Source organism: Ceratotherium simum, chromosome 1 (assembly GCF_057802395.1).
Source record: "Ceratotherium simum simum isolate JZ-2026a chromosome 1, ASM5780239v1, whole genome shotgun sequence".
In the NCBI taxonomy this organism is placed as follows: domain Eukaryota; kingdom Metazoa; phylum Chordata; class Mammalia; order Perissodactyla; family Rhinocerotidae; genus Ceratotherium; species Ceratotherium simum.
Window position 1 is genome coordinate 79,940,132 of NC_141900.1, and position 1,153,433 is coordinate 81,093,564.

Consider the following 1,153,433-nt stretch of genomic DNA (forward strand, 5'->3'; position numbering starts at 1 on the left):
TGAATAGACACTTAATAAGAGAAGATATAGGTATACCAGTAGCACAAGAAAAGGTGCTGAAAATCATTAATCATCAAGCAAATGCAAATTAAAACCACCACGAGGTACCATTTCACACCTCTTAAAGTAGCTAAAGTCAAAAAGTATGCCAGTACCAAATGCTGATGAAGATGTGGAACAAGTGATACTCTCAGATATTGCCAGTGGGAGTGAAAAATCTGTATAATCTCTTTGGAGAATTGTTTGTAAAGTTTCTTAAAAAGTCAAACATCTACTCTATAACCCAATAATTCCAAAATTAAAAATTTACTCAAGATAAATGAAAACATATGTCCACATATGTCCGCTTGTACATGAATGTTAATAGCAGCTTTACTTATAATAGCCAAAACTTGGAGATAATTCAAGTGTCCATTAATAGGAGAATGGATAAACAAGTTATGATATATTAATTTATTGGAATATTAATCAATAGCAAAAGGGACAAAGAACTGATACTAGGAATAATGTGGATGAATCTCAAAATATTGTGGTGAGAGAAAGAAGCTGAAAACAAAAAATTCATATTGTATGATTCCATTTATATGAAACTCTAGAAAAGCCAAATATACTATATAGGCAGAAAGTAAATCAATGATTGCCTGGGGTCGGGATTGAGGGGGCAGAATTAACTTGAAGAGGGCACATGAGAACTTTTTTGGGTGTAGAACTGTTCTATCTCTTGATTGTGGTAGGTTGCACAATTGTATACAACTGTCAAAGTTCATTGAACTATACACCTAAGATCTACGCATTTTACTATATGTGAATTATACTTCAAGGGAAACCAACCAACCAAACTAATTAATTAATTAAATACATATTGTTCTTGGGAAAATGGCAGAGGTTTATAACACTCTAAAAAATCTAAAGGTTGCAGGGGTGGTAATCTTCAGCACATTTCCATTTAATTCACCAATGTGTCCCCTACAATACTGATGGATCCTGAATAGTGACAGTAGGTATTTTCAAACTCAATCCAGTAGTAGACCCAATTGCAGGTGTGGTGCCAGATATGAAATATTTGCTAGAGCAGATTAATGTGATTTCAGATACGTGATATGTAGCCATTGGTCGGGCAAATGCCTTCTTTTCCATCCCTCTCAAGGAGGACCAGAAACAGTTCACATCCATGTGAGATGGACAACAGTATACATTTATGGTCTTTTGCCAAGACTATATTAACTCTCCTGCTTTCTGTCATAATATACTCTCGAAAGAGGACTAGACCATCTGGACATTCAGTGTGACATGACATTGGTCCGCTATACCAAAGATATCATGATAATTGGACCAGATAAGCAAAAGTAGCTAGTATGTCAAAGGCTTTGGTAAAGCATCTGTGTTCCAGAGGGTTTGAGATAAACCTTACCATGACTTAGAAGCTGACCATATCAGCAAAGTTTTTTAGGATTTCAGTGGTCTGAGGTATGCCAGGATTATCACACATGAGGTTCTGGAGACAGCACATTTCACACTTGCAAATACTGCTCCAACCCATATACTGAGTGACACAGAAGGTTGACAGCTTTTAGTGAGATCCAGAGAAGTAAAAGGTTCTATGGCAGGTTTGGGCTGTAGCACAAGCAGCCCTGCCACTTGGGCCATATAATCCAGCAGACACTATGGTACTAGAGGAATCTGTGATGAGAAAAGATGTGTGGATTGTACGGCAAGAATCATAACATTAGACACCTTGGGTTCTGGAGTAAGGACGTGGCATCTACAGCAGAGAATTAGCCGTACATAGTAAGACGGAAGTGGTATATCAGCGATCAGTCATGAGCAAGGCCAAAGGGCACAAGTAAGCTGCATGAGCAGATGACCAGACTCCTGTGACATCCATGACTAGTGCAATAATGTCTCCCCCTCAGCTCACATCTACAGCAAGTGCTATCCTAGAACTAGAGGACAGAAGTGAAAAAAGGCCAAGCTGAGTTCGCAGATGGGTTGGCTCAGTATGTATGTGCAAGCCAACAATTGGCTGCTGTTGCATTATATCCTCACTTGGGGGGAGAGGCAGTGTTTGAAAGGAAATGGTGACAGGAAAATCCTCCCCAAAGGCAGGCTTGGATGTGTGGGCTGCTCCTGGAGAAGGGGTGTTCAAAGGCTCAGCCCCTTGCCTCAGTTCAGGACATCTCGGAAGAATTATCTCTGCTTCATAGCACGCTGTGGGGTTGGGTGAGACCTCTGTTACGACTGCTTCACAGTTCAACTTCTCCCTCTGCCCAGTCCTGCTTCCCTCACATCTTTATAGCTGTTATTCCGAACAGTACATCTCAATAACCTCCAATTCAGTCTGCTTCCCAGGAAACCCACCTTGCAACACTTAATAAAAAGAATCAGTGTAATAAGTCAGGATTAAAAGTTCTACAGTTTAGAAAGCTTGTGGAAGACAGGAAGAAATGTTAGTTCTGCTTGGAAATTCACATTATCCATTTTCATACTTGGTTTTTTAGTTCTCTTCTTTCTGATAGTGGAGACACACACATTGAGCTCTAGCATAGACTTGGTGACATTCCAAGGTGGACTGCCACTCCACTCCCTGAAAGCAGAGGGCGCCTTTGCCTGGAACATGCACAAACAAATTACTTCCCCACCATTTTTCTGCAGCAAAGGGAGGGTAGCTTTGGAATTGGGAGTTCTCTAGAGAGCCACTTATTATATTATCTGTATTTAAAGGCAAGGAGGGTAATTAACGTCCAATATTGGGAGGAAAGATACATACAGTATAGGAACAGCCATGCTTGGAGTATGTTACTCAAAGGGCAAATATCTCTTTTCCCCTTTCCTTTGTCAGATTTCTTTAATTGGACCTCAAGTGCACAGAACTGCATTAATCGTAATCCTAAATTCGTAACAGACTTCCATCAATTATACATAAAAGGCTCTTTCTGATTTATTCATTGTCCATTTGCTGGTTTGTTGGTTTTAATAATATAATAAACAATTGTGAAATCACCACCCAACAGAAAATTAAAATGATGACAGTAACTTACATCTACATGAGATCTTCGCCCACTCTATCCCGCCGCCTATCACCTTGAAACCAGTTCATTGTTGCTCTGCTTTCCTTTTAATATAATTACATTACATTTATATGTATTTATTAATAGCATATGCTTTTGTTTGGTTTGTTTTTAAATTTATAAAAAGGGTATCTTTATCCACTTTTAGTGTGTTATAATTCACAATAAAAAAGGATGTTTTAAAGGTATCGTGCAGGATGTAATCTTTGGGGACTTTTCACTTAAAATTACATTCCTAAAAATCATCCATATTGTCATATTCATGTTCATTCATTCATTTTGTTTATCTACCTTTTTTTTCTATTTTAAAGACAATGTGTTAACTCTGAGCAATAAAAAAATCTGATCCATTTCCTGAAATTCATCCATAGACATCATCTTTTTTTCTTATCTATTCCTTAAAAGACATTTTTAATTTTTTTCTTCATTTCCTTTCTTTTCTTCCAAAATATCCTCATTTACTTTACTCGGTGTTTTGTACATACCTCACTTTTTCTTTTCCCAACATAGTTTCAGGGAACCCTGGAATCTGTTGTTTAGTCTCAGGAGGAGGATTGCTTGTTTCTCTATAAAACCAGAACAGAGAAATTCAAAATGCCTTTAATATAATGTCACATTTGAATATTCCCTGTGCCTACACATAAACCTTGTTCTTGCGGGTCCGGTAAGCCCACCTGAGGCCTTACACCAGTTGAGCTGTTTGTAAAGATTCATTTGCTCGGGCATAAAGAAATCTCCTGTGGTATTGAAAACACATCCCTCAGAGAATAAAGGACCAAGCTGTTGGGCATAATGAAAATCAAGTATTAAACCTAAGCCATGCAGGCACTTCACACACCTGGAACAACAGCCTGATGCTTTGGAGAGACAATGGAAGAAAATGAATCTCGTGTATATTCCAGATGGTTCTGGAGGATCATAGACAAAAAGCGTTCTTCCCCCCCCCACACCCCTTTTCAGAGCAGCTCCAATTAAAATTTCCTCCTATGCTCAGCTAAATGCTAAAGTTAAATGGTTGAATAAACCCCTGAGACGTTACAGGTTATTCTGATCGCCCCAACTTGCACGTGAATGTGAAGTCATCTTGCAGGAAGAAATGACAAACACCCAAACTACTAAGATTACACTGACTTCTTCTTGTGGATGTAATGACCAACAGAACACACAGATCTCCACACTGGGATGAATACAGTTGGGAGTTTAAAAGGAGCTGAACTCCACAGGGAGTTCAGGAAAGAGAAACAAATCCACCCCGGCTCTGAGCAGTACCAGCAGTGGATGGTGCTGCCACATTCTGCAGATACGGAAAGAACAGAGTTCCAACATTTGCAACAGCTTTTAAAAGAGCAAATATTTTCTATTCATTCTAAAGAAAATTATGTTTGTGAGACTAGAAAATTGTGTGGATGCAAATTCTCCAACCTAGTAATTATCTCTGATCCATTTCAATAAGCAAAGGTTTGGGGGAATTATTCGCATATGAATCATTTTCACTACTTTTTATTTGCAGAATAGATTGGAACTGTATGAATAAGAGACCTTCAACTCCTATTAACATTTTTGCATGCAATTGAGACTCTCCAGAAATTAAAAGACAAACATTGGTAAATCAATAAAAGAAAACATTATTTTATTTCACCTTGGGCTCAGCCACCTGCTGTCTGTCTTCTCTCCATCCTTGGAAATTTTTCTTTTGAGCTGACCCAGCTAGAATGTAGACAGGCAGTGAGGAGGTAGGGATGGGCTTTGCAGCTGAAGGCAGCTGCTTGAGCAAAGGTGAGACTTGGTGAAGAGGGAAAACATGAAGTGTTTGGCTGGATTGCAGGGTTCACATGGGGAAGTGGTTGTAGAGGAGGAGGCAGTTTGTGGAGGAATTTGAATTTGAATATCAGGATAATTGGAAGCCATGGAGGCCATTGGTGTGTTGGGGGGGTGATGAGTGCTGTCCAAGGACTCGGACCAACAACAAATAGCCAGTAAGTGGCAGTAGATCATCATAGCACCACTATGAAAACTGAAGGACTGGGCCGGTCCCGTGGCTTAGAGGTTAAGTGCGTGCGCTCCGGTGCTGGTGGCCCGGGTTCGGATCCCGGGCGCGCACCGACACACCGCTTCTCCCGCCATGCTGAGGCCGCATCCCACATACAGCAACTAGAAGGATGTGCAGCTATGACATACAACTATCTACTGGGCTTTGGGGGAAAAAATAAATAAATAAAATTAAAAAAGAAAACTGAAGGACTGGTGTCAGATCGATCACAACTAAAATATTGGCTCTGCTACTTACTAACTACGCAACTGTGGGCAAGTTACTTACCTTGAATAAGGCAAAATTACCTCCTTTCTAAAATAGGGATGATATTAACAATTCCTAATTCACAGGGTGGTTGAGAGGATTTTTATTTGCGGAATAGATTGGACCTGTATGAATATGAGACCTTCAACTCCTATTAACATTTTTGCATGCTATTGAGGCTCTCCAGAAATTAAAAGACAAACATTGGTAAATCAATAAAAGGAAACTATTTTTATTACATAAAATTATCTATATAAAGTACTGGACACGTAGTAAGAAGTATAAATATTATCCATTATCGTTGTTATCATCTTCATTATTATAATTATTATTTCAGGAAAATTAATTCTCTATGAGATGAGTAGAAATATCCATCCACTATTGTACATGGTTATGATATAAAGAACCCAATTATCAGCAATAACATAAAGCAACTAGGACATATACTGTTTTCATTTTGAAGAGCCTTAAAAAATGTACCTTTCTTGAAATAAACCATTGTAGATTCCTTATTTAAAATATCCTTAGGGCAAAGCGAACTTTTCCTCTTTAAATTGCAAAGAATAAACACAGATGAACTTCAACTTAAATTTCTCTGTAAATTTTCTGTGGAAAAAAATTGGCCCAAGTCTAGAAAAAAGAACCAACTCACATGTTAAAGGCAAGTCCATACAGAGAACATACAGTAATGGCTCCATCAGCTGGGACTCACCTCCCTCAGGGAGGAGCAAGGTAGCTATAGATTGTAGCAGATGGGGATTATGTTTTCTTTGCTTGGCTTTATGGGTCTAAGGCACAAGAACACGATGGAGTTACTCAGTTGTAGAATTAGGCAATTCCATACCCATCTAGTGCCTTCAGTTTTCTTATTGAAGGAATGAGGAAATTCAAAGGGACAGCCATGCTCATTTTCTAAATAAGCTTCTTAAAAGTCAAGATTTATGTTTCCAACTTAAGTGGGTGGCTGTGAGGCAGAGGAGCGTTTACTGACATAAGGATGGAGTATCTGAGGTCAAATCCCAGCTCTTTGTTTAGGGAGAGGTAGACTGTGCATTATCTCATTTATAAGAGAAGGGAAGGGGGTTTCTTGGTTGCTTTCTTTGTTTGTTTTTATTGAGGTAACATTGGTTTATAACATATATAAATTTCAGTTGTACATCATTATATTTCAACTTCTGAATAGACTACATTGTGTTCACCACCAAAAGTCTAGTTGCCCTCCGTCATTGTACAAATGCCCCCTTCACCCCTTTCGCCCTCGCCCTACCTCCCTTCCCCATTGGTAAGCACCAATCTGTTCTCTGTATCTATGTGGTTGTTGGTTTACTGAAAAGGGGAGAGTTTGAATTAGATGATCCAAAGTTTCCTTCCAGGTCTCGAATTCTGATTTTACATTAGCCACATTTTACCTTGCAGTGTCTCCTAACTCCTCCAAATTAGATACTATCTTTCTCTGTATTAAAAACCTGTAAGATTTTCCCCTCTTTTAGAACACTTGCTACGCTTCATTTTGGATTATAGTTAAGTGTATGTCTATCTCTTTATATCCCTCTAATTGACTATAAGATCCTTTAAGGCAGGAGATGTTTTTTATTCATATTTGTATGATCTAACAATGTGTAGAAAGAATTATATACCGCAGCCGAGTGGGATTTATTCTAAGTGTCTAAGCCTGGTTCAACATTCAATTAATGTAATCCACTACATCAATAGCCTAAAGAAGAAAAATCACGTGGTCATATCAATTGATGCAGAAAGAGCATTTGATAGTACTTAACACCTATTCATGATAAAAACTCTCAGCAAACTAGGAATAAAGAAGAGCTTCTTCAGATTGATAAATAACATCTACAGAAAATCTACAGCTAACATCAAACTTACTAGTAAGAGACTGGTTGCTTTCCTCCTAAGATTGGGAACAAGGAAATGATGTTCTCTCTTACCACTCCTATTCAACATCATACTAGAAGTCCTAGCTAATGCACTAAGACAAGAAAAAGAAAAAAGTATACAAATTGGAAAGGAAAAAATAAAACTATCTTTAGTGACAGATGGTATGAGTGTCAGTAGAGAGAAACTCAAAGAATCTACAAAGAACTTCTGGAACTAATAAGCTAGTAAAGCAAGACTGCAGGATACACAGTTAATGTACAGAGGAAAATTGCTTTTCTTATATACTGGTAATGAACAGTTGTAACCTGAAACTTTTTAAAATGCTGTTTACAATAACATACAAAAAATGTATATACTTTGGTATAAATCTACCATAATATGTACAGAATCTGTATGTGGAAAACTATAAAACACTGATCAAAGAAATCAAAGAAATCTAAATAAATGGAGAGAAAGTTTGTGTCTGCGGATTGGAAACTAAAAGTGTTTGCCGGGGGTTCATGGGGAAAGGGAGTTGAATGGTTGAGACACAGGAGATTTTTGGGGGTGGTGAAACCATTCTGTGTACTTTGTATATGCCACTATACTGGTGGATATATGATACTATGCATTTGTCAAAACCCATGGAACTTCATAGCACAAGGAGTAAACTTTAATGTGTGCAGATTTAAAAAATCCCTTAGGTGGTCTTGGAATCCCAGGAAGGAAGGAAGACTGGGCCAAGAGAATCTAACTGTATTACAAATATATGATACAACCTCACTAAATGGGATGGGATAAAAGGTGCTGACCTAAGTAACGCTGGAAATAAGTGGACACTATAAGACAAAAGGAACTGTACACAAGCACTGTACTCTAGCCAATGAACTATTTCCCACAGGTATACAGGTTACCAATTCAGAAACCACTATTTCTGAATAGACAGATGGTGGGTGGTGGGAACTGGGTTTCTCACTATTGAAGTGAGAGATTACAGATAAGAAAGAGGGGAGTACAAGAATGAACCATATGGTACTTGACTCAAGTTCAAGACGTCAATATAAACTCATGTTTAGCTTAATATAGATACATACAGAAATATTTCTACATATGTATATATGCACCAGTTAGTATAAGCACATATCCTTGCTCTGACAGCTTAGAGGGCCTGAAAGCCATGACAGCATGGTAGCAAAGAGCACACTTAGTGCCCATATCTTGATTTCTAATATCATTGTCCAAGAAAAGGAACCAGGAATCTTTAGAAAAATGGTTGATTCTAGAACTAGAGCAGGAAATTTACAAGATGAGCCCGGAACAGCTCCTAGTGCCGGTATGTAAGGAAGCATTCAAGCATGCATGCACACACACACACACAGACTGACAATAATGAGGGGATGTCAGAGGGACACAGGAGTCAACTGAGAGAGCTCCCAATGGCCAAAGCTGAAACAATTTGAGCGAAAAATAAAGTAGCATTGTATTATAACCCAAAGTACAAAATAAACAGCCATGAGTCCATATTGATATAAATAAACAATTAAATAAATGAATGAATGGGGGAAAGAGAAATCTTCCATGCAGAAGAATTCCAAATAATTTATGTAGATACTCTGCCTTCAAGGAGGCGGAACTCTCCAGTTGAGGTTGAAACCAGGCATATATAGTGGCGTAAATCCACTCAGTTGTGTGGTTTTCTCCAGCAGCACGTTAGCAACCTGTGTGTAGTAAGAAAGAAACCAAGTATATGAACTGATTCAAGATTGAGGTTTGAGGGGCCGGCCCCGTGGCTGAGTGATTCAAGTTCCACATGCTCCGCTTCAGTGGCCTGGGTTCACGGGCCAGGATCCCTGGTGCAGACCTACTCCACTCATCAGCCATGCTGTGGAGGCTGTGGAGGCATCCCGCGTACAAAATAGAGGAAGATTGGTACAGATGTCAGCTCAGGGCTAAGCTTCCTCAAGCAAAAAAAAAAAAAAGGAAGATTGCCAATGGATGTTAGCTTAGGGCGAATCTTCCTCACCAAAACGATAAAGATTGAGGTTTGAGGTGAGGGTGCAGTAGAAATAGGAGGAGATTAGGATGCTGAAAATGCTGGCAAGCAAGAGGCTGACACCTTGCACTGTGAAGTGTAAGCTAACTAAGGAAGGACGTGAGGCCGTGAGAATGGCAATGACCTGGATGAAAAAGAAGGATGAAGAGGTCTCAGAGAAATGTACTGAAGAGAGACTACCCATGGAATTGATGGATGGCTTGAAAGATGACAATGTCTTGGTGTAAGAGCAAAGTTGACCAGGGGGACTTGCATTTTGAGTGTATCAGGGGATTCAGGGGTGAAAGCAGGACTGAATGGTCTTAAGTCTGAGATTTTGAGCAGGCTCCGCTGGAGGCCTTGAAGGGTGTCAGCCACTGTACTCTCCCTGCCCTGGCTCCCCACCTGCAGGCTGCCTCTTTTGTTTAATGTCACAAATGGAAGGATAGTGAGAAACTACTTGGCTACTTTTGAAAGGTTGAAATTGGAGACTGTCTATTTTCCATCCACCCCGAGAAGCTGGTTATTTCTCAAAAACATCGGTGATGTCCTTCATTGACTGTGAGTCTGAGTCTTTTTTCTTTTTTTCCAGCTTTATTGAGGTATAATTGACAAAATTGTATACGTTTAGGTTGTACAACGCAATGCTTTGATAAACACATATATTGGGGAATGATTGCCACAATCAAGCTAATTAACATATCCATTACCTCATATACTTACCCTTTCCGTGTATGGTGAGAACACTTGAGATCTACTCTCTTAGCAAATTTTAAGTACACAATACGTTATTATTAACTATAATCATGCTGTACATTATATCTCCAGAACTCATTCATCTTATAACTGAAAGTTTGTACCCTTTGATCAACGTCTCCCCTTTTCTCCCACCCACTAGCCCCTGGTAACCACCATTCTCCACTCCGTTACTATGAGTTCGACTTTATTTTTTAGATTCCACATATAAATAATACCAAACAGTATTTGTCTTTCTGTGTCTGTCTTATTTCATTTAGCATATTGTCCTTCAGTTTCATCCACGTTGTTGCAAATGACAAGATTTTCTTCTTTTTTAGAGCTTAGTAATATTCCATTCTGTGTATGTACAACATCTTCTTTATCCAGTCATCTGTTGACAGACACTTAGGTTGTTTCCATATCTCAGCTAGTGTTAATAATGCTTCAAGGAACATGGAGGTGCAGATATCTCTTTGAGATAGTGATTTCATTTCCTTTGGATATATACCCAGAAGTGGAATTGTTGGATCATATGGTAGTTCTATTGTTAACTTTTTCAGGAACCTCCATACTATTTTCCATAATGGCTGTACCAATTTACATTCCCACCAACGGTGCACAAGTGTTTCCTTTCTCCATATCCTCTCCAGAACTTGTTATGTTTGCAAGTCTTGTGAGGTGCATCCAGGCCCCAAAGAAGACACAGGCCCATGTAGCAAAGGCAGGAAGTTGCACCCCCCGGAAGAAATCAGCAGTGCCAAGTTAAATACAATTCAAACTATATCTTCTAAAACATTCTCAGTCTATTCCACCACAATCCTGGTTTCCTTTGCCACTTTGGAATCTAAGCTTCTTTGGTTGGAGCTTCATACCAGTTTCCTTATTGACTGGATGGATGGAAGTGTGGGTGGATGGATGGATGGATGGATGGATGGATGGATGGGTGGATGGGTGGATGGATGGATAGACGAATGGATGGATGAACATGGACAAGTATTACCTGTTCTTTAAGAACTCTTTTGAACACTACCTCTTCAATGAAGGTCTCCCTAATTTCCCTGAATGAAAAGCAACTTCTCCCTTACTTATAAGTCTTATGGACAGAGTTTTTTTCTTCTTTATTCACAACAGTATCCCCAGCCTCTGGTAGGCACTCAATATTTATTGAACAAATGAAGCCTTTGATTACACTTCTGTCACAGAATAGATCACAGTTTACATCCCATTCTAGTTTTTTTATTAATAAACATTAAGCTTTAATTTCTATGAAGGCAAAGCTCACATTTTGCCCTAATTTTTATTTCCTTCAGTTCTTGTCACAGTAGTAGATGGTCAACAAGTATATGTTGAGTAAAGGAATTAAGAATGACACATTTGTTCAACTTTTCCCCAAGAGCAATAGAAGTTGCGGATCAATGACCTATAATATTGCTCTAGAATTTCCTGGAATCCTTTAAGGGTCTGATCCCTTCCAGTTATAAATTTGGAAGACGTATTTCTGAGCACTTCAGGCCACAGAAGTGATCACTCACTGTTAAGTGAGAAGCAGATTTGAAAGTTGATGAATAAGAGGCAGGTGTATTGAAAGAAGGTTTGAGATCATTGCTAATCATGGAGAAGACTAGTTAAGGAGCACAGTTCAAAGAGAAATCAATGCTAACTAGACTCACAATAGGAGAGTTTCGGATCATTAATTTTTCAACCACAACCACCAATTCAGAATGCCAATAATGAGGAAATAAATGAGGAGTTGAAAGAAGGCCTGGCTACAGCAAGCAATTCAGAACCCCCTGCACATTCACGCTATGAATTTCTGTCCCTTAACCTATACTGGACTATCCTAATTGAGTTGATTCTATTGACATTTATTAATTGGATAGCAAGACTAATGCTAAACAAAACACGTTTTGTTGTTAGTGCCATCAATTTCAGCTCCTAGAGACCCAGTGTACAGCAGAGCTGACCCCTGTCTGGTCTTTTTGCACCATCCTCTCACCTTCCAGTACTATATCAGACAATGCTCTGCTGTTATTCACAGGGTTATCATCACCAATTTTTTCAGAAGTGGGTGGCTAGTCCTTCTTCCTAGTCTGTCTTAGTCTGGAAGCTCCACTGAAACCTGATGGGTTCCCCTGCTGGTATTTGAAATACTGGTAGCATAGCTTTCAGCATCACAACAACCCAGCAGTCAACACAATATGACAATCAACAGATGGGTGGCGTGGTTCCCTGACTGGAAAACGAATCCGGGCCCCGGTGGTGAGACCACCGAGTCTTAACCACCAGACCATCAGAGCTGGCAAATGAAATGTTACCCTAGAATATATTTCCTCAAAATTGCTGAATTTTGTGACCTGCTCTTTTGTGCAATCATTGTGGCACTCCACTGTAATGACATATCACTGCTTCCTCTGCTCTGGACCGAAGGCCAAACGCCACCACCTGACCTCCTAATACTATTGTCCAAGTGCGTTCTTGGCAGCAGCCAATCAAGGAATAGGAAGCAAGATGCTGGAAAAAGAATGGCAGAATCAATGAGAGGCTGGAACTTAGTGAAAGAGGAGAGGCAGAAGCCAGAGACTCTAAGAGAAACCAAGAGAACAGCAAACCCCAAAACCTTGCAAATAGGCGGAAAGCAGGAGACTTACAGGAATTGGAATTTGCAGGAAACCAGGTAGAGGTGGGCAGATAGAGAGAGGCAGCAGCACACGCACACAAAATTGACAGGGAAGAATGTGCTGCCTCGAACTTGATTCCTCACTAACCCAGGAGAGCATCATCCTAAATAAGACTGGCTAAGTAGACTGTGGAAAAGATTACAGATCACAGCTGGCTGGAGAGGGAGGTCAGAGGCAAGAGTCCCGCCCTCTGGGAGAGACAGTCCTCAGACATTTAGGAAGGACCAGGAAGTGGCCAGCAGCAGCAAAAAGCTGGAAGTTCTATTGAAGATGAGACTTCAAAAAATGGACAAAGGACATGAGCAGACAATGCACAGACGACGAGAATATACAAGTGGTCGATGAACATGCAAAAACTATTCAAGCTCATTATCAGTAAAAGAAAAGCATATTAAAATGCTTTTTTAAATTGAAATATAGTTGACATGCAATATTATGTTAGTTTCATGTGTACAACATAGTGATTCGGCATTTATATACATTCCAAAATGATCACCACAATAAGTCTAGTAACCATCTGTCACCATACAAATTAAAACGCTTTTTATTCTGTCATTTCAGTCCTGATCTTTACAAGGATGATACTTGATGCTGGATAGGGTAACAGAAAATTTATAGACAATGCTGGTGAAAGCATGAGTGGAAACATCTCCGAAAAACAGTTCAGTCATATGTAGCAATATAAATGTATAATAACCCACGTAGAATGAATTCATTCACTCCTTAATTCCACAAGCTTTTATTTTATGCCCTGTGGTAGGTACTAAAATAGACGCTATCCCATTAACCTCACCATCAGAAGCTTATAGTGTAGTGAGGAAGAAAGAAGTTAATCAAATAATCATGGAAATTTGTCATTACATTCTGTGATAAGTTCAATGAAGGAAAAATATAAGAAGCTATGAAACCATAGAGGAGTCGCTGATGTAGTCTTAGTGAGTCAAGAAATCTTCATTCTTCAAGGAATTGGTATTTAATCTGAGATTCAAAAAGTCAAATTTCAGGGGCCAGCCCCGTGGCATTAAATTCTGTGCACTCTGCTTTGGGGGCCCGGTTTCTCCGGTTCAGATCCCAGGCATGGACCTACACCACTCATCAGCCATGTTGTAGCAGTGACCCACATACAAAATAGAGGAAGATTGGCACAGATGTTAGCTCAGGGCTAATCTTCCTCAAGCAAAAAAAGAGGAAGATTGGCAACAGATGTTAGCTCGGGGCGACTCTTTCTCAGCAAAAAAAAAAAAAAAAAAGTCAAATTTCAGGAGGTGATGATGGAGGGTCCCTGCAGGGAGGAGTGATTGTTAAATCAGAAGAAACAGCAGAGGCAAAAGCCCAGAGGTGGAAAGGGCTTTGTGTGTTGTCGTGTTTGTCTTTACGTTGAAGAAGCTAAGAGAATAGCAGTGTGGGGATTGTGGAGTACATGAGACAGGATGTGGCAACGATTTAGGCATGACGATCCACCTTTGACCTGGTGGAGAAATCTCTTAAGAACGACAAAAAATTATTAGGGACTTCCAGAATCTGGGAGTAAGGAGTTCAGAGGTCCCACTCCCCAGCAAAGCAACAATTTAACTGGTAAAAATTACATACATAAAACATATGATTAAATTATTATATTATATATATTAAATTATATATATAAAATAAACATTTAGAGTCTCTGGAAATTGTTCTTAAGGGTATACATATAGCGAATGGAGAAACATTCATTCAAGGAAATCAGCTAAATTCTGGTAATAATAATGAGAGCCTGCAGCATTCGAAATCTGGCCGGTTTCCTTATCACCCAACCCTCACCTCCATGTTACAGACGCTGTACCCTGGGATCCTGGGTGCTCTGTTGCAGCAAGTGCAGTCGAGAAGACAGGGGCCACCTCTTCCCTCAGCTCCCAGTCTAAGGTTCCATTCTCCCCCTTGGAAGGTGCGAGTTGCCTGCCTTTCTCACCCCGTCTCCCAGGCCCATGTTGCAGAAACGCTATTCAGGGGCACAGAAAGGACCCACCCTCTCCCAGGCAGCCCTACTCATGGGGTAGAAGCTCTACCCCAGACGCAGCAAGGCAGAGAATACTGGGGCTCGGGAGAGGGGGGAGAAAGGGAGTGACCACCGATAGGTGTGAGGTTTCTTTTCGTGTGAACGAAAATGTTCTAAACTTAGATTTTAGTAATGATTGCACAACCCTGTGGATTTGCTCTTCAAAATTAGATTGTACACTTTAAATGGGTGTTTTGTATGATATGTAAATTATATCTCAGTAAAGCTGTTTAAAAATTTGTTGGGGGCTTTTACTGACCCTTCTTCGCGTTTTAAATTTATGGAAAGGAATTGGTTTTAGGACAAGTTACATGGACTCCCAAACCCATTAAGTTCATGTCCAAACTCCAGGGTCATGCTGGGTGGGAGGTGTTGTGCAAAATAAAGATTTGTTTTCTCTCCCTGATCCTGTAATAACTTGTTATACTTTGAGGATAACAGCCCCTCAAACTAACAGTATAGTCAATTTACTGTTCTACTTGGCTATATATTTACAACCAGTTTATCTTGGAAAGTTCATCAATGAGCAAAGTTACATCACTCAATGTCATATAATACAGGATAACCTGAAGGTTTTTTTATAGTTGAGATAAGTATTTGGTTACAACTGCTTTGAAATTTCTCCAGGCTAAATTCATTGCAGCCCAGCCCTATAACATAGAAAATTAGATTTTGATGACTCACTGTAGGCAAGAGCAAAGTCAAAATTACATCTTACACAAATCTTGGCTCTGTATAAAGGCTTCCCTCAGACCTCCTCTATGCTATTGTGGTGTAGCAATCTATTTCAGCACATTACCTAATCTGATTCCTCAATTTTCGTAATAGAATTTTAACTCTATCCTCCATCTCTATTGATTTTCAAATGTTGTCCTTTGATTTAATTATCAATGTATATTGCAGGTTATGTTACCTTGACTCAACTGATGCTCAGTTTTTAAAATGTCCATTAGGAGAAATACAATATTCATGAAAAAGTGCCTGAAATAGAGTCTAACTATATCTGTTGAATCTCCATTTTTAGAAAAAATTAAAAATTGTATTCCTGAATCAAACTGCTTAGACCCCTCAGCAATTGTTTTTATTAAGTTGTACTTTGACATTTTGCCAATAGCCCAGGCTGAGCAAAGCTATGTAAAACAATTTTTAAGAGTTGAGTGTTTATTCTAAGGACATTTTTGAGGATGAAATTCACTGCATCCTCTCAGTGTCTTCTCTAGGAAGACCGACTGTGGAAATTTCTATCATGTCTTACTACTAGTGTAGTTTTACTTCTTCCCAGTAAATCTCCCTACAAACACTGTCAATCACACTGTTGGTGTTTCTCTTTTCGTGTTTGTTTTTTGAGAGCATAAAACAAAATTTGTGTCTCAGCACCATAAACCAACAAGACCGGGTCAAACAGTTTCACGTACTAAACCCAATCCAGGCTTGATTTTATCTTTCTTGCCTTCAATCTCTCACCTGTTAACTTTAAACTTTATTTTCCTATTATATTTTTGTATTTTAGTAATCTATTTTAAATTCTTCCTGGGATCAAGAAAATAATCTTTAATGCCCCTAAAGAATCCTTTCTCGGAATGTGATTCCTGCTAAATCAAATGAAATTCTGACGGCGTTTTAGGTAGTCAAGCAGGAAAAAACAATTGTGTCTCATCACAGGGGTCCTCCATTAAATGCTACTCTTCAACCTACTCTACCAGCCGATATAGAATGTCATTGTAGAGGAAAAAAGAAAAGACCTTTTGTAACTCATTTTTTAAGGCTTTTTAATGAGCCTTGAATCTATAATCTGGGGAAACTCAGGCGATGAGTGGAGTAAACATCCAAACACCATTCTCTGAGAGGCCAGTGTGGTATTTCTGCTCAGGATTCTTCGTTCTGAGCTATTTGCACTAGGACCCATGGCTATTTGCACTAGGACCCATGGCTGTGACGGAGTCAAGTATCCAGCGGCAATGGTACCTATGACACCATCCTGGGAAGGATCTTGGCTATTCTGGATCGAAGGATCCAAAGGATCCTTTGAGCACAGAGCACAGGATCCAAGCCCTGTGATCCAAATTGTGGGCAATTGGATCTGTGAGCTAAATGATTTCCACTGAATAATTTCCTTTTCTTTTTCAGATATACAGATCTAGTTTTGTGAGTTGTCCTCAGAAATCTTGATTAGTACACAAGGCCACTCTCATTTTCTTAAGGAGTGGGGCTGACACTCCAGAATTCTGGGAGACCCAACGTTCTGATTCAGGAAGTAAATACTATGATGCTGATATCTGTCAGGTAGTCCAGTCTTGAAACAAGCTCTGACAAAGGAGGGAGAAGCAAAGAAAGGGCAGAGTTTATTTTTTGTCAGAAGATGCTGAAGAACACAGACGCTATTTCTTCTCTTTGTTTTTTTAGGATGCTTTTAGCTACGAACGACAGAAATCACAACTCAAAATGGCTTAAACAATAGATCTTGGGCAAATTCAGGCATTCTAAGACTTGAAGCTTATACAATTTTTGAGGACCTCTTAATGCAAAAGAACGCAAAATTACAAACTTAATACTGCTAGGCCACTTTCCAGATCTTAGAAAGTCCTATGCAGGAGAAACATCTTGATTTTTAAGCTTTATGCTAAATTTATCTCCAAAAATGATTTACACCTCCCATCACTAGAAGTCTAGAGGTAAATTTGTAGTAGGTGATCAATTCAGCAGCTTGTTGATATCATTAAGGATATGGGTTCCTTGCAGATTTATGTGCTGCCATCTTCAGCATGTTTTTTTCAAGTTATCTCCTCTCATGGTTACAAAGTGACTGCTAACGTTCCAGGCAACAAATAAAAGCACTAAAATATCCAGAAAAAGATGCTGGCCATTCCAATAAGGCTAGGAAAAAGAAATAAAAGGCATAAACACAGGAAAGAAAGAAGTAAAACTGTTTTTATTTGCAGATGACATGATTGCTTATTTACAAAACCCTAAGGAATCTACTAAACAACTATATAAGCTATTAAGCAAATTTAGCAAGGTGGCAGGATATGAGGTGAATGTACAAAACTCCACTGCATTTTTATAAACTAGAAGTAAACAATTAGAAAATTAAATTTAGAAACAATTCAATCTGCAATAAGACCAGGAAAACCTAAAATATTTAGGAATAAATTCAATAAAATATGTTTACAACCTCTACACTGAAAACTATAAAACATTTTTCAGAAAAGTTAAAGAATGTCTAGATAAATGAAGAGAGAAACAATATTCATGGGTTGGAAGAATCAATGTTGTTTATGTCAATTCTCACTAAGTTGGTTTATAGATTCAGCACAGTCCCAACTATAATTCCAGCAGGATTTTGTATAGAAATTGGAAAGCTCATTCTCAAATGTATATGGAAATCCAAACTGTCTACAATATTGAAAGAAATCTTTAAAAGTTAATAATAAAGATTTGCTATAAAGCTACAGTAATTAAGATAGCATAGTATTAGAATAAAGATTGACATATAAGTCAATGAAACAGCATACCATGTTCAGAAATAGACCTTCAATTATATAGTCATTATTTTTTTTTTTTTTTTAAAGATTTTATTTATTTTATTTTTTCCCCCCAAAGCCCCAGTGGATAGTTGTATGTCGTAGCTGCACATCCTTCTAGTTGCTGTATGTGGGACTCGGCCTCAGGATGAACGGAGAAGCGGTGCCTTGATGCGCACCCGGGATCCGAACCCGGGCCACCAGCATCGCAGCGCGCGCACTTAACCACCAAGCCACAGGGCCGGCCCTATATAGTCATTATATTCTCAACAAAGGTGCCAAAGAAATCCAGTGAGAAAAGGAATGGTTTTCTGACACATAGTTTTGAGATAACTGGATACGCATAAGGAAAAGAAATGATCCTCAACTCCTCCTTCATATCATACTCCAAAATTAAATTAAGACAGACTACATATAGACCTAAACATAAAAGCTAAACTCATAACGCTTTCAAAGGAAAATAGGAGAAACCCTTAGTGACTTTGGGGTAAGAATAAGTTTCCTATGGAAGATGAATAAAAGAAAAAAAGACTCATAAATTAAATTTCATCAAAATTAAAAACCGCTTATCAAAAGTCACCATTAAGAAAATGAATACGGAAGCTACAGACCGGGGAAAAAATATTTGCAAAACGTATTTCTGATAAAGAATTGGTATCTAGGATATATAAATAATTCCTACAACTTAAGGACATACAGATTAGCAACCCAATTAAACAAATAGTTAAAATATTTGAGTAAATACTTTATAAAAAAGAATGTATGAATGGCTAATAAGCACATGAAAAAGTACTCAACATCATCAGTCATCAAGGAAATGAGATACCACTATATATCCACCACAATGGCTAAAATTAAAATGACTAAGTACATCAAATATTTGCCAAATGTGAAGTAACTGACACTTGCATATATTTTTTCAGGAATGTAAAATTTTACAAACACCTTGGAAAACTTTCTTATAAAATTAAATATACACCTTGCCTATGACCCACCAATTCCACATCTAGATAGTTACTCAAGAGAAATAAAAACCTGTTTCCACAAAAAGATTTGTATAAAATGTTATAGTAGCTTTACTCAAAATAGTCAAAAACCGGAAAAATCCCAGGCGCCCTTTCATAGAAGAATGCATATACACATTGGTATATTCATACAATGAAATAATGCTACACAACTGAAAAAGGAAGAAACTACTGACACGTGCAATAACATGAATGAACCTCAAAAACCGTAGGCTGAGTAAAGAATCTTACACAAAAGAGTACATATTGTATGATTCTATTTATATAAAGTTCTAGAATAGGCAAAATCAATCTTTGATAGGTAAAAAAGCAGAATAACTCTTGCCTCTTGGGGGAAGCAGTGGGGATTGACTTAGAAGGGGTATAAGGGAACTTTCTGGAGTGATGGCAATGGTCCGTATGTTGGTGGGGATTTGGGTTACACAACTGTATGCATTTATCACTTAAGATTTTTACATTCATATGTAAATTTTACTTCAAAAATGTTGTGAACTTTAGTTGATGTTACACTTGCTGAAGTGTCTAGTGAGAAGGGTATTGATGTCTGTAGTTTACTTTGAAGTACATTAAGAAATAAAATGGATTGATGGAATGATAGATACGTGATAAACAAAATACAGTAAAAATATTAGTAGTAGAATCTATGTGATGAGTATACGTGTTTACTGTAAAAATCTTTCATCTTTGCTAAATGTTATTCCATAATAAAAAGCTAGATAAAACACACAGAAGAAAAATGATTGTTTTATTCTCCCGAATATTTTTTTGTGAGTAATGAAACCTTTCCCTGAATAATTCCCAGAAGAATTTCCCTCATTTCTCATTGACAGGACAGTCAAATATCCACTCTCAGTGGTATGGTAGAGCTGGTTCATACCGGCTTGCAAGAGTCAATTGTTAAATTTTCAGGAATCCTGTGAGCCAGTTCATGTCACATTTGTAGCTTGAATCTGCCACAGTGGGAGCATTTACACCAGAGCAATTGTGAGTGCCACAAATCAGGACTTGTTTTTTTTTTTTTGAGACCCAGTTGTTAAATACTTACCAATATACCACTGCCTTCTCTCAATAAACCCTTGACAAGGAAAACAAAACACAATGATAGGCATAAATTAAGCAAAATATATTTGAATTACAAGTCAGAATGTGAACACGTGAACCAAATCAAGTCTCTTCCAGCATGGAAGACAGGAAAATGACTAAAGGATAAGTTAGTAACAGTGTCTGTCACACACATAGAGTGATTCACAATCCAAGAGTATACAGTACCTTTTTGGTTCAAAAGGATATATAGTAAAATCTCTCCTCCCTCCACTTTCCCATCCTCCAGTCAGCCAGTTCTCTGATTGGGTAAGCAAAGTTACCAATTTCTTGTATATCCTCCCAGGAATATTATGTGCATACACAAGCAGAAGACATTTTTTTCTCACAATGATAGCATGTTGCTACACTGCTTTAAAACTTTATTGGTCTTTTTTTTTATTTAACTTTGTAAAAACTATCTAGGAAATAATTTTATCCACATTCTAAAGCATTTTCTTATTTTTTTATGACTGCCTGGTTTCTATTATATGAATGTATTACAGTAAATTTAACCAAACCCTAGAGATGGATATATAGATGGTTTTCGGTGTTCATCATTACAAATCATACTGAAATAAATTATATAGTAAGTATTTCCCACATGTAAGATAAATTCCTAGGAGTAGGATTGTGGTGTCAAAGGGGATGTGCACCTACAATTTGAACGGTTTTGCCAGATTGTACTCCACAGTTGTTGTACCAATTTGAACCACCACCAGCAATAGATGAGAGTAACTATTTCTGCAAAACCTCACCAACAAAGTGTGTTAAATCTTTGCTAATCAAATAGATGAAAATTGCTTTATTGACGTTTTAATCTACAATCTTCTTAATACGAGTGAGGTTGAACATCTGATATTTAACAAACATTGATATTTTCTTTTTTATGAACTATTTCCATGAATATTTATAAGGTGCATCATTTCTATTACAAATGTATAAGAAATTCTTCATATATTAAGGATATTTGCCCTATTAAGGATATTTGCCCCATATCTGGTTTTTGTTTTTGTTTTTGTTTTGGTGAAGAAGATTGACCCTGAGCTAACTTCTGTTGCCAGTCTTCGTCTATTTTGTATGTGGGTCACCACCACAGCAGGGTGTGATGAGTGGTGTAAGTCCGTGCCCAGGATCTGAACCTGCAAGCCCTGGGCCACCAAAGTGGAGTGTGCCAAAGTTAACCACTATGCCACCAGGCCAGCCCCCTATATCTGTTTTATAAATTGCAAACATTTTTCCCAGTTTGTAATTTTTCTTTTGACTTTAATTTTTTTTAAACACATGATTTTTTCAGTTTTATGAGGTTGGTTTAGCAACATCTTTTTTAAGTATTCTAGATTTCTTGTCATTCTGAGAAAGGTGTCCTCATTATGTATCAAAAAATTTTTCCACAATTTCTTCTATGACCTTTATGGTTACATACTTCTCATCTAAATCTTTGTCACTTTGCAAATTGCAAACCTTGTTTAAGGTATGAGTTATGGACCCACACTTATTTTTCTTAATGCCTACTCAATTGCCCCAACACTGTTTAATACTATGATTTATCATTTTTATAAAGAAACAGCATGGTTTCATTTATTAGTTATCTTGTTTTTCTGTTTTTTAGTTTGTTAATGACCAGTTTCACCATTTCTAAAATTATTTCCTTCTGCTTCTCTAAACTTTTTGTTCTTTTTCTAACTTCATAAGTGCTAAATATGTTTCTTTTCATTCTTTCTATATTATTACTATAAATATTTAAAGCCATGAATTTTCCTCTGATTTAGAGATATCCTAAAGGTTCCAAAATGTAGTGGTTTCTCTAAACTTTTTTTTTATTAAATGTTAATCAAATAGAAAATAATAGCTATAAAATCTATTAGGAATCATCATGTAACAAACATCTGTATACAGACAATCTAGTTTAATAAAAAGGCCATAATTATTAACATCAAAGCCCCCTCTGCATCCTCCGATCCCATTCGCTTGTTTCCTGCTTATAGGTAATCATTAGTCTAAATTTTTTCTTCTTCATTTCTTGGTTTTATTGGTAGTTTTGCCACATATGTTTTTTAAATTTTTTATTAATGGATTCACATAGTGTGCGTTCTTCAGTGACCTGAGGCTTATCCATGTTTTGCATGTAGCAGTAATCCATTTATTTTCACTGCTATATACTATTACAGTGTATACGTATACCACAATTTATTTGTTATTTTCCTGTTAGTAGACATTTGAGTTGTTCCTAGTTTTTTATAATTATAATTGTGCTATTATGAAGTCTTGTACCCTTGTACCTATATGTCTCTAGGCCCCTGTGTGCAAGACACTCTCTAAGTTGTGTAGCTAATAGAGGAGTTTCTAGGTGATAGGAAAAGTGTATAGACAAATTTACTAGATAATGCCAACCTGTTTTCTACAGTGATTTCTAAAGTTATTACAGATTCCTTTCCTATCAAGAGGACATAAGTGTTGTGGATTATTTACATATTCACCACCCTTGCTATTGTAAGAATTTAAAATTTTCCACTTGGTTAGGTATGAAACTGGATCTCACTGTGGTGATTGGCATTTTGATGATTACTAAGAAGGTTAAGCATTTTTTCAAATATGGGCACTTTTGGTTTCTCCCTCTCTGTAATCCTTTGTCAAGTTTTTGCCTATTTTTCTACTAGTTTTGTTTTGTCACTTCTTTTTGATTTATAGTTTTCTGAATACGCGTTTTGGATATTATTAGCCAATCATGTGTTGAACATTTTGGCCATTTTATATGTTGTAAATACCTTCTGTATACCTACTGGCTCCATCTTCTTGCTGTAAAATTTCGTGGTCAAAAAGAGTCATGTGGTATAACGGTAAATGAGGAATTTAGAGAATACATGGATGGAAGTGCTGGAAAAAACACTGTGTACAAGAAAGACAAAGCTATATTGTACAACATGCTGTCTTCCATGAGGAAGGAGTCCAATGTACCATACCAGAGGCTCTGCATTAGATCCTAGTATTGGCAAGGTGGTCATTCATGCATAAAAGCCATTTCAGTCTTAGTGAAAAGGAAGTCCATTGAGCCCATACATAACTTTCACTCTTGCCATCAAGGCCACTCTGTTTATGAACCCAGTGGGCAAGTACTGGGATGGCTGGGGAGAGACAAGAGGTCATCTTGTCCGCCTGATAATGGGGGATTCCATCACAGTTGATTCCTACTGATGACCAATCATATGGGACAGAAATATCTTCACATACTGGGCCACTCAGAAAGGTCCATTCATATATCTGTTTCCAAATATCCTTTTCACAAATTTTCCAATCATGTTCCTTCTCAGTCCTTGACCATCTGGGCAAATAATTAGCTACTGCTTAAGAATAAATGTAGATCCATAATTCCTGTCATCCCTCCTTCAAATGGGCAATCATATATATTACTCAAAAGTTCTTTCAAAAGAGAGGATTTCCCTTACATGTCTTTGAAGTTTTCCCCTGTCTGGGATTATAATGCTTCAGGAATTCATTTCCTACTGGTGCCCACATATCTTGTAGAACAATCTTTAAACCAGGCTCAGATTTTTCTTCCCTCAATCAATTATTATAGCTAATGCCCCCAAGTGACCACAAATATGGGCTAAAATATAGGTTATATAAAAGTCTAGGGCATCTGCTCTTGCAACTTACTTGTGCCTTTAGGATTTAACCAGGACCAACTTCAAATCTGCTACTTTCTTTTGATAATGGAATCATGCTCCATAAACTCAGCTCTGTGGCTTGGTGGATCAAATATACCTAGTTCATATTGGGAAGCATAGGTTTTAAAGTTATTTGATGTTCAATGGTCAGGAATCAAATCTCTGCCAGGGCTCATTACCAATCACGGTATTTTTCTGAAATAGAGCATAATTATCCGAAGAAGAGGACATAGTTTTGCTCCAAAACCTAAGGATCCGCTCAGTGATTCTCCTATGGAGTTTTGACAGAGTCTCCATACAGCATTCTGATCTGCTGCTGACATGAATTTGTTGCACAGCTGTTTGGACTGAGGCCTATACCAATTTTGAAGACATTTTGTTCTGGATTCCACTCAAAATTTTCAGCTTTCAGGCCCTTAATAAATAGATCCAAGGAGCAACCTCAGACATGTATATGCTACCTCCACAATCAAAAAAACACTGTGTGTTGTGATTTTCTTCTGAAAGGTATGAGGTGTGAGATGCAACAACATTTTCACTTTTGAGGTGCTATCTTAACATACCCCAGACCACTAGACCCCTAAAACATCACTGAAGTCACAGGCTTCTGAATTTTCATTGGGTTTCTCTCTAAACTTCTGACATATCTGTCCCTTACCAAGGCATCTGATAGACTCGCACCTTCCCGCTCAACAAAGTCAATCAGGATGATGTAATCAATACAGTGTTTCAACATGAGTTCTTGAGGGATGGTGAGACTGTCAAGTTTCTTGCAGTTTAGGTTGTGCAGAGAACAGGAGAAATCGTATAGCTCAGAGGGAAGACAGGGAATGTGTACTGCTGTCCTTTCCAAGTGAAAACAAATGGCTTCAGGTAGTCTTTACTCGCCACAGAGGAAAGGAGCATTTGGCAGATAGACAGCAATATGCCAGGCCCAAGGGATATGTTCATTTACTCCAAAAAAGAGACCATAAATGAGACAGCATCTATAATTGGAATCATCCTCCAATTAAGTTTTATAATCCAAGTGTCATTCTCCAAGATCAACTTATCTTTGGTACAAGCCAAATAGGTAAATATTATAGAAATAATTATATTTGTATCTTTCATGTGTTTGACACTAATATTTGAAACTCCTCCAAGGTATCCAGCAAGACCAATATGGCTTTTGAAATTAAGAAAAATCATTTGTCACTTGACAAAGCCTAGATGTTAAGACTTCTCTCACCATGGATTTTAAAGATCAACTCTGAGATTCAAAGTAGAATGATAATCTTTTTGTTCTAGAGTTGTATTTTCCTCTGCTGAGATTTAAGTCTCCTGTTGAAAGAGTCTGGCTTGTAGACAAGGAAGATATGATAAAAACACTCCCATGAAAATCACTTCCTCATCTCAAGAAAGCCTTTCCAAATATTCGCCTCTCTCACCTCAAGACTTAATTAGATCCTCCTTTGATAGACTTTCACTTCTCTTTCACAATTTTATACTTGTAATTTTATACTTTCACTTTTTATACTTGTAATTATTTATTAGTTATTTCCAGTTATATATATTATGACTGGGATCCATCACAGCATGGACAATGTCCCTTTATTTTATTACTATTACTATTGCCACAGTATTTAGTACAAGGCTTGTCTCATGGTGGACACACAATAAATTTAGGATGACTAACTGAATTACCTTTCATTATAATTCCCCAATTTTTCTCTCAAGCTTCCATCCCTGAATTCCTATAGGTTCTGGTATACAGCCTGAAATAGCCCCCCATATATTTGAAATTTATTTGATTTCTCATATTATATTTTAAACTCACTCTATAAAACATTTATTCTTAATTGAACAGCAATATATATGTACGGCTGCTGTGTAAACATGTGTGAAGATGCACCATGGATTATCCAGTGGCATGCAGCATTTTCTGCCAATTTGTGTGAGAGTAAGGATAGTCCTGACTTCTGGTCCACTTCTCATACTACTTTTTCATCACGCTATTTTTCTAACTTTTTATATACCACATTAAATATGTTGATTATATAAATGAAAAGATTAAATTGTCTCAAAGGTAAGAAGAATACCCAACCAACCAAATCACATAGTATTCCATCTCTTACCTTTAGCAATGGAGACTCTATAACTTTCCTGATTTCGTTAATGTACAGTCATTGTTTTACAGTCTGGAAGTTCCTCCTCCTAGCTAATTAAATTATAAGTTTCAAGAGTGTATGTAATTTTATCTTCAATCGTGGGGATATTAAAAAGACAGCCAGCTCCATTGGTTAATAATTATTTGTAAAGTTGAGTCATTCCTGGTTCTGGTTCTGGCTCTGATAAGCCCTATTCCTTTAGTGTCCCAGGACATTTATTATCAGATCTTGCTGATTCCAATATTATTCTCAGATAGTATAGCTTAGCGTGTTCTAAGTTTGGAATCAGAAGACTAGACCATTTTGGTTCTGCCTTTTGCTAGCTCAGTGACCTTGAGCAAGTCTCTTCACCTCTGAATTCCTCAAAATCCTCATCCTGAAAGTGGTCCTGGTTAAACTTGATCTTCCTAACTCATAATGCTTTGTAGAGAATCAAATGAGATAGTATACATAAAAACTGTAAAAATGTAAGACAATACATATACAAATATTATACTACCATTAAGTGCTATTTAACTATTTCCTTCCCAAATCCACTTGGCTTCATCCCTCCCATTGACATGCCGATTATCTGGTACAAGTTCAGCAATGATTGAGCAGCTGCTAGGCGGCAGACACTGTTCCAGACATTAAGTAGTAGTTAAATAAGATATGAAAGGCTAAAAATGAAGAGCTAATTGTCCTTCAGAAATTAAGATTTAAAACACAATTAAAATTTGTTTACTTTTTGTACAGACAAGAAGTTCACAGCCATCCAGTTGCCTGCCTTGTCATAGACCCTTCCTGAGGAAAACAACCCAAACAGCTCTTTCCACATACAGTTGCTATGGTGTGCACCAAACGCTTTGGAAGAAACTTACCTTAAACTTTCAGTTCCGACAATAATGGAGTAAAGAGTATCAGAGATACGCTCCCACTGTAAAGGATTATAAAACTAGGCAAAATCTATTAAGCAACTGTTTCAAGCATTGAACAACAGACTGTGCAGAACTGTAGTCCTTGAGAGAAGGGAAATCTATGAGGTTAACTCCACATTTAACTGGCCTTTCTGCCTGGAGGCACCTTACAAAGCTAGGCAAAAGGAAGTGAGTCCAAACAGAGAGCAATCATCTCACTGGATGGAGAAAACAAATACGAGAGTGTGGGGCTGCTAAAGTGGTTGGAAACTGTAGGATAGGGTATGAGAGAGGAATGAACCATACAGAGAAGGGAGCTCCAGAAATATGCACGGGGTCCCCTTGAGTGTTTGGTCGCATATAAGTTTATATATGCATAGGGAGAAATTCCATGAAGCCTGGTAGAGAATAACTACGGGGGGACTCTGAACTAAACAGAGATTTTAGAGTTTGCCCAATGCTAGGAGATGTTGGAATTCTGACCAGCAAGAGTAAAGAGACCTCGCTGAATACTCAAGCCTTCAGTTGAGATGCCAGAAAAACTCCATCTTACTATGGCTACTACAGACTGCTCTAACAAAACCTAAACCCAAACTCCAGCAGGATCAAGCGGATCCACCAGCAAATTAACTGCCTGCTCTAAAAAAAAGACTCAACACTACTCAAAGGATACAAAAATTTAGACTCTCAACAGTATAGTACTCATATGTCTAGCATACAATAAAAAGTGAACAGACATATGAAGAAGCAAGAAAATGTGCCATATAATCTGGAGAACAAATAAGAAATAGAAATATATCCCAAGATGACAGAAATGTTGGCATTAGCAGGCAAGGACTTTAAAACAACTGTTATAAAAGTCTTTGATAATTTAAAAGAAAATAGCAAACATAACAAGTAAATAGATGGGGAATCTCAGCAGGAAAGAAAAGTATACTATAAAGGAAGAATAAATGGATATTCTGGAACTGAAAAATATAATATCTGAAATAAAAATTTCACTGAGTGGGCTTAATAGCATTTTGGACACAGTAGGAGGAAAAAATTGTTTCTCTGGGCCACACAATTGGGTGGACCATGAATCAGTGCCCAAATAAATAGGCCAGATGAAAAGATCAAATTGACCCCATCAGAATCTGTCTGAGGAATTAGAGCCTTTAAGTCAGAGTTTTTCACTCTGGCACTATTGATATCTTGGACCAGATAATTCTTTGTTGTGCGGAACTGTCCGATGCATTTTAGGATATTTAGCAGCATCCCTGGCTTTTATTCAGTAGATGCCAGTTGTACCCTCCTCACGGTTGTGACAACCAAAATGTGTGCAGACATTGCAAAACATCCTCTGGGGGAAAAATTGCACCCCAATTGAAAACCATCGCTCTAAGTGAATAAGAGAAATAGATCACTGGATTTTAGGCTACTCCAAAGATTACTTTTGTTATATGAACACATACACTCTGTTCACTAAATAACTTATAATCACTGTTGACTTCTGTTTTCCGTGCTAGAATGTAAATTTCAGAAAGATAAAATAATATGGTTCTTATTCCCTATTACACACCCAGCACCTAAGTTAGTGCCTTGCGCTTTGAATGAATCAATAAAATAATGAATGAATACTGAGTTTTAGTTCTGGTTTTCTTGGGATTCAGAGTGACTATACAACCCTGAGGTAATTTCCCTTTTATGTAATGCCTTTCAATAAACCCCAGCATATCTATGTTTCTTCCTCACTACCTGAAATAGTCTAACCAATATAAATTTTCTATTGTCATTTGCTCTCTACTTTCTCTGCTTCTCAGGAGAGTAACAGATCCAGTGGTTCTCTTCCTTTACAAACCAACAGTTATTGGAAGGCATCTTTTTGTGTGTGTGTGTGAGTAAGATTAGCCCTGAGCTAACATCTGTTGCCAATCCTCCTCTTTTTGCTGAGGAAGATTGGTCCTGAGCTAAAATCTGTGCCCACCTTCCTCTATTTTATGTGTGGGACGCCTGCCACAGCATGGCTTGATAAGCGGTGCGTTAAGTGCACGCCCAGGATCCGAACTGCAAACCCCAGACCGCCAAAGCAGAGCACTCGAACTTAACCACTATGCCACCAGGCCGCCCAGAAGGCCATCTTTTTATGTCTCTTAAAAGCCCATGTCCCCACTTTGAATCTTTCCACATATCTTAGTTTACCTTAATTTTTAAACATTTCTACAAAATGTTTAAAGTGCTGTATAGTAATGGTATTAGTCCTGGAATCAGACTAAAAAACAATGTAAAAAATACAATTAATGCTTTAAGGTGATAGGATGATGAGTGTTTGGGAGAAAAAAAATGTCTTGCGACGTGATATAACTTACTGTAAACTCTTTTTTAAAACTTTTTATGTGAAATTTTAAATTTAATCAGAAGTATTCAGGATGTATCATATAATCTTGTTTACCATCACCCAGCTTCAACAATTATCAATCCATGGCAGATCTTATTTGATCTGTACCTATACCCACTTCCCTTCTCCTATATTATTATTATTTTTTATTTTTTTATAGATGTCTTAATAGTTTATAACATTGTGAAATTTTGGTTGTACATTTTTGTTTGTCAATCACCATATATATGTCTCCCTTCACCCCTTGTGCCCACCCCCTACCCCCAACCTATATTATTTTTAAGCAAATCACAGACATCTTATCATATCACCCTTAAATAGTTGAATACATAGCTCTAAAAGAACTATTTTTTAACACAACCATAATACTTTTTTCACATCTTAAAAAATATGTAATTCCTTAACCTTATTAAACTCCCAGTGTTCAAATTTCTAGTAGTCTCAGATGTCATAAATGACTTATTTTTAGTTTATTTGACCACATTGGAATTGAAATAAGATTCACACGTAGCAATTGGTTATTCTATTTTTAAGATCTGTTTTAACTGATAGGTTTTCTTTTTCTCTCTGTCCTGGTCCCTCTCTTCCTCCCTTCCCCACTCTTCTCTTCCCCTCCCTCTATGCCCTCTCCTTTATTCTTTTCCTCTCCCTTACTATTATTTGTTGAATAAACTGGATTGCTTGTCCTGTAGAGGTGTGTTCCAAACTCTGGTTTTTGCTGAAGTTTTAAAAATGAAAACCTTATTCAGAGATTTGTGTAAACAATTTACATTAGTGGAGTTTTTCACCTACTCCGGATATGGTTCACCTTTAACTGACAAATTACGTTTCTATGGTGGATTATCAAAAGACCACACCGTATTAGTTTACTGTGATTAGAGGGCTTTGTATTGGTCTGAACTTTTAGATTTCTCACACACAAAAAGTCTATATTATTGTTACCAAGAAGAACAGAGTTAAATCAAACTGGAGATCTGTTCTTCATTTTGTGATAGATTTCTGGCTCCACTCAGGAACTCAGACACCATGCTTTCTCTCCTTACTCCCGCATCTTTGTACCCACGAGCAACATTTGTCTGTTTGACAGAAAAATATTAGCCCTGGGGACTTGTATTCACAGAATTTTATTTCATCCTTATTTAGTAACTTAATCTCCATAAGACCAATAGCAATATGATTTCATTTGACACCAATGTCACCTCAAACTTGAACAGAAAATGTACACAGTTATTTGTGATGACTTTGTGCCTATTCAAGTGCATGATGGATTTTGACTTTTTCTCAAAGTTCATTATGAGCAACATGTCACAATACAAGCAGAAAAATATAATGACAGAGGCAGATTTTCCTATCCAGGTCATTTACACACCAGGCTTCCTCTTCTCTGTGTCCGGGGTGAGGTAACCTGTGTTGGCTTCAACTGGCAGTTGTTTCAACATCAAGAGCACACAAATGACCAGTGTGTTGATTAATACATTTTTATTTGTTTTTAATTAGTCTGCCCTGGAGCTGGAATGGATATCTGCATTGATTTCTAGAGGCAGTGAAGTTCATAATAAGGTAGGTTTACTTACAAATATGGTTTATTTTTTGGTTTTTAATTAACCTAATGGAAACATATAATTTCTTGTGTGAAAGTAACCTGTGGTTTTGGCAAAAACATAGCAAAAAGGCAACGTTTTAACTGGTTCAAAATTTTTTCCAAACCGGCCAACTTCATATTCTTACCCATTGAGATTTATGTTTGTCTTTAATTTTCATGCTTTTAAAAATGCACTGTTCAATAATAGAGTAAGTCATGATCCCTTAAAATCATAAGCTTCATGTGTGACAAAAATTTACCCATTATAAGGGTTTATAAAGTGACAAAGAAAACATTTTTCTTTCTTCCCTAGTTTTGAATTTGAGATGATTTATATTTTGTATGGTATATTTTGGGATGAATACTTTACAAAGATAAAATATACCTATTACAGTTGTAATTTAGTCAATTCTTTTGAGTTGTCACAAAATCTAACAAAACTATGATTTCTGACATTGCTAACTGCCACTAATATAAGGGGCATCTATCAAACAGGGCACACAGATTCTGAAAATTATGACTCCATTGCATCTTGTGGATTCATTTCTTCTACATTTGGAAAGGAGCAAAGTTCAATAAGAAACTCACTAAGTGTCAAACTTCACTCACCAGTAACTGCTTTGATGAGGCCCCTAAATAACACTTTCATTTACTGCTGAAAAATTGACACCTTAGTCCTAATCTTGCACAATAACTTGTTCTCAAACTAAAATTTTGAAAGTCTGAACAAATTATATCCTTTGAGAAGAGATTACTGGAAATCACAATTTGGGTTCTGTGTTAAAATAAAATCGGAAGGAATTAACTACTTACATTGTTAATTCTGTTCTATAGTCTGATTTCCAAAACTGAAGCCAACATGAGGCCACAGGTGAGTAACTTTCTAAAACTCATCCCTGTAGCCCTACAGGCCACCCTCTTCTGTGCTGAAAGTCAATTCCAACAGACAGAGTGGAAGATAAACCATGTCCTTCTGCAGATAATCTGAACACTGGCCATTCTTTCTTACTAAACATGAGAGAATTTGCTGGCTAACTTCTGGTAAAAAGAAGGTGGACCGGGATGAGCCAATAGCCATTCCTATTCATACTTTAAGATACCTGTTTCATGAAGGAACAGAAACACTTATGTAAGCACACACAGGTTTAGTTAAGGGAAAAAAATCACCTTTTAATATTTGTTGGAGGAGGAGAATTGCAAGGTCTTCCACTGACTATTAGTTAAGTATCCCTTTTCGTCAATTTTTACCCTCCCCCCAACTTAATCTCTAAACTCATACTGTCTTTAAGGAGATTCTCGTTGACGTTTAGTAAGCTCTAACAGCTTTGTCATAAATCAAAGTTCATCGATAATTCACCTTGTGACAAGTAGTTCTCTTGAGTGCTTATTTTAGAGAATTTCCTTTTGGCTTCTCCTTCTTAATCACCACCACTTCAGGCTACTCAACCCTGTGAGCAGACAGACAACCATTTCCTTTTGCCTGCCTTCTCTGGAGCTATTGCACCATGCCAAATTAGACCTACTCGAAGCCATTCCAGATTACAATAACAGATCCCCCCCATCTCTCTCTGTCTCTCCCCCTCTCTCTCACTCTCTCCCCACGGACCAATTCCATCCTTCCATAGAAGACTTCTTTTTTCAATATAGGTCAAAGCACACTGGCATGGGTTAGTAGGTGGCAATACCACATATACAAGAACTTCCTAACTGGAAGTATTTTATGGCTTAGTCATTTTCCTCAACAATGTTCATTTTGTTTTCCACCAGTAAAATCGCATCTCTTTGAAAGTTTGGAAGAATTACATCCTGGAATTTTTGAGAATAAGTTCAAATACTTATTGAGAATAAGTTCAAGAATCAAAGGCCATTTTCTGCCCTTTATAATGACCTCTCACCTCATTCTGTTTACTCAAAGAGAACAAACGCTTTCAAGATACAAACTAAGCTACCTCGAAAAGATGGTTACCCATAGACCATGAGACATTTCCCTAAACTTCCTCGGCGGCGTGGGCAGCTGTGAGAGAATGTGGCCAGCACCTAGGATACGATTTTCCAGTCGGCCGCGGTATTCAGGGAGAGATGGCACTTCTGCCAGCCGCGCAGATTCAGAATCCACGCAACCATGGAATTCCAAAACTCTGCAACTCTTTCCGAAGTCAAATCTAATACGGATCTGGTCTCAGCAAAGGATAAGGTGTGGTGTGGGGAGGTCAGGAAAAAGGAAACGTAAGGATTCGATCTGATGATCGCTGGGCTGGGACGTAAAGCCCCAGTGCCCGAGGGCGCATGGGATGCGAAGGGCTGCGTCTTGCGGCAAGAGCAGGGAAGTCTGGACCCGACTTCTGCACGTGGACTCAGGAATTCCCTGTTCTCGGGCATCCTCCCGGCCAACTCCTTGCGGGGATCTCGGGATGCTTCAACCCGAAAGGGGCCCGGGTAGGACTTGGCTTGGATGTCCCGCGGGGCCTGCTCACCCACTCGCCCGCTGTCCCCGCGCCAGGGCTGTCTGTCACCTCCCTGCTTCTTGGGCCGCCAAAGAGGCCCTCAGGTCATCGGCTCTTGGCGCCCAGAGTCGTCAATCCATGCCCGTCTTGAAATGCGAGTTCTGGTTGCCAAGGAAATGGCCGCTGCGCCCCTGCAGTGCCCCCTGCCCATCTCCGTCCTTCGTCCCGCCTGCCGTTGCCCGGCGCCGCATTTCCTTGAGCGCCGCCAGACCTACAAAAGTGAGGCAGGACCGCAAATTTAAACTCTTTTTCCGCGCCTCCCTCGCAACCGTCGGGGCGCTCCAAGAGCTGGCGAGGCCGCCCTGCCCCGGCGCGGGAAGGCAATCCTTGGGCTCCCCGGAGCCTGAGCTCGCGGCGTGGATCCGCGGTGGAGTCTCCGCCGCGGCCGGACCAGGCGGGAGCGCGAGGCCGAAGGAGGGGCCGAGACGCACCCACGAGGCTGGCGCGGCTGCGGGGACCTCGGCGGCGAGCCGGGGACCCCTGCGGCCCGCTCCCCAAGACTCTCTCCCAGGATGTGGCCCCGCTGCAGCGGGAAGGCTGTGCTGGGCTGTGAGCTTGTCTGGCAGCTTCTACTGAGCAGCTAATAGCATAACAACCCGGCTTTGATAAATCTGAACTAATTACCCCTCTTAATTAAAGTCTTTAGCAGTTGTTTCACTGTTTTGGCAAGAAAACAGGAGAGACTTGCAGTTAGAAAACACGAGAGCCCGAGCTCACAGCGGAGCTGCTGATTAACACTTGAAGCATTTCAAGGACCTGGCACCCGCCACAGTTTGGTTTTCATCCATGTTTCCTCCTTGAATGGAAGTATATTCGTCTATGAACATATATAAACACACAAAAACAAGGAGGCTCCCTTTGCCAGCTGTGTACAAGTCAGTATGTGCCTTCAGGATGCTAACAATAGATACCCATCTACACGGTATTATTGTAACACGTGTGTGGTGATGTATACTACACACATCTCTTGGACATGTTGTTCCCATTTAACTGAGCACTGCAGACATATCAAATGGCCCAGGACAGACATCCTTCTGTTAGAAAATGCCACATCTTCTGTCTCGGAACTTTATCAAATTTCATTACTTTACCAAAGTCGTAAATATTTGGAGAGACTATTATTCACTCTTGGTGAATTTTTCAGATCACACATTAGATGATACGACTCCCACATTGAACTTTCAAAATGGAGGAAGCAGGAGGGGGTCAGAATCAGTGATTTCTAGCTGAATGATATGAACAGAGCCCTGAAGTTTGTTGATTAAATAAGCATGTTCCAAGTATTTATTTCCAACAGTCAATGAATCAATTTTCACGTGCAAGAATCAAAACCAAAATTCAAATTCATTCATAATGAACCACCCTTATCTAATGTGTATGTGTGCGTATGTGTGCATGTGTGCTCACGAATGTGGAATGTGCCTTTACAGGCACACACATCTATGCGTGTATATATAACATACACACAGTTTTGTTACCTCAGGGAAAGAGGAAATGGTAATAAACCATCGGCAGGCATCTTGAGACTGCAGAGTCAACACAATGGAAATATATACAATAATAAAATTAAAATGGTGCAGCATTCTCGGGTAGGATAATACAGATCTCAATAAATACAGCAGAATTTGTTTTAAAAAACAAAACAAACACCATCTCTCCACCCAAGATGAAAGGTCTTTCCAAATTAAAAAAAAAATCAGAAAACAAACAAAAGCCCCAGATTTTCTCATAATTGTTAGTGCCTATATAGAATATAATACACAAAACCATTTAGCAGGTGCATGCAAGAAGTGAAAGGCAGGGGAATGCAGAGGTGTCTGGTCGCTAACGTGTGGGGCCCGACATGTCCTGGGTTCTGCAGAGGAGCTTGGATCCGGAGGTCCAGCTCTATTCCGCCGCTGCCTCGGTAGTGGGGACCCCGGCTGGGGCTGGGAAGGGACTTTGGCCTTGATCACTGGTGGCCCGGGTGGAGCCCGACCTGCAGGGGCCCAGGGGGCGGCAGTGGCGGCGGCAGAGGCGGCAGCGTCGAGGGCGGCGGCTGCTGTAGAGGGGGCGGCGGGTCCGCGCCCGGCTCCCCAGCAGGTGTGCGGGCCAGCCCCAGGCTGCTGTCGTGCAGCTTTCGGACGTGCTTCTTGAGGTCAAAGTTCCTGCAGAAGCCCTTGCCGCACGTGGGGCAGGTGAAGGGCTTCTTGTCGTTGTGGGTGTGCATGTGGAAGGTGAGGTTGTAAACCTGGTGGAAAGCCTTGTTGCAGATATTGCACTTGAACTGCTTCTCCCCGCTGTGGGTCAACTTGTGGTTTTTGTAATTCCCTGAAACAGACAAATGACAGGGACGTGGATCTGAAAGGACGACGAGGGAAGAGGAAGAGCTGCCACAGCCCGCACAGCGCTCCGCGCCTGCACTTCTCTCCCCAAATTTATTTTTTAACATCAACAATGAAGCCGCTCCCTCCACATTTTAAGATGTATTTATTAACTCAATTGTATAAAAGGAGAACAAGCGGTTAAAAAGTTACATCCCCTCGGAATATGAACCATGCCTTTCTCTAATATAACCAGATTTGCCAGTAGGAGGTTGGAATGGCAACATGGGCGCCAGCAACTAGCTGCGTTTTAAAAATCGTTTTCTAAAATATCCCGAAGAGATCAGAGCTTTCGGTAAGACTACCGTGAAAGACAACGTCTCCCGGGTTGCATACCTTTTTGATGAAATCCTTTGCCACAGAATTCACACACAAACGGTTTGTAGCCTGCGTGTATTCGGGTATGTGTGTTTAACGTGGAACTTCTATTAAATGCTTTGCCACACTGGTTACATTTGTGAGGTTTTTCCTAAGAGGAAGGGAGGAAAAGCAGAGAAGTTAAGGCATTTTGTTATGAAGCGGAGTCCTGCAAACTCAAAAACACAGTACTTCCCTCTCTCTCACGCTTTTAAGCAGAACAAAGGCAAACCCTACATGGCATTTCCCCTGTCCAGCTAGCACATTTTAAACATACCTTGTGCTAAAGAATACGAGTTTATCGGCCATTTTTCTACAAACCGTTCCGAAGTAAATCGGGTGAGATTGAGACAGTTCGAACACACCTGGGTGTGAATGATCTTGTGCCTGCACAGAGTGCTGGCTTGCCGGAAGCCCTTTCCACACACTTTGCAAACGAAGGGTCTGGCTCCCGTGTGCACCGGCATGTGACGAGTTAAGTTATAATGTGCATTAAAGACCTTAAAGTTAAGACACATGTAGAACAGGTTAGCTCAACAAGCACTGTGAAATCAAACCGTGCAGAGGGAGGGGAGGGAGGAGATAACATCAAAGCCAGTGTATACAAATAGTTACAAAACAAAATTAAATTAAATTTAAAAGGAAGGAAAGAAGGAAGGGAAACTTCCCTTCTACATAGTACTTGCCTTCCCACACACTTCGCAAGTGAAAACTTTGGGCTTGGTATTAGGAGAGCCTCGGCTGAAGTCAGAGGTTTTGAATGCGATTTTTTCCGACAGAAGCTGGGCGCTTTCTTTCATGTAATGCTGCAGCTGAGCCTGGGACAAGTCTTTGAAAGCTACTCCCGAGGGGTACTTCTCCACCGCCGGGACCACCAGTTTATTCCTTTCTGCTAAAAACGTTTTTGGCTGCGGGTGCAAAGGGGAACTGAGAAAGTAGGAAGCCACCGGGTGGATGTTAACGCCGGCTGCCTGGTGGCACGGGCCGTCGCCTCGATTCAGGTAGCACAGGGCTCCCATGGCGTGAAAGGAAGAATGGTTGACCACACGCGGCCTTACCAGCTTGTACTGCTGCAGCGGCAGCGCGTCGCGGGCCAGGTCGCCCTTGAGACTCAGCGCGCAGTTGAGCAGGTCGCTGCAGCTGAACGCGGGCGCTGCGGCCGCCGCTGCCGGCGCCGCCGGAGCCTCCAGACTCGCCTTCCGCGGCTCCGAGCCAGTCATTCCCGCCTTGGGGCTCGTGTCGTATGCCACAGGCACGAAAGGGATCATGCAGGGGATCGACGAGTTAAGATGCAGAGAGTGCTTGGGATCCCCCTTGGGCACGGCTCCCTGCAGGAAGTGAGGGACGGGCAGGGCCTTGGGCTCGGGGGTGCGCGCCATGATTCGTTCGATGGAGAAAGCCAAGGGTTTGGAGGTGCTCATCATGTTGCCCCGGGCCGGAGCAGTGGCTAACATTTTGGCAGTCCCGTTATGGCAGCTACTGTCCATGTCTGAGTCGCCAGCGTCCTTCAGCCGAGGCCGGGCTGCGCCGTCGTTGCCTTGTTCCCTGCTTGTCACAGACCTGCGGAGAGGGGGACGGGCACCATCACCATCAGCAGCCTCCTCCTCCTCCCCAGCATCACCAGCCGAACCTGCCTGCCCAGCCCAATGGACTCCTGCCAGCCCATCGCAGAGTTCTTGGCGCACCAATGACTCAGGGACAATCACTACTTATTTCTATCAATAGAAAGTGTTGTGTCAATAACGCAGCCAAGATCTCGCCAATCGTTAACTTCCAAGAGGAGAAGGTAAACTAGATAATTGCTCAATTCGCTTCCAACAGTCAACAGGAAAACTTTTTTTTTTCCTCTGCAGTCAGTGACTACTTTTCATTGGTGAGTGAGGTTCCCCCGCCCAGAAAAGGCGGGGGCGCTCTACGCAGCTCTGCACGCCCTCCCCTCGGCGCACACACTCTCAGGCGCACAATTCGCTACCCTCCACGCTCACCGCCCCCCCCCCACCCCCGCCGCCTTTGCTTTTTCCTCTTTTTAATTCTCAATCTGCTTAACCAGGCTTTAGAGGCCAAGCAAATCTGAGATCAATTTTCTCGTTTAGCTCTAAGTGACATCATCTAAAATCATTGTGCAAGGGCTAAATAAGGAAACGGAGTCTAATTCGGGGGCAAACGCCAGGCTATATTTATCAAATGCCAGGCTCCAGAAAGCCGCGGCCAGGACGCCTCCGGGAGCGAAATCCCAGTTTTCCTTGCATGGTTCCGCCCGGCCGGTTCTGGGCTCAGGTCAGAGCTCCTCTACAGCCCTCTTTCTTCCTCTAGGGCCCGGGGCTGAGTGCTCCCTGCATCCCTGAGTCTCCGCGGCCCGAACCGAGTCTGGACCATTTGGAAGACGCCAGCAGGTAACTGGCCTCCCAAAACGCCCTTGAGAATTAAAGGCCTTGGGAGCCTTGTTGTGTGTTTGTGGTTTTGTAAACGCGATGCCGTGACATAAACTTGGGAAAGACACACTCCATCCACAAAGTGGAGGAGGAGTTGCAAGGAAAAAGCGGGTATCACACCAAAAGAAACCTCGACGAGGGCCGGATCCTACCCCCGATACAGACAAACACCCGCGCGCGCGCTTTTATGCGGTTCTATTGACAGCCGGGAAAGTGAATTTCTTTAAGTACCTGCGCTCAGCTAGAGCTCTCTTGGAGCATTTTAAATAGTGAATGTTGAGCGGAAAAGGGAAACTATTGATTCCCTCCCCCAACCTCCCGACTGCCGGTGTCTGCACGCCTCCTCAAATCAGCGCAGGCGGCAGCCAGGGTGTGTGTGCACCGCCGAGCGGCGGGCACTGCGACCTGCGGGCGCGCGAGTCTTGGCCACAGCAGCGCTTCCGCCTCCCAGAACGAGCGCGGAAACCATGCCTCTGCAACACCGCCCATCCAGGCCTCGGCCAAACCTCCCCGGGAGGAGTGGTAGAACGTAGGGAGTGTTCCCGGCAGACTCCTGTCGCGGCGACTCTGGCTGCGCGGGTTCTCGCCACCTGGCAGGACGCGGCCCGGAGCGCGCCGAAAGCAGCGGCGCGCACCCTCCTCGTCGCTCCCCTTCGCAAGCCTGCGATCGCGCGGAGCTTAGCCCTGTGTCCAGGTGTGCCTGGGCCGGGCGTGCGCTAGCGGCTGCGCAAGGAGGACTCGGCGGCCACGAGCCCGCGCCGGGAGGCGGAGGAACGGCGCAGAGGTGCCAGCTCAGGGCCTGGCGGCCTTTCACGCCCCTGTGAGTGGCCCCCCGCAACAGCCCAGGGTACTGTCTACCTGGTAAGTTACCCTCAGCGGGTGCTTGTAGAATGGGTGGTGGCGAGTGCCAGACATCGGGCCAAATGGGTGTGGGCGTCCTCTTGCTGCAAGAGCTCTGGAAAGTGTCGGCCTTGGAAGGCTGGATGCAAGAGGACTAGAAATCCTGGGATTGTTGAGCCTCTGACCAATTCCACCCCAAAATGCGAAGTTGGGCCCCAAAGGGAGGAAATTGACTTCAAAATATTCCCTCCTCCCTATCCCATTGCCCAGCACAGGCCAGGGGCCACTCGCTCTGGCTTTTCATGAGGGTCTGCCCCTCCCCCGCTTAGCGAGCAGAGAGGGGTGGAAACCGAGAGAGCCCGGTCTGGGAACGCGCCTTATGCCCAACAGTGAGGCACAGCAGCTGGATGAGCGGTGGGGAAACCCAATTGCTGAGGAAATAGGGGAGGAGGCATAAGTCCTATTGGAAGTTGAAGGCAGCCAAAGGGCCAGGTAGGAGAAAGGTCTGGGTGCGACCGGCCTTAGCAACTACGCTTGGAAGTGCCTCAAGTCCCAGGTGGCTTCGGGCTGGGAGGACAGATGCAGCGGTAGAGAGAGAATGACGCGAGCGCAGAGCACCAGGGTCGAGTCCGTGAAGTCCACAACCCCAGTGCACTTCGGAGCAGTTCTTGGACCGGGCGCAGTCACCCAGGGTGCACCCAGCCTGGAAATTTTCTTTCCTTTTGCTGTTGGGGCCGCAGAACCTATCTCCTCTTCTCCCCTGCTCAGACAAAGAGCGCGGGACGGCTTTGCTAGGGGAAAGGAGCGGGGGCGCCCCACGACAGATGGGTCGCGGTTAAGACTTTAATTGCTGCCTTTTGGGGCGGATCAGGTTTCCTTTCCTACCTGCCGCTACCCAACTTCGAAAAATCTCCCTCCTGCTGCACTACTCGGACATAGGGCCAGGTTTAAAGGAAAAAGCAAAAAAGCACGCAACAAGCCGGCTCTGGAAAGCTTTGGAGCGCCCAGCTGACTTGTACAACTCACCCGCTTCCGGAGCGTTACCTGCCTTCTTGACTGAATGCCACCAGTTTGCTTTACGTTCGTCGCGTGTCCCTCCCTCTCCCCTTCTACCCCTCCCCCACTCCCTCCTCTTTAACGATATAAGAGCCTTGATTTGACCTCGGTAAATTTCTCTTTCTCCTTCCGTGGACACTGAACTAAAAAGGAAAATTATTGGCTTAGGGTATACGTGTTTTGTATAGTTAATATTTCAAGTTTGCTTTTCACTGGTCTTTTCTGGGTTTGCCTTTTTGACAAGTGTTTGAAAGTATAGTGTCATTTGAGTAACACAACTATGGCAAAGTAGCAATTATGCCCTTCCTTAAAACATAGAACCGAGCTTCCTAATCATAAAGATGTGAAGAGATGCTTTATACATCCAGGTCTTGATAGTCCAACATTTGTTAATGAGTATTTTTCAGTCAAAACCCAACCTAAAACCTGTGTTAATTTTTAAAAATATCTCTATTAAGTAAAAATTGTCTTAAAATGTTAAATGTATTTAGGAAGGGCATCCATCTTATTGCCAAATCTGTCCAGTATTTTGGGGGTTTTTTTCCAGATACTTTTGAAAAACAACAGAAATCACCAATAAAAGCAGAGCATATTTGGCAAATTTAGAAGTTTCTAAAACTGTTCAACACTTAATTGTTTATTAAAAGAGTGCAAAGGAGCCTTGTTTGTTTTGTTAATGGCAAAATCAAAACTCAATTATAGTTTCTTTGGATTTTCTTAAAGAATCCTATAATTCCCCCTTTATTCATCAGAGCTGATGATTAAGTGTCCCTCCTCTTCCCAACTACAAAAGGCAGTATTTATTTGCCCTACCTACCCACTTTAAATCCTTGAGGAAGGCAAGTTTTAAGTGTATGGTTTATCCTGCAGGAGATGCGTCCTCACGGAAGCAGAACAGTACTTGATATGAAGAGACCAGATAGCAAACTCTGAGTTAAGACCTTCTGAGAAACTAAGAAAAAAGTTCTACTCCTCTAAAATAATTTCAAGTTCTCTTTTTTCTAGGGAATCTAATTTTGATTTCAATGCTTTCTAAACTGTATTCTTGATATTACTCAAGAACTTGCATAATTTCCACAGGCTTTTTATTTACATCCCTGTCACAAGTAAATGCAGTTTCCGGTCAAGGTTCTTGCAATCTGAAATAAAAGGCAATTTAATAGAGCCATTAATTCCCAAATAATCCATAATCTTTCATCTCTTCTTCCTTAATAAGTCACAAAATACTGTTGAATTTTTAAAAATAAAAAGTAGATTGGGAAATACTATAATTTATCCAACCTTCTGCCAAGTGCATTAATTCGCCCCGGTCATGTTTTTAGGGTTTTCAGGCCTTTCCAACATCCACAACCTGTGCCTCTTCATCAAAAACAACAGCCTGCTTTCTCTTTGCTTCTTATTAGCTACTACAAACTAAAGGAGGGAGATATTATTATTCTGACAACTCCCCCTCCCCAGGCATCCAAATTCATCCACACTTTTTTCTGTTTAATAAATAGCACCAAAGGCAAAGTATCTTCCTTCTAGAGGAGGAAAAACATTCCTAAAGTCTTCTACTCTTTTGCTCAGTCTTTATCTCTGACTGGTCTTTTGTTATTTCTTGTGGTGTGTGATGGAGGCGGGGTGATGGAACAGGACTCGAATAGGAAGGGGTCTGCAAGGTTCAAGGAAAGAGTCTTGTTGAGTACCTCAGAGTAGTTAATGAATAGACAGTGGGAGTTAACTTTCCAGCACATTAATAAACACATAAGCTACAAGTTCAGCTTTAAGACTACTAGGGTGCTTTTAGTTTGGTAGCAAATAATTCTGACTAATTTTGTCTAGCTAGCATGAGAAGTGCAGAGACAGGTTAGGAGTATCACAGGTTAGGAGTGTAGGAGGGGTCAGTTAACTCACAGAACCCTCCTTTCTTTTGGGGGAGGAGAGGTGGGAGAGTGGTCTGTTGTTTGTCTCTAGACCTTTGTTGTTACTATTTCTTTTGTATTAGGATTTCATTTAAACCTAGTGAAATTATTCTTCTCAAAACAGCATTTACATGTTAAATCAGTTTGGAAAAGTAAATGAAAAGCCCCAAAGGTGAGAGCTGTTAATAAGCCAACAGTCATTACAGACACCAATCACCTGCCCTGGATTTGTTTCTGCCCCTCCACTAATGCTGGGATTTTTCTCACCCATTCCCACAGGCCTGGGAGGTGTGTTCCCTCCAGACTGCCAGGCTCCGACTCAGGGCTGCACTTGATGGAAAAAGAAGTTTATAAACAAGCAACCCAATTTCTCCAACTTATTTCGAGGAGCTGCCTAGAAGTTAAGCAACAAAAACCAGCAAAGTTTTGCTTGCAATTTACAACGGTGTTATTGAAACCTGGGAAGTGAACAATTAGAAGACGATAGCCAAAATATGCTCTTTTGCCCTACACTGATAGCTGGTTATCCAACTGGCTGCTTAGCATTTTGCAGCAGTCCCCAGATAATTTTTAAAAGTCGTTTTGTAGTTAAAATAAAAACTGTATTCAACACAGTGCGACTACTTCCTTGATACTACCCACGAGGTTTAGAGCAATTTTGATGTTATTTTCAAACTTCCTTATTTTTCGTGAAATAAAAGTCGGTAATAGAAACTCAAATAACACAGAGAAAGGAATGAGCTTAGAGAAATGGAGAAACAAGAGAGGGAAATCGAAATCCTTGAGCCAGAAATCTCTGAAAGCTGCTTGTAAATTCAGTTACCTCCTGGACCCCGACCGTCGGTCGCTCCCTCCCGGGAGCGCCCCGCGCTGACCCGCTGCCCGCGGCCGCCTGGGGCTCCATCACCGCGGCGGCCTCGCGCCCCCTGGCCCTGGCCGCCGAAGGGAACTGTGTTCCGGCTGCTGGCGCAGGAGCTGGGTCGCCCCACCTCACTCACGGTTCGGTTGCCCAGCAGAGCCATTTAATAGAAGCCCGAGGTGAAACAGAAAAGCTGACAACTCTCCCCGGTCGGGCTCTCCACTTATTGGTTCTTGCTCACGAGTCCCAAATAGTTAAAATGACGTCGGCAAGGCCGGAGGCGACGGGGCTTTGGGAGCCTGCCTTGGAGGGGCCGGGAGGGGCGGTGGCGGGGTCGCCTGGAGCGGCTTGGAGGGGACGGGAGCTGGGGCGCCACTACTGCAGCCGGCCGCCAGCCTGATCTCCGCGCCCGCCTGCCCGCCGCGCCGTGCGCTCTGGCCGGGCTCCGCGGCCCCTGCGAGGCCTCCCGGGTGCCGGGTCCGCCAGCGCCGCGCGGTCGCCAACTGGGTCTCTCTGACCTCTGGCCTCTGGGCCGCCACTGCCGCTGCGGGCCCCGCAGTCCCTCTGAGGCCCGATCGCTCTCCTCCCTCTCCCCGCTGCGCCCCCGCGCATCCTGCGGGGGCTCCATCCCCCCTAAAGCTGGAAAAAGGTGGGGAGGAGACTCCAAAGAGTTTCGAGAGGGGGTATCGGATCGGGCTTAAAGACCGAGTAACAGATGGCGGAGAACTCTTGTTTGAAAAGTTTTTGAATAGAACATTCGTTAATAGACTTGCTTTGACCACTCAGGGTGTAACTGAAGGGTCATTCAATCTAGATGTCAGGTGAAAGAAAACAGGCCTGACGCTGTGGCACGCCCAAGAAGGTGCTACAGCATCTCTTTACTAGTTTTGCCTGTCATTTTGAGTTTCCCCGGAAAACCCTTTCTGAAGCCATTTCAAACGGGGGAAGGGGGGCACCCCAGAGTTCTTCCCCCAAAAACTTTTCATGTCCATTGTCATGCAACGTACTTTTGTGCCCCACCCCACCCCCTTCCACCTCTCCAGAAATCCTCCCTTCAAAGCCATTTGACACCTAAAATTAGTCGGTGTCTCCTGAGGGTCCGGGGAAAGGGAGAGAATTTTTAAACTAGATTCTCCTGTTTAAGACAGTATCCTTCTTCTTTCCTCTCTTGGCCTCACCCTCCAATTTGTCCTTTCATTCTGGTTCCTGAGCTCTCCCTGTCAAGTCCTTCTTCCCTTCCGGAAGCAGCGATGGGATGGCTGTCCACAGAGCCACAATACCCCGCGGCCACCTCCAGCTGGCTTCCACAGTCCTGAAGGGGAAGACACGCTCCGCCACTGGCCGGCGCTCTCTTCTCGGTGGGGATGGACGCTCTTCTGTGCTTCCCCCATCTCACTCCCTTAGGCCTCTCTCAGACCAGATCCTAAAGGTATTGTACAGGTTTCAAGAGTTGAGCTGTAACATCCGCGCCGAGAAAATCCAAAGAAGCTTGATCCGTCATTAAAGAATCTTACCAACTTTTACAATATTAAGTTTAAATTATTGCCTTCTTAGGTCGAATTAACTTAGAATTCTTTTTTTTTTTTTTTTTTTTTTTGCCTCTTCCCACCATGTCCTCTTTAAGTTCAGTTAATTCTTTGATTCACTAACGGTGGGTCTGCCCTCACAGTTTCCCATTAGTTTCACAGAGGAAGAGGGTACTGGAAACACTGCGAAGCGTTAAGCGCCTCGCGTACGTGTTGACGCTGGCAACAGGGCAACAACATCTAGTGGCCCGCGGTGACCTCGAAGAGCTGGCCGGCTGGTGTCACAAACGCGGCCCGCCGCGGCTCCGGGGCTGGGGTGGCGGCCCTGCGCCCCTGCCAGCCGGCGGGGTCGAGGGTGGGGAGGGAAGCCGGGTCTGGGTATAGAGCCGGAAGAAGAAACGAGGCTGTGAATCATTCAAAGACTGAATGGGATCGCTTCCTGCTGCATGGAGTGGGGGGGTGGGAACCCTCCTCTACCTAACCTTGTGATTCACAGCTTCTCAGAAATTTACATAATACAAGGGCGTAGATGTAAACCTAAAGGACAGAAATAATAATTCAACAGCACATATTCCATTTTCGCACCATGGGCCTGGATAAGTTCCCGGTGTTGGCACATGAGCTGATTTCCAGAACTTTTTACTCTGACGGAGAATAACTGAACTTTCACACCACTGTTGAAAAGAGAGGCAGAGAGGAAGAAAAAAGGGAGAGAAAGAGAAATTGACTTCAATGACGCTGATTTAGATTTCTTACTAAAGGCAAAAGTTTTAAAAATTAAGAGCATTATGTTGTGTTCAAAAGGCAGCAGGCATGATAATAATCGAGAACCCTCACTTTCTAAGGGATCTGTTTCCCTTTTATTTGGCTGACGTCAACATTTTATTTGGAAAGCAAAGTCATCACCCCTTGATATTAATAAGAAATTCCAATTTATTATTTCTCTAAATAAGTGAAGGCCACAACATCTACAGCAAGAGAGACCCCACTGTCAACTGGGCTCCACTGGCCAACTCAAATATAAGATGGAAAAGTGAAACGTGGCAGCTACAAAATATACATGACTGCTGTCGTTGACTTTTGGATATTTTTTTTTTCCTGCATTTGAACTCAGATGACACTGTGTTCTAATTCTGGAGCCCTACTTGTGGTGTTTTCTAAGTGATCCCCTGGGGAATGTGGGGCAAGAAGAAATCCAGGAACAAGGTTTGTGGGATCCCTTATTTTAGCCGAGAGGGCCGCCGCAGAGCAGATGCCCTTTGATCTTGCGTTGTGCCTTGGCCAAGGGCGTCTGGAGTCCGGCTGTCCAGCTGTCCAGCCGTGGGTGAGCGATGGAGCCCTCCCCTGCTGTTTAAGTGCGAGGTGGTGGTCACTGGAAATTGGAAAAACGAAAGGGCTTTCTTTTCCCTCCTCTGCCGTCTTACTGTTATTCTGGCTTCCCTTTCCCCTGCAAAACCCATGTGCAAAATTGGCCATATTCTCTAACATTCAATCTAACCCATTGGTAGTTTGCGGTTGTTACTTTAAATTAATTTCTAGAGATTTAAATTAAACCTGTATGGGCAGGAACTTAAGAGAAAAACGTTCACTTTTTCAAGTATGTGGTGAAATTCTGACCCCCAACTGCTGCCCCACGGAGAGTAAATTATAATCCCCTTTCCTCCTCTCTGTCTCTTACTATCCTGTTAAAGCTGGATTCTTCAACTATCTGTTGAAATCCAAATGACCTTTCCTTCTTTCTAAGAAAGTTCTTCATAAGTACTCCTACCACTCGTTTGTCCCAGACATTTTGAGGGCTGGAATAAATGATGCCAGTTCTTGCGTTGCTTTGGCCTCCTAGCCTGGATGCACCAGCTTGGGGAAGGCCACACAGCTAGTGGACTCCTTGTTAACCAGAAGGGATGGTGGCAGTTCCCCTTTGCCTTGAATTGTTTTTCTGTAAAATGGGACTAAATCAAAGCCCACTTCATTCTTGGGAGGCTTTGAGATTGAAAACAAATTTAAAACTAAATCTACTTTACATATAAAAAGCTGTCTATCACCTTGTTAAAAAGTTAAGCTACAAACTTTTCCAAAATATTTTTAAGTACAGACAACTATACTTAAAAACAACCCTCTGCTCAACGATTAGATTTCTGGTTACATACGTGGAAATGTTAAAATACACGTAAAGAATCACATTTGCTAAATTATTTTTCATAACCTCCAGGAGTCTCCTTTTCCTTGGTGGCCTGCTCTCACATTCAGTCCTGAGTTCCTCAGGGGACATTTTCTTCTGTAGATTCACAAATTAACCTTTCACAAAAGCTTTTCTAAAATCCCAGTTTGATTAAAGCAGATTTCCTCTCTTTAGAAGCAGTTATGCATTTCTAAAATTAATCAACTTTCTGATAGACTATCCTAATTACATGAAAGAACACATCTAGCAATCACGAAATGTGACAAAAAACTGGGCAGTTTGAATGAATGACAGCGAATGAGCTTCCTCATTTTAAATGCTTTGAAGTGCATTTAAAAAAATTATGATCCAGCTTTGGTGGGAGGGGGAGGACCTTACAGAAGTCCACCCCTGCCACTATCTGCTGCTTCTCTGGCCTTTCTGTGTTTCACTTTCCACTTTTTGAAATCCAGTCTCATTGTGTTCTAGCCTTTTACCAAGTAACTCCTCTTTAATGCAAATTTTTTTCTACCTCCCTATCAAAATCTCCTTCCAAAGTTACAATTAGTTTTGCTTCCTTGGCATTTTAAGGAAATGCCCTGAACAACAAACTTCAGTATTTAGAGTTTTCTTTCTGCCAATCACACCCAAGAGAGGTGTTACTTATTGGGCATCAGGAGGGAGGTAGTGGTAAAAGACAAACTAGAATTGATTTAAAGCAGATAAAGGAAATAATCTGACACATCCCTTCTAATTTTTGCAAAGGTACTGAGTGTAGGGGCTCCATAAGGGCCCAGGAAAGAGTAACTACTCCGCCTGATGGTTCTAGAATCTGAAATCAACTCTTCCTCTCTGACCTGAGAACCACTGATCCTAGGGATGGACAAGGTGGAAGGAGATTTTGGACAAGTCTAGAATATGTTTATTTGCTGATTTTTTCCCCCCACCAATAAGCCCACACATACAGCCACCCTTACTGTGAAGTTGCAAAGTACAGGGAGATTAATGGCCTCGTGGTATTGTGGAGTGCGGTGTGTGTGTGTGAAATCCTGTTCCCTAGGTCTGGAACTCAGAAACTGCAGGCAGGCTACCTTAAAGGAGTGATGGGGCTGGGAAACATCCCTCTGGTTAAAAAAGTAGCTCTAGTCCCAGCCCAAAGCAGGGCGCGCTATCCTCCACTTTCGTGAGCGTGCAGTTTCTGCCTCCCCAGGGCCACCGCGTGCCTGGCCCCAGCACCACCAGGTCGCGCGTCTTCCTCGCCACGGATGTGCTGGGTTGCGACCCTGGGGCGCGCCCTCGGCCCCGCGCTGGGCCTCCGCGCCATTGGCGTTTTCCTGACAGCCTAGAAGGGCTGTCAGTTCAGCACCCCGGGGCAGAACTCGGTGCTGGCTGTCGCCCTAAGCGCCTGCGATTTTTGCTCGGCTGCCAAGCCTCGGCTTGGTACATGCTGGGGCGGCTTGCTGCCTCTGCCTCTGCCTCTCACTCGGTTTCGCTTCACATTTCCCAAGCGCTTACTGTGTGCGCACCTCTGGTCAGAGATGTAGGACGCCATTCTAGGCCTCCTTAAACTTTGGAAAACATTAATGAACACCAATTTGCCTCTGATATTCTCTTGAACTCAACCTACCGGGCACAGGCTGAGGCCAGAGATTCCTTGCTTGTGGTCTGGCACCTCTCAGATCATACCTATCCGGTTTCAGAGCCCCTGACCAACATCAACCTTATGTGGACCCAAAGACATGTCTCAGCTGCCTCCCCTCCCAACCGCAGCTCCGGGAACCGCTCTCTGCAATGCCGGCCCTTCTGGGGCTGGCTTGCCCCTCCCGGTCTCCTCCTCTCCTCCCACTAGGCGGGCCGTATATATAACCCCAGGACTGGACAATTCTAGCCAATCCACGGCCACGCCAGGGGCAGGGCTGAAGATTCGTGGAGCTGATTGTGATCTAGAAGGACCCTGTGCCAAAGTCGAGAGAATGGCCCGTGAGAGCGGTGGTGCATGTTGCAGAGGCTGGCCTCCCGTGGTTTCTTCGGAGTCCATCCCCACATTGAGAAATAGTTAATAATGGCCACAACTTATTACATGCCTCTAATTCTTACAACTACCTTCCTTACGAAGTGCTCATTTCAGAGAGGTTAAGTAACTTGCCCAAGGACACAGAGCCCAGACACGGGGAAGAAGTGTAGCTGTTAGGACTCAAATCCAGGCTTTTCAGTTTCTAAGACCCCGGCTTTTTACGGTTCCCCATGTTGTGTCACGTGCACATGTTTCTGGGTAGTTCTTAAATAAGAGGTCTTCATTTGGGAAACATCGAATTCTTCTTCTCTCACCTCCTCTTCTCTCAGTAGTACAAGCTCACATTCCAGTGCCTACTTCTCCCCTAAAACGATCAAATATTGCACACGGATAAAGGATAAAGGCCGCGGTTGACTGTCACTCGTGACTTCTGAACCCAGGCTCAGAGCTATGCGTTCACAGCTCGTACCCGCCTCTGCTCCCTTAAAAATCTTACTTCAGCGTCACAGAGAGGAGCAGCTTAAGGCCGCTCTGCATCCCATATTTCTGCCAACCCTGGGGGAAAGCCTTGCCCTGATCTCCCTGCGGGGGCACCCGCCCAGCCGCGCGCTTCAGGGACGTCGCCGCTCCGGGGTCGCCGCTCTTCTTCGCCTTTGCCCGGCCTCCCCGGCCCGTGGGTTGGACTCCATCTGCAGCAAAGCACAGGGGCCAACTGAGCCGCGGGCCTTCCCCAAATGTTCCTGCCTATCCAGCGAGCAGGACTTGAAGGGAAAAGGAGACCCACTCCCCACCGCATCCCCCTGCATAGTACTGGGGCAGCAGGGTGAGGAGGGACACTCAATGTAAGGACAGCATGAGCGCTGTGCTCCGGCACTTGATGGGTCCAGGGCTGTCGGCGGGGCCGCGGGTTGCAGTGAAGGGAGCGGCGCCGAGCGCGGGGGGGCCGACTCGGTTGCTATCCCGGCGAATAGATGCTCCGCCGCCAGCGGCGCGTGAATATCTTCCAGGAACGTCGATCTATCATCCCTCCCTTTAGGGACCTGGACCGGGAAATTTCCATTTTCTGTTTTGGGAGTAAGAAATAAAAGCCACCAAGCTTTTGCTCTAATCTCTCTCTTCGTGTCCTTCTACTTAAACGCGTGGCGGGAGGGACTCCGAAGGCCGGGTCTGCTCTCCGGGCGGGGATCCCACCAACGTCCGGTGAGCTTGGCCTCCTGTCCCTGGCGCCAGGGCCGGGAGTCCCTACGGGACTTGGCTCGGGGCGTGCCCCTCTCGGGAGGCAGACCGCGCAACGGGAAGGGGTTTCGGGGCTCCATGAGCGGCGACGGCCGAATGACCTCTTTCCCACCAGGCGCACCTTCCAGGAGCTCAGGGACCCTCTCATCCACGGTCGCCGCGGGACGTAGGAGGGCAGCGCCAGGCCAGGCCCCGCTACGACCTTGAGGGGCGGGGTGGGAGCCCCGAGACACTTTGCACTGGCGTTTATTGCAAAAGTAGCAGGAAATCCTTTCTCCAGAGAGAGGGACAATGAATAAGAACTAAAGGGAATTCAAGTGGAAAAATCCGTGAATGCAAGAACGACCCACAGCTGGAGTCGAGAGTTTTACATTAAGCTCTGTGTGGTTCTTTCCCTTTCCGGGAAAAGGCATTATCACTATTTTTCTCCAACAATGTTTGGAGAACTCTCCTTCTAGACGGCTTGTTTAATAAACCCATTCTGGCTGGACAATTAGACTGTATGAATTATTTTCTCCTGCAACACTGACCAGACTTTCTGAAGAATGTACTTTTTTTGCCCTTCCGTCAAACTATTTAGGAGGGTAGAGCAAGACTTGTTAGGTTTTCAACGAAACTTTTTAACAAGATACTACTTTTTAAAGAATAACACTTGGCTTCCTTTAATAGATAGATGTTTCCGCATTCACCCCAGCAGCTAGACACACCAATGAACAATTATTAAGTCATTTCAAGCAATTTGCAGTTATGTTGAGGAGCATTTCTGGGCAAAAACCCCAAAACGACTTTTCAGTCTTTTTCAGAGTTACTTTATAAATTTCTTTTTACACACCTTTCTGTGGCTCCAAGGTTAGTCCAGTTACTCCGTATAAAACTGTAAGCCTCTCCATTACCTGCCTTTGACTGCTGTTGTCCTCGCTGTGGAAGTTGGAGTGGGGAATAGAGCTTCCAGAAATCTCTTGGGCATAGAAGGGAAGGAGCAGAGAACTCCAAAATCTGGAGAGAAGCTACAAGAGGCTGACGGGCAAAGAGGGCCAGTAGGCAGGTTAACAAGGTCAGGCCAGCAGCAAGACCCTCCTGCTGGCCCCAGTACCTCCCCCTGCAACACATGCTCTCCCCTTTATTTCTGAATTCTACCAGCTAGATATTTCTTTGAATGTACATATACGGCTAAGGGAGGGTCATCAGTCATTCATACTTCAGGACAAAATCGCCAGTCACTCTGAGATGAGCTGCATCAAGGAACAGACGTGTTATTTACAGGAAAAGAATGGCGGGTACTTTCCAAGTATAGACTCGTTTGAGCTGTGCAGCAGCAAGCTTGGGGAGGGTACCAGCGGGGAGTTGAGGGTAGCATGACTGGACACCCGTGAGCTTGAAGAAAGGATGGTATCGGGCGTGAGGGTGGAGAAGAGAAGGGAGAGAGCATTCCCAAATTGCCTTTCAACAATACCGAGCCAGTAGTTAGTCTCTAATGCAGGAAAGGGGAGGCAATCTCCTTGCATGTTTATTTTGTATCACAGGGTCTCTTACCCCTAGGACTCAGAAATTGAGCCAAAACAATACTATCTAACAACTCTGGATTAGAGAGATTTTTGTGGGCTAGTCTGGGTACCTAGTTACCATTTGTACCACCACGGGAGAAGGAATTTGGATGTCCAAGAAGTTGTTACCACTTCCAAAGTCTCAGAATTTAAGTTTACATAAGTTCAGGGATATCTCCACTTATTTTGCATTAATTTACTCGGTTTATTTTTATAATTTTATTATTTTTTCCCCCAAAGCTACAGTAAATAGCTGTATGACATAGCTGCACATCCCTCTAGTTGCTGTATGTGGGACGCGGCCTCAGCATGGCCGGAGAAGTGGTGCGTTGCTGCGCACCTGGGGTTCAGGGCCCAGGCCGCCAGCAGCGGAGCGCGCGCACTTAACCACTAAGCCATGGGGCCGGCCCAAGTTACTCGGTTTAAAAATTACTTATGAATGTAGTAGCACAAGATGCCAGTTATATTTTAGGAAAAAATACAAAAATCAAAATTCATAAATTACAAAGCATAATACTATCATGTCTTTCAAAACTATAGCAAGAAAATACTTTGGGAGAAGAAATAATAGGGCAATTGCTAGCTAACATTACTAGCATTCCTAGTATTACTTACTCATTATTAGTTAACACTAATTGCTAATGTTAATAATACACAATATATGAGTATATGGTCAACATTACCTTTGCGACGGAAATATGCTGCCATAGTAACTATTTCCTTTTAACAAATGTGTGTGTCTACTAGGTACAAAGCAGTGTTAATATCTTTTATTCATCTGATGGTAAACAAAACAAACAACAAAAACATGGAGCCAAATTCTTGGGATGTTTGTAATACTGCAAACATTTTTTACTGCATTTAATTTATACAAGTCTAATAAATACAGAAAGGGTTGTGACCAAATGGATTTTTATTGCCTGTAAGCTGTTACACTGAGAAGTAGAAGAATATGGTATGTTGATGGCAGGACACTTACTACACCATACTTAGGGATTTTTTACACTTGAAAAAAGAAATATTCAGAATAGAACAAGACACAAGCCCACTGGATAGTCTAGTCTATATTTGGGTTTGGCAGTCCTTTAAGCCCAGGAATACTCCTGCAGGCCAACTCAGAGTATTAGGAACCAAGGTTAAAGTTTTTTACACACCTCACAACAATGGTAATTAACTATGAAACAAATCTTGCACACAAATGATAAACTGCCAGGTACACATTATTTTAACAAGGGTACGATAGAGCTGGTGCAGTGATCAGAAATGGCTTCTCACAATGTTATGAGAAACACATATCTCACTTCACACACAGGACATTACTTTGATGTGATTACAGAAAAAAAAGTCAAATCTTCCGGAAAAAAAAAAGCTCATGTTCCAATCACACATGGAGCCAAAGCTCATTTTAGGTCAAGTTACACAGAAAAGAGGCTGATCTTCTTCAAAAAAATACTTGGTATTTTCCCCTTTCACTCTGCTTCCAGGTTTACTTTTTAAATGTGGAGTGAAATACAAGCATTTTTATTTGGTCCAAACAATCAGCGGAAAGGAAACAATCAAGGAAAGGTACAAAATAAACAACGTCAAGGTCCTCCTCTCTTGCTCAGAGCTGTGCGTTATCAGCCTTCTTCTTCATCACTGTCTTTCATTGTAATGCCCTGAAGTCCTCCTCCTTCCGAAACAGAGGCTGTAGCCTCCTCTACTGTTAAGCGCCTGTGCAGAGTATCGTAGGTCTTACTGTTCAGTGTGCCTTCCAACACACCCTGCAGTCGGAAGTCCCTATAGGTTTTCTGGAGGAAGAAGAGAGAATTTGCTTAGATAACTTATGGATAACACATATAGATGCGTATATGTATGTCTATATGTATATGCAATCAGTTGGCATTTCAAAAATGATCTTGGACAATCCACTAATGGATTCAGATTGTAGCTGCCCATGTCAACCATCTTGCTGGTGTATTTCTGAGGAGAAAATGAAATGAGACTTTGGATAGTGCTATTCAAACTACAATCACTATGAATAGATCAAAATGTTGTGACTATCTGATGACAAATGAGCTTTCCCCCCAAATATTACTAATTGCACAGAATTTACTATTTGAATAACTTGCAAAGATAAAATGATATGTACTTATGTACACTTTTAATATGAAGGAATTCTTAGTTTTTCAATTGAGGAAACTTTCCTTCAATACTGAAAAATACATTACATTTTATAAAATGCATTAGCTTTTTGGGGAGGTATGTGGAAGGAGAGGATTAATCCTGTTATCAATAAAAGAAGTTTGCATTTTCAGCATTTGTGAATTATAAAATTTATTTATATGTACCACTGGGTAAAAATTTGTGTACACCCAAATGTCTGTACGAATTTTGCCCTTTCCTTTCGAAATTCCATTGGAATGTGAAGTGTCAAATTCTGGCACAGAGCTTCCATAGATTGGCTAATAAAACACATATTTATATTTTTTTGGGAAACAGTAAATTATAATTTGGTGTATTATGTCAAAAATAGAACAAATGCCATGTTATTGTTTATACAGTGATTCTTAAAAACAACAACAAAGCAACAGAACTCCGAGTTCTGTGGCACTTAAGATACATAACCTACAAAGCTCCTCTTAATTTCACTTCTCCCCTTAAGTGAAATTGTCTTCATATGCGATTTTTCTATGACTAAGCAAGACTGGCATTTTATTACTGATTTTTAAATTTGTAGGAAAAGTCTAGAATTAGTTCAATGGGGAAGCAAATAAGAAATGAAGATATCCCACTCTGTAGGGGCACTTCTAAGGCTATTTCTAATGCTAAATATCTTTTAAGATGTTTTTACTGTCCTATGTTAGATTTAGAGTATCAAACAGTCAAATTTCAATGGACTGGCCTAAAAGTACCAGTACATACCAATGTGCCACTGTTCTGTTCTAAATGATTGCTAGTAGTCTTTTTTTTGTTTGTTTGTTTGCACTTAATAGATGAAAAAAGTCAAATAAGGAGAATGAATGTTGTACTTCATGGCTCAATATTACAACTCCAATAGTTGGAAATTAACATTAAAGGATGCTTGACTTCACTTGACACAGAAGGAAAAGATAATATTCAGAAAGTTGAGCTGAAGTTGCTTATTCACATGAGCTAGAAAGTGCTAATGGATGGCATCTTAATCCCCTTGATATCACACCTGGCCTACTAACAGACTTCTGGGAAGGAGGAGAACCATTACAACGTAGTTGGGCCATTGGTATTTTCAGTAAAACCTTCCCGTCTTCTTTCATCTGACTTATGCCCCACAGTATCACACCAAGTTTCAGAACTGATATGCCAAAAGTAAGTATGGAGGATGAATAATAATTTTTTCATTTGGATAATCACTTGTTATAAATAAAATTCATATTTGAAAATTCTACCACATGCCCCAAAATAAACTGAACTGTGAGGAATGCTGTACAGTATCTGAAGTTGGTATCTCAACAGCAAGTAAAATTTAGCTTCAGAGAGTGTTGTTTTTCTTAAATGATCAAAACTATTTTCACTTAGATTGTAATATTTTAAGACACAACCACCATCCTCATATTCTTTTTCTAAGCTATTAAGCTTATTATTACTAAGGTGGTACTCTCTTACATCAAAATTTGTGGTAATTTGCATCAGAACCTGTGAAATAACCCTGAAAGGTAAGTTTTGCCTCGAGAATGTGGTAGTTGACATACATGGTATTATTACTATACAGATTTGTGTCCAAGCCTATAATAGTGTAATAGTTAAAAATGTATCAAAAACACAAAATATTCATCTACAGATGATGTATCTGATATAATTTTTATTATTTATTTAGTATTATTGTTCCACTGACAATTACAGACTGAGTTTGTGAGTCCTACTTTCTTATTTTATTGGAATGACTTTCCTTAGACTTAGCTTAATTATCAATAAGTTGGCCAGGACAGATTTCTATTGTGGATTTGCAGTCCTGAAGGCTTTCTAATTTACATACAATTAAGACTCCACTTCCTTATTTTATTAGCAAGCAATAACCAGTTAGGGGAGCTGAAGGGCAGGTATCCTTGCAATCTCGCTGTCTTTTTAGAATTCATAAAATGTTACCGACACTTGGACATCCTCTGTGGCTGCCAATGCAAGTCTGCTTGGCTCTTATTTAGGACAAGTGCCGGCCATGGGGCACTGCTCACTTGTCTTCTTTTCTCCTAGTAAGAGGCAGCTGATTTATGTTAACTGCTTCTAAATGTCATATGGCCACTAGGGAGAACACCAACCCATCAGCCAGTTTGATTTGAGGATTCTATTTTTCCCCTCCCCAAATAAGTCTGATGTTAAAACTTTGCAAATAATTTCTTAGTTCTAAATATTTTGTGAAAATGTTACGGGAATTTGTTTTCTCTTAGTGAGCAACATGAATGAACCAATTAATGTCTAAGTGGGATAAAGTTGGCTATCACATAAATCTTGACGGCATCTGGGTCTCCATGGGCACAGAAGAATGAAAATGCCTGTGAGCAGTAAGGACTAGATTGCCAGTGCTTGACTCCTGGGCAGAACGCATGACTTTGCTGTAACATGAGGCCAAGTCTAAGTGATCTGGATGGAAGCAAAGCCTACTCAGGGGCCTTCACAATGCTATACATGGGCTATTTAACAGCTTCTTAAATTCACTGGGAAATGATCATTATAAACATAACCATATAGGTTCTGAAGAATGACGAAGCTTTGTATGAAATTGGTTCAAGTCTGTTTATACTCAAAGTAGGAAAAAATATTTAGAACATTAAATTATTAATTCATCCTGATTTTCATTGTGGAAATAATCACTTTTAATTATTACATAAATCCATAGGACTTGATTAAATATATCAGCCCAAGAAAGCTTTCACTGAGTCTGGGGACTTGCTTGTGGAAAACAAAACATGGAAAGTCAAACATATTCATGAAATTTAATTTCATATTTATCAGTCTTGACTATTGGTAGTCATTATGAAGAATATATTAAAATAAGATAAACTGATTGGCTTCAAGTACAATGGAAATGTCATCATGTAATTTATGAGATTATTTTTCTTTTCTGCTAAAATATTCACTGGCGCTTGATCTTTAACTGTAACGATGTCTGAATGTGAGAAAAGGAATAACTTTGAAAGAAAAAAATGATGGGTTAATAAAAGATGGATATTTTTATTCTAACAACAAAGTAAAGAGCTTAATCTAGCAATACCAATCAGCTGAATATGTAATTTCTCACATTCTGAACACAGTAGACATTGGCTTGAAAATATGGCTGATCATAAGGGTAACCAGCTAATCCCAATATTAGTCACAGTGTAGACTGAAACCTTAACACGTACATATATTTAGAAGGTAAAGACAGATTATCCTGATTCTCTTCTATGAAAAACAAACTTCATTTGAAAGCTCTCTAAGTCATACTGATAGAAACAAGGAAGAAACAATGGAGAAACTAATGCAAATATGAATGTATCACAGTGTGCTTTCAGTTTCCTTGTAAAATACATAACAGCTGGTAAGAAGGGTTCTGGATCAAAGGTATTTTGTGCATTGAAATGTAATGTGTTTAATAGTATTAAAAATTAGTGAGTGGCTATAATTATACATGTTATTTATGACTCATCATGATTGCTATTACTGGGACATTATAGATCTGGTTCTCTCTTCCAGATTTGCCAATTTCTTACTTTAGAACAGAACTTTCCGATTTGTGGATCTTTCTAATCTGCGATAATGTGTGCGTCTATGGCATAAAAGAATGTGTATTCTAGTTAGACTGCAGGAACCAAGAGAATGATGGAAAATATTTTAATGTGGGTGGAAACTTCCTTTAAGGATGTAACGCAGTGGTTCTTCTCAAACTTGAATATCATCTGGAGGGCTTGTTAATATATAGATTGCTGGCCCCACTCTCAGTTTCTGATTCAGCAGGTCTAGGGTAAGGTCCAAGAATTTGCATGTCTAACAAGTTCCCAGGTGATGCTGATAATGCTAGGCCAGGAATGGCACTTTGAGAATCACTGTGTCTATGTGTGTGTGTGTACATATACGCATATACACACACATATCCACATATACATTAATATGTATGTGCATATATACACACGCACATATATAGGTGCCTATGTGTATGTGCATGCGTAAATATGCACATACACATTTTTATGTATCACTTTGATAAATGGTGCTAAAATGGAAGTAAAGGTCATCTGTTTAAAGGAACAGCTGATTCTCAATAGCCTAGAGTTATGTTTTTAGCCATAAGGTAGGATTTTTCTCAATTAAAAAAAGTTATTCTTGGAGTAAATATTCTACTAGAATTTACAAAATGTCAAAAATCATGTTGAATAAATATATTATTTTAAAGCCCCTATTCACTAAATATAACATGTATGTTATTACCTTTTCTCTTGAGGAGCAAAAACCAAAATGGCCTTGCTGAACTGAAATGATATCTGTTAGTAGTTTTTGATGGTACCCAACACTCAAACTGATCATCTCTTACAGATAAGAAGGGGCATGCTTCCAAAAGAATTCAGGCAGTGATAATGTATCACTTTCGTATCAGTATATAACAGAATAAAGGAGATGCTCCTTATCCTATTGGCAAATACAATTCGAAAGCCCTCATAATGATATATGATCCTAATAAATATGAAGGAAATGCATTAGGAGAAAACATTTCTATACTCAAGAAAAGTCATACTAAATTATTGTGGACCTACTACATTCAGGTAAATGCGCTAGGGTCTTAATGTACATTACCTTAAAATGTGATTACTTGATAACAAAATATTTTTTGTTAGTGCAAAAAGATACATTTATATTTATTTAGTAATCTAACTGAAAATGGAAGCAAACAGCAGCACATCATTGCTGAAAGTGATGTTTTTAAAGTACTTACATCCACTCAGTTATATCAAATACCATTTTCTTGTATGTCAATTTCTTGCCATTATTCTGTATAGCTTGGTGGGCAATTCACATCTAGACACATTTTGTTTACCTTCACAATCTTGATGAGCGTCTTCAGTTGGTAAATATGAAGCTGAAGGTCTAATCTATCAGCCAACCACACACAAATGACTTTCATGGAATTGCTGTACCATTGCTGGAAAGAAAGATGGGGGCAGAGGGGAGGAGGACAAAACAGAAAACAACTTGTGCAGCATTCATTTAACAGATTTGGTAATGAGGGGGTAATGGAACACTCTGAAATGACCACAGATCAGCACTTGAAGTCAATAATGCTATAATTTCCTGTTAACCGAATTGTATGTTTGGCTAGAAAATCTGCTAAGCTGACCTAGGCTGTTCTTTACATGAATTAACATTGCCGTCTTTCAGCTGTAACATATTCACGGGGAAACAGTGTTTCTGCACTTGCAGCCTGGCAGCCTGCTTTGTAATTTGTAGGTAACAATGGGTATTAACTACATGTTATGGGACTGAATGGACTGCCAAACAGCAGGAAAAAACAGGTAAATTATTTCCAAAGGAAAATTTCCTATTATCCTGTATGTTATGTAAAAATCCAAGAGTAGATGTGTTATGCCATAATGCATGTAGTCAATACATAGAAATAACATTTTAAGAGTGATGGCAAAAAATATCCACAGCTTACTGAACAGTAATCCTCAGCCACACACTTATCTACTATCGCTTGTTACATATTTGCCAAGATGTTTTAAAGCCATTTAAAATAAAGATTTGAGATCTTAGGAGGGAACATTACCAGGATGGAATTCTTGTGTCTTATAAGAATCACAAAACAGATGTCAGTTGACCACATTATGAAAGGAAAAGATCTGTTTCATTTTGCAAGTTTTTTTCTAGGGTTCATATTTTTTTTTCTATTTATTATACCTTTCTGGAGGGAAAAACTGAAATTCTTCTCTAATGTAATTTCCTATTCCTACATAATGTCTGGGAGTATAGTAAAAGGAGAAATTTTATTCCCATTTTCAAAAAAAGGCAATCTGCCATTAGTGGTGATATTTTCAGAGATTCAGTGACCATGTGCCAGAGGCAGCTTTAGGTCATACTGTAAGAATAACAATGCTACTCATTCAGGAAACCGTGAGAAATATCAAAGTCCATCCAGCACTTAGAAAACAATAAAAGAGCTTTTGAAAGGGAAGAAATTTTGTGCCTTGTTTGTATACACAAACATAGTGACAATACAGATCACATATGTGTGTGCATCTGTTCTTAGGCATTCAAACAGAAAAAATGTTAAAAAATATTTTTCTTCATATAATAAAACAATAAATTCAACTTTTAAGAGAAATCTCCTGTGATACAAATAAGTCTGAACTTCTTCTGTACTTGTATTAACATTGTTTCAATAAAATTTAGCATAAGAAATGGTATTTAAAGCATAAGTTAAAGATGAATTAGTTTCACATTTCATCAGACTTATTTCTATTAATTTGTTAGTATACTGAACATACACGCATAAAACGAGATAAGCTAATTAAAATCAACTGATTTACTAAATACTATGATATCAAATGGATGAATGAATATTTCCAGTTTTTAAAATGTGGGACAGACTACAATTTTTAAAAAAATGTTATTCGTGTACTCAATTTGCTCTTTCCTAATGATTACTTTCTTAATTTTCAGGACATGTAAAAGTGTCAGAAATACGTTTTATAAAACGAGATACTTACATTCCTAAATTCTTAAAAAATAAACTGCTAATGAATTGAGTACTTCAGCTGACATTAAATCTCAGAATCTTTTATAGATACTCATTTTAATTTCTGATATTATTCAAATTCTACAGTTCCTTATTTCAAATTATTTACAGCCTCAACTTCTTGATTTCTATTTTAATACAGGTAAACATTCACTGGTATTTTGAATATGAGTATACTGAATTAAGACCCTCACCCCAACACCACTCTTCAGATAATTTGAAAGCTAAAATGTTGTCATAATGGTTATGACTCTTAAATTATTGTCCTTCTGCAGGAGATAATAAATTTTGCTTTTTTGTTGGTGGGGACAAAATATGATATATTGAAGGAAGTCTAGCATAACATACTAGTTAATCTGTTTGTTAGACTGTAAAGTTACTATATATGGTAAGTTGTACGAATTTAAGGAAAATGAAAATACTTTAAGACTACTCCATATGCATCTCTATGTTCTTAAAAAAATCCTTACATCATTTAACATTAATTTAACTTCATTTTCTCATTACATATAAATGATACTTATGATTAAGTGATAATCTAAAGGACACCTAATGTAACAGAAATTTATTATTAATATGATAACTTAAGACAATGCCAAAATTATAATTTTAGAGAAAAGTACTTTGGGAATAAAATGATCTAAAGTTAACTGTATAAACAGAGAAAAAAGAGAACTATTGTTAAGTAAAATGTTTAAGCTACTTTATCATCATCTAACTTTAAAGGCAAACGAATTATTCTATAAGAAAAATTCTATATGAGAAATTATTCTGTCAGACAAGAATGCATATTTTTGGTTCCTAAATCAAAGCATTTGGAGGAATTGCAGATAAATCAAGCAAATGAGAAAACAGTAGCTTAGCTCAGAGTTTATGTTGCTACTAAGAATAAGCTAACAACAACAAAAAACCCAATAGGACTGCTTCTTTCTTGTATATGGTAAAATACACACAGACACCCCCAAACAAGCAAGCAAGCAGACAAAACCACCAAACAGAAATCACTAGCACTTTCCTATTTCTGGGGCTGGAATTGATGTGTTCTCCTTTTGGATGTGGAGTATGCTAGGTCCTATTTTTTCATGTTGAGAAAAAAGTCAAAGGTAGGTTAGCTTCTCCCTCCACCAAACCAAACCAACCCCCCAAAGCAAACAAAGAGGAAAAAAAAATTGAAAAGAGTGAATGTGCAGTAAAGTGTGAATGTCAGAAAATGTCCTTTCATTTTGGAAAAGTTAATTTTATAAAACAACTTGGTCAACTATTTACTTTCCCCTTCAGGGGATGACAAGGAAGGGGCGCTGTGGCTCGCACTGAAGTCCCGGGCATGGCATTAGGGCCACATTCTGTGTTTGGGTCTACTTAGGAAGAAAGCAATAAGTGTATAGTCTACTTTTTCTTTTTCTACATCAATCCATGACAGCAGCCTACCACTTTAACAAAAAATATGCTTTTTTTTTTTTCTTCTTGTGGTTCATTCAGCTCCTGTAAGGGCATGCATTACTCACTTCATTTTCTTGAGATATCTCTTTTAAAGCAAAAAGAAAAGAAAAGGAAAGGCTAGGGTTGACTCTGTGAGACCCCTGTATTTATTCACACTTATTGTGCATGACTGTAGACTGGTAAATCATATTAGCAGCCCGTCTCCCCATCAAGCTGCTACTTGCTTTCCAACCCTGGGAAGGTTCAACAAATCAACAGGAGCACGGAAAACAGAACATCAGTCTAATCTAGTGTTTAAGGTGAAGTTTTCAAACCCAATCTAAGAAGATCTTTAGAGCGAGCAACAAGCTGAAGGGCTCAGAAGGTGGTATTGACAATGAAAGAGTGTGGAAATATTGAGAAGCGCAGCACTTGTGCATTTTTAATAACAAGAGGGTCAACAAGGACACAGCTCCCTCGGTGCCAAGAGTTGCCACTGACTATGGAAATTGCCACAGCAGAGCTATAAGCGCTTGCAGTTCATCAGCTTTCTTAAACACCCTGAACCCCCTCAGTGGACCTTTAGTCTTGAATTAACAAACCAAAGCAATGAAAGAGGGTGCAGTCTGAATGGCTGGCATTGATCCCCAACTGTGTTAGCACTGCTACAGGCCCTGAAAAACTCTCTCCATTGTCAATAGAAATTGACAAACCTCCTCTCCTAAATAGTGCAGCTGAGCCAGGCGGGATCCACGCCCGCTGAAAAGGGCTCTGCTCTTGGGGCCGGGGAGCACTAACAATGGAACAAGCATGAGCTCTTTGTCAGTCCCAGACTCGGCAATTTTCTAACAAGGATTAAAGTTGTTTCTCCACAGTGCTGGTGAAAAGAGATTTAGCAACATACCGTGCTTTCTTCATGCAAGTTAGAGAGAAGTAGCTAAGGAATTTCATTATTCTGTTGACGAGTGGAAATACAAAACAAATACATTAAATATGCACAACTCCCTTTTCTGCCAAATTTATACATTTTGAGGATGATTCAATTAAATATAACACTTATTGCCTAGAAACAGGCACTTCACATTTATTTTGGAAGTTTTATCTTTAAAAAGTCCAGCTGCTTGCCACCTGGAATGAGGTCTCAATACATACTAATGCACAATGCCTTTAGACCCTCTGTGGCTGATATTCCTAAATCTGAATCACAAGACCACATAGGGTTTATATATTGTGGCTGCTTCAAGCAAATGATTTCTGTCAGAATGTGGCTTCTGATGATGATGGCAAGGTAAAAGTAACAGCTTTGCTAGGGAACAAATCTGTGATATATTTTCTGCTTAAGTGTTCAGTTTTTTATTGATTATGAATTGGTACAACTAGTTGATACATTTTCATTTTTCTCCAGCTATGCTCGTCTCAATAGGTGAACAACAGGGGAAAAAAAAAGAACCAATACTTTTTAGTGCACTAAGATATGGAATGGCTAAATTTCCACAGCATGTATGTATTTCTTCATTTATTCCAAGAAAAGCTGTCTGTTTTACAAATGTTGAGTCACCATGTTGAAATGAAATATCATCTGAAAACCTTGCCTTAGGAAATATGTACCTTTTAAAAGCTAACTTGAGTTAAATAAAAGAACAAATAATATTTTGGAAATGCTGAAGGTTTTGGTAAGTTTGATAAATATAAGCGATTCTTTAGGATCATTTTGTAGCTTTACTGAGCAACAAAATACTTAGAAACGTTAATGCCCTACAGTTTCAGCGGTATATTAAAAAGTAAATAGAAATGCTTCATTATACACGGAGTGTTCCTTTTGTCAACAGTAAATCTATTTAATACAACTAAATTCTGTGATATAGTGGCCACTCACTTCTCATTTCTAAGCATTAAAATGTGAATTTAATATTAATGGTAAATTTGATATAATAATACCAACATTACCTTCCTCTATTCAAGGCATCCCACAGAAACCATCATATTTGGTTCCACAAAACAGACCCTCACAACATAAGCATTTTGAAAATTTTTAGTATAAACTTTTTGTTGATTTGGAATAGGAGTAAGGGCTATATTTAAGGAAAACTGAAACCAGTCTATTACGGTTAAAAATACAGGAAGTGTTCAACCCAACCTACACCTATCAACATTCTCAGCTAGACCCAGAAACAGACATTCATGGGGGAAGAGAGAGACTCGCATCTGGACGTGGCAGTGAGGGCTGGCTGTCAACACACCGGAGGAGAAGAATATCAACACAGAAGCTGACAGGGCGAGCAGTGCTGGCTCCTTCATGCTATTACTTGCTCAACTGAGCCAATGTGTCACTTGCTTTTTCTCTTCCTCGGTTTTCTTATCTGTAATATGGAGGATAGATGATATGAATCTAGCTTTAAAATAAGATTCTTATGCTCTCCAGAAATACAATGAGATTAGATTTGACTGTCAGAGGAAAGGGCATGGTTAGAAACAATATAGCTTGTGATTCTCGTAAAAATGAACTGACGGGAAAAGCCAATTGTCATTCTTTCTCTTTTTATATGCTGCTTTACTCTTCCAGAAAATGCAAGTCTAGAGTTCCAGGACTTTCTATCATTTGTTATTTTGTTTGCTTTTAACTCATTCATTTTGACCTTTTGTTAAAGTACAGGCATATAAAAATGAAATAAAGTATAATGAGGAATGAATGAGATTTATAAAGAACTGTGAGGTACAGTTATTCTTATCACTATTATTATTTTTATGAATTCTGACTATAAAGGCATCTGTTTTAAATCTTCCCCAGGAAGTTCAAGTGCATCAGTTAAAATCTCATTTAATTCTTACAACAACCTTGATGAGGTGGCTATTATTATTCCCATTGTGCATATGTGTAAACTGAGTTTAGACTAAGCAATTCACTTATTCAAGTTTATACAACAAGTATAAGCGGCAGGGTTAAGATTTATGTCTTCTATCTATGCTCCAGAGTCTGTGCTCACGACTACTAGGTTATTCCATTTCTTTCTAGAAAACAGTCTGGATTTCTGTTCCATCAATAAAATCTCTGATTCTTTAAGGGTATTTTGTTGCTTCTAGCAGACAACTAAGAAAACAATCATTACCATTCCTGGTGGTTCCTGATAGTCATTGTTAACACAGGATTGTGAAGTAATACAGGACATGCTTATTGTTTCAAAGAAGCTCATTACATTTTCTTGCAAGTTAATGCAATCCACATTTGCAAAGACCAAAGATATTTGTAAACCTCATAATGTAATATGTAATGTAAATAAAATTCTTGAAAAGAACCACACTCCTTGTTAGAATAACCAACCAAATGGCTCTTGTGCTATGCACCTCCCCAGCGTCCCCTTCTTAAGATGTCTTAAAGTGCCATACACGCTAATGTTTAGGAATACTGGAAAAAATGTTTTCACTGTAACTGAGCAATGCAACATGAAAAAAAGATCCTTGGTTCATTCATAAGGGGACTCGATCTATACATGCAGCTTTCTTCATCTTTTTACACAGAACAGAGAAGCATTTGATTCATGTCTTTTTTTCTTCTGTTTTCAAAAACCTCATATTCAGGGTGATTTTCATTTTTTAACTCTATCAAGAAGTCTGCAAAGGAGAGTTCATGAGCACTGTGATGTCTGTTAAGAAAGGGAAAATGTAAAATGTGCTATCACTGGAGGGTCGGCATACAGTAGGTACCTAATAAATACTTGTTGAATGCTGAAAACGCTTTCCTATTCTTTAAAGTTCAATACTTTTTCCCCACACTTTCTCTTTTAAAAAATGTACGGCTATAATGACCAAGATATTTCCAGATGAATTAGCTCCTCTGCAGTTAGGAAACAGAATATGTTACATAACAGGATAAGTTCCACAAATTGGGAGTTGCACAAGCTCTTTTCCACTCATGTCTAATCCCAAATTCTTTTCATTCCAAAATGTCCTGAAAGTAATATTACAAAACTAGTCTATCTTTCTCCACACAAAACAAAGGGCATTAAAATTACTACTCTTCTTTATTACCCATTATCATCAAGTAGGCAAGTGCCTCTGTAAGTTTACTCTGTGGCTCTTTCACTGGTGCTAAAAAGACTAGTTATTATAAAGCAAAAATTTCACATAATCAGTTGTTCCCCTCTCTCCTACTTAATGAGAAAGGATGGGATGCACAGTAGTTTGACTAATCTTTTGACTGAAATGACTAATCAAAGATTTGGCTGAATTCAGTGGTCACTACAGTTATACTGGTGTATATACCAGTTTAGGGCACAGATGTAGCCTGTGAATGGTTCATTTGGGCATTATGGCATTTTCCTCTGGTTGACTCATTTTGAACACTATATATAAAATTTTGGTCAATACTGCATTTAAATCAATAATGTAGAACATGGATAAAAATAAATTAGACTCCTGGAACTGCTATTGAATGGCACAAGTTTGTTTTGAGAAAAAAACCTAGCCCTGAGAATTAACTACTAGCCGGTCTTTCTGCTTCAGTGTCCTTATACAAAATAAGGAACAATCATTCCAAAATTACTTCTTGATAGTGCTGTAAGGACTGGAGTAAAGTGTCACCTTTCTGTCTCTGACTCATGGTGCACTCCCACAGGAACCATTTTCAGTAAACCGGTTGAATGACCTGCTGCTCTGCGAGACCTTGGGTTTCTCTATACCTATGGTTTCTGGGCATGCCAGCCCCTCGGTCTGGACTGTTATCCCCAGGTACATTTCCCTAGCTAGATCCATATCGGCCTTTAAGACTCAGTTCAACCATTATTTCTCCTAGGAAGCCAATGCTATTTCTTACTAGGTAGAATTAGATGCTTACACATTTTCTGCTCCTCGAACTCTGTACAAGTGTCTATAAAAATATTGTACAGTGTACTATACACCTGCCTCAATGCTGTGGGTATCCCTAAGGCAGCAATCGAGTCTCATTTTTATTGATATCTCCAGCTCTTAGCAGAATGTCTGGCACATAGCATGCATTGCATTTTGTTAAAGGACTGAATGCTTTTAAATACTTGGAAATCTAACGTGCTTCATATATAATAGTGACAGGGCAGCTTTTCAATAGAAAAAGGATAGAAGAATTATCAGAGCCACGTTAATTGTTGACTTGAATCACATTTCATTAATAGAAAAATAACTTAATAGATGTTACAGTTGTAGAAATCACTGAAAAGTAAACAATTGCATTTGGCTAAAGAAATTTAACATAGGACTAAAACGGAGCTTTAAATGTGACAGTCTAATTTCATCTTAGGTGACGCATTAAAGGAGAAAGGACTGTAAACTAATAAACTCCCATGTCCATGTACATATATGAGTGCCCACATATACACTCTTACACACAAAGATACGATAATGCTACATGCTCAGATGTCAATGTGCACAGCCCTTGGACTGGCCCTCCAGGGTCTGTCATGCCAGCAGGGAACTGTCTCTCCAGCATATGCTCAGGTGTACTGGTACCCATTCCTGGGGGTTATGTGAGGCTATACGGCATGTTTGGTGTATGGCTGGCAGTGCTGCCTGTGCATTTTCACCACTAAGTGACATGTCCTAGGTGCCTTCTATACTTGTTGGCTTTGTGAGCTGTTGTTTTAAAAAAGGCAGAAAAATATCATTGCTGTGGCATTGCTGACTTCAGTACGAGGGAACTCTTCTCCTGGGAGCTAGTATAAGCCTGGCTTTTGAGCAAAGAATCCACGAGGGGTAAAGAGAGAGAGTGTATCCTTATCTCACAGTCATGGCATTTGATATTGCAAACACTGGCACTAGGTACAAATTTTGTGTTGGCCCTAACTTTGGGCAAGTTTCCAATCATCCACTTGAAACAGAGAGAAATAAACAAATTTCACAAATAATTACTACTCTCTCTTTTGAAAGGGCACTGAATTTTAGTTCTCCATAGTACAGCCATTTGAAACAAAATCTGTTAATACCTATTCTCTAGATGAAAACATGAAATACTTTAATGTAGAAATGAACGACCTTTTCAAAAGACCCATTTGGTCATAAGAATGTAAGCTCCCTTAGGGCAGGGACTTGGTCTATCTTGTTTAACATTGTATTCTGAGCCTCTAGCACAGTACGTTGCTTTTAGAAAGTGTCCAATAAATACTGGTTAGAGGAAGAAATGATTAATAAGAGTGGTTTCAATTTCCTATTCTAATTGGGATCTACCAAATCATTGTGACAGACATATCCCACTACCTGGGACAAAACCAATGCCTAATCTTTTAATGCCAACATCCACCACCATTCCTTACACATAGTAATTGAATGGTGAATTGGATTTGTTTACTAGACTGTATGTATTCAAAACATCAACTGAGTGGACATTCTACATCAATAAACACATACATTATATAGTGTACAAGACAGGCAGTAACTGAGGGGAAAGTCAACAAAAAGAAATGTGGGGAATGTATGGAACCAAATCCATGAGAATCCGTAGAGCAAAAGCATGGGCAAGTTATGTATTAGAATGCATACATAGGAATATGGCTGGAAAGAATCTTGTTCAGCCACATTCAAATATTGCATCCTATTCCTGACTCTAAACCCTAAGCATGACAGAGAACACTTTGAGAAGTTTCAAAGGACAGCCACGAAGATGATTAAAGGGCTAGAAAAGGGGCCCAGGAAGAGAAGTTAAAAAATGGGGATTATTTATCCTGGAGGAGACAAGTATGACAGTTGCCTTAATAACAGTCTTCATATATAGGATGGATTATTCCCTAGAGGATGCTGGCTACCTGCTTTTTGTTCTTCACTGAGAGGAAAAGGGGAAATGGGCTTAAAAAACAGCATAAAGAATTTATGTGAGGTAGGGGTCAGAACTTTACTTCAAACAATATATTTTGCCCATATTAAGATAGCAAAATTTAGATAGTCTCTTACCTAGGGCTGAGCTGAGATCAGGAAATGAGGGTTCTCTCGAGTTTAGGTATTTATAAGTACCTTTGAAAATGGTTCTTTCATAGTATCCTTTCAATGCATTCAATAAACATATCTAATGATGGTTGACCACAATAGCCGCTTCCTTACACAGATTTTTTTTTTTTTAGTTGGACTTAGTCAGTAGCGGCGATCTGGCTGCCACCGCTGTGCCCATGTGTGAATGGCGCCACCCTTGCAGACCCCAGTGAAGGCTTGTAGAGGGGGTGGCTGACAGAGGGGGAGCTCAAAACACCACAACATAAAATGGCCTTAACGCCATGTGTCATTTGCTTATGAAGTTAGGTTTGAAGAGAAGGAGAGTAGTAGCTATCAGTTCTATGAAAACATCACACTGGTCAGCTGATAGAGATGTTGGTCTCAGGGGAGGCCCGGGTATGTTCATTAATAAGTCACTAGTGGCTAGTGGCAGTGCAAGCATGCGGAGTCACCATGGAAAAACCAGGCTCTGCATGGAGAAGTCAGAGTTTCCAGACCGTCTTAAATGTGAAAGCGGCATGAAATCAATACTAAATAACTTTTGAAACGCTCAACATGTTGCTTTGTAACCATTTCAACTATCTTTTATGAAATCAGCAGAGAGAATATTCTAATTTCTTCAACGACTGTAAGTCGTTGTTATTGGCTTGGGTGAGTGCACGCAAATGCACATTTACACATTTGGTGTTTAGAAAAATTTCTCCATGAAAATAAAAGTTTTGCCATCTTTCACTCATCAAAGACAATTTTACCATTGCTAAGCGAGTTTAGGTGCTCAACAATTTTTTTTTCCTATTTAAGCAAAAAGCTCAGGTCAGTTTGCATGTGAGTTTTTTTTTTTTTTTTTTTTAATTCTGAGCACAATTAAAGGTGAGTTAAGGCTCTGGTGGAAATCTAAAGAGCATCAGCAAATCGGAGCACTGCTCAGCTTTTGAATTGCTTTTCTACTTCTCAGTTCTTTTAAATGGTTTTCTATGGCAGGAACATTTTTCTTAATTAGTCACAGCTAATTAGTGTTCTGGCATAGACAAGTAATCAGAAATGTCAGAGCTGCAAGGCTACATCTCCCTAATCCTTTGATAATAATTTAGCCTCCTGGGAGGGCCCCAAGCTGCGGTAAGTAGTGACTGACAATAAGGCAAAATTAGGTGGGCAGCAGACCATTAGGATAGAAAAATAAAAAGCACTACCCAATCCTGCTGAGCACCATCAGGCAACTAACTGCACGGCCAGATGAGGTGCCTGTTTAAGCCTGTGTTGTTAATTAGCTGATTCTACCAGACCTGCCACATATGTCCAGGTGCCTCATGCAAAGATGTGGATTTCTGGGAATGTGCCAAATGACAATTGTGTGCCGTGATCACATTTCAAGAATATAAGTAAGAAGTCCACATATTTCTTGAAGATTCTTTTGAATTATCAAAGAAGTAAGATCAACAAGCTACAATACATTTTCTTCTTGAGTTTCTTTTAGGCAATTAGGCATGCTTATCTCAAGTTTCTCAGGTTTTAATTCACCAACAGCTTAGATTCAAATGAGGGCCTTTGGCTGCTCTGAGCCGCGTCTGGACTTGCCAAAGCTATTTTGGCACACATCATACATCAAAAGTAGATCCTTTTATAAATTCTTACACTTACAAATAATAACTTCACATTAAAATAAGGAGTATTAGCTAAAATGAACCAGACAGCTGTAATTCGAGAGCAGAGGTTTTAAAGAGAAACAAACTTTGAGGAAAACAATGAGCTGTGGAGCCAGCTGGTCGTGGTGTTTCCTGAGGCAGACAAGACGACACACACAACCAGTCTGACTATGACTGTCCTAAAAGAGGTCAAAACACTTCAACGTGAGTCCACACACTGTAGGTAAAACAAAGCAGGAATATATACAATTAACAAAAAAAAACCACCTGGACACAATACGTGAAAGCAGCTATACAGCACACTGTTAGAACGTGCGGGATGTGCGATGAGTGAAATGCTGCTCCCGCAACACAGATAAGCCGAACTTTCATCCACCCTGAGTATACAATGAGGTACCAGCGTGCACAACATAATAATGTTTAGAAACAAATGATCTCAAATAGCCTCGAGTAGATCACTAAACTTGTGGCATCCATCCCTTTCTATTGATGGAAAAGGAAAATAATGGTTATGACAGGAGAGTGATATCAACATTTAATTTTGAGTGTTGATAGGAAAATAAATCATGGTTGGCCAGATTGGGCCAGTAGCTAATGTTTTATTTTCGAATTCTTTTTATATAGAGACAAAACCAAAAAGAAAATACTCTGTAATGGGAATCTATACTAATTTACATAGTCTATATAAAACTTTCCAGTCATTTGAAAGCGAAAGATCATTGAAAAGAGGAAAACTGTTGTTTTTAAATTGACATTCACATATAAGAGAATATATGTATAATATTGCAGAATTATAAGACATGCAAGAAAGCAAAGAAATCTTCAGTCTTAATGGGTTCCAGCCTGCATTCCTAACAAAGAGGCTGATAACAAATACAAGAAATTCATCCAGAGAACGTGACTGAAAAAGTAGGTGAGCAGTTCTAAACACATACCAGCAGGGGTATAACGGAAGGAAAGTTTTATCAACAGTTACTCTTCCCCATGTTCTGTTGATTTCAACTATTCTTGGGAAATCAACATGCTAATAAACCAAATCTTTAAGTAATTAAGAATAGTACTGTTGACCTTACTGAGGATGAATCAATTCTTGAATCCAAAAGTTTGGGCATCGCTTTGAAAGACTACACTGAAACACGACACTCTGAGCAGTTCCCCGTTTCTTATTGGGGAGTTCAGATACAAACTGGAGCACAGAAGTGCAAAATTAGTTTTATTTTGAGAAGCATATTCACTTGTAATAGTTTCAGTTTTTTTTCTATCTTACCATATCTTAAAATGGCTACCTAACTCATTTATATAGTTTAGGCCAATTTTACTTAAAATGTTTCATTTAGTATTTCTTTACTGAAAAGAATTCTTTTGAAGGAAAGTCCTGAAAAATTAATCCTTTATAAAATGCTATTTAGATGAATGATTAACTTTTATCCAAAGAATTACTTTTAATTTTACAAGACATCACAACAATGTTTAAAAAAAAACTCGTTGAGATGAAACTCCTCAACAATTAAATATTTAATCAGTTTATAACACAAGAGAATGTTTAATCTGCATGCTTTACCAATTAAATACTGCACCCTGATGTGTCTTCAGCAACATGAGAGCTAAAATGAAATTGTTTCAAAGGGACTTAAATGGGCAATGCAGAACAACTGTACAAAGGTTTAGAGAGTTAGGCAGGTGTAGTGTTTATCCTGAACAATAAGATGCCCTTTAGTCTCCCTAACTGTCTTGGGATTGTAATACTCTGACATTAGGAAATGCCTGCTGAGGGTACTCCTGTGGCAATTACTGTAGATGTCAGTTCTGACTTCTGAAACATCACCACTTTCCAACCCAGAGATGCAAAGCTCTCAGGGAACATGCCCAGCCTCTCTCCTGACACATGGGTATCTGTAGCCTGCACTCTGTGTCCTGAAACTTGAGAGTGTGAAATATCATAGCAGGCATTAAAAATGGAATTTAACAATTAGAAAATCTTTCTCATACTTTTGGGATTAGACAAGTTATAGATGATTTTGATTTGATAAAGATTTTAAAAGGCTGCTGACAATGACACTTTACATGTAAGAAAAAGGACATTGGAGTAAGAGAGATTGCCTACAAAGCTGCAAAACTTTCTTTTGGTAAATCTCTGATCTCTCCTCCTACTGGAGAATTTCCTTTAGATTTTTCTTATTCAGAGAAGAAACTTTTTTTTTTTTTTTTTTTTTCTGAGGAAGATTCACCCTAAGCTAACATCTACTGCCAATCTTCCTCTTTTTTGCTTGAGGAAGATTTGCCCTGAGAGAACATCTGTGCCAACCTTCCTCTATTTTGTATGCGGGTGGCTGCCACAGCATGACTGATGAGTGTTGTAGGCCCGCGCCCAGGATCTGAACCCGTGAACCCGGGCCGCGAAAGTGGAGTGCGCCAAACTTAACCACTACACCACAGGGCTGGCCCCCAAGAACATTTTTTTAAATTGAAAAAGTAAATATAACATGTAGATTTTAAACTTAGCATGGGTACCAGTGACTACTTGAGAGGCAGAGACAGCCTCTGTTTAAAATGTTCTGGTCACTCAGAAAGACTTCAGCATGAATACAAAGTATAGGAGTTCCAACTATTTGTCTAAATTTGGGGTTCAGAAGCATGGTGGTAGATACGTAGAATGTCATATGACACAGCTATTCTTTTATACAGAAATTTTTTCTACTTTCTTTCCTACTGCGCTTTGCTATTGTTTCTTGGGTGGAATATGCTGCTTTAACCCGGCCATCACCAAAAAATGTAACAATTGCTACTCTGGGATACAAGACTCAGAATGCAAACGACCCAGTAATTTTTGTTGCCATTTCTAAAATTAAAATTAATTTAATTTAGTTGGCTTAAAATCTGGAAGGGATTTCAGAAATCATCTGGAGTTCTAGACCAACTTCTTCAGTTTGTGTGTACTAACTATACTGAGTCTTAAATAGGTGACATAACTTCTTGAAACTCACTTAGACAATGAATGGCAGAACTGTGGCTGGAACTCAGATTTCTAGATTCCTGATCCAGCCCCTCTTCCCACAACCCCATTTCAAATTTTGTAAGTCTGAAGTATGGTGGAGACAGCATGGATTTTGAAACTAGAGAGAGACAATATCAAAGTCTGGTTCAATAGCTAACAAGTCACTTATCTTCTCTGAGTGGGAGATTCCTTAACCTGAAAATAAGGATGAAATGGGGATGATGGAATCTTGCTCCAAAGGGTAGGCATGATCTAGGTCAAGTACCCAGCTCATTTCTGGTACACCGAGGTGCCCTAGGAATGGTGGTGATGACAGCTAAGCCTATTATTATTATTTTGAGGATTTGATAAGATTAGGGATACACCTTAAACTCAGTTCCTTCCATTAACAGCATGGATCTGCCATCATTTATTTATCGTTTTTTGAAGTTATTTCTATGTTAAGCAGAAAGTGTTTTATAAGTTTAACCACTTATGGAGTGAAGTAGAATGTCTTTGTATTTGTCCTAATATTAACTCTTTTAATCTTCAAAGGGTACTTCTAGTTTTAATATTTCAAGATCTGATGTAAAAGCCTAAGACTATCCTATTTATGGCCTTTAAGATAATACAGATTTTAATCACCCCCTTCTTTACGGCTTTGAAGTTAAGAAAATAACTTTCCATGGGGGCTAGAACAATAATAATAGCAGTGCAAGATGCTCAGGACGCTGGGTGATGGCATATGGCTGTGTGGGCTGTGCATGGACAACTGTAGGAGGTACCACTCTCCTTTGTAGGTGCATACCAAAACAATGGACACAAATCTAGGGCCATGGTCATTTTTTGGCCTTAGTCACTGCTACAATTATTTAAATAGAACCCTAAAGTATTTCATCACAAATACCAGGAACAATTAAGACGCTTAATTGATCAAAAAGTTTTTGAGGCCAGAGACACCAGAAGTAATTAGTTACTATTCTCAGGGTAAGTTTCACAGAATTTTCAATCGTCTTTCCATAGGTAGGGCATCATGCAGAAAAAGATTATTTAGTAAAACACATGAGTTCTTTTTTAAAGTATTGGTATTAGAGACAGGATGAATATCTGTCTTGCAGAATAATTTTTTTATGTAAAACTATTGCTATGTGTGGTATTTTCAAAACTAAGCCAATTTCATCTGGGTAAAAAGCATATCCTTCTTGAGGAGTTAAGCTCTCATATTGCATGGCCAGAAATTGTGGCCCCTGTACCCTTATGTGAGTTGGTTAAAATCTCGAAGTGTTGACTCACCATAGTGTGTGCCTGTGCGTGTGTCATGCGTTTTCCTCCGCATCTGAAGTTAGGAGGCTCCATTTCCTTACTTACTCAGGAAGTACTTTAATTGGAATAGCAAAAAGTTTGTCATGATGCCTGAATAAAATTGTTCTCTTCAATCTTTTATCTGTAATAGACTAAGGTTGCTAACAGTACTTATAGGGTCACTATTTTCAAGTGTTTCTTGACACCTAACAATATTATTTTAAGCTCCAGCCAAGTGGATTTCCAATAATTATATAATGTCTCTCAGTAATGATCTGTTGCTTAAGATACACATTCTACTTTACCTTTCAACACATACTTGATAACCTCTCATTTACTAACTGTAATTGAGGCAAATTCAGTCTCGGCTAATTAGGGGCTCTGAGTACCCCCTCGTACATGTTATTCTTGATGACATATCAATAGAATTAGAGCCTACTTTTTATTTTTAATTACAGTAATAAAAATATGCAACTTAAAAATATTAGAATGTTTAAGGACATTATAACTATTTTACAAATAACAAGTCCAGTGTTCTATTAGGGATATGCAAAATAACAAAACCATCATGACCAAAACAGAATGGTTGCTTTTCAAAGGTTCCTTTTAGAAGCAAACCCACAGCCATGTCAGACGGTTGGGTATGGAAAGGAAAGTATACATAACAAGGACAATTAAACTAACACATCATTTCAATGTTGGTCTCCTTGCATCCACTTTAGTTAGCTCCCTTTGTTATTGTTGCCACACAAAAAGTCTTCGAAAGAAGTTTGGTGAATGCAGGGGAGTTGAAGTGGGGAGTATCTTTATGGAGAAAAAATTCTACCTCTGTTACGTACTGATAGCAAGCTTTGTAGTAAATATGTAACCAAGACAAAAAATTGAAGATGTTAACACAGACACACACACACGCATATACCTACCCCTATCTACAACGGCCTATTTCCAGGATGACTTTACCTTTTTCACCATTGAATATGTGTTTTACTATACTTACACTAAGAAGAAACATACATCAATTCAACTTTCCTTTTCTGATGAATATTTTTGAAAATTACCACATAAGCAAAAAAAAAGTAAAAGAGAACTTGGAAGTGAAACATATGCTGGTAAATTCAGAGCAATACCAAATGGAAGCAGAAGTTGCTAATATGGTTTCAGTATTTTGTAAAAGAGCCAGCTGGATGGATGATAATTTTTCTACCCCTGCAGGGCATCAAAGCTTTTAGGAAATCATTCTTTTCACACATATTAACACTTAGCTTATTAAAACAGATGATACTTTTATTGTAAAACAGCCTGGGTGGAGGCTAGAAACATAAAGTATGAAAGATAAGACTCATTTTGACCACCTAATCTGACAAAGAGTGAACACTGACAGGACAGACCATGGTGGGATGATGACATAGTAGGACCTTCTGTAACTGTCACAGCTGAAGTGTCACCATGAAGCCCGTGAATTGCTGTTATGAAAACATTTGCAGTAACTTGCATAATTAAATGAAACTGCCAGAAAAAGCATTTCTAAAATGCAGAGAAGATGTACATAAATAAATACAGTTCAGAGCAAATATTACATTTCAGAATCAGCATTGTGGTGAATGATGCAAAGGTATGTCATAGGCAAAGTACCATTTCCTTTCATTTGACTTAAATAATTACAAATGAATGACAACACTGTTATTGAAATGGACTGCTCTCTTGGTCTCCTTTACAGATATTCAGTAAATGAAACTTGATGATCATGGTATCTAAAACCACAATCCTGCATTCCCAGCAGTGGCCATGCCTAAATGAACACTTTCCTACTGATAAAATGGCAGTACTGTATCTGTTAGCACACATCAGTGCTGTAAATCATGATAAAAAGTTTCAGTTAATAGTAGAGTGACAGGTATTTGGCTTTACTGCAGCTTATTTCTCTGTTGAACGGAAGAATATTATATGGACTTAAAAAACCTTTTACAGTAGGGGCCAAATCCGTTACAACATGATTCTGTTATGGAATGCTGCAAACGCGAGGGAAATTACGCTGTACACGATGGTAAACTGATTATTGTCTTGCTTGTTAAAATTAACCTTAAAAGGTTTTTGAGACTCGCATTCTAACAGTGACAGTTTTCATGTACAAAAAGAAGCCAATTAAGGCTTCTGTCAGCAGTCAAAGAAATAAAAGCATCAACTATATCAGCTGCATAGCAGAAAAGGATCAAAAAAGGAGAGTCTGCTTTGCAAACATACCATCAAAATGCAACTTTCTCCTGCACAGTGTATCTATAATGCCAGCATACCTTGCAAGGGGAGTTACTTACATCAAACAGCCTTTCTATATACATTTCCTCATTGATTTTTTCTCGAAGAATATCCTGGTTTTGCCGAACAAACATAATATAGGTGTCTGCCAGATCCATTCCTGGTTTCTGTCGTAAGGGAAAAGTATGGAGAATAAAACAATATCAGGTCTTAATTGTGAAAATGTTATTTAACCACAATCCTAGAAAATCATTCACTATATCATTTTAAAAATTACACCAGAAAAATTTGCTCAACACCAAATCAACAATGAGCACCTTCAGTATTAATTAAATAAAAGTTTATTATCGATGCCTGTAACTTGAGGTCATAGTTATTCATTATTATTAAAATGATTAGAAATATGTGGTTGTAAACTAGTACTTTTTTTTTTTAAAATGGCTATCTTGAAAGATCAATGTACCACAGCAGTATAAATGAATAAATTTTTCAAAAAATTCCCATATGCAATAATCATTTCCTAATTGCAAATACAATTTACTTTTCATCATTTCTGGCTAGTTTATTCATATATATTAAAAACAAAAATGTTAGTTTTCCTTGGGTTCCCTTCCTCAACTAGTATGGGTGCTCAAGGAATACAAACTAAGTTTTCTTATTAACCTGAATAAAACATTATTAGAATGATAATGGGCAAAAAAATTTAATGTATTACAAAGTGAAACATTAACCAAAATTTTGTGCATTATCCTTGCTTCTACTCATTCATATTTATCAACACTATTCCAAGGATTTATCTTACTTTAGAAATGCAGTAAGAACCAGTCTCTGATGAAGAGCCAAAGGTGTGGATTACATAACTTTCCAAAGTTATCCAACTTTTGGTGTCTTCTAAATGTTAGAGGAAATAGGGCAGTTAATCTAATTCTTCCTTGCTACGGAGTCTACAGTCAGTACTAGGAAAGCATAAAAACTTGAATGGCTCCTAAAGAGTTTTCCTTCTAGATCTACCTTTAGTTCTTTCTTAAGTTTCATATAGCAGGACTAGCAAATGAAAATAGTTATTTGTATGATCTACACCTGGGGTTGATTCATAATCTTTATTGAGTTATTCATTTGATTAGAATACGGCTTTAATAATAACAAAAGGGTAGAACTGATGCCCAAATAAGTCAGTTAGTCTTGCATCATTTCATATCCATAGAATGCACTTATTACCTTCACCAATAGACTCATTTTGCAAAAGTAAATATGGCAAAGAAATAAGGTGAAAGAGGATATGGATCATTTAACTATTACACCTGCTGGAAAAACAACTCAAGGTATACATCCGAGTGATGCTAGGACAGTGGTAGCGCCTTCTCCTTAAACAAAGGACAGAAAGTTCTTACCACTTTTTTTTGGGGGGGGAGGGAGTATATTTTATATACAATGATAAAACTGCCCATCTCTTAACCAGTGCACAGTAGAGGCAATGAGTACATCTCACTAATAAAAATTAATTTGATTTTTTGGTAACAAAGTTATTTCAGGGTAATGAGAGTCACAGCAAGTTCTTACTGCTCTTATATTTAGGCTAATGGGAAATATAAACCACACAAATTCAAGGATGCCTTCTAATATAACTGATATAACAAAGTTATCAGTTATAATTTGAAAGAACTACTTATATAAATGTCTCCACTGGTCTTTCCTTCAAGAGCATCCACACACAATGTAGGTAATATATTCCAAACCTAATAGAGGCAATTTACCAAATTCATTCCTTCACTATTTTTCTGCATAATTCTCATACGCAATGTTTGAAAGTTCAAATAAAACTACAAGGATAATCACGAGAAATCTAGGTTGGTTTCTTCTTTTTTGGGGGCGGGGAGGGGGGAGTGTTATACATCAGTTTTTCCAGTGAAGAGGCAGAGTAATTTGTACAAAGATTACTACTATTAATATTTGAGGACAACTAACCCACAGGTATTTCTCTCTGTGCCAGTCAAACTTTGTCAAAACACTGAAAATGAGAACATTCAGAAAACATACTGCTGCAGAATGAAAATGACATGAGAACAATTTTCTACATATTATAATAACAAGTTAGCTCAGCTGAGCTTCAGTCAGGTGCCTGGAAACAAAATGCTCTGATGTATATAATATCAAGGCAGTTGCGTGCAGCCCAGCTGACCTGGGAATTAAAGAATAGACAAATGAGAGGCTTGCCTTCTCCACCATTTCTTCCCATCCCGACCCCATTTTTATTCCTGCCTTTCAAAAGAAAAGTATGCTTAGAAGTTTAATCTAGTCAATCATCTGACCCATCAGACTCATTGGAAACTAAGTTATGGCCAGAAGGATTGGAGAATAATGACTTTAAACACTTGTGATGGACTCTAAGGTAATTTTTTCTGTTTCCTTGATCACTTTCAAGATAACGTTAGACATTATGAAACAGTCCAGGAAGAGTTTATCTTTTATCACCTAAAACTAACTAACACTTTACTGTTAAGCCTAAAAGAAAACTAAATGCTGTTCCTTTTGGCAGACCCAAGGAATATAATACTGAAATCTGTAGGTTGAGACAGTTTCTACAACTTTCTAAGGAAATAAGAATCTCTGGTCGAGGGAATGAGGTAAAGCTCATTTAAAAGTTTATTTCAACAAATTTCGGTTTGAAATTACATTTTGTCCCCCTTCGGCAAATTAAGATCCACTTGCCTGGAAAACAAAACCGAGAATTATTACATTCCTCATTAGCATTATTTCTTCCTTTATCTTTGAGCTGTTTACCTATTCTTGAAACTGTGACATATGGGAATTTCACACCTACTGAATATATTTTCATGTAGCTTGTGGCACGAGACTATAAACATTAGAAGAATATACACAAGTAAGAGTAACTGTAACAGCTGGTGACATTTACCAATTAGAATTAGAGTTCTCTAAAACACTTTATCCTTCCTTGGTGTATGAAGGGTAATTATCTCTGATAAATTGCTGAAAAAGATGTAATTTTCCTTTTAAACAGTTTCTACTTACAGTACAAATGTGTTTGGATAGAAGACATTATCGCTGGTTCAGTGCTCCTTCGTGCAAAGATTCTGTTTTGTGGCAGTAAAACTTACATAGTTTAGAAGTCACTGCATCTAATTCCATTATTACATGTTATCTTATTAGGAGATGAAGTTTAGTTAAAAAAAAAAAAACTGAACACATTCTGTTAAGTTTTTGTTTTTTGTGTGTAAATGAAAAGAATGCACGTGACTGCATCGCAGAGACAGGATATCGCTACACATTCTGGTGCAAGTGGGCGTCCACCAACCTTATCCAAGGGGCAGCCTATTAAACTTCAACAACTGGGGATTTGGATGTTTTTATCAAGGATATTATGTTCTACGGAGTTATAATTAGAAATCTTTTCTATATTGGTAATTAAATTATAGTTATCTTGACAAATATGAGAAAATAATTAAAAACCACATAGCAAGCACGGTGTGTGTTAAATACCACTTAGAGAGAGTCAATGCCTTTTTTCATTCTCCCATTCAAACCTCTGAGACCCTCAGGTCACTAAGCACTAATTTCTCCGTCTCTAAATCAAAATAGGAGTTCCCAAATTACTCCTAATTTGATTCAGAAAAGAACAGAATTTGGCTAACAAAGTTATAGTAAAAGGACACAAAATCTAAAAAAATTCCCCCTGAGCATAAAGAAATCAATAAACATGGAAGGAAATGAAGTATGGTAAGGTGAGTTCTTCCGACACTGGCTGCATAAGTAATACAATACACCAGTGAGTGAATGAGTTTAAGTAAGGTGCATACTTCAGCAAATTTTTTTCAAGCATTAATCACTAGTTAACCTAGTGAGATGGACATGCTGTTTAAAAAGAAAAAAAAAAATTCCATGTTAATTATATGCTGCAAATGCTCTTACTTCCTGATGCTACACCTAATCCCACAGGTGCGAGCCTTCACTTTCCCCATGCATGGGCAGGTGGGTGCAATGCTCCAGCCATTCTTCACAGCAACAGATTTAGATACAGAAGAAGCCGCTTAACCTTCCACTGGAGGTTAACAAGACTCTATGCAAACACTGTCATGGTGTCTATTTAACAAGGAGACAAATTTCTAAATATACTATTCCAGTCTCAAAGATTAACTAGAAGCTACAGTATAATTGACTTAATTTGAAAGTGCATTTCTCATAACCTAGAAAAGCTTGCCTGAAGAAACAATCAAGAGTGGAATCCTGATATCCGGATTTTTGAGGATCCGTATGGTTCCTAAACAAAGTACCTGCATCTGATCATTATTACCACTTGAAAAAAATGGATCTTGTAAGATTTAAAACAATAGTATGTCTTCTCAATTTGAAATTGTAATAGAAACAATTTATATCTCAGCTGTGGCATTTCACATTCGGGAACAGTCTATCATTGATCATCAAGGAACATAGGACATAATCATACAAACACATAACTTATCCCAGGTATTGTTAACAACAATATATTTTTTTCTTTCACTATTTAATATATTTTTTTTATTACTTGGCACTTATGCAGCAATTTCTGTATTTTTATATTTGAGTGAAAATGTTCTTAAAGTTAAGTTTTTCAAAAGCATTTGGAGTAGTTTAAGTTATATGTTCTCAAATAGTTAAAAAAATAGGTTTTAAGTATAGCTATGATGATTATGTTGTAAAAAATATATATTTTACCAAATCTTCTACAAAGTAAAATAATTATATTGTATTCACATAAAATTCACATAAATTTTCTTTACATAGACAAGCAAAAGAAAATAAGCAGAACTGAAGCCTTCAAACTAGATTTATCCTAACATATATGAGCCCAGGAAAAGGAATAATTTATAAAAGGTGGGAGGAAAACATAAAGGAGGAGAAGATATAAAATTTCCAAGGTTTTCTAATAATAGCTTGTCTAATTTTTTAAAACAATGAATGAAAAAATCCTCATTGTTTTAGAAAAACTCCCAACAGCAGTGATTTCATATCAGGCAGTGAACTGTGACAGAGTAACCTTTCTCTTTGTTAAATTTAACAGTATTCAAAATTCCATTAATTAACACTATTGTGCATTTTGACTCCAAATTGGGAGGTAGAAAATTCTGAATTAAAGATAATGGCACCCACTTCCTTTGAAAACATCTTTTAGACTTGGAGCACGTAACATGTATGTTTTAAGTATTTGCATTTGATTCAGTTCCACATTTCTAAGGAAGAGGGTTCCATTACTCCAGAGTTCTTCTCTGGATAAGGGTCTTCTGTCTGTGCCCTGTGAGTCTAGTCAGTAAAAAGCAGATTCCTACCATAATGCCATGAGTGTATCTTATATGAGAATCTGCTATAGTTAATGCTCCTATAAAGTCATACTGTTTTCATTCTTAAAAGTCACACGAATGCTTCAAAGTATTTCTTCTAAGTAGTGACATGTTTTATGTATTCATAGATCTAAGCATTAGTATGTTCAAACATTTTTGTTGTATCACTAGGGAAAATCCAATGAAGAGGTCATTTTAAATATTAGAAGGAATATTGAATAATAGTTAAATATATTAGCCTGAAATACTCAAGGAAAAGAGGCAGGTTGATTTTCAACTGAGATTTATAGGCTCAATTTTAATCTTACTATGCCTTGGCCATTTGAGACTATGAGCATCTAGTATCTCTCTTGCTGTTTCTGATCCATAATAAGGATCACTAACATCTCAGAGTTTAGAGGAATAACTGCTGATACAGGAACACCAGACAAAGAAAGTGCTAATATGTATATCACATAATAGCTTTATACTATTATTTTCATGAGTAACGATTATGATGATGATGAAGGTATTAAATCTCTCAGTTTATAATAATGTTCACTAACCTCTCCCTCGTCTGTCTACAGTTGTTACAAAGTCAACTATAGAAACTACACCGAGGACTTGAAGAAGTGAAATTAAAATGCTGTGGGTATTATTTTATTTAGTTTTTAAAATTTAGATGGCCTGGGATCGATTTACTCAGTCCCAATTTGGAACCTTTAGATTCTGGCTTAAAGGATACCTGAGGATGACAGAATGCTAGGGCCCAGAATCAGTCCATGGATGTACCTTATATGAGAAGAGCCAGACAGACAAAAAAACAAAGGAATAAAGATGAGAGAAGCAAAACACTCATCTAGGAAGCACAATAGGCCACCTCCCCTGGTCCTCTAACACGAGACTCTTAATCTGGTCCTGGTATGCTGGTCCCGGTGTGCCTCGCTCCCTTTCCAGCTGAGTATGTCCCAGTGGGCAGGTGCTCCATTCCCCATGTTCTGCCTGGCTCTCATTCTGACATAAAACACTGAGTATTCAAGTGGCCTTATCTATGTAATGATCAAGATCAGAAGCAAAGGAAGGAGGGAAAACACCATTGTCACCGAACTGACCGACTGTACTTTTAAAAGTCGCCATTGATATATGCAACGTGCTTAATATTCTAAAATAAAAGAAAAATAAATGAAAAACAATCCAGTATTTTCACTCTATGAAAGGCAAATGGTTTTTCTTTTGGAAAACGTCACATTGTGAAGCAAGGGGCGGAAACTGCAGAGGAATGCATGGGAGCAGGAAGCATCATTCCAGGTAGAAGCAATAACACTCCCATTTATTTCAATATGGTTTTGCAGTCACAAAGCACTTTCACGTTAATATACTCATTGAATCCTCCTAAGAATCTAGTGAGGGAGATAGCACAGGGATTATACCGCTATGCACAGCTGGGAAGATAGGAGCCCATAGGTCAGGCAGCTAGCAGGGGGCAAAGGTGGCACTTGAACTGAGAGCCTGGACTCCACGTCAAGTGTGTACAGCCTAGAGCTGAATTCAAGCCACATTTGGGGGATCTGGGAGATTAGATAACTTTGGCAAGTGTCCTAAAGAAGAGAGAACCTTTGAGAGAGTTCTTAATGAACATAAGAGAAAGATAAGCCATCTCCATCTTCTCGGGACAGACAACCAGGATCGGGCATCAGGACTATGAGGCCAATTAATGAGGAGTTTCTCCTGTGCTTCCTCATTGTTCTTGGTCACAGTAATCCTTATCACGTTCTCCAGGTCTCTTTAGCTGTGTCACCTGTCTAGCACAGAGATCATATGCAATGTGTGTGACAATGTTAACAAGACAATTTTCAATAGGCATGGTACACACCCACCAAAATGCCCTATAACTAATATGACCTATAGAACAAAATTGCAGAACAGAGTCAGAAAAGACCTTAAATGTCATGTGGTTGTATTTCCTACATAATGCAGAAATCTTCCATTACCCTCTCTGGCAAACAGTGGCATAGCTTGTAATATACTCTAATATATATATTCTCTTTCTCTCTATATATATTCTGCTAATATATTAATATATTAAACAATTTTAATTTTTTTTTAAAAAGATTTTTCCTTACACTGATTTCAGTTCTGCCTCCCACTAGTTTTTAGTTACTGTTCTTAGTTCTATTCTCTTGATACAGATTGAGGCTTCTCCTCCTAAATGGGAATGATATATATTGAACAGGACTCTCCTGTCTCTTAGATTTTTTCTCCCTCAAGAGTAACATTCTAATTTCTGTTTTTTCTGCATCAGCCATTATTTCCAGATCCCCTTAACTATCCTGCCTGCTCTCTACAGTAGGAAGTAAAAAGTATAAGTCATTCTTAAAAGACCAGGACCAGATGGATTTGCCCACAATAATACAGATGTGATCAACACAGTATAGAGTAGGATGATTATTTTTTAAATCCGGACACTAGATTTTATTATAATCAATAATAATAATGTATGATAATAACATTTATTGAGCACTAATTTCATTCCAGGAACCTTGAAAAGTGCTTAACATATTTACAACAAGCTGAGAAGAGGTATATCTCCATTTTGTAGATAAAGAAACTGGTGTCCACGTGGGTGTATGCGTATGTCCAAACTCACCAAACTGTACACATTAAGAATGTGCAGTTTTTAATACATCAATTATACCTCAATAAAGCTGTAAAAAAAAAAATAGACAAACCGGTGCCCAAGGTCATACAGATATTAAGTGAAGTGACGGAGCAAGGGTTCAAACACAGGCAGCCTGGCTCCTCAGTGAGGGTTTGTAGCTTCTCTGTTGTGCTGCCTCCACAGGTCCATACTACCTTGGGTTTTGTTTTGTTTTTAGTAGCTACTTACATGATTTTTCACACAACTTCTTAACATTCATTACTTATCTGCTATATCCTCTCTATCTTATAGGTAGGCAATATTGGGTTTTTTTGGGGGGGGGTAGTTTTAATGTAATACTTTAACCCTACTGAATTTTGGTTTTGGCCTAGTGTTCCTGTCTGTAAAGCTAACGTGAACATTTCCATGCTGGTCCTGCATCTAATACACCAGCTCGCTCTTTCTCACGCCTGAGTTCCCTTCTAAGCTACTGTTGGACAGGACAGGCTCACCCCTCCCAGGTCTTGCATTTCTTGAATGACTAAGGTCTTTGCCAACATGAACATTCCAAGGTTCTATGACGGGGCCATGAACGGTGTAAGTACCACAGGAACTCCTCTCCGGGATAGGGTTGTTGAACCAAGAACACATCTACCAGACCATCAAAGGGCACAGCTTATCACCTTGAGCAGAAAAATATCATGCAGGAACCTCCCAGCTTCTTTGCTAAGAAGCACAAGACACTGGAATTTATTTCTGTTCAGGAATATATTGATGTTTTTTTCTCTTATGTATGATTGTTTTTTTCTTTTATAAAGAAGTGTCATGAAAAGGATATATTACAAAGATACATAAGAATATGTTCATAACATGCGATATTTAAATGGCTTGATTTGGGTCATTTTCTGTTATTAACTCTTACATATCTTCAGCTGTGCTATAATTAGAAGGAATGTCTAATAATCAAATATGTTCTAGAAACATGAATTCTTCCTTCTTTTCTGAATTAGGAATGGTGCTTAATTTCATAGATAATTTTATATTGCTAATGCTTCATTTCATAGAATCAATTTTTAATGTTTTTTAATTACAAAAAATGAGTATTGCCAGAAGGTGCTGCTCCTTTCTCCACAGAATTTTTTTTCTAGCTCTTCACCTTCTCATCTTCTAGGTAACATTTTTGGGCTCTGTTATCTCTTTATGGAACAGGACAGACATCAAGAATTCACAGAATGACAGAACAACACAGTTGGGAGTACTAACGTCATTTATGTAACTTATTCACCCATCTTTTAGATGACTAAACTGAGGCCACTTAAGTGAAGTAATGCCCAAGGTCATATAGTTAATCCAAGGGCATTTAGCAGCATAAAAGGAATTAAAATTCAGGTATTATTAAGTCCTAGTCCAGTGCTATTTTTTTTTAAATACCAATTTTAGAATAATTTTAGATTTACAGAAAAATTGTGAAGACAGTACAGAGAGTTCCCATATACCCCACACCACTCCTCCACCATTAACATCTTATATTAACATATTTGTTATAATTAGTGAATATTGATAATTATTAACTAAAGTCCGCATTTATTCATATTTCCTTAGTTTTTACCTAACGTCCTTTTTATGTTCCATGACCCCATCCAGAATACCATGTTACATTTATTTAGTCATTATGTCTCCTTAGTCTCCTCTTGGCTATGCCAATTTCTAAGATGTTCCTTGTTTTTGATGATCTTGACAATTTTGAGTACTGGTCAGGTATTTTGAAGAATGTCCTTCTACTGGGATGTGTCTGATGTTTTCTTCATGATTAGACTGGAGTTATAGGTTTTTTTGGAGGAAGACCATGGAGTGTTTATCCAGAATAAACACTACTAACATAATTTCTCACTGTGGATGTTGACTTCAATCAACTGGCTGAGGTAGCATTCGCCAGGTTTCTCCACGATAAATCTGTTCTCTCCACCCTCCTTTCCACACCGTACCCTTTGGAAGGAAGTCACTATGCACAGCCTTAAGGAGTGGGGAGTTACACTGCCTCCTTGGGAGTCAAGCATCTATGTTAATTATTTGGAATTCTTCTTCATGGGGGATTTATCTTTCTCTCTGTTTATTTACTCAATCAATCATTTACTTATATCAGGATGGACTATGGATATTTATTTTATACTTTGGGTTATAACTCAATACTACCTAATTTATTTGGTTGCTCAAATTACTCTAGCTCAGGCCATTGGCAGCTCTTTCAGTTGTCTCCTGTATCCTTTTAACATATCCTCTATCACTGTGGGTTTTTTACAACACTTCCTTACTTTCTGTCACTATAAGACCCTCTGGGCTCATCTTGTATATTTCCTGCCCTAGTTCTAGTTTCATCCATTTCTCCAAGGAGTCCTGGTTCATTTTATTGGCGATTAAAGACTAAGACCTGGACACCAGGTGTGCTTGCTGCTACGGGGGTATCATTGCTTCTAGGCTCTCTCGGCTAACAAACCGAGGAAATATATGTGTATATACTAACCCATGCATATACATATATCTAAAAATATTTCTATATGTAACTAGCTCTATCTATATTAAACTAAAGACAAGTTCACACTGATGTCTCCAACTATAATCCATTACCACATGGATCATTCTAGCCTCCTCCCCTTGCTTGTCTCCAATCTCTCACTCCAACAGTGAGAAACTTAGCTCCCACCAACCTCCAGCCCTTTACTTAATTGTTCAATTCCAGTGTACATATATAGTGGTTTCTGGATTGTTAACCTGCAGGGAAACACTTTATCAACTAGAGTATGGTGCTTGTGTACAGTTCTTTTTCCCTTTATTTCTACAGACTCGACTCATTTCCAAAGTTACTCATATCAGCACTTTTTCCTCCATCTTTTTCAGTGATGTTATTCCACACATTTGCAACAGAGTTAGATTATTTTATCACGCTCTCTTTTCCATCTTGGGATCCCATGATATCCTAACTGATTTTTAAAAATTTGCATATAATCAGGTTCAATCTTTGTGCTGTAAAGTTAGGTTTTGATAAATGTATAGTGTCATGTATCTACCATTACAGTATCACATGGAATAGTTTCACTGCTCCAAAAAGTTCCCTGTCCTTCACCTATTCAACCCTTTACAATCTTGAACTTACGGCAACCACTAACCTGTTTATAATCTTTATAGTTTTGTCTTTACTAGAATGTGATATAAATGGAACCATACAGTATGCAGCCTTCTCAGACTGGCTTCTTTCACTTAGCAATATGCTTTTAAGATTCATCCATGTCTTTGCATGGCCTGATATCTAATTTCTTTTTCATTTTTCTTTTTGCTGAATAGTATTCCAACTGTATGGATATACTACTGCTTATTTATCCATTCACCTATTGAAGGACATTTTGGTTGCTTCCCATTTTTGGTGATTATGAATAAAGTTGCTATGAACATTTGTGCACAGGTTTCAGTGTGGACGTAAGTTTTCAAATTAGTTGGATGAAAACCTAGCAGTACAATTGGTGAGTTGCATGGTAAGACTGTTTAGCTTTGTAAGAAACTGCCAGTCTTCCGAAATGGCTGTACCATTTTGCATTTCCACCAACAATAAATGAGAGTTCCTATGGCTCTGTATCCTTGTTAACATTTTGCCATTGCCCAGTTTTTAAAAAATTTTTATCCATACTAATAGGTGTGTAGTGGCATCTCATTGTTTTAATTTGCATTTCTCTAATGACAAATGATGCTGAGCATCTTTCATATGCTTATTTGATACCTATATGTCTTTGTTGCAGTGTCTGTTCCAATTTTTACCCATTTCTTATTTGGGTTGCTTTCTTCCTTACTGTCGAGTATTAAGAGTTCTTTATAGATTTCAGATACTAGTCCTTTATCAAATATGTGTCTGTGGCTTGTCTTTTCATTCTCTTAACAGTGTAGAACAGTCAATTATTAAGTCCAACTTACAATTTTTTTCTTTCATGGATGTTTTTGGTATTGTATCTAAAAACACATCACCAAACCCAAGGCCACATATATTTTCTCTTGTTTTCTTCTAGAAGTTTTATAGTTTGCATTTTACAAGTAGGTCTTTGATCAGTTTTGAGTTAATTTTTGTGAAAGGTGAGCAAGTGTTCTTTTTTCTCATAAGGCTCCCCTTAAAAGATTGTTTCAGGAGGCATACTTGCTGAAATTTTAGCATAAAAAACAGCAACAGTTAACAGCACCTCATATCTTTTGAAGTTAGTATTCACAGGCATCGATAGTAGAGGTGTCAAGTCCAGATCTGAGGGAGAAACTCCTCCCTTACTAATCTGCCACGGCCAGACCACATTTAGGGTTTAGCATCATCTGCTCTGGGGGCAACCCGACTTAATAGTGACATTCTGTTGTCAGCGCCCTCGAATCGATTCCGACTCCTAGTGACCCTGTGTACAGCAGAGCAGAATGCTTTTTGCATCATCCTCTCACCTTCCCACGCTGTATCAGACAAGGCTCCACTGCTATTCATAGGGTTTTCATGGCCAATTTTTTCGGAAGTGGGTGGCCAGGACCTTCTTCCTATTCTGTCTTAGTCTGGCAGCTCCACTGAAACCTGTCCATCATGGGGGGCCCTGCTGGTATTTGAAATACCAGTGGCATAGCTTTCAGCATCACAGCAACAGGCAGCCACCACGGTACGACAACCAACAGATGGGGAGTGTGGTTTCCTGACCTGCAAACAAACCTAGGCCACAGTGGTGAGAGCACAGAATCTTAACCACTAGATCACTTGGGCTACTGACATTACCAATAGTGACATTGGTAAGCTGGCATTCATCTAAAGAGTGACTGGCTGATAAAGAATCTGGGTACAATTGTTATAGCTGTTTTCAAGATATGTCTATTTCCCTATCTCTTTCATACCTAGACACTGAACAGCTTGTGGGCAGGGAATGTATATTTTCATCATGTATGCCCAGGGCCTAGCACTCAGCATGTGTTAAATTAATACCTAATTAGTGAGTTCAATGAAGAAGTTGAGAATATCTAATACAGAAAATACGAATTCCGCAGACAATATATGCCTTTGAATAGCTACCATATCGCTTGGGAAGAGGAGCCATGATAATTATCATCAAATATTTGAAGGGCTATTATGCAGAAGAGGGCTTAGTACCAAGGTAGAATTCACAGAGGTACAGAATTTCAATTCATTATACATAAGAGGAGGCTGTCCTATGGTGAGCCTGCAATCACTGAGAAAATTAAAAGATCCTGAATGAATCTTTGTGAGGGGGTTTCTGCATTGAGAAGGAGAGTGGATGAACCACTTTCTGCATCTTACAAGTCTGAAGTTCTATGGCATCTTACAGATTTAGTACAGGGTCAAATTAAGAACTTCAAAAGTTTTATAAGAACAGGAATAATTATGGTGCCCCATTCCATTTGTAATTCAGAATAACAACAAAACTATGCTATAAAATAGGTTAGGAATTCCAATGAAGTTCATGTGCTCACCTGATTACTTGTCTCTTTCTTTTTATGATAGCAAATGTAAACTCTTCCCCTTAATTTTCCCTTTCTCTCTTTTGTGTTGCTCCTTTGCAGGACCCTACACATGTGGTTATTTCTGCCTATTGCCCAGTACTGACTTTCTGATTCTAGGTACAAGACAAGGACTATGCCAAGACTTCTTTGGGAATCATTTGTAAAATAAAAAACCCAAAGAAACCCCATGCAAAGGCAGGAAAGTCTATGGCCTTTTCATTTAAAACGTCTATTTATAATAATTGTAACAGCATTAAATCTGGGTGACTAGTCCATAGTATAAAATGCAGTTATATATTTTAGAAATAAGAGTCACCTACAACTGATATACAAAGCTTACCACTGACATTCATAATGGTAATCTAGAGTTGTGACACTACTCAAGCACCATCTTCATCAAAGATGAGATGACTTATATATTCCACCTCATTTTAAATTTTGTTTTTTTTATATTGTGCTCTAATTCTTTGAAAATTGATGCAAATGGCAAGATATATGATTAAACAAAATATCTTAGGCCTTGATCATATATGTGATAATAGGATCTAAGGCAAAAAATAATTTGTTAGGATTATCAACTTAAAACTGCTTTACTAACGTGTTGATTATATTTATCATGTGAATTTTTTCATTGTAGCTAAGTTTCATAATTTCCTCTCATGGTTTCTTAATCTTTGAACTAATTTACAGGTTATGAATTATTTCCCAAGAATTCTGCGAAAAACCAAATGTTAATATAAGTGAATATTGATTTATAACACTTTTGTTTTTAGAAAACTACTTCTTTGATTTAACTGGTTCATCTCTATTGTGACTGTAACTCCTTTAAGAAACCTGTAATAGCTTTCATATAAAGGGAAGGGAGAGTGAGCATTTTTCTATAAAGAGTGTGAGGCGTTTTCTACCCCATCCTAGAGTGCTATAACCACCCTCTGCAATGAGCTGACAGGTTCTCATGATGAATTGACCTCCATAAGAGTTCTCAAATCACAACGGAAAAAATACACTGAGATAACCTTGCCAAGCCTTGTTGTGAGGGTTAGTACTTACTTAAGGAAAATAAACTACTCCCAGAGGGAGCAGCACTGGTTTAAAGATTTGAAATAAACCCGTGGTGAGACATAATTATTTTTTTTAAAAAAAGAATATATAGAGTTTTAAAAAGCAAATAAAAAAATACTTACTGGAACATCAACATATTTTGCAGCGGCTTTCACCTTAAGTGGAAAAGAGATAATTATAAGAATTATTTTCTTCACTGTTAGATAAGAACTATGACAACAGTCACAAGATAGCAGAAGAGAACTCATTCAAATACTTACAGTGAATGACAGAATGGATGAGAAGAAAGTGCCTTCATCATATCTTGACAGCTTAGACAACACCCCTTCCAACACTGAAACAAACTATAATGCTGGTTATAGTGAGTATTTAGAATATTACTGTGCATACAACTTAATAACAGGGCAAACAATTCCTGGACCAACTTTTCCAACAGCACAAACATCCACAATGTGTAAACTGACAGTTGAGGTGCTGACTTGTAATGTTTATTCCTTCATTTTGAAGATAAACTCTAAGTTTCCTTTCCATTGCTGGAAATAATACACAAATTTTTTTAAAAGAATAATGTGTAATAGGAGTCTGGTCACCACAATTTAAACCATTAGTAAATAACTTTAAATTCCTGAGCTTATTCCTTAAAACAACTTTCAACTTCAATATAGATGTTTAGAAGTCCTCATCACAAGAAAAAACGTTTTGTAACTATGTATGGGGACAGATGTTAACTAGACCTATTGTGGTGATCATTTGGCAATATATACAAATATCGAATCATTATGTTGTACACCTGAAACTAATATAATGTTATATATCAATTATACCTTAATAAAAAATATATATATTTAGAAGCAACGATGGTCAAGCTGAATCAAATTTCTTTCTATCATATATCACTTTACCATTCCCAAATTTTTTCTATCCACAGAAGAGGCTGAATAAAAAAGAATAGACATTGAAAAGGAGGTGTAACATTCAGGGCTCTTGTAACATTGAAACGAAGTCTGACATTAGTTAACAAGCATTTACCAAGCAGTTCTAATAGGGACATCTAAGGATCATCCCTGCTTTTAGAAGCTATAAGCTAAGTAGCTGGGGAGCTAAAAACAGATACACACACTGCAGGGTCCAATGGAAAGAGCACTAGACTGAGAATATACATCTTGATTCCATCAGTGACTACTCTGTGGGCTCAGGCCAACCCCTGCACCAACCACTTCCTCCATCAGTCAAATACTCTGTGTGTTTGTGTGTGTGTTGGCGGTGGGCGTATGGAATTAAACCGAGTCTCAAGTGTTTCACATTTCTAAAATTTTATATTCCCATGAAATGAAAGTTAAGACGTATACTGTGATCTAACCTAAAATGTGGAGAATTTTATTGCGTGGAAGCGTTAAGATCTGGTATGAAGATAAATAAGAGATATTAATAAGGATCTACTGCTCTATATCTTTCCTCTTTAGAACTAAAATAATATGCACTATTGACAAATTATACACTCCCAAAGGGAAAACCCTGACAAGGTTTTTTAAACACGAAAAGGGAAATTAACGAAGGCTGGTTTTTGTTCACATAGCAGCTTCTTCAACAAAGTGATAATAATTCTAGGGACACGGCTTATTGGTCTCTGGCGACCAGAGAACTCGCTGAGAGTGCACAGGAGAGCATCTTTTCTCTGTGGCTGGTCAATTACTGCAAAATAGTTTATGCAAAAAAACAAAAACTTCCCTACAGGTTTCTCCACCACATCATGTGCGACATGATGTAAGAACACAGAAACAAGATCATGCAAACTGCTGACTAAAATTTTATTTTTAAAAAATGAGAATTATATATGGCTGGTTAGTTATCCTAAGGGATACAAAGAGCAAAAAACACAAAATTACAAATTGCTTACTACTAAAAGTCAATTTAGCACTTTCTTCTTGCCCATTAGGATTTCTGACCAACCACAGCTGGCTAACTCAACTTGATATGGTTTGCCAAGACCCAGAAGACCAATACTCCAGGGCTATGACAGGCCAGGGGAAGAGAATTCCAAACTTAACGGCCCTCTGTGGAAAATGCCTCGTCTCTTATAACTTAAATCTTGAGAGCCAGTGTGTGCTGGGTGATCTCATTTGCCATGAGGAGAGTGACAGTTGCTATGGTTATCAGACAACCTGAACCATTGAAGGCTCTGGCTCAGCACCTGGTTCTTGGTGCCTTCCAGTGAGTGTATGTTTACATGTGAGTGATGCTGAGGGACAAGGCAAGGTAGAGGTAAGAACCCTGTGGATGGATTTAGAAGTCTGAGTTCAAGTTGTAGCTCTGCAACAGTCTGGACGTTTATCTTCTGTAGATTCATTGTACTCATCAATAAAATGGGGAAAATGACAGCTGTCCCGCCCATTACAAGGATGGTGTGAAGATCAGTGGAGATGACTCGTGCGAAAGGACTGCGAAAATGGCAAAATACTAAAGAAATGTAAAGAATTACTACTATTGATATGATTAGCTAAATCATTATCCATTACATAAGTCTAAAAACCTAAATACATTAAGTCACAAGTTAATGAGGGTAGCCTTAGGATTGTTTAGTGATAAGGAGTAATAATGAGTTTGGTTATCAGTGAATAGGTCTAATTCGATTAAATGTTATCTATGGAGGTAGAATAGAGTTGAGGCTGTACTTCAGAAGACTGGCAATGGAATCCCATCTGTTTCTAGGTCATTTGGCTGACAGCAGAGGAGGGAGGGTGAACACAGGTGTCTGACTCCAAAGTCCATGTTCTTTATCATCATGCTTACAGTGCTGTAAGCATTAAATGACATAAGTAACATGCCCAGGGCATAAGGGCTCAATAAATGTCATTTTGTTATAATTATTATTGAGAACTTAATATCGGAAATACAAAAAGTATCAGTCTTAGACCCTTCCCTCCAGGAACAAACTAGCGGGAGAGACAGACGTGTACAGTTGGTCATGACACAAGCCAGAAAGTGTTGAGGACCAGTGTAGATGGGCAAACAGTGCAACTGAAACTAGAGGGGGAAAAGAATGATTTTGATCGGAGGATATTGGGTAAGCTTCATTTACATGGTGGCACGGGAGCTGAGGCACAGGAAAGCAGAAATATAGTAGATAAAATGACACTTGGGGATGACTGACAGATGAATTTAGGGCAGAAGTTTCCCTACTGTGGCATCTGGCAGCCTGTCTGGCTCGTCTTCTCTTTAAAGGACGAAGCAGCACTGGGTTCTATCCCAGTCTTATGCATGGACCCGTGGTCTGCTGCGTCCGTGTCACAGCATTCTTTGCTTCCATTTTAACAATAGTGGAGAGCCTCTCCTTGGGTTCCTCCCTCCCCCAAATGGTCCCTGGGGAGGCACGATTCAGCCGGGACTCTAAGTGCTTACACGGCAGTGAACAGCGACTGTACCTCTGGGATCAACCAGGTGAGCCATACAGTTCCTATAAGAAGGTTTTCTTTGTAAGATTTTTGTCAAGGCACACGTGGTGGAAAAGCCACCTTAAAAACCAAACTCTATTATCATCAAGATTGACTAATAATGATATGTTTTTCATCTGGCTTTTAACTGTACAAAACAGCAAGATTCCAAAGAAATCCAGTTCAGTGCTGGGTTTAGTTGCTGTGTCTTTAACTGCTTCCTGTGAACTTTCTCCATACAGCTCAGGGAGCATATAAATACTTATGGGTTTGCCTTGTGCTCTCTGTTCTCCTGAGGGTGTCAGGCTGCAATGAAACACTGCAATCTTTGTTTCCCTGCTCTTTATTGTGGATGCCATTCACTGGGTTTGTTTGAATAATATTTAGCACCTGAAGTCTGTCTGGGTAATTACCAACTTTGCCTCACGATGCATACTCTCAAGGAAATTAAAGATGAAAGCACTGTGAAATGACTGGCAGAAGGAAACATGAAGCACGCCACACGGCATGTTGGCTTAAATTTCCTGTTGAATTTTAACAGCCTATAAGATTCATTTTCCTACATGTATGTAAAGTAGAACCGCAAATTCTAAGAAGTGATAGGGAGGATTCCAGCTATGGACTGGTGGGTTCAAAACACACCGTTCTTGCTTTTTTTTTTTTTTTCAGCTGTGACATTTCATGAAGTTAACAAGGGATATTTGCATCATTTACGCCGCAAGTTATAAAATCTTCCACGGAAGACATCCATTCATAAATAAGACCCATCACGAAAAAGTAGTGTTTTTTTTTTTTTCTCAGGGCAGGGGTTAGTGGGGCTGGAGATATATCTATTAGAAGATGTTTTGTATTTATTTGGTAAGATCAGAACTAACTAGTATTGTTAAAAATCCACATGGAACCAGAATATCATGGACTGGAAGGAAACAGTTTCCATTCCCCGAATCGGAACATTAGTGTCACGATACAGTGCAATTGTCTTCCTCATCCTCTTTTCTCCAACTGTGAATCCACTTCTTCTTTGAACCCTTGCTCTGACTCCTAAAAGGTCTTTCCAGGTTATACACATCTGTAGTAAGGATGGATAGTATTTGACAGCATATACTTATCCACAATACCTTGTTCCGTAAAGTATCTAAGGCAACTTCCAAACAGCACACCTAGCCCAGATGTTGGTGCATTCTCTACACTGCCTTCTCTCACTGCTCTTTTCTCTCTTGCCCTCACAGAGAGAGTAAACTATCTTATTTTGTATTTCCTCTTTGCTAATAGCTCCTAACAGTGTGTCCTATTCCTGCTTGGATTTGAACAGTTGTCCTCTGAATATGTGGCCTTGATCCAAACAAGTAAACTTAATAAAATTAATCTCACCAGATTGAGAGTTTGAGTTGGGGAGATACTTTACATCATCTAGGCAGTCAGGTCGGATTTGCCCTCTGTCCACCTTATTCTTAAGAGAAATTCAGGGGAAAATGTCCTAGGTTATTGGAAAGAATATGCATGTGTGTATATTTATTTACACATATATATTTATGTACTCTGTTTGAAAGTGAATACTCTTTCCTAAATCCCTTTCTGCAGTAACTGAGGATTTAAGAAGTTGAATATACCGCTATGATTCTTTAATTCACACCCAGAATTTACTGAGCCCCTATTACTCGAGCACCTTAGGAGAGTGGTCCTTCTCTCATTCTTTGCTGTGTCCACCATTTCCCCTGACCAGTTCTTACTCATAGCCCTCCCAGTCTTTTTCAGCACCTTCATCATTACACACAATGAATTCCATTCTCATCTACCTGACTTACAGCTGTCCCACCTGATTACCTGTCCAAACTGGTCCACAGTACGAATGCCTGTGCAGAACAAACAGCACAGGAGGGACACACAGGCTGGTCAGTGCCACCCGGATATAAAGGGGACACCAGAAGACTGGGAGGTGAAGCCACCACTTTCTCCGCTCTTGCTGATTCTGTGTCGCGGACAGATTACAGGCTCAGGGCCCACAAGGGCCAAGTCCTGGCCCTGCAGCTACCGTGTGACCGTGGGCCTTTGTTTCCTCATCTGTGAACACGGGGACTAGAGTCTGGGGTGGACGCTGGTGATCAGGCCTGCCTTGCGCGATAAGGCCACACGGTAGGGCTCTAGGCCTCCCTCCCCTCCTCAATCAGAACAGCTCTGCTTTCATCAGTGCTGTATTTTAGGGTGCTGAGATATATTTGAAGACATTAAATGTATCTTATAAACATTATAAAAATGTTTGAAAAGCCCCTGCTAGACGACTTCAAGGTTCACTTCTAGCACTGTGTGCGCTATGGGACCCTAGAGCCTGGGGCGAAAAGACATGGGTCCCCAGAAGCCTCCAAACAGAAACGGATATAAGAATCTTTGTCTTAGAGAAAAGGCTGTAAATATGTTTTTTATCTAATACTCCTGGTTTATTGATGAGGAAACTGAGTCGTGCAAGGAGACGCAGCTGGTAACACGAAGAAACAGGAACTGAGTCCAACTCTTCTGACTATCCCACACTTGGGCTGATTTAATTAATTTTAATATAAGCTGACAATAAATATGGCGTTTCTTGTATCCTTTCCTTGGCAAGACTTAACGTTCCTGCTATCATTTTTTTTTTTCCCCTCAGTAAAAGATTACCTAAATTCTTTTCTGGCTAGAAACATCTTTTTTTCCCTTTCTTTCAAGTGGCTTTTCATTTCTCCATAGAGGTTCCACTTATAGCACATCTGCCTGACAATAGCAGCCACTGATACAGAATCATTTCCAATGGTTGAAATCTTATCACACTGGTATTTTGATCCCATATCCCTCCTCTGAACTCCAGACCCAAATACCTGAATGTCTCCCCTTAGTATCTCCTCCCTCAGATGTCTCAGAGGCAGCTCAACAGCAACTTCTCCAATACTGACACCATGGTCTTTCCCTCTACATCTGTTCCTCTTCCAGGGCACCCCCATCAGTGAATGGCATCAACACACACCCTGGGCTTCAAGCCATAAACCTAGGAGTAATCCTTAATATTTTTCTTTCTCTCCCCATTTCTAACCCCTTGTCTTAGTCTGTTCAGGCTGCTATAACAGAATATCATAGACTGGGTGGCTTATAAACAGCAAACATTTATTTCTCAGTTCTGGAGGCTGAGAAGTCCACAATCAAGGTATTGGCAGATGCAGAATCTGGTGGGGACCCACTTCCTGGTTCACAGATGATGTCTATTGGTTGTGTTTTCATACATGGCAGAAGGGGGAAGGAGCTCTGTGGGCTGTTTCTTATAAGGGCACTAATCTCATTCACGAGGGCTCCAACTTCATGACCTAATCATCTTCCAAAGTGCCCACTTCCAAATACCATCACACTGGGAGTTAGGTTTCAACATATGAATTTTGGGGGGACATTCAGTCTATAGCACCCTGACCATTGTATACCTTAAATGTCTTTGGATTAGTCCACTAGAGACCAATGTAACAGCCTCCTTACTATCCCCTCTGTAATCTTCTTATAATGCAAATATGATTAACTCCCTACCCCTACTCCCTGCCTCTCTGACCCTTCAGTGACTTCCCATTGCTCTTAGGATGAAGACATTAAATGCCTCAGGTATGAAATTGGGCTTTTAACCATGATTCCACACTGCCTCTCAGGGACAGAGTTGGAGTCATCAACATACAGTGAAAGCCAGAAGTGTGAAAGTCACAAACATTTGTGAAATGAGTTCAAAAGAAGACTAACGATGGAAACTCAAGGAATACCACCATTTAGCTGCTAGGTGGAGAGAGGACACCGAGATGGAAAGCCACGATATTTTCTGGGCATGTAAAATGCGTGTACAGTTGGGGCATATACTGTTGAGTGCTATGTGTGATTAAGAGTACTGGCTCATTCTTAAGTTATTTCTGAAGACGTGGGATAAGAAGAGGATATGAAGGTGAGATTGAAGAGAGGAGGTAAAAAGAAAGTTGCTTCTTTTTTATCCAAAAAGAAAAGTGTTGCTTCTTATTTATCCAAATGTAGCAAATATATTTATCAATATGCATGGAACAATTAAAATACAGGAATAAACATCTGGGATGCAATATAAGGAATTCATTATTCTATTCATCTACTTTATATTGAGTTAATTAATATGCTATAAAAATGCCTAGGACACGACTCTGGGAATTTGACAGGGTAAAGACAGTCAACATAGATGTTATATATTTTAATTTAATTTTTATAGTCTATTTTGCTTTTTACTGATTTCCTAGAGATCTGGAATCAGCAAGTGCTTTCGATTAGGAATCTGAAGATCAGAGGTTTGAATCCTGACTCTCTCAGTTATTAGGTGTGCGACTCTGGTCAGTTTACTAAACTACTTTGAAGATTACGTTCCTATCTGTGAAATGGGGTAAGATCACCCATTTCATAAGTGTTGTGCAGTGTGAACGAAATAACATATGTGTAGTGGCTGTTTCACAGTAGGCACTTCATAAATACCTCCTTTAAAAAAATCATTTCTTCTTTGGTGAAAACAAATGTGAACACGCTATCTTAGATGTTGTTTTGTTTATAAATATACTGAAGTTTAAATGTAGTTTGCATGACAGCCTGGATAGAGACTCATCAGAGCAGTGTTTCTCCAAGTCTGGCTCAGGAGCCCCTACAACAAAATCACCATGGTGACTGGTTACACATGCATATCCCTGCCCCTCTTCCCTAACTTCTGATTCAGAATGGTTGGAAAGCAGAGCATAGGAATCTGCATTTTAAAAGCCTCTCAGGTAATTTTTTGGCATGCTAACATTTAAGAATTGTATTACAGAATTGTATTCATCTTTGCTTAATGAAATAAAAACCACTAGTTATTGTCACTTCCTAAGGAAACTTAAGATGGTTCGTTCAAACTATCAAATTAATTTTATACTTTTCAACCAAAGAATTAAAGATTATTAATAATTGCTATTTGACTGCAGGAGAAAGGATCCGTAGAGAAAAACTATAATCTAGACCTGATTTCCAAATATAATAGCTGGTTACATTAGGCTATTTAAATTGAAATTAAGTAAAATTAAAATTTCAGTTCCTCACTTGCAGTAGCCACATTTTAGGTGCTCCACAGTCACATGGGGTTGGAAGTTACTGTACTGGAGGATACTGTACTATGCTACAGAGCAGGAAAAATGTTTTTATCATCACAGACAGTTCTTTTGGATGGTGCTGATCTCTAGAACAACATGTCCTTACTTAACTCAAATATACTATTTTTTCAATTAACCAGATACATTTGATATAGAAAAATTTAACTTTCTTACTTTGCCAGAAACAAATGCAGGGATGATATGCAGCCCTGCCTGCCTCCTCTGCACCCTTCCTCCCCATCCCCACCAAATAAAACTAGTTATAGCCTTTTCTCCTTGCTGCCTTTTTAACCCTTTATCAACTGCATGCTAGCATGCAACTCAATGACTGTCATTATGCACCCTTATCACAAAAGACAACTTCCACAGGAGAACCGCACTGATGGGGAGGCTCCACCTGGATAAAATTTCCCTGGACAGCACACAGACCATGAAGGTGCAATGCTGACTTTATTTCACTTTAGTGGGCTGACTGTGCACTACTGCAAGCTGCTGGGCTGGGCTCCTGGGAGGACAGGAGCTTCTCTAGGAGCTTCATTCTCCAGGGGTTCACCTCTCCCCCCACTTCCTGGATGGTTTCCCTGGTAACCTTTCCCTGTCCACTTGTTGGTGTGTGTTGTACATGTATGTGTAGCTATTCTTGTGGTGGGAGAAGTCAGGGGAAGAACAACAAACTAGCGAGGTGGTCCTATTCTAAAATCATCTTTCTTTGTGACTATTTTCCACCTCAAGACCTGCTACCAAAGAATTTGGAAAATACAAAAAAATTCGAAGGAAAACCTCCAAAGCAACTATAATCCCACAACCCAGAGAACAGCTCAGTCAACATTCTCGTGTTTATCCTAACAGTCCTTTCTCTATGCCATGCAAATTCAGATCATATTTTACATCTCTAAATATTCAGTTTTTTTCACTTAATACTATGTTACGAAACCTTTCCTTTATCATGAATGGTCTTTGAAAGCATGGTTTCTTAACATAGATGTCCCACAATTTACTCTACCACTCCCCTCATGTTTGAGATTCAAGTTGTTTTCACTTTTTCATCAGAAATAATGTGACAATATCAACATAGATATATTTTGTGCATATCTTTGAGTAGTCGGAAAAAATGCAAAAAGAATTATTAGGTAAAGGGTATTAATGTACTTGATATAGTTCCAAACTATCTTCTTGTAACAATTTATACTACCACATACAGTTAACGTGAGTGTTCCACCTCGCCTTTCCTAAAACTGGGTGTTAGCCTAAAAACATCTATGCTAATTTGCTATAAAAAATAGTATATCATTGTAGGTTGGTTTTTTTTTTTTTGGCATTCCTTAAATTATTAATGAGGATAAACATTTTTCATGTTTATTGGGCATCTCTGCTTTTTCTTCTTTTCTAAACAACTACTTGTCTAGTTAAATTGGGGGTTGTTTTTCTAAACAACTATTCATCTATTAAATTGGGAGTGGTTTTCTTTTGGTTTTTGTACATTCTTCCAATTGTTTTATGCAGGTTGATTTGGGGTTCTTTGATTGAGCCTTGTGAGAGCAAAGGATTTCTCTGCTCGTATGAAAGTGGCCCTTGGGGTATGTCCATTCTGTCTCCTCACCCTCTTTCAGTTCCCAGTGCTCTCAGGTTCTGTCTCTTTCCCTATCAGACTCCGATCTCAAATGTCATCCATGGCAGTCTGTTACACCTTAGTGGGATTTTAAATCATCTAATCATTCCATGGAACACTCCTTTATGCTTCCTTTCTATTTATACAATTAAAGGCCATAGCTTTTGTCAAAGATATTTGGAGCATCAAACAGGAAATTGTGGGAGATGCCTGGGATTGAAGAACCTCAGACACCAGCCTGCCAGCTTTCTCTTTCTGCCTTTGAGACGGGTTCTAGAGCCCCAGTGCTGTTACCACAATAAAAAGGCTAAATTCAAGGACAGATCGCTACTCAAATCAGCATTGGAGATGAAGACAAATGGTAAGAGGACATGAATGCAAAATAATAAGGTTATTACTGGAAGATAAAGTTATTTTTAAACAGACAACAATTCCAAGAAAAGCCAAAATTAATTATGAACAAAAAATCGAAAGTTGTTGACAAACAGTGTTCATATTTTGGTTGTAACTTTTCTTAAAACTTGAACTTTTCTTGCATCTGTTTTTAAAACTACTATTTTCCAGGTATTTAGAAACATAAGACAGATATTTCTAAAAATTCTCAGTTGAAAATGATTTTTTAATTTGATTTAAAAAGGTGAATAATACATTACCTTTGAAACTAGGAGTGAAATGATTTCTTTTACAGTGTTGTCAATCAAATCATCTATTTTTGAATGGTACTGTTGCTAGATATTAAAAGACAAAGACGCATTAGCTGATGTAGACACAAAACTTTTGTCATAAATGTTTTAAAGCTACTAGTCATGACACATCAGAGTTACTTAAAATTATCATTTTGAACATTAGAAGAACAAAACCTTGAAAATGATCTACCCAATCAACACTTTTTACACTGTGGTCTGAAAATTTTCCCATGTGCACTGTTGAGTTAAGCAGCTAATGGGGTTATTATATAGATGAATTGAGTTCTTATTCTTATTCAGGCAGAGGAATGTGAAGGATACTTTTTGTCTTCTCCTCTATAATTAAGGTGGCCGTGTATTTTTCTAAAGGGTTGGTTTAGCTAGGGAAGCAAAAAGACTAGAAAAAGATTTAATTAATACAGCATTTCATGTCTGACAACTCTTATTCATAAGTTATTTTAAATGTGCTCTAGAAATAAAATGAGCTCTCAATTGTTCACTCTAAAAGGACCTTTTTGCCAGCTCGGGGAGCAGCAGTTTACACAATTCTTACAATACGCTCAAGCAAGGGCAAAATTAAAATTTCATCAACAAAGGTGAATAGATGGTAACAAATTAATAGGCCATAGAAGGTATAATGAAACTGCACTCACTCCCGATAGTTTTATTACTGCTTCCTCATGAAAAAGACGCCTTTAAGAAAATACAAAAAAGATGTCTTTAAAATAAACCTGAAAGACTCTTTTTTTGCTTTCTTTAGAGAATAGGAGAGAGTTCCATTCTTAAATTAGCAGGAGTTTCGGCTTCCACAGCTTGTGAAGGCACATTCATTTAAACAGTAATTCTTCCTTTAGAAGCATTTATCTGACAGCCGATTGTCCCCAATAGCCACTTCACAGAAAATGTGACTTGTAAAGACTAACCCTATCTTGATGGTTCAAGGCTTCTTGGAACGGCAAACATAATGCATAGAGTAAAAGTGCTCAGGTCAGTATAAACATTAGACCAACTTAACAGCTGCTGGTTGAATGGTTTCCTAAGATGTAAGTTTTTGCAAGCTATTTTTTTCTTCTGAAAACATGTCTCAAAGTTTCCACACAGAACAAAACATCAACTGAGGTCTGCTTTGGAAGACACAGGAATGATTTCCCCCCATAGGCTCTGACAGTTACAAGTGGTCATCTACCTGCATCAATAAAAAAAAGGAAGCATAATTTTGAAGCACGTGAATTATTTTCTTTTTCTGTTTGTGTGTGTGTGTTGACAAGTGGTCTAAAATGAAGCACATGTACATGAATGTGGAACTTTCTAGGCATGTGTTTCACCCAGTGAAGTGAAATCTTAAGTGTCTATCTCACTTCAAGCCCCTTACTGATTCCTAAACTTGTGCTCCCTAGAGGATGCATGGGACAGAAACAGAGAGAGTGGATTTCTACTGCAGTAGTGCTGATGCCTCGGCTCTTAGAACAGAGAAGAGAAGGAAAAGCGGAGAAAATAAAGAAAAACGAGGCAGAAGGAAAAGAGCCTGAAAAAGCTGGCTGGTAGTTGAGATGGCCATAAAGCCTCCCACAGACGCACATACAAAAAAAGGCCCCCCGGCTCTGGCTGAAGCTGTCCAGCAGACTGAGAGGTGGAGGAGCTTATGCAAATAAGCTCTGCTCTGGCCCTTCCTCCCTGCCACTCTCTTTTCATATCCTTCTCTCTCCAAATTTGTGTCTGTGCAGCAGGAGGAAATGAAATACCAGACTGACGGGCTCCTCTTTGCGGTGGAATAGGAAAGGGATATAGGAAACGGGCTTCAAACTTCTCACTTTCCTCCTACATGGAAAGTGCTACAGAACACACAGGGATGGAGGGACCCAGACCTCCAAATGGTTCCATATTCTTAAATATGTCTTATCCTCAATGTTTATCTCTATTTGCCATAAATGTCACTTTTTAACTCAAAAGTAATCAAATGTCATCAGAAGGCTATTAGATACAGAATAGTAGAGCTTCTAAATGTTAAACTTTTGGGTTGTACCGATTTTGGCAATTCTTAAAATCAAGAGATGAGCCACTAATGAGGTCCTTTATACACCCTTTTTATTTAAAGGCAGGGAAAGCCATGGACCCAAGGAGCCATCACATTCTCCTATAATACACACCTTTAGACTGCTATTTTCTTTGATACATGATCTAGCCAAAAGCAGTGAAAGAAGGCAGGAAAGAGGGAGGGAGAGAGAGTTAAAAATGAAGAAAGAAAAGTATATACCTTAAATATACTACCCAAGGGGCAACTCCCAATAGTATAAGGTTTGTTAGGTTTTTATGAGATTTTGCTATCATAGACTTATCTGAATAGCTCTGACTTACACTAATATTAAAACTGTTGGAAACTTCCAGAATTTGCTCTAGCTGCACAGTTGGTAGAAGTGGTCTAGGAGCATTGTGGTTGGGAGTGGGAAGGTGGCCTCAGAATTCCTATTTTACATATACATTCTGCAAAGAGAATAACCCACATACGCCACATACAGAGATAGAAAGTTAGCCAGAAAAAGTTATTTATCAGGGGATCCAGATAGCTTCCAAAGACAAACACAAACATACAAAAAGAGATCACAAACAGATAAGAACAGACTTTACCTGCATAGACATTTATCTTACCTAAGCTAAAATTGATCGATTTTTCATTTAGATTAACAGGCCAAATTTCTGCAAAAAATTTGCGAAGTTTTTGTCCGCAGCAATAAAAAGCTATAAAATTCCTATCAGAATATTTCAAGTTGAATCAATAATCCTACATACAAGGGCTCTGGTACATTATAGCCCATTTGTTAGACTAATTCTCCCCACATTTGCCCTCCAAAATAAACTTTGTGCCCTGTTTTTCCAGTAGATGACTCTGAATTCAGATTAAGATAACCATTCAGGAATTCTTACTTTATGGAGCCCAAGGAATTCACGAGATCAGGCACAGGTCTGTAAGCTTGGCACCCCTACACTCAGGTAAATATCATCATTTCACCCGACTGTTCTCATGTAAGCCCACAACAAATGAAGACTAATCAAATGCCAGTGCAATCCAGCATTCTTAAAAGATTTTAGTCTTTCTCTTGGGATGAATTTTAAAGGTACTGGACTGTTAGTTCTGGAAATGGAAGCATTTTACTGTAATTGAGAATACATTCTACACAAGTAGGGGCCCCCGAGTTTCCCCGTTAATGTGCTTTCATCCTCAATGGATGGGATGCAGTGGCTCTGAGGGCAGATGACTACCTAAGGCCCATGCAGTCATCTGCTTTTTTGTAGCAGTGGATAAGGAGGATTTCTAAACACTGGTGGTTTTGTGATCTCAACATCTGTCCCGAGGGACTGGCCTGAGATTGCTGACTCATTAAACACAGCTGTCAGATGAGCAGATCATTCACTCACTAATCACCCTATTAAACACTGTTCTGTGCTGTGGCTGAGCATGTTTGTATCATCATGTGCCACATAAGAAAAGAGAACCATAATTTAGGAGGACAGAAGGGGCTGCATTGAGGGTAACAAGTCGGGAAGGTTTTACCCCCAGCAATGACAACATAACAAATTTATTGAAGACTTTGGAGAGGTAATTTCCTTATAATGTAGAAAAATATCTTTGCTAGGTTTACCTATATAGTATATATTTTTATAAGGTTCCAAATTGTGAAATAGTGTAGTTTTTTCAACAACTTTATTTGTTGCTCACCATAGAATGGGGTCCACTGGCTCACCTATGTGTGTAATGTATTTACTAATTTGCAACAATTCCAAAACTTATCTCGAGCACACAGAGTGGGAAAGCCTGCGCAATTATGTGGGTACATTTACTGGAGATTAAAAGCAAAGTGCAAAATTCTTCTTTTGCATTAAAATTCTTGTTTACCACTTTTCAGGGTTGCTAATGGGTTTTACACCTGCACATTTTGAACTATATTAATTGTGTGAAAGTTGTGGGGAACTAATTGTCTCTGGTGAGAAGGTACAGGTGCAGACATAATGAACAGTAGCAGATTACTCTCCAAAACCATCCACCTATTAAGGTAAAGAATCATTTGACAATGCAGCAATGTTTTGTCATTTGTGTGTGTCCCTGTTTTTCTTTTTAAGGACTGGAGTGAGTTACAGGGGAGGATTTTTAAAGTAGTGACAACAAATCAGTCTGTTCATTCAACAAATATTTACTAAGTGCCTATTGTGTGTCAGGTACCGCAGTGTATATTAAAACAAGAAGAATTGGATAAATCCAGTATTAATGGTAAGAGGCAAGGTGATTCTATAAACCTGATGAGAAATGAATGGGCTTATGAAGAGACCTAAGACAATATTTTTAAGCAGACAACCAAAGGCTTACATCTGGGTATTGAAAAACATGAGGAGATGGATATGAGCCATTGATATCCAAGCCAGCTGCCTACTCATTCAGATAATTAGAAATAATAAATCACATTGTAAGTGATCAGAGAATGATAATTACTGAGCATTCTACAACACTTACATATCAATTACTTAATATATCTGTTAGGTTGTATGCTATGGTATTAGAAATACATCTTTTGCCCCTGAATTGCTCAAAGAATGAAATGTGTGTATACACACACAAATTATGGCCAAATAGCTAATGTCTATAGGTGGGTTAAATAAGTATGGAATTTATAGAGTGGGCCTTCTCATCCTCTTTCATGGTTATCTAAGTCCTTCTGCTTGGATGAGAATTGTTAGCCCAGTAGAGTTGCCCTGAGTTTGATTCTCAGGTAGGTGTCAACTGTAAGACTTGTAAGATTTAACACATCCATAGAGCACAAAAACATTTTGACATCATATATATATATATATATTTTCTTTTTTTTTAATCTAGTCAATCTTGTATGCATAAAAGTTTTCAAATCATGTTTCTCCGAGGTTCTGGGTGGTACCTGGAAACAACCCTGAGTGGCAGGGAGGATAAGGGCTCCTGACACAAGCCTGCCTCTTCCCGGCCTCTGCAGATGGTTACATCTCAGGCCATGGGTGGGAGGAAAGGCTGTATCACTGGTAGGCATGAACCTCACTTAAATCCACTATTGGGCTCTTCCATATGAAGTGACCTTAAGAGCGGTTCCTGATCCTCAAACTCAGGGGTTACCCTGATATATGCTATATGTCATCTAAAGCTCCAAACTCTAAATCCTTCCAGTACTAATAAAAGTATGTACTATAGATATATGCATCTTGAAAATGTTAATAATCACTCTGCTTCTGAATTTAGTTTAAAGGAGGGTGAATTCACTTGGTTTTAAATAATTTTATCTTTCAAAATCTAAGAGTTGTTTGTAGATTCTGCAGCGTAACAGGGAAGAAACATTCCCCTTGACGTTATTTAAGGTATAAGTATTTACGTGTGTTTTAATGTGTCTTTGGGTATTGCTGTGTTACAGTAAGCTGTTAGTGTTATACACACACACAGAAACCAAAAACCTGAAAACAGAATTAATTATATTATTTTAATTTGAAAGATGAAAATAAAAATATACATCTACAAAAATAATAATTCAAACGAAAATGTGCTTTTACAAAAAAAATGAGACTTACCCATTGACTACCAAACTGGATCATGCCATGGGAAAACAAAAAAGATGATGAAGGAGAACATAAAGGAAGAATAAAGAAATGGAGAAAAAAATAATTACAATGGGAAACAAAAGGTAACAAAACGTCAACTTAGATAATCAAAGAAAAATAGACCCATTTTCACCAATTACCACTCTCAATAAAAAAAAAATCATGGAGTAAAATAAAATGCCTTTCTGAATATAGAACCAAACAAAATATAAATCAAATTGAAATGATGGGATATTTATTGAAAAGAATGAAGCCTAGTTTTCGAGTATGTTTCTACTTGATCTTTAAAAAATGGAAACTTTTGTGTAAATAAAATTTTTTTGATGCAAACTCTGAACACTCTAGATTTGTATAAACAAAGCAGGTAACTTTCTAGCTTTCTCATTTGCTTGTGAAAAGCCAGGTTTATGTAAATACACAACACCTAAGCGGTTAAAAAAAGGTAGATCTGAAATTCAATGGCCACTTGTAAAATTTTAGGTAGTCTTCATATAAAAAAGAAGAAACTGACACAAGCGAAGGATAAAGGGCATTCCATTATTATAGCAAAGGAAAGATCCAACACTTATATTGGAGAACTGGGTGTTTTTAGTCTAATCAAGAGAGAGGCTGCTGGAAACAGCAACCTCCTCTGCCAGAGCACCCCGTGCTGCATTTCTACATGTGACACTCAACCCACTTACCTCCTGTCCTCCATCCAGGGCACAGAGTTTGGTGCTTTGCTTTTTGGCATCTACTAATACATTAAACATGGTACACACAGAAGCTGGAATGCGCAGGTCAGTTGTTTTGCTTGCCTTTTGCAGCTTGAGTTCAAATGCAGTTCTTGTTCTAGTCATTAAAACATGAATTCAGAGTAAGAAATTCTGACATACATCCCACCTGTTTTGTAAAAGTGAAATCAACACTACAAGATGCTAATTTAAAACATGCAAATAAGGAGTGTGGCATTGCTTGGGAGCTAGGGGGTGTCTCATATGAAAGATTAGAGTGTGATATTTTATATTAAACATTGCTTTTGCAGTCACTCAGATAATAGCTACTCAAACGAAGCTATTCGTTACTACATCTAGTATATCACTTTTAATGGAAAAACCTCACAGTTTCATTTAAATGCCTGAATTAATATCCAAGTAGAAAAATCACTCACTTCTCTGCATTAAAACAGAACAAGTCCTCTGTGTGAGGGTTTACCAAAACAAAAAAAGTACAAGTCTGGAAAACTCTAAAACATCATAATTAATGAGCAACAGAGAATGTCTAATTCTTTTATGTCCCTTAGGTTCTCTTTCAAATACTCAGAGTTGCAGTAAAGTTTCTGACAGAAACTGTGTAACAGGCAATTTGGAATTGGTTTTGTTAAAGTATCCAAAGAATATTCACAGATTTGAGCTATCAAAATCATAGATGATGAACACAATTTTTTTTAAACATTAAACAATTTAATTGATGGCCTTGCCTTAGGAGGCCATTATTCTAAAGACAGGATTTTCTTGCTTTAAGGAATTCAAGAGTATTCAATTGCTCCAACTAGTATTTGTTATTCCAATATGCTGCCCACATTGTTCTTGTACATATCATGAACAAGGGCAACAGGAAAAACAATGCTTGGCTAATTAGGATGCAATGCTGATTTTGTAAGAAGTATTAAAAAAAAAACGAAAGCATATTTGGAAGAATCCAAAGCCTCATAACTTATTTCTGGTTAAGTTCTGAAGAATGTAAATGGATACTTGGAACTCATCTGATGTGGATACAGAATACCAGAAAACAGAACAATTGATGGCACTGATCATAATTTGAGTTTGCCATGCCATTTCACAGCACACAGACACAGTACATAATGCATAAAGTACTTAACAGACCTTTTCCATATGTCTCAGGAAGTATTGCCTCGGGAATTTAAAGCACAGTATTCCCAGAGAGATAACAATAAGCACAACAGAAATGATTAATATGGTAGGTGTGCTACTGAGGAGGGCAATAGTTAGGAGACTTGAACAAAAGTATCAGGCCAATTTTATCAATTACACGGGTCCCCAGAATTTGGGTCAGAGAACCTAATGTCCATTAAGTTTTGGAATAGTAGTACATACTGAAACCTTTCTTGTGACAATTATATAACAGGTACTTGGTGAAAACTGTTATTTTGGGTGCTGGCATATCAAGCAGCAACTTGAAAATACATGTCTACCTTTTGACACAGGCCTCTATCATATCACTGGCCATTAGTTTAAGTCTTTGCTCTAAGTGGTGGGCAAATTCTTGTTCTGGCCAGTGTAGATCAAAGACAAACATCTGCAGTGCATCAAGCTTCCAAAAAAGGTCTTCTGATGTTGCTGAGCCGTTGCTAGAAGAGAAAGGAAAAATGAAGAACATCGTGAACTTTCACCGTTAGCGATGTGGATCACCAATACAGTGTTTTCTCCTTTCCGCATCAATTGCCATCAGTGAAAAAACAACACATAAAATCTCTAATGATCAATATTTTCTCTGTTCAACCTTCTAATTCTTCCTTTTCACTTCTTAATGAATAAGGCAAAGCAAGGAGAACAAAATGGAAATAACTATAGTAGTAAGGGTTCATAAAAAGGGGTAAAATGGATAAGGATAATTTACTAAGGAAAAGAAATCAAATTGCATACATAAAAACAAATATTTTAAGTGTTCTTTCCCAATCTCTAGGATAAAGATAAAATGCACAAATATTTCCTCCTAGAAATTCAGAGAAGTATGTCTTATGCAAGCAAATCCATATGACAGCAACTAGCAGCTTTACACTTCTACTTATGCATACGAGCCTCTGTCATCATGATGGCTTCTGTCCGTCTACAGGTATGTAACATACTTAAATTTCTTAATTTTCTCAATTACAGGTAAAGATGAAACAGGTACTGAGAATGAAATACCAGGCTGGGTAGAGAAGAAATCTTGCTTCTATTTTGAAATGCTTTGTGCCTTTCCTGGCTCACAATTAAACCTAATAGTACAAGGTATGGTCTAACAAAGACATGACATTCAGGGTGCTCTGAAGTTGGAGCACAGCCCTGATTTTCAGGTCCTTACATCCATCTAAGTGTGGAGCCAAGATCTGCTCTGCATTCTCTATGATGGTAAAGTCACTCCAGGGGACTAGATTCTTGCACCATGTATAAACGTAACTTGTACCTGAGTACATATAATACTTGAGCAAAGGATAATAGTATCACTTTCCATTATGCAAGTGTATAGCCTCATAGGGAAACAGATTTTTTCAAAGTAAAATATTCCTACATTAAAATATATTGAAACTTAACTGTAAAAGAGAAAAGAAAAAAAAAGCTGCCGTATGATTCATTTCTCCTTAGCTTTCCAACAACTGTTTAACATACACTAACCTAAAATTTACATTTTTACTTTGTAAAAGAAAATATTAAAGAAATATAGTTTATTTTTTTAACACAAAGATATTGTAGAAAATTTTTATAAAAAACCAAATTATTTTAAATAACCACATTGTTTAGCTAAATATATCTTAATTAGCTAGCTTAAAAAAATCACCTCCTGCACTGGCTAATTAAAAGCTTATTTCTGCCCTCAACACACCCCCCCCAGCATCTTAGCTCCTTCACCAACCTACTTTGCTTTCCTCCTCCCCTTCTGCCAGTAATTCCTCATGATCTCCTTGTCTAGCCAACGCGTCCTCAGAGTTCAATTCTCAAGGGACCAATCACAGCAAAACACTGAACACTAACCATAACACTTCACTCACTGAATATCTCCTAGCCTTAATATTCAGTGCCCCCAAAGCACCATTAAACAAAAGAACCAGACAACCATGCTGACATCGCCGTGAAAAATGTTTGAAAAAACACTATATTTAATTCTCCTTTTTGCCATTTATATAATAAAAATAAAAGGAAAAAATAACCAAGCAAAATCCATAGTATACCATTTGGTAGATTAAAAGAACTATGTTTTAAGAGTAATTGAATATAACTGGCAAAGAAGCAAATCTACTTCTTATATTTTTTTTACTTTGGAGAAATATAAGTAACTATTTGAAACAGGTATGTATTCTTTAACAGCATAACAAAACAACAACAACAAAAACCATCATCAAAGCAAAACCCAAACAGGAAAGGTAGAATTCTATTAAAAATAGACTTTCTCATAATATGTGACAATTAAATCTTTATAGAGAATATAGATGTGTTTTTTCTGTTCTTCGATGCTATGGTAAGATTATGAACAATAAATGTGCTTAATTGGGAATGTAATTAAGATAACAAGTGTTTGTTATAATTAAATAGATAGATGAAAAAAATGTCAATAGGTTTTCTCTTGAGCCAGTATGTAGAACCTGCAATTTACTCAGAACTTTTTCATTTTAAAATTATTTCTGATAAGTGACCTATTCTTAAAAGTATTATTAACAGATTAAAGAATTTAAATGTAAATAATGGAGTCTGAGATACTTTTCTAAAAATGCCGTCAGGGAACTTACCTTAATAGCATTCACTTTTAGAGCTAAAAAACCCAGACAGGAGATTGTATGTTCAGGAGGAGATTTGGAGGATCACCTCTTAAGGTGATTTATACATTAGTAGGTATTTTTAATTCCTCATATATGTAAAATGGAGATGATTTTGCTATTTAATACTTTACAACAAAAGTTTAAAAAACTAATTGCAATGACATTATAACATTATGAGTAATTCTGGGCACTTTGACAAAGAACCTAATGTTGATAACCTTGGCAGGTAAAGATAATAATGACAAATTTGTAAAACATATTTTTTATTTGCCCAGAATGATAAAAGTACAAGCACTTTACTTACAAACCCATAATGTGTCATGATTCCTGTCCTGGGACACGGGTCATTTTAAAAAGTGGCTGCCAATAATGAGATTCAGGGTTCACACATATCTCAAAGCTGATAAACAGCAATGACAAAAACCCCCTGAATTTCACAAGGTAATACCTATTGCCCAATAGTGTTCTTGGTTAAAAAGGTAAGGAATGAGGAAGAAGAGGAAATTAAATTATAAAACAACATAAAGAAGTAAAAAAAATCATAAATTTATAAAGGTTTGTTATACTTCCTGGATAATTCCTGAGCACACACAGACACCACTCTACACACTATAATGGCCCAAAGCATTTCCCTGTAAGAAAAAGATTCCCATGTAACCTAATATCCTAGTAACTATTATGAGTACAGTGATGATGTTTAATTTGGAGAAATACAGCCAAATTACTTTGCAAGTATCATTCTCTTTATTGGTCTTTTCTTCTCTCTTTTCTCGACTGTAGGCAGACTAGACTGGGAACAGATTTGACAGGTGGTGGTAGGACAGGTAGAAAGGATACTGGACAAGTTCTTAACCAGTTTGTTCTCTGGAAGCAGACTATGTTAACGATAGGAGTGAGGGCTTTGGAGTCAAGCAAACCTGGGTCAAACCTTGCCTCTGCCACTTACTTACTGTGAGACATTGGGCAAGTTTTGTTTCTCAACTTCTTTATGACTTCATTTCCTTAATTGTAACATGGGAATAATAACATTTACCTCACGAGGATGTTACAAGGCTTAAATGAGATAAGAATATGGCACTGTACCTGAAATATAATACATTCTCAATAAATGGTAGTAATTTTTCTTCTTCTAATTATTATTCTTTCTAGCTGACTTCACATGAGACCTTGGGCAAAGCACGGACTATTATTATTGAGTTCATTTGATTGCTAAGAGGCTCATACTTTGGAAACTAGAGTTATGAATAATAGTGATGATGAACGATGATAATAATAATAACAATCATGATGTAGAATAGGAGTAGTTATCATTTATTGAGTGCCTAGGATGTCCCACGCACTTTTCATAGTTTTTTTTCTTTTTGTGAGGAAGATCAGCCCTGAGCTAACATCTGATACCAATCCTCCTCTTTTTGCTGAGGAGGACTGGCTCTGGGCTAACATCCGTGCCCATCTTCCTCTGCTGTATATGGGACGCCGCCACAGCATGGCTCGACTAGCAGTGCGTCGGTGCGCGCCCGGGATCCGAACCTGCGAACCCCGGGCCGCTGCAGTGGAGCGCGTGCACTTAACTGCTTGCACCACCGGGCCAGACTCCATAGTTTTTTTTTTTTTAATCCTCACAAAAATGTCTTTAAATTAGGTGTCATAACCATTTTAGAGTTGAGGAAACTGAGGCTAAGAAGAACTCTGATTAATAAGCCAGAATCTAAATTTGGGGCTCATCAATTTCAAAGCCCATGTCCTTACTTTAATGACTCTTAGCTACTGAATCTGCAGTAGGTAGGCTCATCACAGTGTGGAGTCAATAAATATGGCTTTTACTGATATAAAGGGTATTTAAAAATAACAAGGCACATCAACTGATATATGAAAGGACAAAAGAAGAACTCGCCGGTTTTGGGAAATAAAGGAAAACCCCTTCTCTGCAACCTGCAATATTATTTCTTTAAAGGTGAGACTAAGATAAAAATAGAAAAGTATTACATTCTTGAAACTGTTCTTACAACAGTTCTCTACATGTACAAGATAAATCATGTGGGTGGTAACAATGCTAGAGCCACCTAAAAATCCCAGACATAACGTTTAGCACATTGATTGTCTGAAAATGGAGAACTCTAGTTATATCAGACTAGAGGCTACAACCTGGGTCACAAAAGGACCCCTGCCCTACAGATTACATATGAACTACATCAAACCAATGAGTGTTTTTCAAAAAAAAATCAGTATCATTTATCATCAATATGCTAAGCTTAGCTTAATAGCTTAAAAAAATCAAACAAACAAAACCAAAACATAGTATTCCTCGACCAACGATGATAAACGCCATGCAATCTAAACACATCTGCACAGAACACAGCCCAGGCCATGCACTAGCTAACACACCACCAGGAAATAAGTGAGGAATACACACGTGGACTCATATAAAGAAGCCATCCATGAAGGAGTAGAAAAGCTAGGAATCTGTGGAAGATTAAGAGGCAGACTTGGAACTTTTGGAAGAGCTACATTGGGAAGACTGTTGGCGATATTCCTGTAAAGAAACAAACAACGTGGAAAGGGACCACCATAAGCAATAACTACAGATGGCCATGTGTAAAGTCATAAGGTGAGGATTGAAGAGGCAGACGCTTTACGGACACTAGGCAAGATACCTACTTGACAGGCTGCCACGTCTCTTGCTCAAAACCTCTGTGAATTGACTGGGCGATGGAGGACTCCATGAGATCCACATAGCGGACAACCAAGGGCACAAAGATTTCTTGCAAGTGTTTGTGAAATTTTCCATTACATAAAAGCACTGAAACAGTCAAGCAGAAACAGCGTTTGTCAGAGGAATAATATCACGCATTTGGAACATATGGGCAAAAAAATCTTTCCTGAAAGACTGTGACACAGAAGAACTGATAAAATACAGGTGATAATGGATCTTGCTTCTCATATGGAATATTATATCATGAAAACTGATCAAGAAGTATAATTGACCTTCTATATATGGCTGTTAAAAACTCAAATAGATTATATCTCTATAAAATGTTCCTGGCAGGTGGTATGTTTTTACTTTCTAAGAGGTTTATTAACACATGAGCCATTTGACCACGTGCTGGAGAATCAACAGAGATCCCTGATCCTCTGAAGGTCTTGACACATGTAAATACAGCAATTAAACAGAGTTACAATCCTTGTGCTATCCTGTGTATCACAAAAGAGCTAAGAGCTAAACCTATTCTATTCTAAGAGTTAGGCTTGATGACTTCTAAGAGATAAGACATGTTTAATGCCCTAGGAGGGTGACTGTGGCCTTGAGAATGTCTATTCTGATTTATGAACTTTTTAGTTATTTGTGAATTTTCTTTTTAGTCATTCAATTTTCCATGTCTTTAAAAGCAGCACATTGCATGCATTTTTCAGTTGTCCATTTGCCTTTTAATGAACCGTAGCATGGAACATCCTACCTAAAACAGTTGCAGAAGTCTTAGAGTTTGTGCTTCTGGTACAGGACTGCTGGGCAAGGTGTATCTACCTCCACCAGAAGATAGATGCTTTCTACACACAGGACATAATTTCAGTATAATATAGGTCAGTTTTGTAAACTGAATGGTCGTGTTCCCCCCATCTCCGCCAATCCAATTCATACGCTGAAATCCTAACTCCCAATCTGATGGTATTAGGAGATGGGGCCTTTGAGGGGTGAATGGGATTAGTACCCTTATAAAAGAATTCCAGAAAGATCCCTCAACCCTTTCACCATGTGAAGACATAGCAAGAATTGAGCCGTCTATGAAGCAAGTTCTGCTTCCAAATCTGCTGGCACCTTGATCTTGGACTTCCCAACCTCCAGAACTGTGAGAAATAAATTTATGTTGTTTATAAGCCACTCAGACTGTGGTATTCTGTTACAGCAGCCCGAACAGACTAAGACAGTCAGTATGTGCCCAAGTTGCACCATGAAAGAATAGAGGATCTGTAGGAAAATACTAAGTAATGCTAAGTAATAGCCAATAAAGAATTTTTAATTTTTTGGATAGAACATATTTCTCAAGTGAACATATCCGAAACCCAGTTGTGATATTTTTTAACCCTCAAAATGAAAACATGTTTATTTAAAAATATTCTCTGGGGTTGGGAAAGGTATTTCTGAAGAGATGGTATTTTAGTTGAGCCTAAATGACAGAGGAGCCATCCACGGACGATTTGAAGCGAAGGTTTCCAGGTAGAGGGAACAGCTTGCACAAAAGTTCTAGGGAAGGAATAAGCTGTTGTGCTTCTAGAAGGACAAGAAAGCTAGTGTGGCAGGAGTAGAGTGAGGGAGGGGGAAGAATGGTCCAAAGTGATGTCTAGATGGTAGGACATGGTGAGAAGTATGAGTTTAATTGGGTACAATGGGAAGCATTAATATTTTTATTACTATCAAGTAGCAGAGTGATAGGATACAATCTCTCTGGCTGCTATGTGGAAGATGGAGTACATGGCCAAGGGTAGAAGCACAGAAGGTGGTTAGTGCTCAGTTCTTTGCTACAATAGACCCAGTAAAGGATGATGATGATGATGACTTGGATTAGAGCAGCAGAGGTGGAAGATGGGGAAAAGTCTCTCAGGAATCCCACTCACTTTTATGGATTTGAATAGCTATATATGCTTACAGTTATTAAATCTAATTACTAACAACTCTAATAGTATTATTGTCTTATAAAATACTCAGCTAATTTCCCACATAATCTTCTTCAGGACAAAAATAATCCGAAAGCCTAAACAGTGTTTTAAAACTTGGGCCAAGGATGTGACACTTACCATAGTGGCATGAATATGAAAATGCCCACTATAGATTACTTTAATCACGTGACTCTGAAATTTGTCAGAGGCTGGAAAACTATAGACACGTGAAAGTGGAGTCAGAAGTAATTCTAAATATAGAAAGAACTACAATACCGTTTTTTTTCTATCTCTAGTTCATACAGTTTAGCATTTTTTGTGGTTAAATAATCTTTTCTGGCTTATCTATATGCTAAAAGATTTCCTATTAATGTGAGAATGATAATCATATTTAAAGATAAATTTCTTATTTAGGAGACTAATGTTATCTTAACGATGCTTTCATTAGCATACTAAAAGCTTTATTTATTCCTGGAATTCAGTCAGAGAGCTAGAAGGTACTATAGATCATGTAATTCAGTTCCTTTTACCAAATGTCACCCAAATAAGGTTGCTGAACGTTAAGGATGAAATATTCTCACTCGAACCACCTAAATCATTGTGATAAGCAAATTAAAAAATATACCCAAATGTCAATTTATTGGTTCTCCACTTAAGAACTCTCCTTCTCCTTCTCCTCCTCGCCAGCATTTTTAGAATGTCAATTGGTGCTAAGACCTTTAAATGCATTCTCTCATTTAATCATCACATAAACTCGATGAAGGAAGCACTATTCTTTTTTTCAATCTTATGAATCAAGAAACTGAGGCACAGAGAATTCAGGATACTTGTCTAAAGTCATTTAGCCATCAGAGAGTAGAACAAGGATTTGATACCAGAGCCCCCTCTTAACTTCTATAGATCATACACCATCCTTCAATTTACATCACCATAAACTATTTTCTGTCTATCCATCTATTCATACACCTGTCTACCAGCAGCACATCAGCATCTTTTAAGACCTAGAAATGTCGATTATTTTAATTAAAAAAAAATCTTGCAAATGACAAACACATTATACCATATCTTAGATGAACTATATGTTTTCAGAATTGGAATTTGAAAAACTCAGTTACAACAGAACAAGTCAAGATGTTGAGCAAAGCTATTATATTCAATGAATTGAAAAATGAGTTAACACTGAAAATATTCAATATGTTTATATTACCCATTGACAGCTGGACAATTTTACATTGCTATGCAGCTAGACTGTATGCCTAAGCCTTAATTTACACGGCCTACTAATAAAAAATGTAAAGAACCTTAAGCTCTACATTTTGATAGGTTCTGTTAAGCACTGTCATTATTTTTAACTATACCAAGACCAAAACACACACTTATGTAACAAATTATTACATCTACAAATGAGCGCTTTACCTTATCAATTCAAATGCTACTTTATTTACTCTTAAAAGATGAGGTATGTTGGCAGTAAATCATAGTTTGTTAAAATGAAGAAGCATATAAGGAGAATCATACTCCATGTTATTACTAACATTATAATGACTGTAAGAGTAAGTAGCAGTTGACTCAAATGTATTTCTAGCAAGAGCTCTCTTTTTTAATACATTTGATAAGCACTAAATTCATTATCTTGTTAAATAAGCCTGCTTCTCTTCTTGTATTCCTATCCTAGGAGTGAAAATAGAGCTTGTCCACCTGATCACTACACCAGCATCCTGAAAGTACCACAGGCCTTTCCTTCACTTCCTACAACCAGTTAGTAATCAAGACCTGTGTATTTTATATCCTTATTATCTAACACATCCCTTTCTTCTCTTCATCACCACTGCTGTTGCATTAGTTCTAGCCTTCTCATCTCAGCCTTAACTAATGCAATAAGCTCTTAACTGATCTTTAGACTCCTAATTTTCCCTCTGCCAATCCATCTTCTTAAAATGTCAAGCAGAGGGGCTTGCTAAAATATAAAACTAATAATGTTCCTCATAAAGATTATAATCCTTTAATGGATCATCACGACAAACTCCAAAAGCCTTAGCGTGGTATGAAAGGCATCCACGATCTGTCTTAAAATGACAATGACCTCTCTGGCTCATTTCTGTTGCCTGACCCCCCTCCGCCCTTCCCGCCCTCCTGTGGTCCAGCCATGACGATTTTCATGGTTCAGCTCAAGTATACACTTACTGCTCAGACCCTTTCTTGAAATGCTTTGTTCTGCTGTCCCCTTGCCCAATTACTGGTTTTCCCTGTTTACTCTCTACCCTGTACAGGCTTCAACTGTGGTCCATTCCACGTTTTGCACTTACTGACATATCTCTTCCTCCCTATGAGGGTGCAAGGTCCTTGAGGCATGGACCATGTCTGTATTCTTAACATCCAGCAAAGTCCCTGGTTCTATGCAACTGTTCAAATGTTTGTTGAATGCATGACTCCTTGGATACAATATTAAGATTACTATATTCAGGAAACTGTATAAGAACCTATTGAGGCCTGTGTATCTTCTCATATTTTATATAAATATACGGTATTAAATAATACTGTTATGAGAAATCCTATTTTTGATCCATATGTCCAAGATCAGACTGCTGAAATTCTACTGGATATGAATGTTGGCTGTTTTATGTCTCTTATTTTAATGAATACAGCAAAGGGAGGATTTTCTCTGTTCAGTCATGACTCTTGATAGCAAATTATTATAGCCTGCAGTATTAGGAGAAAATGGAGCTTTCTTGTATTTCCTCAGACCTGTCACAAATGTTGAATTCTGGCCAAAAGTCTGCTCGTAATTCAGCAGTGTGTTTTTTTTTTTTTTTTTTTTTTTAAATCAAATTATAAACCCATGTTCCAAAGTTTTAGAAAACTGGCAACTGGCAGTATTATTTCTTTGGTAATCAGATTCAGGAAAGGGGAGGAGGGAAGGATGAAGACATAGAGAGAGACAGCGAGAAAGAGAGAGAGGAAGAGGAGAAATGAAGAGAAAATACACATAGAAGGGGAAAGAAAAGGGGAGGTTCGGTTTCAAAAGGCAAGACCACAGGAACACATACTATACTATACTTGTGCATGTAAATGTGTGCTCTTTTTCTCAGCTGCTCATATGTAGCCTGAGGCATCAGAATGAGTGCTTATATCTTCTCCATATGGTTTAATAAAGATAGGCTATGATTTGGGGCTACCACTTGTCCAAATCAAGCCTTTAAAAGGCACCCACTGTAACAGCTCATTGGAAAAGGCAAGTTCTCAATGTGGCCTCATCTAAGAATGCTTCTGACATTATACCTGAGGTGTGGAAGCAGAAGGGACTGCTCAGAAGGAGTCTAATAGTGGCTACAAGAACACAAGTGGAAGACCAATATCTATTTTGTTGATAAAAATAATCTTTTTTTCCAAAAGATTCCATGTTCCCAAATATCACCTTGTCAGAAAATAATGAAGCATCAACAACATCAAGCCCAACAGTACAATTAGAAATGGCAAAAAGAAAGCAAAAGGCTTAAATAAAAGGTAAACTAGGGATGCAGATGTGCCCAATTATTTTGAGCATCCCAATAATTAATAAATTAGTGTTGATTATTTACATACCAAAAAGAGTCTTACATTTACAAAAGTACTTGTCATAGGCTTTTAACAGTAAGATTTCAACAAAGAATTTAAACTATGATCCAATTAATAACAATTACTGAGATAAGAATCACTGGGTAAATGAAAAATAAGTAGATAAGAGAGTTCATGTATTGTTTTAGGGTGAAAATAACGCTGTTGACTTCTGAGTCCATATAATCCAATTTTATATTGTGCTGCCCCCTTCCAATTAGTCAGCATTAGCGGATTACTAGGAAGAATAATTTTCCCTCTAAAATTCTAATTAGGCACTCATGACCAGCAAAACAAACAAACAACACCAATCACAATAAAACAACACACTTTGGCATAAAACAACAATTACTCAAGGGACTACAAATTGTATCAATACTAAACAATGCAAGCAGAGTGGACTAAGATATAGAATTAATAGGTCATTCTCCATGTTGACAAATGCATATAATAAGGACCCCCACTCCAGGAAATATGAATATGAGCTTCAGGAGAAAAGTCAGGAGAATTGTAGCCTAGAAGAGCATTATGCAAAAGGAAAAAAACACACAAACCAAAAAAAAAAAAAAAAACTCTCTGAGATCTAGGAATAGCACCCACCAAGAATCTGGCACATTAAGAAGGCACTCAATAAATGTCTGTTTATTGAATAAATATCAATAAAAATCCACCCCCTAAAGGAAAGTCTGAGAGCATCCCATTGAAGTTTAAGTAGAAAACTCATTGGGTTTTAAGTCTCCTTTGAATTAAAAATTTGATAAGTAATTTTATATAGTTTGGTAATTAATTTACACTATACTATCATAATAACCTCCTAAAACCACCCCCAACTCTTCCTTTTCCCTCGTGGCACTTTTTAAAAAAATATATATTCATCCATCCATCCATCCATCCATCTACCTATCTATCTACTATCTATCAAAGGTAACAAGGAGTAACAGCACTGATGTTATAATGTTTCTTACTTTTTGGGCAACAAAAACAAATGCAGGTTTAAAACTATAATTAAAAATGCCATAGTACAGAACACATAATTGAGTTATGTTTCTACAATCTATTGCATATAGTTAGTAGTGCATATATGTCCATATCCTCCACTAGATTATATGCTTTTCCAAGGCAGGAATTGTTTTTTTTATTCCTGTATCTGCAAGGTGACTGGGATTTGTAAATTGTAGGCATTCAGCACCTGTTTCTTGGAGAATTAATTCAGGAAAAACATCAACATAAACATTAACCAAGGCTTACGGCAAAGATAAAAAAAGAAGTCTCATGGTCCAGCAGCTCTCATGCTGTCTTTATGAGACTGATATTAAAGCCAAATGCAAAAGTCTGTAATTTTATTCCAGTTACATACAACCTTCCAATCTTTGGGTTATGTCCCACAATACTTGCCCCCATAATGGAAACAACTAAGTATAGCTGTAACATGATTGATAGCTCTCAAATGTGCGGCTCCTGTGCCTTCAGGAATTAAAGATGTTTCTGCAAACCTACTGTGAAGGACACATAAGCATTTTATAGCAGGTTATTTTGTTTAAGGCAATAAGTTCTAAGAAAATATAAAAAGATTAAAGTTTTAAAATGTCTACCTGGGGGCCGGCCCCGTGGCTTAGTGGTTAAGTGCGCGCGCTCCGCTGCTGGCGGCCCAGGGTTCGGATCCCAAGCGCGCACTGACGCACCGCTTCTCCGGCCATGCTGAGGCCGCGTCCCACATACAGCAACTAGAAGGATGTGCAACTACAACACACAACTATCTACTGGGGCTTTGGGGGAAAAAAAGGAGGAGGATTGGCAATAGATGTTAGCTCAGAGCCAGTCTTCCTCAGCAAAAAGAGGAGGATTAGCACGGATGTTAGCTCAGGGCTGATCTTCCTCACACACGCACACAAAAAAAGTAAAAATAAATAAATAAATAAATAAAATGTCTACCTGTAGTAAAGCAACTAGAGCAGTACTGTGGAATTCAATTGAAAAAAAAAATCTAGGGCCGGCCCTGTGGCTTGGTGGTTAAGTGCGCGCGCTGCGATGCTGGTGGCCCGGGTCCGGATCCCGGGTGCGCATCGAGGCACCACTTCTCCGTTCATCCTGAGGCCGAGTCCCGCATACAGCAACTAGAAGGATGTGCAGCTACGACATACAACTATCCACTGGGGCTTTGGGGGGAAAAAAAATAAAAGAAAAAAAAAAAAGAAAAAAAAGAAAAAAAAAAATCTAGTGACTCCTTACTTTTGTATTTCTTTTACTATACTGGTCGGTGAAACAAATTCTGACATATTTTTGAATTCAATCAACTCTGGGAATTGGAGTTAAATACACTTTCACATTTTAGGGATCATTTCATCATTTGTAAAAGTGCCTATCTATAAAACTAAGCTGGCACACAGCCCTTCTATAATCTAGAAGTTATATTCTTTCTGCATTGTTCCTGGTATATATATGTATAGATATATCTATAAACACCAATTCGTGAATTTCAGATGCACAGCTCATTTAAGCACTTGAGGTAGAATAACACGCAGGTGTCAGCCTTCTATATTTCAAAGCTTGAAGATTAACCTAATATACAATATGGTGACCTAACAGTTCTTCATTTGAAAGAAATCTGAAAAATAATCTCTGATACAGCCGAAGTGTGAGAATAACCCAGCGGGATTTCCACCTCTTCATTTCTTAATGAGTTTTTTGATAATGAGAGGTGACTTTGCCAGTCACTCTGGGCTCTATTATGGCTAATTTGACTCCACTTCACTCTCCTTGTTAATTATTAACACTAGCCTTTTTATCCTCATGAGACCACATTCCAATTTTTCTTTTTTCGATTTTTATGAGCCCGTCTTTATGAAGGTGAAAGTCTTGGAGAATAGGTTTTCACTTAGTGTAGAGCCCAAACATTTATTATTCTTTTAGGCAGAGACGCTGTGACATTGATTATATAAGCACGGGTGTTCTTCGGGATGGCTTTAATGTGCTAGCAATGTGAAAAGGCTGTTAATTAAAGAAGAAGCACCATGGCATTTTTCACTTGGGAATCAGTTCCCAATAGAATGGTCATTTGCCACTTGCTAGCATATCCACAGATTAAAAGGTGACTAGCTCTAAGGGTTTGCCTTTCAGTAGTGCTGAAAGAAATGATTTGTGCCATTTGAAGATGGCTTTCATTTGTCAGAAGTGGTCACTTGCCATATCTATTATTGACAGGACAAATGTGGAACATAGTATGCAAGAGTAGAATCTATTTGTACCAGCTTTATAGTCGTTCAGTATCATTTAACTATCGTGCTATTTGCTTTGTTATGAAAACATTTATTTTCTCTCAATTTTAATATATTTCTTTATCAAAACCGTTTCCTTAGATACCATTGAAAGCGATTGCCCATCTAATTCCCTCTTTAGGCGGAGGGAGTGATCAGGGTGAGTGGAGGCGGAGGGAGGGGCAAGCAGGAGATCAGTCTCTTTTGGACAGAAATGAAGGAGCCTGAGTTTGTTTTCATCGTCAGTCCTGCTCTGGGAATCAGTGGGTGAGTCTGTGAGGGGTGGGAGATTGGGGACAGTTGCTAAAATTGTGGTGCACTTGGTACTGTTCCCTTGAGGAAAACCACATTTCATCTCCAAGGGTTCTTAAGGCTAAGACTTATCTTAATCATGACCAACTGTAAGGAAAGACACAAGCCCCAGACAGAGTTTTTTCCTCCTTAAAATAGAAACCGAATTTGCTGTCTTGAATCCCCTTCCGCACTAATTAGTTCAGTCCCTGGAATTCCCATCACTGACGTTTCACAACGTACATACTAAGATAATATATACCTTTGTCTGGTCCTTTCTGTACCCTTTAACCAACTCTCTTCCTCTGACCCCACAACTCAGGGCCTTTATAAAAATTTTCCGAGGTAAAAATAGAAATAGACGCAGAATCTTCTGTCTTCCTTAAAAAGATTATATTACTTGATAAATGTCCCGGAATCCGCTATTGCTACCACAGACGGAGACTGAACTGGAGACCAAGTGATCAGGCCCCATTTCACCTCTGTCCCTAACTCCTGTCAGCAAGTCCCTGCCCAGGGCACATCACCTCCTAGGGATTTAGTTTCTTCAGCTGGAAAATAAAGAGGTTTGTCTAAGATGGCTTCTACCCTCCAAAAGATAAATATTTATTTTTAAATATCAAAGCATATAGATTTTAACAAAAGAAAGATGGTAAACAACCAGTGGGAACACCTAAATTATTCATTAAAAAACAAAAATACCTCAGCTACTAAGTTTTCAAGGCACAAATAAAGTACAAATTCTAACTAACATCTCCATTAGTTGGAGACACGTTAGTAATTTTTATTTTGGAAAAGTAAACATAAGTATGCAACATTATTACTCATAAATCACTACCACTTAAAAATCTATGTAAAATTAGTGGTATACCATTTGTGGGGATAACAGTAAGCACTTTTATTCAGCAAATTATCTCTCATTCCAAGATTGGACATTTCAGAGCAATCTTTGCCTATTTTACCCCTGGCTAGATAAAGTTGTAATTAATTAGAATTTGGACTGTAACTCTAATTGGGTCAACACGGTATAACCTGTCATGCCATGGCAGTGATGTAAGGATCTTTCTTTCAAGGGGGGTTAAAAGGATAGAAATTTTATGTTTGCCCATAAGCTTTCCAAAAGGACAATTTGGGGGCAGCTATAGGTTGACATTTAACTTTGAATTAAATTCACTAAATCACCATCTGAACATCTCAGGAATTTACTAACACACACATAATTATTAACCATATTCTTCATTATTATCAAAGATGATATTAACAGCCAAAAAGTTTGTTTTATCAACTACTGAGATATTATTCAATGGTCTTGGCTTTGGACAGTAACTTGTGAGTTTGGGATGAAAGTCACTGGATTCTGTTTCAATTCCCCAGACGACATCCATACTCCCAATACCAAAAGGAAATTATGACACTGGGGAACTTTTCTATTTACCTCAACTACATAGAGGAGCTGTTTTTCTCTGAAATAATTGATGTTTTCTAAAATCTGTTAATCACTTCAAAATCAACACCAAGTTCTAGACTTACCTCCCAAATTGATAGTACTCAAAAGAGATGAGTAATAAATGCTTCTGTGTTTTGATTGAGTAATATACACTAAAATAACATAAAACAATACTTTATGCATTTAATAGTAACCAATGTTATAGAAATTGTTTAAATCAGGAGAGGAATATGAAACTTTTGAATTAAATATCTGCAAGTCTGGCTAAAAATCAAATTTCTGCTATTATCATTTTAGCATTTTTTTGCTATAATTCTCATACATTTACACTTGTAACATAAGAGCTCTTCTTGAAAATAAATATTAAAAGGTGTTAATTCATTGGCGTTGCAGTTGAGGTTCCCCCAGAAAATTTCTAACATCTATAACATGTTTTGTTTTCTCTACAAAATAAATTCTAATATGTTGAATACGTTAAATAATTCATCATCTTTACTCACTGTTTGTGAACAGTAATAAATATCTCATCTTTGAATAAATTCCAAAATAAATCTAAACATGATCAACTCTTGAGTTTTCACGCAAATAGAGAAAGCAGTGTTAGAAATAATCCTACACTTATCTATTCTCTTTTAGGAACTTAATGCATACTATGTTTATTTATTTTTGGCAGGTGTATTCTATATTTGTTTTAAAATATTACACCTGCTATAATTTTTCTTAGCAGAAAATGAATCATGATAATGATGATAAGTGACTGGGAAAGGCAGAGGGTTATTCAAAGCCTGCTAGGTGGCAGGAGGCAACCAAACTGGAACTTAAAAACTGACTGAGAAGAATTTGCCGAATGAATGATTCACATATGGATTATTGAATGTGGGGTTAGCAACTTCTGGGAGCAGACAGAAGACAGAATTCCTGAAGTAGGAATTGTAGTTTTGTTCTTTGGCTTTCTAATAAGATTTTTTGGAAATGAAATTTGATAGGAGAATTAATAAGATGGCTGAAAGAATCAAGACCGAAATTTTAACAGACTAATATTTATAATATTTATTTAACATCTATTATACATGAGCTATTATCTTATTTAATCCATACCACTGACACTGTAGGTACTATTATTTTCCTTCTTTTACAGATGAAGAACCTAAAGTTTACAGAGGTTAAGTTATTGTCAAAGGTCAAGTAGAAAGTGGCAGAGACAGATGTGAATCTGCCTGGCACCAAAGTTCATGTTATTAATTAATATAACACGATGCCTCTCTTACTATAACAGAGGTTCTTAACCAGGTGTCCAAAATCCGAATGTCCATGGAGAGTCTGACACTACACACAATTTCATATCTACGTGGATTTTTTTTTCAGTAAAACAGTTGCAGTTTTATCACAGACTCAAAGGGATGAATAACCAAAGAAAGATAAGAAATGACGGACTAGAGTGATGAACAAAACCAATAGAATAATTTTTAAAAAAATGAACATAAATGTAAAAACACAGATTTAAGTTTAAACCTAGAAGTACATAGTAGTGATGTCCTGGAAAGAGAGCAGCAAAAAGATTTGGAGCTTTAAATATAACAAGTTTGAAATATATCAACAGTGTGACCAAGTTCCTGGGAGAGTTAGAGTGGCTGTGGGCTACAGGAAGACGGGAGAAGGAAGGCAGCTCTCATCCAGGTCTGGGTTACTCAGGTCACACTGTGAGCACTGTGTTCTTCTCAGAACCACACTCCAGAGCAATACTGAAAAATGAGGTCAGGTCTATTCAGAGGAAGGTGATAAGAATGGTCATGGGCACAAAAACCCTATCATGTGAGGAAGAATTGAATGACCTGGGAATAACGGCTTGGAGAAGAAAATATACAACAGAAGAAGGCTGTTACATGGATCAAGTAGACCAAGCCACAATGAGAGGTTAGGAGGAATTCAACTTGGTTTATAATGAGAAGAATTTTATAGAATATGGAATTAGTGACCCCATAATCATTGCAAGTGTTGAAGAAAAGACTGTTAGTAGTAACCAAACTTAGATTTAAGGGAAGCTTTAAAAAGAATCATCATAGGAAAGGCCCAAGAATCTGTATGTTAAGAAATGTCCCCCTAAAATCTTGATGAAAAACTGGGTTTCTACTGGCTGCTAGATGACCAGGTACCAGAATAATTGTAAAAGTTATTATTGCATTGGGAAAAAAGTCTCAATAGAAAATCTTTACATTCTCTTAAATTTTTAAGTACTGAGAGAGCAACTCATACCACACAGCAATATTACACTATCATCTGTAGAAGCAAATCTCTCTCAGGCAAACAGTATTATCACAATGCATATTAGCAGAAGCCTTAACATAGCGTGATCTCTAGAATAATGATAAATTTCTAAGGTGTCTTTCAGAGATGTAAGTATTTTCAAGTGCTTTAGAAATGTTAACCTTTGAAGATTTTCTGATTCACAGGATACAATGAGAAGGGTGCCTACGTTATCAGTTCTCGATAAAGGCAGGCGACTAGGAATAAGAGGAGCTTCAGAGGCCAGTGGAGCAATGTGGGAGTGTTGCTGGTCTCCCCCAGACCCTGGCCTGATATACTCAGGGAGGCTGAGCAAATGTTATCTATGTCAGCTCTTGTTGAGTGAGTGCCAGAGCTCTGTAAACACACAATCACACACACAACATTCTCCCCACCCTTCCTCATTTCATAGACTAAAGAAAATGCAAGTGCTTACTGTCATTTCTGAGGAAATTATTAAGCAGTTGGAAAAGAGGAAAACTATCCCAGGAGTCTTGTGGTTGAGCCTCCAGCGCAGTATCCATATCCACTGTGAATAAAGCCCAAAATTTCTCTGCGTGCTCTGCCAATAAATCGGGCCACCAAGCAAATGCCTATAAAAAGAAAAAGAAATAATGTAAAAATAGATTACTTGTCAGAAACACACACAAATATGGTGCCACTTGAAAATATGTCATTAAAAGTGAAATGGTAGTAGAACGTTGTAGAGTATGATACCAAATGTTTAATATTTCTATTAACAGAAAAAAATATTGGAAATAAATACACGAAAATATTCACAGTAGTTATGTTTAAATTATGAGATACAAGGAATTTTTTTTGTTTTATATATTTTCAGATGTTCTAAATTAAACATACATTTCTTAAATAAAGCAATGAATGTCATTTTACATTTTAATTCTATTTTAGATTTCATATTTTATTCATCGATGTCAAATTTGATTACTTAAATTTGTATCTCTACATCTATACATTCTCACATTTAAAAAATATTACCTTTTATTTGCAGTAGTTGTTTAATGAATCTAAGGTCTAAAGCTCAAACAGACTTTCATTGAGGGGGATTTCCTAACCCTCCAATGTAAATTAGGTCCTCCTAGATAGTCTCTTTGATATCCAGTATTTTTATTTCACAGGTCTTAGCATTGCATATATGACTACATATCTGAATATTTTAATGTCTGCCTCTTAAATTAGACTATAAACACTACAAAGACAAGTCTATGTATGTTCCACTTATTTCCTTATACTCAGCGAGGCATTTTCTAATGCCTTTTAGGTAACGGCAATAATCACTTTTAAAAATCTGTGTTTAGATGGGTGAAAATAATATTTGCTTTTTAGAAAGTTCTTGAAAATAATGTGGTCTGACTATAAACCACAGCACCAAGCCTGTCTTCCCATGGATCCCAGAAGCAGGCTGCAAGCCCACTGACCCTGGCAGCAGGTCCACCTGCTTGCAGTTCCCGCCAGCCAGCCCACCCACAGACACCAACAACCAGACCAACCAGAATCTCTAGCTGGGCTGACTGCTGAAAGATTTTCCCAGCAGAAGCTAGTCTATGAAGATTGGAAGAGGTGAGTGCTTCTTCAAGTGTGCAGATACGAATGCAAGGCTACAAGGATCATGAAGAATCAAAAAAATATACCACCAACAAAGGAACAAAACAAAGCTCCAGGAACCAACTCCAAAGAAATGAAGATCTACAAACTGACTGAAAGAGTTCAAAAAATCATCTTAAAGAAGCTTAGTGAGCTACAAGAGAAAACATATAGATAACTAAATGAAAACAATACATAAAAAACGAGAAGTTCAAGAAAGAGACAAACAATAAAAAAGCACCAAACAAATATTCTGGAGTTGAAGAATACGATGACAAAAAAATTCAATAGACAGCTTCAGCAGCAGATTTGATCAAGCAGAAGAAAGAATCAATGAACTCGAAAACAAGTAATTTGAAGTTATCCAGTCAGAGGAACAAAAAGAAACATGACTGAAAAAGAGTGAAGAGAGCCAGCCCTGATGGCCTAGTGGTTAAAGTGCAGTGCACTCAGCTTTGATGGCCCGGGTTTGGTTCCCAGGAGCAGAACCACACCACTTATCTGTCAGTAGCCATGCTGTGGTGGTGGCTCACATAGAAGAACTAGAAGGACTTATAACTAGAATATACAACTATGTACTAGGGCTCTGGAGAGGGGAAAAAAGGGAAACAGAGAGGAAGACTGGCAACAGATATTAGCTCAGGGCAAATCTTTCCCAGAAAAAAAACAAGTAGCACTGGTCTCTTGCAGAAGGGAAAAGAAAAGATTTCTTAAAAAAAAAAAAGAAAAAGAGTGAAGAAAGTCTATGGGATTTATGGAACATCTTTGAGCAAACCAATGATATGTATTATGGGAGTCCCAGAAAGAGAAGAGAAAAAGAAAGGGGCAGAAAGCTTGTTTAAAGAAACAGTGGCTGAAAACTTCCCAAATCTGAAGAGGGAAATGGGCATCTAGGTGGAAGAAGCCCAAAGGACACCAAATGTATTGACCTAAAGATGTCCTTACTGAGATACATTATAACTAAATTGTCAGAAGTCAAAGACAGAGAGAGACTTTTAAAAGCAGCAAGAGAAAAGTGACTCACCATATACAAGGGAACCCCCTCCCGTCCTAAGGCCAAGAGCAGATTTCTCAGCAGAAACCTTGGAGCCTTAGATAGAGTGGTAAGATACACACAAAATGCTAAAGAAAAACTGTCAACCAAGAAATCTCTACTCAGAAAAACTGTCCTTCAAAAAATGAAGAGATAGTTTCCCACACAAACAAAAATGGAGCAAGTTCGTCACCACTAGACCTGCCTTACAAAAAGTGCTAAAAGGAATTCTTCAAGTTGAAATAAAACGATGCTCAACAGCAACACAAATGTATACAAAAGTATAAATCTCACTGGTAAAGGTAAATATATACACAAATACTAACGTAATACTGCAATGGTGGTGCATAAATCACTTTTAACACTAGTATAAAATCTAAAAGAGAGAAGTATTAAAAATAACTATTACTACGAAAATTTGTTAATGCATACACAGTATAGAAAATGTAAATCCTCACATCAATAACATAGTGTGTGTGTGTGTGTGTGTGTGGTGGAGTAAAAGTGCAAGGTTTTTGTATATGATTGAATTTAAGTTATCAGTTTAAAATAGACTGTTAAAAGCTCTAGAGTCCAGTTGAGAGATAAGTCCTTACCTATCAATAACTACTTTAAATGTAAATGGATTAAATCCCCCAATCAAAAGACAAACACTGCTGAATGGATAAAACAACAAGATCCAACTATATGCTGCTTACAAGAGACTCTAGATTTAAAGGCATAAATAGGCTGAAAGTGAAGGAATTGAAAAAGATATTCCATGCAAGTGATAACCAAAAGAGAGCAGGATGGCTATATTTACATCAAATAAAACAGACTTTAAGTCAAAAACTGCCACAAGAGACAAAGAAGGTCATTATATAATGATGAAAGGGTCAATTCTCCAGGAAGATAGAACAATTATAAATATATATGCACCCAACATCAGAGCATCTAAATATGTAAAGAAAAATTAACAGATGTGAAGGGAGAAATGGACAGCAATGCAAGTACAACAGGAGACCCAACACTGCACTTTCAATAATGGACAGATCACCTAGACAGAAAATTAATAGGCAAACAGTAGACTTGAACAACACTATAGACCAAATGGACCTAACAGATATATACAGAACATTCCCCCAACAGCAGCAGACTACACATTCTTCTCAAGCACACACAGAACATTCTCCAGGATAGATCACATGGCTAAGAAAAAAAAAAAAAGTCTTAACAAATTAAGAAGACTGAAATCATCCCAAGTATCTTTTCCAACAACAATGGAATAAAATTAGAAATCAACAATAACAGGAAAACAGAAAAATTCACAAATACATATAGATTAAACAAGACATTCTTGAGCAACCATTGAGTCAAAGAAGAAATCAAAAGAGAAATAGAAAACACCTTGAGACAAACAAAAACAAAAACAAAACATACCCAAATTTATGGGATACAGTAAAAGCAGTACTAAAAAGGAAGTTTACAGCAAATAAACATGTATATTAAAAAAGAAGACAGACCTCAAATAAACAATCTAATGTTATACCTCAGGAACTAAAAAAAAGAACAAACTAAGCTGAAGTCAGGAGAAAAAAGGAAATAATAAAGATTACCAGATAAATAAATGAAATAGAGAATAGAAAAATAATAGAAAAGATCAATGAAACTAAGAGTTGGTTTTTTGAAAAGATAAACAGTATCGACAAATCTTAGGTAGACCAACAAAGCAAAAAAGAGAGAAGACAAATAAATAAAATCATAAATGGAAGAGGAGACATTACAACTGACTTCACAGGAATAAAAAAGATCACAAGAGACTATTATGAACAATTATACATGAACAAATTGAACAACCTAGAAGAAATGGATAAATTCCTGGAAACATACAACCCATCATGACTAGATCAAGAAGAAACAGAAAACTTGAACAGATCAAAAATAAATAACGAATTTGAATCAGTCATCAAAAACTTCCCAAAAAGGTTGGGAACAGACCAACAGGACCAGACATCATAAATTCTTCCAATCCATAAACACCAGATGTCTTTCCATTTATTTGTGACTGCTTTAACTTCTTTCATCAGTGTTTTATACTTTTCACTGTAGAAATCTTTCACCTCCTTGGTTAAGTTTATTCCTAAGAATTTTACTCTTTCTGATGCCACTGTAAATAAGATTGTTTCTTCATTTCTTTTTCAGATAGCTTGTTGTTGGTGTATAGAAACACAACTAATTTTTGTATGTTTATTTTACATCCTGCAACTTTGCTGAATTTGTTCATTACTTCCAAGAGTTTTTTTATAGTCTTTATGGTTTTCCACATACAAGAGCACATCATCTGCAAAGATAATTTTACTTCTACATCTCCAATGTGGATGCCTTTTATTTCATTTTCTTGCCTGACTGCTCTGGCACAGATTTCCAGCACCATGTTGGAAAAAAGTGGTGAGAGTGGGCATCCTTGCTGTATTCTGGATCTTAGAGGGGAAGTTTTCAGTTTTTCACCATAGAAGGTGAAAATTTGTTGAGAATTTTTATCATGAAAGGGTACTCAATTTTGCTAAATGCTTTTGAGAATTTGTTGAGAATTTTTATCATGAAAGGTTGTTTAATTTTGTTAAATGCTTTTTCTGCAATTACTGAGATGATCAGGTAATTTTTATCCTTCTTTCCATTAATGTAGTGTGTTACATTGATTGATTTGTGTATGCTGAACCATCTTTGCATCTTATCTTTGCAAGCAAGTGGGATTTATGATCCTTTTAATATGCTATGGAAATCGATGTGCTAATATTTTGTTGAGGATTTTTTACATCCATGTTCATCGGGGATATTGGCCTGTAGTTTTCTTTTCTTGTAGTGTATTTGTCTGGCTTTGATATCAAGGTGATGCTGTCCTCAAAAAATGAGTACAGAAGTATTCCCTCTTCTATTTTTTGGAAGAGTTTAAGAGGATTGCTCCTGGGCTTTTCTTGTTGGGAGATTGTTGATTACTGATTCAAATTACTTATTTGTTTTGGGTCTGTTCAAGGTTTTTGATTTTTCTTGATTCGGTCTTGATCGGTTGTATGTTTCTAGGAATTTATCTATTGTTAAAATATCCATACTATCCAAAATTATCTATAGATTCAATATAATCGCTATTAAAATCCCACTGGCATTTTTCATAGAAATAGAAAAAAACAATCCTAAAGTTCATATGGAACCACAAAAGACCCCAGGTAGCCAAAGCAATCTTGAGAAAGAAGAACATAACTGGAGGCATCACACTTTTTGATTTCAAAATATATTACTAAGCTATGGTAATCAGAACAATATAGTACCAGCAGAAAAACAGACACATAGACCAGCGAAACAGAATAAAGAGTCCAGAAATAAACCCACACATATATGATGGACTAATCTTTGACAAGGGTGCCAAGAATACACAATGAGGGAAGGGTAGTGTCTTCAAAAAAGGGTGCTTGGAAAACTGAATATCTACATGCAAAATAATGAATCTAGACCCTTATCTTACACCATACACAAAAATAAACTCAAAATGGATTAAACACTTTAATGTAAGACCTGAAACTGTGAAACTCCTAGAGTAAAACATAAGGAAAAAGCTTCTTGACATTGGCCTTGGCAATGATTTCTTGGATATGACACAAGAGCACAGACAACAAAAGCAAAAATAGATAAATATGACTACATCAAACTAAAAAGCTTCTGCACAGCAAAGGAAACCATCAACAAAGTGAAAAGGTAACCTCTGGAATGGAAAAAAATATTTGCAAAAAGCATATCTGATAAAACGTTAAAATCCAAAATACATGAAGAACTCCTACAACTCAATAGCAAAAAAACCCAAATTACCTGATTAAAAGATAGGCAAAGGATTTGAACAGACATTTCTCCAAAGAAGACCTACAAATGGCCAATAGGTATATGAAAAGGTCCTCAACATCAACAATCATAATTTGATTTTCAAATGCAAATTAAAACCACAGTGAGTTACCACTTCACATCTGTTAGGATGCCTATTATAAAAGAAACGAAAGATAAGTTTTATTGAGAATGCAGAGAAAAGAGGACCCTGTGCATTGTCTGTGGGAATGTAAATTGGTACAGCCACCATAGAAAACAGCATGGATGTTCCTCAAAAAATTAAAAATAGAGGTATCATATGATGTATCAACCCTACCTCTAGGTATATGTCTGAAGGAATTCAAATCAGAATCTCAAAGAGATATCTGCACTGCCACATTCAATACAGCATTATGCACAATAGCTAAGACATGGAAGCAACCTAAATGTCCATCGACGGATGAATGGATAAAGAAAATAGGATATTTATATACAACGGAATATTTTTCAGCATTAAAAAAGAAGGAAATCATGCTATTTGCAACAACATGGTTAAACCTGGAGGACATTATGCTAAGTGAAATAAGCCAGACACAGAAGAACAAATACTCATGATCTCACTTATATGAGGAATCTAAAATAGTTAAATTCATAGTAGTAGAGAGTAGAATGACAGGGGGGAGTGTGAAACAGGGAGGTATTAGCGAAAGGGTACAAAGTTTTAGTTATACTAGATGAATAATTCCTAGAGATCTACTCCTTAGCGTCGTTCCTATAGTTAACAACACTGTATTGTGTACTCAACATTTTGCTTAGAGGGTACATCTTGAGCCAAGTGCTCTTATCACACTCACACAAAAAAATAATGTAGACTTCTCTGGCTATAGTATCTCAGTTTCATTTTAATTTGCATTTCTCAAATTATGAATGAGTCTCAACAATTTTTCATATGCTTAAAGGCTCTCTTTTACCGTTTTTAGTGAATCGTTTTTCAGGGTTTTTCCCTTTGAAATCTAGCTTTTGGTAGTGTTATAACTTTTTAACCTCCTATAGTTTTTGTTTAAATATCTACTAGAATGGGTATATGACAAATAGTACAAAGGTAAGAAATAAAATAGCATACACAATTTCATTACATCTATCTTGCTCCTCTCTTTTAGAGCTGTGGTGGTGCCACACACAAGAGTCTGCAACTCCTCACTCTCAGTAGAGCAGGGCAGAAATCCTAGTAAAAATGCAGTGCTGCAAAGGGAGACATTTTCAAAGTCTCACTTTCAGTTCACAACCAAAACCTTCGCAAAAGGTTAAAATTAAGAAAATAACAGTCATGTTAGGTAAGAATTGTCTCAAGACTTTGAGAAAAACTTCCAAAGCTCTTTTTAAAGTTGGAAGACAGAGCCATGATGGAGAATGAAATAAAATGGAATATAATTTTCTTTAAAAACACAGCTTTGGGTTGGCAAGACTTTGCCATGAACTCAAAATTTTCATTATGTTTTGCAGAAGTAGGTATTTATGTCTCAAATTGTATTCCTTGATAATATTATTCCCGAGGAATGTAAGCCAATCCATGATGAAGGCTTATTGTTCTCCTAATGATGACTAGAGATAGCTTTAAGCAATCATGGTCTTTGAAAACGAAAAGCGAGGGTCACAGGCTGAGAACACAGGGTCAGTTCTACCACCCGTCCTGTCCTTCCTCTTTTTTGCCATCCCGCTGGGTGGCAGTCATCCCACTCTGGGTTGGCAGTAGGAAGAGAGGCTGTATAATTCCCTTCCTAGGGTACCACTTCCTGGGGATGGCCGAGGCTCCCCAGCATGAAGGTCTCCACCAGGGAGGAGAAAACCCCTCTCAGAAATGCATCCATCTGAAGGGCAGCAATCAAAAGTCATGACTATCTGGGTTCAAGTTATCTTGGCTCTAATGCTAAGGTAGAAGGCAATGCTGAATTTGATTAAATAAGAAATACAAAACAAAACTTGACTGCAATCCTTTAGCCATACCATTTCTATCAGAGTTCTAACAATAAATAAATCTTGTACAGTGAAAACAATATATGTGGCAGGCTGACAATACTTTGAAAACTGTGTTTGTTTACTGACTATAGTAAAAAAAACAGTGGCAGGTAAGAATGAACCCTGAAACTGGAAGCAGAATCCTGAGCTTCTGAACTTGGTGAGATGAGTAATCATGGGAAAATCAGTTCCCTGGGTGGATTTCCATTTCCTCATCTGCAAAACAAGCAACAACAATACTCGCCCTAGCCTCCTCCAGCGTTGTTTCACAAATTCAATGAATATGAAAATCTCTTGCTGTATAAAAGTAAAAAACTAATCATTATCAGTAATCACAAAAATGAGTTGAAATTCACACAGATCTTATAATGTGAATTTAGATGTTTTAAAAATAATAATGTCCAACTGAATAGTTCCTATGTGCCAAGTACTGTTCTAGAGGCTCTTTATACGTTACCCAATCCCTTTCCCATGGTATAATTATCCTTATTTTATATGTTAGCAAACTCAGAGATTAAAAAACTTGCCCAAAGTCATATAGTTGATAGATAACAGAACAATGATTTGAATCCAGGTAGGCTGGAGGGTAGAGACCAAGCTCTTACATATATAGCCTCTTCTTAATTAACTATATATTTCGTATTATCTGCCCAGCTACCTACCTACCTACCTACCTACCTATCTATCTATCTATCTATCAGTCAATCACATTATGCAGATCACTGCAGACCAGTGTTAATGTCCTTTGATTTTTTCTTGCCAGAGTGTCTATTATGGTCTGATTTCTTTATATTTTTTCTAATTTATTTGAGGTCTGAGGCTTTTAATTACTTTTACTCTCAAAATACAGTAAAAATTTATAATTTATAACAAAAAAAGGATGGCTGCATAAACGAGCAAAAACAGTGAATCTGATTTTGGAATGTATCATGTGCTTATTTTTTCCCCAAGAAATGATCAGTTTGCAATCTTGTATTTTGTGGATGATCCTGAAAGCTCTGGAGACAGTCTAGCGTCTAGGGTAACCCCTCACCCCCAGCATACACATACAGCAACATGATGCTGCGGGGCCATTTTCTAGAAATATTTAAGATCTTTTAGAGCCAGTAGAATGGACTAGTATCTTCAGGGTGACACCTAAACTACCATCAAACTAATCATAAGTTTTTTGCAACTCTTGATTCATGAAAATCTCTCCCTATTTGGGCTCATACATGAATATAACTACTGAAATAACCAAATGAGATGATGAGCTGAAAATACTTCAGAAAATATCTCAGAGTTGAGTACTACTTTATTATATATTTAAAAATTAGTAAATGATTAACAAGCATTTTTGGTAGGGTATTTATGCCCGTGCAGTTTCATTTGAGAGTCACTGCTGTAAACAGAATTCTGCTTTTATAACACAGCCATACGAAAGCCACTTTCTGGTCATCTTCCAAAATGAGGGACATTTGTTGGACCAGAGGCTAGTCTAACCTTAAATCTAAACCCACTCTAAAAAAATGTGGGTTTATCTCACTGGCCATCCAGATATAAATATTATGTAATTAAGATTAATTCCACTGTTGAGATTATTGTAATCTAGTTAGTAGTTGGTGGTAAACATATCTTGTTCATGAACGGTTTTTTGTATATCCACACTCTAAGATGTTCCTTGGATGGCATGCTGGTGGAGAGGATTAAGAACACAAATACAGTCATGTGTCATTTAATGACTGGGATATAGTCTGAGAAATGTGTCATTAGGAGATTTTGTCATTGTGTGAACATCATAGATGTACTTACACAAACCCAAATGGTATAGCCTACTGCACACCAAGGTAATATGGTACTAATCTTATGGGACCACCATCATATATGTGGTCCATCGTTGACTGAAATGTTATGTGGCACATGACTGTAAGCAACAACAAATGGAAAAAAAATCAAGTACTCTTTCTCTTTTTGTTAGAATCCATTCAGAAGCACAATCTGGTTCGGACACTGATGTTTAAATGAGTGAGCACACGCACAAATGTGTATGTCCATACTGAACTTCTCTCCCTGTCCTGGCTCTGCTGTTGGAGCAGCCTGAGACACAGCCGCTGAAGTGTAAGACGAATCAAGCATTTGCAGTGGACTGAGAGTTAAGTCGCAAATACTAAATTACTGCCAGACACGCTTCTTGCCTATAGTGTCACTGATATGGTGGACATTATATTTACTTACTTACTTTATTTATTTATTTGGTGAGGAAGATTCACTCTGAGTTAACATTTGTTGCCAATCTTCCTCTTTTTTTTTGCTTGAGGAAGATTAGCCCTGAGCTAACATCTGTGCCAATCTTCCTCTATTTTGTATGTGGGTTGCTGCTACAGCATGGCATGACAAGTGGTGTAGGTCTGCGCTGGGGATCCGAACCCATGAACCCAGGCCGTTGAAGCAGAGTGTGCCCAATTTAACCACTACGCTACCGGGCTGGCCCAACAACATTATATTTAAAATATGTTAGGGACCTTAAATCAAGATTCTGCTGCAACAATAAGCAACAAAGTAACAACTTGAGCTGTGCTCACATTGATCGTGTTTCTTCCCTCCACCCCTCTACTGATATTCTCAGCACTCTCTCCCTTTAGGCAGAGTCCTAGAACATGCCAGAGTGCAAGGAAAGGACGAGAATGACAGAAAGGAACAGGATGCCTCCAGGCTTGCACGTAATCAACCCCTCTGCGTTTATACCCCTGCTATGATGCCCAGTGTCAAACCTGGCAGCAGAACCAGGGCACGATGACCATTCTGGCCACTCAATTTAAACAGAAATAACAATGTGGTTCACTGGAAAGTACCCAAGTCTAGAGTCTTGCCTGAGTCTTCACTCAGCCACTAATCAGCTGTGCACCTCTGGCAAGTTGTTCAACCTTTCTGGGTCTCAGTTTTCTTACCAGTAAAATGGTGTGTGTGGAGTGGGTGTGCTAGCGAGAGCACAGCATTTGGGACTTCCTGGCGTTGTCAAAGTGAGGGCCATGGAAAGACAGCTGTCAGAACAGTCTGCCTAAGGTTCTGGTCAGACACAGTCTCCTCATGGGAATGTGGAGACAGCCTTAAAGATTTTCTGGAAAGGAGCTTCAACCATCCTTCTAAAGAGGAAACACAGAAATTCAGAGGAAAAGCCTGAGAGGAGAGATCAGGAGGCCTTCAGAGAGAGGGGAGGACTGTCTTATAACTAAGTTATTGTCAAAGATCTGAAGGACATACCTGCTTAACTGAGAAACTGCTGAAGGGTAGAAATAACCTCTCAGCCCTGTAAAGTAAACTGCCACTGTGGAGAGAAGTAGAACGGAAATAAAAGGAGCTGACACACCAGCCACTTGAAGGTCTCTCTGAGGTGGACACATTAACCTCCACCTAGGGAGCTGAGCTAGGTGCTCTGTCATGGAGCAATGCAACTCTAGCTTGAACATCCAGCAAAATAAACATCAGTGTAGAGTGCAGTCCACCCATTCACTCAGGAAATGACTGTGGAATCAGACCAATTCACTCCCCAATACTGTTCAGAGAAAAAGGTGGATCTTCTGGTTAAAAAAAAGAAAAAGGCAAAAAAGAGAAGAAGATAAAACCAAAACCAAAATATCAAGATTCTCTCAGCTGGCTTTTACTTAGATGGCCAGCAGTAAGTATGCATGCAATTATTAAGACACATTCGCCAAAACAGTACAATGAAGATTAGCCCATTCAAAGACATACTGTCTTTAATTCCAAGGAGAGGAACTAAGTTGGCTTTAAAACTATCATCAGAGAGGGTTCTATCTTATCTTCACATGAAAGTGTTATTCATGCTAGAAAAACAGTGCAAACAATTTTACTCACCTCTCTTCCCTGAGGAATTCCAAGAATTTGGAAGCATTGGGGAATGGAGAAATGTCATAGTGTTACAAAGCATTTTAAAAAGAGGTCATTATAATAGTTCTATATTTCAGCATATCATAGAATGATATTTATGAGTTTTGGTTAGCTCTGTTCAATAAAGTCAACTGCATTTTTGTGGATTAGAAAATAAGTAATAGTTACATTTTAATTGTGTTTGGATACATTATACTTTTTTTTTTTAAAGATTTTATTTATTTATTTTTTCCCCCAAAGCCCCAGTAGATAGTTGTATGTCATAGCTGCACATCCTTCTAGTTGCTGTATGTGGGACTCGGCCTCAGGATGGACGGAGAAGTGGTGCCTCGGTGCGCGCCCGGGATCCGAACCCGGGCCACCGGCATCGGAGCGCGCGCACTTAACCACCAAGCCACGGGGCCGGCCCTGGATACATTATACTTTAACACGGTTTAGTGATTGCAGGGAGCATATAACACATTGATTACATTTAAAAGATAGGAGAGTTATTGCCCTTATTATGCAGGAAAATTAAATGTTATTTTTGTGAAATGTATGGGAATATTAGATGTACCTGTTTAGGTGTAATATAGTGCAACTGGATACCCCATTAGAAATTTTTTGAAATTTAAAAAGGGCTAATACTGTGATGATAATGCCTTTTCACAAAAGACAAAGACAACACATACATATATTTTATCATATAATCATTTTCATTGTAACATAGCGGTAGTACTAGCCTACAAAAGATCCTCCTGGGAATTCATTTCAAATTATTGAAGCAGCTGTTTCTTCAGTTTAAAATAAAATATCCATAACAAGTTCACACATGACAGATGCAAGGTAAAAACTAGATTCCACAGTGTGAGCTAAAAGCAGATGTTTTGAATGATCCTATTTATAACCAGATAAAATAAATCTTAGTTATCTATAGTAAGGTTTCATGAATACTCTTTTTCTAAGAATTTGCTTAAAATGTACTTCCTGTAGTTTCTTATATTTTTGAGAACTAGGCTTCATTAAATATAAGTATTCTATAGATTCTTATGTATCTGGTCTTTTTATCCTTGCTCATTTCATGTGCTTCCTCAAGAATAAAAGCACTATTAGGGCACTGATATTTATTACATTTATTTAATTCCACACATTTTCCCCACTCAATTCAAAGTCAGAAACTCTTGTTTTTTTAAATAAACTCACGACTAACAGAAAGAGTGACACTTTTAAGTCTTACAATAAGCAGTTTGCATGGTGAAATACCACTCTATATCTTTAGTGAATGTGAATATATAATTAGAACTTTTAAAAACTATAAACAATGCAGGTGTAGTGAAAATTTAATTTAAAGCAAAGCTTGGTGGTAAAAGTGAAAGACTAGAGTTATCAGCTCTAGAGTTACGAATGTCTTCTATTCAATTTTGTTATCTTATGGTTTATCACTACTTTTCCTTTTGTACATTGATTAATTTATATCTCTAAACCAAAGCAATCCTGGCATAGAGTGAAAAGCAAATGATCTGGCCTCACAAGATGGGGTTCGGGTCCCAGCTTTGCTTCTTACTAGTTGCACACCTTTGGCAGATCCCATAAACTCTCCCATATTCCTCATAGCATAACCGTTGTCAGGAATAGATATTAAATTATATACATATACAATTCCTTTGTAACACATAGGAGTTACATTTCTAGGAAATGCACTTATGTTCTCAGTTTTCTACAGGTAAATGGCCAGATGCGTTATCAAAGACTATAGGGCAGGCCACCACTTTAGTGTTGTTCCCACTATGGCAAAGCATTATGTGTATGCATTGTGTGCATGTATACGGCAGTTAAAACCAGTCATCACCTCTGCATGATGCTCTTCATTCTGCTGTAAGACTTCTATGCAGAGCTCTGCTAGGTGAAGAACCTCTTCCAGCTTTCTAGCAGGAGTTGCCTGGTTCATGGTCTCTATAGTAAAAACAAGTCATAATAATGTTACCTTGAAAATAAAAAGCTAAACATATTCTAAGATATAATGATAAGACCAGGGTGTTGAAATAGAGAAAGCATATTTTTTTGAGAAATAAAAGATGTAAGAAATATAAATGAATACATTCATAAAATTAAAAAAAAAACCAGTTCACCAGATTGCGGAAAATATTTCACCCACAAAGCAATCACAGGGAAGTGCAAGTGCTTTGCCATTTAATATATAAGGACTAACAGGTGCATCCAGCACATTAGATGCTCAACTTCTGCAACAAAGTTAGAATTCTCCTCAAGGTCAGAACACAAAGAGAGCAGATACCACAGTCTTTTCCCGCTCTCTGTATTGTATTTTCAATACAATACCATTCTTACCAGATGAGTCATTCCTGGCATTGACAAAACCTATGCTTTTTTGTTGCTATTTAAATTCCCAGCCTGAAATGTCTATAGTTCATGTTGATCTTAAATTCAAGAAGTACAAAGTCACCTAAAACAACACTGACAGCCTGCAATTAACTGATTTCCTCCCCTCCTTTCCTGCCCACCATCATCGCACCCTCTCCCCTCCGTCAACTAGGGGAGAGGGGTGGAGAGGAGTTCTTTAAAGCTGTAGGTTCTTTCAGCATGAAGGCCAATTGGTATAAAAAGGCCAGGCCACAATAAGATTAAATGCAGGTACCTGAAAGTCAGCCACCGAGAAGGCAAAGTAGTTGATTTCAGAGATACAACAAACTGGCAGAAATTAGAGGTGCGCTGTGTGATGAAACTGTTTCAAATTGAATGTGAAGAACAGAGTCTCCAGTTAGGACATTAAAGATAAATGTTGGCTTAGATTCAGGGACTCTTTCTCTACCCCTAGTAACAAAGTTACAAGGAAAGGAAGTAAAGTTTTCAGAAAAAGAGCTTTTCCTGTGGAATCTAAGGAGTCATTAATTTATCAGCCATCAATCTTTTCCATCAACTTCTCCCTAAAACTTCAGCCTTAAATTTGGAGACTCTTTCATTTGCTCTTAATTTGTTCCCAAGGGATGTACAATGATGCAGTGAAACATTGCTTATGGTTGGTGCTTGTTCATTAAACAGCTGTTATATGCTCACTATAGGTCACAGTGGGGGAGGAGGGGTGGTTCCCATTCTCCGATCCGGGTACACATCCTACTAAACTCCCCTGTAGAATGGAAAGCCACTGCTCCTTTGTGACAGGGATCAAAGAATACAATAATTCTTCAGGAAAACCAGCCAGCCAAACATCACATAGTTGAGTGTGTCTACAATGTTCTTAACTGTGGGAAGTAGGAGGAAGTGTAACACACGTCCCTGATCTTAAACAACTCAGAATCCAAAAATCACTACTGAAAGGATCCTTAGACATCAACTATCCAATCTTCCATTTGTTTCATGGACACTCAACATCCTCAAAGAAGAGTGAAGTCAAGAAGGCTCTTTGCATGATAGTCTACTCCACTTGAGGCCAGCTCTAGGTATCGTAATTGCGTTAGGAAGACAAGACACTTAAGAAAAGTTTGGAAACAATGTAAAGCAAACATAGGAGTGATGCAGGAGACGTGAGGAGAGAGTTTCTGAGGGCAGGTGGGTTTAGGGGAAGAATCATTGGAAAGGTAAGCAGGACCTGGGTAAAAAGAGAATTCTCGAAAAGAATAAGTGCATGACAGAGAAGCAGTGAATTTCAGAGGAAGGTGATGACGACAATGATGGTGACAAGTGTTACCATTTATTGACAGCCAATTATGCATCAAGCACACCAGGTACTTCTCATCTGTTATTATCCTAATTTTCCAAACAGCTTTAAGTCACTGATTTTTTATTCATATAATTCGTAGATAAGGAAACAAACTCAGAGAGATGAAGTGCAACAGCTAATAAGTGGTGAAGAGGAGACCTGAACTTAATATGGTCTCTTACCACCTCTGCCTTGTACTCGCCTGGATGGTGCACAAACGTGCTGGGAAAGATGGGTGATGAGCCTGAGGTCAGATTGTGTAATACGTAATACAATATAATAAGTAATATAATACGTAGACTGGATGACTATATCCTCTAGATAACTTGGAGCAAATCTTTCTGAGCGGGGCTTCAGAATAAATTAATTTTAGAAAATGTATTTGGTGGTTGTGTAGAACAAGGAAGGATCGGCAAGGCTGTGCAACATGGAACTTGAGGGTCAAGTCCAGGACTAAGGAGAACTATGGGAAGAGGGCAGTAGGAAGAGAAAAGACAAGGAAGGTGCAGGGACACTTTGAAGAAAGAATTTGCAAGCCCTTGTGAGTGACTAGAAATTACAGGCCACAGAGGAAAATGGCTCTGAGGTTTGGAGACTGTGGCTCAGAGGATAATGATGCGTGGTTGATGAAACTAGGAAATGGATCTTCATTGGGCTATCCCATATACTTTAGGACTAATTACCACATAAGTATAATTCAAAGTTAATTGTTTTAAATTAAAAAGATTATGATGCATTGCAAAATTTGCATGCACATGAAGTTGACATATCTGGATCCTCTGCCTGGCAAACTCCCACTCATCATTCAAGACCCATCTTTAATGCTATCTTAAACGTGGGACCTCTCAGAGTTCTGGAGCTGAATGAGTTGCCCCTCTCTCTGACTTCATCTATTACAGGCTCATGAGCCTGATAATCTTTAATAGTCTTTGCCCTGATCAAAGTCAGAAACTGGGTCTCATTATCTTGTGCTCTCAGTATCCTGAATAGGCTTTGGATGATGGCACATACTGTTTATTGAGAATGCAGCAGTAACATTTGTTTTAGGAAAAAGCATGTTAGAAATTCAATCAGTACCCAAATTATTTTATTTAACCTTGTGTAGGACTGCAAAGAGCTCTTCTGTCACTAATATACCAAAGGTGGACTAAGCAGCAAGTCCATAGATGAAATGCAGTTGTATTCTGAGAACACTGCTCAAATAACTGATGAATGCTGTGTTCTTAAATTATTAGAGAAAAGACTTCTTTGGAAAATAGTTCTCAAAATAACTTTTAATTCTCAAGAGCATAAATTTATCTTCCTTAATTCAAACTCCCAACCTAAAAACAGAGAAATGAAGTTGAGGATCCTTAACCCAGGGGGTTAGGAATAGGTTTTAGGAGGTCCTTGAATCCCTTAAAATTATACGTTAATTTTTGTGTATAGAGGCATTTTTAGGGAGAGAATGATAAATTTCACCATATTCTCAAAGTGGTCCATAAGCCAAACAAATGCTAAGAATCATTGAGCCATACAATCTCTAAGATTCCTTCTAGCTAAGAGACTCTATGGGTTCTATAAGTGCTGGGCTTTATCTGTATTGGATTATATTATTTCACTGTACGTGCATATGTTTATATCATGTTCTTCATAAGGAAAGGATAATAAAATCATTTTTATCATAGAAGAGGAACTCATTTTTCCTACATACTTTAGTACCTTATTTACTGAATCTTTATAACCATTCTGCAAGTTAGGGAATCATGGCCCCCATTTCCAGATTAGGAAAAAGAGGCTTGGAGAGGTTAAAGACGGCGTCCAAGGTCATAGAGACACTGGCTGAGATGGGACTAAAATCTTACCTCTGACGTCATACAAATAATGATACAATGATTTGAGTTCTTTTTCCTTTTCAATTCTCTAAATAGGAATAACACACACACAAACACAAAATAGAAACTTTTGAAATAGCTTAAAGTTTGAGGAGTTAACAAAGTCACCATATCCTTAGCCACAAGTATGCAATAATGGAAAAGAATCACAGAAACAACCTCAAAACTTGTTTCTGTTTACACGTGAATATGTCAAAACCAGCTTTTACATTTGACACTATCCGAAGTAATAACACTGAGAGTACGCTGTGTCCTCCTGAAACTTAAAAAGTCTAAAACATTTTATTCTTCCTATTAAATTTACTGAGAGGATTGAAACTTTGTACTTGAACATAATGGCACTCTAATACTTTAAATAAATAGCATTTTTATCAAGTACACTATGTATGCCATCTCTGGCTGACACCCATTTGGCTACAGCCAAGAAGTTTAATGCATTCTATAGTCAGAACTCGCTTAGATAACAAGGTTATCAATAGCTCCATTAACAATCTGAACACTGGGAATATTTGAGAATTCCTTCTTAAAACATTCACTTTCACTTTTTGTAACATTTCTACAGCAGTTCAGATGTCTCTATATTCTCCAAGCGTCCCACTAAGTTGCTGATTGTTGTAATACATTTCAAACTTTTTTTTAAAGTATGCAGGTTGTTTTTTGTTTTTTTATTTATTTTTTCCCCCCAAAGCCCCAGTAGATAGTTGTATGTCATAGCTGCACATCCTTCTAGTTGCTGTATGTGGGATACGGCCTCAGCATGGCCGGAGAAGCGGTGCATCAGTGCGCGCCTGGGATCCGAACCCCGGGCCGCCAGCAGCAGAGCGTGAGCACTTAACCGCTAAGCCACGGGGCCAGCCCTGTAATACATTTCAAATAGTGACATTTAAAACAAATACGACAAACGTAGCAAGGTTTTTTGATGAATTTCAATGCACTGCTTTTGCCTATGATTTCTCTTCATTTTGGAACATTTTTACTTTTCTATGATAACACTCCTTGGTTCCTTGAAGCAATTCCTTTTAATTATACCTCTGTACAATTAGGAAGAGATCTCACTGGGGAAAAGCTAGGGAGGTGGGAAGATGTAAGAAGACAGCTTGACTGTTTTGCTTTAATTTTGCTTTTCTGCTTCAGAGATGGTGCATATTTCCAGCACATTCTTGGCTGCCTCCTTTTCTGCCATTTCCTGTGGAAGTCCCTAGTGGTGGACACACAGTGATACTCCTAGTGAAGGTTGTAAGGGGCCATGGGGAGAAGACCAGTGAGATCATTTCAGTTCCTTTTCCTCCATACAGGATATGTAGAAATTTGTAATGTATTTGACCTTAACTTGTAACAGACTGATTGCATCTGTACTTGTAGCTAAACAAGAAACAGAATTCAAGATGGTATTGGGTTGGATCATGGAAATAATCTCATCACAATACTGCTTTGTCTTCTCTCTCTTGCATGTAGGTCATAATAACCAGCTAGGGTGCATCAAAAAATAATTCCTGAATATGCACTCAGGTTTCTTGCTTGGTTCTTCAACATCCCCAGATTTTGTGGTCCTGAATTTGATTCAACATTTATTGCATGTAAGGTACTGTACTAATGACAGAGGGGATACAAGGATGAACAGGATAATATTTCCGCCTTCAAAGAATTTATGTCTATCTCTCCCTAACCAGGTTATAAGGTAGAGGATAGCTACATACCATCCATTTTTGGTCACTATGAGGAAATTCTGTGATACAGCTCCAACAGAGAGTGAATTACATGCACTAGTATGCAAGACCAGGGTTATTAGCTTGCAAGAAATAGGAGCAAAGATATGTGAATAAGGCGGCTTTAAATTGCTCATGTATAACATATGGAACTCTTTAACAGGAAATTATTCTTTTAGTGGGTGCGTGAACTCAGAAACTTTAGATCAGAGAAAGCTAGCAGCAGTCTGATATTGAAGTCTCCCACCTTTTTCCTCCTCCCATCTGAAGAAAAAGAACTCACTCCCTCTTCTGTTGCCTTCACTCCCCCTAAAGAACATAAATCGGATGGATAAGGACAAAGCCCCGACATTCAGGAGATAACTGAGGTGAGAAACTCTAAGACTTAAGAAGGGACTATAGGGATAACTGCAGGTTCTGGGGAAAAAGATGAGGAAAGAGGGGGAGGAAATGGGAAAATGACCACTACGTAGGGAAAGGAGTTAAAGGAAGGACTACAGTTTGGAAGGAGTAGGGAGATTAGCAACATGAAGCATTCACCTGGGACACTCTGGAGGCCCAAGCAGTGAGGCTTTGCCTTACAAGGTTTAAAAGAACAGGAAGTTGAGTCAAGGGTACATCTGATTTCTTCTACCTGGAACCCCAAAGTTCATCCAGTGGCAAAGACTGTCACCATCCTCTCCATGGACTGCCAGTTGGCAAAACTTTATCTACCCTCAGACTCAGCTGAGAAGTGATGGAATGAATCCTTCCATTTCCGTGTGCTCCTCCCTCCATCAAAGTAGATAGTGATTGCTCCCTCCTCACTCCCCACCCTATGGAAATATAAGGCAACACCACGTTACTTAGACACATGCTGCGTACTGCAATCGGCACATAGATGATTTGTTACAATTAGAAAGATTGGCAAAGGTTTCATCTGAGCTACCTCCTCCATGTTAGATGCCTTCTCCTATTCATAACCTCCTTCAGGCCAACCTAGCCAGATCAGGGAATTTCTACTGGCTCCCTACAACGTTCTAACTTGAACCTTAATTCTTGTCTGGTGTCAATGTTCTCCCTCTTTGCATAACCCAGATTGATGACTCAGTTGGAAAGCCTAAGTTTTATTGAGATTTTATGACCAATCCTCTGGCTCCAAACACAGCAACCGTGCTAAGCACTATAGTGCAAGAGACTAGGACAACCAGGCTCCTGGGAGTCCTAATCTGGGCCAGATCTGAATACTCATAGGCCTTCTTATCCCAAGAGGAAAGGAGGGTGGGGGATAAAATACTTTCTTTCCCATTAAACAAAACCACCCCTCCTCTCCCAAACCTGACTGCCACTTTCTTTCGAGTTTGACTAGGTTAGATGATTCTGGGGCAACTCTTTCTACTTAGTCCCCTAGAGCGAATGGTATATAACCTGCTGGCTAAGAAGACTGCCTCGGAATCTAGGGGAGAGGTGGCTTCTAAACCTAAACCCCATTTCCCAACTCTTTAAGGTCAACCTGACCTATACTTGCCCTAGTATCAGATTCTCTAAGACTTGGCACTATCAACTGGTGCAAGAGAATGATGCATCATTGATTCTTTCCTGGTTCATCTGACTGCAACCTCTCCTGGTTCTATGAGTGCTGGAATACATATTGCTCTAATCAAGGGGAGTATCTTCAGCATAGATCTGTGGTTCTCAACTTCAGCACGCTCAGAATCACCAGGAGACCTTGTTAAAACACCGATTGCTTGGCATCACTCCTAGAGTTTTAGATTCAGTAGGTCTTGTGTCTGGCCCAAGATTTGGAATTTTTAACAAGTTTCCAAGTGATGCTGATGATGCTGGCCTGGGGTATGCACTTTGAGAACTACTTTGTTGTTGTTAGTGCCCTTGCATCGTAGCAACCCTGTAAACAGCAGAGTGGAACCCTGCCTGGTCTTTTTGCACCATCCTCTCATCTTCTGGGGCTATATCAGCCAATGTTTTACTGCTATCCGTAGGGCCAATCACAAGTGGGTGGCCAGATCCTTCTTCATAGTCTGTCTTAGTCTGGAAGCTCCACTGAAACCTGTCCACCACATGCTGTTATTTGAAATACTAGGGCCATAGCTTTCAGCATCACAGACACAGGCAGCTGCTATAGGATGACAACTGACAGACAGGTGGTATGGTTCCCTGACTGGGATATGAACCTGGGCCATAGTGGTGAGAGAACTGAATCTTAACCACTAGACTACCAGGGCTGGCCTTGGGAACTATTAGTGTTTATGAACAACAAAGTTAAAAACAAAGGTGCCCTGTTTAAGCTTTAGATTATTTCCTCTTTTACCTGAAATCAAACTATATCTTATATAAACTTCATTTTAGAAAAAAGATGACATTTTCTGTAGAATCTGAACACATTTTACCTTTCTGTAATGTTATCCCAGATCAGATGGGGTAATGATTTGGACAATCCTCATATGTATGAATGAAAATCTAGGATGTTATTGCCTCCCTACAGCTGTTTAAAATCCTTGAGAATATTAATGCCACAGTTGTTTGAAAACAATAGGTCCGTGGCCTCCTAATTCCAAGGCTCCCTTTGGGGACAACTCATTTAATGACCCTGTCATTTAAAGCAACAGTTCCAGTTAATACCTCCTTGGAATTAACCATGTTAATGATATAGTACTTTGGAATAATTGTCCTGTGATCACAGTCACATTAACTGCTTTACCTGGATTATCTTTCACATCAATAAATTCATTTTTAAGCAAACGGTCAGCTGTGGAACAAAGGAGAACTGGCCGCTGGAGTATGGGCCAATGGCAGCCAGACTGGATCCAAATTGAGCTATCTCCACAAACCAACCGTAAGTGGTGATCCATGAGTAATGGGCCATAAAAAGTCAGACACATATGCGAGGTACATGTCAGTGATGCTTTGTGAGACTTTCTTTAGGAGAAGTGTGGAGACCTACTCTCAAGATCTTAAAATAAGGGATGGTGATGGAATTACAGAGAAAAGATTACATATAAAATTTAATAGTTGGTTTAACATTGGTCACAGGCTTTTATAGTTATGTGATTTATAAGAGCGGAGAAACACAGATACCTTGGTTTGAGTTTATTCAAGTTGTCCTTTTAACTATTGAGACCCCGGCTCTCCTTATGTTAGTGAAGCAGGAAGATCTAAGATCTCACGGGAAAAAAAATATCTTTTTAGTGCTCCTGGCTGCAAGGGCTATGAGGGCTTGAAAGAGAATAAAGTTTTCTATACTGTATATTTAGTTTGCTCTGGTTAGCTCTAGCTAGAACTATGTTGTAGGATTCTAATGACAGCATGCAATTTTTCCACTGGTAATTTTACAGCTAATTGTATAACAAGGGTTTTTCTAAAGACTGGTCTTTAGCCATGAGATATACATCTCATATATATATCTACATATATACACACATATATATACACATGTATACACATATATATATCACACATGGATATACATCCAACAGCTGAAACCGATAAATGGTCTCCTCCTTGGTTTTACTGCTCCCTTTCTATATATATATTACACCCATTTCCTCTCAATATACAGATATGAAACTGAAAACCGTAATCATCATCTCAACTATAGTAACCACCGTGCCAATATGAAATTATCAAATAATTAAGGTCTATAGCATCTTAAATTTCATGCTTAGTCCTTCTTGTTTTCTAATTACATTTACTTAAAACGGCCTTTCCATGGTCATTTGCTATATTCATGCATAAAAGAAGTACTATCACACCTCCACTCACATCCTCCTCTGGTCCCTTAAACTTTTTTTCATTCTCAAGAACAAAGTCTGCCCACAAACAATGGGGGATTAGGCAAGGCAGGATCCAGTGAGGCAGCAGGGGGTGAAGACGGTCTGCTCAGGAGTGGGCGATGGGGAAGGTGAAACGGACTCCAGAGGCTTGCCAGCTGGGAAGCAAGCTGAAGGAGAAGGAAAGAGAAGTTTCCTGGACACAGCAACCACAATATAAAAGATATAATTTGAAAAGATTTGTAACCTTGGGTGCTAAGAAATTAGTCAAAAGATCTTGATGTCTGTATGTATGTCTTTGTTTCCTTTGACATAATCAAGATCTGTTAGGCCAGCCAACTCACACATCAGTGGTGATAACATATTTGATGCTAAGATTTGGAGAAAGTCTCTTAGTTGGGCAAGTGTAAAGACCAAGTACAGAGAGTAGGCTTGGGCTTAGTGACATCTTGAATGTTTCTACAGTTTTAACATCCTGGGTCTGCCAGCCACTGTGAATGTGTGTGTATGCACTGATGCCTCCAGGATACTTTACAGGTTTCCTTTCTGAAATTAAAAAAAAAAAAAAAAATCCGGCATTACAAACACTTCTATTAGATCTTTTAATTTAGTATATTAACTAAATTAAAGACTTCTATTAGATCTTTTAATATAGCTTGAAGCTATACGGCCACTTAGTTATGGCCTACAAGTAATAACTCTCCCTAATTTCCAAAACCATTCATCTATCAGGGCTTTAAGTACTTACAAACTCTGCTGAGAAATAAAGAGGTGAAATCTGTCAGTTTGCATTACCCTGGTTTTGTGCAATTGGAAAAGACTTTTTAATACCTCTAAACTACTCGGATTAACAAGGTGCTGCAGGAGCCACGCTGCTATATGTCACTTGGTTTACCTGTTGACACATGTTAGTAAATAAACCAGAGGGTCGTCAATCAGTTGGTTTCAAACTCTGGATGTGGAGAATGATAAATTCTACAAAATTGCCCATGAAAGGAAGAAAGCTTGCTATTTCAAGATTGCATTTATCTGTGAATCACAGCCCATATAAAAAAACCACAACACAAATACATGACACACTGTCAAGTGAGCTGAGTAAACTGACATCCTTTCTGAGACCTTCTAGGGAACAGGTGTCCAACACTTGTAATGAGATTTCCATGCATCTTCCGAGAAAGGAGATAAGATTCTAGCAAAAGCTGCTCAGAGTGTCATAGATCACAGCTGAGGGAATAAGTCCCAGTAAGGAGCACACCAAAGGAGACATTATCTAAATGTTTTGTTTTCTCAGGAAGTGCTTATGTTCTTGCTAAGAATTTTTACAGAAGGCAAATACTCAACAAAGAGAAGCTTTTGGAAGAATATAGGTAATGTTTCCAGATCCTGGGGAAGCTGGGATATATTCAATTAAGCACTCCTGATGCACTATCTTGTGCAGTTACCTCCTATTCTCTTGTGAATCTTCTTTCTTTGGAAACTTTGTGAATCCATATGATTCATGGAGCTTTCATGGCATCACTTCAGAAGGTGTGAAGTATTTTTTTCAAGCATAAATGGTTGACTGAGGATTCTATGTAGAAAAGGAAGTAACTAAAATGGAACATGCTATGTTTTATAAGAAAGTTAAAACAATTTTATTTCAACTCAAATACTAAACTTGGAAAATTATCGAGGAAGTGAAAGATAAAAGTATTACTTGGGGATAGTTACAACAAAGAGAAATACTAAATTCACGATGGTGGATACTTTCTTCATTACGTTGAGGTTTCTGATCTCTCTGGACACCATGTTTCTATCAGAGAAGGATTCCATTTGTTTTTATCCATTAGTATGCCCTTATTTCTAACATCATCTCCGAAACAACCTCTCCTTTCCCCACCGATTTGTGGTCCCACTTTATTATGGATGAAGCACATCAGACCCCCATTTATCCATGAGTCTATCTCTACATTCCCATTCACAGGCTTTGTAATATGGTCTTAGCATCTGGCAAGGCAAGTCTCCATACTGTTTTCTTCTTTCTTAAATTGCCTTAGTTATTCGGTACGCTTTATTCTTCCATTTAAATTTTAAAGTAAATTTATCAAGGTCTTCAAAAAAAAAAAAAACAAAACCTGGAATTCTGAAGGATAGTCCAGTGAATTTATAGACAAATTTGGGGGAAGAGTTTATATACTATCACATCATCCCTCTGAAGGGCATGGACCCTGTCTACATCTACTTAGATTACTCTCTCTGACCTTTGAGTTTCAAAATTTTCTTTAGAGGTCTAGGAAGTTCTGTATGCTTTTGGCAAAGTTAATTCCTGCATGCCTTACAGTTTGGTTGTCACTGTAAAAGGTACCATTTTTGGTTTATATTTTCTGGCTAGTCAATTGATGGTGTGGAGCAGTGGTCCACTGGAGATCCCCAAGATCTTTCGGGGATCTGTGAGGTCAAACTGTTTTCATAATAATATTGAAACGTTTTTGCCTTTTTAACTGTTTTGATATTTACACTGATTGTGTAAAAGCAATGGTGGGTAAAACTGCTGTTGCCTCAGCACGAATCAAGGTTGTGGTACTAAATTATACTCATCATTGTGTTCTTCACCACCATGCACTCAAGAAAAAAAAATCCACTTTTACATCAAATGTCCTTGATGAAACTGTAAGAATTATTAATGTTATTGAATCTCTGCCCTTAAGTGTACATTTTTAAAATATCATCCATGACAAAACGAGAAGTTTGTATTAAGCACTTCTGCATAATGAAGTACAGTGATCGTCTAAAGGAAAAGTGTTTGTGCGCTTGTTTGAGTCTAGGGCTGAATTTTTTTTTTTCATAGAGAACCATTTTTAGTTGAGAAGACTATTTATAAAGTACGGTTGTTCAGACTTGGTCCTTGGCAGACATTTTCGTAAAGATGAAGTAAACCTGTCACTTTAAGGAAAAAAAAACAGAGTATTTGTTGCCAATGATAAAATTAGAGCTTTCAAGGAAAACTATAATTTTAGAAAACTTGTATCTGTCATGAGTTTGACAGCGTCCCAAGACTTCAAGACTTCTGATGAGACAGGGGTGATATTAACAAGGGTGATTTTTTGCTATTATAGTATTATAATTAATAATATTATAATATTAGCACTAAGATGATCATAATTCAGTGGGCCAATATTTTCCAAACAATCAGTACATCGTGTTAAAAAATCATTCATGGTGAAATATTTATTCAAAGTGCAGGATAAACCAATTGAATTTAATGTAATAGCATGAAAAGTTCATTGGTATGATTTCAGATTCCACATTGCAATTAACCTGTAAGAAACTATCACTTGTTGAGTTTTGGGGTAATATCATAGAATAAAACCCACAATTATCTGAAAAGTCATTTAAAATATTCCTCCCTATTCCAACTACATATCAGTACGAGGTCAGTTTTTTTGCACATATTTCAACCAGAATAATATACTGCAATAGATTTAGTGCAAAAGCACATGAGAATCCAGCTGTCTTCAAGGCAGCCATTAAAGAGACGTGTAAAAATTTTTTTCATAAAATTATTTTATGTTGACAGGTAATGGGTTTACTACTGTTATTTTTAAACATTAATATTTTATAAATTTCTCAGTTTTATTCCTAGTATAGTAAATATTGGTAAATATAACCCACTCAGACAAAACCTCTTTGCGATCTGCGTTAAGTTTTAAGAGTGTAATGGGTCCTGAGACTAAAAAGTTCAAGAACCACTGGTGTAGAGAAAGGGAGAAAGGGTATTGATTTTAGCAGGTTGACTTTACATCTGGCAACACTGCTAAACTCTTGTATCTAATAGGTTCTATTTAGATCCTGTTGAATTTTCTAGGGACATGATCATTTCACCTGCAATGCTGGTTTTTTATCTCCTCTCTTTCCACTCTTTTGATTCATTTTTTTCATTCCTTTTATGTTGTTCAAGACTCTCAGTATTGTGACAATGATAGTGTATGTACTTGTCTTGTTCCTAATCCTAGTGGGAATATTGCTAAACTTGCATTACATAAAATATTTGCTGTAGGTGTTTTTCTATATGAGATTTATAGAGCAGAGGAAGTTTTTCTAGGATGCTAAAAGTATAATTTTAAACCATATATAAGTATTGATCTGTTTCACAATTTTTTTTTTAACTTCTACTGAGGTCATACGATTTTTGCTTTTAGTTTGTTAGTTTTCTGATGTTCAACTACTTTTATATTCCTGGGATAAAGTCCATTGATTGTGATGTATTCCCAATACATGGTTGGATTTTGTGAGCTAATATCTAGGAATTTTACTCACAATGAAATAGATGCTCACAATGAAATGGGCCTATAATAATTCTCTTTTGCTCTATTGTCTTTATCAGGTTTAGGAATCAAGAGTACATTTGCTTCTTGAAATAAACTAAGTAGCTTACACTCATCTCCTACTCTACTGAATATTTTGGATATGAATTATTATTTTGGATAGGAATTATTTGTTCCTTAAAAGTTTGGTAGAACTCGGCTCTAAAACCAATCGTGCTCAGGGACTTGGGGATGGGAGGTCTTTGATAACTATTTCAATTTGTTTAAAACTTATTGGCCTAAGTTTTGTTTCTTATGCTGATTATACCATATACAATTTTTCAAGAAATGTATCAATTTCATCTAGACTTTCAATTTTTGTATTTGCTTATGATACTCTTCTATTATTTTCTGTCTCTTGTGTCTCTAGTTATTTTTCTCTTTCATACTGTATCTGCATCTTTTTTCTTAATCAGTCTGATGGAAGTCTATCTTACTCTATTTTTATTTCTATTCTCCATATCACTCAGCTTTCCTTTTATATTGTCTACATCTTTCTCCTTTCCTGCTACCCTCATTCTGATCTCCCAGGTCACTAACAAGTTCTTCAGCTGTATTCATCTTGCATCCCATCTTTCTTATAACCATATTATTTTCATAGCCAATATTTCCATTTTCATGATTTGTTTCTGCATCATATTGCTAGCATTTTCCTATATCCTCTTGAGAATATTATGCTCAATTTAAATTCTTGCTCCATTGGGTCCAGATGGTACATACCACTTACTTTATTGCCTTTACTAAGGGCTGTACTCCTCAGGAGTCTAGCTATTTTGTACTGCGAGCTCATGATCATTTGGAGGTACTGAGAACAGGATGATGGGCAGGCCCTTCCCTGTGTCCTTTGCAGGGACTTTGATGAGAGAGCAGCTCAAGCTTCTGCGCAGAGTCCCAGGCAATACAGAACCAATACTGATAATTTCCTTTTGCTACTAATCCATTAAGCAACTCCTATGGACAGGGATTTACCATTAAGCTGTTAGATTCAAAGCAGCAGCACTTGGCCAACAGTCTCCTTAGGTTGTAATTCACTAGGCTAGAGGGTTTGCATGCAGAGTGGAGGGGTGACTGCCTGAGGGTGGCTCAGCCCATTCCTGTTTCCATCAATAGCTCACTGTAGCACAGCTGCGGGCCCTGTCTTGATAACACCGCAGCTACTGGCCACCTGGCCTACTGCTACCAATTCCAATGGCAAAAGGTAAGGAATTGACTGTCTCAAGGCAATGTAAGGGAGAGACAATAGCAGAATTTAAAAGTTTTCCTCCCTTCCACTCGCCCTCTGACCAGCCAGACTCCAGGCTAGGGTAATTCCCACCAGACAGATTCGTGAGATTGGATGCCAAACTTCTTGGGGCAGAGAAGTGAAGTGAAGATGAGTGAAATGAAGGGGAGGGTATATATTGTTCTTTGGATGGCAGCCGGAAGGAGGTGTGGAGCTCAGGATAAGGCATTTTTTAGGGAGATACCGTGGTTATAGACAGAAGAGAAATATGTCGAAAGAAGACAGAAGAACAAGCCACAGGAAAAAGAAGAGATAAAGGATGGAGTAAAGTCCACCCACAAAGAGGTAGGTGGAATTGGGGTCAATATTATGGGTGGGTGAGTCAGCCTTAAAGAGGAAGGTACTTCCCCTCCTGATGGTGGAGAACAGGAGACATGGGTAGGTGTGGATGCTCTATATGTAAGTTTGTCCGTATAGAGCTATAAAGCTGAGGCGTACAAGGTTGAAAGGAAGTGACTGCCCTCAAATACCCTAACTTATGTATCATTTAAACTTAAGATCAAGTTCCTATGATAGCCTGATTTGGAATGAGAACATTGTTGAAGATCGAATCAAGTTTTCATTTTTATATATGAGATTAGTTATGACCATGCCTGATTGAGACTGTCCTTATTTATTTAACACATCCTACACTACTATAGAAAGGAGAGAAAGGATGATTTATTGACAAAGAGACTACGCATCAAGGAAAGGTGCCATTCATTTAGGTCACAGAACACCTCAGCAGAGGCATGACACATCCTTCAGTGCTGGCAATATTAATTCCAATATAAGGGATGGAAGGCCCAAACCAGAGGGCAGCGTGACAGTGCTGCCAGCAGTTTTTCATGGAGTAACACATACTAATGCTTTCCCAGAATTAAACTCAGGTCAAATGGCAAGGATGTTCAAGGAATGCAGACTCAGAATCAGTTTTAGAGGAGAGCAAGCAAGCTCAGTGTCCTTAAATGTCTCCATGGTTTGTCCAGAGTTGACAGAACCCTTTTCCTTTCCTTTGGTCACTAAAGCTGGGGGTAAATACCGAATGCAGAGGCCCTGAGAGCATTGCAAGCATCACCATCATGCTGCCACTGGAGTCCTCATTTGACTGTTCACTGGGTTGGTTGCCTGAGGAGGCCCAGAGCTACTGTACAACCGCACAATACACTATTCCTCCGTCTTAAGCTCAGTGAGGTACACACAGAGCTTCAAAGCACTGTCAGACATAGGCAAATAATGTCTTCATCTACCCCTTCTAGTCAATAATGCCTGCAACTCCTGCTCATGCGCCAAAAACATCTTTTGCTACATAGGAATTAATCTGTCAACATTGTCATGAGCTAATTAATTGGTGTGAGCACAAACTATGTAGTGTGGGTTGTTATCTTGAGTGGCTGGTGAGGTGGTGGGAGAAAAGTTGAGGCAAATAAACCTACCAGAAATCCTTATTTATTCCAGATCAGACGTGGAAAAGGCCAAAGTGAATTCATATTACTTACTTAGTACTTAAAATGGAATACGGTCTTAATAGTTTCCGGCGTGTACACTACATAGAGTAAGGCTAATGGTGTGGCAAGGAAGTGGTGTTCAAGACATCTAATTCAATACGTTGATGAGAACATACTGATAAGAATAGTTTAAAATTAACATTTCAATTGTATCATAGATGATAGAAATCAAAGTAATTTATGACTATCAGAAAAAATTTACCTTCTGGGGAAATTTAAATAGTTCACTGACCATCTGAAAAATACCCACAGCTTTTACTTATATATAGTGCAAAAATAAATTTTAATTTGGTCCCTATCCAGATGATCACAGATGCTAAATCAGTGTAGCTCAAGCAATGAGTTTTTACTACACATACACACATTGCTTTACAAACTAAAAACTTTTTACAGATTTGTATTATTTTCTCAAATATTCTAAAGAAAAAGACAGTAAGTCTCTTTGTTTTAGAGCCAGAAACTGTATCAACCAATTTGTCCCTAAATCATTAGGTGACTCAGAAGCAGAAATGGTCACTGAGATTTTACTTTCAGGCCAAGGTCCCTCCATCCAAGCCACACTATCCAAAAAGGCAGGAAGGAAATTCTTTAATTGCCTGTTGTATTCTTTTTAGGGTGAGGATTTTGTTTCTTTTAATATACAAATTACCAACTGCAGAGTGTTGCCACTGCTTATGGGAATGCAAAATTTCAGGTGTATCATTTAGATATTAGTAACCTGAATTCAAGGTAACATTAATACTCAAAAATTTTTGACATCAAATTTATAAGGAAACATATAAAACTTTTATGAGAAAACTGTTATCCTAGAAATATTAGTCAGAAACTATTCACTAACAGAAAATATTTTCATCAACTGAGCAGTTTTTCATATACACACGTCCTTAACCAGAACAGATTTTATTTATTTATTATTTACCACTCCACTCTGACAATGGAGTGCTAAATTAAAAGGCCACCCAAACAGCAAACACATCCTAGTGACGTCAGGACTGCCACAGTGCAACCTCTCTCAAAGACAGTAAGCAGCACGGCCCTTGGGGAAAGCATCACTATCCGGTTCATCTGAGACTCTGAAAATGAGAGCACTGGGGTTAGACCTGGGAACCTGGCAACCAGAGGGCCCAGACAGATGCTCACTGCACAAAGACTCTGCCTGTTCATCTCATGCTACCTTTTGTCTAGGGCGCCTCCACGTTTCCAGATTCACCATGAGCTTAGGTGCCAAATTTATGCAAAAGATCTCAGGTCAAGGCAAGTGCTAAGGAAGGCCTCCCCGCTTTTATCGTAAATCATAATACGATATGTAGTTTTCAGGAGAACGCAGGGGCTGTTGTGAGATGTATTATTGTTGTTCTTGTCTATAAGAAATGCCTTGAATTAAAGAAAAAAATGGTTTCTTCTTTAAAAATAATAGCTAATTTGCATCAACAAGGCATGCTGATTAAAAAACACTATTGGGAAAATAAAGTTTCAGTATTATTTTGAACCCAAGATTATAAGGAGAAAGGATCTTATTATTACTTAAGTAGTATAGTTAGTGATAAAATTAAACCAAAGAAGAAACGAGTTGATTTTGTAACAGTGTAAATCTCAAACATTTCTTAGAATTAAAAAAAAAATAGCTTTCTAGAAATTTCAAGATTTCAAAATAAATTGTTCTCATGAAACACATGCAAATAATTCCCAAGAAGCAAAGACATAAAGGCATTTAGAGAGAGGTTGTTTGTTGTATTTCATCTATTACAAAGTTGTAAAATCCCTTTACTTTGCAAATTTGTGCTGCCAATGGAGAATGTGAAGAATTCCCAAGGATAGAAGAGAACTGTGAGTCAAAACTGAGCATCGTGCTGAATTACAGAACCAACTGAAACAGGTTCGATTACTAGATACTGCTAATGCAATTCCTATCTATAACCTCTGGCTTCTGTGATCCAGAGTTAACGCCTCCTCGCCCCCTACCCCCATGAAAAGGACGTGAAATTCCAGTTTAGTTTTTCCAATCTTGTTATTTTTAAGTGGTTAGTTTTTGCTCTATATTGTTAATTACTCAGTGACTGGTTTGAATGACCTTTTGCAAGCCAGCTTGCCAGTTTACAGATGCTATAAATGGCCTGATCACTCCCTGTGCCATAAACTCATTCACTTATTCAATTAATATTTATTGAGTACCAAATATGCGCCAGGCACTTTTCTAGGTACTGGAGATAGAGCAGTTATTAAAATACAAAAGCCCTGCCCTTGTGGGGCTAACATTCTAGAACAGTTGGATGAACAAACTATACTGTATGTTAGATCATAAGTGCTACAGAGAAAAATAAAGCAGGGAAGAGGGAGAGACGCTCTGAGTTGGGTGGACGTTGCGAATTTTAATCACTTTCAACAGCTGACACTGTAAGATGTGTGGGGAAAAATAAAAAAGATTCGCATTCTGGAGTCCAACTCCTAGCCTTACACTAGGGACCTGTGCTGTCCAATTTGGCAGCCACTAGCCACAGGCAGCAAATGAGCCCTTGAAATGCGGCTACTCTTAACTGAGATGTGATGTGCGAGTCAAATACACACGGGATTTCAAAGACATTTTATGAAAAAATAATGTAAAATATTCCATTAATAATTTTGCATATTGAATACATTTTAAAATGATATTTTAAGATCTATTGGGTTAAATAAACTTTATTCTTAAAATTAATTTCACCTATTTCTTTTTATTTCTTTAACGTGATTACTAGAATTACGTTACATATATGGCTCTCATCATATTTCCACAGACAGCACTGTTCTCAACTCCCTTTCTAACGTCCATGCATTTTAACTGAGTGCATATTTAACTATACAAGCTTGCCAAGAAAGGGGAGGGAGGAGGATACAGGAAAAGATGATGACAGCTCAATAGGCAGATAGTGGGTTCTGATCTCCCACTTACTAGCTGTGAGACCAGGGACTGGCTGGTAGCTGGTAACCTCTGCTTCAGTTTCTGGAAAAAGGAATAATAATAGTATTTATTATAAAGGGTTGTTGTAAGGAATGAATGGATTCATGTAAAGTACTTAGAATAGTGCCTGGCACATAAGTGTTTGCTCTTATTACTAAATATCATTATTTCTGGAAAAAGTGACCCTACAAGTATCAACCCTTGTCTTTTGTGATGTCGCTAAGGTGTTTATCAAAAATTGCCATTACTTTGAATCAGACAGTCTTGGAGGCGGGGCAGTCAGTGGAAAGAGCATGAAGAGGATTCGGGTGTCTGAGAGACATGGGTACAAATCTCAGGTCTGTTGAATTTTAATAGCAACAGCATAACCTTGTGCAAGTGACTAACATTTCCTGAAGTCTCAGTTACCTCTTCTGTAAAATATTTATTAGAGTTGTCTAAGGAACTATTGAAGCAGTGTAAATAAAAAACGTCTGGGGCAATAGGCAGTCAATAGATGACAAAATTGTGATAAATCTTGGGCAGAATTTGACTCTTTACATGTTACAAACTACCTGAGGATAATGACTATAACGCTCAAGAGAGTACTGTTTGAAAGTCTTATCAAGCATTTGAGCTCTTACACATGCAATTGATATTCTCATTTTTACTCACTTTTAAAAGCATCCCCGAGGACATTTACTAGATAACCCTGTTAACGTGCAACCAAATGCAACTAAAGGAATATAACTACATTTCTTAAAAACCTCTCTTCTGTTACTTCAGGACATTCTTCAACTGAGATTAGCTTTCCCTTCAATCCACTTAAATTACTGAGACTACACTGATTTTTTTCTCTTTTCTACGCAAGCATTTAATTTTTAAAAAAGTATTTTTCCTAGAGTTACTGGCCTGTACAGTCGAGCAGGGGTATGGATGTTAAATACGTGTGAAGGGAAGGCTTCCATCTGGTGGAAGTGACGTGTAGAGGGGACAGCACATTCCCTCTCCCTGCCTCTCTTTAATGGGAACAGGCAACCGCCTCCGCCCTATCCTTCATGAAGGCGCATTGTGACCCCTTTATATTTCACGGGGGAAGAAGCATAGCCTCTATAGGCTGTGGATCAGGACACCGGACTCTTGTGCCAGCTGGCCAACTTATTTACTCTATGGCAGTGAAAAAGCCACCAACGACCCTGGACTTCTTGTCTGAAAACTATATAAAAACTATTTTCACAACAGAAATACTGTGGGGAATAAAATGCCACAAGAAGTTTTGAAAAAGTCCGTTAAAGAGCATGGGGCTGCAGCTACCACCATGGGCTGTCATAACAGGGGATCGTAGTTTCATGGTTTTTTTTTAATTCATTTTTTCAAAAAGTGCACTTTAGTGATCATTGTAGAGGTGTACTTTCCCCTTTTCCTGGCTCTGAGTGTTTTGTTTCTGACACTTTCTAGGGTCAAATACGGGAAAAGAATTGAAAAAGGTAGGGAAAAAAGAAATAGAGCCCTTAATGGAAGCCTTCAGTTAAAAACAACCCAAGCAAACTTGCCTCTAACATTGCACGCAAAATTTGACTGAAGTGAGAAAACTAGGACTAGAAAGGATCATCGCTTGTCTCGTGCTCCATGGTTTTCAGATGGAACTACCTAACCAACCTCTTGTCTCTCTCCAAAGTACTGAAGACCTGTGTTGCGTGAGTGGCACAGTGCTGGGTGCTGGGGTACAACAGTGAGCAAGTTCAGTAAAGAGCCTGCCTGCAAGGGGCTGAAGACGAGGTAGATAGAATACACAGATATCAGCACATGCAACTAAATTCATTGCAATTGTGATAAGTAGCACAAGGAAGAAGTAACAAAACCTTTAAAAATTCAGAGACCCGGAGAAGAACTGTTTCCTAGCAATTTCTTGAGAACGAGATTTCATAATCTCTGCTCATTTCTATGATTAACAACTTTGAATGCTTACTTTGTATTTAATAGCATTTATGCCTTTTACTCTTATTTTTCAGGAGTGATAAAGGAAAGATGGTCCTCTTTTCTAGTTGTAAGAGTCCTTCAGATATTGGTGACAGCTTCCAAATAAGATTAGGGTTCATGCTTAAAACATAATGCACAATATTAATACAGCCTTGGGGGTATTGCTTTGAATTCATACCAAAAAATACTGCTGAACTTTTACAGAGATAAATGGCCTATATTTTCTCTACAGAGCATTAGCAATAGTTCCAACAAAATCAAAGTATTTCCAGTACCTTAGTCAAAGTAATCTAATAGCCCTGGAAAGTAGAGGGCTATTTATCAATATCACAACACACCACCATGTTAGAAATAACGGCACTGCATGCACAAACATGAATTACCTGTTTCCTTTTCTGCTGGGCCTAAAACATAAGAAAACAGAATTTAAGAGAAAAGCAAACTCTACCCATGTTGCTCACATAATGTAGAAGGCCAACCAAGCAAAGAAAAGTAGCCCACTTCCTATTTCTAACCTAAATTTTGTCTTGTTCTTGGTCTGATCCTGAGCACAAAACAAAAGCACTTTATTTTTTAAGATACAAAAAAAGGGGAAGGGCAATAATGAAAAGCATCGTTTCTCTCATCTGATAAGCATGCATTTTGTTTTTCTGAAAGGAGACTGCTCAGTAGTCCTACCCAACTGGATTTCTAGGATCCATTTTCTAGAATATTCTCACGCTAGACTGCAGATAAGAGAGGGATGACTCCAGAAAAGCAGGAGGTGGTCGAGTTCTCTGCTCACTGTCCATTTGGTCCTATTATAGGCTTTCTCTAGCACAGACTTGTTTTTATGAGTGATCCAGAAGATTAACTATATTTTTCTGATCACCAGTGTTAACACGGTTGTCTAGCTGATTAACGAAAGAAGCCCAAGGCTGTGTAAACTAAAAGAAGGTTCTTCATTTTTCCATATTAAAATGGTCTCTATGACTAGAAAATAGAGATAAACAAATATACCATGTATCTTTTCACTATTCTTGGACCAAGTAACGGCAAAAAATATTAACTAAAATAGACAGTTAAGAGCAAAAGGATTCTCCCAGTCTTTTTGGATAGGGCACATAATATTTGGATAAAACAACATTGTGCTTATTCAGGTTGTCCCCAAACTTTTTTCTCTTTGCCAGATTTGAAAGGTTTGAATATGTCTATTTTTATATCAATTCTTTCAATCTGTGCTCACAACACTCAATATTCCCACAACATAAAAATTATTTGAATGAGTATTCAAAATGTGAAAATCAATCTATCTTCCACTTTCCCCAAATGATCTAATATTCGCTGCTTCTGCTGTAACACAACGTGATATCATAATTAACGATGTTAAACTGGTAACTGAGGAGGTTTCATGTTGTTACTCTCGTAATATAATATTGGTTGCTATAGTGATGGGATGGCTTTTTTGTTAATCACTCAGGAGGTTGGTTATCGCATGCTTGTTAGAAAGCTTGATCAGATTTGGAAAGAAAAAAGAACATAACACAGCCAATTATAATCAATCTTTTTCATTGTCCGAATTTTGATGAAATTATCTTAACATCAACTAATAAATTTATAATTCATTAAGTACAGTTTTATAGTAAGTTACTAAAATATTTCTAATGAATCACTTACTTTTATTTTTAGATACTTTTAGAGACTTTTAATTTTAGACATTTTTATTTTTATATTAAACATTGCAAACTTTTTTCCTCCTTAAGTTAATGCTAAATGTATCATGCAAGCCAATTTTATGATAATTAGAACAAAGAATTTGAGGCCTTTTCTATTTTAATTATATCAAAGGATTGAATAAATGCTGATTTTCTGACTTTTGCCAGAAATTTCAATCTACTTATTTCTAAACATCTTAAATCTCAGTATCCTTAATAAATAAAACCTTGAGAAAAAAATGCACAGTCTTCTCAAGAGATCTCATCTTTCAAATGCATCAATATATTGCAAGCAATTAAAAGTTGCAGGGAATTCTATCAGTTTATTTCAGCCCTCACAATAATCAACAGGTTTCCTCCTTCTCTGAGTCACAATGTAGAACAGAAAATAAAATTATGTAATACTACACTGTTACTGATCAGAAAAGAATACACTGCCCATGGTTTAAATGTTAGACATACTTACAGTAATGTCAAAAAATACAACCCATGAAAACACCTTTTGGTTTCTTGAAAACTCAAAATAAGAACAAAGGACAACTTAAGCACGAATCCCGGGTCTTTCATTCAAGCAGCGTCCCAGGAGGCATATTAAGGCAATGAATGGGAAAAAGCTCTTCAGTTCACCAGCTGAGATTTTAATGAGACAGTTCCCTTTGCCATGGTACAGGTTTGTTCAGGAAAGGAAAGGACTTCTCACAGAAAATTCACTTAATAGGCACTGTTGGCTCTCACTGCCACTTTGGCAATTGCTCACTGCACTGACCTTCTATTTTGGCATATTCTGTGAGTCTAGTGTAATTGATCAAGGCAGCTTTCTCAAGACATTTTCTGACCACTTTTTTCACCTCTTCTGCTGGTATGGGAGTGGCAATATCTTTCATTAAAACCTACAGAGAGAAAGAGAGAGGGGGGGGAGAAAGTGGGGAGAGAGAGAGAAATTTACTGTATAAAATAAATACTAAAGACAAATTACCAAATTCTCCCAGACCTGTGACTGGGAAGGGGTCCTAGGTAACACTGAAGGGAAGTAATGAGTCGGCACTTCACAACTGGGAACGTAATCCTCCAGTCTTGGCTCCTCCTGTCTAAGCCTCATTTATGCACATCAAAACCTCCCATAGGCCAAGCCACCATTCAGTGTGACTGTCACTTTTCCTCCAGGGACCCATGACACTATTAAAGCAGCTGTTTCAGATCAGGATTACAGTCCTTGGGACAAGTCATAAACAAAGTTTGCCTTGCACATCCCTAATTTAAAAGCTTTAACTCTTTTGAGCAATATATATGAAAGCAATAATAAAAATCCCATTAAGAATAAGCTTCATTCTTGAGCTCTATAAAAATCAAGACCTCTAGTCTCATTAATTAAACTTTAATAATTATGATCTGCTGAGGGGGGAGAAAATTTTCTTTGTCTAAGTGAAATGAATAGTGTTATCAAATGTTAAAACACATGGAAACTTTCTGAAACTAAAAAAAAATTAACATTATTTTCTGTTGCATTCCTAAAATGTGTTTTTGGATTTTTTCCTTAAAAAATATTACTACTGGCAAGAGGAAAGCACAATTATATTCAAAACTCAAAATATAATGTATTTAAGCACTTTTATAGTGACTCATTGATAATTTTACTTAAAACTTTCTTATTGATAAAAATATTCACCATAAGATTTGATTATGCTATTAGTCAAACTATTTTTCCATATATTTAATGCAGTTTTTCTTGCTTTGCTTACATTCAAATTATAAAACATATGGCAAAATGTTAATATACAGAAGACAATGCTTTTGTAAGTGGTCTTACTTTTCTATTAGTCTTTTATTTTGAAAGAAATATTGAAAGAACATGAAAACATCCATTTCATGCTTTATTATTTCATTCTCTTTCGATCAGCCTTGGCCCTTAGGATTTTATAATCTCAGATTTATTCAATCACTCAAGCATTGGTGATCCTTGACAACATATTTTAATTTTGTTAGGCAAGGTTTCTTTTTGAAAACAGCAAACTTCATCACTTATAAATTTTCTCACCTATCAATTATCCTTCATATTCTCATAGTAAAATCTTTAACACACTGACATATACTTGGCACTTAATTAGAACTGCACGTTAGACTTTTTGTAAGCTAGAAAAATCCTTTTGTTTATAGTAAAAAATACACAAGGGTTAGCATGCACTATTGTTTTTAATGTGATTATTACTAAAACTTAAATTTAAGATTACTTTTGTCCCATATACAGAACCATGAACTTGACTTTCGGCCTTTCCCTCGGTGACAGACTTTTAAATAACAGAAATAGCTGTTAAAATCAGAATGTAAATGTCTGTTACAGAGGTGAGTCTAGGGTTGAAATCAGGCAATATTTCATATTATCTAGGAGCTAGACACTTAATTTAGAGTGGGGGGAATTGAGTCCTCTTTTCTGGCAAAATGCAGAGAAAGGGCTGGCAAGTTCAAAAAGTGAGACACAACCTGTCTCATGTTTCCTCTCCATGTTCTTCCAAGGCATCCTAAGTATCAAAAATTCACATGTAGATTTTATTTTATTTTTCTAAGAAGTCAGTAAGTACAGAGACGTGAAAATGAAAAAATGGCCCTTACCACTTCTCTCTCAGCTCAGCAAGAGACATGATTAGTGACTATAACTGGAATAAGGGTCGCTGTTCATCATGCCACCTGTCAGTGCAGGGCACGAGGGCATCACTGCTATTACTAACTCTTCCCTGCTGGGGATGGGGGGCTCTACCATGGAAACCAGAGCACAGAGAGGCTGCCCTAGGTACCCAGAATGGGATGCCCTTCCAAAAAGTAAAGCGGTCTTTAAGCATTTCATCTTATCCATGGTACCTTAATAAATAGGATGAAATAAATACTTTGAAAAGACTGGGTTACGTGAAGCTTTTAATATTATAAAAATTCTAATAAAACAGATAATTAGTACAATAATATTTCTATCACACAAGGCACAGTAATCAAGGATAAGACAGGGTATATAGATGAAACCAATCTAGAATCCAAGGATCTCATTTTAGTCATCAATTCTAGTCCTCACCTCTCAAGTCCTTAAAGCAAGACTGAGCAACGTCTTCCCTTTTTTGCTTTTAATAAAAGTGCTAACAAACAAGGTAGTATCTGGAATTCATTTGGCAGAAAAATGGACAAGAACAGGTACCTGAAGTCAATGAGTCAGGAACAAAATAATCATGTCATGAGCTAGAAAGGATCCCTAGAAATTCTTTTTAATATTGATAAGGAATAGTCGTTGTTCACATCACTTAACTGTTAGATTCCAACTAGCTTATGAATCGTTTTATAGACATAGATGAAAATGATATTTCCTTTTCAAACCTAATCTACCACAAACACAGGAGTGGAGAATATACTTTCATCAATAAAAGATTTTTAACACGGATATGAAATCTTGTTTGCTGTTTATTTTTGGTGGGAAAATGAATTTCTATAATTCATGAATTCATTGAAAGTAACACAAGTTGAAATAAATTCTAAGATGAATTAAGAATGAAAGGAATGATATGTCTGTGCCTATTAAATGAACAACTCTTAAAGGTATGAGGAATACGACAAGGAGAAGTACAACTAAGTCAGGAGAGATAATAAAGGAGAAACATGAAGTCTGAAAAACAGAGATAATTATACTTAACTCAAAAAAACCTACTTCATGAGGGAAAAAAAGAGGTGGGAAAAATGGATACTACCAAAAAGATGCCATGAGCTCAGCATAGGATGGCAGTGGGAGGCTCCAGAAAGGCTTTGAGGGGGAAGAAGAGGGATATAGGGGGTTTGAATGTAGTAAGAAAAGGTGAGAAATTGCTGAAATGCTGTGGACTCAGAGGACAACACAGGTGTTGTGAGGAATGGGACTGTTTGCCTAGTTCAATAAGTAAAATACATAGCAAGTGAGAATGCAAACAATTTATAAAGTAACGTTCAAACATACCCTTTCAAGCAACGAAAGTGTAGCTTTTAGAGCACCTTCAGGTCGTCCGAAGGGAAAACAGTATCTTTAAAAACAAAAGAAACAAAAAAGTCAAACATTTAATATCCAAGACTGCTAAATAATTCCCTCTTCTATCACTTGGCCTTATTGGAGAACAATGAAAAGTGGTTAAAATAGCATCAAAAATTTTATCTGCAGAAGTTTACCTAGTCCCGTGATTTAAACGTCTTAATCACTAAAGGCGTAAACTGTGATGAAAATGGTTCTCAAGTCTTGATAATATATGGACAGAAAGAACACAGGAAAAGAAAAAGACCCTTTAGGGTCCTATGAGTAGAGATACTTAAACTGCAGTCCCGAATAATTTCTTGTTTGAGGTTTGTTGTTACTCAAGCTCTACAATAAAAGGCAATGATTTCCCCCATTTCGTCCTCCATTTATGTGCGGTTTAAGATATAGGCGTACACCACAGACATAACTTCTAGGACAAACAAGGTTCCAGCTAGACCCCTTTCCAGACATTTGCCTGTCTATGCTGGTGTCTAACCCTTCAACCTGCCCACACAAAACACATAAACCTTCTGCAGCGCTTTTGCCAGCAGTCGTTTATCTGCAGTATTTCTAGTCCCATGTGCTCCTAACACACACCAACTGGATGGCAGGCTACGGATGTTCTGAAGTCAGGGTCAGAGGCCAGGAGACTGAGTGGGCTCCTCCGAAGTTAGTTGCCACATGGTGGTGACAAGCTTATTGCTCTTTACAAGGGGGCCCCTCTTCAGGTCACTTTCCATTTCAAGAGTATGGGACGTCAGGGCCACTTCATCCAGCTGGAGCTCCTCGCTTTGTTGAACCAGATTCAGCAAAGCACCCCCTCCCTGCCCACTGCCTGGCCCCAAGACCCATTGCTGTAAGCAGTTGGCCTGTGCTTAGGCTGCCAGCTTGCCCTGACTTAGAAATCTTCGAACTAATAACATGAAAGGAAGTTTACTTATTTCTATGTCCTTTGCCATTATTCAGGGGCTTAGTAGACATATTTTCCAAGATGTAATTAACAATGAAATAATTTATTTTCACACTGTAATTTGAACAGGTTTCCTTATATTTTAAATTCAATTTGTTTTATAGGACCAAATTTTAAAGAAAAAGGTTTCTCACAAAGCAGTAGTTGAACTTACATTAGGGCTGGGTTTTAGTTTCGTGAAACTTTCATTAGTCTCAGATAAATGCAGGTAGTAAGTGTCATTAATCTAGGCTCTCAAATTTTTCTTCAGAATACCGTGTATCATTTCATTTACTGTTAAAAATTTCTTTCACTTAATCTTGCGTCTATGCACCCTCTCACCCTCCCCACACACACAAAAAAGCCACAACCAATTTATTTTGATAGAGTTTTTCCAGTGCAGTGGTGCTTTTCAGAGCATTAGCAAATTAGCAAAGTAGCTTTAATCATTCTGTATACCATAAAGCTTAATCCACGTTTCAATAAAACACAAATTGGGTTCTTGTAGTCCCCTCCCCCTGCTTAAATCTTTTCAGTGTATTTGCATAATCCACCCATTGTCTTTCCTATTGTTGATTTCCATTAACCTGTGGGTGACACATTTTATGAATGGAACGTTACTGATCCCCAGATTACATTTAGCATTTCAGGGCTCTGAGGTCCCACTGGGTATGTTCTGAATTAGCATTAGCTGCCCATGATGTGTAAATAATTCAACACATTACAGAGTAAAGTAATCCTGAATCAATAAAGTACAGAAAATAATGACACAGAAGCTTAATTAATCTCTACAAAACAAGTTTTAAAAGAAGGGAATCATTTTGTTCTGCCTTTCAGAATAAATATTTTGGGTTTTTACCACTTTGACATCTAATAGCAAAGTGAAGTGGAAAACACTCAATTATCAAATAAAATTCAACCAAGTTTAATAGCTAATCTGAATAAACTGAAATCACCAATTCGCACTTTAATAAATTACAGATAAATGAGCCTGCATAGACCTGTCCTACGATTAAGCCATTTTTTTCCTTAGCCATTTTTAAACACAGTATTTATTTTTATCAAAGTTACATATGCACACAGTCTAAGAGGAAACTTTGTAAAAGGCTTTTAATGAAAAACAGAAGTCCTTTAATGTCAGTTCCACCCCACGCTCCAATTAATTTCTCTAGAAAAATATCTTAACTTTTAGCTGATTCTTTTGGCATTTAAACGACATATCCCTAACCTACGTGCTAATATTCCTAATTCTTGATTTTTCAGATTTAGATATTATCTGACTAACTTCTCATTATGGAAGTACTTAGATTTTTTTAAAAAATAGCTTTATTTAGAAGTGTGACATAACGAACTGCACCTATTTAAAGTATGCAATTTGATAAGTCTTGACCTATGTGTATACCTGTGAAACCATCACTACAATCTATGTAATACACATATTCATGAACCCCAAATGTTTCCTCTCCACTCCAGGCAATCATTGACTTACTTTCTGTCATTTGGATTAGTTTGTATTTTCTCTAACTTGATGTAAAAGAATTTATACAGTATATACTTCTTTGGGTGTGATTTCTCTCGTTCAACATAGTTATTTTGATATTCATTTAAACTATTGCATGTATCAACAGTTCATTCCTTTTTATCTCTCGGAAGTATTCCAATACATTTTTTATCCATTATTTGTTGATAGTCATCTGGCTTGTTTTCATATTTTGGCTATTATGAGTAATGTTGGCATGAACATTCACGTAAAAGTCTGTGTGTGGACATATGCTTCCATTTCTCCTGGGAAAACACCTAGGAGTGGGATGGCTGGGTCAAATGTTAGATGTCTAAATTTTTAAAAGCCTGCAAACTATTTTACAAAGTGGGTTGTACAATTTTACATTTCTGTAAACAGTGTATGCAGAGTTCCAGTTTCACATTCATGCCAACATTTGCTAGTTCAGTGTTATTTTTTTAAATTTTAGTTATACTAATAGGCATGCAGTAGTACCTCATTGTGGTTTTAGTTTGTATTTCCCTGAAGAGTAACGATTTGAGCATCTTTTCACCATCATATATCTTTGGTGAACTATCTGTCAAAACAATTTTTTTTATTGGGTTGTTTCATTTCTTATAAAGTTTTAAGAGTTATTTATATATTCTGTTTAGAAGCCTCCTGTAGGATATGTATCGTGCAAATATTTTCTTTTATTCTGCGATTTCTCTCTTTATTCCCTTAACGATGTCTTTGGAAGATCAAGTTCTTAATGTTGACAAAGTTCAAGGTAACATTTTTCCATTTATGAATTATGATTTTGGTGTTTTAAGAATCTTCGCTTAGTCCAAAGACACTGAGATTGTTTTCTAGATCCATCCATGTTGAGTTAGCTTTTGAATCAGGTATGAGGTATGGATCCAAGTTAATATTTTGCATTTGGATATCCAATTGTTTCAGCACTATTTGTTGAAAAATTTATGCTTTGCAAACTGTCTTTGTACAATTGTTGAAAATCAACTGACCACATCTGTGTATTTTTGGACTCTCCATACCACGTTACCTTAATTATTGACTTTTGAGCAGAGATCCTTGCCTTGTTTTTGATCTTAGGTAGAAAACAGTCTTTCACTATTAAGTATGATGTTAGTTGTAGGTTTTCCATTGATGCCCTTAACAGGTTGAACATATGACATACAATAATAATTCTTTTAATACTTTTGTTTACTAATTCTATCGTCTGTGTCATTTTCACTTTTGGCTGGTTTTTTATTCTCTTCATTGGTCATATTATACTATTCCCTTGTATGCCTAGAAATTTTTCACTGGATGATAGATATTGTTATTTTACCTTACTGATGGCTGAATACTTTTGTACTCCTTTAACTATTCTTGAACTTTGTTCTGAAATGTCACTTACTTTAAAACAGTTTGATTCATTTTAATCTTGATTTTAATCCTCATTAGGAGAGATCATGACAGTGTCTATTCCAGGAATAATTTTTTTCCACTACTGAGGCAAACGCCTCTGAGTACTATACCTGATGCCCATGAATTAGAAGGTTTCCACTCTGAGTAGTGGAAACTGAAACTACTCCTCACCCTGTGTTAGCTTTGAGAATTTTCCTGTAATCCTTTCATATAGCTCTTTGCCCAACTTTGAATAGTTTCCTCACATACACGCACAGATCAATACTTAGCTGAAGACTCCAGGGGGATCCCCAGCAAATACCTATAGGTCTCTCCTCTCTCTTCTTTGGAACTTTGACCTGAGAACTCTGGCTGCCGTACCTTCCCTGGACCCCCAGTTCTGTCTCCTCAAGTCAGGGTGTCCAGTGGACCCACCCAGGTTCCTCTTTCCTGGGCCACAGCCTGGAAATACTCTCCTGGCAGTAAGCAGGGGCAAAGTGCTTATTCATTTGTTTCCCATCTCTCATGAATCAGTTACTGTCATATGTTTAACGTCTTAAAAATCATTTTTTCCACATATTTTGTCCTTAAAAAAAAATTGTTTCAGGGGCCGGCCCTGTGGCATAGTGGTTAAGTTCAGCATGTTCCGTTTCAGCGGCCCAGGGTCAGATCCTGGGCACAGACCTACACCACTCATCAGCTGTGGTGTGGTGGCAACCCACGTTTAAAGTAGAGGAAGATTGGCACAGATGTCAGCTTAGGGCTAATCTTCCTCAGCAAAAAAAAAAAAAAAAAAGAAAGAAAAAAATTGTTTTAGGTGGGAGGGTAAATATCATCCCCTGTTACTCCATCTTGGATATGTAGTTTTTTTTTTGTCTTTTGTTTTTTTTTTAAGAACACTTTCTTCCACTCTAAACAATTCTTGTCCTTCCTATCCTTCCAATACAGTTACATCATTTTTGGGGGTTAGGTCTAAATTCAGTACCTACATTATATTAATTATGTAAATGTCCCAGATAACTGAGACAGTATTTACTATGATTACTTTTTATGTGCCACTACTTTGTTTATAATTAATACTTGTCTTTGGTTTTAATTTCTTCTTTTATATAATTAATCTAATACAGCTCTAAACTCTAATATAACTAATACAATCTAAATAATACAACTCCCAACTCAATTCCAGGGGTAAATCTGAACATGTTAAAATATCTGTGTTTTGTCAATTTAATCTACTTGAAGAATTTTTTGACCTGCTCTAGTCAGAACTTGTTGCTCCCTAAGCTCCACATCACTTTGGGGTCTCTATGAACCATTACTATGAAGATTCCCTCCTCTCTCATACTGATTTCCTGTTTCAAGGATCTTAACTCTCCCTCTTTGTTTTCGCTTTGTCTTGGTATATTGCATTCCCCAGAAATGGAACATGGGAAGCACATCTTCTGAGGTCCTGCATGTCTGAAAATGTCATTATTCTACCATTGCCCTTAATGAAGACTTTTGCTGATACAGAATTCTAAGTTGGAAATAATCTTTCCTCAGAATTATGAAGGCACTGATAACACTGCTTTCTGGGTATCAGTATTGCTCCTCACACCAAAATGAAAGCTGCAGAAGGATCTTTTTCCATTTTGTTCACTGCCTGACACATAGTAGGCACTCAATAAATATTTGTAGAATAAATCATGTTGAGAAGCCATTCTGATTCTTGATTCTTTGTGTTTCAGGATCTTCTCTTTTATCCCCAAGATTCTACAAATTCGTGAAAATACATCCTGATGGGTTTTTTAATCCTTTGTGCTGGGTACTCAATGGGCTCTTTCAATCTGAACAATTATGTCTTTTAATATTGGATAATTTTTTTGAATAATTTTATTGATACTTTCCTACCTTCAGCCTTAACTCTTTCTGGAATTCTTATTATTTATGAAGAAACTTCTAAGTAGATCCTTAATTTTTCTCATCTTTGTACTCCTATTTTCTAGAAGGTTTCATTAACTTAATCTTTCAATAATGTATATGTATTTGTGTGTCATTTGCATACAATTTCTAAGAGCTCATATTTGTTCCTTGAGGTTTTTTTCGCTTTTTTCTTATAATATCTTCTTTTTCTTTTATAGATGCTTTCTTCTCAAACCTCTCCAAAGATATCAGTAATAAATCCCACAGTCCCCTCCCGCAATTTCTTCTTCCCTCATAATCTTTTTTTCCAAGTTGCTTTTTTTGCATATACTTGTTTTGGGCTCTGTCTTCCATAGTAAAGGCTTTTCTCGAATGTCTGATGGCCTTGGCTATCCGATCATTTTCAAAAGTGCAGTATTAAAAAACTGAATGGAAGCTATGTGCACCTAGGTGGGTACGTGGAGAGCATGGTCGTTGCTGAAGGGGAATCTGGCTGGGCTGTTTCAGTGGGAGTCTTTATTGTCCACAGCTTTAGGACTTTCCTCTTGGGCTACTTAGAGTCCCAGGGGAAGACACTTATAATATGCCTAAAAGGTATAAGCCTGCCAGCCTGCCTGCCTGCCAGCATTTTGGGAGTCAAGTACATGAGCTAGGAGAAGGCTGTGATTCTCAGATTTCAGAAGAAACGTTTAATCTCCATGTTTCCGAATATAATCCCCAACTCCAACTGTGCCTCATGTTTCCTGCCCTCCTCCACCCCTGTCCAGATACCCTCTCATTTTACTCTCTCCAGGGAATAAATCTGCAATCTCTGCCAGGTGAGGGGAGGGGCAGCAGCCTGGCTGCTGAGTTGGAAAAGAGATCTGGGGATCTAAGTGTTTCTTAAGCAGATTTATAACAAATAGTTCTCAACTCTTAATTTCTAGCAGGGCTTGACACTTGAAATTTCTAAATGTTTTGGTGATTGTATAATATCAGATATCTTCTCTGTTTTCCTCTCTGCCAGCTTACGATTCAGTTTTTCCTGGGAGATTAAATTAGATACCATTCATCTATCTGACTTAGAAAATTTTTAACTTTTTTTTCCATCTTTTTCCTCTCTTACTCTTGTTGTCCTTTTGGGTTTCTGTCTTCTGAAAAATATTGTTCTGTTGGTTTTATTAGTTTCTGTGACAAAGCTGAGCCAGACATGCATTCAATCTATCTTTAACCTGAATTTCCTCATTTATGTTTAATTTTGTTTGCCTTATTATTTTATCTATGTCTTTGAAATCCATTTTTGGAATACAGTTGGGCCTAAATAAATTTCTATACACGAGTTATTAACAGTACTGTGGTTACTTCTTTAGTGTGAGTTGATAAGTAATTTACGCTCTTTCTAAATTTTAACACTTCATAAATTTAACATTTAGTAAGCCAACATAAGTCACTAAGGAAGATCATTTGGTAGAATCCTTATGAAAATCCACATGGATAATTTAAAATTTTTGCTAAATTTCCCTATAGGGGCACCTAAAATTTTTCCTGTTTTGTTTTAATCCCATTTCCTCTTATCCAGTCTTCTATGGACTCAGGAAAAAGAAAACTGGTAAAATTTATACAAACTCTACAAACATCAAAAGAGAATATAAAAGTCAGCCCAAAATGTCTAGATCAATTCATTTCAGTTCTTGTCCTCAGTACACCGAAGAAATAAAAACTAAAAAGGACTGTAGAGTAAATCTTCAGAGAAATTATTAAAAGAGGTTTGCATATAAGAGAAATAGAGAAACAAAACTATAACAGAGAGGAAACTAATACAATAAATGATGTGGACAACTGCTGTTCCCTGCCTCCTCCTGGGTAGTTGCGGAGGCAGTGTGGGGGACTCAAACTGCCTTGGTGGGGTGGCTCTGACTAGGCTAACTCAATCACGGTGATCCCAGTGCTCATCAGTGACTGACTGAGGCAACTAGCGCGTGGGCTTTCCCTGGCTACAGTTCAGGACCGGGCCAATGACCTATTTAGGGCAAATGAGATATGAGGGGTAGTTTGCTAGGATCTTCTAAGGAAACTTTTCAATGATCCTAAGAAAGAACCATAGAAAGAGAGGGCCTCTACTACTTCCTTTGAAGACTGGCATGTATAGATGTGAGGCCAAGGAACTCTGTGGTCTTGCTACCAATATGGGGATAAAGCCAGCCCATGAAGGAGGACAGCCACGTGAGAATCAAAGAAATGGAGCTGTGGCTACTGAATTGAAGCCTGTCTTCAAGTTCAACCTACCTGAGACCTGCAGTTAAGGGAGCATATACATGTATTTGTTTAAACCAGTTTGAAGTAGGATTTGTCACTTGCAGAAGAAAGCACTGATACAAATAACCACGGAGACTTACATAGATATTTAACTGAATGATGAGCTCTGTCTCAATAATGTCAGAAAAGGGAAAACTATATTGATTTTCACTGAAAGACATACGATGATTTTAAGGGTCTCTACACAACCTAAGAGACAACACTCATAACAACAGCAAATGCACAAACGTTCTTTGCAAATGCGAAAGCCGCCTTCGTGTCTCCATTTTGTTAATACGCCAATAAAAACGCAGTAGAGAATTCAATCTTAACTCCGTAAAAGTTGAATGCGTCTATGCTATCTAGAACAATGTCTCCTAATGCGAGTCTACAGGCCTTTTGGGCAGAACAATTCTCCAATGTGAGACCCTCCCATGCACTGCATGTTTAAACCCAGCACTAAATGACTGCCCCCACGCCTGGTTATTAGGACAATGAAAATCTTCCCTCTTTCACTTCCCCTAAGGTGGTGGTACCAGCCTCAGTTGAAAGCACTAGTGTAGGGGAACAGATGCATAGCATATCCTCTGAGAATTTCTCCCTTCAATATCATTTTAAAATCACAGAATCTAAGCTTTTCATATTACAGATAAGGAAATTGTGGCCCAGAGCAACCATACACTGTTCAAATGGTTAAATAAGTATTTTTAAACTGTTAAAGGGGAATATTAACTGAGTATATTTTTTCAGTAAGTTCACATGAAATGATTCCACATCACATACCTGCAACGTGACAGACATGCTATAAGACACAATACACTCACGTGGCAACACTTTATAGGATCTAGTGATAAGAGTGACAGAAAAAGGAAATGTGTTGGCATATTTCTGTTTTTAACCATTAGATTCTGTTGAGCTAATGATAATCAAGGAAAAAGAACTGTTATCAAGATATTTATCTTTCACTATGCAAATGTTTCTTAGTATCAATAGTTAATTTTTTTGAGCAAGGAACCGTGCCAGGCACTGTGACCCTTGTTCTCACAGAATGTAAATAAAATGATAACTAATTACTTAAGAATTGTATGTCATAACTATGTGATAAATGACTGGAGACGAGTACAGGCGACAAATGCTAAAGGACTTCAGCTTTTCCATTCTTTGCCAGAATAACTGAGAAAGGCTCCACTGTGAAGGTGGGACTTGACAGTCTCCTGGTCTGGTGATACAGAGAGAGGGAAGAATAGTCACCAGAGCTAATGGGAAGAGGCTATGCAAGGATGAGCAATGCACAAGGCAAGTGAGAGGTACAGTGGAATAATGCATACTGTATGGGGAAGGGACCTACCTAAATGAGTGGTGGAAAGTGAACGGCAGGCTGAGAAGCAGACCACAGATTGAGAACTGGGTATCATACCTGGCAGGCAATGGAGGAGAAGCTACTGATAGTTCTTGAATAGTAGCAGAAAGATAAAATAAACATTTATAGGGGACTGGAAGGTTGAGTGAAGTAAGAAAGCAAATACTTGTATTAGTGAATAGAGTACATACCTGAAATGGCTTATCTGATTTTCTAAAAGGGAAGAGAGTCTTTCTTTTATCTCTTCAAATCTCTCTTTTTCTTCCACTGAAACAGTTCCAATTCCATCAGGCCTGAAAAAAAAATCAGAATCAGTAATTTTTACTCATTGAATGTTTACTTTTATATATTTTATATCTTCATATATACATATTTCCTTCAAAAATCTAAATAATTAAGGAAAAGGCATATTGGTCCATAGTATACATATTGCTTTACATACAGTAGAAATTTATTGGAGATATTTGCAGGCATTTCCTTCATATTTTGACCTGGAATGAATGGAACAAAATTATTCTCTTTTAGACAGCCTTCAAGGTAAAAGATCACAATAAATATTTTCCAGATCTACAGAAAACAATGACTAGTCCTTGAGAATGGCAGTGAAAAGTGTTTTATTGTGGTACCAAACATTTACCCATTAAATGAATATCCCCTGAATGGAAATATTATAAAAAATATACTGAATCAAGCTAAAATGTCTTAACTGCTTCTCTTCCAAATAAAAATTAAGCTAAGTGAAACTGGAGATTTAATTTTAATTGCTATAAGAATCATAGAAATTTTGGATACATGAAGTGGTTTACTCTCTACTTTTTTTTTGGTTAAATATGTAAGCATATAAAGCAAAATAAATATTTGAATAAAAACATATGCAGAGAAGACGGACCAGCTAAGTTTCTTTTCAAGATTTTTGTGTTTAACCAAATATACCTATGGAACAAAGCTAAGTTTTCATTAGGATTTTTAAAAGTAACTATGAAGACTGAACAGAAATCTTCTTTTACTAAGATTAGGATTGAAAATATAAAATATATCTAATGGCAGGGATTTAGAATTTATTCTGTATCAATTTAAGTATCTGGTTGTATAGCAATCATCTAAAATTTTGAAGATATAAATTTTAACTGTCTTTGTTAATACAGAGAAAAAGCTATATTAATCTCATATTCATTTCAAAATCTGTTTATGTTTCAACAACAAAATGAATCTTTCGCATTTGATAATCAACACTAATAATCTCCTCCCATATTAGCTAATTTTTCTAAAGATTATATTTTAATTCTCAAAGACTTATGTATTTATCATTCCAAATTACTAATTTTTAGTGTTGATGTATAAAATAGGTAAAAATGAGGATTATGAATACAAAGAAAAATGAATGCTTAAAATAACTTTCCCAACAAGACTTTTATTGATGCTGTTTTTTCATATATACATATGTGTGTGTGTATATTTGATACTTGTAAACTAGTCAATTAGGATAAAAGCAATTAATTAAAGTTATATCTGAATCATACTGACACAAAGACCTTTTATTCATATCAAAGCATCACTTAAGTCTGAGAATTTTCTTTCAGTATACAGTAAATAATTTGTTATTTCAGAAACTCACATGCTGCTAGAATTTATGCTTTATTACTTATAATTATATTTCATTCCTAAATAGGGAAACATCAATTATTTACCTTCTGGCAGAATAATACGTCAATCACATTTATTCCATCAGAATGCATTCTGAATGTTTACTGCAGAAAAACTAATAGCAAAATATTGGTCTTTCAAAATTTTTAGGAAGGAGAAGGGAAAGTCCGATCTACGAATTACAAAGCAATGAACTGCGAGCTAACCTCAACGTTTTATAATAGTTTAATAACGGATTTTTTCACATATTACTTCAGAGTCAATTCCCGTTAAGCAAATGATGTCACAAAAATCATAATGTAACCTAAGAATAAGCATTGACAACAATCACAAAAGTTCAACTGGAGAGTTCTTTATAAATTATTAATTTGGGAATTTGGGCATCCAGAGAAGCATTATAACTACATTGTATTATTACACAGAGAGCATAAAAACTCATACCACAAAGTTGCAGACAGTTATTTCACTAAATAAACCCGTGCAAACTTGATGAAAAAGAGCAAAGAACTTATCTTTATTGTTCTGATGACTGACATGGCCCCTTGGCTTTGCTCTTTGACAGATACCAACCACAAGGTTATATTGGAGTGAATTCTACCATTTGCTTCAACTATGAAAGGAGATTGTGATCCACAGTGATGAGCAAGTCATCCTGTTATATAAACTTCATGGGGGCACATCGTCTACCTGACAGGATGGAGCCAGGGGCTCAGGTGATGAAAAGTGAGACAGGAAGTCAGGGGAACGTCACTTAGTCACCCTTTACTAAGATCAAGACTGTTATACACAGCACAGGGCCGTCATTTTACTGAGTTCTAAATTAGGTACACGACTGACAGCTTAAATACAACATTTAATATTTTGGACTTGCCCTGATTCACGTCTTTATTTTAGCGTATAGACCAGACTATGTGTTAATCTGAGTTATGTGACGTGGCCTTCTATATCTAAATTATTGGGAGTAAATGGCAACTTTGCTGCAGTCAAGCCTAAAGGTAATAGCTCTTTCTAAAATTATTCTTTCCAATAAATGCAAAAACTTCCTGTGTCATTAATATCTTCCTTGTCATAGTCGTTATTAAAACAAACATAATTCTGAATATGCACCTGATACTGTGCTGTTTCATATGCATAACAACAGAGGGTGCTCACAGAAATCCTTTCTCCAATCTCCAAGAGAGGAGTCTGCTGGAGCTCAAGGAAGTTAAGTTACTTTCCCAAGGTCACACAGCAGGTAACTGCAGGAGCCTGAACTTGAACCTAGGTCTTTTGCATTCCAAAGCCAGGCCTCAAAGCCCATGCCTTATTCTCTTTCCCCTATGTTTTCACAGAAAATAATAAAGAACAATAAAAAAAAATCAATAATAAAAAATGAAAACTATGTCTGAGAAGCAATAATGGTGGAATTATTTTAAATATCCTTACTTGCATCAAACATTTTCTATATTACTTGTATAAGGCAGAGAGCTTAAATATCAATAAAATTTAAAATACCACTGAACCAGTGATTCAATTAAAAAAGACCCTGGGCCAGCCCCAGTGGCCTAGGGGCTAAGTTCAGTGCATTCTGCTTTGGTGGCCCGGGTTCGGTTCCTGGCCGCGGACCTAGACCACTCGTCTGTCAGTGGCCATGCCGTGGTGGTGGCTCACATACAAAAAAAAACTGGCAGCAGGTATTAGCTCAGGGCGAATCTTCCTCAGCAATCACTCACTCACTCACTCAATCAGACTTTGACAAAGGAAGTCCTAAAATTTGCTCTTTCATACATTGCAAAATATGTACTTGAAGAAGCCTTGAGAGAGACTTAAACCAGTTATATTTTTTGAATGTTTATCTAGCAGACTCAGGGTAACAGAGATTTAAAACAGCTTCCTAAGCTCAGTTTATAACTAATTTCTGTCAGCTCTACGATCACAACATACCCAGAACTTGACCACCCCGCACTTCTGCTGCTATTCCTCTGGTTCCAGCCACCCTCAGGTCTCCCCTGAGCATGGCTGCAGCCTCCATGGTCTCTCTCCTCCAGTCTTTTCTTTGTCAGAGTATTGGCAACACACTATTGGGAGCCTTTTTCAAGCATGAGTCATATCCCTTGTAACTCATTGTAAAAGGCAAAGCCCTTAAAATGGTCAACAAGATCTTATACGATCCCTCTTCCCCACACTCACACTCTGATCTCCTCTACTCCTCATGGCAAGTTCCTCCATTCCACCCATGCTGGCCTCCTAGCTCGTCCTCAAACATAGGAAGCATGCTCTGCCTCAGGGCCTTTGCATGTGCTGCTTCCACTGCTGGGGAGCTCTTTCCCTAGGCACACACACAGCTTGCTCACTTCTTTCTTATCTCTACTGACGTGACTCAGGATTAGTGAGGTTATCTCTAACCACCTGATGTAAAGGTGTAACCTTCCATTCCCACAGACTTCCTCTCCTTTAACACGCTTTATTGCTTGCCATTGTACATAATGCCGTCATCCAACAGGGATATATTTATTTGTTTACTGTCTGCCTCCTTCAGGCTTACCCCTAGTGCCCGGAACAGTGGTTGGCCTATTGCTGATGTTCAATACACAAATGCTAAAGAAATGAATGAATGATATATAGAATATAGAAATATCAGCTATATAAGATTATAAGAATTCATGAATTAGTAATATCACAAAAATTAGTATAATTGCTTATTAGTATTAATATTGCATAAATTATTTGGAATGTATGTTTTTATCATACAACAGTAGGTAAAATAAGAATTTTTTTGAAAAGCAAACAGAAGCAGGAATTATAGTTAAGTATTCAGGGTAAAAAGATCTCTAACAAAAGTGAGCATGTATTTACAATTAGCAGAAAATTTTTATTGTTTACTTGCCATTTCACTTATTAATGAAATTATTTGCTTTAAATCTTAAACATAAAATTTCTTTTCCTGAGATAATGAAAGTAAAAAGAATAATGTCTCTTTGACACTGAAAAAAAGATGATGTTAAAATGTGGTTATTTAAAATTCTAACATAAAAGACCAATTTTCTTATTCAAATGTTAATTGGGGTTTAACTCTATGACTGATAATTAAATATTAAAGTGGTTCCAATGAGAAGGAAGGGTATTCTCACGTACCAAGACTTAATATTTTCCTTTTTCCTGGGGCCTGTAGTTACCGAAGTTACATAATTTTAATAAAAATAGAGTATTCTGTGAAAGAAGTTTAAGATATGAACAAATTATAAAACACAATTTAATAAAAGATACACATCTTTTAATTATAGATACAGTCAAATAAGTTATGACATGGAACTTCCTTCTGGTACCACATAATAAGCAATTGAACACCAAATACAGCTGTGTCTATGTTAATTATACTTGAAAGGTTCTTAAAAAACAGAATTTATACAATAGAACCTTCTGCCACTGACGCTTAATAGCCTGATCTTACATCTGTCTACGGGTCACATTCTTTTTTCACAGAAACCATCACATGCACGTGCGCTCACACGCTCACACAGACACACAGACCAACATTTTTTGAAAGGCAGATTCATCCAAAAAATAGTTCCTATACATATTAAGGCCAATCGAAATTAATTTCATTAAATTCTTCTAAGGGATGTTATAGTTTGTGCTATTCAACATTTTGGCAGATTAGGGATTTTAAAACAAACAGAAACCTTTATCTATATTGAACACCTTGTCATGATTACCAACTCCTTCTGTAAGGAGTCCAACATAACTCTAAATTCGGAAAGATGTTTTAAAAGAGGACTAAGGAACAAGAGGGACAAACAGTAATACTAATCCATTTTCTATCATCTTTGATGGCTTTTGGGGTAGTTCAGACAAGAAATTAGTTTCTATGAAGGTAAAGAATAATGACACCATAGTTCAAGAAAGATCTCAGAGGAAAAGGGTATAAAATGGGGCTGCAGAGTCAGACATCTGAACAGAAGAGTCAATGTCAATGAGAGAATCTGCCTAAATATTCAGATGTGGACTAACCTGGTCGCTTCACTTCCCTTGGCTGAACAGTTCACAATTCACACACTTTATAGCCTTTTTTTCCAGTACAGTACAAAATTTCAAAGGCCCATAAGACCAATAAAAACTAATTTTGGCATATTTAATATCCATTTCATGTTGGTAAATTTGAGTAAAGACGACCCGCTGGATGTCAACAAGTTTTAAGGAACAATACAAGTTAATGAGAACTCATTAGAGGTTCATAGTATAACCATGGCATATAAAGGAGTCTGAGAAGCCTAACAGTAAAGAAACCTGTTTAACTTTTTTAAACAGCAAGTCCCAAAATTATTTAGTCATAGGATCTCTCCACAAGTCCCACTTACAAAGCATCATTTAGTGCTGATGACCATTTGTTCCACTACTTAATGAAAACTATAACATTGTCCATGGTTCTTTTCTCAGTCACTATTATCACCTGGACAGCTTCTAGATACTTAAGGGATAAATGTGTCCTTGAGTTTATAATCTCTGGGAGTCTGCATATTGCCTGGAACAGAGTGCTCAGGAAGCTTGTGGGTTGAATAAATACACTCGAGTTAACATTGTATAGAAAAGTCTGGCAAATTGATGAGATAGATTTCTTTCACTCTTCCCCGTCAACCTCCTTCCTCTCCAACTCATCACGTAAGTTTGTTTGCCCTGCCAGTTTGGTGGTTTGTGGTAAAAGATATTTTGTAAGCAATGAGCGGAAAATGACAAAGGTCATGGTGCTTTCGAGTTTCTTACAGGCTTCTTTTCACCTGCCCTCTCCTATGAGGAATGTATGACATCTTCGCTTCCTCTAGAGAGAGTGAGAAGGGGAGAGACATCTAGAGGGTGGAATTTCCGAATTGTCAATTCTGCCTGCAGCACTGCAGGTGAAAGTCACTTTGCACTTCGTGTATTTCCCACCAATATCCATTTGTGAACAGAATAAAAAGGAGAGGAAGACACAGCACCAGAATAAGAAATGTTGGAAGATGAGGGAGCAAACAATCTTTTATTTTTGTTGCCTAACCTGCAACCCCTCTTATTGTTTCATTTGGATGGTCATATATTATATAATCAGTGTCCTTTAACTTCACCTGAAATGCTAAATATCCAATAATTCTCCCTCTATATGTTCACTGAGATACAAGAAACAGATTTTCTATGGGAAAATATTTTGAAAATAAAATTTTAAAATCATATTCTCTTTTTCTAAACACTCCTACCTCCTAATCTTTTCCTTATTTGAATTTCCTACTGCATTCTATTTTCTTTGGAGGTTTTTAAAAAGATTAGACACTTCTACAAAAAAAGCAGTAATCTGACTCTATGAAGATATGCGATCTTGTGACTTAGTTTCTGTGTTAAGGTTGTGATGGGCAGCCAGGTCAAGGGCAGTTATCAAGGTGTTTGATAACTGGCCTCTCGGGAACCAAACTAAAATTATTGCTGCACACAACTCTAGAATTCAATAAAAATGAAATTTTGAGAGAATTTTAAAATAAAAATAAAGAGAATTAAAGTTGGTAGTGTTCTCTGATATAAATATCACCTCTGCCCCATACCTAATGTTATTATTTTTAAAAAATAACCTGTTTTTTAAATTAAAGGACTATATACACATCATAATTTGGGAGGAGAAATCCAGAAAAACACAAAGACAAAAATTAAAATTTCCTTAAATGTCTCAGTCAGAAATAACTGGTAATATATTTTGTAAATACAACTCTAGTCTTCTTTCTGTAAATCTATAGATATGTCGTACATTCTAATTTATAATTTGATTCTTTTAATGAAGTGTAAACATTTCCTGACAACATTTAAATATCTTAATACACGCTTTTTAATGAAGTATGATATTTCATTATATGGCTGTACCATAATATACTAATCCAATACTCCATTAGTAGAAATTTAGACTTTTTTCCTCCATTTTTTTCCTACTATAAATATTGCTGCAATAACTAATCTTACACTACTTATTTTTAACCCATCTCTGATTGTTTCCTTGGGATAAATTTCTGAAAGTGTATTGTCAGGTTAAGTGGTGCTATGGCTTGAGCTGTGTCCCCTCTGAAAATTCATATGTTGAAGGCCTAACCCCCAATGTGACTGTATTTGGAGGCAGGGTTTTTAGGGGGTAATTAAGGTTAGATGAGGTCATACGGGTGGGACACTAATCTGACAGGACTGGTGGCTTTATAAGAAGAGGAAAATAAGATCTCTCTCTCTCTCTCCATTATGTGAGGACACAGAGAAAAGGCAGTTATCTGCAAGCCAGGAAGTGAGTCCTCTCCACAACCCGAGCACTCTGACACCCCGATCTCAGACTGCCAGTCTCCAGAACTGTGAGAAAATAAATTCCTGTTGTTGAAGCCACCCAGTCTATGGTATTTTGCTATGGCAGCCCGAGTTAAGGCAAATGGTATGATATTTTCAGGCAATTGATACATATTACAAAATCGCTTTTTAAGAAAGCACTTATCAGCTTATACTCTGACCCATGATGCATAAAATTATTAATTTCCCTGCAATCATACCTATTTTTTTCAAGCAACATGAAACATTTACATTATTTGACACATACTTGGCCATAAAGAATGTCTCAAGTCACGAAGAATCAGTACCGTATAGATTACATTCTCTGAACACAAAGACATTAGGTTAGAAATCAGTTTAAAATAACCCTGTGTCAAAAAGAAATTAAAATGGAAAGTTAGAATTAGCTAGAATTTTAATCAAATATTAAATAACAAAATTTATATATGTAGTAAAAGCAGTACTTAGTGGGAAACTTATAACCTTAAATGCTTATGTTAGAAAAGAAGAAAATCTGACTAGTAATGAGATAAACATCTAACTTAGGAAGTTAGAAAAAAATAGCCCAAGAAAGTAGAAGGAAGGAATAATAAAATTCAAGACAAAATTTAATGAAATGGGTGACTACAAAAGGGGGCACACAAGGGGACTTTTAGGGTGATGGAACTGTTCTCTACGGCACTAGCGTGGTGAATATCACTCTATGTGTTTGTCAAAATCCACAGAAGTATAAGAACTATACAGCTCAGAGTGAACTTTACTCTACACAAGCTTAAGGAAAAAAAACTTTATCAATTCAGATGTTGAGGATGGAATGCGTATTTTGACAAGTGACTCTAATCACATTGTATGACATAACCTCACTAAAGAGACAGTGGCGGAGAAAAGAAGCTATCCTGTTGAACTTTGGAAAACAGTGTTTTGACTGGAAACTATAAGGCTAATGACTAAAGGACCTGTACACAAACACTGTAATTAGTTGGCAAATTTTGAAACTGGCTTTACACGTATACTGGGGTGAACAAACAAGTAAATGGACGGTGGATGGTGGAAGCCAGGTTTCTCACTGTTGAAGACAGAAGTTACAGATAAGCAAGAAAGGAAGGCTAACACGAACTTTGTGGTACTAGACTAGAGTCAGAGTCATCAGTATGAACTCATAGGTTAGTATGCACACATATGTCCCTTAGCTCTGTCTACTAAGAGGGCCTGGAAACAATGACATCCCAGTAAGAATGAGCAGATCCATATCCCAATCTTGGTTTCTAAATACCATTCTCTAGTAAAAGAATCAAGGCTCTTGGGAGAAATGGCTGATTCTACGGCTGAGGCAGGGAAAATACAAGATGAGCTCAGAGCATGTTTTACTATCAGAAAGTAAAAAAGTGCTCAAAACAACAACAAAAGGATAGAGCACATCAATGGGAATCAGTCTGAAAGAGCTCTTAGGCTCAAACTGGAACAACTTGAGCAACAAAATAAAGTACTATCGGATTATAACCCAAAGTATAAAGTAACTACATATGAATCTGTAATGATATAAATAAATGGTTGATTACATAAATAGGGGAGAAGAGACAAATCTTCCTTGCAGAAAAATTCCAAATATGTAGCTAGTTTTCCTTCCAGGAAGTGGGGTTTAATTCCCCTTTCCCCTTGAGTGTGACTTGGATTTAATGACTTCTTCCAAAGAATCGAGTATGGAGGAAGCAAAATAATATCTTTACAGTGAAGAAAGCTGACAAATACTACCTTAACCAAGTGATCAAGGCTAATAGGGCCAGTGATGTCCAGTGATACCACATCCTCCCTGACAAGAAGAAACGAGAAGGTATTTCATCTCTTCAAAAGCCTATAACCCCAGTCCAATCATGAAAATGTCAGACAAAGCCAAACTGAAGGATGTTTGACAAAATACTTGACTAGTACTCCTCAAAACTGTCAAGGTCATGAAAAACAACACAAGACTGAGAATGCCACAGATCAGAGGAGACATGACAACTAAATGCAATGTGGTATCCTGAGTTGGATCTTGGAACAGAAAAAAGGATATTAATTAAAAAAGAAATGAACCAATGAAACCCAAATAAGGACTGCTGGTTAGATAGCAGCAACGTGCCAATCCTGGTCGCTTAGTTTTGACAAATGTGCCACAGCCATGTTTGACGATAACATTAGAGAGTTTCTATATTTCAGTTTCCTCTATGCTATCTTTGAAATTTTTCTGTACATTTAAATTATTGTAAAATAAAAAGTTTACTTTTAAAAAAATTAATGAGGGCTGGCCCGGTGGCACAAGCGGTTAAGTGCGTGCGCTCCGCTGCAGTGGCCCAGGGTTAGCCGGTTCGGATCCCAGGCGCACAGCGACACACCACTTGGCAAGCCATGCTGTGGTGGCCTCCCATATAAAGTGGAGGAAGATGGGCATGGATGTTAGCCCAGGGCCAGTCTTCCTCAGCAAAAAGAGGAGGATTAGCAGATGTTAGCTCAGGGCAGTTCTTCCTCACAAAAATAAATAAATAAATAAATAAAATAAAAAATTAATGAAATGGAAAACAAGCAATAGAGTTCAACAAAGCCAAAAGTTGCTTCTTTTATAAGACCAATAAAATTTACAAACTTCTGATAAGATGGGTTGAGAGGAAAAAAGACAGAAGAGGTAAAAATAAACAATATTAGAATGAGAAAGGGGAGATATTTGCAGATAGAGCAAAAAGTATAAAAAGAACAAATTTGAACAACTTAATATCAATGCATTTGAAAACTTAGATGATATGCACTATTTACTAGAAAATCATAACCTGACAAAACTCACTCAAGAAATAAATGGAAAGACTGAATAGTTCTTTAACTGCAAAATAAACTGATGCAAAAAAATCTTTCCACAAGACCCCAAGCCCAGATGCTTTTAAAGACGAGCTATTGATAAACTTAAAAAGTCATTCCAATCTTCTACAGAACAAGTGAGAAAGCTCCCCTACTCATTTTAGATGGCTACTATAACCTGGATACCAAATCCCGACAAAAACAGTGTGAGAAAGCATAGTAACAGGCCAATCTCATGCATCAACATAAATCTAAAAATCCCCAAACGACTGGCAACAGTGATGCTAAATGGTACAGATGTACACATATAGCTTTTTGTTTTTGCTTGTTTTCATGTAACAGCATTACATATGAAGTTCCACTTTAGTATGTTAGAAAATTACATGGAGATCCAACTCAAGACCCCAAGCTCTTTTCCACACCTAACTCCAGATGCTAAGAAGGCCCTAAAGGTCCCAAGCTGAAGGAAAGCTACGTCAGAGGAGTAGCTTTTGCTCCTGTTCATTGTTAACCTGATCTACATTCTAACACATACTGAAAAATCCCTTTGCCTTGTCTCTTCCTCAGTGATTTACCTTCCTTAGGCTCTTTTATATGCATTGTTTCAGAAAAACCCAGGAGCTGTTTGCTGTGAATGAATGGTGTAGAGGGAAAACGGGAAATTGGTTAGGTGACCTTAATAACTATCCCCCCTGTTACAGTCTTGCCACTTACTTACCTTAGATGACAGGATTCTTGGCTCCTACTTTTGGCTATGTCCTTGCCACTGCCCCATTAGGCCCACAATGTTTTCCAGCTACAGGAGGGGCTGGGATGGAATAGGGGGAAGGGGAGATCCCAGAACCTCACCACGGCTCCTCCTGATGATCACGGACAGTAGGTGAAGTGAAGCTCCTACATGGTGCTTTTCCAGTCTCATCTCCCTGCTTGAGACTTGTCTAGAGTAGGCTGCTACAAGAATGACACTCAAAGTTCACCTTTGCACTGTCAGTCTTCTATAGCACCATTCCCAGAAGCTTATTCAATTACTATATTGTATGTATAATATCACCCCTTGATATTTAAGCAATATTTTATCATTTACAAAGTGTTTACATAATTTGACCTATTTACACCCCACATCAGGTAGGCAGCATTGATATTATTATTCACAATGAACAGATGGAAAACTGAGGCTCAGACAGGACCAATTGCTCAAAATGAAATAGCTCATAAGCGGAAGAGCCGGGACAGGAGGACAGATGTGCTGACTCCTGGTAACAGTGCTATTTCCAACATACTAAGTCTCCCCCCACCACTGTTCACTATCTTTCTGTTTTTGTCTGTCTGGTTTTGAAAGGCATAATTGTCTTGCTTTAGTATTGCACGAGAGTTTGGGTGGGTATAGACGTTATTGTTGGGAAAGTTTGATTGAGGCAGATTTGGGGTTGTTGTACAGTTTCTGAAAGAATCAAAAAAGAACCCTCAGTGCATATTTAAAAGCCACTCATTGATAACTGTCCCTTCCACCTTTGCACACGTAGCAAGTAGGAGGAAATCCGTCAGATCAGCCACATTACATACAGATAAGCTTGCTTAGGACATTTGATCTGGTTGCCCACCTGCCCCAGAAGTCAGTCTCTAGATTCACAATTGTTGTGACATTTGTACTTAATTTCTCTAACTCATATATCAAAGACTCGAATTAAGAAGTGGTAATGAAAATTCTTGATGAGCCTATTTGATGACGTTGTCTATGATTTTACTCAAAAATGCATGATTGTCTATAAAATTACAGGCAGGAAGGTGAGGCATAATTTCTAAAGTGACAGGTAAGAGGAAATGTTATCACCTGTGAAGATGGAGGTATCGTGACATGATGATTTGAGTGACACCCTTGAAGGTTGCCTACTAGTCTGTGTTATGATCTGGAGTCCACAGAAAAAAGAGATTACATTATATACAAACTATAGTCATGTTGTACTCTGTACCCTGTACCTGAAAGCTAGCCCATCTGAGCTGGCCTTTGTCAGGTATGCAGCAGCTCTGAGAGGCCCTACTAAACTACAGAAGAGTCAGTGAATACAACGCCTAGCTTACAGTAAACTGGGACATAAAAGCCATTTTGTGTTGCTGCTTTAGTTTCTCCACCCTCAGCCTGACTTAAAAAACCAAGATGTATAACCACACATATCAACCTAGAACTCTGCCCTATAGCGCATTGTCTCTGAAAGTCTCTTTTCTCCCTCCTGTCTGTACTCAGCGGCACTACCGCTGAGTGACTGGCTGTGGTATTCACGGACGCGTGTGGCTATCATCCTGCAGGAGTGTGTCTGTTTCTGTCCTTGACTCACTTTTTTCTTTCTTCCTTTCTTTTTCTCTCTCTTCCTCAGTCTTAGTACCAGCCAGAGCCTTTTCTGTTGAACTCGATTCTTTTATTTCTGAAACACTCAAAGAGTGCTATTCAGAGATGTGTCTGCACAGAAGGAACACACCTCGAGAGCTCAACGCCATGTAACAGGAAAAATTTCAGATTCAGACGGCACTGTTGTCCTTCGCTTTAGTCAATAACAAAAGGCAATCTTTTTTCCTTTTGAATTGTTGGCACAGGTAGTTCAGGTAATGAGCAAAAGACTCTTTGAATGTGCGTCTTGACAGATGTAAAAATGATCATAAAGAGAGACTACGGGAAACACGGTAGAAAAGTCAGACTTGATGTTGACAGCATTTTTAACAAAATAAATATCAACTGTATAAATATCAGATGCTGCAGACCTGGATAAGAGAAGCTTATTTTCACAGGGGAGGTTGCTGAAACCCGAATATTCTATTAGCAAAGAAATTAAAGTATAATTACATACACAGTGAAATATTTCCAGTTAGCATGAGGTATTACAGCTCTAACTACCTATTTTTCATGTTTTCCCTCCTTTCCCAATTTACAACCTCGTGGCTGGTCAACAAAGAGAAGCATATTAGTATACTGATATAGTATTTATAATTATCCAGTACCTTCACATTAGTATTTCCCCTTTTCCATATGAGAACTCTGAGTTTCAGAAAGGTTAAGCAATTTGCCCAACATGGGTCAGTTGGCAAATTTCAGAGTTGAGATTCAAGTAGAGATTTTTGCCTCTTTTTATTCTTTCATTGTGACAGCATGACATGTCTGAATGACTTCTGTTAGACACTAAAAATTACAGGAAACATTATACCTTTCAGCTTATCTTGGATAATTTTTACCCTAAACTGAGGTTCAAATTTCCCTAAAACCTACATTTCTTCCTGTTTTTCTTCTTAAGCTACATGTGACCTAAATGTTAAATCAGAGACTGACCCAAATTTCTATTCCAAAACACCACCCAGAGATCCCTGAATATGTACATATTTTAACCTGGAAAATGGACTTAATGTGTAATATTAAGTGTAATATATGCATGAACATATAAACATAACTTACACTTTACAGTGTACCATTATAAAGAAAACAATAGTTTTACAGAATAAAAGTAACTATGGCAACCTATAGATTCAAATCAGGCTGCCTCCCAGGCGGTGGCAGCAACTCCAGTTGTCTCAGTAACTTTCCATTAAAATGTGCCTCAAACACATACATTTTGGGGGCACATTAATTGAATTTCCCACTTAATGGTCTCAATTTAATTTTACCTTTCTGTGTTAATGACTAAAATATCATACAATACAATACATACATACAATGATCATACAAATACATTGGGTTTGTCTGTTTCACTGCAACCTTCTTATCCTCTTACATTTCCGAAAGCTGCCTAACACTGGGAGGCCTATCTTTTGATATCCATTGGTCAAGAGGAATTAAGACAGAGCCAAGAGATAAGAGACAGTTATAGTAAAATAGTCCCTCACTCTGGCTATCAAAGATTAGCCATCTTGTCATCCTGACTGTCCCCTGCTTCCCCTGTCACCCCCTCCCACCCAGGTTTGCTGAGTGCAGAGGGCTTAGTTTGGGGTAATGGTAAAAATGACTACAACCTGCAACATTCCCCTAATTTCCAGTAAGGGTGAGCTCCATAATGAAGTGAAAGCCTGGATAGATTCTGAGACTAGGATCAGTCTTATTTTATTGTGGGATGAGAAAAGACAACAGTGAGGACTTCAACAGACATTTATTGTGTACGCACAATATGCAAGGCACTGTGTGAGGTTCTAAAGAGGATAACAGGTAAATGACTAGTAGTTTTTGCCTACAAAATATGATCTACTAGAGCAGCAGCAGATGTGTTTGTATTTAGTATACAAGTGTACATGATAAAGTTTGTAAGGTAACTACAGATAAAAGGTCTGTGGTGTTTGAATAAGTTAACAGAAGTCTTCTTAAAGGAGTTTTGTGATATCTGACTGTTAAAAACTTGGAAAAAGAGAAACATCACAGGGAGAATAAACTGGTTGTTTGGGATAAAGGTTATGGTGGAGAAGAATCCTTGGACTGCAGACTGGGTAGACAGAACGAGATGATATTGGGCAGACCCTGAAATTATAGCTGGGAATTTATTATTACTTTAATAACCAAATGAGAATCACTGAAGTTTTTTGAAAAGGAGTATGGTAAAAGTCAATCTGCTAATTTTGAAGGTGATGGATAGACTACTGTAGGGAGAAAAAAGTAAAAGAGAGATGAATAAAGATAGATAAACAAGAAAAAATGAAGGCCAGAATTAAGATAGATACAATGGAAATGGAAAAAGGGAAATTTGGAAGTACTATGAAGACAGAACATCGGCAATGGCAATAAAGTGGGTATAGGAGGTAAAAGAAAAAGATGAATGAAAAATGAATGCGCCATTAACGGAAGTGATATTAACACAAATAATGAAGTCATTCATCAAATATTTACTTAACACTTATTTTGTGTCAGGAGTGTTACTTTTTGCCAGGCACTCTGCTAGGAGCTAAAAGAGGTCCAGGAACAGAAGCTGGTTTCATGAGATAATGGATTTAACTTTATACACAGAGCTGAAAGTGCCAGTGGAACGCTCAAGCCGCTAACTGTCGACAGAGATCTGTAGTTCAGGAGAATAACCAGGTTGGAAGTATCTGTATAAAGAGAGGTCACAGTTGAAGTTGTGGAAAGGAGCAAGATCACTGAAGTAGAAAAATTCTCAGAAAGAATACTTTTTCAAGAAGAGATGTGAGAAAAAACACTATGCTGCACTTGGGGTCTGGAGGAACAGGAACTGTTAGCAAAGAGATGGTCAAAAAAAAAAAACAACAAAAATAAGGGGGCTGGCCCAGTGGCGCAAGCGGTTAAGTGCGAGCACTCTGCTGCGGCAGCCCGGGGTTCCCCGGTTCGGATCCCAGGTGCGCACCGACACACTGCTGTTGAGCCATGCTGTGGCGGCGTCCCATATAAAGTAGAGGAAGATGGGCACAGATGTTAGCTCAGGGCCAATCTGCCTCAGAAAAAAGAGGAGGATTGGCATCAGATGTTAGCTCAGGGCTGATCTTCCTCACAAAAAAAAAAAAAAAAACAAGAGGAGAGCGAAGAGCCAAGATAGCACTGCATCAGGGAAGGTACGCTGCATTTTAAGAAGCACAGTGCTTTGGAAATTCCACAGCATCAACTTTTCAATAGAGTGAGAGTGAAGCTGGAGGAGAGGCTACGGGATGAGGTCATCAGGCAATCCATTCCAAGAAGCCTCCTTAGCACATGAGGAGTTGGAAGCCAGATGGGGGACTGCTGAGAGAAGTCTGGGTGGGACGATAAGGAAAACAATGGAAAGATGAGGAGAACAGTGACAGGATAACAATACTTAGACCATATTCACTACCAGTCAACATTTTTTTGAACACTCATGTGCCAGGCAGTGTTCTAAGTGCTGATATATATTAATGCATTTAATCTCTATCACAATTTAAGATTTATGAGAGAGATACCCTTTTATGTCTTTCTCATAGATTGGGAAGCACAAATAGGCAGACAGAGGCACAGAGAGATTAGAAGCTTGCCCTACTTCACACAGTTAATAAGTATTAATTTGAACCCAAGTGGTCTGACTTCAGAATCCCTTGACCACTCTGTCATGTTGTGAGGCTAGATGAAACTTTGACAGGTTTGTGGGAAGAAAAGAAATATAAAGAGGGAGAGATGGAATAATGGTTGCAGCAAGTTGAAAAGGGGGTGGGATAAGGGATACCTCCTTTATGGAAGGAGCCCTAGCAAGTGTTTCCTGGAACAGGATTAAGAGAAGAGACGGAGGGGCTGGCCCGGTGGCTTAGCAGTTAAGTTCCTGCGCTCCCCTTCGGCAGCCTGGGGTTCGCAGGTTTTGATCCCTGGCGCAGATCTCAGCACCACTCATCAAGCCATGCTATGGCTGCATCCCATATAGAAAATAGAGGAGGATGGGCACAGATGTTAGCTCAGGGCTAATCTGCCTCAGCAAAAAGAGGAAGATTGGCAATAGATGTTAGCTCAGGGCCGATCATCCTCACATAAGAAAAAAAAAAAGAAGAGAGGGAGAGTGACATGGAAAGATTTCAAGCTCAGAGATACATAGTTGTGAAGGTTTGCATTAGGTGATTTTTTGCTCTTTTGGTAAAGCAAGGGGTGAGGTTACTGGCTCAGGGTACTAAAAGGGGATATTTGTTCATAAAGTGTCGATTAGGGAAGGGGCTGGGAGGAGACTCTACATAAACCCCATTATTTATATTGCTTTGTCAATGAAGCTTATTCCACAGTGGAAAAGCAAGGGTCATAAGGTATACACAGACCTATCAACAAACTCTACCCAGACACACATATGCATTACCATACAAATACAGATGATACTTCAGCTGTGCAGACTCTAGTACAATGTGGTACATAAGAACTAAAAGGCAACTTTGAATCTCATAGATATTCTCTCTCTCTCAAGTGGCTTTAATGGCAAAAACAAACAAAGTGCAGCCCACCAGATTGATGTACATTTTTTCTTCATGAGTTTTCTTCTCTCTTGCAAGAAGTGTTTGCTGTTTAAAATCCGTTACTAGGTGATAACGGCGAAGCGCCTTTTTCTCTCTTCTCAAGTCAACCCTACACATTTCACTGTGTGTTTGCAAGTAAAAATACCTGTTGCCGTGCACATGAGAGGCGCAGAATGCAAAGCTGTAATGGAGCAGGGTTGGGTCAATAACAGCACCATTTTCTGAATGTTCCATCAGTTCTGTAAGGTAGCAGAGATGCCTGTGACAGCCTCTCACACCATAACGGGCACAGTACTCGTCTAACACAAAAACTTGGCCAGGGCTAAACCAACCCTGCAAAAGAAAAAAAAAAAAAAAGATTTTTTTTTTCTGTACTAAGATCTGCCTTTCTGTAGGCACTGTTAGGCATTATAAGCAGAAGCTGCATTCAAGTGTCTTTTGACAGATTTTTATTAGTGGTATGTTTCATATTATTTTCAGAAGACCTGATGTCATTGATTTTGGAACTAATCTGGGACACAGGCAACCTCATACTCTTCTGTCTTTCTTGCCACAGCAAGGCAGGGGCAACCTCTTCTTCTCCACTGTCATTCAAAATCAGTCAAATTTGTTCACAGTATTTAAATGGTCAGTCACAAAGAATGGCATTCCAAAAATTTTCAATCTCTATATGAATCAATTAAAAAGAGAATGGTACAGCAGACACTATAATTGAAATTTCCTAGTTACCAAAAGCATTTTATAAAGTGAATTAAAAGAAAATTGCAGTAAGTCTAGCAGTGATCAACATGTACTATGTGGGTATTTAAGTATTTGAGATAGTGTTCTGTTTGTCTTTCTAGGACCAATATAACAAAGTTAGTGTTTTATAGTAGTAGTTTCTGTTTTTCTTGAAATGAGATGTTGGGGGGGAGTGTGTCTGTGGGGGTGTGTGTGTGGGGGGGGGGGGGTGTGTGTGGGGCTGTGAACTGAAACAGCAGGCAGCCTGCTTGGCTAACATGAGGACACGGTTAGGTAGAGCTGATTTAGAAAATGTTTCCATGGATTATATGGATTTATATGGATTAACTTAAGATAAAAATAAGAGAAAGAAGGGGGAACGGAGAGTTTTAAAAGAGGGCATGATAATCACGTTAAGAGAAGGGAAAAAATGGTGATAAATGTAGAAAGATGAACTGCAATAAAGAGGAGGAGGAAAAGGAGAACAAAGAACACCAGAATACTTACTGTGGAGATGGGACAGGCAGTGTACCAGACATACTACATATAACATAGCTTTAATATTTAGAACCAACATGCATGGTAGTCATTATGATCTCTATGTGACAGATATATAAGCTAAAGCTCAGAGATGTTTAGTGAATTGCTCAAGACACATTGCAAATCAGTTGTTGAGCCATGATTTACATCCAGGCTCATCCTGCCTGCAAACTCTCTTTCTGATCACACCATGCTCACTACCCTGTAGGTGCAGTTGAGGACACACTGCAGTGTTCTCTTCAGACTCCGTACCACACGTGGGGTCATCCACATAATCAAAATAACTTTTGGCAATTCAGGTACTAGCCCCACTGAGTGGAATCCAAGGGGAAAGCGTCCCTTATTGATGTTCACTCTATATGCGCTTGTCCCTGGAAAGATATCAGGGTTTTCTGATGATTTGTTTTACTCTCCACGTAACTGGAAAGTTTGGGCTGGATCAGGTTTAAACTATACAATTACATGTTGAATAACAAATACTTAATAAAGAGTCTACAAATGGATTAATGAAGCATCAGTGTGATCATGGCAGTAAGCTGTTTCATTTCTTCCTGTTGCAACATCGCTGATGAGCTGGGAGCACACCCTGTCTGAAATATTATTTTAAAGAGAATGTAACTTTATTGCATGCAGCTACCATGTTCAGTGCCAAGAGACTAAGTGGTGACGGAAATAGGTATATTCAGGCTGGAAAAATTCCAGAGGAATTGCCAGTGACAATATAAGTCCTTGGAAAGGCACATATGATCCCTAGGCTATAGTTTAACACCCACATTCTAAGAAGTCAAGCATTCTTTCCAAAAGTAAATTATACTTTGTATCCCAAATTCTGGCTAGTTTCAACACATACAAAGTAGCAGGTTAGCTACTCAATTTAATTCCTTTTTCTTTTTTTTAAGAAATTCAAATTATCTCTGGAGGGTTAGATGAAACTAAACTTTTCCTCTGTCATATTGTTTATCCCACTGCTTCTTTCCCCCGTCACTGAGGTTGTCTTTCCAGGAACAAAAGAGAGAAATGAAAGATATCAACATTTGGTGAGCAGAATCTAACCCTTAAAATGTCTGTACAGGTGTTGGTAAATCCTACCACAGAGTTTATCTTCATTAAAGCCTTCTATTTTCATTCAGCTTCTCCAGAGGGACGGCTACGCCACTGTTCAGTGTCTGTTTGAGTCTATTCTCCTGTCAATTGAGTGGCACAGCAGTGGTCTTCAAGTGTATAATTTTCAAATTGGGAAGCAATCGATTGGAATCCTTTATCCCTAACTCCAACTACAATTATTAAGAGTCAGGAATAAAATGCTGCTTCATAACAAGTATTTCTCACTTTAAAAAATCCTTCATTCTAACCTATAGGGACTAGATAGACAGACTTGTACTCACCAAGCAAGAATAGGAATCATTCAGTCTGTGATCCAAAGTCTGCCTCTGGAGTATTCTAAAAAGGAAGGCGTGGTCAAGCTTGCAAGGATTTGCAGAAATAAACTCATCCATACCATGTTTCTGAAAACGGTCTGCATCTGTAAATTCAGAAAAGCATGTATAATCCACTTATTTTACTGGTTTAATAATGGGCAACTGCAGTTTTTAAAGAACACAAAATGCATGCCTCATGATAACAGAAGACTTCTACTACATAAAATATGATGCCAAGAATTCAGCACATGAACATAAATTTCAATTTTTTTGGACCCTAAATACAAATGATGGAAAAATCTGCCACCCATTTGGAATGAGTAAATTTTATTTTCATTCAAAGCTACTTTCAAATATCCATCACACAAATAATTTTTTCCAATTTTAAGAAAAGGTGATGCATTTTAAGTATATATTACTGAAGGAACTGACTGGAAAAGAACCCAGGTCTGTTCATAAAAAAACACAATGATGGCTAGAGGCCTGCTTTCCAAATGGCAAACTGGGGCAGAAATGAACACACAAGCTTCAGCTGGATCACTTCCAGTCTTTTTCTTGTGTGGAGCTTTTAATGGGACCAACCTTAATGTAGAAAGGGCAATGAATGCTCTCAAGCTTCAAGTTTAAGACATGAAAAAGGGAGCATCACGTTTGTGCAAATATGCAGACAAAGCATAACGTCACAAACGGCACTTCAATCAAAGGCCCAAATTTATTGTTCTTTACAGATCGTGTCTTTCAACGCCTATAGACCCTGCGGGTTTATCAAAAGGCAAGCTTTTATGATTGCTTTCATTAATGGTATGTTTTGTCAAAGTCTTCAATGTGAGTTATTTACTAACAGTAGAGAGAAAAAGCCTCATGCTACCCAAAAGGAGTGCTGGGGTGTTACTACATTAGCTCTGTTAGAAATGTAGCGCGTATTGGTCAAGAAATCTGTTATCAAGACAAAAGTGGACTCTCCTCACAATGGTAGGGCTGAGGCTCCATTGTTCCTTAAAATTCACAGATAGATCTCATTTCTGGTCATCACAAGAAGCAGAGTCCTAAATGTAAGCTAAATGTAGTTTTTAAAACCTATATGGTACAATCCTAAAACTGCAAAGGAAAGGAGACAAAAGTTTATTGATTAAACCCAATTATAGAGTCAGGCTCATAAAAAAACTCAATATTGATCTGTGGACATGATGCTAACATAATCAGTCACATTTAGATATTTAGCCCAGATCATATTGATCCATGTCAAGTTCAACTTTCAGCCATATTTGTGGATGGAAGAACTGTATAATTCAAGCTGAAGGGTCTTCAGAATCAGATTATAAAAAAAGGTAGACAAACATTTATATCTCACATCAATGACGGATATCAAATGGTGAACATAGCAAGTAAGCAACAAATGGCCATTCATTGACGATGTAAGGTATGAGGTTATGATCCAGGGAGAAAGTAGCATATGTAGTCTTCTACATTTAATAATTACTTACCTGAATAATTAAATCCATTACATGTGGTAAATTAGCATTAATTGGATGAACACTAAACTAAACTGCTTTTCCTGAACTGAGAAATGAGACAATCCAACTTTTCTTGTATTTTATTCTTATGTCTGACAGTCTTTTAATATAAAGTTAAATATACGATAATGTGAAATAATATCAAATGAGGCGGCAGACTATTGAAAAATGCAAGGCACATATATGATAAAATTGGAAGATTATTTTGTCTTAAAGAATTTATCTTAGACTCTTCATTTCTCCTTTTACCTGAGTAAAAAAAATGTTTTAGTGTCACCTTTATGAAATTAAATTACTAGTTTTATAAGACCTGCTGAATTTTATTCATTATTTCTTTCACCAGAGAAGGTCATAACAAGGAGTTAAAAATAATGCCCATTAATGGCTTGTCTGTTGAGAACAAGATATGTAACAAATTTCAGAGAAAAAAAATCTATAATTCTCCTTTTACTATAAAGGTCTGTAGAAGTCAATTTTTATTTTAAAACAACGGGTTCACAGTCTCTAAATAAAATATACAAGTTCCTGAAAAAAATGAGTCTATGGTTCACTTCTACAATTAAATCATTTTCAAAAATGAATTTACTTTATGAAGTATATACCTCATGAAATATAACTCTAAACCAGATATTTAGTAATGTGACAAGACTTTCTGAATCACACACATAAATGGAAAATTACTTCTCCAACAATTACCATTAGTGATAAAAATACTGTAATATCATGATAGCAATTTAAGTCACTAAAGATTTTATTAAAAAAAAAAAAAAAAACCTACAATCTCTCTGGGGCTATAATTCTATGAACGTGAAATGTACTCTTAGGGATTATCCCATCTTCAAAACACAAGCTGTTAAGACCAAGCATCTCTACTCTGTCCTTCCTATGTGTCACAACCACAATTCAAAATATTTTATGCAACTACATTTCACTATGTACCGTTATGCCATTAGTTTCCACGAATTTATGAGGAAACAAAAATAAATTGAAAAAGCAACAGTTTTGATCTCACTGTGGGAGAAATTTTGACTTTAAAATTCTCTTATGAACTAAAGTAAAATAGGAAATCAACTATCATTAAAACATTATCTAGTTTCTTGGGGCCGGCCCGGTGGCGTAGCAGTTAAGTGTACGCGCTCTGCTGCGGCAGCCCGCGGTTCGCAGGTTCGGATCCCAGGCGTGCACCAACGCACTGCTTGTCAAGCCATGCTGTGGCGGCTTCCCATATAAAGTGGAAGAGGATGGGCACAGATGTTAGCCCAGGGCCAGTCTTCCTCAGCACAAAGAGGAAGATTGGCATCAGATGTTAGCTCAGGGCTAATCTTCCTCTTACACACACACAAAAATACTATCTAGTTTCTTATTTTCATAAAAGACTATTTTTATATAATTTTCTCTGGGCATAACATACCTACAGTTAGCTCTTAGGAAACACAGAGATATCATTTGGATCAAATGGAAAATGTGCTTTCAATCAATAACATAAGGAAATCCCAGGCTTGGAGACTTGCTTTAAAACTGAGTTATACTGGATTATCTTCAATTAATGTTTATTGTAACACAAAATTATGGTGACTAGTTCTTAAAATGATTCATGACACTAATCAAATGTTCACTATAATGACAAATTTCAGCTCAGTTTGTCTTCCAAAACAATAAGAAAATTATAAAAAAAAAAAAGCCCAAAAGATATGAGCTTTAACAATGCACTGTAAAACTGTCATAAATTGTGATGATTAACCTATGGACTAACTACAGATGTGGGACATGGTAATTGAGGATACTGGGGGAGAGTTTCTATGGTAACAGTTCGATATACGTTTCAGCGTCTTCAGGTGTTACTGTCACCAGGTCATGGTAAAAGTAGAAGGAATAAACCCAAATTGAGAAAGATTACTATTTGCTATACATTTAAGGAATTATAAAGGCTTTATTCAAATAGAACCTGAAAATTTAAATTTTTCACTAGAATAATAGCTGTTGGAATCAAGAGAAAAGAGTAAGTAGGCTGACAGTATCAATTTAAACAGTTAACACTGACTTGAAAATAGCTAGCATAGAAAACAATGGGAAGACTATGAGCAAGCTGGTAGGCCCCACAGGGCTGAGGAGGCCATGTGGTGGGCACTGACCACAGCCAGCCCCCAACGGCTCAAGAACCCAAATCCCAGAAAAGGCACCTAAGGCAGAGTTCAGAACACGAGATGGGGAAAGTATTTACCTGAAATGTTTCTCCTTCCTTAATTTGAAAGATATTGCATGTTTTGCTGCTCCTGCTTTTGTGAGAGATTAGGGATATAAAAGGCAAAGGAGAGGAAAAAGAGTTGGGGGAAAGAGCAAGGGGTCAATGAAGGAGAAGAGAAGGCCATTCATTAGCATTCTGAGACCAATCAGGTGCTCAGGTGTCCAGGCCTGGGACTCGAGTACAAAAAGTACTAAAAAGAGGGTGCTGTTAGCTAAGAGCTCTTCACTTCCTCTGCAAAACCCTGAGCGGAACTAAGCAACAAATTAACCTTATAAAATTTAATAAATTGGTTTAAAATTGTCCTATGTTTAGGAGTTTGCCTGTAGCTGCATTTACTGCTACCCATACCTGACTATACTTTACTTTTAGCTCAGACTCTCATTGAGCTTGAAAATTTACAGGAAGTTAAAAGTGGCACAGAGCAGTACACACCACTTCTCTTTTTATAGCAGCCATACGCCGTTAATAGGAAGAGTTTAATGTTAAAATTTTTATGTAGATTATCCTGGTTGGTATGTTCGTGTTTTACGTGAAGACCAAAGAGAAATAGTTGATAGATATATTAATTATAAGTTTGTTCACACCTCTATTATTGACTCAATTTCTTAGCTTGTTTTTGTTAAATTCGTTAAAAACTGACGTATGGATTTACACATCTTGCTTTCTGCAGCAAATAACAGACAAGTAATATTTTCACATGAGGACAATTTTAATCAACACATACAGACCTAGAATCATAGGCAAAATAAACCAATATTCAACATTTATTTCTTTACCTATGAAGTGTGAAATTTAACTTACTACATCAATCAGGAAAAGCAGCTTATAAAATAAGCTTATACTCCAATTTAAGAATTTAAAAAAATTTGGCTTAAAACCACAAGGAAGGTAACTTTTCTGGTTCATTTTTGACGTTCATTTATTATCGAAGTCAACTACTACTGTGCTGTATTATGTAACATACACATTGTATTATGTTATACACATAAGAGACAGAAAAGTGAAAAACAAGGTGCTTGCACAGTATTTTGGAGACAGCAAAGAAGGATAATTTAACCAAAGAATGCCTGTCAGTCAGGCAAAAGGCAGCATACTGTTTGCAGCTAGACTTTCTATATATTCTGAGAGTCAAAGAAATAGGGAAGAGATCACTTATCAGAGAAATCTATAAACACATTATTTATATCCTAAAAAAGATAATAAGGTTGATTTCTAATAAGTTAGATTTCATAAATTTATTATTTTGTTCTGAATATCACTAAACGTTCAGTATGCTTAGTTTTAAAAACAAGCTTTCTTTAAGTTATAAAATAGATACTTCAAAGAAAATTCAGGAAATAGAGGAAATGAAGTAGCAACTAGTCTTGCCAATTAAACTCATCCACTGTGAATATTTTAGGTGTAATTCTACCTTTCTATCTATCTATATTTTTTTTTTTGAGGAAGATTAGCCCTGAGCTAACATCTGTCACCAATCCTCCTCGTTTTGCTGAGGAAGATTAGCCCTGAGCTAACATCCGTTGCCAATCCTCCTCTTTTTGCTGAAGAAGATTGGCCCTGGGCTAACATCCACACCCATCTTCCTCTACTTTATAGGGGATGCCACCACAGCATGGCTTGATAAGCGGTGCGTAGGTCCGCACCCGGGATCCGAAGCTGCGAACCTGGGCCGCTGAAGTGGAGCACACCAACTTAACTGCTATGCCACCGGGCTGGCTTCTCTATATTTTTTAAACTGTTTTTTTTTTTTTTTTTTTAACATAGTAAAAACAATACCACATATATAACTTAGCATTTTCTACACTTAACATTGAGCATTTTTTCTGCATGCTATTGTAACACCCTCATAGCCATTACCTTATGCCCACATGAATGGTTGAAATTAGGTTGTTTCTACTTTTCTATTGTGCAAAATAGACATTTTTGTTTCATAAATGGTAAAGTTAACCTAAATATTCTGAGTTTGCCTAGAAAGTAGGAGACTGACATTGTGAATAAGATCATGATATTCTTTCAAAAATCATAACATTACCAACATTTTAATACAACGAAGCAAAAAAACACCAAAATCATGGAAATACTTACCCTTACTAGCTATAGGTCAGCAAAGAAATGAAAAACAAAGCATATTTAAATGGGTTAGGAACACATTTATTTCTATAAGTAGTCATTTAATGATGTTATTTTCTTAGTTTCTACTAATGACTCTAAAAGCAGTTCTTCCAAGAGATGATCAAGAAAGAAGAAAAAGGAATGCTATGGAAGTCAAGGAAGAGAGGAAAATACTAAGGGCAAATCTACTCTCTGGAGAAGTCCAGTGGCATCTCTGACAGAAGTCATGGTCAGTATTCTCACATGAATATGGTAGAAACACATTTTTCTTCCTTCCTTCCTTTTTTTTTTTTTTCCCCAAAGAAAGATAAAACAGCAGGATCTGCTCTGATAGAAAACTTCAGTAAAAGCCTGGAATTAAGAAAGCTGTTGTTAACTGAAACAGTTTGGCATTTGAGAACAAGTTTAGCTTTTTTAGAATAAGTTAATCAAGGGGCTAGAAAATTCAGTTCCACTTAGCCTGAATCAACACTGCCTTGACAATGCGTTGATATCTAACAGTAGAAAGGCTTTGTTAGAAAGAGATTACATCGCTACCTGAATCAAGTGATTATTAGATCCTTTATTCATTAATTCTGTACATGTAGTCACCGCCTAATGTTCTAGGCCAGTGGTTCCTGACCACTTTTCTTGCCATTCTGTGCAAGATGGGTGATAACCATGAGCTTAGCGCATTCCTTGGGTATTCCCTGTACCTAGGATGTTAAGAAAAAACACTGGAACATAAGTGAATAAGGAAGACATTCTCACAAAAATAATTTTCAAGTCACTGTAATTCAGTGATTTTAAAATAGGGATAATTCTTTCCCATCTACAACCCCGCCCCCTGGAACATTTGGCAAAGTCTGGAGATATTTTTGGTTGTCAGACATGGTGGGGGGGGAGTTGCTACTGGCATCTAGTGGGTAGAAGCCAAGGATGATGCTAAACATCCTGTAATATATAGGATAGCCCTCCCTCCAACCCCTGAAACAAAGAATTATCTGGCCCAAAATGTTAATAGTGCCAAGGTTGAGAAATCTTGCTCTAACTTACAAAAAAAATCATTCTGCTTCTGGTCAGGATGCCATAAATGAAAACAGATTTACCTTCCTACCTGAAACAACTGAAAATTCAGAAAAAAATATATACAAAAAATAGTTGTAAAACTCTGGGCCTCAGGGAACATAGGAGAACGATTCCTGAGAGACCAAGAAACAAATAGGTGAGCCTACAGTTGCCCTAGGTTAATGTCAGGAGAAACTTGCAAAGCTGTGGCACAGGGAACAAGAACCCAGAAAGAGCTAGTGGTCTGTGTTGAGAAGATGGAACTGACAGTTCAGGAAGGCCAGGATGGCTAGAGCTTGCAGGAAAGAGTACTGTTCCCTCCCCCCACCGCCTTCTGGATTCAGCTGCATACTGACCACCTCATGCATGTGAGGCAACCACCTGAGAACGGGGAAAGAATCACCCTAAAAGATTAGAGGGGACAGTGCCCAAAACTTACACAGAGCCTGGAGGAATACTTGTCTCCAACAACCAGAATATAGAACCTCAAAATTCACAGGTCATCTGTTAGAGTCCTTAAGAAGAATCTTTGGTCCAGAAGTTGGGAAAATTAATCCTGAACTAGGCACTGTTTGGTCCCACTGAACAAAACTTGAGAGCAAAACCTGAAAGGATTGAATTCTTTCCAAGTAACTTAACTGTGTCTTAGAATAAAGCTCAAGAACATCTTCAGGAAGAAAACTACACCAAGGCACATCATAACCAAACTGCTCAAAACTGGCATTAAAGAGAAAATCTTTAAAGCAGCTAGGGGGAAAAAGACATGTTATGTACAGAGGAACAAACAAAAATGATAGCACATTTCTCATCAAGGAAAAAAAATGCAACTTAGCAGAGTGGAGCAAAATCTTTAAAGTACTGAAAGAAAAATATCTTTTAAAACGAAGGTAAAATAAAGACTTTTTCATATATAAAATAGCTGAAAGAATTCATCACCATCAGATCTGCACTACAAGAAAAGTCAAAGGAAGTCCTTCAAGAAGAAGTAAAATGTATGTACAAGAGAATGAAGAGCGCTGGAAATGGTAACTACTGGGTAAGTATAACATTTTCTCATACTGTTTAAATTTATTTAACAGGTAATTGACTGTTTAAGGTAATAATAATAGGGATGTATTATAGGATTTACAACGTATGTAGAAGTAAAATGTATTGCAAGAACAGTATCGAGTCCAGGAGGGGAGGAATGGAAGTCTATTGTTGTAAGGTTCATACACTACTCATGAAGTGATATAACATCACATGAAGATGGAGTGTGATAAATTTAAAGGTGTACACTTTAAACCCTAAAGCACAAAGGTGACTGGAGTTGAGCTCATATTCCATCTTTAATTATTTGGCCTAAAGTGCCTTTGTTTAAGATGACCAGATGTGATACTCAAGGGTGCTTAAAAGGAAGAGAGAGTAGTTATTTGATGCATGAAAAGCAGGAGAAGAGAATAATGCATGTCAAGATGTTACTCTCCTGGAGAAGAATTTTGAGAGTAAAAAGGTGTTTATTGAAAAGCCACAATTTGAGCTTAAAGTTATAGACAAACTGATCTATTATAGGAGAAATTAGAGAAGTTTTGCAAAGGAATATGTAACAAGTTAGAACATTTGCTTGAAAGATTATTAAAGCTATGTTTGAAAATGTTTCTATCATTATTACATAATTTGTTATTAATCACTTAAAACGAAAAATATAATTCTTAATGATTTAAATTAGCATATGGAAAATGACATGAACATTAAGGTATTTAGAAAAAGAGAGTTGGCTTGATGACTTACTCTTCTTTTATCAGTCTACAACAGAAAATAGCCCTATTATCCTTCTGGATTATTAAGAACAACTCAAGAAAGTGATGGTTGATCATTTTGGTATTCTGAAATCCTTTCAATGCCAATTTGTTTTTGCATTACTTTTCCATTTCTATAGCACACATAAGTTAAAATCACAGTAAGTTACAATAAATTTTCTTTTGGGAAGTTTTAGAGAATTTTCTTATATGCTCTTGAGATTCCCAGAGACACGCAATGGTTGGCAAACTCATGACTGGAAACCACAGGCTCCAGATATGTGGGAAAAATTAGATAACTAATTCTGTGATTACTAATATGAACTATTTTTATTCAATTAGGAATCCGTTAATGATGTAAACTATAATACTGAACAAATTTGCCTCAGATAATTTTATATCTTATTAAGGTTATTAATTGATAATCAAATTATTTTTTTAACAAAACTTACAAAGCTGAGCATCTGCATGGAGAGTTCCTCCTTTAGGATTCAGCTTCTGGGTTTGAATTGCAGGAATGGGTTTATATGATTGACCTGTGGCCCTATACATGGCTTGAACCCATAATATTCTATCCTGTTCATCATCACTGGCAAATATTACAGTATCTCCTTCTTTAACAGCATTAAAGAACATCTGACCACCCTGAAGGCCTGTGGAGGAAGAAAGACATTGTTAAAAACTTACACAACTGGCACATTTTAATCTCATTCACTAAATGGTCTCCTGGAAAAGAATCGATTTGATATTAACAGCTCAATGTTTTAAATGATTTTTAGTTGAGGATCAAATCCACAATCCAAGAACTGAAGGAATCATAAGAGAAAGGTTTAAACTTCCATATTGCTTTGGAAATTAAAAGCAGCTTAAGGAAATGAATAGTCCATGACACAGTAACATTCTGCAAGACATACAAACCTACCCCAGAGAAATGCATAGCATAATCTGATATTTCATGCCAGAGAAGAAAGTTTTATCTGTTGGCACATTTCTCATTCTATAGGCAGGAGAAATATATGGTGAGTTTAGCAGAAAAAAAAAAAAAATACAGGTAAGGCAAAAATGATACTTATACTGTATGGTATTTTATCTTTTGCAAAATTCTTTTGCAGAGAAGGTATTTACATTTTTAAGTGACCGATTAGTGAATTTGATCACAGATTCCTATTTTTAATCTCCATATGTTAATTTCTTAATCTCTACGTTTATTGATATCTATATATTTCTTAATTAGGCTTTATTAATTTCATTAATCTCCATATATTCATTCTTTCACTTTTTCACCAATTTTAGATACCAAGTGTCTAGTAGTATACCTAGTATTAATATGGAGGGAGGGAGAGAAGTACAAGAATGTGTTGTTGGGGAGAAAATTGGTAGCATATATAATTCATTTGCCATTTCTTTCCCAATATCTGTTTCTTGTACCTCTTTGCTTTCTAGTAAAGAAGTTTATGTAAACATTGCTGATATTTCTCATATAATTTTTCTACTACAGTAATTTTCACATATTTCATCTTTATACTAAGGTAACAGAGATGATGAGTTATGGCCAAAACTAAGAAGCCCTCAAAAAGATATAACTTTCATCTCGAACAGTCTTGTCCAGGTAGATAAGTGAAATATGTAGCGTATTCATTGAGTAGAGTTTGAAATGTACAATAGGATATTTATGAGAATTTCCTGAATACATGAATGGTAGGGAAAGTGATTCAACTTAGAATTACCTGGGTGGGGATCTGTATAATCCACAGTGTATCCTTCAAGTTGCATTAACTCTTGTGGTTCAGACTTTTTTTCTCTATAACTGCACATGGCAAAAGTGTACTGGCTAACCTGCATAAGAAAAAGTTTGCAGATTGGTTGCATTAAATTTCTTTTAATTTATCAGAAGACGCTTTGCCCAAATTAAAAAAATAACATGATTTGCATATAAATTATTAAATGCTAGCATCTTTCAAAACCTAGCTCAGAGATTAAAGCACTTTTCATTTGTCAGCTTACAGTTAGGCCTGCAGTAAAAGAAGCCTGTTTATTTAACCCAATGATTCTCAAACTTATTTTCTTGTGCTGAAGTCTCACTGGGCTAGAACCACAGCTGCCAACAGCTCTGCAGTCACCTTCCTGACTGTTCCAGCTTAGGTCATAAGGCCATATTTGGACCAATCACTGTGGCCAAGGGGCAAAAGTACCATTATTGGCCCAGTTTGGGTCAAGAGCTCACATCTGCGGTAAAGAATGTTGAATGCTACAATAGGCAGGCCCTTAGAAGTTCCCCCAAAACAGAGGAGGAGGTGCTGTTCCCAGCAGGAGAAAAGAATGTTTGGTGGATTAATAAATATCTAAACTGTAAAATATCCTACAACACAGGATACCATAGAAAACAGTTTGGTTAACGTGAATTATTTCCCTTTTCCACATTTAAACATGAAATGAAACTAAGGAAACATAATGTCTTTCAATAGACAAAAATTACTTAAAGAGAACTCAAAAAGGAGCTAATTACTAAAGAAAAAAATGATTACATGGACTACATTAATATTAAGAAATTCTCCTCATTAAAGGACACCACGAAGAAAGTAAAAAGGCAAAGCCACAGACTCAGAGAAGATGTATGCAAAATACATACTCAGCAAAGAAATAATATCCATACGGGGTGATAGATAAGATCAAACACTGAAGTTAACTGGAGAAGAGGAAATTCTGCTTCAAGACTGCAGCACCAACTCCTGAGTTTCCAGCCTGCTGGCCTCTCCGGAGAACTCTGACTGATACCAAAAGCCTCACTATTTGTTATGTATTCCCTTTGCTCCTGTAAATCTCCTTCTAAGAGCTTATCCCAAGGAAACAAATGGACAAGTATTCAAAGATGCTTGTGTAGTGTATTCACTGCAGCAATGTATATAAGAAAAGAATGGAAAAACTAACGGTGGTTTGGTTAAATACATTAATGGCATGACCACACAGTATAATGCTACATACCCAATAAAAGAGAAATGACAAATTTTTTTTTCTGGGCATGGAACTATTTCTAGGACATATTATAACATAAAGAGCAGGTTAAAACCAAAAATGTAGAGTGTGCTTTTTTGGGTAAAGACCATACATACACATACACAACACTATATATACATATCCGTAAACACATACATATCCATACATTCTATATGAATAGAAAGATATACTAAAATGTTTATAATGACTATTATTGGGTGGTACAATTATAGGTTATTTTAAATTAATTTTTCAGTGTTTGAGTTTTTGTGTGTGTGTGTGTGAGGAAGATTATCCTTGAGCTAACATCTGTTGTCAATCCTCCTCTTTTTGCTGAGGAAGACTGGCTGTGGGCTAACATCCATGCCCATCCTCCTCTACTTTATATGTGGGACACCTGCCACAGCATGGCTTGATAAGCGACGCGTAGGTCTGCACCAAACCCAGGCCGCTGAGGCAAAACGTGCGAACTTAACCACTATGCCACCGGGCCGGCCCCTATGTGTTTGAGGTTTTTTCCAAAGAATATGAATTACTTTTTAATGAGAAAAAAAGTACAGTAGTGCGCCACATAACAACGTTTTAGTCAACGACGGACCACATATACAACCGTGGTCCCGTAAGATTAGAACCATACAGCCTAGGTATGTAGTAGGTATACCATCTAGGTTTGTGAAGTACACTCTATGATGTTTGCACAATGACGAAATTGCCTAATGATGCATTTCTCAGAATGTCTCTCTATCATTAAGTGATGCATGACTGAACAACTACTTCTGTTTTGGAAAAAAAACATAAAGCCTTGTTTGTGAACAGTGAGGCCAATAACTTGAGACACCTGTGATTCTTGCTGCTCTTGTTTTCCTTTTCTCATCTTACAGGCTGTCAATGAATTTACTTTTTCACCTGCCTATGCCTAAGGCTTACAGATGAAACTCAGTGGCTCCCATAGGGGTTTGTCGTTAGACAAGGCTTCAGTTTCCTTGCGTAAAAAGGTACGATTGTGGGGATTTTTTTTGGGGGGCGGGGTGAGTGGTAAACAATAACATTACACTTGTATTATTTATTCTAAAAAGAAGCTCATTCTCTTAAGGACAATAACTTAGCCGAAAGTCTCACTATTAAGTAATTTAACATAGTTTATCTTAAAAATATTCTGAAATACTTCAAACATTAACAAAAGTACAATATATACTAGCATGTATATATACCTACCATCCAGCTTTGATGAATCATAATTTCTTGTGTGTGTGTTTGTGTATACATATGCTTTAAGTTTTTTTGGACAGATATAATCAATACCTATAATGTATACCACTCAGACCCATTTCCTTTTCTCTCTCCCAGAGGTAATCACCACGCTGAATTTTATGTTTATTATTTCCACGCACGTTTTAAAACTTTTATTACACATAAGTTCTTTCAGGTTCCTGGACCCAATTCTAACGTGTGTGTGTGTGTGTATGAGGGGTATTTCCACTCCAACAAGCAATGCTCCAGACGCCAGCTGGGTGTCCCACAATTTAATTAAATTCTGACACTAGCTACCAAGAGATAGCATTAGGTTCTACGGGTTAAGGGTTCAGTCCTCTAAGACTGCCCCCCACCCACTTTTTGCAAGTCCAGGTTGTTACTTGTGTTTCTGACCAACTGGCTACAGATTGGAGGATCCCACCATCCCCTCCTTGTACTTCAGAGGCCAGTCGCAAGTCTAAGTTATTACCTGTTCTTCTGACAGATTGGCTATGGATCAGAGGTTCCTGGGACCTCTCTCCTTGGGTTTGGTTAATTGCTAGAGTGGCTCACAGAACTCAAGAAACTCATTTACTCACTAGATCACTAGTTTATTATAAAAGGATATAACTCAAGAACAGCCAGATGGAAGAGATACACAGGGTAAAGTATGGGAAAAGGGCGAGGAGCTTCCGTGGTCTTTCCCATCACGCCACTCACCCAAATCTCCATGTGTTTACCAACTTGGAAGCTCTGCAAACCCCTCCTTTTGGGTTTTTATGGAGGCTTCATTACATAGGTATGATTGATTAAATCATTGGCCATGGGCAATTTATTCAACCTCCAGCCCCTCTCCCCTCCCACAAGGTCAGGGAGGGTCGGACTGAAAGTTCCAAACCTCTAATCACAGGGTTGGTCCTCCTGGCAACCAGCCCCCATCCTTAGGTGGGGTTCAAGAGTCACCCCATTAAGATAACAAAAGACATCTTTATCACTCTCCTCAGTCATGCATTGCTTAACTATGGGGATACTTCTGAGAAGTGTGTCCTTAGGCCATTGCCTCCTTGTGCAAACATCGTAGAGCCTACTTACACAAACCTAGATGGTATAGCCTACCACACACCTAGACTATGTGGCACTAATCTTATGGTACCACTATCATATATGTGGTCTGTCGTTGACTAAAATGTCGTTATGCAGCGCATGACTGTACTTAGGAAATTCCAAGGTTTTAGAAGCTCTGTGCCAGAATGGAAATGAAAACCAAATAGACATTTCTTATTATAAATCACAATATCACATAAGTAAATTAATAAAATCAAGTATTTCTTACACATTTTAAAACCTTATATGAATGAATCATACACAATGTTCTGCAACGTTTTTCCCCCCCAGAAGTTCAACGTAGTGTTTAACCATCTTGATACATTTTCTGTTACTTGAGTGGTCACACTTTACCCAATGTCCTAATGATGGCTTTCCGTTTGTTCCACTTGTTGCCCTTACAAATAGTGCCACAGTGGCCATTCTTGCGCACATATTCTTGCCCACGTGTGATAGCTACTCAAGGGCGACATCAAGGAGTGGAATTGCCAGGTTGTAGGGCGTGCGTATCTCCATCTTTACTGGATATTGCCTAACTACTTTCCCGTTTATACATATACCAGTGGTCCACGAGAGCTCCTGATGTTACACATCTTTGCCAAACTCAGTATTTGGAGCCTTTATTTTTAACCAGTTTTGACAGGTGGGAAATGGTACCTTGCTGTTACTTGGGTTTACAATTCCCATTACCAATAGGACTGAGCATTTCCTTGTATTTTTATTAGCCACTTGGGGTTTCCTGATCATTTTGCTCATTTTCTAATGTATTATTAGTCATTCATACCCTTCTCCATAATCAATTTTGCCAGAGGTTTACTTTTTTGAGTGCTTGCAAAGAATATTTTTGTTATCTGTTAATTCTATTGTTTTTGTTTTATATTCCTTAATTTCTATCTTTATTTTTTCTTTCTTTGTAGGGGGTTAACTTTATTCTTTTATAAATTTTTAAATTCATCTACTTAAGCTTATTCATTTTCAGTTGTTATTCACTATTAATATATGCATTTAAGTTTATTCTAAGTTCACATTAGCTTCATCTCACAAGTTATGTGTAGCATTCTCATTAGTGCAGTTCTAAATACTTCTCATTTTCATTATTTCTTTTTTACATATGAGCTATTCATAAATGTGCTTTTAATTTTGGATTCGTGGTTATATTTTTGAGTTTTAAAGCAATTCCACTATGATCAGAATGATTCAGAATTTTGGTATTTTTCTGCTCTGTTGCCTAGTGCATGACTAGTCTTTATTCATGTTCTCTGTTTGCTTAAAAAGAATGCACCTTTTGCAATTATTGCTCAGTGATTATTTATATCCATTGCATCTAATTTAACTAATGGTACATCTTTCTAATATTTCTTCTCATGCATCAATTAGTGAGAGGTATGTTAAAATCGCTCACCAAGCGGTCCATATGTGAATTCTTCATACAATTCTTTCCAACGTTGCTTTATATTTTTTGAAGATCCATAATCTTACATACATGTGCCTAGGATTGTTATATCTTTCTAGGACTAGTCTATGTTGCTGGTAAATTGTTTTGTTTATTTATGTAGTGGCTTTTTTTTTATCCCTAATACTGTTTTCTGCCTTGAAGTCTGTTTTGCTGGATATGCACAAAGCTATACAAGCTTTGTTTTGATTAGTGTGTGCCTAGAAATGTTTTTTCATCTATTCATTCTCAATTATTTTGTTTTATTTTAAATTCCTATAAGAATACATAATTGGATTTTTTAAAGCCCTGAAAATCTAGTCTTTTAACAGAAAAGATCATTTATATTTGGCAATATATTTGGACTTATTTCTATCATTTTATTTTGCTCTTTTTATAATGCCTCTTTTTCTCTTATTCCGTCTCTATTAAAAGTTAACAAAATTTCCTCTTTCCTCCGATAGTGCAGCAACTATACATTCGGTTTTTATTATTTTAGTGATTATTCTCTAAAATCCTGTTTTGTTTTTTAACTTGTCTCCTCCTGAATACAGGAACCTTTGAGTGCTTTGTTCTCATCACCAGCTCCCATCTTATCTTAGTTGGCTATATAGTATTTCAGACTAGTAATCCTTCAGCACTCTGAAGATATTCCATTGTCAGAAGGCTTATCTATGTTGAAAAGTCTGATGAAAGTCCAATTGTGGTTCCCTTGTAGTTAATTTGCCTTTTCTCTCTGGTTTCTCTTAAATGTTCTCTTCATCTTTGTTATCCTGTAGCTTCACCGTGAAAGTTCTAGGAATTTTATGTTTATCCTGGTTAATATTTGTTATATTTCTTGCATCTGATAATTCATGACTTGTATTAATTTTAGAATCTTGTTCATTATCTTCTCAAACGTTGACTCTGTCCCATTTTTCCTTTATTCTGTTTTTCTTCATAGTCTATCAAAAGTATCTTGGAACTTTAGATTCTGTCGTCCATATCTTTTAACTTTTTTTACATAGTTTATGTTTCTTCATTTCTCCATGCTGAGTTCTGAGTAATTTATTCAGATTATATCTAATATTCTATCATTAATTACATCACTAATTTTCTCTTCAGATGTGTCTAACCTGTTTAACTTGTCCAATAAGGTTGTAATTTCAATGACTGTTTTAAATTTTCAGTAGTAGCTCTGCACAGTCCCATTTCAAATCTGCTTGTTCATTTTTCATAGTGTTCTTTTTTTGTTTTGTTCTTTCCTTATACTTTCGAACCTACTCATAAATTTCGTCACCTTAAATACAATTATTTTATAGTTTGTATACGTGGTAATTCTGTTACTGGAATTCCAGGGGTGTAAATAATTGGTTTGTTTTTTAATTTTTTTATTATGAGCTCATCTTCAGCACAGTTTTATCTGTGGATATCTTAAAAGCCTAGGTTAAGGGCTCAACTATCCAAAAAAAATTTCTTTAAATGCCAGATGCCCCAAATATATCACCCATCCAGAGGACTTTTTTTTTTTTTTATTGCAGTAACATTGATTTATAACATTACATAAATTTCGGGCATACATCATTCTATTTTGATTTCTGTGTAGACTACATCATGTTCACCACCCAAAGACTAATTACAGTCCATCACCATACACATGTGCCTAATCACTCCTTTCGCCCTCCTCTCTCCTGGCTTTCCCTTTGGTAACCACCAGATGCACTTTTTATGTTAATTTCTTAACTTGGGTGTTTCCCTTATATTTGGATAAAATAAATTAGAACTTCAACATTCTCTGAGTCTAGGCTAATAGTTACAAATTCTCATTTACTCCACATTCAGAGACAAGGCCAAACACAAATTTACCAGCCTGAGGGCGGGTTTTTTCTAGTCCACCATTTCCTGAGACCTAGCTTTTTTTTTTTTTTTTTTGGTGAGGGAGACCAGCCCTGAGCTAACATCCGATGCCAATCCTCCTTTTTGCTGAGGAAGATTGGCCCTGGGCTAACATCCGTGCCCATCTTCCTCTACTTCATGTGGGACGCTGTCATAGCATGGCCTGACACGTGTGCCCGTGGGGATCCCAACCTGCGAACCCTGGGCCGCCGAAACGGAGTGCTATCACTTAACCGCTACGCCACCGGGCTGGCCCAAGACCTACCTCTTTTAAGTTCTTTATGAGATGATCTCTGATCAAAATGCCCACTTTGACAATGTCTCAGAGTACGTATTCTTTTTCTGAGTGAACAATGAAATCCCAAGCCCCTACATATCAACATCAATACCCCTCATCCCATACTCCAGCCCAGTGCAGTTACAATGTCAATGCACAAGCTTCACTATTTGGTCCCTGGGGTTTTCCTTTCCTCTTGCAGTTCAGCTATGCATTTTAAAAGATGTGCATTATATTTTAACCAGCATTTCTAGGTGTTTGCCATAAAAGAATTCTTAGCATTACCTTTATAGGACTAGCCAAGACCACCAATTAAATCCTTTGGCTAATCCTTCAATTCTAATTTTGTTTTATGGAGTTTCTGAATAATAGGTCTAGGTTTTATATGTATAAGAGAGACTATACATATCCTTTTCATTACATTCCAGAAAAAATAAACCTATGATGGGGTTAGTATATAAAACCCAAACATATGCTCAAATTTATCTTATAATTAAAATATAATTATTAGACATCAGGGGACTATTACAAAGTAATACTTTTGTGATCAATTATTAAAATAAAAATATATTGAGCATATAATTCATAAGTTTCTCATTTCATTCTTTCATTTGGAAGAGTTTTAAAAACCTGCTAAAAGAAAGTCTGCTGACACATCACCCACAAATAATCTGGAGCCTGCTGGGAGAGAGATGAACAGCACAGGAAGGTTTGCCTTCCTTGTATGTCTTATAAAAATCTCCATCAATTACTAGCTGGAATATATAGCTACCACTGTGTTTGGAGCTCCAGAGAGACTATCCAACAAGACTCGCCACTTTTATTCATGTCTTCACCTGAACTCCCAAGCAGGAAAATATCACCTTCACCTTTAAAATTCCACTTTCTATCTATTTCTTAATTTGGTAAAACCCTACTCCTCCAAGACCTGTACAGACTTGTCCCCTTTCCCTTTCTAACTGCATCTCCTTGTGTGTTGTCTCCCACAGTTTCTGGCATACAGTCCCTGCCTTTTGATTTCTCCATGAAGTTCAACTTATTTCAATTTGATAAATACTCTGTTCAGCCATATTTGAAAATTATTGTTGAAAGTACAAATCACACACTTATCTTGTCAAAAAGAAAAAAAAACACATGACTAGTCTAGCAGCCCAAATTACCCAACTTGTACTCTTAAATGAATCCTCCTCCACTTGCCATACACGTAATATTTGATTTTTTAAAATGTGAAACACTCCACGTAACATGTTCAAGAAACAATAAACACGAGGCCAAATTCATTCATCCAACTAGTCTGTCTTGAACCCCCACTACGGTTACAAGAGCCTTGGAGGAACCAAGTCTTACTCTTTCAGGATACACAGATAGCTATGATGCAATCAATCATAGCCATAAGAAAGACATCCAAATGCTAAGAAAAATCAGGAAAAACAAAATGAAACAATGAACCAAAAAATAACTTGGGAAACAATTAATTACGGATTATTCACATTAAAAAAAATTCTTACCTTCTCAAAAACATCTGAATATGTCAGTAGTGAGATCTTTCTAATGTATTTTTGTGTGTGTGTGAGGAAGATTAGCCCTGAGCTAAGATCTGTTGCCAATCCTCCTTTTGCTGAGGAAGATTGGCCCTGGGCTAACATCCGTGCCCATCTTCCTCTACTTTATATGGGACGCCGCCACAGCATGGCTTGATAAGCGGTGTGTGGGTCTGCACCCAGGATCCAAATCTGTGAACCCCGGGCCGCAGAAGCAGAGCACTTGAACTTAACCACTACGCCACTGGGCCACCCCATCTATATTTTACATATTTTTACTTAGAGAAAGTGGTAAACCCAAAATATTGGAAGGTATTGCAAATTGAAAACTGATCAGAAAAAATGGTAAGCAGTTTTGGAATTGTAATGAAACATAATAAAATGTATAACTTCATTCCAAATCTTATTTACTTATACATAAGATACATATTATATAATAGTATACCTGGAATTGATAAGGTACATATTATATAATAGTATACCTGGAATTGGATTTCTCAATATTATAGGTTTACGTTCTGATGGTATTGTCTTACAAGGTATTTAGTTACTCAGTAAAAATTAACCAATTGAATAAAACATTGTTACATTTGATAGAATTATAGATTTTCATTATTTGGTGAGGATTTAAAGAGAATAGATTTGGAAACTAGAGACTATCATATCTAGAAGATTCAAGTCTTACTAAATCACGAATACTTAAATGCAGAGCTAAGCTTTGCTGAAAAGAAAACAGACTATTCTTTGAAACATACTGGTATTGAGAGATGAGGTCAATGATCTCAAATCTCAACTCCAGAGTTCACACACGAGGAAACTGACTTTCCCAAGGTCACCCAGAAGGAAATGGTCATCTTGAGGAGAGAACACAAGTCTCCTCAATCCAGTTAGGTATTTCTCCAATATACCATGTTATTTTATAATTCACATTCTAAAATTTAAAAACAACTGAATTCCCAAGTAATAAGCCAATTACCTCTTAATTCCTGGCAAAGTTATTACTTAAGATAGCCAAAAGATATATAGATATCTATAAGAATCTATAACCAAAGACTAAGACTACTAAGGGCACGGGAGAGAAAGAAAAGTGAATTGAATAGCAAATAACTTGAGGCATTACTGCTTTAACATTTATCTTCTCTCAGGTACATATTTAATAAATCATTTGTTCTATAGTAATTGTTGATTATATCTTTAATCAACATAAAATTATCATCCTTTCACGTGTTTAATACTTCCCTTAAGTTTTACTTGCTCTGAATTTAACATTGTCGTCCCATTTTTCTCTTTGTGTTTTTGCCTTTTGTTTGTGGTATGTCTCTTATAATCACTATACATATGGATTTTGGTTTTTATCCCATTCTGAGACTCTAACTGCTAATAGGTCCATTTAAGTATTTTCAGTAAAAATTGATATATTTTGTCTTTTTTTTTTTGCTGTCTTTTGTTATATGGCTACTAAGTTTTCTTGGCATCCTATTTTTATTCCATACTAGCTACTTTTAAAGATGTCAAAGACACAGTTGACCCCATATTTCCTGTATTTATTGAAAAACAAAATCATTTTTCACACTATTTCTTATGTAACTTGAGAAATATAGCCTGTTTCTATTGCTCCATTATCGTTGACAAAATCTGGAGTTTAGGTTTCACATTTTATTATAATTACTTAATTACTTCAAACGTCTATGACTTATTTTAGGATTTTTCATGTTTAAGTCAAAACATTTTATAACAGTAATTTAGATCTAGCTATATTTTTTATCATTACTCTTGATAAATCATACTCTTTTATACTCTTGATATCATACTCTTTTACATTTTGCTTCATATTTCTGAGATACTCTACTCATTCATCTCTTAAATATCAGCTCTCCCTTTAAATATTTTCAGGATGGTGAATTGTGTATTTGCTGAATCTCTACCCATATGAGAATATCTTTCCGGTGCTTTTATCCATGAACTTTGTGGATGTGTCCTAAATTCTCAAGTCACACAATTTCCCATCAATTCTCTGTAGATATAACTCTATTGACTTCTGTAGTTGAGATGTCTGAGGCAACATACATATTTTTAATTGGAAAAATATTTTGGAAGAAATGCTTGGATGAAATCTCTTCTCACTAAATTTATTTGCAGACTAATTGCTTTTAAATATCAGAAATTTTTTTTTACTTTTATTGTAAATTTTATTGCTACTTCTGCTGTTTATCTGTTTTCTCCTCTTCTCTTCTCACTTAAATAAGTAGACTTTGTTATACTGGATATTTGTTTTCTTAATATTTGTCACATGAGCAGAGTTTCATTTCAGACTTTCTCTCGTCTTCTACATTACAGATTTCATTTTATATAGTGTTCATTCTGTATATCATTGCCTAAAATTTGTTTTTAGTTTTACTGCCTTATTTCTGTCAGATATGTCATTAATCTCAGCTTACTCTCATCTCATTTTCCTAAACTTTTCAATTGAGTCCATGTTTCTTATAAATTATTTAAAACATAAAATCAATATATTTGATTTTAATATTATAGAATCTCTCCATAGGTTTCCATTAGTCCCTTCCCCCTTTTATCTATCCTTGAACAGACAGAGATCTTTCAAGGTCTGAAATTTGCCAAATGACAGGAAATCCTTATCGATTCCCCTCCGTCTCCCACTAGAGTAAGGACACCATTTACCTCTTCAGTCTTAAGCCGGAGAGCAAGTAAAATGAACAGCTCTCTCCAACCCACTTTTCATTTTATAGCAGGCATTTATGGAGTGAGGTCTGGATAGGAATTCTTCCTGCTGCAATTGTGTGGCTCTCTACACTCAGTGGCAACACAAGATATTTTGAAACTTAGGTGATTTGCTCATTTTTTTTGCTTTCATCAAAATTACGGAAGGACCTATTTAGCCATAAAATGACAGAATACTAAAAATAATTTTTATGATATATCACTATGTGCTTGGGGCATCTAATGCAGGAGTTAAAAAAACATTTGAGAAACTGAGTGATACTACTGTGACAAAACTTCTGTTTCTATCTACTGATTTAGATGAGCCAGGCTTCTCCATGCTTACATCTCTAAAATCACATGAACAAAAGAGAAATTAATGTGAAACCTTTTCTCACTCTAATAATATTTACAGACAAACTGGGAAAGGAAGCCATATCCAGCTCATTAAGATAGCATTTCCAATAAAATTTAACTATGTTTAATTACTTTTCTTCTAAATTTGTCATATATTTACATGCTTTTACCAGTTGTGTGCCACTCATAATTGCAATTATACTTCGATATAAAAGAAATTTTTAATATTTAAAGCCCTTTGTTTACAGGAGTTGTTTTCCTTTTCACTTCTATTTTTCTTTAGATGACCTAGTTTGACTTGGTTTGTTCAAACAGAGGGACAAGAGGAAATAAATCTGGGTGTTTAGCATAAAAAGAGCAAATGATAAAGCTATTTTTAGAGAAAGGGGCTTTTTGTCTTTCCTATGTTATTCTTCATGTCTGTTTGATATCTCTGTTTCTTGGTTATCTTTATTCATTCGGTTTAAACAACAATAATTTATTGTCTCAAAGTTCTGGAGGCTAGAAGTTTAAAACTAAGGTGTTGGCAGGGTTGGTTCTTCTTCTCAGGCTGTGAGGGACAATCTGTTCCTTGCCTTTCATCTCGCTTCTGGTGGTTTTGTGACAGTTTAGGAATTCCTTGGCTTGTAGGAGCATCATCTCTGTCTATGCCTTCATCTTCACGTGTCATTCTCCCTATATGCATGTCCCCAAATTCCCTCCTTTTTTATAAGGACACTAGTAATACTGGATTAATGGCTCACCCTTCTCCAGTATGACCTCATCTTCATTACATCTACAACACCATTTCCAAACCAGGTTACATTCTGAGGTACTCGGGGTTATGACTTCAACATAAGAGTGTTTTTTGTTGTTTTAATTCCAATTTTGTAGGCTTTTTTTAATTGCAGAGAAGCATGACAGAGTGATTAAGAATATTTTGAAGCATAGCATAATACTTATTTCCTAAGAATAAAATTCTGTTTGGGAAGACTCATGGAAACAAGAATTCAAGGAGAAAAAGCGAACATACGATTTGCAATGGTTACAGGTAGATACAAAATCACAACAGTATTTAGATTCTATTGGGCATGTGTATGATTCATTTAATGTTTTTTTTTCTTTTTAGAAATTGCATCTATTGCAACTGGTTTAAATTTATGATGAAAAGTTTACAATGATCTATAATTGTATAAAATTATTTTAGGGGACATATTAGCAAAATAGTTTGAAGACTGATGTGAGCGCTCCTTCCTATCTGGTCTTTTAAGAAGACATATCTGGTCCTATCTTGATATCTTTTGGAGATCTGGGAATTAGTCTTTCATCGCTTACTAGTCAGAACAGTAAATAACTGAATTTAGTTTCAAGTGCATTTACAATTTTCATATCTTCCTCCGTGTTCTTATTGGTATTTTTTCCCCTCTCTTTTACCGAACAAATATTTATTGAGCTTCTTCAGCCAATTTTTCTAGGCCTTGAGAATACAACAATGTCCCCAGCAGCAGAATCAGAAAAAAAATTAGACGAAACACTATCACACCATGAGAATGGAGAAGACTAAATTACAAATAAAGAGATATCTAAAACAATTTTGGGTGGTGAGTTGTTTTGAAGACAAATAAAGCAGAGTGAAGAAAATTACATTGAAGGTGGTCTATCTTCAATAATGTGGCCAGAAAACAGCTCTCCGAAGACGATCACATTAAGGTATTTCAATTGGAAGTGAAGGGGGATAAGCCAGGTTTAACAAATGAGTCTGCCATTTCAAATGCAAGTCCCACTTTCATTTCCCCCTCAATTACTTATCCTTATTCTTTCCAACTTATCTTTGACAAGACCTTGGGCAAGTCACTTTAACCCTTATATACCTCAGTTTGATTTTCTGTAAAACAGAGACAACAATAACGTACGGTACACGGTTTTGAGAGAATTAGAGAACTGACATAGAGTACCTAGCACAATGCTTGTCTGGTATGCAGTGGTCTCCCAATAAATCAAACGCAGTTGTCCGGGAACCATCATCCTTCTCTCACTATTCTTTTGTGTCTTCCAACAGTCATTTCGTTTTGGGTTAGAGATGCAGTTTGTTGCCATAACACAGTGAAGCCACCTGACTGATTTGGCGATTGAACTGATTTTCGGGCCATATGCCTCCATGCTGTGAATGACTTGCGACTGCTGACTTTCTTGTCTCAGCCTTCTGTTTTCCATCCTCACTTAGTTCTCTTTCTCCCCACTCTCACAGATGGTTTCTTTCCGTTATGATTATGATTATGTTGTTGAAGATACTTGTTGAATATGTAAATGAACAAGAAACCAAGGAAGAGAAGAAAAAGTGGAGATGCCCCTAAATGTAGTTTTAGATATTATCCCCTCTATTTCTAATGGGCATTATCTTGAATATATATTTTACTGTATTTAAAATTGTTCTCTTACACAAAAAAGATGATTAATCTCTAAAGCTCTTTGTATAAATTATGTTCACATTCTCATGCATTAAAGAATCCAGACTTGATATGAGTAACTCATCTAAAATGCTAAAAATTTGCTTGCCATTTAAGATCTAGCCTTAAAAACTACCTGTCCAAAGGCTACTTGTTTTTTACATGCAGTGTAAAATGGTTACATCAATGCTGCTTTTAATTTATGTAACTTGAAGTATGGGTCAAGTTACTGTTTTATGCTTTATTTTTGAGTACTGCATTTCTAGCTATCTTTAAATAATACAATTATTTCTTAACATGATAGACACATAAAATTTTAAGTACAAGTTTCAATATCTTGAGAGATACTTAAAAAAACCCCAAGAAACAAAATACCTCCAGCTTTGGAGGAATCTTCTACTTTCTAAAGCCATGGTGATTTAAATGATAAAGTACTAAATACTTGTTTTATTTTGTACTTTTAATAGTTTGTTTAACATCTCAAAAGTCACCCAACAGACCCAGAATCTGTCACAGATAATTGGGCATTGAGTTTTAACGAAGACTACAGATGGGAGAGTAACAGAATACCAATGACTAACAGAGCTGTCACTGACAATCAGGAAATCTGACCCAGGGGACAAATGAAAAAGGTGCAGCTTGGCTTTCGAACACATCGACTCCAGAAGCAACTATCTATGAATACCGTCCCTCTGACTCACTGGTTCCTGGTTCTATTTCTATAAAATGATGCTGCATTTTATATTTCTTTTGTTTCCCCTAGTATCCCTAAGAGCTCTCACTTTTACCCACCTCTTTTGCAAGGTTATACTAGATCACCTTCCTGAGGCAAACCCTACAACGAACCTGCAGTGTAAATTCAGGTGAATCTTTCTGAATAGTGTTAACACCTGCAGCTACTGGTTTTCTAGCCAGTACCCAGATTAAGGATAATCGGGAGAAGTGGCACTCGGAAAGAACTGTCAATATCACTTGGCACTAATAGTTAAAATATGCTGCTGAAAGACAAGCCACAGGGACCAGGGGGTCACCCTGCTCCCTGGGCTCCCAGCTGGAGGCAGTCTTGCAGCCTCTACTCTGCCCCGTCACCACACGCCAGGGAATCAGAGAGAAACAGGTGGTCTGACCTATTCTGATCTAGTATTTGTTTTCACTTATAAGCTTACTTGTGTATTACTAAACAAAGCTCATACTATATACTATATTGCAACTGAAAATCCTTTCAGTGGAAAGACAGAGCAATAATAAACATTCAATATCCTTAACCCAATCCACTCTTAATAACCCCATAAAGAATGGATTTGTTGAGAACTGGGGGATACAAACAGACTTTAATCTGAGGACAGGATTAAATCAGGTTTTGGCATCACTACTTTTGACAGGGCACCTTAAGTTGCTGAGGTCCCACAAGGTATCTGCATCTGGTCTGGGAAACCTCCCATTTTGATTTCAACTGTCAACGTGTTCAACACCTGTCCATGTCCACACGTGTAAGTGCTAACCATGAGTTTTTAGAGACCACAGCATTCAGGTTTTATGTTGTATTCCTCCTGCAGGGATCATGTTAACAGCTGGCAGCTTAGCAACTGCCACCATCTAATTTCAGTAAAGATTAAGGCTTAAAAAATCCTTAGCTGGAAACATTCTTGGCAGAGGGCAAAGGTGCTGCTTGAGTTATTAAAAAAAAAAAAAAAAAAATCCCAGAGCTTAATTTAATCGAGGAAAATGAATATATCTTCAAGATTATGATGGATTTGAGGGGAATATATATTTATTGTCTTGATAAATGGCATAAAAAAGATTTAGGAGTGTATAAATTAGAAAGAGGAAAGGCAGTCTTTTTAAAACAATGCTCAGAGTGATTTGCATATACTCCTTTATTTAACAAATATTTAGTCAGTGTCTACTCACAGTAGATTATAAGAAAGGTAAGGTCCTTATTTTCATAGAGCATATATTCTAGAAGGGGTAAAGAGACAATAAAAAATACATAAAAAAGATAACTTTGACTAGAGATAAATGCTCTGAAAAATATAAAACAGGGTAACGTGACAGGGAGTGAGTTGAGGGGTACTTTAGATTGGGTGGGTAGAAAAGGCCATTTGAGGTGATATTTGACCTGATATATAAATGAGTAGGTAGAACAAGCCAGCCAGCCATGGGAAAATGAAAGCAATAGAATGTTTAGAATTTCTATAGGTTTAGAGGTAGCCAAACAACAACTGGGTGGAAGCAAGGTAGGGGACTTAATTCAAAGGCATATCTGCATAGAAATCACACAAAAAATAAACACATATTTTTATTTGCGGTACCTTTGGAGAGGGCTGGTAACTTGGAGGTGCTAAACTCCAACTCTCGGCACTACAATTAATCTAGGAGCAGAACACTCAAAGGCAAGGTGCTGCTCAGTGAGAGAGGGAGACTTGTAGGAAGGAGAATGGAATAAGGTGGCAATGCTGGTAGGGGTGTTGACGGGGGCCTTTCATTTTCTACCATAATTACTTCTGTACGGTTTGATTTTATCCTACAATGAGCATGTCCTGCGTTTGTAAATTTTAAATCAATTTAGAAAGTAAAGCTGGAGTGCCACTATCCTGTGACTTTCTTGATCTGACAGCAGTATATTCGTTCACTTCATATTACTATAAGCATGCAGTTGACGTCTTAAGACTAAACCTAGACCATTTCATGCAGTTGTGGCATTCTCCAATATGTGACAGCAGCCTGCTGCAGTGGATCTCCATGTGTGCTGAATATTTCAGAAATCAATAGGCTGGGGCAGCCACTTTAAGTTTAAAGCAGACTTTGATGGCATCTCACTAACAGAGTGCTTCTCCTACGTTTGCAGCATGTACGGATCACTCAGTGGCATGGCTGACTGTTTACATCCTGTGCCAACTCAGCTGATGTGTAATTAACATTACGTCTTAAAAGCCTGCTGTTGTTTGCAGCAACTTCAAGTCATGATTCTGTCACATCGACAACAAGCAGTGAACACTTTGATACAGGGCCAAAACAACATCGACGTCGACTTCAGCTTCCGGTGATGTCACGCAGGAAGTGTCCTTCTTGAGCACGGGACTCTTCACGCCATCACTCACTGGCCATTTCTTTAATGTAGTAACACTGTTGTACTTCATGAATTAATGATCCACAGTGATTATTCATATCTGCTTGTCTTCAGATCAACTGTAGCTGTGTGCATCAACTTAATCACAGCATTCTGACAGAGGACATACCAGCTTAGTCTCTAGAGTCTGACAGAACTGGATTTGATCGCTTGACTATACCACATACTAACTGTGAAATTCTGGGTCAATTATACAACCCCTTTGTACATTAATTTTATCTGCACAATGAGGATAATAATACCTACACTCAAACGTATCTCATTCTGAGGAATAAATAAGATAATGTGTTAAAAGTGCCTTACATAAAAGCCTGCCACAATTGCGTAATAAATATTAGATTAAATACAGCAATAATTCTATTAAGAGGAGAGTGCTTCAGGAATTTTTGGATTTATCACAGAATATTCAATACCTGGGGGCATACAGTTAACACAGTTATTTGAACAGGCATTACTGGAATATGGAGTTATGAAATAATTCAGTTTGGTTAAATCATAAAAACAATTTTAAAGCTATTAAATGGTTTTACTGTAATGAACAAAACTGTTAGTGTCATAAGTACTATATACCAATGATATCCTCCAAATCTAACATACTGAATAATCATAAGAAATATGAATAAGAAACATATGTAAGCTTAATTTTGGTAAGATTTCAAAAATATTCTTCAAAATCACTGCTCTTTCAATTTGGCTTGAACCAAAATTTACCTTCATTAAAAAAAATGCAGCCACTTAAAAAACATAAAAATCCATTTAATACTGCAACTCTATTGGCTTCAGAATCTAAATGGGGACCAACAGTAATCTCATGTAGAAGCTAAACACACACTCCAACACTAATAAATGATTTATTTTCCCATTTTCAACTCTGATCTAAATGCTTATAGGAGAGTCCTTGAAAAGTCTTTTCACCTCAGCAGCTCCTCAAGTGTTCACTTTAACAATGACTTTGCAGCTGGCCAAACTTGACTCTCCAATTTTTATGAGTACAAATTCTTGGGCCGATAGCTAGATCTCCGGCTATATTACTCATATAATACACACTCACAAGTGGTGATGAGATTCACATTATCACCAGAGCACCATTCTGCTGATGGCAGCAGCAGACACAGCAGGGGTATACTGTCCTCCCTAGAAAAACGACTCCTTCACCTTTCAATAATGCAGCCTGCAGGTATGGACCTACAAGCTGTGTGCCGATAGAATGAAAGCTATCTTTAAAAATACTAATAAAAACTACCTAGTTCCCCCCAATGGGTCATTCTCGTTGAATCTATACATATCAATTTTGATTTTGAAGTGTGTGTATTCGTCTTCCCATTACATTTGGAATTGAAAGGAAGATTCAATTGTACTTAAAACTTCAAAAATTTGTCCAAGTATTGGCATGTATATTTCATTTCAGTACATTTGGGCACAGGATTCTCTGTGAGTGCATGTACGTACATATATTTGTGTTAAGATATAATGCTTAAATATGACTTCAAATTTTAAGATGATACCTTTGGTAGAATAAATCTGAATTCATTCAAGTTTGGTAGCATTACTCTAAATTTCAATTATGGAGTATATGTGTTTACCTACCTTGGTTTAAATTGGATTTTACCCGTTAAAATGTTAAACACATATTTTTATTATTGGGAGAACTTTCTAACTCCCAAAAGACATGATCAACGTTCCTCAAAGACACGCCAATTAATGATTTCAAAGTATTCAAATTCCTTCTTTCATTTCTAAACTCTCTTATGGAGTTATAATCAAAGTATACATGTTTGTCCTGTAACTTTTGATTCTTATGATCATATACTAGAAAATAAGAAGCAAAAGATTACGTCGAACCTTACCTGGCCAAAAGCATGAGGTGATCATTTGACCTCTCAAGATTGACCCAATAAAGCCTAATTTTCATATTAAACAATCAGTATATTCGAAACTCTTTTAGCCTACTGTCACTTAACCAGATCTCAGACTAACAAACACTCTCTGATTCATTCTTTAGAACATAATGAGTATGATCCAGCAATGGTGCTCCTTGGTTTACCCAAAGGAATTTACCCAATGGTGCTGCAATTTACCCAAAGGAATTGAAAGCTTATGTCTACACAGAAATCTACACACAGATGTTTATAGCAGCTTTATTCATAACTGTCAAAACTTGGAAGCAACCAAGATGCCCTTCATAGGTGAATGGATAAATAAACTGTGGTTTATCCAGACAATGGAATAGTATTCAGCACTAAAAAGAAATGAGCTATCAAGCTATGAAAAAACATGGAAGAAACTTAAACGAATACTACTAAGTGAAAGAAGCCAATCTGAAAAGGCTACATACTGTGTGATTCCAACTATATGACACCCTGGAAAAGGCAAAACTATGAAGACAACAAAAAGATCAATGGTTGCCAGGGGGTAGGGGAGAGATGAATAGGGAGAGTACAGGGGAATATTTAGGGCAGTGAAAATACTCTGTATGATATTACACTGATGGATATACGTCATTATACATTTGTCCCAAAGTATATACCATACAACACCAAGAGTGAACTATAATGTAAACTATGGACTTAGGATGATTATGATGTATCAATGTCAGTTCATCCTTGCTAACAAACATACCAAGTGATGTTGATAATAGAGGGAGGCTATGCATGTGTGGGGACGGGATATATGGGAAATCTCTGTAACTTTTCTCAATTGTGTTGTGTACCTAAAACTGCTAATGACTAATATGTAAAACACTATGCTTATTAAGAATCAGTTGGGTTAGTTTATTGGCATAACAACAGTTATTGAGTCTTTGAAAAGACTCAATAAAGAGAAGTCACTAACACAAACTTGTCAAATTAGATGTGAGCAAGACATTACTAGATAGGAATAAATTCAAAATGTCCAGAAAGATCTGCATTCAAACTGCTTAGTGAATGCATGTAAGTTCTTGTGCCAATGCAAAGAAATTAAACCTGGAAACCTAAGAAGATGCCTCATAGGTGTGGTATTTGGAGGATAAATCACCCAGAACTCCAAACAGGGGGCCCTTACTCAAAGCAATGCTTGGGCTTTATAACTGGAGAGAGAGAGAGAGAGAATCTTTTATTAAATTAGTTGACCAAGTATTAGCTCTAATCACATAAGAAAAGGTCACATGTTAGCCAGGAAAAAAATAGGCTGGCTTTTTGCCACGTAGATAAAACTACTTTTGACTAAATTTTTATACTTTTCATGCAATTACCAAGCCATTATGGCACATCAGTAATTTTATCTGGCAACTGATAGATGGCCATATTTCCAGAAGAGAACAGATGACAATTTTCCTTCCTTGGCATTTCACCATGTCATTATGATCTAGTTCATTTAAGCTCGCTTAATGTGTGAGTAGGAATTAATTTTTAGAGACTGTTTTCTGTTAAGAATTCCAAGAGTGATTCTCTTTTCATATATATCCATTGGGAATAAAACAGCTTGGATTTATCACAGAATGGAATGACTATTACTTAGAAAGCTTTTCTTTCTAAGTAAATTGCACTTAATGAGTATATTCTATGAGCAAAGGTTATCCATGATTCAAAAAAAACCAAAAAACAAAAGAGTCAGCCAAACTTTATATTCCAATAATTTGCCTACATTCAGAATCCTAACACAAATAAATCTAACAATCAAGGTAAAGACATATTTATGTAAGTGATATATATGGCATATTTGTATAAAAATGAGTGTTTGTATACATTAAGGTTTATATATAAAATATCACAATGATGTAATTCTCAAGGTATGGTCTTGGAATCCTGGAGATCTTCAAGATCCTTTCAGGGGATATGTGAGGTCAAAACTACTTTTATAACAGTATTCAGATATCATGTGCCTTTTTCACACTTATTCTCTCATCAGGCTAGCATTTTCCAGAGGCTAAATTTCATCTGATATTGCAAGAGACTGAAGGCAGAAGCTGATATGAAAATACATCTGCATTCTATTAAGTCAAACATTAAAGAGATGTACAAAAGCATAAAATAAAGCCCCTTATTTCACTAAGATGTTTGCTTTGGAAAATAGTTATTTTATGTAAAAATATTATCTGTATTAGCATGTAATGGATTAAACACTTCTATTTTAAAACGAATATATATTTTTTTACTGTCTCAGTTTTAATTTCTAATACAGTAAATACTGATAGATACAAGCTACATAAACAAAAGTTTGAGAAACACTGTCTTAGAGCGATTATGTAACAGGAAAAAAATTTACTAACCTGTACAAGAACAAAGTAACGTTTTTTCCATCTTTTCCAAACCTTCTGTCCAAGGGCATACAGATATCTGGCAAGAAAAACAAACAAGCAAAAGAAGACTTTATATGAATAATGTTGTAGTTCTGCGTAATCGTATTTCTTCCATAGGTATTTATTCTTGAGGCCAGCCTGCTAAAGGCAAGGTTTAGTTTATTTGGAATCTGAGACGGCACGCAGCTTCTGTATTACAAAATGACTGAGCTTATTCTAGGTTCTTGAAAGGGAATTGATTTATGTGGCTTATCAATTTGTCAGTTCTTACCACAAATTGAGCGAAGTTGGAGTTAGAAAGGATAATCAAAGAACCAGTAGGAATTGTCTTCTTACACACACTTCCTAGGAGAGACAAAGGCTACGAGTTGAGAATGTGGTACTGAATGTTTCAGCTCTCAGATGACTGGGGCTGAGGAGCGGGGCCTGAGCAGGAGCTGCTGTAGAGTCAGGAACCCAGGGTGAAGGGTCACTGTCCAGCTGAGTGACCTCGAGGTGTGTCTACACCAATCTCAGTTTCGATTTCCTCAACCATCAAATGAAAGGATTGGATTTGCTGATGTCTAATGTCCCTGTCAGCTCCACAATTCAGGGATTTACCTGACTTATGGAAGCATCTTGCTGCAAATTTTCCTAACTATGAAACTCAGATAATAACGAAGATAACACTGTGTAATTTAACATAGTTTCAACCAAGGCTTTTAACTTTGCATTGCTATTTGTAACCTAAATTGAAATGATTAGTCCATCATTTGAGAATAGAACTTTTGTTCTTACTGAATATACAGATGTAAGCTTAAGTATCAAGGAGGAAAAAGAAGAAATTAAAAATTTAATGAAGTGTAAGCTTGTCATGGAGATCTATTTTAAAATTATACCATGAAACTACACACACATCTCCTACAAAAGTGGAAAACATTGTTAGAAGTTTAAAATATGACAAATAGAGGCTGAATTTTTAAATTAAAGTAAGATTTTTCAATATTTTATCACAATCCCTTTTTCTGAAGTGAAGGTTTAACATTAAAGATGCTATTCAAACTAAGTTAATTTATATAGAATTCTGAGTAATAAAAAAGCACTATAGCTAACAGTTTATTTAGGGGCTTAAAGTCTCTAGACTTTCACAATTTTTAAAACTAAAAGCTTGAATTTTTAGTTTCTGTCTTATTAAAATAATTCTCTTTTGCAAAACAAAACAAACATATTTTTTGCCCTTTTTAAAAAAAGTAATATGAGATGTCGGCTGAAGTGTGGTGAAATGAATGTGCACTCTTACTCACTATTAGTGGAGTGTAACGTATGATCACCTTTCTGTAGGATAACATGACAATATGAAGAAATAGTCCCACCTTTTCATCCTGGAATTTATTAGGAAAATAATTAGAAATGCACATGAAGATGTATACTACATGAATACATAGAATGGTGTTATTTATATTATTGAAATGTAATAACTTAAATGTCCAACAGTAGGTGAATTGTTTACTAAATGCTGGCATATTCATAGAAAAAAAGATCCTATGCTGCCCCTAAAATTATATTTTTGATGAAATTAATAACATAAAGAATATCTCAATATATAAAGTTATCTGAAAAGAGCAGATTCAGAATTACATACTTAATGATTTGGAATTTGTAAAAAAATATATATGTATACATATATAAAATAAATACTCTAAAATATTAGTAACAGTATCTTTGAGTGGAAGATTTAAGTTTCCATTTAAACTTATTTTTATGGAAGATTTAAGTTTCCTTCTTTATTCTCTGTATTTCTAAATCTTCAGAATCAAAAAAAAAAAAAAAAAAAAAAGAGAGACCAACATGAGATTACTAAAAGTCATAATAAAAAGTAGGCTCTTGCGGGGCTGGCCCAGTGGCGTAAGCGGTTTAGTGCGCGCGCTCCGCTGCGGCGGCCTGGGGTTCGCCGGTTCAGATCCCGGTGCGCACTGATGCACCGCTTGGCAAGCCATGCTGTGGCGGCATCCCATATAAAGTAGAGGAAGATGGGCACGGATGTTAGCCCGGGGCCAGTCTTCCTTAGCAAAAAATGAGGAGGATTGGCAGATGTTAGCACAGGGCTGATCTCCTCACCAAAAAAAAAAAAAAAAGTAGGCTCTTGCATTGGAAAGCATCATGCATACTGTCCAAATCAATTATATATTTTCTTTCAGACACATCAGCCAGCTGAAGTGTTTGGTGAACTTTTCGACTCTGCTCTCACGATACCCTTGATACCATATCATCTGTGCTGGTGGATGTAATGTGAATCCCTCTAGTGACTGACAGAGACATCTGCCGCTACTGTTCTCACCTGTTCACTGTCTCCTCCAGAGGACCCCTTAAAGCCGCTGCCTCACCTTTGCTCTAGCCTCTAACTTCTCTTCTATGGTTCTGGTAATAGGTGTTTAGCTGCTCTCTTTCTGTCTTTCCTATGCAATTTTCCTCTCCTGAAATGCACACCCCCAAGCTCCTATTACAGGGTTAACAGCAATGACCTCAGGAGCAGAATACTGTGGATACCACTGATGCCCTCTATCAAAGTGCACTAGCAAGATGCGCACCAAATAGCTGCCTCGGGCCACAGAGGGCATGTGGAATAACCTGTGCCTGGGACCACAGCCTGCTTCTCCGCTCCTTCAAATGGTCTCACAGCTGCTGGGCAACTGGGTCATACATAAGTGAAAGCGAATAGTGATATGCAAACCATCAACATTACAAGCAAGTCAAGTGTAAGTCTTGCTGCGAGTGTAGGTCCTGTATAAGGAATACTACTGTCAGCTGCAACATTATTCAAAATGATGGACCAACAAATTTAGAATGAAAACGCATGGTTTCTCAGATGACAGAAGGGTGGATGGATGCATACATGTGTATACTGAAAGATGTTATAAGAAACAGAGTAAAAGGCAATGAGACTGGACCACGGTAAGCATTTGAATGTTAGGCCTTGAGGTATTTGGGGCTATTGCACTATAAGAAAGAATTCAATCGAACAAATACAGAAGAAGTCACAATTGAGCAAATATACCCAGAAAGTAACTGGTCATAAGAGTTTTCCTCTCCACATTAAAAAAAAATTACACTCAACAAAAAATTAACTGCATAAGGGAAATGTTATAAATGCTATGCAGGAAAAATATGATAGTTTCTGCCCTTTAGTTGTCATATTAGCCAGACAAAAATTTTATGTAAAAAAATGGACATGAATAAAATACATCAGAAAAGATAACTATACTGAATAAGAACACGTTAAAACTTCACTTCAATGAATTTGAGTTTTTTCACTACAATGCCAAGTTCTGGATTTAGGTATCAAGTATCACTCTCTAGCTTCTTTTTCACTGATATAAAAGATTCTTGGCATAAGAGACACTTAAAATTGAGGGAAGAATGAAGAAAAAAGACGTTCATCAATATCGTTTAAAAGCAAAAACTCAAAAACCATCTAAGAATCAAAGAGTAAGGAATGATTAGGTTGCCATTAAAAGTGATGCCAAGGGGCCAACCCGGTGGCGCAAGCAGTTAAGTGCGCGCGCTCTGCTGCAGGAGCCCGGGGTTCGCTGGTTCAGATCCTGGGCGCGCACCAACGCACCGCTTGGCAAAGCCATGCTGTGGCGGCATCTCATATAAAGTGGAGAAAGATTGGCATGGATGTTAGCCCCCGGCCAGTCTTCCTCAGCAAAAAAGAGGAGGATTGGCAGATGTTAGCTCAGGGCTGATCTTTCTCACAAAAAAAAAAAAAAAAAAAAAAAAAGTGATGTCAAAAGAATAATATGGAAAAATTATTATAATGTTAAGTTAAAAAAAAAAAAAAGTCACACAATCTTATACTACATGCTTGGAAAAAAATCCAGAAAGATGCAGCAAAATGTTAAACCTGCAGTTAATATCTGGCTGGTGAGATTAAAGATGAATTTCATATTCTTCATGTCTTTCTGCATTTCCACAGTGTCTACACTGAGTACATCTTCCATTTTTTTAAAGTAAGGTTTATGGTTATATTTTACATAAAGTAAAATTCGCCCATTTTAGGTACATAATTTGATGAATGTTGACAAAGTCACGTAATCACTATTGCAAGGAACTTATAGAACATTTCCACACCCCCCACAAAAGTTCCTTCATGCCCTTTTATGATCAATTTTCTTCTCACATCCCCAGCTCTGCAACCACTGATCTATGACCTTAAAGATTTTTGTTTTCCAGAATGTCATATAAGTGGAATTATATACTATGTACCCTTTTGTATCTTGCTTCTTTACTTAGTAGTGTAAAGCTTTTGAGATTCATACATATCGTTGTTGAGATTTATACATATTCATACATATGTCATGCATACATATGAACAGGAATTCATTCCTTTTTATTGCTGAATATTTTATTTCACTGTATGAATTTACTTCAATGTGTTTATCCATTTACCAGTTGGTGGACGTTTGGGTTGTTTCCACTTTTTTGGTTATCATAAATAAAGTTGCTATAAACATTCATGTACAGGTCTTTGTGTGAACATGCTTTCGTTTCTCCTGGGTAAATATCTAGGAGAGGGATCAGTGAGTTATATTGAGAGTGTGTGTTTAACTTTATAAGAAACTGCCAAACTATTTTCCAAAGTGGTTGTACAATTTTTCATTACCACTAGCAATGTATGAAAGTATATCTTACTTTTAGAAGCAAAAACTTTATTATTAAGGATTTTGGAGATGTGGTCATTACAGCTCCATAAATAATATTTCTGGTATGACTAAGTTGAATACCTATAAACCAAAGATAATCTTTGTCGCTTTATCTTGAGTGCAATGGAGAACTCCTACAAGCTTTAATGGTTAAATGGGTTTTCAGTTTTCACGGCTATTTGCAAGTTCTGGAATTTGGAGCAGTCTAAATTCTTTGTAGGTTGGTGGTCTTATCAGCTCTGGGAGGGTTGAAGTGTGGAGAGAGTAAGGAAAAGGGAGCTAAAATCATTTGAATATTTGCTTACAACAGGATGATCTGTTCATTAGAAAGCATCTGTAAAAATCAAAATATATTCTTTCCTAAGCTATCTTTATGTCTAGCTTTGTTATTGAATCACAGTTCTGTTTTTTTCATATTGAGTGTTAGGTTATAAATTCTCTCTTTTATGGATAAAAATCCAATAAGATTTTTTTTTACTTCAGAAAAATATACTAAATTTACATTTAACATATGTTCTACTAGGCAATAGATTCACTTCATTACACTTACATAGCGATGTTCAAGTATTCTTAATTACTGAAAGATGAGTTACTATACATAAAGAGACTATTATAACAAATTTTTAAAGAATTTGTATACAATAGGTTGACTTGACTTCAAATAGTTATACAATGTAATTTGATCTTTAATGATTTACAAAGGACCCTATGGCGTCTCAGGGTCATTATTATGAACATCAATTATAACTACATAATTCTGTAAAAGGAGAAGGTACAGCTGACAGGGCTACATCTATTTGACATACAATGGCAATAGTGTTAAACAGATCCTGGAAAGCTATTTACTTGTCACTTATTTCTGTTTCATAAAAATAGTTCAGAATTTAAAAAATCTATTATTATTTTCTTGTCATGTGAATTCTGGACAAATTGGTTTTTTACTGCTTTATGAAATCTGATTCTACTCAATAAAGATGTAGGGAACATCATCCAAGAAGCATATTTGTCATCCTGGAGAGAGAGTACCTTGCCTAGTGTACTACAGACCTGTTGGTGGGTCTGCTCTGCAGCTGTATGCTCCCTGAATACTTTGTAACCTGCTGAGTCATTACTAGCTTCCTCTCCATTGTATGACTACCTCAAATAAAAAAAGAAAGTTTTTTATAAAGCTATGTAAATCAGACTTGCCAAATACCAGTCAACTGGGAACACACATTTAACTGGGTTTTATGTGACAATTTATAACGTTAGCCAATAAAATAAATATTTATCACACAGCACGAGAGTAACATTTGCTAATGGGTTCTGTGAATTTTTTTTCACCTTATTTTAAAGAGGAAAGCAAGTTTTGTTTTTGTTTTTTGTGTTTTTTTTTGTGGGGCTTTCAATAGTATTTTCATCAACCTACAGAATTTGGTTTTAAACAAAACAATTTTGCTCACCATTGTTAAATTATTTCAGTGAAGTAAGAAATGGATGGAGAATGAAGGAACACATATCAGCAGTTTTCACAGTCAAACTACATTCTCCAGTACTCTGTTAGAGTAAGGCCCTAGGAAAAAAATTACCTAATCAAACTTAAATTTGATCCAAGAATTATTATTTGAACGGGGATAAAGAGATATTCTGTTGTACATAATATATTTTAAAAACATATATTTCCAATGCTAATTTGTACTAAATATACCACTTTTTCCATTGAAATATTTCCAATGCATCACAATACTCATGTAACTAGAGTATTTTGGATTATTTAAAAATAACTGCTCAGATACTATTTAAAAGTGTTTGCTTTCATCAATACACCCAACATAAGTAGGGTATTACGAAGTTGTTCCCTTTGAACAAAAAATTGCCTGCTTAACTTTAAAATCTTCTCTTCTTACATGGGATTAGGTAACAATGAAATTAGTAGCACTGACACAAAGCTTGGATTTAACACATAAGAGTAAAGCCTTGAAGCATTTGGTTTTATAAATCAGTATAAACATAGCAATAATCTTAAAGTATTAATCCCTCTTCTAGGGCTGTTTCTAACGGAGAGCACTATTTGCTCCAAAGAAACAGAGGAATCATTGCTAGGAAACAATGCACAAAACCAGCTAAAGGTGTATCAATGTTGCATTCACCTATGACTATTTTTTGGTACTTCTAACTATTCTTAGGTCATGCTCTATGTTCAAATATCAAATACGAGACACTGAACGTTTCCACTTTTTATTGTAAAACATGATGTGGATGCATAAATTATGTACCATATGCTGTTAGGAAAAATGTCAAGAGAAGAGAAAAAAGAGAAAATAAAAGAATTTGGGTATGGCCAAACCTCAAGTCAATATAATTACTATTAACAAGGCAAACAGGGCAAGGGCCGGCCCCGTGGCACAGCGGTTAAGTGTTCGAGCTTTGCTGCTGGCGGCCTGGGTTTGGTTCCCGGGTGCACACCGATGTACCGCTTCTCTAGGCCATGCTGTGGTGGCGACCCATAATAAAGTGGAAGAAGATGGGCACGGATGTTAGCCCAGGGCCAGTCTTCCTCAGCAAAAAAAGAGGAGGATTGGCATGGATGTTAGCTCAGGTCTGATCTTCCTCACACAAAAAAAGGCAAACAAGCACTATTTTTCATCTTCTGCATCAACAGTTACATATAGTCATTTGAGAATCTCAAAACTTCAAACTAAAAATTGTACAATCTCCATGGTATCAACACGATCCTTAAAAGAGTTATTTGTTAACTTAATTAACAAGTCAACCAGAATATACACTAGAGTAGCTTCTAAAAATGTTTATTTGTGGACATATGAAAGCAATCTTCATGAAATCCATCAGAATGTCCTTGACAACAGGAATAAAAACTTTTCTTTAGATTTACGTTGACCATTAACAACACATATTATTCTATTATCAATAAAATGGTCTCAACGATAGATTTATTAAGTAAAATGAAGTTTGGTAAAAATAAACTTAAAACAAAAATCAGTAAAATTACTATCCTTATTTTTGCTGGATTTTCAAATAGATATTTACATTTTATCACATGTTCATACTGCAATGCTTGGAAAATAAAATTATTTCAAGTGCTTGTTTTTACACAGTACCCCTTCAAATACATTTTTTAAAAAATAGATTCACATATAACATTCTGTGATTTGTGTTCCTTTAACCCAAAATACTTCCAAAATTACTTTTACTAATAAATTAAGCCATTTTTAAAATAATGCTATATATTTCTCTGCTAATCACAAAAGTTAATGCAATTTCAAGAACTCATTTTCTGATTAGTTTTAAAAATTGAGATTTAACTCATCTTCATAACATATGTCTGAACTACAATATATTCTATTATTCTAGTACAGAATAAGAATAAAAATAGAATAAACAGCTAATATTCTCTAACTATGCCAAATTTGAAATAGAAAACGCTAACATGAAATAAAGAACTCGTTTACCCAAACACTTTAAAAGCACATTATAAAACCTTTCTAACTTGAAGATTGTTCCAAGAATACTTCGACTCACAGAAATTCTCCAAACATATTACTGAATATCGTAGTCTAGTTTCAGACTAGTGGCATACAGTTCTAATAGAAAGGAGAATATGACAATTTATTTGCACTGAGTCCTTGCTGTGGGAGTTCATGGTTTTACTTTATGATGAAAAATCATCACTAATGAATATTTGAAAAACATAATTGTATACAGAACATGGGAATTATTCAGTGCTTGAAAAAAAGGACTATTAGTTTTGGCAGACCACTTGTGAGTCTAGCTTTTTATTCAAAGAAACGAATAATAAAGCTTTTCTTCTACAAGCCTTTATTTTTCAAGGAAAAATACAGAAAGAAAAAAAATCAATATATAGAGTAGTTTAGTCTTGGAAAGGGCTTTCTTAAAGGGAAACCTCAGTCAAGGATGAAAGAGCAATTAATGCAGGCTCAAAAATCTGGGCCATTCTGATAGAGTTCGGTTAACATGTGGCAGAAGTAATCATCCACTTGTGAAAATGATTTTCAGTTCATTCTCAAACACCTTTCAGACACTCATGATCCCATTTAACTGACAACAATACAGGCTATCTATGGGCACCATTGCATTTGATGTGAAAACCAATAGGGACCAAATGCCCTCAGGCACTTTCAGTCAGCCCTCACGTCCTCTGCTGCTTGCATAAAAGGAATCTTCCTTTCACTACATTCTTTCTTTCCTTTAACCCCACAAGATTAAGCTTTTTTTGTTTTTTGTTTTGTTTTCAGCCAAGGATGAGCAAAAGAAACTGATTCAAGACAACAGTGTGATCTGGGCATTAAGAAACCCAGAAGTAAATACTTTCTAGTGGGCGTTTATACTTCCTGAATTCTGGGAAAGAGTATACAAGAGGTGGGGAGGCAAGGAAAAGATCATCACCAAACAAAATGACGTCACATTTTGAGAGAAATTATGAATGAAGAAAAATCAAACTCCTAACTGTTGAGTAAGAAGTTAAAACGTGTGTGCTATATGAACAGGAGACTTACAAAAGCAAACTTGAGTCCAATGTAGAGTTCTTCACGCATTTTCTGTATCATATTTTGTAGAATCGGTAACAAAAACTGTCACCCTTCCTTTTTCCTGACAAGTCTCCTCATCGCTTAATCTCAGTTAAAGCTGAGTTAAATCTCCGCTCATATCAGCATTATCAGATTAAGTATGATTGTCTAAGGTATAAAAGCCATCTTTTAAAAACTGGCTTGCCATTGCACAATCTAGAATATAAATAGAGGCAAACTGCCAAGATAAGAAGAGCATAAAACCTCACTCCACCTTCAGATACGACACCAAGAACTTCAAGTGACCATTCTTAAAGGAGGTGTTTTAAAATAAATGGCAACACACTGTCACCTGGAAACAAAGCTGAACTGGGGAAATTACCTAAGTAGTTCTATGAAAAATAGTTTTAAACATCCAAACACAAGCCAAACAATCTAAATCAAACTATACAGAGAAACCTTTTATGAAAAATAGTTTTTCTTACATTTATCTTTGATAACTGATCATCAGCACTTTTTTATATCTCAATTAGCAGAAAAAGTGCCCTAACATATATTTTTTAGTGGTTCATGATTTCATTAAGGCTGATATTTATAAAGTTATACTCTACCACAGAGGGCAGCATATTTTGTAGGCATGGTTTCACGTTTTTCCTGTTTACATGTCCTTCAAAATATAGTAACATTTTTCTGCATGTGTGTAAGCTTCACAGCTTTGTTAAAAGTTTAAAAATGTTAGTGAGCTTTCCAAGGTCATTACAAAATGTCTCAGAAGAGGGTAAGAGGGAAAGAATGTTCAAAGATTGTACTCAGCAACCTATCGGAAGCAGGCGAACTTGCACAGACTCACGTCTGTGCTTCCATCCTCTAGGAGGCAGGCAGAGGCTGCGAAGATCTGAATCTCTGGGAGACACGCTATGACACATCCCAAAGGGAAGGACACTCCACATCACTTAGCAAAAAAGCTCTGGGGCACCCGAAGATTAAAATGAAATAATTCACTTAGGCAATCCTAGATATTTTTGTGAGATCGTCCATTAAGCTAACCTCTCCCTGAAAATGCAAATGGTTTGGTAACAATAAAACAAAGGTTTTAGCAAAGGCTATTATGAATGTATCAAACTATCTCTTATTGGTTATTGGCAATACCTTCCGTTTTGCGGCACAATGTTGCCAAAACAAAGCAAAATGATCAAACATTTTAAAACATTATATACAATATAGGTATTCCTGAGTTAACAGATATTTTAGTTCTCAGTTTCCTCTTCTATAAAGGGAGATATCTGTTCTACCTTCTTTGTATTTAGGATAAATTCAAGTGAAATATGTAAATAAAACACCTACTGTATAAACTGTATACACTCTAAAAAGAAAATCATCAAGAAGATAATTTGGGATTCTGTATTTTCCACTGCGTGTGTCTTGGGATATCTGGATACAAAGAAGAAGTACGCAGAAAAAAGAACGGGTTTGGTGGGCAAATAAATGTGAGAAATACTGAGCTAAACCAAACTAAACGTTCTGTATGTGAGGACTATTAAGAGCCTATAGGAGACTTGGACTTATAATAAGACACGGAAAAGTGGAGGAGAATTGTGTATGTAGTGTCTCCAAAATGACAGAATCCTTTTTAAAATATACCTTATAGAAGTAATGTTCTCCAGCACATACTTCGAGAAATTAGCTGGACTACGTTACTGTTAATGAGACTTTAAGCAATAAAATTATATAACTCATCTTTTGCATTCTGTTCAGAATTAACTAATATCCTAACCATAATTAGAATATCTTCTTCACTTCTAACATCATTTTACTAGGAATCTATAAACATTTATGTTTGAAAAAAAAGTTTTCTGTAAAATTTGGATCATAATCTCCACAGACTATGTTTGATTCCTAAAAGACCTCTTGTTGGGTAATGTTACTCTCTGGTCTTAGTTAATGAGGACATTTTTGGAGAGCTCTGAAAATTAGACAAATTGTCCACGTCCATCTTTAAAGTAACTTACCTTCACGTGAGTTATTTACAAAGGTATTTGAATTCCTGTGACACCCAGCATGTTTCACAGATTCCCTTCTCCAACAGCCTTGTTCTACCCAAACTACGTCACTTGAGCTTCAATTTTATGCTTTGTGACCAATCTTATCTGTTGTCAAGGAGGACTGTGGCGTTCTGGTTCAAGTTGAGGGACTGAGCAGTGAAATTCCCTTACTATCATTCCAGCTTCGACGCTGTACCTTGGCCTCCATCCCTGCCCTGTTCCCTTTGCTTAAGTGGCTGTCTGGCAAGCTGCCCAGTACCCCAGGCTGAGGACCCAGCTCTGCTCTCATTCTTGCTAATCTCTAATACCCTGCTCTTGTATTCTGGACATATTACTTGGTCGTAGACACTTCTTTGACTGCTCATCTGCAAACATCGCCTGTGCTGAGCTCCTTTGATCCTTTTTTGGCTTACTTTGACAGCAAGTACCCCTCTGTGCAAATACTTTGAAATTCTCGCTGCTTCTCTCATTGTTTGCGAGTTGTCTGTCTTATCATCAGTCTCACACATCTTACAATTTCATCCATTCCAACAATTTAAATCAATTTAGTTTTTAAGTCTCACATTTCCAATTTCTTCCCATCCCTCAGTCCAACTACGCTTTCTCAGAGAAGCCCTCCCTGACAACCCTAAAGAGGTCATGTTCCCTTATTACCTGTATTAGGCGAGATGTGGACATTTCTTCCACAGCCCCGCTATGGCCTGTGGCATGGCATACTGGACTGATGTCTATTTCCAGCACAAGACTATAAGCTCCGTGAGGGCAAGGACCACATCAGTTATGACTCGCTCTCTTCCATTTATATAGCAGACGTTCCACAAACATTTTTAGAATGATTAAATGGCTGTTTCTAGTTTTGTCATTAGGAATAATTATAACAAGAACATAATGAAAGAAGTAAATTTCTAGCAAAAATTTAAATAATATATATCAAGGTAAAAGAAAAAGCTTTGGATAGAATTTGGACTTTCCATAAGGTTGGTATTTTTTTTTTTAATTAAGAGTATTCAAATAGTTTTAGTAGCAGAATGTCATCCTAATATTTAACTTAATAGAAGCAGCTGCTTTGAAAGCAGGCACAGATGTTCAGGAGTCCAGTCTACCTATCACCCCATTATCCAAAAAAAGGGACTCCCAGGGTTTTGCGCAAGACAGTTTGAACCCCTGCTGAAAAAATGCCCCAAGGTCACAGTATCACAAGGGCCTTTCAGTCAAAATGGAATACATTCTATGTCTAAGGATCTCAAAATGCCACCAGATTTCTAACTCCCACTAATATTCTTTTTTTAAAAGATATATGAACATTGTTGGAATCTCTGAGGAGGCCCAACAATTTAGTACCTCTTTTCTTTGCCTAAGTTCTGAACAAATTGGCTTAAGACAAAAGAGTTAATGAGAGAGGGTGAAGACAGAGAAAAAGAGAGAGAACACAAATGATGGATTCTCTTGAGCCCCTTCAACTTTTAATTGCTATGCACCTGGTATGACTTTCACTTTTTTTCACCTGTAAAACAGGAATTGCAATATTTGCTCCGACTATAATGGACAGTGTCATTATAAAAATCTAGTGAACTGATGTGCTATGTAAAAAGGCCTTTGAAACTATACAGCACAATGTAAATCAAGGTGGCATCATCATTACTTTATTACTAACAGTATAATATACCAAAAAATATCTCAGTCTAACTTTTTTGAGGGACTCTTTGGGAAGTTTGGGGGGAATGGCAATGAATTTTTCAACTTTGCCCATTTAGGAAAAAAAAAACTTTCAAAGAGCGGGGTAAAAATTTGAGTATATCTTTTTCTAATGAAGTACAACTATGATATCACACAAGTTACAACAAAACAACCAGTTTCTCATTCATCAAATGAAGGTAATATTTCTATAGAGCACATGTATTATGTTTCCCAGCTACTGAATTCCTTAAGTTCTTAAGAAATTGCTCCGTATCAACCAACTAAAAAATTCGAGGTGACTACAGAAGAGTATACTTTGATGTTCGGTTTCTCTCTTACACACTTTTATTTGGAGAATGAATAACAAAATAAAGGCAATAGTAATAAGAGGGTGATGTACAATCAGGCTGGGATTCATTGGGCTAGGCTTGTAAAATATTTCTCTTTCTCCTTGAACTTAAAGCTTAAGAATTGCATTTTTTTATTTGCCTATTAAACTGCATTCACAATGCTTCTGCCTATGAATGCAGGACACAAAGAAAAACGAAATCAAGATAGTCAATAGAAATAAAAACCTTTGACATTTACACTACATATTCAGAATTTCAAGACTCAGATATTTTTGGTTAAAATTGACCTTAGTGAAATCTTTTATTATTCATATACTACTAAACATTGAAATTTTTCTATATTAATTTGATAAGATGCCTTGACAAGTTCGATATGTTCAAAATGAACTACCACTTCACCTTCTTCTAACCTTTTATTCTTGCATTTTTTTAAAAAAGAAAATGTCTTGAAGATTACTTAATAGTACTTAAATACTAGTACCACCTTGATTACCGAGTTCTCTATTCAACAAAAATATTTTCTGTTTTGGGGGGAATGCTTGCGCCATCTACTGGAGAAATATATTACTACTTTTGTCAAACAACTATACCACCATCTGCAAAGACACTCGTAAGGCACTTCTGGATTCTAAAATGCAACTTTGGAACAAAATCTTTTCTTTCCTGTATGTTAAGGCATGTGTCAGTAGTGGAAATCAGTGCCTTTTTTATAAAGCAACACAAAACCATTAGTTCAAATAATTCAATAATTCCCATCTTAATGGAATCATTTGACAGAGTTATACATTCACAGGCAAAAGTAGACATGGAAGAGAGCGAGAAACAGATGGAGGAAAGGAGATAAGTAACGATTTTACTGTTACTTAAAAAGTATAACAGCACCTAATTCTAAAATAAATATAAGCAGAAGCTTTCTCTCATTTAGCCATATAGCTAGGGATAAAGACGAGAATCTTGTTACATGGATATGTAGAATATCAAGATTACTTCACAGAAAAGAATTAAAGCCATTCTGCAGGTATTGCTGGATCTTTCTCAATAAATAACCAGAACCACAATAATAAAATGGAGTTCAAAAAATATCAGTACATAGAAGACAATGCCCTCTATCTTCCCCCCCCACCCCACTCTCTGTATGGGAGCACCAGCTAAAGCAGAACTGAAAAGAAATTTGAGATCTGTTCATTTTCACTTAAGAAGCCATGTTACTTTTTCCTAGGAAAAGAAAATGAGAATCTTGCTTTAAAGATCCATATCATAACTACATCCCTGAGTGTGGGGTTTGATTCTGCTGCTGGCACATACATCTGCTTTTCAGTGGGATGCAGAAATTATTAGAAAGTCACTATAACTGTAATTGATTAGAATCCAAATAATTTTCAATTTATGAGAGGGCTTTTCCCCCATTGTCTTCTCTACAATTAGAGGAAAATCGGCAAGAAAACAAATTCACTTCAGAGACTGTAAGACATATCCTGGAGTTAGTGCTCCTTAGTGATAACCAACTTAATATTTACTTTGCGCAGTTTAGGACAGAAGACATGCTCACCACAAACATTAACATAAGGTAGAAAATACTATGAAAAGTGAAGATAAACTACCATGGTAGTTCTTACAAGAGTCAGAGATTCTCATACAGATGACCACAGGTGAATAAATGATCCTTAATCATCAAATAAAATTAAAATATATTTATGAAATAATTTAAATACTCTAAAAGGCAATACAGAATTCTAGTAAATATTAAGACAATTTTCAACAATAAAATTTGAAATAAAAAAGGTTTCTGGTTAGACTTATTTTGCTAGCATTCAAGTTATTAACCGTTTTATTCAATCTGTAAGCTAAAAAAAAAAACAAAAGCCAATGACATAAAAAAGTGAGTAAAATGACAGGCTATAGTATTGCATTATAATATATTCCGTCATCACATACATTCTATACCGATATTCTTCAAATAACTATTGGCAATGCATTTCATCATCATTATCTTAACAGGTTACATCTCATTTTTTGAGATTTACTGAATTCTAGGCATTGTGCTTTGTACTTTACATATATTACCTCAGTTAATACTCACTACAGTCCTATTAGGTAGGTACAGTTATTGCTGCAAACTACAGTAAACATATAGTTTATAACCAACTTCTGATACTTTCAATACCATAAAAACTATATGAAGGAATACCTTTAAGTTTTAACTGTCAATATTCATTAAATATTTATACTTTCTGACTTTGCTACAAGATTCACTTTACAATTATAGTTAATTGTGAAGAAAGAGCCCCTAAATTCTATATACATAAAACACTTATCTTCATGTAAGATTTATCTCATATATGGAGAAGGTGGTCTTGATCTCAGAACAATAACATCAATCTCTGTATATTGGGTGAGGTGCATCCTGTACTGGTTGCTGGATTGGTTGTGAACAGGAAAGTGTTTACCTATACAGCAGGCCATCCCTTGGTGGTGGGTGTTAAGATAGGAGTCTTCATTTGGAGAAGACTAAGATCAAAATAGTACGGGACGCTGATGAGGGGCCATCTAAGTCAGGTCAGCCTTTTGAGTAGAGCACCTAGTATCGCACAACGGTAGATAAGTAGGTCGGAATCCAGAGTGATGGCGAGCTTTATTTTCATATTCTCTGTGATTACTTTGGTGTTTGTTCTCCCTCAGCATACAGACTCTCAGAAGTTCTACACCACTGTAACTGTGCAAAGAGACACAAGGAAGGAATGTCTACATTGGAAGAGAAAGTAAGTGAGATGAAGGTAGAGCACAGCTGAGGCCTAGCATAACACGAAGGATGTCAGAGAAGCCCTCCAGGAGGGAGAACTCACAGTCTCAGCCTCCCAGTCCAGTCCCCATATGTCCAGGAGATTCTCCTTCCTGAAGAAAACATGAAAAGTTTGGAGTTTTTCTCTTAAGGGCAGTGGTATTCTCTTCCAATAGTTTCCACTAACTCGCAGCAACAGAGGAACAAAACTAACTACTTATCTAAAAAGAGAATTAGTATAGTCCCTATAGTAATATTACACTTAGATATGAGTTCTAAAACTGGTCTCAGTTGAATCTCAGTTTTTCCTAACTGTAAATAGAGGTAATGATTGGTTTCTTAATTGTTTCAAAGGATCATCCTGAGGCTCAAATAACCCAATAGATATAATAGCTCTTTTAATAAATGTAAAGATACATAAAGATGTAAAGAAATATTGTAGGCAGCGTTGTGTTGAAATCTAGGCCACGTCTTGATATCATTACAAGGAGTTAGACTTGAGAAATTCCATTAATTGGCTAATTTATCTACATAATATAAAACAAATAACATCTCATATTTTCACTTGATTAAAAAAAATTTTTTTGGAAGGTGGGGATGGAAGTGACTAATCAATGAACTCTTCTGACTCATATGGACCCAGCTGTATAATCATGGACAAAAAAAATAATTTAATTCTTCAGACTAATTTATTGTTAGTGTAGGAAAGGAACCTTTCCTAAGAAACACATTTTCACAATATTTCAAGCACATTTGATAAGCTAATTTTTAACCCAATAATTTTTGAACAGTTGGAAATTTTAAAAGTATGTCAAAATCTACTTATTCTAATTCAGTGGTTCTCAAATGTTAGCAAGGAATGAAATCTTACACAGTGAGCTTGTGAAAATACAGATTGCTTGGCCTCACAGCCCGAGTTTCTGATTCAGTAGCTCAGGCCTGAGCATCTGCATTTGTAACAAGTTCTCAAGTGATGCTGATGCTCCTGGTCCAGAGACCACACATTAACTACTGATTAATCTGTACCTATTCTGAAACTTAAACAAAAACTAACAAAAATTTCAGCCTTATCTATATATTTAAAAGGTATTTTGCCTAAAAGTATTTAAGATTTCCCTAGAGTACTATGAACGTTTTTTCTAACTAAAATAAACAAAACAAAATAACGTTTTTCTCTTTTCTTCTTAAACTTGATCAGTGTGCCCCCAAGTGGATGAAAAAGTTACTAACAAGAAAGGAAAACGGAACAGTTCTCACTGGGATGGAGTTAGATAAATTTATCTTTGTATTTGCCAGAATCCCCAACCTGGTGCTTTGCCCAGGATACACTCAGCACAGGTTAATTAAAACAATATCCACACATCCTTTTTTTTTTTATAGGCAAGATTAATTTTATTTATTTATTTATTTTTCCCCCCAAAGCCCCAGTAGACAGTTGCATGTCACAGCTGCACATCCCTCTAGTTGCTGTATGTGGGACATGGGCTCAGCGTGGCCGGAGAAGCGGTACGTCGGTGCGCGCCCGGGATCCAAACCCGGGCCGCCAGCAGCGGAGCGCGCGCACCTAACCGCTAAGCCATGGGGCCGGCCCTCCACACATCATTTAGAGGGGCCTACCACTTTTGCCTTCAGTGTTTCATTTATAAAACACTAATATTGGGCCAAGTAATGCCAAAATCTTTTAGCTCATAAATTCTATGCTGGTATGAAGTAACCACAAATCCTATTTAGAATAAAGTAGAATATAAAGAAATAACAGGGAAACCAATATTATTCTATGTTCTCCTTTTCTCACTACCACATAGCTCCTCAAAGTTGTGATAGTATTGTAACAATAATTCATTCAGGGTTTAGAAAGAAAATGATTTGTACTGAAATGACTGACTATAATGCAAGGTGGTTAAATGGACTCTGGCTAAACCCTCACCTCCCCTACATAGGATACTGGTAGTTGTCTGTTTGTGCCAGATACTAGAGGAATTCTCTGAAAGAAAAAATTTTCTTTCCAGATGTAACCTATAAAATCTTTACAGTACACCCATAGAAATTTGCGTATTATTTTGTAGTACTATAACTCATTTAAAAATGGATCAACTGAATATATTTTTTATTTTGACAGGTATATATAGAATCAATAAATTGAAGGGCCTTAGTCAATGCCACAAAAAGGATACTGTTGATATGTAAAATTTGTAACATAAACCACTGGTCAAGATGCTTGGAGCTTAAAGGCTTGATACTGACAATCTTTTTATTCATAATTTTCTTATATGCATGTATGTATCTCTCTGCCTATCTCCCTCCCACCTATTAGCGTTTATATATGTCCATCTCTTCTGCACTTTTCATTGTTCTCTTAATTTCAGAAGACTTGTATTTTAAAGGCATATGCAGTCTAAATTTTTGTAACTGCTCAAATCAACAAATTCATTCTGCATAATAGAAAGAAATTCAAAGGGCAGAAACACGTTTTGCTGGCACCACACAGTGGCAGTGGTATATGCTGTAAGGGGGCTAATGAATACATTTACTTCTCTGAATTTTCCTTAGCTTCCTTAAGTACATGTATTTCTCATATGAAATACCCAGAAAAGTCTCATGTTATTTCATGCCAATTAACAAATTGCTAACATGTCACGTTAATAAAAAAGCAATTGACCTAAGTAGGAGGGCTAATTAAATGGAGTAAGATAATTAAACGATTCTCAATATGTAATCAAAAATTATGGCTGGAAGTGTTTCACAATGTTGTCTTTTTGTTTTCAAGTATCTGCCTATCTGCAAAATTCTAATCAGTGTATCCATATGCATAAAAGACAGATCCAGTGCAGATGTTAATTTGTTGCATGATAGAAATCAGGTGTTCAATTACAAATAATGGGGTGTATGCGAGAACGTCCAAGATTTCCATTTAGCCGAACACATGCATCTCAACCGACAAATGATTGCAAAGCATTCATATTGGAATTAGCTACTAATATGCACCCGAGGCACATCACATTCAACTCCTTTATTATCCTCATTATATAATATTCACATCTCGAGCCTTGTGTTACCTAATTTGCCAGTGATTTAGCAGTTTGACTATTCAGCGATCTAAATTCTATTTATTGTACCTGAATTCTTTTAAAGGATGATTTTGATTTTGATTTAAACTCTATAGCACTTTAACATGAGGAATTTTGTTTCCTAATCTCACGTTTGATCAAAACCATTTGCTTTTGTACTAAGGTAAATTCCTTGAACTAGGAATATTCTAAGCTTTTACCATATAAAGCCTATTTCACCAAAGCCCTCCCAACACAGTATATAAATGTTATTTTAGCAAAATAACTACACAGAGAGGATTGAGTATACTCACTTGGCTAAAAGACATTATGTAGATTTGCTTTTTATATCATTTACTACAAAGACACAGGCTTAAGAGGTACTTATGAATTAAGATATTTACCATGCTGAACCTACAGACTGATGCAATTCTGAGAGGATGAATATCAGAGTGATGTTAAAATGTATGTCCTAAATCAAGACCCCAACATCTAGAGTGTGCAAATTAGTAATTCAATAACTAATAGGGCCATGCATCTAAAACCTTAATGTCAGATAACCACAGAGACAATGGAAAGGATCATTTCATTAGATGGCAAAGTAAGAGCAGTATACATCAAAGGGGATGTCATTATTTTAAAAGAACATATGAAGGAGGTTTAAAAAAAGAAAATTTTTAATTCCTTCCATTCTCTTATTTCAATGAAATCAATTTCAAAATATGTGACTGTCTAAGGTCCCTTACTCATTAAGAAAATAAATAAACGCTATTTCTGAGTATGTGGCACCTAGCATACCCTCAAAAATTACTCAAAGGTAAGAAGAGAGCGAGAAATTCTACAAACCAAGAGACACAAAATGGTGACCTTCTGGGCCAAATCTGGCCCACAGATGTGCTTTGAAAGCACAGCACTAATATATACGTATATTTTGAATATGTGTTCTCTTGATTCCCATAATCCTGACTACTCTCCACTCATGATCTTATACTTAATCACTTCGCACACTTATTTGGCTTGCCTGCCCTTTGGTAGCATTTGAGTTTTATGAACTGCTAGTGTGATCACTTGAGAAAAGTAGTGTGTATTATTAGGCAGTGTTGCTTAGTGGTTTAGGGAACAAGCTTGGAATGAGACAAACTTGGGTTTAAATCATGGTCACTTACTAGTTATATGACTGATCAAATTCTTTAACCTCTTTATGCCTCAGCAATCTCTCTGTAAATTTATATAATATCAGTTATATCATATGAATTAAATATATATATCATAAAAATTACATCTATAAATATATCCGAGTTGTAAGAATAAAAAATAGGTAAGAATATATCATAAAAGTACAAAGAATACAGCACATATATGTACACTTATATAGTGTACATATAAGTACACATATAGTATACTTTGTACACTAAAGTGTACACTTTGTACACTTTAGTGTACAAAGAATATAGCACTTATAGTACAAAGAATATAGCATTTATATATCATATAAATGATATCACACAGAATTGTAAGAACTAAAGAAGATTATATATGTGTTTAAAGTGCCTACTACTTTAAATATATTTAAAGTAATCACTCTGCTTTATTTTGATTGCACAGGTATAAAAAGTCATACACTTCATCAGCTTGCTAATTAGTAGTGTAATAGATGAGTACTCTAAAAGGGTAATAGTCTACCAGATATTAGATACATGTCCTATTTAAAAAATTGCCTGCTGCTAAGAAATCTTTCCAGTATGTTCACATGAAGAAAGGGCACAGCTATCAGAGTTATCCTATTTATATTGACCACATAATCCTTCAAGAACTAACGAAGACTATCATTGTATTACTGATGAAGACACATGTATCTGAAACATCGACAAGCACTCCATCGCAAATGGATGTTGTTTAAAGGCTAAGATTTCAGGTTGATAGGATACAATATTGAGTCTAATATCAGTGAAAGTGACTGAATATTCTTTTTGAGGCCTCTTGGAACTTTTAAAAAAATTCCACTGTAAATCTTACTCTTACTTTTCCAATAATACTTGAAGATAAGAGAGGATATCAAGACCTTAGAAGAAACCCTAGACTCTTACTACTGGAAAGAGGGAGAAAATCTATAGCAGGACAAGGGTGTCCTCATAGAAATCACCTTTGTAACTGGGTTTCTCCAAACCCAAATTTTATAATAATATAAACTCTATAGAATAAGGCAGAAGACATAAGACAATGTTAGACAAATGATATCCTTCGTATTTAGGAACAGTCAACAGTTATAGAATAGTTATAGTTACAGAAGAGTAAACAAAGCACAGTTGACAAATGGAGGTTTTTATGGTTATCTATTTTCATAGCTAATTAGATACCTGTCCTTGTACAACAGTGTACTAGGAATTCAAATGAAGGATTAAAGATAAAATGGACACAGATCATGGCCCCAGGACCCTTACAAGTAGGAGAGCTAGGCATTTTCAGACATAATTAAAATACATAGTAGAAAGTACTACAGGATTCAAGGATAAAAACCTGAAGTCTTCTATCAATTGAGCACGTCAAAAATTCAAGGTTACTTCCTACTTTAAGTAGAAATCATATTTGTGAAGATCAGTAAGATGAAACAGTACTCAATCTATTGCATTTTTAAACTGGAAGCTTACTGGGGGAGAAAATAAACACCATCAGTTGAGAACATTTACTGATGAGGGTAAAGGTACTAAAATTTCCACACAGATGGATACTTATGGAAAACAATCTTTTTACATGAATGGGGTGGCAGGGGGAGACAAGGGGGTTTAGAGGACTTTTTAAGTAACTGAGTATGCACAGCACTTTAAGATTCAGAAAACCTCAATCTGAAATGTGGAAGGGTGCTAATGAAGATTAAGAGAAGGGGGGCCCAAGCCTCCCCAAGTTACCACTTGGTCAGACTTGGTCACCACTGGTCAGACCAATAATCCATTGGTGAGGGTAAGGAAAAGCTGAAATGGATGAGACCATTAAGAGAAATTGAAGATCTGAGAAGACTTTCATGAAGCATATATACAACTATTTATCCAAGAAGCATATATACAACTATTTGTTCTAGGTAGTTTAGACAAGTATCTGTGACTTAATAAAAGCAAAAAAAAAAAAAAAAGAACTAAACATGATGTTTCTGAGAGTATAGAAGCACCATATAACAGAGGGAAAGTTCTGAAAGAAAATTCTGAAGTATAATACTATAAAAATCTATAAAATACTATACTATACTATAAATACTATAAAATAAAATACTATAAAGAAAAATCGTATTTAAGACAATATAGGAGGGAATTAAAGACCAAACTGGGTGAAAAAACTAAACAAAGGATCAATATAAACAGAAAAAAGCTCTTTTGATATGAAAAATCTTGAAATGGGAAAAACCCTTTTATTTGAATACTAGAAAACAAAATCAAATCGAAATTCAAACCAAAAATTACACAGTAAAAAGTCAAAATTATTGGAATATAAGAAATAGAGGAAAAAATGACCTGAATTATTCAACTCAAGAAGTTAGAAAAACCACAACCCAGCAAAACTAGAGAAACAAGAAGAAAGGAAATAAAGATTTGGGCAGAAATCAATGTAACAGAAGAGAGATGATAAAAATAGAGAAAACGAACACAATCAAGTGTCGGTGCTTTGAAAAGTAAGATAGAAAAACCTCTTCAGGAGTAATGAAAATTAAACAGAGAAAGATGTAGACATATTTGAAATCAGAAAAAATAAAATGAAAAAAGGACAGCTATAGATACAACAGATTTTTAAATGTAAAAAATAGCTATAGCTAGGATATCTGAAAAATGATACATTTCAGATATCAAGGAAGAACTGATGCAAGATACACTAGAAAATTTAAACAAATCCCAAATCACTAAAAAACTTAAAACGGCTATCAAGACCCTGCCCTTACTGCCAACTCAGGCTTTCATTCCAGACAATATTACAGATAAGTTGTGGTTTTTTTTTTAGGATTTATTATTTTTTAAAAGAGTTTTAGGTTTACAGCAAAATTAAGAGGAAGGTAAAGACTTCTTTTACATTCCCTGCCCCCATACAGGCAAATAAATCCTCCCTAATATCAACATCCTGCACCAGAGTGGTACATTTGTTAAAACTGATGAATCGACATTGACCCATCATAATCATCCAAAGTTCAGAGTTTTCATTTTGGTTCACTCTTGGTGTTGTCCATTATATGTATTTGGACAAATGTATAATGATACATATACATCATTATAGTATCATACAGAATATTTTCACTGCCCTAAAAATCCTGTGTGCTCTGCCTGTTCATCTCTCCCCCCACATACCTGGGAACCACTGATCTTTTTACTGTCTCTATAATTTTGCCTTTTGCAGAATGTCATATAGTTGGGATCACACAGTATGTAGCCTTTTCATATTGGCTTCTTTCACTTAGTAATATGCATTTAAGGTTTCTCCATGTCTTTTCATGGCTTGATAGTTCATTTCTTTTTAGCACAGAATATTACTCCATTTTTCAGATGTACCAGATTATCCATTCACCTACAAAAGGACATCTTGGTTGCTTCCAAGTTTTGGCAATTATGAATAAAGCTGCTATAAATATCTGTGTGCAGGTTTCTGCGTGGACATAAGTTTTCAAATTCTTTGGGTAAATACCAAGGAACATGATTGCTAGATCATATGGTAAGAATATGTTTAGTTCTTGTAAGAAATGCCAAATTGTCTTTCAAAGTGGTGGCACCATTTTGCATTCCCAACAGTGATGAAGGCGAGTTCCCATTGCTCCACATCCTTGCAGCATTTGGTGTGGTCAGTGTTCCAGATTTTGGCCATTCTAACAGTATGTAGTCAGAAAAGTTTTTAACAAACTTCCAATGACAGAAAACACCTTTTATGTAAGTTGTTTTAGTAAAAAGAAAAAAAGAAGAAAAAGAGAAAGAAAAAAACTGTCCAACTGGTTTAATGAGATTAACACAACTTTGACTCCCAAACTTCAAACTGGATGAGAACATTAAAAGAAAAAAATTTTGGCCAATTTCACCTATAAACAAAGATGAGAAATTTGGCAATGAAGATAAAAATATGAATTACAGAAAGAGAAGCTCAGCTAGTTAAAAAGCAAATGAAATTTTACTCTAACTCATTAGCAGTCAGATAAACTGAAGAGAATACTTAAATTTTATTTAATTTTAAATAATTTTAATAATAAAACATTGCATTACACGATTGTAAGGATGGCTTAACATCAGAAAACTCACCAATGTAAATCACTATATTTGATGGTTTAATGGAGAAAAATAATATAACTACCTTAATAGATACAAACAGAGCATTTGATAAAGTTCAACAATTTTTGGTTTAATAAACAATTTAGTAAAGCTATATACCAAGAACATAAAGCAATTATGCTTAATAAAATAAATTTTAGATATTGTGATGGTTAATTTTATTTGTCAACTTGACTGGGCTGTGGGGTGCCTAGACATTTAGTCAAACATTATTTTGAGTGTTTCTCTGAGGATGTTTTTGGATGATATTAACAGTTAAATCAGTAGACTGAGTAGGCTGTCCTCCCTAATGTGGGTGGACCTCATCTAATTAGTTGAAAGCCTGAGTATGACAAAAAACTGACCCTCCCCCGAGAGAATTCTCCTGTCTGACAGACTTTGAACTGAAAAATTGGCAATTCCTGACTGATGGCCTTCAAACTGGAACATTGTCTCTTCCTGGTTCTATAGTAGCTTCTGGCCTTCAGACTTGAACTGGGACATTGGCTCTGCAGATTTTGGAACTGACAGACTCCATAATCACATGAGCCAATTCCTTAGGATAAATCTCCTAATACACACACACACACACACACACACACACACACACACACACAAACACAAGTTGGTTCTGTTTCTCTGGAGAATCCTGACTAACATAGATTTAGTTCTAAGACTACAAAAAGGCAAGTTTGCCTGCTGTCACTTCTAAATAACATAGCACTAGAGGCCCTGGCCCATTGCATAAGAAAAAAGTATAGACAGTAAATTAAGAGGAAAAAAACTGCCATTATTCACAGATGACCTACAGAGAAAAAACGACAAAATAAACTGTTAGAATAAGAGAATTGATCAAGTAGGCTTACTACAATCAGTACTGTGCTTCTGTACCACAAAAGCAATGGTGGAAGGATGGACTGCCTTCCACACAATGTGGGAAAAGTGGCTTGTTGAGAAAACGAAGTTGAAGGCCTTCCTCATACCATATCCAAAAGGGAGCTCATTATGGGTTAAAGACATAAAAGTAAAAAATCTATAAACCTAAAAGAAGAAAATAAAGGGGATGATTTCTTTAATTTAGGGGTGGAGGACACTTTTAAATGACTCCAAAAGCACAAATTTACAGGAAGAAAATTGATGGATTTGACTATTAAGCCTTTTTGTTCAACAAGGTTATCTGGCAGGTAATGGATCAAGAGGATATCTTTAACAGCTAAAACCAACAAAAGATTATCATCTAGGACTTCTCTGTCCAACAGAGCAGAAAAACATGGATATTTAAATTTAAATTAATAAAAGTTAAATAGAATAGAAATTTTGGCTTAGTCGCACTAGCCACATTCAAGCGCTCAAAAGTCACATGTGGTCCCAATATCGTGACAAATGCCAAGAGAAAATAATGAAAAAATATCAATACTCCAGAAATCTGAAAGAAATTTAGAAATTCAACTTAGTGTCATAGCAATTTAACTTACTGGACAGTTCAGATACACATTTCCATCGTTGCAGTTCTATTAGACAGTGTTTATGTAGAGAAGGAACATTTGCAAAACAATGAAAAAAAGTTGAAAACAGAAAAGCAAAACTGGCAGAGGAGATGAATATATGAATCACAAAAGAGGCCTAACTGGTGAAAATACATAGCAATAGATATTCAAGCTTATTAAACAAAATAAAACATTGCTTCCCACTCATCAGAAAAAGCAAAAATTAGAAAAGTAAGTTTACTAATTTGGGGTATGGATATAGGGAAGTAGGATTGTAAATAGGAACAAATAATCTGGAAAGCAATCTTGGAATATTTAGAAAATTAAGTACGTGTATGTCCAATTCTTGATTAGACATGGTGGAGAAATTCTTACATAGCCCGACAAGTGGACATGAACAAGAATAATCAAGGGAGCATTGTTTATAGTGATGAACTGGAGACAATTCAGGTGTTCATCATTAGAGGACTACACAGGTAAAATGTGATACATACTATGGAATGTTACATAATATCAAGAAGCACTGACCTAGAAGGATATAATATAGTCATGTGCCACACAACGATGTTTCGGTCAATGATGGATCGCACATATGATGGTGGTCCCATAAGATTAGTATCATATAGCCTAGGTGTGTAGTAGGCTATACCATCTAAGCTTGTGTAAGTACACTCTATGATGTTTGCACAATGATGAAATCGCCCAACAACGCATTTCTCAGAACGCATCCCTATCGTTACCGACACATGACTATAACAATGTACACAGGTCTTAAATACTTAATGCTTGATTAAAAAAATAAGAAATTGGATATCTTTAGCTCAAAATATATAAATTTAAAACACACGTACACAAACATTGCATATTTTATAAGGATACATAACATTCAAGGATACATTATCCAATACAGAATGCACCCCTATGTGGGCAGGAGCAGAGAAAGAGATAGGATCAGGGATGAAAGGGTTAAAAAGTAAAACAAAGGAGGGGCTGATGATGGTGTGCAATGAAATGAGGAATATGAGTATTCAATCTTCTGTGCCCCAAATCCTAGAGAAACAAATAACTGTTTAAACTTTTTTCAAGTACACGAATACATTTACAAGTTGCCCTGTAGTGTTAACAGAACTTGTAATTCATACATTATAATGTAACTATATGTTGACATCATTAGTAAAGAAGTAGATGTTTCCTAAATTGTGAGAAACATCGAAACAAAATATCAACACCTCAGAAATCTGAAAGCAATTTAGGAATTCAACTTAGTGTTACAGCAATTTAAAAACCATACTAAGTTTTAAAATACTGTGAACTCCATTCTTTCAAGTTCAATAATCCAATAAAAAATTAAATTGTACCAAATTAAAGAAACATTTAAAATTTTATGATTGTTAACCTTTCTTAACCATAGATCATTTTAACAAAGTCTGTTGTGGGTATGCTCTTGAATTTGGAACTAAATTTATATCTCAGCTCTCACAAATATTCAAACTAATTATTTCAGAATGAATGTAGAATGACACTTTAATTAGTAATGCGCCTCCTGGCAATTAAGACTCTCTTGCTTCTCTCAGCAATTAAAATGGCAAGGCATAGTATTAAGGTCCCATGATTCTTCATACCTCTGCCTGACAATTACCATGAGAAACATTAAAGGCAAGATTGTAGCTATAATCCATTCACTGAATATTTGATGGAAGAATAAACACTTTGTCCTCCTTGCCTAGTAATTTTTCATTTCACAATATTACCTATCAATCATTAATGCAATTTATGCTCTGTATCACAAAGTTCAATTTTTAATTTTATATAACTTATTGCAACCAATTGATTTTGTAGGAATGCAAGTTGTAGTGATAATTTTAATTCAGAAATAATTTTTAACCCATTTATTCATGATATGACTTTAATGGTCAGAACATTAAATATAGAGTGGTTGATGCTAGCAGAAAATATCAGTGCTGGAAATATGAGACATCTAAAATTACTGTAAACTGAATATATTAACAAAGACATACACATGAAATTGTTGATATTGCTGGTGGGGTCAGAGAATAAAGAGAACTTTTAACTTTTAAATACCTAAAATTTTTTTAAAGGATATTGTGTGGTGACTTTTATGTTCTTTTTGATGATTCTCTTATAATGCCAGTTTTTTATAATATATATTGCTATCATAATAGGAAAACATCTCAAATTTACATAGATATATAACATATGTAATACTATATCATAAAATTAAAACATGGCATTTATTGGTAAATCATAGTTTGGATTACCTATTGTTTATTGATAACAGCTAAAATGTACTAAGTGTTAATTATATACCAGGCACTTGAGCAATATTAACTCATTTAATCCTCACAGCAACCTTTTGAAAAAAAGGTTATTATTATTATTCCACTTTACAGATGAAGAACTGAGGCATAGGGAGGTTAAGCAATTTACCCTACAATTACGCAGGCATAGGGCTACAATTAAGGCACACTGGCTGCACACTCCAGCCACTCCAACAAAACTACTGCTATGGTATTACATTGTCCTTTCGTAGTTTTAATTATGCCTTAAAATATTTCACCAATTATTCGTATCTTTCACGATAAACACACCTAATACTTTCATTCCCTCAGATAGACTTAGTCTAACAGTTAAACCTCTGAGTGAACGACGTATAGCTGTCTGTAACTAAGTGCAAGTTTTGGAAAGTGTAAACAGATCCTGTCAAATGTCCTTAACTGTGCCTTGCTCAAGGTAAAGGCAAAGACTAAACACATGGGAATTTGTTTTCCTTTGAATAAAAAAAGGCATATTTGTGTCCAAAGCAAAGAGAGGTATTGCAGGGCAGGATAACCTTACCCATATTCTCTGCAATACTTGCAACTGTAACATTACTTTCCTATTTTATTGTAGCTATATTATTCATTTTACACTGTTTTACTCATTTCGGGTCCAACGCTTATGCACTTTTTTAAATTGAGGTATAACTGACATACATTATATTAGTTTTAGGCGTACACCATAATGATTCGATATTTGTATGTACTGCAAAATGATCACAATAAATCTAGTTAACATCCATCACCATACATAGTTACAGAATTTTTTTTCTTGTGACAAGAACTAAGATCCACTCTCGTAGCAACTTTCGAATATGCAATACAGTATTGTTAACTATAGTTACCATGCTGTACATTATATCCACATGACTTATTTTATAACTGGAAGTTTGTACCTTTTGACTTCCTTCACCCAGTAATTTCTTCTGCCTTGATCATCGTAGTCTATATCAGTCTAGAAATCTGATTGTTCAGATTTGATTAACTTTCCTCTTAAAGTTTTTCACATTTCATAAGAGGAGTGCAGCTCTTTTCATCCTTCTTAAATATACGCCATAGTCGTTTAGTTTAATAAATACTCATTAACACATATAGTTCTCACAATCACTACCTATAGGGACAGTATTTTTCACTTAACAGATATTGTTCTCAAATAACCTTTATTTGCAATTGTTCTTTCACTGACCAGAGTAACCAATGAAAATTATACTCAACTGACTTGGGCAACACGTGTGTGTGCGCGTATATTAACGCCTTTGAAGACGAGTAAACAAGTTAAAAAAATTGTCTATTTTTTAAATTGTTTCTGAATTCTGGCATAAGGGCTTTTGGAAGCAGCTTAAAACCACCAATTAAAATAGATTCTGTGAACCACTTATGATATCTTTTCAGCTAGGATGTCAAAGTCATGGAAGAAGCCATCAGTATCTGATAGTCCATCACATTCTGTATATATGATTATGCTATATTTTGCCAGCTTAAATTGCTTTCCTTTTTACAGTTTCCTTCATTTTCTAGTCTATGCTATTAGGTTAACAGCTGTTCCACTTCAGTGGGGAAAGTAATTAGCTCTACTGTATCTAATGTATTTCTTGTACTGATTAATGTCCCTTTCTAAGCATCACTGTTTTTACAGCAAGTTTCACCCATCCATCCATTCTTTCATTCAAAGAGTCTGCAACATGGTAATCAATAATATGTGTTGAATGACTGATTTGACGAAACCAAGCACGCATTCAGTGCCTGGTCAAACGATAATGAATAAATAATAAACTTTAGTCTACAAGGAGTTAGTCTTCGCTGGAGAGACAAATAAGATTGTAGGTGGTTATAACCCTATAATAGAGTATGTTCAGGGTATCTAGGAGCAGTTTCAGGCTGCCTGAGTCATCTTGAAGTGGAAAGATGAAGACTATCAGAGAATTTTCATATTGCCTCTTAATTCGAAAGTACCTAAAAACCAGCCAATTAACAATCAATATTTAATTTGTATCCACTATGTTCTGAAGCCTATGGGCAAAGTAATAAAGTAAGAGGATCTCTGCCTTCCGGAGACAACAACACAAGTATAGATATAAGACATCAACATATCAAAATGTAAGTATCAAAAGAAGGTAGTAGGTGGTAAAAGTCAAAAAAGACGACAAAAGGATCTCACACATAGCTAGAGGAAATGTATTTTGGTACAACTATTGGTAAAACTTAAAGTTTAGTATTACCTTGTAAAGATAACATTTAGTTCTCATCAATTAAGCAATTTCACTCTTAGGTACACATTCAAGAGAAACCGCAAATATGCAGCAGGAAACATACATAAGATGTTCATATTAGCACTGTCTGAAATAGCAAAGATCTGGAAACCAAACACCCATTTTGATAAAATGGATAAATTATAGTATATTTCTAGAAAGGCATATTATACAGGAAAGATTACATATATAATTAAGCGTACAGATCACTGTGGCATATAGCATGGGTCAAGGATTATGACTAATCCAATTCTATGCATCTGATGTATAACGGAATGGGGAAAAAGTGGAAAGGATTTTGTAGCAGGACAATAGCGTGCAGTATGTTAACCTTTGCTGTGTAACATACCACTCTAAAACTCAGTGACAAAACAACAATCATTTATTATTTCTCACGAACCTATAGTTGACTGAGCAGTTCTATTGATCTGATTGGGGCTCTGCATGACCTACTTATAGGTCTGTGGCCAGCTACAAGTTAGTTAGTTGGCTTTGTCTTTTCGTCTGGGCTCACTCATATGTCTGCGACCTTGGCCAGGACACCTGGGCTGATTCAGTTCCGCTCCTCCAGCGGTCAAGCCCATACATGTCCTCAGGGTAAAGGCCGAGAGCAAAGGAGAAAGAGAAAATGCACAAATGTTTTTTCAAGCCTCTGCTTATGCCACATTTGCTGCTGTCCCAGTGGCCAACGCAAGACATATGGTCAAGCCCAAAGATCAAGGGGACAACATAGACACAAGGCAAAAGGTGTGAATTTAGGGTCCATTTATTGGGTCCATTTATACAATCAACCTACCACACGTACAAAAAATACATTTTCTAAATAAACTTATCTCCTCCTTCCGTGTAGCAAAGGTCGGGTCTGACCAATTTAATCAAAAAAGAGTTTTACGTAAGGTTAGTCCCAGGCAGAAAGAAGAGGAGAGAAAGCCCACTCTTCTGGTGTCTGTAGACTATGGTGAAAACAAGAGGGAGACAGGGAAGGCGGGCCGTTTGAGATGCACCCTGGAATTGAGGAGTGTGGCTTCAGCCCCCCTTCCCATTTCAGATTCTGTCATGCTGTCTGTGCTGCAACAAAGTGGGAGTGGCTCTGATAAGGCAGAGGGAGGGCTGGAGCCTCTTTTGATTCTTTTAGTATAAAAAGGACTCGGCAGTTCCCTCAAAACCAGGGGATGGGGACAAAGCAACTTGGCAATTAGCTGAGAGTATGCTAATGAGGAAGATTAGATTAATTATAGAGAAAATAAACTATCTTTCTTGGCACATTTGTACTAGTGTGAGAAAACGTGTAACCTAGTGCCAGACTGGTAAGGTTTGGTTAAGTAAAAGAGTGAAAGAAATAGGCTTGAGTTAGTAAAGGCACATTCAGGGTACATGAACTGATCGATTTAGTTGACGTTGGGGATTTGCGTTGGGTATAGAAAGGAGAAAAAGTTTGAAAGACTTGAGGGGGGCAGATTTTTGAAGAATTTGAATGCTAGGCTAAAAAATGTGAATCTAATCTTATAGGCAATGGGGAAGCACTAGAAGTGTTTTTAATAGATTTATAAATAGTATTTTTAAATTCCTGAATGGTTTAGAAAACAGACAAATTCAGGAAAATCATTACAGAAGTCATTAAAACTTTTTTTTGTTAAAATAGATTGAAGTGGGGATGGCAGAAGGAGTGGAAAGGAATTTATCAGTGGGAAACACTACAGAGAGAAATGGATTAACTACTATGAGGGAAGATGAAGTGGTTAATTAAAGACGAACCTAAGGATCAACCTAATTGGCAGAAAGAATAAGGCTAGAATAAGGCTGTTTCCACAAAGGTGGAAACAGCTGATATTCACATTTTCTCGAAGGGACTTTTGGTCTATTGCTATATCCTAATCCATTGTCAAAAGAAATTTGTAAAAATTTTCACAAGTATTGATATATGAAATAAGCAAAGGCACTAAAAATATATTTGTATTTTTTATAAACGCAACAAATTTCTTTTTTTTTTTTTTTCTTTTTGTGAAGAAGCTTGGCCTTGAGCTAACATTTGTTGCCAATCCTCCTCTTTTTGTTGACGAAGATTGGCCCTGGGCTAACACCCGTGCCCATCTTCCTCTACTTTATATGGGAAGCCACCACAGCATGGCTTGATAAGCAGTGCGTAGGTCCACGCCCAGGATCCAAACCAGCAAACCCCGGGCCGCCGAAGCAGAGCATGCGAACTTAACCACTATGCCACTGGGCTTCCCCCCAAAATTTTTTTTAAAACCATGAAAATAAAATGTGCTTTTCTTCTCTGATTTGAATACTAATGTACTATCCTTAAGGATATAAATGATTCCAGGATGAACAATTAGAAATTTTAATACTTGCAAACCCTTAGCTCTCTCTGTGCATGTCATCAACACTGGTATTACCTAACATTAAAATTGTGGTGATGATTCTTTTTATAATCAGAACACACATTCATCCAGCTAAAACAAATTCATTTGCTATCTTCCCCATAGTGGGTAACTTACAATGATTTTCAGGCATTTCAAATACAGTCTAGATACAGAACTGTGGCTGTGATGTTATACCCTGTTACCAATGCCCGATTCTGCTAAACTCTAGCTCTGATCATAAAGAGAGGAAGAGAAAATATTCCTTACGAGCATATTTTATCATTTATGGAAAGACTGCCAAAATTAACTATACTAATAGACAAGCTGGGACTAGATTTGGTGGGGGAGCTAGTCAACAGCAAATCACCCAAATGGAGACAACAATCCAGTTGGTAAGATAGTCAATAACATAATATCAAGTAATAAGAGCTTAAAAAAGAGAGCAGCAGGTTAAAAGTAGAGAGAGCTGACACCAAAGAGAGAAGGGCACTATATTCTAGGGTAGGGAGGTCAGATGGGCCTCTCTGTAGAGATGACATCTGATCAGAGACCTGGCAGAGGTGAGGGGAGCAGATGTGGGATAAGAGCATTCTATAACAGCATCAGCAACTGCCAAGGTCCTGTACCAGGGACCAGCAGAGAATGTTCAAGCAGCAGCTTCAGGACTCCAATCTCAACACCACCAATCTCTCCCGGCGATTATTTTCATAAAACATTAATCATCCAATTACATGAATGTGTGCTGTGGTAACTACAAAATACAAGTCATTTACTAAGCATTGAGCAAGCTGTTCAGACTTACCAATTCCTCCTTAAATGAAGCACATAAACTATAATTTAAAACACAAAAAATACTTGAGATGAAATTAAAATTAACTTAGTTGGTATGTAAAAATTGAGATCAACAACAATTGAAAAGTCAACAAATTTTAATACCCCAACTAGCAAGACCTGATAGACTGTTTAGAGCCACGGAGGATCAAGTAATATTTGTCTAATGACTTAAGCAAGAAAATTAAAAGTAAAACTAGCAATTAGACTAAATATACAAAAGGCATCACTAGTTATTTAAAATATCATGCTTTAAAAGCATTTGCCATTTTTAAAATAAGTTAGATTGCACTGGACTAAAATAAAGAGAAAGTTCTATCTTATTCTTTTCACTTGCTATGAAATAAACTCCAGGTTTCTTTTTTAGAATCCGAGCTTATCTCTTAGATAAATCATTCAGGTCAGCTGCTCAGACACGATTGAGAGCTCTTATGTAATGTTTTCACTTTTTCCCTTTGGACATAGAGAAGACAAAATAAAGTTAGCAGCAAAAGAAACAAAGAGAAATAAACCACCACCACCATCAACATCCATAATAGCTACCAAATAAAAATGTAAATTAAAGCTTAACAAGTAAGCAGAGGGCCCTAATAGGGGATATAACCTTTATACTCTCAAGGAATCAGTGACGATTTGGGCATTTCTATTTGCCCATTTGTTTTTGAGCTTTTCTTCTGAACAAAGTCAAATGGTGTGATTAAAACTGTAAGAAGGTTTCATTACAGTTCAATGGACTATAATTTTTAAAAATGTTTATTTTAATGATGATTGTTACTAGTTAATTGAGCACTTAGTATGTAACAGGCATCGTGCTACATGCTCTATAAGTATATCTCATTCCATGCTCAGGACAATCTAACTTTATGGTATGAGTGAGGCTATGAGAAGTAACTTGACCAAGTTGGCATAGGACATGACAAGGCTAGAATTGGAACCCGGGTCTGCACAACCCGAAAGCCTGTGTTCTTTAACCGCTCCGTATCCTGCTTCCTGTTTATGGAGATGTCCTTAAAGAGAATAACGTAGCTTGAAAATCATTTAACTGTTTCCATCCTGCCCAGGAACATGAATATTTCCATCTTACTTTCCTTAAAGCAGAGATCTAATTTTAGGTTTAAAATAAAGAATAAATAGATTCAGAGCTGGAAGAAACCTAAAGATCATTTAGAGAGCTCAACAAGTTCCTCTAAAGATGAAGAAACTGAGGAGGCATGTGACAACAGACCCAGAGCAACCCGAAGGCAGAGCTCGCTGGAGCCCAGGTCTCCCAGTCCAGGTTCCCCCCACGGCTCAGCAGCAGCCCTCATGGGTGCTAAAGAAAGAACGAGAGGTGAAGGGCTCAGAGGGGCAGGTTGAGATGGAAATAGTGCCTTATTTTTTTTAAAGTGCTTTTTGTTCTGTTTCATGTTTTAAATATTTACTGTTTATTTTTCCTTCTTTTACCAGTACCTCAACTCAAAGATAGACCTTCTTTAGGGTTTTATCAATAGCTAAAAAGTATTGAGTATTACTGTGAGCTAGCCAGCCACTCTCTTAAGCACATTAGACATTAAAATATTACTCCTCCAAACAATTCTATGAGGTAGCTGCTACTAACATTTTCATTTTGCAGATGAAGAAACTGAGGCACAGAGAGGTTTCATAACTTTCCCAAGACCCCACAGCTAATAAGTGATGGAGCTGGGATTTGAAGGCAGACAATCTGGCCCCAGAGCTCACATTCCCAAACCACATGGCTCCTTTAAACACTGGATGGACGGAAGTCCTTGCAGGATCACCTCAAGGAATCCTCTCAAATGAATTTGTCTAATCATCAGAATTTTGGTAAAACAAATTTAACTATTTTTAATTAAAAGAAAATCTATTTGCTTTTATTTTAGTTTGATAACTGCATCCTTTCATCATAAAAGTATTATAACTACATGACAGAAAATCTGGAAAAGAGAGAAAAGAAAATTTCACCCATAGTTGCATTATTCTATTGAGTACATTTAACGTATTTCCCGTCTGAATTTTTATACGCATTTGTTTTTTAATATTATCAGAGTATAAACAATTATACAGTTTTTTTTTTTTTTAGCTGATTGGCCCTAAGCTAACATCTGTTGCCAATCTTCCTCTCTTTGCTGAGGAAGATTAGCCCTGAGCTAACATCTGCGCCCATCTTCCTCTGTTTTGTATATGGGATGCCGCCACAGCATGGTTTGATGAGCAGTATGTAGGTCCATGCCTGGGAACCAAAAATGTGAACCCTGGGCCGCCGAAGTGAAGCACACGAACTTAACCACTATGCCAGTGGGCCGGCCCCTATAGGGTGGATTTTTCAAATTAACCTTACATAATAGAAGTCCGATGTTTCAGTCATTTTTCATACTTCCTTCACTTGCCTTAAGAGGATTCAAATAAATCCCCCTATCTACCATCTCTCTCCACGCTGCCTTCACTTCTACCACTTCTGTTCCCTCTAGACCCTGTACATCCTCTGTGTGTACAGCACGATATGCAGTGAGGGACATATGCTCCTGGAGAGAGGAGGGAGGAAATGATTTGCTGAGTCATCAATTTCCAGGGGGTCTAAGGAGCCACTCAAATTTTCTAGTCCACTGCCTCTTTTAGCAACTGATGAAACCGAGGCCAAGAAAGATGCAGTGACTTACCCAAGTTCGTGACAGAACTGAGACCCAAACCACAAGCGTCTTGGCTCTTACACTAGTGCTTATTCCACACAACTATTATTGTAGTGTCCTTCATCTGCACCACAATTCAGCCATCTGTATCAGAGAACTGAACTAAAAATATTTTAAAATAATGTCCAAATCTTTCTTGACACTCCACAATGCTTGGGCATTAAAAAAGCCTAGGATTTTTACTTTATTAAGTCAGTGTTAATATTTCAAAACTTCTGGATGTGTGCAAAGGAATAAAAAGTACTACTGTGTCAGTACATAGTACAAAAATTTTATAGTAAAAAATCAAGACAATATCATTCCACTATAATTCTGTACAGTAAATGTTTATAAAATTTTAACTTATAGTATTCCTAGTTTTCACTGTAGTTAAAAAACAAGTGCCCCAAATTAAGATAACCTATAAATATGGTCTGTGGTTTCTGAAAGAAAACAAAGAAAATAGGAGCTCATATTCCACTTTTAATTATTTGGCCTAAAGTGCCTTTGTTTAAGACACGCAGATGTGATACGGAAGGTTGTCTAAGAGCAAAAGAGAGGAGTTATTTGATGCATGAAAAGTAGAAGAAAATAATGTATGTTAAGATGTTACTCCCCTGGAAGAAAATTTTGAGAGCAAAGGGTGTTGAATGGAAAGCCACAATTTGAGCTTAGAGTTCAAGCCAAACTAATTTATTACAGGAGAAATTAGAGAAGTTTTGCAAAGGAGTATAACAAGTTAAAACATTAGTTTATTGATGACAAAAGCTACATTTAAAAATGTTTCTATTATTATTACAAAATTTAGTATTCACTAGTAAATTAAAATGAAAATATAGTTCTTGATTTAAATTAGCATAGAGAAAATAACAAATATTAAGGTATTTGGAAAAGGAAAGTTGGCTTTATGACTTATTCTTTTTATCATTTTACAAGGACTACATCAATATTTTGTAAAGCACCACAGACAGACCTCTCTTGTGAAAGCCGTATTTGGAAAAAGAATCAATCATTTGTTAAGTACCCAGCAAACGCTTTGTCAGAAGTTTTAGCAAGGCTATAAGAAGCTGGATTTCTCTGAAATCAGGATAAGTCAGAATGAGGTGAATTCAATTTGAGAATGCAAGTCTGTATACCTAAACAGACTTGTATAGGTCTGAACCAAATGTATAGGTTCAGGTGAAGATCAGATGTCAAAACATGGTATGTTAAACAAGGACATGTAAGAAAGTCATTCTAAAAGGTTGATTTAAAATGATAAATCAAATTTTTCTGAGAAAAAAAAATCTAATTTGTCCTTTCTGTAAGGCTGGACCCTCCAAGCAAATGTCACCTCCAGAAAAATACGATTTTTCTCCTTTTGGTCATCAGACTGTTCCCTAAATTAGGTGAAGATCATAAACCTTATATTATAAAGAAAAGAATGCAACTCTACTAGGGTGCAATCATTTCACTACTTTATGAGCAAATGCCATGTTTTAAGCATGTGACTGCAAGTTTCCCTAGGCATGACCCCAGCCCCTGAATGCTTTGTGCTTCTCTCTAGGGGAAGGTATGAGATAGCAATAGTGCAGCCAGCTTCGTGCTCATCCTGTTCTTCCTGCTAGAGGCTGAACTATCGTCTCTCCCCTGCAGCAAGAGATGGACCCAGTGCCTTTTGCACCTTTATGATGTAAATTAGAGTTTTATATATGACAATTTCAAAATATTTCAACACATCTATTCCTTCAACAAATGTTTACATAGTCAAGCATGACTCTACACAAAGAGAAATATGATTTATATGTCCATGATTTGGCTAAAATTTTATCTTACTAATTTTAACTCTGACAAAACTCATCTATCATTATATACTCATGAAGTTTTCATTCATTTTTTTTTTTTTTTTTTTTTTTACTACAAAAGCAACCAGCTGCATGCAGACTTCTGATAGATCCTCGTCATAATGTTTCCATATATCTGCGACGGCTAATTTAATTTTCTTCTTTCTCCTTCTCAGTTGTAGATTTAATTTTCATGATAGTCATTTATTAGTTCCATTTTATTTTCCCTTTCTTTTGGTTAAGAAAATAACATTTGCATTAGGAAAATGTTACTTAATAAAAACGGGGATAGTACTTCTGAGATTTAAGTCAATACTGTTACTCAGCCACTAGGCTATGCTCAAGGATAGTCCATTTGTGCAAGAACACTTCTGTCTTTCAGTCACTCAAAAAAGCAGAAAAATAAATTCAAAAGCTGGATATGAATTATGTAACCATTCAAAATCTAGATGGTAATTTATTTAGCAGATTTAAGTGTGTTTGTTTATATAATTAGTTTATATGACAGACTCCAAAAGAATAAATGAACCCATTTTTTTTTTTTACCAAATATATGTCATGTGGTAATGTCCCGTTTGGTTTTAAAAGAGTGAAATCATCATTATGTTTATTTTATCCAAATTAAACATCTACTTTCACCTGTATGTAGTCAATCATATTTAAAAAAAACTAATGTATAGTTATGGTCTGATCATTATTAGAAACACGAGTTTTAGATCAGATATGTTTTTCTTTCTGCTTCAAAAAATAGGTCATTTTAAAATGCAACAGTTGAGAACCAAACACATTTATTTTAGGTATTTTTCACATTAAAATTATACTCTATCCCCTATAAACTGTGTTTAGAACCCTTTATGTTTCAAATTACGAATGCAGCTTACTGTCATTCTTATTACTTTTTCCTTAAAACTCTAAGGAGCACACTATCATCATCTTCATCATCATTATTCATATTAATATCTATCTTGATTACACCCTGGGGGAGGCACTGGGGTGGGTCAAAGAAACTCACAGTGTAGCGGGGAACACATAAATTATAGATAACATTGATAAAATGTATCTATTTAGGGACAATATAGGGACCATACAGAAGTGATAAAAAATAGAATACGTGTTAAAATAGTTCACGTAAGAGAGATCCACTTGTTGCCCACATTGCTAAAACAGAGAATGGGTTTTGATGACTCAAGTCCCAAAGGATTCAAAGTCTAGTTCTGAAAAGTGCTCTGAAGATAAAAATCCATAACTCTCCATTTTATTGTTTAATCCACTTGACAATTCTATCTGTAAGAGAAATTTACCATATTTTGAAGATAATCTTTTTTTAACTGAACTTGTCTCTTTTTCAATTATTCATTAGTCATGTGTTAATTATTCATTGTGGGATGAATTATTGACAGAACGCAATCCAGCCCCAAAGCAAAATGCTATTAATCTGCTCTTCCTGTTATATTATTGCTTTGGCATATGACAGAACACTTTGAATAAAAAGGTTAGTTGGCTTTTTCTTCTTAAATGTAATTAAGTTCAGTAAAATCCAATTACGAGACACTTGAGAAAAAGATGAATACAGTAGTATGATGTGGGTCAAGTCATGCTTTCCCATATACATGTATACACAGGAGTGATATTCAAAATATTTAAAACTATTATCACAGAGGCACTGAGAAACCCGGACAGGTGCTTGTGGTCAAGCTCCTCTACCATCCCCGCCCGCAGGGATAAACTGCTGTCACAGCAATGCCGAAAACTTTAAATTCTGATGGATCATTATTATTACATCCAATATTGGTGTTAAATAGTTTTTACTGAGTCACTATTATGAAATATAATATTCTTAACTTAATTATGCTACATAACACACCAACTAGCAGAATAGCATCACATATTTTCAGTTCTAGAATTTCTTCCATTTACATACCATAAACTGCAGAGGTTCCTAAATGTCTGGAAATGCCTGTTAATATCTTTTAGTAATGGTAGATAACTGATGTGACTGTGATCTGAATCCAAGGTGAGTTCTTGATTTTCACAGATTAAATTGAGAGACTATGATATATTCTCCCTAGTAATCCCCTTCACCTGTAGTCCTGTAGTCTTTGGCAGAAGTCAACTCCAGAGCCCTTCTGGGGGTCCTGATTTAGACAAACGGCTCTAAGATGTGATACAAACTAATTCTTTTTCAGTGCAAAGGAGTGATAAAAAAGAAAAAAAAAAAAATCAAGTCTTGGAAGAAGGCTGGATTATCCCACCTGCCCTGGAGCATTCCAAAGAAAGAAATTGCCAAGGATTAGAGCAGGGCTTTCTACAGAAGCTAAAGGCTGCAGAACTTGACAAGAGCCCAACTTCATGTTCAATCTTGGTTCTTGGGACAATCTGAAGGCCCTGGGGGTATTCACGATGGTGCTGGCCGTGTGTAAATTAAAGGTTACCTTGACATAATAATACCTTGGTTCCCATTTCTTGCTGTGTCATTCATCAAAAGAAAGATACCAAGTTACCAAATAGTACAGAAATAAGTGCACTGCCTGGAACATATCGTGTTCTTTTATGTCTAACTCTAGGCTCTAATAGTCTCTAGGGACTAGTAGACTAGTCTCTATGCACTTTAGAGCAGCAGTACTCTAACTCTCCAGTCTGAAAGCACTCTATTCCAGCTGAACTGAACTTGTCATCATTGGCTAAAAGCCCCTCCAGAACTCCTGCCCATGTACAAGCTATGTCCTGTGACTGGGATGTCCTTCCTTCCCACTCTTCACTTGCTGGATTCATACTTCAAGTTGCATCTAAAAAGTCAGGTTTCTTGTGAGACTTTCAGAACTGACTCCAGCTAGGACCAGGCATTATTGCCATCAGTTCCCATTCCTCTCTTATAGCACTTATCACTATTATAACTATTTGTATACAGGCCTGAATCCCTGACCAGCCAGTTCCTTTAGGCCTAGGGATGGTATCTCACTAAGGTCTGCTCTGGTTGGAACAGAGTACTCAATATATGTCTCCTGCATAAATCAACAGTGAGCAGGTAGATGGATGAATGAAAGAAAAACGCCAGATATTAAATCCCAGGAACTCTATCAGCATTGTGAGCTGAGTCATAGTTGGACTTTACTTTGCATTACCACATTAAAGATGCCATAATGTGGGCTACCCAAATTACACTTCCCTTTTCTAAGAGCCCACTCTCTGAGATGTTTGCCCCCTCAGAAAGACTAATTCTCACACTGCATCCACTGCCCAACCAAACCACAGAAGCAATACAGTCCTTAGTCCCATCCCAACTGTAGTATAGATATTTGGGCTGTCCTCTGCTCAGAGTCTAACTTTGCTTTCCCTGAGGATCATCTAAAGAATCCTTATCCTGTTGACTCATCAGTTAACTCTGCCATAATGCTGGTGATTTGCCTCCAAAGCCAGCAGATGCCTCTCTGTACAGAAATGCATTCTCTTAGATTGTTACATTTGTTGTTGCAGGGTGAGCTACTTTAGCAACTGCTTCCCTCCATAGTAAGAAAAATAATCATATTCTTTCCTAATGGCTAACAACCCTATGCTGGGCTCTGGCTGTAGTGAGTCCTTAAGTGTTAACGTTAATCTGAGAAAGACCTAGGTTTTTATAGGTTTTAGTAAACTCATTCGATTATATTCAAGAGTTCAGACTAGTTCTTCCCTTACCAGCTACAATGGAAAAAGAACCTTGGCAGAGACGAAAGTTGACTGACCCATGGCAATCCCCGGGAGGTAGCCCATGTACTTCTGGCTTACCTGCCAGCATCAGTTTCCTCCAATATTGATTTACTTTTCACTCACACATTGGATGACCACTCATATCCTTCCTGTCAAAACTTGTACAGCTTCTTAGTTATATCTGAACCAATGTTCAGTTTTAATATACTCTGTGTAAGTTTAACCATTTCTAGGGACCTGAATGCTAGGTTTGTTTCAACTATTACGGTATTTTGAAAAATATTTCTTAGAAGTTATCTCCATATATCACTGTTCTTTGTCAATATAAGTGATGTGTAATACCAATGCAATCAAGTACCAATATTACGTTAGCATGCAAACAGTTATTTTAACTAAATATCCATGTATTTAGCTATAAATATATCTTTGACTTCAAAAATTGAGTTAACCTATGTATGTCATTTTTTGAGAAAACTCCACGTGAAAGCCTGATATACTGGCTCTCCCATTAAACAGACAAAAATGATACACTGAAATAAAATCCAGTAATTCAGGAGAAAAACATCTCCAAATGCACACTCACCCACTATGTTTCATATGCGGTGGCTTATCCATTCGCACTGCCAATTTGATTTTTAAGTCCGAGTCCTGGCTATTTTTTGGAACTAGCATTCTGTGCAACTCAGCAGACTTGGAGCTATTAGAAGTTGGATATAATATTACCTGTAAGGGACAAAAAAGAAAGCATTTAAGTGCCCAATACAGAGTGCCTAAGAATTGGAACTGAAATCTTTTCTATACATTTCCTGTTTGAAAAGAAGGTGTCATGCCCAAATGTGTCTAATAAACCATTTGACTCCCACCACAGCAGATGGGTTTTCAATACAGACTCATTTATTTTTTTGACAAATATGTGTTTTCATATTATCACATAATGAGTTTTCTTCCTGTGTCACTTCATAACGAATTAATAGCACAACAGCTACTGTTAAATTGACAGTTAAAAAATACTTAATAGACACCTATAATTTCAAGATTACTCTAAACTCCTCAGGGAAAAGAAGTTCAGAAAGAAATATTCTTTGAAATCACAGACGGCATGCTTAAAAAGTAAAACCAATTATTTGAAGTAGCAAAAATATACCTTGTTTTAATAATTTCATTGCAAAATATTATTAAAGGAAATCAATTCAATTAGAGATGTAAAAGACTGATCACAGCACATTATCTGCTCTAGATCAATACCAAAGAAGAATTTTTTCCTGACTGCATTTTCAAAACTATATAGATGATACTATAATGACTGAAACAAAGTCATTATTTTTAATAAAACTGCCAAATCATCAAGTGATTATTTCACAACATTACAGCTCCACAAAGGCAACACAGGAAAGAAAAGCCTATTCTTCAGATGTTAGGTGCCATATAGATAAAATGATGTATTTTCCACATTTTAGTCAGTCACGAAACTATTTAGACAAAGCCTATATCCAAGTCTTAATTGATATTTTAAAATGGGAGCACTATATTCTGAAAGACAAAATAAAGATAGGAAACACAGTGCATTATATTTTAAGCCATTCTTATTTAAACCAACGTGAAAATAAACCTGAAATTTAGATGTAAATGGAAAAATTATAAATATGCCTAGGTATTCTAAAATGTTTTTAAAACATAACATGGCAACTGAATTTGGCACGCTCTGCCCTCCACCCCCGAAAACCTTCATCTCCCTGTATAAGTAGAAATATTCACTGAGAAATTTTCAAGGCTCTTTCTCTCTCTAGGAAAGACAACATAGTCATAAGAGCTTCTCAAACAATTCTGAACTTCCAAGTTTTAAATGTATCTACTATTTTGAGACTTTTCTCAAGCCTTTACTAAAGGCCATAGCTAAGCTGAGTCCAGCATATCTATACACTTATGCATATAAAGGCATATCCAGGACAGAATAAATGGCATTGTGATATTTTCAAAACTTACAGTCATATTCTAGAATTAGTTACTTTTGACTACTAAAACATCCAATGGAGTGTTTTACAGAATTGTTCTTAAATGACAGTAAAGAAAAATAAGTTGGTAATTTTTGATTCAAACCAGTAGACAAAAGAATGTCATTATCAACTTAGGTGATTCCAAAAAAGAGAATCAAAGACTAAGAGAAAGCTATACATCCTCTGTAGCTATAGCTGCCACTTCCTTAGCAAGTCTGGAAAGCTCTTTCTTCTTCCCTTCCTCCCTTCCTTCCTTCCTCCCTTCCTTCCTTCCTCTCTCTCTCCCTTCCTCCCTCCCTCCCTTCCTTTCTTTCTCGGTACCCCATCTCTTTCTTTTAATTTATTGTGGCATGAGCCACTCAAAGACTTTATTCCTTTTTAATTCTTCCTTCTACGTTTATACAAAAGTTGGTAATCCTGAAAGTCTTAAACAGGAAGAGAATATGAAAATTAAAACTTTTGACAATTTCTCATTCTCTAAATGCCAATGATGGGTTACTAAAATGAGGTCCCAAAGTAACTAATTGCAGCTGATCCACAAATTAAGGATCATCCCAGTATTGAATACCATCATTTCTGCTAACTTTTAGTTTTCTGATCAGTACATGTAACTGAAGTCAGTGGAAAGATTGACTGCCTATCTCTGTTCAATTAAACAAACATGTGAGTGCTTGTGGGGACACACAAAGGTGACAGAATATGGATGGCTCAGATCCCTCAAGGAGCTTGCAGTCTCTTATTATACGAGCTCTTAGCTCTGCTAATATGTGATAATATCACTTCTCCCTATTGCTCTTCTATCCCTAGACTGTGCAGCAATTTTCTGATTTTTTTAGTCCCTGAGTTTATTCTCCATCATCTGTTTGGCTGCTCTGTTGAATCACATGGATAGCTAATTCCCTGTGCTAAATTTCCTCCATTTGAAAGATCTGGAATTGTCTCTGTTTTTCTGGACAGAGTCTGACTGAGAAAGGTGTGAACACTGGCACATGTAACAAATGGCAGGCCTATAGATATGAAATCCACTGCATTTCTAAAAGAACTGTATTGGCAAAGAAACTCTGAACTTAGTCTTAAAAATGGCCTGTAAAATCATTTCCAAGTTCTCAAACTGCACAAGGAGCAAGTGTTCATACTCCTTTACATGATTTAGCCATGGATGATAACAGACAAGGAAGAAGCTCTCAATGTGGAGAGCCCAAAGGGCCAGCGAGAATAGGGACAAAGATGTTCTTTTCAGATACACAATAAGGGTCTAATCAAGAGGCCTTAAACATTGCCAGGGCAGGGTGTCTTCACAGTGCCTGCCACGGCAGGATTTCATTATTGTCATTGGACAATTACTGCTATGTTATTTCCCACTTTGCCTTTTTCAAATGGGAAACTTCATAGTAGCTCTCCTGCCCCCGCTCCACCACTGTGTATTGGACTTGTGCTATGGCAGGGTGGGGAGGGCAGGTGGAGCAGTAGGCAGTTTACATCAACTTTAGTTCATAGGTCATCAGGCTGAAAAGAGCCATAGCTGGACCTGACAGAGATGTTGGACGTTGGATTGGATGTAAGGACAGAATGAGACTTTGGGTTGTTTCCCTTGAGTTGAATTGAATGTGTTATGTGTAGGAGGAAAGGTAACACAACTGTTGTTACCCTTGGCCAGAGGGGTGAACTATGGCAGATTATCTAACTGTCCACCAAGATTCATGCTTTCACTAGTATAGAACTGTTGCTAGGAAGCAGCTAGTCAACCCAGGACTATATTTTCTAGCTCCCATTGCATCTAAGTAGGGACATATGAAAGTCCCAGTTAATAGAATACGAGTGAGGTGATAAGTGTCACTTTGGGGAAAGATGATTAAGATATAGGTGTGCCTCCTTCATCCCTCTTTACGCATCTGCCAGCCAAATGCAGAGAATTCTAATGCTGTCGGAAATGAGAGAGCCACAAAATGGAAGAAACTAGAGCCCTGAATCACCATGCAGAGGAAAGCTACCCATTTGTCAGGAACACCCAGAGTAAACTGTCATAGGGGTGCTATTGTTTTGAACTACTGAAATGCTATCACTTGTTTATTACAGGATTTAGTAGTACCCTAACTGGTACATTAACAAAGTGTTTTGCTTCATAAATCTTTCACAAATAAGTGCTTAAAGAATTTTTTTCAGGATAAGCAGTTCCACTTCAACAGGATTTAGCTCATGTTCAGAGAGGTGTGTCTGATGTTGATAGTACAGGAATTAAAATACTTAACAGATATAAAAATTTACTAAGGATTCTTCTGTATTCTAGGTTCACATCTAAATTAAATTACAGCTCTGTACAAAATAGCTAGCTTCTCACATTATCTAGCAAAGTATTTTGTTCTTTGCTATTTATTTCTCTTAACCTTTCTATACACATTTCTGCTTCGTCTAGTTTATTTTTGTCACTAACACTTTAAATGTCTTGTCACTTAGCATGACACAACACATTTTATGATTTCTTATATATAAAGTCAATGTGTCTTCTTCATAATAAAATGTCAACATTACTTGCCATCTTTGCTAAGGTGTAATGAAAAACACAAAAAGATTTTTTAGGCTATGTTTAAAGTTCTGTCAAATTTAATATACAGGAAGGAAAAAAACTTTAAGTGTAACATATAACATTTAGAGTAATATGAGGTCAGAAGGATCTTTCTCTTAAAATATACCTGTACAAGCTGGCACCTCTAAATTCTTTTCCTTCTATTAAGATACCTTAAAGCCCAGCCACATGCATTTGTGCATCTATCACATTAGTTGAACTTTGTGACCTATGAATTTATAACTCTCTATATTTCTAAACTCTATTTTAATAAAGACTTAAAAAACTAGGAGGAAAATATATAGGAGAACTGAGGGGAGGCTAGATAGGCTCTGAGGCTGGGAAACAACTCACTGCCTTTTTCCATAAGTAGCTCTTAGCCTCAAGGAAGAAAAAAGGCCACATGACCATAATAATTGCCCTGTAGCCCTATAGTAAAATTATAGATACATATATTTGGTACAATTCTAGCTCAAAGCTGGGTGCAATCAGCAATTCTTAAAGGAATCAGGACAGACTTCATAGGGGAATTAGTGCTCCATTTGGGAGTCTAAAAGAACACATAAGATTTACAAGGCAAAGACATGGGGAACGGACTGAAAGATAAAGACATGAGGCTCCTGGAACTGAACCACCCCAACAGTGGCACCCTAGAAAAAGGCTCACAATTCTGATGTTGATATTCTTATCGCTACCTTTGGTTCTCAAGCCCTTCCTCAAGCTTGATTGTTCAGCTCTTTGTTCTCTGGATATCCTCAGTTCCCATTGCTTATACCAAAAGAACTTCAACCAATACTAATGCTCATTACATTTTCTGCCATGTCACTTCTCTATTTCATCAAAAGCTAAGGAGAATACCCTGTGGACACTCAGTTTTAAGGGTTAGAAAAAGAAAGAGAACTCTATAATTGAGACTGGAGGCCAAGGAGACAGAAGAAAAACCAGAGGGTGTGATGCACGACATTTAAGGCGGGGAGTGTTCCAGGAAGTAGGAAGGAGCCATCAGTGCCAAATGACAATGGAGGGGTCAAGAATGGTAAGGACAGAAAGCTTACTGCTTGGTTGAACAACAGAGAAGTCACTCGAGATCTCAGCCAGAGAAAGTTGAGGCGAGGCCAGACTGTGATGGTTTGAGGGACAAAATCTACTTGAGGAATGAGAGAAGACTTCACTTAACTCTTAAGTGAGCAAGATTGGGCAAGTTGGGCAAGATCACTTCGGCTAGAAGGGACACTGTGTTTAAAGGCAGTGGGGATGAGGATATGGCCAGGTAGGTTCAAAAGAACACAAAAATGGGAAGGTTGTGCCGATGATGAGACCAGAAAGGCAGACTAGGGACAGCCAGTGAAAGAATGTGTTTTGCTACGAAGTTTGTATGTTATTCCACAACATGAAGTCAAAAGATGCTTCTAAGCCAGAGAACGATAGAATCAAATTTTCACACCCTTGAGTAAAGAATAATCTCCTTAAATCTGCTGTATACATCCTAGAGAGGGCTCAGGTGACTCAATGTGTGGTCAGGTGTCCTAACATCCAACTAAGAGATGAACTGGCTTTAAAAATACATCTTTAAAACAGAGTAAGAAGGGACTGAAAATGCTATTAGCTGGAATCATGTTTCAATTTGTGATTAAAAATCCCTTTTACTGACAGACATCCTTGAGACACAGGTTATTTTTAAGGAAATGCCCAAGGTAACATCTCCCCAGATCAGTAGAGCTATCTCCATGAGAAACCTGGACTATTTTGGGTTCAGTGGACATTTTTGTATCTTGCTCATTCAGCTAACAAAGATTTTATAGTTTTACAAAGATTCACAAGGACTATTCCTTGTCAACCTGTCAAGTACCTTCTTGAGAGCTTAGGACCTTAAGAGAGTATGTACTGTGAAAGGACTAACTGAATTTACATATCAATAAATTTTTATTTAGCACATTTATTTTCTCCAATATCAAAGCCCCTATAATTTCGGTGGGTGGAGAAGATGAATCGGATGATTTTTCTGAGAGAAATCTCCATCCTTCTTAGTAACATTTTCCAGTGTTTTAACACACTTGAGGTTGCTTAGTTGAAATTATTTCTCCCGTGATTTAATATCACTGCTTCCTGTCCTACTTAGTTGAAACAAAGAACACCTGCTCACTCTCACTAACACAATGCTCTTTTGTATACTGAAAGATTAGCGTTAAGTCTTCTGTCAACTTGATTGTCCATGGGCTAAATCCAGTTCTCTTTATTTTCAAAGCTGGAAAGAATCCCAGAATTTACAATATGGAATTGATCAAACTCCCAACCCCTTATCAAATGTGTCCTTGGTCTGACAGAGAACTACGCATCTCCCTCCTTCTACATAGTACTTTTTTGATAAGGCTTCTTAAAAAAAAAAAAAAAAAAGAAAGAAAGAAAGAAAGAAAAAAAGAAACTGAATAAAAGAAGAAAAAAAGGAAAGTATTATCTTAATTATATACTTTTTCCTGGCATCAGCTTGTTAAAAGATAGAGATTAAAAGCTTAAAAGCTTTGTTATTAGCATGATGGGAGTTGGGAAGAGGAGATGGAAAAGAAAAACCAAGGTGTGTAAGTTATTCCTAAATATTTTCTGAAATCTCTAATAATGAACCATCATATGAAGATGCTCTTGCAATGCAGTTAGCAGAGTATGCTCCTTGAGGGCAGGAGCTATTGTGTGGTACACAGAGTAATTTATCTGTGGCTTACAGGACTACTTAAGCCAGTATTTTTAATTAAGCCATTCTTCACTACAGTCCCCTTCACTTCCTATAGTAGACACTTACCAAGTATTTGCTGATTGCTTGCTTGGTTGGTTAACTAGATGGACAGATGGATAGATGCTTAGAGAAATTAGAAATAAAAATGCAAACTTAAAATTGATACTTCAGGGAGGTGAAAAGACAAAGAGGCTTCCCAACTAAAGTACTGCCAAAATTTAATAGCAGAAAATGATAGTAGTAAATACCAGAATTTGTATGTAATTTACTTGCCAGTCTCTAAAAATGTATGCAACTCTCATCTTTCCATTTCTGGACTGTGACAGGCAGAATAATAGTCTCCCAAAGATGCCATGTCCTGATCCCCAGAACCTGTGAATATGCTACCTTACGTGGCAAAGGGGGATTGAGGTAGCAGATGGAATTAAGGCTGCTAATTAGCTGACCTTACAATAGGGAGATTATCTTAGATTATCCAAGTGGGCCTAATACAATCACAAGGGTTCTTACATGGAAGAGGAAGGCAGAAGAGAGAGCGCTCAAGTGATGTGATGTGAGAAACACTCAACCAGACATTGCTGGCTTTGGAAATGGAAAGGCGCCATGAGCCAAGGAATACAGGCAGCTTCTAGAAGCTGGAAAAGGTAAAAAACTGCATCCTCCCTTAGATCCTCCAGAAAGGAACACAACCCTGTCAACACCTTGATTTTAGCCCAGTGAAATTCATTTTGGACTTCTGACCTCCATAACTGTAAGATAATAATTTGTGTTGTTTCAAGCCACTAACTTTTCAGTAATTTGTTAAAGTTGCAATAGGAAACTAATACATAGACAATAAAAGCTGAGATTTGATCATTAAAAAATACTCAATTTACCTTTTAAATTTCTTCTGCTAAGTGTGTGATTCAAAGATATTTTTAATAGATTTCCTTACCAAGAGGTTTTTGTGTGTGATTCTCTCTCACATTCCTGAAGCATTCTGCTCCTATGAAAATCTTTTGCACATAATTTTTTTCTCACTTTATGTTAATTAACTTAAAGTTTTGACTTTCTGTATCATAAATCAAAAAAAATTTTTAAAGTATTAACAATGAAGGGCTGGCCCGGTGATATAGTGGTTAAATTTGTGTGCTCTGCTTCAGTGGGGTTCGCAGGTTTGGATCCTAATCCTGGGTGCAGACCTACACACCACTCACCAAGCCATGTGTGGCGGCATCCCTTATACAAAATAGAGGAAGATGGGCACAGATGTTAACTCAGAGCTAATCTTCCTCAGCAAAAAGAGGAAGACTGGCAACAGATGTTAGCTCAGGGCCGATCTTTCTCACCAGAAAAAAAAAAAAGGTATTACCAATGAGGCTGATTATTTTGGTTACTAGAAGGAAGACCATCATGCATATACCTCTAACAAATTTCAAGTTCCATATACCCAAATGATCAAGGATTATTTCTTCTATTTCAAAGTCTTTCTTAAAGATTTTGAAAGACAGTCAGGTTTGTCACTATATTTTTCCTGGCTTAATTAAAGATACTGGGCTTTATTCATCTTATTAATGACTTTTATTGCTTGTAACATATCGATTTCACACTTCTTCTTGGATGAAGCAATGTATTCCATCACAGCTATATCTGTATTTTCTAAGACTTATCCAGACATAAAAGCATCATTATTATTCTTGATCTATTCCCCCAGCCATAAATTATGAATAGCAGTAACCTTTATATTTCCTTACCAATACAGTTTCTATTAGAGAGGACACTGCATGAGTAGCTTTATCATGTTTCTTTTTACTAGTCTGGTTATAATAATGCCTGGCATTTATAAAGAACCTTTCAACTGAGTGTCTCAAAGTGCTTTATGAAATTTAAATTAATTCTCACATCACTCTTAAAAGACAGACATTACCCTTGTTATGTAAATAACTTGACACTGAAGTTAAATGAATACCTAAGGAAAATTACTTCAAGATAACAATAGACATCTTCCATTTTACATCCCCTACCCAATCCAACACATTATTCCCTTAATTATTTCACAAACATTATAACAACTAATTTAGCCTTGTTCTCACTCTTTGGTTATTAAGTACTATAAGAATTCTTGGAGCCAAGTTAATTTTATTTCTGTCAATCTATAACATATGATGGTAGGATGGAAAGGAGGGAGCGACAGATGATGTCTAAACTTGGATAACTTCAGCTGCATCCTTAAACTGAAGGAGCATACAATATACAATTAGAGCAAAATGTTTTGGGATTGACTAATTTACAGGTAAGTGTTGGTATTTATATTAAAAACCAACTATCAGGGGCCAGCCCGGTAGCGCAAGCAGTTAAGTGCACACGCTCCTCTGCGGCGGCCCGGGGTTCGCCAGTTCAGATCCCTGGCTCGCACTGACGCACTGCTTGTTGAGCCATGCTATGGCGGCGTCCCATATAAAGTAGAGGAAGATGGGCAGAGACATTAGCTCAGGGCCAGTCTTCCTCAGGAAAAAAAAAAAAAAGAGAGAGAAGGATTGGCATCAGATGTTAGCTCAGGGCTGATCTTCCTCACAAAAACAAAAACAAAAACAAAAACAACTATCACCCTGAAGAGTGAAGGTGAATTCCTATTCTTCATTTGAACAAGAAATCTATGCAAGGTCTAATAATCACAACCTAACAATGTGCCAAAATGATAAGACTAATGAAAACTATCCCAATTTGTCATTGTATACGTATACAAACTAGTCAGAAGTTATATAAATAATGGAAAAAGAAGACAGGAGAGTATGAGGTTGAGAAGTCTTGGTGATGCATTTTCATGTGCTCCAAAGAACTGAATGAATTCAGAAAAACACCTGATAAGATGGAGGGGTGGTGGGGAATAAAGGCCAGGGTAGAGGGAGAGAGGTTAAGTGACTCGCTCGTGCCCTCATGGCTATTATAGCAGAGCCAATAACAATACCAGACTCAATGTCTTCTGGAAGCAGGTTTCAAACTTTTCAGTTTGTCACGTTCAAAAACCAACTGATTTGAATCTTTCACCTTTGACCCAAAGACTTTATTTTTGACTCATACAATACATACAATAAAAACTAGAAGGGAATAAAAGTACTTAGCTTTTTGGTACCAGTGCTAAAGACAATAAAGGTAGATATTCTTAAGTGGCTTTGGAGAGCTCCAAGATACACAAGGACTTCTTTTCTTAATGTAGTAACTAAAAGAAGAGGTTAGTAATTGACTTGAGGATGTTCCAACCTTCTTCTTCTGTGTATTATAAAAGTACGAGATGGGCTGAACATACTAGAACCTCACTCTTGCTGCAGGATCCAAACCATGTATTATTCTGCAATTGTTCCAGTTTATCACTTGGTTAGAGTTGAGGTTTTCAAACAAAAGTGACTCATTCTACTGTCTACTATAACTTTGCATAAGAGAAATGAAACTAAATCAGGCAAACTTCAAGAGATTTATTCATTTGTTCATTCATCATTCCAACATTAATTAGACATGTATTGTGGGTCAGAAACTGTTAGATAGATACTGTTGCTGAAATGATAATATGTCTTAAGCCTTACTTTCAACAAGAAATGGAGATATAATATTGTAAGGCTCTTACACCATACATGAAGTGTTACAGTATCACTTGAAGTTAGACTGTGGAGTTAAAGCAATGTCTAAAATAACAGTTATCAATAATAAGCCAACAAAGAAGAAAAAATGGAACCATAAAAATATTCAGTTAGTCTAAAAGAAGAAGAAAAAGGGGATGAAGGGAATCAAGGACACATGAGACAAAGAAAAAACAGCTAAACGACTGATTTAAACTTAACCATATCAATAATCACATTAAAATATAGTTTAAATACTCTTATTAAAAGCCAGAGATTGTCAAATTGAATAAAAACTAAAGACCCAATTATGTGCTGTTTCAATAAACATTTTAAATGAAAAGAAACAAATAGATTAAAGGATGGAAAAAGATATAATAGTCTAAAACTAGTTAAAAGAAAGCTGGGAAGGCTAAGATAAAGTAGATTTTAAAGCAAAGTATATTACCAGGGATAAGGAGGGTCACTTCATAATGACAAAGCGGTCAAGTAATGAAGAGGAGATAGTGATCCTAAATATTTATACACCAAATAACAGATCTTCAAGATATAAGAAGCAAAAAATGACAGAGTAAACCCAAAGTTATACTCAGATTAGTACCAATCTCTCAATAATTGATTTTAAATAAGGATATGGAAGATGCAAACCCTACCTGGAGCTCTCTGACGTTCATAAAACACTCTACTGAACAATAGAAGCATACGCAGTAGTTTCAAATGCACTCGGAACATTCACCAGATGGCCATGTTCCAGGCTATAAATTCAGCCTCAAATTCTAAAAGGATCAAAGTCATAGTGTATTCTCTAAGCACAGCAGACTTCAATTAGAAATCAATAACAAAGAACTCTGAAAAGCTCTCAAATATGTGGAAACTAAGTAACACATTTTTAATAACCCATGAGTCAAAGAAGAAATCAAAATAAAACTTAGACAGTATCTTGAACTAGATGAAAATGAGGAAAAAAAAGTTTGTGAGATGCCACTAAAGCAATATTTAGAGTGGTCATTTATGGCCCTAAATGGCTATTTTAGAAAAAACAGATTTTTCTCAAATCAATGGCTTCAGCTTTTAAGAAACAGAAAGAGTATCATGAATAAAACCCAAAGTAAATAAAATAAATAATAAAGATCAGAGCCAAAACAGATTTTTAAAAAATTAGCAGAAGGAACTTTATCAACCTGACGAAGAGGATCTACTAAAAACCTATAGCTAACGTTATATTTAATGTTGAAAGACTGAATGCTTTTCCCATAAGATCAAGAATAAGACAAAGATGTCCACTTTCACCACTTCTGTTCAGCACTGTATTGGAGGTTCTACTAAGTACAACAGGCAACAGAAAGAAATAAAAGCATCTAGATTGGAAAGGTAAAACTAGAACTAACTTTATTTGTAGACAACAGTATTGTCTATGGAAAAACAACCTAGAAAAAGCTATGAAAACTAGTTAGTTTAGCAAGGTTGCAGATATAAGACCAATATAAAAAAAGTCAATTGTATTCCAATATACTAGCAATATCTAAATGAAAAAATTAAAACTAACAAAGGAAGACTCCATATTGTTGATCAATTTCCAAATTGACAGATTCAACGCAATTACAATCAAAATCACACTGGGTGTTTTTTGTAGTAATCCACAAACTGATTTTAAAATTTATAGGGCAAACAAAGGACCTAGAATAGCAAAAATATCGGGTGGTGAGGGGTGGGGAGAACAGAACTTGGAGAACTATCACTACTTGATATGACAGAGTTATGATGAAGCTAAAGTAATCGTGGCAGTGTGCTATTGGCATCAAGATAGGAAAATAAATCAACGGAACAGAATACAGTCCAGAAATAGACCCACAAATATACAGACAATTGATTTTCAACAAAAGTGCTAAAGAAATTCAGCAAAGTCTTTTCGATAAATGGTACTAGAATTGGATATTCATATACAAAAAATGTGAACTTTGATCTATCTGTGGCTCTAGATACAAAAATTAAAAGCAGGGGGCCGGCCTGGTGGCGCAAGCAGTTGGGTGTGTGTGCTCCGCTGCTGCGGCCCGGGGTTCGCTGGTTCGGATCCCAGGCACACACTGATGCACCACTTGTTAAGCCATGCTGTGGCAGCGTCCCATGTAGAGTAGAGGAAGATGGGCATGGATGTTAGCCCAGGGCCAGTCTTCCTCAGCAAAAAAGAGGAGGATTGGCATTGGATGTTAGCTCAGGGCTAGTCCTCCTCAGAAAAAAAAAAAAAATTAAAAGTCTTTTCCAAACTCAAGAATAAGAAAACAAGCAACCCAATTAAAAATTGGGGAAAATACTTGAACAGATTCTTCAAAGAAGATATACAGATGACAAGCAGGCACAGAAAAAGATGTTCAACATTATTAGCATCAGTTGTTACAGAAGTGCAGATTAAAACCATAATGAAATAACATTACCACCTATTAGAAATAAGGAATTAGTACAGCGTATCTGTCTAATATTTGTTTTATCTGGGACAGAGGCAGCCTTCTATTATTCTGAGGAAACTGAAATGTCAACTTCTGCTACTAAAATCACCCACATGGACCCCCCATAGAGGATACCTATTTATAACTTGCTCCCCCTCTTTGAGTGGTGAAAGAGTAAAAAAATGCTTTCCTGTCTCTCTGCAGTGAGGATGCCAGCCAACTCCTCAGAGAAGGTTTGAGGGAGACTTACTAAGGAACAACTGATGCATGTTATCAAAGTCTCCTTTCCCTCCAAGTCCAACTTAAAGTCGCTCCTCTAACACTTCACAGCACGTGATTAATGAGCCAGGTATACTTGACTGCTGCTAGAAGAAAATATTTAGAAAGCATTTGCCCCATATATAAATTATATCTACCTGGCCCTTCACCTGTCTGTGGTCCTGCTTCCTGTCACTGGCATGGCTTCTGAGCTATGACAACAAAATCTTGTGAGGAATGGTTACATGAATGGATAAAGGAGGAAGGAGACCTTTTTCCGTGATTTTTAGTTTCAGAAAAGCTATACTACTTGCTAGAACCACAAAAATGAAAGTCTACTGTGTATGGTGAGTTGAATTAAACATATATCAAATGCAAATCAATTTCCATTCCATTTTGCAGCAAATGATATTAGTTCACTCGCTAAAGCAGCAGTCACCTGGTACTGGCTATTTCAATAAAATTCAATATTAAATTTTGCTTTCAAATTGAAAACATACCTGTGATTATGATTTTACTAGCAGCTTCTCAAATGCTTTTTTGATTCATATGTAGATGAATCAAACTCATTTAATGCTGGAATTTCTTTTTAAAACCTCAAATATAAATTTTATCTGTTTGAGTGAAGGAAAGCCCTGAAGTGATTTTTACGAACTGTATAATTATTTGTGAAAAATTAGGATGGATAATTGTTCAATAAAACATCTGTAGTCTATTCCTGTACTCTATTTCTTTGTATGCTGAAACGAGAACTTCTATGATGACTGCCCATAAGCCAGGCAATTACAGACATGTTTTAAACTGGATGGATCCTAACCAGTTATATGTATGGGATATGCAGTTAAATATGCTGAATTTGGCTAAAATAATTAATGTAGCTCCTAAAAATTTTAACATAAATGAGAAACTTATAGAGAATTCAACTTAACCAGAACTACACAAATGAGAAAAACTAAAAAGGATATACTCCGGAAAAACAAGAGGGGCAAGAAAGAGAAAGACTGACCAGTGAATTCTAGCTCCTAAGACAATATTTCTCTCCCAAGAAGATAGATGTTTGAACACATCACTGTATCACTTCTTTTACCAAGTTTCAGAAACAAAAATCATGCATATTCTGGTAACTCCTCAGATGGATCGCCTTTGATGCTTCATAAAACAGAAGAAACAGCTAGATGGAAAAGGCAACTATCCAAGCTAATTTTCACTTGCTACATTAAGATGTAACAAGCTGCTTGAAGGATAATAGTTCATTTCAATGGAATAATCAATCCAGCAAGGCTCCTCTAATATTTCAAATGTATCTGAAATTAACCACCACATGCTGTTTCCATACAGTATTTACATTTATAACACAAGCATAATGACTATCACTTTGAATTATTAGGTTTGAATATCTCCATATTAAGAAATGTTGAATAGAAACAGTTACTCGAAGAAAAAAAGATGAGAAAAATACATAAAATGAAAACCTGAATTTCAAGAATATTACTAGCCTCAAAATGTATATCTAAGAGGTGAAGAAACTTTTAGCCTTTGCTATCTTGAAATATTATTTAATCAAATTAGAAAAAAGATGATGTTCTGGCTCCACTGCACCATAAAGAAAAATAGATTCTCTGATTTGTATGCTTCTCCATCCTCCAGGAGGCAGAAGAACCAGCATCCTCCTGTGTATACCGATGACGTGGTACCAAGGCCATGAACTTAAGAGTCCATGAACAGAAAATAGGTTCTTTTTCTAACTATCAGAAAGAATAACTTTTTAGTTTTAGAAGTGTTGCTACCAAGGTATTTGGGTATAAACTTCAAAAATTCATTTTGTACTCAAGAACACCATTTGGGCAGTTAAATAGTTACCCAGGAGTACAATAATTCATTTTGAAAGACTCAATGGAAACTGCACTGCCTACAAATAGATGTCTGGTGGGATCATTTAGATTTTGATATGGCTATGTTAAGTAAGCCTTGATTTTCAAGTTTTTTGGGACAAAGTCATTTTGATTATGATGAACTATGTATTTTTGGATGCTTGACTGGTCAACTATTTACCTAGGAAATACTCATAATATGAAAAATTCCCTGTTCTATCTCCAGGTATACCCTTAGCACCTGGTGGAGGGCTGGCCACCAATTCGAATGAAAAATCTCCATATGCCACCACCATTTCCATAAATAGGTATCTGCATCTGCCATCTACAGACAAAATCTGCATGCCAAGCACCTGCCAAAGAACATAACCTTCAACTGCCCAATGCCTATTTAAATTTGCGCTATCATTTCATAAAACTGTAAGCTATGATCGATTTTTTCTTATCGTTATGAGTTACTAGTTCTCAACCCTGGCTGCACAGTAGTATCAGTAACACTATTTACACGAGTGCTTCTCAACCCTATACGCACATTAGTATCTCCTAAGAAGTGCTTCAAATACTCCTTCCTGGCCTCACCCCAAATGAACTAAAAGAAAACTGTGGGCCCAGAACTTGAGTCTTTTCAAACACATCCCAAAGCAGTTATGTGCACATAGAATTGAGAAGCACTGACACAAATAAAAGTACACTGGCAGCCAGAAAGTACCCTAGTAAGATGCAAATTAAATAAAATGTATTAAATGACTGTGCATAAAATGGCTTTAGCTTAAATAATATTCGGTTCCTGCTTTAAAGTCATGAAATTAAATTGGCCCACACCCACAGCGTGATTTGTAAAATACTGTCAAATTTCCTCATTTTATCAGGTGTAGTATTTAAGGATTGTTTTAGGGCATAGACTTTGGGGTCAGAAAGCCCAAGTTCAAATCCTCACTCTTGCACTTGCTAACAGTGATCTTACCCTCTGATTCTCACTTTCCTTATCTAAACATGGAATGTTACTACCATCCTCAAAGATGATTAAATGGGATTGTTTTTGAATAGTAAGCAGTGATACTAACCAATAAGACAATACAACGATAGAGAACTAGAACTTAAATATTAACAGAGAGTTTTATTTTACCTCAGTCAAGTTGTAGACAATGCGTCTGAGATTCAGCGAGTAAACGCCTCCAGATCACACTTAATAAAGTCAATGGAGTTACCCCTACTTAGTACAGCAAAACTGACCCAAGAAGACCTTTAGTGAGTTGCCTGGGTGAAAACTAGTATCTGATAGAATTGTTGACAAAAATCTCCATAATGACCGAACCTGCAGCTTCTGCGGAGATTTTCACTATTTAGAATATAAATAAGAAGTTTTGTCTTCTATTGCACTGAGTTCCTTTTGAACACAGTAATTAGTCATACACCCTTACTGGGATAATATTCTAAGGACAAAAAGAACTGCAAAGAAATACCAACCTTTACTTTTCAAGTTTGTTTTTGGCTGTGGCACTGGTATCATATTTCTGAAATGATTTTGTCTGTATTAAAGACAGAAAATGAGTAAATATATTGATGCTGTGGGGAACCAGTAAACTCATGATTTTTAAAAAAAATTTCTTTCTTAACTGGAAGCGATGATACATAGAATGTTGGTTCCTAAATTCCATTATCACCAAAAGGAACCAGTGCTGATATAGGCCTGGGACAGAGAGAGTGCAGCCGAGTCTGTTAATATCTCAAGTGCCAGAAAACAAAGACTGATGAGATCATACTAAATGAACATCACCAGTATCAGGAAAATCTGCCACTACATGACTCCTGATATGAAGCGACAGGAAGCACAAAACATCCTCTAGATAGGGTTCTTCCCAAAATTGTTTACCTGAATTCAATCATGAAGAAACAGTAAGATAAACCCAGAATGAAAACCATTCTACGAAATTAGTTCAAACTCTTCAAAAATGTCATTATGATGAAAGCCAAAAAAAAAAAAAAGAAAAAAAAAAGGCAGAGGCAGGCACTGTAAAATAAAGAAGACTAAAGAGTCATGACAATCAAATGCAATACACGATCCTGGGCTGTATTCTGGACGCAGGAGGGAGGAAGCCAGCTTTTATAGACATGTTGGGATAATTAGGGAACTCTGAATATTGACTGTGTATCACACATAACTGAATCAATACTAAATTTCCTAGGCGTGATGATGGGATTGAAGTGATGTAAGAAAATGTTCGTTTCTTAGGGAATATATGCTGAAGTATTTTGAAAAAAATATTTAAACGCCTTCTTTATTATAAATTTTTTTCACATCTAAGCTTTACATGCTGGAATAACTTAAGTTTTACGGAAAAGTTGTAAAGATAGTACTGAAAGTTCCTGTATACCTCTTACAGTTTTCCCCATAATTAACAGCATACACTACCATGACACTTGCATTGTTACATTACTGCTAACTAAACTCCAGACTCTATTTGGATTCCATCAGTTTTTTCATTCATGTCATCTTTCTGTTCCAAGATTCAATCCAGGACACCACATTGCATTTAGTTGTCATGCCTGCTTAGTCTCCTCTGATCCGTGTGTGATAATTTTCAGTCTTGTTTTTCACAGCCTTGACAATTTTGAAAAATACTGGCCAATTATCCTGTACAATGTCCCTTAGTCTGTTTGGTCTGATGTTTTTCTCATAATTAGATTGAGTTTATCTTGGGGTTTTCCAGAAGAATATCATGGATGTGAAATGTGCCCTTCTCATAATACCGAATTAGGAGTACGTGATAGCTACATGGCATCACTGTAGTGTTAATCTTCATCACTTGGTTAAGGTAGTGTTTGCAGGTTACTGTTTTTCTCCTGGGTTGCTTGGGTGTGCTGCTTTTCTCACGGTCCCCTTTCAGTGCAGCTATGTCATAACCTCTGTAATACGATTAAGTTCATTTGTAACAGTCTGCATTCCATGCTGGGATCCCTTTGACATCCCTGATTGACGTGTCTGTGTGTGTGTCTGTGTGTATGTGTTAGTTTACATGCATTAAAGTACATTCTTCCTGATGTACAGTTCTATGGGTTCTGGCAAATACATACATTCATATATCCAACACCCAGTACCATACAAAACGGTTCCTTCACCTTAAAAGTTCCCTTTTTAGCCAACTACTTCCTTCTTCGTCAATCTCTGGCAAATATTCATCTGTTCTCTATTTCTATAGTTTTTCCTTTTCAAGAACAAATCATACAATATGTAGTCTTTTCGGTCTAACTTCTTTCACTTGCATTTAAATTTTATTTATGTTGTTGCATGAATTAATAGTTTTAATGCTGAATAGTATTCCACTGTATGGATGTACCATAGTTAGTTTATTGGTTCCTCTGTTGAAGGACATCTTACTGCTTCTGGTTTTTAGCAAATATGAATAAAGCTGCTATAGATATTCACATACAGGTTTTTGTGTAGACATAAACTTTATAAACCCTTGGGTAAATACCTAGGGTTTTTACCCTAGGTATTTAGGTAAGTGCTGGGTCATATGGTAAGTCTATGTTTAACTTATAAGAAACTGGCAAGTTGTATTTCCAAGTGGCTGTACAATTTTGCATTTCCACCAGCAAACATTTAGTTTCTGTTGTTTTGTATCCTTGTCAGCATTTATCAGTTTCTTGTATTTTACCCATTTTAATAGATGAACAGTGATATCTCCTCGTGGTACAAATTTTAAGGGCTGTGTTGCTTGTCTTTCAAATTCAAATGTTACACAAAATTTTAATTTAAAAACTTCACTTTAAAAACTAAGATTCCCAGATTATATTCATAAAGTTTTAGACTATAGATTTCAGATCATGTAAGGCCTTTTCCTTCAAATTAAAAAAAAAAGTTGTTGCTGTTTCTAAGTACAAAAGTAGATAAACACAAAGGAAACATTACTGATAGCTCTATCATCCAGAGATGATCACCAATTTCTTCTAATTGTGTGTGCACGCACATGTGCTCAGACTACAGCACATCTAAAGACCTCAAGTTTACAGCAGGAATGACTGATATGTTTGAGGAACAGAAAGAAAGCCAAGTGTGAATGAAGGGTGAAGCAAGGTGGCTGTAACAGGAGATGAGTTTGGAGAAAGGAGCATCAGTTCATGTAGAGCAGGGTTCTTCAATGTTGGTGTGTGTCAAAATACCAGGAGGCCTTGTGAAAACAGATTGCAGCACCCCACCCCCAGAGTTTCTGATCCAGCAGATCTAGAGCAGGGCCAGAGACTTTGCATTTCTAACAGTTTTCCAGGCACTGCTGACGCTGCTGGTCCAGGGTCCCACCTTGAGACCCCCTCCTGGGCATGCCACACTACAATGAGGGGTCTGATTTTTATTCCAAATAAATGAGAAGACATTGGAAGATTTTAAGGACAGAATGATGTGATTTGCTTTGAATTTTCAATAGAGAATAGTGGCTGAGGTGTGAAAGCTGGATCAGAGGGGATAAGATGATAAACGGGAGAGTAGTAAGCATACTATTACTAGTGAGGAAAGATGGTGTCTTGAATTAGGGTAGACGAGATGTTAATGTGAATGTATTCAGGATAAATTCAGGGAAAAGCTGACAGAACTTGCAAACAGATTAGGTATTAGGGTGAAGGAAGGAGAAATAAAGGGAATGTTGAGGTCATTGGCTTGACAACTGCCTCTATGGAAGACTTTATGGGGTGCTAATCATAAGTTCTATTTCAAAAATATTTAGTTTGAGATATGTTAATATACAATTAGAAATAATACCAAGTATGCAAGTTGTACAAATCTTTAGCTCCAAGGAAGAAAAATAATTAAAAAATTGGAAGTCATTAACACACAAATGATATTTATCATTACAAAACCTACTGAGGTCATTATTTTGCACACCTCCTAGGGGATATCTGGCAATATCTGGAGATATTTTTGATCATCTTGACTTAAGGGTTGGGGAACTACTGGCATCTGTTGAGTGGAGGCCAGGGATGCTGCTAAATATCATCAAATGCACAAGAGAGCTCCAAACAATAAATCATCCTGCTCGCAATATCAATAGTTGTGAGGTTGAGAAACTTGTGTATAGATAGAAAAGTTGTCTTTCTTGTATGAAAGGAGCAAGGGAACATAAGGCCTTTCTCAGACATACAGCGGATTGGAAAATATACCGCTTATGTACCAATTTAAATATTACTTAAATATGTATTTGGTCAGCTGAGAAATGATTAAAAATATATCAAGAATTACATTACATAAAAAAAAAGAAATACATTATAGTATTGGACTTAAAATCAGACAGTGAAAAAATAGTTATAACAAGGAAATAAGGTAAAACTAATATCATAATAGTTCAAATGAAAAACTCTGATTCATAAACCCATCAAACCATATGTAGTCCCCAGGGCTCTTCTGTTAGATTATGCTACCTATACACCTTTGTTGAGTGAGTAAATGCACAAATATGTAAGCATGTGAATGAATGAACAATATGGCTTAGCTCTCTTAGGTATTAACAAATACACGTAACAAAGAAACAGAAGAGGCAGTCTGGAATGTGAGTGCAGACTCACAATTTCTGGAGTGTTGGTAAACATCCACAAAATCCCTAAAAATGGTAAAACTCAAACAGTATAAAGGAGATACAAGAGGAGGAGGATTTGAAATGAATAGAAACCGCAACTTTGGAGGAAAAAATTCCAATATATACAATGATCCTAGTATCCTTCAACTTGAGCATCACACAAGCTGTCCATTGTCACCAGAAATTTTCAAGTCAGATTTCTAAAGGCTTTATTCTCTGGAAAATACCTATGAATGAAGTGTTCATTCTGGGTAAGATAGATGCACACTACAGAAGATAACTTGATAGCCTACTCATTGGAACACATTTATTTCACAAACAAGACTACAGAAAATCTTTCACACAGGCACGTGTTAAGATCACAAATCTGCCCTAATGTTAACGCTTATACTACCAGAGGAAGCTGAGTATAGTGGAGAGATACTAGAATTAGAGGATACATATTTTCTAGGTATGAGGAAGTGAATATAAGAAAAAAAAACCAACTCAATGTTAAAAGATGTGTGAGAAAGACCTTCTCACAGGGAAAATGGGAGAGCTAAGAGAGATAAACATAAAGAGATATTCTGTAATTAGTCTAACCAAAATTAACATAAAGAACAGATGACTTCACACATAAAGATGATGCTTTTAACCCATGGACAGAAATGTTTAAACGAGAATTACCTTTCACCAAGAAGAACAAATTGGTCTGTATCATTCACATTCACTGGCCAGTGGAGTACACGAGAAGAATGATTGAGTCAGTGACTACGATCTTATATGAAACCCTTACACACCCAAAGCCTACCACAATACTTTCTATATTATTGACAATTATGTTTAATAAATTAGAGCTGTAAGCTAGGCTCATGGGAAATTACAAATAAATTATTTTAGGTAATTCATGATCAGAAAATTCACACACTGCATACCGGTCCATCTTAATTCTGAATCAAAAGAAGTTAAGATTGTGCGACCTTAGACACACAGGACTGACCATAACTCACCCTTCCCAGTTCTTTATCTTCAAGGGCCAGGACCCCAGTGCTTTCCGTGAAGAGTTTTACTTTGACCACAGGCCGAGGATGGGTAGTGGTGAAATCTCCTTGAGTTCCCCATCTGCAATGAAGTAACAAAGATTTTCTTTAAAATGCATCATTAATTTTTTTTTTTCCAGATAGATGTGTCTCCTTAGAAGGCACATTAAACAGTACAGAATCTTTTCTGGCTCAATGAGATTTTTATCTTAGCTTTTGTTTCTGACAGATGGCACAGTCAAGAAGGAAAATAACAATAAACTTTACAGCTTGTAATAATTATTCAGCTGTTCCAAAAATTAGCACACTAGAGTACAAAACATAGTGTGCAATAAGCATTCAGGTTAAGGTAAAGCATTATAGATGTAGCTATTGAAAACTTACTTTATTACTTCAAATACAAATTACCAAGCTATTTTTATGGATGCTAGGGAAAATTGTTAAGGGTTTGCCAACTACATAAGAGGTAGTTTCTCAGGAAACTATTTTTGCATGTGAAGACTTTACCCTATGTCTTCTTGGAAAGTCTTTAAAAGATATTTTATTCATATTCTAAAAGGTGGAGGTAATTAGCTCAAGTCTATTACTTTAAACAATTTTTAAAGCCCCTGTCAAAAAGAAAGAAATATGCATCATAAAAATATAAGTGTCTTGCAGTTAATTTCCCAGCACACTCTCCTAGGAATGAAATAAATCTGTCGACATCTGGCTTTTCAAATCATCATAACAAAATAACATGTTTTCTTGGCTTATCTTTTAATTAACAGCATCTTATCTTTACCACACACCAATTCATTCTAGTGTATTTACAAACTTAACTGGCACACATCTGATATTAAAAAATCTTATAACGTTTCTCCTAACTCAGAGATCACAGGGATGAGATTCAGCAGAGCATGAAGAAAACGCCATTGAGAAAAATATACATAAGAGGAAGAAAAGTGAGACTTAAGGAAATCAAGATTTCTGTTAAAGATAAATCACCAAATAAAAATACCAATTTTCTTATATTGTTTTAAAAAAATAATTTACCATTTTCATGACACTGTCTGAGCTTTGTTTTATAAACCGTATTCAGAAAGCTTGGGGCCGGCCCCGTGGCTTAGCAGTTAAGTGCACGTGCTCCGCTACGGGCGGCCCGGGTTCGGATCCCGGGCGCGCACCGACGCACCACTTCCCCGGCCATGCTGAGGCTGCATCCCACATACAGCAACTAGAAGGATGTGCAGCTATGACATACAACTATCTACCGGGGCTTTGGGGAAAAAAAAGGAGGAGGAGGATTGGCAATAGATGTTAGCTCAGAGCCAGTCTTCCTCAGCAAAAAGAGGAGGATTAGCAGGGATGTTAGCTCAGGGCTGATCTTCCTCACAGAAAAAAAAAAAAAAAAAAAAGGAAAGCTTGGGAAATGCAGAAAACTGAGGCAAGTATAATAATTCAATAATTGTGATGTCTTCTCCTATCACAGCAGTTATAACATCGTAATATGTGTACAGTAAAGCAGAGTCCATTTCAACGACTAAAGAAACTAGCAGCCAGCTGCAGTTTGTTCTTCGAAATTAAATTCACATGCCAGAGGGAAGAGCGAGATTCAACTAGTGCGGAAAAGCAGCTTAACTCCTATGTTAGACTTCTAGAAAAAGGTTAGCAAAGAATCTTTTTGCCATTTCATAGAATTAAGATAGTCTGAGATAAAGTGGAGCTAAAATAGGAATAAAAATAAATGCAGAACCAAAATAAGGGAGTAGAGAAAAAATTCTCAGTTTAGTGTGTGGGACCTTACACCTTAATGCAGTTGATCTGGATGACGACTCTAGAGCAGATTCCCATGACACATGCTTCTTTATTTATTCTTTATCATGTGGTTAGATTTGGAAAACAACCCTTGGAGACATTTTCTTATAACTGAAATCAAAGATGTGTGGTAGTCACGTACACACAGTCTAATAGTTTTCCACAGAATTTGCTGATCTTTTAAACTAAATTCTCTTCATAAAAATTCTGTGCGTATTAAGTCAATGACATTTTTCTCCTCTAATGTCAATATCCTTTGAAAGTATTTATATTGTTTTCTACGATCATTTGAAATTCCCAATCTACTCCAATATGCAGTTCTCCAAAGAGAAAAATATTGCCTGACACCATTAACCTTCACTGAGGCACTTGGTGAGTTTTGTCTTTTACCCTCATCCTTCTTTTATTTTACATGAAGGGAATTGTGTTGGCAATTCTACTTTGTTAGACAGAATAAGACAAAGAACAATGCATATGTAATGAACTGTGCTCACTCTTGATTCCATGAACTTCTAGAAAACTGCCTTCTACCTCGGATCCCTCACAAATAAGCATCTTCAGCAACTATTCTTCAACCTTTATTCGCTATAGCACATCTCTTATTTACTCATTAAAAACATTTTATTGTGAATATCCTATATAAAGTGTCTAAAAATGCATTTTAGAGTGTAAGGAGAAAATCAACATTCCCATCACTCTGGTTAAGATGGAGAATGTACCAGGACATTAGAAGACAACCTCTTCACACCGTGCACTAGTCACATCTTCCTCTCGTCCCCACCTCACACTACCATCAAAATAGCTAGGACTCTGGATTTTACATTAATAATTCCCCTGAATTTTTCTTAAAGGGAATATTTTCAGCATTTTTACCTCTGAGTGTGATCATTGCTCTAGATTTCTAGTAGTTTGTCTTTAATGGGTCAAGGAAATTCTCTTTTCCTAGTTCATTACATACACACACATAAATAAATCAGAATATAGATATATGTGCACATATATACATGTATAATATATCTTAGATGTGGCATCTAGCGTATCATAGATATGTCATAGATTATATATATCCTCCTCTATATATTATATATATAATCCATTTCTGGATTTTCTCTATCATAGTTATATCGTATATATGTTATATGGAGAGTCAAAGAAATATCATAGATATGATATATATCATAGATACCAGACAGATCCTAGACAGATCCTATCTATCATCCAGAAATGGATGCTCTATTTTAAGCATTTTCTAGTATCTATTGTGATGATCAGTAATTATAATAGATTATATTGATCCATTTTCAGACCTAAACCTAATTTCCTCCTTTAAAAAAAAACAAAAACAATACTCGACTTAGTATGCTAATACTTTGTTCAGCATCTTATATCAAGGTTCATGATTGAGACTGGCCTGTAGATTTACCTTCTTGTACTTTCCTTGTCTGTTTTTGTTATGCTAGCCCTACTAAATGAGTTGAGAAGTGCTACGTCTTTATTCTCTGGAAGAGTCTGTAAAATGTGGGAATTATCTGTTCTTGAGCCCAGCCTATCTTTACAGGAAGATATTTGCTACTGATTCTATTTCCTCACTGGTTATAGTTATAAAACTACTCAGGTTTTCTCTTTGAACAAATTTTGATAACCACTATATTTTAAGGAATATATTTCATCTAAGTTTTTCAAAAGTATTTCCACAAAGTTGTGAAATCCCTTTATCTTTTGAATCTACAGCATTTATTAAGTCTCCGTTTTCATTCATAATATTTTCTTTTTTTTCTTCATTTTAAGCTAAACAGAGGTTTCTCTCTCTTTTATTATTCTTTTCAAACTCCCATTGTTTGACTTTGATGATCCACTCTATCTCAGTTGGTTTTCTATTGCATTAGTCTGCTCTTTGTTATTTCACTCTAATTTATCCGTGTTAATTCTGCTGTTCAAAAATTTGAAGTTGAATGCATGGCTCATTAAGTTTAAGCCTTTCTTTTGTTCTGGGTAAGCATTTAAGGCTATAAATTTCCCTTAACCACTTTAAGCACAGCATTCCATAAATTTACAATGTAATATTTTTATTATTCAGCTGTTTGCAGATGTGTTTTTAGAATTTTTAAATGAATGAAGTTTTCCTTTTTCTTAAATTCTATACTTATTGCATCAGATTAAAGAATATAACTTGCACGGTACTAATGTTTTGAAATAATTGAAACTAGCTTTATATTCCAGTATATGTATGTATTTACATGTGTGTGTAACTTTTCCATGAATATTTGAAAAGAAAAAGTACTCTCCATTGTGGGTATGGTGTTGTACATATGGCCATAAGATCAAGCTTGTTTACTGTGCTGTTTAGGTCTATTTTATCCTTAATGATTTTTGGTATCCTTTATATAGCAAGGTAGAAGTATTAAGATGTCCCACAAAGATTGAGAGTTGGTCAATTTCTCTTTGTATTTTTAGCCTTTTGGTGTCCTATTTGGTGATGTAAAAATGTTCTATAGTAACCATGCCCTTTGAGTAGGAACTGTTTATTATCTTTTAGAATCCCAAGGTCATGACTACTCTTCAACTATTAGACTTGTGTAGAATTAGAAAAGTAACACTATGCTAGGAATGGCAGTAAGGTACGGACAAGCTTGGAGAAGTCAGAAAAGGAATCTAATCGATATATTGCAAGTAGAGATAGTAATTTTATTAGAAAACAAAGAGTTGGCTAAAATTTACAGGAAATCATTAGCGATCTAGAACTTGAAGAGGAATCCAGGATATCCATTTCCCAAACCAGAATGCCAACGAAGGCAGGCAACAGACGAATATCACAGGCCTCAGGAGGCAATTCACAAGAACATATCTACCTACAAGGTCTGGGACCTCTGAGTCAAGAGCATGGGGCACTAACAGCCAGCTCCGGGGAAAGAAGGAAAGCTTCAACAACACGCTTTCAGGCAGGGAGAGGTTGAGGCACAAGGACACCGGCTGCTCCTAACCGTCACAGCCAGAGGACAAAGCTTCACTGACATTTGGGAAAAAACGTGCAGTTTTAAAGGGGTGCACAAATATAAACATGGTGGCACTTAATAGCCCTTATGAATCTCAACATTCCAGGATACAAACAAACTGGCACCACGTTGATCATTTCTCTCGCGAAAAATAAAAGTTAAAAAGATATATACAGATATAAAATGCCTACGAATTCTATAATGAATGAATTAAAAAACAGAGCCTCCCTCTCCCCTCCCCAATAAAAGGCAGGGGAAGGAGGCAGGAAGATAATAGGCCTATCTTCAATATTTACCAAGATATTTCCTTGTTTTTTACTTAACGGGCATGTTGAAATACTTTCAGGAATTAATACTACTTATTATCTCCCTACTATTTCCCCTGTATTATGTGATAAAAGAATACATTAATCTCACTGTCAATTTGCTTTGACTCAAAATACACTGCCTTTTTCCACTTCTATGAATGTATTATTTATGAGGATTCAGACTTCCAATGTAAATCTTCAAACGAATCAAATATCTCGAAAGTACCTTTATGAGGACACAGGACTTCCTGGCTATGAAAACACAGGTAGTTCATACACCAACGGAAATAACTGACATTAATTATGTATTTAGCTAATAAATAAAGGGTACTGGAAATTTATATCAGGATCCAAAATATACATTCATGTCTACTCATCTAGTAAGGCTATTTTTAAAAATTTATCCTAACAAAATAATCAGGAGCATTGAAAAAATATGATAAGCAGAAACATTCACTATAGCATTATGTATAACGGCAAAAATAAGCAACTTAAATATCTAATATTAGGGGAATGATTATGTAATTTACATGCACACAATGGAATATTTTGCTATTTATGATGGTTATGAAGTGTGAAACCATGCGTGACGTAAAGCAAAACAAATGGGGGGGCACAAAACTGAACGTGGGTCTTTCATTGATTCACAATAACTGAGTACCTTATGTGCTAGACAATACTCTAGCGTCAGCATCCAAAGTCTCTATCCTTTTGGAAATTTAAATTCTAATAGAAGATCAGAGACAATAAATAATTTTATTATACTTTGTAACTTGTATACCTCCTTACCCCGGCCTGCATTCTTAACAGCTGGATAGCTCCCATAGCCTCTTACAGTAGCTAAAAAACTACATTTATATTGCAATCTGAAAGGATTCTTCAAAATTACTAGCATATTTGTTTTAAAGTATGTTGAAAATCATGAACAGTAAAACAGTTATGTCAAAAGACACTCAAATCTCTTAACTCAAAAACCTTATTTACTGTGAACATATAATGCACCATGATTATAGAAGCTAAGAACTTAAAAGCAGTCTCAACCTACATTCCTCATCTATTACCAGCACTAGTGAATTAAAATAAGGTATAAGTACCGTCAAAAATTATTTCATCCATCCAACTATGTGACTGACGTTGGGAATAATAGAGGACATTCAAAAAAAAATCAAGATGACAGACCTGTACTAATCCTGGCTCAGACTGGTAGGGGGGATGGAAATATAAATTCAAAAATATAAATAATAAACCCAATCATACACAATTGAACAGAGTTCTAAATCACATTTTAAAACTACTTCTGAGGGAGAGTAATTTCTCCTTACCAGTCATCTGCATTTCTTTTATGACTTGCCTTTTTATTACCGTTGTTCACTTATCTATTAGCTGGCTTTCATTTAATTGGTGTTTTTTAAAAACTCGAAGATAAACATTAACTGTTTCTGATATATATAGCAAATATTGTCACACCTAGTTATTTTCTATTTAACTCTTGTTTATGGCTTTTATTGACATTTTGATAGTTTTTAACATTGTGAAATTTTGTGTTGTACATTTTTGTTTGTCCATCACCATATATATGTCTCCCTTCACCCCTTGTGCTCACCCCCACCCCCATTGCCCCTGGTAACCACAATACAGTTTTCTCTGTCCATGTGTTGGTTTATATTCCATATATGTGTGAGATCATACAGTGTTTGTCTTTCTCTTTCTGGCTTACTTCACCTAACATAATACCCTCCAGGCCCATCCGTGTTGTTGCAAATGGGATGATTTTGTCTTTTTTTATGGCTGAGTAGTATTCCATTGTGTGTGTGTATATATATATATATACACACCACATTTTCTTGATCCAATCGTCAGTCAAGGGACACTTAGGTTGCTTCCACTTCTTGGCTATGGTGAATAATGCTGCAATGAACATAGGGTACATAAGCCTCTTTGGATTGTTGATTTCAGGTTCCCTGGATAGATTCCCAGTAGTGGGATAGCTGGATCATAGGGCATCTCTATTTTTAATTCTTTGAGGAATCTCCATACCGTTTTTCACAGAGGCTGCACCAGCTTGCATTCCCACCAGCTGTGTATGAGGGTTCCTGTTTCTCCATATCCTCTCCAACATTTGTTGTTTTTTGTCTTCTTGGTGATTATAGCGATTCTAACGGGTGTGAGGTGATATCTTAGTGGTGTTTTGATTTGCATTTGCCTGACGATTATGATGTCGAACATCTTTTCATGTGCCTATTGGCCATCTGTATATCTTCTTTGGAGAAGTGTCTGTTCATTTCCTTTGCCCATTTTTTGGTCGGGTTGTTTGTTCTTTTGTTGTTCAGTTGTGTGAGTTCTTTATATATTATGGAGATCAACTCCTTGTCAGATGTATGTTTTGCAAATATTTTCTCCCAGCTGGTGGGTTGTCTGTTCATCTTGATTCTGGTTTCGTTTGTCTTGTAGAAGCTCTTCAATCTGATCAAGTCCCACTTGTTTATTTTTTCTTTAGTTTCCCTAGTCTGGGTAGGCATGACATCCTAAAAGATTCCTTTATGACCAATGTCAAATAGTGTGTTGCCTATATTTTCTTCTATGAGTTTTATAGTTTCAGGTCTCACCTTCAGGTCTTTGATCCATTTTGAGCTAATTTTTGTGAATGGCGATAGCACATGGTCCACTTTCATTCTTTTCCATGTGGCTGTCCACTTTTCCCAACACCATTTATTGAAGAGACTTTCCTTTCTCCATTGTATGTTCTTAGCTCCTTTGTCGAAAATTAGCTGTCTGTATATGTGTGGTTTTATTTCTGGGCTTTCAATTCTGTTTCATTGATCTGTGTGTCTGCTTTTGTACCAGTACCATGCTATTTTGATTACTATTCCTTTGTACTATGTTTTGAAGTTAGGGATTGTGATACCTCCTGCTTTGTTCTTTTTTCTTAGGATTGCTTTAGCTATTTGGGGTCTTTTGTTGCCCCATATGAATTTTAATATTCTTTTTTCTATTTCCGTGAAGAATGTCATTGGGATTCTGATTGGGATTGCATTGAATCTGTAGATTGCTTGAGGTAATATAGACATTTTAACTATGCTTATTCTTCCAATCCATGTGAGTGGAATGTCTTTCCATTTCTTCATGTCATCATCGATTTCTCTCAATAATGTCTTGTAGTTTTCATTGTATAGGTCTTTCACCTCCTTGGTAAGATTTACTGCTAGATATTTTATTCTTTTTGATGCAATTGTAAATGGTATTATCTTTTTGAGCTCTCTGTTAGTTCATTATTAGCATACAGAAATGCAACTGATTTTTGTAGATTGATTTTGTACCCTGCGACTTTGCTGTAGTTGTTGATTATTTCTAACAGTTTTCCAATGGATTCTTTAAGGTTTTGTAATACATAAAATCATGTCATCTGCAAATAGTGCGAATTTCACTTCTTCGTTACCTATTTGGATTCCTTTTATTCCTTTTTCTTGCCTAATTGCTCTGACCAAAACCTCCAGTACTATGTTGAATAGGAGTGGTGTGAGTGGGCAGCCCTGCCTCATTCCTGTTCTCAGAGGAATGGCTTTCAGTCTTTCTCTGTTGAGAATGATGTTGGCTGTGGGTTTGTCATAAATAGCCTTTATTATGTTGAGGTACTTGCCTTCTATTCCCATTTTGTTGCGAGTTTTTATCATAAATGGATGTTTATCTTGTCAAATGCCTTCTCTGCATCTATTGAGATGACCATGTGGTTTTTATTCTTTGTTTTGTTGATGTGGTGTATCACGTTGATTGATTTGCAGATGTTGAACCATCCCTGCGTCCCTGGTATAAATCCCACTTGATCATGGTGCATGATATTTTTAATGTATTGCTGTATTCAGTTGGTCAATATTTGCTTGAGGATTTTTGTATCTATGTTCATCAGCAATATTGGCCTGTAATTTTCCTTCTTTGTATTGTCTTTGTCTGGTTTTGGTATCAGGGTGATGTTGGCCTCGTAGAATGATTTAGGAAGTCTTCCATCTTCCTCTATTTTTTGGAATAGTTTGAGAAGGGTGGGTATTAAATCTTCTTTGAATGTTTAGTAAAATTCACCAGAGAAGCCATCTGGTCCTGGACTTTTATTTTTTGGGAGATTTTTGATTACTATTTCAATCTCTTTACTTGTGATTCAGATTCTCCATTTCTTCTTGGTTCAGTTTTGGGAGGTTGTATGAGTCTAAGAATTTATCCATTTCTTCTAGATTGTCCAATTTGTTGGCATATAATTTCTCATAGTATTCTCTTATAATCCTCTGTATTTCCATGGTATCCGTTGTAATTTCTCCTCTTTCATTTCTAATTTTATTTACTTGAGCCTTTTCTCTTTTTTTCTTAGTAAGCCTGGCTAAGGGTTTGTCGATTTTATCTTCTCAAAGAACCAATTCTTTGTTTCATTAGTCCTTTCTACTGTTTTTTTGGTCTTGATTTCATTTATTTCTGCTCTGATTTTTATTATTTCTCTCCTTCTGCTGACTTTGGGCTTTGTTCTTTTTTTAGTTCTGTTAGGTGTAATTTGAGGTTGTTTATTTGGGCTTTTCTTGTTTGTTAAGGTGGGCTTGTATCGCTATGAGTTTCCCTCTCAGGATCACTTTTGCTGCATCCCATATGGTTTGATATGGCATATTTTCATTTTTGTTTCTTTCCAGATAGTTTTTGATTTCTCCTTTAATTTCATCAATGATCCATTGCTTGTTCTGTAGCATGTTGTTTAATCTCCACATTTTTGTCACTTTCCCAGGTTTTTTTTGTGGTTCATTTCCAGTTTCATAGCATTATGGTCTGAAAAGATGCTTGTTATGATTTCAATCTTCTTAAATTTATTGAGGCTTGCTTTGGTCCCAACATATGGTCTATCCTTGAGAATGCTCCAGGCATGCTTGAGAAGAATGTGTAGTCAGCTGTTTTTGGATGGAGTGCTCTGTATATGTCTACTAGGTCCATCTCGTCCAGTTTTTCATTTAAGTCTATTTCTCTATTGACTTTTTGTCTGGATGATCTATCCATTGATGCAAGTGGGGTATTAAGATCCCCTACTATTATTGTGTTGTTGTTGATGTCTCCTTTTAGGTTTCTTAATAGTTGCTTTATGTACATTGGTGCTCCTATGTTGGGTGCATGTATATTTATATGTGATATGTCTTCTTGGTGGAGTGTCCCTTTCATCATTATATATTTCCCTTCTTTGTCTCAATCTGTTTTATCTTGAAGTCTACTTTGTCTGATATGAACATGGCAACACTTGCTTTCTTTTGTTTGCCATTAGCTTGGAGTATTGTCTTCCATCCTTTCACTGAGCCTGTGCTTGTCTTTAGAGCTGAGATGTCTTTCCTGGAGGCAGCATATTGTTGGGTCTTGCTTTTTAATCCATCCTGCCACTCTGTATCTTTTGATTAGTGAGTTCAATCTATTTACATTTAGGGTAATTATTGATATATGAGGGCTTAATGTTGCTGTTTTGTCATGTATTTTCTGGTTCTTTTGCATTTCTTTTGTTTCTTGTCCCATTTGTTTTGGACTGCCAATTCAGTTTGGTTGTTCTGTCTTAAGACTCTTCTAGTTTTCTCTTTGTTTATGTGATTTTGTTTTGATTGTTTGTTTAGTGGTTACCTTGAGGTTTGTGTAAAAAATCTTGTGTATGAGATAGTCCATTACCTGACAGCCTCCTATTTCCTTATACTAAGTCAATTCAATCACTTTCCTCTTCCCCTTCTAAGTGGTTCTTGTTATACCTTATCCTATCTTGTGTTGTGGGTGTGTGTTTACAGTGATGAGGTTAAATTTATTTTTGGTGAATTCCTTCCTTTGATAGTGGTTGCTAACCTATTCCGGTAAAGATCTACTATTTTTCTGAGTTTGTCTACCTATTTTTCTCCTTGCTCCAAGCTTTGTATTCCCTTTCTCTTCTGTTTTTCAGGCCTGAGGGCCTTCTTGAGCATTTCTTGTAGTGGGGGTCTCATGGCCATGAACTCCCTTAGCTTTTGTTTATCTGGGAAAGTTACTATTTCTCCATCATACTTGAAGGATATTTTTGCTGGATAGAGTATTCTTGGCTGAAAGTTTTTGTCTTTCAGTATTTCGAATATATCATTCCAGTCTCTCCTAGCCTGTAAAGTTTCTGTGGAGAAATCCGCTGAGAGCCTGATGGGAGTTCCTTTGTACGTTATTTTTTGTTTTTGTCTAGCTGCTTGTTTATGACTTTTTTATATGTATAGTTTAAAAATATTAGGTAGCCAGTTCTACCAATTTGATTTATAGTTTGATTTTGACATCCTATTTAAAAAGTCTCTCCTTAACCAAAAATTATGTGAATATTAATCTATATTTCTTTCACATGTTTCTATTGTTTACATCTTCAAGTTATCTAAAATTTATTAGTGATACTAAATGACAATTTCACTTAATTTTTCTTTTATCCCAATTTCATTTGGTCTAGAATCCAAATATATTTATATTATTATATTAACTTGGGTTTGGTTTTGAACTTTCTGTCCTATAGATCTGCCTCCTGAGCTGTGCTATACTATTTTGGTTATTGTAGCTTTATAAGATATTATGATATATGTTAGAACAAAAAGGAAATAGACATTTTCAATTTATATTTCTATTCAAGAGAAAGGGAGGTCTCTCCACTTATTAAAATATGTTCTAATATTTCTTGGTGCAGTCTTAAAGTTTTTTCTTCTATGTAGGTCTTACACATTCTTTGTTCAATTCATTTCATAATATTTTTTATTTTGGGATTCTAAGGAATCTATTTCTTTTATATTGTCAGACTATTGCTGCTATACAAGAAAGTTATAAACTCTCTTCTTTTTTCAGATGATAGTTTTGCCTTTCATTTCCAATCTAGTGAATGCTTTTTAAAACGATGTTTTCACTATTTTATCATTAATTCTATTACAAAGATTGAGTTATTAAAATAATCAATAACAATGACTTGATTCTAAATACATAACTAATTTTATAACAGAAAACACTAAATAAGGATCCAACTACAGGAGTAGAAATGAAAGTGTTTAAAGAATTACATATATTTCTTAATAATAATAATTGCAGCATGGAAAATATTATTATTTTTGGCCAGCAAGATTGGCCCTGAGCTAAGATATGTTGCAAATCTTCCTCCTTTTGAAGAGGAAGATCAGCCCTGACCTAACATCTGTGCCCATCTTCCTCCATTTTGTGTATGGACGACCACCACAGCATGGCTTGATGAGCAGCGTGTAGGTCTGTGTCCAGGATTTGAACCTGCAAATCCCAGGCTGCCAAAGTGGAGCATGTGGACCCAACCACTACACCACTGGGCCAGCCCCTGCAATTATTTTAACAATCCAACTATAAAGTATCATTTTCTTAATTTAGGCATTTTAAGATTAAAGTGATGTAACATTCATCCAAGAATATTTGCCTAAATAAATTTTTGTTTCATAACTTAAAAATCCAAGCACCAAATATTTGGTAGCACTGATTTAGACATTCTCTTGGGAAGCAGAAAATCTTTTCAAGTTTTCTGCAGTTGATTTCAAATAGGTCTGAGACCTCTTTCTGCTGTCCTATGGAGGATCTGCCCAAGACACTGAATTTGGATTCACCCAATTCATTATGAACAGTCAGGGTTGTTTTGAGTTATTTTCAATTACTCATATTTGGTAACAAGGTAGATATTCATTCTTCACAAACTCCAAGGACAAGAAGGAATAAGGCTGCTTGAGAATGGGAAGCAATGTGTTGATCAGAAAGGCCTTACAGAAGGTATCCTCAGTAGTATCAAACAGTATTAACCGCAGCTGTGTGCCTTTCTGGGGACTAGATTCCAGGGAAACTTACCTGGTTGACTGAGGGCACATAGCTATGCCCCTTCTTGTGAACCTATCTTTATGCAGGTGGGGTCTAGTATGCTTTAGTTTCATAAAGAAAGCTGTATCCCTTGTCTGTATCTGTTGGTATGTTTCTATCAGTCATTGTCCTGCTCATGATGGCTGTGAGTATTCTAAAACCATTGTGAAACAGATGTGTACATAAAACAGGAACATTAATAGGACTTATAAAATATACCTAGTAGACACAATACCTCCCTATTACAAATATACAGGTCTCTTTTTAATTAAATAATTTAAAATTGGGAATTAAGTTTAAAAAGAATTGATAAAAGCCTGATTATTATATAAACAGAAATTAAAAAATAAAACACTGAAAGTATTTTAAAAACAATGCTCAACACTGTGCAAATGCTTTAAAATATAGCATTTCTGATTAATACGAGCACTTAAGACAATTTCATGGAAAGCTCTAAGCAGAAGACACTTTTGGAAGAGCAACTTCTGATATTTAAAACGCTCAACATTTCTAAGTCATTTCCCAGGGCCCAAGTGTATCCGAGTTTTATCCATTACTGATGGACTTATGCCAAAGATTAAGGGAAGAATGGCAAAGATAACTATGTTTTCACGGGAATGTTGATGGCTGGTGACATGTCATTTACCATGGTCAAAACTATAAGAGGTGAAGGGACTTATTTTAGAAAATTCAAGTGTCTGATTCCAACAGGCTGCTGGAAATTTCAGGTCTGGACTTCTGCTAAAAGACTGCAAAGAAGACACAGATTTGAGAGTTAACAACACAGAAATGGCATTAGAAACTACAAGAATGAATGAGTTTGTGAAGGGCGCCCATTAAAATGCCATAATGGTAAGAACTTGTATCTCACAAGTCCAGGCCTACACGTGTAACTATATGCTTGTATGTGTGTACCTAAATGCATATTTATTATTTATTTTTAAATAAATGGGATAGTCAAGTTATTCTATAACTTGTTCTTTTATGTAACACTACATATTAAACTTCTTTATATATCAGTACATAGATTTATGCAATTCTTTTTAAACCTGTAAAGCATTCTTCTTGTATGGCTGTGTCATCATTTATTCAACCACTCTTCTGTTGATGGCCTTTGAGGTTGTTTCAAATTTTAACTACCAAAAAAATGATGCAAAAGACATCCTTGTATATATTCAATTGTTTTTACATAAATATTGCAAAGAAGAAAAGACCAAGAACAGAATTCTAAGGCAGCCCAAGATTTTAAACTATTGAAAATATTTAAGTTATTAAAAGGTCATCTCAAAAAAATTTACCTGTGTAGTAATAAAATTTATCACAAATGGCCCTCATAATCACAAGTTCAAATTTTTAAGTTATTCATTGTAATACAAAATCCAAGATTATTTGTTAGAATTTCAAAACTTTATTATAAACATCCTTCCCCTTTAATTTTAATAATCTGTAGAACAGATTTAAACTTCTTCCTTCAAAAATATATTGAGTATATTTTAAAACAGACTTTCTATACATTTAATTAAATTAGTTTAAGTCAGATAATGAATAGTGTTTATAAAAATTGCCTTATTTATTGCCATTACTGTTGCTGACACACTTTAAAAGTATTTGAAATTTCTATTTGAGATATCTAAATTGAAACATAAAGGTTAATAATGTACCCAAGGCAATATAGCTGTGGCAATGAATGAAATTATGGGATGACTTTCCAGGCCAAGAACCTAACAGTTATCGCACAAATCACATTGTCTTTTAGACATCACAGTATACTACTCTATCCTTTCAATAAAACCAAAGAAATCATTCTGCACAGCTATACACCAAGGATGATAACCTTAATGAAATTAACGACACGAATATCACAACATTTCTCTAACAGTTTCATATAAAGATGTGTGAGGGAAAAAGATTGATAAAAAAAATCAGGACCAGTATCTGAGCCCTTGCCTACAGTACAGTACAGGGGCAGCGAGACAGGGCTAAAGAGTGCAGACCCCAGAGACAGTTTCTGGGCTCAAACACCAATTCCAACATGTAAAAGGACTCTGGGAAAGCAACTCTACTATAACTTAATGATACTTTCCTCATGAAACAAATGAAAACAATTCATGTTAAGACCCATGATGGCACAGCACCTGTCATATAGAAAGTGCACATAGATGCTAACTATTCCTATTAGTATTCATAGTATTACCTTAGCTTTACTGTCTAAGCAAAATGATATGTACCTGAAAAAAACTGATAGTTTTGAACACTAAAATTTTAACCCATTTCATAAAATGGCGACATTAGAATCCAGACAATATCAGAAACTACAGAGAGAGACATCAACTACTAGCAAAACACTACAGAGGAGGGAAAAAAGAGAAAGAGAGAGGAAGCGAGGACGGGAGTGAGTGGAGGGCGGGGGGGCCGGTAGAGAAGGGAGAAAGGGTAGGAGGATTAATAAAAGACCAACCTGGAATAGGTAAACAGAGTTATAAACTGAGAATTACTCTGAATCTTAATGTATTTATGGACATTATCTATCTTCCTTCCTTTTAAAAATAACATACAGTGTAAAATGCTGACATGATGCAAATTTTAATGGAACAACTAGAAAATATCCTTTAAAGTAACTAAGTTTTATCAATCTAAGCTTTTGGGAAGATCTTTCAAAAACATTGCACTAAAACTTTTTATTATGATGGAAAGACAATACAAAGTTAACAATATAAAGTTATCTGTTTCTTCAATACGACAAGAAAGCAGAAATCCTGGGATGACATCTTGCACTTGAAGGTAGAAAAATAATTGGGGATGGCTTGCAGTGGGTAATGATCCCTTTCATAGTAAGAGAAAAATCCTAAGGGTTTCACTTTCATTCTCTTATTCTCTATGGAATATTTTCCTTTCCCTTCGAAGAGACAGCTCCCATTTTGTTGCTCTAAAGATTGCTAAAGCCTCAAGAATAATAGGATAAAATTATCCTCTAAAGTCTGTATTTCATTTATGAAGTATTCATGCCATTAAATCTCCATATGCAGAGTAGAGAAATGATATTATACTTGTACCATTTTCTTCTGGCAAAGTCTAGCAAGCGTGTTAGCACAAAATCAGGTTTCAGAAAAGATAGAAGATATAATCTCTCACAAGCATTTTCCTTTCTCTCCCTCATAGCAGGATAGTTCAAAGACATTAGCTTGAAGCATCTAATTTTAAAGAGAACCATTTGTCACATCTTGCATTACAATTTTACTTGGTCAAGACAATACAAAAAAAAGTAATTTTTTATAAGATGGAAACCAAGATTTTTAAGAACTTATGTATAGGAACCCAGGCTAAATGATATAAGATAAAGTAATTTAACTTGAAAGCATAAAATTTGTTATACACACACAAACCCCTAGAAGAAGGTGGTTTAAATAATACAATGCAATGGTGTAGAAATGAGCACAACTAGACTGCATAAACTAATAATTAGCCACCTTCAGAAGTGTATCAATATATGTTCATACTATTCTCATACCCTCAACTTTGAAGCTTATGTGAGAACATCAGCCTGGTTTGTTACTGTGTTTGACATGAAAGTAAAAGGCGGATGCGTTATGTAAACTGGAAAAAACACCTTTCAAATGGAATAGAATTAAAGCATTATCCTTTCAAGATAAAAAGTACCAAAAAACTTAAAATCTAGGGTTTCAAACGATCAGGTTATAATTACCACTAATGAATACAGCACACTGTTACTAGTAAGTTGGAGTGTCCATTGGTTACTAGTACTTGCTTTACCAGATCTTCCAACAGTTCATCTCTAATAAGACAGAACTTCAAGCAGCAGTTTATGTTCTCTGGGGCCAGACATACGGGTGTGAAAATGTTTTGCTTTATATTATCTTAATTTGAAAGCTTTGGAATTGCCAAAGTACTATAATGTGAGTGCATCCTATTCTTAACGGCTTATATTTAAAAGCAAATGCTCCTCAACCGTTTCCAGCTGCTCCCAAGGTAAAAGACTCTTAGTCCTGTCTTTGAGCAGTAACCGGGGTGGGGGGTGGGGGTGGGGGGTGTTAAAGGGGGAATATCAGACTCTATCATCTACATAGGCTTGTTTCATTTCTCCTAGAAAAAGGCCTCTTGGGGTCTCCCTGCAGATAAAACTTTTTTTTCTTTCTTAAATGACAGTTTCTTTAGGTGAAATAAAGAGATTTTCCAACTGCACAGAGTTGTTTGTGAGCAATAAGAGATGTCTCTGAATCACACAGACACCCCGGATTCCAGAGAGGGAAGAGGCATCTGGGGCCATTCCTGAGGGAGGGAGTTGAGAAGACACCAAAAGCATGAAGCATTCAACAAGGGCACACTGCATGGAGTGGAGGCAAGCAGATCCTCAAGGATGCAAAACACGGCAGGGGCCCCAAACTCCCCCCAAGAGCATCCAGTAGAGTACCAGCACTGCAGGACACTGCTCAGAGGTGACAGGGTCACAAGTAGCCTTAGAAGGAATCTGGTCAAGCAGTGGGAGCTGGTAATTTTCACAGACCAAATAGTCGCTGCTGGCACTTGCTGCTTCTGGTTCCTGTGAGACCGACCTCCGTGTTACTCAGGAACAGAAATCCCCACTTGTGCATTTCTGATGGCCAGTAACTAAATTTTGTGATACCTTGGAACATGAATGCAGCACAGGCATGCTTTTAAAAACCAAGGACATTTAAATTGATTTTTTGAACAAAACTGTTTGATTCTTATGAGATAATGGCAACCTCGTTAAGCTTTTAAAGGAGTGGAAGTTACTGCTATGATCTATGTTTCTCCAACATTTACCTAGTTGGCCCTTGAAAGAACATTTTAATCACAACACTTTCCATAATTTGTTTCCTCATTTGTGCAACCTATGGAATGATATTTAATAAGTGCCTAGTATGCGCCCATCATGGGGATGAATGTTAAAAATACAAAGACAAGGGGCTGGCTCCCTGGCCTAGTGGTTAAGTTTGGCACGCTCCGCTTGGGTGGCCTGGGTTTGTGAGTTTGGATCCTGGGTGCGAACCTACGCCACTTGTCAGCCATGCTGTGGCAGCGACCCACATACAAAGTACAGGAAGATTCGCACAGATGTTAGCTCAGGGCTAACCTTCCTCAGCAAAAAAAAAAAAAAAAAAAAAAAGCTAAGATGAAGGAAAACAGACTCTGGCCTTCAGGGACTCAGACTTGTGGGAAAGGGAGAAGCAAGAAATATAAACAAATACTATAGCACTGAGAAAAGCTACATAGTGGCCTTCACTTTAAGAGCAAAGGCTAGTGCATCACCTTCATATGTTTATGATTTGTCTTTGCAGCTACAGCTCAATTTCCCACTGCAACCACCACTGTGCTCCAGACATCACCACCACACATTCCATTTTCAAGAGAGAAGACCAGGATGTATAAAAAAAAAATACGGACTTGGAGTCTAAGAGGACTGGGTTTGAATACCTGAGTTAATTTACATATGTCAAACTTTGAGGATCCACTTTATTATCTATAAAATAGGAATAGTTATAAGTCCTATCTGACTTCAAGTATTCAGAAGAATAAATGAAATCAATAAGAAAACATTTATCATAATGTCTGGAAAGTGAGAAGGCATACGAAATAACTGCTTGTTCTCAGTTCACCTGAGCACCCCATTTTCCGGATGTTATAACAGAGGTCCAAATGACCAGTCCTGACTGCTTTCTCACCCCAGTTTCTCTGAAGGGAAAGAAGCCTTGAAGGTGATCTTACATTCTATTTTCAGTGGAAAGCAGCAGCAAATGGGTCAAATATGCTAGAAGACAGGTCCTGAACACCCTAGGTTGCATCCATATTAATTGGTGATGCAGCTCTTGTTTACAGTTCTTTGACTTCTGGGAAGTCCATCAGTGCCGAATTAGCTCCAGAAAACACGGCTAAGGCATGCATTGGCTTTCCACACTCTTGACTCAATGATCGTAAGGCACAGTTGTTTTCACACAGTCATGGTACCCAGTCCTGAGGAATGTTGTGTCAAACTCTAAGATATCATATAAGATATTTGGAATTCCTGAAGTCTTTATTAAATCTTCACAGGTTCTGTTTGGAAAGAATTCTGAAACAAAAGAAAATTAAAATTCCAGTCCTTCTAGTACTTTGTAGTGGTACAAAGCAGCTGCTTATCTTGGTCAGTCTAAGAACTTCAGAGTCTGGGAGGAGCCTTTAGTCGTCAATACATTGGTGGGAAGTCTAGTCTAGAGAGGCATTTCTCTCTCAACATTTAGGACTCCACCTGGCAGGTCTCTCCTCCTGTTTTGGTTGGCACATGCAGAGGGAGACTCTTGGGTTTTTTGTTTTCATTTTGTTTTTTCCTTCATTCACTCTGTCCTTGAGCTACTATGGTTACCACTAGAGTCTTATTTTAAAAACGTGAAGATAATAATAAAATGTAAACAATGGCTACAGAGATGAGCTGACAAGAATGACCAGAGCCAAGAAACCAAATAGTAGGGATGTGGTGGTACACGCAGAGCACTATGTAGCAATGGAAGGAACAGGCAGATAATGCAGATTAGCTGCAATCCAAAAAAGTCAGCAAGGATGGGAAAATCAGAAAATGATAAACCAGGAAAAAAGAGCACAGGAGAAGAGGGCTAAGGTAACCTGAGGAGCAAGAAAAGAAAATCTGGGGTGCTCTTTATCCAGCTACAGAGCTGGAGTAACTAGTCATGAATGATTAGCCAGCCTCCTGCAATGATGAGAGCAAAAGAAAAAAACCACTGTTTTACACATGTGCTATCCTTAACAAATGGTTCTTTCCCACCAAACTCCAGAACATGAAAGCAATCCCTTTTACTTTTCTCTAGAAAGATTCTACCCCTCTGAGAAGTACTAAGAAAGTCTATGTTTATAATCAAAAGCAAAAACTGTTAAGTACACTGAGGTTGCTACCACAGAAGATGGGAAAGGGTAAAAGAGAAAACATAAAATACCGGAAGAAGATGATAGAATGACTATTAATATCCTTAACACGGCTCTCAAGGTGGGGCATACCCCACCCTTAGCTACTCCTCAAGCCTCATCTCAACCCTTCTAACCCCAGTCTACGCCCATGTAGAAGGCTCCTGCCACAGGGCACTGCACTAGCCTGTTTCTTCATTGGTAATATTGATTCCTCATTGTCCCATTATTCCCCTGCCACTGTCTTGTTAACTACTACTTGTCTTTCTGTTGAAAGCTCAAGGGTTACTTTCTCAGAAAGACTTCCCTAACCATCTCTACTTGCACCACTGAACAATCCTCCAAATAAGTTAGATTGTTGTCGTATATTTGCACATGATCATATTCCTTTTCTTGAAAGCAGTTACCCAGTTTGTAATTATATGGTCCTGGGTGTTTAGTTGTTAATGGCTGTCTCCACTCTTTAGACTACAAGTGCCATTTGCCATAGCCATGTCTGATTTTAGTCATCATTTCACCCCAGCACCTGCACGGCATTTAGCACAGAGCAGAGCTCAATAATTATTTGTTGAATGAACGAATGACGCCATATGCTTTATTCTAATCAGTCCTCAAAGGACTTTGAAGAGAGCCACAGCAGCTGGATGACCAAATTTTCTTGACAGTATATCTTACTGTGCTAAACGTAGAAGGGGAACTGGGTCAGATCAGGAACTGTGCTTCTGAAATTACTGCCACACCAGACACCTGCACGAGGTGCATGTACAATAGCTCTAGATCTGACTGCCAGTGACACACGCAAAATACACAAACTATTTCACGTTTACAGACAAACAGTTTTTATGGATAATACAACCAACTCAAGGTAGGGGGACGCTGTTAAATAAGAGCAATCATTTGAATCTGAAAGCCACTTTTGTACTTTAAAATATGACATTACATTTAACTAAAATAATATTGTCAGTGATTTTAGCATATTTATAGTGGTTCAGAAAGATTCTAAAACAAGTGAATATCTTCATATCAGAACTGTCCTGGCTAATAAACAGCACATGTACATATTTGAAGTGTGTTTACCTGAGATTACTGTTCATTTCTTACACAATCTCTCTGTCTCAGCCAAGTGCGAGGAAGTGAAACTTTCTTTAGGCAAAATCTGTTAATGAGTGACAGGTGTGTTTTAATAATGTATTCAATAAACATTCTGTTTTCTGAGAGCTTAAATTTATTAAGCTTTTTGGTGCTTGAACAAAAGTATTTTGTTGTACTTTTCCACTTGTCTTTTTGGGTACACTTTTCTTATCCAATCTTCACTGCACCTGTGCCCTGCTTAAGTAGAGAATTATTATAGAATACTTCACAAGAACTAAATGCTACACAACTGCTTAAGTAGTAACCATAGTTTTCTTTATGAGGCAAAGCACTGAAAGATCTTTTATTCACTAAAAAGTCTTCCCTGAAATAAAAATGAAATAATGAGGGGCAAACCCTGGTGGCCTAGTGGTTAAGTTTGGCATGCTCCGCTTCAGTGGCCCAGGTTCAGTTCCCAGGCACAGACCTACACCACTCATCGGTGGTCATGCTGTGGCAACAACAACCCCCATACAAAACAGAGGAAGAGTGGCACAGGTGTTACCTCAGGGCAAATCTTCCTCAGCAAAAAAAAAAAAAAAAAAGAAATAGTGAGGCAAAGTCTCTTTGTACATATTTTAAAACCAAATATTAACTTAAGATTACAGTTTACCTCCATCTTCCCTTTTAATACCTCACAAACATTAAGTTAATCAATCAAATAATACATCTGATTTGTTTATGACTTCAGAAGAATCACAAGATTTAATTTTGGATTTATATTCCAATTTAATCAGGTAAAATATATCCATGATATTTGTCAATGGAAGCACTACAGAACTTGTGGCAAAGGAGGACTTGGCATCTCCTTAACATTTTTTTTTAAAGAGAATAATGTGGTTTTACAAGACCAAATATTATCTTGGTCCTCTGACTACCAAAATCATATGCATTTAGAAGATAGATGGAATTTAGTTGCCTGGTTAGATATTATTTTGCAACTAAAATTTCCTTTTTTGGGGGGGGGGAGGTGAGGAGGATTGGCCGAGAGCTAACATCTGTGCCAAACTTCCTCTCTTTTGTATGTGGGATGATGCCACAGCACGGCTTGATGAACAATGTGTAGGTCCATGTCTGGGATCCAAACCCGTGAACCCCAGGCCGCCACAGCAGAATGTGCCAACTTAACCATTACACCACTGGGCCGGCCCTAAAGCTTTCTTTTTTAAATTATCTATATGTATGTATCTGTAGCTGTTGCTTTGTTAATCTGTATTTACATATGCAAAAGTTAGAAGTAAGCAATGTAGGTGAAAATTTTTTAAGTAAAAACAAGCACAGTTGTGTATTTTGTTAAATAAAAAAATTCTACCTTTGCTACAAAGAAATTTTTCGAAAACACCCTCATACCTTAAAAAATTATAATATTTTAATAGCTTTAAAGCACAACGAAATTCCAACTCAAATTTAAAAAGCATTTTCTCCAAGAAACTCCAAGTAATTTATAAAAGAGATTTTAATAATATACAATGTTTTTGGATAAGGACCGGGATAATATTTGGTGCACAAATGTTCTGGATGTGTAAGGTGCGATGTCAGCGTTGTATTATCTGCAATTTGTGAAGGAAGATGTGGGCCACAGAAAGTGAATCGCACGATGTCATTTAGCAGATTGTATTTAATTGTGTAGTGGGTGGAAATTAGGGTGATAACTGGCTCCCAGCTGTTATTAAGTCCATTCAGACAAACGTTTAACTTGCTCATGCATGAATACTAGAAGGTTAGTCAGTGTATATCTACAGTTTTAAGTGTATATCTAATTTTTGTTAATAAGTATCTTCCCTATAGGTGAATTACTCTCAGTGATGCTTAATTAACAGATTCAAGACAATATTGTTGTCAGTTACTGGGGGAGGGGTTTAACACTTCAGCAAATAGAGGTCAGTCACTGAACCAGATACTGGAGATGCAACGCCGAACAAGACTGGCCTCTGCCTCCAGGGAGCTCACGGATTTTGGGGAGCAGCAGACAAAGAGAGGCAATTACAACACACACTGCCAGTTCCGGGGACAGAGTATACATAAGGTGTTAAGGAAGCCCTCTGGGGAAGGAGGGAGGCAGAGGCTCAGGAAGTCTTCATAGAGGAGAGCACTCTAAACTGAGCCTTCAAGGAAGAGTAAAGGATAGGCAGCTAGGTACAGAATGAGAGGAAAGAAGGCAGGCCATGCTCCAGGGCAGACCATGGTTCTCCCAGGGATGGTACCTCCTCCTGCTAGCAGCATTAAAAAATGCGCATGGGCAGAGGTGAGGGAAGGTAAATAACCTGTGAAGCAGGGGACAGTTCCACTGATGAAAACTGCTCCCGTAAAAATGCAATAGTGTTTCTGCTCAGAAACACTGTGGCTGGCAAGATACAAGAGGTAGGGTGGAGAGGTAAATGGGACTCAGGGAAATGCAGGGCCTTTCACGTCAGACTTCATCCTGAAGACAAAGTGAAGTCAATAAAAAATGTTAAGGAAAGGAAGGGCAGAATAAAATCTGTGTTTCAGAAATTAGAATGAAGTGGACACAAGAATGGAGGTAGAGAGACCAAACAGAGCCTCCTGAAATATAATTGGCAAGAGCCCAAACCAACACGCTGGCAATGAAGATGTGCGAAAGTGGATAGATTTGTTGGGCAGTACAGAGGAAGAATCAATTGGACTCAGATGTGGAGATCGGAAAGAGGAAGAAATGATAAATGCCCAAGTTTCTGGCTTGGGCACCTCTGTAGATAAAGGTGACATATACTGAGGTGGTCCACAGAAAGGAAGAGTGTGTTAAAGGTGAAAATAAGTGTTTCTATTTCAAATGTGTTGAATTTCAAAGAGTCTGTGAGATACCGAAATGAAGATATCCAGATAAAAGAATATGCTGTCCAGTTATCAATCTGGATAACTAAAAAGATTCTGTTGATTGAAGAATTACTTTTAATAACAGCATTCTGAACCTGAAAGCTATTTCTTCATATTCTATCACAGGGGCTGGCCCACTGTAAAAGTTTCTTTCAAAACAACCATACTACTTATGATATGTATTACTTACATATAAAGTAATACAGAATATCATCTAATAAAAAAAATATTTCACTGTGAAATTCTTGCTCATCCATGCCATATGGATAAGTATTCCTACATCAGATTAATCACCCTCCTTGTAATACATCTTAATTTACATAAGTGGTTGCTATAAAACTGGGAACAATTTTGATCAAATTATAAGAAATGTGCTGTTTAAGTATTACATCTTTGGACTGATTTTAAGAAAAGGATGATTATAAAACTGATGTACACTTTTTGTCCAGGCCATCATAAGCTATATGATGGAAAGAGAACAAAGCAAACCAACACATACAGTAGCTAAGCGATGGCATTAGCCTCTTTGAGAACAGAAAGAGCTGCCCCATGAAGTCACAGCACAAAGCAAAACTCAGCTTGGTGTAAACAAGCTTTCTCTTCCTAAAGATCCCACCAACTGAGGGAGAACAGCAAAGGTCACTGGCTAGGTTGGGGACCTTCTCTGAAAAACTAAGCCATGAAACATTCACAGTTGTGCCCAAGAAAATATTAATGATGACATTTTAATGTAATCACCAATCCGTCTGATTATGGGGGAAACAGGTCCATCTGTCAGTAAGTCTCATCACAAAAGTGACTAATCACATTAAGTCCACAAACCTGCTCTGAGTGTTCCAGAAATAGCTACTTCTGCAATTTTAATAAGTTTGCTCCAGAAATCAAGACCCTTACTCTAAGCCGTTTATAATTCTAGTCCCACTATAAGTAGGATGTGTGCGTAAGCAAGGAACTCAAACAAATACTGAAATCCACCAAAATCTTACTATGACATGAATTTGTCTGAAGCTGAACTTAGAAAAACATCTATCTGTTTTGGTCCTACTTACCAAGGGTATGATTTACTAAAGAACTAAGCAATCTCTCCCTTAGTAGTTCGTTCTGCAACCTTCACCTAGAATCCAGTATTTACAGAGAGAGAACATGAGAAGGATGCAATCACAAACACTGGCCCCTATGCAAAATAAGTAATTGGATGTGAATGTTTTGAATTTTTAAAGGGAACCTACAAGAAAAGTTGTACAATGTTGATGTGAATGTTGACCTTCAGCTACTAATTTTAACAAAAACATAAGATGCTACTTTAGGAACAGTTTTTAAATGTGAAAGATGATGGGTTAAGTTTTTACATCCATAAAATAATAGTCATAAGTAAATAAACAGTTTCATTTTTTTTTCCTAGACATCTACCCTATTTAAATGTGAAGTAATACAGGAAATGAAAATAAGAAAAATGCAGAAGACTTCATTTCTACCATTCTGGCAGAGCTATGTAAATTTTTTAAAATTTTTTCACAGGCAAATATTAAAATTTTTGAAGATTCTCATGAGAATTTGCCAAATTCAATATGATCCAAATGTTGCCATCTGCCAGCAAAGCTATATTATGGCAAGAAGAGGAAAATTAAATATTAGAACACAGTGAGAATTTCACAAACTTTCTCCAGGTAAAATTTTGCTATTTTATAAGCCAAAAGATATCAAATCTTTGCCAACCAAATCCATCTTGCATTTTATGTAATAAGGAAATCTGAGCCAGGATAACAAAAGTGTTACTTGTCTGTAAGTTGACTGATTCTTCACTTTTATTTCTTTTGCCCAACTTATCATCACTATGATTTCTTGGGTGGTCTTAAGTCAATGAAGTCTTTTCTGAGAAAAGAAATTTAAAAATAGGCTTATCTCTTCATCTTTCAAAACTCTCTTTAAATGATGTTATGTCAATATCTTCGCAGCAATATTTCCAGAGCCTATAGCTCTAATTTGAAAGATATGAAAATGCAAAAAGAAAAAAAAAAAACCCTCAAAAAACCCTGAAGTTTACATAAGACTTAAGGAAAAACACTGTCATATCTTCTAGATAACAAGGCTTCTATACTTCAAGAGTCCTCTTCAAATTTCACAGAGAAGGAAAAACTACCATGAACAATGGGTCTCATTCTGCAAAAGCTACCTGATAACTGTCAATACTTTAGAAGATTTATTTAAGTGTCCATTACCTTCTAAAAGGGCAATGGATACTTAAAGGGTTAGAAATTATGATTTAAAAAACTATATTAATTTAAAAATAATCAGCTTGTGATTTATCTTACTAAATAAATTAATGACAAAAATCTTATAAATAAAATATAATGAGGAGAGTCACTACCATGAATATATTACTAAAAGGGCTTTAGTAGGGAGAAAAATGTTGCTTAGGTGGTTTGATTAGACATTTCCTAAATCAAATTGACAAACCTTTAGCTAGACTATGTAGGATAAAGAGAGAGAAGGTTCAAATAAAATCCAAAGTGAAAGAGGAGACATTACAACTGATGCTACAGAAATAAAAAAAAATCATAAGAGACTACTATAAACTATTAGACACCAACAAATTGGATAATCTAGAAGAAATGGATAAATTCCTAGAAACATATAATCTACCAAGACTGATTCACGAAGAAATAAAAACTCAACTCTGATCAGACCTATAACTAGCAAGAAGATTGAATTAGTAATCAAAAATCTCCCACTAGGGGCTGGCCCCGTGGCTTAGCGGTTAAGTGTGCATGCTCCGCTACTGGAGGCCTGGGATGGGATCCCAGGCGCGCACCAATGCACCGCTTCTCTGGCCACGCTGAGGCCGCATCCCACGTACAGCAACTAGAAGGATGTGCAACTATGACATACAACTATCTACTGGGGCTTTGGAGAAAAAAAAAAGGAAGATTGGCAATAGATGTTAGCTCAGAGCCGGTCTTCCTCAGCAAAAAGAGGAGGATTAGCACGGATGTTAACTCAGGGCTGATCTTCCTCAACAACAACAAAAAAAACCAAAAAACCTCCTACTAAAGAAAAGCCCAGGATCATATGGCTTCACTGGTGAATTATACCACAATTTTAAAGAAGAATTAATGCTAATCACTTCTCAAACTCTTCCAAAAAATTTAAGAGAACACTTTCAAACTCATTCTAAAAGGCCAACATTATCCAGATAACAAAGCCAGACAACAAGAAAAGAAACTACAGGCCAATATCCCTGATGTACATAAACACAAAAGTCTTCAACAAAATACCAGATAAACAAATTCAACAGGACATTAAAGGGATCATACACCATGACCAAGTAAGATTTATTCCTGGGATGCAAGAATGGTTCAACATATGCAAATCAATGTGACCCATCATATTAAAAGAATGAAAGATAAAAATCACATGATCACCTCAATGGATGCAGAAAAAGCATTTGACAAAACTCAACAACATTTCATGATAAAAGCTCTTAAACTAGGTATAAAAGGAATTTAACTCAACATAATAAAGGCCATATATGACAAACCCCATAGCTAACATCATACTTAACAGAGAAAAACAGAAAACGTTTCCTCAAGATCAGAAGAAGGCAAGGGTGCCCACTCTTACCACTATTATTCAGCATAGTACTGGAAGTCCTAGCCAGAGCAATCAGGCAAGAAAAAGAATTTTAAAAGCATACGAATTGGAAAGGAAGAAGTAAAATTATCTCTGTTTGTAGATGACATTATCTTGTATAGAAAACAAAGATTCCACAAAAACTGTTAAAATTAAAATTCAATAAATTTGCAGGATACAATATCAATATACAAAAATCAGTTGCATTTCTATACACTAACAAACTATCTATCTAAAGAGGAAATTAAGAAAACATGCCCATTTACAACAGCATCAAAAAGAATAAAATATTTAGGGATAAACTTAACCCAGGAGGTAAAAGACTTATAGAATTAAAACTATGTAAAAGTGATGAAAGAATTTAAAGACACAAAAAAGATATCCTATGTTGATGAGTTGGAAGATTTAATATTGTTAAAATCTTCATACTACCCAAAGTTATTAACAAATTCAATGCAATCCCGATCAAAATTCCAGTTTTTTTTTTTTTTTAACAGAAATAGGAAAAAAAATCCTAAAATTCAAATGGAACCACAAAAGACCCTGAATAGCCAAAGCAATCTTGAGAAGAAAGAAAAAAGCTGGAGGCATTACACTTCTTGACTTTAAAATATATTACAAAGCTACAGTAATTAAAACAGAATGATACTGGCATAAAAACAGATATACAGACCAAAGTAACAGAATAGGGAGCCCAGAAATAAACCCACACATGTACAATCGACTAATCTTCGACAAGGGTGTCAAGGAGACACAATGGTGAAAAGGTAGTCTCTTCAACAAATAGTGCTGGGAAAACTGGGTATCTACATGCAAAAGAATAAAACTAGACCCCATCTTACACCATACGCCAAAGTCAACTCAAAATGGATTAAGGACTTAAATGTAAGATTTGAATCTATAAAGCTCCAAGAAGAAAACATAAGGGAAAAGTTTAACAGCACTGGTCTAGCTAATGATTTCTTGGATAGGACACTAAAAGCATAAGCAACAACAGCAAAAATAGCCAAGTGGGACTACATCAAACTAAAAAGTTTCTGCGCAGCAAAGCAAACAATCAACAGAGTGAAAAGGCAACCTGTGGAGTGGGAGAAAAAATATTTGCAAACCACATACCTAATAATGGCTTAATACGTAAGACACATAGGGAACTCATACAACTCAACAGCAAGAAAACAAATAACCCAATTAGAAAATGGGAAAAGGATTTAAATAGACATTTCTCCAAAGAAGTTATACAAATGGTCAACAGCAATATGAAAAGATGCTCAGCATGAGTAATCATCAGGGAAATGCAAGTCAAATCCAAATGAGATATCACCTCACACCTGTTAGGATGGCTATTAGCTAAAAAAGATAAGTGCTGGCGAGGATGCGGAGAAATTGGAAGCCTTGTAACACTGCTGGTGGAGATACAAAATGGGCATTCAGTAGGGAAAACAGTAAGGAGGTTTGTCAAAAAATTTAAAATAGAACTACCAGCTAAATCCCACTTCTGGCTATATATCTAAAAGAACTGAAATCAGGGTCTGAAAGAGATATTAGTACTCCCATGTTCGTTGCAGCATTACTCACAATAGTTAAAATACAGAACAACCTAAATGTGTATCAACGAATGAATGGATCAAGAAGATGTGGTATATACATACACAATGGAATATTATTCCACCTTAAAAAAGACTGAAGTCCTGCCATATGTGACAACATGGACGAACCTCGAGGGCGTTACACTAAGTAAAATGAGCTCGTCACAGAAGGACAAGTGGTGCATGATTCCACTCACAGGAGGTATCTAAAATAGTCCAACTCAGAAACAGAGAGTAGAATGGTGGTTCCAAGAGACTGAAGGGAGGGGAACATGGGGAGTTGCTGTTCAACAAGTATAAATTTTCAGTTAAATGAGATGAACAAATTCTAGAGATCTGCTGTATAATAATTTGCCTATGTCCAACAATACTGTATTGTGTACCTAAAAATTTAAGGGGATAGATGTCATGTTATGTTATTACAATAAAAAATAAACTAAATTTCACTTGCAAAGAATGTCAGCCTTCACCTTATTACTACTACAATTATATTTCATACAGTTACCTAACCGAAAAAAATCTCTACATAATAATGTACATATACAGGAACGTACACACTATACTATCCAAAAATGAGCATTTTTTCTGTGAATGTGTACATAACCAGTCATTAGAATGAATATAAAAATTTAATTATAATATGCTGTATTGACCTTATACTATGTTTAAGTAAAAAAGTGCTAATAAAAAAGAGTGTGTGCAGAGATCAACCTGGGTGCAAAACCTTCATCAAGCTGAACTGGTCTTGGAACATTATTCAGACTTCTGGGGCAGAGCAAGGCCAGGGGAAGCACCCTGCTCTCACATACAGAGACATGACAGAGTATATTTGACTCCTACTGTGCTTGTATCTCCAAGTCACCAAGGCCATCTGAATAGTACTCTGATTTACATAGACAACCTCCTGTATTCCCTCCTTAGCACCAAGGGCCTGCAAAGTGTTCCAAGATATATTTAAAAACTGTTTCAGATTTCCCTATATCTGAAACAATCCCAGTAAGGTAAGGTTGCACCGAATTTAGGATTATCCTTTCTTTTGCTGATTCACACGTCAATTGTAGTGGGAGTCCCCAGCTGCATTTCAATTCCACAGCTCCAGTACAGGTCACAGTTGAGCGCCCTACACATAATGTATTAACACGGTGCCAACATGGAAGACACAGCTGCAAAGCTACCGTCAACAATCACAGAATGCTCTGCTGCACAGCGCTAGTGATCCTTTGACAGCTGCATTTTATCAGAGCAGATATAAATCTTCAATGACATCAACTGAGAAACAAAACCAATGTTGACAGTAAATATACAACAACCAAAAAAAACGTTGTCCCCTCATAACTGTCACTAGAGCATTATTCATGTTGAAAACTACCTCTTTGTGATTGAAACTAACTCTCAAATCTTTAAAAAAAAAAAAAGTGGTTATGGGGTTATTACCAAATAAATATTACATGACCATAAAAACACCCAGCCCAAAATCTCAGGCAGGACTCAGGAGACAAAAGCACATTTCACTACATAAAATAATGTTCTTGCATGTTGTCAAGACTACTCAATCCTTCGCCAGGTGTGCCCCCCTCCTGGAAATTCTCTGAACTTTAAAACAGATGCTAAAAGAAAAGGCTTAAAGAAAGTAGAAAAATGAACACATGAGTAAGGAAATTGAAAACAAGTACACAAAGCAAAGATTAAAAAAATAAATAGGGAGTATACGGGGAGAGGTAGAAACAGAAGAACATGGTTGAGTGCTCCTACATAAATTATGTCAATTAACTAACAACATAATCCTTGATATAGGCACCACTGTCCCTATTTTACCAATGAGGAAACAACACTCGAAGAGATTTAAGTAACTAGCCATGATAACATGGCTAATGTGTGGCTAAGTTGGAATTTCTACTCAGGGCTGTCTCCTTCTTTCCCTCAAAAACCAGGTTGTCCTGATAAATACTCATTACAATCACCCTAAAATTAACATTTTTAAGTCTTAAAAAATCCTACTTCCTTAACTTTCATTTCCAATGTATTTCTATTTTTAAATATTATAGATTCTGGTCATATTATAGATTTCTAGTCAAACACTATTCAGTCAAGTTTCTTAAAATGTCTTTCTGACTCATCAATAGTCTTCTTCTTCTCCATTCATTGATGGTTCTAAAGATCGTGGCAAATCCTTTTCATGTGCTACCCCCATTCTCTCTTCACAGCAATGCCCTAATTAGTTACTACTGCGCATGTGTCTTGAGAACTTTGGTCCTTCCTTGCCCCCTTAGGCACTGCGCTCTGGTCTGAGTGAAGATCTGCACCAGCGGCAGTGGAAGTGAGTAACCCCCAGGGCTATCTCCTTGGCTGCTAGACTAAACTCTAGATTTAAGAACAGGAACAGCAAAGAAGAAAGGCATTTCTTCTGATTGTATGAGTTAAGCAGTTGGCATTTGAAGCACAGCAACAGTCAAGTCTTCTGACCTCAAGGCTTAGTCTGGCTCCAATATATGGCATGTCCTAAAAAAGCAGCCTTCAAACTTTCTCTCATGTACTTCCTGAAATAATTTTGAAAAATTATGTACCCTCTTCACACGTTTTTAAGTTGACATCTAGAAATTTTAAATATAAATTTAAAGAGTTGCAAAGGGTATAATTTCTGGGGCGTTGGAAACAGTGACATTTAACACAAAACAGTGATGTCATTCTTAAGTGAATCCAATGGAATCTAACTATCATAGCAATACAATTTCACCATCATTCATTTAAAAAAATACCTGTGCAACTTTTCTTTACTGGAAATTTGACATTATTCCTTTTTTCCTTGAACTTCTACTTTGACTCCATTTACTCCTCATAAATTTAGAATTTTATTCTGCTATAATATACTTTAACGCTTGAACGTGTTTTATTGATGATCTTATCATAATTATCTGTACCAAATTTATCTATCATAAGGCTCAACATGTAGTGAGAGAAAGAGAGAGCATGTGTGTGTGTGTATATATATATTTTTTTCCTTCTGGAATTTACCTCAACATTATAAAAGCCATATATGACAAGCCCACAGCTAACATCACACTCAAGAGTGAAAAACTCGAAGTTTTTCCTCTAAGACCAGAAATGAGAAAGGGTGTCCATCCTTATCACTTTTATTCAACATAGTACTGGAAGTCCTAGCCAGAGCAATTAGGCAAGAAAAATAAATAAAAAGCATCCAAATCAGAGAGGAAGAAGTAAAATTACATTTGCAGATGACATGATCTCTTCAATAAATGGTGCTGGGAAAACGATATCCATATGAAATTGGTGTACCTTATACCATACACAAAAATCAACAATATGGATTAAAGACTTAAACATAAGACCTGAAAGCATAAAACCATGCAACTCCTAAAAGAAAACAAAGGAAAATGTCCTTGACTTCGGTCTAGGCAAAGATTTCTTGGATACGACACTAAAAGCGCAAGCAACAACAGCAAAAATAGCCAAGTGGGACTACATAAAACTAAAAAGCTTCTGCACAGCAAAGGAAACAATCAACAGAGTGAAAAGGCAAAGTATGGAATGAGAGAAAAAATATTTGCAACCATACATCTGATGATGGGTTAATATCCAAAACATATAAAGAACTTGTACAGCTCAATAGCAAGAAAACAACCCAATTAGAAAATGGGAAAAAGATTTAAATAGACATTTCTCCCAAGAAGACATACAAATGGCCAATAGCAATACGAAAAGATGCTCAACATCAGTAATCATCAGGGAAATGCAAGTCAAAACCAAATGATATATCACCTCACACCTGTTAGGATGGCTATTACCAAAAAACAAAAGATAAGTGCTGGTGAAGATGTGGAGAAATTTGACCCCTTGTACATGGTTGGTGGAAATAGAAAATAGTGCAGTTGCTATGAAAAACAGTATGGAGGTTCATCAAAAAATTAAAAGTTGATCTACCATATGATCCAGCAATGCCACTTCTGAGTGGGATATGCAAAGGAAATAAAATCCCTATCTCAAAGAGGTATCTGCACTCCTATGTTCACTGCAGTATTATTCACCGTAGCAAAGACATGGAAACAAGCTAAGTGTCCACTGACAGAAAGAAAATGTGGTGTATGCATACAATGGAATATTATGCAGCCTTACAAAGAAGGAAGTCCTGTCATTTGCAACAACCTGATGTACCTGAAAGACATTATACTAACTGAAATAAAATATACACAGAAAGACAAATATCGCATGATCTCACTTATATGGAATCTAAAACAAAAAACTCAAACTCAGTGTAACAGAAAGTAGAATGGTAGTAACCAGAGGCTGGGGGTGGAGGAAAAGGGGAAATATATCGATCAAAGGGTACAAACTTTTAGTTGTAAGATGACTAAGTTCTGGAGACCTAACGTACAGCATGGTGACTGTAATAAATAATAATGCATTGTATACTTGAAATTTGCCAAAAACGTAGATCTCAAGTTCTCACCACACACACACAAAAAAGACAACCACAGAAGGTGGTGGATATGTTAATTAGTTTGATTGTGGCAGTCATTTCACAATGTATACATATATCAAACCATGTTGTACACCTTAAATATATGCAATTTTTATTTGTCAAAAATAAACAAAAATCAAAAAAAGTTCCTCCTGAATTTAGTCTTTATTACAATTACTAGTATTCAAATGATCCAAAATAAATATGACAAATGAGTATCAATAAATATGAAAAGTAAAATAATTCATTAGATATGCATCTCTTAATGAAACGGATAGTGCTATTTTTTCCAATTAGTTCATGTATCCACAGGTGACTACTACTTAATTCTATCTTTAGACAGTTCAACATCAATTTTAACCCAGGTTTTTGTTTTTCTATTGTAAACTCTACAAAAATAAACAGATGGGACATTATTATGGCAATGTCCATCAATTTGCTTAATTCCTTCCTACTTAAATGTCCCCAAGCAATGCAGTGATTGATAAGCAAAAACCATTTTTCAATCATTTAGCAGTTGAAAACTTGAATAAATCCTTCATCAACTTTTTGGAAAGCAAAGAAATAGACGTCATCTAATTTACGGAAGGATTTATTACATCATCGGTCAATCACTTTCTCAAAACTAACACTAATATTATACATTTTCCTTTTGAATGGTGCCCTGGAGGTTTTTCCAGTCTGGGACAAGGACCACAGTAAGACCCAGGTTGCATGACAGGTGTACCTTTCTTTTGTCAAGTCAAAGAAGGGAGACTGTGAAAAGGGATTTGAGAAAGAGAACTTGCATATAACAGGCTCTTTCCTAGAAAGAAGTGCTTTAGAAACTGTACTTATGGAACTAGAGGATTCAAATATGATTCTGTTAAAACCACACTTGTGCCTATGTATCTCTTGGGAAGTCGTCTTGCATACCCAGGTGGTCCCACATCTCAGGGTACCAAGAGCCTGGATGTGACCCTGAATTCCAGCCTCAAGTTACACTCAAGCAAAAGAACTGACCCCTTTAATGTGAATATGTTTCCCATGGAATTTCTAGAAAAATGGGAGCTTGGGGTGGGAGAATGAGGACGAGACACCCTGCTAATCTAGGCAGGTGCTGGCTCACGTATCATACCCTGACACCCACTGGAAGACCATAATTTTTAATACTCTAAACAGTAGAGAAAATATTTTAATTCGATTACTGAGCACCAATGAGCCATATGACTCTGCTGGTGCTAGCCAGGAACCAGGAGGTATAACAAGCAGCCCTTGTCTTCAAAGAGCTTTCAGTTTATTTGAGCCATCCGCTAAGAAAATTAAATTCAAGCAGGAAGAGGATATGTGGGTGATATTATTAAACCAGCAGCTCAGGGGAAAAGGAAAGAGGGCAGCTACAGGACGCACCACTCTATGAGAGATTGGTGTGACGTCAGAAGTTCCTGGCAGCGTGGGGCATCTCCAAAGAACTGCACCAGAGAAAAGTGACATGTGGACATTTCCCATGACAGAAGGCTAACCCAGAGAGGGCTACAAAGAGTACCTACACACAAAGACATTTTGCCCCTTCACCTCTTCCCTTCCTCCCAACCTTAACCCTACCCAAAAGTGGCAGAAAGAGCATATGAGAAGGCAGAACAAGCAGCAGCATGAAAAGAACAGACGACAGTACTGTTTCTCTAATAGAGCTTTCTGAGTGAGCTGGAAGGAAAGGCAAGTTTTGAAATGGCTAAGTTTTGATTTAAACTGGTCTGAAATTTTTAATACCTAAACATGTTATTTAATACCTGAGAATGACCAGAAAAGCCATGGTTTTGCCAGGAGGTCTTCAAAGGATCTGGTAGGGAGATCCTGGAGTATGTCTGAGAGTAGTACTGGGATAAAAATTAACTTGTTTGCTACTTACACTCCGCCAAGTTTAGCCCATTCAATAAACTGGTTACATAAAGCAAAGAATAATGAAAACAACTGCAAAAGGTTGCACTGAAAGAGAGTCACCGATGATAAGAAGTTATTTACAAGCAGTAAATCCATCAAAGAGATGTTGATAATCCTAATTATATAAACTTTCTCCCAAGCTCTCTCATTGCTGTTTCTCACCTGAGCTCACTAGTGCTCTTTAGCCAGCATCTGGAATCTTCATCCATCATATTGTCCCTTTAATTCAGAGGCTACTAATTATGAGGATCCCCATATTAGCTTCCTTTATTCGCAAATAAATTCTCAATGAATGTAATTTCTGTATTTGTCTGTGTGTCTCTTTAGGCTTCCTTTTGTTCTGTACCAGTAGTATCAGTCTTAGAGAAATGTTACTTCTAGTGAATTTATTCATATAAGACAAAGCAATCTCACGTTTTTAAAGACGGAAATGAGACAGGACGCAACTTTTGTGCAGTTTGAGTGTTTTCCCTTCGGTTCATTAAAAACAGGCACATTTTGATAGATCATTTTAAAATGTAGTATATTCTATCTCTGGCCTGCGAGAGTAGCTGGCTAATGAATTATATTTCAAAGCTAATTCTGACATTACTAAATTACAACGAAAACTAATATGCTTTTAAAAAACATGGTTAGCTTCTCTCAGTTTACATGCGGTCTGTATTTAATCTCTCCAACACTTGTCCCAGCATCTTGTCATTCTGATAAGCTTTCCATTTGTAGCTGCACTATTCCTTCAATAGTTTGATAGATTATCACAATTCTGGTTCAGAATTTAAAGTTTCCAGAAATGGGTACTGAAGCCTTTATTTCCCATCATTTTCATGAGGTAGAAGAATGTACTGTCCTAATATCCGTCAATATTTCTCCAACGATGCAAATCATCAGTTTTTCTTATTGTTCCTTGCCTTTCTGTTTCATTAGAGATCAATTAATCTTCAAATGCCTTTAATAAAATAGCATTATGAGATGAAAGAGATACAGAGAGTATAGCAAAAAAACAGTGTTGCTTCCTATGACATATTTTTTTCTTATTGTGGTAAGAACATTTAACATGATATCTATCCTCTTACAAATTTTTAGGTGTACAATATAGTTTGTTAACTGCTGGAACAATATTGCACAGCAGGTCTCTAGAATTTATTCATCTTGCATAACTGAAACTTTATACCCATTGAATAGCAATTCTCCATTCCCCCTCCTCCCAGTCCCTAGTTTGTTTCTAACAACCAATTTCCTTGCTTTTATTTATTTCCCTAGTACCAAGATCTATCTTGGCCCTCCATAGGGTATCATTAGCTTGTGTTTTAGGTACTCAAAGGATGTCCACCATTTGTAAGGAATGTGTTTTAAAGATCACTACATATCAGGAGATTTGTGACTATTATGTGACATAACAAATAGCTCTCTTCCTCGTTCAGTTTGTCATTCTTCTTACCATCCTTCCATTTCCTTTCAGGTGGTATCATTAAGGGTACAGGCTAAAACACAAATAGCAAAATGTCAGGAAATGATAAAAAGCTATAAAAGTGTAGCAACAACATTTCTGTACTTCATTCACAGAGAACAAAACTTTTCCTTGTTCACTGAGAGACTATGAAACAATGACTTTAACAACCATAAATAATAGTTTTCTCCATAACTGAAAAATATACTTTATCTACATTGTCTTCCCTCTATTAAAAAATGAAAAATTAAAAACAAAACTTTAACAAATAGATTACCTCACTACTACTCTTTATAAATCAAACTTGTCCACAAACACCATTTTTATTAGACCTCAGGTTCTATATTCTAAGCTACGTACCAACCTCACAAGCTGTTTCCACCTTATTGCTGGCAGGAAATCTGAACTACAGGAATGAAACAGGCAATGCCTAGAAATCTTGATTAAGTTTATTATAAACAGGGGCTAAATCAGGCACTTTAATTAGTATCAGACAGAAGGATGAATTGATCTCCAACAAAGCACAAACTGTTGAAGCAATAAAATTTAGAAAACGTGTCTGAGGCATAATTCACTATGATGATGGAGAAGATGAATCTCTTTCCTGTTGTGCAAGACGAGTTCCAGATAAAAGTAATCACACTGCGGAAAAGCCACAGTTGGTCAGCATTCAGGAGATACATTTTTAAGGTAATCTGCCCCTGGGATACAAGGATAAATAGAAATCTTTTAATTCATTTTAAAAGTTAACTCAGTGTTCATGAGGAAACACAGCAAAGCTATTTTAGCCAAATTTCCTTGTGGTAAGAGCAATAGAAAAAGTACTGGAGGCTTATTGTAATATCTTCTAACTTCCAAGTATTTTAATTCATTTCAATTGTCCACTTACATGTCCCCTATTAAGCAGAATCTCTTGATGAGTACATTATGAGTATATTAGCAATTAAATGAGAAATACCCTATGAGAACGTTTACTATTTGTGAAAATAGTGTCAAAATAACAGAACTATTTACATAAAAGTTAATTCATTTGATTGACCAAACATTTAAACATCAATTAAAGACTTTGTAGAAATTATGCAAAGTGAAAAAAACCCAGATACAAAAGACTACATATTACATAACGTCATTCATATGAAATGTCCAGGAAAAAAAATAAATTACAGAGCTAGAGAGCAGAAGAGTGGTTTCCTGGAACGGGGAGTGGGAGCAGGAGTAGAGTGCAAATGCACAGAGGGGAACTTTTTGAAAAGGTGTTTTAAAATTGCATTGTGATGATAGCAGCAGAGGTGTAGAAATTTACTAAATATCATCTAAATTGCAACGGAAGAATTTTATGCTATGTAAGTTATACCTCAATAAAACTTTTTAAAAAGATTCTGTAGAAAATAACATGGCATTGCAATTCTTAGGGCATTTGCACTCCCTCAAGATCTCACGGACTAGTAGGGTATGCAGGGGTCCCCCTCCACTGCCAAAATCCATATGTTTAAGGCTCTAATCCCCAGTGTGATGGTGTTTGGAGGGGGAGGTCATTGGGAGGTAACTGGGTTTGGATGAGGTCATGGGGGTGAAGCCCTCATGATAGGACTGGTGTCTTTATAAGACGATGGAGAGACACAAGATCTGTCTCTCCATTATGTGAGGATACAGCAAGAGAACAGTCATCTGTAAACCAGAAAGAGGACCCTCGCCAAGAATATGACCATGCTGGAACCCTGATCTCAGACTTTCAGTCTCCCCAACTGTAAGAAATAAATGTTGTTTAAGCCACTCAGTCTATGGTATTTTTACTGTAGCAGCCTGAACTGAGAAGTGGGGTGCTGCTGTAACAAGTACCTAAAAATGTGGAATCAGCTTTGGAACTGGCAAAGGGGTAGAGGCTGAAAGAATTTTGAGATAGATGCTAGAAGCAGCCAATATTGCAATGAAGGGGACTTTCAAAGGCAATTCTGGTGAAGGCTCAGAAAGAAAAGAGGAGAGCTATATAGAAAGCTTTTATCTTCTTAGAGGACAAATAATCATATATACAATACTGGTAGAAATATGGACAGTAAAGGCCATTTTGTTGAGGTCTCAGACAGAAATGAGGAATTTGTTATTGGAAACTGGAAGAAAGGTGATCCTTGTTATCAAGTGGCAAAGAACCTGGCTGAATTGTGTTCATGTTCTAGTGTTTTGTGAAAGGTGGAACTTGCAAGCAATGAAATTGGAGATTTACTGGGGAAATTTCTAAACAAAGTATTGAAAGAGATGCTTGGTTCCTCCTGACTGCTTATAGTAAAATGCAAGGAGAGAGAAATAAATTGAAGACAGAATTGTTGAGCAAAAACGGACCAGATTGTAAAGATTTTGAAGATTCTCACCAGCTCATATTACAAAAAATGAGACAGCGTATTCAGAAGTGAAGACTAAAGGTGTGTGGACCAATCATGTGATAAGGAGATTAGTATAGGTATCAACCATGGACCTAACCAACCATCCCAGCAGGAATGCTGCCAGTTTAAATTGAAGGAGATGGAAAGGGGAAGAAATGAAGAAAGACTGTCCAACTGCTTACACCCTATAGGACTGGACCATGGATTCAGCTGTGAACATACTCTATTCCTCAAGACAGGGAAGAAGGACCCCAAAAGTGATTCAGAGAACATCAAGATTGTCACTCCCAGCACAAGCCCATAGTACACTAGGTGGGAGGGTAGGGGATGACGGGGCAAGGCTGTCTCCACCTCAGTTTCAAAGGGCAGGACTCTGCTCAGCAGAACCATGTAGATAGAACCATCACCTTGGTTTCAACATGCCAGACGGCAGCCACTCGGAGCAGCAGGAACACAACTTCCATCTGGCAGAGCCATCAGGGCACAAGCCCTGCCCAGCAGAGCCACATAGGTGGGACTACTGTCCCAGTGGGAGCTAAGGGAAAGACCACTGCCTTAGTGGGTCCAGAAGGCAAAGCATTGAGCCAAAGAGGATTATTCTTGAGGCTTTAGGTTTAATGGAGTTTGTCGTGCCAGGTTTTAGATCTACTTGGGACTTGTCACCCCTTTCTTCCTTCCTATTTCTCCATTTTGGAATTGGAATATCTATCCCATGCTTCTCTTACCATTGAACTTCTGAAGCACATAACTTATCTGACTTCACAGGTTCAGAGCTGAAGAAGAATTTTGCCTCAGGATGAATCATACCTTGATTATCACCTGTGTCTGAATTATATGATATTTAGATGAGACTTCAGACTTCAGACTTGAGAGCTGATGCTGGAATGAGTTAACACCTTTGGGACTGTTAGGATGGAATTAATGTATTGTGCATGTGAGAAGGACATGAATTTGGGGAGATCGGGGTGAAATGCTATGGAGTAAATGTTTGTGTGCTCCCCAAAGATTCGTATGTTGAAGCCCTAATCCCCAGTGTAAAGATATTTAGAGGTGGAGCCCTTTGGACGTAACTGGGTTTGGATGAGGTCATGAGGGCTACACCCCCATGATGGAACTGGTGTCCTTATAAGGGGATGAAGAGACATAAGATCTCGCTCTCCATTATGTGAGGGCACAGGAAGAAGGTGGCCTTCTGTAAACCAAAGAGGGCCCTCACCAAGAAACTGACCATACCGGCACTTGGATCTCAGACTTCCAGGCTCCAGAACTGTGAGAAATAAATGTTTCTTGTTTAAGTCACCCAGTCCATGGCATTTTTGTTATACAGCCTGAGCTGACTAAGACAGGCAGATTAAACAAACTAATGTAAATGCCATAAAAGAGCCTCCCAACCAGTGAGTGGTGACACACTGGTATGTTTCCAATGGGTTTCAGGAGTGACAAGCCCTCTTTTCTCTCAGTCATTGGGATGGTATGATGGGATCTGGGGCTTATATATTCCTGCAGCTAATAAGCTTCTTCCATTGACTCTATTTACTGTACAAATAACATATTTCATTGACTAAGCCTCCTTGATGAATGAAAATGAACATACTGATATTTATGGGATGCCACTAAAGCAGTGCTTAGGGAGAAATTTATAGCTGTAAATGCCTATGTTAAGAAAAAAGAAAGATCTCAAATAAAAAACTAACTTTCCATCTTAAGACACTATAAAAAGAAGAGCAAACTAAACCTAAAGAAAAAGAAGGAAGGAAATAATGAATACTAGAGAGGAAATTAATAAAATAGAGAACAGAAAACAATAGAGTCAGTTAAATCAAAAGTTTTTTTTTTTTTAATTAAAAACATGGACAAACCATTAGCTAAATGAACTAAAAAAAAAGGAGATTCAAGTTACTAGAATCAGAAATGAAAGAAGGAACATTACTACTAACTTTATAGAACTAAAAAAGATTATAAATAAATACTATGAACAATTGTATGCCAATAAATTAGGTATTTAGAGGAAATAGACAAATCACTAGAAAAACACAAAATACTGAAATTGACTCTACAAGAAATAAACAAGCTCAATAGACCTATAACAAATGAGCTTGAATTAGTAATCAGAGAATTACCCACAAAGAAAAGCCCAGCCCCAGAGGGCTTCACTGGTGATTTCTACCAGACATTTAAAAAAGAATTAACCTCAATTCTTCATACTCTCCCAAAACAAATATAGAATCGAGGCATCTACCTCGATATCACCACAGAGCTATAATACATAGAAATGGAAAAGCTATTAGGTTACAATTCTAGTAAGTGAAACAGGATCAAGTACTACCTTTTCAATAACACATTCTAGCACATGCTTTGCTCATAAATAACTTACAAACATTTTATGCCTAATAATTAATTTCACATTTGCATGTTTGTACTACATAGGGATTCTGCTACAGTTCTAATTATACCATCATTATCCAGAAAGGCTCACATTGGTTCTGACAGTTGAGCCAAAGCTAGCCAAAGAACAGTTTCACGGCGCAAAACCATACAATTCTGCAAATAAATAAAGCACATTTCTTTGGAAGCGAAAAAAAAAATTTTTTTTTCAACTAGCTTACTGTGGCCTTGAGGCTTCAGCCTGATCTGTCTGCAGTTTTTCTCCACCTTCCACTTCCATTGTACAGTAAACAATTCGATTGGGGGCGACTGACTTCAAACCTTGCACTTCCATTATGACAATCTAAAGATAAGAAAAATTTTTAAATGATACATCAAGTTAACAGTATTTAGCAATAAATAGAGAAAGCAGAGTGAAGTGCAACGAGAGAGACCAATTGATAAAATTATCTGGTAACATCAATGGTATTTTATCTTCTTTATAATCCACCTCTATTCATGAAAGATACAATAAACAACATTTGGAGGAAGTCTGGTATCTGAAAAAATATCTCCTGCCAGCTATTAAAAGTTGAAGTCTCTAAATATAAGCCCTAGTAAATTAAGTGAGATATAAACTCAGATTCTTAAAAAATTATGGCAAGTCTGCATGAAGTAAAGCAGAATTACAAATGAAAATTCAGTAAATGTGATTAAAGGAGCACACGTTGAGTTTCACATAAAGTGACATAACATTTATTACCTGTAGACATTGTCACCATCATATCAATTCATTGATATTAATATGTGACATCAGAAATTTTCTATATTCACTTATTTTAGATCACCACTTACAAAAGAACATTCTAAAGAAAATTTAACTATTAAATTTTAACTATTACAAAAAGAATTTATGAAAGTATAAAGAATTTTCTTATGGCCAACATCTATCTTATTATCAAAATATGGAAAAAAATATATATATATAATATATATCTCCTGGGGAAAAATGAAATTTATTTTCTCAAGTGTGCTTTTTATGTCTGTATAAAAGGCTGCCCATCTTAAAATATCATAAGCTAACATTCTCACTGTATATACATATAAAATATGAATATTATTTGCCATAGTTTTTTTCAATCAAAATTTATATCATGAAGTTCTCTCAATTCTCAATTTATAAAATATATTCAATGGCATTTTTATATATGCACATTCATGTCTTCGTTGATCTCATGTTGTATTTGTACAAACTAGATTAATAGCATTCATGCTATGTAGCTACCAAAATATCCACCAAAACATCATCTATATCATTTATTCATCATTTAATACGTTATTAAAGTCATTATATTTTGCACAGTATAATGTTGTGTTATGAATCTTGAGGCAAAAGGTCTCAAAGAAACAAACTATCTTAAAAGAACTGTTCTTTCATTCAGCTCTGGTACAACAGAGGGATTACGTTTGTAAATACAAATGCATATTGCTTTTGTTTTGTTTTTTCATAAGGATATAGAGAAAACCAATCACTGAAAAATCAAGGTCAAATTCAGAACCATTTTCCTTCCTCAACTAAAACTTTTGTCATTTTTTCACACTGAACTATGTAACATGAATAAAAATAAAGACTTAACTGAAAACAGACTAAGAATTAATGGAGAATAGAAAATAGTAACATCTTTCACAGCTGCTCTAATATTCTAGGCAGCTTGTGTGAAGTACTTAATTTTAGTTAAGGAAAATAAGAATTATGCATTTTTAATAAACCAAGTTTTTTTAGTAAATCAAAAGTCACTAGATCCTTATACAAATAAAACCAACCAGAAGCTGAGACAAATGAAGTATATAACCATATCAGTTAAAAGCCAACTACATACCATTATGACTCTAATGACTTAATTCAATGATAAAATTTTTTGATGGCCACTTAAAATGTATGAAACAACAAAATTGTATATAAGTCTAGAAATCTTGACAGCATTGGTTCATATCCGGAAATATAGTTGTTTGCACTGCATCTCTTCCTGTAGTGTGTTTAATAGCCAAGTGCAAAAGAGAAGAAGGGAAGCATCTGCTTGACACTATTTCTGTCACCTCTATTACAAGCTACTGTAAACAGGACCTCCTAAAACATACAACTTGTGAAACCGCATTTTGCTCCTCAAAACAATGCTCCCATCTGTGCCAGGAATGTTTTATCCTGCAGAAATGTCACTTTCAAAATTACTTCTGTTATGAATCCATACATATAAATAAAACGACACAATTCTATAGATCTAATTTCCAGAAGGAATAAAAAAAGATAACAGAGCTAGTCTCAGTTAATGATAAAGACAGCCAAAAATTCCATGGACCATCAACTAACCTAATTTTAGGTAACTGTTTCAACTAATTCCCAGCAAAACTTCATAATGGAACCATAGAAAACAAAATTGAACTACGTTTCGTCCTCTCTTCTCCAATCTCTCTGTGACTGATGTAACAAGGATAAATTAGACAAAGTTATCCTAGAAGCAAAAAGAAAGGGAGGCATGTATGAAACATGAAACTAGACAACATGCTTCTGAATAATGCATTGCCCACAGAGTTCTGTGGCAGCCGGGCATGTGTAGGTTGGGAGGAAAATGAAGCTGGGTAGTATGCTGAATATGAGGACCACATACCACCAGATACAGAGCAAGTGACAAGGTCTGCCAGCCTAATACCAATGAAAACATTCAGTGTGAAAATCAACTATATGCACGCCACTGACACCATTCCCCTCACAACACAGACTCATTTTCCTAGCTTTACTTGAATATTTAATTTTAATATGCTATTGTATGGCTTAGTGTTTTGTGGGTTAGCTTATCTCTTGCTTTATTATTCTCTCTGAAGGCTTTATGAATAAAGAGACCTAAAAGTAATCTTGCGTGGCTAACTGCTGCTTTTTGATACCATCCAAGTCCTTAATTCAATAAATATTTATCAACTGTGTGCCAGGCACTGTTTTAGGCTCTTGCTACACCTCAGTAAACAAAAAAGAGAAAAAACAAAAAGAGAAAACAAACAGTAAACAAAAAAGAGGAAAAACAGAGAAAACAAACCAAAAAAGACCTTAGCTTCCTGCAGCCTACATTCTAGTAGAGACAGTCAGATAATGAATAATCAACATAATAAATAACTGAATTAAATGTTAGGTAATAAGAGCTGTGGTAAAAATTGAGCTTGGTAAGGAAACAGGGTGTGGTGGGAGAAGGGAGGAGTGGGCAGCAATTTTAAAGAGAAGATAAAATTTGAGCAGTTTTTCAAATCTGCACTTATTCCTTAGACTCAGACTTCAATTCTTAGAAAAGACTCCCTTCTGGGCTGATCAACTCTAAGCCTGACTGATGGTATGTGAGAACCTTAAATTGGATTAACTGCTTGCCTTTCAGAGTTTTTTTAGGCTGAAATCCGGGGTCTGAGGAGCAAGGCTTAGATAATGGGCTGGGATAATGATTCAGTTTACCTATGCTGAGTCAGAGGCCCGGGGGGCTACAGGATACCTAGTCTATTCTCTCAGACGTCCTACAGAGAAGCACTTAATGTGATTGCATCTTGTGCTGGACACATAACTCCTACTTAAAATACTATGGGCAACGGGGAACAGATCCGATCCATATTATGCTACAGTAGGAAAATATCCGCCTTAAATAAACACAGCAACAGAGGATGTCAAAACACTCCATAAATATGCAAGTGTCTCATATCACACAAAATCAAGTTTTAACTCATAATCTCCTCCTAACATCGTTTTATTGTTAACTAAACAGCCCTGTTTAACACACTGGCAATAAAATACAGAACAATTCATAGTTTCACTTAAAGACTAACTCACAGGCATAATTTTGTTTTCAAAAGGGAAAATAGAATTCATAAGAAGCTATTTACCATTTTTTACGATTTTTAAACAGATAAAAGAGATAATATTTTGAACTGTTTTCAGTTCTGAATGTTTATAGAAATAGTAGATTTATACATTAAGCATTAAAAAATCATTACAAAAATCATTAATGAACTTAAATGCCAAACTTTTGTTAGAAAAAGTTATATTGTAATTAAATAATTGATTCCGTTTCATACAAAACCTTAAAAAAAGAAAACAGAATAAGAAGTTGGCACTTTACATTTTAGTCATTAGGAAACCTGAGGCAGAAATGAGGAAATTCCACATTTAAGATACTATGCAATTTCAAATTAAACATCCATAGATCAAGAGGCTAAAGAGATTAAGAAACCCAGTAGTAAAGCCACTTGGCAAAGTCATTAGGTAATCCTAGACCTGAGTGGAGTCAGAAGAAAATCTCACAGTTCTACTCTGACCTAAATTTAATCTAGTAACCTACCAAGAAATAATTAGCCTGGAAGTAAAGAAAGTGCGAGGCGGTTGTCTTATTCTCAAGCTTGAATTTATCTTAAAGGTGAGTATGTGGGGAAAAAAGAACAAAAGCAGACTTTTGCTTTTTCTGCCATAAACTAAGCAAGCCAAGTGCGAGAAGTATCAACAAAGAAATTTAACACTGTACCTCCTGAGACTCCTGGTACCTTTCCTCACCAATCAGCAAACTCAAACAGCAGTACTGGGAACCAGCAGAGACAGAACATAACAATGCAAGGAAGGAGCTACAAGCTAATATGATTTTTGGAAGAGTTATAAATTTAAGCTTGATATTGCTAGGGTATGTATGTGTTGTGTATAAACCCATAGACATATATGTGGATTAGCCCACATACCGAGATTACAAAGAAGAAATGCAATCATGAAAAGCATCAACAGGTGGCTGTAGAAAGAGTCAGTATCAATACCTGACTGCCAGTGATTTGTAAAAAGGGGATGAAACGGAATTCTTGGGAAACATAATTTTAAAGGCATGATATTTGTTCTTGTTCTTTATAATATTTACTGTACCTATAACGAAACTGGAAGTCCTGGAAAGGGAGAATTCTCTACTTTTCATCATCTACATGCACTCAATATTGTGCACTGCAGCTGGTTTATGTGATTTGATTCTAGAAAGATGATCTCATAGGTGAAGTAGATGAAAAACAAGGCTAAACAACACCCTGAAAGGAGTTTCCAAATCACTGAGAATTCAACCATATGTTAAAACCCTATTTCCACCCAAGTGTTTCATGCTTACTTTATCAGTAAACTTGCACTAGCCTAGTTGACACACAGAAGATAGGCCTCAAATCTTTTATTATTTTATTATTTAATCCTAATACTGCTGTTATATTTAAAGGACAATTTGCATTAATTTGCATTCACAACCTGATGGTCTAGCAAATGAAGAATAATCTAACTTCCTCAAAATATACTACACTTTGCTTTAAATTCGAAAAGTTACCACGAAGGTCAGCAAAAATTACTTTGCAGCCTCATTTACGCTGTCAGAGGCAAGCATGGGATAAAGCCACTTACCTCTAAGGTGAATGACAGCACCACGTCGGACTTTGACAGCTGAATCTCACTCTCATCTCCTATGTCCAAAAATGCAGAATTCTGTGAACGTTTTAATTTTTGCAATTTAAATTCTGGACCACCTTTCGAAACTGGAAGACTTTCCAAATTGGCCATTAGCAAATTCACTGAAGACCGCAACTCTTCTATATACATAGTCTCCATTTCTTTTGCTATAAATTTAGGGAATTTTCTTTCCTTGAAGATAAATTTTTAAAATAACAATGTTACATAAGTCATCTCAATTTTGTCATAAAAGATTATATGATGTATATACTTGACTATCTTAGAAATTTTGACACTCAATATAATGCATTTACCTGATACTTTAGTCTCTAGACTTTAAAAGCCTCAGGCTTTGGCAATTTTGATTCTATCTAAATGTACCTTATATAATACCTTATTGAGGATCATTATGGTACAAAAGAAGAACATTATATACATTTTCACATTAACTTTATTTTTAATAAGATATTTCCTTAAGGGAAAAACAAACTCTGAAAACATACATATAAGAAGTTTTAGTGTACAGATGAACCTTAATTAGCTGCTGTTAGCTCTGAAACGCTTGGGGTAACTGGTCTACAAGAGAAATGTTTGGTATACACTGCTTTGCCTATTAGGAAACAAACATTTTAATAATCTCTCTCTTTCTTACCACAGATGTGCATTTTGGGGAGGATATGCTTTTTATAAATAAGCATTCACAATGAAAAACCCATAATATTAAATAGCAATATGGTCGTATTTCTAAAATTACGTATTTCTAAAATAATATTTCTAAAATTATTATCTAAAATTCTAAAATTTCTAAATTTCTAAAATTCTAATTTTCTTATCACACAAATGTGCCAGGATCCCTGATGGCCATAAATTGTTTTTTTTAGTAAAGGTTTAGAAAAGTTTAAGTTTAAAGCAAAAGGCCAATTTAGCATAAAAGCCGTATGTGAAAAAGAGAGTAACAGTATCAACTCAGAAGATTGTATTTTCTTTCTGAATTACATGAGCATTGCCCTTCAATCCTTATATCTCTGCAATCAGGTTTCTGCTTCTTTCACTCAATGAAAACGACATTCCAAATATTGATATTTAGATAGATATTGACAGATATTGCTAAAATGCCCTTAGAGAAGATTACACCCATTTATACTCTCACAAACAGCAAAATGAGGCTTCCTCACACTCTTGGCTCTTTCTTTAATCTTTGACAACCTGGCACTTAGCTCTTTTCTCTTAAAGGTAGAGCGTATATAGCTTTACAATATTAAGTGCAGCGAAATGTGACGACCACTGTACAAAACGTTGGGGGTGAAAGCTGAAAGTAGCCACCTTCCACATGATCGCCTAATGCTCCAGGAAATGTCTTTACTATTGCTTCCTTTGGCACCACTCAAAACATAACCTAAGAAATCCGCATCTCTAGGATGAATGGAACACATCCTGAGTGCTCTCGTCAAACTGTACCTAATCTCTGACTCACTTGCACCAGTTCGTTCACGGGCTGGAAAGGAACATCTGGCACCACTTCATGAATCAGTCTCAGAGGCTCAAGCCACCTGTTTTTCTTTTCCCCAATATAACCTTCACATATTTCTTTTAAAATAATTTACATATAATCAATATTAAAATTGCATATTTATTATCACAGAGCAATTAAATATCCATATTCATAATTAACTTTCCCAAGGAAGATTCTTAAGTATCCTTATAACATTCCTCTATAATTTGTAGCAACATTCAAAAATGGTAAGGTTGCATCCTCCGGAAAAACACGTTAACTCTTCAGTTATAGAATACCTTGGTTTCCTTTGAAAAAAAAAAAAGAAAAATGTTTTGGAATGGTTTCTCAGTACACGCAAAAGAAAAAAAAGCAAAATAAGCCATAAAAACAGATTTTTATATTTGTAGACTAACTTTAAAAGCTGTCATGAAAAGTATCCAAATACAGAAGACCGAAAGATGAGAAGGCAGGTCCTTTCAATGTCACATGAGGGCAAAGGCCATCCAAGGATATCTGAAGAAATATACTCAGTTCAATTTACTATTTACTATTGATTAAAAGGTCCCAGACAGTGAAGTTATATGTTACCTTACAGAATTCGGTCTGGAAAAGATGCAAATAATGTGTGTCTGGTGAGTAAAATAATTCAACCGTTACAGTTTAAATCCTTGTTGGAAATTAACTATTTTTATATCTAATCTATGAATCTTATTTTAACTTTGCCTAAAAACATCTAGTTTTCAAATGTTCTTTGGGCTAGTTTTGATCTCTAACTGGTTTGCTCCTTTATTATGCATTAAAGGAAATCTTGGTGTGATCATTTTATATTTGTATGAGAGTCATAATTTTGCCTTTTTACAAATTATATTTTAGCCAAGCCAAAAACAAATATCTCACATGTTTGAAAGTTTGGATGCATCAATTTTTTTTTTTTTTTCAAATTTTCAAGGTGTTACTTTATGGAAAACTTAGCATTAGCACATGAAAAAAAACTTTTCTTATTTAGCTTTAATTAAAAACATTTCATTCACTATCATTTTTCAAGGAAGAGACTGACTGGTAGGAATCATCAAAATTGACTGTTACCAGAATTTTCAAATTTTTCAGGAAATAGACTATATTAGAATTTTTTCTCTGAAAAAACAAAAAGACAACTGCTTTAAAGTTTTTAGATTTATTGATAGTATTCCATCAACTTTATTTAGCCTGCTTATGTTGCCTCTTTCTTGGAAACAAAACCAACTGTACATTAGACAAGCACACGTTAAATTTGATCTTTTAAATTAGAAAAAAATCAGAAATATGATTATTCTCTAGTTTAACAGTGGTTGCTCCTATAAACCATGGTTTATTTTTTTTTTTTTTTTTTTTTTTTTGTGAGGAAGATGGGCCCTGAGCTAACATCTGTCAATCCTCCTCTTTTGGCTGAGGAAGACTGGCCCTGGGCTAACATCCATGCCCATCCTTCTCCACTTTATATGGGACGCCGCCACAGCATGGCTTGACAAACGGTGCCTCGGGCGCATCCGGGATCCGAACTGGCGAACCCCAGGCCGCTGCAGCGGAGCGCGAGCACTTAACCGCTTGTGCCATGGGACCGGCCCCTAAACCACGGTTTAAATGTTCTAATTTAGTCCTCTGTAAACCATAGCTCTTTAGTGGCCCTAACACATTATATACATGAAAACACTGTTTGCTTCATAACAAAAATTTGAATAATTCCCACTATTCAAATTTAGCCACTTAAATGCTCTTAACCTTCCACTAGATAAAGCCTGGACCAGAGTGGTAGGTAGAAGATGGTAACAACTGTCAGATTCTGGAAATACTTTAAGAGAGACGCAAATGGATTTCCTGATAAATCGGGCATGAGAAAAAGGAAGACAAAGATGATTCCAAGTTTTGGGGCCTAACTGGAAAGATAGTACTGTCAAGAACTGGCCTACCCTGACCACCTGACTGGAAATTGTAAACACCCCCCCCCTCCTGATTCTACCTTCCCTGCTTTATTTTCTACATAGCAAATGATCGCCTTCCATAACTCAGTTACATGGATTGTTTATTCCTTACTGTGAGGCTCTCCCAAATAAAATGTAAGCTCCACCAGGGCATGGCAGGAGTATTTTTGTCTGGTTTTATCCCAAGACAACTACATTTGTCTGGATGTATCCCAGGTGCCTAACACAGCAACTGGTTATTTTAGTAGGTACTCAATGAATATTCACTCATTGAGTTTATAGATAAATGCAGGCTCCAAAAGGTTAAATAACTTGCCCAGTGTTATATATCTAGCAATAACAATCATGAATTTGCGCACAGGTCTTTCTGGCCCTCAGTCCATGTAATTTCTACTACTTCCTAATTATGCCTTGGCTAAAATAGTCAAGTCAATATTTCTACTCCTTGAAAAGGAGATTTCTGCCCTGTGGCTTTATAGTTAATATACTGTGTTGTGAAGTGCAGTAGGAGGTGCTACTGACTGCCAACTTAACTATTAATGAACCACACTTCTGGACTTATCAGACTGAAGGGGCAGCAGAGTCTGAGAGGGTGAACCCAGGCTCCAGAGTCAGAAGACCAGGGTTTGAAGCTCGCCTCTGCCACTTATTCATTATGAAATTTTGGCAAAGTCAGTAATCCTCCCTAAGCCTCATTCTCCTTGTCTATAAATTCATTATATCATCCACTCTGTGGTTCACAGGACTATTGTAGAGATATAATGCAACAAGGTCAGCAAATTATAATTAACCTTATAAATATTTTATGAAGATGGCTTAAATTTGGCAAAATTGAAGTAGAAAGCAATTTAAACATGTTCTATCTGCTATGTCAATATATTCACCAAAAGGTATCTTATTTTTGGTGGTATTCTTTTCCTTCCAATCCCACTAGCTTCACTTTCTTCTCCACACATTTTCTACTTTATCAGCATCTGATGAAATCATTGGGGTCTCCTCAAAGAGAAGTCTCCATATGTACATCACTGGCCCTTCTCCTGACTCAGTCCAGAGGTTATAAACACACATTCTCCTCCACAGACTTGAGAACACACCCAAGGCTCTCCCTCCTGTTCCATCACCTTCTAGAAATTCATCTCAACTTTATTCTAAAGCATCACATATTCAGCCAGGTCCTTGTAGAATCAAGTCTAACTTATGACAATGTGTGCAGTCTCAGGTACAATCTATATACAAAAGTAGGAAACTTACAAATGCTGATCCCAGGTCCAGATTCCTGCCCATAGTGTCTGGTATTTCTCTCTGGATTCCCCCCTATGCTCAGGCCCTTAAGAAAATCAAATTCCCTTCCAGCCAGCTTCCAATTCAGATTAGGGTTTTGAGGAAATTGTTTTTCTCTGTCCCAATAGCCTCAAGCAACTTGATTTCTCTCCCATGAATTCCACATTAGAATTTCTAGAATAACGTGTACTGCTCTCAATATCCAGAGGACAGCAACATGGCATGGTGTCCTTTCAACCACTGCCCTTTCTGTGAATGTAACTCTTTAGCCCCTAATTCATATCATACTATGTCTTCATTCATCTGAAGATTTTTCCTCATATATCTCTGGCTTGGCTCTCATAAATTACTGTCATCTCTGTTACCTACTTTCTCTCAATTTTCTTTATTTTTCTATTTACCTCCAATTTCTCAACTGTCTATTTAACAGACATTGAGATAAACACAGTATTAGCATTCTTAAAACATATATTCAATACATTTTTCTCTGCAAAAATAAAAAATTCTATTATTAAAATCAGTATGTGGGGCCATTCCACTGGCATAGCCGTTAAGTTCACGAGTTTCGCTTTGGCGGCCCAGGATTCGCACGTTCGGATCCTGGGTGCGGACCTACACACTGCTTAACAAGCCATGCTGTGGCAGGCATCCCACATATAAAGTAAAGGAAGATGGGCAGGGATGTTAGCCCAGGGCCGATCTTCAGCAAAAAGAGGAGGATTGGCAACAAATGTTATCTCAGGGCTAATCTTCCTCATCAAAAAAAAAAAAAAAAATCAGTATGGGATATTATCTTCTCAAGTGCTTTAAAAGGTCGCTATCATTATTTGAGAAGTAATTACAGAGGGTGTATAAACATACTTCATCAAGTCGTAAACTAAAGATTTGTGTACTTTACTGTATACATGTTATACCTAAATTTTAAAAAAGACAAATCCCTAAATAGGATTCTTCAGAGAGACAGAAGGGAGAGGGTGAGTCTATCCATCAAATACTCAAAGTTTCTGCTTAGCAGAGGGAAAAGGAAAAAAAAAATCTTATTCTCAGATCAACAGCTTTGAGAAGGACTAAAAAAATTTATTTTTTACCACTTAAGTAAATTAACACATCAATTTACTAAAGAATGATTTAGACAATGAAGTTCCATTATCTCTAAAAACTCTTTAGTACTAAAAGGAAACTCATTGCTTTTGTTTGAAATCTATTTATGTTCATAGAAACAGAGTGATTGCACAAATATAACTAAAATACTGTATTGAACACACCGAGACTCTGTACTAGAAACTTCAAATTATATTGTTCATCCATTCAATCAAATATTAGTTGACATTACTACGTGCCAAGCACCATGCTGGATACTTTGGAATATATTTCATAATCTCACACAGAGGATATTTTTCTCCCTAATTATATTATGCTTAGTGCAATATTAAAGTTCTTCTAAATCTGGCAGTTTGAGAAATTCAGGTATTACTTTAAGAATAGTCTACAAAAGTTATCGTTGAATTTAAACTTTTCATGTATAAGAACAGATAATATGCTCCATTTAGATAATACACATCCAGATATTTGGGCTTAAGAGGTATGCATGTAGAGGCAAAAATGATAAATTATGCTGGCTATATCTACACAAAACTCTTTCAGTTCACAAAAATCTAAGTAAAGAAAGAAACATGGTAATGGTATGTCAGAGTTAATAATTTACCTTTGCCATCTTCTCTGCCAATTGCAAACGACCATCAAGTTCTCTTCTGATCTGGGCTGCTTGTTCATCTGCATTATCCAGCTTAAAAATAAAACAGAAGTCACACATATGTGATTACTTAACGGCAGTGACCTACAAATTAAAGAAAAGACTAAATGACTCAAAAAAATTTTTAATACATTTTCTCAGCTACCTATTGAGAGCACAGAAGGTTGTTTAATTAGATTGGCAGTCCAATTAAATTTCTCGGGCACTTTTCACTGTGGTTTTGTTCACAGAAATGCTAATAAACTTCTAAGGTTAATTGCTCAGTTTACCAAAAAAATCTAATAATAATTCTTCATCCAACATGTCCACAACAACTCTAAACCAAGAAGTCCTTGTTTCCTTGAGGTTACATTAAATTTTATTCAGTCCATCCTATTGTCTTCATGAAAGCTAGTCCTAAATAGTTCCAGATGGATAAATCTCTTGTTTTGTTCTTCCCAATTCCCAGAATGCATTTCTGGATGGTGAGATACTGAATAATGTTTCATACCTCTTTGTTCTTTTAAAAAATATTCCCTTCATTTTTATAAGTATGTATTAGCACTAAACTATAAAAGTACTATTTGACTGATTAATATCACTTTCTACCATTTAAATCTTCATATACTCCTCATTCTAGTACCAACAGACTTATATTGCCAAGAAATCCTTCCACCCTTTTACAGACTGGCACCACATTAGAATTCCATTCTCTTATTCTAAATTTGAATAAATTGCTTTCTTGATTGAAAGAAAAGCATACTATCATCATATTTAAGATATTTACATGGAAAATTACTTTCACTTCTCCACTGAAATAATCCTTAACTTTTTATATAACTTCCTTTAACTTTTCCTCATGATTCATTCTCCCCAGTTATTCATTCAATCTCCCTTTATTAGTTTATTATAAAACCTGTTAAACTGAAGAGGTCTTATGAGCCATGCACAGTGTGGGATGCACTAGCTGGGCTACAGATGTGCACCAGACAGATGTTTCTCTTGACTTTAATTCCTTCCCCTTTCCCACTTCCATCATCAAGAAACCTGAACCACACAATACAACCATACCTTAGTAAAGGTCCATCTAAAGATTGGATTACTACCGAGTACAACATTAAACACTCAGGAGAACACATATTACCTTTGTCCATTGGCCAAAGAACTACAAATTGACTATATTAAAAAACAAACAAACAAACAAAAAAACAAACAGCATTAAAAAGGCCTGAAAAAGATGAGTAGGGGCAAAGTAGGTCAATAGGAGAGTGGCGTCCGAGTGTATACGAAGAGTCAAGAAAAGGGGAAGATGTTACACTACGAGAGCACCAAAAGTCTGGAGATGAGATTAAACACAGCCGTTTTGAGAATGGGATACTGCGGGGGAGTGGTGAGCAGGTGCGTGGGAGATGGTGCTGGAGAGAGAGGCGGGACTACATCATAAGCTTCTCTTCACAGCCAAAGTAGGGAGTTTGGGGAGTTGGTTCCTAACATACGGGAATTCATTGGGAGGTTTTAAGCAGGACTTTGGAAAGGAGAGATCATTGTCTCCAGCACAAACATCATGTTAGAGGAACATAAGGAAGTCTGTTTAGTTAGTTACTTACAACTTACTTATTTACTTGAGAGACAGACATCTGGGATTACTTTTCTAAAAATATATTTTCAAGTTGATAAAAAAATCAAATTCATTCAAAAACAAGTTTAAAAATAGGTAGAATTTTCTTAAACTAAATCCTTGTTATAAAGGAGTTTCTATGCCATCTCAAAAACAAATACACTTTTTAATTGATTGATTCAAAATCAAACAGAAACAAGTTTCTCTTCACTGTGTCTAAAGTCAAAATGTTTTACATTCAAAACTAATGCGGTTATAAAAGAAAAGAACATGCGATAAGCGTCTCCTCCAGGTAACTGAAATCAAGATCCTAAAAGCAAAAATTACGTACAAGAGCATTGTAACTATAATAATACCTCAAATACACTAAGTGTAATATGAATATCTTCTGATCTTTGCTTACATGCTGATAAATGTTTTTCTATAGAAAAATTTTAAAAAAATGGTTACTTGCATGTAAAAAGTTATAGTTTCACCAAGAAATAGCCTTTAGCATCTTAAAAGGCCATAGTTCTCCTTCAAACTTAACCACAAAATACTATTTAACAGCTTTAAATATTTATATCTTCATAGTAACAGCTTTTACTTAATTTTAAAAGGAATTGTTAGTCATTTCTGGGTTTTGCAAGTGTTTTCTTTGCAAGAGACAGTTTTCTACTTTTTAAAAATATTAAACCTTAATATTAAACCTACTAAAACCTTAATTACATTTGCCTGAAAAAATGTAGGCAAAGCAAAGCAGAGCATTGCTGTACTAAACCGTCTTTTAACGGGCTTGTCTTAATAAAACTAAATGTTCAGAGACTGAAAGGTTACTAACTTTGGCGACTCCTGGTATCATTTTGTGAAACTAGAAGAGCATACTTCCAAATACGTTTACAAAAAAGGAGGAAAAGCTAATATATAAGATAATGAATAAAATTTTTATTGTTTACTTTTGTTTTATGTAATGCTAGACAGAATAGAAGGAGGTAAATCAGTTGGTTAACTTTTTCTTATATGTAAGAATTTTAATGTCCCATGTTTTGTTTTCGAGTTTTGAGTATTATCTTTGTTTTTAACAATTTATTTAATTGAAAGTTTATATAATTTAATTTTTATGAAGGCTTTCTTAAAGGTTGGCTTTTCAATTGAGATAATTGCGGTTTCACATGCAGTTTTAAGAAAGAGAGAAGGCCATTGTACACTAATCAGTTTCCCCCAACGGCAACATCTTACAAAATTATAGTATTATATAACAACCAGGATACTGACTTTGATAGAATCAGCCATCTTATTCAGATTTCCTCAATTTTATGTACACTCATTTGTGTGTAATTTCTACACAATTTACTATCCACCTAGGTTTGTATATCCACCACCACAGTCAAGACTATGAACAGCTTTAACATGATATGTTGCCCTTTTATAACCACACCCATCTCCCTTCAGCCAATCCCTAGTTAATTTTAATAATCATCTACCTCATTTTACACAATGTTTAAAAAATTCTAATAAGGCAAACGGATTCTGTTTTAATTTCCCTTATGAAACTGGAGATGTGTTCACATGAGAGGTTAAGGTTTGTAAACACTGGACTGGGGCCTCAGATCTCTTCTCAATTTACACGTTCACTGCCTGGGTGCTTGCCTCAAAGCCCATGGCCATAAAAAGCATCTACTCTCTGATAACTCCCAAGTGCATATCTATAGCTCCAACTTCTCACCAGAGTTACAGACTTATATTTCCAACCACCTATTTACCATTTCAAATTGCATGAAGAAAAGGCACACTGTACTTATCAAGCCCAAAATGGAATCTGGATTTCTACCCCAATCACTCCTTCCACGAGTAATGCCATGTCATATAAATGGTACTCCCATTTTCCCAGTTGCTCAAGACCAAAACCTAGATGTCAACTTTGACCTCTTTCCCTCACAACCTACATCCCATCCCATCCAGAGTCATGTAGAGTGAAACCTAGAATCACACAGTTGAGGCAGACCAGAAATCAGGTACCCTGAGTCCTTAGCCAGGACTCTACTTTTTTTGTGGTGGAGTGTTTCCCTAGCCACTTCAAGTACATCTCATTTTGCCAGTACAGATGTACATATTGTTATGGTGAAAATAATTTTTTCTTTTCTGAACCCTCCAAAGAACTTGGTTTTGCACATCACCTCTTCTCTCCCATCAAAAAAAAAACAACAATAAAAAACAAAAGAATAGAAAAAAGAAAAGACTGAATGGATACTTTATAGATGTAGGGCATCAGACTTTAAAATGTTGGTGACACACCTGTCTCTAGCGCCTGATTTGGGCTATGAGATAAAGAAAATGGGGATGTATGGACTCTGGAGTTTGCGGTAGAGGCGAGAGGCAAGTTCTCACTCCACGAGTACGACTTCATCTTTTAACTTGGTTTTATTTTACTTTAAATCCTTGATTTCACTTTATGTGACAATAGATGACTTACCTCACAGATGTCCTGTCCTGGCACAGAATATTTTCCAGGTATTTTAAAGATGGTCATTCAACCCTGACCATAACAGATGCCCAAATGTATCTTTATCCTCTGCAATGCCTCTAGTACCTATTTTACCACTTTATCAAAATATTTCAATGGCTTGACAAATATTTAGTACAGAAAATATACTTTTATTTTCCTCCTGTTCAATACACAGAGATTACTGTATCCACATTCAGAATTCTCTAGGCTAGGGAGTTCTTAACCTGGATCTTTGGGAGTCTGAACCATTCACCATTCACGCCATTAGCAAAATTTTGCAGAGATATGCATTTTTTCACTTAGGGATGTGTTTCAATTTCATAGCTTACCCAAAGGGGTAATTAACTTAAAAGAGGTAACAAACCATGGGTCTAGGAGAATCTTCTTTATAGAAGCCTCTATTCATTTGTTCTAGAACAGGCTATATGGCTTTTCAAACATAAGCCATGGAAGATGACCACCTCAGACCTCATATCATCAACCTTACCCCCTCAGAGATTTGTTAAATTCTTTGTAAAGGGACACTAAGACATACGCTCTGAGCAATGTTGACTGAATGGCCCACGATTACTTTACTCTTATTTTCTTTTTTCCTACACCTACCATACGACAAGCACTATTAAAGGCTCTTCAGTAGCGGCCTTCCAGGAGTTCACATTTTATACAGAAAACAGTAAAAATAGTGTGTAAAACAGAATGTAATTTCCATAGGAAAGCTACTGATCAAGTACTGTGGGAATTCAGTGGTGGAAGAGACGCCTTCTCCTAGTTGATAGTACCAGGATGGATTCGCAAAGAAGGAAATATTAAAGAATGGACTTTGAGAAAATGCTGACCTGATGCAGCACCTATTAGTCTCGACTCTAAAATCTCAAACCCTAGGGTCTGCCTGCACCATTCCTCTTGCGTTCCATAGAAACAGCTCTAAGAAGAGAAGGTCTCAGAGATCAGCAAATTTCTCTTCACAGAAGTCCTTGGGAGGACCCGAAGCCTGTGCTGGTGGCCAACAATCTTACAGTTAAGAAAATTTTAAACACAGCATAAAAATAACTCCACCAAGTTCCACCCAACAGCTTCATTTCATAATTTGTGATATCATTCTGCTAATGCTTTCAAAACTATGAACATCAAATATTTGAATTCATTAAATTTTCTCATATCTTCAAGAAAAAAGATCTTTTATAAAAGGTGCTTTTCACAGCCCCATATAGCCTCACTGCCCTCTCTGATTAATCTATTTACTAGAATGAGGATAACTGTCTTTATATTAATATTGTCAATAACTAAAAAGGGGGATTAACAGCTATGTTTTTCCATAATGATGCCTTTGTACGTGCTAACTCTAGTCAATTGTGCCCTTCTTTCCCCCACTGGAAAAAAATCAATTAGTTTTTTCTGAGTTCTCACTCCAATTATGGCATAACTCTTTTCAAACAAATTATATTGTTATTTTCTTGTAATATTCTTCTTTATCTTTTAGTATGAAAAATACAAGTAGACTAGGATTTGCGCTGTTATATAAATTTAGTGTTTTCCCTGAGATTAATTCATACGCTGGTCTATTGTATTCATATATCTGTAAATCTAGTGACTTACAGATAATACATCATCACAAGTAATTGGCACAAACCTAACATTGATTCTAAAAGAACACTCCACCCAACATCTTAATGTTTATCCCATAATTTCTAGTACCCCAGTGTTTGATTTGACAGTGCCAAATATGCATGGATTTTGCAACATGGCCTAATATCACTGATCAAAAGCTTTATTAAGTATTAGCAAATTCATTTACTTTATCAGTAAATCTGTTAATTTTCCACCATCACTTGAATCACAAATTATTTAGCACCAAGATAGAGTGTAACCTGACCCTAGTGACTCAGATTGTTCCTGCTCTGTTTTCTGTGCTGAGCCCCCTCACTCTCTCAGCCGATAAGCGCACATGGTTGGCTGTTCTAGACAGAGTGTCTGCAATTGTTTCTCAAAACAACGTCATAGGTCAGCATATAGCTCTGGCCTCTCTTCTGAGTTCCAGATCTCTCTCTGTAATAGAAGGCAAGGCCTTTCCTTTCAGAGATCCCACAATGGCCTGATCTCATCTTTACCATCCACCCTTCAGCATGGCTCCCCTATTTCTACATATGATTTTCACTACCTTAGAGCAGGCTAAAATCTCAGAAGCAAGAGGGAGGAGTAAAAGAGGTGGGGGAAGGAAAGAAGGGACTAATGAATGAGAATAAATGAATATGAATGAGAGAGAATGATACCCAAACACCTTAGCCTAGTATTCAGGTCCTCCTGAATTGTGTACCAATCTAACTTTCTAACATCTTAGATAATTATCTATACAAATTAGTTTGTTCATTGTTTACCAAACATGTTGCATTTTCCCAATCATATATTTTGCCTGTTTTTCTCCTGCCTGAGACACTCTTCTTACCTATCTTCATGTCCAGATCTCTAAATCTTCTAAGACGACTACCTATTTAGTACCAAAGCAGGCACTATCTGATGACACATCTTTCATAGTTGTCTTATTATTGTTCAACTTCTCAGATATTTATGACCTCTGCCTCAAACTGCCCCTTGTTAGCTCACCCCACCCTGACAATAGGAGTAAAACCAATCTATTTCCAATGGCAGGATTCACATAACTAGTCCCAACTTTAATGCAAATACGAAGAATCATTCCACCTGTATTTGAAAGGTTCTTGGACCCTAATCTCCCTCCATACTGACCCATCTTTTATGAGGCAATCTCCCTCAAAAACAAAAAAACAAAAAACCTTTCCTTCCTGCTTCTTGATCATTGAGAATTAGCCAACAACTACAAGGTAACTAACACTCGTCATTTCATACAACAAAAAGAACATAAAGAAATTGTTATTCCCATGCTCTCAAGAGCAACACATTGCCTGTATGTTGTTATGTATGAATCAGGTAGCACTCTGTCTGCTGGAGGCAAAGCTTTTAAAGAACTCCCTTATATCTACATTTTAAATTATGTATAAAGACCCAACTCAGAAATAGCAGTTCTGCCACGGATCCTTGTAGCACAGTTCTAAGAGTCTTAAAAACGCATTTCCCAAACCACACTTTACTTTGAATACTTAAAAGTAGGGAAAAGATGAATGAGTTAATTAAATATAAAATTACCCTATGTGAACTGAACTAAACTATATTAAATAATGGATCAAAATGTTCAAAAGCAAGAACATAAGAAATTTAACCTCAACTATAAAAACCATGGGACTTCAATAGCCTGGAGAATATGCATGCATATTTTCTAAAATGGTAGATATAACTTGGCAAATTCTTATACATCATGAAATTTTCTTTAGCATTTCATTTGTTATTAACATTTTATCTTCTAGACAAAAATAATGAGCTAATATCTTCAAGGAATTATTTACTAATTACCTCAATGAAATAATTAAATATACATTCACATTAATAATGAAATAATGCTGAAATTGAGAGATTTTAGCACTAAATAACAGACACTATCCACAATATTAGAGAACTTTGTCAAAGTAGATTAGAACTTCAGCCTCATCAGGACTTATAAGAGCTAAATTTATACAGTACTTACCATATGCCGGGAACCACTGTAAGTTTTTATAAGTATTATTGCTTTTACACCTCAGAGCAACCCTACTGAATAGGTCTTAAAATTATCTCATTTTAGTGGTAAAAAATATGAAGCACAGTGTGGGAGACCAAAATTGGCCACCCTGAAATATGTCTCTTTACCTTGATTATTTTCTCTGACAGACATTTGACCTCCCCCACAAACTGCCTAAGGGAATTTAACTCTGAGTATGGACACACTGGCAGGGTCCTCACTAAGCCCATTCTTTTCAAAGTTTTGTTTACCAAACATCTACATTTGTAAAGGTATCTCCCTCTGTGTACTGAGAAGGGGGGGATGACCTTATCTCTGGAAACTCTTATCAGGACAGAAGAAGAGGACTTAAATCTATATACTCTTGATTACTGTGATTTCTGTCTCTCTGGCCACATTCTGTATAGGTGGCCCTGTAAAGACCTATCTGACAAACATTTACATTTCCCTCTCCATGTGAATTGTCTTCTTCCCCTCTGAAATCCCAAACCACCCCCAGCCCCCAACATCCTCCTTTACCTTTAGCTGAAGATGGTATTTAAGATGAGAATTGCCGCTATTGTGTTGAGAAACTCAGTTTCCCTGGTTTCTCCCATGTATACATGTTATTAAACTTGGTATTATTTTCTCCTGCTAACCTGTCTTTTAATTATTTGGCCAGCCATAAGAACCTCAAGGGAAAGGGCAGAGGGGGATTCTCCCTCTTCCCCAATCAGTTTTCCAGGGTCAGGGTCACACAGTTAACTAAGAGGCAGGGCCAAGGTTTGAATCCTGCAATTTGACTCTAGGGTTCAATTTACCCACCTCACACTCCTTCACAACACCTCAAACTCAACTTTCATTCTCGCAGTCATTCACACTCTATGCATGCCCACAATAGGAAACACATTAAATATTACTGTACAATTTATGGTACAAAGATTAAATATTTATCCTATGCTCAAGTCATTAAAATGCAATACAAAAGGCATATATAAATATCTGTAATAGAAAGTAGAATATGACAGTCTTTTGGATTTGATAGGGAATTGTAAATTCCTCATGTTTTTTTCCCCCTCCCCCAATATTTAAGAAAAATGAGTGGAGGCAGGAGCAGGGAAGGCTTTGGAGGCAGGATTTCTCTTGGATCTTGAAGAATGAAGAAGGGAAATTCCAAACGAAGAGAATAATGTGAGACAAAATTAAAACACAGGGTGTGGATGAGGAGCAGGAAGTGATTCAGTTTACCTGGAACGTGTGATGTGTAAAGAACTGTTACATGAAAAGAACATAAAGAAGACAGGTGGGGGCCAGACTGTGAATGCCACAGTTGTTGAAAGCTTAGCCAAAGGGCACGAACTTCATTCTGTTGACAAAGGGGAGCCATTTTTTTGTTCCTTTTCAAAGCTGGGTCATGATGAGAACAAGATGCTGCTTCAATATTGATCTCGCAACACAAATATATAGGATTAGAAGGGGGAAGCAGCTAAGAAGTTACTGTCATGCTCCATATAGGAGGTAGTGAAGTCTCCAGCTATGGCAAAGGTTGTGGAAATAAGTCAGAGCAGATAATGAAATATTATGGAGGAAGCAGCAGTACCAGGTAATTAATTGTTTGAGCTGGGAAGGCAATAAAAAAGAAGGGTTCATGGTTATGAGTCAGACAGCCGAACATATGTAAATAAGAGAACCAGGTTTGGGATGAGAAAAAATGGCATTTTGAACCTATTGAGTTTGAGGAGTTTCAGATTCATCAGTTTGCCATGGGCTATAGCAACAGAGTGGAAAGAGGAGCTAACCTACGCAAAAAGGGTGAAAGGCAAGTGATACTCAAAAAAAGCATAGTGAATTTTTTTTTTTTTTTAAATCACAGCAGTATTTTTCAGTGGATCTAACTCAGCGCAACAACCTCAATAGCATCTAATTTCTCAAACAAAAACAGGGTAGTGAACCAATCTATAATTTTCAAACACTATCGCTCTTGGTACCATACCTCGTACAAAGTGAGTTCACAAACCTTTGATGATTCATAGACTGAGATGTAAGCCTTGTTTGTCTGGAGACCTTCATATCAGAATCATGGAAACACTTCACAAATAAGAAATGACATTGTTTTAAACATTTAACAACAGAGGCCTTTCTACCAATTTGTAACAAAAAGCTAGACTCAATCACTGCCATCAATTACACAAGTAAAATCTTACTAAGATAATGATCAGTCAGTCCTGCTCTATCTAAGGTGATTAGGGCAAATGGAACTATTTAATTTTTTCTAGTCTAAAGCAAAGAGGATTTAGGATATTATGACCTCTATAATCAGCTAAAAGTATTAAATATCAGTGGGTACTCTTCTGTGAAAATACACCAATGCCCTTTCCTCAGCCTTTTTAAATGGCTTTAAAAAAAAAAAAAAAAAAAGGTGCTTTATAAAAACAAGTTGTTCTGACCATCTACCAGAACAAACAGATGTTGAAGCTTTTCCTGTCAGCTCTATTTTCTTATCTTCTTGGTTCTTCTCTTAACCCACTCCAATCAGGTTTGCTCCCAACCACTCCATGGAGTCTTGCCTTGTCAAAGTCAACAGTGTCTTCCACCTTGACAAATTCAAAGGTCACTTCATTGTCATCTTAGCTGACCTCTGAGCAGCATGCAGCACAGGTAAACACTTTCTCCCTTGACATGGCTTTCCTAACACCACACTTTCTGGTTTTCCTACCACCTCACTGGCTCTTTCCCCTTTGTGCAGCCTTAATCCTGATGTCCACAGGATTCTGTCCTGGGTCCTTTTTTTTTTTTTTTTTTGAGCTCCACACTCTCCCAAAATGACCCCATAAGTCTCATGGCTTAAAATACTAACTTCATCAAAACGATTCCCAAATCTGTATCTCTAGCCCTGATCTCTCACTGGAATTTCAGACTTGTATATTTAACCACCACCTGCCATCTCGACATAGACATCTGACATCTCAATTTCAGCATGCACAAAACAGAACTCTTGATTTCTCCCCCACACATCCCCCTGCCCCAAAATGTTGCTCCATGAGAAGAAGGATCACCATATACCAAGAGCCTGGAACAGTGCCTGACCAGAGTAGGTACTATGTTGAAAGAATATCCTAATCCAAGATGCCCCCTCAGGCCATGGTTAATATAAATGCTGCATCAGATAAAATTTAAATCAAAAGAGAGCTGTCAAAGCATACTATCTCTTCTATAAAATGTGAGGGAGAGGGGTCCGGCCCCCTGGCTTAGCGGTTAAGTGCACGCGCTCCGCTACTGGCAGCCCAGGTTCGGATCCCAGGCACAAACTGACGCACCGTTTCTCCAGCCGCGCTGAGGCCGCGTCCCACACACAGCAACTAGAGGGATGTGCAGCTGTGACATACAACTATCTACTGGGGCTGTGGGGGGCAAAAAAAAAAAAAAGGAGGAGGATTAGCAATAGATGTTAGCTCAGAGCCAGTCTTCCTCAGCAAAAAGAGGAGGATTAGCATGGATGTTAGCTCAGGGCTGATCTTCTTCACAAAATAAATAAATAAATAAATGTGAGGGAGAGGAATAGGTGATGTTACTCATAGTTTTCGAGAATGGTATGTCTTGAGCTGCAGACTCAAGCTGATCCCGTTTTCTGCTTGACTTCCTGGGCTTTCACCTTGTCCCTTTCCAGGAAAGCAGGTGGTCCAGTGTTCTGACTCAAGCCAAAGTTCCCAAGGGTGGGAGCAGATTGAAATTCTGAAGCACACCACAGGACATGGATCTAAGAGGGTATGAAAACAGACTCCTACGGGAAATCCAGTAGCCTAGGAACTTCACAGGCAAGAGAGAAAGGCAGCAGAGGACCACAGCAGGGCAAGGAGCAGAGTCTGGTGATTACTTGAAGGATTAATGTGTAGTTCCTCTTCCACTTTTGTTTTTTAATAATGCTGGGCCATGAGCACACATGGGGTGAGGCGGGGTATGGGCCATAGGCAACCATTCTTTAGACCATAGAGGAGGATCTTTCCAGAACCCCATTTTGTTCCTGTCATTCTTTTGCTTATAGCCCAACAGCACCCCCTATCACATGATAAATTCCCAGCATCTTCCAGCTAACACATAGGGCTCTAGTATTCAAGTCCTTTCCTAACTCTTTAGCCTCATCTCCTGCTACTCTGGCAATACACACAAGATACCTAACAGATTCCAAGCCATTTCACTCTCCTTGTACCTTTGTAAATGTTACTTTCCTTCTGTCTGCTAAATTTCTATCCATCTTCTAAAATCCAGGAATTTCAGACTTTTCAGAACCTTCATTAAACTTTCACTAAAGCTCGAACAGAGAACTGGGTTTCCACATTGCCAAATCAACTCTTCTTCCTTGGGCACATGGCTAGACTGTTTCCCAGCCTTCCCTTACAGTTAGATGTGACCATGGCATTAAGTCCTCAGACGGACTATCAAGGCCAGGGGTCCTCAAGCCTCAGCATCATGTAGAAAGCTTTTTAGAAACAGACACTAGGCCCCACCTCCACAGACTGTTTCACTTATTCTGAGTTGGGGCCCACCCATCTAATGGTTTTTAAAGCTCCTCAGGTCATTCTAATGAGTAGCCAGCACGGAGCATTAAAGAAATCCATGCAAACTAGCCAATGTCAAATTAAGATACTGCCATTCACGTGCTCATGTTGTGCTGCATACACACCCCCAGTAACACACTGATTAAATATACTATTACATTTTGTCTATATATCTGTCTCCTGAACACATACAAATACCTGGAGGCAAAGAACCAAATCTTGTCATTTTTGTATTTTCATTGCTTAGTCTAGTAACTGACATTTTTAGAAGGTATTCATCAAGCATTTTTGAAAGTATACAAGAAACATAAGTCACATATATATCTCATTTTAATTTGATAGACTATTTTCATAATAATGAAAAATAAAGATAATAGTTTATTATACTTGAAACAGTATATTCATATAATCTTTTATACATTAATAGTTGAGAACAGGTCATGAACTACATTAGCAAAAATACCTTTTTTCCCTACTATTACTACTACAAAGATGCCTGATCTCTGTAGATTCGGGTTCTCTTATCATTTAAAAAAAAGTGGAAAAGTTGTGATAACATCCTAATTTCTATAGTTTAGATCTGGGTAAAGAAGAAAAATCTAGAAATAAATGCAAGGAATGTCTGAAGGTAGCCTACATTTGTATCTGGTGAGACTTGGGAGAAAGCAAAAACAAATTAAACGTTTTAGGAGAAATCTTACTTAGGAATATTCTTATGTAGTTACTCTACACATAGGCTAAAGGTAAAAAAAAATAACGCACAGTCAAGAAGCAACACTGATAAAAGCTATAATTCAAGAATATATTAAATTTGTATTCACAACTACAAAAATTTAATTTTTAGAGAGGAAACTGATTCAATATTACTAATCAGAGATTCAAATTCACTTAACTGAAATCAGATTCACCTAGTTTATATGATACATTTAAAAAAAGTGAAGACGTATATTAATATGATTATTCCAGTTATTACTTCCAGAATTTAAAAAATCAGATATTATAAAATCCAATCATTCTTAAGGTCTTTTGTGTCTCCTTGCTGTATTCTAAAACATAACAATTGCCATTTAATGACATTCACTTGAATATTTTCCTCAAGCATTTTTGAGATTTAAAATTATATACAAATGAAAAATATACCTTGCTAATTGTCATTTCTACAGCTTTATTTCCCTATTTTTAAACTGATTTTTGTTATCAAATGTAATTGTCTCTGTAGAATGTGGTTTTGTATTTCTGCCAAAGTCGACAGATACCAATTTCCTTTGAGGATTCCCATCTCTCCCCCTCTTTGTTTTCCTTTTACACATCTTGAATGAGGGTCTTCAGAACAGAATGCCTCATCGTTCCTGTACTCTCGGGGGTAGACTCCCACAGTGAGAGGGGCAAGAAATACGCAACTGCCTGTATTTGTTGATTTCTTTAAAACTCCTAGACCCAAAGTGCTCAATCTGAAAGCTAAAATCTATATGGAAAGGAATCACAAACCTGAACACTACTTTTTAACCAGGCATAAATATTCCTGCTTATCCCTTACAAATAAGCAAAGAGTTATGTAGTATTACTTAACACAGGTCTTGCAGTCTTCAGAATGTAAGGAATGGGCAGGGGGAGGGGATAGAGAGGAGGATTTCAGTTAACTTTGTTTTGATTCTTGGGTAAATACCAGTGAGACTTTCTTCGGTTAATGGAATGCGATTATGAAAGATTAATGAAGGTTGCTTTTGGCAGAAAAGATCAGGATTTAGACAGCTGTAAAATTCAGTTAGTTAATTACTTAAAATACAAATATAGAAGTAAAAGGAGGAGAATTACAGGAGTACATATGGGACTACGTATTCCACTATTCAGACTCTGGTCATGCAGGATTGTATGTCTCTCTACAGTCTACAACACCCTTCCCAACATTTGCTAATGCCATCTCACACCATAGCCCCAACTCCTGCTTGTACTCCAGCATTAGCAAAGACTTGCAGTTCCCCAAGTGCCATTTCACACCTCCATACTCTGCACATGCTCATTCCTCTGCCCAGAACACTTTAGCCCCTTCTCACTCTGGCCAACTTCCTCATGATACACCAAAAGATCATACAGCCTTTCCCAATACTGCGTCCTCAACCTCAAGAAGGTAGAGCCAGGGACTTATCACACCACTGTGGCATTTACAATAGCATGATTTTTTTTTTTTTTTTTTTAACAAGGCTAGCCAATAACTAGGTCTCATCTCTATGTTCCTATCATACAACATAGTACTTGGCACATACTTTCTAAACATCTATTTTCCCTACATAACGAGGGAGAATGGGTTAACTATTTAATTGACTTGAACATACTAAATTACTCTGTCATGTTTTTAAATAATCTTTAATAAACATATTTAATTTCTGTTCAAAGGCAGCTGATTACTGGTACCACTTAAGTAACAGCATTTTCATTCAAAAATGTGGAATAAAAATTATTTATTAAGACTATAAAGTACATAGCTTTAATAACAGCTTTGTTTCTCTACAACTACAACTGTATTTACTTGAAATTCACTGCATTGCCTTCAAGTTATTCTGAAATTAAACTTTCCACTGACCGACTGTTCTTCCTTCACTCTATCACTGAACCAAGTGGGTTGCCCTCCGAGCCAGTTAAATAAGACTCTACACCATTGGAAGTTGTCTCACAGAGTAAAGTATACCTACAGCAAATAGGAGACCGGGCAGAATCATTTTCCAAGTCATGGTATCTGCAAACAAAGGGAAGCAGGGACCTTTTATGTCGGATGGGGAATGAATATTCAAAAGGGAGAGGTAGGTATTCGCTTGCCCAGGCTCAGTTGGAAAATATGCTTCCACATACACTGTAGGTTATGGTAACGAGGCCTAAGCTCCTCCTGGCAACATCTTAGCATTAAAAATAAGGCAAAGGGGGCCGGCCCAGTGGCGCAAGTGGTTAAGTGCACGAGCTCCGCTGCGGGGCCCCGGGGTTCGCCGGTTCAGATCACGGCTTGGCAAGCCATGCTGTGGCGGCGTCCCATACAAAGTGGAGGAAGATGGGCACGGATGTTAGCCCAGGGCCAGTCTCCCTCAGCAAAAAGAGGAGGATTGGCAGATGTTAGCACAGGGCTGATCTCCTCACAAAAAAATAAATAAAAATAAGGCAAAGGTCACCAGCAGAGCTCTTGTGGCGAGGCTTGGTCTGGTTCAGGGTGGTTGGCGGGTGCATCTCCCTAACATAACAAAAGGGAAAAAAACAATGTGGAAAAACAGTTAAATGCTTCCAAACCCACTCGAGTTCCTCGGGGCACCTAGTGGATGACAACTCCTCTTACTTAACCGTACCTCTAATATTCTGATTCAAGTAAATGATGGGTAACAATATCAGATCTTGTATTGTCACGTTGTTCATTTTAGAATGTATACTTTGAGCCCTTTTACTTTTTTTTTTCCTAATAGTTTGTTTGATGAATATGCACCAATGCAGACACACTATTCTCAAACCAAATAACCCAAAGGATGACAGGTAATTTTAATAGCACAATAACTAATCTATGACACACTTGGGTTGTTCTCATTTTTTGTTTTTCTGGTAAAATGTAAATAATTTTTCTTTCAATTATCCCTGATTTCATAACTTAGTTGTGATATGTGCTATCTTCTAAATTAGTGCTTTAGGAGTTTCCTTTATGCCTTAATTTTGAAATTAATAAGGTCTTGGCTCTGACTGGAAGTAATGTAAACAGCTATGCTTCTTCAGAAGACAGCTTCCTGTTTTTCCATTCCAGATGCTAATCCTACAGCTCTGGGACAAGGGGTATGACCACGTGAGGCTCCTGTCAGCATCATGTGGCAGCCCTGGCACTGCTCCCTTCTCGTTCACGTCCTTTTGTTGGGGTCCCTAGGGGCTGTCTGGCTATTGCCATCCTGCACATCTTAGCAGAACAGCTCTCCATCCTGAGCTTCTGACCCTGAAGCAACAACACATCTTTGAGATTTCCTAGGGGATCACTGTCGGCAAAAACAAGGGGCCAGACAAGGATAAACAAACAGAGAAGCGAGACTGTTACAGTCAGTAAGAGTCTCAAAGCCCTTCCTAAGACACAGGGAAAATGGAGTCAATTTCACTGACATATATATACTTGGAGCCAGATCCCAGCAGCTCAGCTACTTTTAGATCCTCTCCCTGCTCCCCAAGCCCTGCTCCACTATTCCTCTTCTCAGACTAATCCTTTCCCATAAAAGGCAGGCTACTTTCTGTGATTTCTATCACCTTTTGTTTTCTTAACTGCTGCTGAAAGACAATGAAAGAACAAATGAGATACATACACCCTTGAGGGAAAAGAAGAAAAGAATCTCAGCTGTTTTTCTTAACGATCCATTCTCATTTCTGTAAAATGATTGTTATTCCAAAGGAAAGCTCTTCTCTTATTTTTAAGAGCAATTTTATAATTTCTTTTTGTTTATAAATAAAAAATAATCCTTAAGCTTTTCTTTCAAACCTCAGAACTGGAGAGAATTCCAGTTTCAACTCAAACAGGTACAGAGTTTGGAAGTTGTCACTCCCATCCTCACAATAAAGAGCTGGACAAACTGAAAATCAATGACTTTTCTTAGACTTAGAGAACCGAGGTTGCAGGGCAAATCACTAACCCAAACTCTGGAGACAGGCAAAACAGAGAGAGATGGCATTTGGAGCAGAAGTCAATGGAGGCCATAAATAGTAGGACCACTTACTTTACTAGTAATTTGGACAAATTACTAGAAGCTGAGTGCAGAGAGAAACTCCTGAGGCTGTAATCATAAGGGGACTCCCACACTTGACTGGACTTTCATTCCAGTAACCCCACCAAATTCTCACAATAAGGATCCAAGAAGGATCCCCATGTGGACCTGGCAGAAAAAGGGGAAGAAAAGCAATTGTTACACCTCCCAGATTCTTCTCCCTAACAAAGAGGGAAAGACTTTGCTAGAAGGAAATACTGAAAACTTATCCCAGCTCGAGGGAGAGAAGGCTGCCCTCTGCAGTCCTTTGCAGCCTTCCTGTCTTGTCTATTTGAAAAAAAATAACAACCAACTCAGAGTGAACAGGGGACGCACTTCAAAGAAACAGAATGGGGATACTTCAGCCAGGGAAGAGCACAAGGAACATGGGTGGGGAGAGAAGCGATACTCCTGGACAAAGGACAGAAACACTTGTGAAGGTTAGAGCCCCAAGACATAGGTCCACTAAAAGACTCAGAATTTATCAGATTACACAACAATCCCTTCTCCTCAACACCTTATCACAATATCAATATGGCTCCAGTATAACAACAGTGGGTTGGGGCCGGCCCCGTGGCATAGCGGTTAAGTGCGCCCGCTCCACTGCTGGCAGCCTGAGTTCGGATCCTGGCCACACACTGATGCACCACTTGTCAGGCCATGCTGTGGTGGCATCCCATATAAAGTGGAGGAAGATGGGCACAGATGTTAGCCCAGGGCCAGTCTTCCTCAGCAAAAAGAGGAGGATCAGCATGGATGTTAGCTCAGGGCTGATCTTCCTCATAAATAAATAAAAAACATTAAAAAAAAAAATAGTGGGTCACAGCTAAAAGAGTTGCAAGACACTGACTCTCTCTGAGGAATACTTAGGGAAGCCCAAAGTCAAGACAGGAGACCAAGACAAGGATATCAGAAGAATTTGAAGCTTCTTGTGCTTGTGGCTACAACAAACATGAAGCACAACCCAACTCCCAGTCAGATTAACATAAATCTTCACACTAGAGGCAAATGGACCTCAGTTCCTATTACCTAATGCGTGTCTGACTTTCAAAAAATTACAAAGCACACCAAAAGGCAAAAAAGAAAAAGAAACACAGCCTGGAGAGACAAAGCAAGCATCCCAATCAGACTTAGATATAACACAGATGTTGTAATTATCCAACATAGAATTTAAATAACAATTATTAATATGTAAAAGGTTCTAACAGAAAAAGTTGAAAACATGCCAGAACAGAAGGGTAATGTAAGCAGAGAGATGGAAACTCTAAGAAAGAATCAAAAGGAAATGCTAGAAATCAAAAACATTGTAACAGAAGTGAACAACGCCGTGGAAGGGATCATCAGTAGACTTGATGATTCTGAGGAAAGAATCAGTTAACTTGAAGAAAGGTCAACAGAAACTTCCCAATCTGAAATGCAAAGAGAAAAAGAACTTAAAAAAAAAAAAAAAACCAAACCATCCCAGAACTATGGGACAATATCAAAAAGGAGTAACAAACATAATACCAGAAGGAGAAGGTGAGAATGGAACAGAAGGAATATCTGAAGTAATAATGGCTCAGAACTTGCCAAACTTAATGACAGACACCAATCCACAAATCCAGGAAGCTCAGCCAACATCAAGCAAGAGAAATATCAAAAAACCAATACCTAGGCATACCATATTTAAACTATAGAAAACTAAGACAAGGAGAAAATACTGAAGGAAGCCAGAAGACAAAAACATCTTAATCATAGAGAGTCAAGGATAAGGATAAGAGCTTTATCAGACCTCTTGTCAGAAATCATGTAAGCAAGAAGAGAGTGGAGTGAAATCGTTAGTGTTCGAAGAGAAAAAAAGGTAATTGATAATTCTATATCCAGTGAAATTACCCTTTAAATATAAAGGAGAAACAAAGTCTTTCTCAGACAAACAAAAAGTGAGGGAACTCATTGCCAGTAGTTCTGCCTTGCAAGAAATTTTAAAAAGTTTTTCAGAGATAAGGAAAATGATATAGGTCAGAAATTTGGGTATATATAGAGAAAGAAGAGTGTCAGAGAAGGAATAAATGAAGGTAAAATATATACAATCTTTTATTTTTCTTATTCTTAATTGATCTAAAAGTTAACTGTTTAAAGCAATGATAGTAACAATGTATTGGGTGATTATAGCATATACTCAGTGAAATGAATGACAGAAATGTCAGTGAAATGAATGACAGGAATGTCACAAGGGATGAGAGGGAAGAATTGGGCATTCTCTATTACGAGACAGCTACACTACATTTGAAGTCTTATAGTGTTATTTGAAGGTGGAGTTAGATTATTTAAAAATGTGTATTGTAACCCTAGGCAACCACTAAACAAGTTTTAAAAAAACAAGTAGTATTTCAAAATAGGATATAAAATGGAATCATACAAAATGTTCAATTAAAATTAAAGGCAGAAAAAGAAGGGAAGACAGAACAAATGCAAGGCAGTGACAACAGTTACAAAGACTGCAGAATTTCATCCAACTCTATCACTTTAAATATGAATAGTCTACATATCCATTAAAAGACAGAGATTGTCAGACTGGATAAAAAAACAAGAGGCAATTTTACACTGTCTATAAGAAACCCACTTTAAAGAATCAGAGAGGTTACAAGTAAACACGTGGAGAAAGACACCATGCTAACCCTCATCAAAAGAAAACTGGAGTAGCTATATTAGTTTAAGACAGAATTGGTTGTTAGTACCACGGAATCGATTCCAACTCCTAGAGACCCTGCGTACAGCAGAGGGGAATCCTGCTGGGTCTTTTTGCACCATCCTATCACCTTCCGGTGCTATATCAGACAAGGCTCCACTGCTCTTCACAGGGTTTTCATGGCCGATTTTTTCGCAAGTGGGTGGCCATGTCCTTCTTCCTAGTCTGTCTTAGTTTGGAAGCTCTGCTGAAACCTGTCCACCATGGGTGACTCTGCAGGTATTTGAAATACCAGTGGCATAGCTTTCAGCGTCACAGCAACACACACCCACCACCGTGTGACAACCAATAGGCTGGTGGTGTGGTTCCCTGACCAGGAAACGAACTCCGGCTGTGGCAGTGAGAGCTTTAGTGGACCTTTTGGTTACACTAAAGTAGACTTCAGAAAAAAGATTATCAGGAATAAAGAGGGATTTTACATAATGATAAAGGAGTTAATTCCACAAAAAGACATAACATTCCTACATGTGTACGAACCTAACAGAGCATCATAATATACAAGGCAAATACTGATAGAATTGAAAGGAAAAATAAATTACTATAGGAGATTTGAATTAGAAGTATGTTCCAAGTCATAGAAGACAGAAATCAGGGGGTCCATGGCCTTGCTGTAGATGTGATCTTAAAAAGTAAGCAAAGAACTAATTTAAAAATATTTGGAGGTAATAAACAAACTGTGGGAGAAATAGGGGAAAGAGGTCAAAAGGTAAAAAGAAAAAAAAAATTTTAAATAAGGAAATCATAACAGGTAGCAATAGTAATTGTTGCTATTATTGTTATTATTATGACCCAAAAATAGCCAAACCATAAACTGATAGGTCCACAGGAATTTCTTTTATGACCCTGTAAAATCCAGTATAAATTCTAACCCATTTGTAATAACTCATTTTAGAGAACTATCTGCTCTATTTGACTCCGGCATATGGAGATATGGAGAATATTTTATTTTGCTCAGCTTGGTTTCCCCAAAACCTAGCAAGGTTTTTGACTTGAATAAATATTCACTAAATTTACTGACTATCTGAATTTTACTACTAAATTATGTTCATCAATATTTAACTGTATAAGTGAGCTACTGTTGCATTAAAAGTACGAAGTCCCAGTTGCATTAATCTTTTAAAATAGAAGATTTTGGTTTCAGTCATCCTCCACTATTATCAAACCATCACCTGGTTTAATAAAACAGTGAAAACAATTATGATGAATTGTTCACAGGGTTAAGGCGCCACATCGCTTTACTATCAACTATTCATTTATTCATTTTAAATGATCTGCAAATTAGTAATGCAAAGTAAATGATACAGGTAGAATATAGAAATTAAGCAAAAAGATTAAAATAAATATAAACTTATGTACATTATAGAAATGTAACTCAATGAACGCATGAATTTTAAAATGCCAGAATTTGTCAATTTAAATTATGTTAAGGCATAAATAATTTATACCTCTAAAATAAGCAAACAAAATGCAAATACGGAAGGAATACATTATTAGATAAATCACAGGTTCTAAAGATGAAAGACGTGGAACAGATATGATATTTTATTCAATTTCATATGTATGTTTAGAATAGTAACTGAAGAAAAAAAATATGCACTCTGTCATCTCTTTAAATTACATAGTTTAGCAATCATCATTTCATTTCTGTCTGGCTGGGTTAAAAAAAATTGAAATTTTAGTTACTTCCATAAAATTCAGAAGATGAACATAACTTTATGAAAAATTATTTTGCACTGAGGAATACCTATTTATTATAAATTGCCCTTCTTCAGATAACAGATGATTTTCATTTTACTATTTGGGGCATGCCCTATACATACCAAATAGGCACAAATCTGATGTCCTAAAATAGGGCACATGAGAACAATTATTTACTGCATAAAATGTACGGATATTCTTCTCTATCAAATAATTCTTTCAAAGCTTCTTTCAAATATCACTATTTGATTTATTAAAATTCAATTTCACTCAACTTTTCAACCAAAGTGATTATAGAAAGTAAAGTACATCTTCATAGGCCTGTTAACACTTGATGTTCATTCTGAGTCAGGTGGGGGAATGGGAAATATGAACCACTTACCTGACACGCATTATAAAGGAGTTGGTGTTCTAGTTTTTTAATACCCAGAATCTGCTGAAACATTTCATAGAGTTGTTCCTTGCTCAGAATAAGTTCAGATACAGCGCTTAGGGTCATTCTATTTGGTTGTTTGCACAAGTCCTCTTCACCCCTGTAAATGGCGTCATATTTGGCTATCCATGAACTCAGCACTGTCTCTTTGCTCAAGCCATCAATTTCTGGCAAACTCCGCACACGTTTTTCTATGTTTTTCTTAAACACCTCTCTGAAGTCATTAGCAGAACATCCTCCACTCTGAACCATCCTGGCCACTCGATCACTCTTCAGAAACACCTGAAAGAAAGACACAAAAAACGAACCCATTTACAATTAGGCAGGGACACTAACACCACTTGCTTTTAGCAATCCAGCCAGAATTGTGACACCAAATATTCTCCAATGATTCAAAATGTTTTATAATACACGGTAAATAATGGCATAATGGAGACCAGAAATCTTCTAAAATGTTGAAATGTTCGGGCGAGACAGTAATGAGTGCTGAGGAACCTGGAAGATGATTCAACCTTGATCTACATGCTCCCTACCTGAAGGTCATGGGCATCTCTGCAACTGGACGTTTTAGGAGTTAGTTAAGAAGGTTATATATGAACCTAACTTCCCTATCTATAGTTGAGAGTTCTGGCTAGTTTTTCAGAGGGGAGAGGGTCCCCAATTGTTCGAGTGAGGATCTGAAGGCCAAAAGTGAGGTAAGTCTAGTATCCAAGTCAATAACCATGACGTGTAACTGTAAATCAAAACTGCTCCACAGCTGGGAGGTTAAGGTACAACTGAACCCAATCCCTGATTTCATCTTCTCACATACTTTTCATAGCTGGGAAGAACGGATGATAGAAAAGCAAAATCTCTAGAAACTCCTAGCTGTCCATTAACACCAGGTAAGAAATGAAGTAAAAACAATGACAACCATAGAGTAGGAAGAGATGGGGAATAATTAGTAATGAGGTCTTATTGTGCAAGAGAAATCAGACTTGGCCTTAAATCTCTCCTTTCTTCTAAGTTATAGACCCAGATTATCAACAAATCAGTCAAGATTCAATAACATCTATTCTGCCACAGATGGGGAATATGAATCCTCTATGGGTCATATGAGACTGCTTTTATTCCTGTTTTCTTCCTATAATGACAAAAAATTCTTCTACAAGAGACTGTAGGACTATTTAATGCAGCCCCCATAAGTTATACCTGTTATTAAGCTTAGGGAACAAAAATGCATGTCAACTTTTACCCCAAGAACTGACTCATAATATTTAGGTACTCCCAAGTTCTGACCCGACTACTTGGTTCATGCTACTACCATGTGTGTCTGTGTGTAGGCAAGCAGCACGCACGTTCCATATACAGTGGCCTTATTTGTCCCACTGCCTGGCACATGACCCCAAACCTTTCCCCCACCACTTTATTTCTCCCCTTTCACGGTCATTCACACTAAATAGTCATGTTTCCTCTCTTGCTCAATGACCAGAGGATTCTTGACTCAAATATTCTGATTGACTAACGTACTGAACTAGAGGCTATAAATTCCACATCAGACAAACATTTATCATACCTACACACAATGCTTCCTCTCTCTACTAGGTGTGGCTCAATTACTTACCATAAGAAAGACTGTCTTATTTTCTACAATTCTAAGCCAAAACTAATTAATTTTTAAGTGATAGGTGTAAGAAGTGTCTTTAATTTATCTAGATCAAGGAAAATGAAATTCAGATATTTAACAATACATTTTCTTTAAAAATGCCGTTAACTACTTCAGAACTCACAAGGTGTCTCATCTCCTTTTTCATCCTCATCTAATTGCACTACTCCGAGCACTAGAATTCAAGATAAATAAGTTATACATACATGTTTTTTTCTAATTTCTGTGACAGCTGTATCTTATTAAATGGCAACACACGGAAACTCAGTAGTCAAAGAGGGTGGACTGTGCCAGTTGTCAATCTATTGCTTTTCAGCACTACCTTCCCATTGCCCTGCCTGTGCCAGCTAGCATCACTGTAGAGGGTGTGAAGGGACACTGGAGGAAGAAGGGCTCTTCTTCCACCTGGAGGCACATGGCACCAACCCATGGGCAGCTTCTCTCCTGACCCCCGAGGGTGGTTTCCCAGCACACCACTCCCACTGGCAGATGCCCAGTGAGCTCTGCAGTGCAGCACCTCCCCAGAACAGCTTCCCGGCGAGTCCCATCAGTGTGGCACTTCAGTGAACTTCTCCGCCATCCAGTAGGATACACCACATCTTCTCCAGTGAGGTCTGTATCCCTCTTCTAGATTTGTTCCTTCTTTGGGTGCTGTGCTCCCATATCTGCTACTCCTAAATTCTTTAGTTTTCTTTACCTGATACAGCCAATTCCTCATTGTTTATATCAAATTTTCCCCGTTCAATTATTGTGTGGTTTCTGTCTCCAGATTGCATCCTGATACAGAAATACTGAAATGCTGCATAGAACATTATTTCTATGGGAAAATATCTGAAGTTGAAAGGAACAACTTTTTAAAATTTGGTAATTCTGTATAAAGCTGGAATGGTAAATGCATTTTTAAAGTGCAATATAAATACCTTAAGACTGGGTTCAGAAAAACTTTTAATTACTTGATATCTAATACTCTAAATTTGGAGGCATTTTATTTTTTCCAACTTCTGCCTAATGCAGTCAGTGCTAGATTCTATCAACTTACCAAATGACATATTGAAGCACAGAAACTAATGAGTTTATGTTTTTGGAGTCTTATTTTCCCCCTATAAAACCATACCTAAAGCCATACTATCTCAGTCCAATTACATGTTACTTAATCAGTTATTTAATTGGTAACAACATGTCAGGCATTTTGCTAAATGTTGGGGACACAAAGATGAATGAGCCAAAGACCCTGCCCTTAAACAGCTTATAACACCTGAGTGAGACAGGATCAGTAATGAAATATAACACAGTAAAAGCAGTAATAGAAACCTACACAAAGGGAGGGAAAGAAAAGGAAAGTTTCTTTAACCTTCCTTAAAGAAAAGGAAAGTTAATAACAATATAAGTTATTATATGTTGTCTAGGTGGCAAGGTTAGGGGAGGAGGAGGGCACAGGAAAGAGACAAGGGACCTGTGATTTGAATGACCTGTGGGTTGAGTGAGGGGAAAAAGGAGAATAAGATACACTACAGGAAAATAACAGGACATAGGTAAAAAGAACAGAAGCATAAAACAGTATGGCCTTTTGAGAGAAATATAAGAATTTTCACACTGCAGGAGCATTAAATATAAGGGTGAGGGGAGCAAAAGCTGTGCCAAGCAGATCAACAGAGACCAGATGGCAAAATGCACTGTGTGCCAAGGAAGGAATGTGAGCTCTCTCTGATGACTGGGAGTCAATGACAACTGGGTAACCTAGGTACTGAAATGTTGAGAAGCATGATTTACACAAATATCTGGTAGCAGCATCAATGGTAGATGACAATCGGCCAAAACGGAGTGGGATATCAGTTATCAGATGAGCATAGTAGACCAGGTGAAAAACAAATAAGGGATTTATCTAGGGCAAAGGTCATGGATTGGAGGGGTAGGTAGAGGCAAGAGAGGGTTGGGAGATAGAATTAACATATCGTGGTGATTTATAGAATGTGGAAATGCGGGGAAAAAAAAGTACGATGAGTCACAGTTTTTTTACTCAGGTGCCTGGGTTCCATTAACCAAAAATAATGAATACAGGTGGAGCGACGCGTGTGTGTGTGTGTGTGTGTGTGTATGTGGTGTTTGTATATGGTGGGGAGTGTGGGGAAGGGTCATGGATTATTTAGTTTTGGTAAAGGTCAGCTTTGAAGATAAAGTAAACACATGAAGAGTCAAGAACAAAACTTTACGAAATACCAACATTTAAATGGTTGGCTGAAGAACTGGATCCAGGGGAGGCTGGTAATGTCAGAGAAGTAGAAGGAAAAATATGACATATTAGCAATCAAGAGGGGAGATAGTCTTAAGAGAGAGAAAGACAAGAGAAATCAGCTAAAAGAAGAAGAGAATTGACTGGTCTTGATCACCACTTGGTCACCTTGGGCAGAAAAGATTTAGTGGATTGGTGAAGAGTGGGAACCAATCTGCAGGAGGGAGAAGAGGACAAGTTGCAATCAAGTCAAGACTTTTAGGAAGCTTGAATGAAAAAGGAAATGAGAGAGAGGAAGGCAAAAAGCTTGACCGGGAAATCACATTTAGGCAATGTGGGAGACAAGTCAATAAAGAGAGGCAGTTTGAGGTTTGGACCACAGAAAATAACGATGGTACATCACTTCAGAGATGAGTTTATAAAAGACTGTGGTTCTCGCTCTCCCATCACTAACTCTGGGGGAAGCAAGCCACTATAAGGCAAGGAACTGAGGCCCCGGCCTGAGAGCCCCCAATGAACTGAGGTCTACCAAGAACCACGTGAGTGGGCTGGAAAGCAAATTCTTCACCCTCAAGTGAGCCATGAGATAACTGCAGTCTCAGCCAACAGCCTAAGCAGAAACATTCAGCTAACTCACTCCTAGATTCCTAATCCCGAGAAACCGTGAGATAATACTTATTTGTTGTTTAAGATGCTAAATTTTGGGACACTTTGTTACACAGCAATAGATAATCCATTCATATACCCACATGGTTTACTCTTGTACTTCATTTGGGTCTCAGAACATCATTTCTTGAGAGGAAGCCCTGCTCCTCCCCAATTCATCCTTACCCTCTTATCTTGCTCTCTTTTTCTTTTTAGCACATACCACCACCAGATATGTATTGTCTATCTCTACCCAAATTGGAAAGTAAGTACCACCAGAGCAGAGACTTTGTTTTGTTTGCTAGTGAATCTAGTGCCTAATGCTGAGCCAGTCCCATAGTAAGAGCTCCATAAAGATTTGTTGAAAAAAACAATGACTACAGACACTCAACTCTCCAAGGCTAAAGAGGATTAGATAGGCATCTACCTCACAGGTGTCCTACGATATGGATGCCTGTGGGAGAGGAACCAAGAGAGGGATAAATACTAAAAACCTGAAAGTAAAAGCAGTATAGTTGAAAGGCATAAGCTCCAGAAGGCAAAAGAGGTTTTGCACGAGGGAGGAAGAGCAATGATTTGAAAGTAGGAATGAAGAACAGTTCTCCTGGCCCTACATGTGGAAGAGAAAGGAAGGCTGCTTTTTCTCCCTGTGTCTTCTTTGGGATTCCACGCTGTCCACCATTCCATGCCGTTAGGTCTGGGGCACTCCACTTTGCAAATGCTCCCAATCCTGACACCATCACAAAGCATAATCCACCAACCCCTCCATCCTACTCTCACAAGTAGGATCTAAGTAAAACTTAGATCTCCAATAGCACCCAACATCTCTCCATAGATGCCCCACTGGCACCCTAAACTTAACAACTCTCAAATGGAACTCAGGCCTTTTCCCAGTATTTGCTCTGATACCAATGTCAAAATACCAGATACCAGCTTCCCTCCTTGAGAGACATGGAAACCATTCTCAACTCCTCCATCTCCTCCATGTTATTTTCCCCAACACACAACTTCTCACCAAACCCTGCTGATTCTGCCCCTAACTCCTCTCAAATCCTTTTTCACCTCTTCCTTCCTTACAAAAGTTCTTCATGCCACTCACTGTGACTCAATTGGATAAGAGAAACAGCCTCTTAACTAGTCTTCCTGCCTCAGAAGTTTTCCCAGCAGCCGCCCAACTCTATCATTTTTCCCAATCTGTTCTCTTCATTGGTATGAAATAAATACTTCTTTTAAAAAAAATATATGGTCATTTTAATCCTTCTCCAGTTTAAAATTCTTCATTGTCTTTCCACCAAAATTACCAAGGTCTCTGAAGTTCTACTTCAACTGGCCACATCACAAGTCATCCTCTCTCAATCTCCATGCTCCATCTCCACTGCCTTCTTTCAACAATTTCACACCACCCATCTCACCATCATCTAATTATCTCTTATCAACTCTTCAGATCCCCACTCAGCTGACCTTCCTCAGAAATCCCTTCCCCAATCACTTTGAAGTGGCCAGATCCTGTGCTGTTGGTTATGTGATTCTAGCACACTCTTTTTTCCTTTACTTGTTTTGTAACTGTAATAGTTAAGTGAAAATTCTATTACCATCTTGGTTTTGTTTGTTTGTTTTTTGGGGTTATTTTTTTGGTGAGGAAGATTGGCCCTGAGCTAAAATCTGTTACCAATCTTCCTCTTTTTGCTTGTGGAAGATGGTTCCTGAGCTAATACCTGTGCCAATCTTCTTCTATTTTTTATGTGGGATGCCTCGACAGCATGGCTTGATGAGCAATGTGTAGGTTTGTGCCCAGGATCCGAACCTGCAAACCCCAGGCCACCAAAGTGGAGCACGTGAACCCAACCACTATGCCACCAGGCCAGCCCCCACCATCTTGTTTTTTCATTCACTAGGCAGTAAGTTCCATGAAGCCAAAGACTGTTTCATTCACCACTATCTTTGTAGCCCCTAGCACCAGGCCAAGCACTTAGAAAATAACCATTGAATGAGCAAATGAGGAGTGAATGCATGGTTTAAATGGTTAAACTAATAATTTCCCCATCCATGCACTTGCATAATTTAAGTAATTAACCAGTAAGGTTTACTGATTTTCAATTATATGCTTACATAAGAAAGAAGACATGGACCTTGTCCATATGAATGGGGGGAGGAAAGACATCCCAGAGGAAAGGAAGCACAATGAGTGAAAAAACAGAGGAAAGTGAGACTAGTTTTGTAAGGAAAATAAAATTTATATTGTCTAAAAAAACATAATATTGTTAATTCCCATAATCTGTGTCTTTACAGACATGAATTTTTAAAAATAATTTTTCAGGTTTATCTGTTATGAAACTGTCATAACACTGGATTTAGTCTCACTAGATCTCAAATCTCTCACTTCTGTACTCTTTCACAACAACAGTTATCAAATTAAAGGCAGGCAAGGCGTGGCCACATGCAGACACTGGTCCTAGAGCTGGTCTCCAGGTCTTGAGCGCACATACACCAGCTTTCCTATCTCCGCCCCAGGATCCCCCATGAAATTCCGTCTGGAGGACATACAATAGGGTGCCATGCTGGTGCTGAAGCAGCGATGGGAACTCAGTATATCAATAAATCCACCAATGTGCAGATATTCTGTCTCCCTAGAGCTCTCGACCATTACCTCCTTTAGTCTTCACAATCACCCTGTCTCTTTTCCATTATCATTCTTTTACAGACTAAGTGGTTTAGGCTGATAAGTTAAGTGACTGGCCCAACGTCACAAAGTTATTGGGCAAGTAGAGAACAAATCCTGGCCTTTAGAATCCAAAAGCAACATTCCTTTACTTATTCTTCTCTCCTACTTTGCCACCCCACTATACCTCACTCCCACCAAGGGTTTACCTCCGGCAGGTGTGCTCTGCAGGGTGCTGGCCAACACCTGTGGAATAACCAATCAAGGACCTTCTTGTGAAAATGCCACCGAACACACAACTGATTCAGTAGGGGGGTTAGGAACCTGACATCAGAAAACTATGACATGCAATGTATGTTGCATTTCTCCACATTTCAGTGGGTTTTAACTTTTACATGGGCCCCTATCTGAGCACCACCAATGCCACCCTTTCCATTCATCTGCTCAGCTTATATACCAAAGAAACCACTGAATATCTTAAAGTCATGGTGAACTAACAAGAAAATTAAAATGTGACGACTACCACAAGAAACTATATCTGCAAAGGGTAAGTCTGCTCAGCTGTCCAAATAAGACTTCTCCACAGAAGCACTTATTGTTCACACATTGCTTTTGATCTGCACCATGCATTGCTTCTTTGATTCAAAAGGATTGTATAACGACAAGAAAAACGTTATCTGCTTGCCAAATCATTGTGGCTATCCATGAAATGGTTCCTGGGAAGGCTGCCAGCATGTGTTCAGCCAGGAAATCGTTGAGAAAGTACAAGAGCTCCACTTATAAGTGATGTCTTTTTCTCCTTAATAATGCCAAATAAAATATTGTCTAATAATTCCCATAATCTATTCTATCCAGGGAGAAATAGTGATATTTTTTAAACTATTTTTCAGGTGTTATCAATTCATAAAGCTTTGTAACAGTGATAAATTTAGTCTCACTAGGTATTAAATAATTTCTAGTCTTCCAATATCAACACCAGTATTTCTTGTGTCTTGACATGAGTACAGCCATGTTTGGCCGCTCCATTGACCTACAGCCACCAGCACAAAAAAGAAATACAAAGCTGCTTTCTGTGTGGTGGGAACTGGCCTTTTCCCGGGAACTGGCCTTTCTCCCACTGAGAGAGTTGCAAGTTATAACATTTCAAGGCTCTTGGAGCGTCGTAGCCCGGAATGGACTGGCCATCTGTGCCGGGCTGAGACGATAACCAAAGAGAACAATGCACGTACACAACTACTGGGCTGGGACGTTAGCCAGGGGGCTCAGTGCACGTACGCCACTGATAACCATTTTATGCATGGGAACACTAAATGCTTGCTCTGCAAACTCTGTAATTGCTTACTCTGAAAATTACTGATGGTATAAAAACTGCTGGAAACTGAGCCCCGGTGAGAGTTCCACCTGTGGAAGGGACACCTTGCCCAGGACGTGTGATCCTTGCCCAGCCGCGTCGATTGACAGGGCTCTCCCGGCAGTGGGGCGTGGATGTTGTGAGTAACTGATTTGATGTGAAGTAATTGATTTGATATAAAGTAATTGATTTGATGTGTTCTCTTTTCGGTTAACCTGGTGTTTCTCTTTCTGGTTGATTTGTGTCATTTCTCTTCAGCCGATGTGGGTGTTTTCCCTTTCCAGTCGAGCTGATGTTTTTTCCCTCTTAATATTTGACCTATTTGGATCTGTTTGCAGACTGTCACCTTTACTATCCTCTATATAATAAAATATACCTTCAGTCCATTTGTTTGGAGTGGAAAGTGTCTTTTACGTCTCCGATCGAATCCCCGAACCTCTCATAACATCTTGTCAGGTCATTTTGCACACCAAAAGCCAGTCGATGGATTCCCTGTTGGCACTGTGTTGTGCCAGTCTCTTCATCTATCCAAGCCTCCCTCAACCTACCTTTCCAGTCTTCTCTTCCCCTGCTACCGAGAGCTTATTTTCTGTTCCAAGAAAGAGGAACACTTGTTTAGCCCTCAGCACTCTCCATGTTTCCTCCCTCATACCTCATCCATTTGTTCCATAAATATTTAGAGAGACATATTATGTGCTAGGCAATGTGCTCAGTGCTAGGAATTTACTGGTGAGCAAAATGACATGGGTCTGCCCTCACAGACCTTATAGTGGAGGAAACAAATAACTGCACAAATTAAAATGAGTGCAGCTTGATAAATACTACTGAGAATTTCTGGGGCCATGAAGTTTATAACAAGGTTGTGAAACTAGTCAAGGTCACAGTGGAGATCTGAAGAACAAAATGAATTAGTTTGGAAATAAGGAGAGACCAAGAGACAGTGAGTGGGGGGAGCATAGATGGTCTAAATGGGCTTGAAAAGGCTCTTTGGGCTGCAGTTAAGGGACCAAGGGTACAGTGGTATAAGAGGAGGCTGGAGAGGAGGAACAGGCTTTCTAAGCCCTGGAAAGGCATGTGGTCTTTAGCCTAAGAGCATGCAATGCCATCCAAACATTTAAGTCAGGGAGTCTCATGATAAAAAACGGCATTTTGAAAAAAACTAAAATTTATTCGAGGGGCTTTACATATATTAACCCTCACAACCACATAAAGTAGGTGCTAGTATCTATTTTAAAGGTAAAAAACAAAAGCACAGAGAGAGACACATGCCCAAGGTCACACAATCAGACCACGGAGGAGTCACGAGTTAGGCCCAGTCTTGTTCCACAGTCCCACCTCTTCACAACCATGAAACTGAATTTGGTGATTCATCCATTTATGGCTCATTAAACTGAGCTGGAGAGGGCAAGGAGTGGATGGATTGAAGGTTAGGAGGTAGAATGTACTCCTGTTATTCTCTACCTTCTTTGTGAATCTTCCTACAGCTTGATGCCATTTCTTGATTCTGAGCCCTCTCAGCAACTTCCCCCTCCTCCCTGACGGTATTAAACATACCTGCCCTCGTGTTGTAGCAAACTCTGTACAACATCAGTGTATCTCTCCCATGCTTAGACTATGAACTTCATTTGGCCTGCACCTTTACAGCCTCTTCAGGGTCTGGTATCACCAGATACTCAAATTTTAAAAGAAGTCATTAAGTCTTTATGGTACTAATGGACTTTGGAAAGATACTAAATCCAGAGGGTGCTGTTTTGACCAGTGTAGGATGAAGTTTTCACTGATTCAGTGCAAAGAAATGAATACCAAGATTACAAAGTAATTTTAATAAAGCTAAATTTATTCAATATTTTAATAGTAGAAATCATAGCAGCAAGTCACTTCTTTGTAATACAATGTTATTAACAGTAAATTGTGGGTTAATTTTTTGTTGTAGTGGTTAATGATCCTTTTTGGCAGATAACAGTGAAAAAAAAAAAAGCTATACTTGACCTGTATTTTATATTGATCCATGAATTCCAAAAGTTTGGCAACCACTGATTTAACCAATCCCATTCCCTTTTCTTACCAGATATGAAGAAATCATAAATCAAAACCAACAGCAAAATATCTCTTGGTTAAAAAATACATTTAAGAGATACCTCCCGACCTTTATCTGTAAACTAGGAAGAAGTGCTCTCAAAAGCCCCTTCCTTTTAACTAATCTAAATCCCTTAGAGCAAATCTAAAGCCCCCAAACTACCCAAGTCCTCTCACATCGTCTGTGGCAGGAATTGAGATGAGTTTACATTCGAACATAAATGTGATCTGAAAAGTATAAAATTTTTTCAAAAAAATACATATGTATGTTATTCCCATCATCTAATCAATATTATGAAGTTTTCATAAAGCTTTTTTCTTTTATTATCAGCTAACAGCAGATCCTTCAATCTTCCTTTATAGGTATTTTCCAACTCACTGATTAGCTTAAATCTCTCTAAGCTGATGGCAAATTCTCCTTAACCCTATAACCATAGAGCCTGAAACTAAAGAATTTACCAAGCCACTCACTCTGAGCACAAAAACAAAGGGAGAAGCAAGATCCTGGGGCTTCCATTCTGTATAATACTGAGACCCTGAAGGAGAAGAAATATCATGTTCACAGTGGAAAAGGGAGCCCTGACATGGTATATGTGAATTTCTAAAGTAAATTTCTACATGCATATCTAAGTGAAAGAAAATATCACCTCTCCCAACCCATCTTCACCCTTCCCTTATTTCATTCAAAGGTTCGTGGTATGATAGAAAAGTCTGCAAGTTCCTGGTTTGGGCTACCTTGTTCTGCCTATTCTATGAATAGCTTTTTTTCACCCCTCATTATAACCATATAGAAAATAAATTTTAAAAATTTATCACTTTTGGAGTCTCATAATATCTAATATTCAATGAATATTTTAAATGATTTATCTTTATTATATAGAACAAACAAAACGTGCTGTCTTCCAACTTGACAATATTCCAACTTCGACTGTGTGCTTTTGTTCACCTCACCCTCACTTCTGTGCCACTCTCCTCTCATCCGCTGGGAAATAATAGAGGTAATGAAAAACAGAGTAACAAAAATCAGAGGGGAATCAGACATGAGTGTTCAAGGTGTGACACAAGGTGCAAGACTCTCAACCATTCTGGGTCAGTTTCCCCACAATTGGAATAGGGATAATATCACTTTTTTCAGTGCAATTTTTTTTAGTATTATATGAGATAACAGTGAAATAAGTTTTTAATCAGTGTTATGTAAAGCATGATCCATGGACCAATGACAGTACCCCAATTGTCACCTGTCCCTCAACAAGTACAGAGTACAGAAAGTTTTTAGAAACCTGAAGTGATATGACATTACCATGACATCCAAAAGCATGATTTTACACTTTGTTATGAAAATGTCCAAAGAAAAATTGAAAAAGTTTATAATGGCTTGGAAATCACCGATTTAACCAATTCCATTCCTTTACCTATGAAATGTGAAGAAATCATAAGAAATAGCAATCTCTTTGTTCTGACATATACCTCCTACTTAGATTCTGCAAATAATATTTTACTCTAGTATTTCTTTCACACATCTATCAGTCCCTCCATCAATTCAAATTATTTTTGTTACGCATTTCAGAGAAAGTCAAATACATGATTTTATATATTTTTAAATCCACAATGGACTAGAAAACAATAAATACTGGTCCTTTGCTGCAGATACAATATCCTAAACTTTTGAGAAGATGGGTGACATACTAATGCTGACACAGAGGTTGGGAGAAAAGATATATTCTATTTTCCACAATACTACCAGGATACCCGAGAATGAGCTACTACCCTTTCAGAGTCTAGGTTTAGATAACATGAATCTTGAGGATAGCAAGTTATTTACTCTTAATAAGCCAGGCCTACAGCAGAGGAATGAAGTTCAAAATGAAAAAGGAAAAATTCTGGAAGATAAATCAATCTTAAAAAGCAAACATTCTGTTAGGTCAAAGAAAAATGAACCCAAAACTTGTTGACTACATTTCCCTGGCATATAGTGGCTCTCAATAAATATTTGTTGAATGAATTTCGTAGTTTATACCTTGCAGTTATTTATTTCTCCACCAGATGGCAACTATGTGTGGAATAACAATATTGGTTTTTAATCCCAGAATCTGATTTTTTAGGATCGTGCGAGACTTAGAAGATCCAGTCATCCTTCCAGAGCTTGAATTCCCTCACCACCATCACCCTTAAAACGACATCCACCCACCATCAAACTCCTTTAGGGAAGATAAACTCTGCTCTGAAGCAATAACCTGTCTACGGGCAGGACCAACTAGTACTGGCAAGTTCTATATTTCCAGGTGGCAACACTCTCCCTATAGCTGGTCATTCTCTCACCTAGTTCTAAGCCTTGTAATAGCAGAGAAAATCTAAATTCAAGGCCATTCTTCAAGTGTTTGATAGCAGCTAACACTGTCTTCAGCCTTCCAGGCTAAACATTCCTCAGATGACAAGACCCCCTTACTAACCTGGTGGCTCTCTTTTGCACACGCTCCACTTTTTCTGTACATGTTTTAGTGGAGCATTCCCTTCAGTCTTTGTTCAATTGTTCATCATCTTGGTGAAGCCTCCTCTATTTAAAATTGCAACTCTACCTCCCACAACTCTCATCTTATTTTCTATTTTTCTCCATAGCACTTATAATTATTTAACATAATATATACTTATTATATATTCTTCCCACTAGAAAGTAAGCTCCTTGAGGGCAGTGAGTTTTGTATGGTTCACCACTGTATTTCCAAGGCAATCAATATTTGTTGAATGAATGAAGTGATCAATGCACCTGCCACTGGGTAAGAACTATCAAGGAAAAGGACAGTAATTAATTCTAGTTACAAAAGCAATGTTATTAATGAAGATGCCACATACCTTCATATGGCCCACTTAGATGTCCAATGGCTCATCTTTCACTTATTTTCAGCTATATTTTTGTGAACACTAATTGAGTCCTCCCTCCAGTATTTGTGAAGCTGGTTTTATGGACCCAAACCCAGGAATTTACACAATTCCCTTCTGAATTTCATCTATGGCCCACTGTTTCAGTTATGTTGAGATTTTTTCAGACCTTCAGTGAATAGGTGGTATTAAAAACTATCCTTTTCTGGCGTGGGCTGCTTAATCCAGTGTTTCTGCTAAGCTGTTTCTGCTTTTGGGTTTTCTTCTATGCTGCTACTTTGTAATTCACAAATTGTTGAAAATTGCCTATTTGTTTTCTCACAACTCCCTTGGCAGGGTGACGACAGTGGTACAGAAACCGGAACTGGGAGAAGAAAGGAGTAAGCATGTATAAGCACAAGTCATGCATAAATCAGAGAGCAGCCAGACATGTGAAATATGCCTAAAAGTGTCTCTTAGTGTAATAGCAACTATTATTTGCGTAGTGCTTTAAGATTCACAATTACATTTATACTCTCTGATTATAACTGTGTGATGCATCCTTTTCTGAAAATGAACTGACCCTGAGGCAGCAGAGGTTCTTAAACTTGAATGTCCACCAGAATCAGCTTAAGGACTTGTTAAGATAGCTTGGTGCCCCCCGCCCCCCGAGTTTGACTCCATATGTCTGCAGTGGGGCCTAAGAAACTGCATTCTAACAAGTTCAGGTGATGCCGATGCTGCTGTTCTGAGGACCACTGCTCTGAGATGATCTGCCCCGAAGACAGGATACGAATGTAGAATACATCTGACACAAAAGTGTGGTATTTTTTCAACAGGCAACTGCACTTCTCATACCTGGACTTTTTTTTGGTGAGGAAGATCAGCCCTGAGCTAACATCCATGCTAATCCTCCTCTTTTTTACTGAGCAAGACCAGCTCTGAGCTAACATCTATTGCCAATCCTCCTTTTTTTTTCCCCAAAGCCCCAGTAGATAGTTGTATGTCCTAGTTGCACATCTTTCTAGTTGCTGTATGTGGGACACGGCCTCAGCATGGCCGGAGAAGCGGTGCGTCGGTGCACGCCTGGGATCCGAAGCCGGGCCGCCAGTAGCAGAGCACACGCACTTAACCGCTAAGCCAGGGGGCCAGCCCATGCCTGGACTTTTAAAAAGACCGATAGCAATTATTAGGGGAATTATACAAATTTTTTTTTTTTTTTTTACTGTTTTCAAACTTCAGAAGAAAGGAAGCCTATTTAAAACCCCTCTGATTAAATTTTTTTTTTAAACAGGAGAGAGCTACCAATTCCAGAATCAGTACTTCCTAAATGGAAGCACCCATCCCTAAGGCTCCATTTTCCTTTTCACTCAGCTACACCCTGCCCACATCCTCACACCCCCACACTCCTTTGTCTTTCCTATTCACCTTGAGATCTCATGAGTTATTATCTCCTGCTAACACTTCCAATACCTTTAGCTGGGACTTTTCTTCCAAGGCCAACTCCTTTAAGTCTTTGAAACTGGATTCATACTAACACTTTCTCCTTTACTTAAAAACCAGATTAAGCTAACTGTAGTGGAGTGGTTAAGACTAGGAGCTATGGAACCAGACCAAGTTCAAACACAGGCTCTGCCACATACTGGCTGTTTAACTTTGGGCAAGTTACTTAGCTTACCTGGGTCTCAGTTTCCTCATCTAAAGAATGAAAATACTAAGAATGTCCACCTCATAAAGTTATTGTTAGGATTCAATGAGTTTCTACCTGTTAAGTGCATGTAACAGCACCCTGGTATATTGTAGTTATTATCATTACCACTCTCACACCATCCCTATCACAATCGCCAGCTTTACTCAGGCTGCAAAGCACTTTTTTTTTTTTAATATTTTATTTATTATTTATTTTTTGCATGTGAGAGAGATCAGCCCTGAGCTAACATCCGTGCTAATCCTCCTTTTTTTTGCTGAGGAAGACCGGCTCTGAGCTAACATCTATTGCCAATCCTCCTCCTTTTCTTTCTTCCCCAAAGCCCCAGTAGATAGTTGTATGTCGTAGTTGCACATCCTTCTAGTTGCTGTATGTGGGACGCGGCCTCAGCATGGCCGGAGAAGCGGTGTGTCGGTGCGCGCCCGGGATCCAAACCTGGGCCGCCAGTAGCGGAGCACGCGCACTTAACCGCTAAGCCACCGGGCCGGCCCTGCAAAGCATTTTTAAGAGAAAAAAGTCCTGTAGCATTATAAATGCAGGCACTACAAGATCAGGGGTCCAAAATAGTAATATTAAAATCTACAAGATAGTAAATCACCACTAATGTAAAAGCAAATGGTTGTTTTGTTAATAAATTACCACAATTGAGTACTTAGCATATATCAAGCCTTTGCTAAATTGTTACATTAACCTCATTTAACTAGTATAAACTTATAATTTCAGCTGTGTAGTGAACATCACCCAACAAGTTCTCTGGGTTCCTCAAATTCAGCATACTCAAAATTTGAACTCCTCTTCTACCCCAAACTTCCTTCACCTAACTGTATTTTCTACCTTACTGAATGGCATCATCACCTGGTGGCCCAAGCCAGAAACCAAGAAGTCATCCTGACTCATCACCCTTTCTCAGCTCCTCCTGACTCATACGCCCCTCTTCTATATCCACTGTGTTAGTGAACTGGGAGATGAACTGAAGACAAAGGTTAGGGGTATAAGGAAGTTGTGCAATCAGTGTTACTCCAGTCATCAAAAAATGAAGTAGAAAATTTGTATAAGGAAATGAAATCATCAAAGAGTGTATTATCTTGGAGGTGGCCCACGTTATATTCATTTCACCCAATTCACTCACCACTGCCTTAGTTCATATTTTCACCTTATCACTCCTGGATGACTGCAACAACAGCCTCTGGAGTTCCCTGTCTTCATTTTCAAGGTCCTTAACCAAAATCCTACATGACACTCAAACTTCTTTATGAAACACTTGTTCACATTGTTCCTTCCATTAGAATACCCTTCTTCCCAATCCGGTTGTTCCATTTCAAATGTTATTTCTTTAAGTGTTCCTTGCTTCGCTAGCTGAAATACACTCCTTCTTATTCCCAGAAGACTTTATTAATTCCTCTTCATGAAATGTGACCCTGTATAACTTGATACTGAAAATATTTCGGTAGAAATCTAAGTAAAGTGAAAACAAGTCAATTTTAAGGAAGCAGAGGATGAACTTGGGAACTTGATTAACATAAAGGCTCTCTGGAATAGCCCTATGGCAGTGGTTCTCAATCTTGTCTGCACGTTGGAATCACCTGAGTAACTAAAACATACTAACGCATGGGTCCCAGCCCAGAGTCCTTGGGTGCAGCCTGGGCATTCAGCATCTTAAAAGCTCTCCTGGGGGCCAGCCCGATGGTGTAGGGGATAAGTTTGCGTGCTCCACTTCGGCAGCCTGGGGTTCACAGGTTCATATCTCGGGCGCATACCTACGTACTGCTTCTTGAGCCATGCTGTGGCAGCGTCCCATATGAAGTAGAGGAAGATGGGCACGGATGTCAGCCCAGGGCCAATCTTCCTCAGCAAAAAAGAGGAGGATTAGCAACAGATGTTAGCTCAAGGCTAATCTTCCTCAAAAAAAAAAAAAAAGCTCTTCAGGTGATTCTGATGTGCAGCCAAGGCTGAGAAGTACTGCTTTATGGGGAATAACAAAAAAGGAGTTAAGAGATTAATAAAGGATTTTTAAATAGAGTGAAGATCTCGTGGAAATCAGTAGAGATGACTCAGGGTAGGCAAGTGGTACTGTAGAAAGTCTCGGAGGAAAGGAACGCAGCGGCACTTGGTAGAGTCAAACTAATGGCTTACAACCGGCTCTAGGCTGAGGCTGGACATGAAGAGACGGGCTGGGAAAAGACTCTGCTTGGAATGTGAAGAAAGAGCAAGTGGTGGAAACGAGAGGTCCAATGAAGTGAGAGAGGGAATTGTGAAAAAGACGCTGTAAGTTGGAAGTTTTCGAAAATGACAGAACCGGATGTGTGGCAACAGTGGCGTTGCTGAACTGGGAGATGCATGTTACAGGTGTAGAGAAGTTTTTAAACCAGGGTTTAAACATGGTCATCAACATGAAGAAAATACACGTCAGCAACTCAAATCAAGGAACACAGTATCTTGGAAGTCTGACAAAGATGACAGCATAACTGTGGAGAGAGGTACTACAAGTTGTGGTGTAGCTGTGACAAAGGGAGGTTTTTGTGGAGAGATTATGATGGAACAACTCTAACACCTGTGCACAGGCAGCAGCTCAAAGTACATTACCCGCTTCCTCTCCCAAAAAAGTTCTTGTGGTTTAGAAAACCAGGTATATCTTTTTTTTTTTTTTTCTTTTTTTTGTGAGGAAGATCAGCCCTGAGCTAATATCCATGCCAGTCCTCCTCCTCTTGCTGAGGAAGACCCGCCCTGGGCTAACATCTGTGCCCATCTTCCTCCACTTCATATGGGATGCCGCCACAGCGTGGCCTGACAAGCAGTGCATTGGTGCACACCCGGGATCCGAACCTGGGCCGCCAGCAGCGGAGCACACACTTAACCCCTACGCCACAGGGCCGGCCCCACAGGTACGTATTGTAAGATATTTCTGTGTTAGTAATTGTAATAACCAATAATCCTTATTTTTCATCCCTAAACATTTTAAAAAATGCAGTGAATACAAAACCAAATAAACATGTTCTAAAATACAAAAACTGGTGCTCGTCGTAAACGATGGACCAAGAACACCGAGTTGCCATTAAAATGACTCCTTCACAGTATCAACGTGTGAGGCTTCCCCTTTTTACTTCAACGTTTCTCCAAACTGATCCTTTCCCCCACTTGATTCCTGCCTGCTGCTTCAAAAACCAATGAGTTTGTAAAAGGAGAAAACACTAACTGTACACTAAGCTTCAACACCATCAGAAACACCAGATCCCTGGCTGACTAAGTCCTCTGAAGTACTCTCAGCATGGTAATTATGGCTGACCAACATTTCCACAAGACAACTACATTATAATAAATCTATAGCAAGAGACAGGGATACTATCAGTGTAGTGTCTCTCATAATATAAGGAACTGTATAAATTCCCCTGCAGCATCACCCAATCAGAGGTAAAGGGCTTTAGAATCATTTTCACTTTAGTAAATATTAAACCTAATTTATCCCAGTAATAAAAAAAACACTAATTTTTATAAGAAACATCATCCCCCTACCTAGCAGAGGTGGGCATGGGGAATCAATTTTATTACCAGAGATAGCAAAAATATTTCCAAAGGAGAAATGCAGGGGAAATTCATTATAACACTGGTATTAGGGGCAAAATAATTCATATTATAGTCCCATATTATTATTGCATCATTAGGTACAAGAGAACATGATGTAGCCCACAGAACAGGTAAAAATCTTGCAATGAATAATACCTAACATTTGACATAGCAGTGCTATTTCCAGGTCCTAGTTATTAAACCCAGAGTAAAAGTGGTTTATTGATCTGTTTACAACATTCTAAATACAAGGTTTAAAACTGCTGTTTTGTTCTGACCTAAACTGCTATGGAAAGCACTTAGTCCACTGCCTGCTACATGGTAGGTGCTCAGCAGTGACAGTTCAAGTTCACTGACTTGACCTTTCCTTCCCCACCTCAAACAGAGATTCTAACCACCCTTTAAAGAACATCCATTGAAAACTCTCAAATCAAGAAAACACAGTGTTAAACGTTCAATGTCCTTATTAACAAGCGACAATTATATAAGTGTGTAAATGCTAACTACTTACACAGGAGGGTTAAGTCAGGTTTAAGGTTGATGATGACGAACAAAGGAAAGAAGGGAGAAACCAATGAGGGTGCAGAGGAAGGATGGAAAGAACACAATGTCAGTGTTAGTGTGAAGAGCAAACAAATTCTTCAAGTGTTAAGTCTATCATGGAACATGCACCCCACGTGACTTTGCTAAGAGTACACAGAGCTATAACGATCCTAGAACCGTGGGTCTGGGGACTGCCAGCACTACCAGATGCATTCATTTCCATAGCTCCAATGATTCTCTTGGGCAACCAGTGGAAGTCACTCTAGCCACGTCCATCAGCTGCTAGCCCCTAGTAGCAGAGGCACCAACAGTGGTCAGAGAATAACAGCTTACCCTGGCTTAGGACCTGATCCAACCAGGAGTGGCTCCCATAAGGTCCTCAGTGTCCTCTCTCTTCAATGTGATCCTTGGGCCCCCAGGAAATGACTTTATCTCCCAGGGTAAACTTAAAAAAACACTCAAAACAGTGTTCCTGCTAAATCCTCCAGTATTGGTGCTATGCAGTTCTGGCAAAGAGCAGCTCTTAAGATTAGCTTAGCCAAAACATCTCCAGGGTTGGGTATAAAGAGGCCTGTGTGTACCAAGCAAGACATCACCCCCATCTGGTCATGTGTCCAGTTTTTGTGGCCTCAGATGAGCGTTCTTCCCTCCTTTAAATAGTCTTCCTTTGCATTGCAGTTAGAACCAACTACTGCCCTTCTTTCCATCTCTGAATTCTCCACTATTGTTATCAGCACTGAGCAACTCACAAAATTCCTCTTAGAATCTCTCTACAGATCTCTCTCTACGGTTGCACAAGAATTCAAATCCCACTATCAGCCCCACGAGTTCAAAGCTCCTCACTAAAATTACACATCTAAATTGTAATAATGAATTCTTGGCAAAAATTAATTTTCTATTTTGTCAAAGTGATTTAGGATAAAAATTTTCAAGATTAAGTTCCCATTATTTTGTACGATTGGGATAAAACTGCCTAGTTTTTCAAATTAATACATAGTAGTTGATTATGAAAAGGTATTTATCATTCATTCATTCAAAAATATTTGAGTGCCCGGCACTGCACTAGATCCTAGAAATACAGTGAACAAAACAAATACAATCCCAGAATGTCATAACAACTTATACATCATGATACTTATCTCCAAAAGAATCTGGCATATATTAAATATTTTATTTAATGACAAAAACTGGGCAGCATGGTGGTACACCTGGGAAGTAAATACACCATGACTAAATATCACAGGAATTCTATTATTTAAATCTCTCTACACATTATGATCATGTAATAATTATAATAAACAATATTGGGCACTGAAATATTTGCTGTTCACTTGAAGAGTGCTAGTATTTTACTTTTAAAAGTGCTATCACTATGCATACACAGATCACATAAAATGTACTAATTGCTTGAACAGAACTGTTTATCAAGAGTAAGTAATAAACCTCTGTATAGCAAAGTTTTCACATCAAGAATGAAAAAACACAGCACAACGACTTCAAAATTAGTATACTGTACTATAAACGTACTATCAAAAGAAATTATCTTTTATGTGCTAGGAAGAGTAAAATTTACGTTTTTCAAACTTGATGGTTTCCGTATTATAAGGAACATGCAAATATATTAACAATTTTCTTACCAAAATAGAGCCCAATATATGTACAAAAGCATTTAGGGAAAAAAGTCTGTCCTTAGTTTTAACATGCACGTGTACATAGAAATATATGTGTACATAGAAAATATATATACTCACAAGAGTAACATGCATTGACAAAAAGTTACATTTAGCAAAGGTAAAAAATGAAACAAAAAATCCTGCTAGGCCTTTTTTCTTTTTTTCTGTCTTTGAGGCTTGACAAAGAATGTAGAAAACTACCAAAGTAACAAAAAAGGACACAAAAACCACACTTCCAACAGACAAACTACTTGTCAGTATTAGGACCTGATCTGACAAACAGGTTTAATCCACTTCCTCAAAGGTCATGCCGTCAAGGTGAAGGATGATCATCTTCTGCTACTGAATTAGGCTGGCTGTCGTTCTGAGAAACAGGGTGCTCCTCCTCCACATGGGTCATTTTATCTGACCTTCTTGCAGGAGAAAGTTCATTATTTGTCCCCTCTTCACTAGGTGTTAAGGTACCAAGTAATTCATTTGACATCAGAACTTGCAAAGATTCTGCCCCATCTTCAACATCCACTTGAATCCCCAAAGCTTTAAGGATGTCACATTTGCACATGGGGCATGTGCCATGGGCTACAATCCAGGGGTCAATGCAATTCTTGTGGAAAAAATGTTTACAAGTCAAAACACGAACTGTATCATTGGGCTTATAGAGTTCAAAGCAAACTACGCAGCTATCTCTGTTTGCACTTATTTCCTCGTCCCCCTCTTTTAGTACCCGAAGTTGGAGCTGGCTAAATGCTTTCTTGAGGTCTGTTGTTAATCGCTGCCATCTCCTGTTCTGAATCCTTGCTACCCAAAGTCTTCGAATATGATAAAAGATGAAATACGCTAAAGTAGCGGTTGTGACAATCACAAAAGACACAAAATAGTGATTCAACCAGATGATGTGTTTTCTCCCCACCTCAACCATAACTGTAATGTAAACCCCCTTCTGAATTAAATGTAAGATCTCCATGCCTTTTAAGTTACCAATCATCACCACAATGATGTCTTCAAATGCCTGATGAGACATGGGAAAAACCTGATTGCCAGTTCCTGGAAAGTTATAAATGATCACTCCACTGGCTCCTTTCTCAACAGCCACTTTAATTTTCTGTGTGAAAGTACAACCTCCCCGTTCAATAAGTGCAAGCCACGTCTCTGAGTTCTTTGGTCTGCTGAAACTGGTACTGGGATTACAAGCATTTTGAGTTTTTCCTTCTGGAGGCACGATAACTCCTGCTACTCTCTTCAAAGTGGAGCTTCTTCCAAATACTCCAGTCTCCCCCAACTCTGACAACATACGATTCCCAACGTGAAATGATATGTTCATGTAAGCAGTCCAAACAGCACTGGCTCTGCAACAGTTCTGACTAAGCAGCCAAAAAAAACTGAATTTGACAAGCCAGGAAGATGTGGTGTTGTTTCTCCGAGTGCCAGTCTTGAGTAGTTTCATCTCTCTCTTCGCCTAGTGACTGAAGGACCAACCCCAGCAAAAGATGTGGCTTCCACATCTGTTGACAATCAATTTAAGATAATAACATGAAAAAAATCTTCTGGGTGAAAATAAGTTCCACTGATTTCCAGCATGTTTTGGCAAGAAATTCTTAAAGATGTCTCATGAGTTGCAGATGTTTTATTAGAGAGAAAAAAAAAAAACTCTCAAAATGAAAAAAAATCCCAGTCTCACTATTGTAACTCTGGATACTGCTTACTGTTGGGTGATGTGATTATGACATAAAAGACTTCACAGCCAATTAGATAAGAGCTTGCAGCACTGCTGTCAATTCATTGGCTTGAATGTTTCAGATGCTGTTATGGGTGACTTCTGTGCTATTGTAAAATGGATTCAATCCCTGAGCTACACGTAATGTTAGCAGGTATCACTTTAAAAATTAAAATTCATACAACGCATGCATTTTAAAACCTGAAAGCATATGCAAAAAAGCCATATAATTATCATTTTTCTTCACAATAAATGGTTAATATTTCCAACAAAATAGCAAATTTTAAAAATAATTAAAAATTAGCACTCTGACCAAATGTGTGGTAAAAGCAGTGAATTCTGTATCTCGTGAATTCTGTATCTCCATTTTTAACTCACATTTGGTCACAGTGTGAATTTTTCATTTATTATGTAAACCACTGTACTAAATGTATTTAATAAAGCTTGCTCAGAAGTGTGTTGGATCAGATGGTTTTGATTTGATTCTTAAAAGTAGGGTATCCTGTTAAATTATTTCAGCCTCACTTCCTCACTCTTCATCGACCATACATAGGGATGACAGCAACCAAGACAGAAAAGACTCATCTCTCTGCAGACTTTTACATCTGTTACTAAACTAACAGTATTTTGAGAGAAGAGGAGGAAGGGTATAAGGGAAAAGATTAAATCTAGCAGTATTAGTTTAGCACTACTTTAAACAAAAATGTAGCTATTGATTTTAAAAAGAAAAACTTCAAGGTCCCCACTTAAAGTTAACCACTGACAGGCGTGACTGCCAAAGGTCATAGATGCTTTTAACAAAATGTCTGCCAAAATCAACCAATATCCCTGGTGGAAGACCCCACATACACACTGTCAGCTCTGCCTATATTTTTGCTACACTTATGTCAATGGCACAATATGACTTCACAGCCAAAGAATGACTTGTGAACTTACACACACAGGCAGCCACTGATGCTGCCGTATACTTTCTAGGGGGGTATATCTCAGTGGTTCTTATTCACCCGCTAGGAAACCAGTCAAGGATTCTGACCTTGAACATAAACATCTCTGACCTCTATGCACAGGATACGAAGAGACACTTCTGGTTGGGTCTCACCAGGACTAAGGGAGCTAGCCTGGCACTTCTTATGAAATGTGAATCAGCAAGAGGATAAGTTGAGCAAAGCGGAAGGATAAAAGGGTCCCATGGGCCCAACAAAAAGTGGCACAAAAAGAAAACATTGTGAAAACCTTCAGCTCAGAATGGCCGATTTTCTTTCCCAAAGGCCATTAATCTGATTTCCAGACAACCCACTCTTTAAAAAAAGACAGTGTAGTATCTAATATATAGACTCACAATGTGCCATCTGAGTTGGACACCAATGGTTTATCATCTCATCCATAAAGAGATGGCCATCAAAACACAAATCTTTCACCTCTCATTGTTACACAGATGTTTATTCATCTACTAGAGGAAAAAAAGAAGCAAAATAAGGCAAAAGATACAATTTGGAAAGGCAACTGAGTAAAATTTCAGCTTTCCTCTTTCTATATTATCAAAATGCCCCAAATAGAGACACACTAACCACCATTTTGAAAAGAAAAGCAAAGCATTTACTAGGGTCACTTCCAGAAGGAAAATCTGCCACCATAGCTGATTCACTCTGCTAGGATTTAGGGCTCTGACAAACACAAAGGTGACTTTTTGCAATGCTGCCCTAAATGAGGCCTATGATAATTTAAAATACTTTTACGTGACCAAAAGTGCTATCTAAAATAATTATTTAGAACACACTACCTACCCAAGTCAGTAGCTTTGGAAACCAGATTTCCTGGGTATTAATAGAATTAATTAACCACAGAGAATTAAATTAAGATCAAATCCTATAATGAAGTTTATTGTGCAGAGATCTTATTAGATATCAAAAATTAATATGGAAACAAAGTATAAAAATATAAAAAACTTTAAAATATTATGACTAATTCGCTGTGGCATCAATGTCACAATCACTGTAATTTGAAGATCAAGACTAATTTGCTTTTAACACGTATTAATGTCTTTATTTGGATAAGGGAAAAAATGTATAACAATTAAAAATTAGCAAAACAACAAGTTCAAATAGCTGGGCATGATATGGAGTTTTATTTTAAAAACACACAAATTTTACCCTCTTTAGTACTTGGGTAGAGAAACTCAAGTTGAATTTTCTCTCTACATAAAGTGCTAAGAGAATTCATTTAATTCCAATCTTTGGAAAGACTCGGTTACATCTTCAGAAGAGTCTCTGGGTTTCTTAAGTTTTCAGAATGTCACACTTGCACATGGGGCACATCTTATGGGCTAAAAGCCAGGGGTCAATGCATGCCTTATGGAAAAAATGCTTGCAAGTTAAAATACGTACTATATCTTGTGGTTTGTATATGTCAAAGCAAACAACACAATTGTCTTCATTTGGATCTAGTTCCTTATCCCCTTCTTTGAGCACCCGCAGTTGAAGCTGACCAATAGCTTTCTTCACATCTGCTTTTATCTGTCTTCGCCTCCTGGTGGAAGAATTGGGCACTCTAGCTCTCCAGGCACAGTACAGAAAAATGTAGATAACTGTAGCAGCCATGAAGGTAAACAGAGACATGACATAATGGCTCAGCCACGGTACGTGCATTCTCCCCACTTCAATGATGATCGTCACATAGACCCCTTTCTGAATCAAGCGCAAAAGTTCCACGCCTTTCAAGTTGCCTATCATCACTGCAACTATATTTTCCGTTCCCTGGTGAGACATGGGAAATACTTTGTTGCCCGTACCTGGATAATTATAGATGATCACCCCTTTCGCTCCCTTCTCTGCCGCCACATTGATTTTGTGTGTAAAAGTACAGCCTCCTCGTTCAATGAGAGCCAACCAAGAGTCTGCCTGTTCAGGCCTGCTGAAATTGGTCATAGGATTACAAGCATTCTGATTCCATCCTTTAGGAAGTACCACTGCACCAGACACCCTTTCCAGAGGAGAATGATTCCCGAACACTCCACTCTCTCCTAATTCTGATATAAGCCGATTTCCTACCTGAAATGTTATATTCAGGTGGGCTGTCCAAATGGCTTTTCCTTTTGAGTCAGGAAGGCTAACTAGTAGAAAGATGCTAAGCCTCAATAGTCGAGATGAAGCACAACTATGAGTTGAACGAGTAATTCTAAGCAGGCTCATTCCTCTGTTTGCCTATTAACTGACAAACGTGAAAAACAAAACAACAATCATAAACGAAAGTAAAGAAGCTCGCTTCAATTGTTGGCAGAAGATAATTAAAGCACATTAATGGAAAAGGTCTGTGTGGATCAAAGATATCTTGCTCCTTCCAGCATTTTTATATTTGGTAGATTATCTTTCTTATAAATGAAACAGAATAACAAGAGTTATTATTAGTATAATGTGATTTCAAGGAAATTATGACTTCCTAATGGGGAAATTGTGACATCAGAGGTAGTTAAGCCAATCCAAGTGTTTATATCAGCACACTGCATACTGAAATCCTATTGGCCAAAAAGCTATTAAGCACTGATTCATGGTATATCACAATTTGAATCAACTCTAAAGCAAAAAATAATTTTTTTTAAAGCCTTGAGTTTCTTTCCTAGTTCTGGATAGATCAAAAAGCTGTTTAACCACTTGATATTCATTGTTTCTCTATCTGTAAAGCAAAGTAGATTTCATTCATGTATTAGCATATGTACCTGGCCAGTAAACAGTTCTCATGTATAGTTCTGTGCTACCAAATATGCCATTCTATGGGAAACAGGAACAAATCATTCCCACTCATTTCCAACATCAAAAGCTTATCCTAGGCCTAAAGATTCAACACGAAACAAAGTCATAAACATACTGTCAGCCTGATATATTGCCATCTTGCAAGGCAAATTCAACTTTGTTCACTAAAATAGCTACTGACAACCCACTCTGTGATAGGCAAACACTAAGTATGGGTCATATATTGAAGAAAATAGACATACACCTACTGTGTGGAGATTATCTAGTGAGAGCAGATTTTAAACAAACACACAAATCTATAACTGCAAGCTGTGATAAGGACTCGGAAAGGAAAACACAGAGTATCAAAAGAAAGAATAAATGTAAACGGGAACCAAACTTTGATTATAGGTCCAGGGCATTGCTCTCTAAAGAAAGTGATGCTTAGTCTGAGACCTGAAAGATAAATCAGAATTACCCAAGCAAAGAATGAGATGAGACTTCAGGCAGAGGACACAGCAGTTTCAAGACCCTAAGACAAGAAAGAACATGAGTTTGGCAAAGCGAAAGAGGCAAGAGCCAAGGGTGATGGAGGAGGAAAGGCCAACAGCCATCAGAGAATTCAGGGTCAGGAACGTTAGACTAAGGATCTTGGATCATGCCACAAGGACAAGAAAAACACACTTAAGGGTTTCAAGCTGGGGAGACGACTTATAACTGTTTCAAAATGTTCTCTTTTTAAAAAGTGCACTTTGGCTGCCTTCTGGGGAAAATGGATTGGAGGGGAAGAATCAAGTGTGAGATGAGGCTAGGCAAAAGAAGACAGCAGCTCAGACTCCTGAAATAGCAGTCAAGATGTGGAGACAACCAATTCCGAGAGTAAAAGGTTGAATCAACAGACGTGGTAACTGGAAGGGTAGTAGTAGGCAGAGCAGAGGATGGCCACGAGTATCACAGATCACTACATTACTTTACCGTCGCAAACAGCAGCATCTTGACTGCTTTAGAGGCGCTTTAACATTTGTTTGCTTTTAATTCTTCACCTGAAGTCTGTTTCAGGGAGTCAATAAACTGGCAACACACACTCGAACATTTATTTAATATATATACAGCACATATCCTATGCACCAGGCATGCTAGAAGGCCCTGGAGATATAAAAAGAAAAGACAGTCACAATTTCCTAGCATGCACAGTGGACACCAACATCTACATCAGAGGCATGACGAGAGAATTTTGTCCTTCTGGCAAAAGCATTTATTGTACTCCCTGGAGCATAATATTTTCATTAACATTTGCTTTAAAAATAAAACTGGAACCAATCAACTTGCTCCATTCATACGATTTTCTTTAGGCATCCTTCAGTTCACATCTGAACTGTCTTTACATGTAGACGTCGACTTTTTCCAGGTTCAAATGGAGTGTGAATTCCAGGCTTATTCTATTAATATTGACAAAGTGAAGCGTTACTAAGACAGTTTACATCATCATATTAGAGGCTGTTTGTCAAACTTGTGATTATTTAACATCTGGGGATGGAATTTAAAATATAATGTAATTCTAATTTTGCTTTTTAGTTTGCTGATGATTTTTAAGGGTGAAGAGTTTAAACAGTAGCCATACTTTGGCTCAAAACCTATTTCAAATCTAAAGGTTCTTTGTATGGTTGAAAAGACCAATTTGAAGAATTCCCTAGTTTATTGTATTTTTCTCAGTATAAGACCTGAAGTGGTTAAGACAACGATGGGGAGAACTTCCCCTCTCTCCTGCCTGAGTCTTAGGACAAAGGAACCCATAAGAAACAATCCTTTATCTCTAACACAGTGGTTTCTCAGAAGGGGGTCAATTTTGCCCCCAAGGAATATTTGGCTATTTCTGGAGACATTTTTGATTGTCACAACAAGAAAGTACTACTGGCGTCTAGTGGGTAGGGGCCAGGGATGCTCAACATCCTAACGTGCATATGACAGCCCTGTGAAATAAATAATTATCTGGCCTCAAATGTCAATAGTAACATTAAGAAACCCGGCTTCCACGGAACAGCCTTGGGAGGGAGGAACCTTCCCCAAACTCATTTGTCCTTGATGAACAATCAGATCTGAGCTCTTATTATGGAGTAAGCTTTTATAATTGGCAGTACATCCATCAAGAATGATATCTTCAACTCATCTTCATTTCCTCGGTTTTCCTTCAAATAGAAACAGCAGAGACCTGCACAAGTGACCTATTAGTCCATGAAGCCTGACTACAAATTGCATCCATTTTATACCAGGAACAGATCCAAGATGGTTAAATGGGAAAGGGGGGGGGGGTAGGCTGGATAACTGATACTACTCTAATCTGTTCCTTTTTGACCATTTATTCAATACACAGACCCCCTTTCCTTTTTAACAGCTAAGTATTAAAGAGGTTTTCATTCTGCTGAACTTTGCAGACAGGCTAACCAATACTACTAGGATTGGTTGATCCAGTGGTTCAAAAAATCCCTACTCCTTCCATCTTGCCATTCTGCCTCTAAGTATGTTGATTTCTCTCTTATGTCAGCTCGCTTCATGATGATCCCCGAGGTGGCACCTGTTGTTCTAGATATCAATAGGCAGAGTAGCAGACAATATCCAGAAGCACAGAGACTTGACTTCTCTTCTATCTCTATATAAGAGCAAGGAATTTTTTTTTTTTTTTTTTTTCCAGAAACCTACCAGACTTCCCTCGACGTCTTTCTGGCTAGCAGTACTTCACAAACCCATGCCTAAAGGAACGCCTGGAAACCGGAGTAGAATTACCACGACTGGCTCAGGTTCATCATGATTTATCCTGCTGTGGAGAACCCCTTGCCTGGCTGAGCACATGGCAAGAGGGAATGTGAAGATGATCAGTCCTCTGCCACCAAGGGAAAGAGGTAGGAACTGGAAGGTGAGTAGGCTAACAAAATGGCAGCTATAGGCTCTAAATACCTGAGGTTTACTCAAAGGAATGATACCTAAATAATCATTAACCACAACAAACATGTAATACTTACTACATTCAAGGTACCGATATGAGCTGGAGTCTATGTTACAGGGGACACAACATGGCCCCATTCTTCAAGAGGTCATCACCTAACTAGGAGAAGAGTTATACACAAATTAGGTGTATCATGTATATATCCTATAACTTCTAGGTTCCAACTAAAATTTCAAGAAGGTTATAATTTTCATTAAGTTTGGTGGAAAAAAATCAGTTGATCGCCATCCCTCCACTGTTTATCAGCCTCTGTTAAGAATGCTCAAATTTCCAGAAAACTTTACTCTGATAAGAATAGCCAAACACATTCACATAGCATTGCCCAGAGAGTATTGTTATGATACATGGAATACCCAAGAGGCTTTAATAAATTACTCCACAAGTCGCAGTATCCAGGGCTATGATGTTATTAGAGATCTCCAGGAATCCACAAAACACACTGAATTTGCATTTAAGCTTGAAAACAACAAGTGTATTGGTTTTCTGCAAGTAATTAAATGCATCATAATGGGATTTGGGGGTAAGAGAATACTAAATAGTTTACTGAGAACAACAAAAAAGCAAATAATGCTAATGATAAAGATTCTGCTTTCAGAAAATACTTATTTTTAAAAATTTGTAAAGATAAAACTAAATTTTAGTTTAAATTTTATTATATTTGATTGCAAATTGGTAAATCCTCAGAAACATTAATGCATTTTCTTGTAAATTTCTCCCATAAAACTTTAATCACTACTCCCACAATTCTCTCAGACATATGCAATAAAAAAAATTTATATACAAGTATGCTTTTTCCTCTTGATATTTCTGAATCCAAGAAAAAAAGTTTTGAATATGTTAAAATGGAATACAGTAAATTTTGAAAAAATAACGAGCTTCTGAATAACCTGGACAGTGACATACTATACTAGGGTAGTTCCAGATGAGCGAAACAGCTGGGAGGAAAAATGTGGGAATATGGGAGCTTAGTTTAAGATCTCTGTTAAGTTGGCAACAAGTCCACATGTATCTGAGTTTTTAAAGTAGATTCCGACCAGGAGATAAGTGTGATAGAGGAAGGTGATGGAGGTAGGAGAAGGCAGTAAGTGCAGGCACGACAGATATCATCAGAAACCTCTTAATGGAGTTGTGGACTATCAGAGGTTCCAGCAGCATGCGGCTCACGGACAGAATACAGCTCCTGGCAGAGGCAGCAGGTCCCAGGAGTGTGGTCTCATGAAGCCAAAGTTTCAGGTGCAACACGAGCAGAGAGCTGAAGCGGAGAGCAGGGACCTTGAAAAACCAGTTCAAGGTGGGACCAGAGCCAAATCTAGTTGATAACTAAACTCAGAAGCTTCTAGAAGGGTCTTGAATATTTCTCCTATTTAGATCTGGGCTCTACTACCCCACCAAATGGGCTTGAATTTAGGGTTCAGGAAAAAGAAGTTTAGCTGCCAAGATAGGAAGCAAGAATGGGAATGGGGTCCAGGTAGACTATTACATAGACAAATAACCACGAGATTTACTCAAGATCTTCATTATTATTAATATTAACCAATATAACTTTTAATATCATTAAAAGCTCTGGTAATTAAATATATTAGAGAAAATAAATAGCCAAAACAGACAATACATTTTAAATCACCATATCACTAACCATGCTTTCTTCACTATGTAAACCAGGATTACTATTCCTGTTTACCTGCATGCCTAACGGTGGTACACATGAGGAAAGTTTAACTTGTATAAGAGCTGAGAAGCCTTTGTGACATTAAAGAAAGGGAATACTCACTGACATTTCTCAAACAGCTAACACAATGCCTGGCTCGAGTTTGTTTGAATGAATGATTAATATGGTCAGGTTTACCACATTTGGATGAATACTTTCCACTGCTTTAGTCTGGCCTTCATAATCATTCCCACAGCCTAGAATTTTGCAATAGCATCTTATCTAATCTTCCATCACTGTTTTGCTCACCTTGATTTCATTCTGTTGCCATAGAAACCTATAGAAAAAAAGGAGTGAAGTTTACAATGGCATTCCTGTTTGCTTAAAACCTTAGATGGCTCCCTCTACCCAAAGGATAACACCCAAGCTTCTAGGAATGGAATATAAGCCTCTCCAGCCTGGTTCTTTTTCCTTCAATCCAGCCTCATTTTCTACTAGTAACAGTCCTGAAATTTATGCTTCTTCAATTCAAATAGCATAGAGTTTCCGGTGCTCCTACTACAGCAGCCACTATATATGACCTTATACAGGCTTTGTCCCTTCTACACAACTTAATCTGTCTGTCCCTATGGGAGGTACACTGATTGCAAAATGGCCCCAATGACTTCCTCCCTGTACCAATGCCCCTTGCAATGTGACTCAGCAGGTCCTTCCATCAGGAGGTGGGATTTACTTCCACCTCCTTTGAATCTGGCGGGCCTGGCGACTTTAGCTGGTGAATAGACTTCAGCGGAAGTGAGACGTGCCAGTTCTGAGTCTAAACCTCAAGAGGCCTTGCACTCATCCCCTCGCTCTCTTGGAACCCTGCCACCCTCAACTGAAGAAGGCTAGCCTGACAGAGGAAGAGAAACTATTTGGAGAGCCCAGCTGTTCTAGCTGAGGTCATCCTAGATCAATATACAGAGGGGCAAACATGTGCAAGAGCCCAAGATGAGCAGAGATGCCTGAGCCTGAGGTGACCAGCGACACCAGTGAGTCTAGCCAAGACCTGAAGAATCACCTAGCCGATGCATGGACTCCTCAGCAATAACAGACGCTGACTCTTTTAAGCCGCTGAGTTTTGGGGTGGTTTATTATGTAGCAGTAGCAGCTGATATAGTTCCCTCGACAAATCTACCTACTCTATTCATCTCCTTGAGGGCTGAGATTAAGTCTTTTTCTCATTTTTTTTTTCCCAATACTCAGCTTCCAGCACAGTATCAAGCACATCATAGGCTCTCAATGAAAGCTGAAATAAATTGATAGTGCCATTATCCTCCATATTCTAACCTGTGCTATTCCTCATGCAATAATGTATCTATTTATCTTCATAAGGGTGATCATTTCAGTTATAGTATAGACTAGAATATGCATCATGAGTTCAACCTTTAATTCTTCTATAGATTTAATACTCATAAAACTGGATTTCTTATAGCCATACCTGAATGTAAAGATAAATGAGCATTTGGAACAGGACCAAATCTCTTCAAGTTTTAATGGGTATAAATCAATAATTTATACTCTCTTCAGCATTCTGAACTTAAGTCCAAGTCTACATAACTAACACTAAATTGAAAACAACTTTTTCTTCTCAAGCTACCAAGTTAGAACGTAGAATTGTCATTAACAGAGTAGAAATGCATTGTTGCTAGTCTGGGAAGATAATGGGGGAAAATCCTCACACTGTGGTCTTAGCACTAAGAGGGATAGGAGGAGGAGCTGAACATCCTTAGGCAAACACAAGATTAAGGACAGTATTTTGTGGTACTGTTATCTTTGTTTGAGCCTAGGACAAAATACATCTTAATATTAACTCAACCATTTAGACTGGATTTTTGTTTGAAAAGGTGGAGAACAGGCAACATATTCAAAAAAGGAAAAAATATACCCAAGCAGAATCTTTTGAATAGCCACCAGGACTTGTCCTGTTCTCAGACTATTCTGCTCTTGTAGTTAATAAGAGCCTAGGATGAGGACTAAATGGGTGTGGAGGCTGCTTTTGGGGCTCTGCCATTTCAAAGTTGACCAAAATCCCTCAAGCAGATTCTAGACCTTCCTAAGCCACAATCGGTCACTGAAGGTTTGTATAAGCTTTGCCTTCCTAAGACTAGTCCCCATGGAGCGTGGTTAACTCTGATAGCAGGGCAGAGGCGATTAAGGAGATTTTCCCATTTAGATGTCTTACATTTTTCCAATTCACAGGTCACAAAACCGTTACTCGTTGATTAGGTAATTTAATCCCTCCTGGGAGGCAGCAGAGAAGAAAAATACGAATATGGAGTCACCACCACACTAGTGGAAACTGTAATGAAGCACGCAGCTGTACCGAAGACCTGCTATGAAATCCAGCCTCTGCCACACGCTGGCTGTGTGAAGTGAGGCAGAATGAACCTCGGTTTTCTTATTTGTAAGACGGGGAAGTAATGGCTGCCACTTGAGGCCACGGTGACTATTAGATGACCTATTTCACATCTATTTGTAAATCACCAAGCACACTGCTGGCATGGCAGGGGCTCAGTAAATGGGCCTTTCTTTCCCTTCCCAATTCTATAAAACCTCTTTCCTCCATTTTCCACCTAATAAAATTCTTCTCATCCTTCAAGGCTGATCTCAATCTCCCCAGCCAAAACCACCCGCTCCGATGACACATTCTGTCTGCACCTGTTTGACAGTCCTTTAATTTTACCATATATTGTATACAGCTAGATGCTTATATGTCTGTCTATACTTTTGCTTGATTTACAATGTCTCATGAAGAGTAGTGTCCTCTGTTTTTGTAAATCCTGTTTCCTCCCCCTTGCCCCTATACTAGCACAATAAAACTTGCTCAGGGTCCCTGACAAGTGTTGGACTTTTCAAGCACTTATTCTTCAAAATATCAATACACATCAGCAGCTTTGGCAACCCCTGTTTTATATAACCACCCACTTAAAAAAAAAAATAGAATGGGCAATGATTTGACAAGTCTTCCCTCAGCTAAGAATTACTTTGACAACAGTTGTCCAGAAAAAGGCTTATTTAATATCACAGGATCAGAGGCCATCTGTCTTACATTTTCTATCCAAAAGTCAAGAATAAATTCCATCCACATCTCTGTATCTGAAAAATAGAATAATATAGAGCCACAAAGTAACAACTATTTCTAATATATAAGCACACTCTACTGAATTAAAAATCCTCTTTATCTTTTATATATCAAGAAATCTCTCTCAAGTCACAAGCCAATGGTCATTATCAGGAGATAACTGTATCAGATTAATTTTTGTACATTTCAGCACCTCAAAGAAAACCCTAATATCATATCAGCAGTAATATTTAAAGTGAAAAGTTTTAAAAGCAACCAACTTTCTCATCAACCCAGAAGGCTTGTATCCACAGTCCAAGATGCAGTCAAATCCTGCAATCCCCAGAAACCTTCTGATGAATCCAGTCCAAACTATGCTCTTCCTACTATAAACTATCACCAAGTCAAAAGATTTTGTACTTGCATTTTACAGTAAAAATGGTACATACAATATATATGTACATTTTAAAATAAAAATAAATCAAATACTAGCTAGGTACATTAAGAAATAAGCACTATTTTCATCATTTTTTTACATCCTTTCTTAGGAAATTATACACTGCCTTGTGACTTTTTTTTTCAGGTGTTGAAAACAATGTTAATTTATCTTTTCCCTCTTAAGTTGTTTTTTCTCTCTCTCAAATTATTAGTTCTTTGAAGGTAGGACTTGGTTATATTCCTTTGTCCTCCTACAAAGCCTACTACACTTACTTAGTTAATTTTATATAATAAAGGTGATTCTCTAGCATCATAAAGCTGACACATCTTACTGTTTTCACATCCTCTCCAGGAGTACAATCCAAGAACCATCTACTCAATACCTACATCGATTTTTTTTCACTCATTCATGCAAATATTTATCAAGAACCTACTATGTGCATAGTTCTATGTGCTAGGGATAGAGTAATGATCAAAAAATAACTTCCTGTCCTCCTGAATCTTTCATTCTGCGTACCTGGGAATGCAAGGATGAGGTCAAGGTTGTATCCTACACTCTGATGTAATAAATACTCTAATGTCTGAAGTAAGTGGCAGAGAAACATAAGCGATACATCCTGCCCCAAGATAGAGCAGTTTATTCATACACAGTTCAGATATCCTACCATACCACTTTTCCGAGTACATTTCATGCGATTTAAGGTAAAGCAGCCAATGTAGCACACATCTGTTCACAAAGCTTCCTTGATTCAGGCTTTTGAAGATTTTAAGTTTTTATATTAAAAACAAATCTTTGTTTTATGTAATTTCTCATAGTTGGTCTCCTTAGTTTTACCAGGAATAGAACCTGTTAAGTTTCACAGGTTTAATTAATTCTGAAGCCAGACTGCCTGGGTTTGAACGCTATAGCTACACTAACTTTGCAGCCTTGGGCAGGTTCCTTGAACTTATATGCCCCAAGTTTCTTCATCTGTAAAAGAGGGATAAGAATAGTACCGAGGGCCGGCCCCATGGCTTAGCGGTTAAGTGAGCGCGCTCCGCTGCTGGCGACCCGGGGTTCGGATCCCGGGCGCGCACCAACGCACTGCTTCTCCGGCCATGCTGAGGCCACGTCCCACATACAGCAACTGGAAGGACGTGCAACTATGACATACAACTATCTACTGGGGCTTTGGGGGAAAAATATAAATAAATAAAATTATAAAAAAAAAAAACAACTGGGTATCGAAGTTCACTTCTATGGGCACAGCCCTAAAAAAAAAAAAAGAATAGTACTGAAATTCTACCACTCTTATGAGGATTAAATGAGAAGAGGTACAGTATCTGAAGCACTTCGAATACTGTTTGGCTCATACACAAACTGATATGTGTTAATCACCACCATCATCATCTTTATAGTCTTATTCATTTATTTTATTAGAAAAGAATGATGCTAGGGTCTTTAAGGACTTTCTCAATCCTGTAATTGTAAGAAAGTCTCTATATTGACATAGAACATTTGGTATCAGTTTCCACATATAACATTAAAGACTAATGACCTATTACATAAATGCCTGTTAACATCTCCAGCTAAACAGCTAAAATGTGACTTCCCAGAGACAAAGTATTTCGTGATTCATAAAGGATGCATGAAAATAGAGTTTGTTATGAATATTATTGTCATAATGTACATGCCAACTCAAACAAAAGGTCTTTTTTGTTCCCTCAGACCCGCAGACTCCCCATAAAAACTTACAGTAAGAGTAAAACAAAGAAGTAAAACTTTTGATTAGCTCTCCTGGCATAGCATTTCTCAACATGTTGAAAAAGAGCCTTGTTTCACCAACTAATTGTTCCATTACTAACTCAAGTCAAACTGCAAGAACATCCATGTCACCAATGACTGAAAATTCGAGCTCTAAGGAAAAGAGGTTATCATGTTGAAGAAAGCAAAAGCGTTTGTAAGATGCACATAAAAAACTAGTTCTGGGCGAGAGCTCGAGTTGAAATACTGTTCTAATGTCTATTTAATTGAGATTATATTAACAGAATATCCAGGTGGGAAAACTAAATGATATTCCATATAAACCAAGAAAGGAAAGTGATATAGCTAATCCGAAGATACATCATGGGAGTGACAGCCTCTTTACCTACAAGGATATAATGTGGACACGGTATTCATATTTCCATCCTCTCTAACACTTTTGAATCGTTTCTATTTGTCTTAAGTTTTTAGCTTGATTTTCTACAACTCACTTTACTTACTTTTTCATTTTAAATTCTTTGGTAAATTTCTTCTTTCATACTTTTCTCTCATTTAATAAAATCAAACAAGAAGTAGAGCCATAGGTGAAACAATTATAGAAAGAACTCATGGTAAACTGGAGAGATTGAGCTACACAGAATTTTTTATTTTATGTTTATGTCTCAACAAAAACACATATATGCAAGATGGGCTACTAGGTGTGGGGCATAGATTAAGAGCAAACTAGACCAAAACCCTCTGCCATACACAGGAATAAAACTACTCAAGGTGATTAGTGTAGGATTCTTACAAACTGTGCTGGCTGATATTTCAAGTATAGTACTTTTATCATTTGCTCAATTATAGTAATTTAAATGCTATTGCTATTAATAACAATACAAGCTTCAATTTGAGTCTTTCATGAACAATCGGTGGTTAGAATTTTATGTATCTCATTAATATTCAGAACAAAATAATGAAGTAAATACTATTAGAATCTCCATTTTATAAATGAGAAAACTGAAGCCACCATGTAATCTGTTAAACACCATACAGCTAGTTAAGTGTTGAATCAGGATTCACAGCCCAATTACCTTTGTTTTTCATGACTAGGCCCTGATGCATAATTATTTTCCAGATTGGATCCTGGCCAACAGCAAGTTTTTTGATGCTAAGTTAGTCCCTATTTTTTTTTTTGATATTTAAAACCTTTAACTGACCACAGGAAATGTACTGTTGGGGTTTTCCAGCAAGCACGAGCTATGATTCCACCTGTAATATTTGGAGCACTGCTCCTTTTGCCAATTATGCACACATCTATTTTATTTTTTAACTCCATCAGAAAGGTTAATTATAGAAAATTCAACCAAATTAGTGGCTTTTTTTTGCTTTTAAATATTTTTAAGACATAATACAAAAAAAGAAAAATAGAATAATGTAACATTCATGTACTCGTCACCTAACTTGAATGAACCTTAACATTTTGGATATGTATTCAGTTCCTAAGGCCACTGTAACCAAGTACCATAAACTGAATGACTTGAAACAGGAATTGTTTTTCTCACAGCTGTGGAAGCTAGAGATTGAAAATGAAGGTGTTGGCAGGCTCTGAGAAAGAATCTGCACCATGCTTCTCTACTAAACTCTGGGGGTTCTCAGCAGACCTTGGTGTTCCTTGGCAGACATATCACTCCAATGTCTGCCTCTATCTTCATCTTCACAGGGTGTTCTTCCCTGTCTCTCTCTCGTCCTCGTATAAGGATACTAGTCATATTAAATCAATGGCCCTCTCTACTCCAGTGTGTCCTCACCTTAGTTTACATAATTACTTCTGCAGCAATTCTATTTCCAAATAAACTCACATTCTGAGGTTCTGGGAGGGTTTTGAATTTGGGGGGAACATTGGCCAACCCAGTACAGTACATTTGCTTTTTATCTTTTTCTCTTTTTTTTAAGGAAAATAAGTTACAGATAACACTTGAAGCCTCTTATATACCAATCCCCAAACCAATTATCCTTCCAGAGTCTCCAGAGATAAACCCTATCCTGAATGTGGTATTAATCCCATTAAAGGTTTATGTGCATGTATTCATCAATATACAAAGTTACACTGCACATTATAAAACTTTATATGCATATAACTATAAAATCATTCTGCACCTTGTCTGTTTTGCTCGTCATTGTCTGAGATTTACCCATTTAAGTTTATAGCATTCTTTTGTACAAATATGTCATACATTATATTTATTCACTTGTCTATTAATGGATATTGGGGCCGTTATCACTTCTTTGATATTTCAAATAGTGTTGCAAAGGACATTGCTGTATAGGTTTCCTTGTGCTGGAATTTCTCTCGAGTGTACTCCTGGATATTCAATTTCCAGGTCACAGGGTATAGGCACTAGGCATCTTTAAGTTGAACAGGTATCAACAACTCTCCAAAGTGTTTGCCAAGATTTACACTTCGGCCATATTCCTCTATATTCTTAATAAGATGTCATGTTTCCAAATTTAGCAGACTGAAAGATGACAAATGGTATCTCATTACTTTAATGTGAATATCTTTGGTTACTAGGGATGTTAATGATCTCTTGATACTGTAGTGGATTGAATGATGACTCTCCAAAATATATGTTCATGTGAAATCCCCGGAGCCTGTGAATGTTACCTTATTTGAAAAAAGTCTTTGAAGATGAAATTAAGTCAAGGATTTTGAGATGAAGAAACCATCCTGGATTACTGGGTAGGTCCACTTCCAATGGTAAGTGTCCTCATAACAAACACAGGGAAGATGGGGCAGACAGAAGAGGGAAGGCAATGTAAAGACAAAGGCAGACACTGGAGTGATGTGACCACAGCTAACGAAGTCCAAGAATGCCAACAGCCACCAAAAGCTGGAAGAGGCTTTGAGGGATTCTCCCCTAGAGCTTTAAGAGGGAGTGCAGCCCCGCTTACAGCTTAATTTCAGATGTTTGGCCTCCCAAACTGTGAGAGAATAAATTTGTTGTTTTAAACCACCCAGTTTGTGGCAATTTGCCACAGCAGCTTCATGAAACTAATACAGTGTATCGGCCATCTAGGTTTCCTATTCTTTGTTGTTCCTTTTCTTTATCGTTATTTATATCCCTTACTCATTTTGTTCAGGGATTGTTTGTCTTTCCATACAGATGTATAGGAGCTCCATAGATATTTTAAATATTAAGCCTATGTTGATTATAGGCATTGTAATATCTCAGTCTTATTCCCCCGCTTTGTTTCACTTGTCATATGAAATATTTCAGCTTTAGTTTAGTAGAATTTTTCAATCATTTATTTATGATTTGTGCTTTCTTTGGTTTAAAAAAAAAATCCTGTCCTATCCTTTATTTTCTCTTATGTTTTCTTCTAAATTTTTGCTTTTTACATTTCTGTATTTAATACATTTAGAATGTTGTGCAGAGTGTGAGGACAGAATCCAGTATTATCTTTAACTCCATATGGGTAGCCAATTATCCTAGCAATGTTTATTCATCAGTCCACTATTTCTCCAAAAGTTTGTAATGCCACCTGTGAAACATTATCAAGTTTATATCTGTGCATGGGTTTACTTCTGACCTATTGGCTTATTTACCTGCCCCTCTATTAACACTAGTCTATCTCAATTACAATAACTTTGATCTCTGGGGTAAGGCAAATCTCCCCATGTCATTTCTCCTCCTTCTCTATGTAGTCTTGCCTACTCTTGACCCTTTGCTTTTCCATATACATCTTAGTATCAGCTTATCAAATAATGTAAAACAAAACAAAGCAAAACCCTGTTAGCGGGTTGTAATCGCAGTGACTTGCTGACTACCTTGAGGATAATTGACACCCTTATGACACTGAGTCTTCCCATTCAGAAACATGGTATCTCTCTGTTCTATGTTCTTCAGTAATGTTTCAAAACATTTCTCCCCTGGGGCCTTGCAGTATTTGATTGGATTTGTATCTATAAGGTACTCTGAGTTTTGATGCCTTCTTTTGGGGGGTGTGGGAGGGGTGGCGGCTGGTAAGGAAGGTTAGCCTGAACTAACATCTGTTGCCAATCCTCCTCTTGCTTCTGAGGAAGATTGGCCCTGAGCTAACATCTGTGCCCATCTTCCTCTATTTTATATGTGGGACGTCTGCCACATCACTGCTTGCTAAGCAGTGCATAGGTCTGCACCTGGGATCTGAACCTGCAAACCCAAGGGCACCAAAGTAGAGCACGCCAACTTAACCACTATATCACTGGGCCAGCCACGAGTTTTTGACACTTTTGAGAATGAATTTTTTCCTACTGCCATTCTCTAATAAATTATTTAATAAAACTGCTACAGATTTCTCTAAGTCTGTCTAGTTTTTATCCAGCAATCTCACAGAAGTCATTAATTTTACTAGTTTCTCTATAGGTCCTCTTGAAATTGTCTAGGTAGAAAATATACTATCTGGATATATGGAGTTTATCTTTACTTTTACAAGTTTAATGACTCTTGTTTTTCTTATTGCATTGACTGGAACTTTCATTACAATATTGAACAGTAAGTGATGACAGCTATCCTTGTCTTATTCCTGATTTTCATTCGAAAATTTCAAAATCTTCATGATTATGATATTTTCTGTAAATTTCTGACAGATATTCAACAAGTTTCTTTCTAGTGCTAGTCTTTATCTTGAATATTTTTATCATAAACAGATGTTGAATTTTATTAAATGCCATTTCTGTTATATTAATATAATCATGATTTTTTTCTTCTCTCTCAATGCAGTAGGTAATAATAGTTTTTCTAATATTGAATCATTCACACTACTCACAGGATAAAACATACTTCATAATGTATACCACTGAGTTTTACTTACTAATATTTTACTAAGGATTTTCACATCCATGTAAAATGAGACTGATCTTTTAGTTTTCTATTCTTATATTTTCCAAAATTTCTGAAATAGTTCTTAAAAACTGGAAATTATCTTTCCTGACTGGTCAGGTAAAACTATTTGAGCCCAGACTCTTTTGGTAGACTTGATTATCACTTCACTACCTTAATGCACAACAGTTCATTCAAGTTTTCTATCTCTTCTTCAATTTTGTTTTCCAAAAAAAGTATCACCTAAGTTTCCAAATTTACTGGAATTTTATCAATTTTATGATTTTTTTAAAAAAGTGTTCTATTTGTAGTTAAATCTCATTTTATATTCCTAATTGTGTTTATTTGTGCATTTTTTTAAATCAATCTTGGTAGCATTTGTCTCATAGGTCTTCTTCTATAACCAGATTTTAGTTTTATTTCTTTACTATTTTAAATTTCTATTTTATTTTTGTTATTATCATGTTTACTTCTTTCTCTTTCTCATAAGTTTATTCTGTGTGGCTATTAGCTACAGAATTAAATACCCAGACTCAGAGAGCATTAGATAAATTATCTCAGGCAAAAATATATTCCACAAAGACTACAGCAAAGATTGAGAAGTATAAGTTTAAAAAGGTAAACCGGGGCCGGCCTAGCGGCATAGTGGTTAAGTTCAGCACACTTCACTTCAGCAGCCTGGAGTTCACAGGTTCACATCCCAGGCGCAGACCTACCCCACTCATCAAGCCATGCTGTGGCAGCAACCCACATACAAAATAGAGAAAGATTGGCATAAAAAAAAAAAAAAAAAAGCTTTGGTTTTAGCTTTGTCAAGATGTCAGTCAGTCAGTCCGTGGCAGTTGTTCTGAATCTATGATCTGTGAACCTAAATATTCCCATCAAGAACTAACTTTGGCACTACATATTTACCAAGTCTGAGTACTGGAAGAGTCTACCTATGTATGCAATCTCCTCTGAGAATGGCATTTGAGGCCCTACTTCCTTCTTTGCAATGATGACTGCCTCTGTTATCAGGTTTTATTTGAGGTTCATGATCTCTTCCATCATATATAAAACCCTCTTAACGTCTATGTCCATTTTCATCGTCCCAGTATTGAAGAGCATAGGAGTTCTCTCCAGTGACATGACGTTACTCTTTAGTGAGCAGACATTATTGAACTGTCCACTGTCTCCAGTTAGCATTGGTTAGGCCTCATAATCCTGCCTCTTGTACAAAGTTTCTCCCTCCAGAGCCAAACTGGTTGGGGGTGACTTGAGCCTGTGGACAAACCACATGAATCCAAGTTTGGCTCCTCTATAAGTCACACAGGATTTCTGCGCCTTGCGATTTAAAAGCAGATATTGTTCTCCCTATACTTGAAAGACATGGAGAGATTCTCTCTTCCATACACCTATGCCTAGGAAATACCAGCATCATTCCAGGCCTGTGTACCAAGGCCACCTGTGTGGCCCACCTGCAGTTCAAACCGAGTTCATACTCCTTTGAGTAAGATCTGGAGTATATAGTCCTGCTTTTAAAGAAAGAGCTGCTTTCCCATGGACAAAGCCAGCTATACTCATCTGCTATGGTCAAATTCTCCATAGTGCAAGGCTTAAACACTCTCACACAATCTGTGACAGAAAGAAAGCAGGTTGTACAACTACAAAAACCAACTGCAGCGCGAAGTTCCAAAGTAAAATAATTCCACATTATCTGCTCTTAGTAAGATACCATCGAAGCTTAAAGTCATCCACCCTGGCCCTGACAAACTTGAACAACAGATGATTATGTTCCACTAGATTTTACTAAGATCCATAATCTTTTATACACAATTCAACAGGAAAAACTAAGAATTTTTTTTCCTAAATTTGCAGCAAACTCATTTGGAGGGCAAAACCTGATCTGAAGTAGTGTGAGTCTATGGTCACTCAGGGTCCAAAGAAAATAAAATGGAGTTTAGTCTCTACTTGGAATGTGAACATGTCTTTCATGCTGCTAGAAGAGAAAATAAAATTTCAAATGTTGACAATCTCTAACACACTTGGATTACATCTGATTTTCAATATACCTATAAAATTTGCCACTTAAGGGAACTTTATAATGAGCTACATGGCAAAATAAAAACTCTTTTTGTAGTGTGAATAATCTTTCCTAACATTATCTGTTCTTCACATTCATACTTTTGAATTCAGGATGACTTATTCCAGCTTATTTTCATATATGGCATTATCTATCACTTTTTACCATTTCGTGTTAATTTATGAAATAGGTTTGTCAGAACCCAATTAAGAAGTTTTTTCCTCTTCACAGTTTGGTCCCACCAAACAAGCAAAGATGACAGATATTTACTAGGAACTTCAAAAGTCTGGCAACTTCAAAAATGTGTAAACTGAAGGTATGAAGACAAAAAGACCATAAATAGTTAAGTTTTAAAATTTTGAATAAACAAAAACATTAAATGGATAAGACCATGTAAAAACTTTTACAAATATTATAAGCCACAGTGACATTAAAAAAGTGGCAGAATCTTTTTCTCCCAATGCATATTGACTATGAATGGCTTAACAGATAATACTGCTTAGATTTTCTACCTAAAAGTTATCTTGGAAATTAAAAGGTAATAACTAACTTCCATACTCAAAAGCTAATAGTAATAATGAAATAGCTTTAAGATTAGGGAGAGTAAACAACATTCTACTGCAGAAAATCTTCTTGGCAACTGAAATCTTTCAGCATTTAGCAACTGAAATCTTTCCATCCCTCTCATCTTTTAGCTAACAGACCTTGAATTTAAGAATGCACCCTGGAGAGGGCATAATCATTTTCCCCATGTAGCAAAATTACTGGGAAGAAAATACTGAAATAATGATTATCTCAGCACAACAATAATCTAGTCCACATTCTTTACATTAAAAAACACACATTTAGAGTTTATTAAGGTAGAAAGTTTATATGTGTAGTTTATCTGATTATCATTATGCAATTCAACCATTACATTTTAATCTGACTACTCAAAGAACTTCATATCAACCTTCTCCATTATATTCCTATATATCTGGAAATTGTTTGACATGGAAAATCACGGAATGGGGTGAGAAGCCAGAGAGGAGGAGGGAGGGGACAAGTAGAAGGAGGGAAGAGAGAGGGAGAGGAGGAGGGAGGCAGACTAGGGAAAGTTACCTGCAGGATGTAACCAGTGAGCTCAGTCTTACAGGACAGGTAGAGTTCCTGGGTAGATAAGGATGGCAAGAGCCTTCTAAACAGGGCACAGGATAATGAAAAGCAAGAAGTGTATATTATCTTCAAGGAATCACAGTTTTGTTTTGTTTTTTTCCCACTGCTAACTAGTTAAGTATGTATGAAGAAATTGAGTGAAATAAGGTGCTATGATTTGAATGTTTGTGTCCCCCCAAAATTTGTATGTTGAAATTCTAACCCCCAATGTTATAGCGTTAGAAGGTGGGGCCTTTAGGAGGTACTTAAAGTCATGAGGGTAGAGCCATCGTGAATGGGATAAGTGCTGTTATAAGAGAGACCCCACAGAGCCCCTAGGCCCTTCCACCATGTAAGCACACAGTGAGAAGGCACCATTTATGAACCAGAAAGTAGGTCCTTGCCAACCACCACACTGGATCTGCCAGAACCATGATCTTGGACTTCTCAGCCTCCAGACCTGTGAGAAATTTCTGTTGTCTGTAAGTCACCCAGTCTATGGTGTTTTGTTACAGCAGCCTAAATAGACTAACACGTAAAGGTAGAAGAATTGGCAAGGAACTGATCCAACAGGTCCATGTATAATCTGAGCATCACAACACAAGACTTGAAGGAAGGAGCAAACACTGGAGCAGAGAAGCTGAAGCACTGACCACCGACTGCCTCCCAGAGACCACGTGGGAGCCAGGAACCCTGACTGTCAACTGGTTTGGCATAACAGTGAACAGAAACAATGAAACGAACCCGTTTTCAGTCCGAGATAATCCGGCCAACAATTTAAGGTCATAGGGGTTTCTATCCTGCTTTCTCCTCCAGCCCTGCTGCATTTACAATAATCACTTCCTACTTATTATTTCAATAATAAAACTTTCAGAGACTGCCACCTTATACAAGTGTACACAATTCTGAAGAGCTAAGTGAAGGAAAAGCCAAGATGTAAATCCCACCATGTTATATGGACTCAGCCCCTTTTGTATATTTGCTGACAGCCACAGGCAAGCCAGGGTTCTTCAAGTGTGGGAGGAGGCAACCAGAGCTACCAGTCACTTCAAAGGGCCCTGGGGGTCCAGCCTGACTTTGTAGAGAGCTCTATAAAGAAGAGGAAGGAGGAGGGGGAAAAGGAAAACAGGAAGGGCAGGAGGAAGGAAGGAGAAGGGACTGGGAGAGAGAGGCGGCCAGCCTGATACATAAGAGCTCTGCATGGAGGGAGCGAGCTGGAAGCCCCCAAACATAGCCCTTCCTCTCTGCTCCCTAGCTTGCTCAAATCATCTCCTTTCTCCGACTAACCTAAGGAAAGAAGAGGGGCCAAGTTCACACCATACCTATCATCTGTGAGTGCAAAGGAGCACGCAATGAAGCCAATTTAAAAAACAAAACCTACCAGGCAGAGAGAGAGGGGGAAGGCTCCTTTCCATTTTTCTTCCCAACATGCATGGAACAGAGGTTAAGTATATTTAATACCTTATCTCTTGAAGGACCCTACATGTCCATCTGTAATCACCACTGGTTTAACAGCTTCTGTGCATGCTAAACCATCAGATGTGCATATAATTTTATAAGCAGAAGATAAGCTAGGATGGGAATTAAATTCCTCTATGTGACACAGAAATTTAAGAGAAAACTCAAGTAGTCAAGCTAAAATCTCAGCAGTATATAAAGGATTAAATATATATTCTAAGGAGACTGAAAAAAATCACAAAAGCAGAAAATCATCACTGCATCATCAGAAATCATGTAGAGATTAAGGCCATTGGAGAAAGAAAAATTTCCTCTATCTGTTGTAATCTAAAAAATAAAAGCACTTACAAACCATCTCAAAATAGAAAGAGCTTGCTCAAAAAGGAGAGTTATAATAGAAAACTACAATCACTAAAATAATGTTTCCTAAACATTATGCTTGACTTAACCACTTCATGATTTCTCCCCAATTTTGGAGCAGTGGACACTCAAATGCTGAGCAGAAACAAAATAAATACAAGTGTCATGCTGAATGAAGATCTCATTCTGCCTAAGGAGTCAGTCTAGAGTATACTGTTTTAAAGACAATAAAAATATGCCATAGTGAAAACATAATCTCATTAAATTAAATAATACTCTTAGGTTCAAGTTCTAAATGTGATTTGAGAGGACATGCCAAACATTTGGAAACAAAACTAAAAACACATAAAAACAGTATTCTTTCTGTTAAAAATGTATATTCTTAAATACACCTAGACAGTAAATAAAGTTTAAGGTACTATAAAACTGTATCTGATGATACTTCCCACAGGGATATACATGTGGAACCTTTGCGATCTCCCAGTATGCCCCTAAAAATGATCTCCCTCCTGTTATGTTCCTAAAAGGGAAATCACCTAGATTCTGACTGTTAACTAGATGTTTATAAGATCACCGCCATGGAAAACCACCCATGGGAGGTAACAAGTAGAATTAAGTACTGCTGCTTTGAATACTACTAGGTTTATTCATAAGAAGCTGCCTTTCTCAGCACATCGAAAACAGTCATTGGCAGTTTCATATGGGCCAAAGGAAAAGTTACCATTTGAAACATGTGTGCCAGGCATTGTGGTAAATATTCTAATATTATTTTCACAGTTTCATGAGACATCCACATAATGTCAATTTCTATGTACATAATAGTTCCATTTGGAGGTAGGTGCCAGCATATCCAAGTCCTCTAGGTTTGCTCAACACCAAAAGGGAAAACTTGAAAAGAGTGACATGGTCTCAGTCATCCCCTACCTATTCCAAGACAGTGCAATGGGCCAGGTCAATTTTAATAATCAACTGCTTATACATCTCTCTCTCCTCATAAGGCTGTGGACTCTGGGGTCAGGGATCTTGCCTTATTCATCTTCATATTTCCAAGACATGAGACAGTGCCTGATTAGCACTTAGATTAATGTTTAATTAGATAAACTGTTCAACTCAAAAAAATTGAATAATTTAGTGTCGATATACGCTCAGTACTGTATAAGCCATGGTTTCCTGATCCGAAAGAGCTTATTAGAAAGCAATACACATGAGAAAATGAATTAAGTGCTGAGTTGTGCAAAAAAAAAAAACAATGGCAGATACTTTTGGGAAAGCAGTGCTCCAGGTACTAATAATGATAGCTCACATTTAATACTGTGCTTAGCAATTCAAATTCATTAACTGATTTAATCACCAACAATCCTGGGAGGTAGGTTCATTATTATCTCTGCTTTACAGATGAAGAAAATGAAGTGCAGCAAGTTTAAGTTCCAGGAGTCACATACATAAAAGGTGTTAGATCTGGAATTCCAATCCAAATAAAAACAAAATTTTTTCTGTTTTTTCCCCCTATGCTTAAACTCTGTCTTCTGTGATGAAGTTCACAACTCCTAAGTCAGAGATTTCTAACCATTTTTGTACAATGAAACTTTTGGCAGTCTGGTCAAGTCTATGGATCTCTTCTCAGGATAATGCTTTTAAATGCATCAAGTTAAATTCATAGGATTACAAAGGAAAACAGTTTTTACTGAAATACAGTTACAAAAATATTTTTAGGTACAAATTTGTGCTATAGCAATTTATGTGCATCTTTAATAACTCAATAATAAGACGTAATGAAGGATTTAAACGTACTATAGTTTCAGTGTGATTCATGAACATAAACAGTATTTCAAGATAGCTGCAATAAAACACGTGATACAAAAATATGTGTATTTTTATTGGTGATAAAGCCACAGATACTGCTAGCACTACTGTGGTTTATTGTCTACATTCATAATATAAGTAAATGTTAAATTTCAGTTAGAGGTTAGTGAAAATAAAAGTGGAATGTCTTCCCATCTGAGTTCACACATTCATTGAATTCAGTCCAGATTAAGAACCTCAGATGTAAATTGTAACTCATCAGTTTCTCGCTGAAACCATCTCTTTTTCTCTTTTAGCACTCATCATGGTCCTTTCCTCACATCATGGCTAGGAACCCTGGGAATGTGCCTTAACCCCTAATAGAATATCGAGTACTTAAGAGCAAGGTAGGATCCATGCACCTGGAGGGCATCTGCATAGCACCTCACACACAGTAGATGGTTGAAGGTTGATGGGATTAATGCATATAAATTTGATATTATCCCCTCGGCTAAAAATAGAAGGCATCTCCTAAACAGCTTGAAATTTTTTTCAAATAGCTATCCTTCAAGACACCGAATCTTACCTCACCAGCTCAATGACTTTTAAATAAAACTACCATCACTAACCTGGATTTGTATGCCAAAGAATGCTCCTCCCAATGATCTTCTGAAAACAAGATTCTCCAACCTAGAGGTACCTTCAGTGACAAAAATGAATATTTTTTTCAACTGTAAAGTGTTCAATAGTAGGGACTATGACTTTAGTGTGTTTTATGGGGAATCAAAAGGAAACAGGCCCTTCAATATATATTTTGAAAACGACTAATATAAAGGTAATTATATAAGTTAAACCAAAAATGTACTAAGAAACAGATGATCAGTGACTATCTTAGCTAGTCATAGTCTTACATATTTTACCCATTTAATGCTTGCTTTATGCTTTTCAAGAGCTTATTCTATCCATTTTTTGACTACTGGAGAGAAAAGCTTTTAATATACCAAGAGGAGACTAGCACCCATTTGAACTGCACTGACAAGGATATATGTGATTCCTCTCAAGATCTCACCCCTGAAACCAAAGACAAGACAAAAAGCTTTAAAAATAGAAGTTCAATGATAAAAAGGTTAATTGAGTAAATCTGACAGAAGATGAGCAGAGGAAATGCATTTGACTTAAGAGTGACATTTAAATAAACACAAAACTTCATGACTCTGTCAGGGTCATAGAGAGTCAGAGAAATGGGATTATTTACCACTGAAAACTTTTAAAAATTGAACAATGCTCAAGGTAATAGAGGAAATTTTTAACTCTAAAATTAGGAAGAACTTTCTGCTACAAAAAAAAAAAAAAAAAAAAAAAAAACCAAATTCACATAAGATAACCATTTACCTAAAGAGGTAAATAACTAACTACAGTTTTTCAAAGAAATGTTACTTAACCTTAAGGTGACAAGATAATTGAAAGTAAAATAAATGAAACTAAGTAACTTCCTTAAGAAAGACATTTAAAGTTAAAGAGCATTTCCCTTATTAAGGAGTAATCCTACAAAATGTAATCTGTGACCAAAGGGCTGACCCATCAGAAAGCTGCAGCAGGGCTACTACTCAGAGATCCTCAAGGCACTAATTTGGCATTTTCCCTGAAGGAGGAGAAGGCTTTGCTGACTGTGAATTTATTTAAAGAACCAAGACCGTCTGATAGATAGCCTGATAGTTATAAACACTCCCAGATGTGTCTCAACTCTTTTGAATTGTGGTGTCAGGCCAAAGAATAAAAAGACTGTGGCAGAGCACAAAAATAAGCATTTCAGATAAGGCAAGGCCCTACGTTTGCAGCGTGGTAACCCTAAATTGAGCCCTCTCTCACTGGGGTTGGGGCTTAGAGAATGCCATACTGAGGTAAACCACATGTGCTTCTGCTCTTGTGGTTATCTGTCTTGGGTTAAATTTCCAGATCATTGGCCAAAGTGGAGACCTGCACTAAGTCTACTCACCCACAGCCCACAGTCAAGACACAATATCCTTTTATAAGAATGTAGATGTAGAAGAAAAGAGAAGGTACCAGTTAGCAGATAGAGGTCTAGCCCTGCCCTCTGCCACAAATTTGCTACACGGGCTTGACAAACTCAGCATACCGGTTTCTTCTAAAAATACAGGAAGAAAGAGGAGGAAAATGCTCAAACCAAATGATTTCCTCAGCTATCTTCAAGCAACAAAATTCTACAATCTATGAATTATCCGGTCTTCATTGGAAAATGGATGCCATCAAGAAGGTAGGCAACCCACAAAACACGCTGACAGGCAACACAAAGCAAGCTGCTCTAAACAGAAATAGGAATCTCAGACATGAAAACACATCTTCCAGATTCTTATAGAATACTTAAACTGCCATCCCGAGAACTTAAGAAAATGTGATGTGAAATAAAACAGCTAATATCAAAAATAACAAATACGTGATCCGCAGAGCTCAATGCTAATTTAAAACCTCATTTCTCATTACTGGTTACTGGATTTCATCTATGAATGTGTTGACCTTTTTTTCTACCCTCCTGCCAGAGGCTGCCAATCTTGGTTTACTTAGTGTTCATCAATTCACTAGGAAAAAAACAAGCCTATTCCACGGCGTTATTTCAAAGTTTAAAAGCGATTTTGACAGGTCAAACATCCCTTGGAATATGAAAAATAACTTTCTATTCCCAAGTAAAATGATAAAGAAATTTTCATCAAAATATTTAAATGCAGATCCGCCCAGCCCTTTTCCTCTAGCCTGCACACACAAGACTAAGTAACGCTCAGGTTGTGCATATTAATTGTACAAAAGTAAGGTAATTACATTAAACAAAGCAAATGCCTTAAAAGGCTCTCAGTTTTCACAAACCAACCATTAAACAACTGCACTTAATTTTTAAATAAATATTAGGAGGCAGGTATAATGTCAGGGAAAGAAGGTAGGTGAAGGAATGAAATCAAACCGATTGCTGCTTCTGGGAAGCTAGGGCAGGTATTCTCAGTCTCCTTGGGAAGAAGCTGATTGCTGAAATCAAGTTCCTTGGTGTTCTGGACTAGGAAGTTAGATGTACAGACTTTTTTTTTTGGTTGTTTTGTTTTGTTTTTACATGAATGTGTATAAAAATTTAAAAAAACACAGTCTGGAGATTTGTCCTGGAACTACGGTATCAAGCCATGCTCCTTTTTTTGTTCTTTACATTTTGGAGATGCGAGAGCATGCAAGGCCAATGAAAGCAGAAGTATAAAGAAACAAGTTAACTCTCCGAGACTGTGAACAATTGGAGGGAGCTTTCAAGGTCATCTTTACCCTTCAACAGAGGGGGAAACAGGCCCACAGCAATGACATGAGTTACACCAACTTATTCTACTCATGGAGCTACTAATCCAAGAAGGGTGGTAGCTGGAATGAGGAGAGAGAGGGAGAAGTATGATGCAAACCACTGTCACCCACGATTTATGAACAAGAAAATAAATCCAAAGGAAATAAAATGGGATGCAGTCTCTACTTGGGTATGAACATGTCTTTCATTCTACTAAAACAGGAAATGGATGAATATCAGAGGTAAGGAAACTTACAAAAATGCACAAGGCAAAAAAAATATCAAAATAATTGCAGCATAATAAAGGATTAGTAGTCTTCTTAGTGTATAAAGAACATTTATACATCAGTATTTAAAAGATAAATATCCAAATGGAAAAATGGACAAAAGATATAAATAGGTAATTCACAAAGAAATATGAATGACCAATACCCAAATGTCAAACTTCACTAACGGTAAAGTAGAAACAAGTGAATCTAACAGTTGGCATTTTATGACAATACCAAGTGTGTACGGAAAAAAATGTTTTAGTAGCATGAATTGTTACTATTTTTCTTGAGGGCAATTTGGTAACCTGTATCAAGAGTTGAAACAATGTTCAGCTCCTATCACTCAGAAATACCACTTGCAGAAATTTATCAAAGATGAACCAATTTAAGAATATACATGATCATTTCAGCATTTATTATTTTAATAATTAAAAATGGAGAAAGCGTAAGTGTCTAACAAGAAGGAAATTAAAGAAAATTTAGATACAGGCATAAAATGGTCTATTACACAGCTATTTAAAACTGTTTATGGAGAATATTTGCTACTAAAGAATGCTCATGATATAATATTAAAAAAATTGATTCTAGTTTCACATGTACAAAAGAGAAAAACTAAACTGCTAAACGGAGTTGTTTATAGGTGTTGGAATTATAAGTGATATTTGTTTTCTTCTTTTTAAAAAAGAATTGACTTTTTTAGAACAGTTTTAGGATTATAGAAACTTTAATATTTGTAAAACTCTCTAACATAAACATATATTACTTCTATTAAAAAGTGTTCTTAGGGGCCGGCCCGATGGCATGGTGGTTAAGTTCGCGTACTCTGCTTCGGTAGCCTGGGGTTCGCAGGTTTGGATCCCGGGTGCAGACCTGTGCCCCGCTTATCTAGCCATGCTGTGGCAGGCGTCCCACATACAAAGTAGAGGAAGATGGGCACGGATGCTAGCCCAGGGCCAATCTTTCTCAGCAAAAAGAGGAAGACTGGCAACAGATGTTGGCTTAGGGCTAATCTTCCTCACCAAAAAAATAAATAAATGTTCTTAGGGCCAGCCCCAGTGGCCTAGTGGTTAAGTTTGGCACACTCTACTTCGGCAGCCCAGGTTCAGTTCCTGGGCATGGACCTACACTACTCATCTGTCAGTGGCCATGCTGTGGTGGCAGCTCATATACAAAAAAAGAGAAAGATTGGCAATAGATGTTAGCTCAGGGCAACTCTTCCTCAGCAAATAGAGGAAGACTGGCAATAGATGTTAGCTCAAGGTGAAACTTCCCCAGCAAAAAAATAAAGTGTTCTTAAAGTAATAAAGTAGAAAACTTCTGAATCCCAGAATTTAAAAATACATTTTAAGTAAAAGTATGCAATAAAAGGGCCAAAATTGGAGCTCAATATTTTGAGATGAAAATGAGTAATTTTTGCTTTTACATGAAATTTGAAAATAAACCCTGAAAATAATTTTTAGTTTAGTGAAGAAATTCTCATTTGTCTCATTAACAAAGACAAAATCTGAAAAGCAAATGGTGATTGTCAGGGCAAGACTAATTTCAATACTTCTTTGGTAATTTTTTAAAGACTAAATACCTCTAACTCTCATCCAGTCTTTAGAACCAGGAAAGAACATAAACAAATGGGATAAGACTATACATCCTTTCTGAAAAGCTGTGAATAAAGCCAACCCACAAAAAAGGGGGGGGAAAGCTCCAATATCCATTTTTTGCACAATAACTTGTAAGTTTGTCATGCTAAAAGCAGCTAGTAAGCAATTATATACCATCTCCTGGAAATCACCAAAAGAAAGGCCATTTACTTTTCCACATATGCATAATAAATCACACTGTCATTGATTATCTTTGGATGAAGTCCATCTGAATTTTGTGAAACAGAGCAGATATATAGTGGGAAGAACAACTTGGAAAGTAACACGTTGCAACAAACCTATGTTTACCCATCTGCAGGATCAGCTGCAGTTTCCTAAACTGAAAAAACAAAAAACAAGCAAAAAAGATATGGTTAGAAAGAAAAAGGAGAAAAAGCCAGGTAAGACCAGGAAAAAAAAAAAAAAAAAGCAAGTAGAATGAGTATCCATTTTATGTCTTCCTCCAGACACTGAGGAATTAAAAACACTTGAAAGGCAAAAAGAAAACTTCAATTAAAAACAAAAGATACAGCAGAATCTAACAATTAGAAACCATGAAATTATCAAGACTGTAACTGCTAGCTTTTATTAGGATGCTATGTATTCTACCTGCCATTTCTCTTTTCCTGATCCAGTCCTTCTCTACCATCACATCTGCATAGTTAGGTGGTTTAGATGCTTGGGGCCATTTTTTTTTTTTTTTTTCCTAATTATGAGGAAAAAGATTGATGAAGTTTCAGAAACAGATTTCTTCTTTATTATTTACTTCATAAGCCTGTATTTAAACCAAAGATATCATATAAAAAAGACATGATAGAAATTGTAGTCATATAAAATCACTATCTTCACAGTATATCCTTCTACATAACAGATTGAATAGCATTCACAGTAAACATTAAAACAGACATAGACACACAAAGACACACATGCACACACACCCAAGTGGGCACCACACATAAACATCCAGAAAGATCCAATCCTGCCATGATCTTGTTGAAATTCTTTACCTTTTAAAAGAATGAACGTACCTTGAAGAAATGTTTTTGGTCAAATAAGGTGGAAAAAAAGAAATATCCTGAGTCACATACTAAGATTCCAGGTATCAAAGAGATGTAAGTAGACCAAATATCTGAAGGTACAGTCAGACAGATAACTCTGAACTGTTTGTAGAAAACTTAAACCTACAACCAAGACAGAAAAAGCTATTCACACAATTATTAAAGAAATAGTATTTACCAAGCTAAAAAATAGCAAACAGACTTTGTGGGAACTTGTATCCCCAGAGCATGAAGATCTATTTTCAATTTAATTGTCAATACATATTTATTAGAGTTTGTGTGTGTGTGTGTATAATATAATAAATAAAGAAATAAATCTCCATGGTTAGAAATGGCCCTCACAGCTAAAGTCAACTAAATCTAATAAACGAGAAAATCACCGATAGATTAATAGTCGAAAACATGTGTATATAGCCAACAATACATAACATTTCTGAAAAAATAGACTTCAAAAGATGTAAGAAGCCAAGAAAGATCCAAGAATCATAGAATACTAGGCTGAAAAAACATAAAAGCCCAACCATGCTTCTGAAGTATCTGCCATCTTTGAGGAAATACAAAACCATGAAATTGAGAACAGTCACAATTAAAAGAACTTCCACAGCAATATGGAAACAATACTTTTGGAAAATAGAATTATGGGAAAATAATAGAGAACAAAAGATACAGTTTCCACATAGAGCAATAAGTGCTGAAATACTCAGTCAACAGTATTTGTTGAATGTGTTTCCGTGCTACATACTGGGGATACAGTGGTAACCAGGACAGAAATGGTTCCTTCACGGAACATATATTCTAGAAGTTCTAAGTCAATATGTTTCTCAAATAATAGTGTGAATCAAAAATCAACCAGATGCAAGTTCCAAATTCAGATGCTCCATCTCCAGGAATTCTGATTCAATAGGTCTTGGGTGGAACCTAAGAATATGCTTTTAATAAGCTTTAGTACAAAGAGTGAGCTCTGCTATTAATTAGCTATACAGCTTTGGGCACAAGTCACTTAACTTCATCTCTACGATGGGAATAATTCTGCTTGAAAGGTTTATTCTAAAGAATAAAAATATTTTTTGAAGTGCTTCGCACAGTACCTGGCACGGTTATACTCAAAATGGCAACTGCAAAACAGCTATGGCATACCAGAAAGAGTCCCAAAATCTGGATTCACATTTAACTTAGATGCTCACCAAGCATCTAACACCAGACAAGTCATGTGAGCTTTAGTTTCTAATTATGTAATCTGTGGGCAGTAATATTTGCACTGTTTACCACAAAGCGACCGATATTGGAAGACAAAAGCTAGGTATTTTTGGTAAGCCATAAAAAATACTACAAAAAGGTAATAATTAATAGTAGAGACTACCAGCACTTTTAGTCATAGCCAAGTATACAAAAATATCATAAAAAAAGAAAAAGACTTGTGGGAAAAAAAATTTTTTTACCTTATTTATTTTTGCAACAAAATGTACTTATTCATTGAAGACTGTATTGAGTACCAACTGTATGCCACCTGGGAAAGGATAACTCGCCAAATGTTAACCATGAATGTAGTCTCCATAAACACATTACTAATATCACAAATCTTAACACTGCATTGAGGGTAAGACAAGTTGGATACAGTCTCACAAGTAAATACGAGCTGGAAATACTACCAAAAGAATAGAAAACCCCTGGTCACTCAGTCCAACCACCTCTTCAATACTTGTATCTCTCTCAGTAACAATCCTAGCAAGTAATCATCTCTACCAGTTGTAAAAGAATCATCTGGGGAGCTTTTAAAAGTACAGATTCTGAAATTCTGATTCACTAAGTCCGGGGCAGAGCTCTGGGACCTGTTTGTGCTATATGCCTCCCAAGGGATTGTTAAGTGCAGCCAGCATCTGGCCGCCAGTGATGCTGCATGCACTCACCAGCCCATTCTGGATTTGGGCAGTGCAACCAAACTCCGATGATATTAGCTTAAATCTTGCCCACTTCAGTTTCTCTCTTAGTCCTAGTTTTACTCTTTGGCCCACATACAACACAAGCCCAATCCATCTCCAGGCTAAACATCTCCAGTTCCTTCAAGTAACCTACATATGATATGTTTTAAACCTGATAATCCTCAATTTGTCCACATCTTTTTACTAATATGTGGTGCCCAGAAGAGAACACAATCCTCACGTAGAATACAATGGGATACTCTCTCCTTCATTAGAGTCACACTATTTCCATAACACAGCTTAAATGTGCCTTTTACTCAACTGGCCACATATTATGATCACTTTTTTTAAATACACTTACTTTAGAAAAATATCAGACTTACACAAAAGTTGCAAATATAGTAAGGAGAGCTCCTCACCCAGTTTGTTTTCCTTATGTTAACATGTACAGTGCCATAGTACACTTACCAAAACCAAAGCCGAGCTTACTATTTTAAAAACTACATCTTTTTACAGAAATTACTTTCCTGAGCCACATTTCCTTTACCCTGAACACAGACTTTTGGCTTTTCTTTTATTACACGATGCAAATAAAGGCCCTTACATTTCATCTTTTAAGATTCAGGGCAAGATTTCATCTTGCAAGACTCTGACTCCAGGACTTGGACGTTGAGTCTTGCAAGATCAAATGTAACATCCCATACTTGTCGAGATTTTTGAGGTCCCATACTTGTTAAAATATTCTGAGTCAAGGTCCAGTTAGACTACCTCCACTATCGCCACTAGATTCATGCCGCACACGTATTTGGTAAGCAAGGCTTCTCGACTTTCATCCAATTCAACAGGCTGTGGCTTGGGGTAATATAAACCTCCCTCAGGTTGCATTAAGTAACTTCTGATACATACTGTCAATGAATTACGAATCCAACCAATTACTTGTACATCCATTTACTTTGTTTTGATGCAAAGATATTCCCTGCCTCAGGGAAGTTCAGACACTGCATCTCCACATTTTCATTTAATACTCGTCTAATATATGTTTGCATGTTCTGATTCTTCAGCTGAAAGGTTTAGAGCATCTGCACCACGGAAGAAATCCATTCCCCAAATGACTCTGAAATACTTAGGCAAAAAGGGAACTCTCTGTTCTTAACATCTACCGGGAACTCACTGAAACAGTTAATGATCATGTGTGAAAACCTGTGCTCATTGACATCCAGAGAATTCCTCAGGAGTCACAAACTAAAATCAGAAGAAAAAGCAAGGTGGTATTAGCAGTATTATTCCTTCGAGAAGAAAAGAGAATTCAATTTATCCTCTTGAAATTAGTTACTGGCCTAAATTACCATAAATCTTAGGGAACAAAATGGCATAAGATAGCAATTTATTATTGAAATCCTGATTAAAAAGGATAATTTAGACATGCGGACCCAAAGAAAGCTATACTCAGCTCTATCAATCGCTGCCAGAAGATTTTTTCTAAGCAGTTTACTTCTCCTCAAAAGATGTGAATACTTTCCAATTCTGTTTATCTCTCAAAACCAGGCTGTGGAATTAGAGTTTTTAAATTGCAAACTAGAACTGACAATGCTTTCAGGAAGGCTGCAAACTCACAGCCTTCCTATTACACCAGTGAGTTTCTTAAAATGGGAAAGGCATTGAAAAAAAATCTTGAAGCAAGCATCAGAATGCCAAAACAAAGCTCTTCAAACTCACCTCATAGTAACTCCGAACCGCATTGCAAAATGCTTCATCGGCTATGATTTGGGTTTCCCCGTTGAGGAAGGCTTGGAACCGATCTTTCAGTAACTGCAATTGTTGCTTGTTCAGCTATAAGAAAAAGAGAGATTTAGTTGAAAAATTAGCCCATCCATGAAATGTAATGATTCTTAAAAGTTATATTCACTACATATATATTAGATTTGACACCTAGAATTAACTTTATGGTAAATAAAAGCTAAAAAATCCCACTATTTATGCTTATGGCTCAATTGTAAATGTTTCCCAGTCACTTCCCCACACACTCTGGAATCCTGATATTGCAATGAAATCCAAATTTCTACCCCAGACAGAATTCCTGTGATTACTAGCCAGGTCTCTCTGCACAGACAGGAGAAAACTAAAATTTGGATGAGAAATTAACTTGTGCAAAATTGCCAACTGTCCTGAACAGAGAAGGCAGAGAAGACAAGCACTCTTGGAGGGGAGTGGACAACCATCAGCCCTAGAGAAGAGGAACAGGAAGGAAGACTGCAAAGGACAAAGGAACTCTGAGAAAGAATCCTCTGGAAAGGACATGTGTCCGATGCCAAAAGTTTGGATTCCATGAACAAATATGTTTGTTCAATGCCTGAGGTGAGATAAAGGAATGAGAAAGAGACAAATCCAAAAGAGAACAGAGGCGCAACAGGTGGACAGTGAGTGCATCTTTAAGAATGTTGGGGGAAGAGCTGTGAACCAGGGAGAGCAGTGCAAGTTTAGAACCAGATTTCTTCACCCTGGGTCTAGCTACTATAGTTATTACGGAGGGTGGGTTAGACATGAACTGTGACTTACCAACCATGTCTTCTAGTCATCAACTACAAGCAGAATCAGTCATTTACTTAATTTGTAAGGCCCAGTACAAAATGAGAATGAGGAGCCCCTGGTTGAAAAAGAAAAAACTACACTAGAGGTAGGACACAGGACATGCAGAAGGATTTTTTTTTTTTTCTTAAGTGCTTAACCAGAGAGAGAATAACATAGGCTTGCATATAAAAAACAATAAATCCCAAGATGCATAAGGAACAGGGAAGGAGTGATCTTTCCATTTCATTCGATTCCCATCAGACTATTAAAGAACTCAGGCCAGTTCTGGATTCTATAGAGAGATGTGAAGCATTTGGAAACATGCTGAGGATAAAATGATTCAAGGATTAGAAAGACTAAACAAACTGGTATGATTTGGCTATGAAAAGAAAGCTGATGTGAAACAAGTTTAAATCTGTTCAAAGGGCTTATTAAAACAACATTCAAATATAAACAGACAAGCTCTTTCAGAAAAATGGGTTTTATTTAGGAGTCTAACAAACAAGACAGTTTGTAAAGAAACTGTTGCTGGTAGTAACAGACTGATAAAGAAGTGTCTTATTGTACCCCAGTATATATTTAAAAAAAAAACAAAACAAAAACAAACCTCTTGCCTTCAGCAGTGAAGAGAGAAGACCATTCCATTTCTTTACTAAGGTTATCTCCATCTTAGGAAAAGCTAAAGCAAGCTGAAATGCAGGAACATCACCATTACATTACATTCTCCGTTTCTATAACATGAAGAGAATGAAAGCAGGGACCTTTGGTGTGTTTGTACTAGCAAGGCAAATTAAGTCCACAACTTCAGCTCTCGAAGCATGGTTCACAAAAGGGACCAGATGGAAATAGGACAGCAATTGCTGAGAGCAAGACAGCTGAGAGCACTTTAGTTGCCAAGCCCTGGGAACTGCCAAGGGCTTCGGCTTGCAAACCAAGTGTCCAGGCAAAACAATGGAAATGTATGAGGGAATGACAACAAATTGGAGGGGACCTTAATGATCATTTGTCCTAACTACCTCATTTGATAAAATAAATATCATTCAAAAAACGGAAACCGTGGATTTCTTCATTCAATATTCTTTCATCAGACACATTTTGTTCTTTAAAAATTCCTATAAATCTTTGTAATTTCTAGCTTACAGTATTTAAAATTAGTTAAAAATCTAGTGTTTAAGTTTAGCCCTTGTATCAATGACTTTTTGGTGATTATGGCATGGAAAATTCATGAAGACAAATCAAGGAAAGGAGATTTGAGCAAACTCTCTTCTTGGAAACTCCAACAATGTTGGTACAGTTCATAAAACATGCCAGAGATACCTGGATAATATGAGGCTTCAACTTTTTTATGAATAAAAATTACTGAAGTTGTGTTTAAGACACAAAATGATAGCAAATATTATAGTGACAAACAAACAGTCAATACATGGATACTTTATTAGTATAGAGAAGAGGTCTACATTTCCACATAAAAGATAAGGAGAAAAAAAGGAAATTACATTTAAAATCTAGCAGTGGGGAGAGCTGTCAGAAAGCAGAGTTCCCTAAGATCTATTTGCATTACCAAAAAACTGCATTATACAACAACAGATAGACCAATGGAACAGACGTTAAGAAAAAGATCTAACTACTATCAGAAATGTACTATAAAATATCTTTATAGCATCTCAAGTCAGTAGTAAAAGATGGTCTATTCAATCAATGGTGTTAGAATAACTGGGAAGCCATGCAGAAAAACAATTACATTGAACCATAACGTACACTGTTACAATCCAAATGCACTAAAACTTGCAATGTTTTAAAATTTAAAAGATGTAACTGTCAAGGTACTAAAAGAAAAAATGGCAAGATTCCTTTCAACATCATATGAGAAAGACCTTTGTAACCATGAATCAAAATCCACAAGGCATAAAATTGCATAAACATTAAAAATAAATTTAGCATGGCAAAAGATACCATAGGCAAAAATCACTGGAAAAAAGACTAACCAGCAAAAAAAATAGAACTCATATCCTAAAGAGCTAGTTTTCAAACACAGATCCTAGAAATTGATAAGAATATGCCCAATAAGTCAATAGAAAAACGGACAAAATGGATATATTCAGAGAAATGACTCAAGCTATGAAAACAAGCCTAACTTCATTCATAATAAGAAATGCAAGTTAAATCGACATGAGACAAGAAGGTTTCTGGGAAGATGGAGGAGTAGGAAGCACCAAAAATCTGTCTCCCACCTAGACAACAATTGCATTGGCAGTATCAGTCTGATATAAATATTTTGTAACTCTGGAATCTATTACAGGCTTACCACTTACAGAGGAAGGCTTGAATGGAAATTGAATTTCAGCCAATTTCAGCTCTTAGTCCTATAGCAACTACCCATCCCCCATCCCCGACCCCTGGGGCCTATGGCAGCAAAAAAAATGCCAGCAACCTAAATTTTCACAAATATAAGCCACTACACTCATAGAAAAGGGGTAACAGAACTTGTATTTGAATTTGCTTCCACATGCAGAGAGAAATTATGGAAGAAGGATGGCTGTACGAACTGGACAGATGGAAAAGAAGAGTGAACGATTTTTCAACCTATACTGCTTTATTCATTTTAGGTTTCAAATCACAAGAGCCTTTTTATGAACTCAAATTTTAACGAGATTTAAAATAAGCTATAACAGCAACTTTTAACAATTCTGATCCATCATACACTTTAAATCTGATCATCCTGCAGGGAGACTGGACAATCAACCAACTGACTTTTTCAAGTCTCCTTTCAGGTAGAAGATTGAACTTGACTGCATCCTTTTTTTTTTTTTTTTTTTTTTTTTTTAACATTTCAAGATTGAGGGTTTTTTCCAAGTTTTTTCAAACTGTTTTGTTTAAAACAGTGATCCATCAGTGATCCAACAGTGATCCATTTACCCTTATGAACTATCAGGGTAAAGTTTCTAGAGCATGGCATGGATGAAAGGTAATACCAGCATCTCACACGGGACTAAAAGACAAGGACAGCAACACAATTTTCTAATCAACGCATTAATCTTTCACAGTCCATACCAAGTAGTCTCTCAGACTCCGTATGAACCTATTAAAACTCTCTCTCTCTCACACACACACACACACACACCCTACTTTATTACCTCACAATGAAGCCAATTCTAATTTTGGACAGCTATGAAGAATTGAAAGCTGCTTCCCAATGACTTCCACACAATCCTAGTTATGCGCTAAAGACAAAGCAGACTTAATGTTAACTTTCCTGCTTCCGAAGAGTTCAGGAACTTGAAGATACCTAACGATTATTTGTGAGTCTTCTCTTTTCCAGAATAAACTTTGCCAGTCCCCCCAATGTCCTAAGGGTACTCTCCAATTTGTCCGTAAATTAAGCATTAAATAGTTTTATTTAACTAAGTTTTATTTAAGTAAGTATAAAAAAGCACTTTGAAAGCCATAACCTTATGCAAATGAAACTCATTACAATAGCAACGTCCCTCCTAAAATGTACTGGGTACAGTGATCATGATTCTAGGATAGTATGGCCAACACAGAGACAAGTGGGAGGATCACTTCCCACATTCTAAGCACTCTATGTCTATTAATTCAAACTAAAAACAAATTAACTCTTCTTGGCAGTCACATCAACTGACTCACATGGTGCTTATAATCAACAAAAGTTTCTAAAACATTCTTACATGTGCTTCACTAAGCCATGTTTCATTTTGCTAGATTTATTTTGTCCACTTTTCCAATTGATCAAGGTTTTTTTTTTTTTTTTTTTAGAATTCTAATTCCTTCACCCAATGACCAAAGAGCTCTCCTAGCTTTGTTATATCCACTAACATAATATGGTGTTATCCACAGTCTTCATCCAGGTCATTATAAAAAGCTTCATCAGTCCAGGATTAAGGAAAGCAGGAAATCTGTCATTACATGTATTCATCCAGTTTGACACAATCTATTAATTAAAATTCTTTGGGGCAGTTGATTTTATTATTATTCAGCCTACATTTTAGTTTTGCTCACATATTGTCTTCACACTAGTCTATTTACCAATGAAGGAATAAGATATTTTTCAAAAATAAAGAAAAATTTAACCAGCAGAAATTATCTAATGGGAATTTTACAAGCGCTTTTTATATGAAACTAAATTGCAGATACTTAACTAAAACATAAATATCCATGCAAATATCTAAATACAACCAAGAGATCAGCCTTACAAAAAGAACACTTCAAATACTGACAGTAAAAGCTAAATTTTATAAATCCTAGCTGGCAGCGATAATCTATCCATAATAATTGCCACAGGAAAAACAGTTCAACCTCCAGAGTTCAGAGATGTTTTATTTTTCTTAGGTTTTTGGGTTTTTTTTAAATGTTCAAATTAGATTCTAGTCTTTTCATTCTAAGTCATAATCAACGGAAGACTTATGCCAGGATCTTGACCACCACAAGAGACCAGCCATTACGCTACTCAGGAAGCCGGCCGCCACTGCTGCGTGGAGCCTGTCCTAACCTGTGGTCCCCATCACAAGTCCTGACACTCATGGTGGGGGGCCGCATAACATTCTGGTGAATCAAGGTGATCACAGTCAGATTTCACAGCAAAGTGGCAGGTGACTAGTAGGTACTGTAGTTCCAGGATTGGAGGGTGAGCGGTGGTGTGTACATATACCCCAAAGAGAGGTAGAAAGACATCGATTTTTTTCAAGGAGGTAAAAGGATTTACTCCAGGCACAGATGGTCTCTGAAATGCACAACAGCATAGCTTTAATGCTTGTTAATGAGATGTAGTAAAAGATATTAACAGGAAAAGACTAAAGGATAGGTGCTATTTTCCTTTTCCCTGACTATCAAACACTCTGTCAAAAGATCCACATAAAACCACTGGGGCAAAATAACCAGCACCTTCCATCTTTCTGAAACAATGGACCTCCCCAAACTGCATATCAGAACAGAATAACACAGGGGCTCTGGCCACGTCTCATACATTATAAAATTCTGTGGGAGGCAGAGCTATTAATAGCTTCCTACTCGAATAACTTTTCTTGACCTCTTCTGTAAGCACAGATATTTAAGACAATGAATATGCCCATCTAAGTCTACAAATACCAGCCTCACTTGACCATGCAACATGGTCAAATGACTAAATTAAGGCCCATGAGATATAAGCACAAGTGTGCACGATTTCCAGGAAATCATAAAAATAGCTGAGGCAAACACTTTTTGCCTCTTTCTGTCCTCTTTTCCTACTGGCTGGAATTTGATGCACTAGATGAACTGTCAGCTTGGCCCAGGAAGAGGGCGGAACAGCAAGCTAGAGAGAGCCTGCGACTCCTCCCTGTGTGGAGTAGCCATTGCAATGCTGGACTGCTACCTCCCAAACTTCCTTTACGTGAGAGAGAAATAAACCTTTCTATGTACAGATCACTCTTATTTGGGGTTCATTGGTAATATGTGACTGAACAAAATCCTAACTGATACAAATCCCAATGAGATACCCAACTCGGGGAAAATGCCACAGTGCTACTGTCCCTTGCTGGTAAAGTTTACTTTATTCTAAAAAAAATATTCTTTTCATATGTTATTTTATATGAAAAACTCCTTATCCGATGAACTTGCCCCATTGAACAATGAACACCAGAGTCTACATGCCTAAGGTAGACTAAACATAGTTACTGTGGCAGACTGAAATCTATTGTCCCACAGTATTGAAAGGGGGGATTAAAAAGCCCCAAATTTGCAAATACCACTAACATATTTTATAATAAAATGTATACTAAGTGATGAGTACAGAACAGCAAAATCCCATTGCATTGTGGACAAATAGGCCCCAGGCTAGGCTTACTCAGCTGCTAAGTGAATTACTTCTATCCATATTCTCATTGACCTCCTAGTCGAATTCTAGCCTCAGCAAAATTACATGCCACTATGGGACTGTCTCTGGGGGAGAGGTTCTGCCGGTAATACTGAAACTAGCAATGTTAAATCCATGAATTCTATGACTTTCCTTGCTGCACGGTACTGAGCAGTTTCACGCATGCCTCATTAAATCTTCCTCAATCTTCTATAAAGCATTTATCCTCATTTTGCGAACAACGAAATTAAGCTCAAAGAAGTTAAGCATCTTGCCTAACTTCACATCTGTAAGAGGCAGGGGCCGAGTCTGAACCAGTATACTGATCTGAAGCCTGTATTCTTTCCAACCACCATATTATTCTGTTTCCCTTATAGCCACACATTTTCTTCAAGGAGAAGTGTTTATCCTGTCTGATGTGTCATAGACAGCTTGTATGTATTTGATTATTTAAGTCCCCCACTAGAATAAAATTTACTTTAGAATAAAATCTTGATTTTAGCTCACAGCTCTAATTCCATACTACAACAATGCCTAGCACATAGAATGTGCTTGTTTTTGTTTTTGTTTTTTTAAGAATAAACAAAAGAACAAATGTCAATTGGTTGCTATGAAACTATTCCTGACTAGGACGGCTACATCTACTCTCATGCTCACTTACCCCAACAAAAAAGTTGGTTTATCATGCAATTATAAAAACTCAAGATTACCTCAAACCACCAAAATGGATAAGAATACAGCCTCGAATAGATATTTTCACCTATTTCATGAATTAGTAAGGTTATATATGACTAATGGGGCAGCAGAGAGAGTAAGTAAGAGCACAGGCTCTAGTGTAAGACTACTTCTGCTGTATCCAAGATCCCCCACAACTTAATTTGCAGGGTCTTCAGCAGGTTACTTAACCTCGGCGCCTCAAGTTCTTATCTAAGCAACGAGGATAGTAATAACACACATTTAATAGGGCTGCTGTAGTAAATGAGATGATAAGAAAAAAGTGCTTAACACACATTAAATGCTTTATACTTGCTAGCTATTATGTTAGAAATATGTGGTGATTTTATTTCAGCGACTGCACAAGCCAGAGACAAAAACCAACCTTAAGATGGATGCAGATGAACAGTTAACAGATTGCCCAGAGCTGTGCTGTCCAGTACAACAGCCACTAACCACACATGGCTACTGAGCACCTGATATGTGGCTAAGCAAGTTGATATGCACTCTAAGTCTAACCCACATACCGGATTTCAAATACTCAGTACAATGAAGAGAAGAGTATGAAACATCTCACTAATACCTGCATGTTGGTTGCACGTTGAAAAACATTTTGTATATATGGGGTAAAGTAAATCATTAAAATGACTTTCATCTTTTTAATATGGCTACTAGTTAATATGGCTAAGTTACACATGTGCTCATATTATATTTCAATTCGACAGCTCCGGTATGTGTGATGGTCAAGTGTTCCTTGAAGACACAGATGAACAAAGCTATGCTGCGTCCTGCAAAACAGGTGTGGCCTCAGTCACAACAGCAGGCCCCACAGTATATAAGCTTGTGGCAGAGCCCTGTGCTATGACTGAAGAGAAACTGAACAGGGGCCAAAATGCAATACCTAAGTATTTGCCTAGTGTTTTCCATTGGCAGAGAGTAACAGTGTCATCAGTCCCATGTTATGGACGAGAAAACTGAGGTTAAGGTACAAAACCAGTTAGGTCATAGAACCAGGATCTTAACATAGGTCTCCTGAATCCAAGGCCGAATCCAAGTTTTTACCTTTCATTATATGCACCCTATCCCACTGGCATGTTCTTATTTGACTCTCTGTCTCCACTCAGCTTAGTCTTACAAAAAGACAATCAAATTAAGTGCTGAGTAGTTATTCAATAGGACTGTTTCATGTTCCTGAATGTGGTGACAGGAAAGAGAAAAAACTGGCAAATCTTGTTGGTCATTATCCTTAAAATCTGCTTTAGAACCCTCTTATTCAGCGACAGATCATTTCACCAACGACTGAAACAAACCTATATAATAATCTTTAATGGTCCCCACTAATAACATAAGCTCATCAAAATCGAATATCAACCAATTGTGATGGTTAATTTTGTGTGTCAACTTGACTGGGCTAAGGGATCCCAGATAGCTGGCAAAACATTAATTCTGGGTGTGTCTGTGAAGGTGTTTCTGGAAGAGATTAGCGTTTGATTCAGTAGATTGAGTAAAGAGATCCACCCTCACCAATGTGGCCAGGCATCAACTAACTCGCTGAGGGCCCGAACAGAACAAAAAAGGCTAAGAAAGGGTGAATTCTCCGTCTCCTTGAACTGGGACATCCATCTTTTCCTGCCCTTGGATATCAGGGCTCCTGGTTCTTGGGCCTTCAGACTCGGACTGAATTATATCACCAGCTTTCCTGATTCTCCAGCCTGCAGAGGGCAGACTGTGAGATTTCTCGGCCTCCGTAACTATGTGAGCCAATTCCTAGAATAAATCTTCTCTCATCTATACCTATATATATCTTGTTGGTTCTGTTTCTCTAGAGAATCCTTACTAATACACCAATTATCATAAATAACAGCCTTAGCAATCTGTTGCAATCAAGCAAGTCAGAGATGACTATGGGGGTAGAGGGTTCAAACGGAAACAGAAACCTTAGGAGCCATTCTGAAAAGGTTTTACTGCAACCAACAGTCACCTCCTCTCTCATTAAGGTCTGACAAAATCAATAAGGCTTCCTAAACAGGTAGTCTTGGAGGTTTACTACGGGAAAAAGGCAGGAAACCGGAAGCACTCCAGTACGTGTTCTGCCATCTCAAAACCTCACAAGGCAGAAGCAGAGTCTGTCACAAGCCTGACAAAGTTTCTAGTCAATGCTTTCCAGAAATAATTCTAGTGGACTATGTCAAAGTAGATCATGAGGGGACTGGCCTTTTGAAACAATATGATTTCCCCTTGACCACCATTAATAAATTTATAATTTAATACCTAGCAATAATAGCTAATATTAATTGACCACTTACTACATGGTAAGCACATTTCTAACCTCTTTACAAGGATTATTTTAAATTCCCTATGAGGTGGGTTCCTCATTTCAAATATGAAGAAGCTAAGATCCAGAAAAATTTAGAAAGTGGTCCAGGTCTCATAATTTTTGGGGGCAGAGCCAGGTACATCTGACTGGCATGCTCTTAGCCACTGGCTACCCTTGGGGTTTCTTCTTGAACTCCTCAAGTCACATTCTCCATACCCAGGTCAAGACACAGGACCACTAGAATCTACCAGATTCAGTCAAGTGAATTGATCAGCTTGAAGAGGTGAGTAAAAGTTCCCCTCCTTCCCATTTACCTCCAAAACATCATCCCACCATGCTCGTTCACATCACTGAGTCTTTACATCCACTGTTAGTTCCCTCTACCTAGAATATCCTCTCATCCATTAGAACATAACTCAAGTAAAACCTCCTAGAAATCTCCTTCCTTCTGCTCCCCCAAATTGTCATCCCATCCTCTCTGTGCCACTTCTGCACCTCGTACATACATCTATCATTTGCTCAATGTGATTTTCCCCTTACTAGGGTACAGATTCCTTAAACATGGATGCCAGTCATTTATATCTCCCCCTCAATACACACTAGGTACAACGTTTGCTGATGCGAATTCATCTACACAGTAGAAGAAAATCCAGAGTGAAAAAGGATATCACCGTTCACTACCACTTTTCTGGGCATGTATCCTTTCATAACCATTGGCAAAAGACTCTAGCAGTGACATAACTGAGCAGTAGGGAACAGACACAATCTTAGAAATGAATTCCCAGATAGCTGTGTGTTGTCCAAATAACAAGTTCATGGCCAGACTTAGTGAGGCCTGAAGAAACAGTAAAGGATTTCTCTTTTGAGCTGCAGTGTGAGTAGCACTGTTTGCAGATGATATTGTTCGCAAGCAGGAAGAACTCTGTGCCTCGACACCATCTGGTATTTCATGGCAAAGTTCCGTATGCTGAAGCCACATTTGCAAGAAACAGTAATTCTATGTTCATCACAAAGAATTCGGACAGACTCAGCAGCAGACAACTGTGTGCTGGTCTAAAAGCTTCAATATGCTGACCAGCTCCAAGTCACACAGTGGCTTTTTCCAGTAGGTAATAAGTGGTTTGGGATAGCTGCTTTTGAAAGAAGAAAATGATATAAATTTGCTTTCCCCAGAAATGTTTAAAGTTTTTGCTTTCTTTCTAAGTAGATACATCATGAATTAGAAATGGCCATTTGTAAAGGAGAAGACGAAGGTAAAGGACTTTCAGCTCACCATCTTTGTTGATCCATCCTTGTGATACAGGCAGTGGTAGAAACTAAAAAGATAAGCGTTAAAGTCCACCTTACTCCTTTAATTTAGAGTGCATTTGACTGCAAGTTACAGAAGCTCCAACTCAAAATGGCCTGTTAAACAATAAAGGGGTTTATTATTACATATAGCTCAAGAAGTCCAAAGGTAAGAGGGTTACAGAGTCAGTAAATTCAGTGGCTCAATGAAGTCATCAAGGACCCAGGCCTTCTCCATCTGTCTATAACCTCCATGTGCTGGGTTATCCTCAGGTTTCTTTCCTCCAAAGAAATCCATACTAACTCTATGCAAAGCATCCTCACACAATCATAAACAAAGATTGAACAAGAAAATATTTTTACTCTGCAAAAGGGGTAGAGTGAGGCACACCCTCCAACAGATTTCCAACCACAGGTTACTGGCCAGACATGATTCATGTGTCCATTCCTACAGAAATCACTGAAGGGAAAGGGAATATCATGACTGACTGACCAATCAGGAGTCACCCTGGGAACTCAAGAAGAATCTAGCCACTCCTACATAATAAGGGGGCCTGATATCCTAATCAACACCAACGGTCTGTTGAGGAAGAAGAGGAGCTCGAGAATGGCTACTGTGTAGGCAACTGGCACCGCTGCTCCATCCTGACCTTTCCGATCAAGAGGCCAGAACTGGAGACCAGCCCAGACAAGATCAAGATGAAGGTCTCCTAATGCCTGTTTCCCTAATGAATAACAAAATTCTAGTCAGTACCTAAAACAGAAATCTTAGTTGCAACTTTAAAAATAATTTATTTCAAATAAGTTAAATCATATTGATCACTACATTTATATCCATGAATTTAGGGACAAGAAATGCATGGATCACATTACTCTCTGAATGAAAATTATTTCATATTTAAATCCTTTTTTAACCTTACAAAATTTAGCTGGGAAAAATGCTACGCCACCTCCAAGACATCACGGCAAACATTCATTTTAGCAAACTCAAGGATCTGTGAAGATTAAACAGATAAAAGCCTTCTTCAAGATTAACATTAAAAGAACTGAGCATTTAGACTAGCATGACATAAATATTTGCTGTAGATTTTTGGATTCTAAAAGCAATTCTGAATTCATGTACAGAATACGTATTGCTAAGTAAAGGCAAATGTTGAGCATATTTGTTCACCAAGGAATGTCAAAAAAGGAGACTATATAATGATTTTCCCACTAAGAGGGAAAAGCAAATAGCAGTCTATTTTATCAATTACAAAGCTAGCGTTTAAGTAATTAACAAGAAAACAACAACAACAACAACGGTATTTTAAAATAAAGCCTGCTTCTAGAGCCAGTTTAGTTGAATGGCTACTTCACACAACACTGCTGAGTCTAAGCAGTACACCATGTCCTCCCCTTCCACACCAGTAGGCTTCCAGGCAGGGCTGCTAAACTAAATATAGGATGTCCCACTAAATTTGAACTTCAGATGAACAATAGATGATGCTAAAATACTTACACTAAAAACTAGCTCAAATTTTTAATATGTCTCATGAAATATTTGGGATGTACTTATACTAAAAATTATCCATTATCTAAAATTCAAATGTAACTGGGCACCCTATATTTGTATTTGTGTTATATCTTCTGACTCACTCTCTAAATCTTTGATAACATCTTCCTTTGGTTCTTTGCATCGTCTTGTGTTTCTCTACCTAGTTATCTTTGCCTCTTAGGACTTGAAAATGTGTCATGGCTCCAGTCACCTCCAATTCCTTTATCTTTACAATGCTGACTGAAAAAGGAAGCTCAAAGGAAATTTCCACAACACAACTCAACATGCTGTGCAAGACTAAAACCAGACAAATAGATCAGATACCACTAAGAGGCAAGTGTGATCACTTTTATAAGATTTTATTTATTTTATTTTTCCCCCCAAAGCCCCAGCAGATAGTTGTATGTCATAGCTGCACATCCTTCTAGTTGCTGTATGTGGGACTCGGCCTCAGGATGGACGGAGAAGTGGTGCCTCGATGCGCACCCGGGATCCGAACCCGGGCCACCAGCATCGCAGCGCGCACACTTAACCACCAAGCCACAGGGCCGGCCCATGATCACTTTTAAAGAATGAAAAACCAGTCAGTTTCCCAAACCTGGCTAATCACAATCTTTGAAAGCTTTTTTGAAAATGCAGATACTAAAAACCTACTCTACACCTACTACTTCAGATTTCTGAATAGAGTGACCTGGAAAGATTCAATTTTAAAATTCCTGAGGGTTTGACGTTCTAGGTTGTTGGACTTGATATTCATGAGTTAAGAAATCTACTCAACTAAAGCAGAGTTAGAGAGGCATCAGTAAATCAATTTAGATTTATTTACACAGCATGATGCTTAGCTATAAATCCAGAATTTGCCTATTTGATTAACTTAAAATAGAAAGACAGATATGCATCATATCCAGGATAAGACTAAAACCAATTTTTAAATTAGGCTTTTACTTACGACAAAGAAATATCAGCAGATGTATCTTCTGGTTAGTATAATTATGAATCATATTTTAAGATATAGGCACTTCATAAGTCTTATGTCTTGTCTGCTTGGAAAACACATAACATAAAAATGCTTACATACAAAGCAAATTTCTCATTAGAAATAATGAAAAAGGACATAATTTCCAGGGCATGAGGGAATTAAAATAAGGAACTCCTGAGGCTCATCCATCTATTCCACCAAGGCAAAGGTTGAGCATAGCATGGGGGGAAATTAAAAGCATGTTCTCCTTCACCCCATGTCCAGGAGAATTAGCCCTCACATACAACCTAACCTTAACCTGCCTTAATCTTGCAGAAGGTGGTGACTTTATACCAAATCTATGAGAAAAGCTTTAAAAAAAAAAATAGTGGCAATATAAGAAATTAAAGCAATTCAAATAAATATGAAAAGGCTCTGGCCACATAAACAGAAAATAAGCCAACCTCCAAATACAACAAAAACCACAGGGATGGAGAAAGGTCACTGCACAGTGCCACTCACTGTGACCAGATGTCCTACACATTGCCACATAATATACTGGTCTGAAGATAAAACCTACACTACACCAAATGTATATAAAAAATGCTGCTCAACAGTGAAATGCCCTGTATGTCGGGCCATGGTATATGCATTTTGGTCCTAACACCCTGTCTTAGTAAAAGGACGCTATTGGCTCTACTCCATCTGCTGCCCACCTAATCAGAGACCTACAGCCAAGCCAACTTGAGGGAGAGTCCTTATTTACTCTTCATTAATACTGAGAAGTATTATTAGCTCCATTTTATAGGATAAAACTTAAATTCACAAAACAGATGTCCAAGAAAACTCAAAGGGGATTCAAGATGCTAACAACTGAAAGATAATCTAGGATGTGTATATATAGAACAGAAAGCTTAAATATTTTGTGCTAAAGCAGATCTGAAAATTTTCTTCATACTAAAAGACATTATTCTAGTTTTAGTTTCTGTTAGTTTCTCGCACAAAAATTCTATTAACCGTACTTATCCTATAAATTATGTATTTACATTGCTAAATTATAGAACCACCCAAAATTACTTTTCTAGCAAAGAAGAGCATATTCTAATACTTTCTGGAATAGCTTTCTGAAGTCCTGAGTATTATAAATTCCTGAAATGTACCTGAACATCACTGTAAAATTTGGCTATAAGGTGGAGAAATAATTAAATATCAATATAGAGATTAAAATAATACACTAACAATTACAAATATAATTTAGCACCAAAATCATTAGTATATTACAAGGAATTACATTAAGTAACCATGATGAAAAAACACTGGGTCAATTTTACACAATTCAAAGGCTTCTACGTGACAGTTTTGTGATTTGTCACATCTTGGTAAACATTAGTCACACACCTTACCTTTGACTACCAAAATGTCTAGCATTCTACAATGACAAACTCTTTGGGTTGGAGCATTGTTTCCAGGTTCCCTTCCTTGATAAAATTCCTGCAATGGGTTAGTATATAGACCCATCAGTCCTTTAAAATGCACAGCAGCTTAACATGAGTTCACTAAGTGACAATCTGCCCCTGAAAGTATAGGGCACATCAAATGATAGTTTCCCCTATTGATTAAGGATTGAGCAAGACAGAGGAAAAAAGGAGGAGAGAGAGGACAGGCACAGGGCCTTGGGAAGGAAGGAAGCAAGAAAAGGGGAGAATAATGGGAGTGCATAACATGCTAATATTGGAGCTTCCATCCAATAAAAGGAGACATCCCTGGAAAGTGACCAATGGATGATGTTCTGGCAGTAGATCAAGTCATTCACCAGTCCTCAGGTAAAAGATTACTTGTCACTGAAATCAACTGGCACCCAGAAACTAATTTCTTAATATACATCTTACAAGCATGTTTTTGAAATAAAATTTGATAGAGTATAATTAAGTCAAAGATAACTTTTCTAAAAAAAAGATGTACTTTATGCTATATACATATGAAGCACCGAAGTCCATTCTCACGTCATTCATTGTTTAAGCCTAAAGCCTTGCACATCACTTCTGTATTACATTACCCTAGTTTTCTAAATGTCCACAAAAAGAAAACTTTAAAGCAATAACTGCCTCAACTTTTATTTAGAAAGGCTATGCTACTATTTAATGTTTTCTCAAATATTCAGTAACTCAGTAATTCAACAAATATTTACTAAGAACCTATTACATACCAAGTACTGTACTATAACAGGGAAGACAAAAAAGAAATAAGCCTACCCTCAAATGACAGGTTAGTGATATTTTGGAAAATAGATCTTGATTTTCCAATACTTTGTCAAATAAACTGATACATTAAAAGGAGTGTTCAAACACAATTATAATTGAAGAGAGCAAAATTTTTTCTATGATCTTGGTTTGTAAAACAGTACACTTTAGCCAACAGCTATGGCTATGAAAAGTTACATGACTAATTTAAAGCACACGCCCCATTGTGTGTGTGTGTGTGTGTGTGTGTGTGTGTGTGTATATATATATATAGAAACACAAATGCTTGCAGGTACTTGTGGACATACACACATACTCGCCTATCCACCCACTGGGGGGTAACTCCTCCCCGCCCCCAACAGAACAAAACTTCCCAATGTGCTGCAGGTCACCAAAATGAATTTTTAGACTTTTTAAACCACTACTCAAAACTTGAGAACAGTTAAATCATATCTGAACATTATTTTCACGGCTCCCTCCATAAACTCTTAATTGGGTAACTGTCATTTTGGCAAATAAGACGTAATGCAGAGCACTCCCCACCAAGAAGTGGCTGCCCAGTCCTACACAAAATCACGTCTCCCTCTGACATCCAGCTAAATCAGTCAGTAGGGTTACTTTAGTCACAGTCTGTTCATGAGAAAGTTTTATTTAGCATACACATGTAAAATATTTAGTTTATTCCACTTAATTTGCTTTTGCTTTTCACAAATTTTCATGGTAACATAGAAAGTAGTGCTGGTTAGCATTACTACTACCACTATTTTTCCCTTTGTTATTATTATTATTAGCTTCTTGTATTGGTATTCCTAAATTGAATTTAATTGTGTGAATGTTACCAATTATTTATGAATTTATCTACTATTGCTCTCGTTTATTAGTTAACCGAAGTCTGACTCTCAAATTTGGTAAGTTGGAAAAAATGTTTGTTTCTAAAATAAATAACACAATTTAATGAGAAGTAGTAAAGGGCCTTCAGAAGGGTCTCAAATAAAAATATTCAAAATAAATATTTTTCAAATATTTTTCTTATAAATGTAACATCTACATTATGTGAATTTCTAAATTTTAATTGTTGAATTAGATGAAATTCATACCTCAGTATTTCCTAATGCTATTTTTAAATTTTTTGAATAGTCTTTTAACATTAAGAAATGTCAAATTAATTTCTTTAGATCTTAATTTCTTTAGATCAAGTTCTAAATTCATAATAGCTCACAGTCTCCTTTACAACTTCATATCTAAATAGAGTGAATTTTTAAAAATCTCTTTCCCTTAAAATGGGCAACATGTTTTCTTTTTAATCTAGAATGTCTTCAGATAATAGTCAAAAAAAGTTTTTACACTAAATAGGTATTTGATATGATTATAGCAAATCTGGATTTATGTACTCGGACCATTCTTTTCTACAGTCTAAATGTCTTATTTCATTGTAAACATTATCGAGTTAAGCAAAAGTGCTAAGCAAACCATGCTGATACCTTCCCATAATACATCCACCTTAAACATAGAAAAGCTACGAATTTTAAGATCTTCAAAATTATTTATGAGCTAGGTTACAAGAGTACCATACTGAACTCAAGAACTCAAGGTCAGGCAATTAAGAACTAAAGCCAAAATATCTCACATCAACTGCAAAATTATTACTGGATACATATCCAGGTCCTTTACCCACCACAGAAGAGGGGCCCAAGAAAACTAGAACATCAGGCTTATGGCAAGGAAAGAGTTTTTATTTTGGGTGACATCAGCAGGGAGGTGAGAGCTCTCAAATTTGTCCCGTCTCCCCGACAGTTGGGAGGCAAGGGGTTTTAAAGGTTGTGAGGAATGTGGCTGCTTGTAGGGAGCGGGGAGCCTGTGGCCTTGCTAGTCAGCACTTTCCCACCAGCCTGCGTTTGGCCTTGTGAGGCTGCCGGCAGGGAGGAGGATGGTGAGATAAGGGAATCCACAGGAGGGTGTCCTTCAACCTTCTCTGTCTCTGTCTGTCTCGGTGGTGGAGGATGGATTCCGGTGCCAGAAAGCCAAGGAGTTGAAGTCTGAGAAGCTTTAGCTTCTTGATATCAGTTTCCCTGTAACAAACCTCATGAACTGGTAATTAGCCAAAACATCAGTGTGAGCCCAGCTTGAGGCCACCTGGGCTTTTAACAATTAGTGACTTCTATCTGCCTTGTGAAGTTCAGGGATACAAAAAAACCCAATAGTTACATATGAATGTAACTTGGAGAAGCAGGAAAAGAGGATGAGTGCTTTTGGTTTTAACTCCATATATTCTGGGTTTAATGTAGGGGAACTGATATCAGGGCCAGTATCAAAATCACTTATTTTACCTGTTACGTGATATCATCAACATTAGATTGTATACAGGGCCAGCGAAGCAAAGGATATTGAAAAGGTGTCAGTTGTCAAAACTCTTAGAGATAAAGATGTCAGATGACAGAGACAACACTAATTCAAAAGATTATCAAATCAAAAGGATTTCCATTATATATTAACGAATCCCCAATTATTAAAAATTGTCTTTTTTAAAAAAATTTAAAATTCCAAAGAAGTAATGCTTGGAGGAACACTGTTTTATAGAGAAATACCCAAACAACCAGGGATGAAATACTACGTGGTAGAAGAAAATATGAAATAAGATATTATACAAACAGGGCCTACGTTTATGTTCTGCACTCACAGGAATACGTCAAGGCTTTGGTTTGACATCAAGAGTTTATTCTGAAAACATGGCAATTCAACTAACACATCGTTTCCTTCCAAAGAAGCCTTCCTATAGAAGTTTGCCTGAATTCCACATTAAATTATGTTAACAAAATAGTGAATATAATATAATCCAAGCTGCTACCGTCCCATCTGTTCTCAGCTTTTATGTGAAGAAATGAGATCAGAGCATTATTTGTTATTGTTTCCTACCACAGCATACTGACGGTACAGAAAAGTTTGTTTAACGAAGAGTTTGAGCTAAAAGGTGTGTGTGTTTTTTCAGAAAATTGTCAATACTCTATTCTCACCTTGCTGATTTGTTGTTGGATAGTTACTGGATTCAAAAGATGGCTAACTTGACACTGGAGCATCAGAATGAACTAACTGAAAAGTACAAGGACTGCCTGAGTATATATTAACACGTAATGACAAGGCTTATGGACTGAAAATTTAACTTTGGAAAAGTGCGGTGAAAACAAGTCACTAGCTCTGTTTAGTTGGTGTTATCATTTGTATCCTAATATTGTAGAAAAACCTCTAAGTATGCTTAAAGACTAGAGTCATTATTTTGAAATTCTTGATATGAGCAAGTTCAATTTGATTTGAAATCCATTTATATTACAAAATAAATGTACATACCACATTTGTTAATAAAAGGAAGAGGCGTTAGATTTAAAGAATATTTGTACCCTTAATATAATTGAATTTCCAAATACTTGGTTTTTCCATCTCAACCATGTATTATAAAGAAAATGTTATGAATCCTTTCCTCAAACCCCATACAGATGTCCCAATCCCCTCCAGTTTATGCCCTGGAGTGCAGTATAGACGGTACTGTCACATAGCACAACTCCAGGGGTATCTTTTACATTGAATAAACGTGAATGGCATTTCCTGGAATTGTGCACAAGGCAACCCTCTCTCTAAATATGAACATTTTTAGTGTATTCCAAACACACAGGTGGGAAAGCTCTGAAACATGGCCAAAAGGCAATGTTTTGAAACACTGTTGATCAGCTTCTGTTAACATAAGTTAGGCATATTTTTCAAAGTGCTCTGTACTACAATAAATCTGGCATCCCTGACCTCTATGTGACAACAAAGGGGATGGTAACACCTCTGGCTGAGGCTCACTTGGTCAAACTCAGAATTCCAGTTCCTGGTCCAGATGCTTTGTGGTAATGTGTTACAACTCGAGGCATTCCTAACAGACATATCCTGAAAAATTAACTGAAATTTGAAAAAACTGTAACCACAGGACCAGGAACAGAATTTGCCACCACAAAATATGCATCTGTGGCATGAGGGCTAATTTGAGCTGATGATAAAGAACAGAAGACACATAGAAAGCTCTGAAAACCTAGAAGTTACCCTTTTGTAATGGAAATTTACATTTATAAGCAAAATCTCCACTTGTAAAGGTGTCTCCCTCTCTGTGTCAGGACGAGGATGATGACTCTAAACCTCTAGAAACTCTTATCAACGGAGAAGGCAATGACTTAAATCTGCATAACAACTTTATCCTTGTTTACTGTACTTTTCTTGGTAACCTCTCATAACTGACCCCATCTTAACAGAACGTTAAAGCTATTTTTCAGGGGCAGCTAGCAAGCCAGTCAGCCAGGAGCACGCGCAAAACCAAAAATCTTGACCTGCTGATCAAAACTCTTCCTGCCAGTGTTTCCACATAGCAGCCAGCCCTCTCTGATCGCTTAACCTTACCCAATACCTTGGACAGGGGAGACAGATTTGAGAGCTTGGCCTCCTGTCTCCTTGCTGGTTAACCTCACAATAAAGCCTTTCTTCCCTCAAAAGCCGGTGTGCTCGGTAACAAAAGTATTGAACTATCCTCTTATAGTAACACTCTTGTTTGGACATGCAATCTCTTGTTGAATTTCTAAAAACAATTTACTAGCATCTATTACATACTTGCAGATTTGGAAAAATAAAAACATTATAATTTTATTAATTGAAGACTAAAAAACAGCAGGTGATCACTGCCCATACGATACTGCTTATGCAGAACAGAATCCATTTTAACATGAAAAGTTATAAAAGACTTATCTAGGCCAGACCCCACTAGCCTGGCTATCTTCCTGAGTATATTCACACAGCTTCAAGGGAAAAAAAATAAATAAATAAATAGCAGAAGCATAAGATAACCATACAAGTATAGCTACAGTTTCCCAAAGTAATTCTATTTTTCCTACCGAAAATGCTCATTTAAAAACCAACATCAAAATGACACGTATAACCTGATATTTTCTTAATAGAGAAGCATCAAAGCTATTATTAGAAGCAAATGGAATCCAAAAAAGTTAAGCCTGCTTCCCTTTATACTCTGTTAATAACTTCCTTGTCCTTTTTAGATCCTGGATTATGATTTTATACACACATATTACCATCCCATGCCCATGATTGTAATTCCTTTTAATTGAATATGGCCAAACCTTATTTTTATGTCGCCTGGAGGTTCTCAAATTTCTCACTCCTTCTGGAATTATGTACCCAACCTCAGCAGAACAAGGCAAGTGTCAGGCTGCAAATAAAGCTAACTTTTTAGAGGTTGAAGTAAAATACAATAAAATCTTCACATTTACATTAAGACTCTTCATTCATATGCATTTGCTTCTCCGTGGTCATCCAAATACAATCTCTCATCTTTTTTGAAAGCCTATTCTACTGCATGTAAAGCACAATGATTGTGTAAAATAATTTTTTTGATGTATTCCAAATACTGAAATTAAGAGCCTGATTTAGGTATAAATGACATGCATTTTAGTGCCTACTATGCCTCTTAAAAGAGGATTTCCTATTCAAGAAGTTGTTGCCACTTTTTAAACAGGCGCATATCAAATCATCTCTATGGCTCTTAAAATAGTATACGAAATCAGACAGGGACATGGGGCAAAAGCTTCTTAAATCCGAAGGAAGATGTAATTTGCATATGTTTACTGACCTTTCCCTAAGCAGTCCTCAGAGCTGATGCTGAGCCACCTTTCAGAATTAGAGAGAATTGAGTTCATTCAATTATTTCTTTTCCTACCATGAAAGACTGGGATTAAAAAACAAAGTGATAGCTGTAAACCATCACTGCTTCTTAAACCAATCTTTATCAACAGAGTTCAGAGGACAAAATCACCATAAAAAATTAAAAAGCACTAAGGTTAAAACATTTAAAGAGTGCATTTGTTTAGAAGAAAAATTTAACTTAGTGCAAACTAAAAATAGTATCTAAGGACTTTCTTATTTCAGAAAAAAAAATATTGAAGTCCTGAAGGCAAAAATAAGAGGCCAAGGAATTCAGGTAGTTTCAAAACAGGAAACCACAGTTCTATGAAGTTGAGTAAGACAAAAAAATTCACGATTTTCTTGCCAAATGGATTATCACAGTCCACAGCCAGGAAGCATTGCCAAAACCAATATGGATTGGTTTGGGTTTGTCTTATTTGGGTTTGCTTACTGACATCTTTAGGCACCTGCCTGAAAATCAGGATCCAGGGATGTAATAAAATGATTATGGCTCTGAGTAACAGTTATTTAAGGGCATACACTTTCAATAAAGTAAGTAATGAAGTAATGGCAGTGGACAAAAAGCAGGATTAAACACCAAGGGTGGATTGAAATGCAAGGTTAGAGAAGAAATTGAAATATCATTTTAACAAAGTTACATTTCTAATCTTTAAAAGTACAAATAGTAATTTTTATTACTAGCTTGGTACATTTCATCATGCAAATCACCTTGTAAATAAATATGGTGGGAATAATGTTTCTGAATTCTCAGAAATTTGGGGTTTCAAGGCTTTTGAAACTTCTGAAAATTCTGTAGAAGAGCTTAATTTCATTAGACTACATAGCAATTATACTGATTTAGAGAGGACCTTAATAAATGATTCTAACGGATTAACTGAGCATTATTCCAAGATGTGATATTAAGAATGCAGAATCCCTTCTTGCCTGGACCTTTGCTAGTAATCTAATTGTCACCATTTCTGAAGAAAGCTACTTATCTTCGGAATTTGGTTTTAACGTTACTTTGTCTAATTCTATTCAAATTATACTTAAACATTTAAAGCTAGCTAGCAAAAGAATCAAAACCTAAATAAAATTCCTTAAGTGCATATTTAAAAAAACTATAGCTCATGTGAATATTTATCAAACTAATTCAGAATTTCAGTCACAAGTTTGTATTTATGTGTGTGTATATATAATAAATATATGAATGAGTATAGATGTACAATGAGTAATTTTATAGAAAGAATACAATATGTATACACATACTGTGTATGTAAGCATATACAGGTATATATATACACTGTATAATTACTAAGCAAATTATATAGTTAACATAATCAATTGTATATGTAAAATGTATTATTAAGTACTGTATAATTACCTAAGCAAACAAGTCACTAACGTCAGGAAAAACAAAAGAAGAGAATTATCATATTGCACAATAATCCTCGGTTGTGAATATTTGTATATACACATATATTTAAATAATACATAATTATGTATAGACATATTCAACTAAGCATGGAGGGAAGTGAGAAAAGCCTCCCATATAAAAGAAAAAAATCAAAACAGACAAAGGTGACTTGGAAGAAACAGACTACATAGAAAACAACAAACCTATCCTTAATACTATCTGAAAAATAAAAGATGTGACAAACAAAAATATGAAGCTATAAAAACATTCAGCCAACAAAAAATGTTTTTGAAAATTAAATACATGACAGCAGAAGTGAAGTACTCCATAGAGCAGTTAGAAGATCAAGTTCAAGAAATTTCCCAAAAAGTAGAGGGGAAAAAGGATAGATATGGAAATAAGAAGGAAAGGAAATAAATTAGAGGACTAACTAGGCAGTCTAATACCAGGCTAACTGGAATTCCAGGAAGAGAGCAGAGAAAACAGGAAAGCAAATCATTAATAATTGAAGACAATCTCCCAGAAAGGAAGCACATGAATTTCCAGATTAAGAAGGCTGAGATTCCACCACAGAAGGTGAAATTAACATGAAGCAAAGCACATGATTGTAACAAAAGGATAAGGTATTAGAATGGCTTCAGACACATCATGGGAAACTAAGACAATGGAGCAAAGGCTTCAGAAATTTGAGGGACACTGATTTCTACTTAGAATTCTTTATCTAGTCAAACTATCGATTGAGTGGGTGAGTAAAAAGACAATTTTCAAAATTCAAGAATTTAAAAAATATTCCTCCCATGCACCACCATCTCTCAGGAAGCTGTTGGAGGATGCGCTTCATCAAGTTGAGATACTCTCCCAAGATAGAGAAGGACAAAGTCACAGAATATAGAAGCTTCCACCAAAGAGTGAGGGGAAAATGATGGTGAAGATCTTAGGAAGACAGATATGCACCAGACACCAAGGGAAACCCTGTCCAGACTGGAGCCCTGTGACTCAAAAAGCAGGTTAAGGGCTGTCATCATAATGCACTTTGCTGTTGTACCTTCTTTTTAACCTGATGAAGCCATTAGAAAACGTGTTCCACCCAGACAAGGGAAAGACCAAGAAAGAGAAAGTAGATCCAGGTAATAGGAAAAATGACTCAGAAAAGGCAAAGGGAATAGCCAGGATAACAGCAAAGAGAAGTTCCAGAAAGACCTAGAAGGCAGCCTACAGGCCAACCTGTCCAGATAGTAGATGCAGGTCTCAGGAGAGATGGAACCACCAAGAAAGAAAAAATCAGAAAAGATGTGCTCCTGATCATGACCAATTTTGTGGAGGGCTTATACTCAATGAAAAAATGAATGGCCCTAGCAAGGTAAATATAAGCACTGGAGAACTTTGATAGCCCCAAAGGGGTTCTATTTATGACAATATTGACATGGAAGATGTACATTAAAGATGTTTCAAAATTATTAAAGCAGTATTTTCAATATATTATTTTATATGATACGGGATCTAGTGTAGCCAAATAAGTGAGTACATATTTGATTATTTTATCAGTATATCTAAAAGTTTATATATTCAACTTGGCCACAAACTTTAAGATCTACTCATTCAGGCACATAATTCCTAAAATGCTCTGAGCTTTCCTGCTCCCCTAGGCATTTCCATTTGGAGTTCCCTCTCCCTGGTATGAGCCCCTTGCCCAACGCTCCCATACTTTTGCTTCACTGAAGCTGCTCAGCTTAGAAATCACATGCTCCAGGATGCCTTCTCTGATCCCCAAGGCTGGAGACCCTCCTATCCTATGTGTTCCCACATCACCCTATTAACAGCCCTATCACAGAATCACACACACTATATTTCCTGTTTTGTCTCTTTTCCACTAGAAAATAAGACCTTGATTAGAGTGACTGGATCCTATTTATAATTGTATCCTCGGCAACCAGCATAACACTTGGTAGTCGTCAGCACATAAGTGTCTGATTAACAAATAAGTTTGTTCATTAACTTATCTTTATTTAGCACCTACTACGTGTCAGGCATTTTCTAGGCATTGAGAATAAAATCATAAAGGGAAGAGTCTGCCTTTGGGGAGCTTACATTCTAGATCGAGAGGCAGAAAGATACAAACAAATATATATATAACACAACATAAGCTGGTGCTAGTGCTATAAAGCAAACTAAAGAAGAGTAAGCAATAGAGAGGGATAGGAAGGAGCACTATTTTAGATAGCGAGGGAGGGAAGAACTCTTTACTAAGTGAGAAATAAGTTGAATAATAAGAGAATAAGCAAATATCAATGGGAAGGCTATTCCAGGTAGAGGAAATAGCCAAACACCAAGGCCCAGAGAAGGGAATGTACTGGGTGCATTCAAAGCAGCCATGTCACTAACTGGTTAAATGGTTCACATGAAATCATTTCACTTCTCTAACCCTTGTTTTGCCCCCATCTACAAACGTGAAGTGCATTACACTAAAAGCAACACTTGCAGCCCAGGCATCCTACTACTTGGCCTCACCACTTCGGCACCTCCTACCACAACTCGGCTCAGGGCAGATAGTTGGCCCAAGTATGCTGGCTCTGAGACATACATGGAGCCACTCCCTGACACCTCTCATGAATTTAATCCACATGGAGGGGCTCATCTGACACTGATCGATTATGCCAATTGAACAGTACATGTTCTGGCATGTAACAGTTCAGGCGCTCCAAACAACACGCTGGTCAGATCAGGACTTAGAAGGCTCACGGTTGGATTTCACTCCAGCAACAAGTCAGGGCTTAAGTTACAATGAACATATATAGGTCCTCAATATATCTAAGTCAAGGATTTTAAAAATTAAGTCTAACAGTATACATAGTTTTCCTCCTTATTGAAGATAACTGATTAAAATGGCCATGGAGAATCCTGGTCACCTTATACTGCTTACTGCCAACCTGTATAAAAAAACTGATAAATTAATAAACTCTGGAGGCTCAGTGTGGACAGCCAGTACCCAGAATAGTGCTCAGGACATGGTAAGAATCTAAATACTTGCTAAGTACATAGATGAGTGACCAGTTAGTCACTGGGAGATGGCAGAGGCAGTGAGGAACTCAGGAATCACTAGTGCCCAGACTCTACATCTGAAGGACCATGATACCAACTTTCTCAGCTCCAGATCTTCCTACAGCACCCACTCCAAGAACAGTGTTACAAGGTCTATTTAAAATAAAGCTGTCTGTAATATTTCTAAAACTCAAGTGTACTCTCTCTGTTAGGGAGACACGTCCTCTATGTAGAGAAATCTATTGAACAATAAAAATTATCGTAGTTGAAGTAGCAGCTACAAATATTTAAGAGCCTAGTATGAGCTAGGCAGGCTGAAATGCATATCCATTTAGTCATCAAAACTAACCTATATGGTAATTTTTATTATCTCTAATCTACAGCTAACACATACTCCAGCTAGGTGATGTTCCCAAGGTCACGCAGAGATGGCTGGGTGTGGAGCTAGTATGCAAATGCCAGGTGTTTGATTTTTGGGCTCAATTTCTCTTTCTCAAGAAGGTAAATAAATGATATGAAGGTTTTTTAGTTATTTGAACCATTATCATATAAATGCAATATAGAGTGATTGTTAGCTATAATTTAGAAATATTTTATATTAACTTTTTTTTTTTTCTGGCTGAGGAAGAGCTGCCCTGAGCTAACATCTGTTGCCAATCTTCCTCTTTTTGCTTGAGGAAGATTCACCCTGAGCTAATATCCATGCCAATCTTCCTCTACTTTGTATGTGGGTTGCCACCACAGCATGGCTGCTGATGAGTGGTGTAGTTCTGCACCTGGAAACCAAACCTAGGGCCACTGAAGCAGAGTGAGCTGAACTTCACCACTAGCCACAGGGCCAGCCCCTAAGAATATTTTTACATCTGTGATCATTCTGCCAATACGCCCTTTAATTCACTCTCCTCAAACAAACCCAATAATTACTGTTACGCATCCTCAAGGCCACGTTCATTGGACCACAGAGAAGGGAAACAAGGATAACTGTTCATTCCTTTCCCTTTCAATATACAGACAGATTCAGCTAAGAAAAACATGCCCTTTAACACCAAGATAATTTTGAAACGCCATCTTGCTAACCCTGAAGAAAAGGTGTTAGCAAGGGTGCATGCCAGTGCACGAGATGACAAATCTCAAGCAAGTAGGGCCTATTTCAAAAGCTTTTAAGACTCTGTGGAACATAGAAATGTGGGAGAATACGCATCAGCAGATCACGACATCCTAGCAAGCAGGATAAGGAGCGACAGGTAAACAACTCAGGCCCCACTGACGGAGCTGAACTTAAATCCCAGCTCCACCATTTGCTAGTTCCTAGCAAAGGAACTCATTCTCATCCTCTCCACGGCTCGGTTTCTGATGGGTAAAGTGGGGATAATAATAGTAACTACTTCACAGGACTGACATTAGAAAGATATGAGCTAATACATATAAAGTACAAAAGTCAAATGTAAAAGACAAGTGTCTAGTACTTACTATCTATCTGTACTTAATAAGTCATTATTCCCTAGACAGTACAAGAAAAGATTTAGAAGGCTGCCTGCCAAAGCAGGTTTTCAGTGTTATCAAATGCAGATTGTTTTCAAGCACTTTAAAAAGTTTTAGCTAATGAGTTTTTAAATACGTATTTAGTTTTATATTTTAGTTTTTAGTTTTAGTTTTTCAGGTTTTTTTCCTACATAGCTAAGAGATCTTCATTTATTGACTGTTTCCTAGGTTTTAGACAGTAAACGTTTTTCTCATCTAATCTTGACAACTCTGTGAGTAAGATGTTATCACTCCCATTTTACAGGTGAGAAAATTCGGACTCAGAAGTTAAGGAAGCTGCCCACGCAGATAAATGACAGAGCCGGATTCCAAACCCAGGTCTGTTTGATTCCCAAGTCTATGCTTTTAAACATTATGCTACCCTAACCCCTTATTTCCTCAGAGACCATGGTTGTGCCAACCATGGAGCTTTTCAGAAAAGTTAAGCTTCCCAGTTGGAGAGGGATTACTGTATGATTATTTCTAAAAGGAAAAGTCAATAGTTGAGAGAGACATTTAAAAGCATGCAGTTAGACCAACAAAGGCGTTAATTCTACACAGCTGGCACACCCAGTGTGCCTTTTTCTTATTCCCTTTGCCTTACCCCTAGACGGTGCGGTGTGTAAATAATTTTAGTAACTGTAAATTAGTCACTTATTGACATTCCAAATAAACTAACTCCAAGTGCTTTAGTAAAATATGCTAGCGGAAGCTATCACTGATTGGAGGAACTCCCAGATTTTCAGTCTATTCACGAGACTGTAGTGAAAAAGGGTGAAGAAAGTATTTCATAATAGAACTTCAATAATCTATATTGAAAAATTAAGCTTCTAGAATCTGGTATCCTTATTACAACTGATCTGCTGCCTCTCATTTGTTATTTCACTGGGGAGACAATACGCTTGCGTTCTCTTTTGTTCACAATTCTGGAAAAATAAGTAAAGACTGGGTAGCAGAAATGGCTAAAATGAGTTTCTGGTCTTACCTACAGCTTTTAATGTTATAGTCTGCAGCCAGCTGTCAATCACAAATTACCAAAGGGAAATGTGATAATTAAAGTCAAACTTGTCCCTTAATAAAGGAGGGCTTAAAGGCAGGCACCTTCAAGTGTCTAATCGCTGACTTGGCTGAGTGAGACAAGCACCTGACATATTAGTCATAGATAAACAGTTGATATTGGCAAGCCCAAATCCAAGGTTATGACCTTCACCTCCTAGTCACTGCTCTAGAGTGACTGAGTAGCAAGGGTGAAGGTAACATGGAGATTTAGTTACCCAGATCAGAAAAACACAACCAAGTCATATATAAACCTAAGACAGACCAACCTATTAGGAAAACAAGAATTTTAAAAATATTCCTACATTGTTCCAAAAATTATTTAAGATATTTTTAAACAAAATATAGGAGGCAAACAGAGGGTTACTTAATCTTAGGGTTAAGTAAAAGAGGAACTGGAAAGGTTTTAGGAACAACACATTTCCTATACACTGGTCATTCAGTAGCGATCTTTAAAACAGTATCAGAGAATTGTGGGGTTTTTTTTTTTTTTTTTTTTTTTTGAAACTTGCAAAAAAATGCCTAAAGAGGACACAAAATGTTTTGAATTTTGCAGAAAGAAAATGTATGCTATTTTTAAAGTTTCTGCTTAGATGTGAAGAAAGTCATATTGTAGATAATTATGTAAGTAATAACAGTTCCTTTGGAAGCCATATGTTTAGACTTATAAGCAAATATTTTTCCTTTTATATCTTGTATTTCAGGACTGAATAGCCCAAAGATTCCATGCATATAAAGTCATAAGAGAGCACAGAAAATATGTTTTATTCTAAAAAGAAAACCCAAATGAGGAATGACAACCAAGTTGCAAAGTACAGAACTCATGATGGAAAAACGTAGATAACCTGAAAGACAGCATATGCTGCTAAGTGCCACAATCAAAAAAAAAAGTCACAGCTGCCATAAGTATATATTTCCAGATCACAGCAAGGCTGCCATTCAAATTGGGTTTACTTTTATTGTGAGATATAAACCACAAGAGTTTGAGACCCCAGTAAGTAACTGAGTGAGACAACTATAGCTAATGTGACTTTCTGCTTTTTTATTAACACTGCCCTCAAGACAATTCAGCTTCCTTTCAATGATTACTGGATAAGACGACCCTTAGCACTTACCCTTCTGCCAACATACGGTTTTAAAATTCATAGTTTAAAAATTAAGAGTCCAAATCTCATCCTCTCCCCCTCTGGATGGGTCTTGGGCAGCATTTCTGTTCCCTCCGAATTCATACCATGGCAGAGCTATCTATACCTTGGGAAAGTAGCACTCAGATCCACAGCTTGCCGTGACAATTCTGAGGACTCCCTGAGACCTCCAGGCCACAGTATCTGTACTATTCCTCGACTCCACCTCTTTTTACTCATTCAAAATCCATCACCTCACATTGCCAATTCTTTACCCTACGACAGCCCCTCCCTCCTCTAATTCATTCTATACATGGAACCTACTTTTCTTGAAATGCCCTAATCCTTTTGCCAATATTCTCAATGGTATCTCAGATCAAATAAAAACTTCCTAATTATAGACTTCAAAATATTTATTAGTGGTTTAAATACCTTCATCTCTTTTTCTGGGGCAATATGGTAGAACATACAAGGCCTGGGCTTCAGAGTGCCACTGATGTGGATTTGAATCTGACAACTGTTAACTGTAACCTTGCACAAGTGATTTAACATCTCTGAGGCTGCTTTTTCCTCCTCTAAAGTGGGGATAGTAATAGAAATCTCAAATGGCTGTTGTGAGGGTTAAATTGTTACAGTTATCATCATTATTATTATAGCTAACATTTAGTGAGCATTCTGTCAGGTATTGTTCTAAGCACTTTACATAATTAATTTACTTAATCCACACAACCACCCATGAGATGGGAACTAGTATCTGTTTTATAAATAGGGAAACTGAGGCAGAGAGAGGTTAAGTGACTGCCCAAGGACACCAGCCAGAGTTGATGGGACAGAACTGGAACTCCAGCTTGTCTGCAGAACTTAACCCTCAGAACACCGTGTCACTTAATGAGAAGGTTGTGTGTAACGAGTCTGTTCACGCAATGCCAGCCACACAAATAAATGCTCTTTTCTTTCTTTCCTACTCCATTCTCCACCCTACCCTACATCATGCAGATCAAGAAATCAATTTAGTAACTTAAGTGGAAAAGGAAAATAGTGTTATAGAAAAAGGTTTTTAGAAATATGAGACACGAAGAGGGTCCCCTTAAAAAAATCACCTAAAGGAAGAAAGTCAGGCAGACCGTTTTGGCAACTGACCTCCTCAGAGTGAATCCTGACACACACAGTATCTGCAATTCACAAGGGCCCCTAGCCCCATGCTAGGACTGAATGTTTGTGTCCCCTGCAAAATTCATGTATTGAAGCCCTAATCCCAGATGTGATGGTACTTGGAGGTGGGGCTTTGAGGAGGTAATTAGGATTAGATGAGGTCATGAGGGTCAGTTCCTCTTGGTGGGATTAGTGCCTTTATAAAGTGGAGGAGACAAGAGATCTCCCTCTCTGCATGTGGAGACAGTGAGAAGATAGCTATCTATGAATCAGGAAGCACACATTCACAAGACACCAAATCTGCCTGCCCTTTGATCTTGGGCTTCCCAGGCCTCCTGAATTGTGAGAAATATATATTTGTTGTTTAAGCCACCTAGTCTATGGTATTTTGTTACAGAAGCCTGAGCTAAGACACCCCATTCCCCTAACTCAATATATACTGGGGATGACGTAGCTCTGTTCATTTGGGGCCCATTTAACAGAGGATAACACAAAGAGAAGAGAAAAGCACTCTTCAAGCCTGGGCAGAGCAAACAGATGAAAAATGTGGCGAGTTGTGAAGAACATGGACCAGCTCCTGCACACTGAAGTGTGTATGGTGGCACCCAAGGGGCAGTCCTGGACAACAATCATGCCAGGCTGTGAGGCAGAAGCAGCAGCAGTTGCAGCGTGAGTTGCTGCAGGGCACTCGTAGGTTTGCAGATAACCAGGGCAACAGGGCCTCGAGAAGCCAACCTCAGAGCAACAGAGCAGGTCTCAGAAGAGAAGAGGAAAACAGAGCCAGGAAGAATTCTCAGTGCTCCACCAGCCTTTACTCAGGCATTTCCAGATCAACTAAGTGAATTGACTGGAGGCCATTGGAAATTCTGAAGTTGTAGGCAGGGCAAGTTTTATCTTGCTGCACCTTACAATCAGGGGAGTTTTTGAAAATATCCATGCTGAGGCCCAACACCGGGGACTAATGTAACTGGTCTGGGGCAGGGCCTAAACATCCGATTGATTTTTCAAAGCTCTCCAGAAGATACTAACCTACAGTAGGAGTTGAGAACCACAGCCTTGGGCTGTTCAAGTCTAGAGAAACACTGCTTCGAGTAACTTTATCATGTGAGTGTTGAGAGTTATTAAAGGATTTGCAATACTATTGTAAAAGGATTAGATTTATCTTCTAGAAAGGACACTCTGGTAGCAGTGAGGAAGAAAAGACCAGGGGCAGCTACAACATAGGCTATAGGTAGGCTTGTTCATCCACCCATCCACTCACGCAATAAATATTTAGTGAGCCTTTCTTATTCAGGAGGCACAGTGAATAAGGCACACCACTCTTGTTCAAGAAGTTCCCAGTGGAGAAAGAGGCAAAAAAAAAAATTGTGTAATAAGTAGATGTGAAGGATATAATGGGAGCAGAGAGGAAAGACACCTAAATTTAGTGTGAATAGCCAAGGTATCGTAAAACGCTTCCAAGATGAAGTGGATTCTGAGCCAAAGAGGGAAGCTGTGCGAGTCACCAGGAAACAAAGCAGATCATTCTAGGCTGTGAGAACCTCATATCATGCTTCTATAAAATTAAGTGATGCAATAAGTCTGGAACAAGGGCATCTGTGGAGACCTGAAGGTAATCAAAACTAGAAATGACTCAGCTGAAGAGTTTCAGTTCACAGTGAAGCCAATGGGATACCACCGACTGACTTTAAAAACTGAACCGACGTGATCCGATATGTGTTTTAGAGGGAAAAATTCAGTCTGACAGCAGAGAAAGGATGGAGGAAAAGCAGATACGGAGACCAGTTAGGAGGCCATTCCAACAAACCAGGTAAATAGTGAGGACTAGCAGGGCGATGAGGAGGAGGGAAGACTACACTTACTTAGGGGCAGAACTGGAACTGAACCCACCCACTTGATATGGAGGAGTGAAAGAAAGAAAGAAAGAAAAGAGTTTAGAATTAAGTTAGAGTGACAATGTGAAACCACTAGGAAAGATTGGAACAGAAGAACAGAGGCAAAATGTGGAATGTGAGTAGCTCATGAAAACTCCTGAAAAATGTGATTATATCAACTACTTGGAAAACTAAGAGTGAATCCATTTCAAAGGTATATTAAAATAATTATTAAGACTAGGTCATATTTCTTCAAGAATTAAGATACAAATTTGATTAATATGTCACTTCAATAGGTCAAACTTTTGGAAACCATATAGTGACCTTAATACACACTAAAAAGATATTTATCAAATTCAGTATGGCTTCCTGATTTTTTAAATTAAATAAGTCTTGGGAGTAACATTACAACCTTTATCTCAAAACAACTACAAATGGCATTCCCGATGGATGAAAAATTGATGACAATCCCATTAAAAGCCAGAAAAAACAAGAATGTCCTTTTCAGATATTACTTTCCATCTAGGAGACCTGAACTGAATAGCTACTGGTAAATAAGAGTTGAGTAGATTCAATGGATACAAGCTAAATTTGCTGGAAAGTCAGGAGCTTTCCTAAATAGTAAAAATAATTGTTTAATGTAATAGAAAAATCCACTAGCAAAAGTAATCACAAACTAAAATATGAAAAAATAGATATAAGATTCAATGAGCTATATAAAGAAAATAAATCTTTAGCAAGAGATTTAAAGGAAGACTTAAATAATTGGAGAAACATACCATATGTTTCTGGATGGGAAGCTGGATGTCAGTTCTTCACAAATCCACATGCACAATTAATGCTAATCCAGTGACGACAATGGGCTCTTTTATACCTACACAAGATACTTAAACCATATAAAGCTATAAGAAATAAAGGTAAAAATCAAGGCTCTTGATAGGGAAGGATCTTCCAGGCAAAGGAGATGACAAAGAATCAATGATTTTAAATACTGTACACAAAATTTTGTATATCAAAATAGATCCCAAGGAAAAATAAAAAGCAAACTGGAAAATTGTACCATATGAAATTGGCAAAAAGTTAATAACTTTTAGAATTAGATCTCAATAAAAGAGAATACAAACAATCCATGTAAGTTAATACTTTTAAATGTCCAACTGTTCTAATAACAAGAAAGCCCACTAAACAATATGATTAGTTGGCCTAAGGCCGCAAGATTGTTTATTCTACTTAAACAAGCAACTCCTCTTCTATAATAAATCAATCCTAATAAAATAATTCAAAAATCAATGTTCACTTACCGAGTACTATTAGTGACAGCACTAAGTTGTCAGCACTAAATTGCTGATATTATAAAAATGAATACAGTGTTTAAACTTTAAGGCTCTATCAATGGGAAAGATAAACATAGGTAGATAACTTTATTACCGTCCATTGAACACTATGAAAGAATGAAGAGGGTATCTTGGACACAAAAGGAAGGACTAGAATCCAGACGAGAGGTTCGGAAAAGACTTCCTAAAAGACATGTAGAACTCATAATATGTTTACACATATGCAAGAGGTTATATGATCAACAAGTATTACTTTTTCTGGCATTCTTTTAATACCAGCAAAAGGTTGGCAACCAAAATACTTCTTTTTAGCTTTCTTTTCTACTTGTAGCACACTATTTTTCCATGACTACACTTCAAATTCTCATCTCACTTTTTTTGTGAAGCTTTCCTTAAATCACCTTTTACATTTTAAAGGAATGAAGACAGCCAGATCTCACCAGTTTTGCTCTCTGACGTTTGGCATTCACATTTGCCTTCACCCTGTTTGTTCTGCATGCTATACAGATTATAAACACATCTGCTTAGTTTTTTTGTGTGTGTGTGAGGAAGATCAGCCCTATGCTAACATCTGCCAATCCTCCTCTTTTTTTTTTTTCTTTTGCTGAGGAAGACTGGCCCTGGGCTAACATCCGTGCCCATCTTCCTCCACTTTATGTGGGACACCGCCACAGCATGGCTTGCCAAGCAGTGCATTGGTGCGTGCTGGGGATCCGAACCAGCGAACCCCAGGGCCGCCGCAGCAGAGCACGCACACTTAACTGCTTGTGCCACCGGGCCGGCCCTGCTTAGTTTTCTATCCTGTATAAACCTCATATATTATAGGTCAAATTTTTTATTAATAGGCTGTAAAAAAAAAAAATCAGAAACAGATGGAAAAATCAATGTGGTTCACAGATGATGAATTCAAGTCTTGCAAGCATTTTAGATTTTAAAATGAAGAAAATGACTTTTCATTTTCAATTTCAAGCACTGTATATCGACATAAGTATTAATCTCTAGAAGGTCTAAGTTATTGAAAGTTGTTTTTTGAAAATAAAATATTAACTTGCTAAAATTTATTCATCTTTCTATAAAAATAAGAAAACACACACACTGGAAACATACTAACTGACAAAAAAGTCATCCCAAGCCAATTTATTTCCCTCAAAGAGCTATTTTTCTTTTCTAAAAATGAAACAATGTGTTAGCACAGGCTTATATTTAGCAATAAAAACCAGAACCATTTCCAAGGAAAAGTTAGTTAAAACTCCCTAGTTTCCAGGCCTGAATTCTTTCGTTTCAGATCATGTTGTTTAATAAAAGCAGAGGTTATGAATAACCTCTGTTGTAGAGTATGTCTCTTATCATTCCTGCTGTCTAATTTTACATTCGATATCCTCTTTGGTCCCTAAGTTATTTAAAGAATGTTTAATTTCTGTTAGGTTAAAATCTTTAGTTGTTCCAAATTTCTAGTTAAATGGATTTAGGCAAGCAAATCAAGACTGAGTTGTTTTTACTCTTTAATATTTATTGAAGTCTCCTTTGAAATCTACAATATATATTTAATGTTTTTAACTTTCACAGGCACTTAGTTTATATTAATTTTTTAATATGGTATGTGTATCCATAAAATATTCAATAAATACTCAACTCAAGCTTTTTGAGAGAGTCAAATCTCCTAGAATTTATATTTGCCTATTTATCTGTTAAATTTTAAAAGAACTGAGTCCAAGTCTCTCAACTATGACTTAAAATACAAAATAACCTGCTTCTAGAAGTCTTAGTTTTATATATTCAGTTGCTGTATTGTTCTGGATTACAAAAGTTTGATGACAATTAATACTCGTTCTTGGTATACTGTACCTTTTATCCAGGGGTGACATGGAAAATATTTAATCAACAGGACAACACGATGTCTGAAGAGTCTGAAATTTTACTCTATTTGCAAGCTAACAAATTAGCCTGCCGTGGTTTTACAGATGCTGGCAGAAGACATTCGACTCCTGGGTTAGAGATAAAGGACATTATTCTTCACAACACAGAAGTCAGCATCAGCTTCACGGTGACATGAGTTCTCCCTGCCCTCAAGTCCCATAGGGCTGATGCACGGTGGCTCAAGGGGAAGCTGCACACAGTGGGTTTGTGTCACAGCTGAAGAATCCTGGAGTATGGGAAATGCCAACTTTTTTTTTTTTTTTTAAAGGGGCTACTAGCACATACACAAATTTGTTCCAGGAGACAATCTATTACACTGATTAGGAAACAAATCTGTCCTCTGTGCCAGAGGGAAGGGCAGTTGTTTTTTTGTAATATTGCTTTTTTTTTTTTGTAACCAGTGCTTTCCTTTAATTTAGCATATTTGAACCTATATTTGCTTGTCACCATCAAAAATTAACTCTAGATGTGATCTTTTCCCCCTAACAAAATACAACAGTAAACAAGGTTTTAATTTCCCTTCCCTGCCAACCTTCTCAATTTTACTAACGTCAAATTCCTGATACTTTTTTCAACAGTACAGCTCCTGCGTTTTGAAAACCCTTTCCTAACAACTGCGTTAAGATTCACAACCTTCTTAGGATCAAGTTTAAATAACTGTTCCTAAGTTTTACTAGTTTCAGTGTTCACTGCTTCTTCCATTCCACTTCTATGTTCCTTATTATGATTTTTTTTTTCATTTGAGTACTTTTTCAGGTTCAAAACTTTTTCTCTAATCAAATTAGATGAGCACATAGTTCTCAGACCTGTAAAACAGAAATGGGTTTTTTTTTTTTCCCTATATGAATTGTCCCATTCACCTGTTACGTAACAACCAACCATAGACTCTCAGTGCACACAAGAAGCATTTCTTCTCACCCTCACTGGTCTTTAGCTGGGGCAGCTCTGCTTCAGGCTGTGGGTCAACTAGAGTGAGTGTTCCACTAGTCTCATTCCGGGGTCAGGCTCAAGGAGCAGCAGCTACCAAGAAATGTTGTTCTCATTGTGGAGGTCAGCAGCTCTTAAGGGGCCAACCCCAACCGGATAGCACATTTCAAGCCTCTGCTCACACTACACCCACTAACATTCCACTGGTTAAAGCAAGTCAAAAGGCCAAGCTCCAAGTGAAGGGGCAGGAAACTAAACTCTGCCCAGAGTGAGTAAGGAGGAAAGTAGACAATAATCTAAATTATGACATTCATCTAGAATATACAACTGAGTGTAGACTCCTTGGTTCACAGTCTTCCCCTTGACCTCCCGCTAGCCCAGCAAATATTCCTTCAAGGTCTTCAAGATTTGAGCATCAAGGCAAGCAAATCTCCCATTTTGTGAACAGTCTTCAATATGGAAAGTCAGGAGCCATGCATGCAGAATTCACTAATGTGTGTTCAAAGGCCTTCATTTTGCCACCCTATGTACCACCCCCATCACCCACCAATGACGCTCCAGTACTTGGTTACTCTGAAACTACGAACTTAATCCAGCTTTTTGGGTGAAACCCATCCATTGACTGGTTACTTCCTAGGCAGGCCCATCGACTCCATGTGTTGAATCAAGGGCCAGTCAGCACTAATGGGCTTTTCTTTTTATCTGATCCTGTCTGTGCAGACCTACTAGAAATTCCTCAAAGTCTCAGGCTACTTGGTGGCATCCTTCCATGTTTTCTCACACTGTTGCCAAGTTTCTAATTTTTATGTATTTGTTGGTCCTTTCCTTATTTTTAGAAGAAAAGTGGTATGTAGGCTCAGCTCATCTTGAAATCAGAAGTCCAAAGGCAGACTATGATAATTTTAAAAATCTATTTCTCTACACATTACATAATTTTACATATATACATAAATATCACAGTCATGATTGTTTTTTAAAAGTAGTATTTTTTTCTTTCCTGCTTGATTCCATGATATTCCTCACCAACCTTCTCTTTATAGACTGAGTCTTAGAACCAACCTCAGAGCAACACCTCCACGCCACCCCCCCAAGCGTAACAACTGATAATACAACTTTTTTCTCCATACTCATAATTCTACAGATACAAATATGCACACAACTACATGAACTATATATACAGGCATTTTAAATCATGGTTATTATTTTTGTTTTACAAAGATGGGTAATTACATTTTTTGGTAGCCTGCATTTCTCGCTCGACCATACCTCCAGGGAACCCCCCTGCCGCCCGCCCACCATCACCAAGTAATCAGGTTTAACTCTGAGCCATTCTTTCAGGGGCCGCATAATAGTACGTAATATGTGGCTGCACCAAAATTCATACAGCTATTCCCCTTCTGACAGCCCTTACATTGTTTTCAGTTTCATGACACTACAAATGATGCACCAAAACCATTCTTATACACATATCTTTACTTAAGGTGTTTTTATTCTACGGGGTAGAGTTCCATATGTGGGAATGCTGAGTTAAAGAGTACATGTGTTTAATTAATAGATTTTGACAGATCACTCTGTTATGTATAAGAATACCTTTCCTGCCACATCCATGATAGATAAAGCCTTATCATTTTTAAATTATTCATCTGATTGATAGAATGAAACATTTTTGCCACTTTAATTTGCATCTCTTCATACATTTGCTGATCATTTCAATTTGCTCTTCTCTGAACTGTCTACTCATTTCTTTACTCATTATCCTGTTGTCTTTTTCTTGTCTGTTAGCAAAAGGTTTTTCCATTGAATTGCTATAAATATTTTATCATCTGTACCATATTTGCAGAAAAGGAAAACTCTGGCTACTGACCTCGTTTATGGTCTCTTTGGCTATTCAAAAGAGTTGTTTCATAAAGTCAAATGTTTTTTCTTAAATAGCTTCTGTGTTTCTAGTCTTGATTAAGAAAGTCTCCTCCACCTCTCTACTTTTAGTTTTTACATTTGTCTTATCCCATTTGTACCTTTTTTTTGGTCCTAATACATAAGAGAATTCACATTTCCTTCAACTAAGTATCATTCAATAAAGAATCTATCCTTGGGCCACCCCTGTGGTTAAGTTTGGCACACTCCATTTCAGTCCGGGGTTTGGTTCCCAGGCACAGACCTATACCACTTGTCAGCAGCCATGCTGTGGTAGCAACCCACATATAAAATAGAGGAAGATTGGCACAGATGTTAGCTCAGGGTGACTCTTCCTCAAGCAAAAAGATGACGATTGGCAACAGATGTTAGCTCAGAGTGAATCTTCCTCAGCAAAAAAAAAAAAAAAAAAAGAATCTAACCTTTTTGTAATGAATTGTTACCAGCATGTTAAATTCTCTTCTATAAAAGAACATGTTTCTAGATTTTTAGTTCTGTTCCACTGACCAGTTTATTCTTAATACTACATTGATTGTAACGAATTTACAGCACTGCAATGTAGAGAATATTCTAATTTGGGCAGCCAATTTCCTCTCAATAGTTTTCTATTCTCAAGCATTTATTCTTCTCTATAAACTTTATGATTTCTTCGAATTTAAAAAAATAACCATGATGGGCTCTCAAATGGAAAGGCTTTAAATCTGTATATTCACTCTGAGTGACTTGATATTTACAAGCTATTGAACCTTCCATCTAAGGACAAGAAATGTCAATACATTTGTTCAAATTTGATTTTACGTCAGAAAAATTTCAGTTTTCTTCACATAGGTCTTATGCTTACTTTGAATTCATTAATAAGTATTTTATAGTTTTGTCACTCTTCTAAATTATTTGCATTTGCACTTCTAGATGCTTAGTGTAGAATAAAAAGATATTGATTTTGATGTATTTATCTTACATCTAGCAACCTTATCACTTTTTTTTTTTTTTTTTTTTACTAGACTCTTGGGTCGTCTAGGTACAAAATAACATCTATCAGTCAAAGGGATAATCTCTTTCAACGCCTTTGCTGGTTATTTTACTATCACATTTACTAAAGTCTTCAAGAACATGTTAAATGCAGTGCAGTTGGATAACTTGGTTGTTATTGAAAATGCTAGTAGCAACTATTTATTCTAAATTTTGTCTATTCCTATTTTAGTTAGTTTTCATTGGAAATGACCGATAAAGTTATTGCACATCAATAGATGCTAGAAGTATTTTGGTCATCTGCACCAAATGTGCTGATACAGTGGGTTATGTGCATGGATTTTCTGTTCTATTCACATATATTTTTTGCTTTATGTGTTAATTTATTTGTTTGGAGCATTTATATTTTTCATTTCTCTTCAAAAATAAACTTGCCTTTTATTTTTATTCAATATCTTTTTATCCTATTCTCTTTTTCTAATATTAGTACTGCTCTATTGACTTATTTTGCATTTCCTAGTATCATTTTAATGCATCTCTATCTTTCAAATGTTCTTATAAAGACAGTAACACAAAGCAATAGATAGCACATAGCTGGGTTTACTTTTCTAACACAGTTTCATATCTGGCTTTTTAAAATTTAATCTGTTTCAGTTGAATATAATAATACGATTTTAGTCATTTGAGGCCTTCCATCTTACTCTGTGTTTATTAGCCATTCTATATTGCCATTTTTGTTCCTTTTCCTTGAGGGGCTGATCAAGTTGTTATTTTTTCCCCTTCATTAATTTGGCAATTCTGCTACACTTTTGCATTCTACTAGTAGTCACCCTTCTTTTCCCTGTTCTCATGATCAGATATGGCTATTACTTGAAAACATGATTACAACTACTCCCATTAAGATAAATTGCGTTTTCCCACCACGAACCTCTACTTACCCCCTTACCATCCTCCAATAAGCTCCGTCTTTTTTTCCATTTTTATTTCCCTTCTCACTCTCTTCCCTCAAGTCTTTTTAGAATGCTGCTACTTCTCTGCCCACCACTCCCAACTCTTAGGTTGTCTGATACAGTTTACTTTTAGGTTTTCTAGGGAGGCTTAATGCGTCCTTACTTTGCACTTAACTTACAAATCCCCAGACAGCTACCTCCTTCCATTCAGGTTTAATTTCTAAGTATCTAAGCACCAATATGTTAAAGTTTACTGTGAATATTTCCTCTATCTTTTCCCATCTTGAAGTCTGTTCTGGTTCATTTACTATCTGGTTAGCATCTATTTTTAGATGGGGTATGTGGGTGATACTCGCTGAATCCTCGCATATCCTCAAACATCTACCCCTCATCTAGGCAGGTAAATGATTTAAGATGGAAGTAAAATTCTTGGATTGTGGTCCATTTCTCTCAGTATTGTGTGGATATCCACATCTCTTCTCTTCCCGATTTGCAGATGAGAAAACCAATGCCAGCTGGCTCCCACCTCCCACCGTTTTCTTAAAGTCGATTTTTTTTCTTGGGTCTATATTGTTAGAGAACATAATCTTACCAGAATGTCTAGACCATGGGTCTTTCTCATTAGGTGAGCCTAGAGCTTAAAGAGCCCTTCCACCTTGCAGTCCCAGCTTTCTTTAGCTTAGGTCAGAAAGACTGTCTACTATATAATTATCACCTTTCCTATTTATGTCCATTTTCTCACCTTGTTGACTTCCAATTATTTTCATTTCAGGTCTCTGGAATCTACTCTCTCATTTTCTCCTCATGATTTCTGTCTTTTCATCTTTTTGCTCTACAATTTAACATTTTTTTGCACTTGATCTTCCAGGACACTAAATCAAGTCTCAAGCAGTGACCAACCTTCCTCCCTTTTATTCATGAACTAAATTGTTTAATTGAGAATTATGCTTAAGATTTTTAGGTGCCACAGTTGAATCTTCACAGGTGCTCTTATTTTTTTTTCCCAAGTGTTTACATATCTTCTCCAAAATTTCTACTTCATTTCACACTTGGTTCTGATTTTCCTCTCTGGATGCACGTCTTAACGTAGATTGCCATTTTTGTTGGCTCCAGTCTGATGTTCATTCTCTAATCTAGATGTTAAATTCACTTGGGTGGTGGGGGAGTTTAAACCTCCCGATGCCTAGGGCCTATTAAATAAGAATCGCTGGAGGAGGTCCTCAGCCATTAGTACTTGCGTAAATTCCCCAGGTAAGTCAACCTTGAGAACCAGAGCCCTAATGCTGTTCAGCATCTCACCCGTGTGAGCTCTGCAAAGAAAGGAGGCTGTCAGTCCCCTGCAGAGACAGCAGAGGGATGCCTCTTTGTGTTCAAGCCTACCTGTCCTCTGGGGCCACAGCAGCATGGATGACCCAGGGTAGCTATTCAGCTCCCTCTTGGGTTTTTGGGGAGTCAGACACCCAGCACACTTCATACCACTACGCCCAAGAATGTTCAGATCTCTGAAGACCAGGCTTTTCCCAGGATCTGCTTCTTTGAAGCTCTTCATCCTGGGGTCCCAATACTATTCTCCCAGCAAGGCTAAGAGATCAGTTAGACAAAGTCCCCCACCATTTCCCTTCCCTGAAGCCCCACCTCACACAAGGTCTCCCTTAACCCAGTCGCCTATAGGTCCTTCTGGCTCAGAAGAGCTAGGCAACGAGGCTCTAAAAGAAACAAACCACACCCAGATCTTCAAATTTTACCTCTTTAGAAGGGATTATATAGACTATGATTTTCATGTTTCTAATGTTTACAGTCAACATCTAAATACAGTTTTTGTTCACATAAGCAGCAAATTAGCATCACTGCAGAGATGGGCACAAGACCAAGGAGAATGGTAGGTCTGCTAATAATGAGCATTAGAATGCCAACAGCAGATTTCTAATGGGAGAAAGGAGGATTAAGCAAGTCAAGAAACTGGAGGAAAGGACGGATCAGATAATACCTGAAGCAAAGTCAAAATGATTTCCAGATACAAATGGATAAGCAGTACATTTATAGATTCGATTTATACATCAAGGATGTTCAGCTGGAGGCAGGTGAACAGTGAGTGACATTCTTGTATCTCTTCTATTATGTGTCAATGTCAGGAAATTTTGCTTGTAACAATTTATCAAGAATTTTTATAGTCATGGATTTAACAGTCAGTGTGTGGTACCCACTAGTAAGCTAAATATATAGCAAAATATTATGCCTTCCAGTTTTGAGACATTTTTACTCATGTTGTGAGTCCTACATTAAAGATAGGATTCCAACTATTACTTTCAGAGCTCTCTCCATTACATGGAAGTTAAGTAAAGGACAATAAAACATCGCCAGATTCCTTTTTCTATAAAAGTGGTTTTTAAACTTGTTCTGGCCACCCCCTGTTCAAGTGTTTTTCAAAAAGCTCACACTGGAACACAGAAAAAGTATAACCAAGCCTACTTATGACCCCATCCTCTTGGCCCTAAGCATTCTCCCCATAAGAAACCAAGCGTCATGGGAGTGAAGGCTTTAGGTTTCTCAAAGCTACATTCCCCAGTGCTGGAAAATGCCAGGCATGTAGTAGCTCTTGCCTAATATTTGTATAAGAACTAAATCCCCTGAGACTATGCAGTAATATTGGGAACCCACTATTCTTTTTTTTTTGGGGGGGGGGGGAAGTTTAGCCTTGAGCTAACATCTGTTGCCAATCCTCCTCTTTTTGCTAAGGAAGACTGGCCCTGGGCTAACATCCGTGCCCATCTTCCTCTACTTTATATAGGACGCTGCCACAGCATGGCTTGATAAGCAGTGCATCAGCCTGCAGCCAGGATCCGAACTGGCGAACCCTGGGCCGCCAAAGCAGAGCACGCAAATTTAATCGCTAAGCCACCGGGCTAGCCCTTGGAAACCACTATTCTTGACTCTTTTGTCTAAATATTCTCTGGGTAAGCCATTCCATAAAGAACACAAGTTTAATCAGAGGAACAGCTCATGCTCTTACCCAGCTGAGTGATTTGAGACAAGCTATCTCACCTCCCTGCATCTCATGAGGGTTTTACAAGTTGCCTTCCCCCTCAAAAAAAAAAAAAAAAAAAAAAGCTGCAAGTTGAATCGCTTGTCTTGCATGCCATTTGCCAGTAGTGTCAAGTATCATGAACTCGTGCATATACTTTCTTGGGGCATTGCAGAAAAGTCTATGAGCTATTTACTTATTATCAACTACAAAAGTTTCTGAATGATGTGTGCTCTACTCTGTAAATTGACAGTTTGACACTCATCTTGAGCCCAGACACATTCCAAGGTGAGGCCCAAATTCCAGATAACCAAAGACTTACTAAAGCTCAAATGGAAGTTTGGGAATGGGCAGTTAATCATCACCAGCTTTGTGTCCCCAATAGTGTATTAATTTTTACTCTAACACTAACTACAAAACATTGCAACAACTTGCTTCCATACCCATCTCCCTCATTAGACAGTGGCTCCTAGAAGATGAAAACCACATTGTATTCATACTAGTAATTAACATAAGTGCCTAGTGCATTGCACAGCACTGCATAGGCTCCCAATTTATGCCTGGAGCAAGGAAAAGGGAGTAAACACAAACCTGACAAAGTAACTGCATTCCAGGAAAGCTGGCACTAGCAGGTAGGGAAACCTTCAGGAATATCTTTAATCACTCACAAAAATTCACGTTACTCAGGGAATGTGGCAAAGCAGTACCAAACATCTGAGCCCTCATCCTCACTAGACACCTCCCAAGAGCCAACCACCAGCTTAAAAAACTGGAAAGGTATTTGTGCAGTACTTACATGGTCCAACTAGAGAGAAGAAAGAGTCCCTGACAAATAGTACTTAAAGACTAGATGATGTAAACATCTTCCTGTGAGACTAAGAGCTCGCTATGGGAGACTGAGAAAGTAAAAAGTTAACTTAGACAAAGAAAGTAAAAATCTGCCCAGCATTCATCAGGCTGGAATAACAGACATGAACAGCGCCAGCTTTGAAGTTGACAGGAAGCAATATTTTTTCAAGGACATTCTGCTACTGTAAAGTGCCATAACAACTCCCTTCTTTGAAGGTCTATGTTTTCTTACTGATGGAGCAACTTAGTTCTCTAAAATCATAAACTATCAGAAACTTTGCTGTTTGAAATTATATTGGTCAGTCTGAAGCATTTCACTCTTGCCTGGAAGATGTAAGTCACTTTGACCATGAGAAGTAGCCTGGATTTACAACCCAGGTGCAGAGCTTCAGAAAGGTTTCTGGATGTAACCTTCCACATGGCTCTCAACTTGTTTTGTTAGTTTCCAAGGAAACAGGACCATGGTCCACTTTGCAGTGATGTTGATCCATTTATCCACAGTCCTATTTTGCTTGGAACCTATCAACAAGTTGCTTCATTTAAATTTCACCTAAATTCCCTCCTTCTCCAAAATCCTAGAACAACTCTGTATTTTCCTTTTATGGTGAGAAGTCCCACGAGTGGTTCCTCTGGTGGGTGCTCTCCCCCATTGCAATGAGTCAATAAACGTGACCTTGTTGAACTACAGCTTTGTCCTGGATGGTCTTAGGCTGATTAGGCTATTGGCAGGCCCCTCAAGAAGTCTTTTGGTATCGATCCTTTCAATGATTGAGTTCAGATTCAAGCAAAACCTCATGCAATAAAACTAGTCTCCTGAAGGTCACAGGGCTCCACTTTGTTATTTGTGTTCAGTCAGGCTTAAGTGGACTTGTCCTCCTCAGGATTTAAGTCTTCAGTCAGTCACTAGGACTGAGGAAATGACTGCTTCAGCAGTAGAAACAGTTCATTATACTTCCCCTTCACTAACCCTTACTTTTAACACTCAGAACACCCTGGCTCTTGTCGGATGTTGACCACGAAGGAGGAAGCAGTACTTGCCCTCTTATCTCTAACTCTTGGTCCCAGGGTTTAAGATGCTCACGGTCCATATGTTCTCAGAGATGGAAAGCGTCATATGGCAGAGGCAATGGCAATGGTTTTTCTTGGTCCTTAGCTTGGCTGCACTGGACACCCATGTGAGGTAGCAGGATGAGAGGGTACAGGAGTAGATGTCAGTATTAGGGCATCATTCAGACTGGAAGGAATGCCAACTATCTAGCCAGAGTATATTCAGGGCTTAATGTTTTTATAACCCCGTTCAACTGTCAGAAAGAAAGGCTTACTACTTTACTAGCCCATCTCCCCCAAGGCCCATATATTTCAAGGAAGGGTTAGCCTCTAATTGGTTCATCGACTCCAAAGGCCCACTAATTAGTAGTGAGAGCTGCTATTTAATTGCCTCAGTGACTTGACTTTGCTTTGGAAAGCACTCAAAAGGAAAAGGATCTTGCAGGGGATATTTGCTGAGGAATACAAAAGCTCAGCCACTTACTAGAAGCTTTACGTCCTAACCCCGAAACATCTTTAGTTCTCAAACCCAGAGGATATCAATACAAATCCTTCCCCCTTCCACAGTAAAACAATAACATGCTTTAAGAAATTAACTTATAGCTAAAAATGTCTGTACGTAAATGTGAACATCCAACAAAATGCTTTCAAGAGTTATTTACAGATAAAACCCACAGGCCAAAAGGAAAACACTGATAATTTAACTATATAAAACTTTAAAACTTGTGTATAAAATTATTTAGAAAGGCAAAAATGTGCGGGGAAATATCTTCAATGCTAGTGATAAAGAGCGAGTTTCCTTAGAGCACAGACTTGAATAAGCAGTTCACAGAAAAGGAAATAAAAATGGCACTTACCTATTTTCTTAGGAAAATAAACTATAGTTGGAGGAAAGAAGGAAAACAAAAAATTCCACATGTTCACATAAAAATAATGCATCATTTTGGGCAGGTTTTTTTGAGGAGAGAAACACAGGTCCCTGTATTCAAGTTTACAATGATAAGGTTGTGGATTAAGAACAGAAAAAAAACAATGTCACAGGGGATGAGTTTTTCCTCAAACGGGATTTTATTACAGCTCTTATAACCCAAGAAAATGCTCCTAACCCTCCCCCTCCAATTTGATTTTTGAAAATAAAGACTGTATAGAAATGAACTCAAATACAGGAACTACAGGACTTGAAAATATCACGGCATATAAAGATCAAACCAGCTCTTCTTATGAATAAAACATCCCACTTAATCCACATGAAATTGTTTTTTAAAATAAGTATCTAAATCTAGTGCTCATATCCCTCAGTCATTCCTCAAATTATAGCTCATGAACACCAACCGGGTCTGAAATTTGTTGCAAGACAGCTCTTAAAGATACTCCAACGCTTGACTAGTTCTGCCTAATTGATCCACTACTTGAAAATTCACAGGCATAAAATCCAAGCCTTCTGTAAGAGCCAAGCTCTCCCAAGAGTCCACCTTTATAACTTTCCCTTGCCATCAAGTCTTAACACAAAGGATTTAGGAATATTAACTACCAGCAAGTACAGAAGGAAATGGTAGCACCTAAAACAAGAAAGCAAAGGGAAAAGGTACGAATCACTTTTAACTCAGAGTTCAACTTGTGGTGTGTCCACAGCATCCGTAGAGACGCATCAATTCCCCCAGCTGTCCGAATTACTTTTCTTAAAGACTGTAGACCATGCTGACCAGAGCAAAATTAAGTAAATTGTGTGCGACTGTGCCAATAGGGTGAGAAAGAGTACAAATGACCAATTTGTAATGTATGAGGTTCAGACGCTCAAGTTCTTACTTTATTAACAGCACAGTCTTATACAAGAGGAAAATAAAATTTAGGCATGAAATAATATTGTCTAACTTTTAGATTTTATACTACAGAAGGAAACACTGAGGAAACAGAGATGGGATTAGATGGGATTCTTTTCGGAAATAGACATAACACACAAAAATAAATTCTTGAACCTTGTTATTCTTAGCTCTTCTTTCAAACATTCTAGTCTTCCTTGACTGAATCTCAATGTGAACTAAATCTTGAGTTTGTTCTGAACTAGGCAAAGGATAAGAGAGTAGAGCACACAGTGAGATACACCAGCATAGCAACTGATAGCAGCTGCCTGAGTAACAACAGCTTTTCAAACACAACCTGAAGAATGACTACACAGGATGCCATTAACAAGTACATTGTGATTTACGGACTTGAACATATTTCACTGCTATTTAATTATTCTAAGCATAGCAAGATAGGATGAAAGAAGTTTTACAAAAACAGCCTATCTTGGAAGTTTTTCAATTTCAGAGCAAATTTTAAAATGAAAAAGAAACTCAATCTAATTATAAACTACAATCTAAAATGTTTGTTCAGAATTCAAGGCATAAGTATTAGAAATTGCCAATCAAATGGGTTGATTAAATCACAGATAAATGCATCTTTCTCTCAATTTTGTCATTAAATGATTTAATGCATCTAATTATTTCTCAAAGTCACCACTGGTAAAGAAAATACATTTTATATTAATGTTTGATGCCTTAGGGGAACTAAATCAAATGGCTAAATCAGTCTAAACAACAGACCAATTCCCACATATCACATTTGCTTTCCTGTGTTGAATACTAAAAAGGAATGAACTTAAAAACAAAAGGCAAACTCAATCTCTGCCAATCAAGCCAACATCTTGTACCAAGCAAAATGTATTCCAAACACACCACTTGGTGAAGAGAAGTCACCGTTACTCTGATAATATACCACGTTTGAAAAAAACCAGTCCAGAAAACACACATTTTAAACTACCTTTAACTATTAAAATGCAACAGTCTTTAAAATAAGCAACTCTAAGATTCTCAAAAATAGTTAATAGAATGGCATTATGGATTTCCAGGAAATTAAATCTGATGATCTTTCAAACAGCCTATTTTCTTTATAAAGTCAAGCAAATGAACCAATTACAAGATGTTCTGTTTTAAACATAAACGGAATGAATAAAGGTAGATGGCTCACTCCAGGCCAAGAAACAACTACTAGCAAAGCATCGGGTCTCCCAAGACCCACTGCTTACCTAATAGCACCATACTTATGTCAACTTCCAGTCCAAAACACTATGGAAAGACTCTATACAGTTCTAATATGATTCACGGCAGACTGCATGTTTATACAAACTAAAATATTCATATTGGATTGTTGTTCAAAGAGTTCTGAGTGCAAATAAAGAAATACAAAAGCTGTACCCTTCAGTCATACCATTACATGCACTAAAAGCCTGCCTAAAGGAAACAGTGATTTGTTGTGTGCAACTTGTAAGAAGATCACTCAGGTTCTTCTTTACTTCGATTTCACAAGTTCTCTCATTTTTCTTTCCACTTCCATTAATTAAAACTCCTTGGTCCATCCCTCCAACCCCCAACCTTTGAACATGATTCTTTGAAGTTCAGACACAGAATTCTCATGCTCACAATACCTTCAAGACTGTCTATAGAAGCTCTCTAACACGATGGTGAAGCTCTAACCAAGTTCTCTCCTTCCTTCCCTAACTCCTTATTATAACTACCAAAAAGAAAAACCAGGAGAGAAAAAGATGCTATGAAACTCCCCACACCACCAGCCTCCTCCTCGACTGAACCCTCACTGCTTGCCCAGGGCAGCAGCTCACCCAGCCGCTGGATCAAGGTAAAACACTTCTCTCTGATGAAAAGCCAAAATAAGCATATATGCTTCCCCACAGACTAACTAGGTCATCTAAAGTGTGAAGTTTCAGTTGATACACTCTTTAAACTGGAACCATGGCTACCTAGAGGATATTTGTTTATAGCCTCTGTGTCTACATCAACCTACATACATATCCTATATTAATCCCAAATACTACAAAGCCAACCAAAGGTTAGTCTTCACAAAGCTTGTTTTTATTTTAGTCTAGATGTGTACTAGTACACAAGAATCTTTCTGACTCAAGAATTAATGAGGATCTCTTATTAAAATCACCACAGGAAACTACCATCGCCTCCATCTCAAGTTTTTGGTGAGACATTGTATTCAAACTGTAGAGAGACTTCCATTTTATTATAAACTCTACTTCATGAAGGACTTGTTCCAGGAGGAAAATAAAAGAGCTACACTATGGGAGGAATGCTTGATGTTTCCTGAGCTCATAAAAGATATTTATGCAACCTTGTCTGACCTTCTGCTCAATTTTTCCAAGACAGGGAGTGGTGAGGGGAAGAAATCTCCTTTTGCAGAAGGCACTTGTTCACAGTAACTTTGGACAGCTGGGTGGTGACCCCATGAAAAGATAGCCTTCTATCCATGGCAAGGAGGACAAATGCAACCATCTGCTGAGGTGTGCCTCGCCTTTAGAAAAATGGTCTGTTGTGAAAATGATGGTCACATTTTCACATAGTCACAGGCTAAATAAATCAGAAGTGGCTTTATAAACAAAATCTTCAATAGATTTAAGTTTGTCATCTTACCACCATTCAAGAATACTGCACTTTCCTTTAAATTTCAGCTCAGAGATATTGCCAATTTATCTAAAAATATTATCCATAAAATGTGGTGACTAAATAATGCAAGGAGCAGCAGAACACAAAACAATATTCTTTTTAGATTGAGAAGAGGGAAGCATATTTTTAATGATAATAGCTCATTAAGTAAATACACAATATGTAATTAACCTAAAGCATTAAAAATGGAACCAAATGCAAGACTAAAATCTATGTAAGTGCCAAAGAGTTTGAACAAGGAGGTTAAAATGTTAACACTGGCACTCAAATTAGTCAATATATACTAACAAAACTTAAAATATTCAGTTGTTCACTTTCTCTTAGAGGCTTGGGTTCGAAGCCTCATATTCATACTTCTTTCAGTCAACATATTTATTGATGTAGAAGAAAAGTCACTGAAGCTCAAATTGGGAGTTGAGTTTACATCCTGACTCAGCCACTTAGAAGCTATGAGACTTTAGAAAGGCTGCCTCTGGCTCCTCATCAGAAAAAGGATGTGCAACCTCTATCACTCAGTCATCCTGGGATATAAACATCTCATATGCAAACAGTGCTCCATAAATAGTATTTACACATAAGAGATTATTTCATTATCTACTGTCTAGTTAAGTACCTGGAATATATTATGCATTCGATAAATGAATAAATACATCCAGAGTGATAATAGTTTTATTCCTACTAAACATTTGATTCACAATATAAATATTAGAAATATTTTGATAAATGTATTCATGTTGGAAAATTTAACGTCTCAGCATTCTCAATAGAAAAAGCACATAGAGTGTTCAACTTGTCAAATTTGAGAAAAATTTTTTAACTCACAGATAATACGCTTTCCCCCCCACCAAACACCCATGGAACCTTTACAAATGCTGATCAAGTTCCAGAGCAGTGATTCTTAAACTTTAACATTCATATGAGTTATCTGGGAGTCTTTAAAATTCATATTCTGATTCAGCAGACATAGGATACAGCTTGAGAGCCTGCATTTCTAATAAGCATCCAGATGATAACAGGCCCCCTAACTCCACTAAGGTTTATGCCACAAACACACAGGTGGTCCAATATGGAAAAGATGTCCTAATGAAATCTGTTACATTAACAGATTCAAGGACAAAAGCCATGTGATCATATCAATTAATGCTTGAAAAGATTTGATCTAGATAATTCACCCCCCTTTGCTAACAAAAAGTATTAGCAAGCAAGGAACAGTATATAAGGTTCTTCATTTAGTAAAGGGTATCAGAGTATACCTAGCACAAATCCCCACATACAATAGTTAATGGTAAAATATTAGATACGTTCCCACTAGATCAGGAAAAAGACAACGATACCTATCATCACTGCTACTATTACGATACGTATTGGACTTTTTAGTCAATGCAACGAGAAAAGAAAATGCTCATCGAAAAATATATATAGGAAAGGAAAATTTTAAGTTGTCTTTACTGGACATTCTGTACCTACAGATATAGAATTCTATATCTACCTCACTTTAGTGTGCTTCTCATATACTGCATTTTTTTTTTTTACAAGACTCTCCACCAGCAAGAAGATTACAACCTGCAGAAGGTTCAGATGATGGTCAGCATTTTTTAGCAAAGTATTTTTTAATTAACATAATTTTTTAGACATAACCCTATTGCACACTTAACAGGCCGTTGCACACTTAACAGACTATAACGTAAACATAACTTCTATGCACTGGGAAACCAAAAAACTTGTGTAACTTGATCTATTGTGATATTTGCTTATGGCAGTGGTCTGGAACGGAACCTGCAACATCTCCAAGGTATGCCTGTATGTAGAAAAGTTAAAAGAATCAATTTTTTAGAAAACTATTAGGATTAATAAGACTTTGGTCTAAGGATTCAAATATAAAAACACACAAATAACTAAAAATATTTAAAAGTCTCTCATAATAGAAAAAAGTCCTTAAAACTTCTAAAAATTGTCACAGTATGGGAAAAACCTCAAAAAAAAAATTCTTGAAGGACAAAAATAACCTGAATAAATGAGAGCTTTCATGTTTCTACTATGGAGGAACCTATACTGCGAATGTGTCCAATCTCTCAAATTACTCTAAAATGCAAAAAAAAAAAAAAAAAGCCCAGCTTTTAAAAACTGACACTGAATCTACAACTCCTGTTCAGAGAGGAGAAAGAAATATCAGAGATACTCAAAAAGCTTTCCCTTTCTAGAACAAACTGAGTTCATTCCCACCTCAGGGCCTTTGCACTTTCTGTTCCATTTTGCCTCAAATGCTATACCTCAAGTCTTCTGTGACAGCTGGCTCTGTCTCACTTGTTGGATTTCACCTCACAACTGCCTTCTCTAATTTCTTTACCTAATGTAGATATGCACACACATGTCCATATACACCCCAGGTGTAGGTCTATCTCACCATACATCTCAAACCATAACTATGTTGTCTGTCCCCCTGCTTAATGTTTGGCACTCCCAATCAGAACATGAGCTCCATCAGTGCAAGAATCATGTCTCTCCTGTCATCTCCAAGGACTGGCATAATGCCCGACACACAGGCTTGCTGTTGTTAAGTTTTTTGAGTACATTCCTCAAGACACGGTGTCTATTTTTTCACTGTTATCAACCATCTAAAGTCTAAGTTGTGGTTAAATAATTATGCATGCACACAATGGAATAATACACATACATTAAAACGATATTGGTGGTGCTGGCCCCATGGCATAGTGGTTAAGTTCACATGCTCCACTTCAGCAGCCCGGGGTTCTCAGGTTCAGATCCCAGGCACAGACCCACACATCGCTTATCAAGCCATGCTGTGGCAGCGTCCCACATATAAAACAGAGGAAGATGGGCATGGATGTTAGCCCAGGGCCAATCTTCCTCACCAAAAAGAAAAAAAAAAAAGACACTGGTGAATAATTAAGGACAGCTGTTAGTGAAAGTACATAGAACAGAACGCAGAGCACAATCTCATTTTTGCAATCAAAGTTACGTGTACAAAAGACTGATATAAGGATGCACACAACCCTTAATGACTAGGATTAATAATAAGTGATTTCTTATAGTTTTTTATTTTTACATTTTCTAAAGTAACCATGAATTACTTTTAGCGTGGAAAACTCAATATGGGTGCGTTATGGTAAGCGTGCGTGCATATTTTAAGGAAATAGGCCTCTTCACTTCCCAACTCCTTTATTACCTTTGTCCCCAGGTATAGAAATTCAGAAAAATCCATTAAAAATCATACCAGTGAGCTCAATAAGTCATACAGCTCAGTGCTGTTTGTAGAAATCCACTTAATCCCTTACCTTGCTGCTTTAAAAAACAAAATATTAAGTGAAAAAAGTAAATATTACCAGTATTTGCTCTGTAAAGGGCAGTCACAATTCAAGAAGACTCATTTCTTTCCTTCCAAGGTAGGAACAAGAATTACAAAATCTCCCTGAGTTCTCGCCCTGGTAACGTAAGAGGAGGAGCAGAGGAGAAAATGCTTTATTACAGTATCTTAGCTCAGGATCTGGAAGAATGTTACATTGCTGCCACTGTACCATACAGCTTGTCATTTTCCGTGGTGCTTCCTATCAGAATCATGTATGAAAATGTGACACCATAAATCACAGTAACCTTTCACCACTAGATGGTGATCTTGTGGCAGCTCATGCCTCTGACATCACTGGTCTCTTCAACAGAAGAGGGTTTGAGAAATAATTCATCTTAAAATTGTCATGTTTTAATTAACAATATGCAACTGACATTATGCAGTGCAAATAGACAGCTATCAAAACCTTCTTTAAAATAACCAAAATGACACGCTTAAATCCTGGTTTTTCTAGTCTACATTTATACTCAAATTTAACTACGGTGGCGGATGGATTACTTAACAAAATGAGAATTCCTGTACCTCCCACCCGTAGTTTTTTTTTTTTTTAAACCAGTCTTGAATGGAAAGAACCACTACCAGGCTTGCACTGAGGTTTTTACATCAAGTAACTGACAGCTACACTTGGACCAATTGCTGGGAAAGGCAATCCACTGCGCTCGTTCATTCCCAGCCATCAACACTCTTGCTTCTGTGGTCTCTGAACGAGGAGAGACCTGACCTGAACTCTAGTTTGTTTGGAAAAGTCTAGGGCGAAGCTTTAATCCAGACCCCTGTAGTTTCCTTTCCCCCCATCAGTGCCAGGCCATCGGCATTACCGATATTCTTCCAGAAGAGAAAACTGATGAACTTGTTTTAAAATGACTTAAGCCAAAACAAAGCATATCTATAAATTGTGACTTGGAACAAGTATTCACAACCACTGAAGACTATCATGCTGCATTTTTACAACCACAGGTATAAATTGTGTTAACGGTTATCTTTTTTTCTTTCAGGAAAATATTTTTAATATAATAAAACATCTGGTTTCTGAAATCCTGTGCAAATGAATAGCTGACAACTGTTTAAAGACAAACAAGTCATTTAATTTTCCATTTTCACAGAATATTTCTTTGATGGCATTTTAAGGAAACGTCAAGGATTTTGGTATAACCAGAGTATGTGGTATTAAGGCAATGAAGCAGAAAATATTTCAACCTTTCTTAAACCTCTGAATTATCATTGGAATGGCAATTGTTACCCTAGATTATAATACAGAGATGCCCTCAGGACACAGTGTACCACGTAATGGGTCAATTTCTCTGTATTAATGGCTCTAGATCAACATACTTTTCAAAGTCTTATACACTTTATAGGATTGGCTAGATCCTGCCTTGAAGTCAATGAGCATTTTTCATTCTAACGACTATGCTATCTATCGAAACTCTTACCCTCACCCATTTGCTATTTCTAACCCATATACCTAAAAACTAGATAAATAAGTTTGTTAGAACCATACATGAAACAATGAATCAACTCCAAGGACTGGTAAGTAGTATTCTTAATATGATCTTGTGTACTTCAGTGGGAGGACTTTGTTATACCTATTTCACAATATGTTATCCATTTAATATTAGTTGTGTATGTGTCTTGTCTTCATTAACTTCAAGTTTCATGAGGGCAAAAGCCACATGATTCCCCCTTGTATTCCCATAGCTAATACCCAGCAGAATGCCTTGATGAGCACTGAAAGAACTCACATACTTATTGTTTACTTCTTTTATATTTTAGAAAGTTTAGGTCCAGATGAGTCATGTTTTACTAATCTTAACAACGGAACCAAAGATCAAAACCCTCCATACTTACAAGCTAAATTGTAGTCCTTGCAAATATTTCACCCTGACATGTCACATCTTTCCTGGTTACGATTCAGGCAATTAGACTGATAACCAGGACAGGTATCAGGAGATGCCACAGCTGAGGGTTTCAAAGCTGTGAAGGACTGGAGGAAGACCAACACTGACAGTGGTAACATTACACATGCAGCAGTTAGTTACCAGAAAATATGAAGTGTCCCCATAACTCACAAAGTAAACCTCTCCCCCAATAAAAAGAGAAAAAAGGAAAAAAAAAATGTGCATGGATACTAATCTGCTACAGCCCTTCCCATATGTAAACTTGAATAAAGCTATAAAAGGAGGCACACTGACCCAAAACACTGGCTCTTTATGGATGTTTTATATGGTTTTACAAGTTGAACTCTCAAACAGAATAGCACACTCTTAAGCAGGAGTCATGCCTTTTTATCAGTATTAATATTTATATTCAATTATTTGCACTGCATATGCAAATGTTTGTTGTCTGATCATTTCTGAAAGTAGAAATAAGAGTTACTAAACTAGTTACTTCAGGTTTTTGGATATTCTTACTGTAGCAGAGCCACCAGATATGAGACTTGTGCTGTCAGAAGCTATTCATAACATAGGTAATTTACAAAATTAGAAGCTACAAAAATTGATTCTACATAAATGTTTTATTTCTCAGGATGTAGAAGATTAGTGTTCTCTTTTGAATGAATATATCAGTTTTGTTATGATCTCAGTTCTACGCTGAAATAAAATTGCTTAGAACTGGCAATAAAAAATGTGACCTATGTCACTTTTTTTTTCCCTACTACTGCACCCACAAAACTAAAAGAAAACAGATCTAAAAAAATGTTCTGATTGGGAAACGAAAACCAGAATCTAGAATTTATTGCTCAATTAATCCCCTCTCTAGTAACTTCACTATACTGGCAACGGCAGCTAATGGTTTTATGAGATAAATGCTGCTTTAACACTGACTTAAATACCTTAATGTGTCTAGATAAACAAATTGATCATCCAGAGTTCTGTCATCTATTAACAGCAACCCTAATGATCTTATCTTTCTCTCACAGCTTACCACAAAGTAGTCTAAAATATTCTAATATAGCAATCTCAGTGAACAATATGGTACATATTATTTAAACCGTAAGTTACTTAGGTTAGCACTAAGCATTTTTGCCAGAACTATCACTTATGAAATCTTTTCCTCTATGGCTATCATAACTGTACTCAAGTCTAGAAATCTGTTAGTTTAGCCTATTATCTAAGGATGGATGATATTAAAACCAAAATAAGTCAGTTGGAAGGGTTGTTGCTGTTTAATGATTCCCAAAGCATTTTAAAGACTGCCTGTGTTAATTTATGGGGAAAGGGGAAAATATATTATGCTGTGACAGCTGTTAATCTATTGCCTCTTGGCTCCAAATCCACCCTTCATTGCCTGCTCTCAGAGAGCAGAGCGGAACACTGGAAAGCATTCCTCCTTTGCAGTGAACACGACATTAAGCTTTGTCAGTAGAGGATGCTGGAGGGACACTGCAGAAGGAAGGGGCTTTCTTTCCTAGTTCCAGTGTGCCTGTGTTTGCTTCTTCTTGGCCCTATCACCCAGCTACAAGCAGTGCAAGCAGGGGACATACAGCAGTACTCTGGCCCAGCTAGATGTCCCAAACCAGAGACTCTGAGTGAGCTCACAGCCCCAGCCCAGTATATACTTCACCATGGCCTGCTAACATGGACACTACATACCCTAGGCTTTGTTCTGCTTGGCGAGTGAGCATGTTCCCACTACCAGAATCCCTGTGTGTGTCCATCCACCAGCCTGGGCCTGCCTGAACCCCTGAGGTGTTCTTTGTCTGCCAGTCTCAAGCTGCCTATAATCTGGAGAAGGGTTTCCTGCTTGCCTAGCCCCTGTGGACCAGCTCTGGCCTGGACAACTCAGCAAACTTCTGACATCCAGTGGGCTGCAACCATACCTTCTACAATGAGGTCTGAATCCCAGCCTAGAGGAGGGGGCTCCCTTTCCAAGTCTGTTCCTGCCTTGTATTGGTTTGCTATGGCCGCCATATCAAAATACCATAGACTAGGTGGCTTAAACAACAGAAATTCATTCTCACGGTACTAGAGGCTGAAAATCCACGATCAAGGTGTCAGCAGGTTCAGTTTCTCGTGAGGCCTCCCTCCTTGCCTTGCAGATAGCCACCTTCTTGCTGGGTCTTCACCTGGTCTTTCCTGTGTGTGCATGCTTCCCTAGTGTCTCCATATGTTCTCAACTCTTCTTATAAGGACACCAGTCAGATTGGATTAGGACTCAAACTAATATTTATTTTAACTAATCACCTTTTGAAAGACTATCTCCAAATGCAGTCACAGTCTGAGGTACTGGGGGTTAGGATTTCAACATAAATTTTGGGGGCACACAATTCAGCCCATAACACTTGGGTACTCTCACCCTATTAAGACATTGTTTAAAGTTCTTTTTACCCATTTATGGTTAATCCTGTTCATGTTTTTATTAAGTTTTTCTTGTTCAAATTACTTTGTGGTTTCTGCCTCCTGATTGAACCCTTTGATACACACTGATGGTGCAGTCATGTTGTTTGAACTGAGGACCCCACATTCTACGTTCATGTTTTTATAACTTCAGCATTCCTGTAGTTTTGTACCTTTCTGATTTAGAAGTAAGTAAAATGTAATTTACAGAATTATACTATAGCTCTGCTGAATTCTCTGCCACTTATTACTCTCAACCACCGTGACAACCGTACCGATGAAGAACATGAGGTCCTATGGTATAACACTAAGAAACTGGTTAACAGAAGTTTTATATACTGCTAAAGTGACAAGACATACATAACCAATTCCTTGCTATGAGAGAAGACCCAGGCTGATGCTTAAAAGTGTTGCTTTGGGGCATATGAAGAATTAGATGTCAGACTGTCTACTTCTTAGATCTAAAGTTTTCATCATAAACAAAGCAAACCAAATTCAGGTAGCTCTGAACACAGGGATACTATCCACCTGATATTTTCTGAAGCCCCAGCATTTCCCACAAAAATGTTCTACTTCAATAAAACTATGACATTGGATAAGTTTACAGAAAGCAATGTTTCAAGACCTCCGTCTTGGCACTAGGGATGCTCACTATTACTCGATTGGTTATTGTTGCTACGTATTTTCAGTAAAAAGAGGAAAGAGCTAGAAATATGGGCCTATTTACCTTTTATTATATGTATGTATAATATAGATATGTGTAAATATATGAAAGTTTATACTAATAATTCCATTTTAAATTTAGGACTACAGGTTGCTTATCTTCTTCCTAGTGGGAAGGGTCACTGGAGGGCTTCTGGAGTACTATCACACCTTGTCACCAAAGTACTATCACCTTGTCACCAAAATGAGGGTCTTGCCTTTAATAACTCATTAAGCTCTTTGTTTTTTCATGTGCTTTTCTGTATATTGTATATATATTGCTTCACATCATAAAAAAACGCTTTTAAATAATTAAAATTGCAAAGTTAAAGGGTCTAAGATAATATGCTCCTTCATGCCCTAGTATGAAGCAGCTTTATATTTTAAGATATCCACAAATATAAACCCCATGAAAAGACATGGGGGACCCCTAAATGCATATTAGTAAGTAGCTTTTTATACTTTTATATATGGTGATAAAATGTTCTTGAAAAAAAATTGATTACATTACACTGTGCTAAGACTACTGACTGGGAAGATAGTTTGCTAGACTGAGGAAACATTTTATTTCGTTATCTATTCAATCATTTAAATCACTTACTGTTGCCTTTTTCCTCTTCTACTTTTAAGACTCCAGTATTCTTGGTCTTCAGTTAATCAGGGATTTCACTTTTTTTTCCCCTCCTGTATATTTCCTTTCATGGAACTTAGTAGACTCAAGTCCCAAAGGACTAAATATTCTACTTGTACCAATATCTTGCTCCGTGACTTCTGAAGCAAGTCAATTCCCCTTCTATAAGATGGAAATATATACATGGAGGTTACATATGTTGATCAAGAATTGTTCTGAAGGATGTTCATGATGTATTGATGGAAAATAGAACTCAGGAAATAGTCACCTTTACTTCTAGGTTAGCTAAAGAGGTAAAACAAATTAAATGCTAAAAACTAAAGTCAGATGATAAATGCTGTAGAAAAAACTGGTGTGAAAAGAAGTTCTTAAGATGGGAATTACAAGTATTAAAAACACTGTATATGTATGGTGGTCATGAGGGGGAGTTGTATTTATGATAGGCCAATGTCTTATTTACCTTCAGAATCTCTCCACAGTACTCAGGCATATAGTATTTATGCATTCAAAAAATATTTCAGTCTCTACTATCTTTTAGGTATTAAGGAAGACTATTAAAAATAAAACCTAGTTCTAATACTATAGCCATTTTTAAACTAAGAATAATGTCCTATGAACTTACTCTCCAGAACCAACACTATTGTTTGTTAACACACACTGAAAACATATTGGACATTTTCAGCTGGCTCTCAATGCACTGTTTGTCAAGTGTTTCTTGGTCCTCATAAAGGCTAGGAATCAAATCCTTTTGGTGTTGTATCCAACATGGAACACGGCAGGAAAAGCTACGAGAAAAGGACCAAGGCCCTACCCACTTCCCATTCTTCTTCCTCCACTCAGATTTTAAAGCAGCATAGGCAGGAAAAAATTTAAGTCAACATTATTATCTTAAGACATAATTAGCTTGCACTTTTCTCTAACTGCACCAAGTCCCTTTTGACCCTCCCCACAAGATGTAAATCAATCCCTGCATTTATATATTTTTCTTCTCTTCCCACTCCCAATTAAAAAACATACTTAAAGCAAAATCATGAAAAAGAACACTTTAGTTTTTTATGCAAGTCCAATTTTTAGATTTAATTACATGCACAACCTACAGTAATTATACTGCTTATTTGCTAAAATGTTATTGGGAAGTTATATAACTCATCATTTCAAACTGTTTATTACCATAAATGGAGTGTTTACAGTTCCCTAGTCAAAAACCACCACCACTTGTAAGTTACCTTCCTTACTTATGGTAAGAGCCTTTCAGGTGTAGAAATTCTCTTAAAAATTGAACTTTGTCCTCACACCAAGCTGGACTTAAGGAAATGCCTGGAGGCCACAAAGGGGCATTCTGACAATATCACTGTGTAAAAAACTGTACAATTCTGAAGGACAGCCTTGTCTTAGTAACATTTTAGGGCTTTATTTGGTAACACCATTTTTAGTATAGCACAAAAAAAGACAGCAGATATTGGGAAACACTTAATGAACAGATAGTGTTTCCTTTTTAAGTTATAGATGTACTAGCTTCCCATTTTTTCAAATACTTTCCCTTAAAGCTGAAAAATGAATATGCCCCATAAAATATTAACCAGGGAGAAGTGAAGTCTGATTGAAAGTTTAAAAGGTAATATTTACTATCCAGATTTCCCATATACTCCTGGACCTCACGTATGCAAAGCCTCCATTATCAATATCCTCCACCAGAGTGGTACATTTGTTAGTTATACCTTAGGGGTCACTCTTGGTGTTGTTCATTCTATGGGACAAATGTATAACGACATGTATCTACCATTATGGTATCACAGAGAGTCTTTATACTGCCCTAAAAATCCTCTGTGCTCTGCCTATTCATTCCTCCCCTCCGCTAACCCCTGGCAACCACTGATCTTTTTACTCTCTAGTTTTGCCTTTCCCAGAACATCATATACTTGGAATCATACAGAAGTCTTTTCAAATTGGCTTCTTTCACTTAGTAATATGCATATAAGGTTCCTCCATGTCTTTTCATGATTTGATAGGTCATTTCCTTTTAGCAAGTTCCACTATCTGGACGCACCACAATGTATCTATTTACCTGCTGAAGGACATCTTGGTTGATTCCAAGTTTTGGCAATTGCGAATAAAGCTGCTATAAATATCCATGTGAGGGTTTCTGTGTGAACATAACTGCTTTTTAGTGAATACCGAGGGGCATGGTTACTGGACTGTATGGTAAGAGTATACTTAGTTTTGTAAGAAACCACCAAACTGTCTTCCAAAGTGGCTGTACCATTTTATATTCTCATTAGCAATGAATGAGAGTTCCTGTTGCTCCACACCCTCACCAGCATTTGGTGTTGTCAGTGTCCCAAGTTTTGGCCATTCTAATAGGTGTATAGTGGGACCTCATTGTTGTAATTTGTATTTACCCTAGCCTTTTTGTTTTTTAAAGTTACTTCATTAACGTGTGTATAGATATGTGGTGGCAAAACCAGTCATGTTATTCCCTTTTTACAGCTAAGTAAAAGGAGAATGAGGAAAAGTTAAGTGAATTGGCCAAGATTACACCACTAGCATGTAGAATCTGACTTCAAAGTCCAAAACTACACCAAGCTATTCTGCCTCCCAACTGATATCTTGCTAAGAGTTTTGGGGGAAAAAAAAAAAAAAAAAAAATCAAGCAGAAGGTATTTTGGGTGGTAACAATGTGACCAGCAAAATGCTAAAGAGAAATAAATGAGACTTATACTAAGCAGATCACATAAGCAAAATGACATTTCTTAACTTAGTGAAGCCCAAAACAAAGGCAGACTTTTGAAATATCAGACAAAATACTCTAAGAAGCATCTTAATTGCACCCCTATAAGCTTAACAGTGTTGGTAAAAGCCATAAATTCTGTAATACAAGGGTCAAACTTTTTGTATGTCCTGTCAAAGAATGGTCTTCTCATGTTTAATTCATAACACATCAAAATTATAGGAAATTAAAATTTTAGTGTCCATAAACCATGTTTTATTGGAATACAGCCACGCCCATTCATTTGCATACCGTCTATGACAGCTTTTGCACTACAGTGGTAGAGCTGAGATGTTGAGAGACAGACTCTATGGCCCACAAAGTATTTACAAGGGCCACATACTAATACATACATCATATTGAATGTATTATAAGGTTTTGAAAATAGCCGGCATTCCACTATTATTTTTATTATAAAAGAAAGTGCTGTGAATTAAACTATGATGTCAACCATCAAATAGAGTTATTTTATTAAATTTGTTGTATTTGGGGTAAATAGAAAACATTAGACACTTGATTCAGAGTCTGGGTACTGTAACAGGCTGGTGAGGAATTAGTCCTAGGTCAGTCCCACAGAGCTCTTGCACAAAGCTTAAAACTCAAATTAGAAAGTGTGAAGGAAAAAAAAAAAATTGAAGCAAGCAGTTTTACAGGCAAAAGCCAAGAGGCAGCTAAGATGTAAAGGAGGCTAAAAAAAGAATGTTCTGCATAGACTTTGCAACACAGCTTCAATAAAGAAAGTGGTTCGAATATGCTCCCCCTGCAACTCATTAAATTTTCCTTCTACACATCATGTATGGTTTGCTGTCCCTAGTCAAAATTGTTAATCGAGTCCATGTGCAAAGCTCACCTACTTGAGACGCACTCCTAAACTAACCCAAAATGTTAGCTAATTTGCTTCTGGCAAGAAATGTGCTCAAGGTGTCAAGCAATGCTCAAGAGCTAATGAAGTTGTTCACATGATTATGCTTTTCTCTCACATCTGGAAAAATTGTTAATAGCTAAATTTACAAAGCTGTACCCTAGAAAAATTCATCCACAACTGTAACAAAAGGTCAAGACATTAACCTCATTTAGAAGTCAAGGAAAATATGTAATTCTACAAGTTATTCCCTGTTTTGGGCACAAGCAAGAAGTGCTATAGGAGGGTAGTAACATGGAGAAACACAACAGAAATAGGCCTGAAGAAAAAAAATAATCAGCCTTGGCTAATAATGAGAAATACCAAAAACTTCACAGTATATTCCAGAGAATCATTAGACCTTCAAAAGGCTAATACAGAATAAACCCATATCAGTTCCCACATGACTATAAAACTACACCAATTACTACCTTTAAACTAGAAGTCATTGGTAGAAAAATAACTGAAGTTTCCTTTCAACTCTCAGAAAACAGCTCCAATTAAAATCATTTTTGCTTAAGAATTAACCAACCCAGTTATTGTTAGAAGAAAAGAAGAGATGTTCTACATTATCAAAGGTTATGTTTTAAGTTTTAAAGAAATTTTTATATCAGGAAGTATGTTCCAAAAAATTCAATCCTTATCAGATAGGGAAACATCTGATGCTCACCTCAGAGTAATTAATTGCACAATGCCATTCTATTTTAGGAAAAACACAAGCTTCCCTTGCCTCAGTTTTCTCCTCTGTAAAATGGATACACCAGAACCTAAATCCTAAGTTTGAGATGTTAAATGACAATGTGTATATAACGTTTACCACAATCTTAGCATATAAATGATTAATAGATTTATTATGATACATCCATCAAGTCTCAATACTTATTGAGAACAAAAGGTAGCAAAATCAGATAAGGAAAATTTAAATTAGGTACATAGTCTCTCTCTCTCTCTCCCCCCTAGATACCTTTACTATTAAGGATATCCACCAGACAGTGCTTCTGTCTTTGACGTGTACACAAATCTCCTGCAGATCTTGCTAACATGCAAATTCTGACTCATAGGACTGGGATGAGGCTAAAGATTCTGAATTTCTAAAAAGCTCTGATGATCCTGATCCCGCCTGTCCAGTCTGAGTAGTGAGGCTCTGTAATTAACTATGGATGGGGATCAGCTGCAATTAGAAGGGCTATTTTGGTTGCAAGGGACAGAGACTCCACTAAAAGTTCACTCAGAAAAATTTAAGAAAATATGTGACCTGGAATAGATGTAACTCTGGAGCCAGGTCTCTGAGAGTCTCTTTCCCACTTTGCACCTGTTCCACCCTCCTCTTGCTCCTCTACCCAGGTTTCTCATCATCTCCTCCAGTAGATGTTCCATGGTGGAGGTGTTCCATGTTTTTAAAAAAGCTCTCTAGGGCCGGCCCCGTGGCTTAGCGGTTAAGTGCGCGCACTCCGCTACTGGCGGCCTGGGTTCGGATCCCGGGCACACACCGAGGCACCGCTTTTCCGGCCACGCTGAGGCCGCGTCCCACATACAGCAACTAGAAGGCTGTGCAACTATGACATACAACTATCTACTGGGGCTTTGGGGAGAAAAAGGAGGAGGATTGGCAATAGATGTTAGCTCAGAGCCAGTCTTCCTCAGCAAAAAGAGGAGGATTAGCGTGGATGTTAGCTCAGGGCTGATCTTCCTCACCAAAAAAAAAAAAAAAAAGCTCTCTAGGGAGTTCTGTACCTCCCTCAGTAGAGAGCTCCAGTTCCACAATGGACCTTCCCAAGCCCTATAACTTATACACGCAAAAGGCTTTGGCTTGCAATTGCCTAGTCTCAGCCTCAAAAGTATCTTTTTGCCCCCTTGATCTTCAGCTAAATGGCTTACTCTTAACTTTCCTGGTCCCTTAAAGATTAGCACTCATCATTTAACATAAAAATTCGCAAAGTGATAATAAAGGTAATGATGGCACCATAAACTGAGTGTTTCCATGTAATGAATATCATTTAATTCACACAGCAACCACCCAAGACAAATATTTTTACCATTCCCATTTCACTGATAAGACTAAAACTTAGGGAGGTTAAGAAATTTGTGCAAGGTCACATAGCTAGGAGGAGCTAAGGCCCATCTAGTTATAATATTCATGTTCTTAACAACTCCATCCTGAAACAACTCTTGCAAAGGCACTGTGAATCTGAACTCATAGGCATTGTCTTAGAGTGCTTGTTTTCTTGAAACTTCGTCAAAGATTATTAAGCTTTTGGATTTTTGCCAGTCTGATAAAGAAATGATCTCATTGTAGTTTTATTCAAAGGATTGTGTATGTTTTCATATGTTTAAGGACCATTTGCACTCATTTGCTTTATCTGTTCCTATCTTTGCCCTTTTTTTCTATTAGGTTATCACTCTTCAGTTTTTAGTAGCTCTTTATAAATCAAGATTAGTCCTTATTCTGTGACATACAACAAAAATTTTTCCTAGTTTGTCTGAATATTTGGACTTGGCTTATGATGTCTTTTGCCATACAAATGTATGTCTTCTTTTAATTGCTTTTGGATTTTGAATCTTGTATAGGAACGTTTTCTCCACTCCTAAGAGCTTATACTATTTCTTTTTCTGTATTTAGAATTTATACTGAATTTGGAATATATTCTTGTGTATTATGTGAAGAACAAATCTAATTTTATCTTTTTCCATATGGCTATCCAGTTGTTCCAACACTATTTATTAAAAAGTCCATCTTTTCCTCACTGATTTGATAAGCCATCTTTTTCATACTCTAAATTTTTGACCAATGAAACAAATGCAGACATAATCCAACAGTCAAAAACTAAACAATCCAGATGTCCTTCAATGGTTGATTAAAAAGTTCAAGGTGGAAAAATTAACAGCAAGAATATCCAGAAAAAGTGCAGTAATTGGGTAAAGGGAAGGGCTGTCTAGCCCTAACAGATAATATGAAGTTTCTATAATTAAAAATTGTGGCAAAACTATAAATATCTTTACTCTTGATCCAGAAATCTCATCTCCATTCCAAAAAATACACGGGCAAGAATACAAAATAACCCAAGCATGAAGATACTATGTCATTATTTGTAACAGCAAATAAACTATCATTCGTCCATGCAATGCAAGGACATCCTCTACAGAGACCAGTCTATATTGAGTGACCAAGGAAAACTATTCAATCAAAAAGCATGAAGCAGAATGTTTCAATGTGATTCTTTCTTCATGAGTGGGCTGGCGGGGGGGGGGGGGGGGGCAAAACTAAAATGGATAGAAAATTTCCCAAACACACTATTTTCTAGTTTTCTCAAAGAAAAACTATTACCACAGTTACCTACAGAAGGAGGGAGGGGACCGAGTTCGCAACAAGATTTCTGTGAATATATCTTACTCTGTAGTTTTAGCTCTGGAAACAGGTTTTAAGTTTTTAATGCATTAAATTTTTAATTAAAATTTTTACTGAGATAATCACAGATTCACACACATGTGAGAAATACAGAGATCCAATGTCCACTTTGCCAGTTTGCTCCAACAGTAACATTTTGCAAAACTATAGTATAATATCACAACCAGTATACTGGCATTGATACAATCCATCCATCTTATTCAAATTTCCCCAGCTTTATTTGTATTCCTGTGTGTGCATGCACTCGGCTGTATGCAGTTTTATCACCTGCAAAGGTCCCTATATTCAACTGCATGTATAAAAAAGCCACAAGGATTCTTCAAGTTGACCTTTTATACTATCACTCACATCATTCCTGCCACCCCCCACCTGGGCCCTAACCCCTGAAAAACACTAATCTGTCCTCGAATCCTAAAATTTTGTCATTTCAAAAATATTACACAGTACTTTTGCTTCTGAGAAGATTGAGTAGACGTACTTTTCCCTATTCCTCCCATTAAGCACAATAAAATCCCTGGATATATAAAACATAAGAATGGTGAAGAGAAAAAGGCAGACAGTCTAGAAACCAAGAAACGACACGGTAGTCATTTTTGCCTCACATATCCCAGACTTGGAGCTGAAGAGGTAGGAAACCTGGAAGTCCCAATAGGCACAAACCAAAAAAAAGTCCCAATAAAACTCCTCTCTCCCCCTCCCCAAAGGACCAGCAAACAGGCAGCCTAACAAGACAAAACATTTAGGCGATAACCACTCTATTCCAACCAACACCACAGGAAAAAAAAACCCCACGACAGCAAAGGTCAAGCAGGAGCCTGGAATTCCACCCTCTGAGACTTGAACAAGGATCCCTACCACTCTGGGTGGTACCAGAGAAGGCCAAGTAGGGGGCTGGGACAAGCGCCCCCTCCTTCTAGTCAGCAAAGGCAACATGGGGAGTCTGAACTTCAGCCCCCAAACAGTAAGGCAGCACCCCTCTCTCTTCCACTGAGGCCTAGTGGAAACTAAGGACTTTCATCATCACTCACTGAGAACACCATGGCGTCCACAGAGAGAGGCAGAAATCCCACCCGCACCCAGCAGTAACTAAGAGCCTCCAGCCCCATGTCAACTGAGGCTGAGTGAGGAACCTGGACTTCTCCCTCCACCTGGCAGGAAAGAGGCAGTGCTCCTCCTCCTCCTGCTGAAACAGCATCAAACACAGCCAGTTAAAACCAAGTTTAAATAACACCCAGAGTCTTACAACCTAATGAAATATGTTGCAACATAGTCTTATAACTATAAAGATATCCAAGTTTCAACACTGAAATGACAGATATTACAGCTATCAGATAAAAGTACTTCACAGAACAATTATGAGTACATTTAAAACTCATGAGAAAATAGAAAGCCTCAGCAAAGAAACGGGAAGTCTTAGCAAGGAAATAAACAATACAGATAGAAATTTTAGAAGTGAAAATAACCAAAATAGAAAAACTCAATGGATGAGCTCAGTAGCAGAATGGAGGGGACAGAGAAAAGAATCAGTCAACTGGAAGACAGAACATAAAACACCCAATCTGAACAAAAAAAAAATACTGAAAAAAAATGAGCACAGCCTCAGTGACCTGTGGGACTGTAACAAATAATCTAACTTTTGCGTCATTAGATTCACGGAAGGTGAGGTGAAACAGGGTGAGTCTGAAAAAGTAATCAAATAATGGCTGAAAACTCTCCAAATTTGCCATAAGACAAACCTACAGATTCAAGAAGAAGAAAAAAAAAAAGCCAAACAGGATAAACCCCCCAAAAATCCATGCCAAGAACATAATTAAACCTCTGAAATCAAGATAAAGAAAAAAAAATCTTGGGCCAGCCCCGTGGCTTAGCAGTTAAGTGCTTGTGCTCCACTACTGGTGGCCCAGGTTTGGATCCCGGTAGCGCACCGACGCACCACTTCTCCGCCCATGCTGAGGCCGTGTCCCACATACAGCAACTAGAAGGAGGTGAAACTATGACATACAACTATCTACTGGGGCTCTGGGGGAAAAAAAGGGAGGAGGATTGGCAATAGATGTTAGCTCAGAGCCGGTCTTCCTCAGCAAAATGAGGAGGATTAGCATGGATGTTAGCTCAGGGCTGATCTTCCTCACAAAAAAAAAAAAAAAATCTTTAAAGCAGGTAAGAAAAATGACAGCTTACCTATAGAAAAAAATTAGGATAGTAAATTTCTCATCAAAAACCATGGAGGCCAGAAGTGGCACAATGTTATTCAAGCACTGAAATAAAGGAACTGTCAACCTACAACTCCATATCCAGCAAAATATGTTTCAGAAAATAAAGGGGAAATCAAGACATTCTCAGATAAAGAAAAACTAGAATTTTTCACTAGCAAATCTACCCTAAAAGAATGGCTGAAGTGAGTTTTCTAATCAGCAAGCAGATAATAAGAATAACCCTAGAACATCAGGAAGGAAAAAAAATAAACCAAAATATAGCTAAGTACAAGAAGCTTTCCTTCTATAAGTTTTCTAAATTATATTTGATGGTTGAAACAAAAATTATAACACTGTCTGATGTGGTTCTAAATGTATATACAGGAAATATTTAAAACAATATTATAGAAAGGGGCGAGTAAAGAGACCTAAGGAGAGAGAAGCTTTCTATACTTCAAGTGAACTGGTAAAAGGACGATACCAGTACACCACGATAATTTACACAAATTTGGTAATACCTAGAGCAACCTCTAAGAAACATATATAAAGAGAAATCCTCATTGTAGATAAGTCAAACTCTAAAATATATTCAAGTAACCCACAGGAAGGCAGGATAAAGAAAATGGAAAATGCTGGGGCCAGCCCAGTGGCTTAGTGATTAAGTTCACATGCTCAGCTTCGGCAGCCCAGAGTCTGCAGGTTTGGATCCTGGGCGAGGACCTACACCACTCATCAAGCCATGCCATGGTGGCGAACCACATACAAAATAGAGGAAGACTGGAACAGATGTTAGCTCAGGGACAATCTTCCTCAAGCAAAGAAAAGAAAAAAGAAAACAGAAAATGAGAGGAAAAACAGAAAACAAAAAATGGCAGACTTAAGCACTAACATAAATGGTTATATTAAATGTAAATGGTTTAAATACACCAATTAAAGACAGAGCTTAGCAGAGCAGGTTAAGAATTATAGCCCAATTATATGCTGCTTACAATAAACTCACTTCAAATATAATGATATAGGCAATTGAAAGTATATGTAAGGAAAAATATTATGCAAACATAGGAAATCAGGCGTGACTATACCAATAAAGTAGACTTCAGAGCAAAGAAAATTACTAGAGAAAGATTACATAATGATAGAAGAAAGTCAATCCACCAAGAAGACACAGCCAACCTAAATGCGTTTGCACCATAAAACAGGCTGCAAAATATGTGAAACAAAACTCATAAAACTGAAAAGAGAAATATATCAATCTACAATTATAGTTAAAGACTTCAACACCTCTCTCAACAATTACTAGAACAAAAAGACAAAATCAGCAAGGATATAGAAAAACTCAACAACATCAACTAACAGGATCTAATGAGAACACAACCCAACAGGATACACATTCATGTGCCATCATAGCACATATCAAGACAGACTGTATCCTGGGCCACAAAGTAAACTTCAAAAAATTTAAGGGAATTGATATCATACCGAGTATGTTCTATCACAATAGAATCAAACTAGAAATCAACAAGACAACAGACAATCTCCAAACATTTGAAACCTAAATACACTTCTAAACAGTCAACGGATCAAAATGGAAGTTAAGAGGGGACAGCCTGGTGGCATAGTGGTTAAGTCTGCGCACTCTGCTTCTGGTGGCCCAGGGTTTGCAGGTTCAGATCCCGGATGCGGATCTACGCACCACTCATCAAGCCATGCTGTGGCAGGTGTCCCACATAAAGTAGAGGAGGATAGGCACAGATGTTAGCCCAGGGTCAATCTTCCTCAGCAAAAGAGAAGAGGATTGGCAACAGGTGTTAGCTCAGGGCTAATCTTCCTCACTAAAAAAAAAAAAGAAGTTGAGAAAATTTTTAAAAACGTTAAACTGAATAAAAACAAACACAATATGTTGAGATTTGCAGGACATAGCTAAAGCATTGCTGAGATCAAAATTTACAGCACTAAATGTACAGATTTAAAGTCTTAATCTAAGCTCTCACTTCAAGAATGTAGAACAAAAACCCTATGTAAGCAGAAGGAAGGAAATAATGAAGATAAAAGCAATTATCAATCAGATGACAATAGGAAATCAAAACAGAAAAAAATGAAACAAAAACCCGGTTCCTGGGGGAAAAAACTGGTGAGCTTCTAGCAATGACAGAAAAAAAAAGACACTAATCATCAATATCAAGAATTTTCATTCACTATAAATACATACAATCACTATAGATTCTGCATCCATTAAAAATATGAAGGAATACTATGAACAAGTTTATGCTCATAAATTCAACAGCTTACCAAGAAAATTCACCAATTCCTCAAAAAACACAAGTCACCCAATAAGAAACAGATAATCTGAATAGCCCTGTATCTACTAAGGAAGTCGAATTTGTAACTTAAAAACACTAAAAAAAAAAAATCAAAAAACTTCCATGGTTTCACTGAAGAATTCTAGTAAATGTTGAAAGAATTAACTACAATTCTACACAACTGCTTCCAGAAAATAGGAGGCAATATTTTCCATTTTATGAAGCTGACCTTACCCCGATACCAATATCAGACAAAGACAGTACCAAAAAAAAATACTCTAGTTACAAAAATCCCTTAACAAAATATTAATAGGATTCGGCAATACACAAAAAAATTATACAGTATGATCAGGTGGGGTTTATTTCAAGGATGCAGGGTAGTTCAACATTCAGCAGTGGCTTATGTGGTTCAGCTCTTCTAAATATCTTGACCATTTTTTGTCCAGAAGTTCTAGCAATGGCTGAGAGTGGAGTGTTTATGTCCCCAAGTAAAATTGTTGACGTCTGTTTCTCCTTTCAGTTCTATTAATTTTTGCTTCATTTTGAGGCACTGTTGTTTGGTACGTACACACTTAGTACCAATTATGTCTTTCTGGTGGATTTACTCTTATCATTAGGTAATGTCCTTTCTCTGTCTCTAATAATTTTTTTTCACTCTAGATTTCACTCTGAAATCTAACTTATCAGGTAATACAGTCCTTCCTACTATTTTTTATTAGCATAGCATAATTTTTCCATCCTTTTACTTTCAAGTTACATATGGCAGTGAATTTGAAATGAGTTTCTTGAAAGTAGAATATAATTGGGTCTTTTTGTTTTACCCACTATGCCAATCTCTGTCCACTGGTTGGTGCATTTAGAAATTTTTTAAGTAATTATATATTAGTGCTTAAGTCTGTCATATTATTGTTTTCTATTTGTTTCCTCCGGCTCTCATCTTCCTCCTCTCCTTTACTGTTTTCCTTCAGGTTACTTGACATTTTTGGTACTCCATCTTGATTTCTTTAATGTTTGAATGCATCTCTCTGTATAGTTTTGTAATGGTCGCTCTGGGAATTATAATACATATATGACTTAACAGTTTACTGATAAACAATTTATCACCTCAAGTGAAGTGTGGAAGTTTCACTTTTCTCTTAGGTCCTTTTACCTCCCTTACTTTTACATATCATTGTCTTGAGTATTATATGGTGTTATAATTTATTTCAATCATCAAGTATGATTTAGTCATGAGGAAAAGTTTAGTCTCATATGTACTCATTTATGCTCTGTTCCTTCTTCCTTCCTGACGCTCCAATATTTCTTTATTATCTCCTTTGTTTCAAGAACTTCAGGCAATCTTTAAGTGAAAGTCTGTTAAGCAACAAGTTCTTTGTTTTCCTTCATCTGAGAATATTTTTATTTCTTTTTTCCTGAAGGATAGTTTTACTGGATATAAAACTTGCAGTTTACAGTTCTTTTCTTTAAAAGCACTTAAATATTTCAGGATGTGGGTCAGAAAATGTTAGATCTGAGTGGTCTTCAGTTGGGTGGGGGGAGACAAGACACCCCACCACTGTGCTGTTCTAAACTAGCTCGTCATCTTATCACATTTTAGAGTTCTCCTTTGGTTGTCTCCTATACCATTTTTCCCTGGAACTTAAGTGTGAAATCTTTTAAACATATATATTTTAAAAGTCGATTCATCTCCAACCCAGTACTTTACAAGTCAAAAAGTGAAAACATGATGATGGTGCTATTCTGTCCCTCCTCTAAAAGGAACAGGGCCATGATGACCTAGAGCACTCAGCTTGAGGTCAGTAATAGTAACACCCAGGAATTCTCTTGTCAGAGAGCCCTGTCTCCAACCTGATCCACTCCACTCTCTCCAGCTTGATCAATTCTACCCACCGCATTTTAAGGTGATTTGTAAAATGTATACATTTGCACTAATAAATTCTAACATGTTATATTATTTCCTTCAATGCAAGGGTGAAACAGAATCGAAAAGCAAAACTTAGTTTTCTTTCCTTCATACTTTGAAGATACCAGAACAATTTTGTTAAGAAATGTGTTTTACAAGGAGAAAAATATTGCAAACAGCATTGTGAGACCAGCCTCTCAGATTCCTACCCTTGTATGCAAAAGCCACACTCAAAACACGCTTTTAATTATCCTATGGAATGAAAATGAATTTTAAAATAAGCTGGTAGATATAGACTCATCTTTCTTTTATATCATATGTGAAGGCATTACAAAAAATTTGAAGAAAAAGCTTGTAATATAGTTCAACAGTTATGTAAATAGTTATCACTCTTAAGTAACCTTAAGCCATCAGCTTCTGTCATTTCATGTATTAATTATATTTTAAAATCAATTTAAAAATTTAACTTGAAAGAAGCCTTTTAAGAGAATAATGAGCCCAGCAGAAAAGATGCAACTCATATCTTTTAAAATTTGACTTTAAAAGTCTTCAATAACAAATTTTCTATGGGGCCCAAAGATGGCTTTATATCTCAAAAGTTGTGTATTATAGTTTATTTAGGCCAATCTCATTCAAAATTTCACAAGAGCGGCCACCTTTTGAAACATTGTGAAATGCAGTAAGACTAAAAGTAATATTCACGAACTTACACAATGAAGCATACTGTACAACTATCCATCAGATTTCATAGTGGTGACCATAGAATAAAAAAGACAGCACAGGTGGAAACTATCATCCCCATTTTAAGGCGAGAAAACTTTAAACACAGAAAGGTTAACTAGCTTGCCCAAGGTCACACAGCTAGTAAGAGGCAGAACCACTATTCCAATCCAGGCCATCACCCGAGTCCCTGCTCTTAAACCAACCACTATACTGCAGAGAGACTCTAGTCCTGGGAAATCACCAAAGGAGTGTCTATTGCAAGATAAAGACAAAATGAATGCAAAATCTATAAAATAAGGATTCTATTTTAAGTAAAGGACAAATAAATGCCATTCCATTCATTGACACTGGTACAGAAATAGCACGAAATTAAATCTTATTCTGACACTGCTAAAAATCAAAGGATGCAAATTCCACTGATTTAAAAAGATTTGTAAAGAAATTCTGAATAATATGCAACAATTTAAAAATATGCGAGCAGTAAGTACCAAAATAAAAAGAAATTTTACTGTTCCCATATACAGTGCATTAGCAAAGGATAAACAGAAGACAGGCTCAATGGTTTTTCTCAATCACTTGCATTTTTCAATTTGTAATAACTGCAAAAAATTTGCATCCAGACACTGGGATATCTTCAATTTTCTATCTAGTATGTTATTCAGAAGACATACAAGAAAAGCAGAAAGATTAATCATAAAGCAAACAATTTGTAGACTGCAAAAGTAAAAGAAGTTTAAAGATGGTTCCAAGTCCAATAACTAAATATCCCCTTCGGCTATAAGATAACCCCATTCTATTAAAAAAAGTCATTTGGGGGCCGGCCCGGTGGCGCAAGCGGTTAAGTGCGCGCGCTCCGCTGCGGCGGCCCGGGGTTCGCTGGTTCGGATCCCGGGCGCGCACCGACGCACTGCTTGGCAAGCCATGCTGTGGCGGCGTCCCATATAAAGTGGAGGAAGATGGGCACAGACGTTAGCCCAGGGCCATCTTCCTCAGCAAAAAAAGAGGAGGATTGGCAGATATTAGCACAGGGCTGATCTCCACACACACACAAAAAAAAGTCATTTGATGTTTTCCATCTATAAATTCTAGCTATAAAACCATGAAACTCAAAAGAAAGTACTTATAAAATGTCATCACTAAGAGAGAGCAATCAGGACTTTCATTGAACAGAACTTGGGAGAAAAACAGAAGAACCAGAGGATTTAAGTGGAAATACGAAGAAAAACAACATCTTAAAGTTTTGTGTCTTTTTTTTTTTTTTAATGCAGAAATTAACATGAGGGTCATACTATTAGCCTATTCCAAGAGAAGTTTAGAAGCCATGCTGGAAGAAGTACATTGAGAAAACTCAATGACCTACTAGCAAGTCAGCCACTTCCTTTTCCTTCTCCCCCCTTGAAATGATCAACTGGGGCTATTACTCAGCACCTCTCCTTATTGCAAAAGGGAAACCAAGTCCAACATCACACCATTAAGTAAGGCTTAAGTGACTCAGACCTATACTGCATCATCACCTCAAGCAACAAAATGATTGTATCTTACTTGTATTGTTTCGAGGATTTTTCCTCCTCTACTAAAAAAGAAGTATAACCCTATGTCATTTATACCATGAAAAATAGAAACATTATAGTCTTAAAAAACAACCAGTATCTTCAGTTATGGATTGTCATCAGAACTTATGACCACATTGTATTTCAATGGGAGATATACAGGTAAAACTCATTCTTCAAGTCAAGGGACCTGAGATCTGGGAGTTATATGCCCAAATGGGGAAGTACTCCAACAATTCCTGTTGGAGTGGGTTGGGGAGGTTGTTGTTTTACATTAAGTCCCTGGAATTGCTGTCAATAAAATTTCAATCACATAAACTTCACTCCTAACTTTCCATCTCAGCAGAGGCCAAAGCCCAAACTTGTGAAGATAGTCACTCTCACACTAAAGCAATTTTAAGATTAAAGATCCCTTTCTACTGTGGGTGCTGGAGAAGAGGCTGGTAAGAGGGCACCACATGGAAGAAAAGCATACACTGGGATTGCAACCATAGCTCTACTCTCAAATATAAAAATAAGAGACTAAAGTTTTTAATTATGATAACTTTCCCCTTTGAAAACTAATGAAAATGTGTCCAGTAAAAGGGAACTGCCAAAATAGAGTGTAAGGAAAGCCACATTTCAACACTCCAAAAAGAAGGAATGGTCCCATTCCAGTCAGAATATGAATGCAACACAAATTATGCTATAAAATATTCTCCCTTTATGTGTACAGGTATGCTTATGTACACATGTATATTTCATTCACTCAAATCATTCAAAAATATCTAGAGTACTTACTATGTGCTAAGCATTGTTAAGATATATAGATGAATTAAATTCTGTCCTTAATGGAATTCTAGCCTAGTGGTAGAGAATGATGCATAAACAAATAACATCATCCTCTCAAAAATATCAACAGATTACTTTTTTTTTTTTTTTTAAAGTACCTTGATTGACAAACCTAGTTTGCAAAATCAAGGTCTTAAGTAAAACAGAGATAGAATATAAAAAGTGTGTTAAAAAAAAAAAATCACACACATACATGCATATATGCAATAGTAAATAAAAGTGTGAACTTACAAAAGAATCTTGAGTAATCACCATATAGAAATTTGGTCTTGTAGGTGGCCCTTTGCTTGTGTCACTTGTTCAAGAAAAATGTGGTGACATACAGATTTTCAAAGCCTATTTACTCATAAATTAATCTTATCCTACCATACCTGGCCAGAGTCATCTGGATCTGGTCTTCCACCTGCATTAAGGGGAGACGGAACATAAACAGACCTCCTCTGCCTATGTTACCAGAAACACATCAGCGTAACCATGGGAGTAGACAGCAGTATTGTCTGGTTCTACCATTTAAAGGCAACTGAAGGAAACATAAAAATAGACACACGTTAAAATGCTGCTGTACAAATATAGTAATTCAAAGCCACAGCCAGGCAAAACCATAGAAGCCAAGAAATTCTAGTACAATATAGAAACTGCGTAGTGAGATCCACAAGATAGAGTAACGTAGTAAGATCCACACAGCCACCACCCAATTCCCCTTTGCCATGTAACTAAGCCATTCTTAGAATGAGAGACTGCTAGATTTTAAAAAGACAATTTGGGCAGTGAAACTATACAGTATGATACCATGATGATGGATATATGTCATTATACATTTGTCCAAACCCCATAGAATGTATAATACCAAGAGTGAACCCTAAGGGAGACTACAGGCTTTGAGTGATAATGACGTGTCAATGTAGGTTCATCATTTGTAACAAATGTACCACTCTGTTGTGGGATGTTGATGATGGAGGAAGCTATGCATGAGTCAGGGCAGGAGGGATATGGGAAATCTCTGTACCTTTCCTTCAATTTTGTTGTGAACCTAAGACTGCTATAAAAAAACAGACTTGACAAAAAAATATACTTTAATGATAATAATGTATTTCTGTTCACTTTTGTTCCCCTTCTCAGCTTATGTAAATACATTCCTCCTCTTTAACTGCAGAATAGGAAATACGTGTCTGAGTACCATATTGCTATCAAAAAATTGGGGAAACAAACTAGGGAGGGAAAAAGATAGCTTCACTATCCATGCACAACTACTCACATTTTCATATTTCCTGCCAGCCTTTGTTCTGTCCATAACATTTTTATTTTCATTTTACCTAATTGTGATCATGATACACTATTTTAATAGCAACATGACAGGTCATTACAAGATTCAAAATCTTTGCTACTTTAATAGATGAAAATGGTATCTAGTTGTTTGCATTGTTTTAATTACTACTGAAACTGACCATTTCCCACCATACTAAAATTAAAACGTTATTGTCAATCAGTTCAAGAAAGAAGGGAGGAATGGATATGTATCAAGCTTTATGTTTAAATACAAAAACTGAAAAAAAAAGTTTTAAGTAACAAAAGAGTCTTAAAGAGAGAAAAGTATATTTCCACTTCTCAATATTTAATCTGTACCCACGGACATTTCCCTTAAAAAATTTTACTTCAACAGCAATAAGGATTTTTTAAAGAATAGTTCAAGTTAACAATAAAAGTCCTTGATTAATTGGGACATGATTTATAAGAATTGCTGGAAGAATTCAAGAAAAATATCATCAGATTGGAGTGTTCGGGGAAAGTTTCAGATGGGAAATAGATTTGAGCTGGTTCTTAAACAACAAGTAAGGTTTGAACTGGTGTGGAAAAAAAGACAACATCCAGGAACCAGAGAGTAACTAAACAGGTTTAGCTCAAATAAACTTATAAACTGTTCAGGAAGGTGTGTCCTAGAAGATAAGTCCGGAAGAACAGAGACGACAGCTCACATTATGGGAGTTGGTGAGATACTTAAGGTAGAAAGACTCAACAGAAAATAAAAACAAAGGCTAAACAGAAAATAAAAATAAAGGCCTAACTCTTGGGAACTTACCTAAATAACGTGAAGAAATCTGAAGCGCTGAAAAAGAAGAGCTAAAGCATGAAGAACTTCAAGTAGGATGAAATTACCCAAATTTATCGAGGAGACACAGTTTCAAGGAGCAGGGAAATATCCCATGATACAGAGAGGTAGGCAACTGAGAAGAGGCAGACGGATATAACAGTCAAGACTTCAAGAATTCATTTTCACTAGGAAGGACAAGCCGAGACACCTTGCATATTTTGCAGTTTACCTTTTCTAAAAAGAGATCAGCACAAACCTGAGTTCCCCTAGTGCTAACATATAGGGAAACTGAAAATCAACAAGTCGCTTCTAAGAGTGGTCAGGTTGATCTCATAGAGGTCACGCCTGAGCCAGATCTTGAAGGCGGTCAAGGAGGGAGTCACACACATATTTGAGGAACAGTATTCCAGGCAGGGAATGGCCACAGCACTGAGAGGAGCAGGACTGGCATATGTGAAGTCATGCAAAAAGGCTAGTGGCGAGTGGAAAAGAACAGGGAGTCAGGGATAGGTAAGACATGAAGCTCAAGGCTGACAGGGCAGATCTGATAGGTCACTGTAAGGACTTTGGTTTTTCTGCTGAGTGAATTGGGGAGCCACTGGCGAGTTCTTAGCAGCAGAGTAAGAAGCCACCTGGGTCAGAGTACTTAGCCAAGGAAGAACAACTCAGTGACTGGAGCTGCTCCTGCAGTATTTTCTGTGTTCAGCAACAGTGTTGAAGAACTGGCATTCACTGTGTTGGCTAAACTTGTAATAAGCTCACACTGAGCCTCCATGGCATGTGTGCCATGAACCGGGAACAGGCCTGGGCCCAGGGCATAGGAAACACCTGGTTCTGTCAACTCCAAATGAGGTAGCCTTCCCAGTTACTCAGAGGTACCACACAAATATTATCATTTTTCTAAGTGTGCCATGACATGGAAAAGATTAGGAAGCACTTTTCTAGAGGTAGGCAAGCATTTATTACCTACATGAGCAAATTAATTACAATTTTACAGGAAAAAGAACCAAGAAATAGAATTACATTTTTTATAAATCTTATTTATAGGAAAACAAATCTTCGTTGTTGGAATTCAAGTTACCTTTGGTTTTTATATTTTGGCAAAACAGGAAATAAAAATGAAGACAACCAATTGAAGACTTAAGATCCTTTACTCAGATCTACTTGTAACCATCTCCTTATCTGTTCAACAATTATAGCTTTGGTATAACACTTTAGTAAATACTGCATGTGAAAATGAATTAAGTATACATGTTAGAATTTACTGTCCATGGAATAGCATAGGCCATTCTATTTTTCAAATTTAAACAATAATTCAGTTGTAGTAAGGATTATTAAAAGCATCCAATAGTTCATAAAACTACCAATAAAAATTTATTAACACCCACGTTTGGTTTTATTAATTGATTTACAATAAAGATTATATTTTGTTAGCCAAGAGATTAAAAATATTTATCACATGTATACATAGGTATACACATACCATGTGTATCTTATTTGTGTAATACATACACAATAAGTGTAGATCCACTTTCTAATTGTAATATTGACCATCACCAATACACACACACTCTCCAGCTGTCCCTAAATAAACACGGTTTAAAGTAGCACCAGCACAAGCACTAAATCTTATCTTTTATCATGGAGAAAAGACCACTAAATGACGACCTTGTATAACTGCATCACATGTAGCATGGCATTCTACAAAACAGCACTGAAAAGAGAGAATCTACTGTCAGCAACGTCCACATTCTTTCTGGTTTTCTTGCTCCATCTCTGTACCACTGTATACCAGAGCAAGGGTCTACAGTGCCAGAGTTGCACCAAACCTCCTTATGAGAAACACCAGTAAACAGCATAGATGCACAAGATCGCCACCTGAGCACCTAATACTAGCATACCTAAGACTAATGAAAGAGTCACCCAAAATAGCCACATACCACAAATCAAGAAAGCCAGATAGTGGCAGCCTCCAACTTACTAGGGGTTTTGTTACTGTATCAACTATCTGAAAAAAATCACAAAAAAATATGTTATTTTTCTGAGTTAAAAACATTTAAAAAATAGCAGGAGGTTGATAAACATGATAAAATGTATCCTACTAAACAAAGAACCAAAACATGCTTCATCAAGAAAAACTGGAGAACTTCTCTTCAAATATATCCACTCCAAAAAGAAGCCTACCACCACCAATATAACAACCCTTTGGAAATTCTTAGTGCTATGATGTGAAAGAGGTATCAGAGCAATAAATATTGGAAATGACTGTTATTTGCAGATAATGTCTACAGAAAAGATAATAGTAAAAATCTATTGATATTAACATTTAGTAAAGAAGCCATGTACTTAATAAAAACTGTTCTCATACCAGCAACTAGGTAGAAATTAACACAAGAAGCCTATGTACCAACAAAAATTATAATACTAAACTGAGTACGAGTTTAAGTAATATAAACAAAATTTTCTAACATTACTGTAGTGTAAGAAATAACTCAAGTGGAGAAAGAACACATGTTCCTTTACAAAAAAGCTCAATACTATTGCAAAAGTGTCAATTCTCTTTTAGTTAATTCCTGTATTTTCTGGAGTATTAGTCAAATCAGGAAAAGAAATTCACTGACAAAACTTAATTTGAAAGAATAAAATATATTGTCAAATACTGCAAAAGAGAAATATGGACGGGACAAGGCAGCTTAGCCCTACTTCATACATTTATTACAAAGTAACAACCATCAAAACCCTAGGGTACCACAATAAAATTAGAAAAGCATATTGATGTAAAAAAATTAGAAGTCCCAAAAAAGATCTGATTACATAGGAATTTAATATATGATAAATTAGATATCAAACTAAAAGACTGGGAAGAATTACTGTAAAAATAACTAGATAATTATCACTATAGAAAACTTTCCACTTAAATCCACACCTTCTAGCATAAAATGCCACAGCTACGATAAATAAATTGTAAACCAATTTATCAAAGGAGAGAGAGAAATGAAAATTGAGTATTTATTAGGTTTCTGTAGGTGTATTAATTTCCCTCAAGCTTTGCTGCAAGAGTTGGAGAAAAAACAAAGTCAAAAAAGAAGATCCAAAGATCTGATTATGCAAAAAAAAAAAAAAAATAGAACCTTTCTGCACACCATAAAATAGCCAAAGAAAAAGAAAAGCCAACTTGGATTCTCAACTATTCCTTCTAAAACCATTCTAAGGCAGAAGTGAAGACCTTCGGCCTGAGTCAACTAAATCCAAACTTAAAGAGTTTAATTCCTAGTAAGTGTGGTATCCAGAACTTTCCACTCGAAGCAAACTATCCAGTATGACCAGTATATCACTCAGGGTACCAAGACGTGGGACACTCAGAAAGGCATAATATGAGGAGGGTTTATTTACAAAAGAGTGATTTACAAGGTTTGAGTTAAGGGAACTACAGGGATGGTACTGTGGCCTGGGCGAGCAGGAACTGAGCTGTCACCACTGCTAGGCTGGAAAGGAAGAAGTGAAGAAGCAGTTATTGCAACTCGAAGAGTTGTGTAGTAGGTTGCTCTGTGGGGAGCAGTGAAGCTCTAAGGATGAACATTTTGACTCATCTTGCCTCCAACCCTCTAGCTTCTGCCAGGTTCCCATGTGCTAAACGCAACCAGAAGCCAGAGGGCAAGAGTCCATATAGGTCAGCCTCTGGGGCAAAAGCAGGGTCCAACATAGCCCAATGGAGAAAGCTCTTACAATGTGGTATACGAAAAATAAAGCACGCATTCTTTATATGATAAACTTATAAGCATGTGAATAATATGTATTAAAACAAAGTTGATGTTAAAAGTGGTGTATGTTTATATTCTAGAAATTCAAAGACCACCGTACTACAAAATACAGATAGAAGTATAAAGGGGAAGAAAAGGAGAAGGGAAATGAAAACATTTATCTACATTATCCAATAAGGGCCCAGGCAATGGTTAGTTTGAAAACAATCATGATTTCGCTCTAAAGACAATTAAAGGAAATAAGCTAGAGAGCCTGCTAAGCCTTTCAGTAACCACAATATCAAGGAAGTGTTTTAGAATGGAACTATAATCAGGGGCAGAAATCGAAACAACTATCATATTTGAACGTGGAAGAAGGCACAAAGGAAAACAGCGCTTTAATCTCACGAGTAAGGTACTTAAGAGATTGTGTTGATTTTCAGAATTAGCTAAGGATACCCGAGTTGGAAGGAAAAAAGGCTTCATTAAAGAAAACGCTTTCTGTGAATACCGGATGACTCCCATTTCTGAATGAACACTAGGCAAAAGCTTGCACTCATTTACTAAATGGGATCTTTTTCTTTCCTAACACAAGCTCACAGAAGACATTTCCCCTTAACAATACATAAGGATAGAGAAAGAAAGTCATAGAATTATACATATATCTGCCATAATGGAAAAAGCTATCAAAATGATAAGTTTAGAAGGAATATAAACAGTCTGATCATATTGCTACTCTGACTTATGAAGTGTCACTGTCTACTGTCAAAAAGGTAACCAAACTTTGGAATGAAGGGATATTTGACAACAAATAGAGAGATGACAAACTTGAGATGTACTATTAACTAATGACAGTATCTGGTAGCCCCTGGTGAAGGCCTCCAGACATTTGGCTGCCAGGCAAGCTGACTCAGATCTAGTGAATTGCTTCCTCAAATCAGATATGATCCTGTTTCAAAAGAAACAGATTTTATCAACTCCCTTTGGAATCCTTATCAAAACCTCTGCTTACGACACTATTAGCCTCCGACCCTTCTTGGGAGCTCAATCTGAATCAGCCCAGACCTAAAAAGCCAGGGAGTCTCATCCAAGTGCCTGGATCACAGTCACCTCCAGCTCAACACTGCTACTCCTGCATTCCCAATCTTGAGGAAATCCACCACCATCCACCCAGTCACTCAAATCCAAAAGCTGGGAGTCATAAGTCCCTACCTTTTCCTTATGCTTATCCAATGCATGATCAAAATCTCATTGATCCTCCCAACATAGTATCTCTTTATCCACCTACTCAGCTACGACCTTAGTTCAAGCTGTCAAGTTTTTGCCAGGACCTTCCTAGAACTCACCTTGCCTTCCTCTAATCTATGTTCCTTATGTTTGCCCAGAATAGTCTTTCTAAAGGCACTCATCTGATCTTGTTACTTCCCTTTTTAAAGCCCTTCACCAGGTCTCACTTTACAGAATCAAGCCCAAACTCCTGCAAAAGAGCTCTGCACATCCAGTTCCCACTGACGGGGTTCAGGGAAGGCTGCCCCAAAATATGCCACTATGGCATATTGGTCATTTTGAATTAAAGTTAAATAGTCAGTGCAAGGAGGATACTCTGACTCTCTTTTGTCCCTTTGAAAGCAGGAAATTAACCCCTGCACCATGAGGTAGACAGATATCATTACTGTCATAGAGGGAACTCAGGGCCAAGAAGGCTGTGTAAACAAACTCTGCTTAGTTTCTTCACTAATTAGCACCCAAGCCTACGTTTGTCTTGCCAGTTTTCCAATTTACCTTTTGTACAAAGAAACAACATAGAAGCTGCTTGCTTTGATCATTTCTTTGGGCCTCATATTCTTATGGAGCTCCTGTACATATGAAATTAAATTTGATTTTCTCCTGTTAATCTGTCTCATGTCAATTTAATCCTTAGACCAGTCAGAAGAACCTAGAAGGGTAGCGGACAATTTTTTTTCCTCTCCAACACCACCTATCTGCCAAATTTCATCTCTTGCTGTGCACTCCTCCCCAAAGCCTGCCCCTAAACCTGCTAGTTCATATCCTGGTACCTTTACACAGTTGGTTCAGTCTGCTTGGAATTCACCTCCCCTCTATTCCCCTTACTTACCCACATACTGATCCTTTACTCACCTTTCAAGATGTTACTCCACTTTCACTTCCTTCATGAAGTCTATCCTGATGACACTCATCCTACACAGAACTGATTGCTCCTTTGTCTCCATGGTTCTATATTATGCCATCCCATACATCTGTGTCATCCTAATGTATCTGTTTTATATTCTAGCTTTAGCACCTTAGCTCCTTCAGTACAGGTCATTCTTTCAAGCAGTTTGAATCTTCAGGTCCCAGATGCATAGTATTTGCTTAACAAATGAATAAAAACCTTTTACCCATAAAACCAGCACATTTTAGATACATACATTAGTCAAAAATCTCACCGAACATAAAAGCCCTAGACTGGATCACGGGTCAGCATAGTAACTAGAACAAGAAAGGATAGAGAAGTCATCCCTAAGTCATCCCTAATCATGACTGACACTAGAGTCATCTGGAGAGCTTTAAAAAAAAAAAAAAAAAAAAAAAAAAAAAAATCAATACCCAGGTCAAGCCCCAGAGTTCTGATTCACCTGGTCTGCATGGGGCTTTTCTTAAAGGCTTACCAAGTGATTCTAATGTGCAACCATGGTTGTGAACCATGAGGCTAGGAAAAAAGCCTGTCTCTTCTCCAGTCCTGCCCTTGAGTGGGATAGAGGAAGCTACCACCCATTCTCACATTGAGTGCATCCCAGCATTTGAACCACAAAAGGGCTGAGGACTACTAGAAAGAGAAGGGTATTTCACACCTCTTCTTGGAAGAAATACTTCAGATACCATCCTTCCCAGTTCAGCTACAAGAATGGACATTATCTTCTTGCCATCTCTCAGTCATAGGTGCTCTACAGGAGCAATAAGACAGGTTGAAACCATGTAGGTATCTAACAGCAAGTTCTGCTGTTTACAATCAGATATAAACACAGGCTAAGGGAAGATATCAAGAAAACATTGTCTTCACCCACAAGCCCAAAAAATTCCAATGCTAACTTTGGCTTCATAAAGTGAGGGCAAGAGAGGCAAATCAGCCTATTCAGGAAAAAATGCAACGCACATGGGGTGTCTGCCCTATTCACAACATGTCCTTGTGAGAATTTCCTTGTCCCAGCCAGAAGCAACCCCATTTGTGCATGTGACCGTACTGCCACTTCTTAGCACACTTGACCCAAGCTAGGTCAGAGTTTCCCTCTCTCCTAGGAGTCTGAGACAGCTCATTCTAGGCAGTCTGCTGGTAGCTAATGTAATAGCATGCCAAGTCCAAGGCTGTGTAGTAGTGACACACATGAAGAAACTGAGTACCCCAGACTGCAGTGCCAAGAACGAGACAACCTCTGGAGAGAGGCTGTGCAACCCCCGACAGAAAAAGTCCGGCTGTCTTTGCTCCTAAGTGTTTTCAGTTGCCAAGTCAAGGCCCTCAAGAGGTCTGGCTGACTATCCTGCCCTTGAGTACTATACGACACTTCCCTTATAATACGCCCTCCTCCAGCTCCCTCAAGCAGGTGTGCTTCCTCAGAGCTGAAAGAATCTTGACTAGGACATGTTTAGTGCAACTTCGCTGAAGGTAGTATTGGGCAGAATTAAGGAGAGAGAGATTACCAATGGCCGCAAGCCTCGCATAAATCAAGGAGGACCCTAATCTAAAATACAAATCGTATTTATGCATTTGAGGTTGGAAGCTAAAAGGTGATAGAAGCAGAAAAGGCCTAGGTACTCAAATGCCATAGCATTTTGGAGGAAGAGAATAAAGCCAGAGACTGAAATAGAAAATGAGCTACATGTGAAAAGGAAAAAGAGACGAAGAAACAGATTTGAGGTTAAAGAGGTCACACAGCTAATAAATAGCCAAAGTTTATATTCTAGTAGTCTAGCTTCAAATTTAATATTCATCCTACTATATGACATCTGCCTCACAGTAAAACAAGGCCGTGAAGTAAGTTGTAACCAAGTCCACGGCACAGTTGTCATGCTTGGCCAGACAGTTCTAACAAGGTCTTATTGTTTACAGAACTGAAAGAAGCAACAGACTATAAATAAAGATGTTGCTAAAAGCCTCACATACAGCAAAAGAAAAGGAATTAACTACAAGATTTTAAACCTCAAGGGTTTAGGGACATGGATTAGGGAGATGGCCATATCTCTGTCAACCGAAGAGATTAGGTATAGAAGGGAAACAAGAACTAAGCTTCTATTGTAGAGAGGTATGTATCAATTAGCTTTTACTGTGTAACAAACCACCTTAAAACAGTAGCTAAAAACATCAAGTATTAGCTCACTATTTTGTGGACTAAATTTGGGTAGCTGAGTGTTCTGCTGGGCTTGTCTGGACTGATTTATGTATTAGTTAGCTGACGGTGTGTTATAAATAACCCCAAAACTGAATGGCTTTAAACGAGAAATATTATTTCTCATAATCCTATGGATCAACCAGGCAGAGAAAAATTCGCACCATTTCAAAGAACACAATGCTTATTTTAGAGGTGTGGAAGGGTGAGAGGGACAGGCCCCGAGTCATCCAGTTTCAGGGAAGCTCTCACAGTGGGGATCAGGGGGTCCATCCTCACATCCTTACCCACCTCTTTCCTCCCCCAAGGCAGCTCACCTACAAGTGAGCACCACCAGCCAAATGGCTGGAGCAGAGGGTCTCTAAGGCAGCCATATCCTACCGTCACTGAAGGACATTTCAGAAAAATCTGTGGGGTTATTTGTGGTTGTCCCAATGATGGGGGCATAGTTGGCATTAGATGAGCAGTAGCTTGTGACGCTAGATGATCTACTACATGAAGGACAGTCCTGCGGCTTCAAACATCCTCCAAGACATCCACACAAATGGAAACCCCACTTATTATTTGAGACTAAGTCAAATTTACATAAGCAAAGTATTTTTGCATGGTTTTAACATACACAGTCTCAGAAATACAACCACTATGCAAATCCAGAGAAGACAGTATTTTGTTTTAGTAGAAAATTTACCAACACTTATTTACTAGTTTGGAAAATCATGTTGCCGGTCATGGTATTTGAACTAACAATAGAATACACTTATATCAGTTTGCACTGGTGACTGGCACACTCAGTGGTTTTATACGAATATGAGTGCATGCATCTTAAATTATATCTTCTAGGGTAGTTATGCCCAAGTGTTTACATAGTGATTTACAAGTTACTTTACTAAAGTTACTTTTACTTCTATATGTTATAGCTAGGGCATCGTACTGATTTACTTAATCATTATACACTTACACGATTAAGTTATAAAAATATATATTTAAGTAAGTAAATACTATAGATATATTATCTATGAGTTCTATTTCAGGACAGAAAAGGTGGTATTATAAATTATTCGTTATAGAAGAGGCAGCACTGGTCCTGATGCAATTAACAAGTGATTTAGTGTCATCACTATCTGATTTTAAATGCATGTTTAAATAGTTAGGTTTACACACTAGTTCTCCAACATTAGTTTTCAGTTACTTTCATTGCAGATTTAAGTTGTAATCACATATCTGAATGGCCCAAGAAGAATTCTACTCTCATGGCCCAAGAAGAAATCTCATCATTTCATTTATCCCAGGGCCCCTAGGCTTCCAGACAGCAACTACATCAGCCCAGTAGCAAATAAAGTCACTTCTCAGCTACAGAAAGAAGAAAGCTATCGCGAGAATTAGGTCATAGCTTATGGAGCTACAGAGACATCTTCCTGGGAGGCAAAAAGATGAGGGGATAGGGAACCAAAAAGATCAGCTTAACCCCCACCCTACATTAATGGACTTTTGCAATAGCACCAAGTAACCAAACTAGTTTCCAAAAAATTAGATTTTTTTTTAACATTCTTCCTAGAGAGGACTACATGAATCAAAGATTAGCAAGTGCTGAGACATATATAGTCTTGGCTTCATCTCTGGCTTTCCAGTGTGTCCTTGGCTAAACTATGTAACATGTAAGAGCTTTAAATTCTTCAGCTATAGACCTAGCATACGAATATATACCTTGATCTGCAATCATGAGACAAGTTCTATCAGGATAATAAAAAGTGATATCTTTTGGAAAGCGAAACAAAATAAAGGAGACAGAAAATTGGTTCTTTGATACAAAGGATAATATTTTAAAATGCATTTAAATTTAGATGTAGCAAACGATGCATGTGTGATCTAACAGAGTCAAGTTCCCTGGGGAATTATGACATCTCACAAAGGAAAGATAATTTCACCATGAAATTAAGCAGTCTGACAAGACAGACTATGGAAGACTTGACTTGAAATTCCACACTGATCAGAATACAAGAGCAAAAAAAAGGAGAGAGTCAGTTAATGAAGAGATGGTAAAGAGGGCCTGGGTGTAACAGCAGATCTGAAGTGGGAAGATGAGTCTACAAGATGAAAGTGCGGGGGGGAGGAAGGGGGTCATCAGAAGCCACAAGTTGAAAGTGAAAACAGGATCCAGGTATAGGGCAAGTTGAAACACATTATAAGCGGAGAGATCTGACAAAAAGATGAACAAGGAATTCAAAACGAGCGCACTGTATCTGAAAGGAAACTAGGATACCCAGTAGAGATGTGATCACAGATGAGTAAGGCAGCAATCCAGTTTCCAGGCAACTGGCACACCAGGATGAGAACAGAACTGAACACAAGCCCAACCCAAAGCTGAGTCTACGGCCTTCTGCTTCCAGCTCCTTATACAGGCCCCACTAGGGACAGAACTAGCCCTGCCTGGAGGGGTGAGGCTGAACCTACAAGTTGGAGTGAAGTGTCACAAACCTAAGTCAACTAGATGAGTAGAAACACAATCCAGACAAAGTTAAATTGGATTTCACATTCACATTAAAATTCACCTTCTAAAATTAGTGGTAAGCTTTTTCATAGTTTTAAAACTAAAACATACTCTGCCTTTTATTCTAAAAGGGATGCTCAATGAAAAATTAAGAATCCTGATTTTAAATCTAACAAATCCTGGATTTCTAACAGATGAGTCACCAAAAGGACATATCTTCACTTTATTTCTAAGAGTTCTCTTCTAAAAGAACATGCTATAACAATGCAGATACAATCTCAATACTATAGTAGGAATTAAACACCGTTGAATATCCTGTATTATATTAACAGAAGACTAGCACTCAAATACTAGAATGGCAAGTAATCTAGATTAACAAATTAAGTAGAAAATACCTCTTTTTGTATACATCTATAGTGATGTACCCTAAATTTCATAGTTTGTAGCCAGAGACTCAGGTATAACATAGGCAATCAATGTTTATCCAAAGTCACATCAAATAAAGGATTGGAAATCCAGGAAGTCTGATGTGGTTGAAAAGGCCAGCTACTCAAGTTTAAGAAACAAAGGGGGAAGATTCACAGAAGGCAGTTTTAAGAGACTGAGCAAAGCTCAGATATAAAGATAGGCATGTGGCCTAAGGCAACATCTAAATGAAAAGATGTAGCAAAATCATTTTATTCTAAGGCTTGTTTGTTGCCAAGTCCACATATAAATGCATGTATCTGTATGTGTGTATATACTATATACACATATGGTTTTTTCTAGCTTTTCTCTTCATCCCATGAGCTCATAGCAGGGGCAAGATTAAGGTGCTTCTGAGAGATTTAAAACTTTAAGGCTTTTCAATCACTGTTTCCCCACTCATACGACACGAGCCAAATAAATATCCTCAAATTCTCTACCACAAATCTGAGGAATAAGGGAGAAGTGGGTTAGCACCATCAATCAGAAGCAGGATAGTGGCCATAAAAGACTTGAGGTGATAAATATCATTCTCAAAAATCCTTGGATTGGTGGCTGCGTGACATCACTGTGGATCCCATATCACATCTTCAAAGATCATCATGTTCCATCTGAGACCTCTGGATAGCTGGAACGCAGCACACATCGAATCTCAGTATTACCTTCATAAAGTCCGGATTTCTTTGCATGGCACTCAGAGACACCTACAATTTGACCTAACTTTACTTTATACCCCAACAATGCCCATTATACTGCAAATCTCACCCGATTACATCAAGTCCTCCCAACATATCTGTCATTCTCCTGCTACTCTGAATCCATCTCCTTTGTTAAAATCTTTGAGACCTTGAGTCAAATACCACCATCTCCTTGGTGCCTTTTCTAATTGCCCCAACTAAAATTAACCCTCTTGCACAGTTGTCCCAGGCTTCATTACTTTTCATTTTTTTACATAAAAAGCTTCATATTATATTTATAAATGTGTCTCCTCTTTGGGAGTCAACACCAGGCCAGCAAGCTGGGGAGAGGAGCCCACTACACTACCTATCCCACTCCAGGCTTCAGCCTGAAGTAGGCCTTCACATAGATAGGAGAATCTTCAACTTGAAATGAAGTTTGGGGTTTTAACTGTGACACAGGACTGAACATTAATTGCCGAAATGAAACTTTATGGGACTACAGGCAATGGGAGAATTTGATATATCATCCAAGTTATTATCCAGGAAAAGTTATGGTACCTGAGATCCTATATCAAGAAGAAAGGTTAAAAATCATCAAAAGATGTTTGAAGGGACAGAAGAAAACACAAAGTTGTGTTATGACAGCATATCAACACAACGGTTAAAATATCAAAAGAGAAAACTGGGGCATATACATAATCTAAAAATTCAGGAGTAAGGAAATATGGTGAGTTCTGTTTATCTGCAAGGATTTCATGATTAAGTTTGAGACACTTATTTGTAATGCAAGGCACTAAATGGCAAGCATTGCATCTTACATATTCCATTTAGTCATATTAAAATTAAAGTGTTAAGCTTGTTCAAATATTAAGTGCTAAAGGTACTATAAAAATCTAGTAAGCCAAGTTTATTCATCTCCACCCTAAGGAATAAAAAGGTAAAACTGATTTATGAAAAATTGCTTCATATGCTCAAAAGATTGTATACTAAATTGTAGCCTAAAGCAAAAGGTATAAATCTGAAATACCAAAAAATTATTGTAAACATTTTACAAATCTTGAGAATCTTGAGGGTATGCTTTATAAATCTCAAAAGTAAACTTTAAATTGAGTTTAGTTACATGCAAAATGTGGCCTAACATAGGAAATCTAAAGCCAAGAATGAGGTGTTTGAAATGCCACCTCAATTTTTAAATGAATTATATATATTCAGATATTCAGCATGAGAATTATAGAAATAAAGGAATTGTGATAAGCTATAAAACAGAAGACTATGTTGGCAACTCTCCAAAGAGAGAGCCAAAAATTCAAAGGAAGAGGCAAACCAGTTATTTACATCTTGGTAGAGAATAGGCAAGAGTGAACAGGCTGAACACAGTCAAATGAGGTTCCAGGAAAACAAAAAATGCTAAAGCTGATGTGATGGTTAATTTTGTTTGTCAAATTGACTGGGCTAAGGGATGCCCAGATGGCTGGTAAAACATTTCTGGGTGTGTCTGTGAGGTTGTTTCCCAAAAAGATGAGCATTTGAATCAGGAGACTGAGTCAAGATTGTTCTCATCAATGCTGGTGGGCATCACCCAATCCACTGAGGATCCAAATAGAACAAAAAAGGTGGAGGAGGGTCAATTTGCTCCTTTGCTTGTCCTGGGACATCCATCTTCTCCTGCCTTGGACATCAGTGCTCTTGGTTCTTGGCCCTTCAGACTCGGACTAGAACTTACACTGCTGGCCTCTCAATTCTCAGGCCTTTGGACTCAGACTGAATTACATCCCTGGCTTTTCTGGCTCTCCAGCTTGCAGATGGTAGACTGTGAGACTTCTCAGCCTCCATAATCATTTGAGCCAATTCGTATAATCTCTCCTCTTCCCCTCTCAATCTCTCTCTCTACACACACACACACACACACACACGGTTCTCTCTCTAAAGAATCCTAATATAGCTAATTATCTGACCAAGTCAGCCACAGCTCTTTCATTGCCTAAGATGACCCTTAAATTGGCATCCACTCTCTCCTAGCAGCACGCCATGCTATCCACGACCTTGCAGCAACTGTCCACCAAAAGTGGCTTAGTGTGGCCAGCAGCCATAACTGGGGTGCTTGTTAAAATGCAAATTCCTGTGCCCCATCCCACACCTGCTGCCCGAAAATGCCTGGCAGGGGGCCCAGGAACATGCATTCTGAAGGACTCCTCAGGTGACTTTAATGCACACTACAGGTTGAGAACCACTGCTCTAAAAACCGAAGTCTTGCTTCTCTATTCCTCGTATTCATCTCTTCTAATCTGGTTCAACACTCACTTCCTACCAGAATTCTTGTGTGATCAACTCCTTTCAAATCTGATGGGTCTTTCACTTTCTTCAATAATTGTGTGCAGCTCTATCTTTTCCCACTTTTTTGTACCTATATCATTCCACTTGTTTGTCGAGAACAGCCAACACATACTAAGACTTTGCTATAGCTACCCAGATTTTTTCTTCATTTCATCATTAACAACAGCCCTATAAGATATTATTCTTATGCCCATTTAACACATGGGAAAATTGAGATTGTTGAAAGTAATTCTGCTTCAGCTCATGCTGCTTGAAATTAGTAGTTACTATTCAAACCCCAGACAGCTTTATCGGTTATTGCTCTTAATTATTTACTTAAACTTTAGTCTCCTTGAAGCAGATTTTGTTTCACAAATTAGAAAGGAAGCAAGAGAAAGTGCTCCTGGTACAGGAGGAGCAGTGGTGCGAGTGGTGAAGGTATCCGAGTTCTGGTTAATGCTTATGACTGAAAGCAATCTAGCAAAACCCAACAGAAGACAACATGGTGCTCAAATGACAGAAGTATTAGGTGGGAACAGAGGGTAACTATCATCACAGAGCAACTATACGGTCACGCACCAGGAGAGAAGGTTTGAACGTCTAATGAGATGATCTCATTAAAACGCTCAATATCTACCTATAGGTAAGCTCTCATAGTTTTATAAAAGTCCTTGATAAAAGCAATGCTGTTACCCTCAAGCCTAGTAACTAGCACGATTAAGACAGAAGTCCCTGCTGAGGCAGTGTTCCAGGAGGACAAGCCCTTCCTCAGAGACAGAGCCCTCGGATGCAGAGTCACTGCTGGAACAATGAGGACAAGGGAATCTGAATCTCTCCTCAGTATATACAGAAAGAGTCAAGATGAAACAGTTTACCCTCTAACTAGCAAACACCTGTGCAATCTCAAAGAGACCACTGATCTACAGGCTACCATGCACCAGGTCTATGCTGAGTGTTCTCCTCACAGATGAGGAGCCAGGGCTCACAGAGGCTCTAACATCTTCAAATGGTAGAAAGGGGCACAGCTGCAATTCAAACAGACGCCATGGCCTCTAAGAATGCCCTTTCCTTCACATCTTGTTTCCCTCTCGCATTCAAGGTCACTGCAAGTTAAAATATTTCCAAGTTAGTGGACTGTATTGATACTTGGCATCTGTATGTAAAATGCCGACTTTCGCTCAAGAGTTTCAGACACCAAGGCAACTAGCAGCTTCACTCACAAGTGGATGATGGAAAAAGATATAGAGCAACTAGATCTAGGAAACCTGAAGATTTACATACAAAAGAAGGGGAGCAGAATCTGCCACTCCAAAGTACACCTCTTTGGCATAAGGATTACCTTGAGCTGATTATTTAAGAAACAGCAGACATAGGAGAATCTGAAAACCAAGTAAAAAAACTCCCATCAAGGCAGAAGGCAACTGAAATCTGCCTAACTTTACCCTGTTTACTGTGCTTTGCCTGATAACCTCCCCTAAATGGCTTCCCCTCACCCTCATGCTGCCCCAACATCTTTTGTCTTTAGCTAGAGATGGTATTTAAGGTGACGGCTTAGGCCATTTCAGGGAGTTACTCAGTTTTCCTGGGTCTCTCCCAGGTATACGTGATATTAAACTTGTTTTTCTCCTGTTAATCTGTCTTTTATAACAGAGGGTGTGTCTCAGCCAAGAACCTAAACAGGTAGAAGGAAAGTTATTTTTCCTCCCCTACGCTATCTTTCTGAAGACTTCTCGAGGGGAAAAAAGTGTTCCTGAAGTATCTTGTAACAGCTTTTCATGTTCTATTACGAGTTTCGACGCAAGAGCATGGAATCTGCTTTCCAAAGTCCCAGGCAGGTTAACGAATAATTACTAAACCTTTCAGCCTTCTGCATCTACAGTTTTCATTTGAAGGCTAAGAAAGAAATTCAGTCTAAACTTAGTCTCCTTTCTAAGCTATTTAAAGACAACTCAGAAATTCACATTTCTACCAGTGATTAATAAGCCTGTTAGTTGCCCACTATTTTTTATAAACAAATCTAATTTACTCATGTTTATCAAAATTTTGAAAAGCTCTTTTTACAAAGAATGTTGGTGCAGTTCTCAATCTGTAAAATATCTGGGGAAAACTTTTCACTATATTTAATCTCCTTAGTCAAAAATCTAAAACAATTTTAATTTGCATTTTACCAAGCCTCTTAAAATATACTTACACCATAGATGAAGTCTGACAATTTGTACTCAGGACATTAGAAATGCCATTGCTATAGATTTCCAGGAAAGTTTCCTAAAATCTCAGATTTCAAGAACACTGGAGCTCCTCAATCTCTGCCCTCCCCAGCCGCCAGCAAGATCTTAATCACCTACTCACAATTTCCAAGCAAAGTGAAAATAGTGTCTGTCGATTAAGAAATATCTACTCAATTTAATCGATTTTTACTAAACATTTATATGTTTACTACTATAGGTTGCTGCTGTGCCTGATGTAAAAGCAGAACTCGATGGAGTCTTTGCTTTCAAGGAGCTTTTAGTTCAAAAAGCTAATAATAGCAGCAGAAGCTCCAACAATAGCCAGCGAAGACACGCACAAGTTTATTAGATGCTCTCCCCTCACCATGGCAACACTCAATCTGCCCAGGGCATACTGTAGCTAGTGGGCTCCTCACTGGCCACCCAAGCATCTCTGCTCTCTCTAGGACTAGCTAAGCTGTATGTCTACAGTGAGACAGCTGTGTTTCTCAACTCACTCATGTCAGTTTTCCCTATTGTTGTAATTGTTTTTATCACTTAAATATCATGTGCATTAGTCTGGGTCTACCAAGAAGCAGACATTAAAATGAGATTAGACATGCAAAAGACATCGGGGTAATGTCTCAGTCCATTTAGGCTGCTATAAACAAAAATAGCACAGACTATGTGACTTAAACAAACATTTATTTCTCCCAGTTCTGGAGGCCGGGAAGTCTAAGATCAAGGCACAGGGAGATTCAGTATCTGGTGAGAGCCCACTTCTTATTTCATAGATGGCCGTCTTCTTGCTGTGTCCTCACATGGCAGAAAGAGGTGAGGCTCTCCGGGGCCCCTTTAATAAAGGCACTAATCCCATTCACATGGGATCCACCCTCATGACCTAATCACCTTCTGAAGGCCCCACCTGCTAATACTATGACTTTGAGGGTCAGGATTTCAACATATGAATTTTGGGGAGACAAACAGTCTATAACAAGTAAGGAGCAGGAAGACAGGGAACATCCTCATACAAGATGCAGGTCTGATGCCTGTGGAAGAAAAGAAAGGAGGAGGATTGGTCTTATAGCAAAGGTCTAAGAAAGGTTCAAGCAGGCTGATGGGGAGTCCTTAAGCTCAAGTCACCTGCTAGCAGTGCCACAACTCAGGGGAATGGGCCTGCCTTACCACCCCTTCTGTGCCCAGTCATTGGCTAGGAGAAGCCCACAGAAAACAGGACCCCATAGTGAAGGCGGAAGCAAAGGGACAGCAGCTGGGCTATCAGTTAATTATGCTCCCCAGCAGGAGACCTGAGGGGTGCAGTCTCCCGGTCATCTCAGCATGTAAACCAAACTTACAACTAACATTTAGTGAGTACTTACTGTGCAGACTCAAGTGTTTTTCATGCCATACTTACAACCATGTAGTAGGGTACTATTCTCTCTATATTATAGACAAGGAAGCTGAGGGACAAGTAACTGCCTGTGATCAAACTAATAAGTGTCAGAACCATAATGTGAATCTAGAAGTCCTTACTACCTCAAAAATGAGTGAAAAAGCAGTTATTTTTTTTCTATTAAAAATTAAGCTAAACACATTGTAGTCTCATTGAAAGTTGGTAAATTATTGTCACATTAAATGTAATTAACACAACTAAAAAAAATCAGGAGAAAGAAATCTTAAGAATCGAATGAGATTCTCCAGCCATTCATTCAATGACAGCACATGCCAGATGTTCTATGAACAAAAGTGATTTAAAAAATTCCCTGCCTTCATGGAGCTTCCATATATCATACAGTATACTAGGAGGTGATCAGTGCAACAAAGGAAAATAAAACAGGGAAAGAAAGTAGGAAGTTTGTGAACGAGTAGAAGGAAGGGCGATTTTCAACAGGGAGGTGAGGAAAAGCCTCACTGAGTGGATGGTAGGGCCAAGGTGGGAGGAGAGGGAGGGATGCCTGGAGGAAGAACATTCAAGGTAAGGGGAACGGCAAGAACCAACGGGCAGAGACAGGAACGTGTCAGTACGTTCCAAGAACAGCAAGGTGGTGAGTTGAGCTAGAGCAGAAAGAGCAATGGGGAAGAGGAGGTGAGGTCTGAAAGATGACGGGGGCAGATCACGCAGGGCCTTGGGGGCCACTGCAGACTTCCTCCTTCACTGGGAGCGTGGGGGAACCCACTGGAGGTCTTCAACAGAGAAGCAATCTGACTTTTGTTATAAAGCAATCACTCTGCTCGTTGAGAACAGATTAGAGCTTGGGGTGGTAAGGACGGAAGCAGGAAAACAAGTTCAGAAGGCTACTGCAGAATCCTGCATGTAGATTGCTTTGCAATCTCCACTCTAAAAATCCCAAAAAGAAATTAAAGAAATCCCCCAAATTAAAGAATCCAAAGTGGAAACGGTAGACGGTACATGAGGGATATGCCTTATTCTAGAAAAATAACGCATGCCTACAGTCATTAGAACCATACCTAAGGAAAAGGCCTTGGTCTTTGTACCAGTCCTTTGCCTGTTTTTGCTCTCCCATCTATTCCCCTACCTGCCCCTTCACATGACTGAACCTCTCAAATATCAGCGCCCAGGCTTCCTTGACAGCTGGATCCTAGTGTCTTAGGCTGATGAAAGCCTAGCAGGAGACTGGACATCATGAAGAGGGGAAAGGTCAGAGGTATTTCTCCCTCTACCTCCTCTAGTTCAGGTGGCATCTCCAGCAGCAGCCATATGTCATCATTCCAGCTCTCTATGGGCAGCCCCCTCCATGGTTCCAGTTACCACCGGGTGGCCCCGGATCCTGCATTCTGCTCTCAATAGGAGGTTCCTCTGCTACAGTTCAGCTCCCACCAGGCAGCTCCCCTCCCTGGCTCTGATAACACCAACTCCGCCCTTTGTCCCTTTAGCCCAAGAGATAGTAGCTGCTTCCTGCAGTTGGTTGTCTCTGCATTGCATACCAGATTCACATTTGCTCTTTTGGCTTGTCTAATACCTTTGTAATTAGTTCCCTACATCAAATTCCCTCTATTAAACCACTTCGTGATAGTTTTTCTGACTAGGTCCTAATATACTCCTACATCAAATGATACACAAATAAATGTACATTTATATATTGTGTTTAATTAAAATCTGGAAGGTACACATATGTCATTCTGTATGATCCACACTATTCATATCAAATCCCTCCCAAGGAAATCAGGCTGGAAGGGTGGTAGGGGTGCTAGAACAGAACAGGGAGGCAGGAGAAGAGGTGGGGGGGCATGTACTATGTGCTACTGTTTCAGTGCTTTGCAAACATTCTCTTATCTGGAGCCCAAGGCGAAAGTCCCAGAAGGCTCCTTGTGGCATATAACTTTGGTAGAAAACTCCATCCCCGTCCTTGTGGCGAGTCTGCTGCCATCAGCCAACACAACAAGGCTCCAGGCACTCCTGGGGCAATGTCCTAGGAGCTGCCGGAAACCAGGGTCTTGCTTTCACCTGTCCTGTACTCACAGCATATCATGATTAACAAGTCAGAGCCGAGGAAGTATATGCACAGAAAAGTCAGTGGAGAAACTTGAGCCATTAAGGTGTCAAGACAAACATCCACGTTCGCTATACAACATCACCAAATCAGACACCCCACATCATGCTATTTAGCTGTGCTGGACCAAGGAGTGCTGTACACATACAAGGACTGAGTGACCTCCACGAGCAACCTCAGGGCTAACACTTACTATTGTTACAGATAAATAGCATGTACCAACAACAACAGAAAATTTAGCTTCAAGTATGTGCAGAGAGCAACAAGGTCTATAGAAAAACACATAAGGTTATATTGTGTTGCAAAAGTGTTGGGTATAAAGGGAATGCTGAATTGACCCCAGGGAAGACAAGTACCCTCACTGATCAGAAAACAGGGCTTCAGCACCACAGCTGTTAATCACCACTTAGTTTAATTCAAAAAGGAATCACGTCCTTGAAAATCACAGTATAAAGGAACATCACTATATTTGTGTAAGACCCCAAAAAATTGATAGTGTTTACTGACTTGTTACATATGAAAATATAACCCATACAAATATAACCTGTAAAAGCCTTGAATTACTTAAAAGCCTTTCTCCCTGGAGAGGAAGTAGTTTGTGGTGGAAGCTGAAAGCTTTTTAAATGTGACTTTGATCCCCATCTGTTGTAGTCAGGACTGGAGAAGAACAGTGATGGGAAAACAAGCAGGATCCTAGAGAAAGGGGTTGCTGACTTCCTGGAGGGATCGTTTCCTTAGTATTATTAGTAGCATTCTGCCTGGAAGCTCGTTGTTTGTGCAACATCATCATGCAGAGGAAGACAGGAAGGGAGCAATCATTGAAGTGAGCGAGTTACTATGCTCACATTATTTAGTCCTAACAGCAGTCCATTCCCCCAGATACAAAAAGGCATATATAGAGAGAGGGGTTGAAAAATGTGGTTATTGTCATATCTGATAAATTGCAGACTGGAATTCAAATTTCCAACATGGATAAAGGACCCTCCCATTCATACTATAAGCACATCCAAGGGAATTCTGAGGGCAGTTAACAAAATAATGGGAAATTGGACCAGAGTGACAGGATGTCATGGGGAGTGGGCCTTGTGGCTGGAAGGTGCAGGGGGTGGTCCTGATACAAAGTGACATGGGACCTAATAAACGGAATTTAGGAAACAAAAGCAGCCATGGAAAAGAAAAACCTAGAAACAGGAATTTGAAGTCCTTCAGATACAAGACTCAGTATGAAGCAAATGCAGACTGCCTCTATATCTTTCAATCCCTAACAACTTCTGAGAGCTAGGCACTAACTACTTCTACTGCATACAAGTCTCCACAAACATGGCCAAAACTAAATTTATTATTTGCTCCCTTGTTGACATACTGTGAGCGGCTTAACTTCCATTCCAAATTCCTTCTTCTCCGCTTTCCTCTAGTACAGAGACTGGTAAGAAAAAAAACTAATATTCCCAGCCTTCTTTATACCTATGTTTCATCAATAAGATATAGAAAGAAGTTGAGGTGGGGAGGGGCGCTCCTTTCCAGAGTAAAGTCTCTCCATGATAGAGCCCATGGCTCCTCCTTTCCTTCTGCCTGGAACATAAATACCTCACCTGCAGGTAGTTGTAACCATGGAGGCAAAAGACTCATGCTAGGGATAGAACGGAACCAGGAGAAGGCTGCTTTATTAGGGCATCAGTGAGCCACCATCCTAGCCCATGTTCTTGCACAGTGATAAAGCCCAATGGTTTAAGCTACTATTAGGCTTTCTGTTCAGAGCCAACGTAACCCTCACTGGAATATCCCCAAATATCCTATTCTCCTGTGTTTCACATCTTGATTATGGTATCCCCATCCCACAACTGGTACCAGCAAGATCCTAAGAACAATCTCTAAACCCTCTTCATTCACATCAGTCCTTGTGTGCTTCTCATTTTGTTTCTTAAACATCTTACAGCCCTTCTCTTGCTTCTTCAGCTCGTCCATCATCTTATCTATCTTTACATTCACCACATTCATGCTCTCCTTCCATAGGATACTGAAATGCCAAACTGCCAATCTTCTTAGACACACAAACCCCTACTTACAGGCTTTTCAGACACACCAACATGAATTCTTGGCTCCCAGCTTGCTTCACAAGAGCCTTCACAATAACAGGGCCCAAACATGGCTAAAAACCTCGTGACAAATGAGCATTTTAACTAACTTCAAAAAAAAAAAAAAGTAAAATAAGATACCATGTTTTAATCAAATATACAAAGATGTCTAACCAACCATCTGTGGAGCATAGTAAGCACTATATAAGTTTGTTAAAAACTAAAAGAAACCAACTTTACAAAGACATCTTTAACATAATATTCAAGGTTAGCAAGGCTGCAGTGAGATAGGTATGCCTGTGAACTATTCATAGGTCTGTGTATATATTCATATCTCCATAAATTTGTTCAAAAAGTACTCAATACATATTACAAGTCTCAAATGTGCCCTCTTTAATTCGCTATTCCCAGTCTAGAAATATTGTGAAATCCACCCCTCACCCCTAGGACATAAACAATCATCATGGCATAAAAGTTCATTATGATATGAGGAAAGAGTATAAAAGCATTTAAAAAGTATTAGAGTTTTTTTGAAAAGGAAAATACTCAGGATATAATGCTAAGTGGAAAAAAAGGCAAGATACAAATCTGTGTTTACAGCATGATGAACAAGCGAAAAGAGGCATGGAAAGAATGATGAGGATGAACTGCTCAGCTCTCACGGCTGTTACCTCTGGTCAGATCACACGTATTTTCCCCTTGATTTCTCTGTATGTTTCTGGACTTTACTACAAGCACATATGTCTATACTCAGAAAAAATATATAGTCCTGGAGATTTGAGAAGAAACAGCAGTAAACACCAAAAGAGAAACTCAGGTTGAAGTATTTATTAAGTGATGACAACTTTCCATAGCCAGATTCAGTGTTGCTTGGGGAAGGGAATGGGAAGCCCTGAGTACAGGTGCCCCAAGGGCAGGCATTCGGAATCAAGATCAATAACCTCTTTAGCAGTTTGACAGACTCTATTACAGTCTATGAGAATTCAGAATTCCAATTACGAGGTCCTGACATTTTAAGATTTTGTATTCAAACAGTTTCCCATACAATCCTAACCAACTATCTTTATAAAGCCACTGTTGAAGATCACAAAAATATGCAGTCACCTTATGTCAGGCTTTAACTGTATGTAGTAACGCTTTAGGGGGCACAAGATTTGTCTTGCAATATATCCACGTGCTTCTGACTTCAGTGCAATCTAATAAAACAATTTTAAATAAGAGCTCTTATACCAGAAACAAAGTACTTATTTTGCAAAAAAAAAGACAGACAACTTGGGAAGAACCTGAAGTAAAGATCCACGAGTTTGAGGCACAGATATGTGAGTTAGAATCCAAACCCCATCATTTACAAACTGAAGGACCTTAGGCAGATTGCTGACATTCTCTGAGCAAATACAGAAACAGAAATAAGATGAGCTCAAACTTCTAAGACTTAAAAATGTCCTTTAATGCTCCTCATTTCCTTTAAAAGCCATCATGTGTTTCATCCCTTGCTTTGTAACCTTTGCGCTCTGAAGGACATCTCAAAACCTGGTAAGCATTAATATTTCTGGCACATTATGTATAGTTGACATTTTAGGCTATATATTTTTGTGAAGATATTGAGACTATTTTGCTGTGAGGCCTCTGAACAGCAATATAGAACTCCGAAATTAACGAAAACCCTGGGGGCCTAGTGAGGACCCTGGTGAGAAAAATCCCAAGTAAAAAGTGCAGTATTCAAGCAAATATGCTGAAGAGAGCTGTCTTTGAGAATAAAAGAAGTTGCTTCATAAAAAGTTACAATGTTCTCATTGTCACGCACTTGGCTCCTGGCAGGGATGAAAACACACATGGTATACTACTTATTGAAACCATTACATATTGATGCAGTCAGGGAGCAGGGCCTGAGGGCCGTGCACTATAAAAAGAATAACTTCTGCCAAAAAATTACCAATGGAATTCAGATCTCTCCCTGACCCTAGCACATATCTCACAAGTTGTTTTTAGAATATACTGTGATTCCCCTCACCACTCCCTTCCTTATTGGTTTGCTCCTAAAACTGCTTAAAATATTCAATTTAACGGGGTTTTGGTTAATTGCAAGTTTATACTATTTTACATTAGAGAAAAATATCCCAAAATACAAAATTTTATAAATGATTTACTGAACATAGGAGTAATACATACATATGTTGAGGAGCTGGATAACTAATATAATTAAAAGATTCTCAGCTTAATTAACGTTTATAATAACCAGTTAATGCCTATAGGCAAAAACATGATGCTGAATGAGCAACAAGTTTCTTATGAAATTCCTTTCTCCAGCCAGACGTACACATTTCATCATATCAAGATCATTTTAGAATCTATGGGCCTTATTCCAGTTAATAACTCCATTAATATGCAGAAGAGACAGAGAAAACTACTAGGTCATATAGAAAATTAAGACATAAGGAAAACGGAATATTTTAATTATGTACAATATGAATATACTATTATAATGTCCTTTGCTTCTCCTAAGCAAACTTTATATTACTCTGAACCTACAGTAAAGCCAGGCAGGTGAAAACACACTGTTAACGACTCTCAATCTGAAGAGTGATTAGAAAATTAATCCAAATAGAATATTCTGAGATTTAAGTGTACTAATAAAGAGAATAGGATGATTTCAAGGAGTTGTCTCACCATAGAGAAAAGCAGACACCATCCTTTACCGCCCAGCCTCCTCCATTCCAAGTTCACAAAAAATAAGAATTTCAACGAGTTGAAAGACATGCTCCTATAGCCAGATTGAATGTTTAACCAAGCACCTAGCACAACAAATTCTTTTAAACCCAAAAGGATTATTGTAACATTTTACAACCCCCTCAAGACAAAGACAAGAACATTAAGAGCATGTGAGAAAGAAAAAAGTGGATCATTTAAAAATGAAACTAGACAAAACTTTTCGTTAGCAACAACAGAAGCTAGAAGATTGTGGAGTAATGCCTTCAAAGTTTTGAGAGAGGATGATTTCAACACAGACTTCTATGCCCAGCCAATTTCTCCACCAAAATAAAGAAAACTTCAGACCACCATGGATTCAGAAAATCTACCACACACTCCTTACAAAGGTGCAAGTGAAAAGGTTCAAACAAAATGAAGGAACAGGACAACAGTGTCTCCAACTCAAAACAACTATGACAAGAGGAGGACAACTCGCAAGCCTGAGGTCCAAACACCAGTTCAGATTAGAGTAAGCCAGAGGAAGGCTACAGGACGGACATATCTGTGGGGAAATACTATCCCTCAGAAGAGAGATTCTCAAACCCAGACAGGACACCCCACGTGCTGGATATTCCCCTTTGCCCTCTGATCCATTTTCCCCTATTGCCTACCCTGTCCTGGGCCTTGGGAAGCTAATGAACTACAACAGCCAAGCATTTCTGGTCTTCAGCTTCTCTTTGGGCTACCCTTTTGGTGAAGTACCAGCACTAAATAGGAGCAAGGGAAGAGAAAGGCGAGCGAGCTGTACTCCCTTGGCTCCCTCCCTGCCGTGCACAGTTTGGCAATAACAGGCTTCTTCACCTGGCAACCACAGCCTCTCTCACATAGCCTTCCTCCCGACAGCTTTACTTCCTGCCCAGGTCAGGTGAGAGCTCCCCCCTTTTGCCCATGGAGGCCTAGGCATAGCAAGGGCTTCCCTCTGCAGCCAACTCTCGACTGCTTCACCACCCCTCACTGGTTTCCTTAAAACCACCTGACCCTCTGTAATTGGTGAATTGCCCCTTGGGGTGTGACAGCTATCTCCTACTGGGCCCTAACTGACGAAAGTTCCCTGCTAATTTTAAAAGGAAACAGAAAAATAACCCTTTTGCTATGCAGAAATGCAATTTATAGCTAGGCTATATTATCTGCACAGATATTTTCAAAAATATAAATAAATATCCTAACTGGAATAGAAATAAAATAACTGAAATAAAATGTATCTTAGTATGTAAATGCTTAGGCACAGCTGATCTGGAAGACAAACAAGATGCATACTCTCACTTATATAACAAAGAAGTATGAATTTAAAGGAAGTCAGGCAACATTTAACTGAATGTTGTCAACGCTTTTATTTTTCACACTTTGAAATAAGGGCTAAATAGTTTTTGTATATATCTATGAAATCAAGGAGAATGTGACAACTGAAATTGAAGGCTGACACAAGCATCCTGTACTGGTAACAAATATCACAAGCATCATTGCTGTTGGTGACATTATTTTAAAAATGGTGAGCAATTCTCAGGAAAGTTCCTAAAAAAAAAATAAAGTTCAATCTTCTCTCAATTTACCCAGGAGTTGTATTTCTAGGAAAATAGCTACACATTAAACCAATGCAAAAGACATTTTGCATTTTATAAATAGTTATGCTCTAGGCTCAAATAATTATAAACCAGCTTTACCTAACATAAATGTCCAATAGGACATTCAACTGCCATGCAGGACGGACAGTTATTCACGCATTTCAGGATTTCTAGAATCCCTGGACCCCACCCATGAAATACCAATGGCAATCCTTCCATCACTGAGAAAACCAAACACACCCCACAAACTTAAATGTCTGCTAGGCGGTGTTACCATCCTCATTGAAAACCACTGGTTTATAATTTGGTACCACTTAAGGAAGCAATGAAGGGAGACAAAATGGGTAGAGAAGAAAAAATAAAAGTCCAAGAAAAATAAAGTTTTATAAGAAATGCAACCAAGCATACAATGTGGTTTTGCATTGAAAAATAGTCTTAAGAATGTAAACTCCATTACATAGTTTTCAATTTCTAGAATCAACTACTCAACAACATGCAAAGGTCTTAACTCTTACAGAACACAAAATAAATTAGCAATCTTGGGGGCGTATTTTCCCTCAGAAAAGAAAATGCTTGATACAGGTGCTGCTGGCAGTGGTTTCAGAATCAAGTGTGTCTGAAATTCCTGTAGTATTTTCCTCATAGTCAAAAGATGATTGTCTCCTGTCTCATACACCAAAAAACATGTCACATGGCCACCCATAGCTGCAAGAGAAGATAGGGCTGGAAACATAGCAAGAAAGGAGGGGAAGCGAATATCAAGTAATTAACACTAACAGCAGGAAGAGGACAGCTATCAAGTCTATAGTGCAAGGACCGAGAAATAAGGGGTGAGGATATTAGTTCAATTACAAAGCTAACTGTAGGCAGGATATGGATATAACGGAGACCTATTATAACAAAATCTTATCAGTTAACTTTAAAAAGTCAGCATAAACACTACAGAAGTTCGTTTCTTTCTCAGAAATCTGAGGTGGTTGGTAGCTCTCTGCAAAGCTATCAGAGCTCTAGGTTCCTTCAAATGTGTTGCTCTGCTACCCTCAACAAGTAGCAACCATCTCCTCATCCAAATGGCTGCGTTAACTACTGCCACACTGACACTGATATTCTAGCCAGTGGGAAAGGGAAAGGGATCAGAGAGGAGACTGTCCTCCCCTCTCAGAGAATAGCTCATAGGTCTGCACACATCACTTCCACTCACACCCCACTAGCGCGAACTTAGTCTTTTGGCCATATCTAGCCACAAGAGAACCTGGAACAAATGTCCGACCCTAACTGTTCCCCAGCCAGCAACAATTTGTAACAATCTGGGACAAAAATTTGCATGCTATATACTTGGTCCTATCCTGGCAAGATTCATTTTCTGCTCTCCCCAGAGAAATCTCAGCAGTCTGTGGCCTGTCTTCCGGGATTCTGTAACAAAGACACTGCCTGCCCAATTCCTCATGAAAATTGAGGGTGTCATGGGACCTGGTCCTGTTCTCACATGGAAGAAATAAAGTTGGCATCCCCCAGGGCTGTCTTCTTGACCCACATTCCCTGTAGAGAATCATGTTCACTCCCATGGTTAACAAAAGGAGGCAGAGAGCAAGATGAGAAATGTAGTCTTAAGCCAGGCAACCAGTGCCCAACTAAGAAGTCTACTCTTTGTAAGAAGGGGAGAACTTATGGGAGTCAACTAGCAGAAACCAACAATGGTAATAACCATATTCCAAGTAGAAGAAAGGGGAGCCAGATGCTTGTGTGCATGAGCTAAATCTGCCCACCCTGCCCCTTCTACAGGAAGTAATGGCTCAAGTCTGAAAAGGATGAATGTGGAAAAGTATAGGCATCTTATTTCAGTTTATGAAGTATTTTCAAGAATAAAAAAAAATAGTGGGGGGACGGCCCCATGGCCTAGTGGTTAAGTTTAACACACTCCACTTCAGCGACCCAGCTTCAGTCCCCAGGCCCAGACCCACACCACTCATCGGCAGCCATGCTGTGGCATTGACCCACATACAAAATAGAGGAAGACTGGCACAGATGTTAGCTCAGGGCTAATCTTCCTCAAGCCAAGAGAGGAAGATTGGCAACAGATGTTAGCTCAGGGCCCATTTTCCTCAGAAACAGACCAAAAACACAATAGTGAAGAGTGAAAAGGGTTCCCTCTGGGAATGACTAGAATGGGGAGGAGTGGGACAGGAGACTGTTGCTTTGTAAGTTCTGCAAGGCTTGGATTTCTAACCACACAAGTGTTTATTATTTTGACAAAATAGCTTAAATGGATTTCACATGTTATAATCTCAAAATAACCCTATTTTACCATATTGTTCATTATAACATATTTACAAACTTAATGAAGTAATGTTGAGTAAATACTACCTATGATCTGTATTGCCTCTAAGGTGACCCCGCCCCATTCAAACTTGAACCATTGCCACAACCTCCCAACTGGTCTTCCTGTTTCCACTCTTGGCCCTACAGTCTGTTGTCAAGGCTGCACAACTTTAAGCAGGTGCCTTAAATTCCATGTAAATGGTGTCCCTGGAGTTGTGCAATGTAGTGGCACTGTCTCAGATCAAACAGATCTTTTAGATGCTTAATCAGATCACTTTTTGAACCTGCTCAAAGAGGTAATTGCTTCCCATCAGATTTAAATTCTGATCTTACCATGGCCTAAAGAACTTCCACAAACTACCCCACACCTACCTCTCTAGACTCATCACATCCCACTTCCCTTTTCTCACTCCACCCTGGCCACCCTAGACCAGTTTGCTGCTGCACATAAGAAAAGCTCATCTTATTCTACCTCAAGGCTCTTTGTACTTGCTGTTAACGCCATCTGTGATGTTCTTCCTCCTCACCCCCGTCTTCAAGGGGCTCAGTCCTTCACTTACTTCACGTTCTGCTCAACCATTACCTGCTCCTCCGAAGCTTCCCCTGACTACCCTACCTGAAATAGCTAGTGATGCCAAACCCCCTCCCCACAGTCACTATCTATCCTTTAATATGTATATGCATCTATTTGTTGATTATCCATCTCCTCAACTAGAATATAAGCTTCATGAGGGCTTGTCTTGTCCACACCTATACTCCCAGTGCCCGAAATACTGCCTGGCATACAATAGCTGTTCAAATATTGCCTTAATATTTGCCAACTAAATGCAGTATGCTTTACAGAATGAAAATTTTTTCTGAATGAAAGTTGAGAAAATAAAGGAAACTTTGAAGATCTATTCCACGCCAGGCACCGTGCTAGGTGCTTTTCAGAAATTTTACATAGTCTTCACAGCATCTTGCTGAAGCAAGTATTGTATGCGTCATTTTACAGATGAGACAGCAATTTAGACAGGACAAAGAAGGGCAGAACCCTACTCTCCAACAGATAGGGTTCCTATAAATACGGAACACTGAATGTGGAAAAGCAAAACAAAGAGAAAGGGGACAATGCAGGAGGGGAGGGACATTACCAGTGAGTTAAAAACAATATTACAAACAACCTGGTTTCACCTCTTTTGATTTACGCATTCCAGCATCCGCACAAGTTCTGAGCTTGGTCATTTCATTCATAATTGAAATGAACAGCTAAATTTAATAAGTACCCAATTAATGTCAAAGATTTGCTATTTGAGGCATACTTCGTGTACCGCATTTGAAATCTCTGCTTATTACTAATTTTTCATTTTTATAAAACAAAAGAATACATATGCACACACATATATACATTTATATAGCTTCCCCTACAAAAGTCTATACAAAGGGCAGCACTGCTGAAGCTTAACTGTTGGGTGGCAAAGCCACCACGCAATAACTCAAGCTGTTCAGATGTTGTATGAAAGGCTAAATTCAGCATACAAAATGCAGTTTAGAAATATTAACATACAAAAAAGTGGGCTGTGAAATTAAACCTAAAATGAGTTACTAGGGTCACCAACGTTGGGGTCATTTCCATATGGCTAAATCCAATTAACATTTTTAATCCCCATTTGATCTCTCAGGAGCATGTGACATTGTTTTCTACTTCCTTCTATTAAATAGCTCTTCCCTTAGTTTCTGTGACACAGACCATCCTAGCTTTCTTCTTATGTATCTAGCTGTTCCTTCTCCATTTCCTCTGCTAGCTCAGCCTTCTCTCCTGTCTTTTAAATCCTGAAGTTCTTTAAGATCAAGTCATGAAACCCTTCTCTTTCCTGGATTCTCCTTCCTGCAAACACATCATTCAAGCCGATGGCTTCAACTGCAATTCACATGACAATTCTCAAATTTGCCTCTTGTACCCAAATCTCCCCCAAGCTCCAAAAAAATTGTCCTTTTGATCTCTACTTATTTGAAGGACCACACATTCAACATCTCACCTATTAAATTTCAGCTTCTTATGGGAAGATCTGTGTTGGATTAAACTGTATATCTCCATATCACTTCTCAAATATTCACGAGGAAATAAAAAGCAAAGGAAAAATCAAGTCCAAAGTGTACGATTCTAGGATGTGGTGATAAAACTATAGAAATTCTTATGGGATTGTAAACTTGAATCATATAACTTTAGTTTTTCATAATTATTTGGACACTTTGGCCTTCCCCTCTGTCATTTTAGGTATATTGTTCTAATAACACATAAAAGCAGAGTGGCTCTAGTTGAAACAGGGATGGGAGAACAAGAATGTGCTTTATCTCAATCTCGCTAGTTATCGCTGCTTGAAAATATATGCAATGACTCCGGTTAAGAAAACTAGAGCTTCACAACTGTAAGCTCGAGTTGCTGTGTTATATTTCAGATTGTTTTCTTATGATATTTAGCATTTCGTAAGCCTTTTTGGCTAAAGCAGTATTTTTGAGTTTTAGATATTTTTCTGGAGAACCAAATTAAAATAAGATTCTCATATCTTCAAATAAGATTTGGAATATATTTCCCTAAATTTGTTAAAGTAGTAAGAATACTGGTTCATGGCAGCAGAATTTAATTTTTCCACCTTTCAATAAAAAATATTCATGCAGATCCATAAAAATATTTTAAAAGGTAAAAACACTGCAGACTAAATATAAAATGAAAACCCACTTTTAAGAGGCCGTGTCTTCAATTTTCTTCAGGGATTACAAAGTTAGTGGACTTTCCTCTTGCAACACATGTGCTCTGCCCAATGAATCACAACAGTAAGCACAACCGTGAGAAAGGCGATGGAAGATTTACATCACGTCACTACCTTCCCTGGCTCTGAGATGGGAGAGCTGTAATGCCATATAGCAAAGACATAAAACAAAAAGCAAAGGAAACACTGAAAAAAAAAAAATGGAAAATAATAAAATTAAACATCACATCAGTGATGACTAATGTTTCAAATTCTTATAAAAGCAAAGACTAGGCAAAAATTGTTGTATTAAATAATTTTCCTCAATAGACAATAACTCCAAAACATGCTTATACACATATAAACATATATACACACATCTGTGTATGTATGTGTGTATATAGGTAACATGAGTGTAGGTGTGTACATATTACAGGTACCTATCAATCTCTAATAAATTCCCCCAAAAGAAGGTAATTTCAACATTAAAATTGAACAAAGTAGAATTCTTGTCCAACACACACACACTAGATGGATCAAAGGGATCCAAAGAATTACTTTTCACTGACTATAAGTATACTTATGACTCTTTATACTATTAACAATCTGACATCAAAATTTATGGATATCCCTAGAAACACAAAATTAAAAATACATACAATGATAGTAGGATAATTTAGTCATTGATAAAGATAAAAATAAGGAATGACTACAACACTAATTAGATAGCAAACTTTTAATCCTAAAATCAGAATATACACTAATTTATGATGTAAAACTTAATTACACACTACATTGAGAGACTGGTTCAGTGAACCACACTGTCGACATAATTAGAAATCTTACTAAAGAGAAAACAAAACTTCAACACTTGAGATTTTTAAATTACTCTTCTGATTAACTATGTAAATACTGGTTCAAGGGAAAAAAATCTGCAATTCCTATTTTTTGCAAAATAATCTTATGAGTTTCATAATCTAACAAACAAACTGATGCCAAACTGTATCTAGAGGTAAATTCATAGCTTTGTATATATATTTTTTTGCAGGAGAAGATTTGTCCTAAGCTAACATCTGTTGCCAGTCTTCTTCCTTTTCCCCCACCAAAGCCCCAGTACATAGCTGTGTATAGTTGTAAATTCTTCTAGTTCTTCTATGTGAGGCATCACCATAGCACAGCTACCAACAGATGAGCAGTGTGGTTCCACATCCAGAAACCAAACCCAGGCTGCAGAAGCGGAAGCCCAAACTTTAACCACTAGGCCATCAGGGTTAGCCCAGTATATTTTCTTATTACAAGAGAAAATAATCAACCTAATTAAGAAGCTAGATGAAACAACTTCTCCCTTATGTCTCCCCCTACCCAGCCCCCTTAAAAGAAAAAATCCTAGGGGGCTGACATAGTGGTTAAGTTCGAGTGCTCCACCTCAGAGGCCCTGGGGTTCCCCAGTTCAGATCCCAGACGCAGACCTATACATCACTCATCAAGCCAAGCTGAGGCAGCATCCCACATACAAAGTGGAGGAAGACTGGCACAGATGATAGCTCAAGGACCATCTTCCTCACCAAAAAAAAAAAAAAACCCAAGAGGAAACAGGAAATAAAATAAAAACTGATTTATAAAATAACAGAATTTATAAAGTTAACATGTATATTTGTAAAAACAATAGTATCTGGGATATCTAGTGAATTTTTTAAATGGAGAATAAAATCTGAAGACTTAAAACATAAAAGATTGAGAAAAGTGAGACATATGTCCAACTCCATGTTAATACACCTGAAAAATCTAGAAATAGCCGATTTTCTAAAATCATGCAATTATATTTGAAACTGGAATAAGGAGAAAAATCTAACAGGCCAAAGAAAGGAAAAAATCTAAAATAGGTTCTGAATGTAGTTAATTTCATGAGTGAATTCTTTCAAAAGTCCAAGTATCAGATACTTTACATAACAAAAAAGCAAAAATACTATTCTAGAGCACAGATCAAGTTAAAATGTTTCTAACACTACTATTCCTTAAAACCAAACCCATGACAATGACAGCCCAAAACAGAAAGTGCTACACCTTTCTCTTATGAACACAGGCATAAAAATCAAAAATTAGAAACGTAGGGAACTCAAAATTAAAGGTGTATAGAAAATGACCACAATCAAATAGGAATTATCCTGGAAATGAAAATATGTTTTCATAGGAAACCTAATAATCTAATGTGACATCAGTAAAATAAAATTAGACTATCACCTCGATATGAAAAAGGAATTTGGGGGCTAGCCCTGTGGCGTAGCAGTTAAGTGCACACGCTCCACTGCAGCAGCCTAAGGTTCGGATCCCGCGCGCACACCGATGCACCACTCATCAAGCTATGCTGTGGTGGCGTCCCATATAAAGCGGAGGAAGATGGGCACAGATGTTAGCCAGGGCCAGTCCTCCTCAGCAAAAAGAGGAGGACTGGCAGGGCTGATCTTCCTCTCAAAAAAAAAAACAAAAAAAAAACGGAATTTGATAAACATTCCTGATATTTTTTATCTTAATGTAATAAAAATACAATAGTTAGGGGCCAGCCCAGGGGCGTAGCAGTTCAGTGCGTGCACTCCACTGTGGCAGCCCGGGGTTTGCAGGGTCAGATCCCAGGTGCACACCGATGTACCGCTTGTCAAGCCATGCTGTGGCGGCGTCCCATAAAAAGGAGAGGAAGATCAGCACGGATGTCAGCCCAGGGCCAATCTTCCTCAGCAAAAAGAGGGTTGGCGACAGCTGTTAGCTTAGGGCTAATCTTCCTCACAAAAAAAATTAATAATAATAATTGTTTAAACAATAAAGAATATCTATCCTAAAATACTAACCAACAGTATATTCACTGGTGGAAGACCAAAAGCATTCCCAGTAAAGCCTGCACCAAGACAAGCTATCAGCAACAGGTACACACACTGTTCTGGACATTATTCCGATCCAGTGACATGTGAAACAGCTACAGGATAGGAAGAGACAAAAGTCATCACTATCACATGATTCAGCCACCTACCTAGAAAATTTAGAAGGATCAGGTAATAACTACTAAAATAATCAGTAGTATACAGTAATATGACCAGTTAACAACAATTAAAGAGTTTTGCATTTACCATCATAATGAGAATAGAAAAAGTTAAGCCGCATTAAAAAAAAATTATAAAATGCTTAAAAATAATCTTGATTATAAATGCAAGGAGTCTATATAATGAAAACTACAAAACATCACAAAGACATAAGAGGCCTGACTAAAATGAAGAGACATGCTATGTTCCTCAAGACTTAAAGTAAAAAAAAAAATACTGCTTCCTCAACAGGCTTAATTAAATTGACAAGACAAAAATGATAGCACCTAACTTGGAGCTTATGCATGTAGTATACACATACCAAGCACTTCACATGCATCATCTCATTTAACCATAACAAGAATTCTATGAGGTCATTATCCTCATTTTATAAATGAAAAAGCCAGGGCCCAGAGGGATGAAATGCCTTGCTCACACAGTGAGTGAATACTAGAAAAGAATGAAGCCCAGGCCCTCTGACACCAAAGAGTGATTTCCTAGCCAATATGCTATACAGGTACAATATTTTCAAGAAGCAAGAGGGGAGCAGAGAATGATGAAAGGAATTTTTGACACAGAAATAGGAACTAGGCATCATACACTAAAATGATAAAAATTGTCATAAATCAAAATTATATGGTACTAGCAATAGGAAAAAATAACTAGATTAATGAATTAGAATCAGTAACCTAGAAACAAATACAAAGAAAAATATACACACATAATCTACATATAAATTATTGAATGCTAGCCCATGAGAGGATTTCTGCTTGTTTTATTCTCTACTATATTCTCAGAACATTGGATAGTGTTTAACTCACATAATAGGGGCTCAAAAAATACTTGACCAATCAACTATTGAAGCATAGAAACAATCTGGCCTTACAGCTTACTAATGAAATTAGAGCTTAATCAAAAACTAAGCTGCAAGAATTGGTTAGTTATTTGGGGGAAGAAATAATGTCAACTCCTTGCTTCAAACTTTAATTCCAGATGGGAAACTCATTGTCCAAGAGCATGAATGAGAAATAATTTAAGGAAAAGATCAATCAAAGTGTATCTGAAAACAAAATGAAAGACTATAGCAACACCCTCCACAGAGAAGCAGTATCCTCAACATAGTGATAAAGGGTTCACGTTAATAAAACCAAAGTCTCAATAAAAAAATGGGAAAAGAATCTTAGACCATACACATACACATCTTTACCCTCAAGCAATCAGAAAGAAGCAAATTAAATATCATCTCAGCTATCAGATTGGCAAAGACAGCCTTTAAATTATTCATACTCTTTGCCCCAGTAACATTTGCACTGTAAAAATTCATCAACTTGATGGTTATAAAACGAAAACACGCAAACCATAAGGTTTACAAAGTAATGTGATAGTTTCAAGAAGCAAAGCAGAACATCAATGATGCTCTACAAAGTAGAAGGCTCCCAAATGCAAACCAACAACTTAACCTATTAATGCAATTTGAGGAAAATAGCAGCTTTCCTTACTGTCCAACTCATGTTAGAATTTTAGCAACAGCAGAATATCAAAACACTCTAAGTTCTTGTTTAGTTTTAATTACTTCAGATAATTACTGGAGAACAACTTCTGAGGTTTACTTTTTGAAAAACATATATGCATCACTATTGTATACACTGAGGAAACATTCTGCCCACTAATGATCCTGTAAGATCTTTGTGAAATTTACTCTTCAGATAGGCATTACTCAGTGTCAGCTCCAACTCGGAGACTTCACTGTATTCTCTCTCCTCATTCATCCTGGAATGGAAAGCAGCACTCAGGCTTACCCTCAGCAGCCTATATCTTCTGTTGCTAATGTAGTGATCTGTGGTTTTACAACGAATAAGTTACACAATTGCTAATGTAATTTAATTGCCTCCAGTATATCAAATAATCGAAGACCTTTTAAAAGTCTAAATAAATATGCACTGGCCTCACTGTATTGATTCAAAGTCTAGAATATTATTTAGATGTATTTTTTGTTCCTTGCTTAGAGCATCCCTATAGCCTTTACCTTAATATCGAATATTGGTTTAATTAATCTCACTCACTGCAAATACTTTCACCTTACCTCAGTGAAAATAAGTCATTTCCACAGCTTCCCTTTAACAGTGGTTCTCAGCCTTGGTTGTACATTGGAATCACCTGGGAAGTTTTAAGACCACAGCCCCAAAGACTGACTTAATTGGCCTGAGGTACAACCTGGATAATGGGATTTTTAAAAGTTCTCCAGGTGATTCTAATGTGCAGCTAAGGATAGGTATCAGGGTTTTTTTTTTTTTTAAAGGAAATCATATCAAAATCATTTGGTAACAAACAGTGGCCATAAAATGAAATGTTATGGATTTCAGACGATTCCATAATTTGATTCTTGAATACTCTTAAAACTCTAGAAAAGGTGTTAATTGTTCCAATGATACATCCACTATTTACAATCATTAGGTCCTTTCTAGCCTAAATACTGAAACAGCAATAACACGACTATGCAACCCACCTCTTCCTTCCCAAAGAAACGTCTAAGTTAATCTGCAATGCATATAAAGTAGCACAACAACAAGAGGCCTGCCTCACTAGCAAATGATGACTGGTAGGATTTTCCAGTCTCCCCATATTTCATAACCTGGCAATTGGCTTTCTTAATTTTGTTTTGAAGGTCTTTAACGAGCTTATAAACTGAGCTATTTATGAGTGTACAAATGAAGGGAACTGTTTCCATTAAAAGAAAAAAAAAACTGGAGGGAAACCACACAATTACAATATTTTATTTCACACTTTATAAGCAGTTATTGTATATGAAAATTACAGCCAATTTCCTTTTTGAAAGAAAGCAGCAAACGCCAATATCACTTAATCCGTTTGAATTCTCATTAGCACAGCTCGTTCCACCAAATTAAGTGCTACGGTCTCAAGATACCCTATGGAGGGTTAGAAGAATCAGTTGAAGCAACAAGCATTTTTTCTGAGATCGGTTGAAGGCCAGTTTGAGGTTTTACTTTAATGTGTGGTTTCCAACTCACTCCCCCACAGGACGATGTATTCCCTATTATTAAAAGCAGCAAACAGCATAACCCATCCCTTCTGTATTTGCATCATAATGTACCAATGCCTGAGGAGGAGCACGAAAGGATGGCTTTTTAGACAATCACCAGACCTGCTGGAAACTTGCAAGCAAGAAAGCAAGGCAGACTGTGAGGCTTCTAACACTGCTTGTCTCTCTTGAAGTCGTTGGTTCTACACCAACAGGTATTACCACTTTTATGGCTTTCTTCAGAAGGGTGGGGTGAGTCCTGGAGGTCTCAATGCAGATTAGGAACATTCTTTTCCAAGGAAGAGTAGAAGACTAACTTTCCCTTTCTGTTATCTTTCCTCCATCCTACACCTCACTAATTCTTTGCAACATGGACTAAATCTGACACTTCCATGTATCCAACAGATATTTGATAAGTTCTTACACACCATGCACTGTGCTGATAATACATGTGGCCATTGTTGTATCTTAGGCCACAAAGGTGGGGCAACACAGCAGTAAGGCATAGTGACTCCTGGTATAAGATAAGTGATTTTCAGCCTTTGTAGATCTATAGCTCATTTTTTATAAAACTGGCTTTCTCTGAGCTTGGGGATCACCTAAGCAGTCAGAAGATTTAAACAACACACACAGAAAGGACTACCACTTCCAACAAGGGATAAAAGTGGCCACTTGACTGTAGTATAACATTCAGATGGAAGAGTTGTAGGCAGAAGCTATTTCACCCAATACTAGTTCCCCACATGCTCTCTTCCTGATCCATTTTACCTAAGGAGCTTATTTCCCCACCATCTGCAATTTCACAGTATTGGTATACATTTTTGAAAGCTAGAATTATCGAGGAAAATTATGCAAAGTGGTGGGAGTGATTATATAAAAACGTTTAATAAGGCAGTTGAGTGTGATTTCAGTGGCAATGCATATAAATGCAAAGAACATGGGTATATGAATCATATGGAAAGTTAGTAGGTACCGTTTTAATTTTTAATTCCCTCTTCATTATGTCTTTTAAAAAAACAGTTGGCTCCTTCAACATCTCACTTTTACTAAATTTAATAATGAAAATATAATGAACAGAGCAACCACCGACTAGAAACCTATAGATTTCTGGCTAACCAAAACTGGTAGCACCTCAAGTCATGCACACCTGAAGTTATAAATTGAGACCAGAAGTATGTAAACCCACATCTATGTGAGAGAATGTACTTAACCACTTCTACCGTGGTCCTTGTGTTTGTCCGATTCTTCCTACCTCCTAATCACCAAGGACCCCTTTTATTGCTTTTCCCTCCAGAGTCTCAATGTTTCCCAAAGGTTTGACAAATTGCATTTATTAAGTAATAACTGACTTGCTTCATCTATGTCACTGTTTTTCTCGTTTCGACACTGATCCCATCTTTAACCAATGATCTAGAATCACCCAGAGTTCATTATTGCTGTTAGCGTTGTGATGATGCAAAGGCAATCAAGGTAAGGAAACAGAGGCTTAAGCGCTATTCACAGCTGAAGTAATTTGCCATTGGCTGTTATTTCATATTTGAATCATGTGTGAACTCCTAGATATGTTCACTTAGGTAGTGTGACCACCTGGTACAAAGCTTTGTCACCATGACCGGTCCACACTCACCCCCAGAATTTTCTGTAAAGCCGTAAGTAGTCAGAGGACCTAACTGGCATAAGCTGACAACTGTTATTCCTCTGAGCGAATTTTTCCAGACAAAAGCCAAGACAGACATGTTTTTGTCAACTGAATTTAACGCTATCAAGCTTTCTCAAATAACTCATACATACAACCCCTTACTACCTTTGTGGGCCATTTTAGCCACGTGAATTAAAAACAGTGCAACTCAGTTCTGGTTCACAGAAACTCACCAGCCCTAACAGTGAGGGGGCTCTGACTGCCAGGATAAGGCTCTTATCTCTCTGTGATTCATTTTCTTCATTTATAAAATGAGGATCCTTTCAGATCAATTTCTGAGTTTCTAAATTCTCAATGTTGGGAGAAGTGAGTAAGCAGCAATATGCATTGCAATGACAACAATTTAAGCTATTAAATCCTTTTACTAGATGTCTGACTACTTGAAGATACAGAATAAAAATATACAATAGATTAGTGATTTTGCAATTATCCTGTTACTTCTTTTATATAACCCAACTGTATAATTCGAGACAAAGTTTGGCGTTAATTACTGGCTTGCGCATCAAAATCACAAGAATATAGTTAAATTCCCATTTCTTCTTGTCCTAGGAGGAAACCTGACTGCCAAGAATTGCTCCAGCTCCCTTTAGCAAGAAGCATGTTAAAAAAAACAAAGTGTGGTGGGGGCCGGCCCCATGGCTTAGCGGTTAAGTGTGGGCGCTCCGCTAGTGGCGGCCCAGGTTCCGATCCTGGGCGCACACGGACCCAGCGCTTGTCTGGCCATGCTGAGGCGGCATCCCACATACAGCAACTAGAAGGATGTGCAACTATGACATACAACTATCTACTGGGGCTGTGGAGAGAAAAGGTGGGGGAAGGAGGATTGGCAACAGATGTTAGCTCAGGGCCAGTCTTCCTCAGCAAAAAGAGGAGGATTGGCATGGATGTTAGCTCGGGGCTGATCTTCCTCAAAAAAAAAAAAAAAAAAAAAAAAAAGCATGAGGCCCTTTGAATAAGTGTTTCCCTCATTTAAACTTGGGCTGTTATGGGGCCTCACCCTTAATACATAAAATTCACACAAGTTAACCTGACAGTAAAATTCACAAGTTAACCTGACAGTACACAGTGCTCTGAACGTTTAGAAAAGAGGGCTTTACAAGAATTCCAAATATTTTTGCACAGAACATATGCAGCATTTTGCTTTTTTGTAGCTTGGAATTATTTTTGGTAATGCCTGGATAAGGTTAAAACAGTCTCCTCAGTAGTATTGTGAATGCCCGTTTGCCAATTCAAATAATTTCTGGAGAAACAATCCTTCTATTTAAACAGGAGGAGTCAGAGAGATCTGCACTATTTGAACAAGCAAGGGAGAGTTTGTTTCATTAACAAAATGCAACACATACGCACAGTACTTGAAGATGCTTTTGCAAAAAGTCATTTACAAGAATGATATTCCAAACAGGAATAACGTCTTAGTCTTGCCATACATTTTTATACTTTAATACACTAAAAATAAGCTTAAATGCAATATGAATGATAAAACTGGAGACTGGATGATAATTCATAAACTTTTTATAACCACATACACAACATATATGCCAAAAATTACTTCCACTTAGTTTAAGAATGACTACTGAATTTGAAAGTCACTTGATCTACAGAGCTGAGAAGAGGCAATGGGTGACTGACTGCAACGCAACTTAATGCAAGCAGTGGATGAGAAAGTATGATACTTACCTAGGAGTGGAACGGAAAACTCCACAGGGCACTCAAAACTGAGCTGAGGAATGGTGTCTTCAATCACGCCCGATAGTTTGGGATCAGGAAATGCTACTGACATACTTCTCTCCTCCAAAATGAGGGGTCTACTTAGAGGATCCCAACGACTTTTACCAGCCCCGGCATTCTGTGACTCTGAATTACCTAGAGGGTTAGGTACTTGAAGGATCTGAGTAATTAGCTGCCAGCTGTAGACAATCAATCCATAAGCTTGCCCAGAGAATGACCGATTCAAAACAGCTGCTTACTTTAGGCCTGTTTTAAGAGGCTGGGTAAATGGGGATGGGAGGGTGGTGGCAAGACTGTACTTACTCTGAACTACAGTTTTTCAAAAGTCAATTCAAAAGCTCTCCAAATTTCTAAGAAGTGCCTGCTGCTGCTGAAGTTAATACTTTAGAAAACTAATAAACACCTGTGCATCCAGGTATGCCTTGGGCAAATTACAATCTCTCTGGGTCTCCACATCTTGACCCAAAGAGGACTTACAGATTTCTACTGAACCTTCTAGGATCCACATTCTATTAAAAGATTTCCTAGGCAGTTTCTATTGAGAACATGTACCCAATTAGGGCAATTGGGGTCATTATTTTTGTCTGCTACAGAACATCAGACCCTTGGGGTCCGGTTTTAAAACTCAAGTTGGTAGACATTACACCTGAAACAAACTCCTTACCTCTTTTGGGGTGGGGGGGGAGCATTCATTACGAAGTGGTTATACACTAATCCTTTATTTTTCATCAATAGTGCGTTTCATTAGGCCTGCCTGGACCAGGAATTACTAACCCACAGCAACTCTACAAAGCTGCAAACCTTCTTCACTGTTTGAATTTGATGTCCTAATTACACAGCAGTATAGGAAACTTGTCCATTAACTCACCGAGGAAAAATTCTACCCCTTCGCCCTAGTGAGAACTTCTCTCTAGCTAACAGCAGGGTTCAGATTCCACCTGTTTCGCCTAGCTACACGCTCATTCACACCCACGGCAAAGCCAGTTCCAGCTGGGCCAGGTGAACGGGAATGCGCCAGTGCTGTTAGAAATTAAAGTTGATGGGAGTTGCGTTCTAACCCGGCCAGAGCCCAGCCCACCGGCTGCAACCACCGCACGGCCGGAGCTGTCGGGTCGGTCTGGGTCTCACAGATGCCAAGCTGACAGCTTCTGCCAACCGGGAGGTGGGGAAGAAGACGCGTCCGCTGCAACTCGATACCCAGCGGGCTAAAACACCGTCTCCCCCCACCCCATGATTCCTTTGCCCTCCAAGATTAACAAAAATACAGTGTCCTGCGTTGAGCAGGACAGAGGACAGGCGCCCCAGAGCTCTCCCGGGAAAAAACCCCGGGGAGGGAGAAGTGGCCGCAGAAGGCGACGGGTCCTGCGTGCAACTCACCTTCTGCTGCCGCCGGGCCATGTCGGTGGGCTGCTTGGCGTTGAAGGGATACGCGATGCATCTCACGACGAAGACGTAGAGCTGCAGGCGGATCCTCCGCTCCTGCTCCTCGTCCAGCTGCCGTTCGGGCTCGTCTCGCCCCTCACTGAGCACCGAGGGGCTCGGGCTCACGGGTCTGGCCGCACCGCCGCCGCCCGCGCGTCCCGGCGCGTCCCGCCGCCCTTCCCGAGCTGGGGCCGGCGCTGCTCGCTGCGAGCCGCCGGCCGCCACCAGCACATCGCGGCTCTCCTCTTCCAGCCCCTCGTCCGACTCCTCTTCGCTGGAAGACGGGTCCAGCATGGTGCTCGGGGAGCCCCGCCGCTCGGCCCGCGGCCCCCAGGCGCCTCACCCCGGGCGGCTGCGCCCGCGGGTCTGAGGGAGCCGCGCGCTGGCAGCAGCGGCTGCAGAACGAAAGGGAAACTGGCCAGGGCTTTCCGGACACGTCGAGTTGGAGACTGGAGTGTTTCCTACCACCCGGACGAAGGGGGCGGGCAGGAGCCAGGAGGAGGACGGAGAGTGGGGAGCCGCCGGGATTAAATAGGCGGAGTTAGCGATGGGGGCGAGCCCGAGCGCCTTGTGAATTGCTCGGCCGGCCCGGAGCCCGCCAACCCCATGGTTCTGCCGCGCCGGCAGGCAGAGTCGGAGTGGCCCGAGCGCCCGGGCGCAGGTGGGGAACCTGTGGCGCCTACAACAAGCAACACGTGGAATGGAATGTTGAGGAGCGGGCGGGGGGCCGCGGAGTGCGCGTGCGCGAGCCGCCGCGCTGCCCCGGGCCCAGGTGCCCTGGTGCCGGGGCGCCCGGTTTGCAAAGGTGGGGAGCCGCTGAGCGTAACGGCTCTGTGTGCGCCCACCAGGGGTTGCTTGGACTGCCGTGACCCCACCACCCACCCTCTTTTCTCCTGCAAGCTACCTTCCCACAAGCCGGCGAACAGGGGGCGAGAGAGCTGCCCTCGCACCCCCAGATGTGGGGAGCGGCCAGAACATCTTTCAAACCCGAACCTGATACCCAGGGTTGAACCCGAGCGCGGAAAAGTGGGGCCCGAGCCGTTCACTTCCAGATAACGTTGGGAAGAGACTTTGAAAAGTCTCTCGTTCTGCTCTACTACTGCTTAACACTCGTGCTGAAGTCCGAATTATAAAAGTCAAAGGAACCTTCTTAAAAAGAAAAAGAAAAAAAAAAAAACGCGAGCCTTTCGTTTTAAACTGTCTTTATTTTTGTAGACGCATGAGCAAGATAGATTTTATATTTGCGAAATGGTACTGATTCAGCTCACACATAGCTCAATTATTTTCTGGGCTGGGATGCGGTTGACTCAAAACAGGTTATTTACTATAGACATTTATTCAGCAAATATTTGAGCGCACGCCGGGTGTCCAGCACTGTTAGGATGTGCACGAGCCTGCGGCGCACTGGGGCACACAACACTTGGTCACTGTTTGTTCTGGCCTCAAGCAGGCGTCTCGTAGCTGCACCCTGCCGGTCTTATCTGCGCAGATTTCTCAGTCCCAATGCCAGAACCACCTAGGAGTTTCTTTTGGTGATTTTGTTTCCGATGTTCTTAATCCGGACAGAAGGAGAAATGGGGAAAACATGCATTCAACACAAGGTGCAGTGTGCAGTGGCCAACCTGGCAGGGAGGTGATGACGCTCAGTGGAAGAATCACTGGGCAGATAAAACTACTGGCTCTGAGCTTGTCTTCCCAGTAGCCAGATAGCAGCTTTAGCTTTTTCAAGTCACTTCCGCAGTTAGGTACACAAGAAAGAAGCTTTCCTTCTGCATTTACTGACATTCTCCCTAGATGGGGTAAAAAGACAAGGAGGCATTTACTCCTGGGGAGACTTGCCTATTCATCAGTCCTTGACGGGTGCCCACAGTGATGAAAGGTGTTCTTTGAGGGCATGACCGCTGGCTGATCAACTGCCAAGGAAAAAGAAATCTCAAAAACTGATGTATTTAAAGACGGTTTCATTTTTGGCAAGGTAAACAATAAATGACAAGCTTATTCATTTAAGTCATAGTATCTAACGCTTATATACACAGCACTTTACAATTTGCAAAGTTTTGTGAATGTGCTTATCTAATAATGTTGCCGAAGTAACCTTTTGAGACAGGTGATGATGATAATGATGATGATGACCATTTACATGCTTTGTACCCAGTACTGCACTGAGCACTTTACATACATTATCCCCTTTATTTTTAGTTCTATTGTACAGATGAGGAACCTGGGACTTAAAGAATCGTCTTTGCTACAGAACTAACAGCTAATGGAACAAGGACTCAACATAGTGAGTCCTTTCTAGTTCCAAATAGTGGCTTTTTCTATTACAATTTGTCTGATTATAAATCAGCATATTAATCATATGATGTTTATTAAATTGACAACTAAAATAATTTAACTTCTAGGGACATAAAAGTACAATTTAAATATAGCAGCTTTATTGCCTTTCCTTTTCTTGCCAAGGGGAGGTATATTTTTCAGTTTCTTTTATTATTTAGTTGATACTACTTGATGTGATAGCTTATTATTCTCTTCCTATTAAAAATGGTTATCAAATAAAATATTCTCCAAGCATTGGAGATCCCACTGGAAATAACTAATATTTTTTGAATAACATATACATTGTTTTCTCTGTGAAAATGAAAATGGTTTAAGGGGCATAAATTAGAGAAATATCCAAAAGACAACAAAGAGAATGTTTAAGGATTTCATTAATTAAACATACATTTGTTAAGAAACTAACATATGTTAAAACTATGCTGAGTATATTTAGAAGAACAAGATACTGTTTCTGATCTTAAGACATTTACAGGTTAAAGAATGATAAATGAGAAAAACATTTATTTAAAAAAAAAAAAGAAATATTGGGGCCGTCCTCGTGGCACAAGCAGTTAAGTGCGCACGCTCCACTGTGGTGGCCCGGGGTTGGCAGGTTGGGATCCGGGGCGAGCACTGATGCTCCACTTGTCAAAGCCATGCTGTGGCGGCGTCCCATATAAAGTGGAGGAAGATGGGCACGGATGTTAGCTCAGGGCCAACCTTCCTCAGCAAAAAAGAGGAGGATTGGCATTGGATGTTAGCTCAGAGCTGATCTTCCTCACACACCAAAAAAATTAGTGTTGCAATCTGATGATAGTTCTAATAACCCATGAGATAATGGTAATACAGAGAAGATATATCTCATTCAGGATAGAGTAAGGGAAGGCTTCCAGGATGCTTGACATGTCTTAAAAAATGATTCAGAGTTGTTGGGGTGAGGGCACTGTAGACAGGAGGAACCACATCTGCAAAGGCGTGAAATTGATTGCCACATTTGGAGACTGTAAATAAACCAGCATACCTGAAACAAAGGGTACGTATGAAGATGGGGGAAATGAGACTAGAGAACAGGCAGAGGCAAATTCAGCACTGAGCAGGACAGTGGGCAGGCATCCATGGCCTTGTATGCCAAGCTGTGGAATGTAAACCATATCCTGAAGAAAATGGGGATGCACATAAAGGCATAAATAAGGAAAGACATAAGGTGATCTGTAGCCCTTAAGAGTCAATCTGGAGCAATGTAAGGGCAGTGAAACCAGAGGCAAGACACCAAGAGATTACTAAGGAAATCTGGGAGAGGAATATTGAAAGCTTGAATTTAAGACAGGGGACAAGGCAGGAGGAAAGCTTAAGAGATGGAAAAAGAAATTAATAGGATACAGACATGAGGAGCTGAAGAAGAGGATCAAGGATAGAATATGATTCCCAGGATAGGGTAACTTGACTGAAAATAGATGAAATATGGACTTACAGAAGACAAGTAGGTTTGGAGAAATATCAAGTTTTGAGAAGTTTATCAGAGAGATCCTCAACTCAGTTGGAATGCAAAACTGTTACTCAAATCTGGATAAGGGAATCCTCAGCACATCGGTGGCAGTTGAAGCTACAAATATGGATGATAAGGTCCAGAAATTGTGTGTTCAAAGTGAGAAGAGGGCCAGTGATGGGTCTTTGGGGAACCCTCCCTGCCTCTTCTCCAATTAAGGAGTGGTTCAAAGAAAAGGAACCTGAAAAGAAGACCTGATCATTAAAAATTAATTGTGCCCTAATAATTTTTCATTAACATTTTCAATTTTGTGCTTATACTTATGTTCCTGTCAAATTTCTACCTTAAATATTAACTTTTCAGATAATTATAACATCAGTTGATGCTCTGGGATAATTGAATAAGTGATGCCCAACATAAGACTATGATTGGTTTGTACCGTTTCAAAAATACACAAAATACACTTGAATATTCAATGGTTCCTTTTTACTTTCGACAAGGCGAGCATAAAAACAATTTGAAGTTATACTGCTTTTTAACTCTAGTGCTAGGGAAAGATGGATGCACAGTAATAAAATAGAATATAAAAATATGTTTGGCAATGATATTTAAGGAAACAGGTGTGTGACCTGAATAGGTGGTCTATTTTCTGGTTGAGAATTGATTTGTGCATTTGACCTGAAAGGAAGATATTAACTCTTTCAAGTCACACATGAAATCATTCTTTCATTGAACAGACATTCTTTGGGCACCCACTCTAAGTTCTGCACTATTCTGAGCAGAGAATAATATCTTAAGCAGATAAAACAATAAAATTTAGTCCCTGAGGGAATGTGTATAAAACAGTCATGAGCAAAATAAGAAATTACCATAATAATAGAGAAAAAATTTCACAAAATATCCCTTAAATGTTTTGTAAATGGGAAGTCTATTATCTTTTGCAGTATAGTTATAGCTAAAATTATATTAAAACAAAGAGAGGAATCTTTTTCAGATCAAATGAAGGACCAATTTTGCAAACATGTATAGGAAAACTGTCAACTCCCAAACCCAGCTAATAAAAGAAGTATGCATTTAAAAAAGTAAGATAAAAACCACAAATTTTTTGAAACTTTAAGGTGAGTATTTACATCTTATGAAGCAATAATCCTCCTGGCAACTTCATTTAAATCTCTTTTCTTCCTTTGCTCAGCTTTTTCTTTTTCTCCTCTCCAGTTAGAATTTGAGTCCTAGCAGAGAATTGTTCTGTAACTCCACTTTTTACAGATAATGGGTTAAAATATATGCAGGGGATCAGCACAAATTGACCAGTAAATGAGTAGTCCACATTGATCCACACACATACACACACACACACACACACACACACACAAGATACAGTCAGGGGATTGTTGTTAAGATTAAATAAGATAATGCATGCAAAGCACTAAACGACTATCTGGTATAGAGTAAATTCTCAGTAAATGCCAAGTATTTTACTGTTATTATGCTTTATTATTTAGCTCACTCTTAACCATAGAACTATAGAAATAAATTATAGATGAACTAGTAAATGGTTCTATGCATTTATTTATTGGGTTTTACATAGCTTAGAATTTGTATTTCTAAATTATTTGCCTTGAATCAATCCCATTTAAAGGGATTGGGAATTTAAATTGGGAATTTAAAGATATTCCCAAATATGTGTTAAGATGTTTTATTAAAATCTCAAAGCTTTCATAATTTTTATAAGAAGGTTTGACCCCACAATAAGAAGCAACTTTCCTTCTGTTTGTATTCAATTTATGAGCATTCATTCATGATTGATTACAGTTCTGTTCTTTAATTTTCCATTTTGTGAGCAATTTGGATGAAGTAACAGAGATGAGTTGGTTTTGAAGTATAGGGAGGAAAGACAGGCAAAAGCATATTGTGACCTACGTGCTCAAAATGTCATGAGAAAGGCCTTGCATTAATTCAAGATAGATAATGTATGTGATGATTATTACGGTCTCCTAGAGAAGCAGGTATTTAACCTAGGAGAGGATGTTTGTGTTTTAAATGTTAATAGAGACGCAAACTATGTGAGCTTTTTGTGGGAATGGATAAAATCTACGAATTATGCTCATAAATGGATAAAGCAATAAATAGAGCTTTTTTTCTGTGAGCTTTCATAGTTTTCTGCACTTATATTGACTTTGTTGTTAAACACATTTTGTGCCAGTCAATAACATTTATTGAGTGCCTATTCTATATTAAGAACTATACTAGGACACTGTAAAGAGAACACTGCATTGATTGACTAGGATTTCAACCAACGTCTCACTTAAGAAATGAGAATTCTACTACTGCAGAAAACTTACACCATTTCAACAATAATGCTCAAGAAAATTAAACTAAATTGTAGTAGAGGTTTTTTGGAGAAAATTATAAGGGATAGTCAAATTACATCAGGTAGGACAAAGATATGCCTTTATTAACTATTTACTATTACTCTGATCTGTAGCAGTGATTAACAAACTTGTTCTCAGGACCCATTTATACTCTTAAAAATTGTTAAGGACCCACAAAGATCTTTTGGTTATGTGGATTATATTTATTAGCATTTCTAATAACAGAAAAATAAAACTAAGAAAATTTAGAAATAGCTATTTATTTCATTTAAAAATAACAATTAAAAACTTATTATACAACATAAATTATATTTTTTTATGAAAAAAACCAATATATTTCCAAAATAAAAAGTTGAATGGGAAGAGTGGCATTATTTTACACTATATAAATCTCTTTAATGTCTGGCTTAAGAGAATTTGTGTGGATTCTCATATCTGCTTCTGCATTCAATCTGTCACAATATATTGTGTTGGTTGAAGTAGATGAGGAAAATCCAACCCCACATAGATATGTAGTTGAAAAAGAAAGGAGTATTTTAATAGCTTTTTTATATCATTGTGGGTATTCTCCTTCAGTAACTACACCAAAACTCAAGTGGTAGTCACTTTAAGATTAGTTACAGTGTGGAATCTAAAACCACATCACTATTACTCTGTGACATTAAAAATCCATTAATCTATCCTGCACTTTGAGTGGCTCTTTTAGTGAATTTGTAACGTCATTCATCATTCGTTGGTCATTTGGAAAACACTGGTTCATTGAGTAATGTAGATTGTTGAAAAGTTGACACATTTTATTTTATTATATAGTATCCAAAAACTTACATTTGTCAATAACCACCAATCTCATCAAAAAAGTCATTAAGTACTGGAACACTATCAAGCTCACAATGGCAGCTATGAGTTTTACAAAATTCTAATTTTTGCTTGAAAGTTTGAACTTTATCACTGGCAACAATACTGTCAGTTGTTTTTCTTAAAGTAACAAGCCCATTTCACTCACTTTTGAGAAAATGTCTGCCAAATATCTAAGTATAATTATAGTTTGTCATTGTTCTCTCAAGTAAAAATAGTGTTTTTTGAAAAAGCGGCTAGTTCAGCTGGCAACTCAAACAGTTGCTTCTCCTCCAAATAACCCTTGTACTTCATTATGCAGCAAAAGTGTTTTATATATACTTCCCATTTTACCTCACAGAATGTATTTTTTAAATGTGTACCCAAGGGTTGAGATTTAACAAAATTAATACTTTTTAGTGCTTAATCAGAAATATTCTTAGCTGAAACTGGCTTTTTTTTTTTCCTGTGAGTGTGTGCCAGTGAAGACACAATGATTACTAGTAGATTTTGGTGCCATTGCCTTGATTCGTGCTAAAGCTCCAGCATGAATCCACCATTGTTTCTGTGCAATCTATACGATGTCAACACAATGAAAAAGAAAAATAATATCTTCGTATTCATATGAAAATAGTTTCAACCTTGCAGACCTTCCTGACAGGATGTCAGGGCGCCCCATGGGTTTGAAGTGCACATTTTGAGAATCTTTAGTCTTCAGAGTTAGGTTTTTAATTTTACTATTGCATAACTAACACATCGTTGTTACTTAGTAAATATTCTCTCTCAAATATTCTTCTCTCCACCTAACATAAGGATAAAGTAGGTATTACACTATGTTGAACAAATATATCCCATGGGTCTTATTACAGTTAAAGGTATAGATTGCAAAAATGTTTTCATTCCTATTTTAAATTATCAGGTATCTAATTTTTTCGTGAATCTTTATGCAACCTGCACTTGAAATTAAAGCATTGTATTAAATTAGCAAGATTATTCTAGAATATTAATAAACAAAATTTTTTACATAAAGATAATTCTGCATTTGATAACATGAAAAATTTAACTTAACATCTAATATAGTATCTTGGAGCTAAATTTAAACATCATGCAATTATTACAAATCTATTCAATTTCCCTGGATTTCTTGTTAAGCTGTAAAATACCTATCCACATCTGAGAAGCAAACATAAAAATATATATGTGGTGTGGTTAAGATTTTTCAACTTTATGTTATATTTTTTCTATTAATGTGGACATAGGGGAATAACTTAATTTTATTAATAGGTGACAAATTTACATTTGAAACAAAATTTAGAAATTTAGAGCCAAGAGTCTACATTGTATAGAAAACTATTCCTAATAGTACATTATTAGAACCTGTACTATTCTGTGAGAATAAAGCCAAAATTTTTTATTGTTTATGGTCAAGATCATATTTTTATATCTCACTCTAAAGTAAATAACATGAAAATAAAATCTATATAAAAATAAAGCAATAAGAACACTTTTATTTACACTGATCTTTTAATATAATTTTGTTGTAGGGGCAAATGAGTTAAATAAGAAGGAGACTGTGTGTGTGTGTGTGTAAAAATTATAGATCCTCTCTACCAGAAGAAGACTGTTCATATTTTTGCAACTAAGCTCCTGACTTTCACTTGACAAAATTAGGACCTAAAGAAATGTGTTAAAATAAGGAGAATACTATTTAAAATCATAGAGCATGGATGAGCTCCAGAGTCCAGAAGCCCCTAATGTTGTATGCAAAATGTATTGTACCCATGAACTTTTTTCTGAGCTTTTATCATGGAGTTCAAGACACCAAAAGCTAAGAACCACTGAATCTGTGTTTTGATTAGAGTGGAGAAATTCTACACTATATGAACTGGGTAAATCATGTAATGCCTCAGAGCCACATGTGATAACTAAGGTGAATCAAAGATAAAGGATATGAATCATACATATGTAACTATACCTTAATAATTAATTGAGGAGTTATGTCCATCAATTTTTCTATAATCTCCTTAAACTGGCTATATGTTCTACCTTAAAATAATAAGAAGGATTATTAGGAAGTGTTTATTCAAAAATATCTGTATCTAAAATCTGAACAAAATAATGGGCACAAATCACTTATGAAAACATTTTAATGCTATATAAATATAAGGAGACTTTATTACCAGTTACACAGTATCAACAGATAGTTAAATAGGTTTATCATCATCCCTAAGTTTCTCAGCACTCTTTAGGAAGTGTGGCTTATAGCTAGTGAGAACACTTCTACTTCTCAGTAGGTCTGTAGTTTTAAAGCATCTTGGCAAGGTGATAATCGGTGATGTCCTAGTGCCGTTTAGAGACTGACAGTATTCTGGGTTACATGTCTAGTTTCACAAAGTTATAAATTTGTATTGTAATAACAGTTGTTTATTTTCCTTCTTATTAGAATTCTTAATTTTGAAAAGAGAAAAGAATTACAAATCTCAGTTTGTATCTTTAATTACCATGTCATCACAAACACACACACATTCAAGTTATTCGATACTGCATCATTTTTCCTTGTTACATTAAAATATTCTCCTTCTACAATTTCTTTTACTGATAAATGTTTTCCATTCCCAAATTCAAAAAGATTTTTATATTTCCAAACTTTACAAATATAGAAATATCCATAAGATGGTGCTGTATCTTTAATTTAATTTAGATACTTGAATGCTAAAATACACCTATTACAAATGTGGTTAAAGACTAGGTTAGAGTTTAATCTTTAATAAGTCATGCTGTAGAGATGTCAGTATGAGTATATTCAGAATCTTTACATAACTTACTTTTCATATATCACACCATTGCTGAAGTATCTTTGTCCCAGATTTACTTGCCAACTATAGGTGAAAAAAATATTGAAATTCTCATTTCAACTGACATTTTCTGAAGAATAGCCATTTTGCACATACCATATTAGACAAATGAAGCAGTTGAATTATATACAGTATCAATTTCTACCAAGGTCAATAATAATCTTTAAAAGTCCTTTGAAACATCCAATTTGACGGAAACTAGAAATGACATTGCCTGCAAGCACTTCCTTTCAAATGTTGAAGAACTGGAGAGGAATTAACTCAAAAATTTTCTATACCTAGTAAGATTATTTACCCAGTGAGGGAAAGGTAATCTAAAATATGCTAATTGTATAATGTATTTCTGATTTAGGGTGAAGCAGTCAGGAGAAGTAATCCCGTTTAATTATTACTCACAAACAGATTTAATAAACAGAATGCTTAACAATTGGGTAAAGGATCCTTTATTTTTAAGGTGAACAATCTTATGCCAAAGGAATAGAAACATTGTGGTGGTGGTGACAAGGGAAAGAGTGTTCATGAAAGGATGAAAGGCAATATTTGGAGTCACGAAGGGCAATGCTAGCTATTTGGTGTATCCACTGCAGGAACCCATCACATAACCACGTGAAAAATCTCAAATAAAATATTTACTGCTATGATTTGGGGACATATTTAATTTTATAGAATTGCTTTTGCATCAATTGCTGTGAATTTTTTTCTCCCTTTGAACAGTGCCATCTTCTGAATGACACCATCACTACGCTTCTTAATCCAATACAATGTTATAATTTAGCAGAAAATTTTGAATAGATTAGTAGTCATTATGAAGTACTAGTAAACAGAGAATCCTATGAGGCATTATGTTGCAAAATAGCAAAACCTAGCGAACAGGTATTATTAAGAACTTACACATTTAGGCTAAGTTTTCTGTCAGCAAAATATCAAAATATATTGGTATCTTAAAAACCTATAAAATAATTCTAAGAAATATGTGATACCAGATTTGTTAGGGCATTTTTACCTTCTCAAAAATTCCTCAGAATTTGACTTTCTTAATTTTTTCTTAATATACGTTTTTCTTTCTCATACGGAAATAGAAAATCTAAATAATATTGGGGTTTATGTAGATAAAATAATACAGCAAAACTTATATTTGTGTGATTTAGAGTAAAAAATTGAGAAACTGAAATAACGTGCTTAACGACGATTTTCATTAAGATGATCCATCAACCTTTCAACAAATTAGGCAAAAATGAGAGGAAGATTTTAAGAAGGTCTCCCAAATTTTTGAGTTTGTGCAACATTGGGCTTGAGAAATTCTTTTAATTAAAAAATGTTTGTTTATATCAAATTTCAAAAATAACAACTTTAGTCTTGGTATCTTTCTCATATTATGGAACTTGGAATAAGTCAGTTCTTTTTTTTTCCTGTTTAAAAGAAGATTTAAGTCCCTACTACAGTGCCAATTTCTTCCCATTTAGCTTTTATTTATCTAGAGTGTGGGGACTATAAAATTAGGTAAGCTTTTGCAAGTACAGTAAAACCAGCTTTATTTATTTATTTTTTTTAATTTTTTGTTTATTGCAGTAACATTGGTTTATAACATTGTATAAATTTCAGGTGTACCTCATTATACTTCTATTTCTGCATAGATTACCCTGGATCCTGTCAAGGAATCCAAGATATCAGTTAGATTTGTATTCCTGATGCCTATCTCACTTCTATTCCCTTACAGAGTTTCCAAGTCAAGAATTGTAAATGTATGGTCTTTGGATAGATACAACAGATTTTCAAGAAATAAAACAAAGAAATCATTATGATGAAAATGTACAGCAAAAATAATGAGAAGGTTGATCTTTTCCTTCCTTTTTTTCAATGCTAGAGTTGGTTTGTAACTCTTAATATACTAAGGATATTGATAGATTTAATTACATTCCTAACACATATTATTTATTTATTTTTGTGAGGAAGATCAGCCCTGAGCTGACATCCGTGCTAATCCTCCTCTTTTTGCTGAGGAAGACCAGCTCTGAGCTAACATCTATTGCCAATCCTCCTCCTTTTTTTTTCCCCAAAACCCCAGTAGATAGTTGTATGTCATAGTTGTACATCCTTCTAGTTGCTGTATGTGGGACGCGGCCTCAGCATGGCCGGAGAAGCGGTGAGTCAGTGCGCGCCCGGGATCTGAACCCGGGCCGCCAGTAGTGGAGTGTGCGCACTTAACCACTAAGCCACGGGCCAGCCCCTCCTAACACATATTAACTGGAGACCAGAAATGATTCAGGATTAGGAGTAGCTATTAAAAGATTTTAGCTGAGACGGAGTTTCATTCAAAACCCTCACTGGAGAATATCTGTCACAGGATGAGGCACTCACTACAATGAAGGATATTTAAGTAAAATTTATTGCTTCCAGACTGCTATTCAGTTTCATGTTGCTGATGCAATACTGTTCAATGTTCCCATTTAATATTTTAACAGGAAAGTTTGGAGCTGATGTAACCCTTTATCTACACCACCAAAATTTCTTTCAGGAAATCATCGAAGTTTTGGGATAAAAAGGCAAACTATGTTATAACAGAAAGTAGAATAAGTTAAATAACATCTCTAGTCCTTGAATTTCTCTGTGATTTGATGTGAGGAACAAACTGCTTACTTAACCTAAACCCAGACTAACTATAGCCCTGACCTGAATCCTAAGTAAATTAAAAACAAATGTCTTAAAAGTGAGACACCTTATTTGGCTATATCTTGCTTTATAGTAAACAGAGAAGGAAAAAGGATAAATGGACATTTTCTTCTTATCATAGTGACCTAGTTTTCAAATCGGGATGCTCACTTGGCTGTTTTCTGAATTATCTGTATTTTACAAATAAAGCTCAATTTTTTAAACTGCAGAATAAATATTAAATTCCTATATTTTCCCATTAGTAAAAAACTCTTTGGGGCAGAAAGCATCCTAATACAAGACTGCAACAACATTCTCATTAATGTTAGGATATATGAAACATTATTTGGGTACCATTATTGAGTCGCAGAGGTAGAAAACAAACCTCTTCTGCATATCCCATACAAGTCTACTGCTGTAAGAGGAAGAGACTTCCTTGATATTTTTTCCTATCATTTCCAAGAATAGAAATTAATTACTTCCCTTATGATAAACATACTTTGGGTTTTTGTTATTTATGAACTGAGGATACTATTTGAAAAGAATCACTCAATTTATTTTAACAAATGTTTGCTGAGCACCTGTTACACAGCAGGCATGTTCTAGGAACTGAGATACAGCAGGAAACAAAATAGACTTAAGAGAAAAACTAGCTTTTCCATAACATTTTTGACATTTTCAAAGAGCTTTGATGGCTATTACTTTATTGTATTTTTCACTATAGTCTTCTCAGGAAAGCACAGAGAGGTTAAATGATTTGCCAACGTTTAGTTCCTTAATCGATAAGATTTTCTCTTAATTCCAGACCCATAACTTTCTTCTAAGTTATAGACCTTTACTTCATCCTCCAACTGATTATCTTACCTGGATGTCTGAAAATAACTCATTATTTCCTGTAGAAGTAGCAGTGTAGAACAAACTGTGTACCCACATAGTCAGGATTCAAATTCTTTCTGCCACTTAGTTAGGTGGCTGAATAATAAACTTCTCTATAGCTCAGTGGAATAAACAACAATCAATTATTCTCTCTTACTTGTCTGTGGGTTACGTGATCTAGGCTGGGCTGGGCTCCAAATTATAGGTTGGTTCCAGGTCTACTCCACCAATTTTCGTCCTCTTTGGACCAGTAGGCTCTCCAGGGCATATTCATCTCATAGTAACGGCAGAGGCATAAGAAGAGAAGCCATCCCTGAATGTGGATTTCCAGCCTCTGCTTGTGTTATGTCTGTTAGCATCCCATTAGTCAAAGCAGATCACCTGGCCAAATCCAAAATCTAAGTAAAGGGACAGGGAAGTACAGTCTCTCTACCATGAAGCCAAAGCCAATCACATGACCAAACCAAGCATCAATGGGGTGAGGATGTTAGGTTGAGGGAGAGTGAATATTTTTGAGCAGTAATTTAATCTACCATGGTGTACTTAACATCTCTTGCCTCAGTTTCTCTCTAAGTAAAGCCTTCCTAATGAGAATTCAACAAAGCACTTAGGATGCTTGGCACATGGTGAGTGCTAGGTAAACAGTAGGTGCTACTATTTCTGTATGTCTCTGCTCATTTAATGGACTCTCCACCTCCAGGCCTCTCATAGCCATCCTGTTTCCTCTCATATCCATTCTTTTTTTCCAAGGGAGTACATTTGTTTGGCCCAAGACAAAAAGTATACTCTTAGATGAGGCTAGCTTTAGTGACCTTGTCAATAAATGACTCATCTATAGGGAAGGTTTATCAGGCAAGTAACAAGTAACACAGGTTTTTTTTTAATTTAAGGCACATCTTCTCATTGTGCTTTCTGATCTGGAAGAGATTGCTAGCATCCAAAATCTAGATTAATGAGGTAAATATACCTATTTATATTTTCTAAATTTTCTGTGATGACTGTTTCTTTTTCGAAAGAAGGCAAAAGGAATTATAATAAAGATAACCTAATTCAAGTGACACCACCTCTGTGAAATCTTCTCCAACTTCCCCTCCTTCCTCTGTGACTGTCAATTTTTTTTCTAAACCTTTATTACAGCAGTGACTGGATTGTATATAACATGCTTTTATTCCTGTCTCACAAAGTGAAATCTCTAGAAAATGGTTTCTCATTCTCGTCTCTTTCTTAACACAGTACATGATACAAGGAAGATGATCATTAATATTAACTAGATAGAATTAGGGCTAGGACAGAAATGGAACCTAGCAATAGATGATTGAATTTCCCTTCTGCCCCACTTTTTAAAGTGATGTTCGCTAAAAGACACGGTTTGCTGTTTGTAAATTAAACCTTAATCAAGTTGATTTTTAAAAAAGGTTCCCAGAAGGCAAAGGATAAATGTCCGATGGAGTATTACCTTTTTTACTGGCAGATAATGATAGTTATTGTAAAATGGACATAAAATAATATTACAGAACACTTTTAAAAAAGAGCTTTGGCTAGTACTAGAAAATTAGCATTGTACAGAATATAGAGGGTAGCCTAAAACTAGTCTTTTCAACAAATGGTATTAGAACAACTGGATGCCCATACAGAGAAATGAATATCAAGTGTCATCTCACATCATACACAAAAATTAACATAAAATTGATGACAGACAAGGGAAAAGCTAAATCTATGAAATTTCTAGAAGAAAACATAGGAGAAAATCTTCTGACCTTGTGTTATGCAAAGATTTCTTAGATAAGATGCAAAAATATAGGCCATAAAACAAAAAAATGCTAAATAATTTTAATTTTATCAAAATTAAAACTATTTCTTGGGGGCCGGCCCGGTGGTGCCAGCGGTTAAGTGCGTGTGTTCTGCTGCGGCGGCCTAGGGTTCGCCGGTTTGGATCCCGGGCGCGCACCGATGCACTGCTTGGCAAGCCGTGCTGTGGTGGCGTCCCATATAAAGTGGAGGAAGATGGGCACGGATGTTAGCCCAGGGCCAGTCTTCCTCAGCAAAAAAAAAAAAAAAAAAAAAGGAGGATTGGCCGATGTTAGCACAGGGCTGATCTCCTCATAAAACAAACAAACAAAAAAAACAACTACTTCTCTTTAAAAGACGCTATTAAGAAAGTGAGATGGCAAGCTTCAGGCTGGAAGAAAATATTCTCAACATATATATTTGTCAAAGGGCTTGTTTCTAGAATATGTAATGAAATCATACAACTCATTATTAAGAAGTCAAATAATCCAAATTAAAGATAGGCAAAAGATTTAAACAGATACTTCACAGAAGAAGATATACAAATGGCAAGTGAGCATATGAAAAGATGCTCAATATCACTAGCTATTAGGGAAAAATGCATATTAAAACCACAATGAGGTAGTACTACACACCCATTTGAATTAAAATGAAAAAGACTAACAATGCCAATTTTTGGTGAGGATCTGGAACAAGTGAAATGTATACTCTCCTGGTGGGAATGTAAATAGTACAACCACTTTGGAAAATTATTTGGCAGTTTCTAATAGACATATAATTACCATAAAACCCAGCAATTCCACTTCTAAGTATTTATTTACCCAAGAGAAATGAGAACCTATGTCCACACCAAGACTTGTATATGAATGCTCAGATCAGCGTTATTCACAATAGCCAAAAGCTAGAAGCTATTCAAATGTTCATCAACAGGTAAATAGATTAAAAAAATGTGGTAAATTCATACAATTGAAAACTACTCAACAATAAAAAGCAATGAACTACTGATACATGCAACATGGATGAATCTCAAAAATATCATGATGAGTGAAATCAGCCAGACACAAAAAGTACATATGTATAATTCTCTTTATATAAAATTTTAGAAATTACAAACTAATCTATCGTGACAGAAGACAGATCAGTGGTTACCTGGAGCCAGGAGCAAAAGGAGAGATGGATTGCAAGGGGCCATGGGGAATATTTCAGGGGTTATGAAAACCTTTGGTGTCTTGATTTGTAGCAGTAGTTTCACATCCTCAGAGATGCACTAAATTAGGTCTGACAGTGTATACATTTGTCAAAACTCAACAAATTGTATGGATGCATTAATATGGATGCAGCTCATCATTTGTAAATTATACCTCAATAAAGTTGATTTAAAAATAAAAGGTTTCCAAAAGGCATGGAATGAAATGACCTATAGAGAATTAACATTTTGCTGGCAGATAATGATATGTATTGCAAAATAGGGAAAAAATAATACTGCTGAACACTTGTAAAAAAATACCTTAGTTAGTGCTTAAAAAACCAGCATTGTACGGAAGATGGAGGGTAATATAATTAAAGACAAAAATCTTTGCTTATCCTTACTCTCTGAGTCTATGAATTGTTACTCCTCCCTCACCTCTACTCCCCCTCAACTTCCCTAGCTGAACAGAAGGACACTGCTTTCCCTCCTTCCTTTTCCCTCTTTCCTTATTTCCCTCCCCTCCACATGTTGAAAAAAGATCTCTTATTTCAGTCACTGCTGATTATACACAGGGTTGATTTTTTTTTTTTGGAGAATGAATTTTTAGGTGTAAAATTAAAATACTAGAGGTAGTACATGTAATGTCATTAAAGCAATTGGAAGTACTGACAAAAAAAAGAATTAAACATTTCATACACAGTCTCCGGAATTCAGAGAAAGTACTCCCAAGATCACAGTAACATGTAAATGCTTACAAAAGCTCATGAAATTCAGACCTAATTTAGTGCATCTCTGAGGAGTCTGTTGCTGGTTTCCAGTTGCTTTCCCCTCACAATTGGTATGCTTGCACTTGCAAGTTGATCTAACATTTGTTTTTTCTTTCCTACATATGAAGTTTACAAAGAAGAGAGTAGAGTTTAAGGGTCTGTTTCCAAAATAAACTCAATTTTTCTGTAGTCCAACCAAAAGTCACAGTTAAGCTTTTAACAGGGCAGTCTCTATATGTTCCAACCAATTTAATTTTTTCTACTTGATTTCAAAGGACTAATATTAAAGAACCACTGTAAACAAAGTCACATGAGATTTTTTGGAATTCTAGTAGAATCTGCATATTTGGGGATTTTTCACCTAGAAGCATTGCCGTATATATAAATAAATTTCCTGTGACAAACATATACCTACACATATTTCCACCACACTTACAAATTTTCAAGAGCTGGAATTGGGTAGAAAAAGCAGTTAGTGGGACGCTACTGAATAATTAGCATTCTAGACTTATCCACAATGATATATCATGCACGGGAATATGAGGAAGTTTGCAGCATTTTGAATATACAGTAAAATACTATTAACATTTTTCCCTGTCATTATCAACTGTTTATTTGAATTCTAGAGTTTGTGTAATAAGACATCTACATGCTAAAACCCTGAAGACAGCCACCAGTGAATTCAAATGATGGGTTGAAGACTGGCTGGAAATATAAAATTTGCTTTCCTGCAAAAAGATGGCCTATGAACAGTAAAAGTACAATCCTGGCATGAATGCTTCTTGTTGATACTGTTAATTTTCAGCTGTAAAATTACCTGGAATTTTCCCAAAACTACCTTAAGTTTACAGCCTTTCTTCCCGTAACCAAGTTTCATTATTATTTGAAACGTAATATCTAATCACACTAAAATCAAAATATTTCAGTTAATAATAACAGCAGTAATAATAACAGCTAATGTTAAACCCAGAAGCACTGCCATTTACATAAAGGTGAAAATGTGTATTACAAAGAACTTTATTTAAATTTTTTCACTGGGTTTTTGCAACCCCCCCCCCCCCCCCCCCCCCCGAAAGGAGTTTCTATTATTATACCGACTTTACAGCTGAAGGAATTGAGACTTGGAGATGTTAAGTAACTTCTTCAAGGTTGCTTAGCTAGTAAACAGCAGAGTTGGAATTTGAATGCAGATAGTCTAACTCCAGAATGCAGTCTCTTAACCACTTTGAATTTCAAATATTTGCAATATATAGAGGAGGTGAAAGGTGACTGTCTCTAACTTTTAGGTAAAGAATGGGAGAAACTAGGCACATTCCTTAGAACACCTTAATTTAACCAGGAGTACAAGAAACTTGTATTGATCGCACACGTCAGGTTTTGTGGTAGACACTGAGGTCCAAAATTCTATAAGATTGGGAGTCTGCTGTTAAGGATATCCTAGGCTAATGAAGGAGACAGCTATATAAAAAGTTAAATAAAAGAAAATCAGGCAAATGCTGTGTAACGAGGTATGAAGAGAGCTCTAGGGGAGCCCAGAGGAGGCGAAGATAGAATGGCTTTTGGAGAATCCATACGGCCTTCCCAGAGAAGGTAATACCTGAACTCACACTCATCAATGAATAATTTTCTTGGCAAATAATTTTTAAAATGTGACCAAATACCTGTGAAGCATGACATAAAACGGATGCAAAAGATAACTAGTAGCAGGGCCTGTGGTCCTAATTTCAAGCCCATGGTTCAGGGGCACACCAACTAAGTAAATTCTCAGTAACCTGAAATTTGTTAATGTTTTCCCCTAAAGCTTATTTCTGGAGAGTAAATTGACTAAGTATTGATGAACAAATAATAAGAAAAAATCCCACTAAAATTAAAGAAATGGAGCACTATTTGCAAGGTTTGGAAAGAAATGCAGTTTGAAAGGATAGTGATTTGAAGATCAAAGCCACACACACAAAATTATGTTTGACTTTTGAAAATACACATTAATTCTGAATTATTTTTCCTCTAGTGTACATTTCTTTCATTTCAAATATTATTCCATATTATTCAAATGGTAATAACTTCAGAAAATTTAATACAACATACAAAGTGTACCATCGCCATTCAAAAAACAGTAAAAAATTCATAATGTATTCAGTTTAATTTAATTTTTATTTGTCTTATTTTTTAATTTGGGACAAAACTGTCGTAGCTTAGAAACATCTGCTTTATCTCTCTCAGCCCCTTGCTTTCTAGGAATGACAGTTCTGAATAGCAGCCCTATGTTAGCCGTATAGTAATCTAAAAGACGAAAGGACTCATGGAAATCATTGGGTACATCTCTTGGCTTTGCACCACATTCAAGCTCTACTTACATTACCAAAAGAAAGCATAAGAAATAAATCCGTTGTTTTATTTGTTAATCTGGAACAAAATGACAAGTTAGTGCAAACAAGTAGAAAATTTTCCTAAGCAAATGATATCTAAGTTCTTAATCCTTTGGTATATTCTCTAATTCCACTATGATAGGACTGTGATTGAACAGGAGATCCCTCAAGATTTTAAGACCAGAAGTCCCTCTGGCAAAAATACAGTATTTTATAAGGTCAACCAAGCTGGCTCAAGGGCACTCTGATGGGAGAATGAACTCTTTTGACACGTAAGCCCAGTTAACACACAAGTACCTCCAAACCCAAGTCAAACTGGCTTACACAGTAAGAAAATGTATTGGTTTATGTGACTGGAAGTCCGGCGGTCAGACAGATTTTAGGTCTGTTTAATTCAATAATTCTGGTTTTGCTTCTTCAGTTTCCTGTCCCATGCCTTCCTCTGAGTATTAGATTTTTCCGTAGGCTGCTCCTTGCATGGTAGTGAAAATGCTAGAGCATATCACCTGTCACCACCCCACAGAAAGGTAGAAAGGATCCAGCGGGCTATCTTATAATATCAAAGACGCTTTTTCCCCAAAAGCTTTTAGCAAATCTCTCTCAATTAGCCAGAATTTGGTCACATACCCGTTTGTGCCTGAATCTTTCGGCCAGAGACAGGCCATGTGCTGATTGGCTCAGGCCTGGATCCCTGAACCAATGACTGGAATTCACCTTCATTCTTAGACCAATCAGGCCAAGCCCCGGAGCTGGGGGAAAAGTCAACTTCTCCTGAGGTACCTGGGCTGTGAGAAGGGATAGTCATAGGATCAAAAATGGGGTTCTGTTAGGAAGGGAAAAAAAGGACCAGATGGTAGGGACAGACAAACATTATTAACCACAAAACCGTCAATATAATAAACTAAATATTCAGTGGCATTTTGAGGAAATTGGTGGAAAAACTAACTCCCAAGAAGGCAAAGTGTAGCCATAGTCAACAGAAAACTCTGAATAGCTTCCTCTCTAAACTGTATAGGGATGAAAAGGAATCATAATTAATAATCTTCTTAACAGTATGATAAGAAGAGTCCATCATCTCTTCTGTTTTCTCTGCATATTGGAATTTGCAGGCTCAAATTAAAACTTTCTTGAACACTATTACTGGTTGCCACATTTAGCATGTTTCTCATTGGTTTTTGCCATAATAATATATTATATACAAAAACTATATATATGTATATTCATGATTAGATGGATGGACATACTCTATATTATTATTTTGGCAAAAACCATTATATAGACGCACATGCATATTTAATCCTTAGAGAGGTTACTACATTGCCCAAGGTTGCACAGACAGTTGACTAGCAGAGCTAAGATGCAAACCCAAGCCAAGAAGACTGTGTTCTTATTCTAGATAACACATTACTGCCTCACAGAATACTTTCCTCCTCACTTTGGGGGTGCTCTTAATCCATTCTGCTCACTCTTTCCTTTCCACTTTCTTCTGGAGTTTATTCTGATGTCTTCATCATTCTCCTCTTGCAGTGAGCTCTGCAAAGAGCTCCTGGCCACAGGACAGTTTTCCATTCATTTTCTTTTCTGTTATTCAAGGTCTCTTCCCCACCTGATTCTGCCTACTATAAGCACCTATAACTGTCGTTCCATATTAATTTTTTCTCTCCTATTTTGGGAAGTTTATTACAAGTGTTCTGTCCCTGTATCTTTTCTAAATCAGCTCATAAGTGTTAATGCGTGGACTTACCTTCCTTCTTAGCTTTATATTCACATATCGTTTTTGAACTCATGCTATTTGCTATATAATTCTTTTTAATAACATTTAATAGGCAACTACTTCCTTCTCTGTAATATTCTTAAGTATTTTAATATACCATTTTTTTTCTGATTGTGCTTTTGTTTTTATTTTATTTTTTATATTACTTTTGGAATATATAGTTAATTAAAAATTTTTCCAGTGTTTTATCTAACTGTACTCCATTTCATATCATGATGTTCAAAGTTCTTAGCCATTTTTTGACTGAAATAAAGTAGAACTATTGATTGCAACACAGAAGAACCAACAATAAATTCATTAGATTTCTATTTCTATTTATACTATAAAAGCTAATCATTTGTATTATTTTATTTCATAATATGATATCCCCATTAAAGTTACTAGTTTTCTTGAGGAAATATTACATTTGAATTTCCACATATTTTCACAAAGGATACAGATTTAATTGAAGCTGTAATCCAATCAGATAGAGATTCTGGCTTATTGTGCTACCACTTTTCAGTGTATTTAGAATCAGAGTCTAGCTTCGCTGCAGCCTGAATGGTGCTTTTGTTCATATTAGGAGAAAATCTTCTTTTCTTCAAGACACTACAGCCGTCTGAGAAACAACTGTGGTAATAAATACACAAGTCCAGGGCAAATGTGAACATGAATGGCACTCTCTAGAGGTGTGCATAACCAACTGTAGGCCCTGACCCAGAGAAAGACCACATCGGTGCTTCTACTTATGTCAATGAACTTTTTCTGACATTACTCAGCCAGCATGGAAAAGAACTGAAGTAATCAGACATGATTATTTGAATTCTGTGCAACTGAGAAGCAGGTATACTAAGATTAAATAAGAAAATAATTTGATCTTTTAGTTTTCATGGAACCTCAGGTTCTACTGAGTGCCAATGAATCTTGCTACTTACCAGAATCTTGCTCTTTATCAATTTAAGCCCAAATTTCTCTTCCTGTCTTGATGTTTAAATATAAAACTTCGACACTCTCTAAAAGAATATGAAATGAAGTGACATTTTAATTGATAGATATTTCAGCTATTTAAATTACAAAATTTTATTATACTGTTTTGAAGAAATCACATTCCTTATGATGTAATAATGTAAATATCTTATTTTAATTAGAAAAGTCATGTTCTCCATATGTAATTTGCTTGATTAGCACTGAAAAGAGTAAGACAAAATAGATGAGCTATTATTAAAAGTTCTTACACTTGAAGCGTAACTAAAAATCAGTTGGGGTTGTTTGGAAGTGGAGATGGGGATATGCATGCTATATTTTGAGTGAGATTTATGAACTTTTATGGTGAAGCAAAAAGCCACGGTAGTAACCAACTGTGTGTAACATAGGATGAAATAGACATTTTTTACCCAGTGAAAACGATATTAGTAAGAATTTAGAAAAAACTGTAGGAAGAAAACTTCAGATATTGATCTCAATCATAAGAGACATAAAAAATGTTATGGGGAATTCAGAGGAGAAATCACGTGTGTGTATGTGTATGTGTGTGTGTGTATATATTCTATGTACATGTGTATGTGATATTTGTGGTTAAGTTAAAAAGTACTATTTAAGTTGTATCTTAAAATACATATTGACTTTTTAACATTCTTCATTCTTTCATTTTCTTTGCCTAATTTCCATTAAGAAAATATATGGAAGACTTTGAAGAAAGTCTATAGACTAATTATTCTTCCTGTTATCAAATGCTCATTTTCCCCTACATTTGTTGTTTTTAACCTTTGATGAGTATGACAGATTATGATTATATATTTTATGCATTTTGGGACTGAAGCTGGAATAAGGTTTTGAAATCAGTAGCCTACTCAGCTATTACTCTTTTTCTTACAAAGCATGGAAACTAGGGATGAGATTAAAATGTAAAGAGCCACTATATTCATAAATATTTTCAGTTTTTGAATAAGGTTAAGATGAATCATTATTTTGAATAATAAAATTTAGTCCAGGGCACACCACCAAAACTAATAACCAAAAATCAAAGCTAATTTCAAAAATAAAAAAAAAGCTAAAATCAAAAAAATAACCAAAATTCAAGCAATTTCAAAACCATGAACTCACAAACTAAAAGATTTCTTGGTAAACAAATAATAATTGAAAAGCTGGAGAGTAACATAATCTAGAATCAAAATCAAGTACCCCAAACTTCAAATGAACATAAATATCAGTGATTTTATATCTTAAGGAATTTATAGATGTCCAGCCCGGGTGAAGCTAGGTGAAGTATATCCGTAGTTTTAGGTTATAGATAGTATAGAGAAAAACAGATACACTAAAGATGAGCTGTTCCCAATAAAAGTGTGCCAGCATATGAAGAGACGGGATGACAAAATGAGCGTAGGAAGAGTAAACAGAAATGAGAACTTTTTATTAGAACTTCAAATGAAGGAGCAGGGACCCAAGTATGTTACTGAGTTAAAAGGTCAGCTCTGGATAATCAGTGGTTTCTTGAAATTCCCCAGAAAATTGATGTTTCTTTCTACTTCAATGCTGCCAAAAGAGTATGAATATCCAACAATAATTTTTGAGAACTAAAATTTCCAGAGATACATATAACATAACCTCTATAAATCATAGAGTATCAAGTTCTGCAAATGGTCCTCCATCTGCTTTCTACCAAACCCTATGTCTGCGAGACGTTACGATAGAAAAACTGCAACATAATGTTTTTTTATTCCTTAGTAGAATACCTGTTTCTTTCTACCTTGATGAATTCAGTTGGATATCCCAGAAAGAAATTTGAAAGCTCCCCAATACTTATCTCTTTTTAGTCCAAAGCCAAGAGCAAGACCTGAGCAGACAACATTTGTTTTAGCATTTAGCAATTCTTGGTAGGGAGACAATTTTTTTCCAATCTAATATCCTGTTTCTGAAGAAATTTTGCATGAAAAGGTGCATGTGTGAAGGAATTCACTAGGGAATTCCTGTGAATTCTGTTAAGAGAAACAGAGCCAAAACAAAGAGCCAAATTCCTGTTGGCTATTTATTAAAAGTTCTCACAGCATAGCATTGATCTTGGCAATTCGTCAGGGGTTGGAGGCTGGTTCTCAGATTTACAAGCTTAAAAACTTGATAGCATATTAAAAATGGACTCTTCTTTGAGAGTGTACTAACAATAATCAAAGTCATAGAGACTGATGTGTATAATTAAATGCTTATTATTCTACAATGAGAATAATAATTATGCAAATCAAAATTCTTGCACCTATTTAATCTATTGGATGTAGACTTTTTAGGGAAAACTATTTATAATCAAGAATTTGGAATGAGCATGGAATCAGAGCAAAAGGAGTTGTGTTGGAGAAATATAATTAGAAACAAAATCTCCTCTTGACCCAGAGAACCTCACCTCAAAGGTAGAGGAGAAAGAAAACAGTTTTGTTATTGAATAAAGCATTAAACCAGGACAAGATGAGCATCACAGGCAATCTGCTAAAGAAATTGCAAAGACAAAAAGAAATCTCACCCTTTTGTATAGCCAAGCAGATACAATCCATTATGTAGATGTTTTCAAAATGAACAATAGTTATTAAGTAAGAGAACTTAATAGCACCATTTGCCACACATAGTTCGTCCCCAATTCACTTGGTAATTGAGGTGACCATCTGTGTTTGCTAATTGGCTTTACCCAAAAGAAAATTAAACTTCTTATATCTTTATGATGGGAGGTAGTTTTGTAACTTGGAGCGATGCTCCCACAGAGTTAGGCTACTACCCTCCCACAGAAACTGGGAGATGGGGGTGTTATCTTCCTTATTACATTTCAAAGAGATAGTTCCTAAGTCCTTGTGTTACTGAACACAAACACAGGTTCGTTTACCCGCTGCACAAGAAGAGGGCCCAAAAAGAAAACTGGAATGCCAGGCTTGTGGCAAGGAAAGGGGTTTTATTTCAAGTGACATCAACTAGGAGATGGGGGTAAGCACTCAGATTCGTCTCCCCAAAAGATGAAAGATGGGAGGCAAGGTGTTTTAAAGGTTGTGAGGTATGTGACTATGTGCAGGGAGAGGCGTGGGGAGATAAGGGAGTCTGCAGGTGAGTGTCCTTGGTTGTCTGCTTCTGTGATGAATGGTGGATTCCAGCACCAAGAAGCCAAGGAGTTGGGGTCTGCAAAACTTCAGTTTCTTGATATTCTCTGGACATCAGTTTTCCTGCAATAAACTTCAAGAACACGTAATTAGCCAAGACTTCAGTGTGAGGCCATCTGGGTTTTAACAATTTTAACTTCTGTTTGCATTCTGTGAGGGATAGGTCAGTGCTCTAATCTCAACACTCGTTTCTTGCATATGTGAAGCTCAGGGATACAAAAGTTAAAGAAACTGATATTTACGTAACTAAAGAAGCGGGGAAAGGGGATGGGTGCATTTGGTTTTAACCCCACGTATGCTGGGTTTAATGTAGGGGAACCCATATCAGGGCCAGTATCACTTGAGAAAGACATTCCCGGGTCTTGAAGCTGGCGAGAGGCTTATTTAACTTTTAAAAAGACCTGTATACATTATGATCTCACTTATATGCGGAATCTAAACAAACAAACAAACAAGAAAGTCAAAAAATCAACCAAATAAAAAAACCTGAGCTTATGGATACAGAGTGCAGATTGGTGATTGCCAGAGGCAGGAGGTGGGGGAAGGCGAAATGGGTGAAGGGGGTTAAAAAGTATGAACTTCCAATTATAAAATAAGTAAGTCCTGGGGATGTAATGTAAAACATGAGGACTATAGTTAATAATACTGTATTGTATATTTGAAAGTTGCTAAAAGTGTAGATCTTAAAAGTTTCATCACAAGAAAATAAAATTTTGTAACCATATATGGTCATGGATATTAACTAGACTTATTGTGGTAATCATTTTGCAATATACACAAATATTGAATTATTATGCTGTATACCTGAAACTAACATAATGTTATATGTCAATTATATCTAAATTTAAAATAAAATAAAAAGACATATACATTTCAAAGAGGAGAAAAAGAACTTATAAGCTTTGACAAGAGATTTTCATATATTGATTTTCATATATGGGGTAAATTCTGGTTTGAAACTGATTCATCTTGAAAGAAGCCTGACTTATGGCTTATCAAACATACATTGTATATCTGCCTTAACCATTAAAGAATGCACTCTCTTGGGGCTGGCCCAGTGGTGCAAGTGGTTAAGTGCATGCACCCTGCTGCAGTGGCCTGGGGTTTGCCAGTTCCGATCCTGGGTGCGCACCGACACACTGCTTGTAGAGCCATGCTGTGGCAGCATCCCATATAAAGCAGAGGAAGATGGGCATGGATGTTAGCTCAGGGCCAATCTTTCTCAGCAAAAAGAGGAGGATTGGCATCAGATGTTAGCTCAGTGCTGAAAAAAAGAATGCACTCTCTTAAGTTAAGAATGCATACTTCCTCATCTATACCTTATTAGTAATGCCTGTATTAGTCCCTTCCTGGACATCAGGGTCATGTTGACTTGTTAATTGCAACCAAATACCTCTTTGAAACTTTGATGAATATGTATCCTGGGTGTGTTTAATGTATGTTCTTTGTTCTAAAAAGATATAAGATGATACTGAGAACCATGCTTCTCTGGAATGCTTTCTTCCCTCGTGGAAACTGCCTTGGGTTATAATCCTCACCCTGGCTCAAGTAAAACTCACCTTATCTCTCTTATCTTTAGAATGGTTATTGGTTATTTTGCATCAACAGCTTATAAAGTAAATACTCTAAGAAAAGGGAAGGGAGAGAGAAGTTCTCTTATTTTCAGCAGGGAGAATTAAGTCTCTTATTTTTAATTTGTATTTGCTCTTAGAGGTACAATATTCCAATATTTAATTTGCATCAGACTTGTGTTGACCAGATTCCTTTTCCACTAGATGCTTAGATTTTCACTTCCTATCTTTGCTTTTCTCTCTCTCTCTTTAGCAAACTCATTTCTCTGTTCACTAACATATTCGTCCTTTAAATATGGTGCTGCAGTATTTCATTCAATCAGGTTACAATTAGCCAGGGGAGCCATTCAATACGTTTAAGGCAAATTTACTTATTTGTGCTTTACATGTTGATTTCAAGGTTTGTCTCTTAAAGCAAACTCATTTCCCTTTTTCCAAATGTTTCCAAATGTTATAAAATTGGGGTTCTCTTGCCCAATGCACGTAATTAGCAATTAATGATGGCATCAGCCTTTGGGAAAAGAGATGAGCTTTATTCTGCAAGATCAATCTGTGGGGACGCAGGGGGCTTGTGCCCTCAAATCTGTCACCCCAGTTCAGGATTTGGGGTGAAATTTAAGAGGTTGGGGAGAACAGGCTGGCATGCAGACACACTGGGGGGACAGGTTTTGATTGGTGGGCTTCAAGCATTTACAGTAAGGTTTTAATTGTTTATGACAGTGTTCTAAACATTTATGATGAGGTTCTAAACTTTTATGATAGGGTTCTAAACATTTTTGATGAGATGAGGAAGGAATTTCAGCGCTGAATCTCCCCTCACTGCTGATAAGAGTCTGACCTTCAAGTTCTGGTCGAGTCCTGGTCCTTGGGTTCCATGGGAAGGAGGATCTTTGGTTGTGTGGTCATTCCAGGTAAAGATTTCCTCTTCTGCACATGCTCTTGCTATGTGACTCTGCAGATTTTCTGAAAGATAATTCTTAATCACTCTGTTGATAAGATGGGGTCAGTTAACTGGTCCTGGAAGGCCTGCGGTCACACAAGTTTTTGAGAGGTATTCCTTGTAGCTCTACATAGAAAATCTAACAACACAGAGTTTACCTGGAGTAGCACACCCCTAGAGCAGGAACTCAGCAACTATTACTGATTGATTGAGAAACCTCATTAACTGAAAGCTTAGCATAGTTTTCATTCCAGTTCAACTGGTTTCTGTGTAAAGCTTCCTATTGCCAATTACAGGAATGGTTTCCATTTCCCTTTGCTGTTAAAGAAACTAGCAGAATTAAGCAATCAATGACATTACCAAAACAATGACTACATCTAAAATGGAAACATTTCAATTGGCTTGTGAATCATTATTCAACCTCTTGAGATTTACCTGAGCTTGTATAACCACTTTGTTATGAAAATTTAGAATAGAAAGAGATCTTGCAGCTGAACTAGGACTAGTGACCTATTCAGCTTCTCTTTCCCAATAAGTACATCCAGCTACTTCATTAGCATGTTATTGCCTTTGGCACTGTGAGACAGACTCAAATTAACATGCACATAGGAAACCTTTGCCTTGATTCCCTTAGGACTTGATTCATTTGAAATTACCTTTGGAGGCAGCTTTGCTGACCTATGTCCACTGATTTCATAAGGAACAATCACCATTCTTAAGAATAAGAAACTTTCAGCTAAGTTAGTTGTGCTTCTTGCTTCAGAGGCATCTTCCTCCAAATAAGATAGTTTATTCTGGATAACATGGAAAACAAAGAGAAGTTAATACTACTATCTTCAAACAGCCCCTAAATTAGTAACCAAATGTCACGTTTCTGTGCGACATTCTAGTAAGGCATTTTCTACAAGACCACTACTGTTACCGCACAAAGGACATGATCTGCTCACCGTGAGACAAAAGCCAATAGTCAAGAGGCAAGATAGTGGCAGAGAAAGGGCATTTTATTACAGTTTGCTAGCAAGATGAAAGATGGCTGACTCATGTCCAAAAGAACCATCTTAAGGGGGGCACAAAATCTAACAGCAGTTATATAATCCAGTGGGTTATAGGGGAGGGGTTAGGAATGTTGACCCTCTGGTGTTACAGACTGGGAGTGCCACATCAGATCTTTCAGTTTTCATTGATGATGGCTGTCAGCATAGACTCTCTGTTCAGGGGTCGTCACATTCCTAAGGAACTCCAAAGAACAAAGTTATCATCTTATCGCAGCTGGGAGTACATGCACAAACAGGGGTCATAAAATCTACAGAGCAGTTAGATCTCCTGGAGGGTGCAGATCCTGCTGGGTTAGTTAGTCAGAGGTCATTCAAGATTACAATAGGGTTTCTTTTCTACAATATGCCTTCCCTTACATCCACCTTGTCCTGAGCTGGTATCACTACCAGCTGCATTTATGGGTTTATGAATAAGAACCTATTCGCTCTTTTTCATGTCAAGATTTTGTATTCTCCACCAGATAACAATTAAAAATTTATAAAAAGCCCAAACTCTTCAATATTACTTCTGCATTTTTATGGACTTTCCCTCATTTGATATATATGTTACTGAACCAGGTTCATTCTGCCCACTGCAGGGTTATGCCAATCACTGAGAGGACGAGATTGCAAAGAGAAAGGATTTAATCACAAGGCAGTCAAGTGAGGAGGTGGGAGAATGAATCTCAGATCTGCTTCACCAAAAATTGGGACTGAGGAGTATTTATGGGGTAGAGGGAAAGGTGGTCTGAAGTGTGGGAATAGATGATTGAAGGTAAGGAGAAGTGAGGTAATAGATGATTTGCACAAGCGTAGTCAAGCTTCATGCTTCTTCATAGAAGACATGTTCACAAAATGACGGTGTTACCATGACCTGAGGGTGGAGTTTTTAGCTCTTTGACATCCAAAAGGTCACTTGTTGAGCATTTGCATAGATCCAGTTGATGGGTTGGCCGTCTCAACCGGCCTGAACTGGACAAGGGGTCTCAGTTTCTGAAAACCACTCTTAATTACACTGTTGATAAGATGGGGTCAGTTGAACTGGTCCTAGAGGGCCCATGTTACATATATTTATCTGAGATTCAAATACGGCAGAGATGTTTCATAGGGAACAATTTTCCTGATATGAAGGAAGAATGGAAAGCACTCCTTTTTTGGAGATTACAAAAAGTCATGGTCTCAAAGTGGGAAAGACAATGGTCTCATAAGATCCAAGAGACCTGAGAATGGATGCATTTCTGCCAATTACCAGATCTATGAGTTTAGGTAAATTGTTCGTCTCCATCAGCCCTAATCCCCTCATCATTTCCTCATACATATATTTTACTTCATGGTCACCATATATAACACTGTAAAATGGTTTATAATCGTGTTATAGAGAACACACAAAGCAGCTGACACATTGCAGATGTTTAACAAAGGGTAGCTATTATTGTCTTCCTATCCAAGGTTCTAGAGCATCCTGTATAGAGATCACTGAAAAATGGCAATTATAATTTGTTTGGCACTATTCTCCTGGACTCGAATGCGTAATTTCTGTACCTGATGTTAGTGCAACATGTTTTCATAATGAGCTCTAATCTATTCCTAACACATTATCCTTTTCCTGCAAAAGCATCCAAATTGGGTGTTAGATTAGAAAAACAACCCCATCAAAATATGTATCCACAAAAAAATGTTCCTTGTATATTTGTCATCGGAGAGCGAAGCTTTGTTTTTACTCAAAAACTAATACTAGACAATAAGATTATTCCCATGGAATATATCTGAATAATACCCATAAAGCATGATATATTAAAAATATCAATTTCTTAAAAGGAAAAAAAGATGAGGTTTTTGTCTAATCAAGAATCTTAAAATAAAAGATCAAGAAGCATAGAATTTTGGTACTGATAGATCTTTTGGTACTTTAGAGATCATCTAATTCAATTCTCTCATTCCCTCCTTCCCCCCACATTTTTGGAACAAGGAAACCAATGTTCTTAGATATTAAATAATTTTGTCATGATATTGCTAAGACAAAAGCTCAGATTCCTGACATTTTATTATATCATGATGGTCATTTTCTTCATAATTTGTTTGCACACAGAGCTTCAAGGGGAAGAGATAAGAATTGGCAAATTCTCAAAGCTTCAATTCTCACTCCCATCTTTCCATGCCTGTATAGATTTTGAAAATAAATGGTGGGGTGACTATTTGCCGGTTTTGTCTGCTCAAAATGTATCACCTTTCTTCTGGTAACAGAACTAATTTTTGCTGTGGGCATCCACTCCAATCCTACTCTTGGTCCATGTGAGGATATGGACTGAATCCCCTTAATAAATACTTGTTAAATGAGTGAAATAATGAAATACACCTTATTAATCAGAAGTGCATCTACACATTTTAAAAATAGCACTGCATAGAAGGGGAAGGCATATTATTTACTTTGTCTAAAGACACTTTGGGGTGTGTATATATATTTTGGGTCTCAAGTTCTCTAAAGATTCTTAGTTACAGTGCCATACAAATGGTAGTTATTCTCAAGATGATAAAAAGCAGCAGAAAGCATTTTGCACAGCATTTTGTACAAAACAAACAATAAGGGCTGGGAGGAGTACATATGGAACATTGGATCTGCTAGTGTTGTCTTGTACTGTCATGTTCATTAGAATTAATGGAACATTAGAGCAAATCCTTCTAGGCAGGATCATCAAAGGTTTACTTCTTTAAGGAATGAAGTTTGGTTCTCCTGCCAGTCAAAAAATCTTAATCAGCTGAGGTGGTGGCTGAGGGCAAAGGCAACATTGTATGGATAATGTAGGAAGGAAGTCATACATACCAACTATGGTGTAGTGATCATTTGTAGAAATGAAGATGATGTTTAAAAGTCTTAACCAAGTTTTATTTCTCCCACTTCATCTACTATTTCATATAGAGCTTGTGGCTGGTGGTTATTTTTATAATTTAGTTCATAAATTATAGAATATCAAAACACCACTATAACTATGTAGGGTGAAGGATATTAACTAGACTTATTGTGGTGATCTTGCAATACATATAAGTATTGAATCATTATGTTGTACACCTGAAACTAATATAACAGTATATGTCAATTATATTTCAATAAAAAAATTAAAAAACAAAGCAAAACAAATAACAGCACTGTGAGTAATCTAGAGGAAGAGAGCACATTACCTAAGAATACTGAAATTGGAGTTTGATGCAGTAACTGATAAGATTTATGGATTGTTCCTCTTTAAGGAGCAAATGAACATGTTTCAATTTACTTTGCTTTTGTAGAAGCAGCATTCTTCTGCTGGGATGAGAGAAATAATATTTGGATGTTTAGGTATGGAAGAAGGTAGCATGATGTTGGTGGCAATCAGGGGATGGGATTTAGAGGATATTCATCAGATGGAGCTGTCCAACATCTTTAATACTCTTCTTATGTTTTGGTAATTTTTCTACATTATAAATTCAGCTCTCCCAAGAAGCAAGAAAATTCGCATACACAGATTTACTTTCATCTAGGGTGCAGGCATGTGGTATACAAGTCTAGATTGACAAATACTTTCTTTTAGTATTTTGAAGATATTTTTCCAGTTTTCTGGCTTATGGGATAATTGTCATTCCTGTTTTTAAGTAATTTTTCTTTCTCTTGCTGCTTTTAAATTGTGTGTGTGCAGAGAGCACCAAACAAGATAAACTCAAAGAGGCCAACACCAAGACATGTCATAATTAAAATGTGCAGAATTAAAGATAAAGAGAGAAGCCTAAAAGCCGCAAGAGAAAGACAAGTTACATACAAAGGAAACCGCGTAAGGCTATCAGCTGGCTTCTTAGCAGAAAACTTACAGGCTAGAAGAGAGTGGCACGATATATTTAAAGTACTAAAAGGAAGAAACCTACATCCGAGAATACTTTACCTAGCAAGGTTATCATTCAAAATGGAAGGAGAGATAAAAAGTTTCCCAGACAAGCAAAAATGGAGGGAGTTTGTCACCAGGAAACCAGTACTACAAGAAATGCTAAAGGGACTTATTTAAGGGGAAAAGAGAAGACCATAACTAGGAAAAAGTATCTATTTCCATGATAAGAGGGTAATGGATACAAATGCACAAAAAAGAGGTTAGATATGATATCAAAAACATAAAAGGAGGGAGTAGGGGAGTTAAAGAGTAGAGCTTTCAGACAGAGGTCGAACTAAAGAGACCATCAACTTAATATAGATTCCTATATATGTAGGTTACTGTATATGGACCCCATGGTAATCACAAACCAGCAACCTATAATAAATACACAAAAACCTAAGAGAAAGGAACCCAAATATAATACTAAAGAAAGCCATCAAACTACAAGGGAAGAGAGCAAGAGAAGAAGAAAGGAACAGAGAAGGACTACTAAAACACCGAGAAAAAAAAGTTAAAAAATGGCAGTAAGTACATACTTATCAATAGCGACTTTAAATGTCAATGCTCCAATAAAAAGGCATAGGGTGGCTGATTGGATAAAAAAAAGACCCATATATATGCTGCATGCAAGAGACACACTTCAGACCTACAGACACTCATAAACTGAAAGTGAAGGGATGGAAAAAGATACTGCACGCAAATGGCATTGAAAAGAAAGCTGGGGTAGCAATACTCATATCAGACAAAATAGACTTTAAAACAAAAACTGTAAAGAGAGACAAAGAAGGGCATTACATAATGATCAAGGGAACAATCCAACAAGAGGATATAACATTTGTAAATATCTATGCACCCAACTTAGGAGCACGTAAATATATAAAGCAATTGTTAAAAGACATAAAAAGAGAAATATACAGTAACATAATAATAGTAGGGGAGTTTAACACTGCACTTACACCAACAGATAGATCATCCAAACAGAAGATCAATAAGGAAACATTGGCCTTAAATGACACACTAGAACATATGTACCTAGTAGATAGATACAGAACATTCCATCCCAAAATCGAAGAATACATGTTCTTTTCAAATTCACATGGAACATTCTCCAGGATTGATCACATATTAGGCCACAAAACAAGTCTCCATAAATTTAAGAAGATTGAAATAGTACCAAGCATCTTTTCTGACCACAACGGTCTGAAACTAGAAATCAACTATAGGAAGAAAATCAGAAAAGCCACAAATACGTGGAGATTAAACAAAATGCTACTGAACAACGATTGGGTCAATGAAGAAATCAAAGGAGAAATCAAAAAATACCTGGAGACAAATGAGAATGAAAATACGACATGTCAGAACTTATGGGATATAACAAAAGCGGTTCTAAGAGGGAAGTTTGTAGCAATACAGGCCTATCTCAACAAACAAGAAAAATCTCAAATAAACAATCTAACAGTGCACCTAACGGAACTGGAAAAAGAAGGACAAACAAAGCCCAAAATCAGTAGAAAAAGGGAAATAATAAAAATCAGAGCAGAAATAAAAGAAATAGAGACCAAAAAAAAATAGAAAAAATTAATAAAACCAAGAGCTGATTCTTTGAAAAGATAAACCAAGTTGACAAACCTTTAGCTAAACTCACCAAGAAAAAAAGAGAGAAGGTTCAAATAAGTAAAATCAGAAATGAAAGAGGAGAAATTACAACTGACACCTCAGAAATACAGAAGATTATCAGAGAAAACTATGAAAAGCTATATGCCAACAAATTGGACAATCTGGAAGAAATGGATAAATTCTTAGAATCATACAATCTTCCAAAACTGGATCAAGAAGAAATAGAGAATTTGAATAGATCAATCACCAGTAAGGAGATCGAAACAGTAATCAAAAACCTCCGAAAAATAAAAGTCCAGGACCAGACAGCTTCCCTGGTGAATTCTACCAAACATTCAAAGAAAGCTTAATACCTATCCTTCTCAAACTCTTCCAAAAAATTGAGGAGTGGGGGGAAGCTCCCTAACTCATTCTACGAAGCCGACATTACCCTGATACCAGACAAGGACAACAGAAAAGAAGAAAATTACAAGCCAATATCAGTGATGAACATCGATGCAAAAATCCTCGACAAAATACTAGCAAATCGCATACAACAATCTATGAAAAAGATTATACACCATGATCAGGTGGGTTTTATTCTGGGGATGCAGCGCTGGTTCAACATTTGCAAATCAATCAACGTGATATACCACATTAATAAAATGAAGGATAAAAATCACATGATCATTTCAATAGATGCAGAGAAAGCATTTGACAAGATACAGCATCCATTTATGATAAAAACTCTGAATAAAATGGGTATAGAAGGAAAGTACCTCAACATAATAAAGGCCATATATGACAAACCCACAGCTAATATCATCCTCAGTGGTGAAAAACTGAAAGCTATCCCTTTAAGAACAAGAACCAGACAAGGATGTCCACTCTCACCACTCCTATTTAACATAATATTGGAAGTCCTAGCCAGAGCAATCAGGCAAGAAAAAGAAATAAAAGGGATCCAAATTGGAAAGAAAGAAGTGAAAATGTCACTATTTGCAGATGACATGATTTTATATATAGAAAACCCTAAAGAATCCACCAAAAAAAGTAATAAACGAATACTGTAAAGTTGCAGGATACAAAATCAACATACGAAAATCAGTTGCATTTCTATACAATAACAACGAAGTAGCACAAAGAGAAATTAAGAATACAATCCCATTCACAATTGCAACAAAAAGAATAAAATACCTGGGAATAAACTTAACCAAAGAGATGAAAGATTTGTACACTGAAAACTATAAAACATGGTTGAAGGAAATTGAAGAAGACACAAAGAAATGGAAAGATATTCTGTGCTCTTGGATTGGAAGAATTAACATAATTAAGATGTCCATACTTCCTAAAGCAATCTATAGATTCAATGCAATCCCTATCAAAGTTCCAACAACATTTTTCATAGAAATAGAGCAAAGAATCCTAAAATTTATATGGAACAACAAAAGACCCCGAATAGCTAAAGGAATCCTGAGAAAAAAGAACAAAGCTGGAGGTATCACACTCCCTGATTTCAAAATATACTACAAAGCTATAGTAACCAAAACAGCATGGTACGGGCACCAAAACAGACACACAGATAAATGGAATAGAATTGAAAGCCCAGAAATAAACCCACATATCTATGAACAGCTAATCTTTGACAAAGGAGCCAAGAACCTACAATGGAGAAAGGAAAGTCTCTTCAACAAATGGTGTTGGGAAAACTGGACAGCTACATGCAAAAAAATGAAAGTAGACCATCACCTTACACCATCCACAAAAATTAACTCAAAATGGATTAAAGACTTGAATGTAAGACCTGAAACTATGAAACTTCTAGAAGATAACATAGGCAGTACGCTCTTCGACATCAGTCTTAGCAACATATTTTCAAGCACCATGTCTGACTGGGCAAGACAATGGAAAAAATAAACAAATGGGACTACATCAATCCAAAAAGCTTCTGCACTGCAAAGGAAACCATCAATAAAACGAAAAGACAACCTAACAATTGGGAGAAGATATTTGCAAACCATACATCTGACAAGGGGTTAATCTCCAAAATATATAAAGAACTCATGCATCTCAACAACAACAAAACTAACAATCCAGTTTAAAAATGGGCAAAAGACCTGAACAGACATTTCTCCAAAGAAGATATACAGATGGCCAACAGGCACATGAAAAGATGTTCAACATCATTAACTATCAGGGAAATGCAAATCAAAACTACAATGAGATATCATCCCACGCCAGTCATAATGGCTGTAATTAACAAGGCAGGAAACAACAAGTGTTGAAGAGGATGTGGAGAGAAGAGAACTCTCATATACTGCTGGTGGGAGTGCAAACTGGTGCAGCCACTATGGAAAACAGTACAGAGATTCCTCAAAAAATTAAGGATAGAACTACCATAGGATCCAGCTATTCCACTGCTGAGTATTTATCCAAAGAACGTGACAGCACCAATGAGTAAAGATACATGCATTCCTATGTTCATTGCAGCATTATTCACAATAGCCAAGACTTGGAAGCAACCTAAGTGCCCATCAAGGGACGAATGGATAAAGAAGATGTGGTATATATACACAATGAAATACTACTTAGCCATAAGAAATGATAAAATCCAGCCATTTGTGACAACATGGATGGACATTGAGGGTATTATGCAAAGTGAAATAAGTCAGAGGGAGACGGTCAAATACTGGTATGATCTCACTCATTAAGTAGTAGATAATAACAACAACAAACAAACACATAGAGCCAGACATTGGATTGGCGGTTACCAGAGGGGAACGCGAGAAGGAGGATGGCGAAGAGCATAATTAGGCACATGTGTGTGGTGATGGATTGTAATTAGTATTTGGGTGGTGAACACAAGAACATGATGTAATCCATGCAGAAATAGAAGCATAATGATGTACACCTGAAATTTATACCAGCTTATAAACCAGTGTTACTTCAATGAACAAAAAATTAAAAAAAAAATTGTGTGTGTGTGTGTTGGCATCTTGTATTTCACTACACTATGTCTAAGTGTATATTGATTTTTATTTATCCTCATTTGGATTTCTTGTGATTCTTCAAACTGAAAATTCTAATTTTTCGTCAGTTCTGAAAAATCAGTGAATATTATCTTGTCCGATATTAGTTCTCCCTGATTCTCTCCATTCTAGTCTTCTGGAATACTATTTTATATGTATTAGAACGTGTCATTCTACCTTCTGCATCTTTTAATTTTTCATATTTTCCTTCTGACTTTCTCGTTGTGCTGTATTTTTCAAAGTTTCTTCAGATCTGTCTTCCAGTCATCACATCATTCCTCATCTGTGCCTGATTAGCTGCTTAATCCTTTCATTCAGGTTTGCTAATGTAAATTTTATTGGATTATAACATATATTTAAAAAGTATATAAATCATAAGAGTAGCTTAATGCAGTTTTACAAAGTGAACATACCCACTTAACCTGCACATTGCCAGCACCTCAGAAGGCCCCTTTATGCCCCATCCAGCCCCTCTTCCCATTTCAAGGATAACCAATATCTTGACTTAATAGAATTGGTTAATTTTGCCTGTTTTTTGACTCTTTATGAATGGAATCTTAGAGTATATTCTCTTTTGCTTACGGTTTTTTTCTTCTAAGAGTATATTTGTGCTGCTGCATGAAATTGTAGTTTGATCACTGTCATTGCTCTACAGTGTTCTGTTTTTTTAAAATATACTGCAATTTATTCATCAACTTTACTGTAAGAAGACATTCATATTTATCCAGTTTTGGGCTATTAAAACAACACTGCCGTGAGTATTCTTGTTAACATTCTTTTTAACAACATTTGTATGCATTTCTCTTGGGTATATCTAGGAATAGAAGCTTGATAAGGTGTGTGTATGTTCCACATTAGTAGATACTGCCAAACAATTTTTCCAAGTGGTAATATCAGTGTAAATGTCTACTGCAATGTATGACAGTTTCAATTGTTCCATATCCTTGTCATCCATTTCTGTTCTTTCATTTTGACATTTTTGTGGAGTTGGTAGTATAGCAAAATTGAAAACATTTTTATACGTTTATTCTCCATTTCAATTTCCTCTTTTTTGTAATGGCTGTTTCTGTTTTGGCTCAATTTTCTCTTGGGTTGTCTGTCTCTTTTATGGATTTGTTTGAGTTCCTAAATATGCTGGATATAAGCCCTTGACAGTTATATAAACTGCAAATATCATTTCCCAGTAACTTTATCATACTTTATAATAGTGTCTTTTAATGAACACAAATTCTTTATTTTAATGCGGTCCAAGATATCCATTTTTTTTATTGCTAACTGCTTTTTGTGTCGTATATAAGAAATATTTGCCTCTCCCAAAGTAATAAAGATATTGTCCTCTGTTTTTTCTGTTTGCTTTATTTCTTTACCTTTCACATGTGCCTTGATGTACCTCAATTTAATTTTGTATAGTGCATGAAGTAGAGAGTCAAGATCCTCTTAATTTTATATAGGTATCTAATTACTGCAGAACCATTTATTGAAAAGCAATTCATTTCCCACTGAATTGCTGTGGTGCTTTTGCCATCTGGTTCCACTGTTCCGTTTATCTATCCTTGCACCAATGCCACAGGCTTAATTGCTGTGGTATTATAATAAGTCTTGAAATACAATGATCTGAGTCCTCCAAGTTTGTTTTTTTTCGAGATTGTCTTGGCTATTAAAATTTCTTTGAATTTTTATATAATTCTTAGAAACATCTTGTCAATTTACATACATGTAAACACTCACACACCTTTCTGGATTTTTGGTTGGGATTGTATTGAAACCAGAGGTTAATTTGGGGAGAATTGACATCTTAAAAATGTTGAGGCTTCCAAATCATAAATATGGTGAGTGCTACTTTTATTTACTTGATTTTTTTTTTTTTTTGGTGAGGAAGATTGGCCCTGAGCTAACCTCTGTTGCCAAGCTTCCTCTTTTTGCTTGAAGATTGTTGCTGAGCTAACATCTGTTGCCTGTCTTCCTCTATTTTGTATGTGGGATACCACTACAGCATGGCTTAATGAGCAGTATGTAGGTCTGTGCCTGGGATCTGAACCTGCAGACCCCAGGCCGCCAAAGCGGAGCACACAAACTTAACCACTACACCACCGGGCTAGCTTCTACTTGATTTTTTTAAATAAGGCTTTGAAATTTTCATTGTAGAGGTGTTGCACATCTTTTATAAGATTTAGTTTTAGGTATTTGAAGATCTTGATGCTATTGCAAATGACATTGATTTAAAATTTTACTTTTCAATTATTCATTGCCAGTATATGGAAAAAAATTGATTTTTGTATATTAACCTTGCTAATCCTACAACTTTGCCAAACTCATTTACTAGTTTTAATAGTTTTCCTGTACATTTTTCTGGATTAAAAAAATATACACACATGTCATGTGCAAATAAATAGTTTTACTTTCTTCTTTCTGATCTCTATACCTTTTATTTCTTTTACTTGTCTTATTACACATCCTAGGATCTCTAGTACAATGTTCAATAGAATGGGTGAGAGTGGACATTTGAGTCCTGTCCCTGACTTCAGGGTAAAAGGATTTACTCTTTCATCATTAAGTATAGTGTTAGCTATGTGTTTTTCATAGACAACCATTATAAGATTAAGAACATCCCTTTCTAGTCCCAGTACACTAAGAGTTTTTTTAAAATCATGAGTAGGTGTTGAATTTTATCAAATACTTTTTTTGCACCTATGGAAATGATCATTTGTTTTCTCCTTCATTCTGTTGATGTAAAAAATTACGCTGATTAATTTTTGAATGGTTATCCAAAACTGCATTCCTGAGAAAAAAACCCAGTTAGTTTTGATGAGTTAGCCTTCTATAAATATACAAGCTATATTTGATTAGACAACTTTTAAAAAGGATTTTGCATTTGTATTTGCAAGAGAGGGTGGTTTATAATTTCTCTTTCTTATAATATCTATGTTGGTATAAAATGAAATGGGAAATATCCACTCTTCCTCTATTCTTTGAAAGAGTTTATCTAAGATTGGTATTATTTCTTACCTAAATGTTTGGAAATATTCACTAGTGAAGCTTTTGGAGAATGTGGTTTTCTTTGGTTTATAAAAATAATTGATTCAATTTCTTCAACAGATTTAGGAGTATTTAATGTTTTCTATTCTCTTTTTGACAAATAACTGTATATATTTAAGGTGTACAAAGTGATGTTTTGATGTATGCATACATTGTGAAATGATTACCACAATCAAGTTAATTAATATATCTGTCACCTCACCAGTTACCATTTATTTTTGTCTTTCTATTTTTTCTTATATTAGTTTTAGTACTGTCAAAATTCAATGTGTTTGAACAAAAAAGGTACTAACTTAATTTTTCATTTTTGTTCAGCTGAAACATATAAAATTGCTTCTAAATTCACAAACTTAATTATGTTTTGGACTAAACAAAACTAATTAAAAGACTTTTTCAGCAGAACACAGGCTGCCAAAATAGCAAATTTCCCCTGAATTTGTTAATTTATCTATTGAGTGGTTCCTATGCTTTCTCTAGTGTTATTCATTCATTTTGAAAGTATTTTTAGACTGTGTGTTCGGCATAAGACATAAAATTAAGAAGCAACATAAAATTTACTTTTACCATATTTGCTTGTTATTAAGCCATTTTCTTCCATTTCAAACATACTCTTTTATATTCTGCCTTGTCTTACTGGGGCTGGGACTCTGCAAACCACATTTCTGCTTTTCCAGTTGCCTCCCTGTTAGATTTTGACAACAGAGGACTCTAAAGGAAGATTGGAGGCCTGCAGAAGGTATAAGGGACATGTTGTTTCCTGTTTTGCTTCTGAGCAATGGTTTTTCACTCTGGAAGTGGCAGTAGATAATAGCAGCAATTGGTTCTAGTTTCTACTTCTTTCCCCCAAACTTCTACAATCAGTCTCATTTTGCCTTCTCAGAGAGACCAACACCAGATGGCTGGCACCCTATCCTCAGATATCTGAGTCGCAGCTCCCTGGGGCCTCTCCTCTAAGATCCTGCGTTACAGACCCCAGCCAGGCAGTCCCTCCTCCAATGACTTGTTTTTCTGTTCTTCTCACTCTCTTCACTTTATTATTCCAGGCTTAGGGATGGTAGCTTCCTATTGCAGTTGCTGCCTCCGTGATACTTCAGGGTTCCCTTTTTGTCTTTTCAATTCTCCAGTACCGGTTAAATCAATTCCTTCTATTAAATTCTCTTGGTAAAGGAGTTGTTATGATTTCTGCTTTTTTAATTGATAGACCATTTTTAACTATGCTTTTTCTTTCAAGTAATAGAAATTTGCTTGAAATACGTTAGGAAGAAAACAGACGTTACCATGGGATATAGGTTCCTCCTAGAATCCTAGGACAGGAAGTACAGTCAGGCCTGGAAAGCTTTGGAAAAGAGCCTGGAACTAAGATTACTACTTTTTGTCTTTCTAGTACTCCATAGTCTCCCATCTTTTCTATTCTTTCCCCTTCTTTCCATCTGTCTCAGTAGACCAATTTTTTCTACCTTTCTATCCTAACACCTCATGGCTCTGGGTTTATTTGTTTTCAGTTCAAGTAACGCTCACTAGTCAATGTGAATTCCCATTCCAGATAAGGGGAAAGAGACCTTGAGTGGGTTTGTTTGCACAAATGTCCGCATCTGGTCCCGACAGTGTTAGCCATTACAAGTACAGCTGTGGGCTCTACCACTGGGATGAAGAAGGGCAGATGTCAGAGATGGGGACTTTGTGCTGAGTGTATGGTTTAACAAGTTTCTAACACATTCTCCAATTCTCTTTCATTAAAAAGAATCACAGCTTAAGACGTTTTGGATGATATATGTGAGGCTTATGCCATTTGTAGAAAATAATTATTAGATGACTAAGAAATTTTTTTAAGTACACGATCACTGCACAAAAAGTATAAACATAGATGAGCCAAAGTAAAAAAAAATAGGTACCATGCAAATTCCCACCACATGGGTATATATTCCCCAAATTACATCTATTTGTATTTATATATGTATATATATACATATTTTTATTCTTTACCAAATGGATTTTCCATTAGCAATAATTTTGAATAACTTTACATGTCAACAAACATACTTCAAGAACATCATTTTAAAATTACCGAACAATTTATGAAACATGGTTATTTACTTATCCCAGGATATTGGACATTTACAGTCTTTAATAATGCAGCTAAATTTTTGCAGATACCGTTAGTTATTTCCTCAGAGAAACTTTTTAGAAGTATTTCTAAGTTTATAAACATATATTTCAAGATATTGGGTACATATTTTTTAATTGCCTGAAAGTTTGGGAATGGATCACCCAATTGCCAGGAAGGCCATATCAATTAACATTGCCTCCATAAATATAAGGGATTATCTATTTATCTCTTTTTGTACTCTCAACACAATTGTTGTTATACATTTTTAAAATATGACAATTTGGGAGGTAAAAAACCTTGGTATCACACTGTTGTTTCAATGTACATTTTATTTTCAAATATTTGGTCAAAGATATTTAACATTTGTTGGTCACGATTTTTCTTTTGTGAGTTGCTTCCTTATTATACAGTTGTTCTTTACCTGAGTAATTTGTGACAGTTGAAAAGAATTTATTGAATTTCCATGTTAGGTTTTAGTGTATGATCTTTGAACCCATCAGCTTTTTAAGTTCATATTACATTTGTTTTGTAAGTACCATTGAGGTTTAAGCTGATTTCTCTGCCTCTTCATCTCAATCTCCTATTTTATTTTAAAAAATTTATATCACTGAAATAATTGTTTATTAACCTATCAGTAATTGTATATTAACCTACTCTAACTTAGTCAAAAGCTAAAATACAATTCTCTTAAGAAACAGCACTCAAAAATAATAAATCCATGAACAGAAGAATTGAATTAGTTATAAAGCTTATCTACTTAAGATTCAATAAACCATGTCTATTAACCAATTTGATTACAAGATTCATTAGTGAGCAATAATGACTTAAAATATTATTATTCCAAGTGTCACATTTGAATTTTAATAGAAGATTTATGGAGATTAAATATTTTAATTTTAAGAGAGTGGTAAGGAATATTTTAGGCACTTGTATATTTGCCACAGTTCAAATGTAATCAGCAGTCACTCACCAACCTTACCTGGAGATGACGATTTAGTAAGGAATTGCCTAAACTTTAAACATAGAAGATGAAAACAAACACGAGTAAAAGCAAAGTAAAATCCTATAGAACACGAAATACAAAAATAAACATATTTAAAAGAATTCAAAATGCAAAGGAAACATCTTAAGCTCATGGAATTACTGGAAGATTCTTGCAAACCTTTAATTCAAATAGTGCATAGTCATTGGATTCTAATTTTTAGCTTCACATTGCATGATCTAGAGTAATTTAAAACTCTTTGCCCATTTCCCAAGTAAATATGGGAGAGATGACATGAGTGATAAAAAACATTAAAAAATATTCTAGACTTCTTAGGAAAAAATTACCCTGAAACTTTCTGATTCTTTTCTGTTATATATCTTTCAATCGTCTGGTGGGAAACAGCAGAAGAATTACACATATTAATGTTTAATATGTAAAACATATCCTGATACTACTTGAAAGGAAGAACTCCGGGTCTGTAGTGTCAAAGGCTCTGATTTATTTCTTATAGAGATTAGAGTAGTCTAATGAAACAACCTCAGAACTCAATAAGAATGAAAAGAAGTCTGGAAAGGCCCAAGGGGGTGTTGGTTCAATGCAGACAGGTGATGTGTAACACAGGCAACAAAGTACATTTCTCAGTTAGGGAAGAATCTGTATGAGTTAAGTATACATTCAAGAGTGACATCAGCAACATGGCTGAATAAGATGTCCGTTGTTGTATCCCCTGCTCAACAACAACAATTTGGCATCAATTCATGGACAAAAGTGCCTTTGTGGGAGCTATGGGATCCCACACAATATGCCAAAGAACCCAGAAGTCTCGCCCAGCCGTGTCTTGGGTAACAGGCATACAGACCTCAGTCCTGTCTGTGGACTCTGCAGTGGCCTATGAACTTGCTCCAGCCCCTCCTAGCTGTGATCTGGGACCCCATGGAGAACAGTGTCTTAGACAATCACCCATGGGATCAGAGAGCATTTGTGTAACTCCAGGTTTTCAGCGGAGAAGTTCCAGCACCGCACTGGAGCAAAAAAATGTGAGTTTGGTTGCATTAGAGAGGGTAAAAGGAAGAGTTTGACTTTACCTGTCACTTCTTCCTCAAAAGTGGCACAGCACAGTGCCAAGTGAGAACGTATTGGCTTGTGATTTCTCTCGTGGGGGAAACGAGCGCCTGTGAGTGAGAATCAAGCTTCCCTAGCTGTGCGGGATGTTGCCAAGGAGGCCCATTTCTCTCTCGTCCTATACGGAGTACTGAGTGAGTGAGCTGCACATCTAGAGAGAGGAAAGAGGCTGAGAGAGTGGCCGATAGGACTCTCAGAGGGCATTAAAGGGAGGAGGATCCTACTAACTGCCTCATGGACTCCAACAAGAACCCCACCCACAAGATACTGGGGACACCTTACTCACGGATCCTCCACAGCTGCTCCTGAGAGACCTCAGCGCTCATTAAAGAAAATGAGGTTTACATTTTATTTACTATTTGTCTGCACTGTTTGAAGACACATATGTTTATTGGACATTTATATCACTGTGTGATGTTTCCCAGTTGCCATTATCTTCAATAAACAGAGCTCAGAAATTATTGTTAGTTCCTAAATTTCTAAGTTGACCACTATGGACTCATTGAGCACTAATGCTCAATGAACACATTTGATAGGTTTTGTGAGAATCTAAATACGTGTGAGTGGTGTCCTCTGCCATCAAGTCTTTACTTAAAATAGGATTACTTAAACTAAGATTAGTATAAACTAAAATCATGTGTTACAAAAACCAAGATTCAAAATGAATACTCTGATATCCTAATGTGGAAACAAATCCTAAATTATTCTGATTTAATAGATTAGACCTTTCCCTAACCTTTAATTTTAGCCTTAAAATATAGTAAGAAGTATGGATATAAGAAACTCTGTCTTATACATCTTTTGGACATCAGTGATTGTCTCTCCATGCTTTACTGACCCAAAGGTAGATTAAAAGACTTTCTTTAAAGTGCTTTGATTTGTAGTAACCTCGTTGATCGTTCCCTTCCTGGCATTACTTTGTGAAATTAGATTGGGGCATGCTTTTCCCTGAAGAACTCTACATCCACAAATGTTTCCGATTACATGAAGTCATTCAGAGTGTGAAGGGTCATCATGCAGAGAAGAGTGTCTGACTATTCCCTATTGCGGTGAATGACAGAATAAGAGAATATGAGTTTAAATTGAAAGAGAAGAAGGGATTTGGCTTATCTATGGGGAAGGTTTTATTATTTAAACCCTTCTGTCTTAGAGTAGTGTGGATCCCCTGTAGTTAATAATAAGGGCCAAGAGCTATATGGAACTTACTGTGTGTCAGGCGCTGTTCTAAGTCCTTTACCTATGTTAACCCGTTGACTCTTGCAAGTCTTGTGAAAGAGATATTGTTATTATCCTTGCTTTACTGATGGAAGAATTAGGATTACAAACCCAAGTAAAAAAAAAAGAGAAAGAAAGAAAAATTCCATGCTCTCAATCACTCCTCTATGGGGCTCTTTGTGCTTGCTTAGTTCTTAACCTACCCCAGCTTCTGTCATATTTAGCCTTTCTGATCTTTCCTCCAGAGCTTATCTTCCTATTCTTGCTGATTGACACTGTTTCTTCAAATCCTATATGCTGAATCGTGTAGTTTTAATTAAATCTCCCATAATATTTTAGAAGTATTATCCATTTCATCTTTTCAGGGGAGTCACATGGAGAGGAGAGTTCGCCTCTACTCCTTCCTAACAAAGTAATTCATATGTTTCACATTGCTATCTGGCTGCAAAATTTCCCAGTGATGTTTTATGTATCTTGTTAATCTTACTCATAAACACTTCCTGTCAAACAGAAGTAATCAGTTAAAAAGTATTTCAAAGAAAGCTTGGTAATGAAATTATCTAACTGCCAATATAAGAAGATAAATGATTATGTTTAAGTTCTCTATAAAAGAAATGGTCTGTTCTTGTTTGCCAAAGATTTTTTCTAAGATTTCACACTACATAATACTGAAGGCTTAGACAAGCTTAGTTAACTGAAATGAATTTCTCATTAGTTAAAGATTATGGTGTGCTCCCTCCCAATATGCATCCTCATTTCCTGCTATCATTTAGTTGTGCTTTGCATTATTTTCTTTGCTACCATCTGCCACCGAGCTACGATCTCATAAAGTTTCCAAACCTAGCTGGGTGGAGTCTTCTAATGGCCTCCGTCCTAACAGTGTCTAACAGTGTAGAAGTGATGACGGTGGTGAATTTAGGCCACTTTGCAAGGAATCATTTCTGATACATTTTTTCTTATTTTTGTGTAATAGGTAACATCTAAAACTGCCTTTCTCTCTAATGAGTTCTCTTCTCATTCTATGGGTGTCTTGGTCTGATTCTGAAACATTTAGACTTTAAAGAATCTTACTGCAAGATTATGTGGCCAGGTAAAACTCTGAATAGCTTCAAGTGACTCCGGAAAAAGCAGAGCATACTGAAAAAAAAAAACCCAGAAAACATTAATTCCTGGATTTTCTCTATACAGAATTTCTCCAAGTGTGATCCTCCACCACCTTCATCAGAAACACTGAAGGTGCTTTTTAAAAATGGAGGTAATGGTCTCTCTCTAGATCTATTTAATCAAAATTTTGAGGCACTGTGGATTAAAATCTACATTTTAAATAAGTATTACAGGTTAATCTTACATACCCACATTTGAGAATCAAAATTTTATTATTTAAGCAACACTTACCTACAGAAGCAATGATACATACCAGATACAAATTGTGGATAGGACGGCCTTTCTGAGAAAGGCCTTTCTAAGACCTTTTCTAAGAAAATGAGCTTCTAAGTTACTACGGTATATGCCAGGTACAGAAAATGAAATAGATACGGCTACCAGGGATCCAGTCATGGAATTGGTAGCCTGCATAAAGTAAACCTGTATGGTATAGACAGAGGTATGTTATCTGCTACTGAGATGGCTTGGTGCAAAATTCAGCCCAGTTGGGATGTTCCATATTGGAAGATGTCATTAATGTAAGCGTACCCCAATAGGAGTTCCAATCCCTTAGCCTGAAAAATTCTGGGTGAAAATGGGCCTTTGTTCTGGTTCTTCATGGAGCTCAATGTGATCCCAGTCCTGGAGGTGATGTGCACTTCTGAACAGAGGTACAGATCTTCCTTGACTTAAGACGGGGTTACATAGGATAAACCCATCGGAAGTTGAATATAACTTAAGTCGAAAATGCACTTAATACACCTAACCTACTGAACATCATAGCTTAGCCTAGCTTACATTAAATGTGCTCAAACACTTACATTAGCCTACAGCTGGGCAAAATCATCTAACACAAAGCCTATTTTATAATAAAGTGTTGAATATCTCATGTAATTTATTGAATATTGTACTGAAAGTAAAAGACAGAATGATTGTCTGGGTACAGAATGGTTGTAAGTGTATTAGTTGTTTACGCTCATGATCACAGGGCTTACTGGGAGCTGAGGCTCACTGCCCCTGCCCAGCATCACAAGAGAGTATCATACAGCATGTCACTAGTCTTGGAAAAGATCAAAACTCAGAATTTGAAGTATGGTTTCTACTGAATGTGTATCTTTATCGCACCATTGTAAAGGCGAAAAATCCTAAGTTGAACCATCGCGAGTCAGGCACCATCCTTATAGCTGCTGAGATGAATTCCATGCTTCTTTACTTTCCAGGGCATCTTTATAATAACTTAATATCATCTAATTTGGATTGCCTTTTCCTTGCAACCTCAGAAAGTGTAGCAAATGATTAGTATAAAAACTCATGTAAGAGTTGCAATTCAGTATCAGCAAAAGGAGATCATCGGTAATAGAAACAAGGCAACTTTCATTTTATTAAAAGCACCCAGGTTTCTAATGACTAGTTATGTTTACGTGTGCTCTGCCCTAATGGTAAAAGAGGAAAACTGCAAAACTGGTAACCTAATTTGTGTGAAAAAATAGTCTTGAAAATCAACATTTTTCACTGACCACACTTACTGAACATTTCTTTAAAATTTTAATTGTTTTTTCAGAAGGATACATATAGGTCTGGGACTCAGATGCCAACTATTTGGATGTGATTCAATGAATGCAGCTTTGCTATAGAAGTTTGAAGGGTACTGCTCCACTCCTACTCTCTGGGAATTCTTCAACAAGATGAGGAAAATAAGTGAAATTCATAAACAAACTCAAACTATGTTATGGCTATATTGAGTTTTTAGATGGAAAATAGGAAAAATGAAGTGGAAGGAAAATGTTCAAGAAACATAAGCTTCACTTCCACTGGAAGTCTCTAAAACTTTATTTAATCTTTTAATCTCGCAGTCCTCATAGGCAAGAGAAAAGAGCACTTCTTAATCTTTCTCTCTCTTCCAAACCTAAGATTATATGATACATATGATTTTCATATTTAAATTTGGGATTTATATATCTATGCTTTTTAAGACTCTGTTAATGTGCATGTACCTTGCTATGGAACTAGAATCTGGAAAATTATGTTTCATAATTGAGGTTACTGAGTACATAGCATAATTTAGCACCAAAATCATGATAAAATTTATTATTAAATAGTCAGTAATTCAAAATGCATGACTATGATCAAGTGCAGTACTATACACTTGGAATACAATTAAAATGAAAGCTTATGAGACTGACAAGGTGAATCCAGGGGAAGCAACGCATATTTTTCCACAATCTTTGACTTTCTTTTTATTCCTCCTTTCTTTACCACTAATGAGCACTCACAGTTTTGAAAATCTATTATTTCCCATTGTTCATTTCTTTCCAGACCCCGTGAGGTGGCCTTTTGGGGAAATATCGCTGGTTGTGGCACCTAATCTTTTTCACTTTCCCCCATCTCCCAATATCATAATCATAAACCAGCTCTTCTTCACAGACACACATATTCTTCGCCATCCACCTGCCCTCAGCCCTATCCACATGCCTGTGTTTCTTGCTTTCTCTCTCATGGCTCCTTCTCCCTCCCATCACCCCCAGCACTGCTGTGTTCAAACCTGTGGAGGTACGTCCTCCGCCCAGATCCTGTATTCTTTTACATTCTCTGTTTGATCTTGATCAAATAAGATATCCCTGCAGCCTTTTCCTACTTTTTTCAAATTTTGTGGTTCTGTATTGTGATTTCCATTGTTTCCACTTTACTGAAATCATTTAAATTAAAAAGTGGGGCTGGCCCGGTGGCTTAGCGGTTAAATGCACAGGCTCGGCTGCTGGTGGCCCAGGTTTGGATCCTGGGCGTGCACCGACACACAGCTTCTCCGGCCATGCTAAGGCCACGTCCCACATACAGCAACTAGAAGAATGTGCAAGTATGACATACAATTATCTACTGGGGCTTTGGGGAAGAAAAAAAGGAGGAGGATTGGCAATAGATGTTAGCTCAGAGCCAGTCTTCCTCAGCAAAAAAAAAGGGGGATTAGCACGGATGTTAGCTCAGGGCTGATCTCCCTCATAAATAAATAAATAAATAAATAAATAAATAAATAAATAAAAGTGACCAGGGATACCTAAATCAAAGTGTCTGCTCTCATCCTTCTTTTCTCCATCTTTTACTGTATAGAGTACTGTAGACCTGCCCAGTTTGACACAACCAAACTATTCTTATTTCTCCATTTATCCCTTTGTTTGCTCTTGAAGTTTCTTTTTTGCTGGCTCCTTCTCCATGACCCCCTTTAATTTGATTTTGATCCTTTCTGGCAGACCAACTATTTCCTTGGGATGCTAATTGCCTCTAAGAACTCCTTATATCTTATATTCACAGACACCAAACTGCGTTACAGCACTCTGATGTCGCTATTTATTTCTGAAATTTCCGTTTGTATCCTCCAGTCAAATTCCATTTTTCCACCCTAAATTCAGTTGAAAAAGCAGAACTCTCACTCTCATTGTTTATGCTTCCCATGGTGCCTGCTTGTCCTCCAACTCTAAAACTTCTGGATTTTATTCAGCTCTTGGCCCCCTTCACAACTCTTTCCTGCTAGTTTTATTTAATCTATCAATTCCTTTGTGCTCTGTCCCCATATTCCTTGTCTTGGCCCTAGTTATTTCATGCTTAGACTCTTTCAATAAAAACATATTGGTGTTTGCTAGGAATTGTTCTGAGCTTTCAGATAGAGAGATGAACATGCCATAGTCTCTGCTCTCGAGGAACTCTCAACATAGTGGGAAAGATAGTGGAATTTTAAACTTTTCTTTGTGAGAAAAGATCCCATTTAAAACAGCCAGCAACATCTCTATTTAGGTGGAGATTGTAAGTCAGCTTGGAGCAGCTTTTACTTACTCTGGAACGAATAATTTCAGTAGTCTGTCTTGGTTGTATTGATATAACATTTCATCACTCATTGCTCTGGGGATAAGTGATGATAGCAACTTAAACCAGTAACCCCTTCCTAGTATCCTGATTTGAGAGAATAGACTATTAATGAGGAGGCAGGAAAATGTGATTAGGAGCCAACATGTCCCCTGGGAGTAAGGAGATTAAGATATCAACCCTGCATTTGGGGTGTCCAACATTATCAGAACTTCTCTGATTGATTGATATGATTCCAGTTAAGGTTTTCTGGCAGGAAAGGACATAGAGAGACCAGCCATCTTGGTTTGCCTGGGACTAAGGAGTTTCTAAGCATAGAGGATGTTTAGTGCTAAAACTGAGAAAATCCAGGGCAAACCAGAATGAGTTGGTGACTCTGTCATGGGATGCTCATCTGAGGGAAGGGCAAGTCTGAACTGTTTACCCACGTTCACTGCTAGGGCCTACAAACTCAACTCTCTTCAGGGGTCCAGGTAGGTAACATCAAAATGTACAGCTGCTGTACATTTTGTAAAGATGTAAGAAAACTCGCTCTGTTAATTTGCTAGGGCTGCCTTAACAAAATACCATAGACTGGGTGGCATAAACAACATACATTTATTTTCTCATCATTCTGGAGGCTAAAAGTCCAAATCAAGGTCCCAGCAGAATTGGTTCCTTCTGAGGGCTGTGAAGGAATGATCTGTTCCAGGCCTCTCTCCCTGGCTCATAGATAGCCATCTTCTCCCTGTGTTTCTTCATATTTTCTTTCTTCTTATCTCTGTGTCCAAATTTCCCTCTTATAAGGGACACCAGTCACATTATATTGGGGCCCATCCTAATGACCTCAACTTAACTTGATTACTTCTGTAAAGACACTATGTCCAAATAAGGTCACACAGGGATTTTGGGGGAAAGAATTCAATACTTGCCATTCGTATTAAACAATATTTAAGTGTGATGGCAAATCAAAACCATTCTGCCTCTTGTGTGACCAACAGTATCTTATCACTGGCATAGACTGTTAAAGAGGAAGGCTGATTCCAGCACAGTAGTGGCTGAAGCTAGAAGTGCTCCTGGACCAAGCCACCTTGGTGTAGTAGTATTCTTTGAAAACAATGACTAAACCAGTGAGTAAGTACAATCTTTAGTTGTAAGCTTGTGAGCCCAAGCTTCCCTTAAGAATAATAACACTATTCTGAGAACTGGACAACATATGCTTCACCATACTGGTGGGCAAGTTAACCATGCAAGATGTGTGGTTTTCAATAGCAATAGTGTAAAAATGTTAAAAGAAGCAACTGCAGCAGAAAACTAATATCAAGTATGGAGGAAATAAGGAACTGATTAGTTCCTCTAGTGCATTCTTTGTTTGGCATTTGGACTCAGGAATGACCCCTATGTTAGTTTTCTATTTCTGTGCAACAAATTACCGCAAATGTAGAGGTTGAAAACACCCATTTATTAGCTCACAGTTCTATAGGTCGGAAGTCTGGGCACAGCATGGCTGGATTTTCTGCTTAGAGTCTCATGGACTGAAATCAAGGTGTTGACCACATTGGGCTCTCATCTGGAGGCTCTGGGGAAGAATCTGCTTCCAACCTCATTAGAGTTGTTGCCAGAATTCAGTGCCTTGTGGCTGTAGGACTGAGGTTCATGTTTCCTTGCTAAATATGGGCCAAGGGGCCTCTTTCAACTCCTTAATCCAATTTGTTTCTCATGTGGCCCTCTCCATCCTCAAATCAGCAATGGCATGTCAAGTCTTTCTCATGCTTCCCATCTCTTTGCTTTCCTCTTCTGCTTCTAAAGGGCTAATGTGATTAGATTAGGCCCAGCTGGATAATCCACGACACTCTCCCTATCTTAAGGTAGTAAGATAATTACTAATTAGTAACCTTAACTACATCTGCAAAGTCCTTTTTGCCATGCAACATGACATATCCATAGGCATGATATTTTATCATACTCACAGGCCCTGGTATTAGGGCAAGAAATCTTGGAGGTCATTTTTAGAATTCTGCCTACTACAGTCCCTGTGGAATAAGCAAGCCTCTCAGATTCTTGGACAATTCAGGGGAATGCAGGCCCAAAGAGAGACATAAGGGACTTGTCACTCTGGGCATGTGAGTGATGGATTTCAATATTAAAAAGATGTAACTCATTAATTCATAAGTATTTATTGATTACCTATTGGGGCTCTCTTTTAGGTACTAGAGATTGAGCAGGAGGAAAGTATTGGGCAAGCTGGTAACCAATTCATATAGGGCCTTCTTGGTCATTATCAGGACTTTGGGTTTTACTTTCGATATCAAGAGAGGATTTTGGAGGGTTTAATGTACAAAGTGTCATGATCCGACTGAAAATTTAAAAGACTCAAACTGGACTTCCTCTTCCAGGAAGAAGGAGCAGACGTACTTTTCTCTATTCCTCCTGCTAATACAACTATAAAATCCTGGACTTTATATATAAAATAAACATAAGGAGACTCTGAAAGGTGGAGAGAAAACTGACTGTCTAGGGACCTTGGGATCCAATGAATAAGGTTGTGCTGAATTCTCTGGGTTTTATATTTGCCTCATACATCCAAAACTTAAAGAATCAGCAACCTGGAAATGCCAACAGGCACAGACAAAAATAGCTCCAACAAAAGCCTGTCCTCTCTGGTCAAAGGACCAGGAAAGGCGTATCCTAGCAAGACAGAAAACTTTTAGACAATAACTATTCTACTACAACTAAACACCACAGAAAAAAACTGTGGTTCTGTCCCCCCACTTCTCACACCAGCAAAGGTCTAGACTTCCATCATTGCCAGGCTGTAAGGAGGCATTCCAATGCCCTTGCTAGGGTAGTGTCAGAGAAGGCCAAGTACGGAGCAAAGACTTTCATTCCCACTGGGAGTAATGAGGCTCCCCACCCCAAGGTGTTAGTGGAGACCACATGGGAAGAATAGATTCCACCCCATCCAGCAGGAAAGAAGTATCCTTTCCTTTCACTGCTGGAGTGGTGTCAGAGGAGGCCTAGTGGACAGTAATGACTTTCACCATTGCTCTTTGTTATTGAAGTTACCCATCCTGTGGTGTCAGTGGAGGCCATGTGGAGAGACTCCTACTCCTCCCAGCCAGAAATGTGGACCATCTGGACATCCTAAAGAACAGCACATTGATCTATTACATTGATGACATCATGCTGATTGGACAGAATGAGCAAGAGGGGGCTAGCATGTTAGAAGCGTTAATAAGACACATCCAGAAGGTAGGAGATAAATCTTATGAAGGTTAAGGAACTTGACACATCATAAAGTTTTTAGGGGTCCTAGTCCCCAAAGGATGCTCATTGTTTCTATGAGATACAACAAAGGTCTCATTGAACTATAACCTTGGCTACCACCTGAGCACTTTGGATTCCTTGTGTCCATGGACAAGTAGGAGAGAAGAGTAGCTAACATCTCAGCAGGGATAATTGACCCTGATCAGAAAGAGGAAGTAGGGCTGCAGTTACACAATGAGGGCAGGTAGGAATAATTGTGGAGCTTAGGTGGTCCACTTGGATGTCTCTTGCACACTTATATTGTGAATGGACAAGTGAAGCAATGTATGCCTGAAAGTGTATGTGAATAGGGACTCAGAAATAAGGAATATATGTGGAATACACCTTAGGAATAATGGCATAGGTCACACTACCAGGCAAATCAAGAACTGTCAACATGATTGCTAAGGGTGAAAAGAACTTTGAATACATAGTGAGGGAAGAAGACAATGAGTACCAGTTGCAGACCGAAGACCAACTGCAGCTATGAGGGCTATAGTTCTTCCCACCAAGAAGTTTCTCTCAAGGAGAGAGGACCACTAGAACCATAGAAAGTCTTCTCTTGAATATATATGAAGAAATGGATCTGCACAGTGTAATGGGTGGACTGTTCCAGCCATAGGAGTGCACCACTCTGATCTTGAAGAGACAATCTGCCAAAAAGAGTGCAGTTTAGCTGACAGCCTCCTGAAAAACTGTCTTCAGTATTTGCTACAGCATTCAAGCTGAAGCCATGCCCTTCCAGGGAACTCCCAGCCAATAACTGAGCATCCCGGGTGTACTAGGGCCTGACTATTTTGGCATAATGAGGGACTCCGCTATGGGCAATCTTTGGCCCAAGATCCTTATTGGACTAAGCTAGACTTTTTCAAGCTGGCTTCCAGTCAACAGCTTGACCTATCAACCATCCTTCCTTGTCCTCTCCACTCACAGATCTGTATTGTGGTCTGAAAGCTCTCCCTGCTTATTTTTGCTTCCTTTTTCCTTAATTTTTCTCAAGCAATAACCTCATTAATTCTTTTACATTTCAAACTGTATATCGCTGTATGCTTTCTGAATGATTGAAACTGATCCATACCTCAAAGATCTCCTGCATCCCTACCTGATCCACTGTATTAAAAAAAAAAAAACCCAAATTCTCCTTGACAGGATTAATAATCCCAGCTGGTGCTGTAACCTCTTTTGCCTGTTGTTTCAGTTGTATAAGTAGTCCAAAATGACCAGGTGGCACTCTCAGATTCCAATTTAATGGAATAATTTTTGTGTCCCCTTGTGGAAACATTCTTAGGAACTAAGACCTCTAAATCAGCAGAGTCCAAAGTTTTGGTGAGGAAAAGCAAAACTTTTGCTAGCGGGTCGTTAGGAGTAATAGTGAGAGGAACCACTTTCATTTCCACCTAGTGATTCCTGGACCCAGGAATCCTTGCTACAAGGAAATCACCATATATTAATTGCTGGTTTGGAGCAAATATCCCATGCCAAAGGATATTAGCCATCCCCACGATGTTTTGTCACCTAACTGGCACTGTAATTGAGTCTTCAAAAGGCCATAACACCATAGTATTAGGCCAACTCAGTGGTTTGCACTAGCATAAATCATAGATGAAGTTCGTTTGCTCTAAAATGAGTTCCTTGGCCAGAAGCAATGCTGTGTGGAATACCAGAATGATGAATAGGTTTTCTGTAAATCCAAAGATGGTGGTTTTGTCAGAAGTGTTGCAAGTAGGGAAGGAAAATACATATCCAGAATGTGTCTATTTTAATGAGAACAAAATGCTTCCTTTTCTATAAGAAAGTGGTGCCACTTATCTCCCAGAGAATTATGTTATTTTAGGAAATCAATGTTGATCTCTGCTGTTGGCAGGTTGGCCACTCAGAAATGGTATAGACATATTGGCCTTGAAGTGTAGAATTCCATGATACTGAGTGAAAGCATAACCTCCATCTCTGCTGCCAGGACCCCTTTGTACGTGAACACATTGCCAAGGATGGAGTGGCTATGGAAAGAGGCTGACTGACAACATCCACAGAATGAATTATCTGGTCCATTTGATCATTAAGTTCCTCTTCTGCTAAGGTTGTTCATTAGTGAGTATTTAAATGCGATATGAATATCCTTACACTCTGCTTCTTCAGAGAGGTCCCTACCTCATCCCCAGATCTTCTCATCATCAATTTTCTGATAGTGTGTCTCCCAAATTTTTGACATATAGCTGAATCATTGTCATTGCCCATGAATTAATGTAGATCCACATGTTGGAACATCTCTTTTTCTAGGCAAAATGAAAAATCAGGGGTACTGTTCTAAGTTCTGTCTACTGGGAGAATTTCCTCTCACCACTGTCCTTCTGGGCTACCCATGAAGTAGGGCTGTGGTGTCATAGCACTTCATTTTTGGGTGGTGCCAGAATATTGCACAAAATCATCTGAATATTTTCTTCATCATTTAACTGGTCATCACGAATTTCCCATGAATAATTGTTGTGTGTTGAAAGGAGAAGATGTAGCTCTAGCAGGAGGTATGGGAGTCTGAGCCATTTGCTGTTACTTGTGCTCCAGGACCTGCCCAATCTGATCTCATTTACATTACTTTTTCCTGATGAGGGAGTGTTTGCTGTGACTGTCCAATTTTATGGCTGGAAGATCAGACAACTCCCAGTTCATCATGGGCAGCTCATAACATATGGTAACTTTAAGGCCAATGGTCAAGCACTCAGTCTCTGTTTACCCTCATTGACAAGCCATAAGCTGTTTTTTCAAATGGAAAATAGTTATCTGCAGATGATAGCATAACTTTGTCCTAAAATCTGAAAGGTCTGTGATGTGTTTCACCTATGGGGTCTGGCCAAAGACTCCATAGAGCACTCCTACTGCCACAGACATCTCCAAAACTGCTGGATCCGCTGGGTCATATGACTCAAGTGGCAGAACAACTTGCATAGCAGCCTGGAACCACTGCATCTTTTGCTTTGAGCCTACTTAAACTTGGCTTTTCAGGTTTCTCAGTAAATGGTTTAGAGCAGTACACCCAAATAAAGTATATGAAGCCTCTAAACTACGAAGAGGCCACTAAGCCTCTTTCTTAGTATCTGGAGAGTCCTTTTAACCATGGAAGGGCTCTTTCAACATACCCCAGACCACCGGACTCCTAGAAATTTCACTGAGGTTTCAGACCCCTGAATTTTCATGGGGGTTATTTGCCATCCTCTGACCCACATGTGACATACCAAGGTTTCTATCTCCTCCTTACCAGGAAGGTCCAGTTAGTGAGATGTCAATATATTAGACCAGCACCACATCCTATGGCATGGGTAGGTTATCAAAGTGCCTAAAAACTGAATATGACAGAGGGATGGAGTGTAAAACAAACTACTCTTGGTGGTTTCTAGCAAGTATAGAGAAAAAGGCGTTCACCAGTTCAATAGGTGTACACCAGGCACCAGGGACTGCGTTGATTTGTTCTAGCGATGAAAGCACATCTAGAACAGCCACTACAACTGGAATCACAATATGATTAAATTTATAATTCAGTGCATTCCTAGTTTTAGAGGATTCCACTTGGCCTTTCCTACTATAATTTCTGCCTCACTTTATGGGTCAGGAAAGTACTGTGGGGATTCTGCCAATTGTTAAGCATGTTGATTTCAACTCTACTTTCTGAGTTTGAAGAAATTACTACAGAGTGGGTAGAAGACCTACCGGAACCACTATGAGACAGATATAAACCAAAACTTTATTAATCAGCAGACTTCCATAAGCCTCTCTCTTGACTGGTGGACAGGTGTTGGGGTTTTGTCCCCCAAATTAGCTTTAGTTCAGAGCCAGGGTCTAATAACTCCCTCAAAATGTGGGTGTTTCCTTTTTTTGATACACAATCACTTTGGTAAATGTCCACAGTCCCTTTGGGGAAGGCTAGGAAGAAGTTTTACAAAATAAATTTTTGGCAGTGTAGGAGAGTCCCTCCTCAAATAAACCCAGCCCTGCCTTTATTCAAGGGGCTTTGTGTCAGTAATTTGGCTCAAGTCTGGGAATTGATTGAGGGACCATGACTTTCTATTAACGTGATTTAAGTTAGATTTCTGTTCACGATTATTCAAATATAAGAGCTGTTCCAATTATTCAAATAAAGTACAACTTTTGTAGGCTGCCCATATATTGCAGACCTAGGATCACCGTAATCAATTAGCCAGTACCAAAGATCACTGCTGGTAGAATTAGTTTGCTTCCCATTATAGTAATCTGGTAATTAAGACCAGATTGGTATATATATATAGTAATCTGGTAATTAAGACCAGATTGGTATATATATATATAGTAATCTGGTAATTAAGACCTGGAAATTGGCTCTTAGTACACTGGGATTGCATCATGCCACACTGAATTCAGAGAACCTATTTTAATGGCAGGATTTCCCGTGGTTACTCCTGGCCTCTAGAGAACAGCTATTACAGAGGCCTTCAAGGATGCTGGTACTCCCCTCACTAGTGTACTTCTCAAAGCCTTTGAAAAAGAAGTGTCCTCCAGACCTTCCTTGTGGATATAATGAGAAGATGCATGAGGAGGTCACACATTGTAAAGTCACTACAGCATTCTGATATCCTTCAATGTTTGATATATTTCTCTAAAAAATTCCAGGGTAATTCTGGTTTTTCAATTTCAGTCAGTATAAACCACATTGGTTTCCAAATTTCAGTCAAGCAATTGAATCCATAGAGCCAATCCAACCTACTTTAGCTAACACATTAAATTCAAAATTTCTGGTTAATCCACCTGTACCAATAAATTTGGTCTCAGCCAATACTTCATTCCTTCTATCTGATTCCAAACCCTTAGAATCCATTACAATAAATATGCCCCAGGTTTTAGTTAATGTATATTGGCAGAATCTTGCAATATTGTATATGCTACTTCCTCCCAGGTCATACTTTGTGCCCAATGTCCTGGATTTTAATATAGTTATAGGTCAGGAGTAATGAGAAGAGGAAGATTAAGACTTCCCTGCAAAGAAAAACCTCTTAGAAAGGTGGTTACAAGTTCTTCAGGCAAGAGGGGTCTAACCTCTTTAGACAGTGAGAATGGGTTGCAAAGGAGGCACAGCAGAATTGACAAAGGAGGCACAGCACAATTTGGAGGTTCAAGGTGCCCAGCTTCTCTGGAACTTACCCAGATGCTCTCATTCCAATTTTCATGGTTCCTACTCTTTCCCAATCAATGCTGAAACTTTAACATAAGAGAATCTGTGGCTGTGAATTCTATGCACATTATATTTTAGCTACCTGTAGGATTAGATTTTGGGTTTGATTTGAGATATCTCAACCATTTAGCTATACGATGTAAGGAAGGTTTCTGGTTCATTCTCTTGAAGTTGAGCTGGGAATTTAAAGCTCTAAGCTCATCAGTTTCTTTTTCCAAGTTTTTTAGAAGCAACAACCAACTCCACAGTCCTTATACTCTATTTCCTCTAAAGACCTGGCCTTTTAAATGCACCTGACTCCAGATGACAAAAGGTGACCTCATGGCTCACCCTTAGAGCTGGGAATGGAGTTTATCCAACCCAAACTACACAACCAAGAATGAGTAGGGAATAAATTCTTTCACAGGAAACCAGGGTACTGTTGGTGGGAGACAATAGGAATGAAAGCACAATACCCAGCCACCTTGCCCATAGCCAGTCTTTTCTCTTCAAAGTTGCATATAAAATATAATGTACTATTGCTGTTATTTAACAGATCCTTCTCTGAGAGTAAGACTAGAATGGAGCAGATCAGAGGCTAGGACATGAGATAGGGTAGAAAAGAATGTATGGAGACCAGAAGCTTGAAAGATTAGGAGAAGAGACCAACAAGAAAAGGAAATTGCAGAACAGCTAGGCTGGAAGTGAAGACAGAGGCTCTGCCTACTCAGCAATTTTGTTTAGAGCTATATCTATTAACAGTTAAGCTAATTTCCTCCTGTCCAGGTTAGCATTAATTTTTAATCATGGAGAGACACGATTCTTTACATTTTAAAAATATTCTAAGATTTGGAAGAAATGGTGTTATGTCATATATGTTTGAATGAGAACATGTTCTGTCCTGATATATAAGTGAATTCTTATATTCTGATACCATTTGAGTAACAACTAATAATATTACTCTATTATGTTAGTCACTGTTTCCACTCTATTTTCATTTTTATATTGGAATGGGATCTGTTGCACTCTCTGGGGGGATCCTGCTAAACTTTCTGCTTATCACATGTCACAATCATTTCCAGAATATTGAAAGTTCATAAGTTATTTTCCCAATAGTGGTATCATGATGAGGGGAATATGATTTAAGATTCTTATATTCAGGACAGATTTGGGGGACTTCTCATAACTCAAGGTATATGATTTTGGGGGCCTCCTACAAAATGTCCCATCATTGGCAAATGCTAACCAAGACTTCTGCCATTCCCCAAACTTTGAGCGTTTGCTATGAAGTCTCAGAATGGAGCTTTTCGATTCTTGTGTAGACTTAAATTGGATGAGCTGGGTAACAGAAGCATCTGGCTTGAACTTCTGTTTTTCTGAAGTTTTACCAAAGGGATTTTTATAATGATTCTGTTTAACCTCATTTTCATTTGTCGGTGTCATCCTCTTCTGTGGGAGTCTTAAGTTTACCTTCTGTGACCTGCTGGTCATTTAGCAGAGCTAAAAATATAAAATTATCTTTCTAGGCTTTAGTGTCAATTACTATCGTCAAGAAATGAGCCCTATACACATACTCTTAAATGCTCTAATTCCGATCTTGCTTAACTATCAGATTCACCGAGATAAATTCAGTCACACTGTACAGTTTTTAAAAGGAAACAGCTCTAACACCTTGCCATTTCAAACTGCATTTGCAGCTTAATGCCATATTTTTCTGTTACAGACAATTGTAAAGGCCAGGGGTTGGTATTTAATTTGGTATGGAATAGAACAATAAGATACTATAAAATGCTATAATGATAAAGTAATACTAAATGTAGTTTCATCTTTTCTGTATTGAGAAATCAAGGTACAGTACTTAAAGAGAAGGAGCTTTCCTTCTTTTGGCCTCTTCCTTCGTCCTGCTACATAGGATGCTAGTAGGGTGGTGAGGCATCTTTGTGCCTGTAGCTGCTCCAGTGATTCAAGAGAAGCAACAAGAAAAAGGGAAACCTCCTAGGCTACTTCCAATATGACTTTCACAGGAGAAAGAAATAAACTTCTATCCTGTCTGAGTCACTTTTAATTTGGTTACCAGTAATAGCAGCTGAGGCCAGCCCTGGTGGTCTAGCGGTTAAGATTTGGTGCTCTTACTGCCTTGTCCCAGGTTTGTTTCCTGATTAGGGAACCGCACCACCCATCTATCGGTTGTCATACTGTGGCGACTGCATGTTGCTGTGATGCTGAAACCTATGTGACTGATATTTCAAGTACTAGCAGCGTCACCCTTGGTGCACAGGTTTCAGCGGAGCTTCCAGACTAAGACAGACTAGGAAGAAGGACCTGGCCACCCACTTCTGAAAAAACTGGCCATGAAAACCCTGTCAATAGTAGTGGAGCACTGTCTGATATAGCACTGGAAACTGAGAGGTTGGTGCAAAAAGACCAGGAAGGATTCTGCTCTGCTGTATACAGGGGCACTAGGAGTCGGAATTGACTTGAGGGAACTAACAACAAAGTAGCAGCTTAACCTATATCATAACTAGTTCAATCTGCTTCTACATGGGTAAATAACTATTCTTTAGCATGGGATGTCCTCTGTGGAGAACAATACAAAGTATAAATACAATAGCTTTAGTACAAAGAAAATAAACTCGGATGATATTGCCTCTGTGTATTACTTATGGCAATGACAACCATAGATATGGTGAATGCATGTTGCATAATTTCCCCAAACACTGTTTCCCAAAGTTCATTCATTCTTGCACTACATTCCCAATACTTGTCATATCCATGTCCATTTTTAATATTATTTAACATTTTCCTTAAATTGACTTTCTATAATTAATGGAAGTGGAAATTGATATGATTTGGAGAAAGTAGAAAGCACTTATATAAATAAATGAGACCTGGGCCTGAGACTTGATCTCTATTTATTTAAAGAAAGCAGTTAGATTTTGAGGTATGTTTAAGACACACTGGCAAGAAGTTGAGATTTTCTTTTTGGTATAATCAATGGAAAGATAATTGAAAAGGGAAAATCTTTATCTCTATGTGATTAAATTTTACACAATGCTGCATGAAACTTAAAATCATTCAGGAGTACCCATCTCACACTTGAGAAAATGCTGCTCTTTGATCCTGTTTTTCATAAATAAATAAGAGATTGTAATGATCAGAAAAAATGGTGGGTGGTTGGGTGTCAGGTGTATTCCAGTATGTAGTATAGCTTCACTCTGTCCCTATGTAATCCCTCGCTCTGAAAGCAGATAGGAAAATAGTCAGCTACCTAAACACTAGCAGTCCTTCTACTTGTTCCATCTTCTTGTATTTCTGCTTTTGAACTAGACATGAAATAATTTTAAAAAATAATTTCTGTTTACCAATATGTGATCTCAAGAGTAAAATCATGACCTCATTGTGGTATAAGCCTGAAATGGACAGGAGCAAACTGGTTAGGCTTGAATGGACATTTAACCTTGGACATGAAAATAATAAACATCATTAAAGAACAAGGTGAGAAGAGAGCGGGTCATTTTACAAGCAAATATAGATTTGTTTAATTTGAATGGTTTCTGATTACAGAGCAATCTTTCCAAATCTTTGAGGTTCTTGTTTGGAAACTGCAAGAACACAATCATGTCTTTCTGCTGAAACGATGTGTAAATGTGCTGCCTACAGAAGTGGGGGCTTAATGGTGCTGCCTATAAAAAAGAGCATAGTGGGGGCAGATATTTTAGGAGCTTCCCAGCAAGGATTCTCTTATGCCCTGGGTCGTCAAGAAAGGGTTGATAATTTTATTGGCATAGATTTGACATTAACAGGAACTTTAGCATGTTCTAAAACATTTTCAACATTCACAATACATCTTATGAACATTTCTAATTGTAATTCAAAGTTCCACATTCACACAAAAAGTCCTTTTTTTCATAGTGCTTATCAAACAAGTGGGAATTTCATTTGCTCAGGTTCTCCGTATGGCACTTAATATTAAACATCCCTCAGGCAGGAAACCTAAAAAAATTTCTTCTCTGTTTTCATTCTAAAATTCATCTGGATTTGCACCACACCGTGATGCTTCCTTGCTTCAAAGATTAGGTCGTGTGTCCGACAGCCATGCATTCACTATGATCTATTTCCTTTTCTTTTGGACTAACAGATAGACCTCATTTCCTAGCCTTAAGTATTGTTATAGAACTGAATTCTAGCCATTGGGATGGAGAAGGGTTACATGCCGCTTTCAAATTAGTTCATACGGGGCAACTGTATGATTTCCTTTGCTTTCTCTCTCTTCCTCTTGGAATTCAGTGGAGGTCTATGAGTTCCTGGGAGACGGTGGGACTACAGAATGTAAAGAGCCTATGTCCCTGAATGACTTTGTAGAGCAAATTGCCCCCCTCCAACCCTACTGATTGGACTTCCTGTGTGTAAGAAATAAACTTTATGTTAATCCACTGACATTTTGAGGTTGTCCCTGGACTAATGCAGTTTGATATGATCAAAAGTATCAGATAACAGATGATAATTTTAAAACTGAAACAGAACTGGAGGCCGTCTAAACCCAGGCACCTTCCTGACAGATTCTCATGTGGCCCATGCAACACACAGCCACTTTCCTGCTGCAGACGCAGGCAGGGAGAAGAGTAGTGCCCTCTCTTCACTCTGCTCCAGGACTTGAGCATCATCTCTCTAGGCTACAATCTCAAGATTTCAAGAAAAACACTCTTAACAGCCTTATTTTACAGACGAAAAAACAAATGAGACTTAGTTTAAATGATTTGCTCAAGATTACTTAATCATTAAATCAGGACTGTTAACGAGGTTCCCTAACTTGTAGTCCAGGTGATTCATATTTACAGGTCATTAAAAGCACTTCTATTCTGAAATGCATCAAGATAATTATGGAGTATAAAGTTCAAGGAACTAGTTCTTGACTTTAGGCAAGTAAATATCTTTAGGCAAGTAGATTAAAATAAAATATAATGGGTACGCCTGAAATTTACATAAAGTTATAAAACAGTGTTACCTCAATTAAAAAAAAGTAGATTAAAAATAGTCTCAAATTCTTACTTACTCCTCCATTGAGAAGCAGGGTCTAAATCCCCATCCCTTGGGCTAGCCCTTGTGAGTTGTTTGACCAATATAATGTAGCAGAGGAGATTTCAAAGATTAGGTCATAAAAATCCTTGAAGTTTCCAGCAGGTTCTTTTGGAACATTCTCTATGAGAGCTCTGAGTCCTCATTTGTGTAGTCTGACTACCCTAAGCTTGTTAGCTGTAATGGTCATGTGTAGGACATCCAGTCAATGGTTCTGGCTGAGCCCAGCTATCTAGCCATCCCTGCAAATGTGCCAGACCTGTGCTTGAAGCCATCTTGGACTCTCCAGATCAGCTCGTTTGTCAGCTGAAAACCACAAATTGAGCAGAAGAATTGCCCAGATGAGCCCTGCTTGGATTTCTATCCCAGGAAAACATGCGATACAAAAAATGATGTTTGCCTTAAGCAGCTAAATTTTGTTGTGGTTTGTTTCACAGCAATAGATATATGGGAAGACCAGTGAATGAGATATTCTCTTTACTGTGTAATGTATTGGTTAAAATTGTGAAATGAAGCCAGTTTCACTGGGTTCAAATCCTGGCCCCACCATTAACTGGTTGTATAATCCTAAATGAACCACTTTCGTGTGTCTCAGTTGCCTAAACTATAAAATTTGGATAAAAATAGTGCCCACTTTATAGTGAGGATTAAGTGAATTAATACATTTGTAGAACAATGTCGGGTACATAATAGATAAAACATAAGAATTGGCTTTATTACAGTTTCTCACCATAATGCTCATAATACATCCTTCCTCTGGTTGGCTCAGTAGGCTGCTAACATGTTGGTTTACCAACCATATCAACTTGGTTAAGTTGGAACTGCTTTTCCCAGATTCCCCTTTCCTGTGTGGTTTTAGGTGAGAGCCAGACAAAAGAGGAACTTTTGCTGGGTTTGGAAGGCAAAAATTAAGTAGCAGTCATTTCTCTTTGTATTAGTTTCCTGAGGCTACTTAACAAATTACCACAAGTTTAGCGGCTTAAAACATCAGAAATTTATCCTCTCGCAGTCTGGAAGCCAGAAGTCTGAAATCACTGAGCTGAAATCAAGGTGTCAGCTGGACTGTGCTTCCTCTGGAGGCTCTAGAGAGCACCTGTTCCTTGCCTCTTCCAGCTTTAGGCAGCTGCTGGCACTCCTTCACCTGCGGCAGCATCGCTCCAGCCTCTGCCTCCTTGGCCACATCACCTCCTCCTCTTCTGTGTGTGCCAAATCTCCCTCCGCCTTTTTCCTATACGAACATTTTTTGATTAGATTTAGGGCCTGAGTGCATAATCCAGGATAATCTCCTCATGGCAAGATCCTTAACTTAATCACATCTGAAAAGACCCCTTTCCTTATCAGGTAATATTTGCAGGCTCCAGCGATTCTGACCTGATGTCCTTGGGTGGCCATTATTCAGCCCACTATAGTCTCTCACCATAATATTAATTCTTTCCTCTGATTGACTCAGCAGGCTACTAATGTGGTGGTTTACAAACCACATCAACTTGGTTAAGATGGAACTAATCTTCCCAGAATCCCCATTCCCTGTATGGTTCTAGGTTGGAGCTGATGAATTTGTACAGGATTTGAAAGGCAAAAGTGAAGCAGCCATCATTTCTCTCTGAAGATCATTGTGGTTGACGCAGTGACAGACAGACAGAGAGGTGTGATTGGGTTCTAGATTTTCTTCTCTCTCCAGTGTTAGCTGAAAATGAAGCAACAATGTGGTCCGACAACGTCAAAATGGAAGGTCATTTTAGGCCACATTATTAAAAGTATAGGACCTAGAACGATGTAGATGATAATTACATACTATTTTATGTAGATCAGATCTCATGTGCTTCCATTTTTTTTGAAGATACATGCTGATTTAAAAATATTCATGTAGGGCCGGCCCCGTGGCTTAGCGGTTAAGTGCGTGCTCTCCGCTGCCGGCGGCCCGGGTTCGGATCCCGATCCCGGGTGCGCACCGAGGCACCACTCCTCCAGCCATGCTGAGGCCGCATCCCACATACAGCAACTAGAAGGATGTGCAGCTATGACAGACAACTATGTACTGGGGCTTTGGGGGAAAAATAAATAAATAAAATCTTTAGAAAAAAAATAAATAAATAAAAAAAATAAAAATATTCATGTAATATAGAGAAGTAAAAAGAAAAAAGCAAAAATATCACCTTTACTCACAACTCGGAAATAACTATTTTAACCTTAGATGAATATCACTCCAAACAGTAAATAGGTAACTAGAAAGAAAGGTGAATAAATGAAAGGATAGATTCGTAGACAGAAAGTTGCATGGAAATAATTTTATACAACTGAAGGGAAGGCAACTAGGCTGGGCATAAAGCTTGTGGTTATATATTTTTATTTCAGAACTTAGCAGAACTTTGCTGACTTCTTTTGTCTCTGAATAATTTTTTTCCCTTTATGGTGACTTTCTTTTCCTGTGGAGTAACTAAAGAATTCTCTTTCTCTCTCTTAAAGATCTTATTTTTTTAGAGCAGTTTTAGGTTCACAGCAAAATTAAAAGATACAAATTTCCCATATACTCGCTGCCCCTAGCCATGTGTAAGGAACTCTTTCTTTATCTTTGAAGCACGATAATTTAACTAGGGCATGTTTACAGTCATGCATTGCTTAACGACAGGGACATGTTCTGAAAAACGTGTCAGTAGGTAATTTTATCATTGTGCAAACATTGTAGAGTTACCTACATAAACCTCCACGGCATAGCCTACTACACACCTAGGCTATATGGTACTAATCTTATGGGGCCACTGTTGTATATGTGGTTCATCATTGACTGAAAAGTTGTTATTCCACGTATGACTGTATATAGATAATTCTACATTTATTTTTCTTGGATTTCAGTGTGCCCATTTGATCTATATATTTGGATCTTCATTTCAGGAAAATTATTTTTCAGACTTCTAATTACTGTTAGTAATATATAATATTATATAGTATAATATATTATAAATATAAATATAATATATTTATTATAATATAATATAATATATATAATATAAATGTAAATATAATATAAATATAAAATGTTTTTAGCTAATTATTTTAATCACTTTTTCATCTTTCGCATTTATTGAGATTATCTCAAACCTTTCATCTATGTAATTAATAGATTTTCAGTCAATTCCGTTCCTTGCTAATCCCAAGTTATTGATTAGTTCTGAAATAATGTATTGTTTCTCAATTTGTTTCTTTATCCATTTGTATAGTTGCTTTATCATTTTCTCTTTGAGCTTATGTTTTATTGAATTTCTGTTTAAATTCTGTTTTGCTGGGCTCAAAGCCCTTCTGGGGACTTTTATTTAACTTGGAAAATGTTTTCTTCTATATAGGGTTCTTCATCTGTCTTTGCGTGCTTTGTTCTCATCCTTCTCTTTCTCCTCCTTCTCTCTCTACTGTGTTTCCTGGTTTTTTTTTTTTTTTTTTGTAGTAGTTTTTTGCTTTTTTTCCCTCTGCTTACTCCTGTTTAATGTGGGCAGTTTTATCTAGACATTCTCAATGTTTTGATGTAAAGTGGTTGAATTCTTTTTGACAGCCTTAATACTTTACCTAAGACTGATTTATCTTCTAAGATTGGGGACTACGTTTTATCCTCCTTTCTGAAATTTGAAGTGTATATAAGAGCTGGAGCTTGAACAGCTTTCTTCATATGACTTTAATGCTGAGTTCTTGTTTAATGTTTTATTAATGGCCCACTCCAGTCTTCATAAGGTCTACATTATCTAGTCCAAGGTATGTGGTATTTTCAAGAGACAATGGTTTCAAGCTTTAGATTGTTCCCATACTTTGGAATTTACCCCTGGACAGTGGTAATCCTTAACAACATTTTCGGCCTCTACTGAGCTTCTAAGAGCCTGAGGTAAATCATATTGGCTTCTATTTTCAACCTTTCCCCTACTGCCTGCTCACCTTATGTATAGTATATGTCTCTCCACATTGACAGCAGTAGTGAAAATTTTTAGGATTTTGTCAATTCACTTTCTCCCTCAGTAATACTTGTTGGGAGTTCAGAGCTATATGCAGAAGCCCTAGAATTTTCTATTTTTTTTCTTTGATTGCAACATATTTGTCATTTTTGATTGCATTTGAGAGTAGATCTTGCAATCCAGTTTTGCTTTGTCACTGTTAAAAAGACTTTTGACAACACATTTGAAATAGTATGATCAATCTGGAACTGATTCAGAAGAAAACAATGGAGATAATAAAGTGATTCAAAACTTTGACAGTTAAGAAACACTTAAAAATTGTCATTTAAGAGGGAACAGAAGATCTTTACTTACGGAAGACTCAGACAATCAGTAATTGTTAAAAGCATTCTTTCTAAAGGAATGAATAGTTTTATTTCTATTTTTTTATTTATTTTTTCCCCCAAAGCCCCAGTAGATAGTTGTATGTCATAGTTGCACATCCTTCTAGTTGCTGTAGGTGGGACGCGGCGTCAGCATGGCTGGAGAAGCGGTGTGTCGGTGCGGGCCCGGGATCTGAACCTGGGTCGCCAGTAGCGGAGCGCGCGCACTTAACCACTAAGCCACGGGGCCGGCCCAGGAATGAATAGTTTTAGTATGTGTGACCCCAGAGACAAGAAAAATATCAGTGGGTTGAAATCACAGGGGAAGTGATTTCAGATTGATACTGTAAAGAAACGTCAAAAGTAAAAGCATGCCTACCTCTGGTCCTTGGCTCCTGTTTTTTACCTTCTTAAAACTTCCTTTCCCTGTGATGTCTGTGGAAGGCACTGCATGATTCTTACCAATCCATGGGAATTTTCCAGATCTTCCTATTATTATTTTCATCTCTCCCATATGTCTTCTCCCACTGTACTGTTGAACTATTAGAGTATACATAAAACCAAATGTGGCTTTGTAGTTATCTGTATTTTTGTTTCTCACCTGAAATATTTGATCCACCTTAGTGCCTAATATAGGGTCTTAAACAAAGAGTAGATGATCAGCAATTTTGATTGAATTAAATTAAAGAATGCATTTTTAAAATACATTTACTTTTTACCAGCCATTGAATTAGTTTGTTCTAACATAGTTGTCCTATTAATAGAAATGAAACCTTTTGATAGCCTCTCTATGTATGCTAAAGTATGTTTATTTAATAAGAAATATTTTACCTGGTTATATTCTCACTTATCTAAAAATTTATGCCTTAGAAATTTCACAAGATAATTGGATGTATAACAATCACACAATCTGTTGAGTATAATCATTAAATTAAAAAAAAAGGTAAAGCCTTATAGTATGGTATTATATTGAGTACAAATAAAGATTTGGCAGTAGTAGAGACTGTAGTTCTTGGTGTTCTAATAGATTGCAAATCTCATCTTTGCTTAAATTTAGAGTATTTTATTTATTTATTTTTTTATTTTTTATTTTTTAATTTTTTGTTTATTGCAGTAACATTGGTTTATAACATTGTAAAAATTTCAGGTGTACTTCATTGTACTTCTATTTCTGCATGGACTACATCATGTTCACCACCAAAATACTAATTACAACCCATCACCACACACATGTACCGAATTATCCCTTTCACCCTCCTCCCTCCCCCCCTCCCCTCCGGTAACCACCAATCCAATCTCTGTCCCTATGTATTTGTTTATTGTTGTTATTATCTACTACTTAATGAAGGAAATCATACGGTATTTGACCTTCTCCCTCTGACTTATTTCACTTTGCATTATACCCTCAATGTCCATCCATGTTGTCACAAATGGCCGGATTTCATCGTTTCTTATGGCTGAGTAGTATTCCATTGTGTATATATACCACAGCTTCTTTATCCATTCGTCCCTTGATGGGCACTTAGGTTGCTTCCAAGTCTTGGCTATTGTGAATAACGCTGCAATGAACACAGGGGTGCATGTACCTTTGCAAATTGGTGTTTTCAAGTTCTTTGGATAAATACCCAGCAGTGGAATAGCTGGATCATATGGTAGTTCTATCGCTGATTTTTTGAGGAATCTCCATACTGTTTTCCATAGTGGCTGCACCAGTTTGCACTCCCACCAGCAGTGTATGAGAGTTCCCTTCTCTCCACATCCTCTCCAACACATGTTGTTTCCTGTCTTGTTAATTATAGCCATTCTGACGGGCGTGAGGTGATATCTCATTGTAGTTTTGATTTGCATTTCCCTGATAGTTAGTGATTTTGAACATCTTTTCATGTGTCTGTTGGCCATCTGTATATCTTCTTTGGAGAAATGTCTGTTCAGGTCTTTGCCCATTTTTAATTGGGTTGTTAGTTTTTGTTGTTGAGATGCATGAGTTCTTTATATATTTTGGAGATTAAGCCCTTATCAGATGTATGGTTTGCAAATATCTTCTCCCAATTGTTAGGTTGTCTTTTCGTTTTGTTGATGGTTTCCTTTGCTGTGCAGAAGCTTTTTAGTTTGATGTAGTCCCATTTGTTTATTTTTTCTATTGTTTCTCTTGCCCGGTCAGATGTGGTGTTTGAAAAGATGTTGCTAAGACCGATGTCGAAGAGCGTACTGCCTATGTTTTCTTCTAGAACTTTCACAGTTTCAGGTCTTACATTCAAGTCTTTAATCCATTTGGAGTTAATTTTTGTGTATGGTGTAAGGTAAGGTTCTACTTTCATTTTTTTGCATATGGCTATCCAGTTTTCCCAACACCATTTGTTGAAGAGACTTTCTTTTCCCCATTGCATGTTCTTGGCTCCTTTGTCAAAGATTAGCTGTCCATAGATGTGTGGGTTTATTTCTGGGCTTTCGATTCTATTCCATTGATCTGTGTGTCTGTTTTTGTGCCAGTACCATGCTGTTTTGGTTACTATAGCTTTGTAGTATATTTTGAAATCAGGGAGTGTGATACCTCCAGCTTTGTTCTTTTTCTCAGGATTCCTTTAGCTATTCGGGTCTTTTGTTGTTCCATATAAATTTTAGGATTCTTTGTTCTATTTCTGTGAAAAATGTTGTTGGAACTTTGATAGGGATTGCATTGAATCTATAGATGGCTTTAGGAAGTATGGACATCTTAACTATGTTAATTCTTCCAATCCAAGAGCACGGAATATCTTTCCATTTCTTTGTGTCTTCTTCAATTTCTTTCAGAAATGTTTTATAGTTTTCGGTGTACAGATCTTTCACCTCTTTGGTTAAGTTTATTCCTAGGTATTTAATTCTTTTTGTTGCAATTGTAAATGGGATGGTATTCTTAATTTCTCTTTCTGCTACTTCGTTGTTAGTGTACAGAAATGCAACTGATTTTTGTATGTTGATTTTGTATCCTGCAACTTTACCATATTCGTTTATTACTTCTAAAAGTTTTCTGGTGGATTCTTTAGGGTTTTCTATATATAAAATCATGTCATCTGCAAATAGTGACAGTTTCACTTCTTCCTTTCCAATTTGGGTCCCTTTTATTTCTTTCTCTTGCCTGATTGCTGTGGCTATGGCTTCCAATACTATGTTAAATAGGAGTGGTGACAGTGGGCATCCTTGTCTGGTTCCTGTTCTTAGAGGGATGGCTTTCAGTTTTTCACCATTGAGGATGATATTAGCTGTGGGTTTCTCATATATGGTCTTTATTATGTTGAGGTACTTTCCTTCTATACCCATTTTATTCAGAGTTTTTATCATAAATGGATGCTGGATCTTGTCAAATGCTTTCTCTGCATCTATTGAGATGATCATGTGAATTTAGAGTATTTGTAAATTTAGAGTATTTTAGCATTCACTGTAAGAACATGTCATAGAAAAAAACCAATTTAAATGCCTTTTCTATTCTGCTACCAACCTTCATAATTAATGAGGTCTTTCATTATTTAAATAAATATGCTGAAATCATTTGTCTGAACTAGCAGCTACATATTAAACTGAATTATTAATAGTTTTGAGTTGGCAGTATTTAAGAATTTACATATGCTATAAATTTAAGTGTAACATGCATTTTTTAAACAATGTACTTAGCCATGAGTTCACTTCATAATTGGTATATCATTTGACACTGTTGTAACAAAAGCTTGTCTAATAGATTATTGTGTTTTGCTTTAACCACTGAAAGCACTGAATACATATTTTAACAATCCAATTTACATATTTTCCAGTTTGTTTTGTATTCACTACTAATCCCGGTCCCTGCCCTCCTATTCTTACCCTATGCCTGGACACCCTCTCTCATTCTTCTCCGTTGTTCCCTCACATTTGGGCTTGGTCACTCCTTAGAGCTTTAAGTTTGCGTCCAATTGCCCCCAGAGGTCACTAGATATTATTTGTGGAAATCCCCTTCTCCTTCTTCTCTTCTCCTTCTCCCTCTCCTCCTCCTCCTCACCTTCCTCCATTTTTTTCCTTCTCCTCCTACCCCTTCTCCTCTCCTCTTCTTTCTTCTTTGTCCTGCTTTTGCAGAGGAGAGGAGAAGCAGAATTGAACTGATCTCCCAAATGTCCTGCTATGTTTCTGTAAATTTTTTCCATCATATTTTAAAAACAATCCTTCCATTTTGTTCTGTGCGTTGCATATCTCTTGCTATTAGGGAAAGAAAAATAGGAACCAGAGGAAGAAAGACAAGACAAGAAAGGAAGGAAGTGGAGGGAATTAAGAAGAGTGGAGGGATAGATACGGAAAGCTGGAGCGAAGGGAAGGAAAATTTGGAATGGGGCTACAAGGAAAAGACCAACGTTGTTTAAAGAGAGATCCAAGAGCTCTGATAAAATACAGGTGGAAGAATCAGAATGGAAGTTGGTAATTAACCTCTCCACCCCATCCCATACTTTGTAGATTTGCTGTTAGTATTTTAATCTCTATCACATTCAGTTTTCTATCTCTCTGACTTCTTTTTATTTATTTTATAAAATTAAAAAATTTTAATACACCCTGACAAATAAAAAAGACCCCACCCCCAGATTGTCTTCCTCCAAAAGCTTTCTAAATCCATGTATGCTGTTACCTGAATCTCCCATGCTCGCCCCTGTGCCCATCTACTCCAGTACCCCTGCTCCCCCATGCACAGCAGGCTGTGTCCACACACTCAGGGGGATATAATATAAACTTAATTTTCTTTCCAGTCTTTTAATTTTCTTTGGTACCTTTAAACAAAAAGTCTCAACTACAGATTGTTATTGCTCACAGCTTTGTAAGACAGAATTTAATATTCTCTTTTTGATGTGACCAGACATTTAATGTTGGCTTTCCCTTCCTCTTAATAGGAAGTTAAAAATGTCCCTCTCTCAGTGGCGTAGTGGTTAAGTTTGTGTGCTCCACTTTGGTGTCCAGGGTGTGTGGGCCCAGATCCCAGGTGAAGACCTACCCACCACCCATCAAGCCATGCTGTGGTGGTGTCCCACGTACAAAATAGAGGAAGATTGGCACAGATGTTAGCTCAGGGCCAATCTTCCTCACCCCTCCCCCCCAAAAATGTTTTTCTTAATATCAGTCAGTATTTCTGAAAATGTCTTTGTGGATTAGAATTGATTAATACAGTTTAAATCAGTAGGGTTCCTTCCTTCTCCTATCTTTCTTCCTCTCTCCCTCCCTCCCTCCCTTCCTTCTTTCCTTCCTTCCATTTCCCTTGGGTAATTTTTTCCGAACACAGTAGAGAGTTTCCTAGTCCCTCAGCATAAAGGAAGTAGGTGTTACTTCCTAAGGGAGAGGCTGCAGCAACTTCTAGTGTTCATACATCAAGATCTTACACTATATATAAATACAAGCTGTGCTACATGTAAATACAAGGACCTTTTATGCTCATAGAGTTGTTTATTCAAACAATTGACTGAAATATATTTTTCAGATGGGAGTGAATACTTTACTCATGGCCTTGCCCTCAGTTCATAATTATTTTCTCCCTCCTTCACCCCCTCCCCCATGTAGGTGAAGAATGACTAGGGCGACTTTTTTCCACTAAGAATGCAAATATTGAAAGTAATTTATAAAGCATATATCTGAAGTATTGATAATATAATTATACAACATAATTAAGTGCTGATAATTACTGAAGCAAAATTTAAAGAAGTGAACCACGACAGTTGAGTGAGTCACAGTGACAATGTCAGGAAATGCTATTATTATAATATTCCTGCTATGATGTGAAAAAGCAAGTTCTAGCTGGAGAATAAAATCCAAACACTAGATTAACAGAAACTAATCTCGGCTTTCACATATAAAATATTTATGTTTTAGTGAAAGGCAAATCCTCATCTGCCCTTTCCTCCCCACCTTCCCTGTCTCCACGATGTTTTATTTGTGAAATTAGCCTTTCTTCTAAGAATGAACGAACTAACGCTCTACAGAAATCTTCCTCATTTGGTTTGTCTCTCTAAGTGATCGGTTCTGCAGGACCTGTAGGTTCATGGAGATTATATGTTTCATGAAGGTCACCCTGTAACCTGGGCAACAGGCAAGACAGCCTGGGTTGTGCTATTATAGGGTGAACGACATTCAGTGTCGCAGCTTGCCTTAAAAAGAGCTTACTGGGAGTGGAACAAGAGAGGAATGAAATTTCTGACATCAGCCCAGACTGTGAGGAAAACAGCCTGGGAAAGCAGATTGTAACTCCAAACAGATATGCTGGATCACTGTTTAACCTGCTAACCAAATCATGAACACTGAAGATCTGAGTTCGATCTCCTGAAGGGGGCAGGGGAGGTAGAATAGGTAGCCTTAGGGGTTATGACAGGGTAGGGACAAAAAGTTATGGAGAAATGCAGAGGACTGTTAGAAATCAGAGAAAGCTGAAATGTACAGGCTGGTTTATTTTTCAGAGAAGCCTTGTGTTCAGGAAGAACCAAGATCCTAGAATGAATTGAACTATTGTAGAGGAGCTGATTGTGTTTTCTCATTATGTATGAGAGCAGGAAAGAGATGAAAACACTCAGAGAACTGACAGAGAATGGGAAGCAACGTGGGGCCTGGGAAAGCCTGGGAATTTAATATGGTCAAGAGAGCTTCCTTTCTTTTCTTATGTTTTCTATCTTTCCAAGTTCTTTTTTTTTCTTTCTGACGATGTAAGCAATATATACTCATTGTTGAAAATTTGGAAAATAGAGAAATGCATGGCAAGAAAAATAAAAAACACTTGCAAGCTACCATTTAGACAACCAATAATATTATGAACATTTTGGTGCATTTTCCTCTTAATCTTTATTCTTTGGCTTTTATTTTTATTTGTTTATTTTTTTGGTGAGGTAGATTGGCCCTGAGCTAACATCTGTTGCCAATCTTCCTCTTTTTGCTTGAGGAAGATTGGCCCTGAGATAACATCTGTGCCAATCTTCCTCTACTTTGTATTTGGGGCGCTGCCACACCATGGCTTGATGAGCTGTGTGTAGGTCCACACCCGGGATCCAAACCTGCAAAACCCAGGCCGCCGAAGCAGAATGTGTGAACGTAACCACTACACGGCCAGGCTGGCCCCTTTCTTTGGCTTTTATATTTTGAAATATAGTTTTAGTTTTTATCCAAGTTATACACACATAATGGATTCTTTTGATATTAACCCCCATTACTCTAAATAACATGCTTATTTTTAAAATTTTTTTTAGTTTTAGGCATTATCTCTTGACTTGAGAAAGATAAAGATCTGGCTGTTGCTAAAGTATAATTCTTAAAAAGGTAATATCGTGACTTGCATGCAATCTTAAAATGAACATATGTTAAACTAGGGTTTAAAACAACAATTCAGTTTACTGTTTCTCATGATCCTGTGGGTTGGCTGGGCAGTTCCTGGGTTCTAAGAGGGCAAGAGCAGAGGCTTCCAGGCTTCCTCGACACATTCACCACACCATTGATCTATGGGTCTAAGAGTGTCACAAGCCAGCCCAGATTCAAGAGGGTAGAGAAATGGACTCTTAACTGTTGATGGGAGGATCAGCAACACACCCTTGCAAAGAGTGTGGCCACAAAGAGCTGTGATTTATTAGGGAGTGGTTATCACAATGCCCTTTTTAACTTTTGTTCCCACCAAGTTACTGTTCCCTGCATTCTTGTTTCTCTGACTTTCCTATTAGTAGCTTTCTTCAAATATCTGGAGATCCTTCAAATATCCGGAGATGCTGTTCAATTGCATTAAAGGATATGGCACTAAAAGGCTGATGGGAAGCTCTGTGTACAGGATTGAGGCATGTTGAATGTGGGATTCACTACTGGGTGATCTGACTCAGCATTTGTTTGGGGAACCCCTAATAGTCAAATTCCCCAGGAGAGTGTTCCTAATCTCCCGCCTAGAACGTATATACTTGGCTGCTGGGGGTCTCTGTCCTGAGACCTGATAGAAGGCTGCCTTTAGTGTGGTACTCTATGTCAGCTCTGCCAGTGTCCCGTGTTTCAGGTACCCTCTGTTGGATCCTCTAGAGAATAAACCTCCAGGCTTCTGCCAGGTCGGGCAGAGGAACTGTGGATTCCACTGCTCTCTTCAACAGACTCGAGCAAAATCTCTCGCTCTTACTCCACATTCAATCCCTTCCAGAGTGCCTGGTGCCTTCATTTCTCTTATGGGTTATGTGGTGTAAATTGGTTTACTTCTTGACTTTCCATGTTACCAATTTGGAATTCAGCTTATTCAGTAATTCTGAGTCAGTTACCAAACATCTGCTTTCCAGCTTGCAAAATCTTGTTTTTGTTGTCTTTTCTTCCTTTCTCTGTCTGTATAGGTTTATGTCCCTACCCTCACACCTCCCTTATCACCATTTAGTGTGGTTTTAAGAGTGACTACTGTGTACATTCAATTTCAACCAGAAATCTCTCTGCCTTATGCATACTACACATATGTACTATATATTAGTTCATTGTATATGTTTATTTTTTTCGAAGTTTGTTTCTGCCCAGACCAGTCCATATGAAGTGCTTGCGGTTACAATGACCCTCTGGAAAGCATAGTGCTCCTATCCCTATGGCCTTCACTGAGGAATCTTTAGGTCATATGATGTCATGTTTTGTGCCACCACCGTGGCCACAGCTAATTGAAGTAGAGATGAGCATCTGACTTAAAGGAACCAAATCTATGGGTTAAGTCATGGCCTTTGAAGTGGCCACACACAAGTGCTCTGTCTTGTATGAGTTATTCTGTATTGAATGGTGACTGCCATTTTTCTAAGGTGTTGATATTAGAGTCACACATGCTGAAAGAGAAATAAGTCTATTATTAGTAAAAACAAGAGCATTAAATTTATAGATTAACTGTGTTAACATCACCTCAGAACACTGAAGTAGGGAACAAGGGATGCCTGCTGCTGATCGGGAATGAAAAGATTGGGCTACTAAAATTGCTTTGTGTTAATATTCCAGTGCTCTGTGAAGCCTGGTTATGGGATAGTTGATACTGTTTACTGTTTAATTTACTTCCTTGTATAGCCATCTAATAAATCCATAATTAGCATAAGCTAATCATAGTTCTGTTCCTTGTGTAATCTCAAAATAACTAGGTCCCTATAATCCTGAGCAATGGTGAATATGCCGCCACTATTCCTGTGAAGATAATGATCCTGGAAGGGGGGCCTGAAAATATCAGTCATGTTTTACATGGGTTAGGATGAGCACATTCTGTTAAGGATGTATGAATAGAGAAAAGTAGCATCTCAATTGAAAACTGGAAAATACAGTTTCTGATTCCAGTTTCCCCTTTCACTACTTAAATTCCTGAAGCAAGTCACCTACTTTCTACTCTTATTTTTTTTTCTGTATCTTCTAAGGGCTTTGTATTAGAGGACTCCAGGATCTCTCCCAGCTCTCAAATTCTGTATCAACACATCCATGTCATCATATCTCCAAGATCCTGAAGGCAGAGATTGACACGCAGCTCCCTGTCTCATGCACTTACTTCATTTCATTGCTACCCCAAACAACACTTTCTTCATTCCTTCCAATTCCCTTCCTCTTTCTCTGTTATCATCAGTCAAATTTTCTCATGCACAAACATTTGATTAGTAAGTCAGCAAAACCCAAGTAATAATGTTTCAATGTCTGTGGAAAAAGAGATGATGTGCAATGAGTGTCAGTGTGAGTGTGTGTGTGAGTGTGTGTGTGTGCGCATGGTGGACGCGGGATAGGGGATGTGAACAGAGAAGGCAGGAAGAGAATGCATGGTGGTTGGGAACCTGTGGTGTCTAGGAATGCATTTGGCAGGGAAAAGGTTGCCTTTGAAAAGAACTTTATGCCTCTTGGACATAGTAATTTTTCAGTATGAAATAAAAATAGAACTGATGCTAAGGTTCTGACACTGGCTCTAGAAAATTACAGAAATTTTGTATGAAATAAATTATTTAAACATAAAAGTACATTCATCTATCTCTCACTTAACAACATTAAAAGAATAAGGTGAAAATACATTAAGCCAAAAGGCTACTGGTGGAGATTTCAATGGAGAATATTATAATTTGTCCCTGGAGCACCAGAAGTCATAGTCATTTTCTAAATAAGCCAAAAAATAAAAGAAACGCTTAATTACAACTAGAGTTTCTAAGTGAGTTTTCTTATTAAAAATGCAGTTAAAGTTTTTTAAAAAAAAGTAGACAACACAAAAACATTCTGAATAAAAGTACTGTTTTGTTTATCCGTTTAGCTAGAGGCATTCTAAAACTACACTTTCTCCCTAAAAATTAAAAATAGAACTACTATATGATCCAGCAACCCCACTTCTGTGTGTTTATCCAAAGGAATTAAAATCAGGATCCTGAAGAGATACCTGCACTCCAATGATCATTGTAGCATTATTCACAGTAGCCAAGATATGGAAACAACATAAGTGTGCACAGAAAGATGAGTGGATAAAGCAAATGTGGGGGCTGGCTCTATGGCTTGGCAGTTGGGTGTGCGCGCTCCACACGCTCCGCTACTGGCGGCCCTGGTTCATATCCTGGGCACACACTGACACACCGCTTGTCCGGCCATGGTGGGGCAGCGTCCCACATACAGCAACTAGAAGGATGTGCAACTATGACATACAACTATCTACTGGGGCTTTGGGGGGAAAAAGGGAAAAAAAAAGAAAGGAGGAGGATTGGCAATAGATGTTAGCTCAGGGCCAGTCTTCCTCAGCAAAAAGAGGAGGATTGGCATGGATGTTAGCTCAGGGCTGATCTTTCTCACCAAGAAAAAAAGAAGAGAATGTGGTATATACATGCAATAGAATATTACTCGGCCTTAAAAAGGAGTGAAATCCTGCCATTTGTGATAACATGGATAGACCTGGAGGACATTATACTAACTGAAATAAGCCAGACACAGAAAGGCAAATACTGTATGATCTCGTAAATTTATAAGTGGAATCTACAATAATCAAACTCACAGAAGCAGAAAGTAGAAAAGTGGTTGCCAGGAGCTAAGGGGAGAGGGAAATGGGGGAGATGATGGTCAAAGGTACAAAGTTTCACTTATGCAAGATGAATAAATTCTGGCAACCTACTACATAGCATAGTGCTTAAAGCTATCAATATTGTATGCATATGTACTTAAAATTTGCTATGAGGGTAGGTCTCATGTTAAGTGTTCTTATCACGCACATACACAAAAACAGTGATAATAATAATAAAGGGGGCAGGAGGGAACTTTGGGAGCTTATGGGTATGTTTACGGCCTTGATGGTGATGATGGTTTTACAGGTGTAGCCCTATCCTCAAACTCATCCAGTTACATACATTAAATATGTACAGCTTTTTACATGTCAATCATACCTCAAAAAAGTGATTTAAAAATAAAATAAAATACTTAGTATTTGGCCTTTTCCAGAAAAGACTTGCTGACCTCTTCTTTAGGGCACTAATTTCCTAACTTCTATGTTCATCTAAATAATTTGGAAAACTTTTTAAAAATGTAGTTTCCTGACTTCCACCCTTGAAATATTAATTCAATAAGTCTGTGGAAGCCTAGGAATTAGCATTTTAAACACTTACTTCAAGTAATTCTGACTTAGATAATCTTGAGCCACACATTGAGAAACACTGCTGAAGGGTCAACAGTAAAACCTCAACAGGTAGTTTGTAGGAAAATTCAAAGAGCTCTCTGCAGTATTTTCGTCCGTTTCCCCCAAATTACAACCAAGCCTTAATGCCTTTTGTCTTTCCTACAAAAGACAAATTTCTCCTCATTAGAAACTCTCCCTTTTATGTAAAACAAATACATTTCCACTGAAGTATAGCCCTGGATATTTCACAAAGACCCTCTCAAAGTAGGTTCATTTTGAGACATACTCTCAAGAGATTTGGAGCAATGGGCCTACTCTGTCATTACTGTGTCCAAGAATAAATTTTGATTTGTTCCTTCTCATATAGTTTTACATGCACTGGAAAAATTCGTTTAAAAAGTTATCTCTTGTCCTTGAATAATTTTCTAAAGGAAATTATTCGGGCAAAAATAGATAAAATACTTTGCTTAGCTTGCTACCAGTTTCTCATTAAAATTTACTGTAAGGTGGATTCAATATTGAATTTCTTCTGTTTATACCTCCAGAAAGGAAATTATAGTTTAACAAGCACAGAGGCAGCTCCTAGTGTTTCGTATTTTAGTGTTAAGCATTAGGATTATCATGTCTTGATCATCAGAAATGATTAGCTAGTAATACAAAAATGCTATTTAGGGCAAGAAATTGTGAAAAGACTGCATTCTAAGACTGTGTTTCCCAAATAATTCTGATTCAAGGAATCCCACAGGTCTTGGTTAAAAGTGTACATTCTGAGGAAACTTTCCTGGAGATTCTGATTTGTTAATCTGGAATGGTTCCCAGGAATCTGTAATTTTTTTTCTTTTCTGCTTGAGGGAGATTAGCCCTGAGCTAACCTCTGTTGTTGATCTTCCTCTTTTTTTTTTTTTTTGCTTGAGGAAGATTAGCCCTGAGCTAACATCTGTGCTGGTCTTCCTCTACTTTATATGTGGGTCGCTGCCGCAATGTGGCTGATGAGTGGTTTAGGTCTGCACCCAGGATCTGAACCAGCAAACCTGGGATGCTAAAGTGGAATGCGCCAAACTTAGCCACTGTGCCACAGGGCCACCCCTGGGAATGTGCATTTTTTTTTTTTTTTTAGTGAGGAAGACTGGCCCTGAGCCAACATCTGTTGACAATCTTCCTCTTTTTGCTGAGGAAGATTGGCCCCGAGCTAACATCTGTGCCCATCTTCCTCTATTTTGTATGTGGGATGCCACCACAGCATGGCTTGATGAGTGGTGCATTGGTCCACGCCTGGTATCTGAACCTGCGAACCCCGGCTCTCCAAAGTGGAGCATGCGAACTTAACCCCTATGCCACCAGGCTGGCCTGGGAATCTGTATTTTTATTAAGAAGCCAGATGATTCTTATGATAAGGAAAGTTTAGGGAACATTGTTACAAGGTTAAATTTTACTAGTCAATGGTAATCATCACAGGCTCTCTTTTCTTCAGCATTTAAGAATTATAGAAAAAGAAGATGGGCTGTGTTCTTTGGGTATCATATGCTCCTGATTTCTTCTTCATGTAGATTTCTGCTTCTGGTAAGAGAATAGAGATGCCTGATTTGAATCTGTTCCATCACCTCAGTTCTTTGGCTGTTTGGTGCTTACCATATTTGGCTTAGATGTATTGAATCCTTAGTTGGGGCAGTTCTGTTTTATAGCAATTCATCTTTTAACCTCTTTGCAAACAACGCAGGCCTGACCTCCCCCACTCTGACCATTTTGTATATCCCCACTCTTGTGACTATTATCTTGTGTGTAGTGTCAGTATAAAGAATTTGATGTGTAATACACTTTTCTCTATGGGCACATATACAGAAGAAAAATATTTGTTTGGTGGGTATTTGGAATAGTGAATTATTTTCAAACTGCGAAGGGGGAAGATTCCAAAAGACGTTCGTAGCCAGAATCAGGAAGGGGGTGTATAGTTTGAAAACATTCTCAATATTATATTTTTATTTGTAAAATGAAAAATTATTTCTGTTTTTCATTTCAGCTGAAAGAAAAGTGCAATAGATATTTTTTGATTGGTGTGAGTATGCAGAAAACATAATGATTTTTAACTAGAAGCATTCTGCTCCTAGAGGGAATATGAGGAGTGAAATTTTAATTTTAACAAAACAGGACGTGGTTCAAAGATTTTATCTAGGATAGATAGTTTCTACTGTATTCCTTCCAATGTTAAGATTCTGTGATTTTTTTAAACTTTCAGAATCTCATTTTTAAAAATATATTATTATAATCAGTTTCCTCCACTTCATTCTTCCTACATGCATGTTTGATTGTACTGTATACAGAGTTAAGGAGAAAAAACACTGGAGTTCTGTTTATTCCTAAGATGTAGAAACCTGAAAAGAACATGCTCCCATCTATCAGTGAGAAAGAGTGGGATAAATGACAAAGTCATAGTTTTCTTGAACCCATCAGAGAACTAAGGACACAGGGCAACTGAACAATCTGAAACCCATGGAGAACAATGGGCAACTTCCTCCAAGGAGAGAAAGGATGTGTGGAATGAATCACCTTTGGTAGAGCAAGGTAGGAAGAGATGTCAACCACCATATCTACACTCTGACAGAAGATATGTCATGCCTGTCTCTGGGCACAAATATTACTTACCTTAACCTCTACTAGTCTCCATAAAATGTCTGGCATTCAATCAAAAATTATGTTAACACAAAAGTAAGAAAAATAAAATCACTCTCAAGAGACAAGGAAATGACCCAAATGTTAGAAGTATTAGACAGGGAATTTAATTGCTCTTTAAAAATAAACTTTGATTTTTAAAATAATTTTAGATTTACAGAAGTGTTGCAAAGATAGAACAAAGCATTCTAACACCTGGTTTCCCCAATTGTTAATCAGGATACATAGGGTACATATGGGGCATTTGTTACAACTAAAGATAACGTGATACATTACTATTATTAACTAACTTGTAAAGTTTATTCAAATTTCACTAGTTTTTCCTTAATGTCCTTTTTCTATTCCAGGATTCTATCCAAGATATCACATTGCATTTAGTCATCGTGCTGCCTCAGCATCCTCTGGTCTGGGACAGTTTCTCAGACTTTCTGATAAACTGGACAGCTTTGAGGAGTACTGGTCAGATATTTTGTAGAATGTCCCTCAACTTGGGTTTGTCTGATGTTTTTCTTATTTTTAGACTGGGTTTTTAAGAGGAAGACCACAGAGGTAAAGTGTCATTCTCATTACATCTTACCAAGAGTCCGAGCTATCAACATGACATGTCATTGATGAGTGACCTAGGTAATATTTGCCAGGGTTCAACCTGTTCAGCTTTTTACTTGCTGTTAGGATGGAGTGGTGACTTCCAGGCTCCTTACTTGCGGAACAAAACACTGAAAGTCCCTGTTGTATTATTCTAGAAAATGATTTATTTCATCTGTATTTTGAAGTTGATTTGCTTAGACTTTTGCAAGATAGTTTCATGATTTTTTTTTAAAAAAGTTCTTCTGTTTTAATGGTTATTTCTTTTTTTTTTTTTTAATTTTTTGTTTATTGAGGTAACATTGGTTTATAACATCGTAAAAATTTCAGGTGTACATCATTGTACTTCTATTTCTGCATGGACTACATCATGTTCACCACCAAAATACTAATTACAACCCATCACCACACACATGTACCGAATTATCCCTTTCCCCCTCCTCCCTCCCCTCTTCCCCTCTGGTAACCACCAATCCAATCTCTGTCCCTATGTATTTGTTTATTGTTGTTATTATCTACTACTTAATGAAGGAAATCATACGGTATTTGACCTTCTCCCTCTGACTTATTTCACTTTGCATTATACCCTCAATGTCCATCCATGTTGTCACAAATGGCTGGATTTCGTCGTTTCTTATGGCTGAGTAGTATTCCATTGTGTATATATACCACAGCTTCTTTATCCATTCGTCCCTTGATGGGCACTTAGGTTGCTTCCAAGTCTTGGCTATTGTGAATAACGCTGCAATGAACACAGGGGTGCATGTACCTTTACAAATTGGTGTTTTCAAGTTCTTTGGATAAATACCCAGCAGTGGAATAGCTGGATCATATGGTAGTTCTATCGCTGATTTTTTGAGGAATCTCCATACTGTTTTCCATAGTGGCTGCACCAGTTTGCACTCCCACCAGCAGTGTATGAGAGTTCCCTTCTCTCCACATCCTCTCCAACACATGTTGTTTCCTGTCTTGTTAATTATAGCCATTCTGACGGGCGTGAGGTGATATCTCATTGTAGTTTTGATTTGCATTTCCCTGATAGTTAGTGATTTTGAACATCTTTTCATGTGTCTGTTGGCCATCTGTATATCTTCTTTGGAGAAATGTCTGTTCAGGTCTTTTGCCCATTTTTTAATTGGGTTGTTAGTTTTTTTGTTGTTGAGATGCATGAGTTCTTTATATATTTTGGAGATTAAGCCCTTATCAGATGTATGGTTTGCAAATATCTTCTCCCAATTGTTAGGTTGTCTTTTCGTTTTGTTGATGGTTTCCTTTGCTGTGCAGAAGCTTTTTAGTTTGATGTAGTCCCATTTGTTTATTTTTTCTATTGTTTCTCTTGCCCGGTCAGATGTGGTGTTTGAAAAGATGTTGCTTAATGGTTATTTCTCTTTTTTTGTTTATAATTTTGTATAGTTTTGCTTTTTCTCTTTATTTCTGAATTAAACTAGCTAGTGATCTGTCTACTGTATTAAATTTTCAACTAACACTTTTGAATTTGATGTATTTTCATAGTTGTTATTGTCAATACATTTTGAAATCTTGAGTTGTGCTCTCTCTTGACCCGAGAATTATTTTATTAGCATGTTTTTAAATTTTTATGTGAAAGGGTCCCTTTAAACTTTTTATTATTAATTTCTAGGTTTATTGCATTGTGTCAAATAATGCTGTTAGCATTATGTCCATTTTGAATTTTATTGAGTTTTTCTTTTGGGTCCATATGTGGTCAATTTCCTAACATGTTATGTGTACAATTAAAAAGAAGGTATATTCTCTATTGTTCGCGTTTAGAGTTTGACATATACCTACCTTATTTTTTATACTGTTTTGTTCTCGGGTATTTCTCTTGTCCCTCCTTTTTTTTTCTTTGCTATTTTCTATTTGTTTTCTGATACAACAATATTGAAACTAGCTAGTTTCTTTGTTCATGTTCATTCCCTGGAAACAAAACTTTCACAGCTTCTTGTTCAAGTGATGTATTAAAAAAATGTTCCCAGGAGAAAATGAGTGAGAGATGCTGGATAGGGCAAAGGGGGATAAAGTTAGGTAAGGATATGGGAGCCCAAGGAGATTTTAAGCATGAATTGCACCATAGAGTTAGCCTGGCCTAGGGGGGTTGGGCTTTTATATCCCATATCATTCAGTCATTAGCTGTAGGCTGCAATACGTGAGCTGGAAATAGTCTCTGGAGAGAGGCTGTTTCTGTTGCTCATTGGCAGTTCTCTCAAGAAGGAAGCACCTGTGAGCTGTTAGCAGCCAACACTGACAACAGCTAGGAGATAAGTGCACTGACTTGGTAAAGTGGATCCAGAAGGGAAATGAAGACTATCTACTCTAGCTAATAATCTCTTCTTCCCCTTCCCTACAATTAAGTTTAAGGTTGCTTTTTATTTCCCCATTGAAATAGAATGCAAATGACATAGAGGGGGAATACAGCATGTGCTGCCAAGCTTACCATTGTCTTACATGTGCTTCACATATTTATACCACCAGCCCTGAAATCCTTAGCGTTTGGGATCCTTGATTTTAACAAATGCCAAATTAGATATATTTAGTTCACCTTGTTTATTTTATATATATTTTTTCTGGTATCAACTGCCTGAGAACTTTCATGATCTATTTTCATATTCATTCCAGGTATAAAAACATTTTTGGAGACACTTACCTAATTTTTTATTAGTGAAAAATTGTTATAGCTGTGTGAGGCCTATAAATGACAGATTGTAGGTATTTGCGCAAGAAAGTTGTGGAGAGACTGCTTCATCTCACTCTGCTCTCCCCATAGCTCCCTTCCTGTGAGCTTTCAGTGAAGGCTGGAAAACTAAACAGGACATTTTCCAGCTCCTTGCAGCTAGGGCTCTGTGTATGATCCAGGCTCAGCCAAGCAGCCACACAAGGAGTAAGGAAGTGATGTGGGGTCGTGGCTCTGTAGGTGAGATTTGATCTTGAATCAGTGGCATCTGAGGCTCCCAGGGCAGTTGTGATGCAAATTCTTTGCCTATTCTCTGATGTCATGGATGCCAAGTGGCAGGTGGTGTTGCTAGAACAGCCCTGTATTATGGCTGGGCATTTCTTCTGGTTGCGTTGCTTCTGCCTACTTTCCCAGACCTCCCTAAAATGATATGCTGCCTAAAAACTTGCAGTAGATCCCTCCATCCTCAAACTATCTAGAGTGGATTTTGTTGTCTGCAACTAAGAACAGTGATCTAGACAGTGACAGTAATAATCCTAAGTATGCCAGGATTATTCTCAAAATAATACCTCAGTGAGGTTACCACATCCTAGGTTCTGCTCCTTAGGTTTGTGGGCCCAGAGACATATTCCTGTCAGTTATCCGAGGTGATCAGTTTGAGACACTGACTCATACTACTGAAACTCATGCTGAGACAAATGAGACTGAGGTGGGCGTAAGCACAGATGTTAATTAAATAATCAAGATGTCGGGGAAATTTCTGATTCTATTCACGCTATGTGATCTTAAGACTGGTAAAGAAAACTGAGACTGAATATGAACATGATAGAAATGAACCTCATAGACACCAATACATCAATATTTATCAAGTATCAAAAACATGATAACATCAGAGGCAGAGTGAGTGCAGCTTTGCAAGGTCTTTCTTCTGTTTCTCAGGGAATGCTCTCAGGGTGGTAGCAAAGGTAGCAGACCAGTTTGTGTGGGGTATCAGCCACCGGTCCTAGTGTCTGGGACCTGGGTCCTGAAAGTTGTTATCCATACTCGTGTGAACATGTATGTTTTGCAACCTCACTTTACATACCCATATTTCAGGACCTAGGAATTTTCCATTTATTTCCACTTAGGGACATGGGCATAGCCTATCATAACATGAAATAACAAATCATAACGATGAGTGAGTGAGAGAATGTAGAGCAAAAGCTGGAGGGATTTATGTGACCTTGTGACAAATCTCTCAGATAACAGCTTGAAAGACTTGTCAATAGGACTAGAAAGCTTCAAGCTGGTTGATTCAACATTCCCCTACCATGGGCAGACCTGGGCGAACATAATGAAGTTCAAATTGTTACCTTTTTGTTTACTTGTTTGTTAAAGTTTATTTTGAGACCTGTTTTACCTCTCTTTCTATGTACTATGTTACAACCTAGACATTGTCTAGACCTAAATCCTGAGGCTCAATTGGAAGACATTTTATCCACCCATCTTCTGGTTAACTCTTAGGTTATTACATTTATTTTATTTTATTTTATTTTATTTTTTATTTTTTTTGTGAGGAAGATCACCCCTGAGCTAACATCCATGTTAATTCTCCTCTTTTTGCTGAGGAAGACTGGTTCTGAGCTAACATCCATTGCCAATCCTCCTCCCTTCCCACCCCCCCAAAGCCCCAGTAGATAGTTGTACGTCATAGTTGCACATCCTTCTAGTTGCTGTATGTGGGACACGGCCTCAGCATGGCCGGAGAAGCGGTGCGTCGGTGCGCGCCCAGGGTCCGAACCCAGGCCGCCAGCAGCGGAGCACGCACTTAACCGCTAAGCCATGCGGCCGGCCAGGTTATTACATTTAAAGCAGAAGTAGTGAGGAAAGTAGATTTCTTGATTTACCATTCAGAAGACAATCTTATTTCCAATTCCTGGAGTGGGCCTCATTCAAACCATCAGGTACTGACAACACCAATTTGCCAATATTCTCAAGAAATATCTACCTACACAGCCTATCTTTAGACTTTAAGCCTTCATTCTTAAATGGGAAACTTATCTTTCCTCTAATTTTAAACTTAAATTTTAAGATCTGTTTTCCCCTGCAAATGCAAGTGATTATTCTCAGTCATTTTGACTGTATCTTGGCTGTGTTTCAGTCACTTACATCTAGCATGTTTTAATAAAATGACTTTAACCTAGATTATCTATTATTAGATAGATTATTTAGGTTAAAGTTTAAAGAAAAACATAATTCATGGTAAGGGATTTATCTCTTATCCAACCAATATAACTTGTCATTTTTGATATAGTTTACCTAAAAAAACTATTTGAAGAGACTTGGCACTGCAATATAGTTTATACAACTATCCTTGCCACCAAAACTAGCAAAAAGTCATTTCACACAGAATAAATTTTGTAAGTTTTATTAAAAATAGAAGAAATAATTTTAAATAAATGTTGCTTTGGGAGTTTGAGACATGGCTAGTAGATGGTGAACATCACTAGTAGATGGTGAATGAGTCTCAAGGATTGTATTAAAAGCTCTGTCTAGCAAGGCCAAGGAAGATGCATTTTCTCCTCCTATTAGGAAGCGTTTTGACATTATGAATAGTCAAAGGAATAAGTTATTTTATACTGATTGTAAGTAGCTACTCCTCTAGGCTATATATGAGTTCCCCAAACTCTCTCCTCTAGTATGCATTTCTGGAATAAAAGTGAATCTGGATAATTTTAAAAAATTGGTTTACAATTGCAGTTGTGTCATGATTGTTTTATTGCTACAAGCTGCTCATCCCTATCCTTGGTAATTTTTCTGTCTCTTCTCATGATCTTTCTTTATCTTTAGTAAGACCCATTTTGGAAAGAACTTGCCACAATTTACAATACAAATACAAGAACAATAGAACCATTGACAAAATACAAACACAAACATCAGAATGAAGAGAGCAGAAGTCAATGTCATGAGTTCCTAGGTACAGAGAGGTATTGCGATCGGGCCCCAAATTTAAGGCTGCTCTATCTGGATTCAGGTAGAGGGAGTTGTGATGGCCGTGGTGGCAGGAAAATTAAGGATCGTCAGAGGTAGGCCTTTACCTTGGCCTTTGGTTTGGCTCCTTTTGAGAAAGGAATTTATCTTGGGGTCTTTTTTAAAGGGAATGTAATACACATCACCTGACAAGCAATCTCAGAGAAAATGTAGAGGTATTTCACATCTTACTGACTTTTATGTTTAGTGCAGCAGATTTGTTGAATAGACTGAGCTCAGAAGAAAGATGTTTTTCTTCAACATCTGCCTTCAAACATATTCTACAGATCACCCTTCCCCACCCCTTGAGGGAAGAACAGTCATGTGTCACTTAACGACGGGGTTATATGTTCTGAGAAATGCATTGTTAGGTGATTTTGTTATGTGAACATCATGGAGTGTACTTACACAAACCTAGAAGGCATAGCCTACTACACACCTGGGTTTTATGGTACTAATCTTACGGGGCCACCATCATATGTGTGGTCTGTCATTGACTAAAACACTGTTATGCAGTGTATGACTGTATAGATTCCACAGGTTTCTAAGAATAGTCTCATTTTCAGGTTTTAAAGAGTCTAAATCAAAACACTAATTTCTTATCTAATTAAAATCTTTATCTATTCCCCTATCTTAGGTCAGAGTAGAGGTTGAGGACCAGCAGGGAAGAAAGTGGGGATTTGATTCTTTCATTCCCCTACCACCTCCTCTCCTTTTTTGCTCTTATAGGGACCATGGAGTTGAGGGGGTGGGAGAAATAGAACTAAAAAGGCTTAAAATTAAAAAGGCATCAGTGCCTTCTGTTGGGGAAGGAGTCCAAATGAAGACTGTTTTCTGCTCTTTAGGACCCTGAGAACATTTCTAAAATTCATCATTCCTTGGTAAGGAAGAGGCAAGTGTCTGCTAAACTCATCTCAGCTCTTGTCCCACTGGAAGACCCATAGCCTCTTTCTACCCAGGTGCTCTTGAAATAAGAATAGTCAAGGCTGGGGGGCCAGCCCCGTGGCATAGTGGTTAAGTGCGTGCACTCCGATGCTGGCAGCGCGGGTTCAGACCCTGGGCGTGCACCAACGCACAGCTTCTCCGGCCATTCTGAGGTGGCATCCCACATAGATCAACTAGAAGGATGTGCAACTATGACATGCAACTATCTACTGGGGCGTTGGGGAAAAAAGGAGGAAGATTGGCAATAGATGTTAGCTCAGAGCCAGTCTTCCTCAGCAAAAAGAGGAGGATTAGCACGGATGTTAGCTCAGGGCTGATCTTCCTCACACACACACAAAAAAGGAGTAGACAAGGCTGATTAAGCAGTCCCACTATGGATAACAAAACTCACATGTGAAAATCTCAGAGAAGAGCCCTCATTTCCTAGAAAGAATGCACACTGATAAAGCTGCCATCCCATTTTTGTAATCCCAGCAGTGTACAGCAGGTTGACAGTAAGTATTTAAGGAATAAATGAGATCTCCAGCAATTCTAAATTCCAGAATTAGATGTTGTTACTCATCATTCCATTGTCGCTATCACCATTTAACATTAATTGAGTTTCTTGTGTGTAGAAAACTGTATTGTAAAGAAAGAAGTGGAGTGACATCAGCGTCATGGCTACATAAGATGTCTCTTCTTTAACAATTAAAATTAGACATCCATTCATGAACAAAAAATGCCTCTGTGGTAGTTGTGGGAATGAGCACCATATGCCAAGGGTCCTGATAGAAGTCTTGGCCACCTGTGTATCACGTAATTGGCAGACAGACATCAGTACGGACTGTGGAACCAGCAGAAGCTTATTAACTGGCTTCAGCCCCTCTCGAGTACCTGCAGAACACCAACTTGGGCGACATCCATGGATGAGAGAGATATTGGAGAAGTCCAAGTTCTCCAGAGAAGAAGTTCCAGGACTCCATTGGAGCAAAAGAATCAAAACAAGGGGCCAGCCCAGTGTTGCAAGTGGTTAAGTGCGTGCGCTCCGCTGCAGCAGCCTGGGGTTCAAAGATTCAGATCCCGGGTGCACTCTGACGCACCGCTTGGCAAGCCAAGATGTGGTAGTGTCCCATATAAAACAGAGGAAGATGGGCACGGATGTTAGCCCAGGGCCAGTCTTCCTCAGCAAAAAAAGAGGAGGATTGGCAGATGTTAGCACAGGGCTGATCTCTTCACAAAAACAAACAAACAAAAATAAGACAAGTTGGGGTGCATTATAGTAGGTAAGAGAAACTTACCTACTTGCCAGCATCACACCTCCCCCTGAGGCAGCACAACTGAGAGCTAGAGAAGGCTGGTGGCCTCTCCCATGTGGGACGGGGAGAGTGGTGACTGAGTGTTCGGCTTCCCCAGCTGTGCAGGATGCTGCTAAATAAACACATTTCTCTCCCGCAGTACCCAGACTATTGAAGCAGGACCTCCATGACTGGAGGGAGGGAGGAGATTGGGATGAAGCTGATAAGAATATCAAAGGGTGACAGAAAAAACTAGACTATTGGTGGTGAACATGATGTATTCCATACAGTAATTGATGTATAATAATGTACACCTTAAATTTACACAATATTATAAGCCAATATGACCTCAATAAAATAATTTAAAAAAAAAAAGGGATATCAGAGGAACTTAAAGGGACATAGTTCCTGCTGACTGTGTTCTGGGCTCCAATAGGAACCCTGCCCATGAGCTGCTGGGAAAACCTCACCTGAGGCTCACTCAAACTTGCCCACAGTCACGCCCAAAGCCCTGACTGCCAAACCTACACCTTCCCTGACTCTGTGGCTGGCTCCTTGTGCTTGGTCCTATGGGCAGTGGTGCATATACACAAAGAGCACACACAGAAACCAGGCCAGGATCTGTGGGCAAGGGAGAAACCACAATCTTGAGCTGTAGCACCACCTTCTGGAAGACCTCTCTGAAAAAGACAGGTTTCAAGCAACTGGCTTGGTCGGTTGTAAGAGGAGAAGACATAAAAGCTTAAGAATTCTGCCACAAGAAGAAGAAGCATGAAGCAGGTGTATCCATACAAGGTCAGAGAAAGCATCAGAATATATAGCAGGACTAAGGAAAAATATCTATCACCTGAAGGCAGCTAGTAAAGATTGGAAGAGGTGACTGCTACTTCAAATGCAAAAATAGCAATGCAATACTCCAAGGAACATGAAGAATCAAGGAAACTTGACATTACCAAAAGATCACAATAATTCTCCAGTAACTGAACCCAATTACAAGGAGACTGTGATTTACCTGATAAAAAATTCAAAATAGCTATTTTGAGGAAATTCAATGAGATACAAAAAAACACAAAAGACAATTCAATGAAATAAAGAAAACAATACATGAACAAAATGAGAAATTTAACAAAGATATAGCAATTACAAAAAAAACAAACAGAAATTCTGGAGCTGAAGAATTCAATGAATGAAAAGAAAAATGCAGTAGAGAGCATCAACAACTGATCAGGCAGAAGAAAGAATCAGTGAGTTAGAGGATAGGAAATTTGAAATAAGCTAAGAGGAGGAAAACCAAGAAAAAATTGAAAAATAGTGAAGAAATCCTAAGTGATATATGGGATATCCTCAAAAGAACCAACATCAGCATCATTTGAGTTCCAGAAGGAGAAGAGAGGGAGAAGAATGCAGAAATCTTACTTAAAGAAATAATGGCTGAGAACTTCCCAAACCTGGAGAGAGATTTAGATATACAGTTCATGAAGCTCACAGATCACTCCATTATTTCAATTCAAAATGATCTTTTCCAGAGATATTATAACAAAACTGGTCAAAAATCAAAGATAAAGAGAGAATCCTAAAAGCAGGAAGAGAAAAAAGATTGTAACATACGAGGGAACCCCCCATTAGGCTATCAGCAGATTTCTCAGCAGAAACCTTATAGGTTAGGAGAGAGCGGGATGATATATTCAAAGTGCTGAAAGAAAACAACTGCCAGCCAAGAATACTCTCTCCAGCAAAGCTATCTTTCAGAAATGAAGGCGATAAAGACTTTCCCAGACAAACAAAAGCTGGGGGAGTTTATCATCACTAGACTTGCCTTACCAGAAATGCTGAAAGGAGTTCTTCAAGCTGAAATGAAAAGATGCTAATTAGTAACATGAAACATATGAAAATACACAACACATTGGTAAAGATAAATATATAGTCAGATTCAGAAAATTCTAACTCTTAACTACTTAAAAGGTCTGTTAACTACTTAAAATGTTAAAAGATAAGAGTATTAAAAATAACTCTAGCTACTATAATTTATTAATGAATACAAACTATAAAAAGAGGTAAATCATGACATTAAAAATGTAAAAGGAAGGAGGAGTAAAAGGGTAGAATTTTGTATGTGATCAAAGTTAAATTGCTAGAAACATGAAGTAGACTATTTTATCTATAAGATGTTTTATGGAAACCACAAAGTAAAACCTATAGCAGATTCACAAAGGATAAAGAGAAGGGAATCAGAGCATATTGCCATGGAAAATCACCAATTCACAAAGGTAGGCAGCAAGAGAGGAAAAAAGAGAACAACGGAACAATGAAATAGCCAGAAATTAATTAATAATATGGCATTAGTAAGTCCTTACATATCAATAATTACTCTAAATGAAAATGGATGGAATTCTCCAATCAAAAGGCATCGAGTGGCTGGGTGGATAAAAACACAGGACCCAAAGTATATGCCTACAAGAGATTTACTTCAACTTTAAGGACACACATAGTCTCAAAGTGAAGGGATGGAAAAAGATATTCCACACAAGTGGAAACCAAAAGAGAGTCGGGGTAGCTGTACTTATATCAGACACAGTACACTGTAAGCCAAAAATAGGAACAAGAGACAAAAATTCATTATATAATGATAAAGGGGTCAACTCATCAAGAAGATATAACATACATGTCCACCCAACATTGGAGCACTTAAATATGTCAAGCAAATACAAACAGATCTGAGGGGAAAAATAGACAACGATAGAATAATAGTAGGGGATTTCAATATCCCACTTTCAAACGGATAGATCATCCAGACAGAAAATCCACAAGGAAATGTTGAACTTGAGCCATATTTTAGACCAAATGGACCTAATAGACACATACAGAACAATCCTTTCAACAGCAGCAGACTACACATTCTTTTCAAGTGCACACAGAACATTCTCCAGGATAGATCATATGATAGACCACAAAATAAGTCTTAGCAAATTTAATAAGATTGAAATCATACCAAGTATCTTTTCTGACCACAGTAGTATAAAACTAGAAATCAACAAGAGGAAACCTGGAAAATTTACAAGCATGTGAAAACTAAACAACACACTTCTGAGCAACCAATAGGCCAAAGAAGAAATCAAAAGGGAAATAAAAAAATATCTCAGAACAAATGAAAATGGAAACACAAAACTAAGTTAAGACTGGGCAGATGGTTTACAGGCAGATCTTGGAATGTCTTGAATACCCGACTCAGAAATAGGCAAAATGGTGCAGCTAAAGTTTTTGAACCCATGTAACCTAAACAGTAGGAATGGGAATGGGGGCATAGAAAATATCATCCAATGAATACGTTCTGTGGTGTGTCTAATTAGGAACAGACTCCATGCCAGGTGCTACTAGAAATTCACCATTGTGGCCAGTCTCCTCTATATCACAAGGCATTCATTAAATTCATGGGATATCATGTGAAGAGCGGAGGGTGTACTTCCCAGTTGCTAATGGTTTCACGTGTATATGGTATATGTGTGTATATAGGTGCTGGGTTGTAGGATTCACGTGGCTCCTCCTAAATTCACTGCCACCACCCATGGTGTTCTAAATATTTGCTCCTAAAACTCAGGGACACAGCCTTCTTCATCTTCTGCTCCCTGTTTGTTGTGAGTTATCAGGCAGCACAGTCTGTATATGTGTGTTAAAGAGTGTTAGTAATGAGTGTTATAGGGTAGACTATTTAGAAGCTGGACAACACAGGTGTATAGCCCTTTGGGCCCTGAATTTCATTTTTAGCTAACTTAAACTCTCAAAAGAATTTCCTTGTTCTCAGTCCAAACATCGCTGTTACTTTTTCCAAAGTATTTCCCTTTTAAATCCTAACCATCTTTTTCCAAATCAAAACTCTTTGCTCCTTTAAAATTTATCTTTTAGTTTCCTCTCCTTTTCCTTAGGTTCTTAGGTTGGGTATTAACCAGCAGTGTGAATTTAGGTAATTCATTTGACTTTCTTAGGTCTGTTTTCCAGCAGGGTTGGATTGGATTATCTTGACCTGTCCTTTCAGGTGCAAATGATAAAATGTATGTAACAGCTCTTTGTGACTTATTAGGTGCCACGAAGACAAGGGATAGTTATTATTTCTATTTTATTTTTTTTTATTTCCGGATCCCCCCCTACTGCCTCTAATACCCTCACCTCATGCATATCCAGGATAAGTTTTCCATTGCACTTTACATAAAAGAAGATAATGCGAGTATTACAAATATTTAACAGCTTCTGTAAGAGTGTCTGCGTATGTGGTAGTCAGGGAGAGGGGGAATTCTTTTTTTCTTGTTCTCTATTTATACATATATAAAGGAAACAGTTTCTGTTTCTTCCAGCTATCTGAGAGTTTAGAACATGCAAGATGTGGATACAAATGATCAATAGCAATAATTCAAATTTCACTGGCTCTTGTTCCACCTATTCCATCAGGATCCCAAACCCTTGCAACCCATCTCCCTCCCAGCCTCCTAAACGTTCCTGGAAGTCTCTGGTCAGATAACATAAGGTTGATATCTACCTTTTCTTTTTCTTTTTTTTTCCACTCAGTCTCACTTCATTTGGTTATGACTCTGCTCTCCAGACATTACTGCATCCACCAGATTCCATCCCACCTTCTACTACAGTTGAAACACCAGAGCGTGGGAGATGCCAAGGTTGCATGGGGTGCTGCTGTGAAGTGGGATAATATGCTTTGCTCCCCTTTCTGTGCAACAGTAAATATGCTGCTGAGATGCCAAGTGGCACAGAGTCTTTGGTGAAAGTGGTCTTTCAGTTTGTACTTATATTTCATACCCTCAGTTTCAAATATGAATTCAAAAGATAACCTGACTGGGAGACGAATTGGAGTGATAGATCCAAGACTAGATCAGAATTTCCTTTCCCTTCCAGGGACTAAGCTTTTCGTTCACAGTCAAGCTTGAGATACTTGCATCCTTCTCCCTGTAGGATGGTTTTCTCTCAAGATGTCTTTCACTCTTCTAATGGCAGAGCTGGAAGTTCAGTTCATCAGACATGCCCAATATATATAAAAGGTGAAAAAAATTATATTCTTAACCTTTAGCACCAGAATGCCTTAAGAGATGAAGCTGTCTTTAGGACAAATACCTTGATAAGTGTCTGGAGCTGATGGAAGCTGAGACCCAGAGGCCTGGGAGTTGGCTGTTACCAAGACACTTTGTTGTTAGTGGGTGAGGGTGAAGAGCAGAGAAATGATGAGAAGTGCCATGGGGAGAAGGTGGGCCTGGGTCCTTCAGGGAAAAGGGTATGAGAGAAACCCGTGGGACTGGGGAGGCTGAAAAGGACTTTTAAAGAACAGGAAAGTTCTACAGGTGATTTTTAATTTATTTCTATGTGGTTCCTATACTCTTATCCATTTGGGGAGGGCTTTGGACTGTCACAGAGCATGGAATAGAAGAGTAGAGAAAATTTAAGAGAGTGTAATTCAGATTTTATGAAGTAAGAGGAGTTTCCAGTTGACATCTGTATAATGTATGGCAGAAAACCAGCTAAGCTCTAGAAAGAATCTCTCTAGAAAGTGCATTCCAACTTGCAGTACAATAGAGAGGCAAGAATCCAACCAATGGAAACCATATGCAACTGACCCTCTATTTGGGGAAGTTCTGGGATGAACCTAGATTGGATAAGTAGTCTGCTATTCTGCGGAGACTATAGTGTCTTGGCAAATGGAAATGAAAGTGGAGTTAAGCTTTGACGTGAGTTTTAAAGGAGTGAAGTCACAGTATTTGGAAGAGAAACAAATAAAGAAATTTATGTCATTGGATAAAGGCCCAGAAGCAGCAGAGAGAGAGAGATGGCAAGACCTTTTCTTGACTAAAGTTAGGAAAGTGAATCAAGGGCTTAGCATGGGGGACATTCATGGTATGGGCAACAAGTTCTTGTGGGGAAGGGATTCGTACTAATGTGTGAAGTAATTGGTAGTATGAAAAGGATAAAATAAAAATAATGTGTGATAATCATCATGATTTTGGCTCTCCTGTGTAGGAGAAACTGGTAGTCAGATTCCAGAGATAGAGAGGACAAAGGAGAGACGCGGACATCATGAGAAAGTCGGGACCAACCTGGGGATTGTGGAAAGGAAAAGAAAGGAGTGGCATAGAGTAGAGAAAAGATTGCTTGTTTAGAGATAGATGTCCATGGGGATGAAAGAGAAAGAGGCTTGCATTTATGGTGTATCGCTATCACATAGGGGATTGTCAAGAGTAATGCTAGTTATTGGTGTTAGTTGCATCAATGCAAACTCCTAGACTCCATTTGCCCAGGAGTCTTGTTGTACCCTGCGCCTCAGGCAGTTTCTAGGACCCAGCACCTTAGCTTTAAAACCTTTTTCAACGTAGGGCTGCTGAGCATTAGTAAGGTGGATTGAACAGAGACTATAGCATAGATAACAGCTTCCCAGACCCAGTACCAGGAGCTCTTATCATATAGGATGCTCATAAAGGAGATGACTATGGTCAGAAAGTAAGAGGTGAAGAAGATGAGGAAGACGGCAAGAGACCTCAGGGCAGTGGAATGAGCTTTCGTGCTGGAGTTGCTGTGGCCAGCTTTGTGATGTTGCATCTGCCCCAAGTGTTGGGACAAGGAGGCCATGAGCAAGATGGTGGAGGCCAGGAACAGAAGGAAAGGAATAATCATCACAACCATTGGCTGAGATAAGGTAAATTTCTGCAGAAGCATCTTAAGTCTCTCGATCATAGTGTTGTTTCTAGGGAAATGCTCCATAGAGATCATCTTTATCTTGATGTGATTCCTAACAGCTGAACAGATGAGAGTCACACAAGAAAGCAGCAGAGAACCCAGCAACAGCCGGGGAACCAACCTCAAAATTCTCCACCTCAGCCAGAGGAAGATAGGGTGGGTGAAGGAAGAGATTTTGACACAGTAGACGACAGCAAGCAAGCTGGTTAACCAGAATGAAAGAGTATTTAAAAAGTCCCAGGCGATCGATAAGGACCAAAATACATAGTTAGGATTGAAATAGGAGTAAAAATTGTTCAGCATCGATGCCCACTGTAGACAGAAGTGGCAGATGCCCAGGCTGGTGAGAATCATGTCCACAGCTGACAGCCTTTTGACCTGCACCCACTCTCTGCCCAGCACTGCAACAAGTAAGCCGCTCTGCAGAATTATTGTCAAGGACTCGAGCACATAGACGATCATGAAGAAGACAGTGAGTTGGACGGGTATCATTCTTCTACTCCAAAGTAACTTTCTGGACACAGACTCAGAATCTCTGCAACAGTTTCCAGGTAGGGAACAGGTTTCGAGTCCCACTACTGTCTCATGCAAGAAAATACCTCCCTCTGGATGCAAATTTTCCCTGGCTCATTTTTGACTTTGCCATTTTCCTATCTGCAGGATTTACTTATGCTTTGCTTGCTCATTTGTTATCAGGCCTGGATGCAGGGAAATGTTTGAATGTGGCTTCCTTTTCCTGAGGTGATTTGATTACTCCCAAGAAAGCCATACCTGTTTCGTAATCATGAGTTTATTTTCTCTTCATCTGTCTGAGGTGTGTTTAACCTATTCCTCCATCTTCTTTAAATGATATCTTCACTCTTTTAACCTAAAATTTGAACCACAGGAAAGATGACTCCTTCATTGTCCATTCATGTCCTAGGTAATATATCTATCCTGCTGAGTGCTATAATAATGCCAATTTCAGAAATCCTGTCTCCCCAGCTTCCACAGTAGCTGGAGGTGGATGCCATAACCAAAGAGCGAGTATAAATAATAAATAATAAAGAACACTCCTTACTCTGAGATTGCACCACAAAATTGCTGGAACCCCGGACCTTCAAGTATCCCCATCCAACACAGGCCACTTTCATAACTGCCCATTGAATTCCTCAACACGGAGAAATACCCACACACTGCCTATTGCACTCAGCTATCGTTCTGCCGGTTCCAACGCCTTGAGCGTACGCCTCTTGTATCTTGGGGAGTTGTTCTTGTGCCGTTAACATCACTGTTTTTTTTTTTCCCCCTTACATGGCTAGGCTCTTTTTGTCACTGCTCACATTGTTCAAGATGAGTAGAAAGTGGGCCCTGTTACCACTATGAAACAATTTTTTAAAATTAGGCCTACTGAATAGAGAAGCCTAGAAGACTTGCTCTCTTATTTCTTGGTCTATTTATTTATTTATTGTCATTGAACTTCCCCTTCTCTGACTAGCCTATGGAGACAAATGGCATCATTGATGATGGTAACATCAAATGCCACTTCCCCTGGTGTAATCTAGTTCTGTACAATTACAGCCTTCTGTAAAGTACCCATTAGTTATTTCTGGAAGTGTCTCCTGTGGGCTCACAAACCAGTCTGATCCCAGTGGGTGCTGGATGGTCCAAACTCTCATGCATTTGCTGAAGATACTGCACCTGCCAGCTGCTTCCCTTTCCAGCAGTGTAGCATGGCCTCTGTTGCACTGTTCCCCATCATATGTTCTTGCTACTCAAAGCCCCGTCCTTCCAGGCCCTGAACCTTAGCTGAGCAGCTGGTGGCCTATGATGAAGCAGATCTGTGTTCACACTCTGAGCTGTTTGAGGGGCTTAGAAGCTTAACCTCTTGCCCTTCTATGCTTTGTAATCTCACTTGAGGCAAATTTGTTTTGCAGTTGCCTGAACAACTACCATAGCACCCTCATGAAGAAAGCTCTTTTTATGTATCAATTCTGGGACCACAGTTCCAAGTATCCGATGTTGCTGGTGTGAACGTGAACACATGCTGGTGTGTGGCACCTTGGAACATGAAGATGGTAATTGAAAGGCTCAGGGACAAAAAGATCCCTATAAGCAGAGAACTTGTGAATTTGTCGACTTTAGGTGCTGTTTTGGACAAATAGCACATTACTTCTAAATATCTAGGAGTTAATCCATAGCTATATAGGCAGATTAGAGAATGAATTCAGGAAGTGAGTTCAGGAAAAGTATACCACACAGACACTAAATATTTAAGCAGTGGCTTCAAAAGCGAGAGGAGAATTCTAATAATTGCTAGTTAGCGAGGGAGACAAAGTAAAAATCATTGACCCTATATGTGAGACGCACCAAGTCTGTAGGGACTTTTAACCATTCAAGGAAAAGAAAATAGAAGCAATCTACTGTGAAGCTTAGAATTCTTGAACATAAAATAAGAAACCACTGAACTCATGATGCAAAGGTAAACCATAGCTTAAATCATGTGCATTCAAATTTTGTTAAGACGGTAAATCTCATGTTAAGCGTTCTTACCGTGAAAACACAACAAAACAAAACAAAAAAGGGGCACAAGGAAACTCTGGGAGGAGTTGCATATGGCTGTCACCTTGACTGTTGTGATGTGATCACCAGTGTTTGCATATGTCCAAACTCATCAAATTGCACACATTAAATATGTGTAGTTCTTTGCACATCAGTTATAACTCAATAAAATAAAGATAATAAAAATAAAAATAACTGAGGCCTAAGTTCCATCCCTAATACTCTGATTTAATTGTCTGGGGTATAGCCTGGGTATCAGGATTTTAAAAATCAATCTATCTAGAACTTGAGGGTATAATGTTAAGCAAAATAAGCCAGACAAAGAAAGACAAACAACGTATGATTTCACTCATGTGTGGAAGATGAACAAACTCATGGATAAAGAGAACAGATTAGTGGGTGCCAGGGGGGAAGGGGGAGGAGGGAGCACAGAAGGGGTAAAGGGGCACATATGTATGGTGACGGATAAAAACTAGACCATTGGTGGTGAGCACGATGCAGTCTATACAGAAACTGATAGATAGTAATGTACACCTGAAATTCCACAGTATTGTACACCAGTATGACCTCAATAAAATAACTGAAAAAAAAATCACCCCATCTAATTCTAGAGGGCAGCTCAGTTTTAGATCTACTGCTTTAGAGCCACCTCTCTGGAGAAGATACTTGAATGGGTGGTGAGAATAAAATAATGCTACATATATTTTTATTTCAAAAGTAATCTGTGAGGGGGGAAGTAAGCTCTTAATTTCATAAGCTTTTAGCAGTTGGAAAACGGCAGGAGTGTCCACTTCTCCAGGAAGTACTTTTTGTCGATCCATGCTATGAAGATGGCCTCTTTAAATATAGTTTTATCCCTGAGTGCATTCACACAATATGAATCTTGCTGGGGCTTTCTTAGTTTCCAAATTTGTGACTATGCGTATGGTTCTTCTGATATCACCCCAAAATTTAGTATATTGATTATTTCAGAAAAGCTACAACTTTCCCATGACTACAAATGAAATGTTTAATGCTATGCATTTCAATATTTTCAAAGCATTCACCAACTTCACGTGTGTTACAATTATCTAATAGCATTAGAGCCCGCATGTTATACAAAATATAGGGCCAAGGCTTCTAAACAAAGCTTCTTCTCTGAAGATCCTGAGAAGATTTATATTCTATATACCTCTTTTAGCTTCCCTGTGTTATATAAATCTGGGGATAATTCAGCTTTGGAGGTAATTTAAACCGACTCTCGCTCCTACATATAGTAGGGGAAGCTTCTTTTCAGTCTGTGACTCAGTCTCATTTTTCCTGGTTCATATTTGTTCTGTGGAGGAAGATTGCCTCCATCCTTAAAGACTGTGGGGAAAACTATTTCATCCTCACCCCAAAACGAGTAGCATGCTTTGTTCACCTGCATTTCCCTTCATAACTCCATTTTCTGAAGAATAGAACTCCTTCTCCCACAGGCTTGTCATGGAGTTTTGTGCCTTTGTCTCTGTTAAAGCAATCGCCGATTTGACCCAAAAAGTGGATTCAGATATTTCCCAATTAGCCAAACACATTTTCTTCCTTGTGTTCCTAGCGTTCAATAACTGTCAGAATTGATCTTTTTCATGTGGCAAGTACTCCCAAACGGTCAGCATTTTAAAAGAATATCTAATAGTAACTAATGTGGTTCAAGCACAGGATCAGAGAGCATTCTTTCTACTATTTCTAATTCTGCCACCAACCTGTGCGGCCTGAAGCAAGTAATTTTTTTCTTTGCGTTTTTCCTCATTCTTTAAATAAGAATCATAATGTTAATTTGTTTAGTTTCCAATTTATTGGATGTACACATTACTGAAACCCTGGGAGCATGTACCTAGTCAACTGGCAAATTGCAAATTATAGAAAATACAAGAAATATAATTTAATACTGAAATGATGCTACCTACCCAAAGGCCTTAGGCAAAAGTCTGCCCAAAAGACCACTACCACCATCAACAACAAAACAACTGTGATTCAGGTGACATACGTAACTCCATTAGGCACAACCTCTGTTTTCATCATTCTTACTGGGCACTATCCCTGATGCCCTAGAACATTTGAACACTCAAGGTGCTGAGCTTCTGTTAATATGGAGGAGGATAATTCCTCCCTCTCTCCTGTTATATTCAACTAGGAGGTACCAAAGTCACACACACACTCTAGAGCCTCAGAGAGCCTCATTTTATTCACTTTGTCTCATTATTCACAGAGCCTCATTTTATTCACTTTGTCTCTGTCTCCCTGGGACATAGTATAAGTCTGTAAGGCTGGGAGGGGTTAGGGCAGACTGATAAATACTACCTTCAGAGACACTTCTCTCTTATAATGTCTAACGCCATGGTTCCCATGGATTAACAACATAAGCATAGTTAGTTAGTTAGAAAATGCAAATTAGTTAGAAAATAGTTAGAAATGGAAAATAGTTAGAAATGCAAATTCTTGGGCCTTACCCAAACCTACTGAATCAGAAATTCTGGGAGTGGAATCCAAGAATCTGAATTTCAACAAGCTTTCTAGGTGATTTTGATGCTTGACTGATCAGTCACTAGGAATTGACTTGAAGGCACTAACAATAACAAGTTTAATTTACAAGTGAGAGAATTTTCCTCCAGAAAGATAAAACTCTGCTAGTTATAGTTGTGTTTACTCATTCATTCATTCAGCGAATATTTATTAAGTGTCCATTAGGAGCCGGGCTCTCTTTTGGGCCCTGGGGATGGGGAAGGAGAAGGAGAAGGAGTTTTGTATGTTAAGTTTGAGATGCCGATTTTAGATACTGTTTTGGAGACAATGAGTGCGCAGGTGAGTACATACTGCTAGAGTTCAAGGATAAAGTCTAAGCTGAAGATATAAATTTAGGAGTCCTCAGCATATAAAGACATTAGTTAAAAACACGGGTCTACACGATATTTCCGTGAATGAGTGTAGATAAAGAAGAACTCTGAGGACTGAGCTCTGGGTCACTCCAATCTTTGTGATCAAGTTGATGAAGAATCAGCAAAAGAGACCAGGAAAGCAGAACTAATGAGGTAGAAGAGGAAAGTGTTTCAAAGAGGGTTGAGTTATCAACTGTATGAAATCTAGCTGATCAGTGAGGTAAGGTGGCCACTGAGAATTGATCGTTGGATTTTAGCAACATGGAGGTTGTTAGTAACCATGTGTTATGGGCTGAATTATGTCTCCTCAAAATTCACACGTTGAAGTCCTACCCCCACTACCTCAGAATGTAATTGTATTTGGAGATAAGGTCTTTAAAGAGGTAATGAAATTAAAATGAGGCCATCATTGTGGGCCCTAATTCAATATGACTAGTGTCTTTATAAAAAGAGGAAAATTTGATACAACATGTGCATGCCCATAGGGAAGACACCAGAAGACGGCCATCTACAAGACAAAGAAACAGGTCTTAGAAGAAACCAACCCTTTAGGCACCTTGATCTCTGACTTCTAGCTTTCAGAACTGCGAGAAAATAAATTTCTGTTGTTTAAGTCACTCAGTCTGTGGTACTTTGTTATGACAGCCCTAGCAAACTAATATAACATGTTAAGAGCTGCTTCGATAGAATTGTGGGGAATAATAGTCTGATTGGCTCAAGAGAAAATGTAAGGAGAATTGGAGACAAGTATTGATACACAGGGAAACAGATACATTGATTAGTACCTAGAAGGGGATGGGGGTCAAATTTTTTAAAAATAAATAACAGCATGTTTGCATGTTTTTGTATGATGAGAATGATCTAATAGAGTTGGAAAATGAGAGAAAGAGGGAGAGAGGGGGAACAAGAACTATTTCTGGAGCTTTGTCCTCAGTAGGCAAGAGGAGGTGAGATCTAGCCAAGTGGAGGAGTTGGCCTTTATTGTATGCAAGGACGTTTTCTTCCCTAGTAGCAGGGGGAAAATAAATATATACATGGTAATAACATGTAGAAGTTCCTTTCTTATTGTGCCTATTTTTTCAGTGAAGTAGAAAGCAAGGTCCCACGAGTTGAGAATGAGGAAGGGATGGAATTGTTGGAATTTGAAGACAGAAGTGACTTTGCGCAGTAGATATTTAGGGGTCAGAGACATCTAGGGGTTGTACCTTGCAGAAATCTAGAGGGCAGCATTTACATAGACTAGTCAGCAAGGAAATGTGTTGGTTATGGCTATGAAAATGTGCTGCTCAGATTTCCTGCTGCTGGGAACGTAATTGACTGATGGCCCCAGCTGCTGCCCTTCTGGATGCATAACCATATTTGCAGTAAGAGCCATGCTTCCCATGGGCTGCTCTCACCTAGAGACTGAGCATGGTGGGGCTAGAAGGAGGAATAATGCACATCCAATCCTGTGAGATAGAGGACTCCTCAATTGTGTGACTTTGGCTTGAGGACACTCTTCTCAGCCTGGCTAGAATTTTCTTAGAGCTGCACGGCAGTCTAAGAATCTTCCTAACTAATCCTCTTTCTTCTCTCCATGCCTTTACAGAGGTCAAGTCTTATCTCAGTCTTAATTCTATCTCTGTTTTCTCCAACTTCATCCTTTTTTTTTGTTTCACAGGCATTTCTCCAATAAATCTCTTGCACATTTAATACTATTTTGGTGTCTGCTTTTTGAAGTCTGAACTAACATAAGTAGTATCAGGAGTGGTTTGAGCAACAGCTGATAAGACATGATTTTGGGACTGGCTAATTCATAGCCCAGCAGGGAAAAATAACGTCAATATGATTATTATTTAGGGCACAAATAGTCCCTGGCACAATATGGTGGCCTGATTGCTAAAGATTTCACCAGTGGTGACCTGGGAGAACATCCCAGTGGCATGAAATGCCCTTGCAGTTTTGATGATTTAGTCATTTGAAAGATACAGAGGGAATAATACCTACAAAGACAATGGAGTTGTCTGGTTATTGCCAAGTTGTGTTGATGCCCTAGAGAGGGATAAGAAGAAACTGAGGTCCATTGACAAGCAGATAAAGGCTGTGTAAGAGCCAGAGGCACATTTTGTAGATTATAATGAGGCCCATTATAATGAGGATCTTATAGTGGAAGAGCCAAAAGCAGACACAACTGAGCAATAAAATGAAGATTAGATAGTGTTGCAGAGACCCAGGGCCATTTAAGTGTGAACCAAGGCACATCTGTTAGGGTAAAGTCAGGGCCCTGTTTGAGAAAACCTGGGATACTTAAACACTTGATGGAGGATATCTGAATGTCTACTCCTTAGGATTTTGAACACTCAAAACTTTCAGAGGTGTCCCGTTATTCCCTGTAGGAGCTAGTACATCTCCCATGCTGGGAGATGCTGTAGAGACCTCTCCCTACAAGGCAACAAAGAAATACAGTCCTCAGGGGCTGCCCCATCTCCTCTCCTGGGTGGCAGGCTGATAGCAAAGGTCAAGTCCCAGCAGGACCTAGATGGGGACGTGGTGAACCTGATAAAAAAGGAAAGAGATTAAACATAAAAAGGAACTGCAAGAATTGGCTAGATGGATTAATAGCAAATTAGACTCACATCAGTGAAATGTAAATCAAAGCCACAATGAGATATCACCTCACACTTGTTAGAATGGCTATTACCAAAAAGACAAGCGATAACAAATGTTGAAGAAAATGCAAAGAAAAGGGAACCCTTGTGCTCTGTGGGTGGGAATGTAAATTGGTAGAAAATTAGGGAAAATAGTATGGAGTTGCCTCAAGAAAAAAACAGAACTACCAGCAGTAGTAGAACTACCAGTTCAAAAAATAGAACCACCATAACTACCAGCAATCACACTTCTGAGTATATATCCAAAGGAAATGAAATCATTGTCTTGAAGAGATATCTGTACCTCATGTTCACTGTAGCATTATTCACAACAGCCAAGATATAGAAACAACCTAAAATCCATTGATGGGTGACTGGATAAAGAAAATATGATATATGTATGGTACTGCTTCACAATAGGAAGAATATGTGGGTCTGGAAACCAATAAGTGAAAGCACAAGTGGCCTCACTCACCATTATCCCAAAGACTCACTGGGGATTTTGTGCTTCATATATTAGCAACTCCGGTCTCTACAGGATTGGAGGTCTTGGTTCTAATGAGGGCATATTCTGGCAAAGGGATCTATCAGTGTCCCATTAAACTATAAGATACGGCTACCACCAGGGCACTTTGGACTCCTCGTGTTGAGAATTAACAGCTGAGGCATCACCACCATGGCCAGGGTAACTGACTCTGACCATCAGAAGGAAGTAAGGCTAAATTTACACAGTGGGGCTGAAGGGGATATTCAGAGAACCCAAGTGATCCACTTGGGTGCCTTCTAGAACTTCCTTGCCTTTTCGTAACCATAAATGGACACGTGGTGCAACCTCAGCCTGAGAATGCCAAGGACTGAGATGCCTCAGGAATGAAAGTTTGAGTCTCATCACCAGGTATGCCACCAATACCTGCCGAGATGATAGTTGAGGATTAAAGGAACTAAAAATGGATAGTGGCACAGGAAGAGAATGAGTACCATTTGCGGTCCTGAGACCAACTGCCGTGGTGGGTATTATAGTTCATCTCACTAAGCCTTGTCTTCTAAATTTCCCTTCAAATTGAAAGGACCAAAGGAACTGTGAAGGAGCTGCTCTCTGAAGCTGCATGGTGGAATAGATCTGCTTGGTGCAAGGGGTAAAATGTACTGATGACAAAATGTACCACTCAGATCTTTTACTTTGAGGAACATAACTGATGGATGAATCCAGCTGCTTTTTCTCTGGATCCGTCTCACACTGAGGCCATACCTCCCATGGGTTCTTCCCAGCCGGTGACTTATCACAGTGAAGGCACTAATGCTGGCCCATTCCTGCCCATTCAACTGTACAACTTTGGCTTGAGGATTCCTCATTGGCCCGATTGAAACTTTCTTAGAACTATACTGCAGTCTAAGATTCTTGCTACCCAGTCTTCCTTCCTACCCTCTCTTCTTCACTAGGCTCAGACCTACATTATTGTCTCAAGGCTCTCCTCACCTTCTTCAGCTACCTTCATTTATTTTTTTTTCATAAGCATTTAAATCTCTTGCACATTTAATCCTATTTTGCTGTCGGCTTCTCAGGGGATCTGAACTAATGTAGGAGCTGAGTGATAATTAACAGAAAGTTCTTCCTTTATTCTTCCTTTGGTTGACATTTAGTCTTTGCTGACAATGTTTTTCCCTAAGAAGTTAAGTTTTTGACATAATCCGCTGTCACTTTCCTATGCCTTAAAAAAAAAAAATTTGAGTAACTGTAAGTATCTGAAATTTTTTCTTATACCTACTATGTAGATACCTATTATATCTATTATATACCTAGACTATAGTAGTAGATACCTATTATACCTAAAATCTTTGCTCGTTTTAGCCTTTCGTAATTGAAAGCTAAAAAAATAATTGAAATTTAAGATCTCTATTCTGCAAGTTAATTAGAGAATACTCATTTGTTGACATACTACTAATAATTGTTGTATGAAACGAGATTTATTTCTAACAGATGAACTTTCTTTTTCTGTTTTTAGGCATGTAAATCTTTCATCTTGTTTTATCCTCGAGTGGAATGAGCTTAAGAGAGAGAAGGCTTCTTTTCCTGGGAGCCTCTAAATATTTAAAAATTATTTTTATTATTACAAAGAAATCATGCTTACAAGACCACATAGTTTTAATATTTGCCCAACTTGAGAAAAAACATTTTGTTAATTTTCTCCCTCAGGACATTCCATTTGACGGATTTAGGAATTTCCTATTTTGTCTATGTATTGTATATATTTTTAATTTTCTGTATATTATGATGTTATGACATCTTAAAAAAGCCTACCTTACTGGGGAAAGACTGCCCCTCCTAGGGCTAGCCAATTCTTACAGATATCAAAGGGCCCAGCCGGGAGCATGTCTGTGATGTGAAAACTAGCTCTATCTCTTCTTTCTGGCCAAAACACCCCAAGAGGTGATATTCCTCTGCCTTAATCCGCCCAGGGCCAGGTATCAAGCAACTAGAGACCACGCCTATAGCCCAAAGCCTGCTGAAATTAATCAAGCTAGTTAATCCTCAAATACTCACCCTGCTCTGCCTTGCCTTTCCTGTGGAAACCCCAATAAAGGCTCAGCCCTAATGCTCCTTCTGACCACCCTGCTGTCTTTCCCATGTGGTCCTGCATCACGCGCCATACCTCTTGTCTCTAGGACCTGTGACTATAACAAACTTTGTTTTTCCCTGAGCCTCTCCGTCTCCTTTCATGTCCACACCTGACTGACCATCTCACAAAAGAATACAAAACACTGAAAAATCCACCCACACTTGGTGTTCTTTATAGCAGCCTTTTCTAGGCTATTTGTATAGAAGTGGTTTCTACCTTATTATCACAACTCAGAGATTTAAGAAAAGAACACATATTTAATATTTTATACATTAGATAAAAAACCATTGCTCAGCCTACCCAACCATGATTTATTGTGGTCCATCTGACTTGTCTGAAAGAGACCGAAATCTATATTGTTCTGTGTAAAGGAAATATAACACCAACAATAATAAAAGCTAATGGAATGTTTACTACGTGCAGGCACTCTTTTAAGTGCTTTATAAGTATTTTTCACTTAATTTTCATAACAACCCTATAAGGTAGGTACTGTCATTAGCCCCAGATGGGGAACCTACTGAACAGTTAGAACAAATGGAACTGGGGTTCTGGCTCCTGCCTATCACACCCATGACCTGCATGTGCTGAGGAATATGCCTGAAAGATATTATTGAAATAATTGGAATACTCATTCTTCTGCCAAAATATTTCTGTTAAAGATAACTACAAAGTGTAGCACAAAGAAATATCAAAATAATTGAATATTAAAAATGTGATATCTTTTCTATCGTTGTTATTGAAACATAAAAATAATTGAATATTAAAAATGTGAAATCATTTTTATCGTTGTTATTTTTAGACTCCAAATCTAAGAGTACTTCTTATCTGTACAAAGTTTAATTAGAAAAGGTATATGGTAAAGCAAAACAAAAAACTAATTGTATTTTTTCAAATTAGTAAAAGCAAAGACTATAAAATGTCTAATAAAATTTTGAAGACAAAATTTTCCAACAGTAATTTGTCATCTTTAATTTGCTTGTAAATACTATAATATTTCTATTAACAAAGAGAAAAAGAGGGAAGTAGAATATAAGTCTGTGGAGACTATATCCAATTAATAACATATTTTGACTATCATTCTGTTTTGCATACATTTTTCACTTACTTGTATTCTCTCTCATTTTCATATACATGTATATTTGCAACTTGGTCTCTTACATCTTCCTTTAATCTCCTTCTGGAGAAAGATATTGGATACAAAAAGACTCAAATGAATTCAAATATTATCATATATATGTGATGTAGTTCCCTTATGTTAAAACATACAGCATACCGGTTTCATTATGCCTTCCAAGTTTTTCACAATGTAATCTATTGTTTTGGATATGATTCATCAGCTTATTTCTTTCCTTTGCATCTAGATAAACATGAGAAGGGGCCCTACTGGGCAATGAAGAATAAAAAGGCGTGACTTAGATAAATTAGCTGGTCATTTAGTAGTTTATAAATGAAAACTTTATTCCACAGGGTTTCTGAGGAATCAAAATCCAGATCAGGGTCTTCAGACTCAGGGTGTTTACACATAGTATCTTCCCTTATAATGCTCCACAGCTGAGGTACAGGTGAGAAAAAAGGACACAGAACAGAAAGAACGAACATGAAGGATGAGCATTCCTAACTTAGGATATTTTTTTTAATAGAATATTTAAAGATTGTGTTGCCTTGGACAAGGGGGCAATAGGAAACAGGAAAAAGTTAAAGATATTCAGGTTAGTCATGTAATATTTGAGATAAAGAAAAGTAGATACATCTTTGATGCAGCAGCAAATTTTTATTTTAGAATCACTTAATTTTGTTTCATTAAGAGAATTCAGTTGATCCAATAAGGAAAAGTTATCCATAAGTATTAGATTTTCTTTGGGAATCAATAAGCAAATGAGAAGTGAGCCCACGCTACTGATGGAACAACCTCAGATGGGGGGTGATGGTGAATGGGACTGACAAGGCGCAGATTCTTACTTCTGATGCTGAAGTAGTACAAAAAAAGATTATAAGAAACCCTGAGTCCTAATCAAAGACCTGTATGTCGTCCTTGTTTTAATAAAAATTTGAGAGCCAACTCCAATTTTTGGTTATTATCCAATCTCTCTTGCTATGAAAATGTTAGTGGACCTCACCATTAATCAAACCCCAGTGCAAGAGGAGTGAAATTAGTCCTATATCCATTGCCCCTGGCCCCCAGCCTGAGGGAGGACACCCTGGCTGAGAGAGGAGCCTCTCATAAGACCACAAGTGACAGGTAAGAGGAGATGGGAGCTGGAGCCTCTCCCATCTATTTTGTTCTTTGGAGCAAAATGAACTGACCTTTGCTTCAAGTGTCTGGGTTTGATGAGTACTCAATTTAACTGGACTGGGATAAACTATCCTCAACCCCTTGATCTTCTAGCTAACTCAAGTCATCTGGAAGAATTACATGGTGTTTCTTACATTCTAATTTATCATCTTTGAACCTCCCAGATTTAACATCAGTTAGAGAAGCAACAAACCTGCTCCTCCTGAAGTTATCTCCATTGCCCCAAATGGCAACTCCAACTTTCCAGTTGCTCGTAATGAAAATATGGGAGTCACTGCTGACTCTTTCTTTCTTTCATATCCCACATCCCATCCATTAGCCAATATGGATATTCAAAACCTATCACTTCTTACCACTTCTGCTACTACTCTCCCGGAGCAAGCTCCTATTGTCTCTCACTTCAAGAATATTGCAATAGCCTTTCTATCATCTGCCTGACTCCACTACTGCCATCCACTATTTATTCTCAACACAGTGTTCAGAGCGATCCTTTTAAAATGTGAGCCCAGCCGTGTTATTCCTCTGCACAAAATCTTCCAATGGCTTTCCATATTTTAATGGTCTACAAGACCATACAAGATCTTCTTTTTCCCAACCCCATAATTTCTCTGCCCATGCAGCCTCCAACTTTAGTCTCTTAGGGTCTTCTCATTTGTTATTCCCAGTCCCACTTAACTTCTTCTCCCAGATAGCTAGTTTATTGTCTCAACTCTTTCTGGTCTTTGCTCAAATATCACCTTCACAAGGAGGCCTTCTATTCTCCCTGTTTAAGATTGCATTTTCTCCCTCCCTTCTCCTATCTCACTTATCCCATCCTTTCCTCCTTCCTTTTTTTCTCATGGCACTTCTTCCCAACTGATATACCACATACTCAATTATTTGTTGAGTGTCTGCTCTCTGCACCAGAACGTAAGTGTTATGACAGCAGGAACTTTGTTTGGTGCACTACTATATCCTCAGCGTCCACAACAGTGTCAGGATCAAAATAAGCCCAGTAAATATTTTCTTGAATGATTTACATATTGAATTTTGCTAATGCTACTCTAAGCTTTTCTAAGGCTATTCCTAACTTCTTGAAAATATCTCCTCATTATCACAAAAGGGACCAGACGAAGGAAAGTGGATAGCGATTTGAAATCCATCCCATGTTGGAGAAATCATTCAATATGAATGCTATAATGGTGTTGAAACCATAGGAATCTCTTCATGGAGAAATCCAGCACCTGCATTAACACAGCTAAAAGTTGCCACTGATGGCAGTTTGGCCTTGTGTCTGGAGTGTATACTGATTCATTCATTATTTCGTGGAGCAATAGTTCAAGATTTCATTTAACCAAAGAGATAAATTTGTAAACAGTATCACAGAAGTGAAATGTAGTGGTAATGAGGAAAATAAAAGGAGTACTTGAGAAAAATGTCAGTTGGGTATAGTGACTCTGTGATTATGAAATATGATAATAAACAATATGCTGTTGCTTTGAATATCCTCAAAGATTAGATCTGTACAGGATGTTCTTCTTTTCCTCATCTGTTGTCATGTGCTAAAATAGCACATTTTTTTTCAAATTACCTTAGAATGCAATGACCTGACTAGAGAATGTTTACAGAGGAAAAGTCTACTCATCTCACATCTCCCACACTCACCCCATCTTTTCCTGCAGTTATCCAGACCCCCTTGTCAGTTCCTTATCTCTTCATCCGTTTTGCTTGCTCTCTTTCTCCTTGTGCCTTCTTCATTAGCTCCTCCAGTGTTACTCTGCCACCATCCTGACTTTCCCATCTGTAGCAATGTTCTTTGATGGTGCCTAACCTCCCATGGCTAGTTCTTGGGTCACTTCTTGGCAGGACACCAACATTTTTCTTCTTTTATTCCTTTTCATTTATATTTCCTCTCCTTCCCTCAATTCCTCAACTAACAATAGCGCCTAACCAAGCCTTTGTAAAGAAGATTAATTATTGTTCCTGTGTCTCTATTCTTCCATACAGCTCAGGAAAATGGATTTCTCTCTTTCTGAGACTCTGCTCTTCATTTGCTCCTTCATCTCATCCTGTCCCACTTCCCTTGGGGTTACTCTCACATTTTGTCCTCTCCCTTACAAACATTATCTTTTTCTCTGTCTCCTCAGGCTTTTTATACCTTCAAATGTTCTCAACATTCCCAGATGATAAAATCAAACCAGACAATAACCAAACAATCAGAACCAAAATTGCACGAAATGCAAAACTCAAGGCTATACACTCAGCCAACATTTCTGCTTTCTCCTTCTGCTCACACTTTATAATTTATTTCTTCCTCCGCCATTTGCCTGAAACCACTCACCAGTATATCACTTATTACCTTCTAGCCTTCTTTTATTTTGCTCCTAATTATTTAGTGAACACCTACATTATGCAAGGGGCTATATTAGGCAGTGTGGAGGGAGGATAAGTCAATGAACTCTCTAACTAACCTCAGATTGCTTCTAAGGAGAAAGGTTGGGATATTTACTGACTGCTCATTAGAAAATGAGTAGAAAAATGTAACTGGATGTAAAAAGCAGAAGGTAAGGGAAATGAGAATTGGATATGGAAGTAGCACAAGAGACAAATCATTATTACAGTAAGTGAAGAGTGCTATGCGATAGTGAGAACAGAATTCCCTGGTCAGACTGTTGGGGTTAGAGTTCTGGCCTCACCACTTAGTAGTTCTGTGACTTTGGTCAAATTACTAACCTCCTTAAATTTGTTTTCTATAAAATGGGAATAAAATTATAACCACCTCAAAAGGTTGGATTGAGGATTTAAAAAAAAAAAATCCATGTAAAGAATTTAGCTCATTGCCTAGTGCTTAGTAAACACTCAATAAATGTCCGTTATCTTTATTATCAAATTGCCTACAGAAGATATAGGTGATACCTTGAAAGATGAGAAGGAGGAAGAGATTAAAATTTAATTTGTCAAATATCCCTTAAAACAAAGGAATATTTAAAACATTGTGGGGTGTTTTCGTGTTATAGGACTTATTTTAATACGATTTTGTCTGTAGTGCCTATTGCTCACTGCATTCTTCATGTATTTTATCTTATATTTTTTGGAATTTGTGATAGAGACTGCTAGTTGCTTTCAATATTTTTTCCCCTTCTGTAGTAACAGAATCTTGATTTTTAACTAGTCACCTTGTAGTCCATTTAAGAGACTACATTTCCCAGACGTCTTTGCAACTACATGTGACCATATAACTAAGTTCTGGCCAAAGAGATGTAAGCACACATGATGGGTAGAGTTTCAAGGACTCTTCCACTTTCTCCATCTTGTTGCCTGGAATGTGCATATGAGAGCTGGAGCTCTAGCAACCATACTGGATCATGAATCAGCCTGCTAAAGATTCTGAGGCAACAAAGTACAAGAAGCCTGGGTCCCTGATGAGCATGGAGCTGCCATTCCTCCCAAGGACTGCCTACTTTTAGAATCCTTTTATGAGAGAAATAAACTTCTATTTTACTTAAGATGTCATTATTTTTCAAGTTATTTTTGTTACTATGGTTACATGCAGCTGTGCCTAATTCTGACACAGGCTGCTTTTTCAATTACCTTCCTTTGATAATTCACTTCAATTTTCTCTATTTTACTTATGTTATTATTGAAGATTTTTCAGAATTTACTCAGAAAAGGCAGCAGACACTCCAAATGAGTTGAATTATACTTTTATTTTCAAAAAATTTTCTATTAACTAGTGTTGTAATATTCTATTAATTTGGTAGTACAATTTCACTGTTTTCTATATTACATTAATCCATTCATTAACCTGATAGTAAAACAAATGAACTAACAAATAATAGTTTTGTTAGGCGGGAAGGTAGAAAAGTGGAAGACTGATCATACATGGGAGAGAATTGTGAAATAATATTGTTAAAAGAGGTTAAAAAAATATTGCTTTCCTCAAAGAGTAACTTGAAAAGAGGCTGCTTATTTTAGTGTGGACTTTGTCGTGAGAGGTGAGAAATACTGAAAAAGTGGTGTTTGTGTTCAGATGCTTCAATCACAATGTAGGAAGATTGCCTCCCTTAGAAGCGATTGTAATAGTGTATAAGTAAGAGGCCAGCACGGAGGGAACATAGTAATCAAGATTTAATAAACACAGGTCACGAAGGCAGCGGAAGTCATTGAGGCTGAATTCAGAAGATGAACAACACAGACCTGTAACCATGGAAACACAATAGGCCAAGGATAATTCTAAACCTCTGATCAGTTTTTGTTTAGTTTTAAATGCCACTTGGAAGAGAAGGAAAATGAAGTGCTGAGAATACCCAGAGGTACACTTCGCACACCTTTTTAAAGCCAAATAAGCAGAGAGATATTGAATGTTTGCCGTGACTAAAGGCAGGCTCATATGCCATTACTTGTCTAATCAGACACAGGAACGGGTCCTCACACAGGAAGTGACAGGACTAGCAAAGTTTTCATTCTTCTCTTGGTATAAAATGTAGAAAACGCAAGTTACTCATACAGCAACTAGCAGGATGAGCAACTACAACATACAACTATCTACTGGGGCTTTGGGGAGAAAAAGGGGAGAAAAAGGAGGAGGACTGGCAATGGATGTTAGCTCAGGGCCAGTCTTCCTCAGCAAAAAGAGGAGGATTGGCATGGATGTTAGCTCAGGGCTGATCTTCCTCACAAAAAAAGAAAAAAAAGAAAAGAAAATGAAAGTTACTAAAGACACAAGACCAGATAGGTGAAGTGATCGACAGACATAAAATAACATAAACATTTAGAGACCACTGAGTCTATATCACACGAAAAGAAGAAAGGCCATAATGTCACTAAATTTCTATTTCCATTTATCGGGATCTTCTATCACATAGGACTGCAATTAGCAACTGCAAAACCCACCTGAGACTCAGTTCTGATGGGGAAACACTGCAGTCAGGAGACAAGTGAAGATGATCTTTGGCGGGTAAAATTCATTTCATAGAAGTCTTGGTACTCAAGCTCAACACTCTGCACAAGGAAAATCTGTCAGACCCTCATTCATAATATAGTCATTCTTATTTTACGCACAATTGGGTTAAATTTGAATCTCTGGCTACCACGCACCTAAGCATTTTAGAAGCAAAATCTAGGAAGAAAGGAACAAAGCTACTACAATGGGCACATGGATGCTGATGAGGATGACAGTGTGATCACTGAGTACACGAGTGATGAATAACAAGGAAAGAGACTGGAAAACATTTTTAAAAAGGATGATGAAAACCTTGAGGATAATAATTTGCAGTTATTAGCTTTAGGAATTGATGACCCTACTGAACTCATCTGCCATGAAAGTACCACAGGATCTAATAGAAAACAATAATTGACGATAACTAACATTCGTTGAGTTCTTACTAGGTGCTGGACACTGGGTAGGTATTTAAAATACATTTACTATCTCGTTTAATCCTTGAAACAACCATGTGCTATAGATATTATTATTGCCCTTATTTTACCGATGAGGAAAGTCTCAGATATTTTAATTAATTTGCAATGTGTCAGTAAATTTCGGGGGGGCTGAAATGTGGTTCAAAGTCTGGTCTCTAGGACTGCAAATCCTGCTTTTTAAATATCTTTATAGCACCTTTCACTATCCTATACTGCCTCTTAAAAGAGAAATATTATTTTTAACCCATTTTCTTTTTATCTTCTTTTTTAGAAGGGAAGTGAGCTAATCAAGTTATATTTGCAATAGCTAGATTTATTGAGAGTTAAACATATGCCAAGCACTGAGCTAAAATTACATGCATTATTTCATTTACTAGCACAGCTATAGCAGGGGAACATTATTAGTATCCCTGCTCAACTGCCAAAGAAATGAAGTGTTAGAGAAGTATCACACAACTTTTAAATAGTGGAGTGGAGTTGGGATTTAGAACCAAGTATTCCTATTTCCAGAGCACGGTGTCTCTGGCTGGATGGAGAAGAACGGACTTCCTGCACTTGAAGTCAGACTGTCATCTCAGTCTCTCCCAGACTTCTCCGGCTCCCTCTTTATTTCTTTCACACAGGCATTTCCCATATTATGATTCACATGTATTTAATCTCATCTTGATGTCTGCTTCTCAGAGAACCTGGACCAACATAGTTATGTGGTATCTGCTCAAAAACATTGAGAAAAGAAGACTCACCAGTAGAGGGTGGAATGTTATTTTGAATTGCCTTAGCAGGTTTTGAAAGGTATAGGTTGACAACCCCTTTAATAGAATTCCATTCCTTGGTATCCAGAAGCTTCCATCTCATTGTTTATTTTTACTTAAAAAATCAGTTAAGTTGGGCCTATTCAAAGTAGAGTGTTGCTCCCATTTTGACAAGGTCCTAAAAGAGGTCGATGTAGGGCATTGCAGGGTGCTGACTGGTTTCAAAGCAGCGTCGGCTCTGCAGAGGGGTTGGTCCAGGTGCCCGGGTGCTACACTTGGTGTCTATGAAATAGAGGCTGGACCCTGCAGGAGTCCCCATGTCCTTTCTCTTCTGTGAGGAAAGCCTGTAAAGTACTGGTTTCTGCCTCCCCAATCAGTTATTTGGGGTGACTTTTTCCTAGGTTCTGGCCAGTTTTCCTACCTGTCCTAGTGTTGGGAGATGCTTCGATGAGATTTCTCTGTTTTCACGTCTGTTATAGCAGGTGATTGTGATTCTGCCAACTAAGCCCTATTTAACTTCATTATGAATTTGAATTAAAGTTAAGCAAACTGAAACTTTCACCTAAATGTGCATCACTTCTTCAAAAATTTGAAGTATTCCTTATGAACAAAATGTTTTGTTTTTGTGGGACTATGTAGTCTCTAAATTCTCTTGGAGAGCCAGTGGTCTTTGAGTCCACGTGTCCACAGGTATGTAAATGAAATCTGTTTATTCTATTGATGTAAGGCCTATGATTTTATTAACTTAGGGAGTAACCACAGATGGTCTTTGACCACCGTCAAGCATTTTATATGTTCATGAATGTAGAAGTTAAAAAGCAAATGTATTTATAGTCTAAAAGATTTAGGTTATATATTTCTTGCTTTGGGCAGTTAATAAGTGAGAAAGTATAAATGAAGTGTGATAATTGAACAATAACTACAATCAATAAAAGTAGCTGTATTAGTGTCTATGTCTGTTTTAACAAGTTACCACTAATTTAATGGTTTAAAACAACACAAATTTATTATCTTACAGTTCTGGAGGTCAGAAGGCTGAAATGGGTCTGCAGGGCGGTATTCCTTCTGAAGGCTAGAGGGGAGAATTTGTTTCCTTGCCTTTTCAGCTTTTCAGAGGCTGCCTGCAGTTTTTGGCTTGTGGTCCCCACCTCCATGTTTGAGGCCAACACTTTGCATCTTCAAATCTGTCTCTCTCTCCTCTGCTCCAGTCCCCACCTCTTCTTTTCTGTCTCTGTTGTCACATTGCCTTCTCTGACCCTTCCTGACTCCCTCTTACACGGACCCTTGTGATTACTCTGGGCCCACTAGAATAATCCAGGATAATCTCTTCATCTCAAAACGCTTAATTTAACCACATCTGCAGAGTCCCTTTGGCTATGTAAGGTAACACATTCACAAGCTTTGGAGATTAGGACAAGGATATCTTGGGGGACCGTTATCTGCCTACTGCAGTAGTCTTAATAATAATAACAGATGCAAGTTAAAATAATGAGAGTTAAAAAAATTATAGGCATTCTGCATTTATCTGGTGGGAGTATAAATTCTATAAGGCATTTTAGAAACATGCACCAAAGAACTTTATTTGGCCTCCCAAAATATATACATGTGTGTGTGTATATATATATACACACACAATATTGTTTTTCAGAAAGAAATTTAATTACAATGAATGGAAACAACTTAATGCATCATGGAGGAATTAAACACATTTTGATATGCATAATAATGTACCAACAGTATCTTTAGTAAAATCTTTTCTTTTTTTTTTTTTTCTGAGGAAGATTAACCCTGAGCTAACATCTGTTGCCAATCTTCCCCGTTTTTTCTTTTTCGTTTGAGGAAGATTAGCCCTGAGCTAACATCTGTACCAATCCTCCTCTACTTTATATGTGGGTCGCAGCCACAGCATGGCTGATGAGTTGTGTATGTCCGCACCTGGGATTTGAACCCATGAACCCAGGCCACTGAAGTGGAACACATCAAACTTAACCACTATGCTGTGGGGCTGGCCCCAGTAAAATCATTTTTGAAGGATACACAAAAATATGGAAAATACTTTATGGTATTTTAATAAGTGAAAAAAAAGTTACACTCTGTTGTATACCATATGATCCAAATATTTCAAATTTACAGATTATAATATTTACCTATAGGCATATATAAAGGCTGAATGGATGTATAGAAACATTCTTACTGTTTCTATTTGAGTAATAAAGTTTGAGTAGTTTTAATTTTTGTGGTTATGCTTCCCTATATTTCCCAGTTTTCTATGTTGAATATCTACTAATGTTATAATAAAAAAAGAAGAGTAAATACATTTTTAGAAATTTCAATAATATTAATCCATTTGGGATAAAGATTTTTTAGAAGTAAGCGTTAATTATGCAAGCATATTAATCACAGCTTCTGACATGATAAAGGGGTGGATGGGTGGACTGTAGTATCTTAACTGTGACTATCACAAATACTTTTCAAGCCTCTGTTATTTCTCAGAAGCACCTCAAACTTCTTATTTTTCTGACTGCTTTATTTTGATATTATTATTATTATTATAATACCTTAAGCTTTCTACTTATGTAAAATTTAGAGAATTTATTTTTCCTGTGTACCTACTTAATTAAGCTCCTTTTAAAATGTATTAATATTGTTATTGGTTATCTTGCTGTCAGATTTTAGTTTGTAAAATTACCATATTTCTAAAAACACATTGTTTAAAAATAAAACCATGCAATTATACACACATAAAAGAAAATTTCTGTGGCAAATCTTTGCATTGCCCCAGCAATTTTATTACATAAGGAGATGAATTTCAGTTAGCCAGAAAGCTTGAGGAGTAATCAAAACAACCTATTCCTCAATTATACCAGTTTAAAAATATTTGTGTATTTATACCAAGATCTTAGAAATACACTATAAACATATAATACTCTTCTATACAGTACCCCAGATAGCCTAATTTTAGTAACTGGAAGAGATTCAAGACATTTCCTTAAGTCATTCAATAGGTCAGCAGCAGAGATTCAACAATAGTCTTGGAAGTATTTTTCCCTGGAAGTAGAAAGCACAATACCGTTTGACCTACAGTATAGACGCATAAGGTGTTAGAGCTATAATGATCTTGGAGGTGGTTTTCCATGGAGTTCAAGGACTGCTTCTGTGGTAACTCTGACACTTTTCAGGGTTTAGCTCCAAGAAATAGGTACATCAAATGACCAATTTACTGCAGAATCAACTGAGAACATTCTTTCAGTGACTGTTGTAACATTCTAGTGAATATTCAGCATTTCATATTTTGAGATCTAAGAAGGGAGAATGATGAATATGATCATAATAGAATAGTATTTACTGGAGGCCATCCAGGAGTCCTGTGCCATGACTGCTGTGTCCTTTGATAAGTCACTTAGCCCTCTGGGTTTCAGTTTTCTCATCCTTCGATGGAGGGCAGGAGAGGGTGGTTTCAAAGGTCTAAGTGACTCCTCCAATATCTTAGAGAGAAAAGACCTAGAATTTCAATCAGATGCTCTTTTGACAATTAGAAAACATCCAAAAAAGTGATCCCAAAGCCAGAGAGAAAGCAGGTAAATGTCTCATATGAGGATTTGAAGAAATTTATCTGAGAGAAAACAGAAGGGAAACCTGTTTTAAAATATATGCAGAGCCATCATAGAGCTGTTATCCAGGTAAAAGGATCTGGATAATGTAACCAAATGCTAGGCAGGGTGCCCTACACAGAGAGGGCAAATGGAATAAGCGCTTTGAAGCTGGAGGGAAGAGAATATTGGTTCCACCGAAGATAGCACAACTCACACCAACAGTGGAACAGGCTGCCATGTACAAGGTGGAATCCTCCCTGAGGTTGGTGTTTAAGAGAAATCCAGAGGATCTAATATGTTGTGGAAAAGATTTACGGGTAAAGTGAGAGATTGGGCTAGAAGACTTTTCTAACTTTTAGAGTCTGTTTTTCAATGATCAGAACAATAGTATTTTATGAATGAAGATAGACTTATTTAAAATTTATTTTATTTTTATTTTAAATGCATAGGAAGACAGGTTGGGGAGTGGAATCAGATGACCTTGCTTCAGTTGAGGTTTTGACTCCTCCTAAGCATGTGACGTTGATGAAGTCTCTAAGTTTCCTCATCTATGATATCTACTAGCTATCTACTTCTTGAGTTTGTTGTGAAGTCAGATTAGAAAATATACATGTATGAAACCTGCGTGTGAAACCCCTTTGCGTTGCTGAAAGTGCTAGACAATAATTTGCTATGTGTTATTATTATTCCTATTATAACTTCTTTTATTGATCATATATTAGGAAATTTCTCCATTCTCATAAGCACTCTAAAAGGATTATCTATCCCTATTTTACAATTAAAAATGAAACTAACTTCAGGTTAATTATCAGTTATATCTAACCCCAAAATAGGACACAGACTTTCTCCTCAGCATAGGAACAAGGATGCTCTTTTCAGGTAAAGGAGACATTACTATGAGCTTCTTCATTTCAACTTACTGTGTTTGAATTGATATTCAAGGTTACTGGTGTCTGATGTGTAGTTTGATCAGCAAATGAGTGAGAGCTGAAAAATGACAGAGAGAAGTAATGGGGCTGAAACTAAGGGGTAATTCACAGGGAAAAAGAAGAGAGTATTTGTAAATTGCACAAACTAAGCTGGCTCCGGAATAATCCTGACTGAGTTCAACCACTTGATGAGCAGCTATGGGATGGGGAACCACTTAATTTGACATAGATTTTATCAGTTGTCTCTTTATATGTCTCTTGGAAAGGTCATATTTTCAATTTTCCCAGTGGGTGAAGAAAAAATTGCTTTTCACTAACTTCAGACATTTTTCTCCTTACTTTTTGTGAAGGACTGAAAGTTTAAGAATGAAAGTAAAAGACACATTCTATATTTCCTGGCTGTAGGAAGTAGAGGAGGAAAATAGAAGGCAGAAGGAACAGATAAACCAAAAAAAGTTGATACAAGTCCTGCCAGAAGCAGAAAAAAAAATCCAAAAATTTACCTGAGCTGCCAAGAATATTTACCACTTGAAAAATGCAATCATCATCATGAAGGAAATATAGAAAGCCATAGAATGTGAGGCATCCAACTGAGCACTGAGATGTGGTCAGCGTCTGCGGCGTGTCGTTTCTGAGCTGAGAGAATACACCAAATAAAAAGAATGGCCCCGTTTTCTAAACTACTGTGATTCTTGCTTGACAAATTTGCTTTTCACAAAAAATGAAAACAACTCTCACAAATGGAGGTTAACGGAAAATAAAATTCTTAAAGGTTTTGTGTGGGATTATTTTCATAACATTGTCATTGCACTTATATTTTTCACTAAGTATTAATTTAAAATGTAAATTGGGTGGTAATTGAAAAGGAAACCTATGAGTCACAAAAGGAGAAATGTTGAAAGGAGAAGGGTGGTTGGTGGGTATGATGTTTTTAAAGCAACAATGTCAAAAGTTGATCTGTTCATATAATAATCATGATTGTAACAAATGATTTTATTTAATGGGCAATCGCTTAGACAAGGAATATCAAACAGTTTTTTGGAAGGAAATGCAATATTTAGCAAATTTTGTCATTGTACTAACATTTGGCAGTGAGAATGCTGGAGTACCAACCAAGAAAATTGACTTACAAGGCATGTTTACCAGCAAACAAACACCACAAATGGACAGAAGAGAAGAAAAGATCACTGGGAAAAGACTGCATCTATATGGAGTCACTTTTTTTTCTAGAATTAAAAAGCGCCCAAACAACACTTCTTTTCTCTTAACTTTCTCAAACTGATGCTGGCAAACTTCCGAAAAATTATGGAGAAGATATCTGAGCTCTAATCTGACCAAGACAGTAGAGAATGTTCTAATTTTGTTTCTCATCTTGTGACACTCCTTATGTTGTCATGTGTTCAAGTCTTGATTTAGTCTTGTTTAATAATCTTTTACAACTATACCAAGATGTTTAAATTAATTGTCAGCTGGAAAAGACCTCTAATCTCAGAAGTAGCACAACAATTTGGCTTTAACCATAGACACGGAGATTAATACTGCTGACATGTGGCAAACCAAAATGAACCCAGGCCCTGGGTCTGTGAAGAAGCTAACACATTCCAACTTTCTTTCCTTTTCCCTCCTTCAATTGAAATTTGTACTTGTAAAAACTCAATATGTATAATGGTTACATTAATGCTTCTACTTTCTTATGGTATTCTGGGCTATATCATAAGAAGGCATAATAAATAAGGATAAGCACTAGTGCAAATTTTATGACTCAAATAATATTTGAAAACTATTTTCAATGATTTATTATTTTATTTTGATCAATGGACTTATTCATTCTCACATCTAGAAATGAATTTGGGCACAGCCCATTATGATAAAGAAAACAAATTCATGACTAGCTAATTCAGATGCTAATGAAGGCCTGTAGGTGGGTGAAACTGTACTTTTTATACCAAGTTGCCTTTGTGTATATACAGAGGCTGCCTCCTATGGGGAACCTTCTTTCTCCAGTCTCCTGCCTACCTCTTCCTCCAGGTTCTCCCGTCTTCTCTAGTCTTCTGTCACCCCTACAGGGTCCAGCTTCATTCTAGGGGCAAGTTTCAATGTCTCTGAGGTAAGAGTGACTACTGACAGTTCCTATGGCCAGATAGTGATAAGTTCTCACAGTCCCTCAAAGCAAGAGGCTTTTCCCCCGTCTCTTCAGAATGGACCACCTACAATACACATTCAATTGTGTCTCATGGTAACATGTTACTAAACAAAGTCTATGCTTTACCAAAAGCCTCTCCCCACCACAGTAGGGAGCGTATGAGAATAAAAGAGTGAGAGGGAGCAAACTGTCTGATCACCCATTCTCCTGACATCCCCCTACCTCAACATATATTTGGTTAGCATCCATTTGAAGGGACTTTGTGATGCCATTCTAATATTGGCTCTTGAATTGTTTAGGCAAATTGTAAACGCTTTTTTTCAAATTGATATCAACTTGGAAATAAATAAACTGCTGTAATTTCCTGTACCTTTTGAAGGACGGAGAAACTGGGCCTGTATAATATTAAAAACATCCTGTCAATTCAGTTATAAACCAGTTGTTCTTGTACCTTATTACTGTGGCAAACGTCCTAATCTTATAAAATTTAGCTTTTAGTTTTATTTTCACTGCTTACAATCCCTGGTTTTCTTGTTGCTGCTTTAAAATAACTGAAACAGCATTACTTGGCACCTATTTCACTGGGTTGTTGTGAGGATCAAATGAGATAATGTACGAAAAAGTGCTTTGAAAAGTGCAAAAAAAATTATATAATTGTGGAGTAGCTTGTTTTCAAAATAAGCCTTCAAATGATTCCCCCCGCACGCCCCTTTTTAATTTATGTAGGTTGAGTGCCAGGGACTACTAGTAATGCAGTTAGTATTTAATCTCCCCTTTTTCCTTTCTGACAGAACTTTGATGTAGTAGGGATAACAATGTGCCCAACTAAAGAATCACTTTCTGAGCCTCCCTTGCAAATAAAGGCAGTCATGTGTCACAGTTTAGATCACCAAGGTATGGATAGAAGTTATTGGATAGGACCAATCTCTGGGAAATTGTAAAAGGATGAATAGACCCAATTGGTATGGGCTCTCTGTCCTCTCCCCTTGCTCCTTCTTCCTTCATGTGGATGTTTTGGCTAGAACTATAGCAGCCATCTTGTGACCTTGTGGTGACTTTAACTCTAGAAACCACCAGAAAACATAGAGAGTGGAAAAGCCTAAGATGTCTGGGTCATTGATCATACCCAGGAGCTGAAACATCAAGTCCTGGAATCCAACTCCAGATTGGTCATGCTACACAGAAAAAAATCTCTATCTTGTTTAATCCACTTTTTCCCATATTTTTTATTCATAGTCAAGGCAGTTTCTAATGGGAACAGGATAATTGTAGTATCTATAGTTTCTACTATTTGATTTTAAATATGCATATATCCAATGGTAATAATTTGCTTGTTAGTATAAGCAAAATAATATATAGTACTAAAGAACTAAATATTCGATGTTTCCACTGGCGTCTCATGTGCTTGTTATATGTCCTACTGGCATTTGACATGCAAGGTCTCTAGTGTTCAGCTTATCCTTCTCACAAAATTTCTTTGTTATCTTTTATTCTTAAACCCAGTGAAAGGCATCATTAGTCTTTTGGTCAATGAAGCCAAAACGTGGGTGCCATCCTTTTACTTTCTTGGAGATATTAATTGTACCTTCTTGTTATCAATTTTCTACTCTGTATTTGGTCTTTAAACCTTCTTTATCTTTTAGGCAGTTCCTAGTGATCCTTCTAAACTGCACGTAATTCACTAATTTAAAAGTCTTAAATAGCTCCTAACTCCCTGGAGGAGTATGTCTACTTTTTCCCTTATCATGGCATACATAGAAAATGAGACATATGTTAGGATAAATGGAGGAGATTACTTGTCCAGAGTGACCAGCCTGGGGGCTTTTATTGAACCCCTAACCACCCCAAAGCTGAGTTGTTCATGGAACGTGTGCTCAGCATATTAGTTGGACATGGCACACTGTTTAGGAAACTTTGACTTAGAAGATACAAAGTCAAACATGTCATACAAAGCTTTCCCAGGGTCTAGTCTTTGCCTTCCCTTCCAACCTTGTCTCTAGCTGTGTTCTTTTCTGTTTCTTCCCTTACGCTCCTCAATCCATGGTTTTGTATATAGATATATATAGATATAGATATATAATTTAATTATATTTTATAGAAATTATTTTATGTAAAATTATTTATATATTACATAAATAGTTCTGGCTATTCTGAATTTTTCTCACGGAATATGTCAATTTTTTTTATCCTTCTGACCTCTGCTTCCTTGTGTCATCCCCATCTCCAATGTACATGTTGAATTTCAACTCATCTTTTCACACTCAATTCAATGTTATCTCTTCTATGAAGTCTTTCCTTTTCCTTAGATATAATTGATCTTTTCCTTTCTATATCCCTTGGTCCTTATTAACACATTGGTAACACTCCTGTCTTTTTTATTAACGTATTGTTCTCCGTGTACTAGTCTATAGACTAATAGAAGTCAGGGGCCATGTAATATTTATTGTCGTATCCAGTATCTATTTACAACATTGCCTGACTCACGATAGATACTCAATAAATATTTGTCAAATATTGTTTGTTGACTTAAAGAATTAAAGTACTTTGGGGAAATGTTTGGGAAATTTATTAGATCATATTTATACATCTTACTGACAGAAAGTTTCCAAATTTACCCAACTTAAGACCCCGGTGCTAGTTAAAAATAAAACTCCCAAAATTTGTCCCAAAAATGTATCCCCAGACAATTGTACTCTATGGACTGTGGCTAATTTTAAAGATAAATACTACTCTTGAAATACTTCTTTTGGCCTTACCACTATGGTTATAGGTATAGCCTTAAAATGTAAGGCTTTTAACCACTTGGCTCTTGCATAAGAGAACAGATGTTCAGCTTGCTTGAAGATCTGTATGTCCCTGGTATTTGGTATTTGTTGAACACTGTGAGTTTTACTATTTTACTTTATAAAATTCTTTAGCTGTGCTTTAATCTCTTCAGCCCATCCCAAGAATTACAGCAACTCTGGAATCAGAGTAAAAGCAAGAATTTGATAAGAAATAACAGAAATATCTGCACGTCGAGTTAACGAATTTTTATAGAATAGATGGGAGAAAGTAACTTTCTTTTCCCCTCCTTCCCATATCCTTTTAATAATTTCCAATGAATCTACTGCATCCTAAATGCTACTTCTCATTAAGACAAGGATGTTTACATTTCTAAAGAACAAGAAAGTTCATTGGATCAAGGTAGAAATATCTTCCATGGATTTGCTATTCTAAGTGATTTGCCATTAAGGAAATTTGTTGCTGGAGGGAAATTGACTGTATCTATCAATTTAAAATGCACCTCCCTTTAATCCCAGCAATTTTACTTCATATGTGAAATAATGTATGTACAAGGATATTCACTAAAGCGTTGCTTGTACCAGCGAGAGTTGGAAAAGAACTAAATGTCCTTCACTAGGGGACAGATTAAATGCATTATGGCATATGCACTTTTACATGGACTGATATAGAAATATCATAAATATCATAATGACTGTAAGTTATGATATTTAGTGAATAAAACAGGTACAAAAGTGTGTATGGTATACTGCTATTTATATCAAAAAGCAGAATGTGTATGTATAGTTTGTAAAGGCATAATATTTCTCTAGAAAGATACACAAGAAACTGGTAAAAGTATTGGCTCGGAGGAGGGGGCCCAGATAACTAGGGAAAAGAAAAGAGTTGAGATTTATCTTTCACTGTTTATATATTTTATCTTTGGAATATCATACCAAGGGCATTCATTACTTATCAAACAAACAGGAATATATTTCAAAGAAACCACGTGCCTATTTAACAAAGAATGAAATTCATATATCCATGACAAGGTCTCAACTAGTCAGTTTTGCTAATCTACAAAGAGATTTTATGGCAAATGATTAACCCCCCAAAATTTATTTCTGAACAGTTACCAATAAGGGGTCTATGCTCTTGTACATATTTTTTAATGTAAATATTTTTTAGAACTCGAAATTTCCATAGCTTTATCAATTCTACAAACTTGGAATATAGTATATGGCTTTATATTTATTTGTACCTATATGGTTTCCTTCCAAACTAAATGGTAAGTATCTTCAGGTCAGTGACTCTCTATTTTTATGTTTTTAATGCATCAAAATGCCTAACATAGTTTCTTATATACATCAGGAGGTCAAAAATGTATTTATTGATTGCGCAAAAAAGAGATTAGTAATGGGGCTTAGCATCTTTAGTAATTCCTACCTCTAGCTGTGTGGAATCAAAATGTAGTAATTTATTTCAGTGCCTGCAAATAAATACTTAGCATGTCCCACCTTCTTTAGCAATTGAGTGATCTTAGAGAGTTATTAGCTATTAACTGGATTTATTCAGTGTACTCCTCAAATAGACCTGTAGGTATATTCATAAAACAATGAAATAAAGGTGGAATTGTTGCCGTTAAAGTTTATAATGAAAGTCATCTAGGTGAAATTCATAAAAGCAGGTATTGGATGTAATCACACATGTACACCCTACTGCTGCTCATTTAGTTTGGGAAGAGGAATGAGCTTAATTTTCCTCCTACTTTGGTGTGTTTATCTTTCTTAACCTTCTGTCACTACTTTTCATCCTATATAGCTTTTTTTAACGATACACTGTAAATTTTGAAAAGTCTCAATAAATGCTTGTTGAAGGAATGAACATGTACGGACTACCCTTCCGTACATGGGACTACCCTTCCCAAATGGATGAAGTTTTAGATAATGGGATGACAAGAGTGAAATTAGCTATTACCATTAGTCTCTCTCCAACAAGAACACAGATTGGGTGTTTATAAATAAATGTAGATAAGGCATTCCTTTAAACTTACGTGAAGGAATTTGATAAAGAAGTACCACCATGTGCATATATTCATAACATGTCAACAATTTTTTTCTAAATTAAAAAATATTAGCTTACTTTGGCATGAAATCAGGATAAGAATAGTGTTGTTTGATCAAGTGTTAAAGCTCATGATGAATAAATATCATTTTTGTAACTAAACTTCATGATGTTTTCCTACTAGGAATGTTTTTGTGTTCACAGGAACAGATGTAGTGATAAGAGATCTCCAGTTTTTCTAGGTTCTTCTATTAAAAAATACTAACCCTAGAACATTATATAGCTATAGAGATGAAATGACAGTCTTATATATATGACTATCATTAATGTGTGTGTGTATTCCTTCATATACAAAATGGGAATATGTAACATTTTGATCTATGCTGAGTTACTGGGTAAAATCCTCTTCACGATGTGAAAGGAGTTGCTTTCAAAGCAATGCTGTATTTTCGTATTTTGTTTATTTAACCATCAGGCATTCAATGTTTGCTTGAATCATCAAAAAATTTATTTCAGACGGCAGCTGACATTTTCTCATATTAAAAAAAATAAATCCTTGGGTTGACAGACATCCAACAGTAGGAGGGAAGGCTTGAGCTGACAGTTGCTTCCTCGCACAGGCTTTTAATTACAGAATCAGCACGCAAGCTTCGGAAGCCCCCAGGAGTTGGTAGCTAACATTGACTGGCGTTCAAGCCATTGCTAGAACGATAACAGGAAGAAGTGCGGCAATTACTAGGTTTCAACGGGAACATGGAGAATATATCTCTCTCTGGGACCAGGAGTCTTAATTTCACATAGGAAAAAAAAAGACTATCATTTCATCTCTATTGCTTTATCAGAAAATGAATTGTTTTCTATAATTAAAATGTTATAACAATTGAGGCTTAGAATGTATTCACTGTAATATTTAAGTCATTTAGATAATTGTCACATCTTTTTAACATATATTAGATATTTTCCTGTCTTATTAAGTGCAGTATTCTGAAAAAAATATAAACTTTTCTTATGTAACTCAGTGATAAATTTCAATTGTTTCAGTTTTACTGTGAACACAATCAGATCTTATTTTTCTAGCTCTAGGTCTTATATCAGCTGTTCTTTCTCAGCATCAGCTTCTAGCACAACAGTCGGGTTGGTCTTTCTAAAAGGCTGTTTTCTGTAATCCAGGGACACAGGTGACTGAGTTTGTTAAATTAAGAAAATTTATTTCCTCCTCCTTGTAAATCACTGGACTTTTATCTGAGGCTCAAAAGAAGACTTCTTTTCCTGTGGATTCAATGATTTTATTTTTGCCATTTTTTCTAATCAATCCCCAAAATATTTACAAAGCATCTATTATGTACTAGGCCTCAGGGAGGTTGCCATAAATATGTCTTTTGGATGAGCTAAATGCTGAGGAACTCAAAAACTTTAGGAAGAATGGGGTATGGATTTCGATATTTCTGCCCAGGCCTTCCACATCTCCAGGCATGGTTAGAAACGCCTGCTTTTTAAGATCTTCTATCTTATTCTGCATCAGCAGAAAATCGAACATGACTTTCGATTTTAGAATCAGAAGCATAGTGTTTTCCGTGGCATGTGACCCTTACAAGGCCTTAGACCCTCCTAGGTAAAGTCCTAAGGTGACCATATAAAGATCTGGTCCGGATCTCCATGTAAGCAGACTCGTCTGTGAGCTTCTTGTCGAAAGTAAGATCACTCAGTCTTAGTTTCTCTCTTAAGTTTGTCTCCTCCACATGCTTGCTCAAAAATAAAGGCCCCACGTGAATTTGGGTTGACCAAATTTAAGAAAATACGTAGGAATAGCAAACATCTGAAAGGAGATAAGGGATTTTTGCACCATCGGTTAGCCTTAAATCCTTCCTGGAATAAGAAGATAACTAATATACAATCAGACTCCTGGTCCTATAGGTTCCCCTGACTCTTCAACTTTCCCTTTTAGGGAAAATTGGTGGTTCATACCTTGGCTCTTTTTATAAGCTTCATTCTAGTCCAATTAAAACAAAATCTCTAGGCTCCTCTACTATTACTATAAAAAAAAAGTTAAACCTTCTCGGATAACTCTAATGTATGGCTCTGAGTTGTATTCATTTAAAAGGCACAGTGAATAGACAATGCTTTTGCAAAAGCCCATTCCAAACAGCCATCTGAATTTTAGTTAATCTATTTCTGAGACAATCTCACTTAAACAGAAATTTAGAACAAATACGACTTAAAATAATCTTTGGAACATTTGTAAACCAAAGACAACATGTCAGGGACATACTTTTCCTCCAGAGAGATAATCACAGACTACAAGATGAGAAAAGAGTGTGTCATATTTTGACATTTCAATAGTACCTATTAATCATAGCCTTATATTTTACAATTGAAAAATCGCCACTTAAATATCATTTGTTAATGACAATTTTTTTCGGAACTCTATCCATATGTAATCTAAGAGCGGAAATAGTTCATAGTCTATCTTGAATTATACATCAAATTGAAAAAACTTTTGCTAAAAATAATCTGGAACAGAAAAGATATTGTGCAAGACACTAAAAATGTATGCTTTGGAAAGGAAAGTAGGTGAGATACTTTCTACCTATTTTGATTTTTTTCTTTATAAAGTCTTTATATAATAAAAAGAGTAATTTATAAAAAAATTTCAGGAATCAGGAAGTTACATTAGTTCTTTTTGACTAATATGGAAACTTTAAATGAAAATGTTATAACTTTCTCCTCCAGGGTGCCTAGAATTCCTTAAAGAATAAAATTTTTAAACTTTTGGAATTGAGAGAAAATCACTTTCTAGCTTCCTTAGAGAAATCTATACTGTGTCCTTAAATTTTAAAAAATCACATTATGAAGCATCAGAACTATTTTCAGTATAGTTCATTTACTTTCTGATCAATTTTTTGAAACACTTCTGGGTAAAATTAAAGTGGCTTCATACACTAAAACAATAAGTAGAGACTGAGTTTGCCCCAGATTTTTTCCTGTGAACAATATTGTCTTAGAATTGTTAAGATTGCAAGGAAGAGATGTGCTCAGGTTAACTCAGCAATGAGGCCCTATCTTTCAGCAAGTGGGAAAGCGTGGGATCTCAGGATTCATCACAGCCAGCTCAGCAGCCATCCTGATGCCAGTGCCTCCAACTGACCACCATCTGTCATACAGAAATGGGACACAGAGTGGTCATTAAATAACCTGCCAGTGACTGTGGAGCTGGGAGTCTCAGAACCTGCCCCCATAACCATTGAACCATACTGCCTTTCTGCAAACACTCAGAGAACCAGAATCGTATAACCCGAGAGCCTACAGGGAGCCTAGAAAGCCCAAGACAGGAACTGAACTTTGTAAATCCATTTAGGAGATAGGACACGAACTGTAAAACCTTAGAATTTAATTTTGTGTCTTTGGACTTATCTTGTCTATTTACCTCATCTAATTCCCTGAAATTATTAACTACAAAAAATAAAAAAAGAAGGGAAAACAGTTACCTTACAAATATGCTGTTATAAAACACAGTTGAGTGTGGAGAAAATACTCCCAGTTACGACCATCTGGGGTGGGCTTGAGGCAGAGGGAGTAATTGGGCTTCTCCATTTTGCCCAAAAGATAAGCAAGAAGGGCCTTTACACTGGACTCAAGATGGCCAAAGTCTCAATTCCGCTTCACACATTCGAGTTGGGGAATCCCAAGGAGGCTGCTTTGTTTGTTTTAAAGAGGACCAGTCCAAGCAGGAGGCTGTTTCTCTTCCCAAGACAAGAACTTGTTGCAGGCCGATGGCTCATAGATTGGTTAGGGCTGAGATGAGGAGCCTTGAAAAGGGATAAAGTAATTGGGAGAGGCAGATCAGGCCTTAAAAAGGATTGTGTGGAAAGAGAGAAAAGGATCAATTTTTGGCCAGCTGTGTCCAAGAGTAGACATTTGAGGAGAAAGAGAAACATCTAAACAGATCTCTGGGGTGCGTATGTGTATTTTTCTGATGCATCATCAGTGTTGAGTCCCCAAGTAACCCAGTCTTATTATGGTCATATTAAGATCTAAGGTCTATTATTTCATTTGCCTACCTGTAGCTCTGATTGAATTGGTACCCTCTAACATCACATTTTCCAGGACACTTGATTTATGGTTTTAAAAGAATGGAAGGCAACCACCTTAGAATAAGAAGGAGATTAAGGAAGCTAGTCTGGAACAGGAATTACAACTACTGTGAGAATGCAAAGTCTGGAACTTGATGTATTAGACAGAGAAATGAAAAGGAAATCCACACTCATAATTAACCGAACTTTGTCACACTTTCTAAAAGTTAAAAACTCAATTAAAAATATCTTTAATGGTTTATTCCCTTCAATAATCATCAAAACCTCTTCATAGACCTTTGTCAATCTCACTTTGTTCTTCTGATTATCTTTCCTCCCCTTCCTTCCAAATGTGTTCTTGAATCTCTTTTGAAATGTAATGGCCGTATGAAGTTTGTTCTCTTTTGGTTAAAGGTTCACCCTCCGCTGTGGCCCCTAAAGCAATTATTGAGTGTGCATGTGGGGGAATCTTGGGTTGAACTGTACACTGATATGTCACGGAATGAGATTTGGCAGTCCCTTGTCTCTGGCTGATGATCTCCTCATTTCTTCTGAGTACACACAAAAGCCATATTTCAAATTTTCTAGTCTATATTTTCCCCCACACAGCTGAATTAGATTCAGGCAGTGTGATGTGAGATACCCAGAACGAAAAAGTCTAAGAAACTCTACTTCAAACCTGAAGCCTGGAAATGAGTTTTTATCTTTCTTCCTCAGACACACAATTTATTTAGGAATTGGAGTCCTTCCTGGAAAGAGAGCTGAGGTCTCTGACGCTCATAATTACACTGGAACCTTGTCAGCAACTGAGACTAGGTCCCATGGAGACTGGGCTGCCAAGATCAAGATGGTTTGGGTAACAGTGCTGTAAGCTGTTTGCCATCAGGAATTTCACGGGTATCACTGTATCAGAGATGAGGGAAGAGGACATTGTTTCATGGTTAGAAAATGCGTTGAATTGTAACAGAGCTTGCAGACCTTGAGGGCTAAGCAGAGACTTAGGTTAAGGAGGTAGTCTGCAGGATCCAGTATTAGGAAATATTTATATCCACTTCGATTTTTGTAGTAGAATGCTCATCAATCACACAAACAGGATAAAGCAAGGAGTATAGTTACCGGGTTCACATGTTGAAATCCTACCTGCATGTAGACAGAAAGGTCAGTATGTGCCCTACCTATGCTGTTTAGACTTAGGGGCAGTGGACAGGGTCCAACCAACCAGGGGTTGTGAAGTGCAGTTTAGTGAAACTGAAATATCTGCATTAAGCCAATGCAGGTCTCAAAGATGGCCAGGAGTTCCTACCGAATTTAGGTATTCTCAGAACCCCTGACTTCTTGCTATCAGTGAAGCTACTAATGAAATATAAAAAAGCAATGCCTCAGACTAAACAGAGACCTTATGACCAGAGCTTCAGTGTGAACTTGAGGGCCCAGAGGTGAGGCAGGCACAAGGCAGGCTGCTGAAGCCAGATTCCCAGCCAGCAAGTTCTAGGTGAGCAGAGAGGTAGATCCTTACCCTGAGTCAGCACCCCCCTAACTCTCCAGGCATGTGGGTCATACCATGCACCCCTAAATTTGCTTTCCCAATAGCAGGATGTTTCCCAAATGAGATTGTGGACAGCTCTTCAACAAGAGTTCCTTGGCACTTCGCAGACCTCATCATGATTGAGACATTCAGAAGTAAATCCGGGGGCCGGCCCCCTGGCTTAGCGGTTAAGTGTGCGGCTCTGCTGCTGGCGGCCCGGGGTTCGATCCCAGGCGCGCATCGATGCACCGCTTCTCCGGCCATGCTGAGGTGGTTTCCCACATACAGCGACTAGAAGGATGTGCAGCTATGACATACAACTATCTACTGGGGCTTTGGGGGAAAAAAAAATAAATGAAAGTAATTGTGTTTCCTTTAAAAAAAAAAAAAAAGTAAATCCGGAAACCCCTGGACTCCAGGGAGAAATACCCCTTCACCCCACCCCCAAATTGTTTGTGAGGAAGGACAACTGAGGGCAGAGAGCAATCATGAGGATAAAAAAAGGTAAATATCCTATCATTCTCCCTTGGAAGGAAGCAAGACCCATGGGGCAACGGGAAGACAGAATTCAATTCCGGTGTTGCTGTGTTGGTTTTTTGGATAGTTACCAGTTTTCTAGTCTCCATGTAGGTCATTTTTATGCTAGTTCTAAACACATACATGAACACACTCAAATAGAGAGAGTATATACATATATTTATACCTATGTGTGTTGTGCATCCACACTAATAAACGTTTGTATACTTTGCTATATATAATATAATATAATATAATATAATATAATATAATATAATATATATCTAAAGTATGGGTCATTTTCAAGGTAATAGAAGAAAATTTATTTATTCTTTCATTTTTTTTCCAACAAATATTCTCTGAGCACTCACAATGATTCAGATACTTTTTGGGTGCCAAGAATATAAGTCAGACAAGGTCTTTCCTCTCATGGAATCTATGTTCAAGTTTGGGGAGACAAAAAATAAAAAAATAAATAATAAAACATATTAATTCTAGGTAATAATAATTGCTATGAAGAAATTAAAACAGAGCAATATAATTGAGAATATCTAAAGTGAGCTGAGCAGGTTAGGCAAGACTTTGCAGAGCAAAATTTTAGTTGAAATCTGAATAATAAGAGTCCAAGCATACAAGTATTTGAAGGAGACAAATGCACAAAAAATCTGAGGCAGAAATGAGTTTGGCCTTTTTGAGGAACTGACAGAAGGCCCTGGAAAGAAGGAAATGAGTGAGAAAGTTGAGGAATTGAGGTTGAAGAGGTAGGAAAAGTCAAATCACTCAAATTTTGTAGACCATTATAAGGAGGAAGGATTCTATTCTCACAGCCATTAGAAACTACTGGAGAGTTTTAAGCAGGTGAGTGATATGTCCTCTTCTATGTTTTAACAAGTAAGACCCTCTAGTTGCTACAGAGAAATGTTCCACAGGGTAGAAAGAGTGGAATCAAGGAGACAGCCTTTGGAGTTTCAGACCCACCAAATTAGAGGGGCTTAGGAAACACTTTGGACATTCTGTATACATGCCAAACAAATGTAAAAGCAAGCCTTCTCAAGTTCAAGGTGGTTAGCCCATAATTGCACTGTGTATTCACAGGACGGTAACAGAATCCAGAGTCTCTACAACGTATCATCCTCAAAGTCCAGTATACAATAAAAAATTATTAGGCATGCAAAGAAACAGGAAAACATGACTCAGTCAAGAGAAAAAGTCATCAACACAACCTCCCCCCTCCAAAACAGCCCACAGCTTGGATTTAACAGACAAATATTTTAAAATAAGATTACAAAAAATCTATGGAAAATGTGTTCAAATAACTAAAGAAAAATATATTCTTAATAAGAGTACAAATAAGAAATCTCAGTAGGGAAAAGGAATGTATAAAAAACTGCAAATTCTAGAACTGAAAAGTATGGTAACTGAAATGAAAAATTCACTGACTAGGCTTAACAGAAGATTTGAGAGAGTGGAAGAATGCGTTGGTGATCTTGAAGACATATCAATAGACATTTTCCAGTCAGGAGAAGACAGAGAAAAAGACTGGAGAAAAACGAACTGTCCTTCAGTGTTACGTGGGACAAGATTAAATAGTCTAACACATATGTTACTGAAGTCCCAGGATAAGAAAAGAACGAGAATGGGTAGAAGAAAATATTTGAAAACAATGACCAAAAGTCCTCAAACTTGAAAACCTAAAGAGCCAAGATGCCCAGTGACCTCAAGAAGGATATCCATCCAGCTATTGATTCATACATTCATTTAATATTTATTGAGTGCTTATTCGTTCAACATTTATTGAGTACTTGTCTTGCTGGGCAAGTGGGAATATACATTTGAATATGGCACAGTCTGTGCTATATTTAACAACCTAGGTCCGTAATATCCAGTGTGCTAACCACTAGCCAAATGTGGCTATTGAGCACTTGAAATGTGGATAGTATAACATAATGAATGATAATATTTTGGATTAAATACAATATATTTTTGAAATTAATTTCACCTGTTTCTTTTTATTTCTTTAAACTGTGTTAGTAGAAAATTTAAAATCACTCATGTAGCTTGCGTTATATTTGTATTAGCACTGATTTAGGAGATCAGAATCTAGTTGGTAACATAGTGTCCATACATGAAAATAATGAAGTAGCTAAGTCTCAAATACACTTTTTATTAGTATTTTTTTATTTTATTAGTACCACTTTCATTTAGTATAGTTTTGTTTGTTTCTTTTGAGCTTGTTTTAATTTGTCTTTCTGGAGAGGAACCAGAAACATAGTGGGTATCAGAAAATATCTGTCATTAATAGTGAACAACGGATTATTCTGAACTCAGAATAAGACGCTTGGGGTTTTAAGGTTATCAGTTTGGACTACTTCAACTCTTTATCTAATGATCCACAACAGTGAAAGGAGGGATGACTTGGTCTGCTAATTTCACATTGTTCTTTTGAATATATAACGAGGAACATTAAAAACACTTTAAAAATTCAAATGTTGTGTACAATGGAACCTACTTAACACACCATTTGAAATAGAGTAGAATTTTTTTATTTTTATGTTTTACTCTTTGAACATATTTTTTAACTTTTCTTTGGTAGACATTAAATTAAGGGAAAAATTTTACCTATAATCATTAAAAACTCTGTTCAATAAAATATTTTTTATCGAGTTAGATTTCATAGGTATTAATTATTAAACTATTAAAGAGAAACTATTAAAGACAAAATATTGAAGTGATTTATTCATTCATTTGAGCACGTGCTATATACCAAAGAGGATATTAGACACCAGAACCCAACAGTTTACGTAATTTATGTGATTCTTGCCTTCAAGGAACTAGCAGCCCTGTGCATGGTTATTTTCTTTGCAGAGTTAGATTTTCTTCCCCCTCAAAGGCTCTGCTCAGGTTTGATCTTTGGTCTTACAGATTTCAACTTTTAGAAAGTGAATAGCCTTAAGCTCTCTCTTTAGGAGCTTCCTCTTAACCACTTTCAAATATGACTTTCCATCCTCAGACTCAGCTGTGGGTTTGCAAGTTAGGGTGCCCAAAGGGCAGTGGGGCTTGAGAAGCTAGTGGGTGGTGAGACGGCTCAGAGAAATAGGTTTCCTAAAATCTATTAGAAATGATGGGGGCTAAAATGTTGATGCTGACAGTTTGCATAATGACTAAGATTTCCTGGAGTTGGTAGTTTGCCAAACTGTGAGATACCCAGGAAATCACCACTGTTAGGTCTTGCTGTCCCTGGCAAGACAACAAGGTCATATTTTTACTAGGTAAACTCTGTATGAATAATTTTGCTGGGACTATTTTGTTCAAGCAGATTTTCTGTTTCCATCTGCACAGCAGCCTTGGCCTGAACATGTCTATTTTCAGCAATACACATATTTATAAAGGACATTGCAAATCTGCTACTGTAGCACCTACAACTATAAAGCGTGTTCCAACAGGTGCACAAAGGTGGGAAAAATCTCTAATGAAAGTACCCAAATGTGATTAGAATCTGATTTACTCTAGGAATCAAAGTTTTATACGTAAGACTTCCATGTAAAGTTGGTGGGAGAAGTGAGCAAAGACATCTTTTTCTCGTGTTCCTAGATATCCATTAAAAAGACCGAGGGAATATAAAGTAGTATTAAAATCTATAACTGTGTTAGAAACTAGGAAGAGGTCATCCATGTGGCAGAAACATCAAAGAAATTCTGCTGGATATAAATGTTAAATTTGCTTGCTTATGCTAAGAAATGGCAACATCAATGGGAAAAAAATAAATGAGACTCTTTACGAACACACCCACACTTCCTGAGGAGTAGACACTATTTGGACCCTAATTAGCCAGTATTCAACACTAACGAAAACAAAAACAGCAAAGGCCCAAGTTTAATTATACCAAGCAGGAAGTTTAAATATTGGTAATACCAAGGAGAAAGGTAGCATGGGCTAAGGAATGGATAAACAACTGAAGAAAAAGCATATTGTATATCCATACATTGGAATATCATTCAACAATAAAAAGGTATGAACTACTGATACATACTACAGTATGGATGAAAAGCAAAAACACTACACAAAGTAAAAGAAGCCAGATGCAAAATAATACATAGTACATGATTCCATTTATATGACACGTCAGAAAAGGCAAATCCACAGAGATAGAAAGCAGATTAGTGGTTGCCTGAGAATGGCATTTGGAATGAAGATTGACTGGAGGCCTGCAAAAGTAATCTTGTTGGGGTGATAGAAATATTTTAAAACTGGATTGTGATTATGGTTGCACAATGCTATAAATTAACTAAAAATCATTTAACTGTACACTTAAAATGGGTCTTTATAACATATCTTTATGGTCATTATAACATATCTCAATAAAGCTAAAGTTTGGTTAAAGCTAAAGTTAACCAAAAACAGAATACTAATGTCAGAAACAATTGCTAATAAGATGCATAGTTAAAAAATTTGAATAAATATCAACTGAGTCTAAATTAACAGAGTTTAGGTGGATGATGGAGGGTAAGAGATGCCGACAGACATATGATAAACATACACTTACACAATGCAGAGTGTCAGCTGCATCTCAGTAAACCTGGAAAAAGAAAGAACCAAACACGTGAATACTAAGAAACCACATTCCTTAGAAGAAAGCAGTTCTGTGAGTGGTTGGCTCTGAGCAACTCAGAGAGAAGTAGCAATCAGGGCAAAAGTCAAGCCCGGAGGTTGGGTCATTTTTGATGGCTGCTGGGAGAAGCAAAAATGCTGTGGGAAACAATTTGTGCAGATTTGAGTGATTAATCCGAGCTGAGGCCTTGTGAACAAGCGTTAGCAAATGAAGATCTGACTATGGGGAAGTAAGCTTCTTTCTAACTTATACTTTGTTTATACGATGATAAGCAAGATTCAAAAAAACACAGAGTGATTTACACACAGAAAATTGTTCTTAAGCAATAGTTCTTTCATTTGTTAGGGTAGGTATTCCAATTGCAGAGATGAGAGTTGATTTCTATTCAGAAGCAATTCATCTCAGTTTCCATTAACCAGCTTAGAGCCTGGTTCAAAATACAGTTAATTTTATTTATGTGATGGCTTCTGGCTTCTGGATGCCTAAAGAAACATAACTCAAATCATGTTTTAAGAGCAAGATGTTAAACAAGCTTCTCAACTTTTGGGAAAAATAAGTGTCGGGGTGGGAGTGGGAGAGGATTTGAATTGGGAATGAAAACAAAAGTCCTTGATTTTTGATAGGAAAGTTCATTCTGTGATGTATGGAAAAGGGAGGGAAACTAGCAATTCCATCATTACGTATCAATAAAGAGAAGAAAAGTTTCTAAGGATTTCCTTTCTATGTCTGAGCACAAAGCAAGTGCCCAGAAAATAAAAACCCTCTATTCGGGTCACTTCAACCTTATGGTGACTTGATTTCATTTGAAAATGAGTTTTGTGCTTTGATCACAATAGTCAGTAAGACTCTGGGAAACCACACTGACATCATGTAGTTTTCAACACATACTTGGTGGAGATCTGACTTAGAAGAGAAACTTCTCCCAGTGAGATCATTCTGTGGCTAAATCTTCTTGTATGGACTTAATATAAGTCCATTTTTCACCAAATTTTGTTTTGGAGAAAATCATTCTGTGGGGTATGTTCAGCAGTAACTAAAATGGACCCATGACTAAGGCAGTGCTAACATTCTCCTCAGCTTGCCTGACTCACACAGGCTCCTTCCTGCCTCCAGACTCCTGACCTCCCTTTCCTCAGAGCGTTTGCTTTAGAAAACATGTAAATTCTTTTTCTGCTCCTTTGAGATACAAAACTTTTGGAAGCCTCTTGCCAGTTTTATAATCTAGGAACGTCTTTCTCCAGGACCTGGGAGTCATCCCTTTGAAAATCATCATCAAGGAGATAGAACCCTTTCTCCCAGTTTCTGGAGGAGAGTAGGAGCCTAACTTCTAACTTCTATGGGCACCTACTAGCAAACACAGATGGCATACTCACAGAGAAAAATATTTGCAAACTCAGGAATAACTCAGTGGCTCCACACATCTCATTAACCAACCTTCCCCCGCAACGTCCTCCACTCCTCTTCCACAAACTCACCCCAGAGCTTAAAAATTCTCCTGCCTTTTGTTTCAATGGAAACGAGTTCAAACTCAGTTCTGGCCTTTCTCCCCTGCTGCAACAGCTTTGAATAAAATCCTCCTTACTTGTTTAACTTTGACTGGTGGAATTTTTGCTTTGACACCCCCAAATGTGAATGTTGGTGGTGACCATGAAAGCCTCTAATATGTCTAAGCTGCTTCATAGAACTAGTGTGACTAGAAGGTTTTTTGGTGGAGGACAGGGACAGGCTGGAGTGAGGGAAAACTTTATTTGCATGTAGTGATATGTCTCTACCACTTTCTTTGTCTATTCAATCTTAACGAAAATAACAGAATTAAACCATGAATTACATTTCGTAATTTACGTAGCTATTTTATCACAAAGTACTTTGACAGTTTCTGGTGTTTTGTTTTCTTTCCAGAACATTATTGGCTGGAGAAGGGAAGAGAGAGAGAGGGAGCTATGTGGGTACAACCTCATTCTTGCATACTGAGTAGAAATCAGGCCAGACTCATTGTGACCCCTGAAAGCAAAAATCAGGGACCACAGCAAAGAAAGCCACAAACCAGAGGGAACATCCCGTCCTCATGTTGATTGCTTCTGACTTAAGATAGTGACCCTAAGGAGTGTTGTTTTTAGAAAACATCTTTGGATTTAGAGATTATACACATTTGTAGATATCTGCTGGCTGTTTATTATGAACTGAGCTCCTTGAAATTTATTAAAAACTAAACTGAAGGGTTGTGAAAATGTTAAACGTCACGAATTAAGCTTTCTTTTTCTTGAGACTTGTTGTTACTGTTTGCCTGACAAAGCATCCCCAATAGAAGATGATTAAACACAGAAAAGGAGTTTGGTTATGGTGGTGATAGCGGTAGTGGTGCGGGGAGAGGAGTGGAGTAGAGTTTACAACAATATAAAGAAAAAGAAAGATGATACAATCGTAGTCACCAGTTATTATCCGCTTAGGCTGTCCCACTCTCTTAGGAATGATAATAGCACAACTTAATAGCTTTATTTGTATATGGAAGATCAATTTCACAGATCACTAGTAAATTGCCTAGTATCTCTCAAGTTCTAAGTAAAGTTCTTGAGTTAAAGTCAGTCTTTCTTGGTGATGAAATACTTTCAGAATTCTGGGAAGAACAAAGAGAAGCTATGAGGTGGGTCTAGGGGGAGTGAGACATGAGATACTCTTGTTTATGACAAAAACAACCCAAATAAAGAGTTTTCTCTAAATCAAAAGCAAAGCAGAACTGGATGCAAGTTGATCTTTTGCAGAACTCACTGATGTCAGAGTCTGTAACTGATCTGAAGGACTTCAGCTTAAGCTCAGTAAGAGGCTTTCTTTGAGGATCTGGTTTGAAGAAGTTGCTTCACCTTTTGGTGGTTCCTATAATTTCAAGACCCTAAATTAGATTGCAGATTAAACATAATCCCTGCACCATTTCAAGGTCAAACGTCTTTCACATATGTTCGTTGTCTTCCAGAAAGTTCTTCTCTAGGAGCCCCATCAGAATTGGATATTTTCCTGGCAGCCTATGTTCTCTGAGAGATGAGTATAGAAGGTTGAGTTTTAAAGGCATCCTTCGTCTGGGCCCTCTCAAACTACTTCTGATTTGTTATTTTTAAAAAGGCCAACATTTACCTTCCTAGTGCAGAAACTCCAACTCCATTGAGGAGATCAAACATGTGAATACGCACCTCCAGGGATAGGCGGGGTGCGGGGCAAGGGAGCCCCCTTTTACTCAGGTTGCTACAGAAGAGAATTCCCCAACTTCTGGGAAGTCCGCTAAATGCTTATAGGATCCATAAAACTTCTTCTATGTTGTTAGCCGATCAGTTTTTAGACTCATATATAGCAAACATTAAAAATGTTGTTTTCAAAACACTATTTATTGATAACATCTTATGTCTCTATAGCACTTAACCATTTAGAAAATATTTTCACAAACATTATTTCAATCTAATTTCATAGCTACCACCCACCCATCCATTCTTGTATTTATTCAATCGACAAATAATTTTGAGTAATTATTAAGTACCAAACACAACCATATGAGCTGCATATTTATAAATTCATTTTTGGATTGAGGAAATTGAGGGTAAGGGAGATTAAATGACTAGTTCAGCATCACGAAGAGAGTAATTTTTAGATCCAGGCCTTCACCCAGAAGGTAAGACACATCCAGTGCCCTTCTCATTACTTTTAGACTTGGAAGGGGGGTTTACTCGGGTAGTGCAAATAAGTAAGACCCAGTGCCTGTTGCTGCTAAGTTAAGTTTGAGCTTTAAAGTGTTCTTTGAATCTTCCTTCCATGTAGGTGGGCAGACTAGCTCAGAATCCACAGAAGTATTGTGATAATCTGTGTTTCATCATTTCCGGAAGGAGAGAAAATAGAAGAAAGAACTAAGTCAGGTACATAACATCAATTTATATCACCTTATGATAGATTTGTGGGTCTAAAATCATGTAACCACCATACGTTGATTTGTATGTGCCTTGGAATACGAGCCTTAAATAAAACTTGTGGTGTTATTTGTGAAGTGCGTTCCACTGGGAAGCTCACAGTGTTCAAAGACTAGTCATCTTCCTAGTTTTTATAACATTGTGGTAAGGCAACAGTGGCACAGGGAATTGAAATGATTTGGGCAATATCAGAAAAAGTGTGAGAAGAGTTGTCTCTATACACATAAATTGATTTAAATACATTTGAGTTCAAAGTATCAGGTAACAGTAATAGTGTTACTATTAGAATTTTATGGTATGATACTAATTCTGGATTCAACTTATTATTCTTTTAGAGAATACAACCATGTTTCATAAGGATACAGTTGCGATCAACTTTTCTTCCAACATTTATGTGGTGCCAGCAAGGAAGCATTGCCATATATATTAGTCAGGATAAACTAGGTTATCCTGTGGTAAAACATTATCCATGAATTCTGGTGTTTAATACAATAAAGGTTTATTTCTGTATCATGTTACATGCTCAAAGCTGGGCAGAGGCAGGCTCCGCTCCACAGAGTCACTCAAGGATTCTGGTTCAGGGAGGCACTGACATTTCAACATGAGGTTTCAGGGTTTGCTACAGCAGGGGAAGGGAGAGACTGGAGAATTGCACAGGAGTTTTTATTGCCTTAAATTTGGAAGTGACACAAATCAATTCCACTCACATTTCTTTGGCTAAGACTAGTCACATTGGCCTGCCTAACTGCAAGAACTCCTAGGAAGTTTAGTTTACCATATGTCTAAGAAGGAAAGGAGAACTAGATATGTAATACTTATCTCATGTTTGTGATACTTACAACACATAAATGTTATCTGAAAGCAGAGAAGATGAAAAAGTGTGTAAACCAATAGTCTAAATAAAAGAAAACACAACTGGTTATTCAACGCTGTGTATAATTCTGCTTAGTTCAAAGTATATGTTTAACAATCCATCTTTCTACATAATAAATAATTTCTTTACATACTGTATTAGTCAAGGTTCTCCAGAGAAACAGAACCAATAGGATCTGTGTATATATAAAAAGAGATTTATTTTAAAGAATTGGCTCATGTGATTATTGAGGCTGGCACATCCAAAGTCTGCAGGGTGGGCTGGCAGGCTGGAGATCCAGAGAAAGCCAATGTTGCAGTTCATGTGCACAGGCCATCTGCTGCAGAATTCCTTCCTGCTTGGAGGAGGTCAGTCTTTTGTTCTATTCAGGACTTCACCTGATTGGATGAAGCCCACCCACATTATGGAGAGTAATATGCTTTATTCAAAATTACCAATTTAAATGTTAATCTTATCCAAAAGCCTCCTCACAGAATTATCCACAATAATGTTTAACATATATCTGGACACCATGGCCCAGGCAAGTTGACACATAAAATTAACCATCACACATACTCAAGTATAGCTCCACCAGCTATGAGAGTAAAGAAGATTGACTTGTCCTTATGATCAATACCCTCAGCATGAAATATGATTTTAAAGCCACGTCCAAATTTATGATTCCTTAAGAATCAATGCTTTGGATAATAATCCCTTCAGAATTACTGCAAAATGGTTTATTTTCGATATTAAGCTTACAAATGAAGTCTAAAACCTAATGGCATTTTTTTATCCTGATTAGTTTAGTAGATTTCTTGACAACATTAGGTTTTTTTGAGAATTCTAAATCATTAAACCATTACAATCTTTTATAAAAATTTTCCTTAGGGGCCAGCCCCATGGCATAGTGATTAAGTTCACATGCTCTGCTTCGGTGGCCTGGGGTTCACAGGTTCGGATCCTGGGTGCAGACTTACACCACTTGTCAGCCATGCTGAGGCAGCAACCCACATGCAAAATAGAGGAAGATTGGCACAGATGTTAGCTCGGGCCTAATCTTCCTCAAGCAAAAAAGAGGAGAGTTGGCAATAGATGTTAGCTCAGGGCAAATCTTTCTCAGCAAAAAACAAAAAATTTTCCTTAGATTTTCCTTCAAGTATGAATATATTTCTACCCACCCAAATAAAATTTTAAAATGTATTTAAAAAATATTAAAATTAGATTCCTTCCTATGGTAAGAATTAGGTAGTTAAAATTGAGTAGCATGTTGAAAAGAAGGAATGTATTGTTGCCTGAAAAAAAGTCATCTAACTTTTATAAGCAGAAGAAAGGAAGAATCTATGAACTATCATATAGTAGTTGAAACAGAAGACTTCATGAGATATGTTTTTTAATAGTTTTTCTTTTGTAAAGAACAGTGGTAAAACACTTTATCTGTCTTTGAATTAATAGAACAAGTGTAATCATGTTGTCTCCTATTTCCAGAGCATTACATCAGGATTAACGAGATAATGTTGGTAAATTGCTTTGAGAATCTCAGATGAAGGTCATTGAGTAAGAAAGTAGTTTGCTAAGTACTGATTACAATACAGTCACACACAGGCAAACACACACACACATTTCTAACATATTCTTATGTGTATGCTTGTGTCATAATGGTTTCCACCCGTCCTTGCATTGTCTAGAGCAGGGTTTCCCAACCTTGGCACTATTGACATTTTGGGTCAGACAATTTGTTGTGGGGGCTGTCCTGTGCACTGTAGCATGTTTAGCAACATCCCTGGTCCCTCTCTACTAGATGTCAATGGCATCCCTCACTCCAGTTGTGACAACCAAAGTGTCTCCAGACATTGCTAAATGTCCCCCGAGGACAAAAGTCACTTCTGGTCTAGAACTATTGATGTAGAGGATAAGAATCAAAGTGAGGGAGTTCGAATATGAGAAAATTCATAAATTAGGCTAAAAGGAAGCTTTCAAATTAAGAAGAGAATAAAAAAGTTATGTTTTTAAGGTGATAGTCTAAAAGGGTTTTTTTTTTTTTTTGAATTTGACAAGTGACCCGAAAATTCATATTGGAAACAAAAAGGACAAGAATAATTAAGATAATTTTGAACAAACTGGTAGGAGAATTGCCCTTTGGATTAGCTGTTATATTAATTAAGGCATTGTGCTGTTTGAACAGGAATAGACAAATAGACCAACAAAATATGATACAGAGCCTACAAACATACACAAACACAAGACACTCCTAACATTTGTGGGATCTGGGGCAAGGATGCAAACAGAGGCCCGTATACCATATATTTGACTATTTAATCAAGCTAGCAAACAATTAAATGAAATACATTTTATCTTTTTACCTAGACACATACATACACATTTATAATGCCTTGGAAGACAAGGTTTAAGTTTATAATTCTTGAATTCCTGGAGTTCTATGCCAGAATGTGAGAGTACAGAAAAAGCAGGCCCCTGACTCCAGCTCCTGAGCCTTACCCTGACCCCCTTCTCTTCCCATTCCCAAAGGTCTCATGCACGCATATGTCTGGACACCAGAGCCCTAGCCTATACATCCCAGCTCTTTCCACAAACCACCTAAGACAGCCTCCACTTGGCCCAGCCCTCATGCTTATTGGTGGTACTGTCTGCCCTTGGGGGAAGCAGATTGTGCAGGCCCTATTAGCAGGCTCAGAGTTGTTTGGGTAGGAAATTCTGGGATCCAGGGTATCTATTACTAGGCAAGTTTAAAACTGAGACATGGGCTCTGGGTGGGCATGTTCCTTGCCTGGCCACTTCCTCTCACTGTGGGAAGGGATATGGCTGGAAGAGGACCAAAACACATCCTTTGAAGAATGGATCCTAAGCTAGAGGCTTCTCTTCTGGGAGTCTATGGGTGGTATTGCACAAACACATATGGAAATATTTTTATATGACAGAGTCTTTCAAACCAGTGGGGCAAGACAGAAGCATTTGACAAACAGTATTGGGATAATTGGTTATCCACATAGAAAAAATAAAATTATAGCTTTTCCTTATAGCAGCACAAAATAAATTCAAGCTATATTGAGTACCAAAACATTAAAAGCAAATCTTTAAAGCTTTCGTTTTCTAAGTATAACAGAATAACTATGATCTCAGGAAGGGTAACATGTTAGACCACAGAGAAAAGTCAGACAGATACAACAAGAAAATTGTCACTGCAGGTTCATAATTGATATCCTATTGAGAAATTTAAGAAAATACTCAGTTATTTTGTGTACGTTCACTAGAATAAAGTTTAGAGCCTCTAATTCAAAGGACTGTTAATTTGTTTTAATGAACAACGTAATTGTTGTGCCCACCCTGCTGAGGTGGGATTGACTGTCTCCCCACGCCCCCACAAATTTGTTTTAGATGTCAGGCTGATAAGCCACACAAGCTCCAAGAGGCTGTGAAAAGTTGTACTACTCACAAATGAAGCTTTCTGAGGAGAGCAGGGCAGTACGCAAGCAGATAAAAAACCCCAAATCCCAGTCTAATCACGAGAAAAACATCAGACAAATCCCAATAGAGTGGCATTCTACAAAATACCTGATCAATACTCCTCAAAACTGTCAAGATAATCAAAACAAAGGAAGTTTGAGAAACTATCAGGCTGGAGGAGCCTAAGGAGATATACCAACTTAATGTAATGTGATCTTCCGGATGGGATCCTGGAAGAGAAAAAGGACATTAGGCAAAAACTAAGGAAATCTGACTAAAGAACAGACTATAGTTAATAATAACGTACCAGGGGCCGGCCCCGTGGCTTAGCGGTTAAGTGTGCGCACTCTGCTACTGGCCGCCCAGGTTCGGATCCTGGGCGCGCACCTACGCACCGCTTCTCCAGCCATGCTGAGGCCATGTCCCACATACAGCAACTAGAAGGATGTGCAACTATGACATACAACTATCTACTGGGGCTTTGGGGGAAAAAGGAGGAGGATTGGCAATAGATGTTAGCTCAGATGTTAGCAGATGTTCTCCTCAGCAAAAAGAGGAGGATTAGCATGGATGTTAGCTCAGGGCTGATCTTCCTGCCAAAAAAAATAAAATGAAATAATGTACCAATATAGGTTCATTAATTGCAACAAATATACTATCATACTAATTAAGCTGTTAAAATCAGAGGAATTGGATGAAAAAAAATGGGAACTCTATATTTTATACTATCTTTGCAATTTTCTGTAAATCTAAAGTTATTCTAAAAGTAAAGTTTATTAAAAAATCTTTATTAAATCTTTATTTTAGAAAACTGGAACCAATGGGTCAATAAAAGAAAATGCAGTCCTCACGTGGGGACTATTCTTATAAGAGAATTTGACGTGAAAGAGGTGGTTTTAAAAATCAGTGGGGGAGGGCCGGCCCCATGGCTTAGTGGTTAAGTGCACATGCTCCCCTGCTGGTGGCCCGGGTTGGGATCCCGGGAGCGCACCGACGCACTGCTTCTCCAGCCATGCTGAGGCCGTGTCCCACATACAGCAACTAGAAGGAAGTGCAGCTATGACATACAACTATCTACTGGGGCTTTGGGGGAAAAAATAAATTAAATTAAAAAAAAAAATCAATGGGGGAAATGTGAGACTTCTCAAGTAATATTACTGGGCAATACGTTTACACATACTGAGAAGTTAAAAATAAATTCCTATTCTCAGTATTTACAAAAATACATATCAAAAGGATTAAAAACAAATGTAAAAGAGCAAAACAAATATTTTAAAAGAAATTATAGGGAATAACCTTATAATAGTGAAGTAAGGAAGGCGTTTCTTAAATAAGATACATGCAGAATAAAACATAAAAGGAACAGATTAATTTGATCAAAATTAATGGGGATTAAAGCTAATTTAATGAGAGTTTAAATCTAAAAACTTCAATTTGATAAAAAACAAAATAAACAAAGGGAAAAGGCAATCATTCCCCAGGACAAGATACAAGCAATTCAAACAAGTGTCAAAAGACTACGAGTAAGAGTAGATAAAGAAATTCTACAGATTAACGAGTAGAAGTCAAACAACTCAATAAAAAATAAATGGTAAAAAGACATGAACAGGCAATGCATAGAAGAAGAAATTAAAAATATTCATTTTCATTAATAATCAGGGAAATACGAACTTAAATCATGAGATATTAATTACCCATCCATCAAACTGGCTAAGATTACAAGAAAATTGCAAACATGAAGTATTGCAAAGAATGAGGGTAAATGGGAATTATCAATAATTTTGGTGTGAGTGGAAATTTGTGTAACTATTTTCAACGGTCATGGCAATATGTAGTGAAGATGAAGATGTGCACATAGTGCTAGGTATTTACTGCACAGAAATTCTCACGTAGGTGCACAAGGAGTCATGAATAAGGCTTTTCTTTGCAGTATCATTTGTAATAAGGAAACATTGCAAATGTTTTCAATGTACATCAGTGGAGGAAATGCAAATATTTTATGGTATATTTTTATGAGGAAATTTTCTGCATTCATTATAAATGAATGAAATATGTGTATTATCATGTTATATTTTGAATATATATTGTTAAGGGAAATAAATAAATTGAAGAAACATGTATGAACACGAACAAATGAAAAGCCAATTTTTTTTTTTTTTTTTTTTTTTTACCACACATGTGCCTCTGGTACCAAATAAAATTGTTTTTTTTTTTTTTTTTTTTTATTGCAGTAACATTGGTTTATAACATTGCAAAAATTTCAGGTGTACATCATTGTACTTCTATTTCTGCATGGACTACATCATGTTCACCACCAAAATACTAATTACAACCCATCACCACACACATGTACCGAATTATCCCTTTCACCCTCCACCCTCCCCTTCCCCTCTGGTAACCACCAATCCAATCTCTGTCCCTATGTGTTTGTTTATTGTTGTTATTATCTACTACTTAATGAAGGAAATCATACGGTATTTGGCCTTCTCCCTCTGACTTATTTCACTTTGCATTATACCCTCAATGTCCATCCATGTTGTCACAAATGGCTGGATTTCGTCGTTTCTTATGGCTGAGTAGTATTCCATTGTGTATATATACCACAGCTTCTTTATCCATTCGTCCCTTGATGGGCACTTAGGTTGCTTCCAAGTCTTGGCTATTGTGAATAAGGCTGCAATGAACACAGGGGTGCATGTACCTTTGCAAATTGGTGTTTTCAAGTTCTTTGGATAAATACCCAACAGTGGAATAGCTGGATCATATGGTAGTTCTATCCTTGATTTTTTGAGGAATCTGCATACTGTTTTCCATAGTGGCTGCACCAGTTTGCACTCCCACCAGCAGTGTATGAGAGTTCCCTTCTCTCCACATCCTCTCCAACACATGTTGTTTCCTGTCTTGTTAATTATAGCCATTCTGACAGGCGTGAGGTGATATCTCATTGTAGTTTTGATTTGCATTTCCCTGATAGTTAGTGATTTTGAACATCTTTTCATGTGTCTGTTGGCCATCTGTATATCTTCTTTGGAGAAATGTCTGTTCAGGTCTTTTGCCCATTTTTTAATTGGGTTGTTAGTTTTTATTTCATATTTATTTATTTATTTATTTTGAGGAAGATCGGCCCTGAGCTAACATCTGCCAATTCTCCTCATTTTGCTGAGGAAGACTGGCCCCGTGGTAACATCCATGCCCATCTTCCTTTACTTTATATCGGACGCCGCCACAGCATGGCTTGCCAAGCGGTGCGTGCCCGGGACCCGAACTGGCGAACCCCCGGCTCGCCGCAGCAGAGAGCACACTTAACCACTTGCGCCACCTGGCCGGCCCCAAAAAGCCAATTTTAAATCATGTTTATCTAGTCATGAAAACAGAACCTTAAAATTTTTACGTGGCAAGTTTTTATTAATTTAGTTTGAATAACAATAGAAAATACAAAAAGAAGATCTACTAAATAATTTTTGATAATTTACAACAATCTTTCTTCCATGGACTAAAATTAGTGAAATTTTACTTTTCATTGACACTTGCAAAAGTACACAGTAGTTTGACAAAAATTGAGAAAATGACAAAATGTAGAATTAAACTTTTACTCAATGTCTATTTCATACTATGCCTACTTTCCTTAAGTTTATGAAGATTATATCTTCAGAAAAACTGTATTTGTTAAGCAATATTCTACTTGAAGAAAAGGACTGTCTTGTTTTGTTTTGTTTTCATTTCTGCAATCTCTGCCCTCTGCACAGTTTCTAGAGCACAGTAATCATTCCAGAATTGCTGAAGGAAAGAATGAGCAGTGCATCTCAGTGACTGTAATACAAATGCCCAACAGCTAGCTGTTATGCCCTGGCGGCTATAATGCAACGTCCTTGGTCATATTAACATTATTGCCATTATTTAATATTTTTGTCAACCTGATCAGTTTTTAAAAATATTCTAATTGCTTTTAAATATAAAATTTCAAACCATATTTCTTTATGATAGCCACCCTGTCTTCTGTAATTACCTATCTTCTATAAATTGGATTAATATTATCTATAATACAATTAAATATATGTGATCAAATATGATATATATCAGTGGTTCTCAACTGGGAGTAATTTTGCCCTCCAGAGGACATTTGACCAAGTCCAGAGATATTTTGGTTGTTACAAATGGAGGACGCTTGCTGTTGGCATCTAGAAGGTAGAGGTCAGGGATGCTGCTAAACATCCTATGATGCATAGGACAGCTCCTCACAAAAAAGACTTATCTGGACTAAAATGTCAACAGCGCTGTTTTTTGAGAACTCTGATTTATATTGAAGGAAGAAGGAAAGACATTCAAAGATGAACCAGTAAGCTCGTTCTTCATAGCGAGCAAATGTGTAGCAGAATCAGAATCTCCTAGTATAGGAGGTTCCAGTGCACGTTAAAGGCTGACATGCTTTGTTTGTTTCTTTCCCTCAGTGACGGTCGGTGGAGGTGCCGCTGTCCTCTTCACTATGCTTTGAGGGAGTGGAAATGGGGCAGATCCTGGCTGAGGGCAAACACTTATCTCTATAGTGATTAGAAAGGAGTTTTTGCCCAGAACAGAGAAGACGAAGGGCAAGCCTAAAGAATTTGATGAAAAAGAGAGTTAAAACCCTGCATCTCTCGGCTCTGTAACCTATAGATACACCATACAGTTAAAAAAGGAAGCGCAAGTACATAGTTACCAACATTAGGAAATAACCAGCCATTGGGGGTATCAGCTTGCAGGAAAACACAATAAGGGCAGATCCTGCTTCCATGGAGCGTATGAGGACTAATACGTACTTTTTACTCATCTATTTGAACATGAACAAAACCCATTAAATAAGCATGCAAAGGCAGTGAAAATAGCTTTAGTAAATAACACCAAATGAATGGAGAAGGAAAATAATTTTAAAAAATTGTGAGGCTCAATGGCAAGACTTTAAATGTATTAAAGGCTAAATAATAAATTACGTTTGGCTGACCTTGCATATTTTTCCATAGCCTATGCAAATAATAATTGAAATTATGCTAACTTAATATGTTGTGGCAGTCTTAACTTAATCTTAACCAAAAGGGCAAGAGGAAAATGCTGAAAACTTGTTTATCACTAACCCTTGCTGACATTGATTCTGAATTAAACTAATTTTTCCACCTTTAACAAATTGATGAGACAAACATCAAATATATCTCACTGTAGGAAGAAGGTTAATAGCGTTATTAAGACTACTGTGAAATAAAATATCCTTATCCAAAATACATAAGTACATGTATATCTTTTAGAACCATGCCTGTTTCATGATAAACAATAAGTGTGAGCTAGTATTTTTATTAATGCGAAGTCCCAATACAGCTTTGAATCTAATAAGCATCTTGTGACTAACCGAATGAAGGGAGTGTAAGTGCAGTGTCCTCAGTCCAGAAGTCCTCATGTTGCTGATTCTGAACATTAGGGAAAAATATCTGGGGGAAAACCCGTCTACTTAAAAGAGGAATATAGTCTTCTGAGATACCAGTACCGGCAACAGCAATGCACAATTGTCATTCTCTGTGTCCAGCAAATGTTCTTCAAGCAACACCTTTTCAGAGTCAGAAAAAGAATAAGCAATCTGAAGAGGAATAGAAATTTGGGTAAGAAAAATCAGTGACACTTGCCACCTCCCAGCAAGAACAGATGGGGTGACAGTTTTTAGCCATGTTGAGACAAGTGAAGGGAGGCATGGACTGACTATAGCAAATCGGTTGAACTTGGTATGGAATTCCACAGAAAGAGTAGCTCAATTGAAAAGTATTTGTTCTGCCGATGCTAACATCAATAACATAAAGCCAGCATGGGATCTATAAGAATAAAACTGCAGAGTCTTATTAAAGCACACAAAACGAGATCTGAACAAATGCAGTACAAAAAAAATGTATATTGAATATAATCACAAATCAATTGGTAGCAATAAATGCAGAGAGCATAAAGATGTTACTGGCAAGTAGCATATACAACATATGTAACACGCATGACAATGTAATATACAATTCCTATTTTATTAAAATTTATTAGAAATATTTTTAAAATTTCCAAACATATGAGATTATTTTGAACTATCTTTTTGCTATTAGCTACTAATTTTATTGTATTGTGGTCAGAAAGCATTGTCTAAAATTGATTTGTTGTAATTTATTGAGACTTGTTTTATGAACTAGTTTATGACCAATCAATTTATAAAAAGAAAAAAAAAAGGGAGAGATGGCATAGTTACAAATACAGTAGACAAAATAACAAGGATTGTGTTAAAAACTTTATTCCAGTAATTTTGAAAACTAAGGTGAAAGTCACTCATAACAAAATTTTTAAAAGTTTGAATTGATTCATAACATCAAAGCAGAATCAACATTTAAAATCTACTTACTGAACAAAAATCTAGATGGATGGAGGGATGGACAGATGAAGAGATACGTGATAAAGCAAGTAGAGTAAAATGTTAATGGTAGAATCTAAGTGGTAGGTAGACACGTGTTCACTAAAATTCTCTCAACTTTGCTGTTTATTTGAGAATTTTCATAATAAAATGTTGGGGAAAAATTCTAGATATTTATGTAGTCAGTTTATCTCAAGTCTTAGAAGAAAGACAATCGTTACGTAATATAAATAATTCCAGAGAATAGAAAGAGTGGGAAAGATAGTCAACTCCCGTAATAAAAGTAGTATAACCTCGATAATAAAATTGAACAAATACAAAAAAAGTATTAGAGACTGATTTTATAAACGAACATTGCTGAAAAACGAGAGCTTTATGACATTGGGGGCAGGGAGATGTTTCTTAAATAAATTGCATAGGGTATATCTGTAAAGGGCGAAAAGGGTGAAAAAACAAATGCTAAAGGAAAAAACACATACATTTTACAATAGTAAAATTAACAATTTGGTTCAAAGATAGTCCACCATGAAAACATATAAAAACAAAAAACAACCTGCCAACCAGGAGAAGGATTGTTATCTAAAGTAAAGAATTACTATAAATCAATAAAAAGAAATAGTGGAAAATTAGGGAAAATATATTTACAGTCAATTCAAAGAATATGAAATTCCAAGCGTTAATAAATATGTAGAAAAATGCTCAACCTCACAACAAATTAGGGAAATGTTACAGCAATATTAAGATAAAAATTTCTGTGAGAATGGCAACAATTGAAATGTCTAACAATAAATATTGACAAGGATATGGGCAAATGGGAACTTTTGTACATTGCTGTAGGGACTATAAATTAATGCAACTACTGCTGAAAGCAACTAGGCAACACCTCGGAAAATTGGAGATGTCCATACTCTAGAACTGAGCAATTTCAATTACACTGACCTTCTCTAGAGAAACTCATACATGTGTACAATGAGCCATGTACAAGGATTTACTAGGAAAAGAATATATTGTCCATCACTAGGGGAATCAATAAAATTATCTTTTAAAATAAAATTTAGAGGCCAGCCTGGTGGCACAAGCAGTTAGGTGTGCGTGCTCCACTGTGGTGGCCCGCAGTTCGCCGGTTCGGATCCCGGGGGTGCACCGATGCACTGCTTGTCAAGCCATGCTGTGGAGGTGTCCCATATAAAGTGGAGGAAGATGGGCATGGATGTTGCCCAGGGCCAGTCTTCCTCAGCAAAAAGGAGGAGGATTGGCAGATGTTAGCTCAGGGCCGATCTTCCTCACCAAAAAAAAAAAAAAAAATTAGTGCTATAGAGAAATTAAAATGAATAAACTAGGTCTACATATATTACTAAGAATATTATAAAAATATACCCATAGAATAATGAGTTACATAAAACTTCTAAAACACTCTAAACACAATACTATAAATTGTTTATACATGCAAACGTAGAAAAATTATGAAATCATGGCTAAACGGCAATGATACATACCAAATTGAGGCTAGTGATTACCTTTGGTGGCAGTAATGAGTTAGGGGGGCTTTAGTTGTTATCTGGAATATTTATTTCTTTGGGGAAAAATATATAGAACAAATACTACAAGTTGTTATTAATTTTTAAAATTTGCATGGTGGGTCCACGAGATGGTGGATATAGTGTTTTGTTATTGTTATTTTGTATACTTTTCTATATATTTGAAGTATTTCATAATTTAAAATTAAAAATAGATAAAAAGAATTGATATATATGAAATATATTCTAAAGACTATGATGTTCATTCTCTAGATAAAATATTCAGTCAAGCCAGTCAGTTATTAGACAGCCGAACTACAATGTGGCATTTCTCCTCTGCTCTGCCCTCACCCTACGCCAACTCACCTCCCCCAGCCCCAATTCCACCCCAGCTCATTTCAAGACTTTCATTTCCTGAGTGACTTTTTGTCATTATTCTACAGGCTTTTGTTATAGAGTATTCTAAGAAACAGCTCAGGAGCTGAACTACTATATTGATGTCATTAAGGGGATGGGATCTTCTATGTCACCAAAGTAAGAAGACATATAACTACATGGAAAGTATCTTAAATGTACTGTAATACATTTAGCTTCAGCTGATTTCCCTACACTCTTTCTTCCTCTATTTTTTAAAAATAATTTTGTTTGACCATAATATCTATAATCTAGTTGAAATCTTTCTTGGAAGGAAGTCCAGGGTAAAAGTTTAAAAAGAAACAGATTGGAAGAAATTATCAAGAGGATTCAAAAAAGGAGTTGAATCCCTAATCCTTCTCTTGCATAAAAGCAGTGGTCCATATGGGCAAAAATACATTTTACCAACAATAATAAAATAGTAAGGACTATTTTAAGGTGTTTCCTGAAAACTAAGTACCCATACTTTATCTCATAATCCTAATAGTTAAGTACCATTATTATGACATTTTACAGACAGAGTAATTGGAGATTAAAGAGTTAAATAGTTGGGCCAGCCCCAGTGGCCTAGTGGTTAAGTTGTGCACTGCTTCTGTGGCCCTGGTTCGCTTCTGCTTTGGTTCCTGGTGCAGACCTACACCACTCGTTTGTGGCCATGCTGTGATGGCGGTTCACATACAAGAAAAGAGGAAGATTGGCAACAGATATTAGCTCAGGGAGAATCTTCCTCAGCAAAAAAAAAAAAGGAGTTAAATAGTCAGTCCAAAGTAATGCAACTAGAAAATATAATAATCAAGCCCTGGTATTTCTTACTCCAAAATCAGCCTCTTACCTCCTATTTTTTACTTTCCTAATCTTAAATTAGACAATAGTACTCTGGCAAATAACCTAAATGCAAAGGCATTTCGATAATATTGTGCAAAAATCTTCCTATTGCACTCTCTTGAGTCTTTCTTCACCTTAGTTTCCCACCCCCGGCCTTTCACAACTCCACTCAAACATTCAAAACAACCACTTGGTCATACCTTCTTTAAAATCAGCTGATCAACGAGCTTTTCTTGTCAAAGATCTTTATGCACTCATATTTATCCAAGAAGTGAAAATGTGGACTAAATGGTCTTTTCCAGAAGACCATTGTTGATTTTGATTTTTTTTTCTCTAAGAGTAATAGGAATAATTATTACAGTGATGCATTTTCATGAAGAAATTCTAGAACCCATTCCAAGATGTTGCTTTAAAATAATGCTTTGTACATTGGGTTGAATCAGCCCACAACTAATTCTAATCCCTAACAAAGGGGAATAGCTGATTTTCCAACTCTTCTGAGAATTCTTGTGCATACTCATATAGGAATTCTGAACAATACTTGAGAGACAGAGGACACTATTAAATCATCATTTGTTATATTTTTTTCTAAGGGGATAAAAATAGGAATTAGAAAATATCAACAAGAAATTTTTGGAAAATCTCCTAATACACAAGCTGACATTTTTTCATGGAGAAGAGTTAGAAGATATGCTGGCAATGATTGCTTTGATAATTCAGATATTGTTGCTTTGCCTCTTAGGAGGCACTTAATCAGACTCTAATAAAAATGAACAATGTGAAAATACCTTGAGAACATGCAATTATGGTGTGGTGCATCTTTCAGTTCACACACTGATATTCTGAGTGCTTTAAAAAGGTACTCCATCGGTCATTCAGACAGTAGGAATGAAAAACAGATGGATTGTAAAGAATAAATTAGAAAGAGAAAAATGAGGCTCAATATCACTCCTGCATGTGCAGAGTACTGCATCCATCTCTTCAGTTCACCGGAGTTCAGGTGTAGCTGGAAAGTGATGTCTGATCCTCTAAGAGCCAATCCGTCAGCAGCATTCTCCATTCCAACCTCCATCTCCGCACTTTTTTTTTCCCCCGTCATTTACTGTTTGTAGTGAGAGGCCTTAGAATGCTGTAAGGAATAAATATTTACAGCTACTTCCACAAAACTCTTACCACCTCAAGAATGCAAAATATCACCAACATTGAACAGGTACTCGAGGCATGCCTGGCCAACTTGTATGGCCAGAGACACTCTAAGAATTCCACTGGACCTGAGACCTTAAAAGGACCCAACTCCATACAAAGCAAAGGTTGTTCTCTTTAAATGCTGAATAATATTCTGTGGTATGAATGTATATCACTTTGCTCAACCATTCACACTCTGAAGGACATCTGGGTTGTCTCCAACTTTTGACTTTTACTAATAAGCTGCTATAAACATTCGTATATGGCAAGCTACCAGAAATGCCCCAAAGCACTTAAGGGAATTGTACCGTTTTGTTTCTTTGTTTACATTCTTTAGTCAAATGAATAGATGAAGATAAAGAAAATAGATGCAGGGGATGGAATGTAAATAGTGGCCAGTGAGATTTCTCTCTCCATGGGAAGACTCAGGTTCTTTACAACCTTCACAGTTCTGGTTTTAAGAAAAATATGACTGGACTTCAGATATATATTAACTATAAGGCTGGCTTTAACTCGAAGTATAAATTATCTAGCACATTAAATCTCACATATAGTCCTGACTACAGTTGCAATAGTAAGAGGATGTAAAGTTCCAGTTCTGATGATAGATTCTGGCCCTGTTCAAATTCTAAGGAGCACCCATGGATAGGTTCTGTATGGAGGAGGATGAGGGCATTCCAGAACAACTTAACCAGATTCCCTGAGGACAGAACTGCTCAGTCCCAGTGGACCCCCAACTCTGAACAGAAGAAATTACTTTCCCAGCTGAGATGGAGATTAAAAGCTTATGGAGAGGAATGTCAAGGACTGTAGTCAAAAATGACTTCCTAGACCCTGAGGAATAACCTGTCATTATTTATTCTTCATTTAACACTTGTTATATGAACACCCAAAAAGCCCTGTGGCTGTGAAGAAAAAATATTCCTGTCAGACCATAGCTTCTGTCAGAGACCTGCCTCCTCAGGTTGAACTTACTTTTGGGTTGAATTATTCTCTGAACAATTTTTCCAAGATTTTAAACCTTTGCATCCCCTAATTCTTTTTATATGTAAACAAAAAAAATGAGTTATACTTGTCCCAACATACTTTCAAATATGGCCATAAAATCTTGAGTATTGAATTAAAATAATAATTAAAATAATAATTTAAAAATAATAATTTAAAATAGTCAAACAGGGGCCGGCCAGGTGGCATAGTGGTTAAGTTCGCATGCCCAGCTTTAGCGGCCCGGGGTTCGTGGGTTTGGATCCCGGGCGTGGACCTATGCACCGCTTATTAAGCCATGCTGTGGCAGGCGTCCCACATATAAAGTAGAGGAAGATGAGCACGGATGTTAGCCCAGGTACAATCTTCCTCAGCATAAAGAGGAGGATTGGCAACAGATGTTAGCTCAGGGCTAATCTTCCTCACCAAAAAATATATATGTACACCAAGCGATTTAGGACACGACTATTAAGTAGCTATCATAGCATTGAAATTGAAGAAAAAACAGAAAGGATGTTCTTACACATATTTTGTATGTTCTGGACTCATTTCGTCTTGTGGAAGCACTTTATTTTAAACTAGAAATGCAGGTCTGACCACTGTCCTCAGCTTCATATTTGCGTTAAAGTGCCCATTAGTTATTTCTTAATTCTCTCACAAATGCTGAATAAATCTCAAACTCAACAAATTCAAATTGCATTCATGAAGTAACTCTCTCTACTTCCCAATACCACCATAGAGGCTCCTCATCCAGTGTTTACTCTCTTATCTAAGAGCTGCATTTTACACCAGTGATTAAAATTGGAGATGTAGAACCATCCAATTAACTCAACTTGTCTTGATTCCAAACTCACTAGGGGAAGAAAAGAATTATAATTAAATTTGACTCTTCTAGAGACTTCCACTTTGCCAAGATGCAGTATTAGGAACAGGATTTACCCCAAAACAACTAAAAAATGAGAAAAATTCTATGAAACCACAGTTTTCAGACATTGGATATCAGACCATACAGGACAGTGATCTCTGAAAGAGAGGAAATAGTTGAGTTCTATGACTGCTCTAACTTACAGCAGAGGAATGATATCCAGGCAGATCCTGGTCATCACTTGAGCTGAACAGATGGAGCAGGGGGTCTGAGGAGGACAAGTGGCTGTAGTTTGCAGGGCACAGTACCAGAGAGGACAGACAGGCACAGAGACAGAGAGAGCTCCAGAGATCTTGTCCACTATTCTGCTGAATACTGATCAACACATGTCTGTCAGGAAACTGCCTGAGGGTAGAGAAAGAATCACTCAAAATTATTACATGGGACCATTCTCAGGGCTCACACAGGGCTAGGAATAATTCATGTTCCCACCAGCCAGAATGGAAAACTTCCAAAGTAATGGAGCCTCAAGTACAATACTTAGAAGGACATTGCGGGCCGGCCCTATGGCTTAGCAGTTAAGTGCGTGGGCTCTGCTACTGGCAGTCAGGGTTCGGATCCCAGGCGCGCACCAACGCACCACTTCTCTGGCCATGCTGAGGCCACATCCCACATAGAGCAACTAGAAGGATGTGCAACTATGATGTACAACTATCTACTTGGGCTTTGGGGAAGAAAAAAAAAAAAAAGAAGGGTATTGCATCAGTAGTGGGACAAATGTAGCCCTAGACTAATGGTCATTTTGGTTTCACCCAATAAATCTTAAAAGCAAGCCTCAAAAGGATCAAACTATTTCCAAATAACTTAACTGTGCCCCAGAATAACACTCAAGAATATTTATAGGAATAAAAATTCGTCTAGTATTAAACAAAGTAAAATCAGCAATGTCTGGCACTCAACTGAAAAAAATACAGGAAAAAAAGAAGGAAAATATGACTGTTAAAAGAGAGAAAAATCAAGCAATAGGACTAGAGGCAGAAATAACATAGATGTATAGGATTAGTAGACAAGAATATCAAAAGTTATTAAAACTACATTACGTATGTTTAAGAAGGTAAAGAAAAAAATTAGTATGCTAAGTAGGGACAGGAAAAACATAAAAGACCCAAATCAAAGAGATGAAAAATAAGCTTAATGGAATTAACAGAAGATTAGACACTGCAGAAGAAGGGATAAGTGAATCTAAAGATGTAGTAATAGCAACTACTCAAAATGAAACACAGAGAAAAAAATGACTGGAAAAAACCTTCAGAGATTCAGTGTAAAATTTCAAGTGACCACATATGAGTGTAATTATAGTTTTTGAAGAAAAAGGAAGTGTAGAGAAAATACTTCAAGGAATAATGGATGAAAGTTTTCCAAATTTGATTAAGAAACCCTGTAAATACATTAAAGCTTAATAAACCCCAAACACCTAGAAACCTAAAGGAAACTACATCAAGGTACCTCATAATTAGATGGCATAAAATCAGTAATAAATGAAAATCATAAGAGCAGCCAAAAAAAAAATACACATTACATATAGAAGAACAAAGTTAGGAAGGAAAGCATATTTCTTATCAAAAAGAATATAAACCAGAAGACTATGGAACATCTTTAAACTCCTGAGAGAAAAATACTGTTTTTCTAGAATTCTATTCCCATTGAAAATATCTCTCAAAAATGAAGGCAAAATAAAGACTTTTTTTTGGACTTACAAAAGCTGAAAGAATGAAAATTATATCAGATAGAAATTGAAATAACAAGTCTATACAAAAGGAATGAAGAATGTCAGGAAATATAAAAGACTTTGATTTTTCATATTTTTAAATCTCTTTAAAAGATAAATGACTGTTTAAGTAAAAAATAATAGCAATGCATTTTGAGGTTTATGATATACATAGAAATAAAATGTATGACGGCAATAGCACAAAGTTGTGAGGGGAGTTATACGTACGAACACTTGTAAGTGTCTTATACACGAAGTGATCTAATATTACTTAAAGTAAATTGTGATAAGTTAAAGATGTATACTATAAACCCTCAAGCAACCACAAAAATTACAGTAAATAAGTCAACAAATGAAATAAAATGAAATCATAAAACATAGTAAAGTAACCCAAAAGAAGGCAGTACAAGAGGAAAACAAAACACAGAACAAAATAAATAGAAAATAAATAGCAAGATGGTAGATTTAAATGCAATCATACCAATAATCATATTAAATATAAATGGCCTAAACACCTAAATTAAAAGATAGAATCTGTCATGTTTGATTAAAACATAAGAAGGCAAGATCTAACTATACTTTGCCTACAAGAAATCCACTTTAAACATAAAGACACAAGTAGGTTAAAAATGAAAGGATGGAAACATATACCCCATGATAAAACTAATTTTAAAAAGTTGTAATAGTTACATTAATATTTCAGAGTGAAGTGTATATTTCAGAGTGAAGAATATTAACATTGATAGAGGGTTACGTAGCAATAAAGGCACACCTTCATAAAGAGTACAGAGTAACCTTAAATGTTTTTACACACCAACCAAATAACAGAGCTTCAAAGTAATAAAGCAAAACCTGATAAAAATGCAAAGAGAATTGACAAATCCACAATTATAGGTAAAGATTTCAACATTCCTCTCTCAATAATTGATATAAAAAGTAGACAGAAAATCAGGAAGGATATAGAATAATTGAAAAATGCCATCAACCAACTTGACACAATTGACACTTTAGAGCACTGCACCCAACAACAGCAGAATACATATGCTTTTCACAGGCACACAGAATATTTACCAAGATCAACTACATTCTTGCATAAACAAATCTCAATAAATTTAAAAAGAATTCAAATTCTACAGACTCTTCCAAAAAATGAAGACAAGAAAATGCTTCCTAACTCATTCTCTGAGGCCATCATTACTCTAATACCAAACCTGACCAGAAAAAAACATAAAAAAAGAAAACTACAGACCAATGTCCCTCCTTAGCATTGATGCAAAAATTCTTAACAAAATTTGAGTAAATAAAATTTAACAATATATAAAAAGCATAATATATCACGCTCAAAGTTTAATTCAATGTAATTTAGCATATTAACGAACTAAAAAATGAAACCATAAGATCATCTCAAAAGATGCAGCAAAAGCATTGGAGAAATGCCAACATCCCTTCCTGTTAAAAATTCTCAGCAAACTAGCTATAGAAGAGTTTCCTTAATCTGATAAAGAAACTCCGAAAATTCTACAGCTCACATTCATAACTAATGGTTTAAAAAATGCTTTGATACTAAGAGAAGAAAAGAGACAAGGATATCTTAAGGCAGAATAAGAAATAAAATAGGAAAGTGAGAAATATCACTGACTTTATTCACAAGAAGATATAATCATTTATGTATAAAATCTTATGAAATCTACAAAAAGCAACTAAAACTAATAAGCTTAGCAAAGATGCAGAATACAAAATCAGTATATTGTATTTCTAAATCCTAGCAGCTATCAATCAGAAATTGAAGCTAAAAAACAATACCACTTAAAATAGCATCAAAAAATGAAACACCATACCACCAAAAAAATGAAATACTTAGGGATAAATATGTTTAAAGATGAGCAAGACTGTACACTGAAAACTATATAACATTATTCAGAAAAATTAAACAACACTTAAATAGAGAGAAATAGTATGTTCACGGGTCAGGAGACTCAAAATTTTTAAGATGTTAATTCTTCCCAAGTTGATTTATCAATTGTGACTAGCGTTCATTGGGTTCCTGTTCTAGTCTCAAAATTTTTCACTTCTGATACATAGTTTAATTTAAATTGTCTAAGGTGGTAAAAGTCCATAAACTCCCTCAAGAAGTGTGAGGGAAGGAAGGATCCTGGGAGCTAGCCTGCAAGTCCAACATCTAAAATACATAAAATTGTTTGAGGAATTGGAGACTTCAAACTAGAAAGAAATTTCATGGCAGTCATAGTTAGATGGATCAAACATGCTGTCTTTAACACATCTCTCATCTTCTGTCCTAAGCTTATTCCACCAAAATGCTCTCCCACTTTCTTTCAAGATTACTTGGAGTTTGAAAACCGTTGCATGAAATATAAGGTATGTCATTTTTAAACTTTATTTGAAAATTTACTCCCAGGCCATAGAATATGGAGTAGCTGTAGAATCTATTCTATTTGTAATATCTCTTTATGTAGGAGCACTGTAAGAGGCCACTCTTCTTAGAGGCTCTAGTAAACATGGTATCTGACTCTTTTGAATAGTCCAAGCACATTCTTAGCTCTTATAAAAAAAGACAGTGTGCTAAATAAAAAAGGTGTGCTAAATAAAAAAGGTGTGCTAAATAAAAAAGAACAGAATGAAGCAATTAGAATAAATAAGTAAGAAAAATAATGGAAATGCTGGCTATTACATGGGTGCAAGAGCACATCAATTTTTTTTTGAATGAAGGAGAGGCTACGTGACATTTCTAATATTTTGGTAATCTTCAGTATGTACTTTTTGCGGAACAATAACCACGAAGACATCGAGTCTGACTCAGGGGCCCAGCTGTAGACTTGCTGCAGAGGGGAGGTCAGAGGGTAGGCTTAGCTCAGCGGGTGTACGGAACTACAGCTGTCGAGGTTCATCAACGACCCTGCAGACAATGCTCCAGGGAGCCCTGACAACATGGGCATCTGTTGTCAGATCTACACATCTACACATCCCTGAAGTGAAAACTAATTATGAGAATCATTTAATGGAGTGATAGGCTCATTTGATACCTATATGCCACATTATTTCAATAGGATATTGAACCTGTTTTTAGTATTGTATACAGTGTCTAAGTTTTCCTATGTTTTCTTTGTGTCCTGAATTCTGTAAATGGAGATTCATTATTTTAAATTCACACGTTGTTCACTGTTTCATCTCCAGTGATTTCTCTCAACAAAGGAGTAAATGGGTAAAAATTAAATGATCCTTTGGAAATCTCTGCTTAGGTGTTATAAACTAGGAGTAACCTTTCTAACCAAAATCTAAGGTTTCAATGAGATTCTGGCAAAGAGTCTTCTGAAGAAGGCCTTTGACCAACACTAGTGATTGTGTGTGGGCAGTTACTTCTGTGTGACGTACTAAGGAATGATAATAATACGACAATAATGAGAATACTACCTAATATTGAGCTTTTACGATTGCCAGTATCTTATGCATATTAACTTATTTAATCCCCATAACTCTATGAAGATATTCTTCTGCCATCTGTGGCCCATTTTCAGATGAGGAAGCTGCAGCATACAGATGTCAAATACCTCTGAGGATGGGTTGGTGAGTGGTGGAGCAGGGATTCAGTCCTGGCAGTCTGCCTCCAGGTCTCTGCTCACAAGCACTGCTCAAGATAGACCATGGTTTGGGTCTCCATTTGAGCCAGGCTAATTTGCTCTGTTCTGTGGCTATAGGTTACATCATTATTTTTGCCATGAACTAATTAATACACTGACTCTTGTGGATATAAGATGTGAGTTTTGGGCTCCCTCTCCCTTGCACTTAACAAGGAACTCTGTAGTAGAGTAGATTGATGGCAGGGAATATTTAGGCACATGTGGGTCTGAGGCACCACTTTCCTCTTAAGACTCCTGGGACCCCAGAGAGAAGCAGAGGGCATCCAAAGTCCCCTAAGCCCTTGAAGTGGTGGGTCAATAGGGCTTGAGGCTGTGTTGAAGATACGTTGATTTCAGGGACAATGTGAGGTACGTGAGCCAGGGAGCATGAGTAGATCTTGGAATCAGAAGTGAATGATAAAACCAATGGAACTGTACATCTCAGAGGATTATACATCTCCGTGGAAGCCAGCATGGACAACTGCTAATCACGAAGACCAGATGCATCTTACTTACCCAGTGAGAGTTTCGTTTGTAAGGGCCACAGAACTTAGACAAAAATAGCATGAAGAAGGGGATAAGAGAGGATCTAAAAAGCAAAAACCTAAGTTGACTGAGGTAAACTCTGAAATCAGTTAAAACACTGAAATGACTAAATTGACTTTGATTTAGTTAGATTAAGTGTTCTGCTGCCAAGAAAAATGGGGGTTTGAGAGCTAAATTAGAACTCCTTTGAACTTGTACCTTATGCTTTTCCAGGATTTTAATTCTAGTTGATCTTTTTAACCCACATGTTTACTAATTTGGCTACCCACGATTTCTTATTGTCACACATCTTTCTTGAATTATTTTTCTTCTTCCTTTGATACATGCATTAGAAGTACCTTTATGAGATTTGGTTAGTGGTAAGCTCTCTTAGTTTTTGTTGGTTTGGAAATTCCTTAATTTCCTTTCATTCTTGAAACATACATTTTCTAGATATGTAATTATAGGTTGACAGTTTTTTGTTTTAGCACTTGTAGATACTTACCTGTTTCCAATTGTTCTTGAGAAAGTTGCCTCGGTCTAATGGTCTAAGTGTAGTTCCTTATGTGTAGTCTGTCTTCTCTCCCTCTCTTTACTATCTTTTCTCTCTCTTTAGTGTTTTACTATTTCACTATCATGTAGGTAAGTGTAGATTTCCCTTTTTTTTAAAAATCCTGCTGTAGATTCATTATGCTTCCTGAAAATCTTGACTGATTTCTTTTATCAGTATTGGAAAATCGTCACTCGTGTTTTCAATGATTCTGTCTTGACACTCTTATTCTGTTTGTTATCTACTCTTGGAATTCTGATTAAACATGTTACATTTTTTATTCTAGCTTGCATTTTTCTTAGCTTTCCTTTCAGAGTTTCATTTCTGTGTTATCTCTGTGCTGTGTTCTAATTAATTTTTTGGAATGTATCTTCAAGTTCACTCACTTTCTTTTCTGGTTTGTATAGTGTGCTATTTAACCTATTCATTAAGTTTTTAATTTAAATCATCATACTTTTCATATCTAAAATTTCTGTTCGATAACTTTTCATATCAATCTGGTCACTTGTCAAGGTCTCTTGTTCCTTGTTGTATTTCTTTTCTATTTTTGCCATAACAAATTACCACAAATTTAGTGGCTTAAAACAATACTCAGTTTTATCTTAAAGTTTTGTAGATTAACAGGTTTGTCCAAAACAAGTCTCACAGGACTAAACTCAAAGTGTCTGCAGGGCTGCATTCCTCATTGGAGGCTCTTAAGGAGAATCTACTGCTGGGTTTATCATGTCATTGGCAGAATTCAGTTCCATGCAACTGTAGACAGAGGCTTTTGTTTCCTGGCTGGGTTTCAGCCAGGAGTAATTCTCAGCTTCTAGAGGCCACCTGCATTTCCTGGCTTGTGACCTCTTTCATCTTCAAAGCCAGCAACAGTGGGTCCAGTCTTTTTCAGGCTTCAACTCGCTCTGACTTCCCATTCTGTCTCATCTCACTCGCCTGATTCTTCTGCCTTCCCCTTCTGCTTTTAAGGACTCATAGGATCACATTGGGCTCACCTGGATTATCCAGGATAATCTCACTATTTTAAGGTCAGCTGATTAATAATCTTAATTATATCTGCAAAATCTCTTCACAGCAGTACCTTGATTAGTGTTTGATTGAATAACCAGGAGACAGAAATCTTAGGGAGGACAGGTTTAGAATTCTGCCTATCACACTTATTATATTTCCAACACCTTTTTTAATATTTTCAAACATTATGCTTCCTCATTTTATATTATCTATTTGATAATTAGAATATCTGCTGTCTTTGTACTTTGATCCTGTTTCTTTTGTTTATGTTGGCTCTTGCACAATATGCTTTATATCTTGGCAGAATTTCTGAGTTTTGATTATAATCTTAGAAATTCTTTGAGCCCCAGGCTGAAGAAAGTGTTCCTTCTTTTGCCGGGTACTTGGGAATACCGCAACCCAGGATTGTTTTAAAATAAAGTTTCAGTGTAAGTTTCCCCCTACACACGCTGGTATTGAGAGTTTAGGCACCTAACCTCCGTCGTTATGAATTTTCAAGGGAGATTTTATCCCTCCACCCAGTGCATAGGCCAAAACGTTAAAATTCCCTTGATGTTTCCCACTATAGGGTGGGTTTTTTTCCTAGCTCACACTTTCATTGAGAATATAGTCCTCTGGGATCCTAACTCTATGTAGTTTTCCATTTAACCCCTAACTTGCTTGGGTCCTAACTTTGTCTCCCATCCCTCGTACCCTGTGTACCTATTAAAGGAAAATTTCAAGATCTCTAGGGCTTAGCAGTTGCCACCTTTGGTCCTTGCTTGTCTCTGGATTCTTGCTGGTGCTTCACCATCTCTCTCTTTTGAGGACTTCCATTATTTTCTTGCCAACAACAGTAATATATGTTATACAATACTTTTTATTATTTGGCCTCAAGAAGATCTCCCTTCTCCCACCCCCAGTATCTGTACCACTATACTGTCATTAAGAAAAGCCCCTTTATTTCTTTTTCAAAACCCCATGTCTTTTTCTTCCTAGACAAATGAAGATCACCATATTTGGAAAAACCTTTTTATTTTCTACTTTAGTTATAAGCTGTTTTTTTTTTTTTGTGGTGAGGAAGATTGGCCCTGAGCTAACATCTGTGCCAATCTTCCTCTATTTTATATGTGGGATGCCACCATAGCATGGCTTGATGAACAGTGTGTAGGTCTGCGCTGGGGATCTGAACCCACGAACCCCTGGCCGCCAAAGTGGAGTGTGCAAACTTAATCACTATGCCACCGGGCTGGCCCCTATAAGGTGTTTTCAGTGTTTACTGCTGGGCTAGTCTGATCTCGCCTCTGCAATGGAGACCTCTGTTCTTGATATTTGCATTCCCAAAACTTAACTAGTAAATTTTTACTTTGACTAAAGTGTTTCATTTGGGAATAACATGGCTAATGCCGTGCTGGAGTAACGATTTTAACTATTTTCCTTTTTATATTATATTAGAGTAATAAAACTGACCTAGTTTGTTTGGGTTTACTCTTTTATTGCTAGAACAACCCTCCCCCTCCTAAAAATAAAAACATTTATTTTGGTAAAAGCAATACAGTCAAGCAAAGACAATAGTCATTCATTAACTAAACCAAAAAAATTTGAAACAAAAGTGTCATCACAAAGATTCTTATCAAATATTAAGCATGGGAGAGACATAGTAATATACCTAATAATAATCTTTTACATATAATAATATGTACTACACATGTCAAGACACAATTAATGTGCCATGATATTGTCTTATCAATTTTTGCTAATGAGTTTAATTAATAATATTGGCTAAAAGAGTACCTCCCTACCTCCCAGGCTGAGAAGGAGAGCAAAGCCTTGGATACCAAGTAAGGTGAAAACAGTGTGCACATTTGAAAGGAAAGAAGTCTGAATGCTAGAAATGCTGACACGTACTGTGGCAGTTGGTGCGAGTGAAGGATATACAGATGCCAGTGGAGCCCTCCAAGCACTTGCATGAACAGACAGTAAATAGGCACTTAGTGAAATTGCTACTATTATCTGGACAAGATCGAATTCTAAGTAAGATGCTGAGATTTAAAGTGACAAAGATTTCTAGTTAACCTTTAAGTAAGGATCAAGATAATAACAAAAACACTATCTACCATACAGTGGGAGGGCAAAGATTTGTTTGATCATCTGTTGAGGTTGCCTTTTGGAAACTTTCAAAGATACTATGCAACTCTCAAACTAAAGAGCTTGAGAACGTTGACGTAAATGGGACAAATGTGAAATGGATGAGCTAAGTCATTTTTGATATTTCAACTAAACATAAAGATGTAGCAAGAGAACTATACGGCTCACTTAAACAAATTTTGACTAAGTATAATTTTTCCTGTACTCAGCTGGCAGCTGCTGGAAGTAATTCATTAAAATGATTTAAGGTGAAATGTTTATATTATTTTCTTGAGAGCAAAACTTATTATAATTTGAGAAGTCATTTCATTTTTTCATAATAAAAATGTATTCGTCATATAATATAATTTGGCTGTGATAAATTGAATGACTAGGAAAAAAGCAGAAATGTAATAAATACCATGGGTCATAAATAAATGTGTAACATATGACAGGGAAGGGAATAAGTGAATAGAATGAACATAGAAGATATATACAAAGCAGCAGTATTATATTTTAAGGTTTAAATGGACAAATTTTTCTGAGGAAAAAACAATTAATTTTGCACAAATTAATAAATAAAGAATGAATATGGCAATCTATCATACAATTTTTTGAAGAAATGTATTCTTTTTTAAAAAAATCCTCTTTACTATATTTAATTTTCAAGAATAACTTTATAAATACTGTCACTTGCAAGAAAACCAAACCAGATCTGATGACTTTTATGAAAATTAAAAATAGCAAAGGTGTTTTTTTGTGTGTGTGTGAGGAAGAGTCACCCTGAGCTAACATCTGTGCCAGTCTTCCTCTATTTTGTATGTGAGTCGCTGCCACAGCATGGCTTGACAAGTGGTGTAGGTTTGCTCCTGGGATCCAAACCCGTGAACCCGGGCCACTGAAGTGGAGCACGCTGTATGTAACCACTATGCCATGGGGCTGCCCCGCAAAGGTGTTTTTAAGCTTGTCTTCCATTTTATTTTTAGCACAAGAATTTCTGTGTTTTAACTTCTCCATCTTTTCCTAACTATACACATATTTTGTGGTTTTTGATTGCAATTTTTTTCCCTTTAGCTGAATTTTGGAATGCCAATAGACCTTACTCTTTCACATTCTGAATGCTAGGAGACTATTTTCTTCTTCCTACTTTTGTTTGACTGTTTAGTTCTTTTTTCTTTTTGGTTTGCCCATAAATAATTTATTTTTCTCTTTTGTAAATATATCAAAAGTTTTTGTTTTTTTTTTTGTGAGGAAGATTAGCCCTGAGCTAACATCCGATGCCAATCCTCCTCTTTTTTCTGAGGAAGACTGGCCCTGGGCTAACATCCATGCCCATCTTCCTCTACTTTATATGGGATGCTGTCACAGCATGGTTTGACAAGCAGTGCATCAGTCTGTGCCCGGGATCTGAACCTGCGAACCCTGGGCTGCCACAGCGGAGCACGCACACGTAACCACTACACCACCGGACTGGCCCCTGAATAGTTTTAAGTTTTTATTTTCTATCTGGTATTTCATTTCAATGTTGACATAATGGAGTTATGTGATTTTTTTCTATGTCTGTATACACAGTGATAATTCATTTAAATTTCTGAATCTCCTCTTTTTACATAGGAGATTATGTATTTCTGAAATAAGATAAACACTTAAGCGAAATTGCTATACATGTATATAAACGGGTTAATAATTTTATAGTGTTTAGCTTTCTTTCCTAACTACACTGTGCTAATAGTGCAAATCGTAGCAAGCCTTAACCATAGCTTTACAAAATGCTTTTCTCAGTGCACTGAGATCTTTAAAGTGTGAATTACATTACTCTAACCATAAAGTCAATTAGAAATTAATCCTTATCTATGAGTTTTCTGTTGTTTAGTGGATTCACCTATAATTTTGGAACTACTACTTCAATTTCAATTTTCGTACTATATGTATCTATCAAAAATAATCTGATTGCGATTTTTTTTAAATGAGGGAATGCACATTTTATTTAGATTAAACTCTTCTTTTGCACCACCAGATGACCACAGCTTTGAGTTTTCAGAAAATTCCCTTGAACAACACTACAGAAATGATTTATCCAAGTATCTAATTAATTTGCATTTTTTTAATTTTTAGCTTCATGAGAAGTTTCTGAAGTAATAACATTTGAAATGTTACATGGAACCCAAACTGTAAGATGAAGCAAATGACCTAATCTCTTTGAAGGTCAAGTTATAAATTATTCTTATGATGAAGTAGGATGCATATGGTCCATGAGCAAAAACTCCACCATGGGCTTCTCGATGAAAGCATGTAGATACTCTTTGGTTGCATCTCAAAAGAAATGTGGACTCTGAGTTATGACAGCAGGTTTTGGGTGTTCACTGGAACTGCAGCAGCTACACCAGGACTGATTTAAATGTGTCATCAGTCTTCCACAGCCAAATTTTGCAGTGAATTCTTAGTGGTTCCCAAAACACACCACAGGATCGTTAGAGCATTCATCATGGTCATGGCATGGTCTCATTACTAATTGCAGGAGCCCAAGAAGGGTAAGTTTGGAGGTCAAACATGGGCACAATCCAGGTGAACATGCCAAGCATCACCACAGCAACACCCACAATATTAACGCCAAGTCCAGCTTTAACCTTGAACAGGAAAGAACATAAATGTCAGTCTTGCAAAAAAAAATCTATGGGAGAATTGAAATGTTGCTGCAGAAAGCATATATCAGATCTACATGCATCCTAAAAGATAAGAATAAATTATTGATTTCATAAAACAAGGAGTTCTTCCATTCGTGTCAAAAGAGAATCTGTCCCCAACTAAATGCCATTTACCAGGAGAGTCTCAGAGAAGTTCCTCTTAGGAATACACCAAAGTCATTCCAATTCGACAAAAATCCCCTTAAAAACCTGCCATTCGTGTTAAATCAGAATTTGAGTTTCACGGTTTTGTATTTCAGTAAATAAGGTTTAGGTCACTATATGATAACTGGATCCTTTGTATTCATTCAATGTTACTATTAGTTTACCCTTCAGTATTCTTATTGAGATTTAATAATGCCACTTCTTGTATTCATCTTTCTTAGAGTTCCCATTTGTCCAGCTCTGACATTATCATTCTGGTGTCCATTAAATAACCTCAAAGTTGCTTTCTACCCATTAAAACAGAGATCGGCAGACAAACGCCCATGAAGTATTTTTGTAAATAACCACAACCATGCCCATTTCTTTACATTATTATTGGCTGCTTTCATGACACAATGGCACAGTTGAGTAGTTGTGACAGGACCATATGGCCCACAGAGTTTCAAATATTTACTATCTGGCTTTTTACAGAGAAAGCTTGCTTATCTCTGCCTTCTTTGTGTTAAAACATGGAGACCCAAAGCAAAAGGGAGATACCTAGCAATGATTTCTCCTTTTCTGTCCATGCAAGCCACTCATTTATTCCAGAATCCAGCTTTTATTTTTTTAATTCACATATATAGGACATTGCTTATATTATATTATGCACACTTTCTTTACCAGAAGGATATTATATGACTTCTACATAGAGTCATTTCTAGAATTTTTATGTTGCAGGGGTTTAAGGACAGCAATGTATGTGCAAGGAAGGGAACTGGGGCTTACCTGGGAACTGCATTTGCCTAGCAAGCTCCCTGACTTGACTTTGGTTATATTCTTGTTTGGCTTGGTTTGGAAGTTGATGATCAAGATTAGGGGGAGACTAGAATATTCTCAAGCTAGTTTTGACTACCACCACTTCTGTATTTGACAAAAATGCCCGTGTTTTGTCACTTAAATTTTCTATTATTACTTGCTTGTGCTTTCATTTCAGGTGCCACTATTAGAATCGGAACAAGAAAGATGACTTTTCATCATCAGGCACTGAGCACAATGTCTTATTCAGAGTAAATGTCTGTTGCATAAATTATTTGTGATAGCAAACCACAGTGCTTGATTGCTAAATTTCATTGACCCTATATCCTCCTTTTTCTTAGGTCAAGGTGGGTCCTGATCTTGACATGTAAGTTGAGCATATTGTATGCTCTTTTCCTTCTTCTAGGGCATTACTGATGCTTTCGAAATCTCTGTATTTGTGACTGTAAATTCTAATGACATGTTCACTTCTGGTTATCACTCTTAAAAGCAGTTGTATGACCTGTCGTGCACTCACCTTCAGAAGCAGAACTTAAGCCATGCTTTTCCTGACAGTTGATTAGTGTGTAAAAGGGAAGATAACCCAACACATCACAAGAAAAGTCTACTGGACCTGATAGTATTCTTTCAGCTCACTTACCATGTCAATAACTGTCAGATGGCCATATGAGAAAACAATAGCATTGGGCGGATTTGCTACCGGGAGGAGGAATGCAAATGAAGTGCACAGAGTAGATGGGATCAAAATGTAAAGAGGGTTCACGTGAATGGCTTCAGCCTGTTGGAAAAGATAAAAAGAAGTCTAAGGAACATTTTGAGGGAGGCACCAAGCACCAGAATGAGCAAAATTATTACAATAAACTTTCCTAGAAGCAGGTTGAAACCCAAAGACATAAAATTATACACAGAAATGCAGTTATAACTTGAAGAATATTTTCCAGAAAATATGTCTTACTCTTGTTGTTGTTTATATGGTTATTGGTGCCCATTTAAGCATTACAACTCAGTTATATTTAGAAAATAAAGTATCATCTATTCCAGAAACTAAATAAAAACAGCAACCATTTATTATTTATCTGGTGCTAGGTGCTGTGCTAAGTTATATATGTGTTTATATATAATATATGTAAAATTTTACATATATTAGATATAATATATAATACACTTCATGTATTTACATATGTAACTTAATTTTCACAATGACCTTATGAGATGGCTACTATAACCCCAAATAACAGATGAGGAAACTGAGGCCTAGAGAGGCTAAAGTAACTTGTCCAAACACACAGCTGGTAAGCAGTAGAATGTCAGTAGAGTCTCAGGTCCCTCTGGCTCCAAAGCTTCTCATCAAACCATTGATGTTACTGCCTCTGTGATATATATTTTAAAATTTGCTTGGGAATCATCACAAAAGAAGAATTACTATTATTCTTAACTCATCATATAATTTTCCAACTGCTCCATGTTGAGAAATAAAAAGCCAGAAAAAACCAAAATGATATTTTACCAATATGAAACTGCCTGCATTTCTTTTCTAATTTGAAGCAGCAGCTCAAGAACGCCAACATGTGCCCCTGAACTGGCGGCAGAATAATTCCAGAGGGCCAATCCTTCTTAATTTAAAGCGCTTTCCTCTCACCAAACCCATCTGTCCCAATGAGAAAAACATTTTACTTAAAGCTATTTCTTGTAATTGCTAGCTAGGTGGGGAGATGAAGGGAAGACCGTCTTTCCCTCTCTCTCCTTGCAAATCTGCTTCTTACTTATTCTTTTAAAATTCTTCCCTGGGCAGTGGAGAACTGTGTCTAAGATATTTAAGCTTGAAGCCTGAAGTATAAGCCTAGATTCCCATTCCCTTGCAAATCACTTATATGAAGCACTTCTCAGCAATTCAGGAGTAATATTCTGGAGGGAGACGTGTCAGCATTAGAGACCTAAATACTCAAGTTGCCAGGAGACACTGAATCCCAAAATCTTACAGCTGGAAAGGATCTAGGCTGACTTTCAGTTATCTGCCAACAAAAAATCTGGGCAGAGAGAAGGTAAGTGGTTCACTTAAGATGTTCTGCTTGAACATGGACAGAAATAGTTCTCCTGAGTTGAGGTCTCCTAAAAAAGCATTAATGCAAATAAAGGCACTCTATAAATTACCTACCAGGGGTAATCATTCAAGCCAAAAATGATTCCGCACTACAATATGAGAACAAGCAAATTAGAACACTACTCTTTAGATGAAGACAGTAAATGGGATAAATGAAATACTTACCAATGGAGATAGTATTGGGAGAAGGAGGGTAATGGTAGCTGGATTGCTGGCTACCTCTGTTAAAGACGTGACCATCAAAGAAGATAGCAGAATTACTAGCCATAGTGGTAACGAACCTAGAGGAGATAGTTTATTTCCTATCCACGCAGATAGTCCTGATACCTAAAAAAACGAATTTGCAACATTTGTTATTCATTAACAATTCATCTTATTCAGACCCAACTTAAATATATAAAAAGCATTATTTATTCTAAGAACTCAGCTTCTTAAATATAATTTTAATCTCATACTTTTCTGTAGTTTGGTAGATCTAGGTGGCTTTGATAGAGGAGTACTCAGTTATTCTTGTTTTAACGTACCAACATGCTTTAGGAAATTTGAATTGTCTTCCCACATTTTTCAATTAAATTTTAATTTTATCTAATTAATAAATGCAGGTATTTTAACAAGTCACTTAGGACTATAGAGTTTTATGAAAAGAGCAGCTCTTCTAGTTTTCGTCTCTCTACTCCTAAGTTGTGTTCCCCAGAGGCAATAACTTTCAACACTTATTAGCTATTTCTAGCTATATTTAGGTATTTATAGCTATTTTTCAAAATCATAGTTTTTCCTAATTTTCAAATTTAGACATTATTTATTGACGTCATAATATGTGACACTATCTACCATACATATATTTCCTGTGCCTCCATTCCCTTATACTCATACATTAACATTTTTGGTTAAATCAATATTTAAAGTTTACCATTGTGATTATATGAATACTGTTCATACCTGAATTACTTAGTGTACTGTGGTTACACTTAGCCTTTTTGTTTGTTTGCCTGTTTTTGCAGGGAATAATTGCCTCAATCTTTTGTTTGCTTGGTTTTCCAAGGACCTATCACTAATTCTTCAGCACACTTTCCAGTAAAATTGGAAAATTCCCTGTGAGTAGACAAACATTTTAAGTATCTTTTTCATTTTCTCTCATGGAGTTGTCCATTCTGGAGTATTCCCTCCTTTGGCTCCATCTGGACTAGTTGCTCTCTAGGTCTACTCTGCCGTTGTTCTGAAACCTCTCTTCACTAGGGTACCATGAATTCCTTCACTAACCTCTTATGTGGGAATGCTTTCTTGTTAACTCCTTTGTATTAGTGAAACACATTCTTTCATAGCTTCCTGAGAATTGATATATGGGAAGTAAAATTTTACTCTCTGCATGTCTGAAAACCTCTTTATTTTCTTTTCACATTGTTTTGATAGTTTAGCTTTTGTAGAATTCTAGACTTAAAATAATAATCACTCATCAGTTTCAAGCCATTGCTCCATTTCCTGTGGTTTCCAGTTGGGTTCTTTAGAAACCTGATGACATTCTAATCTTTGATTCATTGTTCATAGTACAGAAAGATTGGCTGCACTCAGATTAGTAGATATTTAGTTCTATTTTTCTCTCCAAATGGAAGGGAAAATCCTCCATTTGTGAGATTTCAGTGAGCTACTGCATGTGTGAATCTTTAAGCTCATGACAAACTAGGATTGGCATCAGTAAAGCTCTAATTATAAGCAGTAAGCTCCCAGATGAAAAGTTGGCAAGAACATCCCCAGATGTGGATGCCAGATATTATGTACGTTATTTGTGGTTTAGACTTATATTTTTGTTTTGACTTTTAGATGGAAAAAGACTGTCTACCATTTAAGTCACATTGGCACAAATTTATCCTAGACTATAATAACACATACTTTAAAAATGGATTTTATTTATGTCCGATTAGATGCTGGAAAAGCATACACCACATATTGTTCCCCCTCTCTGGAAGCCATTGGGATCATATCATCACACCCAGGGTTCTGAAATTCTACATGAAGTGCTTTGATATTGGGCACTCAGTAGCTTTCTCAGTCCAGAATCTCAAAGTCTCCAGTGCTAGGGAATTTCTTGTATTATTTTTTGGCAATGTTCTTATATTTATTTTTCTTTTCTTTTTTTTTCTATTTCTGAAACTCCTATTACTTGGCTCTTGGACATTTTGGATTGATACTCTAATTTTCTTATCTCTCTCTTTTTTTAAATTTACCTGCTCTTCATCTTTTTGTCCTATTTTCTGAGATAGGATCAAACTTCATCTTCTAACCCTGCTACTGAATTTTAAAATTTTTGTTATAATACTTCTTATCTTCAGTGACTCTTTATTTTCTGTCTATTCCTTTTTTCAAAAAGTAACATTCTATTTTAGTTTTGTGTCTTTAATGTTTCTAACATTTTTTTGAGGCATCAATGACAAATTTTAAAAGTTTTCTTTTGCTTCATGCATTTCCTTGCTTTTTCTGTGTTCCTTTTATTTTTTGTTACTGGTTATTGTAGCAGAGGCTTTTCCAACTGTCTGGTGATTCTGGACTATCTCTTCGTGTTTAAAAGGGAGGTAATAAAATGATGATTGGGGGTTCTTTGTGTCTGGGCAAGGATTGTTGAGAGGAAGACTTTACTGTAGGTGACTAAGTTGTGAGCTAGTGTCTCAGTGATTCAATTTTGTTACAGAGTAAATCTAAATTTTCTACCAGGGAGAAGAGAGAGCAGTTGCCTGTCTATTCAGGACTGGGGAAAGTATCTGGGAAGCTCACAGCTCCTTATACACTTTTTGAACCATCCTCCATGTTTAGTTCTGTTTATTCCCTGGCTTTCAGTTAATCTGCTGCTTCCCATTTCTAAACCCTTCCAGGATCCTGTGGATGAATCAGTTTGTTTCTTGTTGGCTTTTCCTTTTGCAGGCCCATAGATTTCATCTTTCTCTACTTTTCCTGCTATACAAAGTCAGTTACCCCTCAAATATCTTCTTTCCGTCTCCTAAATTTTATCAATATCTCTTACATGTTATTACTCTTGCTGTATATTCTTCATCTGTATGAACTGATACTCATTTGTTCTATTATTGTTATTAGAGGAGATCTGAGAAAAATAGTGTTAAATCCTCCATGTTTAACCTAGGAGAAAAATTTTGAGGGATGTGTGAAAAAGGGGGAGGAGGAGTTATTCACTGATAAGAATTTGAAAGTGACTACCAGCTCATGAGAGTTTAATCAGGTTAAAACAAAATCAAGGGGTATTCAAGAGAGAGGGGCTTATAATTAGGTGAATGCTTTAGAAGCTGCTATCGCGTGGTTCCCAACTAGAAGGGTTATCTATTTCTGGACATTTGCCAAACTAATTACAATTTGGAACAAAATTTTAAAAAATTAACTGTCTCTAAATCTTTGTAAAACCAGCTTCTAAGGATATATTTGTCCGCAGTCATATTTTTGAAGCTCATAGCTTCAATCTGACCACTCAAGGGTAAGGTTATTCTGGGTATCCCATAGAAATCTGATTCTATGTACTAGGATTTTCACAGCAAACTATACCTCCCTCCATGGTTTCCCTAATTCTTCCAGGGAGAAGCCTAGTGCATCAGACTAAGTCCACACCTTTTCATTTCCTTAGATTTTGTTACTGTAGGGTCTGGCCAAAGCTTTTAAAACCACTTTGAGCTTCTAGGATCCAATCCATACAGATATTCTGGGAAGGAGAGATGAACAAAGTTCACATCCATGCCGGAATTGCTGATTCTGATTTCCTCACAATTCAAATTAGCAGACATAGGAATGGAAGTTAGTTATTCTGAGAAACCAGATCTCATTAATGCTGAACTAGTAGAAAAGTGCATTTGTCTTATATTTCTATCATTTATATTTGAGCACTCTGTAAGACAAGCCAAATCTAGACCTAAAATGACTTGTAAGTGGCACTCAGAATTGAGACAATTTCTAAAACTTTCACCTATTACTAAATCCTATTGCTGAAACCTCAGTATCTAAATACCATACAGAAAAATTGACAATAAAATCAGAAGCAAAAAACAGTCTCCCTATAGGTTATCAAGAAAAGAACAGAACAGATAGTTACTCGTCTTGAGAAGTGTAAAAATTTAACTTCCCATAAGCTAAAAGCCTGGACACAACACCTCCCTCACCATCCTTTTAAATTTGATGACTGAGTAGGGAAATGGAATACCCTTGAGCTTTGAGTGTTTCACAGAAGGCTATGAAATCCAGAAATAAGAGGTTTTTAACTATTCAAACAGTAAAGGATTTTCATGGACTTTTTGGAGAAGGTGCTTTGCTTCCAGCAGCCCTTCAAAGACCAGGGCAATTTCAAGGGACAAAGTCTTCCCCAGACTTCTACTTTATATCAACTGGATAGATAGGCCAAAGAAATAGCCAACTTGATTCCTCATGGCGGTTTTATTTCTCCCTAAAATTAGACATAATACAATATTAGACACGGTTATGTGAAATTTTCTCGCGACTTCATTCAATAAACATGTATTAATTACCTTTAATGCTATTATTATTTCTCATTCTCCTTTCTTGACAGCATTAGGACCAGGATATATTGAAGAGAACTCTGAGAGCTACCCAAATTCATCATGACATAAGGTAAAGGTATAAACAAAAAAAAAAAATCTGTTTTACTAGGAGTCACTGTACATATGATTTTCACATAAGTTTTTTTCTTACTAAGCTAGTCTTCTAATACTATTTCATGGATTAAGAATTCTAACCTTCTTTGCTTTATTTCTTTTGACACACTGGGATGTCACAGAAAATAATGGTTTATGCTTATAGCCTGTAAAAATTCTTGAACTTTGAACTTTGTGTGGAACACTTACTGCATGGCTATTGAATTCTACATCATTAAAATGAGATGATGAGGTTGAATATGCCAAAAGCTTGAATGTCTCTGTGTTCTTCTTTTGAACAGTCTAGCTAATTCTTAAAAAGCTTAAACACAGAGTATTACCTCACAGCCATCTGCCAAGGCAAAGCCTCCACCAACAAGTATCGCTATATCCCAGGGCATGAATGACTGGAATTCCTTCCAAGTAATCAGTGGAGAGTAATCAAAAGCAACTGGAAAACAAAAGTCCTACAGTTAACACATTGCTTAAAATATGATAATATGACATGTTTTTAAAAAATTATACTAAATAGCCATCTCACAGGAAGTTTTTAATATTCCTATCTTGTTTTTAGAGAGGGGACTTGATCTGGACTTTAAATAATCTCCACCTGGCCTAGGAGGAACATTATATTATAAAAAAGGAAAAAATGCTATAACTCAGAAAAATCCTTTGGATCGTATTATAGAACAAATTTAGATAAATTATAACACTGTAATTTATAATGCTATTCATTCATTCATTCATTCCACTAAAATCTTTGCCTATTACGCTAACACAGTGCATTGGACTATACTATTCTTTGCTATGCAAAATGTCTGTAACATTCCATTAGTTCTAACAGCATCAGTATAGAGTTATAATTATCATTCACTAATATTTATTTGAATATTGTATTATTTTTGCAAATCATGAGGAGGGTCATGATAGATGCATCAGGATTCTAGTTTAAAATAATTCCAAGTTCAGATTCAATAATTTAGGTATCATTCATGAGACCCTTAAAATGCTGATAAAGCAGTTATCACAAAGATTTCTTTTGATGCTTGGGTCCTGATGGCTTCATTGATTTGTCGAGAAATAAGGTCATCCATGAACACATTACGTCCATATAACATTTGTGTGTAATGGGCAGCCTTCTATATGGTGAGATTTTAAGGTTACTATTAAGCCTCCTTCACTCAAACCTAAACCAAACCTACCCTCACTGCTGACTGAAATGTTTGTATTTCTTACTTGAATTAAGGCCAGATATCCTGTTAAAATGCACACATCTCTGAAATGTACCTCTCATTTAAAATTTAATATATTATGTTTTGTACATCATTTTAAAATCTAGTGTGAATGAATTTATTAAGGAGGACAGGGTTGAAGAATGAGAAGAGGGAGAATGGTGGGTAGAGCCAAGGCTTTTCTGAGGGGGATTCAGATGTGGGAGCCAGGGAAGTTAAGCCAAGCATTGGTTCCTCAATACTTGCCACTGCCAGGCCTCAGGGCTTTTACTGCAATGGTCGGAATCCTCAGGGTCTCCTAGGAATCAGTGCTCTGAATTGCAACATCTCTTGATAACACAGTTGGAGATGTTCTAGTCTCCAGTGAAGAACAAAAGGCATTTATTTCTACGCTTTGCTCTTTACACATATCATGTCCTAGAAATCTGACTCCGTCGTTTATCTACTCTGACTCAAGGAGTCAGGTGAGCCAGCCATAAATCCCAGTTCCATCCCAGTAAAAAAAGAAGAAAAAAAGAAAAACCAACAACAACAAAAAACACAATTCTACTCTACTAGGCTATGTTAAAACAATTTTAAATCATTTCTCCCACACTGATAACATAAGAATCTGACTACCCAAAACATGCTATGTTAGTATAAAGCATAGGCGTGGATGAATCCTGTGTTTAAGAATGTGTGTGCACGTCAGGGGAAGGAGGAGTATGCTCATGTAAACAGACATGCTTCTTTGTCCGTATGGTATAAAAACAATGAATGCCCCCACTGAATACCTTTTCTTTCAATCGTGACACTACGTTATAACTAGTGTGGGGTTGATATGCATGTTTTCCAGGACTACTATATAAGGTTATAAACACTCTTTTCCTTGAAACTCCTCAACGTTTTAGACCCTCAGCATTTATTACCAAGGGGTCATCACAAAGTAATGACTTCCATGTTCTCATTCCTATCTTTGTCAATAGTAAAATTAAATATGATTGTGGCAGGGGAAGTGGACATATCACAGCCCAAGCAGCATCACTTGGAGCAAAATCCTAACCATGGTGCATAAAGAAATCTACTTCTCACTTCTGCATAGTCAGATGATCCCTCTTGTAGGTGGATGATGTGTGCTGGCTGAATAGTAGTTGTGGAGTGCAAACAGGGCATGCTAAGCTGGGGTTGTGTCAGTGAGTCCATTCCTTCTGTTCTAAGTGCTAACTCAAACCAATGGAATTTCGTAATTTTTGCTCTGCTGTCAAATTCATTCAGAATTATAAATAATACTCAACCAATTTCTCCTGTAGGTGTAGTTTTAGTCAATCTCTTAGCTGGGATAAGAAAGAATAGGAGTCCTACAAGCAAGGCAACAGTTGAATCTGTAACATAACCAAGATATCTGAAAAAGAACAAATGTGTGTGTTACAAAAGCCCATCTAGAATTTGCATGAACTAAAAACCAATTGATTATGCTAATAACACATAAGTATACGTATAGGTTATTTATTCTGGATAATCTGCTCTAAAATCTATGAAGTTCTAACTAAATGATATAACTTAGTGGAACCAAAAATCTCAGAGCATGCTCCCATTGTTTCCAGATATGTCTTCTTAATTTCAAAACTGTGTCTACACGTGTTGACATACTAGGCCAGTGTGGTAAACTCTCTTTTAGGTAAAGTTTACAGATCTGGTAAACAATTTCTTCTTTGAATTATTTCTTTTAATCATATGGGCAGAGAATTTAGGTTGAAACAATTGCTAAACTAGGCAAAGCCCCATATAATTGTTTTATAACATCCTACTTTTGAATTATGTCAAGGCATGGATGTTTCTAGAGTACTCTAAAACTCTTCTGTAAATTGTGAAAAGGAATTGTTCTATTTTTCTAAGATGCAACATCTGCTTCTGTGATGATAGGCCCTAGCCATATCATACAACTAAAATCAACCCATTTAATACTTTGCACCCTGTGAAACTGAATCAAGAATATTAATTGTTAGAATGGCTTATGAGATGCTCATAAATGATCATTGTACGAATTAAGAGTGATTTAGGAACAGATGGGATCTTAGAATCACCAGACCATTCCAGCAAGTAAGATAGATTTACGGAAGCCTCAGAAGTCAAGAAGCAGCTGGAGACCAGATATGAACGAACCAAGCATAAATAATTAAAATTCAGTTTTAAAAGTCAGCATATTAACTAGTGAATCTTTGTAGTCTAAGAAGAAATATGTACACCCTAAAGATTATTTTGCTACTATGTAGCTCGGTAATGCCTACAAACGTAGAAGCTCTCTGCTCCTGTAATTTACTTGAACAATCTAAATAATCAAGGAAATGCATTATTTTATTCAATCTGACAATTTTATAAAGCAATCTGTTTTCCCTAAATATAAATTTTCTTTATTTCTTTGTTGAGTAAAAAGCTATCTTTGTGTAATTTATTCAACAAACTTAACCAACACATTATTTTATTGTTCCCTATTTCCTTTTTTTCAGTTATAGTTTTTGGATGAATTTTTGCCAAATTAGGTTAGGCATCATGTAATCTGATTTTGTTTTATGTGAAAAGACACACTGAATTCAGTCCAGGTTCAAACAGATGGAATGAAAACATTAGGTGGTAGCTATAAATCTTGATACATCAGTCTAGCTTTGGAAATTCTAAATGCTTAAAACCTCTACATTACAATATATTCTACAGAATATATACATTAAATAAAATCAAGCCATAAATATTGAAATGATTTCTTTCAAAAGACTTTTAAAACTATTATTATTAGTTAATTTTATTTTTAGTTTATTTTGAACTGTTAGGTTGTCTCGGTATTACAAAATATGAAGCTTATACAAATTTTATTTTCTTTGGCAATTTTAGCATTTATAAAAAGGAGGAAGAATTATTTTTTATGTTGGTGTAGGTCCTGTCACAAAACTACAAAGCACTAATCAAACTATTAAACAAGAGTTTGTTTTTAATAGCTTGCTTTGAATAATTGAATGCCGCCTTCTGTCTAGACTTCTTAAAATGAAAAGTTTCACTCCTAAAAGCAAGAAAAAGTATATTAAGCTGAAGCTGATCCTTTGAAACATGCTACCACATTACATTGCTACACTTGTGTGCTCACTAGGAATTTGCACACAGACTTTGCACCTTTAAAAAATGTTAGCAATGCTTATATAACCAGAAGGCTCTGATTCGAGGAAAGGAATTTCTTTATTCGGTGTGGGCAGAGTCCATTTCACCCAAACAATTTTGGTTTCTGCCCCAAAATACATGGATTCTTGCTGGAGGATGTGAGACAGGAAGCCCAAATCAGAGATCTGCTGAATTTAGGAAGCAGACGACTTCAGTGAGAGAGAGATTTGGAACACAAATCTCAAAACCAAAGTATTTATATTGACATGTAGGATGGTCCTTAATTTAGAAAATTATGCTACAATCTTCCCCCTCACTTCCCATGACTCAGCAATGACTGCTGGTATATAAGACACTGAAAGATAAAATTAACTCTGACCCAGCTTTTTTTTTTTGGTGAGGAAGATCAGCCCTGCGTTAACGTCTGTTGCCAATCCTTCTCTTTTTGCTGAGGAAGGTTGGCCCTGGGCTAACATCCGTGCCCATCTTCCTCTACCTTATATGTGGGATGCCTGCCACAGCATGGCTTGATAAGTGGTACATAGGTCCATGCCCAGGATCCGAACCTGTGAATCCTGGGCTGCTGAAGCGGAGGGCACGAACTTAACTGCTACACCACCAGGCCAGCCCTGACTCAGCTTCTAACACTTGTTTATAAAATCAGTCTTATTACTTATTCAGGAATTCCTTATCTATAAAATAGGGGCAGGAATGGATTCATAGTGAACTAATGCAAAATAGACATAAATAGAGAAAAAGACAAGTGATTGAACCAAATAAATAATCCTCGATAAAAGTAAAAAAAAAAATTAAGATGGCAAAAATCATAGAATATGAATTCACATTAGGTTATGAAAAAGCATTGAGTGGCATTTATTTCACAGAATAAACATTTATTATTGCACTTCCTATAGGGAGAAGGGCAGCACTATTATAAGTGCTATTATTAGCTCCATTTTACTGATGAGGAAACTGAGAGATAAATGACTTGCCCAAAGTAAATGGAAGAGCTAGGAACAGAATCCAGGCCACGTGGCCCCACAGTCTATACTCTCAACCACCAGAGAATCTGGCTTTCCTGTAGGGTATATGTCTAATTTTGTAAAGATGGAAATAGCTTCATCTAAAGGAGCCTGATTTCTAGTTACAGGGTAGTTTGGTTATCTTCTCTGCAACCCTACCTTAGATTTCATTCCTTATCAATTTTTTTTCCTGGAAAGATTGGAATTAAAAAATCTTTTGAATGGAAAGGAAGAAAAAAAATCTCATACAATCTATGAGTTATAGAAACCATTTAGGAGAAAGGCAAAGTATAAAACAGGAAGGATAAACATAATGTGTAACACTTACTCTGAAAAGAGAACAGACCAACCAGAAACGAACCCGGGATCTCTGCTAAACCATAGCAGGGCCATTAAAATGAAGAGGACCAAGGTCACAATTTCTTGATACCTGTGGGAAAATTCCAATCCTTTCATTTATTTTCTTAGGACATTTGTAGAAACTCCCTGAGCTACTGTCAGGAGTAATCTTAGCAGACTGGTAACCACTGTAAAACCCGGATGTGTCGATACCGCAAATCGAGAGAATCAGTGAGGTTAGAAAAGGACTTTACTCTTCTGTGGGTCTTTCAGCTTCTTGTCAATCTACCTGGTAAATTTTAGTTAGATGAGATATGTATTTTCTCATGTTGAGTTATATTCACAAAGGTTAGAACATTCAAGGCCCTTATCAAGTGTTATAAATAAATACATTACAGATAATTGTGTGCTTATTTGCATTTAAACAAATACTTGCAGTATAAGCAGCATATATCTGTGTGTGTATGTGTGTGTTTGCATGTGTGTGTGTGTGTGAATCTTACCTTATTGGCCCAAGTTTTTGGTATTCTTGTTTAATCACGTCAGCACAAGCTTTTTGTCTGACTGTTTTGGTCTTGCCGCACTTGAACATCTCCTTAAAACTGAAAAGAATAATTAAACATGTTAGCCAAAGGATTCTCCCTTTATAGAAGATATTTGTGTGGAAGTTTCATAAAACATGAAAATATGAATCTCCCTGATAATAACAGAAATCCGAGCTTTTTGCCTATACGTCCATCTCCTTCTTTGAATGTCCTCTCCTCTTTTTTCTGTTTTTGCCTGATTTGCTCAATTTTCAATGCTTAATTCTGTTCCATATTTTCCACAACATCTTCCACTGATCTCTTCCTTTTCCAAGTCCTTTTGCGCCATTAGAATTTTGCCATGTTCCACTCATCTCTAATTTAACACTTTATTATATACCTGATTGTATATACTTTAATACACATATTGTATATCTTGATTGTTAATAGTTGCACATGTATAAATTTTATCTCTTTAGTTAGATAACAAATTATTTGAGGGCAGGGGCAGTGTCATAGATGTTTTCTTTGGCTCAGAATCTCTAAACACTGGCATATGCAGTAAATAATTGACTCATCAACTCAATAGTACCTTTGTCAAGTTTATGTGATGGTCGGTTGTCAGATCCATCAATATGCACAAAATATCAGCTCAAGTTATATACTAGGGCAGGAAGTCACATACACCGATCATGGACAGAGTACAAACTAGGTCTGTTCTCAGAACTAAACCAACTCTATTACATTTTTCTTCAAGTTTTTCCACCCCTTATGTCCTAATACCATCCACTAGATAATTTTCCAACTCATTTCCAACAGTAACTGCCAGTCTCTGTTTCCTTTAGCTGCTGATTTTAGTGACCCTTTTCTCCTATAACTAATTTTTCTGTCCTGAAGTCCAGGGTCTTCAAAACCTTGAACAGTTTTGTGAAGCGCTGTTCTCGACCTAGATAAAAAAAAAAAAAATCCCTCCAGAAGAAGAAACAAATGGGAAATTGGTTAGATTCTTAGGGACTATCTCTTGGAACGTCTATGAGCAGCTCAGTTAGATCACGTTATGTGTAGATATGGAAAGCACTTCTGACTGTATATCCGAAGGAATTGAAATCTGGATCTAGAAGAGATATCTGCACTCACATGTTCATTGCAGCATTATTCATAACAACCGAGATATGGAAACAACTCAAATGGCCATCGATGGACAAGTAGGTAAAGAAAAAGTGGTATATATACATAAAATGGAATATTATTCAGGCTTCAAGAAGAAGGAAATCCTGCCATTTGTGACAACATGGATGGACCTGGAGGACATCATGTTAAGTGAATAAGCCAGACAGAGATAAACAAATACTGCATGATCTCACTTATATGTGGAATCTAAAATAGTCAAACACATAGAAGCAGAGGGTAAAATTGTGGTTGCCAGGGCCTGGGGAAGGGGAAAATGGGGAAGTGTTGGCCAAGGGGTACAAAGTTTCAGTTATGCAAAGTTCTGGAGATATACTGTACAAAATAGAGCCTATGATTAACAATACTGTATTGTATACTTAAAAATTTGCTAAGAGGATAGATCTTAGTTGTGTTCTTATTACATAAATAAACAAATAAAGAGGGTGGGAGAAAACTTTTGGAGGTGATGGATAAGTTTATGGCATTGGTATTGACAATGGTTTCAGGGATACACTTATCTCCAAACACATCAAGTTTTGTATACATTTATCTACAGCTTTTCGTATGTCAATCATACCTCAATAAAGCAGTTAAAAACAAAAAAGAAAGCAGGGGCATTTTCTTCTGTAAAATTGCTGGGGTAAATATGGCTATTTATGAGAGAGTAAATAGGAAGACTGAGGTGGTGTGAGGGTGGCTATCACACAAAGATACATTTTATTTATTTTTTCTGTAACTCAGCCACCCAAATTTGTCTGGACTGTTATTCCCTTTGAAGGAGCAGAGTTTCCTCTATTCTGAAGTCATCCATCCTACACATTCATACACTCTCCTGCACACACTCCAACCACTCATCATAATTAGGTGGATGTTGTTGCATTTAAAATAGGTGAGGTAATATTTAATTTTTATAGTCTCAGTTAAGTTACTGACTAGCGCCAGTCTTGAAATTTTACCCCTCATCACAATACAAACACTACTATTATAAAAAATTAATTCATGGACCACTTTGAGAATCATCTGTAGACTAGAAAAGTAGAGTTAAAGGAAAAGATGAGTCTCCTTAGAGACTATTTTCCACCCAGTGGACTGTATATGTACTTTGTCAGTTCGGTTGGGGACAATAAATAGTTAAGCCAAAGCCACACTGGCTTTGCTACAAATGAAGGTTAATGCCTTCACAAAGGAACGGATGAAGCAGATGACAATGCATCAACCTCGTCATTTAACTAAGTTCGGTGGCACTGACAGATGAGCTTCTCTTCCCAAATAGGTTGGGGTCATTTATAATGGGTGAGTTAACTGTGTTAACAGCCAGCACACTAATCAGAATGTATGGTAGCCTGCCAGAGGAGTGGCTGATAATTTCTGTTTGTCAATCTAAAGCCTCTGAAGGTGAACACCCAGGCAGACTTTAAAGGACCCTGAAAAATTAGCTGGAGCATGAAGCTATGCAGTGTCTAACCAATAGTGGACAGCAAGGGGACTGTTGAAACATGCCACTGATCATGATTTATGGACTTCGCCTAACGAGTGTACCTCACAGGATTTTTTTCCTCGTAGAAAACTCATTTCAATACATCTGCCCTTTATCTTCTTAATTTCTCCTTTTTAAGTGGTGGGCCATCTCAAAATAATGACAATGGTTGCATACATACTTTATAAAGTCATTATATGAAAAAACAAAGAAGAAACAGCTGTGGGTCTGTGACTGGATGCTTTCTCCACTGGTGTGGGGAAACCTGTATCCCGCATTGCTGCCTGTACTATTGAATAGACCCCCAAAGGCTTGGATTTCCAGGAAGGGGCACTTAGTATGCAGCCGGCCTCTTCCCACTGATGCCCACCTGCTGAAGTCAGTGACATTCCACACATTTGCTTCAGCAGGAGGACGGCCACACACTGCTCCCACAATCTGGACAAATATATATTTAAAAAAATCATCAGTACCATCTCCCCACTGCTAACAAAACTGTGGCAATTCTGGAGAAAAACCAGGAAGAGGAATGGGGAGGGAAGAATATAGTCCTTATATGATGAGGCTTGGACCATTTGGGCACAGGCTTGGAATAACACCTGATCTCAGTGTTTTGCTTTTCAAAGGAAGTACAAATAGCTGACTGGAGTCTCACCTGCTTGGTGGATAACATGCTGTTTTAGTCATAGGTCCTTGAAATTATTTAAATAAAACCCTATAAAAATGATTTGAATTGTTTTGTTTTTCAGGGGAAAATCCCGAAGGTTTGATAGACAGCATTTGCCCCTTTCTTTCTGGAGTATTGTTATTTGTGTTGAATACATAATGCTGCATTTTAGATTCTGCTGTGGATCCCTGCATAATTTTAAATGCTGGCTATCATTTAAGTGATGTAACTCGCTGGTACTTGTGAACCACCAGCTTCAGTCCCAGCCAAGGTTATATTTGCAAACTTGCCTTGAATACATATGTTTGACACTTCAGCAGCTCTTCATTGATCAGTGTTTCTTACCTTGACTTCTACGTGTTCAACTTGGGCCCATACCTGTTAGAATTATAGCTTTGGAAGAGATCTGAATGATCTGCTAGTTAAATTCTATTATTTTACAGTTGAAGTCACTGAGACTGAGAATGGATTAGGTCTCACAAAGATTACTCATCTGGCAAGTGAGAAGCCACAACTTTATCCCTGGTCTCCCGATTCCTAATCCAATATTCTTTCCACAGAGAATACTCTCCTACTTTTATTTTATTTTTTCAAGGACTTATCAATTTTTTTTTTTTTTTGTGAGGAAGATCAGCCCTGAGCTAACATCCACTGTCAATCCTCCACTTTTTGCTGAGGAAGACTGGCCCTGAGCTAACATCTGTGCCTATCTTCCTCCACTTTATGTGGGATGCCGCCACTGCATGGCCTGACAAGCGGTGCGTCGTTGCGCGCCGGGGATCCGAACCCAGGGCCGCCAGCAGCAGAGCCCGCGCACTTAACTGCTAGGCCATGGGGCTGGCCCCGGACGTATCAATTTACATGCTAGGATGAAGCGTGTTACAGTTTAAAGTAACTCGATAACCTGAGGAAATCTCCACATTAAACCAAGAGGACGGGCAAAACTTCTTAAAATTCCACTTAACAATTTCGGCAGGGTCCTCATCATAGTGAGCTCCTTATGCCCTTTGGGTGTATCAATACCTTATTGGCTTAAGATTCAAAGGAAACCAAGATAGACTTGCTTTCTACAAACTGTCTTCCGCAGCCAACATTGCTTAGATGATATTCTAGCTTACCCTTAAAAGATGTCTTCTTAGGTGTCAGTTTTGTGGGGAAGTGAAACGCAGAAATGCAACATGCGTGAAATAGTTCAAAGAACATTGGGTGAGGAGCTAAGAACTTGGAACCAAGACACCTTTGTTTATCTGATTAACATGAAGTATTTACTTACTTGAATCCTAAGAAAAGCCACTGAAGCCAGATCCAGGACAAGAGTAGAATAATAACAGCAGCCGGGAAGGTGAAGATAAACCATGATCCAAAGTTGATGCACTGACAATCAGGGTAGCGTCTGTGCAAAAATATGGAAAAGTGTTCACGGAAGAAGTACAAGTGGCACCCTTTCTGATGGTCATTGGGAAGCACCAGTTCACAACTTTCCTGCACTACCAGCGAAGAAGGAAGATGTGGGATGTACTCACCACTACGTATAGTAGTTAGTTTTCTATGTGTATGTTTTGTTGTTAGTATGCAAATCATCAGTATATGAGTGAGGAAAGACAAATAAGTAGACTTAGGAACAGATGAAGATTAACTTAACAGAACTGAATTCTGTGACCATTTCACACTGGTAGCTGGCATCCCAGGCACCCATGAAGGGATTCTGATCCAGCCCATCTTGTCTTTCATAGCTGTTTTTCTAGGTTTCTTCTGCCCGAAAACAATGCAACCATCTTATCAGGCATATGCTAGCCCTTCCTTCCTAGAATTAGACAGTACTTTGGGGCTCAGTCAAATGGAATAAATCTGGGCCAGATAAAAATAATTAAAAGTTCCTTGGAAAACATCAACTTTTCCTGTATTTCTGCTAGTATCTTCATATTTTTAGCTTACATAATCACAAAGCAATAGCAACAAAAAAGGATCAGATACAAGTACAATTTCTTTCTACGAACTCAAATTCATTGTCTCGAAGTGTAGTGTAAATTCCAAACAAGTCCCATAAAGTTATCTATTTTGTGACAATAGGGAAAAAAACCCAGGAAATTTGAGAAACAGTTGTCTTTAATTTTTTTTCTTGATGCAGTAACGCAAAGACAGAATTGGAAATCTGGAAAGTACAGAAAATATATAGAAATAATAAAAACACTGTTAACATATTTTTACTTTTTTTGAAATTACTAAATATAGAGAACTTTATAGAAGTGATAGATTTTCAATTCTTGTTCTATTGAGTCACATCTGTATTTTGCCATTTAAAAAAGGTCATGTAAATATATGAAAGGTTCCATGTGCTATGCATCAAAATAAGCCAAATTTATGTATTTTATAGCATTCCTTCTTCTGTTTTAGGATGATTCCTAAGTAATGAAAAGACAAAAAAAAAACAAAAAAACAACAAGTTTTCAAATTCTAGATTTTTAATATTTTCTGTAATTTTCTTCGAGTTTATGAAAATTCCTGATTTGCCTGGGCCCTAAAGTTATCATTAGCAACTTGAGGGTGATTTTTACCTACCTTGAAGTGTTCCAAGGATTAGCTTACATATTTATGCAATTAGAAAGTGACAAATGATAGATAAGAAATGCTAGGAATATATAGAATTGACGAATGGAAAAATGCCCATGATAACATTTGTTATCATGTCCATGAGGTTCTATTGAGAATTGCTCAGTTAAAAAGACATGTCTGTTGTCTTCAGTTGGAAAATAAAATAAGAGGAAAAGGCTTAAGCTTATTTCCCATCAATTTATCAGACTTGGATTACAGGTCAATGACCTATGTTAGTCCGTTCAGCCTAAAGACATTTAGAAATGCTACTTGGATTAGGTTCAAAACCAATTTCGTTTTTCACCATCTGTGGCTCATATCTCGAAATCAGGCTGCATTGTTCTCCCCACCCACTACAGAGAATCTTCTAAGGTTTGTTCGACTGAAGAGAGGCTTTTCAGAATTTTTGTCATTTAGGAAAATGACAGCCTTGAAAAGCTAACCTCTGTTTTTTCATTTTGTTTTTATTTTTTTCTTCAGTAGTAAGAAGTATATAAACAACACAGCACTATGGCCTCCATGATCATAACCTTTAGACTTATACTTCGAGTGAACATTTTGAATGCTAATGAAACGAATGGCAAACTCTAAGTAAGGGATTAGTTTCACTGTGGTGTTCCTTTTTCCACTTTCTTATACCTTATAAGTGAAATGACTGCAAGTATCTGCCTAAGGCAAATAAAGATTTCTTACATCATGAACTATGCTGAGTACATTCAACTCTAATAGAAACCTTTTCTTTCACTTAACACTGTGTTTTGAGTATCTACCACATGCCAGGTACTTTTCTAGCTATTAGGGATATAGCGATGAATTAGATGGGTGTAGTCTAGGCTCTCATAAAGTTTACTTTTAAGCAGGGAACACAGGCAATAAACAGGTAAGCATATAATGAATCAGGAAATAAAACAGAAAAATGTAATTGAAAGTTATTAGGGGAGGGAGAAATTTTACATAGTGTGGTCAAGGAAGGTGATATTTGAGATGAGATCTAAATGGCAATGACCTAAGGTTATAGTGACATGAAATAGAGTCCAAGAAGTAACCAATAGGAGTCACATCATATATAAAACCTTGTAGGCCATCAGAAGGAATTTGGATTTTAGTACAAAGGCAATTAGGAGTAATTGGAACATAGTAAAGTTAGTGATGTGATCTAATTTAAAGTCTACGTAAATTTGTGATTTATGTAAAACATGTTAGCTAGGTGGATTCTCAAGATTGAAGACAACAAGAGTGGAAGCCAGGATGTGGCAGGCAGAGCTCCAAGATGACCCCCAAGATTCCTGTCTCAGGTACAAATGCCTTGTGTAATCCTCTCCCTTTCTGTGTGGATAGAATTTGTGAATATGATGAGATTTCATTCCTGTGATTAGGTTCCTTTACGGCAAATGTTGAAAGGATTTTGCAGAGGTAATCAAGGTCCCTATCAATTGACTTTGACTTAATCAAAAGGGAGATCATCTTGGGTGGACCTGACTTAATCAGGTGAGCCCTTAAGAGAGAGACTTTCCTGCTGGCCTAAAGAAGTAAGCTTCCATGTTGTCAAAGGAAGGGGCTACATGGCAAGGATCTAGGGGAAGCCTCTAGGGACTGAGAGTGATCCCACGCCAATAGTCAGAAATTAAACGGGCACCCCAGTAATTCAACCTCAGGGAACCAAATTCTGCCAACAACCTGAATGAGTTTGGAATAGGGCCCTGAGCTTCGGTGGAGATTTCAGGCCCTGCTGTCACCTTGATTTCAGCCTAGTGAGACCCTGAGCAAAGGACCTAGATAACCTGTGCCTAGACTCCTGACCCACAGAAATTATGAGATAATAAATTTGTGCTGTTTTAAGCCACTAAATTGATGGTAATTTATAACAAATCAAGAGAAGACAAAAACACAGGGGAATCTATTAGAAGACAAAAGAAGTTTTGCAGAGGAGTACGGTAGAGTAGAATAGGGAATAGAGTAGATTTTAGCTTAAATTAGATTGGTGGCAATGAAGATGAAGAGAAGGCAATAGATTTTAAGTATATTGGGATAAATGTGGGAAATGAGGAAAAGGTGCCATTTATTGAAATGAAGTCTGAGGGGAAAACAGGTTGGCAGAAGCGTAAGGGAGTGGTGCACTAAGAATGCTGTCGTGGGCGTGTTAGTCTGAGATTCCCTTAGTTTTCCAAGTGGCCCTGTTGGATAGGCACTTAGATAAATGAGTCTGGAGTTGAGAGGAGAGGGCAGGTTAGAGATATAAAATTGGTAGTTACCTACATATAGGTGGGATTATAAACCATGGAAATGAGTGTATAATTTCAGGAGGAAATGCAGATAAGAGGAAGAGGAAATGCCCCCTGGGGGCACTCTAGGTTTTAGAGGCCAAGCAGAAGTGTAGGAATGAACAGATGAGCTGAGTACATTGAATTCCAACAAAAATCCTGCGAGGAAAGCATTATATTTCCATTTTACACGGGAAGGCACTGAGTCTCAGAAGGTTAAGTGGATTGCTCAAGGTCACAGATTGTGCAGCCAAGCTCGATTTTTAACCCAAGAGGAGTGTTTAAAACACAACCTCTTTTCGTTAAAGCACAGTGTCCTCAACTCCAGCTCCCGGATGAAAAGAGAAAATTCCATATATATTGCAAAATATCATAAACTAGAGTACAAACGTTTTGTTTTAAGGACATTTTAGAACACTACAGGAATGACTGCCCTGTTAATGAGTTGACCTAAAACAAACATGTGTGTTGATGCGTGATCAGGAAGATACTGATGTTGCAGTTCTTATGCCCAAGTACAAAATGACGAATAACTTGAATAGTAAATAAATACACAGAAATGCTTTGAAAGAATGGATGTAGCTGTGGAAATTTACGGTCTTGTAACACATTTTGCCAGTAAGAACACTATAAGCTAGCGTCCATGCTGATTATCGTCCTTTCGATTAATGACTGTTTCGATTATTTCTGAGTCAAAGCCACTTTTCAGTTTTGTATTTGTGTATTTCCAGAAGTTTCATTTCAAATATTAACTACGTGTCATTTATGAGCCAGGCTTAGATTTCGAACAGCAATAGCAAAAGTAGAAGCAGCAGCAACAACAATGACTAGCATTATTGACAATTTTCTATGTACCAGGCTCTCTGCTAAGAGCCGCATAGGCATTATGCCATTTAATCCTCACAGTAACGTTATAAGTTCTAATATTGCCCTCATTTTACAGATAAAGAAACTGATGTTCACAGAAGTTAAGCTAATGTATGACAAAATTGAAATCTGAAGCAAAGTCTGAGTCCAAACTGCAAAATCCAGATTTCTTCTTTAGTATTTACCGGAGGAATTATTTCTGAGAAATACATACTGCAGGGGGAAATGTAGTAACGCTTGAAGGTGGCTATTGCTAAGTAAGTAGTTTACCTTCTCCCTCTGTAATTAGTCAAGAAGAGAGGTTACGGATGTGGGCTTTGAATTTAGGGCACCTATTAACACATTTCTTTTACCACTTTTTGGTTTATGAACCTATAGTAGTTATTATTTAACACATAATTAGTGACAGTGACTGTGCTAATCTTTGATAATACAACTTCCTTCCAAGCTGCTCTGTATACCCACGTATTTCACAGCTGACACCCACAAGCTGAATAATATACTTTGATAATCAGCAAGCTATGAAATTTTACTTGTGATAATCGTCCATGCTGACTCTGGTAGATTTGCTTTTCATATTTAACTCATAGCTGTTGTATTCATTAAATGATATTGATGTATCAAAACTATTCTGCTATGAAAGCAGTAATTGTCCCTCATAATATTTTCCTTAATAACTTTATTCGAATATCAAAAGATTATTTAGTTACTTAGATCATTTCCAAGAGCAGACAGCATTTCATTTATGTCTTCGTACAGTTCATCTCAACCAATGTTCATTGATCACCTACCTGTGCCCCTTGTGGGCTAAAAGAAGATAAGACTACGACTCATACTGCCTTTACAAGCTTGATATCATCAGGGGTGGTGCTGTGCATGTGTGTGGATAAGTTTATAAAATGTGAATATAGTTTATGATAAGAGGAGATGAGAATGGCACTTTAGGAGAAACTGAATAGAGTTTCAAATGATATAGCAACCACACAAGTAGAAAAAGAAGTTGACAGAATTGGTGGGTCTTTCATGAACCTGAGTAAGAAGAAATGAGTTAATTACAGGGTGGTATTTATTAACGATAGTGCTAGGACAGGAGGAGATTGGGTGATGACTGGGAGAATACATCAGTGGAGCAGTAGGGGACAAGGGTCAGGTAGGGAGCATTGATCAAGCAGAATTTACCTAATGGAAGAGCCAATAAAAATCTAAAGAATCTGTAATTTTGTAATAAGAGGTAAATGAAATAAAGGATATTTCCTGAATGCCCTATTCCAAGGATTAGTCAGGCTAATGGTGAATTAATCTCAGAGGAGTTAGAATTTAGGTGCCAGGGGTACTAGATTCAAAGATTAAGAATGCAAGAAATTTCATACCTTATAGTTGAGTTAGATATCGTTAGTCTTGCTTAGTCTTGTTAGTATTATTCTGAAAATCACCTTTCAAGCTATCCATCAGCTCATGACAACAAGAGAATGGTTCAGTCTCAGTAGCCAAATATTCAGCTTGGCAACTATTTCTGGTAATACTTCTTATATACGCATGTTTATATTTTATAAAAAGAAAATGCAACACATGAATGTGAATACCAATGTAGTTCTTATTTGTTACTGGCAGCAAACTTGCTTTTTTAGAATTCTGCTAACACGGCACCTTCACATATGGCCTGCGGGGCAATGAAGCTGCCAAGTGGAAAATGCACCAGGCCACTTGCCTACACCTGGAACTTCCTCCATTGACTAGTGATCGTCACTTAAGTTCTCTGAGCCTTGGTTCCTTATCTGTGAGATGAGGGAGTTGTATACATAATCTGAAATTTCCCTGTCTTCCCTTGTTCTATTCTTCCCTCTCATTATCACTCAGGAGGATATGTCCTTCTTTTCTGAGACTAATGTTTCTACTCTTGTTTCTAACTCCATTTAGCTTCCACTTGACTCTAAGCCAATCAATGTTCTCTCTCTTTTTTTCCCCCAAACCTCGCATATCTCTGTGACTTCTCCACTCAAGATTTTAATTTCTGTGTTTATATATATAGCCCCCAAATTTATAAAAACTTGAACAATGCATTTGCAAGTGCCTGCTGAAAGTCTCCTTGTGGATAGGCTCTTAGCAGGCCATTTCCATATGTTCAAAATCAAATTTATTAATTTCTCCTATGAACCGGCCATGTCTTCTCTAGAAGTTCATGGCATCGCTATCTATCCAGTCATATTGGCAAAAATTCCCAGACTTTCCCTAACCCCCTCTTACTCTTAAATCCTCACACTTAATTACTCACTGCCTTCTGACTGTCTGTGTAGTATCTTCCTATCACGTCACCACTAGCCTAGTTCTGCCCCTCATCGTTCGTCAGCACTCGGGTGATAGACTCCTAATTGGTCTCCTGTCCCCAGACTCTTGGAACACCAATCAGTCTGCACACTGCTATTCTAAACTGTGCAAAAACATGCACACTATTTTACTCTCTCTCTAAAAAACCAGTTACAGACTTGTGTTTTGATTTATGAATTATTTGCATTCATTTTCTCCATAATCATGATGTTTATCTCTTTTAAGATTGGATCACGTTGTATGGACAAGTTTTCTCTAGCGATCAAGGGGTGCTGCACACAGCTACAGTCCTCCTTTAGGATGCATGTTCAATTACGTTTCTAGGGAGGTAATTTTTTAGGGAGACAGTCTTTGGGGTCTGACTGATCTTGGTTTGGTCCTCAATCTGCTAAGCTGAATCTCAACTTTCTCAACTCTAATAAGAATAATAACCAACATTTGTTGAGTGCATGCACTGTGCTAGGCACTTTTTGAAGTCCTAGTTATTGTATGTAAAACTCTAAACAACTCTCTAAGAGAGACATCTTATTATTGTCCTCATTTTTCTGGCAAGGTAACAAGCTTAAAGAGATAATTTGTCAAGTTCACCTAGTTTGTAACAGAAGAGTTGGGATTTGAACACAGACATTTCAATCCCAGAGCCTATGCTTTCAATCGCCATTATATACCATTTCCACAGCAAGGATATATAGGATATGTGCATGCTATAATGTATGTAAATTATCTGGTAAGGGCTCAATACATGTCACTTCACTTTCTCCCTATATGTCAAAAAAAAAATGTTTTTAAAGTTTTAATGGTTTTCACATATGTATGTTTTGTCTAGGCAACCAGATGGAATCTTCCTCCTGGCAGGTTTTATTTTTTGCATTCTCCAAAAGAATTCAAAACACTGCCTTGCACATTGTCAGTTCTCGACAAATGTTTGTTGATTGACCGAGTGAATGAATGAAGGTCTGTTTTTATTTGCACTGAATAAAATTTAGCTTTCTCAGAATTCATTGTTCTCATTTTCTTTGTATAAAAAAAGAGAACAAGAGACATTGCATATATATACATATTTTATATATATGAGATAGATAGATAGATAGATAGATAGATAGATAGATAGATAGATAGAAGGCTTTGAAATGTGTAATCCAATCTCTTTTTCCCATTGTTTATTTGTAAGATGACACATTTCTCTAAACACCAATGATGGGAAATCATTGACTCTCAGGTTTCATGCACCCTTTGTTGCTGGGTGAGACTCAAAGTGAAACTGTACAAAATGATTATTGGTATTGCTCAAAAAGATGGCAAGCAGTGTCAAGAGGAAAAAGTGGCATTATTGTAGTGGATTTGAAAATAAAGGGCAATTTCTTTCTAGCTCCAAACATCTGGACAAAGAATATAAATCTTTTTTTTTTTTCCTGCAGTTTTAACTGAAGTTCATTGGAACTTTTTCCAATGAAATCGAATGCATTTTGTTCCATTGTTGCTTTAGGATACTGTTGTATGTTTTAGAGCCATAATTTAAGAAAAAGTTTATTAAATATCTAGCTTGTTTAATAATATCAATTATATTTTTCACTTAAGGTTGTTTTCCCCCTTCTATTCCAGTGTTTTCTATTAAGAGGGTATACTTTGAGTGTTTTTCCAGTTTGCATATAATTCCTAATGTTAAAACAATCTTTTGAAGGAAGAAAATCACTAAATTTCAACTACATTTTAAGCATTTTCCATATTTAACGAGTATTTTGGCCAAATTCCCATGACTAGGAGAATTAGAAGATTAGACAATTAGAGAAAATAGTTACTGAAACATTTTGCTCAAAGTGCTACAATGCTCTCAATCTGTCATTGTAAATGGATTAATGCATTCAAAGAGTCAAGGGAACAGCTAAATAAAAGAAAGAAAATGTGGTTGATACTTTGTGCAAGAACACCAAGGTCAAGGGCAAATTGATGTGGATTACTTTGACAATATCAAATAATTTCATGGGAATGGTGGACACCAGCAGTTCTCTAACACCAAGGATGAAACAATAAAAATTTGGTCTAAATTTTAGAAAAAGAGATTTAGAGAGAGGAGTACGATGTGGAATCTCTTTCTTTGGGCAATTCGTGCGAAAGGATAGAAGTCTAGCTTTCAAAAAGGGATCAAGTATATTTCCTGTATTGAATTAGGGGATACGTTGGATAAATACTCTCTGGCACTGTGAATTTCAGAAGTCTCCCACTTATAAACCAATGGCTTTTAAAGGTTCTTTCCTGTTAGCTGTCGGAGTATACATAATGGATGTGTACTCATAGAAATAGTAAGCACACATGGAGGTCTGTGTTATATCATCCCTAAACTGCTATACCAGTGTTCTTTGTACACAAGTTCTTGTTCTTTCTAGAATGAAGAGTGACATTTTTTGAGTCTTGGATTTCTTGGAAAAGCTATGCATGCACAACATCTTGCAAATAATTTTTAAAATTTCCTGGAGTCTGTGAATCTGCTTTGTAAGGTATAGCTTTCCAGCCTCTGAACCCTAATTTTTCTGTGAAAAGAAACTAAATCCTAGTCCAGGGCATTCTCAATGCTGCATACCTTCCTGGAACTCTGACAATTTTCTTTGCTATTAGTTGAAAATATGCCTTGGCTGTAGAATCAGTTTGAGCTCTCACATAAAAGCATGGACTTTCAAACTACTGTTTCAATAGTTCTTACATGGTGCTAAGTATTTTTACATAGTTTTCTTCATTTAATTCTCATAATAATCATATGAACTGTGACTATTTTAGACATGAACAAGTTAAGTCTTGGGAGAGTAATGTATTTTTTTATTTCAAATTCACAAGGTGAAAACTGTGAAATTTTTAACCCAAGTGCTCTGACTGTATTCACAGATTCCCCATTTTCTGCAATGGCTGACACCACAGTTCCAAACTTATATTTAGAGTCATACATCTGTCCTTAGGATACTTTATTACTGCCATTTCTTGTAATTGCTCATCCTTCAAATCTTTTTGAATTCCAAAGCCAAGCCTTCTGAAATTAGCACCTCTGTTCACTACTCATCATTTAAGTTCAAATGCCAGTCTTTACACCCTACATAAATTATTCCATGCTTATAATCCCTGTTCTTTTTACCTATCTATCATTTGCAGTATTATTTGTAATGAAAAATGTCTTCCCTATTTGATTAGAGCTGTCAGCCTGGGGTTTTCTCTTCTGAGCTGACCTGGGGAATCTGTAGGCATCTATTAATTCACTCTGTCCTACGTATTTAACTCTCAGTAGAAGGGAAGGTCTCTAGACCTATGGATGTCCTGATGGGGAACAAGGAGAGTTAACTCAGTATAGCATCTTTGCCCTTGGATTCTCTGATTCAGATGAGAATAATTCTTATAAGTTGCGTGTTGTGCATTTATTAAATCATCAATCCAATAATGTTACTTACACATTGAAATGCTCACTGAAGATCAAGTTGGTGGAGGTACCAGTGATCGTTGTCAGTCCTCCAATGGTGGAAGAGTAAGCAATGCACAAGCACATAAGTTTACACATCATGTGGTCCTTCTTTGTTCGATATTTGGTTTCGGTGCCTGAATTCTGTTCAACAAGAAAATGTAATATGAGAACATCTCTGTTTGTGTTCATGACAAGCAGTAATAGCATTTGTTATAGACTGAATGTTGTGTCGCCCTCAAATTCATGTGTTGAAGCCCGAACCCCCAATGTTATGGTATTTGGAGATGGGCCCTTTGGGAGGTAACTAGGATTAGAGGAGATCATGATGGTGAGGTCCTGGTCTGATGGGATTAGTGCTCTTATAAGGGGAGACACCAAAGAGCTTGATCTCTCTCTCTCCACTGTGTCAGAACACAGCAAGAAGGCAGCTGTCTGAAACCCAAGGAGAGAGTCCTCACCAGACACTGATCCTGCTGGCACTTTTGTCTTGGATTTCCAGTCTCCAGAACTGTGAGAAACAAATTCCTGTTGTTTAAGCCACCCAGTCTATGGTATTTTGTTATGGCAGCCTAATAATACAGCATTTATCTTTCCATCAATAGAAATGTAACAATGAAAATATTTAATCTGAAGCAACTAGAAGGATGTGCAACCATGACATACAACTATCTACTGGGGCTTTGGGGAGAAAAAGGGAAAAAAAGGAGGAGGATTAGCAATAGATGTTAGCTCAGGGCTGATCTTCTTCACATACACACAAAAATTTAACCTGAAATAGTGAAATTATTTTACAAGCATAATTTCATTCATTTGCTCATCTTTCTTTCTTATTCCCGAAACAACTCTTCCCCTCTTCTCTTCTCACAACCACTCACAAGTCTTTCAACTCTTTTTCTAGTGAATTGTTGGTGTATGGTCAGTGAGTCCCTCAACCTCTTTTTAGGGTGTTTCCCTACCTTGGTACCTTAACTGATGATCCCCAGAGGATACTACTTCTTCTGAAATTGGATGTTTTCAACCCCATATTCTTCAGCATTGAGAGATGGAGTCAGTGTCCTCCTTGCAACCCATTATCACTTACAGAACATTGATCCTCTACTCATATGAAAACAAATTCATTTTTCTTTAAGGCTCATGTAATTTGGGTATTTCTTTCTCTCCCCATTCGTTTTTTTATTTTTTTGGTGAGGAAGACTAGCCCTGAGCTAACATCTGTTGCCAATCCTTCTCTTTTTGCTGAGGAAGATTGTCCCTGGGCTAACATCTGTGCCCATCTTCCTCTACTTTATATGTGGGATGCCTGCCACAGCATGGCTTGATAAGCAGTGTGTAGGTCTGCACCCAGGACATGAACCTGCAAACCCCGGGCTGCAGAAGCAGAGCATGTGAAGTAAACCACTACACCACCAGGCCGGCCCCTCTCCCCATTCTTTTGAACATGATATTCTGATCTCTTGGTCACCCATTGAAGTCATTTGCATCTGGCATGCAACATTCCTCCATCCTCCAAATCCTGTCAGCATCAGGATAACTATAACATGTTCAAGAATAACCCTTCAAATATACCGGCCTCACAGAATTTTTTATCTAATTTCCAGAGACCTTCAACTCATCTCTACCTCAGTCACCCTCTCACATAGTTACACCCTGGACAGCATCACAACCTCAAATGGCTCCATCTGGGAAGTCACGATTTTAAATGTGTTTTGTTTATGAATACGACTTACTAGAGTACAAGCCAAAAGCAACTTCATTCCCTCTCTCACCCATGGCCCATAGAAACACATTCTGTTGATCTGATTTTTGCTATCCCTGGGGTGAAATGTGGGGCAGAATCTATAACTTTCCTGGTCACTTCACTTAATAAATAGTCTTTTGGTCATGTTTAGTAGGAAAAAAAAGGAAACTCACTTCAGTAATTGAAAGCAATAGTACTCCATTTAATAACAGAAGTCCCAACTTCATTTAAAGTTAAATCTTCTCTTCTCCCCTAGATCACGCCTGCTTAAAAGCCCGTAGTTGGAAGGAGGTTTGTGGGTTTGGCTTTTTCTCTCTCTTCTAGCTCCAAATCCTTCCACCACTTGCTAGTCTGTTTCTAACCCTCCGTATTAGGAGTGCCAGGGGATGAACAGGATCAGGGGAGGAGAGGTAAGGATTAGCAGAGGTCTTATTTGACTGATAGAGCTAAGATATGACATTAGTACTTTCTAGGCATGATGGCTGTTCAAAATGACTCCATTTGGTGGGCGCTTTCATGGATCCTTCAGAGAGTCGTATCATCCCAAGAGGAACATCAGATTGCTGCTCCTCCTATGTAGCTAATGCATCTCTTCCACTTGCTTGCTTATGACACACTATGGTTTCAGCATGTGATGGTCCACCCAGTCTCTTTATGCTGAGGTCAACTAGCCCTGTCAAGCCCTCTTGGGGAAAGTTGCTTTTCAAATGACCCCAAATACCACCCCTTCCATATGTTCCCTACATCTGTTACATGGAAACAGGTACCTCTGCCCTGTTGGCAGTGAAAGTGCAGCTGAAACTCCATTAGGTGAGGAGATTCAGCCACGACCTTCCACTTTCAGATTCTTCAAGAGTGTGTCGAACACTAATCCACTGACCTCGTCTAAGTCTAGGGGACAGATTCTCAAGCTCCCCAAGTAGTGGTATCTCAGTATCTATCTCACCATCTTGAGGTAAGTGGGAGGCTCTTCCTTTCCCTTCTCCTTGGTAGTACAGGCTACAGGGAGTTTGGGAAAATATTCCAACTTTCTCCAAAGGTAGACTATCTCTCAGCCTTCTCATTTTCAACACTAAGTTTGAGTCTAAAACTGTTTTTTTGTCACTTCCTTTGTAAATCCTGTGTAAGTGGAACACAGGAATACTTATGGGATATGCTTGATATTATGGTTCTTCAGGGATAGAAACAGTCTCATTTCACCACCCTATTAAGCAAGAAGTCTGCTCTTTTACCACAGCTTGTTTTCCCAACTTTGCCATTGCATTGCTTCTATCCCTGCTGTTCTTCAACTCTATTGGCAAGTCTAGGTCACTGAAGCATCTAGTTATTCCCAGTAGATTGATTCTCTCCTTTCTTCACTTCCTTTCCTACCTAGTTTAGATTCCACAGTAAACCAATTCAGTACCTTTCTTTTTTTAAGGCATTTATTTTTTAAACCACTTCATTGAAGTATGATTGACATGTAAAAAGCTGTACATATTTAATGTATACAACTCGTCAAGCTTGGGGATAAGTATACACCCGTGAAACCATCACCACCGTCAGCAACTTTCTTAACAAAACCCTAAACTCTCTTTCTTGTCTCTCTTTGAATGGCAGTTATTTAGCAAAATTTCAACTTTGAATGAACCCAATCATTTACTTTCTCTGTGTCAAGTCTGCCTCTGAGCAGCCAAGAACTGGTGGTGAAAATTACACACACAGTAGAGGAGATTGAGTTCCCTACATTCGTGATCACAAACTTCAACTGCTGTGTCCTTGCTGTCCCTCTATCCTATTGTGTTTCTCTGACCGAATTACTCTACCTGTCTCCACAGGAAAATTTAAAACCTTCCCCATTCTCTTTACACCTCCCTCTCAATGCTCCCTCCCACTCTTCACAGGTAGCTTTGCCTCCTATTCCACAGGGACAATAGAAGCTGGCAGACAGAAGTCACACTGTCAAACGTAGAAACCTACTTGCCTCTGTCCTACCTTCTCCTCCTTCTCGACATATATAATAGAGTAAATGTCTCTCCTCTAACTTCTTGTTTCTGGACCTCAAACCCTCAGGCCTTCTCAGAAACCTTATAGGATAGATTTTCCTGGAATTTTCCCACCAACATTGAATCATTTTCAAGTCATCTTTACAAAAGAAAAAAAGAAGGCCTTCTTAACCCTCTTCTCAATTAAACTACTGCCCGACCTCATCTCCATTTTCCAAACTACTCCAAAGAGTTGTCTACATCACTGACTCCATTGCTTTAACCACACCAATCTGGCTTCTGGCTCCTCAACCCACTCAAAATGCACTTTCTCTGACTATCAATAACCTCCATATCACTAAACCCAATAGATACTTTTAATTTTGTAGACCTCTCAGCAGCACCTAAAAGAGTTAATCGCTCTTTCCTGCTGGAAATCTCTTCTTTGGGCTTCTGTGATGTCTCACTTTTCTGCTTTTTCTTCTACGTCTCTGTCTGTCCCTCTGTCTCCCTTGCCAGTTCATTTTCCTTTAATCTTCCTTAAAACTGGAATTTCTTGGAACTCTATCATAGGCCCTTGTCTCTTCTCACAGTAATATTTATCCTTAGGAAATCTCATATATTTTCATTGATTTAATGAATATAGATATGCCAGACCACAAACTCCTGTCTTTAGCCCGGACTTCTCCTTTTAGGCCTATATTTCCAATTGTCTGTTCAACATAATTTGAATGTCTAAAATAAAACTCCAATCCCCAAATATTCAAAACCAAACTCATAATTTCCTTCCTCAAATGTAGTTCTTCTTTAGGATCACCTATATATGGATAACAGTGTTACCATCATCATCATTACAAGCACTTACCGTGTGCTTAGTATGTAATAAGCACTGTTTTAAGTTAAAATCAAATAAATGTTATAATTCTTGTTATTCTTACAACACAATGAGGTTAATGCTGTTATTATCCACTTTACACATGAAGACATGAGACACAGAGAGGTTAAGCAGCTTGCCCAAGGTCACAGAACCTGGAAATGGCAGACTTGCGTCTTGAAAGCAAGTAGAGCTCACATCCTTGGCCACTATACTATATTGCTTGTCCTCCTTGAAATCATCTCTTTCTCATCCCACCAAATCCTGTCAATTTTATCTATTTAAATATGTCTGAGCTCTGGTTTTCTCCATCTCCACTAGCCTCGATCTAAGTCAACATTATCTCTGATTTGAATTATTGTAATAGCCTTCTTGTGGGTCTCCTAGCATCAATTCTTGCCTATTTCAGACCTGTCCTACACACTGCAGTCTTTTAGAAAAAAACTAGATGCATTTAAGAAATATACAAACAGAAAAACTGCCCTGCTCCACACAGATAAGCATGCTGTCTGTGACATTGGCACTGGAAGATCTTTTCGAGAAATCATAATCGGGAAAAAATTCTACTCACTAAAAGCCATCACGAAAGCAGGAGTGGCATTTAGCATGGCAGGGTCAAGTGCATTGGATTGTAATTTGCCTTTTACTTTCTAATTAACTTAAAGGTTAGCTCCCAGGGGTGTCTATTCTTCACCCCAAATAAATTAATTTACAAATGTCTCCTTTTGCCTTATATTTCCTACAAGGAAATGATTTTTATTTTCCTTATGATAAAAGTTTCCATTGAAAATTTGAAAAATAAATGGAATGTAAATAAAATAGCAAAATAAGTTTTATTTATTAAATTTTTGTGAGGAAGATCAGCCCTGAGCTAACATCTGCCAATCCTCCTCTTTTTCCTGAGGAAGACTGACCCTGGGCTAACATCCATGCCCATCTTCCTCCACTTTATGTGGGACGCCACAACAGCATGGCTTGCCAAGTGGTGCATCAGTGCGTGCCCGGGATCTGAACCAACGAACCCCCGGCCGCCACAGCGGAGCGCACGCACTTAACCTCTTGTGCCACCAGGCCAGCCCCAGAAAATAAGTTTTAAAATACTTATGAGTGATACAGAGTGACAGCTGAAATTTAGGGCTTAAATAGTAACAATTTTACCATAGGAAAGACTTCAAACACAAACCAGAAAGTGATGTATAATTTGGATATTATTAAATTGATGATAAGAATGGACACTTAAAGATGTAATGTGTATATAATTTCTCATTGCCACATTAAAACTTTCAAAAATACAAATGAGGAACAAATTGGGTTTCATATAAAAGCTTGACTACAGATAAATGTCTATATACAAAGCAATTACTAAAATGCATTGTTAGACATAAAACAAAAAATAAAAATAGGAAAATATTAATATATTTGCCATGCTTTATCTCTTATAAATTTCCCACACCTTTTTCCTATATAAAGACCTTTAAAACATGCATTAGTGCTACTGCACATAACATAATGTTTATGGAAATATCATGGATAATTTAGAAACATTAAAAATTCAAGGTAAATTCAAATTCTGCTGTAAATGGTAACACTAATATATCATAACACATGTTAAGTACTAAGTGGAGGTATGTAGAGGATGGGGTGCACCACTTGTGTTATCTAGCCAATAAATATGAGCCCTATGCAGTCAGCTCTGTTGTTTTTGCTTAGGGCATGTGAATGCTGGGCTGCACTAGTTGAAGAGATGATACTATAGTAAGCGGTAAAGATTGAGGACCAGAGGGACAGTAGTAGAGGGCAATGGGCAGAAAAATAGAGCTCTTAAGAAAGCCTGAGATGAGCCACTAATTGAGCCAACTATTTGTACAAAAACCACAAAAGGGAGTAGAGGAGGTACCTCAGCAGATTAGTCTTCTGTTCAAGACAATGCTTTAAATCTGAGAACAAGGGTTTGACCCTAGCCCAAGAGGGATCTGGAATAAGTCATTTGAGGCAGAAAGTAAGACCCAGACTCTCAGGGTTGCAGATATCAAGACAATAAAATAATCACTACGTTTCTCCAAAAGTGGAGGAAGAATTTGGTGTGTGTAGGGACAGGGGGAGGGGTAATTTCTCCTAAGAGTTTGGGAGAGAAAAAAAGAATTCCAAAGCAAAGGAGGGAGAAGGAGCAAAGCAGCTAGAGGGGTGAGGCTGGAGACAGTCAGGGATGAAGAGGCCAGAGAAAACCTCCTGCGCTGAGGTGACCAAAGGACATTGCCATGGATATATTGTGAATGGGAAAGTGCTTGCTTTATAGATTTCATGACAGGAGAGTTACGTGAAATTAAAGGTGCAGAATGATGTAATTTAAAGTAAGAGATATACCCACATACACATATGTGCCTAGGAATAGACTAAAATGAAAAATGTCAAAATATTAACAATGAGATTAGTGGGGTATCTGCTACCTTCTTGATACTTTTTGTATTTTCCACAATCACAAAATTTTTTTTAATATATAAAAGAATCATAGATTATTAAAGCAAACAAGTATTTAGAGATTATCTGGTACAAAGACCACATTTTTCAGAAGAGCAAAATGAGTCTTAATGAGACATAGTTGGTCACTGCAGAATTGAAACCAGATTCCATGTATCTGGGTTTCCTCTCAATGATTCCCCTTGTACCATCCTGCCTTCCAGAACACTTTTGTCTTACGTGAGTTTTTAAACCTATATCTAAGACTTTACATTTAATTACATTACTTTTCATATTGCTTTTACCATAACAGTTGTAACCTATTGTGTTTTTATTCAATCTCAATTCTGCCCGTCATACATTCGTTATTTCACACAAATGTATGACATCTAAGACCTTGTGAGTATGCCTTCCACAAATTCTTCCGAAGTGACTGAAAAAATTTTGTCTAGGACATGACCAAATTCAAAATCCTATGACATTATCACATGGGTGATGCTCAAGGGACATTTCAGAGCACACATCCTGCAGGTCTAGATATGACTCACCATTGCCACCTGGTGGTAGCGATGGCAGATTCCGGGGCATGTTAACATCAGTGTCTGGTGTTAAAAATCAATGCATGAATCAGCGTGGACTAAACCAGTGGTCTCCACCGCACTGTACAAAGTAATTCATTTCGGTGAGGGTGGCATGAAAACATTAGAGCTTCTATTTATAGGTAAGTAATTATGCAGGGCTAATTGCACAAAATATTAGTTCCTGCTAACCATTTTCTGCTTGTCAAAGACAGCCAGTAAAATCTTCTAGCCCTTTTTGGATATTTATTTGCACTTACTTTAATAGTACTCATATGATACCATATCTTGATTTCTCAGGTGTAGGCATTACAATTAAATTTCCAACATGTTAGATTATGAGAATTTAGCTTCCTTTCATAGCCTCGTCTACTGAACACACTCATACTTTTCATGTCTCTGTAACCCTTCCAATACGGCTATATCATAATTTTGCTTAGAGCAGAGTCCAATGTTCAGAATGTTGTCTAGAGATCTATGAGCAATATGATATATATTACTTTTCCTGTTTTGTACTCTTTCCTCATCCCTCCCGACTTGCTTGGTTTTCTACATACATAACACTAAATCAACCCCAAATACTCTGTGTTTATTTAAATCTTCTCTCAGAAGAGTCAAATGATAGGATAACTAATCTACATCAAATATTCTACCAATTTCATTGTTTTGGAGACATCTTTTCCAGGGCCTTCCTATTTGTCCCAAATCTAGTCATTTTTTTCTCGGCAAAGAACTATCTAGGCTTTAGTCTACTTTCTCAATTCATTAATGGTTTGACTGGATATTGATTTCTAGATTAGAAATAAATGTTATTCAGAATTTTGAAGCCATTTTTTTCTATTGTCTCTGAGTTCCCAGCATTGCTGTAGAGAAATGTTTAGCCATTCATATTTTTTATGCTTTTTAACAAATCAGTTTTTCCCTTTCTGGAAACTTTTAGGGTCTTCTCTTTATCCACAGTATCCCGAAATTTCAATGACCTTCTCTATGTGGGTTGTTCCATCTCTTGTGCTAGTGCCCAGTGGGACTTTTGGTCATAGAAATTATATTCTTCTATTATGGGAATTTTCTTGAATTTTTGATATAGCCCTCTTAATTTTCTTTATTCTTTTTCTGAAACACCTATTATTTTCTTGTCTCTTCCTATTTTTTCTAAGTTTTCCATTTATGATATTTTTTAATCTTTATATTACATTTTATATTTATGTATTTATTTTTATATTTTATTTATATATTTTATTTTTTGTCTTCTTTTTCCTCTTTCATAGAATGCCATTCATATTTCACGAACGCAATTCTTTGTTTACATAATTGAATATACTAATGATAGTTTCTTTTCCTGTGTTTTCATCTTCTTGCACAGTCTCTGTTTCCTGCAAGTTTCTGTTTTCTTTTTTGTTTGTTTGGGACTCTCTTTTTCGCGCCTCAGGCTTTCTTCAGATATCCAGGAATTTTGGGTTGTTTGCTCATAGTTAAGGCAGTGAAAAGCTGGTTGGAAGCTCTGTACATGTGCTGTGGGATTTGTTGTTGACTGTGGGCTTCACTGTAGTATCATCTGACTGGGCCTTTTTCTGGAGAAATCTCAATGCTATATATTCATCTTTTCTCTTGTGCTGATTGCATTCCCCACAGAAGCAACTCCTGGTCTCCTGTCTGCTGACACCTGGAGGGTGGAGGACTGGCTACTGGACCAGTAGGGTAGAAAGCAGGGATCTCACCATTCAGTGTATAAAGGACTACTCAGTGCCTCTGTTTTCATTGTGAACCCTCTCCCGCCCTTGAAGCATGTCTGGTTTTCCTTGCCTTGGCTTTACCAGGTCTAAAGAGTACTCTCCTGTTTGGTGGAGGGGAAGCAATTGCATCCATGTAGAGTTGTGGAAGAAATTTGGAAATTTAACTCTTTCTTAAACAATTTTTTATTTACTCCCACTTTTCAATATTTTAAAAACTTTGAGAGCTGCTGCTATGTAAATTGAGTTGTTTATTGTCTTGCCTCACTGCTGATTTAGGATTCCGCTTTTGTGGGATAACTGAGTCATTTCCCACCCATTCTTTTCTGTTTCAGCTTCCAAAATGATTTTGCTGTTACCTCGTCTCTTGACATTTATATAATTGTGACTTTATGACTTAAAAAGTCTCTTTGTTCTTGCTCTGATGGAGATTCAGAATAGAGTGGAGGTAAATGGGCCTCTTCAATCTGCCATCATATTGGAAGATGCAGTATTTCTCTTTTTACATTAAAAAAGAAATAAATTAATCTTAACTAATAATTAATGCACAGATTGCCATTGGTGCCTGCACGGTGCATACATTGCTGGATGATGTAGGTGAAAGGGAAGGGAGAGTAAAATCTCCATAGTGTGCAGAGGGCTGGACAGTGGGGCCCTGTCTCCATTGTTTGCTCTCAGCATATTGAGTTTACATGTGATTTGTTAAGTGGATAACAGATAATGTTTTCTCATTTTAATTAAGCCAGCCCTCCCATAATGTGAACATGGCTTTAAATGATTTCTATAGAAAATGATTTGCATAAAAAAACCCAGAATGAAGATAATACATAAGTAAATAGCAGGAAAATGTAAGAAGGATACTTCTCCTAATCGTGACATGAACTCTTCATGAAGATCTGGTCAGTAATGACCTGAACAATTCAGAGGAGTTGGTAACAAAATTGAAGTTATCAACAAGACTCCTTGAAATGTGATTTTTATCCACTGTAGTTAATAAAGAACTACGTTGCATATTGTGAACTGGGATATTAGTTTGTACAGTAATAGTGTGATGAATAGAAAGATATTTAAAATTTAGCACTCAAGACATGAGGACTCCATAAAAAATTCTATTTTTTCAGCAATGTTGAAAATCATAATTAAATCCAAGAATTACTTTACAAAATGTTTTTATCCTAAATGTTAAATATTTAGAAGCTTCCTTTGTAATTTCTTAGTGAAGAGCAAAAAAAAATATATACATGACATTGGGAAAAATTCTTTTCTTTTTATAGTGGTAAAAAGGACTGTTACAAATAATACAGCAGATTTCTCTATCCAGCCACATGACAAATCAGATTCCCTGTTAAACAAAATGCTGTTTAAAATATTTAAAAGCACCTTTTAAATGTATCACTAAACTAATACAAAAGTAAGGAATCTGGCTTGATCTCAAATAAAGTAGAAATGGGAATCTTAAGTTAAATGAGTGACAAGGCCACTTTTTGGGGATTATTATTATTTTTTTTACTTATTTGTTTTTTATTTTTATTTATTTATTATTATCATTATTCTGTTGCAAGAAGAGCTGGGGATGGAAGATAATGCCTTAGGCCCACCTGTGTGGGGAAATGTACAGGAAAACACTCCTAAAGCTGGTATCCTTTGCAGAGGTAGACATCAAGGACATGTCATATTGACTTAAGGGAAAAACATAATGTCCCCTGAAAACTCCTAACCATGAGCATTTTTTTAGCCTAAATTGGTATTACCTGTGTGTTGAAAGAAACCCAGTAATATAATTGAAAGCCCTTCCAGGCAGCTAAAATCTAGGACTTAAGAAATTCCCATAGACGTTTTAAGGAAAATTAGTATTTCACTATTTAAAAGCATAGAACACACGAGAAAATACAGCAATAAAAGTGAGAAACAGCAGAAAACAATTATAGGCCAGAGAGATCCACAAAAACTTCAGACACTAGAGTTATTAGACACAGAATACAAGTAAATTTATTATGATTAACAAACTTAGAGCAGGGATTGAAAATATGAGTAAGGAGAAAGAAACTATAAAAATTACCAACAAATCTTAAAAATAGACAAATAAAATTTGCAGAAATTAAAATTTAAATAACTGAATTTAAAAACTCATTGGGTAGGTTAAACAACAAAACAGACATAGCTGAAGGGAGAATTAATGAACTGGAAGATAGACCAGAAGTTATTGTTTGTAATGTAATCTAGTAAGACACAGAGAAGGAAAATAAAAAGTGATGTTGAGAAGCATAGAAAATAGAGAAAGTTTAACATGTGTTTAACTGGAGACCCACAGGAAACAAGAGCTGCAAATTCTCAAGAATTGTTGGAAAAAACCAATAACAGATTCAAGACACACACACACACACACACACACACACACACACACACAAATCTTTAAAGTAACCAAAGAGAAAAGATTGCCTATAAAGGAATGATAATTTGACAGACACCTAGCTTATTTCTCAAAGGCAAAAAAGTCAAAAGACAATAGAAATACATCTCAACGAGCAAAGAAAAAATAATGGTCAAAATAGAACTCTATAACAACAAAAAATATATATTTCAGGAATTATAAAGACCTTAATATAAAAAAAAACTGAGAGTTTACCACCAAAAGGAACTCTCTGAAGTACATTCAAAAGATACATTCAAACAGAAGGAACATGACCTCAGATGGAAGGTCTGAGAAACAAGAAACAATGATGAGCAAAGATTTTAACAAATATGCTCATAATTTACAAAATATTAATTTAGAAAATTATATAACTTATGAGAAAATAATAGACTAGAACTAAAAAATTGGAAAATAGTAGCATATAAATAGGAAGAGATGCTCTAGTTGAAATGTCCTAAGGTCTTTGTCTTGTCCAGGAGGGAGGAAATAAATGGATTACTTTTAGATTTTTATAAATCAAGCATACATAGTGTTATGGTTTGAATTGTGTCTCCCTCTAAATTCATATATTGAAGCCCTAACACCCAATGTGACTATATTTGGAGATAGGGAATTTAAGGAGGTAATTAAGATTAAATGAGGTCACAAGGGCGGGGCCCTAAACTAATAGGACTGGTGTCCTTATAAAAAGAGGAAGAGAGACTAGAGATCTCTCTTTTTTCCTCTGCTTATGCACAGAGGACAGACCACGTGAAGATACAGTGAGAAGGCAAGCTGACTACAAGCCAGGAAGAAGGGCCTCACCAGAAACCAACCTTGATGGCACTTTGACTTGGACTTCCAGCCTCCAGAACTGTGAGAAAATAAATTTCTATTGTTTAAACCACTGATTCTGTGGTATTTTGTTATGGCAGCCCTAGCTGACCAATACTCATGGTAATTTGGTCAAGACAGCTTAAATAATAGACACAGCATAGAAAATCAACAAGTGTGTTTGTGCATGTGTGTGTGTGCGTGTGTGTGTGTAGAGTAAGATAAAAAACAAAGAAAAAAGAAAGTAACTGCATAAGAATGCAGAAGAAAGAGATAGAAAGAATATTTGGGAAAAATAGAAATCTGGCATTAGAAATTATTCTAAATTTATAAAATCAAGTGGACCAAACTTGTCAGGCAAAAATTTTCAACCTGGATAGAAACACAAAAGCCAGCAATATGCTTTTTACAAGAGCTACATCTAAAGTATAAGGACATAGAAATATTGAAAATAAAAGGATAGAAGAAATGCCAGGTAAACACTAGCCTAAAGCACCGTTGCATTGCTACATTATTATCAGACAAATAAATCCTGAAACCAAAAACCATTAATCTAGATGAAAGGGGCACTGCAAAGTGGTAAAAGCATTAAATAACCAGGAATATATAAATATTTTAAACTGGTAGGGACATAATGACATAATCCAAATCATCTAAAAATACGTAGAAACCAAAATTGACAGAACTATCAGGAGAAACAGACATATTCACATCGTAGGCGGAGATTTTAACAAAACAGTTTCATTAACTGCTAGGTTAAGCAGACAAAAACTTGGTTACGTCACAGAAGATTTGAAACACACAACTAGCAAGCTTGATCTAACAGACTTTTGGAAAATATTGCACGCAGTAAGTTGAGAATACAGTTCTTTTTAAGCACAATGACATATTTATCACAATTGATCATGTGCTAGCCCATAAATCTGTCTCAACAAGTTTTGAAAACCTGATGTCATAGAGACTAGATTCTGACCATAGTAAAATTAAGTTAGAAATGAAAAACAAAACAAAAAATAGCTACAAAAGCCTCATTAATTTCAAATTTTAAAACACACTTCTAAGCAGCTCATGAATCAAAGAACATAACATAATGGAAATCAGGAAACAGAGAGAACTGAAAATATGGGATATAGCAATAGTAATTGAAAAAAATTTATCTCCTTAAATCCTTACTTTGGAAGAGAAGAATAACTCAAAATTAATAAGGTATATGCCTAATTTAAAAAGTTACCAAAAGAACAGCAGAATAAATGCAAAAATAAAGTAGACAGAATAAAGTAATAAAGAGAGGAAACTAATAAAGTAGAATACACATGGAATAGAGAGGATCAAGAGAGTCAAAATTTGGTTTCTGGACAAGACTTATGAGACATAAAATAGACATATTTTTGGAAAGATTATTCAAAAGAAAGTTTAAATGCACAGGTTAGGAATGAAAAGAGATATAACTATAGATACTAGAGGTATGACTATAAATATTGTAGAAATTAAATAGGTAATATGTGGATATTATAAACAACCACATGCTACTAAATTTGAAATAGCATGCATAAATTCCTAGAAAAACACAACTAACTCAGGAGAAATAAAAAAAATTTGAATAATCCTAAAGCCAGGAAAGTAATAGAATAATGTCTAAGTGTGTATGCCTTCAGCTTTCTCCATTCCTTTTCCTGCTAGCTGGAGTAGAGAATGGATAGAGGGAGATGAGGCAGCCATCTTGAACCTTGAGGCAGCAGTCAAGTGTGGAGGATGGCAGAGAGAGCAGAGATAGAAAGAGTCAGGGTCATCACAATTGTGGAGCCACCAAACTAGCCTATTTCCATTTTGTTGAAACTGTTGCTATTTTGGGTCTTTGTTGTAATGAACAAGCCCATACTTTAACTAATACAAGTGGCAACACTGGAAAGAAAACAAGAGAATGATTAACACAAAATTCTGGACTGTGGCTAATTAGGTAAGAGGATGGAGGTGATTGTGCAAGGAAAGGAGATGGAATCAGAGAAGGGTGCATGGAGAGTTTTAGAAATTGTTATGTTCTATTTCTTAAGCATATTATTCATTTTATTATTCTTTAAATTTTTCAGTTACATTTTACACATATATATGTATAAAATATTTCATAATCAAAATATATTAAAAACAATTTGAGACAAAATGTATTCCTTTGTTAGGAAATACCATTGGATGATGCATAGAAAAACATTGCTGAGGATTTTAAGAAACAAAATACAGTACAAGAATAAATTATATAGTGTGGGAGGTTTATTGTACAGTTAGAGGAAAGTCCAGATGCTTCCAACATGGCTGAGCTTATGTTATTTGCTAGATAATATTTCAATAACATAACATGTGAAAAACTATGTTTCGGTGATTCAAAAATGAAAGATATATGGGAGAAAAGATATCAACAGTCAATCATTTCTTTAACAACAAAATGTTTTGTGGAAATACAGCTAAGTATAGCCATCAATGGAGCTAGGGCTTTGACAGTAATAAAGATTGAAATCTGGAGTGAGGTCATGTTAACAGGTTGCTGCTGTGATTCTTTTTTTTTTTTTTTTTTAATAAATATTAAATAAATTTTTTATTCAGAAGTGAATTTACCTCACCGACATTTGTCATCCACTTCTTTCTTCTATCAGAAAATACACCTGGCAGAGTTTCAGATGCATTAGGTTATACTTGCTCGTCTATTTCCTGGCATTTACCTTCACTCTAGTCTAAACTATTGTGGAGAGTATTGGATCTTCATTAGATGTCAGAAAGTTCACCTTTTGTTCTGATATGATACCATTGATAATGGGGCTTCCAAACTCTCAGGTGAATGGAATGAGTTTTCATAAATTGGACAGTGAGCAGAATAGTTATGATTTCTTTAAAAGTTCAACTTCATCTTGTGTTCCTAGAGGCATAGGAAACTGCCAAGTTAAAAAAGACCAAGTAAAGGGTACAAATTTTCAGCTATAACATAAATAAGGTTTGAGGATCCAATGAAAACACAGCAACTACAGCTGACAACACTGCACTGCACTGCACAACTGAAATTTGCCAAGAAGGTAGGAGTCACATTTATTGAGGTATAATTGACAAATAAAATTGTAAGATATTTAAAGTGTACATTGTGGTGATCTAACAAATGTATACATTATGAAAAGATTACCACCATCCAGCTGGTTAACACATCCATCACCTCACATATCTACTTCTTTCTTCTTGGTGAGACATTCAAGTTCCACTTCCACAACCAATCTCAACCATACACAATATTCTTATCAACTATAGTCACCAAGCTTTACGTTAGATCCTCAGAACTTATTCACCTTATAGCCAAAAGCTTGTACTCTTTACCAACCTGTCCCTATTTACCCCACCCCTCAGCCTCTGGCAACCACTTTTCTATTCTTTGTTCCTATGAGTTTTCCATTTTCCTTTTTTTGTTAGATTCCAAGTATAAATGATACCATGCAATATTTGTCTTTCTTTGTCTGGCTTATGTCGCTTGTCATAATGCCCTCAGTGCTCAACCATGTTGTCTTAAATGGCAAGATTTCCTTCTTTCTCATGGCTGAATACTATTCCACTGTATACATATATACTACATCTTCTTTATCCATTCATCCACTGATGAACACTTAAGTTGTTACCGTATCTTGGCTATTGTGAATAATGCTGCAATGAATATGGAAGTACAGCTATCTCTTTGAGATCCTGTTTTCATTTCCTTTGGATATATACCCCAAAGTGGGATTACTGGAACATATGGTAGTTCTAGTTTTAATTTTTTGAGGAATCTCTATAGTGTTTTCCGTAGTGGCTGCACCAATTTACATTCCTACCAATACCGCACAAGGGTTCCCTTTTTGCACATCATTGCCAATACTTGTTATCTCTCATCTTTTTGGCGCTGCTGTGATTCCAAAAGGTGTGTGATAACCTCTCTTTCTCTGATCCCCTCTATAAACTACAAGATTTAGCTGGATGAGTAAAAGGAGACACCTAGATTGTGTTAGGTGAGGACCAAGCAGCACTAACAGTTGGTATTCCCATCTAATTTCTAGAAGAGAAATCAAGGAGAACCAGCTTTTGTTTGTAGCATCCATCTGATCTAATCTAAAACATCTTTTTCATATTTGATCTAGGGACCAGATATTCTAGAATTGGTATCTCCTTACTTAGCATAATTTCTGCCCCTAGTCCTTGATATTATGAACCATGTTTATTACTGTTATATGGTTCTTTGAATTCTTGGAGAACATTAACCAGTGTTGTCTTATAGAATTTGATTTTCAATTATAAGGATTTTTGCCTCCAAACTAAACAACACCTAATTAAAAACAAGATTCAATTTGCTCAAGGAAGTTTTTCCTTTGAACTTTTCCCTCTGGTGAACTACAAATTACATAAGACGAACGGAAAACAATTGTCTCAGACTTTTCATTAAAATCATACTGACTTTCCAATTCCCTTCATTTGAAGATGCCTGGAGGATTAGAAATTGAGCTAGTATAAAAATCTGGGGTACCTCTTTGGATAATACTAGTGCTTGTAAGGAAGGGAAAAAACTAGCAACTTTGTTCTTCTTTTGGTATCTAAGAATTGATTTTTGGATACCTGGAACTCATTTCTCATGGAAATAATATGAGAGGTGATTCATCTCCCAGTTGCCCCACTGGAACCTGACAAATATACTCCCCTCCTGTCAGTACCCTTTTGGGGTCTTCCTTTCTTTTTATTCCTTTTCTTCTCTAAAAATATTTCGGATACTTTTGGAGTTATGCATGGTTTATGGGCTAAGTACCTACCCACCACTTTTATTCTGGGCACAAGCACGGAGAAGTGCTAATGTTTGGCCTGTGGATATAGTGAGAACGGAACTTGGTGAGTCATGGAAAACGTCTCTTTTTTAGGTATGCAGCATAGGAATATGACTTTTAATTTTTATTTATTTATTTTTTTCCCCCAAAGCCCCAGTAGATAGTTGTATGTCACAGCTGCACATCCTTCTAGTTGCTGTATGTGGGACACAGCCTCAGCATGGCCGGAGAAGCGGTGAGTCAGTGCGCGCCCGGGATCCGAACCTGGGCTGCCAGCAGCAGAGCGCGCACACTTACCCGCTAAGCCACGGGGCTTGCCCGGAATATGACTTTTAGATGTGAGTACTCCTTAGTTAGTTCCTGGAATTTAAGCAACTACTGAATAGCTATCATCTTCAAAGTCAACATATAATCATCACCATCAGCAGCAGCAATGGCAAAATTATCATCATTATCAAATCAGAACTTTGCAGTTCTAGTAAGAAGAATTTTAGGGCTGATAAATTTTAGTTCCAAACCCTTATTTTCTTTCCACCCAAAATGAAATTAATCTTCTCAAATAGTCAAAGCAATCCTGAGAAAGAAGAACAAAGCTAAAGGTATCATACCCCTGATTTCAAACTATACTATAAAGTTATATTCATCAAAACAGTATGATATTGGCATAAAAATAGACACATAGACCGATAGAACAGAATTGAGAGCCTAGAAATAAACTCTCACATATACAGTCAACTAATATTTGAGAAAAAGCCAAGAATATTCAATGAGGGAAGGATAGTCTCTTCAATAAATGATGCTGGGAAAACTGGATAACCACACACAGAAGAATAAAACTGAACCCCTATCTTACACCACTCACAAAAACTAACTTGAAGTGGATTAAAGGTTTAAATATAAGAACTGAAACCATAAAACTCCTAGAAGGAAACATATAGAACAAGCTCCTTGACATTGGTCTTGGCAACAATTTTTTTAGCTATGACACCAAAAGCACAAGAAACAAAAAAAGTAAATAAGTGGGATTACATCAAACTAAAAAGCTTCTGCACAGCAAAAGAAACAATCAGAAAAATGACAAGGCAACCTATGGAATGGGAGAAAATATTTGCAAATCAAATATCTGATAAGGGATTAATATCCAAAATATACAACTCAATGCAAAAACAATCCAATTTAATAATGGGCAGAGGAACTGAATAGATCTTTTTCCAAAGAAGACATACAAATAGTCAACGGTTACATACAAAAGGGTGTTCAACATCACTAATCATCAGGGAAATGCAAATCAAAACCACAATTAGTTATCACCTCACACCTGTTGGAATGATTGTCATTATAACAGCATTATGCTAAGTGACATAAGCCAAACAGAGAAAGACAAACACTGCATGGTATCATTTATATGTGGAATCTCAAAGACCCAAACTCATAGAAACAGAGTAGAATGGTGGTTACCAGGGGCTATGGGTGGGGGAAATGGGAAGATGTTGATCAAAGGGTACAAACTTCCAGTTATAGAATAAGTTCTGGGGATATAATGTACAGCATGGTTATAATTAATAATACTTACTATATACTTGAAAGTTGCTAAAAAAGTAGATCTTAAATGTTCTCACACAAAAGAGAAATGGTAATTATGTAATGTGATGGAAGTGTTAACTAATGCTATGGTAGTAATCATTTTGCAGTATATCATTGTATCAAATCAACATGTGCAGCTTAAACTTACATAATGTTATATGTCTATATCTCAATAAAGCTGGAAAAAGATGAAATTAATCTGATCCAGAGATTTATCTTTCAACCTTTATCAGTTTGCTTCTTTTCTTGTTATAGTTTCTGCACAGAATGAGTTGTCTTAATCTAATTATCATTATTTGAGAAAATACTACTGAATTTATTCATTCACTCAGCAAATATTTACTAAATGCTTACTCTATGGCAGTCCCTGTTCTAGATATTTGAGATACAAATAAACAAATGGACAAAAATTCCAGCCTGTGTGCATTTTAGAATTTAGTGGAGAAAACAGAAAATAAACAAAACAAATACAAATTAAGTAAATTATTTAGTTTGTAAGAAGGTAACACACGCATTGCAAAAAATAGAGCAGGTTCAAGGGAGATGAGGAGGAGGGATATGTTGCCTGCAGTGAAAATAGGAGGTTAGGGTAGGCCTCATTGAGAAGGTAATATTCCAGCAAAGGTTAAATATATATTTCTTAACCAATATTACTATAATCACTAAATTTAGAATTTATTTGGTGGTAATTCTTGATTTTCCTCTACTTCTTGGGAATTTTTTGCTTACCGCACACTAAACTTCATATGAATCAATGTGTACATTATTGCCTTTAGAGAGAAATATATAATTTTAAAAAATGAAGTAAGCTTATTGATCATCTTGGATTGACTTAAGTGTATTAGCAAAGAGACTTTAATTAAATTTAGGAAAATTTTACTAAACAAATGGTGATTCAAGTGTATAAAATTTTAGTAATTTTCACTAGAAATCAAATTTAATTTTTTTTTTAGTAGGAACATGGCAAAATGGTGCGAATTATGAAAACAAATCTAAGCTCTTCATGTTTTTCCTCTTCTTTGAAATTTATTTTAAACCATTCCCCCTCAAAGGGAGTAATATTTGGATGTTTTTTGACTTGTAGTTCAAATTCAAAGCCAGACAACCCAGAATTTATTTTAATTCAAAAGAATGCCCCACCTACTTCAAGAAGAAAGCAGAAGATCAAAATTTATATTTATGAATGTAAATATTCCGTCTATTTTATAGCTATATCAAGTAGATATAGATTCTTCCACATAATGTTGTTATCTAGTTTAAACCTGCCAAAGAACAGGTGCAATTTATTATAATTATAACAAACTATACAATATGTTTATGCCTGAGAAGAGATGTATAATTGTTAAAAATCAAAACATATCTTAAATGTACAATATGTAAAATAATACTTCCATGCGATCTCTTCTTATAAAGAACACTTTTGTAGGGCAAAATGTTATCTCTTAATTTTTCTTTTACATAAAGCTGAATTTTTATGCGAGTCCTAGAAAGACTGTAGATTCATTGTTCAAAGGCCTTGCTCTCTTCTCCCAAACCCAGATCTCCATCTTTATTGCCTAAAATGTCCCCAGATTATCTTACTTTTCCCCATCAAAACCTTATTCCCCTCTCTGTGTTCCCCATCTCAATCAGTGGCATCAAAATCTAACTTTACCTAGTTTACTGTAGGAGAGGCATCTTCTACACTTTTTTCTCTCTCATCCCCAAAGTCTGATTAATCAAAAAGTCTAGTTAGGTCCATACCCTCTGCCCTTCACTTGGTTGCCACAGTAAGCTTCTCAATGGGCTGAACTTACCATGCTGCCCCCTAACTTCAAAACTCCCTATTCCCCCCAAGATAAGCTCTGAACTCCTTCGAATGGAACCAACAGCTATTTTTAACCTGGCCCAACCTATCCAAATGTTTTACTTTCCACAACAACTCATCCCTAGCACCTGCACTGAAGACGTTTCCTGAAAAAGCTCTGCTTTCTATATGGTTGGGTCTTTGAATTTGTTGCATTCTCTGATTGGAATACCACTTCCTTTTTCACTTATTCATTAATTAATAAGATAAATATCTATTGAATACCTACCCTGTACTAGGCAATGGAATGTGCTACGGGATTAAATGGTGGACAAAGCAGACATGGTCCCTGCAGGCATGGAGTTTGCACCCTTCTGATTGCACACACCATCTTCCTTTCAGACTCAATTCTCTTTACCTCTTACTCCTTCCCTGCAATATGCCCAGATTGAGCTAGTTGCTCTGCTTCTGAAAGACTTGGCCTCCGTGCATGCCTTTGTTGTGGTATTATGTCACACATTTTTTTAAGTCCATCTTCCTCACTAGACTTGGAGCTGCTTACAGTAAGGAGAAGGTCTTTTCATCAATAGACCTTCCTATAATGGCTAGGACAGTATTGGATGTCAAATTAATTTGAAGGGCCTTGACCCAAAATTTAGGCATCATGCTACAGAACTGGATTTCTAAAGATGACTGAAAGAAAGTTACTGAGTACAAGTATATTCTATTTAAGCTTGTCAATTTTCATAACAGTTTTTAAAGCCCATTTCTAATGTATCCTTTTGTAATATTACAAAATTTACAAAATTTGTAAAATTTGGCATACAGTTAATTTTCTATGTTTAAAAGAATTACTTCTATCCCTAAAGATGCCCATGTTTTCATAAATATATATTCAATTCTCATCTTTGAAACTCTTAATGTATACCATAGCTAGTGGCTTAAAATTTATCTCTTTTTTTTTTGTTTTTGTTTTTTTTTTTTTTGCTGAAGAAGATTCGCCCTGAGCTAACAATGGTGCCAATCTTCCTCTATGTTGAATGTGGGTCACCACCACAGCATGGCTGCTGAGTGGTATAGGTCCACGCCCGGGATCCAGGCCCACGAACCTGGGCGACTGAAGCGGAGTGTGCCAAACTTAACCACTAGGCCACAGAGCCAGCCCTGCCAATCTTCCTCTTTTTGCTTGAGGAAGATTCGCCCTGAGCTAACATCTGTGGCCAACTTTCCTCTATTTTTTGTATGTGGGTCACCGCCACAGCATGGCTGATGAGTAGTGTAGGTCCGTGCCTGGGATCTGGGCTCAGGAACCCAGGCTGCTGAAGCAGCACATGCAGAACTTAACCACTAGGCCACAGGCCAGGCCCTAAAACTTATCTTTGTATTCATTTTCTCTTTACATAGCAATTGCTCTTTCCTTGAAGATTTCTGTAAATAATGAGAGAGTTTTCTTTTTCCTACTGAGTTGCACGCTAATGCATTATAGCCTGAGGAAGGAACATATGCTCTACTCTCTTATTTCTAATGTCATGGTTACTGTAAGACTATTTCAATGCAGGATTATTTTTCAGTGGTCTCGAGATATATTGCTCCCAATACAACTTAGTATAGTATTTTTATATTGATTTATTCCAGGGAAATGAAGTCTATGGGATAGTTTACAGAAGTCTCCTTCTTTCCTTCAATAGCTAGAATGGCTACAACTCCTCCATCTGTATTTGACAGTAGCAACTCATGAACTGCATTGAATTTTTTAGAGGCAATGGGGACAATAAAGATAACTGGATTGTAACTACATGAACGGGAGTTGCTCTAAGTTCATAACCTGGAAGAAATGAGGATGCTCCTAATGAAAAGGCAGCAAGATTTTAATAAGAAAATGAAACAATATTCTGAGACTAGAATTATATTTCTCTAAACTACATATGTTAACTGCCATCACCATGAACCTAGTAAAAGGAGAAAATAATGATGCTAATTTTCAGAGCCTAAAATGTTTCCTATCAGGATGTTGATTTCAGTCTATCCGTGAAGGCTTATCAAACCATTACACCATGCTTTGACTTATGCAAGCAAAGTAATTTATAGACAAGGAAGCAAGTAACAGGTTTTAAAATTTGTTCATGTCTAACTGCAGATCTAATATAATTTCATGTATAATTACTTAGAAAGAATCAAATTTAATGTACCTTTTCCGGCTCCATCTTGCTTGAAATGTTTCCTGCATCATTATCGTATCTGAAAAATAAATTGATCCACTCTATAATTTTATTAAAATGTAATTTGGAAAATCGTAATCAAAATGTCAATATTCTTTACCCTGGATCTGGTTTTGTTTTCTCTTTCTTCTCATTTGTTTCCTGTTCATTAACACTTTCTGCAAAACATTAAATAAAAGAAAAATAATTTAAATAAAGGGTTATCAGTGTGTGTGTATGTGTGTGTCTGTGTTTGTGTGTGAAGATGGAAGCATTACTAGAAACTGAAAATAAACAAATTCACGTGAATTGACATAACATTTATCTTAATAAAGTATTCTATAAATACAAATATCCCCCAAATATTTTTTCACTGCATCAGAGCAGTTTATCAGAGCCAGAAATAACCACGGTAAAATGTAATGCTCTTTCCAAACAGAATGTAGGAATTAAAGATTCCCAATATTATGCAGAAAAGTCATTTCAGTATGAAAGAATAACCTGGGGGTCTACTGATAAAGACATGAGAGAGAGAATTCCATCAGACTGGCTGGAGGATAGAAAGGGGACATTCTTCCCCTTTTGCCAGTGAATGTAAATTCAACCATTAATTTAAGGTGAAATATTTGGTTAATGTAATTCCCTTGTATAAATATAGAGAGAGCAAGCATAAATTCACATCACACATGTATGGACAGTTAATTCAAAATATAATCCAGAATTCTTGAGTTTATGTCTATTGCTCCCATGACTAAACCCCACTTTGGCCATATCAACATGCGATACCATCAATTTCCAGTGCGTAGTTGGTTGATCCATTGACATAAGTCATCTGAGTGGCCTCGACCTCTGCTTCAGCACTGATGATCTGCTGCGACACAGCCTCCGCAATGGGCATCACCATGGCAGCAGTTGAGGTGTTGCTGAGCCACATAGATAGGAAGGCGGTGCTGCTCATGAACCCCAGTGTCAGCCTGAAATGAGAGGGCCTTTAGTATGAGCTATGCTCTCTAGTTTCACTAGCTTTCTATTGGTGAACTGTAAAGGATGCTGTTTGTGAGTTGGGAATTCATTTTTCCAAAACATAGAAGGTTAAGGTTCCCCCTAGAAGACAAACTCTGAGGACAGTCATAGCCAGGTAGAAATCAAAGTGTCACATATAAGAGTGGAGTTCTTACGAGATATGGCTCCAGAAACCATAAGAATCTTCTCTCCCAAAACAGAAAAACGACTAAACATAGCCACACTGCAAGTTGGTAGATGGTATAACAGGTTATAGTATTATGACAATATTTGAATGCCCTTTACAGATGACACACCTTCAAATACCAGTAAGATGTGGTGCAATCAACTTGTGAATTTAGGGTCCCTTACTCTTTCTTCAATCTTTTGGTCACATCTGTTTATTAGTATGCGTGCCAAGGAGGCAGAAGGGCAAGCAGAGAGATTAAAATTTATAAATCTGCTTTTTACTTGTTCACTACTCTGGTTCAATAGACGGTAGGTGGAGGAAATGGTTAAAATCACTAGCTAAAATGAGGTTTCAGAATTTTCTGTAGATTCTATTATTTATGCTCTCCTGAATCCAACATCCCTGCCTGTTGTCAAGAACTGGGTATATTATATTGTCTTCTCTTATAAATAGAGTAGTTCTTCTCCATTAAAAATAACATACCTAGGACTATACGATTTTAAGTCATGTCTATAAACTTTCAAAATAGCACTTGAGAAGAAACATGATCCATTTTGAGTAGGAGGTCCCACAAAATCATTTGGAAGCACATCTTTCTGTATAGAGACACTTACAAAATTCTCTGACTCCCTTTAAAAATAGATCACAAGAAAAATTCCACACTATAAGTTTCAACTTCAGATAAGGTAAACATTTTCTAAAATATTTAAAATAGGGGCCGGCCCCGTGGCTTAGCGATTAAGTGCGTGCGCTCCGCTCCTGGCAGCCCGAGTTTGGATGCTGGGTGCGCACCGATGCACCGCTTGTCAGGCCATGCTGTGGTGGCGTCCCATATAAAGTGGAGGAAGATGAGCACAGATGTTAGCCCAGGGCCAGTCTTCCTCAGCAAAAACAGAGGAGGATTGGCATGCATGTTAGCTCAGGGCTGAACTTCCTCACAAAAAAAGATAAAATATTTAAAACAAAATGAAACTTTTTTAGAAATCAGTTTAAAGAAGAAATTATTCTTAATAATAAACAAACAAAAAGAAACCTAGAAACACTTTAACTTAAGGCATTGGCAAGACATGATATCTTCCAGTAAAAAAAGGTTGGGATCAGATAAAGCTTCTGTGTGGTGAAAATGCTTTACATTGAAAAACCACTTAGCGGTACAATGGACAGGATTCTTTCTCCACTGTGCAGCGCACTATCCCATCCCCTGGGGTCAGTGAGCAGATGGTCAAGGAAAAGAGACACATTTCTACAGCACCTCAAGAGGCACAGAACACCGTTTCATTTTAAGAGTGAAATGCCCTTAAAAATTACATGTCATAAAATTTTTAAGTAACAAAAAATTTTTAAAAATTCATCTCATCTGATTTATTCAATGGTTTTTGTATTTAACAAAACAATTTGCTCCATAAATGATAAACACAGTTGTGGTTATACCCTAGAATGAATTAGGCAACAGAATTCCATACAATTTTCTTATTTTCAAAGAAAGATAAGCAAGGAAGAACTATCTCAGGCTTTAAAACATAATGCCATTATGCAAATAGTTATGACACTGGAAATTTTTTTTAGCTCACATCTATGTTCTTAACAAGAGCTGGAATTAAAACTAAAATAGCCAATTAATTTAGCTGAAAAAACCCATTCATTTCAGTGGGGAAAATCAGTCAGATGAGTGATTTCACATTCTATAGATGAAACTTCTTAATCAAATGTTTCACTTTGCAACAGTTCATTTAAAAAGAAAAATGTTCACCTTGGAATTTTTCTGCACACATTTGTATTTTGTCAGTAATGTCTTTGTCTTTGGTTCTTAACATCCTCCCTGATGATCAAGGATGCTCTTGAACAAGTCTTGAATGTGTAATCAGCCAAATAAACAAGATAGCACTGAAATCTACTCTGAGGTCTATCCATCTTGTCTGTTGAGGTTCAAGGCTTCTCTCAGCTTTGATTCCTATGGTGCATAAAAGGTGAGAGAGCTGTGTGCACTTATTCCAATCTCCCTGTAATTAGACCTGCAGTGAAAGGAAAGTTGTTTTTTTCCCTCCTACAACTCAAGTACACTTTATATTACTTTCACATCTGCAGAGAACAAAAAGTCAAACAAATGATTGCCTGGATGTGCATTACTTATTTGGTTATTTGCTCTGCACAAAAAAAATGGTCTGTTCGGAATGTAAACCTGGAACAGTAAACTCAGTACTTACCATGCTGGGTTCACACCCACCATCATCACCATTTTCAGAGCAATCCTTTTGTGCAAATTCCATTTTTCTATTGATGTTGCTAAACAGATGACTCCAATTAGCAGTAGGTGAAAATCTTTGAAATAAGCAGATGCCACCTGAAATTACAATTAAATCCATGTTATTTATGTGGTGGGGAAAAAAATAACATTGCACAAAGAAGACATTATTTTGCTGATCTTAACTTTGACCTTCAACTATATAATCTTTCTATTTAATTGAGAGAAGTATACATATGTTTGAATACAAATTTAAATATGTTCTATACTCTTACCAAGAAATAGCAGTGCTAAGGAAAAATACATAGGAAAAAAAGTACCCAGGACACTGAATTTTTAAATAGCTGAGTAACATCAGCCAAGTGCCTTCCATACCTTAATTTCTCCATCTGTAAAATGGGATTGATTGGTTTATATTCCTACCATAGACTGGCAATGACTGTGATTTGGGAAAGTCCTGAGTCAAGCCTCCAACTTACCAATATCTTCATTACCACCCATTACGCCATAACTGCAAAGTCACTCCTTCATATTTTGAATGGTTTATCTTTAAGATTACTTATTATAAAATAAATACCCTTGAATAGATGCCAATATTTTAAGTCATTTTCAGCTAACACCATTCAGAGGTTAGTACAGTGCACAGACAATTTGGGCAACCATCTGCAGCAACGTTTACCAAAGAATGCTCTGAAGTATGGTAGGTTTTTTATGAAAAAAACATAATATTTTTCTCAAAAAAAAAAAAAGATTTTGTGGTAAAATGAGTTTAGAAAATCTAGAGTTTTGAAATGCTAGACTTTTCTTTCCTGTAGGCCTCCTCAAAACCTTTAAATGCCAACATATATTGTCACTCTCAAAGAGTGGTATTCTGTATACTACATATTTTTCAAACTTATCTAATCATAAAAACCTCATTTTTAATATTTTTAGCTGGAGAACCTCGTGGGACTGATATTCAAGAGCTATGACCTTAGGAAATGCTTGGCTACAATAAATCACAATGCCGTGCTGTAAGGAGAGGATTATAAGAGGAAATATCTCTTTAAAAAATCAAATAATGTCTAGCAGAAGAAATGGAAAAGTTGGAGCAAAACTATTCTAATGTTATGAAACCATGAAAGAATAGGAAAATCAATTCTGATGACGATTTTACTATCTTAAATTGTATCTGCATTTTTAATATAGCTTACTAAGCTTGGCTTGGTTTCAAAAGAAAGTAAACATTGAAAATTACCCTTGGAATTAAAAGTAGACAAGTGAATATCTTCTTTATGTTTTATGAAAAGTTAATTTATTATGATTTTCAAAGTTTATATTTATCTCTTTACATTTTGTAGTAATTGCATTATAGAAAATAAATAATTATATCAATGTCCCAATTATTTCATTTATAAATTACTCTGACAGTAAATGAGCATCCACCATGCACCAAAACTTTTATAGGAACAGGTGATGCAGGTATAAATGCCTGACATGTTTTTCCCACTTTGCACCTCTTCAATTCTCAAATATCAAGCTTTTCTAAATAGATCCTGCTATTTTTCTGTATCACCGAGCCATGTTTGTTTTCTTCATAGCATATCATGTTGTGTAAATACTGTTTGTTTACCTGCTTATTGCATGTCTTCGCTATCATACTACACATTCTATGAGGACCAGGAATCTGTTTTGCTAACCACTGCTTGTTTGACACCTAGCACAGTCCTGGCACGGAGTAGGAGCTCAGTAAATAGTATTGGATGAATGAGTCAGGGAGGGAGGGAGAAAGTCAGTGAACAAGCTATGGTCTCTGAGCTCCTAAATCCCAATTGTCTATACTCTGTTCCCAAACTCCTATCCTCCTAACTCTCTCGCTCTTACTCTCAGTTTAAGTATTAAATTTATGAATTTACTAATGCTTCCAGACTTGTGAATCTTTTTTTTTTGCTCTGTGGTTCTATCCTTGCCTCTGTGAGTTTTTCTTCTTGGCCTACTTCGAAAGTTAGTTTCCCTCTGCCTTTCTTTTAAATGCTGGTATTCTACAAGGTTCTGTCTGCAGTCTGCTTTTTTTATACACCTGATTGTTGAATCTTATGGGTTCAGCCTCTACCTCTATGTGTCTAAAATAATATCTGGCACATAGTAGGCATTCAATACATATTTGCTGAATGAATGCCAAAGACACCAAAATCTTTATATCTAGACAGACAAGTCTTCTGAGTTCCAGACCAGTGTATCCAATTGGACATTACCGTTAGAATTTCCCACAAACATCTAAAGACTCAACATGTCCAAAATAATACTTATCTTCTCACTCCCCATCCTTCAAACATGCTCTTCCTCTTGTTGCCTCTTTTGTGATGCATGAAACTTCCATCTACTCAATTGCCCAAGCCAGAAACCTGAGGGTCAGCCATGATTCGTTTTTCACTTCCAATACGTGTGTATTAGTCATCAAGTCCTATTATTTCTAGTTCCTCCATATCTTTTAAATTTGTCTATTTTTCTCTCTTCACACATTACTACCTTAATTAATCTCCTGACCATTTCTCACCCGGTTACTGTCTGAACTATCTTTTTCTAACCACCTCTTACTGTTGTCATAGTCATTTTTCTAAAGCGTAAATCTGATCACATCATTGTCCTTCCTATACTCCTTCCATGGACTCTGTTCTTTTAAGATTAAATCCAATCTTTTCAACATGTCTTACAAGACTCTTCCTCATTCGAGCCCATCTCACCTCTCTAGCTTAGCCTTTCAGTACTCTACCAATTTCCCCTTACATGTGTAGTTCCCCAAACACAGAAATGCTTTAACACTTGCTTGTCATTGAACCTGGAATGATCCTCTTCTCTCACCCTAGCTACTCCTAATCTTCTTTCATAGATGAACTCAAATGTCAGTTCTTCCAAGATGCCTTCCCTGATTACTCTAAGCTTGGTTGGATGGTACTTTCTTTTGTTATAGCACATCTTAATCTATATAGTGATTATTTCCTTACTTAGCTATTCCCTTCATTTGATTAGACATATTTTGAAGCCACAGACATGTCTTATTGATCATTGTATTTATGGGCTTAACACATGCTGGGAACATATTGGTACTCAATAGATGTTGAATTAATAAATCTCTAGACTCTAGACTCCAGTTATTAGATGAGGGAAAAACAAGTAACAAAGAGTACAATAACATTATTGGTGCATGAGAGCTACCTGTTCAAGGTATAGTTGAAGTTCAAAGAGTGAATTGCCACTTTTTTCCTAAAGGAATTGGGAAAGTCTTTTTACAGGACTTGATACTTGAGTTCATTATTGAAAGATGAATAGACATTTGAGTTTTCCTCTGCCCTTATCTCTTGCAATTTTGCTCATGAAAATAAGCCCCATTGACTCTATTTCACCAATAGTCTGAGAATTAAATGGGGGAATAAATGCAGAATTACTTAAAAAATACAAAGGAACAAATAAAAGCAAGCCATTATTAGTAAGTGATGAGTGATTAAACACAGAAAGACGTCCAGGACCCCGAGATATTCTTGTTATAATCTCTTGAGATTATACCAGCTGTTGGCAGACTTTGTCGGTAAAGGGTCAGATAGTAAATATGTTAGGCTTTGTGAGCCTAATGGTTTCTATCACAACTACTCAACTTGTCTTTGTAGCACAAAAGTAGCCAAAGACAATATGTAAATGAATGACCATGGTGTGTGTGTTTCTAATAAAACTTTCTTTCAAAAATTGGGTAGCAGGCTGGATTTGGTGCTCAGACTCATAGTTTGTCAGTCCCTTAATAGACTTTGTGAACAAACTATGGCCTACAGCCCAACTGTCTAAATAAAATTAGTTGGTAAACCTAGGAAGGAATTTCACATTTTCTGTTTTCCATTATATTACGCGTTCTTTGGTTTTCATCAGAGTTAGTATATTTGTAGAAGAACACAAGCAGATGTGTTTGTTTATAGCCTACTTGTACAGGAGGTAATAATAGAAGGTGCTATTGGTTTGTAAATGACACTAATAAATATAACTACTCTCAAGGAAAAATTGGTCTGTCAAATAAAATTCCTGATGAAATTTAAAACTATTTGCAAGATCAAAGTAGTTATATTTCTGTCTCAAAATGGCATTTCATCAAAGAAACATGATGAAAAAACTCTGACTTTTGCAATCAGAACACCTGGGTTCTCTCTTAGCTATGTAATTTACCGGTTCAGCAACCTTTATACACGTCAATATACTTATCCACAAAAGTTAAATAATACTTCGTGTCAAATTTGTGAATTTTAAAAAGTGCTTTGTCAGTTATGATGTTTATGACTATAAAGCCTATATTTTGTTTTTATTGTTTTTAAGTAAAAAAATATTTACTTATGTTATATTGCTAAATCCGATGGTCAATTTCCAGTGTTCACATTATTTGACCTATTAACAGATTTGACACGTTTAATCATTACCTCATCCTTAAAGTATTTGCTTCACTTGGATTCCAAGTCCCCTCTCCTGGTCTTCCTCCTACATCAATAACCTATCCTTCTCAGTCTTCCTTGCTAGTACTTTCTCTTCTCGTCAATCTTTTAATGTTGTAGTTCTCCAGAACTCAGTTCTTTGTCCTCTTTGCTTTTCCATCTTCACTCACTAGCTAAATGATTTCATCAAATCCTAGGGCTTTAAATACCATCTATATGTTGATGATTCTCGAATCTGTATTTCCAGCTCAGCTCTCTCTCATGTACTCTGGACTCATTTGTTTCTAACTGCCTACTCAACATCTTCACTTAAATGTCAAATAGGTATTTCAAACTTAATGTTCGGTACTAAACTCTAGGTGTCAGCCTTTCTCCTAATCTGCCTATAGTCTTCCCCATTTCAATTGATGGCAACTCCATTTTTCCAGTTGGCAGGTCAAATAGCTGTGAGGCATCCTCGACTCCTTTCTATCACATATGGCATATCAAATTATTCAGGAAATTTTGTTCGTTTTACCTTAAAAATATATCAATAAATATATTCACTACCCCTGGTCTGAATTACCATGGCTTCTCACCTGGATTATTACAATAACCTACCATCTGTCTCCTTCTTTCTACCTTGTTTCTCAACACAACAGCCCAAGTTATCCTTTTAAAATAAAAGTCAAATCAATCATGTCACTCTTCTACTCAAAACTCTCTAAAGGGTCTCACTCCATTCAGAGTTAAAAACCTTACAATGACCTACTTTGGCCCTAGATGGTCTAGTCCCTCTTCACATTATCTCCCTGACATCATGTTCTATCATTCTCCCCTTTGCTCACTCTACTGCAGTCACACTGCAGACATATACCTGCCTTAAGGTCTTTGCACTGGGTATTTCAATGGTTGTTCCCCAGATACCCAAATGGCTAACTCCCTCATCTCCTGTAAATCTTTGTTCGGGTATTGATACCTCATTGAAGTCTACTCTGATCATCTTATTTAAAACTGCAACCCTCTCCTGATCTTCATTATCCTGTTGCATTTTTTCCATAGCACCAATCATCTTCTACCTCGTTATATAATTTACCTATTCATTAAGGTATATTGTTTATTGTTTCTTTTCTCCTCAGAAGACATTTTGTCTGTTTTTGTTCATTGATGTATTCCCAAGTGCCTGACAGAGTCCTAGCACATGAACATTTATTGAATGACTGAGTAAATATGTAATATAACATATATGTGTGTGTGTGTATCTTCACATTTACATATGTAAAATTTATATATAAATATATTTTTGATAATAATAATAATAATACCTGCTTTGGAATATCTAATCTGACACACTATTTAGTATTTCAGATTTTATTCAACATATATGAGAAAAATTCAATATTTATTGGTATTCTTCAATACCAAAATGTGTTCAGTTAGTTATAGGTATTTAGCATTAGCTTAATAAATAGTTAAAGTAAGGTTAAAACTATGATGGCCAAAGAGAGAGATGTGTAAGGCAATGAGCTTAGATGAGGATACAAAAGACATGGTAGTCTCCCCAATGACAGAGTTGAGATTCCAAGATGCTCCATAGGCTGGAATGGTAGTTTAACACCATCAAACAAACTTTATATTAAAACTCATAAGAATATTTGATACCTAGTATGTATCAGTGTTTCATATATATTATTTGATTTGATTGTTACAACAACCCTTGAATTGTGCCGCATTATCATTCTCTATAGAAGAGAAAAAAAGAGTTATTAAGGTACATGATCAGGATCATTCAAGCGGTTAGTGCTGAATGTCAAGTTTTAAGCTTAGGCCTTCTGAGCTTCTCTAGCCCTTTCCCTGCAGCTTTGGTCAGCTATTTCCAAGAAAAAGGTCAGTTGCCTTGTCTCCAAAGAGGATCACAAGACTGAAAAACAGTTTTCTCCACTAAAAGTCCTAAGGACTTTGATTTGTTGTAAGATCTCATTAAGCTTAATAGGTGAAGAAGGTCACATAAAGTTTAAAACAAATTTAGGCTGAAATGCCAGAGGGGAGATGATAGACTTATTTAGCTTTGCAGCAGTCAGAATGTTTCTAGAGTCATCTGTTCTCTTTTGTCAATAATAATAACAAATAATAATCATATTAACAAACATATATCGAGTACTTACTATGTGACAGACATTAGTTACAATTATTAACTATTTAGTCCTTAAGTCTCATTGACAAACTAGAGGTAGTTCCAGGAAGAGAAAACAAGGAGGTAGGGGTGATGAGGTTGAGGAAAGGAGTTGAAGTCTGGAAACCATAAAGACCGAAGGTGAGAAGACTTAAGGAAGAAATGATATTTATTTTCAAATCCAAGCAACACTATCATGTGGAAGAAAGATGAGGTTTATTTGTGGAATCTTAGATATGAGAGAAAAGTTGAAAGAGTCAAAGTGACTGAATTTCAGACTTGAGCTCAATAAAGCTGCATTGCCTAAGTGTTAAAGTTATTAAAAAATGGTATGGATTTCCTTGTGGGGTATTCTAGGCCCACAAACAAGACCACTTAAGTACTTCTGAGTGATCTCGTCTGTAAGAGATATTGTGGAAGGAAATTCCTGCCCAGGATGAAATGACCCAGAAGAACACCCTTCCTAGTCTAACATTCTACAACTGTTAAATCAGTCTGATGCCAACACTTTGGTGGATAATGGACTCTTGGACAGGCATGAGCAGCCTGAGTAATGCAACTGCCATTGGTACCTAGAATTTTGTTGCCTCTAGTTGAGCCTTCACATGCTGAAAGGAAGCAGAGGTATTTCTTCGGCAGCTCCCACAAAGCCAGGCCTTCGTAGGCACCCTTTTCCTCATGTCTCCCTCTAGCCTGCTCGTTACAGAAATGCCCCATGATTCCAGTTAATCCTGGTTCTATCTCAGCCTCTTTTAAAAAATCAATGTAGTCTGTTTGATTGATTATTATTAAATCATAGGAGACAAATATGTGATTGTTAAACTTAATTATCTCTGGAGGTAGGACTACCCAAGCGAGCAGGACAGGGGGTTAATAATTTGACACCCTATTTTTGAGAACTTGCCAACCCCTTCTTTTAATATTTCCTTTATTGAGAGCCATCTAGCATGTTGTAGCATTTGAGAAACTTCTTAAATTATAGATTCTGGATTCTGTGGGGCAGCAGAGCTTCAGCCTGGGGATGAAAGGAACTAAAGTACAGCCCTGGCTACACTCTCTTTCAAATCAATGGTGCTTAGAAAGAGTCAAGATTCTGATGGATGGAAAAATACAGTAAGAAAAGAGGAGCAGAGAGGATCAGAAACGCAAAAAGATGGCCTGGACTCCAAAACGGGGAAGAATGACATGAGAGTAAGGAAGAGAATAGCTTCTCTCGCAGAAAAAAAAAGCTGAATCAAGAGTTAGTTAGAAAGAAAAATCCCCACACACGTTACAAGAAAGATGAACTTCACGATAACAATATTGGACCTTGGCAGAAGATAGAAGTCCAAAGGTAATAAATTACGCGGACTGGTATCATGAACTTGACATCTTTCCTGAGACTATTTCAGCTGTGGTTTAGGCAGTTGTGTGCTGGGTTGCTGGAGACTGCATGGAGATGGATATTCTGGTTTCAATGCATTTCATGCTTTTAACGGGAAACTGAATCCATTTTCTTCAGATGGGTACCTTTAGATTGTATGAAGGTAAGAAACACCTCTCAGCATGAATGAACTTCTCTCAGCAAGAACAAAATAGAAATACACGCAGAAGTTAATTTGGCTTTATGTTTTGAAATGGCAGGTTTCTGGAAAAGAAAACACAGAAGCTTTTTCTTCATTAAAAACAAAAATTGCTTTTCCAACACTGTGTGAGACTGAACTCTGCTGAATAGAAAATCTTATGTAGGATGTGAAAGAGTTGGCCCTTTTGTTGGGAGGAAGGCACCAGGCATAGATGTCAACCTGGGAAGATTGGCCATGCGTTTCTCCTACTGACAGGCATGACACAAGAAGCCACAGCCTGTGTCCTGTTTTGTCATATATGTAGAATTCTAGAGGAGAGAAACAACTGGAAGTTTGGAACTTATGTAGAAGCCTTATCAACAGGATTATTGCTCCCTTTAAATATAACTTTTCTCAATGGAAATATCAGCACAAAATAAGGAATCTAATTAAGACAAACAGTTGCAAGAGGCTTACCGTCTTGGAAGGCATGATCCCAAACATTGGGAACATTAACGCAGGCAGCAAGGCTGTGATGGACAGAGGCAAAGCTTCTGTAAGCCAAAATATGGCAACGACAAAGAGTACGTAGGCACATTCTACTTCCTGGAAAGAACAAAGGCAAAAACACAAGGTGACATAATGAGGCTGGGACATCATCATTCAAATCACAACCACATTTGCTGCATGGAGCTGTGTCACAGAGAAAGTAAGAAGAAACTCTGAAGGCCTCTGCACCTTTGAGTTGGGCTGTAAATAACCATTTCTTAGGGATTCTAAGAACCAAAATTTAAAACACATGAAAAAACAAAGACATAAAAAGAATTCTCATCCCTTAAGTTTCCTTCACATTTTCTTCAAAACAGGTAACAGCAGATAGTCAATTTTGTGTGCTTATATCAGTGCATATGGACGTTTGCGCTCACCTTATTTGGCTTATGAAATGCACTCCCAGTTCTACTGGAGTGCAGAAATAACCAAGTTACTGCCTTTCCCCTGGGGTAGGACACACCTGCCTTTTAATTGTATTCCTTGGTGCCTGGTTGGGTGGGAACTGCCTTCCTCTCCTTCTACTAAAAGGGGGAAATCGACCTAGACGAAAATTTTTGCTGTACTTTGTTTCAGAGAAAGAAGGACAGCGACAAGTTACGTGGCATGGATGATGTAAGTAACTCCTGGGTGACATAGAGTTGGAGGTCAAGAGCCTTCTGCCTTGTCTTTTAGAAAGACAGCTGAGCTCCTGGGGAGACACAGGGATACTCAACAGAACTGAGACTTTTAATAGAATTCGGTGCTTTGCTAGGTATAAAACTATGGGTTGTTGTTTTAGGACATCATTAAGAAGTAGTTGAAATTTATCATTATAGTTGGCTTATATAAATAATTTTGATATGAAATCACCTGGAATGTACTACGTGGTCAATAAAGGTTAACATCTATTATATGGTTCTGTTTTGCTCTCACTATGCTTAATCTCTGCAATTTCTGAGCTGCATTTGAAAAATTTACAAAAACTGCCACCTGAGTTTAATGAGGTCTTTTATTTAAGGTTTTCCCACTGCAATAACATTTCTAGCTCTGCTGCCCCCTGATCCACCCACCTCAGGGTGAGTCCTCTAGGCTTGGATTTACTCAGCCAGCATCCCTGCTCTTTCAGTGGGGCTCTGAGAAATCCTTAATAAGCCAGGATTATGTCATATCTTTATTGTGTTGTCTTTTTTAGGGAGAAGGAATAAAGGTGTTTTGATGTTGACAGTTTTATACAAAGTCTGTCTCCATAATCTTGACAAATAATAAAACAGAGAGACAAAGCTGAGCCTTGACTGAATCTTCTTACCTTAGTCTGGAGAGAACATGTGAATACTAGCTTAATTTTAAATGCCAGTGCAGGAAAAAGACCAGGCCTGCATTTTCTCTTAGTTAGAACACCTGCATAACCTAAAAGCTCCTCCTTATGACTTTAGGTTGTCTATCACACTTGCAAAAACCTAGATTTCAAAGATAGAACGGATCCTTTCACTATCTTGCTTTTTAGCCACTACCAACCAGTCTCTTAGGGCTCTCTATCCCCCTGTCATTTTATCTCTCAAATCTGCTCCTCAGCCTCTACCCCACTTCTTCCTCTGCAGGCAAGGCTGTTCCAAAAATAGATCATCCTCCAAGAATCCACTTTGATTTTGTCATTCCTTTGCATACAGTCAGACTAAGGGGCTAGCCACCCTGACAACCACCTGGAGGGCCAATCTATAAGGGACTGCTAGAACATCCAAAAAAAAAAAAAAGAATATGCAGTGCCAGCCAATTCTGTTCACCATACATCCTGCCGTAAGAGTTGGAATCTCATCTCAATGTGGGTCTGCTTCAGCTAGACACAATCTTAGTCTGCTCAGATGGAGTAACTTTGGGGACAGAATAAAAAGCAAAATTTCAAGTATCAAATTATTAGCTTGCCTGGGCTGCTTTCATATTTTAACTGGCACAGCCCTGACTTAAAACAATCTAGTGAGTGATTTTCAGTCATTGATTGAAAACATTTCAAAATCCTCAGCTTGCATTCAAGGCCACCTTCACTCCAGCTATAATAAAACTTACTCCATTACTTCTTGACATCAACTCTCTATTTCTAAAGAGTCTTCTTTACTTATCTTCTTGATGTTTGGGTTCTGAGCCCTTTTCCTCGTTATGCACTCTCTTTCTGAACTCTAATCCATAATGTTGAGCCAGGCAGTCATATCAGTAAGCTCCCAGATGCCCTGAAGTGCTAGCTTCTACTTGCCATTGACCATATTCTGGACTCTTGGACTATTTGACCTACTTTGACTATTTGGATGAAGCAGTTGCAAGCTGAAGGCCAAGTCTAGTAAGAAAATACAATTTATTTGACTCACAATAGGATGTGCATGTATGTGTAATTTGAGTCAGGATTTACAAACCAGCGGATTTCACATTAAAAATACAATCCGAGGGCCAGCCCAGTAGTGTAGTAGTTAAGTTCGTGGGCTCTGCTTCAGCAGCCCATGGTTTGCAGGTTTGGATCCCAAGCCTGGACCTATGCACTGCTTATCAAGACATGCTCTGGCAGGCATCCCACATATAAAGTAGAGGAAGACAGGCATGGATGTTAGCCCAGGGCCAATCTTCCTCAGCAGAAAGAGGAGGATTGGCAACAGATGTTAGCTCAGGGCCAATCTGCCTCACCAAAAAATACTAAATAAAATATAAATAAATAAAAATTCTGGAGGGGTCAGCCCATGGCCTCGTGGTTAAGTTCAGCGTGCTCCACTTCAGCAGCCCAGGTTCAGTTCCCAGGTGCAGACCTATACCACTCACTGGTAGTCATGCTGTGGCGGCGACCCACATACCAAATAGAGGAAGATTGGCACAGATGTTAGCTCAAGGCGAATCTTCCTTGGCAAAAAAATAAACAAACAAAATACAAATAAAATCTGAATTTCTGGCTTCTCTTGAAAAACTAAGGAATTTGGTAACACTGGGATCACATTCTTCCATGTAAACAATTCTCTGGACTCGGGGGGAATTTACCCTTTAGAGACTAACTTGTGCTTTTCAGTTCTGCACACAGCACCACCAACGTCATTTCTCTCATTCTCTTACCTGCTTGGCCTTTGTCAGCATTTGAGTAAAATCTCTGGTGAGAAAAATGCTGCCCACCTTCCCTGCCTTGCACATCTTGCTTCCTCATCCCAGAATCAACATTTGGATTGCTCACTTGGATTTCTCTGTCTACCCCCTGTGTGGCCTATGCAGCAGCAGCATGATCTGGGAGCTGTGAGAAATGCAGACTCTCAGGCCCTTCTTCCCACAGACTGAATCAGGATCAGCAAGCTCCCCAGGCAATTCTTATATAGGTTCAAGTTTGAGAAGCACTGGGTTACTCCCTCTTCCAGACCTTCCCTTTCATCTTTAACTCTGGGTCTGACTTGTAAACCAGAGATTTGCCCCTGGTAGTATCCTTCTGCCCAAGCTGAATCCCTAGATTCATAACCTATTTTGAAAACTTGTCTAGCCTTCAATATGTGGCTCAAGTTTATGTCTTGTCTGTGGAGCTTCCTGTAAACCCTTATGTACGTGAGACCCAGGAGATTATAATTGCATGGCTAAGGCATCATATCTTCACTGTCCCTGATAGCTGCCTTCCCAGAATTTGTGGAAAATGCCCCATTTTTCCATATCTTAAGGAAGCTCAAAGTCTAAAAAAGGAGGAAAACAGAATTATCCCCCTCTGAGTGGGTAGGAAGGCCATCTGTCCCAGTTTTCTCTGGATAGTATTGGTTCACATCTGTTGTACAGGTGTCCCTTCTGATTAGCATCCCTTTCATTCTCCAAAGTGTCCCTCTTCGGCTGATAAATTATACAGTCATCCTATTAATGGGTCCATCCTAGGAATGTCTCGTTCTTCCAGTTCCTGTTGTCTATTATGTGATCTTTCTTGGTCAGGCTTGGAGTGAACACTCCTTAGGCATTCCACAACAGAAGGTTGGTCTAGGCACAATGTCAAGCATTCTCTTTTAAGAATCTTATATTAAGGTATATACAGTTATTTGGTTTTTTAATCAAAGATCTGTGAATATTCTTGTTAAGAAGAAGAAAAGAACAAAAGATGGAGGAAAACATTTCATTGTTTTCTGTTGTCACATATATTCATAAAACTAATATCAGGATGAGTAATTTTGAGTGAACAGGTTATTCTGAGGAAGAAGAAAACTCAGAAGTTGTCTAACCATGCTGCAACTCGGAAGGCATCCTGGATGTCTCATTACTAGAATCAGCTCGAGGTAGAGGAAAACATTGCTTCATTTTGTCACTGGAAATTCTTAGAGTAATCCATTATCTCGAGCTATACCATCTTTGTCTCCTGTTGATCTCTTTAATTTTTTTTCTTCCCTCTCTTTCTCCACCACCTTAGCAAGCCCCCTACTCCTAAAACAAGCCACCATTACCACCGATATACCTGCCACCACCTCTGCTACTACCTCAAGCAAACAATGGTAAAACAATAAAAGAAGGCCAATTGTCAAGTAAGTTAGACTTAGGTGAATTGTTTTCTCCTGTCTTTCAATCCCTCCCAAGTCTAGTGAAAGTTGCCAGTACATCTGATATCTTTATTAAAATTAACTCTGCAACAATAACAAGTAATAATTGAATCAATTTCTTTTCTAGAGATAGCAAAACATTTTAGTATTATGAATTCTTGAACTGAATAAGAGCAACACAAATAATGTCTACTTTTATTTGGTTTATGTTGAAGGAAATAGACAGGAAAAAAGATTCAAAATTATGACTAAGACTGATCTTACAAAAAGATTTTTTTTTTTTATTGGTGGGGAAGATTGGCCCTGAGCTAACACCTGTTGCCAATCTTCCTCCATTTTTTGCTTGAGGAAGATTGGCCCTGAGCTAACATCTGTGCCTATCTTCATCTATTTTGTCTGTGGGATGCCGCCACAGAATGGCTTGATGAGCGGTGTGTAGGTCTGGTGTGTAGGATCCAAACCGGCAAACCCCAGGCTGCTGAAGATAAGTGTGCAAACTTAACCACTACACCACCAGGCCAGCCCCACAAAAATTTTTTCTAATCATGATTCCTTCTCAAAATACTACACAAAACAAGGGGGGGAAAAGTCCAGAGGACATCGTCAAAAATAAAATACCAATTTTCTGTTCAAAAATCTATATACCCCCTCTCAGGATCTGGCCTGATGGCATAGCGGTTAAGTTCATGTGCTCCACCCCAGGTTCACGGGTTGGGATCCCGGGCGTGGACCTACACACTGTTCATATCAAGCCATGCTGTGGCAGCATCCCACATATAAAATTGAGGAAGATTTGGCACAGAAGTTAGCTCAGGGATAATCTTCCTCACTGACAAAAAAGTCTGTATACTCCCTACCACTTCCAAAAGTGATATAGAGAAGTTCAACAAACCAACCACCCATACAGAGGCAGTTGTGTAGAATACAGATGTTGTAAATTCCATTAGATCGTATGAGATGTAATGTCACTTAATCATGGTCTCCTGCTTTGTGTGTGTACACTGTGCCTTTCTGGCTCACTCGGCCATCTCCACCTTTCCTAGTGTAAGGAGCTTCTCTCATACTACCAGAAAGGTGAGGCTATTACGTGTAGACTGATCACCAATATGGATGGGAAGTTCCTGTTCCCTGACATTAAAAAAAAAAAAAAAATCAAAGTAGTAGAAGCCTTCTAGTAGTATATCTTTTAAAAGTTTCCAAAATTATGAAATATTAAGAACATATGGAAAATAATATAATAAACACACTTGAACACTTCATCATATTTTTTAAATGTTGACATTTTGCCACATTTGCTTGAATTTTTAAAAATAAATAAAAGATTCCACATACAGTTAGACTTTGACTTGCTTTTTCACTCAATATTTTTTGTATTTCAAATGCCTTCATGTTGATACATATAGACCTATTGTTAATTCATGCTAAATGGACATAGCACTTCTTTTGATGAATATGTTACAGTTCATTTGTCTATTTTTCTACTGATAACTCTTCAGGGATCTTTGCCCCATTTTTCATTATTATACGGCTATGAACATCTTTGTATCTAGCTCCATGTGGATATAGGAAAGAGATTTTCTAAGCTAGGGTATAAAAGTAGTAGCAAAATTTCTCAGTGGAAGGGGTGCATTTGAATTTTACTGGGCATTGACTCATTGCTATTTAAGATGGCTGTTTCAGTTTATATCAGCACCAGCAGTGTGAGAAAGTTCCATTTCACCAGCCATTGGTATATTGGACTAATTTACTTATTTCACAATCTGATGATATGAAAAATTCTTCTTAATTTAATTTGCATTTGCTTGAATACCATTGAAGTATTTTTTTCATGGTTATTGAACACAATTGTTTCTCTCCTGCAAATCACCTTATTTATACTCTCTTTCCATTTTTCTGCTGTGTTGTTTGCTTCTTTTTTTCATGAATTTGTGGAGCTATTTTTAAATTCTTAATAATATTTCTTTGTAAGTTATATATTTGCAAATATTTTTCTCAGTCTCTGCCTTGTCTGTGAAATTTGCTTTATTGTATTTTTGGTTGACAAGAGGATTTTAATTTTAATGCAGTCATTTTAAAATTCTTTATTACGGTTTGTGTTTTTTTCTACCTTGTGTGAGAAATTCTTCCTATATTATACATTCCTATTTTTCTTCTAAAGTTTAAAAATTTTCTGTTCAAGTGTAGGGCCTTAATTTATTTTTATAGGAATCTGACACTTTATTTTTCCTAAATGGATAGCCAAAATGCCCTGTTTTTTTTGTATTGGATGGCCCATCTTTTTCTCACTAATACATGTTGCTACATAATTCCTATGACAAATTTCTACAAATGCAGTTACATGTGTTTCTGGGCTCTTTATTTTGTCCCCAGTCATCTTCCCCAATGTCACCTTTTAAAAATCAGTTTTTGCAAAGTTATTAAGCTCTTTTAACTGCTACAGTTTTTCAACAAGTTTTACAATCTGTATCTCTAGTCCCTCACTTTGATAGTTTTAGGCTTGATAGTTTAGCCTTACATAGAATTTATAGAGTAAGAAATAGCCTTAAATTATTCCCATCTATGAACCTTTCTATTCATTTAGGTGTTCACTACATCCCTTCTATAATATTTTTCAGTTTTCTCCACAAAGGTCTTGTAGATCTTTTGTTGGATATCTTTGTTATTGTCGAGAATGAGAAATTAATCTAATTATCATCCTTTTGTAGAGATTTTTTTTTCTTTTCTGTTTGGTAGCTTTAAAAATGTTTCTTTATTTTTGATGGTCTTAAGTTTCGTTTACCATGTGTCCAAATATGGATTAATTTTTAATTAAATTGTTTGGTACTTAGGAATGCATATTCAGTTTGAAGACATACTTTTTTAATTCTGAAGAATTCAACAGTTATCATTTTAAATATAATCTCTCCTCTATTCCTACTTTTTCGGCAATACCTTTTACATGCATGTTGGGAATTCTGAATTCATCCTTTAAATTATTCTTTCAGTTAAAACATATTTCTTTATTATTTTGCCTGATTTTTAGGTGAATTCCTAGTATTCTTTCTTAGTTCACTGATTATGTCTTCAAGTGTACGCAATTTAAAGTTTATAGTTTATTTCATCTTGAGTTTTTTTTTTTAATTTCAGAGACTATATTCTTCATTTTTAGGATTTCTAATTAGTCATTTTTTTACATTCACCTGTTTTTGTTTCATATTTTTTTTAAACAGCTTTAATGAGGTAAAATTGATATACAAAAAACTGTATATATATATATATATATATATATATATATATACAATTTGCTGAGTTTTGGATATAGGCATACACTTATGTAACCATCACCACAATCAAGGTAATAAACATATCCATCACATCCAAAGTTTCCTCATGCCCCATTGTGGGCTTTTTGTGTGCGAGTTTTTTTGTGTGTGTGTGTGATAAGAACACTTAACATGAGATCTACCCTCTTAACAAAAATTTTAAGTGTACAATACAGTATTGTTAACTATAGGCACTATGTTGTGCAATAGATCTCTAGAACTTATTCATCTTGGATAACTAAAACCTTATACCTGTTAAACAATCCTCCATTTCACACTCCACCCAGCCCCGGCAACCACCATTCTGCTCTCTACTTCTATGAGTTTGAGTATTTCAGATACCTCATAAAAGTGGGATAATGCAGTATTTGTCCTTCGGTGACTGGCTATTTCTCTTAGCATAATGTCCTCCAGGTTTATCCATGCTGTCACATATGGCAGGATTGCCTCCTTTTTTTAAAGGCTAAATAATATATAATAATATATATTTATATATATCACATTTTCTTTATCCGTCCATCCATCAATAGACATTTAGGTTGTTTCCACATTTTGGCTATTGTAAATAATGCTGCAATGAACATGGGAGTACAAATATTTCTTCAAGATCTGATTTCAATTCTTTTGGATATATACCCATAAGTGGGATTGCTGGATCATATGTTTGTTTTTTTAATTTTTAAAAGTTCTATTTTTTATATTTTGAGGAACCTCCACACCATTTTCCACAGTGACTGTACCATTTTACATTCCCACTAACAATACACAAGGGTTCCAATTTCTCCACATCATTGCCAACACTTATCTTTTTTTTTGTTTTGTAATAGCTATCTTAATAGGTGTGAGGTGATAGCTCATTGTGGCTTTGATTTACATTTCCCTTATAATTAGTGATGTTGAGTACCTTTTCATATACCTGTGGGTCATTTGTAAGTCATCTTTAGAGAAATGTCCACTCATGTCCTTTGCCTGTTGTGTATCCTTGGCACCCTTGTCGAAGATCCGTTGACCATATATGCATGGGTTTATTTCTAAGCTCTCTATTCTGTTTCATTGGTCTACATGTTTGCCTTTATGCCAGTACCGTACTGTTTTAATTATTGCAGCTTGGTAACGTATTTTGAAATCAGGAAGTGTGATGCCTCAAACTTTGTGCTTTTTGCTCAAATTCCTTTGGTTATTCAGGGTCTTTTGTGGTTCAATATGAATTTTAGGATTGTTTTATCTATTTCTGTAAAAAATGCCATTGGGATTTTGATGGGGTAGCAGTGAAACTGTATGTTGATCACTTTGGGTAGTATGGATATTTTAGCAATATTAAGTCTTCCAATCCACGAACATGGGATGTCTTTCCACTTATGTGTATCTCCTTTAATTTCTTTCATCAGTGTTTTGTCATTTTATAGTTTTCAGTGTAGAAGGTGAAATTCCTTGGTTAAGTTTATTCCTAAGTATTTTATTCTTTTTGATGCTATTGTAAATGGGATTGTTTTCTTAATTTTCTTTTCTGATAGTTAGTTGTTAGTGTACAGAGACACAACTGATTTTGTTTTTTGAGGAAGATTGGCCCTGAGCTAACATCTGTTGCCAATCTTCCTCTTTTCTTCTCTTTTTTCCCCAAAGCCCCCAGTATATAGTTGTATGTCCTAGTTGTAGTTCTATGTGGGACACTGCCTCAGGATGGTTTGATGAGCTGTGAGTAGGTCCACGTCCAGGATCTGAACTGGCAAACCCCGGGCTGCCAAAGCGGAATGCACGAACTTAACCACTGCGCCACCGGTCCGACCCCACAACTGATCTTTGACTTTGATTTTGTATCCTGCAACTTTACTAAACTTGTTTATTAGTTCTAACAGATTTTTGTGGTAGTATTCTGTGGGTACTATTTAGCTTTTCTACTTATGAGATCATGTTATCTGCACACAGAGATAATTTTACTTCTTCCTTTCCAATTTGATGCTTTTTATTTCTTTTTCTTGCCTACTTTCTCTGGTGAGGACTTCCAGTACTATGGTGAATAGAATAGCGAGAGTGGGCATCCTTGTCTTATTCGTGATCTTAGAGGAAAAGCTTTCAGTTTTTCACCATGGAGTATGATGTTAGCTGTGGGCTTGTCATATATATCCTTTATTATGTTGAGGTTCATTCCTTCTATAGCTCATTTGTTGAGAATTTTTATCATGAGAGGATGTTGAATTTTGTTAAATGATTTGTCTGCATCTATTGAGATAATCATATGATTTTTTTTAATCCTTCATTTTGTTAATGTGATGTAGCACATTAACTGATTTTGTGTATATTGAATTATCCTTGCATCCCAGGGATAAATCCCACTTGATCAAGTTGTATGATCCTTTTAATGTGCAAATGAATTCAATCTACTAGTATTTTGTTGACGATTTTTACATGTACATTCACTAGGGATATGGGCCTATAATTTTCTTTCATTGCAGTGTGTTGTTTTGGCTTTGGTATAAGGTAACGTTGGCCTCATAAAATCAGTTTGGAAGTGTTCCCTCTTCTTAAATTTTTTGGAAGAATTTGAAAAGGATTGGGATTAATTCTTCTCTAAATATTTGGTAGAATTCACCAGTGAAGCTATCTGGTCCTGGGCTTTTCTTTGTTAGGAGCTTTTCGATTACTGATTCAAACTCCTTAGTCGTTATTGGTCTGTTCAAGTTTGCTGTTTCTTTATGATTCAGTCTTGATAGCTTGTGTGTTTCTAGGAATTTACCTACTTCTAGGTTATCCAATTTGTTGGTGTGTAATTAATATACTTCTATTTAAAAAATAATTTGTTATTCTTTTTCTGGATTTGTTCGTTTTCTCACCTTCTGACTTCTCAATTATTTTCATTTTATTTGGAGTGCCTCCAACTCTGTTGATTTCACTGACAGACATTCTTTTCCTGTGTGTGTGTGAGGAAGATCAGCCCTGAGCTAACATCTGCCAATCCTCCTCCTTTGGCTGAGGAAGACTGGCCCTGGGCTAACATCCATGCCCATCTTCCTCCACTTTCTATGGGACGCCGCCACAGCATGGCCCGACAAGTGGTGAGTCGGTGCATGCCCGGGATCCGAACCGGCGAACCCCGGGCCGCCACAGCAGAGCACACGCACTTAACCGCCTTCGCCACCGGGCCAGCCCCCAGACATTCTTAATTGTCTTATTGCATCTTGAAATTTTATTTTCAGATTTGTCCTGAGTGGTTGTTTTGATTTGTGTTTTTTCTTTCTGTATTCATTGTTCCTCATCTAGAAGTTTTACAGTTGCCTGCAGTCAGTCCCTAGCTCCCAGTCCAGAATGTGTCTTATCTTGTCAGCCTGGGGTCCTGTCCTGCCAGAGCAATGCAAATCTAGTCATCTAGCTGGATCAGGTATCTTGGGTCAGGTCCTGGCTGGGAGACCGTGCAGTGTCTGCTTCCTGTGAATACCGCCAAGATAGTGGTCAGTCTAGCTTTTTTTCTTTCATAGCTACAAGAAAACCACTCTCCAGCCCTTAGATTGTGGCATTGAACTAGACTCTAACCCTAGAATGATGTGGGAGCGCTTTAGACCACCTGCTAAAGTTCTCATCTTTGCTCCTCTTGTTTGCTTCTCTCACCCATTCTGGTCTACAATAATATTTATTTCCTTTGTGTTTAGAGTGGAGAAGGCGATGAGGGTATGGGGGGGGTGTCCTAATTTTATAAACTTCATCTAGACTGCTGATTATAGGCTTTATAGACAGAAAAACTTATTTAAAAGGTGAAGATATTTGCTAAGTAATACAAATCTGTTTTTCGGACTTATAACTAAGAGGACGGGAAAATAACATTTATGAATGCTTACTACATGCCAGATACAATTCTTGGTGTTCCACATGACTTATTTAGTCCCCACCAGAATTCTATGATCTAGGTCTTGTAATTCAATGAACTAAGGGTCAGTAATCACATTGCTCGTATGTGGTAGAGTTGGGATTCAATCCAAGTATAAACTCCATGAGAGCATATCTTATTTCATTTACTGCTCTACCGCCAGTACTTAAAACAGCGCCTGGCAGACAGTAAGCACTCAGTAACGTCTGTTGAATGAATGAAGTTTTTCTTCTCTGCGTCCCGTCTACAATTGCTTTTTTTTTTTTTTTTTTAAATTTTTTTTTTTTTAATTTATTTATTTTTCCCCTAAAGCCCCAAGCGATAGTTGTAAGTCATAGTTGCACATTCTTCTAGTTGTTGTATGTGGGGCGCGGCCTCAGCATGGCCGGAGAAGCAGTGCGTCTGTGCGCGCCCGGGATCCGAACCCGGGCAGCCTGCATCGGAGCGCACGCACTTAACCGCTAAGCCACGGGCCCGGCCCTACAATTGCTTTTATTCATACATCTTGATCCCTATATAAAACACTCAATCACTATCCTAGGCATAAAATTCTTTAGCATAGGAACCTCTTTTCTTTGCCTTGTTCTCTTTTCTGTTTTCCCTCTTACTTTCCTGGCACTGGATATCTTGACCCTCATCCCAGTGAGTGAATGTCTCCCCATTTTTCCCGGAGCTCTCATCTCTCTTGCTAACAAGCTGGAATTGGAACTAAAACTTTTACCTGCATAGGCTACTTCCCCATAGCTGACATTCTCTCATTTCCCCAGGCCCCGTTTAACAATATCATAGTCATATCCTGTCTTAACCACCTCAACTAAGTGTAGCCAGGGCGCTTGCTGCAGAGGAAGAAAAGGCAAAAGAAGCTATGACTAGGCAGTTTGGATAATGGCTCCCCCCACCCAGAGTTCCGACTGTCCAATTATCTTGGGAAATGTGGTTGATTATATTTAAAAATCACCTTGGTTCTCTTTTAAATTATAGTTCCAGATGGAATCGAAATATAAATTAGGCTTTAAAATACATTTTTTCACCCCTTCTCTCCCTTTTTTAATGACATACTGACTGATATTAGGGAGTAATTTGGCTGATGAATTAGTACATATGTGGGTATGATCTCTCAGCTCAGCTTGAGAAAAGTAAGACCAATCACAGGCCTCACTCACTGCAATTGATTTTCTAAAGAGAACGCAAAGCAATTAAAAAAGGAGAAAAATCATGCATTCTAAATCTGTGTGCTACAAGAAAAACACTATTATTACTTGACAGAGCCTGTAAAGGGCTTCACATGGTTTGGGATACACCTTCCCCTGCTGCTGCAGTGATTTCTCAAGGCTCAATCCATATTAATTGCAAAGCTTAAAACGATTAGAAATATCCTTATCTTGGAAGATGGAGAGTAAGAAGGAGCTAGACTACAAAGTCAAGGAAAAATAATTAGCATTTCTTGTTAGTTTTTAGCCCAAATGGATAGCAGGGAAAGGCAATTGGTAGCTCCACTATGCCAATTACTGGGGAATTTTTAACTCCTTCTTTCCATTTAACCTTTGCAACTAATTAGCGTTGGAGATATACTGTGTTTATACCCCATGCTCACAGTGGAACTGGAAATAGCCATAGAGATCATCTAGTTCTCCAACCTGACTCTGCCTTAGGGGGTGATCAAAATGCATTCCATGGATTGGCTGTTTCACGATCCTGAGGAGTTTGTTAAGTGTGCAGCATCCTGGACTTCACACCCAGAGGTTGTGACTTTAAACACGTACCTCACGTGAATCTGGAGCAGCCAATCCACAGATAATATTTAAAACTCTTTTGAGAGTCTTGTTCATTTCACAGATGAAGAAACGGGCTGGTGGGAAGCATGACAGAATCACTTGGGGAGATTTTCAGAAGATGCTAGATAAGTCAGGATAGCCGAGGCTACGCTGTGGCAAAACTCTCTAAATCTCAGGAGCTTTAAACAACCAAAGTTTTACTTTTGCTCACACTTTTTTCCATCACGGGTCACGGTTACTCTGCAGTCCAGGCAGAGGGAGACCTTATCTCAACTTGTGATTTTGGAATTGCAAATGCAGGAATGATGGAGAAAAGCAAACAGTGTCCAAGCCTCTATAGATCTGATATAAATACCATTAAAGAATCACTGTCATCGATGGGCTTGTGAGTTAGACATACTTGTGTTTAAGTCTTCCTGCTCCCTTTGTAGACTGTGTGACTTGGGGCCAATTGCTTAATGTCTTTGAGTCTCTGTTTGCTCATCTGTAAAATAGGGATAATATTGACTATTTCTAATGATTTTTATGAGGCTTACGGAGGACATTCACATTTATTATTGTTACCAAACAAGGCATAAAAATGTATCATGGAAGGAAAAGAATTCCTTTGTGGAAGACACCCTCCTGTTACACCAACATTCTTGTTCTGTCCCTTAGTCACTCTCTTCACTCTACTTGAAATTCCTTCCTTTCCTCACTTTCTTTCTCCTGCATCCTATCCTTCCTACAAGATCTGGCTCGTCTCTCATCCTTCTGCCATGAGAGATCATCAATCCACCCATTCAGCATAGTTATCAACTTATCTACTATGTGACTGGCACTGTGTTTGGTGCCGGAGGAAACAGAAATGAAACAAAATGTTCCAGGTTCCTGAGGTATTTACAGTCTAGAGGGGGAGACAAAGATAAAAGTGAAATGGAAAACATAATACAATGGAGGGCCATGTATCCACGATACAATGAGCACATCGAAGATGATTTAGTCTGTATCACAGCCTGACCTATCTTTTCCAAGGACAGGGCAAGAGGAGAGGGCATTCCAGAAAGAGGACACAACATGTGCAAAGTCGGAGAGGCAAGAATAGTCATGGGTATTCTAGGAACTGCAAATAGTGAAATATTGCTAATGTGGAAAATGTGAATGTGGGAGAAAGCTATTGGGGGCTTTGCGGTGGGTGGTTAGGACAAATAAATGGCAAAATCTTAAAGACCTTAAATATTCATTGGTGTCTACGTGCTTGGTTTAGATTTTTTTTTTCCTGGTATGCGAAAGGGAACCACTGAGGAACTTTGACCAGGGGTGTAATAGGAACATGCTGACATTTTAAAAATAGTACTCTGGCAGGAGACTTTGGGGGAAAGAGTGTGAAAAAAAGAAAAAATGTGTGGGGGGAAAAAATGAAAGAAAGAGATGAAGACAGCCTCAAGGAAAGCAGTGCCAGCAGGAATGGAGATGGGGAAGCAGATGGCGGGGGGCGGGGAGGCAAATTTAGGAGGTAAAGCAACATAGATTGAGTGATAGTTGCTTGGGAATATCTGAGCATCTGAGATGACACACAGGTTTCAGGCCTGGAAACAGGATGGAGGGTAGCAGATTCTCTGAGATAAAATAGATGGAGCGGCAGGTTGTGGACAAGTGGAATTGCGTGTGGTGGGGGAATGGAGGGGCTGGAGGAGGATGCATCCCAAGAGGTTTATCCATGTCTATATCACAAACGATTTGTTGAAATCATTTGGCATGTATCTCTATACAACCTTATTTTGTAATTAATGTTTGCCCTAGTATATATTGACTTTCCAGCAATTGTGCAGCTACTGGAAAGCAGAAACATCAATTTCAACTTCTACTGATATCCCACAGTTCACTTGGCACAACACTTGGGGCTTTGCAAGTTCTCATAAAATTTTCCTGAAATAAAGACCTCTCAAATTTGGATTTCCTGATTTTGCTTATCTGCCACATTACTATTAGCATGACTTCTCATTTTTCTTGCCCTCCATCATTTTGATGCTCTTTTGTGTCTAAAATGTTCACTTTCTTGGAGTTTTTAGTATTTTCTTCCTTATCTTAAATCCCTACAATTTTTTTTGGGGGGGGGGGTGAGAAAGATTAGCCCTGAGCTAAGGTCTGTTGCCAATCCTCCTCTTTTTGGCTGAGGAAGATTGGCTCTGGGCTAACACCTGTGCTCATCTTCCTCTACTTTATATGTGGGATGCCTGCCACAGCATGATTTGATAAGCGATGCATAGGTCTGTGCCCAGGATCCAAACCTGCGAACGCAGGGCCACCGAAGCAGAGCACGCAAACTTAAGCACTATGCCACTGGGCTGGCACCCCTACAATATTTTAAACCAACATTTAAAACCATATCAATTGTTTTTATTAATATGTTTGATTATTTGAATTGGCCCTTTAAAAGTTCTTTATGTTTTCTTGGAATATCTCTCCTCTCTCTTTTTTCACTGTAGTCTTTTTAAATTCTCTCCCATTCATTTTTATTTTCTTTGTCAGACTTTTCTCCTTCCAGTAGGTCCTTTATTCCTTTAAAGTTTACATTTCTTTGAAACATTATATGTCTCCCATCTATTTAGTTTATTTAGATTTAGAACCATAAGTCTCTCATTATGTATCTTTTATTTATTACAATTTCTATTCTAACTTTGAAATTCAAAGTGTATAAAATGAGTATATTGTGAAGGAGACATAGGCAGCACACGACAGCTGCCAAAATAAAGCCGGCCCTTAAAGCTATATTTCCTCCCTCCCTAGCCTGTGCCGTTCTGGTGCACTAATGCTATGCTGTGTTGACTCTCAGTCTCTTCTCTTTTCAAGTCTTTCTTGATGTAAAATATTTCCTAGAGAAATCCAGAGGTACCTGAGTGAAAATTGAAATCTGGTCTTGGTTTTACAACCAATCACCTAGGGAATGCAACTCAATATCCGTGTGGCTGTTTCTCTGTCTCTTTTTCTCAAAAAGGGGGTCCTAAGTAATGGATAAACTAGATGGAATGAGACATATCTGGAAGAAATGCACTCTCCAATTTAAGAAATTTCCTCTCCAAAATGAGACAAATTCAGTGCAATCATTAATTTCATTCAAATATTTACGTAAATAGCAATTACATTTCAGGCTTGTTTTATTGATCACTAACTACTAACTTGGGAAGGGCTAAGACTATCTTTATGTCCATGTGACAATTAAAAAGACAGCATTGCTGATGATTCAATATAAAGCAATAAGAAAATAGTATTCCATTAGCAAAGCAACATTTACACCAATTTATTAGGAATATACTTATTACCACTGTGGAAGCTATAAAGACACAGATATTCAGTTGTGGTTGAGATCACTAGCTCTAGAGTCAGACAGATGTTGATTGGAAACATCTGTACTGCCACATTTTGGCAAACTATTTACTTGTTTCTGTCTCTGTTCCTAATCTGCAAAATAGGACTAAAAATAACATCTAACTCATAAGGACTAAATTTGAGCTTCTGTTCGACTTATGCTCGTGGGCTTCTGGGGTGAGTCATATTCTCCTTTGCTTTAAAATATCATTTCTGTGAAAACATTGAGAAACACAGTCCTAAGACTCTTCTGACCAGAAGACATTAAGATGCCAACCTAACACCATGACTCATGATGAGCATTTGGGCACAGATATGAAGGGAAGGGGCACTATATCTTGACAAGCTGACATGACCAGCCTGTAGCTGGGACTCTGGGCCATTCAGCAAATGACACACATAAAAGAAAACTGCTACTTCAGTTCTCATAGGCCCATCCCCAGTGGTTAGAATAACTGCAATTTTCTACCTTAACGACTGAGTAGCATGAGGTCAATTGAGGAAATGGCTAAGATACATCTATTCTGTGGTTTGACCTGTCTAAAACATTATCACAAAGAGAAATGCCTGAGTTGTCGATAAATGATTACCAAGCCACGCTTTATGTAACTCTTCAAAATAGAGGATAAATCTTCAAAAATACAAAATATAGAAAAGACTAAAACAAAACCACTGCTAAAGCCTGAATTTTGAGTTCTGACAGAACTCAAGTTCAAATCCAGTTTCTACAGCTTCTATGCGGACTTTGTTGAATCGTGTCTTTGAGAATCAATTTCCTCAAATGTAAAACGAGAGTGATAGCACATATTTGATTGTCTTATTGGTTTGTAATGAAGGTTAAATAAGATAAGTTGGGTAAAGCAGCTGGCAGAATGCCTGGAACAGAAGCATGCTCTGCAAAGCGAATTCCTTCCTCTTCCCTTTGAATCTTACATTGAAAAACCACTAAGGTCTCATCATTGATGCCACATTTTTGACTTGAGATGGAATTAAGGTAAGGGTTAAGGCCAGTACATAGAAACAACTCAATAACCATTAGGAAAATAAAAAAAAAAATCAGTCAATAATTCATTGTTTGTTGGTTCTACATCATGTAGATTTATTGTGTTTTTATAAAGCAAAATTGACTTTTTCTTTTGCTTGAATTCTTTAGCTGTTCTATTACTGTGTGTTTAGAAACATAGGGTTCTCCAGTTAAACTGAAAGTTAACAATAAACTGATTTGCATCCATGTCAAAGTAAGCCTCTACTCAAATTTTATGCCCTCCAAAGGCCCATATGCTCTGAAAAAATGTTCTGCTTTCATTGTAAGTAACAGTTAAAATAATATTCTTTGAGTTTAATTAGCAGTTGATTGAATGATTAAATATGCGTTTAAAGTAACCAAAAAAAAAAGAATGATGTTACTGTACTAGGAAAAAATCTGATTACCGTTGAGTTTCAACAGATGAGTTGATCAGAAGGAAAGGAAAGAGGAACACAGGTCAGCAAATGCAACCTGATGCTAGGTCCCTGGTTTCCCTACAGACCTAATGTACTCTTGTCATGGCACCTTGGGAAAAAATTAATGACTGCGTTTCTTAGCAAGAATACACTTTCTGGTTAATGAATCATGCACTGAAACCATTGCTTTTTATTTATTTACTTGTTTTCTCTTTCAAAGGGTTTATTATATTCACTTTCTCTGAAAATTATGGAAGATAATCAAAGTGCCGTGCATTTATGTTGAAAGAGCAGTATAGATGATACACAGTCATAGCCTAAGTTTGTCTTGACTAATTTCTTACTTTCTCTGCCATAAGTGAGGACTTATGCTGAGACTAACCCAGAAATGTTAAAACATACCAGGGGGCCAGGTGTGAACCAGGAAGTGTTTATGGTAGGATTCAGCTGGGTCTAAGGGACTTGCAGGACAAGGGGAGTTGGAAAGAGAAGGCCATCACGCATGATAGATGGAGCAACAGGTCTTCAAAGGGGGATGGGGGTGGGCATTCAGATTAGAGCCCTGTGTCTATGGCTCAAATTTGTCATCTAGTGATTGCCAGAGACTCATAAAGGAGTGCTCAAAAGTAGCTGCAGTGGGGGTGGGGGGTGGGGGGGGGAAGGGAGTAGAGGGGATGATTAGTCAGACAGAATTTGAAAAACAAAACCAACCAAACCAAGAACAATGGACTGTGCCTGTGTTTTCACTAGAAATTCTGTGAGACTTTGGGGACTCAGAACAATGGTTGACCAAAAGGGTGGGGAGTCCTTCCCTCCCTCCATGGAGTACTATGAGGCCTCAGTGCAAGGAGAGGCCCAGCCTGGGAGAGGAGACTCCTCCTCTTGTAGGAGACAACCCGCAGCTGCGGGCAGCAGAGGCCGGTAGTCCCTTCACCAGCTTTGCAAGTAGAGGAGATGTTGGCAGAGTCCAAAGGGACTTTTCATTAGCTCACATGAATTTCCCTCAGAGATTCCCAGATCAGTGGCTTACTTCTGAAGGAGGCCGGAGGACCCATCATTTTATAATTTCTGGGATTCTGTTTCAACCCAGATGGTACAACCTTGATTAATACTTGTTAGGGAAGATCATCAGAAAGGTTCTCTTCTACTCAGAGACAAGGCATCATGGGGTGGTGAGAACTGCACCAGCTGTGGAGTCAACACATTTGGGGAGACTCACACTGCCCCACTTACTGTGTGCCAGCTGCTGCTCCAAGTCAGAGCTTGAGGTGTGCTTACTCATTTAATCCTCACAAAGCCCATTACTATCCCAACCTTACTAAGAGAAAACAGAAGCACAGAGAGGTTAAGTGACTTGCCCAGGTCACACAGATTCTAAGTGGTAAATCTGGGACCTAAAGCAGAGAGCCTGGCTCCAGTGCCTGTCCTCTTACCAGCAAGTGACACTCATCATGCCTGGCACAGAGACGGTGCTCACTAAATGTTAGCTGAATTAAATCATTTTGCCAAGGGATTAAAAATGCATTGAATTTATCATTCTACTTAATAGACTGACTACACTTAAAAGCAAACAGAAAAATGCTTCAACCTACACCAAAATGAAATAAAATCTGGAATGATCAGAACATGGTACAATAATTTGTTAGATTTTCTGATTAACCAAAGAAAATTACTTTATGCTTTCAATGTCTTCTTATCCCATAAGGAAACTAAACTTCCAGGAGGTTCTGTGAGCCACACCAAGCTGTAGAGCTGACAAGTAAATTAGTCTGTGCTCAACCCTGGAACTCCCCATTGTTCTTCCAGCTCTTGCCCCAGTGCCACATAGGCTCAGGGGAAAGGAGTGATAACTTGAATGACAAGATCTCAAAAGTTGTGCTTCTTTTGTTCTTCCTCTCATCTAGCTGACAGGCAAAGAACAATTCTGATTGAATATACTGTTTAACTATTCTAGTTAATCATACTGAGAATCAACCAACATTAACCACTAAAAAGGGGGAAAATGGACCAAACACAATGTCTAACCATCCTGACTTCAAGCCCAAAAGAATCACCATCTATTTAGCTCTGAGCCAGGCAATTACACTGCAACAGTAAAGGATAATTAAATAAATCAAGAAATCCACCAGCCTGTTCTCTGGGTTCACTCACCTTGGTGCGGAGGATGATAGGCAGGGGCAGTAAAATCAACAGAGTGAAAACTACGAGGAGAAGCCTGCGATAAACCAAAATATAACTGAAGAGTTTCATTGTCCTGAGCAGGTGCCTTCAGCAGTGTTCTCCTCAAAATAAGGCAGATGTTAAATAACCAACCTGGATTAATATTTCTCCAGCTCATGATCTTCATTCACTGCCCTAGACTGACCAAAGTGAGTTAAAATTAAACCTCGATCTTCATTGTTTTACTGTCACAATTAACATGGAGAGATAAGACCAAGAGTGCTTTCGAGAAATCAAAGACCATTCGCTCGTATGGCTTTTGAAAGATAAAGCTGTTCTTTCCTTATTTTCTTAGCTCACTTTACCTGGAATATAAACCGGCCGAGTTTAAGAGAAGGGAAAATCTTGAGGTTGGTTGAATTTGCCCCGCAATGAGGCCTCTCCGCCCCTTTTGATGTCCTCTGACAGCCAGGCTGCCTAACTGGAATAACAATAGCAGGAATTTCAGTGCAAGGCAGCGTGAAAGGGAAAGTTTTTGGTACAGATGGATTTGGGGGGTGCTTCTCAGATGATATGTTGAGGCAGGTTTCTACACTGCCTATGAGAAGTTTGGCTCAGTGAGGAGCTTCTGACCGCTCTCATTCAGAAATCCTCTGCCCTCATTCAAAGGATAAATAACACTGCTTTCCGACTTGAGAAGCATTTTTCTCCCAATACCGCACTCAACTGCACAATGATTTCTTCATGTTGGAAAGCAAAGTTCTGTGTATTTCTTGGAACCTATTGCCTCTTTTGATAGGAAATCAAACGTTACCATAAAGTCTTGTATAAGCCCTCCCCTTTAAGACTTTTTCAGATTGAGTTGATACTATTGTGCTGATACTGACTAGATATTTATCAGGGAATCTGCACAAAGATGAGTCATTAGGGCCATCCAAGGGGTGTGTGTGTGTGTGTGTGTGTGTGTGTGTGCATGTGCTCGTGTGAAGATGCGCACTGTCCTGACAGCGATATGGAGGATATATTTTGAAACTCCTCAGGGCTAGGGACTGTTTGGTTTGTTTTCATTGTGTTGTAAATTAATGATCTAAGAACCTCAACTAAGCAACTACTATGCACCCAGTTATAGGTATAAACAAAATACATTTCCCTCTATAATTTATAGTCAGTTTCGCTTGGCAGAAATAACTACTTTTATATAATCTATGGTTAGCATTTAGACCTTATTTCTAATTCCCATCGAGGAAAATAATTCTTTCTCTAACACTCACTGTATTTTTAATGTAAATGAGAAATCATTATTTTTTCTTCTAAAAGTCTAAATTTCTAAAGATATATCACACATATAGTGATTCAGGAAAATCAGAATAGTAAACTGAAGAAATAGTCTCCAAATCAGAAAAGTATATTATACCTTGAATTTCTCAGATAAAAGAAAGAGTGGAAAGTTATAAATAATAAAAGTAATAAATAGTGAACAATAATAAATAGGCTTCAATAATAAATAGTGTTAAAAACACATTAAAGGGAGGCCAGCCCGGTGGCGTAGTGATTGGGTTTGCATGCTCTGCTTTGGCGGCCCAGGGTTCACGGGTTCAGATCCTGGCCGCGGACCCACACACCACTCATCAAGCCATGGCGGGCTTGATGTGGCGGGTCCCACATACAAAATGGAGGAAGATGGGCATGTATGTTAGCTCAGGGCCAATCTTCCTCAGCAAACAGGGGAAGATTGGCAACAGATGTTAGCTCACAGCCAATCCCCTTCACCAAAAAAATAAATAAATAAAATTTAAAAATAAATAAATAAATAAACATTAAAGGAACTGAGTTACTTAAAGCAGTTTCAATACTTATTTGTTTCTATATAACAGTTCATTGCATGCTTTTTTTTTTTTTTTTTTACTATTTTTTGAAGAAACCATTTCTGTTCTCAGATTTCCCTAGGCCACCTGGTGAGACCATTTGAGCTTCACTTTCTCACCTGAGAGGATTTCACTCTGTGAGATGACACCAAAAATGAAAAGGCATTTGTGTGACATTTAACAGAAATGAGGGCCTCGACGTGCAGGGAATGATGGCACTCAAACCAGACAGGGGCTAAAGGAAAAGCACTTGACATTTATCAGGATCTCCTTTCTGTGCCTTATTTTCTTTCTTCTGGTGCCCATTTCTTGCCAGACAAAGGCTTGCAGGACCCTCCTGTTATGGCCTGGGGCTCTAGCCAGCTCATTTTCCGTGGGTGCCCCGTTTTACAAAACGGTTCCACCTTTTCTATACGTCCGGCCAATCTCCTGTTCTTCAGTGGCTTTCTCTCCACTGTCATAGAGAGAAAAGGTCTGACAAAATTATTCACACTAAACATCAATAATCACAGGGAATGAAACTTAACAGGAGACTTTGGGCCCCTTGGAAACATACCTTAGGGTGTCCTTCAAACCACATCACATTGTTAACTAGTTCCATAGTTGTCAAATTTCACCTCTTTTCGTACAAAAAAACCCCATAAACCTCTCTTCATAAATTATAATTGTGCTATATTTAACTTATCTGACCTAAAATGAATCACACCATTGCATAATCATGGATTAATCTATTTAAAACACATTCTTTACAAATATAAAAATATTACAAATATTGTTCATTCATTCACAGTTATCTACTATGTGCCAGGAAGCTTATGTACACCACCTCATTTAATCTTTAAAACCCAATACAAAATATTGGTAATGTATGTATTATTATAATTATTTCTCTCTTATAGATTTGGAAACTAAAATTCAAAGAGGCTGAGGAAAATGTCCCAGGTCCTAAGTGGTATAACAGTGATTTAAATCTAGCCCTGTCTGGCTCCTAAGGCAATGCTTTTGTGGTGCTATATCATGTGTCTATCATAATGACTATTACTTTGACACTAAGCACTAAATTATCAAATCTTAAATTTGTATACAGGCCTTGGTTTGGTTGGCTTAGGAACTATAGCTCTAGGGCTTGCTTTTTTATGTTCATTGAGCCTTATGATTGGACATAACTTATGTGAAACTCAGGTTCAGGCATAAAGAGAAAGAAAGATTCCTACTTTACATATTCTGGTTACCTTCATAAAGAAGTTAGATTGTCCAGGATGCTTAAGTTATGTAGACAATCAACACGAGGGGGCTAGAAATCAGCTTTTAAGTGGCCATCCCACATGCTTCTCTCAGGCTTGTTTTCTGGTTGTCTCATTCTTATGCCACATTTACTCTCAAATTTGTACTTTTCTTCAGGCCTTTTCCACTTCCAAGAAGATGCTTTCATTCTCTGTATTTAAATCCCACCCATCCTTGAAGTTTGATCTTGTAGACCCATCTCAGATCTGCTACTTTCTATAAATCCATCCTGACAATTCATGACTTTCCATGCACCCATGCAGGAGGCTTCTTGCACCAAATGCATCCAAATAATCTGGAGGGCCTGACAAAAGTGCAGACTCCCTGCCCTATTGGGTCAAAATGTGGCTTCATGTATAGTTGGCTCCCAACATGGTTTTTATATGCACTAACATTTGAGAATCATTGACTTAGTATCTGTAAGATACATTTTGGCCTGTGAGTAAACTGACTTACATTAATTACTATTTTAATAACGAATGTAAATCTTAAATCCTCAATAAGATTGCTAACTCTTTGAGTACAGGGGAGATTAATTTACTTCCCGTATGTCCCTAGCAAACTGTAAGAGACAAGCAAATACTCAATGAGGTTTCTCTAAATTTGCCTATAAATATAAATAAATGAGAACCAATTAGCCTCATTGCTTATATAGTATGATTTACAAGAGCAGTTCTTCAATAGAGTATTTAGGTTTGCAAAGAGATAAGGCTTGTGCAATGCGGGAATATTTGCTCCATTGCAAATGTACCCTTAAATACTTAGATAAGAATGTACATATACTCAGTATATACTTTAGGGAAAAAAAAGTCAAAATGCTTTTACTGTTGGTGAAAGCAGCCAAGTACACTTGTAAGTAAAAAAACCACTGCATTTGCTTCAATTACGTGTTCCTGTTTTCATTCTTAGAATTCTTAGGGTTCAAAGTGCATGCCAGTTTTAGTCGATTGCTGTTGTTGAGACTATCAGACTCAAGGAATGTAAGTCAGATTTCCTTCTGCCAGTCATTTGTTTCTAAGCCTTGATTAGTCCCTAATTCTGAAACTCACTCATGGTGCATCCCCATTTATATATTCTGGTTACCATCATAAATTCTGTAACTTCCAGGCACTGCACTGTGAACAGTTTACTCCGAGTGCCATATGCGAACTGTGTCCCCAAACCTTCTTAGATGCTGTAAAAGCTAAGATCATTTTTCCCCTCCTAAATGGCATCCAGGAGTCATTTACCTTGGCGCGTTTTAATATTTTCAATTGCTTCATGCTCACTTTTCTGTTCCTTAAGATGCTGATTTCTCTTGATGAAAGCAAAACGTATAGATTATGTACATAGTGAAATTTCCAGGCCCACCTCAATTAACTCTATCAGTTTTTAATTTCATTTCCTAAAATAAAGGATAAAGTCATTGTTTAGGATAGGATAATCTACCCTAAAGACTCCAGATTCATGCACAAGTCCCTAAACACCTAAATTGGTATCATTTATTAACCACAACCTCAATAATCATTCCTCCGATGCCGTGAAATAAATGGCTGACTGAACAGATGAAGATTGAACTGTGTCCTACAAGGTAAGGACCTGAACTCCCACGAACTGATAAGCAAAGCAAATTCCAAAAGAGGAGGACCTCCTTCTGGCAAAAACAGCAGCTGCAGAACACCTTAGCACTGGAGCCCAGACACAACTGGTCACACCCTCCACCAGGGTGGGAGGAATGTATTTCTTTTGACCAAGCAAAACCATATCTTTATCTTGGGATTTCTGGGAGATGAAAGGGGAAAATTCAGGGATAGAGGGAGGAAGCGGGGATGTTGGGTAGAAGGGAAGTGGAGAAAGAACATTCTGGAATACTTAGCATACTGTTGGAAAAGAAAGTTGAATAAAGCTACCTTAACACTTCTAGAACTCTGTTTACTCCTGCTCCCTGCTTGTCCCTCACTGCCCTGCCTAGTCACCTTACGTAATGGTCGTATTTCCACAGTCTTCACACGACACAGTATAGTAATCCGCGTGAGAACTTTGAGGGTATTCAGAGGTGAACCCAGGACTCCTGGATGTAGCCTTTATTGTCAGCACCTGGATGGGAAAGCAGACCAGAGTTTAAAGTGCTCTGAGAGGAATGATATGAATCTAGGACTCCTAGAAACAGAAGCCGAGGATCCACAGAAATAGATCGTGTAGAACTACCTTCTGATCCCAGCTGATCCAAGGATTCACTCCTCTTATAAAGTCAGAAGGATCTCATATAGTTCAAATTAGGCAGTCAGAAACCACTTTTGGGTATAGCTAGAGAGACCAATTTTAAAAAACTAGTGAGGTAAAAGTTTTCCTTTGGTAATCTCACTTCTGCTATGGAATCACTGTTGCTCACAGCCAAATGTGTCCATTTTCCTATCTCAGAAAAAAAATCCGTATTTCTCCCACCATTCTTACTACCAAACATATTGTCCCTTTGAGCTTGGAACATCTCCTGTCCTTGATGACAATGAGAAGATAAAGTGTTAACATAGTTCCTAACGGTGATTTCATTTTAAGTATAGTAAGTGGCATTGACACAATCCAGCTTACTGTCAACCTGACCCATCTTTATTGAAAGTTATTTTTTACCTAAGTGTAGAATATTTCACAATATGTCATTAACATGAATACAGGAAGTTAACCAGGCTGCCCTCTTGCAGTAATTTTCTGTTGGCATAGCTACTGTATTCACCGCTCTTTAACCACTTGGCTTCTTTTATTATTTGAGTTTGGTGGCTTTTGGTTCAAAATGGTTGCTTATAGAGTGAATCCATTGTTTAGGGGAAAGAAACATGTGCCTTGTGACTACTTATGGTCTAGAAATGCACCAATATTTATTCTGACAGGTTATTTATGCTTACATTTTTTTCCATTTTCTTTACCATAGATTCACAGAGATATATTTTCAGAGCGATATTTTCTTCTCAATTTATGTGATTGTACAGTTAAACCATATTAATTGACAAACTATAAGTACATGGCTTAATTATACTTTTGGCCTGGATGAACATGATATAAAGTGATAGTGGTGAGGACTACTTTGAACTCTGGGAGGTTTTAAAACAAATGAAGCTAATAAAATGGACCCAAATAAAAATCCTTCTAATGAGTGAAATGATGTGAATAAGATACTGTGCCGTCATGAAGGAGCTTGCCATTGCCATCGAATGAGGAATACAGTGTGCACACAGCAAAGAACTCCTAGTGGCTTAGTAGGGCAAAAGACAAGTGGTATGGGAGGGCAATTAATTCTGATCCTTCTATTATTTTTCATAACATTCTCCATTTTCATAGTCCCTAAAATAATGAACTATAAATTCTTATGGCAAGAGTCTTGACCTAATGTGGTTTTCTCTACCTTTGGAGAATCATAGTATCTCTGACTTAGAGAATTGTCCCAGGTTCCCACGAACTATTGGTGCCCAAAAGCCCATTCTTTCTCAATCCATTCTTGAATACCTCTAATGAAGGATGACTTAGCCTCATTCCGTATTTAAATATCCCCTCTCTTCTCTGTTAGATTTTTTTTTTCCTGAGGTTGAGCCAAAATTTGTCTTCCTGTAGCTTCCATCTACTGTTTTGATTCTGATTTTTGGAACCATCAGGGGAAAACATCAAGCTACTCTTCCAGTTGACAGCCTTTATATATTTGAAGTCTTCTCTTATCCATTTGTCTAAAGTATTTCTCATGTCTCAAATTTTAAGTATCTTCACTATCCTGGGCACTTATCTCATATGAGGAACATGGACGAGTTTTCTTCTACACCCCTGATCTGGTTCCTGAGTTCAAAGCTCTATTGCAGATGCTGTTCGGCAGAGAGGAGCAGGACTGAACTGTCACCTCCCTGGTTCTGGATGTGGTTCTTATAGTAATGCAGGCAGCGCTGCCCCATTGCATTGCTGAAACATTTTGAGGTTACTAGCCAATAAGAATTGAAAATATTTTTCTATGTGCTATAGCTAAGTAGTCTCTATCTTGTCATTCTGAAAATTTTTCCTATTAATTTCCGTCTTTTCAGATTTTCACACATGCATTAAATTGCCATGACTTCTGTCATTCATCACATATATGCTATACACATATTTAATGATAGTGTCCTCCATATTTTACTCCAAAAACCATTGATAAGATATTCAACAAGTTCCCTTCTCCAGATACCTTCCTTCAAGTTGACACTGTTGCATTGAAAGCAGCTTTTGGATACTATCATTAACTCAAGTCTACTGATTTGTGTCCTTTAGTAGTCATTCTAGAATCTGGACCAGGATTGATTTCTCGCTCACTGATGTACAGTTAATAGCAATGACTTTTTGCCTTTTTGACAACCAGGATGGCATTTTCCTGTCTCCTGTCTTTGAGCACAAATCTACATTTCCTATAATATTTTTGAAATCTACCTTCCCAGAAATTTAGGTTACACATCTGATTATGTCTACCCTTCTACTCCTTGGCTAACAAAAATGCCAAAAAGGACATAAACAGTTTTTTCTAAGACATAAGTTACTTTCAACTTCACTAATCAATTCTTCCTCTATACTGTGAAATATGCATTTGTCTGGATAAGAAGTGTTAATAATTATACTTACTGTATCATCGATTTCTCCAAAGAAAGAAGGATTATCTATCAATAATTATTCAAAAATCAGAAATGTTCATATTTTCTAGAAAATAGGAACTGTCATCATATTTTCTAGAAAATATAAAATGTCATCGGTATTAAATATGTGTGAATGTGTACGTCTAACTCTATAAACAGACACCCAAGGAAATCACATGTGGAGTTAGTGTGAACCTCATAGTATTGGAAACCACTAGCATACATCCTCCTGGCCACTCTTTCCTCTCTTTTCTCCTGTAGGGATGTTATCTCTTGGGCAGACTCAGCATCAGCCACGCAGGGATCTGGGCAGAGGCTGCTGGGGAAATAGAGAGCCTGGACTGGGAAGCACCAAGGCTGAGAGAGTGAATGGACCTCAGACTCTCCCCTCAGGCAAAGGAGGCATCACTGGAAATTATAAAGACCCAAGGAAAAAAGAATCAAATTACTGATGGCTGGTATTTTGCATTTTTCATATCATTGATTTCCAACAACAATCTCATCTTTCCTGATGAAGCTCTAAGAGGTTAAATAACTTGCTTGAGGTCACTCAAATGTAGTCCAGATTCAGATCTGTTTGATTTCAAAGCTGGTACTCTCTCCCCACAACTCACTACTAGTTCTGGCTTCATATCGACACCATAATTGGGTGCCAACTAGTGAGAAAAGCACGGAGCACAAGGCTCCAAAAGTGAGGATAGCTAAAGACAGAGGGGCTAAAGTGACTTTTGAATAGCCAGTCTTGTTAGCTATTTCTGGACAGAATGTGGGAAACAGGGTGCATCCACTGGGAGGAGGGGTCTACATAGCACCCTGGACAATTGCATTTGGGTCAAGGCAGCTGTCCCCGCCAGGTGAGTAATTTGTTCTTAGATTAGGAACTATGATTGGGGTGCAAATGCATTAATTTAGAAAACTTGGCAGATATTGGGGGGTGGGGAGTGGCAGCTTAGTGGCCATGCGGGTGCCTGGTGGTGACCTGAAGGACCAGCATATCAGGCTCATGGCTAGGGTAACAAACTGTACCAGTTTTCCCAGGACTGAGAGTTTTCTGGGACATGGGGCTTTCAGAGATAAAATTAGGAGAGTCCCAGGAAAACTAGAATGTATGGTCACCCTGTTGTGGCATCAAGAAGGCTCGTAGCCCCCATCAATCAGAGATCTGAACATTATATTAGCTCTGTCCTCTCATTCCCACCCCTCATTCCATCTATCACTGAGGCCTCTTCATTTTACCTCTCACAATGCTCTCAAATCTCTCTTGTCTCCCTCATCTCCAGGACCACTGCTTTGTTCAGATTCTCACCATCTTTTTGATTACTGGCCTCCTAATTGGTCTCTGTCTCCGTTCCTGACACCTTCCACAAGGATGCATCCTCCACAATGCCACCAGACAGATCTTCCCAAATGAATTTGACCACATTATTTTTCTGTTCGGACATATCAATGGCTCTCCACTCTGGAAAAAAGAATGTGCACTATCCATACATAATTTCAAAGGCCCTACAGAATGTAACGTCAGTCTATGTTTTCAGCCTTATCTTTCTGCACTGCCCTGCTTCACGTTTGACGCTTTTTCATCAAGCAGTTCCCCAACAAGTTATCTACAGTCTTCTCCCTACAAACACCCATGTTCTCTCGTATCTACAAGCCTCAACATCTGATTTTCACTCTACTTGGAGCATTATTCTAAGATTTGGCCATGTACAAAGTTTATCTTTCAATGGTCAGTTTAATCTCTCTCAACTTCAAGATTCTCTCCATATCTAAAACATTCAAGGCAGCTGTCTGCTATTCCCCCATCCCACACTTCTGTAAAAAACTATTGCTTGATTTTCATCTCTTATGGTGACACTCCGTTGGTCTGACAGCCTCATGGTAAATCTTTTCATCTTAACCTTGCTGGCTAGTTCCTGTTGGCTTAGTTAATGTATCATTATGATAGCTGATAGGTTAACTCTTTCACATTGGGAGAAGCACTCCAGTGCTTACTAAATAGATAGGTTCTCTAAATATGAAGGGGCCAGCCGGGTGGCATAGTGGTTAAGTTCGAGGGCTCTACTTTGGCAGCCCGAGGTTCACAGATTCGGATCCCAGGCGCGCACCGACGTACCACTTGTCAAGCCATGCTGCGGCGGCATCCCATACAAAGTAGAGGAAGATGGGCACAGATGTTAGCCCAGGGCCGGTCTTCCTCAGCAAAAAGAGGAGTATTGGCAACGGATGTTAGCTCAGCACTAATCTTTGTAACCAAAAAAAAAAAAAAACAAAACAGTATTGTACCTGGATAGTTACTTCAAGTTTGAAAGTTCCTTTCATTCTCCAACTCTTTCAAGACCTTGGCTATAGCCTCTTATCATCTCTCCTCATTGCCTGATTACTTCTCTGTGCCCACAGAGAACCTCCAGATAAATAAATGTACTTTTGTAGGCTTCATTATTCTCCCTTTAAAAATCAAAGATTTATATTGTATGATCTCATATCTCTTTCAACTATTAGGTTCTATATTTCCAGGACTGATTTATATTCAAAGCACTTCTTTTCAATATATATATTAAAATTTTCCTCTCAAAAAATAGAGACTTCTCAAAAATTTCTAGAAAAATCTAGAGATTTCTAACCTTTGAGGCTATGTTTCTCCTAAAAATGAAAAAAAATGCTATTAAAAATATAAAAGAAGTTATTCAAAGTCAATCCAAACAAGTAGTCTAGAGATTTGCTACCTAAAACAGTTTTTAGTGTAATCTACTGCAATAGAGAGTCTCAAGAAATCCAGTCTACAGAGTTTAAAGGAAACTTCAAGGTGATTTTACACAGAATCACTCATCTTCTCATAGACCCGGAAGCTTGCTGTGATCGCTCGTCCTGGAAGATGTTTTCACAGACATTGAACAAACTGTTTCTCAAAACTGACTTCATTGCCACATGTTTTCACTAATTTTCTGGCGGCCAGTGGTTCTGGGAATGTGCACTTCGAACAGGAGTGAAAGGCACAACTAGTCAAGACTAACTTGGAAGCAAGGAAAATTGAGGCAAAAGTACAACTACTCTGATGAGGGCGCCAGGACAATTCAATGGAGAAAGAAGAGTCTTTTCAATAAATGGTACTGGGACAACAGGATATCCACATGCAAAAAAATGAAGTTGGACCCCCTTCCTCACACTATATATAAGGTTAACTCAAAATGAATCAAAGAACTAAATCTGAGAACTAAAACTATAAAATTCTTAGAAAAAACATGGGTTTAAATCTTGGTGAAATTGGATTTTCCATTTTTTAAAATTATTTATTTGTTGTTCGTTTTAATTTGGTTAATTTTTTTATTGAGATATAATTGACTTACGACATTATATTAGTTTCAGGTGTACAACATAATGGTTCAATATTTGTATATAATGAGAAATGATCACCACAATAAGTCTAGTTAACATTCATCACCACACATAACTACAAATTTTTTTCTTGTGATAAGAACTTTTAAGATTTACTCTCCTAGCAACTTTCAAATATACAATACAGTATTATTAACTCTAGTCACCATGCTGTACATTACATTCTCATGACTTATTTATTGTATAACTGGAAGCTTGTTCTTTTTGACCACTTTCACCCATTTTGCCCACCCCCCACATCCCTGGCATTGATTTTTTAAGATAAGATACCGAAAACTCAAGAAACCAAGAAAATCTAGACAAATTAGACTTCATCAAAATTACAAACTTTTGTGCTCCAAAGACACTATCAAAAAAGTGAAAAGACATCCCACAGAATGAGAAAAAATATTTGCAAATCACATATTTGATAAAGGTCTAGTATCTAGAATACACAAAAACTATTGCAACTCAACAATAAAAAGACAAATACAATTTTTTTAAAAAATGAGTAAAGGATTTGAATAGACATTTCTGTAAAGAAAAGACACAAATGACCAATATGTACCCAAAAAGATGCTCAAGATCATTGGCCACTAAAGAAATGCAAATCAAAGTCACAGTGGAATACCACTTTATACCTACTAGGATGGCTATAATAAAAAAAGACAGACAATAACAAACATCGGCAAGGATGTAGAGAAATTGAACCCTATACATGGTTAGTGGGAATGCAAAATTGTGCAGCCACTTTGAAAAACAGGTCAGAAGTTCCTCAAAAAGTTAAGCATAGTACCATATGACCCAGAAATTCTACATTTAGATATATACCTAAGAGAAACGAAAACATCTGCACACAAAAACTTGTACATGAATGTTAACAGCAGCATTTTTCATAATATTTTCAAAAAGTGCAAACAACCCAAAAGTCCATTAAATGATGAACAGGTAAACAAACTGTGGTATATCCATACAATGGAATATTATTCAGCCATAAAAAGGAAAGAAATTCTGATATATGCTACGACATGGATAAACCTTGAAAATGTTATCTGAAGTAAAAGAAGCCAGACATAAAAGGCCACATATGGCATGATGATACATATGTGGAATGCTCAGGATAGGCAAATCCATAGAACAGAAAGTGGAGTAATGGTTTCCAGGAGTTGAAGGAAGGGGAGAATGAGGAGTTACTGCTAATGGTACAAGATTTCTTTCTTGATTACAAAAATATTCTGGAATTAGATGGTGGTGATGGTTGCACAACTTTGTGAATGTACTGAAAATCACTGAATTGTATACTTTAAGAATGGATTTACAGCATGTGAATTATATCTCAATTTAAGACAAGGTAAAACTACTCAAAATTACATAATAAATGTGAAATTATTTTAAAAGTACAATGCACTTTATCAGTGGGTCTCAAACTTTTAGTCTCAGAACCCCTCTACACTCTTACATGAAAATGGTTTTCCCATACCCTACTAGAAAATAAAACAGAAAAATCTTAAACGTTTAGCAATTTGTTTAAAACCAAAAATAATCACTCTATTATACGCTAATATAAATCACATATTTTAAGAAACATAAATTTTTTCACTTTTCAAAAAAATTTGTGAGAATAATGATATTGTTTTACTTTTCTTGAAAATCTCTTGAGAGACTGAAAACAGTTGGATTCTGCATTCAATCTAGCGCCATAACACATATCTTGTTACCTCTGGAAAACTCCATTGTATGCTTGTAAGAAAATAAGAAAGGAAAAAGCAAATAATGCCTTTGTCTTATTATGAAAATAGTTTTGACCTTGCAGACCCTCTGAAAGGGTTTTACGGATCCACAGAGATCCCCGAACCACATTTTGGGAAGCACTGAACTAAACAAATATGAGACAAACTATTGTTATTAGAAAGAATAGGGAGTTTTATGAGGTCTTATGAGAGAGGGAGGTAGTCCATTAAATTTGATGTTGATGAAAAAGAAAATCTTCACACTCAAAGAAGATTGCTATTAAATAAGAAAACTGTAATTGCTAAATTCTAGAACATGGACTATTCTGTGTTATGACAATCACAAACACAGATATCATTATGGATTGAGGTAGCCAAGGATAGAGTAACTGTGTATTTTATTGTTCAAACCTGGACAACTTTTGAGAACAAAAGGGATGCTGTTAATAATTACCCTGGGACTGTCCCAGATAAATCGCATCACGTGGCCGCCTTAGCCAGGATAGAAACTGAGAGTTAAACTGAGTCTGAAAATAAAGATTTTGGATACTTGGAGGGTCTAGGGAGAAAGTTCTGGTTGGAAGGAATGACATAGTGAAAAGAATGGAGGCTGACCTGAGTAGATTAATTCATGGTATAGAGGACTTTTAGAAATCCTGAGAGCTCACAGAATATTAAGATTAATTATGAATTTTATTAAGAATTGTTTTTAAAAAAAGAGACAACAAGGCCCCAAATGGAGTCACTTGTGCTAAGCCCCATGTCACCAACCTGAGACTTACTACCTAACCTAATTGCAGTGTCAACCTCTCCCAGGAATGGAATGTTAAAGCAGTCATTCTGGAGTTACTTGGTCAGCACTAGTGAGGTAATCCACCTGATAGAACCCTGTTGTCCTCTAAAGGAAGGTGAACTTGCGTGAAACAATCAGCTCTTTGCTAGAATAACTTCCTTGCCCCACATCCTTCTGCCTATAAAAGTCTCATTTTGTACAGCTCTTTGGAGCGTCTCTCTGTCTGCTAGATCAGATGCTGCCTGATTCATGAATCAGTGAATAAAGCCAGTAAAATCTTTAAAATGTACTCAGTTGAATTTTGTTTTTTTAACATATTTTGGCGGCAGCGGTGGGATCCGAAAGAAACTTCTAATGTCTTTGGGGATGAGAAACACAGGCATTGGTATCTGTGAACTCTTTGAGTTCTCTGTCTTTCTTACAATTTCTGAGGGCTGTGGGTAAGTTCCTCTTGGTTCTGAGATCTTCTTTCTTTACAACAAGCTCCTGATCTAATTGGCTTTCCAGCCCAAGGCTTAGTAGGTCAGCTTGAGCTGGCAGATAGTTTCACCCGGAACCCAACCCCTTAGCCCTTGGTTAGGTCACAGTCCCCATTTGGTGGGGTCTGCTGGTTCAGTCTGTAGTTCCACTGGTGGTGGGCACCGAAGGACTCTTCTTTTTTTTTGGCCAGTCGGCCGTAATAGCTCTTTGGTTACTGCTGATGTGTTAATGTGTACTTGCCTATTTGTCTTGTGTAGGTAAAGCCACAAAGCCATGAAATTGGTAGGCACGAGTCAAGCACTCAAAAGCTGTTAGAGTGCTCACCACCTAACTCTAAGACTCCCATGTTAGGAGAAGTTGGTCACGGAATGGGTTAGATTGATACTAGGTCATCTGCCAATCTCAAGAAAATTTCCACACAATGGGGTACACTGTAAAACACCACACAATCCTCATCCCAGCAGCACATCCCTCTTAGGTACTAGTTTGGCTCCAAGAGACCCAAAGTCTTAGCTAAAGAAATGGGATCCTTAAATTCCAAAGAGTTGAGCATGCCACCTTCTGGCACACCTGCTTTTTTTTTACATCTAAGAACTGCAGTCCCAGAAGCTGTAGATATCTACAAAAATGGCAAAATCTTACTAAAATCAACCTACAATTACAATGGCTATTATAGGGAACGTTCCAATTGGACAAGATTGTTCATTTAAGAAGTGCATTTGAGGGGTCAGCCCGGTGGCTCAAGCAGTTAAGTGCTTGCGCTCTGCTGCAGTGGCCTGGGGTTCACCGGTTCAGATCCCGGGCGCGCACCGATGCACCGCTTGGCAAGCCATCCTGTGGCGGTGTCCCATATAAAGTGGAGGAAGATGGGCATGGATGTTAGCCCAGGGCCAGTCATCCTCAGCAAAAAAAAGAGGAAGATTGGCAGATGTTAGCACAGGGCTGGTCTTCCTCACAAAAAAAAAGAAGTGCATTTGAAAGCAAGTTGTTCCCAAATCAAATGAACAGAACGGGCTACCTATTTTAATTGGTATGCAGCAGCTTCCAAAAGGCTTCAAGATTCCAAAATAGCTTCATTGAAAAATTCATTGCAAAAGGCTAATGAAAAATTAAAGACACAAGAAGTAGCTAAAACAAAAGACAAATAAGACTTATGTGACTCCTACTTGTCCCCTCTATCCTCCTTTACCTGAATGCTCATACTCTACTAATTCTCTATCTGAACTGCCTGTCCATTCTGAAGAGACTATTCAACAGTTACTTTTCAAAATAAGACCACCCGAGACTGAAGGTGATCCTCTTCAGGTATCTTTCACTCCTTGATCGAAGACCAAACTAGTTAAAGAATCCCCTAAAACCAGGGAAGATCCTCAAAAATTTTCTGAAGAATTTAGAATCCTTATTGGTAGCTATGACCCCAGGCTGCCAGATCTCTATCAGTTTGTGCACATGCTCGTAGGACCTGCTGAAGCCCAAAAATGGATGCAGGAAGCAGAATGGTGTTACCCCAAGGACAATATTCGAGATTCTAGATCTTCAACATGGTCCCCTTATGGACCAGAAAAAGCTTGCGAAATCACAACTGATCTTTTAAAAGCTATTCCTAGAGTCTTCCCTTCCTGTACTGAGTGGTCTATTATTCAAACATGCAAACAAAAAAACCCCTGAATCTATGGCAGATGTTAAAGCCTGTCTGGAAGTTCTTTTCCTATAGCATTCTGGGTTCCATGCAATAAACTATGTCATCCAAGCTGCTTTAGCTGCCCTATTTGTAAATAGATTATCTCCTGAGATTAGTGGATTGATAAAAAGAATGAAAATAGGGTGAGAGGCTACGCACTGACTGAACTTGTGACAATCGCTGAGCACTTTGAAAGGACTTTGGGATAAGACCATAAACAAAAGTCTGCCAAGCTATTACCCTTACAGCTATAACAGCTCCAAGCCCATGCACCTAAAATAACACCTGGGCCTCCCGCATTACATCCTCCTGGAGGTCCATCAACACATGCTTGTCCAGGAGTTGATATCTCCTTTGTAATCAACTGGGATGCTGCAAAAAAAGATTGTCCTCAAAGGCCTTGTGCAAATCCTTCAGTATCAACTCAAATGCCCCCGTATTGGCCCCTCCCACAACTGATAAGACTTTGAGGGATCCTTGAGTCAACTGCTACCAGTAATCACCTTAAACAGTCAAAGGGAAACTAAAATTAAAATCAATGGAAAACCTTGCCACATTCCGATAGACAGTGGAGATAAACTCTCTACTTTAAACCCTACTCTCATAGGAGAACAAATCCCCTGAAGGGAAAAAAAAGTTTCCATAGTGGGGTATCTAATAAAATTTAGAGAATTTCTATCTCAACCAGTACAAATGACTCTGGGACCTTTTCCTGAAAAACATTCTTTTTGGCTATGTGATACATCCACAGTCAATCAATTAGGTAGAGATCTCCTTTCTAAATTAAAAGGGCTAAGATGTTTTGCTTCCAATGGAGACCTCACGTTAGAATTTCCTAACCAACCTGAACCTGATGTTCTATGTTTCTTACAACCTGTCCTTGATATAGAAGAGGAAGAATTCCAGCAAAAGATTCCTGATTAATCCAAGGTGCCCAAAAATCTGTGGGCTACTTCTAATACTACATTGGGAGAATAAAAAGTGCAGAACTTATAAAAATTCAGGTAGATATAACTAACCTCTTCCTGAATTGCCTCAGAATCAATTAAATCCTGAGGCCATACAAGGCCTCCCATCAATAGTAGAAGACCTAATCGCTCAGGGGCTAATCATTTCCTATACCAGCCCCTGTAACATGTCAATCTTGCCAGTCCAGTAACCTAATGGATGGGGATGGTGATTTGTCCAGGACTTGAAAGCTATTGACAAGACAGTAATCCTCCGTTTCCCAGTTGTTCCACACTCGAACACTCTTTTGTCGCAAACTCCACAAGATACAAAATGGTTCATTGTTGTGCACCTACGTTCAGTCTTCTTTAGCATCCCTGTAGATCCCAATGGCCAATATCTATTTGCCTTTACTTAGAACAATCGACAATATACCGGAACAGTCATGCTTTAAGGGTTCACTGGGGTCCTTTCTTGTTTCTCCCAAGTGTCCCACCAAGATTTAAGTACTCTCCAGTTCCCTGGGAAATGACCCCTCCAGAGTATGTAGATGACCTCTTGCTATCCTCAGTTACCTAAGAGGCATCCATAGAGTATTCCATTTATTTCCTGCAACAGTTAGCTGAAAAAGGACATAAAGTCCCTAAGCAAAAATTACAATTATCTCTAGACGTTGGTTGTTCGTTACCTAGGTCATAATCTAAGTGCAGAAGGAATTTAGGTATCTCCAAAACAAATTAAGCTAATCCAAGAATTCCCTAGGCCCGTGACTAAGCAGCAGCTTCATGGATTCCTAGGCCTGTCTGGCTATTGTAGACTATGGCTCCTAATTTTTCTCTATTGGCTTCCCCACTGTATGAACTTACTAAAATTTCGGTGCCTGAATTCCTTCTGTGGGAAGATAAATACGAGCAGGCCTTTATAAGACAAAAACAAGCACTGCGTTGCCCTGGGGCTACCTAACTACTCAAAACCTTTCACTTTCTTTGTGCGTGAAAGAGATAACCAAGATCTGGGAATGCTCACGAAAGAACATGGCAATAAACATAGGCCTATTGCCTATTGTAGCATACAACTTGGAGGTGTCACTGTGGGGATGCGGTGGTTCTGCCCTGGCCCCACCAGCAAAATAGCAGCCAGTGAACACGCTCCTGGGCCATGTGGAGGCAACTTTGGCAGGCACAGTTTATTCCTGGCCAGATACACAGAGAGTGAGGCCCCAGAGCAGGCAAAGACCTTTCTAGATATTGGCTGCTTCCTCAGAGCTCCCTTAGGTACATTGGGACCTTTTTTTTGACAAGCCAAAGGTCTTTCCTTTTCATCAGTGAAATTTGGGCGGTGAGAAGCCTCTTTTTTTTTACACTTGGGTTTAGAGAGTGTAGGCATTGATTTCCTCTTGGAAGCAGTTGCTGAGTAAATAAGGTCCCTCCAGCTCTGAAGTAAGATCTATCTTCATAGATTCCTTTCATCTAGACAGTTCTGCCTAGTTACTGTTGTATGGCCTGAAAAATCTGCCCTTCATGTTTCGATTTCATCATTCTTATAAAAACAAACAACAAACCACAAAGTACTCCTGACATCTTTGCACTATCATAAAACTTTGTACCGTTACAAAACAAGTGATTCTAGATTCATCAGAATAATCTTTACTTAGCTGAATACAATATATTTAATCTAATAAATAAAATACTAGCAGTGATGTAACTGAAAGATGCTCAGGGTTGAGTCACCAGCCTCGGGTTCTAATCTTGGTTCTGCAGAATGATTTTAAGCTATGTGAATTTGGGCAAGTCTATTAGCATCTTTGAACATTATCTAGGAGCCAGGACTGTCTCAAGGACATTGAGACATGTGTGGAAATATTTTGTTAACCGGCAAGAGATGCACAGATGCGTCGCTGATGCAGCCCAGGAACAGAATGGATGTGGTGTACTCAGGACCCAGTTCAGCCTACAAGGTCCGGGATAATCTGGCCACACTGAGGAAACACTCTCCTCCTTCACTCTCCATCACCTCTGCTAACTCATGTGCTTTGGCCGCCCATGGACCGTGCATTCTATGCCAGGGCTTTTCACAGGTCTTCTCTCAGCCAGCAGTTCTCTGCATTCCATTCCTGCTTCTGCTGGCCACCTCTTGACCATCTTTCAAGTTTCAGCTTAAGTATCAGTTCTTTGATAAACCTTCTGGGCCCCCAGAGCGAGCTGGATCTATCCCAACTAGATCCTAATCGTTCCTGTGCTTCTGCTTTATAGCATTTCTCAGAAATGTGCTTTAACAATCGTTTCTACAATTAATGAGATAATGTCAGTATTTGCAGTTACACTGTAATTTCTATAAAAGCAGGGGTGATTTCTGTCTGGTTACTGAGATCAAGCTCTTAGGTCTTTGGACAGTGCCTAGAATATAGAAGGCACTCTAGATTTACCTGGATGTTGTTAAAAAGTACTGATGTCCAGACATTACCTCAGACCAATTAAACCTGTATCTCTCAGCTGGAGCCCAACATCGTCGTTTCTTGAAAGGTATCACTGGTGATTCTATCATGAAGCCGGGGTTGGGAACCACTGATTATTATACTATATCCTTATCATCTAGTGACACGTCGATCTCTTCCAGGAGGCTCAGACCTTTGAAATAAGGCTTTGAACTATGGCTTTGTCTTATTCATTTTCCTGTTCTCTGGATCTAGTGTAGAACTGAGTATTTCAGTGAGTAACCAAAAAAACATTTTTGAAAGAATGGTCAGAAGAATGTATATCATAAAAATAGAAGTAAGTACATGTCAACATTTTTACGTCAGATATGGGTGGTAACGGAAACCCTTAAAAGGCAATGACTTCTACGTATTACACCAAGCCATTCTCTATTGAGTGAGAAAAATCCATAGTAACCTATTGTTGACAAAATTCAAGATGTTTTCTTTCCTCTTGGACAGTACAACAGTATTTCACGTCATATAGAGAGCTTTCCAAAAGTATTTGGTTGTGAGAAAGAGACTGGATTGAGAACTATTGTGAATTTGAAGCTGACACGTACAAGTTTCACAATGACAAAAAAAAAGGCAAATGTATGCCAGTAGAACAATCATTGTGTTTTCTTTTTAGTGCTAAATGTAGAGCAGCTGAACAGGTTCATGTTTGGAGGAAAAAAAAAAAAGAACAAAGTTCAGTTTTTCCAAAATTCAATTGCCAAGGACTATACTGATTTAACCAATGGGGGCTTCTGGTCAAAGGACAAATAAATAGTTTAATGTGTGGGGCATTCTACCTGCCTGCAAAACTTGGAGATTTCCATAGTTTAGAGCCGGGGCCCATCAACTGCTTGAATGCATATCTATGTGCATGTATACTTTTACCTAGGAAGACAGAATATAGCTTTCATCAGATTCTCAAAAGAGTCCATCATCCAGAAAATGTCACCACTAGAGGGAGTTTGGGGCCCCTACTGACCACTGTGGCATCAGCCCCGTGTGGGCCATGAAACCTGATTAGGTCTTCTGACCCAACCTAAGGAGACCTGACACTCTTCAGCCTTGTCCACACTCTCCAGTTCAGCTACACATTGACCCTGAGGATGATCTTGCTTTCCTTGTCTTTATTCTACAGTTTTATCTTTAGATTCCATTCAATTTAAATCTACCTTATTTAATTCAAAGGTCCCAGAGTACCATCATCCCAACACTCTCCTCTTTTCGTCTTCACCTCTTCATCAGCATTTATTTCCTGACAACTTATTTAGTCTCTTCTTCAAGCTTGCTTCTTTTGGATTATGCTCATAATATATGCAGAGTGTTTCAGACTGTGGCCTACAAGAGCCCAGGGAACACTGGCTTTCCACGGGCAGATGGGATAAGAACTTGTGAAAGAGAAGGAGATGGATCTATTAGAGAGAGGAGAGAAGAACCATAGAGATCCATAAAGGGTCAAGGACAGAGTGAGCTACAAAAGGATTAGTCCTTAGATGTGTTCTTGGATGGAGGTCAAGACTAGCCTCATGTGAGAGCACTTTCCTGGGGTTGTGAGGATAGAAGTCAGACTGCAGTGGGTTGGAGGATGAATTGGAAATGAGCCGGTGGAGCCAGTGGGATGGCTATCTCACTTTCCTATCTCTGAAGAGAAGGAAAGGAGGGGGCACAGGGCTTCAGGTTACTTATTTATTTGGATAGAAAGGCCCGTATATGCTGAAGGAAAGGACGCAATGAGGAAGAATATTTTAGAAATAAGAAGGGACATTTGATGGAACAATATCTCAACATGAGAATAAAAAGTATTTTTGGTGTGTTGTTTGTATTTTATCGTATAGTCTCCTTGAAGATGAGCTGTTTATCTTAGTAGAGTTATATATAGCAAAATGCTGTTTCCATAAAGCATAGCTTCAGGAATTAAGGTTATGTTGAGAAGATAAAGATTTCTTATTCTTCATTTCAAAAATGTCTCTGTATCCTTACCTCTACACTCCTCCCTTTTAATGTTAGTGGGAGACATGTATGTTCTCCTTTCTAAAGCGAACACTTTCACTACTGATCTCAGTCTTCACAGGTTATGTCCTTGATAGGGTTCATGGCATGCCACCCCAAGATCTTCCACTCTGGTATGTGGATTATTTCAAGCTGAAGGCAATCGAGGCTCAGAAGACTCAGAAAGAATGTTTTACCTTCCCCCAAATTGCCTAAAAGAATTTAAGATAGAATGGCCTGTCTCAAGAAGGAGCTATCACCATGGATCACTCTAGGTGTGGTAGACAGGAAGGCATCTAGAAGGGGCATTTTATCAAAAGTCCTCTCTCTGTCTATAGATGGCTCAGCAAACATTTGTTTACCAAATATTAACTCTTTTCATCTTCGTGAAAATTGCCTTCTCCCCCTTTGAAGTCTCAGACCTCTAGCTCCTTCTCCTTAGTCCAGAAAGACATATATACCTCATTTTGCTTGACTGTCTTTGGAATTCTTCATGCTTATGTGAATTTCCCGTGTACATGTATTAAACTTTGATTTCCTCCTGCTGACCTGCCTTATGCCATTTTCATTATTCAACCAGTCAAAGAACCAGAAGGGGAAGAGAGGGGAGGGTTCTCCCTTTTCCCCTACACCCTCTCGCCAGCATTCCCAATCTCTATATAGATACACACGTGTTTCATTCATCCCTGTGTCCCCCAAACCTTAAGCTAAACTTTAAAATCAGCATTCTATTGCTCTTAATCCTTTATCTATAAAGCTTTTGAAAGAGTATTTTTTGCTCTTTTTTCTGAATTTCTATTTACTTATGAACCACCTCCCACACCCCCACCCCAAGCCCCCAACAATCTGGTCTTTGTTCTCACTACTTGCCTTTGCATGTCTCCTCACCGGCCAATGAAGAGAAAGAGAATTCCCCACCTTCTGCCTCCTCTGTCTCTCTGTCCTATCACTTGCCAGACTCTGGAGCCAAGTGTTACTTCCTGCTTGCTTTGTCCCATGGAATTTCTTCTCTGTTTTCCATTATCATTGTTTTGAACTTTGGATCTTGCACTCACTAAGCATTTACAGCTGTATAACCCATGGTGCAGAGGTGAAGAGTGTCACACGTGCACAGAATTACTACAGTGTATTGTAGTGGTGAGCAGAGGTCCTGCAATATTGTGATTTATGATAAAAAATATGTATTTGGTCTTCTTCTGGCTTGGTTTCTGGCACAGACCTCCTAAAACTCATAGAATTTCCTAAGTGATGAGAGTTCCAAAAGTGTCTTTCATTATGTTAATGAGGTGACTTTTGGACGCACCTAAGGATGGGGGCTAGTTGCCAGGAGAACCAATCATGTGGTTAGAGATTTGGAACTTTCAATCCTACCTACCAAGTTCGGGGAGGGGAGAGGGGCTGAAGATTGAATTCAATTACCAATGGCCAATTATTTAATCAATCAGGACTATGTAATGAAGCCTCCTTTAAAAGGATGGGGTTCAGAGAGTTCCTGGGTTGGTGAACGTGTAGAATTCCAAAGGGCATGGAAGCTCTGTTCCCTTTGCTTATACCTTGTCCTATATATCTCTTCCATCTGACTGTTCCTGAGTTATATCTGTTTGTAATAAACCAGTAATCTAGTGAGTAAAATGTTTCTGTGAGTTCTGTGAGCCACTCTAGCAAATTAATCAAATCCAAGGAGGGGTCATGGGAATCCCCAATCTGTAGCCAGTTGGTCAGAAGTGCAGGTAATAACCTGGGCTTGGGATAGAAGGTGTCAGAATCAAGTTGAATTTTAGGACACCCAGCTTGGTGTGTTGCTTGATGGTGGTGGAAACCCCTCCACACACCCCCACAAACATTAGAATTGGATGATTAAGGACCTGTATGTCCTTAATTTAAGTTTCTTGGGTTCACATTCTAGTCCCTCCACTTATGACTTCTGTGACCAGGAGGGAGACTTACCCTCATTCTCAAAAGTGAAGATAACAGTAGTTCTTAATGTGTAGGTTTATTATGAGAACGAAGTGAGTTAAAGTGCTTGAATAGCACCTGGCGTGTATTAAGCTGAATGTTATATGACTTATAAAAACAGCTATATTATTTTTATTTTTACTAATTTAATAAAATAACTGTTTACTATATTATAGGCATGCTTGGAGATATGTTTGTTTGTTTAGTCCCAAGTCTGCTCTACTCTTTATTCTAGATCCAGAAGGCTTGTAGTGTAGAATGTAATGAAAAAGAATCTAGCCAGAGTGATGGACACCTTAGACAACGTTGGCACATAATCCATTCTCAATAAAGGTTGGTTATTATTATGATTCCCCAGGTGAAAGCCTATGAAGAAAATCCAAGGTTCTCAAGGGGACATCCCTCTAATTTAGTGGGAGACCTGAATGATGAGGAGAAGCTCAAGTCCTCCTAGAGGTGAGGCTGAATGGATAAAGACACTTTGGAGAGCAAGATCTATCTCACAGACTTTAAGTCCAAAGGACTCAAAGAACAGCTTCTGAGGTGAGAACTGTCAGTAGACATGGACCTCCGCTGGATGAATGGTTCTCATTTGCTTCAAATCCTATCAGGATCCTGAGCTTCTTGCGAAGGTAACCTGCCAGAGACTGATCTTTAGGTTGATGACACAGGTAAGCCAGGTCCACATTCGAATCCTGAGTAGATCCCGCTTCATTCATTCATGGTCAGCAGATATGTCTTGAGTACCTTGTACATTCCAGGCACTATTCTGGGTGCAGGGATACAGTGATGTACAAGTAGATGTAGTACTGTTCTCACTACACTTGAAAGAGGAGAATTTACCTTTGAAATATTAATGGACTTTATATATATTTCAGAGAATCTAGCAATAGAACTATTATTTTTGTCTCAAGTTTTCTTGCAATCTGCAGGTCCTACCACTTCATAACTTTATTTTTAAACTTAAAATAGGACACTAAAACTTAAAAACTGTAGCTCTTCATCTTAACACTTCTTCATAGTCAGTGGGCACAGAAGGATGATCACAGTTTTACATTATTTTCAACAACATCTCAATTAGTTGTTGCCCCCCAGTTTAAGAAATTCTCTTCTTACATGAGACTTATTTCTAGGAATCAACCCCTCAGGCTCAGACATCTTAGTTGCAAGTGCTACTCATTTTCCCAGTTCCTTTGTTAAATTCAAATTTCCTGGAAAACGAAACCAAGGTCTGTGATTTCCTTCCTTCCTTCCTCCTTCTCTCCCTCCCTTTCTCTCTCTCTCTTTTTTTTTTTTTTTGGTGAGGAAGATTTTGGTGAGCTAACATCTGTTGCCAATCCTCCTCTTTTTGCTGAGGAAGATTGGCCCTGGGCTAACATCCATGCCCATCTTCCTCTACTTTATATGTGGGACACTTGCCACAGCATGGCTTGATAAGTGGCGCATAGGTCCGCGCCAGGGATCTGAACCTGCGAACCCCAGGCTGCAGAAGCGGAGTGCATGAACTTAACCGCTACACCACTGGGCCAGCCCATCTCTTTCTTTGATACAACACCAAACTACAAGATTCCTAGGGTTTGGTATACTTCTTTATAGTTTATAAATGGGGCTTTGATTTATTATAGGTGAGTACATCGCAGAGAAGTTACTTTGCCATTTACTTAAATTTTGATCTTTTTTTTTTTCCTGAGTTTGAGGATCATCATCTAACTTCTTGTTTGCTTTAACTGCTATATCTGTTATGGCTCCTGTTTGCAACAACCAAGCTTTCCATATATTTTCCTTAGTTTTTTTCAAGTCATCCTCTAAGGCTTGGTTTCTCTAAGTCGTTGCCTACACCCAATCTTTCTGACAGTCCTCCAGCTCAAAATACATACTTGACACTTCCTATCTAAGAACACAAAAACAAAGCAGATTTAAGATATTAGTCACTTCTCTTAGAGCAATTATAACTGAATAGGAAAGACATAAATACCAATGGCAATAATAGTAATATAATTATTATGATAATTGCATAAAATTTTACATAATAATAACACAGGCAATAATATTATGATTATAATAATTACACATCAACATTATACATCCTGTTATAATACATACGTGTACATATATCTACATATATGTGTGCATGCATGTATACTAAAAATATAGTGCTAAAAATCAGACAGTGAGTGCTTCAGGAAATCAGAGGAAGATAAGATTGAAGACTGGGTTACTTAGAAAGGGTTTCAGCAAAAATTATACATAAAGCTGGCTCTGAAGGATGAGTAGGACGTAGGAAGGAGAGGCGGACAGAACTCTTCAGGGGGAAGAATGTCATAATCCTGGAGAGAGTCAGAAAATACAAAACATTCTTTCCTTAGGGACATCAAAAGGCCTTTTTGTCTTTCTTTTTATTTTTCTCAGGAATTGCACAGTACATTGAAGGAGGAAGTAGGCAGAAGATTGGAAAAGGGGAAAGGGAACAGGTTGTGTAGGGCCAGGAGGCCAGGATAAGGAGATTGGACGTGGATGTGACACCCGGCTGACGTGAGCCCAACAAGCATGATGGGTACTGCCTTTGGATGGATGCACACCTTACTGAGGTGTTTCAGCTACGGGAGCACCCAAGACTCAGTGACAGCCTACACAGGAAATAGATCAAGGTTTCTCTCTGAGTGTCTCCTGAATGATATCTATGGACTGCCAGAGCTGATTGAATGGCACCGATTTTTCATTCTTAAATAAATGCAGTCATGAGTGATCATTTTATATTCTGGGTCAGTGGCTATCTGTTGTTTTATATATTGAGGATTCTGGAAACACTCTGTTACATATGTACATACCTTGAAAAGAAATCTTAGTTGTATTTTATTCCACTTTTTTAATGTTTAAAATATGATAAATATACGATATACTTTACTATAAGGAGTGTGAGGTTTTACTTTAGTTATTATTTTCTTTCACCAGTATTAATCCAACATCATTTATCAAATATCTCATTTTCTCCTCACTTTTCTGAAATATTACTTTCATCATATGTTGAATTTCCATTTACACCTGCCTATCTATTTTGTTCCATTAATGAATTTGTCTATTCGGACACCAAGATCATGCTTCTTTTAATTTTTTCTTTTTTCAAAAATTAGTTTTATTGAGATATAATTTGCATCCAATTAAATTCACCCAAGTTAAGTTAACTATTGATTTTGATGAACTTTGCAAATACATACAGTCATGTAGCCAACACCACAATGAAGATACAGAACATTTCTATTGCCCTGAAAAGTTTTCTCATGCCCCTTTGCAGTCAGTTCTCTCTATATATTGTCCAATCCCTGGGAACACACTTATATAATTCCATCCCTATAATTTTACATTTTCTAAAATTTCATATAAATGGAATCATACAATAGCCTTTTGTGCTTGGCTTCTTATGCTTAGCATAATTCTTTTGAGAATTCATCCATATTTTTGCATATATAAGTAGTTCTTTTCTTTTTATCTCCAAATAGTATTCAATTTATAAATATACCACAAATTGTTTATCCAGCCATCAGTTGATGGACATTTGGATTGTTGCCACTTTTTGGCTATTTTAAATAAAACTTTTATGAGCACTTGCATATATGCCTTTTGTGGACATAGCTTTTCATTTCTTTTTAGTAAATACTTGGGAGTGGGATTACTGAGTTATCTCGAAAGTGTATGATAAAATTTTCCAATGTGGCTGAATCATCTTGCGTTCCTACCAGCAGAGTGAGAGTTCCAGTTTTTCCACACTCTTATCAATACTTGATATTGTCAGTTTTTAAAATTTTAATCATTTCGGTTGGTGTGTAGTAGTATCTCAATATGGCTTAAATTTGCATTTCTCTGTTGAATAATCATTTTGATTATCTTTTTATGTGCTGATTAACTATTCTAATGTATATTCTTTGGAAAAATCTGTTTAAATTTTTGGGCTATTTTTTAAAAAAATGAAGATGTTTGTCTTCCTACTATCCTAGTCCTATTATTATTATTGAGTTGTAAGTGTTCTTTGTATATTCTCAGTACAAGTCCTTCATCAGATACATGTTTTCTTCCAAATCACACTGCGTATGCTGGTCTTACTTACATTAAAGGTACTTTTTCTGTTAATTCAAATTCCTCACAGGAATTCTGCCTTACGTGGAAATGCACTACATATTGACATGGGTGGAACCTCTTCAATTAAAATAATAACGTTTTGATGAAAAATTTAAGTAAAGAAAGCAGAGAGGTTATGCAATCTCTGTGCGTATGAGCACTGCATTTCTAAATATAGTCCTTTATCTCCTGTCTGGGCAGAGCCTGTGAAAGCACTCATCTCTTTTCCTTATCTGTCTCTTGCCTTTTCTTAGACTGATTTTCTATCAGAGTCTTGGTTTATTGGTAGCCTTTTCAACCTGGGTTTTTATTGCTCTAGTGTACTTCTGCTCTACTTAGGAAGGAGGTAGGTTATAAAAAACATAATAAACACATCAACGTGCTTTTATTATTGTTTATTACTTATTGAGAACCAACCATAATGATTTCATTTGATTTAGCAATAGGAGATTTCAAACACCACCTGGGACTACATCTCACTGAAATTTCAACTCCTGGATTGTTTAATAGAAGACCTCACCCATAACAGATGTTCATTAAATCAAATTATGGATTTCCTTAGATCAAATTATGGTAGAAATCCTTCCAATATGCCTTTTCTACGTACTGCCCCTAAATACTATGTGCACAGATAGTCCTCTTCGCTCTGAGAAGATGTCTACTGGCAGAACCAGCAAAACTTTGACTCCAGACAGATTGTGGCTGGACCATTGAAGCAAGCCTTTTCATGAGGAGAATTTAAGTATCTTCTAGAATTCAGCCACCATCCCATGGATCTGATACAACAAACTCACAAATATATATGCCTAGCTCAGAACTCTCCTTCAAATCCAGACACATACATGTAGCTTTCTGTTTGAGATTTTTCCTTGGATTTCCCCAAAATACCTCATCCAATCTCATAATCTTTCCACCAGAACATGGTCTTCTAGAGAACAGCACCATCACTTATCCAGTTGTACAGGGAAAATCTAGTTTTCCTTGATGTCTTTCTCTTCTTCACCCCTACATCCAATCCACTATCAAGTCTTTCTAGTTTTTTCTCCTAAATATCTTTTGATTTTTTTTCCTTTTCATCTCCACCCTATCAACACTATCAATCCCACTCTAATTTCAGCTACCATCGCCTTTTGCCTCTAGTTGATCTTTCTGAATTAAATTTTACTGTCTTCCAATCCTTTCTACACATTGTTTCATATCTGATCTATCACTTCCCTTTCTCTCTTCATTGACTTTCCATCACTCTAAGGTAAAGACTCAGCTCCCTAATGGTCTACAGGTCTTTGTTCTGTCTGCCCCCAACTCCTTCTCACACATTATGGTCCCCGTCACTCCCTGTGCTTCAGTGGCTCTGGCCTTCTGTTCCTTATAGTTAGCATACTTCCACTCCAAAACACAGCATTCACGTATGCTCTTTCTTTTGCCTGGAATGAAATTCTCTCCCTTCTGTTTCCTCAATCTCAATTCATTTCCTCAAAGAAGCCTTCCCTGACCTGTAATTTTACAGTGGCCTGTGAGCTCATCTTATTAATATCTGTCCTTTACCCCCATCTAAGTTTTACGAGGACTCTCTATTTTCTCCCAACACCTAACATAAAGGATGTGCTCAAAAAATAGTTATTAAATCAATAAATGAATAAATGATTCCTCTGTCTGAGCCTTCAGTCCACTCAGAGTGTGTAAGTCTTCCTTCAAATATCTTCTCCCACTTCACCTTCTCTTGATCCTTGTATACTTGAACAACCCCAGCTCAAGTCACGTCTGTCTAGACTGTAAACTGCTTGGGGGGAGGGAATCCTGCCTTTTTCATCTCTATAATTTCCACACTGCCTAGTGTGATGTTTTGAATGTAGTAAATGCTCAGGTACAACACTGTGAATGAGTGAAGGGAGGGTGTGAATGAGTGCATGACCTACCCTATTTAGTCTTCTTCTGTTACTCTGACTCTTGCGTACCTGAGCCTCTTGGCCATCTAATTTGATGTGAAGTTTTATCATCTAATATTATTCTAATTTCTTGAGTAGTGCCACTTGTTGCCTGTCTGACCCAGCTTCAAGCACCACATCTTGGTTTCTGCAGATTCCCAGATAAGCACTATGCAAAGCAGATCCACCCAGCCTTTACAGGCTTCCATTGGACTAAATTTCTGCTTTGGACATGCTCTTTTCCACTGCTCCTTAGAGATGTCATGCTCCTACCTTGTTCAAGGTGTGTATATATGTTATTCCTCCTGTTTGTTGAAATTCCCTCCCTCTACTCTCCTGCATTTTGGAATCTACGTATATTTTTTAAGACTGACTTCATCTTGCTACAAAGCTACAGCAGAATATATGGTGGTAATATACATACTGGTTTGGAGTCAAACAAATTTGCATTCAAGTATGAATTCTGGAATTGCCAACTCTGTGACCATGGTTGAATTTACATAACCACTTTAAGACTCAGTATCCTCGTTTATAAAATGGGAATAACAAGAGTATGTTGTTTTCTCTTTGTAAGTGGGAATAATAAAAAGAGTTGTTGTGAGGATTAAATCAGAGAAGGCACACCAAGTGTTCTGCACAGTACCTGGTTTATGGTGAGCACTTAATGTTCAATAAATGCTAGCCATTGTTATAATGATAGTAATTGATAATAACAATTTAAAAATCTTTGGTGATTTAGCCCACACTGATCTCTCTTTTCTCTGAGTTTCTACTGCACTGGGAGTCAGCTCCACCCAGTTTGGCCCTCATTGTTTTCTTATTATTTCATATGTGTAGGTTTTGCCTCAATTTAATTGTAGCCTCCTAGAGGGCATCTAACACAAAGCCGACCGCATAGTAGGAATGCCTAGAAACTTGCTGATTGGTTGATGGGTTTCGCCTCCAGGCTGCTGAAATAAAACCCAATAATGTCACCAAGGGAAACAAATCAGACCAGGAGTGGACACTTTCTGAATCCTCTGAAATCTAATTAAGGGAAGAAGGGTTGTGCTCTTGCACCAGACACAATGCAAGAGGAGAACAATTAGTAGTCTTGCTGAAATCAGAATGGAAAACATTCCTCATATCAAATGTTCTTAACCTGGGCTGCAGAATGTGACATGTGCTGTTCTGTCTATAAATTGAGAGTAGCATCCTTGCACTATCTATTCTGCTTTTGTAAACATTCATTTGTCTTCGGACTGGAATTTCCTTTTCTGAAGCCACAGATTTGTCAACACCTGTGATATGAAACCCTTTCATCATTCTGACGGCAATAATTAAGAACATTCACCACATCCCATGGCGAACAGAGTGGAGACTGATCACAAAACATCCAGGCAACAATGAGGAATAAAAATGCACAAAAATCACTTCGTTCGTTTGTTCCTTGACCTTATTATAAATGCTCCTACTGTTTACTTTTTAGTATATGTAATTCAACAAGTATAATATTTGGCTTTACAGGGATGAATGTGTTACCCAAAGCAGTTCTGGGAAGGTGAATTACAGCAATAGTAGAAAAGAAGGAAGCAAACTTCCCAAAGGATTTTGTGAGTGCTCTGGAGGGTTTTACTCTCCTTTCCAAGCAATGACTTATCTAAATTCTCCTTTCCCAATCACTACTACCACCACCAACCATCTCCTGCTTGTCCTGCTGCCCTGTCCTGCTAGACCCACTTTTGTCTTCTACATGTCTTTAACAACTCATTTATGTTTTTTCTCTTTATCTTTCCAACCTTATCCTGGTATCACCAAATTCCATGCTAATCTAATACCCTAATATCAACGTGAGTCACGTTCCTTGGTAGTATTTGTCAAGCAATCATTTAGTAAGCATTTGCTATGTGCCTGATACTATCCTAAACACTTACATACATAACCTCACTTAATCCCCCAATAAATCTATGAAGTAATCATTCTTTCATCCTCTATTCAGAATGAAGTTGTTCATCTCCATGCCACATCAGCCGTTAGCCGCCCCAGCTAAACATTGGATCCTCCTGTGTGGGGCGCTATTTCATCCCCAGTGTCTAAGTCAGCTTGGGCTGCTATAACAGAATACCACAGACTGTTTTTTTTTCTCACATTTATTTCTCACAGGTCTGGAGGCTGGGGAGTCCAACGTCAAGGTGCCAGCGTGGTGGGGTTCTGAGAGCCCTCTTCCTGGTTGGCAGATGGCCACCTTCTTGCTGCATCCTCACATGGTAGAGAGACAGATCATCTCTGTAGTGTCTCTTCTTATAAGGACACTGATTCCTAATTACCTCCCAAATGCCCCGCCTCCAAATACCATCACGTTATGGGTTCGGGCTTCAACATATGAATTTGGGGGGGAAACAACCATCCATAGCACCCAGCATCCTGAATTTGATGCTTCTCCAACTTGGGCTGCCATTAACTCCTTAACCTATTTCTTCTTAATATCTGAACATCTATTGATGCTCTGTGAGTTTGCTTTTCAACCGTCTTATCCTTCAATCTTTTCCTCTTTATTGATCTCACTAACTCAATTTGGATGACACATTTCTTCATGGCTGCCTCCTCCATTGTTCTTCTCAACCACTTTCTTCCACACACCACTCTTGATATTCTGGCACTCTTGTCTGCTCCTGAATTCCAACCCTGCTGCTATTGTAAAATCATATATCATCCAGACAGGACTAGATGCCAATACAGAATAATATATACATTTGCTTAGCTCTTGCCAACCTTAACTGGATGCTTGCTGCTGTTAGGCAAATTCATGTATCCAGCTTTTATTGATTTTTTGGTACCCTCCTTGCCCCTGGCGACACATAAACTTGAAAGTAGTGGGGTTTTAAGAAAAATGTCTTTGGATTGAGAAAAGAAACTACTTTGAATTCTGTACTGCTTTTAATTTAAGGTATAACTTATTAATCACAAATGTATAGCAGAGATACGAAGCACATTATTCAGTTTATAGACAATGTTTCATATTTTGTGTAATTTTTTTTTAACTCCTTGCAATAACTTTGTGTTCCACAGATGGAAAAAACACTGGGAAATAGGCAATACAATTCACTTTGTCTCTTATTAATTATCCCATATTATCTATTTCATATGCTTATGTCATACTTCCTAACCTAATTACTATATTAGAAAGCTTCTTGATAACAAATGGTTAAGAAAATGGCCTTGGAATCAAAATGTCTCTGTTGAACACACTATCTGTGTGACCTCGGCCAAGTTACTTATTACTCATTTCTTTTTAAAGAAAAAAGGAAGTTACTTATTCCATTTCTTTTTAAAAGGTCTATATAATGGTGATAAGAGGACTTCCCCTGTAAGGCTGTTGTGAAAATTAAGTGAGCTAACACATGTAAAGTGCCCAGTATATTACCCAGAACACAGTAATCACAAAATAAACATTACCTGCTAAAACTACTGCTGTTATTATTATCATCATTGTTGAGTCTATAGTGGTTACTCAATAAATATAACTCAGTTGGAATACAAAATGATTCATCTTCCTCAAATTGAGGCCACTGCATGATAGTCATGATGACCCATGAATATAATTTTTTATCCAAATTGGTACACTTTTGAGAGTTAAAGGGGATCCATTAATATTTATGCTGGGACAGCAGGCATAAACTGAATCTGCTCTCTGAAAACCAGAAGGTATGGTCATGGGAAATAATATCCTCAGAGAATGGTTTTCCATAGTTCTATTTAATAGCTCCGTGCACTTCTTTTCCAAACTGATTTTAAAGATACAACCACTTAAAAAGTGGCAGAACTTAACATTGCCTATAATTTCATTATCCAATATAAATTACAATGCCAAATTATTAACTCTAAAATCAGTAATTGTTAACTGTTCTTTATTCATTGGTGCTCTTGTCATGAGTAGTTGTTTATGCATATCTATTTATAAGTGAAAACCTTGACCAAAGTATCTAAAGGATCAAAAGGTGAATTCCATACCAGTACTGGAAGGTCCAGATTTCTATCATTATTCATATATGATAATGGTATCTACACATTGTCTAGCAACAGCTCTGTGTGTGTGTGTGTCTGTCTGTGTCTGTGTCTGTGCATGCATAAGATATATATACCCTATCTTTATATTCCTCCTATTTTTTTTTTTGGTCTTTCTGGCATTTCTTTTTAGATTAAATGTCTCCTTTATGGTAAGGGCCAGATCCTGAAAAAAGGCATTGACATGTTCTCCAGTTCGAGTGAAAACGACGGATGGGTTGATACCAAATAGAATCTTATTAGTTCTCTATCTTTGTTCTAACCTCTTTCCCTCTCATCCCCAGCCAGTTACTTTAAGCATAAAACACAATGAGGGCTTAATAAATATTTGTTAACAGATACCACCATGCTGGCATTGGAAGAAAATTAGGTTATGAGCAATAAAAAAATATAATCCAATTCATACTCCCTTGTTTTCTGTAGAATCGTTTTCATTCCTGTCACATTGAACGAATAGAGCAATGAATTCTGTGAGTCTCCATATACCATTTTCCTAAAGGGATATTCATTTACAATGCCAAAAGTGAAAGGAAAACAAACGATTTTTTTCTCTTACAATGGCCCACTTCAGAAGTGCCAAAAGGCCATTTCATTTTAACTAGCAACTTGCAAATTTTGAAAAATGCCCTTCTTCTCCCCACATCTCCACTCTGTCCTGACTCCAACCTCACCACCATCAAAACAAAACAAAACAAAACAAAAAAAGATAGCCAGTGAGTAACGGCCTTTGTCTCAACTCCTGATTCTTATCCTTACTTTTACTGCTCAAGTATGGGGGAAATGTAATTTTCCTCCCTATAACCAGTGCTGCCTTCGGGATTAGTTAAAGCTTTCTTCGGGTCAAGAAAGAGTTTTGCAGGCCCATTATAGGGAAATCAAAGATGGATGACTTGTGCTTTCTTACTAGCTTCTTGCAGAAATAGATCCAGATTCTGCTACCAGTATTTAGGATTGTCATTGAAAATAAAATATTAATTTCAGATTTTTTCAAATTAATAACACGATTTTTTTTTCCCTGACTGTGTAGATAAAACTACTGATCCAACTGATGGAAAGCTCTACTCTTGGAGTTGTGTTTACTTAGAGTAGAGTTGAAATTACGACCCCCCATCAACACCCTCTCTTCGGGATTCCATTGTGGTCAAATGCAGAGCATCCAAGAAAAATGGCTAGGTTTCTTTGTTTATTTGATGAGGAAGATTGGCCCTGAGCTAACAGCTGTGCCAATCTTCCTCTATTTTCTGTGTGTGGGACGCTGCCGCAGCATGGCTTGATGAGTGGTGTGTAGGTCCACACCCAGGATCTGAACCCACGAACCCCAGGCTGCCGAAGTGGAGCAGGCAAACTTAACCACTATGCCACAGGGCCAGCCCCAATAATGGCTAGTTTTAAGGCTACTCTGCACAAAGCCATCTTCACCATTAGAAATACAGCTCATAACTCACTGTACTCATGGTAGAACCTCAGTACTGAATGCCTCAATGCTATAATAATTTATAAAGAATAAGACATTCAGGCAGGTGATACTGAGACCAACTGACAAATCCAGGAGAAATAAACACAAATAGACAACCCAAATTGTCACCCACATCCTCTAATTTTCTGTTTTGAGCATTATAAACTCCCTATCTTCTGCATGATTTCTTGATGAGAATGGAAACCCTTATTCTTTACCTTTGTACAATCAACTCTTCTTGTAGATTATGGTGTATAGTAAGGTCTAGATAAGTGTATAATGAAATGTGATGTGACCTCACACCCCAGGACAGCCCTTAAACAAAATTCCATCCACAATCTCATCCTACTCCTGACCACTTCCAGTTCATCTTCCTGGCTTGAGATAAAATGTTGCCTCCTCTGGGAAGCCTTCCCTACACCACTCAAAGATTAGGCACTCCTGTTATGTGCCTCAGAATACTGCCTAACTTCCCTTGTCTGTAACTACTTGTGGAACCAGGGTTGTTCTAGCTCAGCCATCTGAGACATGTTCAGTTCAGGGATCCCAAGGTACAGGTATGGTTCTTCCTCGTTCACTAGCCACTTGGTTTTCAGTTTCTCTCCTTTGGACTTATGGGTGTCCTGGTCTATAATGTGTCTTTGGCGGATCGAGTTATCTAACAACAAAAGGATATACTAAAGGCACAAGCCAAGGAAGGTCACATGGCAGAGGTAGAAGAGAGAAGTTCAGCTCTAATTCACTTATGTAGAATTTTGCAATCAAAAAATCTGCTATTTTAATGTTAGCATTTATGTAAGTTTGAGTCATTTAAAAATATTTCGAATTATATAAAAGGGATGCATCAAAATCTTGCTATTGTTTGAGGTCTCTCAAGATTTTAATCTGGCCTTCAGGTGGAGTTGGATGGAGGCCCAGCCAAGTCCCTGGCTCCCACTGGCCAGGCTATGGCGAGGTGCTGGTGCAGCATGCTCAGGAAGGGAACCAACTGGTGTAGGTCTTGGTGTAGATGATGGGCCATTTTCTCCTGAGGAAATGTGGGCAAGAACTCAGCCCTCACAGGGCTCCTGGGTTTTTGAGCATGCATTTCATGGTGATCATTCCCTAAGTCCACTCACTTAGTTCTTCTAGGATGTTCTTAGACAACTTCTCAAGAATCATCCTCAGGTGAGGATGCATATCCTTCCTTCAGTTTGCCCTTTCACCCTTCTCCCCCTTCCTCTTTTCTCTTTCATTCCTGTCACATGTCCTCTTTATCCTTTCAACTACCCCCTCATTCCTTTGTTTATTTACAACAGATCACCTGGCACAATGACTATTACGTATTATGTACTAAGAAATATTTTGGAAGAGGTTATTTGGTAGCATTTTTCTTAGTTAAATTTCTGCTGCTAATAAGTAGGAATAAAAAGTGGAAGATTATCAATCTTTCTTTGAATATTTTTTCCCTGCTGCTCCCTTCCACCTTGCACTCTAGTAAGCACACTTCACTGATGAGTTAAGTGGACAATCAGTCTTTATCTTATTATGTGCAAAATTCATTAATTTGACATTTATTTGAGAAAATTACTTGACCACATTCTTGCCCTCGTGGAACTTATGGTCTGTGAGACAAACGATAAACAAGTGAAAAACAAAAACTAATATGTAATTGCAAATCATGATAAATGCTATTGTAGCAGGTGTGAATTACAGTCAAGTGAGCCTGGAATGTCAGATTAATTTGTTTTCTTCAAACAAAATTAAATCTACCTCTGAACCCCCAGGCTATCAAGCTGGCAGGAAATTCAATCTCAGTCATCTTGAAAGGCCACCTCCTCCTCCTCCTTAGGTTTGCAAAGAAGCCCCGAGAAAGTTTTTGAGTTGCCTGGAATATGGGGAAAGAATTTGCAGTCTTCGGGCCAGCAAGGCTGGCATTGGATTGCTGAGGTCACTGCTTGAGCCCACAGGGTCCTAGTTGGGCAGGCAGTCTACTCTCCCCATGATACACTTGAACTTCGAACTCTTAGCTGATGCAATGTGTCTAGTTCCAAGGGACCAACATTCCTAGAGACACAATACAGAGCCCCGCTCCTTGGAACTCTGAACCTTCCCTGAAATACTGCCAGGGAATTGGAACAAGACCCACTGTCTGTAGACTCATGCACCTCTGTCCTTTTCCCAGGGTTTGGAAATGTTCTCTTCCACCCTCCACCCCCAGCTTCACAAGCGTAAGCCTCTCTCCTCTCCCCTCTGGAGTACCTAGCACAATATCCTTTTTGAATTAAGCCTTCCAAAAACCTGGAAGAGAAAAATAAAGAAAACAAAACACAATAGCTCTCATTATTTTGATTTTTCTGTACCAGCAAAAGGAAAATGCAAATTAATATCTCAATAGATTATCCTGATACAATATGCAAGAAACAAACAGGGTTGTAATGAAAGACGATCACAAGGTGGAGACTATAAGAAGTCAGACAAGGCCCATCTGGAGGCTGAGGGAAGAGCAGGGCTGAGGAGCACTCCTGGCAGGGGCTTCTATGTGAGGGGCCTGGAGGTGCACCAGAGCTCTGAGGGCCCCTGGACTAAAAGACCAGTTTGAAAGAAGCTTGTTAGGTGATGCAAAGAGTGTTACGAAATCAAGTCAGAGAAATAATAATAGGGAATCTTTCATCAATCACTTATTGTACCCTTAAGTGCACTAGTTCATATAATCCTCACAAGGCCTTTATTAAGAACCTTCTAGTAACTAGCACAAAGACATAATCCCTATCTTCAAGATCTTCATATTCTGAAGAAGAGACACAAGCAAACTATACAACATTGTGTTGAAGGTGGATCACATAAGCACAAGGAGCAATTAGAACATAAAATACAGACACCTAATCTAGACTGGGGGACAGCAAGAAGGCTTTCTGGAGGTGTTGCATCTGGGATAAATCTGAAGGAACGTGCCAGGCAAAGAGGGAAAGGCATCTCATTTAGTAGGAGTCACATGTATGAGGGCTCAAGGGATGAGAATTCCTTGTTCACTTAGGAAAAGCTGGAAGTTTCTCATAAGTATCAATACTACTGTTTCTTAGGATTTGGTTAATTCATGATTTGGTATAGCATGGACTCTGGAGCCAGGCTGCCTTGGTTGGAGTTCTGGTGCTTCTATTTCTTAGTTGGGTGATGATGACAGACTCCTATGTCTCAGTTTTTTCATCTGTAAAATGGGGATAATAATAATACCAACTTCCTAAGGTTGTTGCTCTGAGGATGAAATGAGTAAATCAAAGCAGAGAACTGGCACACAACTATATCATACTGACTATGTATTTCCTATGCTTAAAAAATAGTCACAAGCAGATCCTAGAACATTCTTCTTCATTCTCTTTATTTCTTTTTAAACTGCCATACTCCATTTTTATATCATATCATGTACCACAGTTGTTAAGTCACTTTCAGGGGAAAATAAAATGGAATACTCCAGGTTTCTCCTTTTTCTAGAAAGACAAGAAGGAGATGTTTCCCCATCAGTACTCTAATGTTCGTTCGTAAGCTCGGGAGTCTTTACTCCTTTGATCGTCATAATATATTTTAGTGCCTAAGAAAAGTAGGAACTTAATAATATTTGTTAGACAAATTAATAAATGAATAGATTCAATAAATACCGACTTGTATTCTGAGGAGAAAAACAGGAACAAACTACTGTTCTTAGCTAGTACCTTCACAAATCATACTGCAACAGATTGGAATAAACAATCCATGACTTGTGTGGCTGGGTAATAGAAGCAAGGTTTAGTTTATAATATAATACTTGAGTATCCATGTTTACATCATTGCACAGGCAGATTTAGAAGTCTATCCTAAACCTGTTGTACTACTCCAGCATGAAATCAACTCTTTCAGAACCTAGTCACACTTCATATTGTCAAGACCTTGTTTGGATTTCTTGCATGTGTGATATATTTATAGTTTCTACCCCACAGAAAATCACCAGTGAGACATGTCAATGTTCCAGCCTCCAGTCTGAGCTTCCCTCTCGGGTCTCCTCAGGATCCTGTGTGAGAGCTGCAGTACGAGGCGACAGCTCACCCACGGTCCTGCTGGGGTAGCCCCCTTGCTCCCTTTGCATTGGTTACTGTGAGATTATCCCTTTTTGTTTCTTACATTAACCTCTTTTTCTAACCCTAAGAAAATAAAAGATATGGTTCAAATCAAAAAGGCATCGTTCTCATACTTGGATGTGTTTTCTATAGTATGTAGTCTGGTTTGAAGTATCTCAAGGAAGAAAGACTCTTGAGAACCCAGTACAAGCTCTATGTGGAGTTATGAAGTGGGCAAAGTTTGCTTCTGTCACTCTACCCCCTTGTCTCTACAGCCCTCCCTCATGCCCTGAGGCCCCCTAAACCCTGACTCTAGCTACTCAGGGTTCTCTTCCACAATGTCCAGTATAGGTGTGCAGTTCCCCACTCAGCAGCCTGTTCTTTACATTCCTGTCCTATCACTCATCTGTTCATTCATCACTCTGCAAATATTTATTGACCACCTACCATGTGCAAGTCACTGCATCAGATGCCCTGGATACAACTGTATGCAAGGCAAACATGCCCTTCCCTAGTGGAATTGCATTTGGTGATGGAGACCTACAGAAAGCAAGTAAAAAAAAATAATTACAAACTGTGGTAAAACTATGAAGGAAACAGGGTGGTGAGAGAGAAGATAATGAAGAGAAGGCTACTTTAAGGTGGTCAGCTAGACCTTTCTGAAACTCAAAGGATGGGAAAAGGCCAGCCACGAAAGTACAGAGAAAATATGTCCCATTAAGATAAAAACACATACAAAGGCTTAAGATAGGTAAAAGTTTAGCAAGTTTGAGGGTCTGGAGGAAAGTCAGTGTGGCCAGAGCCATGCTGGGAAAACAGAAAGAGGGAAGGGAGGAGGGCAGATCATCCACAGCCTACAGGTCTTGGTGAGGAGGTCAGATTTAGGTTCTCGTTCTGAACTATCTATTCATTTTAATGAGTAATTTTATTCTAAAAGCTTTTAAGAGCACTGGCTTTGGAGTCAAAAGGCTGGATTCAGATATTTGCTCTGATACTAACTATATCTTCTCTCAAAATCTGGAGAATAATATTTAGCCCAGAGACTTGAGGTAAGAATTAGAGATAATGTATGTATAGCACCTTTAAACAGTAGGTGTCCAATTAACAGCTGTTATTATTGTATTAGTTATCTATTACTGCATAACCAACCACCCAGAAACATATGAACTTAAAACAAGAGACACATGTATACAGGTCAGCTGAAGGTTGGCTGGCCTAGACTAGACTTCATTGCCTGTGACTTGTGGTCTTCTTTACATATGTCATTCTGGGGCCCAGGCTGAAGGGACAGCAGTTTCCTAGGGGAAGTATGGCAATGGCAGAAATGTAAGAGATCGAGGTCAATATGCAATCACATTTCAAGTCTGCTAATACCCGTCTGGCGCACGCTGAGCCCAAAGTCAAAGGGCAGGTAATTATATCCTGCCCACCCCGAGTCTCAACCAAGTCACATGCTAAGCCCAGTATGTAAATATTTTGAACAATAAGTTAATCTACCACAGTTTTTGTTGTTGAAAATAACCTAACATGTTACCTTACTCAGGAATGCTCATATTTTCATGAGACTGTTATTAACACAGAGAAATGAATGAATGGAATCTACAACAGATAATTGCTACAGAGTAAGGAATAGTTTCTTACTCAGTAACTGACTGACCACACCCCTAATCTGTTTATTTTGTACACTTGGAAATTAGTATTTTATTGCATTTCTACCAGAAGGTCACACTTGTATTTTCCATTAAAAGTCGTTATTATAGAACACTCACGTTGAAAATCATTTCGCTAATTGATCCTAATGTAGGACTTGCCATTTTTCACAAGTGACTTATTATGCATAGGCCAACAGAAACAAAGTACTGGAGCAACAGAATCAATTTAATTGTCTTTAGGAACCACATAGAGAGCTGAACAATCAGGAAGCTTGTGCGTAATCTTTCCTCTTTGTAACTTCAAGCCAACCACTCAGACTCATTTTACAGAAGAGGAAATGAAAGAATGGAGAGTTGTACACATAAGTAACAACCATTAGTTGCTGGGACACTCTCCCATTCTCCATGGGGGGTGAGGATACTAAAATACATTATAGCCCAATTCCTGATGAGTCAATCCAGCCAAATTGCCTTATATTGGTGCCATGATGGCTCAGGGAGAAAGGCATCCTGATGCCAAAATCTAAGTATGAGAGCAGCTATCTGTGGCTCTCTCCACAGACACACCAGAGATTCAGAATCACAGAGAGAGCTGAAAGGTTGTCTGGAGGCTAACCAATTACCCCTTCCATACTGTGCTTGCTTTAAAAAAAAAAAAGCAAATAGGACCTAAAGTGAACAAAACTGCCAAAGGTTGTATTTGAGTTTTCATTCACAGGCCTTTGAGGGACTTTTTATCCCGAGGATGGAAATTAACTTGATTTTATAAGGTACTAAGCTGGAATCGCTTTATGTTTGATCTCAGTAAAGATGCTGTTAATTTTCATTTATTCCTCAACCATGAGAATGAGGAGAAAAATCAACGTCATGCTGTTTAAATTCTAATTATGTTCAAGGAAATAACTTGCTACTTATAAATCTCCAACTCCATATCCTCCTCATCCCCTCTCCCCCCACCAGCCCTGTTCCAGAAATGTTTTAAAAATACAAAACAAAAAATTTTTTTAATCTGAGGAGACGAAGATAAAACCAAAAAGGACATCCTTGTGATATCTGAGGTTTCAATAACTATGTTCTGAGAGGACTAGTTGATATTTTCAGTTTGGGTCCATTGCCATATTTTGTTCTCTTTATCCTTCCAGCTCAGAAAATATACACTTGAGTTGTTATGTTAACTTGGAAAGTGCACCTAATAAAGTTAAGGTAAATTTATGAGTGTAATCCATTAATGCAAGTGTGTGTGTGTGTGTGTGCATGTGGTGTGTGTGTGTGGTGGCTGGATTTGGAGGTGGGGAGTCCAGAGAGAGAAGAAACCATGAAGCTGTAGAAATTACCTATCACCAGATGAAGAAAAGCTGGTGAGCTAGCTCAAGTTTAAATTTTCTCCTCAGGACAGCATGAAGCCACTGTGTAAGGAGTCTGGGGAATTCCTCGTGACATAATGGAATGAACATGTAATTGGAAGGTACAATGAACTGAACTAAGATGTTTGTTCTGACCTTAAATAGATGTTGCATGAGATAAAAGGGCCTTAAAAGAACTCTTGGGGAGAAAGGCTTCTATCTTGGAGAAGGCAGCTGGGAATAATAACACTGAGTTCAAGACCACACCCCTGCCCTGCTGAGGCTGTTAGACCTCATGCCCACATTAACACCTCTGATCATCCGTTCTCCCTCTTACGAAGTAAGTGCAACAACCGTTTCTCACCGTTGTCGGGAATGTTAAATGAGACAGTGTACTAATGTACAACACAACGTTTTGTAATCTGTGACAAGCTGATCCAGCCGTAAATCCTGTCAGCTCTACCCTCAAACTATGTCCAGAATCTGACCACTTTTCACCACTTCCATAGCCTCGTGCTGGTCCAAGCCACCTTCGACTCTGACTGGATTATTGCAGTTACTTCCTAATGGGGCTCCCTGCTTCCACTCTCGCCCTGACCGCCAACTCCCTCCAGTCTATTCCCTACAGAGTAGCTGGAGAGACCCTTTCAATATGTCAGTCAGATCATGTTGCTCCTCCACTCAAAGATCCTCCCCTGGCTTCCCACTTTCCCTCAGAATAAAAGCCAAAGTCTTTAAATTGGTCTAAAGACTTTATGGGTTCTGCCCACCTCCCTACTTCTCTGACCTCATCTCCTTCGTGGGTCTTCCCTCTGTTCATAAAACAATCCTAACATGTTCCTGCCTCTCGACTTTGCACTTGCTGTTCCCTCTGCCTGGAATTCTCTTCCTACAGCTGGATTTTGTATAGAATGATCTATCTGATGAGGCTTCACTATTAAGGTGTCCAGTGAGGAGGGGAAAGAGGAGAGAGCAATGAAGGCATCTGTGGGAAGAGAATTCCAGGATTTCTTTGACATAATTAATCAATGCAATCAATTCTTAAGTATCTATTATACTACTAACTTAAAGTTGTCTTTCTTTCTTTCTGTCTTTTCAGATCTTCATATCTGGAAAAGTAACTTTGTGCTAGGAAGTGCTAGAATGTGCCATTCAATTTACATCTCTAAATTCCTTTCTAGCTCTAGTCTTTTGATACTACCCTTTAGCACTTCATCCATACAACATTAGTACACTGCTATATTTTCAGAATTTCCTCACGCAAAGGACTGTTGTTTCTGCTGTGTATCTGCCTGATAGCCCTAGCCTATCTTGGACCCATCCCAGCTGAAGAGAAGACAGAGAAGGCAACTGTTAGGAAAGAGAGCTCTTAAACCAGAGATCCGAGAGATTCCATGGGCAGGAGAATGGGGGATGGGCAGACACCCAAGGCAGGAGAGGGACAGTGCCATGTGGCACTGTGGCAGGAGAGAGGAATGGGAAAGAAGGAAGAGTTTGGGGGTTTTCAAGAGTTGTAACTGGTGAAATCCTCTGGGTTAATGGCTGGGGGTAAGGAGCAGTGAAGGAATGCGAAGTATCTTAGAGGCCCAAGAGGTTCTTACTTACATAATTGGGTGGGTATTAAGTTGGTGCCATTAGTTGAGTTGAAGCAGAGCCTGATTAGTGAGTTCAATTTCATTGATGTCAACTAGTTATCTACGGTTTAACATATAGTTATAAGCGCATTGCACTGAAGTACCATCTTTCAAGTTTTGGTTTTATTCACATGAATATTAATTAAAGTATCTTCCAAATGTTACCTGAAATCTCGATACCCTTTGTCTACTCATCCCTCTTACATACCAATCTATAAGTGGAGATAAAGTTACTTTATAATACAACAATATAATATCATTGAATATAATCAATATATTATTATTTAGTATATATTATATTATATAATTAACATATTAATGTAATATACTATACAATATAACATAATATAATGTAATATATAACAATCCTTGCTATGAATAATAATAGCTACCCAATATTGAGCACTTACTATGGGCTAGACATGTTGTCTGCTTCTATCCTCACAACAAACATGAGTTAGGTAGCATTGAAATCAGGATTTGAATGGTTAAATAACTTGCCCAGTTCACATATAAGTGCCTGAGCCAAGATTTATACTCGTGTTATTTGATTCCAGAGCCAAAGCCCCTAACAACGAAGGCATCTTGCTTTTCTCTTTTTTTCTTTACTTGGTCTCTCCAAACCATTTGTTAAATTATTAGAGACTTTTCAACACCTATAACTATTTTTCATGTAATTTCTGCTAACTGTACTTGCTTTAATGTGTGCATAGACAAAATATTATTTTTAAATACATGAAAAGCAAATTTATTCTTTTAATTCAGTCAAAGAAATTAGAATTATATAGGTTAGTAGATTGGTATGACAAAAATATTTCTTTTTAATCATTCCTCTCTAAATTATGTTTACTTTTTTCTTATTTCTTGTGATTGAAATTTTCACACTTAAATATTTGTCTTTATACACATAATTAAATTCAGAACAATTCAAGCTTAAATGGCTAAATCTTGGCAGTACTAAATTTAATGCATGAATTACAAGGATGGGCTAGGATGGCATGTAATTTTTGAATGTCACTGCTGAAACTCCACTTTGTTGCTTGAGCCTACCATGCTAATTCAATAGATTTAAAAAAGAAAAAGCTCTTTGATTGAAAAGACATAGCAGAAAATTGACGAGCACGAATCTGGCATTTTGTCACTCAAGTGAATATGATAATGATGGTATCATTAGGCAAAATAATAATGTGACAGTTTCATATGATGAAGAACACTTCTGCCACAGAGAATTTAAATGTCAAGCACCTGGATTCCCAGATGTTTACCAGTTTCAGCTACACAAAACCCTCCGCTAACCTGTGCTCTCTGAATAACTTTGAAACATATTGGGTAGTTATAGAGCAGAGGCCAAATCACATAATCATTGTTGGTGGTGGGGGGAGTAATATTCCTTTGTCCATTTGTTAAAATCAACCTGCATTTATTCAATTAGCATATTATAATTTGGATTACTTCAGAGAGACTAAGAAAATGGAATTCAGTTGTTACCTTCATCTTCAAGTAGTTTTTAAGTATTCCTTTATAAAGGATGCCTTCATCTCCTGTGCGTATCAATTTCTTCAAATGTAGTCTTGAGCGCGTGTGTATGTGTTTGTGTGTGTGCATGTGTGTGATGGGGTGGAAGTGTCTTTCTGTTGGGAGTAGATTTTTCTCCCCAATTGGAAACAATCCCAGCTTCCTCCTATTGTCCCATGATTACTGGTTTACAGAAGCCTGGGGTTTTGCGTGGAAGACAAGTTCCTGAAGGGCCAATTGTTTACCCACTTACTGTGATTCATAGGTGTCTTGGCACCTGGTGGAACAGGCAAGTAATTGCTAAGCTTCCTCTTTCATTGACTTTCCTAGGTCCTGCCTTCTTTTTAGCTAAGAAACACAATGTAATAACCATAATAACTGAGCAGGTTTGACCTATTGAGAAAACATCTTCGTTCAGGTGGTGGTGAATTGTTTTTATCCAGGTCTTCAAGCAATGACATGGTGCACACCTGCTTACTAACAGTAAGCAGCAAATAGTGCCAACTTCCTTGTGCCCTTTAAAGAAAAAACTTCTCATCCAGAGAGTTCTAAATTCCAGTTCTCTAAGATTCATGTAAGTTTTGGGAAAAACACCTAACAACCCTGATGTGCCTGAAGGTAAAACATCATTGGTCGTGCAGCAATGGTTCCATCTTGGCTGCATTTCAGGATCACTTGGAGAACCTCAAAAACAATCGTGCCTGAGTCCCTCCTCCAGAGAGTCTGCTTTTCAAAGCTGCCCAGGTGATTCTAATGGACAGCCAAGGTTGAGCTCTTCCAGTCAAGAGGCTTAGAGGCCACTCAGTGAACAGGTGCTCACCGTTGGAATCACCTTCTGGACATTGGTTGTTATTTTCCACAAGTATACGGGCTTACTTCACTGACAATTACTTTTTTAAAATTCTCAGAACACAGCAAAGCACTCTCTGTGAATGTCAATTTGTTGAAGTGTACTATTGTAAGGGGAAAAGGTTTGATTTTTCTTTACGGTAAAAAAATCAATGTAAGCTTATTTGAAAGAGATTTAGAAAAGATGTTCAAGTTTTCTTTCTTGTGACCACTTTGTATTATTATCATTTTTAGAGGTGGGAAAAAAAAACACTTCTTTACTTTTTGGCTATTAGGTAGAATATTTTTAATGCAGAAAAATGATGAATTCTACCAATTGGTTTAGTTAGTGTTCTTATTACTTCTGATGCAGTGAGCAAGGAGTGATTTATCGGCCTCAGTCATCGTTCTGGAGGTGAGACCTTAAACCCTGACTTTCAAGAGAATATAAAGATAAACAGGCAGTCATAATGTTGTATTGAACTCCAAGAATTTCTGCCTAGATGTAAAGAGTTTATGGCTTTTTGAAAAACTGGGCTTCCTCTGAGGTATTCCTATAAAAATATAAAATGAAAAATTTATTTGAATGGTAAATGCTAGTATTTGCTAGAATATGTCACTTTTATTCGGAAGCCTTGGCATCTGGTGTTCATAGCAAGATGTCCAGGTCAATCTTGTACCTATGAGAATCTTGTATCATTATCTCAATATCTGGATCCTTTACTGATTCAAATAATTAGAAACTCTCAAATAAACTGAAATTCAACATATAAAGCATATTTTGTTTGACTGAATGATATATCACTTTTCCAGATTTTCTTAGGCTTGAGATGGCATCATTTAAATCTCTGAGCCCAGGATAAGTTCAATCAAAAACTGGATTTTCTACAAGTCGAGATTCATATGTAAACATCCCTGTCGGGTTTTCAAGTTTTCCTAGAAGGGTTCACGAGTCATAAGTATACGTGGCAGGGCCTAGAGCAGGCAGGAATCTACCAGGCCTGCCTGAGTGCTCACTCCAGAGTCAGAGCTCCAGTACTGGGAACAGTAGGAGAAAGGACATTCTGAGGAATGGGACAGCAAGGGGGTGTGCTTCCCCCAGCTTTGTTGGGTGGCCCAATTTTAAGCTTCTGAACTGAGGTCAGGCAATCAGTCTTGATTTAAATGTTGCCAAGATCTCCATACTAAATATGTCTGCTATGACATTTAGGACCTTTTGCCTTGTGTTAATGTAATTTATATCAAGTTATAGCTCCCCTATTATGCTGAATAACTTGAATATTTGCCTAACATAATATCATAACCCTTTCCTTCAAGATCTGAACACTCTGCCTCCAAAGTCTATCCTGACTCCATCCCCTTCTCCCCAGTACCCCTGCGACTACCTTAATTGAAGCACCCCTCAGTTGCCTGGAATGCTGGCATAGCTTCCTTATTAATAGTCTCTTCTCGTCCACGTTGCTGCCCTCCCACCCCACCCAATCTATTCTTCACACAGTAGTCAGGTGATCTTTGCTCTGATCATGTTGCTTCTCTCCTTAATTCTCTCCTCAGAATAAAACCCAAAGTCTTTATTCACAGCCCTGCCTTCCTCGCTGGCCTGACCTCTACTCTCCTCTTCACCTCTCAACCATGCAGGCTTTCCAGTGTCCCAAACTTACAAGCATCTCAGAGCCCCCAGCCCTCACCTCAAGCCTATTGATTTAAAATACAGCATTCTCTCCTTTAGGTCAGAATCAGAGATAAATCCAAAGAAGTCATGCATTTATTAGTCTCCCATTTATCTCACAGGATCCTAGTGAATATTAAATATATACTGAAATACTGACAGATGTTGCATTCATATTATGTTTGATCTTCTGAAAAACCAAGCACATTTTTAAAAATATATGGGAGACAATATATTTTCTGAATTCAATTAAATATAATTTTAAGTCTACTTTTTAACAAGTTTGGTTATAAACGGATTATAAGCAGCATTGGGGGTGGCTAGTAGAAACTTATAAACAAGTAGCAGGAAATAACAAGGAGAAAAGAGACTCAAGAACCTAAAAAACTGGGTTAGGTTCATCTAGTGTAATCGCCAACAGCCTTCCTACATCAAGAGTCCGAAGAGCTCATCTGTCTTATTGTAGCCCCAAACCTTTGTGTTCATGACTATGTTCCACAATTATTAAGATAGCAAAATTGCGATCAATGTATCCGGCTTAATGTAGTAGAGAAATGCAAAATATGCTTAAGAGATATTTCCATCTAAAAGATTAAAACCGTCCGGGGCTGGCCCCGTGGCGTAGGAGTTAAGTGTGCGTGCTCCGCTGCTGGCAGCCCGGGTTCGGATCCTGGGCATGCACCGACACACCACTTGTCGGGCTATGCTGTCCCGGCGTCCCACATAAAAAAAAAAAAAGTGGAGGAAGATGGGCACAGATGTTAGCTCAGGGCCAGTCGTCCTCAGCAAAAAGAGGAGGATTGGCATGGATGTTAGCTCAGGGCTGATCTTCCTCACACACACACACACTAAATAAATAAATAAATTTTAAAAGATTGAAACTGTCCATCAAATCATTACACGTTAGTTACCTAAACCGTCCACTTGCGTGGAAAATCTAATCCTTAGTTTTCTATGGCTGCTATAACAAATTATCTCAAACTTAGTGGCTTAAAACAGTGCAAACTAATTGTCTTACAATTTTGTAGAAGTCCGACACAGGTTTAACTGGGCTAAAATCATGGTGTCAACAGCAGTATGTTCCCTTCCGGAAGCTCCAAAGGAGAATCTATTTCCTTGACTTTTCTAGATTCTAGAGGCCACCCACATTCTTTGGCTCTTGGTCTCCTTCTTTCATCTCCAAAGCTGGAAACAGAGGCTCTAGACCTTCTCACGTAGCACCACTCTGACCTCTTCTGCCTGCTCTTTTACTTTTACGTTCCCTTGTGTTTACAATGGGTCCACCTGGATCATTCAAGATAAATTCCCTATTTTAAGGGATTAGCAGCTGATTTGCAACCTTAATTCCATCTGCAATCTTAATTCCCTTTTGCCATGTAACCTTCATAAATTCACAGATTCCAGGGATAAGGATGATGATGTCTTTGGGGCAGGGTGGCTAGGGTTTTATTCTGAAGACCATAGGTGTTATGTTAAGTAATGTTTGTTAAAACAACCCATAGGGAAAAAAAAATACATTTGAGACATCATCAACAAAATAACAAGAGAGTCATCAAAATAATAATATCCACCTCACGGGGCTATTGTGAAAATTAAATGACAAAACATTCATAAAAAACTTTTTGGAAACTATAAATTCCCCTTACAGTTAAGTGCATGTAATAAGTCTACACAATGCAAAGAAAGCTCTGGAATCCACATTAGCCAAGATTTTAGACTTGCCAAGATGCCTGCTCTTATGGTGGGGTTCCATGGTAAAAGGTTCTGCAGCTATATTATGTTGTTTATAACATATATATTGTTTGTAGGACCTATTCAGACTGTGCCCCTACTTTACCACTCCCTTAGGAGAAGGAGACAGATGCTGATAGCAGGGCAGGGGTCACAGAGGGATTTTCCTGACGAAGGCCTCCCATTTGAGTGAGTCCACCTGCAATTCACTCCTAATCCTCTGCTGGCCCAGTAGCAATATATCCAACATTATATGCAATGGCCACACCTTAGAAGCCAAGTATCAGCTGTCCAAACTAAGACTGCTTGTAGTTCATACTGAAAGCACAGGTTCCCATCCAGTATGCAACAGCACATATGCTACAAAGGTGCCAAAATATTTTTCTCTTCAACCCCAGTGAACTCTCCATATATGATCAATTTCTATGTGGACTATGATGTGGAGAAAAAAAGCTGGATAATAATGGCGAGACCTCCCTCGCCACCATTTTAGCAAACTTAGTGACTGTCCAGGGTCCCTCTGCAGAACTCCAGTAGTTTCTGATGGAAACTCTGCTCCTACCCTATTCCTTCTCTCCTCTCTTCTCTTCTATCATATGTACCATATTCTCTTACGTTAGGTGTTCTGCTAGGAAATATAAAAAAATATCTCATACCAAGGAGCTCACTTTGATAATGATTCAGTAGATTTCCACAACCTCAAAAGAAGACTTGCAACCACTGTTTTTGGATGCTGGAGCAGTTAGTGATGCTGGTATTTCAGTCAAGTGAGCAACCCAGAGATGAACCATCTTTGGATAAGCCCTGGCACATCTGTGACGGTCTTCTCCATCACCACCTCAAGTCCACCCTGCACTTTAGGTCCATTTTTACCGACAGTTTTAGACTTTCACTGATGTAAAGAATAGAAGTTACAAGTCACTAATTCAACAACCCATGAGGCCAATTTTTATTACTGTTTTTGACAAGTTATTTTGAAAATCTTGCCTTTAAGTTCCAGATTCCACAATCACCATAAAAGAACAACTCCAAATGAAAGTCAAGTGCATATTGAGGATATAGGATTTCTATATATGTTTCTGCCTCCAGATTCCCACTGAGTAGTTTGCTATTAAAGAATGCAGGATCAGCCCTCACCTAGGGACTTGTCTTAAGATGTAAACTAGCTAATACTTTCACTCTAAAAGCTTCTTCCTCCATAAAAGCAGCAAATTACAAACCGGCCATAATGATTACTTGAGGGCAGATGTATGTATGTATTTATGTTCATACATATGTATTATACACCTAGTGAACATTGGAAAAATAAGAAAACACATTTAACAGACACGATTTAGCCCCACCTTCTTTGAGGTGGCTAACTGAATGCATTGCAGCTTAATTCATGAGTTCCAGGTGTGCTTCAATAGCCTCAGATACATTTCTGGGGCACGTCCAAAAAGGGAAGGTAACTTTCAGACTCATGCCCTGTTTACCCTAGCAGCAGGCAACCTACCAAACTTCAAATTGAGTTTCTCCCCTAGACTCTAACTTCTGCATCTCTGTTCCCACTGCAACTGTTATGTAGAATTAGGTATGAGACTGATTTTTTCTGCCTCTTTCTGGAAATACTATACCATGGATTCTGAAGGAGTGACCCAAATCCCTCATTGCTGCTCAAATACCAGGAATGAAATTCTATACCTAAGGGAAATTACTGTGGAGGAGAGCAAGTACATTTCCACATTCTATAGCCACTCAGAAGAAGGCCCAAAGTTTCAAGAGGGATGACAGAGGAAGGAAAGAAGGCAACTTTCACATCTCAGAGACAGTAAGGGGAAGGAGGGTGTACGGGGCATAAGTGAAGAGCCAAAGTGACCCTTATGAGGCCATCATTTTACTGTGAGTCCCAAAGGGAGAACATGAGGAAATCCTAGTTAATATTCTCATTATGATTGTGTGGCACTTAGAGGGGTTAATTTGGTCTTTCTAGGGTGGGGGAAAGAAAACTTCTTTAATTATTATAGAAAGGACAAAAAAAAAATGACCTCAAATTTCTGGTATGAATGATAGGACTCAAGAGGGTTAAAGAAATAAATATTTAGGTAAATGACAGGGAGATATGGGTAAGTAAATTCTATAAGACAGAATTTCACTCTCTAAGTCCTAATACCAATTGTGAGACTAAAAGGCCAAAAAGGGCTTTTCTCAGCAAAGAGGTAAAGGTCAGTTACTTTTGAGACCTTCTACCCTTTCCCTAAAGAGTATTAAATCATGCAATTTAAATAGCTTCGGAATTACTTTTAAGAACCTAATTTCAATGTGTGTCTCTTTTCTCTGACCTGCAAGGTGCTTCAGAGCTGAGGACATCAGTAAACAATTTTAAGTGTAATCTCTTTCTACTTCTTTGCACTCAGGTGAAAAGAATCAGACCAAAACGAGAGATAGTATCACACACAGACTTGATAGTATTTTCTAGGCCAGTTCTTCAAAAGACTCAAAAACCCTACCTTTTATGAAAGGCCAAACCCACTTGATTTCAACAGATTTGTTTTGGGAGCCCTGGGCATAGTGGCACAGCTTGGAGCCTGTGGTCCTACCTTCTTATCTGGTCTCCTTTAGTTGCTGTGGGATTCTGGGCTTCAGTTTGCTCCTTATTAAAATGAAGGGACTGGACTAAATTATATCCAAATTCTTTTTTTAGCTCAAAAATTTGAAGAGTCTATGACGCGTAAGACTTGATTGCCTCCAGCCCAATCACACACACACACGGTGCACCTGCACATAAAGAATCCGGCTTTTATATGGTGTCATTGATTGGGGGGTTTGTGATTCTAAACAAATGAACACCCCCAGGAGCACTGAATTTTATGAATTGATTAGATTAGGAAGTTTATCAGCAGTTCAAAGAGCAATTTGGGAAAGTTCTATGAAAAGAGAAGAATTTACCCATTAACCCATTTTTCATAAGCACTGGGAAGTAGAAAAAAAAACCCTCCATATTTGTGAGTAGACAAAGGATTGTCAATGAAACAGTTGATTTAGAATGAAATATACTAAGATAGAAGGGACAAGTGGAAGAGTTTTGGGTACAAAGGAAGAGACCAAATGGTCAGAAAATGAGAAAAATTAGAATTGCACATGGTCACGTGAAAAGAGTCAAGAAAACATCAATAGCAAGAGTTGAGGTTGCGTTTACATCCCTCACTTAGAAGATGATGACATAACTGTATTTCACATACTTTCACTGATTTGGAGGATGAAAACATTTCTAAAGACCCTTCAATTATTAGGGAAGGAAGATCAGAAAGGAAGTAGTGTCTAAGCAGAGTCTTGAAAGGATGAATTGAAATTTGCCAGGAAATGTGGGTAGGGAAGTTTATCATCATAGATGGTCAATTTATAACTCAACCATTACATTTGAATATATCCTGAGCTTTCTACCTTGTCAATTAAAATACTTAGGTTTGTAATATATATGACAATCCTGGAATATGCTTAGTGAAACACAGTTTTATTAGATACATGTCTAAAAACTCAATTCTTTCTATTGATGTTTTCTTAACTCTAAAAAATGCCTAATGACAATTTGAAACAATAAGAAATCATCTACAATTCTCTCGATAGATCTGTATTACCACAAAAAATCTTGCAAGTGTATATCTTCTTGAGAAATCAGAAACGTTTTTAAATTAATGATGCTAGTACAAAAATAAAAAGTCATTTCTTTTGGGGGAGTGATCAGTTTTCAGACAAGGCAATTTTGTTTTTCTATTTTCTCTCCACATAGTGATATCTTAAATCTCATCTTTTTCCCATGGTTAAAATCAGCTTTGCCACACAGACTACCTGGAAAAATTCTATTTATCATTCAAGCCTCTGTTCAGACACTACTTCTTGTCTGACATTTCTTCCCTGACCACTCCCAAAGCCCCCAAATGAGAGTTTAATCCTACATGTTCACTTCTGTCATTATTTGATTATCATCTCACCCACTCAACTATGAGCAACCTGAAGCCAAGAAAGATGATAGTTCTCTGTATCTTTATGCATGGTGTATGGTCAGAATTTGTGTTCCATAAAGATTTTTTTGAATGAATGAATAAAAGTAAAAACATAGACGTATTTGCCATTTTTGTGAATTCTGAGACTTCAATATAGCAAAACACACAAGGAACAAAGTAAGGAATCATTCCAGGGCATATGGTAGAGGCAAGATCATCATCATACATGATAAATTCTCAGCTACAGCCACCCACCTAGAGGGGAAAATTTTTTCTTCTACCCTTCTAGATTCTTTGGCTGGTGTAATAATCAAATTAACATAAGACAAATTAACAGGAGAAAAACAAATTTAATTACATACATACGGGAGCCCCCTAAGAATATGAGATCCAAAGACAGGTTGGACCATTGAGGCTTATATGCTATCCTGAGCTAAGAAATGGGATAGGGGCCTGGGGCTTCAAAGGGTAGGAGGATAATTCAAGGCAATAAGAAAGGCAAATTTTTGGTAATTAGATATTTGTCCTGCCATATATATAGGTCATTCGGATAAAATTATCTCCAGCAATCTTGCTCTCTCTCTGAGCCAGGCCCTCTATCTAAATTCTTTTAGGTAGTTAAGGGAGAAATAAAAGTTTTTCTTGAGTCTGCTGGTCTTGATTGCTTTCAGCTCAAAATAGTTCATATGCCAAATTGTCACATTTTGGAGAGGCTCCTTCTGAACCCCTTCAGTCCCACCTTTGAAACTTCCCCCAAAAGTTTCACAGTCCAGGAGTTGAGTTGATAGATTTTGCCATCTCATTCAACCAGTCTCTTAGTCCTGATTATAGGTCAGTTCAGTTAATTGGTTGTGTCTCATTTTAGGAGGCAGTGATGAAGGCGGGATTCCAAAATTAGGCCTATAGTGCAAGCAATCAGGTATTTAATAAGAGGAAATTCTATGGAAACAAAAGAAAAACAAAGGTTATTAATTGGAGCAGATTATAATCCCAGCTTCTGAGTTATGAAGGCAGCCAGTCAAGAAGACTTCTAGATGTCCTGCTTGAAGCATCTTCAGATGGAGTGAGGGCAGGCAGTAGCATTTTCCTGGTTTGCCATTTGAATGTCTCTGGTGGTCTTTCTGAGTGGCCACACAGCAACAGGCATGAAGATTGTCCATACATGAGCTATTGTGATGATTTGTCTAAAGTTTATATCAAGTTGTCCAACTTCAGAAAAAGGTCAGTTTTAGTTCTCAGTGATTCCAAGTCAGGAGAAAAATTGGAAACATTAGTTTACAAAGTCATAGTCATGTATTTGAGGAAACTAGAAGCATACAGGGTCTAGTCCAGTTTACAGGTATATAACAAAACCTCAAAGACAATTAACAATATTAGAATCTGATATCCACAAAGGGTTACTGAAACATAATTTTTCTTTCTGCAATTACCTCCGTTTCTATCAAGGATAACCATAGTAAGACTAATTTGTTTGCAAGTTAAGTCTAGTTCCAATAAACTTGGCCTGATTATTTATGTAAGTGAAACAAGAATATTGATTGACTATATATAATCTTTTAATCTGGTCTGCTGGAACTTTCATAAATCTTAGATTGGACTTCTTAAAAGCCTCTCAAGACTAAGAAGCCAAGCCAAGCTCTCACCATCAGACTTTGCCTGCAATACCTATATATTTGGGTGAATTCCTCTCTTCTCAAGGTCCCCGAAATATCCTGAGGTTCCTGTGACTGCCAGGAAGTGATCATTCTTACTTACTTGGTAAGGCCACTGGGAACCCTGTAAGCAAGGTACCAGGCCAACTTTTCCAGGGGGCTTTATTGGCTCCGTAAAGTTAACCTTAGTACCTTAAAGCTGTCTGGTCGTATCTAAGTCTATGCATGTCTCTCTCAAACCGGACATTCCAGTCAAAGCCTTGGTAATATAACCAATGCTTCCAATTATGTCCTGTTACAAAGAGAACAGATTCTTATTGAAACTATGTAAATAACTCTATTGTCATGAAAATAAGAATATTCACTATGCGTTTCCAAATTCTGGAGGGATCAGATAGGGAAAAAAAGATAAATATTTCAATTCTGTTTACAAAGGTATAATTTACCAAATTACTGTACTTTACAGATAGCTTAAGCAAAAAATGTTTCCTTAAATCAAGAAAAAACAAAACATTAAGGAAAGAACAATTATAATCACCCTTCTCAGTTCATTCAATCCCATGTAATCAAAACTGGTTCTGCTTGAATCCAGTCTTTCCATCAGTTCTGGAAATTCTTACTGAGTTCAGTTTTATGATCTCAAAGTTATCAGGAACCTGTACTTTTCCAAAAGGTCATTTCCATGAATCTCCTTGAAGATGAAGCACTTTTGCAGGAATGCTTTTGTGAAAGCATCAGAGTATAGCAATAACTGTCTGTGAAAAGACTTAAAGATGCTCATTGTTAAAGATCTGATGAAAGTTCATTACAATGGAATTGACAAGGAGATTCAGTTATTTCTGTAACATGCAATATTTCAAGATAATAACTAGAATTATGACTGGTAACATTATACCAGGACATATCACATTTCCAGGAATTTCACACAATTTCTGGAATGTTTATAACATATACCTATATAAACACAACATAAAGAAGGCTTTGTATTAGTTCTTATTTGACAATGCTTCCCATGTAATTTAACATCATATCATAGCAAATATCATATCATATGATATCAAATATGCCTAATTAGTTTAATATCTCTTCTTTTATAAGCAGAGAGAACAAATCCTATGAGATGTTCCAGCAACCCTCTGGAACATTTCAAACTTAGTTTGAGGTCAAAAAAGACTTTATTTAGAATTTTATTATGGGAAGTTTGTTAAAAATATCAAAAAGGTTTTTAAAACACTTGTTCAAATAGGACCATAGTTCACTGTGAAACAATACTTTAGTTAACCATTTAACGAAAGAGACAATAGAAGATGTTAAAGGCAAATATAGAAATTTAAATAGTTGTAAAAAGCATATTAGTTCTTTTATAGAGAAGATTCAGCTTTCTGAACACAGGAAATTATTTTGACAGAACACAGAATCCTTGTTTTTTTTTTAGGCATATTATTTTAAAAGGTAAAGAAAAGGCTTTTACAATCTCTTGTTATCAAGAACAACCTATAGTCAAGATACTTTTGTCTTTTTAAAGAAAGAAAGAAAGAAAAGAAAGAAAGAAAACCAAATTCTAATTTTGCACCAGCTTACTTTTGATATTAAAACTCATTTACTTAATTAAATTTACTCCAATCTTAACATTGGAGTAAATTAACATCTCCACACATAAAATTCCTTTCCCTTATTTTTTCTAGTAGTTTTAATTATATATACTAGAATTTTTAACACTTAAACCTTAATTCTTAGTGAAAATAAAGAAGTAAGCAATTATGAACTGTCTGTTACAACAGTATTCTTTACCTTGGCAAATTTATGAATACATTTCACATTTTCTAGAAACATATGCTTCTTTATAGTAAAATCTTTCAATGTGGCACAGAACATGTTTACTAATAGACTCAAATATCTTTAGTTTCTCTGTAATTAGAAGACAAAAGTAGGTAAACCTATATTCAGTAATTAATGTTTCAGTGTTTTATCTTATTTGAAAATGATCTGGATAGTCAATGAATTTCCATCATTTAGCTTAGCTTAGCAAAACTCTAAAGTTTCAAGTTTCCAAAAGATTTTGGAAGCTATTTTTAAGTACACATACCATAAAACATAATCATGCCCTTGAAAATTCTTATCCCCCTTACATCTATCTAAATCATTTGTTCCCAACAATTAGATTTAGACTACTCAGGAAAAAACCTTCATGAGACATTAGACAAAGTCAGCCATCATCATAAGCTATTTTTCTTGCTGACAAATTTTGTAACAGAAGTAACATAAACTTACTTGGCTTGTAAACCCAGGTAAAATAAATGTATTATATTTAATGTTGATAACTCTAAAGTCCTGTCTGTATTAATGAAACCAACAAACTTAAACTAGCTTTTATTTACCAAAAATTATCCTAGATCAGGGGCCAGCATGGTGATGTAGCGGTTAGGTTCGTGTGCTCCACTTCGGTGGCCAGGGGTTCGCGGGTTCAGATCCCAGGCATGGACCTACACACCACTCATCAAGCCATACTGTGGCGGCATCCCATATACAGAATAGAGGAGGATTGGCACATATTTTAGCTCAGGGTCAATCTTCCTCACACACACAAAAAAATTATCCTAGATTATGTGAACTTAAAAAGAATTTGGGTTAATTTTTGTTATATTTCTTCAATTCATATAAGTGCTTGTTTTTAGCCAATTAAATAGAGCTCTTTTACAAATTAGTTTTAGCAATACAATCCAGAGGTAGAAAAATATCACACATCTACAACACATGTATATAGACACATGTGAACATACAAACAGATGCAAACAGACATCTTATAGTTTCATTTCAAAATTTTAGCCATGAGACAGACACAATAATGTAAAACTCCCTAGTTATAAAAGAAGTTGGATTTAAGTTGTTGTTCTGGTAGATAGAATAAGTTAAGGTTACCCTGCTAAAGCTTCACTAATATCTGTGGAGAAGCACTTAAAAGATTTTTTTTTCACCCAAGTTTCAACTGACCTTTCCCCCTTTTCATCTCCTTCTGATAAGAAACTTCTCCCTAAAGTTTGGACTTTAACATTTACATCTCAAGGGTATAGGGAAAGAATGTGAATTATAAACCTTTGAAGATAAAAATAAGGGAGGGTTTGGGACTAGTAAAAAGGAATAGGTGAACTTTGAACTGCCCCTAGAGCTGCATTTCCAGTTTTGCAGAGGACTATAAGACAAGGAACAGCTGCTCTCAATTCCTCAAAAAATTGGGTTGTAACTTAAATTACATAATAGGATTATCTGCCCATAAATCTTTTTACAAGGGCTTTTGAAGAGTTTTCTTACCCTCTGGATATATAGTTTTATTTTAGCTTAGGGGAGGAAGCCAAAAAAATTCCTATCAGGCTCTGAATATCAGCTATGGTCACAAGTTCAGTCAGACCTGTGGCATCCCATCTTATTTTCTGCCTTTTTTATCTCTCCACTAATCTCAGGAGATAATCCACTTACAAAAATTTTTGAGGGTCCTCCCTGGATTTAAGAAATTATTTCACTATGGCCCTTAGTTCGGTCTTTGACCAAGGAGTGAAAGATAGCTGAGGAGGATCACCTGCAACCTTGGGTGGTTTTATTTTAAAAGGTAACTGTTCAATAGTCTCTTCAGAGTGGAAAGACAATTCAGTCGGAGGATTACTAGAATGAGTACTCAAATAGAAGAGCGAGGGGAGCAGTAGGAATTACGTTAGTCTTATAGTCTTTTGTTTTAGTTACCTCTTATATCCTTAATTTTTCATTAGCCTTTTTGCAATGAATTTTTAATGAAGCTATTTTGGAATTTTGAAGTCTTTTGGAGCCTTCTGCATGTCAACTAAAATAGGTGTCCCATTCCATTTGTTTGATTTGGGAGCCCTTGCTTTCAAGTGCGCTTCTTAAATGAATTCATCTAATTGGAACAATTCTCATAATGGCCATTGTAGCTTTTCTGAGGGCCAGCAGCAATTTGGTCTGACCCTTAGCTGCAAATGGAGTTCAATCCACATTTCTGTTCAGCCATATCTAGCTGCAAATGGGCTGCAAACCACTTTTCTGTCTGGCCATATTTTGGGGCCCCAAACCTGAGGGTTACCAAGCCAAGTCCTCTAGACACAAAACAAGCTTAGTAAGATTTTTCCTTTTGTTGTTGTTGTTGTTTTTTAGATATCTACAGCTTCCAGGAGCACAGTTCACAGACATAAAATAAGCAGGTGTGCTGGAAAGTGGCGCACTTAACTCTGGATTTTAAAGAGGGAGAATTTACATTGGATGTTGAGTTTAATTTTTGTTCTAAGTCTAATTTCTGTTCTTTCATCTTGTTAAAGGAGTCCCTAAGGCTAGCCATTACTTTCCTCTGTGTCCTCTTTTTAATTCCATCTTTCCATGGGTACCAATAAGACAATTGTTTAAGATGAGAGTTCTCTAAAGTTTTTTTTAAAACAGGAGAAAAACAAATTTAATTATGTATGTATGGGAGCTGCATAAGAATATGAGATCCAAAGACAAGTCGAGCAATTGAGGCTTATATGCTATTCTGAGCTAAGAAATGAGATATGGGCCTGGGGCTTCAAAATGGAGGAGGGTAATTCACAAAAATATAAGAGGGGCAAATGAGGGGCCAGCTGGGTGGCATATCAGTTAAGTTCATGCGCTCTGCTTCGGTGGCCCAGGGTTTGCAGGTTTGGATCTGGGAGCAGACCTATGCACTGCTTATCAAGCCATGCTGTGGCAGGCACCCCACATATAAAAAAATAGAGGAAGATGGGCACAGATGTTAGCCCAGGGCCAATCTTCCTCATCAAAAAAAAGAGGAGGATTGGCAACAGATGTTAGCTCAGAGCAACAGATGTTAGCTCAGAGCTAATATTCCTCACCCAAAAAAAAAAAAAAAAAAAAATGAAGGGCAAATGTTTGGTAATTAGATGTTTGCCCTGCCATACAGATAGGTCATTCAGATAAAATTTTTTCCAGTAATAGCTCTCTCTCTGAGACAGACCCCCGGTCTAAATTCCTTTAGGTAGTTAAAGGAGAAGTAGAATATGCTGGGTCTTGATTGCCTTCAGCTCAAAATAGTCCACATGCCAATGTGGCACATTTGGGGGAGGCTTATTCTGAATCCCATCCAACTCTATTTACTTTGACAAAATAGTTTGCAGAAGCACCCATGCATTTGTGTACGTAAATTTCATTGATTCCTTTTGATCACTCTCTAGGCTTTGGAATCAAGTAGTCTTTGATTTAAGCCCTGGACATCCCACCATTATGAACTTATTTAAAATTTCTGAGCCCAATTGAAAGAATAAAGAATTATGGGGCAATTCCATCATTCCATCATTCACTCAAAAATATTTTTGTCACTATTTCCTACCTATAAAATAAAATAACACCTACAGAATGTGTTATTATGAGAATTAAATGAGAAATATATACAAAATGTGCATTATATAGCCTAGCACATAAAAGGTTCTTTGTAAACGGTAGTTATCAATACCAATGCAAAGTGCAGTAAAGGAATTTGGCCTGAACCAAAAGATATTACATCTCCCTTCCTCCTTGTACCTATTCAGGAAAAATATCTCTCCCTTTTTTCTGTGCCTACTTAAGTATTAAAGGTTTCATCATCCCTAGTAGAAAGGGGATATCATATTACTACAGTATGGCTTATCATAATTCTTAGATAGTGATCCGCTATATACCAAACCAAACAAAATTGCCATTAGCTGGAGAAAACAAACAGCACAATTTACATTACCAGCTGTGTGATTTGAGGCAAGTTTCTTAAACTTTCTATACCTTGTAAACTGGGAATAATAATAGTACCTATTTCATAAAGTGTTGTTATGATGAAATGATCGAAAACACACACACACACACCCCTCATAGAATATTGCCTGCAGGTGTCAGCTCTACAAAAATGTTTACTATTATTATTACTCACTTTAAATCAGTAAAATACCAACACCGACAAGGACACAGAACACAATCTGGTTAGCAGTCCATCTATTCCTCAATACTTTAACCTTGGGAGCCAAAGGGTCAAGGGTAGTGAGATCCATTCCTGACTATTGTACTCTTAGAACCACAGTTGGGCCCTAAGAATGCTATCTTGCACAAGAGACCACATATCCCTTTAAGTGAGTCAGGAATTATAAGCCTGTTATGTTTTGTTTTCCTAAAAATGCTTCACTCTGCAACAACCAACTTTTTAACAGAGAGAAAAAAAAGAAAAGATGATATTTAAAATTTAAGAGCCATGGTAACAAGTAACTTTCAAAGAGGAATTTCACATTAACAACAGGGGTAGTAGACAGAATATTTATATGGAAACAATTTTCTTACTTTGCTAGTAACTTTATGAATTCCCATTACAATATCTCTGAGCTATTTTTGATTTATCCATCAAGTTCTTCTGTTTGTTACATCAGAGCTTGTTGCTATGGAGATGACAGAAATGACACAGATTCACCAGCACGGACCGTTTTCCAAACGACTAAGCATCTTTCCCTCTCATAAAAGAAATACATCTCTCTCAGATGTCCCTTGTGTTTGCATTCTGTGAAATAAAAATAGATCTCACATTTTGCATTTAATAATGCAATGAGCCATTTGGTGTGATGAATTTCTTAATAAGTATTAGTTACATTTGGAAAAGATGGGCTTGTTGATAAATACTTTGCTTTACATTTAGTGTAAATGTTACTAACCACTATATTTAGTAGTATTTTTACAACTCAAAATTATTATCACATGTGCTATATTATTTGGTCCATTCAACCTCCAGTGACATAGAAATATGTGGTTTTATTTTCCCATCTTATAAATGATCAGATGAGGCCCAGAGAGACTAATTTTCCCAAGGGAAAATGGGAAATATTGGAACTTGCACCCCAGATCTCTTGATCATCCCCCTTCAACTTATCGCACTTCCCCACATCTTGGGGTACAGTCTAGTCTAGTTATTTTCAAGTCTAGTAATGAACTACAGTTTTCTGACTCTATCATCTTTCTCTTCCTCTTCCTCTTCCTCATAATTCACTTTCATTGCGTGGTGACATGTTCAGACACTATCTCAAGTGCTGCTTTTCTGTCATAGTTATCATATGGAAAAGGTAACTGAGGAAATAATAACTGCTGTGAAAGGCAATGCATTAAATTCAAATATATTTGTAGTATACTTTCTTTATCTGTTTGCCACTAAGTACTTTAAGGAAACCAGAAAGGCTTAGTTAAAAACCAAAAAGATCTGTAACAAAAGTGTAAGCAATTAAATTACACTCTGAACTGTATTTGTTTTCTTCATTGCATTATCTCCAGCACCTAACATAGTGCCTGGCTTGCAATAAACACCCATAAATGGTCTCACTTTGTTCCATGGTAGCAGAACTCCCATTTTAATCTGAGTATATTGCCATTTAGGTGTTTACATAGATTACATATCCTAGGCTCCCTTGCAGTTAGGTGTAGCCATGCAACCAATCATATGAGCAACACAAAAGAGTATTTTGTGAGCTTTTTGAATAGTTCTCTTAACATGCAGGCAGGGGGGAATTCCACTCTCAGGAGTAATGAGCTAGGTAATTCACAACAACCCTGCCACTGAAAATAATTAGAAAAGATGAACAATATATTTTAAAAAATAAAACAAGTTGAGATATTAGAGATTTAATAAGGCAGGAAAAATTATAGGGCCAAGATCCAGGAGAAGAAGAAAACTCAGAGAAGTGAGCACAGCACTTGTGGTTATATTTTCCCCATAGGCATGTTCCCATCAGGGATCGGCAAGGAACAGATGGCACACTCAAAAGTGTAATTGAAGTGTACCTAAGAATGGGAGTATTTACAAAATTGTGGGGATGGTTAAGGAAAAGCAATAAGAAAGTGATGGTGAAGTCCCTAGGGTTAGAAAAAACTAGGAAGACACTAGTATCATTAGGACTGAAGGAACAGGAGGGGGAGAAATTATTTGAACTTGTTAAAATACCTCTAGCTGTAGAAAGATATACTAGTGGGAAACAGGTGACTCTAGGGGAATAAATGGGATATCCAGCACAGGACCTACGCAAGTTCCAGAAAAGGTCTCTGAGAAGCTGAGCAGTTTTTGAAATAGTTATTGGGCTAACAGAATAAAAATTGAGTTCAAGACCCTCAAAAGAAGAAGGCCCTGATAACTAATAAAACTTAGATTGGAGCTGTGAAGAACTACACTTAGGGAAAAAGATAAAATAGAAACCAGCGCTTACAGAAAATTATAGGAAATTGAGTTTCAAATCATCTCAATTCTTCACTGGATTAAAATGATCCAAGATCCAATGATCCATGACCTTAGTTTCCTGCTGGAAGCAAAAATAAATCCTCTCTTGAGGAAGATAGCATCATCCCAATCCTCAAATTAGACTGTAAAGTTAACTATGTCTAATATGTTGAAATATATAAAAGAAAAGATTGAGAATCTCAGCAAAACCCAAAATCTATTAAAAAGAACCAAATAAAAATCCTAATACTAAAAAATAGCATAACTTATATTAAGAGCTCAATCAATGGATTAATAGCATATTATTTATAGCTTAAGAACAAATGAGTGAAGTAGAAGGTAGATCAGAAGACAATATCAAGAATAGAAAAAAATGATGAAAATAGAAAAAGTGTTGAGACACAGAGCATATACACTAACTTATGTGTAATTGGAATCCAAGAAGAAGGAGGAGGAGGATGAGAAGCAGCAGCAGAGAAGGAGGAACAAAATAGGGCAGAAGCGACATTTGAAGAGATAATGGCTCATAATTTCCAAACTGATGAAAGATATCAGTTCATAGATTCAAGAGTCTCTAAAAATCCCAAGCAAGATAAATCCAAAGAAAACCATACCTAGGCATATCACAACAAAACTGCTCAACATCAAAGATGAAGGGAAATCAAACAGATTACCTTCAAAATTTCAACTATAAGATTTACAGGTCACTTCTCAGCAGGAACAACGGAAGCTAGAAGAACAAAAATGAAGTTTTCAAAGTACTTGAATGGAATGTAGCTACTTATAAGAACATGGATTAGTTCACAAAAAATAATGTTGCATGGAAGAATCCAAACACAAAAGAATAAATACTGTATGTTCCCATTTATAAAAAATGCAAAAGTAGGAAAAGCTCATTTATAATGGTAGAAGTGGGAACACTGTTTATTTTTACAGAGGAGGAGGCAGCTTTGGGGATTGGGAGGGGGCATGAGAAGGGTTTCTATGACACTGGTGATCATCTATTCCCTGAGCTGGGTGGCGGCTACTTAGGTGAGTTCCTTTGTGATAATTTCTTCATCTATACTCATGATGTGGCAATTTTTTGTATGAGTGTTATATTCAATTATGAAATTAAAAAATGGAAAAATGGTGTCTTTTTCTCTCCTTCCTCTTTCCTGCTTCCTGGAATGCAAATGTCCTGAATAGATCTCTAGCAGCCACTTTGGATCACGAGGATGAAGGCAACACCCTAGCATGACAAAGCAGTGATTCGAAAGACGTCTGGGTCCCCGACTACTTGTAGAACTTCCAGATCAGTCAGGGCAGTGTATCTCTCAAATTCATTTACCTCAGAGGAAATAAGTCTGTAGTGTATTTGAGCCAGTCTTCTTTTGTATTTTTATTTTGTACACAGCAAACCCAATCCTCACAGACACAACTGATATGGCACTGTCCCACCATGATACCTAGTTCCGCTTGCCCCATCTTCCCAATTTAATTACATCCTATTTTTTTATTAACTCAGTACCAACATTTACATTATCAGAACTATAGAAATATTGAAAGAAACTACATTTCTTTCTCCATGGCAGACTATTGATTGAGGGGGTTGTTCACTTCCTTTGTGGGCACACTAATGCCTCAGCATAGAGTTGTCCTTCGGCTAGCTCTAATTACGGTGTTCTGTAAAAGAAACACACTATGGGTACCTAAAAACTGCCAGGTCAGATTGTGGGCTCACCAGTGGAATGACTGAGCGGTCCTGGAAGTAAAACAAACAAGCAAGCAACATAAATTTAGCAATTTAAGCTACACAGTAGTCCATGCACCAGCCATGATCCTTCTCTATACACTTAAAGCTGCCGATTCATTGAAAATTAATTTATTGTAAAGTAGGTTTGAAGGCAATACACTGGTATTTATAAGCATATGATAAGAAAAACTGTCTTTTATATCCCAACTTAGGAGAGTGTCAAAATAAATCATGATATATCAACATATCAGAATAAAAAATATAGAAAATGATATTGTAGAATATTTAAGGACTAAAAAAAGGTTTCAATACATGCATTTAAGTGAAAAAAGAAAATTATAAAACAAAATTTTTTTATTAAAAAAAGGAAAAATATACTCCTAAAACATTAATGATGATAATCTCTGAATTATAAATTATAGTTAATTCTTATTTCCTTATTCAGGCTTTTTATGTTTTCTATTTATTTACAGTGTAATTGTTTTACATTTGAAATCAGGAGAATATGTTATCACAGCTAGCTAGGGGAAAATTATGAAGAGAGTCCTCAAGGCTAACATAATGACTTTGGCCTCGCTGGCACAACAAGAGAGAGGGCTGAGACACTGCTCCTGTATACCTGCGGCTATTATTTTATGTAATAATTAGAAAATGCCAAGGGAAAACATTTAAATATCTCGAAACAAAAGCAATCAGAATCCTAAACGCCAAGATGGAAATGCCCAATTAACTTAAAAAAGCCAAACTTCCCCATTGAATTCTATGTTGTGATTAGCTCAATTGTACCACTTATTGTGTGCCCGGACTTTAAAAGACATAATGCAGCATCTCAAACTATAAAAACAGTGTTAATTCAAATTACTTTGCATAAGTACATGTGGTAAACATCAGCTGAAAGACATTGAGAACAAAAAGACTGCAAACTATGTGTTAGGTTGAACGGCAATATTTCTAGTTCTAAGGAGGCATTCGCCCAGTGTACTACAAATATCCACAATAATGTAATCCCCACATATTTACTAAATTTCTACTGTGTGAAAGGCATTATGCTAGTCCCTGTGGAAAATGCAAAGCTGCATATTCTCTGCCCTAAAGATACTTATAATCTAATAGGGAAAATGAACAGAACTAATCATATGCCAGGCTGTCTGGGAGGTGATAAGAAAGAAGTGTAAACAATGTTCTATAGCAGTTAAGAAAAGAGGGGAACAGACTTTGTCTCTATAATAATCTGAACTAGGAAATGAACTTCTCAAAAGCTATGTTGGCTGATGATTCCAAATTGGAAGATGTTAAACAAAACTCGTATGGAAAGAAAGATGATGTCAATTTCCCCAAAGAGTTTGGAAATGGGAACAGAAATGAACAAAATGAGATTCAATTTGAAAAAAGAAAAAGGAGAGAAGGCATATAGACGTGTGGAAAGTAATAACTCAAAAGCACTAGTATCCAGTGGGCAGAAACCTGGAAAGCAGCATTGCCCCAAACCTATGGGCTGATGAATTACACATGAGCTGCAGCTCAGTGTTATAGCCCAAAGGCTTTAAGTCAGGGTATTCAGTAGGTGAAGGAGAAGGGTCCTCCAGGAAGAGTGTGAAAAGGAGATTTATCCCAGTGAAATCACAGCTAGAGAAGAACGTGCCATTACCTCAGAAAAAGAGATAACAACCACCTGGAAGGCATCAGAAAAAGCATTCAAGTCTTTATAGAATCAAGAACAGGAAAAAAAAAAAAAACTCACTTAGTTAACAATATCGCTTCAACAAAGTGTAAAGATAATGGAAAGAAAAATTTGAAAAAGCTAGAATCATATGAGGAAGAAAGGAAACCAACCAACGGTATTATGCCTACCAGCTAAGACAAAGGCAAAACTATGTACCACAACATGGTTAATTCAGAAACTGTAGCTTTTTAAATTATGGACTAAATTGGACTGCCGTTGAGTCAATCAAATTAAGGACACAGCAAATCAAATACACTGTACTCTTGCTAATTGGACTGTTTTTTCAAAACACATGCATTTAATAGGATCAAATTAAGTAAAGTTTTGATTCAAAGTCAGGAAGCTACCTGAAACAAAGCATGGATTAAGTTGTCTTTTAACCATGGTGTCTAAGAGTATCTAGAACAGTCCTTGGTTGGTAAGTAGCTATATTTTTGAGAGCACCTTAATGCTCATTTTTCTGCGGGCCACTTCAATTCACTGTCTTGTGGCCACAGGCTTCTAGTCCTGGTGAAATCTCTTACAAAGGTGTTGGTTGGGAATAGCTTGATCTTTTTGGCCAAGTAAGTGTGGGAGACTCAAGCAATCCATCTTCTTTATTAGAGGGCTGGGAGGAAGTATAATATGCCTGTTCTTCTAAGTAGAGTTCAGGACTAGAAGAGGTTAAGCAAACAGTTTTTCTTCCTTCCTTGCCCTGTCATCTACTCCTCTTCTCAATATTACACTTCTTTATGGCAAATTAATATTAGTTTAACTTCTATATATTATTTAGGGAGAAAAAGTTAAACTGATACTTGAGATTTAAACATCTTTATGGTCATGCCAGTTCAAAATGATCTTTGATTCACTCACTCAAAACAATATATTCTATACCTAAGCAATTACCATAGTTTTTATATCTTCTAAAAGTAAGTTAACCATAAATAACATTCAATAAAATATTCTTTGTACTTGGGCTGATAGCTGAGCTCATTTCTTCATCAACAAAGGAGAGATATTTATGAACCAAACTTCAGGTAGGATCCAAGTTTGAGAAAGATGAACGCACCTGAAATCCCTCCATGTACCATTATTACCCTCTGACCACCGGGACCGGACTCAACCGTTAGATGAATTCCATCGCATCAGCCTAATTCTATCTAAAGCAAAACTGAGCAGCCCTTTGAATCCTGGGTGTTCCAAATATCGTGCATGGTCAACTCAGGTTGGTATATTCAAGTCTTCTTATTTTAGAAGAGTCTGAAGTACCATCCTACCTTCTTCTGCTGCTTTTGCTTCTGCTGTCTTCTTTTTTCTAGCTGCTCATCTCTGCACTTCTGATTCTGCCTCCTTCCCTGGGGCCCCTCAACATCAGACTTCCAGGCCACGGTTTCCGTAGGGGACTTTTCCTAGTCGTGAGATGGCTCACAGGGTCTAACAGTACTACCAGCTTATGGTAGAGTCCTTAATACTCCTTTAACTACTTTGGAAATAATTAATGGTTACCATAGATGAGAATAGAGTCATACTCCACATTTTAGGTAAAACAAACTAACAATTTAATTTCTATTAGATAAGAAAGTAAGATTTAATTTTTTAAAAAACAAAAATAAGAAAAAAAAGTTACAGCTTGCTTAAGCAGACATACAACTTGAATTAAAATGTGGAGTCTTCACTAGATTACAGAATATATGTAGTTACAACGGATGCTAATTTATTCCCAAATGTCAAATCCTGGGGTACCACTTTGTTGAAAAGAAGACCTCAACTCTGGGTGCCAAGGCTCAGGATTTTGAATAATCATTTGGTTGAAATAGCATAAAAAAGGCCTAGACAAACCAAGAGAATTCTAGAAATAAAGTTGGATAATGAAGTAATGCTAGAGAATGTTGGTTTATTACATGCCCCAGAGATCTTACAGGGCCCACGTCCGGCCTGCTGGAGGACAATCTCCTGGACACTGTGGTCTCCATTGTCACCAAAGTTCAGCCTTTTCTTAGACCTCCAAAGTTTTCCCCTTTTTGTACCTCGCACATGAGTGTTTTCTCCTTTTCACTTTTTGTATTTCTCTTGCTGCATTCTGATGCTTCCAGTTTTTAATATCACAAATCCTTATAAAGTTCCATCACTGTTGCTTTGAGTTTAAATTTTTTAAAATTAGCCAGAAGTTTGAACATGTTCCAGCATATCATTTGTTAATAAAGACCTTATATTCTATGAAATAAGAATCCCCAAGGCATTACTACCTCTGATAATAGAAATAAATCTGTGGGCTGATGCCTCTGGTCATTTTAATAACTGACTAGATTAAGAAAAGCCATTGACTTCACTCTGATTAACTCTTAGGTAACAGCTGGCCAGATTGTCATTGTCATGACTGAGAGGTAATCATTGTGGAGCAGCTTTTATGGCCAAGACCATACTGATTCTATGTCTCACTTTTGTGGATTTTAAGCTCATAAGCAATTAGAAAATATGTCTTTGCTCTCCAGAATATCAGAACAAAAATGTATACCAGGCTGGCCCCATGGTTTAGCGGTTAAGTGCACGCGCTCCACTGCTGGCAGCCCGGGTTCGGATCCCGGGCGCACACCGACGCACCGCTTCTCCGGCCATGCTGAGGCTGCGACCCACGTACAGCAACTAGCAAGATGTGCAACTACGACATACAACTATCTACTGGGGCTTTGGGGGAAAAAAAGGAGGAGGATTGGCAATAGATGTTAGCTCAGAGCCGGTCTTCCTCAGCAAAAAGAGGAGCATTAGCACGGATGTTAGCTCAGGGCTGATGTTCCTCACACACACACAAAAAAGTATACATTCCTCCACAACACAATACTAAGAAACTATGCACAAAGGTAAGTCAGACAAGATGGTATTTTCTGAAGAACTGACCAAGGTGGGTTTCCTGGGTCATCTATTGTTCACTGTAAGATGTAAAATCATGGGGATTATATACATTGGGCTCCAAAGTGAATTTGTTAATGTTCTCCAGCTATCCAAACATCAGGGGAGAGCAAAGAGGGTCAATGAATATGAATGCAAGGTGTTTGTGACACCAAAACCTAGAATCTACAAACAGAAGAGGTTGGGGTGGCACAGAAAAATCCCTGAGAAGTTTGCACTGCTAATGTTAGTGTTAAGATGAACACTGCAGAAATTCTTTTTCACTTCAATCAATTTCTTTTCCTCTGGGGAGGCACAGATCTTTACTAATATAATCTTTATTTACCAGTTGCTCTATCCATTTTGCAAATGCCACCCTGTTGAGATATAACACCAGGGAGAAAAATACTGAGGAAACTTCTACAATCAATTAACAGTCAGTGTTTTCCTGTAACCAGTATGAAATGTACCATCTGTAAATGTTAGAGAAAGATATAAAAATAGAGGTATCAGACCATCAGTTGAAGCTACTAGAAAGCTTGGTAATTTACAGATTAGAGATGACAAGACTAAGTAATAAAACCAGAGCAGAAAATAAGCTCTACTCTGAAAAACAGAAGTGTGAGCTTCTGTTTTCTTGGTTCAAAAATGTTGATATCTGTTTTCCTCACTCTTTGATTTACAGAGACCAGAGGCACTGTGTCTGTAAGATTTTGCCAGTGAGAATCATGATATAACCTTCCATCTATAGTTCAAGTGGATAATTAAAATATGAGTAAGAATTTATCTTTGATTATTAGGGCCCCATTTTTCTAGTTCTTACATTAATAAAAAGCAGCGCTTGGCAGAGAAAAACTTTACTTTATTCTACTAATAAATTAAACCATGAGGAATTGTCAGTATTCAACCATTTTTCACCTACAAAAATGGAAATTTCCTACAATTCAATGTAACAGATGAAAGCAATTTTTCTACAAATCTTTGGTTTAAAGTGATAGACTTTTCTAAATTCTGATATGAAAACTTTCCCTCACTCTGAGAACTCCCAAATGTTTTTCCAAGTCCTTCTGACTTCCCCAAAGTCTTCTTCCTATTTTCCCATCTGGTGGTGGACCCTCTTCGTGGTCATGGGAATATAATTTGTTAATGGTATGGATTTTAGGCACATCTTTTTTTTCTAGCATGTTATAAGAACTTTGTCATAAGTAGCCCAGGACTACCAAAACAAAGCCAAAGGCCATATGCCTTGTGTGCCCTGAATTGAATGCAGTAGCTCACCAGAGACTCACATGTCAGACCTCATTTGGAACTCTATATGAACCTGAAAGAGAGAAAGGATAAATTGAAGGGAAATAAAGTTTGAAATATGTACATAGTCTGTACATATTTCATATTGTAATATTATGTACATATTAAAATAATATACATAATACTGTAACAGAGGTGTAGTACTGACCTCTCTTAGGTCTACTTGAATGATTAGAGATGATATGGTATTGGTATAAAGCAGAATCAGAGGCAATGATTACAATTTCTCTATACATAATGCTTATTTGGTGGTAGTAGAATAACCAAAGTCTATCACAGTTAAGAAGGGTCCATGTGTTTTAATACATAGATTTTTTATTATTATTCAGGTATGGCAAGGCCAAAAGATCAGGAGAAGACTGCTGTTGAAAGGATAGTTTGTTATACTCACAGATCCCAAGACACAGGGGCATTACCATGCCATGGCAGGCCACATGGGGAAGCACCAGGGTCAGTCAGGAGACAGAGGGCGAGGGGGAGATATGGGGAAGAGCCTTTATTGTGGTTTCTACAGGAAGAAACAGGCAACACGGAGTAAGCAGGCTTAGGATTGGCCAGTTTGAATAATTTCAATGGGCTCCGGGGCATAGGGACTGTCCCTAGTTGTCTGGTACCTGGTCCTGGGTGATTTGGGTAAGTCGATCATAACTGGTAGCGTGGAGGTGGCTAGCGAAGTGGGCTCTGGATTGGTTGGTTTGCAATTGAAAAGCATGCTGATGAGCAAGTTGTTTACTATCCCTAGGAGCTGGCTAACTCTGGAAAGGGCAGCCATCCAGGGTCAGCAAGACCACAGATCTCAAAGCATCAGAATATAGAAAATAAAAGACATGGTGAATATATAACATTTTCTAGTAGACTCCCTAGGTATCAAGAGTCATCAGTTCCTCACAGCTCTGTCGGTAATTATCTATGTCATCTTCAAAGGTCACTTCTACAGCTTTTAATTCTTCCACTGATAAATTAAACATTATTTGGCTAGATAAATCTTTAATATATTTGGGTACATATTTAGCACTCTTTCAGTTATAAACACATGACAAAAGGAGATGTTCTATTATATTTGACAAAATGACACTCTTGTTCTGGACAAGAATTTGGATTATAATCCCTGATAAATTTAGTCTGATATAGGAAAATTAGGTTTGAATACACCTGGATTTTAGTCAATCTCCAAAGTAGATGAGTTGTTACTACAGCATGTAGTCTACAATATTGCAACTTAAAAACTGGAGTATCTGCTTATGCCCCAAGGCTTTCTTTAACCAATTGAACTTGACTGCCAGAATTTTTTTTTTTTTTTGGTGAGGAAGATTGGCCCTGAGCTAACATCTGCACCAATCTTCCTCTATTTTGTATGTGGGACAGCATGGCTTGATGAGCAGTGTGTGCATGTCTGTGCCCAGGATCCGAATCTGTGAACCCCAGCCCGCCGAAGCGGAGTGCGTGAATTGAACCACTATGCCACTGGGCCAGCCCCATCACTGCCAGGCTTTGTAAGCACTGCCAGGTCCAGGGCTCCTTCAGCAGCACTATCTCATTTTTACTGATTGCTGACGTAAATAAACAGCATCTGTATTTTATCTTCCTCTTATTAAGCCTTTATATAGCAACAAGGATATGGAGAGCTCACCATAAAACTGGTAATCAGTAAATTTACATATAACTATCAGGTAGCCAGCCCAGGAATAAAGTGTGTCTTAAAGTAAAACACAAATATAGACTTGAAACTGTAAAATGGAATTCAAGAAGTTGTTCTCAAGCACAGGGGAAAGTGCTACTCTATCTTGGCATCATACCTGAAGTGACGTAGTTCTCAAAACTCTGTCTTGGTGCCTCTGCCATGTTAACCCGGGTTTGAGATCCTCATGAAACACACACACTTCTGATATTTCTAACATTTAAGTAATAATCCTTCACCTTTCCTGCTTCTAAATAGAAAATCCTCTGATTAGACATTATTCAACATCTTTATATTTTGGTTGTACATAAGGACATTTTTGAAATGGAAAGGTTCCAGTGGTGTGTGTGTGTGTGTGTGTGCATGCATGTGGTTTTGGGGGGCTGAAATCAGGTCACAAAACAGTATATATAGTATGACTATATTTCTGTACGAACAAATAGATATCTTTAAAAGTCTGGAAAAATGTATAGCAAATTGTTAACAGAAATTGTCTTTCAGTGATGAGATTGTGGTGATTTTAATTTTCTTCTTTAAATATTTGTGTATTTTCTAAATTATTTGCAATGACTGTATTCCTTTTCTAATGGAGGAAAATGAAGTTATTTCTAGTTTGCAAAACAAATATTCCTGCATATTTAAGGAATTTCTTTGTGAAGACATTATTGAACATTACAAAACTTAGGTCAAATGTAAAATGGTCACTTTCTTGTAGATTTATAGATCACTATACATGTTGTTTTTCCCCTTTATTTAGGACCTTCAGTCCCTAATTATTAAAAGCTCTGACATATGAATAGTATGTAAGGCAATAAAACCAGCCACTATAATGGAGACTGTAAGTAAAGATTGTTCTTGGTTATAGCTCAGTAAAGCAGCTCTATATTCTAAGGCCACAAAAGGTGAACTAAAAGGAGAAAATTTCAGAATTAAAAAGAATTTAAAATAGTTCATCAGCCACTGCCAAGTTCTCAGTTCAAATAATTTCTCAGCCCTCAGGGCCTCAGGGTTCACTCTAGTGAGTATGATGGTTGTATTTAAAAAGTTTGCTTGTTTGATTAGAGCACCACAGTAATGAGGTCATAGTCCCAAGAACGTTCCTTCTACCAGATAGTTTTATGTAAAGAGCAACTGTTTTGTAGCCACAGACTATGCCAGTTCAGAGAGTTCACAGAGGAGCACGTGACTAAAGCAGCACAAATCTATAATCGTGACTTCCAAAGTACCTTCAAGTTTGCACCTGTGATAACAGGTCAAACAAATACTCCTCTGATAACAGCTTTAAATACAAACATGGGGATTCCTAAGGTGGTACTAGAGTATAGACAAATCATTCTAAGTATGTCTTTCAAGTAAACCATCTACACCTCCCTGCTCAGAGCAATGGGGAAGCTCATGAGACCCACCAACCTATATCATCTGATATCAAAGGGGCAAAATAACTTGTGAACTTGATGCTTTGATGTCCCTCCTAACTTCAAAGTCCTAGAATATTAAGGTGGTATGTAAACTTTGCAAAGTCAGAGAATACAATAAGATCCTCTCTAAGTAATTGCAGTGACAGTCACTTAGTTTAATGTCTTGGTGCTCATTCCCATTTGTTATCTATGTCAAATTTTGCTCTTCTCACTTATTTCCATGACTTGTTACAAAAGAAAAGATGAGAAACACTAATTTATGGAAAATTTTACAAGGAGCCATATTAAAGAATTAATGTCGTCTTTATAGAAGCACCTATTAAAGTTTTCTCATTGCCTACAACACAGCAAACTCCCAAAGTCTATATTTTAACTGGGAAGCATGTCAATAACAGATATCACAAATGTTTTACCAAATATGCCTAGGGTTGAAATTATTCTATTTAATTACACTATGAAGTCATCGATCAAAGTTTCATGTCAAGGGCTAAAACAGTATTAAATACACTAATCTCCATAATTCTCCTTTAAATGAGTATTTTTAGCCCTGCTGGAAAAATTAGTCATCTGAATGACCATAAAAGAATATAGTTTGATAGGCAGAACCAAGGCTACAATGCAGGTGTAATGACTTATAGACCATGGTGCTAAGTTTTATCTAGTTACTTTTTTAATAGGTTCTAAGATTAAAGGTCATATATCTTCCTTTAGATATGTCAACTATAGCATAATTTTACCAGGTGGAATGAAATGTAATTGACTGGTGTGTTGGTAATTAAACTCTAGGTCTCTGCCAATAAACTCAATTTATGACATGTAGTGTCTTCCTGGAATAAGATCATTAACTACAAAGTAAAAATGTAAATGTTTTAAGTCGAATTGTTTGAATAATACACAGCTGACCAGATTAAATAAGATATCTGAAAAGATTACAACAACAAAAAAGAACGTGATACATGTAATCATCACTTAAATTATTCATTTGTCATCAAAATATGCAAAATGGTGACATATCTTTGGTTTTTTACTTAAAAAACACATAACATAAGATCTATCCTCTTAAGTTTTTAAGTGCACAGTACTGTTTTGTTAACTATAAGCACAAATGTTGTACGGCAGATGTCTAGAAATTTTACATCTTGCGTAGCTGAAACTTTATCTGTTGAATAGAAACTCTCCATTTCCCCCACCCCCCTAGTCCCTGGCAACCACAATTCTACTTTCTGCTTCTATAAGTTTGACTACTTTAGATACCTCACATAAGTGGAACCATGCAGTATTTGTCCTTCTGTGACTGCCTTATTTCACTTAGCATAACATCCCCAAGATTTGAGATATTTGCACTCCTGCATTTATTGTAGCATTATTCATGATAGCCAGGATACCTAAATGTCCTCGATAGATAAATGGATAAAGAAAATACGGATATACATACAATGGAATATTATTCAGCTTTAAAAAAGACAAATCTTTATTTTTAAGTTTAACTTTTTATTATGGAAAATTTCAAACCAAAGAGCATGATGAATCCCCATGCTTCTAGCACCATGATTGAAAAATCATCAACCCATGGCCGACTCTGTTTCCTCTCTCCCTTTCTCCCATACTGGAAGCAAACCCCAGGTGATATATGATTTCATCCACTAACATTTCATATATATGCATAAAAAGTAAGGACTATTTTATATACATAACCATAATACCATTATAACATCTAAAAAACAAGGTAATGATCCCTCAACATAGTCAAATATCTTGAAAGTTCCATATTTCCAATTGCTTATAAATATTAAAAAAATATTTTACAGTTGTTTCTTTGAATTAGAATCCAATAAGACCCACCTTGCAATTGATTGTTTTCTCTCTTAAGTCTCTGTTAACTTATCAGTTCCCCCTCTGTCTTTCTTCTTCCTTCTTTCAACTTAATTGTTGAAGAAATCATAGCATTTGTCCTGTTGTCTGGACATTGTCATTGTCTCCACTGGTGCCATTTAACATGTTTCTCTAACTACATAGTTCTAAAATTGTTAATTGGAACTAAAAGCTTGAGCAGAATCAGGGTCAATTTTTTTTCTGGAATGCGTCATAGATGTGGTAATATTCTTCTATCAGGGGCATAAAATGTCCAATATTACCTACTTTTGTGATATTACAGTCATTGATGATTATTACCTAATTCCAATAATCTATCAGAAGTTGTGTAATGATCATTCTTTATTTCTACTATTTCTTCTTCATTTTTTAGCTGGAATTCCTTTATAAAAAGAAGTATCTCGTCTATTAGTACTTGGCTAACCAGTGGTACAAATTTGATAAGAAAGACAGGATAAAAAATTTATTTTTTCCTTTGTTTACCAGTTGACTTTAATTATGATGAGTTTTTTATTTGTTTTTTAAATAGGAAAACATATTTTACACTGAATTGCATATTTGAAAGCTGCTAAAAAAGTAAACCTTAAAAGTTCTCATCACAAGAAAAAAAAATTTGTAACTATGTATGGTGACTTATGTTAACTAGACTCAATGTGGTGTTCATTTTGCAATATACACAATATTGAGTCATTATGCAGTACACCTGAAACTAATATAATGTTATATGTCAATTACACCTCAATAAAAAAATATTTTAAAAGGTTTTTTACTGGTGAACACTGGGTTGTAAAAAGTTGAGACTTTTTAAAAAAGCCAAAGTACTATATGATGTTGTCACTTTGTACTTTGTATACCTTGGCCATCCTAAGTAAATGTGTTTCAAACTGATAAAAGATAATCAAAGAGAAAATATAGACATGGGCCAGGTGTTACAGGTGGAGCTTTTCATTATTAAAGGATGGATTAAGCCTCAGGGGCTGAGCCTGTAATAAAACTAAAGGCATCCTTCTGAGGGCTTAAATGTCAAAAAGGCAGGAAACTATCTACCCTTGACAGGAAGTATGAAATTTTTTTTACCTGTTTATCTTAAAGGTAAAAAATGAAGAGAGGCCATGGCCAAAGCAAGGAAGCCCCTGAGTGGCCAGTCTGATTCCATGGGGCCCCTTCCTGCTTCCTAACGTCTCCCACTGTCTTGAAAAGAGCATGTTGCTCAGCACTCTCTTTCTTGGCATACAGCCCAGCTCCTGGCTGCATGTGGTTCTAGCTGGTCAGAGAGAAGACCATTTTTCCATCTGTGTCTGAGAAGGGATGAAGCTAAAGTAGAGCCTGACCCTGCTACTGGCTCCTTCAATGCCTTGCCACTGCTCATGGGATAAACCCTACCTCTGCAACTTATTAGGCAAGGCCACCATAACCTGGCCTACTCTAACTATCCCAGCTAGTATCCACTATATTTATTTCACAGCCTCCCCACTAGAGTGCCTGTAAGTCTAGAAGAAAAACAAACATATTCCCTGCTCTTCTCTGATCATACTTGAATTCCTCTTTCCTCATCTCCCGCACGCTGCTCTGCTTTCCTATTTATCACACTCCTCTCCACCAAATGCCATCTCTGATTCCTCAACTCTTGAGCCACAATTAATATCCCCCTCTATGGGAGGTAGAATAGTGGCCCCCCAAAGATGTCCACATCCTAATCCCAGGAACCAGTGAATACGTTGCCTTACATGGCAAAGGGAAATTAAGGTTGCCGATGGAATTGTTTGCTAATTAGCTTACTTTAAAATAGGGAGATTACCCTGGATTATCCACATGGGCTTAGTGTAATCATGAGAGTTTTTAAAAGTAAAAGAGGGAAGCAGAATAGTAGGTCAGACTAACGCAATGTAAGAAAGACCTGACTCATCATTGCTGCTTTTGAAAATGGAGAAAGGAGACCATGAGCCAAAGAATGCGGGCAGCCTCTTGAAGATGGAACATTCAGCAAGGAAACAGATTTTCCCCTAAAGCCTCCAGAAAGGAACATAAACCTGCTGGCATCTTGATTTCAGCCCATGAGACCTGTGTTGCACTTCTAATTTAGAGAACTGTAAGGTAGTATGTTGTGTTGTTTTAAGCTACCAAATTTGTGGTAATTTGTTACGGCAGTCATGGAAAACTAACACACCATTCTTTTTGCTCTCATAGCACTCTATGCCACTATTACAGCTGTGTAGTTGGAGGCAGTAAATGTAGTGAATCAGAGTAAGATTATACCTGGATTCAAATTTCTGCTCTGCTAAATTGTATCATAAACTGTATCATCTTGGGCAATTAAAGAAACCTCTCTGAACTTCATGTCAGATCATCTGTTTACTGCCTTCCATTGCACATAGCTCCTGTCCTTTGAGGTATTTATCACAATTATAATTAAATTATCAATGGAGTGCTTAATTAAATGTCTTTTTATCCCTTGAGACAACAGTTTACCTGAGGGAAGGAGCCCTAACTATCTTATTAATTACTTGTATGCCTAGCACAAATCCCAGTGGTAAGCAAAAACAGGCACTCAAAAATATCTGCCAATGGGGGCCTGCCTGGTGGCATAGAGGTTAAATTCACCCGCTCTGCTTCGGCAGCCTAGGGTTCACAAGTTCTGATCCTGGGCGCAGACCGACGTACGGCTTATCAAGCTATGCTGTGGCGGCATCCCATATAAAGTGGAGGAAGATGGGCATGGATGTTAGCCCAGGTCCAGTCTTCTTCAGCAAAAATAGGAGGATTGGCAACAGATGTTAGCTCAGGGCTAATCTTCCTCACACACGCACAAAAAAAATCTGCCAATTGAATGGATTTGATTAAATGTACAACCTTGGGTGTGATGTAGACAATACTACCCAATAAAATATCCATACATTCAGAATGTAAAAATGAATTCACTGCACCAGTATAATCCAGGGATTTAGAGAGCCATGACTAAAGACATTTCATAACCTCCTCTTTTCAACCCCCATTTTCTATCCCCATTGCTTCCATAACAAGGAGGTATTTTTCTGTTAGGTGTACCTAGGACAGATGGAAGTTTTAATAGCTACAGGTAGGGCCTCCCAGGGTATCTCCACCTTGGTAGACTCCCCATGAGTCCAGGGTCTGATACTCATATTTACAGGTAAAATATACAAATTCAATTTTATAAGCTCTAGGGGACTGATTCAGGCCAATCAACCAAATCTACAAGGAGAAGTATTCCAGGAGAAAAATTATTTTTTCTCACACTAGATCACACCTTCTTTACCCAGCAGGAAAATGTACTAGGCAAAAAGTTTTTAAGTTTTAAAAACGTGGAGAACAAACAAGTAATATGTGCCTAAAAATTTATGAATACAAAGTATATATAGAGGGTACTCTTCCAAGCAAGTAATACTCATAAAAGAATGATTCTGACTTTTCTTTGAATGTGTCCAAAATCGGTATTTGCTGTTTAGTGATCAGGTATGAATGGTTAATAGATCATATATATAATTGTCTTGCATCCAGACCAAAGAAAAAAAGAAGAATCTTAATATTTATAATAATGTCAACTTTAACACTGAACATCTTGTTTCTAAATCTTAAAGACCTTTTTTTCAATTAACAAATACACTTCAGGCATTCTCTAGAAAGCTCTACCACAAATGGATCCCTGCAGAGCTCTTGATATAAACCCTGTTGAGACCATTAGTATTTGAAAATGAGTTTATAGAACATGCTAGTGATTCATCTTTCTAGGTTTTTGAACAAAATTCTAGACTTGAACAGAGCTCAACCTCCAAGAAGCCACATATTTGTTCCAGGGAAATTTGAGTCCCTATAGAAACAGTTTGCTTTCACTGTGTTGGGCTCTCAGCTGCTATGAAGGTTGTCTAATATGGAATAATTATGTGAAGAATGTGCCAGCATCCTTTCTAAAAAGAAAGTGGGAAATGCTATTGCTTATACTGTTCATTGTCACTGCACAATCACAAAGGCCCAAATCATCAATCAATGAAATAAGAGTCTCCCTCATCCTCAAGCTTTATGAATGACTAGCAAAGAATTCAAAACAATGATGCAAGCAGCATCAATATCTGTGAGGTCCCAAACATCAGACATAGCTCTTCGAATACCCTTTTCTGCACCTGGGTTCATTTGGGTTCAGAGTTATGCCACCTAATTGAGTACCAGTCCAGCACAGGGAAACCACTGAGTTTGGGGGTCTCTTAAACTTAGATGCTTCATTTAACATATAGACCTGTTCTGCCTACATAATTAAATCCTATTCTTCATCATAGTTGCAGCACATAATTCCATAAATTTCAGATTTGTTTATGAGACTCAAACTAGGTAAACCAGGTATACCCTTCTAAAAGCATTCCTATTGGGCTTTTTTATCTTTTAGCTTGTACATTCCATAAGTCAAGGTCAGTCTTACCTCAAACATCCCTGAGGAGAGAGGAAACTAGTTGCAGATCCACCATTAAATGTTTCCTTTCCTGTTCCCATATAAAGATCTTTTGAGTAAAAAAACTACTCACAGAATTTAGCAATAGAAAAAAATCTCTCTGAAAAAGATATTGTGGGGCAGTGGCCTGGTGGCATAATGGTTAAGGTGACGTGCTCCACTTTGGCATCCCGGGGTTCGTGGGTTCGGATCTGGGGCACAGACCTACACACCGCTCATCAAGCCATGCTGTGGTGGCATCCCACATGCAAAATAGGGGAAGATTGGAACAGATGTTGGCTCAGGGACAATCTTCCTCACTAAAAAAAGAAAAAAAATGCTGTGCTTACTTCTAATTGACAATGAGAATTATGCAACTCAATATATTTCCTTTTTTTTGACTTTAGCTTCTACAATATCATGCCTAAAACGTGTATATAATCTTTAAACTATTTAAATCAAAGGTTTGACGTATAATTATTGTCAATCTTTTTTTCCCTTTGGAAATGCATCTTTTATTTTAAACAAACTCAAACCATTTTTGGAATAAATATATGACAAATAGCTAAAAGTTGTTAGCTTCCTTTATCCTTCTTGAAAGCTCTTGTGTCTATAGTCATCGTCATTGACAAAAAATAACGTCTGATAGCAGCAGTGCTTCTCTTTCACCTCTGCCTCTTCACCCTCTTACACCTCCTACTGCGAACTATCATTTATACACAACATAGTCAAGGGTCATGGAAGTTACTTCCTATCACTGGATATTATCATCACTAACCACCTTTCCCAAGGCTAAAGCTCCCTGACTTAACTGCATCACCCTCCATCTCACAAATCCAGAGACCTTAATCAGCTGTTGCCTGGTCACCCCAAAGTTCCAAAGTTCCTGGGTGCCAGGGGCTTGAGGAAACAGAAATTCTAATCCATGAAGTTTGAATAATTGCTTTTCAGCCAATGGCATGATCGTCATGTTGAAAGGAGAAATGAGGAGTGAAGGCTATCAATGTCCCACAAGGAGAAGAAATAGCGGAAATAGTTCCTGTATTTTATGACTGGGTAAAGAGATTAAGTGGAAATGGTCAGATTATTGGGAAGAAAAACAAGAGACCAAGATTCATTCCAAAAACATGTAACTTGCTTTCTCTCTTATTTAGGTAGTCCGAGCACACTACAATTCTAAAATATTGAGATTAAAGGGACTTCAGAAATCATTTTATCCAACCTCTTTATTCAAAACCATTTAAAATCAAATTGGGAAGAGGAAAGACTGACTATAGTGGCAAAGCAAATCTTCTTTTCCTTTCCTCTCTAAATCTCTTATTTTTCTTGTAAACTTACTTCTGTTTTTTCTTTGCCTTACAAATTTTTTGAGATCAAATTCATCAGTTTTTTCCTTAATAGCTTCAGAGTTTTAGTCATAATTAGGAAAGATTTTTCCACTTCCAGTTTATACAGGAATTCGCTTTTTTCTAGTACATGTAGAGTTTCTTTTTCATCTTCGTTTTTTAAATATTCAGATCTCTGATTAATCAGAGTTTATTCTTGTGTATAGTTTGAGGTAAGAATCCAGTTTTATCTTCTTTCAATATTTCTTCAGTTTAACCCAACATCATTTGTTGAAAAGTTTATCTTTTCCTCCAGTGATTTAAGATGCATAAATTTGATATAAACTTGAGCCTATTTTGGGGTTTTCCATTGTGTTCCCATGGACTATCAGTCAGTCCATTCATGGGACAGTCCACACTGTTTTAGTGTAAAGGCTATACAATATGTTTTAATAGCTCTTAACACTAGCTCCTCTCTTCCCATCATCCTTTTTTTTCTTGTTCTTTTTTTTCCCCTCCATAGCTATTCAAGCTTCATTAATTTTTTTCATATAAACTTTAGATTCAATTTGTCTAACATTGTTTTTTTAAAAATTGGCATTTTTATTGGGGTCTTATCTTGGATAGAATTAACATCTTTGTGACGTTTATTCTTCTTTTCTAAGAACATGGTATACCTCTCCGTTTGTTCAAATATGGTGTTGTATATTTCATAAGTGTTTTAAGGTTTTCGTTACACCCTTTGCGTGTTCATTAACTCTGTACTTTCCCATTTTATAGTTGTGGCATTTTTATTTATTCAGAGCATTTAACATTTACATTCTAATTGTCCACCTTCATTCTCATCTTTATTTTATTCTTAGCTGCACAGTTAAATATATGCAACAATACTCACTAGAAGTAGTCCTTTTACTAAAATCCTCACTTGATTGGATGAAGACTATTCTCCAGCAGATTCCTCAGGAAGAACTTGTGAGTGCAATATTCCCTGAGTTCTTACATGGTTAAAATGCGTTTTCCATAGTTTTGAAAACTGAAGGACAGCATATAAAACTCTTGGCTCATGTGTTCTTCCTTGTACTTCTTGAAAATGTTGCTCTACTTTTACCTAACATTGTATGCTGTGGTTGACAATTTCTAGCCCGAGTTTTTTTTTTTTTAAACAGTTGTATTTATTTATTTATTTTTTTGTGAGGAAGATCAGCCCTGAGCTAACATCCATGCTAATCCTCCTCTTTTTTCTGAGGAAGACCTGCTCTGAGCTAACATCTATTGCCAATCCTCCTCCTTTTTTTTCTCCCCCCCAAAGCCCCAGTAGATAGTTGTATGTCACATCCTTTAGTTGCTGTATGTGGGACGCCGCCTCAGCATGGCCAGAGAAGCGGTGCGTCAGTGCACGTCCGGGATCCGAACCAGGGCCGCCAGTAGCGGAGCACGCGCACTTAACCACTAAGCCACGGGGCTGGCCCCACCAAGTTTTTGAATTTCTGATTTGTGGTTGTCTTTTACATCTTCGATTACTTGTTTAATTATATTCAATTCATTTTTCAGCATTCTATTACAATTTTCCTTTGCTTTATGGCTTCTTCTCAGGGCACGCAATTATCATCTCACACAACTCTTCCATTTTCTTTTCTTTCTTTTTTTTTTAAACAAGGAAGTAGTGCTCACCATCTCATTTAGATCAGGATAAGAAATGTTTCAGTATCAAAGTAAAAAGTTGCACAATTTCCCATTATTACTGCATGGTAGCACTTTGCCTCTCTTAGAACTAAATTTTCTCTCCCTGGGACTGAGATGTCTCTCTGCTATCAAATAAACCCTCTGGCTGATTGCCCATTACCTATTTTCAATTATTCCTTCTAACACTGTCTTCAGTATCAGAAATAATGAGAAGTTGAGCATTTTTCCCTTGGAGAATATAACTTGGCCCTATCTTACTAGCTGAGTACTACATATCCAAAATCAATAACTCAGTTTCTTCCCACATTCCCTAAGTTTTAAAGAAAAATTAGCACGCTGTAAATAAATGTGGTACCAGATGCTCTCCAGCAAATGATAGCTCTTGGAATAGCATCTGAAATGACAATATGTACTCACTTGGAATTCAGAAATGAAAATGTCCCAGTGCCTTGCTTCATTACTGAAGGGAATCAGCCTTATACCACAGCAATTGCCTGTTCCCACCAGCTGACAATTAAATGAATACTCTGTAGGAGCTGAGATGATTGTGGCATTAAACTTAGCAGTCTCGCCATGATCCTACAAGACGGCTACTGAATCCAAAATAATCAGTTCTGAGACAAGTCTGTACGGAACTTGTTCATTATTTAAAATCTGGAGGGGAAAAATGAGCGAAATCAAATGAGTTAGGAAAGATATTATCAACTAAGAGACAGCTCGGGGATCTGTTTTAGATCAGGCTGAGAAAATAGGACAGAAACAGCCAAACAGCCTGAGGAGAGTTGACATCATCCGCGAAAGCCTGAGAGATTGTTTTATTATTGTCATCAGTTGCAATGATGATGATAATAATTGTGATCTGGTGTTCAGTGAACACAAAACAATGCAATAGCAACAGCATCGGCTGTAGAAAGAAAAGCTTAATACAGCTTTCGAACTGGTAAGCTTGGCATCTAAGTTACCCAGACTATGACCCAGAGCAAGGACACTGAGGGAATGAAGAGTAGATGCCTGAGTTAGGGCGAGCATGCACATAACATGACATTGAATGGAGACCATCAGTCTTAGTCTTTTCATTTAATCTCTTGCTTAGAAGTGTAATGAGTGAAAGATTGCTCCTGGAGTATTAGGAGTGGAAGGAGCAAGGTGTGTGGGATAGAATATTAATATCTCTGGGTAAGGTATGCAGGGATGGTTTAACATTCGCAAATCAATCAACGTAATACACCACATTAATAAAATGAAGAACAAAAATCACATGATCATCTCAATAGATGCAGAGAAAGCATTTGACAAGATCCAGCATCCATTTATGATAAAAACTCTGAATAAAATGGGTATAGAAGGAAAGTACCTCAACATAATAAAGACCATATATGAGAAACCCACAGCTAATATCATCCTCAATGGTGAAAAACTGAAAGCTATCCCTCTAAGAACAGGAACCAGACAAGGATGCCCACTGTCACCACTCCTATTTAACATAGTATTGGAAGTCCTAGCCAGAGCAATCAGGCAAGAGAAAGAAATAAAAGGGATCCAAATTGGAAAGGAAGAAGTGAAACTGTCACTATTTGCAGATGACATGATTTTATATATAGAAAACCCTAAAGAATCCACCAGAAAACTTTTAGAAGTAATAAACGAATATGGTAAAGTTGCAGGATACAAAATCAACATACAAAAATCAGTTGCATTTCTGTACACTAACAACGAAGTAGCAGAAAGACAAATTAAGAATACCATCCCATTTACAATTGCAACAAAAAGAATAAAATACCTAGGAATAAACTTAACCAAAGAGGTGCAAGATCTTACACGAAAACGTATAAAACATTTCTGAAAGAAATTGAAGAAGACACAAAGAAATGGAAAGATATTCCGTGCTCTTGGATTGGAAGAATTAACATAGTTAAGATGTCCATACTTCCTAAAGCCATCTATAGATTCAATGCAATCCCTATCAAAGTTCCAACAACATTTTTCACAGAAATAGAACAAAGAATCCTAAAATTTATATGGAACAACAAAAGACCCCGAATAGCTAAAGGAATCCTGAGAAAAAGAACAAAGCTGGAGGTGTCACACTCCTGATTTCAAAATATACTACAAAGCTATAGTAACCAAAACAGCATGGTACTGGCACAAAAACAGACACACAGATCAATGGAATAGAATCGAAAGCCCAGAAATAAACCCACACATCTATGGACAGCTAATCTTTGACAAAGGAGCCAAGAACATACAATGGGGAAAAGAAAGTCTCTTCAACAAATGGTGTTGGGAAAACTGGATAGCCATATGCAAAAAAATGAAAGTAGACCCTTACCTTACACCATACACAAAAATTAACTCCAAATGGATTAAAGACTTGAATGTAAGACCTGAAACTGTGAAAGTTCTAGAAGAAAACATAGGCAGTACGCTCTTCGACATCAGTCTTAGCAACATCTTTTCAAACACCACATCTGACCGGGCAAGAGAAACAATAGAAAAAATAAACAAATGGGACTACATCAAACTAAAAGCTTCTGCACAGCAAAGGAAACCATCAACAAAACGAAAAGACAACCTAACAATTGGGAGAAGATATTTGCAAACCATACATCTGATAAGGGCTTAATCTCCAAAATATATAAAGAACTCATGCATCTCAACAACAAAAAAACTAACAACCCAATTAAAAAATGGGCAAAAGACCTGAACAGACATTTCTCCAAAGAAGATATACAGATGGCCAACAGACACATGAAAAGATGTTCAAAATCACTAACTATCAGGGAAATGCAAATCAAAACTACAATGAGATATCACCTCACGCCCGTCAGAATGGCTATAATTAACAAGACAGGAAACAACATGTGTTGGAGAGGTTGTGGAGAGAAGGGAACTCTCATACACTGCTGGTGGGAGTGCAAACTGGTGCAGCCACTATGGAAAACAGTATGGAGATTCCTCAAAAAGTCAAGGATAGAACTACCATATGATCCAGCTATTCCACTGTTGGGTATTTATCCAAAGAACTTGAAAACACCAATTTGCAAAGGTACATGCACCCCTGTGTTCATTGCAGCCTTATTCACGATAGCCAAGACTTGGAAGCAACCTAAGTGCCCATCAAGGGACGAATGGATAAAAAAGCTGTGGTATATATACACAATGGAATACTACTCAGCCATAAGAAACGATGAAATCCAGCCATTTGTGACAACATGGATGGACATTGAGGGCATGATGCAAAGTGAAATAAGTCAGAGGGAGAAGGTCAAATACCGTATGATTTCCTTCATTAAGTAGTAGATAATAACAACAATAAACAAACACATAGGGACAGAGATTGTATTGGTGGTTACCAGAGGGGAAGGGGGGAGGGAGGAGGGTGAAAGGGATAATTGGGTACATGTGTGTGGTGATGGGTTGTAATTAGTATTTTGGTGGTGAACATGATGTAATCTATGCAGAAATAGAAGTACAATGATGTACACCTGAAATTTTTACAATGTTATAAACCAATGTTACTGCAATAAACAAAAAATTAAAAAAAAAAAAAAATAATATCTCTGGGTAAAGCTTTCTGAATATATCTCATTTAAGATTCACGACAATGTAGTCAATTAGACACTATGATTTCCATTCTACATAGGAAGTAATTGAGGTTTAGAGAAGTTAAAATTGTCCAATTACCAGGCAGTGAGGAGAACAGAGGGCCATTTTTGGATGCCCTATGAGGCAGAGCCACGACCTTCTGTATTGAGGGCCTAGTGCCAAAGCTGGCCAAGGGGATGAAAGGGAAGATGCTTGAGGATGTGATCTTCTCCACTCAGAACTTCCTTATCTACATGGCCCTGCTGCAAGTCACTGTTTGAAGAAATTGGACAGCATATAAAGATCGGGCATCACATATGAATGCACGATATGAAGAACCTGCTTACAGTTTCTACTCCTATCTGCAAATGGATAGGCCCAGAAAGGTATAAGAGACTCTTTGATCAAATCTACATAAAAATTCTACTTGCTAAGATCAACTTTGGTTCTGGTAACTAAACTTCATAGCTAAAATATAAAACTATTTGCAAAATGAAAAAACTTCTTGTGGTCGTAGTGCTGTACCTTATGTCTATGATATTCAGCCTCCATGAGTGTTGATATAATTGTAAATCATGCCAAGCTCCATTTTCCAACAGTTATTAATTATTACAGAATTATGTCTGAAATGGCACTGTCTTGTAAGTCATTTCTGTTTACTTTTTTACTTTTGTCCACAGTGTATTTGTGAAGAGTTTCTTACAATTAGTTATGTTTTGTGAAAGCACACAGTGACGGTGGCATTTAAGCATAGTACCATTACTCTACATTTATAATAAATGTATGAATTTTTTGTATGATTGACTTATCAATTACTGAGAAATATGATTAAATATTCCATTATGTTTTGGATTTATTTCTTTTACAGATCTATCAATTCTTGTTTAATGTATTTTGAAGTTTTGTTATTTGATACATCCAAGTTTAAATTTGGCAAATTAATACTATTAAAAATTATATTGTGACCTTATTTATGTTTAACAATGCTTTTTTGCCTTAAAGTTTTCTCTGTATGATGCTAATGTAAGTACACTAATTTTCATTTGGTTAGAAATATCTTTTACCATCCGTTGACTTTTAAATTTTCTTTGTATGATGCTAATATAGGTACACTAGCTTTTGTTTGGTTAGGAATATCTTTTTCTGCTCTTTGCTTTTCAGAATTTCTGTATCATTATGTCTTAGAGGTGCCTCTTCTCAACAAGATATAGCTGAGTTGTATGTGTGTTTTTAAATTCAGTCTAAGAAAAAAAAATCAACTGGCCCAAACTGCTAATTTTTCAACTGGATTCAACTCCATTTATGTCCATAATAATTATTGATATATTTGATTTTTTTTTGTGGTTTTGTTTTTGCGTTTAATATTGCTTTTTTCTCCTTTCTTGTTTTTTTTTTTATTTTCTTTTTAATTCTATCTCTTTTCACGATGCATTTGGAGAATTATATGCCCCATTCCTATCTTTTTAGTAGTTACCTTAAACTCTTATCATGAGCATTTAGCTTCTTCAAGTCTGAAATCAATACATATCCTATCATATTCCCAAAGATTGCAAAGATCTTATAACTCCAAACACGTCTGACCTATTTGATATTGTTGTTGAGTAATTTAGTTCTTTGTGGTTTTCCTTTTATCCCACAATATAGTATTGTTGTCGTTTTCTAGTCAATATTAAGCAAGTTTTTTGCTCCTTATTTCCTTGTTCATGTCAGATCATTCTTCTGAGATTACTCTTCTTCTGTTTGAAGTACACCTTTTAAAATTTCTTTAGTTAGGATTGTTTGAGGACATTCTCTTACGCAATTACAATTCTCTTACACAATTTTCTCTTGCACAATTATCAAAATCAGAAAATTAGCATGGATATAAGTCCACAGTTTAATCTGTATATTTTACTCAAACTTTGCCATTTATCCCAATAACGTCCTTGATCTCCTTTAAGCTGGAACCATTCCTGAGTCTTTTATTGTTTTTCATGAGCTTGCCATTTTCGAACAGGACAGGCCTGCTATCTTATAGAATGTCCCTCAATTGGGGTTTGTCTGATGGTTTCTCATGGTTAGATTCAGGTCATCACCTTTGGCAGCAATGACACAGAATTGACACTGTGCTCTTCTTAGTGCATCATATCAGCCAACACACGGTTTTGCTTTGCGCATTACTGGTTATGTTAACTCTGATTACTTGATTAAGGTGGTGTCTGCCGTGTTTCTCCACTGTGAATTTAGAATTTTCCCCTAGGAAGTAACCACTGCCTTGTCAGTAAATTCTCACCTTTTATGGTTAAATAAACTATTTTTATTTCTTAGCACTTCATAGGGAACTTGTCAGGTTTCGATTAAAATTTTTTTTTCCTCAAATGGCAAAATGTAAGCTTGACATATTTGGAAAATAATTGTAAAGTAGGAAAAGAAATACATTTAAGGATTGGAATCAAAATTTGGGGAATTCCTATATAGTTTCCTTAAAATATCTAAGTTATTAATAAGATTTTAATAAAGAATTTTGAAAGAATGGGAGACTATTCACATAGGCACTTTCAGAAGACAAAATGCTAACCAGTTATCTCAACCTATATAAAAAGTGTGCAGAATCTTACAAAATTAAGAACACAGCTAAAGGCTCATTTCTTCCCTATAAAATTTTATTTGATATGCAATTTTATTTTGTTTTTATTATCATAATTTTTGTCCTAAATTTTCCTTTCAGGTAATTGAAATTATTTTCCTAAGATAATAAGTTGAATACTTGCTTAATTTATTTTCTATATTTCTAATCACATCAAAAATATCTTTAAAATTGTTAAGTTCACTTTAATTACTGCTTTGGCCTCATTCCATAGTTTCAATTTATACATAGGTGAAATTTTTCTCATTTCAGAAACATTCTGTTACTGTTTTCTTGATTTAGTCTTGTTTACTCTTTCTTGATTAAAGATTGGCCCAGCTGTCACTTCAGAGAATATGTGTTTTTTGTTACAACATGTCAGCTTTCTTTACCTAAATTTACTTTTTGCTGGTTTTATTGAACAGCAATCTGAAAATATATTCTTCAAATTTTCTGCATTTTGAATTTATATGAATTTTCTTTGTTTTCTGTTATACAGGCAATTTTGGTTTGTAAACAATATGCACTTAAAAAATGGATAATCTTGTGTAGGGTCTATAAATTTTGGTAAATAGCAATTATTTCCAATCATCGATTATTCGTTTTCTCTATGTTCTTATTTTATTTTGAATTTGACACAAATAGTATTGAGCTAAAATCAGCACAGTCCGTGGAGAACTACTTGGGTTCAAATCTTAGGCCCACTATTTGTGTGACCTTGGTCAAATTACCTAGTCTTTCTGTGCCTCAGTCTCATTATCTGAAAAATGGGGATAATAACAGAATTTGCCTTATCAGGTTTATGTGAGGGTTAAATATTTAAGGGATGCCCTTAAAACATGTACCTAAAGTCAGAATTATACAAATGTTGACTATTACTACTATATTTGCTTTAAATTCCACTTGAAATTTACATTCATTTTTTCTTATCTTCCTCATTCCATATTTTATTTTTAATTTTTCTGCTTTAGTGTTATGTCATAGTAATACGAATTACTATGTTTTATTCTTTATTTGTATATATACAATATACTATTTTTGGTGAGTGATCTATACATCATCATTCATAGAAATAATTGCTATGCTAGTCCTATCATCTGTCATTCTGTATTTGCTTTATTTTAAAGTTACCCTTTTTGGGGGGATTTGTTATCTATCACTGCATTTGTTATACAGACTTTTTTTCAAGTTTTGTAATATTGGAACTTGTATTATGCTATTTTTGAAAACATGTTTAAAAAATCAAATGAAATCATCCACCAAAACTATTTCCAAGTTTATCACTGATTTTGTGTCACAAACAAACTCAACAACTTTGTTCCCTTTTATGACAGAGGAAGGATTTCACAATTTTTGCCTTTTCCTCCTTGCTTCCTCTGACCCCTGCTTGCTTAGTCTAATCCGAGGACTCATTTTAGTGGAGTAGAAGAGGGAGATGAACTGAGCCCAGCTTTTGTGCTAACAACTAACTAAAATAATCAACCAATTCCTCCCTTTTCTTAGTCTTGTAATTTCTCCTTGTTCCATCATCTGCTTTCTCAGCTCACTATTTTTCTTTTTTGTTTACTTAAATTTCTGCAGAAAGAAAAAAAAAATAGTACTTAAAAAAAACAGCAGCTGTTTTTGCATTATAGGACAAGATGGAAGCTGCTATTTTGTTTAGGAAAACACTTATGCCAAAGCAAGTCCTCTTCTGGAAGGAGAGTGGGAATTTAGACTAAGTGAATTGCTGTACTAATTAATAGGAATACAATCTTATTTGTGGGCTGGGTGGCACCTTCACAAAGATATTATGACTTTGAGCTGGAGGAGGTAGAGAAGGATTGAGGGCTCCGGGATTGGGGCAGGGACATGGGAGAGAAGTGACATGAAAGAGAGAAAAATGCTCATGGGTGCAAGGGCCTGAAAAACCTGGGGACAGGGTTGGGAAATCTTTGTGAAAAGGCAGGGATGACAGCCCTTAGAAGCAGTGATTCCCGATATCCAATTTTAAGTTGTCTTTTCTTTGTTAAAGTCCCTTAGAAGATTCAGTTGTGGACATTACCTATTATGTCCTGGTATTTGCTGAGACCTGGGGGATGGCAAGGGCTGTCTTGCTGTGAGGCTGACCCACAGCTGCGCACAGTGGTATGGAGATGACCAGATATATCAGAGAAGCCCCAAGCAGGGTCTGAAGCAAGAGGGAAGAAGAGATGTGCTCTGCACATGTACCCCCAGGCCTTACAAATACTACGGTGAATGGGACTGGATTTCTTACAATCTGCCATAATGGAAACTGGATGTTAAAAGAAACTGTGACCATGGAGAACAGAAAATAATTGAAAAACTATGGTTACATTTAAGATAGTTTTTCCCCTGGGTCATACTGAAGTCCTTAATAGAGTTCCAATTTGAGAATTTTAAAAAGCAACTCTAAAAATTGTGAGAAACACTCTCTACTACAATAATGGTTTTTAACATTTTGGAGTCAGAGATCTCTGAGAAAAATGATAAAACATTGGATCCTGTCACCAGAAAAATGCATCTACACTCATATATACAAAATTTTGTCTAAAATTTAGCCCTTGTTAAAAACCCAGAAACTTGGATCATTCTTTCCTCTTACTTAAAACTAAACAATTTTACATGGTAATTTGTTTCTGCTTGTTACTTTTTTCATGTTACAATGAGTACCTTCAATTTCTGGTCTCATTGTATTTTTAAGTTGCATATTCCCCCAGTTATACCCTTGATGCTTGATTGTTTTATTTACGCTAAGTTCAGGAACTTCTGTTATTTCTACTAATCTGTCTTCTTGTATGTCATCTTCTCTCACATTCTCTTGATATATTTTAATTGTCTTCCTCAAATCTGTCTTTTGTAAGCTGTCCTAGAAACTCCATGAGGGTAAGGAGTAGAATTATTTTGTTCATTACTTCATCCCCAGCATCTTGCACCGTGGCTGGGCAAGGCTGACACTCAATAAATGTTTGCCGAATGGAGTTGAGTTTTGCTAGTCTGATATTTTGCAGCATGCGTTCTTACTGTCTCTGGTAATTATTCAAATTTTTTAATGGGTAGAATATAATCTATTCATATTTGCTGAAGAGTGGCTAATAAGTCCTTTAGAAAATATTCATGGGTTTCTTGCAAATAAAGTGACCATCAATTTGTCATCCAAACAAGACCCCTTTTGAGAGTGGAGAGCAGGTCTGTTAATATTCACACCAAGATATCAGGCATACAAAGGAATTGTGCTGAGCAAATCAGGGTATGTAGTCGTCTTGCCTACCAGGTGTTAAAGTAATCAAACAAAGAGGCCATTAGGCTGAGGTGGCTCTAATTCCTTGGTAGCCTACTTACACCAATGGAAACCAAAGCCAGACTCAATTCCTGTAAATGCCCCAAGGGAAAAAGAACAACCAATCACAAACAGCCAACTAGGCTTTCCCAAATAATGTAACCACTTAAGCTACAGCCAATCAAATAATTTCCTTGCTTTGCTTCTGGAGCTTCTCTATAAAAACCTTGCCTCTAGCTCCTGTCAGTAGAGCGCTTCTAACTACTTCCGGTTTGTCACTGCCAGATTCAAATCGATTTTTGCTCAAATAAACTCTTAAAAATTTTAACATGCCTCAGTTTATCTTTTAACAGAAGGAAACTATTTCATGGATAAAGTTGATTTTATGGGCTGAATTGTGTCCCCCCAAATTCATATGTTGAAGTCCTAACCCTTAGTACCTCAGAATGTGACTGTATTTTGAGATAGGGCCTTTAAAGAGTAATTAAGGTAAAATGAGCTCATATGGGTGGGCCCTAATCCAATACGACTGAGCTCTTCATAAGAAAAGGAGATCAAAAAAATGGGCAAAAGACCTGAACAGACATTTCTCCAAAGAAGATATACAGATAGCCAACAGACACATGAAAAGATGTTCAAAATCATTAACTATCAGAGAAATGCAAACCAAAACTACAATGAGATATCATCTCACGCCCGTCAGAATGGCTATAATTAACAAGACAGGAAATAACATGTGTTGGAGAGGATGTGGAGAGAAGGGAACTCTCATACACTGCTGGTGGGTGTGCAAACTGGTGCAGCCACTACGGAAAACAGTATGGAGATTCCTCAAAAAATCAAGGATAGAACTACCATATGATCCAGCTATTCCACTGCTGGGTATTTATCCAAAGAACTTGAAAACACCAATGCGTAAAGATACATGCACCCCTGTGTTCATTGCAGCGTTATTCACAATAGCCAAGACTTGGAAGCAACCTAAGTGCCCATCAAGGGACGAATGGATAAAGAAGATGTGGTATATATACACAATGGAATACTACTCAGCCATAAGAAACGATGAAATCCAGTCATTTGTGACGACATGGATGGACATTGAGGGTATAATGCAAAGTGAAATAAGTCAGAGGGAGAAGGTCAAATACCGTATGATTTCCTTCATTAGGTAGTAGATAATAACAACAATAAACAAACACATAGAGACAGAGATTGGATTGGTGGTTACCAGAGTGGAAGGGGGGAGGGAGGAGGGCGAAAGGGATAATTCGGCACATGTGTGTGGTGATGGGTTGTAATTAGTATTTGGGTGGTGAACATGACGTAATCTATGCAGAAATAGAAGTATAATGATGTACACCTGAAATTTATACAATGTTATAAACCAATGTTACTGCAATAAACAAAAAAAAGAAAAAAGAAAAGGAGATCAGAACACAGATAGGCACAGAGGGAAGACCTTATGAAGACAAAGAGAGAAGTCAGAGATCTACAAACCAAGGAGAGAGACCTCAGAATGAAACCAACTCTGCCGACACCTTGACTATGGACTTTTATCCTCCAGAACTATAAGGAAAGAAATTTCTCTTGTTTAAGCCACCTAGTCTGTGGTATTTTATTATGGCAGCCCTAGTAAACTAATACAGTTGTCCTCTTGGAATTTTTTTTCACAATTTTTAAAATATATCCTTTATCTCTTTATGGAGGTCATGAAGTGGTAGATCACCAGCCACACCAGTCCCTTATTTCTTTAGCCTGCATGATGCTTTAAAAAAATTAAATTAGTTGCCAACTATTAACTTAAACATCTGGATTTCTGGCTTCCTTTGAAATCTCAGAAAACCTTACAATATTTGGGCTCTATTCTCCATGGGAATAATGCCTATTCGTGATATAAATGAATTCATTCATTTATTTATTTTATTCATTTATGATAAATATTTTATTGTGGTAAAATACACATAATATGTGTGGACGCTCGGCATCTGAGTTTTAACCTTTGCTCCAGATGTATTAATTGAATTGTCTCACTAGGTAACATTATTAACATTTTCTTCCCTTTTTGGACATATTTCTTTGCAACTGGTTAATGCTTGGAGGGCTGGTTAGAGGAAAGGCTGATTTGATGTCTCCTTTTAGATACATAATTGCTGAGTCTTGAACATGGATCTGGTGCTTGGGCAGACCCACCAGTGCTGTGATCAAATCCCGTTTTGAGCAAATTCTGTAGCTCACGCGGAAGATGGAAGCTCAGCTATTTGGGATGGTTTCTTCCTCTTGATTCAGTTTCAGTCTACCACAGAGGAGGCACTCAACCTAACCCAGAGGATCTCTTTTGCCCTCTGGGTCTTGTGGCCGAAGGATGGAGCTGTCTCTGAGATGTAGGATAGGTTCCTTTCCGCTTTCCTGTGTTCAAGACTGCCAACGTTCTGCCTCTTTCTTACATTCACTAGCATTTCACTAGCAATAAGAACGGGACTAGGACCCTTTCCCTGTGACCTGTCAATCAATACTGAGAGAGTCCCTATGATAGGAATTTAGTATCCTCCTCTGCTAGATGCTAAAAGAGTAAGCAAAAATATCAGACATAAGCTTGCCTTCAGGAAGTTTCCAATCTAGGTTGTATAATGACTTTGAGTAGGTAATAACTGAGTATTTGTGAAGGCAGAGTATGGAGATAATTATAAAAAGAAACCTCCCTCCCTACATCATCCAAGTAGAGGTCCATTTCTATACCATCTTCTTATACCCACCCCTCCAAATGGTACCAAAGCTAAAGTTAGCTTGGAAAACTCCCCACTCCCTCAATTTTTTGCTCACATTCCTTATAGAAGACCTAGACAGTACTGCATAGTGTTCAGGTAAACTCTGGATTTGGAACATCTGGCTTCCTATTTCAGGTGAATCATTATCTTTCTGTTATCTCTCTTGGTTTTATTATCTGCATGTGTTAATTTTTGTATCTCCAGGCGTATAGGGTAGTTCTCAGGATTAAATTAGGTATACTTTCAATTCACTTGTCAGTACCTGCCACCAAGTAAATGCTCCACAAATAGTAGCTGTTACTAATAGGCAAAGGTATGAAAGAAAACCAGAAATGAAAACAGAAGGGGAAACGCCTGCAATCTTTTCTTCATGGAGGGAAACAATGATATTATTGGAAAATTAGTTTCCAAACAAAAATCCCAAAATTGACCCTTGTTAAATGTAAAGAAAATAAATCTCTTGCTCTCTCCGATACACGGAATATGGTTGGTATTTACACAGAAAAACAAGAGGTGGCTTCCAAGTCTGTTTCAGCTGTATTTTTCCCAATTGGCCTTTACTTTGTTTTAATAGAGGCAAACATTTAGCAAACTGAGTAACTGATTCTAAGCAAGTGGAAATATTCTATAAATTTAGATTAGTTAAAGTGGACACTGTATGCAAATGCTATTTTATAGAGAAATTGAAATCTCAAATATCAAACCATAAAACTCCTTGTTGAATTTGCAGTTACTCAGTTACTGCCACCTCAACCTAATATTGTAACTTCTTGGATTTGTTCTCTTGGCCAACTTTTTTTGATGCCAATTAACTCTTTAGTTATGAAGGGGCTGTCTGAATAATAGAATTTTCTGGAAAGAGATTTTAAACCATCAGAGTTGAGTTTCTCATCCCTAAGGAGCTGGTTCACTTCTTAATTGCCCTCTAATATATTCTTATTAAGCAGTTGGAGAGAAACCCCTTGTCCCTTAGGACTCTGATACTATGTCATCCGTAACCATTAAGTCCATGGCCTCCAGGCTGGCCTTCAGTGTTCATATTTCACATTAATTCAACAAGCATTTCCTGAACACCTACCTATATTCCAGGCACGGTACCAAACACTAAGGATACAGACATAAAATTAACGTACCTTCTAACCCTCAAAGAGTTTCACAGCGTTATTAGCTTATAAAGTGGGGCAATCTCATTTAGGGCTTTGATTCTAGCTAAGTAATACTAGTATCTCCTCTCTAGAAATTTATAATCTGATTAGGTAGTAAGACATTGCAAGTTATCTAATAATGCAAGGTCAAAACAGTTTAACTACCAAATAGTTCCATGGTTATTAAATGCTAAAAGAATTCAGGAGAAAGAGAAAGCAGGTGATTGAATATTTAGGAGACCAGGAGAATTTTTTGAAATCATTCATCCATTAAGTTGAAGGATTATTTTAGCCTCAAGCAAATTAATTTTGTCATTAAAAAAAATGTGTCCTAGTGTCCTGGGAACGTAGTGCTCCACATTATTGGAGTCATTATATTTATGTGTATTAAATACTGAAAGAATAAAGATACAATAACAAACCCTCTTATCTGACTATATGGGAAGAACCATCAGAGGGAGTTTGAAACAATCTAAATTCTTTGCTGTGAACAACACACAGCCTTTTTCTAAGGTGAGAGCTGTCATTGATACTTTGCCAGGTAACATCTGGACTTGTTGCATTCGTTCCCAGGAGTTGAATTGATCCTTGTGCACCTACCTGGTGAAAAGTAATTTCCATGCTTCAGGTCAAATTTAGGTCCATGACCCATAGGCTGGGTTCTATTTGACAGAAACAAAGGTTTTCTTCTGTTACCCAAATACACTCAAAAACACCCCCAACTCAGTGGTGATTCTCAACCATGCACATGTTTCCCAGTCATCTGAGGAGCTTGGTAAAGTGCAGATTGCTAAGGGTTCTGCCTGGGCAGGTCCAGGAACTATCACTTTTTTTTTTTTTTTTTTTTTTTTTAAAGATTTTATTTATTTATTTTTTCCCCCCAAATCCCCAGTAGATAGTTGTATGTCATAGCTGCACATTCTTCTAGCAGGAACCATCACTTTTAAAGCCCACAAGAATCTGATGCAAGTGGTCCACAGAAACACTACCAATCTTCAACGAGGAAAACCTATGAGAATAGGTCAAAAGAAAGGAATAATTCAGCTTGAGGGAGGGGCAGCTGCAACCAATGAATGTCTTTAAGCATTTAAAAGGCCCTCACAGAAGTGCTTCCAAGACGAGCAAATCAGCACCCAGAGGGTTCTCTCTTCCGATTCTTGGTTCTTGCGGTGGCCTTGGTACCAATAAGCAGGAGAAAGGACACAGTGCCCATTTGCCTGTGGTGAGCTTTGGCACTTTGAATCCGCTTCTGCTTTGGTTTTTCCAACAGTCCATCCCACACAAATTCTTTCTGTTGGGATTCCCATGCCCGCTGCCTGTTACTTGCCTTGCTCCCTTTTCAACAGGACAGACCTAAAAGAACTGAAGTTATTCACAATAAGTACCAAAGGATTACACTGACTCCTTAATACTAAAATTTGTACTACATTTATTTAGGATCTTTTGAGAATCAACAATCTTTTGGTCTATAGTTCTCCCTGAAGAATGGGAAAAAAAATAAAATTATTCCAAAATCTTTTTGAGACCTACGGATAGCTTATGACCTAGGAAGATGTTAACCAAGTTTACCAAATAGTAAACTCTATAGGAAAAAATTTTTTTCAATTCTTTTATTGTGTTAAAATACACATAACATAAAATTTACCCTCTTAACCATTTTTAAGTATACAGTTCAGTGGTATTAAGTACATTCATATTGTTGTGTGATCATCACTTCCATCATCTCCAGAACTCTTTTCACCTTGCAAAACTGAAACTCTGTACCCATTAAATAATGTCTCCATTCTCCCCTTCTCCTAGCCCCTGACAACCATCATTCTACTTTCTGCCTCTATGGATTTGATTACTCTAGGTCCCTCATATAAGTGGAATCCTACAGTGTTTATCTTTTTCACATAGCATAATGTTCTCAAGGTTCATCCTTTTTGTAGCATGTGTCAGAATTTCTTTCCTTGATGAGGCTGAATGATATTCCACTGTACGTATATACCACAGTTTGCTTACCCATTCATCTGCTAGTGGATACTTGGGTTCACAGGCAGGAATTTTTATCTGTATTTTTTACTGCCATATCCCTAGCACTTAGAAAAGTTCATGGCTTATATTAGGTGTTCAGTGATTATTTGTTAAATAAACAAATGGTTAATAGTTAAATGTGTGGCCTTGATTATACTTACAGCAGCATAATGTCCATTGAAAAAGTTGTAAATCTTGGTATGAATCTGCTTCTGGGTCACTCGTGTCTTCTCATCTCTTCTGTTCCTCCACTTAAGCTCTCTAGTTCTTTCTTTTACTATTTCCTCAATGTCCCTTGTATTGATGTGTCCCATCTTTTTCTATTCTCTGTCTTTCAGACAAAATCCATAAAACATTGCAACATTTGTGTAGCAATGCTGGATAAAGTCAGGGTTGATTGATCCAGTAAATAGTACTTGAGCACCTACATTGCACTGGCCTCTGCACTAGCATTGGGACCATTACACTTAGTTACTACTGTCTATTGAGATCTTAATTTAAAACCTTAATTTCAGATCTTTAAAATGCTGAGCATTACTCAAATGCAGTTTAGAGCTTATAAAATAAAACTGCTAATTCAAGCAATACACAGCAGTGAATCTATTTTAAAAATAATACCCCCAGAAAGTAGTGATGAAACTTAATGCCTATGTTCATCCAAATTAAAAGCACCTTTGAAGAACATTTTATCACACCTATATATATCAAAAATGTGCCTGAAAGAAATCAGCTTCAATCTCGGGTCAAATGAGGTTGGACACAATCAGGGTGGTTTGGTGGTAAAGCAATTTGCAAGACCCAGAGTTAAAAATGAGTCAAGGTATATTATTCAATTTTTTTTCAAAATTGTTTGCTGGCTAGAGTCTAGTGCATTTTGTTTCAGGTCTAACTGGATTTTATAAACACCCAAAGATGGGAACTGACAGAACAATAGCTCTATTGGGCCCAACTATTCAATCTTCCAACTGGATTTCATGTTTTCTCTCTTATTTTGTTACGCTTTTCGACACTATAACTTATAAAAAAAAATAAAGGCTCTCTTGTCCTCTTTTACTGGACCTAGAAATATTACTTTATGTCATATCTCCTTTCTCTAAAACATAAAACCAAGAGCCCTGTGCTCTTGCTCTTTTCAGATTCCTAGATTCCTTATGCAAGGTCTGTCTTCATCCAAGCACAGCCAACAGAAAGTGATCTTCACTCCTTAAGCCAGTAATCATGCCCTAGTAGATCTGATATTGGCTGCGCCAGATTTGATAGATTTACTATTGCTTCACTAAAAGCACATCATACCTCATCAGTGTTTTAAAACAACAGAATTGCGTGAAATACAAAAGAGAGTCTCAAAGTATAGAGCAGCTATAGTATGCAGATCAGACAGAAACAAAACCATATGGGCCAGTGATTAGCTATGCTTGCTAACAATTTACCATCCAGGCAGTAAGGCTGGGTAGTTGTCTACATAAAGCCATTAGAGGGTCCCCAAATTGCCTTTCCTGTCCCCAAAATATTGCCCTTACGTATTGCCATTTTACCAAGAGTCTTCTTTCCTACTTAACTCGAAATTCCCACCATCTCTTTTGGGTTGTACAACTAATTAGTTATTTGTTTAGAAGCACTATCAAAGTTTATCAAATGGTTGAAGGAGGTGGAAGAAAATTCTCTTCGTATATTAGCGTGAATTATTACGTGAAATTAGCTCTTATCACCTGGAGCACATCAGAGGTCCTAGGGAGACTGAGGGAAGTAGGGTACTAATGGGTTAATGCAAGGTGAACCTGAAATATCTGACTATCTGAAATTGCTAAACACATTTACTAGTATCTTGTTTTTTTCCTTATTAGTCATTTGTTTTTGTTTCCTATAGCCTGGTAAATTTATAAGTGAATCCTGGACACAATGTATGAAAAATTCTAGAGACAATTAGGCACTCAGGATAAGGGAAATTCACCTTAATCCAGTCTGAAGTTGAAATTGAGCTAGTTTGAAGCTGAGTTTAATCTGTGTGTGGACTGGTCTATTTCTGGCTTGTCTTTACTGTTAAAGAGTAACTCTTTAAAAGTCACAACTGAAATCCTGGATTGTTAACCAGCTCTCTCTTGCATAGTGATCTCTGAATTCCATTTTTGGCTCCCAAGCTCTGGTCAGATTTCCAGCTTCTCAACCCTCAGTTACAAATTGGCAAATGCCTTGAGGAGAAAAGCAGAACTGAATGTTGCCCTTTCACTTTTCTTTCCTTCTCTTCAACAGTCTGGCCCTCAAGTCCTTGCTGCTTTGAAATCGCTCTAACATCTTCAAACAGGTAATGTGTGATGTGTGTGTATTTTAATCCAGCTTTTCACTTTTCTAGTTTTTCTTGGAAAGATGATTGGCCTGTTACAAGCTAACCTACCACAGCTGGAAGCAGAAGTCTTGGTGGGTATTGGGAATTAACACCTCATACGAAGGGAGAAGCCATGGAAAAGGAAAGACAGAGTAAGCTTTCATATTTTTGTCATTTTTTTTTTTCCACCTGTGGGAATTGCTTTTCTGCTCATTGACATAACATTTTCTTAGACTCCTCTTCATGGTCTCACCGCACTGTTCTCCCTCTGAGGGCCAATTCTTCAGAAATGTTATGGCTGTTTGATACCTTCTGGCTGGAGTGAATTATTGTCCTTTTATCAAATATGTCATTCATCCTTTTGGAATTCTCATTGGAGAAACCTGTAAAGAAATAAGTATTATCCTATAATTTTTTTGTGCGTGTGTGAGGAAGATCAGTCCTGAGCTAACATCCAATGCCAATCCTCCTCTTTTTGTTGAGGAAAATCGACCCTGGGCTAACATCCGTGCCCATCTTCCTCTACTTTATATGGGACACCACCACAGCATGGCTTGACAAGCGGTGCTTTGGTATGCGCCCGGGATCCGACCCTGCGAACCCCGGGCCACCCAAGTGGAGCGCGCACACTTAACTGCTACGCCACAGGGCCAGCCCCTATCCTAATAATTTTTAACAGCTAAGTGTAGGTAGTAGTTCTTTCACAAGCTTGGGAAAAAAATCGTGGACCCATGGAATCAGAAGGGACCTTAGAGAACACAGCCCAGTCTTTCCTGAAGAAGGCCACTTGCTCAAGGCCCCACACTGGATAAAGGAACAGTACATGTCTTCTTCTGCCATGAAAAAGGGCTCTTTCAGCCATCGTCTGTTGTTTGCAGTAGATCTGTCACTTCATGAGAAGATTTCTATTGACTGATAACTCTTGGATTCTACAGCTATAATGCCACCCCTGGAGAAAAGATTTTTATGCCTGTTGCCTATCAATCTCACTCCATTCCACACCCTAAACTTTCTCTTTGAGATACTGGTCTAGGGTGTCAAAAGATGGCCGTAATTTTCATACTTACATGTTACTGTATATATGAGGGTGTTGTTTTAAGTCAGTTCTCCATTTAACAGACATTTGCATGCAGGACGTTGATTAGGAAAGTTTGTAGGGGAGTTTAAGAAGAATTAGGCAAAGAGAATGTTTAAACTGGATGAAGTCACAACAAGGGCTCACCCAACCTTGTGGGTACTCTTGAGCAGGGATGGTGCTCGCAGGGTTGTCCTGCCTTTAGGGAACGGGGTGGCATCTTTATGCCTCTACCTGGAGAAGTCAACCGGTCATTTGACGCAGGGTGACCTCAGTGAAAGGATGTGGCCTTGAGAGCAGGGTGGGTCTCTTTGGCTAAGGACGTTTTCCAAAGAGGGTCTCAACTGAGCGCCATCAAATGATAAATCTCTCAAGCTTCATTCCTAGAAGGGGAACCCAGGCACCACACTACAGCATCCACTACGGGTTCTTAATTAAACTGAAATCCATAATAAGTAAAAATTAAAAAGAAGTAATTAAAAATGAAACCCAAACTAAAATGTATCTGTATTTGTCTCTCTGTTAGGTTGTCCTTAAAATAAATAGCAAATAGCAACAGTCAGGAAGTGAAATAACCTAATGGTTTTATTCATAAATGTTTTGCAGTTGTTATCAAAGACAAGGCATTAAGGAGGCATGAAAATTTCACATTCATCTGTCTGGGCAGAGGTTGTCAGAGTTCAGGTAATTGCTTTCTAAAGAGTACCTTCCCTGCTTTTATGCTCCTTTGCAAGTTTTACTGAGAGGCTTAGTAGAATAATGATACTGAAGTCAAAGGAGCTAAAGAGCAAACATCATCCTCCAGTCATGCAATTCACCATGCTTAGAGCTAAATAAATGTTCATTTAATAAGAACAGTCACTGTATAGTCAAAAGGAATGTTTATAGTTGACTTGAGCAATGACTCCAAATATCCACTGATATATTTAATGAAAGGAATTAAAGTTCTTCAGTAGAAGAGCTATCATGTTAATACCCTTATTGAATTAGTTTAAGAGCATGAATCATGCACATGATCTCTAAAATTGTCAAATTCCAAAGTTTTGAAGACATAATTTAAATGATCAATAAGGTAAAATGTTTATAATGATTTATTTATACACATTTTCACCTTTCTCAGTTCCAGACAAATTGAAAATGAAAGTAAGTTGTTATTGCCATCTTGAAATTCTAAGGCATATCTCTTATTAGTCCTTAAATTACCTTCAGTTGGATGTAGGCGTGTGTGTAATTATTCTTAGGAGTCAAGTTGAACAGGGTATGTATTTGAGGTCATTATGTTCTTAGAGAGAATGGAGAAAAAATATTTCTATGTGAGAACATCAAGTAAGAAATTAAGGATCAATTTGCAGGATGGAAAAATCTCCTGTTAATCCATGACTCCTTTAACCTGCCTAAGAATCCTGATTTTTCACACCCAGTCTAGTCCAGAAACAGAAATTGGTGATTAGAGGACTATAAGACCATCTGATTTTCTTGTGTTCTCAAAGTCTAAGTCATGAACAAAGCTTCATAAAATTAGCAAATGTATAGGTATAGTGTAATTCAAGGAGTATCTCAAAGCCATACCTGATTTTAGATATCTTTCCCCCAAAAAAGCTCCCAAAGTTTTGCCCTTTTAATCTGTCCAGAAGTCCCTTCTATTGGAGGAACTAATAGAAATGCTGTCACCATTATACATGATACCAGGAAGGAAGCCCAGGCGTTGGGGTAATTTTTGTGCACTTAGTATCCTGCACGTATTTGATGCTTAAACAGTTTTTTTTGTAGTTGTTAAGTTGACACAGAGCAATTTGGCAAGTTATCCACTGGAGAGCTCTGAGGAGAAGATAGAGCAAAGTAGGTACTTTTCAGTTAGGAAGGAAGGACTATGAAAAGATTGGCAGGGAGAGGCTGTGGGCATTTGATGGAAGAAACATGAGTATACATGGCCAGGAGGTATAAAGAACATAAAACATTCTTCATGGACTTCATAGTTTTCCCTGATGCCAATTCTGTTAGCTGGCATCCTGTTTTCTATTATTCTCTCAAGTAATAACTTCCTCTGACTTACATTGTGGGTTCCTTGCACCTTTTCATACTTTTATATTTGAGAATGTTAAGATGCTTCCAGTTCCTTTCTCTTCTTAGCTCTGATGATTTTTATTTACTATTCCCAAGCACAACAAACGATTACATTAAGAAGTAAAAAGTTCAAATGTTGCCATTTATAAGTGAAGTATTAGTTACTTAGGTTTTACTATCAACAAAACAAGAAACAATATCAAGAGCAAAGGAGCAGTTTCTTGTCTTCTATTTCCAAGCTAAGTATGTATTCTCTCCTCATTCATTCTGAACATGGATCATTGGGGACAAACCGACGTGACGGTACCTTGTAACTATTGCCATTTTTGTAGGTTAATATTCCGTTAAAAATTTCTCCGATGATTCCAATAATTGTTCTTTTCATATTAAGATCCTCTGGTTCTAAATATTTAATAAAGCCTGTATCAAAGTTTTTATGATTTTTTGTGAGGAAGTGGGAAAACAGTTTGCGACTAACCAGTTTAAAACCTCAAAGATAGATTTTAAAGTAATAATGGCCTTCATAATAGTATTTCTGTATGAAATCTATAATATATATCTCAGGCTAGATATAGATGAATTTCTTCTGTAGTTGTAGTCTTCTTTCATGTGACAGTTGTTTGTTTGTTACCTGATTACACAGAAGCTAATCTGAGCATTGATTCTGATGATAAATTTTATTTAAAATATTTTATGTGAGGCCGGCCCGGTGGCTTAGCGGTTAAGTGCGCGCGCTCCGCTACTGGCGGCCCGGGTTTGGATCCCAGGCGTGCACCGACGCACCGCTTCTCCGGTCATGCTGAGGCCGCGTCCCACATACAGCAACTAGAAGGATGTGCAACTATGACATACAACTATCTGCTGGGGCTTTGGGGAGATAAAAGGAGGAGGATTGGCAATAGATGTTAGCTCAGAGCCGGTCTTCCTCAGCAAAAAGAGGAGGATTAGCACGGATGTTAGCTCAGGGCTGATCTTCCTCACACACACACAAAAATATTTTATGTGTATCCTGTATAGTGTTGGAAATAAAATTCTGGAAAAAAGGTTGTGTGTGTGTTTGTGTGTGTGTGTTTGTGTGTATAAATAGATGTGCGTATGGGTGGTACCTGTTAGGGTAAATATTGTAAAATAAGAATTTTTAATGAGCGTATCTCTAGAATCTGGATACTTATCTATAGATAGCATCTAAACATGAATTTCTAACATAGCTTTTCAAAGTGCTTTACTGTTTAAATCCTGGAAATAGAAATGCGTGTGCTTATATAGTATTGCTTCTTTTTAGACTCTGGGTATTTGTGTAGAAAAGGCTACTATCCAAAGTTCTAAGAGCTAAACTTCAGAGGTAGACTAGAACTTTGAATGTTCTGAGACTTAATGTGAGCAATTTCCTTGCTCTTTTTCCTGGCTTGTAAATCATTTACTCAAACAGGCAAAATTTTTCTTTTAAAAATGCTTTTTTTGAAAAAATGCCTCAAAATAGAGTTAAAATAGGAGCACTGTATACTTACTCCAAATACAAACCTACCAAAATAGAAAAGTGGTTGGCTTTTTATCTTAAAACCCAGTGGGAAAATGGGAGAAATGAGTTTTAAGTAAAAAAGATGTATCTAAAAATCCTTTCTACTAAATAGAAGGAAAACTACAAATCATTGGATGGAGAGAGTTTAAATTTGGTATTAGTGGAAGTATATAAGTATGCATTCTGTGCCCAAAGGACTTAGAGGGCAAAATAACAGTTCTGGAGTTGAATATCTATACCTATCCACTCCCCACCCCTAAGCTCCAGAAACAGGACAATCCTGTTGGGATCTAACAGTCGAGTCCAAGTTACAAGCATTTCTTATATAGAATGGAGAGGAAAATGATTTTCAGAACCAAAATCATAACCAGAAAGAAATATTACGTAAAAGAGGGAGCCAAACCTATACCATAGCTAGATGTTTCTCTTCACATCTCAAAAAGAAAAGTTAGTATCTATTATCCTTCTCACCCTATTAATTCATAGACCTACCCTAACTCTGAATTGCATGCTACAGATGTTTACCCACACACATATATTTACATAATATTTCCTTGGCTTGTAGATGCATCACTGCAATCTCTGCCTCCATCTTCCTGTGTCCCACAAAGTTGCACAGTGATGGGAGGGGCTGCCCTTGGACTGAATCCCATCTCCAGTGGGGTCCTGGCTGTGGCAGCATCATTAGAGCTCGTGACTTTGCCGACAGTGATCACCATGAGGACCACTTCCTAAGAGTGGCCTCCTTTCAGTGTCCGTAGTAGACTTGGTCACCATGTCTCACTTTAGGCCATCAGTTAGCATCATTATGTTCAGTGCTCATTATCCAAACCCTTCAAACTCTTCAAGTAGGAAGAGCTGCCTAATCCACAGATTCAACCAGAACACCTCTGAGCACTGACATGTTAGTGCCATTCAAAGAGATAAAAATCTGTCATTGTTAGGATTGAAGTTTTAAACTTTGAAATGTAATGGGAACTTTATTGCCAGTGTAACACAATTCTCAGGATTTAAACATCTTCTTAAGGAAAATACTCTCATTTTATGCAATATTTTAATCCCTAATAAAATGAGGGATAATCCAATAGTATATAGTGTAATTTGTGTGACTACCCATGCCATTGATAAAAAGAAAAGAGAAAAATAGCCTCTTGGGATCCAGACTGATGTGTCCTCAAAATTGAAAAGGAAACAAAGAAAAAGAAAATATAATAGGAAAATTCATTATCTTAGTTATTACAGCAAGATTATACTGGTTTGTGACTTATCAATCACAGATGAAAGATGTAAACAACACCAGAAATCATCCTTTCAGCAGAGACATCAGTCATAAATGAGATTTCATCATTTATATGCTTGTCCAAAGTGGTAATTTAGAACTATTGCTACCAACTCCGGCTGTATCCAGAATGATAATTATGAATTAAGTGGTGAGCAGATGCATGGAAATGAAAGTTTGCCCTGGGCTGCCAGGAGCCTAAAGACAAAGCTAACAGTCCCTATAAACCATTAGTTTAAGAATGGAATTGTCAGTACAGCCACAGTCTACCAATTTGCTAAGCATCGATAGACATTAGCCATGACATACAAACGTGGATGATTTTAAGACAAGAAACTGCCTCTGACACACAATCCTTTTTGCTTATCTTTCCACGGATTTGTGCCTACTCTGAATATCTTAAAGCAGCGACTCAAAATTAATTCACAAGAAAAAGAGAAACAGGCTAGTAAAAATTGTATTTATAGTCTCACAGCAAGAAATAAGTGCTTAAAATGGGATTTATTCTTTCTTATTGCTATCGGAATGGACACTTCATTTTCTCCCTAAAATGAAGTGAAACTTTTAGAAAATTTATGGCTGCTGAGAGAGCAGTTTCTCATATGCCAAGCTATGTTAGCAAAGTTGGGAATAAATCAGCAAAGAAATCTGACTAGTGCTACACTGCAGTTCATGTAAAATAATATTTAACTTTCCACCCATAGGAAACAACTGTAGGACAACGGGTGTTAATGAGTTCACTGCATTCTGTAAAATAACATCTTCGAGTCACAGGCAATTAGCATTCATCCTCTTTCCTTGATGCTCTAATTAGTCTTTTTGTACCTTGTCTTCTTCTTGTCCTCTCTCCATTTCTACTTCTCTAGAAATATCTTCCTTATTCTGACATTGCCAAGTTTGTTCGGCTACACCCAGGCCCTCAGTTTTCTCCCCTCCTCATTTTCCTCTGTCACTGGTATCAATGCAGCTTCCTTAGAAGCCCCTCTAGATGACAATGACAAGAATCACAGACTTGTCCTCCGCCTTTCTAGATTGTGTATTATTAAATGGTACTATTCGTTTAGAATGAGAACAATGACTGATATTCTTTCTACAAATAGGCTTAGATTTCTCCCCTTTTTGCTTGAATGCAAATCGAGATTTTTATCCAGACAAATTGAAATATATTTGACATAATTGACAAGTTTTGAGATGAAGGATTGTCTTTGTCATTTTGTGGCTTCTAATCAATATTTCACCACTGATTGGGAAAAGCGATTTCTGGCCAATAAATTATGAGTCTCCATTATATTAAGAAAAAAACTCAGTCAATTAGAGTAAAACCCCATTATGATGTAAGAAAAAAGGTCATAATAAATATTATTTTTCAGATGCTTACTATGTGTCAGAGACTTTGCATTTGTTATTTTATACATGCTTAACCCTGTGACAGTTATTGTTATCTCTTTATAATGATGAGCACATTCAGTCTCCAAGAAGTTACATCACTTGTCCAAGTTCTACTCAGCTTCTCATAGCCTCAAACATCAAATCCATTTTATTTGCTCCCCATGATTTAATGATATACCAGACTAATTTGAGGGACATGATTTTACTTTGATAGAACATAATCCATTATATAGGGAAATATTTTCTAACAGACTTTTACTATATTTTTATTTCATTCCTATAATTCTTACTAGTAAATGTCTCTGGGTTTGAGATTCTTAAATCATAAGACTGAAATCTATGCTTCTTTTTCCTTTGTGCTGCTTGAACTTCTCTTTCTTTGCAAAGCTTACACATTCCAGGGAAGGCCAAATGGTCCTCTTAGCAGCAGATTCTGCCAAAAATTATTTGCTAACTCATGTTCTATTCATTCCAAGGGGCAGGCAGATAGATAGACTTTTCCTTAGCCATCAGGGTGGTGATTCTGATGGTGAGGGAAAAGCCTAACTGAGTGCCTAACAGCTTGCCCTTTGGAAGAAAAATGACACAGGTTTCTACTCTAGGAATTCAACTTATCACGAGACAGTCATGTGAAAATGAAATCAAGTTAATTATCTTTCTATGAAAATGTGCTTCCGGACATACTAGTTAAACATTAGGACTTACAGAAATCAATTTTCTAAACTGCCTACCTCAGAGAATTATTGCAGAGGGAGGAAAGCATACAGACGTTATTCAGAGGTGAAGTTGGGTGAACAGAAGTAGGGCCCCATGCTCACGTGGGATGTGTGGATCACTGGAAGGAAGGTTTCGTTATCAATTTGATTCTTCATACTCCTTGTCCACAAGGCACAGAGAGTTGGTGATGATTCAGAGGGTTAAAGTCAGTCAAGAGAGGCATGAAAATGTTGTTTCCTCAGTAGAACGCTGAACCCTTTAACACCAGACCTTGTCTTACTAATCTTAGCATTACCGGAGTCCAGCACAGAACCTAAGGAGTTGCTCAATTTATGTTTGTTGAACTGAAACAACCTGAGAGTCAAATGAGAGAACCATAGTAAACGCTTCTTTAAACATGAAATTATATATATATATAATTATAATATTGAATACATAATTCTTATTATAACTTCTTATGCATTTATTTATTTAATTTTTACAACCTTAAAATATACACTATTTTTATCCTCCGTTTTATAGATGGGAAAACTGAGGCACGGAGAGTTTAATTAATTTTCTCAGTCACATAGCTAGTAACGGGCTCAGGTGGGATTTGAACCCAGGATTCTCTTGCTTTCAAGTCCATGTTCCTAACTATTGGACTATACTTGCCCCTCAGGAAGAGAATGTTTTCCTAGGGCTCTGTGTACTTGGTCATGCACGCAGTTGTCATTTCCCTTATAATACAATGAACTCTTGAATTCTTTCAGGAGGGATATGAGGACCACTCACCTTTGAATCTGATCTGGCAAACCCTTGAATGTACTGGTCTGTTTATAGTCGATCAAAACAAAATCCTCACCTCAGGGGAAAGGCTAACCGTAGTGGGAATCTTCAGAAGCAGCACAGAGGTACGGATAGTGATTATGCTTGAGGTCCAGATTCTCAGAGACAAAGGCATTCATTCACTCAAATATTTCATCACAAAAGCCCCTAAAGAAAAACAAGAGCGGTACCCAAACTGCGACCTAGACCAAAGCAAGGAACCTGAGCTCTTTGGGAAAAACCTGAGGCAAACCAAGGGTCGGGCTTCATGTGGCAACACTCCAAATAGTGTGTTTGGAAAAGAGGATGACAGTGGCCAGCTCAGAAATTCCTGCCAAGTGGTAACATACAGGGGGAATCTTTTCCTATTTGAGCCTTTCATCTCCTCTTGTTAGCAGATTAATTACTGATTTATCAGATTAGTCAGTTGGCACCTGGGGAATAAAATACAGAAGGGGAAGGCTTTAGTGGTGAGTGGAGGAGGGAATGTAAATGGCTTTCAGAGTTCAGTGAGCCCAACGGTGTTAGGTGGCCTGCAGGGCTGAGCAGGCCTCTGGTGATGGGGAACCTGAAGAGGAACCTAGCCATTATTTGTACTTGTAAGTGGGGGTTATGAAGATGTTTTTGGTAATGTACATAGTGGATAAAATATTTTACTAGGTATAAAAAGACCTAACATGTCTATGGATTGTGTAATGTTGACCAAGTGGCTATTCTTCTTTGGATCTTGGTTTTCTCATCTGTAAAACAGGAGGAGACTGGACTAGATTGATTCCAATGGCTCCTTCCATCTCTAACATGCTGGAGAATCAGCCGAAAGATCATCAGGGCCAAAGTTAGTTTGAATCACTCAGCAGTCAAAAAAAAAAGAGGGCTTTGCCGACATCTTGCAGTTCTGAGAAAGCAGAAGGCCTCACCCAGCCCTCCCTCAATTCAGTACACCCTCTGTCCTTCAATAACTGTGAAGGTACCTGTTTTAACATCTTCAAAAGCTACCCAGAACCAAGGTATCTTAAGTGTTCTAAAACATAAAATTAAATTCAAAATCACTGAAAATCTTCTCAAAGGAGGAATTAAAAAAGGATATGAATGGTTACACTCACTTCAGAAATCCTTCAACTATTAGAAACAAAACCTTGCAAAATCACAAAATAGCTCTCAGTTGTACATATTCTGTCATGCTGAGGCATAGCATTGTGTCAAACTTGCAAATAAACACAGTGAAAAATAATCTTATGGGTTCTTTAAGGGTCCAAAGTTTTCTAAATTCAAGTCCATTTTCTCTTCCAAGAGAGTGGTAAATCTGAGATAAAAACAAGTGACATGCACAGAAGGACTCTAGAAGCGTAGTCTATTTATTTACAAATATGTACTGTTCCTACACTGTATGGTTTGAACAAAGACATCAGAAAGTCAAAACAACAGCAGGTCTAGGGCAGAGTTGCATAGAGATGGCTCAGTCTCCAGGTCTGGGCTGTTCTCAGAGAAACATCCACTCACAGTCTGTTCAATCCCAGGCATTCCTGTTTTAAAAACCTTTCTACAGAATTCCACTTTCCCTTTTCCCCTACGGAGCAATTAAATTAAAGGTTAAAAACATGACCCTCCCTTGTTCCTGTGGTCTTTTCTTTCAAGAATATTATTTTGTCTGGCTATTCCAATACTGTTTAGAACAATAGATGGCAAGGGCCCACCACGTCTGAATGATAGGCAGGAGCAGTTGGTCTTCAGGCACATAATGTTGCACATTTCTGATGCCTCTGCTCCTCTTCACCTTAATAACCCCATCTCAGTCCCTTTGTTCCCTCCCCTGGCCTGCTAGCTGTTCAAGGCTCCCTGGTTAGGTCTCCTCTTGTTCTATCCCCCTCCCTACCACTGCTGATGGCCCAATCTCTTCTTTCATATCACACTCTAGCTCATACTCACTTTCAAAACATACCTTTCAATGTTCTAAACATCTAATCTATACTAGTGAGTTAGTGGGTCCTAATGAAGATATTGCCTAGAAAACATACATTTAGAGAAACAGCATGAGAGAATGGATATGAATTGCTTTTGGAATCCAAAGCTATACATTTAAGCCCCTGTTTTATAATATAGTAACTTTTCTTCTTTGGGGACTAAGTAGAATACTAAATATATTCTTCCTGTGTGAGATAATAATAATCATCATTTCGGAGATTTATTGAGCATTGACTATGTCAGCCATTGTGCAAAGCTTTTATATGGATTATCTTACTTAATCCTCACAACTGCCCTGTGAGCTACACATTACTACAGACGTCATTTTAAAACAAGAAACAGAGGCTTAGAGAGATTAAAAAACTTGACTAAATCTAGAGTATCAACCAACATTCTTCTCGATCCAGCACCAAACTGCACCTGACAAGGTTTTTGTAAGGATCAAATAAGATGGTATACTAAAGGCACTCTATCGTTTATGAAGTGCTGTGTACATGTAAACCATTGTCCTCACTAGGACTTCAAATTAAAGAAGCTGGAAAGTTTAGACACCATGTCAATTTGGGGGTGGGGGAAGAAGACAGAGGACAGAAATTAAACCTATAGGCTTCATATTATGGAGAATAAGGATTCAGCATTCCAGAAGAACAATATATTGTATACGAAATAAGTGTAAGCAAAATGAACTATGTGGTTCAGGCAAGAGAGGGGCCTCTTTGGGCAAGGGAGCTCAGGAATAGAGCAAGAAAACACTGAATTTAATAATCACTTATTTCTTTTTTCTTCAATTTCCTATGTCACTATAGTGAATTCTTCCCAGACTCTCCAATAGAATGAAGAAACTCTCCTTAATGCTATGTTCTGAACTGTCAAAGAAAAGTTGCACCAGACAAGTTAAACAGGCAAGGAAATCTTAATTCAAGACTACTGCAATAGGGGTCAAGGCTACAGCAATAGGGGTGATAGGCTGGACTCAACTCCTCCGAAACACAAAGTGGGAGAGTTTTTAAGTGCTGGAGTGAGCTAGAGGGACAGTATTGGAGGACATTAGCTGAGAGGTTGATTGGTGTAATTAGGCCAACTGTGTTTGCTAATTGGCACTATTCCAAGTTAAGCTCCTGCCCTTACACAGAGATTAGGAGAGAGAGGCCCTATCTTCCATGGTTACATTTTAAAGGGATGGCTCCCAGGTCCCAAGAAAAACAGTCCTGAGTTACAACTGGCAAGAAGCTGGGAGAAGATTTACATCTCAAAAGGGCAGAGAAAGAATGTACAACTGCAAGTTTTCTAAAGTAAACACGTTAAGAAAAGAGAGGTCAGGGACCTGTAGTCAGGAAGAAGACTGTCTAAAGTTTAGTCAAGCCGAGGGACATGTCAAGGCCGTATTAATCACTACAAATCAGCACATCAGATAATTAGGTCCTTTTTTTTTTTAAACACATCCATCCTGAAACTCTCTCCTCCTCCTTCAATCCAGTCTGGCTGCTCTCAAGGCCTGATGCACAGCTGTCAACCTGGGAATCTCCTTACCTGGAGACACTAATTTAGTAGAATCCATTGACTTGGTAGCATACATTCTTCATTAACACCTAAAACATGGCACAAAAAATAAATTTTTGAGACTTTAAACTTCTGAAGATGTATTTTTCTAATCTCACTCTTGACAAATCATTGGGATAGGTATAGAATTCGAAGTAAAAAATCATTTTTACCTCTTAATTTTGAAGATATTTTTTCCACTCTCTTCTAACTTCCAATGTTGCTGTTGAGAAGTCTAATGCCATTCTGTCCTGAATTCCTTGAATATCAACTCATTTTCTCCCTAAAAGCTGTTGGAAAATTTCTGTTATTCCTGGTGGCTTGAAGTTGTGTTCATTGCACTGGACTATCAGTGACCCCTTTCACTCTGAAATCACATGCTCTTCAGCGATGCAGATGTTATTGGATTAATTCTTTGAAAATTTTCTCCCCTCCACTTTTCTCTGTCCTCTCTTTCGGGAACTCTTAGGAGTCAGATGTTAGGTCTCATGGATTTATCATCTAATTTTCTCTCCTTTAAATTTCTTTGCCTTCATGTTCTAGTTTCTCAAAGATTTCTTTGACTTTATAATCCTTTTATTGATTTATTTTGTTTACTATATTCTTCATCACTAAAAGCTCAACATTTTTATTGCTTTTTTAAAAAATCATTCTATTTTTTGTTTTATGAATGAAATATTATCTTTCATTTTTCTGAGGATATAGACTTAAATATACTGTGTTAAAAAGTCCCCTGTTTTTCCTCAGGAGTTCTTTGGTTTTGAGTGATTATTTGGTTGATTTGTCTTTCAACTGTCTTTTGAGGTGGAGACCTTTTCAAACTATTGGGTAATCCTTGGCTATCCACCCATATTTAAAAATGTGGTTCTAAAGAGCTACTGGGAAGTACACACCAGCAGACTTCTAGAGTGTTAAAATGGGTGCACAGAGGTTTCATTAGAGGACCTTCAAATGGCAGTACCTTTGCTGGATATTCTGCTTATGCACTGCCCCACATTATGTCTTTTCCCCATTCTTCTCTGTCCTACTCTGTGTCCCAGGAGGCTGTCCCAGGTAACTACACACCTGGGCTCCCTAAACAACTGGACTTGGGTGGGCAGGCACTATGAGGATATTGGCAAGCAGCAGGGCATGAAGGTCAGGGTATTTTTTCCAGATTCCCTCCCTGCTTCAGCACAGAATCTCTAGCAATATCTGTAACTCTCCATGCTTCAGTTTCTGCAGTGAGGGCTTTGTTCCACTGTTACACTTCTCACTGGCCTCTATTTCCCTCCATTTGCCCTTCAACCCTGGGGATATAGAGGCTCTCTACTATTGCTAGTTGCTACGTGACTCTTCATCCCTCATTTGTTCACTTACAGACTGCAAGTTGTTCTTTCATTAATGTCTCTTCATTTGAATAATCTAGAGTGAATCTGCTTTCCTGCCTGGACACTATCCATAGGTCTTTTTTTGGAATGCTTCAGTTTCTCCAGAGAAGAATTCTATAATACTTATCCAAGGAATAAGGGAAGCATATACCGGACTCTGAATGTCACAGAGCAAGGAGCATTAGGGGAGGGTGTCAACTTTCCATATATAGTCTTTATCACCATTTTAGCACCATCTTATTGCAGTGGGTCTCCCTTGTCTGCTGTTATTCCTGGTGTTTTTGAGATTTACTCTCTAGAAAATAAAGTTCCAGTTTCTTGGTGGGGTTGGACTACAGGGGATGGAGGAAAGAATCATTAGGTCTAATTGCCTCTCAAGGAGGGTTTTAACCAATTCTTTTTATTTTTAGCTCCATGTCTTATCCCAGTCTTGTGCAGTAATGGGTGCCTCTAAGTCCTGAGTCTTTCCCAAGTTTCATAGCATGAACTGATCTGATTCTTATTGATATATGCCTTCAATGCTATAAATTTCCCTCTAAGCACTGCTTTCTCTGCATCCCCAAATTTTGATAAGTTGTGTGTTCATTTTCAAATTTCTCTTGAGATTTCTTCTTTAGCCTCTGTGTTATTTAGAAGTATGTTGTTTAATCACAAAATATTTTGGGATTTTCTGTCTATCTTTCTGTTATTAATTTCTAGTTTAATTCCATTATGACCTGAGAGCAGGCATTGTATGATTTCCTTTCTTTTAAATTTGTTAAGGTGTGTTTTATGGCCCAAAATGTGGTCTATCTTGGTGAATGTTCCATGTGAGCTTGAGAAGAATGTGTATTCTGCAGTTGCTGGATGAAGTAGTCTATAGATGTCCATTATATCCAGTTGATTGACGGTGTTGTTGAGTTTAATTATATCCTTACTGATTTTTTGCTTGCTGGATCTGATCGAGGAGTGTTGAAGTCTCCAACTATAATAGTGGATTCATCTATTTCTCATTGCAGTTCTATCAGTTTTTACCTCATGTATTTTGATGCTGTATCATTACATGCATGTACATTAAGGACTGTTACGTCTTCTTATGGAAAACCAAAAAGGTCAAATAGGGACTTTTATGAAGTTTACCAAGTGTTTTGTGTTACAAAACCGTTTGTATTCATATCCCTCTAAAAATCTTCCAAACAACAGTGTAAGACTTGTTTTATTCACTTCTGCTTTCTGGCATGGGTAGGCTTTAAAGGAAAAGTGCTGAATCCCGTTATGAGTTACTGCTGCACACAGAGACAAGGAGCATTTGGTTCTGCTGCTTTTTATTTTCCTTTATTTCCTTCCTTCCATTTAACAAATATTAACTATCTACTTAGGTATTACTCTAGCTGCCATAGATCATAAATCTGTGCTTTCAATACATTTACAATATAGTTGGAGACACTGAGAACTGCACTGATGTTATGGAAAAGTGAGGAAAGTGTGTGAAGTACTACACCAGAGTAATGAACAGGACACTTAGTGTAGAGATGAACAAATTAGACAGTCTCTGTCCACAAAGGGCCTACATTCCAGACAAGGGAGGGTAGAACATAAGGATTGATGGAAAAATAAAGTAGGAAATAATGTTCTAGATCATGCAAAGGTATGTGCAAAAAAGTGAACTTGAAGCTGAATGACACATTCAGGGGCAGACAAGCCATTCAGCGTGGGTGCAGGGAAGAGCATAAGTGAATAATTGTGCAAGGTGAGCCTAAGAGGAGATTATGGAGGGACTAGTATATTTTGAACTTCATCTGGAAAGCTGTGGAGAAATTTTCAAGAATTTTAAAATGAGGGGTGGGATATAAACAGATTTCGATTATTAGAAGACCACTTGGGAGCACTGTAGAGGATAATGAAGTGGGGCAAGATGGGAGGCAGGGAGACCAGAAGAGAAGTGATTATAGTCCAGTCATCGTAATTACGCCATTTTGAGGGGGCTCTAACAGTGGCTGGGGATCTAGACATAAAGGAGAGAGAGTAGGGAAGATATTGTGGTGGGCTGTTAAAATCTATAGAATCTGTAATAGGTTATTGGTGTGGAGGAGGAGGCAGAATAAAAATGTGAAGAAAGATCTAAGATGATTCTTGGGTTTCTGGCTTGGGCAATTGATTTCAAGGGATTCAAAGGTCTTCTAGAGATATTAAATGCACACAAATTATATTTGGAGAGATGAGATTCAAGAGCAAAAAGAAAAAACAGACTGAAGTCATGAGCCTGATGAATAATATTTGCTTATATGAGGATATTAGAGGCTAGATATTTCTAGTTAAGACTCAAATTTAATTGAGTTACTAATGCTTTTCTAATGTCCACAATGCATGGAGTCCAGAGGAAGCTTACAAACTCCAGAGGAAAATGTAATCCTTGTGCCAGAACTGAGGCTGGATACACTTTTTTTTTTTGATAGTCATAACCATATTTATTTACAAGCAAAGGATGAGTCCCTAACCTCCCCCAACACAGAAGAACCGTACCCAGTCCAGTTAAATACTGCAACTGAGAGGTAAGGGATATAAGGAAATTACTGGATCCCTCACTGAACATCCTGGGGAACACAACCTACTGGATTGCTCAGTGGGAGCACAGCTAACAGTAACAGGAAATATCATTAAGTGTGTGGCTCTGTAATTGCATATAAAATATAGCTGAATAGGCAAATCTGTAAAGACAGAAAGTAGAATCCTGGTTGCAAGGGACTGGGGAATGGGGGAATGAGGAGTGATTGCTAACGAGTAATGGGGTTTCTTTATGGGGTGATGAAAATGTTCTGGAATTCAATAGAGATGACGGCTGTACAACCTTGTGAATATACTAAAACCACACAATTGTATACTTTAAAATGGTAAGTTTTATGATATGTGAGTTAACTCAATTTGAAAAAAATATAGCCAAGTCTCAGGGCCCACGTGCCACCAGCCAGACCATGTGGGGTATCTTCTTGTCCTAGGACCTTTGGACCACAGCACAATCCTCTGAGCTGGGCTCAGCTCATCTCACTAGAAACCTTCTGTCTTGCCAGTAGAAGCTTTGTTTAAGACAGTGGCCTTTATGACACTCCTGGTCATCTACAGCTTCTCTTATCCTTAGAGAGGAGCCTATCATTCATGGACCAAAATAGGAGGGACAGGCAGAGAAGAAAATCATTCCAACCAGCTCAGGCGAAAAGTTTCTGCAGCTTCTAGCTGACAAGCGGCCGTTTTCTGTAGGACATCAAGACTTAGTTTCTCAAAGAAATACACACACAAACACATACCAAACATGTATCTACCAAGGAATTGCAGTCTCCATCTCCTTCATCTTCATTATGTTTGAAACCTAATCAACTTTTAAATTAGGTAAGAAAGTAATGATGACATTGAAACTTCATTTTAGTAAGATTGGGATGAGTTTTCCTTACCAAAAATTAGATACCATATGCCTTGGTCTAGCATGACATGATGAAAAGATCATGGGCTTCAAAATGAGTAAGATACAAGGTTCACCACTGGTAGCTTGTTGTCCCGGACAAGTTGTTTGGAACACTACAAGCCTTTGTTTCCTTAACTCTAAATTAAATATAATACCTACCTCAAAGTGTTAAATGCCATAAAACATGCAAAGTGTCTAGTAGCATTTGGTAAGATATTGTCAATGAACATTACTCCATTCCCTGTTTTGACAAAAAAAGGTATAGTTCTCTGGTCTTTTCTCTTCCTTCTCTCTCTTCCTCTTTCCTTCTCTCCCTCTCCCTCTCTCTTTCTCTTGTTTACATTCTTCAAAAAATATGGGATGTCTGACTCTTGCACTAGAAAGGAGATAACAAAATCTAAGATTCTTTGAATGTTTTCTTTTCTTTAAAAAGGAGAAAATAATCTACCATATTTTAATTTTTACTTGTTTCTATGAGTCATGTGTACATAAAGGAGAGGAAGATTCTGGTAGCTCAGTGATTTTTCCATTGCTTAGGCATAATAATGTAGCTGATAGGTCTCTCCGGCCCTTTTATCATCACTTTCATCTAAGTCATGTTTGGTTAACACATCATTTGCATGTTGGCAAGACAGTTACTTTAATATGCAGTAATAAAAAAACAGACAGAACCCAAACAGGAAAATAGAACACCTTTTTAATAACTGATGCATTAAATGAGGAACAGTTTTCTTTCATAAGAGTATATTACTTGACCTTCTGCAGAGACAAGTTCATTGGATTTAATTTTGAGGAACTGATTACACTTTTTCTAGCCAGAGATGGTTTGATTTGACTGAAGTCTGGTTAGGATGCAAAGAGGCTATTAAAATGACTTTTAGCATTTTTTTCTAAAGAGCAGTCCATTAATTGCTTGTGAATATTTATCCCTCAAACCTCCTAGTCTATTAGGCTCAAACCAGAGTTGTAAGATTATTATGTTTTTATTGATATAATTAACAACAAATATTACTCATTAACTTGGTTATTGCCAAATTGGACATTTGACAAATGTACTCTGGGCCTTGCTTCAGTGAATTTAATATAGATATGAGACAATATATTGACCTCAAAAGATGAAACCAAGAACATTACTATGCAAAGAAAAAAAAGTGGAAAAAGCACTTTACCAAGTTTTGAAAAAGCAAAAAATAATGATTTTTAAAACTAATTCCTTTTAGGTTTCTCAGAACACCATGCTCAAATAATTTAAAACATCTGCTCAACATACAACATCAATTGAAATGTTAAAAGATAGTTTAAAACACCAGAAGCCAGAAGAACACTACAAAAAGCAAAAATATACAACATGCACATTAGATCATGAAAAAAATAAATAACCCACCGCTTTGCTTCACTCCTCGCTCTACAACCAAGAAAATCTAGTTCCTGTTTAATCAGAAAATCTAATGAGTCAAAGCAATGAAAACTTTCTGCCGTTTTGTAATTCTGCAAATTGTAACCTTGAAAATTGTACTCAAACATGTACCAATGGATCTCGACCACAAAAAGGCATGGGGAACCAGATTCACAAATGTAGTCCAAGGACCCAGAATAAGATTTGAAATCAGGCTACATTAATTACGTATTTGGTTTTAGGGAGTCAAGATGGCGGCGTGGGCAGACTCTGAACTCACCTCCTCCCGTGGACACAGCCAATTTACAACTACTCGTGGAAAAATTACCCCTGAGACAGAACTGAAAACTGGATGAGAGGAACTCCTGCAACAACGGACAATCCTAGCTGAGGTGGAAGAGGCAGAGACTCCCTTCTAGAGAGGAAAAACGCCGCCTTCACAAGCCGCCAGCTTCACGGCCGCCTGGAGCAGCTCACAGGTACGCAGCCTCCCTGGAGGCGCGGGGCCCTGAGCCGGGGAGCGCCCCTGCTGTGGGCATTTTGTGGACCCAGCATAATCCAGACCAGCAGCATAATATCTGACTGTGCCTGCTACTAAAGCATTGGGGAACACCCCCAGAAAACCCGGTTCACAAAGAAACTAAAACTGGCTCTTAAAGGGCCCGCGCACAAACTCACCCGTTCCAGAAAGCATCCTAAAATCACCAGAAAGAAAGGTGTACAGTGCTTTGGTGACAAGAGACTCACCTAATAGGCTCTGAGTGCATCTCAGTGAGGGGTGAGACCTCTCCAGGGACTGGGACATTGGTGGCGGCCATTGTTGTGGCCTGGTGTGGGCGTGCTGACACAGACACCATTGGAGTTCTCCCTGAGGCCTGCTAGCCCTGCTAGAAGGATGTGCCCCACCCGCTAGAGCACCGATTTAATCCAGCTCAGCCAGGGCAGGCAGCCCACCCTAGAGACTGGCCCCACCCAACAACAAGCCCTCAGGCAACTTGTGGGCCTGCATAGATTGGTGACTGGATTCTCTGCAGCCTGGCAACTGAGCTGACTTGAGCGGGGCAGGGTGTGCACAAGGAACGGGTGGAGAGTGTGGGGCGGTGGCAGAGTGTGTGGGGCTCCCGCCATGGAGAGACTGGGTCCGCTTGGGGAGGTCGGGGCGCTCACACGGGGCAGGACTGTGTTGACTGTGTGTGTGGACCTGTGGGCGGCAGGGCTTCTCAGCCACAGAAGACTTGTGCTTCTCAAAGACCCACATAGGAGGTTTGCTCCACCTTCCAAAACCTGAAACAATTGGGTGCTCCTGTGCCTGAGGCCAGCCCCACCCAGCTGCAATCCTCAGAGAGCTGACAAGAGACCTAATAGGCTAGAGGCTTACAGCAATTGTAAGGCCCTGAGCCTAACAACCTGCCATGCTGGGGGCCTACTCACTTAAAAGAAATACTGCAGGTCCGGCCCCGTGGCTTAGCAGTTAAGTGCTCGCGCTCCGCTGCTGGCGGCCGGGGTTCGGATCCCGGGCGCACACTGACGCACTGCTTCTCCGGCCATGCTGAGGCCGCGTCCCACATACAGCAACTAGAAGGATGTGCAGCTATGACATACAACTATCTACTGGAGCTTTGGGGGAAAAATAAATAAGTAAATAAAAATTAAAAAAAAAAAGAAATACTGCAACACAAATGTGGTATTAGAACTTGCAGCCAACTGTGCTGGGGCTCCACACACCTGATAAAGAGACTGAAGGGCCCAAAACAACTACAAGCAGCTGAGCATTACAACAGCTGGCCAGGAGCATAACTCAGCCTCCCTGGGTGCCTACAGAGAGAGCAAACAGGCCACAGCAGAAGGATACATGTAGCCCACATAGGGGTCACCCCTGGAACATTGAGAACTGAGGGAAGCACACTGGAAGCCTCCTAAGCCATCACTTACATAAGGTCACCTATCCAAGAGCAGGAGATGTAGCTGACCTACTTAATACATAGACACAAGCACAGGGAAAGAGGCAAAATGAAGAGGCAAAAGAATACACTCCAAGTGAGGGAACAGGACAAAACCCCAGAAAAGGAACTAAGTGAAACAGAAATGAGCAACCTACCCGACAGAGAGTTCAAACTAAGAGTGTTAAGGATGCTCACTGATCTGGGGAGAAGAATAGATGAACTCAGTGAGAATGTCAACAAAGAAATGGAAGATATAAAAAAGAACCAATCAGAAATGAAGAATACAATACTGGAAATGAAAAATTCATTAGAGGGACTCAAAAGCAGAGTAGAGGATACAGAAGAACGGATCTGTGAGCTGGACGAAAGACTAGAAGAAATTACCCGAGGTGAACAGGTAAAAGAGAAAAGAATTAAAAAGAGTGAGGACAGTCTAAGGGACCTCTGGGACAACATCAAGCGCACTAACATCCGTGTTATAGGTGTCCCGGAAGGAGAAGAGCGAGACAAGGGGGCAGAGAATCTATTTCAAGAAATAATAGATGAAAACTTCCCTAACCTAAGGAAGGAAACAGACATCCAGGTACAGGAAGCCCAGAGAGCCCCAAACAAGATAAACCCAAAGAGGCCCACACCAAGACACATCATAATCAAAATGTCCAGAATTAAAGATAAAGAGAGAATCCTAAAAGCCGCAAGAGAATGTCAAGTTACGTACAAAGGAAACCCCATAAGGCTATCAGCTGACTTCTCAGCAGAAACCTTACAGGCTAGAAGAGAATGGCACGATATATTTAAAGTGCTAAAAGGAAAAAACTTACAGCCAAGAATACTCTACCCAGCAAGGTTATCATTCAAAATGGAAGGAGAGATCAAAATTTTCCCAGATAAGCAAAAATTAAAGGAGTTTGTCACCAAGAAACCAGTGCTACAAGAAATGTTAAAGGGACTGATTTAAGGGGAAAAGAGAAGACCACAAATAGGAAAAATTATCTATTTTCATGATTAGAATGTAATGGATACAAATGCACAACAAAGAGGTTAGATATGATATCAAAAACATGAGGGAGGAGGGGAGTTAAAGAGTACAGCATTCAGACAGAGGTCAAACTAAAGAGACGATCAATTCTGTATAGAAGAAGAAAGGAACAGAGAAGGACTACTAAAACACTGAGAAAAAAAAAAGTTAAAAAATGGCAGTAAGTACATACTTATCAATAGCTACCTTAAACGTCAATGGACTAAATGCTCCAATTAAAAGGCATAGGGTGGCTGACTGGATAAAAAAACAAGACCCATATATATGCTGCATACAAGAGACACACTTCAGACCTAAAGACATTCACAAACTGAAAGTGAAGGGATGGAAAAAGATACTCCACGCAAATGGCAATGAAAAGAAAGCTGGGGTAGCAGTACTCATATCAGACAAAATAGACTTTAAAACAAAAACTGTAAAACGAGACAAAGAAGGGCATTACATAATGATCAAGGGAACAATCCAACAAGAGGATATAACACTTGTAAATATCTACGCACCCAATGTAGGTGCACCTAAATATATAAAGCAATTATTAACAGACATAAAAACAGAAATAGACAGTAACACAATAATAGTAGGGGACTTTAACACTCCACTTACACCAACGGATAGATCATCCAAACAGAAGATCAATAAGGAAACCATTGGCCTTAAACGACACACTACAACAGATGGACCTAGTAGATATATACAGAGCATTCCATCCAAAAACCGAAGAATACACGTTCTTTTCAAAGGCACATGGAACATTCTCCAGGATTGATCACATATTAGGCCACAAAACCAGTCTCCATAAATTTAAGAAGATTGAAATAATACCAAGCATCTTTTCTGACCACAACGGCATGAAACTAGAAATCAACTATAGGAAGAAAATCAGAAAAGCCACAAATACGTGGAGATTAAACAAAATGCTACTGAACAACGACTGGGTTAACGAAGAAATCAAAGAAGAAATCAAAAAATACCTGAAGACAAATGAAAATGAAAATACGACATGCCAGAATTTATGGGATACAGCAAAAGCAGTTCTAAGAGGGAAGTTTATAGCGATACAGGCCTATCTCAACAAACAAGAAAAATCTCAAATAAACAATCTAACAATGCACCTGAAGGAACTGGAAAAAGAAGAACAAACAAAGCCCAAAATCAGTAGAAGAAGGGAAATAATAAAAATCAGAGCAGAAATAAATGAAATAGAGACCAAAAAACAATAGAAAAAATTAATAAAACCAAGAGCTGGTTCTTTGAAAAGATCAACAAAATTGACAAACCTTTAGCTACACTCACCAAGAAAAAAAGAGAGAAGGCACAAATAAGTAAAATCAGAAATGAAAGAGGAGAGGTTACAACAGACACCTCAGAAATACAAAAGATTATAAGAGAATACTATGAAAAGCTATATGCCAACCAATTCGACAATCTGGAAGAAATGGATAAATTCTTAGAATCATACAACCTTCCAAAACTGGATCAAGAAGAAGTAGAGAATTTGAATAGACCAATCACCAGTAAGGAGATCGAAACAGTAATCACAAACCTCCCCAAAAATAAAAGTGCAGGACCAGACGGCTTCCCTGGTGAATTCTACCAAACATTCAAAGAAGACTTAATACCTATCCTTCTCAAACTCTTCCAAAAAATTGAGTGGGGGGGGAAGCTCCCTAACTCATTCTACGAAGCTGACGTTACCCTGATACCAAAACCAGACAAGGACAACACAAAAAAAGAAAATTACAGGCCAATATCACTGATGAACATCGATGCAAAAATCCTCAATAAAATACTAGCAAATCGCATACAACAATACGTTAAAAAGATTATATACCATGATCAAGTGGGATTTATTCCAGGGATGCAGGGATGGTTTAACATTCGCAAATCAATCAACGTAATACACCACATTAATAAAATGAAGAATAAAAATCACATGATCATCTCAATAGATGCAGAGAAAACATTTGACAAGATACAGCATCCATTTATGATAAAAACTCTGAATAAAATGGGTATAGAAGGAAAGTACCTCAACATAATAAAGACCATAGATGAGAAACCCACAGCTAATATCATCCTCAATGGTGAAAAACTGAAAGCCATCCCTCTAAGAACAGGAACCAGACAAGGATGCCCACTGTCACCACTCCTATTTAACATAGTACTGGAAGTCCTAGCCAGAGCAATCAGGCAAGAGAAAGAAATAAAAGGGATCCAAATTGGAAAGGAAGAAGTGAAACTGTCACTATTTGCAGATGACATGATTTAATATATAGAAAACCCTAAAGAATTCACCAGAAAACTTTTAGAAGTAATAAACGAATATGGTAAAGTTGCAGGATACAAAATCAACATACAAAAATCAGTTGCATTTCTGTACACTAACAATGAAGTAGCAGAAAGAGAAATTAAGAATACCATCCCATTTACAATTGCAACAAAAAGAATAAAATACTTAGGAATAAACTTAACCAAAGAGGTGAAAGATCTGTACACCGAAAACTATAAAACATTTCTGAAAGATATTGAAGAAGACACAAAGAAATGGAAAGATATTCCGTGCTCTTGGATTGGAAGAATTAACATAGTTAAGATGTCCATACTTCCTAAAGCCATCTATAGATTCAATGCAATCCCTATCAAAGTTCCAACAGCATTTTTCACAGAAATATAACAAAGAATCCTAAAATTTATATGGAACAACAAAAGACCCCAAATAGCTAAAGGAATCCTGAGAAAAAAGAACAAAGCTGGAGGCATCACACTCCCTGATTTCAAAATATACTACAAAGCTATAGTAACCAAACAGCATGGTACTGGCACAAAAACAGACACACAGATCAATAGAACAGAATCGAAAGCCCAGAAATAAACCCACACATCTATGGACAGCTAATCTTTGACAAAGGAGCCAAGAACATACAATGGGGAAAAGAAAGTCTCTTCAACAAATGGTGTTGGGAAAACTGGATAGCCATATGCAAAAAAATGAAAGTAGACCCTTACCTTACACCATACACAAAAATTAACTCCAAATGGATTAAAGACTTGAATGTAAGACCTGAAACTGTGAAAGTTCTAGAAGAAAACATAGGCAGTACGCTCCTTGACATCAGTCTTAGCAACATCTTCTCAAACACCACGTCTGACCGGGCAAGAGAAACAATAGAAAAAATAAACAAATGGGACTACATCAAACTAAAAAGCTTCTGCACAGCAAAGGAAACCATCAACAAAACGAAAAGACAACCTAACAATTGGGAGAAGATATTTGCAAACCATACTTCTGATAAGGGCTTAATCTCCAAAATATATAAAGAACTCATGCATCTTACCAACAAAAAAACTACCAACCCAATTAAAAAATGGGCAAAAGACCTGAACAGACATTTCTCCAAAGAAGATATACAGATGGCCAACAGACACATGAAAAGATGTTCAAAATCACTAATTATCAGGGAAATGCAAATCAAAACTACAATGAGGGCCGGCCCCGTGGCTTGGTGGTTGAGTGCGCGCGCTCTGATGCTGGTGGCCCGGGTTCGGATCCCGGGCGCGCACCGAGGCACCACTTCTCCGTCCATCCTGGGGCCGAGTCCGACATACAGCAACTAGAAGGATGTGCAGCTATGACATACAGCTATCTACTGGGGCTTTGGGGGGAAAAACTAAATAAATAAAATCTTTAAAAAAAAAAAAAAAAACTACAATGAGATATCACCTGACACCTGTCAGAATGGCTATAATTAACAAGACAGGAAACAACATGTGTTGGAGAGGATGTGGAGAGAAGGGAACTCTCATACACTGCTGGTGGGAGTGCAAACTGGTGCAGACACTATGGAAAACAGTATGGAGATTCCTCAAAAAATCAAGGATAGAACTACCATATGATCCAGCTATCCCACTGCTGGGTATTTATCCAAAGAACTTGAAAACACCAATTTGTAAAGATACATGCACCCCTGTGTTCATTGCAGCGTTATTCACAATAGCCAAGCCTTGGAAGCAACCTAAGTGCCCATCAAGGGACGAATGGATAAAGAAGCTGTGGTATATATACACAATGGAATACTACTCAGCCATAAGAAACGATGAAATCCAGCCATTTGTGACATCATGGATGGACATTGAGGGTATAATGCAAAGTGAAATAAGTCAGAGGGAGAAGGTCAAACACCGTATGATTTCCTTCATTAAGTAGTAGATAATAACAACAGTAAACAAACACATAGGGACAGAGATTGGATTGGTGGTTACCAGAGGGGAAGAGAGGAGGGAGAAGGGTGAAAGGGATAATTCGGTACATGTGTGTGGTGATGGGTTGTAATTAGTATTTGGGTGGTGAACATGATGTAATCTATGCAGAAATAGAAGTACAATGATGTACACCTGAAATTTTTACAATGTTATAAACCAATGTTACTGCAATAAACAAAAAATTAAAAATAAATAAATAAATAAAAAATAATTACGTATTTGTCCATGGGCTGAGCTGATGTTTACCTTCACGTGATTTGAAAGAAAAATCAGAACGTATCAAGAGTTTTCCTTTTATTTAAGGAAATAGAAGATTTTCCAGCTTTATCAGCAATAACTTTTTCCAGCGATAACCTTTACTGTGTTAATCCCTGACCCATATGAAGAGGCAGGGTGGGGATGGTAGGGAGGCGAGGAGCCATAAAAGAGGTAGACACTCGTGCCGACCTGACCAGACACAAACACTAGCTGGCTAGAAAGGAAATTGGGTTCCTCGAGGTCAGGGTAGTTACTGTTTATCCCATTTTATAGATCAGAAACTGAAGCTGAGAGGTTACTTGTGCAAAATCCCACAGCTGGGAATCAATTCTAAAGCCCACACTTTTCCTATTAGGCCATCTTCAGAAAGACAATGCAAGACTCTCAAAGAGCACCTGATCAACGACTGTGATCAACGTGTGTGATTAACCCTTCTCCAACCAGGGTGGCTCGGAGGTCCGACCCCGACTCTTTCTGGTGCTTCTCTGCTGAGGCTGTGCTTTTCTCTCCTCGTGCCTCGCTAATGTGAACTGAGGTCTCAACAGCTAGAAATGAAGATGCCCCATCTTCCCTCACATGTAAATGTCGCCTGTATAGATGCACATCACTGTTATGCACTGTGTGGGGGTTCAGAGAAATAGGATACAGTCCTTGTTAACAAGATGCTTATAGGCTGATTAGAAGACAAGGGTAGGATCATCCTTGCTTTTATCCCCCAAAATAAATATAATGAGAATTTCAGGCAACTGTGGAGGAAAGTCGAAAGAGATATTTTTGGTCATGGGGACTTGCAGAGGTCCTACATATTAAACCACATAGTTGGGAGTCAAATTCCCAAGGACGTGTGAATCTATGAAGGTGTGAAAACATCACTCCATACGTTTTTCTGTACCCCCTTTCCTGTTTTTACTTCTACACCTCATGTCTTATTGCCCACCTAGGGTCTCCTGCTGCCTAAGCCCTGCTACGACTGTGCAAGACAATTTTTCTCTTTTTTTTGGTGAGGAAGATTGGTCCTGATCTAACATCTGTGCCCATCTTCCTCTCTTTTGTATGTAGGACACCGCCACAGCATGGCCCAATGAGCAGTGCCTCAGTCTGTGCCTGGGATTCAAACCCCATGAACGCTGGACCGCCAAAGCCGAGCATGAGAACTTAACTGCTATGCCACCGGGCCGGCCCTATGCAGGACAATTTTATGCTGAACATCTCTTGTTTTCTTTTCTTTCCTTTCTAAACTTGCCAGGCCTATTCCCCCATTCTCTGTACTCTGCTCTCCCCTTGAAAAATTCAAACTTAAGTATCGACTCTTCCAGATAAAAATTATGCTTTAATGATTAGAGTGAGTTACTATTGCTGGCAATATTAGCCGTCAAGTTAGGCCATGTAGATATTTTTAAGAAGATCACCAAAATTGCTTCCAAAGGAGTGCTTGTTATATATTCTTACTCAGACCATATCTTAGGATAATGGTTCCTAAACCAAAATATCTTAGAAAATTTTGTATTAATTTTATTTTAACTTAAAAAAAACAATGAATGCAATTAATATTTTAAACCAGGCAACTAACTTGACTTGTATCTGAGTTTCTTTTTTTTAAGTTAAAAAAAAAACAACATGAGCAACCTTGCTTAAATTAGTCAAAAACAATTCATTTTAGATACTTCAAATGTTTCATTATTTTGCCTATGACTCAATCTGCCTAGTTAAAAAGAAATTTAGTTTGGCTGTATCTTCAAATTTTCAGTGCATTTTACAATTATTGACCCTTAATAAATTATGAAAACTGACAGTTCAATGTATTTGAGGTACTACTATATCTGCATGCATATAAAAGAGACTAGAGAATCTTGTAGATAAATCCAACCTTGGAGAAAATGTGAAAAAGATAGAAGACTAAACTAGGGTTGCCATTTAAATTACATATATCAAAATTTCAACAAATGCTTGAGACCCACTATGTGGTTGTTAAACTATTTGCCTGGTATAGTCAATCTCAGTTCACTTCTACAAACTTGCATAAGGGTTTCAGATCCAAAATAAGGTACACTTATGAACATTGGCAAGAAACAAAAGCTAACCATAACCAGCATAAACATGATTGGCTTTGACATTTTCTTAAGAAATAACCCCCCAAAGAAAAGATCTGTAAATAGATTGCTCAGACAACTATATTTCCTAAATTTCAACAAATGACTCCTTGTGCCCTATAAAATAAACCATTTAAGTTAGGAGAACTATAATCTTGGAAAATACTACATCTTTTATGAGAAAGTTTAGTACCATAAGGACTAAAGTTGATGGTGACTAAGTCATTCTAAATATAGATTCCATAGTAAAAATTCACCTGTGTGTCTCCATCACTAAGGAACTGGTTAATTCTCATTTAGAAACAAAGTCCTATTATGAAGATGGATGATAGTACTTCTCAATATTAACTATAATTTTAATTGTCCCAGGAGATTGTGTGACTCCCCACTCTATAACAGTATAGTTACCAAGTGGCCTTCTAGTATTGATTTTATTTTGTAAATAAACTTTCCTACAGAAAACACAATTACTGACCAGCTCCGTGGAATTCAGTCCAAGAAGTAGTCTAAGAATACCAACAAGACGGTATTATTATATATAAATAAATTCCTTCCTGATAAACCAATCTTCCAGAACTTACTCACTCCTGACTAAAATGAGAAAATTCGGTTTCAGGATCTGCAAACTGGAGGATATGTGATGATCTCATCCAGAAGCAGACACTCTCTTAGGGACTCAGCTCTAAACAGCAGTTCTCTCTGTCTTGCGTGGCATTTCTTCATCATCACAGCAAAGGTTAATTTTTAAGATTAAGCATCATTACTTTCGTCCTTTTTGCATGTATGCTCAGGACTAATTTCTACTGTCTTAGTCTCACTTTTGGAAGGATACATCACCTGCATATTTACACTGTGTCTTAAGAAAGCAAATTTGTAGTCCAGTTAATTTGAATGATATGTGCCAGGCATCATTTTAAAAGGGGACAGTGCCCCGAAATCAATCGGTAAATGAAAGGGAGTACTCCAAAACCATCATGGGGCAATAAGGACTGTCTGTGGGATGAGGAGACACCATGTGCTGCAACACAAACATTCAGGACATTTGGGGCGACAAGGTCCAAACTGTAGCTCTTGGGCCGGCACATCACGCTCAACCCATCACTTGCTTACTCACAACTACCAAACCTATGGCCGGGTGCCTTTTTCAAAACTGTAGAATTTTGGAGCCAGATGATACTTTTGTGGTGAACTAAGCCAAAAGCTTAATATTTCCAATGAGAAAAAAATTTGCCAGAAGTTTCAGGATTTGCCTGCCATCAGACTGGCTCTTAGAACTAAGCTGGGACCTCAGACTGGAGGTTTAGAGCTTTCTATGTCCCAACGCTTTTCCCGTTTTAACGTGCACTGAGGGCCACAACTCGTGCCCTTTCATCCTCACTGTGGTTTCAACACTTAGAAGTACTATATTAAGAAGAAGTAAATAATTATTTTGCCTAGGTCTAACTAACCTCAAACTGACCAGCGTTGGCCCCAAACTTTCCTTATTCCCCCAAGTCAGTCTAATATGAGCAATTGAATCTATTCCATCGGACCTGTGTTTTGGGGATATACGCAGCTGCCTGGGGTAGGAGAGAAGCACCCTTGGAGCAGAAAGTTTCAACTGCTAGAAAAAAGTGGGGAGGAGCTAAGCCCTTCTGGCTGACAAGATAAAGGAAAGACAGTTGGAAACAGGGTTGACATGTACTCTGTCTTTACTTTTAGGTTAAGAAAAAGTCTCTGAAGAATTGCTATCCTGAGGCAAATTGAACATGTATTTCTTCATTTTAAATAGTTCCAAATTGTATCTAAAGAATCTTTTTCCACAATAGACAAACATTAAATGAAGAATGACTCTCATCTAGTATGTGTCCCACCATATGTGAAAATGACTTATGAGGAATAACAGTTTTCAAAACTTTTAATATCTTTTAAATAATTAACTACATGTTATCTGTTAAATGGCATCATAGACTGTTTTCTTTGGGAAACAGTTTTGTCTACTATCTCTTCTTCCTCAAATCTAATTAATCCATTCTGTTCACCAAAAATACAGCAGGAAAGTGGGAGAGAGAGGAGATGGCTCAGGGCAATTTGCCTGTGGGGACAACTCAGTGCATAGGTCCTGTGGAGTGTGTCATTAGGATCATCTAGTATTAAGGATAACACATTCTCCTCAAGTTCAACTAACGTCTAAGGTGCTAGACAATCCTGAAGCCACTACGAAGATTTCAGGACTCACCCTGGAATTAATGCGTAACTTTTCTTGATATCCCATTCATTCATTCATAAAACATTTATTGATCAACTATACGCCAAGTACTGTGCTAGATGCTAAGAATACAAAGTCAAATGCAACAGGTGTCCTGCCCTTAAAGAGCTCATAGGCTAGTTCCAAGACTTCTTATTTAGCCCCAGCACACCAGTGTTACTTAAAGCTGGTTTCCATTCTGATTGGTCGACACCTGTGCCCCACTGGTGTTTAAATGTTTTGAATACTATCCTCTACCACCTTGCTCTTTGTAATTGTAAATTTTAGGAACATGAAAGAACTTAAGAACATGCCACCGATAGAGTTTTAATAGAGGTGCATACAAGGTCCGCGGGAGAATCCAGCAAGGAGTGGTGAAATTCACATGATGGCATTTGAGGAGGCTTCACAGAAAGATGATATTGAAGGCTTAAAGAATGAGGTTTGGGAGTGAGAGTAGGAATGGGAGAACAGACTCAAAGGAATAGGAAAAGTCTAGGCATTACTGCAATTACCAGGGCATGCTTGTTCTTACTGAGTAATATTTGGAAGCAGATCAAGCACTACTACCACACTGTATATAATTAAATACAGCAATTTCACTTGGATGTTAAAAAGATGACTACTGTGTTCCAAAGTGTTCATGGATATCTGGGAGCATGGTTTAAAAAGAAATAAATTAATTAAAAAGGTAAGAAAGAAAATAACCAGAGAATAGGAAAGATTGTAGCTCCAAAAACTGGTAAAAAGCTTCTTAGATGGCACCTTCCTCGAATTCCCTTGCCTGGATGCTGGCCTTCACTAGCCATTGACTTCTTGACTGAGGATGCTCAGGAGGAACTGTAGGGAGGATATTTTTTGGCTGCCTGCCATCCTCTGAACTGGGACTGATAAAACACTAAAGTACCATAATAATGCTAAATTATTCTGTCTTCTTCCAAATGATTTTTAAAAATTTTGGAGAGCTTCCAAATGCTTTTGAACTAAGAGAATGATTGCAATCCCAAATTTTAGGAACGTGAGAAAACTTAAAATGATCCTATTATTTTAAACTTGAAGTACCTTCATTCTTAATACATATTATTTTACAAGTCCTTACATATTTCAAGGTCTAAATAATTTTTTAAATATACTTAGAGCCCTAACTTCTTTATTTTAACAGAAATTATTATAGACTCTTACTTAAATGTATAAATTAAATCTATATTCAAATACCCAATAACACAAAATGTTGCATATTAGCTTGTTAGTTGAATTATGCTTTGTGAGTAAACTGATTTAGAACTTATGAATGATACCAGGTGGAGAACCACTATATCAGTGTTTGTCGTATTTTGACTGCAAGGACAGTGAACCAGGAAGCTTAAGCTATGCGCCATGCCTCAACCCTGACCTCCAGAGGCCGTTCTAAGAATGACAGAGCGTTTCTAATATTTAGCTGTTGACTGAGCTTTATTCAAGTTACCAAATTTGTTCCCATGCTTGAGATAACCTGTCCCAGACCACAGCAAACAAATGAGAAAATGGTCTTGTCTTAATCCAGAAAGAACAGTTCCAAACTTCTTTCGTTTCCAAAGTAATCCTTAATATTCTCCAACTGGCTAGAATTTAGACCCATTCAAGGCTACGATTAACACTTTATTCACTCTTTCTTCTCTTCTTTATGAAGAATGACTAACATTCTTCTTATTTTGTTATCAGATGAATGAAGACTATCAGCAAAACGGGTCTCAGTTTTCCTGAATGACCCTTTAATCTTTTCCTACATATCTCATTTTCTAATCTTGACTTTTTATTAATCTACTGGAAGACCTGTATTAGATTGTTGGCATTAAAGATCATGTTGAATCATGAATGATGAAAGAGATGAATTTATTTATTATACTTTAGGGGAATTTCATATTTCTATACTCATAAGCTACCAAAAGACCATCCTGGAAAATTGCAGCTAATTAAATGAATTAGCTACTAATGAGATTTAAACAAACAAGCTACTAATGAGATTTAAATAACATGAAGAAATGTTACTTAAAGCTCACTAATAGTTCTTACACCCTCAAAGTGTTACTTGGACATATAAATATGAACAGGATCCTGTCAGATGCCACATAGGATCTTGTTTTCCAGGAATTGACTACTAAAGCTTAGGTTGGGCACACATGGCCCATATTTTAAGACCAGAGAACTTACAAGTATCAGGATTAACACTTCTCTGAAAGGCTTGTTGAGAGGTGCCATTGTGGCAGAATCCCACATAACTACCCCATACTTGCATTACCCACCAAATTTCCACTTGTCCATTCCCAAGCTATGTAGAATGTGAATCCCACAAGCGATCAAATTTGAAGGCTGTGTTATTAGGGCGGTGTTATTAGGACCTGCCACCTTGCTGAGTGTGACATTGTGATTTATAATAAATATATGTAGAACCAAAACTAAAATGGAGCCACTTATGGGGACAAAATGGAGTTGGCCAACACAGGCACATTAAAGAAAAATGAGACTTAACCTTACCTAACATAAATTGCAGGAATTTACAGCTCTTCTCAGAATTCAGCAAGGTTATGCCAGTCAATCCCCAGACACCAGGCAATCCCCAAATGCCAAGTCTGTTCATAGACTAGGATTTCCTTGTTTCCCTGACTCAGCCACCCTGATCCAAGGAAGAAGACCACTAGGCAGCCAATCTGAAAAAGCCAAATAACTTGTGCATTTACCCCATAAAAACCCTTTAGTCTTTAGCAACTCAAAACTCATTGCTCCTGTAGCCTTAAGTTTTCTGGCTTGCAGGCCGAAACCCATACTATAAATTCATCTTTCTGCTTTGTTTTACTCGGTGTGCAGAGTTTGGTTTTTGACATATGTTTTTGTTCATTCAGATGACCAAAATATATTCCTCATATATAGTTGGTTTTCATCCACGGTTCTTGTCTCACAGCTCCCAAAACCTTTGGAATTTCCTGAGTGATAAGAACAATGGGAACATCTTTTATTATAATACTTGCTCTCTGTTCTGAGTTTCTGCAATTGATTCAGAGCCATAAAGGTAAAATGGTTGTCTTGTTACTCATAACAAGCCCCTTTCCACCACAAGTAGGTTTACGTTAATGAAGTGACTTTTGAAATGTACTAAAGATGGGCTGGTTGCCAGGGGAACCAACCATGTGACTAGAAGGTTGGAACTTTCAGTCCCACCCCCTAATTTCTGGGGAGTGGGGAGGGGGACAGAGGTTGAATCAATTGCCAATGGCCAATGATTCAATCAATCATGTGTATGTAATGAAGCCTCCATAAAAAAACAAAAAGAAGGGATTCAGACAGCTTCTGGGTTGGTGAATATGTGAAGTGCTGGAGAGTGGTGCACCTGGTGAGAGCATGGAAGCTCTGTGCCCCTTCCACACACCTTGCCCTCTGTATCTTCTCATCTGACTGTTGATTCATATCCTTTAACACCCTTCATAATAAACTGATAATCTAGTGAGTAAATGGGTTTCTCTGAGTTCTGTGAACCTCTCTAGCAAATTAAATGAACCCAAGGAGGGGCGTGTGGGAACCTCTCATTTGTAGCCAGTAGGTCAGAAGCATAGGTAGCAAACAACCTGGACTTGTGACTGGCATCTGAATTGGAAGGTGGTCTTGTGGGACTGAGGCCCTTACCTGTAGAATCTGATGCTATCTCTGGGTAGATAGTGGTAGAACTGAATTGAATTGTAGGACACCCAGCTGGTGTCCAGAGGAATATTGCTGGTGGTGTGAGGGGAAGTCACCCTCCCAACACTGGAATTGGGTGCAGAACCCAAAATACTGAGGCTCACCACCACAACCTGAGGCAAACAAGTAGATACTCAGAAGAATGTGGTAAGAGTTTTCCAAGAAGCTTGGTGTCTAGGAGAGCTGATTGAGGGTAAGCACCCTCTGGTGAGATGGAGGTGAATGGACTGTTGGATTTACCACATGTTCATAGGCAGCCTGTGCCAAAAAGTTGGAGCAGCAGTTATAGCCAACCAAAGAGAGAGCAATGACCCCTCAATGCAACCAAGAACACAGCTGTCTTTTCCAACTTCCCTTTTCTCACTCCATCACTATAGGGAGGAAAATACTGGAAGATTTATATATTTCTCTCTCTCTCTCTGGCCTTGGTGAAATTCATAGAGAGATAGATAGATAGATAGATAGATAGACAGACAGACAGACAGATATAGAAATATGTAAACAGAGAGAGAGGCAGAAAGAGAGAGCTCTCCAGCCTTGCAGGGGTGCATCTATATATATACAGAGAGAGAGGGAGAGGGAGAGAATAATGAATATAAATCAACACTGCGTTCAAACAGCTCACCATCTGGTAGAATAAGTCAATATGATTATTTTCAAATAAAATACTAAAAGGTCACCTGTATAAATAATTATTTAACAATTTGTTGAAATATATAGTTAACAGACCTGCTTTTATATGTTGTACCTATTAAGAACCACTTATAGGCTAGTGTCTTGAAAAACATCTATTTCAACTCTGTTTCTTACATGGTCTGATCCAAGTGTGAGCTACATACCTGCTGGCCCAGGAAGACAAGCTGCAACACCAAAAGGTGTCTTCAGCCCCCCTCACTTTTTCCTGATCTCCTGCTTCAGTCTGGTTCATCTTTTTATCCTGATTCTTGGCTTTGGTCTCATTTTTTAAAACTTACTCTTGCCCTTTGGACCTGGCATTTGTCCCTGACCTCTTTGGCTCCTGGCTATGGCTCTGACTTGGATCCGCTGACCAATTCTCTCTGGTTATTTGCCCTGGTAGAATACTAACACAAATAAGCCCCTCTGGGCTTAAAACCCCAAATCCAGTCATCCATCTAGACCTAACCTGCTCACAGAGGGTAACTCAGACCAATTAGCACCCACAGAAAAAGACTAATTACTTAAACTCCACAGATGTGCCCATTTCATAGTTGTTTCACCCTTGAAGATCTTGACACGATGAAAATGGCAGAAACTAAAGGTTAATGCCAGTCTTCCAATTACTATTCTTAAGCTAAAAAAGCACATAGGACACTGACAATGTAAGGGTTAAAGTAAATAAAGAGTCATGACGGCAACTTAAGTGTGGTGACACATAGTAGGTCTAGAGCTCCATCATAGCCATTGAGTCCCCTGTGTTCATTGGGACCAGTGGCTTTCAACAGGTAGGTACTGTCCAGTAGACACGGGGCAATTTTGAGATGCTTAGAGGGGTGTTTTGGTTGTCAATGATTGTAAGGTGATATTGAGTTTAGTGGGAATGAGCAGGGATGTAATACATTAGACTATCCAGCAAAATAAAGAATTGTCTAACATCCCACACAACTTGTGAATGTTGTGCGTGACATTAATGTGGGTGAAAATCTTGTTTATAATTTGCTAAGCCTAGAACCCATCTCCTTATGACAAAAATACATGAAGTATTTTTTACACAATTTTAATCATACCAAATTTTCTAGGAATGTTGTTACCATGCAAATTAAGAGACTACTTTGTCTTGCTTTGTTAAGAATTTTAACAAGAGTTGTTGTTCACCATTTCACAAGAGGACATCACAGTCTTCTTGCTTCAAAGACAGCAATGTTGCTCGTGGTAGTTGAATCACTAATACAACATGTGTATCAATCTGTATTTGTAGTGATTCTATGTAAATGCAATCAAATTACTTCTTTGTTATATCTTTTAATACAGTCATCCCTGATTGTTTAAATATTTAAATAGATATTATTTATTATAAATTACTTTCCTTTTATTTCTCATTTATATTTTAGTTAATATTTTTTGATTGATTTTTTAAAAATATATTTATTATCAATTAAGGGTAGTAAACGGATGTCGTAAAATATTTTTTCTAAAAGGGGCATTAGGCCTGGCATAATTGAGAACCAGTGATTTGGTTCTATATTAAGTTCCAAAGTCAGTTCAGTTTCACTTTCTTACATCTCCACTACCCGTTCCTCTACTAAGGAAATAAAACCAAAAAAAAACCTATTTAAAGATAGTTAAGCCAAGGATGGCAAAAAATATTTTCTAAATCGGGAAAGAAATTTGAAGGAATGATTGGTCAAATCATCAAAAATGTATTTTTTTCCAAAGATGTTGCTGAACTCAAGCAGTGTCTCTAGTGTTCAGAGTGGGGGGCACTACTGAAGGGGTGGGAAGGCTCAGAATTCATCAGGAAGTCAATCATGAAGGTGACATAAAGTGAACAGAGTAACAAAATTTTGCTTAAGAAAGAAAAATTTGCACTCAAATTATTTCCTGTGTCCTTGTCAGTGTGTTTTCCTGGTATCCGTTGTGTTCAGAACAGAATCAAAAGAGAGGATGGCGGGGCTGGCCCTGTGGCCTAGTGGTTAAATTCAGCATGCTCCACTTTGGCAGCCCAGGTTCAGTTCCCAGGCACAGAGCTACACCACTTGCTGGTGGCCATGCTGTGGCGGCAACCCACATACAAAATAGAGGAAGATTGGCACAGATGTAACTCAGGGCAAATCTTCCTCAAGCAAAAAGAGGAGGATTGGCATAGATGTTAGCTCAGGGCCAATCTTCCTCAGAAAAAAAAAAGAAACGATGGCATCCAGAACCCACACAATCAGATCACCAGCCCAAGTTGAGCTCAAGTCACAAACCCCAGCAACAGCTGTGGAATAAGTTGGAGAAGAATTCTACTTAGCATATCAAGTACTTTGCTTCTTTGGGGGAAAATACCATACCTTGGACATACAGCAAAGATTGGCAAAACTACTTTAAAGGATATTTATTAAAGTGTTCCTATTTTACTAAAGATAACGCCTTTTAGTATACCTAAGGGAGTAAAATTTTTAATCTCCTCATAAACGCTTTCTCACAAATAAGAACTTGAGAGACAAGTTTTGCTAATCTCTTTCCTTCTACACAGATGGAAGAGAGCCCCTTCCCACAAGAGATTTCAGGACACTGAGGGAATGATTCATATTATCAAGCCACTAGATTATTTCCCATCTCTTCTATTTGTTACAATAGCTTCTCCAAGCTGAGAGGAACATTTCAATTTTCGGTGAACATTTTAAAAACTCAATGTTATACTAATATTTTGCCAAGTTTATATGGATTAGCCAATTAAAACTCAATATAATCATTATCTGGAAGTAGCTTTTGGAATAATCATTAAGTAAATTATTTTATTTTAATGAAGAGAAGAAAAACATTTTCCTAGGGAATACTTTTTTTAATTAATAGATTTGTTCTCCAAGTTGTAAGACATTAGCATTCACATCTTGTCTCTGCTTTACAGCTAGGCATCACTTTTATCATTAAGAGAAGGAAATTATGACTAGCCCTCAACAAAAGGAATATTTGCCTGAAAAATGAGTGTTTATCTCATTAAGGCTTTCAAAATGACTTCTGAGATTATGATATATTATTTTACATTCCAAGAAAAGAAGAGACAACTGTAACTATAGTTACCAAGTGTATCAGAGACCCCTGCTTTCCAGAATAGCCTCCAGACTAAGTATTTATTCAAGAAAGTTGTCATGTAAACACATTCAGGGACATGAGGTTAGCGAAGACTTAAAATACACCTGTCACAAACATTTTAATATGTAACATTTCTTATCTTCATTTTTTTTGTAAAACACTAGGTACCCTGAAAACATCATTTCTTTTTTTTTTTTGGTGAGGAAGATTGGCCCTGAGCTAACATCTGTTGCCAATCTTCCTGTTTTTTATTTTTATTTTTTTGCTTGAGGAATATTGGCCTTGAGCTAACATCTGTGCCAATCTTCCTCCACTTCATGTGGGATGCTGCCACAGCATGGCTTAACAAGCAGTGCACAAGTCCTCACCCAGGATCTAAAGCCACAAATCCCGGGCTACCAAAGTGGAGCATGTGAACTTAACCACTATGCCACTGGGCCCGCCCCTGAAAACATCTTTTAAGACATATCCTTCCTTGAATTGTCTAGGACAAAAACCATTAGATAGTCTTAGTTCTGGTACAACAGGTATTTATTTTCTAGACCTCACATGCCTAGGGTGTTATGCTCATAGATGGCCTTGGCTTGCTTAATATATTTAACTGGAAGGAAGGAACTCCTACTGTTTTAGCAGACAGAAACAGACTGCTCAACTCACCTTGTCTCCAGAAAACACCCCCTCAACTTACTTCACAGGGATATAAAATTCCAGTGTGCTAGGTTGCTTCTGGAAGTAATGATGTCTACCCTTGGGGCTGTGCTATGGGCTGTGTTATTTATTCTACATATTGGTACTCAATATATTTGGCTTATTCAGAGTGTATAAGAACATAGGATCTAAAATAAGGTACCTGGATTTCAATACTGGATACTTCACTTACTAGATTTGTGAGCATGACCAAGTTACTAAATCTCTCCAAAACTCTATTTCCCCATCTGTAAAATGGAGAAAATAGTAGCATCTTTCTCATAGGTCAGTTTTGAGGATTAAATGAGGTAATTCAAGTATAGCACAACACATAGAAATAGCAAGCACTCAATAAATGTTATCTATTATTATTGTTGCTGTTGATGTTGTTACATATGCCTATCATAGCACTCAAAAGTTAAAATTACATTAAAGAAGAAGATATTCATGAATTTGTTTCAATTGTTATTAACCCAATTGTTAGCCGTCCCTGCTTGAGGAGTTGCCTTTCTCTGGTGCATCTGGCTACCGGGAGTTGTCTTATGTTCCCTCCTGAGTCCTCCTCTTAGCACTCTTTGTGTGCTCTTCTGGGATTCCCTTACCCACTGAGACTACTGTCCCTCTCAGTGCAGTGGTTATGCCACAACCTGGGCACCTCTGCACCTTCCTTAACTCCCCGTTATGTTACCTGTCCACAATGCTAACACAAGGGCTACAGAGGTATGCTAGAAAGGAGGAGGGTAAATTAAGGAAATGAGAACATTGGAGAAAAAGTTAAAATCACATGGTAAATAAAAGTCCACAGTCCATGGAAAAAGAAAGTCATTTTTTTCACAGATCACCTCTTTGCAGTGACAACCCTGTTGTCATCCTTGCTTCTCTTACTTGACAGCTGCCTTTCTTCCTTCTTTTTGAAGAACATCTTTTCTTTTATGCTCTCACAGAGGCAATATCCACCACCCTTTAGAAAAACATCACCCCTTTCCGTCCACAGGGGTTGTTTATTCTAAGGATCCGTCTCACTTCTCTTATTAACATGACCCACAGGACATAATGCACTATGGCACTTCTCCCAAGACTTAGTTATTTAATTTGGAATTACACGTTAGGGATAGCTAGTAGCTATGCACACAGACAGTAGAACGATCTAGGTTGAGCTTTACCTCTCCAAGTATTTCTCTTCTTCCAAGTATATTTTCCAAGTATGGTATCTTCCAAGATTTCTCTACCAGTGTTAGGAAAAGAAAAGACAATCTTTTTCATTCTTCCAAGACAATCGACAGGGAACTATTCTTTAAACACACACACACTCCTGCAAAAGAGGGGAGGGAAATTCAGAGGCAATATAATATTGAAGAAAATATTTTCCTAAAAAAAAAAAAGTGCAGTCCATAACCCACAAAGATGACAACTTATTATATTATTATGCACAAAAGCATCAGTTCCCTTTTGTTCAGCTATTTGAGATATCTGGATTACAACCTTAACCTCAGGCTCCTCATGCTGGTGGGGTTTCAATTGCCTTTGGAGAACTTCAATTATCCCTCCTGCATTAGCCAGAGGGTTGAGGGGAACTAAGGAACTATGCCTATGGCTGCTGTAGCTCCTCTGCCAGGAGCCAAGAAAAGTCTTAGTACACAGGAAGACTCTGGACTTTGTGGCCAAATTATTGAATATCTTATTAGATGCAATAAATTTCAGTTGATTCTTTCAGATTTTTTAGGTGTAAATAATAGCACAGTAAATTATGATAACTCAGATGCTTCTTATCTGAATATTTATGCCTCAATTTTCATGACCAAATTCTTAGAGGCAGCAATCTTATATACACTCTTTAATTATTGGTGTTCTTAGAAAAATAAAGGTTCAAATATTCGTCAAAAATATTTGTTTTTTGAAAATAACCACGAGTCAAACAGAAATAGAATGTAGATTTCAAATCACCAAAAAAAAAAAAAAAAAGAAGAATGAAATAAATTTATTTAGTCAAGCAAAAGTCAGGGCAGAAACAGAACAATATGGTGAAGAAAGCATAATAAAAAGTAAATAGGACTTCTGCTTCAGGTTGTGCCAGAGCAACTGGTCCAAGTACATTGCCTCCCATGCTGTCTAAGAACAATAAAACTGGATGAAATACATGAGGTAGCTGTTTTCAGGTACCGAACAACAAGTAGGGCAGGACCATGATTCTCCAGAGACGAAAAATACACAATAGCCCTGGATTTCTGCCTGAAGGTTACTTTTCTTCTTGGCTCAAGGAGGTGGACTCTAAGAGGAGTGACGGAAGTTAAGGAGGCAGAGACTGGAGTTCCGAGTTGCTGAAGGGGCTATATGGATGGAGGACAGGCAGAAGTCTGCATGGAGATTGAATGCGGGTTATTGAGCTTGGCTGAATATGCGTAAGATGAGACTTTGGGGAACTTAGCTGAGATTGTCTGCTATAGAGCTGAGAATTCCTGGTTCAACAAATTCTGAAAAGGCATTTTCCAAATGGTTAACATTCATTTCAAGTTGAGCACAGGGGAGATATTATCAAAAATTATCTTCATCCAACCTGATCAGAAAATATAAAGAAGCACAGAGGCTACTAGATGGAGAAACTAAATGAAAATTTAGGTAAGTTGGAGGGCACAAACATCAGGTCCCAGGGTAACATTACACTTAAAGAGCTTCACTGAGTTTCTTTAAACTTGTTTCAAGAATCATTTCCTAGTGAGTCACGTCTAAAATATAGACCTCAATTCTAGATTTCTTTAGCTAATAAATATTATAGTAGATTTGTGACTCATTTCTCATTTGTGTGGGTCAGTTCCGTTCTTAATTTTGCCGGACTATTAGAGCAAGAAAAACCAAAGAGAGCAATACTTACCACCCTGGGTTCCCCATACGTAAACCGGAAGCTATATCTCTCCAAACACAAAATAAATGAATAACTGCATTTTGATTGTTTAGATTTATTCTGCCCAGGGGGGCTATAAACTGCATACAAACCATAGTTTTATTATATTTTCCTGATTAACTCATTGAACAAATGATTTTTTAGTGCTAATATATGGCAGGTACTGTTTTGGGCACAAGAAATAGGCAGTGAACAAAACTAACAAAAATCTTTGCTCTCATGGAACTCGAAAATAATCGTACTGTAATGGAGTTAACATGACCAAGAGGACTGAGTTGGCTTGTTTTACTTTTTTCCTGGTTAATATTTTTAGGAATAAGTTACCCTTTTCATTTTTTCAGTTGGTTTGGCTTTGTTCTTTATTTTAATAGTTTATTAAAAATTGCTTAAATAAAGAAAAATTGCATTTGATTTGTTCATAATCATCAAATATCAATAAGTAGTTTTAAACATGTATACTCGAAAATTCGTACATACTGGGAATTTATTTCAAAGAAATAATTCAAAATGGATAAAAGTATTTCACCAAAAGGGTGTTCATGACAGTTTTGTTTTGGTTTGATTTTTTTTTTGTGAGGAAGATTAGCCCTGAGATAACACCTGTTGCCAATCCTCCTCTTTTTGCTGAGGAAGATTGGCCCTGGGCTAACATCTGTGCCCATCTTCCTCTATTTTTTATACGTGGGACACCTGCCGCAGCATGGCTTGATAAGTGGTATGTAGGACTGTGCCTGGGATCCAAACCTGCAAACCCCGGGCCACTGAAGCGGAGCAGGTGAACTCAACCACTACGCCACCGTGCTGGCCCTGTTAATCACAGTTTTATTAGAGCATGCTTTATTTTTTAATTTTGTTTATTCATATATTTAAAATTTTTCTACAATGATTGTGTGGTACTTTTGTTAGAAAAAGAATATCATTTTAAATTTTTTTCAAAATTTATTGAGTCCTGTGTGTAGGCACAAGACACAATGCATATGCTGTTTAGAAAGAGTACTTTTTTTCTTTTTTTTTTTTTGAGGAAGATTGGCCCTGAGCTAACATCTGTTGTCAATCTTCCTCTTTTTCTTGTTTTTTCCTCCCCAAAGCCCCAGTACATAGTTATATATCCTAGCTGTAGGTTCTTCTAGTTCTTCTATGTGGGAAGCCACCTCAGCATGGCTTGATAAGTGGTGAGTAGGTCTGCGCCCGGGATCTGAACTGGGGAACCCCGGGCTGCCTGCCGAAGCGGAGCGCACAAACTTAACCACTATGCCACCAGGCTGGCCCCTCATTTTTAACTTCTTAAATGTAGTTCCTTATATAGTCTATAGAAAATTAGGTCATGAATAAATAAACATAAAATTTGCTTTTAAAATAGTATTTTATTGAGCCTAGAAATCTACAGGTATAGCTATTACCTAAGCAAATTGTGCAGTTAGTTGAGGCCTCTTTGGCTGAAAAATTAGGACATTTCTTAAAGCAGTGGAGTGGAGAAAAACCTTCTTGTGAAATACTCCTTGGTTATTCAAGCTTTAACTTAGTCCTTTCTGAGGTGCATTACAATATATTTTTATACGAAGGAACAATAATCTGTAGAAAGCAAACTGTCTGTTGCTTAAATGGAAATGCCGTTACAACAATGACAACAGTTCTGAGTTTAAGAATTGCCTTAGATGAAGAGTCAAATCCTTCACAGTTAATGCACTCCTGAAAGGGGTGGCTAAAGGATTTTTTTTGAAAAACGAAGTCAGGTAAGTACAAAGATAAAGATTCACATATCCTATCTGACTGTCTGCAAAAATTTAAAAGTAAACTACAGCTACTATTAAAATTCAGGCTAATATTTGTAGGTGTAGATCTTTCTTTAAAAAGAAAAAAAAAGACAGAAAATCTTGGCTATAGAAACCTGTCAATGACTCAGGCGTGAAGTTAGTCTTTCTGACCCTTTTTCTGTGAGCGCACTGCTCTGTGAGTTGATATGCATGAGGTTTGAGATTATTGGTACATGAGTGAGTAACAGAATATACATACCATGTTTCTACGTGCCCAGAAATGTGGGCATTGGTAACAAGAAATATTTCGGGTTCTTTTATTTTTTGCAAGTTATATTAGATTGAAGAAAGATTTCCCTAATTTTCATTTCAGTTTAGAGTTTGCTTTACTGGTTGCTAATATCTGGATTTTTTAAAAAAATGGAACTTTAAGAAACCCCATTTCTTTTGCAAAGGTAAATTAAGCTTTAATTATGGGTACAGTCACTGACTTCATCAGCACAAACAATTGCTAATGTAGTGGAAAAACTAATATCTGGAAATGTCTTTTAAGATTATGAGTCCATAAATTAGTGCTGTTTAGGTTCTTACCTCATGTTAGAGTGTGTCCTCCACGTATTTTGTATTCAACACATGTTCCGTGAACACCTACTATGTCTGGGCACTGTGGGAGGCTCTGGAAATTTAAAAGGAAATAAGATAGACAAGGTGCTTGCCCACTGGGAGACAGATTAAAAATAAGCAAATTATGTACACATTTTGATAAGTGTTTCAAAGGAAATAAATAAAAAGCTGAGCAGAGAATAATAGGGAAGTAGAGAATCTACAGTGGATGGGAAAGTCAAAGAGATGACATTTAAGCTAAGACTTGAAGTCTGAGAAAGGCCATGGGGAGTGAGGGTGGGTGGAAGGATGCCAGGGAGAGAAGGAGGAAAACTCCATGTAGAACAAAAGTCCTGAATAAAACAAAGTTCATTGCGTTCAATCAACTCAAATGAGATTGGGAAGAGATGAGGGCAGAAAAATAGGAGGAGTCAGGGGTCAGGTGATTGCTATTCTCATAAATTAGAAGTTCTTGGCCTTTCCTATGTCATGAAGCCCTTTGAACATCACTTTAAAGTTAAGGACCTTCATCCCCAAAAAAGTACATACAAAAAATTTATGTGAAAATTTGCATACAATTTTAGGGCTTTCAGAGAGTAGCATTCATACCTGATTTGTCCTTGATACAAAAGACCCAGACCACTTCATTTGAGGGAAACACTTTCCTGGGCACAAGCCTCCCCCCAGGCACCTGGGGAAAATCTCTCCACTGGAGAGCCCAGCAAGCTGCCCTCAATTCCCGAACATATAGGCACATGGGCCAATGCACATCAGAAGAAAGTTTTAATTGACAGTGTAGAAAAATTCATAGATGTTTCCCTTTACCCAGCAAGTTATTGTTTCTCAATAGCTTCACAATGTCTGACCATGAGTAGTCCCACACAACAGTTAGGGTCCTGGTTGGGGAATTTTTCATCCTTCCTCAGTGAGTTGTCTGCAGGGAATCCACTGCTCTGCCCTTTATTGGCACAGCCCTTCTGCCCATGGGATCCTCCCATCTTCTTTTCCTTGCCTTGCTGTCCAGAGACAGACCCTAACATGCAGGCCTCTGTTCTTCATGTAGACTGCCCCATGCTCCCCTGGGCACTTGAACGTACATTGGCTGAAGATGTACAGAAGTCCTCATCCAAGTATGTCAGCACATCACTAGATGCAGAGGTAAGATGCCAGATGGGGCTGTCCAGGCCCAAGAGTGAAGTCACCCGGGCCTTCTCAGTGACAAGCTTCAGCCTCCTTCCCCCATCCCAGTCTGTTTCCTCTGCTTGCCCTTTAGACCAACCTTTAATTTCCTCAAGTCAACTTGAGGAAACTGACTGTCACACATACAACCTGACTCATTTTCTTTTTTCTTTCTTTTTTTGGTGAGGAAGATGATTGCCACTGAGCTAACATCTGTGCCAATCTTTCTCCATTTTGTATGTGGGGACGCCACCATAGCATGGCTTGACGAGCAGTATGTAGGTCTGCACCCAGGATCCAAACCCGAGAACCCCAAGCCGCTGAAGCAGAATGTATGAACTTAACCACTATACCACGGGGCCGGCCCCCTGACTCATTTTCTTAATGCCTATAAACTACAGACCACCCAAAACACCAGCTTTTAAATCTTATTACAACAAATATCAATCACACGAAATCACCATATGATACATGAGATTTTCATGCACCAATCTGCAGCAGAATCATTTCAAGTCAATATTCTAAGGAAATAAAATATTCTGACCAGTCCTCTAAGATTTGCAATAATGGAACTAAATGGCATTTCATTGCCTGTCACTCAAGCATGAACTCTGTCTTAGCGCAGGACTTCTAATGTGTCATGGTGATGCTAGTGTAGGTTGAATTGTGTTCCCCAAAATGGAAAGTTGATGTCCTAACCCCAGTATCTGTAAATATAACTTTATTTGGAAATGATGTCTTTGCAGATATAACCAAGTTAAGATGAGGATATACTAGATTAGCATGGGCCCAAATCTAACGACTGGTGTCCTTATAAGAAGAGGAAATTTTAGATAAAAACACATACAAGGGAGAAAGTCACGTGAAGAAGGAGGCAGAGGTGGGAGTTAGGTGTCTACAAGGCAAGGAACACCAAGGATTGCTGGCAAGCACCAGAAGCAAGGAGAGGAGCACAGCACAGACACTCTCTCGGAGCTTCCAGAAAAAACCAACCAGGCTGACACTTTGATTTTGGACTTCAGGCTTCCTGAACTATGACAGCATAAATTTTTGTCCTTTGAAGCCCCCCTGTTTGTGGCCCTTTGTTATGCCAGGCCTAGGAAACTAAAATAGGTGCCAATGGCTTTATACAATGGGAAGACCATAGAGGATGTTTTCTGCATTGTGATACGCAGAATGCCATTTTTTAAAGAGAGAACAAAGCAATCCAACAAAATGAGTGTGCTTTACTTCATGGGAAGGCTAAAACCAGCAAATAGTCCCTTCAATTCTTGGAACTTTATAATTATCTGACTCTTAAACCAGAAAAATTGTGTAGTCAAACAATTATCCACACAGTTGGTCTTCATGAGAAGTAACTTACTAATGCAGGAACCGACTGAAACGTGGCAGGCTAGCCGTACAGTCTGAGTTGGGAAGCCTCCACTTATGCTTCTTGGTGAATATTATATTGTTATTTCTTTATATCAAAGGAGAGTTTTGTCCTAAATTATCCATCCCGCCTATCAAAATTGAGTTCAACAAAATTGCATGTGTTATTTAAACATGGTTTTAGTGTTCATATAATTGTGTTTTTTTCAAAAGGCAAATACTTAAAATCCTTTAAACCAGAGAAACCTTCATTTCTCTTCTAGGATGCACATATTTCTCATGTAAATTTTTTAAACAAAGGAAAACAGCATAAATCTTTTCCACAACTATATTTTAACCTTGAACCAAATAAAAGTGATTTAGTATTTTCTTAGAGAGACATGCTCCTACAAAGCAGAAAAGGAAAAACAAGAGAAACAGTTTAAAACAAAAAGCTTGATTTGTTTCAGACAACCACAAACAAAGTCAAACAGAAAAGGTCTCACCTCCAACCAAACATCACAGAAAATGTCAGCATAACAGAAAATGTCAAAAGAGAAAAAATTTAACCTTTTTAAATCCTATTCATTTCCCACAGACTTTAAGAAACTTTCCTTTTTAAATAAAAATTTTCTTCCTGTTTTTGATTGCAGGAAAGCATATAAATCAATCTGGCACTGCCCTATGAGACCCAGACTTGCACTAAACAGGAGCAACAAAGGTGTGAAATGATCTTCCTTTCCCGGTGCTGCCTTTCCTTCAAGGGCCTTAAAGCATCAATAATAGAGGCTACTCACAGTTCAAGGTCATGCAATAGAACCAAATGAGCCTTAAGTTTAAGTCCCTCTTTCCCTTTGCCCAGGGCAATAGAGCAGAGTGGAAGGGCTGCTTCTCAGCAGAACGGCTCAGAGCTGACCTCTGGAGGAAGTGGGTGGGAGCCAGTATGGCTTCTCACTTACTAGCCATGTTACCTTGGCAACTTACTTAACCTCCCAAGCCTTAGATTCCTCACCTACTGAACAGGATAATAACGTTCCCTATCTCATAGTGTTGTGAAGGGGCATAAAATAATGCAACTACCTAGCATTACTAGAAGGAGCTCAACAAACCACATGTGCATTGTTAATATATATAAGCTCAGGATATGGAAATTGAGGAAATGTTTAAATCCTGCTTCTGGGTAATCTCCTCTACAAGTATGCTCATACATTTGTTCCCCACCCCACTTCCTGACATTCATCTATTTTGTTCACATAACGCTTACTTAAACAGCTAACGCTCCAGTTAACAGGTGATATGCCCTTGATAGAAGAGAGCTGTTGCCTCAGCTACTCAGGCTGCTGGAGATTTACCTTCCAACTGCCGACAAGCAGTGAGAGGCGTATAGGCCTCTGCATTGATGCTGTTATCAGTGGCCTAGAGAAGTTACCAACGTGAGTGGGGAAAGACTGAGTTCAAGACACAACATAAGCTGGAGGCTTCATGTGTGCTCACTGATTGATAAACATCTGGCGAGTTAGTGACCAGATGAGTGTCCTCTCTGCCAAAAGTCAGGTAGGATTTTTGGGATTTTTGACCAAAGAGCCAAAAGTCTCAGGTAGTCTGCTGGTCCCTCAACCACTAAGCCTAAAGATATGCACTGAATTGCAGCTACATCAAATGTTTTACTTTACCCATGAACCAGCAAAAGGAAGCAAGTTGATCCTGGGTACCTCCCTTAAATGCCAATTGATGTCTCAACAATCTTGGAATGCAGCTGTTGGGCCAAGCATCAGTTGTCCTTAGCACCAACAGTCCTCTGAGTACGTGATCCATTACATCTATGTGAAGGCATCAACTATATAACAGTTTCTTATATTAAGTCACAATAGATTTTTCAACTTTCAGAATTAATGTTTTTGCCTTCATTCACCCAGAAGTAAGACTGGTCTTATTTTGGTAAGCCTTGAGATGAAGTCTTAGCTTTGGTATGAATGAAACAAATAAAAATTTTAGTGAGCTCATGAATGTTTGGAATTATGTGTCTTTTGGGAAGATTCAATTGGTCATTTTTATAGTTTGTTGTATATCCTACGAAACATGCTGGAAGACGAGTTTGGATAAAAATTGCAAAGACAATTATTTCAGAATGAAATTCTAATACTTGTTATTTTCTATCAACCACAAGTTCATTAAGTAAAATTTCATTTGTCAGTCAAGCATAATTTTTTCAATTCAACTCTAAAATTATTATTTTTAAAAACTCCTGGAATATAACATACTAAAGAGAAATAATTGATTAAAATGTTGCAAGATACCTTACGAAATTTCTTGCCTTTGCTGCATGAGCTGTCGGTACCTTTTTAAAAAGAAAAACATCATCCAGTTTAGAAGGACAGCTCTGGTTATTAAGGAGAATGGTCTTCCCAGCCTACAAAATTGTAAAAACAAAACAAAACACCTACCATGTATTAATGAAATAAGAATGTATTGTTGGGCTTCTGTGTGAAAGCTGGTCATAGAGACATGTTGCACTCGTGCTTTGTTGTATATCCTTTGTGAAAGGAAGTCCATTGTTTCCATAATAAACTGCATGTAAACTAGCAATTATGCTCATTTAGTTATTCCCAAGGTTGAAGATTTACTGTGACAGATAATAAAACACTTATAGTTAATGTTATACTATGGCTCTCAGAAAAGAATTTAGCTATAGAGACATAATAATTAGCCAAAACCACTTTTATGGAAATGTCCAGCAAAAAAAAAGCACTATATTGAAGTGTTTATCATTTCATAATATATTTCAATTTATTTCTAACGTGCCCCTTTTCTACAATATGCTATGAACTTTTAGAGAAAAATTTCAAAGAAAATATTTCCTTAAATTTTTTGTAGAAATGTATTCACAGACAGAATGATTTTTAATTGTCATTAAACAAATTGAAAAGAAAATTTTTCACACTGTATCAGCCATCCTTTTCTAAATGATAGAGATTAGATTTAAAACTCACTTAACTCCATGGGAATTCTGTTTAAGAAGTGGAAAGAATAAAAGTCTTATTCCAAAAATTATAATAGTTTCCTTGTAGTAAGAATAAGAACATCAAGAATTACATTGAATGCTTACAAAGCACCAGACTCAATGCCCAGTGTTTCATGTAGTATATTTATATCTCCATTTTGAAGTTGCAAAAAATAACATGCAATAAACTGAAGTAACTTCCCCTGGCACCCAGTTGAGTAAGTAGCAAAACTGGGATTTGAAACCAGAGTTCTGACCAGGAATCTATGCCCTTACCCTCTGCACTGCAGCCTCTAAAACTTACTGCTTGGATATGCTGATTCTAAGTGTGATGTAAAAACAGTTGAGGTCACAAATAAAATTTCCAAATATTCAGCATGATCTGAAAAATCAACATTTTTTCCAGTTGGTAATGGAAATGCAAAAGCTGTCATCAGGAAGACAAGAATATTTTGTGCCTTTATTTAAAAAGAGATCAAAATGGAGCCAGCCCTGATGGCTTAGTGGTTAAATTTCCATACGCTCCACTTCGGAGGCCCAGGTTTGGTTTCCCAGCACAGAACCACACCACTCGTCTGCCAGTAGTCATGCTGTGGCAGCGGCTCACACAGAGGAACTAGAAGGACTTACAACTATGTACTGGGGCTTTGGGGAGGAAAAAAAAAAGAGGAAGATTTGCAACATATGTTAGCTCAGGGTGAATCTTTCCCAGCAAAAAACAACAATCATTAAAAAAAAAGAGAGAGAGATATCAAAAAAAAATGGTTATATTTCAAATTTCCTCTTTGTTCCCAATTCTTCTATCCTGCCTTCGAGCCTCTATTACCTTTCTCACAATTTTGCACTTTTCTCTTCTTACCTGCAGTCCCTGTTTCCTTGTGTTTCCATGTATTTTTGATGATTCCTAAATTTATAATTCAAGCTGCACCCACTCCTCTCCTGAGTTCCACTCCCCAACCCCCTTCCTGCATATCTCCATTGCATGTATCACAGGTGCCATAGCCTAAGCAAGTCCAAACAAAATTCAGCCATCTCTCCTCAAGCCTGCTTCCCTCCTCCAGCATCAATCCCTCCTGATCTGTGCCATCTTTACCCATCAGGTATCTCAATTTTAAAACATCAGGGGCATCTTTTCTCCTCCCAACAATTTCAATTCGACAAACAATTGGTCATTTAAATCTAATACATTCTGCTTCTAAGGCATTTTTGCATTCACCATATCTTCATATCTATTCTAGTTCAAGCCTTTAACATTTCTTTTCATAATTATTGCAATAAAATCCTAAATCATTTCTAATCTCTTGCTCTCCAATTAATCCTCCAAATAGTAGGCTGTGATATTATGATATAAATATAGAACCAAACTAAAATGGAGTCACTTATGTCAAAGACAAAATGGAGTTGGCCAACACAGGTGAATTAATGAAAATGAAACTTAACCTTACCTAACATAAGTTGAAAGAATTTACAGCTTGCCTCAGAAATCAGCAGAGTATGCCAATCAATTCCCAGACACCAGCCAATCCACAAATGCCAAGTCTGTTCACACCATCTGTGGATTTCCTTGTTCCTCTGACTCAGCTATCCTGATCCAAATAAGGAAGAAGACCACTAGCACCAATTAGCTGAAAAAACCAGATAACTTCCACATTTACTCCATAAAAACCCTTTATTCTGTGAGCAAATGGGAATTCATTGCCCATCCCCACCCTTCCCAGCTTGCAAGTCTAAATCCTTGCAATAAACTCATCTTTCTGCTTTGTTTTACTCAGTGCTCAGAGTTTGGTTTTTGACAATGTTAAGAAATACAAATTTGGTCTTTGTTTCTGTTCACAGAGTTCCTAAAACAGTTGAAATTTCCTAAGTGATGAGAGCATAAAGGTGTCTTTTGTTATGTTAATGAGGTGACTTTTGGAAGGTGCCTAAGGATGGAGATTGGTTGCAGTGGAGCCATCCTTGTGATTAAAGGATTGGAACTTTAAGTCCCCCCTCCCCCCACCTCCAAGTAAGGGAGAGGGGCTCAAGATTGACTTCAATCACCAATAGCCAATGATTTAATCAATCATGCCTATATAAGGAAGCCTCCAGAAAAACCCGAAAGGAGTGGGTTTGGAGAGATTCTGGATTAGTGAACATTGGGAGATGCTGGGAGAGTGGTTCACCTGGAAAGGGCATGGAAACTCCGTGCCCCTTCCCACATACCTAGCCCTATGTAACTCTTCATCTAACTGTTGATTTAATATCCATTGTAATAAACCAACAATCTAGTAAATAAATGGGTTTCCTGAGTCCTGTGAGCAGATTAATTGAATCCGAGGAGGGGGTCATGGGAACCTCCAGTCTGTAGCCCTCTGGCCAGAAGCACAGGTAACAACCTGGGTTTGCGACTGGTGTCTGAAGTGAGTTTGAGGGGGGCAATTTTGTACGATGGAATTCTTAGGCTGTGGAATCTGATGCTATCACTGGGTAGGAAGTGTCAGAATTGACTCGACCTGTAAGACACCCAGCTGGTGTTGAGCATTTCTTGGTACTGTGGGAAACTCCACACACACACGTTGGAAATTGGGTGACCAGAACCTTGCACAGGCACAATCACTTTTCTAAAGAATAGAACTATTCATGCCACTCTGCTCCATAAAAACTTTCAAAACTTCCTATTAACTATAGGATGAGATCCAAATTCTTATGCAAGGGTTACAAAAACTCTTTATAACTTGGTTCTGACCCATCTTTTCCCTGCGGTCCCATCTCTTTACTGCATTACCCCATTACTCTACTACATTTGCATTATATATCCTAGCCACATTGTTGCCCCCAAACCAAATACTCCCACACCACCAAGCCTCTGTTCATGACGTTTCCTCAGTCTGGAATGCCCTTCTCTATCTCTGCCTGAAAATTTTCTTATTCTCTTAACTGACTCTAACTTATTCTCTTAACGCTTCATTTCTTTGAAGCGTTCATATATCTTCCCAGGCGCTCTGTACATGCTTTCCTATAACTTTAATTAAATTGTGTTGTAATTATCTTCCAGTGTCTATTTTTCTTGCTCTACTATGACTTTCTAAAAAGCAGTGGCTATGTCTCATGCACAATAAATATTTACTTACAACAAATATTGTGGAATGAATAGTATTTACTAAGAGAGTAAGTATTAAACTTTCATAATGTCATATTTTTCGGAAAAATAAAATCTGTTCAAACTAAATACATTTTTAAAGAAGGAAGATTTTCTTCCTTAATTTCACCTCAATTTCTGCAAAGTGAATAAATAGTTGCATTTGACAGTTATCTAAACCTCAAGTATGCTTTAATAAAAAGCTGATATTTCTAAATAAGTGTTTAAAACATTTCTGTTAACCAAACACTACTAAAATCAAAATAAATGAGAGTAAAAGTGTTCCTCATATTTGTCTCACTGATTAATTTAGTTTGCATTGAGTTTTTGTGAGTTGGGAACATATTATTAGGTTTATTAAGGCCATCTGTGAACACATATCTTCAGATTTTTCAGAGTGCTAGTAGGACAGAAACAAGAGAATAGATTTAGCAGTGAAATCAATATGTCAACGTCTAGTTAAAATCTCTAAAAAAATCTTTAACAAAGATATCAAACTTTCTTGTCACCAAAATGTCACCAGTGTCAGCAGCAATGCAAACAAAAGACAGAATTCATGTTGATGACAATTGCACTAGAATTTTAAGAAGGTAGTGAAGACTTTCGTGTAGACTATCACCATGGTGGCCCCCAAAGCTTCAAGGTCCACAGATACATTTGGAATTGCAACCTCAAAGTGGTCTGATGGAAAATATCTTTGAATCTAGGAATTACAACCCTTCTCAACAATTTCCCTCTAGAACCATTAAAGTTTCACAAATGCTTGGTATTCTTTTGATTATGTCTCAGTGCCTGAAAGTCAAAGTTGAGTGTATACTTTCCTTTAAACTTCTTAGACTCTGAGAAATACCATGATTATGATCTTTGGCTTGGTTAACTCTTCCTCAGCGTTAAAATCACTCTAGACTGTCTGCTTTATCCATAACTCAGGTTTAACAGATTAGTTTTTAATGAGTAGTAAACACTTAAGCTAGACTTTTATTTGAGAAGTCCAAGTTCTTTAAAATGCTAATTTATTTATCCTCTAACCTCAGTTTGTGAAAGGAAGAGAATATAGACTAAAATGTCCACCAGAAATATAGAGAAGAGAGTATACCCAATAAGCTTCTTAATTCTACTTTCTTAATTCCAAAACAGATGCCGTATACTTTGAGCAATAGAAAGAATTCATGTTTTTATTTATTAATTAATTCATCTATTCAAAGGACATTAATTAAACACAGTCTAAAAGCCGAGCATTTTATTTAGGCACATAAGACACTACAAAGAACTTTTAAAATGAATAAGATGCAATCCCTGCCATGAAAAAGGTTGGGGAGACAATCAGCTAAGAAGACAATTACAATACAATCCAATATAGTGTGAGGACAGCTCTTACAGAAGTAACATGGATGCTATGAGAAAATGGCACCCAGCCCAAGGAGCGAGTGAAGGGATGGACAAGTCAAGGAAAGTTTCACATATCAGATGATTTCCAGACTAAGTCCAGAAAGATGAGCAGAGATTAATCAGGAAAAACAGCTGGAAAGAGAAGATTTCTTGCAAAAAGATCTACCTGGAAAATTAGTAAGAGTGGCCATTTTTGGAAGTGAGCTAGGTCAGTGTGGCTGGACAATAGGGAGAAGGACAGGGTGAGTGAGAATGGCTAGGTGGAAGCCAACGGAAGACAGGAGTTAAGCAAGACAGCCTCCTATAATACTCTAAAATGTTCTGGCATTGTCCCGAGACAGAGAGACCCAAGGATTTTTAGATGGTGAAAATTGGATAAGCTCACTGGCCAGGTGGCTTTTGCTGAGGTTTTGGCCATACTTTTTAATAAAGTATTTGTACGCAAATGGTACTTATGGATCCATTTCATCTCTTGCCTGCTAAAATGACCAGGATTTTTGTGGTATTTTCTTCCTATATAAGGGTATGCGTGGTTTTGTAAATATAGAACATCTACATAGAACCTAAGGAAAGAATTACCCATTTCCAGTTTCCCTACTTTTGTTCATGCTGTTATCTTACCTATAATACACACCCACCTTTATTTTTCTATCTAAATTACTCCAGGGTGTCAGTCCTACATCAAGTTTTTTGTTTTTGTTTTTCCTAAGTTTTCTCTAAGCCCATCTGGCCTCGCAGATTTTTCATTTCTTTAAACTGTGATTTTACTTCATGAGTGTACTACATCATTGTGTCATTAGCATCATCACCATCATTGCTAATTATTTTGAGTTCCTCCAAAAGCAGAGTTTGAGACAAATACTTGGGTACTAAAATTTTATTGGCGAAGTGATGCCAGGAAGCCAGAGTGAAGGAGTGAGGAGAGTAAGACAGAGCAGGGAAAAAACCTAATAAAGTAGGCATTGTAGAGCTGGTGGCTGCTAAGGCAACTGAGGTTTAACCTCAATGGGAACCCTTGACGAACCATGTAGAATACACCTCAGGATTAGTATTTAAAATCATAGCCCAGCTGACATGGCCAAGAGAGAGATGGAGATGGGAAAGTGTGGAGATGGGGAATATCAAAGTCAGAGTATCAAAGGGAGTGAGCTAGGCAGAAAGGAGGTGGTGGGCTCAGAAAGATGCTTGAAATTGAGATTACAGACAGCTAATTTTATGTTAGCCCTCTTATTGTAGAAAAGCTTCTTCTCCTCTTTTGATGAGAAAAGGAAGCTCAATTAGAGTAACTACCAGCCCCTCTTTGTTCCTTAACTTTCTCTACCCCATGAGGTTAAATGGTTTATATAAATTTAAATTTGGAAGAACAACCCATGCTTGACTCAGCCCCACCCGTCTTCCTTTTGGAAGCAACTCCTTCCAGAGAGCACAAGTTCTCCTCTGCCCTCTTGCTGTAAGGTATGCAGGGCTACCCCATGGTGGGAGGAAGGGGAAGAAGAGAGGCTTGCTCCCCTCCAGTGCTGCTAGAGGCAAAGTGCTGCCTAATTCTTGGGTTCAAAATTGGAAGTTCACATGACTTATGAACCTAAAATTCCCATGGGTGTTGGGGGAGGGATTTGCTGCTGAGAATTTGAAACTCAAAGCCTATTCTAGAATATATGCCTCTTTGAGGTGGTAGAACCACCAGTTAAAAAGATTTTTTTTTAGTTAAGGGGAATGAACATAACAGTCAAGTGTGAGTGAACCTAGAACTGTAACCTTGGGTGACTCAACTGGCCCCATCTCTTAATAATAGAGTGATTAAGAATTACTTTTTAGAAAATGTGCAAAGTCATGTAGCCAGAGCATGCACAGAAGAAGAAATCTTGACCTGAAATGACTGTGGAACCAAAAATCACCCCCCTCCCAATGGAACCAAAGGACTGGGTGAGGACCAGCACTTGAAAGTCAGACTCTTACCAGAAGCGAGGGATCCCTCATTCAGAAAGTCTCAGTGTTAAAATTTCTTCCTCATCTCATCATAAATGTTTAGAACACTGTCATAAAAGTTTAAGACCTTACCATAAATGCTGGAAGCCTACCAATCAAAACTTGGTCCTGCCAGCATTTCTGTGTCACAGCCTGTTCTCCCTAACCTCTTAAATTTTGCCCCAAATTCTGAATCAGGGACATAGATCTGAGGCCTCACTCCTCCTGTCTCCCTGCAGGTCAATCTCACATAATAAAGCTGATCTCTTTTCCCAAAGGCTGATGCCATAATTAATTGGTTGCTTATGTGCATTGGGCAAGAGAACCTCAATTTTGTGCAGTAACAGAACCCACATAGGAAAAAACCTTCTCCTAGTTTACTTAGTAAACTTTTATTTTAATTAATCCCTATTGAAGAATTTTCTCAGGGAACATGACGACAGCTTTTCCAAGGATACCACCATTGACTGTCTTCAGTTACAAAGCAAACCCTTTCGTGTTTGTTCAGGTTGTACACTTATGTAACCACTTTATTCCAAGGATCCCTGAGACCTTTGCAGACACACACCACTAAGCAAAGACAATGTACAGAGATTCAGATTGACCTAAAAGATATATTGAGAATATTTTTTCTTTACAAAAGGAATTGCTATAGGCTTTGCCTTGTCAATTCTGATGCATATCATCAAACATATTTTTTAAAAAATTTTAAATACTATGTATAAGTTCACTTGAGATCTGGCGGAGAATGATTGACTGCTCCCAAGGAATTTACAATTGGGGTGGGATAGAGCTACATAAATAACCAACTGTAACTTAAAAACTTTAAATCAATTAAAAATAAGGGTTCAAGCAACATGTTGTAAACTTGGAGGGAAGAGAATAACACATTCTGATTGAAATACTAGTGAAGATTTAGGTATTATCATATCATAAGCATTAACATGCCAGAAACATTTTGATAAATGGTGCAAAAGACCATGTTGGTGGCCTGCTCAGATCCCCTGCCATCCATTTCATTGGTTTGTTTGTGGTGCCCAAACCCAAGTTCCTGTGGGGTGTGTCAGCTAACAGTTCACACCTCCAATCTTCTCTGGAGGAGTGCCCATGGATGATTGAAGCTATCTTGACACCATTTGCCCCATTGCCATTGGCCAATAATTGATTGGATAGGAGTACAAATCCCACTCCCTTGTCTCAAGGTGGGACAGTGTCTACTGTTTACATTCTAGAATTCCCCATTGTATCATGAAGACACTGAACTCTTCCTGGAACTTCCAGGGATTGAATTCTTCTACAGCTTCTTCTTCTTCTTGATTCCCTCCCTCAGATTTTACTCTGAAGGAGCTACAAGCTCCAGACTCTATCAGCTGGAATCAGGAGAGTGTGGAAAGGGATCAAAGGCTCAGGGGAGTGGGCTTACTAGAATGGATCTTTTATGTAAGTCCCCAAAATTCACAATGGACTGTGTTTCTTGGAATGCCCAGAGGACTCTCCTTTACTTAGTAGGCCTAACTACTGGTCTGGTGGCCAGAAGGGAAGGTGAGAACAGATCCTGAGGGCATCAAGGTGGATCCTGCAAGGTGGATCTCTCTAGGGTGAATTATATAGGGACACCTGGTGAGGTGACCAGATGGACAGAGACTGAAATACAGCTTTCCTTTAAAAAAATAAAAGTATATGGGAAATAAGCAGAAAAAAATAGAAGGGAATTTAAATCCTTCCAAGAAAATCAGTGAAACTGGAAAAATGATTCTGAATTAATCAGAAACATCCCCTCCTTCTTACAGAAAGGCAACAACAATGGACATTGATCCAATTCAGAGGTTGTGTGTCAGGGCCAAGTCAGGATCTGCATCACCCAGTTCCTTCCCTGTTCAGCCCAGCAATCTTGGGATGGGAGATTAGGGACTTGGCACGTAAACATGCGACTCTGGAAGCAGCACAGAGCAGAACCTCTACACGACCATGAAAGCTCTTTCCCATCAGGAAGGAAAACATTGTAGATGGAACTGAGTGTACCATAACAAGAGCAATTACAGCAAGAATGATTACAGCCTTAAGGATCAGTGCTTCTATTATTCTGTCACAGAAAGAGCATTTGGAGTCATTGACACATGGTGTGTTGGGAAGGAACATAATGTTGGCCCCAGAGAAAGGTGCTCTGTAGCCATGAAAAATATGGCCCTCCTCCTGGGAACATCTGTCACCTTTGCTATGCTCAAAGTGTTGTTACTGTTGCTTTTTTCAGAATATATTTTAGACTTTCATTTTAGGCAAGATTTCCCACACACATCGCCCATCAACCCTATTACAGCATTTGCTGAGACATATGGGAAGAAGAGTGAAGAGCAGGATGGCACTGGAAAAAGTGAAAAAAGAGCAAAGCCAAGACTGGTTCTCATCATTAACCCAGAGTTCACCCAGAATGGAATCCTAGGAGCAAGACTGTTTGCAAAGCATAAGAAATATTAGTTGTCCTTATAACATAAATCTCTTGAAGTAAACTCTGTTCAATCGCTGCTGTACCTATGTTTGGAGATAATATAAATCAGTACAACATATACAAAATAAAGTGCTCGTCATTTTGTACACACTAGCAGCTCCACTCTAAGAATCATGCATTATTTGTATGCCTTTGATTAATGTTAAACCTTTCATGATAATAATTCATGTTAATAATAACTTGAAATCCACTGGGCCTATTGTCTTAAAAAAAAAAGTACCGAAAAAAGAAATCTTGTTTTATTTAACTTGTCTTATTCCTAGGTTTGCTTGTTACAGCAAAGCAGCCACAAGATAGCACCACAATCCTTTGTGATCTCCGAGCTATAAATTTGTCATCTGAAAGATGATTTTCTTTCCTAATCAGCTGTCTTCTAATCTGACATTTACCTTCCCTCGCTCATCATTGCCAGCATGATGATGTTATCAATGTAGGAGCAGCAGCTTCTGAAGATGGACCACATCTCAGAGTTGTGGGTGATTATTCTTTTTTTTTTTCCTAAGAAAATTCCAATATTTTTCTCAGAACTTCATTTGCATAACTATTCTTTTGGATCAAGGCCAGTGCTTTTCTCTTTGAATGTCCTTTGGCACAGCTAATTTGGCAAGATTGCTCCAATAAGAAAGATGGCCTTAGTGTCAATATAGTTTCAAACCTCTATTAGCATCTTCTAGAATTTAGTTCCTTTGATTCCTCCCTTTCACAGCTCATGACTCAGTTCAAATTAGCTCAAAACTAAGACAGTTACTTCTATTCCCCAACACAAGGAAGACTAGATATCCAGAAAACAACCTTCCAGGTCAAAACAACTAGAAATACTAGAAAAAACTAACAAATATCACCAAGGAGATGGTCAAAGAAATTCAGAGACCCAAAACCACAAAATCACAAATCTAGACAGTTCAGTATGTGCTAATGCTCGTGATTTCTCTGAGGACGTGGGTCAGCCCTAGAAGTCTTAGGTTTAATGGAACGTAAGGAGGTTAGAAGACAAAACCAAGCCCTCTCATGATGTGGGAAGTTGGATCAAAGACCTGACAGACATGGTGCCTCCAAAAGTCAACACTCTCAATGGATAAAGTTAAAAGTCAAGCAAACGTAAACACCAGAGGGAGCAAGTAAGAAAATTTATCCATCTCTGCTTTGGCTGGTAAAAGGAGTTGGGTAGAGGAACTGCCCCCTGAGAATTCATAACCACAAGCCCACACTCACTTTTCCAGTGAGGCCCTAACATCTCAAGCTGAAATTCCATTTAAGGTGCTCCTGATTGGCAGTTCCTCCAGGCACCTGGCAGAAGAAAATGTAAATCCTCTATGGAGAGAAGCACTCTCCCTTAGGCCTCTTAAAATTCCTAAGATTAAATTCAGCCAGATCCAGGATTCTAGAGTTTAGGAGATTAAATATCAGCCTATGTGGAAGCCAGCGACTTTGGCCTTGGGTCTCTACAGAGTAGGGAGAAAGGGAAATAAACCGGAGACTCTCACAAATAGCCATACTTTCCATCAAAGTATAGGATAGAAGAAAACCTGCCTACTTGAGGCAAAATCTCAAAAGGAAATTAAAATGAAACCTCTCTGTGTCCACCTTAGCTCTGAGTGGGGGGTGGGGGAGGTGTAATAATAATAATCTCCTCTTGGCATTTCTAACCATAGACATGCCCACATGTGGGCCTGCAAAACTCTTTGCAAAGTCATGACAAATCTATTCCAATAAATTGAATTAAAGTGGTCTATTGCAGGTGGGGTTCTTCAGAAGCAGAGCTGAGGTAAGAGATTGAGGGAATTGTTTATTCGGATTTAATGCCTGTGCAGGGAAGCAAGAGAGGGCAGGACTGGGCAGAGAAGATGATTAGTGATGGAGGTGTGACAAAGCCAGCAACAGTGGAGTGAGCCAGAGGGAGTGTTGCCTGTCAGAGCAGCCCGAGTTTGGTGGCCATTACACCAGCTTCATAATCTTAGGTATGGTGGCTTCTTACAGCTGAGCAGAATCAAAGCAGCTAAGAGCTGGAGGTTGTCCTTAGCACACTCTCTGCAGCGGGGCAGCAAGTTCCTTCTTGAAGCAGAGACCTGGATGCTGCATTTCCTTGTCTACCACATAGTCCCAGATTGATGGTGCCCTCTGGGTCCCAGCAGTGGAAAATATTTTCTGGGGGGATTATTCTTAGTTCATGCCTCTTAGATTAAGTTCCATAAAGTATGAGTTCAAGATAATAAATTATAAAACATGTAATCAAGTAAGCCAGCAGGAAAGAGAATCAGAAAAAAATCATAAAACATTTAGACACCAGACAAGATGTCAATATTGACTAGAAAATGTTAGTTTAATATGAATTTTAAAAGTAAATTGAATTTTAAAAGTATGTTGAAAATATGATCAAGAAAAAAAGGCTGTCAAATCGACTGGGTAACTTCACATAATTCTATGGAACTAAATTTGAAATTATAGTAGAAATTAGTAATCTTCTAGGAAAATAAAATTTAGCAAAATTGGCCTCAATCAGGATAAAAAGGCTAAGTAGGCCATTTACCATAAAAGGATTAGAGAAAATTATAAAATAACTCTCACGCTAAAATGTACCAGGCCCATTAGCTGGGAATTCTATGGGATTTTTAAGATCAGGTTATCCTAAAGCTACTTAAATTATTCTAAACCTCATAAAAAAGGAAGATTTACAAATTCTTTTTGTGAAGCTGATTAACATTCATGTCAAATATATTAAAAATTGCACAAAAATTATAGACATCTCCCATCAGAAAATTGGCACAAAAATCTTAAATAAATGATTATCAAGGAGTGTTTAAAAATACATTAAAAAGCATGTATCATGACCAACTAGAGTTTACTATAGGAATCTAAGGTAATTCAGTGTCGAGAATCCATTAATGTATGCATCACAGTGAAAGAGGTGAGGAGAAAATCAAATGATTTTTAATAAAAATTTGACAAAATTCAACCTCCATTTTAAAAACTTGATAAAATAGGAATTGATGGATACTTCCTTTAGAAATACACACACACACACACACACACACACACACATACTCGCATTCCTCAGCCCCAGTGCCAACATTTCTATATAATGGAAAATCACTAGAGGATTCCATGATAAAATTTCAAATAAGACATGATCCAACATCTTTACTACACTTTAACTATGGGTTGGAGGTATTAGTTAACACAATCAGATTAGAGGTAGTAAATAAAATCATAAAATTAGAAAGGAGGAAACAAAAATATCTCTATTCCCAGATGATATAGTTAAATATCTGGAAAATCCAAAAGAATCCATGGAAAAAACTACTAAAAACTGTAAAAGAAATTAATAAAGTAAAATAGCAGAATATAAAATTAAAATACAGAAATCCATAGCCTTGCAAAAAATATTTAATTAGAAAAAATAACGGAAGAGTAGACTACATTTACTTAGCAAAAAATACAATATCTAAACATCAACTTAAAAAGAGAAGTGCAAAACTTATATGAGTAACAACTATAAAGCATTCTTGAAAAAACATAAAAGTAGACTTGGATGAATGGAAAGACACATCAGGTTCTCGGCTTAGAATACTCAACATCATAAAGATGTCAATACTCCCTGGGGGAATTTATAAACTTAAAGCAATCTTAATAAAATAGCATTATATTTTTCTTAGGCTACAAGTTGATTAGTTAGTTTATTTATAAAAATAAATAAAAAGAAACTGCAGAAAAGCCTCATGAAAAAAAGCAATATGGAAGAGGGGTGACCAGACCAAATTTTGAAATATCTTATAAAGCCTCTAAATAAAACGATGTGGTATTGGTGCATAAATAAACAGACTAACGAAACAATGTACTGTATTTAGATATAGGCCAAAATGAATATGAAATCTCAGTATATGATAAATGCATCATCTGAAACCGGGGTGGACGGGGGGAGCTTTTCATAAGTGTGGGACAACCGAATAGTGAAATGGGAAGATAAAATTGAATACGTTGTTCACATCATACACCAGGATAAATTGTAAATAGATCAGATATCTAAATAAGAATAGCAATTCTAATGTGGAGACATATACATATGTATATTCTATATAATATGAATATATGTATTCTCTAGATTTCACTGACAGCTTCTTTGGTAAGTAAACTGGTCAAACAAAAGAACCACTACAACATTAAAATTCACTGCCTACCAAAATATTTTTGTGATGGTTTGATTATATTAGAGAATACATATAGTATTACTAATTAACAATTTTAAACAATGAACCCTCAAAAAATGAGTAATAAGGTGAGGAGAATGATGAAAACTTGTCGTCGTGCTTACTTGATGATGGCTAGATACGTGGGATGCTTTTTCCAAAAGCTGGTCATAGGATACTGAAAATGTAGATGTTAATGGTGTAATAAATTAGCACTTCACCTAACTAAGAGAACAAACACTTTAAGCCAGGACTTACATACAAAACATATCCCTGGCATGCAGTAGTCACATGGTAATAAATTGAAATTGCAAATCAATGCTGACTATTACTTGTGCAGCAAAATTCCCAAAGGAGCTCTCTTTTAAATATTTAGATGCAAATACCATTACATATGGAAAAGAGTAGCAACTACATTTCTTAAAAATATATTCTACAATTAGGCTTTTATTTTTTCAGAACAAACTTCTCCTTTTCTTTCTCTTTCTCTCCTGAGAAAGTCAATCCTAATTACTGATATCTTACAAATTCTACCACCACTCAAAATAAATCACAAGTTTTAATAATCACTTTCCTATGACTTAAACAAAGCTTCAAATTAATCCAAAATTACGTTAGAGAGATTAGCCAGAGTGCTCCAAATGAGTTTACAAGAGAAAAAGAAATTAAAATAGAATCCTACCATGATCTTCACCGAATGAGACTCAAAAATGTAAAAAAAATGATAGGTCACATTTTCTCACAGAATCTATAACAAGTGGATCTAGATAGAATGCGTATCTGCATTCTTCTATGTCAACAAAAAGATACAGCGAGCAACCACTAGTTTGTTTGTTGGGATTTTGCATAGCTTTCCACACCAAGATTAAAAAGATTCATGTTTAAATGTTTCAGTGTTCATCTTGTCATTACTGGTAATGCCTTCATCTTAAAACCAAATTTTCCACTCTAATACAAGCCTGCTGTTGCCTCCCTACTTAGAACTGTAATTTGTTAACATTAGAATTGCTAAACCTTGAAATTAGAGGTTATGGAGATTCATACACTAAAAGAAAATCTCTCAGCGTTTCTGCAGACTTTTCTACTCTTTTGAAGTAAATCCTCCTTATTATGCCTTTCTGAATTTCATAAAATCTATTGTCCTTGCTTTGAGCTTTGGCAGGTGGAAAACCTCCCTGACACCGTGTGCAGTAGACTCCTGAGATTAAGTGAAGAAGGGTGAGCTTGAATAAATCATAGAAGATCATGACTAACCAATCCAATAGCAGATTGTTCCACTATAAGAGAGAGAATTGTTAAAATTCATTAGAAACTTGTAAAATAGCAAGGAATTTAAGGCATAGGCCCAGTCCTCCTTCCTACACCCTTAGAAGTCTATAAATCCCATCTCCTTTTACAAACCCAGGTTCTTAGGTTCGAATCTTTAGGCTCCTTTTTGATTCCTCCCACTGTTCTCTCCATAACATGTAGATCAACTAGTCTTTTTGATTCTTTTCTCATGATCTCTCTTATATCCATCCTTCCATTTCTGTCTAGCACTGCTCTAATCCCATTCTGAGACTACATTCTCCTTTGCTTCTCCCAAATATCCCATAAATTATAGCTAGTTTAAGATATGAAGAAGAGCTATAGCACTAATCACTTTTTCTATCAAATCAGATGGTGACTTTCATTTGCAAAGTTCACAATACACACCCTCCAGAGAATGAACGCGAAGGAAATTGGACATAGTAACTTTTTCTTTTAATCTGAAAATCTTGGTTGAATTCGGCAATCATGGCTCCCCAACTTTTTTTGAAAGTGCCCATTTTTGGCATCTGAATCCAACTTTTTCGTATTTACACCAAATTCCTCAAATTGCTTACTGGTTATGTCCTCCCAGTGGATATGTTATCTATTTGTATTATTTACTTTAAAAAGAAAGGAAGACAGAAAAAGAAAAGTAAAGGAGCGAAAAAGAAAAAACCCAGATATGTAGAACCCAGGGTCGGTGGGCCACGTTTAAAACCCCCGCTTTCGGCCACGTATCAAACACTTTCCAGTAATATCAAGTCCAAACTCCTTTTCATTATATTCAAGGCTTTCACCGCCTCTCTCTCTTTTAACCCTGTATCCCGTTACAGAGACAGTCTGCTTGGCCTGGAAATACGCTTGCTTCACTGCCTCCTGCTTTATTATTTCCACAGTAATAAGGCAATTAGCTTTTTCACATTGCCAAAGTAATTAACTATTTCCCAAAGAACTCAAATACTCAAGTTCTACACCCACCCACTCACCCCCTGTGGTTTTATCATCAGAATTGCACTCATGGAAGAGATGGTGGGTGACTTCAGACTCCGTGGTCATGGAGCTGGCTGGGTAGTCACTCACCTACTGAAGTGGAACATTTATATGAATGAGACAGGGAAAGGCTGCACATCATTTTGTGTCCTTCCATAGACAACAGATAACACTAAAGCGGGAAAGTCAAAGTTACCACCAGTCTTTCTTAGGCCCCCAACTTTCTATATTGATCATGAAGACACACTTCAGAGCATTCATCCATATTTTAGTGGCTTTGTGGTTTATAGTTTCTTTTATATTTTAATCTAGCTTCAATTCAACAAGTATATTTTTGGACATGTGATTCTAACTCAGCACCATGCTGGGCTCTGTGGGGTAACAAGAGATTTTGTCCCCTTATATGTAAAAAAAAAAACCCTGGAAATAGCAGAATGTTGTTAGGCTTGAAAATGCATCATTTTGAATGATATTGGGCAGAAGTATGTACTTAGAAGCTAGAGTAAAGAAAAGAACGTGATTTCCAGGCTAGGTTTTGGTTAAAATCTGTGAATGCAGAAATGCAGTCTACTCCTTTTCTTATCAATCAGTATCCACTGAGGAAAACAAAAACCACTCTAGGTATTTCCAAAGAAGAGATATTCAATCCAGGGAATTGGTAATAAATGTGTTAGACGGGCTGGCTGAGCAAGAAGGAGATAGAATGTTACCCAAAGACCAGGAAGCTGCTACCACTGCAGGGCCAGAGCCAGGAGCCTAGACTCATCACTGACCCTGCTGGAGACTCAGCCACTGCAGCGGAGAAGGAGCTGTCCCTGCTACATTTACCTGGGATCCCTGAGCTAAGTCTCTAGAGCAGCTGTCACTGAGGCTGCTGGATCCAAGGCCACCATTGAGGAACCTGAAGTTGCCTGCCACTAGCAGACCCAGAAGCGGAAGAATGCCTCCCTTCCTCCTGCCTTCTAATTTTGCTTCTGTTTCTCCTACTGGCAACATGTATCTGAAACCCAACCCTCAAGGAATTCTGGGAAAGTGGTTCCAGTCTTTCTGGAAACAGAAGAACACGTGGAAGAGAGGGGTTGTGGTTGAGTACCAGCAGATAGTACCTGGAACACTGACACATTTTAAGAAGAAAATAATGAGTTGGGAATGATACCATTAAAACAGGCTTGTATCTTAATAGCTCTGGGTTAATACAAGTAACAAATGTCCATTAAAAGAACTATACACAGTTTCAAGAAAAATTTTTTTTCTTAAAAAATAATACATAATAAAACAGGCTATTGACTCTAGCTAGCTTTTAAACTCTGTTTGCTAGAAAAATAAATAAAAGTCAAGTTCATGCGATATACCATTAAGCCAATCTTCAGAGTTAAAGGGATTTTCTAATATGAGGCTTTACTTCATAGTGAAACAAGAAGCTGAAATACAACATCATTTATTCATCCACTCAACACTTTGATAAAGAGTTGGCTATCCGCATTGTTTAACTTCTGTGGATAATGCATGAGGACACCAGCGCCTCATCTGCAACTTCACAACTGAAAGAGATAGTCTCCTAATAAATAATTAGAACATACTGTAATATGGTATAACAGATGTATGTGCAAAATACAATGGGGCACAGAGATGGGATGAGGGAGAACGTTAGAGGGCAGAAGAGATAGTATATGCAAAGCCACAGATGCTTGACAAAAATTTGGTGGGTTTGGGAAGTGCTATTGAATAGTGTTACACATCAATTTCACCATATCTGCCTGCATCCAAAACCCTCAATGGCCTCCTTCTTACCAAGAGTGTCCCAAAGTCTTTATAAGGCCCTGCGTGAACTGGCCCCTGGCTACCACTGAGACCTCATCTCCTCCATCCTGGCTTTCTTGCTGGTTCAAACTTAAGGTCTTGCCTCTTGCTGTTCCCTCTGCCCAGAACTCTCCAGCCCCGGGGTAACTGCCTGGCTTACTCTTTTGCTTTAATTAGGCTGCTGCTCAAATATCACTTCTTCAAAGAGACTTTTCCTGACTACTGTTAATAATAGAGCTTCTCTCTTCTAACCTTGACTAACTTTTCTTAATGGCGTTTATTTCTAGCTGACATTATATATTTATACTTTTATATTTAAATATTCATATGTACTTATATACTTACATTATATACTTATACACTGATACTATATTACTTATACATTATTTGTCTCCCACCCCCCCACACCTGGGGGCAAGGACATTGCTTTATTCACTGTTGTGCTGTACCTCATCACCTAGAACAGCCAACGCATGGTAGATACTCAATAATTACTTGCAAAATGAACTAATAAATAGCTGAATAACCAAATGAATCAACGGGTAACAGACAAAGGTGAGACCTGGATAGAATACCCTGGTGGGAAAACAGAATGTAGACGAGAGAATCAGGCCCTTGTATTTGAGGTCAGAGAAGTGCCACCAGAATGGGTGAATACATGGGAGGGTAAAAGGGAGCCTCAATCACTTTTCCACATTCTGAATTTTGCCTAGCATTGGCCCTATAGCAAATCATTTTGGCTTTTAAACTCAATAGGAAATGCTTTTGGTTTACTTATGAGACTTGCAAAGGGGAAGCTCCGTATAGTCTCACTTCAAACTTGAGCCTAAAAAAAGATGGAGACATTTGCTTCCAAATACTGTAGCCAGAATAAGTTATGCTAAAGATAAAAATATCACAGAACTCTGGTTGAATGACTAAGTTGTGAAATCCCCTTGCCATCCTCCCTTCCCAATCACTGTCTCCCACAATAACCACAGGGAAATCTCCTGGAGGTACATGTAGTGAACAAGTGATCAGTTCCAAAGGAAAAAAAAAAGGGGGGAGAGGATAAAAATTAGAATGATGACTTAGCAAGTAAAATTAACATCAGAAAGAGAAAAGAGCTTGGAATCCAAGTCAGCCAGGCGAACACAAGAAACAGAACCACCCTATCAGCCGCTCCCTGGGGTATATTGAGGGGGTTGGAGATGGCTCTTTCTCCTTCCCAAAGAACCTCTCCCAGATGACCATGCTTTCTTTGCTCCTCCCCAGCCCTAACCAGACACACTCTCATTCCCTCTCTGTCTCCTGAAACCCAGGCTTGTCTCCCCCTAGACTGGGACCCCAGTCTTGTTTTCCTGGGTGCCTTGCCAAGAACAAGATGTAAATTCCATATAGATGTGAAGCAGGACCCCAAAGTCCCTCCTTGACCCAAAGAGTTGGCTTTCCTGGCTGCTTACTTAACAGGAACACTAACACACAGATTTTCTAAATTTATTAAAAAACGTAAGACACTTAGCAGAGGACGTCAGGGAATCTAAATTGGGAAGCAAGATACCTTCTGCTGCCCTAGTAGGGCTTTGTAAGTTGATTATAGCTTGTCTTCCTATGATGATGTGAATTATGTATATAGACAAGCACAGATAATGAAATTAAAACACTATTAATGAATTCTGCCATGTTCTGTTAGGGGTTTTTTTGCTATGATTTAAAGCTTTTGAGAATGACAGGCATACGGATGAGGATGAAGCAAGTTTATTGAAACAGATGCATAATATAAATAATTTTTCTGGTTCTAGTGAAAGTTCTCGTCAATTCTCTACCTTTTGCCAAATGAATTGGGGTACATAAAGCCAAGGAACTACCCCTAAAGTGGAATTGCCAGATTAAGCAAATAAAAATAGAGTAAATAAACATTCAAATTTAACTGGACATCCTGTATTTTATCTGGCAACTCTGCCCTGTAGGGCTCTTGTCTTATTCGGTGTAATGGTTAAGAGCATGGCTCTAGAGACAGACAGACAGCTCCGTAATCTTAGCAAGTAACTTAATCTCATTAAGCCTCTGTTTCTTACCCTGTAGAATGAGTTAATAATAGAAACTACCTCATAGAATTGTTTTGAGAATTAAATGATTCAGTCCATATAAAACCACATAGAATTGTGTTTCCCACATAGAAAATACTCAATTAACTTTCTATTATTATTATTATTGTTATTATTATTATTAAAGGAATGGTGAATTTTTTTAATCAATGAATGAAATTATTAGATTATTTGCAAGTAAAATTCAGCCAGGTTCCACAATTTGGTTTGGTTTTATTGCATTTTTAACTTTGAGAATTGTTCTTAAAAGTAAGAACAATGGGCATATAAAATGATTACACAAATGGGAAAAATATCTACATTTCAGTTCTACATTGGCTACTAGAGAGGTATGAGAAAGGAATAGGGGTGAAAGACACAAATTAGATGGAAGACAAGACATGTTTTGTTTGGTCTGCACAGTATTTTAAAATATTTTAAGTATTTTCCATCACATCACTTAAAGTCTGGGAGAGTTCACGTAAATGTACACAATTCTGGCTCCTCTTGACAATTCAGAACTTTGGGCCCCCCAAGCCTTGAGCAGCAGTTACCCTGATCAGATGGAGCACATGCGTCCCAGTACAGCCCCTACTGTCCATCAGACACTGAGGCCTAGTGATGGTCACCATGACTCAGTGTACTTGCACTGTCGTCATTCTTATACCTGGCCAGTCTCACTCATTCATCTCACCTGCCTGGCACGGCAGTGAGGCCCAGGTGTGGTTTACGATTGCATTAACTCTTCAAAATAATATCTGACAGCAACCCCAAGCTACCTAAATAACATACCATCCAAGTAAAGAAATAGTGGGCTTGGTAAGCTAAAACAACTTAAGACAAGTCACCTAGACCAATAGTCTTCAAATGTTTTTGCTCAAATACTTCCAAAAGGAATTTTGAAAACTTTGTACTTCTTGTACATTTTTATGTTGAAATCTAAAATGTATCATGTGTTTAAAGAGTTGAAATGATGTAATTTCTAGCATAATGTAAGCACTGAATTTTAAAATATTACTCATATCACTCCATTAAAGGCATCTGATGGACTCTAAATATGAGAGCAAATTTTCATCATTCTGTAGTGAAATAATTTTAGACTTTCAGAAAAGATGAAAGATAGTACAGAGAATTCCCTATGCCCTTTTCTCAACTTCCCCTAATGTTAATATTTTACGTAACTGGGGTGTAATAATCAAAACTAAAAAATTAACATTGCTACAATACTATTAACTAACACTAACAATGACAGACTTATTTGGATTGCCCCAGTCTTTCCACTAATATCCCTTTTCTAGTCGGGATTCTATCCAGGATACCACATTGCATTTGGTTGTTATGTCTCCTTAGTGTACTCCAATCTGTGACAGTTCTTTGATCCTTCCTTATCTTTCAGTATCTTGACACTCTTGGGGAGTACTGATCAGGTATTTTCTAGAATGTCCCTCAACTTCAGCTAGTCTGATTTTTTCTCATGGTGAGACGGGTCATGGATTTTGTGGAGGAATTCCACAGAGATGGTGTGCCCTTCTCATTACATCATATCAGGGACTGTATGATCAATGTCTTATTACTGGAGATGTTAATCTTCATCACTTGGTTAAGGTGGTGTCTGCCAGCTACCTCCACTCTAAAGTTACTAGTCTCTCTTTGTAATGAATAAATATATACTTTGAGGGAGACACTTTGAGACTGCACAAATATCCTCTTTCACCCATCTAGTTTAGTATCCATGGATGGATCTTGCCCACAACAACTATTACTCTGGTGTTCTAATGGTGATTTCCTATTTCTCTTAACCCTTCTTCATTTATTAATTGGAATTCTTTTGTAAGGAATACTTACCCCTTCTCCTCCATTTATTTAGTTCTTTATATCAGAATGGACTCATGTATATTTGTTTTATTCTTTGTGTTATATATTAGTCAGGGTTCTCCAGAGAGACTGAACCAACAGAAAGCATATACATATATAGAGAGATTTATTTTATGTGTATTTAATATATGTGTATTATACGTGTGTATATATAGAAAGATTTATTTTAAGGAATTGACTCACGCTTTTGTGGAAGTACAAGTCCAAAATCTGCAGGGGAAGCCAACAGGCTGGAGACCCAGGGAATAGTTGTAGCCCAAGTCCAAAGGCAGTCAACTTGCAGAATTCCTTCTTGCTCAGGGAAGGTCAGTCCTTGCTCTGTTCAAGCCTTCAACGGATTGGATGAGGCCCATTCACATTATGGAAGATAATCTGCTTTACTCCAAGTCTACCAATTTAAATGTTAACCTCATCCAAAAAATACCTTTACAGAAACATCCAGATTAATGTTTGACCAAATTTCTGGGCACTGTGACCCAGCCAAGTTGACATATAAAATTAACCATCACAGATTATAATTCAATATGACCATTATGTATTTTATTTCTCAAATTGTTCCAGCTTTAGCCATAAGGAGCTCTTTCAGGTTGGCTCCTGTGTTCTTCTGACAAGCTTCTATCCTTCTGCACTTCTCTACTTTCTGGAACTATGGAATATTCTGGGCTTATCTTGTATTTTACCTGCCCCATCCCGGGAATCAACCACATCTCCAAGAAATGCTTGTTCCCTTAAAGGACAGAGATGTTTAGAAACAAAGATCTAGGTACTAGGTGTGCTCACTGCTACTGAGATATCAGAGCTTGTAGGCCTTCTCAGTGGACAGAGCTAAGAAATGTGTGTATGTACACTTACCTACACATACACACAAATATATATTTATTTCTGTTTCTGTCTCTTTGCATATTGTAAAATATGAGTTTATATTGATATCTCTGGCTCCAATTTAGTACCACAGGGTTCAATTCTAGCCTTCCCCCTTTCCTTATTTGTAATGTCTTTCTCCAATAGTGAGAAATCTTGCTGACATGATATAGAACATTAACTTATTTGTCCAATCCTAGATTACACATGAAGTAGTTTCAGTATTGCTAACCCATGCCCCTGTAGGAAACAAATGTACCAACCAGTGTACAGTGTTTGTGTATAGTAATTTTGTCTTTAGTCTTACAGTATCTAAACTCTGCTTTTTAAAATTACTTAGCACAGCTCTTTCATTCCCACCCCCTTCAGTATGGTTATGCCATTCATTGCAAATACAGTTAAAATCATTTGTCACAGTCTGTTTTCCATCTTTAGTTCCCTCCACATCATAATTTCCTTTTATTTACATACAGCAAAATTCTCTCTTTGTGGTGTACAGTTCTGTGGGTTTTCACATAGTTATATATCCAGTACCATAATTCCATCATCCCCTGTACTAATGCTTTTTAATGTGTAATATCCTTTCACAGAGTAGAGATACTTGGGATGCTGTGAGGTACAGAAGTTGGATTATAGAACATAAAAAAATGATAGCATTATGACAGGCATGCCAATTGTTTTCCAATAACCATTTGCCCCTTCTCCCATAGTCTAGAACCCTCAATTTTGAATGGAACACTCGATATTCCAGAATAAAGTTTATACTTTTCAGCCTCTCGTGTATCTAGTTTTGGCCTGTGGCTATGTTCTGGTCAAAAGAGCAGAGTTGAGTGGCAGCATCTATAGACCTTACTTCCAGAGTAGCTGCAGCCTACTGTTTTCCCCTTTCTTCTTCATCTCTGTTTCTATTGTCCTAACTGAAACTGAGACATGATGGTTGGCTCTCCAGCTGCCTTCTTGGGCCGTAAGAGCCACACTGTATGGAGCCCATGCTCAAATGGATTTCCTGGAGCTGAACCACCATACCAACCCTATAATGCCTATCTATGAAATTTTAGATGAAAGAGGAATAAATATCTATCTTATTTAAGCCACTATATTTTATTTCATTATTTTCATGTCTGTTAATCATTGCTGAATCTAATTATAGTATACCAGCTGATGTTTTAAGTAACATTAGATTGACTCATATGATACTGTCATTTGGTAGGTCCAAAATGGTGAGTTATTGACAATTCCTTGAGGTTCAACCTAATACATAGAAAAAGAAAGAAAAACAATTTTTGGTCACATCACTTAGAGATAAATGATCTTAACATTTTACTGTTTATTAACCCTTTTTTTTTTCCTGTGCCTATGTGTGTCAAAATTAACTTTGCAATATTACTGCCATCCCATCTGGGATACAGTATACAACTAGAATAAAAAGACTAGTTTTGCAGATTATGGCCAATGTTTAGAATTTATCTATTTAATATTATTTTCCCAAAGGGTCAAATGAGATAATTCTATAACTTTAAGTTTGTTAGCAGATAATTGGCTCCAAGCTTTTGGGTTACCAAACATGTCTTTCTCCTATGGAAATATATTTTTGGCTCTTGTGGCTATTAAAATGAATAAATTCATCTTAAAAATAAACTGAAATAAAAATAAGTGATCTTTCATTATCCGAGCTTATTATAGGATCTCTGTGATCCATATGTTGATTCTAAAGATACTTTTCAAAAGCCATATCCATACATAAATTTACACTGGCAACATTTCTTTCTTCCTGCTGTAGTGCTTTAAAATTCAAATGCAAAGAGACCATCCTTAAATTATCTTGCCTTGTGAGTGACATCCTCCATTAAAGCCTAAATTTACCTCCAACCCACATAGATCCAGTGTTCACAGAGTTTGCCCTATGAATTTTAATAGCCGGAATGAAGAATAGTGGAATAGAGGTTTGAGAAATTACTTGTGCTGAGAAAACCTGGCCTCACATCAGTTTAGATAGCCTTTCTGTACATTTAGTTTCAGAGAGGGAGATTTACAGAGGAATTGTCTGCAGACTTGGACCCAAGAAGAAATAGGTGCATGAGTCAATACCTACAGCGTTTTGTCACCTGAAATCAAGTCTGGCCTCGGGGGAAACTTCCTTGTGGCACCTCCCATACAGTAAAGCTGGAGTTAAAGGGAGTGGAGTGAAATGAGATTTCTGTAGTGTGTACCTATAGAAAGAAATTTCAACGTTTATGATAATATCAATAGAAATGAGAAACAAACACCAGGTGAAAAAGATAACTGTGTAATTTCTAGGTATCAAATGAGAGGCTAGTGTCCAAAAAAATGGTAAAAATGGTTCTCCATCTTCCTTTAGAATGGAACAGAGGACACAGGCTTGGTCTGTGACATGAGAAAAGTTGTTTGTGTAACAGGAATTTCCCAGCAGGGAAGACTTGTAGACTGTGGGAAGGGTTAACAAGTGAAGGTGTTGGGGTTTCATAAGTAAAAGTATTTTGGAATCCATATTCAGTCATAGATTTGTTACTTTTTTTTAGGGTGAGAAACAGGAAAATTCACTTGATCACCAGCTCAGTGCTTATCTCCAAGGCTCTTGCCAGTCCAACTCATTCCCGTTGTAATTAAGGGACAGATAACAAGAGTTCACCTTCATCTATTATGAAAAAAAAGATTCATCATGGAAAGTAGAAAACTACACAGACATATATGGTGAATGTTATTGGAAATAAACCTGAAATGAGAGAAAAAAATTGATAAGTGGTGTCTGGGAGTGAGCAATGGATAGAAGAGAGAAAGCAACTAGAAGCAGCGACTTGGGTGGGGCAGAGGGAGGGCTGGATCTAAGTGACCAGTTCTCCAGGATGAGGCTTATAAAGACGAGATGCAGAATCTTCAGGGCCATGTAGGTTCAGGCATGTTTATGAAGTAGACAAAGTTTGCTGTTAGCACAGTTCACCTCCCAGTGTCCTCTCTCATTTTGGCTGCTGTTTCCAGACCCTTGTGTACTGTTCCCTGGTCAGCCAGTCCCTCGAGCACCCTCGCACACCCCTTTAAGCCTCTCTCTTCTCTATCCTCCAAATTCACAAATTGAGGGAGATCTGCATTCACACGGGTATCTTCTTGGTTTTCTTTCTTAAATATGCACACAAAAGCAAACTGTATCATTATTTTCTCATTTTCTATTGCCTGGGGATTTTTTAATTTCTTCCTTTCATCCTCCCTCAGTGTCCCCACATCATGTTTCCAGTTTCCTGGACCTTGAAGGTGTCTTGTTCTGTCTCAGGGGTAATTTTTCCACGAGTAGTTGTAAATTGGCTGTGTCCACGGGAGGAAGTGAGTTCAGAGTCTGCCTACGCCGCCATCTTGACTCCACCCCCCTGAAGGTGTCTTGTGAGGGTGCAATAATACACACAAACAATAGGTTGTTCAAGTGCCTCCAGATAATTCAGGATTCGACACCAGAAATTCTGATTTGATAGGTCTATAAAAGGATTGAACTCCATATTTTTTAAAGTTCTTTTGGTGATTCCAATGGGTCCTCTATATGGGAACAACTGGATCAATGGATATTTCAAAGGCAAGTTATAACTCACTCTAACATTCACATCAAAATGAAACAGTTATCTCAACCAAGAACTTTTAAAACTACTGAATATTGTATCTATTTTCTTATAGTTGATTCATTCTCTTCTCATTCTCATTCATTCTTATATTTTATTCTTTGTGTATATGTACGAGTGTGTGTGTAATCTCTTTCTCTCTATAGATAGACAGATAGATACTTGCATATTTCCTTTTGCTCATTTCTCCTTCGCTAATGTCTTTCTCTCTTTTTTTCTCTCTTTCTCTCCTGCCTCCTCTGACTATACTATGACTTTACAAGTTCAAATGTCTACAGATGTTAGGCCAGTGATGGCTCCAGAATTTTTATACGAGAGAAGTTAAGAACCAGCAATTGCATGGGAAAGGAGGGCAGAGTCAGCAATCCTCAACCTGAAGAATTCATGGCCCTGGGATAAGGAGGGCACAGGAGGACTTTCAAGGGCTGTAAGGACACCAGTAGTTTTAAAGGACTCAATTTCTCATACTCTCAACATGCATTTGCACTCTTTCCCAGCATTAAGTAGATTCTTATATTCCACCTCTGTTCACAACATCCCATCTCCCACCACAAGTCATACCTTTAACCATAGGAATCTCACTATGGTGCATTGTTCCAAGAGGTAACAACTTCCAAGGTAACAAACTAAGGGGCAGTTACAAATCCTGTTATTGGGAAACCCCATTTAATGAGTAATCAAAGCACATCAAACCTATCTTAATAAAACCTTCCTGTCTTTCTGTGTCTTATATCAATTTGAAGTAAGAATGAAGAAACTGGGTATTTTGGTGCTTGTTAGGATGATCTACAATCAGAAATATTGTAGAACATGGTTAATGAAAGTGGCGAATTTCCTTTTACAACTTTAATCTTTCCATCCTTAAACCATTAACAAAGAATTAATTACTCAGCAAGGTATAAGCAAAGCAAATAGATAATATGAAAGAAAACACAAAGGCTGAAAATTGATTTTTTTTTTACTTAAGTGTGAGCATTTCTTTTCCATTTTTCTCAGTATTCATCCACAGAATGAGTGATTAGGCAGAATGAAAAGAACCTCTGAACAACCAAAGAAGAGCAAGAAGCACCACATCATTCTGATTACAAGTACGATCTGAAGACACAAATTTAATGTGATATCACTTAAACTTGGTATAATTAAAGCATACAATAAGGTAATGCAATTAAGAACCTATTTTGTCAAATTACATAACGAAATGTACATAGACATATACATATATACATCTCACATATATATACACATTGCATGTATATATAATAAAATCTTCATTCCAAGTATATCCATTCTTTATTTCAGCTTATAAAATGTTTAATATTTACCATATTCTATTAATAATACATAAAAATACATAGTAGGTGTTGGAACAATTAATTTTTAGCAGTGTATACTTCTTCCTTTTGTTAATACATAGGCAAAGCTTAATCTTAACATCTAAAGAAATTATTGGAGTTATTCTGACTTTGCACACATAATTCTTTTTTAATCATTTCCAAAAGCTGAACATCACAGTCTAATACATGCACGTACACCCATTTATTCAAGGAATACTATGCCTTTTAGCATCTTCTTTGCCTCATCAATAAATTATAATATTAGCTACTCATATAATGCATTATTAAAAATTAAGTAATGAATAACCACATATAAATTTATTATTGTTTTATAATCTTCCAAAAACTTAATTACACTAGTTACATTAGCATTAATTACATTAGTTCTTATATCATTTTAATCTTGAATTGATTGCTTTCAGTAATCTTTTATGAGATGTATTCCATAATTTATCTTAGGCATATTTTTTATGTTCTGAAAAATTCATATTAACATGTTTATGTAAATTGAAAAAGAGAGCCAGACTTTCTGACAGAAATGAAGTCTAATTTGGCTGATTGTGTTGACTGTGAGGATTGGCTTTGTTAATTATATTATATGGCAGATATTATGCAGAAAGTTATGTTACTTCAGGTCTTCTGACAAGCACATGCCAAGACAGGATTAGACATGCAAGAAATTTATTAGGGAAAAAAACCCTATGGAGGAAGAAGAGGAAGGAGCAGGAGTTGGCAGGATAGACCTCGGACTACAACGCAGTTCTGACCCCTGTGAAAGAAGAGGAAGGAAGAATAGGCTAGGAAGAGCCTCAGACTGCAGTGCAGTTCTGAGAAAGTTTTGACTATGGCTATGGAGAGTCCTGAGCCAAAGTTGCCTGTTAAAGGAATCCCATAGTCACAGGAATGGCTGGCACTATTATACCCACCATTGGTTGGGAGCAGCCCAAGGGCAGCGCAGCCTCAGTGCAACCAGTGGTGGATCCGAAGAGCAGCCACTGGGGCTATCAGCTAACTGTGTTCCCCTAAGCATGACACCTGAGTGACGTTTTCCATACCTATCAGCAACTGAATGAGCTAAATCTATAATCTGTAGTCTTAAGTTTTGAAAAAATATATTTAAAACATGTAATACGATAAAAAGAATTCTTAACCAAAATATTGAATTGGCAAAGGTCTTTTGAAATGAACAATATTTTAATTTTCATCGACTTCTCTGGGCATATTGGGTTAAAAAGTGAAAAAAAGACTTAAAAATTCTCTAAGTGAAAAAGTAATAAATATAATTAATAGTCATTTAATAAGTCATTAATTCTCAGAATTAGGAAAGTAAACAATTATAATGACTGAGTCAGTAACAAATCCTCTTACAAGCCATGTGATTTTCAGTTCTTTGCCTTCCACAAAATTAAAGAAGAATCTAATTGAGTTGCCAACTGATATATCAATAAAAATAATTGTTTGAAGATGGAACACTATAAACTTTTTGGCATACAATTTAGGAGTTTAAGGAATTAAGTGACATAGCCAAAAAATGGAAATCCCAATTTATATGAATGTTTTGTGGCACAGAAGTATGACGTATGATCAATGAAACACTTTCAGGCATTAATATATAGTACATCAAGATAAAGTTCTCAGAGGGAAGTAGAACTGAGAAAATACGACGTACACATCATACTGTTGAAAAGGTGCTTGTTTAAGTGAATGAAGAATATCAAATTGCTTTTGCATCGGTTTCACATTGGAAACTGGAAAGAGCATCACTCCCACTCTTGTAACAAAGAAGAAGCTGGAAAAATGTCAAATTAACAAGTTTCCTTTAACCAATCAGACAACTGAGGACACAGGGCAAATGGCTGACCAGAAATCTGGGGACAGGCACCTGCAGGGAGAGGCATTTGCTTATCCAGGGCAGATGCCATCAGACATGACAGATGCCAGCAAAAAGTCAGCTAAAATTTTCTAATGAATCACAAAGGAATGAGTATAGGCTAGTACGACAGGGGGAAAGCTCTTGGAGGCCAGACATCCAGAAATATGAGGTTTCCCAATCTCTTGCTGGCTTTTCCTCCGTAAACCCCACAAGGCACTCACTGCAATGATTGAGAAGAAGCCAAAGAAAGTTCCCTTGTGGTGCTGTTTGGGAGAGGGCACCAGATGTTACCACTCTCCTATGCCCATCCAAATTCTGATCTGGTTTGTGTTTATCATAGACCTAAAATTCTGGAGTTCAAGACACCATAGAGATTATCTGGGCCAAAGAATTCATTGTAAAGATGGAGAAATTAAGTTACTTATCCAACATTAAATACATAGTAAAATGCAGCGTCAGGACTAAAACCCAAGTCTCCTCAAACGTACCTCAGTACCTTTCAATAACACCTTCTAATGCTTTACCTGTGGTATGCATATGCATTCCAGCCTCAAAGATGTGTATGGGAACACTATAAAGTCATTAAGTCTGATTTCCTGTTCAACCTGTGGGGTCAGCCACATTAGTCTACTCAAAGAACTGATCAGCCACATTACTCTGTGTGTATATGAGACAAACATACCATGAGTAACAGATATTAAAGTCAGAAATGTTAATTGGCATTTCTGCTCTGGACAGGTGAAGTGTGACTGCAATTCTCTACCTGAACAATGCTGGCAAATGAATATACGGAGCGTCGCACAGAGGGCATCATTAAATTTCCTGATCGGAACTCCTTCTCAGGGATATGGTCAATCTTCTTCAACAAATATGAACTTTTCTTAGGCATATTTAGCCTCCCTCACAATGCATCATCAGAACAATTCAGAGAACAGAAAAAGACAGAGAGAGAAAGAAAAGACAGCAATCTGAGAGTGATTTGATATTAAAAGTTGAAAACATTCATCATCTGGATTTTACAGATGAGTGAACTACTAAAATTAATTTACTTTGAGTGAACTCTCTTATCTCTCAGATTGAGTAGTTTTAAAAATCAGATAAAATTCAGATGATGTGATATACTCACATATTATTTTAGACGAAGTCATTTTTATGTCCAAAGTCAAATTATGCTGTACACATATAATTCATACGAATAAAAAACTGCCTCAAACTTTTCTTCTCAGAAATGTGCCTTTAGGTTCTAGGTGAATCTGAGGAATATAATATGCACAGAGCCAAATACGTAAAAGACATATAATTGAATATTTATCTTGGAAAATATAGCTTTGATTCAAAAAAATAGCGCTTGACTATTTTCCATTTTTTATAAAATAAAATGATATTGAAAAACTATTAGATTTGTTGAATATAGCTAAAGCACTGCTTAGAAGGAAATTTATAGCATGAAATGCTTATATGAGAAAAGAAAAAATGTTTCCAATCAATTCTCTAAGTTTTTACTTGAAGAAACTAGAAAAAGATAAGCAAATTAACCCAAAATAAATAGAAATGGTGAATTAATAAAAGTAAGAGCAAATATCAATGAAATAGACAGCAAACAATAGAGAAAATCAATTAAGGTACCAATAAAAGGAGAGAAAAAGGAAATTCTTTTCAACAAATGGTGGTAAGACAACTAGATATCCAAAAAAGAAACTTTAATCAATTCCTATCTTGCATATTATACAGAAGTTAATTCAAGATAGATCAGGGACCTAAATGTAAAGCTTAAACTACAAAGCAAGTAGAAGGAAATAATATCTGCTCAACTTTCGGGAAGGGAAACTTTTCTTAGAGAGGACACAGAAGAAACAATTGATTAATTGGACTTTAACAAGTTAAAAACTATTACTCATGAAAGAATGCAATTAATAAAATTAAACAGAGAGCCACAGACTGGGAGAAAATATCCACAATACATATATCTAACAAAGGACTTGTATCCAGAATATGTAAAGGACACTTACACCTAAATAATAAGAAAAACAACCCAATGAAAGAATGACTAAAACACCTGAAAAAAAATTCCAACAGAATGCATAAGAATGATCAACATGAACATGAAAAGTTGCTCAACATCATTAGGCATCAGGGAAATGCAATTAAAACTACAATGAGATGCCACTTCACATCCACTAAAATGACAAAAGGCCTACACCACCAACTGCTGCTGAGGGTGCAGAGCAAATGAAATTCATATACACGGTGGGAGTGTAAAATAATACAATCAATTTTGGAAAACTCTTTAGCACTTTCTGCTGAAGCTAAAGATACTCCTATCTAATAACCCAACAATTTCAATTCTAGATATTTACTCAATAGAAATAAAAGCTTCTTAAAAGTCTTGTTAAAAGAAAGTCCATAGCAGCTTATGTACAATAGCCAAAATAACTAGAAATAATCCAAATAAAATATCACTCAAGAATAAATATCAACAAGTTGCTGATGCCTCCAACATCAGTGAATCTTTTTTTGTGTGTGTGTGTGAGGAACATCAGCCCTGAGCTAACATCCATGCCAATCCTCCTCTTTTTGCTGAGGAAGACCAGCCCTGAGCTAATATCTATTGCCAATCCTCCTCCTTTTTTTCCCTTTTTCTCCCCAAAGCCCCAGTAGATAGTTGTATGTCATAGTTGCACATCCTTCTAGTTGCTGTATGTGGGACACGGCCTCAGCATGGCCAGAGAAGCCGTGCGTGGGTGCGCGCCCAGGATCCGAACCCGAGCCACCAGTAGCGGAGCGAGCGCACTTAACCGCTAAGCCACGGGGCCGGCCCCCAGTGAATCTTGAAAATATTATATGTAGCAAAAGAAGCCAAGCACAAAAGAGTCCTTTATAAAACTCAAGAACTGGCAATGCTAATCTTTGATGACTGAAATCAGAATGGTGATTATCTGTGGCGGGTAGGAGTCAACTGTACGAGGCCACAAAAGTACTTTCTGAGCTAATGTAAATGTTCTACAACTTGATTGTCATATTGGTTATACGTATTTTTCAAAATCCATTGAATTATATGTTTAGAATCTATGTATTTTGCTGTTTGCAAATTTTACCTCAACAATAAAATGATGCAATGAAGATAAATTCTTTATGTTCATTCAATCATTGCAAATAAAACTTGCAACTATTGTTATACCGGGGGATTTGGGATCCTTTTTATGAGTCATAGGTCATCAAATTTATGTCTTGTAAAATGTAGCTTTTATTAAAAGAATAACAGAACTATTTTTGTTATTTCTTATCAGAGTATTTTTATTAGTTTGTTGGTGTTTTTAAAACAAAGTATTGTTATGATTTGTCAAATATCCAAGGCTGCTTTTCGTCTCCGCACTTTCATACCTCATGTAGGGAGTCCGATGAGTATGTGGCATTTTGGCTTACATAGTCAAGTTTTCCCCTAGGAGTTCTTCACAAGGAAAAGATGGTTTAAAAGACAGGTCAAGATGAGTTAGATCAAATAATAATGTAATTAAAAAGCTGGAAAAAACAGCAGACATTAAATTTGTTCTAAAAATAGTTAATATCTCTGGAATTTTCTCCAAAGAAAACAATTACAAAAATATATTGTTAATATAAACCAGCTGGGGTTTTTGTTTAGCAAATAAGAATTCTTTATTCTTTATTCCAAAGCAACTTAAAAATCTTTTCAACTCAAGGGTCTTTTCCTGGCTACTTGCTGTGCATAATAGAAATTAAATAGTTTCTTACTCACAGTGGGAGACCAACTCCAGTCGGTTTTATTCATATCAACTTAAAAGCAGATAAGGAGAATAGAGCTATCACAATATATAATGTTTTTTATTCTAATAATTGGTATTTTTAAAACTTTCACATTGATAGAGAATATCTGTAAAATAATAAAGCCTAAAAAGTTTAAGACCACATACAGTTCTTTGTTTCAAAGCCAAATCAGTCCCCTGAAGTTTCAGAGAATTACTGGCTTTGCAAATTAGAAAAGAGAGAATTAGTGAGTTGTTGTCTTCCTAAAATTGCCCAGCTGCCTCTAATTTGAGAAAGATAAATGCAGGTTAGGAAGACCATTGGAAGCTGCCAAACACAAGCATTAGCAGGAAGCCAAGCTGAGTGGGAGGAGAAAGACGGAGCAATCCACTTGCAGACAAAGCTCTTGTGAAGTTGGGGAAGTTTTTTCTGAGAAGTGCCACAGAAAGTTCATAATAACCTCTTGAACACTTGTAAAATTCATAGCTGCGAAGTATTAGCAGTAGCTATTCACACTTTATACACCTGGAACCTTCACCTTTAGAAAGCAGAGTTCTGTCTCTTTTGAATAAAAGGAAACAGTAAGGATAAGGGATGACTCTTGGGTCAAATTGGGATACATTGGCTGTTGGACAAATTCCCACAGTGCCATGTCACTATTCTACATTAATGACCACATAGGCCACTAATAAAATGGCCAGTCATTGGAGGGTAAACCTAATTCTGTGTGTCTCCCATCAACATACTGCATATGAAATAAAAGAAAGAAAATTATGCTGTCTTAAAAAATACTTAAAGCAAGCAAACATTCATCCTTCATTTAACAAACATTTAACATTCCTGGCATCCCATATATTACACATATACACCCTAATTTTTAACAGTCCTGCAGCGGAAGTCTTGCCAACCTCACTATATAGATGAGGAGGCATAGAAAGATTGCAATTATTTGTCTGTCAATCTACGTGGGTTCCCTGAGGGCATGGATAGTATTTTACTTAACTCTGTGGCCCCAAGGGATAATAGCTAGTCCATATTAAACTGAAGAGATATGTGTTGAATGAGTAAATGAATAAACTGGGTAAGTTGGGCTGATCTTGAAAAATACATCTGATTAGAAAAAGGAGAAGCAGGAAAGAGAAGGTAGAAAATAACACCAGGGGGAATATCCAGCATGCGAAAATGCATATTATCAAAGAGGGATAGGCTTATAATTACAGATGACAACAATTTGAAGAGCTATTCGGAAAAAATAATCCAATCTGCTTCTTTCATTACTTGTTCTTGTACCTAATTCAATTCACAAATCCAATACCGACATGAAATAGCAAACTCCAGTATATTACTTTGTTGGAGAGTCAGAAAAATGTAGACTTCTGACTTGTGCAAAACTTTTATACTCTGTTCATGATCAGTTTGCTCATGCATCCCCTATATTCATCTTCACACCAAGTCACTTGAATCAGCAATGATTAAACATTGCTGAATTCAGTTTTGATACGCTTTTAATTTCAGTTTTGACACCATATAAAAATGTCAACTCTTTAGAATCTGAGAACAATCACTTTTAGCATGTATTTGTTGAGATTGTAATTTAATTCTACATTAATATGTGGGAGGGAAGAAATTCAAATTCAGTTTCTGTTTCACAAACATCTTGCAACAGCTGTCCGCAAGATGCTGTGAAAAGCACACATTGTTTCTCTGTCATTATCACAAACTATTCATATTAGAGAGGTTCATAGTTTAGTATGTATTTTGCTTTCCTGATTACATAAATGCATCACAATTATGGGAACTGTAATGGAACTATTTCCTCCTGAATCATTAAGACTGAAAATTGAGTATAGACATATGTTTTCTAAATTGACATTCATTGATAACGTTTTAAGCTATTTTTATGTGTATTAGATGTTATATGAGAAATAAACCTGCAGTGCATTAAATTTAATTGGTAAAAGGATGATCAGAATTCTCTCCAAGCCAAGAGCATCCAGGGGACTTTTGGTCTCCAATCTAGCATGTAAAAAGCTTAGAAGTCACCACTCTAGCCTAACAAGGCAAAAGCTCAACAAACTGAAAAATTAACAACTCTTCTTAGATCCATAAGAGAAGTGAGGTCACAGGACAAGCCACTGCCCCCACTAATGGGAAGAATGATAGGCAAATACAGAGAACCACAACCTATTGGAGTAGTATTCTTAATTGATCAAACAGAAAACAGTTTGTTCAAAATAATAATAGCAACAATATATTCAATTATGTATGTGTGTGTTTGTGTGTATATATATAGATATATACACACATATATATGCTTACATATGCTTATATATAAGTGAAATGAATGACAGCAATGGGACAAGGGATGGGAGGGAGGAATTAGGATTATTTTGTTATAGTTGAGGACTTCAACATCCCTCTATCAGAAATGGACAGATCCAGCAGGCAGAAAATCAGTAAGGACATAGTTGAACTCAACAGCACCATCAATCAACTGGATATAATGGACACCTATAGACTACTTCATCCAACAGAATGCATATTCTTCTTAAGCCAACAGCATACAGTACACTATTTTTTTGAACTAAACTTTTTCAGTTCTCTCTCTGAAAGTCTTACTTTTAAATATATATTACTGTTCTACAAAATATAATGTATGATAACTTTTAGGGTTCAAAATGATGTTTTACAATGCCCATTATGGAATGATATGTTATTCCCATAAAGCAATATGGTATATTGCATCTAATAGGGCACCATAGCATACTACCTGGAATATCATTTGGAGTTGTCAGGGACTCTTACTTTTGAGATCTGATGAGAATAAAGTAATCTTATAACCAAAAAAAGGTGAAAAATGTTCTTCCTCAACCAGGTACTGGTAGCTGTCAACCTGTGGAAAATAGACAGTATGACCTGTTCACTTAGGAAGAGACACTTAACTATTTGGGGTCTCTGAAGAAATGTTTTGTGAGTCTCAAATTCCAATTCAGTGGAAATATTACTATGTTCCCTGGAGAAATTCCTCCCTTGTGTATTAAGACCTACAAATCCATTGAGTCCAAGGCTGAAGGGATGAGAAGTGATCACTTTTATGTAGGTTCTATGGTATAATAGTGAAAGGGGCCACACTCAGCTTTATCATTTTGTTCCCAGTCCTACGCATTTTTAAGATAGGAAATACAGCAACATCCATTTGCCAGCTCTACCCATTGTTTCCCAACTTATGCATTCTGGCTGTGAGGGAGACAGAACCACATATTGGCCAATGATTTAAGGCATCCTGTAAGATAGCCCTCCACCCAGAGGGTGTCATAACTGACCCTTCAGTAGGCAGGCCATTCCAGAGTTTTATCAAGCCAGATATTTCTGGGTAATAGGGACATGATAAGACCAGTGAATTCTGTGAGCATGAACCCATTGTCTCACTTTCATCTCTGTGTAGTGAGTTCCTTGGTTGAAGGTAGTGTACTAATACGTGATACCATAGTGATGAGTAAGGCTTTCTGTAGGTCCAGAGTGACTGTGTGGATGGAAGTACTGTAAACAAGGAAGATAAATTCATATGCATATTAAACATCTATATTCATGGGAATAAATTAACGCCCTCTCTGTGATAAAAAGGATCCAACATACTCAACCAGCCACCAGATTGCCAGCTGATTTCCCTGGGGATTATTATCATTTTTGTGACTTATTACTCTCCTCTGCTGTTGGTAAACTAGATACCCAGCTGTGGTGTTAGCTGAATCAGCCATGGTGAGGCAAAATCCCTATTGGTAAGCTCATAGATAAGTTCTATTCATACTGTCAAAGTTACTTCGTAAATGAACCCACTGAGCAAGCACCAGAAAGGCTAGTGAAAGAAGCTGGCTGACAGCCACAGGAGGAACAACTTTGTCCACTTGATTATTGACAGCATCCTCTGCAGTGGATGCCATCTGGAGTGCACTTACATGGGACATGCCTATCTACATACATCACCGTCAAACTACTTATCACCAATTTTCTAGTATTATTCTAAGTCTCTTTCCAGTTGATTAATCTTTTAGGCACTGCCCATGGATCTCTGTAGATCTATACCACCAGCTATGCCTATTCCACAAAAAGTTGACAGCAAGATGTACCACCTGAAAGTCCTCCCTTTGAGAGAGTATCAGTGTCTTCCATGGCCATCCCAAATGGAGCTATAATACAGTGTCCAACATGTGTGCAGACTCTTCTCTAAACCAGACCATCTATTGACACCATGGTGTGTGGATCCTTCTGTAAATGACTTCATTTCTTTTCTTCCATTTAAGTGATCATAGGGAACTCTCCAGAGGCCATAGTTGTTCGCTGAGGGATAAGTAGAAAAGCAGTAGGAACATATACCATGGGAGTCTGAACTATCTACTTCATGTGGTTTACTTGTAACTTCCAGAGCTGCCAGGGCATTCCTGTATATATAATTTCCACTTTACAATGGAATGATGCTGTGTACAGTCAACTTTACAATTGGGTGGATCTGATTACACAGTTTACTATGGGAAATTTTAGTAAAGCAGTTACTTGGTGAATCATCCAATGATAAGTGTCCCCACAAGAGACAGAAGAAAAGACAGACACACAGAGAAGGAGACAATGTGATCACAGAGGCAGAGATTGGAGTCATGCCGCAAAAAAAAAGCCAAGGAATGCCTGGAGTCACCAGAAGCTCGAAGAGGCAAAGGAGGATTCTCCTATAGAGTGTCCAGAGGGAGTGACCTTGATTTCAGACTTCTGACCTGCAGAACTATGACAGAATAAATCCCTGTTGTTTTAAGCCACCCAATTTGTGGTAATTTGTTACAGCAACCCCAAGAAACTAACACAGCTGTCCATTTCATTCCTGTAGATCTGATTATCAATTAACCATTGTTATAAATCCCTGTAGTGTCAAACTACCCCGCCTCTAGGGCTTCTTATCATAACTCTGCCCACTTTTTCTCTGATGGTTAAGCTTCACTATCTGGCTTTTAGCATTGAGGACCACATTATTCCCATTAAATCAGGTTATCAAATTCCATTGCAGGACACTCACTGTCATCTCCAGGATACAGGGAACAGCCACCTCAGAACTTTTCAAAGATGCTGGTAGTCCACTCAGGATTGCTTTTCTAAATGCCTTGGTGAAGACCCTCTTATGGAGTATGGACATCTCTAAGAGGTGTCTGTGAAAGTTGCACATAATAGATCCACTCCAACAACCCATCTTTCTGAGTAATGTTTTCCAGGAAGTTCTGGCATTTCAGATTCATTGACATAAGCCACTTTTGAGTCCAGGCTTCAGTTAACATATCTAGCAATTCTCAGGACATCAAGCCAACACATTAAATCTTGAATTCTAGGCAAGAACATCAATTTGGCTTGATATAATCTTTTGTTTTATCCTTTTTAGTCTAACACCCTTAGAATAAACTCTTATATGTTCCCCTGACTCAATAAAAATTGACACCATCCAGCATCTCTTTCAGTTTACAGGCTAATTCATACCAGACCACACCTAATTCTTCCTCACCAGTATCCTTATCTTAGCATGAGATCTAACCTGGGTGCACATTGAATTGACAATACAACTCTACAAACCTTACAGTCAGGCTCCAGATTTAATCCCAGGTCACATCTGCCCTGTAAATACAGGAGATAAGTATTTCTTTAAAGTCCTCATAAAGGCTTTCTAAATTTCTATCTGGGCCTTGTGTTGGACATTCAAGGCTTTTAGTTTATCCTTTTCTTTATGAACCCTCTCTAGTGTAAGAACTACCCCATCCTATGCTATAATCTTTGTCATCAAAGTGACTAATTGCCTCAGCCACTTGATCTCCCTATGCTTATCCTCCATACGCACCCCATTCTATGCCACCACTCATGATATTTTGAATAATCATGGAGCCACCACATGCCATTCCCAGTATCCTATTTCCAGTATCCTATTTCCCCTGGCAAGGAGGTTTCCCATCTGCTCTTCAAATATGTGAGCACCCAAGCCTAGATTCCATTTTAAAGCCCATTTGCTGGGACCACTCCTGGTACCAATTACTGTTTTGGTCAAGGTCCAGCAGGAACCTGGTGGCACAAACTGGTTAATTTGAGATGTATTTAGTAAAGGACTGTTTACAAAGGAGACAACACTGTTCAAGGAAATCAAAATGAAAAAGCGAAGCACCTTAAACTTAGCTACAAAAGAAAGCTATTATCACCCATAAGCTGGAAGAGTAAAGAGAAGGAATGAGGCCCAAAATTCAGAGAGAGTTGTAGAGTACGAAGAACAACCATAACAACCAGAGATGTGGTCTTAGGCAGATAAAAAATGCAGTCACTAACAACAACAGACCAAAAATCACATGGGAGAAGTCAGGGGAATAAATATTTCAACCTCTTTCTTTCAGACCTCAAATTTCCACTGATGCTTCCCATTGACCAAACAGAACTGGAGGACATTACGCACTCATTGATGAAGTGCATAAAGATCAGCCTCTGAGGGCACAAAGCAGAGAGGAAAAGGGTGAAATATACCCAAAGAGGCAAATGAAGAATATCCAGCAAAAGCCATGTTGTTTTATCTTTTAATATATTTTCTTGTTTGGTTTGCTAATATTTTATTTAGGATTTTGCATCTATATTCATGGTGAAATTGACCTATCATCTTCTTTCTTGTACTATCCTTGTCAAATTTTGATATCAAGGATATGCTGGCCTCATGAGCTGGGGAGTATTCACTTTTTCTATTCCTTAGAAGTATATCTATAGGATTAGAATTATTTGTTCCTTCAGTGCCCAAAAGTGACACAAGACAATTTTACCCGCATTACATTGGGCAAAGCATGTTACGTAATCCTGCCTCACTTCAAGAGGGTGGAGAATTGCAATCAATCACCTAGTGTTTCTGGAAAGAGAAGAGAAACAGCATTTTCTACCTCTTACTCTCTCTTTTTTTTTTTTTGAGAACTGTGAAGGGTCTGAGATGGTACTCTAATTGCAAGCTAACAATCCTGCCACAATTTCATAGATGATAGAAGAAGACATGAGACTCCTGGGTCAGAGATGAAGCACAATTTATTGTTCACAGAAATAGCAGCAGCCAGTATATCAGCATTTTGCCCTAAAAGTAACACAACGTCCAGATGACACAAGCACACACAGTGAGCTGTATTATAGGACAGGAATCCTGGGCTTAGAGACTCTAAATCTTTTATAGGGAACAATAAATACTATCTCTATCTTCCCAGACTGCTTGCTATACAAACATCCTTGAAAATAAGTCTGAAAAAAGGGAGAACTAGTGCCTCTGCTTAAAAGACACGCAGAAACATAAGAAGCCTATAGAGAATTATTTCTCAATTGACTTTTTTTTTAAAAACCTATTTTTGTACCTAACATAGAGATTAATTATTCATTTTTATTGGAATTATAATTTACCAAGATAAGGTGACTTCCTTTGCCCTGCTATTTTTCTTCTCAATTTCATCCTTGATATTAATATTGCCACCAATTTTTTTGTTGTCTGTTTGTCTGTGACTGATACAGTTTTACTAAATACCTTTATTTTTAACCCTCATATGTCATTTTATTTGGGGTATGTCTCTGGTACACAGCATATAGTTCACTCTTTTGATACAATATGAGAATAACTATCCTTTACTAGAGAATTTTAATCCACTCAAATTTATGCACTGTGATATTTTTAATCATTTTTCTCTTATATGTACTTCCTTCCTGTTAACCTCAAAAAAAAAAAAAAACCCTTATTTCACAAGAGTTCTCAAGTTTGTTGTTGTTCCCTTTTTCTCTCCAGAAATGTGGAGTTTATAATTCCATTTTCATTCAAAAGCAGTTGCCTTTAAACTTTTAAATTAAATATTTGGATATCTACTTTCCTGCCTACATATCTATTGACCCTTCTCCTCTTACAAGGATTTGGAACACTTTTACCCCTCTGAACTGTCCTACGGCAGACATTTTATTGGAATAGTAAGGGTATTTTTTCATAGATTCAGATTATTATTTTTTTTAAAGTATAGATTTTTATTTGAGGAATTATTTTTGATCATTACATTGCTTGGTAACCACACAAAATGATAACCATTTAGAAAGGATCTTAAGGTTGTAGTGCTCACTACCATTTTTTATACAATATGATGCCCATTCTTTACCTCCATAGTTCTGAGGTCAGCTGGAGCACAGAATGGCTACACAAACTGATGATGTGCTTTCTGCCTAACAATGTCTTTCTCTTGTCTTTACAAATAAAAAATTTGCCTGAAAGTAAAATTCTTAGGTCAGTTTTTCTTACCCTCAAAATTCAAAATCCTTCAACAGAAATATTCCTCCGTTATCATCTAGTATTTAGTGTTGGGGAAGAGAAATCTATGCTGTTGGGTTTTTTTTTCCCTCCAACTTGAATGCTTATAGAATTTGTCAAATATTCTTGAAATTCAGAAATGCCATGAGGTTGTGTCTATGTGTGTCTCTGTACTAATTTTCCCAGTACATGGTAGACTCTTATACAGCTAAGGATATATGTCTTTTTAGTTTGGGGAAATTGGCTTTAAATCTCTCTTTGCTAATTGTTTCTCTTATTCTACTCCATTCTAGGCTTATGTCATTTCTAGTGTAGATATAGCAAAGCTGTTAAACTTATGATTTTTGCTCACTACTTCATTTTTCTTCTGAATTCTAGGGGACTTTCTTGAGCTAATCTACCAAACCCGTTTTAGCTTTAGCTTTCAAGTACCAAATCTGCTGTTCATTGCCACCAATGTGTTGTTTTTTTTGTAATTCTGCAATTGCTTACTTTATGTAATAGCAATTTTTCCCAAATCATTTTTTCTCCAAAGGACGAAAAGTGCTATCAAGTGATTTGTTAAATGAATATTTGTTATCATTTCTCAGAAGGGTCCCATTTTGATTTTGAATCTTTATATTTATGGTGACTGTTGTTCATCAGCTTGTTTTCACAATATTGGGATATAAAATTTTGTTTTGTTATACTGTTTAGGCCTTTATCCACATAACATAGTCCTCACAATGGAGAAAGAAGGAAACATTTTCTGTGGATTCATTTGTTAGTGGGCCACGGGAGGTAAGTTCATCAGGTCATAAACTAGAGGACCGCAGACACTATGAAGGGAGGGGAACTTACCTGCCTACCTAGTTGCTGACTTCCAGCATCCTGGAGTTAAGATTCCAGTAGGTAGCAACCTGACTGTTCCCCTACTGACTGCTCTCTAGCATGACACCTCCTCCAGCCCCTTCTGCTGTGGATTTTTGGATACCTGTGTAAATTGAGAACTGTAGTTCTGGTGGGATGGAAAAGAGTTTACCAGAATAGTTTATTAGGGAAAGTCTCTCTGCTGTTGACCTATTTTTCCCCCTTTGTGGTTATTCTCCCAGCCCTGAATTAAGGTACTGCCCCTTTTCATGTATGATTCAACCGCTCTGGTTTGCCCGGCCCTCTCAGTTGTATTCCACAAGTCTTCCATTACTATAAGGAAATGCTACCTAGTCAGTTGATCCACCCCTAGGGCAAGAGAGGAATTCTCAACGTCCTTTATTTGCCCCTCTCTGACTATTTCCCCCTGACTGCCTGCCTCCCCAGCCCTTCCTTCTCTGGACTAGGAGATTCTCCTGAACTGTCTTGTTAAAATCTGGTCATTTACATTCCAGTGTAAACCCACTTCTGTCTGTGTTAAATTGTTATCATTGATCAGAATGGTCCCTAATCAATTCCCATCTATAATTTATTGTTTAGAGTTCCCAGAACATCTGAATTGTCCATGAAAACTTGAAAATAACAGCAGCTTATAGCACTTCCCTCCTCAATGTTTAGTTCCTTAAAAGCAATCTCCATGTGCCATGCTTTTGCTAAGAAAAAATTGTAGACGTCCTAGAAAATAAGTTGTTAAAATGTTGGCAAATATTTATGTAAAATATTAATATTTAGATTGAATTCCTTGATCACTATATGTGAGAGAACAGCCTCATTAATTGCTGCTTGGAATTAGGGGAAAAATTATATATGTATCTGTATCTGTCTCTCTTTCTCTATATATAGATATATGTATATAGATATACATATCTCTCTCTCTATATATATGTGTATATATATATAATTACATTGTGTGTGTGTGTGTGTGTGAAATAGTGCTACTTGAATTACAGATCTTCACTTTTAATTCTCCCTAGATGGATAGCTTCTATTTAGCCATCCAGATCCACTTTCCCCCTTATCTCCTCCACTCTTTGTCCTGAGGCTGTATGAATTATGTCAATAGACTTCTATTTCTTCTGCTTTCCTTTTGGAAATTTCTACCAGTGGGAAACCCAAGCAGGAGACTGGAGGCAGGAAGAAGTGTGAGACCAGAGAATTTATTTCTCTAGTTCATGAGATCACTTAGGGCTGGCTGTTGCCATGACAGTTGGTCACTCATCCTCTCAGTTATCTTCTTTACACTCCCTTTCGGGGTTCCCAGACCTTTCCCTCCCCAGGTTCATTTAAGACTGGGGTAGAGACAGCTTATCTGACACCAGCCGTGGGTTCCTGCTCTCTTCTTTTAGTTTCCAAAACACAGCCCACACTTGATAACTCCCTTTGTAAATAAACTCTCCTTGAATTTTCCTGTTTTGAATGTGCCATCTATTTCCTATTGACTGACTCATACACCCTTGTTCATCACTGTAGATCCCTGACATGCATGTGGTCAAGGTTATTCCTTTGGTTTTTTGGGGAAAGAGATTGTTATAGTTTACCTGACCAAGTTTGTTCTTCCTACAGTTTCATCATTGCCCTACTGGGAGCTTTTCTCCCATAGGACAAAAGACAGTTCCACTATTTACCCTGTTTTCCAGCATAGAATGCACTTTTTGTTTATTTGTTTATAAATAGTTTCAGTTGTTTTATTGGGATTTGAGAAGGATAGAAGGTGAAAGTAGAAGATAAAAAGTGAAGATTCAAATCCCTATATTAAAACACAGCATCTTTTATCCCGCCTGTAAAGATTTTCAAGAAAGAGAATTCTATAATGTTTCCTCCCATCCATATACTGACTAGTAGATAACTACATTTTATCTAAAATAAATTTCTTGGGCTGAAAGTTAAGCCTGGCTTTTGTTTGTCTATTGATTTTAAGTATAACGCACTTGAAATTTTAAAAAATTTTAATGTGAAAATATGTAAAAATAAAGTGTTCTCTTTCCTTTAAAATATTAATTTCAATAACAAAATTATATTTCAATTTAACACTAATGGTTTAATAATAAATCATTTATATAGAGATGTTTTGTCTTCATATACTTATGATATTATGAAAAATAATTAAAATTAATAAAAAGATAAGATTCTAATTCCATATTGTGTGACCTCTGTATTACTCTATTAGCAGTGAATAAAAATGCTGATCATCAAACAAATGCTCCTGGGTCTTCTAAGGACTAGGCGTCTGGAGTTCTATAATCTTAGGTGTTGTTTCTGAGTGATATTTCTTTCTGATCTCATCTATTTCACCATCAGGTATAAATGAAGCCAGCACTGGAATTTGAGAAAAATAGTTCTTAGCCAGGATATGTTTGTGTTTGATCTTGTGAATAAACAAGGGTTCATATCCCTGAAAAGAAAAGAAAACAAAATTCTATTAAATGTCACATATATTTTGCCAAGTAAAAACACTTTCATGCCTCAACGCCTCTGCTCATCAGTTCTTTCCCACATGCATTTTTCCTACTTTGTCTATCATCCTTCAGGGCTCAGCTCCTATGACACTTGAACCCAGAAGCCTTTCCTGATTCTCCCTGTGACCTCTCTGAGTCTAAACTAATCCCCTCCTCTTCCATACTTGCAAGCACTTTTATGTATTTTAATTGCAATGTTTAGTTCATTCTGCCTTGAATTTCACTATCTGCTTGAGGGTCTCTTCCATGATAAGGAAAACTCCTTGAAGGCTCAAACCAAGTCTTTTTCATATACGTGTCTCTTGGCACCATAAGGTAGACACTCAATCGATATTTTTGAATGAATGTACTCGTCACCTTGGTTCTCTCTTTAAATCTATTTCAACACTGCATACAATTACCAACCTGAATTTTTTTTCCCCTAAAATTGGTCCTTCCCTCCATTTCTCCAGAGTTCAAGATAAAGATCACATTGGTGTTGTGACAATGTAAATTTCTCTTTCTACTACCTTAGATTCCCACCTTATGAGGCCCTGCACTGTTTCCTATTCTGTCTTCTAAACAGAAAATAACCTTCCTGCCTTTATTAAGTCTTCATGCCTTTCCATTTTTATTTGTTCTTAATTAATTTTTAGACTTCTTGTCTCTCCACAGGTATAACGGTATTCGGGACGTTATCTGTTATGTAGCATTGCCACATTACAAGATAATCTATTTTCTAATGACAGTGGCAGACTGCTAGTTGTCAACCCAATACTCATTCTCTCTTCTATTCATATTTAGAAGCCTGATTTTGTATAGGGGCCAGATTTTGTATTTTGTGACATACTCAGCTTGCCTAGCCTTTATTTTAGCTAGGGGTGGCCATGTGACAAGTTTCTGGCCATTATACATACATACACATAGATAACTGATAAAGCTTATAGGAAAGCTTTTTGATAGTGAGAAGACTCATCTGTCAAGCACATTCAGGCTTTTGCCATACCTGGGAGGTGGATATAATGCAGGAGATAAAGCAGCCATTTTATCCCTACCCACAAGCATGAGAATGAAAGCCAAAGGTTAAATACAGCTGAGGGAAAAGTTAGAGGGCCTGGGTTTGTGAGGGCACTGTGGAGCCACATAGTGGCCCCAGACTGCCAACTTCTGGACTTCTTGTTATATAAGGAAACTAAACCCACAATTGATCAAGTCATTATAAGCTGCTTAGTCTGTTATTTGCAGCTGAACTTGAATACAACTGAAACAATGAAAAACGGTGTTCATTACATTTCCTTGTCTTTCTCCAAGCACTTAGCATAATATTTGGCACATTCAAAAGTGAATTCTGGTTGAATTAATAAATACCGTCTATTCTTTTATCAATCTTAATCGACCCTTCTTTTCAACCTCCTCCTAAAACTTGTTTTCTAAAAGTAAAACATCCTCTCACTGAAGATGCCTCATAGTGTCAAATCAGAAGTCAAGAAAGCCTTGGAGAAAAGGAGTCAAAAGATGTGATATCCTTGCAGAAAGGATTATGCAGGAGTATCCTGGACTTATTTTAAAGTTTCCTCTCTATAGACAAATTTACCAGATCAAAATACTCATCCTTTGCACTAATCTAACTTTGCTCCACCACTTGTTAGCCCACATTTCATTGAAGAAAAACACATATTTCTGTTGTGCAACATTCAATTATACATGCATAGGACTTGACAGGTTTTCAAAGTGCCTTTATAGAACCCAAAAGCAATCATTAAAGATGAGATAAGCATATTATGGTACATACAATCAAAGGAACAACAAGCAACTCTTACAGAATAATATAATATGGAAAGATATCCAGTATCTATTATCCCCTTTTTATAGACGAGAAAACCGGGGCACTGGGACATTAACAAACTTGCCCACCTTCTCCCAGCTCATAAGTGATTAAGCCAGAATTCAAAGCCAGGGCTGCTCTGATCCTCTATACTGATTCCATGTTTTCAGCTAACCTTTATAAAAATTTATGAAGCAAAGAGGGCAGGTCTTAATATCCTGCAGATTGTTAGTGACCGAAATGGGGAAACGCTGAGTGAGGTCCCCTGACTTTAAATCCACTATTGTTCCTCCTTTGGCCAATGTGCACACCGTGAGAAATTGATCTGCCTCATTTACAGTTCAGAGAACAGAAGTCTTTTTCCAGGTTTTCCTATAACTTGTGCATAATTGCAGGGAGTCAAGATTATTTTAATTTTTGAGTATGTTTTTACTAACTTAGAAAGCAAATATCTCTGTGCATTAAGGAAATTCTGGAAATGCTCTATTTAACTTGCCGCAAGACATAAACTCTTCTTTAACGAGGCCGAATATTAATACTTAAAGGATGACACCAGCTCAAAACCAAAAAAAGGCCATTTTGTTTTAGTTTGTCTGGTCGAGAACCTTAGCTCTGTTTACAGAGATTCAGTAAAATTGGCATCCTGAAATCAGGAATGCATGTGAATAGAACATTTATTTTTTTTATTTTTATTTTTTTTTATAATTTTTATTTATTTATTTTTTCCCCCAAAGCCCCAGTAGATAGTTGTATTTCATAGCTGCACATCCTTCCAGTTGCTGTATGTGGGACACGGCCTCAGCATGGCCGGACAAGCGGTGTGTCGGTGCGCGCCCGGGATCCAAACCTGGGCCGCCAGTAGCGGAGCACACGCACTTAACCGCTAAGCCACGGGCCGGCCCCATAGAACATTTAATTTGATACTGCAGCAATCTGATGAAATACACAAAGGGAGTTGTATGGATTAATTGAAGAAGCAGTGGAATATCAGCTTTGGGAATGAACTTCAGTCCCACTATGGGTCCTAGACGAAATGATATTGTTAGTATTGGCTAGGCTTCCAGTGATGAAATATTTATGAGGCAGCTTAGTTTACTAAATATAATATTTAACACAGCTTCAATTTCTTGCTGCCCTTTCTTGCAATCCCTAGAGTGGAATTTTTCTTAGCCTGGCTTCTACTGGAAAATTGTTCAAAAAAAGCTAAAAATTTAACTAGTTTCTCCACTTTACACCTTCTCCCTCCCCAATAAAAACACAGGCAGGGAATAGCACTATTCGAAAAGACTATTATATTTGAAGCCATTTCTTTATTTTCTCTTAACTGACATCTTGCATGGAATTAAAGGTACAGCAATTTAATCAATAGAAGACAGAGAATCAGTATCAGCTCTCGGGATCCTGGGCTTGCTTAGCGTAAATGGAGGTCTCTGGGAACCCACCAGGGACCCCCCAATTCTGTTCATCAAAATGTTTTACAGGGGCCAGCCCCGTGGTGTAGCAGTTAAGTGTGCACGCCCCGCTTCAGTGGCCCGGGGTTCACAGGTTCAGACCCAGGTGTGGACCAACACACCACTTGTCAAGCCATGCTGTGGCAGTGTCCCACATAAAATAGAGGAAGGTGAGCACGGATGTTAGTCCAGGGCCAATCTTCCTCAGCAAAAAGAGAAGGATTGGTTGGCATCGGATGTTAGCTCAGGGCTAATCTTCCTCACACACACAAAAAAATGTTTTACAGATTGCATCTTGTAAGTTACTGAAATTAAATGGTATTTAATTTTTGCAGTTTTTTCCCCACTCCTAGTTATTTGGAAGCAAATGAGAAATGGAGCCTCAGAAATATATCCCATCAGTATGATTACCATTTAGAGCACAAAATTTATTTGAGAATTTCGTGTGTTATTAGGCAGACTCATGATAATTAATCAAAGGGCAGATTCTAGGTTCCAAAATACCTATCTGGCAGTAATATACATTTATTCATTCAACAAGTACGTGTTAAACCCCTAGTCTGTGCAGGAAATGTTGTAGGTATTAGAGATATAGACATGAATAAGCTAAACAAAATCCCTCCCCTCATGGAACGTACTGTGGAACTAACATGCTTGAACTTGCTATTATTAGGAGAGAGTGGCCAGCCCCGTGGCTTAGCGGTTAAGTGCGCGCGCTCCGCTGCTGGCGGCCTGGGTTCGGATCCCGGGCGCACACCGACGCACCGCTTCTCTGACCATGCTGGGGCCGCGTCCCACATACAGCAACTAGAAGGATGTGCAGCTATGACATACAACAATCTACTGGGGCTTTGGGGGGAAAAAAATAAATAAGTAAAATCTTTAAAAAAAAAAAAAAAAGGAGAGAGTGGTGCCATGTTTTAGGTACATGGAAGACCTTCAGATCTCTTACCTTTACCTATTATGTGCCTTAGCTTCCTTTTAATTTTAATCTCCACCATACATACTATCCACATACCTTGTTACTGTTATCCATGGATTCTCTGTTAATCCAATGGAAGAATTTAAATTATGCATGGAATGTATTAAAAGGTAGTCAAGTTATCTCTAAGGTAGTCAAGTTATCTCTAATAATTCCAATGATTAATTTCCCAGATAAAGTTTCACTTTCTTACCTCTTCAATACTTGTTAGCTTGAGATGAACAGCAGCTTCATCTTTGGTGAGAAGAATGCAGTTCCAGGGGGACCACTCCAAGGATTTATCCCACCTGACCATGACCAGATCATTGAGATTGGTCCAGGCACTGAGGACTGACTGGGATGCCCAGATGTTCTCTGTCAGGTACTGAATATCTTGTAGCTGTATGTCAAAACAAGTTTGAAAAATAATGTTTTCTTATAAACATAACATTTCTTTAAGATTATTATATTACTTGAAATAATTAAATTATATTGAGTACATTTTTCAAAGAGAAACATTCATGAGGTTTTCAGTGGCACTTAGCTCCTTAGTTTTCACCAAGTCTCTGTTCATTCTGCCCAAACTACATTACCAGTCTCACAGTCATGACCGCATCTTTAACCTGGAGTAAGCTGTAGATATTTCTTCCAGTATGCTAATTTTACCTTACATTTATATGGTATTTGTTTTTTTTCAAAATTTATTAGTAAGTATCATCTTATCCTCAGGGTTATTGTCGGTCATTTTATTCCCATTTTACAAATGAGGAGATTGAAATTTAATAAAGAATGAGCAATTCACGTAATGTTATTAAAAAGACTGTTGTTTTAATGAGAAAAGGAAAAAGGGGGGGAATGAAATAATTATTTAAAAACTTTTTTTACTTAAACCACATTAGCTAAAACTTTTGAAGTGACTTTTTACCACAAGGTCTGCATAGATAAACCTAGAATTGCCAGAGGGGCAAGCTTCACAAAGTATAAGCATAGAAAAAAGAACCATTATTTTAAAAGATTTGAGTAGGAAAGCAGGAATCTTTTTCGTAAAATCAGCGGACAAATTTCATCCTTGATTGGCAACCCTGACTGATCATACCTGCATCAGAAAAGCAATTTTAGAGTCATCTTCATAATCAGTTTCTGAATAGTAGAGCCGTTGAAGTAAACATTTGTACTTCAAAAATGATTCTCGCTGTCGAGTCTCATTGTCAAGATTAACGCAGTGACGACACCGGTATATGCGGTGTGAAGTCGCGGATACAGCAAACGCTGTAGAAGGCAAATACAGCTGGCAACTGTGGCAAAAGTAAATCTTCTTATAAAACTTCAGTGGGTCTTGAGGGGCCTAATTAGTAAAAAAAATTAGAAAGGTATAAAAGCCAGGCCAAATACTAAGCAAGAGAAGTTAACCAACAGAACAAATACTAACCCACTGAGGGCTAACTTATCTTAGAATGAGATTCAAAGTTGGTTAAATTTTAAAGTCATATTTTTCCCTTAACTTCCTATTCTACACAAAATATAAACTTTAAGCAGTATTCATTTACCCTGACAAAATATTATAATTGTCTATTATTCATCAACCTTTAGATATATGTGGTAAAATCACCTAGAAAATTAATTGACTGAAAGAAAACTAGTAGGTAGAGGCTTTGGGTTGCAAAATAGTAAGAACACCCTGCAAGTGCTTTGGTACTTATTTTTAAGAATTTAGATTTTTGGTGCTATGCTATATTAATTATTTTTACAGGTAATAACTAGATTCAGATATAAATAAAAGCCCACTCAATCAAGTGTTCTTATTTCATTCATCTTAACAATAAATTTGGATTGGCTCATGATCAGTTTTCAAAATTTGAAATTTTTCATCATATGGTAATTCTATTTTTAATTTATTGAGGAACCTCCACACTGTTTTCCATAATAGCTGTACCAATTTACATTTCCACCAACAGTGCACAAGGATTTCCTTTTCTCCACACCCTCACCAACACTTGCTATCTTTTGTCTTTTTAATAATAGCCATTCTAACATTTGTGAGGTATCTCATTGTGGTTTTGATTTGCATTTTCCTGATGATTAGTGATATTGACCACTTTTTCACGTACATGTTGGCCATCTGTATGTCTTCTTTGGGAAAATGTTTATTCAGGCCCTTTACCCATTTTTTAATTGGGTTAAAATTATTTTGCTATTAAGTTATATGAGTTCCTTACATTTTTTCAGATATTAATTCATCAGATATATGGTTTGCAAATATTTTCTCCCATTCCTTATATTGTCTTTCATGTTGTTGATCGTTTTCTTTGCTGTGCAGAAGCTTTTCAGTTTGATGTAACCCTATTTGTCTATTTTTGCTTTTGGTGTCGTGACCAAAAGATCATTGCCAAGGTCAATATCAAGAAGATTTTTCTCTGTTTTTTTCCTAGTAGTTTTACAGTTTTGTAGTTTTACAGTTTCAGGTCGTACATGTAAATCTTCAATCCATTTTTATTTTTGCATGCAGCGTGAGATAGGGGTCCAACTTTATTTTTTTGCCAATGGCTATCCAGTTTTCCCAACACCATTTATTGAAGAGACTACCCTTTCCCCTTTGTGTGTCCTCAGCTCCTTTGTCAAATATTAGCTGACCATGTATGCATGGGTTCATTTCTGGACTCTTTACTCTGTTCCATTGATCTATGTGTCTGTTTTTATGCCAGTACTATACCGTTTTGATTACCATAGCTTTATAGTATAGTTTGAAATCAAGGAAGCATGATTCCTCCAGCTTTGTTCTTCTTTCTCAAGATTGCTTTGGCTACTCAAGGTCTTTTGTGGTTCCATACAAATTTTAGGATTTTTTTTTCTATTTCTGTGAAAAAAGCGATTGCAATTTTGATAGAGATTGCATTAAATCTGTAGATTGCTTTCGGTAGTATGGACATTTTAACAATATGAATTCTTCCAAAAAGATTTCTTAAGTTCAAAAAAAAAAAAGCACCAAAAGTATGATCCATTTTAAAAATGGATAAATTCAACTTCAAAATAAATTGGAAAGTAGATAAATTCAACTTCAAAATCAAAAACTTCTGCTCTATAAAAGATACTATTAAGAGAATGAAAAGACAAGCCACAGACTGAGAGAAAATATTTACAAATCATATATCTTACAAAGGACTTACATGCAAAATATATAAAGAATTCTCAGGGCTGACCTGGTGGCATAGTGGTTAAGTTCACACTCTGCTTCGGCAGCCCGGGGTTCATGGGTTTGGATCCTAGGTGCAGATCTGTGCACTGCTCATCAAGCCATGCTGTGGCAGGCATCCCACATATAAAGCAGAGGAAGATGGGCATGGATGTTAGCCCAGGGCCAATCTTCCTCAGCAAAAAGAAGAGGATTGGCAACAGATGTTAGCTCAGGGACAATCTTCCTCACCAAAAAAAAAAAAAAAAAAGAATTCCCAAAACTCAATAATGAGAAAATAAACAGCCCAACTAAAAAGGGGGGGGGGGGGCGGGAGAGAGGGGGCAGAAGGTGTGGCAGCAAAAGATAAGTGCAGCACTTCACCAAAAAGATACATGGATGGCAAAGAGGTTTAATACTATTAATTAGGGAAACACAGATTAAAATATAAAAGGATACTACTACACACCTATTAGAATTCCAAAATTAAAATAAAAACTAACAATACCAAGTGCTGACAAGGATGCAGAGCAACTGGAACTCTCATGAATTGCACAACATGGTACAGTCAGTTTGGGAAAAAAGTTTGGCAGTGTCTTGCAAAGGTAAGTAAGCATTTACCATACAACTCAACAATCCCACTTCCAAGGTCTTTAACCCCAAACAATCAATTTACACAAAAACTCACAATCGAGTGTTTGTAGTACTTTATTTACAAAAGCCCAAAACTCTAAACAACTCAATGTCCTACAACTGTGAATAGATAGATAAACTCTGGTACATCCAGACAATAAAAATAGTACTCAGCTATAACAACAAACTGCTGAAACACTCAAATACATGGGTGAATCTCAAATGCAATATGCTAAACGAAGGCAGCCAGTCTCAAAAGAGTACATAGAGTATGACTTCATTTTATGATACTCTGGGTTAAGTAAAACTATAGAAATAAAATGCAGATCAGTATTTGCCAAAAGTGAGGGAGCCAGAGGAAGGGTTGATTACAAAGCAGCAGCATGAGGGAATTTGGGGGAGGCGATAAGAATACTTTTATCTTGATTGTGCTGTTGGTTACATGACTCTCTGCACTTATCAAAACTCACCAAAAATGGTGAATTTCACAAAAAGTAAATTTAAAAAGTGAATAAGATGGAATAATGTTACCTGAACATGTAGAATATGAAATTCTATTATTTACTGCAAACATATAAAAACTGAATAAGTCCATAGAGAAGGACTAGAGGGTAGCTCAGACAAAGGAAATATCGATTTGAATAAGAAATAATACAATCGGCAACTTTTCTCTTAGACTTGCATATTTTAATATTCTCTTACAATACAATTAAGTTTTAAAAGTTCATTAAAAAAGAAAAAATATAACAATTAAACAATTTTTATTTTTCTAAAAGTTTTGACTAAATATTGAGATTTTGTTTACGTCAAAAAAGCAAAAGGGATGTTTAGTCAGCCTCTTAAATAAGATATAATTCTAAAAATAATCATTGGAATAAAATACTATTTAGAATTCTGTAGTAACCTCCCTCCCCTAAAACTTTACTAAAAGTGTTTTAAAAAGTTTTGCACAGTGAGAAGGCAATAAGGCACTTATCTTGGCTTTAGAGAGAAAATCTCCACAGAAGCCTAGGCATGTTGGAGTTGGAGAAGGTAGTTTAATTCAAATACATGTTACATTTCAAGTTCTCTCAGGATATCTACATGGATCTGTTCAGTAATAATTATAACCATATGATAAGTATTATAAAGGAATATAAACAATGAGCATGTAGAATCTCAAGAATGAAAAGTTTAACTGTCTCTGCAGCCTCATGAAGGAGGGAACATGTGAACTGAGTCTTAGGAAATGAGTAGGAGTTGGCTGGGTGAAGTGGGGGACAGCATTCCTGGTGGACGCAACGCTACGTGCAAAAGCATGAAGGTGTGAGAGATCACGATACATTCAACGTAATGCAATATTCAACTGAAAATTTGGTTGAGAGATTAGAAAAGAATTCAGGCTTGGAAACACAGACACAGAAATTTATTAAGTGAATAAATTTAATTTATCAACATAAAAAAATAATCATTCAAAGGAGATTTCACCAATAAGATGGTCTTCCACACGGACACCAAGTAAAACGTTAACGCAAAATTTGAATAAACTGCAATTTACTATAGCATATCTTAGAATTTTGAGAAAGGAATACAGGGGAAAAAAAGTAGAGTACCTTAAGGTGTCTTGCAACTTCTGGATTAAACAGAGGTGTTTTAATGTATTGAAAAAAGAGTGTTGCAATTCTTTTTCTGAGTCCTTCAAGGTTATGATGTTTGACTCCTCTCATCATAAGGTCAACCTCTCTGTCAATCAATTGTAAAATTTCCTGAGTCAGTTTACATTCATGTTCCTATACAAAATACAAAAATATTCAGTATAGAATTTTAAAAATTACTTAGTTTTTTTTTTTTTTTTTTTTTGTGAGGAGATCAGCCCTGTGCTAACATCCGCCAATCCTCCTCTTTTTTTTTTTTTTGCTGAGGAAGACGGCCCTGGGCTAACATCTGTGCCCATCTTCCTCCACTTTATATGGGACGCCGCCACAGCATGGCTTGCCAAGCAGTGTGTCGGTGCGCGCCCGGGATCCGAACCAGCGAACCCCGGGCCGCCGCAGCGGAGCGCGCGCACTTAACCGCTTGCGCCACCAGGCCGGCCCCAAAAAATTACTTAGTTTTTTAAATTACCACCCAAACAAACTGAAAACTAGATTCCAGAATAAATGAACATTGCTGATAGGAGTATAAATTGGTACAACTAATTTGGGAAAAAAAATTGACTTAATTATCTAGTAGAGTTTAAGATATGCATAATCTACAACCCAGCAATTCTATTCTTAAGTGCTTTAGAGAAATCTGCATGTAGAGTCATTGCTCACAGTAGCCCAAAATTAGAAATAACCAAATATCCATAAATAAGTTGATTACATAAATAAGTGATGGCTTATTCATACGTAAGAAAACTATCTAATGTGCGGAAATGAATGAACTACAGCTATATACAATAAGAAGCTTAAATCTTACAAATTAATGTTGAGCAAAAGAAGCAACGCACAAAATAGTACATACAGTATTATTCCATTGAAATAAAATCCAAAAATAAGCAACACTAAACCATATTATTTAGAGATGTATACAGAGGTGGCACACTACGAAGAAAAATCAAGGAAATGACTACTATGAAAGTCAGTATGGTAGTTACTTCTAGGGGATGAGAGGGTGAATCGCCATCAAGAAGAGAAAGTGGGATGCTAGCAATGTTGGCAATATCCTGTTTTGGGACCAGAGGGTAGTTACATGGTTGGTGGCTTTATATTTACTAAACTTACATATATATTTTATACATATTTTCTGCATGTTTATATAATTCACAATAATTTTTAATAAAATAATAGAAATGAGTGTGGTTGAATAAGAAAGCCTTAGAGAAGAGTTAAGTGATTAAGGTAGAAGGATTTATAAGCAGCAAAATAGAAATTGCTCCACCTGCTCAAGAAAAGACCACAAGAAACATAAAGTTTGAAGGAAAGAGTCAGAAGGTAAAGCCAGTAACTAAAATAATGCTCTTCTGTACTTTTTAATACATATTCTTTATAGCTAATTCAAGAGTGCATCACTGGTCGTTGACCCTGAAGGCACATTAGAAGGACCTGAGGGAGATTTTAAAAGATTTTAACATTGCCCTCACACTTGAGGATCTAATTTAACTGCTCTGAAATGGGGCCTAGAAAACATTCCTACTCATTTATTCTCATATTCTCTCTCTCTCCATGCCTGTCTGTCTGTCTGTCTCTGTCTCTTTCTCTCTCTCTCAAGTTCTCTAGATAATTCTAATGTGTACTCAGGTTTAAGATTCACTAGTCTGTATTAGTAATTGTCATCAAAATAATACCTATTATTTATTAAGGGCTCCCTGTTTGTAAGCACTGAGACATAGAGATTATATTTTTTAATTTATATTATATACACATATATATGTACATATATATACACATATATATATTTATATCCTCAAAGCAACTAATTTTACAAATGGTGAAACTGATTTTCAGAAATATTAAATAACTTACCTAAGGTTGCACAGTCATAAATGAATAGAGCCAGAATTTGAGTTATGCTTAAAGGCCTTAATCCTCCATCAAAATATTGTTAAATAAATGTACATGTGAATATATTAGGTTAAATATATTGTTTAAGATATACATGATTTATCTTTTATGAGCCATCTTTTGGCTTTTTAATTAACCAGCTAATGGTCCTAATTATGTCAGGCAAGAGCATTTCTATTGTATTCCCTACCTGCACTCTCTTTTTTCCAATCTGATATTTTTACTGCCCTCTACAGCTATCAAGCTTATTTCCTACCTCTGGATCTACTGCTTCTCCCTATCTTCCTATCTATTTCTATCTTCCAAGCCTAGTCACTACACAGACATCTTTGAAAAGGTAGCCTTTTTCAAAGGCAGTCAATGCCTCTGCTCTCAAGATGGGCAGCAATGCGAGAGACCTATGAAGATTTATCTCCCAACAAGAACCACTTACTCTACTTAATGTGTCTTAAAAATTTTGTGTCTTGGTCTTGTTTCTTCTCAACAGAATGAGAGTTCTTTGCAATTAGGAGGCAAAGAGCCCACATGAGGTATCTAAGGGTTATACTTGTGAAATTAATAGGTTGTAATCACATGGCTCACCTAGATGGATCTGAATATGGCTGACATTTTTTCAGCTGTTATTTGTAGTGAACCATGATTATCATTTGAATATCTATACACACACACTCTGGCAATTTGGGTCAGATCGATGACCAAAATAGATTGACCATGCAGAGTTATCCAATCCATCGTCTATGTACAAACTTTAAAATAGTTCTTAGGAGTGATAATTCAGAAACAACTTACATATCTATGCCTTAAACTGAAGGTGGCATCTGGTGAGTGTCTTATAAAGTTAGAGAACTCAAAATCGTTTTTCAGAAGCCAAATATTTTTAGCTGAATTGCTCATTTATTTATATTGACAATGACATATGCCCAATATTACCTTCAATTTGAGCTATAAAACACAAGAGCTATAGCAATGGTCCTAATGACACTTGGGTTTTCCCCTTTAATTAGGAATATAGAAAACATATCCATTATAGCGAATGCTGTGATGTGCTGCTCGCATTACCCCCACTTCAGAACTGAAGCACTCAGTCTCCCAGCTGCTGATAGGCTGGCAGCTGACAACTCTCACCTGAGCCTCTCTCTGGATTTCCCTTAGCTGAAGAAAGCCATCTTGGCTGAAAATTGCTGGTATGTGGGTACATGGGAACAAAACATAAATGGAGTCCTGACCCAGGTCCAGCTCACAATGGGTCCACTGGGTTCACAGACCCATCCAGTGTTCATTTTCCTGGTCCTTGAACATATCATTGGAATGGAATACTTGTTAGTTAGCACATTTCTTGATCTGTGGGGTAAGAGCTAACGTGACGCAGAAGAACAAGTGGAAGCTCCCGAAACTACCTTACTCTGGAAACCAAGGGGTTGAAAGTAGAAACGGACCCATTTACTACTTGGGGAACTTTTGCTTCCTGTCCCTGCAACTCTGGGCTCTCAAGTTTAGAGGTCCTAATTCCTGGAGGGAAAATGTTTCTAGTAGAGGACACAGCAAGAGTCCTATTAAACTCTAAGCTACAACTAATGCCTGGGCTCTTTAGGCCAAAAGACCTGGGGGGCAAGGAAAGTGTCATGCCTGTAGAGGTAATTAACCTTGATCTTTGAAAGAGAGTAGTGCTGTTACTACCCAATGCAGACAGGGAAGAACATGTTTGGCACCCAGGTCCAGGGCATTTCTTGGTATATTCTTGCCCAGTTTTGACAGTAAATGGAAGTCTACCAGCTTCAGCCTGAGAAGAGCACAGTGACCTGTAGTCTAGACCTCTCAAGGTGTGGGTCACCACAACAGGTAGGCCACCTAGATCAGTCAAGGTGCGAGTTGAGGGTGAGGAAATCTAAATGGATACTAGAGGAAAGAGACAATGAGTATCTGTTGTGGCCTTACCGACAATGGCAACAATAGGGGGCTATAGCTATCTCATCAACCCTGCTCTTGCAATTTTCCCCAGGGAAAAAGGGCCTACCCAAATCTGGAGCAGCTGCTCTCACAACTTACAACGTGAAGCCAGTGGGTCCAAGCAGCGGTATGTGTTGTGTATGCTGTGTCCAGACCAGAGGAACTCATTCTCCCACCCCCGCACACTGTTGGCTGACACTCTCAACTGAGTCCCTTTCTGAGAACTGCTTTCTGGTAAAGAGAGATGCCTCATCCTAAGTCACCTCTCCTTCCTAGGGGCAGCCCACATCCAATAAATGGTCAATGTGGGAGTAAAAACTCCTGGCCCCTCGCCTTGATTCGGCACAACTCAGAAGGGCCTCCCCAGTTTCAGAGCTCCCTGTGAGACTGGCTGGAGTCACTGCTGAGAGTTTAATTTCTCCACCTGACCAATCCTGCTGTCTATTTCCTCACAGGAGTTCCTCCTGAGAGCACTCTCCAAGAAGCTTCCTGCACACGAATCCCCATCTCAGAGGCTGTTTCTTGGGAACCTGACCTGTGACACCCACTTCATTTTCATTAAAAGCAGGACTAAAAACACAGAAAATCAATAATTGAAGAGAAAAAAAAAAACAAAAATACTTACACAGATGCTGCTTTAAAACTGCTAAAAATAAAATTTTCAGTGAAACATGTCAAAATATATAGACAATAGTTGCTGTTTTATTGAACTGAGTTGAGTATTAATGCCATGCTATATATTTGCATATATTTGCATCCATTGCATAGAGGGGACATATTTACATTTAGGATATTTATTGTGCTATGTTTACATTTATTATGTGTCATATTATACAGTTTGAGAACTTTTAGATAAATATTAATGCATAAACCACATCCTCCCAAAATTATACCAAAACAATAGTTGTTAACAAAATAAAATTCATATATACAAACATTATCTTTATAATTACTTAACACAAAAAACCTTGCTTATTTTAGTATTCAATTTTTTTATTGATAGTGATACTCCAAAACTAAGAGAAAGTTAACGTACCTTCACAGTATGTTTAAGTGTTAAGAGCACATCCAGCCTCTCATCTTGAGAGAGATTTTTCAGTGTAATGCATTTATAGATGTTTTGCAGTTCTCTGGCTCTGATGGTGAACTGTGTATCCATCTCAACTATTTTGCCATCAAATGTTCTCCATGTCTTTGGAGCTGAACACTTAAAAATAATATTATGTTTATAATTATCAGTTAATTAAAGGCTAAAAAATAATTTTGTTCCTTCTACTAAAAGTTAACCTTAATATCATGTGCTTTAAGAATAAAAGTATCACTAAAACTTAAGAAAATTCATTGAATAATTTGTAGAACGTGGGAAAGTAAAACATTTTAGAAAAAAAATATGAGAGAGCTGTTCAGTGTGTACAAGTGCAAACACTTCTACAGGATTTAGAATTTGCTGTTAATCTGTACTAACTAGTATGCTGAATGGTTTGATGGGTATATGGAATAACTCATCACCCCCTGGCAAAAAGCATGCTATTTAGAATGTTAAAAAAAATTATCTGCTTGATTCAATTATATTGAGTTGTATAAATCTGTCTTGATCATGCCTTGCCAATTGAAGACAACCTTTGTAGAGCAATTGTTACAATCCATAATGTGTTAGACCTAAAGATATAGCAAAAAGAAACTCTGTGAGATATAGTTTTGTTTCCTGTAAAGACAAATCTACAACAAGCTCACAGTTCTTCACAAAACAGATGTCCACAGTGAAACAGCTATATTTAGCTATCTTAGCAGTGCTGTGGTCCCTGCCTCTCTGATAATGGGTAAGATTCTCACTTTCTATTTCCAATTCAGGCTTGGTACCTCCCAACCCAGCCCACCTGCTGAACTGAGGGTTAAAAATGGATAGGTATATACAGATGTCAAATTATAATGTTGTACACCTGCAACCTATAGAATGTTATAAACCAATGTTACCTCAATTAAAGAAAAAAAACGGGGTTCACTTGCGCTGAAGCTCGTCTGAGTACTCCCAGGCTAAGTACTCTGAGTACTTCAGAGACCAGAGACAGGAGGTGGAGTGAGTCCTCTGCAGACTCGGGACACCAGTACAATCTTTAATGACGACTAAATCTGTGTTTGCCACTGCTTCTGTTCCCTCCTACCCTAACTTTAAGATGCATTCACCCAGAAATTTCACAGTGAAAACTCACTGTCTATCTGCCCTTCTACTTTACAGTATAAAGCTGCTCGGTTTCTTTCTCTGATTATAATCTATCAGAACCAAGGCTGTGTTCTCATGACTATTAACTGTTCAAATGTTGGATGTTTTTGTAGGCTGATTGGAGACCCGTAGTCCAATTTATGCCACACTTGTAACCATTTAAATCTTAGATTTGATATAATTTAAAGTTTAGAGAGAAGCTCATGTATTGGAACAAATCATCAGGAATATAGACCAGCCAAATAGAGAAATAACATAAGGCTGTATTTACTATGACAGTATTATGAGGAATTTTTAGTCATAGTGTCAATTTACCTTTAATTTTTTTGTTTCATATTAGCTAAATTACACTGGGAACGACAAAGTTACCTTTTATTTTTTTTTATTTTATTTTTTTTAAAGATTTTATTTATTTATTTTTCCCCCCAAAGCCCCAGTAGATAGTTGTATGTCATAGCTGCACATCCTTCCAGTTGCTGCATGTGGGACGCAGCCTCAGCGTGGCCGGAGAAGCGGTGCGTTGGTGCACACCTGGGATCCGAACCCGGGCCGCCAGCAGCGGAGCGCACGCACTTAACCACTAAGCCACAGGGCCGGCCCTACCTTTTATTTTTTTATTTTTATTTTTTTATTTTATTTTTTGTGAGGAAGATTAGCTAACATACATCTGTTGCCAACGCTCCTCTTTTTGCTGAGGAAGACTGGCCTTGGGCTAACATCCATGTCCATCTTCCTCTACTTTATATGGGACGCCGCCACAGCACGGCTTGACAAGCAGTGTGACGGTGCACGCCTGGGATCCAAACCCGCGAACCCCTGGCCACCGCAGCGGAGCGCGCACGCTTAACAGCTACGCCACTGGGCCAACCCCGACAAAGTTACCTTTTAAAAACAGGGCCGACCCCGTGGCTTAGCAGTTAAGCACGCGCGCTCTGCTGCTAGTGGCCCGGCCGGTGGCTTAGCGGTTAAGTGCGCGTGCTCTGCTGCTGGTGGCCTGGGTTCGGATCCCAGGCGCACACTGATGCACCACTTCTCTGGCCATGCTGAGGCCGCGTCCCACATACAGCAACTAGAAGGATGTGCATCTATGACATACAGCTATCTACTGGGGCTTTGGGGGGAAAAAATAAATAAATAAAATTATAAAAACAACTATATTTGATATATTTTCAAAGCAATGGCAACATTTTCTGATCAAAGCCAATGAATGTTGTTCAGAGCTAGGAATCTTCATCAGAAACTTCATCAGAATCAGATTCTCAGTTATAGTTTTAATCCAGCAAATGAGAAGCTGTAGCCCTATAATTAATTTATAGTTTTAGAGCATAAATCTAATATTAAATAATTGTTTTTATATATATATAAATATATATTTAATATATATAATTATATATTATATATATTATATAAATATATATAAAACATATAATTATTGTTAATTAGCTCTCTGATAGCATTAAGTAAGATTTATTAAGGATTATAAGAGGGAAATAGCTCAATAAAATATTTTATCATTTAATTATTATCACTCAGAAATAAAAAAAATATTGTTTTAAATGGATACAGCCTTGTTTGGGGTAGGCCTCAGAGTGCTTTGACGTTTAATGCTTGTTTCAAAGCTCTTTTTAAAAGTTTTAAGGAATAAGCATTCTTAGGCTAAGTTTCATATTGCAATATTCTAAAGTCGAACTAATGTCTTAATCTTTGCAAGCAATTTTCCTCAGGGTGGTTCTATTAAATGCAATTTCTTTTCTTCTAGTAATGTGGACAATACCTTTTGCTCTGCAAGCTGGTAACTTATTTCATTTGTAACAATCCAAGTATAATATAACCTTTTAATGAAATGCCTAGTTCACCTACTTCATTGTATTTTTTTCAGCTGATAGATTGATTTAACTCTACCTTCCCTCCAAGTCTTTAGCCCCATCTAATATAGTATGATATGGCAATATCTTGGATTTTTCCAAATATATTCAACATCCAAAACCTTCTCGTCCTTCAATTTTTAACTCCAACCCTACCTTTTCCATAAAGATTCCTAACTATTATGGTTTGAACCAATGAAATCACTAGTATCTGAAATCCTATTTTACTTATAAACACACAAACACACACAAAATATGCAGTGTTTCTATTTCAATCATTCAGGACAATGAAATTTGAATCCAAATTGTTCCATAACTATTTTATGTTTGTTAATTCTATTTCTCCCAAAAGATTATAAGAAATAAGTTTCTCATGTAGTTCTGCATATCTCACAGGGTCTACAGTACTCATTGATTCAGTCAACAAATATTTATTGTGTTTACTATATATCAGTCGGTGTACTAGGTACCGAGTAGATAAAATACTATCATGATTTCAAGAACTCTCAAATCTAATGGAATGTAAAGATAAGAAAATAAGTAATTAAAAGAAAGAGTGATTATGCTTGATGATTGCAAGTAAATAGGTAACTACAAGTCACAATGAAGCATTTAACTAGTGAAAATAAAATAGCATCTAAGATGAAACCTGAAGAATAACTAGGAGTTAGCTGGATTAAACGGAACTGAGTGATAGAACCAAGGAATCCTAGATTTGAAGGTCAAGTTCCCTAGTGTTGGCACTGAGAAAATACAAAACATCTATTGGCAAAGCTTTTTTATACTTGGATATTATTTCTACCAACACTGATAACTTGGTCTTCAAGTCCAGGCTTCTTTGCTTTCAAGCCTTAAGGTGTTTTTTTACTCTGATGCAGGAAAATGTCAACTTTGCTTACTTCTCTTTCCTATTTCCTTTTTCCTTTGAATGCCTGGGCTATCATAAGAGACGTACAACAATCATGTTCTTAAATTGCTTCAGAAAACAGGAGCGTAATAAATTCCATTTAGCTGCCAACAAATGAGACAGCGCAGACCCTGGAGGAGAGAACAGAAGAACAGCAGGAAGACACATTTCACTGAAGGGAAGGTGGAGAGATAACAAAAACCTTGAGAGCAGCAGGCTTCCACAAAAGAAAAGAAATGACTGTACGTGAGAGGAGGTCTTTTCTTCCTCCTAAATTAACAGTCAAGTCCGTAAGGACACAAATTAAGAAAGACTCTAACCCCCCAAAAGCTACTGGGTAGTGATCCACTTTTCTTTTACACAGCGAACAGGTTTTGTTCGTCCACAGAGGACACCCCTGTGTAGTGTGGAGCTCAGAGAGAGGCAAGAGTCGGCTGCATTTTTCTATCCCATCAGCTGTTGGCCCCCTGAGTATGGGGGAGGGGGAAAAAACATTCAAATGACGCATCTAACTGGATTGCAGTTTTTTAGCTTGTGATTGTGAGAAGTGGTGTACGAATCAAAGAGAATCAAATAAATGGCCGTGACCCTAGGGAAAACCTCTTGTGGAAATTCAAATGGTTTCTTTCCCTCGTTTGGGTAAAGAGCACTCCAGGTATATCAGAAACTGGCTGATGACTTTTTATTCAGATTTCTTGACCTGAATTTCTTCACCTCTGTCAACTTGTGAGTTTTTAACATTTGATAACCTGTGGAGGTCAGTGTTTGATGTGTTAAAATTACAATTTATTTAACTAATGCTTTAAAAAATCTTGAGATTAAGCCCTTTATGGAGAATGAAGGCTTAGTATAGAGTCCTTAATAACTGATCAGTTCAATGCCTTGATTGGACTAATTTAAAATCATATTATTCACTACTCAGAGAAATTCTGTGTTCAGGATAAGAAAGAAAAACAAAATATTAGTTCAATAAACCACATAATTTTTAGATTCAACGAAGTTAAACTAAAACCAAAACACAAAATTTTATTCTCCAAAGTCATTTCCAGATGACAAAAAGGAAATATTCTCTTTCCATATCTATATGTTATGGTGCTAAATGTGGATCTTAAAATCTGCATTACAGCTCTGGTTGTTAGTGTTGACATTTGAAAAAACTCTGATCTTGTCTAGCTTCAGGGATTAAATTATAAGCTATTCTTTCTTAGCAATCAGAAAAACTGTAGAATGATAAGTTACTTCAAGTCTTATAAAATCAACACTGAGTCCTCCTGAATATGAGAGACAATGCTAGGCGTGGGGGGTGTGGAGGGAAGATGGACAGGCATAAAGAGGAATTGACATTGTATAAGTATCTACAACAAAAGACCAACTATAAAATCTATCTTAATCGTTTTCTATGATGTTTAGTATGGTATCATGTACAAAAAGAAGATTAAAATGATTTTGTATTAGAGTAACAAAGATTTTATAATTTACTATAACAGGTTAAAGCAGGCCAAAAAGTCACTATTATTCAATATTTTTAAAGGCTGGACTAATTAGGCTATGTAACAGACTGGGGATTGACCTCAAGTATAGTTGTTCCATTTGGTGGTTGTTTTTCTTGCCCTATACAACACTTTGGTCAAAAATGCAGCAAAATTCCCTTGTATCAGCTAAATTTCCTATTTCCTCTAAATCTTAGCCTAGGGATTGGTGAGATTAACTGGTTTATCAGCTGGGGTGACTGTGAGTTTAGAAGTCCAGTTCTAAGACCTATGACCCATAAAAAGCCTTTCCTTTGATTTCTTTCTATTTTTTTTTTTTTTTTGCAGGTAAAAATTTGCCCTGAGCTAGCATCTGTTGCCCATTTTCCTCTTTTTTTTTTTCCTCCCCAAAGCCCCAGTGCATGGTTGTATATCCTAAGTTGTTCTAGTTCTTCTATGTGAGCTGCTGCCACAGCATGCAACTGACAGACAAGTGGTGTGGTTCCACGACCGGAAAATGAAACCAGGCTGCCAAAGCAGTAAGCACCAAACTTTAACCACTAGGCCATCAGGGCTGGCTCATTTTCTTTGATTTCTACAAATTCTTGTGGCTAAGTTTTTCCAACCTTCCATTGAAGGATGAAGAATCTTCCAATGAAGATTTCTATTGAAATCTTCTGGTCTTACACCTTGTGTGCTGCCCTGAGTCAGTCTGGACATTAATGCCTAATCATTTCCCTTGTTCCCTCTCCTCTTACAAAAAATAATAATAATAATAATCTTGCACTTAATATTTCTTTTATTTAGTAATCTAACTAAGGAAGTCACAAGAAGCCACATTGTGCCCCATTGCCTTCCAATTGTCTCTTCACTCTACTCTCTTTCTCTCCTGACAACACCCATAAACCTTCATTTTCCTGGCACAGAGCAATTCTTCCTACACTCAGGATCCTTCAGGGTCTCAGATTCTACCCCAATAACTTATCAAAGTATTTACAAAACCCAAAAATAAAAAAAAAAGATCTTCCTTCCTCATAGGAATTCTTGCGAACAAAATTTCCCCACCTCATCTTTTTTGGGTAAGATTTAAAGCCTTCTTAGGATGCTATACTTCATGAGAAAGAGTAATGGTTGTCAACTGGCTCCAGAGTCATTATTATATGTTGGGACTTGATCGACTTTTGGACTCTTTATACTTCAAAAAGTGTTTAGAGATAATGCTAGACATGAGGCCTGGTGGGAGGGTGTAAAGGCATAAAGAAGAACAGACAGTGTATAAGTATTTACAACAAGAATTTAAAATAGTTTATAGGAAACAAAGCAGCAGAGAAAGTACAAGTGGGAAATCCTGTAGAAGGTGCAGCCTCAAATAAGGAAGGGTGGGCGCCACCCAACTTCCCTGTCCATTGGCACCTGAGAGGCCTCCAGCTCCTTCAAACTCCCTTGTGCCCTGGCTCCAAGTTGTCCTCTTTGGTAAGGTTAACAAGCAGACATATAAGGAACACAGTTCCCAGTGGTGAAGCTGGATTCATGATAAAGCAACTCGCTAAAGAAATAAATTGAGTTCGCAATATGACTCTGGAGAAGTATGAATATTACGGCTTCCATACAGTAGACGCATCTTTCCTAGAATGAATATACTCAAGAATTTGAAATGACAGTATCTACATTGCATAATTTCTTGTTAATGCCTGAAATATAAAATTACACAATAATTATTTCTGCCACTTATTTTTCCTCCCTGTCTTCCTGCACAAACATTGATTGATATCTGTGATAAGCACTGTGCTAGGATAAGAGGATACAGAGATAAAAGATAGCTCTTGCCTTAAGAAGCTCAGCATCTAGGAAGGATTCAGAGATGTAAATAGATATAATAAAAATTGACCACTATGTACTAAAAGAGAGGTGAATCAAAGTCTCATGAAAGCATACAGTACAGGCTAACGTAGGAGGATTAGCAGATCTTTTCTGGAAGAAGGGGCATCTGAGCTTGTTTTGAAGGATGGCTACTGAGGAAGGAAGGAAAGGAAGTTCCATGTAGAGGCAACACCAAATGCAAAAACATTAAGAGCACATGGTCTTTCTGACAATGTGCAAGTAATTGAGCATGGCTGGAGCAGTGTGGCTGTAGCATGTGAAGAGAGACAACAGTGAGACAACCGTGGGATGGGTAAGGTGTGCTGAGAATCGATTATGAAAATCCTTGTTCCCTGAGGGCAGCGAGCAGAGGCAGGGGCAGAGTTGTTTTTAATGAGGCCACGATGGCAGCAGTATGGACAATGAAGGAGGGAAATGAGAAGTGAGACTAGAGGCCAAGAGCCTCATTTGGAGACATAAAGTAATCCAAATGGGGAGGAAATTCAGATTCAACTAAATCTGTGTCAAGCTCACACACACAAGACAAGACCTGTCTCACGACAGGGAGATAGGGAGGCAAGAGAGAGGAGCTGCCCCACAGCATCTCTTCAGAAGCCGCCCACGCCTTTGTGTTCCAGCAGGACCACAAGGCATTCCACCAAGACTTGGATTAGCTGCAGTTCAAGTCTTGGCCTACATGACCTATTTGAATACGTGCAAAGTCATCAGGGTGCCATGGCAGAGCCATTTCCCTACAAGCAGTGGCAGTGGGTTTGGAGATAAAGAAGTAAAGAATTGAGGAGATTATTAAAGTAATAGAACAAACAAGTTGGTGGCTGGATGGGATGTCAAGAATAATGCCCAGGTTTCTGCCTGAAGCAACTGAATAGATGATGAAATATTCATGGAGATAAACTATGTGAGTGCTACAGAATAGGATCAGTAGGCAGGGAAGGGGTGAAGGAATGGTGAGATGATATGACTTAGAAGTTGACGTGTCAACTTGAGGTGAACTCTAGGGACATCCAAAGAGCAATGACAGTAAGCAATTATATATGTGATTTGGAAGCTCCCAAGAGAGATCTGGCCTGAAACTATAGGGAGTCCCAGAATGCAGGTAGTAGTTAAAGCCACAGGAAAAACTGAGATCAAACAGGAAGTAAGTAAGATAAGAGGAGGGCATTTGAAGTATCAAAAAAATATGGTTTGTAAGAACGAATGTTCTCAAATAACAAGAGTCATACAACTAGAATCACTAAAGGCGAATATCTTGAACTCCATCTCTTTTCTTCTTGTGGCTGGACTGGCTTTTAATTGTTTGGAAAGATCAGGTTTATAAAAGGAAATTGGTCACTATGGAAACAGGCTATTCAATATCAAGCAGGCAGTTTCACCACGAAAAGGTAATTACTTTAGTTTTTCCCTTAATTGTATGTTTTCACGGTTTTCAATAATCATACATCCCTTTGCTTAGAAATTTCCGATCGGTTAATGACCTGGTGAGCAAAAGCAAAAACACTAGCCTGTAGCTATTTTCCCCAGGTTGCTTACTATGGGGGCACTCTAAACCCAGACATTTTGTGCCTTCAATACTCCATTTTATCAGGGTGTGCAATTCATCTAAGTTCTATAGCCAGCTTAAATCTAAACAGAGTCACAAGGAAAGTGTCTCTATTTTTCCCTCCCTGGTCAAATCCCTCTTGTTAACAACATGTTAATTTCATGTTACTCGTCAGTCGTTATTCTAGGCTGCAGTTAAAATCTAAAGCTGTATCAGAAGAAAGAAAAAAAATAAATAGAATTTAAAGAAATACGTCACCAAAATGCTAAGCAAAATTCATGCAAATTCTTAAAATGTAAGTCTCTTCTTTAGTTCATTACATTTTTAAACTCAGGATATATTCATATGTAAATAATTGTTACTTCACTGACCTTATCCAAAAAAGCTTGTATTGATGCTTCTTGGTTCGCCATGTAAGCAATGTATCTATGTCTCCCAATGGAAGAAATTATCTGGATCTCTTTTTCCAGAAGTTCACACAAAGCAGCCTTCCTTTCAGCTCCAGTGAAAGACTGGTTAATGCGTGCAAGTTCTTCTCGATGCCAGACTGGAGAAATAGCATGAAAGACTCTTGAGTTTTTAAAATCCCGCATCTTTACAGAGCATTTTTTACCATTACACTCTGACAAGCAATATTTTATTTTTGTATCAATTTAAATAAAATTATACATGAATAGAATCACTCATATTGTACATCTGACATAAGAAAAAAAATAGAATGAAATAGAAGCTGAGAGATTTAAAGCAATAAAAGTAGTCAAACAGAAGCCAAAAGAAATCAATACAGATGATGTCAAATTATGCCCCTAAGCATGCGCATTCTTCAGTATTGAAAAACATATGGCTCGGGTTTGTGGCAGTCATGAATGTGTACTGCTCAGATCTCCCTTCCAGAGAGTACCTGTTGGAAGGAGTACAGGTAGCTAGCTGACAGTTCCAGCTACCGCACTTTAGATCTGCCGCCATGTTGGAGCAGAGGCCACACTCCCCACAAAGCTCCCAATCAATGACTGAGAACTGTGGGGGAATCAAGGCCTGTCCCCAACAATGTCCACCCAACAGTGGTCTCTTCTGTGGTCAATCGTTGCATCAGAGCTGACCATTGGGCTGCCTTAGACTTCCTCACACCTGTGTGTGTTTGAGGCTCTCCATTTTTCACTCTCTCCTTCCCTCTCTCAACTTTCTCTGGTGTGAAACCGCACCTCAATCTGAAGACTTTCCTTGCCTTTCCCTGCTCTCCCTCCCCTTTATCTTTCACTCTAACTCCATCTTGGAGTCTGCTTCCCCCAGGACCCGAACTGACACAGTTTTATGTAGAATTGTTGACTTCAATTGTTTCCTTCATTACTGGCACTTAGTTACCATTTTCAATTTCTTTACAAAACCCTAAGTTACAGCAACAAATGTTATAAAGTAATTGCATTTACTATACTCTTTACTCAAATCAATGAATTATGTTAAAATAATATTTTAAAGTGTTGGTTACTATCACTTTAGTATCAACAAAAATACGTTGCATGAAACACATCCTAAAACCAAAACATACAATGCTAAGGAACAGTATTTTAATTATCAAAATTAACCTACATCAGAAAATATGGATTACTAGGTCCTACCCCAAATTTAAATAAGTCAAAATTTCTGGGCTCAGATATATGCATTTTAACAAGTGTTCCATTCAATTTTTATAGACACAAAATTTGGGAAAGAAAACTGCTTTATATCCCACATTTCAAAAATGTCAAATGTATTTACATTAACAGAAGCGTAGTGTTGGAAAGAACTTGAGAAATTAAATAGTTCAACACCCCTCCGCCATTTAAGACAGTGTCCTCCTCTCAGCAGCTTGAACAAGGTTAATTTGCCCACTCTGGTCCTAGTACTAGTCTGTGAGGCAAAACAGAATCAAGCTCTTTGAACAACATGCATCCCTTTGAGTATCTGAAGGTAGCTGTCACATTCCACTTAGGTTTTCTCTTTTCCAGACACAAACACTTTCCTTTCTTAAATTGTACATCCTTTGACATAATTTCATGCTCCATCCAGGTCAAGCTCCTCTAGAGTTTATCGCCTCTTTAAAATGTGGCATACCAGATTTCTGACAAGATGGAGGTTTACACACAGGCTGCTAACTCCCCTCTCCGAAATTCCTATTGAAATGATACAAGGAATATAAAATGCGGGAGGAGAAGGAGAGACCTGAATCAGTACTGGAAATCAGAGAGGGGTGTGACCCATAAGCCGGAAACCTTAGGGGAGTTTCCGGACGCTCCGGCGCAGGCACTGCTGCGAGACCCCCACCAAAGAGACACAAACGTCCTCCCCCAGCTGCTGCTGTGCCATCTCCGAAAGCGGATGCTGGAGCAGGAGGAGGCAGTAAACCTTAATTCAACGACTCGGAGCTTGAGAAAAGGGTAAGCTATGAATCCATTTGATAGTATACCATGTTTTGTTTTTGTTTTTGTTTTTTAAAGATTTTATTTATTTATTTTTCCCCCCAAAGCCCCAGTAGATAGTTGCATGTCATGGCTGCACATCCTTCTAGTTGCTGTATGTGGGACGCGGCCTCAGCATGGCCGGAGAAGCGGTGCGTTGGTGCGCGCCCGGGATCCGAACCCAGGCTGCCAGCATTGGAGCGCGCACGCTTAACCGTTAAGCCACGGGGCCGGCCCGGTGTACCATGTTTTAAGAAAGTCTTTGAAAAACTTTATGAAGGAACAAAAGAAGAATGCCGGTATGTCAAATCGCTGCATAAAATAGTAATAATCATAACTGTTTATGCAGAAAAAGAAAAAAATTAAAAACAGCATAGAGCAAGATGAGAGAAGCAAAATCAAGTATAACAGCTATATTTTAAAATATGAAATGGTTAAATTTTTCTACTGAAAATAAAATAGAATGATTTTTAAAAATCTAATGACATGATGTTTTCAGGAGGCACACTTAAAGTGACACCAAAGGTTAAAGGTTAAATATAAAAGGTTGACAAATATGAACAAAAAAGAAAGCAGAAGCAGCAACATTAATATATCAAAAATAGGCGGGAAAACACTCAAAATTCAGTCCTTGGAGTAGAAGATAATTTTATGACGAAAGGTACGCATCTCATGAACGTCTATACACAAAATCACATCCCATCAAACTATATAAAGTAAAACCTCTATCAGCTATAAACACTGCTGCAGTGAGTATATTTTACATTATACAAACATAAAGAAAATACAAATGAGTCAATCTACGACAGAGTCAAGTAAAGAAATACTAAAAGCATAAAAAAAATTGAAAAATATGATTAACAAATTTAAATTACTTAATACACATCAAGCTCTGAATGCCAAATGCTAAAAATATGCCTTATTTTCAAAGATCTATGAAGCATTTATATAAAAATTCCAGGAGTAGGAATGAAAGGAAACATAAATTCACCAAACCAGAAATGTTGAAAGCTGCATTTTTTGACCACAGTATAATTAAACTAGAATTAATAGCAAAAGCTTAAAAATTCCCAACTGCTTGGAAATATAAGAAATACTATCAAAAATAACATTTTAATCAAACAAGAAGTAAAAAGTATGACTGTCAACAACTAAGGAAAGAAAACAATACTACATATCAAAATGCATGGGAGGCAACAAAAATTGGAGTAAGGTAAATTTGAAAGAATTTTGCATAAATAAACTCCAAATTCAAATCAAGTACCTGTGAAAGGTGTGTGGGAGGGTGGTTATAAAAAGCTGTAATGTTTGTGACAGTTAATCACAAGTCTTCTCCGGAAAGCCGTGTCTTCTGTGCACTTCTCCCCTTCTCCATTATTATTTAAAGACAACTGAGAGTGTTTTTGAAAATTACTTTGCTACCCTCGTATATACAGCTTGACTGGTAACCAGACCTCGTTTAAGCCACGTTTGTTCTATGTTCTTCATAGAAAAAGAAGCAAAACAAAGGTTGAAACAGTGACCTACTATTCTTTATTTGAACAAATACTTCAAAAAGTCACTTTAGTCTTTGACATTTATCATAAGCTTTTAGTTCGTTCCAGGTTTTTGGATTTTCGGAAGTATTCCTAAAAACACTCTTGTGCCACATTTTGTAGTCATCCTTGTTTACTGTGCCTTTCACATGTAGTGACCTTGGTTTTGAATTTGCAGAGTATCTTCTATAATTGCAATTCCTAGCAAACATGGGGATCAGGAGCAGCTAGACGAAACTGATTTTATATCTGATTTGACAGTTTCCAGAACTATACAGAGAAGACATTGAGGAAAACAAGAGAGATTCTGCCCCCTTTCATAAAACACATATTCCCCAGGGATGATGATAAAGACAAATAAAAAAAAATTGGGGATGCTGTGTTAGTTTGCTAGGGCTGCCATAACAAAGCACCACAGACTGGATGGCTTAAACAACAGAAATTTATGTCCTTCTATCCTGGAGGATAGAAGTTCAAGATCAAGGTGATGGCAGGGTTAATTTCTTCTGAGGGCCTCTCTCCTGGCCTTGTAGATGTCCATCTTCCTCTGGTATCTTCACATGATCTCTCTGTGCGTGTCTGTGTCCTAATCTCCTCTTCTTAATAAGGACACCAGTCATACTGGATTAGGGCCCACCCATTTGACCTCACTTTTTCTTAATTACTTCTTTAAAGGCTGTATTTCTAAACCCAGTCACATTCCAAGGTACCAGGGGTTAGGACTTAAACATATGAATTTTGGGGGAACAAAATTCAGCCCATAACAGATGTCAATAACCACCAATATTTTAAAGAAAAAGATATTAAAGGAATTGGTTCATTTGAAAGAATACATTCATTTATCTCCTTAACTTATCTTTTTGGACAAATCACCTAATTTCCAGGGTCTGAAGTTCAACTATAAAATGAAAGGATAGGACTAGTATCTAAACTCCAGACACATTCTAAAATTTCTGAGATCTAAACTTGCAATTTCCAAACAAGAAATATCAGAAGACACAACATTTTGTCCACCACTGGCAGTTTATATGCCACTGCTCTTCAAAATTCTCATCACAGACTGGAAGCCTGAATGGAGAGAACCAAGAAAGATTCAGATTGAAAGCCCAGTGCCAGATACATCAATGGACTGGGCCCAGGTAGTCTCCAGAAGCTAGAAGTGAGGGTACCTTTAGAACAAGAGGTAATAATTAGAAAAGAGTCAGAAAACACAGTTAATACAAGTCAAAACAAAGCAAAAGGTTAGAAGAGGCAATTCAACCAACATTTACTTGACATAATGAGCAAGGTCCTATCAGGTGCCAAAGGTACAAAAGTGGACTGTTAAGAGAGTGGTGTGTACAGAGCATCACAGAGCAAGGAAAAGAGGCTCTGAGCTCAATCTGTGCTGTCAAGAGAGGTTTCCTAAAGATGATGATCCTTATGCTAAGTCTGAGATGAGAGTGACAATTCAGATTAATGAAAGAAGTCACTCTCAACATATTGCTATAAGAAAAAAAAAAAGACATAAATGTCAAACATTGCTGCCTAGAGATAGCCTTGGCTCTGATACATTATATTATCTTATGTAGTTAAATTCATTTTCTCAAATTGATACCATTTTGCTTTTATTATTGAGGGACAGATTATCTGGAGGAAAAAAACTTTCTATTAGGAGTTGTAATTCAAACTATGAGATTGTCACTAAGAACCACAAGAGGGCAGCAGTTTCAAAGACTGGAATTAAGAATATGGAATGAAACCCACATTAAATAGAAGAGCAATACAAATTATTGAGCTTGTGAACCAGAAATGTTAACTGCAACAAAACAGAACTTAAAAATTATTATTCTGAAAGTGTTAATTTACTATTTTAGGGCTGGAAGAAAACTGAGAGATGTCTTTTTCATGTAAGAAATTTCATTTTCATTTTCTTCCATACAAATTATGTGTAGACATATAAAATATATCTGTTCTACTTTAATACAGAAAATTTGTATAAAATTATTTACCATATAACAGTAACTTATATATGCATAAGTCTTTGTAGTACTTTTATAACTAATATTTTGTCTTTTTCACTTTATAAAGGTGATAAATTGTTAAGTCCTTTTATAGATGAAGAAACTGAGGCTTAGGAAAAGTAACTTGTCCAAGTTAATACCACTAATAAGTAGGAAATGTAGAACCTCATTCAGCTTGTTTTCTATTATTTTGCACAGTTGCCTGTGCAAAATAACAACGGTATCCTTTGGTTTATTCATATATGAATTTGCAATATTATTTGAATAGAGTTCTACAATAACTTTTTAGTTTTGTACTCGTCAATAAGATCTCTCACAGACACCTTGCTAACAGTGTTCTCTGTTTAACTATTGACACTTAGAAATAACCTTTGTTTTCATCTGACAGAGAAAATGGAAATAGAAGTGAAATTTAAGGTAAAACAGAACGTATTTGCAGAGGTCAACAATTAGGAGAAAAGGGAAGCAGACATACAAGCCTAGGGAGCAGGCTTAACTGTTATCTCTAACGCTGCCACATTCCCAAAGCCACTAAACTTTGCATGTTATCAAAGAGACAAATTTATTAATACTGTTAGTTAATTGTATCATCTTCAGGAAATAGCACATCATCATACTGCTATTTAAATAGACCCAATATCCAATACCTAAAATCGTATTCAGTTAGACAGGAAACAGTGACTTGAGTAACAGAACACACAATAACATCCACAAACAAATAGTAATAAAGAAACAAGGTTATAGTAAGAAAATTTTCTTAAAGTTCATGTTATGAATAATCATAGAGAAGTCAGAGACTGTTATTTCTGTGGATAAAAAAACCCTGTTCAACTAAGAAAAAAAATTGAAGCTATTTTTAATTTTTAAAATTCTTCTGTGTCATCACAAGAGCCCAACTTCTCCATTTTCTGGCACTAAGGTAATAAATAACTCTTCTGCTCCGGTTACTTTCACTTTAGCAGGTACTCCTGGGAAAGCAGAAGCTAGAGATGGCTGCATTACTACATCCTTGAGTTTCTCCTTCATTCATTCACTCATTCATTCTACCAATATTTTTTGGGATGTGAGCTAAGCACAGAAAAAGAGAGATCATCAAAAATAAATAAATCACTGTCTCATGGAGCTTACAATCCAGTGGTGAGAATTAAGGTTAAACAAAAGATGTACAAATTGTGGTGATATAAATGAAAAGTTCGGGGTGCAATGAGAACCATGAGATGACAAGTTGTATTGTCAGTCACAAAAGCCTTTGAGTAGGTGACATTTAAGCTGAGATTGGAAGGTGGGCAATGGGGAAAGGCTTCAAGAACAGTGTATCTATTGCCCTGAATAGGGAGTGTTGAGCTTGTTCAAGTAACTGAATCTTTTGTGTCAATGATCAGCTCACATCTTGCGGAAGAAGTGAGGTGAGGCGTAAAAGTCAAATGTGTAGAGAATATACATTTGTATAGTCTCATTAATGGAGGGGAATTAAAAGGTATAGCCAAGCACCTCCTCTAAAGAGTAGAAGCAGAGCCAAGATGCTGGACTGAGGTACTTGAGACAGTTCAACTCAATTCACCAATTCCCAAGACGATCAGAGAACCAGATTGGACAATACTTTCTCTCTTTATCTCACAGAGATGAGAATCAAATGAGATAATACACTAAAACTGCATAATTTACAGAGCAGTATGCACATTTTATTTACCCATTGTTAATATAAAAGCATTACCACTTTCATTTCAGCCTTAGTTCTTGTCCCAATTGTAAGAGACTATTCATCTTTTTAAATTCTCTGGTCCAGATTCCCAAGACATCTTCCTAAAATAATCAGGTCTTCCTTTTGTCTTTTGTAAACCTGTTTTTCCTACTAATAAAAAAATTATAAAATGAACATTTTATGCAAAGCCTATTTCAAACTTACGTTCCAGTGCATTATAAAGTAGTTCAAAATCTTCTTTTGTTTGAGGATTATGCCTCCGGTAATAGTCCAATTTCATCCATTCTTCTTTTTCTCTCATCTTCCTTAGTTCTTCCTGTGCTTCCCACTTCAGCCTTAACATTTTCTGTCTTCTTAAATTCTTTACCACGATTTTAGCATGCCATTGTCTGTAGTAAGTCTGTAGCACTAGTACCTATAGTTAAATTAACAGGAAATAACAATTGTCTCTCGTCAACTCAACTTTATCAGACAATAACAAAAGGCAACAATGATTATTTCTATTCCAATTCAATAACTACTAAAAAATACGGAGAGTCTAGTTTTAGCTCCATGCCAGATGTTCTCACATACATTATAACATAAAAGTCATGTATAATGCACATCGGCTGTTTGACTTTGAAAACTAGCAAATACACCTTCACAGGAGGCAGTCAATACAATGCTTAAAAGCACAGGCTCTGGAGTTTAAATCTTCCGTCTGCTCCTCACTAGTTGTTTGATTTGGGGTGAGGTACTTGCCACCTCTGTGCTTTAGTACCCTCATCTGTACAACAGTGATAAGAAGAGTATGCATAAAGTGCTTCGCTTAAGCCTGGTACATTGCAAGTCCTCAATAAATAATATTTTTTTTTAATTTTTTTTAATTTATTTATTTTTCCCCCAAAGCCCCAGTAGATAGTTGTATGTCATAGCTGCACTTCCTTCTAGTTGCTGTATGTGGGACGTGGCCTCAGCATGGCCGGAGAAGCGGTGCGTCGGTGCGAGCCCGGGATCTGAACCTGGGCCGCCAGCAGAGGAGCACGCGCACTTAACCGCTAAGCCACGGGGCTGGCCCAATAAATAATATTATTGCTATGAATATTGATTATCTCTAGTTTATGTTAATTGTCCTTAGCTTAGGCTCATGTTTAAAACAAAATTTATTTTCTAAACACACAGCAGGTAGGTTATGTGCAAAAACCACCAAAGGCAGGTTAGATGAAATGGAGCCTTATGCAAACAAGCATTTATTAAATTGTGAGAAATACAAATATGTCTGAGGGTGCAGTGTAGTACTAGATCCTCAAAAAGCATGCAATATAGCTGAGAGAGTTTGTATTTTTATTTACTAAACTCATAAATAAAAATAAAGTGTGGAGAGGCTGGATCAAGATTGAGGACAGAGAATATGCCGGCACATCCCTTTCCCTCATCCAATCCCTGATAACTACAGAAAATTGTATAAGCAGAAATCAATAAAGACATGGACTAATACTGAAGGAGTCCTCCAAAGGAATAGAAACTTAGAAGAATCCCCTCAAGAAAGGAGACAGGTGGGATAAATGAAGAAGGAATCCACAGCCTAATCATGCACTGGGAGGCAAGCTAGGAAATACCAAAATGACTCTAAGACTGCTTCAAGCCCCAAACTGGTGGGTCCTGTGAGCAGAAGGGGCCTTAGGACAACTAACAAGATGACAGCTCCAAAATTGCAAGAGACAGCCTCCTCTAAAACAATTTAGGTAAAGAGCCTCAGAGGTATTTGCCTCTAGGCAAGAGGAGTTAGTGTCCCAGAAGGCTGGTGACATCCAGGATGAATAGAAGCCCACTCTCCAGAAAACCAGCTCTCTCCTAGAAGCAAGTATTGCCCATCTCCTAAAAGCACTGGGGTAAAGCTATAGTAACAAACATGCCGTAGCACGTTGAACTTCAGGAATTTCAAATACTCTGAGCACACATCCAAGAGTAACTAAACATTTGAGAAGAGTCAACAAAATAAAAGGCTCCTCATTCAACAAAGAAGAATTTACATTTGTGTGAAACAGAGTTACTGGAACAGTGGTTCTCAAAGCATGATGACCAGACTAGCAATTGGCATCATGTGGAAAATTATTAGAAAGGCAAATTCTCAGGCCCCACCCCAGAGCTATTGAGTCAGAAATTCTGGGGTGGGGCATGGATGGATTCTGTATATTTACAAGTTCTCTAGGTGTTTCTTCTGATGAATGCTAAAGTTTAGAACCACTCTGCTAGAGTAAAGCAAAACAAAAAACAAGATCAGACTAGACAGAGTTAACATTTTCAGAGAGAAAGGAAAGCCTATTGAACCAATATAAAAGAACCAACAAAAGAGTAACAAAATTTTTATTTTTGAAACGTAAAAAAATCAGTAGACTGTGCTTAGCTTGGGTGCTGTTAAACTTATTAAAGACACTAAAACAGTCGCGTAAACAACAGAGAAGTTTTTCCCTTCTCACATCACAATCCAGGGATTGGCAAGCAGTTTAGGGCTGGTAGGAAGCTCTTGCCATATTCAACAAATGGCTTTCTACTTGTGTGTCCTAGGTGGCTGGGCCACTTCTCATCATCTTCCAGCCAGTAGAAAAGGGGAGAAGAACAAAAGAATTGCAACCCAGTCACTTTAAGAGCAATATCCAGAAGTGATACATCATTTCCCCTCACATTTCATTTCCAGGCTTTGTTACCTGGTTCACCAATATATAAAAGAGGTTATGAAATGTGGTCTTCAGAGGCACAGCCATGTGCCTTTACTACAATGGGAAGAATGGATATTGGCTGAGAACTAGTAGTTTATCATAAGCTGATCTGCAGAATGTGCAGAGCCTAAGAGGGAATTAGTAAGCAAGAAACTCATGGGCGAGAATGCAGAGTAAAAAGTCATAAAAATTTGGAAGAATGAAGGAAAATTAAGAGATATGGAAGATAAATGCAGGCATTCCAAAATACGTCTGATACAAGTTCCAGACAGAATGAAGAAAGTTGATTAGAGAAATTACTTAAAATATAATAGAAGAACATTTCCCAAAACTAAAGAAAGACATGAGCTCTCGGATGGAAAGGGTCCATCACCAAGTCTCAAGCACATCACACTAAGATTACTAAGGATAAAGTGAAAATCCTGAAAGTTTCCAGAAAGAGGAAACAAAGAACTGAGAATCCAATTGACATCAGTCTTGTAATCAAACACAGCTTCAAAGATATAAAGGAAAATAATTTTGAAAATAAGTTTGAATCTAACCTTCTACACCCACTCAAACTAAGATCCAAGAATGAGGTTCATTCAATAGGACTTAGATGATTTACCTTCCATACATAATCTCTGAAAGAATTACTAGAGAGTGTGTTCCAGCAAGAACAATAAATTAAAGGGAAAAAAATTAAAGAAGTGAGCAAAAACTTCCAAAAAAGTTATTAAGCTAAATACATCTTATTTGAAAAATTCATATATATTGTATCAATGTAAATATATAAAAACAACAATCTGAAGTTATTATATAGTAAATTATAAATATATAATAAATTATATATATATAATTGTAATTCCAGATCAAATCCTCACTGGATAGGAGGAATGAGGGTGGTAGAGAAGGAAATGAAGAAAAGAAAAGCCTGCTAAGGTCCTTGACTTGATCATGGAAAAAATATAGAGCCTGATTAAATATGCATTTGGTATAAAAAATTTAGGTGCATTAAAAATTTTTATGAGTAACCACTAGAAAAACAGAAATAAAGTACCTACTTCTGAACTATGAAAGAACAAAAAATTGAAAAGTTTAGTTAAACCAACAAAAAAGAAGGAAAGTTTATTAAAAGAATAAAAAACAAAAATTAATAATAAATAAAAAATAAAATGAGATGGCAGGAATGAATACAAAAATATCAGTAGTCACACATAATATAATCTTGCTTAAAACAAGAAAGATTTCAAATACATACTAAGCATTGAACTCAAGAAGCTCAAGAATAAAATAAACATGAAACTAGAAAGGAATCAATGAAAATAAAAGAAAAACTTATTAAATGGAAATTTACTCCTTATGGTGGCTTTTAACCAATCTCTCTGTTTACAGCTCACACCTCACTTGCATCTCCCACAGAACCTCCATTCACTTTCCAAGATTCTATGGGGCGAATCAATTTGGTTCTTGATGCCATCCGCCTTGGCCGGCATTTAGAGTTTCACTCCCTCTGCTCCAGTAAGTCAAGTTAACACTTTTCCATCTGCTTTACAACTTTAAAAAAACCTACTGACATTTTCTCTTCTCTCTTCTCATGTATTCTTTTTTCCTGTATGTTTATACTTTTGTTATCCTTTAATATCAATTTATCGGAGTTTGGAAAGCATTGTAGAGACTTCCATTTCCCCACCTAATAGCCATTCTCCCCTACTTCCTTACTAAGAAAATCTCAATCTTATTCAGGAGCAACAATATGAAAGTTTAAAAATGTGTTTATCACACACTCGCGTGACACAGTTCAGGCCAATGAGACATAAGTGGAAGTCACTGAGTGGGACTTTCAGGCAAAACTCTTGAAGGTGGCATACGTGGGATATGCTTCCTTGACTTGCCCTTCTTCCTGAAGAGAATGCAGACGTGCTGAAGGTTAATTCACCATTTTATCATCATATGGTAACAAGCTGATGATAAGATAACAGAGGGGAAAGGTAAAAGGAGTTTAGCTTCCAGACAACAAAAATAGAGCCACCATCCAAGTCCTGTACAGTAAGAAAGTAAAAATTAGTTTGGACTGAGAAAATAAAAATCTTTCAGTCTGGAATAACAGGTGCCAATAAAGTCAGCTACAAAGTTAACAGGAAATAATATTTCTCCCAAGGACACTCTGCAGCTATAAAACGTCATAACAACCCCCCTCTTTGAGTGACGACTATTTTCTTACTCACTGAGAAACTTTGTTCTCTAAAATCATAATCTATCAGAAACTTTGCGTTATAAATTACATCACTAAGAATGAAACATCCCACTCTTGCCTGGAGGGTTTATGTCACTTTGACAGAGAAAAACAGCCTTCATTTACAACCAACATGCTGGTCTTCAGAGAAGAAGCAATATTCCACATCTCTCTTAACTTTGTTCTCAAAAGAACAGGACTCTGCTCGACTTCTCAGTCCAGACCTGATGTTGACCCATTTACACACAGCCTTGTTTTGCACTAAGACAACCAAGACACTGCTTCACCAAAATTTCAGCGAAACTTCACTCTCCCCCAAAAATCTCTAAAAACTCTATCTTTTCTTTTGTTTGGTGAAAATTAGTTTGGACTGAAAAAGTAAAACTTCTTCAGGCTGGAACAATAGGCACTAATAAACTCAGCTACAGAGTTAACCCTGTGGTTCTCCCAGTGTACAGTCTTCTTTCGTGCAACGAGTCAATAGACTTGACTCCGCTGAACCACAAGTTTGTCTCTCAAGGTCTTACTTAGGTTGATTGGACTGGAACAACAGTCTAGCTCCAGCTTTCGTGTGCAAAAAACAAAATCATCGTGTTCAGGTCTTTTTTACTCACAGCAAAGCGATGCTAGGAGGGAGCAGAGACAAAATGTATGTGCTCCATACATCATGTTTAGTTAAATCACAATATTTAGTAGAGTAAAGGTGTCAATTTTTCCCTAACTCATCAATGTATTCCTGATCAAAATCTCTAATTTTTCATGAAAATTGAAAACTGACTCTAAAATTCATATGGAAGAAAAATGTACATTAATAGCTAAGACAGTCTTAAAAAGGAAGAACAATAAGGTAGAACCTAATGTGCCAGGTCTCAAAATATATTATAAACCATTAGTAATTAAAACAATATATTACTGACAGAGAAAGAGACACAGACATTAATGAGAGAATGGAGAAATCAGAAACAGATGCATGTATAAATGAAAACTTAGCATACATTAAATTAGTGTGGAGAGAACAAACATGGAGCAATTGACATTATATTTGGAAAAAAATAAAATTATAACTGTTCTTCATATCATTAAAAAACATCTAGATAAAGTCCTAAACACACACAAGCTATAAAAGAAAGTTATCTTTATGAATGCAGGGTGGTACAGCCTTCTATAACAATATATAAAATGCAAAAACTATAAAGTGGAATATTAATAGATTTGACTACAATGAAAGACATTATAAACCAAGTTAAGGTATAAATGATAGGTTGAGAGAAAATATCAAAATATACACAACATCTATAAGACAAAAAATTTAAAAAATAATATGTACAATTGGTGCAGTCAGGGTGGAATGGAATCTTATAAATGGTTTATAGTGTCTAATTTGATATATTTCTGAAAAATACTTTTGTAATATCCTAGGACTTAAAAAAAGTCATCATTTTTGCCCTAGTAATTCAACTTCTAATACCTTCTCTGAGTATTATTTATTTATTTATTATTCTTCCTCAATGAATTTTTTAAAGGCACAAGACAATTTATACAGCATTAAGATTTTGATGAAAACATGTCTATATGTCCAACAAAAGAGGGTAGTTAAATTATGGTGCTTACATTGTAGAATAATATACAGCCATGAAAATATTTATAATAAATAATAAATGGTAGATAAGTGCTTGAGATATAATGTTAGGTGTACCAGAAATTTCTTTGAAGTTCTATGTATGATTATCTCCCAATGGAAAGTAAGAAAAAGAAAAAACTGAGTGAGGGATTGTCTACAAAATATTTTCTTATGATCAATGCCATTTGGAAAACTAGAAGTAAAATATCATATTGACTATGTTTAGGGTTAGATATTAAGTAAGTTTTTGTTTAAAATGTATGATGTATTGGACAATTTTGTGTTGCCAGTAAGAATTCAACAGAAGAATTTTAGTATTTTTAATATTGGTCAAACTTTGGCCCTAATAATTAGATTCTCTTTTCTTTTCTCTTCAGAAAGAAAGAAATGGAAGAGCAATGAGCATCCTCTCCTGATTTAACAGCCTTCAGCATTGGGTGGACAATCAGAGCGCTGAGGAACCTGTTTAAAATTCTCATAATGCTACTCAAAATGTCGTCCACAATTCTACTGCTGGCCCACAAACAACACCTTACCTTGTTACCAGGCTACAACGGTCCTTAAGAACCCTGCACCAGAATGTAAATCAAACACATCGTTTAATTTAGCTGACTTTTTTCTCACACCAAGACTTGTGCAATGAAAAAAGCATTGTGTTGACATATTCTGGCACAAATTTCTTACCTTGTCACATACTTGTACTTGAGGTGCATTAGCCTAAAAGGCTTGAGTCCTGGTCACCGTCAATGGCTGCTTCTGTTCAAATAATGCCCTGAGCTAGGGACCCAGCAAGGCAGAGTCAGAATTCAGGAGGACCACTAACACCGAATCTGAATCTGCCAGGAAGACTCAGCAGTAGAGAAAGACGATTGCTAGACAATGCTACTTCTTTCTTCACAAAACCTAATGAACTGACTTCTTTTCCACTTTCAAATGCCTAATGTTAAACGTATGCAATTCACTTGATCAATTCAGGGTACTAGGAAAAAAATCAATAGGTATTCTTTAAATTTACCAATCCAGTCCAGAAGCTATTCGGTAAAGAATTCAAGATACATAATTTGATACACAGTGTGCTCTCAATGGTGTTTCATACATGTGGAAAATGACTGAAAGGAAATATGCCAATATGATAACGTATGAGAATATTATTTTTTATCAGAGTTCTGTTTCAACTTCAGCCTTAATAAAAGCCAGGCAAATTGTCCTGGTTGGTCTCCCTCCTTCCAATTAAATGAGTCCTGTTGAATGGGTTGTAATTTCTTTGCTTCCTTATGGAGGTAAGTTCCTCAGCCTATAGGAAAATTACTAAATCCCAACCTTGAGAGTGAACTTGCAAGTGGTGAAAAGTATGGTAGTTTTTATACTAGTGATCTGGTGACAAACGAGCTGGGGCACAGAAGGAAGCCTTTGCATTCTCAGGCCTCCCAAACTGCATTGCCAGGGAGCAATCAATCCAGCCTACCTTCACCAGAACCCTAAAGCCTGCATCAGCTGCAGTGTCTGACAGACTCTCCAAAGACCACACAGCAAATGGACAGAGCAGACCTTCTCAAATTAAGAGTGTCCATCTTGCCTAACAGGTTGCCTACAGGCCCAATTCTATGCAAGTTCAGACATCTGCCAAGCTCCTTCAGGAAAATGTACAAGAAGACAACAGTGATTGGACCATATATATAAATGATTACAGATTGCAAATATCTTAGGAATTTGTGTATGTGTGTGTGCACATGTGTATACACATGCATTTCTGATAAGGATCCAAGAGGAGGTTAATATATTTTAAAATATATTTAAAGTATGTTTTATGGATATTTAAAATATATTTTATTTCTATCATGAAATTTTATCATGTCAAAATAAGTCACTAAAAATTCTATATGGACCTGGGGGCAGGACTTCCAGAATGGAGGAGTGAAGGACTCAGCAAATGCTCTCTCTAAAAAGGAATGATAAAACTGGACAAAATTGTTTTAAAAAAATAATAACCATTCTAGGACTCTGGAAATTGACCAAAGGCACACATCAAATAAAGAAGGGTTTACTGAAGAAAAATTACTAAACCTCAAGCAGGAACAGTGAGAGTCTGTGGCATTTCAACATAGGGCTGCTCTCATCTCCTCTCCCCCCAGCTTCATCTGCATCCACTTTCAGGGGGCTGAAGTGATTTGGAGTAAAGCAAGGAAAAACGCCATACCCCTGAGCAATGTCACAAAAGTGGTAATCTCAGTGGCAAAAAGGGAAGGCTAGCAGCTCAGATAGCCTGAGGTTGTGTTCTGAAGCAAGCAAGAGACTGGCAGACTAGCCAGAAATTAATCAGGAAGATCAGGAAAATAAGATAGCCATAGTGGGCCATTATAACTTCTGAAATATCCCTGGTAGTCTGAAAGCTGAACACATGTAGAAGGATGTATACATATTCAGGAGGGAGTGGAGAAGGCCCTACCTATCTACATATCCCAGGATGAACGTGATGCCTCGTGCAGAAGAAATGCAATAAAGTGCGGAAGAAAGTAAAAGCCAGAACAAACATCAACGGAACTTGCCTGATCTTTGCATGCACCCTCCAATCCACACGTGGGTCCACTAGCAAAGAGTGGCAGCTTTACTAGCTCAAAGAATTTGAGCACAACCTCTGATCAATCACTGTCTGACCATTAACCTTCGCTAAATAAGGGGCAACCCTTAGGAAGCCAGACCTACAAATAACAACAGACCTACAACAATAACAAAAAGTGAGCAGAGGCATCAGGGGCTACATACTGTGATAGAGACAGACTCTAAAGCAGGGTTTCTCAGCAAGAGCACTATTGCTATTTTGGATCAGATAATTCTTTGTTGTGGTGGGCATAGGAGTTCCTCTGCATTATAGGATGTTTGGCAGCATCCCGGTCCTCTACCCACCTGATGACAATAGCACCCTGCCAAGTTGTCACAATCAAAAATGTCTCCTGACAATGCAATGTCCCCTGGGGGGCAAAATCACTCCCAGTTGAGAACCACTGCTCTAATTAATTAATCCAGGCAAGTCACTAAACAAACAAACAAACATAAAACAGATATGATGCCATTATCCTTGGAATGAACAGGGACAGGATAAAGAGTTCTTGCAAAGGATAGGATAAAGAGATGCTACAATATATTATCTAAAATGTCCAGTTTAGGGGCCGGCTCTGTGGCTTAGCGGTTAAGTGCGCGCGCTCTGATGCTGGCGGCCCGGGTTCGGATCCCGGGAGCGCCCCGAGGCACCGCTTCTCCGTCCAACGCGAGGCCGAGTCCCACGTACAGCAACTAGAAGGATGTGAACCTATGACATACAACTATCTACTGGGGCTTTGGGGGGAAAAAACTGAATAAATAAAATCTTTAAAAAAAAAAAAATAAAAAAAAAAAATAAAATGTCCAGTTTACACCAATAACCAAAAAAATCATGAGATGTACAAAGAAAGAAGACAGTATGACCAATTTAGGATAAAAAAATAGTCAATAGAAACTGCCTTTGAGGGGTCTCAGATGTTGGACTTAACCACAAAGACTTCAAAGCAGCTATTATAAACATGTTCAAAGCACTTAAGGAAGAGTTAAAAGTTAAGAGTTAAAAGAAAGTAAGATGACAATGATTCATCAACTGGAGAATATCAATAAAGAGAAATTATAAAAAAAGAACCAAATGGAAATTTTGAGATTTAATAGTACAAAAACTGAAATGAAAACTCACTAGACACGCTTAACAGCAGATTTGAACTGGCAAAAGAAAAAATAATGAACTTGATGATAGATCATTAGAAATTATCCACTCTGAAGAAGAGAAGAAAAAAGAAGGTAAATGCACAGAAACTCAGAGACCTTCAGGACACCATCAAGCAAACAAGCAAATGCAAGAAATACTAAATGGAGTTCTTTAGACTGAAAGAAAATGATGCTAGATGTTAATTTGAACCCAAACGAAGAAATAAACAGCATTAGAAAAGGTAATTATGTAGGTAAATATAAAAGACTGTATAAATATATTTTCCTCTTTTCTACTCTTATTTAAAAGACAATTGTGGGCCAGCCCCGTGGCTTAGCCGTTAAGTGCGCGCACTCCGCTGCTGGCGGCCCGGGTTCGGATCCTGGGCGCACACCGACGCACCCCTTCTCCGGCCATGCTGGGGCCGCGTCCCACATACAGCAACTAGAAGGATGTGCAACTATGACATACAACTATCTACTGGGGCTTTGGGGGGAAAAATAAATAAAATTATAAAAAAAATAAAATAAAATAAAAGACAATTGCATAAAACAATAACTATAAAAGGAATTGGAGGGCTTAGAACATACAAAGAATGTACAAATTTGTATGACAATGATAGCACAAAGGAGAAGGGATAAAACTGAAGTTCTACTGGAGCAAGGTTTCAATATTTTATTGGGTTTCAGTTAGTATTAATGTGAAGTGTATTGTTATAAACTGAGATAAATTGTTATCAATTGAAGTATATTATTATAAATTTTCTAATCCCTAGATTACACTTAGAGCAACCACTTAGGAAATAACTCAAAAAATAATTTTAAAAAACAACAAAGTTATAATAAAAAAGACAACCCACAGGGCTGGCCTGGTGGCATAGTGGTTAAGTTCATGTGCTCTGCTCCAGCAGCCCAGGGTTTACAGGTTCGGATCCCGGGCATGGACCTACACAGATGTTAGCTCAGGGACAATCTTCCTCAGCAATAAATAAATAAATAAATAAATAAAAAGGCAGAGATTGTCAGACTGGGTAAAAAGACAAGATCCAATTATATGCCGTTTGTCTACAAGAGATAAACTGTAGATTCAAAGACTCAAATAGGTTCAAAGTAAAAGGACGAAAAAGATAGACCATGCAAACAATAACATAAAAGAGTTAGAGTGGCTATATTAATATCAGAGAAAAGACTTTAATACCCTTTTGGTTTCAATTAGTCTGGAAAGCTCCCTTGGTGATTATACTGTCACAACGATTAAGGCCAAGGGACACAGGAGACAAAGCTAATAAGGGCCAAAGGTAACATACAAAACCCCCAGGATTCCCTAAGGAAAAGGGAAGGATTAGGAGCATTTAGGATTCTGCTTCCTTATACTGGGAGGAGATTGGAGACAAAGACTGCTTTTACTACCAGTGCAACGTTACTCACATTGATAAAGATTCTCTCCTTAACCAAACTCTAATCAGCCTCCTCTGAGCTGTTTTTCAGCTAGGCCTCTACTTTTGGGCTTCTGTGTTCATCTCTGCATTTTCTAGTTTTAGCAAGAATCCTGCTAAGTCAGTTTAACCAGAATCCCCACCCTTGAGATCTGATCACCTTCAATATTTGATCAGGTTCCTTATCTTCCGCCATCCCCAAGTTAATGCCTCATGACTCTGGCTTGCCTTCAGCAAAAATCCTGTTAGGTTGATTTAGCCAGAATCCTCCCTTACTCTGATGTTTTCTCTTAATAATTTCCCATCCACTGACCACTACCCTGCTCCTTGGCTATAAATTCCCACTTTTCCTTGTTGCATTCTGAGTTGAGCCCGATCTCCCTTCCCTACTATAAAACTCCATTGTAGTAGCTCCTCTTAAATAAATTCTGCCTTATCATCTTTAACAAGTGTTAAAAATAATTTTTTCTTTAACAAGACTCATGTGAGTTCTTTCGCAAGCTAGTACGGCTTAGGGAAACATACACAGACTCACCGAACAATTGGCTCATACATTTAATTTTTAGTATTTACCCATAATAAAAGTTATCTTACCGCCTCTAATCTTTGAGCATGGTATTCTTCTGCTGAAAAATATTTTCCTGGTATTACCAGTTTATCAGTCATATTTGATACATATACACCAATTTTAGTCATCTGTGTGGATGTTGTATTTGTAGTTTGTTGGAACTTTTGTCTCTGAAAAACTGTCTAAAATAAAAACAAAAAGATTTAAATAAATGTCCACTACATACACATATAAGTGAGTAAAGAGCATATTTCCCTACATATTTAAGTTAATTTTCTTAATTTAATTATTCTAATTGTCATATAATTCTTTAGAAGACTTCAATTTTAGAGAGGTATACAGTACAGCATGTGTTGATTCTGTAGCTTCAAAAAGCTACATGGAAAAATAAAAATATTACCTGTGTATCCCTACACAATACATTATGTTTTTCAAGAATCTTTTTAGGTACAGTTTGTGTTCCAGCATTATGATATTCTATTCCTGTTATTTTATGTCTGAATCCACCAAGATATGGTTTGTGAAAGTCAGATTTTATAATCTCAACAGCTACCTCCTGGTACTGATCAATGCCTGAGGAGATAAAACCAAGACTGAATGAAAGTTCAACTACAAAGGAACTCTAAAATACTTTATCTAAAAAATATCAAATAACTAACCAGTTTGCACTCTGACAGTTATGATTTGAGAGACGTCATTTAATCCATCTATTCTTTTGATTGGATATCGATCTGGATGTGTAGAAAAGATTTCCACTTGTACAATATCCTGTGCCTTCACTCCATGTTGTAGTAGAGTCTCATTATTTTTAAGAATCATTCCTAAAAATGAGATAAAATTATAAGAAGTGTTATGACAAAGAAATGAATATATGTACTCATTTCAAGGGGATAGAAAACATCAAAGGTGCTTATATGAACACATATTGTTTAATCATCAAATAGAGTATTGATGGTATCCTCCTCCTGCTGTTATGTTAGTACAGAAAACTCCACCATGGGAAAAATTAAGGGGGTACTCTTGAGCAAGAAGTCAGCATTATAAGCAAAGCAAAGCTACAATTCTCAACTCATCAGAAATATAAATCTATATTAACCATGCAACTCTATAAACATTTAAAAATAAAAAAAACATATTCTATAATATGGGCAAAATCATATTCTAAACATTGACTCTCTAAAAAATCACAACGTGTTATATGTAAGTACAAGACATATCCATATCAAAGAAACTCTGATTATTTTAATACCCAACCCTCTCTCCAGTGCAGAAAAGTATCTACTCAGAATTCCAAAGAATCTCTTCCTTTTTGTTTCTATAATCAAAAATTCATATAAATTAATTCATGCCAAGGTGGAGTTAAGTCTCAGTTTTACGCTGGAAAAAGTGTACATCACCTTATTTTCATGTTGTATTGCTTCAACTTCTACCCTCCCCCACATTGGTTTATTCTATAAATTGACTCATTTTATTTCTCTATTTTAAGGCATACAAAAATATGTATAACGTTATTCAGTGCTGTTTTGTATCATGGAAACTTTATTGATAGAATCTATATCAATCTTCCAATGTACAGTCTTCCTAAACTATAATTAGAAATTTGAACAAAGCAAAGGTTTTGTTATACTCATTCTTAGAAATATATCAGATGCCACTAGTCTATTTTAGCTATGTTCAAGAAAGCACATTCAAAGATCTTTGCGTTTCAATTTCACAACCTAAATTCTTAATTTAAAAAACTAACATGAATGTTATATGGGTTTCATGATAGTTTGAATAATGACCCCAAAATATATCCATGTCCTAATCCCCAGAAGCTATGAATGTTATCTTATATGGCAAAAATGACTGCAGATTTTATTAAATTAAGGATTTAGAGATGGAGAGATTATCCTGGATTATCCAGGTGCTCCCTACGTGTAAGCACAAGCACCCTTATAACAGGAAGGAAGAGGGAGATTTGACTACAGAGGAGAAGATGATATAACAGAAGCAGATAGAGATTTGAAGATGCAGTGCTACTGGCTTTGAAGATGGAGGATAGAGACTATGAGTCAATGAATGCAAGGAATACAACTCTAGAAGCTGGAAAAGACAAGGAAGCAGATTCTCCCCAGAACCTCCAGAGGGAGAATGGCCCTGCTGACCTTTTGACTTTATCTGAGTGAAATTGATTTAGGATTTCTGGTCTTCAGAACTATAAGAGAAATAATGTGTTATTTTAAGTTACTAAGTTTTTGGTTAATTGTTACAACGGCCATAGGAAACTAATACAGATTCCCAGAGCCCTGCTCATTCCTCTACTTGTTTTTATAGTAGGCTTAGTCCCGCCAAACTTAAACTCCAGTTCTAGTACTAGAAGAAAACACCTATCTTAAAGGGTGGTTGACATAGAATCAAGCCTGTTACCCAGTGGTGATGCCTGGTACTTACACATAAAGAAGAAAGGTCACGAAGTGCAAAGAACAGAGAGATTCTTAGGTACCACTGGCCAGCTACTCCAGTCTCAACGCACTCTCTCTTCTCCAGTTTTGAACTATATTTAAGTTCAGATTCTGCCACTTATTACCTGTGAATTTTCACAAGTTCTCCAAGCTTTAGTTTCCTTCTCTCAAAAAGAAGTAAATAATCATAATACCTACCTCAAAGGGTTCTTGTGCAGATTGTGATAATGTAAGCAGAACATTTTGTAGAATGAGTAGCACATAGTAAGTGCTCAATAAATTGACTATCATCATCAACATGATCATTATTATTACTAATAATTATTTAAATTTTAGCTTTGTTTCCCCAACCAAGCAGCTGTTTGAATACATGAGCATCTTACTATTAGAGCAGATTCATTATAATAGTTTTCTAAAAATAATTTTGAAATTGTACTTCTCTGATTTGGCAAAGAGGAAGAACTTGATAGGTATGGCTTACTCCTTTTTAGCACTTAGGATTTTCCCACAAAAAATGTTCTTATTCCCTGGAAACTTTTTGTGGCATTTTGATAAGTTAATATCAAAATTTTTTATACTAAAACATTAGGATCTGTGCAGACATATTCTACAGAAACATTTATTTAGCTATGTTAGTCTGGTTAACTCTATCACAGTTACAAAGACTGCACCCTCTCATGACACAAGGCTAATATAAAGCGGGCTGCTCAACACTGCCCACAAAACATAAATAAACTTGAACATCATGGAATGAGAATTGACCTTGACATACACAAGACTGATAGACAAACGATTTTCAGTCCTTTTCGTATTCTATACATGCTCATGCATCATCTATTTTTTTCAACCTCATTTCCTTCCACTCCCCACATATAATCTACTTCAGCCACTCTAAACTTACCACTTTCCAAAAGTCCCAGCTTTTCTCATCTCCTTGGCACTTAGCACAAGTATTATCACTTTTATTAAATGAAGCTTTCTAGAATCTCCCAGTTTCCCTCCTCCCTGTTCTCATAGCTTTTTGTGCATATCTCCATTAAAACATTTACACACTATGTGGTAACTATTGCATGCATCTTCTTCCTTACTAGTCTGTAAACAACTTGAGAATAGAGATTTGTTTCACGTTTTTTTACATCTTCAATTCTTAGCAATGTATTAAGAACAAAGTATGTCCTCAATAAAAATATCAGGGCACATTTTTATGCAAGGAATGAATGCAAAACCACAATATAATGTTCAAACACTAAATATGTTGAAATGGACAAGAAACAATTGTCTTTAGTTAAAAGCTGTGTTATTTTGAATACAAACATAGTTAATTCGACAAAGAACAGCATACCTCTCAGCATTATGAGATATAGTTCAGACTAATTTAATGTTCTTTAATGTTCCACCATTTTTAAAACATGTTTTAATTGTAAAGTTAATATCTTTTACAAAATGTCTTTTGAAAGCACTGTTATAGTTGTATGAAGATGTTCAAATATTGAAGGGGGTCTAAATATAATTTATTTTCATTAATATAGTTAAGTTTTGAAAACAAATTAAACATTCGAATTTTACAACAACATAAAAAAGATATTTAGTTTAACAAGTCAAAGATCTTGATAATTTAAACGTCAAAACTAAAGAAGCCTTGATAGGTTTTATTAACCTCCAAGCTTACCTGAACATCTTATCTGCAGTACATCAGGTGGGACACTTAATAAGGATGAAAAATGATCCTTGAGGTATTTAAAAATGGTGTCAATTTTAAAAGGCATTACAATTTCCTGGCCCACAGGAAGAAGTACAACTTTTACTGTAGATAAAAGAGAAAAGAACGAATCGTAGTCAAAAGCAAGAGTCAGCAACCCAGTCCACAAGCAGATGGAGAATCATGGGACAATTTTTAACCACACAGCGTGCAGGTTGCTTCTGCCACGTTCCCCCACTGCACCTCCACGATAAGAGATACTGTCCATTTTCTATGAGAAGCAACCAATATTCAGTTGCAAACTTTTGCTTTGAAAATCTCAAGAATTTTGCTAGAATCTCAAGAATTAGCATCAATGGTCAACACTTGCTCTCCAAACTCCAGCCCCAAGTTCAGATCTCTCTTCCATTCCCTGCTATGAGGGTCAGTGCAGGTTTGGTTTACCTCCTCACTCAGAACAGTACAAGAATTAGGAAATAAAACTAAATTGCTTTTAAAGATTCCCAATATCTGGTATATATTACTAAGATGTTACATAGGAAACATCTCAGAAAACTAAGCATTTTTGTGTAGTGAGTGTTGGAAAGGGACACCCTGAGACCAGAGGGTGTCCCTAAACTTAGAAATGTGCATGCTTTGATTACATATTGGCATCACACGTCAGTAAATCAGTGTGTGTTCATGAAGTTAAGAAAAACTAATAGGGAAATTTTCAAAGAAAGTTTTCTTTGACCTTGCAACTATAAAAGATATCTAGTACTAAGTCCATGCTTCTTCCCATAATTGATTTATGTCTATAGTTGTCAAAATGCAAAACAGAAAATCACTGTTTATTACCAATATCTGGAATAACTACCTGAAAATCTACTTTTCACAAAAATGGACATTATGTGGCTCACTTCCTACTCTACAAAATAGAAATCAAGACCCTCAAAATGTTAAACATAAAGAAAAACTGTTATTATAAAACGATTATCTATTCATAAATTATATGAAGGAAATATAGTATTTAAAAACTAATTATTAGGGGGTAAACTTTTTTCTTTTACATCTACAGATTTTAAATTTTAAAGGAGAAAATGTAATAAGATGGAATATAGAGTGTACACTGTGGGCCAAAAACGTTTTGTATATTTCTAGATGCCTGACATGACAGTTTCCATAAAGCTAAATGAGACATTTATCAATAATCCCATGATGAAATTGAACTAGGCACTCAATGCTAAGGGTTCTTTGAGTTTGTTAAAACTTGTTTTCACAGTTCTGTATCAACAAAGAGAACACTTTCACAGATGTTAAATTATCAGAAGGCTATTTTAGTTGTTTTATGCATTCAAAATTCTATAATTAATATATTTTAAAATTTTCATAGCAGTGACTTCCTAAGCTTTGGGAAAGGGAGATGCATTACGGAATTTGTGTGCCTCAGGAAGTAGAGGCCCAAGACAACTTTTTTAAATCACCATGTGTTTGTTATAAGCTACAATATCAGGGAATCAGAGAAATACGAAAAAATAGAGCCCAAATTTACACTGAATCATGAAATTGGAAGATAACAGCTTCAGTTAGGTATAATTGGGCTTGATTAATTTCTTCTCCTTCCTCCTTTTTATTCTTTAATTTGTATGGACACACCACACAAGGGTAAGCTACCCCAGTGGATTCAAAAGCTACATTTTACCAGCCAAACTAAGCTTCTGTTATTGCTGTTAAATGATGGCTCACGTTCTCTACTCTGTGGATGGACACTCTCCCAAAACTGATGGACAACGGGGAGACGGAGCAGTCAGCTAACCACGCAAGTCAAATGGTTCTCTGTGAAACCACTTTGTTGCTGTTCCCCTCTGCTTTGTTACCAACAATGAAGTAATAACTCCTACATGCCATCGACATTATGTCTTTAAAATTAACCAATAATGGAAGACAACAATGATTTTTCTGAAGTTAAATATAAGGTTAACACTAAGCAGAAATATGGAAATACGTAAAAGCAATAAGATATATGGAATGAGCACTGGATATGAAAATAGAAAATCTGGAATCAAGTTCCCATGCCACCTCTTGCTAGCTATGTAAAATGAATTCCAAAGTGGCATGCAAAAGAGTTACAATTATACTCAAGAATTTGTCTACTGTTTTCCAAGGTCCCTAAACATTTTAAAAGCTACTTTATTTGGGAAAAACAGATAAATACCAACTTAAAATTTAATGATGTTCATTTATTTAGGGAGAATAGATACTGCAGAATAGAGAAGCTTCACAGATAATTAAGAGATTCAAGTAGTGTAGCTACAGAAGTTTAGAGGATAAGGGAAAGTAATATCAAATATAAAATAAATCTTCGAGCAAAAACAAACAAGAAAAAGCACTCATTCTTCAAAATGAGGAAAAGAAGGGGCCAACTTGGCGGTGTAACAGTTAAGTTCACGTGTTCTGCTTTGGTGGCCCAGGGTTTGTGGGTTCGGAACCCAGGCACAGACCGACGCACCACTCGTCAAGCCATGCTGTGGTGGTGACCCACATACGAAATAGAGGAGGACTGGCACAGACAGATGTTAGCTCAGGGACAATCTTCCTCGAGCAAAAAGAGGAAGATTGGCAACAGATGTTAGCTCAGGGGTCAGTCTTCCTCACACACAACGAAAAAAGAGGAAAAGAAATATCCTGTCTTCCCTAGGTAATACCTGTTGCTAAAGAATCTTTCATTGATGTTTTCAGAGATTCCTTTATAGCCTTTATTTTATCCAGAAATGTCAGAGAACCATCATTTGAATACTGTTTGGCTGACTGCATTGCACTATCAGAATTAATTAGATAGGGCTTTTCATGACTTGGAGAATATGAAACGAGTTCAGGTGACATAACCTCTTCCGAGGCCTGTTCTTTATCCCTTAGTTCCAGGCTTGAAGAGCTCTGGCCACTCCGCTCCTCAACACCAGATGGTTCTAATTCAGATTCATGGCCTCCAGTTTGATTTGACTCTGGATGCTCTTCTGAGGAAACTGGAATATTGATAGTCTCAAAAGCATCTTCACTTTCTTCTGATGCATCAACAACATTCTGAGCACTAAATTCTTCCTCCTCCTGATCAGACATTTTCCTGAACTGAAAAAAATAAATACATTTACTACACATAAAAATTTCTACACCAAATATCAAATTCATTGCTGGTTTACAGTTATGTTCATAATATACTACAATGTTGCTCATTATTTTTTTAAATATTAATTATCCTAGTAATGGTATCAGGTAAAACATTGGTGAATTTTTAATAAAAACACCACAGAAAGTAAAAATATGTACCAAAAAGATAACCTCAGAACACAACAAATTTGAGATTAATCTTCTGTGAAAAATATTTTAAAATATATTTTCATCTCTTCCTTATTCAATGAACAATGCCTTGTGAAAGAAGGACTTTTTGAATAACTCTTTTTCTAAATACAAAACTAACACGGGATTTATCCCTCTGGCATTACAACTGATTAGAAGCTCCAAGGAACTTACCAACTCAGCAGCAACTATATCCTAGATAGGACACACTCTTTGTAGCAGCTTTGCTCTCACAAATTGTAGCAGAGGTCCCCACTGACCTCTGCCCCACAGAACAAACACATCAACAAACAAACATGGGTTGATCTTGGAGGTGAGTAGGGTCTGAGCTACAGCAAGATCTTTGGCTTGGGAGATGGTGTGACAGCATCCAGGAGCTTGGGCCAGGTGGGCTAGAGCAGCCCAGAGCCAAGCTGCAGAGGTAGGAGCTAGATCAGAGCATTAAGGAGCCAGTACCTATAGCAGCTGGCAGCCAGGAAGTGGGGATAGAAGAAGTGGCCTTGAGGTCCATTTCTGTGGCAACAACGGGGAAGATTAAAATTTGGAACAGTAGTGAGGTGGGAAAGCTGTGTTTGGGACTTCTACTCCAAGCACAAATCCTTATGGAGAAAAAAGTTAACCTCAGCCAGTGAAGTTCTCTGGCTACTAGATGACAAATTTCAAAAAAAAAAAGGAATATCTGGAATAAAAATATATACTTGTTGAATTCAATGAATATAGCATTAGCATTGAAGATTAACTGGAAGATAAAAAGATTTTATATAGAATGCTGCAAAGAGATAAGGATATGAAAAATATGAGAGATTAAGAGACATGGAAAACAGATAAAGAAAGTCTAGCATATTTTTCTGCTAAGGATATATCTTTGCTGTGAGCTAAGAATGGTTTTGTATTGTTAAAATAAAAAACAACAAAGAATATGCAATAGAGACTGTATGTGGCCTGTGAAGCCCTTTTCAGAAAAAGTCTGCCAGTCCCTGATCTAGCATGTGTCAAATTGGAATCCCAGAAGAAAACAGAAAGATGGAAGAGAGGAAATATTTTAAAAGGTAATGGCTGAGAAGTTTTCAAAACTAAGAAAAATATGGATCCAGAGATCCAGGAAACACAACATAAATATATACCTAACAGATAAATAAAAATAATTCATTGCCATCCACACTGTAATTAAATTACAGAATAACAAAGAGAAGGTCTGGAAAGCAAACTGTGATAAAGGACATATCACCTACTGTTTTGAATCATATTAATTTGCTGACATTAATACAAAGAAAAGTAAAATTACTGCAGATTTCTCATCAGAAACATAGAAGCCAAGGCAACAATCGACTAATTAAAAGAAGACAACTATCAACTTAGACTTGTGCACCCAGCAAGATTATCTTTCAAGAAAGAAAACAGAAACATTTAAAATAAGTTACCACTAAGATATCTGCTCTAAAGGATATACTTGAAGAAGGAGGAAATGGGCCCAGTGGAAGTCTCGAGTGCACGAAGGAAAGGCAAACAAATCAGAAACACACGGGTAAACCCAAACAAATAGTGTCAACACAAAATAGTAGTAGAAAACTGAAATGTTAAACAATAATAATATGTAATTGGGAAGAGAAAGATAAGAATAAACTATTCTCAAATCCTTATACTGTTTACAAAATTGAGGGATATGATATTCTTAACCCTAGACTTTGCTAAATATGAATAGTTAAATTTCAAGTACAACCAATAAAAGAACTGAAAGTTTTAAAATTCCAAAACAATAAAGAGAAAAAAAGTGAAATGAGAAAAAAAAGAACAAAAATCCAATTTTTAAAAAGTTCAAGGAATCTCTTTAGGCTCTCACCCACAAAAAAATCTTCCTTTTGGTTCTTTTTCTCCCATAACAGAGCTTAATGGCCTGATTAGAAAGAAAGAATCATAAGGAAGCCCTAACTCCTAGCAACATACTCATCTGCGCTTTTTGGAGAGTCTGAGGTACTGTTTTTTTCTCTCTGGTGGGTCATCATTTCCTCAAAATGGTCTGGATAGCATCTTTTAAAACAGCAACAGTAATAACATCAAGAACTTCTGCTATTCAAAAAACACAACTAGAAGAATAAAAAGACAAACCATAGACTGGGAGATAACTTTTTTGCAAAAGTCATATCTGATAAAAGATTGTATCCAGAATATACAGGAAACTCTCAAAACTCAATAATAAGAAAAAAAATGAGTAAAGGATTTAAACAGACATGTCACCAAAGAACATAAACAGAAGGCAAATAAGCCAGGACTAGACGGAGGCAGAGGCAGCCCCCGCACTGCTCTACACGTGGACTTGTACCTGAGAAGAAATGCCTCCTGAAATTCTGGACCTGCTTGCCTCAGTTGCCTCACTCTAGTCCTGGCCCTGAGAATAAGCACATGACACGACGCTCAATATCATTAGTCATTAGACAACGCAACTTCAAATCACAACGAGAGTCCGCGACACACCTATAAGAATAGTTAAAATATTTTTCTTAGGCCAACAATACCAAGTGCTGGTGAGCGTGAAGACAAGTGGAGCTCTTATACCCTGATGGTGGAAATGAAAATTGGTACAACATTGGGATAATTGTTTTCTTATAAAATTAAACATACATTATTTTATGTATGTTTACATAAAATGGGTCATACATTATCATATGATCCAGCAATCTGTGTCCTTTACCCAAGTGGCATGAAAAACTACATTCACAGAAAACCTGTACACAGAGGTTTATAAAGGCTTTGTTCTTAATCACTCAAGACTGGAAACAACACAAACGTTTCTTAGTTGAGGAACGGATATGTTACTGAACGCAAACACAGGTTTTTTTTACCAGCCACACAAGGGGGCCAAACAAAACCTGGAACGCCAGGCTTACGGCAAGGAAAGGGGTTTATTTTGGGTGACATCAGCAGGGAGGCCAGAGTCAGCCAGAGTCAGTCCTCAAATTCATCGCCTCGAAAGTTGGGACACAAGGGTTTTTAAAGGTTGTAAGGAATGCAGCAGCTTGTAGGGAGCAGGAGCCTGTGGCCTTGCTGGTTGGTACTCTCCCTCCAGCCTACATTTGGCCGTGTGAGGCTGCTTGCAGTGCGGAGGATGGCAAGATAAGGGAATCCAGAGGTGGGTGTCCTTGGTTGTCTGCCTCCATGATGGGTGATGGATTCTGGCACCCGGAAGCTGACCAGCTGGGGTCTGGGAAGCTTCAGCTTCTTGATATACTCTGGATATCAGTTTCCCTGTAACAAACCTCAAGAACCCATAATTAGCCAAAACTTCAGTGTGAGCCCAGAGTGAGGCCACCTGGGCTTTTAACAATTTGTAACTTCTACTTACTGTGGTAGTGTGTGTGGGGTGGGGTGGGGTGGATACAAAGCTTAAAGAAACCAATATTTACATATGAATGTAACTAGAGAAGCAGGGAAGCGGATGGGTGTTTTGGGTTTTAACCCCATATATGCCGGGTTTAACATAGGGGAACAGATATCAGGGCCAGCATCAGATACACATACTATTTTTACATTTATAAAATGGAATACTACTCACCAATAGAAAGGAATAAACTATTGATACACATAACAACATAGATGAATCTCAAATCAATTATGCTAAGTGAAGAAGCCAATTCTAAAGGCATGATTCAATTAAGTGAAAAAGCAAAGTTGTTGGTTCACAACCTTTAGAGTTCCTTGGGTGAAATCTGAAACTGCACCCTGTACATGGAGGGCAAGGAGAGTCTGAAGAAAGAGGCAAACCACTCTAGACTCATAGGTGGCAGGTTTACTAAGCAAGGGGACTTACTATGAGGCTTGTCTTCCACAGCTGCGAGACAGTAGATCTCCGCACCCACCCACCAGAGTCTTGAGTTTATACAGAGGCCTTAACTGGGTTCAGCCACATATACAGTTCAGATGGTCTCAATAACACATTACTCTCTCAAGGCTCAATCCTTGAAGCCCATCCTAGTACAGGAACAGTGGGTAGAAGGTACCCACATTCCCAGGACAAGGGAGGGGGTAAGGAGCCTCCCACTGCCCCATCCAGTTCATGGGTGAACCAGCAGTCACGTCCTCTGGATGACCTCCTCCAACAAAAGCACAGACCAGTATGTGCAATGTTACAGGTACAACTACATATTTGTACATGCATAGAATACCTCTAGAAGGTAACTTTTTCTTTTTATGTATTGTCTATCCAAACTTAAATGTTTTAATCTTAAAAAAAATTGTTTAAAAAGAAAAAAGTTTCTATTATGATTGCATACAAAAAAAGTCCCCCTTTCACCTACCATGCATAATTTCATTGCTATATCTAGAATGTTCTAGATATCTAGTGTAAGTAGTAAGACGGGGATCCAGTTTTGCCTTCTACCAAATAGACTTGCTAAGTTTTTTAAGAGGCACAGCGAAGACCATGGGTGGAGAGGAGTGAGAATGCCAGTGAAGAAGGTCGGAAAGCCCTCTATTTACTCAAGACTGAAAATGCTCACCATGGAGGGCTAAAAGTTTTCTAATGCCAGATCTGGGTTACACACACAGATGGTCTTGCTTCTGCACTATTACTGTGATAAGCATTCGGAGTGAGCGGTCCTCCAGGTACACCTCCTAGCTTGATGCTGTGGCTTCTGAATCCCAAATCAGAGAAAAGGAGACAGAAAAGGAACCAAGAAAGATGGGATGCTTTGCACGGTTTTTAAAGTAAAGGTGGAACACTCTCGAGCGGCCAAGCAGTCCCCAGAGCCCAGGGGATCAGCGCCCCGCACGGAGTCCTCGGAGTCTAGCGCCGCAGTCACTGACTCAAGGCCGGTCTAAGCCTCGGGCCAGGAGAGGGCAGCCAGAACCTGTCCTCCTACCTGACTAAGAAACGCAGCTACTCGGGTCGAAGCGGTTTCTCCGGCTCTTAGGAAGCAGCGTCCCACTCGCCGGATTCTCTGTTGCCGGCCGTATCCTAGCAACGGCCCTGACGCCATCTCCTCCCAACCCGGCACAGCGGCCGCGAGAAGGGGCGGGACCCGCGCTGAAAAGGAGCAAGGCGGAGGGGAGGGGCGGAGCCAGGGGGCGAGGGGGCGGGGAGAAGAAAGGAGACAGAGGAGGGCGGGGCGAAGAAATGCGGCAAAGGAGGGCGGGGAGAGGTGGCGGAGAAGGTAGTGCCTGCCTCTTACCTCGATTGGCAACTTGCCAAGATCCCTTTTACATTCGTAACAGGGTACGGTTCTCCAAACCAAACACTGATAGCAGTTTGCGCTTGTAGCTATAAAAAGTCAGGATTAGAGAAAATGTGAATACGAAGTAAGAGTTAAGACCTTGACAAAGGAGAACCCAGTTTTACAACAGTAGGTGCCTACTTGCTTTTGCTAAATTTAGAACTTGGCTCTTAGCTTCCTGGCAGCCAAAGAGAAAAGGCAGACAGGAGCTGTTAAATAACTCTTCTTTAAATCACGAGAAGCAAAGCTTTTGTTAATCACTGAATTATAAAGATATTTTTATATCACTATAAATTCTTTAAACTGAGATTTTTAAAGACGCACATATTATTAGGGGAAAGAATCAATTATGTTCCTATTGTAAATGTAGTAGCACACTTTTTGTGGCTTCATAATAATAGCTAACATTTATTATTATTTGTTACTAAGCACTTAACTTATATTTCTAATTTAATCCTTACAGTGATTTTATTAAGGAAGAACTGTGATTAGCCCCATTTTACAAATGAGGAAACTCTCGTTTAGTGGGGTAGCCAGGATTAAACCCAAGCAGTCTGACTCCAGGCCCTCGATTTTAAACCACCATTCTATGCTACTGTGTTTAATTTAACACCCTTTGATATTTAAAAAGGATGTAAGATTAAGTAATAAAATTAAAATTTTTGTTATGTATAATACGGGTCCATTCCTCCTTCATAAAGTTCAATGTCTTCACTCCTTTATACCTTTCCCCTGAAATTGCATTCTCATCTCCCCAATAACTTCCTAATGTCCAATGTCATTTTTTCAGTTTTCATTCCATTTTAAAATAGACATTTCTTACTAGAACAATGTAAAATTTTTAATGTTCTCAGATAAAATTGGCTTTAATAATGGTTTTTTTAAAAAGCAAATGCATTTAAATGACTTCATGAATCCATATATTCATGGAGAACAGAGAAAAGGGGGAAAAAGGGAATACAGATAACCACTAGGGTTAGTCTTTCACGGGTGAGCCAGGTGTGACTGGAGGTTTACAGACAAGTTCTTCCAAACACTCCCCCACTCCCATCTCCAAAATCATAATGTATCTTAAATTTTACTAGTAATGAGAATTCCATTGGTTTTAAACACTTACTTTTCTGGGTTTCCTCTGTAAATTTATCATTCACTGTCATCCGTAGTAGGGACTGTAAAAAAACTAGATTTAGGCATAGAGGCAGGAGATGGAGGGAAGAAACCCAGTGGTAGAGAACTTCAAGTACTTCACAGCATTAAATGTGACTTGATACCCACTATATGTTCACATTTTATTTATAGTTTGCTATGGAGATGATCTTGTACAACTTAGTCTTACAATATGAGCCTAACTTAATTGGTAGGCTTCCCAGGTAGTCTATGCAGGTTGGAAAGGTTATTAACACATCCAAATCACATATGCATACATTTACACACACAAATATATAGTTGTTTCGTTCTACAAAATCAATGTAAATGCAAGCTGAAAACAACCAATAGGAAAAAGACTCTCAGTTCTGAAAGTAAAAAAGTGATTTTAAAATATCATTTTCCATTTTACTTTTCATGATAAACTTATGCATTTTCTCAGGATTTATTGACCAAAATGACTTATCTTTATTTCTCATGAAACATCTACCTTTATTTATCTCAGCATTTATTTATATAATAAACATTTCTTTTAATGTGCTTTTATTTTTACAAAGATGCCACCTAGTGGCTTTATGAAATCAAGCATTTCAAAATATTTCCCATTGTTACCTCAGGCTAAAATGTATTTTGATATAAATGAATGAATTAGAAAAAAATTAGAAGAATAATGTAGAAAACCAAAGACTTGAAAATTATGCTTTGGAATTATGTATATGGATTAAATTTGTTTTATAATACCTCTGCGAGCTCGTTAAGAGACTGGAAATACAGAACCATAGTCTCTTTTCTGAAACCTTAAGGGACAGATGTGTTTGAAATTCAGAATTTTTCAGATTTTTGAAAGGTAATATGGGCATATACTATATATTCTGTAACACCTTCAGTGGATCTGGAGAAGTTGTCCAGAATCAAACACATTAATACTTCTGTGGCAAAATATATTCATATTCACATCAAGTGGGATAAAGACCACAAATAGCCTTATGTCAATTCAGGTCAGATTTTGCTTCCAAATGAGTTATGAAAAAACTTCCCTTTGCAAACATTTTTGGAGTTTGGAATTTAGATAGGGAATTGTGGACCTGTTTTACCCTGAGAAATAGAATCAACTCTCCTGTTATAGAGAAAAGAGAGTAAAATGAAATATTATCATAAAATAGTAATGTTTATCTTTAGAAATGCCTAAAAGGTTCACCTGAAAAAAAAAAAAGATCATGAGAAATTCCAAAAAAAAATCTCTGCAATGCTTTTCATTTACAGAGTCATATACAGAAAGAAGCTAATCCACCATAAATTACATTTAAGCACACTCCAAAAACTAGTTGCTAATATAAACCTAAAGATCACTTTGAAAATTCATTATTAGCCATGCATGGCAGCTAAATTTATGAGTTCTATAGCACATTCAAAAAATTTTTTTAACCTCGGTTTTCTGTTTCTTTTTCGTTTCTATGTGTGATTTGCCACGTTCCCTTTCCCCGGCTCCTATCTCTATGGAAGCATGTGTTGAGATGGCACCATCCGCAGCCAGGATGCCTTGTGTGACTCTTCTGAGCACTGCCAACCCTGATTAGACATGTAATATGAATAAGAAACAAACTTTTGTTAAGACTTTGGGATTTAGGGGTAGTCTATGCTAATTCACTACATTCCCTCACTAACTAGAGTTTTGGTTTATTACCTCTAAATAAAGACTTTCAAATAAATTTCTTTAGTCCCCGTCAATAACTCTAATCCCATATCACATTCCCAGTTTGATTTCTTGTAAATTCTATTTAAAATAAACTTCATCCTCCTCTAAACTAGACTTCTATCTTCTCATTTACTTTTTTCCCCAAAAGTATTACTGTTATCGTAGCATAGGCTGCAATCCCATTGAGTACTGAATTTTAAAGGAAATTCTGCTCTCAGATGCAAATTACTCATGGTATGTTCAGTGAATTGGTTCAGTGACTCTACTTTATCCTATACCCCTGAACACACTTGCACAGGAGGTTTCTTCAACTTCTGTTTGTTTATATAACCATGGAGGCTGGGAAGAAAAAAAGGCTATTAGCCTATATGTGGGAATTTTCTTATATAGAATATTGCTGATTTTCTCCTTTTGAAAGAGAAAACGTGAGGGTAGCGTCTGCCTTCTGGTGATTAAGAGGCCTGATATAGATAACTGGGGAAATGGCACACAAGCTCTGAAGTCCTCTCTGCAGTGGGAGAACACGTAAGCAAGGTCCTGCAAGACCTCAAGATCTTGGCTTCTGAGAATAGTGAAACTGATCTCTCAGACTTTATGGGAGAGTTCCTAAATAAACAGAACATAGACGATCTGGAATATCGTCTTGGCTGTCGAAGGACTTAGAAGAGCTGGCCCAGCGGGAAGGCCTGTTTGAAAAGCCTGCTGAAGCATCAGGTAAAGAGACTTAACTTCTGAAAGCAACACAGCAAGTCTTCCCATCGCAGTGGTCCCAAAGCCAGCTGCTTAAGATTCCTGATCTTCTCCATTTGACAGAAGACCGCTTTCCTTTTTATCTAGTATCCTAATCCTCATTGTTGTGTACACAAATAAATCTGCTTTGCATTGTAACAACAAAAATCTCCATTAGCTTCACTTTTACTGCTCTTTAAGATTAGAAAAGGAAATAAGACAAAAGTAAGCTCCTTTTCTTCCATCCTACAATGCTGAGGGAAAGGTGGGGGTGGAATAATGAAGAAGGAAAGGACACAATGAAACCTGAGGCCTGGTGGCACATGATGGCTGCCACTGCTGCATCATATTCTATTCAGATGACAGACTACTTCTTTTGCCTAGGACAGTCATGGTTTATACCTGTTATCCTTATGAAATTATTAATACCTTTCACTCTCAAAATCATTACAGGTTGAATGAAAAATTATAGGGTTATCCTAGATATAAGCCATTTTCATTCTAAAAGAATGCCCATAAATTTCAATGTTCTGCACTCAGTCCACAGACAGGAGAAAGAGGGCATCAAATTTGGGGCCATTTTCTTGTTTGCAAAGCTCAAATTGATTAGCTTCTTTTTCTTTTGAAGTTTCTTTCAGTTTCTTTTCTTTTATTTTGGAATACAGTGATTAAGTTGAATGAAACAAATGAACAGCCTAGGAAGAATTGAAATGAGCCATTCTGAAAATTACTCAAATTAGTCTAGAAGCCATTCAGCAACACTGAAGATCTTTAAATAGAAGAATCATCTGCAAAGTGATCAGGGAAGCTTAATCTGGAAGTTTACAGGACGCAACAGGAAAACATTTGAAGGAGTGAAAACATTTGAAGGAGTAAAAACAATCAGGTGTAAGGTTGTACGGGCACGGGCAGTAGGAATGGCAGTAAATGTAAAAGAATGCTGGACCACATTGCAATGCCTTTTAGATACCTACCCCATTAACATTACCTGCCTGTGACCCATATGAGGATTTTTGCACAAAATGAAATCCTATATACTACTTCTGTTCACATTTGTTCTTTACAGGTACTTTGACAGAAAAAATCAAGAAGGCAGGATCTAGGTTCTTTAGGTGCAGCCCATACAGTTCAGGCAGGAGCGACAGCATCCCAAGCATATTCAGAAAGAATATAATCAGGGGCATGAGTTCGGGGGCAAGACTGTCTAGGTTCAAAATGTAGCTCCACATCTTACTGCCTATGTGACCTTGGGTATGTTATTACACCATCTCTTTGCCTCAGTTTCTCCAGGGTCCCCATGCTGCACAATTGCAGACAAGCACTACTCACACTGGATTCTGGTTTCCTTATCTGGAAAAAGAGAGATAATTTGCAAGATGTTACTCTTAAGAGTTGTAGTGCAGACTTAATGAGTGAAATTAGTCAGGTACTTAGAACAGTGCCTGACAAACATTAACATTAGCTATTATTATATTACTATGACTACTACTACTATTCTACAACTAGCATTTCTAATGCAAACATCAATAAGGTCCTCTTTCATTAACAGCCACATGACTTCTTTTGGTGTAATAGATAAGATGCCGAAGAATCATGGGAGAAAGTGGGGCTGAAAGTATGACAAAAGCACATCAAGCCATCTTTCCATTTTTATGTGCCCAAAGGACCTGAAAAAATGGTTAGAAAATTAGCTTGAAAGCATCTATGCAAACATGCCTTAGGATCATATATTTTGACCTCAATAAATGTAGTGTATTATAGATTAAAGCAAATCTTTAGAACTGAAAAGGAAGTTATAAATCATAAATTTGACTTCTTTCACAGGGAAGGAAACAGCCACTCTGAGAGGTTGACAATTCCCTCCACTTAGTCACTGAGTTCCTGATGGCACTAGAACCATGGGAATGAGAGCCCCTGGACTTCTGACTCCCCCTCTGATGCTTTTCCCACTTCCCCATAGAAGCTCTCTCTTGCAGTTTGACTGCTAAAAAGTAACTCAATCCGCTTCAATTTAACATTTATTTAGCATTCAATTTACAGCTCTATAAGGGAAGAAATACATTGGAAAAAAGAAAAATACAATTTTTTTCTTATTCTGAAAATTCTGAAAGATTCTGCTTTGCCACAAGAGATAGCAAAACACACACGCACATGCACACATATATATATATACACAAAAACAAAAGGGTTATCTTTGAAGATAAATATCAAATGTAAGTATTTAAAAATGGTAGGGGGCTAGGAAGAAAAGGTGAGGACATATGAAAAGTAATTTTTTTTGTTTAACCATAAGCTTGCCAACTGCTTCTTTCTTTGAACAGCATTTCTCTTGATACCCAGCTGCACTCATGCTGGAAATTTAGTGATAACTACTTAGTGATTCTACTTTGAAGATACAACCATCTGACCAAGATATTTTGAATATAAGCCTAGCCATATGCTGGATAAACTTTAAGAACTCTTAATATCTCTTCTTTTATAGAAATTCTGTCTCTATCCTAATGTAGTTTGGTTGATCAAGAAAACTAAAGGCTAGGGCCAGAAAGCTAACTTCCTTAAATGAGACAAAAGAAAAAGTTTTTCCAACTACCACTATAAATAAGAAATCTTTCTTTCAAATACCAAATCAATTTCCTCAAGTGTATAATGAATTCTAATTTGATGATTTTTACTTACTATTTCACTTCAAACAGTAACCTATAAATTTGTTTAAACAACAATAATAATTAAGTAGCTTTTCTGTTTTTTTCAGAATAAAAAAAATTATGTGTTTGAAATACTACTAAAAATACTTCACCTTTCAAATACGGCCTCTGCATTGAAAATCTATAGGAATTTTTCCAACTAACTTTCAAATCTTCCCACAACCTCTGTTTAAAAAAATATCACCTTTGAAATAATTTGAATGAATGCTTTATAAATCAAAAAGTGATTCACAAGGCCCTATTACCATAATCATCAATTTGAACAAGTCTCCTAAATATGTTCTGTATCAGTTTTCTTGATTATGTCAATAATATGGAAACATTTTTAATGTTTTTAATATACATTAATATTTTTAATAGAACATTTAATTACATCAGTTGCCCATCAACACACAAGTCATTTAATGCTGATTATATTGGCCATTTCCACTGGTTGACAGGAGGTTCCTCCACTAAAGGCTCCCATGGTTTCCACTGTACCATTTTTCTCGCCAGACTTAGTTCCTTTTCAGCCTGTTAATAAAATTTTTTAAAAAGATAATTTGATTATATTGCTTAATAGATAATTTATCATAGCTAATAACTGAAATATAACTATTACAGCTACTACTTTCATATTAATACCTAATAATAGGCTGTTTCACTATCAAATGTTGAACATCATTCAATTACCTTAATTCTCACAACTAGACAATCATGAGTAAGAAAGGATGGCTTTTGATTTCTTCTATTTGATTAAAATTTGCTATTAGAGGGGGCCAGCCCCGTGGCATAGCGGTTAAGCGCGCACGCTCCGCTGCTGGCAGCCCGGGTCCGGATCCCGAGCGCGCGCCAATTCACCGCTTGTTAGGCCATGCTGTGACGGTGTCCCATATAAAGTGGAGGAAGATAGGCACAGATGTTAGCCCAGGGCCAGTCCTCCTCAGCACAAAAAAAAAAAAAGAGGAGGATTGACACGGATGTTAGCTAAGGGCTGATCTTCCTCACACACACACACACACACACACACAAAATTTGCTGTTAGATTGTTCAAAAGTTTAGTTGATGACTTATCAATCATAATCGTCTGTTTCACCGTTAGACTATAAATTCTTTGAGGATCAGAAGTATGTCTCTTAATCTATGTCAATGGCTTTCTAACTTTATTTTACCATGGCCCACAGTAAAAAGAAAATACATTTTACTAAAGGATCGACAATACACACATATAACTAAAACAACTAAAAATATCATTACCTTTGCTTGCTGTAATACACTCTATTTTCCATTGTATTTTTTAAAATATGCTAGTCACAACCCATCTAACTGATTTCATGACCCATAATCACTTGAGACCTACAATTTGTAAAACAGTGATCTATGGAATGTAAGAGAATACAATGGTGCACAAAAAATATTTACTGATTGAATTAGTTTCCTTAATCAGATAATGTTACATTTAATTTTTCCTTTCAAACACAATTTATAACATATTTAGCAAATATATTTTAGGTATCTTTTTATTTCACATTTTTTCTATAACAAAAAGACTTATGACAACTCTGGCCAACTTACAAGAAGAACACTGTTGAACACTTATCAGGACATCAGAGAAAAAATTCAAACACAGAATAAGTGCTTAGATTCTATCAGAGGCTATAATTCTATAGTTAAAAGACAATGCCTCATTTATGCCAGTGGTGAAGAACAGCCAATCTATGTTTAGCAGCAACAGTCTAAAATGTATACAAACAACAAGTTAAAGAGTAGATTAATGGAAATCTGGGGGCAGAGGTATTTACTAGTGCTGAAATGAGAAAATAGGATAAATACTGATTAAAAATATCCCTTGGGGGGCCGGCCCAGTGGTGTAATGGTTAAGTTCGCACACTCCACTTTGGCAGCCCAGGATTCAAAAGTTCGAATCCTGGGCGCAGACCAACGCACTGCTTATCAAGCCGTGCTGTGGTAGTATCCCACATACAAAATAGAGGAAGATGGGCACCGATGTTAGCTCAGAGCCAATCTTCCTCAGCAAAAAGAGGAAGAGTGGCAACAGATGTTAGCTCAGGGCCAATCTTCCTCACCGAAAAACAAACAAACAAAATATCCCTTAGGGTGGCTGTTTCCCTGACTGCCCTTTGGCCTGGGTCTCTTGAACGTTCATGCTTTCTCTATGCCCCCAAAGTATTGTACAGCATGGGGAGGGTGCATAGACCTGAACATGATTGAGGTCAGCCCTATTTCAGGGAGCTGGACCCAGCTACACGTGGCTCCTGTTGCCGACACCCTCCCTCTTCTCTGGCGTCTAACACTCTATTCTTTTCTCATTTCTCTCATAAGATCCCTCTAGAAATGGACTGTTCAGTATAGCTGCCACCACCTACATGTGCCTACTGAGTGAGCACTTGACACCTAGCTAGTTCAAATTCAGATGTGCTGCAAGTATAAAATACACACCATATTTTAAACACTTAGTATAAAAAAAGAATGTGAAATATCTCAATTTTTTATGTTGACTATATGTTTCAATGATAATATTTTAGATATAATGCGTTAAATAAAACATTAAAATTAATTTAACCTTAATATCACCCATGAAAATGTGGAGAACTGCACAGCTAACTTAAAAACACTTCATGCACCCTAAGACTATAATTGCATGATAGATTACTTTATCAACTAAAGTCATGATCAAAGTGAAATCAGGTAGAAAAGAGGAACAGAAGAGGACAACAAGAAGTTTGCAGCGAGTTCCCATAACACCACACCTAGTACCAAGGTCAATCTAGCCAATGAATACAAAGGACAGAAAAATAGGCCCTTGAATGCCTAAAACAGTCTACAGGCACAGAAAGCTGTCTGAATGCCCTAGTCCTCTTTTAACAGAGGCACCGAACAAGTCTTTTGAATGTTTATATGATGTCTGTTGGTGACATACCTCCCTATCATCTCCAGTACTACCCAATATCTCCTTTTATTTGTCCTTTGATAAAAGGCAAGAAAACTTAAGAAGAAATGGTGACATTTTTAAAAAACACAAAAAAATGTAAAAATTAAATGAAACAGAATTGAGAATTTATCAGACCCTTATAAAGGAAGACATCCTAAATCTATAATATGGGGGGCTGGGGGGTGGGGGAGGTGACGAACTCAGAGTGAGGGTGCTTAGACCAAAGAAAAATTTTAAAAACCTCTACATATGGGACAAAATATTCAATTGAAGTCAAAAGACAAAGAACAGACTAAAAAGAAATGTACAGACAATATGGCAAAAGTTTAAGGTTAATATTTCTTTTATTTTTAAAAACACTCAAAAGAAATATATGAGAAAATCACTAAAAACAAATGATGCTTGCTTTTAGTTTGAGTGAAATATTAATGATATAATTTATAAAACACGAAATACAAAAATATTTTATAAGTTTAATCTTACTAGTAATTGGGGAAAAAATGCACAACTAATTTTTTAAAAGGCATCATTTCCCCTGATTTAATTAAATATTGTAGCATTCTTACCAGCATAAATGTGTTAATCCAACAGTCAAAAACAAAAGTTAAAGTATATTTTAATTTTGTGATTCAAAAGATCTATATTTTCCCATACAAAAATATATCACACCTTTAAAACTTAAAAGTATTTGTATCTGAAAAGATGAAATTATTCAAATAACAGTAATATTGTGTTACTAATTTGAACTAAGGTAAGGTTAACAATAACATGCTGATTAAATTCAAAGAGTATCAAACTCCACACTTCCAACAGAAGTCTCATAAATTCAAGTTATAATCAATGATAAATATTTAACTGACATACACATGTTAGAAGTATTTCCTGTACGTGATTAGTCTTATATTTGATGAGTTGATATAAATAAATAAATTTAGTTTTCCTTTCTTTCTGGAATGTCGGTTTTGTGCCTCTGAACATTTAAAGTCAAACATCTAAATATTCAACTTTTTCTTTACCTGAAGAATCACCTCTTCTATTTGGCCACCCTGAAGTTTGTCTTCTAATTTTTGCACATCTGGTTCCTATAATTTAAGGGAAAAAAATACAAAAATATTTAAACAAAGGAGCAGAACATCTGAATGTTTCAATATCATATATTTTAAAAACTCACATATAAAAAAAGCACTTAATATAACAAACATAATTAATCTTTCTTTTATCATACCCTTACTAATTTTTACCAAATATTCAGTGGAAACTCATTTCATCTCTCTACTACTTTATTGCTTTTCTATCTTGATATTTAAAGTGTTAAATGCTTACTGATATGTTCATTAAGGGTAAGAAATATGATGCCTAATTCAGACTTTCTAAAATACGGATTTTAAAAATACCACTTTATTTTCTTAGTATTTCCTCTGAGAGCATTAGCATTAAAAATAAATGCTACCCAATGACTCAGAATTCCACTCCTAGGTATACACCACACAGAAATGCACAATACATTAACCAAATGACATGTCCAAGAATGCTCACAGCAGCACAAATTATAGCCCCAAACTAGAAACAATCCAAATGACTATATATAATACAATGAATAAATTATAGTATTTGGATATAATAGAATACTATATAGCAATGAGAATGAACAAACTACAACTATACAAAATAACATAGATGATTTTCTCAAACAATATTAAGCAAAAGAAACCAGACACAAAAGAATACATACTGACGATTCCATTTATAGAAAGTTCAAAACCAAGCAAAATGATTCTGTGGTGGTAGAGGTCAGAAGCGGAGTTATCTTCAGGATAGTATCTTGGAGGAGAACAAGTGAGGATTTTGGCATTCTGGAAATGTCCTCTTTTTGGATTTGGTGTTAACATAGGTGAGACTACTTTGTGAAAATTCATCAGGCTTTACATTTATGATTACTGCACGTTTCTTTATGTACACTATTCTTCAATAAAAGGTTTTTAAAAAAGAAATGCTAATATAGCACCTATAACATTCAATGACATATATTTATTTACTTTCTAGTAGACCGAACTTTTTGAGAGCCAGATGTCCTATACACACACATGCGTATGTAAATAAGGTTTAAATAATACAGTGGTTTTTCTGGCCCATAATTGCAATGAAAAGAGGGAGGAAAAAAACAAAGATATTTTCTACAGGAATTGGCATGTTCCTGCCTCAGAGCATCCGCTGGTTGACCCAGGATATCTGTATGGCTTGTTCCTTCACTTCCATCCGAGTCTTTGCTAATATATCATCTTCTTAGTGAGGACCACTCTGACGACAATTTATATTGTGGTAGGCTGAATAATGTCCCACAAGATGTACATGAACTACTCCCTGGAACCTATGAATGTACCTTACAAGGCAAATACTTTGTAGATGTGATTAAGAGTCTTGAGATGGGGAAATTATCCTAGATTACCCGAGTGGGCCCTAAATACAATTACAGGTGTCCTTATAAGACAGAGGCAGAGGAAATTACACATAAAAGAGGACAAAGTAATGTGACCGCAGAGGCAGAGATTAGAGTGACGTGGCCACAAGGCAAGGAATGCCAAAAGCCACCAGAGCTGGAAGAGGCAAGGAACGGATTTTACCCTAGAGCATCCAAAGGGAACGTTCTTGATTTGGGCCTCTGATACTGATTTTAGACTTCTGGCTTCCAGAAATGTAAGAAAATCAATTTCTATTGTTTTAAGCCACCAAGTTTGTGGTAATTTGTTACAGCAGCCATAGGAAACTAATATATATTGTAACATCCATCATCACCTAGTACATATAATTTATCCTTTTTTTTCCCCTTCACTGCACTTACTATCTTCTAACATACAGGCATATCTCAGAGATACTGTGGATTCTGTTCCAGACCACCACAATAAAGCAAATATTGCAATAAAGTGAGTCGCCCAAATTTTTGGTTTTCCAGTACACATAAAAGTTATGTTTACACTATACTGTAGTCTATTAAGCATGCAATAGCATTATATCTAAACAAACAATGTATATACCTTAATTTAAAAATACTTTATTGTTAAAAAATGTCACTTATCATCTGAGCCTTCAGCAAGTCATAATCTTTTTGCTGGTGGAGGGTCTTGCCTTGATGTTGAGGGCTGCTACCCGATCGGGTGGAGGCTGCTGAAGGCTGGGGTAGCTGTGGCAATTCTTAAAATAAGACAACAATGAAGTTTGTCACATCGATTGACTCTTCCTTTCACAAACAATTTCTCTGTAGCATGCAATGCCGTTTGATACGTATTTTACCCACGTAGAACTTCTTTCAAAATTTAATCCTCTCAAACCCTGCCACTGCTTTATCAACTAAGTTTACGTAATATTCTAAATCCATTGTTGTCATTTCATCAGTCTTCACAGCATCTTCAACCGGCGTAGATTCTACCTCAAGAAACCACTTTCTTTGCTCATCCATAAGAAGCAACGTTCAAGTTTTATCATGAGACTGCAGCAATTCAGTCACATCTTCAGGTTCCACTTCTAATTCTAATTCTCTTGCTATTTCTACCTCATCTGCAGTTACCTCCTCCACTGAAGGCTTGAACCCCTCAAAGTTATTTATGAGGGCTGGGATCAACTTCTTCCAAACTCCTGTTAATGCTGATATTTTGATCTCTTCTCATGAATCATGTATGTTCTTAACAGCATCTAGAATGGTGAATCCTTTCCATAAGGTTTTCAATTTACTTTGCCCAGCTCCATCAGAGCCATCACTATCTATGGCAGTACAGCCATACAGAATGTATTTCTTAAATAATAAGACTTGAAAGTCAAAATTAATCCTTGATCCATACGCTGCAGAATGGATGTTGTGTTAACAGGCATGAAAACAACATTAATCTTGTTGTACATCTCCATCAGAGCTCTTGGGTGACCAGGTACATTGTCAATGAGCTGTAATAGTTTGAAAATCTTTTTTTCTGAGCAGCAGATCTCAATAGTGGGTTTAAAATATTCAGTAAACCACATTGTAAACAGATGTGCTGTCATCCAGGCTTTGTTGTTACATTTCTAGAGCACAGGCAGAGTAGATTTAGCATAATTCTTAAGGGCCCCAGGATTTTCATAATGGTAAATGAGCACTGGCTTCAACTTAAAGTCACCAGCTGCATTAGGCCCTAACGAGAATCAGCCTGTCCTTTGAAGCTTTGAAGCCAGGCAGTGACTTCTCCTCTCTAGCTATGCAAGTCCTAGATGGCATCTCCTTCCAACATAAGGCTGTTTTGTGTACATGGGAAACCTGCTGTTTAGTGGAGCCTCCTTCATTAACTATCGTAGCCAGATCTTCTGGATATTGTGCAGCTTCTACATCAGCACTTGCTGCTTCACTTTGCACTTATGTTATGGAGAAGACTTCTTTCCTTAATCCTCATGAACCAAGCTCTGCTGGCTTCAAACTTTTCTTCTGCAGCTTCCTCACCTCTCTCAGCCTTCACAGAATTGAACGGAGTTAGGGCCTTGCTCTGGCTTAGGCTTTGGCTTAAGAGAATGTTGTGGCTAGTTTGATCATCTATCCAGACCACTAAACTTTCTCCCTATCAGCAATAAGGCTGTTTTGATTTCTTATCATTCATGTGTTCTCAAGCAGCACTTTTAATTTTCTTTAAGAATTTTTCCTTTGCATTCATGACTTTGCTAACTGTTTGGCAGAAGAGGCCTAGCTTTCGGGCTGTCTTGGCTTTTGACATGCCTTCCTCACTAAGCTTAATCATTTCCAGCTTTTGATTTAAAGTAAGAGACATGTGACTCTTCCTTTCACTTGAACACTTAAGAAGCCATTGTAGGATTATTAATTGGTCTAATTTCAATATCGTTGTGTCTCAAATAGAGAGGCCTGAGGAGAAGGAGAGAGACAGGGGAATGGCCAGTTGGTGGAGCAGTCAGAACACATACAAGATTTCTCAATTCAGTTTACCATCACATATGGGCGTGGTTCGTGGCAACCCAAAACAATTACAATAGTAACATCAAAGATCACCGATCACAGATCATAACAAACAATAATAATGAAAAAGTCCGAAATATTGCGAGAATTACCAAAACATGACAGAGAGACATGAAGTGAGCAAATGCTGTTGGAAAAACGGCACCGATAGACTTGCGTGACGCAGGGTTGCCACAAACCTTCAACTTGTAAAAACTGCAGTATCTGTGAAGTGCAATAAAGCAAAGCGCAATAAAATGAGGTAAGCCTACACTACGTGACGTACTTCTATATTCACTTAGTTATTTTCTTTCTTTCTTTGCCTCCCATCATTAATATGTAATATCCCAGAAGGCAGAGATTTTTATGTTTTGTTTATTGCCATGTGGGCACTAGCTTCCATGCCTAGAGCCATATATGGCATATAACAGGCATTCAGTGTTTCTTAAATAAAAAGTTGTTGGAAAAGAAAGGGAAAAAAAGCAGATTAACATGTTTGAGAAAGATTGTTTAACTCAGAATTAACTGAGCTATGAAGCCAAAAATCAAAAACAAAACAGGGAAGCTGGTCACTGTTACAAGAGACCCAGGAGGGTGAAGGTAAAGAAGGCAAGGAATGCTCAACAATATTTTCAACTCAGGAAAAGCCTGTGTTAGAAAAACAATTCAAAATCTGTCTTACCGAAGGTGAGGCAATAATGCGACTTTTATTTATCAATGGTGTGACATTAAGCTTAATAAGGTACCATGTACTGAACGCTCATTACATGCTTGCAACTGTGTTAAGCACTGTACAAATATCACTTTATTTAGTCCTAACAGTAAGTGTTCAAGGTAGGTATTATTATACACAAGTTACGGATGAGGAAATTGAGACAGAGAAAATGGGCAATAGGCCAATAGTCACTCAGCAAGTAAGTATTAAAGCTGAGATGAAAATTTTGGACAAGCTACAAACCAATGCTTTTCACCAATATGCTATTACTATCTCCCTAGTATAATCTAAAAAATATTTACTTTTATTTCCATTTTAGGCTTAGTAAATAAATACTTTATAATCCTAACAATATTCACTGAAGAATTTTTTGTGTGGCTCTATGGGGGGTTAAAAATCTCTGATAATTTTACTAAAAACAGGAATCAGCAATACAACTATTATTGCTGTACATCAAAATCATGCAGATAAAGGTAGCTAGGTAAGTTTCACACAACCAGCCCAGCATAGATCCTTAAACTCAGCCTTTGAGAAACACTGAACAGGAAATCATAGTAAGGTTGTTAAGCAGGAAGATACCATGATCAGATTTATGTATTTAAAAAACTCACTCTATTGGCAGCGTGGGGCATATAATGAAGTACGATGGAACTATACACAGACCAATTAGTTATAAGGCAATTGAGATAGCCCAGGTCAGAGAAAAGGATTTTAGAACCAATAAATGAAAGTAATGACAGTAAATGATTCTTCAGTTGACACTGGCTAGTAAAGAAAAGAGAAAAATAGGGCAAAAGTAAAGGAAAATGTAAGGATACTGTTTTCTTTTTAAGGTAAGAACAAGCTAAATACATTTTTGAGGCTATGTGAAAGTTGATAATAAAATGGGAGGCTAAAAAGAGAAAAGAAATGATTGAAGGGGAACAAGGTTATGGAAAAGGAAAGCAGAGAAAAAATCAAAGACAGAGCTGAAGACATTCACCTCATGAAAAGAAAAAGGGAAATTTCTGACTCTGCGATGGGAAAAAAATGCATAAGCCCATCTTCCTTAAGGAAAACATGAAATAAAAAAACGTTAACTTCCCCTTTAGAGACTTTAATCTGTAAATTATTTCCAGAATTACCAAGCTAAGCATAAAAGTTTCAAATCAAATTGCATTGTTTTCCTATATACCTAAGGAGAAGATAAGAATTCTCTTTGGACTACAACATTTGGTAAGCTAATAATAAGACAAATACATTAGGACCACTTACTACATGTATGTGAATTACTTTTGGAGTTTATGAACACTATTTTGGATAATTATAAAAGTCATGAAATAACTGCTAGTGTGAGAATTTAACAGTAGTGCAATAGAGCTTGGTATAAAAAGATGAGAAACAGTCTACGGTGTCCCTGTCTAGGGCCTTTGAATTAGAAGCTGTAAAGTGTATTAGTTTGCTTGGCCTGCCATAACAAAATACCATAGACTGGGTGGCTTAAACAGCAAAAATGTATTTTCTCACAGTTCTGGTGACTGGACGTCCATGATCAAGGTCTGGTAGGATCGGTTTCTGGTGAGAGCTCTCTTTCTGGCTTGCAGACAGCCACTTTCTGTGTCCTCACATGGCAGAGAGAGCATGAGCTCTCTGGTGTCTCTTCTTATATGGACACTAATCCTACTGGATCAGGGCACCACTCTTATGACCTCATTAACTTGAACTACTTCTGTAGAGATTCCAGCCACACTTTAGGGCTTCAACATATAAATTTTAGGGGGACACAAACATTTAGTCCATAACAATGCTCAATAACTTGGTCCTCTTCTTTTTGCAACAAAGCACCTTTTAAAATAGTTATTTCTGACAGTTTTCTTTAAACACAACAAACATTTTTTGTTTGTTTTACTTTCATTCTTCTCTACTCTGAAACTAGAGAAAAGAGATGAAGATTGATGTCTCCATAAATAAGTAAAAGATCAATAAAGAACTGGATAGGGAAGAGAAGTAAAAGAAAGCTACAATATCAACCTAGGGAAGGGACTTGATCTTATTCTTTCACTCCAGTATTTAATAGTGCCTTGCACATAGAAAGCACTCAGTAAACAGAAGTTTCCTGAATGAAAGGGAGAAAGGACAGTAGAAAAGCTTGGAAGGTAGGAGAATAGAAATAACAGAGGAAAGGGTAGAGAATATGCAAAAAAATAAGCAACTGAATTTTTCTTTGTTAAATCTTTCGTTGGATACCATAAATCCAAGAAAACAAAATCAAGTCATCTACTTACCACTTTAACCACACCCAGCTTCTCATTTGTAATCTGTTCCGTATACTTTCTATATGCTGCATTTTTAGGGATTTGTTCAAGAACATCAAGAATCTTTGTGTACAATATTCTTAACCTCTGAAAAGACAAATCATACAAATTTCCAGTTTAAAATATCACCAAAGATTTAATGAACACTTTAAAAAGTCTCATATTTTAAAAAAAGACTCACATCTGTTTTTTAAAAAAGCATTTCACTCTTCCTTGCTGCCATTTCTTCATGTCTATGCCCTAATTATTGCCTATAACTTAGGAAAAATATGAGTATAAATATGGAAACTTTTCATATGTTGTATGTACAACAAAAGTTGTATGTAAGTCAAAGATACGATAACAAGTAAAAATAAAACTGCATTTTAACTTATTGCTAACAATCTTTTTCGGAAATCAAATAATTTACTAACAGTATTTCTCAAACTGAGGTCCTAGGCACCGTAAATTCTCATTTTGTTTTTCAATTTTTCTTGTCTGAATGTCTGTAGAAATAAAATATATATTATATAAGCAGTAGATTATCAGTATGATCAAATTTAACTGAATGTACTTATACTTCAGTGCTTATGCTTATGATGGAGTTGGTACCATGTGAATGAAGGTTTCACCAAAGGCTCAATAGAGAAAAGCAGCAAGAGAATTGAGTCACCGCACAGCATATACTGAAGGACACTGAACTTCAAGTTCAGTACAGCAGTCAGCAGTAAAGTCACATGGTTAGAAGTTGTTATGGCAGATCCTACTCACAACAGTTCAGTAAGTATAATCATAAATACACATATGTAATGAAGAATTTTTTATTATTTCTTTGTATTTAATTTGAAATTTGTTTTAATTGTATAAAATCCATAAGCACTAATACCTAGTTTCATTCATATATATATTCATAATATATATGAATAAGCAAACTAACTTTGAGGGCCTCTAAGAATCATTTTTCTTAAAAAGTAGTCTACCTATTTTAAGCCAGACAGAGAAGACAAACACTGCATGACCTCTCTCATATGTGGCATATAAACTAACACACAGCCAGAGAGAACAGTCTGGTGGTTACCAGGGGGAAGGGAATTGGGGGGTGGGCACAAGGCGTGAAGGGGCACACTTATATGGTGACTGACAAATAATAATGTAAAATAATAATGTACAACTGGAATCTCGCAATTATAGTAGTTATACACTACTATGAAATCAATAAAAAAATTTTTAAAAAGCAGTCTACCTATTTAGACATTATTTATATATTTGAATATGATGTTCCATAACAGAGGATATTTTACTATACTAATGCAGAGCTTGTCAGATAACACCTAATCCAAATTGTGTTGGGTTTTATAGCCTCATTTCTTCTTAATTTCAGCAAAGCATATGACAATAGAAAGGCCTAGTAAGAGACTTGGGTTCTAAAATGGAGATGTTAATAATAATCTGCTTCACAGAGTGAATACAGCTTAGAACAGTACCTGGCACACAGTAAAGTTCAATAAATGTTAGCATTATTATTCTATAAGGGAAGGAGGAGTCACTTCAGCAGATAGAAGAGAAGGATTCATAAAAAAGGCAGCATCTGAGACAGACCTGGAGGGATGGCAGAACTTGGACACTTAAAGATGTAAAAGGCAATTTTACACATAGAATACATACATAGGATTGAATGGCAGAAAATACAGAGAACATAAAGTAATCAGTACACAGTTCTATTTTCCTTCAACGATGCTGTCCAATACAGCAGCCACTAGCCAAATATGGCTATTGAGCACTTGAATGTGGCTAGTCTGAACTGAGATGTGCTATAAGGGTAAATACACACTGAATTTTGAAAATTTAGTATGAAAAGACTGTAAAATATCATTAATTTTTTATATTGATTACATATTGAGATGTAATATTTTGGATATGTTAGGTAAAATAAATTATTAGCTTTTACCTTTTTCTTTATTAAAATGTGACTCCTAGAAAATTTAAAATTATAAACATGGCTTACATTTGTTACTCACAGTATATTTTTACTGGACGGCACGTGGCTAGAATACAGGACAGAGGAAATGCTTAGGAGACAAGGTTGGAGAAAAAGTGAGTCAGATTATAAGTGGTTTTGCATGCCAAGTTAAAGCGTTTGGGCTTTATTCTGTGGGCAATTAAAAGAATTAGGGAAACTGTATGATTAGATCTGTGTTTCAGGAAAATTAACCTGGTAGTAGTGAGTTAAAAGAATTGGATGAAGGAGACACAGGCAGAAAGGCCAGTAACAAGGTTGTTGCAATTCTCTAAACAAAAGCAAGAGACTAAACCATGGTAATAACAGTAGGAAAAGGAAAGAGAGGTTAGACCAGGGAGCTGTTGTAGAAAAGGATCAAGAGAACTCGTTACTGGAATGAACATGAAGATACAAGGGGAAGAGAAGTATCAACTATGACGTCCAAATTCCCAGCCTGGGGAGTAGAAAGACTCTGATACCATCAAGAAAAACAGAATCCACAGTGGAAGATTAGAAAAGGAAAACCATGAATTCAGTTTTAGACAATAATGAGTCTAAAGTCATTATGAACTTATAAGGGGTACAAGACATTCACTCAACAAACATTACTCACTGAGCACATACTATGTGCTAGTCATAGTTCTAGCAGGGAACAAAAGAATAAAAAGAATCTCTACCTTCATGAAAACCTACATTCTGGTAGAGACAACAAACAAGATAACTCAGTAGAATACAAGTCTATCAGTGATCTGGAAGGCCACTGTATGGACTCTTTTATTTAGAGTGAAATGGGAAGCCATCAGAGGGTTTTGCGGAAAGCAGTGACATGACCTGACTCACATTTTAGCAGGCTGACTCTAGTTTGTTGAAAAAAGACCAAACTGAGGCAGTGACAAGCTGGAAGAGGCAGTTAGGAAGCAAATGCAATTATCCACAGCAGTGAGGATGGTGGCTGAGAAGGTGGTAGCAGCAAAGGAGGTGGTCAGAAGGGGTCAAAATCTGGCTATAATTTGAAGGTAGAACCCAGAGGGTTTACCGAAGTACCAAATGTGGGGTGTGAGAGAAAAAAAGGAATTAAAGACGATTTCAAGGTTTCTGATTTGAGTGACTAGAAGAATGGAACTGCCATTCACTGAGATGAGCAAGCCTGAGAGAAGAGCAGGTTTCAGGGAGAAGATCAGGAACGCACTTTTGGACATGTTAAGTTTGGGTTACCTGTCTGACATCTAAGTGGAGATGTCCACTAAGCAATGAAAGATAGAAGATTTGCATAAAGGGAGAGGTCAGTGTTTGATATGGAAATCCAAGAGTTGTCAGTATTTAAAACCATTACACTGGGTCCAGACACCAAGAGAGAGCAAATATAAATAGAGAAAAGGTCCAAGAACTAAGTCCCAGAACTCCAAAATTTGAAAGTGGGGATACGAGCAATAACCAGAAGAGGAGAAGGCAAAAAAGTAGGGGAAAAAAACAAGGAGATTGAGGTGTCATGAAGCACAGCAACCAAAGTGCTTGACGGAGACAGTGCCAAATGTGTCAAATGCTGCTACCGGGTCAATTAAGCTGAGAAGCGTTAACTGATCATTGGATTTAGCAGCATGGTGACTTTGAAAAGAAAGAGCAGTTCTGACCAAGCCTGACTGTAGTGCCTTCAAAGGGGAATAAGAAAAACAGGAGACATTTAAGTACAGATAACTCTTTTGAGTTATCTATAAAGGAAAGGACAGAAATGGTGTCATTATTGGAGGGAAGAGAAGGATCGAGGGAGATTTTGCGCGGCTTTTCAGATGGAAATATGTCTGAATACTGATGGGAAAGACCTACCAGAAAGGGAAAACTGATGACAAAAGGAGGCAATTGCTAGAGCGATATCTTCGGTACGGATCTAAGGCTCCTAGGCAGAAAGAGGGGGAAGGAAGAAAATGGAGATATGGATTTGGGAAGGTACTCACAAAAGTAAAAGGGAAGCCACGAGAATGCCATGGAAAAAGTCAAAGAGAAAAGTGGTTTAAGAAAGACGACGGCCAAAAAAAAAAGAGCAGCACCAGATCAACGAAGTAAATACCGCTGTCTCGCGAGCTCACGCTGAGTTGTAATTTTGGGCTTGAAATACCCACATTCCGTTAACCTTTCAACAAAAGGTGGTAGGCTTCTGGTCTTCCTTGGGAACTCAGTAATGAAGAAAGAAAAGAGGTACATACCTCGTGCGGACTCTCACATACAGCCAATCCCACAAGGCCAGTGGTCTGTGCAAAAACAAAACACGATTCATGCTGCTGACTACAATTCCGCGCGGCCCGACGCTAAGAAGGGCAAAACCACCACTCCCCGGGCTAACACCGGCCTAAACCCAGCTGCCCGTCTCTCAATGCCGCTTCTTCGGAGCGTTTTTCTGCCTCTCCGAGCGGAGCCACTAAACTGGTCACCCCTAAGGGCAGAGCAAAACGAGTCCCCAAAAAGCACCGCCAAGCCCGCGCAGATACGGCCACCACCCGCAGGCCCACTCTACTCCCACAGTCTGAACTCCATCAATGACCTCCATTCGCCTCACCTTCTTCAGCACGCCCGCCATGACAGCGCCGACCAGCCGAGAACGCGCGGCCCTCTGGGAACCTCGCCCAGACCCGCTCAATCCACCACCGAGGCCGCCGCGCCGTCGCCTTGGAAACAGCCTGGCCCCTCCCCCTCAGGATCTCTACCGGGGCAAAGGCTCTGCCCCGCCCATTCCTGAGGGGAAATTGACGCATGCGCAATGAGTACACGAGCGTCTAAACCCGGCTCTTGGGAAAAGGCTTGTGCTGGGTGTCTTACGTCTGGGTTCCTGCCCGTGTTGCGCTGACGGCTTGCACCAAGGTTGAGGGAAAGACTCTAAGCTACCAAAAAACCCCGACATAGTCGCTCTGGGAACTTGTACTCTCCTCAACCGTGGGCGAATTCCTCAACCTCTCTTCCACAGGGTAGTCTAGTAAAATAAGGGTGGTCATGGAGCTATCATGACATCTAAGTGATCTCTTAGTTGCAAAGGTTAATTCCTAGCACCAGGATCAGTATTCTCGGTCTTATGCGCCAAAGCAGTATGCAGTGAAAGGCCATTTCTCATCGCAACTCTTTTCCATTTCACTCCCTCACATCCTCCATTTTCTCATTTTCCGAGGTAAAGTGATACCAGACCACCCCACTTACTTCTACAAACATTCATTGAGCACCCATTATGTGTTAGTTACTGGGACATAATTTGTAAGGCAGGATCTCACATGCTGGAATTCACAGAACAATGATGAAGACATGCGTTAATAAGAAATTTGGTAAATGTGCTAAAGGAGGTTTGTGCCAGATGCAGTGGGAAAAAGGAAATAACTAGGCAAAAATTGTGGGTGACTGGAGTTAAAGAAGGCATTTGCTAAAAAGCCGATTGGAAGAAAACCAGAACAAATTGAGAGAACACAAGTACAAAGGAATATATATTCTATATATACATATAGAATAGCAAAAGGCATAACTTAAATAGTAAAACAACCCGCAGAATGGGAGAAGATATTTGCCACTACATATAAAAGATAGGTGGTGACTAGAATATATAAAGAACTTTTATAAATCTGTAAGAAAAGAACTAATAACCAGAACAGGTCTCCCTGCTGCCATTCTTGCCTCCCTCTCGAGAATATATTAAATGGGTTAATATATGTAAAGTGCCTGGCTGGGTGCACAGGACATGGCACAACATAAGTGCTTGTTATTAATTTTTTATTTTGCTATTATTATTCTCAACCCAGTAGCTAGAATAATCCTTTTAGAAAGTATTTTGCTCAAAATTCTTACGCAATTTTTCACTCAAGGTGTAAAAGCCCAAGTCCTTATACCTGCCTATAAAGCTCTGCACGAGATTGCACTTCTGCTCCTCACCTCTCAGACCTAACCTCCTACTCCCCTCTCCTTGCTCAGGGAGCTGCTCTTCTAACCCTTTTCCTGGAAAATCCTTCCACCAGATGGGCACATGGCTAGCTCTCTCACCTCTTTCAAGTCTTTGTGCAAATATTACCCTCTCAGTGTGGCCTGTCCTGGCCATGAAATTTAAAATTGCAAATCACCATGAGGATACTCCTTACCCTCTTCTATGCTTCTGTTTTCTTCATAGCCTGTATCACCTTCTCATATGCTATCTAATTATCTTACTTATATTGTTTTTATGTGTCATCCTTTCTAGAATATAAGCCATAGGTAGGTGGAAATTTTTTCCTTCCTACCACATCTCAAGTGCCTAAAATAGTGCGTGGTACATAATAGGCACTGAACAAATATATTTTTAGTGAATACAACAGAAAAATAGGCAAAGGAAATGAATATGCAATTGACAGAAGAGGAAACATGAATGGTCAATAAACATGAAAAGGACTCAACCTCCCTAATAAAGGAAATGCAAAATAATTATAATTTTACTGCCATCTTATGGACAAAAATTAAGGACTTATCAAAAAATATCAAACTTAGCAAGGACGTGGAGCAACAGGAACATTCATATGCTGCTGGTAGGAGTGAATTGATATATTCACTTTGGGGAATAATTTTACAATAGTTAGTTGAAGATATGCAAAACCTATAACTGAGTGTTACGGGTTGAATTGTGTCCCCTCCAAAATTCATGTGTTGAAGTCCTAACCCACTGTGCCTCAGAATCTGACCTTATATGGAAATAGGGTCATTGCAGATGTAATTAGTTGACATGAGGTCATTAGAGTGGGCCCTTGTCCAATATGACTGGTGTCCTTATTAAAAGGGGACATGTGGACACGGAGAGATACACACAGGAGAACGCCATGCAAAGATGAAGGCAGAGATCAGGATGATGCTTCTACAAGCCAAGAAACACCAAAGATGCCAGAAAACCACTGGAAGTTAGGGGACAGGCATGGAAAAGATTCTCTCTCTTAGCCTTCAGCAAAAACGAACTCTGCTGACACCTTGTTCTCAGACTTCTAGCCTCCAGACAGATGAGCTAACATTTTTTATGCTGTTTAAGCCACTCAGTTTGTGGTATTTTGTTACAGCAACTCTATAGACTAACACTGAGTAATAAGGTAGTTTGATCATATGCTCCTCTCTTCCGTCAGGATGGCTGTCCCTAGAAACATGAGCCGTGGGGATTTAATCTTTCCAGTTCAGATTACCTAAGAATTAGGCTTTACCATAACTTCCGTCATAATTTCCAACTTCTAGTATTTAAATCATCCTCAATTACAATTCAGGACAGAGGAAATCTATATTAACAAATATGCATGTCTTAATGGCATTTTAAAGATACACATAACACACATGTTCATGGATGTACACACATACATAAATATAAAGAAACTATTGATTTGGAACAAACTGTCTGATGCATCCATTTGCTCCTACAAAGGTGACGTATGTTTTTTGACACACTAGATTAGATTCAGGAAACCACATTAGGATTGGGAGGGAATGTCCTTATTTTTCAAACCACATAATGCTGAAATAGTCACTGGAATTTAGATGAATGGAAGTTTATGAGGTCACAGTCTTTGTTCCTTGTTGCTCCAGAGTCTAACAATTTTCATCATTGTGAGGTGTGTTCTGGAATGTAGAATCATGGGATTATAAAAGATGCATGTGTTTTCACGTGTTGTAACTTTGGTTCAGGCTTCTGCCGTACCATATTTGCTAAAGACACCGTGGCTAGACAGACCTAGCTGATCCTGGCTAAGGTACTACATAGCTAACCAGTCCTATGTGGTGGGAAAATGTGTTGGTTTTCTGAGCCAACCCCTTTGCAGAAGTGCGGGTTGGGTATGGAGGGGGCTTGATAGTGGTATTCTATGGCTGGTGACAGTAGAATTAGCTACAAAGGAAAATCAACCTTGGCATCTGTGATATCAGAAGGGGATTGGGGAATGTCTTAATGTGAATAGTAAGGGCATCAGATGCCCCATATTCTCAGTTAGGAGAGAGTTCCCGGAGGGGTAAATGTTCGAATCCTCTCAGGAAGGAGACAGATGTTGGAAAGTTCTTCTGTAAATAAAGTTAGCAGGCCAGGTGACTTAGAGCTAAAGTCTGGATCTCATGTTTTACACACTTCGCTCTGCAGGACATTCAGCCTATCCAATAAGGGAGATCTTGTTTCTTCAAAATTAAGTAACTGCAAGAGTTAGGACCTCCTACACTGCTTCTTAATGACACCGGCTCTTTCGTGAAGGGCTGGATCTTACCAAAGTTAGGCAGTTAAAATGTTTCCTTGGAATGTCCAGGAGCTATGCTGAGGGAGCTATTACCTGAGGGAGGCATGAGACCAAACAATTGAAAAGGAAGAAAATATTTCAATTTTCAGGGCATGAGGGGCTCATTCCTGAAAATCCAGAGGGGACTAGTACTGCCTTGGCCAGTTTCACCTTAGTTTTCATGATTAGAGAGCAGAGGTGAAAATAATCTCCACTCAGGGAATATTCTTTCCTCTCCCAAACTTGGCAACAAAGCAAATCATTTTGTTCAAATTAGTTCTCAGAACAGACTGACATATTAAAATTCTAATAGTTTGGGGGCCGGCCCAGTGGCATAGTGGTTGGGTTCGTGCACTGTGCTTCAGCAGCCCAGGGTTTGCAGGTTCAAATCCCAAGTACGGACATACACACCGCTCACTCATCAAGCCAGGCTGTGGGGCGGCATCCCACATGCAAAATAGAGGAAGATGGGCACAGGTGTTAGCTCAGGGCTAATCTTCCTCAGCAAAAAGAGAAGGATTGGCAACAGATGTTAGCTTAGAGCCAATCTTCATCACCAAAAAAAAAAATTCTAATAGTTTGGATATTATCCATTTCTTGTGCCTCCATTCAGATCAGGAATGTTCAAAAGAATCGGATTTTTTTCTGTCTTCTTTGTCTATGCTATGGATACTTCTAAAAACTGTCCATAGCAGGAAGATGTATGTTTCTAATACAGTGGTTTTTAGAACCTTATTCTAAATTGGGCTGTAACTCAGACAAAAGACATGACCCAGTTTTATCTTAGTGGCTATGAGCTTCCATGCATGAGTATTATCTAATGTGTGAAATTGGGGATATCCAACACTCCCACCCAGATTTGGATTAAGTTTGGCATTGAGGTTAAACACAGGTATCTCTAGTGAAAATAGAACCTACGGGAGGATCGAATAATAAAGATTTCTAGCCACCTCTCCCCTGCCAATGCAGGCGTGTCTAGCTCCACTTCTGTGTACCAAATGCTGCTGTTCCCCATTTATTTTTTTTTTTATTTTTTTTTTTTTAAAGATTTTATTTATTTTTTGCCCCCAAAGCCCCAGTAGATAGTTGTATGTCACAGCTGCACATCCTTCTAGTTGCTGTATGTGGGACTCGGCCTCAGGCTGGACAGAGAAGTGGTGCCTCGATGCGCACCCGGGATCCGAACCCCGGCCGCCAGCATCGCAGCGCGTGCACTTAACCACCAAGCCACAGGGCCGGCCCTGTTCCCCATTTAAAAGCAAGAAAGGAAAGAAGTGCTGAAAGGCAGGAAGTTTGTTTAAGAAGATGATATTTATTTTATGAGATTAAAATAAATAAGCATTTATTTAAATAAGCAGTAATAAGAATATACCAATAAAATGGTAATAAAACGGTAATTTTTTAAAAAAATGAATACCTTAACAGAACGTAGAATAAAAAAGATAAAATTAGGCATAAGAAAAAAGTTGAAAATGGTGAAAAGGTATCATAAATTGTAGATATTGTATTTTTAAGTAGTCTCATTGGTGTAAAATGACAAATCAAGTGAAATAAAATAGACAAGATAAAATGGGACAATAGTTAAAGTAGACAAGGAACGTTAGAAATGTGAGACGAAACATACAATCATTTTTAAAAACTGGATAAACAGCGGAACAACTAAAATAATCATTCGTTAAATAAATGCATATCGGTTGCTTACTTTGTATCAGAAACTGCAATAGGTACTAGGGATCTCTCAGTGAACCAGACTGACAGGTCTCGTTCATCAAGGAGCTTTGTTCAAGTGGCTGGATACACAGTAAACAAGTAAACCAATTAAAAAATAAAATTACCTAATGTAATTATTTTCAAAAGAGAATGAACAGTATGCTGTGATAGATGGGTACCTAGTTAAGAGTGCAGGAAAAACTTTCTGAGAAGGTGACATTTATTCTGAGACATGAAAGAAGAGAAGGATCCAATCACACAAAAACTAGCTAAAGAGTGTTCCTGGGCCGCCCCGTAGCTTGGCGGTTAAGTGCGCGCGCTCCGCTACTGGCGGCCCGGGTTCGGATCCCGGGCGTGCACTGACGTGCCGCTTCTCCGGCCATGCTGAGGCCGCGTCCCACATGCAGCAACTGGGGGGATGTGCAACTATGACATACAACTAGGTACTGGGGCTTGGGGAAAATAAAAGGAGGAGGATTGGCAATAGATGTTAGCTCAGAGCCAGTCTTCCTCAGCAAAAAGAGGAGGATTAGCACGGATGTTAGCTCAGGGCTGATCTTCCTCACACACACAAAAAAAGTAAATAAATTAATTAATTAAAAAAAAAAAAAAAAAAAAAGAGTGTTCCAGGCAGAGGGAAGAGTAAGGGCATAAAAGTTTGAGGAGGGCAAGTGCTGTGACAGCAAATAGTGAGGTGGCAGGGACTGAGTTGAAAAAACTGCAATGAGAGTGTCTTAAATATGGCATGATATGATCTGATTTACACTTTTTAAAGACTGCCCCCGTTGATATTGGGAGAATGGACTGGAGCAGGGAAAGAACAGTAGAGAGAAATGGTTGGGAGACCATGGCAGTAATCTGGGCAAGAATGATAATGGCTTGAACGAGACTGTTGGCAGTGGAAGTGGGTGGATTCATTGTATAACTCGAAAATAAACTGACAAGATCTACAGCTAGATGGGATGTGAGAGGTGAAGGAAAGGATAAAATGAAAGACTGACTCCTGGAGTTCTAGCTTTAGCAACAAGGCAGGTAAACATTCATTCAGAAGAATTTTTTTTTAAGAAAAAATGAGTTTCAAAAGTTTAAAGTTTAAACAAATATTACGCAAATTATGGACTAGACAAATAAAATAGCAAAACTAAAAAATGAATTTTTTTAAGACGATTGGAGGTCATGGAACCCAATATTTAACACCCTCACACAGAGTGAAACAAAGATTTTTGGGTTAAAGTAGCTGCCAAAACCCACAGATATCCCATTTGTTATCTTCCCAAGGATGGGGTTCACTCTATCAAGACACATGGGAGCCTAGGGTCTTTGGGTAATTTCAAGACCAAAGACAATTGACCAGAGGGGACCTTTTTTTGTAACTATAAAGCAAAAGACTGCCAGGTTGTTCCAGCTGCTTTTTCCTCCCACCTTCAAATGCAGCAAAGCTCACTTACTCTGAAGATTCCCACAGAGGAAAGCAAACTGGGAAAAAGTCATGTTTTACTGGGAGCACAGGGCAAGACTCTCAGTAATAAAAGAGAGTAATGAAAGAATAAATTTAAAAAGATGCTTATACTAGGGATGGACAGAGGAGAAATGGACGTGAACAACTAGAGCAATGACGAAAGAGAAAGAAAAATTGGCAGAAGGCTCCAAAAATTCTGATTAAAACTATAGAAGTTGGGGCTGGCCCGGTGGTGTAGTGTTTAAGTTCACGGCACTCCACATCGGCAGCCCAGGGTTCGCCGGTTCGGATCCTGGACGCAGACCGACCTACTGCACATAAAGCCATGCTGAAGCGGTGTCCCACACAGAGCAACTAGAAGGATGTACAACTATGACATACAACTATCTACTGGGGCTTTGGGGAGAAAAAAGGAAAAAAAGAGCAAGATTGGCAACAGATGTTAGCTTAGGGCCAATTTCCTCAAAAAACAAAGAGCAAACAAAACAAAAACAAAAAAAAACTATAGAAGTTATTACAAAGGTATCCTAGTAGAATTTTTTTTTTTAATTTTTTGTTTATTGCAGTAACATTGGTTTATAGAATTTTTTAAATGTCTTTTAATTTATACATTTCAAATGTTTCTTTAAATATTCTGTTAGGGTCCTACATATAAATCCATATGCTTTGAAAAGCTGAGTGAATACTTTAATCGTGGAAGCTTTTTATGTAAATTTCATGGTCAACATAGCTCTAATTCCCCAAGAGCTCCTTTATTTACAATACATGATATTATACAATATATAATATGTAATATATAATGTAGTAAAAAATAATCTCAGGGATCTTATACACTCAGGCAATTTGCCCTTTCTCCATTACAATGTAATCCTGTAATACAGAGATATTATAAAATACCCAAAATTGCCTCTGTTTTCCGTACAAAGCCAGTTAAGATGACTTCATAAGCCACGCAGTCAGTTCTCCAGGAGGTAGTGATAAACAGATAGATGTAATGGCAATCTTGGCACCCTATACCATTGAGGGGATGGAGAAGAACTTTATTTCTTTTACATGTTCTGGCAGATTCATTTGGTAAGAAACATAATAAACAGTACAACATAAAGGAATTTGGTCTAAAATATCTCAGATGCTTGTAGACAGCAGGAAAAAAATCTAGTCCAGGAATGGCTAGGACCCCAAAAGAGCCAACCTGCCATTTAAAAAGTCATTACTACCAGTAGTAAACAGCAGGATAAGGAGGCCTTGATTATGTGGCCCTATACGACATTAAAATGCCATTGCATGCATTTTTAACAGCTGGAGGATGTATGAGACCAACTTAAGGCGCAGTAGAAGCAAGAAGGAAGGAGAGAGTCAGTATGTCACTGTTAGCACCTACAGGAAGGAAAAGGAACAGGGAAGAGAACAGCCTGAAGAAAGGTGGACACAGTTATAAAAAGTCCAGCTGAGCACAAAGTGGAACAGCACACCCACGGTAGCTCAGGGCCAGTAAACAAGGGGGAAAGGGGAAGCTAAATAGAATTCACATAATATCCTAAAAGCATGGTGTAGCTGTGATGGTTGTAGGGGACATGGCGGGAAGACCCTTGAAGAAAACTGAGAGGCAAGCATACCAACATAATTGATTTTTCTGGTAAATTATAAGAAGGAGGATGCAAAAGAGAACTAGAGTGTGATGGAAATGCCTTACTGTGGGTAACTTAGACAATTTGAAATTAGAAGCAAGTGATGATTGCTATTATTATGTTTTTGTTTAAGGAAAAGTGCTTTATGATGGGGTATGTTTAGATCCTTGTCAACAATGCTGAAAGCTTACAGCTATTGCCATAGTTCTTAGGTGGTGGGCAGCAGCACTTTTCTTCAGACCACCTCACTATCCTGACAATTCCCCGATTGCCCCTTGCACAGAGGGCTGCAGGGGCTGCTGCTGGTACGATACTCGTGTCAGCTGTCACGTGATGCCTCCCTGACCAGCCTTTATTTCTGGGATATTCTAGGTATGAGCAGGGAAAGCTGAATATAGTAAGAAACTAACTTCCAATGTCCTCGCTTACTCCAGCAGGTATGCCTGCTCACCTCTGCCCCTAGGCTTGAACCGACTCACCTTGAGCAAATTGGCCCTAAAGAGACCTTCAATTAACCAGCTATTAGTTCTGCAAGGGACACACTGCAAGGGAGATACCAAGTGATTTCTTCCTCCCTATTTTTTTTTTTTTTTTTTTTTTTTTGCTGAGGAAGATTCGCCCTGAGCTATCTGTGGCCAATCTTCCTCTATTTTGTATGTGGGTTGCTACCACAGCATGGCTTGAAGAGTGGTGTAGGTCCACACCAGGGAACCGGCCGGGGGCTGCCAAAGTGGAGCCTGCTGAAATTAACCTCTATGCCAATGGGCAGCCCCTTCCTCCCTATTCTTAATTTGGGAACGTCAAGTAGGCTTATATATCTTCACTTCTTCAGCCTTGCCTATGTCCCATTCCCATGGAAATTTATATATTCCTTCTTCTAGTATGTATACCCCATCCATATGGCCTTTTCTTTAAAATCACTATGAAATGAAAAGAACTCCAAGCAGGAATATAGCTCTGCAATTTACCAGCTTCACGGCTTCAACTTATCTGGATCTTGGCCAGTATCTCCATCTGTAAAGCTCATGATGGTTGGACTAGGTCATCATTTCCTGACAGGCAGTTCAGGAACCCCTAACTGCTCAAGACTGTGTTCCAGGGCATTCAGGTCAATATAAGTTGTAGTGATATTTGTTTCAATTTATATTTTTAAGTAATAAATAAAAATTATTATAAATTTCCCATTAAAACAAAAATATTTGAGACCCTCCAATTGCACAGCAGGTGAATACATGCCATGGTTATTGAGGCCAAACGAGATTGGGAGCAGTTTACCATACCCGTATATAGGAAGCCTCAACGGTTTTGAGTGTTATTGAGGATTAAGTTGTTTTTGATTTTGGTCAGGATATTGACATTTCTATAGTATATTGACATTTATACAGTCAAGATACAGGACACTTCTCTTATTGTAAGAATCTCTCATGTTGCCTTATTATAGGTACTCCCACTTCCTCTCATTCACTCCACCTTTAACCCCTGGCAACAACTAATCTGTTCTCCATTTTGAAAATGTTCTATAACTGAAATCATACGGTATGTAACCATTTGGGATTCACTTTTTTCACTCAGCATAATTCTACAGAGATTCATCCAGATTGTTGTATTTATCAATAGTTCATTCCTTTTTACTGCGGAGTAGTATTCCATGTTATGGATGTACCACAGTTTGCTTAACCATTCACCCATTGAAGAACATCTGAGTTGTTTCCAGGTTTTGACTATTACAAACAAAGCTACTAAGAATATTCATGTTTTCAGATTTTTAAGTGAACATAAGTTTTCATTTCTCGGGTATAAATGCCCACTTGTGCAATTGATGGGTCATATGGTAGCTTCATATTTAAGTTTTCATATGGTAGTTTCATGTTTAAGTGTTTAAGAAACTATCGAACTATTTTCCACAGTGGCTGTATCATTTTACATTCCTACCAGCAATGCGTGAATGATCCAGTTTTCCATATCATTGCCAGCATTTAGTGTTGTCACTATTTTTTTTTAATTTTAGTCATTCTGACTTGTGTAGTGATGTCTTATTATGGTTTTCATTTCCCTAATGGCTTATTGATGTTGAACATCTTTTTGTGTTTATTTGCCATTTATATAGGCTCTTCTCACCACACACAGACAAAAAGGTAACTATATGAGGTAACGAGTAACGGATATGTCAATTAACCTGATTGAGATAATCATTTTACAATATATACATTTATCAAATCATTACATTGTACACTTTAAATATATACAATTTTGTCAATTATACCTCAGTAAAACAATCAAATAAAAAAAAATACCAACATACCACTAACTTGAGCTCATCCACTTCTCATTTCTCTGATTTCCTTTGCACTCTAAGTTAGTACCACATAGCTTGAAAATAGTTTAATTTCTGCTTCCTCTGTGCTGATTTTGAGAGCAGAAAACATGATTTTTTCTTCTTGTACTTTCCCCCAGCACTTTCTATAGAGCTAGTCATAAAGTAGATGGACCTAGCGATTACACCTAAATCAATTGATAGATTGTTAAAGCATTGAGGGAATCATCAGAAATTATAAGACCTAGAAGAAACTTGGGTTTGAGAACTATAAACTTTTCTTTTGTACCACCAATGTTTTGTTTTTACCTCTAGTATTCCAGACTTAAGGATGACCAGAGGAGGGCTGGCCCCGTGGCTTATAGTGGTTAAGTGCGTGTGCTGCACTACTGGTGGCCCGGGTTCGGATCCCCGGCGCGCACTGACGCACTGCTTCTCTGGCCATGCTGAGGCCGTGTCCCACATCCAGCAACTAGAAGGATGTGCAACTATGACATACAACTATCTACTGGGGTTTTGGGGAAAAAAGGAGGAGGATTGGCAATAGATGTTAGCTCAGAGCCGGTCTTCCTGAGCTAAAAGAGGAGGATTGGCATGGATGTTAGCTCAGGGCTGATCTTCCTCACAAAAAAAAAAAAAAAAAAGATGACCAGAGGAAAAGAGTCAAGAAGACACTGAGGAAGTATTCAGGAGACTGTGCATAAGCTCCTCTCTCTATTCATCACATGTGTATTTTCATCTTTGGACCTAATGGCCTGAGGCTGCACTATTTAATTTTTATTTTGTTTTTTTTAGTAATCTCTATTCACTCTAGCAATTTATTCTTACAGCTATGCAGTTAATTCCTTAACCCACTGTACTTTGTTCAAAAGATCTTGCTTTTCTTGAAGAATGGATTCATTTCTTATCCAGTAACAAGCAGTTCATAATGTATTTAAGTATTTCCAGTCTCATTTTCCTCCACAGTACACTTTTTATTTTATTTTTCTATTTCAGTTTTGAAGACTTTATTGGATTTACATCCCACTCTATTAACTTCCAGCTCCCTTGGGCTCTATTTAAGACATGTAAGGGAGAAAAATATGGAAAGAAAGGTAAGAATCTACCGTGAATATGTCAAATTGATCTTTTTTCTTAATTCATGTTAGGCTTATTCATATTTAATGATATGACAGATGTATTTGCTCTGGTTTTTATAGTTTTTAAAAATATCTTTTCCCATACAACCTGTTCTTATTTTTTATGTAGTCCTTCAGATATTTAAGAAGGCTTCTATTTTTTTATTTAGTGGTTAACTCTGTATTTATAATATTACATGACCCTCTTGGTTTCCAATTTTCCTAGACAGTATCTGTTAGTTTCCTACTAGGAAAAAAATTGATAAAATTATCATCTTCCTTCTTCTTCTCCTCCTCCTTTGCCTTTCCTCTCCCACCCAATTTTAGTAACAAAGATTACCTTTCTTAGTGTTTACCTTCATGTTAAGCATTTTTATACTTCCATTATTTGGTATGTCAGATTTACCTTTCATCGTTGTACTCCCACCTACAGCAGATGAGGCAATCAATACCACTTCTCTTCTTTTCCTTCTGTCCCAAATTTAAGTTAGTTGTATCATGTCTACGTTGTCTGGGCATATAACATCCACATTCTGTTCTGTAACCCTAATTCCTACATTTCTTTTATTGTTAATTCTACAGTAAATACTTTTCAATTTTCTCTGCTAATTCATTTGTCACAGTTACTTCAGCTATTTAGTGTTTGACTGAAGTACTCCTCTAGCAGTCTCTTTAAGAAGATCTCATGGAAACAATAGATCTTGAGTCTTACAGGTTCATCCTTGAAAGACAGGTTGGCTAGATATAAAATTATTGGCTCACATTTTCTTTCCTTGAGTTTCTTGTGGGTGTTGCTTTGGAGAACTATTATGTCAGATCAATATTCCCCTTATAAATGATTTGATTTTTTTACCTTAGCAGCATAGTTTTCTTTCTTTATCTTTAAAATCCAGTGATATTACTAGGTTATGTCTCTGTACTGCCTTTTTAGGTCATTTTTCCCTGGAACACAGTGTGCCCTGTAGCTATTTAGATTTAAATCTTCTTTTATTTCAGGAAATTTTTCTTTATTTATATCTTTCAATTGTTGCTTACTTCTATTTTTTTAACTTTATTTTTTAGGGTCTTCAGTTATGCATTTGTTGGACCTTATTTGACTGTTTTATATGTAGATAAAGATATATAGACATATAGATATATACTCTATTATCCTTTTTAATGCCTTCTTTATTTTCATTCCATTTTGTTTTCTTTTCTCATTTTTATCCACTATGCTTCATACTGTGTCCTCTTCAGGGTCTATTCTCTGTTGAGAAATCCTTCAGATTTGATCTTCATTTTTGTGACAGCTTGTTTTTTTTTTCTCTTCTGCTGCTTTCCTGAATTCTGCCAGCTTTTATTTCATCTTCTCCTATTCTATTTTCATCTCTTCACTTAGTTCTTGCATTGCTACCTTGTAGTCTTCCTTCATAGATGAAGTTGTGTTGTTGTTTTATTTATTGACAAAATATATGACTACAGTCTTCATTTGCTCAATGGCAACATTTTCCAGATGAGTGTAATTCATGTTGGAAAGTTTTGCTATTTTTTTCTATGTCTTTAATTATACTTTTATATCTATGCTATAAGACTTCCATGTTTATTAATCAATTTTAAATAAGTTGGATTTTCCTGGGCCAACTATGTCCAGGAGATAATAAAGAGTCTGCCTCCTGCAGCTACGACTCATCTATGTGATTCTTTGTGTAGCTCTCTTCCTTTGTTTCTCTGAACCAAATCAGATCCAAGAGGGTTTGTGCCACGACCTTGCTCTCTTTGGTTCCTGCATAGATTGTTACAATCAAAGGTAATAGATTTTTCTATAGAACTCACTCTGATGTGAATTCTTCACCTTTAGAAAGTATATATTTGCTGGTATTTTTAAGATCTACTGCCATCAGCCTTCCCACCACCCTGTACTCCTTTTTACATCATCCTGTAAAGATTTCTCTCCAATCTTTACGCTTCTGGCAGCTCTTACATTTTTTGTGGAGTCTACTGATTATATTAGTCTAGTTTTGCTGAAAATGGAGTCTCTGTTTGCTTTGTTTTTTGTCATCCTCCTTGTTGCTTTCACACAATTTTCCAGAAAGAGAAAGAGAAAAAAACAAACTTATATATGCATGTCCAAACCAAAAAACTTCCTATTATCTATTTTGATATGAAAACTATAGTTTTATTAATATCCTATAAGATTGTAGTTGTAGTTGTAATAATAGCTATTGCATAACTAGCTCATATTAATTCAACAACTGAAGTCTCTGTCTTTTTCATATAATTAGCTACTAAGCCAGATCTTTGCTTCATAGACCTACGTGACTAATATTTTGAACTTAAATGTAAGGCTTTAATATATCCTTCTTAAATTCCATTGTTGGATTTTCCCCATTTTTTCAGCATATTGAGATGACTCTCTATTTTGATTTAAAAAAAAAAGTTAGCACTTGTGTTCTATGTTATTTGTGGGGATGTTTTTCACTATTCTTTTGATACTGAGAAGAACTGTCACTCTTCTAGAACCAAGCACTATGTTTTACATTAAATATTTCTACAAATGATCTGGTTTTCCTTTCCTTAACAGTTATTAGAAAACTTAAGACCCAATTTTTGGTTCACTTAAGATATGTGAACCCATCACAATGGTATGCACTTTTATTTTAGCTCCACTTTTTAATTCAGATCCATTTTAATTCATGCAATTTTGTCATTTTATTTATCATTGTAAGTCAACTTTAATTCTTTCTGTAATAATTCTCTCCTTCCCAGGTTTTGAAAAGCCCAAAATTCAATGCTCATAGCAATTGATTTAAAATGTTAATAAACATGCTGAACTTCTTTTTTTTTTTTTTATAATTTTTATTTATTTATTTTTTTCCCCCAAGGCCCCAGTAGGTGTTGTATGTCATAGCTGCACATCCTTGTAGTTGCTGTATGTGGGACGTGGCCTCAGCATGGCCCGAGAAGCGGTGCGTCGGTGCGCGCCCGGGATCTGAACCCGGGCCGCCAGCAGCGGAGTGCACGCACTTAACCGCTAAGCCACGGGGCCGGCCCAATGCTGAACTTCTTGAATGATACAAATTGACATCAACCCTTTATTAAGATTTTCTTTGGGTATGGTTATTCAGTCTTAAACCCACTAACTGTTCTTCACCTATGTTTCTTTATCTTATCCCCGGGGTTGCTAGGTTGCAAGGCATTGTAGAAATCACGATGTCTATTTATTACACTAGTGTTCATTGTGAAAAAGAAAAAAATACCAAGAATAGTACCTTGCACTTGGAAATTACTTTTAAAATATTGAATGAATAAAAGGATATATGAATAGTAAAATAAGGTTCAAGTGGTAAAAGTTATTCACAACCGTACTGGATAATCTAGTTCTATCCTAACTGCTCACAAACTACCTGCTTATATTTGGCATCAGTTAAAAAAAACAAGACAACATTTCCCCATCCAAAGACTCCTGATGCCTCTTTTATTCTCCATCTTGCTCAGACTTTACCAGCAGTATTTCTGTGATCAGAACTGGACGTTTTTCAGTCTCTAGGAAGTAACTTGCTTTGATCTAGATACCTGTGATTTTAATATTTGCCATTCACCTAAACTATGAACATCCCCTCTTTCCTGCTTCTACTTCTCTTTCTCTTCAAAGAACTTTCTTTAAAAAGTTGTCTGTGTATTTTTAGTACTTGTTCATTCATTCATTCATTCATTTGTGCAGGCTCAGTTAATTTGAGGCTTTAGCTTTACTAACATTATTATCACCAGTCTTTATATTTATCTGTACTGTAGGGACCTGTGCCACCCTTTGTATGTGCCCTTTAAATATCCGAGCTCATGAGAGAGATTGCTGTGATCCATAGTAATCTCATTCAATGCCTCACCGTCTTCTTTCTTAGTGAAATCTGTGTGTACATGGTTAGAATTTTATGTCCTATAGTCTATCTTCCCTCTTGCAGAGATTCAGACCACTGAATCATTGCCATCTGTAAACTTTATGAAGTCTTATTTCTCCTATTTCCTGCCTGAAATATCCAGTTTTGTTTTCCTTAATTAATACAAATCTATGAAAACACAACTTATATGCAAGTTATTTTATATACAAAGGTAAGAATCAAGTAACAATTAATAGTAAATGTTATCTAATATATAAAAATGTGGGTCATATTTATTTTACCAATTATATTTGAATACATTGATTCCATAGTAACAACATGTAATCCTTAATAATTTCAGAGCTAAAATGGGAAAAATCTTAGATAAATCTTAGTTACGATTGAAGAAGAAGGATCTTAAATTTTTTTTAAATGAATATCTATTGTTAAATTTCTACATTGCTAGATACTCACTGCAGAGGTTAATAGTTACGTTCTCTGAATTCTTTTTTATTACCCATTCACTTCTATGCAAAATAAATTCTCTATAAATATTCTTAGAAATATCCCAAATGGCTTTTCTTTTTTTTTCCTTCTACTTAATTTCTGCCTGACTTTATCCTGAGGACTTAATAGATAATCGTAGCCAAAATGAAAGTTAAAAATTAACTCCGAAGTAGTTTGCAACCTGCCTGGTACCAAGGGATTTGCAAATCTATAACGTATTCAGCTCCTGGGAGCTGAGTTAATTATGGCAAATCACACTAATTAAATTATTCACTAGGTCTTTATTAAAAACAAATCTATTACATTATAGAATGCATTGTGGATTTGCCTTAAGACTCCCAGCTTGTCTTCTCCTGTATTATGAAATTCCTATTTAGACATTTAGTTTAAGTGAGAACATTAAATATGCTGTAGCTGCGAGTTTCTCTTGCTGTTGTTTAGGTCCCCAGGCCTGCAATTCAGTTCACATTGATTGAACGCCTACATTGTGCGAATCCCGCGTGTTACACCCTATGTCCTCAGAGGTTACAAACAAAAACCTGATGTAAGAAATGTACGTGAATAATCACAAGAAAATGTACATGAACAAAAAATATATAATCCGAAAATAAAGGAGCAAAAGAGGTAGGCTATGACAAGATTAGGAAAACTTCATAGAGGTGGAGAAGGAAGATTTAAGCTGGGTCTTAAAGGTGCAGAAGGACTTCTACAGGCAGAAATGGGAAATGGCAATGAAGGGCATTTGAGACAGGTGACAGTGTGAATAAGACACAGAGGGAAGAATGTGCATAGCCTGTTCAGAGAGCAAATAAGTGTAGCTAAGGTAGCAGGTGAAGTCTTGAGGTGCATGGCAACCCCAGGTTCTCTAATGCAGTGCTTGGTGAGGTTTTGATTTGGCTACTTGTTGAGTTGCTTGAATCATTGAGTGGAACAGCCATCACAATCAAACTTGCCAGCCACAGGGGCAGCTCTGAGCTTGCCTCTGCTTTGGGCCATTTGAGCAGGGGCTACTCTGTAGTGGGAAGAAACTGCACAACAGCTCCTGCTCCAGCATAGGAATGGAGATTCTACATGTGAGCACCTGTGCACATGCACACACACCTCCACATTCGCACTTCTGGGAGACCTCTAGCGTGGTTGAGCCTGTCTGGGTTAAAACCCTAGCTCTGTCCCTCACTAACTATGTGAACTTGGGGAATTTACTTAACCCCCTAAGCCTTACTTCCTCCTTGAAAAATGACCTTGATAATATGACACCTACTTTGCTGGAATGTTGTGAGGATTAAATGTGAGTTAATGCATATACAGGACCAGGACTGCATTATACATCATCTTAGTGCAGTTTAGAAAATTTTGACCCTCTGTCCAGGTGGATACAACCCTTCACCAGGGTACTCATCTCAGCAAGTGGAGATGAAGATGGGTGTCAGTCCCCCCCGCTTCACCCAAGCATCCTGGTGTAGAGCACAACCCTCGCAACTGTCCACAGAAGCCCTGAGGAAAGAACTTAACATAATGCTTGGTTATAACAAGAACTCTATAAATACTGGCCATCATTAAACTTATTAGGTGGCAAACTAGTCTAAAACACAGTGTTGAGGCTCAGTCAGAGACCATCTGGTCAAATTTGTTATGACAGGAGACTGATGCATTCACAATGTACACCTAAGTGTTCCAAATATCGAATTGAAAAGCAGACCAATAGGCATCCGTTCCTGTGTGACTCTCCTCCCACCAGATGGTGCTGTCTTTCACGGAGACACAGCTTCAGCTTGTTCTGGTGGAACTGACCTCCTTTTAGACATTGCCTTTATTTACCAATACGAGCCAGCTGGTATCCATCAATCCACAGCCAGGTGGTGTCTGTCTCCCACAGGCTTCTCTTAGCTCTTTGTGAGAGGAGGAGGTTTCTTCTCTCTCAGAGCATGAGTGTTGCAGAATATGCTTAAACACTGCTCCAAGGAAATTATTCTTACTAGGTAGGAGAAGGCTATCGAAGGTCTGTTAGCCACCATGGAGAAACTCTGTTAACTTCCTAACACTTTGAATTCAAAACCAGAATATCCTCAAAAGTGCATTTACCAAATAGCAGCATCGCTTTACTATTTGACCCCCTTTGGCCTCTTTAGAATGTGAGAGTGGAGACAAGACATGATAATTCAACCTTGTAGTTAGAAAAAAGTTATTCTCCAGACACATAGTCTCCATACCAGAGGAAGAGGATCCTGCCCAACTGAAGTCCTAAGGCTATATTTTTATTATTTCTATCTTCATCTTTTTTGATTTTTCTGGTTCTAAAGAACTGGTGAAATTCGCTGCACAAAAGATAGCTTTCTGAGAAGTCTTTTAGTGGAACTTGTGTACATCAAATTAGGAGGATAACTTGCTACTTAAGAAATTATTTAATAAATTACTTTGTAAAATGAAAATTTTCTTTTACTGTTATTTAAGTCCAGTTGTGAATATACCATATATGTTTGCATATTTTCTCCCTTTTTGTCACTCCTAGTCTGACAAGTTTTGAGGAGAAAATATGAGACCTCAAGAGTATTTTTAAAAAGATTTCCACAAACCATTTAAAACAATATGAGTGAACTTTTTAGGTAAAGCAAATGGATTAACAAACTATAAAGAGCCTTTTGACTGCTCCAGCCATGCATTCTGGTCAGTGCTGGGGCGGGAATTGTGCTCCTGTGCTCCATATCCATTTGTGAACAGACCACCTCCTATTAATTTGGCACAAAACCTACATCTCACTTTTAATGGTAAAATATCTGCAAAATGAGAAGGAGGAGAAATTGATAAATCAGATCATGACATTTTCTTGCCTAAAATGCTCCCGCGGCTTCCTCTTGCCTACCATAGTTGTTCTCAGACTGAGAACATTTGAGGGACAAAGTCATTCCACAGTGTTTGAAGGTTATGTCTTTGTGGAAAAGAGGATGGGAGAGGGTGGGAGGTGGGTTATATTAGAATATCCAAAGGGAGTGTGTGTTCAAAGTGTTCAGACTATACACATGGCCTTTAGAGATTCTGCTGAATAATACCACTCACCCTAGTTCACCCCAGGGAGAAAGTCCTTTCTTACCTCCACTACCCTAGAGGAAGACATAAAATAAAACCCCAACTTTCCTAGTCCAGTACGTTAATGTCCTCCGTGTTCTGACTTCTGCCTAAATGTCCTGCTCATTTACTGCAGGCTCCTCAATGCATTCTGTGACCAGCTATAGTAAGTGTTCATAATTCCCCCCACATATGCCATTTTCCCTCAGACTTATGTGCATTTTCTCTGCCCGGAATGCCTGTCCCTTTTTAGATTATCCCAAAAAGTCCGTCTCATCCTTCAAGTCTCATCTCAAGCCTTTATCTTCTCTGTGACACATTCTTTGTTCCCTCCTGGAATCTAAGCATCACCTTCTTTTGGCCATCTCTTCATCTCCCCCATCAATTGAGAGTAAGAATGGACTTGTTTAATATTATCATTGTACCTGGCACATAGTAACTAATAAATTCATGCTAGCAACTAAATGAGTGTAGTACTACTCAGAGGGGAATATACCTTGTCTAGGTTGCTCAGAAATGATAATGTAGGACAGTGAAATAAGCCAGTGAATCCTATTTACGGATTAATCTATAAGACTCTTTTAAAATCTAATTCAGAAAGAAGGCAAAGAAATGACAAGCATCGTAAACAGAATATTTTAGCAGAATCTGAAACGTTACAAGTAAGGACTAAAATGATAGCATTATAGATTCTTAAAATTGAAAGGGAAATGAGAGCTCAGAAAATTCCAGGCTTGATTTCAATATTTCAGCTGAAAAAGGGAGGCTGCAGAGAGGTAAGAGACTGACTCATTTGCAAGCGTCTCGGATGATCTTAGGTATACGAGGAAATATCACGGGAGAGTGGGCTCTAAGGAGAAGCTGAACTGAGGACCATGAAGTGCAGCAAAATTCTCAGCAGCTCCGAAGTCTTCTCATGTCACAGTCCTGCCCTCCACCTTAACCATTTGCTCACCCTGTGTTGGTGATTTTCTAAAGAATTATAATAGAATAATTTTAAATACTTCTTAAATTTCTGTTATATGACATGCTTTTTATTCTAAAGCAGTTGTTGGTATGAAAAAAAAAATAGAAAAGAAGCCAGCCCTGATTGCCTACTGGTTAAAGTTTGGTGTGCTCCGCTTTGGTGGCCCAGGTTGGGTTCCTGGGCACGGTACCACATCACTCATCTGTCAGTAGGCATGCTGTGGTGGAGGCTCACATAGAAGAACTAGAAGAGCTTACAACTAGAATATACAACTATGCACTGGAGTAATGGGGAGGAAAAAAAAGAGAGGAAGATTGACAACAGATATTAGCTCAGAGGGAGTCTTTCCCAGCAAAAAAAAAAAAAAAAACAAACAAAGCTGGAAGTTGCCAAGTCCAATGGTCAGTTGTTAGTCCTCATCTTACTGGACCTAGCAGCAGAATTTGGTAGAGTAGATCAGTCCCTCTTGCTGCAAATATTTTTCTTCCCTTAGCTTGCATTCTGTCCTGTAGCTTTGGTTAGCCCCAGGGCTCATCCCTTGAATGTCGTTATTTTTATATGTACATGTACTAGTTTGGTGAGCTCATCTAGCCTCATGGCTTTAACTATCACTAATTTATTTCTACAGCTCAGACTTCCCCCTTAAACTTGGACTCACATTCTGCCTAGGTAACCTTTCCTCTTAGACTTAAATAGGTATTTCAAGCTTTACGTGATCCAAGCTGAGCTCCTGTTCTTCCTCTCTAAACCTGCTCCTTCTGGAACTTTCCCATCTTAGTTAACAGCAACTCGATCCTTCCGATTGCTTAGGCTCCATTCTGGTCTCCCTTCTTACAAACCCAACATCAAATCCAAGACAACTGCTGTAGATTTTACCTTCAAACAGAGAAAAATCCCTGCATGTCAGGTGGTGATATGTCGTATTCATTGCTATATCCTGAGTACCCAGAACAGCATGTCTGGAACAGTGCTTAGAAAATACTTGTTGAATAAGTGAATGATTTTGAAACTAAGTAAGAATGAGTACATATTGAAAAAAAAAATTTGCTTTAAAATCAAGAATTAGATAAGTCAAAGAGCAAAATTAACAATTAAGAATAAAAGAGATTTTTGCATGACAGCGAATTCATTATTTTAGATCACTCTGTGGATATGGTTCCTGAGCCTGGCAACACATTAGAATCACCTGCAGAGTTTTGAGTGTCCCAATGCCCAGGAATTAGATCAGAATATCTGGGGAGGCGCCTCGGCATCAGTGTTTTCTCAGGCTGTCCAGGTGATACCAATGGGAGCCAAGCCTGAGAACCACTACTCTATAGAAATCATTCTTAGAGTTAGTGTCTACACACTAATTATTTGTTCCAAATGTTTCCTAGTAGAATCTCTTTTTTTCCTCCTAACAAGCTAGTCTAATATATTTCTCATGTTTTCAACCACTCAGCATGCTGGCACTGTGTACAAAAAGTAGAGAATGCAAGACAATCAACCTAAAATCATTAGAACGAATGAGAGTTCTGAATGGCAGCTGAATCAAAATAAATATACAAAGAGGGTAAACTTTTTATACGCCAAAAACAACCAATTCAAATATACTAAGGAAAAACAATTCTATTCACAAAGAAATAAAAATCACAAATATTGAGGAACAAATACTTAAGAAATATTCGAGACAAATAAAAAATTATGATACTTTATGTAAATTCAAAAGAAAAATTTTGAATAAATTGAAACATACCATTTTCCTGGGTGGGGAAACTAAATATTTAAGACTTCAATTCTTCCCAAAAGAATCTAGTCTTAGAGTATTCCCAGTCACAATTCCATTTTGACTAGATGAGTCTAGAAGTCATCTGAAAGAGATTATGTGTGAAATAACAAAAATATTTTTAAAAGAAAAATTATGAGGGAGAATTTGCACTCTTAAATATCACATCGTTCTATGAAACTGTAATAATAAAATAGTATGGTACTAGTGAAGGAACGGACAGATATATGAATGTGTTAGCACTTCTCTGACTGCATTTTTTAGTTATGAGATTTAATTATCTATACAAAAAACTCAAATAATCTTGCATTTGAATTGTGTACCAATTCCCCCTCTTAGAAATTCACTTTTACATATTAAACATTCTGAAAAATAAACTGTTTAACCTTGTTAAATGGTTACAGATACAAATTTATTCAAACAAGAAAGGAAACTCCTTCTCCCTATTCCCTAAATCCTATTTTAGGAAGCACTAGGATTGAGTTCCAATTGACCCATTACTGGTGGCGATTCATGTGTGCTATAACTGCTACCAACTATTGTCATGCTTATTTTCTTTCTTTGTAGAATTTCCCGCAATTTATTTTATTTAACATTCCCTTCACTAATTTAAATGTAAATTCCTCCAGGAAAGGGACCTGGTAGGTCATTGGCCTAGGGCAATACTTGAAATGGTACATGCTCGATAAATATTTGTCAAATATCACATTGGTGAGAATCCCACATTCGTCTACTTCTCTGGGTCCTACCATTTTGGACTTTGTAAGATGCTCTATAGCCAGTGATTGTGTTCACTATTGTATCCCACTCAGAGTCCCCTTGAAATTATTCACTTACACTGAGACTGGATAGTCCAGAGACTCAAAATTGGGTTATTACCCAGACATTCCAAGCTGTATAAAAACACCTTAACAAAATCTCAAAACTCAACTTGATTTTAGTACTTTAGATATTATGGCACACGTGAAAGAAATGTGAAAAATTTGCCTTATTTGTATGGTAATTACATAATATATCCTCAAGTCAGGCCACAACTAAGCCAAATATTTAGTAGAAATATCATTTGGAAAATCCAGAGTATTTTGGCTCAGTACTGACACTATTTACTAGAGATAAATCTAAGTCCAACAGAAATAATCACATTTTTCTAGTTTCCTGAAAGAATCACTAATCTTACCTTTTATACTGAAATTGTTCTAACATACACAAGGTGGTGGGTCAAATTTGAAATGTAGAAAATAAAGATCTAAATGCAAGAGGGGCAAGAGCAGGATTTTTTTATTTTTTATTTTTTAATTTTTTTCCCCCAAAGCCCCAGTAGATAGTTGTATGTCATAGCTGCAGATCCTTCTAGTTGCTGTATGTGGGATGCGGCCTCAGCATGGCCGGAGAAGCGGTGCCTTGGTGTGCACTCAGGATCCGAACCCGGGCCGCCAGCAGTGGAGCGCGAGCACTTAACCGCTAAGCCACGAGGCCGGCCCATGAGCAGGATTTTTTAATGGTAGAAAAGTTATATTTACATGGAAATTTGAATTTTAGCATAAGTTTTCTCATTAAATTCATATAATTTTTCTATAACAATGTTAAAATTATCTTTTTCAAAATCAAACATTGATTGATGGACTGTCATGCATTAGCAACTTAAAAACTTGAAATATAACAGGTACACATGAAAAGATCAACTTTTTCAAAAAGAACAGAATACAATACTGAATTTTCAATAATTCAAATTTTACTTTGGTTGCCAATATAAAGCTCTATTATAGAGTCTTGATTATGATTATGTTTAGTTTATATTAAATAAGGTACTAAGAATAGTGAAAGTCTTCTTGCCTCAGCACTATCAATTCGGGATATGTAAGAGGTCAGAATTATAAAAGACCAGAAGAAAAAGAAAAACTGTCAAAGTACTTTGATGATCCATTAATGTAAAACCATTTTTTCTTTTTAAAACTCAGATGTGTGTGTGTGTGTGTGTGTGTGTGTGTCTTTGTTCTCCGACTCTCTCCTCCACAGCCTACTTAGGCTCTTATCTTTCTTATCAAATTCTGACTCCTTTTCTACTTATTTGTTCTCTACACAATGGTAAACTTCTTAAGGACTAGAGCTGTGTGTCCCACCCGTGTTGGCATGCACACCTTGAAGTGGGCTAGCACCACATTCTGCATAAACTAAAATATCTGCATGGATAGAATTGACGACCAAATGGGATAGTTTCCTTAATGTCCATTTTATGTCCCAGAAGCATGATACTATTAATAAATCATGTGTCTGTATAGTGATTACTATTTTTTTCAAAGCAGTCCATAATTATGCTCTTATTTTATTCTCATAAAGATGTGAAATAACAAGAGCAGTATTTTTACACAGGCAGAAACCGAGGCACAGACATTTAAATGATTTGCCTTAATTCACAAAGATATGGACAGATTTAAGACTAAAATACAGATTCCCTGCCTTCTTTTAATCCAGAGTTCTTTCTCTTAGATGCACTTAAAATGTCTCTCACAGTAGTGAAAATTGAGAGCTTTGCTCTAAAAAAGAAAAAAAAAGAAAGATCAACCTGCTTTCTTAAAATTCACTATGACTCAGTTTTAATTGAATTAACCTTTAGTTAAATTAGACAGGAAGTAACTGCTACCCCATGTGAGCAAGTCACCAGTGTTCAGCAAAAGACTTAGCACATATTCTATGCGTGCTTCCAACGCGGCAAGCACTTTCCCAGACGCTGGTGATAAAGTGGTAAGTGTAACTGAGTCCAGCGCAGAATACTCCTTTTTGCTCATCATGGGTGTAATGTGAGTACAGTGCTACTTTACTAAAAACGACCCTCCTTTGTGCTGCTGCATGGAAACAAAATGACCAGAGTGATGTCAACAAGGCAGATTCTTCCAGGGGCCGGTAACCTCAGCTCTCCTGATGGAGTGTGGTGCTAACACATTTAACTCACACGTTCACTTATTTGACTCTCAGGCTGAAAAAACAGTGGAAGGCACAGCAAAAGCAAGCAAGCAATTATCAAAGTACTGGCAGCATACTAAAATAAAGGATTTCTTTTCTTTTCTCACATTTTTCTACTCTCTTTTATACACAATGCAAATAAAATGTCCATTTTTTTAATCACAGCCCCCAAGGCCAAAATAATGAACGCGTGCAGAAAGGGAGGAAGGAGGAGGAGAAAATCTGAAATATATCAAAGTAAAAAAGCCAAGTGAGGTGTACGTGAGTATTGCTTACCAAACTATAAAACAGTAGGACAAAAAAAAAGAAGGATGCTTCAAGGTGTTTGAACAACACCATTTTGCCCAGAAGGCGAAGAGAAAGCTGTAATTCTGATAAGGCTTTTATAAAGAATGGCCTGGATGGGAAGGAAATATGGTCAACGGCTTTGGGGGGTGTGTGGATGTGATTGCATGGCTAATCACAGCAAGAGCTGTATATTTAATTCACAAAGGCCTGCCAGCCCCACACACATTTTCAGAAACGCAGAGTACCTGTGGGTAAGTGAGGAGTATAGTCAGCAGGTGCCATAAGGCCAGGAGACCACATTGCTCCCTGGAAGTTCACGTACAATGCTACCCAAATCCCTTGTTCCCAAAATAAAAATGAGTGGCTCCAGGGAAGTTTCTCTAACACTGTGTTCTAACCATTTCTACCTAAGACTCTTCATATCAGTTGCTATAATTATCATCTTGAAACAGGACATGCATTTCTTGCTATATATAGATGAAGGACATGTATCTGGATGTCAGTATCATAACTTGTACCTTCCTCAGAACGACAGGAGTTTCAATAGTCCTTCACGGCTTGATCACCCCCCCCGAAACTCACCCTCACCAGACAAACCAGAGGTACACTGTTCAAAAACCTGATTCACATTGTTTCCATTTTCAGCGGGAAAAGACAACTTCCCAAACAGGTAAATGTGGAAGCGATTATTAGCATTATGATCAGATAATTCTTTTAAATATTTGAACTATTCAAGGCACACTTTATTGGGTGTCTATACAAGATGAACTACTTGAGGAATAGACCTCATAAAAATGGTAGGTGCCATGGTCATTGTGTTAGTATTATTTTCATTATTGTTGTTATTATTATCACTCCCATATTACAGATGAATAAATTGAGTCTCAGAAAATTCAAATAGGAAAGCTAAGGTGACAGTTACAGTAAGTGGTAAGGCAAGACTTGTTCATAGGTCTATGTCTTCTAACACGTTTTCATTTATTTACCACACAGTCTCTCTTTTTTGTCCTTTCTATTATTTTAAATATTGTATGATACAGGTAAATCTATAATAACTGTTATATAAATGGATAAAACAGGCATAAACTGATTTATATAAGAGCAGAAATGTCCCTGAAACATGCCAAACCCCATGTTAAAATGTCAGGTATAGATTTACCCATAAATTGCATTATACTATAACCTATCATATGAATTTTTAATATTGTAAGTTAAAAAAAGTATTGTGTAAAAATTAGAGTTTCACAATGTTAGTTGCTTTTTATAAGAATTCTTTATTGAAAAATTCCAAATTAGATTAATAATTATAGAACACAGAGAATGTTCTAACCCTCAACCTTGACTATTTCAAGACGTGGTTAATAGTGGAATAAATACAAAATATTTCTCAGAGTTTGCTCCAAGGATGACTGAAACATAGCCTCTTTTATCACAAACAAGAGTTAGAACCTCTGATCTCACATTTATGGTTTTCCAAATTTTAAAATAAAACTGGTAAATTCGCTGCAATCCATATGTTTATTCATTAACACCGAGTACAAACAATGGATCAGAGAGATGAGAAGAAACACAAAAGCATATAGTGCTCCATGAAGCCCAGGGAGTGGAGAGTTCAGGAAAAGGGGGGTGTCAATGACAGTAAATCCAACCCAGGGCCTGTGAAATAGGAAACGAAAAGTGTCAATCAACCTCAGGCACTAGGAGGTCACTGAGACCCTTAAGAAGAGTTGTTTTAGTGCAGAGGTAGGGATAAAAGCCAGATGGCTTTGTGAATGCTGACAGCGGCCCGAGTTAATCCAGGGATAACCATGTCAAAACACACTCGACAGGTTATTTTAATTAGAAAATCAGTAAGACACCGAACTTTATTGGGTTTTTTAATAGAAAACAAACAACCCTCCCCAATTAAAATCCTGATTTTCTGCTTGCTTTACATCAGCTGCTCACTTTTTTTACACTGTATATATTCTGCAACTTGACCTAAAAATTCTTGATCAGATTAGGTGTCACTGAATGTCGTACCCCATCTATGTATCAGACTGGCAGCTATGAAATGCAAATCAAACAAAAGACAGTCAATTCGTACAAGAAGAAGACTGTATTGAATGAGATTTGACATGAGTCTGAAAGAAGAAGAATGAGAAATAGTGTGTGTTAAAATTTATTACAAGTGGATTTGGATCTGCAGGTGCAGAGGCTCAGATTTGTCTCTTGAACAACTCATTTAAAAATATTTTTTAATTCTATTTAAGTGGTTTTGCTTTGTTCCTTCAGCAGGAACACTCATCACAGCTGGGTTGGCAGATCATTTATTTTCATGAAAGGTCTTTCATGAAATCAGGACAATCAGGACACAGATAATCTTATACCTCTGTGGCCTTGTGTTTCTTTGATGAAAGTCTAGAGAAGTCATGGGTAGTACTTGACTGTGTGCCAGGAACCGCTTATGTTTCAGTTGTACAAGGTCAGATCTTAATTTAACCACCAACTGAGTACTTAATTTTAGATACACAGAGGAACACATTGGCTCCAAGTCACTTCCTCTGGTTTAGGAAGGCAAGGCCCTGGATAAGAATGACAAGACAATCATTCCAAAAGGTGAGATTATGAAATATTTGATCTGAGATTATGAAATACCTCACCAGCTAGCTTATTGAGTAGTTTAGTATTGAGAATATTTTAGACAGATGGAAATACATATTGTGGTAGCTTCTTATTACTTTCTTACTGATTGATCACCTGTGGGTTTGCCTATCTAGGGCCCTTTTAGTTACAAAATAAAGCCAGGGTTGTTTTGTTTGTTTATAGATTATTAACTCAATTGCATAGTTATTAAGCATAATAAAAAATAATATCATGAGAAAAATAGATCAAGAATGAATATGCTTATAGAAAGTATCCTTATATATACTATGGAATCCCAGAAAGGTCTTAGCTCATCCTGGTTTCTGAGAAAAAAATTAAATGATTTTTGTGAATAATTAAAACAAATCTCTATCAAAGCTTTTCCATCACTTAGTTGCAATAGATGGATGCTTTATGTTTAGACGGAAAAATTCCCTTGAACCAGTCAGATGGAAAAAGGAACTCAATAGAACAGGAAATTTGCTTCTGCAAGTGGAATCATAGAATCTTGAGGTTAGAAGGTCCTTAAAATTTATCTGATGCTATCACCATCTGCTTCTTCAATGAATAGATAACTTCTAAGGAACCTTCTACATCTAAAATGATTTGATTACTATGAAATACTGGTGATGTGATAAGAAAGCCCTAACACTGCTTTGTGCTGAGAGCATTAAATTATTGTCATAAAATATTGTAATTTTACGCTTCCATTGTTTTTATGGGAATAGCTTTTTTTTGAATGAAAATTTGTCTAAAATCTTTATATTTCCACTAGAGTTGTTAGATAGGTTTGCTAGTTGCTTGCTTAAACTCTTTCAGAAAACATTTTCTGAGGCTTATGAATTTTCAGGTTACAAAATGAGATCTTCTTTTCATTGACTCCATCAGAGTAGCTGGGTCATTGGTACAGTGGTTAAGCCTGTGTGGTCTCCATATCAGACGACTAGGTCTATATCCACATCTCCACCACTCACTAGATGTGTGGGGTTTGGGCAAATTACCTAACCACTCTGTGCCTTAGTTTCCTCATCTATAAAATGGGGAGAAAGTATGTTGTAGAAATTAAATGGCATAATCTATTTCATGTATTTAGCTTAATGTATGTCACAGGTATGCACTCAATAGGTGTTACAATAATTATTAAATTCAATATAACAAATATTTACTGAGGACCTGCTATGTGCTTGACTCTGTACTAAACCTTGGAAGGGAGGAGAGAAATTGATGTTGCTTCTGGGCAAAAGTCTAGAATACATTATTTAAAGGCCACAAATGCCCTAAGGGCATGAATCCTAATGTCTTGTGTCTAGCACATAGCAGACACTAAATACATATTTTTGAATGAACCAATAGGATGGCCAGAAAAATCCTTGGGAAAAAAAAAAAATCCCTGAGAATTGGTGAGTCAACTCTCCTCTGTTGTTTTTTCGATTAGTGGAGAACGGGGATGTAGTAGATACTACGAGTCTGTATTTCCACAAGGTATTCAACAGTAGCTCTTGATGATGGTCTTGTTATCAAAAAGGAGACATTAATACTAGATGGTGATGCCTTTGGGAGGATTTGTCCCTGGATAAACAGCTTTTCTTGAAGGGTGCTAAACAATAGATCAGTGTCAACCTTAAGGCCTCTCTCCTGTGCCAATTGCAGTGGAGCAGATGGATGTAAAGAAGACACGCAAATAGATCTGCAAATAGAGCAATACTTGGAGGGATAGAAAGTGCATTAGATCTTAGCAGACTGAAATAAAGGTCAAAACTTAAAAAAAAAAAAGGAAAAGAGAAATGTAATAGGATTAAATAAAGAGTCCTGCACAGAATTGCACAGCAATAATGTGGGAAAAAATATGACTTGTAGAATTTGGGGCAACAGGGGTCCTAATCACGTGTGTAACTTGATAGCCCCAAAATTCATCTGAGCTTGGGTTAAATTAATGGATCTATAGTGTCTAGAAAAAGGGAGGTGGTCACGCCTACTTAATGTTGTGTTGGTTTGACTGCAGCTATTGTGCTGTCTTCAGAACCTACGATTCAGAGCCATTTTTAAAAGAGATGGATAAATGAGTGTGTTTACAGGAAAGCAATCAAGATGATGGAGGGCGGTTAACCCACATCAGAGAAAGAACAGTTGTCCAGCCTTGGGAGAAGAAGGCTCAGTGGAGACCTGACAGCCTTCCTGGGAGATGTTTAAAGGGCTCTCATGTGGCAGAGGAACGTTTTCTCAGTGTAGCTCTGAGGAATAGAACTGGGATCATGGAATAACGGTTTGAGGAGATGGATTCAACTTAAATGTTTTTTCTAATTGGTAAAGCTGGCCAAAGATGAAGGGTCGTTTGGGGATATAGGAAGCTCCCTGTCACTTTGGTATTCAAGCTGAGGCTGGGCGATTACTTGCTGGGCATATTGTAAATGGAATTTACAGGTGGGGCTACCTGATGGTCTTTAACTCTGAAATCTGGTGATTCTGGAGAAAAGGAAGGAGAAAGAAACAATGAAGGTGTCAGAGGGCCTATTCAAGGGTGAGGAATAGAGCTAAAACTGCCAGACAAGCCCTAGAATTCTACTTCCCCATTCCAGAGGAGTTCAATCACAGAATAATAACAGGTAATGTTTATTGACTACTAGCAACACGTCAGACACAGCCAATGAGGCAGCTAATCCAGGAGGGCAGGATTTTGAATGAAGGTTCAACTACTACACTCAGCTGTCTCCAGAAGAAGGAAACCAATGACCTGTATATGATTTCAAAATAAGATATGAGAAATGCAATGGCTCATTATTGTTTGAGCGAATTTCAGATGAAAAAATATTTGACTTAAGTACCAGATAGGAACTTTTGCCATGTCGAAAGAAATATACCATGCCCAGGAACAAATATTTTTAGAGAGAGAATATATGTATATGTATGTATGTGTTTGTATATGTGTGTATGTATGTATCTGAACAATATTTTTATTACACTCTAAAGATATTCAATTTTTATTGTTATTGTAGCGAATTAATGTAGTCAAAACATTTTTACTCACCCTACAACTCAGTTGCGTAAACCAAATGTAGCTATTGTATTGTCTGTAACTGGCCTCACATTCTCAGGAGCTGCCGCTCATTCATTAGTGAAAAATAAACTTTTGGTCTTATGCAGATACAATAACTTAGGTAATGAAGCCTTTGCATGGATGACTCAGGTAAATAGATCAGTCTTTCAGATCTCTGCTTCTCTTTAAGCCAAGGAACTCTCTCCACCAGATTTCATCTGCTTTGGTATAAATTTGGGCAATTTCCTGTCTTCTCAGTGTTGCCATGGTCCCTGGCCTTGTGCAAGAAAGTGACCTATCTCACCACCTATAAGACTCAGCCAGTGAACCAAGTGCCAGGCCAGTTTTTTAGAAGGCCTTGTAAGCTTTGGCTCCATAAAGTCAACCTTAGTTCCTTTAAAGTGGCTGGTCATATCTGATTAAATGAACATAATTCTCACACATGACACATTATCCTTGACATTAAATAATCTTCGATGATATGAATTTTAATAACTGTATAGTGTTCCATTGCTCAGTTATGCAATAATGTTTTATAAAAATTCCCTTTTGTTGGACAGCTTATATTGTTTCTAATATTCTGGCAGTTTAAATATGGCTGAGATGAACATTTTCACATACCAATCTTTTTCCACATCTCTGATTATTTCTATGAGATAGATTCCTAGATGTAGAATTATAGACAGAGGGTAGGGCTTTTTGAAGATCATATGATCATACTAGCTTATGATAAGGATACATCTATTAATAAGTTGCCTTTTCATGGGCCATGCTTGCTCTATTCTTTTCTATTCTATAAGTTTATATTCCCCTAGAAATCCACATACTTATGAACCTAAAGCTCCTTCCTACACTGTGTGAGAGTCATTTCCAAAGCTAACATGAATCTTCCCTCATCTCTGTCATAATTGATTTTGACTTGGACATCAATAGTAGAGAATAAAAATGTCTAATTTTGTGATATGAAACTAGAGATAAGCAAAATTAGTATGACAGGTTTTATCATTAGTGTATTTACATAGAAATTAAGCCTTAGTTAGTGAAGCCCCAAAATTGGAAGTGAACTTGGCAAAAATGTTTATATGACCTAGATAGAAAACACAAGGTTAATCTACTCTTTTACTAATTTTAAGAGTAGTGTATATTTGATCATTGATTTATTCCTTCATTCAGCAAATACTTAGTGAATTCTTATCACACACCAGATATCACACTTGGTGTCTAGAGACCAATATGTCCATTTTGTTTTTAATACATTTTCTAAAATATCAAGTTGCATCTCTTTGAGGCAACATAAAAGTAGTATTCATTTTCTGGACTAGGATTTTGCATGTGTGTGTATGTATTTTAAACTTATCGGCGGAATAAGTTGTGCTGTTAAGAAAGATGCTGTTTGAATTGATGTAGTTCTCCCCATCATCCATAGGATTTCTGTCTAATAGAAAAGGCAAATACCATGAAAAGGGAATTGCTGTAACTTATTACTTATAAGTAAAAGCTACCATGTCTGCAGAGTGGAACCCAAATCTGACAGAGAGTATTCTCTCTCTTTGAAATCTCTTGGGGATTACTTGCTCTGTTGCTGAAATCAGCCTAATGGAGCCATTTATCTGATTTGCCACTTTGTGCTACAACATTCTGAAAAAATAAAAGTGTATAGGTGCCAACTAAAACCAAAGTTAAAACAATATAAACTTTATATTGATTTCAATATATCTTTAACATTATACATTACAAAGTGCAGAAAAATTAGAAAAAGCATTGTTTTGTATCTAATAACTATATTTTCTCAAAACAACAGAAAAATGAAAATGCCCTTTAACAATTGCGATTCCTCTGACAGCACAAATCCTGATGATTCTCTCTGGGACCTCCCGTAGTTGAGCTCATCACTCAAGAACTGTAGCAGTTTTAAGGTAAAATAAAACTTCCTCAGCGTGTCGGGGTCCCCCATTCCACACAGCAGAACCAGCACCTCCTTCAGAACCTCAGGGTTTGGATTTGGGCTGGCCTTATATAAACTATGAAGGAAACCAAATTTTACTGTTTTGCCCTTTTCTTATCCTTTCTTATCACCTGCCATTTGACTCAGTTCTGGATCCTCTGCCATCTTCCCTGCCCCATGCCACCCCTAGTAACTATTCCAAGAGGTCTTGGTTCTACACTTGGGGCCAGTATGGTGCTAATGGCATTTTAAAAGTGACACTGGAGGATGGAGCAATATGCCCTAAAGGACAGAATCTCTCACTGATATAACAGAATTACACTGATGTGACAGGTGCTGAGGGCCGTGCGATATTTATGGACACACAACCCTTTCTTGCACCATGGAAGTAACTGTCCACTCCGGGACTCTTAAGGCCAGCCCTGGTTAGGACACATGGAGATGGTTTCAGGTTTGTTATGCCCAAGACAGAATGTGAGGGTGAGCGGGGTAAACGGACTTGGATGTAATTGGAAGTAAGCCAACCAAACAATTCATAGAGACCAAAGTTATATTCACCCTTGTTGCGGGAAAAGGAGGACCTTGGTCCCGTGCTGTGGGAGCTCCCATGTTTCAAGGAAAGCTCTGAGGGGCTCGCAAACTTATCAACAGTATGGTATGAGCATGGATCGTGGTAGTTTAGAGGATCCGAGGCAGAGAGGTGTCACCTACTCGTGTTCAACCCTGCATCATACCTTGCAAAATCATCCCAACCTCCCGACCATTTCAGTCAGGCGCCAGCTGGCACATTGATCCTATTTTTTAGACTGTAATGTTTAGACTCCAAGACAAAAAGCACAGAATGAAGGCAAGCTTGGAATACCTCAGACCACCCTAAGCAACACAAAGCCTTATTGTAGGGAGCCAAAGATAAAGATTGAGGTGCTTGAATCTTTAAAAAAATAGCTGGAAGCTATTTTTTATTTTTGGCAGTTATTGTCGTCAAGAGCTGGCTGTTAAGAGCAAGATCAGAGCGTTTTCTTTTCAGGGCAACAGACTGTGGATTGTTTTCCTGCAGCCTCAGAAAGACCTTAAAAGTGAAGGTGCTCCATGCTCTGTCCAGATGCTACTTATGAGTTCTGTGACATTGGGTGGGTCTTTTAACCTCTCAAAGCCCAAGATTCCACTTCTGCACAATGAATCTATAATTGCAGTGAGGATTTAAAGCAAGGCAGTGTGTGCAAAATGCTTTGCAGGGTGCTTGAAACAAAGCAAGCACTTGATAATTTATAGCCATTATTATTATTACCATTTTTATTATTACCAAAGATATTCTAAAACTTATCTGATCACCAAACTTTCCCTTTTTCCACTATCTAAACCTAGGATTTTACTCAGCCCATCTGTAAAGTAAACTAGTAATTATTGATATCTGAATAATCCATTTAGCATTTAGAAATCCTTAATTTAGTTGTTCTTTACCTGGAGTACATGAAAGGGCTTCAGAGGATTCAAGAATTTTCAGAGAATCCTAAAATTTCATGCAAAATTTTGAGTGGGCATGCATCCCTCTGGAGAGAGAATCCATCCCTTTGGCAAATGTGTTCCTGACCCTAAGCAAGGCTAATCAGTGCTTTAAATGAAAAGCTAATATTATTGCCCCAATTATTTTGTAAATCAGCTACTTATGGAGAATACATAAATCTCACTAGTGAGCTTCTCCAGAACAAGATTGGCAAACTATTATTTAGAAAGGGTCAATTGATTTCTCTAGACGAAGTGAGGCCCCTGTGAATAGGTTTTAAAGAATGTCAAATATTATTTGACCTTCCCTCAGATTCCTGGTTGTGCTTTATTTAAATAATTTTAAATAAAAGCCAGCAACAGACTGTTGCCAACCTTTGGTTGGGATTGAACCCTGGTCATTTTAAATTTGAGATACATATAAATAGCTCTCCCCTTGCCCTTCTCATTGCATCTTGATGTCTCTAGGTCCGTTCCAATGGTGCTCCTTTGATTGTCTGTCTGACACCTTAGTGCACCTGTACACTGATCACTTCATCCCAAGCCTTCAGTAAAAGGTTGGAGACAGCTTGTGGTAGTTGGGGGTTGTTCCATGTTGTAAGAGTTTCCCCACCATTTCTGCCCTGCTGTCATTAGGGATACTAAACAGTTAAGAGTCCTAGATAACTTTCTTCTGGATAATAGTTAAAAGGACATTAAAAAAAAAAAAAACCCAAAACCAAAAAAACCCAACTTTCCATAGATGAACTCAGTTCTCTAAGGAGTCTGTGATATCTCACGTACTGAAGCCGAAATTTCAAACAGGGTTAGAGTTAAAGCAGTGATTTAAATAGGTGAAAGTCCCTGTATCTCACTACTAGTCCCAGAGCCGTGCAATCCCCCCATCACCACAGTGATGTCAGCGAGAAGGGCTCCGGGCAATGCCACAGGTTTAACTTCACCACCTAGCTGTGCTGTCTGAAGGACTCGGTGCTTGTCGGCTAGTCAATGACTTGTTTCCAGTGACCACTGAGAACGGCTTTTGCTATTGTTGACTAGAAGTGAAAGAAGAGAGAAAAGATGAAAAGAAAAAAGAAAGATTCTTTTCCCTTTAGAAAATAGTCCAAGTGAGTATACAAAACACAAATGTGTGAAGAACTTACAAAGCAAATACAAAATGAGTGTAAATCTAGATGTTGAGAAAATATTATGTAAGAGGAGATATTCACAGATAAAGGCCAGAGAGGAATTGGAGAATTTCAGCACGGGCTTCCATAGGAAGAACGTCTTGAGCCAGGCTTGAGGCAGTGTGGGCCATGGGTGTGGACCAGGTCGAAGGGCTTTGTGAATGAAGAAGAATAAGATTTATAAGCATAAAAGTGAGAAAAACGAAGCCAAGCACAGAGTGGGCAATCAAATTTGTTCATTTGGAAGAAAGACTCCATACCTGAGGAAAATAGTCAGTTCTAAGAATAGAGCAGAGCCTCAATTATGTTAGTGTTCATTTGTTAACTCATTCATTTAACATACATTTAGAGACCACGACCCATGAGATGGTGCTTCCCTAGGCACTGGGGATGCAGACTAATTTTCTGCTCCTGTTGGGCTACATTCTTGGGGGAGGAGAGAGACAATAAACCAACAAACAATACATAAAAAATAAAATACCATTTGAACCTATTCCATGAATAGCTTCCCTAGGGTGCATGTTGGCCTTTTGTGTAGACCGCGATATCATGGTGTGAGGGGACATGCTTAACGGAGTGCTGTTACTATCTCATGGGCGGTCTCCAAACATTATCACTATTCTCTCCTTTCTGTTTCAAGATGAGAGTAAGGCCACTGGTGCAGAACAGTGAACAATAAAATGATAATGATGCCATTGAGTTCGTACTGTGCACAGGTTAGGGAGCTTGGCTATCAGCACGTATAGAATTGTCCTTAAAATTTGAGCCTATCTAACCTTGAACAATGAGAAGACGTAAAGCAAGTGTCAGCTGTGTTTTGGAAATTGCCCACAGAATACTGTTTTTGTTTTTTGCCCCTTGAAAAGACACATTACAATGTAAAATTTCTATAGATAATACCATTTGGCTTAAAAAGTACCACTAATCAAAAATAATTTCATATTGGTCATTCAACTTAGCTGTAGAATAATTTTGATTTTTACACTTACTAAATTTTCTCTCTAAATAAGATAAAGCAATTCATCTAATAGCAATGAGCAACACTTATTCCTCTACTTTGATATTTGGAAGAAATAAGCCAATTAGAAATAATCTACAGTTTTGTGTATTATCTTCAGAAGAGATGGGCCAGTCAAGCGCAAGGGCTTGTAGTAGATAGAACTGTGCAGGGGAAAGGGATGGAGAGTCTATTGGAGGGCTGGTCTCTGGTCTGGAGATGAGTTAAGATGGTCCTTATCCCAACTGTTCAGATGATGCTCTGAGACCAGCCAGACCTTACAACTTTCCCTGTAAGAGAAGACAGAAAAAAAAAATGGAGACCTGACAGTAGCCATTTAGAGGTTCAAGTCAAGAACCATCATGAACATCACAGCCACAGTATCCCTATCCTTTCTGAAGGAGAGTAACAATATCCTGAGGCCCTTCCCTTCGGGAAAAGATTGAGAGACTAGATGATAAATAGTGTCATGTCTATCTCTTCTCCTTTATTATCCAAAACACTAAATAATTAGGCCTCTTTTTGTTTAATTTCCTAGTGTTAAAGAATATAACCTCAGTTCAGGTATGCTACAGACCATAAGCACTTTTGTGCAAATGAAGAAAAGGTGCTGCTTCCTTGGGGGCATGCATAGCACTCTGCCAGGGTTCACAGCTTCACTAGGGCAGATTTGGCTGGATTTCCTCAGCCAGGAGCATTTGTGTAGTGCACATCCTGCACAACCATTCACGGTGGCTCTGATTTGATTGAAACAAGTGAGTGGATTAGGGAGAACTGAAATAGCTGTCAATAAATTATATGTCAGCCCAGATGCCTCTCTGTTTTTGACACTTTTCTTCAGAAGCAGGAGTTCATTTTCACTCTGCTTATGGTTTGCCAGGTTAATTTGCCTGCCAGCAGTTCCCACAACTAAGCCTTATTTAATAATGCTGGTCTTTACCATGCCTGTCCCTACAGTAGCAGTTCCAGCATCCCTAACTACATTAAGGATGCTCTTCTGCCAAGGTGTCAGAAAGGATCATTCCACACCAGGAATGCAGGTAGCACAAGTCCATAGAGGTGGATCCCAGAGCACCCAGGGATCCATGTGGTCTATCACATCCAGCTAAGTGAATCAGTGAGGAAGTTCTCCAAGTGTCAGGTTAACCCTCTCCTGTCTTATTTTAAAGTTCTGGAATTTGGAAACCTGTTCACTTCATATGTTAGATTAGACAGTAGTTTCTCAGAAAGAGCCTTGCTTGAAGTTCTCAGCTCCTATTTAGTCTCCTTTGTGTCTTCTCTGTTGGCTCTATCAAATTTCCTGAGGGCAAGGCTAAGCCACTACATTTGTGACATTCTGTTCTCTCTACTCTAATTCAACAAATGTTCATTGAGGAGCTTCCCTGTGCCAAGCACCTTCTAAAGTTGTAGAGGAGGAAAGATGAGTGAGGTAGAGCCCTTCACCTCAAAAAGCATAGAGTCTGTTCGAAGAAGTTGAACACGAATACAGAAAGAACTGCAACTCAAGGAAGCCACCTCAAACCGTTGCTGGTATGAGGTAAGGAAAGAATCAGCAAATAAGCAAACACAGCAGACACAGAATAAAGAAAGAGGAAAGAAGGTGAAAGGCTCACTGTTCTCTATGCCTCCACTGCCTTACTCCCTCTCAGTTAGAGTTTTAAATGTCTAATGTGCTATGTGGAGCAGTGTCTTGAGAAAACTCATGGGCCAAAATTAGTGTATGTCACAAGCACGGGAAAAGCGAATTCTTATAAGCCCAAGTGCAGTCAGTACTAAAAAGAAAGTCAAAAATTAGAAAATACAGACACTCAAAGGGCAGGTAATTAAAGGTTTCAGAAGTTAGAATGGGCTTCATATATAATATGGATTAAAATGTTAACTGCATTTGTATTTGTTAAATGGGGAAAGCTGAATCCAATTTAGTTTTTCGTTTTGCATCTTTCATGTTAACTCTATATGCTGTTCTGTGCCATTTGCTAATAATAAGAAATTGCTTATTTTGAAATTATATTCAGTCATGGATACTAATGATGACCCCGATGAAGACCATCTTACAAGTTATGATATTCAGCTCAGTATTCAAGAATCCATTGAAGCCAGCAAGACTGTATTTTACCCTGAAAGGTAACATTCAAATTGACTATCCTCAACAAAATTTCTTTATGGCATTCACCTTGTTGTAAATAAATGAACGATGTTTCCTGACTCCTCCTCCAGGAAAATGCTTACCCTTCTTTTCTGGCAGGGAATCAAATAACTTTACAAGGGCCACTGTGCATAGATTTAGCAATCTGATCTTCCATAAATCCCCATCTCATGTGGAAGATGGAAATAACATAGACGGGAAATTCCTAGTTGAATTCAGTTGTCCAGGATTGCCTGTTTCCTAAATTAATATGGACTCAAAATGGACAATAAGTAATTTGAACAGATTTGCACATACAGTTTGTACAACTAACGTATAGATGTATAGAGAGGTCTGTTCTGTATATTCTAGAGCCCTTTCTGCTACTGACTCAGGCTACCTTTATAAGTAATGTATTCTATTTGTGCATCTTTAAAACGTGAAGAATAATGCTAATCCACCTAACCCATGAGTTCAATGAATGGGAAAGGAGTTGTGGGCTTTTATTATATATGACATAGTAATATATAAACCATAGCCTATTTAATTATTTACTGTCCAAGTGACAGAATTTAACAAATTATATGCAAAATTGATATTTTGTGTTAGCAGGAATTATAGAGTCTAAAACTGCAAAAGTAGATTTCTGTCTTGAACATCATACATTATACTTCTGACAAAAATAAACTTTAGTTTATCTTTAAATTCTATTGTAGTATTTAGAATCCTGTATTCTGAAATTTAGTAGTGCTTTTGAATAGATTCAGTGCTATAAAATTATTGCTTTTGAGCTTTTTAAAAATGAACATATTACATTTAAATTTCTAGTCTCTTTAATTTTTCCCTTATCTCCAACAGATTTTAGAACTTAGGAGTTCCCAGGAAGGCATTCGCAATCCTAGAATGCCAGCACATGTTTCTGTTTAATAGAGTTAAACTGTTATGAAATACCTTGTTTCTTTTGAATACACACACACACACCCGAGAATCTCCTTAGGGGTTGAAATCACGACCTGCTGGGCCAGTGACTGGGAGTTGGTTTAGTAAATGCTCAGCCTGTTTTCACTTGTGAATCAGTTGATTTAAGACTCTAACATGCAGTGTGGATCACAAGCTCCCAAGTAAGCAATTATTAATTAGCAATTATTTAGTTTAAAGTAACAAACATTTATTGAGCATAGAGTTTTCAAAGTTGGAAGACTTAGAGATCTTCCTATTTAATTCTATGGTTTTACAGATGAAGAAGCCACCACCCAGAGGCTGACTGGCCTTTGCAGGATCACAATATCACAAAACGTGAACCCGGCTCTCCTGACTCTGACTGCAGTCATTTACTCCGTTGTCTTTGCTTAGAACTAATTTTTAGAGACAGCGTTATAATCCCATATTTTGTCATCTTCTCTAATGTCTTCAGCTCCAGTGTATCATAAATATACCCTGTATCAGACTCTTAAACATTTACATTTTTAAAGTGGATAAAATCAGTTGTGTGCATTTCCTGTAGATCATGATTATTAAAATTATGTACAAAAACTCAACATAAATTAAATTTTTGGGTTCCTTGAAGTATACCACTAGTATAAACATGGTTTATTTTTCTTTCTCTGGCAGATTTGTACCATTAAGTGATCAAAACAGAAAACTTGTAGAGGCCATAAAACAAGGTAAATGGGTGTATTGCCTGCAGTGGGATGGATCGGAGATTCCACCTTGCAAAGACAGAGATTTGTTATCAGCCTACGTGTTTAATTTAGGTCACATTCTTGAGCTCCAGGAGTATGTGAAATATAAATATGCATTGGATGAAGCTGATGAAAAAGGATGGTTTCCATTGCACGAAGCTGTTGTTCAACCCATTCAACAAATACTTGAAGTTGTTCTGGATGGTAAGAGAACATAAAACCCTTTGACCAAACTGAAGCAAGAATGTAGAAGTAGTGAGTGTTCGCAATGAACATAACAAGCAAAAAGAAAAAGCAGAATAAAAGATTATTTGGAATTTGGAAAAGGCAATACTCATGTTTTAAATTCAGAGTACAAAAATTAGAGCATTATGTGAGGTTCAGGGTCACTTTTGCATATTTCTAAGAATGTGACATAGGTTGGCGGGAAAGTGTGGTTATCACCTAAAAAGTGATAAAAGTTTGTCTATATCATGAATTCATTGATTTGAATATAAAGCTTTTTTCTTTGGGAAGTCTGTTTTAAATTTTTCATCTTGAACTATCCCTTGAGTTAACAATTTCCAAAAGATTATTATACAATACAACAAATAGTACTTACAGTATTCGTCCTTCTATTACATTAATTTTTTCATAATGTAAACATTAATAAATATCATGGTGAATCGACCCAGGGTTGAATGTTAATAATAATTTTGATGTTCTAACATAGTAGTTTTCACATCTTAGCATCTTATAAAACACTTTGAGAGTGCCCTTTCAACCTTCGATGTTGCTCCCTAGTTCTATGTTCTGGGAAATAATGATAGACACTTGATGATTAACAGTCCAGCCAAACAGCCAGCTAAAAAAAATTAAATAGGTAGACAGATAGATAGTTAGACCAACAGATATAGAAGATGATGGTAAGCATGGTATTTCTTTTCTAACACATTCTGACAGGATACATTCATTCAAATGCATTCTCATTCCCACATTCACAGACTTCATTCGAGAAAAAGCAATTTCAGATGCGATTTAAATAACAAAGGAGTGGAGAGTTGTTTTATATTTTACCAAGAAGTGAGAATTCACAACCCGTTTTTAAAAAAATAAAGAGCACCTGGAAACATAGATGTTTTCTAGCTGTCAACTTTATTAGCAAGTCCATGCTCATCTACTTCTACTCGCCATCATTTGATAAACTTGAGTCGTATCTCCTTTTAGTCTTCCCTTTTTCATCAGTTGACCTTGTTCAATCTAATGTGGATAATATTGCATTATTCTGATCTATGTGATATCCTTTAAGTAAAGATTTTTAACTTTACACAATGCTTTCACGTCTCAGCATCCTATAAGACACTCTGGGAGTTCAAGACCTCTGATGGAGAAACGCCCTTGACTTTGGCAGTCAAAGCTGGTCTGGTGGAAAATGTAAGAACTTTACTAGAAAAGGGAGTGTGGCCAAATACCAAAAACGACAAAGGAGAGACGCCCCTTCTGATTGGTAAATGACATTTTTTCCCTAGAACTTTTATAGTTTGAAATAAACAATAAAATTTAATGAGTATTTATTGGAAACCATTATGTATTGACTAAAATTAGATGACCTCATCTCCTTCCATTCCCTGAGCTCCCCTCTAAGCCCCATCTCATGAGCCCTCATGATTTTGTTTTTCTATCTCACAAAGAGATCAAATGTGAAAGATGGCTACATCCTTCAGCACCAACTAACCAGGAGGGATCCAAACTAGGTGGTTTATGAGGCCAGAAGTGCCAGTTCTAAAGGAATATTCTCCAAGTAGGGTCTAGCTGTAAGGAAGGTTGTGTGTGTGGTATGTAGCCAGAAGAAAGAGGCAGAAAGGGGATTCAAAAGAGAAACATCAGGTCCACATCAAAACAACGAAGCCAAACTGGAAGGAAGGGGAGTCAGCAGATTCTGAGCACTCGGATGCAGCACTGGGCGCCTGTAAGGTGGTTCATGACTGTAACACAACAAAGGAATGATGGTAAACCTGAGGGTGCCATTCATCTATCAGCTTCTTCTCAGTCTTGTGCATTCTGCTGTTTGTTGACCAATAAGAATTGGCAGATCTGTTTGCGGAAGCAGAGAAAGATGAGATTAACCACAAAAGGCCAGAGATAACATTTCCTTTCTCTTAGGGACGTAGGGTGGTGGAGTAAGAATTTGGGCTCTGGCACCTGAGATCTGTGGATTTCTTTTCCAGTTTTATGGAGATAAACTTGACATATAACGTATTAGTTTAAGGAGAACAATAGGATTTCATATATGTATAGATTGCAAAATGATTACCACAATAAGTTTAGTTAGTATATGTCACCTCACATGGTTACAATTTTTTTTTGCGATGAGAACTTTTAAAACCTACTCTCTTAGCAACTTTCAAATATACAATACAGTACTGTTATGTGGTTTTAAATCCTAGCTGTGAGATTGCAATCATGGGCCTCAGTTTCCTCTTGTGTAGAATGGAAATACAACACCTACCATGCAGAATTGTTACAAAAATTAGAAAAAATGTAAGTATATAAAACCCCTGCCACATGATAGATGCGCAGGAGAGGAGAGCCGTTATGACATTGTGTGTGTGTGTGGCAGGAGGAGGGGCAGGAGCCCTAAGATTATTTACCAGCAATCACAGAGGAAGATAAAGCATCGTGAGTTGTAGTCATAGCTGGTTAATACTACAACAGCTCCTGTTCACAGAGAAGTCACTAGAACTTTAAAAACAACCTGAATATTGTTAACAGAAAACTTAGACAAGTCATGAACATTACTAAAATATTTACATTGACAACATTACATCAACACCACCAATGCAACCAAAATTTATTGAGGTCACATTAAGCCAGATGCTGTGCTGGGCAGTGTGGACATAAAGATGAATGGAAGAATCTTCCTTCTCTCAAAGAATCTAGTAGGAGAGCTAGATATGATTTAAATAGAAAATTGGTGTTATAAATGCTATAATAAAGGTGTATATTCAAAGTAAATTAGGGAAATAAAAAAGCAGTGAATCAGTGAAGCTTTTGGAGAGGTAGATGCCCTTGAGTTGCATCCTGGGGGGCATGGAGGGGACCATCAGCAGACAGGGGAGGGAAGATAATCTAGGCAAGACTTCTGCCCCTGGATAACATTTTTTTTCTTTTCTTTTTTTTTTTTTTTGCTGAGGAAGATTGGCCCTGAGCTAACATCTGTTGCCAATCTTCCTCTTTTTGCTTGAGGAAGATTCACCCTGAGCTAACATCTGTGCCAGTCTTCCTCTATTTTGTACGTGGGTTGCTGCCACAGCATGGCTGCCGATAAGTTGTGTAGGTCCGCGCCTGGGAACCAAACCCAGGCCACCAAAGCAGAGCGCATCAAACTTAACCACTAGGCTACGGGGCTGGGCCTCTGGATAACTTGTTAAATGAATAGTGCCTCATGTCAGAGCTTTCAGCCTTCCCAAATTCAGATTAGATTGGACAAACAATCTAATTATTATAGTTAGGATACAGGCAAAGTTCTGTAACAAAAAAATAAACACAAATACCCAAAGCAAACAAATAACCATGACTTAAAAATAAAGAAGTTCATTTCTCTCTCACACAACATTTCAGAGGTGAGTGGCCCAGGGTTGGCAGGGTGGCTTTGCCACCACTACAAAGGACTTTCAGATGTCACCATTTCCCAGCCAGCAGGAAGGAAGAAAGAGGCAGCCTTGGGAAAACATCTTCACCTTTAAGAAGATGACCTGAACATTGCACACAGCATTTATGTTCATATCCCATTAGTTCAGATTTTGTCACGTAGCCACACTTAGGTATAAGGGAGGCCGGGATATTAGTCTCTCCCTGGATAGACTGTGACTAGCTAAAACTTGGGGGCTTCTGTTGTTAAAAGGGAAAGGGGAAACACGAGTACTGAGGAACAGAGAGCTGTCTCTGCATATATGTTAACCAGGCTTTTTGTCACAATAGCGTGGTGCTTGTCATAAATAAACCACAACTCTTTTCCTGAGCAGGCTCTACAGACACTAAATGGAATATTCACCTCTGGGTTGCTTCACCACAATTAATGTGATCCATATTATTTTTGTAAAGGCATATACCATGGAGTATATGCAATGACATCTGTGTATTTGTTGTTGTTTCTATAGACCGTCTTTGATCTCTGGGAAAAAACACGCTTTTCCAGAGTTTATATACTATCTCACTTTGCAAATACAGACTTATTCTCTACTTGGCTTTTCTCAATCCACTTATTTCTTAAGAGACAACTAAGTCATGATTATCACTCCTTTGTCTTCTTTTTGCTTCATTTAAATTTTTCTTTAATACTTAATGCCCACAACAAAGCATTAAGTTATATGCATTTCAAAGTGTCGTTTATTGGTTTCTCTACTCTAGCAATATCTGAAGTGTGGGAAAGGAACCTGATGACTGAGTTACCAGAGTCAAAATAGCATTAACATTTGGAAATAATATATTTTAAAAACCAAATGGTGATATCAAAGAGAAGACAAAAGTCTCATGAAAGAAATATTCTGGAGGTGTTCACTTATGTCCCATCATTCACATTTCTGGAGAATAGGGACTTTTCTGGAGTTACCTTCTTCAGGACCTGTGTTGTAGAAACCATGTCAAGTCTTCCTAAGTTCATAGGAAAATGGATCATCCACGGCACTTTCTCAGTTTTCTTCTTGAATCTATGGGCTACTTTGAAATTTGCTACTCACAGTTCATTAACTTATAAATGAGAGATAAGAGAAAAAAACGCCGTTCTTTTTATTTTTCTGTGCAACGCCATTTTTATTTTTCTTAACCTGATGCTATCATCTTTGTCTTTACTTATGGAACATCATTAGATGGTCAAAAAAACACATCACTTTTTGTCCCTCCAGAGCCCTTCTTCCCCATCAACTACCTGGCCCTTACTTTTGGCATTTTCACATGTTACAGTCCTGTTACACAGGACTGTTGAGTGGTAGATACCTAATTTGTGACGATCTGATACTTATTAAGGGTTTTTTTTGCACTCGGACTCCCTATCCTCCCATCCCTCTGATGTTGGCCTCACCTTTCTCCAGTTGGATAGCCACAAGATTATCCTGGCCATTGGGGCCCAGGGTTCAGAGGAAGCCAAGGGAACCATCTGGCACAACATCCCAGTTCCACTGCCCTCCATTTTCCCACAAGCTTACGCCATTTACAGCTCAGTTAATTTTACTTCAGACATTTTCTTTCTCAAAAATCAATACATATCCTCTTTACTCCATCTCCTCTTTCAATCTTCCAATCCTTGTCAAGATACCTCAGAAAGATCTCTCTTCTCTATTTGTATGTCTTATGAACCAAAAAATAATTCACTGCTGATAATAAGTAAATTACATGAGCAAAATATATATATCCAGAAATAAAATTATAGAAATTTAAAATAAAAAGTGCTAGCAAACTATAGTGTTCAAAAGTGCCCATAATCTATGCAAAATTCTCTAATTCCCTGTCTTCAGCTGAAGCTTGGTTTTATTTAAGTGTTGTTGGGCCGGCTCTGTGGCTTAGCGGTTAAGTGCGCGCGCTCTGATGCTGGCGGCCTGGGTTCGGATCCCGGGCGCGCCCCAAGGCACCACTTCTCCGTCCAGCGCGAGGCCGAGTCCCACGTACAGCAACTAGAAGGATGTGAACCTATGACATACAACTATCTGCTGGGGCTTTGGGGGGAAAAAAATGAATAAATAAAAAATCTTTATTTAAGTGTTGTTGTTGAAGATATATCTCTATGGATATATAGATATGTATATTTTTTACTTCATAAATTATTTATTTACTTGGTATGTTACATAAATACTGTGTCTTATTAGTTTTTATTATTTCAGCCATTTATTGGTTAAGAATGTCTTTGTGGGTTAGCTTGGGAGGAATTCCCCATGATTTGGATTATTATTTCTACAGGAAATAAAATATATTCTTAGTTTCAAAAAATTAAATTGCAAGTAAAGTTTTATCTTAAAAATAATTTTAAGTTGAATATGGCCTATATATGCTGTTATTTTCATGAAGAAAGACTGTTATCTCTAATCAACATGTTGTCGGAGTCAGACAAAAGGAAAACAGATCATGAGGGAAGAGGTTCATTATTTTAATACATTTCTTCTCAGTAGAAAAAAATGCAATAGGAGCGAGAAGAGAAATGAGGACACATATCTCTTAGCTCGCTTAGCTTATTGATGTTTGCCCTGCAATAACACCAGCTAGGATGAGGTCATTCACTGTAATTAGAGCTGCCAAGGGCAGGTGGTGGATTCAGAGAAAGGCATTTGTCAACAGACTCTAGACAGTGAGCAGGAGAAAAACTAAAATCTCACTGCAGTGATGGCTTGTCTGCCTCCAAAGGAGGGAGGCAAAGTTTGTCTTTGTCTTCCCTTTGTGCCTTTTGGAGCCTTCTCCCTTGCCTTGGGCTTCAATCTTTTCTGCATTCTGCCTCCTTGCTGCCCAGGATGGTCTATGTGACCACACATCTCCTCCTGCCCTTCCCAGCAAAGGCCCAGACTTCAAATAGAAGACAGTCTAGGTTTCTTCTCTAGACTGTAGATTCCATGAGTGAGAACCACGCCTGGCTTGGTTTTTTCCTGTTTCCCACAGTACCTAACCCAGTGCCTTTCATAGAGTCAGCACACGTTGGCTGAATGAATGAAGGAACGAACGAACGAAGAAATGAGTGAGTGTAACTGTACGCATCTCCATTTGCAGGGAGTAGCACTCTTTCTGCTCTGTTTCTTATTAAAATTTTACTTATTGGTAAGAAAAAAATGCATTACATCTTCCAGAAGTATTTATATCTAAACTGGGACAACCTTTTAATAATCCAAAGGGAAGAAAAAAAACTTTTAACAGCGTCATTTCAGCTGTTAGAAACAAGCAGAGGGGGAGAAGGACATCTGATTTAGTGAAGCTCTTAAGTTGTAGTACATTAGGGATCACATACTTCACCTGTTTAGAACAACTGACCTACCTAGATTCTAAACATTCCTATTGCTAAGCTCCCATTAAGAGCATGGGAAAGAGAAATGCATTTAATACTACTATCTTTGGTAGGGGGAAAAAAACTCTTTCTGGGGGGGGAGAGAAATGTAATAAATACCATTTACACATGTGGCTCTGGGATCCTATAAGTGATGAAATGATATTAATAACCATAGTTATTATTTATTGAGCTTCTAGTATATACTAAGCATTTTACATACATTATTTAATTTACACAACCCAACAGTCTATCTTGTTTTCATTTTGTTGAAATGAAAGAAGAAATTAAAATTTAGAAAGAGTACACACAACATCCTATCTTGGTGATGTGCACTATTTTCCACGAAACTCTTACCCCTCCTCAGTTCAGGGTCTTAAAGAAAAGACAGTATCATCTTACACGCTTACACCTCACAATAGAAATTTTGGTATGAGAAATAGAAAGGGTATGACAAATACAATATCCTCTTGTAGAAGAAAAGGGAATAGCTAGTGTCTATTTTGATATTAAATTTGGTAATTAGTTTAATACTGTCTAAGGTATTCATGTTAATATGCCTACCATTGACTGTTCTTTTTAAAATCATCTTCAAGCTGTGAAAAAGGGCTCCTATGACATGGTGTCTGCTCTACTTAAACACAACACCAGCCTTGACCAGCCCTGTGTCAAGCGATGGTCGGCAATGCACGAAGCAGCCAAGCAAGGCCGCAACGATATCATAGCCCTGCTACTAAACCACGGAGGCAATGTCCACCTGAGAGACGGATTCGGAGTCACGCCGTTAGGTGTTGCCGCCGAGTATGGTCACTGCGATGTGTTGGAACACTTAATCCACAAAGGTGCGTAAAAAAGGAATTGCACGTTCCTGACTTTTCTCCTGCCTGTTGGACTTCCTTTTCTCCATTCCTCACTGGCTCCTCTTCCTCTCCTGAATGTGACTGGGCAAAGGCTTTTGTACCCAGCCCCCTTGACAGCTCCCTCAACAGCCCCCAATTCCACAGCTCAGTTAAACTCTGTACATGGGGACCTACAAATCTGCGTGCCCAGCCCTGAGTGTGCTCTCTAGAGACAGCCCAGTCTTCATACAGGTGGCTCACCAGGGTCTCACACTCCTCCCCTCCTAAACTGAATTCTTTCATGCTTTTGGTATAATAATTTCTCTCAACCAAGACTGAAAGCTTAGATTTATCTCTAATTCCTCCATCACCGTCTTTTCCAAATACACTCAGTTGCCGAGTGCTACAGTGTCTCTCTTACCGGCTCTCACCTTGCAGGCCCTCTGGTTTGCATCCTCACATCTTTCTTGCACCAGTGCAATTGTTTCCTAACCATTCTCCCAGTTTTCCGTCTCCCCGTCGGAGACTCCGTACTACATACTGCAACTCAGCTCCTTTGCCTAAAGGATAACTACAGTAGTGTAGACTATTCAAAAAATCCTCAGTGGCTCCCCACTGCCCACTGAATCATGCACGGGTCCCCCACTGCGTCATCTTGAATTGTTTTTCCAGGCTTATCCTTCACTACTCCTAACGTGTATCCTGTACTCCAGCTAAATTGGACTGGCAGGATTCCCAAACACACCCAACATTCCCTCTGTCTAGGTTTGGGTCAGGTCCTTGCCCTCATCTGGAATACCCTCCAACACAATTCAAAGTCTGTCCTTGAGACACTTCCTCCCTGAAGTCTTTCCTAATTCTCCCCAACAGATTGTGATATTGCCCTCCTTTGAAGCCTCCAAGTGCTTTATACAACTACAGAACCAGGAATTAAGAGACCAAATGCTTAAACTGGTTTCTGCCACCTATTCATGGTCTGACCCTAGCCTAGTTACTTAAACATCTGGGCCTCAGTTTCCTCATCTGTAAATAAAAGCTAGGACCACATGATCCCTAAGGATCCTCTATGGGGAAAAGACTCACATTTTTGAGGCCCCCTCAAAATGCAATCTCATTTAATTATCAAATAAGCCCTATGAAATAAGCGGTATTACCCTAGTTTACAGATGAGGAGATCGAAGTTCATAGAAGTAAAGAGTTTGCCCCAGACGCTCACAGTCAGCAGCAGAGCCATAATTCAAACACAGACCTCTTTCCCGTACATCATGACATCATGCCTTCTAGTCCTGATGTCACTTGAATGTTATACGGTTTGTATTCTTTGATAATATTTTGTTTTATTTCCCTTCTGAACAATTTAAGATAGTCAGACTTACTCATCTTAGGATTTTCTAGACAGTTACACACAGTGTCTGCGCATAGAGGGCAGTTGATAAATATTTGTTGAATTGAAATACTAGAGTGTTCACTGTTGTCTTTAAATTTAAAAGTCTAAATATCCCTTTTTCTGGGAGGATTTGTCTATCATGGAAATTGACTTGACTTTTCAGATATTCTTGTGACAAAGATTTTCTATTAAAATGAAACATGCTGCATAATTATTTATTGAAAATACTGAGAACATAGATGTTCTTAATTCTGTACTTTTAATTTTAAGTCCTAACCAGAAAGGAAAATGACAGGTTATTTTTAAGGGGACCGTCTTCACAATCCATCCAGTTATCACTATGCCACGTGCTTTTTACACTGCCAGGCGGGGATGTGTTTGCTTTGGCGGATGATGGGGCATCAGTGCTGTTTGAGGCAGCAGGAGGGGGCAATCCTGACTGCATTTCCCTCCTGCTGGAATACGGAGGAAGCGGAAATGTACCTAACCGAGCAGGACATCTTCCTATACACCGAGCTGCCTATGAGGGACATTACCTGTGAGTAATAAATCATGGGATGATCATTTTAAGTTGAAAAATAAAAAATTGCATATATAGTATAAGCTCAAGTCTCTATAATAACATTTTAGGGTTTCTAAAATTTTTGGTAAAGGATTAAAACTTATGACAACACTATCAGTATTATTCTAATTATTTACCAACACCTATGGATATTATAGTATAATGTGAAATTTAACCTTGAATATAAAAGTTTTATTATGTTTGGATTTCTTTATTCCAAAGAAAATGGTTAGATAGATTTTTAAATCACAAAATGTGCCACAATCCACACATCGAGAGAAGTCTATAATCATTATCTTAAACTACCCACCGTGAGAGGGTGGTTTTAAGCAATTAAATATATTTCACAAGTTCAGAAACTTTGAAATAGTTAGGCTTTACCACTTTCAGTGGCCACATTGGCTAAGTTAAGTGGCCAATGACACGTAATTGACGCTAAGTGACATGTTGTTAAAGTTTACCTGGATTTATTCCCAGTGTTTATAAATTCACACATGGTAGCTCTGAATTAGGCACAAGAGATCAAGTTATCCCTGCTTGTGGCTCTCATACATGTCTAGTTGGTCAGTCAGGTGTGAAATTCACAACTATTTATCACAGGTTCTTAGAAACATAAGCTGTGGTTAATTATCTCAGTTGGACTGAGGTAAGGTTGGTGGAATAATAAAGAGTCTTCTTGTGGCTAATAATTCAACTGCAAGTTATATGGAAGCAGACGGGAGGTACATGGCCAATATTAAAGGATAGATTGTCCAGGAAACAGTGAAAGAGTAGTAATTAATGAGAATTCAAAAGGCCTAAATTCTAGTCCTTGCTCTACGTCTAACTATGTGACCTTGGACAAATCATTTCACCTCTCCAGACTTCATATTGCTCTTCTATTAAATGAAGAGATTGGACTAAGCGATATCCAAGGTCACTTCCAGCTGTAACTGCCTGGAAGTGATGCCATGATTCTAATGGTCAAGATTATGAAGCATTCTTCTATGGCATCAGATAGGCTCGCTTTTCTTTTATATATTATGTTGTTTAGAGAACAACTGGAAGATGGGGAGGGCTCCTGAGGAACCACAATTCTAGGACCAAACATACAAGATCCAGTATGGTCCCCAGGAATATTTAGAATGGGAAGCTAAATCAAAAAGTAGACTAAATTACACTAAACTAAGTAGTAGTGAGTCAACAGACAAAGGTTAGATGTTTTTGTATAAGGTTAGCTAGAGAAAATAAAGGAAACTAAACAAACTGCATTCACTTGTCTAGAGAGGAAGCGGGTTTATTTAATTTCTTGATTTTCTTCATGCCATGTGGATATTTGACTTTTTTTTAGTGCACTGAAATATCTTATCCCAGTAACATCCAAAAATGCAATCCAGAAAAGTGGGATGACGCCAATTCACTCAGCAGCAGATGGACAAAATGTACAGTGCCTAGAACTACTCATTGAAAATGGTTTTGATGTCAACACCCCGCTTGCTGACCACGTTTCTGAGAGCTACGATGACGAGCGGAAGACAGCGCTGTATTTTGCTGTTTCTAATAATGATATTCATTGCACAGAAGTCCTTCTGGCTGCAGGTGCAGACCCAAACCTAGATCCCCTCAACTGTCTGCTTGTGGCAGTGAGGGCCCATAGTCATGAAATTGTCCGGCTGCTTCTCTCCCATGGAGCTAACGTCAATTGTTATTTTATGCATGTGAATGACACTCGTTTTCCCAGTGCCATTCAGTATGCCCTAAATGACGAGATAATGCTGAGGCTGTTGCTGAATAACGGCTATCAAGTGGAGATGTGCTTTGACTGCATGCACGGGGACATCTTTGGAAATTCGTTTGTGTGGTCGGAGATAGAGGAAGAGGTACTGCCGGGATGGACATCTTGTGTAATAAAAGATAACCCGGTGAGTTACATCCTTTTCTTCTTCGTTTTAGGTTATTATCCTAACTTTCCTCATTAGGGATGTTACAAGAAAAGAAAAATCAACTCCAATTTTTCTTGTTCTTGAATTTGTGTTTGCAATGATGTGGGGATATAACCACAAAACTAGGCAAAAAAGATTCTGCTTATTTTCCTTGACTTGGAAATTGAATATAGAAGAATGTAAAAACATGCAATTAATAACTTATGCTTATTTAGTGGAATATTAGAGCTAGAAGCATGGAAAGAAGATTCATGGAAAGAAGCATGATTCTTCCATGTTACATTGACTACCATCACATCAGAACCATGCATATAGCTCCAGGGCTCATAGTTTCACAGAAACAAACAAGCTATTTTTCTTTTTGTTCATTACAAGGAGGGATGTTTTATTTCCTATAAAAAGAAAAAGATCATAATTTTTCATAACAAAATTGAGTGTTTATGTATATGGTATATTAAAAGTACAACTAAATTAAATTTTATCAATTCTCTCAGTTCTGTGAGTTTATTACAGTTCCTTGGATGAAACACTTGGTAGGCAGCGTTATTCGTATATTAATAGATTACATGGATTATATCCCTCTGTGTGCTAAACTGAAGTCTGCACTAGAAGTACAGAGAGAATGGCCAGAAATCCGTCAAATACTAGGTAAAAACAAAAGTTTTTGCTTAAAAAATTTGTTATGAAGAGGTGTAAAGGAGAAGTTTCTTAATGTCATGTTTGATAATTTTTCAATGCCACTTTATTCTCAGAATTATCTGGGGTTTTTTAAGTCATCCTTAATACTTCCTTGGATGTAAGATACTAATTTTTTGCTTTTTTGGATACTTTCCAACTCTTTAATTGTATAATGAGTAACACTGTAACTATATTAACATTTCTACTAGAATTTGTTTTTTAAAAGTTAGCTAGTATAATATTATAAGGTATGTAGACTGTAATCTCCATGTGGGCAGGGATCTGTTTTGTTTATTTTTGTATTCTCAAGGCTTAGCATAATGCCTAGTTGACTCAATAAATACTGAGTAAATGAATGAATGGAATGAATTAGAGTTATCCTTTTACATATGCTCTCTCTCAGGTGTTTATTGAAAATTCCTACCATCAAAAGTTTATATTACAGGCAGGCTATTTTGTATTCTCTAGGTTAAAGTTTAGTTATAATCATAAAAGTGAATCGTATTTAAAGTTTTTCAATAAAGATACATCTAAAATTACTCCAAATACAGATAGAAGCTAGAAAAAGTCATAAATTGGAGAGGTTTTCTCTTTCAAAATATGAGTTTGGAAGAATGAACTTTCAAAACCTACTTGGACATCGATTTCATGGAGCCTAAAGAAGCATCATAGAACTTCACATTACATTTAAATATTCTGCCACTCTTAATATAACTAAATCAGCCTTGGATGGGATAACAAAACTACAACAGCCTATTCTTTAGCATCAGGCAAATTTTATGCAAATTAAGTGATTATATTTTACAATCAAGAAGATGAAACTGAAATGTTGAGCTGATTCACCTACCATATTTGTTAGGTATAAAGTCCTATAAAAAGAAATATGAGTGATATGGTGGTTTTAATATAAGCACTTAGTTTTAATCAGAGTTTTATACGTTAAGTTAATTAATCTGAATTTGGACTATTTTGACCATGGTAATAAAAAATGTATGTTAGTAGAAAGGATGGACACTTTAATTGGCTAGAAAGAGTGATAGTTTAATTCAGTGCAGATTAACAGGTAAGCTTGGATTTTTCTCAAATGGCTCTTCCCCTGCAATAAGTCCTACAATAGAAGAGATCTTGTGTCAACTAAGACAGGAATCTTAGAGAATAATGAATAATGTAGTATTGTGAGCCTAGAAATTGACCTCTGGTGTCAGATGGGCCTAAAATGGGATGGAATTCTGGCCTGGTCTAGGTGTGGGATTGCTGGATTGTCATTAGTGCCTATGTCATTCAGGCTAATGTCTTCATGGAAGCAAGCAGTAATTTACTGTATCATTTTTGTTTCATTGAGGAGAGGGGAATTTTTTATTTCCTGTAAAAGGACCAAGATAGTCATGCTAGCTGTGTGACTTTGAACAAATTACTGATCCTTTTTATGCCAAGGTTTTCTCACTGCAAAATAGGCCTAGGATAGTATTTACTACACAAGGTTGTTGTGGGGATTTAAAGAGATGACGAATGTAAAGTGTTTAGCATAATGTCTAGAACATTAAAAATACTTAATAAATTTAGCTATTTTTATTTATTTTTATTTTTTTGGTGAGGAAGATTGGCCCTGAGCTAACATCTGTGCCAATCTTCGTCTACTTTGTATGTGGATGCTTCCACAGCATGGCTTGATGAGCAGTGTGTAGGTCCGGGCGTGGGATCCGAACCTGTGAACACTGGGCTGCGAAAGCAGAGCACACAAACTTAACCACTATGCCACTGGGCCGGCCCCAAATTTTCCTATTTTTAAAACTAAATTACTAGTAGTTTTATATTATTTTTATTACATAGTGAGTTTATGTGAAGTATCTGAAATGTATATGTAAAGCATGTCATGAAATCCTCACAACTTTAGAGTTAGGTATTATCATGCTTATTTTTACAAATAAAAAACGAAGGCTAAGGGGAATTACGAAACAATCTGGACCCTATGAATTCTTGAAACTGACCTCTCACTTTCCGAACCAAGGCTCACATCGGGAGTAAAATCAAAATCAAGCAGGACAGAGATAAGAGAGAGTCACGTAAAAGTGGGTGTGGCAACAGAACCAGGAAACCTGAGGGAGTGAGCCACCATATTTTGGATCATTGCAAGAAAAACACAGAATAGGAAGCTCTGTAAAGTTAGAAGAGCTGTCTTGAACCAAGCATCCTTCAGGAAAACTAAATCCACATAAAAATGAGCAACAGAAAATATCACAGCAAATCTCATGTAAATTTATTATAAGAAAAAAATAGAAAGAGCAGTAGACTAATTAATATCCCCCCAATGAAGGCACACCAGAAAAACACACCCTCAGAACAGATGACAACTGAAACTTCCTATTTTAAAACCAGGTAAAAGACATAAGGAAAATGATACAAGACATGAAAGAACAACGCAAGTCAGAATTAGAAAATTTCAGAAATGAGGTAACAGAACTGAGACAAGAATTCAAAATAAAAAAATAATAATTTCAAATATAAAGACTGAACTAGAGTGAAAGCAAGAATTAATGCAATACATAATACCTTAATGGAAATAGAAGATGAAATGGAAGAAAAATTTTAAAGTATAAAATAAAGGAATAGATAAAAGGATTTGAAAGACAGTGACAGATATTGAAGATAGGCAATGAAGAGTCAAGATATGAATAATGGATTCCTTGAAAAGGAAAACCAAATCAATGGAACAGAACAAATACGAAAACCTGAAATTCAGAAAAAAACTTTTTGCAACAACAAAGAAAAATTTGAAACTGAAAGTTACAAATTACTACATCCTTTGGTCGTGTAGGGAAAAAGAACAAGTGATTTATGAGGGGAAAAAAAGATTATCTCAGGTAGTGTTACTTTTCAGATCAACTTCTCAAGAATCCACTGAAAAATAAGCTTCAGACAAACCAAAATGACCAAAGAGATAATGACATAAAGACCAGTAATGTGCATTAAACAGCATACCAAGACTACAGTGAGAGTTAAAAAGGAGAAGATATAACATGCAATGGTTATATGGTCAGATCATGTAGACATGACATAACTATTTTTAAATGGAAGAAAAATGGATAGAGCACACACAAAAACATTTTTAAGAGAGCTCAGAAATTATATTGGTGGTGCATAATATTAATATTGTTATGTTGAGAATGAGAGATGTAGTCAGTAAATGAGTAATTACAGGAAATTCTAATTTTATTATTCTTTGTATCCTTGAGAACCAGGACTGTCAGTGTGGAAGAAAGGAGATATAGATGTAATAGAAGCACTTAAAGAAAAATTCTATAGTCCTGATTTTAATTGGAAGTATCCACATGAACTCATAAGCTATTTTACCTTGAAAGTGTGTGTTTATGTGTGTGTGTGTGTATCTCTGTCTCAGAAAAGGTTTAGAAATGATGACAAACCCAGTAGCAATGAGCATCCCTAGCACTCAGATTGTGGCTTTGAACTGCCATTTCCTAGAAAAAGAAACCAGAGTTTCTTGGAGAAATGGATGATTTCAGGTCTGGGGAAGGAAATGTGCAAGATGAGCCAGGAATATCTGGTGGTACCAGAAAGCAAAGAAACTCTCAAAGACTACAATGGATAAATTCAGGTCTGGGGAAGGAAATGTGCAAGATGAGCCAGGAATATCTGTTCGTACCAGACAGCAAAGAAACTCTCAAAGACTACCAGAATCATGTCAAAAGAATTCAGGAGCCAACATGAAGAGGCTCTCACTGGCCGAAGATGGGACAATTTAAGCTTCAAAGGATAATTATTTCAATGAATTGAAACCAATTAAATATGTTTAAATATGATATTTTTTAAACTGGTTAGCTCCAGAGGATAAGAAAATCAATACATTATCTTGAAATAAAGGAAAAGATTCAAGCATTTATTCTGCCTTACTTATATGAATTGTGCCACTAGTAACCAAAGAATAGATGAGCAAAAGTATTGCATTATAAAAGTATTCCAAATAATAAATGAAAAAGAAATAATATAATTAGATATTACCATTTTGCAGCTCCCAATAAGCTAATAGATGTAGACATTGAGCATCAACTGCTACTAATATCGCCCTTGATGAAAGAACACAGCAGCAGCGGTAGTTTTGCCAAAGAGATCAAACCTGAGTCTGATCAAGTCTCTGGATCCAGCTATCAATTTGCAAGAAATAGAGAAGGCAGTGGGACATGGAACTGCACCATGAAAATGCAATCAGCAAAATTCAGGATGTGGGAAACTACAGGACATTTTGGTTCTTCAAAGATTAATTGAAAGGAAGAGAAGGGGATGGAGAGAAGAACTTGCAGATTAAAAGAGTCTTAAGGGACATATCAAATTAAACAAATATATGGGCCAGCCCCGGTGGCCTAGTGGTTAAGTTCTGTGTGCTGCGTTTCAGCAGCCCGGGTTCAGTTTCCAGGCGCAGACCTACACCACTCATCTGTCAGTGGCCATGCTGTGATGGCGGCTCACGTACAAAAAGAGGAAGATTGGCAGCAGATGTTAGCTCAGGGCAAAGCTTCCTCAGGAAAAAAAATATGTATATATGTATATATATAGTATATAGATAGTCAATACTATAGTGTAGGAATTGCACACCTAGATGATGAAGTTGTAAAGGAAGTGATTACTGTAAAAGTCAGAATGGTGGTTACTTATAGAGGAGGAAGGAATGAAGATTGGGATGGACTGTGGAGGGAATTCTAGAGTGGCTGGGAAGTTCTTCTATTCATGACCTGGGAGGTGATTAAAGATGTTCATCTAACAATCACTTATGATAACTTAATGAAACTATACATTTGTGTAGCTGCTCTATCTATATTTTATTTTGCAATAAAAGTGTTAAAAGATTTTGGAGATTGTAAGGAAAAAAACTCAGGGGTTAGATAAAATTTCCCAAAGTTACAGACATAGAAAATAACAAGGCAAGGATTTGAACCATTCTCTGTCTCACTTCAAAGCACAGGCTCTTTCTCTAATACTGTTGTGCTTCTGGTTATAGACAACACAGATTTTGCTTCTAATTAGGAATTAATTGTCCATGTATTTTTATTGCAAAAGAATGGCCAATTCTTATGACTTTAGAAAGGCAAGCCAAGTAAAAATAAGACCAGGAAGTTTTTGTTGTTGTTTCCGTGATACATTATCGCAAGTGGAGTGCAAGTCAGTTGACTGCTGTGAGCATGGTTAACCACTGGATGTCAGGATTCCTCCAGGTATACGTAGGCAGTGTATTGTTAGGGAAGAAAATAAAATGGTAGTTTTTTTTAAAAAGATGGGTTTATTCTGCCTATTTTGATAATAACTTGGCCTCAATAGTTTTTGAAAAATGTTTTTATTTTTTAAAAAAGATAATTTGAATGCTTATATTCTCTAATGTAACAGAAATGTGATCTCTTTTATTACTGAATTGAGTGATAGTTCACATTATTGAATGGTTACAATGTGCCAAGCACTTTACTAATACTTTACATGAATTAATTTGTTTGATCTTCAAACAACCCAATGAGGTAGGTCCCAGTGTTATCCACATTTCACAGGTGATGATACTGAGATCACAGAGGGTAAGTAACTTGTCCAAGGTCACACAAATACCAAGTGGCAGAGCCAGATTTTAATCCAAGCCAACTGCGTCCAGAGCACCCATCTAAGCCAGTGTACTATACTCCCTTTCACTAGCTCACATTGCTGGGATATTATATTAGTACTGTAACTGTCATATAGATCCAGGAAAAGATGAAAATAAAGATTAAGATCAGATATTGAGTAACGTTAGTAGATTTTTTTGAAAATATAAAATATTTAGTATCAGACACTGAAACAAACCTAAGATTGAATCATGAACATATGGAATCACTTACTTCAGATGCTTCCTGGGTAATTATTCATCAGAAAGATTGGTAGAAGAGATAGGCAATAAAAAAATATATCTCTATAATACTCAATTCTGAAAAATAAGGAGGAGATGTGAGCATTTGCTTTCTTAAATCAAGTCCATTCATTCATTTAATGTATTGGAGCTGAACACTCTCTATGAACCAGACTTGCTTCCAAACACAGAGACAGACTAAATGTCTGCCTTCTTGGAGCTTATATTCTAGAGGTATGATTTGGAATGCTTAATCACAATTTGAATTTCACTTAAAGTCACCAGTTACTAACGTGCATACCTGTTTTTCAAAATAACACTATTAATATTATTCTAAAACAGTCTGTATCTCACAGGCCAATCCATTAATATTATTTTTATTTTTTGCTTGTTTTTCTCATTCATTTTAGAGAATCCTTGCTCATTAAAACATTTGTGTCGGTTAAAAATTCGAAGACTTATGGGACTCGAGCGACTCTGCCAGCCAGCCTCAATGGAGAAGCTTCCACTACCGCCGACTGTTCGAAGATACATATTATTTAAAGAGTATGATCTCTATGGACAAGAACTGAAATTGCCATAATTTAAAAATAATATTTTAAAATGTGATTTTTAAAATGAGATTCCCTCAGAGAATTTCTTGGAATCATTTTGCGTCCTTAAGTGTATGACAATTTTATAACTCGATTGTGTGTTCTTACGGGCACACCACATTTTACGTCTTTAAAGACCTTCACATTGTGATTTTTTTAAGCTAGTCAGTATTTTGTATTTGAATTCCTATTGATTATCTTCACTTGCAACAAGTCTTCAAACTCTCCCTATCAGAGTGGCTCCTACAATATCCATGATCAAGTCTCCTATGTTTATAAAACAACTACTCAACCACTTTCTCAAACCCACATCTCCTGCCAGTTGCTGGCCCCTTCCTCTCCTCTCTTTTATAGCCACACTGAAGAAAAAGGTCCTTCCTGCCTGAGAGTCACACACTGTATGAGGCTTCTGCTTCCTCCACTGCTCTTCTCCGAGTCCTTAACAACTAATTTGCTAATTTCCGTGAGCATACTTCAGTCCTTTCAACCGATTCCTGTAGCATAGACATTGTTGCCTAGTCCCTCCTTGAAATGGTCTCTCCTTGGTTTTCACGACATCCTGCTCTCTTGGCTCTCCTCCCACCTCCCTGACTGTATTGTCTCTGGCTTCCTTCTGTGTTGCTCATCTCCTGCCATCTTCTCTTCTTATGCTATGTTCTCTGGGAAGTTTCATCCATGTCCATGGTTTCACTTACTATCTATATGCTGGTGACTGCAAGATTTATATCCAAAGTTTAGCTCTTTCTCTCATGTGCTTGAGACCTATTGACCCATTGACAATTGGTCTAAAGGACATTTGAAAACGATGACACCTCAAATTCAACACGTCCCGGAAAGAACTCACTACCTTCCTCCACAAAAAGTCTCCTTCTCTTACATTCTCTAGCTCAATAGTTAGCCCAATTATCAATTCAGTTTCCCAAGTCAAAAGCCTGGGCATCAGCCTTGATCATCCCATTTTCCTTACTCAATATAACAAGTCACCAAATCTTAGTAAATTTATCTCTTTTACTCAATCTCATTGATTTGGCCCTAATTCCAGTATTGTCTCCTTTTTCCTGGGATTCTATAGTGCCACCTAAGTGGCTTTCATCCCTGCTGTCTTGCCCCATCCAACACAAGTTCTACACACAACATCCCAGAGTGATCTTTTACAAGTGTAAGTGGAGTTTCACTCCTCTGCTTAAAATCATTCTCATTGCTCTTAGGATAAAGTCCAAAGGTCTTCCAGGGCCCTTCATGATCTGACTCCCCGCCTTCCTCCTTAGCCTTATCTTTTGACGTCTCCCTCACCCCTCCTCTTTAACCATGTTAAACACCTTTTAGAAGTCTATTCTTTGAACAGTGATTCCCACACTTTCAGATTTTATACACCAGTAGGTTTTGTTTTGCTAATTTAAAAAATAGGGTCATCAATTAAAAAAAACGTGTATCATCTACTATCACCGTCATTTCATAAAAGAAGGACCATTTGAATGCCAGAAAATAAGATGGCCTTAAACTCAATTATTAAAATTGAATGACTTTAGCTTTGAAAAGACTTACCAGTCTTGTCTTCATTTCCCCACTGATGGGTGAAAATATCATTCTGGCCCAACAAGTGTTTGAGGTTCTTTTTTTGGGAACCACTGCTGTAGAATAGACCATGCTCTCTTGCACCTCAGGGTCTTTGCATTTTCTTCTCCCTCGGCCTGGAATCCTCTTTCCATCTCCTTCTTCCTCTCTCCACCCCTTATTCTACAGGTCTCAGCTTCGATGTTGCTTCCTCCAGGATGGGAGACCCCAGCATGGCACTTCTTATACTATTATAGGCACCTATGTTCTCATCTGTCTGCCCCACTAGACTGTAAGCTCTATGAGGGCAGGGTCTATGTCTGTTTTGTTCTCCAGTATTTTCTTAGGGCCAACTACATTCCCTAGAGCATAGAGAGAGTTCAAAAATTATTTGTTGAATATACTGAATGAGTGAATGTTATATAAGACCCAGACAAAAATAATCAGTGACCTCATGGTAAAATGATAGTTTTGAACCTCTGAATTGGTTATGTAACCTTAATAATGTAATTATTTGGATTTATTTTTGTTAGGTTTTAATAATGCATTCTTCTTATATTTATTTTTATCTTAAGAGTTACTGTATTCTTTCAACAGTAATTCCTCACTGATTTGTGAATTTTTTAGATTATATTTAGCTTTAGTTATCTTTAAAATAAAAGTAAGCATGAAAAACACTGTATAATTATAACTATAGTTTTAACTTCTTGTAGTCCCTAGAGGATATATTTTTATATAAATTAAACTGTAATGTATTTAATTTGAACTATAGTATTTTGTGTACAAAATTTCATGATTCCTCTGTTGCTCTCCTAGTTGTCACTAAAATGCATTGCTACCTATAACTATTGCTCTAAATAAATAAAAAATAATAATGAGGATGTGAGTCTGCTATGTGATAATTCAGATATTAAGTAAACTAAAGCTTTGACATTTTCTTTAATGTATTTTATGTAAGTATATTCAAGAAATAGCCAGCCCTGGTGGTCTAGTGGTTAAGATTCAGTGCTCTCACCACTGCAGCCCAGATTTGTCTCCCAGTCAGGGAACCACACCACCCATCTGTCAGCTGTCATACTGTGGTTTCTGCATGTTGCTGTGATGCTGAAAGCTATGCCACCAGTTTTTCAAATACCAGCAGGGTCACCCATGATGGACAGATTTCAGTGGAGCTTCCAGACTAAGATAGACTAGGAAGAAGGACCTGGCCACCCATTTTAGAAAAAAATGGCCATGAAAATCCTACATATAGCAGCAGAGCATTGTCTGATATGGCACCAGCAGGTGAGAGGATGGCGCAAAAAGACTGAACAGGGTTCTGCTCTGCTGTACACAGGGTGGCTAGTAGTTGGAATCGACTTGACAGCACTAACAACAAATTCAAGAAATACTTGAATGTAAAGATATGAATTCACCGCACATGCTATTGGTTTTGAAAGTGGTTCTTTTGTGAAGCAGGAAAAAAATCTATCCTATGAAACTGAGGCAACCACTGTATTCAAAATGGATTTGATCATACATTTTGAACTTTCCTAGTGAATTTTTGTTTTTGAGTGGGCTGTATAGTAAGGGAAATTAATTTCTATCTAATTAGGACTCTGTTTCTCCTAGACTATGTCACTTTACCCGAGAAAGAGCAACAGCTGCTCCTCCCCGATGAGCCTTAGGAGAAGCCAAACATTCTACAGTGCTACCAGATTCACCACTGTGGAATCGATGAGATAGAGTTTTGATGACATCTTCCTATGTAGCCAAGATGCCCATGGCTGTTTTGGTCACTGTGGATTTTGTTTCATATCATACAGAGAGTCCGGGTGGAAAGAAGCAGATCTGACCTCTCATTTGAGTGTGTTTTCTTTAGTTTTTCAGTAGGCGATCTTTAGATAGTATTTCTATTTCCAACTTAAAATAATTTCATAAGCACATTGAAACCAAGTGCCTCCTGGAGAATACGGTTCAGTCATTTTAATTAGTCACAGAACATGTTTTCAGACAATAGGATGACAGTGTAGAAGATGTGAAAATGATTGTGCAAATGTTGTACAGCAAATATTCACAGATAGCACTCTTTTTGATAAAGGCTTTTGAAAAATCAGTACATTTGGGGCTGAAAGCATGAAAACTACAAAAAAGATCCATCTTTTACGACATAGAGAACACACTTAAACCTTGTCATTGACCTTTTACCAGACATTCCTATCCAAATTTTGGGTTCAAGTCACATTACTCTCGTATATACTCATGTATATAGTCACCTTCCATATCAGAAATTATTTAGAACATATAAAATCTCTAAACTGCCTCCAGTTATTCATGGGATGGAACGAAACACTACATACATATATCCATACTTGCATACACACAAGTACATATGTATGATATATACACATATAATATACATATGTTCACACATGCATTGAAGTGTGGTATATTATTGCAGTGCCATATAATGCAGTAGGTAAGAACATATACGTTGTGGTCAGACAGACCTGAGTTTGAACCAGGCTCTGCCAATTATTAGCTACTTGATTTTGAACAAGACATGAGATAAGTCTATAAACACCATATCTAACATAGAGTAAGTGCATGTGAAACTCGAGCTCTCATTACTTTCATTACATAGTGCCAGTGCCAGTACTAGAGATGCAAAAGTCAAGAACTTTGATCTTATGGTACAAGTCTGCAGATTGTCATGCTTAGCTGTGAAAATGTGAAAAAATAATGTTAGAGATATACATGGCATCTCACTATCATCTATAAATACTTTGAGAAATTTCACAGAATGAAAACAGCAGAGAAGTGTCCCTAGCACATAAAATCCCACATCTGCTTTTGCTTAAAAAAGCCCTGATCATCAATTGTTGAAAGGGAGGAAAGGGCCTCTCAGGGGAGAAGATGTATGGAAGAAATAGACTTATTTGACCTCCGTGGCCTGCGTTATGTAACTTTAAGGAACGGTGGAGATATCTGGGGATTTGCTGTTTTTGGAAGGAGACAGTCTAGTAATTTGAATCTGGGCACTGGGAGCACCCGAGTTCTAATGTTGGATTGGCCAGTGATTCCACTGGAGGCACTTGACGGGTACTCACATTTGTGCTTCAGCTTCCAGTAAACTGGGAACAGCTATTTCTCTTGCTTTGGAAGTCTTCCATCTTGGGAAGAAAAAGATAAAACTTCTTTGCAGGGGTGATAGTGTTGGATAAGGTAGAAGGTGTGGAGGGTGCTAACTGTGATACTTACTTTAGGATTGAGTGGGTGTGAGAAACCAGGATCCAGTCCTTTCTGTTTGAAACAAGATCTGCGCTGGCTTCTCAAGGAAGCTATTTTTTATGCTTTGTGGAAGTCAACTAGACATGACATTCATTCAGTGGTCAACAATCTATTGTTGAATGTCTGAATATTCCTAAAGGTCTAGTTACTCCAATTGGTTTAATATTGTTTCAATGAAGTGAAAATTTTAATCACCTCTGACTGGAGGATGGTAACATTTGCTTAGGCTTGAACTCACTGGAAACCCCTCAACCTGGGTTCAACTCTGCCCCCAGTTCACTCATTGGGGGCCTGCCCTTCACAATCACCTGAGATACTCAAGAGGTTAAATTGAGTCTGTGGATTAGAGGATGCCCTGATTAAATCTGAACTTCAACTATACTAAGTCTGACTTCCTACAGTGATTCTGGGATATTTGAAGACCCTCTCTTCAACAGGAAACAAGACCTTATATTTGACAATCAAAAGTAAGGTTTAAAATACAAGTAAATTTAAGAGAGGTAGAATGATATTAAAACCCTTATAAATAACAGGTATTTGTGAAGGACAGATGGTGAGAACCCCAAGTTTTTCATAAAAGGAAGAGGGTAGATATTTCCTATAGATCAAAAGTTTAATCATTTGTTCTATGAATGTGAAAAGAATCTTGGGAAACATCTAGTTCATTTTAATACATTCTGAAAGACTACTTCGATAACAATGCCTTTCATTTGTCCTGTGTTTTACAGTTCACAAAGCATTCTACATACATCATCTCACTAGATTCTTACAACTACTCTAGGAGCAGGGCAGGGAAGAGGTTAATTATCTCTACTCTATAGATTAGGGAATCAATCTTACAGTTAACTAGGTTAGCAAATGCCAGAGCTAGGACTCAATCTGGGACTCCTGACTCCAAATCCCCAACTCTTTCCACCCGATAATTTTTAGTTCAGATTAAGAGGGCATTGTTCATAATAGCCAAAAGTGGAAACAATCCAAATGTTCATGAACTGGTGAATGGATAGACACAATATGACATACCTATACAATAGAATACTATTCGGCAACATGCTACAACATGGATGAATCTCAAAAACGTTAGGCTAAGTGAAAGAAGCCAGAAAAAAATAACGCTATGGTATGGATCCATTTATCTAAAATGCCCAGACAGGGCACATACATAGAGACAGAAAACAGATTGGTAGTTGCCTGGGGCTGGGGGGGTGGGGAGCAAAGGTTGACTGCAAATGGGCACAGGGATCTTTTGGGGGTAGTGGAAATGTTCTAAAATTGAACTGTGGTGATGGTTGCACAATTTGCAGTATTATTCCTGAAAATAATCATTGAACTTTACACTTAAGGTGGGTGAATTTTACTGTATGTAAATTACATCTGAATAAATCACTTAAAAAATAAAAGAAGAGGAGGTGACAGGTGGTGCCCTGTTTACAACCTTGCTGAGGTAGCCCAGCTAAACGGTGGAATCCTCTGGCTCAGAGGCAAGCACTTGGTTCTTGCGCTGGCGGCACATGATTTATTAGTTTTGGTCTGTTGATAAGACCATTAAAAACAGATGATGACACAGCCTTCAAGGGCAGTACGATGCTTGCTGCCTTCACCAATCTTACTGGCCTTCAACCCAGACAAATGCAGCCTGCTCTGCCAATCTCTGACATTTTCATGCTGGTTGTAATATGACTTTCCTACCTTATAAAAATTATTATTATTTCCAAAATAAACACAAAAAAACTTATAGATTGGAGAGTTAAAATGAAGGTTTCTTGTCCTATTAAGGGCATGAATTGTCAAGGAATCATGTTACCAGTGGGATGGGTCTTTTGTAATACCCTGAAAACTAGCAATGATTCCCTGGGGGTGCAGTAGAAAGAAAAACAAGGAGAAGTGGGGGGTGGCTTTCGAAAACAAGTGCCGGGGGAAAATGAGAGAAGGCAAACCTTCAAAAGGCTGTGGGTCTCAAGAACACAGGAGAACTATGGAAGTGAATGATGGTCAGTGAGGAACTGGGAATCCATGTGAAAAGACAGTGGCTTCAATTGTCGCGCTAAAATTGCAAATGAAAAAGCCAGGTAACCACACACCAGCTCTCAAGCACTCACTGTCCCATTACTGGGCACAGTGAGGCCCCATATTCCCGTACCTGGGTGCTGAATTTACCTTTCCAGCCCCTCTTCACAGCAGGATATCAGCTTTTCTGCCCTTTCAGTTACCACTTCCCTGCAGGACTTGGAGTTCTTTGAAGTGACAGTTGTCATGGACCAGAAGAGGGAGCATCCCAAGGAAAAGATCCATGTCTTGGGTGCTGACCCTCCACATCACTCTTCCTAATCCCAGAGTGAGCAAATCTGTCTAAAACTGTAATATCAACGCTCAAGGTTACAACTCAACTAGATGCTGGAATGAATGAAAACCTCAGACCTTCTGTACACCCCAACTGAGATTTCCTGTATGAGAACTTGTATGATATATATCAAATCTGCTCCTTGGTTCATAAGTGGAATTGTATATTCATGATCTGCAGTATAAAATGAAAGACCTAATTGATGGGATTTAGCTATCTTTCCTTGCTTTTGAATTTTTTCTGGAAATCATTTTTCTGTCTTTGTAGTTTTAAAATTGTCAGTTTATCTTTCCATTTACTTGCATGAGACTCATTTTTACATATTTGAATTAGTTCAACAAAGGATAATTGAACCTACTATACATAAGGCAGAGCATTAGATGCTCTATTAAAAATGTCTGTCTTTCATCCCATCTGTCTTTCATTTTAGTACATTTTCAAATGACAAGCTAGTAAATCTCAATATGAGAAGCATGTTGGCCTTATGGAACATAACTCTATCACTTACTAGCTGGGTACACTTAAGGAAAATTTTTAACCTCTCAGAGCTCAGAATCCATTTTCATCCTCTGTAAAATGAGAGTAAAGTATCTGTTTCCTCAAGTGTTGCCTCATACGCAGCAAGTGGTAGCGATACACAGTATTAAATGGAGATCATGTTACTATGTTAGACTGATTGGCACACTGTATGTAAAAGTATATTGTAAACTACAAATGTTATAAAATTGCATATTATTTTTAAAAATAGCTCTAATAATTTTAAATTTGACTCATGCTCACTACCACAAGCTGGCATAGCTTGGAGATTTGCTTGGCTGCCAAGCCTGAGAGTGAAGACTTGATAAGAGTGTTGCCAGTTCCCATCTGATCCCTGTGGCCCGTTTGGTTGTTGTCTGCCCAGAGCCTGACCTTTGCCTGACATTCCCCCTGGTAGCCTCTCTCTGGCTATCTGAGAAGCTCCCAGCAGACAGACTGAGTGCAGTCGGAAGCTTGACTTCCTTAGGGGTCATTCCATTAGTTCAGCAGCTTACAACAAACCATCTGTAGGAAATGTTGAAAACCCATATCCTTCTGTGTAAGTGGGGAACATGTTGGGTCTAGTTCAGGAAACAATCTTGCACCTGTACAGTGAGAGAGATTAAATAAGCCTTTAGAAAAAAAAAAAAAGAGAGAGAGGGAGAGTGAAAGTTAGGAAAGCTAGTTGGTAGATAGAGCCTGGACATTTGTGAGAATAAAAGAATTTTCAGTTTCCCCGTTTTGCAAATGACACTATAGCATATGATTTCCATGTTTCTTCATCAGCAAATTGAGAACAATTTAAATAAGAAAGTCATCTGTGAAATGAACAAAAATGGCATCATGAGTGTGGGGGGTTCCCAGGAATAGTGGAGCGTTGGGGGTGGGGGAGCAGAGAAGCCAGGTTACAATTAGGCAGCATTTCTCTATAAGCATTTCTGGTAAACTGCTTAAGGAGATCTCCAAAGAAAGAAGCTCGAATCACCTAAGACCCAGTAGTTTGTCATGATTCTATTATTGTTTTAAATGTAGTCTCACTTTCATTACCAAATTTGTATTTATAATTTTATATTATTATTCTTAAAGAGGCCCCCAACACTGTATAATGCTCAGGCTCTATAAGGCCTGGATCTATCCCTCCCTACACTGCAATTCATCTGGGTTTAAAAATAAACAAAAACATACTTTCTGAACACCTAATAAGTACACAAAGCCTTGAGAATTGTAAATCCGGCAGACATGGCCCCTTCCCTTGGAGAAAATGTCTTTCCTGTGAAGACCAATTCCAAACAAGTAATTCCAAGTGAGATGCTGTGAATGGAGTCTTGTGGGAGCTGGGAGAACTAAGCTGGCCCCGGGCATCAGGAAAGGCCTCCCTGCAGGAGTGTTCTTAAGGCCTAAGCAGGGTGGAAGAGGCCAAGGCAAGCCAGGCACAGGGAGGAACATGCACAGGGCTTGGGGATAGAGTGAGCGTGCAGAGTTCAGAAGCCCAGTGTGGCTCAAGTGTGAGAGTTGGAGGAAGTGACTCAAGTTGGAGCTGAAGAGGTGAGCAGGGCCTTGATCCTGGAGGGGCCAGAGCACATGGTTAAAGATTCTGTCTGAAGGACAATGGAAGCCATTTAAGGTTTTTAGGCAGAGAATGACCTGAAGAGATTTGTGTTTTTAAAAAGTTACTCCAGCTGTGTTGTGGAAAAGGGGAAAAAGTCAAGCCACAATGCATCAGGGAGACTACTAGTCCATATTGCCGTCATCCAAGAAAATGAGGACAGCAGCTTAGACTCAAGTCGAGACAAGGGGGAATAGTCAGAAACGCAGCAGGACTTCAAGAACTGTTTAAAATACAGGAGTCCAGACCTTGTGACTGAGTATGACGATGCTGGTAAGAGAGGAGCCAAAGGCAATAACACAGGCTCCAGCAACCAGATGGATGAGGACACCCTCTTCAGATATGTGAAAGCCTGGGCAGGCAGTGGGGAAGGCAGCAAGAGGGAATCGAGATACTGGTCTGGGATAGATTGAGTTTCAGGTGCCAGCGAGACACCCAGATGGAGATTTTCTAAGTAGTTTCAAGAAACATTCTTGAGCTCGAGGATACAAATTTTAGCTCGGTAAAATGACTCATCATTGTAAATCTTGCACCTTTGGGATCATTTCAAATCATTGAAACTATAAAAATTAAATCTGTGACCAACAAAGGCCTATTGTAGAATAAAGCAGAGAACCAGGGGAAATGAGATTTTTCTTAAATGTATTCACGTAATACATTCATTTAACTCTGGTATGTGATTATAAATAGGAAAGCCTATACGAACATTATGAAATACGAACAATTCCTGAAATTACCAAATTCTTCCTGAAATTTGGGGGTTATTAAAGAAAACAAAGAAACAATTGGTAGGGCCTCTCAACACTTCTGAACTTTAAGAGCCAAAAGTACATAAGCCACAAACAAAGTAACTCACTTTTTACTCAGAAGGAGTCCCACCATATCCAGTGTTGGGCTACAGTAGTTATTACTTACAAGTGGAGTTAGGAGATCTCTGATCACTGCCTATACACACTATTTCTTGAAATACCAGATCTGCCAGCAGGGCTGGTATTGTTGATTTTTGGAGGTGCTCGTGGGTTTTGCTCTTGTTGAGTCTCCATCAATATCAGGACACTTGCTGGGATTAACAGTTGCCTGTATTTAAGAAGGCAAACTATGGCTATAGATGGTGGCTATGGGATAGTGTTAGAGATTTCCACTTAAAACTAGACCATAATAAAGTCCAAAACTCCTTGACATAGCCCTTCAACTAAAAAATATTGCACATCTTTATGCAGTTACCATGTGCAAAGCATAATGCTGGTGGCTGTAAAAAAAATTGAAAAAAAAAAGGAGATTGAAGAGGGCAAGATACCAAAGCATTCTATTTGAAATAGTACATGAACCAGGGCCAGTTTCTGCCTAACCCCACCTAGTCCCCAGCCCTATGCTAAATAATATCTGGTTTTTGTTTTTGTTTTCATACTCCTGTGCATTTGCTCAGACTACTCTTTCTGCCTGGAAAGCTCTTGATGGGCTTCTGTGCCTTCTCTGACTCCACCCACATGGGCTGGATTGCTTCTTCATCTGTTCTTCACGTCTCTCCTGTTGTCACCTTGGCCAAGACTTGGCTGCACCGTGTTGCTGTCTGCTGTCTGCTTCTTTCCCAGGAGTATGAGCTCCTGAGGGCAGAGACTAGATCAATTTCTATTTCTCTATTTGTAACCTCAGCTTCCAGCACCTGTCCACGCAGCAGGTCCTTGGTAAATGTCCATTTTCAAGAGGAAATCAAAAGAAAAAGAATGGTTAAAAGAGGAAACTCTGTTTTCACTAAAAAGGGAATTGCCAATAAACTGGGAAACACTGTGTATCTGATTCCAATCAAGAACCTTGAAAATAATTCTCCCCAAGATAGAAAGTTTTTTTTTAACAAAAGATGCTAATCTGGAAAAGGCTGGTAGTACTGTTGACTGTAAAAAAAAAGCAATTCTATACTCAAAACCACAATGTCTGGTCTAGCCTCATGGTGTGGTTAAGTTTGCATGCTCCGCTTCAGCGGCCTGGGGTTCACGGATTCAGATCCCGGGCACAGACCTACACACTGCTCATCCAGCCATGCTGTGGTGGCATCCCACACAAAAAATGGAAGAAGATTGGCACAAAAGTTAGCTCAGTGACAATCTTCCTCAAGAGAAAAGAGGAAGATTGGCAACAGATGTTAGCTCAGGGCTAATCTTCCTCACCAAAACAAAAACAAAAATACGACAACGTGATCAAGTAAAAATTGCAAAATAGAAAATGCTGATGCTTGGAACACAGATGACTGGATTTATTTTCCCTCACTGTAGAGAAGGTTGCAAGGAAATCTAAATTATTCATCATACTTAAGTCTGGCCAGGGTCAGGTGGTGGTGTTTGATCACTCAGCAGAATTTCATTTGATGGATTTAAAGTGTGTGGAGAATACGTAAAGGGGGATCCAGTGAACCTAAGATCATCCATGAATTGTGGTTACCATTGTAATCATAGTGACTCGTAACATATATACTAGGATATCTAAATGACCATTGTTCTTGAGGTAGTGTCCTTGAGAGGCCATAATTTTTTTTCAGTGATCCTGCCACAGAAAAATTTTAACGTCTTCTCTTCCAGAGTCATTTTCAGAGTCATTCATGGGCCATCTAAGATTTGGAAGAAGAAACTCACACAAGACTCTATTTATTCTGGGTTGTTCCAATGAGAAAACTAAACTATGTGGGGTGATTTTTCAAGAGATCAGTTTCAACACAGTAGAAGAAGAATTTTCTAATGATTTGAGCTATCCAAAAATGGAATGAGTTTTTGGTAATCAATTTTCACTGAAAGTGTTCAAGCAAACACTTGATGACCACTTATAGAAGTGGTGAAGAGAAGATTAATGTATTTCAAAGTCATTTTGAAAGCTGAGAATCTGTGATTCCAAGAATATCTGAGTAATTATTTTATGGTCACACTACATGTATATTATAATTTGCATGCATCAAGCCCTTAATTCTCCAGGTCTGTGCTCAAATGTCACCTTATTACAGAGATCTTCCCTACATGAAATATGACCCCCACAATCTTCTTTCTTCCCTCTTACCCTGCTCTATTTTTCCCCATAGATCCTCTGTCTGATATGTCCTGTATTTTCTTGTTTATTTATATATTGTCTCTCTCTCTCCCAACTAAAATGTAAGTTCCATGAAGAAAGGGGCTTTGTTGATTTTTTTCTCTGCTCTAACCCCAGTACCTAAATTAGAATCTGGCATGTAGTGTGTGTTTAATAAATCATCTAATAAAAATAATATTAAAATGTGAGAGAAAAATTATAAACATGAAAGAGGAGAAAGTAAAACAAAATTCCACTAGTTTTTTGTATGTAATTATATACCCATAAATTTGCACAGTGGTCAACATATCATATGTGCCCAATAGATAATTGCTGAAGAAATGAACTTGTGTTATCATTTTCATGTATTTTCTTCTCATTTTTTTTTTCAAAAAACACATAGGTTTTTATGTAGTTGTAATCATTGTTCATCATTTTACCTAAATGTCATTATACAGCTGAATAACTCATCTTATTTACCAGATTTGGCTAGAATGATTTGATGTCATTTCCAAAAATCAAAGCCATTTTCACATGAAAAAGATGTGTTACCACTGAGGCTACACAAAGGTATATGCTACAGGCCATAAAAAACCCAATGAACTCATCATTTCTAATTTCATAATCATCTCTCTCATTGTTGAGTGAAATGAGTCATAGTTATTTTTGGAGGCAGAATACCACAATGAGTTAAGATCATAATAGTTAGCCAAAACATTCTTGCAAAAAAAAAAAAGTTGGAAGACTTACAATTCCTGATTTCAGTATGTACTACAAACCTATAGTAATTAAGACCACGTGGTATTGACATAAGAAAATAGAAACACAGATCCATAGAACAAAACTGTCTGTCCAGAAATAAACACTTACAAAGGCATCAATGCAATTCAATAGGGGAAAGCAGGGTCTTTTCAAAAAAATGTGCTAAGACAATTGGACATCTGCATGCAAAAAGATGAATTTAGACTCTTATCTTACACATGTGCAAATATTAAGTCAAAATGGGTAACAGACCTAAATATAAAAATCTAAAACTATAAAACTCTTAGAAGAAAACATAGGAGCAGTTCTCTCTGACCTTGGGTTAGGAAGATTTCTTAGTTATAATATTAAAAGCTCAAGCTATAAGAGGAAAAATTGATAAATTGCACTTCATCAAAATTAAAAACATTTGCTCTCAAAAGACACCAATAGGGCCAGCCCCTAGCTGTTAGTGGGCCAAGTGGTTAAGTTCAGCATGCTCTGCTTCAGCAGCCCGGGTTTGGTTCCCGGGCACAAACCTGCATCACTCATCAGTGGCCATGCTGTGGCAGTGGCCCACATACAAAATAGAGGAAGATTGGCAGCAGATGTTAGCTCAGGGAGAATCTTCCTCAGCAAAAAAAAAAAAGACACCAAGAGACAATCCACAGAATGGGAGAAAATATCTGCAAATTATATATCTGATAAAACCCAGAATATATAAAGAACTCTTACAACCCAATAATTAGAAGACAACCCAATTTAAAAATGAGCATAAGATTGAGTAAATATTTTATGAAAGTAGATATAAGATGGCCAATACACATGAAAAGAGGCTCAACATCATTAGTTATTAGAGGAACGAAAATTAAAACTACAATGAGATACCATTTCACATCCACTAAAATGGCTATAATCAGAAAGACAAGCAATAAGAAATTAGGATGTGGAGAAACTGGAACTTTCATCATTGCTGATGGGAATGGAAATTGGTGCAGCCATTTTGGAAAATAATTTGGCAATTTCTTGAAAAGTTAAATGTAAACTTACCATATAACTCAGCAATTCCAACTACATGTCTACCCAGGAGAAATGAAAATATGTGGTTACACCAAGACTTGCACGTAAGTGTTCATAGCAGCATTATTTATTATAACCTAAACCTGGAAACGACCCAAATATTCACCCACTGCTGAGTGTATAAACAAAATATCATATATTACACATGTATTGATAAATACATATTTCTATGCATACACATTTTAACAGAATTTTATATATCCATATGCTAAAATGGTATATTTATGAAGTCCTGTAAACTATGTGTATATTTTATCACATTCCTAAGAATATGGGCATATACATAATTTCAAATTAGCATCTCTTCAGTTTATGGCTCAGACACAAATCTGGGTTCAAATTCTAGCTCCACCACTTCTTAGCTCTGTGGATCTGGGCTAGTATTTAACCTTTCTGAGTCTGTACTAGTAAAATATGGGTAATAATAGACACCTTACAGGCATGTAGGATTAAATGAAATAAAATATACAAAATGCTTAGCACTAGGCTGGCACAGTGTCAGTTCTCAGTAAATCATACCCACTATTATTATTTGTCTTTTTGGAGTTTTATTTACATCTAGTTGTTTACTAATACTCTTGGTTGAGGAGAAGGAAGCCATTTTGTGCAGTGGTGAGAGCCACTTCCGCACCTCTAGCTGTCTGACTTCAAATTTTTCACTTAATCTCTCAGAGCCTCAGTTGCCAAAATCTGTAAAAGAGGATAATGTCAGTCATCTCACAGGACTTGCTATGATTAAGAAAATTACATTTAGGGCCGGCCTGTGGCTTAGCGGTTAAGTGTGCACGCTCTGCTACTGGTGGCCCGGGTTCGGATCCCGGGCGCGCACCAACGCACCACTTCTCCGGCCATGCTGAGGCCGCATCCCACACACAGCAACTAGAGGGATGTGCAGCTGTGACATACAACTATCTACTGGGGCTATGGGGAAAAAAAAGGAGGAGGATTGGCAATAGATGTTGGCTCGGGGCCCGTCTTCCTCAGCAGAAAGAGGAGGATTGACATGGATGTTAGCTCAGGGCTGATCTTCCTCACCAAAAAAAAAAAAAAAGAAAAAGAAAATTATATTTAAAATGCTTTGCAAAATACAGTAAAATAAATACAATAAACATGTAAAGTGCAATATTATTATAGCCTCTGTTCCCCTCCATGCCACCCACAATATGTTTTCAAGGGAACCTGAATAACCACTCATAGTGACATGTAGTCATTTCTCAACCTCTCAGAGCATAATGAAAGAATCTTTTCATGGCCATGGTGGTGGTAGCAAGTCATTTTCAAAATAAATTTTATTCTCCTGTTGTTTAAATGCAAAGTAAGAACCGGGTTACTCTCTATCTGAACACACTCCGCCTGTCCTCATGAGCTATCAGTCTCGGCTAAATATGTCCCTGGCCAGTACGTTAATAATCCCCACTGGTTCTGAGACCTCTTTCCACCACCGATGTGACATTCTTTGTGTTCAAATGTCTAGCTGACGTCTGATGCTTAAAACAGCCCATGCTTTCACCCCCGTCTGCATTGTCACAGCCCTGCCTCACCACTCTTAAAAGGCTATCCAGCCACTCTGAGCAGCAGTTGCTGACCGGCCTGCCCGCTTGCCTCCCTGCTGTCTCTACTGCCTTGAATGCCTGGTTCTTCAAGCTCCTTGGGGGTCTGACAAAGCAGGGACCATGTCTACCTTTGGCTACAGGAGAGGACTTAGCAAATATGAATCCATCGATGAGGACGAACTCCTCGCTTCCCTGTCAGCTGAGGAGCTGAAGGAGCTGGAGAGGGAGCTGGACGACATTGAACCCGACCGCACCCTTCCCGTGGGGCAAAGGCAAAAGAGTCTGACCGAGAAAACCCCCACGGGGACATTCAGCAGAGAGGCACTGATGGCCTATTGGGAAAAGGAGTCCCAAAAACTCTTGGAGAAGGAGAGGCTGGGGGAGTGTGGAAAGGTAGGCTCTCAGGATTATTTCCTTGGCTCCTCCCACCCTCCAACCCTCCCATCCCCCACCCCCCACCCCAAACCCAGGAACCTGTTTTCTCTAACTTTTCAGTCCTCATCACTGTTCTTTTCTTATAATCCATTTGTGCCTGCTCTGAAAAATTTCTCAAGCTGAAATAGTCCTGTAAATTCTACGGCCAGCCAGTGGATCATATATATAAAATTCTTAGCTGGGGTTCTATGATTGACTAAAGATGAGATCTTCAAAGGGAAAATAATTCACAAGCAAGGCATGGGTTTACATATTTTGCCAAACATAAGTTTGAGTTATAAGTTGGGGATGTGGCATAATATCTGTTTCTGATTTTATATATATATATATAATATTATATATATATATATATTGGAGTTAAGTAAATTTACTTTCTTCTACAAAGACAAAAGCTGGTACTACTCTGGTTGCTTTGATTGCGATGGTGGCTATAAGTAAAAATAATTCGTTTTTTTCAACATCAAGAAGTGTGGGATGGTGGGAAGTACTTGGGACTGAGAGTCAGGGGGCCTTATTTCTAGTGCCCGCTCTGTCCCTAAGTTGTTAGACCTTGAAAAGATAGTCGCTTCTGCAGGATTCTTTTTTCTAACTGTCCATTCAAGGAGTTGAATCCAGTGTTTCTCTTGTGAATCAACAACGCTTTTGAGATTTTGATAAATTACCAACTTTCTTTTTAAGAAAATGCACCTGTGCTTGTGCATACAGACACACACTGCTACATAGAATTTCAAAAGGATGACACACATCCTGAAACCCACCTGAGGACCCAGGCGAAACACGCCTGCATAGAGGATCTCTAAGATTCCTTACTACTTTATAATGGTGATTCTGAGGCCAGGAAATGTGCATATATCAGAGCTCAGGTCTATTAAGCTCTTGTTCGCCGCCAAGTAAACAGTTACTTTGAATTTGCCAAATGAATCATTGGCAGAAGAAAGTTCAAAAGACTAGGCACTAGGAGAATAGTAATGGCAATAAGAATGTTAATATAGTAAATTCCTGAATTTGTGGAAGAACATAAGCGAGGAGCAACAGTGTAAAGCCCCTGTGCTCCTCTGGAATCATCTAAAATCAGAGTGTCCTGAAGCCAGTGGCCAGACTTCCACAGTACTAATCCAGGTGCCGTTAGCACCTTGATGATAGGGTATGTGGGCCACATGGGTAGCACGACACGTGTAAGCTTTGTCCA

At 37.4% G+C, this 1,153,433-nt stretch overlaps 10 protein-coding genes, 1 long non-coding RNA gene and 1 pseudogene across 20 annotated transcripts in view; 3 read left to right on the forward strand and 9 right to left on the reverse strand.

The window, feature by feature from the left end:
- Positions 1 to 35,467: 35,467 nt before the first annotated feature.
- Positions 35,468 to 37,771, reverse strand: FEZF1 (FEZ family zinc finger 1). 2 transcript variants are annotated; one of them, XM_087435448.1, is made up of 5 exons: positions 37,295 to 37,771; positions 36,923 to 37,144; positions 36,602 to 36,736; positions 36,216 to 36,348; positions 35,468 to 35,826 (listed from the first exon to the last, which is right to left on the reverse strand). In XM_087435448.1, exons 1-5 carry the CDS (start codon positions 37,721 to 37,723, stop codon positions 35,468 to 35,470), a joined length of 1,278 nt encoding a protein of 425 aa, XP_087291574.1. In that variant the 5' UTR covers positions 37,724 to 37,771. The 2 variants fall into 2 exon arrangements, with proteins under 2 accessions (XP_087291574.1, XP_004418809.1); XM_004418752.3 differs by having other exon boundaries at positions 36,923 to 37,771.
- Positions 37,772 to 52,559: 14,788 nt separating this feature from the next.
- Positions 52,560 to 548,842, reverse strand: CADPS2 (calcium dependent secretion activator 2). Of its 6 annotated transcripts, XM_087430176.1 has the most exons (30): positions 548,169 to 548,841; positions 428,253 to 428,366; positions 370,315 to 370,647; positions 348,466 to 348,546; positions 341,982 to 342,218; positions 336,778 to 336,899; positions 294,853 to 294,964; positions 273,429 to 273,568; positions 230,998 to 231,064; positions 209,389 to 209,497; positions 208,114 to 208,314; positions 198,933 to 199,069; positions 196,433 to 196,620; positions 178,788 to 178,889; positions 169,171 to 169,234; positions 165,973 to 166,096; positions 163,896 to 163,916; positions 161,545 to 161,595; positions 142,294 to 142,397; positions 128,535 to 128,691; positions 115,235 to 115,376; positions 110,255 to 110,410; positions 108,744 to 108,891; positions 108,031 to 108,045; positions 102,421 to 102,495; positions 91,862 to 91,945; positions 91,724 to 91,756; positions 77,126 to 77,233; positions 58,830 to 58,934; positions 52,560 to 53,595 (listed from the first exon to the last, which is right to left on the reverse strand). In XM_087430176.1, exons 1-30 carry the CDS (start codon positions 548,505 to 548,507, stop codon positions 53,425 to 53,427), a joined length of 3,840 nt encoding a protein of 1,279 aa, XP_087286302.1. In that variant the 5' UTR covers positions 548,508 to 548,841; the 3' UTR covers positions 52,560 to 53,424. The 6 variants fall into 6 exon arrangements, with proteins under 6 accessions (XP_087286302.1, XP_087286333.1, XP_087286325.1 ...); XM_087430207.1 differs by lacking the exon at positions 341,982 to 342,218 and having other exon boundaries at positions 548,169 to 548,842; XM_087430199.1 differs by lacking the exon at positions 58,830 to 58,934 and having other exon boundaries at positions 548,169 to 548,842.
- Positions 391,547 to 392,857, reverse strand: RNF133 (ring finger protein 133). Its single transcript, XM_004418750.3, has one exon. It carries the CDS (start codon positions 392,754 to 392,756, stop codon positions 391,626 to 391,628), a length of 1,131 nt encoding a protein of 376 aa, XP_004418807.1. The 5' UTR covers positions 392,757 to 392,857; the 3' UTR covers positions 391,547 to 391,625.
- Positions 395,275 to 396,214, reverse strand: RNF148 (ring finger protein 148). Its single transcript, XM_004418751.3, has one exon. The coding sequence runs from the start codon at positions 396,212 to 396,214 to the stop codon at positions 395,303 to 395,305; it is 912 nt and encodes a 303-aa protein (XP_004418808.1). The 3' UTR covers positions 395,275 to 395,302.
- A 97,159-nt stretch (positions 548,843 to 646,001) lies between the features above and the next one.
- TAS2R16 (taste 2 receptor member 16) lies at positions 646,002 to 646,907 on the reverse strand. The gene has a single exon (XM_004418745.1). It carries the CDS (start codon positions 646,905 to 646,907, stop codon positions 646,002 to 646,004), a length of 906 nt encoding a protein of 301 aa, XP_004418802.1.
- A 72,870-nt stretch (positions 646,908 to 719,777) lies between these two features.
- SLC13A1 (solute carrier family 13 member 1) lies at positions 719,778 to 804,856 on the reverse strand. Its single transcript, XM_004418744.3, has 15 exons — positions 804,688 to 804,856; positions 784,233 to 784,361; positions 775,574 to 775,710; positions 772,964 to 773,151; positions 772,299 to 772,356; positions 772,169 to 772,217; positions 749,215 to 749,366; positions 739,012 to 739,131; positions 734,404 to 734,502; positions 733,890 to 733,991; positions 730,688 to 730,794; positions 728,523 to 728,632; positions 723,707 to 723,868; positions 722,081 to 722,218; positions 719,778 to 720,423 (listed from the first exon to the last, which is right to left on the reverse strand). The coding sequence occupies exons 1-15, from the start codon at positions 804,784 to 804,786 to the stop codon at positions 720,286 to 720,288; spliced, it is 1,788 nt and encodes a 595-aa protein (XP_004418801.1). The 5' UTR covers positions 804,787 to 804,856; the 3' UTR covers positions 719,778 to 720,285.
- A 23,487-nt stretch (positions 804,857 to 828,343) lies between these two features.
- LOC101401533 (mitochondrial import receptor subunit TOM5 homolog pseudogene) lies at positions 828,344 to 891,671 on the forward strand (annotated as a pseudogene).
- An 11,024-nt stretch (positions 891,672 to 902,695) lies between these two features.
- LOC147918257 (uncharacterized) lies at positions 902,696 to 924,952 on the reverse strand. 4 transcript variants are annotated; one of them, XR_015552055.1, is made up of 6 exons: positions 924,805 to 924,952; positions 918,029 to 918,145; positions 917,847 to 917,905; positions 914,392 to 914,522; positions 913,562 to 913,901; positions 902,696 to 905,887 (listed from the first exon to the last, which is right to left on the reverse strand). It is a non-coding gene; the product is annotated as an uncharacterized LOC147918257 (long non-coding RNA). The 4 variants fall into 4 exon arrangements; XR_015552057.1 differs by having other exon boundaries at positions 913,649 to 913,901; positions 914,322 to 914,522; XR_015552054.1 differs by having other exon boundaries at positions 914,322 to 914,522.
- Positions 924,953 to 998,729: 73,777 nt separating this feature from the next.
- On the reverse strand, positions 998,730 to 1,054,893 carry IQUB (IQ motif and ubiquitin domain containing). Its single transcript, XM_087430241.1, has 13 exons — positions 1,054,786 to 1,054,893; positions 1,049,281 to 1,049,701; positions 1,046,567 to 1,046,701; positions 1,043,113 to 1,043,274; positions 1,042,854 to 1,043,026; positions 1,042,480 to 1,042,635; positions 1,030,390 to 1,030,600; positions 1,022,882 to 1,023,057; positions 1,013,664 to 1,013,834; positions 1,008,749 to 1,008,925; positions 1,004,451 to 1,004,699; positions 1,003,569 to 1,003,754; positions 998,730 to 999,074 (listed from the first exon to the last, which is right to left on the reverse strand). The coding sequence occupies exons 2-13, from the start codon at positions 1,049,690 to 1,049,692 to the stop codon at positions 998,895 to 998,897; spliced, it is 2,388 nt and encodes a 795-aa protein (XP_087286367.1). The 5' UTR covers positions 1,049,693 to 1,049,701; positions 1,054,786 to 1,054,893; the 3' UTR covers positions 998,730 to 998,894.
- A 5,814-nt stretch (positions 1,054,894 to 1,060,707) lies between these two features.
- NDUFA5 (NADH:ubiquinone oxidoreductase subunit A5) lies at positions 1,060,708 to 1,076,923 on the reverse strand. Its single transcript, XM_004418741.3, has 5 exons — positions 1,076,846 to 1,076,923; positions 1,076,496 to 1,076,540; positions 1,072,287 to 1,072,403; positions 1,065,361 to 1,065,426; positions 1,060,708 to 1,061,925 (listed from the first exon to the last, which is right to left on the reverse strand). Exons 1-5 carry the CDS (start codon positions 1,076,864 to 1,076,866, stop codon positions 1,061,824 to 1,061,826), a joined length of 351 nt encoding a protein of 116 aa, XP_004418798.1. The 5' UTR covers positions 1,076,867 to 1,076,923; the 3' UTR covers positions 1,060,708 to 1,061,823.
- A 38,510-nt stretch (positions 1,076,924 to 1,115,433) lies between these two features.
- ASB15 (ankyrin repeat and SOCS box containing 15) lies at positions 1,115,434 to 1,136,087 on the forward strand. The gene is made up of 9 exons (XM_004418740.3): positions 1,115,434 to 1,115,555; positions 1,117,168 to 1,117,220; positions 1,117,311 to 1,117,442; positions 1,118,566 to 1,118,724; positions 1,124,835 to 1,125,080; positions 1,126,831 to 1,127,002; positions 1,128,357 to 1,128,927; positions 1,129,443 to 1,129,596; positions 1,135,915 to 1,136,087. Exons 1-9 carry the CDS (start codon positions 1,115,449 to 1,115,451, stop codon positions 1,136,085 to 1,136,087), a joined length of 1,767 nt encoding a protein of 588 aa, XP_004418797.1. The 5' UTR covers positions 1,115,434 to 1,115,448.
- Positions 1,136,088 to 1,151,795: 15,708 nt separating this feature from the next.
- Positions 1,151,796 to 1,153,433, forward strand: part of LMOD2 (leiomodin 2) — a 7,755-nt gene continuing 6,117 nt past the window's right edge. The window contains exon 1 of the mRNA XM_004418739.3: positions 1,151,796 to 1,152,202. Coding sequence (XP_004418796.2) covers positions 1,151,930 to 1,152,202 — 273 coding nt within the window. The 5' untranslated portion in view covers positions 1,151,796 to 1,151,929. The remainder of the gene's footprint in view (positions 1,152,203 to 1,153,433) is intronic.

Excerpts from the sequence above, each read along its gene's own strand:
- NDUFA5 (XM_004418741.3), bottom strand. The coding sequence starts at position 1,076,866 with ATGGCGGGCGTGCTGAAGAAG. Across the intron at positions 1,065,427-1,072,286 it reads AGCTGGGTGTGGTTAAAGTG|GAACCAGATGTGCAAAAATT; the intron begins GTAAGTAGATGA and ends CTTAAATTATAG. Across the intron at positions 1,061,926-1,065,360 it reads TAGAAGAGGTGATTCTTCAG|GCTGAAAAGGAACTAAGTCT; the intron begins GTAAAGAAAAAG and ends TTTTATTAACAG.
- RNF133 (XM_004418750.3), bottom strand. The coding sequence starts at position 392,756 with ATGAAACTACTCAAGACTGGCACTCGGAGAAACAACACCACATCTTCC.
- IQUB (XM_087430241.1), bottom strand. The coding sequence starts at position 1,049,692 with ATGTCTGATCAGGAGGAGGAAGAATTTAGTGCTCAGAATGTTGTTGAT. Across the intron at positions 1,008,926-1,013,663 it reads CACTTAAACATACTGTGAAG|GAACATGAATGTAAACTGAC; the intron begins GTACGTTAACTT and ends TATTTTGTATAG. Across the intron at positions 1,003,755-1,004,450 it reads AAATTGCTTTTCTGATGCAG|CTACAAGATATTCAGTACCT; the intron begins GTATGATCAGTC and ends TTTGACATACAG.
- SLC13A1 (XM_004418744.3), bottom strand. The coding sequence starts at position 804,786 with ATGAAACTCTTCAGTTATATTTTGGTTTATCGCAGGCTTCTCCTCGTA. Across the intron at positions 775,711-784,232 it reads GGATCATGCCTTCCAAGACG|GTGGCATCTGCTTATTTCAA; the intron begins GTAAGCCTCTTG and ends TTGTAATTTCAG. Across the intron at positions 772,218-772,298 it reads AAAACAAAACCAGATCCAGG|ATACGATAATGATGCAGGAA; the intron begins GTAAAGAATATT and ends TTTATTTTTCAG.
- CADPS2 (XM_087430176.1), bottom strand. The coding sequence starts at position 548,507 with ATGCTGGACCCGTCTTCCAGCGAAGAGGAGTCGGACGAGGGGCTGGAA. Across the intron at positions 294,965-336,777 it reads GCTGAAGCCTCAAGGCCACA|ATGGGGAACTCAAGGAGATT; the intron begins GTAAGCTAGTTG and ends ACTTCATTGCAG. Across the intron at positions 163,917-165,972 it reads AGAATATGCCAAAATAGAAG|GCCCAGCAGAAAAGGAAACA; the intron begins GTCAGTGCAGTG and ends CTTATGTTTTAG.
- TAS2R16 (XM_004418745.1), bottom strand. The coding sequence starts at position 646,907 with ATGATACCCGTCCAACTCACTGTCTTCTTCATGATCGTCTATGTGCTC.
- ASB15 (XM_004418740.3), top strand. The coding sequence starts at position 1,115,449 with ATGGATACTAATGATGACCCCGATGAAGACCATCTTACAAGTTATGAT. Across the intron at positions 1,117,443-1,118,565 it reads ACTTGAAGTTGTTCTGGATG|CATCCTATAAGACACTCTGG; the intron begins GTAAGAGAACAT and ends TTCACGTCTCAG. Across the intron at positions 1,125,081-1,126,830 it reads GGAACACTTAATCCACAAAG|GCGGGGATGTGTTTGCTTTG; the intron begins GTGCGTAAAAAA and ends TTACACTGCCAG.
- RNF148 (XM_004418751.3), bottom strand. The coding sequence starts at position 396,214 with ATGAGCCTGCTTAGAATTACTCGTTCAACTCATAGTTGTGCTTCATCT.
- FEZF1 (XM_004418752.3), bottom strand. The coding sequence starts at position 37,723 with ATGGACAGTAGCTGCCATAACGGGACTGCCAAAATGTTAGCCACTGCT. Across the intron at positions 36,737-36,922 it reads CTTGCGAAGTGTGTGGGAAG|GTCTTTAATGCACATTATAA; the intron begins GCAAGTACTATG and ends CTTAACTTTAAG. Across the intron at positions 36,349-36,601 it reads ACAAGATCATTCACACCCAG|GAAAAACCTCACAAATGTAA; the intron begins GTGTGTTCGAAC and ends CCTTCCTCTTAG.